We start from the raw sequence: 1,153,433 nt of genomic DNA, 5'->3' as shown, positions 1-1,153,433 counted from the left end.
TGACATGCTGCTGTGGCTGAACTTGCATCAGTGGGTCAAAAATTTGTATTTGTGCAAATACAAGACCAAAACTGACTTGGAAATTATATTTTTCCTCATTCAGTATATGTGCATTGTGTTGTCACTATTTGAAGAGGCAACCAGAATAAGGAGCTGCAATGACGTGAGGATCAGTGACATGATACCTCTGAGGTTCCTTCTGGAGCAAATACTGCATGGTTTAATAGATGGAGCACAGTACAGCAGCAGGAAGACTAAGCGCTAACATTTGCGCAAAACGCATCTACCTTTTTGTCCCCTGCTCCATCTGTCAACCACTTGTCATATGAAGCTTCAATAAAATAATTTTTGGAAGTGCAGCTGTCTGGAATTATTTTCTTATGTTACACAGCAAGCAGGCTGGGCTAGCATCTGACTAGTGTGTGGGGATTAATCAGAGACTCATTCCCCTGGAGCGGCTTTTCTTGTTATAGCAGGAAGCCTTCCTGCTGTTTCAGTAGCTATCATATCCTGACTCTGGCCTTGTAAGGCAGCACTAGTCACCAAAGAAGCACAAGGAGGAGATTTGGGGTGTTAAAGTGAGGGGAGTACATGGGAAGACTTGGTGAGGTATATTTCACCCCTTCCAAACACCAGGAGTTGTATGTAGGTGAGGTGAGTAGACATGTGCAATTTGTTTTGTTCCAAATATTTTTTTTTTGAAATTCTGACAAATTAGTTAATTCAGAAACATCGAAATTAATGAAAACCTGTTTAATGAATTTTTGAATGAATTATTAATAATAAATTTGAAATTCGAAAATCCGAAAAACTCGAAAATGTGATATTTTGGATAATTCATAACTTCGGAAAAGTTTTTATTTGTTATGTTCACTAACAGCCAAATTTGAAAGGAAATTTCAGCATCTATAATTTAATAATAAGTTATTATTAAGGCCCATACACACGATCAGACTTTTTGACAACAAACATGCAAATTAGCTGTTTTAAGGCAACATCCGACCGTGTGTATGCTACATCGGACAAACTTTTTCGGTTTTCATCGGACTTTTGTTGGCTGTGCGAATGGACAAACTTTCCGGCAACAAAAGTCCGATGGAGCAAAGTCTGATCGGGTGTACAGAAAACCATAGGACTTTTGTACAAAGTACAAACACGCATGCTCAGAACCAATGCAAAATATCAGACAACAATACAGAAGTTGAGCAAAGGTGGCGGTAAAGAGCAGAAAAATCACGTGATTTGGTGAAAATTGGCTGAAAAAGTCCTGCAGTGTGTATGCAATACAAGTTCACGGCCGACGTTTTTGTACAAAAATCCACGGGAAAGTTTGTACAAAGTCCGATCATGTGTATGAGGCTTAAGTTAGTTATTATTTCGAATTTTCAGATTTTGTGCTTTAGAATTTTTGGATTTTATTTCTTATTTTTGGATTTTCGAATTTACGAAATTACAAATTATCGAATTTTTTAATTTATGAATTTACAAATTTACTATTTACGATCATAACAAATGAGCCAAAAAACAAACAAAAACGAATTAAACAAAAACAAACAAATTTTTGGGCAGTGCACATGTCTAGAGGGAAGATGATTAAGGGTACTGTTTCCCTAAGCAACACTCAGGTTTTTCTGCTGCAGGATCCCAGGATTCCAGGCATCAAGCAGAGGGACCACTACTGGTTGACCACTCTTTTGGAATCAAGTTATAAAGGGGAAAATGCTAGGGCACATCCTGCCACATCACAGAGGAAGCAAAAATCTTCCATCTGCAAGAGGTGGTGCTTAGAACGCTCTTAACAGTTTCCCATAGGTTTCAAGGTCCCCTTTCATGGCCAATGGGCCTTGAATACTCAAAGCTGACAGAGAAAGCATGTCTACCTAAGCAAGGCTTTAATGTCGTTCTTCATGAAGTATTAACCAGGTTTGGCTTCTGGCAGAATTCACAAAAAATGCAAAACCCATGATCAATGATTACAAGACAAGATGTAATTGTCAGGGGCAGATGTTGACACCCTGACAACAGATGAACCACTTGACAACAGGGTGTCAAGAGTATGCCGGTGACCTGAGTTTGCACGGCATTTAATTGAGCTATTAGGCAATTCTGTATCCCATACCAATATCCTTTCAAGATGAGCATTGAGCACAGCAGATAATTTTTTCTGTTTTGAATCTGCCTATCCATAGACACAGTTGACTGGCCTTTATAAAAATTAACCCTCTCCTGATCAGTGATGAGCATCAAACCCCTACAACAGTTTATACATATACAGTATCTCACAAAAGTGAGTGCACCCCTCACATTTTTGTAAATATTTTATTATATCTTTTCATGTGACAAAACTGAAGAAATTAAACTTTGCTACAATGTAAAGTAGTGCGTGTACAGCTTGTATAACAGTGTAAATTTCCTGTCCCCTCAAAATAACTCAACACACCATTAATGTCTAAACCGCTGGCAACAAAAAGTGAGTACACCCCTAAGTGAAAATGTCCAAATTGGGCCCAAAGTGTCAATATTTTGTGTGCCGCCATTATTTTCCAGCACTGCCTTAACCCTCTTGGGCATGGAGTTCACCGGAGCTTCACAGGTATCCACTCGAGTCCTCTTCCACCCCTCCATGACGACATCACGGAGCTGGTGGATGTTAGAGACCTTGCGCTCATCCACCTTCCATTTGAGGATGCCCCACAGATGCTAATAGGCTTTAGGTCTGGAGACATGCTTGGCCAGTCCATCACCTTTAACCTCAGCTTCTTTAGCAAGGCAATGGTCGTCTTGGAGGTGTGTTTGAGGTCATTATCATGTTGGAATACTGCCCTATGGCCCAGTCTCCGAAGGGCAGCTTCAGTATGTCACAGTACATGTTGGCATTCATGGCTCCCTCAATGAACTGTAGCTCCCCTGTGCCAACAGCACCAGACAATGACACTCCCACCACCATGCTTGACTGTAGGCAAGACACATTTGTCTTTGTACTCCTCACCTGGTTGCTGCCACACAAGCTTGACACCATGTGAACCAAATAAGTTTTTACCTTAGTCTCATCAGACCACAGAACATGGTTCTAGTAATCCATGTCCTTAGTCTGATTGTCTTCAGCAAACTGTTTGCCGGCTTTCTTGTGCATCATCTTTACAAGAGGCTTCCTTCTGGGATGACAGCCATGGAAACCAATTTGGAGCAGTGTGCAGCATATGGTCTGAGCACTGACAGGCTGACCTCCCACCCCTTTAATCTCTGCAGCAAATCTGGCAGCACTCATACGTCTATTTCCCAAAGACAGCATTTGGATATGACACTGAGCACGTGCACTCAACTTCTTTGGTCGGCCATGGTAAGGCCTGTTCTGAGTGGAACCTGTCCTGTTAAACCGCTGTATGGTCTTGGCCACCATGCTGCAGCTCAGTTTCAGGGGCTTGCCAATCTTCTTATAGCCTAGGCCATCTTTGTGTAGAGCAACAATTCTTTTTTTTCAGATCCTCAAAGAGTTCCTTGCCATGAGATGCCATGCTGAACTTTCAGTGACCAGTATGAGAGAGTGAGAGTGATAACAACAAATTTAACACACCTGCTCCCCATTCACACCTGAGATCTTGTAACACTAACGAGTCACATGACATCAGGGAGGGAAAAATGGATAATTAGATAATTATGGATAAAAATAAAATGGATAAAATAGATAATTGGACCCAATTTGGACATTTTCACTTAAGGGTGTACTCACTTTTGTTGCCAGCAGTTTAGACATAATGGCTGTATGTGGAGTTATTTTGAGGGGACAGCAAATTTACACTGTTATACAAGCTATACACTCGCTACTTTACATTGTAGCACAGTTTAATTTGTTCCATGTTGTCACATGAAAAGATATAATAATAGTAAAATATTTACAAAAATGTGAGGGGTGTACTCAGTTTTGTAAGATACTGTGTGTGTATGTATATATATATATTCACTATATTGCCAAAAGTATTGAAGTATTGCTACGCCTGCCTTTACACACATGAACTTTAATGGCATCCCATATGTAGTCCATAGGGTTCAATATTGAGTTGGTCCACCCTTTGCAGCTATAACAGCTTAAACTCTTCTGGGAAGGTTGTCCACAAGGTTTAGGAATGCATCTATGGAAATGTTTGGCCATTCTATCAGAAGCACATTTGTGAGGTCAGGCACAGATGTTGGACAAGAAGGCCTGGCTCGCAGTGTCCACTCTAATTAATTCCAAAGGTGTTCTGTCAGGTTGAGGTCAGGGCTCTGTACAGGGCAGTCATGTTCCTCCACCCCAAACTCACTCATCCATGTCTTTATGAACCCTGCTTTGTGTGTGTGTGTGTGTACTAAGGATGAGCCAAACACCCCCCGTTTTGGTTCGCACCAGAACCTGCGAACAGACCTAAACTTCGTGTTAACTTTGGAACCCTATTAAAGTCTATGGGACTCGAACATTCAAAATTAAAAGTGCTAATTTTAAAGGCTTATATGCATGATATTGTCATAAAAAGAGTTTGGGGACCCGGGTCCTGCCCCAGGTGACATGTATCAATGCAAAAAAAGTATTAAAAACTGCTGTTTTTTGGGAGCAGTGATTTTAATAATGCTTAAGGTGAAACAATAAAAGTGCAATATTCCTTGAAATTTCGTACCTGGGGGGTGTTTATAGTATGCCTGTAAAGGGGCGCATGTTTCCCGTGCTTAAAACTGTCCCTGCACAAAGTGTAATTTCTGCAGGAAAAAAAAGTCATTTAAAAGCACTCGCAGGTATAATGAATTGTCGGCTCCCCGTAATACAGATAACAGTCATTGTAAGTCATTGATAAAAAAGAAAAGCATGGGGTTCCCCCAAATTCAATTACCAGGCCCTTCAGGTCTGGTATGGATATTAAGGTGAACGCCCCATTAAAAAAAAAAAATGGCGTGGAATTTCCCCCAAAAATCCATACCAGACCCTTTATCTGAGTAAGCAGCCTGGCATGCTGCAGGAAAAGAGGGGGGGATGAGAGAGCGCCCCCCCCCTGAACCGTACAAGGCCACATGCCCTCAACATTGGGAGGATGCTTTGCATTTTGATGAGGACAAGGGCTCCATCCCCACAACCCTGGCTGGTGGTTGTGGGAGTCTGCGGGCGGGGGGCTTATCAGAATCTAGAAGCCCCCTTTAACAAGGGGACCCCCATATCCCGCCCCCCCTTTTTGAAATGGTAAGGGAGTATAAAAGTACCCCTACCATTTCACAAAGAAAGTGTAAAAAAAATAAAAAAAAACACACACACCGTTGGGAAAAGTCCTTTATTAAAAATAAAAAAAGATTCCAGCGGTGGTAATCCACTCTTGCTATCCAGTGATGGATGATCATCTCTCTGGGGTCCAGCAGTTGGTGATCTGATCCAGCGATGGGTGATCTCTCCCTCCAGCGCAGCACATCCATCCTGTCTCCACTGGAGACACTGCGGGAATCCCGGCAGCCTGACACTTCTTAGCTGAGGAGTGCAGGGCCGCCCGTCACCTGACCCCACCCTCTCTGACGCAAGGGTAAATCCGGGCTTCCCCAGTGACGTATGGGGGACCCCACCCCTCTGATGTAACACAGGTTTCCGACGCTTTTTTTTTAATCAATTACACTTTTTTTTTTTATCAATGACTTTCAATGACTGTTATCAGTCATTACGGGGAGCCGAGAATTCATTATAGCCGCGAGTGCTTTTAAATGACTTTTTTTCCTGCAGAAATTACACTTTGTGCAGGGACAGTTCTAAGCACGGGAAACATGCGCTCCTTTACAGGCATACTATAGACACCCCCCAGGTATGAGATTTAAAGGAATATTACATTTTTATTGTTTCACTTTAAGCATTATTAAAATCACTGCTCACAAAAAAAGCCTGTTTTTAAAACTCTTTTTGGCATTTTTTGCATTGATACATGTCTCCTGAGGCAGGACCCGGGTCCCCAAACACTTTTTATGACAACAGCTTGCATATAAGCCTTTAAAATTAGCACTTTAGATTTCTCACATAGACTTGTACAGGGAGTTCCGCGGCTTTTCGAATTTGCAGCGAACACCCCAAATTTTTCGCTGTACGGTGAACAGGCGAACAGGCAATGTTCGAGTCGAACATGAGTTTGGCTCGAACTCGAAGCTCATCCCTAGTGTGTACATATATATTATACCATACTGCGTTACCATATCTTACCACTGCTGTTGACCTGCCACCATTACCATCTCCTGCCACTGTTTCAGGTCTGTCACAATTACCATTTCCTGCACCCACTGCAGGCTTGTCATCATTACAACCTCTGCCAATGCTTCTAACCTACCATAATTTCCCATTTCCTGCCATTACCACAGGTTGGTCACCATTATAATCTCCTGCCACTATTCCTATCTAAACAGGTGAAAGGGAATGAAGCCTTAACTTATGCATGGCTCTAGCCCGAAAGATTAACATGGAGGGGTTCCAATTTGGATGGGCTAATTCGAAGTCCTAATAGCATACCAGATTAAGAAGGGTTGTGATAGCGAAGGTCATAAATAATAGAAGATAATCTGCAAAAGGTGTGCATTTGTGTTGCGTGTCTGCATTCTGTACTCCTTGTATATTGGGATTCTGTCAAATTGTGATTGCCCACATTTCGATTGAATATTCAGGGCACAGAGGGCAATCCTGTCTGGTATCTGTTTATATTTTTATAGAGTCAGATTTATAATCGTTAACATTTATGTTAGCAGTTTGATTTAGGAATAGAGTGCGTAATAGAAAAATTAAAGTAGAGACAAAATTCCAGTGAAGTAGTACCACAAAGAGATGAGGTCAAAACAGGGATTCAAAGGCTTTGTGTAAGTCTTGGGATAATAGCATACCCTGTCTGGAACACATTAATCCCAATTAGACTGTAGCCACAAGAGGATATTTAATACCCTTCTAATTTGGTTCCCGCTTGATGCTTTGTCACAAACCCTACTGTGTGGATACAGAATTCTAGAAAGTTATTAATTCTGTTAGCATAGATTTTTATTAGCAGTTTTAAGTCATTATTTATTAAGGAGATGGGCCTATAATTCCTCACATTGCTATGGTCCTTATCAGGTTTGAACAGCATGCATATCGTAGCTTTGTTAAATTCCATGATGAGTGGTGGACCTTATCGCAAGGCATTATCGAATTTTTGTAAATGTGGAATCAGTAGTGGAACTAATTAGTAAAGTATAGAAAAGGCATTTGGGCAAAGCGCTTTAGATGGCTGGGCCTGTTGGATGGCTTGCAAGATTTACTCTCCAGTGACTTTCTTTTCAAGGAGCTCTCGGTGGCAAACAGATAGGGAGGGTCACGGAAGACTGTCCATAAAAGGTTGCAAGTCTGCTTTTTTGGGTGGTGGTTTGGGGTGGTTAGTAATTGTGGAATTATTGTAACACCGTCTGAGGGTTTTGGGCAAAAGAACCAACTGACTTCCTCAGTTTTGGGATAACCATGTAGCGTGGGTGCGGGATGAGCTTCCTGGCTTATACTTTGACAGTCTGCCTCAGTGTAACATTTCTTTCATGACTAGAGAAGACTTCTCTGCCTACATGCTTTGGCAAGCATTGAGTTAACAGAGCTGTTTTTCAAGGTTCATCTCCAATTGACTTCAATTGGGTTCACATTACAGTTCATAATTTACAAATTTACGATGAGTTCACTGAACATTCCCAAAAATCAAACAGGCAGATTTTACTCATCACTATTGAAAACTGACCTATTTAGGTATCTTGGAACAGCTACAATCACTCATAAATTAAATACATTAATATATGTTTGACATTTTACTGCAACCTAAACGCAAATCATTTTTATTTTTGTACCTATCTGCTTCTGCATTCCATAAATAAAAATGACTTAAAGTATTACATTTGGCCCTTGTTGGTGAAACAGAAAAAATATATTTTTTTACTTTTTTTTCATAGATTTTTTGATAATATGTATGAAGTTCAGTATTCTGCTGGAAAGCATGGTAATAAAAATGTGTTCAGCAGCATAAGAATTTGCTCCTAGTTGGAACACACTTATTCTGAAAGAAAGCACTAGAGTGTTGAAACTCTATAATTATTTTAGAGAAAGGATATGAAATGCCTAATAAATTGAATCTGTGAAAGTGTTTTCAGATCTCAATAAACATTTGTTGATGACTGAAGCATATGACTGAGGCTAAATTCAGTTTTCATGTAACAGATCTACCAATTAGTTTTTAATTTTCTTGAGAAACCTTACCTTGATAAGAATCCCATGTTATAAATAATGCATGTGTGCACCCTTTCTATTGTACTAGCAAGTCTTTAAATGTTTCCATTAAAACCACCATTCACAGTGAATTCAAGTTGACATTTTACCTGTTACTAACACTCTTTTAGGGAAGCACATTTTTGATATGAAGTCACCCTTTTAATTTTTCAAATAAGTCACCTTTTTCATTAAAACAAAGAAATTATATTTTTGAGTTAAAAAAGGCTTGTATATTATACAACTATTGATTGTTCTAACACATACGGATCTCTTTGTTTAGCTATGCACAATATAGTTCTTTAGTATTATGAATGAGAAATCATTAAAAAAAAAAACTGACAGATTTTGTGAGTTTCCTGAACATGGCCTTGGATCAGATTTGGCTAGATACCTGGAAAGGGCTACTCAAACTCTGTAAGATACCAGCTAATACAACTAAATTTAACCACTCAAACCCCGGACCAATTTGCAGCCAAAGGACCAGGCCCCTTTTTGTGATTCAGCACTGCGTCGCTTTAACTGACAATTGCACATTCATGCAATTTGGCTCACAAACAAAATTGGCGTCCTTTTTTTCCCCACAAATAGAGCTTTCTTTTAATGGTATTTGATCACCTCTGCGGTTTTTATTTTTTGCGCTATAAACAAAAATAGAGCGACAATTTAAAAAAATGCAATATTTTTTACTTTTTGCTATAATAAATATCCCCAAAAAATATATTTAAAAATATATTTTTTTCCTAATTTTAGGCCAATATGTATTCTTCTACATATTTTTGGTAAAAAAATCGCAATTAGCCACTATTGTAAAGTTATAGCATTTACAAAATAGGGGATAGTTTATAGCATTTTTATTAATATTTTTTTTACTAGTAATGGCAGTGATCAGCAATTTTTATTGTGACTGCTACATTATGGCAGACACATCAGACATTTTTGACACATTTTTGGGACCATTGTCATTTATACAGCAATCAGCGCTATTTAAATGCACTGATTCCTGTGTAAATGACACTGGCAGTGAAGGAGTTAATCACTAGGGGGCGGGGAGGAGTTATGTGGGATGTCTGTGTGTTTTTTTTACTGTTAGGGCGTGGCTTGGCATGTGACATCACTGATCGTCTTTCCCTATAACAAGGAACAGATGATTGGTGACAGCCACACTAGGAAGCACGGGGAGAGGTTTGCTTACACAGACCTCTTCTCGTTCTTCAGCTCTGTGACCTGATCACGGGATACCAGCGGCGATCAGATCCCGCAGCCATGGTCACGGAGCACAGTGCATGACCCATGGCTGGGCACTTAAAGAGCAACATACCTGTACGCTGATGTGCCCAGCCGTGCCATTCTGCCGAAGTAAATGTGCAGGAGGCAGTCCTTAAGCAGTTAAATGCACCCATGCTTTACTTCATATGAAAACAAGGAATTTAATTGTGGATGCATAATGGTAGTTAACCAACCACAAAATCTTGCCTAAACCATTTATTAACCACTTCAATACCAGACACTTAGACACCTTACTGTTGAAGCCACTTTTCAGCTTTCAGCGCTGTCCCAATTTGAATGACAATTGCGCGGTCATACAACACTTTACCCAAACAATTTTTTTATCATTTCGTTCCTACAAATAGAGCTTTCTTTTGGTGGTATTTGATCACCTCTGTTTTTTATTTTTTGCACAACAAAATTTTGAAAAAAAACAAGTTTTTCTTTGTTTCTGTTAAACTTTTTTTTATAAATAAGTATGTTTTCTTCTTCAATGATGGCCGCTGATATGGCTGCACTGATGGGCACTGATAAGGTGGCACTGATGGGCAGCGATGAGGTGACACCAATGAGGTGGCACTGATGATGGTCACTGATAGGCATCACTGATAGGTGGCACTGATGGGCACTGATAGGTGGCACTGGTATGTGGCACTAATGGGCACTCATAGGTGGCACTGATGGGCACTCGTAGGTGGCACTATTGGGTGGCACTGATGTCACATGTTACATAATGGTGCCAGTTAGTGCCCATTTCTGGGCACTGATGATGATGATGATTGGCCAAAAAATGCACCTGATCTGCATGCTTGTGAGAGCCATGCTTTGGCCAAACATGGCTCAATGGGACTAAGTCCACATTATATAAAGTTGCTTACATAGTGGCCGCGTGTAGTGTTGATGGAGTGGACAGAGAAATAGCTTGAGGTAGATTATATTTAAGTCTAGTATATATAGTATTGTAGCAAAGTGTCATTTCTTCAGTGTTGTCACATGAAAAGATAATAACATATTTACAAAAATGTGAGGGGTGTGTTCACTTTTGTGAGAAAACTGTATATATATATATATATATATATACACATACACATATACTCTGCATTCAGTGGTGTATAGTTGCTAATACACTTCATGCAGTGTACACAGTACAGTGAAACCTTCGATTGCAAGCATAATTTGTTCCGGAAACATGCTTGTAATCCAAAGCACTTGTTTATCAAAGCAAATTTCCCCATAAGAAATAATGGAAGCTCAGATGATTCGTTCCACAACCATTTATTCATAGGTCTTTCAGTTTATAGTCCATATAAAAAGATTATAGCAATGTGATAGGTTGTGTAACCAGAAAATGTCCATCCACAAATGGCAACCTCCACAAGGGGATTAGAAGCAAAATCCAACAGGAGCTATGGAGTATAAAAGAGAAGAGAGGCACCTTTAAGAGTAACAATATGGTTACATTTAACCACTACAGCACCGGACCAATAAACACCTTAAGGACCAGAGGTCGTTTTCCAATTTCGCACTGCGCTGCTTTAACTGGTAATTGTGCGGTCATGCAATATTGCACCCAAACGAAATTTGCGTCCTTTTCTTCCCACAAATAGAGCTTTCTTTTGATGGTATTTGATTGCCTCTGCGATTTTTATTTTTTGTGATATAAATGGAAAAAGAGCGAAAATTTTGAAAAAAAAAGATATTTTCTTCTTTTTGTTATAAGAAAAATCGAATAAATTTTAGTCATACATTGAGGGCAAAATGTATTCAGCCACATGTCTTTAGTAAAAAAAATGTCAATAAGCGTATATTTTTTGGTTTGCGCAAAAGTTATAGCGTCTACAAACTAGAGTACATTTTCTGGAATTTACACAGCTTTTAATTTATGACTGCCTATCTCATTTCTTGAGGTGCTAAAATGGCAGGGCAGTACAAACCCCCCCCAAATGACCCCATTTTGGAAAGTAGACACCCCAAGGAAATTGCTGATGGGTATGTTGAGCCCATTGAATATTTATTTTTTTTGTCCTAAGGGATTGAATAATGACAAAAAAAAAAATATTTTACAAAAAAAGTTTTCACTAAAGGATATATTGCTCACACATTCCATGGTTATATGTGGAATTGCACCCCAAAATATATTCCGCTATTTCTCCCGAGTATGGGGATACCACATGTGTAGGACTTTTTGGGAGTCTAGTCATGCACGGCACCCCAAAAACCAATCACCACCTTCAGGATTTCTAAGGGTGCAAATTTTTGATTTCACTCCTCACTACCTATCACAGTTTCGAAGGCCATAAAATGCCAAAATAGCACAAAACCCCCCAAAATGACCCCATTTTGGAAAGTAGACACCCCAAGCTATTTACTGAGAGGCATGTTGAGTCCATGGAATATTTTATATTTTGTCACAAGTTGCGGGAATATTACAAACTTTTTTTTTTTTGCACAACGTTGTCACTAAATGATATATTGCTCACACATGCTATGGGCATAAGTCAAATTACACCCCAAAATAAATTCTGCTGCTTCTCCCGAGTACGAGGATACCACATGTGGGGGACTTTTTGGGAGCCTAGCCACGTACGGGACCCCGAAAACCAAGCACTGCCTTCCGGATTTAAATATAAAATGCTACCAAAAAAACTGTTAGCGATCGCAGGGATCAGGCCTGACTCTGCGATCGCTGCAGTTATGTGTTTAGTGTTTTGTAAGTGACAGTGATTGATCGATACTGCACTTGGGTGGGCTGGGCAGAGGGGCAAAACGCAGGTGCTAGCAGGTATCTGGGCTGATCCCGCTAACAATGCGTTTTTTTGGAACCCTAAACTGCTGGGGACGCTAGTATAGATCTGATCAGATCAGATATTGATCTGTTCAGATTCTATACCACTACAGGAGGTTTATGCTTTGCGTGTGGGTGTTAGCGGTACTGGCACTAACCTAGCGCTGCCTGGGGCGACGCAGACCCTGACCCTAAAACCTAATTGATATCACCCGCCGGGTGATCAGGGGGTTAAACCTTTATTGGGTAATAAATGGTGGGTGCCCCGATGCTATAAAAAGCAAACTAACCAGAGTCACCCGTAACACTTATACGGTGATCAGTGGTGAAAGGGTTAACTAGGGGTAATCAGGGGGTTCAAAATTTTATTAGGTAGTATATGGGGGTCCCTGGCGCTATATAAAAACCTGACGGGGAACCTAAATAACGAACTGGCTAACCAGCGTCACCAGTGACACTTATACTGTGATCGCTGGTGAAAGGGTTAACTAGGGGCAATCAGGGGGTAGTATATCGGGGTACCTAGCGCTATAAAAACCTGGCGGTGAACCTAAAAAAATAACTAGCTACCTAGCGACAGTAGCGACACTGATGCAGCGATCAGAAAAATGATTGCTTAGTGACACTGGCAAAAGGGGGTGAAAGGGTTAACTAGGGGCAATCAGGGGGTTAAAACCATTATTGGGTAGTATATCGGGGTACCTAGCGTTATAAAAACCTGGCGGTGAACCTAAAAAAATAACTAGCTACCTAGCGACAGTAGCGACACTGATGCAGCGATCAGAAAAATTATCGCTTAGTGACACTGGCAAAAGGGGGTGAAAGGGTTAACTCTAGGGGCAATCAGGGGGTTAAATCTTTATTGGGGGGTGATAGGGGGCTACCCTGGACCTAACACTAACTGCCCTGACAGTTTTAACTGTTACAACTGACACTGAATGCAGTGATCAGTAAAGAAATGATCAATGCAATCAGTGACACTGTGACTGGGGGGGGAGGGGGGGGGGGGATCGGAGGGCGACCGGGGGGGGATCGGGGGGGGTTGTGTACCTATGTGTACCTATGTGTCAGTGTAGTGTTTTGATGCACTTACTTTTAGTCTTCTCCTCGTAGTCCGGTCAAAAAGACCGCCCCGAGGAGAATGACATCACTTCCTCCTTCCTGTGTAAACAATACACAGTGGGAGGAAGCTTGTCATTGGCCAGGAGCGATCCAGAGGGGGTGGCCAGAAACCAACGGCCATCCCCTCATCACGGATCGCTCCTGGAGCGAACCAGACCGCTGTATCCAGCGGGAGGGGGTCCGATCGGAACCCCCACCCGCTGGAAGGCAGGCACGTACATCTATGTGCTTGTGCCTGCCTGTGCCATTGTGATGACGTACAATGGCAATACGGCGGTCCTTAAGTGGTTAATAAAGGTACAGCATTTAGCAACTCACATGGTTGATTATTAAAACTGGCACATCTAAGTATGCAGGCTTTTGGGGTAAAGCTGTCCATATAGACCATCCTCCGCACTGCCAGCTCTCACCGATGTAAGTCTGCAACCATGACTGGGAAGACTACCCTGCAGTAGAGCGATCTGAAAGAGAGGCTTGAAGAGCTTATGGAGTGCAGAGTGGTAGGTATGATGCCAACGGCGGTGTGAAGGATGATGAGTTGCTAAATGTTGTACCTTCATTAAATGTAACCATATTACCACACTAAGGGCCGGTTCACACAGCGGGCGATGCGAGGCGACACGACTCGCCTGGCCTCGCTCCCGCAAGTCGCCCCCGTTCTGTACAATGGAACCGTTCTGAGAGGAGTGACTCGAGTCGCTCCGACTCAGAAAAAAGGTTCCTGTACTACTTCTGGGCGACTTCGGGGGCGACTTGCATTGACTTCTATACAGAAGTCCTCTGCAAGTCGCCGCTGAGGTCACCGCAGGTCGCGGCGAGGCAAGTCGGAGACGCCTCGCCGCGCCTGCAGTGTGAACCGGCCCTTAGAGGTGCCTCTCTTCTCTTTTATATACAGTTGTGACTTGACGCTACTTGTATATCAAGACATCACTTGTATATCAAGTCAAAATGTATGAAAAAATTTAGCTTGTCTTGCAAAACATTCCAAGTTACTCTCAAATCAAAGTTTTACTGTATAAAATACAGGGTATACAGTTTCTAATACACTTCAGGTGGTATACACAGTATATAATACAGTGCAGCGATGTACACAGTATCTAATACAGTGTGTACAGTTTCTAATAGACAAACAAAATATTTGCGGGGAACACTAAAGATGGTGCAGCCATAAGACCATAAAACAGAACAAAATATTAAAGCGCACACTTGCAAAAAATTACATTTAATTCCTGCAAGGCTATTTAAAACACCTGACTATTTAAAAAAATTATTGGGAATTTGCTCACACCATATTGTTGTATGGTGCTTGTTGAGCCCATTTACTGCAGCTAAGAACCCCATCATTATAGGTCCTATGCTATCCATAGAATGGAAGATCCTGCTTCTCTCAACAATGGGAGAAATACACTCCTCTATATGGTAGAACTAAAGGACTCCTTCTATAACACAGGTGGACACTAATGAGATGCAATGATGAGGGAGTGGTTCAGAGAAGCAGGATCTTCCATTTTAGTCTATGGACACTAATAATGGGGTACTTTGTCACAGTAAGTGGGCTTAAGCACCATATACCAAATCCCCATATTTTTTTAAAATGTTCAGGTGTTTTAAATAGCCCCGCAGGAGTTAAATTTCATTTTTTGCATGTGTGTGCTGTAATATTTTTTACAGCTTCTATTACAAACACTTTTATTAAAAGATTAATAACATACAATCACTCATACAATCATTGTGTTGGACAATATCCAATATCTGGAAAGGTATATAGCGGTTCTAAATATAGTGTACTCTTACCGACAGGTAAATAGATAAATATTGTTAAGACTTCTCCTCTGATTGAATAATGTTCTTACATTGACACAATGTTAAATGTTTGTCTTCTACTGCTAATCCCTAAGTCATGAATAAGTTGTATTCCCATGTTTATTCCCATGTTTCCATTTATTATTATAGATATGCATAGTGTCATATATTGTATGGTGGATGCGTTCAGACAATTTGATAGATTCCATCCTAGCCAACACTTGTGGCCCAGTGAATGGCAACCAAGAGTGTGTGGATTCATTTTTCACAAGGTGCAGTAATATCCGGTATATGAGTGAAGCATAGGCACATTTACATACTCAAGGGATTAAACGACCTGCAATGGTGGAGGCTATTGAGGCTGCTATCTGCCAGATGGGTTTAAGGAGTTTAGAGCTCCAAAAGATGTGAGATAACAAGCCTAGTTTATTGCAGCCTCGGAAACAGAGAGGAGATACATTGGGGTAGAGTCAATTCTCTCTGGTGTCATGTATCACCTTGTGTGAAGTTTAATAGCAGTTTCATGGACTAAGTTTGACCTTGTGTGTTAAAGCATGTTAGCATGTCAGTCCAATCAGGCGGTTCAAAGCATTGGTTTGGTCTCATCTTCTATGGCAAACTCATTGAGTAGAATTGAGTAGGTATGCACAAGAATATGTGCATATGTGTTCATATTGAGTGCAGTGTGTACGAGATTCCAAGGTGACCTTACTATGGTAAAAATGCTTGATTTGTATGTACCTGTGTAATTCAGAGTGAGGGAAGTCATGATCTGCCTGTAGCTGAAGAAATGCTTTAAAGTGATGTCCTACTTTGAGGGATTGGAGCATGGTAACTCTGCCTGTGCACCACCTGAAAAACTGGACTCTTTCGTGAAATGCTAGAGGGAAATCATGATCTCCAATAAAGGAGTATAAGGGAGATAGAGGTGAAGCTAATTGGAATTTCTCACTGTATAATGACCACAGATGTAATGATTGATATACTATTGTATTTAGGAGGGTGAAATGTCTTGGTTTAATTGACTTGGATCATAATAATCCTGATAGGAGGAAAGGGTGGGTAGCTTGTGATTCAAAAGTAAGCCATGATATATTGGTAGAAGGGGTATGCCATTGAGCTGTTTGCCCAGGAAGGGGAGAAGCATGGAGGTGTCAGCACGTGGGTTAATTCGTCAGGCTTTTGCAGCCCTCAGAACCCCCCCCCCCCGTCTTCTTGAGGCCTATGCCTTCATGGCTGCCAACAAAATGCAGGAAATGGAGGTTGGCCCATGCCTCTTTTGTGAGGAAGTGATATATATGGCCCTAAATAAGGAGTTGAACTCACAAGCAAAACCCACCTGTGTGAGTTGGGCCATCCTCCTCCACCTCCTATCACAACTCCAACACCAGAGCCACAGCCTGGAAGCAAGCGTGGAAGCAAACGTTGAAGCAAGCGTGTAAGGAAGACAAGAGAGTGATAGCCTGGGTTCAGTCTGGTCTGGCAAAAGACGCAGGCTGATTTAAGCCCACAGCCTGGGGGCATATGTCATCTGCTGCTGTTCCTGATCTCTCGGAGTTCTGGACCAGATTGTGTTCCATATTAAATGGACTCCTCAGGCTCCCAATTTTGCCTGTAAAATAGTTGATGTGTGCCCTGGGGTACAAAGGCTTCGCAAATTTCACCAGTTTATCCAGCGTTGCCTTCATCTTTATTTTGTTATCACTCCTAATAAATGTCTATTTTTTGCCTAAAAACATTGGCTATGTGTTAAAATTAAAAAAGGACAGTTTGTTTGTGAGTAGGCAGGTACATTTCAAAAAGACAATGTAAAATTAACAAGGGACACCACCAACCAATCTCCTTGAGGTTAAAAAATATAAGATAATAATGGTGTTGTGGTAACTTGACGCATAAAAAAATATATATATATTATGGAGATCACTAGAAAAAAAAGGAGATTACTATAAACAAAAATTAAAAACATTATTCTGGAGATCTGACAAAATAAAAAAAAAGTTATTCATGAGATCACATGAAATAATAAAAAAATCAGTTTGTCAGAACTCTGTGTGAATATCAGCTGCAAATCAACTTCATTATTCTAGCATTATAAAGAAGAAGATAATGCGCTGTATTGAAAGATTTCAAAATTTGCAGCATGACAAATGTGCTATCTCCATTACGAATGCTAGTTTTACCAGACTAAGCGCTTCCGTCTCATACTTGATTCAGAGCATGCGTGGAATTTTGTGCATCGGAATTGTGTATACACGTTCAGAATTTCCAACAATGGATTTTGTTGTCGGAAAATTTGAGATCCTGCTCCCAAATTTTTGTTGTCAGAAATTCTGACAAAAAATGTCTGATGGAGCCTACACACGGTCGGAATTTCAGTCGACATGCTCCCATCGAACATTTTAGTCGGAAAATCCGATTGTGTGTACATGGCATAACTGTGAGGGGTCACAGTGATGTGGCACCATCAAAACCAAAAGCCCAATGTTTCTGCCCCTGTTTAACAGGGGCATGTAATTACAATTTTTGAAATAATATTTAACAGCAGGGACCGTTCCTGTGTCCAACAAGAGTAACTGTGAGAGGTTACAGTGTTCTGGCACCCCCAACACCTAAGGCCCAATATTTCTGCAGAGTATATAGTGCAGTCCGCATAGTGCATATATACTGCAGTTCAAAGTATATAGTGCATAGGAGCCTTGGGGGAACCCCACGCTATTTATTTTTTCAAATGTTGGTGCAGGTTTCCCCTTAATATCCATACCAGACCCGAAGGGCCTGGTAATGGACTGGGGAGGGAACACACGCCTTTTTTTCAAAAAATTTTTTGTATATTTCTAGGTTTCGGCAATACATTACAGCCGTGAGCAATTTTAAATGAGATTTTTTTCCTTTAGAAATGTCATTTTTCACGACACATTATGTTCCCAGTTGGGGTGTCGGGGGGGAGGGGTGACAATGCACTTTGCCCCTTATTTCTCTAAAGCACTTCCGACATTCAAATTTGCTTATCCTTTGATTCTGTCATCTGTAAACAAATGACTATGTACCTGTACTATATGCTGAAGCACGATGGATACTATTTTCCTCTGTTTTGTATTCTAGGATAAAATCCAATAAAACTTTGAAAAAAAGAAATGTAATTTTTCTGCCAGTCTGTTATGAACATGGGAAAGTTGTGCTACTTTAAGGCAGACTAATGGGTCCCCCAGGCACGATATTTAAAGGCATATTTTATTTTTATTGTTTCACTTTAAGCATTATTAAAATCACTGCTCCTGAAAAAATTGAATTTTTTTAACTTTTTTTTGCATTACTACATGTCCCCTGGGTCCCCATACACTTTTTATGGCAATATATTGCATATACGCCTTTAAATGAGCACTTATCATTACATAAGCAAGAGAACATTGAATGAACAAAGATTTTTGTTTAGAAAAAAAGATGCAAATAAAAATATTTAAAGCTGATATTTTAGATTTTTTTAAAGGAATTTTAAATATACCTTATTTATTGGCGTATAACATGCGCTGGCGTATAACACTCACCCCAAGTTTAGGAGGGAATTTTAAGGAAAACAACTTTTAGGAGGGAAGTTTAAGGAAAAAAAACTTACATTTAAATGACCATCAATGCAGCCTTATCAGTGTCCATCTGCAGCCTTGTCCATCATTTCACCCTTGTCAGTGTCATTTGCAGCCTTGTCATGCAGCCTTGTCCATCATATGCAGCCTTGTCCATCATTGCACCTTTGTCAGTGTCATATGCAGCTTTGTCATGCAGCCTTGTCCATTGTTGCACCCTTGTCAGTGTCATTTGCAACCTTGTCCATAATTTGCAGCCTTGTCAGTTTTTTTTTCAGCTTTGCCTTTTAAAAATGGCGCTGCCGAGACACAGAGCCAGATGTCCTGTGTATCTCGGCGGCACTCGGTAGATCTCTGCCTTTCTCGGCAGCTTTCGGCCACACTTGGCTGCCGAGAAGGGCTTAAGGCGGCCGAAAGCTGCCGAGAACGGCCGAAAACTGCCGAGAACGTCCGAAGGCGGCCAAAAGCCTCCGAGAAGGGCCAAGGGCAGCTGAAAGCCACCCAGAGGCTCACAACGGTGGGGGATCGGCGTATAACATGCACCCGCGATTTCCCTTGATTGTAATGGGAAACAAGTGCATGTTATACGCCGATAAATAAGGTTTTGCAATACATTTAGAAAATAATGAAGTACTGGATAGGGGATTTTAAAGGTACGTATCATTAAATATACACTGCAACATTTTGTTATAAAAATACGAAAAATCTTTTTATTTTTACAAAACACACAGATAAAAAAGGTGAATACAGATATATGTTCGGAGTCATAGGTATATACACAGACTCCCTATTAGCAACACCGTTAGTACTGTAATCACACACTTGAAATACTACGTCCAAAAGCTTCAACATGTTTCGCCGAAAGCAGCTTCATCAGGAAAAATGGTGCGAAGTTGTTCAAAAATAGATTTTTAAGAAAGATATTTATATATATTCAACCTTAGGTGTATAGAAGAAAGAAAAGAAATACAAATTAGTAAAAAAACATATAAACAAAGACAACACAAAATCAGTCAGAGATGGCAACATGGAACCCCATCGGCAAAATCCACAATGGATGTAATCCTAAGACTACCTGAACCCTGCACTGTCCCACCCTCAAAACCCCCTCACCCACCCCCCCACACAAAAAAAAAGTATAAATGGCATATTAGTCAAAAGAACCCAGATCGTGCAACACTCCATACCTCAACATGGGTCCAGGAGTGAGCACATACAAGGGATCAACCAATGATGTCATCCAACGAAAAGATTATGCACTCTGTGGTTAGTCGCAGCCATGTTGAGTCACCCGTAGGGAGGGATGACTTGATATCAAACTAATCACAACAGGTGTTAGTACTGGTACCTATAGTATAACAGAAATTGATTACAAAGGACTATAATTATTTATATCATTTAAAACCAAAAATAAATATATAAGGGAGAAGGGGTCCATGGACTAAATAGAAACAGACCCCAGACTCACTGCTCTCATAAGTTTCTGTTGAATATATCTAGTATCTCTATTGGGAGCTCAAGCACATGGAGATGAGGCACATAGCACAAAGTACATCTGAAGATTTAAAGAAAATAAGAAACATAAAAAGGGATATATATGGATATGCCTCCATTGTATAATTTGTGATTCTATCTAGAGCAGAGGGACTAAACCAAGGGGGCGTATCTCACCTCTTGATAATATGTAACGCCTTAACATGCACATCTGTAAACCCAATTTTTACGCGTTACCACATAAGAGAAGGGAAAATACCAAGCCGGTATGCATCCATAGTAGGATCAGTAAGGACCAAGGTATATTATCAATGGATGGTTTAGCTACAATGTAATAAAGACAAATGAAACAAGCACAAATATATATATATATATATATATATATATATATATATATATATATATATATATAATTAAGTTTCAATTATGGAATTAGATAAATCTTAATGTTATCTGTTTTAAGTAAAATGTCCAGACAAAGCTGGACAAGATGTCATTAATTCTAATCGTAAAAATTGGTTCCTTACCCTGTGCTGTCATCCATGTGTGGCATGAGCTCCACAAGCTGCACTCAAAAGCTGTGCAGCTTTTATATCCCTCCCCGCTGGCGCCATGCCGCCATTGGCGCCATGCGGACACTGTGAGGAGCGCGGACTAATGCCCGGAAACCGGAAGTATCAACTTCCGGTTCACGTAGCCACCGCAATAACATACTGTGCAGACAGCTAGATGCTGTGGTGTTAAAACAGCATGATGCAGTGACAGGCGATGCGGGGTGCCACGACCAGAGGGAGCCTCAAGGTGGGCACATGGCGGGAGAGACTCAGAACTATGAGTCAAACCCATCATGCACCCATACGGGGACCCCTATATGACCTAAAAACCACCACAGAATACATATACATATACATATTTTTTTTTTTATGGGGGTTTAGCCAGCCAAAGGAGTGTGAACAGTGTGGTGTCAAATTAATGATGTTTCTCCAAAGAACAATGCTTGTTCCCGTGGCCATCTCAGACATTGCAAATACATCTCTTGATTGCTGTGTACAAACATCTGAAGAATAACACTATACAATATTGATCAATAAATATTATACATAATTTTCTTCCTAGAAATAAATCCACATCCCCCTCTCTGCTCAAAAGACCCCCGGATAGTCCATATGACCCACCCATATCCCACCCGTGTACCATCATGTTGTTTATATGGGGCCTCAAGGAATGAGGGGAGAAAGTCGAAGTGAACACGACCAATGTATCCCATGGTAACACAGGATGCCCAAGGTAAAGGCACAGCAGGAGACACAGAAACCCAAACAACAAGGTACATGTGACTAATGCCACTTCACTGAGAGTGGTCCGCCCAAATTCATAGAAAAGGTTTATAACTTATCTCTTCATTAAGCCCTGGGTACCGGGTTGCTTCCAACAAATAAATCCATTGAGTTTCTAACTGTAAAAGCTTGGTATCGATACCCCCCGCCCCCCCCCCGTTCATGTTGAGGTATGTGTTCGAGACTAAAGAAACCAATAAACTCTAGGTTAAAGTTATGGTATAGCCCTACATGTCGGCTTATAGGTGTTTCCATCCTGCATTTGGAGATCAGAGATACATGATCTCTTATCCTGCAAAAAAATGAACGCTTGGTTTTGCCCACGTAGAATGCTCCACATGCACATTTCATTAAATATACGGAGACGATTGACTGGCAGTTTGTTCTGTGCTTTGGTGTCCAGATTTTCTGATTTGGAAGTAAGATATCTCTCCCTTCCATAATGTAGGGACAAAAATTGCACTTGCCACATGGGTAAGTGCCTGGTATCGTTCTTTTGGATACATCTAATTTCTTATGGTGACTGCTCACCAGTGTATCTCTAATCGATTGCGACTGTTTGAAAGTGATTTCTGGGTACGGTTTAATGAACTTTAGAATCCTTTCATCAGCTGTTAACAGGTGCCAACATTTATTGCATATTTTCCTCACTTTTGCGTGTTGTCAATTGTATTTTGTAATAATCCTTGTTGTCAATGATGAGTTGATCTGTCTAGGTTTGTATAACACCGTTGATCTGTCCTGGTTTTTCATGTGATTATATGCCTTTTTAAGACAGTTCCCACTGTAGCCCCTGATTAGTAAGCGGTCTCGCAGGGAGTTGGCCTCTTTTTGGAAATCAGCATACTCAGTACAATTCCGTTTCAATCTTAGAAACTGACTGTAGGAAATGCTATCAATCAACTTCTGTGGATGTGAACTGTTAGCATGTAATAAGCTGCTGCCTGTTGAGGGTTTTCTGTATAAGATGGAGCTTAATGTTCCCATTTTGTTGGCATAAATATCTATGTCCAAAAAAGTGATTCGTATCTGATTAAAGGTGTAAGTAAATTTTAAATTGTAATTATTTATTTGTAGGCTTTCCAAAAATAGCGTGAAATTCTCTTTTGATCCTGCTCAAATCATAAAGACATCATCTATGTGTCGATGCCATGATACAACTGGCTGATGTCTATTGATCTCGTTTCGCCCGAAAAGAGATCCCGGTCCGACCCCCCCAGGTACAGGTTTGCATATAAGGGCACACATTTTGCCCCCATTGCAACGCCCTGCACCTGGAGGCAGTGGGAACCCTTAAACATAAAGATGCTGTGTGCCAGTATGAATTCGAGAATTTCAGTGATAAAGTTATTGTATTTTCTTGAGTCCAATTCCTGTTCATTCAGAAAATCTTGTATAACGTCTACACCTTTGATGTGTGGTATAGAGTTATATAGAGCCTCTATGTCTATGGCTACCAACCAACAATTCTGTGGTAATGTCAAACCATCCAGTATTTTCAAAAGCTCAATTGTGTCCTTAACATAGGAAAATAATCATTTTACGTGTGGGTGAAGGTATTCATCTATCAATTGACTTGCTTTCTCTGTCAAGGAACCACATCCTGAGATGATTGGACATCCGGGGGATTTGACAGGCTTTTATGCACCTTCGGCAGTGCATAGAAAGTTGGAGTTTTGAAATCCGTGATGTCTAACTATTTAAATGTTTCCTGATTTATAATACCATGATTGTATGCTTTAGATATAATGATCTTATACAGTCGCATGTAGTAATTCACATGCGACTGTGGAACTGATCTGTACCAATTGGCATTACGTATGATGGTTAAACACATTTCTTCATACTGATCTACGTCCATTATGACCAGTTTGCAATACATTATTTACAGGATTTTTTTTTATGATATACACTTAGTGTAAAAAGTACTAACTGCTTTATATAATATCATTTTATTTGAATCTATGTGAACTTCTAGCTGATGACAACATGCTTTCTTTTCTATGGCACATAAACTTGGGAGTCTGTTAGCTTTCTAATGTAAACAAAATAGCAAGTACTTGTAAGTTGTTAGGCCCCATTCACACCGCCATGACTTCCACGTAACTTTGAAGCCAAAATACCAGCGCTACTTTCGGCGCCACCTGAATATGACTTCTTCAACAGAAGTCAATGCAAGTCGTGCCAAAGTTGGACCAAAAGTAGTGCAGGAACCTTTTTCTAAGTTGGAGCGACTTATTAGAAAGGTTCCATTGCACTGAATGGGGCGCAACTTGTCATGTGACATATGCTCTCAAAGTCATATGCTCTCAAAGTGCGTATGTCACACCAGTGTGATCCGGGCCTTAGAAATGAATTGAAACTGATCTGAACTGCCTTTAGTCTGACTTTGTGCCTCTCTTGAAATATTTGAGGCCCAATTACAGCATAGTACATGCAGCAGCAGAGGGCAATAAGGGCTTAATTTAAAGCTTTTTTACTGCTTGTTGAAAAAACGTAATGTGCCTAGTCTGGGCACAGATGCACTATAACTAAAGTATGTGTCCCTTTTATAAAGCTATCCTATAAGGTTACAGGTTTCAAAAGTGTCAAATGTAAAAAAATATATATATATATGTATATATATTTGCTGATTGTAGGCTAAAGATTGTGAACTTTAAGTGGAGAGTGAAAACCAGTATTGTTTTAACTGCTGGTGATTTCTGTGTTTGCATTTTTAGGTTCTTTTTGGGGTTTTTCCTTGCAGCTTTTTACCACCTTTTTCTGTCACTTTTTAAACAGCTTTTTTTTTATTTCCTTTATTCAGGCTACTAATTAAGGGGAGTGGTTAGGTGCTTGAAGTCCTATATAAATTTTTGTAGAACTCTTTTTTGAGCCTGTTCATCTTTGAGCTTGCCATCTTTAGCTTGCTGGAACTTAGACCAAGTGGAACTGGACTAAGTGGTGAGTTAAAAAACAGAGTTGAAAACAGGAGATTATAACAGGAGTCATCAAACCTGTAATTGACATCTGAAATTTCCTGTTAGTAACATTATTATTGTAACTGGGAAAATGGGATGGATACCGCTGCGACAGATGTGAGCAGGTTGCCCTTCTGGAAGCTCACATTAGAGATCTGGAGGAGCAAATTGCAACACTGGGTAGAGCTGACAACCTTGAAAGGTGTCCTCTGCTCGCTGAGCAGGTGGTAAGTGGGGTTAATGGAGAGTGTGGAGGGGTAATCCAGGATTATCAGGTAGGAAAATGGGTTAATACATTTAGAGGGAGCGGCAGGGGCTCACAGAAAAGGAAGGCCAGCCTTGGGTTTGAGCACCCAAACAGATGCGCCAAGTTGGGTGAAGATGTGGGGGTATCAAGCTCAGGAGTGGCAGCCCTAGATGTCACTGCTCCCCCTCCCCCTGGGAGAGCAGCCCATCTAGTAGGGGTGATGAGGGGAGTACAAGTAGGCCTAGACAGTTGGTGCTAATAGGGGATTCTATAATCAGAAGGACTGATAGAATAATTTGTCGCCATGATCGCCTCCCTGGTGCCAGGGTTCAGCATGTGGTGGACGGGGTTGATAAATTACTGGGAGGGGCTGGGCATGACCCAGCTGTTTTAGTCCATGTTGGAACCAATGATAGAATATACGGAAGGTGGAGGCTCCTTAAGAACCAATTTAAAGAACTAGGCTGCAAGTTGAAGGGAAGAACCCTCAATGTGATATTCTCTGACATACTGCCTGTGCCATGCGCAACACAGGAAAGTCAGGGGTGCTTAAAGAGTTGAATGCATTGCTAAATACCTGGTGTAAGGAGGAGGGATTTGAGTTTTTAGAGCACTGGACTGACTTTTCATTGGGGTGCAACCTATATGCTAAAAATTGTTTCAGCCTAAGTGGAAGGGGATCTACTGTCCTGGGGAAGAGGTTTATGGGAGGCCTGGAGGAGTATTTCAACTAGGATTGTGGGGGGAGGGTTAATTTGATTATAATGGGGCAGACATGTCAGAGAGGGGTCATCCCTTATTGGTGGGTGGAATAGGGAAAGATGGGGTGAGGGCTATGGCAGATGATATGAAGGTTCCTATGTTACAAACAACCATTGGAAATGGTACTATTTGTACTAAAATAACAAATATGCAACATATTTTTGCAAAATGTGACAAAGAAGTAAAGTGTTTGTTCACCAATGCAGAAGTCTGCCAAGCAAAATAGGTGACTTGGTGTATAAGAAGAACTATGCTCTAATTGGTATTGCTGAACCTTGGCTTTGCTTTGGTATTGCTGAACCATGGCTTCATTCTTTGAGCTATTAATATTTCTGGATATGCTCTCTTTCAGAAAGGGTAAAACGGAGGGTTAGTGGTGCCTGTCTCTATGTGAGAAGTGATCTCAAAGCGAGTGTGAAAGAGAACATAGTTGATGGAGAGTGTGATGAGTCTGGGTGGAATTATACATGGAAATTGGACACTCACACCATAAAAGTCCTTTAGAAAAGTTTTTTATTTGCAGGGGTAACATCCAATAAACACAGTCTTGTATGGGAACAGAAGGCAGGGGTGAAAGAACTCAGGCACCTTGAATTGCTAATATCAGAAAGTCTCTAATACCACCCAGAGAGTAGCCATTCGCAGCTGGGTGCTTCAAAGCTGAACAAATCTCTAGCCAGAGATTATGGCAGTAAGTACTTTGATCCAGAACTTGTGAAACCTTGGACCTTGCTTAACTTGTAACTGAAGTGGATAGGAACCTTTTTCCTCAGTACCTGGAACGTTCTCTGTCTCCTTGGTAGTACTGTAAAAATTTGAATTCGTCAGTGTCCTCCAAAACTCAGCAACCAGGCACTTCTCAGGATGCCAGCTTATCGGCACTTACAGGAGCTGCGGTGCCCCTCAAAGCCGAGAGCGCACCCGGACGCCTTGAATCCTCCCTCAGTTACTGCATCCTTGGACCAGCCAGTTCCGAGACTCGGGAACAGACGGATCCTCACCCCAGATCAGGCGGGTCTATTGGGGCTAACTAACTGAAGCATGTTGCGGAGCGACATACACTCCCAGGACCCCTCACGGGGCTACCCCGCTCCAGTATCAGGAACAGGCCGCAATGGCCTCACAAACTAACCTCAACACGTGACTTCAACATCTTTCCTTCCCCAGACTCCTCAGCGGGACTCGGCACACCCACTGATTGGTTCCGGGGAACGCCGATACCCAAAGTGTCCAACCAGGCCTGGTTCTGAGCATGTCATGTGCACTTAACTGTACACATGACCAGGCAGAACTCTAACACAGCCCAGCCAAACTGATGTCAAAGTTAACCTACACAATTAACCCTCAGATCCCCATTACTGTCCTAGGGCTGCAAGGGCTGGGACAGTGATAATAATGGAGGATTTTAACTACCCAGAAAATAACTGGCGTAATGGCAATGCTGGGACAGTTAAAGGGCAACAATATATAAACCTATTGCAAGACAATTTTATGGTCCAGTGTAATAAGATACCAACTAGGGATGAAGCTCTGCTGGACCTGGTAATCTCAAACCATGCAGAGCTTATTACCAATATAAAAGAACATCTGGGTAGTAGTGACCATAACATGATTTAATTTAACGTTAGCTGTAAGCAACAAATACATACAGGTAAGATAAAACACCTAACTTTAAAAGAGCAAATTTTCCAAGGATGAGGGCTGCTCTCAAGGATTTAGGCTGGGAAGGAATATTGGCATCAATAGACACAGAACAGAGATGGGAATTCTTCAAAAAGACTGTATGCAAACTCACTGAAAAGTATATTTCCATAGGCAATACGTTTAAAAGGCTAAAAATAAAACCTATGTGGTTCACGGCCAAAGTTAAAATGGCTATAAATAATAAAACAGAGCTTTTAAAAAATATAAAAATTATGAAACGCTATCATCATTTAAATGTTGCAAAAAATATAACAGAATATGTAAAAAGGAAATCAAGGATGCAAAAATTCTAAACGAACAACAGATTGCAAAAGATAGTAGGACAAACCCCCAAAAATTCTTCAAATATATTAATAGTAAAAAGGTCAGGTCTGAACATGTAGGCCCTTTACAAAATAATCTGTGTGGGTGACTGGGGACAAAGAGAAGGCAAATTGAATAAATATATTCTTCAGCTCTGTGTATACAAGGGAGTATGGGGGAGTTCATGTCCATAATGCGGGTGGTAGTGACAAAGCCCCAAATTATCCACAATGACTCAAAAGTGATATGGTCCAGAAATATTTAGACAGAATAAAAGTGGATAAAGCACCTGGATAAGCTGGCATCCACCCACAGATCCTAAAATAATTGAGCTCTGTCATTTCAAATATTTAGGGACTGATTAATGACTGGTAGGGTACCAGTGGATTGGCGAAGGGCCGATGTGGTTCCCATAACTTCTATAGTCGGGAAGATACTGGAGAGTTTAACCGGCCCCGACCGGCGCACTCCGATGTATGTCGGCAGAATGGCACGGGCAGGCATATTGGTATACAGGTACATCCAATCTTCAATGCCGCCCTGCCATCACGAGCGCACCGGCTGCAGCGCATTCGCGTGCCGGTCGGGACCCTGGTCCCGCGGACTCGATCGCCGTGGGCATACTCGCGATCGTCTCACGGGGCGGCTGAATGGAGGAAATGCCGTGTAAACAGCATTTCCCCATTCTGCCTAGCAACTAGTGATGCTGATCTCTGCTCCATGTGATTGGAGCAGAGATCAGTGTTCACTAAATGAAAGCCCAGCCTCCCCACAGTTAGTAACACACCCCTAGGAACACTTAACCCCTACACCCCTACACTGCCACCCACTGGTTAACCCCTTCACTGCCAGTGTCATTTATACAGGAATCACTGCATTTATATAGCAGTGATTACTGTATAAATGACAATGGTCCCATAAATGTGTCAAAAATGTCCGATGTGTCCGCCACAATGTCACAGTCACAATAAAAATCGCTGATCGCCGCCATTACTAGTAAAAAAAAATAATAAAAAATTATTAATAAAAATGCCATAAAACTATCCCTATTTTTTAAACACTATAACTTTTGCGCAAACCGATCAATAATCGCTTATTGCGATTTTTTTTACCAAAAATATGTAGAAGAATACGTATAAGCCTAAACTGAGGGAAAAAAATGTTTTTTTATATATATTTTTGGGGGATATTTATTATAACAAAAAGTAAAAAATAATGCGTTTTTTTCAAAATTGTCGCTCTATTTTTGTTTATAGCGCAAAAAATAAAAACCGCAGGGGTGATCAAATACCGCCAAAAGAAAGCTCTATTTATGGGGAAAAAAAGGACATCAATTTTGTTTGGGAGCCACGTCGCACGACCGCGCAATTGTCAGTTAAAGTGATGCAGTGCCGAATCGCAAAAAGTGGTCTGGTCTTTGACCAGCAAAATGGTCCGGTCTGTAAGTGGTTAATAAAAGAACACATAGACAAGTTCTTGCTGGAAAAAAATATTTTAAGCAACAGAAGGCATGAATTCATGAAATACTTTTTATGAGGAGGTAAGTAAAACCTTGGACAGAGGGGTGGCTGTGGATGTGGTATACTTGGATTTTGAAAAAGCGTTTGGCACAGTTCACCACACATGGCTCATGTGTAAGGTAAAATCTACAGGCTTGGAAAGATCAATTTGTAAATGGATAGAAAACTGGCTAAAAGACAGGATTCAGAGGTTGGTTATTAATGACTCTGAATGGTCTAAGGTTATCCGTGGTGTACACCAAGGTTCAGTGTTGGGACCCTTACTTTTTAATATCTTTATAAATTATATAGGGTCTGGGATTAAAAGTACCATTTCTGTTATTGTAGATGACACTAAGCTATGCAGTGGAATAACGTCCTTGCGGGATTTCTCCAATTTACAAGCCAACCTCAATGCACTGTCTAATTGGGCAACTAAGTGGCAAATGAGGTGTAATGTTGTGTAATGTTGATACATGTAAAGTTATGCACTTGGGGGCTAAGGGTATGCATGCATCATACATACTAGGGGGAGTACAATTGGGGTAATCAATGATGGAGAAGGATCTGGAAATTTTGGTAGATCATAAGCTAAATAATAGCATGCAATGCCAAGCTGCAGTTTCCAAAGCAAGCAAAGTCCTTTCTTGTATTAATAGAGGTATGGACTCCAGAGAGAGAGATATAAATTTGGCCCTGTTCAAATCATTAGTAAGACCTTATCTGAAATTTTTGGCACCTGTTCTCAAAAAGAATGTCTGGGAACTGGAGAAAGTGCAGAGAAAGGCAATCAAACTGATAAGAGGCATGGAGGAGCTCAGCTATGAGGAAACATTAGAGGAACTAAATGTATTCTCTCTTGGGAAGAGGAGAATAAGGGGGGAGGTGTATGATCAATATATACAATTACAAAAGTGGTCCATATAGTGAACTTGGTGTTGAGTTATTCACTTTAAGGTCATCACAGAGGACAAGGGGGCACTCTCTAGAGCAAAAAAGATTTAATCTGCAAATACGAAAGGTTCTTCATAGTAAGAGCTGTGAAAATGTGGAATAGAATCCCTCCAGAGGTGGTTCTGGCAAGCTCAGTAGATTGCTTTAAAAAAGGTCTGGATTCTTTCCTAAATGTACATAATATAACTGGGTACTATGTAAAGGTAAAGTTGATCCAGGGAAAAAAACGATTGCCTCTCGGGTGGTCAATAAAGAATTTTTGTCCCCTGCTGTAGCAAATTGGATCATGCTTAGCTGGGTTTTTTTGCCTTCCTCTGGATAAACTGTGGGTATAGGATTGTCCAGCAACATGATGCTGCCACCACCATGTTTCACAGTGGGGTATGGTGTGTTCAGCGTTATTATGGGCCTCTTGGCTGTTTCTCTGATTAATGCTCTCCTTGCCCGGCCTGTCAGTTTAGGTGGACAGCCGTGTCTTGGTAGGTTTGCAGCTCTGCCATACTCTTTCCATTTTCTGATGATGAATTGAACAGTGCTCCGTGAGAACTTCAAAGCTTGGGATATTTTTTTAATCTAACCCTGCTTTAAACTTCTCCACGACTTTATCCCTGACCTGTCTAGTGTGTTCCTTGGCCTTTCTGATGCTGTTTGTTCACTATGGTTCTCTAACAAACCTCTGAGGGCTTCACAGAACAGCTGTATTTATACTGAGATTAAATTACATGCAGGTAGACTCTATTTACTAATTAGGTAACTTCTGAAGGCAATTGGTTCTACTAGATTTTAGTTATGGGTATCAGAATAAAGGGGGCTGAATACAAATGCACGCCACACTTTTCACATATTTGTAAAAAAAAAAAAAATGAAAAACATTTATAATTTTCCTTCCACATCACAATTATGTGTCACTCTATGTTGGTCTATTACATAACAACCCAATAAAATACATACACATTTTTTGGTTGTAACGTGACAAAATGTGGGAAATTTTAAGGGGTATGAATACTTACCGGATTGGCCACTGCACGCCCTCATAACGACCTGAATTTGAGATATAACATCATGTTAGAGCCAGAGAATAATCATGATATATTTACTGGGAAATTGGATGTGATGTATGGTGTGATGCAGATGCAGGGAGAGGTCAGCCCTACTTCCTGTTTCTGGTTTGAGGGGTGGAGTGCAAGCGGAGCGGACATGTTGTCCACACTTGCGTTCTACCATAGGCTATGGACTGCTCATTATAATTTTGTGCGTTAAAGGGTTTAAAATAAGTTCTAAGTTCATGATGCACTCTAATACGCTAATGACTTTGTTTAATTGGTCATTCATGTATTATCACGTACCTTCTAGTAGCGAGCCCGGATTGCGGAGAGAGGCCTCCTTTACGACTCCCACTACCGGTTTCCTGGCAATGTAACAGGGAACACAGGAGTAAGGAGGGGTACAGGTGCCTGGCAGGATCAACAGATGGGTAGGATGGGTAGGCGAGGTTCAGTGGAGCAGGTAATCACAGTGAAGGGATCAGCAGGTAGTTTATAGCAGATACACAGTTCAAAGGAGCAGGTAACTTGGCAATAAGCAGTGCAGGAAAGCAGGCCACTTGTAGCAGGTGAACAGTATAATATACACAAGTGCTTGCAGCAGATAAACAGTCAATATAAGCAGGCACTAGGAGTAGTGATGGCCGAACGGTTCGCCCGGCGGTCGTTTCGCGGCGAATTTCCGACATTCGCGGTCCGCACGTTCGAACGCCTTTTTCCGTCGTTCGCCGCGGCGGACTTACGTGTTTAATGTATACAAGAACTTTAACCTTTGGTGACACGTTTATCATGTGATACAGGACAGCCAATTGAGACATGACAGCACATGGACACTTGTACATTCCCCCTAACCTATAAATACACCCGATCCGGTGGCCATTTTACATTCTTTCTTCTGTTAAGATAGGGACAGGTTCCTGTGTGGAGTAGGGAGAGATAAACCACTAGCTATTTGGTACACAAAAGTTCTTTTCAGGACTGGTATAGGTGTTAGGTGTTGATAGGTTTGCTGTGCTGCTGATTCTTGCAGCAGCCTGAGTGTCTTTTGTTAGTTTAGAGAAAGGGAAAGGACGGTGTATGCTACAGGGACAGCCAGATTAGTCTTTCATCATCATCATCATCATCATCATCATTAGCTGTTACTATCAAGGTCCACAAAAGAGCTGTTCCAGTAACCACTAATCGTTCTCTTTTTTTGCCAATTTGTATAGGGACAGGAAGGAAGCAGTGTTGTCAGGCAGTGAGGGTAATTTTAAAGACTTGCTGTTATTATTAGTTCCACAAAGGTTCTTTTCAGGACTGGTATCAGTGGTACAGTAATAGGCTTGTACATGTATAATATTCTTTCTTCCAAATATAGAAAGGATATTATACTTGACTGCTGCCCTTCTGCTGCAGTCTGCTAAACATTCACAACTCACTTGTTCCACAAAAGTTCTTATAAGGACTGGTAACTTGGTATAGGGTGCTACGGTACATAGGCTTGAGTGCGGTACAGTCTGCTGTTCTGTAAGGACCGCTATCGGTCCACAATAGATAGGGTTGACGTGCACCACTGCTGACCGCTGCCCTATACTGCAGCAGTCCTTCAGCGGTATAGGGACTGACGTACAGTCTGCTAATCACTAACACACAACCTGCTTGTTCCACAAAAGTTCTTATAAGGACTGGTAACTTGGTATAGGGTGCTACGGTACATAGGCTTGAGTGCGGTACAGTCTGCTGTTCTGTAAGGACCGCTATCGGTCCACAATAGATAGGGTTGACGTGCACCACTGCTGACCGCTGCCCTATACTGCAGCAGTCCTTCAGCGGTATAGGGACTGACGTACAGTCTGCTAAACACTAATACACAACCTGCTTGGTCCACAAAAGTTCTTATAAGGACTGGTAACTTGGTATAGGGTGCTACGGTACATAGGCTTGAGTGCGGTACAGTCTGCTGTTCTGTAAGGACCGCTATCGGTCCACAATAGATAGGGTTGACGTGCACCACTGCTGACCGCTGCCCTATACTGCAGCAGTCCTTCAGCGGTATAGGGACTGACGTACAGTCTGCTAAACACTAATACACAACCTGCTTGGTCCACAAAAGTTCTTATAAGGACTGGTAACTTGGTATAGGGTGCTACGGTACATAGGCTTGAGTGCGGTACAGTCTGCTGTTCTGTAAGGACCGCTATCGGTCCACAATAGATAGGGTTGACGTGCACCACTGCTGACCGCTCACCTATACTGCAGCAGTCCTTCAGCGGTATAGGGACTGACGTACAGTCTGCTAAACACTAATACACAACCTGCTTGGTCCACAAAAGTTCTTATAAGGACTGGTAACTTGGTATAGGGTGCTACGGTACATAGGCTTGAGTGCGGTACAGTCTGCTGTTCTGTAAGGACCGCTATCGGTCCACAATAGATAGGGTTGACGTGCACCACTGCTGACCGCTCACCTATACTGCAGCAGTCCTTCAGCGGTATAGGGACTGACGTACAGTCTGCTAATCACTAACACACAACCTGCTTGTTCCACAAAAGTTCTTATAAGGACTGGTAACTTGGTATAGGGTGCTACGGTACATAGGCTTGAGTGCGGTACAGTCTGCTGTTCTGTAAGGACCGCTATCGGTCCACAATAGATAGGGTTGACGTGCACCACTGCTGACCGCTGCCCTATACTGCAGCAGTCCTTCAGCGGTATAGGGACTGACGTACAGTCTGCTAAACACTAATACACAACCTGCTTGGTCCACAAAAGTTCTTATAAGGACTGGTAACTTGGTATAGGGTGCTACGGTACATAGGCTTGAGTGCGGTACAGTCTGCTGTTCTGTAAGGACCGCTATCGGTCCACAATAGATAGGGTTGACGTGCACCACTGCTGACCGCTGCCCTATACTGCAGCAGTCCTTCAGCGGTATAGGGACTGACGTACAGTCTGCTAATCACTAACACACAACCTGCTTGTTCCACAAAAGTTCTTATAAGGACTGGTAACTTGGTATAGGGTGCTACGGTACATAGGCTTGAGTGCGGTACAGTCTGCTGTTCTGTAAGGACCGCTATCGGTCCACAATAGATAGGGTTGACGTGCACCACTGCTGACCGCTCACCTATACTGCAGCAGTCCTTCAGCGGTATAGGGACTGACGTACAGTCTGCTAATCACTAACACACAACCTGCTTGTTCCACAAAAGTTCTTATAAGGACTGGTAACTTGGTATAGGGTGCTACGGTACATAGGCTTGAGTGCGGTACAGTCTGCTGTTCTGTAAGGACCGCTATCGGTCCACAATAGATAGGGTTGACGTGCACCACTGCTGACCGCTGCCCTATACTGCAGCAGTCCTTCAGCGGTATAGGGACTGACGTACAGTCTGCTAAACACTAATACACAACCTGCTTGGTCCACAAAAGTTCTTATAAGGACTGGTAACTTGGTATAGGGTGCTACGGTACATAGGCTTGAGTGCGGTACAGTCTGCTGTTCTGTAAGGACCGCTATCGGTCCACAATAGATAGGGTTGACGTGCACCACTGCTGACCGCTGCCCTATACTGCAGCAGTCCTTCAGCGGTATAGGGACTGACGTACAGTCTGCTAATCACTAACACACAACCTGCTTGTTCCACAAAAGTTCTTATAAGGACTGGTAACTTGGTATAGGGTGCTACGGTACATAGGCTTGAGTGCGGTACAGTCTGCTGTTCTGTAAGGACCGCTATCGGTCCACAATAGATAGGGTTGACGTGCACCACTGCTGACCGCTCACCTATACTGCAGCAGTCCTTCAGCGGTATAGGGACTGACGTACAGTCTGCTAATCACTAACACACAACCTGCTTGTTCCACAAAAGTTCTTATAAGGACTGGTAACTTGGTATAGGGTGCTACGGTACATAGGCTTGAGTGCGGTACAGTCTGCTGTTCTGTAAGGACCGCTATCGGTCCACAATAGATAGGGTTGACGTGCACCACTGCTGACCGCTGCCCTATACTGCAGCAGTCCTTCAGCGGTATAGGGACTGACGTACAGTCTGCTAAACACTAATACACAACCTGCTTGGTCCACAAAAGTTCTTATAAGGACTGGTAACTTGGTATAGGGTGCTACGGTACATAGGCTTGAGTGCGGTACAGTCTGCTGTTCTGTAAGGACCGCTATCGGTCCACAATAGATAGGGTTGACGTGCACCACTGCTGACCGCTGCCCTATACTGCAGCAGTCCTTCAGCGGTATAGGGACTGACGTACAGTCTGCTAATCACTAACACACAACCTGCTTGTTCCACAAAAGTTCTTATAAGGACTGGTAACTTGGTATAGGGTGCTACGGTACATAGGCTTGAGTGCGGTACAGTCTGCTGTTCTGTAAGGACCGCTATCGGTCCACAATAGATAGGGTTGACGTGCACCACTGCTGACCGCTCACCTATACTGCAGCAGTCCTTCAGCGGTATAGGGACTGACGTACAGTCTGCTAATCACTAACACACAACCTGCTTGTTCCACAAAAGTTCTTATAAGGACTGGTAACTTGGTATAGGGTGCTACGGTACATAGGCTTGAGTGCGGTACAGTCTGCTGTTCTGTAAGGACCGCTATCGGTCCACAATAGATAGGGTTGACGTGCACCACTGCTGACCGCTGCCCTATACTGCAGCAGTCCTTCAGCGGTATAGGGACTGACGTACAGTCTGCTAAACACTAATACACAACCTGCTTGGTCCACAAAAGTTCTTATAAGGACTGGTAACTTGGTATAGGGTGCTACGGTACATAGGCTTGAGTGCGGTACAGTCTGCTGTTCTGTAAGGACCGCTATCGGTCCACAATAGATAGGGTTGACGTGCACCACTGCTGACCGCTGCCCTATACTGCAGCAGTCCTTCAGCGGTATAGGGACTGACGTACAGTCTGCTAATCACTAACACACAACCTGCTTGTTCCACAAAAGTTCTTATAAGGACTGGTAACTTGGTATAGGGTGCTACGGTACATAGGCTTGAGTGCGGTACAGTCTGCTGTTCTGTAAGGACCGCTATCGGTCCACAATAGATAGGGTTGACGTGCACCACTGCTGACCGCTGCCCTATACTGCAGCAGTCCTTCAGCGGTATAGGGACTGACGTACAGTCTGCTAAACACTAATACACAACCTGCTTGGTCCACAAAAGTTCTTATAAGGACTGGTAACTTGGTATAGGGTGCTACGGTACATAGGCTTGAGTGCGGTACAGTCTGCTGTTCTGTAAGGACCGCTATCGGTCCACAATAGATAGGGTTGACGTGCACCACTGCTGACCGCTCACCTATACTGCAGCAGTCCTTCAGCGGTATAGGGACTGACGTACAGTCTGCTAATCACTAACACACAACCTGCTTGTTCCACAAAAGTTCTTATAAGGACTGGTAACTTGGTATAGGGTGCTACGGTACATAGGCTTGAGTGCGGTACAGTCTGCTGTTCTGTAAGGACCGCTATCGGTCCACAATAGATAGGGTTGACGTGCACCACTGCTGACCGCTCACCTATACTGCAGCAGTCCTTCAGCGGTATAGGGACTGACGTACAGTCTGCTAATCACTAACACACAACCTGCTTGTTCCACAAAAGTTCTTATAAGGACTGGTAACTTGGTATAGGGTGCTACGGTACATAGGCTTGAGTGCGGTACAGTCTGCTGTTCTGTAAGGACCGCTATCGGTCCACAATAGATAGGGTTGACGTGCACCACTGCTGACCGCTGCCCTATACTGCAGCAGTCCTTCAGCGGTATAGGGACTGACGTACAGTCTGCTAAACACTAATACACAACCTGCTTGGTCCACAAAAGTTCTTATAAGGACTGGTAACTTGGTATAGGGTGCTACGGTACATAGGCTTGAGTGCGGTACAGTCTGCTGTTCTGTAAGGACCGCTATCGGTCCACAATAGATAGGGTTGACGTGCACCACTGCTGACCGCTGCCCTATACTGCAGCAGTCCTTCAGCGGTATAGGGACTGACGTACAGTCTGCTAAACACTAATACACAACCTGCTTGGTCCACAAAAGTTCTTATAAGGACTGGTAACTTGGTATAGGGTGCTACGGTACATAGGCTTGAGTGCGGTACAGTCTGCTGTTCTGTAAGGACCGCTATAGGTCCACAATAGATAGGGTTGACGTGCACCACTGCTGACCGCTCACCTATACTGCAGCAGTCCTTCAGCGGTATAGGGACTAAGAGTTTTGTCACAGGGTCATTTAAAAAATGACATGCAGAGGAAGAGGCAGGCCCTTCCGCAGGGGTGGTAGGGGTAGGGCAGGAGCAACAGGCTTGAGCCAAAGTGGGAAGTTGCAGAAGGTGCGTTCAATTACTTTAAAGGATGCACCAGACTTGGTTGAGTGGCTCGCTCAGCCTTACTCTTCTGCACCCTCCTCATCCTCTCGATCTGCACCCTCTTCTTCACTCTCTGCTATGTGCACCCCCAAAGACACTACCACCAACAACACGACCACCACCACCACCACCACATACCTTCCGCTTGAGTCACTGGAATTATTTTCCGATCCATATCAAGAGGACATTTCTGATGCGCAGCCACTCTTGGTATTGGATCAGGAAGAGGAGGTAGCAACAAGCGCTACTCAGCAGTCTGACGCCAGTACCCAGATCAGCCCAAGGAGGAGGTTGGTCCCCGGTGTTGCTGCCTACTCCGAGATCTCTACTTATAGCGGTGGGGAAGGTGACGTTGATGATGACGTGTCTAGTGATGTCACGTGGGTGCCCACAAGAGAGGAAGAGGAGGGGAGTTCAGAGGGAGATATGGACCAGCAGATAGGGAGGAGAAGCAGCAATGACTTACATTGCACAGCAGGGACAAAGCAGACTGCAAATGTATCAGGAGCGAGTCATCGACCATGTACGGTCACATCTGGCGCTCCCAGGACACCGGCACATGGCTCCGCAGTGTGGGCTTTTTTTAACGTGTCCGCTGCTGACAATAGCGTTGCCATCTGCAATCTTTGCAGTCAACGCGTTAGTCGCGGTAAGCCCAATACTCACCTAGGGACGACCGCCTTAAGAAGGCACATGAGCAGCCATCACCGAGCCCAGTGGGAGCAACGGAACACACAAAGCCACACTGCAGGCTCTCACCGTCCAGCCTCGTCTTCTACTTCTCCTTCTCCTCTCTCCTCACAATTGTCCTCCACTCCACCTTCCATCACGCCAAGCTCACATTTTTCTGCAAAAAGGCAGGCTTCCGTGGGCCTAATGTTTGAGCGTAAAAAAATGATGATGCCGGATAACCCTCTTGCCCAACGGTTGGCGGCTGGCTTGTCAGAACTCATAGCCCGCCAACTACTGCCATATAAACTGGTGGACTCGGAGGCCTTTCGCAAATTTGTGGCCATTGGAACACCACAATGGAAGGTCCCAGGAAGGAAGTATTTCTCAGAGAAGGGCATCCCAGAGCTATATGGCCATGTTCAGCGGCAAGTGAATGTATCTCTGGCACACAGTGTCGGTGCCAAGATACATCTGACCACAGACACGTGGTCTAGCAAACACGGGCAGGGAAGGTATATCAGTTTTACTGCCCACTGGGTGAACCTTCTGACGGCCGTCAAGCATGTAACCCGTGGCACCCGTGTAGATTTGGTTTTACCGCCACGGATTGCATGCAGGCCTGACTCTTCTTCTCCTCCTCCTACTCCATCCTCCTCCCTCTCCTCCTCAGCTGCCTCCTCCTTTTCCGCTGCTAGCGTCTCTTCCACTGCACCGCCCAAGCTCCCCAGAACCTATTCCACATGCCAGGTGAGACGTTGCCATGCCGTGCTGCGTCTGTTGTGCCTGGAAGCAAAGAGCCACACTGGCCCGGCACTCCTTTCAGCTTTGCGTTCACAGGCAGATGAGTGGCTAACACCGCTCAATTTGACAGTTGGTAAAGTGGTGTGTGACAACGGTGCCAATCTGCTTAGCGCATTGAAACAGGGCAAAATCACGCACGTGCCGTGCATGGCACACGTCTTAAACTTGGTCGTGCAGCGATTCCTTGTCAAATACCCTGGGGTCCAGGACATCTTGCGGCAGGCAAGGAAAATCTCGGCCCATTTCAGAAGATCTTACACGGCCATGGCTCGCCTTGCTGACATTCAGCGGCGACACCATCTGCCGGTCAGACGTCTTATTTGCGATTGCCCGACGCGATGGAACTCAACCTTCTATATGCTTGATAGGCTGCTCCAGCAGAAACGTGCAGTTAACGTCTACCTGTATGAACTCTGCGAAAGAAACGGTTCTGGGGAGCTGGGTTTTTTTTCACCGCGCCAGTGGCTGCTCATGCGCGACACATGCAGACTTCTGCGGCCATTTGAGGAGATCACCAAACTGGTCAGTCGCAGCCATGGCGCCATCAGTGACATGGTACCTTATGCCTTCTTTCTGGAGCGTGCATTGCGTCGTGTCATTGATCAGGCTGTGGAGGAGCAGGAGCGGGAAGATGAGGAAGTCGCAATGCTGGATGAATTCCCAGGGGGGGCTACTCTATCTGAGACAAGTCAACAACAGGAGTCTGATGAGGAGTCAGAGGAGGATGGTGCCGGGGCGGATGAGCAGGAGCAAGAAGAGCATGCTTTAAACCTTTCTGGGATCCCTGTTGTGCGAGGATGGGGAGAGGAGAATGAAGAGGACGACATTATCCTGGATGATGAGCAGGAGCCAGGCCACCACACCGCTTCCACTTTAGTGCAAATGGGGGCCTTCATGCTCCAGTGTTTTAATAGGGACCCCCGTATAAAAAGCATGAGGGTCAAGGACCAGTACTGGGTGGCAACGTACTTAGACCCCCGGTACAAATACAAAATGGCGGAAATGTTACCGCCGTCGCAGAGGGCTGTCAGAATGCAGCACTTCCAGGCCTTGCTTCGAGAAATGCTGCATTCTGCTTTTGCGTGCGCTGGCAGAGGAGCAATTCCCACTCCCAGAGAAGGATTTGCGGGTACCAATCCAACAGCGCCTGCAAGAAGAGGCCGGTTTGAAGATGTGTTGGTGACTTCGGATATGAGGTCATTCTTTCAGCCGACCCATCGACAGGTGTCATCCGGATCCAGCATCAGGGAACGCCTAGACCGTCAGGTGTCCGACTACATTGGGTTAACGGCCGATGTGGACGCTCTGAGGAGTGATGAACCCCTAGACTACTGGGTGGGCAGGCTTGACCTCTGGCCAGAGCTTGCCCAATTTGCAATCGAACTGTTGGCTTGCCCCTCATCCAGTGTCCTGTCCGAAAGGACGTTCAGCGCAGCAGGGGGGATTGTGACCGATAAGCGTACTCGCCTAGCTCACCACAGTGTTAACTACCTCACATTTCTAAAAATGAATGAGGCATGGATCTCGGAGGAATTCAACACATGTGACCAGTAGACCATGTATATGTCTATAAACTATTTTTTTAATCAAGCACACAGACCTTCTTAATTCATTTGGCTCACTTCCTTGACCCAAAAAAGCACACCGTACTATATGCCCCTACCCTCCTCTTTGAAGAGGTTGAGCGGTGTCATATTTCTACTGGGGCTGCTTATGATATCCCTGTGCTGTGCTGACTTCCTCCTGGGGGTTCTTATTATGAAGGGATCACACTATCCCTGTGCTGTGCTGACTTCCTCCTGGGGGTTCTTATTATGAGGGGATCACACCATCCCTGTGCTGTGCTGACTTCCTCCTGGGGCTGCTTACGGTGCTGCTGTCAGTGCTGTATGTCACGGTGCTGCTGTCAGCGCTGTATGTCACGGTGCTGCTGTCAGCGCTGTATGTCACGGTGCTGCTGTCAGCGCTGTATGTCACGGTGCTGCTGTCAGCGCTGTATGTCACGGTGCTGCTGTCAGCGCTGTATGTCACGGTGCTGCTGTCAGCGCTGTATGTCACGGTGCTGCTGTCAGCGCTGTATGTCACGGTGCTGCTGTCAGCGCTGTATGTCACGGTGCTGCTGTCAGCGCTGTATGTCACGGTGCTGCTGTCAGCGCTGTATGTCACGGTGCTGCTGTCAGCGCTGTATGTCACGGTGCTGCTGTCAGCGCTGTATGTCACGGTGCTGCTGTCAGTGCTCTGTATTACGGTGCTGCTGTCAGATGCCTCTATCACGGTGCATGTGTCATTCCGGTATGTCACGCTGCTGGTGATCATCTCCTGCACCCTCTTCTTTGCCTACCCTGGTCCCTGACCTTCCCTCTCCTCCATTGCCTTCATTAGCTCCATAGTCCTGAATTGTTAGAACAATTTCCCAAATAAAATAAAAATGCTTGTAGTTATCGATCCCAAATTCACCTCATACATGTATTATGTCATTGTCCAGATGGTGGGACTACGTTTTACCCCCTAATAATTACCACGTGGCCGCAAATTCGACATGAAGGTTTGCAAAGTTCGCCTCCCATTGAAGTCAATGGGGCCCGCGGCGAACGGTCGGTTTCGCGAACGTTTGGGTCCGTTCGCATTTCGCGTTCGCGAAACGTCCCGTCGGAAGTTCGTCCATCACTAACTAGGAGCAGATGGACAGTGCAATACTAGCAGGTTACTTGTAGCAGATGACACAGTTCAGTATAAGCAGGTGACTTGCAGCAGATAGGTAGTTCAATATGAGCAGGCACTTATAGCAGATGAACAGTTCAATACTAACAGATCACTTGTAGCAGATGACACAGTTCAGTATAAGCAGGTGACTTGCAGCAGATAGGTAGTTCGATATGAGCAGGCACTTATAGCAGATGAACAGTTCAGTATAAGCAGGTTACCCTTTTAGCAGACGGATGGTCAGAGCAAGCCGGATCGGATACCAGACAGGAACGAAGTACAAGGGAACAGGCAGGAGAATAGTCACAACAAGCCGAGGTCGGGTGCAGGCGGATAGCAGATAGGTCACAGGCAGGCCGGGTCAAACAGGAACAAACAATACGGATCAGGTCTCACAGATATAACGCTGTAGAGCAGACAGCAAAGACTGTTGGCAAGAGGCTGGTTTAAATAGGCCGTTTGGCGCCAATACGGACGCACGCACGCGACCGCGCGCGTGCCCGCGCACGCGCACCTGTGTACGAACGTAAGGGCGTTCGTACGATCGTGCGTACCCGCAACGATCGTACATCAGAAGACCTGGAGGACAATCTCTTCGTGAGATTTTCATGACATGTATAATAGAGTCAGTATTGTTAGGAGGGTGCACTTCCGGGTCAGCCACGTGGGGTTGGAACCTCAGGTGCTTCAATTAACATTTTAATTGTTTAGTCTATATATAGCAGCAATATGAGGGGGTCAGGTTATGCCCCAGTAGAAGACTTTGCGGTCGAAATGCGTAGGGAAGGCATATTCTGCTCCCCATATTGTTTTTTCTCTTATTTGATATCACGTGATTTTTTATCTTGCATCCCCCTTTCGTGTTTTTTTTATGCTGGAATTACAATTTTTATAATAAACCTTCATTGGTTAATCTACACAATGTGGAGCGCCTCCATGTGCTTCTCTTTTTTATGTTCTGACCTTTACTGAATCATCATGGATTGGGCCTTGCAAGTTGGAGTCTCAAGCTGTTGATTCATCTGCCACTTGGAGCCACAAACCTCTGACGGGAGTGCTAAAGATTGGATCCATTTGGAGGGGGAGAAGAATCAGCTTGATGTCCAGTAGCCTCAGCTAGCACAGCCATCACAAGCTCGTATGACCCATTGCCATAGGGTAGATGTGTCCAACACATTTGGTAAGAGTACCCATCTTCTGTTCGATATGCTATAGCACTTTGATGCAAGATTTGCCTTAGTTTCGGATACCAGATGATCAGATCCCTTGGATTTGATTAGTTACCAGAGGACATTATATATATATATATATATATATATATATATATATATATATATATATATATATATATATATATATATATATAAAATTATTTTGGACTTTTTATCGCTGTTATATCTTTCCACGTTTTCTTTTTTACTTATTTATAGGTGTAGTTATACCTTAGCGCTGCACTTTATATTTATAGTATAGTGTAGTGGACAGTACAGTGGACAGTATAATGGACAGTATAGTGTAGTGGTCAGTGTAGTGTAGTGGTCAGTATAGTGTAGTGGATAGTATAGTGTAGTGGTCAGTGTACTGTAGTATACAGTATAGTGTAGTGGTCAGTGTAGTATAGTGGTCAGTGTAGTGTAGTGGACAGTATAGTGGTCAGTGTAGTTCTCAGTGTAGTGTACCGTATAGTATAGTGGTAGGATAGTGTAGTGGTCAGTATAGGAATCAGGTAGGTCAGTACTATTGTATTTGAAGGGACTTGGGGAGTGCTAAAAGTCCACAGGTTAGGGGGCGCAAATTAATTGCCTTGCCCCAGGTGCTGACAACCCACGTTACGCCACTGTGTTGAGCACAGGTAGTTTATTGATGCTTCCTGTCAGTGTGTAACTCTGAGGTGCAAGCAGACAGCTTACACAGACAGTCTGCAAGAGCCCTACATTGTACCTGCAATCTGACAAATGACACCATGAAACTACATAATCAATACGCAACTAGCTGTAAAAGTAGTAGAGTAGCTGTAAAAAACACAAGGTAAAGGTAGGAAGGTTTAAAATGCCTTTGCTGTTTCACAGTATCACACTCTAATGCTGCATACACACAATCAGAATTCTCGTCGGAAAAAGCTCTGATGGTTTTCTCGACGGAATTCTGACGGAATTTGGCTCAAGCTGCCTTGCCTACACACGGTCACACCAAATTCCGATCGTTTATAACGCGGTGACGTACAACACGTACAACGGGACTAGAAAAAGGAAGTTCAATAGCCAGTAGCCAATATCTTCTGTCTTGTAGTTGAATCTGAGCATGCGTGATTTTTGGCATGAGGGAATTGCATACACACAATCGGAATTTTCAATAGAAAGTTTTTCCGTCGGGAAAATTGAGAACATGCTATACATTTTTGGCTGGCGGAAATTCGGAGACCTAAATTTCCGATGGAGCATACACACAGTCGCATTTTCCAATGAAAAGCTCTCATCTGTCTTTTTCTTGCCGGAATTCCGATCGTGTGTACGCGGCATAAGTCCCAATGAGCTTCACCACCTAGTTAATCTCCAGTATTTCTGCTATGCTTATACCCCTGATAATTTGTGCTAACAGATAGAGTTGGGTGAACGGTTCGGGCCGAGCAAAAGTTTGGCCTGAACATTGCCTGTTCACCCACTTTGCGAACACCCGAATTTGCTGAGCACTCTGCGGGATTATCGGCCCACCAAGTGCTTCACAATGCACTGCAAGCTGCTAGGACCCTAATTGGATGAAGCCTTGGGGTCAGGTGCAAGGCTTTGCCAATTAGGGCACAGGCCACTGTAAGAGAACTGATTGGACAAAGTGATAATAACTTTGTCCAATCATGGCTCAGTGCTCATAGTCCCACCCCACACGACAAAAAGGTTCATTCCCACAGAAAGCTTTTTCAGTATGTTATTGGAGTGGAGACTAGTGATGGATAAACTTCTGAAGGGACGTTTCAGCCACAAAATACTTAATAGCTGTGCACACATAGTCCCACAACATGGACACTGACATACCAGAAGTATTAAGTGAATCTGGGATTGACAATGACAAGCATTCTTTTTTTATCTGTGAAATTTTGTCAATTCAGGAGCGCATGAAGGCCATGGAGGAGAGGCAAGGTCAGGCCAGGGTATGAAGGGGGTGCAGGAGATGATCAGTGCCAGTCAGGGCAACGCAGTCCTGTGCCAGTGTCCCAGTGTGCCAACCTGTGCTTGAGCCCCTGACCCCTCCCTCTGCCTGGCCCTTACCCCCACCTATGCAGGGCTCCACTGCGGTGGTCCGGAGGTGCCAGTCCAGTGCTGATCCTCAGCCATGGTGCTGGCACTGCCTGCTGAATGGCTTTTCCGCTGCTATCTCCCTCACTGTCTGACACCAGCACTGAGATAGAACACTGACACCAGCACTGCGATAGAGACTGAGAACTGACACCAGCACTGTGATAGAGAGCACTGACAACAGCACCGTGATAGAGAGCACTGACACCAAACCACCACCGAGATAGAGAGCACTGACACCACACCCGCACCGAGATAGAGAGCACTGACACCAGCACCGTGATAGAGAGCACTGACACCAGCACCGTGATAGAGAGCACTGACACCAGCACTGAGATAGAGAGCACTGACACCACACCAGCACGGAGATAGAGAGCACTGACACCAGCACCGTGATAGAGAGCACTGACACCAGCACCGTGATAGAGAGCACTGACACCAGCACCGTGATAGAGAGCACTGACACCAGCACCGAGATAGAGAGCACTGACACCAGCACCATGATAGAGAGCACTGACACCAGCACCTAGATAGATAGCACTGAGACCACACCAGCACTGTGATAGAGAGCACTGACACCAGCACTGTGATAGAGAGCACTGACACCACACCAGCACCAAGATAGAGAGCACTGACACCACACCAGCACCGAGATAGAGAGCACTGGCACCACACCAGCACCGAGATAGAGAGCACTGGCACCACACCAGCACCGAGATAGAGAGCACTGGCACCACACCAGCACCGAGATAGAGAGCACTGACACCACACCAGCACTGAGATAGAGAGCACTGACACCAGCACCGAGATAGAGAGCACTGCCACCACACCAGCACCGAGATAGAGAGCACTGATACCACACCAGCACCATGATAGAGAGCACTGACACCAGCACTGATACCAGCAACTCGCTGCTGGACCCAAAAATATAACACCGCTCAACCTCTTCAAACAGGAGGGTACGGGCATATAGTACGGTGTGCTTTTTTTGTACAAGTGAGCCAAAGGTAGAAAAAAGGTCAGTGTGCTAGATGATATAAATCGTTTATAGAGTTATGCATATACATGGTCTACTGGTCACATGTGTTGAATTCCTCCGAGATCCATGCCTCATTCATTTTTATAAATGTGAGGTAGTCAACACTGCCATGATCTAGGCGAGTACGCTTATTAATCACGATCCCCCCTGCTGCGCTAAACGTCCTTTCGGACAGGACACTGGACGAGGGGCAAGCCAACAGATCCATTGCAAATAGTGCACGCTCTGGCCAGAGGTCAAGCCTGTCCACCCAGTAGTCCAGGGGTTCATCACTTCTCAGAGCGTCCACATCGGCCGTTAACCCAATGTAGTCGGACACCTGTTGGTCTAGGCATTCCATGATGCTGGATCCGGATGACACCTGTCTATGGGTCGGTTGAAAGAATGATCTCATATCAGAAGTGACCAACACATCTTCAAACCACCCTCTTCTTGCAGGCCCTGTTGGATTGGTACCCTCAACTTTTCTCTGGGAGTGGGAATTCCTCTGCCAGTACACGCAAAAGCAGAATGCAGCATTTCTCTAAGCAAGGCCTGGAAGTGCTCCATTCTGACAGCCCTCTGTGATGGTGGTAACATTTCCGCCATTTTGTGTTTGTACCGGAGGTCTAAGTACGTTGCCACCCAGTACTGGTCCTTGACCTTTATGCTTTTTATATGGGGGTCCCTGTTAAAACACTGGCGCATGAAGGCCCCCATTTGCACTAAACTGGAAGCGGTGTGGTGGCCTGGCTCCTGCTCATTATCCAGGATAATGTCGTCCTCCTCGTTCTCCTCTCCCCATCCACGGACAACAACAGGGATCCCAGAAAGGTTTAAAGCATGCTCTTCTTGCTCCTCCTCATCGACCCGAAACCATCCTTCTCTGACTCCTCTTCAGACTCCTGTTGTTGACTTGTTTCACATAGATTTAAAGAAAAGGGGGAATTGAGAAAAGGGACTGGAGGGTAACCAACCCCCGGGACTTTTACAACGGCACCAAATATATTCAATCAATAGATAAAATCAATGAAATTTTTATTTTAGTGTACAAAAAGCATTTTTCGAACAATTACATCCATTTACATATAAAATAAAAGATGCGGGTATACAAAAGTTGGTATGTAAGCCTGCAAGGCTCCATAAGTTACCACATTTATATACGATTTAAACTGCATTGTTTATTTCCTACATGTTTCGCTCTTCAGAGCTTCCTCAGGACAATTGCAGAATACAGCAATCAGTAGAATACTGAAATTATACAAACAAATCATTTGTTTAGAAATACAAATACATGGATAGTTCTGTACACACACAACCCCTAGGGGTACAAGAGGTGTTTTGCCCATATAGGCTGACACATCTAATTGAATAAATCTGGTGGTAGGGTTCATTCATGTCCAACATATTGGTTGGAGAGGAATGAAGCCCCCACCCTTAGAGTATTGAAACACAGGGGCATAATTTGCATATCAATATTAAGTAACCTATTAGTTCTCCAAAAGGGAACAACCAGACCATTTGTATGGATGGTATCCCAAGATTGAATACATACGGTATGAAATATAATTCTCCCTTGTGGAGATTGCAGATAGGGTCACAATAAAAATAAATAAAGATAAAAATAAAATATGTGATAAAAACAAATAATACAATGAAAAAAGTGAAAAATAAGGATAAACAAAATATTACAATGAAAATAAAAAAGTAAGACAAACAAGAACAAAAGAAACATCTTACCCCATATATCTGGTAAGTTAATATAATTGTCTATCGTAGTTTTCAAATGTTATATGCATCTATTAGTGCTTAAGCGAAGACAAACTGTCTTTTTTATCATCAAGCAGGCGGATCGCGGCGAGAGCACCCTTAAGGATCCCCCAATTACTCCCCCCAGGGATCTGCAGAAGCACGAGAAAACTCCCAAAACTCCAACAATGTATGCCCTTCCAAAAGTGCATAAACATCCTTCGAAACCCCCGGGCCGCCCTATTGTGTCAGGACGAGGTTGTCTGACTGAGCATGCAAGTGCTCTAGTCGATGGTTTTTTACGTCCCTATGTAGAGGATTTGACATCATACCTACGAGATACCTCTGATTTGCTGCGGGCTCTGGATGGGATCTCACTATCGGAGGGGACCTGGTTAGTGACCTTGGATGTAGAAGCCCTGTACAATTCGATCCCCCATGATTTGGGGGTTCGGACGGTCGAAAGCTTCATAGTGGAGGATGGGCGCATCCCTCCCAACTACAGGAAATTCATTCTAGACCTTCTATACTTCATTCTCACCAATAACATCTTTATGTTCGGGCGCTCCCATTACCTCCAGGTGCAGGGGGTTGCTATGGGGACCAAGTGTGCCCCCTCGTATGCCAACCTGTACCTGGGGGGTTGGGAGCGCCATATCCAAGAGAATCTACAACGATTCTTTGACTTGATACCAATGTGGCGAAGATTTATTGATGACATTTTCTTTGTTTGGACGGGTGGTGAGGAAGATCTGGATACTTTTGTGGATTTGTTGGGAACAAATTCCTTTAATTTAAAATTTACCATGGAAAAGAGTCTTTCTAGGATAACTTCCCTTGATGTGCAAATTTTTACCGATCTGGGGGGGGGGGGGGGTTCAGTCCACTCTCCACCGAAAGGCAACTGTGGCAAATTCACTTTTACATGCATCGAGCTCACACCCGTCCCCTCTGATAGCGAGTATCCCATATGGACAATATCTCCGTCTGAGACGGAATTGCAGCAGTCATGAGGATTTTGTCTCAGAAGCTAGGGAACTAAGACTGCGCCTCCGTCAAAGAGGTTACAGCAACAAATGCCTCAAAAGGGCATATACACAAGCTAAGAAACAAAATAGAGCTTCTCTAATACATAGTCATAGACCATCAAAAACTATTGAAGGGGTTAGATTCATCACCACATTCAATGAACAACATTCGCAAATTAAGGGAATCCTTCAGAGATATTGGTATCTCTTGAAGGGGGATTCCCTCTTAGCAAAACATCTACCGGAATATCCGGGTATCACGTATAGGAAATCACAATCTTTGAAGGATTCTCTAGTACAAAGTCATTTTTCCCCTCCCATAAAGGTGGGTTTTAAACAAACAGGATGTACCCCGTGCCACAAATGTGGTTTTTGCAGATACCTACATGCGTCGAGATCCATACGTCTGCCTAATGGTCGTTTATTTAAACCCAAATTTGCTGTGACCTGTCAATCAGTGGGGGTGGTGTACATTATGGTCTGTCAGTGTAATGCTTTCTATGTGGGGAAGACAAAGCGTCCCTTCTTCCACCGCATCAGGGACCATGTGTCCCTGGTGCGGGGGAAGAAGATGGACACTCCAATCAGCCGACATTTTGGTTTGTATCATCAGTTCAACGATAGTCTCATGCACTTCTTCCCTTTGGAATATGTTCCTCCGGGAGATAGAGGGGGGGATTATAATCATACTCTCTTACAACGAGAGACTCGATGGATATTTAATTTGGAGGCTACCCGATCTCCGGGACTTAATGATGCAATTAGTTTCAAACCTTTTCTTTAACCACTTTCAGACCGGACCATTTTGCTGGTAAATGACCAGAGGTCTTTTTACACTTTGGCACTGCGCTGCTTTAACTGGTAATTGCGCGGTCATGCAATGTTGTACCCAAACAAAATTTGCGTCCTTTTCTTCCCACAAATAGAGCTTTCTTTTGATGGTATTTGATTGCCTCTGCGATTTTTATTTTTTGCGATATAAACGTAAAAAGACCGCAAATTTTGAAAAAAAATGATATTTTCTACTTTTTGTTATTAGAAAAATCCAATAAACTCAATTTTAGTCATACATTTAGGCCAAAATGTATTCAGCCACATGTCTTTGGTAAAAAAAAAGTCAATAATTGTATATTTATTGGTTTGCGCAAAAGTTGTCACATCTACAAACTAAGGTACGTTTTCTGGAATTTACGCAGCTTTTAGTTTACGACTGCCTATCTCATTTCTTGAGGTGCTAAAATGGCAGGGCAGTACAAAACCCCCCCAAATGACCCCATTTTGGAAAGTAGACCCCCTAAGGAAATTGATAAGAGGCATGTTGAGCCCATTGAATATTTTATTTTTTTGCCTCAAGCGATTGAATAATGACAAAAAAAAAATTTTTTTTTTTTTTTTACACAAAGTTGTCACTAAATGATATATTGCTCACACATGCTATGGGCGTATGTGAAATGACACCCCAAAATAAATTCTGCTGCTTCTCCTGAGTACGGGGATACCACATATGTGGGACTTTTTGGGAGCCTAGCCGCGTACGGGGCCCCGAAAACCAAGCACCGCCTTCAGGCTTTCTAAGGGCGTAAATTTTTGAGTTCACTTCTCACTACCTATTACAGTTTTGAAGGCCATAAAATGCCAAGATGGCACAAAACCCCCACAAATGACCCCATTTTAGAAAGTAGACACCCCAAGCTATTTGCTGAGAGGCATGTTGAGTTCATGGAATATTTTATATTTTGCCACAAGTTGCGGGAAAATTACAAACTTTTTTTTTTTTTTTTTTTTTTTCACAAAGTTGTCACTAAATGATATATTGCTCACACATGCCATGGGCATATGTGAAATGACACCCCAAAATAAATTCTGCTGCTTCTCCTGAGTACGGGGATACCACATATGTGGGACTTTTTGGGAGCCTAGCCGCGTACGGGGCCCCGAAAACCAAGCACCGCCTTCAGGCTTTCTAAGGGCGTAAATATTTGACTTCACTCCTCACTACCTATTACAGTTTTGAAGGCCATAAAATGCCAAGATGGCACAAAACCCCCACAAATGACCCCATTTTAGAAAGTAGACACCCCAAGCTATTTGCTGAGAGGCATGTTGAGTCCATGGAATATTTTATATTTTGCCACAAGTTGCGGGAAAATTACAAACTTTTTTTTTTTTTTTTTTTTTTTCACAAAGTTGTCACTAAATGATATATTGCTCACGCATGCCATGGGCATATGTGAAATGACACCCCAAAATAAATTCTGCTGCTTCTCCTGAGTACGGGGATACCACATATGTGGGACTTTTTGGGAGCCTAGCCGCGTACGGGGCCCCGAAAACCAAGCACCGCCTTCAGGCTTTCTAAGGGCGTTACAGTTTTGAAGGCCATAAAATGCCAAGATGGCACAAACCCCCCCCCAAATGACCCCATTTTGGAAAGTAGACACCCCTAAATTTAGGGGTACACTAGTGAGACTAGGTAATAAATGGCGGGTGCCCTGAAACTATAAAAAAATAACTAACCAACCAGCGTCACCTGTAACAGTTATATGGTGATCACTGGTGAAAGGGTTAACTAGGGGGCAATCAGGGGGCTTTATGCGGTAGTATATGGGGGTCCCTGGCGCTATAAAAAGCTGCGGCGAACCTAAATACCTACTTGCCTAACTAGCGTCACCTGTGACACTAATACAGCGATCAGAAAAACGATCGCTTATTAGGCTGGGTTCACACTGGAGCGATGCGGGAACGCCACGAATGCGCGGCGGGTTCCCGCATCGCATGCCTCCCGGCGGCAGTTCACACTGCCCTATGCGAACTGCTGGGAGTGTCAGTGAAATGTTACTGACACCCCCAGATCAGTTCGCATATCGCAGTGCGATCTGCAAACTCGGATCGCATGGTGTGAACACCCATGCGATCCGATTCTGCTGCGGGCCAAAAAAAGGGTCCCGTGCGAATTTGCGGCGGGTGCGGCGGGTGTGGCGGGTGCGGCGAATGGCTGAACTCGAATCGCACAGAGATCGGATGTGATTTGCACTGCAGTGCGAATCACATCCGTTCTCAAACCGCTGCAATCTGAACCCAGCCTTAGTGACACTGGCGACGGGGGGTGATCACGGGGTTAAACCTTTATTGGGGGGGTTAGGGGGGTACCTTAGAACTAAAGGGGGCTAACCCTAACTGCCCTAACAGTTATTAGTCACAAATGACACCCGCCGGGTGATCAGGGGGTTAAACCTTTATTAGGTAATAAATGGCGGGTGCCCTGAAACTATAAAAAAATAACTAACCAACCAGCGTCACCTGTAACAGTTATATGGTGATCACTGGTGAAAGGGTTAACTAGGGGGCAATCAGGGGGCTTTATGCGGTAGTATATGGGGGTCCCTGGCGCTATAAAAAGCTGCGGCGAACCTAAATACCTACCTGCCTAACTAGCGTCACCTGGGACACTAATACGGCGATCAGAAAAATGATCGCTTATTAGGCTGGGTTCACACTGGAGCGATGCGGAAACGCCGCGAATCCGCGGCGGGTTCCCGCATCGCATGCCTCCCGGCGGCAGTTCACACTGCCCTATGCGAACTGCTGGGAGTGTCAGTGAAATGTTACTGACACCCCCAGATCAGTTCGCATATCGCAGTGCGATCTGCAAACTCGGATCGCATGGTGTGAACACCCATGCGATCCGATTCTGCTGCGGGCCAAAAAAAGGGTCCCGTGCGAATTTGCGGCGGGTGCGGCGGGTGTGGCGGGTGCGGCGGGTGCGGCGAATGGCTGAACTCGAATCGCACAGAGATCGGATGTGATTTGCACTGCAGTGCGGTGCGAATCACATTCGTTCTCATAAACCGCTGCAATGTGAACCCAGCCTTAGTGACACTGGCGACGGGGGGTGATCACGGGGTTAAACCTTTATTGGGGGGGTTAGGGGGGTACATTAGAACTAAAGGGGGCTAACTCTAACTGCCCTAACAGTTATTACAGTCACAAATGACACCAATGCAAAAAAAAAAAAAAAAAAAAAAAAAATGACATTGGTGTCACTGTGACTGGGGGGCAGGGGTAATTGGGGGGGTGATCGGGGGGTAAAGGGGGGGTGTGAGTGTGCCTGGCATGTTCTACTGTGTGTGGGATGTGTTGGTGCAACTCACTGATCCGCTCTCCTCCGTGTCGGAACGAAAAATACCGACACGGAGGAGAGAATACATCACTTCCTCTCCTGTGTTTACATTACAGGAGAGGAAGTGATGTCACCGGGGATTTCTATTCGTCGGGAGCGATCGCGAGGGGGTGGCCATGAATGAATGGCCGTCCCCTCGTCCGGGATCGCTCCCGAACGAAAACCGACCGCCGCAGGCACCGGGCGGGGGCCCGATCGGGCCCCCGACCCGCGGGAGGCAAATCACGTACATGTACGTGCTTATGCCTGCCCGTGCCATTCTGCCGACGTACATCGGCGTTAGGCGGTCGGCAAGTGGTTAAATAAAAGAAGGAAGGGAGGATTGTTTTGTTAAAGGATTCTTCCTTTTTTTTTTTTTTTACTCCTTGGTATAGTGCAGCAATAAATGATTGTATTTTATCAAACAGGTAATATATTGTCGCGGATGTCTGATGGCTCGTGGACTGTGGTGAGAGCTCTATACCTGAAAGGGACCCTCCAAGTGCTCCCTGTCCTCCCTGGGTCTGTATGGGCACCCCGGGGCGGGTCTGACCTATAACCCTTTCCAACCAGTTAGGGGTTCGATAACCCGTTTCTAAATGTGAGGTCCCCTTTTTTGCCTGTCTGTTGCAAACAATTCTTTTTTCCATCTTTGAAATCAGGGATGCATGGTGATTGACATTTATGTCGGCCCATCTTCATCTCTGTTTATTTGCATTTTGATCTATCTGATAGTAAGATCAGGGCACATTGCCCTTAGCCATCATGGCTGCCTGTCTCTGACCGAATGTCAGGTTCCTATCAGAGTACAGGCATAGATGGATCATCACTGGCAAATCTCCTGACTTTGGCCAGAATCCAATATGGCCGATGCGCTATACAGACGTAATTCACGTCCTTTGCACATGCGCACTCGCCATCTAGACGTGCACGAAGGAGATCCTCCCAGTAGGTGTGCCCGCAGCCCGGCGGTGACGTCAGACGCCGCCGGGCTGGAAGCACGAGTTATAAACGCGGGTCCCGGTCAGTGTTATCGAAACAAGCGATGGAAGCTGACATGTGGAGCTGCTGCATGGATGAAAAAGCACTCAAATCTTTCTGATTACATCACACTACTATATTCAACAGGTAGGAATGGAATGGCTCTGATGGGACTAGACGGATGATCCTGAAGTCCAAGTCTAGTGTTACGCGTAGTAGTGTAGTATATTCTATACTCTTGAGATGTTTATACAACATTGATGGGGATATGGTCTTTTCTTTTTTTATTTCTTTCTTTTAGAGACCAGCACAGAGAGATCTCTTGTGTCTAGAATTTATACCTTGCTTAATCTCTATCTGACAACACATGGGGATCATGGGTACCGGGCATGCCTAACTGGTTCTAGTTCAGCCACTTTCTTGGTTCTACCAGGTATGTCTTACAGTGTTGATTGTGCCATTTTGACATTTTTTTGAAGTGGCCTACATATATTACATATATGTTTCTCGTGCTTCTGCAGATCCCTGGGGGGAGTAATTGGGGGATCCTTAAGGGTGCTCTCGCCGCGATCCGCCTGCTTGATGATAAAAAAGACAGTTTGTCCTCGCTTAAGCACTAATAGATGCATATAACATTTGAAAACTACGATAGACAATTATATTAACTTACCAGATATATGGGGTAAGATGTTTCTTTTGTTCTTGTTTGTCTTACTTTTTTATTTTCATTGTAATATTTTGTTTATCCTTATTTTTCACTTTTTTCATTGTATTATTTGTTTTTGTCACATATTTTATTTTTATCTTTATTTATTTTTATTTTGACCCTATCTGCAATCTCCACAAGGGAGAATTATATTTCATACCGTATGTATTCAATCTTGGGATACCATCCATACAAATGGTCTGGTTGTTCCCTTTTGGAGAACTAATAGGTTACTTAATATTGATATGCAAATTATGCCCCTGTGTTTCAATACTCTAAGGGTGGGGGCTTCATTCCTCTCCAACCAATATGTTGGACATGAATGAACCCTACCACCAGATTTATTCAATTAGATGTGTCAGCCTATATGGGCAAAACACCTATTGTACCCCTAGGGGTTGTGTGTGTACAGAACTATCCATGTATTTGTATTTCTAAACAAATGATTTGTTTGTATAATTTCAGTATTCTACTGATTGCTGTATTCTGCAATTGTCCTGAGGAAGCTCTGAAGAGCGAAACATGTAGGAAAGAAACAATTCAGTTTAAATCGTATATAAATGTGGTAACTTATGGAGCCTTGTAGGCTTACATACCAACTTTTGTATACCCGCATCTTTTATTTTATATATAAATGGATGTAATTGTTCGAAAAATGCTTTTTGTACACTAAAATAAAAATGTCATTGATTTTATCTATTGATTGAATATATTTGGTGCCGTTGTAAAAGTCCCGGGGGTTGGTTACCCTCCAGTCCCTTTTCTCAATTCCCCCTTTTCTTTAAATAATTCTTAACTGGGATGTGGCACTTTTTTATGATTTAGATGAATATGACCATTAGCCTTGTCCTATATATATCCTCTGTCCTTGTTTCAGATAGAGTAGCCCCCCTGGGAATTCATCCAGCATTGCGACTTCCTCATCTTCAAAATGCAAATAAGATGTCTGACCGGCAGATTGTGTCGCCGCTGAATGTCAGCAAGGAGACATGGCCGTGTAAGATCTTCTGAAATGGGCCGAGATTTTCCTTGCCTGCCGCAAGATGTCCTGGGCCCCAGGGTATTTGACAACGAATCACTGCATGATCAAGTTTAAGACGTGTGCTATACATGGCACGTGTGTAATTTTCTCTGTTTCAATGCGCTAAGCAGATTGGCACCGTTGTCACACACCACTTTACCAACTGTCAAATTGAGCGGTGTTAGTCACTGATCTGCTTGTGAACACAAACCTGAAAGGAGTGCAGGGCCAGTGTGGCTCTTGGCTTCCAGGCACAACAGATGCAGCACAGCATGGCAACATCTCACCTGGCATTTCGAATAGGTTCTGGGGATCTTGGGCGGCGCAGTAGAAGAGACGCTAGCAGCGGAAAGAGAGGAGTCTGCCGAGGAGGAGAGGGAGGATGGAGTAGGAGGAGGAAAAGAAGAGCCAGGCCTGCATGCAATCCATGGCGGTAAAACCAAATCTACACGGGTGCCAGGGGTTACATGCTTGACGGACGTCAGTAGGTTCACCCAGTGGGCAGTAAATGTTATATACCTTTCCTGCCCATGTTTGCTAGACCACGTGTCTGTGGTCAGATGTAACTTGACGCCGACACTGTGTGCCAGAGATACATTCACTTGCCGCTGAACATGGCCATATAGCTCTGGGATGCCCTTCTCTGAGAAATACTTCCTTCCTGGGACCTTCCATTGTGGTGTTCCAATGGCCACAAATTTTCGAAAGGCCTCCGAGTCCACCAGTTTATATGGCAGTAGTTGGCGAGCTATCAGTTCTGACAAGCCAGCGGTCAACCATTGGGCAAGAGGGTTATCCGACGTCATCATTTTTTTATGCTCGAACATTTGGCCCACGGAAGCCTGCCTTTTCCCAGAAAAACGTGAGGACGGCATGATGGAAGGTGGAGTGGAGGACAATTCTGAGGAGAAAGGAGAAGGAGAAGTAGAAGAGGCTGGACGGTGAGAGCCTGGAGAGTGGCTTTGTGTGTTCCGTTGCTCCCACTGGGCTCGGTGATGGCAGCTCATGTGCCTTTTTAAGGCGGTCATCCCTAGGTGAGTGTTGGGCTTACCGCAACTTATGCATTGACTGCAAAGGCTGCAGATGGCAACACTATTGTCAGCAGCGGACACGTTAAAAAAAGCCCACACTCCGGAGCCATGTGCCGGCATCCTGGGAGCGCCAGATGTAACCGTACATGGTTGATGCCTCGCTCCTGATACATTAGCAGTCTGGTTTGTCCCTCCTGTGCAATGTAAGTTTCGCCTGCTTCTCCTCCCTTTCTGCTGGTCCATATCTTCCTCTGAACTCCCCTCCTCTTCCTCTTTTGTGGGTACCCACGTGACATCACTAGACATGTCATCATCGTCACCTTCCCCACCCCTATAATTCGAGATCTTGAAGTAGGCAGCAACACTGGGGACCAACCTCCTTGGGATGATCTGGGTACTGTCGTCAGACTGCTGAGTGGCGGTTGTTACTACCTCCTCTTCCTGATACAATGCCAAGAATGGCTGTGCATCGGCAATGTCTTGTGATTGATCGGAAAATAATTCCTGTGACTCAAGCGGAGTGTATATGGTGGTGATGGTGTTGGCGGTAGTGTCTTTGTGGGTGCACACAGCAGAGAGTGAAGAGGGTGCAGATTGAGAGGATGAGGAGCGTGCAGAAGAGTAAGGCTGAGTGAGCCACTCAACCAAGTCTGGTGCATCCTTTGACGTAATTGAACGCACCTTCTGCAATTTGCCACTTTGGCTCAAGCCTGTTGCTCCTGCCCTACCCCTACCACCCCTGCGGAAGGGCCTGCCTCTTCCTCTGCCTGTCATTTTTTAAATGACCCTGTGACAAAAGTCTCTAGAGAAGTGCAGTATATGTGGAAGAAGGTATATAACACCGCGCTTCAATCTGTCGTTTTGGGGGGGGGGGGGGCACTGGTCTATGACACCAGTTATAATACTTTTTTCTAATTGCGTTTGTCACTCTTTGCAGTTGTAGTATCACTGCAGAACCGCTCAGCAGTCACAATGCTGCACAATACAAATGCACTATAATATGCTTTCTATATTAGAAAGTATATTATAAGTGTATTACACCCCTATATACTGCACACCAAATAGTACACCTATACCAGTCCTTAAAAGGACTTTTGTGAACCTATTACTTAGCGATTTGTGTCACTACAGTCTGTCTCTGCCCCACACAGCAACCTCTCCCTACACTGACAAAAGACAGCTGCAGAACCGCTCAGCAGTCACAATGCTGCACAATACAAATGCACTATAATATGCTTTCTATATTTGAAATTATACTTTAAGTGTTTTCTAATTGTGTTTGTCACTCTTTGTAGTATCGCTGCAGAACCACTTAGCAGTCACAATGCTGCACAGTGGAAATACACTATACTATGCTTTCTATATTTGAAAGTATTTTATACGTGTATTACGCCCCTATATACTGCACACCAAATAGTACACCTATACCAGTCCTTAAAGGACCTTTGTGGACCTAATAGTAGCTAGCTAGTAGCTAGTGAATTGCAGACTGTCCCTGCTCCAAACACCAAACTGTCCCTACTCTGAGAAACGACAGCTGCAGAATCGGTCAGCAGCATTGCAGTGCACTATAATATGCTTTCTATATTTGAAAGAAAGTATATTATAAGTGTATTACAACTCTATATACTGTACACCTATACCAGTCCTTAACCCTTTCCCGCCGAGCGTACGCACATCTGCGTACTCGGCTTCCGGGGGTTATACCGGGATGGTGCCCGCACCTGCAGGCATCATCCCGGTACCGATTTTTACAGCAGGCGATTGGCTATCCAGGCATAACAACCGATGCGGCTAAAAGCCGCTCGGCTGTTATGCCGGAGGAGCGGGAGGGGACGCCCCCCCCTCCCGCCGCCTCTCGCCGCTGTTACCGGTGCTCCCGCTCGATCGGGAGCACCGATTAAAGATCCGTCGGCTCTGGCTGCTGGGGAGGAACTGGAACGAAGCCGTAATCGGCTTCGTTCCAGTCTCCTCATCGTAAACACGGAAGCGACGTCATGACGTCACTTCCCGTTTACTCGGCTGCCAATGGCGCCGGTTTTAAAAAAATATCCGGTATTCAGAATCGCCGTTTTCGGCGATCTGAATACACTGAAGTGTAAAGGAGGGGTGGGGGGTCTTTTAGACCCCCGATCCCTCCATAAAGAGTACCTGTCACCACCTATTACTGTCACAAGGGATGTTTACATTCCTTGTGACAGCAATAAAAGTGATCAAATTTTTTTTTTTTTTTTTTAAACAATTTAGTCATTTAAAAATAAATAAAATAAATAAAAAAATAAAAAAAAAATTTTCAAAGCGCCCGCCGTCCCCGCGAGCTCGCGAAGCAAAGAAAACGCATGCGGAAGTCGCGCCCGCGTACGTAAACGGTGTTCAAGTCACACATGTGAGGTATCGCCGCGATCGTCAGAGCGAGAGCAATAATTCTAGCAGTAGACCTCCTCTGTAACGCTAACCTGGTAACCGTAAAAAATGTTTAAAGCGTCGCCTATTGAGATTTTTAGGTACCGTACTTTGTCGTCAATCTACAAGTGCGCGCAATTATAAAGTGTGACATGTTTGGTATCTATTTACTCGGCGTAACATTATCTTTCACATTTCGCAAAAAAATTGGGCTAATTTTACTGTTTTGTTTTTTTTTTATTCATGAAAGTGTCCCTTTTCCCAAAAAGTTGCGTTTAAAACACCACTGCGCAAATACCGTGTGACATAAAATATTGCAACAATCGCCGTTTTATTCTCTAGAGCCTCTGCTAAAAAAATATATATAATGTTTGGGGGTTCCAAGTAATTTTCTAGCAAAAAATATGGATTTTAACTTGTAAACACCAAATTCCAAAAATAGGCTTAGTCATGAAAGGGTTAAAAGGACTTTTGTGGATCTAATAGTAACAGACTGACTGTCCCTGCTCCACACAGCGTCCTTTCCCTACACTGACAAAAGACAGAATGTAAAATGGCCGCCAGATCAGGTCTATTTAAAAGGTAGGCACATTTCATGTGCTGAAATGTCTCAATTGGCTGTCTTGTACCCCATGATTGATGTGTCATGGGTCAAAGTTCTTCACAATATAAACGAATATGTCTGCCGTGAACAGCGTCAGAAGTCCGCCGGTTTGGCGAATCGCGAACGAGCAAAGTTCACCGCGAACCACAAGGCCATCTCTAGTGGAGACAGATAGAGCAGGGCTCAGTTTGCTACTAGCGAGTTAGTGTGTTCACTTATTGTGATTCTAAGTGTAGAGTGTTCGTGTAGTGTTAGTATAGTGTGTGAGTATAGTGTAGTGTGTTAGTATGTGTTAGTGTGAGTACACTGTGAGTGCAGTCCAGTGTGCAGTATGTTTAACACAGCATTACATAACATTTAGTCCCGCTGTATACCCTTTATTTTTTCTGGCTGCTGGGTGTTTATCTTTTGGGTTTTTGTTTTTTTGTCCCCTGCCTGCCCCCTTTTTTAAAATTGTCAGTCTTTTTTCTGAATGTGACACGGGTGCTTCCTCTTTTTTTTTTTTTTCTTTTCTTAAAGTTTTTACATTTCTGTCAGCACCAGTCCTCAATTTAACGTGCACCAAACACCACTTTTCCAATAAAGTGTATCCAATCACACATTTCCCAGTTTCTATTAAATTTGGTTAATATGCCCCCCCCCCCCATTATGTCTGGGAGGCCAACAAGGAGAGGCAGACGTTTCCATGCCACTATAAGGGGGCCATCAGCATCTATGTTCATAGGCAAAGGTTGTCAGGCAGGGCACATTTGTCTCTGTTTAGTGATGTCTGGGAGGCCAACAAGGAGAGGCAGACGTTTCCATGCCACTATAAGGGGGCCATCAGCATCTATGTTCATAGGCAAAGGTTGTCAGGCAGGGCACATTTGTCTCTGTTTAGTGATGTTGCCTATGATACCCAGCCACAGCATGCAGAGGAGCCGATAGACTGACTTACTAAATATCCCTCATCCTTCTCATCCTCTATGACCCAAACTCACACTAGTGCACAGTCCACCACAGCTGTCATAATGGCTTATTCTGCCACCATTGTCCATAGATACTTCTGCCATAGCCCCAGCATCATGCATGGAGGAGTCAGCTGAATTGTTTGAACACAGCATCAGCCATTTGCTTCTAGAGGATGCACAGACATTACTTGATACTAACATTGGTTCTGAAGTAGAGGAAAGGAGTAACATGAGCCTATAGAGAGGAGAGAACACAACAAATTGGCAGTCATGTTTCCCCAGCCGCAGCATATTGCCAAGTTGGCTCCTGTGATGATGAGGATAGAGGGGATGAATATGATGATGAGGAGGTCACTGACACAACTTGGGTGCCGGATAGAGAAGAGGAGGAAAGTGAGGGCGAGGCATAACCCCAACAAGGCAGGATATCCTCCAGAGGCAGCCATCATGGAAGAGTAGAGAGCAGCCAACCTATTCCATCACATTGTGAAGCTGTTATCTCCTGGCCCACTTCCCACAGCTCAGCTGTGTGGGCCTTTTTTTAACACATGTGCAGCCAATCACACTTTTGCAATTTGCAATCTCTCCCGCAAGCAGCTCAAGCATGTCAAAAACACCAGCCATTTGGGTACCACATGCTTGACAAGGCATTTAATCTCCCATGACTCAATCCATTGGCAAGAGCACCTAAAAGCCACACACAATTCTTCCCCACCTCACTCCTCACCTGACCTCTTCGCAGCCACCACTGACAGGGACGATGTGTATAGTTCAGGGCGTCACAGGTCTTTGCAATATTTCTGGCAGCAGCACACCAACAGCTGTAGACTATAGCAAGAAAATGTCTCTGCCCCAGCTGCTGCATTGAAAGAAAAATACACTCCCTGCCACACACATATCCTGCATCTAAATTACAGCTTGTCCAAATAAAGAAAGCTTGCAGGGAAAATCAATTTAACTGTCTTTTTTTTTCCTTTATAAAAGTCAGTTTTGCAGTAAGTTCTATAAATGGTACAGATGTGCCACTTTAACCACTTGCTTACTGGCACTTAAACCCCCCTCCTATCCAGACCAATTTTCAGCTTTCAGCGCTGATGCACATTGAATGACAATTGCGTGGTCATACAACACTGTACCCAAATTACATTTTTATATATTTTTTCCCCCAACTAGAGCTTTCTTTTGGTGGTATTTGATCACCTGTTCGATTTTAATTTTTTGTTAAAAAAAATGTAAAAATATTTTGTTATAAAATTTTTAAATGGGTAATTTTTGTCCGTCATTAATGTACGCTGATGAGGCGGCAGTGATGGGCACCGATAGGTGGCAGTGATGGGCACTGATGGGTGGCAGTGATGGGCACTGTTCGGATACACTGATAGGCAGCATTTCTATGTGATACTGATTGGCACCACTGGTGGGTAGGGATAAGCTTCGTGTTCGAGTCGAACGTATGTTCGACTCGAACATTGGCTGTTCGTCCGTTCGCCGAAATCCGAACATTTTGGTCCGTTCGCGTCAAATTCACGTGGCGCTCACGGCCCACAATGCACCGCGATGGCGCAGTGCATTGCTGGCTCATGATTGGCCAAGCATGCACTGTGACCCCGCATGCTTGGCCAATCGCAGCGCCAGCAGCGAGGAGAGCCATGATTGGCCACAGGCAGGATGCCTGTGGCCAATCATAGCTCAGGCTGTGTAGTGCACGCCCCACACTATATAAGGCCGCCATCGAGGCGCCCTCGTGTAGTGTGTTGGCGTCTGAAGCAGTGGGTGTTCTGTGTACCTTCAACACAGTACACACCGATCGTTTTCGGCCGATTTTCTATCTTGCTGTTTGTGTAGTGGTTATTGTCTGCGTGCCCTGACCGCAGTATACACCGCTATATTCACCACACCTATATAGCTAGTGATCTATCTTTTATAATAGAGCTTGCAGTCAGTAGTGTTAGGAGATAGTGCGTGCTGTCTGCGTGCTCTGTACCCAGTACATACCGCTATATCCACCTACATAGCTCTTCTCTATTTGAGCCCACTTGCCACCTGCAGGAGTTATTGGAAGTTGTGTGTGCCTCCAGCACAGCACAGTATACATCTGTATATACCCCTTTATCTCTGGTGTTCTCTGGTTATTGTCTGCGTGCCCTGACCGCAGTATACACCGCTATATCCACCTCACCTATATAGCTAGTAGTAGTGATCTATCTTTTATAATAGAGCTTGCAGTCAGTAGTGTTAGGAGATAGTGCGTGCTATCTGCGTGCTCTGTACCCAGTAGTGTTAGGAGATAGTGCGTGCTGTCTGCGTGCTCTGTACCCAGTACATACCGCTATATCCACCTACATAGCTCTTCTCTATTTGAGCCCACTTGCCATCTGCAGGAGTTATTGGAAGTTGTGTGTGCCTCCAGCACAGCACAGTATACATCTGTATATACCCCTTTATCTCTGGTGTTCTCTATTTATTGTCTGCGTGCCCTGACCGCAGTATACACCGCTATATTCACCTCACCTATATAGCTAGTAGTAGTGATCTATCTTTTATAATAGAGCTTGCAGTCAGTAGTGTTAGGAGATAGTGCGTGCTGTCTGCGTGCTCTGTACCCAGTACATACCGCTATATCCACCTACATAGCTGTTCTCTATTTGAGCCCACTTGCCATCTGCAGGAGTTATTGGAAGTTGTGTGTGCCTCCAGCACAGCACATTATACATCTGTATATACCCCTTTATCTCTGGTGTTCTATAATAAAGGCATCTGCAGGAGTTAGTGGGTGTTGTGTGCCTCCAGCACAATATACACTACCCAACTGCTGTTTTACCCAACTCCCTTCAGGCCATTACCATGTCTGGAAGGCCAGCAAGGAGAGGCAGACAGGCGCGAGCCGATAAAAGAGGGCAAGCAGGCTCTGTGTCTAGAGACAACAGTGCTGGTCGTGGACGCGGTGCATTGTCATCAGCACGTGGCCATGGGACATGCTTGTCCTTCTTTTCGGCAGCTGGACATGTTGAACCGCAACATGCCAACGACTTGGTAGAGTGGATGACCAAGCCCTCTTCATCCTCCTCATCCTCTCTCACCCAGTCTCAGGGTAGTAGCAAAGCAGCTGCCAACGCATCGTCTTCCCTCCTCTCAATGTCATCATCAGTGACTCCTTCCCTAGGCCCACCACGTCCTCCTGAGGAGTCTCCTGAACTCTTTGAGCACAGTGTTGGGTACATGCTCCAGGAGGATGCCCAGTGTTTTGTGGGCTCTGATGATGACACTCAGCTAGAGGAAGGCAGTAGCGTGAGCGCAGACAGAGGGGATGCTCAAGAAGGACAGCAATCTGGCAGTCATGTTCCACAAGCTGCAGCATACTGCCAGGTTTGCTACAGCGATGAAGAGGGAGGGGATGATGAGGGCACTGACTCCACGTGGGTGCCTGGAAGGAGGGAGGAGGAGGAGGAGGAGGCACATGTCCAACGAGGCAGGATGCCCTCCGGGGGCCAGCTTAGGGGCAGCACACCGACTGAATCACACCGCAGAGCTCCGCCTGTGCAGAGCGCTGCCTCTGCGCGTTATTCTAAAAGTTCTTTGGTGTGGGCCTTTTTTGAGACGAGTGCATCAGATCGCACCGCTGCTATTTGCAACATATGTCTCAAGCGTATCTCACGTGGCCAAAACATCAGCCGCTTGGGCACCACATGCTTGACCAGACATATGTTGACCTGCCATGCAGCTCGTTGGCAAGCGTACCTCAAAGACCCACACCAAAGAACAAAGCGGACCTCTCCTTGCTCCTCATCAGCTGGCATCTCCAACCCCACTAGACCTTCAGTCCTCTCTGAAACCTGCTCTGAGAGGAATGAAGGTGTAGAATTAGGTGTGTCACAGCCAAGTGCTTCCGGAAACTCTGCTAGCGGTACACCCACGTCCGATTATAGCAGGCAAATGTCCCTGCCCCAGCTGCTGGACCGGCGGAAGAAGTTCACTCCCAGCCATCCACATGCCCAGCGGTTGAATGCTAGCTTGGCTAAATTGCTAGCACTTCAACTGCTGCCTTTTCAGTTGGTAGACTCGGCCCCCTTCCGTGAGTTTGTACAATGTGCGGTTCCTCAGTGGCAGGTCCCCAAACGCCACTTTTTCTCACGGAAGGCGATTCCGGCTCTCTACTGGCATGTGGAAGGCAATGTCCTTGCCTCGCTGGACAGGGCGGTCAGCGGTAAGGTGCATATTACCGCTGACTCATGGTCCAGCAGGCATGGACAGGGACGTTACCTGTCTTTCACGGCCCATTGGGTCACTCTTCTGGCAGCTGGGAAGGATGCAGGACAAGGTGCAGTAGTGTTGGAGGTTGTTCCGCCACCACGCCTCCAAAATGCTACTATTGGTTGTGACACACCTCTCTCCTCCACCCCCTTCTCTTCTTCTTCCTCCATGGCCTCTTCCAGTGCTCTGTCCTCAGAACCAGCGGTGCTCCGTAGGCGTTCCAGGGGCTATGCAAGTACGCAGGCAAAACAATGCCATGCCGTGCTTTCGCTGGTTTGTTTGGGGGACAGGAGCCACACTGGGGCGGATGTTTTGTCAGCTCTGCAGGGGCAGGCCGAGAGGTGGTTGACGCCACGCCAGCTTAAGCCAGGAATGGTGGTTTGCGACAATGGCACCAACCTCCTCTCCGCCCTCCGACAGGGACAACTGACCCATGTGCCCTGTGTAGCTCACATCCTTAACCTGGTGGTGCAGCGGTTCTTGGGCAGGTACCCCGGCTTACAGGATGTCCTGAAGCAGGCCAGGAAAGTCTGTGTGCATTTCCGCCGATCATTTAATGCCTGTGCTCGGCTGGCTGAGCTCCAAAAGGAGTTGAACCTGCCCAAGAACCGCCTTATATGTGACATGCCCACCAGATGGAACTCAACATTGGCCATGCTGCAGCGGCTGCACACGCAGCAGAGGGCCATCAATGAGTACCTGTGCGACTACGGCACCAGGACAGGGTCAGGGGAGCTTGGTTTTTTCTCACCACGCCAGTGGGGCATGATCAGGGATGCATGCACTGTCCTGTCACCGTTTGAGGAGGCCACAAGGATGGTGAGCAGTGACAGTGCATGCATCAGTGACACTGTACCTCTTGTCCACCTCTTGGAGCATACGCTGCGTGGAATAATGGACAGGGCACTTGAGGCAGAACAGAGGCAGGAAGAGGAGGACTTCCTTGCCTCTCAAGGCCCCCTTTATCCAGACAGTGTTCCTGCTGTGCCACCCATCACACAGGAAGAGGATGAGGAGGAGGAGGATGATTGTGTCAGCATGGAGGTGGAGGCTGGCACTCAGCATCAGCAGCAGCAGCAGCAGTCCTGTAGGGATGATTTACAGTCCCAAGAAACACGTGGACTTGTACGTGGCTGGGAGGAGGTAGCTGCGGATCATGTTGTCCTTAGTGACCCAGAGGACTCCGGACCGAATGCCTCAGCTAACCTACGCTGCATGGCCTCCCTGATCCTGCAAAGCCTGCGGAAGGAACCTCGTATTCTTCGGATCAAGGAGAGGGACCATTACTGGCTGGCCACTCTCCTTGATCCACGGTACAAGGGTAAGGTTGCCGACCTTATCTTGCCATCGCAGAGGGAGCAGAGGATGAGACATCTCTGGGAGGCCTTGCAGAAAGGTCTGTGCAACGCGTTCCCAGAGACTGGGAGGTTACAAACTCCTGGTCCTGGACAACGTGTTGCTGAGGCATCGGTCAGAAGGAGCGGTGGAGAAGGTGGCCGTCTGACTGATGCTTTCAGACAATTTTTTAGTCCGCAGCCCCAAGGTATGATCGGTTCCAGCACCCATCGCCAGCGTCTGATTTACATGGTGCAGGAATACCTAGGGGCAAGGTCAGACTTGGACACCTTTCCCACCGAAAATCCTCTGGCTTACTGGGTCTTGAGGATGGATCACTGGCCAGAGCTTGCACAGTATGCAATTGAGCTACTGGCCTGTCCTGCATCCAGCGTTCTTTCGGAACGCACCTTCAGTGCTGCTGGTGGCTTTGTTACCGATCACAGGGTGCGCCTGTCCACCGAATCAGTTGATCGACTGACCTTCATCAAGATGAATCAGTCTTGGATCACCCACAGCTACCAAGCACCTGAAGCTGATGTAACCGAATAATTTTTTTTGAAATACCACATCCCTTCAAGACTGCCTATGCTGATGCTGAGTGACTGTCCTGTTATGTTGATTGTCTATCCTCTTCCTCCTCCGCTGATATGTTGGAAGAACATTTCTGGTTCTGGTTGATGCCATCAGCCCAATTTTTCTGCCCCTGTTTAACAGGGGCGTTTAATTACAATTTTTGATGCAATGCTTTGCAGCAGGGCTAATTCCTGCAATCAAACAAGAGTATATGGGAGAGGTTGCAGTGTGGTGGCACCAGCACCAGTGCCTAAGGCCCAATTTTTCTGCCCCTGTTTAACAGGGGCGTTTAAGTACAATTTTTGATGCAATGCTTAGCAGCAGGGCTAATTCCTGCAATAAAACTAGAGTATATGGCAGAGGTTGCAGTGTGGTGGCACCAGCACCAGTGCCTAAGGCCCAATTTTTCTGCCCCTGTTTAACAGGGGCGTTTAAGTAAAATTTTTGATGCAATGCTTTGCAGCAGGGCTAATTCCTGCAATAAAACTAGAGTATATGGCAGAGGTTGCAGTGTGGTGGCACCAGCACCAGTGCCTAAGGCCCAATTTTTCTGCCCCTGTTTAACAGGGGCGTTTAAGTACAATTTTTGATGCAATGCTTTGCAGCAGGGCTAATTCCTGCAATAAAACTAGAGTATATGGAAGAGGTTGCAGTGTGGTGGCACCAGCAGCAGTGCCTAAGGCCAAATTTTTCTGCCTCTGTTTAACAGGGACATGTAATTACAATTCTTGATATAATATTTCACAGGAGGGCCCCTTCCTGTGCCCACCCAGAGTAACGGTGAGGACTTATAGTGTTGTGGCACCAGCACCACAACCACCAAAGGTCAATTTTTCTACCACTGTTCAACAATGGCATGTAATTACAATTCTTGATATAATCGTTCACAGCAGGGCGCTCCAGCGCCCACCAAGAGTCACTTTGAGGGCTTACAATGTTGTGGCAAAACCAACACCTTGTTCCGCCATTTCTGCAGAGCATATAGGGCAGGCCCCTACTTTCAAACATCCAATTTACAAACATCTACTTGCAAACGGAAGGAGACAACAGCAAGTGAGATGAAAAAAGATGGACGACAAAACAAATTATACAGGGGTGATAACCCGTCCCTATGTTTTCCAAAAAGCTTTAAAATAGTTTTTTTGACTGGAGCTACACTTTAAAAATGTACCAGTTGAAAACTACAAACAGATTCAACTTAACACAACAAACCTACACAGTCCCTGTCTTGTTTGCACCGCCTGTATACTGCTGTTCTGAGTATATAGGGCCTGGGGGCCACACGCATTTCCTTTTTTTAATATGGGTACGGGGTTCCCCTTAATATGCGTACAAGACCCAAATAGGCTGGTAATGGGCAGGGAGGGCTACCCATGCCATTTTTCTCAATGATTTTCAACCATTTTGCAGGAACCAGATATAACATTAAAACCGCAAGCAGTTTTAAATGGTGTTATTTCCGTTTAATGTCATTTTGTGCAGGGACTGTTCTAAACACGGGAAACACGTGGCACTTCACAGGCATACTACAGACACCCTCCAGGCACCATATTTAAAGGAATATTTCACTTTTTTTCACTTTAATCGTCATTAAAATCAGTGCTCCCGCCAAAACGGCCATTTTTAAAAACATTTTAGGCATTGACCCATGTCCCCTGGGGCAGGAGCCAGGTCCCCAAACCCTTTTCAGGACAGTATCTTGCATATTAGCCGTTAAAATTAGCACTTTTCATTTCGAACGTTCGAGTCCCATAGACTTCAATGGGGTTCTAACGTTCGTTCGAATTTGGGGTCCGCTCGAAAGTTCTGGTGCGAACCGAACCGGGGGTGTTCGGCTCATCCCTACTGGTGGGCATTGATAGGTGGCACTTGTGGGCATTGATAGGTGGCAATTATGAGGTATAATTGCCACCTCTTACGTTTCAAGACAGATGTCCTTTTAAGGTGAGCTGGTAATTGTTTTTTTTCTCCTCATGCTGACAGCGGAGGAGAAAAAAAAAAGCCGATCACCGGCTCACCTTAAAGAGACATCGGTCCCAAAACAGAAGAGCCAATTATGCCTCATAATTGCCACCTATCAATGCCCACAAGTGCCACCTATCAATGCCCACCAGTGGTGTCAATCAGTACCACATAGAAGTGCTGCCTGTGGGCATTGATAGTTGGCAATTATGAGGCATAATTGCTTCTTCCGTTTCGGGACCGATGTCCCTTTAAGGTGAGCCGGTAATCAGTTTCTTTTTTTTTCTCCTCCGCTGTCAGCATGAGGAGAAAAAAAAATGATCACCGAGCTTTTGTTTTGGTCATGTGATTAGCTGTCATTGGCTGACAGCTGATCACATGGTAAGGTGCCAGGATTGGCTCAGATCGGTGATCACCCGAGTCTCAGTGGCTCGGTGATCACAGCGTACTCCCTGTCAGGGAGCGTGCACAGGGGAGGCCATCATATGACAGCCTCTCGGGAATTCCCATCTACTCTGTGGCCATCATTCGGCCATAGTGCGGATGTCAGGTGGTTAAAGACAGACTAATGGGACCCCCCCAGGCACTATATTTAAAGGCATTTTTTTCAATTTAATTGTTTTACTTTAAGCATCATTAAAATCACTGCTCCTTTAAAAACAATCTTTTTATAAAGTTTTTTGCATTGGCACATGTCCCTCGGGATAGTACTAGGGCCCCCATACCCTTTTTATGGCCAATAAGTTGTATATAAGCCTTCAAAATGGGGGCTTTTGATTTTTCAAGTTCGGGTCCCATAGAATTAATAGGATTCAAAGTTCAGGTCCGAACTTTTGCGATGTTCAAGAGTTCTGGTGCGAACCAGGGGGTGTTCAGCCCATGTCTATTCACTTATTGCACAATGTTGAGTTATGCTCTTCTTGATTACCATATGTTATGGTCTTTCTCGATTATTGGGAAACAACCTTTGCAGCTGTTTTACCTATGATTATGCAATCCTATGTATGTACTTTTTCATTTGCATTTTGGAGCTTACTTCACTGCTATACCTTGGCATGTTATTTGTCTTTTACTGTACCTGAGCTTGTCTGTGATTGTTTTAAACCTGAAGTGCCGGTTCACACTAGTGCGATGCCAGACATCGCATTTAATTCGCAGCACCACTGCTGTTCACATTACATGTGATGTTTGTGCGGTTCGATGTCAGCCATACAGATAGAATGGCTGATATCTCACCGCATTCGGTCCAAACACGCACAGGACTCTTTTTTCTGTTTGGACCAGAATTGGATTGCATCTGTGTTCACACATATGCGATCTGATTCATGTCCAAACTGTCAGTTCACAGTGGGATATGCAAGCTGAAATGGGTGTGTCATTAACATATAATGACACTCCCCAGCAGTTTGCATATGGCGGTGTGAACTGCCGTGTGTGTCGGGTGCGACAAGAAAACTAGAAGTTGATTTGCAGGGTTCTCGCATCACGCTAGTGTGAACCGGCACTAATAAACACATTTGATAAGGAAGAAAATGCCTTTAATGTGAAGTGTATTCAACAAATATGTGAGCAGTAATCTAAACCAAGCAAAGGTCCTAATCATTTCTTATGTTTTAAAAATAAGGATTCATATTGCTTTATCTCACTTGTAGAGATTTCCCTATATTTCCTGGTTACCATGCTAAAAAGATAAAAACAGGAGAAATTTCCAGTGGGGAGACCAATGCTGCATCCACACGATCGGAATTCTCGGCAGAAAAAGCCCTGATGGTTTTCCCAATGGAATTCCGCTCAAGCTGGCTTGCCTGCACACGGTCAAACCAAATTCAGATCGTTTATAACGTGGTGACGTACAACACGTACAATGGGACTAGAAAAAGGAAGTTCAATAGCCAGTAGCCAATAGCTTCAGTCTCGTAGTTGAACCTGAGCATGCATAATTTTTGGCGTGTCCGAATTGCATACACACGATCGGAATTTCCAATAGAAAGTTTTTCCGTCGGGAAAATTGAGAACATGCTATCAATTTTTGGCTGGTGGAAATTCAGACTGCTAAATTCCGATGGAGCCCACACACGGTCGCATTTTCCGATGAAAAACTCTCATCTTTTTCTGGCTGGAATTCCGATCGTGTGTATGCGTTAGACGTTAGACATTAGACTCCAATAGAGATTCTAAACCTGTTAAAAAGGGTTTTATGAAATGTGTAGTTAAAAATGTATGTATATATTTCCAAGAGCTGGTTAGTTATGGTTTAAAATGATCAAATGTGTGAAACCAAACATTATTTTAGTTATGATTTAGCTTTTTTTTCTTGTCATCTATCACTCAGAAATGCTCTTTAGGGTATATAGAAAACGATTTAAATAATTTACTTAGACAACAACTTGACAAATATGCAATTTTCTCCAGGTTATGAAATTGCTTCATGCCTCCTGAACATTAAGTCAATAAGAAGAAACAATATTTATTGAGTTGTTATTTAAAATTGATGGCACTGTATTGACATTTTAATAATTGCAATTCTTTTTTCTTTATAGATTTTTTTAGCTAAATTTAAAATGACTTGCACTTTTGAAGTGGTTGTAAAGGCTAAGGCCGCGTACACACGCGCGGACTGTTCGCCCAACTTTGTCCGTCAAACAGTTTCGGCAAACAGTCCGCTCAAAATTAGCATGGACGGACATGGCCACACACGACGAACGAACAGTTTGCTGAAACCGTGCGCGATGACGTGAACGGCACGTACGACGGGACGAAAAATACGACGTCCTATACACTGCATTATAACTTTCGGCGTGAAAATCCTTTCTGAGCATGCGCGCAACTTTGTTTGACGAACAAGCCTACACACAAGCGGACTGTTCGCTGAAACAGGGTTTCAGCGGACAGTTTTACGGAATTTCCGAAAAACCTTGTCCGTCAAACTGTCCGCTGAAACTGTCCGCTGAAAGCCCACACACGAGCGGACTGTCCGCCCAAACACTGTTCAGCGGACAAAGTTGGGCGAACAGTCCGCCCGTGTGTACGCGGCCTAAAGGTTTTTTTTTTTTAATACCTTTATGCATTCTTTGCATTAAGATAAAAATCTTTCATGTTTTGCTCCCCCTAAATACTTAACTGAGCCCGATCTTGATCCATCGCTGTGTCTGAGAGCAGCAGAGCTGCTGTCTCTCTCCACACTGGCTCAGAAACAGCAGCGGGAGCCATTGGCATCTGCTGCTGCAAATCACAGCCTTTGAGGAAATAGTGGGGGGAGGGGGGCAGAACCACACTGTCTGTGTCTATAGAAACAGACAGCGAGGCTTAGGAATGAGCCTGCAGGTGTGTCATAATAGGAAGCAGCTCCCTATAGTGTGTGGGGGACCCCAGAAGAGGAGGATCGGGATGCTCTGTGCAAAGCCATTGCACACAACGAGTATGTATAAACTTGTTTGTTAGTTTAAAAAAAATGCTTTTACAATCCTTTAGCCACTTCAAAACCAGAAACTTTCACCCCCTTCCTGCTCAGGCCAGTTTTCAGATTTCAGCGCTGTAAGGGGTGACTTTGAATGACAGCAACTTGTAACCCTGTACCCAAATTACATTTTTATCATTTGCTTGGATGGTATTTAATTACCACTGGATTTTTATATTTTTGGTATATAAATGAAAATATACCAACGCTTTTGAAAAAACATGTTTTTTTTAGTTTTTGTTATAACATTTTGCAAATGAGTAATATTTTCTCATGAATTTAGGCCAAAGTTTAAAGTGGTAGTGAAGTTGCACATGTAAAAAAAAAAAATGTAAAAAAAATCCACCTGCAAAGTAATATCATAATGTGCTAGTATGCATTGCCTGCTAGCACATTATGAAATACCTAAAGTCCTCCAGCGGTGCGCTGTCACCGCTGCCAGGGCTTCCATCTTCAGCCAGCCTTCCATCTGTGTACTCTGGCTGATTGACTGGCCGAGCAGCGATGACGTCACTCCCTCTCACGTGTAGGGGAGTGGCATTTTCCAGCACAGGGCTCTGAAGGAATGGCATTGGTATGGCATTCCTTCAGAGCGCATGCACTGGTGACCTCACCAGCAGATGTTCACTGGAATATCTTGAAAAACGGAGCACTTTTAAGAGATATTCTTTTTAACTACAGGTAAGCTTTATTATAAGCTTACCTGCAGGGAGTAATACCTTAATTAAAAGGCTTTACTACCACTTTAATCTGCTACATTTCTTTGGTAAAAGCAACCCAAATTGGTGTATTTTATTTAATCTGAAAGTTAAATAAGTTTGTAGTCTACAAACTACAGTACTTACTGTAAATTAGAAAATTGATAAATCCTAATGTAGTAACTTGCCTATCTCATTGCTTGAGACCCTAAAATGCCAAGGCAGTACAAATATCCCCCAAATTACCCATTTTTTGGAAAAAAGACTCCTCAAGGTTGTTAGTAAGAGGCATGGTGAACTTTTTAAAGTTGTCATTTTTTCCTACCGTTCTTCAGAAAAGAAATTTAATATTTTTTTTTTCACAAAATTGTCATTTTAATAAGTTATCTCTAACACACAACATCGGCATGCTTGCAATTACACTCCGCATTTTGCTACCCCTCCAGAATAAGGGGATACCACATGTGTGAGACTTTTTCACAGCCTAGATGCATAGAGGGGTCCAAAATTCAAGGAGCACCTTTGGGCTTTCAAGGAGCATAAAAATTACAAATAAATGATGGATCTAATTTCCTAAACACCAGGACAAGGGAAACACCCAAAAATTATCCCATTTTGGAAAGCAAACACCCAAGGTATTTTCTATGAGGGGAAATAAATTTTTTGCCACAAATTTTTAAAAATGTGGAAATTTTCGGATTTTTTTTTTCACAAAGTTGTCAATTTATAAGATATTTCCAACACACTGCATGGACATACTAAGAATTGCACCCCAAAAACATTCTGCTACTTCCCTTGAGTATGGTGATACCACATGTGTAAGACTTTTTCACAGCCTAACCACAGAGGGGCCAAAAATCCAAAAAGCACCTTTGGGCTTTCAAGAAGCATAAATTCACACATCTAATTTCATGAATACCAATCACTACCTATCACAATTTTTAAATGCCTTCTTGCTTGTGTAAAACTTGTATAGTGCATACAAAATCCTTGTAAATTTAATTCAAGTTCTTAAATAAAAACAAATTCTGACTTGGTAACTGGCAGTGTTTTTGTGCAACAAAATCACTGTTATCCCTTTCTCATGCTTTCTCAGAGGATGCTGGGACTGTGACATCATAATGGGCGGGGACATCATCCGGCGATGTCCCTATATAAGTCGCTGCACGCCGCATGCCTGTCATTGTGGCCAGAGACAGCGACGAGGCAACAGCTCAAGAAGAGAAGAAGAGAAGAACAGAAGAGAAGAACAGAGGAACAGAAGGCGACGACCAGGCCACCAAAGAGCTAGAAGAAGGCGCGGAGGCCCAGGAAGAAGAACCCAAGAGGGGGACAAGGCCCCCAAAGTCAGAAGAAGAGGGCATCGGCAAAGAAGAAAGCCGGGCTCCTCCGCTAGTAAAAGTGCTAGCAAAAGAGCAGAAGATAGCCCCGAATATGGAAGAAGACTCCCGGAGCTGTGCAATAAACTTGTTTAACCCTTGTGTGTTGTGTTTTTTTTTACATTTTTTTCACAGGTGAATGGGTAGGGGTACATTGCACCCCATACACATTCACATAGGGTGGGGGGCTGGGATCGGGTGGCCCCCTTATTAAAGGGGGCTCACGGATTCCGATAAGCACCCCGCCTGCAGACCCCGACAACCAATGGCCAGGGTTGCCGGGAAGAGGCCCTTGTCCTCATCAACATGGCGACAAGGTGCTTTGGGGTGGGGGGGCCGCACCATAGCTCGTTCGGACAGTCCGGTGGACAGTCTGGCGGATAGTCTGATATGTGTGTACGCGGCATTATACTATATTATATATGTAAACATTGATAAGAGCCAGAACAATCAATATGCCCAGCTTTACAATTGAAGTCAAAACAATGTGAAAAAATGTGGAAATGACTAGATAATTGAAAAACCTAGGGCACCCTGGCATATGGCAGCCCTATAAATCAGGGTTTCCAGAGTTCTTCCCCTTAAATCAGGGTCTTGAGAGTCCCCCCACTACATCAGGGTTCCCAGAGTCACAACCCCTTACATCAAGGTCCACAGAGTCACCCTCTTACATTAGGGCCTCTGAGTCCCCCATTGCATCAGAGTCCCTAGTGTTCACTCCTTATATCACCGCCTTACATTAGGGTCCCCAGTGTCCTCCCTTACATTAGAGTCTTCCCCTTTCATTAGGGTCCCCAAAGTTCCCTCCTTTTACATTAGGGTCCCCAGAGTCCCCCCCCTCCTTACATTAGGGTCCCAAGAGTCTCTCCTATGCATTAGAGTTCTGAAAGTCCTCCCCTCTTACATAAGGGTCCCCAGAGTCCCACCTCACATCAGGGTCCGAAGAGTCCCTCCTTACATAAAGGTCCACAGAGTCCCCTCTTACATCAGGTTTCACAGAGTCTCACCTTACATCAGTGTCCCAAGAGTTCCCCCTTAGATCAGTGTCCCTAGAGCTCCCTTCCTACATTAGTGTCCCCAGATGTTCCCCCTTAAATCAGGGTCCCAGCAGTTCCACCCCCTTACATTAGAGTCCCATGGATGCCCTTCCTTAATATCAGAGTCCCCAGAGCCCCCCACACTTACATCAGGGTCCCCAGAGCCCCCCCCCCTATATTTCAGGGTCCCTAGAGTTCCATCCCCCTTACAACAAGGTCCATTCCTTCTCAGTACAGCAGGCAGCTACAGGACAGGTGGAAGCTTGGAGGTGGGGCACTGGGACAGAGCATACCTGGAGAAGTCAATTTCATCCTCTTCCTACTCTGAATGCCAGGCCTGAGGATGGGGCAAGCATGTAATGGTTTGCTAGGATGTTGTGTCGTCCTTGCCACCAACCACCTGAGGTGGCAGAGGTGGGCAACAGTGATGGGTGGAACCTATGTTACAGAGTGGAAACACAGGATATTCCACCCACTTCACAGCCAGCCAGTATATTTTCATGGTTGGCAACCCTGGCTGTCAATTGCTAATACAGAAGCTGGGCTTCAAGTGACAGCAGATAGCCATGAGCTCAGGGCCAGTGTTGAAGGTAGATGAACTCTGTTCCATCACATTCCAGCTCAAAAAAAAGCACCACTGATGCTGGAGATAATCATTATGCTCTAGATCTGTGTTGTATTGTACAGTGTAGTTTAAGGGGGAAAAGGTGATTGGCCATATGTTTAAATGTGACTGAGGACATCTCAGGCCATCCAGTTTTGCTTACTAATAATCAAAATATATGGAGTGGCACTAAATCTATTTCTATGTGAAGCAAAATGTTATTGCTCATAAAAGGAAATAATTGTATCATGTACTCAATAACATAAATATATAAACAGGTGGTGAGTAACAATTAAAGTAACCACAATAAGTGATGTAGCCAGTGCAAAAATGTGAGTATCACAGTAATACAGTTCTTAGTGAAGTGCTGAAATATTGCTTTAAAATTCAGCTGTGATATAGCAATCATACAGCCCAGTGCTCTATCCAAGGAAAAAACAAACACACTCCACCACTAAGTGCAATGGGCGCTCACCTTAGATAAAAATATAACCAGCATTAACCACGGGGTCGATCATGCTCAATTGGCTCTCACATGGAATAATTATGATAATCCTCATGTTGTAGTAATTAGAGATGGATGAACTTCCGACGGGACGTTTCGCAAACGCGAACCGCGAACGCGGCCAAAAGTTTGCGAACCACAAGGTTCGCAGCGGGCCCCATTGACTTCAATGGCAGGTGAACCTTAAAAACCTATAGGTCATATTTTCAGCCACAAAATGCTTACTAGCTGTGCACACATAGTCCCACCACATGGCCACTGACATAACACATGTATGAAGTGAATCTGGGATCGACAACTACAAGCATTCTTTTTTTATCTGTGAAATTTTGACAATTCAGGACTCAGGAGCGCATGAAGGCAATGGAGGAGAGGAAAGGTCAGGGTAGGCTATGAAGAGGGTGCAGGAGATGATCACCAGCACCGTGATAGAGAACATTGACACTAGCACCGTGATAGAGAGTACTGACACCAGCACCGTGATAGAGAGCACTGACACAAGCACCGTGATAGAGAGCACTGACACCAGCACCGTGATAGTGCTCTATATCAAGGTTCTGGTGTCAGTGCTCTATATCACGTTACTGGTGTTAGTGCTCTATATCATGGTGCTGGTGTCAGTGCTCTATATCACGGTGCTGGTGTTAGTGCTCTATATCACGGTGCTGGTGTCAGTGCTCTCTAACACCAGCACCGTGATATAGAGCACTGACACCAGCACCATGATATAGAGCACTAACACCAGTAACGTGATATAGAGCACTGACACCAGAACCTTGATATAGAGCACTGACACCAGAACCATGATAGAGTGCACTGACACTGGCACCGTGATATAGAGCACTGACCCCAGCACCGTGATATAGAGTACTGACACCCGGTCCGTGATATAGAGCACTGACACCAGCACCAAGATATAGAGCACTGACACCAGCACCGTGATATAGAGCATTGACACCAGCACCGTGATATAGAGCACTGACACCAGCATCATGATATAGAGCACTGACATCAACACCGTGATATAGAGCACTGACATCAGCACCGTGATATAGAGCACAGACACCAGCACCGTGATATAGAGCACTGACACCAGCACCGAGATATAGAGCACTGACACCAGCACCGAGATATAGAGCACTGACACCAGCACCGTGATATAGAGCACTGACACCAGCACCGTAATATAGAGCACTGGCACCAGCACCGTGATATAGAGCACTGACACCAGCACCGTAATATAGAGCACTGACACCAGCACCGTGATATAGAGCACTGACACCAGCACCGTAATATAGAGCACTGGCACCAGCACCGTGATATAGAGCACTGACACCAGCACCGTAATATAGAGCACTGACACCAGCACCGAGATAGAGAGCACTGCCATTAGCACCGTGATATAGAGCACTGACACCAGCACCATGATAGAGAGCACTGAGACCACACCATCACCATGATAGAGAGCACTGACACCACACCAGCACCGAGATCGAGAGCACTGACACCACACCAGCACCGAGATAGAGAGAGAGCACTGACATCAGCACCATGATATAGAGTACTGACACCAGCACCGTGATAGAGTGCACTGACACCAGCACCATGATAGAGTACACTGACACCAGCACCGTGATATAGAGCACTGACATCATCACTGAGATATAGAGCACTGACATCATCACTGAAATATAGAGCACTGACATCATCACTGAGATATAGAGCACTGACACCAGCACCGTGATATAGAGCACTGACACCAGCACCGAGATAGAGAGCACTGACACCAGCGCCATGATATAGAGCACTGACACCAGCACCGAGATAGAAAGCACTGAGACCACACCAGCACCGAGATCGAGAGCACTGACACCACACCAGCACCGAGATAGAGAGAGAGCACTGACACCAGCCCCGACATAGAGAGCACTGACAGCAGCACTGATACCAGCAACTCGCTGTTGGACACCAAAAATATGACACCGCTCAACCTCTTCAAACAGGAGGGTACGGGCATATAGTAGGGTGTGCTTTTTTTGTACAAGGAAGTGAGCCAAATGTAGAAAAAATGTCAGTGTGCTCGATTAAATAAATTGTTTATAGAGATATACATGGTCTACTGGTCACATGTGTTGAATTCCTCCGAGATCCATGCCTCATTCATTTTTATAAATGTGAGGTAGTCAATACTGTCGTGAGCTAGGCGAAGGCACTTATCGAACACGATCCCCCCTGCTGCGCTGAACGTCCTTTCGGACAGGACACTGGACGAGGGGCAAGCCAACATTTCCATTGCAAATTGGGCAAGCTCTGGCCAGAGGTCAAGCCTGCTCACCCAGTAGTCCAGGGGTTCATCACTCCTCAGATCGTCCACATCGGGCGTTAACCCGATGTAGTCGAACACCTGTCAGTCTAGGCATTCCCTGATGCTGGATCCGGATGACACCTGTCGATGGGTCGGCTGAAAGAATGACCTCATATCAGAAGTCTCCAACACATCTTCAAACCGGCCTCTTCTTGCAGGCGCTGTTGGATTGGTACCCGCAACTCTTTCTCTGGGAGTGGGAATTCCTCCTCTGCCAGCACTTGCAAAAGCAGAATGCAGCATTCCTCGAAGCAAGGCCTGGAAGTGCTCCATTCTGACAGCCCTCTGTGAAGGTGGTAACATTTCCGCCATTTTGTGTTTGTACCGGGGGTCTAAGTACGTTGCCACCCAGTACTGGTCCGTGACCCTTATGCTTTTTATACGGGGGTCCCTGTTAAAACACTGGAGCATGAAGGGAAGGCCCTAATTTGCACTAAACTGGAAGCGGTGTGGTGGCCTAGCTCCTGCTCATCATCCAGGATTATGTCGTCCTCCTCGTTCTCCTCTCCCCATCCACGCACAACAACAGGGATCCCAGAAAGGTTTAAAGCATGCTCTTCTTGCCCCTCCTCATCTGCCCTGGCACCATCCTCCTCTGACTCCTCTTCCGACTCCTGTTGTTGACTTGTCTCAGATAGAGTAGCCCCCTCTGGGAATTCATCCAGCATTGTGACTTCCTCATCTTCCTGCTCCTGCTCCTCCATGGCTTGATCAATGACATAAAGCAATGCACGCTCCATAAAGAAGGCATAAGGTACCATGTCACTGATGGCACCATGGCAGCGACTGACCAGTTTGGTAATCTCATCAAATGGCCGCAGAAGTCTGCATGTGTCGCGAATGAGCAGCCACTGGCACGGTGAAAAAAAACCAAGCTCCCCATAACCTGTTCTGCTGCAGAGTTCATACAGGTAGATGTTAACTGCACGTTTCTGCTGGAGCAGCCTATCAAGCATATAGAAGGTTGATTTCCATTGCATCAGGCAATCACAAATAAGACATCTGACCGGCAGATTGTGTCGCCGCTGAATCTCAGCAGGGCGAGCCATTGCCGTGTAAGATCTTCTGAAATGGGCCGAGATTTTCCTTGCCTGCCGCAAGATGTCCTGGACCCCAGTGTATTTGACAACGAATCGCTGCACGACCAAGTTTAAGACATGTGCCATGCATGGCACGTGCGTAATTTTGCCCTGTTTCAATGCGCTAAGCAGATTGGCACCATTGTCACACACCACTTTACCAACTGTCAAATTGAGCGGTGTTAGCCACTGATCTGCCTGTGAATGCAAAGCTGAAAGGAGTGCAGGGCCAATGTGGCTCTTGGCTTCCAGGCACAACAGACGCAGCACAGCATGGCAACATCTCACCAAATGTCGAATAGGTTCTGGGGAGCTTGGGCGGCGCAGCGTAAGAGATGCTAGCAGCGGAAAAGAAGGAGTCTGCTGAGGAGGAGAGGGAGGATAGAGTAGGAGGAGGAGAAGAAGAGCCAGGCCTGCCTGCAATCCATGGTGGTAAAACCAAATCTACACGGGTGCCACGGGTTACATGCTTGACGGCCATCAGAAGGTTCACCCAGTGGGCAGTAAAAGTGATATTCCTTCCCTGCCCGTGTTTGCTAGACCATGTGTCTGTGGTCAGATGTATCTAGGCACTGACACTGTGTGCTAGAGATACATTCACTTGCCACTGAACATGGCCATATAGCTCTGGGATGCCCTTCTGTGAGAAATACTTTCTTCCTGGGACCTTCCATTGTGGTGTTCCAATGGCCACACATTTTCGAAAGGCCTCCGAGTCCACCAGTTTATATGGCAGTAGTTGGCGAGCTATCAGTTCTGACAAGCCAGCGGACAACCATTGGACAAGAGGGTTATCCGACGTCATCATTTGTTTAAGCTCGAACATTTGGCCCATGGAAGCCTGCCTTTTCCCAGAAAAACGTGAGGACGGCATGATGGAAGGTGGAGTGGAGGACAATTCTGAGGAGAGAGGAGAAGGAGAAGTAGAAGAGGCTGGATGGTGAGAGCCTGGAGAGTGGCTTTGTGTGTTCCGTTGCTCCCACTGGGCTCGGTGATGGCAGCTCATGTGCCTTTTTAAGGCGGTCGTCCCTAGGTGAGTGTTGGGCTTACCGCAACTTATGTGTTGACTGCAAAGGCTGCAGATGGCAACACTATTGTCAGCAGCGGACACGTTAAAAAAAGCCCACACTCCGGAGCCATGTGCCGGCATCCTGGGAGTGCCAGATGTAACCGTACATGGTTGATGCCTCGCTCCTGATACCTTAGCAGTCTGCTTTGTCCCTCCTGTACAATGTAAGTTCTTCCTGCTTCTGCTTTGTCCCTCCTGTACAATGTAAGTTCTTCCTGCTTCTGCTTTGTCCCTCGTGTACAATGTAAGTTCTTCCTGCTTCTCCTCCCTATCTGCTGGTCCATATCTCCCTCTGAACTCCCCTCCTCTTCCTCTCTTGTGGTCACCCACGTGACATCACTAGACATGTCATCATCGACGTCACCTTCCCCACCGCTATAATTAGAGATCTCAGAGTAGGCAGCAACAGCGGGGACCAACCTCCTCCTTGGGCTGAACTGGGTACTGTCGTCAGACTGCTGAGTGGCGGTTGTTGCTACCTCCTCTTCCTGATCCAATGCCAAGAGTGGCTGCATATCGGAAATGTCTTGATATGGATCGGAAAATAATTCCTGTGACTCAAGCGGAAGGTATATGGTGGTGGTGGTGTTGGAGGTAGTGTCTTTGGGGGTGCACACAGCAGAGAGTGAAGAAGAGGGTGCAGATCGAGAGGATGAGGAGGTTGCAGAAGAGTAAGGCTGAATGAACCACTCAACCAAGTCTGGTGCGTCCTTTGACGTAATTGCACGCACCTTCTGCAATTTGCCACTTTGGCTCAAGCCTCTTGCTCCTGCCCTACCCCTACCACCCCTGCTGAAGGGCCTGCCTCTTCCTCTGCCTGTAATTTTTTAAATGACCCTGTGACAAAAGTCTCTAGAGAAGTGCAGTATGTATGTGGAAGAAGGTATATAACACCTTGCTTCAATCTGTCGTTTTTGGGGGCCACTGGTCTATCACTCCAGTTATAATACTTTTTTTTTATTGCGTTTCTCACTCTTTGTAATATCGCTGCAGAACCACTCAGCAGTCACAATGCTTTTATTTTATACGTGTATTACACCTATATACTGCACACCAAATAGTACACCTATACCAGTCCTTAAAAGGACCTTTGTGGATCTAGTAGCTAGTGATTTTCAGACTGTCCCTCAGTCCCTACACTGATAAAAGACTGCTTCAGAATAGGGCAGCAGTCAGCAGCAGTGCATCACAACTCTATATATTGAACACCTATACCAGTCCTTACAAGGACCTTTGTGGACATAGAAGCTAGTGATTTGCAGATTGTACCTCAGTCCCTACACTGATAAAAGACTGCTGCAGAAACCAGCAGTTATCTGCAGCACAGACCTGCACCAGCACCCTATATATTGTACACCTATACCAGTCCTTAAAAAGACCTTTGTGGACCTAGTAGCTAGTGATTTGCAGACTGTCCCTTAGTTCCTACACTGATAAAAAACTGCTGCAGAAACTAGCAGTTATCTACAGCACAGCCCTGCACCAGCATCCTATATATTGTACACCTATACCAGTCCTTAAAAAGACCTTTTGTGGACCTAGTAGCTAGTGATTTGCAGACTGTCCCCCAGTCCCTACACTGATAAAAGACTGCTGCAGAATAGGGCAGCAGTCAGCAGCAGTGCACCACAACCCTATATATTGTACACCTATACCAGTCCTTACAAGGACCTTTGTGGACCTAGTAGCTAGTGATTTGCAGACTGTCCCTCAGTCCCTACACTGATAAAAGACTGCTGTAGAAACCAGCAGTAATCTGCAGCACAGTCCTGCACCAGCACCCTATATATTGTACACCTATACCAGTCCTTAAAAGGACCTTTGTGGACCTAATAGTAATAGCTAGCTAGTGATTAAACTGGCTGTCCCTGCTGCACACAGCGTCCTGTCCCTACACTAACAAAACACAGCTGCAATCACCAGCACAGCAGTGCACTGAACCCTATATACTGTACTACACCTATACCAGTCCTTAAAAAGACTTTTGCGGACCTAATAGCTAGTGATTTGTGTCACTACAGTCTCTCCCTGCTGCACACAGCGTCCTGTCCCTACACTGACAAAAGACAGGCTGCTGCAATCACCAGCACAGTAGTGCACTGAACCCTATATACTGTACTACACCTATACCAGTCCTTAAAAGGACTTTTGTGGACCTAATAGCTAGCAATTTGTGTCACTACAGTCTGTCCCTGCTCCACACAGCAACCTCTCCCTACACTCACATAAGACAGAATGTAAAATGGCCGCCAGATCAGGTCTATTTATAAGGTAGGGGGAATGTCCAATTGTCCATGTGCTGAAATGTCTCAATTGGCTGTCCTGTACCCCATGATGGATGTGTCATCATGGGTCAAAGTTCTTTCACAGTGTAAACACATATGTCCACCGGGCGAACAGCGGAAATAGTCCACCGATCGGGCGAATCGCAAACAAGCAAAATTCGCCTTCAACTTGAAGCAGTATGGGCCATGTTCAAATTTTACCTTTTGTTAGGATGCTCGCCACTTCCATTCGTCCTTCCCCCCACACACAGATCGGCTCATCAGGTGCTTGCCCAGACCGAAGGCTTCATCTGCAATAAAGACGAAGGGAAGTCCTTCCACATTGTCCGCATCAGGTGGCAATGCCAGGCCACCAGTCTGGAGACACTAGTAAAACTCCATCTAGGCAAAGACTCCTCCATCCTCCATCTAGCCATTCTTCCCCACGTCCACATAGAGGAACTCATAGTGTGCCGACACCACCACCATTAACACTACACTAGTCAACCCCTTATAGTTATAATAGTAATACCCCGAATGGGGTGGTGGCACAATGTGGATATGCGTCCCATCTATAGCCGCTACACAATTGGGAAAGTCCCAACAGTCAGAAAAATGGGATGCCACATGTTGCCATTCTTGTGGCATTGAAGGAAACTGTGGAGTCAAATAAGAAAAAAATATAAGTACTTCTGCACATAACATTGCAAGCAGATTACACAAAAGCATTCTTGCACATCAGTATAACATTTATTTGAAGGAGTATTTAAAGACAAAAATATAAGGCCCACTTATTCGATTCCTCACTCCCTCTGATGGCCCATTGATAAAATTGTATGGGGGGGTTTGAGGTGACTTTGGGAGCACAAAAAAAAAAAAAAAGCTTCAGGCACTCTGCCTGAATTTAAGGACACAGATTACATTTGGACACATTTTAGGGGGTGGGCGGGTTATAAATTACTTTACGGACACACATTACATTTGGACACATTTTAGGGGGCGGGGGGGTTATAAATTACTTTAAGGACACACATTACATTTGGACACATTTTAGAGGGTGTTTCGGGGAAAGCAGTACAATGGAGCTTACAATATACATTGTTAAAGGGACTAGGCTATATGTGTATATGGGCTCAGGATAGCATGCTGGGGAGGTTAGTGAAGGCAAATATGCATGTAGGCCAAAAAAGGAGGATTAAAAAAGCTTCCAGCATGCATGAGAATAAAGGAGACATTCACAGCATATTCCAATCATGGTAATCAGTGTTGGTCATCTTTCTTTAACCACCTTCAGACCGGACCATTTTGCTGGTAAATGACCAGAGGTCTTTTTACAATTTGGCACTGCGCTGCTTTAACTGGTAATTGCGCGGTCATGCAATGTTGTACCCAAACAAAATTTGCGTCCTTTTCTTCCCACAAATAGAGCTTTCTTTTGATGGTATTTGATTGCCTCTGCGATTTTTATTTTTTGCGATATAAACGTAAAAAGACCGCAAATTTTGAAAAAAAATGATATTTTCTACTTTTTGTTATTAGAAAAATCCAATAAACTCAATTTTAGTCATACATTTAGGCCAAAATGTATTCAGCCACATGTGTTTGGTAAAAAAAAAGTCAATAATTGTATATTTATTGGTTTGCGCAAAAGTTGTCACATCTACAAACTAAGGTACGTTTTCTGGAATTTACGCAGCTTTTAGTTTACGACTGCCTATCTCATTTCTTGAGGTGCTAAAATGGCAGGGCAGTACAAAACCCCCCAAATGACCCCATTTTGGAAAGTAGACACCCTAAGGAAATTGATAAGTGGCATGTTGAGCCCATTGAATATTTTATTTTTTTGCCTCAAGCGATTGAATAATGACAAAAAATATATATATATTTTTTTTTTACACAAAGTTGTCACTAAATGATATATTGCTCACACATGCTATGGGCATATGTGAAATGACACCCCAAAATAAATTCTGCTGCTTCTCCTGAGTACGGGGATACCACATATGTGGGACTTTTTGGGAGCCTAGCCGCGTACGGGGCCCCGAAAACCAAGCACCGCCTTCAGGCTTTCTAAGGGCGTAAATTTTTGATTTCACTTCTCACTACCTATTACAGTTTTGAAGGCCATAAAATGCCAAGATGGCACAAAACCCCCACAAATGACCCCATTTTAGAAAGTAGACACCCCAAGCTATTTGCTGAGAGGAATTTTGAGTCCATGGAATATTTTATATTTTGCCACAAGTTGCGGGAAAATTACAAACTTTAATTGTTTTTTATTTTTTTTTCACAAAGTTGTCACTAAATGATATATTGCTCACACATGCTATGGGCATATGTGAAATGGCACCCCAAAATAAATTCTGCTGCTTCTCCTGAGTACGGGGATACCACATATGTGGGACTTTTTGGGAGCCTAGCCGCGTACGGGGCCCCGAAAACCAAGCACCGCCTTCAGGCTTTCTAAGGGCGTTACAGTTTTGAAGGCCATAAAATGCCAAGATGGCACAAACCCCCCCCCCAAATGACCCCATTTTGGAAAGTAGACACCCCTAAATTTAGGGATACACTAGTGAGACTAGGTAATAAATGGCGGGTGCCCTGAAACTATAAAAAAAATAACTAACCAACCAGCGTCACCTGTAACAGTTATATGGTGATCACTGGTGAAAGGGTTAACTAGGGGGCAATGGGGGTCCCTGGCGCTATAAAAAGCTGCGATTCTGCTGCGGACCAAAAAAAGGGTCCCGTGCGAGTTTGCGGCGGGTGCGGCACGAATTCAGCCATACTATCTGTATGGCTGAACTCGAATCGCACAGAGATCGGATGTGATTTGCACTGCAGTGCGGTGCGAATCACATCCGTTCTCATAAACCGCTGCAATGTGAACCCAGCCTTAGTGACACTGGCGACGGGGGGTGATCACGGGGTTAAACCTTTATTGGGGGGGCTAGGGGGGTACCTTAGAACTAAAGGGGGCTAACCCTAACTGCCCTAACAGTTATTACAGTCACAAATGACACCCGCCGGGTGATCAGGGGGTTAAACCTTTATTAGGTAATAAATGGCGGGTGCCCTGAAACTATAAAAAAATAACTAACCAACCAGCGTCACCTGTAACAGTTATATGGTGATCACTGGTGAAAGGGTTAACTAGGGGGCAATCAGGGGGCTTTATGCGGTAGTATATGGGGGTCCCTGGCGCTATAAAAAGCTGCGGCGAACCTAAATACCTACCTGCCTAACTAGCGTCACCTGTGACACTAATACAGCGATCAGAAAAACTATCGCTTATTAGGCTGGGTTCACACTGGAGCGATGCGGGAACGCCATGAATCCGCGGCGGGTTCCCGCATCGCATGCCTCCCGGCGGCAGTTCACACTGCCCTATGCGAACTGCTGGGAGTGTCATTGAAATGTTAATGACACCCCCAGATCAGTTCGCATATCGCAGTGCGATCTGCAAACTCGGATCGCATGGTGTGAACACCCATGCGATCCGATTCTGCTGCGGGCCAAAAAAAGGGTCCCGTGCGAATTTGCGGCGGGTGCGACACGAATTCAGCCATACTATCTGTATGGCTGAACTCGAATCACACAGAGATAGGATGTGATTTGCACTGCAGTGCGGTGCGAATCACATTCGTTCTCATAAACCGCTGCAATGTGAACCCAGCCTTAGTGACACTGGCGACGGGGGGTGATCACGGGGTTAAACCTTTATTGGGGGGGTTAGGGGGGCACATTAGAACTAAAGGGGGCTAACCCTAACTGCCCTAACAGTTATTACAGTCACAAATGACACCAATGCAAAAAAAAAAAAAAGCAATTGGTGTCACTGTGACTGGGGGGGCAGGGGTAATTGGGGGGTGATCGGGGGGGTAAAGGGGGGGTGTGAGTGTGCCTGGCATGTTCTACTGTGTAGTGTAGTACTTGTGCAACTCACTGATGCTCTCTCCTCGGTGCCGGAACGAAAAATACCGACATGAAGGAGAGAATACATCACTTCCTCTCCTGTGTTTACATTACAGGAGAGGAAGTGATGTCACGGGACATTTTCATTCGTCGGGAGCGATCGCGAGGGGGTGGCCATGAATGAATGGCCGTCCCCTCGTCCGGGATCGCTCCCGAACGAATACCGACCGCCGCAGGCACCGGGCGGGGGCCCGATCGGGCCCCCGACCGGCGGGCAGGCAAGGACGTACATGTAAGCCCTTATGCCTGCCCGTGCCATTCTGTCAACGTACATCGTCGTGCGGCGGTCGGCAAGTGGTTAAAAAAGCAATTAGTTAAGTTACAAATTACTTCTCCCAAAAAGTAATTGCGTTAGTAACTCAGTTAGTACATTGGAAAAGTAATTAGTTACTCAGCAAAGTAACTGTGACTGTGTTTTTTTTTAATATTCTATAGACGGGACTAGCGAAGGAAGTGAATGTCGCCACCTCCATCAGCGAGATTGACACCTCGCGAGCCCCATCGCCTGGTATGAATTTAAAACAGAACTCCTACACCGAAAAAATGGCGTGGTGTCCCCCCAAAGTCCATAGCAGAACCTTATCCAAGCACGCAGTCCGGCCGGTCAGGAAAGGGGGTGGGGACAAGCGAGCGTCCCCCCTCCTGAACCGTACCAAGCCACGTGCCCTCAACATGGTGACAAAGTGCTTTGGCGTGGGAGGTCCCCATGTTGACAAAGGGCAAGGGCCTCTTTCCGACAACCCTGGCCATTAGTTGTCGGGGTCTGAGGGGGGCTTATCAGAATCAGGGAGCCCTCTTTAATAAGGGGGCCCCCAGATTCTGGCCCCCTACCCTATGTGAAAGAGTATGGGGTATGACCCATGCAGGCGTGGTGCTCAATCAAAAAACATTGCCGATCCAGGTTACACATTGATTACAAACTATAAATTTAAAGAAATATATACAAACATTGTTAACGAGAAATTAATCTCATAGATAATGGCCAAGGTATTTCTGTTCTTTTAACCATTAGTGTTTATTTTTTTAAGTATTGAAGTAATACCTACCATTGAAAAAGAAAAAATAATTAATTCACTTGTAAATAAATTAGCATTGTTCTGTATCATTCACTGTCATTATTAATGGGAAAAATTATAGAATAAAATGTATACTTTTTATTTTCAGTAACACTAATATACAGTATGTATTTTGTTTTATGCAATGACAAAGTTATTGCCAAATAAACAGGCCCATAGCAGAAATATAAAAATTGCTTTGGTCCATAGAAGGTATATAGGATGGAGAGGGAAAGTGGTTAAAATGAGCAATAAGAGGAGCAAAAAATATAAATACTGATTATCTGCACATGATTTACTTTAGGGACACTTCACTAAAAAGTTAAATAAAAGTTAGAATTTCCATAAAAATCACATTTTGTAACATAAAAACAGATGCCCATTAATAATTTCGTAAATCTGAGTAAAAAAAATATAAACTTAGAACACAGATTTACCATGCTTTTCAGGTACACTTCGGTCAGCACTCTTTTTATGTAGGGAAGGAAACTGCTTTGCATGTCCATTAAGCAAAGTAGTAAAACATAAAATGGATTTCTTCTACTTTAACTGTTACTGAACTTAGCTTATTGTCACTGAGAAAGAAAAGTTCTGTGCTAAATGCTGGTAAAAGGTTTAAAAGTACACTAAGGCCTTTAATTCAATCATGCAGAAAAAGCAAGGCCTATAAAAGCACAATGCCTGCAGCAGAAATGGAGGGGAGGTAGAGACTGCCATAAAAAAAGAACTGCTGCTTTAAAATGTTGACTTCCTCTTGGTTACAGCTATACTAAGCTTTACTTTTGCCTCTCAGAATTAGTAGAATTATACTATTTAACACATAGTGGCCTCCGGTCAAATAGTAGTGACTTCTCATAAAACGTAGCTCGGTGGTTTTAAACTGTTATTTACATATACTGTATATCTAACACTGCATATAATGGAAAGTTCAAAATGTTAAAAGCTTCCAACCTATAAGAAAGCATATACAATCTGAGTTTATACCTATAAACATATGAAACACACATTGATAAAAAAAAATAAACATCCCCTGCCAAATACCTTCTTTTATCAGAAATATTGAATGCTTTCAGAAATGTATTCAAAATGAAACATTAGATAACGTGCATTTGGCATAACAAATACAACTTTATTTGTATTAATTTATCCATCTCCTTCTGTCCCTTGGTACAGAGATAAAGCTGGCCATACATGGGTCATATTCTTTTGTTCAACCCACTGGCTGAACAAAAGAAAATTACTCGATTCCACCATCCACACACCTGATGTGGATAGGGGAATCCCTCCCACTGAGCATTTGTATTTTGACAGCAGGGAGATTCCCTTTTCACAAGGTTAGCCATAATGAAAATAAAGCACAAATCTTAGGTCATAGTCTATTTCAAATACAGAGAGAGATTGTAGAAATAGCACCCACGAAGATCCACATAAATTCCCAGGTCATTTCAGCATCAAAGCCGCTCCTTTCAGGCTTACAAATTACCAATAATGCTGCTCTTCTCCATTTCACCATTCATACAGGTACTCTCATGGAACAAAGGAGAGCTATATCATTGCGCAGTGATTAATGCTTGAACATACATTAAGAGAATGCAGACAGATCACTCACATTTAATGTGTTTAACCAGCGCTTATTGCACAAACAGTCAGACCCTTTTGGTGGATAGTTTCCTCACACCGCATCTACTGCACTCAAACATATACAATAGATGTCATCACTGGCTCCTCCCGATGCATTGTGTCACATGTCACATTACTTTTTCAAGGGTTTTAGTCATTTACTTTACACTGATACTATGGATATAACCCATAACATAGATGCACAAACCATCATAAATAAGTAACAGCACAAAAAGATATTTTTGTAATATATTAATCAGCAAAAAAAAAAAAAAGAACTGGGATGAAGTAAACACTGATTTGAAATGAATGCCCTGCGTTAAGACTGCATGCGTGCCAAAATAAAGAACATGCTCCAAATCTGTTGTGCAAAAAAAAAAACATATATGCAGGAATGCTGTCCCTCTGTGTGTCCAGCACCAGTCTCCAGTGGCGTAACTAGAACCTTCAGGGCCCCGATGCAAGAAACCATGAAGGGCCCCCCTGAACCCCAGCCAGGGCCCTTCCCTCCAAGTCTGGTGCTGGAACTCCAGGGCATGGTCACAGGTATGACCTTTCTGAGCTCTGTAGTTCCACCACTGGTATCAGTAGTTTTTATTTATTTATTTATTTATTTTTACATTTTTAGGTGCCCCATAGGGGGACTGTCCCTAGGCAGGATGGGGTCCCTGTCCCCAGAAGAGATGAGGTCCTTTTTTCCAGGGCAGATGAAGTTACTGCCCCACGTGAGAAGGGGTCCCTGGCTGGGGAGAACAGACATCGGACTGAGCGGCAATGCATGGAGCAGGAGAGGGGTACTCTGAGGAGCCGAGGACACAGGTCATGCGGGGAATGCACAACTAAAGAGCAGCCAGTGCGATATTCGAGCATGGAGCTCTGCTAGTCACCCTCCACCTCCAGCCACCCGTGTGCATGGTGCACTGGCCCTAGCTGCCTATGCTGCTGCAGGCAATATGTAGAGGGGGCTGCATGGGCCCCCTGCATCACAGGGCCCAGTTGCGGTTGCGACTGCTGCACTGCACCCCCTATAGTTATGCCCCTGCCAGTCTCAGCTGCCTCTTACCTCCATGGCCGACCCACACAATGATAAGATCAACCAAAGCTGTCCTAGACACCTAGATGTATATTGCTGCAGCAATCCCCCAATCCAGAACCAATTGCTACTTATGTTCCTGCAGCTGCAGATTACTGCCAGGTTGGCTCCAGCAACAAGGAGGGCAGGGATGATGATAAGGTCATGGACAGACCTGTATACCAGAGGTAGTAGAAGAGGGAAGTGAGAGAGAGGCACAACATCAAGGAAAGATGACAACCAGGGGCAACTATCAGGGGAGTGAAGAGAGAAGCTGCCTTATTCCACTGGATGGTATTGCTCCATATCTGCAGATCACTGGTAATATCAGATATGCTCCCCAAGGATCAGCTGAATTTATCATTTTTCCCACACATGTGCTGCAGACAGCACTGTCGTGATTTGCAGCCTCTTCCAGCAGTCTATCAAACATGGTAAATGTATTGGTCATTTGGGTACCACACGCATGAAGGGAAACATGAATGTTCACCACAAAGCTCTATGGGAGCAGCACATAAAATGTATTGGGCAGGGCCGGACTGGCCTACCGGGATACCGGGAGATTTCCCGGTAGGCCGCCTGCCCTGGGGCCGCTTTTAGTTGCGGCTGCATTAGTGCCGTCTTCTATGGATCACACAGCGCTGGCTGGCTCTGTGTTTCGGCGGCCGCTCTGCAACTCGGCCCCGCCCCCCAGACCAGCTCGTGTGATAGTGGAGAGAATCAACGCTCCGCCTATCACATGAGCCGGTCTGGGGGGGCGGGGCCGTGTTGCAGAGCGGCCGTCGAAACACAGAGCCAGCCAGCACTGTGATCAGGAGGGTGACATGCTGCCCATACAGACAGCCCTGTGTGCCTGGATAGGAGGATCAGCAGGGGGCTGCATATAGAGGAGATTAGCTTTCTAGGGAGAGGAGGAGAATCAAGCATTCAGTGGCTGCATGGAGGAATATAGAAAGCTTATTTCCTCTATATACAGCCCCCCTGCTGATCCTCCTATCCAACTTCTTTTACTGCTCCCCCCCAGTTCACCTTGTGCTCCCTGCCCCCCCCCCACAGTTCTCTCCACTCTTGTTCTTTCTGCCCCCCCAACCCCAGCCTGCTCTCCAGTTCTCCCCATCCTTCTCTAGCCACCATCCCAGTGCTATCCACTCCCCCCAGTGCTCTTCACCCCCCCAGTGCTCTCCCCTATGCTCTTCACCCCCCTCCCCAGTGCTCTGCTCCCCCCCAGTGCTCTCCCCCCATGCTCTCCACCCCCCAGTGCTCTTCCCCCCCAGTGCTCTTCACCCCTCCCCCCAGTGCTCTTCTCCCCCCTGTTCCCCCCATGCTCTCCACTCCCCCCAGTGCTCTCCCCCCTGTTCTCCCCCCCCCCCCAGTGCGCTCCACTCCCCCCAGTGCTCTCCCCCCCAGTGCGCTCCACTCCCCCCAGTGCTCTACCCTCTGCCCCCCCCTCAGTGCGCTCCACTCCCCCCAGTGCTCCCCTCCCCCCGCAGTGTGCTCCACTCCCCCAATGCTCTCCCCCCTGTTCCCCCCTCCAGTGCGCTCCCCTCCCCCCAGTGCTCTCCCCCCTGTTCTCCCCCCCAGTGCGCTCCATTCCCCCCTGTTCTCCCCCCCTCAGTGCGCTCCACTCCCTCCAGTGCTCCCCTCCCCCCACAGTGCGCTCCACTCCCCCCAGTGCTCTCCCCCCTGTTCTCCCCTTTGTTCCCCCCCCCTGTTCTCCCCCCCCATCAGTGCTCTCCACTCCCCCAGTGCTCTTCCCCCCCTGTTTTACCCCCAGTGCTCTCCACTCCCCCAGTGCTCTCCCCCCTGTTCTCCCCCCAGTGCACTCCACTCCCCCCAGTGCTCCCCCCTGTTCTTCCCCCTCCAGTGCTCTCCACTCCCCTCTGTTCTTCCCCCCTAGTGCTCCCCCCGTTCTTCCCCCCAGTGCTTTCCACTCCCCCCAGTCCCCTTTCCCCCCCTGTTCTTTCCCCCTCCAGTGCTCTTCACTCCCCCCAGTGCTCTCCCCCCCCTGTTCTACTCCCCCCAGTGCTCTCCGCCCTTGTTCTTCCCCCCTTGTTCCTTCCCCTTGTTCCCCCCCCCCCCAGTGCTCTCCCCCTGTTCTTTTCCCCAGAGTGCTCCCCCCCTGTTCTTTCTCACCTCCCCAGTGCTCTCCCCATCACTCTCCAGCCCGTACCCCAGTGCTCTCCAGCCCTCCATTCTCCCCACCCCTGTTCTTTCTGGCCCCCTGGTGCTCTCAAGCTCCACCCATCACTATCCAGCCCCCCGTGCTCTCTACCCCCCCTTGCTCTCCACTCCTGTTATTTTTGGCTCCCCCCAGCACTCTCCACTCCCCACTCCCCCCTGCATTTTGCCCCCACCCATGTGCTCTCCAACCCTGCCAATGCTCTCCACCTCCCATAATGCTCTCCAGTCCCCCGTGCTTTTCCCCCTGTTCTTTCTGGCCCCCACTGGTGCTCTTGAGCTCTCCCCCCTACTCTTTGTACCCCCCCAGTACTCTTCAGCCCCCATGCTCTCCATCCTTTTTTTTTCTGCCCCCCCAGTGTTCTTTGCCACTCCACACTCTTAGCCCCCTCAGTGCTCTCAGCCTACCATGCTCTCCACCACTGTTCTTTTTGCCCCCCCCCAGCACTCTCTGCTCCCCGCTCCTGTGATCTCCACTATCCCCTGCTCTTTGCCCCCACCCATGTATTCTCCAACCCCGCCAGTACTCTCTGCACCCCCTTCTCTCCAGCTCCCACCCAGTGCTCTCCACTTCCCCAGGACCAAAGGACAGGCTGACTGGGGCCGGAAAATGGGGACGGCTGAAGGTGCAGGTGGCCAGGGACCACTTCATCTCACAGCAAACAGATCCTCTGGAAGGAGCACCGTCCCCATCCAAAACGAGAACAGGCCCTGCCTGCTGCTGCTCGTCATGGATATCCTGCTGGCATGCAAGGTACTGTACCGAGCATCAACAACACATCTTCCCACAGACAGGGACTGCAGACTGGGACATGGGGCACAGGAAGGGCTGCATTCTTGGGAACAGTGGGGCTGCATTCATGGCACAGTAAAGCTGCATTTGATGGGCACAGTGAGACCGCAATGGTGGACACAGTGAGGCCTCAATGGTGGGCACAGTGAGGCCTCAATGGTGGGCACAGTGAGGCCGCATTCACGGGCAGAGTAAAGCTGCATTTGGTGGGCACCCACCCTCCTTACCTTAGTGTATTCTTTCTGGGGAAGGTGGTCCCCCATGTTCTGAGTTCCTGGGGTCCCCCTTGATGATTGTCCACTTACCACTTTTAACTGGAATTTGTATATATATATATATATATATATATATATATATATATATATATATATATATATATATATATCCCTATGTGATTTCATATCTATATATATTACGCTCTTCATCAAATGTGCTTTAAAATGTTTGGTTTTCCCTTTCATGAACAAAAAAATAATGACGTTATGCTGTTGGGCTGGTATAATAATGCTGTGGGGCTGGTATGAAATTTTTTTCCAGGGCTGGTTTTTATTCCCAGTCCGGCCCTGGTACTGGGCATTGGCATCCTTCTTCTCACTCCTACCTTTCCACCTCTACCCCCAATACAAAAGATTCCCCATCTGCAAGGAATAGGGATTGGAGGAGTGTAAGAGGATTACCTCATGGCCCTTGAGAGGGTCAGCATGTAACTGCACAGAGTAAGGGCAAATGTGGTCTGCAACTTTACTTTGAGTCTCCACACGCTAACCTGCTATCTCAAGTTGAATCACTTAGCAGGCAGGTGTCTCTTCCCCAATTGCTGGGACATAACACATGCCAGCTTGGCAAAATTGCTGATGTTTCAGCTGCTCCCATTTTATCTCATGGAGCTTGCCTTCTTTTGCAACTTTGCTGAGAGCTGGGAATGATGCAAGACAGGGCACAATGCTGTTGTGCAACTCCACTTCCTGAAAATTGAAAAACTTCCTGACAGATCAGTCATCTCCACCCCTCCTTCTTTCTTGTGGGTTTGACCTCCCACATCATGAAGACCTTGGAGAACATCAGTTTTACATCAGTTACAGGTCATGGTTAGTAAATATTTAGACAGTTTTCCTACCAGCTAAGAGTTGAGGACACTGTCATATTCATGCTAAATCGTATGTATGCACACCTTGATAAGCCAACGAGCACTGTAAGGGTCAAGTTTTTTAATTTCAATATTTTTTTTATTGGTTATGAAGATAAACGATTGACATGTAACATCATAATATAGCATTGATAGCGTAGGTTGTATGCCTGAAGCTTACATCAGACTACATTAATACAGCATTACAGATGAATAATACAGTTGGTTAACAGTTGGGTACTACTGTATTGTTTGAGAAATGTATAATTTTCTTGAGTTTAAGCTAAACTAAGCATAATGAAAGAGTATAACTTTGCTCTAAATAGTTTTAAAGAAAAGGTGTAAAATGGTGAACAAAGGTAAAATAATATAATTACACAGGTAGACTATTTCAGAATGTATCGATTTCGTTATCATTATCATCGTCATATTAGAAGTTGTTTAGGTCTTGTGAATAATATTCTTTACTTTTTTGCAACAAATAAAAAAGCCCCCCTCAAAAAAACAAAAAAAACAAAAAAACACTTCACAGTGATGGAGCACTGAACAGCACAATGAAAATTGGGAGGAGATACAATCCGCTCTCTGTAGCCCACTTCACTGCAATTCACTGTACCAGTAGCAATATACTGCATTGAATACAGCACTGTATAGTTCTGTAGATGGTACTCTAGCACTAAAAGCTATCTCTTCCTCACAAAGCTTTCAGCTGTCCCTCACTACTCCATTGCATACTAACAAAAATAAGTTTGGAGAGCTGACATTTACAGTGAGATGGTTGGCACATTTTCAAGGCCCCATTATTGTTCATACTTTTCTACCTGATCACATTTCACAGGTCAGGCAAAGCATTATGGGGTTTGCTTTTGGGCCAAAAGTACTCCTATGTATAAATTTAAAAGAGAGAACAATAGTCCTGGATGGCTTAACTCCAGTGTAAAAATGCATATAAAAGCAAAGGAGAAGGCCTTCATAAAATACAAGGTTGAGGGATCATCTTCAGCATTCAGACTTTATAGAGAATGCAACAAGAAATGTAAGCGTGAAATAAGGACGGCTAGTGTACACACGACCGGTTTTCCCATGGGAATAAACTCTGAAGGTTTTTCCGACGGAGTTCCGACGGAATTCCCCTGAAACTGTCCTGTGTACACATGATCACACCAAAGTCTGATCGTCAAAAATGCTGTGACGTACAGCACATACGACGGGACTAGAAAAAGGAAGTTCAAGACCCAGTGCGCCACCCTTTGGGCTCCTTCTGCTAATCTCGTGTTAGTAGAAGTTTGGTTAGAGACGATCCACGCTTTTCAGACTCCTGCTTTTTCAGATTGTTTTACTGCTGTTCAGTTTGTGCTTGTGGGTTTCTATCTGGTCTTAAGTGCGTGTAGCCAGTTCGTATCTGTTTTTCAGTGCGTTCTTGTCTGCTCGTTGCTGATTTTCAGCTCACTCTTCACAGGCCTTGCTGTTCTTCAGTGCGTTCTGTTAAGTCCATTCTGACCATCTGACCGTTTTGAAACCATGTTGCGGTTACGTACTCATCGTACAGTTCATGCTGTGTGGGAGCTTGGTGTTGGGGTTTATACTGTGACCCAAGCCCAGTCCATGAACAGGGTGAGGAGGAGTACATGGACCAAGAATTGGGTATTCCAACATGACCATTTCTTGCACATGACTTTGCTGCGTGAGATTCAGGAGAATAATCCTGATGATTTGAGGAACTTTCTCAGGATGACGGACCCTGTTTTTTCACAATCTGTTGGCTTTGCTCACCCCTTATATCAGCAGGCAGGATACCTGCATGAGGCAAGCCATCACTCCGGAACAAGCCATCACTCTCTACAGGCATCTCCCCTCTGGGGATCATTATTCCAGAGACCTGTTCTGCTATCATTTACCGTATATACTCGAGTATAGGCCGACCCGAGTATAAGCCGAGGCCCCCAATTTACCCCCAAAAAACTGGGAAACCTATTGACTCGTGTATAAGCCGAGGGTGAGATATGCCTGTCCATCCCTGTGTGTGTGTCCATCCATCCATCCATCCCTGTGTGTGTGTGTGTCCATCCATCCCTGTGTGTGTGTGTGTCCATCCATCCATCCATCCCTGTGTGTGTGTCCATCCATCCATCCATCCCTGTGTGTGTGTGTGTCCATCCATCCATCCATCCCTGTGTGTGTGTCCATCCATCCATCCATCCATCCCTGTGTGTGTATCCATCCATCCGTGTGTGTGTGTGTGTGTGTGTGTGTGTGTGTGTGTGTGTGTGTGGCCTTGTGTGTCCAGCCTACCTGTGTCCCCGAGCCTCCGTCCGGTCCCGAGCCTCCGTCCGGTCCCGTCCCGTCCCGAGCCGAGCCTCTGTCCGGTCCCGTCCCGTCCCGAGCCTCCGTCCGGTCCCGTCCCGTCCCGAGACTCCGTCCAGTCCCGTCCCGTCCCGAGCCGAGCCTCCGTCCGGTCCCGTCCCAGGATCACCGCTCTTCGTCGGCGCCCATTCCCCTGTTCAAATGCCGCGCCTCCCTGTCTGTGATAGGCGGAACACAATTTCCCAGCAGTCTGTGTTCCGCCTATCACGGACATCCTTTCATCCTCGTCCGTAGTACGAGGATGAGACGATGTCCGTGATAGGCGGAACACAGGCTGCTGGGAAATTCAGTGTTCCGCCTATCACAGGCGAAGGCGGAGCCGGAGGCGCGGCTTTTGAATTATAGAATGGCCGCTGTCTGTCTGCTCGACACGCTGATCGAGCAGGCAGACAGCGATGACTCGAGTATAAGCCGAGGGGGGCACTTTCAGCCTCAAAAAAGAGGCTGAAAATCTCGGCTTATACTCGAGTATATACGGTAGGTCCTACAGAAGGACTATAGTAGGGTAAGCTTTATCCTTTAACATCACATTATATGTATTTAATGTTTGCTAATGTATTGTATTTATTTCATCATTCCCTAATAACCATGATTGTAATATGCTGTGAATGTCCCCTTTATCCTCATGCATACTGTAAGCTTTTAATAATCCTTTTTTTGGCCTACATGCATATTTGCATTCACTAACCTTCCCAGCATGCTATCCTGGGCCCATATACACCTATAATCTAGTCCCTTAACAATGTATTTAGTCAGCTTCATTGTAGTGCTTTACCCTAAACACCCCCTAAAATGTGTACAAATGTTATGTGTGTCATTACATTCAGTGCTGGAGGCTTTTTTATTTTTGGCTCCCAAAATCACCTCAAACCCCCCCCCAAAAAAAATGTTTTTATCAATGGGCCATCAGAGGGAGTGAAGAATCTGATAAGTGGGCCTTATATTTTTGTCTTTAAATAATCCTTAAAATAAATGTTATACTGATGTTGTGCAAGAATGTTTTTGTGTAATCTGCTTGCAATGTTATGTGCAAAAGTACTTATATTTTTTTTTCTTGTTTGACTCCACAGTTTCATTCAACGCCACAGGAATGGCAACATGTGGCCTCCCATTTTGCCGACCGTTGGGACTTTCCCAACTGTGGAGGGGCTATAGATGGGAAGCATGTCCACTTCGTGCCAGCACTACATTCGGGGTATTACTGTTATAATATAATTATCTAAAGGTCTCTCTTTTTTCCTTACTGCTAGATTTCAGGACTTTGAATTTGAAGTTGTTATCTTTAAGTTTGAGAGAATGCTAAAAATTAAACAATATTTTCATACAATGCCTAAGATGGCTCCCACAAGACCAACGGTACCATTTAAGCTCAAAAGTAAATTTTTCCCTCCTGGACATTTCCATTCCATAGACAGCTTTGTGCAGACAATTAAACATGGTGTGCGCAATAACGCCTCCAACAAAACATATACCAACCTGAGTCCGGATGAGTTTGTCGCACTTAAGACACTTAAGAATGATAAAAGTATAATCATCAAACCCACCGACAAAGGCGGTGCTATAGTGGTTATGAACTATGCTGACTATAGTGAAGGCATGACTGCCCTGTTGTCAGACACAGACAGTTATGCTGTACTCCAACAGAACCCTGTACCTCGCATTAAGAATGCGCTACACTCCCTAATTAATGTTGGGAAATCAAATTGAACACATTAAAATTTAGACCCATAGTATCTGGTACTGGGTCGATCACTCAACCCCTGGCCCAATTTCTTGACTATCTCTTACAACCTCTGGTAAAAGAGTTACCAGCCTATATCAGGGATACACATTATTTTTTGGAGAAACTGAGGGCATTTACAGTTTTTGGGGAAGGATGGAAACTTGCAACAATGGATATAGGATCTCTATACACGTGCATACCCAATGATGCTGGATTGCAGGCCGTCAGACACTTTTTGACCAACATGGAATCACCCCCATTACCCAAAGAGTTCATTATTGAATGTCTTGACTTTGTACTTTCAAATAACTACTTTACATTTGAGGGCACTAAGTATGCACAGATTTGAGGTACAGCCTTGGGTAGCTCAGCGGCCCCATCCTTTGCCAATCTCTTTGTGGGTCTGCTAGAGGAACCCTACATCTACCCATCTGATGCCTTTACCAACCACATCTAATGTTGGTTTAGGTACATTGATGATATTTTTCTTATCTGGACCGACAAGGACTCTCGTTTTTTTTATTTCGTTGACTTTCTGAATAGCATCTTCACAAGGGTTGTGTTCACACCTGAAATTTCGCCATTCAACATTTCATTCTTGGATGCAATGATCACTATCTCCAATGGCTCTCTGACCACATTTCTGTTCACAAAATCCACTGACAGAAATACGCTTTTGCACTATCAGAGTGCATATCCCAAACATATTTTGAATAGTCTGCCAATATCATAATTTATAAGAGTGTCACGGATCTGTTCCAATGAAGATGACAAGACATGGCAGCTAAGCAAGATGTATGACAAATTTCTAGAAAGAGGGTATCCCACGAGGTCCTTGACCACGCACTAACCAAGATCGAGATTGCTCGCACCAAGCCCTCCAGGCCCCTCAATCGACCATTGTTCATTCACACATTTAATCGCGAAACTGACCATATTAAACAGACCATCACTAAAAAACTACACATTTTATGAGCTGACAGCGAACTGGCATATGAACTGAAAACGGTACCCCTTATCGCACATAGACGCAGCAAAACCCTTTGTGACTGCCTTGTACAGGCTGACCCCAGACACAAATATGCCAAAACCATACCAAAAATCTCCCAGAAGACCGGTTGCTACAAATGCCACAACTGCAATATTTACAATTCCCTCATGTGCGGTGAATACTTTACGCACATGCATAGGGGTAATCACTATTGCATTAAGGATTACTTGAACTGCAACACTGAGTATTGCATTTACATACTTAAATGACCGTGCGCACTTACTTATGTTGGAAAAACGACCAGTCCTTTTAAAAAGAGATTTCAAAAACACAGAAGCAACATCAGAGTCGCCCTGTCTAAGATGAAGGAGGGTAAGCTGGTTGACTACACTAAACCAGTCGCTGTGCATTTTCTCGAACTCAAACACCAAACGCATGAACTGAGAGGTATGTTCATAGAACATGTTCAACAGCCCATCAGAGGTGGTGACCGTGACCGCCAACTACTACAACGTGAAGCCTATTGGGCACGGTGCATCCTAGAGGACTGAACACCAACCTATTGTTCACATGTTTTTTGAATGAGAGATAACGGACCTGTGTTTTCTACTGGAATGATGATTGTACTTTTTCTCCCTTGACCATGGAGTTTTTTTGTTTTTCCTTTGTTTTTCCTTTTTCTTATCCATGACAATGTATCAATGATTGACCTATGGCATCCTTTTGGGGTGACTACATCACCCACACCTTTTGCCTCATACACACGATCAAAAATTTCTGGTGGAAAAGTCCGGCGGACTCAAGTCCGCTGGACAATCTGCCCGTGTGTAGTTCATTTCAAAAGTACGGCGGATAGTCTGGCGGACTTAGTACGCCGTATTAGTCCGCCGCAAAAGTACAGTGTGTGGGCAGGTAGCTCGTTCGGAAAGTCCGGCGGACAGTCTGGCGGAAAGTCCGCCAGAATAGATCCGCCGGATAGTCTGCTACGTGTGTACGCGGCATAATGTTACTATGATGACTATTGCAATCGATACTCTCCCTACAACTCGTGTACTTTCATTGTGATAGATTTAGAATTTTTACCTTTTTTGTATCTCAAGCCCTTCAGGTCCCCTGCATTGTTGTGCCCACCACCCTCCCCCCAAGTTTACTTTCTACCCCTCCCCCCTTCATCTTTGTTCCCCCTCTATCTCCTCTAGTTCTTTCCATTTCTTTATCTTTATTATTTTTATTATCTATATTTATCTTAATTTCTTTCTAATTTTATTCTCTACTTAATTTCATCTTTTATTTTATTTTGCTTATTTGTATTTGTTATTATTTATTTTTATTCATCTATACCTATACCTAATTTTGGTTTTCTTTTCTATATTTATTTTTATTTGTGTTTATATTTATTTTTATTTTTATTATTTTTCATTTGTATTTTATTTTTATGTTTATCTTTATCTTTATTATTATTTTATTTTTATTTATTGTTATGTTTATTTTTATTTTATTTTTCCATTTGTAATTTCATTTTTATTACTTTCATTTCCCTCTTTCTTTTTCTTTATATTTATTTTTATTTATTTTTTCTAGCTTCTTCTTGTCCCCCTTCTTTCTCTCCTCCCTTTTTCTCTTTTTCTTTTATATACCTCTCTTTCCTTTTTCTCTTCCTCTCTTTATTTTTCCTTTTCCATCCACTTTGTTTTCCTTCTAGGCTTTGATTCCCCGATGCCTTTCTGCCCCCTCTTTGCTTCCTTTTTCTTCCCAACTCCGTGCTCCACTGTTTATTCTTTTCCCCTATTTCTCACTCACTGTCACTGACTTTGTTTAAACACTCCTTTTCTCACACTCACGGCTGCTGGCTCTTTACACTCACATTCTCTCTGGCCCTCCTTCCCTTATTGGCCAACACCGGTGTAATGGGCGGGGTCCGCTGACGTCACTCACTTCCATGACATTGGCGGCCCAAGCACAACAGCCTGCATGGCTTCCCAGCCACCACCGACACATTGCGCATGTGCGATCGGCAGTGACTGCTGTATCCCCTGGCTTGGCAGAGCACTGCAGCGTCTTGGGCTGCCTAGTAATTGCTGCTGCACTGCGCAAGGGCGGTTATGTCTATGACCCGTGATCTGCCTCACAAACTCTTCTCCCGCTGATCAGTAGATCCTGATGTTACCCACAGCTGGTCTGCCCCTGCAGTAACACCATTTAAAGGTACTTCATGGCACTCAAAGTATATTATTACATTAACCCTTACTTTGGCATATACATTTTCTTGTGATTTGTGCTTATGTATCCTAAATATTTAACTGTTTTTGGCGGGATTTGTGACGTCATATCACTTGGGGGGTGGAAGGAGCTTGTTTTTTTTCTATTTTTTGCTCTTTTTTCTGATTGGTTGATGGCTTTTTAAATATTTTTCACTGTCACTTTACACACATCACATGCCTGACGAAGGGGCCCTGCGCGGCTCCGAAACATTGCACTATCCTTGTGTTGTGATCATGCAATAAATCACCCGTTATCATCATCCCGGATGCCTGGCATTGCCACCTGATGTGGATAACGTGGAAGGACTCCCCTTCGTCTTTATTGCAGATGAAGCCTTCAGTCTGGGCGAGCACCTGATGAGGCCATTCCCCCAAAGGGCCCTCACCCCGGAGAGGAGAGTTTTTAACTACCGACTGGCCAGAGCGAGAAGAGTTCTTGAGAATACCTTTAGGATAATGGCCAGCGGGTTCCGCCTGTTTCTGACAGCAATCCATATCATTCAATGCTGCTACATACTGCACAATTGTTTAAGAAAAAATCCCCAAATGATATAGCCTCAGTTGGGCCTGAGGCCAGACTTATTACAGATAATCCCCTTATGGGCCTGGATACTGGCTTGGCCCCCCAAAGCGCCCCTGAAGTTTGGGAGAAATATATAAATTATTTTATGGGTGGGGGGGGGGGCATTGCTATACCAGACAGATGTCTAAAAATGTTTTAAATAAAAAAATATTATCTGATAAAATCTTGAATTTTCTTTATTGCTTGTGTTTGTTTTTGGCTGTATCCTAGGTTCTCCTGGTGCACTTGTTGTGCCAAGTAGAGTTTCCTTTAGTAAATAAGGCCCATTGTCACTGTAAACACAAATTTCCTTAAAAAAACTGGTATTGAGCATTGAAAAAAGAAGCCACACATTGTTGATTAGCATATTTTTTACTGTGTGCACATTTAAACATGTGCGTTATAAAAAAATGTTTTATTTTTTTTTGGAATTTCTTTTTTTTTGTAAATAGGCATGTTTAATAAGATAACATACTTAAAACTCTGGAACTTACAAAGTTCAACGTAGAAAAACAAAAGGCAATATCAGACATCCAAAGTGTCTTGATATTGCATTCATCAGATGGGATGATGTCCCCCCTGTAAAAGCCAAATTTTGAAGATGCACACAAATTGGGGATTTCCCTCCTGATCCCATGCCTAATATCCCATCATGGGAGATCAATGGATGTGTTTTGAGGGGGAACCCCTTCCTCTCACCTACTTCATTCGGGAGGAAGGGGTTGCACCCACCAAATGCATACCGTATATACTCGAGTATAAGCCGAGATTTTCAGCCTCTTTTTTGAGGCTGAAAGTGCCCCCCTCAGCTTATACTCGAGTCATCGCCGTCTGCCTGCCCGATCAGCGTGTCGAGCAGACAGACGGCGGCCATTCTACTATTCAAAAGCCGCGCCTCCCTGTCTGTGATAGGCGGAACACTCAATTTCCCAGCAGTCAGTGGTCCGCCTATCACGGACATCCGCTCATCCTCATACTACGGACGAGGATGAGAGGATGTCCGTGATAGGCGGAACACAGACTGCTGGGAAATTGAGTGTTCCGCCTATCACAGACGGAGGCGCGGCTTTTGAACAGTGGAATGGCCGCCGAGGCGCCGACGCCGTCTGTCAGACGAGAAGAGCGGCGATCCTGGCATGGCAGAAGCACACAGGCTCGGGACGGAGGCGGGATGCAGGCTCGGGACACAGGTAGGCTGGACACACAAGGCTGCACACACAGAGATGGATGGACACACACAGGGATGGATGGACACACACACAGGGATGGATGGACACACACACAGGGATGGATGGACACACACACAGGGATGGACGGACACACAGGGATGGACGGACACACAGGGATGGACAGGTATGTCTCACCCTCGGCTTATACACGAGTCAATAAGTTTCCCAGTTTTTTGGGGGTAAATTGGGGGCCTCGGCTTATATTCGGGTCGGCCTATACTCGAGTATATACGGTACATTGAAATCCCCTGATGGTAGATAGCACATATTGACACACTGTCTGGAATTGTCAAAATTTGGCTTTTACTAATTCCTAAAAAAAATATGTTTTTAATAAGAAAACAACAATTGAGAAAATGGTTGTATTTTGAAGATCGTTTAAATTCTCCCCAACACTTCAATCATGTTCTTCATTTGTTGCTCCATAAAATTTAGCTTGTTTCTTATGATGTCGATTTCACGATTCCATATCATGATGTCCTTGATTAGTAGTTATAAAATGTTGAGCTTGCTGTTCCACAACCTGTATCTGCCCAAAACATTGTATTTAATGTGCGAACGATGTTTCCTACGACTGATCACTTTGCCCACTAACCTGAAACTTGCCATTTTAAAATAAATGTCCTACAGTAAAGAATCACATGGCACAGCATGCAAGTAATAGTAAAGAATCGTAACACACGACAACTACTTACTTTTTTTAAGCACGCTCTTGACCCTCCTATACTGATCCAGCTCCCTCAGTTTCAGGTCTGACCAGTGTTTCCTTATTTGCTCCTTTGTTCGTCGTACACCAAAATTGGTGTGCAGACTCTTCACAACTTTCGTCATTATTCTCACATTGGGGTTGGTGTATGGTCCATTATTGCCATCATAGTCATTCCTCTTCAAGATCTTCACCATCTCCACCATCTCAAGAAAGGACATATTTGTAGCCTTACATCATCTCCTCCGAGACCGGCGCGTTTCGACCTCCGGGCTTTTCTCCTCCTTGTTACTCCAATCACACACCTGCTGTGTCTCTGCCATGGCGCTCCTATTGCGTGCCGAAGAGAAGGGGCGGGGAATGCACTAGAAAGAACATCAGGGGCAGGCAACGCGGGCGATACATGCACAGTGTATATAAAAAGTAACACACGCACGTCAAAAGTACATTCGTTGTGCTGAGGAAGGAGGACGAACATTCTAACAAAGGTAAAATCTTAACTTTGGTACATCAGTGGTCTATACTGCTTCAAGATTGTGAGGCCTATATTGGGATAAGATTATGAGAGTTTAGGCTGACAGTGTTTTTGTCTTGTGTATTGTCTTTACAGAAAATATGAATCAACCACCCAGAATTTATGGCCAGTTTTATTGACAAGTACAGGGAGATGCAGAATTTGTGGCAGGTGAAACACAGTTTATATTATAATAAACAAGCTAGGAAGTCAACACTGGAGAAACTTCTGGAATTTGGGAAGACTCGGGTCCCAGATGCAACCATCCAATTCTTGGAAAAGAAATTTGGGATCTAGAGGAACATGTATAAGAAGGAGCATAATACGATCCAGAAATCACTCTGATCAGGAGCATCAGCAGATAATGTGTATATCCCCAGGCTGTGGTACTTCAACAAACTGCGGTTTTTGGGCGACCAGACTGAAGCCAGGGAATCATTTTTAAACCTTCCCTGCAGCCTTCCCTCCATCCTTCCCTCAACCCAAGCAGAGGCTGACGAGGAACAACCTGGGCCTTCCATCCTGGAAGAAGTTGATGCGCCCAGCTGGAGCCAGGTATATTATTTTTATACATATTTATTGTCCTGATATTAGTGATGTTAACTAGATATGATAATTTATTACAAATTAATAATTTTACCAAAAAAATTATGTATACATATCAATTGACAGTAGTGGCCAAAAATGTTTGTGACCAGCTTGAAAAATGCTGGGGTCAGAATGATAGTCTTTTCTATTTATTAACATTGAATTTGCAAGTCATGAGCTGAAAATTGTGTGTGATTGATGAAGCAAAAACTAAAATCATGATCCTTTTTAATACACAGGATGAGCTCAGCCAGGAGGAAGGTCTGGAAAGTGGCAGTCAGGAGGAGGCCGTGCCCAGTGTTAGCCAGGAGGAGGCCGGGCCTAGTATGAGCATCACCCAATCTCCGTTGCCTCCCCTCTGCCTTACCACCAAAAGGCCCAGGAAGGGAGCGATGACAGAGGAGGCAGCACTGGGCCTCATTAGGGAAGCAAGCAATGTCCTCAGGAGCCCCCCAATGCTGAAGAGGCCTATGGCTGCTATCTAGCCACCAGGTTGCTAGAAAAGGGAGAAGGGCTTCCTCTGCGATATAGAAGGGAAAGACGCCTAAAGATAAAAGAAGGTTGCTGCACACCCCGAGCAATATGCAAAAAGAGAAATGTCCCCCAAGGGGGTTTTCAAGGCAGAAAATGGATGGAAAAATGTTACATAGATTTAAAAATGTTAAAATTGTATTAATGACAATTGTCTCAGAAAGGGTAGACAATGACAAAACATGAACTGTGGTACAGGAGATGTAAAGACAGCACAAATGTGATTAAATATAATAATACACAACATTTAGGCATAAAAAGTGTTGGTGATATGCAAATCCTGACGTGTTTGGACCCTACGAGGTCTTCTTCAGAGGATTTATTATTTTTACACATATTGAAATTCATGCACATGAGCATAAAAATTCCTGATAATTTATATTCATATTTCATTTCATTTCTTTTTATAAACCCTACTTGATTAGCATATACTTTATATTAGTTTGCTCTCTATCAAATATGCAATCATTCATCGACTATACTTAAAGAAAAAATTGTTTGTTTCTGTGCTAAATATAATACACCCATAGCACTGTCCCTTGACATTTCATCCACAGGCACCGTCTCACCGCCTTCATGCCCCATTCTGGCTTTTGGGGATTTCCCCACTATTGTGACTTCTCGCAAGCCACGCTTTGGCGTTTGGGCTCGCTGTTGGGGGGGTGCCAGCTGATCGGGGGCTCCTGGTGGAATCAAGTGGAGTTTTTCTTTTAGAAGACTTCGGGGGAATAAATCCTCTGAAGAAGACCCCGTAGGGTCGAAATGTGTCGGGATTCGCATATCACCAATACTTTTTATGCCTAAATATTGTGTATTATTATATTTAATTGGATTTGTGCTGTCTTTACATCTCCTGTACCACAGCTTATGTTGTAATTGTCATTGTCTACCCTTTTTTTGACAATTGTCATTAATAAAATTTGAACCTTTTTAAATCTATGTAACATTTTTCCATCCATTTGCTCCCTTGAAATTCCCCTTGGGGGACATTTTCCTTTCTACGCTTCCTCTGTGAGGGAATTATTTTTGAAGCACTTCAAAAGGGGTTGAGGGGCCAGCTGACTAAGAACAGCCACATATATGAGCAAGCCCTTCCTCCTCCTCCTCCTCCTCCTTCTGCCACAAGTACACCACCAGAGGCACAGCCTCCAAGGAAGGCTGCAGGGAAGGGTGCAGGGAAGGCTGCAGGGAAGCGTGGAGGGAAGACTTGATGCGTGCCCTGGAGGCCAAAAGGCTTCACAAATTCCAAAAGTTTCTCCAGCGTTTCCTTCCTCTTTATTTTGTTACCCAGAATAAATTGATATTTTATTTTCAGAAAATACTTTCCTAAGTGTTTTTCTACAAAAAGGACAGTTTGTCTTTTTGAAATATACCTGCCTACTAGTGATGGCCGAACGGTTCGCCCGGCGGTCGTTTCGCGGCGAATTTCCGACTTTCGCCGTCCGCGGGTTCGAACGCCTTTTTCCGTCGTTCGCCCCGGCGGACTTACGTGTTTAATGTATACAAGAACTTTAACCTTTCGTGACACGTTTATCATGTGTTACAGGACAACCAATTGAGACATGACAGCTCATGGACACTTGGACATTCCCCCTAACCTATAAATACACCCGATCCGGTGGCCATTTTACATTCTTTCTTCTGTCACTGTAGGGAAAGGATCCTGTGTGGAGTAGGGACAGAGAAAACGCTAGCTATTTGGTACACAAAAGTTCTTTTCAGGACTGGTATAGGTGTTAGGTCAGCAGCCTGAGTTTCTTTTGTCAGTTTAGATAAAGGGACAGAGCGCTGTATGCTGCTATTTTAGGGACAGCTCAGCCAGATTAGTCTTTCTTCATCATCATCATCATCATCATCATTAGCTGTTACTATCAGGTCCACAAAAGAGCTGTTCCAGCTAATCGTTCCAGCCTACTCTTTTTTGCCAATTTGTATAGGGACAGGCAGGAAGCAGTGTGTCAGGCAGTGAGGATAATTTTAAAGACTTGCTGTTACTATTAGTTCCACAAAGGTTCTTTTCAGGACTGGTATCAGTGGTACGGTAATAGGCTTGTACACGTATAATATTCTTTCTTCCAAATATAGAAAGAATATTATACTTGACTGCTGCCCTTCTGCTGCAGTCTGCTAATCATTCACAACTCACTTGTTCCACAAAGCTCTTTATCAGGACTGGTAACTTGGTCTGTCTAGGGTGCTACGGTACATAGGCTTGGGTGCGGTACAGTCTGCTGTTCTGTAAGGACCGCTATCGGTCCACAATACATAGGGTTGCCGTGCACTACTGCTGACCGCTGCCCTATACTGCAGCAGTCCTTCATTGGTATAGGGACTGACGTACAGTCTGCTAATCACTAACACACAACCTGCTTGGTCCACAAAAGTTCTTATAAGGACTGGTAACTTGGTATAGGGTGCTACGGTACATAGGCCTGAGTGCGTTACAGTCTGCTGTTCTGTAAGGACCGCTATCGGTCCACAATACATAGGGTTGCCGTGCACTACTGCTGACCGCTGCCCTATACTGCAGCAGTCCTTCAGCGGTATAGGGACTGACGCACAGTCTGCTAAACACTAACACACAACCTGCTTGGTCCACAAAAGTTTTTATAAGGACTGGTAACTTGGTATAGGGTGCTACGGTACATAGGCCTGAGTGCAGTACAGTCTGCTGTTCTGTAAGGACCGCTATCGGTCCACAATACATAGGGTTGCCGTGCACTACTGCTGACCGCTGCCCTATACTGCAGCAGTCCTTCATTGGTATAGGGACTGACGTACAGTCTGCTAATCACTAACACACAACCTGCTTGGTCCACAAAAGTTCTTATAAGGACTGGTAACTTGGTATAGGGTGCTACGGTACATAGGCCTGAGTGCGTTACAGTCTGCTGTTCTGTAAGGACCGCTATCGGTCCACAATACATAGGGTTGCCGTGCACTACTGCTGACCGCTGCCCTATACTGCAGCAGTCCTTCATTGGTATAGGGACTGACGTACAGTCTGCTAATCACTAACACACAACCTGCTTGTTCCACAAAAGTTCTTATAAGGACTGGTAACTTGGTATAGGGTGCTACGGTACATAGGCCTGAGTGCGTTACAGTCTGCTGTTCTGTAAGGACCGCTATCGGTCCACAATACATAGGGTTGCCGTGCACTACTGCTGACCGCTGCCCTATACTGCAGCAGTCCTTCATTGGTATAGGGACTGACGTACAGTCTGCTAATCACTAACACACAACCTGCTTGGTCCACAAAAGTTCTTATAAGGACTGGTAACTTGGTATAGGGTGCTACGGTACATAGGCCTGAGTGCGTTACAGTCTGCTGTTCTGTAAGGACCGCTATCGGTCCACAATACATAGGGTTGCCGTGCACTACTGCTGACCGCTGCCCTATACTGCAGCAGTCCTTCAGCGGTATAGGGACTGACGCACAGTCTGCTAAACACTAACACACAACCTGCTTGGTCCACAAAAGTTTTTATAAGGACTGGTAACTTGGTATAGGGTGCTACGGTACATAGGCCTGAGTGCGTTACAGTCTGCTGTTCTGTAAGGACCGCTATCGGTCCACAATACATAGGGTTGCCGTGCACTACTGCTGACCGCTGCCCTATACTGCAGCAGTCCTTCAGCGGTATAGGGACTGACGCACAGTCTGCTAAACACTAACACACAACCTGCTTGGTCCACAAAAGTTTTTATAAGGACTGGTAACTTGGTATAGGGTGCTACGGTACATAGGCCTGAGTGCAGTACAGTCTGCTGTTCTGTAAGGACCGCTATCGGTCCACAATACATAGGGTTGCCGTGCACTACTGCTGACCGCTGCCCTATACTGCAGCAGTCCTTCATTGGTATAGGGACTGACGTACAGTCTGCTAATCACTAACACACAACCTGCTTGGTCCACAAAAGTTCTTATAAGGACTGGTAACTTGGTATAGGGTGCTACGGTACATAGGCCTGAGTGCGTTACAGTCTGCTGTTCTGTAAGGACCGCTATCGGTCCACAATACATAGGGTTGCCGTGCACTACTGCTGACCGCTGCCCTATACTGCAGCAGTCCTTCATTGGTATAGGGACTGACGTACAGTCTGCTAATCACTAACACACAACCTGCTTGTTCCACAAAAGTTCTTATAAGGACTGGTAACTTGGTATAGGGTGCTACGGTACATAGGCCTGAGTGCGTTACAGTCTGCTGTTCTGTAAGGACCGCTATCGGTCCACAATACATAGGGTTGCCGTGCACTACTGCTGACCGCTGCCCTATACTGCAGCAGTCCTTCATTGGTATAGGGACTGACGTACAGTCTGCTAATCACTAACACACAACCTGCTTGGTCCACAAAAGTTCTTATAAGGACTGGTAACTTGGTATAGGGTGCTACGGTACATAGGCCTGAGTGCGTTACAGTCTGCTGTTCTGTAAGGACCGCTATCGGTCCACAATACATAGGGTTGCCGTGCACTACTGCTGACCGCTGCCCTATACTGCAGCAGTCCTTCAGCGGTATAGGGACTGACGCACAGTCTGCTAAACACTAACACACAACCTGCTTGGTCCACAAAAGTTTTTATAAGGACTGGTAACTTGGTATAGGGTGCTACGGTACATAGGCCTGAGTGCGTTACAGTCTGCTGTTCTGTAAGGACCGCTATCAGTCCACAATACATAGGGTTGCCGTGCACTACTGCTGACCGCTGCCCTATACTGCAGCAGTCCTTCATTGGTATAGGGACTGACGTACAGTCTGCTAATCACTAACACACAACCTGCTTGGTCCACAAAAGTTCTTATAAGGACTGGTAACTTGGTATAGGGTGCTACGGTACATAGGCCTGAGTGCGTTACAGTCTGCTGTTCTGTAAGGACCGCTATCGGTCCACAATACATAGGGTTGCCGTGCACTACTGCTGACCGCTGCCCTATACTGCAGCAGTCCTTCAGCGGTATAGGGACTGACGCACAGTCTGCTAAACACTAACACACAACCTGCTTGGTCCACAAAAGTTTTTATAAGGACTGGTAACTTGGTATAGGGTGCTACGGTACATAGGCCTGAGTGCAGTACAGTCTGCTGTTCTGTAAGGACCGCTATCGGTCCACAATACATAGGGTTGCCGTGCACTACTGCTGACCGCTGCCCTATACTGCAGCAGTCCTTCATTGGTATAGGGACTGACGTACAGTCTGCTAATCACTAACACACAACCTGCTTGGTCCACAAAAGTTCTTATAAGGACTGGTAACTTGGTATAGGGTGCTACGGTACATAGGCCTGAGTGCGTTACAGTCTGCTGTTCTGTAAGGACCGCTATCGGTCCACAATACATAGGGTTGCCGTGCACTACTGCTGACCGCTGCCCTATACTGCAGCAGTCCTTCATTGGTATAGGGACTGACGTACAGTCTGCTAATCACTAACACACAACCTGCTTGTTCCACAAAAGTTCTTATAAGGACTGGTAACTTGGTATAGGGTGCTACGGTACATAGGCTTGAGTGCGGTACAGTCTGCTGTTCTGTAAGGACCGCTATCGGTCCACAATAGATAGGGTTGACGTGCACCACTGCTGACCGCTGCCCTATACTGCAGCAGTCCTTCAGCGGTATAGGGACTGACGTACAGTCTGCTAAACACTAATACACAACCTGCTTGGTCCACAAAAGTTCTTATAAGGACTGGTAACTTGGTATAGGGTGCTACGGTACATAGGCTTGAGTGCGGTACAGTCTGCTGTTCTGTAAGGACCGCTATCGGTCCACAATAGATAGGGTTGACGTGCACCACTGCTGACCGCTGCCCTATACTGCAGCAGTCCTTCAGCGGTATAGGGACTGACGCACAGTCTGCTAAACACTAACACACAACCTGCTTGGTCCACAAAAGTTTTTATAAGGACTGGTAACTTGGTATAGGGTGCTACGGTACATAGGCCTGAGTGCGTTACAGTCTGCTGTTCTGTAAGGACCGCTATCGGTCCACAATACATAGGGTTGCCGTGCACTACTGCTGACCGCTGCCCTATACTGCAGCAGTCCTTCATTGGTATAGGGACTGACGTACAGTCTGCTAATCACTAACACACAACCTGCTTGGTCCACAAAAGTTCTTATAAGGACTGGTAACTTGGTATAGGGTGCTACGGTACATAGGCCTGAGTGCGTTACAGTCTGCTGTTCTGTAAGGACCGCTATCGGTCCACAATACATAGGGTTGCCGTGCACTACTGCTGACCGCTGCCCTATACTGCAGCAGTCCTTCAGCGGTATAGGGACTGACGCACAGTCTGCTAAACACTAACACACAACCTGCTTGGTCCACAAAAGTTTTTATAAGGACTGGTAACTTGGTATAGGGTGCTACGGTACATAGGCCTGAGTGCAGTACAGTCTGCTGTTCTGTAAGGACCGCTATCGGTCCACAATACATAGGGTTGCCGTGCACTACTGCTGACCGCTGCCCTATACTGCAGCAGTCCTTCATTGGTATAGGGACTGACGTACAGTCTGCTAATCACTAACACACAACCTGCTTGTTCCACAAAAGTTCTTATAAGGACTGGTAACTTGGTATAGGGTGCTACGGTACATAGGCTTGAGTGCGGTACAGTCTGCTGTTCTGTAAGGACCGCTATCGGTCCACAATAGATAGGGTTGACGTGCACCACTGCTGACCGCTGCCCTATACTGCAGCAGTCCTTCAGCGGTATAGGGACTGACGTACAGTCTGCTAAACACTAATACACAACCTGCTTGGTCCACAAAAGTTCTTATAAGGACTGGTAACTTGGTATAGGGTGCTACGGTACATAGGCTTGAGTGCGGTACAGTCTGCTGTTCTGTAAGGACCGCTATCGGTCCACAATAGATAGGGTTGACGTGCACCACTGCTGACCGCTGCCCTATACTGCAGCAGTCCTTCAGCGGTATAGGGACTGACGTACAGTCTGCTAAACACTAATACACAACCTGCTTGGTCCACAAAAGTTCTTATAAGGACTGGTAACTTGGTATAGGGTGCTACGGTACATAGGCTTGAGTGCGGTACAGTCTGCTGTTCTGTAAGGACCGCTATCGGTCCACAATAGATAGGGTTGACGTGCACCACTGCTGACCGCTGCCCTATACTGCAGCAGTCCTTCAGCGGTATAGGGACTGACGTACAGTCTGCTAAACACTAATACACAACCTGCTTGGTCCACAAAAGTTCTTATAAGGACTGGTAACTTGGTATAGGGTGCTACGGTACATAGGCTTGAGTGCGGTACAGTCTGCTGTTCTGTAAGGACCGCTATCGGTCCACAATAGATAGGGTTGACGTGCACCACTGCTGACCGCTCACCTATACTGCAGCAGTCCTTCAGCGGTATAGGGACTGACGTACAGTCTGCTAATCACTAACACACAACCTGCTTGTTCCACAAAAGTTCTTATAAGGACTGGTAACTTGGTATAGGGTGCTACGGTACATAGGCTTGAGTGCGGTACAGTCTGCTGTTCTGTAAGGACCGCTATCGGTCCACAATAGATAGGGTTGACGTGCACCACTGCTGACCGCTGCCCTATACTGCAGCAGTCCTTCAGCGGTATAGGGACTGACGTACAGTCTGCTAAACACTAATACACAACCTGCTTGGTCCACAAAAGTTCTTATAAGGACTGGTAACTTGGTATAGGGTGCTACGGTACATAGGCTTGAGTGCGGTACAGTCTGCTGTTCTGTAAGGACCGCTATCGGTCCACAATAGATAGGGTTGACGTGCACCACTGCTGACCGCTGCCCTATACTGCAGCAGTCCTTCAGCGGTATAGGGACTGACGTACAGTCTGCTAAACACTAATACACAACCTGCTTGGTCCACAAAAGTTCTTATAAGGACTGGTAACTTGGTATAGGGTGCTACGGTACATAGGCTTGAGTGCGGTACAGTCTGCTGTTCTGTAAGGACCGCTATAGGTCCACAATAGATAGGGTTGACGTGCACCACTGCTGACCGCTCACCTATACTGCAGCAGTCCTTCAGCGGTATAGGGACTAAGAGTTTTGTCACAGGGTCATTTAAAAAATGACATGCAGAGGAAGAGGCAGGCCCTTCCGCAGGGGTGGTAGGGGTAGGGCAGGAGCAACAGGCTTGAGCCAAAGTGGGAAGTTGCAGAAGGTGCGTTCAATTACTTTAAAGGATGCACCAGACTTGGTTGAGTGGCTCGCTCAGCCTTACTCTTCTGCACCCTCCTCATCCTCTCGATCTGCACCCTCTTCTTCACTCTCTGCTATGTGCACCCCCAAAGACACTACCACCAACAACACGACCACCACCACCACCACCACATACCTTCCGCTTGAGTCACTGGAATTATTTTCCGATCCATATCAAGAGGACATTTCTGATGCGCAGCCACTCTTGGTATTGGATCAGGAAGAGGAGGTAGCAACAAGCGCTACTCAGCAGTCTGACGCCAGTACCCAGATCAGCCCAAGGAGGAGGTTGGTCCCCGGTGTTGCTGCCTACTCTACTTATAGCGGTGGGGAAGGTGACGTTGATGATGACGTGTCTAGTGATGTCACGTGGGTGCCCACAAGAGAGGAAGAGGAGGGGAGTTCAGAGGGAGATATGGACCAGCAGATAGGGAGGAGAAGCAGCAATGACTTACATTGCACAGCAGGGACAAAGCAGACTGCAAATGTATCAGGAGCGAGTCATCGACCATGTACGGTCACATCTGGCGCTCCCAGGACACCGGCACATGGCTCCGCAGTGTGGGCTTTTTTTAACGTGTCCGCTGCTGACAATAGCGTTGCCATCTGCAATCTTTGCAGTCAACGCGTTAGTCGCGGTAAGCCCAATACTCACCTAGGGACGACCGCCTTAAGAAGGCACATGAGCAGCCATCACCGAGCCCAGTGGGAGCAACGGAACACACAAAGCCACACTGCAGGCTCTCACCGTCCAGCCTCGTCTTCTACTTCTCCTTCTCCTCTCTCCTCACAATTGTCCTCCACTCCACCTTCCATCACGCCAAGCTCACATTTTTCTGCAAAAAGGCAGGCTTCCGTGGGCCTAATGTTTGAGCGTAAAAAAATGATGACGCCGGATAACCCTCTTGCCCAACGGTTGGCGGCTGGCTTGTCAGAACTCATAGCCCGCCAACTACTGCCATATAAACTGGTGGACTCGGAGGCCTTTCGCAAATTTGTGGCCATTGGAACACCACAATGGAAGGTCCCAGGAAGGAAGTATTTCTCAGAGAAGGGCATCCCAGAGCTATATGGCCATGTTCAGCGGCAAGTGAATGTATCTCTGGCACACAGTGTCGGTGCCAAGATACATCTGACCACAGACACGTGGTCTAGCAAACACGGGCAGGGAAGGTATATCAGTTTTACTGCCCACTGGGTGAACCTTCTGACGGCCGTCAAGCATGTAACCCGTGGCACCCGTGTAGATTTGGTTTTACCGCCACGGATTGCATGCAGGCCTGACTCTTCTTCTCCTCCTCCTACTCCATCCTCCTCCCTCTCCTCCTCAGCTGCCTCCTCCTTTTCCGCTGCTAGCGTCTCTTCCACTGCACCGCCCAAGCTCCCCAGAACCTATTCCACATGCCAGGTGAGACGTTGCCATGCCGTGCTGCGTCTGTTGTGCCTGGAAGCAAAGAGCCACACTGGCCCGGCACTCCTTTCAGCTTTGCGTTCACAGGCAGATGAGTGGCTAACACCGCTCAATTTGACAGTTGGTAAAGTGGTGTGTGACAACGGTGCCAATCTGCTTAGCGCATTGAAACAGGGCAAAATCACGCACGTGCCGTGCATGGCACACGTCTTAAACTTGGTCGTGCAGCGATTCCTTGTCAAATACCCTGGGGTCCAGGACATCTTGCGGCAGGCAAGGAAAATCTCGGCCCATTTCAGAAGATCTTACACGGCCATGGCTCGCCTTGCTGACATTCAGCGGCGACACCATCTGCCGGTCAGACGTCTTATTTGCGATTGCCCGACGCGATGGAACTCAACCTTCTATATGCTTGATAGGCTGCTCCAGCAGAAACGTGCAGTTAACGTCTACCTGTATGAACTCTGCGAAAGAAACGGTTCTGGGGAGCTGGGTTTTTTTTCACCGCGCCAGTGGCTGCTCATGCGCGACACATGCAGACTTCTGCGGCCATTTGAGGAGATCACCAAACTGGTCAGTCGCAGCCATGGCGCCATCAGTGACATGGTACCTTATGCCTTCTTTCTGGAGCGTGCATTGCGTCGTGTCATTGATCAGGCTGTGGAGGAGCAGGAGCGGGAAGATGAGGAAGTCGCAATGCTGGATGAATTCCCAGGGGGGGCTACTCTATCTGAGACAAGTCAACAACAGGAGTCTGATGAGGAGTCAGAGGAGGATGGTGCCGGGGCGGATGAGCAGGAGCAAGAAGAGCATGCTTTAAACCTTTCTGGGATCCCTGTTGTGCGAGGATGGGGAGAGGAGAATGAAGAGGACGACATTATCCTGGATGATGAGCAGGAGCCAGGCCACCACACCGCTTCCACTTTAGTGCAAATGGGGGCCTTCATGCTCCAGTGTTTTAATAGGGACCCCCGTATAAAAAGCATGAGGGTCAAGGACCAGTACTGGGTGGCAACGTACTTAGACCCCCGGTACAAACACAAAATGGCGGAAATGTTACCGCCGTCGCAGAGGGCTGTCAGAATGCAGCACTTCCAGGCCTTGCTTCGAGAAATGCTGCATTCTGCTTTTGCGTGCGCTGGCAGAGGAGCAATTCCCACTCCCAGAGAAGGATTTGCGGGTACCAATCCAACAGCGCCTGCAAGAAGAGGCCGGTTTGAAGATGTGTTGGTGACTTCGGATATGAGGTCATTCTTTCAGCCGACCCATCGACAGGTGTCATCCGGATCCAGCATCAGGGAACGCCTAGACCGTCAGGTGTCCGACTACATTGGGTTAACGGCCGATGTGGACGCTCTGAGGAGTGATGAACCCCTAGACTACTGGGTGGGCAGGCTTGACCTCTGGCCAGAGCTTGCCCAATTTGCAATCGAACTGTTGGCTTGCCCCTCATCCAGTGTCCTGTCCGAAAGGACGTTCAGCGCAGCAGGGGGGATTGTGACCGATAAGCGTACTCGCCTAGCTCACCACAGTGTTAACTACCTCACATTTCTAAAAATGAATGAGGCATGGATCTCGGAGGAATTCAACACATGTGATCAGTAGACCATGTATATGTCTATAAACAATTTTTGGAATCAAGCACACAGACCTTCTTAATTCATTTGGCTCACTTCCCTGACCCAAAAAAGCACACCGTACTATATGCCCCTACCCTCCTCTTTGAAGAGGTTGAGCGGTGTCATATTTCTACTGGGGCTGCTTATTATGAGGGGTTCCCACCATCCCTGTGCTGTGCTGACTTCCTCCTGGGTGTTCTTATTATGAGGGGCTCCCACCATCCCTGTGCTGTGCTGACTTCCTCCTGGGGGTTCTTATTATGAGGGGATCACACCATCCCTGTGCTGTGCTGACTTCCTCCTGGGGCTGCTTACGGTGCTGCTGTCAGCGCTGTATGTCACGGAGCTGCTGTCAGCGCTGTATGTCACGGAGCTGCTGTCAGCGCTGTATGTCACGGAGCTGCTGTCAGCGCTGTATGTCACGGAGCTGCTGTCAGCGCTGTATGTCACGGAGCTGCTGTCAGCGCTGTATGTCACGGAGCTGCTGTCAGCGCTGTATGTCACGGAGCTGCTGTCAGCGCTGTATGTCACGGAGCTGCTGTCAGCGCTGTATGTCACGGAGCTGCTGTCAGCGCTGTATGTCACGGAGCTGCTGTCAGCGCTGTATGTCACGGTGCTGCTGTCAGCGCTGTATGTCACGGAGCTGCTGTCAGCGCTGTATGTCACGGAGCTGCTGTCAGTGCTGTATGTCACGGAGCTGCTGTCAGCGCTGTATGTCACGGAGCTGCTGTCAGCGCTGTATGTCACGGAGCTGCTGTCAGCGCTGTATGTCACGGTGCTGCTGTCAGCGCTGTATGTCACGGAGCTGCTGTCAGCGCTGTATGTCACGGAGCTGCTGTCAGCGCTGTATGTCACGGAGCTGCTGTCAGCGCTGTATGTCACGGAGCTGCTGTCAGCGCTGTATGTCACGGAGCTGCTGTCAGCGCTGTATGTCACGGTGCTGATGTCAGTGCTCTGTATTACGGTGCTGCTGTCAGTGCTCTGTATCTCCTGCACCCTCTTGTTTGCCTACCCTGGTCCCTGACCTTCCCTCTCCTCCATTGCCTTCATTAGCTCCATAGTCCTGAATTGTCAGAACAATTTCCCAAATAAAAAAAAAATGCTTGTAGTTATCGATCCCAAATTCACCTCATACATGTATTATGCTATTGTCCAGGTGGTGGGACTACGTGCTACCCCCTAATAATTACCCCGTGGCCGCAAATTCGACCTAAAGGTTTGCGAAATTCGCCTCCCATTGAAGTCAATGGAGCCCGCGGCGAACGGTCGTTTTCGCGAACGTTTGTGTCCGTTCGCGTTTCGCGTTCGCGAAACGTCCCGTCGGAAGTTCGTCCATCACTACTGCCTACTCACAAACAATGTCTAATTATTAATAAGGGACAACTACCTCATTGAGGTTTATAAAAAATACTAGATAATAATGTTATTGTGGTAACTTGACACACCAAAAAAAAAATATGGAGATCACTAGAAAAAAAGTTTTAATTAATCTTAAAAAAATCTTGATGAACTAAAAAATAATAAAAGATGACTATAAAAAATAATTGTAAACATTATTATGGAGATCTGGCTTTTAAATAATACAATATTATTCATGAGATCAGGATAAATAAGGAAGAAAGACGTTTATGAGAACTCTGTGTGAATATGAGCAGCAAAACAACTTCATTCTTCTAGCATTATAAAGAAGAAAAGAATGTGCTGCATTAAAATCTCACAGAATTAGCAGCGTGAGGAATGGGCTAGCTCCAATACAAACGCTAGTTTTACCACACAAGTGCTTCCGTCTCGTACTTGCTTCAGAGCATGCGTTGGTTTTGGTCTGTCGGAACAGCATTCACTCGGGAACTTAACCGGGGGGCCCTGCACCCCTCTGACACTACAGGAAAGCCATAGGTATGTCCCCGTGTGTCAAAGGGGGTGGGGTCATTTTCTCAGTTATAAAAGAACTGTCACCTGAGAGGCCCATCATTACGGCGGGTGCCTCCCATGGAGGCAGATCGTAGGTGGCTTGCGGCTTTTTTTTCCTTTTTCGGTCCATCGGAGCGCAAGAAGAAGAAGAAGAAGATGACTCCATGAGACAGTTTTATTTTTTTAATAAAGGACTTGTCCCAGGGCATGTAGTGTCTTTTTTTTACCATTTTCACACATTTTTTGTGAAATGGTAGGGGTACATTTGTACCCCGTTACCATTTCACACAGGGGGGCCAGGATCTGAAGGTCCTCTTGTTAAAGGAGGCTTCCAGATTCCGATAAGCCTCTCCCACAGACCCCCACAACCACTGGCAAGGGATGTGGGGATGAGGCCCTTCTCCCCATCAACATGTGGCCAAGGTGCTTTGGAGGGCACTACCCCAAAGCACCCCCCCAATGTTGAGGGCGTGTGGCCTGGTACGGTTCAGGAGGGGGGCGGTATTTTTTTATATTTTGGTGCGGGGTTCCCCTTAAAATCCATACCAGACCTGAAGAGTCTAGTATGGATTTTGAGGGGGACCCCACGCCATTTTTTTTACATTTTAGCGTGGGGTTCCCCCTTAATATCCATACCAGACCTGAAGGGCCTGGTATGGGATATGGGGGGACCCCCACACCATTTTAAAAACAATTTTGGTTCAGGGTTCCTCTGTCGGGGAATTCCATGCTGTTTTTAACAGTTAACTTTTATGTGTATTGCCGGACCAAGTTTTAAATTACTTTTTTTCCTTTAGAAATGTAATTTTGCTTTCATACTGTTCTAAACACGGGAAACATGCACCACTTTACAGGCATACTATAGACCCCCCCAGATAGGAAATTTAAAGGCATATTACACTTTTATTGTTTCACTTTAAGCATTATTAAAATCACTGCTCCCGAAAAAACTACCATTTTTTTAAAACTTTTCTTTGCATTGATACATGTCCCCTGGGGCAGGACCCTGGTCCCCAAACACTTTTTAAGACAATACAATGCAGATAAGTCTTTAAAATAAGCACTTTTGATTTTTCATGTTCGTGTCCCATAGGCTTTAACTTTGTTTGCGTGTTCAAACAAATTTTTTGCCTGTTCGCATGTTCTGGTGCAAACTGAACTGGGGGGTGTTTAGCCCATCCCTAACAAGAACAATGAGGCTCCATTCATATCTCTGCATTTCCTTGCATTTCAGAAATGTGTTGCACCCAGCTCTGCACTAAAAAAAATTCCGAAGCTTAATTGGGGCGATTGTGTGTAGGGCAGCCCATTCAGGTGGGTGGGCTGCCCTATGTGTGATGAGTTAAAATGCTCCAAAACACTTCCCCACTTTGCTAAAAACAAAAAAACAAATGTACTTATATAAAGATGACCATACCCTATGCAATCTGATTGTGTATTTAGTGAGAAGTGTGATCACTGATTGATTGCATTTCATTTAAAAAATGCAGCTGGGAATGGAAGGGTGGATGCTGCAAGGTGTGTGCTAATGAGATCAGCTGGTCAACTCCTTCCTGTGTCATAACCTACAGTCTGTAAGGATAAGAAAGAAGCAACAGATACATGGATAGAGGACAGTAAGGTATGTGTCTATAGATTTTATGGAAAGCTTTGATATTTTTGCAATAAAAGTACATGAATGCTATATTGGTATGTAGGGGAGCTGGAATTTAGAAAAAAAAGGTGGACCCAAAAATGGAACGTCCGCTTTAAGTGCATGTGACTCCCTGACATTATTATTATTATATACGATTTATATAGTGCCAACAGTTTATGCAGCGATCTACAATGTATAGGGGGGGGGGGGGACAACACAATTACAGTACAGTTCAATACAAAAGGTGCAGGAGGGCCCTGCTCAGAGCTTACATTCTAAAGGGAGGGGGTGGTGGTACAAAATGTAATAGCTGCAGAGAATGATTTGATGGGGGTGGCTCAGGGACAGTTGTTAGGTGGGTGTGGGATAGGCTTCCCATTTGGCATGTCATTTTTTGGGGGGAGGAGTGGGTGCCTTGTTTTTGCAGGCACCCAGCTCCCACTTCTTCCTCTGGCTCTGCAGCGCTGGAAGGAGGATAACCTCTCCCCCCTCCCTCCCTGCAATCTTCTGGGACATGTCACAGGTCACAGAAGATTGCCTGGCCATTCACAGTGTGCAGCGTGGCTCACACATGCCCCTCTGTGGCTTCACAGCTGGGCGCCCACAATTAGAATGCTGACGCTGCAGAGAGGAGGGGGAGAGGAGTGAGGTTTCCTGCTCCTGCACTGCTGGACCATAGGAAAGGTGAGTGTCTGATTATTAGACATGTGCAGAGTAAAATATTTTGTTTCGGAATTTCGTTTTCGTCCGAAAACTTAATTTATTTAGTTACTCCCGAAATTTGTTTTTATTTATTTTGTTTTTCGTTCAAAAATTGCATTCGTCCGAAAATCCACATGAATTACGGTCGAATCTGTCTTTGAAGGCTTATGGTGTCTGTCGAATGTATAAAGAAGATTCGACGGAGCTAGTATATAGCAAACTTTAGATCCCCTGTTAAAGTCTATGGGACTCCAACATTCAAAATCTAAAGTGCTAATTTTAAAGACTAATTTGCAAGTTACTGTCCTAAAAAGTGTTTGGGGACCCGGGTCCTGCCCCAGGGAACATGTATCAATGCAAAAAAAAGTTTTAAAAACGACCGTTTTTTCAGGAGCAGTGATTTTAATAATGATTAAAGCGAAACAATAAAAGTGTAATATTCCTTTAAATTTCGTACGGGGGGGGGGGGTTGTCTATAGTATGCCTGTGAAGGGGCTCATGTTTCTGGTGCTTAAAACTGTCCCTGCACAAAGTGTCATTTATGCAGGAAAAAAAGTCCTTTAAAATCACTCGCAGCTATTATGAATTGTCGGCTCCCGTAATACAGAGAACACTCATTGATAAAAAAAAAAAAAAAAAAAAAAAAAAGCGTGGGGGTCCCCCAAATTCAATTACCAAGCCCTTCAGGTCTGGTATGGATATTAAGGGGAAGCCTGCCTCAAATTTAAGAAAAAATTTGACGTGGGGTTCCCCCTAAATATCCATAACCAGACCCTTCAGGTCTGGTATGGATATTAAGGGGAACCCCGCGTCAAATTAAAAAAAAAATTGACGTGGGGGTCCCCCAAAAAATCCATACCAGACCCTTTATCCGAGCACGCAACCTGGCAGGCCGCAGGAAAAGAGGGGGGGACAAGAGAGCGGCCCCCCCTCCCTCCTGAACCGTACCAGGCCACATGCCCTCAACATTGGGAGGATGCTTTGGGGGTCTGTGACCCCTCAAAGCACCTTGTCCCCATGTTGATGAGGACAAGGGCCTCATCCCCACAACCGTAGCCGGTGGTTGTGGAGGTCTGCGGACAGGGGGCTTATCAGAATCTGGAAGCCCCCTTTAACAAGGGGACCCCCAGATCCCGCCCCCCCGTTTGAAATGGTAAGGGGGTACAAAAATACCCCTACCATTTCACAAAGAAAGTGTAAAAAATAGTTAAATAAGACAAACACACTTTTGAAAAATATCTTTATTAAAAATAAAAAAAATAAAAAAAAAAGATTCCAGCGGTGGTAATTCACTCTTGCTATCCAGCGACGGACGGTCATCTCTCCAGCGATGTCTCATCTCATCCAGCGCAGCGAATCCATCCTTCGTCTGTCTCCGCAGAGGAGACACTGCAAGGATTCCGGTGGCCTGACGTTTCTTATATACGGAGGGCGGGGCCACCCGTCACCTGACCCCGCCCCCCTCTGACGCAAGGGGAAACCCGGGGTTCCCTGTGACGTATGGGTGACCCCGCCCCCCTCTGATGTAACGGAAACCTGCCTGTGTTACATCAGAGGTGTGCGGGGTCACCCATACGTCACAGGGAACCCCGGGTTTCCCCTTGCGTCAGAGGGGGCGGGGTCAGGTGACGGGTGGCCCCGCCCTCCGTATATATAAGAAACGTCAGGCCGCCGGAATCCTTGCAGTGTCTCCACAGCGGAGACAGAAGAAGGATGTATTCGCTGCGCTGGATGAGATGAGACATCGCTGGAGAGATGACCGTCCGTCGCTGGATAGCAAGAGTGGATTACCACCGCTGGAATCTTTTTTTTATTTTTAATAAAGATATTTTTCAAAAGTGTGTTTGTCTTATTTAACTATTTTTTACACTTTCTTTGTGAAATGGTAGGGGTACTTTTGTACCCCCTTACCATTTCAAACAGGGGGGGGGGGCGGGATCTGGGGGTCCCCTTGTTAAAGGGGGCTTCCAGATTCTGATAAGCCCCCCACCCGCAGACCTCCACAACCACCGGCCACGGTTGTGGGGATGAGGCCCTTGTCCTCATCAACATGGGGAGAAGGTGCTTTGAGGGGTCACAGACCCCCAAAGCATCCTCCCAATGTTGAGGGCATGTAGCCTGGTATGGTTCAGGAGGGAGGGTGGGCCGCTCTCTCGTCTCCCCCCTCTTTTCCTGCAGCCTGCCAGGTTGCGTGCTCGGATAAAGGGTCTGGTATGAATTTTTAGGGGGACCCCACGTCAATTTTTTTTTTAATTTGATGCGGGGTTCCCCTTAATATCCATACCAGACCTGAAGGGTCTGGTTATGGATATTTAGGGGGAACCCCACGTCAAATTTTTTCTTAAATTTGAGGCAGGGTTCCCCTTAATATCCATACCAGACCTGAAGGGCCTGTTAATTGAATTTGGGGGACCCCCACGCTTTTTTTTTTTTTATTTATTTATTTATCAATGACTTTCAATGAGTGTTCTCTGTATTACGGGAGCCGACAATTCATAATAGCTGCGAGTGATTTTAAAGGACTTTTTTTCCTGCATAAATGACACTTTGTGCAGGGACAGTTCTAAGCACCAGAAACATGCGCCCCTTCACAGGCATACTATAGACAACCCCCCCCCCTACGAAATTTAAAGGAATATTACACTTTTATTGTTTCACTTTAATCATTATTAAAATCACTGCTCCCGAAAAAACGTCAGTTTTTAAAACTTTTTTTTGCATTGATCCATGTCCCCTGGGGAAGGACTCGGGTCCCCAAACACTTTTTAGGACAGTAACTTGCAGAATCTTTTCTCTCTGTCAAATCTTTTTTCTCTGTCGAATATTTTCTCTATATAATCTTGGACTAATAGAAGTAAGGTTAGGCACATTCGACCACAGGTTCTATAGACAGATTGTTATTGTCAGAGTCATGTCGAATCTCCTATTCTATATCGAACTGTTGTAACAATGAAAACGAAAATAAAGCATTTATTTATGTCGGATCTTTCGTTTTTCGGATTTTGAGCTTTCGTTATCGTTTGTCAAAACAAAAGCGAAAATAGCTGAAATTCGGACGAAAATGCATTCGGACGAAAACGAATGCACATGTCTACTGATTATTAAAAGTCAGCAGCTACACTTCTTGTAATGGTTGGAACGCTGCTTTACGTTAATACTAAAACCAGTAGTAGATGAATGCACAGGAAATTATTTAATATGATAAATAGTGGATACATTTATATAGTTTTACAGATACAACTGGCCCTTTGAGGGCAACCATAATGCTTGAGTTTGCCGCTCCTGTCCTAAAGGTTTTAAAAGTTAAGGATCTGTTTATGTAAAATAATGCAATCTGCCAGTTTGAAAAACAATGGGCTCTCTTATTGGAGACATTTTATTATAATTGCACCTTTCGCTGTAAGCAATATTCCCATTTATAAACATCTTATATATAGTAATTACCTTAACATGTTAGCACTGCTGGATTAACTGATAATACCTCTACATTTGACAGTGTTATCATTCATTTTATAAATAATATTGAGAGACATGAAAATATTCAGAAAGTATGATGTATTCATTTCTAAATAAGGGCTGGTTTAAAAAATTGTTTCCATTTAACATAACTGCACAAATAAATTATTAGTAGTTGACAATCAAAATCAGTTTATGTAATTAAAAATAGTTACTAATATTAAAAAGGAATACATGTTAATATTTTTATACAGTATTATGTTTCCTGTGCTGTAATTATTGTGCATAATGATCCACCTTGGCCTTTATCACACTGAGAAGCAAGCATTCAGATTGAATGTGGATAGGTATAAGCCAAGCTCTTTAGTTAATGAGCGTTGTTTTAGCCGGTTGTGTCATGCTGTGTTTTCTGTCTGTTCACTCAGATGTGCTGTTGTTTCTGGTTATTTTCTCAGAAAGGAAAAAAAACATGAAGACAGACCTTCATGATGAGATGTACCCCATGCTGACTTTATCAACCAGAGGAATAAAGTCTTTCGCTCCAAGTGCAAATCATTACAAACTGTTATTTTTGCCTTTTGGATTTTCTTGAAGTGTTGTTGTCTATCTGAACTTAACCTTCCCTTATTTTAACTGTTTAATAGAAATTTGTGATACAAAAAAAACAGAGTTTTACTTTTTTCCTTATCCTCCAGATGATTATTTCTGCAGTAGGGTAGCCAACAGGCACTTAGAGTACATTCTCTAAGTCCCCTGCTCTTGGAGTTACAGTTACCAGTAAAAAAATATTCCATTGTGTCATGTATGTAACTAGCACAATGTGCACTTTAACATTTTTAGCTCATCTAACCAGCACAATAATGTATAAGACTCTATTTTTTTTAAATATGATTATATAATGTATTGTATACCAATGTATAAGTCTATGTTCCTACTCTATTTTTGGCTATCGGGGACAGACAGCTAAAATGTTTCACTTACCCATCCCTAATACATTTTTCTAAACATCAGTGTCCCAATTCTTGCGGCAAACACCTGTCATTAAAAAGGACACCTACTCTCCCCCAATACCTCCCCCCATGTTGACAAGAGTGCGGCAAAGTAGGTAACCTCTTACATACTCTGTGGATCTGCCCCAGCTTCACTAGCTTCTAATCCTAGGTATTCAACCTCCTCACCACTTGCACAGGTATAATACTTAAATCTCAGCCTGCCATTGCCCTGCTGAATATTGGAATAGATCAGTACCCAGATACCCACAGACCATTAGTAACTCATCCTAATTGCAGCCCATCTCACCATTCTTAGGAATTAGAAATCAAATCTGTCTTAGAAACTATCTGATGTTGTGAAAATGGTAAACTCCAAGTTGCCAAATGCCTACTAGCAATCACTAATCTTAACCTTAACACATTTTCCCATCTATGGAGCATATGGCCTAATAAATGATTCTCTTTGAGGTTATCAACCCCCAAGCTCAATAACTGTTGTACTTTTCTGGTTTTCTATGCTCTAAACATGTGATTTTGCCAAGTCTTACTTGCACTGTCTGTTGTTCCTACTCTGTAAATCAATACACTTTATTTGATGTGTGTTTTGTTTAACTTGATAAATCAATAAAAAATTATTGAAAGGAAAAGGGACAACTGCCACATCGATTGTGTCTCTGAAAGAATAATGGTGGATGGGGAAAAAAAGCACCTGGATTGTGAACTTGGTTACAAGTAATGTTTCTGCTTAATGATGGCCCAGCATACAGTAGGCAGTCACTGATTATTTTATTAATTGGAACCATGAGGCAGCTCTGATATGTTCACAAGGATGTGGTAGACAGTAATGAAAGATATGATAAATATGTAGTGAGAGGAATATAGGGTCTATAATGGCAGTAATAGGAGGCTTTCCCCCGGTTAAAGTTGATGAAAACTAATTGTAGAGCATAGGTTGATAATACTTTAGTTCAGCTTCCCTTTCAGAAGTCTGACAAATTTCCCACTTTTTATTATAGCAAAGTATGGCTGCCAAAGTGCTGGACCTGTGCCACATTATTTTCCTATTCCTGCTTTTTCTTCTCTTCACAAATTTAAAAATATTGAGGTTGACAACTCTACTGACACTTCTACTGTGCAGAGTAGGATATGAGTAGGATATGGGGAGAGTCTTTCTTCTATAATGACAGATATTTTGGCCCTTCTTTGTCGTCATGATTAGTTTAGAAGACAATTCTCCTTTCTTTTGTGAGTGGTTGAGCATGTTCAGGGTAGAATTCAATTAGGTATGAAGATTACTCATCAACTTGTGGAAAGGTAGACCATTCAGCATTGTGAAGCTCACAGTATGTAACTAGTGTAGTATGTTTTTACCGCTAAGCTTTTAACCAAACAGGTAACATACATAAAATGTATCATAATTTCAATCAGTAGTTTTGGTTTAATTAGTTTAACCACTTGCTTACTGTGCACTTTTACCCCTTTTCTGCCCAGGCCAATTTCAGCATTCAGCACTGCCATACTTTGAATGGCAATTGCACGGTCATGCAACACTGTACCCATATGAAATTATTTATAATTTTTTTTCACACAAATAGTTTTCTTTTTGTGGTATTTAATCAGCACTGGGTTTTTAATTGTTTTGCTAAACAAAAGAAAAAAAGACCAAAAATAAGGAAACAAAAAAGAAGTTCATAGTTTTTTTATAAAATTTTACAAACACATCGTTTTTTCTTCTTCATCAATGTGTGCTGATGAAGCTGCACTGATGGGCACTGATAGTCTGCACTGATGAGCCAGTGGTCTTTTTCTTTGTTTTTAAACACTATTAACAACATTGTCTTTATTGGTTTTTACTGTGGTGTAATGGATGTTGCTTTTTTGTGGAAATCTCATTAATAAATATTTTCTATTTTGTGACAATTACGCTACTGTGTGTTTCCCTTTGAAGTTACTCTCTTGGTATATCTTTTATGTCCAACTCCTCCCCTCCATTTCAGCACTGAGTGGCACTGATGGGGCTGCACTGAAGTGCACTGATGAGGCAACATTTATAGGCAGCACTGATAGGTGACAGTGAGGAGGAGGCACTGGTGGGCACTGATTGGCAGCATTTTGGTGGGCACTGGTGGGACTGCACTGATAATAAGGACACTGATAATCAGTGAAACAAGAAAAGGCACTTAAGGTGAATGATTCTCTGGTTAATCACCACACACACACTAGTCAGGTGCTAGCCCAGCTTGCATGTTGTGTAACAAAAGGAAATGATTCCGGATGGCTACACTTACAAAAATCCTTTTATTGAAGCTTCATATGACAAGTAGTTGACAGATGGATCAGGGAACAAAGATCATGCAAATGTTAGCGCTTAGTCATTACCTCGTCATGTTAATGATTAAGTGTTAACATTTGAGTAAAACACGTATATGTCTTTGTCCCCTACTCCATCTGTCAACTACTTGTCATATGAAGCTTCAATAAAAGGATTTTGGGAAGTGCAGCCATCCAGAATCATTTCCTTATGTTACACTGATAATCAGTGCCCTTATTAGTGTAGATGTCCCTTTAACACAAGCCGGTTATCAGCTCTTTTCTCCCTTCCTCACGCTGTTAGCACGATGAAAGGAAAACCGACTTGTGTTTACATCATGATCAGCTATCATTGGACACAGCTGATCACGTAGTAAAGGGCCGTTGTGATTGGGTCTTTTACCCCAATCTATGATTAGCTGAGTCCAGCTGAGGGCAGCGTGATCCTGGATGCCCATGGACATCCTCCCAACAAAGTAAGCCACACTGTAGCCATCTTTCCACTATAGCATAGGCAGAAAGGGGTTAATCAGTCTAATTCTAAATGTTTTCATACAAGATTCACAGGACTTTCACCCAGGATTCATACATTGTCCAATAGAATTAAATGAGAAAAAAGCAAGAATCTTCTTTGCCAACTCTGTAAAACTTGTGTAAAATAATATATAAATGTATAAATAAATGTTCAGTTTGCTTTTGCTGATCATGTTGCCTACTTAAACATAATGAGAGTTAAACCAGCAACTGATTTACTAGTGGAAATAAACAATAAGATATAATAAGAAAAAGAAGAATTATGCCGCTTACACACGATCAAACAATCCGGTGGAAAAGTCCGGCAAACTCAAGTCCGTCGGACAATCCGCCCATGTGTAGCCTCCGGCGGACTTATTTTACCCAAAAGTACGGCAGACTTAGAAAGTAGTTTTGCACTTCAATCTTACCGCCGGACTTGCATTTCAGCGGACAATCCGGCCGTGTGTGCGCCAGTCCGCCGTACTTTTGAAATGAATGGACTTTTCCCACCCGGAGAAAAGTCCGCTCATTTTGAGCGCGTCTCCAGGTAGGCAGGGCCAGCGAAGAAGGCGTCGCTGGCCCCGCCACCTGGTATGGACTTAAAGGGGAACCCCAACGCCAAAAAAAATGGGCGTGGGGGCCCCCCAGGTTCACATCAGACCCTTGTCCTAGCACGCTACCCGGTCGGCCATGAAAGGGGGGACGAGCGAGCGCCCCTCCCCCTCCTGAGCCATACCAGGCCGCGTGCCCTCAACATGGGGGGGTGCCTTGGGGAAGGGGGGGCGCGCTGCCCCCCCCCACCCCAAAGCACCTTGTCCCCATGTTGATGAGGATAAGGGCCTCTTCCCGACAACCCTGGCCGTTGGGGGGGTCCGCTTATCGGAATCCGGGAGCATCCTCTGGGACTGTGACATCATACTGGGTGGGGACATCACCCGCTGATGTCCCTATATAAGTCGCCACGCACCTTGTCCCTGTCATTGTGAGCAGAAAGAGCGACGAGGCAACATCTGAAGAGAAGAACAGAAGGCAGCGACAGAAGACCCGGCCACCGCCTGTAAAAGAGCTAGAAGAAGGTGCGGTGGCCCGGCAAGAAGAACTGAAGAGGGGGACAAGACCCCTGAAGTCAGAAGAAGAGGGCGGCGGCGGCGAAGAAGAAAGCCGGGCTCCTCCGCTAGCAAAAGAGCTAGCAGAAGATAGTGGAGGAGTCCGGCGAGAAGATCCCCGAAGATGGAAGACCCCCGGAGCTGTGCAATAAACTATTTTAACCCTTGTGTGTTCTGTTTTTTTTTTTTTTTACTTTTTTCCACAGGTGAATGGGTAGGGGTACATTGTACCCCATACTCATTCACATAGGGCGGGGGGCCGGTATCCATGGGCCCCCTTATTAAAGGGGGCTCCCGGATTCCGATAAGCCCCCGCCCGCAGACCCCGACAACCAATGGCCAGGGTTGTCGGGAAGAGGCCCTTGTCCTCATCAACATGGGGACATGCTGCCTCTGGGGGGGGTGGGATTTAATGCCGAGTGGCCATGTATATGCATCCAAAGGGAACAGATTTTCTGTGTTGAGAGCATAATAACTAAGATGTTACTGGAAGCTCTCAATGTATGCTTCTGAAACTGTGATGGCTGTAACAGCCAATCACAGCAGTTACACGGATCTGAAAATCCACCTTCGACTCCCAGCATTTAAAACACCTTAAAAGGCTGGAGAGCACCAGTGGCAAGGGGCTAAGGGGACAATTCACTAACATTTACCGCATGCGATAACACAGTTATGTGACTAATTTGCATAAATTATCACACGTGGTAAATAAAGTCCAATTCACAAAAAAATACAGATCATGCAGTATTTACCGCAAAATGAAAAATGTGGCAGTAAATATCATCAAAAAACTATGTGGTAAGCTCTTAAAGTGGAAGTAAACTCCCCTATCGTTTTCAGCCAAGGAAGCTGCCATCTTTGCCTCTGTTTAATCTTCAACTGCTATGGTGCTGCACATGTGATTCGTTATGACACCAGCCATTGGATGGTTTTATAGTTTGACTGAGAGCACAGCCAATGTGCAGTTAGCATTCCCGGCATGCCTTTTTTTTTTTTTTAACTGTTTAAATCCATGGGTTTACTTCCCCAAGGCACCCCCCCATGTTGACGGCACGCGGCCTGGTATGGCTCAGGAGGGGAGGGCCCTCGCTCGTCCCCCCCTTTCCTGGCCGACCGGGTAGCGTGCTCGGACAAGGGTCTGATGTGGACCTGGGGGGGACCCCCACGCCGATTTCTTCGGCGTTGGGGTTCCCCTTTAAGTCCATACCAGGTGGCGGGGCCAGAGATGCCTCCTTCACTGGCCCTGCCTACCTGGAGACGCGCTCAAAATGAGCGGACTTTCCTCCGCGTGTGTGGGCGAGTCCGTTCATTTCAAAAGTACGGCGGATAGTCTGGCGGACTTGGTACGCCGTATTAGTCCGCTGAAAAAGTGTCGTGTGTGGGCAAGTAGCTCGTTCTGAAAGTCCAGCGGACAGTCCGGTGGGAAGTCCGCAAGACTAAGTCCGCTGGATAGTCCGCTACGAGTGTACGTGGCATTAGTTGCTAACACAACCAAATGTACACACATTTGCAAACATTTATAAAAAATGTAATGTCCATAAAAATTCACAGTAGTCCCTGCACCATGTGAAACAAATCTAGGTTCTGATCGATAATCTTCCAATAGCGCAACACCATATACGACCACCACATTGAGAAGTGTACACTCACTGCTCACAAGTCAATAAAGGTCAACAAACGCTCTATGATATGCAATGTTATCATCTATATTGGTCAAACTACTCTTCAATAGATCTTCTAAAGTCCCTCACTTTGTTCCATCTTCACTCCAGGAACAACACGATATCAAAACCAAAGAAATATTATAGTGTAGTATTTTATTGTACCAGGTAAACAAGAGTTGTAAATGTGCCCAAATTCAGCACCAATGCAAACAGCCTTTGTGTACACTTACACCACTGTACCTCTGACACGGGATTGGCTTGTGTTCCAAACACCGAAAGCTGGGGCCAGATGTGTCGTCAGGGTGAACCTGGAAGTAACAGCACATGTGATGCCTCGACTTGTTTCACTGACTGTGTCTTCATGAAGCCATGGAGCTGCTATTTTGCTAAAACAATTTATGTATCCCGGAACTTCCTGATTGATTGATCATTTTTTAAAACATTTTTAATAAATCAGCCATGTACATTGGGTGATCTGGGAAAAATATCACCACCATTACAATACATGACCTATACCTTCCAAATATCCCCATAAAATATACATTAATCTTTTATCACATTAACTAAAAAATATTAAAAAGCGGGGTTACACATTCCCTGTTCTCTACTTGTTTGTCCACTATTGGAAGATTATCCATAAGAACATGAAAGATTTGTTCCACATGGTGTAGGGACTGCTGCACATGTTTATGGTCATTTAATTTGATAAAAATATTTGCAATTTTGTGTGTATTTTGGTTGTTAGAGCCTTATTCTTATTTTTCTTATTGACACTTATTGAAGGTGACACTTTTCCCTTTAAAGAGGGCAGTTTCACAGATTATATTTTTTTAAGGGTAGGCGCCTATAATTATATTATTTTAAAAAAACAAAAAATGTATCCCACAATGTGGCATTTTGCCCCACCCTAGGTTTATTAGGTATAAAGGGGGCTTCTAATGTCTTTGCAGAGCATGTGCCATATAGAGAATTATCATCATACTGCAATTATAGTGTCGAGGACAAGCTATAGTCCTATGAGGAATAAAGGATATAGAAAGAGGGGCTGATTAGCAAACGTTTGTACAACCCAGAGGCCCATGGTGTAGTGACTCCCTGCCTCCCCTGACCCCCATCCTAGGCTAAAGCTTTACTTCAGGTACTCTGCTCACCAGGTGAGTCGGGCTGGACAGTGCCTGCTGCACCAACTCCAAGTTCCAGAACTCTTTACTTACTTGCTGGGCACTTAAATCCCATTCTTGCCAAGGCCAATTTTCAGCTTTCAAGGCTGTCACTCTTTGTATGACAATTGCGCGGTCATACTACACTGTACCCATATGAAATTGTTTATCATTTTTTTTTTTTTTACACAAAGAGCTTTTGTGGTGGTATTTAATCACCACTGGGGTTTTTATTTTTCGCTAAACAAAAAAAGACCGAAAATTTGGGGGAAAAAAAACTGTTTTCATGGTTTGATATAAAATCTTGCAAACAGGTCATTGTTTTCCTTCATTGATGTGCACTGATGAGGCTCCACTGATGGATGGCACTGATGGGCAGCACTGATATGCACTATTATGTTGACACTGATGGGTGACACTGATGATGAGGCACTGGTGGGCACTGCTTAGCAATGCTGATAGGCACTGGTAAGTGGCACTGGTGGGCACTGGGACTGATGTACTGTTTACTCCAGACGTTAATCTGCTTTTTTTTTTCTTCTCAGAGTAAGGGGGAAAAATCTGATTACCGTCTGTTTACATCACGTGATCAACTGTTGGCTGAGAGAGAGAGAGAGAGAGAGAGAGAGAGAGAGAGAGAGAACAAGAGAGAAAGAACAAGAGAGAGAGAAACGAGAGAATACGAGAGAGATAGAATGAGAAAGAGAGAGAATGAGAGAGAGAGAACATAATTCTCTATGAGATGTTCCAGCTACTTAGCTACTCCCTCCAGCCACCTCCTCTGCTCAGGCTACCTCGTTCTCCCCTGCCTATCTCTACCTCGCTCTCTCTGTCCTCTCTCTCTGTCCTCCAGCACCAGATGTCATTCTCTGTCCATCTGTCTCTTCCTGAATCTCCTACTGACAGCCCTATAGATCCCTCTCACCTCAGAAGGCTCTCAGTTCTTCCATAGTCACTTTCAGCAGAACAGAAACTGAAGGAGGCTAAGCACTAGGAGGCGGAGCAGGTCTGGAAAAGGACTGTACAGCTCGTTCTCTCTGAATTCTGGGGCCTCTGCATATATGTCACTGGTTGCTAGACAGCAGACAGTCCTAACAAGTAATTTGACAGGGGGACCATGGGCAGCAGCGGCGGGAACCGGATCTCAGGATGGGACGTGGCTACTAGTATTCGTGTGAGTGATCGAGGATTCTGAGACTAGTCTGATGGGCTCAAGGAGCATTAAAGATGGCCTTGGGTGTGGCCTTTTTAGAGGTATCAGAGCAGCCCGGGGTCAATTACCCCCTGCCCCCCAGCCTAGTCTGCCCCTCTCTACTCCCAACTCAGCTGGACTGAAGCTGAAGCTGATCACTTTTTAGAATAGAGCTACTTGTTCAGTGCTTAGTGAATCGTTTTCTATAGCTCAATAAATCAACTCAATAGCCATAGTTTGCACTGGCACAAACCCAACATATACAACAAGGAATTAAAGAAACATGACAGTTGGTTGACATAATAGTTATATAAGACTAGCACAAGGGCAGCTTTGATGGATTTGTAGTGGGGTTCAAAAGCTAATATCTTAATCTTCACTTGTGGCAATATGTGTTGTGTGACTGCCTCCTTTCACTTCTGCATGTAAACAGATGTCGTTAGCTAGTCTGTCACTAGATGGCTCTGTCCCAGAATAGCGGTGGTAACAGAGAATAATGTAAGTAGAGACTAGGTCCCTCCCCAAAATCCATACCAGGCCCTTAGGTTCTGGTATAGATTTTAATGGGAAAATAAAAATTAACGTGGGGTCCACTCCAAAATCCATACCAGACCCTTATCGGAGCAAGCAGCCTGGCAGACCAGGAAAGTGTGACATTGTGAATGCCCCCTCCCTCCTTAACTATACCAGGCCGCTTGCCCTCACCATGGGGAGGGTGCTTTTGGGTTCTTTACAAAAAGTAAAAAAAAAAGTGATGTAAATCGGGTGACCCCACCCCTTCTGATGTACCCGATACCCATTCACATAAGGAGGGGATGGGATTTGAGGGCCTTGTTAAAGGGGCTTCCAGATTCTGATAACCACCCCCAGACTCCAACAACCACCGGCCAGGGTTGTCGGGAAGAGGCCTTTGTCCCCATCAACGTGGGGACAAGGTGCTTTGGGGTGCACCCCAAAGCACCCCCCCATGTTGAGGGCAAGCGGCCTGGTATGGATCGGGGAAGGGCGCTCGCTCGTTTCCAGGCTGCTTGCTCAGATAAGAGTCTGGTATGGACCCCATGCCAATTTTTTTTAAATGTTTTCCTTTATTTCATATTTCAAGTTTAAATAAAAAAAATTCCATTAGAAATTTCAATATTGCTGTGGCATGTTCTATACATTGTACGGATGCACGACTTTACAGGCAAACTAAGGGGACCCCCCAGACACGAAATTAAAAGGAATATTTCATTTTTATTGTTTCACTTTAAGCATCATTAAAATCACTGCTCCTTTAACCACTTGCTTACTGGGCACTTAAACCCCCCTCAGTCCCAGACCAATTTTCAGCTTTCAGCGCTGATGCACTTTGAGTGACAATTACGCGGTCATACAACACTGTACCCAAATGAAATTTTTATCATTTTTTTTCCCACAAATAGAGCTTTCTTTTGGTGGTATTTAGTTACAGCTCGGAGTTTTATTTTTTGCTAAACAAACAAAAAAAGATGCAAAAAAAAAAAAAATCATGTTTTAATAGTTTGTTATAAAATTTTGCAAACGGGTCATTTTTCTCCTTCATTGAAGTGCGCTGATTAGGCGGCACTGATAGGCTGCATTGGTGGGCACTGATGGGCTGCATTGGTGGGCACTGATGGGCTGCATTGGTGGGCACTGATAGGCTGCACTGGTGGGCACTGATAGGCATAGTTAAGGCGGCACTAATAGGCACAGATAAGGCGGCACCGATGGGCACAGATAAGGCGGCACTGATGGGCAAAGATGGGCACAGATAAGATGGCACGGATGGGTGGCACGGATAAGTGGCACGGATGGGTGGCACGGATGGGCACTGATAGGTACCACAGATAGATGGGACTGATGGGCACTGATAGGTGGCACTGATAGGTGGCTCTGATAGGTGGCACTGCTGGGCACTGATGGGCGGCACTGCTGGGCACTGATGGGCGGCACTGCTGGGCACTGATGGGCGGCACTGCTGGGCACTGATGGGCGGCACTGGGGTGCAGCACCTTTGAGGCAGATTTTGGGTGGCACTGTGGGTGGCACTGCTGGGTGGCACTGTGGGTGGCACTGTGGGCACTGCTGGGTGGCACTGTGGGCACTGCTGGGTGGCACTGTGGGCACTATGGGCACTGCTGGGTGGCACTGACAGGGGGGCACTTACTTTATTTCAGGATGGCACTGCGGGTGGCAGGTGGGCACTGGCAGGGGGCAGGTGTCCGTTTAAATTGCTGGCCGTGATCGGGACTGATGTCCCGAACACGGCCGCCGGCGATCGGCTTTTTTTTTTTCTCCTCGCGCTGTCAGCGCGAGGAGGAATACTAGCCGATTACCGGCTCCGTTTTATCACATGATCAGCTGTCATTGGCTGACAGCTGATCACGTGATAAGGGGTCGGGATCGACCCCTTACACGGATCGGTGATCAGGCGAGTCTCACGGACTCGCCGATCACAGAGCGCGCCGCGCGCGCCCCTCAGGGGGCGCGCAGGCCGCTCGTAACCGGGACCACGTCAATAGACGTAGTCCCGGAAATGTGGGTCCGCGCTGTTGCCGTCATTTTGCAATAGCGCGGATCCCAAGTGGTTAATCGCTTCCCATCCTCCCAGCACCATATGACGTCGTCTGATTTGAGTGGTGATATCTGAATGATGCCTGCAGTCACAGACATCATTCAGATCTTCTTTTACAGCCAGCGATTCCCTACACCATAAGAATAATCATAGCGGCTGTTCAGCCACTTGATCGTTCTTAGCCCTTGTACACATGGTCGGACATTCCGACGGAAAATGTCTGATCAGACCGTGTTGTCGGATAATCCGACCGTGTGTGGGCTCCATCGGACTTTTTCTGTCTGAATGTCCAACCAACAAAGTTTGAGAGCTGGATATAAAATTTTGGGACAACATGATCCGATCGAACTTTGTCCGATTGGAATTCTCTACAAACGATCGGACAAAGTGCCACACATGCTCAGATCAAATTACGAGACCAAAGCTATTGGCTACTAGCCTGAACGTAGTCCCGTCGTAACAAATGACCGTCATCACGTTCTGAACGATCGGATTTTCCGACAACTTTGTCTGACCGTGTGTATGCAACACCAGTTTCGGACAAAATTCGTCGGAAAAAATCTGACGGATTTTGATGTCGGAATGTCCAACCTTGTGTACAAGGGCTTACAGGTGGTGGGTAGGGACGTCCCCCCTCCCGCCAACCTTCGGTGCTTCTACCAACTCACCCGTGCAATCGGTGATCCAGAGAAGGAACCGACTGGCTTTGGATGCTGATCATAGACATTTCTAGCAGGTCAGATGGTCCCCTGAGTCTCTATGATCGTTTGGAGGCCAGGCGCGATGTTATGACGTCAAGCCTGGCCTCGACTAGGAAGCCAATATTTTTTTTTATTTTAAGCTTCCTAGCCTAGAGGTGAGGTCTGGGGACTTATTGACCCCAGATTGCACTGTAAAGAGGACCTGGCATGCACTATTCCTATTACAAGGGATGTTTACATTCCTTGTAATAGGAATAAAAGTGATCAAACAAATAAAGGTAAAAAGAAAGCATCACACTAGAAAAATAAAATGAACAATAAAAAAAAATTAAAAATGAAGTGCCCCTGTCCCTGTGTGCTCGTTCGGCCCATCCCTACATGGGATCCATCGACCCCACCTTTAGGCAGATGTAGTAAGATACTAGAGGCCCTGGACTGGGCTGGAGGACAGAGAGAGGTAGATCTGTATCCAGAAGAGCCAGCTTTAGACATCCTAACTCTTATACTAGAGTAGGCTTCAGCAAGTTGCAAAAGACCTTTTAAGCAAAGTCAAGTGTTCCCTGGATTGAGGCTATCCCCTGGAGGACCTGGTAGAGGTGTACCCAAGCTAGAGGTGACTGCAGTGACCCTGTCTCAGGAAATATACTTGTAAGGAGCAGTGAGCTAGATACAGGCTAAGATAAACCACTACCCTTTTAGTGAATACTAATGACCTCGGAAGGAGAGAGACTGAGTAAGGAAGATGGCTTACTAAAAATGTACTGTGTGCTGTTTTCACATGTGATTGCTGGGGTTCATCCACTATATGTGATTGACGAAATGCTTTCAAGTGACTCTGGATAGTATGTAGCAAGAACAAGCGGGGCAGGACTTGCTCTTGGCACCATTAGACCAGTCATTTGCAAGCCTCCCTTACATGAATAGCTGCACGTATAATTACACTAACATGATAATTAGCCTGTTCCCACTGGCTGTACACATACTGTATATGCTGCCTCTGTGAAAAAGTGTTTGCCCCCTTCCTCATTTCCTGTTCCTTTGCATGTTTATCACACTTAAGTGTTTCGGAACATCAAACCAATTTAAACAATAGTCAAGGACAACACAAGTAAACACAAAATGCAATTTGTAAATGAAGGTGTTTATTATTAAAGGTGAAAAAAAATCCAAACCATCATGGCCCTGTGTGAAAAAGTGATTGCCCCCTAAACCTAATAACTGGTTGGGCCACCCTTAGCAGCAACAACTGCAACCAAGCGTTTGCGATAACGTGCAATGAGGCTTTTACAGCGTCCTGGAGGAATTTTGGCCCACTCATCTTTGCAGAATTGTCCTAATTCAGTTACATTAGAGGGTTTTCGAGCATGAACGGCCTTTTTAAGGTCATACCACAACATCTCAATAGGATTCAGGTCAGGACTTTGGCTAGGCCACTCCAAAGTCTTCATTTTGTTTTTCTTCAGCCATTCGGTGGTAGACTTGCTGGTGTGTTTAGGATCATTGTCCTGCTGCAGAACCCAAGTTCGTTTCAGCTTGAGTACACGAACAGATGGTCGGACATTCTCCTTCAGGATCTCTTGGTAGACAGCAAAATTCATAGTTCCTTTTATCACGGCAAGTCTTCCAGGTCCTGAAGCAGCAAAACAGCCCCAGACCATCACACTACCACCACCATATTTTACTGTTGGTATAATGTTCTTTTTATGAAATGCAGTGTTCCTTCTACGCCAGATATACTTGGACACACACCTTCCAAAGAGTTCCACTTTTGTCTCATCAGTCCACAGAATGTTGTCCCAAAAGTCTTGGGGATCATCAAGATGTGTTGTGGAGAAATTGAGACGAGCTTTGATGTTCTTTTTGCTCAGCAGTGGTTTTCTCCTTGGAACTCTGCCATGCAGGCCATTTTTGCCCAGTCTTTTCCTGATGGTGGAGGCATGAACGCTGACCTTAACTGAGGCAAGTGAGGCCTGCAGTTCCTTGGACGTTGTTGTGGGGTCTTTTGTGACCTCTTGGATGAGTCATCGCTGCGCTCTTGGGGTAATTTTGGGCAGCCGGCCACTCCTGGGAAGGTTCACCACTGTTCCATGTCTTCGCCATTTGTGGATAATGGCTCTCACTGTGGTTCGCTGGATTCCCAAAGCTTTGGAAATGGCTTTATAACCTTTTCCAGACTGATAGATCTCAATTACTTTCTTTCTCAATTGTTCCTGAATTTCTTTGGGTCTCGGCATGATGTGTAGCTTTTAAGGATCTTCTGGTGGACCTTACTGTGTCAAGCAGCTCCTATTTAAGTGATGCCTTGATTGTGAACAGGTGTGGCAATAATCAGGCCTGGGTGTGGCTAGAGAAATTGAACTCAGGTGTGGACAACCACAGTTATAGTATGTTTTAACAAGGGGGGCAATCACTTTTTCACACAGGGCCATGATGGTTTGGATTTTTTTTTCACCTTTAATAATAAACACCTTCATTTACAAATTGCATTTTGTGTTTACTTGTGTTGTCCTTGACTGTTGTTTACATTGGTTTGATGTTCCGAAACACTTAAGTGTGACAAACATGCAAAGGAACAGGAAATGAGGAACAGGAAACACTTTTTCACACCACTGTATATGCATCCAAAGGGAACAGATTTTCTGTGTTGAGAGCATAATAACTAAGATGTTACTGGAAGCTCTCAATGTATGCTTCTGAAACTGTGATGGCTGTAACAGCCAATCACAGCAGTTACACGGATCTGAAAGTCCACCTTCGACTCCCAGCATTTAAAACACCTTAAAAGGCTGGAGAGCACCAGTGGCAAGGGGACATTTACCGCATGCGATAACACGGTTATGTGACTAATTTGCATAAATTATCACACGTGGTAAATAAAGTCCAATTCACAAAAAAATACAGATCATGCAGTATTTACCGCAAAATGAAAAATGTAGCAGTAAATATCATCAAAAAACTATGTGGTAAGCTCTTAAGTCCAATTCACAAACAGAACAGAGAGTAAAAAAACATGCAATATTTATCCCCTGGGTTTTGCTAGCGGTATCACATGTGATATTTGTCAGAAATAGCCTGGGGGTTTCTCCCAATAGCTGCTTGCTAAAGATCAGATGACTCATCGGCTGTCATCGGGAAATAAAAAAAACATGCCGGAGATTAAAAATTATGAAAAAAAAACAGTGTAGGCTCCATCCCCCAATGCATACCATGTCCTTCAGGTCTGGTATAGATTTTAAGGGGAACCCTATGCCAACATTTTAAAAATACAGGCGTGGGGCCCCCGCAAAATCTGTATCAGACCCTTTTCTGTATCAGACCCTTATCAGTGAGCGTGCCCCCCCCCCCTTCTAAACCATACCAGGCCATATGTCCTCAACATGTTGATGGGGACAAGGGCCTCTTACCCACAACCCTGGACTGTGGTTGTGGGGGTCTGTGGACAGGGGCTTATCGGAATCTGGAAGCCCCCTTTAACAAGGGGACACCCAGATCCCGCCCCCCATGTGAATGAGTATGGGGTACATAGTACCCCTACCCATTCATCAAAAAAAGTGTAAAAAAAAAAGACAGTACAAAAGGTTTTGACAATTTTGACAATAATGGCAACCATGGCAATACAGGAGGAAACACTGCCTCTCTTATGTCTATCCCCCCCTTTGGACCTGGGCCTGAGATTTACACTCTAAGTGACCGCCAGTGCAACAAGATGAGAGAAAAGTATTCCTAACAGCTTGGTCCCTTGTGCGGGACTCCTAATGGACAAATATTCCACTTCCTGACCTATTCCTTCCAGAAGAGAGCAATTGGTGGTTGTATGTATTGCTATGTTCATCAATGTTCCACACATATGTAGCGCGGCTCCTAAAGAGCACACTTTTTTTTTATTTATTTTTTATTTAAGGTTACACCTGAACTTCGGTTTGGTTTGGGTACAATTGTTCTAAATTTGGACCTCAGCATCAGTCTGACTGGACTATAGGATGTTCAGCCTGGCCACAGGGGGCACTGTCTCTTCTGGCAGGCATGGAACCACAGTCTGGTTGGGTGCTTTAAGGTTACCTTCTCTTTAAGCCCGCCCAGTGGGAGTGTCACTCTTGCTGTGCTTTCTGGGAGAGGGTACTTAAGATGCGGATGTCACGTGGTTTGAGGGTTCCAGTCCAGAAGTATGTTCTGACTCCATGGTCCTGGTCCTCCTGACCATCCCCCAGGAAGGCTATGGTATGGGGTGCGGATCCACCCGACTTATTGTCTCGGGGCTGGCTAGCCCGAGGCAAGGAAACTAAAGAAGGATTCTGAGGTGGTCCAGTGCCATCTCCGGTAGTTGGAGAGGCCCAGCAACTTCGTAGCTGTCCAGCGGAGGACTCTTCAGAAGAAGGCCATATACGGGTTGGCTTCTTAGCAAGAGCCTGGTGGGGCTGAAGTACCTAAGTAAATCCAGTCTTGCGGGTATCACCAAACTGGCTGAAAGATCCAGGTATCACACAAGTGCCCCACAAGTTTTAGTTCTACAACAACGTCTGTGGCAGAGACTTATTCCTATATGTTCTACTACAACGTCTATGCAGAGACTTGTTCCTGAGTTAAGCACCTTGTTGGCTGCTAGGCCTTGTGAGAGAGGGACTATCCAACTTGAGTGAACATCCAGTTGTGAATGGCTATTCTCTGGATTTAGTCAAAGTAAGCAAGTCCTTCATTGACTTTGACATTAAGAGTACCTGAACTTTCTTCCTAACCATCTGATCCTATTTTAAGAGACTGTTCGTTGACTACGTTTTTTGCAAATAAAAATCCCTTTATGCGGATCTTTCATCAGTCTCTAAAGTTACTGGGCCATCTACCACAGGAAACCCCTAGACATAAATCGAGGAGAAGAAGGTAAACCCAATTAAACCAGCAGCTCCTACGTGGGTTAGTGCTACACATATAATACAGAACTTGACTGTATTTGTCTTCCTGATGAAGCATCGAAGTTACAGCAAGCTATTCATCACCTAAGTTTGGCAGGGATGTTGAGTGAAATATTTGATGATGTGACAACTCGTGTACCTGTAATGGCGCTATGCACTAATTTTTGTCTTTTTAAATGTCCAAACAAAGGTTTTTTAACATATGTATAATAAAATATAGATTTTTATATATATATGTTTTTGTGGTACCTTTAAAGTCCTCCGTTCTTTAGTTGAGGTCTTTTTTGCATACATTTTTCCCAGGATGTGGTTCTAGACACTGTGTGTCTAATGTGTAGAAAGTCTACATTTGGGATTCCTTCCTCCCATTGCTAATGTTGCTCTAGAGCAGTGATGGCGAACCTTGGCACCCCAGATATTTTGGTACTACATTTCCTATGATGCTCATGCACTCTGCAGTGTAGTTGAGCATCATGGGAAATGTAGTTCCAAAACATCTGGGGTGCCAAGGTCTGCCATCTTTGCTCTAGAGGATTTAGAAGTATCTGTTTTAAAGGCATGCGGGGGACACAGCAAATATGTGGAAGCAAATTCTCCGGTCAAATTAGACATGAATTGAACTTTTTGGCCTAAAAGCAAAACTCTGTGTGAAAACACTGCACATTACCCTGAACACTCCATCCCCACCGTGAAAGATGGCGTTGGCAGCATCATGTTGTAGGGATGCTATTCTTCAGCAGGGACAGGGAAGCTGGTCAGAGTTGATGGGAAGATGGAGCCAAATACAGGGCAATCTTAGAAGGTAACCTGTTAGAGTCTGCAAAAGACTTGAGACTGGGACGGAGGTTCATCTTCCAGCAGGACAACGACCCTAAACATGCAGCCAGAACAACAATGGAATGGTTTAGATCAAAGCATATTCATGTGTAGGCACCTCCCGGTTTGGTTCGCAGCAGAACAGGTAAACAATATGTGTGAACACCATTAAAGTCTACGGGACACGAACGTGAAAAATCAAAAGTGCTCATTTTAAATGCTTATATGCAAGTTATTGCCATAAAAAGTGTATGGGGACCCAGGTATTGCCCCAGGGGACATGTATCAAGCAAAAACGTTTTTTTTAAGAGCAGCGATTTTAATTATGCTTAAAGTGAAACAATAAAAATGAAATATTTGTTTAAATATTGTGCATAGGGGTCCCCTTAGTCTGCCTGTAAAGTGATGCATCTTTCCCATGTGCATAACAGTCCCGCAGCAAAATTACATTTCTAAAGGAAAATTTTGAATTAAAAATTTCTTGCGGCTGCAATGTATTGCCGGTCCCCCCAGTCTAATACCAGGTCTGGTATGGCTATTAAGGGGAACCCCATGCCAATGTTTTTTTTTTAAATGGCGTGGGGGTTCCCCAGGCACTATATACTCTGAACTTCAGTATTTATAGAAAGACTTTTAAAAGACTTTACAGTCACTTTAAGGCAGGGGTGTCCAAACTTTTTTCAAAGAGGGCCAGATTTGATGAAGTGAACATGCGCAAGGGCCGACCATTTTGCCTGACATTCTTTGAACCATTAAAATTCGGTCTAAGTGTGTTCGTTCGAACACTAATACACTGCCCAACAAGAATTCTCTTGCCTTTGTGGCTGTGTGTGTTGAAGAGATGAGCTTGGGTGCGTTATTTGGATATATCATATTTATTGGTGAATAGCACGCACCTTCACTTTAAGAGGGAAGTTTCAGGAAAAAAACGTAAAATTTTAAATAAAAAACTGTGAAGCAAAATAAGGGTCAGTGCCCACCTGCGCGCCCACCATTGCTGGGAATGCAGCCCCCCACCATTGCCGGGAATGCAGCCCCCACCATTCCTAGGAATGCACCCACCATTGCCAGGATTTCACTCACCATTGCCAGGAATGCACCCACCATTAGCCAGGATTTCACTCACTATTAGCCAGGAATGCACCCACCATTGCCAGGAATGCAGCTACCATTGCCAGGATTTCAATCACTATTGCCAGGAATGTAGTCACCATTGCCAGAAATGCAGCCACCATTGCCAGGAAGGCAGCCACCATTAGCCAGAAATGCACCCACCATTAGCCAGGATTTCAGTCACTATTAGCCAGGAATGCAGCCACCATTAGCCAGGATTTCACTCACTATTAGCCAGGAATGCAGCCACCATTGCCAGGATTTCACCCACTATTAGCCAGGAATGCAGCCACCATTAGCCAGGATTTCACTCACTATTAGCCAGGAATGCAGTCATCATTGCCAGGATTTCACTCACTATTAGCCAGGAATGCAGCCACCATTAGCCAGAAATGTACTCACCATTGCCATCAGTGCAGCCTTGGAGGGGACATGGAGGGGGCCGAACAAGCGCCAAAGAACAGGAGAATCTCCTGTTTAGACAGCGGCCTCTTTAAGAGAAAGTCCCGCCTCCTTTGATGGACAGAACAGTCGTCCAATGGGTGAGACGGGACTTACTATTACAGAGGCTGCCGTGTAAACAGGAAATACTCCTGTGTGCATGGCGCTCGTACCTCCTCCCATCTCCGAGGCAGCCAGACTGAGACTATATATCTTTTGTGGCCCCAGCGCTGGGAGATCGTCTGGGGCCACAAAAGATATATATGTTTAGATAACCAGACGGGCCGTTCAAAACCGGACCGCGGGCCGCGATTTGGACATGCCTGCTTTAAGGTGTTACCAGTACATGTACCCCTATTGGCAGTGGGACCCTTGTCCTGGAAAAACTTATCCTAAACTGTTGTAGAACTTAAAATCTAGGAGATTTCCCTGCAGAGTTCCCCTTGCCACTATCCTATACCTGGAATATATAGTGGCAATAGAGATAACGCTTGTACTGTCCCAGACATAATGTGGTACACCTCCATCCCTGAGTCGCATGACCTCTGGTGCCGCCCTGGTGGTTGATATATATATATATATATAGATATATATATATATATATATATATATATAGATATATATATATATATATATATATATATGCCTGCAGAGGCATTTCCAGATTAAACCTACGACAGGCTTGTCCTATAATCGAGAGCAAGGCATACTGGCCAAAAATTCCAAGCTATTGGATAGTATTCTCTCCTGTGGAGACCAAGCCCCCTGAACTGTAGACATCCTTAAGTCAACTTAGAGAGACTGGCATCAGTGGTTATTATTTTCCAAATTCCTGAAAAGGAAGAATATCAAGCACCAATTTTTGCTCTACAACACCCTGAGAGACAAAGCCTTCTGGCAATGCAATACCTGGATCTTCAAGTTCCAGACAATCAATGTCTACCAAGACCTGGAGTAGGGCTGTATGTAGAGAACATGCTTTGACCTAAACACAGCTTCCTCCTGTAGAAATGTATCAAAAGAACCCCTGGAATTGACTGCTTCCTGAGCAAAGATTATTGAGGTGTCTTCAGCAAGCCGAGCACTGGGGCTAGACGCTTTGAGAACCCTCCGGAGCTGTGGCCAACCCAAAGGGAAGATTCACAAAAAAACTACTTTCCACTGCAATTTACAGAAATTTTTTATGAGCTTGGAAACAAACCTGCACATGAAGATGTGCATTTACAGATGATTTTGGACCCCAAAATCTACCTCTTGCAGAGAGGTCATCACATCATCAACAGTATAGCCTATCTATAACAGAAGGATGTTCAGCGGCTTGAGATCTTAAGATAAACCTAATGTCCCTATTTGACTTTGGAACTGCTACCATTTAATTGTCTCACAATAATGAGCCCAAAACTTTTGCTCCAAGAGCAATTGCAAGGCAAAAGACTGACGACTCTAACAGACCCAGACAGTCCTAAGAGGTGCATTTAACCCATCAGGTTTCTTCTGGCTAAAGATGGTACAAACCACCTCAGAAACTGCCCTAAGATTTTCTTGCCTGAGATACTCTCAAAACCCAGCAGCCTCAGATGCTTCCCTCACCCAGTATTCCCCAGCAGTCTCCTGTCTATAGACTATCCAGGCTTGATTCTGCATAGGCTTCGATCAACCAAGATCAGGCATGATCATGGTGATGTGGCTTCAGTCTGACAAAAAATGAATGTGACAGGAAACTCTGCATACCACACACCACAATGGCTCAGATGCACCTGACACCACTGTCCATAAGAAGATGTGGACACTGCCAGATCCCAGAACCTGAGAGCCGTGCCCCTGTTTCCCCCAACTACCTCTCTTTCCTGGAACCATTTAGCTGGTATAACAGGTAAATAATGCAGCAACTATATTATCCAACCTAATATACAGTCCTCCAAGGATGCAGGCCTAAAAACAAATGTTGGTTTACCTCTATGCAACCCCTTAGGTATGCAAGTATACAAGTATTCTTGGCATTCATGCATTTATGTAAGCAGAACAAGGTCAAAAAGTATACAAGCATGTACCCCCAAGCAAACAAGCACCCAGGCAAAAAAGCCCTTATACATGTAGTCCTATGCAAATAAGCACATATGTATGTAGTCCCAGGAAAACAAGTACATATGTATACAGCTTAATGTAAATAAACATATGTATGCATTACAAATGAAAACATGCCAACGTGTGATTAGGAAAAATATACCTATGGAAGCATGCGCTTATGGAAGCATGTGATTATGCAACTATGCATTTAGACAAAATATGAAAGAGTGCACTGTACACATGCATTCTTGCAACATGTGCCCATGGAAACAAACATTTTCGCAATAAGCAAGCATGCATTTATGAAACGTGTTTATGCAACCTTACGCAACACTTATCTATACAGACATGTATAAAAATGCATCTATGCAATCATGTATCTTTATGCAACCATGTAACTTTATGCCATCATGTAACCTTATGCGATCAAATATCTTTATGTAACCATGTATCCTTATGCAATCATATATAACCATGTATATTTAACCACTTCAATACCGGGCACTTAAACACCTTCCCGCCCAGACCAATTTTGAGCTTTCAGCGCTGTCGCACTTTGAATGAGCACTGATCTTGCCAGCTTGTCTCAAGGACTATATCCTGTTGCCAATCTCATCTGAACTGGTATTTGCTTAGAACTTTGGGTTTCATCTTCTCTTTCCCTTTCATTTTCCCCCCTCCCCCCCCCTTTTTTTATTTATTTATTTATTTTCCTTCATTTTTCCTTTTTCCCGAGTTTTGCTCCTTATCTGCCTATTCCCCTCTCTACTTCGCTCTTTGCTCTTTCCCCCACAGAAACTCTTTGGGCTTTATCAAGACTCACCTAGATATGATTTCTTTCTGCCCCCTCATTACACCAGTCACCTTTTAGGGCATTGCAAGTTAAACTGGGGATACTGTTACGATACCTATATTGAGGGGGCTGTGTGTGGGGTAGGGCTTCCTGTCGGCTATTTTATCCATATGCCGCTTCGGGCTCCTTAATTAGTAACTGGGCTAAGCCCCTCCCCTCCCCCCCTTGGGGTGAGGGTATTCCCAAAATAAGTCCATAGATCTCTGACCCAAGCACAGCTTCCTTGCGCCTCAGAGCAGGGACTTATAATGACTTGGTTCGTTTTACACAGGTATGGGGATAAATGCTCATAAAGGCTACGGCTTCATGTACTAAAGGGGTAAGGAGGGAAATAGTAATGTGTAATGCAGTGACTTGCGGGGAAACGTGTTCTTTTTTATATTTCTCTGTTTTATCTGTTTGAAGTTGTGTTCATTGTTTAAATATACATGTTTATCAGATGGGAGACAATAGTTTAAAAGTTTATTTTTTCTTACCCATCCCACAGGCTTCATCCACCCTGGGTTTTCAACGGGTTTTTTCTTACCATTTTTTTTTTGGGAGGCCAAGGCTGACTGTACAACTTCAATCCTCCACCACCAAGCCTTTTTCGGTCCAGGTCTCACTGACCTTTAACATCCATAGACGCTTGCTGAGCGTCTCCTAATCAAAAGATTATTACCCCCTCCCTCTAAGAGCCCCTGGGCCAACATCAGATGTCCACAAACGAGCTCGCGATACCTGGGCGGCAATTAACTTGTTGTTAACATCGCCTTGCCATGGTTATTATCTGAGTAGCTGACATTGGGTGAATCCCCGGGGTAGCCTAGGACCCCCTTGGGTATTTGCCTACTCGCATCATCGCCTGATCTTAAAGCTCTGCTGCCTCGACAGGACACTGAGCCCCCCTCTCGGTCTGTACCCAGCCCTTCTCCTCACACACAGCAGGCTCTGGTAGTCCCGACTGACCACATCCGGTTAATTCCCCTACGAGACGTAGGTTGCAGGTCAATCTCGTCAACCGATCCACACTTCACCCTCCCCTCAGGGATTTATAGCATCCCGATCTACATTTGACTAGACCAACAGTCCCTCCTTGTCCCTATACCCCTTCCCGTTACAGATAACAACTCCCCCTCCCCACCCCCCTCCCTGCCCCCACTCAGCGCTCCCCTCACGCCTTTTTGGTCTCTGGCTTCCCCCCCCCCCCCCACCACTTCTTTTTTTTCTCACTCCCTCACTGCCCAACTAACCAGGTGTCATGCCTCGTAACCAAGCTAATTCAAATTATCTCACACTCAAAGTCCTCTCCCTGAACGTAAGAGGTCTAAACATCCCAGAAAAGCTCTCCCGACTGCTATCTTACGCTAGACACTTCAAAGCTGATGTGCTCTTCCTCCAAGAGACCCATTTTCGTACTAATACCATGCCAAAATCTATCACCAAATCCAAAGGAGTTTCAATACTCCTCTCCAAAAACACGTCTATCCAAATTACAGATACCCTCCTAGATGAACAAGGGAGATATGTCTTCCTCAAGGGAACATTCCAAAACAGACCCATTACCCTGGCCAATATATACGGCCCCAATTCGTCCCAGGTCCCCTTCTTTCGAGCAGTAACTCAACAACTATCCTCCTTCCAGGAGGGAATATTGATACTAGGGGGAGACTTCAATCTACCCCTTGACCCTATACAAGATACCTCATCAGGCAAGTCACACCTTACCTACAGGGCAATAAGACAAATTAAGCAATGTCTCCAAGAGCTTTCCCTACATGAAACGTGGCGTATGTTGCACCCCAAGGACAAGGACTTCACCCACTACTCTATCCCCCACAACAAATATTCTCGTATTGACTATTTCTACTTAGCACAACAGGACTTATCAAATTTACTGACCGCTACCATAGAACCAATGTCCCTCTCCGACCATCACCCCATCTCCCTGACGCTCACTTTCCCTGAAACTACTGACCGAACTTATATCTGGAAAATGGACCCCACCATCCTGACGGACAAGACTATTGAAAGTGACTTAGGAAAATGTCTATCGGACTACTTTTTAGACAATGACTCCACAGAAACATCCCCCATGACTCAGTGGGAAGCACACAAATGTGTCATACGAGGCAAAATTATATCTATCTCAGCCGCGCTCAGGAAAGGCAGGAAAGCTAAACTGGCAGACTTGTTTGCCAGACTCAGGAAATTAGAAGCACTTCACAAACTCACACTAGCACAACAAACCCTTGCAGAACTGACTGAAACTCGAGTTCTAATTAACGAGACCCTAAATCTTAACCTAAAAAAGAATTACATCTTATCCCAAAGGCTCTTCTATGAGCACGGGAATAAAAGTGGTCGTCTTCTCGCACAAGCCCTCCGCAAGCAAAGAACCAACAACACGGTTCATCGCTTGCGCACTTCCACGGGCCATAATATTCTGACAAATAAGGACATCGCAAAAGAGTTTGAGAAGTATTACTCCTCACTATATGACCTTAATAGTTCTGCCCACACTAATTATGACCAGCTTACAAGAGACAACGACATCACCTCTTTCCTAACTCAGCTTGCCCCAGATAGGATCTCACCTGAAGTAGCAGAGAGCCTGGACTCCCCTATCTCCCCCTTAGAATGGAACCTAGCGCTTAAACACATGAAGCCCGGCAAAAGCCTGGGCCCTGACGGCTTGCCAGCAGTCTATTATAAAACGTTCTCCGACTCTTTACGCTCCCCCTTTCTGAAAGCTTTTAACTCTATTTCCTCCTCCTCTCCCATCTCACAGAGGATGCTCGAAGCCCATATCGTAGTCATACCCAAAGCAGATAAAGACCCATCCCAACCCAGCAACTACAGACCTATCACACTTCTTAATTCGGATATAAAACTCTTCTCTAAAATTATAGCTAACAGGTTACTCCCATTGCTCCCATCTCTCGTCTCTTTAGACCAGACGGGATTCATCCCTGGTCGCGAGACCAGAGACAACTCCATCAAGGCCATAAACCTTCACCATCTTATGTCTAAAACAAACCAAAAAGGATTTTTTCTGTCCCTGGATGCGGAAAAGGCGTTCGACAGAGTGTCCTGGAATTACATGAAAGCGGTACTTCAAGCAATTGGTATTGGCCCCTACTTGCTCACCCTCATCATGTCCTTATACGGTAACCCGACCACGAGGGTTAGGGTCAACCACACTCTGTCGGACGCCTTTCCCATCTGAAACGGAACGAGACAGGGATGCCCCTTATCACCCATTCTATTTGTATTGACGCTTGAGCCTTTCCTACGTAAATTAAGAACAAACCCAGACATTCGAGGCATCCACTCACCCCATAAAGAATACAAATACGCCGCATTTGCGGATGACATCCTATTATTCCTTTCCAATCCACTGACCACCTTACCAGTAGTGCTTGCAGAATTTAAACAATTTCAACACTTGTCGAACCTCAAAATAAATCTGTCAAAGTCTTTTGCCCTTAATATTTCTCTTCCTCAAGCAATAGTCGACCAATGCAAAATGACCTTCCCCTTTCAATGGAAAAGTGACTCCATCACATATCTGGGCATTCAAATTCCCTCTAAACTTTCAGACCTATATACTAAAAACTTTCTCCCCCTCCTGAACCAGTTGACTAAGGACCTCAAAAACTGGGACAAGTCCTTATTCTCATGGTTCGGTAGAGCCGCCATTTTGAAAATGAATGTTCTTCCAAGAATGCTTTATCTTCTCCAAACGATTCCCATCCAAATCCCTATTTCCTTTTTTAACAGCTACAGACGACTTTGCTCTAAATTTTTATGGAATAATCGCAAACACCGAATAAGCTATGACAAATTAACTCACCCGAAACATTTGGGTGGGATCGGATTACCAAATCTCCAGAAATATTATACCGCGGCAAATCTCACCAGAGTTGTAGACTGGAATGTACACGACACTCGCAAAGACTGGGTATCCCTAGAAGCCTCTTTCACCAACCTGTCTTTATCATCCTCCCCTTGGATCCCCCCCTGATTTATTCCGACAGATTTACGTCTCCACCCCTTAATAGGCCCTACTCTTCGATGCTTCTCCCACATCTGCAAATACACACAAATCTCATCCTCTCCAGGTCCCCTGACACCACTAAAGCTCAATCCCGACTTCCCCCCGAGTATGCAACCCGACTACCTTAAAGACTATTGGCCCTCAGACCACATTAGAGCTCACCAATTCTTTCCTCGAGGGAAATTACAAACTAGAGCCCAGATTGCGTCCCAGACAGAAAGACCCCCTATTCCCCCCTGGTCGTATATCATGCTGGCTTCATATCTACAAGTTCTAGATAAAAGATCCAGTTGCTCTCGACTCCTTTCCCCCTTTGAATCGCTTTGTAACAAAACATCCCCCCAATCGCACATCATTTCCTACACACACAATCTACTTTTTGGGGACCTCAAGGCAAACGACACGCCAGCCTGCAGGAAATGGGACAGAGACTTAACCACCCCACTCACGGAGGAACAGTGGGAGCAGATACATCTAAACATACATAAAGGGTCCACCAATGTGACTACTCAGGAAAACGGTTTTAAAATTCAAGCTAGATGGTACCACACCCCGGTAGTGTTACATAAGTTCAAGCCCTGCATCTCCGAGGCCTGTTGGAGATGCCATCAAGACAGGGGCACTCTACTTCATATATGGTGGTCTTGCCCATTGCTCCAGAGGTACTGGAAGGAGGTCCATCGCATTACAGAAAAAGTCACCTCATACACGAGTTTACTGCAGCTCAATTCCTCCTACATCATTCCACTCTCCCACATAATAACTACCACAAATCGCTTCTGATGCACATGATTAATGCGGCTAAGCAATGCATCCCCATTCATTGGCAATCCACCTGTATCCCCACCATAAAAGAATGATTCCTCAGACTACAGAAAGTTTCTGAAATGGAGAAACTCATACACACCTCTCGAGATACCCCAACGAAATACAGCGGGAAGTGGGCCTGCTGGATACATTATCAAACATCCCAGGAATATATAATACAGATGGCGACTAGTTCTTAGTAAAGAGTACAGATTATTTACCAACACATTTCTTCCCCTGACCCAACGGGGGGAAGCCAGAGACTCCTCCCCACCATCCCCCTATTGGACCATCCCCTTTTCAATCCCCTTCCCTGCTCCTGCCCCCCCCCCCCCCCGTTGCCTCTCACCATTATGGCCATCGTCTGTTGATCCCGTGTATACTACTGTTCGACTCCGTAATACCAATACATCATACGCCATATAATCATACGCCATATAATCAGGTTCAGCCTACCCTATTAGCTACATAAATGCCGGCAGGAATTCCATGCCCCCCACGCACCTAAGCTACACTCATTACTCACTTATCCCCCCTGCCCCCTTACACCCAGCAAGTATATGGGTCCAATTTCCCTACGACTCTCCGGTCTCAAAGAGAACGCAACCCGTTATCACCTCAATCGCTACTGATGTAGAGCTTAGACTTTATCGGTTGCTCCCTAGGGTTCGAGGTTGGCACTCACATACCTACCATACATATTCTAGAGTAGTGTATACCACTGGCGGTCTCCCGTATTCATCTATTGGGTACGGAAATTTGTTACATGTATTGGTCAACGGATGAATGTTTTTTCTTTTTTCTTTGTTTGGTTCCATGTATTATCCACAACCTAGAGTTGAAGTGTTAAATTTTTCTGTGGATGCTGAGTTGTAGGTTGTATAATATGAACTGATATGTGTACATGTCGCATGTCTACTGTAACTATGCCTTTTTTTTTCTTACCAATAAAATATCTGAAACAAAAAAAAAAAGAACATGTAAATATAACATTTATTGTATCAACTAGGATAAGATAAAAAGCTTGACCCAAACAAGTACCAAGCATGTACACACCATCATCGGTGTTTAAACCTGCTTACTTGCATGCCTCTGGGAAAGTCAAAGATGTTTCTCAATGCTGACAAGCCTCAATACTGGTATAAGGCAGCTGACTTAAGCCATGGGATCAGACATCGCCAGTGGAAGGGCTGATGTGAGGAGCCGTGCTCACTGTATTGAGATGACTCAAGGTGGAAGAGACTGGTGAGATGGGTACTTGGAGAGCAAGCTGGTTTCATGGTCCTGTCACTATGATAACATAACAGGACTTATGTTAAATTAAAAGCCATATTCCCGGAGTGTCAACCGGAGGGGTCAGGACTGACGTGGACACATCTCTGACACTTCCCTATGGAAACAATTTTAACTCTAATAGTTGCGGCTCAGTGCATAATTATTACTATACAACATATGAAATTAAACATTATCAATTGTATTTTAAAAAAGCAAACTGTTTTAAAATTAAAAGAATTAGTTGTAAATGGATACAAACAGAAATAAAAATTTAAAAAAATATAAAAATGATATTAAAAGCTAAAGTTATAATGGAGATTTTTTTATACACATACATACTTTTTTTTCTTTGTTTAAAGAAAAAACTTTTCCAGCAGAAAAAAAATCATGAGGTCATTGGATGTTAACCTTCTATATAAGTCCTGCTCAAACCAAGAAACGACAGCATAGGCATTTTGACGTAACATCAATAATCGTTATGAATGACACATTACAAGACTCTGTGTATGCTAATTACCATATAATTGCTAAAAATTATTATTGTGCAGAGATTGATTATATTAGGATATTAGTCTCTAGCTCCACATTTAACCCATTTGGGGACAAAGTATTTAAATAAAAAATTCAGAATGCCTCCTTTCTGCAAAGCAAGGCAAACTTCTCGTTGTCTGTTAACGTCTGCAATTTATTCAATCGCTATGACCTCACGGCACTTCATGTCCATGTTATAATATTGCAAAAGTGTCGCGGAACACTAGGCTAATCACATCCTCCTTTAAATAAAACCTCCTATGTTCACCAAAACATTTACGCAATGTGCATATGGTGTGGCCAACATATAGTAGGTTACATGGACACCGGAGTAACTATATCACAAGTGATAAATTGCCTGATTGTGAACATTTGGCCATGTTTTTAAGAGAAACTTGATTTACCAAGGGAGATAAACTGGCAGGTTAGACAACCTCTTATGACAATAAAATATCACAGTTCTGTGGTCAAAATAAGAGCGGATGTCTGTGTTGTGTACTTTTGGACAATATTTCAATTTACTGGGAGCGATGGTACTTAAGAGTTTTAGCTCTTCTAAATGTAACTCCCTGAGCACTGGACATTTTATCAGTTAATATTGGATCCACCTGTAAAATATTCCAGTGTTTGCAGATGGCCTATGTGATTTTTTTTATATTTACCATTACCTTTTTTAAAAAAAAAGAAAGATGAAGGAGAAGCATGATTCTGGATTGCTTCATTCAATAAAGGTTGAGAAAAACCCTTTTCCAAGAACTTAACCAGAATCCGACTTTGCTTTTCATTGCACTGCTTTTTTCAGCATAACCTCCGAAACTGACCTCCCCTCTTTTTACACCAAGAGGGATGATGATAACTTGACTAATGTAAATAAGAATTTCCACTGGTTGGTTTACAGTAGTTGGGGAAATGATATCACCTTTTTCATGTGATAGTTCAAGATCCAAGAAAATAAGTTAATCCAGATCTATGACATCGGTAAACTTCAATCCAAGGTTATTGCTATTACAATGGGACACAAAAGGGGGAAAATTCTTCAACTGTGCCATTCCAGATTATAAGGACATCATAAATATACCTACCATAGTACACAATGTGATTGTGGTTCCAAATAGAAAATTCCTCCCAGTATCCCATTGTGATGTTGGTATAACAAGGGGCAGTGCCTTGGAGCTGAAGAAAAAATTGATCTAAAAAGGTCAAGTAGTGTTGCAAGAAAAATTCGGTCCCTTCAATCAAAAAATGGGCCTGTAATGAATTGACTGTAAGGTCCTTGTTGTCAGAAACCATGAAATCAGACTGAGACAGAAGTACAGTTAAATCACACTAGTTTAATAATAAAAGTAAAAAGAACAAAATAGTCAAAACATAGCCAAAGTTCAGTAACTGGAATGGATAATCAGCCAAGCAGAAGTCAGGGATCAAAGTAGTGGAACAGCAAGCAGGATCTGGAGCCAGAAGAGATGTCAGCAACGCAAGTCTTTAAACAGGAATGCAGGAGATAGTTTCTTGTGATGTGACCAAGGCAAAGGCAGAGCTGCCCTGGACTGGACTGCTTAAGTAGGCAGGACTGATGAGCAGGTTCATCAACAGCTGGATAACTGTGGAGAGAGATGAGAGCTGGCAATTACCCGACAGCGGACACTTGTAAAGGAAGTATTGTAAGGCTCGGTTCACACAGGGGCGACACGACTTCCAGGACGACTTTGTGAGGCAACTTGGAGACGACTTGAACACGACTTAGACACGACCTGGGGCGACTTACAACACGACTTTGAAGTCGCCCCAGGCCAGGCGACTTTTGCCGTGGCCAATCAGAGAATGAGCTTTGAAGGAGGAACTCCACGCCAAATTTATGAAAAAAATTGGTGTGGGTTCGCCCTCCGAGAGCATACCAGGCCCTCAGGTCTGGTATGGATTCTAAGGGAAACCCCCTACGCCGAAAAAATGGCGTGGGGTCCACCCCAGATCAATACCAGACCCTTATCCGAGCACGCTAGGGGTGGAGATGAGCGAGCGCCCCCCTCCTGAGCCATACCAGGCCACGCGCCCTCAACATGGGGGGGTGCCTTGGGGAAGGGGGGGCACGCGGCCCCCCCACCCCAAAGCACCTTGTCCCCATGTTGATGAGGACAAGGGCCTCTTCCCGACAACCCTGGCCGTTGGTTGTCGGGGTCTGTGGGCGGGGGGGCTTATCGGAATCCGGGAACCCCCTTTAATAAGGGGGCCCCCGGATACCGGCCCCCCACCCTATGTGAATGAGTATGGGGTACAATGTACCCCTACCCATTCACCTGTGGAAAAAAGTAAAAATAAAACACAACACAGGGTTAAAAAATAGTTTATTGCACAGCTCCGGGGTCTTCCATCTTCGGGGGTCTTCTCGCCGGACTCCTCCGCTATCTTCTGCTCTTTTGCTAGCTCTTATGCTAGCGGAGGAGCCCGGCTTTCTTCTTCGCCACCGCCCTCTTCTTCCGACTTCGGGGGTCTTGTCCCCCTCTTCGGTTCTTCTTGCCGGGCCACCGCTTCTTCTTCCAGCTCTTTTACTAGCGGTGGCCCGGTCTTCTGTCGCCGCCGCTGCCGCCTTCCGTTCTTCTTCTTCTGGAGATGTTGACTCGACGCTCTCTCTGGCCGCAATGCCAGGGACGCAGTGCGTGGCGACTTATATAGGGACAAGGGGCGGGGTCACCGGTTGATGTCACATGGTGACCCCACCCCTTACGATGCCACAGTCCTGGAGGATGCTGGGACTGTGACATCGTAAGGGGGCGGGGTCACCATGTGACCAGGTACATTGTACCCCATACTCATTCACATAGGGTGGGGGGGCCGGTATACAGGGGCCCCCTTATTAAAGGGGGCTCCCGGATTCCGATAAGCCCCCCGCCCGCAGACCCCGACAACCAACGACCAGGGTTGTCGGGAAGAGGCCCTTGTCCTCATCAACATGGGGACAAGGTGCTTTGGGGTGGGGGCTCCCCCACCCCAAAGCACCTTGTCCCTGGTACGGCTCAGGAGGGGGGGGCGCTCGCTCGTCCCCACCCCTTTCCTGGCCGGCCGGGTAGCGTGCTCGGATAGGGGTCTGGTATGGATCTGGGGGGGACCCCACGCAGTTTTTTCAGCGTAGGGGGTTCCCCTTAGAATCCATACCAGACCTAAGGGCCTGGTATGCTCTCGGAGGGGGAACCCACGCCAAATTTTTTTCATAAATTTGGCGTGGAGTTCCCTCTTGAGAGCTGATAATTGTGTCAGAGTCGCCTCCGTATAGACGGAGATCCGACTTGGAGGCGACCTCTATTGAAATCAATGGGTACCAGTCGCCCTACAAGTCAGATTGAAGTAGTACAGGAACCTTTTCTGAAGTCGGAACGAGTTCAGTAGCGTTCATTAAGACGGCTCTCATTCACTTACATTGATTTTTAAATGTTGTCCGACCTGAGGCGACTAGGGGCGACCTGAAGTCGGATCTGAGTCGCCCCTGTGTGAACCGAGCCTTAGGCTCTTGTTTTCTTAACAGATCGGTATAAACTCTTGGTACAATGCTTGGGAGAATGTTTCAATGTATGGGCCTTTGGAGTTAGTTGGAAGAAAGGAGGATTTGGGTTTGAGACCAGTGTGTTTTATGTCTTGTCCACATGCCAATCTGTTGGTTGGGTGTTGGTATACCCTTCTTCCCATAATATGGAGGCTTGTCTCAGCCTCCTACGGTCTTGGTTCCATTGCAGCCGTGCACGGCTCCTTACATCAGCCTCTTCACTGAGCAAGTTTAACCACTTACAGACCAGAAGATTTGCCCCCTTAATGACCAGGCCATTTTTTAAGATAAGGCACTGCATAGTTGACAATTGCACAGTTGTGCAACGTTGTAGCCAAACAAAATTGACATCCTTTTTTCCTACAAATAGAGCTTTCTTTTGGTGGTATTTGATCACCTCTGCGTTTTTTTATTTTTTGCTCTATAAACAGAAAAATAGTGATAACTTTAAAAAAATATATATATTTTTTTACTCTTTGCTATAATAAATATCCCCAAAAATGTTAAATGTTAAAATTACTTCATTAGTTTAGGCCAATATGTATTCTTCTACATATTTTTGGTTAAAAAAAAAAAAAAAAAATTGCAATAAGTATATTGATTGGTTTGCACAAAAGTTATAGCGTCGTCAAACTATGGGAAAGATTTATGGCATTTTTTTCACTAGCAATGGAAGTGATCTGTGATTTTTAGCGGTACTGTGACATTGCAGCGGACAGATTGGACACTTTTGACACATTTTTGGGACCATTGACATTTATACAATGATCAGTGCTATAAAAATGCACTGATTACTGTGTAAATGTCACTGGCAGGGAAGGGGTTAACACTAGAGGGCGATCAAGGGGTTAAATGTGTTCCCTCGTGATTGTGTCTTTGTGGGGGGATGGGACTGACTGGGGGAGGAGACATCGCTGTTTGTAATTACTACAAACAGCAGATGTGTCTCTTCTCCCATGTCAGGACGATCATGGGTGGCTTTTAAGTTGGTATTTGATCAGGCTATACTGTACAATTGCATAGTTTTAAATTATTAATACATTATACACTGGTTCTAAGTGTTTTTAGGGATTGCTTTGCTATTCACCTTCATGTTACTTTCCCCCAGGAGTAATTTCCTAGCGGCTATGATCCAGGACTGACACTATTTTTGCTATCTTCCCATTGTTGCCCTCTCCAGCAGGCGCCTGATCATCTTTTGTAGATGGTGTGTACAGCTGACCATTAAGGTAAATATATGCGAAATACCATCTCCATGCTACAAATATACCCAACAGATTAAACCCAAAAACAAAATCAATTAATAAAATAAAAATATATAAGGCTAATCCCACTTGAAGACAGTACTTAATATACCAGTAAACAGTGTTACAAAATCAAACATAAAAAAACAATGAAACTTTTACTTCTTTCATTGTCCCAGTGAAAATAAACCACAAATGAAGCTTGAATGAAACCTCAAAATGTCAGCCCAGAGCTGAGCCAGTTCACGTGTGTGTCAGTAGAGTAGGTGGAGTATAAACATATATAACACCCACCTGTAGTAAGACCAAGAGCCGAGCGCTACTGAAAAGGGATATGCACTGTGGATTGCTGTTCTGATGGCAGAGTTTTTAACTAGTTTAATGTGAGTGTATTTTAAATAAAGGTATTTGACTATTTTTACAGTATTATGCTATGTGGCATTTTATTGTCTTTTGGCATCTGTGTACATAATCTTTCAGAGCCGTGGTGGTTGGTGTTTTCTTTTGGGGGCTGCGGCAACAAACATGCTCCCCGAGCGGCTTGCAGCACCACCCCTGCTGTTTGCTGGTCGGTCCGGCACTTACCACATTGAGGCAGGTAGCAGGTGGCGGGCAGCGGGTCCATGTCCATTACTCCCTCGGCGGCTTCCAAGGTGTGGCTCCGACACTCCTCCTAGGCATCCAATAGGACTGCCTGTCCTTTCAGCCAAATGGATGACGGGTCTCATAACCCGTTTCCTGATTGGCCGGGAGGAGGATCATTGTTAAAATAGCGAATATTGCTGTTGTAACACACCTGGGTGGGCTCCGAGCACATTTTCTGTACCCGAAGCCCACCCTATTTTGAAGTCTATTAGAGCCTCTGGCTCTAAAAGGTGCTTCAAAAAAACACCCACCCTGCATTGGAATTCATACATCCGGCATCCTGAAAGGGGCCGGACACATGGATGGGGGGAAGGATGGAGGGGACCGTGCCTGTGTGCCCTTAATGGAAGTGCTGCACCTGATCCAGAATGAATTCTGTGAAAGACAAAGAGGAGAGCCAAGGCTGGAGGATCTGGAGCAGACTTATGTGGTATATCAAGCTGTTTTTGTCCAAATTAAATTGCTGGGTGTGTGTGTGTCCAACTACAGGTGGTGGAGTTGGTGATTCACATTGAGCTGATAAAAGTATTCACAGAATGGTTTCATTTTTAAGTCTAAGCCCTTGTACACACGGTCGGAGATTCAGACGGAATCTTTCCTATCGGACCGTTTTGTCGGATATTCAGACTGTGTGTGGTCTGCATCAGACTGTTTCCGTCTGAATATCCGACAGACCAACTTTACCAACTTGCCGGTAAAATTTTCAGACAAAATGCTCCGATCGGACATACTCCGATCATGTGTAGCCTACTCCGACGGACAAAATGCCACGCATGCTCAGATCAAATTCCTAGACCAAAGCTATTGGCTACTAGCCTGAACGGCGTCCCGTCGCAACGAAATAATGTAATCACGTTATGTACAATCGGATTTTCCGACAACTTGGTCTTACCGTGTGTATGCAACACCACTTCCGGAATTAATCCGTCGGAATAACTCCGACGGATTTGGTTGTCGGAATCTCCGACCGTGTGTTAGAGAAGGACTGAGTGTGGAATTGAACACAGAAGACACTGTTTCATTTGCAGTTTATTTTCACTTTATGCTTGATTTTGTAAGACTGTTTCATGGTATATTAAGTGCTGTATTCAAGCAGGATTACCCTTGGTTTCATTGCATAGAAGTAGATAGCTGTAAGTGCCCATACTCGGGCCATGTCCATGCTTACTTGCATCAGTGTAACCATGTGTATGTGCATATGAAATATTGTCCAAATGCAGAAAACCTACAGAAGAAGTCAGAAGAATACATCATACGTGCATGTGCATCTTTACACTAATACAGAAAAGCATCAGAGTTTACCTGAGTATGACCCCATACAGCCATGTATTTCTATGGCTAGCTGTATGCGCCATCTGTGGCTCCTTGTACACAGCCTCAAAAAGTCTCTGTATATAGGGCCTTATGATGACAACAGTGTTCTATAAGTCCCCATACAAAGCATACCTATTCCTAGATGAGCTACCAGACAGCCAAAGTGCTTATTTGGGCTATCAGGCTAGTCCAGTTTGGTTGGATCAAAACAGACCTGCCATTATTCATTGTTCCCAGTGCTTCACAGATAACATTGAGAGCTTTTTTATGTTTATAGACAATTTTGCAAACAATATATGTGAAACAAAAATTAAAATTCTTAAGTGCATGTTTTTTGGTATTCATATATACCGGTAGTTGTTTTTATGTTATTCAATAGTGCTTATATAATGTATGCCGGAGAGGCAGCTATCACAAAACTAGACTGTCAATAGCAAAAGTAAATAGTATATGACAAGGAATTCAAAAGGTACTAAAAGCCATAGAGGGTTCAAAGAGAATGAACAGATAATAACTACTCTGAGTTGAAAGCTGGTTTATGACTATCATGACATTCAAAGAAAACCATTTTGTATGATTTCATTTTTTTTAACTTAACCTCTGATAAGGCTGCAAATGCTTGGTATGTTCATCTATCCAAGTCCTTACATCAAAAGAATTCTAAGTAGTTCCTATCTGCTTCTTCTAGGCTATTAGGTTCACCATCCTGAAAATACAACACATAAAGCATGGAGGAAGAATGGCATTCACACTGAAATACCACTTTTCAACAATCTTAATGCTAACTGAAATTGGATTCGTTTCTTATATCAGTTCCATTCTGCTTTACCCTTGTTTTATTAAGTGAATGTCATACTTCATCTTGAAAAAGTTGTAGCTGCTGGCAGGATTGAAATATTTTTGGCTTTGCACTATTACTCTTAGAAGATTGTCAGAATTGATTTTATTAATTTTAGATATGCATTTCGTCATAATATTATATAAATAATTTTAAGCAATCATATGTTTAACATCAAAAAGCAAAAATGTTTCATCCTAGTTTTTTTTAAATATATTTTATATTCTATGTAAACACATTGTTTTAGGTTTACAAGTCTAAAGCTAAATCTTTAAAGCCTAACTCTAGACAAAAGTTATTTCATTTTGGATATGGAGAGAAAGTAGTAGAAGTTCTTTCAGGTTTTTATTTATGCATGTGCCCTACTTGAAAGATTTCCCCTGATTTCTGTCAGTACAGGAAAAGGATGGCAAATTTGTCTAACAGGATATAAACACATCTTTAGTAAAGCGAAGAAGGGTTAGACCCATGGGTGTCCACATAACTTTTTTCGGGGCATCATTTTAGGGTCACCCATGCACCGCCCCTTTTCGACAATGTCATGATCACATTATCATGGTCAGAGACTGCAGATGTAGTACAGTCCGTAGGATAAGTAATGGATAATGGCCAACAGGCCCTCTTACCAGACCCTGCGAAACTACAGCAGTGATCCCTCCAGCTGGATGATCGCTCACTCTCTCATTCTTTGTCCTGTAGCGCTTTCTCCTTAAGCTTTTTTTCCAGGCTGTAGTCTCCCAATCTCTCTCTTGATCGAGCTGTAGCCTCTTCCCTGTGAAAAATGGGCCCGCCAATCTTTGGGACTACATGTCCCATGATGCTCTCCTCTCCTAGTCTCCTTTGATTGGCCCTCAGTTATGGAAAATAGGGAAGTATCGGAGCAGGCAGGAAGCTGTGCGGGGAACCTGGTGAGAGCCCTGACAGGAGAAAGGGGGGGGGCAGTGTGGGAAACATTTGATAGTCCACAGTTCGCCTTTCTCCTGTCACAGTGAAGCCTAGTTCTCTGCTGGACTGAGCAGGGAAAAGAGCCCAAAGTCACACTATACTGATGGGGGGGCTTGACAGCACTTTGATGGTGTTAGCCCACTGGCAGATGGCACCCGGGTGCAGGCTGCCTGCACCCCGATAGCAATGCAACTGTGCTGAATTTAAGATCTGATCCCTGATTCCAGGGGGGGCACTTAACCCCCTTTGCCCCTACCTGCGGACGCCCATGGTTAGACCCTCTCAAAATGTTTTAATGCCGTCTATGTCTCCCTGTCCAAGTGATGCCTGTATCCCATTTCTTATATGCAACTACAGAAATGGTAAGTAAGGAAATATTACCCCAATGGGATCACAAACAGAAATAAAGCCTAGGCAAAAAATTGCAACTCTTCCCCACACTACACAAAGCCAAAATAATTGCCTGATGATAAACAAGAGTCTAATAAAAATACATTTCTGAAAACAGCATGTGTTTATAAAGAAGACCTTCGTAAGTTTAACCACTTCAGCCCCGGAAAATTTTAGCCCCTTCCTGACCAGAGCACTTTTTGCGATTCGGCACTGCGTCTCTTTAACTGACAATTGCGCAGTTGTGCGACATAGCTCCCAAACAAAATTGACGTCCTTTTTTTCCCACAAATAGAGATTTATTTTGGTAGTATTTGATCACCCCTGCGGTTTTTACTTTTTGCGATATAAACAAAAAAAGAGCGACAATTTTGAAAAAAATAATAATTTTGCTATATAAATATCCCCCAAAAATATATAAAAAAAATGTTTTTCCTCAGTTTAGGCCAATACGTATTCTTCTACATATTTTTGGTAATAAAATCGCAATAAGCGATTATTGATTGGTTTGCGCAAAAGTTATAGAGTTTACAAAATACGGGATAGTTTTATGGCATTTTTATTAATAATTTTTTTTAAATGGCAGCGATCAGCGATTTTTATCGTGACTGCGACATTATGGCGGACACATCGGACATTTTTGACACATTTTTGGGACCATTGTCATTTATACAGCAATCAGTGCTATACAAATGCACTAATTCCTGTGTAAAAGACACTGACAGTGAAGGGATTATCCACTAGGTGGCAGTGTAGGGGTTAAGTGTGTCCTGGGGCGTGTTTATAACTGTGAGGGGCGTGGCTGTGTGTAACATGTCACTGATCTCTGCTCTGATCACAGGGAGCAGAGATCAGTGACACTGTCATTAGGCAGAATGGGGAGATGCTTGTTTACATTAGCATTTCCCCGTTCTTCCTCCCCTTGAGGTGATCACGGGTATCCCCGCAGCGATCGAGTCTGCGGGACCCGCGACCTGACTCATGGAGCTTTCCGTGGATGAGCCCGCTGGCCGTATCTTAAAGGGCAACATACAGGTACATGATTCTGCCTATACGAGCCCTTCTGCCGGCGTATATCGGTGTGAGGCGGTCGGCAAGCAGTTAAAAAGATAATGTGCACAGTTACTATGGCTGCACAAAGTATTTGAATAGCTTTGGTTACTAAGCAGAATCCTGTCAAAAAGCGTTTCCCTAATGTAAAACTATGCATTTTCAAATTACAATGTGACACATATATTTCAGAGGGTGAGGCTGTGATGGGAGTGCAGGCAGATGTGCCCAGTAGCTGCTCCTGCAATCCTGCTCATTTCATCCTGATTCACAATTTTAACTGCCATCCTTCTCAGTAAATCTGTCCTCTTTAACCACTTGCTTACTGGGCACTTAAACCCCCTTCCTGCCCAGACCAATTTTTAGCTTTCGGCAGACTCACATTTTGAATGACAATTGCGCGCTCATATAATGCTGTACCAAAATGAAATTTTTATCATTTTTTTCACACAAATAGAGCTTTCTTTTGATGTTATTTAATCATCACTGCTGGGTTTTTTATTTTTTGTTAAAATAAAAATATACTGAAAAATTTGAAAAAAAAAACCCAATAGTGGTATAGTTTGTTATAAATGTTGAAAACAGGTAATTTTTCTCCTTCATTGATGTGCGCTGATGAGGCTGCACTGATGGGTGCTGATGGGCACTGATAAGGTGGCACTGATGGGCACTGATAGGTGGCACTGATGGGCATTGATAGGTGGCAATGGTGGGCAAAGGTAGGTGGCACTGTGGAAACTGGTGGGTACTGAAAGATAGCACTGGCAGGTGGTACTGGTGGACACAGATGAGGCACCCATTGCTCTCTGTGCGAGGAACTAATGTCCCAAGGCGTCCCAAGCTCAACTTGTGCGCTTACTAATAGCCATAGCACAGCGGCAAGTCTGATACCTAGCCATCCTCAGGTTATAACCCTGATCAGGTTCATCGTCTTAGGCCCCCCAGCACTATCAACCTCATCCACGGACCATGTGCCACTTCAAATACTCAGCAAAAGTTCTCCACAGACTAAGGAATACTAATGCCGCGTACACACGAGCGGACTGTATGGCGTACTTAGTCCGTCGAAACACATTTCAGCGGACAATCCGCTCGTGTGTGGGCTTCAGCGGACTTTTTCAGCGTGCAGTCCGGCTTACTAAGAATTTCGGATTTTTCGAAATTCTGTCCGTCGTACTTTGGTTTCAGCGGACAATCCGCTCGTCAGTATGCTAGTTCGACGGACTAAGAATGGCGCATGCCCAGAAAGGATTTAGACGGCGGAAGGGTGCTTTGCTGTGTCTTGGACTTCCTATTTCTAGTCCCGTCGTACGTGCTGTACACGTCATCGCGCAAGCTTTCGATGGACTGTTTGTGCATCCGTGTGTGGTCAAGTCCATTCAGTCGAAAGTACGACGGACTGTCCGTCGGATTGTATGACGAACTAAGTACGCCATACAGTCCGCTCGTGTGTACGCGGCATAACACAACATTGCCATCTTCCATATAAAAAATCCTTCAAAAAGAACAACTACTAAACACCGGACAACAAGCAACCATCAAACACAGGAAGATATCTACTCAACCACAACAATTAGCATGCGCCTTGATTAACGGCAGGTCCGCAGTCAAACACAGACTGGAAGTACATGACTTCATCACCAAGAACAACTTAGATTGCCTCTTCATCACCGAAAGCTGGCTAACCCCTGACTGCAAAACCATCCTCACCCAATTGGTGCCGAAGAACTACAGGATCCTATCCGAACACCGGATAGGGAAAAAAGGAGGAGGCCTAGCAGTGATCTTTAAATCTCACCTGGTGCTCACCAAACCTTCTTCACAGAACCCAGTGCCTTTTATGGAGACCTTGACGCTACATCTTCAATCAACATCCCATGACACCACTCATATTCTACTATGCTACAGACCGCTGGGACCTAAGTCCAAACTTCTTTCACCCCTCACAGAGTTCATTGCAATACACACCCTAAAATTATAAAAATTCCTGGCACTTGGAGATTTTAACCTCTGGGCAAACAAGCCCCAAGATTCCATTGCGACCGTCTGCATCAATAAGCTGGAAGAACTGGGTTTCCAGCAACTGATAAAGACTCCCACATATGGGTCAGGACACACCCTGGACCTCATCAAAACATTGACATCAACATACTCGACAACATGACCTTGCCATGGATGGACCACCACGCCATCGAATTCAAAATCTCCTCCAACATCACCCACGAAAAACGGAAACCTGCAACAACGTATTGGACCAGATCGCAGAAAAAGCTGTACTCCGAATCCTTCAAAACCACTTTATCCAATAAGATAACTACAATGAACTTAAGCTACTCTGCGGAGCAAACACTCAACTCCCTGAACAAGGCATTACTACAATCGGCAGACTCAGTAGCCCCAAAACGGAGGACTCTCATCAGGAAAAAAAACTCGGGGTGGTTTAATGGCTCCCTCTCTCTACTAAAGCAAGAACGCAGAAGAGCTGAAAGAACTTGGAGAAGAAATCCCACCGAGGAAAACCACTCAAACTACAAAGGACTCATAAAGCAATCTTTAAAGCTAAAACGGATCATTTCTCATATACAATTTCAACGACCTTAAACCGCCCTTGGGAACTGTTTAAAATAGTCACTCAATCAATGAACCCGGTATGCCTAGAGCCCCCAGCAAACGAAACCCAGGATTACTGCAATCGATAAAGTCGAAACCATCAGGAAAACAATTTTTCAGAAGAGAACAGAAAACCTCAGCTATCAAAAACAAAAAAATGACGTCTACACCAACATCCCACAACCGCCAAAGTTTCTACTCAACCCAATTACAGCAGACACCTCTAAAATCATCATCAATAAACTTAGTGATAGTACATCACCAATTGACATCATCCCCACAAAACTACTGAAAGAATGTTCCGACATCGTGACTCGCGCTATAACGTACCTCATAAACCGATCATTCCAAGAAGGGATCATTCCTGGCACCTTCAAACAAGGCATCATCAAACCCCTGCTAAAGAAACCTAACCTCGACCCTCAGGACCCAAACAACCGTAGGCTAATTACAAGCCTTAACACCATTTCCAAGATCATGGAGAAAGCTGTAGTACAACAGTTACAACTCCACCTGGATACACACAAACTCCTGGACCCGCTGCAATCAGGCTTCCGTCCGGCCCATGAAACAGAAACAGCCCTCCTCAAGATATGGGACGACGCCCTCGATGCAGCGGATTACGGAGAGTCATGTCTCCTGATACTGTTAGACCTCAGCGCAGCATTTGATACAGTAGACCACACTACTCTACTCGTCCGCCTTGCAGAAGTAGCAGGAGTCACAGGCTCAGATCTCCAACGGTTCACGTCCTTCCTAGGAAATCAATCACAGACAGTGAAACTAGGAGAATTCTTCTCTGAACCCCGGGCAGTCGCTTGCGGAGTTCCTCAAGGATCACCCTTGTCACCAGTCCTCTTCAACATTTACATCCGTCCACTCTTCCAAATTGTCAGATGTTCAGACTTCTGCTTGCACTCGTACGCTGACGACACGCAACTTTATTTCCGTATCACTGGACAAAGATCACCACCAACAACTAGAAAATGCCTTAATCTAATAGAAGACTGGATGACCACCAACTCCCTCAAACTCAACGAATCAAAGACAGAGCTTCTTATCCTTCACCCAAACCATAATTCCTTAACCAAAACCTCCTGGACACCACCCGCCATCTTGGGGCAGACCATTTCCCCAAAGACAAAGGCCAAGAGTCTCGGGGTCATTTTGGACTCACAAATGTCAATGGATGCACAAATAGGAGCAGTAGTCAGTGGTTCTCACCATCTACTATGCCTGCTACGCAGACTCATCCCTTTTATCCCAAAGAATGACAAAGCAGTGGTAGTTGGAACAGTCATTAATTCATGACTGGACTATGCAAACTGGCTTTACATAGGATTACCACAATATCAACTTGCGCGATTACAACTTATCCAAAACACTGCGGCAAGGCTGATAACAGGAAAAAAAACCTGGGAATCAATCTCTCCTTCCCTGAGGAGCCTACATTGGCTAACCGTAAAGAACCGGATCACATTCAAGACCCTCTGCCTCACCCACAAATGCATGCATAGAGACGCTTCTCAATACCTAATTGAGAAAATAAATCATTACACACCAAGCCGCAGTCTTCGATCAGCTAACAAAAACCTCCTCCTCATGCCCAAATCCCAGTACAAATTGAAGGGGGATCAGAGATTCACTGTCCAAGGATCTCGGTTATGGAACACTCTACCAACCAACATCTGCCTGGAAGGAAACCACCTGGTCTTTAGGAAAAAACTCAAGACCTTCCTCTTCTAGATGTTGGACAACCAAGCTCTTCACAGCGCCTTGAGGCGATTCAATTCACCTTGTGCGCTATATAAATACATCATTTATTCAGAAGCCAGTAATAAACTTTTTATTGTCAGCGTGAGGGGGAAAAAAAATACAGATTACCACTGTTTACATGATGTAATCAGTTGTCATTGGCTGACAGATGATCCCATAGTAAGGGGCCGGGATCAGGCTTACAACCTATGGTGTTTGCAGAGATATCTTTAAAACAGCTTCCTAATCTCCAAAATCTGTCATGAGACTATATTGTTGAGAGGGTGCACAGAATTTCCACTGGCTCTAGGTACCCCTGGCACCAGTTCAGCTACTAAACTTTAGGGACAGAGATTTGATTGATGGCTGAAGCCCAGAAGCATGATCAGCTACTGTATGAGAATACTACTACTGTTCATTCCTGACTCTGGTGCTTCTCCAGCTCTCCTGTGCCATTGGGGGGACCCGGAGAAAGTATCCGCCACTACCAGATGACGAGTATAGAGATTTCTGGTGACCAGATGGTTATCTCTATGATTGCCGGAGGCCTGGGCACGACGTTATGAGGTCATGTCCAGGCGGCGGTTGTAAACGAAGCTACGATCGCGGCTGAAAAGCATTGGATAGTTAATTTTGTTTCTATTTTTTGTCTCATGCTTTCCAGCCTGGAGGAGAGACGTGGGGTCTTATAGACCCCATATCTCTCCATAAAGAGGACCTGTCAAGCACTATTCCTATTACAAGGGATGTTTACATTCCTTGTAATAGGAATAAAAGTGTTCAAATTTTATTTATTTTTTTAAGATAAAGTGTAAAAATAAAAAAAATAAAGTTAAATAAACAATAATAATTTTTTTTTAAGGGCGCCCATTCCTGAGGGGTTGGCCCACAGAAGCAAACGCACATGTAAGTCCCACCCTCATATGTAAAAGCAATTCAAACCGCACATGTGAGATATCGCCACATGTGTTAGAGCGAGAGCAACAATTCTATCACAGGACCTTCTCTGTAACTCTAAACTGGTAACTTATAAAAAAAATGAATGGAGATTAAAAAATAAAAAAATGAATGGAGATTTTTAAGTACCGAAGTTTGGCGCCATTCCATGAGTGTGCGCAATTTTAAAGCGTGACATGTTGGGTATCTATTTACTCGGTGTAACATCTTTCACATTATACAAAAAAAGGTTAACTCTACTGATGTTATTTTTTAATTCATAAAAAAAATGTATTTCCAAAAAAAACACGTTTGAAAAATAATTGCGCACATACCGTGCAACATAAAAAGTTATAATGACAGCCATTTTATTTCCTAGGGTGTCTGCTGAAAAAACACACACATATATATATATATATATATATATATATATATATATATATATATGTATATATAAAAAATATATATATATATATATATATATATATATATATATATATATATATATATATATTGTTTGGGGGTTCTGAGTAATTTTATAGCAAAAAAATGATGATTTTTACATGTAGCAGAGGAGTGCCAGAACAGGCCCCGGTATGGACCTAGAGGAAAGGATATTGTATTGACCCTTGAAATTTGTTGAATACTTTTTGATTGTCCCCCTGACTTTTATTGGAATAAAGTTGTATCAGAATCTCTTAGCAGTGGTGTGGCGCTTCAATTTCCATTTTTAATTCATTATAAAAAAAAGCAGGGATCCCGACAGTCATATTGACATTGGGACAGGGAAAATATGGGACTGCTGCTGATAAAGTGCATAGGGACAGATTAGTGTAGGCCTTGTAAGCACTGGTGTCCTAAAGTAGATGCAAACCTTTCATTAATGTCCTTTAGGGAGAAAAATGCTCTATAGCTTTAGAATTGGGGGGGGGGGGATTTTTACATCCTAAAAGAGAATTAAGGCCCAAGCATTTGAGTCACAACGAATGCATTTACTGTCGGCTGACACCACAGATTTGCTGCATGCTGTGGAAGGATCAAGACCATATCATATTGTCGGAATCCACTAACCTGCCTGATTGACAACTGGCTTTAGCTCTCAGCGTGAAGCCAGCTCAGAGTTTCAGTGAGCTGACCGAGTGACTAGCATGTGAGCAGGGGCTACCCTGCATGTGAGGGTACCTTTTGCATGGAGTGCGCTCATCAATGCATGGGACAAGGCAGATATTGGCAGTAATGTAAAAAAATCTAGCATTGGGGCAGAGATGAGCCTTCACTGTGTGCAGTAAAATAATAGTTTTTCTGTGAATTGTCTTATCCCATGTCACTATACACTGTATTATATGTATGTTACATTAGGAGGGACATGCTGAGCCTATGCCCATTCCACCAGTCCAGCGTACCTCTGATACCTCACTCCCACTAAAAGAACAGGGTCCTGTCGGGCACATAGCACAGACCTTAAACATGCATTTATTCATTCACTCCTTCCTTCCTGTAGTTCATGACTAGGCCTTAGATCTCTGTAACGCAGGTCAAATCCGGTTTCTATTGGAAACTGACCCAGAACATTGACCCCCTCACAACTGGAGGACCTGTCACCTTACCAGGTACCATGCCTTGTGCCTGGTTGCTTGATGTCTCCATTGAGAGCCGATCACACTCTGCTGTCATGCGAATTGGATGCAGGGAAACCCACATCGAATTTGCATAAGTGTGAACTCAGCCTTAATAAATTCAGACCAGGCTCAGAACGGTTGAAGTTACTTTACTGAACGAGTTGCAGCATAACAGGTCAATATGAACATTGTCCTTGTTCCTAAACTACAGTTTAAGGGGAAAACACTGCGCTACAATTTAGTATATATGGAAAAAGGCCTCAACAGCCAAAAACAGTAGCCAACACCAAAAAACAAACAAAGTTCAACAAACAAAATAATACAAATAGTGTAGCGCTTCACTAATGAATGTGGTCAGCATAAATTGTATGAATAAAGGCAAAAATAATATAAATATGAATGCCTAAAGAAAAGTCCAATATTGGCCGCACATTCCACTATGTAGCAGGCCCAAGGGTGGCCGAACCGTCACAGAGGGGGGAAATTGGACTGGGCGGATGTATTCATGCGAGTCTGCTTGACTGTAACATCAGAGAAGAATGGATAAAATACTTCTTACCGACTTAGTTGGACCCATACAGTCATATGACAGTTGAGTCTAGAAGGCTTTAGGTCACAGTTTGGGACCGAGGAGTACGAAGAGGGAGGTCTGTTGAGCTGATGGATGAGCTCAAAACGATTGTAGGCCCTGTGATGGATCCTTTCAAATGGAACGTCAAGGGTGTATGTAGTCAATCTCAGACGTAGCCCGTTGTACTGATGCTCCAATCTCGCCCAAATAGGGAGGGAGACGTTGTGGAGGTTCAAGCCAGAGAAACAGAAAAAAGGAAAAAAGAAAAAAGGCTCCACATGGTGCAGGTCAGACGGTATAAAAAAGGTTGATTTATTGAAGTAAAAAAATAATTAATGACTTAGTGATCACATAGACAGTCTAAAATAGAAATAAAAAGCAATGTAGGGTGCCAACAGCTCGCCCTTGGGCGAGCTGTTGGCACCCTACATTGCTTTTAATTTCTATTTTAGACTGTCTATGTGATCACTAAGTCATTAATTATTTTTTGACTTCAATAAATCAACCTTTTTTATACCGTCTGACCTGCACCATGTGGAGCCTTTTTTCTTTTTTCCTTTTTTCTGTTTCTCTGGCTTGAACCTCCACAACGTCTCCCTCCCTATTTGGGCGAGATTGGAGCATCAGTACAACGGGCTACGTCTGAGATTGACTACATACACCCTTGACGTTCCATTTGAAAGGATCCATCACAGGGCCTACAATCGTTTTGAGCTCATCCATCAGCTCAACAGACCTCCCTCTTCGTACTCCTCGGTCCCAAACTGTGACCTAAAGCCTTCTAGACTCAACTGTCATATGACTGTATGGGTCCAACTAAGTCGGTAAGAAGTATTTTATCCATTCTTCTCTGATGTTACAGTCAAGCAGACTCGCATGAATACATCCGCCCAGTCCAATTTCCCCCCTCTGTGACGGTTCGGCCACCCTTGGGCCTGCTACATAGTGGAATGTGCGGCCAATATTGGACTTTTCTTTAGGCATTCATATTTATATTATTTTTGCCTTTATTCATACAATTTATGCTGACCACATTCATTAGTGAAGCGCTACACTATTTGTATTATTTTGTTCCTAAACTAACTATAGTTGTGTGGCTGCTCAGGCACACCTCCATAACTTGGATGTCCAGGTGCTTTCAGAGGACTGCAAGGCGCAGCAGTCCCAATACCAAGAGCCGTGAGTGGGAACAGAACCGACCAAGGACTACACTTGGACCTCAGTTTTCCCCCTTTTTATAGCACACATTGGCTGGCTGGGATCAAAAGCCTGGGAACTGAACTTCACAGGCCTAACCCTTTCCCTGGCCTGTGCCAGCCGCTAACTCAATAAGATCAACAGATTTCAATCTGCCTATAAACGGTCATGTGAACATTCAGATCTTGTTCTTAGAGCTGGTAGAGAATAGCTGCAGCATTAAGGTACGTATGCATGTTTTTTGTCATTTTCATTTATAAAAAGGAGCATTGTAAATACCTATTTAAAGCCATCTTCAGGCCGGACATGTGAGGCCGCGTACACACGCGGGGACTGTTCGCCCAACTTTGTCCGTCAAACAGTTTCGGCAAACAGTCCGCTCAAAATTAGCATGGACGGACATGGCCACACACGACGGACGAACAGTTTGCTGAAACCGTGCGCGATGACGTGAACGGCACGTACGACGGGACGAAAAATACGACGTCCTATACACTGCATTATAACTTTCGGCGTGTAAATCCTTTCTGAGCATGCGCGGAACTTAGTTTGACGAACAAGCCTACACACGAGGGGACTGTTCGCTGAAACAAGGTTTCAGCGGACAGTTTTTCGGAATTTCCGAAAAACCTTGTTCAGCGGACTGTTCGCTGAAACTGTCCGCTGAAAGCCCACACACGAGCGGACTGTTTGCCGAAACACTGTTCAGCGGACAAAGTTGGGCGAACAGTCCCCGCGTGTGTACGCGGCCTGACTCACTGCCGTTTTACAGCTCCAAGACAGGGCTTCTGCAGGAGGCCACGTGATCTCTCTGACATCAGAGGGAGATCTCGGCCCCTCCCGCAGAAGTCATGTATCGGAGCTTTAAAGTGGCCACGTGACCGCCCTGAAGATAGCTCTAAATAGGTATTTACAATGCACATTTTTATAAATGACTTACAAAGTGTGGTATGCCAGACTCTAATAGAGGACCTGGCAGTGATTTATAAATTAGAGTTAAGAAAAACTTTAAAGAGGTTGTATAGGTTTGATTTTTTTTTTTCTTCAAATAACAAACATGTTATACTTACCTTCACTGTGCAGTTCGTTTTGCACAGAGTAGCCCCCCATCCTATTGTTCTGGGGTCCCACGACGGCTTTCTCAGCTCCTCCCTGTTAAAGCTTTTTCCCGTGGGGGTTAGCTTGCGGGCACGCTCCCGTGTCATACAGTTGCCGTCCATAGACGGCAACTGTATGACACAGTTCCGCCCCCTGGCATCTGCGTCATTGGATGTGAATGACAGCAGCTTGAGTCAATGGCTGCGCTGCTATCAATCTAGCCAATCAACGGCCATACTCAGTGGAGAAGAGGACGCCAGGGGATACTCACAACAGGTGAACGGGCTCAGGTAAGTAAAACGGGGGGCTGGGGGGCCCATGACAGCAAAGTGTTTTTTCATCTTAATGCATAGGATGCATTAAAGTGAAAAAACACAAAGCTTTACAAAGCCTTTAAGTGATTGTGTGTGTATTTGTATAGAGCATATTTTCTAATTGTTACTAGCTGCAATTGTTTTAAATGCCCCTTTCTGTGAAAACAGTGTAATATTCCTAGGAAATCTGCATCTGCACAGTGCTTATTATTTGCCTTGGGAAAGCATGTGAGGCCGCGTACACACGCGCGGACTGTTTGCCCAACCTTGTTCGTCAAACAGTTTCGGCAAACAGTCCGCTCAAAATTTGCATGAGCGGACTTGCCCACACACGAGCGGACTGTTTCAGCAAACTGTTTGCCAAACAGTTCGCTCAACTTTTGAAATGAACGGACTCGCCCACGTAAGGAGGAGGCAAATCCGCCCATTTCGAGCGCGTGTACAGGTAGGCGGGGCCCGCGAAGGAGACGTCGCGGGCTCCGCCGCCTGGAATGGGCTTAAAGGGGAACCCCAACGCCGAAAAAAATCGGCGTGGGGGTTCCCCCAAAGTCCACACCAGACCCTTGTCCGAGCACGCTACCCGGCCGGCCAGGAAAGGGGGGCGAGCGAGCGCGCCCCCCCTCCTGAGCCGTACCAGGCCGCGTGCCCTCAACATGGGGGGGTGCCTTGGGGAAGGGGGGGCTGCGCGGCCCCCCCACCCCAAAGCACCTTGTCCCCATGTTGATGAGGACAAGGGCCTCTTCCCGACAACCCTGGCCGTTGGTTGTCGGGGTCTGCGGGCGGGGGGCTTATCGGAATCCGGGAGCCCCCTTTAAGAAGGGGGCCCCCGGATACCGGCCCCCCACCCTATGTGAATGAGTATGGGGTACAATGTACCCCTACCCATTCACCTGTGAAATAAAGTACAAAAAAAAACACAACACAGGGAAAAAATATTTTATTGCACAGCTCCGGGGGTCTTCCGTCTTCGGGGGTCTTCTCGCCGGACTCCTCCGCTATCTGTGTGTAGCTCTTTTACTAGCGGAGGAGTCCGGCTTTCTTCCTCCCCGCCGCCGGCCTCTTCTCCCGACTTCGGGGGTCTTGTCCCCCTCTTCGGTTCTTCTGCCGGGCCACCGCGCCTTCTTGTAGCTCTTTTGCAGGCGGTGGCCCGGTCTTCTGTCGCCGCTGCCTTCCGTTCTTCTGTCGCCGCCTTCGGTTCTTCTGCCGGGCCACCGCGCCTTCTTGTAGCTCTTTTACAGGCGGTGGCCCGGTCTTCTGTCGCCGCTGTCGTCGCCGCCGCCGCCGCCTTCCGTTCTTGTTCTTCTTCTTGTTCTTCTTCTTCTTCTCCTGGAGATGTTGACTCGACAAGCTCTCCGGCCGGAATGCCAGGGACACGCTCCGCTGCCACTTATATAGTGACAATGGGGCGGTGTCACATGGTATATGTCACATGGGTTGGTCACATGGTGACCCCGCCCCCTTACGATGTCATAGTCCCCATGTGACATCAACCCATGTGACCAACCCATGTGACATATACCATGTGACACCGCCCCATTGTCACTATATAAGTGACCGCACAGCGCGGCTCTGGCATTCCGGCCGGAGAGCTCGTCGAGTCAACATCTCCAGGAGAAGAAGAAGAACAACAAGAAGAAGAACAAGAACGGAAGGCGGCGGCGACGACAGCGGCGACAGAAGACCGGGCCACCGCCTGTAAAAGAGCTACAAGAAGGCGCGGTGGCCCGGCAGAAGAACCGAAGGCGGCGACAGAAGAACGGAAGGCAGCGGCGACAGAAGACCGGGCCACCGCCTGCAAAAGAGCTACAAGAAGGCGCGGTGGCCCGGCAGAAGAACCGAAGAGGGGGACAAGACCCCCGAAGTCGGGAGAAGAGGCCGGCGGCGGGGAGGAAGAAAGCCGGACTCCTCCGCTAGTAAAAGAGCTACACACAGATAGCGGAGGAGTCCGGCGAGAAGACCCCCGAAGACGGAAGACCCCCGGAGCTGTGCAATAAAATATTTTTTCCCTGTGTTGTGTTTTTTTTTGTACTTTATTTCACAGGTGAATGGGTAGGGGTACATTGTACCCCATACTCATTCACATAGGGTGGGGGGCCGGTATCCGGGGGCCCCCTTCTTAAAGGGGGCTCCCGGATTCCGATAAGCCCCCCGCCCGCAGACCCCGACAACCAACGGCCAGGGTTGACGGGAAGAGGCCCTTGTCCTCATCAACATGGGGACAAGGTGCTTTGGGGTGGGGGGGCCGCGCGGCCCCCCCTTCCCCAAGGCACCCCCCCATGTTGAGGGCATGCGGCCTGGTACGGCTCAGGAGGGGGGGCGCGCTCGCTCGCCCCCCTTTCCTGGCCGGCCGGGTAGCGTGCTCGGACAAGGGTCTGGTGTGGACTTTGGGGGAACCCCCACGCCGATTTTTTTCGGCGTTGGGGTTCCCCTTTTAGCCCATTCCAGGCGGCGGAGCCCGCGACGTCTCCTTCGCGGGCCCCGCCTACCTGTACACGCGCTCGAAATGGGCGGACTTTCCGAGCGGGAACAGTCCGCTCATTTCGAAAGTACAGCGGACAGGCCCACACACGGGCGGACTGTTCGCTCAAACACAGTTTCAGCGGACAGTTTTTCGGAATTTCCGAAAGACTTTGTCCGTCCAACTGTCCGCTGAAACTGTCCGCTGAAAGCCCACACACGAGCGGACTGTCCGCCCAAACACTGTTCAGCGGACAAGGTTGGGCGAACAGTCCGCCCGTGTGTACGCGGCCTGACAAGATAACTTTCAGTCAGGTGATTGTGGGAGACAGGCTAAGTGTAGTTTCACCCTAGTTCACTTTCTTGGTTTAAAATCTTATCAGTTTATTTGTATTTTTAAAAGGACTTTCAGATTCCATCACTTCCTCAGCTTTTACCTCCTGTTAGGTCATCTCTCAGAAGCCTTCACTTCCTTGTTGCATCACAGAAGAGGGTGTTATAGGGTGCGTTCACCATTTTGGATCACACCATCCTCATTACAACACCACCTTCTATCCACTTCCTAGACAATCTGTACCATCTCCTCTAGATCTCCCGTCAGCTATGTAGTACCTGTCTGATTTGATACAAATTGAATGGATCTGTCATACTTTTGGTAAATCTGAAGCAGTGGCGGACTAAGTGGGGGGCGGGGGGAGGGCCGCCCCGGGTGCCACACATTGGGGGGGGGTGTCAGGCCAGCACCCTCCCCCTCCGCAACTGAAGAGGAGACAGCGCCGTGGGTTCGCAGCCCACACAGAGAGAGCCTGAGGCACTGGCAGTGGGCGGCATTGCAGGGGGGGGGGGGGGTGCGAGCAGCACCCGAGTGGAGTGACACCTGTCGGCTTAGTGATCTGGGACCCGGCGCAACAATCCCCTTCTCTCTGTGGTCAAGTCGTGCGTTCTGATCAGTCTCGGCAGCGGCTGTCACTCACAGTGAAGCCGCCTCCCCCTCCTCCTGCATGCACAGCACTGTGTAGACGTAAAGGAGGAGGGGAAGGTGGCTTCACTCTGCTCGGCTGTGAGTGACAGCCGCTGCTGAGACTGATCAGATCGGCACGACGTGAGTCACGCGACCACAGAGAGAAGGGGATTATTGCGCCGGGTCCCGGATCACTGAGCCGTCGGGTGTCACTCCACTCGGGTGCTGTTCGCACCTCCCCCCTGCAATGTCACTGCCTTGGGCTCTTCATGTGTGTTCAGGTACATTATGGGCCTGTGGGGGGGGCTGTATTGTTAGGGGGGTCTGAGCACTGTGGGGGGTCTGCACTGTGGGGGGGGGGGGGGGTCTGTACTGTAGGGGGGTCTGTGCACTGTGGGGGGGTCTGCACTGTGGGGGGGGGGGGGGTCTGCACTGTAGGGAGGGTCTGTGCACTGTGGGGGGGTTTGCACTGTAGGGGGGGTCCTGCACAGTAGGAGGGGTCCTGCACTGTAGGGGGGTCTGTACTATAGGGGGCCTGCACTATAGGGGGAGGGGTCTGTACAGTAGGGGAAGATTTGGCACTGTAGAGGGGTTCTTTACTGTAGGGGGGTCTGCACTATGGGGGGGGGGTCCTGCACTGTAGGGGGGGTCCTGCACTGTAGGAGGGGTCCTGCACTGTAGGAGGGGTCCTGCACTGTAGGGGGAGGTCTGCACTGTAGGAGGGGTCCTGCACTGTAGGGAGGTCTGCACTGTAGGGAGGTCTGCACTGTAGGGGGGGGGTCCTGCACTGTAGGGGGTCTGCACTATAGGGGAGGGGTCTGTACAGTAGGGGAAGATTTGGCACTGTAGGGGGTCTGCAGTGTAGGGGGGTATGCACTGTAGGGGGGAGGGGTCTGTACTGTAGGGGGGTCTGTACTGTAGGGGAGGATTCTGCACTGTAGAGGGGTCTGTACTGCAGGGGAGGGGCCTGCACTGTAAGAGGGTCTGTACTGTAGGGGAGTTCTTACTGTAGGGGAGGATTCTGTACTGTAGGGGGGAGAGGTCTGTACTGTAGGGAAGTCTGTACTGTAGGGGGGTCTGCGCTGTAGGGTGGAGGGGTCTGTACTGTAGGAGGGTTTGCACTGTAGGGGAGGATTCTGTACTGTAGGGGGGTTTGCACTGTAGGGGAGGATTCTGTACTGTAGGGGGGTCTGCGCTGTAGGAGGGTCTGCACTGTAGGTGAGGATTCTGTACTGTAGAAGGGTCTGCACTGTAGGGGAGGATTCTGTACTGTAGGGGGGTCTGTGCTGTAGGGGGGGGTCTGCGCTGTAGGGTGGAGGGGTCTTTACTGTAGGAGGGTCTGCACTGTAAGTGAGGATTCTGTACTGTAGGGGGGTCTGTACTGTAGGGGGTTCTACACTGTAGATGGGGGGCCTGTACAGTAGGGAGGTCTGCACTGTAGGGGGTCTGTGTAACAAGCTGTGAGGGGCTGTGTAATGTAAAGGGGTGCAGAGGTGCAGGGTGCTGTGTAATGTAAAGGGGTCCAGAGGTACAAGGGCTGTGTGATGTAAAGGGGTCCAGAGGTTCAGGGTGCTGTCTAATGTAAAGGGGTCCAGAGGTGCAGGGAGCTGTGTAATGTAAAGGGGTCCAAAGGTACAAGGGCTGTGTAATGTAAAGGAGTCAGGAGGTTCAGGGTACTGTGTTATGTAAAGGGGTCCAGAGGTACAAGGGCTGTGTAATGTAAAGGGATCCAGAGGTGCAGGATGCTGTGTAATGTAAAGAGGTCCTTCGGTGCAAGGTCATGTGTAATGTAAAGGGGTCCAGAGGTGCAGGGTGCTGTGTAATGTAAAGGGGTCCAGAGGTGCAGGGTGCTGTGTAATGTAAAGGGGTCCAGAGGTGCAGGGTGATGTGTAATGTAAAGGGGTCCAGAGGTGCAGGGTGATGTGTAATTTAAAGGGGTCCAGATGTGCAGTTGTGGAGAGGGGGGTACACAGTAGTGACAAAAAGATATTGAAGGATGGAGAGGTATGCAGGGGGCACAGTGGGGTGTTTTTACATTTTAAAGTGGGGGGTGCCAGATATAGGATCCGCCCCGGGTGCCAAATGCTCTAGGTACGCCCCTGATCTGAAGGAAATTGTACGATCAGATTGCATAGTGTATGACCATCTTTACATAAAAACATAGGAGATGGTGAATGAAGACAGTTTCAGGCCTCATTCCCATCTTCATGTAGCAAAAACCCACATTCCCATATGTGTTTGTTTTGGGTGTTTTGGAGAATTTTCACATTGGACAGCCCAGTTTTCGGTGGGTTTGTCACACTTAGGCAGCCTTTAAGATGTAATGACAACACAAGCACAATGCACATTTGCAGCATTTCTGAAATGCATGGCAAAGTGTACATTTTCTGAGTTGTTTGCGATGCGTTTGTAAACACAAAGATGTAAATGGAGCCTCATTGCACTTGTGTAAATGCATCATATTCACTTTCAGGCCCCATTCACATCTAGAGTAGTGGAAGTACATGTTCTTTGCCTTGTTTCTCCAGTGACACACATAGGGCAGCCTATTGACGTCAACAGGCTGAGCTACATGTGGCAAAGTAGCTCATGGGACATTTTGGCATGGTGCGAGTTGCAGGTTTTTTACTGCATTTGTCATCTATTTTTCATGTGGCAAAATGTGTGTTTGCTTCCGTGTCTGGTGTGTAAAAGTAATGACACTGAAAGCACAGATAGATAATTTTGGGTGTATAAATGTGGCCATACACTATACAATCTGATTGTACAATCTCCTTTAAATTAACCAAAACTATATAACAGGAGAAGACACCATCTAATTACTCTGTATCTAATCAGGCAGGCCCTTGCACTACATCAGGGGTGTCCCGCGGGCTGCCTGTGGCCCCAGGGAGTTTAGCATGCTGCCTGAACCTGTCTTAAGGGACCCTGTGGAAGCCAGGCAAATGCATGCATGGAGAAATGCCAGGGATGCTGTGAAATGTAAAGGTGTAAAGGTGTGCTAATATAGTGAGATGGTAAGCCCCTTCCTGTGTCTTACTGGTTTGTCTGTCTGTATACTAGGAGTCTCTACTTTCTAGGTAATATAGCAAGGGCTAAGGTAAGGCCTTTTTCTCCAAATCAATTAGGAATGAGCTCAGACGTGTTCGCATGGTTCACGTGCTGAGCCCACCAGGAAGTCGGCGCAGCGCTGCACTAATCACAGGCAGTGAGACATTCCCCCAATGTGCGGCTGGAGAGATCGGCAATGTCTCACTGCCTGTGATTAGCGCAGCGCTGTGCAGACTTCCTGGCGGGCTCAGCACGTGGACCATGCGAACACGCCTAAGCTTATCCCTACTAATGATCCGAAAATCATCAGATCGTTCGACTGACGAAATTTTACTTCCGAATTTTCGTATCGTGTGTACAGACCTTAAGACCGGGATGCCAGTAAAGTTCATGTGCATGTAAATGTAGCTTCTGCTGACATATATACAGGTGTGTGGGGGAGTGGGGCGCTGACCTATATACAGGTGTGAGGGGAGCTGACATGTATACAGGATTGCAGAGGGTACTGAGTGCATACAGGTGAGGTGACCAGTGTGCAGATTCAGTAGGATGACCCATGGGCAAGCCCTGGGGAGTGTTGGTGATCAGGCTCAACAAAAAAGGTGGTTCTGCTGCAAGCTCAGGATTGTTTAAGCAAAGTTAGCTGGTGCATCTTATCAAACTATCTCTGTGTACAGGCAAGGAAGTAATGTCACACGATTGGATTTTCCACAGACAAAACCTCTGACTTTTATCCAAAGGCGTGTGCCTGGATTTTGTCTTGCATACAAACGGTACACAATTGTCGGCCAACAAATATGAACGTAATGATGTACTACAAGCTAAAAAAAAAAGAGGAAGTTCAATTGTCAGATGCCACCCTTTGTGCTCCTTCTGCTAATTTTGAGTTAGTAGAAGTTTGGTGAGTGTTGATTTGTGCTTTTCATTTTGCACTTTTCAGTTTGTTTTTGAACGTTCATCAACCAGCCATGTTGCAGAATCAGAGCAGATAGCACATTATTTATTATTGGCCTTGGAGTTATTGCTTTGACCCAAGTCCAGTCCAGGAACAGGAGGAGGAGGATTTCTTGGACCAAAAATTGGCTTTAGTAATCGTGACCAATTATATTGTATGCCTTTGCTGCAGGAGCTCCAGGAGAATAATCCGGATGATTTTAGGATCTCCAGAAGACAGACCCCTGCTTTCACCAACTCTTGGCATTGTTGACCCCCTATATTAACCTCTTACCTACTGGGCACTTAAACCCCCTTCCTAACCAAACCAATTTTCAGTTTTTGGTGCTCTCACATTTTGAATGACAATTACTCAGTCATGCAACACTGTACCTATATGACATTTTTGTCCTTTTTTTCACACAAATAGAGCTTTCTTTTGCATTTAATCACCGCTGATTTTTAAAAATGTTTGCACTATAAAAGAAAAAAGGCAGAATATTCTGTAAAAAAATGAATTTTTCTTTGTTTCTGTTATAAAATTTTGGTGTATATTATTTGTTTTTTGTGAAAATTATAGCGTCCACAAGCTATGGTGCCAATCTCTGAAAATTGATCACACTTGATGTACTGACAGCCTATATCCTTTCTTGAGAGATTAACAAGCCAGGAAAGAACAAATACCCCAGAAAGGACCCCTTTTTGGAAAGTAGACATTCCAAGGTATTTAGTAAGAGGAATGGTGAGTTTTTTGAAGTTTTAATTTTTTGCCACAATTCTTTGTAAAATAAAGATTTTTTTCTTTAAAAAAAAAAATATATATATATTATATGAGCAGGTTATTTCTCACACACAGCATATGCATAGCACAAATTATAACCCAAAACACATTCTGCTACTCCTCCCGAGTACAGCAATACCACATGTGTGAGACTCTTACACAGCCTGGTCACATGCAGAGGCCCAACATGCAGGGAGCACAATCAGGCATTCTTGGAGGATAAATTATGCATATAATTTCCCCCAAAATTACCCCATTTTGAAAAGAAAACAATCCAATCCAATGTGAGTATGGCGATACCACATGTAGGCGACTTCTATACAGCATGACCACATACAGAGCCCCAACATGCAGGGAGCACCATCAGGTGTTCTAGGGACATAAATGTCAAATCTAATTTGACTACCTATTACAATTTGGTGAGGCACTGTAGTGGCATGGATGTGGCATGGATGAAAACTGATATGGCATGGATGGGGATGGCTGAGCAATGAGTATTCCTGAGTATGGGTGGGTATGCTGGGTATGGCTAGGCATGTATGGGCATGGCTGGGTACGGCTGAGTACAGCTGGGTACAGCTGGTTATGGATGGGTGCAGCTGAGTACAGCTGAGTATGGATGAGTACAGCTGGGTACGACTGGGTATGGCTGAGTATGACTGGGTACAGCTGGGTGTGGTTGGGATGGCTGAGCATGGATGGATGGAAGAGTATTACTAAGTATGGATGGATGGCTAAGCATGGATGGGTATTGCTGAGTATGGATGGATGGATGAGTATTGCTGAGTATGGATGGATGGATGAGTATTGCTGAGGATGGATGGATGGCTGAGCATGGATGGCTGAGTATTGATAAGGATGGATGGCTGAGTATTGGCGAGGATGGATTGCTGATCATGGATGAGGATAGATGGCTGATCATGGATGAGGATAGATGGCTGAGCGTGGATGAGGATGGATGGCTGAGTGTTGATGAGGATGGATGGCTGAGTATTGATGAGGATGGATGGCTGAGTATTGATGAGGATGGATGGCTGTGCATGGATGAGGATGGATGGCTGTGCATGGATGAGGATGGGTGGCTGAGTATTGATGAGGATGGGTGGCTGAGTATTGATGAGGATGTATGGCTGAGTATTGATGAGGCTGTATGGCTGAGTATTGATGAGGATGCATAGCTGAGCATAGATGGATGGGTGGCTGGAGTTATCACATATCAGCGCCGTGGGCACTATACACCCAGCCCACAGCGCTGCTGCATCTGATCTCTCCCCTCTCTGTACCGATCGGTACAGAGAGTAGAGAGGAACCGAACGTGACGCCAGTTTGTTTACAAGTGATCGCTCCGTCACAGTGGTCATGGATATTCCCAGGAGTGTGATTCTGGGAGGACGTCAATGTATGCCCTCCCAGAGTTATCAAGCCGCGCTATCATTGGGCAATAGCACGGTCGGCAAATGGTTAAGAAGCAGGACACATGCATGAGGGTTTTATTTTTTTGTTGAATATTAATGATTTGATTCGTTATATTTTCTATATTTTTGGATGCATAGAAAGCACTTTTTGGGTAAGTTATATTGGCATATAGCATGTCTAATTTTGTTTTGTTTTCTTTTTTTAATGCACAATAAAGAAAAAAATGTGGAGAATAATACTTGGCTATGTGTTTTACTTCAAATACAATGTAAAATTAACAAGGGACACCAACATAGTTGTATCTTTGATCTTAAAAACGACGGGATTATGGTGTTGTGGTAACTTGCCCAAATAAAAAAAAAAAAAAAAAAAAAAAGCATAATAATAATATTATTCTTGATATCACTAGAAAAAAAGAAGCCTTTGAAAATTTGTTTGCCATAACTCCATCGCTATCACCAGCAAAACAGCTTCATTATTATCCCATTAAAGAAGAAGAGAATGTGCAGTGCATTTTGAGATTTCATAATTTGCTGCGTCTCGAATGTTAATTCTCCATTACGAATGCTAGTTTACAAGACCGACTGCTTCCAGCTCGTCCTTGTGTCGAAAATGTGTCAGCTTGCCAGTAGACATGTGCAAAAGGAAAAAATTTGTTTCGTTTAGTTTTGTTTTAATTCGTTAATTCATTCATTTCGTTTAGTTATATTCGTTAACTTCCTTAAATTCGTTTTTGGATTTCGTTTAGTTTTCTACCGAATTCGAAAAATCAGCCACATTCGAAAATATTTCAACCAAATTCGAAATGATTTCAACATGATTCGAAATGATTTCAACCGCATTCGAAATGATTTCAACATGATTCAAAATTATTTCAACCGCATTCTAAAATATTTTGTGACCCGACTTTAGGGCCATGTATCTCGGGGTCACTTGGTGCTAGAAACTCCAAATTTGGATATGTTGTAGTTGTGTTTTCATACCAAATTTGGGGTTTCTAGCTATAAGTGACCCCGAAATATGTGGCCCCAAAATCGGGTCACAAAAGGTCATTCTCTGCTGCAGAAAAGTGCTTGACATTTTGTGACCCGAATTTGGGGCCAGGTATCTCGGGATCACTTGGTGCTAGAAACTCTAAATTTGGTATGCAAACACAATAGTACTAGCACTACAACATATCCACATTTGGAGTTTCTAGCACAAAGTAACCCCGAGATACATGGCCCTAAAGTCGGGTCACAAAATATTTTCGAATGTGGTTGAAATAATGTCGAATCATGTTGAAATCATTTTGAATGCGGTTGAAATCATTTCCGAATCATGTTGAAATCATTTAGTACTTCGGCTCAAATACAATACAACACCCTTCTAACTCAGTTCTCAGGAATGCACTTTGCCAGTAATCCATCCTTCAGCAAAAAATGAATTAGCTGATTGGACTTTAAGATTTACTTTGAGCTGACCTTTTGTTTCATTAGATCTTTAAAGAATTACCGAATCAGATCGAATTCATTCAAATTCATTTGTTATATTTCTTTCGTATTCGTTGTAATTCGTTATTTTTTTATTTGGACATTCGGATGCATCCGAATGTCCGAAAGATGCAAAATTCGGCCGAATTTCGATTCGTTACGAAACGAATTGCACAAGCCTACTTGCCAGCGCAGTGTTACAGTGTGTTTGGCCACGCTATTCCAACACTGAATTGAGATTTAGAGTTATACAGCACCTGTATACCTTTAATTTTGTGAGTATCCATTTGGCTATATGTTTTGTTTTATTCAATTAAGCTTCGGTAATGCATTAGACGTGCACGCCCTCTTGCGTGCTCTTTTACAGTTGTCTACTAGATTCCCCGAATCTGGAGATATCACATTTGTGATGTTGCAAATTATGAAATCTCTCAAAGCAGCGCATGCTCTTCTTCTTTATAATGCTATAATAATGAAGTTGCTTTGCTTCTGATGTTCACAGACAAACTTATTTTTTATTATCTCCAAAATAATATTTTTTTGTTGTTTTTTTTCTCGTGATCTATAGAATAATCTTTATTTTTATTTTTTTCTACTGATCTCCAGAATAATTAGTTTTTTCCTTTTGTGTGTCAAGTCATCACATCACTATTATTATCTTGTATTTTTTAACCTCGGAGATACAACTAAGTTAGTGTCCCTTGTTAATTTGCCATTGTATTTTTGAAATGTATCTGCCTACACACAAATAGAGATGGCCTTGCGGTTCGCCCGGCGGTCGGTTCACGGCGAACTTTGCTCGTTTGTGATTCGCCAAACCGGTGGACTTCTGGCGCTGTTCGCGGCGGACATATTTCTTTACATTGTGAAGAACTTTGACCTCATGGGGTACAGGACAGCCAATTGAGACATTTCAGCACATGGACATACCCCCTACCTTATAAATAGACCTGATTTGGCGGGGGCCATTTTACATTCTGTCTTTTGTCAGTGTAGGGAAAGGACGCTGTGTGGAGCAGGGACAGTCAGTGTAATCACTAGCTATTACTATTAGGTCCACAAAAGTCCTTTTAAGGGCTGGTGTAGGTGTACAGTATATAGGGTTGTAATACACGTATAATATACTTTCTTTCAAATATAGAAAGCATATTATAGTGCACTGCTGTACTGCTGAGTGCTGACCGATTCTGCAGCTGTCGTTTCTCAGTGTAGGGACAGTTTGGTGTTTGGAGCAGGGACAGTCTGCAATTCACTAGCTACTAGGTCCACAAAGGTCCTAGTAAGGACTGGTATAGGTGTACAGTATATAGGGTTGTAATACACGTATAATATACTTTCTTTCAAATATAGAAAGCATATTATAGTGCACTGCATGCAGTGCTGCTGACCAATTCTGCAGCTGTCGTTTCTCAGTGTATGGACAGTTTGGTGTTTGGAGCAGGGACAGTCTGCAATTCACTAGCTACTAGCTAGCTACTATTAGGTCCAGAAAGGTCCTTTTAAAGGACTGGTATAGGTGTACTATTTGGTGTGCAGTATATAGGGGTGTAATATACGTATAAAATACTTTCAAATATAGAAAGCACAGTATAGTGCATTTCCACTACGCAGCATTGTGACTGCTGAGCGGTTCTGCAGCAATACTACAAAGAGTGACAAACGCAATTAGAAAAAAGTATTGTAACTGGTGTGATAGACCAGTGGCCCCCCAAAACGACAGATTGAAGCGCGGTGTTATATACCTTCTTCCACATATACTGCACTTCTCTAGAGACTTTTGTCACAGGGTCATTTAAAAAATGACAGGCAGAAGAAGAGGCAGGCCCTTCTGCAGGGGTGGTAGGGGGAGGGTATGAGCAACAGGCTTGAGCCAAAGTGTCAAATTGCAGAAGGTGTGTTCGATTATGTCAAAGGACACACCAGACTTGGTTGAGTGGCTCACTCAGCTTTACTCATCTGCACCCTCCTCATCCTCTCGATCTGCACCCTCTTAACTCTCTGCTGTGTGCACCCTCAAAGACACTACCACCAACACCACCACCACCATATACCCTCCGCTTGAGTCACAGGAATTATTTTCCGATCCATCACAAGACATTGCCAATGCAAAGCCATTCTTGGCATTGGATCAGGAAGAGGAGGTAGCAACAACCGCCACTCAGCAGTCTGACGACAGTACCCAGATCAGCCCAAGGAGGTTGGTCCCCGGTGTTGCTGCCTACTCTGAGATCTCTAATTATAGCAGTGGGGAAGGTGACGTCGATGATGATGTGTCTAGTGATGTCACGTGGGTGCCCACAAGAGAGGAAGAGGAGGGGAGTTCAGAGGGAGATATGGACCAGCAGATAGGGAGAAGAAGCAGGTGGAACTTAAATTGCACAGGAGGGACAAACCAGACTGCTAATGTATCAGGAGTGAGGCATCAACCATGTACGGTCACATCTGGCGCTCCCAGGACGTCGGCACATGGCTCCGCAGTGTGGGCTTTTTTTAACGCGTCCGCTGCTGACAATAGAGTTGCCATCTGCAGCCTTTGCAATCAACGCATAAGTCGCGGTAATCCCAACACTCACCTAGGGATGACCACCCCGAAGAAGGCACATGAACTGCCATCACTGAGCCCAGTGGGAGCAACGGAACCCACAAAGCCACACTCCAGGCTCTCACCATCCAGCCTCTTCTACTTCTCCTTCTCCTCTCTCCTCAGAAATGTCCTCCACTCCACCTTCCATCATGCCGTCCTCAAGTTTTTCTGGAAAAAGGCAGGCTTCCATGGGCCAAATGTCTGAGCGTAAAAAAATGATGACGCCGGATAACCCTCTTGCCCAATGGCTGGCTTGTCAGAACTGATAGCCCGCCAACTACTGCCATATAAACTGGTGGACTCAGAGGCTTTTCAAAAATTTGTGGCCATTGGAACACCACAATGGAAGGTCCCAGGAAGGAAGTATTTCTCACAGAAGGGCACCCCAGAGCTATATGGCCATGTTCAGCGGCAAGTGAATGTATCTCTGGCACACAGTGTCAGACACGTGGTCTAGCAAACACGGGCAGGGAAGGTATATAACTTTTACTGCCCACTGGGTGAACCTTCTGACGGCCGTCAAGCATGTAACCTGTGGCACCCATGTAGATTTGGTTTTACCGCCACGGATTGCATGGCCTGGCTCTTCTTTTCTTCCTCCTACTCCATCCTCCTCCCTCTCCTCCTCGGCTGACTCCTCCTTTTCCGCTGCTAGCATCTCTTCCACTGCGCCACCCAAGATCGCCAGAACCTATTCGACATGCCAGGTGAGACGTTGCCATACTGTGCTGCGTCTGTTGTGCCTGGAAGCCAAGAGCCACACTGGCCCTACACTCCTTTCAGCTTTGCGTTCACAGGCAGATCAGTGACTCACTCTGACAGTTGGTAAAGTGGTGTGTGACAACGGTGCCAATCTGCTTAGCGCATTGAAACAGGGCAAAATTACACACGTGCCATGCATGGCACACGTCTTAAACTTGGTCGTGCAACGATTCGTTGTCAAATACCCTGGGGTCCAGGACATCTTGCGGCAGGCAAGGAAAATCTTGGCCCATTTCAGAAGATCTTACATGGCCATGGCTCGCCTTGCTGACATTCAGCGGCGACACAATCTGCCGGTCAGACATCTTATTTGCGATTGCCCGACGCGATGGAACTCATACTTCTATATGCTTGATAGGCTGCTCCAGCAGAAACGTGCAGTTAACGACTACCTGTATGTGGGGAGCTTGGTTTTTTCACCACGCCAGTGGCTGCTTATGTGTGATGCATGCAGACTTCTGTGGCCATTTGATGAGATCACCAAACTGGTCAGTCACAGCCATGGCGCCATCAGTGACATCGTACCTTATGCCTTCTTTATGGAGCGTGCATTGCGTCGTGTCATTGATCAAGCCGTGGAGGAGCAGGAGCAGAAATATGAGGAAGTCGCAATGCTGGATGAATTCCCAGGGGGGCTACTTTGAGACAAGTCAACAACAGGAGTCTAAAGAGGAGTCAGAGGAGGATGGTGCGGGGGCGGATGAGGAGGAGCAAGAAGAGCATGCTTTAAACCTTTCTGGGATCCCTGTTGTTGTCCGTGGATGGGGAGAGGAGAACGAGGAGGACGACATTATCCCGGATGATGAGCAGGAGCCAGGCCACCACACCGCTTCCCGTTTAGTGCAAATGGGGGCCTTCATGCTCCAGTGTTTTAACAGGAACCCCCGTATAAAAAGCATAAAGGTCAAGAACCAGTACTGGGTGGCAATGTACTTAGACCCCTGGTACAAACACAAAATGGTGGAAATGTTAGCACCATCACAGAGGGCTGTCAGAATTTAGCACTTACAGGCCTTGCTTCGCGAAATGCTGCATTCTGCTTTTGCGCTGGCAGAGGAGGAATTCCCACTCCGAGAGAAAGAGTTGAGGTACCAATCCAACAGCGCCTGCAAGAAGAGGGCGGTTTGAAGATGTGTTGGTCACTTCTGATATGAGATCATTCTTTCAGCCGACCTATCGACAGGTGTCATCCGGATCCAGCATCAGGGAACGCCTAGACCGACAGGTGTCAGACTACATTGGGTTAACGGCCGATGTGGACGCTCTCAGAAGTGATGAACCCCTGGACTACTGGGCGGGCAGGCTTGACCTCTGGCCAGAGCTTGCCCAATTTGCAATGGAACTGTTGGCTTGCCCCTCATCCAGTGTCCTCTCCGAAAGGACATTCAGCGCAGCAGGGGGGATCGTGACCGATAAGCGCCCTCGCCTAGCTCATGACAGTGTTGACTACCTCACATTTATAAAAATGAATGTGGCATGGATCTCGGAGGAATTCAAAACATGTGACCAGTAGACCATGTATATGCATAACTCTATAAACGATTTATATAATCTAGCACACTGACCTTTTTTCTACCTTTAGCTCACTTCCTTGTACAAAAAAAAATCACACCGTACTATATGCCCATTCCCTACTTGAGCGGTGTCATATTTTTGGGTCCCACAGTGAGTTGCTGGTATCAGTGCTGGTGTCAGTGCTCTCTATCTCAGTGCTGGTGTGGTGTCAGTGCTCTCTATCACAGTGCTGGTGTCAGTGCTCATTATCTCGGTGCTGGTGTCAGTGCTCTCTATCATGGTGCTGGTGTGGTCTCAGTGCTCTCTATCATGGTGCTGGTGTCAGTGCTCTATATCATGGTGCTGGTGTCAGTGCTCTCTACCTCGGTGCTGGTGTCAGTGTTCTCTACCTCGGTGCTGGTGTCAGTGCTCTCTACCTCAGTGCTGGTGTCAGTGCTCTCTATCATGGTGCTGGTGTCAGTGCTCTCTACCTCGGTGCTGGTGTCAGTGCTCTCTATCATGGTGCTGGTGTCAGTGCTCTCTATCATGGTGCTGGTGTCAGAGAGCACTGACACCAGCACCATGATAGAGAGCACTGACACCAGCACCATGATAGAGAGCACTATCATAGTGCTGGTGTCAGTGCTCTCTATCTCGGTGCTGGTGTCAATGCTGTCTATCACGGTGCTGGTGTCAATGCTCAGTCTCTATTGCGGTGCTGGTTTCAGACAGTGAGGGAGATAGCAGCGGAGAAGCCAATCAGCAGGCAGTGCCAACACCATAGCTGAGGATCAGCACTGGACTGGCACCTCCAGACCACCGCAGTGGAGCCCTGCATAGGTGGGGGTAAGGGCCGGGCAGAGGGAGGGGCACAAGCACAGGTTGACACACTGGGACACTGGCACAGGACTACGCTGCCCTGACTGTGGCACTGATCATCTCCTGCACCCCCTTCATATCCTGGCCTGACCTTGCCTCTCCTCCATGGCCTTCATGCACTCCTGAATTGTCAAAATTTCACAGATAAAAAAAGAATGCTTGTCGTTGTCGATCCCAGATTCACTTAATACTTTTGTTATGTCAGTGTCCATGTTGTGGGACTATGTGTGCACAGCTAGTAAGTATTTTGTGGCTGAAAATATGACCTGGAGGTTTTTAAGGTTCATCTGCCATTAAAGTCAATGGGGTCCGCCGCGAACCTTGCGGTTCGCAAACTTTTGGGCACATTCGCGGATCGCGTTCGCAAAACATCCCGTCGGAAGTTCGTCCATCACTACTCAAAAACAAACTGTCCTTTTTGAAGTAAAACACATAGCCAAGTATTTGTCAAAGCAAAAATTTATAATTTAATAGGGAGCACAAGGTCAGAAGAAAATAAAGAGGAAGGCAATGCTGGAGAAACAGTTGGAATTGATGAAGCTTTTGTACCCCAGGGCAGACATCATTTATTTGCCTGTCAAAATTGTTAACTTGAGGAGTCCATTTAATAGGGAGCACAATACGGTCCAGGACTCTGAGAGATTGGGAGCTGCAGCAGATGACATATATGTCCCGAGGCTGTGGTCTTCCAACAGCCTGCGTTTTTTGCCAGACCACCAAACCCAGGCCATTACTCTCAACACTTCCTTCCACACTTCCTTCCATGCTGCTGTGGTGGGTGGGGTGGCTATGGTGTTGGTGGAGGTGGTGGAGGAGCATGGTCCAACTCACAGAGGTGTATCTGAGGTGTGAGTTTGCCCCTCATCCCCTTGTTTAGGGCCTTCAGAATAAGCTCTTTTGCATATAGTGTGTTGGGCCTCCTCCATCTTTTCTAATTTGCTGCCAGTGATTCTGGCAGTGACGCATCCAAACACCTCGTGGACACCAGGAATCGTGGTAATTGCCGCAGTAGCCTGTTTTAGGAAAACAGTCGCGGGCTCCTCCTGGGATTCTGTCAGGCTGCTCCTGGCTGAGACTATCCCGTGTATGAAAATGGTGCATAGTTTTATGTGTTTGGTCATCAATCACACACAATTTTGAGCTCTTGACTGTTGCAAATTGAGTGTTAACGAATAGAAAAGACTATCATTCTGACTCCATCCTTTTTCATTCTTGTCCCAATAATTTTTGGCTACTACTATCTATTGATATGTAAATCACTTTGTTAAATCAGAGATTTGTGATCAATAACATATAATTAACATAATTTAATATTTTACAAGAAATATTTTCAACACTGCTATATCTGGGTCAAGCTGGGTTCCTCCACATCATCTTCCTGGGTGGAAGCCCAAGGTTGGACCTCAGGAGCCTCAGCTGATGTGGAAGGAAGTGTTGAGAGTAGGGATGAGTTGAACACCCCCCCCCCCCTTGGTTCGGTTCGCACCAGAACCTGCGACCGGTCCGAAAATTTGCACAAACTTTAGAACTCCATTAAAGTCTATGGGACTTGAACGTTCGAAATCAAAAGTTCTAATTTTAAAGGCTAATATGCAAGTTATTGTCCTAAAAGGGGTTTGGGGACCCGGCTCCTGCCCCAGGGGACATGTATCAATCCAAAAAAAAGTTTTAAAAACTAAAGTTTTTTCGGGAGCACTGATTTTAATGCTTAAAGTGAAAAAAAAAAATATTGTATATAGTATGCCTGTGAAGTGGCACGTGTTTCCCATGTTTAGAACAGTCCCTGCACAAAATTTAATTTCTAACGGAAAAAAAAGTCATTTAAAACTGCTTGCAGTTTTAACATAATGTCTGGTTCCTGCAATATGGATGAAAATCATTGAGAAAAATGGCATGGGTGGCCCCCCTGCCCATTACCAGCCCCTTTGGGTCCTGTGCTGATATTAAGGGGAACCCCTACCCAAATTTAAAAAAGAAAAGGCGTGGGGTCCCCAGGCACTATATACTCAGAACAGCAGTATACAGGCGAAACAAGACAGGGACTGTGTAGGTTTCTTGTTAAGTAGAATCTGTTTGTAATTTTGAACTGGTACATTTTTAAAGTGTAGCTCCAGTCAAAAAATATATTTGTATTGTTTTGTATTTTTGGAAAACATAGGGAAGGGTTATCACCCCTGCAACATTTTTTTCCGTCTGTGTAACTCTTCAGAAAATTTCACCTCACTTTCTGTCCCAATGACCAATGCTTTTTGAAAATTTTAGGTTTTTAGTAAAACAAGGATTGGGATAAAGAATCAGTGGAGAGGAGACACGTTTTTTCCCAAATCTACTCTTACAGGAGAGAATTTCCCTTCCTAGGGGTAAATTTCATCTCACTTCCTGTTGGATGTTTGAAAGTAGGGGTCTGCCCTATATGCTCTGCAGAAATTTGGGCCTAAGGTGTTGGCGTTGCCACAAGTTAACATTGTAAGCCCTCAAAGTGACTCTTGGTGGGCGCTGGAGCGCCCTGCTGTGAACTATTATATCAAGAATTGTAATTACATGCCATTGTTGAACAGTGGTAGAAAAATTGGGCCTTTGGTGGTGGTGCTGGTGTCACAACACTGTAAGTCCTCACAGTTACTCTCGGTGGGTGCTGAAACGCACCCTGCTGTGAAATATTATATCAAGAATTGTACTTACATGCACCTGTTAAACAGGAGCTGAAAAATTGGGCCTTAGGCACTGGTGCTACAAGGCTGCAACACCTCACAGAAACTCTAGTTGGAGAGCAGGAATGAGCCCTGCTGCAAAGTATTGCATCAAAAATTGTAATTACATGCCCCCTTTAAACAGGGGCTGAAAAATTGGGCCTTAGACACTGTTGCTGGCGCCACGACACTGCAACCTCTCACAGATACTCTGGTTGGAGCGCAGGAATGAGCCCTGCTGCAAAGTATTGCATCAAAAAATGTAATTACACGCCCCTGTTAAACAGGGGCTGAAAAATTGGGCCTTAGCCACTGGTGGCAGTGCCCAGAACCAAAAATGTTCTTCCAAGCTATCAGCAAGATCATTGAGGAGGAAGAGGATAGTCAGTCAGCATAACAGGATAGTCACTCAGCATCAGCGTAGGCAGTCTTGAAGGGATGTGACATTTAAAAAAAAAAATTCAGTTACATCAGCTTCAGGTGCTTGGGAGCTGGTGGTGATCCAAGACTGATTCATCTTTACGAAGGTCAGTCAATCAACCGAGTCGGTGGACAGGCGCACCCTGGGATCAGTTACAAAGCCTCCAGCAGCAATGAATGTGTGTTACGAAAGAACGCTGGCTGCAGAACAGGCTAGTAGCTCAATTGCATACTGGGCAAACTGTGGCCAGTGATCCATCCTCAAGACCCAGTAACCCAGAGGATTTTCGGTGGGAAAGGTGTCCAAAGTCTGATCTTGCCCCTAGGTATTCCTGCACTATGTAAATCAGACGCTGGCGATGGCCGATCATACTTTGGGGCTGCGGACTAAAAAATTGTCGGAACGCATCGGTCAGATGGCCACCTTCTCCATCGCTCCTTCTGTGACTGACCAAAGCCTCAGCAGCACGTTGTCCAGGACCAGGAATTTGTAACCTTCCAGTCTCTGGGAACGCATTGCACAGACCTTTCTGCAAGGCCTCCCGAAAATCTCTCATCCTCTGCTCCCTCTGCGACGGCAAGATAAGGTCCAAAACCTTACCCTTGTACCGTGGCTCAAGGAGAGTTGCCAGCCAATAATGATCCCTCTTGTCACGTACCTAGTAGGCGAGCCCGGAATGCAGGGAGCGGCCCCTCGTATCCCCTGGCTCAAGAACCCCTGGAGGTGGTAACAGGGATTTCGAAAGTTCAGAGGGCACAAGTGCCTGGCAGGTAGAGGCAGGTCCGGATAGTCAGCAGCACACAGACAGCAGGTAGATAAGGCTGATGCCAATCGGCTGGTGATGGCAGGCACAAGCGGATAGACTGGCAAGCAGACGATCGTCAGCGGAGACAGCAGGCACAGGAAATCCGAATGGATTGGCAGGAACAGCGGAGTCGGGTACAGGCCGGGTCGGCAGCAGGCGGTCAACACAGTACAAGGGGACGAGGCAGAGACGTGGTCAGACAGGCAGGTAGTCGAAGGCAGGCAGCAACGGATCGTGGTCAAGAACAAGCCGGGTCACAGGAATCTAGGCAACGGGTAACAGGTAACAGAATAGCAGAATCTCCGAACACGCTGTAGACTGGACAGCAAGAAGGGAATGGAGCAGAGACCTTAAGAAGCCTTTAGGGCGCCAAAACGGTCGCACGACGAGTCAGCGTGCCCCCGCGAGTGGCCGTGCGCCCGTTCGTGACCCCGCGCACATGTGTGCGCTCGTTCGTGCCGACGTGCACCCGAGTGCGTCCGTTCGCGCTAACGCGCGTCAAAGGGCAACGACGGGTTCTCGACAACAGGTTTCTGTGGGTAATTCTCCCGTGTGCGACCGGGACGCCAGGACGATCGTGACATTGCCCCCCTCCAAGGGGCAGCCTCCGGATGCCCAATTGAGCCATCTTACTCGGGTGGGAGTTCTTAAAGGCACGGATTAGTCTCTTTGCGTGAATGATGGATTCTGGCTCCCAGGAGTTCTCCTCAGGTCCGTACCCCATCCACTTGACTAAGAATTGAATCTGGTTCCGTCTCTTCCTGCAGTCCAGTATGGATTCAATCTCGAATTCAATTTCCCCATCGACCATCACGGGTTCTGGAGGACTGGTAATTCTGTCAGCGAAAGGATTCGGGACTGCAGGCTTGAGTAGTGACGCGTGGAAGACTGGATGGATCCGGAAGGATTCAGGAAGCTTGAGCTGAATGCCACATTATTCAATTTCCTCTTGATCGGGAAGGGACCCACAAATTTCGGGCCCAACTTCTTGGAGGGGCAAGACAGTTTAAGATTCAAGGTGGACAACCAGACCTGATCCCCAACCTTGAGATCCAGCTCCCCCCTTCTCTTTCTGTCGAACACTTCTTTGTTGTACTCCTGTGACTTGGTCAGTGTTTCTTGCAGAAGTTTGTTATTTACTTCAAAGAAGTTAAAGTTCTCCTGTACCGCTGGTACCGACCACTCGGGGAGATTGCCAGACAGGAATAGTGGGTGGAAGCCAAAGTTCGCAAAGAATGGGGATTGCTTGGTGGCAGAGTGGACTGTATTATTGTAGGCGAACTCAGCCAAAGGCAGAAGCGAGACCCAGTCATCTTGGGAAAAGGACGAGAAACAACGTAGGTACTGCTCCAGCGTCTAGTTTGTCCTCTCGGTCTGGCTGTTGGTCTGCGGGTGGTAGGCTGAGGACAGGCAAAGTTCGATTTTCAGAGCTCCGCAGAGCGCTCTCCAGAACCTTGAGGTGAACTGCACCCCCCTATCAGATGTGATGTTGGCGGGAATGCCATGGAGTCTCACAACCTCCTTAATGAAGGTGTTGGCTGTCTCTGTGGCTGAGGGGGTGCCCTTCATAGGCAGGAAGTAGGCCATCTTGGTGAGCCTATCGACTATGACGAAAATTGTTGAATAATTCTCCGAAGGGGGTAGCTCAACGATGAAATCCATGGAGATCATCTTCCATGGTCTATCAGGAACAGGCAGTGGCTTCAGTAGACCCCAGGCTCTTGACTTGCTGCCCTTACTCCTAATACAGGTGACACAAGCCTCCACGTATTTCTTGCAGTCGTCTTTCATTCGTGGCCACCAGAATGTACGTCGGAGTAACTCCAAAGTCTTGAATACCCCAAAATGGCCGGCCAATGGGTGGTCGTGACAGGAGGCCAGAACCAGAGTCCAAACTTCCTGGGGAACAAAAATTTTGTCCTCATGCCACAGAAGGTCATTACTGGAAGACAACGGGATACCGGATGGAGGTGTTGTGCCTATGGAAGCCTGCTTAACTTGAGACACTAAGTCCCCCTGGAGCAGAAGAAAGTTCCCCGTAGAGAGGATGGTATCCGAGGATGGCAGACTCTCCGGCTGACTGTACATGCGGGAGAGGGAGCGTCAGGCTTGGTATTCTTGGATCCGGGACGGTAGGTGATATGGAATGAAAACCTGGAGAAGAAGAGTGCCCACCTGGCCTGACGTGGTTTCAGTCTCTTCGCTGTCTTAAGGTACTCCAAGTTCTTATGGTCTGTATAAACCAGGATCGGGTGGGTGGCACCCTCCAGAAGATAGCGCCACTCCTCAAGTGCAGACTTTATTGCCAGTAACTCGCGATCACCGACGTCGTAGTTCTTCTCCGCCTCCGACAATTTGCGGGAGAAGAAAGCGACCGGGTGAAGTAAGGACTTGGGCCCCTGCCTCTGGGAAAGTATCGCCCCAACTGCTATTTCCGAAGCATCCACTTCGAGGATGTATGGTAGAGCGGGATCGGGATATTTTAAGATGGAGGCCGATACAAACAAATCCTTCAGGATCTTGAAGGCCTCTTGCACCTCAGGGGTCCATCGGAACTTCTGGCCCTGTTTGGTCAACCCGGTAATGGGAGAGATGATAGAAGAGAATCCTTTGATAAATTTTCGGTAAAAATTAGCGAACCCCACAAACCGCTGAACCCCCTTTTTATCGGAAGGGGCAGGCCAGTCCTGGATTGCAGAGATCTTCTGGGGATCCATCTCAACCCCTCTTACGGAAATGACCAGGCCGAGAAACTGGATGCTCTGCCGTTCGAAGACACATTTTTCGGGTTTCGCATACAAGCCGTGAAGACGGAGACGAGTCAGGACCTTCTTGACGTGTTCTCGGTGGTCGGCTAAAGTGGGGGAAAAAAACAGAATGTCATTGAGGTAAATAATTACAAATAGGTCAAGGTAATCTCTAAAAATGTCATTGACAAAGTGCTGAAATGTAGCTGGGGCATTACACAACCCGAACGGCATCACAAGATATTCGAAGTGCCCAAAGCGGGTACGGAAGGCAGTCTTCCACTCGTCACCCCTCCGGATACAGACAAGGTTGTAGGCACCCCGAAGATCCAGCTTGGAGAATATCTTAGCAGAACCTAGTCTCTGAAAAAGCTCGGGTACCAATGGCAGGGGGTAACGATTCTTAATGGTTATCTTGTTCAATGCCCGATAGTCCACGCATGGGCGTAGGGAATGGTCCTTCTTTTCCACAAAGAAAATCCCTGCGCCAGCCGGGGAGGTAGAAGGTCGGATGAATCCCTTCTCAAGGTTATCATCTAAGTAGGATCTCAGGGTACTCAGTTCAGACTCGGATAGAGGGAAGATTCTTCCGAAAGGGATCTCTGCCCCGGGAAGTAGTTCAATAGGGCAGTCATATGGCCTATGGGGTGGTAAGGTTTCGGCCCCCTTTTTACTGAAAACATCTAGGAAATCATGATAGTCCTTGGGTACAGCTTGCCGGGTTTCAGCGTCTGCTTCCAAACAGAGGAGGGCCGAAGAGTCCCTGTTAACAGCTGGGCAACAATGCTGGAGGCAATAGACCGAAGGGAACTCAATCATCCCAGTGGCCCAGTCGATGCGTGGGTTGTGTGCTCTCAACCAAGGCATGCCTAGAATGATGGGGAACAAAGGAGACTTCTAGACATAAAAATTCCTGGTGAGTCCCGGCAATGGTAGCAGATAAGGGGGTAGTCTCCTGAGTCACTGGTCCTGATTCCAGGGTAGACCCATCGGCCAGGAATACCGAAAGCCCCTTCGCTCTAGGTCTAAGGGGAATCTTGTTCTTCAGGGCGAAGAACGAGTCTACAAAGCCACTACACGCCCCGCAGTCAATAACTGCGTGGGTTGGGATAGTCCTTCCTGGAAGCTGCAAATGAACAGGAACAGCCAGGTGAGAGGTATTATCAGACAACACAGGTGAGGGAACAGGTGGGATGAAGAGGCACTTACGCATCTTAGCTGGGCAAGTGCGAACAAAGTGTCCTGGTTCTCCGCAATACAAACAGAGGTTACCGGCCCGGTGACGTTGACGTTCCTCTGGAGTCAGGGATGGACGGAGTAGCCCCAGCTGCATAAGTTCCGGAGGATCCGGTGTGACTGTGGCAGGAGCAGAAGGAGCTGGGTGAGCGGAGCTAGACACTCGTGGCAACATCCAGACGGGGCGAGTAGCTGCGGTGGAACGCTCTTGGCGGCGCTCTCTCAGACGTCTGTCAATTTGGACCGAAATGTCTATCAGAGCTTCCAAAGTCTCAGGAATGCCTCAACGTGCCAGTTCGTCCTTCAGAGGCTCAGACAGACCCATGCGGAATTGGTATCGCAGGGCTGCATTGTTCCAGTCCGTGTCAGCGCTCCAACGTCTGAATTCCGACACGTAATCTTCCACTGGCCTGCGACCTTGTTGCAGGGCGTGTAAGGCTGCCTCTGCGGTCGCAGCAAGTTGGGGGTCCTCGTAAAGTCTAGACATCGCCAGGAAGATGGTGTTTAGAGTGTCTAAAGACGGATCCTTTCGTTCCAGTAGACGGTGTGCCCAGGCCTGAGGTTCGTTCGTCAATAGGGAAATAACGAACCCCACTTTGGTCGCCTCAAGGGAGAAGGTCCTCGGTTGCAGGGCAAAGTAGAGCTCACAGGAATTGCGGAAGGCTCTGAACTTATTCCGGTCGCCCGCAAATCGTTCCGGAGTTGGGACCCTGGGTTCGGGTGGCATCATCACCACTGATAGTAGGGCATGGGCCCCTGGGGCAGCTGGCGAGGTAGCAGATAGCGCCTGGACTTGTTCTTCCACGCCACTGTGGGAAAAAAAATTACATACGTCAGTGCTACAGTTTGAATTTAAAACGTATTTGAACTGTGAAGTCATGGATTGTGGAAACTAACTAGTGTTGGGTGATTGTATATAGTGTATGCCACATTTACCACTGACTAATGCAGAGTGGCAATGCAAGGAGATCAGCTAAAAGTAGTTGGATCTGTATGTGCGTAATAATTAATCTAAATTAGTCGATTAATCAATTTAAAAAAAATTGATTAAACAAACACGAAAATTTTAACCAGTAACAGCCCTAATTTTTAACCACTTGACCTCCGGAAGGTTTCACCCCCTTCCTGGCCACAGTATTTTTTGCACTGTGCTATTTTAACTGGTAATTGCACAGTCATGCAATTCTGTATCGAAATTAAATTTATGTCCTTTTTTTTCCCACAAATATAGTTTTCTTTCGGTGGTACTTGATCACCACTGGGATTTTTATTTTTTGTGACATAAATAAAAAAAAATATAGAACATTTTGAAAAAAATATATATTTTCTACTTTTTGTTATAAAAAATATCCAATAAACTATTTTTTTTCATAAATTTAGGCCAAAATGCATTCAGCTATGTGTTTTGGTAAAAAAAATCCCAATAAGCGTATATTTATTGGTTTGCGAAAAGTTGTAGCATCTACAAACGATGGTATATATACTGGAATTTACACAGCTTTTACTTTGACTGCCTATCTCATTTCTTGCGGTGCTAACATGGCAGAACAGTTCAAAACTCCCCCATATGACCTCTTTTTGGAAAGTAGATTACCCAAGGTATTTGCTGAGAAGCATGTTGAGCCCATTGATAATTTCATTTTTTTGTTAAGTATCTGAAAAATGACAACAAAATTATGTTGTTTTTTTTAAACAAAGTTGTCACTTAAATGATATATTGCTCACTAGGGATGGCCGAACGGTTCGCCCGGCGGTCGTTTCGCAGCAAATTTCGGCTGTTCACGGTCCGCCCGATCGGATCGGATCCGTGTTTACTGTGTAAAAGAACTTTGACCTATGATGACACATTCATCATGGGGTACAGGACAGCCAATTGAGACATTACAGCACATGGACACTTGGACATTCCCCCTAACTTATAAATAGACCCGATCCGGCGGCCATTTTACATTCTTTCATATGTCACTATAGGGAGAGGTTGCTGTGTTGAGCAGGGAGAGACTGCAGTGACCCAAATCGCTAGCGATTAGGTCCACAAAAGTTCTTTTAAGGACTGGTATCATGGTATAGGTGTTAGGTGTAGTTCAGGATATAGGTTTGAGGCACTGCTGTGCTAGTGATTGTTGCAGCAGCCTGTCTTTTGTCATTGTAGAGAGAGGGACAGGACGCTGTGTGCAGCAGGGACAGTCAGTTTAATCATTAGCTGTTAATATTAGGTCCACAAAAGTCCTTTTCAGGACTGGTATGGTAAAGTAGTACAGGATATAGTTTTGAGTGCTATTCAAGTTATTGTTCCAGCATCCTGTGCTTTGTCAGTTTAAATAGGGACAGGCAGGAAGCTATGTGTGGCAGTGAGGGACAGTCAGTTTAATCAGTAGCTGTTACTATTAGGTCCACAAAGGTTCTTTTCAGGACTGGTATGGTAATAGGCTTGTACACGTATAATATTCTTTCTTCCAAATATAGAAAGAATATTATACTTGACTGCTGCCTTCTGCTGCAGTAGTCCTTTATAAGTATAGGGACTGAGGTACAGTCTGCTAATCATTCACCACCTACTAGTTCCACAAAGGTCCTTATAAGGACTGGTAAGGTATAGGGTACTACAGTACATAGGGTTGAGTGAGGTACAGTCTGCTATTCCCTAAGGACTGGTATAGGTCCACAATATATAGGGTTGAGGTGAACTACTGCTGACTGCTGCCCTATTCTGCAGCAGTCCTTTATCAGTATAGGGACTGAGAGTTTTGTCACAGGGTCATTTAAAAAAATGAGAGGCAGGCCCTTCCGCAGAGGTGGTAGGAGTAGGGCAGGAGCAACAGGCTTGAGCCAAAGTGGGAAGTTGCAGAAGGTGCGTTCAATTAAAGGACGCACCAGACTTGGTTGAGTGGCTCACTCAGCCTTACTCTTCTGCACCCTCCTCATCCTCTCGATCTGCACCCTTTTCTTCACTCTCTGCTATGTGCACCCCCAAAGACACTACCACCAACAACACCACCACCACCACATACCTTCCGCTTGAGTCACAGGAATTATTTTCCGATCCATATCAAGACATTTCTGATGCGCAGCCACTCCTGGCATTGGATCAGGAAGAGGAGGTAGCAACAACCGCCACTCAGCAGTCTGACGACAGTACCCAGATCAGCCCAAGGAGGAGGTTGGTCCCCGGTGTTGCTGCCTACTCCGAGATCTCTACTTATAGTGGTGGGGAAGGTGACGTCAATGATGACGTGTCTAGTGATGTCGTGTGGGTGCCCACAAGAGAGGAAGAGGAGGGGAGTTCAGAGGGAGATATGGACCAGCAGATAGGAAGGAGAAGCAGTAATAACTTATATTGCACAGGAGGGACAAAGCAGACTGTTAATGTATCAGGAGCGACAGGGCAAAATTACGCACGTGCCATGCATGGCACACGTCTTAAACTTGGTCGTGCAGCGATTCGTTGTCAAATTCCCTGGGGTTCAGGACATCTTGCGGCAGGCAAGGAAAATCTCGGTCCATTTCAGAAGATCTTACACGGCCATGGCTCGCCTTGCTGACATTCAGCGGTGACACAATCTGCAGGTCAGACGTCTTATTTGCGATTGCCTGACGCGATGGAACTCAACCTTCTATATGCTTGATAGGCTGCTCCAGCAGAAACGTGCAGTTAACGTCTACCTGTATGAACTCTGCGGCAGAACAGGTTCTGGGGAGCTGGTTTTTTTTTCACCGTGCCAGTGGCTGCTCATGCGCGATGCATGCAGACTTCTGAGGCCATTTGTGGAGATCAAACTGGTCAGTAGCAGCCATGACGCCATCAGTGACATGGTGCCTTATGCCTTCTTTATGGAGCGTGCATTGCGTCTTGTCATTGATCAAGCTGTGAAAGGAGCAGGAGCGGGAAGATGAGGAAGTCGCAATGCTGGATGAATTCCCAGGGGGGGCTACTCTATCTGAGACAAGTGAACAACAGGAGTCTGAAGAGGAGTCAGAGGAGAATGGTGCCGGGGCGGATGAGGAGGAGCAAGAAGAGCATGCTTTAAACCTTTCTGGGATCCCTGTTGTTGTGCGTGGATGGGGAGAGGAGAATGAAGAGGACTACATTATCCTGGATGATGAGCAGGAGCCAGGCCACCACACCGCTTCCAGTTTAGTGCAAATGGGGGCCTTCATGCTCCAGTCTTTTAATAGGGACCCCTGTATAAAAAGCATAAGGGTCAAGGACCAGTACTGGGTGGCAACATACTTAGACCCCCGGTACAAACACAAAATGGCGGAAATGTTACCTCCGTCACAGAGGGCTGTCAGAATGGAGCACTTCCAGGCCTTGCTTCGAGAAATGCTGCATTCTGCTTTTGCGTGCGCTGGCAGAGGAGCAATTCCCACTTCCAGAGAAGGAGTTGCGGGTACCAATCCAACAGCGCCTGCAAGAAGAGGCCAGTTTGAAGATGTGTTGGTGACTTTGGATATGAGGTCATTCTTTCAGCCGACCCATCGACAGGTGTCATCCGGATCCAGCATCAGGGAACGCCTAGACCGTCAGGTGTCCAACTACATCGGGTTAACGGCCGATGTGGACGCTCTGAGGAGTGATGAACCCCTGGACTACTGGGTGGGCAGGCTTGACCTCTGGCCAGAGCTTGCCCAATTTGCAATCAAACTGTTGGCTTCCCCCTCGTCCAGTGTCCTGTCCGAAAGGACGTTCAGCGCAGCAGGGGGATCGTGACTGATAAACGTACTCGCCTAGCTCACGACAGTGTTAACTACCTCACATTTATAAAAATTAATGAGGCATGGATCTCGGAGGAATTCAACACATGTGACCAGTAGACCATGTGTTAAGTATCAGATAAGACCAGAACTGTGTGGACTGCAACAGAGGAAACCCAAACGTGTATAAGTGAAATATGATTTATTAAAGAAAGTGAATAATATAAATACAACCACACAGTGAAATAAACCAACCAACAAAGACCCCCAAACAATAACAGACAGATATGTACAATAAATGGGAAATGCAAGGACCGTAAACGATAGGCAGGCCAGGGTCATACACAGGGAGATCAGCAGATAAACAAGGGCAGTCCAGAATCAGAGTCACAAGCCAGGCCAAGGTCATACATGGGAGATCAGCAAATGGGGTAAGGAACACAGGACAGGGAGAGGATGGACGGATCAGACTGCAGGACAGGGATAATGGTAACAGGTGGGACAGGGTAGGGACCAGGACAGGGAAACAGGATAAGAACCACAGGTCACAGGTTCAGGGCACAGGAATAGGTTCAGGATCGCAAGCAGCAGGTCAGGGCACAAGGAACAATACCAAGGCGAGGTGTGTGTGCACCTGCCGGGTATTTATAATGGCTGCTGTCAGTCATGTGATGCCTGACTCCAGAAGGCAATACCTGCTCCATACTGCCAGGATCCCTCCGCTGGTGGACACCAGTACTGCGGACCAAAGATTACATAATTCCAGCAGGAGACACCTGCTGGTGGATCGCAGTACTGCATGCCAAATGATTGATATTACCAGCGGAGGGAACCTTTCCTGACACCATGTATATGTCTATAAAAAAATTTTTAATTAAGCACACAGACCTTCTTTCTTTATTTGGCTCACTTCCTTGTCCAAAAAAAGCACACCGTACTATATGCCCGTACCCTCCTGTTTGAAGAGGTTGAGCGGTGTCATATTTCTACTGGGGCTGCTTATTATGAGGGGCTCCCACCATCTTTGTGCTGTGCTGACCTACTCCTGGGGCTGTACCTCTGCTGTGCATATTATGAGGGGCTCCCACCATCCCTGTGCTGTGCTGACTTCCTCCTGGGGCTGCTTATTATGAGTGGCTCCCACCATCCCTGTGCTATGCTGACATCCCCCTGGGGCTGCTTATTATGAGGGGCTCCCACCATCCCTGTGCTGTGCTGACTTCCTCCTGGGGCTGTACCTCTGCTGTGCATATTATGAGGGGCTCCCACCATCCCTGTGCTATGCTCATTATTAGGGGCTCCCACCATCCCTGTGCTATGCTCATTATGAGGGGCTCCCACTATCCCTGTGCTATGCTCATTATGAGGGGCTCCCACCATCCCTGTGCTATGCTGACTTCATCCTGGGGCTGCTTACGGTGCAGGTGTCAGTGCTGTACATCACGGTGCTGGTGTCAGATCACTCTATCATGGTGCAGGTGTCATTGCTGTATGTCACGCTGCTGATGTCAGTGCTCTCTATCACGTTGCTGGTGTCAGTGCTGTATATCACGGTGCTAGTGTCATTGCTTTATGTCACGCTGCTGATGTCAGTGCTCTCTATCACGGTACTGGTGTCAGTGCTCTCTATCACGGTGCTGGTGTCAGTACTGTATGTCACGCTACTGATGTCAGTGCTCTCTATCACGGTGCTGGTGTCAGATCACTCTATCACGGTGCAGGTGTCATTGCTGTATGTCACGCTGCTGATGTCAGTGCTGTATATCACGGTGCTGGTGTCAGTGCTGTATATCACGCTGCTCATGTCAGTGCTCTCTATCACGGTGCTGGTGTCAGATCACTCTATCATGGTGCAGGTGTCATTGCTGTATGTCACGCTGCTGATGTCAGTGCTCTCTATCACGGTGCTGGTGTCAGTGCTTTATGTCACGCTGCTGATGGCAGTGCTCTCTATCACGGTGCTGGTGTCAGTGCTGTATATCACGGTGCTGGTGTCAGTGCTTTATGTCACAGTGCTGGTGTCAGTGCTGTATATCATGGTGCTGGTGTCAGTGCTGTATATCACGGTGCTGGTGTCAGTGCTGTATATCACGGTGCTGGTGTCAGTGCTGTATATCACGGTGCTGGTGTCAGTGCTGTATATCACGCTGCTGATGTCAGTGCTCTCTATCACGGTGCTGGTGTCAGATCACTCTCTCACGGTGCAGGTGTCATTGCTGTATGTCACGCTGCTGGTGATCATCTCCTGCACCCTCTTCTTTGCCTACCCTGACCTTCCCTCTCCTCCATTGCCTTCATGCGCTCCACAGTCCTGAATTGTCACAATTTCATATATAAAAAAAGAATGCTTGTAGTTGTCGATCCCAGATTCACCTCATACATGTGTTATGTCATTGGCCATGGGGTGGGACTATGTTTGCACAGCTAATAATTATTTTGTGGCTGCAAATTTGACCTGTAGGTTTGCAAAGTTTGCTTACCATTGAAGTTAATGGGGCCCGCCACGAACGTTACGGTTCGCGAACTATTGGCCGCGTTCGCGGTCCGCGTTCGCGAAACGTCCCGTCGGAAGTTCGTCCATCACTAATAAAGGCAGAAAGTACCAGCCTCAGGGAAAACAAAAATGAAAACAATTTTAAGCCTGCCCATCCTTTTTTTTTTACTTGCAGAGAGTAGTCATTTGCACTGTCCTATAAATACTGGATCATTGTCTAATAGAGTCAAAAACTGTTGAAATGAGAGACTATAATCTAATATCTATGCAAAGGTAGAATGTCAGAAATTCACTGATGCTAGCGCACAACTGACAGCAGAATGTGCAGAAGGTGACAGTTTATTGCTATGGTTACAAATGGCACATTCATTTTATGGGTCCATGCATCTTGCTGCAAAGCCAATGATCAGCCATGAGCTACTAATAGACTGTCTTGCTCATGTTATATAATGGGTGCAGTGCATCCCATAAATAACAACATGTACAGACCTTTAATAATAAAAAGTGCGGATCTCTGTGTTCAGTAAATGGTAAAATTCAATTTCTTTGAAATCTTTGAGAGCTGAGTATTAGAAATACAAAGCTGCTTTAAGTGAACAATTGCTTTATAGACAAGGTATAGAGAAATCAAAGAGCTTGAACAGTCTGTAATCTAGCTGTAAAATCTGTCATTAGTTGAAGTCCACTATACGCCAAATAACAGAGTGTAGTTCCTGCTAAGATAATGGGTCTACTGTGCAAACATCCAAATGGTGCAAGCATTACATACTGTGCCATTTTATTGTATGCACAATTATCTTTTTCAGTAAAATGTCATGGCAGCAATGAATGCTTTCAATGCCTCGTCTTTTTTTATTTTTTTATTTCTTCCAGCTCTTTACTCATGTTATTTGCAGTAGCTTACTGACGTTCCTCAATTACCACCTCCATTACATATTATGCCACCTATATTTCTGTCATATGTTCTATTATAGAAATACTAAAATTCAATATAGCTTCAAATGATCTCAAAATATAAAGGGGTGCACAACTGAGCAGCTCAGATACAGATGATTTACAAATTGCACTACAATAACAATCCATTCCACATCACTTTAAAACATATTTTGTAAATATTAAATATTCCCTAAATTATCCATATATTTTGCAGGCTGTGTAATGTGGCAAAAACTTTCCTTCCTTGTGCCCCATCATTTTAATCACCGCTCAGCTCAGTAAAGGTGTTCTCATAATACCTAATATAATTTAGATTTCTGCTACACTGTATGCCAAATCTGTTGTGCGAGTTAAGTTAACACATCTTCAAAATGTTTTGTTGAGTTAACAATACATGTTGGTTTAGGAGCAGCGGCGGCCCGTCCAGAAAGGAAGTTGGTGCTGAAAGATTGGGGTGGTATGTGTGTGTGTGTGTATAATACATTGGGGGGGGGGGGTCAATCAGTATATATCATGCACGGGGACCAGTGTATATATAATATATGGGGAGTCAGTGTACATATATAAAATTCAGTGTATATAAAAGATATGGGGTAATGGATGGGGTTAGTGTATATATAATCTATGGGGGGTTAGTGTATATAATATATGGGGTTAGTGTAAATAATTTATGGAGGGTAGTGTTTATATAATACATGGGGGTTAGTGTATATATAATATATGGGGGATAGTGTGTATATAATATATGGGGGGTAGTGTGTATATAATAAATGGATGGGGGGTAGTGTATATAATATATGGGGGGTATTTCATATAATTTATGGGGGGTAGTGTATGCAGTGGCTGCATTTGATGACACAGTGGCTGCATTCGATGGGGCACAGTGGTTTCATTCAATGGGGCACAGTGGTTGCATTCAATGGGGCACAGTGGCTGAATTTTTTGGGCACAGTAGCTGCAATTGGTGTCACGGTGAGGCTACAATTGTTCTTTTTTTTTGCAGTATTTTTCTGAATTTTTCAGTTTGTTTGCACCGCCCAAAAAATTTTGAGCACCAGCTGCCACTGTATAGGAATGAATTTTCTATACGTGAAAGCAACTATTTAGGAACAAAAAATGCTGTTGTAATTAAAGTGGTTGTAAAGTCAGAAGGTTTTTTATCTTAAAGCCTTCTGTGTGCAGCAGCCCCCCCCCCCAATACTTCCCTGGGCCCCATCTCTGTCCAGCATCGTCCATGTTAGTCATCCAATCAGTAGAGAGGGGGGCCAAGGCTCCGTGTCTGAATGAACACAGAGAGCTGTTACTCGGCTTGGGTGCCCCCATAGCAAACTGCTTGCTTTGGGGGCACTCGACAGGAGGGAGGGGCCAGGAGCACAGAAGAGGGACCTGGGAAAAGGAGGATTCGGGCTGCTCTGTGCAAATCCACTGCACAGGGCAGGTAAGTGTAATATGTTTAATAAATGTTTTAGTATAATATGTTTGTTATTTTTATAAAGAAAAAGAACACTTTACAATCACTTCAAGTCAGAAAGTAGAATCATTTCATTTTAAACTTAGTTTAATGTAATCCTGCTGTAAGATATGACTTCTTCTGCTTGTCACATGATTCAGCAGTTTGCAGTTTTCCTATTCCTCTATGTAAAAAATAATAAGGACCTAAAATGGATGAGAATGAAACTTGCCAGTAAATTCAAAGCATTCAGTAACTGGTAGTCCCACATCACCAAATTATTAATAATATTGCAATTTTAAGAAGTGGCTATACCTGAAATATATAAACACTAGGTAGATTGCTTTTTTAAGTGTCATAGGATAAGCATTTTAAGTGGCTCTGTTATATAAGAAACACACTTTGCGCATGCTTCATACCCCTAAGGATTTCATTTTTAGTAAACCTGTTGGGTGAGGCTTGAAGCAATGACTATACTACACATGTGCACACATTGCTGAGGATTTTGGGATATGTGATTTTATATGCCATTTTCAAGCCATTCTTTTGTAAGTGTGTTTTTGACCAATTTTAAATAAATGTAGTAATCAGATTTACACTACGGGAGGTGTTATTTGCATTTCATTACAAGTATGATGCTGATATATGGCTGCCGAATAATGAGGGAGCAATTTGGAGGTGAGTGATTGTCCCATTTGCCACAGTGTGGAGGAACAATCTGCCTGATACAAATGCTGTATATGGTTTCTCATGTGGAGGTCATATATGCTCTGGTAAGGCTCAGAGTACTCTATCTCGGTGGAGTACACTTGGTGAGAGTGGATTCACTGAGTTATCTTTCCACATAGTCTATTAAGTTCACTTTTTAAAGGACTATTATTTCATGCGTGGTCTCCCATCACTTCTACTAAATGTATTAATCAGTTATACACTATGGCAAGGATATGCAATTAGCGGACCTCCAGCTGTTGCAGAACTACAAGTCCCATGAGGCGTAGCAAGACTCTGACAGCCACAATCATGACACCCAGAGGCAGAGGCATGATGGGACTTGTAGTTTTGAAACAGCTGGATTTCCACTAATTGCATATCCCTGCACTATGGAAAGCATTATTTGCATTTTATTCCATGTATGATAATGAACGTGGAGTGAGAGATCGGAAAAGACGAGTGATTACCTTATGTACCACAGTGCAGAGGAGCATCTTGCTTGAAGTAAAAGCTGTTTGTGATTTGTCATATGGAGCTGCTCCGGAAAGCCTCATAGAGTTTTGTGTTTGTGGAGAATACATGTTGAGAGTGGAATTATCAAGATGCCCTGCTTATACAGTTTTGAACTTACCCTTCAGAGGACTATTGTTGTGCAAGGGGCTCACTTTTTAGAAGACCTTTTGTGTTATTGAATACTGATCTTATATTTATAGTGGTGACTGAGCTGGCTCTTCAGAGTATTGTCTTCACCCTTCAGAGGGATACTAGTTATAAATCACAATTGAGTTCACTTTTCAGAGTGTCATTTCACTTTTCAGAGTTATTTTTTCTTTTTCATATTTACATTGCATATTGTATTTGTATTCACAATGGTCATTGAGCCAACTCTCTAGAGTGTTGGTTTACCCTTCTGGGGTATATGTAGGGTTGCCACCTCATCCCTTTAAACCTGAACACATATGAATCACACAGGTTCTGAGGCTAATTTATTGTAGATAAGGCATCAAGTGAGTTTAATTACCACCTTAATCAGCCACAGAACATGTGTAATTAATATGTGTTTGGTTTTAAAGGAATGAGGTGGCAACTCTAGGTACTGGCAAATCGAATCTGTTTTTAAGTCGAAACAGGTACGTTTTTTAAGTGTAGCTCCAGCCAAAAAACTATTTTTAAGCTTTTTGGATAACATAGGGAAGGGTTAACACCCCTGTAATGTTTATTTTTCTGTCTGTGCCCCTGTTCAGAAGATTTCGCCCCTCACTTTCTGTCCTTGTGACTATTGGATTTTGAACATTTTGGGTTGTTGTGGAAACAAGGATTGGTGATAAAGCATGAGTGGAGGTACACTTTTCCCATAATAACTCTTACAAGAGTGAATTTCCCTTCCTAGGGGTTCCTAGGGGTAGATTTCCTCTCACTTCCTGTTGTCTCCCTCCGTTTGTAAGTAGGAGTAGTTTGTAAGTGGGATGTTTGTAACTAGGGGACCACCTGTATATGAGTCATACTATTTACAGTTGTGCTCGCTCTTCAGAGTGTTATTTCACTTTTTTTTCCTCTCACTTTAATTTTTGTATTGAGCGCTGGACTTAATCAAATATCATAGGATAAGTGTACTTTTTAAATTATTCTTTGCTATACTGTTCCCCATTTACCAAAGTCTTATATTCACCTTTTTACACTCCAGTCAAATCCTTACTATACACTTTCCCTTTGCTGTAAAGTGTATAGGCCAGGCAGCATCTCCTACATATGCATGGATAGGCTGCCTATGAATGCATAATAGACATCTCTATTATGCATTTTCACCCATGCCAGAAGAAGACCCAACCCAGCCAAGAGGCTTTTACAGTGGCTGATGTGAGGCTCCTACTAGGCTGCACATCAGAGATCATGCCATGCTGGAGTGTGCTGTTGAGTATAAACATTGAGGGAGAAGGAGGCAGTTAATGGAAAACTGTACAAAAGTAGAAAAGTATAGTTATTCTTAAATTTCAAAATTTGACCCCACGTGTATTCAAGAAAAAATAAATAAACTCACTACAGTAAGTCTAATTAAAAAACAGGTGCAAAAAAAGGGTGTTTTGTAACAAATTCCAACTAGGTATTTCACTGTTTTTGCAGATCTTGAGAGCACTATGTAAACCCCCCTCCTGTCCAGACCAATTTTCATCTTTCATCGCTGTCGCATTTTGAATGACAATTGGCGGTCAAACTACACTGTACCCAAATAAAATTTTTACAACAAATAGAGCTTTCTTTTGGTGGTATTTGATCACTAGGGATGGCCGAACGGTTCGCCCGGTGGTCGTTTCGCTGCGAATTTCGGCTGTTCGCGGTCCGCCCGATCGGCGGACTATTGGCGCCGTTCGCCCGGCGGACTTCCGTGTTTACTGTGTAAAAGAACTTTGACCTATGATGACACATCCATCATGGGATACAGGACAGCCAATTGAGACATTACAGCACATGGACACTTGGACATTCCCCCTAACTTATAAATAGACCCGATCCAGCGGCCATTTTACATTCTTTCTTCTGTCACTATAGGGAGAGGTTGCTCTGTGGAGCAGGGAGAGATTGCAGTGACCCAAATCGCTAGCTATTTGGTACACAAAAGTTCTTTTCAGGACTGGTATAGGTGTTAGGTGTAGTTCAGGATATAGGTTTGAGGCAGTGCTGTGCTAGTGATTGTTGCAGCAGCCTGCGTGTCTTTTGTCAGTTTAGAGAAAGGGACAGGACGGTGTGTGCTGCAGGGACAGTCAGTTTAGTCATTAGCTGTTACTATCAGGTCCACAAAAGTGCTATTCCAGTTATTGTTCCAGTAGCCTCTGTTTTGTCAGTTTATATAGGGACAGGCAGGAAGCTGTGTGTGAGGCAGTGAGGGTCAGTTTAATCAGTAGCTGTTACTATATTAGGTCCACAAAGGTTCTTTTCAGGACTGGTATCAGTGGTATGGTAATAGGCTTGTACACGTAGAATATTCTTTCTTCCAAATATAGAAAGAATATTATACTTGACTGCTGCCCTTCTGCTGCAGTCTGCTAATCAGTCACACACAACCTACATGTTCCACAAAGGTCCTTATAAGGACTAGTAATAACCTGGTGTAGGGTGCTATAGTACATAGGGTTGAGTGAGGTACAGTCTGCTATTCTATAAGGACTGGTATAGGTCCACAATACATAGGGTTGAGGTGCACTACTGCTGACCGCTGCCCTATACTGCAGCAGTCCTTCATCGGTATAGGGACTGACTTACAGTCTGCTAATCAGTCACACACAACCTACTTGTTCCACAAAGGTCCTTATAAGGACTGGTAATAACCTGGTGTAGGGTGCTATAGTACATAGGGTTGAGTGAGGTACAGTCTGCTATTCTATAAGGACTGGTATAGGTCCACAATACATAGGGTTGAGGTGCACTACTGCTGACCGCTGCCCTATACTGCAGCAGTTCTTTATCGGTATAGGGACTGAGAGTTTTGCCACAGGGTCATTTAAAAAATGACAGGCAGAGGAAGAGGCAGGCCCTTCCGCAGGGGTGGTAGGGGTAGGGCAGGAACAACAGGCTTGAGCCAAAGTGGGAAGTTGCAGAAGGTGCATTCAATTACTTTAAAGGACACACCAGACTTGGTTGAGTGGCTCACTCAGCCTTACTCTTCTGTACCCTCCTCATCCTCTCGATCTGCACCCTCTTCTTCACTCTCTGCTATGTGCACCCCCAAAGACACTACCACCAACAACACCACCACCACCACCACATACCTTCCACTTGAGTCACAGGAATTATTTTCCGATCCATATCAAGACATTTCTGATGCGCGGCCACTCTTGGTATTGGATCAGGAAGAGGAGGTAGCAACAACCGCTACTCAGCAGTCTGACGACAGTACCCAGATCAGCCCAAGGAGGAGGTTAGTCCCCGGTGTTGCTGCCTACTCCGAGATCTCTACTTATAGCGGTGGGGAAGGTGACATCGTCATCATGATGACGTGTCTAGTGATGTCACGTGTGTGCCCACAAGAGAGGAAGAGGAGGGGAGTTCAGAGGGAGATATGGACCAGCAGATAGGGAGGAGAAGCAGGAATAACTTACATTGCACAGGAGGGACAAAGCAGACTGCAAATGTATCAGGAGCGAGTCATCGACCATGTGCGGTCACATCTGGCGCTCCCAGGACACCGGCACATGGCTCCGCAGTGTGGGCTTTTTTTAACGTGTCCGCTGCTGACAATAGCGTTGCCATCTGCAATCTTTGCAGTCAACGCATTCGTCGCGGTAAGCCCAACACTCACCTAGGGACGACCGCCTTAAGAAGGCACATGAGCAGCCATCACCGAGCCCAGTGGGAGCAACGGAACACACAAAGCCACACTCCAGGCTCTCACCGTCCAGCCTCGTCTTCTACTTCTCCTTCTCCTCTCTCCTCACAATTGTCCTCCACTCCACCTTCCATCACGCCAAGCTCACGTTTTTCTGCAAAAAGGCAGGCTTCCGTGGGCCTAATGTTCGAGCGTAAAAAAATGATGATGCCGGATAACCCTCTTGCCCAACGGTTGATGGCTGGCTTGTCAGAACTGATAGCCCGCCAACTACTGCCATATAAACTGGTGGACTCGGAGGCCTTTCGCAAATTTGTGGCCATTGGAACACCACAATGGAAGGTCCCAGGAAGGAAGTATTTCTCAGAGAAGGGCATCCCAGAGCTATATGGCCATGTTCAGCGGCAAGTGAATGTATCTCTGGCACACAGTGTCGGTGCCAAGATACATCTGACCACAGACACGTGGTCTAGCCAACACGGGAAGGGAAGGTATATCACTTTTACTGCCCACTGGGTGAACCTTCTGACGGCCGTCAAGCATGTAACCCGTGGCACCCGTGTAGATTTGGTTTTACCGCCACGGATTGCATGCAGGCCTGGCTCTTCTTCTCCTCCTCCTACTCCATCCTCCTCCCTCTCCTCCTCGGCTGACTCCTCCTTTTCCGCTGCTAGCGTCTCTTCTGCTGCGCCGCCCAAGCTCCCCAGAACCTATTCGATATGCCAGGTGAGACGTTGCCATGCCGTGCTGCGTCTGTTGTGCCTGGAAGCCAAGAGTCACACTGGCCTGGCACTCCTTTCAGCTTTGCGTTCACAGGCAGATCAGTGGCTAATACTGCTCTATTTGAAAGTTGGTAAAGTGGTGTGTGAAAACGGTGCCAATCTGCTTAGCGCATTGAAACAGGGCAAAATGACGCACGTGCCATGCATGGCACACGTCTTAAACTTGGTCGTGCAGCGATTCGTTGTCAAATACCCTGGGGTCCAGGACATCTTGCGGCAGGCAAGGAAAATCTCGGCCCATTTCAGAAGATCTTACACGGCCATGGCTCGCCTTGCTGACATTCAGCGGCGACACAATCTGCCGGTCAGACGTCTTATTTGCGATTGCCCGACGCGATGGAACTCAACCTTCTATATGCTTGATAGGCTGCTCCAGCAGAAATGTGCAGTTAACATCTACCTGTATGAACACTGCGGCAGAACAGGTTCTGGGGAGCTGGGTTTTTTTTCACCGCGCCAGTGGCTGCTCATGCGCGACGCATGCAGACTTCTGTGCCCATTTGAGGAGATCACCAAACTGGTCAGTCGCAGCCATGGCGCCATCAGTGACATGGTACCTTATGCCTTCTTTATGGAGCGTGCATTGCATCGTGCCATTGATCAAGCTGTGGAGGAGCAGGAGCAGGAAGTCGCAATGCTGGATGAATTTCCAGGGGGGGGCTACTCTATCTGAGACAAGTCAACAACAGAAGTGTGAAGAGGAGTCAGAGGAGGATGGTGCCGGAGCAGATGAGGAGGAGCAAGAAGAGCATGCTTTAAACCTTTCTGGGATCCCTGTTGTGTGTGGATGGGGAGAGGAGAATGAAGAGGACTACATTATCCTGGATGATAAGCAGGAGCCAGGCCACCACACCGCTTCCAGTTTAGTGCAAATGGGGGCCTTCATGCTCCAGTGTTTTAATAGGGACCCCGTATAAAAAGCATAAGGGTCAAGGACCAGTACTGGGTGGCAACGTACTTAGACCCCCGGTACAAACACAAAATGGCGGAAATGTTACCGCCGGCACAGAGGGCTGGCAGAATGGAGCACTTCCAGGCCTTGCTTCGAGAAATGCTGCATTCTGCCTTTGCGTGCGCTGGCAGAGGAGCAATTCCCACTTCCAGAGAAGGAGTTGCGGGTACCAATCCAACAGCGCCTGCAAGAAGAGGTCGGTTTGAAGATGTGTTGGTGACTTTGGATATGAGGTCATTCTTTCAGCCGACCCATCGACAGGTGTCATCCGGATCCAGCATCAGGGAACGCCTAGACCGTCAGGTGTCCGACTACATCGGGTTAACGCTGTGGACGCTCTGAGGAGTGATGAACCCCTGGACTACTGGGTGGGCAGGCTTGACCTCTGGCCAGAGCTTGCCCAATTTGCAATCGAACTGTTGGCTTGCCCCTCATCCAGTGTCCTGTCCTAAAGGACGTTCAGCGCAGCAGGGGGGATCGTGACCGATAAGAGTACTCGCCTAGCTCACGACAGTGTTAACTACCTCACATTTCTAAAAATGAATGAGGCATGGATCTCGGAGGAATTCAACACATGTGACCAGTAGACCATGTATATGTCTATAAACAATTTTTTTAATTGAGCACAGAGACCTTCTTTCTTCATTTGGCTCACTTCCTTGTCCAAAAAAAGCACATCGTACTATATGCCCGTACCCTCCTCTTTGAAGAGGTTGAGCGGTGTCATATTTCTACTGGGGCTGCTTATTATGAGGGGCTCCCACCATCTTTGTGCTGTGCTGACATCCTCCTGGGGCTGTACCTCTGCTGTGCATATTTTGAGGTGCTCCCACCATCCCTGTGCTATGCTCATTATGAGGGGCTCCCACCATCCCTGTGCTGTGCTGACTTCCTCCTGGGGCTGCTTATTATGAGGGGCTCCCACCATCCCTGTGCTATGCTGACATCCTCCTGGGGCTGCTTATTATGAGGGGCTCCCACCATCCCTGTGCTATGCTCATTATGAGGGGTTCCCACCATCCCTGTGCTATGCTGACTTCCTCCTGGGGCTGCTTACGGTGCAGGTGTCAGTGCTGTATATCACGGTGCTGATGTCAGTACTCTCTATCACGGTGCTGCTCTCAGTGCTGTATATCACGGTGCTGGTGTTAGTGCGTTATGTCACGCTGCTGATGTCAGTGCTCTCTATCACGGTGCTGTTGTCAGATGACTCTATCACGGTGCAGGTGTCATTGCTGTATGTCACGCTGCTGATGTCAGTGCTCTCTATCACGGTGCTGCTGTCAGTGCTGTATATCACGGTGCTGGTGTTAGTGCTTTATGCCACGCTGCTGATGTCAGTGCTCTCTATCGCGATGCTGTTGTCAGGTGACTCTATCATGGTGCAGGTGTCATTGCTGTATGTCACGCTGCTGATGTCAGTGCTCTCTATCACGGTGCTGCTGTCGGTGCTGTATATCACGGTGCTGGTGTTAGTGCTTTATGTCACGCTGCTGATGTCAGTGCTCTCTATCATGGTGCTGTTGTCAGATGACTCTATCACGGTGCAGGTGTCATTGCTGTATGTCACGCTGCTGATGTCAGTGCTCTCTATCACGGTGCTGGTGTCAGATCACTCTATTATGGTGCAGGTGTCATTGCTGTATGTCACGCTGCTGGTGATCATCTCCTGCACCCTCTTCTTTGCCTACCCTGACCTTCCCTCTCCTCCATTACCTTCATGCGCTCCACAGTCCTGAATTGTCACAACAATTTCATATATAAAAAAAGAATGCTTGCAGTTGTCGATCCCAGATTCACCTCATACATGTGTTATGTCATTGGCGGTGGTGGTGGGACTATGTTTGCACAGCTATTAATTATTTTGTGGCTGCAAATTTGACCTGTAGGTTTGCAAACTTCGCCTCCCATTGAAGTCAATGGGGCCCGCCGCGAACGTCCCGGTTCGCGAACTATCGGCCGCGTTCGCGGTCCGCTTTCGCGAAACGTCCCGTTGGAAGTTCGTCCATCACTATTGATCACCTCTGCGGTTTTTATTTTTTGTTAAAAAAATGTAAAAAGTCTGAATTTAAAAAAAATAAAATATTTTTTTATATATATTTTGTTATAACATTTTAAAACAGGTAATTTTTCTCCTTCGTTTATGTACGCTGATGAGGCAGCACTGATGGGCACCGACAGGTGGCAGTGATGGGCACTGATGGGTGGCAATAATGGGCACTGATCAGTTACACTGCTAGGTGGCACTGATTGGCACAACTGTTGGGCATTGATAGGTAGCACGTGTGGGCATTGATAAGTTGCACTCATGGGCATTGATAGATGGCACTGGCAGGTGGTAATTGTGTGCAAAGATGAGGCATAATTGCCTCTTCCTCCGATGTCCCTTGCAGCTGAGCCGAGTGATTGGCTTTTTTTTCTCCTCACGCTATCAGTTATGGGGTTATTTACGAAAGGCAAATCCACTTTGAACTACAAGTGCACTTGGAAGTGCAGTCGCTCTACATCTAAGGTTTTACTTCCATGTGCACTTGCAGTGCAAAGTGGATTTTCCTTGAGGAAATAACCCCCTTTGTATTGCTGAAAAAAATGTAAATAAGTCATGATTACTTGTAGATGTATGAACTGTCCCCATAAGCAAATCAGGTATTTTACAACAACACAAATAACATTAAATCACTTCCAAAACTATACGGTCTACCTGCTGGTACATAATGAGTTTATGTGAAAATCCTATTAACAGCAGGAGATAATATTATAATTATGAATATATTTCAGTTGGAGTTGTATTAGTGCGGGTTAGTGATATATCCTCTTATAAGACCTTGTTCTACAGGTGGGAATGGTTTAAGTTGCCATGGGGAATATTCTATTTATTAGTATTACTACTGTATGTCAGGGAAATAGGCGCAACCTCGCGAGGTACGTTCGTGTTAACGCGCGTCAGCGCACACGGAGGCGCAATGTGGTTCCTAGACGAACGCCCGACGTTGCGTCTGATCGAGTGCGAGTACGCGGTGTGATACGAACGCATAACATTACACGTCGTAGGCGTACGAACGCCATTGGCGCGCACACGACGTGACCTAGGCACCTTGCCTATTTAAACGTTCACCTGACAGTGCCGCATCGCTGGATTATCGTCAGCTTCTCCGGTGTACCTGTGTCCGTGATTCCTACTGTCTGATCTCCTGTGTACCGACCCGGCTTGTTTGACCTGCTTCTGTTGTTCTCCTGGCTCCTACCTCTGGCTTGTACCCGCCGTTCCTTGTCTGCTCCCTGCACCCAACCTCGGCTTGGCTTGGCTCCTGCTCTCCGGTCTTCAGCTCAGGACCCGTTGCTCCGACCTCAGGACTGATCTTCCGTGTTTGACCCTCGGCCTGGCCTTGACCCTGATATTGGACTTCTGTTATCCCTCTCCTAAACTTCCTTGCACAGTTTCCTCCGGAGACTTGTCTACTAAGCTCTTTCATCTGCTGCTGCTACCAGGCAACCTGTGCTACTGTGGGCACTGCATCCATGTGTCATCTTCAGGGTTGTGCTGCACTCGGCCGCAAGGGGAGCCCTCTCAGCATCTCGGCCTCCCCCTAGATTCTGACACTGTATGTGAGAAGGCTTTTCACAGACAGTTCGGTTCCTGATTTCATTTATCTAAACAATGAGACCCAAACCTCTTTGTTGTACAAAATATTCACTTCAAAGGATCCCTTATTTAGATATGCAATGAAGGTGAAACATGTCATACTTACCTCCACTGTGCAGCTCTTTTTGCACAGCGTGGCCCGAACATCCTCCTCTGGGGTCTCTCGGCGGCTCTCGCGGCTCCTCCCCACATCAGATAACCCCCTAGGAGAAGTGCTCTCCCGAGGGGGTTACCTTGCGGATGAGCTCCTGAGTCCAGTATTTGCGTCCACAGACACAGAATGGATGACTCTGCCCCGCCCCTGCATCATTGGATTTGATTGACAGCAGCGGGAGCCAATGACTGTGCTGCTATCAATCTATCTAATCAAGAGCCGGGACCCGTGGAGAGAGGGACAGCACATCCGTGCCGAGAAGATGAAGGGGCACAGATAATTAAAATGGGGGGGCTGGCAGGCATAGGATGCATTAAGGTAAAAAAACACGAGAGTTTACAACCCCTTTAATTTCTCTGAAAAAGTTCATAAACTTGCGAACTTAAAGGATAAGTTCACCTTTCTGTCAGAATCTCACTTTTCATGATAAATAAAAGTGTTTTGTAATATAATTTCAACCCAGCAATCCCAATGTTCTTATCTCTCACCTACCGTGTGTATACCAGTTTAGAAACTGAACATGCTTGCTGAACCTGAGCACTCGTCTGAATCTCTGTGCTATACACATCTCATTGAGGTTGGGTTCACACTGGTGCGAATCAGATGCGGATTTGGATGTAGACTATAGTAGAGAAGCTGCAGCAAAGCATGTAGTGCGTTCTGCCGCGATTTGCATTTTGCGTTTTTTAATCCCAATCTAAGTTGGCCAAAAAATAAAATAACAAATTCAACACACAAAAAGCATGACAAATGTGTTAAAAACGTGTGTGTAAAAATGCAAAATGCACTGCAAAAACGGACCAAAAGCAAACCCCCGGCCTTGAGCCTCGTACACACGGCATGATTTTTGGCAGGGGATTGTCTGTTGACAGACTGTTGTCCTAAAGTCTCACCGTTAGTACGCTCCTTTTGGCAATTGTTGTCCAACTTTCGGCCAACAAATATTGGATGACAGGCTAGTAAATTTTCGGCAGACAGCGGGTTGACGTCAGATTTTCATATGGTCAGTACACAAATCCGTCACACAAAAGTTGAAAGTACAAAAATGCGTGGAATAAATGCTCACCAAACACGAAATTAGCAGAAGGGACCCAAAGGGTGGCGCTCAAGAGCTGAAATTCATCGTAGTACGTCACTGCTTTTGTGTTTGTGGCACGACACGCCCTTTTGACAAAAATCTTGGTTGGCCAACAATTGTACTGTGTGTACGAGGCTTTACTTAAGTAAATTGCATAGCATTTACGCCTGGGACAACCTGTGAGCAGCTAGAGCTTTAATTGTAGTCTCGGACGCACAACACAGATTTCTACACCTGCATGCCTGGAATTAAAATACATGAGTTTCTTTGCCTGAACCAAAATGCCGTATTAAGCTGCCTGATCTTAGGTTCATCATACACATTACAATCTGATCATACAATCAACTTTCTATTTACCCAAAGTATGGAATATGAGGACCCACCTAATCCAACCACTCCATTTTTATCCAACCAGGCAGGACCTTGCAATACATATTTGTTGGTAGATCTAAATTAATGTACCATATGTGTAAAAAAAAACTCTGTGTTTAGTGTAAATCAATAAAAATTATGATGATGATAATAACTTGGAGAAAGCAGGAAAACGATATTGCATCCAAATACCCAAACACTATAAAAAATTAAATGTTGAATAGGTGTAGTGAATAAATAATGAAAACCAAATTTAGAAATATAATACAAAGTGCAAAAGTGATGCAATTACAAAAGTGAAAACAATAAAGTAATATGTGCAATAAACGGATTAGAAAGTCCACATGTGCCATAAATAAGCAAGAGTTTATCTGGACAAAATGGGCTGATGCTGATCTCCTGCTGCCTCTTTGCCACCACTTTATTGCACCGCCACTACACAGGCCACTTACCAGAAGGTGTGGCCACACAATATTGGCCCAAAAAGATTTGTTATAATCCTCTGGCAAAGCTAGGTTCACATATATGCAAACTGGATGTGTTTTTACCCACATCCAATTCGCATAACATGTGAATGTGACGGACTCTCAATGGAGCCAATTTACACATGTCCAGGGCAGCTGTGGTGTGGTTTTCAAAAGAGTCCTGTGCATTTTTGTTTCCAGTTTTTGTTCGAATTCAGGGAAAAAATTGGCCCTGAATCGCACCTGAACAGGTTAACAGAAACGCACCGGACTGCAACTTGCAGCTGGACATGAGTGAACCGGCCACCATCCCACTCAGCCTGCTTCCAGATCACGCTATAGATAATTTACCACCGAATTCGGAGCCTCTCACTGCCTGGGGATGCCACACAGTAGCCGCAATCACATTATATACATACAAAAGTAAAAACGTTTAAGCAATCTGCCAAAAGTCAACTTTTTCTCCTGCTGTAGGCTCTGCCATAGCAGATGAGAGAAATATGATTGTGACTACTGTGTGGCATCCGCAGGTGGTGAGAGATTTGGAATTTGGAGATGAATTATCTATGATGTGATCTGTTACCAACTGGATCAGTCTGAGTGGGGTGGTGTTATCAGATGATTAGAACATACGTGTTTGGGCCAATATTGCATGGCTGCACCTTCTGGTAAGTGACCCGTGTGTGATTGCGGATGTGGTGGAGGTGCACCAAAGTGGTGGTAAAGAGGCAGCAGGAGATCAGCATTGGTCCATTTTGTCCAGATTAACTTTTGCAGACAGCTTATTTATTGTGCATGTCACTTTTTTGGGTTGGACATTGAAGTAGTATCTAATAGGCTGCATGTGATCTGCTTTCGTATATAATATAGATGAACTTGATCATGAGTTTATTGCACGTATCATTTTATTTGTGTACATTTTTTATGCCACTTTTGTAATTGCATCACTTTTGTACTCTCTGTATCATATTTGTGAATTTGGTTTTCATAATTTCTTCACAAAGTGGGTTAGCACATCTATCCAACATTATAATTAATGTAATTACATTGCTAATTAATGTACATTGTGGTGAGCTTTTAGTCAGTATGAGACGTTAGAGGGGTCATGTTTTTTCTCATAAGAAATGCTTTTCTGGCATTCTTGTCAGTTGCTCTAAGAACACAAATGTATTGGTAGGACCAGTTTATGATTCTCACTGACACAGTCTGCTTAGCTGCAGATAGTATGCTTTGTAAACTGCTTTGTAAACTCTCCTCTTTCTCCTGCTGAAATGCATAGCCTGTAACCCCATTCTTCAATACAAGGAGAAGGAAATCTGAAGAAATACAGCAGGAAGGGGAGGAGCTTGCTGTATTAGCTGTGTGTGATTGGGGAGAGCAGCCCACTCACAATGTAGAAGCTGACAGCTGGGCGGGTCTAGGAAAGCACTTGTGGGCTGATACTGGGGAGGAGAGTGGGAGGAATCTTCTGATCTAGTGGGAGGTTTCTCCTGGGGTCATGGGGGTGTGTTCAATGATGTACTTCCTTATTCCAGGGCTGTCCTAAAGTATGCTCGGGACGGATTACAAGAAGATAAGAAGTGATTTCTGTTCAAGCGACTGCTGGCTGAAGTAAGGCCTGGTTCTGGGGAGAAGGAAAGAGTTATCTATGCTCCATAAGAGCTACATTACAACTTAGCCTTTAAGTATCCCTCCCAAAAATAGTTTGTGCTAAGGATTCACACTAAAGGGGAGCTGACTAATGCAAAGTACAGGGATTGAGGATTAAAAGAGAAGTCCAGCCTGAGATTTGTAGGCTGGGCTTCTTCTAAGGCAGGGGTCTAAAGTCCGGTCTCCACTGACATCACTGCCATCTGTCGAGGCAGTGCGTCATCCCGACTTCCCAAGTCTGGATCCGCCAGCTTCCTTGATTGATGACAGTCTCAGCATCTCAGCGAGCCGCTGAGACAGCCTATCCCCGTCCCCAATGAGTGTGGAGAAGCAGACCAGGAGCGTCAGCATTACTCTGCTCGGGGAGGAGTGAGAACGGAGCCATCGGCAGTGTTCGGTGGCTCGGTTCTCAGTGCAGGGACACCAGGGGACAGCTGCAGCATCGGTCTGTAACTCCATCAACTAAGGTAAGTATGATTAGAAAAAAAAAAAAACATACTCCTCTTTTAACCAATTTTAATAAGAATGAGTAAGATTTGAATATAAGGAATAGAGATGAGGGGAGAAGTCTTTGAAACACCATTTAACAGAATGGGGCCCTTACTAGTAGTTCCATGGTAATGCACTTATATCTAAATGTTTGTCTTATGTCTTTTCTTTCTCATTGTAAGTATTTAATAATATGTTAGAGCTTTATTAATAAGGTTTCTTTTATGTAACTAGATAGATTGTTTTTTGTTCGACCTTCATACTATTTACCAATACATTTCTGTTGTTGTGTTGAAGCTTTTACTTCTGGGTAAGAACTCTCATTTACCAAATCATATCAGGAAAATATGAAATCTCATGATATATAGATTTGGTCAATACTGCTTTAGTTACTTTAACTTGTTTCTGCTTTTATTGATGGATAACATTGTACAATACTACAGTATACTGCTTAAATAAATTAACCACTTGCCGCCCGCCATATAGCAAAATGACAGTGGCAAAGTGGTTTTAATATCCTGACCAGATGCCATATGACGTGATCAGGATATTAAGCCGCTGCACGCCCCCGGGGTGATCGTTGTTGCGGGGTGTCAGTCTGACACCCTGCAATTATGATCTCGGTAAAGAGTCTCCGACGGAGACTCTTTACCACGTGATCAGCCGTGTCCAATCACGGTTGATCACAGTGTAAATAAGAAGAGCCGTTGATCGGCGTTTCCTCACTCACGTCTGTCAGACGCGAGTAGAGGGGGGGCCGATCGGCTGCTCCTCTGACAGGGGGGGTCTGTTCTGATCGATTATCAGCGTAGCCCCCCCAAGGATGCCCCCACTGGACCACCAGGAATGCCACCAGACCACCGGGGATGCCCAGCACCAGGTATGCCACCCTAGACCACCAGGGATGCCAGTCAGTGCCCACGATGGATGCCAATCAGTGCCCACGATGGATGCCAATCAGTGCTCACAATGGGCATCACTGATTGGCATGCATTATTGTTTGGCACTGATTGGCATCCATCAGTACAATATAATACAATACAATGCCACCTATCAGTGCCCATCCGTGCCATCTATCAGTGCCCATCCATGCCGCCTATCAGTGCCCATCTGTGCCGCCTATCCATGCCGCTTATCCATGCCAATCCATGCCAGCTATCAGTGCCCATCTGTGCCGCCTATCCATGCCGCCTATCCATGCCAATCCATGCCAGCTATCAGTGCCAATTTGTGCCACTTATCAGTGCTCATCCATGTCGCCCATCAGTGCCACCTATCAGTGCCAGATATCAGTGCCAGATATCAGTGCCCATCAATACCACCTCATCAGTGCCACTTCATTGGTGCCACCTCATCAGTGCCACTTCATTGGTGCCACCTCATCGGTGCCCATCAGTGCCGCCTTATCAGTGCCTGTCAGTGCGGCCCCATCAGTAAAGGAGAAAACTTACTTATTTACAAAGTTTTGAAACTGAAACAAAAAAAAAATTTTGTTCTTTTTTTATTTGTTTAGCAAAAAATAAAAACCGTAGAGGTGATCAATTACCACCAAAAGGAAGCTCTATTTGTGGGGAAAAAATTATAAAAATATCATTTGGGTACAGTGTACCATGACCGTGCAATTGTCATTCAAAGTGCGACAGCAATGAAAGCTGAAAATTGGTCTGGGCAGGAAGGTGTTTAAGTGCCTAGTATTGAAATGGTTAATAAATAGGTAATACAAAAACCCATAGCTGGAAAATTATATAATTTTTTTAATTAGGTTGAACAATAAAAGATAACATTTCAGCAGTTCCTCTAGATAAAATAATTAGTTTTAATTTATTTTATTAACTTGTCCACATGGGAGGATTAGGCAGCTGATTTTTAAGACAGACACTATTCAAGCACTATTAGTCCTCAATCTAATAATAAAACATAACATTTTATTTGGAACATTTATATTCATTAACCTCTGCTGGTATAATTAGCAAATTCAATGTTATGTGTGTATATACACATATACACAGAGAAAGAGAAGACCCATCATAGTGATCTCTGTTTTATATTTTCAGTTATTTAAATACAAGATTAGTAACATAGTAATATACAAGGAGGCAAATACACAATACAACATTTATGAGATATATATTTATTTATTGTAGGTAAGCACGCACAGAAACTAGTAGCAGTCTGCCCCATTGATGTTGGCTTAGTAAACTGCAGTATTTGTCCATACAAGTGTAAATGTAACATCATTAATGCTGGGAAAAGAGTTCAATAGTTTGTGGGTTGAATCGTAGGTTATATTCAATGCAAGGGCCATGTAACCTGGGGCATGTTGCTGAGGGCCTGCAGCTAAGTGGAAAAGGGGAAAAACACTGCACTCGTGCTAAAGAATATATTATGTGAACAGATCATAAAAAAAAATTGTGAAGGAATGAAATGGATATTTGAGGAGAAAAAAAATGTATGTGTATAAGGGAGAAAGTGTGAGAAATTTTTAGTGCAAAGTGTCAGACTGCATGATTGGATTAGGTCTAATTTGCCTTTTTAGGGGGACTTCCACTTTTTTTTATGCAGATGCAACTTCAAATTGGTAACAGACCCAAGGGGTTTGGTATGGATCTCTTGGGGAACCTCATGCCTTGTTGTGCAGGATGGAGCAGGGTCGGGTCCCAAAAAGAAGGGTCATAAGCCCCACAAGAGATTATAAAAATCCATATATCTAACCCAAAGTTGAAGTAAATGCAGAGGGTGGGAGCCCCCCTGAGGACTCAGACTCAGTCCAAAGGAGTGCTTGAAAATCACAAGGGGTGATAGTCTGCTCTATATAGACCTGCTGTTTAGTCAGGCTGCTGTAGAACCATTTGACCATTCTGGTCAATACTGCAGTGGCATGGTACAGAGAAGGGTCTGGGACTCCAGCACTACCCTTGAATTTTAGAAGAGATAGAATGATTCTCAGAAGCCATGGCCTCTGATGACCCCAAATAAAGTTAGAGAAAGCCATTTGTAAAGATTTAAAAAATCAGTTTAATATCCATTTTTTTTTATATTTAGTCTTCCAAACCAGAAGTAAAGATTATGGTCATATGACCTAAGATCAATGAATGTCCACGTAAGAGAGGATTGAGATTCAAGACATATAGTTGGGATACGTCAGTGGGGATATAAATCCCCATGTATTTGATAGCTGAAGTACAAAATTTTAAAAGGAAATTATCTTGAAGATTTTCAACTTGAGATGAGGATAAGGAAACTTTAGGGTTTGATTTGGTGGGATTAAACATAAAGTTAATGTCCAGTAAAAGCCAAAACAATAAGACCGGGTTCACACCTATGCAAATTAGATTTGGGTTTCCCCAGGAGAATGTGACTGGCTCCTTATGGAGATGGTTCACATATCTCTGTTGCAACTGCGGAGCCCACTGCACAAAAATGCTGTGCGGCAGAATTCAGGCATAGAATCGGCCCTGATTCCTCCCTGAAACGTGGAACAAGGTCACACAGTGCTCCCGTAGTGGGTTATAGTGTGAATCCGGCCTAAAACTCCTGCAGCATGGATGGCATTGAAATATGGGTATTAGTAACATAAAGCAAAAAATTGAGTATCTTCTTCAATTGAATTAAAAACTGTCAATAAGAATGGAGCAAGATGTTCCATATATATGTTTTTAAAAAGGGTAAGCCCACTTGGGCTCAGGCTTTTACCAGGGGAAATGGACAATTAAGGAAATCCCTCATTGTTTCTCAATTCCAGTCCTCAAGGTGCACCAACAGGTCATGTTTTTAGGATTTGCCTCAGATGAAATGGCTTTGGTAATTACTAAGGCAGTGAAACCAGATACCATATACTCAATATAATTGCAAAGATTTCAGGCATAGGTAATGGAATCAAAACTCAGCAGATGTAGAGGGTAAGTTATCCACTTGCTGCCAAATCAACGTACATGTACATTATTTGACTTCAAGTGGTTATACCGGGAGGATGCTTATAGCTACAGACATCATCCCAGTATTGTTTTTTTAAGGAGGTGACCAGCTTTTATGTAAAAGCCATCCAAGTGGCTCCTTCTACCACAGCTCCAGCCATATCATTAAATATTATCTCTTATCAAACATGATACAAATCCTGATCCCACGCTGCAAAGTCTAATTTAGCTGCAAGCTCTAGTAACCCTAAAACAGCAGCAATATAACAGTAAACTTGAACTCTGATCTGGACAGCCCACTTCAAGTAAAATTCTAATTTCTTTCAAATTTTTACCATCTAACTTACTTAACTAATTATAAACTGGTCTGCTGATGTATTACTGATACTTGTCAGTTGGGGGATAAAAACCTTTTATGCATCATTAGCTTCAATTGGGTTTTTCACAGACTTGGGATAAATATATCATCACAAAACACCTCAGACTGGCACTTTTGTTAACCACTCAGCTGTACATCGCTGTGAAGAACCGTCTGGAGGGGCTAGGTTGTCGTCTTCTTTACCCACTCTCTGATTGAATAACCTTCCAGAAATATGCTCAGGCCATCTGAAGTTCTAGGAGGTGAATCAGAATCCATACCTTCAGAACCCTCTGCACCCCCCCCCCCCCCCCCCCATCGGTGACTGTACAATTCAGCCTTTAATAGTAGAGCCCCTGTGCCTTTTCTCAGTTTTCATTCACCTCCCACAAAATCATCTGACATGGTGTCAGCACAGGTGCAGGGGAACAGTTCAGGCACATTAGACAGCAGAAAGCTGTTTGCAATTCTAGCCACTTTACCAAAAAAACAACATCTGTATGTTTGGGGTTGACCTTTAGGAGGGAATTGGAAAATATCTGTGTAGATCTTAACCATACCAGATCCAGAATTGATCGGCTGGAACAAGCTAATTCCAGTATGACACATCATATAGATGCAATTGCAAAGGCTCAGTCCTTGTTGCAGCAGAGTTTTATTATTAACCGGTTGGTACTGGATGATTTAGAAAACAGCAACCGGTGGAATAATGTAAAAATAAGGGGCATTTCAGAGTCGGTCTCAACCAGCGATTTGAAAGTGAAAGTGACTGCTATAATCAACATCTATCTGGGGAAACCTGTAACTATGGATTTAGAACTAGATAAGATCCAAAAAAACACTGATCCCCCATTAACAAGCCTACTAAAACAAGTGATGTTCTCTGTCAAACTTAATTTTACAAAGAAAAGGAGCTTCTTATGGGACATACCTGGGAGAGGGGTACCATGGAAATCAAAGGATTGAAGATTACCATCCTACCAGCTCTTTCTCAGAGAACATTATTTATGTGAAACTGTATTAAACCCTGCCTAGAGTTAATCAAAGCAAAGGGGAGTACAATAAATGGGGCCTCCATTTCATTTGTTAATAAGAGTTCATATCTCAACTTTTCACTTGCACTGTCCCTTGCAGTTACCTTCTGTATTCCAGCTACTAATGGTTTAACCTATTTCCCTACCAGACTGGCTGCAGATGAATGTGCCAGATTTTCTACAGCAGAGGGACCAGAATCACTCTAGACCATGTGTTGCACATTAGAAGTAGTCAATCCTGCTCCCTAGGATCAACATGAAGTGGTGGTAAGCATATATGCACAATAAATGCCAAAGCTAAAGCAATTTTTTGTCCCTGATGTTCCCCTATGATTTCTGAAGGGGCTCCTTGTATCTACCTAGGAAAATAGGGGTGAGTGGTAAGTATGAATAAGAGAAGGAAAATGTATCCTCACTATCAGAAATAGTTTGTATATGTGTTTAAGGGTAACCACCAGAAGAAGGGATTTTTTTTTCTTTTACCAAAAGCAATCTTGGTGTTTTTTTTAAGGAGTGGATGTCCAAGACAGAGGGGCTAATTTATTCTTTTTGAGACAGCATGTATTAAAAAATGTAGGTTGTTTGCATGCTGCTATGATCCCAGGAAAAATTATATGTGTATATTAACTCATACTCCACTATAATGGATCGCTCACATCTCAACACACAACACACTCTCATAGATTGTGTATAAAAATATATATATAAATCAAATGGTGTCGCACTCCTATATATTTGTATACAAAATCATTCCTTTAAGTGGCCTAAATGGTTCTATCCTTGAAACATAATATCATACATAAAATGTGAAAATCAAACATCCAAGACATAAATCATACAAACGTGAAAAAATTTGAAAAACCCCAAAATTTGTCCTTTATGTGAATCATGAAAAACAAATACAGTGAAGCCCTCACTATTCCCAAAGTTAATATAATGGGTTATTTTAAGGATGGCAAGGGCCTACAATATTTTCAATTATAACAGATGATCATTTTTCAGTTACTCTGATCTAAGTATATTACCTAAACTGTATAACTTCAGACCCAGGTACATGTTGTACATTCATGCTTGTGCCAGAAATGTTCCTATGCAATCACGGATGTGCAGAATTCAACCTGTGTAAGCAGCGTACTACAATTCACAAGACAATTTACTTACACACACTTGCAATAAGTAATATTGAGTACTCCATATTCATTTGTCAGCAATATCATGATGATAAACACGTTGAGTATTATTAAAATTTATTAAGCACTACACATAGTTGAACTTATTTATAATTTACAATGGATTTAACTCATGTTTTTTTTACTTAATAGTTAACTATAATGAACACATTTTTTTACAGCTTGTATTATTCAATGTATACAGTACGCACAGCAGTCTTTAAGAACCAAGGAACACATTTTTTTGCTTTTTTAATATTATAGATCACTTTTAAAATGGGCATTTTACATGAAATAAGTATGGACAAATTGGAATGTATTTTTTTTGAAGGTCCATTCTAATTTCTTCACAAACATAAGAAGCTGCACACATTTTCATTTTACAACCCCAGCTCCATTGCAACAGTTTGAACTTTCAATTAATTGGAGTAAAGATTTTCTTTTTTTACAAAATGATCACAAGGATACCTCCTGACGACTTTGGCCATTGAGAAGTGTAGTACTAGTTACTGTATTCTTAACATTGCTCTTTATAGAGGTCATGCGAACAGCAGATGAATTGAGTAGATAACTAGTTGATCTCTCATGACGTCTCTTTCTCCGACAACAAAGTTGACTGTTGAAATGTCTCCTAAAGCTTTCACTCAGCAGATAGAGTGCAAAAGGGTTGACACAAGAATTCGAAAAACTCAAGACACGTGCTACCAATGTAATAATCATATGTCCCAAAGACGGATCAATTTCATTATAGTTGAAGGAACGGTACATATATAACACATGGTTTGGGAACCAGCAGAGAGCAAAGCAGCCAACAAATACAAGGACAATTTTTGCAAGACGCTTTCTTGTTTCCATCTGTAAACAAAAAAAGGAGTTCAACAAAGTTAGTTTATTCAACAATTTATTTTTCAGCAATACATGATTATGCTATTATGCCAATTAATTTAGTGAATGTTTTCCAATACCACATAACACTGGCTAAAAAAACTTTTGTATAACCATGGGCAAGATTACATAATTGGATTATTATAATATAGAGAAGGGTAAAATGATGTTGAAAAAATTTATTTATGTTCAATAAAAAATGTATACTCTACTTTCATGTGTTTAACCACTTTAATACTGGGCACTTTTACCCCCTTCATGCCCAGGCCACTTTTCAGCTTTCAGTGCTGTTGCACTTTGAATTACAACTTCGCATGCAACACTGTACCCAAATGAAATTTTTATAATTTTTTTGGTGGTATTTAATCACCTCTGGGTTTTTTATTTTTTGCTACAAAAAAAATGAAAATTTTGAAGAAAAAAAATTTCCTGTCAGAAAATGTTGTAAATAAGTAATTTTTCTCCTTCACTGATGTGCGCTGATGAGGCTGAACTGATGGGCACTGATAAGGTGGCACTGAAGGTCACTGATGAGGTGGCCCTGATGAGGAGGCAGTAATATGCAGCACTGATGGGCACTGATAGGAGGCACTTATGAGCAATGATAGGAACTACTTATGATCAGGCACCAATGGGCACTGAAAGGCAGCAATGAATGGCATTTTTGGTGGGCACTGATTGGCACTTCTGATGGGCACGAAGTTGGATCACTAATGATTAGCATCACCAGTGGGCACTGACTGGCATTAATGCAGGGCACTGTTGGGGCTGCACAGATAATCAGGGCACTGATGATCAGTGTCCTGATTATCTGTACAGGTCTCCCCTGTGAAGAGATGCTGCCGATTGGCTCTCCTCTCCTCACACTCTGTCAGTGGGTAAAGAGCCATGTCATTCACTCTTTACTGAGATGGGGTTGCGCCATGTCCCAGGGACACAGCGCGCCCATGATTGCCACACAGCAGAGACGAGGGAGGTGAAAATTTAAAATTTTGTTTATTGGGTTGTTAACCACCGCAGCCCCGGAAGGATCTACCCCCTTAATGACCAGGCCATTTTTTTTGCAATACGGCACTGCGTCGCTTTAACTGACAATTGTGAGGTCGTGCGACATTGTACCCAAACAAAATTGATGTTCTTTTTTTCTCACAATTAGAGCTTTCATTTGGTGGTATTTGATCATCTCTGTGGTTTTTATTTTTTCACTATAAACAAAATAAGACTTAAACTTATAAAAAAATTTAAAATGTTTTTTTTCCTATAAAACATATCCAAAAAAAACAAAAACAAATTTCTTCATCAGTTTAGGCCAATATGTATTCTTCTATATATTTTTGGTAAAACAAAAATCGCAATACGTTTATATTGATTGGTTTTGTGCAAAAGTTATAGCATCTACAAAATAGGGGATATATTTATGCCATTTTTATTATTTATATATTTATACTAGTAATGGTGGTGATCAGCAATTTTTAGCGGGACTGCGACACAGGGCAATAGAGGGCAAAGAGGCCACCAGTCATACAAAGCAGAAACCACAGGAAATCAGTGATTTAAAAAATGCATCTTTATTTTCTCTTATATTAAAAGCTGAGGGAAAAAGGTAGTGATGCCCCAGCAAGAATAGGGGAAAAAGTTTCTGCCCGGAGTTCATCTTTTGAATAATTATTTTATATGATTTACAAAAATCAACTTTTATAAATTTACTTTGAGTTTTTTTTTTAAAGTATATTTAGCGGTAGAGGATTGTACTGTGATAGTCATTGATTAATGAAGAAAGTTTGACTAACCTAAGTTAATAAAGATTCAAGCTTTCAGTACCTCCCTCCTCTCTTCCCTATACTATATGTATATATATATATATATATATATATATATATATATATATATATATATATACACACACACACACACACAGTATCTCACCAGAGTGAGTACACCCCTCACATTTTTGTAAATAATTTATTATATCTTTTCATGGGACAACACTAAAGAAATTACATTTTGCTACAATGTAAATTAGTGAGTGTACAGCTTGTATAACAGTGTACATTTGCTGCCCCCTCAGAATAACTCAGCACACAACCATTAATGTCTAAACCATTGGCAACAAAAGTGAGTTAGTGTTACAAGGTCTCAGGTGTGAATGGGGAGCAGATGTGTTAAATTTGGTGTTATCGCGCTCACTCTCTCATACTGGACACTGGAAGTTACACATGGCACCACGTGGGAAAGAACTCTCTGAGGATCGGAAAAAAAATAATTGTTGCTCTACATAAAGAAGGCCTAGGCTATAAAAAGATTGCCAAGACTCTGAAACTGAGCTGCAGCATGGTGGCCAAGACCATGCAGCGTTTTAACAGGACAGGTTCCACTCAGAACAGGAGGATGCCCAAGAAGACCAAAAAAGAGTGCACATGCTCATCATCATATCCAGACGTTGTCTTTGGAAAATAGATGAAAATAAATAGGAGTGTTACCAGCATTGTTGAAGATCATACACCGCACACTGCATCAAATTGGTCTGTATGGCTGCTGTCCCAGAAGAAAGTACTTTTAAAGATGATGCACAAGAAAGCCCCCAGTTTGCCGAAAACAAGCAGACGAAGGACATGGATTACTGAAACCATGTCCTGTGATCTGATGAGACCAAGATAAACTTATTTGGTTCAGACTGTGTGAAGTGTGTGGCAGCCCCCAGATGAGGAGCACAAAGTCAAGTGTGTCTTACCTACAGTCAAGCATGGTGGAGGGAGTTTCATGGTTTGGGGCTGCATGAGTGCTGCCAGACCGGTACTGGGGTGCTACAATTCATTAAGGGAACCATGAATGCCAACATGTACTGTGACATACTGAAGGAGAGCATGATCCCCTCCCTTTGGAGACTGGGCGGCGGGGCAGTATTCCAACATGATACAACCTCAAACACACCTCCAAGATGACCACTGACTTGCTAAAGAAGCTGAGGGCAAAGGTGAAGGACTAGCCAAGCATGTCTTCAGACCTAAACCCTATTGAGCATCTGTGGGGCATCCTCAAACAGAAGGTGGAGGAGCGCAAGGTTTCTAACATCCACCAGCTCCGTGATGTCGTCATGGAGGAGTGAAAGAGGACTCCAGTGTTAACCTGTGAAGCTCTGGTGAACTCCATGCCCAATAGGATTGAGGCAGTGCTGGAAAATAATGGTGGCAACACAAAATATTGACACTTTGGGCCCAATTTGAACATTTTCACTCGGGTATACTCACTTTTGTTGGCAGTGGTTTAGACATTAATATCTGTGTGTTGAGTTGTTTTGAGGGGACAGCAAATGTACACTGTTATACAAGCTGTACACTCACTGCTTTACATTGTAGCAAAGTGTCATTTCTTCAGTGATGTCACATGAAAAGATATAATAAAACATTTACAAAAATGTGAGGAGTTTACTGACTTTTGTGAGATACTGATATATATATTTATTATGTATATATAATGGCATCCCAGTCTTAGTCGTCAGGGTTCAATGCTGGGCTATAACAGCTTCAAGGTTTAGGAGTGTGTCTATAGGAATGTTTGACCATTCTTCCAGAAGTGCATTTGTGAGGTCAGGTACTGATGTAGATGAGAAAGCCTGGCTCTCTGCTCTAACTTATCCCAATGTGTTCTATGGGGTTGAGGTCAGGACTCTGTGCAGACCAGTCAAGTTCCTCCACCCCAAACTCGCTCATCCATGTCTATGCACCTTGTTTGTGCACTGGTGCGCAAGTCATGTTAGAACAGGAAAGGGCCATCCCCAAACCGTTCCCATAAAGTTGGGAGTATGAAATTGTCCAAAAGATCTAGGTAATGTTGACGTCTTAAGAGTTCCCTTCACTGGAACAAAGGGGCCAAGTCCAACCCCTGAAAATCAACCCCACACCACAATCCCCCCTCCATCAAATGATTTGGATCAGTGCACAAATCAAGGTTCAAAAAGAAATGGATGAGTGAGTTTGGGGTGGAGGAACTTGACTAGCCTGACCTCAATTTGATAGAACACCTTTGGGATGAATTCGAGTGGAGACTGTGAGCCAGGCCTTCTCGTCCAACACCAGTGCCTGACCTCACAAATGTGCTTCTGGAAAAATGGTCAAACATTCCCATAGACACACTCCTAAACCTTGTGGACAGCCTTCCCAGAAGAGCTGTTATAGCTGCAAAGGGTGGGCCAACTCAATATTGAACCCTATGGACCAAGAATGGGATGCCATTAAAGTTCATGTGTGTGTAAAGGCAGGGATCCCAATTCTTTTGGCAATATAGTGTATATACACTTACCCACCACTTTATTAGGTAGACCTGTTAATTTGCTTGGTAACACAAATTGCTAATAAGCCAATCACATGGGAGCAATTCAATGCATTTAGGCATCTAGTGAAGATGACTTGCTGAAGTTCCCCATCAGAATGGGGTAGATATACAGATATAGATAGATGGATAGAGATATAGAGAGATAGAGATAAAGAAAAGATATATATATATATATATATATATATATATATATATATATATATATATATATATATATTATGTATGTATATACACAGTAATCAAAAACCATATTAAATGCATGCAGAACTACAATAAAAAAAATAATAAATGGACAGTTATTTTGCAGACAAAAAGTATATTTATTATTTTTTCAGGTAGGAACCGGCAAAGCATTGCATCAATGGTTACAGCATCACGGATACAATGTCAGATTCCTGCAGACAATTTCCATAGCTTTCTGGCTGTACCTCTGCATGCTCTGTCAGTTTAAAAGTTGCGAGGCTTGTGAATGAACTATGAGCACACTCATCAGCACCCTTGCACTTCATTGTGACCCACAAGCCATCTGCTGTAGACTTGTAGTTCTCTCATTTATGGATTTCTTTGAATGAATAATGTGGCTGTGTGGGCAAAGCACATTTAAATGTGACAGCCGGTACAGGAAGACACCCGGTGTCATGGGGTGAGGTTGGGATTTGCATTTTACATTGTTTTTAAACTTTTCAAAATATGGTATTTCCACCTTCTAAAAACTGCAACTCTGGGACACATTTATTGAAGCACCTCTAAGACCCCTTTCACATGGGGCAAACTTTGTTCTAAACAGCAGGTGGTCCACTCACAGATGCCCTGCTGATCAGAGCAGAGTGGGCAGATGACAGATCCGTGTCCGTTTAGTTTATGCAAAACAGACACAGACAGTCATAAAAAAAGTCCTTTCTGCTCTATGAGTGGCCGGGTGTAAATGGACTCCGCTGTCTGTTTACACCAGACTGCCTCCTATCAGATCTGCCTACAAGGAGGAGAACTGATCCCTTTATGGTTCTTTTTCAGACTGCATTGAATGGGAGGTAGGTGGGTATAAATGGACATAAGTCTGTTTACACCTGCCAGTCTTTGTGGATGAATGGACTTTCTAAATCAAGCCTGCATGAAAAATTGACAGGTGGACCTGTCCAGAACGGTCATGTGAAAGGAGCCCTACAGCCCAACTTTGGACAAATGAAAAAATCCCTTTAAATGATGCTGGACCTGCATTGCAAGGGTTAATTGCTTGTTTATGTCTAGGGGCACAATAAAATCAGACATATTTACCTGATTCTCAGCGCCTTCCTGCAGCCAGAGTGGTCCCTGAAGCGATGTAGGGTCCTTACATCATCAAGATCAGAGAATGTGAGGATGCCAAGGGACATTCCACTACTAGACTGTGTGGGAGCACCCCCAGCTGGGGGAATGGAGGATCATGTAAGTAAAACAGTTTTTTCCTCTCCACTGGACAAAATTAGCTATTAACTCGGTGTGGGCAAAACTCCACTGTAAGGGATAATTTTTTATCTGCCCAGAGTTGAGCTTTAAAGAGGAAGTAAACCCTTATGGGTTTACTTCCTCTTTGATTCCCTGCAAAGGTAAAACATAATGGACTACTATGCATCTCATAGTAGCCCATTATGTGTCACTTACCTGACACAGGAGCCAGCGAAGTCACCGCTGTCCCCTGTAGTCCGGAGCATCCATCTTCTCGGTGGGTCTCGCTGCTCCGGCGCTGTCATTCGACAGAGCCACGATGACGTCACTCCCGCGCAGGTGCACGGGAGCCGCCATTGGTGGCATATCGCCGTTAACTGCGGCACGCTCAGTGCGCCTGCGCACCGCTGTCTACGGCGCATGCGCCATAGACAGCGGTGCCTGTCTTTCGGGCAAATATCTCCTAAACCGTGTAGGTTTAGGAGATATTACTTGGACCTACAGGTAAGCCTTAATCTAGGCTTACCTGTAGGTCAAAATGGTTTGTAAGGGTTTACAACCACTTTAAATGCTGCTAGAGCATGCATCCGAGTCAGCTGAAGAGAAGAATCTCCTCCCTCAATACGACTTTGGCCTAACAAAAGATCTGACTCATCCACGCATGAAACAGTCCGATGTGCGCAATAAGACCTGGTTCTATTGGCTTCAGTTCCCTTTTTTCGAGTGATGGTAAGTGCCTACTATCTGGTCAGACATAAAGCAGCTACCTCGTGTTTATATATTTTTTCAACTGAGATCTTTCATTTCCTAATATCATATATCTAACACCATATCCGTTTCTACCTCTATTATTAGCAATATTGCTTTCTATCCCTCAATGGTTTTCTCCCCTTCCTTCTACCCAAACAAGCATCTATAAACCACCCCTCTTAACACCACCCTACCTGACTACACCGACCCATGACTTTCTTGTCCCTTCCCCTTACCTTCATCTCTTTTTATACAGTAGATTAAAAAAGAGACATACTGTACAGTCGGTGAGAAAATCAGTTCCTAACACCTTGGGTGACTCATAATGCACATTCTCATATACAGAGTTGCCTTTTCTCAAATGATCTTTACAATAATAACCAGCATAGCCCCTTTTTCTTTTCACTTGAAACATTTAACATTGGATTTCCACGTAATGTATTCAGTTGCACAATTCTATATCTTGCTAATGACTATATGTTTACTGAAGAATAAAGAATGTAAAAAAAAACATCCATTTCTGAAAGCTAGTGTAAGTGATAGCAAGCTAATACAAAAATATGGATTAAAAGACAGTTGTAACAAAAAAAATGTACTACATGCCTTATGATTACCATCTAATAGAGCATTACTAATTGACACTTATGGAATATATTTTATTGACATTCATGAAAGAGCACAAAGAGACATATTAACAAGCCACCATTTTATAATGAGGTCATTAACATTGTCCTAAATATGAGAATACCATTATGGCAAGTACATACTCAAAAGAAAAAAGTATAATTAACTTTAATGCTTTATTGATTGGTGCAATAGGTGTAAAATCTTTTAAAACAAGTTAGTGCTTTTTGATGTGGTAAAAGTACTTTTTACTACAAAGTACACATTGGGGGTTATTTACTAAAGGAAAATCCACTTTGCACTGCAAGTGCACTTGGAAGTAAAGTTGCTGTAGATCCGAGGGGGACATGCGAGGAAAATAAAAAACAGCATTTTAGCTTGCACATGATTGGATAATAAAACCAGCAGAGCTTCCCCTCATTTCAGATCTACCCCTTAGATTTAGAGTGACTGCACCTCCAAGTGCACTTGCAGTGCAAAGTGGATTTGCCTTTTGTAAATAATCCCCATTGTCTTGAAATATTTAATAACACATACACTATGTTAATCATCATCATGATCTTTGCCATTTGCCTACAGAAAGCACACTTTTTAACTTGTCTGATATTTGATACTGATGTAGAACTGCATGAATCATCTCTCCGATTAGACACATTTTCCCATCACTTCCTATCACCAGAACAAAGATTAGGTTCTCTTGCAGATTACATTGTTGCTTTAGCCCCCTCACATCCAGGTTTACACTAAATGCGGGTTTGAAATTGTGCGAGTTCAGCTGAACTTGCATGATATCAAACCGGCAATGCAGTCTGACTTCAGAGGCGATTTGACAGACATCCGTGAGGATTCATGCACAGAGATTAAACCAATCCTCCTACAAGTTGTACCTGTTTATCTGCATTCTTCTCTTCTCTACAGCCATTCAAACTCCAGAATTAAAAAAGCTTGCCTGAGCTGTCAGAAAACAAGGGGCAAAGAGCTGAAATGACACACTGCAGAGGTCATTGAGGAGAGCTCTGAGAGCACTCCTGCTGTGTCTTTCATACAGCACACGGGAACAGAGCTGATGCTGTCAATCACAAGCTGTGTACCAAAGCTCCCTCCCTTGTCACCCTTTTTTTTCTCTTGGTGTCTGGAAAACCTGTCAGAAGTGATTCATGCTGATAGCACAGAAAGAGAGTCAAAGCATTGCGCTGTCAAACTATCAAGTAGCAGCTCACACAACAAATAGATAATTTTTGTTCAAAATAGGTAATTACATAAAGTGTAGTGCTAGAACTATCAATTTAGTGACCTAAACTGAATTAGTGTCAAAAGAGCAAATAAATAAATAAATAAATAAAAAATGAGTATGGTGAATATTCTATAATATCAAACGTATATTATACACAATTCATAATGATGTAGCTCCTGTAGTGAAACACTAAACCCACATATTGACATTAAGCTAAAACATAAGATAAATGGAAAGAATAAAAAATGTGCAGAAAGTCCCAAGTGATAAACCAAATGTTGAGAGTTGCTGAAAGATGAATAGACCACCAGATCCGAGGATGCAACGCCAGACAGAGGCTATTCAGACGAAACGCGTCGGAAGGACTCCATTGCCGCCACTTTTTTTCAAAGCTCTTGAAATTTGTTTTAAAATGTAAGTGTGATACTATTTTTTTAATAAATAATACTGGTTATATGGAATTACGCTATATGATTCTATCTCTTTATTCTACTTTCCCACGATTGGAATCTGACATTATTTACTGAAGAGGGACCTTTCAGAAATTTGGGGACGCAACGTCAGATGCTAGAGTTGTCTACCAATATTATACAGCGTGTATGACTTACAGAACGTATGTTCTTGGGGGTCCGAATTATTTAGTAAGCCTACATTTGCATGGGTGGTGGTGTCGTCACGTTGGTTGCTCTACATTGCATCCTCGGATCTGGTGGTCTAACAATATGGCAGAGGAGGCATTCTCTTTTTACATTTTTGTGTTGCATTTCCCTCCAAATCCATACCAGACCTGCTATGGATTTGTCACATAGGTGTGTACATAGGGTACAATAACAAAAAGTCACTAACATAAGAGTGTTTTCCTAGTGCTCTGCTTTAGCTGTATTCTTTTACTGTCTTTACCTCATTTAATGTCCATAAACCCCAGATTTAGGCAGTAAATTTATATTGCAATTAATTATCCTTCAGTCTTATGGTAAAGCTTGAGATTTCTTTTATTTTCACAGCTTTTAGACATTATCTCGCCTGCACTTCACAAACTATTTGCATAAACACTTTCCAGCTATTTCGATTTTTTCCAGTATAATCCTAATCTTGAACAGCATTCTATGTTTTTAATAATTATCCCACACCATGACAGTTAAGTGATTGAACTGCCTTTAGAGGAGCAAAACAAAACAGTACTGAACAAATGGATAATGAATAGGGTTTACAAATGAAATTTTCAGTTGATTGCTCTAAAAGAATACATTCAAAGGTTATTACTTTCTATTGTATTGCGTAGTTTGCTGTTAAGCAGTCATGACATTCCATTATTTGAACATTCAAGTAACAGTCATATAACCTTGATCAATGACATGGGTGGCAAAATGGTGTTATGATATCATTGTCATCATATATGTAATGTCTATATACAGATGCACCCATATACTCTAGGTTTCATTATAAACATACTACATGATAGACAATATGGTTTAAAATTTGCAGGCACTTGCTGTATTATTTTGGAGCACAAGACACATAGGAGTTGATTTTCTAAAGGCAAATAGTCTGTTTATTTTGCAAGGATATTTTCAATTTTCAGGGGAATTTTCACTTAGCTTGGTGAATGCAGGGGAAAAATTTCCCTCTGCAAGGAGTAGCCAACAACATGCAAGGAAAATAAAAAACAATGTGTTTTTCTGCATGTGACTGGATGACAGAAGTCGGCAGATCATCACCTTCTCAGGTTGCTATTGAATATCAAATTAAAAATATGTCTGTGTTTCTGGTCTCATGCATGGAATATTGTTCAGAAGCTGACAGAACCACTGTGGGAGAGAACACATTGACCTTCCTACTACACATGAGTTAAAAATGCGCTGCACCACATCTTTCATTTGTTTTCTTATTGTTTCCAGCAATATTGTGCTAGCTGCTGTTTTATTTGCTTTAGTTTTTTTTGCTTTTAGCAAAACAGATTTCTTCTTCTACTTCACATGAGTACATGGTCCTGAAGCAGATATAAGAAATATTTAACTATTCTTCTTCATAAAGTCTTTTTTTTTCTCTAAAAATAACAAACATGTTATACTTACCTGCTCTGTGTTGTGGTTTTGCACAGGGCAACCCAGATCCTTCTCCTCTCGGGTCCCTCTCCGGCTCTCCTAGCCCCCCCCCCCCCTCTTGTTTAGTGCCCTCACAGCAAGAAGCTCTGCTATGGGGGCATCTGAGCCGAGTCACAGCTCCTTGTGTCCATTCAGACATGGAGCTCCTGTTCAGCCCTGCCCCTTTTCTCTCCTCATTGGCTAACTGACTTTGATTAACAGCAGTGGGAGCTAATGACGCTGCTGCTGTGTTTCAGATAATCAGGAGGTGAGTCCCAGATGGCCGGGGCACTTGTAGACATCACTGGAGAGAGATGGGGCTCAGGTACATATTTGGGGGGTGCTGGGGCAGCTGCTGCACACAGAAGGTTTTTTTATCTTAATGTATAGAGTGCATTAAGATAAAAAAAAAATCTGACTTTACAACCACTTTAATGTCACTTGAGGGTTATACATACCTATCCTCTGTTGCTCTAAAATAAGTGAACTCTATACCAGTGGTCCCCAACCTTTTCGGCACCGGGGACCGGCTGCGTGGAAGAAAATTGTGCCAAACCCCGGCGAGGGACTGGGGGTGATGTACGCACACACGGGGGGGGGGGGGGTAAGCAAATTTTGACGGCAATTTATCAGGCAATAGCTGGTGTTCGGCTGTTGGTACTTCAGTCATCGTGGCACCATGGTTGGTATGGTGTCAGAACGATTGAAGCGCATTATTTTTTATATTACATTGTAATATAAATGAAATAGTTCAACTCACCATAATGCAGAATTAGTGGGAGCCCTGAGTGTGTCACTTTCCAAGTCGCCTGCCACCAGATAAGAAATGCCACTTGTCACGCTGCCTGCCACCAGTTGAGGAATGCCACTTGCCACGCTGCCTGCCACCAGTTGAGGAATGCCATTTGCCACATCACCTGCCTGTGCGACCAGATGAGGAATGTGCCACTTGCCACGTCACTTGCCTGTGCCATCAGATGAGGAAAGCCACTTGCCACGCTTGCCTGCCACCAGATGAGGAATGCCACTTGCCACGCTGCCTGCCACCAGTTGAGGAATGCCACTTGCCACATCATCTGCCTGTCACCAGTTGAGGAATGCTACTTGCCACATCACCCGCCAGTGCCACCAGATGAGGATTGTCACTGCATTGGTGACACTGGTTCAGTGGTCTTTCTTAAATGAGGGCAGGAGAGCAGAGATGCGGGGCGGGCAGTGAGAGATGATGTCATCTCTCTGCTCCCTGCCGCACCTCCGACATTCTGTATGCTGTGAGGGCGGAATAGCGGCAATGCTAGGCGGGCAGGAAGAGATGTCATCTCTCTGCTTCCCGCCGCACCGCCGACATTCCGCACGTTGTGAGGGCGGAAGAGCAGGGATGCTAGGCGGGCGGAGAGAGATGTCATCTCTGCTCGCCAGCCCGCTTCTCTTATTCGCCTGCCCGCTTTCCTCTCTATCCACCGGTGTCTTACAGTGTGCCGCGGCCCGGCTGCAAAGACGCTACGGCCCATTAGTGGGCCGCGGACCGGGGGTTGATGACCCCCGCTCTATACCATGGAGATCTCACATCTGCAAAATATCACAAGGAGATAAAATGTAGACACTTGTTTCTATTGGGTGGAATGCAAATGTTCCCAGGAATATAAAGGTTACATGATGGGAAACAAACAATTGCCAAAGCTTGGAAATCCCTGTCCTTAACCACTTAAGGACTGCCTCTTGTACATATATACGTCGTTATTTTGAAGAGGGATATCTCGGTAACGGCAGCAGCTGCTGCCACAGCCGAGATGTCCCTCTTTACATGAGGCGGTACTGTGTACGATAACGGCGGTTTTGCTGCAAGATCACCGTTATCAGCGGCGGTAGAGGTGCCACCCCCCCTCCCGCTGCTCTCCCGAGCCCTCCGGAGCCGTCAATAGCGGCGGAGGCGATCAGGTCCTTTCCTCGGTTGAGTATGGAGACGAGTGAGGCTAAGATGGCCCCAACTCGTCTCTATACCATAGAAGTGCAGAAGCAACGTCAACACGTCACTTCTGCCCATACCTCTTAAAGGTATATATTTTTTCAATGTATTTTTTTCAAATGACATTTTTTTTTTTTATTGCATTTAAGTCCAAATATGAGATCTGAGGACTTTTTGACCCCAGATCTCATATTTAAGAGGACCTGTCATGCTTTTTTCTATTACAAGGGATGTTTATATTCCTTGTAATAGGAATAAAAGTGATACATTTTTTTTTTAAGTGTAAAAATAAATAAAATCAAGTAAAATAAATAAGAAGAAAAAGTTTTAAAACATCCCGTCCCGACGACCTTGCGCACAGAAGCGAACGCATACGTGAGTAGCGCCCGCATATGAAAACAGCGGTCAAACCACACATGTGAGATATCACCGCGATCGGTAGAGCAAGAGCAATAATTCTAGCCCTAGACCTTTTAGAATTTTTTAAATGTTGCTTATGGAGATTTTTGAGGGTAAAAGTTTGACGCCATTCCACGAGTGGGCGCAATTTTGAAGCATGACATGTAAACGGCAAATCTGAAAAAGAGGCTCGGTCCTTAAGTGGTCCTTAAATGGTTAATAACTGCTGAAACTAAACAAAGACTAAATCAAGCAATGATCCATGCCAAAACAGAAGTTATAACTCAAGATAAAATATCCAACTTTGAAAATATATGGAATCCTTGAGTGACTCACTTTTTGCCTTCCAATTTTGCTTCCCTACTAAGACCTTGGTAATCTTGCTTCATACTTCCATTCTCTGCATTCATGGTATGTGTTTATTACCATGTGCTACCCCGGGAACCCAGACTACCTCTCTTTTATTATTCCCTATCTATTTTTTCTCCTACCTAAGACTATTTTTTCTTTTCTCTTCTTTTCCCCCCTATTCTCTCTCTCCTCTTCTAATTTACTCTTTACATAGGCGATGGGGGGGAGGGTCCAGAGATAGAGATAGTCAGTGTGGAGCATATTCCAGAGGGTAATATTAGGGGCATTAGTGGTAGGGTAACCACAGCACATAAACCCAAGGTAAATATAGTAGCAAGTCCTAGTTGTAATCTTGGAACACCAAAGAGGATAGTATGTGACCTGTCAAAATATATTAATGCATTAAAATGTTTGTTCACCAATGCCAGAAGTCTGCCAAGCAAAATAGGCGAGTTGGAAGCTCTGGTGCATCAGGAAAGCTATGATGTAATCAGTATTGCTGAAACTTGGCTTCATTCCTCACATGACTGGGCTATTAATATTCCTGGCTATGCACTCTTTCGGAAAGACAGAGTAAAAAGGAAAGGTGGATGGGTCTGTCTGTATGTGAGAAGTGATCTCAAAGCGAGTGAGAAAGAGGACCTGGTGGATGGAGAGTGTGATGAGTCTGAAGCATTATGGGTGGAACTGCATACAGATGTGCGCAGTTCAAAGTTAATCATTGGAGTTTGTTATAGACCACCCAGTGTTAATGAGGAGGTGAAGACTAATAATGGGGGATTTTAACTACCCAGAAATTGACTGGGGTAATGGCACTGCTGGGACAGTTAAAGGGCAAAAATGTATAAACCTATTACAGGACAATTCTATGGTCCAGTTTATTGAGGCCCCAACTAGAAATGATGCTCTGTTGGACCTGGTAATCTCAAACCATGCAGAACGTATTACTAATGTTCAGATAAAGGAACATCTGGGTAGCAGTGACCATAACATGATTTCATTTGAGGTTAGCTGTAAGCAAAAATCACATACAGGAAAGATAAAAACACTTAATTTCAAGAGAGCTAATTTTCCAAGGATGAGGGCTGCTCTCGAGGACCTAGACTGGGAGAGAATATTGGCATCAATTGGCACAGAACAGAAATGGGAATTCTTCAAAAAGACTGTTTGTGATCTCACTGCAAAGTATATTCCCATGGGCAATAAGTTTAAAAGGCTAAAAATAAAACTGATGTGGCTCACGGCCAAAGTTAAAAAAGCTATAAACTATAAAAAAAAGAGCTTTTAAAAAATATAAAAATGAAGGAACGCTGTTGTCATTTAAATGTTACAAATAATATAACAGAATATGTAAAAAAGGAAATCAAGGATGCAAACATTCAAAATGAAAGACAGATTGCAAAAGATAGTAGGACAAACCTCAAAAAATTCTTCATATATATTAATAGTAAAAAGGTCAAGTCTGAGCATGTAGGCTCTTTACAAAATAATCTGGAGTGGGTGACTGGGGACAAAGAGAAGGTTAACGTATTAAATATTTTCTTCAGCTCTGTGTATACAAAGGAGCATGGGGGATCTCATGTCCATAATGGGGGTGGTAGTGACCCAGCCCCAAATCCACAATGGCTCAAAAGTGATATGGTCCAGAAATATTTGGACAGAATAAAGGTGGATAAAGCACCTGGACCTGATGGCATCCACCCACGGATCCTAAAAGAATTGAGCTCTGTAATTTCAAAGCCATTGTATCTAATTTTTAGGGACACATTAATGACAGGAATAGTACCACTGGATTGGCGCAGGGCCAATGTGGTGCCTTTTTTTAAAAAGGGAACAAAGTCTTTAACATCTAACTATAGACCCGTTAGTTTAACTTCTATAGTTGGGAAGATACTGGAGGGATTAATAAAATACCACATAGACGAGTTCTTGCAGGAAAAAAATATTTTAAGCAACAGACAGCATGGATTCATGAAAGTCAGAAGTTGGCAGACAAACCTGATTTCTTTTTATGAGGTGGTAAGTAAAACCTTGGACAGAGGGGTGGCGGTGGACGTGGTATACTTGGATTTTGCAAAAGCGTTCGATACAGTTCCACACACGTGTAAGGTAAAGTCTACAGGTTTGGAAATATTAGTTTGTAAATGGACAGAAAACTGGCTAAAAGACAGAATTCAGAGAGTAGTGGTTAATGATTCTTACTCTGAATGGTCTAAGGTTATCAGTGGTGTACCCCAAGGTTCAGTGCTGGGACCCTTACTTTTTAATATCTTTATAAATGATATTGGGTCTGGGATCAAAAGTAACATTTCCGTCTTTGCAGATGACACCAAGCCATGCAGTGGAATAACGTCCTTATGCCGCATACACACGTATCAGACTATCCAGCGGACTTAGTCTGGCGGACAAACCACCGGACTGTCCACTGGACCTTCCGAACGAGCTACCTGCCCACACATGACAATTTTCCGCCGGACTATCTGCCGTATCGCCGGACTATCCACCGTACTTTTGAAATGAACGGACTTACCCACACACACAGAGGAAAGTCCGTTCATTTTGAGCGTGGCTCCAGGTAGCCGGGACCAGCGTCGTTGGCCCCGTCACCTGGTATGGACTTAAAGGGGAATCCCTACGCCAAAAAAACAGCATGGGGGTTCCCCCCAGGTCCATATCAGACCCTTATCCGAGCACGCTATCCGGCCTGCCAGGAAAGGGGGTGGGGACGAGCAAGTGCCCCCCCTCCTGAGCCATACCAGGCCACGTGCCCTCCACATTGGGGGGGTGCCTTGAAAAGCACCTTGCCCCCATGTTGATGAGGACAAGGGCCTCTTCCCGACAACCCTGGCCATTGGTTGTCAGGGTCTGCGGGCGGGGGGCTTATCAGAATCCGTGAGCCCCTTTAATAAGGGGGCCCCCAGATCCCGGCCCCCCACCATATGTGAATGAGTATGGGGTACAATGTACCCCTACCCATTCACCTGTGAAAAAAATGTAAAAAAACACAACACACAAGGGTTAAATTAGTTTATTGCACAGCCCCGGGGGTCTTCTTGCCGGACTCCTCCGCTATCTTCTGCTCTTTTACTAGCTGTTTTACTAGCGGAGGAGCCCAGCTTTCTAATTCGCCGCCGCCCTCTTCTTCCGACTTCGGGGGTCTTGTCCCCTCTTCGGTTCTTCTTGCCGAGCCACCGCACCTTCTTCTAGCTCTTTTACAAGCGGTGGCCCGGTTTTCTGTCGCCGCTGTCTTCTGGCCTTCTGTTCTTCTCTTCTCTTCTTCTCTTCTTGAGCTGTTGCCTTGTCGCTGTCTCTGGTCACAATGACAGGGACACGGCGTACGGCGACTTATATAGGGACATCGCCTGATGATGTCCCCACCCATTATGATGTCACAGTCCCAGAGGATGCTGGGATTGTATTTTTTGTGGTTGAACTGGATGGACTTGTGTCTTTTTTCAACCCGACTAACTATGTAACATAGTTCTGGTAGCAGAATTTTTATTTCCTTGGTTATCATGTGGGCGGCACAGTGGTGTAGTGGGTAGCACTTTCGCCTAGCAGTAAGAAGGGTCGCTGGTTCGAATCCCAACCAGGACACTACCTGCCTGGAGTTTGCATGTTCTCCCTGTGCCTGTGTGGGTTTCCTCCGGGTACTCCAGCCTCCTCCCACACTCTAAAGACATGGTGGTAGGTTAATTGGATCCTGTCTAAATTGTCCCTAGTATGTATTAATGTGAGTTAGGGACCTTAGATTGTAAGCTATATAATAATAATATCATTATACTGACACATGGTTCCAATATGTAGTATAAGACTTTAGATGCTATTTGAGGTCATCTTATATTAACCAGGTCTAGTTTGGTTTCATCCTTTCTTATACAACGTATGTCATCTTTTGAGTAGTTAGATCTAGGCTAAAATACTGTTGTTTTAGTTAAACTATCTTTAGTTTATGCTGGATCTACAACTCAACATTATTACCATATAAGTGTTCTTTTCTTTTGCTGCCACTATATGTACTTACGTATGCTAATTGTTAAAATGCAATAAACAAATTTGACAAAGAAAGAAAGGTTACATGATGGGAGATTAAGCTTTGCTCCCAAGCAATGTCCTATTTCTGTAATGAATATGAGAAAATTGGATTGAGGGCTCTCACCCTGGAAATACTCTGGAAACAGATACTGGATAGCATATACGTGCCTCATTAGTTCAAACTTTATTTTATTTCTAAATGTTAAAATTCAAAACTAAAGGCATTTCCCCTTCATGTACTGTTGTATATCCAAATCAAGAATGGCGCTGTCCCCACCTATACAGTTCCACTAGGGTGCATCTAATAATAAAAGTATTGAATCCACTCCGGGCGTTGCTGCTCTTTCTGAAATCCACTAGGTGGCAGATAAATCTATAAAGTACAAAGCAAGAGAGAGCTCACACAGCCCCAGTGCATTAACGTTTATTAAATCTAATAAATAAATAAAAAGCCAAGTATCACACTCACAAGTTGCCGATATTGTTATGACATTGAAATCAAGAGCCTCCACGGATGCCTCATCTCCCGATTTCCTGCTAACTATAATGGCTTGCAGCAGGGATAACCAGGCATTCAGTTCGCCTGCTTGTTATGGATACACTATCCCTCTCTCCGTGTGTCACACGCACGGACCAGCCGGCTGTGAATGACATCACTCGCGGCCAGGGGGAGGATCTCTCGCCGTGCGTGCTGACTCCTAGGCTGTGTATCGGACTGTTTCCATGACTACATGTTTCGGAGGCTTGGCCTCCTTCTTCAGGTGACGCCCTGATGTCTGTTTGTGATTTAAATATGCAAGTGCCCTCCCAACCCTCCTCGCTAGCGCCAATTACAGGGAGCTTCTAATCGGGGGGAGGGAACATGCCCAGAAGCACATCTATCAAACAGAAAGGACAATATGGAAACAACAAACACATATTTGCAAATGGTCTAAGATATACTTTGCAATAATGATTATTAATTGAAAATAAGACTTTGCATTTATATATATATATATATATATATATGTATATGTATATATATGTATATGCCATACTAAAGTAATAAAAATAAAAATAAAAATAAAATAAAATAAAATAAAAAAGCACATTACAGGACATCCCCAAAAATAAACATACATATATATGATGATGGTAATACGAAAACTAGCAGATATATGACAAATATAATTACAATATAAAGGGTACATTTTCTGTATATCATATACCCTTTTTAATATACTTTTTTTTTAAACGGTCAATTACTAAAGATTGATATAAAAAAATAATTAAAAGAAATATAGTAAAAAATTCATTATAGAGGTCAATGTAAAATTAATTTCTAAAAATATTAATTATTCATATGAAGAGAAAAAAAATAAAAGATTTTAACTAATTATATATGCATGCTTACATACACATTATCCATACAGAGCAGGAAATCAGGAGATGAGGCAGCCATGGAGGCTCTTGATTTCAATGTCATAACAATATCGGCAACTTGTGAGTGCGATACTTGGCTTTTTATTAATTTATTAGATTTAATAAACGTTAATGCACTAGGGCTGGTGTGCGCTCTCTCTTGCTTTTCACCTTCATGTACTGCCCAGTTGTACCCTGTATTTATGTCTATCAGTTATTTGTCCATCCCACTTCTGCAGTCCAAACTTCCATAGTCCAAATTCTAATTAGGTGATATTTAATCAGCCAAAATACAGGACATTTTCACCCCCGTCCTACCCAGGCAAATTTACAGCTTTCAGCACTGTCATGTTTTAATTGATTTAATTTAATTCATGCAACACTGTACCCAAATTCATTTTTTATCTCTTTTTTTTTTTTGACACAGATAGAACTTTCTTTTGGTGGTATTTAACCACTTCAGCCCAGAAGAATTTACCCCCTTCCTGACCAGAGCACCTTTTGCGATACGGCACTGTATCAATTTAATTAGAAGTTGCGCAGTCATGCGATGTTGCACACAAACAAAATGTATGTCCTTTTTCTCCCACAAAAGCGACAATTAAAAAAAAAAAAGCATTTTTTTTTGTTTTTGCTATAATAAATATCCCCCAAAAATATATATATATAAAAAAAAAATCCTTTCCCAGTTTGGGCCGATACATATCCTTCTACATATTTTTAGTAAAAAATAAAAATCGCAATAAGCGTATATTGATTGGTTTGTGCAAAAATCATTGCAGCGGACTCTTTGGACATTTTTCTGGAACTAGTGACATTTATACAGCGATCAGTGCTATTAAGATGCACTGATTACTGTGCAAATGACACTGGCAGGCAAGGGATTAAACACTAAGGGGTAAGCAAGGGATTACGTGTGCCCCAGGGAGTGATTTAAACTGTAGGGGGATGGGCTCACTACAACATGATAGAGATCATTGCTCCTGATGACAGGGAGCAGTAGATCCCTGTCATGTTGCTAGGCAGAACTGAGAAATTCCTTGCTTACATCTCCCTGTTCTGCAGCTCCATGTCACAATCGTTGGCCCCCGGTGGACATTGAGTCCGTCCATCAGAGTACATGTCTTAAAGGGGATGTACAGGTGCGCCCATTTGTGCAGCCGTGCCCTTGTGCCAACGTACATCGTCATGCGCTGGTTGGCAAGCAGTTAATTACCACTGTTTTTAGGGTTTTTTTGCTAAGTAAATGAAAAAAATACATTTTTCTTTGTTTCTGTTATCCAATTTTGCAAATAAATAATCTCTCTTAATAAGTTTAGGCCAAAATATATTCTGCTACATTTCTTTGGTAAAAAAAACTCAAAACAGTGTATATTGTTTAGTCTGTAGGAAACTATGTATAGATATTTGAACATCGATCAGTCCTGATGTACTGATGGCCTTACTGACGGCCTTTCTCATTTCTTGAAGCCCTAAAATGCCATGACAGTACAAATAACCCCCCCCCCCATGACCCCTTTTTTGGAAAGTAGACAATCCAAGGTATTTAGTAAGAGACATGGCAAGCTTTTTGAAGTTTTCAAATTTTTTTCACAATTGTTTTGTGCGTACTGTCACCAGTGCAGTACAGTATCATCATTTAACTGGTATGATGGTGATTTAGGACACTGACTGGTGACAGTGTGTACATTTTTTTAACTTTTTTTTTAATTACAATTTTTTTTTTGCATACTGTTACCAGTGCAATACAGTGTTACCATATCTTACCAATGAGGTTTTTTTTTTTGATTGTTGAAAACAGTTATAATAACTATTATAAGCAGTCCATTTTTATGCATGTCATTCATTTATCCAGTGTGTACTATTGAGAAGCTTTGATTGGCCACAGCTATCACATGGTACAGATGCACTGTGATTGCCCCTGTCTGTACCATGTATGTGATCACTGTGATCAACCACAGAAATCAACACAATAGTACACAATAAATGGCTATGAATGGAAACTATTCTTTGTTTACAACTCTCATGTGATCTATTGTGATTGGTCACAGTGATTGCATAGTACCAGCAGCAGCCTTCAGGATAGAGGAAGACTCTACTAACAGAAGGGATGTCCCTTGTACTGACTTTTCTGTTTTTGTCTGCACTTTGCTTTAAAAAAATGTGGTATGTCCCCTTAGCTCCAAGCAAAATATATATAGTTGCAAAAGTGTGAGATGCCATAATGTTGTGTTGACACTTGCCTGTATGCAGTTTAGCACTAGATGGGCATTTTAGGAGTGAGTAAACACATGGCATCTCCTATTAAAGAAACAACACAGTGCTCATGGGTAGTGACTTTATTCCAGAGGGTAGTGTGTGTGTGTATATATATATATAAAAAAAATGTAACCACAAAGCTTCCTCTAACCAGATTAAAGTGGTTGTAAACCTAGTTAGACCACTTTTACCTACAGGTAAGCCTATAATAAAACTTACACAGTTTAGGAGATATTCACTGTATATACTTGCGCTGACATCATTGGGGCATGCGCACTGAAGAAATGGCCTGCTCGTGCGCATGCGCCAGAGTGATGTCGTTGCGGCTCCAGCCAATCACAGCACTGAAGCAGGCGAACCCGGAAATATCTCCAGGAGACATGTCACGGCGATAGTCTCCCTATCACATGGGCTTCAAATGGAGACTACAAGTGGTTGTTCAAGTGCGCATTGCACAGGCATGGTCCACTGCTGCTGCTGTTGGACCATGTTACTCCACCCTGAGAAATGCCAAGCAGCCTTGAATGCATATAATGTAGGAAGTAGGTAGCTGCAAAAAATAAAATAAAAAATAAAATATGGAAGTTGTTTATACTACACAGTAGTGCATTGAATTCAATGTACGAATAGCTACTACAGGCATACCCCACTTTTAAGTAAACAATGGGGTTTATTTACTAAAGATGGAAAGTGCAAAACCAGGCTCACTTCTGCATAGAAACCAATAAGCTTCCAACCCCAGCTTGTTCAATTAAGCTTTGGTAATAAAACCTGGAAGCTAATTGGCTTCTGTGCAGAAGTGAGCCGGATTTTGCACTTTACAACTTTAGTAAATAAACCCCATTGTGTACTTACAAGTGAGGTATGCCTGTATAATGATTCTCTATTTAGTAATTCATACTGAAGTTATGGTATACAGATAAGAAAAGAATATCACTTTATTCTATTTTAGGTAATTTTAAAGAAAAAGAACAAGTGAGGAAAAACAAATAAGAATATAATAGTGAATGGTTGACATTGAAATACATAAATTCTATTAAGCAAATATTTTAACTTTTGTTGAGCAATTTGCTCAGAATGTTCTCTTTTAATATAATATAATGGCCCCATAACATTTAAAACACAAAATTAAGATAGGGTTGAGTAACAAATACAGCATTTCTTTCTGTATGTTCAACAAGATATAATACGTGTGCTAATTTTCATGCAGATAGTTATATAGTTAGTAAGGTTGAATAAAGACACCAGTCCATCCAGTTCAACCTGAGTGAGGTGTCTAGAACTCTCCCTATCCCTGTATATTGCACAGCACACACTCACATCAGTTCCTTACCCTCAAGGAGCCCACAATCCAAGGTCCTCATTCATATACTAGGGCCAATTTTGGACAGAAGCCAATTAACCTACCTGCATGTCTTTGGAGTGCAGGAGGAAACCGGAGATCCAGAGGAAACCCACACAGGCACAGAGAGAACATGCAAACTCCAGGCAGGTAGTGTTGTGGTTGAGATTTGAATCAGTGACCCTTTTTACTGCTAGGTGAGAGTGCTAACCACTACACCACTGTGCCGCCCAATATGTAAGATGTGTAAGTGTACACCAAAGTAGAATGGAATAATGAAAATAATGGCATTTTACATTCTCTAAAATATTTGTCATCTATTATAAGCACAATAAGATGTTTAGTAACAGCAGTTGTGTCCACTAATTCTAAGTATGAAAATAGAAGCATCTACAGTGTTTAAAACGGGCCTATTATACAAAAATAAGGTAATAGCCAAAAGAATATCCATTCATAGGTTCAGTTGCATGTGCTGTAGAAAAGAGGCCAAAAATAATTTTCATATAATACAACTAGCGGGAAAGAGGGCTAATATTAGCCAGTTAAGCATTCCCAGCTGAGTACACACCCACATACGTAGCTGCTGGGACCTTCTGTTGATTTGGCAGCAGATGTCACAAATTGTCCAGGCAGGTTACTATATTTACTTATTTCAGCAACAACAGTTGTTTTTGCTAGGTGCCTGTTAAACTGTTAAAAAAAAACGGTACATTTTAGTTAGATTACAGCTATTTTGCTTAGACAGGATCTGCCCTATAGCTTATCTCCTGGCACATATTAACTACATTCCCACCCTACCTCCCACCCCTCTAATCTTGCACTTTTTTCTTACCTTTTTATGCAAGATATACTTACCTGAACCAATCAAGGGGGTGGTGGGGAGTCTAAGCCAGCACTGCAGATGTGCTATGCTGATCAATTACTGATAGTCTTCTTGCACCAGTGTGACTGCTGCAAACTACTTTTCTGCATTCTGAGAGGACCCCTCCACTGAACATCCAAATATTAAGTGTCTATGCCATGCAGGCAGTGACATGGACATCTGAAGAAGGGCCCCACTGCCTGGAGCATCACATGACCATAGCTTTAAGTGAGTATAAAGGGCATTTTAATTTATTAAATTTTTTTTGGGAGTGCAAGTGATCAGAGGGGAGTAGAGGTGGCACACAGGAGAAACAAGAGATCAGGTTCAAAAGTCATTTTTTAGACTACTATCCAAAAGAGTTGGAGCTTTGCCCAGTCAGAAGTGCCCAGCATAAGAAAAGCTTAGCATTCAGGCAAATCAGAAGACACTGAAAATTGTTGCAGGTATCTATTTCTGGATGTCTTCATCTCATACCTGTCAGCATCTTTCAGCATTTTTAAAGTGAGAGAGTCACTTTATCAAACCAGAATGTATAAAAAAATGTAGTGTATTTTTTAAAATAAAAGCCCTCTCTATTTAACCCCTGACCCCCTTTAACCCCTGACCAACCTCTTGCTTCTCTTATTGGCCCTGACTTCCTTCTTCATTTCCCTGACCACCTTAGTTAGTTTTTGTTATTGAAGTGTAAAAACAAAATTACAAAATTTAACTTTTCACTTTGTATCGGACACATAATTTTGACAAACAGTATGAGGTTATTATAAATAGTTATTATACTAGTTTTATAAATTATTTACGCAACATTCCAGCAACAGCCAGGATTCACACACTTTTCCAATATAATCTAATTGTAAAATACATGAAAGTTGTATAAATATTGTATGAAAATATTTATGAATAGACCCCTATAAATTATTGAAAAATTAATAGGACAGCTGTCTAAAAAGGAACATGGTTTTGGAGCTCAGTTGGTTAATATTGGCTGATTTGATGCACAGCTGCTGTATTGGAAGCAAAAAATGATGGTGGTACCATGTTACATATCTCTATTATATAAAAAAAAGTACTCACCTGCCTCTTAGAATGCTCACTGTATTCCCCAGGAATGTTGTGAGCACTCTTAATTAAAGTCCTTGCAATGTGATAGTAGTAAATACTGATAATAGTAAGTGGAACAAGATAGTAAACCAAAAAAATTAGCACTGCATGGATCTTAGGATGCATCTCATCATTTTGTGGGTATGGGATACAAGCTGTGAAGCTGACATTGTCTGACCCATTGATGTGTGCCACTTCAGAAAACACAGCTTCAGGGACTGCCAAAAGCATTGAAATAATCCAGATGGCTGCAGCTTTTAAACATGTCCACAGAACAGCACTCGATGTTTGGATATCCATTGGATTTACAATAGCCTTGTATCTGCAGAAAAATAAAAAATAAACATATATTATACCAGGTATTAGAATGATCAGAGTCATCTACATAGGCAGGTGTCTATTTTTAATAACTGAAAGTGCTGAACTGATTCAACAGGCAGTAAGCATGGCTATAATTTCAGACAAAATGGTATTTAATGGATACTCTGAAACTACTGATTGAATTGAGTGGATTTGTTACCAGAAAGAAATATGGGGGGTTATTCACTAATTGCAAATCCACTTTGCACTACAAGTGCACTTAGAAGTGCAGTCGCTGTAAATTTGATGGGTAGATCTGAAATGAGGGGAAGCTCTGCATATTTTATCATCCAATCATGTGCAAGCTAAAATGCTGTTTTTTATTTTCCTTGCACGTCCCCCTCAGATTTACAGTGACTGCACTTCCAAGTGCACTTGCAGTGCATTTGTAGTGCAAAGTGGATTTGCCTTTCGTAAATAACCCCCATGATGTATGTTTAGTCATTACTACAGAAAACTACTCTTTTATTAACATGATTTAAAAATAACAATTATTTATCCAACTGAAACAGGTATTGAAATTTTATTTTATTTTGATTTCTAAAATGAAAGCTGAACTACAGGAATTCAGCCACTTTGTAAAAGGGGAAGGTACACTATGAGTTAAGTCCGAGGAGCTGCCCGACATCTTCTGGGCTTATCCCTATTATTTACATTTGACAGGATTATTGCTCTGCCAGAGAGACAGAGAAACAGAAAATCTCAGAGAAACTATGGCCACCCCTCCTCTCTGCGGTCCATTCACAGAAGCCTTTGTATTTTGTGAATGTGATCCCCTGTTCAAGATGCAGAGCTCAGAAAGATCTTCGTCGCTCTTCCAGAACTATAGCGATAGCTATAAAGCCAATGGTAGAGAAAAGACTGCGCTACACCAAAAAATATATACTAAAGAAGCTGCTAACACTCAAACAAAGTCAATAATGAAAAGCGAACCAAACAATGTAGCCCTAATGTGAACGAAAAAAAGATACAATCATACATCTATCAAAGTGTAATATAAATATATAATGTGAACATAACAACGAAAACCAATGTGCGAATGCATGTAATGCATACAACCCTACACGCTAATAGTCCATAGAGTCTTGAAAATGAAGAGAAATCTTCTTATCCAAGTGACACCAAGCAATAAGAACAGAGCAACACAACTTGTCTGTAGACACTCTCAGCAGTGCTTTAAAAGATAAATGAGAAAAGACTCTTACCGACTGTGATGGACATACATGTCATATGACAGTGACTCAGAATGGCTCGTAATCCAATGGGGGCTGAGGTTGGTGTTGTACCCAGGAGGAAGTCGGTTCAATCTGGTGGGGGATCCCCAAACCTAGATTCCAAGGCTCCATGGACCGTTCACGCAAAGGGTAGCTATAATTCCAAAGTAGTTCCTCATGAACCCCAAAAAAGCATGCAGACAGCAAAAACCGGAAAAAGAAGGAGGGCTGCAAATAGTGCAGGTCAAACCAGGAGAATTATTAAAATAATGTCATTAAAGACAAATGGCAGAATAAAAGTGATCACAAAAGAGAATATAAAAGCAATGTGGGGTGCAGTAAATGCTATGTTGACACATTTCGACACTAAAAGGTCTTCAACTGGGGCAAATTTCTGACCCCCACATTGCTACCGAATAGATACATTTCCCATAAAATAATCCCGCCCCCAAGGGTGGGGCTAACACACGAAAAAAAACATTACAGATTGCACACATTTATAAATATATGAATCAAAGAGTTAAACGTGTCTTAATATTAGAAAAAAATAATTGAATTATAATAAACTCAAATGCTTGTATTAGATTAAAAAAGTTATTTCTATCCAATTTAAAATGGAGATCGAGCGTCCTGGAGTGCGCCCCAAGCCTCATTTCAAACTGTATCATGTGATGCAGCTCGACCTATAAAAGAAGGTTAAGGTGGTAGTAATGGATGCGCATAGAGATGTCCTAATTAGCCCAATAACAGGTGGAGACAATGTGTGTACCTATACGAAAAACATGCCCCATTCTTTTGGAAAGTATGTCGGTGTCATCACTCACCACACAGACACACAACCACACTCTTGCGACATGCGTCCAAGCATGGTGATCACGTGGTGCCCGAACATGCTGTCACATGTTCATGGTCACATGATGTTCCTCCTCTAGGGATATGATGTTCGATCACATGACATGGCTCCCCAAAAGACATATGACAACCATAATGTACGTGGTTACATTGGCCCCATAAACAAAGTCATGTGATGGGAGGTCACATGACAGTCTCCGTTTTCATCCTACAAACCTAAAGAGGGCCCTAATTGCGGATAGGCATAGTCACAGCATCATCATAAAAAATGCACTACATAAGAAATCTGGAATACCATTAATTATGGGTAGAACTAATGCTATATTAAATTGATATTTAATTAATACATAGCCCCCATGAAGGCCCCAACTGCTGTCCGAACATCTCCAAAGAGGCAGCGGGCACCAGGAGAGGTCGATCATGCGACCTCAAAGAAGGAAAGCGTAATAAAAATATATATATATATATATTTTTCTCTTTCCTTCTCCTTTCCCTTTCCTTACCCCTTTTTTCCCCCTTTTCCCTTAAATAAATGTATGGATATGGGTGGATAGAAACCCAACCCAAAAACAAATAAATGCAGAATGGAACAGAATGAAAAATTGTCAACACTAAGCCCAGTTGAGAAAACAATGTATATCCCAGTCCACATTCATGCCATAGAGCGAGTAGCACCTGAGCTCATATATCCAGAAAGTCTCAAGTCGTGACACGCCCCGAAGGCATGAATCACCCCTCCAATGTGGAACAAATCAATCTACAATCTGGAACTGGGCCCTACCAGTGGGGTCTTCCCTGTGATGTTCCAGATAACGAGACGAGACAAGTGTGTTTGGGACATCTTTTTTCATTTTTGGCAAGTGTTTATTAACCCTAATGGAAAAATTCCTAATGGTGCGGCCCACATATTGTTTCTTACATGGGCACATGATGAGGTACACTATGAAACTAGTTGTACATGTAACAAAAAGTTTCATAGAATAAATACGCAGGGTAACTGTAGAAAAAAAAGTATCAATTTTACATCTTCCCAGGGCATTATGCAGACAGATATTGCATTTTCTACAGGGGAAAAATCCATTGCATTCAGGAAAAAACAAAGTCTTTTTGGGGACATCTATATAGTGTTGGGGGCAATGTCTCCCTGTATGGAACGTGCTCCTCTAAAAATAATTCCTGCATTTTCCGGAAGAGAAGCTCCCAAGATTTTTTAACTACGGAGAACCTTCCAGTGCTTGTTAAAGATCTTTTTAATCTCTTTGTGCTGGGTCGAGGAAGAAGTAAAGAAGAACCACTTAAATGTATCATTCTTAATAGTTTTCGGTTTGGTTTCTAAAAGAGTGGCACGTTCTACTATAGAGATGGCACCAATATCCGCATCTAAATCCGAGGGCTTATAGCCCTTATCTATAAATCTCTGTTGAAGAATGTGAGATTGGGAAAGGAAATCACCATCTCTCGTACAATTTCATCTAAGGCCGCGTACACACGAGAGGATTGTCCATCCAACTTAGTCCGCTGAAACGTGTTTCAGCGGACAATCCGCTCGTGTGTGGGTTTCAGCTGACTTTTTCAGCGGACAGTCTGGCGGACTAAGTCTTTCGGAATTTCTGTAATTTTGTCCGTCCAAACTTGGTTTCAGCGGACAGTCCGCTCGTGTGTAGGCAAGTTGGACGGACTAAGTATGGCGCATGCTCAGAAAGGATTTACACGCCGAAGGTTGCATTGCAGTGTATTGGACGTCGTATTTCTAGTCCCGTCGTACGTGCTGTACACGTCATCGCGCAAGCTTTCAGCGGACTGTCTGTTCATTGTGTGTGGTCAAGTCCGTTCATTCAAAACTTGAACGGACTGTCTGTCGGATTGTCTGACGAACTTAGTTGGGCAGACAATCCGCCCGCGTGTACGCGGCTTAAGACGAAGAAATTGCCCTCAAGGAACAGACCAGAGCCACTGCTGATAGTGGCAGCTATCTGTCGGAATAAAGCCATTCCTATCTGTTGGCTTAACAAATGGTTTTAAGCTCCAGACAGTCATTAGTTGCTGTGATTTCTAAAACTAATAAATGAATAGTTGTGGTACTGATCTCAAAGTTCAAAATGATACCTCTGTCATTTCTATTGAGAGCGACCATAAACTCGTCGAGAGAGGCACTATCTCCCCTCCATAGGAGGAGGATGTCGTCTATGTACCTGGCCCACAGCACCAATTATGGCCTGTTTAGGGCATAGACGACATCCTCCTCCTAGTGGGCCATGAATAGGTTGGCCAAACCGGGGGCATATTTAGTCCCCATAGCTACACCCTTGAGTTGTGAAAAAAAGGTGCCCTGGAACCAAAAGTAATTGTGTTCAGTAGCAAATTTTAGCAGTTTCATGATGTAATTCCTGTGTATGAAAGAAAGGGTAGAGTTTTTAGTCAAATAGAATTCCCCTGCTGAAAGGCTCAAATCATGTGATATGGACGTGTATAGGGCAGGCACATCAGCAGTTACCAGAATAAGATCCTTATGATATTGGACCCCTTCTAGTAATCTGATTGATCCCATCCTACTTAAAAGACACTGGAGACACAATTTCACCAAAGGGTGAAGATAGTGATCTATATACTTCCCAATCCTGGATGTGATGGAATCTATCCGGCTCACAATCGGGCGGCCAGGAGGGTTAGCAGGGTCCTTATGGATTTTCGGGAATTGATATATAATGGGGATCCGTGGGGCCAGTGAAATCAAATTATTAAGGGTAACACCCTCATCTACAATCTCAATTAAAGTGTTCTTATACTTGGAAGTGGGATCTCCTGGTAATGGGCTATAAGTGGTATGGTCCTATAATAATCTATTCAATTCTCCAATATACATATCTTTACCCAGTATAACTATCCCACCCCCCCTCTCAGCGGGGCTGAGATTTTAAAACCCTTCTGAATAGACGGGTCCTGATGGATTCTTTTGATTGGCAACTTATCAAAATCGTCTAACACTAAATTGCAAAGAACGTTAATGGAGGGAGCTGTATTGCCGGGTGGCTTAAAAAGGGTTAAAAAGAGAGGGGTTGGATAATCCAGAGTGTATATTGTTACTTGAATTAACCACATTGGAATTATTGGAAGGTGAAGTTAAAAAATGTCTTTGGATATTTAGCTTCCGAATATATATTTTTTAAGCCAACAGACAGGAATGGCTTTATTCCGACAGACAGCTGCCACTATCAGCAGTGGCTCCGGTCTGTTACTCGAGGACAATTTCTTAGTCTTAGACGAGAGATGGTAATTTCCTTTCCCAATCTCACATCCTTTGACAGAGATTTATAGATAAGGGCTATAAGCTAAGATTTAGATGCGGATATTGGTTCCGTCTCTATGGTAGAACACGCCATTCTTTTAGAAACCAAACTGAAAACTCTTAAGAATGATAAATTTAAGTGGTTCTTCTTTACTTCTTTCCACCAAGCACAAAGAGATTAAAAAGATCTTTAATGCAGCGTACACACGATTGGACTATCCGGGGGACTTAGTGACCGTGTGTGGGCTCCAGTGGACTTTTTCTTCCCAAAAGTCCGGCGGACTTAGAAAGAAGACTTGACTCAAAATTGTCCGCCAGACTCAGCTTTCCGGTGGACAATCTACTCGTCTGTGTGCTAGTCCGCTGGACTTTTCAAAATAAACGGACTTGCCCACACACGGAGTAAAGTCCGTTCATTTTGAACGTGACTTGGGGTGCGACGGGACTAGAGAAGGAAGTCAATGTCACCGCCTCCATGGGTGAGATTGACACCTTGCTAGCCCCGTCGCCTGGTATGGATTTAAAGGGCAACCCCTACGTCGAAAAAACATCATGGGGTCCCCCAAGGTCCATACCAGACCCTTATCCGAGCATGCAACCTGGCCGGTCAGGAAAGGGGATGGGGACGGGCGAGCGCTCCCCCTCCTGAACCATACCAGGCCACGTGCCCTCAACATGGGAGGGTGCTTTGGGGAAGGGGGGCCCTGCACCACCTCCACCCCAAATCACCTTGTCCCCATGTTGATGAGGACAAGGGCCTCTTCCCAACAACCCTGGCCATTGGTTGTTGGGGTCTGCGGGCAGCTGGCTTATTGAAATCCGGGAGCCCCCTTTAATAAGGGGGTCCCCAGATTCCGGCACCCAGATGAGAATGACGGGCTCCTCCACTAGCAAAAGAGCGGCAAAAGAGCAGAAGATAGCAGAGGAGCCCGGTGAGAAGACCCCCAAAACCGGAAGAAGACCCCCGGAGCTGACTAATAAACTACTTTAAAAATCTGTGTTGTGTGTTTTTTATTAACACTTTTTCCCCATTGTACCCCCATACTCATTCACATAGGTTGGGGGGGCTGGAATCTGGGGCCCCCTTATTAAAGGGGGCTCCCGGATTCCGATGGAGGTGGCAACACTGACTTCCTTCGCTAGTCCCGTCGTACCTCAAGTAACATTCAAAATGAACAGACTTTACTCCATGTGTGGGCAAGTCCGTTGATCTGGAAAGTCCGGAAGACCTCCGCCAAAAGTCCGGTGGTTTGTCCAGAAAAGTGAGTTTGTGTGTGGGCATGTGTGGCAGGTCCGCTCGTTGGGAAAAAGTCCAGATAGTCTGATTGTGTGTACGCGGCATAACAAGCACTGGAAGGTTCTTCATAGTGATAAAATCTTGGGAGCTTCTCTTCCGGAAAATGCAGGAATTATTTTTAGGGGAGCACATTCCATACAGGAAGACATTGCCCCCAACACTATAGATGTCTCCAAAAAGACTTTGTTTTCCCCTGAATGCAAGGGATTTTTCCCCTGTAGAAAATGCAATGACTGTCTGCATAATGCCTTTGGAAGACGTAAAATTGGTACTTTTTGTTCTACAGTTACCCTGCGTATTTATTCCATGAAACATTTCATTACATGTACAACTAGTTTCATAGTGTACCTCATCACGTGCCCATGTAAGAAACAATACGTGGGCCGTACCATTAGGAATTTTTCTATTAGGGTTAATGAACACTTGGCAAAAATGAAAAAAGATGTCCCAAACACACCGTTTCTCATCATTATCTGGAACATCACGGGAAAGACCCCACTGGTACCCAGTTCCAGATTATAGATTGATTTGTTCCACATTGGAAGGGTGATTCATGTCTTTGGGGTGTGTCGTGACTTGAGACTTTCTGGATATATGAGCTCAGGTGCTACTTGCCCCATGGCATGAATGTGGGCTGGGATATAAATTGTTTTATCAACCGGGCTTAGTGTTGACAATTTTTCATTCCGTCCCATTCTGCATTTATTTGTTTTTGGGTTGGGTTTCTATCCACCCATATCCATACATTTATTTAAGGGAAAAAGGAGAAAAAAGGGGGAAGGAAAAGGGAAAGGAAAGTGAAAGGAGAAGGAAAGAGGAAAGAAAGGAAAAAGAAAAAGAAGATATAAAAAAAAAATTTCTTTATAGATTAAGCTTTCTTTCTTTGAGGTTGCATGATCGACCTCTCCTGGTGCCCGGTGCCTCTTTGGAGACTTTTGGACAGCAGTTGGGGCCTTCATGGGGACTATGTATTAATTAAATATCAATTTAATGTAGCATTAGATCTACCCATAATTAATGGTATTCCAGATTTCGTATGCAGTGCATTTTTTATGATGATGCTGTGACTATGCCTATCCTCAATTAGGGCTCTCTTTAGGTTCGTAGGATGAAAGCGGAGACTGTCATGTGACCTCCCGTCACCTGACTTTGTTTACGAGGCCAATGTAACCATGTACATTATGGTTGTCATATGACTGTGGGGGGGCCACGTCATGTGATCGAACGCCATATCCCTAGAGGAGGAACATCATGTGACCATGAACATGTGACAGCATGTTCGGGCACCATGTGATCACCATGCTTGGAGGTACTTCGCAAGAGAGGGATTGTGCGCCTGTGTGGCAAGTGATGACGCTGACATGCAGTCCAATGGATCCTTACTGGGAATAGGTGGGGCACGTTTTTCGTATAGGTACACACATTGTCTCCACCTGTTATTGGGCTAATTAGGACATCTCTATGCGCACCCATTACTACCACATTAACCTTCTTTTATAGGTCGAGCTGCGTCACATGATACAGATTGAAATGAGGCTTGGAGCGCACTCCAGGATGCTTGATCTCCATTTTAAATTGTATAGAAATAACTTTTTTAATCTAATACAAGCAATTGATTTTATTATAATTCAATAATTTTTTGCTAATATTAAGACACATTTAACTCCTTTGATACATATATTTAAAAATGTGTGCAATCTGTAATGGGTTTTCTTTGCGTGTTAGCCCCACCCCTGGGGGTGGGATTATTTTATGGGAAATGTATTCATTCGGTAGCAATGTGGGGGGGTCAGAAATTTGCCCCAGTTGAAGACCTTTTAGTGCCGAAACGCGTCGGGATAGCATTTACTGCTCTCCACATTGCTTTTATGTTCTTTTTGTGATCTCTTTTATTCTGCCATTTGTCTTTTATGACATTATTTTAATAAACCTCCTGGTTTGACCTGCACTATTTGCAGCCCTCCTTTTTCCGGTTTTTGCTGTCCGCTTTTTTGGGGTTCATGAGCAACTACTTTGAAGTTATATCTACCTTTTGCGAGAACGGTTTGTGGAGCCTTGGAATGTAGAGTCGTGGATCCCACACCAGATTGAACCAACTTCCTCCTGGGTACAGCACTAACTTCAACCCCTATTGGATTACGAGCCATTCTGACTCACTGTCGTATGACATGTGTGTCCATCACAGTCGGTAAGAGTGTTTACTCATTTATCTTTTGAAGCACTGCTGAGAGTGACTACAGAAAAGATGTTTTGCTCTGTTCTTATTGCTTGGTGTCACTTGGATAAGAAGATTTCTCTTAATTTTTGCTACTCTATGGACTATTAGCGTGTAGTGCTGTATGCATTACATGCGTTTGCACATTGGTTTTCGTTGTTGTTTTCAAATTATTTGTTTATATTACACTTTGATAGATGTATGATTGTATCTTTTTTGGTACATATTAGCGCTACACTGGTTCACTTTTTGGTACTATAAAGCTGTCAAATATAAATAATAGAGCTAAGCCCAGGATGTGTCAGGCACCTCACTGAACTTAATTCATAGTGTGCCTTAGTTTCCAACAAAGGAGCTGCTCATTCTAAGATTAGGCACAGATATCCAGATTATTTTTGTATTTATTTCAATTATTATAAATAACATAACATTTACTTGAAGTAGGAAAACACTATACATTAAGTTTATCACTTGTATATTAAAATACATTCATAAAATCAAACCCAGATAAGAACCAAACTGGTATCCTAGCAAGGCATTAATGCTGCATTCCATTATGATCCCAGTTTTTTTTGTTTAATGCTGATTAAAAAAACTGATTACAAACTATGCTATGTAGCAGGCTACATTATCCTGCTGCCAGAGACCACTGCCATCAGGAATATCATTTCAGTGAAGGGGTATACTTGGTCACTAGCAAAGTTTAGGTAGGTGGTACCTGTCAAGTAACATCCACATGAATAGCAGGACCCAATGTTTCACAGCAGAACATTGCCTAAAGCATCACACTTCCTCCGCTGGCTTACCTTCTTCTCATACTGCAACATGGTGCCATCTCTTCCACAGGTAAGTAACACACACACACACACCTAGCCACCCACATTATGTAATATAAAACATGATTCATCAGACCAGGCAAACTTCTTCTATTCCTCTGTGGTCCAATTATGTTGCTTACATGCCCATGGACACCCTGAAAACACAAGGCCAAGTCGACCTGTCATTGTGGTTCCAGCAGAATAAAGTGAAGGTTCTGGAGTGGCCATCTCAGTCTCCTGACCTCAATATCATTGAGCCACTTTGGGGAGATCTCAAATGTGCAGTTCATGCAAGACGGCCCAAGAATTTACAGGAACTGGAGGCTTTTTTTCAAGAGGAAGGGGCAGCTTTACCATCTGAGAAGATAAAGATCCTCATCCACACATACCACAAAAGACTTCAAGCTGTCATTGATGTTAAAGGGGACAATACACGGTATTAAGAACTGGGGTATGTAAACTTTTGATCAGGGTCATTTGGGTAGTTTCAGTTGCCAATATGATTTAAAAAGAGTAAACACAGTTGATCGATAATAAATGGCTTCAGCCAAACACTAACCATGAGTCCATGAGTGACAGTAATTAGTTAACTATAATCTTATCAATGTGTGTTAATGTTTTGAAAGCTTATTGTCTAAAAATATTTTGTTGTGCAAATATGTAAAGTGAAAGCATTATGTTTTTTTAACTGCTCCACTCCAAGCTCTGTATATAATTCTCAAGTCCTTCACCAGGTACAAGCCCTAAGAGCTTTTCCCACTCAGCATGAATAACAAGCCAGAAAACAAAGCCACACAAGGTTTATTCAATGTAATAGGCTTTCAACAAAGTCGGCACCCTTAGCTATGCCCCTTGGATGCATTTCACCATGATTATGCTTATTTGTAGCGTTTGTGATGTTTTTAAGTGGTCCACTTTGTTTTGTTTTAGTGTTCTATTGGGAATTTCTCTTCACCTAATGTCCCAGCTACGTAGCAAGATTAATGAGAAAATCTTCTAAAAGTGAAGAGAAATCCTTTTTTATAGTTGTCACTGGAAAACATTCCATAGGAAGATTTCCTCTTACTTTCTGTTCTTGTGGCAACTTTAGGCCCTGTTCACTCGGAATCATAAGTTGTGTGGGCCTTTTTTTACCAACACCAGTCCCATAGATGTCTATTGGAACACATGGCTGCATTGACTCTATGGGGTAGATTTACTGAAGGTAAATAGACTGTGCACTTTTCAAAGTGCAGTTGTACTCTGCAAGTGCAGTTGCTCCAGGGTTTAACAAATGAGGTAAATCTCTACTTTGCAATGAGTACCCAATCACATGCAAGTAAAACAAAGAATTTTTGCTTGTACATAATTGAATGATGGAAGTCAGTAGACCTTCTGCTCATTTACTAAGCTCTGGAGCAACTGCTCTTGGAGAGTGCAACTGCACATTGAAAAGTGCACAGTCTATTTGCCTTTAGTAAATCAACACCTATGTGTCCCAATGTGACATCTGAACGGGTACATGTGCACATGCATTTGCCCAAACTCACCCTGGGTGCATTCCGAAAAATGCACCATCGCCCACATGACTGTCACATGTATTCAAGCAGCCACATGTTCCAATACACATCTATGCGACTGTTGGCACAGGAATGATCCAACCCCATGTCGGTAACACACATCCGTGCAAGGGACATGCAACGAATCACCCCATATAAATGGGGCCTTATAAATCTAGATTTTCCTCATCTCCTGCTCCGATGAAAATGATCACCAGGACAAAAAAATGTTGTTACTCTATCCAGTGAGAACACAGATATCAGTAAAAACTTGACAGTGGGTATAACTTTCTCAATCTTTCCTAAACTAAAGAAATGTCACTTTGCATACACTTTATGCTTATAAGTATTACAATGAGTGTTTTGGATTTTGTGTTCTATAACAAATGTATATACAAAAGCTTTATTTTACAAATACATATTTTATGCATGACAGATGATTACCAGAGCAATATAAGATATCAAAAGAACACAATAGTAGTCATATCATTTCAGAAACTATACATACAAAGCTTAATCTCCTTTAAAAATGTTAAGGTAAACAACAATAATAACTGAAAACGTGAGCTCACTTATTTGTAGAGTTATCTCTCTTTGAGTAAATATCCATTTAACATCTCTGTTGCAATAAATTGGCTTGACAAAACATTATTATTCCTGCTAAACCTCAAATGTGTCTACTGCATGTCTTACTATATCTTGCAGCATTAAAATTTATAGACAAGAATAAATTCAATAGATTTATGCCATTTTAATTTGAAAGGCTTGTGGCAGCTGTTAACAGCTCTTTTAGATTACCTCTCAGGAATAGTGTATTAAAGAGGATAGTTATGCTATTATAAATAATAGAATTCTCTGTGTGCTATGACAATACTAAAGAGCACAGACTGCCAGCGCACAGGAGACTACAAATACAATGTTTCTTTAATCAATATCTGATGTGAAAAATATGCATACACAATAAACAGACTTTAAAGCTGGACAGGCATATAACAGGAATATAAGACACAAATCAATGCAGCTCTGTATTGATTAATATATCATCAACATTTTTTTTTTTTTAATGCATGCAGTGCAAGTATCTGCATTTGAAGCTAATTTGCTGTGTTGAAGTGCAGGAAGCATGCAGGAGTCACAGAAAGATAATTGTATCCGTTTTATGCTTCTCCTTCACTCTCCAACACAGGCTAGGGGAGGGACAAGGCCTAGCTGTAATGAAATGCTATTAAACCCAAAAGTAATCACTTATTATATTGCAGGTTACCAATTCTTAGATGTGATGGATGCTTTAGTTTTCTTTTCTTTTTTTTTACTTTCTTTTCATCTAGTGATCCAACCAGATCAATCTCTCTATCAGCGGATAGTAAATCCCCACAGCAGCAGCTCACCATTCCCATCGATATTGCAGCTCACCATACGGTCACATAAAGCAATTAGTCCACTCTCTGCTCTGCACCCAAGTGATTTTGGCTGTCAGTACATCTGGACTCAGCACTCCGGATCCTGCTCAGGCCGTTGGTATGCAGCAGTGGTGGTGCACACTGGATAGCAGTGTGCACTCTCCATGCTCCCTCATGGCAAGAGGAAGCTGTATCCTTTACAGCCTGAGAAAATTCAGCACCCCCCCAGTAGTCTCTCACAGGGAAATGCAATTGAAAAGCTCTTGATTACAATAGAGTCCCTCTCCTCTGGACTACAGTTCCCACAGTGCAGTGCTGCCTGACTCGATCTATTGAATTATGTCTGCTTAGCAGATCTCTCCTTTTGCTCCTATAGCTGTTAAACAGCTCAGCACCAGAGAGCAGCTGAAGCCAGTGTTTCTCCAACTCTCCATTCTTAGTCAAGCACCTAGCTACACAGAGAAGTTACAACTCCAAAATAAAGGCATCAAAAAGTTGACAATTTTCTTTTTTCCAGGTCTTCCTGTTCCTTCCTTATCATTTTCCCTATCCTCTCTATCCACTGTGGCAGATATGTTAGTCAGTTTTTAGTGGCAAAATATTTGATACCACAAATATCTTGCCATTCTGACAGTAGCTGCACTATCTGCTTTAATGTTCACACACAAAAGGAAATCTACCTATTTTTTTTAACCAGCAGATTCTAAGACAACCTGTCCACTAATTAACTTTCCGTATTTAACCACCTCCCACTAGCACTATAGCCAAAAGACAACTGCACTGTGGACTCATATTGTCAGGAGGGCATCCATAGATGTCCTCATGAGAACACGCTTCCTGTGTGCCCACTCGGGCATGTATCAGTAAGAATCTGTAATTGCTGTGTCCCTTGGACACAGCCAATCACAGATAGCGATAAATGGCCAGACACAGCAGCCTTTTAACACTTGATCACTGTATCCAATGACAAGCAATCTCAAATGTAAACAAATTAGTTCATCAGAGTTTAACAGCTCTCCTTCCCTCACACAGAGACCCAGTGTGAGAGAAGGAGAGAGATCTGTGCCAACAGTGAGTTTACTCTGCTATTCTTTAGTGCTTTACTGTGCCCATCAGTGTCAATAGCCATCAGTACTTCTTCATGCATGCTGCCTAATCAGTGCATTAATAGTGCTGCTAATGAGTGCCCATCAGTGCCACTTATCAATGCTGCCTCATCAGTGGAATCCCATGAGCGCCCATCAGTGCATCTGATCAGTGCTGCTTATCAGTGCCCATCAATGCCACTTATCAGTGTTGCCTCTTCATTGGAACCTCATCAGCACCCATTAGTGCCGCCTCATCAGTGGACATCAGTGTAGCTGATCAGCCCCAACAGTGCAGTGCATTAGTGCACTTCAGTGCAGCCTCATCAGTTCATATTAGTGCACATCAGTGTGGCCTCATCAGAACCCATCAGTGCAGCTTCATCAGTTCATATTAGTGCCCATTAGTGCAGTTTCATCAGTTCATATCAGTGCCCATCAGTGCAGCCTCATCAGTCCACATCAGTGCGGCCTTGTCATGGGCGCACTGCACATAACTCTACAACTGGTCACAGGCGCACGGGTTCATCGAGATGTGTTCCAGTTCACAGGCATCCAGTGGTGAATAGACGCACATGCACAGTAACTTGACTTTGGTGCCCAATGACCTTTAAAAGGGGCCTCTTCAGAAAGCACCCTTGCTGACTGATCTCCAGCTCATCCTGTAACTTGATACTGAACCCACATCTGCTCCAGTGTTTACCCGACTCTCCTGACCTTGCTGCTATCTCCAATCCTAACCCCTTGGCTTGCCTTTGACCTGCTCTGTGTACCTGCTTGTCTGATCATCTGTTGCCGAACCTACCTGGACTTGACCATTCTTTACCTGCCGCTCCTGTCTGATTGATCCACTGTTATGACCCGACTTGACTGACCCTGCTTCTGCTTTCTGCCCTGCGCTTGTGTGCATTTGCCTACAGTCCTGCATCCATGCACACCTGCCTGCTGCCGCACCTGCCTACAGTCCTGCATCTGTGCGCATTGCCTTGCTGCTCCGAGCCTGTTCCTGTCGATACCAAGTGGACATCATCTTCAGCCAAATGAACTCTGCAGGCTCTCATACCCCACTGTGCTCCGTGGGTCAATGTCCCCACTCCAGTGTTCCCAGAACCAGAGCCGTACAAGAGGTGTCCCTCGGTGCGTCAGGCTCACCTCCAAGGCTCAGGCCTCATCGGCACCCATCTGTGCAAACTCATCAGCACCCATCAGCGCAAGCTTATTAGTGCCCATCAGCACTCATCAACAGCACCCATCAGTGCATCTTCATCAATGCACATCAGTGCAGCCACATTATCACCAGTGTCACCACAGCCCACAGTCACCACTGTGTCTAAAAAATTATTTACAAGTGAGGAGGCATACCAAATCCTAATTATGGCTGACGAGAGTAGTAATTATGGTATGTATATGCTATGTGTTGGAAATATCTTATAAAAGGACAACTTTGTGTAAAAATATGAATAAATAATATGTTTTAATTTTTTTTCCACATTTTTCGAAAACTTGTGGAAAAGAATGACATGTTCAAAAGACTCATTATGCCTCATAGAATACATTTTGGGGTGTTTTGTCCTGGTGCTTCAGGGCCTTTAAAAGTGTGGTCAAGAAATTAGATGTGTAATTTATATCCCTAGAAAACTTGCCGGTGCTTCTTGCATGTTAGGTCTCTCTATGTAGCGATGCTGTGGAAACACATGTGGTATCACCATATTTAGGAGGAGTAGCAGAATGTATTTTGGGGTGTAATTTTTTATATGTACAGTAAATGATATGTGCTGGAAATATAACTTTGTGTAAAAAAAATATTTTGGGATGTTTGCTTCTCAGAATTGGGCCATTTTGTGGGTAGTTCCCTAGTCCTGGTGCTTCAGGCCCTTCAAAAGTGTAATAGGTAGCCAAGAAATTATACATGTAATTTATGTCCCTAGAGCAGCTCACTGTGCTTTGTGCATGTTGGGCCTATCTATGTATCTAGGTTGTGAAAAAGTCTCACAAAATGTAATATTGCCATACTCAAGAGGAGTAGCAGAATGTGGTTTTGGGTGTAGTTGCAAGCATGCATATGCCGTATGAGAGAAATAACCTGTTAATATGACAATTTTGTGAAAACAACATTCTTCATTTTCCAAAGAATTGGGGGGAAAAATTACAAGTTCAAAAACTCACCATGCCTCTTACTAAATACCTTGGAATGTCCACTTTCCAAAAAGGGATCATTTGGGGGTTGTACTCTCCTGGCTTGCTAGTGTCTCAAGAAATGAGAGAGATAAGCCTTGCACCAGTTTTGGTATAAGTCTTGACATGTGTATCAGATTCAGGTAGTTCTTACTACTGCCACATTTAGAACCCGTCACTAAGGCTGCAAGAGATTCTAACAGAATGTTTGTAAATTTTTCAGATAAGCAATCTGGCAGTAACTAAGGCCAGCTTAAAGTTGCCATATGGGAGGGTGTTGTGTGTTCATTAATTTATTAATATACTTGAATGTTACTTATGATTAACTTGTTGCTAGGATGAAAGCCTTCTGCATCCTAGCAAGTGGCTGGGGAAGAAGAGCAGTAGTGCATTGAGAAAGGAGTTTTCAGTATAGACACTCTGAAGTCAGTGCAGGCATCGGCAGATTTATCTACCTGACACCATAATTTTTGGTGCTAAACGCTGACGAAATTACAAAGGGTGTCTAAATTATGCTCTGCTATAACGGTGATGTTCAGATGCCACTAGAGCATGCTCATTTCAATAGGACGTTCATATAAAGAGTCTTAGGGATGTGTACAGTGCAGGAAAATAATATATTATTTAGAAAATATAAAATAATATGATTCTGTTTGTACTTGCAGTTTGTTACCAAACTAAGCAAACATTTATATGTTGCAACTTACCAACTGTTAGATGTGGTGGCCGCATTCATTAAATTTTTCAAAAGAACATGCTCTCTTGCAGGTGTAGCAGTTACAGGGTAGAAACAAAGCATTTAACACTAAACTCAATCTACTCAATCCACCTGATGTTGTGGCCGTGTCCCAAACTTTCACATACTGGCAAGAAATAATGGATATGATAAACATTATATACAATATTCAAATTCCCTCTGTGCCGCTCAGCTGTGATTAGGGGAACTAAGTTTGTTGGCATTAAACAACTCTTAAATGTTGGCTATTCATCGTCTCCTGTTTTTGCCAAGAAAGTTGAAGGCTAGAAAGTGCCTCTCACCTGCCCCTCCAAAAGTGGATGATTGGATTAAAGAGGATGCTGTCTCTCTCTTTGGGGAAAAACTGATTTATCAGAAAAGAGAATGCCCTAATAAATTTAAAAAAATATGGCTTACATGGTTGAAAGCTCCCCAAGCGACCCTACTGGAAGGCACCAGAGGTAGGTATTATGGTAATATAAACTAGAGAGAGTAAAAAATTGCGCTAATGTGAATAAGTAACAGAAATTCCTTTAAGTCTCAACTCTTCTGCAAGATATATACAGTAACGAATATATTTAAAATAGACTCACACAATCCTAGTAATTTGTGAAAATTTTATATAATAAAGACAGTCCACATGTGTAGAAGTAAATTCATAATTGATTGAATATCAATGGCATCTACCACCATAACTGGAATAAATCTTCCTGTGATATAACCACCACCATGTGCCAAATGCTTGCTTTCCAGCTGCCGTTGACCCCGTATTATAGGAGGTCAAACACGCTTTGGCTTAATACCCAGCCTGGGCCTTTGCAAACCTAATGGTCCTCTTGGGTGCCTACATTGATCCCCCCAGTAGTGGTGTCAATAAGCATTCAAAAACAAAAAGAGTTCCACACAGTGTAAAACCGTAATGTACTTTATTAAAAGCTACTATAGATCACGCTTACATCAAGTAAAATCAAAAAACGCCTTTGAAATAGAAATCCCAGCCGGCACTCATACAGTACCCATTCTTTCAGGTTTCCACAATCATGGTGATGTCAACACATTGTCTACCCTGTGCGTTTCGTCATAAATTGACGTCTTATTTTATGGGATTTTCATCTGGATTTTATGGTAATATATTTATATATATCTACTTAATATGTTATTTTTGAATGAGGAATATTTATGTCTAAACTTATATATAAGGCTCATTCTGCTGTACAGGAGTATAACTCCCAGAGTAGGTTTGGATTGGTGTTTTTTCTCCTTTTTTTTTGAATACTTAAAATTGCAGCCGTTTTTGGGTTGTCGGATATCTTTGAAATTTGTAATTGTATCCTTTTTTTGTTGTTGTTGCTGTTGTTTGGGATGTGCCTTAGAAATCTTTGTTCACGGAAAAATAGTTTTTCAATAAAAATGATAAATAAAAACCCAATCCATCACAAATCGCTCTTCAGAGGGATAAAGTTAGTTTAAACTAGCACTCAGAGCCACACAGGATCCCTTTGTTAAATTCACCCCACAGAGCCCCCACCTGCACAGTTCCTCTTCCCTTTTATACCATAGCCAATCAGTCAGACACCACCTATAGAGAAACATGTTCCATTCATGTGACACCACAGATGCAGAACAATTTTTCCTTTCAAAGACACCACTGACTTTGGGCATTTTTCTTTCCAGTGACACCGCAGATGCAGCACCATTTTCTTTAGAATGACACCACTGACTGGGACATTTATCCTTTTAGTGACAATCCCAATTCAGGGACATTTTTCTTCCCAGTGACCCAACGGCCTAGGGCCATCTTTTCTTTTTAGTGACACCACTGATGCAGGAGCCTTCCTTCCTTTCAGTGGCATCACCAATATGAGCATTTTTTCCTCACACTGATACTGGGACAATTCTCTCTACATCACTATTAGCCCCATATTTTACCGCAGGATATAAGATAAACTGCTATCAAACTCATATGTTAAACATGTTTTGGTGCAGTGTGCTGCATTCATCACTTTTAACCCAACGCTTGCTCCTCCTGAGATGGACTTGCGTCCTTGTAGTAAAACACCTGCCTGTACTAATTTTCCTTCAGCTTAGTGAATGCAGTTTTTTTAAATTACCGTGTAATTTGGTTTTCTTTAAAAGTAAATTTGTATCACATTCACTAAGATAATGCACAATTAGCTGATGAAATTTCCCATGAAAAGTCAACAGCCTATTTGCCATTAGTAAACCAACATCTTTGTCTTAAGTACAATTTAGCCATTTCTCCCTGAATAAAAACCATCCTGCTGCTGGCTAATTGTACATTGATGATCATCTGTGATCTTTTAATTCTTCATGAGAGTTTGACAGAAATTGGCTAGCAGCAGGATAGCTTTGCATCAGTGAAAACAAGGACAGCTTCACTAAACTACTGGACCACTGGTCAAAGTGGGCGTATTACCACTTGATGAAAAAGCATGTCACTGCCAAAAACCACCTGAAAAAGCAGAATACGTTTGCAAGAGGACACAGTGGTGGAACCGATGTTCTGGGGGTACAATGGTGGGATACATGTGCAGGGGATAAAATGGTGGAACAGGTGTGTAGGGTGGGTTACATTAGTGGAAAATATGTGCAGGGGAATACCATAGTGGAACATGTATGCAGGTGGGTAAAGTGATTGTAGAGATGTGCCTGGGAGTACAGTGGTGAAAGATGTATGCAGGGGGTATAGTAATGGAACAGCTGTTCAGAGGGTTACTATGGTGGAATATGTGTACAGTGGTGGAACATATGTGCAGGGGGGTTACAGTAATGAAACAAGTGTGTGGGGGGCAAAGTGACAAAATATGAGTGTGGGTGGGTTACGGTGGTGAAACAAATGTTCAGGGTGGTACAGTTGTGAATTATGTGTGCAGGGGTGGAACGTGTGTGCAAGGATACAATGATCGGATAGATATGCATAAAGGGTACAGTGGTGGAATATGTGTACGGTGGGGTGCAGTAATGGAACATGTGCGCAGGGAGGTACAATGGAATAACATGTTTTCTGGCAATGTAGTGGTAGCGAAACATGTGTGCAGGGGGTTCAGTGGTAGTGGAAAAGGTGTGGTACTGTTGTGGTGGAACAGGTGTGTGGGGGGGTAGAATGGTGTTAGTGGTTAGTGGAGTGTATAATGGTGAAATGAGGTATGTAGGGGTGCAGTGGTGGAACACATTTGAAGGGGCTGCAATAAGTGGTACAGTTGTTTTGAGAGTGCAGTGGTGAAAGAGTGGAGAGGGGAACTCAGCGTTAAGCAGTGGTGGACAGGGGTGCAGAGACAATGGGAGGAATTATCTGGTTGCATAGGCAACACCCTGCTCTAGGCTATCTAATACAAAGCCTGATCCATGGCCCACCCATATCTGATATTATTTAACACTATTTTGAACCTTTACAAATATACGGTAGGTATTGCCTACCTTCTTTGGTTTCCCCTGGATCTCCTTTTTTATGAGACCCAAGGGTTACTTCTGCGTTTCCTTCTTTGGGACTCTTTGGTTAGTGGAAGAAGAATGGGCTGACTACACTTTCAGCTTTCCTAGACAATGCAACATTCATTACATTTGCCCGCCACTAAACCCATAAGGATATTCATCAATGGGAAATGCTGTGTTACATTCAAATTCAACACTTTTTTGCACCTCACTATGCCTTTTCCCCTTGCTCTAAGCCCACTTTTTATGCATGGATGTGTCATGATAGGGTTAAACAATTCATTTCTGGTCTCTATAGATTGCTGACATATAACCCCTCATTGTGTAATCTACCACACATGCTGAAGTAGAAATGTGATTGTGAAAGGCAATTCTCTACATCCTAGAGAGGATTCTATAGTGGGATACTATACTTTGTAATCTCCGTAAAAGTACTAGGTCACTGTCTGTTAGGGAGACTGCCCTCATGATTTTTACTAGGTGGTAATATACCCTGAATAAGCTTCAATATTTACAGAGGTTTCAGATGCATGTTTTCATTGTTGTGCTTCTGCTGGCTCCTTCATATATTTTGGAGCTGTGAAAGATTGAGACCCATAGGGCAAAATATATCAGAACTCTCCTCTAAACTAGTGGGACAATCCATTATGCTAACTATGCCTGCTTTTAGTATATTTGTAATTTTACACCAATCACAGATGTTCCAGCATTTAGAATAACAATTCAAACCATATGTGTGGCTACTCATTGGGCTATAGCTCTGAATTAGAGCTCTCCCTAGATTTTCTTTTCTCAAATTAATGATAGGATAGATGCTATAATGCCGATGGAGAGGATTTTTTTATACCCTTTTAGATACTATGCCCCATTTTTCAGATAAATGGGACATATGGTCTTCAAATTAGAGTGATGCTTTTTTTTTCCGTTTTTCTTGTTTTGCTTTACATGTACATTTTCGATTCCTAATGTTGGTATCACCACAGGGTAAATATGCATGAGGTTCATATCATATAATGTCTAGTCTGATTGGATTACCTTTTTGTATGGCATATGCAGTTTTTCTAAGCCTGTACAGAGTGATATGTTCTTGATGATACATCTTTGGTACAGCCTATTGTATGTGTCTACACTGTGGGGTTGATTTACTAAAACTGGGCAGTACAAAATATGGTGCAGCTCTACATAGAAACCAGTCAGCTTAATTGAACAAGCTGAAGTTCTAAGCTGATTTTGTCAGGGCTGGACTCGACCCTTCTGTCTCAGAGTAGGCCACTCATTTGTTGGTTAATTGCCAGCTATAATCTTTCCACAGTGACTCACCTGGTGATGATATCCTGCTCATCAGTCCTGCTGGTTACTTAACCACCTCCGTACCGCCGCACACAGATATATGTCCTCTCTTTGAAGAGGAATATCATTGTTATGGCAGCAGCTAGCTGCCATAACCCGGTATCCACTTCTTCAATGGGCAGTCTGGTTTCCGATAATAGTGGTCTCTGTGGCGGATTCGCCGCAAAATCACTTTTATCGGCGGCGTGAGAGGGCCCCCCCGCCGCTCTCCAGTGCCCTTCGCCGCTTACTGGAGCCGTCGGTAGCGGCGGAGGGGATCGGATCCTTCTCCTTTCTGGGTATGGAGACGAGTGAGGGGAAGATGGCCCCCACCCGTCTCCATACCATTTAATGCGGAAGCGATGTCAAAATTACACTTCCATATATAGCTCTTAAAAGGCCATTTTTTTTTTTTTAAATGACAATTTTTTTTATTTTTATTGCATTTTTGTGTATATATGAGATTTGAGGTCTTTTTTATTTAAGAGGTCCTGTCATGCTTTTTTTCTATTACAGGGGATGTTTACATTCCTTGTAATAGGAATAAAAGTGTCACAATTTTTTTTTTTAAAGAACAGTGTAAAAGTAAAAAATAAAAAGGTAAAATAAATAAGACATTTTTTTTTTTAAACATGCCCTGTCCAGCTGAGCTTGCTCACAGAAGCGAATGCATATGTGAGTAGCGCTCGCATATGAAAATGGTGTTCAAACGACACATGTGAGGTATCGCCGCGATCAGTAGAGCGAGAGCAATAATTCTAGCCCTCTAGAACTCCTCTGTAACTCAAAACATGAAACCTGTAGATTTTTTTAAACATAGCCTAAGGAGATTTTTAAGGGTAAAAATTTGTCGCCATTCCACGAGCGGGCACAATTTTGAAGCGTGACATGTTGGGTTTCAATTTACTCAGTGTAACATTCTTTCACAATATGAAAAAAATTGGGCTAACTTTACTGTTATCTTATTTTTTAATTTAAAGAAAGTGTATTTTTCCCAAAAAAGGTGCGCTTGTAAGACCGCTGTGCAAATACGGTGTGACAGAAAGTATTGCAACGACAGCCAATTTATTCTCTAGGGTATTAGAAAAAATTTATAATGTTTGGGGGTTCTAAGTAATTTTCTAGCAAAAAAAATGTTTTTAACTTGTAAACAACAAATCTCAGAAAGAGGCTTGGTCCTTAAGAGGTTAAGCTGTTCAGTCCAGATCCTCTCTGCCTTCGCCTTGGTCAACATATCAAGAGACTTTCTCCTGTGTTCCTGTTAAGACTTGCTTGGCTGACGCCCCTTCTGGTTCCTGATCCTGTTTGCTGTTCCACAATGCTGATTCTCCTGTTTCCTTATTCCCTGGCCTGTTCTGAAGTACTCTGATCCCTGGCTTCCTGATGTCCTGGCTTGTTTGACTATCCATTCCGGTTACCGAACTCTGGCTATGTTTTGACTACTTTTGCTCCATTTACCTTTTACCATTATTATTACTAAACAGTGTGATTTTTACTGCACTCCTGTCTCATTCTGATTCATGGTTCCTGACAGTAGGCGAAGGCCATGAATTCAGAATATGCAGTTAATCCACTTGTTGGTAACATTTTTAACAGATTGGATGAGCATGATTACCGCATGGATCAGTTTACCATAGCGTTACAGATGCTCCTGAGTTGCATGGCTCACCTGGAATCTCCAACTGTGGCTGCTCCAGTACAACCTGTGTTGCAGGCCATCCCTGCTGCTGCTCCAGTCTCCGAGAAGGCACCTGCCTCAAGTTTTATGTCATTAAGGAGTCTGGTTCCACTCCACTTCCCCAGTGATTTGGGGGTGATTCAGTTCAATGCACAGGATTTTTCAACCAGGTTGAGATATACTTTGAGATGCCACCCCAGGCGTTTCCCACGGACAGAAGGAAAGTAGGTTTCATCATATCTTTGCTTTCTGAGAGAGCCTTGGCCTGGGCAAACAATCTGGGGGTCCCCTTGTTAAAGGGGGCTTCCAGATTCTGATAAGCCCCCTGCCTGCAGACCCCCACAACCATCGGCCAAGGTTGTGGGGATGAGGCCCTTGTCCTCATCAAAATGGGGACAAGGTGCTTTGAGGGGTCACAGACCCCCAAAGCATCCTCCCATTGTTGAGGGCATGTGGCCTGGTACAGTTCAGGAGGAGAAGGGCGCTCTCTCATCCCCCCCTCTTTTCCTGTGGCCTGCCCGGTTGCGTGCTCGGATAAAGGGTCTGGTATGGATTTTTAGGGGGAACGCCATGCCATTTTTTTAAAAAATGTTCCCCTTAATATCCATACCAGACCTGAAGGGCCTGCTAATTGAATTTGGGGGAACCCCACACTTTTTTTTTGTAATAATGACTTTCAATGACTGTTCTCTGTATTACGGGGAGACCACAATTCATTATAGCCGCGAGTAATTTTAAATGACTTTTTTTCCGCAGAAATGACACTTTGTGCAGGGACAGTTCTAAGCACGGGAAACATGCAACCCTTCATAGGCATACTATAGACACCCCCCAGGTACAAAATTTAAAGGAATATTACACTTTTATTGTTTCACTTTAAGCATTATTAAAATCACTGCTCCCAAAAAAACACCTGTTTTTAAAACTTTTTTTGCATTGATACATGTCCCCTGGGGCAGGACCCAGGTCCCCAAACACTTTTTAGGACAATAACTTGCATATTAGCCTTAAAAATTAGCACTTTCGATTTTGAACGTTCGAGTCCCATAGACTTTAATAGGGTTCTAAAGTTCACACGAAGTTTAGGTCTGTTCGCAGGTTCTGGTGCGATCCAAAAATGGGGGTTCTCGGCTCATCCTTATTGTCCATGGCCGTAGGGGCTCTTTACCATGAGATAATTCAATTCTAAATCATTTCCGCATCTAAGTTTCTGGTTGTTACTGGTTATCCTTGGTTACAGTGGCACAATACCTCTTTTGATTGGCTTTGTGCTGAGGTTCTTTCCTGGTCACCACAATGCAGCAAGACGTGTTTTCAGAATATGACTAAGGTCCTGTGCACCTCTTCCCTCTCCTCCCTGCTGGAGGAGTACCGCGATTTTAGCAATGTCTTTGACAAAGGTCAAGCAGATAATTTGCCTCCACACTGGTCATATGATTGCACAATTGACCTTCAACCTGGTGCCATATTCCCTCATGGCTGGGTTTACCCTTTGTTAGTCTGAGGACAAGGCCATGGAGGAGTATGCTGCAGACGCACTTTCTCAAGGATTCATCCACAAATCCTCATCTCCTGCTGGTGCTCATTTCTTCTTTGTGAAGAAGAAGAGTTTTGAAATGAGGCCTTGTTTTGATTATAGGGGTCTCAAACATTTCATGATTAAGAATACTTATCCAATTCCGTTGATTACAGTTATTTGATCGCCTCAAGGATTTTCACAAAGCTTGATTTGAGAGGGGCATACAATCTCGTGAGGATCAAGGAGGGCAATGAATGAAAAACTGCATTTAATACCAGAATAGGCCATTATGAGTACCTCATAATGCCATTTGGCCTTTGCAACGCTCCGGAAGTTTTCCAGGAATTTATCAACGATAAATTGATCTCCTCCGAGACTTGTTGCAGCTATGTGTGGTAGTTTATCTCAACAATATCCTCATATTTTCCAAGTCCTTAGAGAGCCACCACACAGATGTCTGTCGTGCGCTTCAGAGACCGAGAGAAAACAATCTGTATTGTAAATTGGAGAAGTGCGAGTTCCATCGTGAGCAGGTTAAATTCCTGGATTATGTCATTTCCATTGCTGGTTTTTCGAGAAACTTTCTGCAGTCCTACAGTGGCCCAGACCCATGTGTTTACGCCCTCTGCAACCTTTTCATGGCTTTGCCAATTATTTTCGGAAGTTTATTCAGAACTTCTTATCTCTGGTCAAGCCCCTGACTGATATGACCAGAAAGGACGGTAACCCACAGAGTTGGTCTCCGGAATCCATTAAGGCCTTTGAAAGTCTCAAGGCTGCCTTTGTTTCGGCTCCTGTGTTGGCACATCCTGTTCCTATGTTACCCTTTATCCATAAGGTTGATGCTTCTGAGTCTGAAGTTGGCGCCCTTCTGAGACTGAAGTTGGCGCTACTTTTCCAAGAAATTGTCTCCTGCGCAATGCAATTACGAGATTGGGGACAGAGAGTTGTTTGTTGTGATCATTTTAGCCCTTAACGAATGGAGGCATCTCCTCAAAGGTACCACTGTGCCGGTTCTCATTCTGACTGACCATAAGAATTTCACATTCTTGTCAGAGGCTAAACGCCTCTTTCCCAGAAGGGGGCGATTGGCTCTTTTCTTGTCAAGTTTCAATTACATAGTCTCATTCTTACCTGGTACCAAGAATGTAAGGGCTAATTCTTCGTCGCAACAGTTTTCCTCCACTTCCAAGATGGAATCAGTTTCTGTTCCTGTGATTCCTCCTGATCGTATTCTGGGTACAGTTCGCACCAGTCCCACTTCTCCTTTGGGTGACAAAATTCTTGCTCCTTCTGGCTGTACTCCAGACTTACCATTTCCCCAAGGCTGATTACCACCCAGGGAAGAATCAACTCATTTGGGCCATTTCCCAACAAGTCTCATGGCCCAGTCTACATGCCGATGTAGTTGCCTTCATAGCTGCCTGTTCCGTGTGTACTCAGACACCACAACACCTACCAGTGGGTTTCCTATAGCCCATACCGAATGGAGAAAGGCCCGTCTATGGATTTTATTGTGGAGTTACCCAACTCTCAGGGCAACACAATTATCCTTATGGTGGTTGACTGGTTCAATGTCTCATTGTATTCCACTTAAGAAGTTGCCCACATCTAAGGAACTGGCTTCCATTTTTGATTAGGAGATCTTTCTCTTACGTGGGCTACCCAAGGTGATCGTCTCGGACAGGGGTAGTCAGTTTGTGTCCTGGTTCTGGTGAGTCTTTTGTGCACAGTTGGGAATTCAGCTTTCTTTCTCCTCTGCGTATCACCCACAGTCTAATGGGGCCGCAAAATTAGCCAACCAGTCCTTGGTGCAGTTTCTATGTTGCTATATCTCTGACCATCATAACAACTGGTCAGACCTCTTACCCTGGGTGGAATTTTCTCACAATAGTGTCATGAATTCTGCTTCCTTATTTTCCCTGTTTATGGTGAACTATGGTTTCCAACCATCCCTGTTGCCTGACTCATTTGTTCCTCAGAGCATTCCTACATCAGAGGAGCACCTCTGTGGTCTTTGTTCCACTTGGGTATAAGTCTAGGAGTCCTTGCGATATGCCAATGATAACTACAGACTCCATGCTGACCGCAGATGCCTGCCTCTGCCTTCCCACCAGCTTGGGGACAGGGTCCGACTGTCATCTCGCAACCTCCGACTCCGTGTTCCCGCACAAAAGGCACCTCGATTTATTGGGCCTTTCCGTATTCTCTGCAGGAATAACCCAGTAGCTTACACTTTAGACCTCAAATGTATTTCATATCTCCTTATTAAAACCTTTGGTCTGCAACCGCTTCACCACCTCAGTGCCACGTTCTCACACAGTACAGGTTGAGAACCATAAGGAGTATGAAGTACAGTCCATTGCTGACTCCCATAGGAACATTCTTGGGTCTCATCCTCGGACATACATACCCCTGTCCTCCGCCATGCTTTCCATAGATGTTTTCCCCTCAAACCTAGTGGTTCTCTGGAGGTGGAAGGATCATTGAGAAGGGGGTACCATCAGGGCTGGGATCAGCCCTTCCTTCTTAGAGTAGGCCGTTCAGCTGTTGGTTATTTGCCAGCTATAATCTTTCCACAGTGACTCACCTGGTGGTGATATCCTGCTCACCAGTCCTGCTGGTTACTTAAGCTGTTCAGTCCAGATCCTCTCTGACTTTGCCTTGGTCAACATATCAAGAGACTCTCTCCTGTGTTCCTGTTAAGACTTGCTTGGGTGATGTCCCTTCTGGTTCCTGATCCTGCTTGCTGTTCCACTATGCTGATTCTCTGGTTTCCTGATTCCCTGGCCTGTTTTGAAGTATGCTGATCTCTGGCTCTCTGACGTCCTGGCTTGTCTGACTATCCGTTCTGGTTACCAAACTACTGGCTATGTTTTGACTATGTTTGCTCTGTTTACCTTTTTACCTTTTTTACCATTATTATTAATAAATAGTATGATTTTTACTGCGCTTCCTTCTCAGTCTGATTCACGGTTTCTGACAGATTGGCTATCTTGCACAGCTGCCCCAGAAAACCTTGTTTGGGTCTGATCACACTAGGATTGATCTGAAGTCTCAAGGTGCAGGAATTGGGGCTGAGCTGAGATCTGAAGGTGCTTAAAGAGAGCAGACCTGAGGTGTGAGGATGCAGGAATTGGGGATGATCTGAAGTGTGAAGATGCAGAAATTGGGGCTGATATGGGGTGTGAAGATGCAGGAAATGAGGCTGATCTGGGTTGTGAAGGTGCAGTTATTGGGTCTGATCTGAGGTGTGAATGTGCAGGAATTGGGCTGATCTACAGTGTGCAGGAGCAGGATTTGAGGCTGATCTGAGGTCTCAATGTGTAGGAATTAGGGCTGATCCGAGGTCTTAAGTTGCAGGATTTGAGACTGATCTGAGGTTTAAAGGTGCAGTAATTAGGGCTGATCTGAAATGTAAAAGTGGGGTCAGTGTAAATAAATATGTTTTGTGTTTTAGTCAGCTAATTTAACCACTTCAGCCCCGGACCAATTGTTAGCCTAAGGACCAGAGGTCTTTTTACAATTTCGCACTGCACTGCTTTAACTGGTAATTGCGCGGTCATGCAATGTTGTACCCAAACAAAATTTGCATCCTTTTCTTCCCACAAATAGAGCGTTCTTTTGATGGTATTTGATTGCCTCTGTGATATTTATTTTTTACGCTATAAAAGGAAAAAACTGAAATTAAAAAAAGATATTTTCTACTTTTTGTTATAAGAAAAATCGAATGAACTAAATTTTAGTCCTACATTTAGGCCAAAATGTATTCAGCCACATGTCTTTAGTAAAAAAAATGTCAATAAGCGTATATTTATTGGTTTGCGCAAAAGTTATAGCGTCTACAAACTAGAGTAAATTTTCTGGAATTTACACAGCTTTTAATTTATGACTGCCTATCTCCTTTCTTGAGGTCCTAAAATGGCAGGGCAGTACAAACCCCCCCCCCCAATGACCCCATTTTAGAAAGTAGACACCCCAAGGAAATTGCTGAGGGGCATGTTGAGCCCATTGTAGACATGTCACTGGAGAAGTGATCGAGGGGGTGTACATCTCACCTAGGTTGCTACACAGTGTGAGATGGTAAATCCAGGATGGATCAGTTTCTCAGCAGCGATATGCTGCTGAGTTGTTATTTAATTTTGCCGGGCCTGGGTTTATATGGAATGGCAGGTAGGTTTGGTAGAGGGACCTGTCATTCCACATTCCCCGATCCAGTTCTGGGTTTGGGATCAGGTGAGCTTTGATCCTAATTAGCCTGGGAAGCTAAAGGCACTGCAGGGTCTGCAGGTGGTTGCTCTCAGCCAGGGAATGAACAATCTGTGTGTTGAAGGAAGCTGCAAGCACAGCCACTGCTGGAGCTAAAACTCACCCTGCGATATCCAGGCGAAAGACGCTGTGTTTGTAAGTGTCAGATAGGTGAGCAGAACCTGTTAGTAAGCGCCCAGCCGGGCTAGGACTTTTATTTTTGTTGTACTTAGAAAGCACGGTGTTGCTGTATATTTTGTTTGCTGGACTGTTTGTACCACGAATAAACGCCAAGATCCCTTACAATTGGTGGAGAATGCGGGCAACACGGTTGCTAGGGGCAACGGTGTGGACAGACTTGGCTACAGCTGCTGATGTCCTGGGTGAAAGCTGCAACTACACTCCAAGAACAGTCCAGCAACATGGAGGAGATGCTGAAGCAGTTTATGCAAGTGAGTTTGCAACAACAGCAGGCGCAGACAGAGGCCAATAGACGACATGAACAGTCCATGGCGGCACAACAGCAGATGCATAAGGAAGAGTTGCAAGCTTTGCGCCAAAGCCAACAACAACTTATCGAGCACCTGATAGTAAATCGTGAGGCGCCTGTGGTTACTAATCCACCCATAGTGATGGGAGCCGCTCCAGAGATTTTTTTTGGGAGAAGGACTGTGCAGAAAGCGCTGCAAAAGATGACTGCTGAGGACGATGTTGAGGCCTTTCTAACAGTATTTGAGCGCGTGGCTGAGCGAGAGAAGTTACCAGCCGCTGAGTGGGCAGAAGTAATTGCGCCCTATTTAACAGGTGAACCCCAAAAGGCCTACTATGACCTCAGTGAGCAAGAGGTTAAGGACTATACTCGGCTAAAAGAGGAGATACTTGCCCGACTAGGAGTTACTACTGCAGTCCGTGCCCGGAGGGTACGCAACTGGAGCTACAGTCTGGACAAATCAGCGAGGTCCCAGATGTATGACCTAATCCATTTGGCAAGAAAGTGGTTGGAGCCAGACACTTCTACTCCTGCACAAATCCTAGAGAAGGTCGTGATGGATCGCTACCTCCGAGCGCTTCCTACTGACCTGCAACGCTGGGTGGGACAAGGTGATCCTAAGAATGCAAACGAACTTGTCAACCTTGTGGAAAGGTTCCAGGCGACTGAGGACTACCTCCGTGATGTTCCTGCAGCATCTTCACCTCCCCGGAGCGCCAGATCTGTGCCGTCAGCTGGTAAGAGACTTCCATCTATTGGGGGAGTGTGGAGGGGTGCTGATGGGGGGAAAAGGGCTCAAGTGGTGTCTCAGGGACAAAAGACTGGTGATGGTCCCGGGTGGCTAAGGGGCTCTGAAAAGGACTCCTTGCCAAAGAGACCAGGCCCTATCCAGTGTTGGAGATGCCATGAGGCGGGACACGTGTCGGCCCATTGCCCTCTTACCTCTGAACCCATGGAATGTGACGCTAGCCGGCGTCAGTCGCTATTTGCGGAACCATCTTGTGCTGCAGTTCCTGGACTAGAGACTGAACCGCAAATCTGCAACATCACAATCAATGACTTTCCTGTTAAAGCGTTAATGGACTCAGGAAGCCTTGTAACCTTGGTGCATGCTAGCCTGGTGACTGGGGACTTAGAGTCTAAAAAGCATATGAGCGTTGTGTGTATACATGGTGATACAAAAGTGTACCCTATAGTGCTGGCTAAAGTCGGGACTGAACAAGGCACAGTACAATATGAAGTGGGTGTGGTTAAAAACCTCATGCATAATGTAATATTGGGGCGCGATTTTCCTTTATTCTGGGCTCTCTGGGAAAAAAGAAAAATCCCCAAAAGGAGTGAGGATACCTCTAAGGTGGTTGCCTTGTCCACTGTGAATGATAAAAGTGTACAGGATGAAAATGATTGTTTTCCTTTGCAGGTCCTGGCTGGGGAGGAGGAGGCTCCTCCCACTGAGCAAAATATAGTAGACTTAGAGGTGTCTAGCGATAATTTTGGGGCTGCACAATTACAGGACCCCACTCTCAAAAATGCGAGAGAGCAGGTTGCTGTTATGAACGGGGTACCTCAGGAACCAGATGCTGAAAAAAGATTTCCACATTTTTCGGTGACTAATGATCTTTTCTATAGAGTTAATAAGGTTAAAGATGAGATTGTGGAACAGCTTCTGGTACCTAAGCCGTACCGGCGTCAGGTGCTTGACATGGCACATAACCATGTTCTTGGGGGACACTTGGGGACTGACAAAACGCGAGAGAGGGTTCTCCAGAGGTTTTTTTGGCCGGCCATATATGATGACATTAAAAAATACTGCGAGTCGTGCCCCACATGTCAGGTTAGTGCCCCAGTGTCACATTTTCGCAGTCCTTTGGTTTCGCTCCCTATTATAGAGGTGCCTTTTGAGCGTATTGCCATGGATTTAGTGGGTCCCATTGTAAAGTCAGCTAGAGGACACCAGTATATTTTGGTAGTCCTGGATTATGCGACCCGCTATCCTGAGGCTGTACCCTTAAGAAACACTGCATCTAAAACAATTGCACGTGAGTTGTTTTATATGTTCTCTAGGACTGGGATCCCCAAAGAAATCCTAACTGACCAAGGTACGCCATTTATGTCGAAAGTAATGAAGGAATTATGCAGACTATTTAAAATCTCACACATCCGTACCTCTGTGTACCACCCCCAGACAGACGGATTGGTGGAGAGATTTAATAAAACTTTGAAACATATGTTGAAGAAAGTGGTGGCAAAAGATGGTCGTGACTGGGATCATTTATTACCCTACCTCATGTTTGCTATTAGGGAGGTGCCCCAAGCGTCCACAGGGTTCTCACCATTCGAGTTGGTCTATGGTCATCACCCTAGGGGTCTACTAGACATTGCAAAAGAGACATGGGAGAATGAGTCCACCCCATACAAGAGTGTTATTGAGCATGTAGCACAAATGCAGGACCGTATAGCCACTGTAATGCCCCTGGTAAGGGAACACCTCCAGAGGGCTCAAGAGGCCCAAAGTAGAATTTACAACCGGTCCGCAAGAATCAGGACATTCAACCCAGGCGATAGGGTCCTTATACTAGTCCCCACTGTTGAGAGTAAATTCTTGGCGAAGTGGCAAGGTCCCTATGAAATTGTTGAAAAGGTCAGTGAGGTGAACTACAAGGTGCACCAACCAGGTAGAAGGAAGCCTTTCCAAGTTTATCACATAAACTTGATCAAGCCCTGGAAAGACAGGGAATCCTTGGTGGCGACAAATACTGTTAATAATTTGTCACCACCAATCCCTCCAGTCAAGGTAGGTGATACTCTATCAGTGTCACAGAAACAGGAGGCTCAGGAATTTTTACAGAAAAACAAAAACAAGTTCTCTGACCTCCCAGGGCGTACACACCTCATCCATCATCACATTGAAACTGAGCCTAGAAGCAGAGTAAACCTTAAGCCCTATAGGATACCCGAGGCACGTAGGGAAGCCGTATCTGCCGAGGTAAAACGTATGCTTGCTCTGGGGGTAATTGAGGTGTCACAGAGTGAATGGTCCAGCCCAATTGTGCTAATCCCAAAGCCCAATGGAACTTGGAGGTTCTGTAACGATTTCAGAAAGTTGAATGAGATCTCCAAGTTCGATGCGTATCCTATGCCCAGGGTAGATGAGTTGATTGAGAAGTTGGGTAACGCCAGGTACATAACCACCCTCGATCTCACAAAGGGCTACTGGCAGATTCCACTTTCTGGTGAGGCTAAAGAGAAAACTGCATTCTCCACCCCTGATGGGCTATTCCAGTATGTAGTGATGCCATTCGGGTTACATGGAGCGCCTGCAACTTTCCAGAGGTTGATGGACTTGATTCTGCGACCACATCGTGATTACTCAGCTGCCTACCTCGATGATGTGGTCATTTTTAGCCCTGATTGGGAAAGTCACCTCTGTAAGGTACAGGCCGTGTTGGATGCCATAAGTGATGCGGGGTTGACCATAAATGCCGAGAAGTGTGCTCTAGCCCTAGAAGAGGCCAAATATCTAGGCTACATTATTGGGAGAGGGTTGATTAAGCCACAGCTAAATAAAATTGAGGCAATACAGAATTGGCCTAGACCCCTGACAAGGAAACAGGTTAGAGCTTTCCTGGGTATTACGGGGTATTACCGTAGATTTGTGCCGAACTTTGCCTCAGTTGCTGCTCCACTAACTGACTTGACAAAGGGCGGAAAGACAGCAATGGTCACGTGGACCCCAGAGGCCGAGAAGGCTTTCCAAAGCCTTAAGTCTGCCTTGTGCCAACCACCTGTCTTAGTTACCCCCGATTTCAGGCGAGAATTTCTGGTCCAGACAGATGCCTCTAACACAGGCTTAGGTGCAGTACTCTCACAAGTAGTGAATGGTGAGGAGCATCCAGTGACGTACTTGAGTAGAAAACTAACCCCGGCCGAGAAAAATTATGCCATTGTGGAGCGAGAATGTTTGGCAGTAAAGTGGGCCCTAGAATCGTTAAAGTATTACTTGCTAGGCAGGAAATTCAAGTTGGTGACAGACCATGCCCCCCTAACATGGATGAAGTTAAACAAGGAGAGAAATGCAAGAGTGACTAGATGGTTTCTCTCCCTACAAAACTTTAATTTCACTGTGGAACACAGGCCAGGGAAATTACAGGCAAATGCTGACGCATTGTCAAGGGTAAGTTGTCTGTGGGGACAAAAGGCTCAGCCCTCCGGTCTGAAAAAGAGGGGGGGGATATGTAGACATGTCACTGGAGAAGTGATCGAGGGGGTGTACATCTCACCTAGGTTGCTACACAGTGTGAGATGGTAAATCCAGGATGGATCAGTTTCTCAGCAGCGATATGCTGCTGAGTTGTTATTTAATTTTGCCGGGCCTGGGTTTATATGGAATGGCAGGTAGGTTTGGTAGAGGGACCTGTCATTCCACATTCCCCGATCCAGTTCTGGGTTTGGGATCAGGTGAGCTTTGATCCTAATTAGCCTGGGAAGCTAAAGGCACTGCAGGGTCTGCAGGTGGTTGCTCTCAGCCAGGGAATGAACAATCTGTGTGTTGAAGGAAGCTGCAAGCACAGCCACTGCTGGAGCTAAAACTCACCCTGCGATATCCAGGCGAAAGACGCTGTGTTTGTAAGTGTCAGATAGGTGAGCAGAACCTGTTAGTAAGCGCCCAGCCGGGCTAGGACTTTTATTTTTGTTGTACTTAGAAAGCACGGTGTTGCTGTATATTTTGTTTGCTGGACTGTTTGTACCACGAATAAACGCCAAGATCTGCTTTATAAATTCCAAGTCTGCTGTGAACTGTGTCCAAACACACCCTACCCCGGGAAGATCCCTTACACCATTGAATATTTTTTTTTGTCCCAAGTAATTGAATAATGACACAAAAAAAAAAAAGTTCACAAAAAGTTGTCACTAAATGATATATTGCTCACACATGCCATAGTTATATGTGGAATTGCACCCCAAAATATATTCTGCTGCTTCTCTTGAGTACGGGGATACCACATATGTGGGACTTTTTGGGAGTCTAGCCACGTACGGCACCCCAAAAACCAATCACTGCCTTCAGGATTCGCTGCCTTCGCTTAGTGACACTGGCAAAAGGGGGTGAAAGGGTTAACTAGGGGCAATCAGGGGGTTAAAACCATTATTGGGTAGTATATGTTGGTACCTAGCACTATAAAAACCTAGCGGTGAACCTAAAAAAATAACTAGCTACCTACCGGCACCAGTGACACTAATGCAGCGATCAGAAAAACGATCGCTTAGTGACACTGGCAAAAGGGGGTGAAAGGGTTAACTCTAGGGGCAATCAGGGGGTTAAACCTTTATTGGGGGGGTAGGGGGCTACCCTGGACCTAACACAACTGACACTAAATGCAGTGATCAGTAAATAATCGGGGGGGGGGATTTGTGTGCCTATGTGTACCTACATGTCAGTGTAGTGTTGGTGCACTTACTATTGTGTTCTCCTCGCAGTTCGGTCAAAAAGATCGCCCCAAGGAGAATGACATCACTTCCTCACTGCCTGTGTTTACACTACACAGGCGGGGGAAGCTTCTCATTCGCCAGGAGCGATCGAGAGAGGATGGCCAGAAACCAATGGCCATCCCCTCATCCCGGATCGCTCCTGAAGCGAAACGGACCGCCGCAGCAGCCGATCGGACCCCCCACCCGCTGGAAGGCAAGCACGTACATGTGCTTGTGCCTGTCTGTGCCATTCTGCGTACATTGCCATGCGGCGGTCCTTAAGTGGTTAATATCAAATGAGCTTAACTTGCCCTTATCAGTGCAACTATGAATGCAAAAAAATAAAAATAAACTGGAGAGTACAAAATCTGGTGCAGCTGGGCATTGTAGCCAATCAGCTTTTAACCTCAGCTTGTTCAATTAAGCTTTGACAATATAACCTGGAAGCTGATTGGTGACTATTCAGAGCTGCACCAGATTTTGCACGCTCCATATTTAGTAAATCAGCCCCTATATGTCTATCGTGCTCTATTGTTCGCTGGCACACCAGTTATATAGTGCTTGTAAAAATGGCTATTGACATAGAAAAATTTGTTGATCCCTGGTCAAACCTTTTCCCACTCTATCCAAAACTAAAAAGAAAAAGAAAAAAAAAAGAAAATTTCCTGGAGATATGCTTTAGGTTTTCTTCTTCTAGTTACAAAACAGTCTACAGCATATCTTTGTTTAATCATTTTGAATCTACACTGAAAATACAAGTATAGTGGTAAGTTAGATGCAAAGCTAATAATGCTCCACAAAATTATTAGTATGCAACCTTTACAGGAGCCCAATCTTCCAACATAGTAACACCTCTATGCATTTTTTTATATTAATATACAAAAGTTTTGAAAAAAGTAATGCTTTGGGTAAGACACTCATCGATCTGAGCCCTATGATAATGTGCAAACAATTTGAACAAAACATGTTTAAAAAATATACTTATTTTGTTTCAGCCTGACTTCTCACTTATACCTATAGAATTGCTCTTTAAATGTGTTTTAAATATTTTTTAGAAAGACACACATTTTTAATATTGTTATAAAACACCCATCAATAACAATTTTTTTAAATAGATTATTTTATTAAGATAGTTTGCAAAACAATTACAAATAATTGAATAAACTATAATAAAAAATGACTTAAGCTAAACATGGTGAGATCTGACCATCTTAGTAGTTTCTAGAGTATGTAGTGGAATATATATTATACTATTATTTCTTATGTATAATGTATATTATATTATCTCAGTGTACTGAAAGAAAGACATGGCTCATAATGCAGAAATATTATACATGGTATTGTATTAGATGCCTAAGGGAAAACCGAACATTCCATTATTATATTGTTAGGTTTTCCCTTAGGTATCTAATACAATACCAACAACCTAACATTCCATTATTATATTAATCGTCACCTTCTCTTTCTCCATTGTTGTTTTTTTTCAGACATGGCAACCATAATTTGTGAAAATTCTCTAGACAGTATCTACTCATGTATCTCAGTTGAAAAATGTCTATTCCCTCAGGGAGGCTGATGCATGCTTCCACTTTTGTATGATGTACTTTTTAGCATAAAAGCCCATCAGCTGGAGTTCCAGTGACTCCTGATGTGACTTTGAATGGCTTGCCAGAACTCCTAGAAGCATCATTTGACCTCATGGGTGTGGGGATGATGCAACAGCTTTTCTTATCAACAGACATTTACAGTAGTCCCAAAATGTCAATATTTCAGGGCAGGACTAAAACATATTTAAAAAAAAAGCATCATTTAATTTCATAGAAGATAGTATGTAGCTTGCAAATGCTGACTTCCTTTTGGATGCTTGGATTTGTCTAGATTTAAAGCCAAGTTCCAGCCTGTACAAAAATTTTTTAAAGTCGGCAGCTACAAATACTGTAGCTGCTAACTTTTAATATAAGGACGCTTACCTGCCTAGGGTTCCTGCAATGTCAGCACCCCAAGCCGATTCGGCCATCGACCACGGGTGCAGGTGCCGGCATTGTAACTAAGGGAAACCGCTAGTGAAGCCTTCAGGCTTCACTGCCAGTTTTCTACTGTGCATGTGTGAGTAGCGCTGCGCTTGCTGAGTGGTCCCATCGTCTTCTGGGACACACACACACAGGTCCCAGAAAGCAGCTGGGGGAAGGAGGAGGGCCCAAAGCAATTAGGGAAATTACGTATCTTGACGCGGCGGGGTACATTGGAAGTGAAGAATAACAATGGAAAAGAAGGTAAAACAAACATAGAAAAAAAAAGTTAACCAATAAGTTTTTTTAAATGTATGGATTAACTAGATGGCGTAAAGTCTTATATGCGGGTAGAACTCTGCTTTAATATTTCTGGAGTGCTGTAAAACAAGCATGCAGAAAATTAAACATGGAGAAAAGATAGAAACCCTTAAGTCATTACTCATTCTAGGGCACAAGGCAAGTAGCAGTTTCAGAAAGAGATCAGCAAAAGTAGTTCATATATATATTCCCCCATTTACAAGTTTCTTTTATAAGCAAATTTAATACTTAAAGTGGTTGTAAACCCTTATGAACCACTTTGACCTACAGGTAAGCTTAGATTAAGGCTTTGTAAATACAATACTGTTCTGCCCCCAACCAGTGGGGGAGCAAATAATATAAATGTTGTTCCCTGCCACACCCTTGAGTGGGCAGACCACAACTTAGTGTACAAAAAATATATGAATCAGGTGATCACATCTGAATAAACACCCCGTGAACTAAGAGTCTCTAAAAACGCACAGATTGATGAACAATAAATAAATGAAATGAAAAAAAGTCCAGCTGTAATGGATTAAATACAAATGGGATCCTCCATAAACGAAAAGTGTTCAATTCCACCACCAAATATCTGAAGTTACTTCTTACCAGAACTTCATGACCCCCCGCTACAGAGGATCACAGTGGGCATACAAGTATACGGTTGTCCCCCACTTCAAAGGAATCCTTCCTGTTCGCCTTACACCACCCTTTCCATGTACGAATCGCTGGATGCGTTTTTCATGGGATACTTCTCACATATTTGGAAGGTTATTCCAAGAGCTGTGACTAATTTGATAGGGAGGTCTGGTATTTCACATGGCATAAATAAGGGCTCGAGGATATAGCGTCCAAATGCTAGTGATATCACGCCAGTAGCAGCTGGACGAATGACTAGCAATTCCACCCAGACATTGACAAATGCAGGTAAGGGACCAAAAGCCTCCAGTATATATATGTAATCACCACCAGATGTTTTTTATGTATGTTCCAAGTTCAGCATAACTAAGAGCACTTAAACTGGAGAGTGCAACATCTGAAACAACTCTGCATAGACAGCAATCAGCTTCCAGGTTTTTTTTTTTTTTTGTCAAAACCCAATTGAACAAGTTGAAAATAGAAGTTGATTGAATCAACTTCTATTTTCAACTTGTTCAATTGGGCTTTGACAACAGTTTAAGTACTCTTAGTTATGTTGAACTTGGAACATACATAAAAAAATCTGGTGGTGATTACATATATATACTGGAGGCTTTTGGTCCCTTACCTGCATTTGTCAATGTCTGGGTGGAATTGCTAGTCATTCGCCCAGCTGCTACTGGCGTGATATCACTAGCATTTGGACGCTATATCCTCGAGCCCTTCTTTATGCTATTGGACACAGCTGATCACATGGTTAAAGAGCTGCGGATGTGGCTCTTTACAGAGATTGGGGTCATGCCGTGTCCTGGCAACACGGCGTGGCCACGATCACCGCTCTACATGCCCCCACAAGAGTGGCCATTCTGGGACGCCATCATATGATGGCATCCCAGAACAAGAGCCGCACCGCCCCGTCGACATTTGGGCGGGCGGCAACTGGTTAAACAATATAGGCATAAGAGATAGAAAAAAAAAAAGAAGCTGCACCATTGTATGTAGTGTGAAATCCCTGAGGGCTTTCACACTATAGCGGTGCGCTGGCAGGACGTCAGGGAAAAGTCCTAGCAGCAGCTTCTTTGGAGCGGTGAAGGAGCGGTGTGTTTACCGCGCCTCCACCGCTGCTCCCCATTGAAATCAGTGGGGCAGCGCTGTAATGCCGCCGGCAAAACGCCGCTATTGCTGCGTATTGTCGGCGGTTTTAACCCTTTCTCGCCCGCTAGCGGGGGTAAAAGCGCCCCGCTAGCAGACAAAATGTGCCGCAAATCTGCAGCAAATCCGGCAGTAAAACGCCGCTAAAAATAGCGGCGTTTTACCGCCCACGCTATGGGCGGTGTGGTGTCAAAGGGATGTAAAAAATACAATCTGTAAGGCCTAAAGTGATAGGCATGTATTTTATATAAAAAAAAGTCTTTAGCTTGCATAGATTTATTTTGCATTCATTTATCATTGTTTCATTGTAAGGTCCTCCCTACAAAGCTAAAGCAAACGTTTTAAGCGATAGCAATGCAACTTGAGAGCTACTTAAAAAAAAAAAAAGTCCTAGACCTAAACACCACCTTATCCCAATGCAAAAATAAAACAAATGGGTTCCATATAAGACAATGCTGCCAGGACAGACACTTGCCTTGCAGAAGTGATGGCTACAAGAAATCCCACTTTGTAGTTGAAAGTAGGGATAGGAATGTCTCTAATGTTACAAATTGCAGTTTTTGAAGCACAGACAGAACAGGATTAGAGCTTTTTGTTCAAGGAGTGAGAGGCCAACAGTCTCTGTAAAGGGCATCAACATGAACTGTGATAATGCTGAAAACCAAATACTGATTCAAACCCACCTATTTTACAAACCATCAACAGTATTTGTTAATGCTATTTATTTTGAACAATAGTTTAACATTAGCTTTAATAAATACCATTAAACATTTTTAATATTAAACATCTTTTTGGCTATTGTATCACTGGAAGGCTACCCCTGCCCTAGTAAAATACACATGCCCAGCAGCAACATAAAGCTGTAAATAAAATGCTTACTATCAAGGTATCAGCTCTGGACCACTGACTGGAAGTGACCTAACAAACACCTAAGGTACTAGCCTGTCCTACTGCACATGTCATGTCAGAGTGGGCCTCCACAGCAGGGGATTTTGTGACCGAGAAGCTGCATTGTAATAACCTAGGGCAGTGATGGCGAACCTTGGCACCCCAGATGTTTTGGAACTACATTTCCCATGATGCTCCACTACACTGCAGAGTGCATAAGTATCATGGGAAATGTAGTTCCAAAACATCTGGGGTGCCAAGGTTCGCCATCACTGACCTAGGGTCACGGTGAACAGTTATGGGTGCACAATGTTTTATCAATGACATTTATCAATTAACATTTATTAATTACTGGCTGTCACACATATTTTGTGGCTCTGTCCAGTTATAGTGAGATACTGGCAACAGGTGACGGAGATATTGTCTGCGGTCTTATCAATTCCTGTTCCATGTACCCCACTGGTGTGTCTGCTGGGGGTCCTCGATGAGGAGCAATGGCTAAGACATATTTGGACCATGCTACTGGAGATATTAATTATGGCCCATAAAGCTGTAGCACTTAAGTGGATCCAGCCCACACCTTCATCCATACATACATGGCTTTGGTTAGTGATTTAGGATTTACCCTATGAAAAATACATACTTGAACACAGGGGTTGCCCAACTAAGTATAATAAAGTGTTCTTCTGCCCTTACTGTAGCCAACACGTAATTATGTCACTAAAATATTTGTGAAATAGCTATTGTACTTTAGTGTTTCTATGGTGTTTTCTATAACATGTGTATCGGGATCGATATGCTTAGAAATGCAGTGTACTTGTAAAGACATTGCATTTTTTACATTGTAAGATGTACTGCACTGTTTTGTTCACTCATGTTGAGTGTATTTGATAACTGTCATTGTCATGTACCTCTTTCAATAAAAAGAGTTAAAAAAAAAAAAGAGAAACGTTTAAAATGAAAAAGGAGCTGTGTCTGGACAGCAAGTAGAATATTTTACCTGACACAATTTTTTTTCCCCACAACCTCTGTGGTCATAGATCTTTTTCTTATAAGGGAGCATTTTATTATTCTTTGCTTTGCATTGTTGTAAGGTCTACACCTTAGCTATCAGTTTCTTGGCAATAAACTATACCTCTTGCAAACAAAGAAAAAAAGATACAAAGATAAATGTTTAATTCTAAGGACTTAAACCTCCCTTTACACTTTGTACCTATAGGTAAGTCTATAATAAGGTGCTTAGTTTAGGAGATGTTTACAGTATACTGCGCCGATGATGGCATTGGCGCATGTGATCTGAAGAAATGGCCACCCGAGCCATTTCTTCAGTAGCGAGTGCCATGACCCGTGGCTCCTGCAGGAAGAGCGGCGGAGATGGATGCAGCCAGCAGCAGGGACGGAGTGGGCTTCACATAATGTGCTAGCCCCCCAAGGACGGCAGACGGGGGCCCACCTCTGCCCACCACGGCAGTATTTCCCTTACATTTTTTCACCAGGTGACTAGGTAGGGTTACATTGTACCCCATAATCATTGACATAGGGTGGGGGGACGGTATCTGGGGGCTCCCGGATTCCGATAAGCCCCACGCCCACAGACCCGACAACCAACGGCCAGGGTTGCACCAGGGATAGGGTTATTTTTCTCGGAGTGAGCGCTCTCATCAAAGGCAGCAGAAAACTTGGCATCAGGAAAGATAGTTTTGAGCCATGTTTCCAAAAAATCCCCTGGATTCTGGCTCTCAGCTTTTTCAGGGAGCCCCACTATCCTGAGGTTGTTGGGTCTAAGGTCGATTTTCGAGATCATCAGCTTTTTGGGATCAGAAAGAGATTTGCTTCTCAGCGGCTATCACCCAACCAGGGAGAAATTATCTTCCAAGAGGAAATTCTCCTCTCTGTTTCTGCCACTCTTTCCCTAACATGCTTTAGTCATGTCTCATGAGGCCTATGTCCACTTTGATCTCCTCCATCTTGCCTGTCAGAGAGGTGCTAATGGAGGTTATCGCCTCAAGAAGTTGGCCGTGTACTTGCTCCAGAGTCAGGTTACCCCGGCTGCCGATGTGTCAACTTTTGGGGTAGCTCCAGTAGCCGCCGCCACGCTGCTCCGTGTGTGAGGAGCCGCTGGAGGAGCCGCTGATGCAATCTTGTCTCTCCATGCAGGCAAATTCTTTAAGATGATCTGCTGGTGTAAAGGGGGTAGCCTTGCTCATAATAAAAGCCTGCAGTCCTTGTATAATGTCTGGGCACGGTTGTGGGGAAGGGGCCCTTGTCCTCATCAACATGGGGACAAGGTGCTTTGGGGTGGGGGGCCGCAGGCCCCCCCTTACCCAAATCACCCCTCCATGTTGAGGGCACGCAGCCTGGTATGGCTCAGGAGGGGGGAGCACTCACTTGTCCCCACCCCCTTTCCTGACTGGCCTGGCTGCGTGCTCGGATAAGGGTCTGATATGGGCTTTGGGGGGGACCCCCACGCTGTTTTTTCGGCGTAGGGCTACCCCTTTAGGTCCATAGCAGGTGACGGGGCTAGCGAGGTGTCAATCTCGCCCATGGAGACGGCGACATTGACCTCCTTCACTAGTCCCGTCTACCTGGAGCCACGTTCAAAATGATTGGACTTTCCTCCATGAGTGGGCAAGTCCATTTGTTTCAAAAGTCCGGCGGACTAGCACACAGACGCCCAGATTGTCCGTTGGACTCGTAGTCCGGCAGACAATTTTTGAGTCAAAACTTCTAAGTCCGCTGGACTTTTGAGAAAAAAAAGTCCACCGGAGCCCACACACGGGCAGATTGATGGTGTGTATGCGGCATTAGCTGAAGGCTATGAAGTTGCTCTTTTAAATCTGAAAACAATTTGAGTTGCCAACCAATTAAGATCTGAACTAAATAAATAAAACTATGTCTACACCAGAGCTCAGAATGTGGGGCCATACAAAACTCAGGCAAAGATCAAGTCTGAAAAAACGGGGCATGACTATTAATTCCTGGAATACCTAGTTTGGACATTAGCTATGCCCCATAGCTTGAGGCATCTGGTCAACATTAGGCTGGAAGACTGTAGGCCAGTTTAAGCATTAAACTTAATATGAATAGCAAGAGGATAGGGGAGATGTAGTACTATCAGGAGCCATAAGGTGTATAAACCAGGAAGTTTCAGCAGCGCACCTGTGGAAAATATGTGAAGTCTGACAGTGCCAGGCCTTCCAAATCTTTGGGATGTTTCAGAGTGCCCCAGTTCAGTTTGTGCCTGCTGGAACCCCAGATAAATGGTTTATGTTGGAATATAGCATTTTAAAATATTTTGGGCTGTTCTCAGAAAAGCCAAGAAAGGCAAATCTTTCAATGAGGACACTAGTTCTCGTGACATAGCGGTCCCAAAGGGATTCCCCTAACTTGCAGAGATTTCCCTCTCAACTCCTGTTTTGGCCATGGGACAGGAAGTGAATGGAAATCTCCCCAATTGGACACAAATGGCAAAATAAAAAAACTGACAGGGGTTAATAATCCTCCCTTACAATATCCAAGATGAAAAAAAAGTTTGCCTATAGTTCTACTTTAAACATTTAAATGGATATAAATCTGAAGTTTCCAAAAACTTTTTTGGTGGGGGGTGGGGGTTCAAAGGATGCTGTGAGGTACTGGGAAAATAAATGCAGCTCTTGAACAGACTGTCAGCGATAACTGCTTGATGCCATCTAATTATTAAAAAGCAAAAAACAGAACTTAAATTATAAACATTACAGTGTGAAATTTCAGAGACAACAAGTCAGGGCTGGGCTCTGAGCTGGCCGCTCAGCTGTTGACTAATTGCCGGATCCTATCTCTCCACAGTTACTCACTTGTTGCTGATATCCTGCTCATCAGACCTGCCTACTTAAGCCGTGCAGCCCAGAGGATCTCTGCCTTCACCTTGGTCAACATCAGAGAGACTATCCCCTGTGTTCCTGTTAAAGACTTGCTTGGCTGGCATCCCTTCGGGCTCCAGATCCTGCTTGCAGTTCCACTACACTATTTCCTGACTTTCTGGCTTGGTTGACTATCCGTTCCCGTTACTGAACTTTGGCTATGTTTTGACTACGTTTGTTTTATTTACTTTTATTATTAAACAAGTGTGATTTAACTGTACTTCTGTCTCGGTCTGATTTCATGGTTTCTGACACAACAGCCAGAAACATTGTACAGATTCACTACTAAGTATAAACAAATAAAATGCACCAAATAAATAAGAATGTGCCAAAACCCATTTATTACACTCTCTCTTAAGCCACGGTCACTTAAAGCAAAAAATACTATTGCAAGAAAACCCCAAAAAAATTTGTGACTGTACTATACATTTAAACTCTAGAAGTAGAGCTAAAGAACTAAAAAAATATACCACAATCTCATGTGTAATTAACAATGTATGCAAACAGTTTAATAAATAATATATATCATGTATAAATATACGTAATAAAATCAAAAGTCATCAAAAATAAAATATAAACATAAAAAATGTGTCTTGTACAAAAATAAATCAAACACTATTGTCAGGAAAGGTATGGCCGTGCAGCAGGAATCGCACAGCAGACGCGCACACAACACGTGCGCCTGTTACCAACGCTGGCGCCAAAGGAGCTATGTAAAGGGAGTGCACCAAAGACACGTTGCTATTTGGTCTGCAGCTTCTGTGTGTCCTGAAACCCGTTATCTGTGCTGACCTCTGATCTTTGACCCAGCTTGCTCTTACTAACCCTGTCTGCTTGATCACCTGACTCCGCTTGTTTTTGGAACTTCTCTTCTGCCTGCTGCTCTGCCTGATTCCACAGAACGTTACCAACCTGGCCTGCCTGACTCCGCATACACTGCTCCAGCCTGCTGCAGTTCTGCTCTGCGAATTGGACCAGTTCCTGTTTCCTCTGCGATCCAGTCTACCACAGTCCTGGTCTACCCTGCCCTACCAGTCTGCCTGCTGCATCTCCAGCCACAAGCGTCCAGCCTTACCGATACTGGACTGATCCTAGGCACTCCTGCATCACCGTGCTTCTGTGGCTGCCGTCTCAACCTCAGGGGCCCACAAGCTGGTGCGGCAAGAGAGGCTCTCCTCTAGACATCAGGCTCACAATCCAGGTACGTGACAACTATATTACATCAAATTATAGTGTCCTCAAAAATGCAGTTTGGTATTTATTAAATACGTGTAGCAGGATACATTTTGGCATACATTTATGAAGAACTTTAATTTTATTGGATATGTTTTATAATAAAAAGTAGAAAATATATATTTTTAATTTCTGTCTTTTTCATTTATATAATATAATAAAACCTATAAAAAAAAGAAAAAGAAAAAAACAGTGGTGATCACCAAAATAAAGATCTATTTGCGTGGGGAAAAAAATATGTATAAATTGAATTATGCATACAGTTTTGTATGACCGCACAATTGCCAGTTAAAGTAGTACAGTGCTGAATAGCAAAATCTTTCGGAGGTCAAGTGGTTAATCCAAGTCATTAAAATAAAATGCATGTACATGAGTGTGTGTCTGCTTTAGGATAACGTGCTTCCTGATGACGTCCTAGAAGTAACAAAATGCATAGGGCCAGGGACTTCCAGTTAAATCATCATTTGCACTGTTTGGAATGCATGCCAGCTCCGTGGATGGTCTGAAGCAGCAGAGGTTCCGTAAAAGTATAGGTAGAGTACTCCAGGTTACGGGGGCACCAGAAAATTGTAAGCACAGTACTTTTATCTGTTTTTAAGCGGCATTTAACTAATATATTACACAATGATGGCAGTTTTGGTTCCCTCTTTCTTATAACAATCTAGGCATGTAGTGTATAGGCTTCTGAACAACCTAAAGCTGGTTATTGGCAAATCCTAGGTGGTCAATACGTTCTGCTGAGTGTACATCCAGGTAGGAGCACTGGGGTGTTGGAACAAAGATAAAGGGAGATATATACGTGGAGTCTGTCTCTTTTTTTCATATAGCACAGTCACATTGGCTTTGAAGATCTGCTGCAGTTCACTTAATGTACTTTTTTTAATGGACTTATGTACTTTATAAGAACTTTGTACTTTTAATTTTCGGCACTTTATGTTGATTGGAACTGGGCACTTTTGTTTGAGGTTGATTCTATGTATGGTATTTGATACACATTGGATACCCAACAAATAACATACATAAGTGGTAATAATTAATTTTTTTCTTTTTTTGGCATATCTTATTCCAGTACAAGTATTTTTTAAACAGGGTGAGCGCAGCTTTTTTTATTAATACCAGTGTTCATGTGGTACATGCCATATTATTAGCAGCAGCTACCCAATTTAGTACTATCCTTTGTGCAGGGAACACAATTTGTTTCATATATTTTTATTTATTACACTGTTTGATTCATTTTTCTTCACTACTTAGTGTGTCACTACTTTTACAAGGCTGAAGTTTCTGGAGGAGGAACAAGGCAGGCTTGCATTAAAGAAAAACAGTGCATTATTTTATTAACAAAAATCTAGAAATATTGCACAGACTCAATGCATATTTTATAAGCCGATCCCATAAGCCGCAGGAGCAAGCAGTCTTCAATAAATAACTTTTAATTAAATGAAAAAAGACATAAATATTATTTAGTTCATGCCCAATTTCACGAGGCAGGTTCATCATCAAGAAATCAAATGTAGCCAAAACAGTGTACTGGCCCCATAAACAGTCTTTAACACTTTAACTAGGCCACACATTAAACCAAAAATCTACATTATAATGTAAAGTGAATGCAACAGGTACAGGTTGATCATAAAATAAAAATATCCCTACTTTGCTGACCACCCTCCCACTTGGGTGCCGCTCCTTCCCCCAAGGACTCTGCTGCTCTCATCCTCATGGCAGAGTGGAGAGCGGGAGGCAGCATAGCTCAGGGCAGAGGGTGGGAACTGGCCAAGTTAACTTTTTTAAGTTAACCGGCAGGTGATTGGTTGCTTGAACACAGGGTGGGGGGGGGGGGGGTAATATGGTGGGGCCAGTCATGTAGTTCCAAATCTCTGCTTCTGCCCTGGGTACAGGCTCCTGCAACTCCCTCTGACACCCTGTGTGCCTCAAGATGCTTCTCTGGGAATATTTCCCAGTAACATTTCTCCAGAGAACAACATAGAGCCAGCAATATTATCACAGTGCTGCTCTTCCTCTTCTAATACCTACCTCACTACCAGCAAGCCAAGCTCTTCCTACTGTCTTCTCTTTAACTTCCGCTGAATCCTGCTGCCCGGGGATGTCCAAGGGCAGGCTGTCAGCAGCACAAAAATGGTCAGAGGACACTGCATTGGGGGAAATAGGGGGGGAAAGGACACTGCTATGGAAGGCAGAGGATACTGCTAATAGGGGGGAGGGGGGAGAGGACACTGTTATTGGGGGTAGGCTAAGTTTATATTTTTGCAGTGACATTTGTTTTATGATATTTTTCCTATCCAATAAATCACCTTACACCTACAATCATACATATCCTGGCCCTCCCCATAATAGGGGTTTTCCCAGGGAACTTATCGGCCCCAAATTAGGAACAGAAATGAATGAGGCACCCAAGGGGGGAGGTGGGCCAGGAAAAAGAAAGAGACCATAAATGCAAGTGGAATTTTTAATCTTAGCCAGGCGAGTTTTTCAGATTCTGAATTACGTATTTTAGACAAGGGGCTCAAATTTGTTCCACCAAAAAAGTTGAACAAATTTGAAACCTTTATAGATGTTCACAAATACATCCGTAGATTAAATGTACAGTGGGATTTTATTGCTAATCTTTTAAGACTAAGAACTATTACTGCGGGAGATGATAGAGGCATTCATTCTGGCCTATCTAACCCCTGCCTTTTCAATCCCTCAAATCTTCTTTTTAGGACTTGGTCCTAAAAGACTTGGAAACGTTACCTAAAAAGCGAGTATACGATCATGCTGACATTAGAATTGGTCTTAAGTCCTTATGTGAGCAAAAAGACCTAATTATCAACCCTGCGGATAAAGGGGGTGGTTTAGTCGTCTTAGATAAAAACGACTACCACACTGAGATGTGTTGGATTTTTGATGATATAAATACCTACATACCAGTACCCAATGATCCTACCTGGGATTTTAAGAATTCCTTGGTGTAATTGGTTAATAAAGAATTTCAACAGTGAATTTTAGATAAAAAGGAGAGGGATTATTTGATACCCTTGACCCCTCGCATACCCATATTGACTTTCACCTACAACCACTGGTACAATCGATCCCTTCCTATTTGATTGATACAGGTGATACTATATGCCTGTTAGAGGATATTAATTACCAGTATGATTATTTGTTGATCATGGCGGACGTCACAACACTCTATACCTGCATACTGCACAGATTGGGCTTGGAGGAAGTCAAACATTTTTTGTCCTGTAGCAATCAGGTTCCTGTTGTTCAGCAACATTATATTATGGAGTTACTCCATTTTGCTTCACAATGCAACTATTTCTGGTATCACAACCAGTTCTTTTTACAGAGAAAAGGTGTTGCGATGTGGGCCAAGTTTGCGCCGAGCCTCGCAAAACTCTTTATGGCCCTGTGGGAGGAGCATGTCTTCTATGCCTTACAGCAACCTGAACTGGCCTTATGGGCCAGATACATAGACGATATCCTCCTGCTATGGAAAGGTGACGAGGAATCCCTGCATGATTTCATGGCTATTCTTAATGGTAATGAGATGGGCATTGTGCTGATTTGGAGATTTCTGTTGCAGATCAACTGGTTACTAAAACGTTCTTTAAGCCGACTGATACATTCTGGTCAACAGCTGTCATTATAGTCCTAGGTTAAAATCTCTACCACGTAGTCAACTACTACGTATTAAGCCGCGTACACACGGGCGGACTGTCTGGCCTACTTAGTCCGCCGAAACACATTTCAGCGGACAGTCCGCTCGTGTGTGGGCTTCAGCGGACTTTTTCAGCGTGCAGTCTGGCGGACTAAGTATTTCGGAATGTTGGAAATACTGTCCGCTGGACTCGCATTTCGGCGGACAATCCGCCCGTGTGTGTGCCAGTCCGCCGTACTTTTGAAATGAGCGGACTTTTCCCGCCCGGAGAAAAGTCCGCTCATTTCGAGCGGGTATCCAGGTAGGCGGGGCCCGCGACGGAGACGCCGCTGGCCCCGCCGCCTGGTATGGACTTAAAGGGGAACCCCAACGCCGAAAAAAATCGGCGTGGGGGCCCCCCCAAGTCCACAACAGACCCTTGTCCGAGCACGCTACCCGGCCGGCCAGGAAAGGGGGGCGAGCGAGCGCCCCCCCTCCTGAGCCGTACCAGGCCGCGTGCCCTCAACATGGGGGGGTGCCTTGCCCAAAGCACCTTGCCCCCATGTTGATGAGGACAAGGGCCTCTTCCCGACAACCCTGGCCGTTGGTTGTCGGGGTCTGCGGGCGGGGGGCTTATCGGAATCCGGGAGCCCCCTTTAATAAGGTAGCCCCCGGATACCGGCCCCCCACCCTATGTGAATGAGTATGGGGTACAATGTACCCCTACCCATTCACCTGTGAAAAAAAGTACAAAAAAAAACACAACACAGGGTTAAAATATTTTATTGCACAGCTCCGGGGGTCTTCCGTCTTCGGGGGTCTTCTCGCCGTACTCCTCCGTTATCTTCTTGTAGCTCTTTTGCTAGCGGAGGAGTCCGGCTTTCTTCCTCGCCGCCGGCCTCTTCTCCCGACTTTGGGGTTCTTGTCCCCCTCTTCGGTTCTTCTGCCGGGCCACCGCGCCTTCTTATAGCTCTTTTACAGGCGGTGGCCTGGTCTTCTGTCGCCGCCATCGCCGTCGCCGCCGCCTTCCGTTCTTCTTCTTCTTCTTCTCCTCCAGGAGATGTTGCCTCAACGCTCTCTCCGGCCGGAATGCCAGGGACGCGCTCCGCTGCCACTTATATAGGGACAATGGGGCGGTGTCACATGGCTTTATGTCACATGGGTTGGTCACATGGGTTGATGTCACATGGGGACTATGACATCGTAAGGGGGTGGGGTCACCATGGTATGAAACAGCAGGTTTATGCCCCTGTTGAAGTACTCCTTGCACGAAACATGTTGGGTACATAGCCTGCTTGACTTTACATACCGCGCTTTTTATTGTTTTTTGTGATCATGCCATGTACACATCCGATGTGATGTCTGTACATTTATCTATTTTTATCCTGGATTTATCTGCACGTTTTGAAGACAAAAAATACCATCCTGCTGGAATCCTTATTATGAATGCTCAACACTGACCCCCCTGGATGTAGATGTTGGTATACATCATCCTTTCTACAGGAGTCTGACTTGGAGGATTATTGCATGCTTGATTGACCCACCGCCGCTGGTGTGTGTGTCCACACTTTGGGGTAAGAGTACCCATTCCCCTTCCCTGGTGTGTGAAAATCACTCCTTATACTACAGTTTGGCTATTTTCTTCATAAGAATAACAACATCTCAATAATATCTCTATGAGACAGAATATTTTATATTGGATGTCTTTATGAACTTATGAGTGTTCGCTATAGGAATATTGCTATGTTGATCAGCCTTGGTCATATAACATTTCATGTGCAAATTAACATATGAACTTTATGTGTTTTTCTGTTCAGGATGTTGTGCTGTACCCACATGAGTTCACCTATTGTTCCTATCTATGCACCTCTGCACTTTTTTTGAATGTGTATTCATATAATCATTCACTATTTCTCTTTCTGAATATATACCCCAGAGTGATCTCTGGGGTTGTTATATTCTCCTAGTTCTGCATTTTTTAATTTTTACTGCTATAGAAGGCAGAGGATACTGCTATGGGGGGAGGGGGGGCACTGCTATTGGGGGTAGGCTAAGTTTATATTTTTGCAGTGACATTTGTTTTATTCTATTTCTATTATATTATATCTATTTATTCTATTACTATTTAGTAGGCCCTGCTAGTTAATTTATTTTAAAAAAAGGGTGCCAAACTCCAGAGATACTTGATCTTTGTCATATTGTTCAGGTAGATCTCCATAGTTTTCCTTACTATTTAGTAGGCCCTGCTAGTTAATTTATTTAAAAAAAAGGGTGCCAAACTCCAGAGATACTTGATTTTTGTCATATTGTTCAGGTAGATCTCCACCTCGCAAAGATTGTCTTCCCCTGGGGAGTATAGTATACTGATTTTACTGCACCCCAAAATATTGTAATGTAATATATTGTAATATTCTTTAATCAAGAAATCAACATAAGACTGCACTTATTTAGCTAAAACATATTTAATGAATACATGCACAATATATCATTGATCAGACCACTATTTCAAAAGCCATTTCTAAATCACAAAATCAACATATTCGTGTAATTATTTAACTGAAAAAGCTATATTTTAAGCAATAAATAAACCAACACGATATTGTAGTGACTCCATGTTCATTATTTATTCACTTTTATTAGGCTGTATTTTGAACAGGAGAGATAAAGGCAGCTTGTAATAAAGAAAAAATAACATTAGAAAAGTATTGTACTAACTTCATGCACAGATTTAACATCATCTCTACTAGGCCATGCTTTCTTATAATCAAGAAATCAAAATCACTGTGTATTATTTCACAGAAACAATCCAGAACTTCATGCAGATGCAGATGCAAATGCAAACTTGATGTAAGTGGCTGTTGTAGGTCACAATTTTAAAGACACAGACCAGGTTTTGTACTATACATGCTACAGCCATGGTCCAAACTGGACACTCAATAGTCAATGGGAACCACATATGAAGAATATTTCACATGGTTTGGACACATTTGCAGATGCAAATGCCAGCTTTGACCCTATTAGGAGCAAGTTCAAGAAAAAATATACCTCCCTCAAAAAATAAAACCTAAATAATAAACACAAACAATAAAACAATACAACCACAGGCCCCTAAAATACTAAACCTCAGGCCTATTCTGGGGGATTAACTTTAAACAAATGAAAATGTGGAAAAAAACAATCAAAAATAAATTGCAGATGCTCACACAAAGCCCTAGAAAGAACCATGAAGTCTACATGCTATGAACACAGGGTACACAGTATATAGGCCACCATGCTGAAATTCACTGTAATGTGGTGCTATATACACTGAGTATAGCAGTTTTCAGCAGAACTGTATAAAATAGCAGCAACTTTTTTTCCCTATAAAGACTGTGTAACCTCTCCCTTTCTGCTCCAAGTGTACAACACACACTGACTGACTGTGCATATGACTGACTATAAGCATACGCTTTTTAAGCAGAAATACAGTTTAGCAGTAGTGTGTCAGCAACTTTTTTTCCCTGTAAAGACCTTCTAAGCCACCTGACCACAGTTCAAATGACAGGAGGTGCATCGTTGGTAATTGGCTGCTATGGACTGGAAGGGCCACATTAATTCAATGTTTTCTCAAATCACAAAGGATTTGGGTTTGGGTTGAACTCATGATCAACCTGAAACCAAAGCTCATACCTAGATGGATATGGGTATCAGAACTTGAACAAAAATCCCAAATGCACCAAGCAGGTTTAAATAGCTTCCTTGGGCATAACCTTGGAGGAAGTGTCCAGCACCCCTTCTTGCGAAGAGGAACCAGTGGGAGGGGGGGGGTGCAGGAAAGTAAGCACATGGATTGGAAAATACCAATTACTTGTTTCTGGATGTCTTCCACCTGTACATATAATAAACACACAGTAAGAACACTGTCGATCTGACTATTACAGCATTATATCACTGGTATTTTTTCATGATGCCACAGAGGAAAGATGGTGGTTTGAGAACAAATAGAACGATGGATAGAAGTGTCCTATTCTGTGTGACTGGCTTCTATCTGTGGAAGAATGATAAATGTATTATCCACCCAAGTATTAAGACATGGTAGTCCTACTATAGCAAACCATTATCAGCTAAGTCAACAGGAAAATAAATGAATGAGACTGGTGGGAGAATCATAAAAATTCACAAAGTCGTAAAAGTAAACTACTAAAAAATTGAATATTTCACAAGCAATTTTTTCCAGTTGATCCTAAACTTGACCTCACCTGGTAGCTGTAATGTTAAACACAGCTTGAAGGTGCAATCACTAAAACAACTACAGGTTTACAGCAATAGAAAGATTTTGCTTTAGATAGCTTTCGTATATTGACATAAATTGGATATGATAGTTGGCCTTTTGCATCAGCCTAAAGGTCTGCATTCTGTTTAACTCATCTAACTTCTTTTTCATGTTGTCTTTAAAATTATTTGAATGACTTATACTTTTTTGCATGCATAGAAGGTCAGTATTTAAGAAAATAAGTTATAGCTTCTAGAGACAAGTTTGCATTGTACATCAGTTTTGTAGGAATAAAAGTTACTAATGACTGCCAGGAATGGATGGAGCAACAAAGGAAATGGTGCGTAAAATAATGAGTGGGTAAAGAAAGAGAGATGGATGGAGATATGTTTGAATGGGTGTACTGTATGTTGGATGGATGAATATTGTTGTGGAGACAAAAATGTGTATAAAGGTAGAAAAGGAAAATATACCTGTGGGTGAATTGGGTAGCATAATATTTACCTGGATTGTCTCACCAATATGTCCATCATCCATGACATTATATTCTGTTGTCTTTCAGTGGGTTATGTCCATTGTTAATTTCTACAATATGAGAAAAAGAGCCTGTTGAGCTAAGAAGCTTACAATAATGCAAAGGTATGGGTGGAAAGAAACACTTACCCACTATATTTGATTCATGGTGTTTGCTTCAATTATTTCTGAAAATCTTCTTCCGCCTGTTCAAGGGTAATCTACCACCCATGTCTTTCTGGTGGCAATGCTCAGCTGCCATTTTCACCTTGATACTTCTTCTGTGTAATTTCAGCTGCTGCACCTCTTGCAGTCTTATCCCTCCCTCGCCCTACCTTTGTTGGAACCCCCCTCCTGGGCTTCTGCCAACTGTACCTTCAGTGCTCTGCCCACCTTCAACACCCCTTGTCCTCTGTCCCCATTTAATTACATAAATCTGCCCTTTGTTCACCATTCACAGGCATATTTCCTGGCCTCTCCCGAGCCCCCCCCCCCCCCCCCCCCCCCGTGCACTTAGGCAATCCTGCTGTTACTTTCACAACAAAAATAAATAAATCATCAAATCATTTCCTGAAAATATCACTTGCTGCCTCTCCCACAATGTTCCCCGCCTCAACGCCACCACTACTATCAAAATCCAAAAGGATACAATCACCTGTGTGTGCTTATCCTCCTTGCAAGACTCCTCTGTGTAGAAAGTTTTAAATTGTCATTGTACCGTAGCAATTTAACAATTGATGCAGAATATCAAGTGCCATATTATTTATTGCTTTTGGTAGAAATATAATCATGTTATAATTTAACTTTAGTGAATAGCCACAGACTAAACACTTTAAATAAAATTGACATGTTTGCCCTTAACTCCCCTTCCACCCTCCAATACCATAAATGTATAATGCACTAGTAATAATAAAACCATAATGAAACAGAAATATGGACACAGCATTAGAAAGTTACGAAATAAATTTTTGCCATCAAAAGCCAAGATTTCATTTAACATGCACAGGCTTTGTGCCAAAAACTGGAAAAAAATTAAACATAAGGATTCATGTACTTCATGTCCATATGCTACCAATATTTATGCTTATATACCAGTTCCTATGGAAACATAGTGCACTTGATACTCACCTTTCATGCAATTACATTTGTAATGCAGAAAACAATTATATGAACCATAAACAATGTGCAATAGGTGAGGAAATGTACAACATTACATACACTGATAAACCTACCTTCTTAAAGTTAGCCTATATTTCTTATAAATAAGACCAGCCATATGCAAATTCACTGCTTTTGAATTTGCTAAAAGAAAACAATAGTTTTTAACAGACCTTAGATGGCAACCAAGTTTCATATTAAAGCATATGCCAGTTTTTTAATTTCATGGTTTATAGTTTGTCGGCCATTGAGAAAATATGAAGTCAAAAATAAATAGATCCAATGTATTGCATTTCAAATGATTTGACAATATGAGGCGTTTTCTTTAATGAATTGAGGCCAAAGAATAAGCCCTTGTACACACGGTCGGACATTCCGAAAACAAAATCCGTCGGATTTTGTCCAACAGATTTTGTCCGAAACTGGTGTTGCATACACATGGTCGGACAAAGTTGTCAGAATATCCAATCGTTCGTAACGTGAGGACATTATTTCGTTACGACGGGACTACGTTCAGGCTAGTAGCCAATAGCTTTGGTCTCGTGATTTAATCTGAGCATGCGAGGCACTTTGTCCTATCGTTTGTAGAGAATTCCGATTGGACAAAGTCCGATCAGATCATGTTGTTATAAAATGTTATAGCCCAGCTCTAAAACTTTGTCGGTCAGATATTCCGATGGAAACAGTCCGATGGAGCCCGCACACGGTCAGATTATCTGACAGCACGGTCCGATCGGACATTTTCCGTCGGAATGTCCGACCGTGTGTACAAGGGCTTAGAGTCCAAAATGTCATGCCTCTTATAACAACTCCTGAAACAGAAGATCTATTAACTCTCTAGACTAGAACCAATAGTTAATGTCCCTTAGACTCTTCCACTAGTGTTTTCCCCTTATTTGTGTGCCAACAAATAAAAGGTATAAATGTTCCAAAGGCTGCTTTGGTTCTAATTCAGATATTAAAGGAAAATTGCAGAAATGGGCACTGTATATTTTGAGTTATTAGTTCATAACACTGATGATAAGCATTCTGCAGGTGCTGTTTTGTCTAAACCCACATTTCTTGACACAAGCATGACAGCATACACGAATGTATAGGCTCCACCCCTCGCCCAATCAGGACTGGTTATACTATATATAAATGAGTCGCCTCCTCCCAGGCAGCATTCTCTTTTTGTTCCCCAATAGGGATGGGCCGGACCCCCCTCCAATTCGGTTCGCAGCAAAACATGCGAACAGGCATAAAATTTGTTCGAACACGCAAACACCGTTAAAGTTTATGGAACACGAACATGAGCAATCAAAAGTGATAATTTTAAGGGTTAATATGCAAGTTATTGTCATAAAAGTGTTTGGGGACCTGGGTCCTGCCCCAGGGGACATGTATCAATGCAAAAAAAAAAGTTTTAAAAACAGCCGTTTTTTCGGGAGCATTGATTTTAAAGTGTTTGTAAACCCTTACAAACCACTTTGGCCTACAGGTAAGCCTAGATTAAGGCTTACCTGTAGGTCCAAGAAATATCTCCTAAACCTATACGGTTTAGGAGATATTTGCCCGAAGACAGGCACCGCTGTCTACGGCGCATGCACTGTAGATAGCGTCACGCAGGCGCACTGAGTGCGGCATCGTCAACGATGAAGTTGCCGCGTGTGTCGGCTCCTGTGCGCATGCGCGGGAGTGACGTCATCGCGGCTTCGCCGAATGACAGCGGCGGAGCTGCGAGACCCCACCGAGAAGATGGATGCGCCGGACTACAGGGGACAGCGGTGACATCGCTGGCTCCTGTGTTAGGTAAGTGACACATAATGGACTACTATGTGATGCATAGTAGCCCATTATGCTTTACCTTTGCAGGGAATGAAAGAGGAAGTAAACGCATCAGGGTTTACTTCCTCTTTAATAATGCTTAAAGTGAAACAATAAAACTGAAATACAGTGGGGACAGAAAGTATTCAGACCCTCTTAAGTTTTTTACTCTTTGTTATATTGCAGCCATTTGCTAAAATCATTTTTTTATGTGCACCCCATATTGACAGAAAAACACAGAATTGTTGACATTTTTGCAGATTTATTAAAAAATAAAACTGAAATATCACATTGTCCTAAGTATTCAGACCCTTTGCTGTGACACTCATATTTAACTCAGGTGCTGTCCATTTCTTCTGATCATCCTTGAGTTGGTTCTACAACTTCATTTGAGTCCAGCTGTGTTTGATTATACTGATTGGACTTGATTAGGAAAGCCACACACCTGTCTATATAAGACCTTACGGATCACAGTGCATGTCAGAGCAAATGAGAATCATGAGGTCAAAGCAACTGCCTGAAGAGCTCAGAGACAGAATTGTGGCAGGGCACAGATCTGGCCAAGGTTACAAAAACATTTCTGCTGCACTTAAGGTTCCTAAGAGCACAGTGGCCTCCATAATCCTTGAATGAAAGATGTTTGGGACGGCCAGAACCCTTCCTAGAGCTGGCCATCCGGCCAAACTGAGCTATCGGGGGAGAAGAGCCTTGGTGAGAGAGGTAAAGATGAACCCAAAGATCACTGTGGCTGAGCTCCAGAGATGCAGTCGGGAGATGGGAGAAAGTTGTAGAAAGTCAACCATCACTGCAGCCATCCACCAGTTGGGGCTTTATGGCAGAGTGGCCCAAAGGAAGCCTCTTCTCAGTGCAAAACACATGAAAGCCCGCATAGAGTTTACTAAAAAAAAACACCTGAAGGACTCCAAGATGGCGAGAAATAATATTCTCTGGTCTGATGAGACCATGATAGAACTGTTTGGCCTCAATTCTAGGCGTTATGTGTGGAGAAAACCAGACACTGCTCATCATCTGTCCAATACACTCCCAATAGTGAAGCATGGTGGTGGCAGCATCATGCTGTGGGGGTGTTTTTCAGCTGCAGGGACAGCATGACTGGTTGCAATCGAGGGAAAGATCTATGTGGCCAAGTACAGGGATATCCTGGATGAAAACCTTCTCCAGAGTGCTCAGGGCCTCAGACTGGGCCGAAGGTTTACCTTCCAACAAGACAATGACCCTAAGCACACAGCTAAAATAACAAAGGAGTGGCTTCACAACAACTTCATGACTGTTCTTGAATGACCCAGCCAGAGCCCTGACTTACACCCAATTGAGCATCTCTGGAGAGACCTAAAAATGGCTGTCCACCAATGTTTACCATCCAACCTGACTGAACTGGAGTGGATCCGCAAGGAGGAATGGCAGAGGATCCCAAAATCCAGATGTGAAAAACTTGTTTCATCTTTCCCAAAAAGACTCATGGCTGCATTAGATCAAAAGGGTGCTTCTATTAAATACTGAGCAAAGGGTCTGAATACTTAGGACCATGTGATATTTCAGTTTTTCTTTTTTTTTTTAATCTGCAAAAATGTCAACAATTTTGTGTTTTTCTGTCATGGGGTGCTGTGTGTACATTAAAGAGGAAAAAAATTAACTTAAATAATTTTAGCAAATGGCTGCAATATAACAAAGAGTGAAAAATTTTAAGGGGGTCTGAATACTTCCCATCCCCACTGTATTCCTTTAAATTTTATACCTGGGGGGTGTCTATAGTATGCCTGTAATGTGGCACATTTTTCCCGTGTTTAGAACAGTCCCTGCACAAAATGACATTTCTAAAGGATTTCAAACGGGGGGCAGGGATCTGGGGGTCCCCTTGTTAAAGGGGGCTATCAGATTCTGATAAGGTCCCCGCACACAGACCCCCACAACCACTTTTTTTTATTTTTTTATTCTGGTTTGGGGTTTCCCTTAATATTCATACCAGACCCAAGTGGCCTGGTAATGGACTGGGGGATCCCATGCCATTTTTTTCAATGACTTTTATCTGTATTGCCGAGACCCGACAATTCACTATAGCCGCTATTTCTTTTAAATAACTTTTTTTCCTTTAGAAATGTCATTTTGTGCAGGGACTGTTCTAAACATGTGAAAATGTGCCACTTTACAGGCATACTATAGATACTCCCCAGGTATGAAATTTAAAGGAATAGTTCATGTCTATTGTTTTACTTTAAGCATTATTAAAATCACTATGCCTGAAAAAATGTCCATTTAAAAAACAAAAAAAACATTAATTGATACATGTCCCCGGGGGCAGGACCCAGGTCCCCAAACACTTTTTATGACAATAACTTGCATATAAGCCTTTTAAAGTAACACTTTTGATTATTCATGTTAATGTCCCATTCACTTTAATGGTTTTCCGGCGGCTTTCGAATTTGCCCCGAAGACCGCATATTGTTCAGTGTTCGCTAGAACACCCGAACCACCAAAATTCCGCATGAACTTATGTTCGGCCCAAACCGTTCGCCCATCCCTATTCCTCAAATGCTCAACTGGCTATAGCTATAAATCAAAGAAAATGTTTATTTTTTGCCCTCACCTTGCCGGATTCATCTGGCCAGCTTTACAGGTACAGCCTCTTTCCTGTGATGAAGCCCCTCTGTTTGGTTGTAAAACTTCCATAAGAGGGAGACCCACCCCAGGTCCAGATACTGAGGGGCTGGGATACTTGTCTCTGGATGCAGGAAAAACCTTTCTATCTTGTGGTTGGGTTGGGACTGTTCCAGTCTCTCCTCCCTGGTGAGTTGTGGCCCCACACACACTTTTTTGTTAGTCTGGCTTTAGGTATGTTGGTTTCCCTTGCAAAGATGCTGGAATATTTTGTCAGGGCTGCCCCCTTCCAAGATGGCTCATTGTCCGCTTCCTGTGGCTGGACTGCGCTTTCAGTCGGCAGGGAGCAGCAAGATGATGTTGGGGTAACTGCTGGCCTGCTGTAGTAGCAGCCGGGAGTCCCAAGCAGATGCCTGGGAATGGATTGGTGGCCACCTGTTCAGTAATGCAGCCTCTCCCACCCCCCTCGAGTCATTCCGGGAGGGGTGCTGCACAGAGCAGGTAAGCTTTCCATGGGCTGTCATGGTATATCTGAATCATGCTGTTAATATACAAGCTGCCAATGTAGGTTAAACTGCTGTGTATAGTTCTGTCTATTTCATTTGCTGCACGGGTTTTGTTTGTCTGTCTGTAGGACTACTTATGCATGAACTAATATACAGGTGTTTGCTGCAAAGTCTTTCCTATTAACTCAGCAATGCCTGGCTTTACACATTTGGGATCACTGTGTCAATGCTCTAATGCTTGGATTTGCTGTTTTTAACCTTTACAGGGCAGTCCCCTAGGGTAGATGATCCTGCCAGGTATATTAACCCTTCATTGCACTGCTTATGACAGAGTGATGTTTTGGGAGGAGCGGCGTGCTGATGTCACCGCGATCTATGCTGAACCCGGAAGCAATGGGCAGCGTTACATGAAGCCGGCCGGCAGACCTTTTTATTGGAAGCAAGTTTTTTTTATATTTTATGTAAGTGCAACTCTTTATTTTATTAAAATATCTTGACAATATCACACTATGGCGATTCCTCTTGTTTATGCATGTGCTTGGCAATGAGTGGTGTGGCCGTAGGAATATACCAGCTACTGGAGCAGAGTGCTTAAAGGGATACATCCTCCATGCAGTTCATGTCCAGAAGGAGTGATTTAACAGTGGCGATATTAGATCTCTGAGATGGGATCAGTGTAGCTGGTAAGCGTCAGTATTGTTGGTGGTGGAAAGCCCTTTCCTGCAACTTTGGTGACAATCATTTCATTGGTGTGGTGTGACAAATCATGGTGGAGATGACAAGCAGAAATGTTGTCTAGTGGGAAATGGACTAATATCTTGAACATTTTGCATATTTATTATTTTTTGTCATTTTTCTGAATTTTTGTATTTATTTATTTATTTATTATTTTCATATGTTTTGCACGATCAATTTATTTATATTTATAACACATTGGATTGAATCACTATAGCGCAGCTTTTTTGGAAAAATAAGAGTGATGCTTTGGTCTTTGGCCAGCCAAATCCTCCGGGGCTGAAGCGGTTACATTTCAACCAACCTTTCCAAGTGCTAACAAATCTTGTTTCAGAATCATTTTGCAAATGTATTACTTCTTCCATAAGCCAATCCTGTATCCTCGTTCTTTGTTTGACTTCCATTGTTTCGGGATTAATGCCTTTGCTGCATTCAACAAGAATGGAGTGATTGATCTTCTCTCTTCCATGAGACACCCATTGCATGAAACAAGCATTGCCACAGGTCTAGCCAATTTCATTCCCACTGATCTTCTTAATTAGATCAAGTATTTCCACCCAGTATGACTGAATCAGGTGGCACTATTACCATATATGAGCATGGGTTCCAACCTCCCCACATTCCCTCCAACATAGAGGGGATATATGGAGGTTAATTTTATGTAATGGGACACAGTACCATCTAGTTAGTAATTTGTAATTTATATTCTGTCTATTTTCGGTTTTCTTGATCTTCAAGCCTGTATTGAATATTCCTCATTTCCTGCCAATCCAGCTCAGCCCTCTCCTGCAAATCCGTAATTTTTTTTTTATGTTCATCTAAATGAACTTCGGATTCTTCTACCCTTTGTAGTACATTATGTATGTCCATTCTAGCAGCATTGAGTTCTCCTTTAACCACTTGCCTACCAGGCACTAACACCCCCTTTCCTGCCCAAGCCATTTTTCAGCTTTCAGTGCTGTCGCACTTTTAATGACAATTGCACAGTTATGCTCAAGTACCCAAACTATTTTTTTTATCATTTTCGTCACACAAATAGAGCTTTCTTTTGGTTGTTATTTGAACACTGCTGGGCTTTTTATTTTTTACAAAAAAAGACCAACATTTTTTTTTTTCTGTCAGTAATTTTTCACCTTCACTGATGTGTGCTGATGAGGAAGCACCAATGGTCACTGATAGGCTGAACTGGTGGGCATTGATGAGGTGGCACTTATGGGCACTGATGAGGAGGCACTTATGGGCACTGATGAGGTGGCACTGATCAGGAGGCACTAATTTGCAACACTTATGGGCACTGATGAGCACTGATAGGCGGCACTGATGGGCACTGTTTAGGTGACACTGATGGGAACTAATAGGTGGCACTAGTGGGTACTGATAGGCGGCACTGGTGGGCACAGATAGGTGGTACATATGGACACAGATGGGCATTGATGGGTGATACTGATGGGCATTGATGAATAGCAGTGATGGGCACTGATAGGCAGCACTGATTGCCAGCACTGACTAGCATGGTTAATGGACACTGGTGGCACTTATGGGCAGTGATGGGCACTGATTGCTGCCACTGGTGAGCACTGTATGCTGGCATTGGTGGGCACTGCATGGTGACACTATATTTCTTTATTGTAATCAGGGCACTGATGATCAGTGCCCTGATTACATTCCTACATGTCCCCCTGTGAGGAGATGCCACTGATCGGCTCTCCTCTCCTCACACTGTCAGTGTGAGGCGAGCAGAGCCGATTACCGGCACTTCCTAGTTTATCCATTCACAGCCGATCACATGGTTAAAGAGCCGTGGACACGGCCCTTTACACAAATCGTGGTGTCGCGCTGTGTGCTAGCAACACGGCACAGGCCGAGATCGCCACACTGCGTGCCCCTGCGGGTGTGCGAGTGCTGCCGTTCTGGGATGCCAACATATGATGGGTGGGCAGCAAGCAGTTAATCATTGCTATCATATCTTGCTTTGTAGAAAGTGCTTGTAGGCTATCCATTTCTTTTTTAAATGTTATGACAATAATATACAAATGTAATTAAAACAATGCTGTTTCTGAAAAAACTAGCTACCATGTAAAAGAATAGTAATGGAAAGAACTGCTGCATACACCGAATGTGGATCAAACCGCATCCTCTATAAATGTTATTAGATAAAGAGGGTGGTGTTGCACTGTTCTAAAGAATAAAAATAAATATATAAAATAGGATAAAATGTAAAATATGGGAGGTACATTGCTGTAATTCTCGTGAGGAACCAATAGTTGCAAATGCAATAGATATAAAGAGGCACAGAATAAAGAAAGATATAAATTCAGGTATACTGCGATCCTATACACAAAACAAACCTCAGGGGGGGCGGAGCCGGCCGGCGGAGTGGATGGCTGTGTAAGCGAATAGCTCCCGCCGTGTCTACCTTCCGGAGAGCAGCCTAGCGACGTGGGGCACCGACTTCTCACACAAATTGCCTACGGAGGTACCGCTGATCGTTCCGAACATGCCGCGGAAAAGAAAAGACCGGAGGGAACCCGGCAAACTAACTAATTTCTTCGCCCGAGCAGGCCGCGCCGTCAGCCAAGATGGCGCCGGCCATAGTTCCAGCACGGCACGTCCGTCCTCCCCGCAGGCCAGAGGGGGACGGAGAGGAGATGGCTCACCAGAGACAGAGCGGAATCAGCGTTCCCCGGACTCCAGAGCCTCCTCTGCTTCCAATAGCCCGGCTAAAGCCAGGCAGAAACTGACAGAGGTATCTCCAGCAGGCTCAGACTCTGAAGGTAAAGATGCAGCACTTGATGATACCTTAGAGTTTAAAGACGCCATTGCGGCCTTCCCCACTACTAATGCCCCAGTTATGGACTCCACTATGAAGGAGATGTTGTTAACCCTGAGAGGCGCAATACACACGGACATGTTACAATTGGTCCAACAGTGTAAATCAGATGTTAAAAAGGTCAGCAGCAGAGTATCACATATTGAGAATAAGATGGGCGAATTCACTGATACTTTTAATGCAATGGTGGACGCACATAATGACCGTGACAATGATATTCAATGGCTGAAGTCAAAGGTCGCGGACCTCGAGGACCGCTCCAGAAGGAATAATGTAAAGATAAGGGGGATCCCCGAAACAGTTAAGCCGCAGGAGCTGGTATCCTTCTTATGCAAAGTGATGAAAGATGCACTGCCAGAGTTAACCGAAGAAGAGCTGATAATAGACAGGATCCATAGGCTACCGAAACCCCGCCACATTCCTGAACAACTCCCAAGAGATACTATAGCCTGTATCCATTATTTCCATGTTAAAGAAAAATTTATGGCAGCGACCAGAAATGCAACTCAAATGCCCGACACCATGCAAGGACTTTCTTTTTTTGCAGATCTTTCAGCTCATACAATGCAGCGCAGACACAATTTGGTGACGATCACTAAACCTTTAAGGAATCACAAAATTCCATACCGTTGGAGATACCCAGCGAAATTGGTGGTGATGAGAGGAGACCGTGACTACACGATCACAAATCTGGAAGAAGGCATTCAGTTGTTAGAAAAGTGGAACATCGTTCCTCGTCAGAACGAAACTCAACAAGAGGTAATGGACGGTAAGCGTACCCCTGATCGCCACACCTGAACTTGCTTCAAGTTGGTGCCCATAATTTTGTCTGATTTTCCTGCTCCAGAGGGCTGTACCGGCGTTATGGTCAAGTTCATCGTTTCCCCGAGAAAAGCAGGAGTATACCTGTTCAGATTTCGTTAGAAATCGCATCTTTTTATTCTGAGTGCTAAGGCACATTTGTGTGTTTAATCTGTTCTTCAGTTTTTCTTTTGTTTCGCATCTTTTACTTTTTCAGACATTTCTGGATCGTGCTTTTATGGTCTACTAAGACATTTCTGACGGACTACTCATAAGACAAAATTTTAATATTACCGTGAGTAGGTACATTGTACCCCTGGGTTTGCCACTCCTCCTAGTAGGGTGATAAGACTCATTGTTGTTACTACTAGTATTGTTCTTTTTCGCTTCATCTAAGGTATTACTGGTTTCACGATAATCCTAATATTTCCTTCCTGAGTGTCAAGAGACCCTCTTTCTTGCTTGCTTTGCTGCCCTGTGTAAGAAAATGGCGTTTAAAATCACGTCCCTGAATGTTAATGGATTAAATATCCCCTTTAAACGGCATATGCTGTGGAAAGAAGTTAGGATTCAAAAGTGTGATATATTATGTCTTCAAGAGACTCATTTTAAAGAAAAAGGGCATCCTCTCCTGTCTCACAGTCAATTTCCCAATTGTTATCTAGCCTGTGCAAAATCGAAATCAAAAGGAGTAGCTATTTTAATCAAACAGTCAGTAGAATTTAAATATAAAGCTCATTACAGTGATGAAGAGGGCAGGTATATTATTTTGTTGTGTGAGATAGGGGGAGTCGCCTATACTATTGTCAATGCATATGCACCTAACTGCCATCAGATAGCTTTTTTGCACAAATTGTGGAAAAAAGTGAAACTACATTTGTATGGTCATCTGATACTCTGTGGGGATCTGAACGTCGTTGCCGACCCCCAGATGGATGTGTCTAGATCTGGGGGCGGAGGGGCGGTTAGATCTTCCTTAAACGACTTTATGTGTAAAAATGACCTGTTTGATGTCTGGAGATGTCAGCACTCTAATGAAAGAGATTTTTCCTTTTATTCGAAAGTTCATTTGTCATACTCTAGAATAGACACTTTTTTAGTGGACAAGTTCCTATTGCAAAAAATATCATGTTCAGACATAGGTCAAATCTCCTGGTCCGATCATGCGCCGGTATCTGTGACGGTGGGCACTCAACAATTTACCACTAGAGCAAACAGATGGCGTAATGACACCCTGCTGTTTGCAGATCCGGCGCTTGCATCGGACTTGGAAAACTCCATCAAGGAGTTTTTTCACTTTAACGATAAACCTGATGTGAATCCATTCACCCTATGGTTATCTCACAAGGCATTTATGAGGGGAATCTTGCTGAAACATAGTGCAGACCTGCGGAGGAAAAGGAGGCATAGTCTGGAAGAATTACTGAACGAAATTAATCGTTTAGACTCTTTAAACAAGCTGTCACCTTCTGCGGACACCAGCTCCAAGCTCTATAAGGCGAGAGAGGAGCTCAGAAACTTACTAATTTCCCAACATACCAGAAATTTACACAAACTTAAAGCAAATTTTTACATGCACGGTAACAAAGCAGGCAAACTATTAGCTAACCAACTGAAGGATAAAATTATCAGACAAAAAATTCCATTTGTAACCCATCACAAGACCAAGATTAAATACATTAACCCTAAAGACATAGCTGACACTTTTAAAGATTATTACGAGGCCTTATATAACATTGGAAAAGACCCTAGTGTTGTTCAACCGTCTCTGACCTCAATTAATTCCTTCTTGACGGATATCGTACTCCCGGTGGTTCAGCCTGAGGATTTGGACATACTAAATTCCCCATTTACTGAGCTTGAGATTAAAGACGCTATAGCTAGACTTCCCAATGGCAAATCGCCAGGACCAGACGGATATTCCCCCGAATATTACAAACAATTCAAAGATACATTGGTCCCATACCTTCAGAGGGTCTTCCAGGACGCTGCCTCCTTAGCCTCCTTTCCTGAAGAAATGTTGCAAGCCACAATTATTACTCTACCAAAACCAGGAAAGGAACCAAACTGTGCCCAAAATTTTAGACCCATATCACTATTAAATACGGATGTTAAGCTATATGCAAAACTTATCGCAAATAGAATGGCAAAGGTTCTCCCTCATCTTATCAAACAGGATCAGGTGGGATTTATAGAAGGCAGACAGTCCACAGATGCTACGAGACGTATTCTTAATATTATACACAGTGCAAACGTTTCCAGTCAACCCTCTGTTCTCCTGTCATTAGACGCCGAAAAGGCATTTGACAGGATTCACTGGGGTTATATGTCAAATGTGCTCGATAAATTTGGTGTTAAGGGGCAAATCAAATCTGCCATCACTGCACTATACTCGAATCCGTCAGCCATGGTATACACAGAGGGTGTTTTTTCAGAATCATTTCCATTAACTAACGGCACGCGCCAAGGTTGCCCCTTGTCGCCTTTAATTTTTGTGCTCATGATGGAACCGTTAGCGGAAGCAATTAGACAACATCCACAAATTAGCGGTATATCTATAGGAAGGGAAGAACATACTATCACATTATTTGCGGACGATATTATACTCTCATTATCCAATCCTATTCAGTCACTCACATATATCCAAGACATGCTTTCTCAATTTCATGCGATTTCCTACTACAAAGTAAACGAATCTAAATCCAATATTTTGGGTTTGGCTTTGCCCCCGGAGATGGAACTCGCATTGAAAAATTCTCTACCATTTACGTGGGTGGAGAACTCCTTTCCTTACTTGGGCATTTCCATTACAAAACATATTTCCCAACTTTACCTTGCCAATTTTGAACCCTTAATTGCAGAATTCACGCAAGAAATGGAGAAATTAAAACGTTTCTACCTATCTTGGTCAGGAAGATTAGCGACATATAAGATGATTTTACTTCCTAAATTATTATATTATTTTAGAACACTTCCTATCCAAGTGCCAGCCTCATTTTATTCTAAAATGCAAACTGCTTTGTCTCACTTCCTGTGGGACGGTAAAAAGGCTAGATGTCATCGTAATTTACTTACAAAACATAGGGAAGCAGGAGGTATGGGAGTCCCATTATTAAAGGACTACCATGCGGCGGCTATCCTTTCGCAAGCCGCGGCATGGTATGACTCTTCTGACCCAATGCATTGGTGCAGAGCTGAACAAACTTATGTACAGAAGGGGACAATACATAATCTCATGGGGTCCACAACAATATCACACTTACCTAACTGTGTTAGTCACCCCTTGATTCAGGCTACTCATAACGCATGGGTCTACTTCTTGAAAGTTAAAAATCCCTACGTCAAACATGTTCCACCACAGATCCACATCAGCTCTTTGCTTTTAAGTATGACAGACTTGAACCTCCACAATTGGGAAAAGGCAGGGATTCTCTTTGTAGCAGATCTTTATGATAAGCAGACACTAAAATCTTTTACTCACCTACAAGCTGAATATTTTTTGCCGCCCGCACAGTTTTTGACATTCGCTAGAATCTCACATACTCTGAGAACGTCTTCTTCTGCTGTAACTAATATTCCTTGGGAAATACACAAACTTTGGGCAGCTGGTCCCCTTAGGAAAAAAGGCATCTCCTGCTTTTACACCCTGCTCAATAGTAAAAAATATTTAGAAATACCTAGACAGTTTCAACAATGGGAGTCAGACCTGAAAACCAACATCTCGCGAGAACAATGGCTTCAAGCCATAAGATACAACAATAAACTTACGAAGTGCGCAAACTATAAAGAAACAACACAAAAACTAATGCTTAGGTGGTACAAAACTCCTTATATAATTGCAAAATTCGACAAAAAACAGAATAATCTTTGTTGGAGAGGATGTGGTTTAGTAGGTAACCTGGAGCATATGGTTTGGTCTTGTTTATCTTTAAGAAGTTTCTGGGCGGTAATATCAAACCTGATAGCTGGTGTAACAGGTATACTAAACAAACTGACCGCCGCACAAGCCCTTTTAAGTGTTGGTCTCGACATTTATCCAGGAAGCTGCCGATTTATAGTCATGCATATATTATGTGCTGCACGGTTGGTTATTGCCCGTCATTGGAAATCAACATCCCCCCCCATGATCAGAGAGGTTTTACAATTGGTCACAGACTCATGTGCATATGAAAAAACAATGGCATGGAAGGAGGGCAATCACAGGAGGGCCCTTGACCAGTGGTCCCTTTGGGATAAATATGGTAAAACTGCCTAAGTTTAATGTATAAGTCGTGTTCAGGCCTTATTCTGCAAAATGAGTGTTTTCATTTATTTCAGATTTCCGTTTCTGAAAATGTATGTTTATTGAAAATAATAGAGCTCTTAGCTATGCTAATGTTTATGTTGATTTATGATTGACGTAATGAATCCTATGTGATTTTCTGTTTCTTTGTGGAACATACGTGTGGATTCAGCAGTAGTTGTATGATTCCATTGTTTGAGTTATATATACGTGTGAGGCGACCGAAATGTCTATTTTCCTTTATATTTTATTTTGCTATTCAACTACTATTTTTGTACCTATTCTTAAAAATTTCAATAAAAATATTTTAAAAACAAAACAAACCTCAGTATTTTTCACCTTACTATTAAAGTGCTACGTGACATCAAAAGAAACAATGTATCATATTGTGCAAACAGTGCAAATTGCAAAATAGCATCTGTGCAAATATTGCTAATGTAAACAATAAAAAGTCCGTGCAAACATCCATAATAAAGTGCAAAGTGAATAGTGTAAAAAAAAATTAAATGCAATAGTATATAAAATATACTCAGGAGGTGTATAAATTGATATCATGCAAAGGGCACAGATTTCAACGTTATAAGTGAACCTAACCTGTGCAAATTAGCATAAACAGCGGTATAGCAGCAGATAAATAAATAGGTACCTTACAAATGAATTAGAGCCAAAATTATTGTAAATAAAATAAAATAAGTGATAATATATTTGTCAAAAAGAATATTCTTTCTATATGTAGATCAGCATATAAATATATTAGTGTTCAATTCATGCATATAGTGCAAAATATAAGTGCTTTGCTGTGCAAAAAAAAAAAAATGTGCATGGTAATTAGGATATGTGAATATATACACAGTATGTTTTTGGGTGCCTAAATAAAATGGTAGCAATCTATGTAAACAAGTTTGACTAAGATATTTTTAATAATTATATATAAAACTAGCTTGACATTCAGGCCCATTGGAATCATAGATCCCAATTCATGTATCCAAATGTTTAGTTTTGTGAAACCTACTGCTTTTTATTACTTTCTCGCCAGTGATCTTCGATTTTATCGAGGGAGCATTGTCATGGTTATGCAGTAATCTTCCTCTGTTTGCTTACCTCTCCTCATGTGTTCAGACTAAGAGGCCAGCCACTTCCACCTGGTGGTTTTTATAACCTCTCCGCTAAGCATGGCTCCACCCCAGGCCCTATCAGGGAACCCTCTAACCTGTGCACTGCAAGCCAGCGGTACTGATCAACCATTGTGTATCCATTGTGTGTTTGGCTTCCTGTTTTCTGCTTGCCATGTGCTCTGCATTTGTCTCTGTTACCGACCTTGGCATGTTCTCAACGATTCCTGTCTGCTTGTGACCTTGACCTTTTGGCATGTCCCCAACCATCCCTGTCTGCCTGTGACCCTGAACCTTTGGTGTGTACTCTGTTGTTCCTGTCTGCTAGTTGCCCTGACCTCTGCCTTATCCCCTTACTATCCTTGTCATCCCAGCCTGCTTCTTCCTTCTCCTGTAGTCTACTGTGAGCGTGAGCTGTGAGACCCTAGAGGCCGCGACCTGGAGCCAGACTGCCGTGAAGTTCATCCTCACCACTGGAGGCTCTGGCGAACACCTGCTGGCTCTTAGACTCCACTCCCTGGGGAATCTATGCTCCAGCTCCCATTGGGATCTGTGTTTGTGATCCTGTAGACCTGTGACCTGAATTTCCCTGGGTACAATCCGCAGCAGTCAGTCCTAAGGTCCACTACCTAGCGGTGCACTTCCGACTCCTACGGAGTGCATCTGTCACCTGGTCTCAGGTGACCTGACAAGCATACTTTTAATTGTGTAGGGTTCCTTCCATTCTATTTTATAAAGTGCTCTGAAAGGCTATTTAATTTTTTTTTAGGATATTTGAAACCGTTTTTAATATTGTTCAAATGTTCTATCAATCGGACTCTCAATACCCTGGTAGTTCTTCCCATGTACTGTAACCCACACATACACTCCAACAAATCAGTGACATGGGTGCTATAGCGCGTAATGAACTTTTTAACTTTGAATCCTTCTCCTGTTTTGATTGTAAATGTGTGTTTTTTCTTTAGCGATGGCACGCTTTGCATGTCATATATTTACCAAAGCTAATTTAGTCCAAAAAAGTGATAATTTTTTTTTTAGGGGAGTCAAGAAAACTTTTTACCAATCTATTTTTGAGAATGGGAGGATGTTTATATGTGAACTGTGGGTTTTTGGGGAGAATTTTTTCTAATATGGGGTCTCGGCGTAGTATAGGCCAATGTTTTTTAAAAGCTCTTTCCATCATTTTGTACTATTTACTGTATTCAGTATTGAAGGTTATGCTGTAACCTTTTTTCTGATTTTTTTGATTTGGTATTCATAGACTTAACTTCTTGTTTGCTTTTAATGAGCTTATGTTCTTTGTATCCTTTTTCTTTAAACCTATCTATGTTGACATTGGTTTGTAACTCAGAATCTGCCTTAAGGTAACAGTATTTTAATCCTTATAAGTTGGCTTTTTGCCATGGCTTCCAACCATCTAGGGTGGTGTCCACTGCTTATTGGGATGTATCCATTCTGATCAGTTTTTTAAAATATGTTTTCGTGCACAGATGTGCATGAACTTGGCTGTATATTTCCAAGTCTAAATAATGCACTTTGTCCTTGTTGTACTCTGCTGAAATGGATGTTGTATTTGTTTACATTTATTTCCCTTAAAAATGATTTTTAGTTCTGTTTTTGCCTATTATAGATGTTCACAGCTTCCCATTTACTAACAAAAATGTTAGCAACTGTGGGGATATATTTTGCTCCCATTGCTATACCTCTTTTTTTGTACGTAAAACTGTTTATCCTGACAAAAATAATTTCCTCCCTTAGCTAATTCTTCTACAGCACTAAGTGCACCCTTTTGTTTGATGTTGGCAGATAAAAAGTTCAGTTTAATGCTGGCCTGTATGCAATTTTCATTGATTATTGTGTTTTTTATTTTATTTATAAAGTCTCCACTGTATTTAGTATATGATGTATAATGTTGTCCAACAGAAAAGGCATAGAAAAACTGGAAAAAAACAAAAACATAATTATCAGGCTGGCGGACTACAATAAGCAGCTAGGCCAATATCGGACAAAGATACATATGAAAAATTAAAGGGAAACCCTATAAAAAATAAAATCGAAACTTACAAGATTAATAAAAGGAACAACAAAAAAAGTATACTAAACAAAAAAGAGGCCCGTTAATTAATTCAAGATGTCCCAAAAACACTTATAGTATATCAAGTTCCAAAAATCCACAAAAGTGAAACACAACCACCAGGGTGTCCCATCATTACAGAATGAATTCACTTTTTTTCTAGGAATGGAGAATATTTATATCATTTTCCCCATGTCCCAAAAACACTTATAGTATATCAAGTTCCAAAAATACACAAAAGTGAAACACAACCACCAGAGCGTCCCATCATTAGCAGAATTAATTCACTTTCTTCTAGGATTAGAGAATATCTAGATAATTTTCTCCAGCTGATTGCACAAAGTTATTCACCATATACTTTGCCGGCCATGCTCATCCAGTCAGCCGCTGTGCAATGGACATGTGTGCATGCCTCCAGCGGTGCTCACACACCCTCTGGTGTCTCTCCTGGGCAAAGCCGTAAATATACAGGATTCTGCCCAGGAAAGCCATTCTGCTGCAGTATATCTGCGTGAGCCGTTTGTGAACCGGTTAATTACATTTGTATTTTTTTCTGTATCTTATTTTTATAACATTTTAATATTATTTTTTTCCTTTCACTTTTGGGCTCCATTTTGCGTGGCAGGTCATGGCCCATTGATTTTGATGGCACCCATTCCCATCTGTGCAACTTTGGAAATCAGTGATTTTGGAGAGGTGCCTGTGCTACTTTGATGCAACTTTTGATGTGACTTTGATAGAGATTGTAAAGTTGGATTGGGGCTGCACTCAGGGTCACGTCAGGGTTGCACTTCAGGGCCGCACTCTAAGTCGTGCAGCTTTGGAGTTACACTAGTGGAGAATTCGCTTTTATGGTTTTTTTTTATATTTGAAAGTTGTATGTTATTCTTATATTGCTATATATATATTTATTTATTTATTTTTTTGTCATATTTTTATAGTTTTTTTTTTTAAACAACAAAATATGTTCTGGTGCAAATTATAGAGACCAAACCGCAGAGGAATAGTGTCCCACAATCCATATATTAATGGCCACCATTTAGATAAGTGGAAGTTCATAATGGGTGTAGTAGGAGGGCCAGAGGGAGCATTGGGAGGGGTTATTGATATATAAGTCACCAGCCATCAGGAAGATTCCATCCTCTCATGACACTCCCGGGGTGGAGTGAAATGCATTAGGTACGGAGAATTCTGGTGACATAATTTCTTGGATTTTGGAACAAAAACTGTGGATTGCATGGTGTTTTATATGCTTGTCATGAAAGCCCAACATGTGAGTGGATATTATTTTATAATAAAACCTTTTTAAACGATATCACGTCATGTATGCTCTATCTATTATCCTTTGAGTATAACGATTGGGGATGCAGAAGAGAATAAAGACAAATTTATTAAAGATATATTTCACTAGTACAGGCGATCTTTACATGGATAGCTGGTGAGTGAGGGCACAGGAGAAAGGGGAACAAAGCACTTTCATCACCTTTGCCATATATTTCTGCATGGATTGCACTTTTACAGAACTTTTTCTGCATGGGTGGCACTTTAAAGGAATCATTACGATATTGAAGAATCACAGCACTATATAAACTTTTATTGTTATGCTTTGTCATTTGTTATAGAAGACATTGTTGATTATATGGTAGATATTGTAGACTATTTTTCATGATTCTATATATTTCACTGTGCACAGACAGCGAAGGAACTTCCCATACTAATATCGTAATATAACTGGTTTGGTGGTGATCAGGGACACTGACAGCGGCCGTTTACAGCGCGATCGGCGTGACCAATGTGAGATGATCTCATATGTAAACATATGAGATCATCTCTCAGCGCCGCTCTCCCTCCTCACACAGACAGCGTGTGAGAGGGGAGAGATGAACGGCTGCAGCGGCCGTAAGTGGGAAAAAAAAAAAGTGCCATCCGCCCCAGTGCCATGCTCCCCCAGTGCTACCGGCCCCCAGTGCCACCTGTTAGTGCTATCTGTCCCCAGTGCCACCTGTTAGTGCTATCTGTCCCCAGTGCCACCTGTTGTCAGTGCCATTTGTCCCCAATGCCATCTGTCATCAGTGCCACGTATAAGTGCCATCTGTCATCAGTGCCACATAGTGCCACCTGTCATCAGTGCCACATATTAGTGCCATCTGTCATCAGTGCCACGTATCAGTGCCATTTGTCATCAGTGCCACCTGTCAGTGTCACGTGCCACCTGTTGTCAGTGTCACGTGTCATCAATGCCACTTATCAGTGCCATCTGTCATCAGTGTCATGCGTCATCGGTGCCACGTATTAGTGCCATCTGCCATCGGTGCCACGTATTAGTGCCACGGCCCCTTTAACTCCAGTGTGAAAGCCGGAGGGCTTTCACACTGGAGCGATGCGTTGGCAGGACGGTGAAAAAAGTCCTGCCAGCCGCATCTTTGCAGCGGTGAAGGAGCGGTGTATTCACCGCTCCTAAACCGCTCCTACCCATTGAAATCAATGGGACACCGCGGCAATACCGCCGGCAAAGCGCCGCTGCAGCGGCGCTTTGCGGGCGGGTTTAACCCCTTTTCGGCCGCTAGCGGGGGTTAAAACCACCCCGCTAGCGCCCGCACACCGCCGCTAAAACGACGGTAAAGAGCCGCTAAAAATAGCGGCGCTTTACCACCGACGCTGCTCCCGCCCCAGTGTGAAAGCAGCCTTATTGAGCTCATTATCTATATCAAGCTGGTATATTTTTACTTTTTTATGTATTGTTGTATAACAGTAATATTAGTAGACCTTGAAAATCTGCAGTTTTTAAAACCTTGGAATCATCTCCAGGATCCAGTGATTCATGATATTGAATTTTCATAGATGTTAGTAACAGGACAGCTAAAGTTATAAAATTAAACATTTAAACAAATAAAACATTTCTGTATTTCCTATTAGATAAGTAGAATGATTACAGAGAAATATTGGCTGCTGTAGTGTTTTACTCATAACTGGCAGAGAAGAACAAAGGAGATCATTTTATGTCATCATCTTCCAGCTTTGTACAGCCTAGTTAGCTAATTACACCATCTGGTGCCTTTTAGGAATGTTTGCTTGCATTTATTTCCTTCTTCTGTTCGAATACAGAGATCACCTGTGCCAAGAGGACTGATGCTAGATATAAGCTTACAGAAGATGCTCATACTCCCACAAGAAACTCAAAATCAAGGTTTAGCAATAAATTAATGTATTTAGGCGTTGTAACAATACTTTGCCTCATACTTGGCCAATCAACTGCACATTTTAATCAAGTGATAAATTAGGAGCATATAACAAATTTATAAGTTAAATATTATATAATGAAAAAGCTCAAAAAAATCATACAGTCAAAATATTGTAAAATAGGTTGTGTTCATTGTTACAGGTAATTTTCTGTAAGCTAACCATTAGGCAAAAGTTGGACCTAATACTGATGTTCACATATTTTATCATATATTACAGGAGTCAGGCACCTAATGCCTTTTCTAGTGTCATGCGACAAACAAAAAACTACTATAAGGGCCAGCTCACACCACATGCAGTCCAGTGTGTTTTTTATCTGCATCAAAAAGGGATGCAAAGCAGGGTATATGGTTTTCACTTGCATAGTTCACACCAGTGCGTGCAGTTCCAGTATGTTCCAGTTTCAGAAAAAAATGTAGAATAGGCTGCATTTTACCTGCACTGGACTGTACTGGAATGCTGTAAAATGCATCAATAATGCACTGCAACACACTTATCATTATTTAAGGTTAAGAAAAAAAGAGGGGGGAAAAAAGCACTGGACTGCATCAAAAATACGCATGCAGAAAAGCACCTGGAATGCATCTGGACTGCATTTCTATGGCGTGAACTGGCCCTAAAAAGAAGTTCAGGAACAGCCCACTTCTTATATTGGAACTGACAACTCATCTTTTGGAATGTTGTCCTCCCAACCCAAATAATTACACTAAAACTAGCGTGACCTATAAAAGGGTTACAAAACAGAAGTCACAGATGGGGAAAATGTGTTGATAACAGAAAAAATATATATACAAAACATATGGTAATAACTATTTTTTTTTTAAATCCACTCCACCAATTTTTAAATGGCAATGGTGTCACCAAGAAACACCAATTGACATCCTGCCCACTCATACCATAGTTTCTTAGTCACATTGGGGGTTTGGGAGTATTTGTATTTAAGCTAAACGTATGGAGGCTCTGTGCCCCCCTTTTTTCATATGTTAGATGATATTTTTTTAAACAAATAATGCAATCAATGCACTCGCTTGACTGATAAGATTATAGTTTCTAATTTTGGGAGTGTATCTAGTGTTTCTTTTTTTACTGCCCAGACTGGCTCCTGTCTATGCCCTCCTGAGCCACTTTTTCCCCAGCTGATGAACGAGTGGTTTTGCACACCTTCAATCACATCAAGACTGGTGTCTTTGCATGGGACGGTGGATTTGGAGGGAGGGTAAGTGTTTCCTTGGGGCTCTGGGTGTGGAGGTTCATGCCAATATGCTTTGTGAATAATGTATGCAATAAGTGTATTCTATGATGGTTGCATTGACTGTAATTAATTTTGTGTTTTTGTTGTCACTAGCTTGTATATCCCCCGAAGAAGCTATTGCGAAACATGTCGGGATAATCAAGTACAAGCATTTAAAAAAAATCTCTTTGCTATGTGGACCAGTTATTGTTTTGTCATTTTTCTATATGTAGATATCCACTTAACACGTGTCATGTGTTTATTTTACTATGAGAGAATAAAACAATTGTTTTTATATATTATTTTTCTTTTTGTTATATTTAGCACCGCAAAAATCCCCTTCTCTCTTGGTTTTTCCATTTATTAAAATATTCTAATTGGGATTAGATGCTTTTGCCTTTGGGTGCTGATGGAAGCTAGAATCAAATTTCACATTGAGGGTTATTTACGAAAGGCAAATCTACTTTGCACTTTAAGTGCATTTGGAAGTGCAGTCTCTGTAAATCTAAGGGTAAGATCTGAAATGTGGGGAAGCTCTGCTGATTTTACCATCCAATGATGTGCAAGCTAAAATGCTGTTTTTTTTTTTCCTTGCATATCCCCCTCGGATCTACAGTGACCGCACTTTCAAGTGCACTTGTAGTGCAAAGTGGATATGCCTTTTCGTAAATAACCCCCATTGTGTCTAAACCAATGTTTCTAAACTCCAGTCCTCAAGTACCCCCAACAGGTCATATTTTCATGATATGCATCAGTTGAAATGGCTGTGGTAATTACTAAGGCAGTGAAACTGGTCAAATTACCTGTGCAAAATAATGGAAAGCCTAAAAACATGACCTGGCAAATGGAAAGTCATGCTAATTAAAAGTGACACAACTATTAATCTAAAAAAAACAAACACATTATATTTCATTAGAGATATAATAAAAAGTGACTCATAAAGCAATGTCTCTGAAAAGTGAATAAAGTAAATCGTGAAACAATGTCTCTGAGAAGTGGTAAGTAGATCAGGTTCTATGGTGATAAAGGTCTGCAAAGAGGTGAAGAATTTTCAGATTTTCCACCGCCACCAAAGGAAAATGATGAATCCCTCCATGAGGCAAACATCAGAAGAAATAAAAACTCTTACCATAACGAATGGCGCTCCTATCGTAGCGAGGTCACACACGCCAGCAGATATAGCCCTCTGCAGGGTCTGGATGGATCCCGGTTACAAGGTGTGTAGACAAGCCCTCCTCACTCTGTGGTCACTTCCTGTCCACCTTCCTCCAAAGTTCAATCTTTCCAATCTGCAGCTGAAGTAATTTTCTATAAATGGAATGCAATATGGCTACCTTGAGTTGTTCTGTACACAGAATGTGTACTGACCACTTCCCAGAAACATAATTTCCTGCTTGTGTGATTGGCTCACCAATTTTCCCGGATGTCTGCCTGTTTTGGTCTGAAGAAAATTCTGTTTAATGTACTGTGCACGCTGATTGTGAATGGGAACGTGTGGTTCATTATAATAACCTGATTTTTATTATATATCTAATGAATTGTAATGTGTTTGGTTTTTTAGATTTATAGTTGGGTCACTTTTAATTAACGTGACTTTTTCCATTTACCAGTTCATTACATGATTATATTGCATGTTTGTGTCGCTGCTTTTTTTCTTTCACAGATTCGTTTTTTTTATTTAAATATTCATATTAATATCATTAGCACTGTATACACATTTTGAATACGTAAAAACATGACCTGTTGGGGGTACATGAGGACTGGAGTTGGGAAACATTGGTCTAAACACCCCTCTTAGATCCTAAGTCCCACTTACTCAACCCAGTAAAATTATCCATGAAAACTGAGAATAAGGCCATTGAATTATTGTTGGTCTAAGGGTAACTATATCAGTGTAGTAACGTAACTGGTGATATTTAGACCCATGGTATTTCCTCTATATAAAGCCGCAATATCAATGGGGTTATTAATACTCTTAGAGCAACACCTTCCCTGTGTACCTGTGGCCATTGTGGGAAGTTCCATCCTTAGGCTGCTGTAATTCCATGTAAGGGTAAAGTCTACTATTAGATGCTCACAACTCATGCAGTAAGAAAGCCTGAGTGAAAGCAGCAACAACCAGCATAGATAGAGCAAGACAAGCTTTGGAAAGCCGCTGATTAGGGACATCAAAGCACGCCTTCAGATTGAAAGTATCCAGCCACCACCGATTTTCAGGCAGCTGTAACAAACAAAGCTGAGTAATAATAGAAGGATGGAAATACAATCATCAAAGCCTGAGCATACTGGCCGTGCTGTCCAAAATTAAGCCTTATCATCAGCTGTGGAGTCACGAATTTTCCATTCCCCTCAGGTTGCTTTCCACTAACTGGTGGATTGGTAAGCCTTTCCCAGTACAGGTGGTGCATGGGGGCTTGGAGATAGGGCACAGGTCAAGTGGAGCGGGAACTGAATATTTGTGATGTCAATATGTTTTGGCCGATCCCAATGTATGCTTCATCAGGACTGGAGGGAAACCAAGCCTTATGGACTTTTAAATCATAACAGCCATTCCTTAAAGTGGATGTAATTTATTTATTTATTGATTTTTTGATGTCATAATGTAGAGTATATGATTTCCTATCATTTGAGCCCAGTCTTGCCACAAAGAGTTAATCCAGCTCTGAGCAATCCTCTTCTGCTGCTCTGCAAGGATTGGCTGTTCCACACCTCAGCATGCTTTGGCATGCTGAAGTCACGTGGGGACTTTTCTGGTTTTGACTGGATGTTAGTGATCATAGCAGAAGTTCAGTGTAAGAAATACACAGGAGAAAATGCATGTTGATAAGGGGAGTGTAGAGGTGGGAGGGGAGTCTACTGACATCACGATTCCACCCACTGAGCCCTGGAATACAGACCCACCCACAAAATCTGCAGTTTTTTGGGTCTCATAGCAGACAGAGGGGAGACATTTGACACATGAGTATACATGCAGAAGGCATGTATATCCTTCTAGATAACCAAAATTGCAGTAGTTTAGAAAGGATGAGATAATTTACATCCACTTTAATTAAAGCAGGGCACCCTCACCCAAAATTGTGTCTTTACTGGGAAACAGTTCCTTGTAAGGTAGACTTATGACCTGGATATTCAAAATACAAAAAGTAATACAAAATATAGTAATTTACCTGATTTAGTCATGCCTAAACTATATACTTCACATTTTTTCTTTCTGTAGGGCGACAGGATCAAAATTGCACCACCTGATGGTAAATTGAACACGTGTTGGATTTACTAAAGACAAATAGATTGTTTACTTTTGCAAGTGTAGTTACACTTATTTACCCCAGAGCTTAGTAAATGTGGCAAAACTTTGCTCATTTCCATTATCCAATCATATGCAAGCAAAAATGCTGTTTTTAAATTTTCCTTGCACCTGAAAGGGTATTCTTTTCACATGAAGCTTTACTACATTTACATTTACTAAGGAAAATGAGTGCCACTGCACATGCAAAGTACGCAATCTATTTAGAAAATCAACCCCATGGATTCCTTCAATTTTCAAGCCACTTAACTGTCCATCATGCAATTTAAAAAACATTGGACTAGTGGGTTGTCCTTTATACATTTTTTGAATGCAAAGATGTGCTCCTACTCTAACAGATAGATGATGTTTTGCCCACACAGATTTTGGACAGGGACATTTAAGCATATACATTATCCTACTGGTGGCACAGGTAACGAATGAATTAATCCAGAATATGTTGGCCCCATCTGCACTAGAGAATTTCTTAGTTCTATGTGTGAATGGGCAAATTTTACACTGTTCCCATGAGTACACCCCTTTAACCCTAGGGATATTATTTGACACTTCCCCATGGGTACATCCCTTTAACCCTAGGGATATTTCCTAGCCATGTCCTTGTAGATTCAATTAACTCAGAATGAACCAAATGATGCCAATGATTCCTGATTCATCTCACCACTATGAAGGGTTGTGAACCAACAACTTCAGCAAGTCTTGAACATGTTGCATATTGCCAGTGTTTCACCATTATCTGTTTCAGTTCTTGGCACTGTGCACCTAATTGGGGAATTATGTTCCAGTCCCATCCTTGTTTCATTTCCACCTCTTTTAGTTTTAATAAATTATGCATAGTGGCTTTGGCTTAGTTTTTCTTAAAGTGTCAATAAACCCAGACTGTGAAAAAACATTTACTACAAGCTATATGCAGGGCCGTTTTTAAGGCAGGGCAAAGGGGCTGCTGCCCTGGGCCCTGTCATTGTTGTGGGGCCCATAGCAGCTGCATCATACTTGCCAGCTATCCTGGTTTAAATTTCCTCATCCCTTGAGGTTTTAGTCCTGTGTTGTGTCCCAATTTCTCAGTGTGAAGTGCTGCTATTAATGCTGCCCAGCTCTACCCTATTGTTGTATAAAGATGACTCACCTGCAGACCCCGTGTTTACATGTAAATTACCGGCATTCATATGTAAATAGGGGCGGCCGGTGGCATTGATACGTATATCATACCCCCCTGTGGTCATATCCACATTAATCTCTAGCAACCAATCAACAAGCAGAAACCATGTGCTGTAACCTCTAGCAACCAGTTAGTGAGCGGTAATGATACACTGTAACCTCTGGCAAACAATCGCAATAGCTGCCTGATCTGATTCAGTAAACTGATTGTGAGTCTAGCTGCTATTTATTGTATGTCTCAGAGCAGGCGGAGAGCAAAACTGTATGGGAGGGGGCAAGAAAAGTTTTTCCCAGGGTCCAATCAATATTAAAGACGGTCCTGGCTATATGACAGAGTATTCATACTCACAAAGCCACTAAAGTATTTATTTAGTGTAGAGTGAAATATACCTGCCTCATCCTGCCTCTCAGCTGTCCCTCTCACCTTCTTTGTGCCCCTGCCGTAGCCTGAGATTGTGTTGACCAGTTGGTGTCTATGCTGAGCATGCTCTATTTCAGTTTGCTTCCAAGCCCTTCATATGTTCTTTTTTCTTATCTGTGCAGCCCAAATTACTATAGAGTCACACATGTGGGCTTATACATGGTGGTAAATGACACCCCCATGTCCTCCTATTGCTAAACACTATGGATATAGTATACTTATTGATTACGGTCACTAAGAAACTCACAAAAAGGCTTTATTCTGATACAAAACAGTATTAAATATATCTAATGTAATTGCTAATACTGGTAAATTAAAAAAAAGAGGATTGGATGCAGATGCCAGCTCAACAAACTTAAAGATAGTGCCAATCATATCTGACTCCGCCTACACCACATTAATGCAAAAAATTACACATTTGATGTTCAACAAAGATATATTGGGAGTTCTACAACAGTTATTTGGACAATACCAGATCAGCAATGCTAAGAGCACCAACATCCCATGGTATTGAAAAAAAATGTGTTTTCTTTTTCAAAATTGTTGCTCTTTGTTTATAGCACAGAAAATAAAAACCGCTGAAGGTGATCAAAAAACACCAGAAGAAAGGATGTCAATTTTGTTTGGATTCAGTGTTGCACACTTGCACAATTGTCAGTTAAAGCAATGCAGTCCTGTATCGCAAACAATGGCCTGGTCATTAAGGGGGGAAATCCTTCCCATCCTTAAGTGGTTAATGCAACTATGTGAGTAATCTCTCACCCTTAATCTTTAAAATCTCTGTTCCTCGCTACAGCAGCCAAACATTATCATTGTTTCATAGCCATAGGACCACGTGGCTGTGGTACATCCAGTTGGAATGTTCCTCCCAGAGACCCAAATGCAAACATCAATATGCATCAATATGCTGTTGTCCATGGTAATCCTAGTACTTTTGATTTACTTAAAGTTTGGAATTGGAAAAAAAATTCTCAAGTGCAAAACCTAGCAATTCCAACACAAAATGGTTAAGGATTCCAAATTCCAAGTAATATTTCTTCAGGAAAGAGGAGACAGCCAGAAGTCCCCATTCATGTTGGAATTAAGTGTTGCAGTTTTGGATAGCACATCAGGAGCGACCTAGGCAAAAGATGCTAGCTTATGGACCAATACTTTAAGGTGAGGGTATATAAATCTCTGCACCTGCTCAAGAGGTTCATTAACCACAGACACTATGAATCTGCCAGGTGGATTTTGCTTGTTTTAAATCTTTTATAGATATTATGGCTTCTAGGAAGGCCTGGCCCATCCCTATCCCTGATGAAAGCACAATGGCTCAGGATGCTTGTGACTGTGCTTGAGGAAGCCCACCTGCCCGGTGGAGTTGAGTCCTGAACCGTTACACTTTTCATGGCCACCCAACTTAGAGAAGTCTTAAAAGTATTTTGTTCCTCAGCACTAGGGATGAGCTCGGTGTTCGACTCGAATGCATGTTCGACTCGAACATCGGCCGTTCATCTGTTCGGCAAATTCAGAACTTTTTGGACCATTCACACCAAATTCGTGTGGCACGAATGGCCCACAATGCACTATGCCATCGGAGTGACTGGCCAAGCATGCACTGTGACCCCGCATGCTTGGCCAATCACAGCGCCAGCAGCAAGGAGAGCCATAATTGGCCATAGGCAGGATGCCTGTGGCCAATTATAGTTCAGGGGGTTTAGTACACTCCCCACACTATATAAGGCCACCAGCGCGGCAGCCTTGTGTAGTGTGTTCCGGCGTGCAGGGAAAGAGCAAGATAGGCAGGGACAGTGTTCTTTTCTCAGGCATCTGCAGGAGTTAAAGTTGGTGTTGTGTGCCTCCAGCACAGTATACACCTATATCTACCCTTTTTTGCTGGTGTTCTCTAATACAGGCATCTGCAGGAGTTAGTGGGTGTTGTGTACCTCCAGCACAGTATACACCTGTATCTATCCTTTTATGCTGGTGTTCTCTAATACAGGCATCTGCAGGAGTTAGTGGGTGTTGTGTGCCTCCAGCACAGCACAGTATACACCTGTATCTACCCTTTATTGCTGGTGTTCTCTAATACAGGCATCTGCAGGAGTTAAAGTGGGTGTTGTGTGCCTCCAGCATAGTATACACCAGAAGATACCCCTTATTGCTGGTGTTGTCTGTTGCATATCTTGCATATTAGCCTTTATAATTAGCCCTTTTGATTTCGAACTTTCGAATCCCATAGACTTTAATAGGGTTCTAAAGTTTGTACGAATTTTTGGTCCGTTCGAAGGTTCTGTTGCGTACTTAACCGGGGGGTGTTCGGCTCATCCCTACTCAGCACTAGGGATGAGCCAAACATTCACCCCCCCCCCCCCCCCCCGTTTGGTTCGCAGCAGAATATGTGAACATGCAAAAAATGTGTTTGAACACGTGAACACCGTTAAAGTCTATGGGACACAAATGTGAAAAATCAAAAGTTAATCAAGTTATTGGCATAAAAATTGTTTTGGGAACCCGGGCCTTGCCCCAGGGGACACGTATCAATGCAAAGATTTTTTTCAAAAACTAATGTTTTTTTGGGAGCAGGGATTTTGATAATGCTTAAAGTGAAACAATAAAAATGAAATATTCTTTTAAATATTGTGCCTGGGGGGAGTCCTTAGTATGTCCGTAAAGTAGCGCATCTTTTCCATGTTTATAACAGTGCCACAGCAAAATTACATTTCTAAATGAAAAAATGTAATATAAAACTGCTCGCAGCTGTAATGTATTGTCAGATCCCGGCAATATAGATAAAAATACCAAAAAATACCAAATAAATGGAGTGCATGTAATCCCCGAAATCCATACCATGTCCTTCAGGTCTGGTATGGAAATTAAGGGGAACCCTGTACCCAAATTTTGTTTTTAAATGGTATGGAGGTCCCCCAGGCCCCCAGGCACTATATACTCTGAACAACAGTATGTATACTATACGGCCTGCCTATATATTCTGCAGAAAATTGGGCCTTAGGTGTTGGTGGTATCAGAACACTGTAAGCCCTCACAGTTACTCTTGTTGGGCACAGGAACAGGCCCTGCTGTGAAATATTATAATAATCGTATTTACATGCCTCTGTTAAACAGGGGCAGAAAAATTGGGCCTTGGGCGGTGGTGGTGATACAACACTGTAACCCCTCACAGATACTCTTGTTGGGTGCAGGAATGGGCCCCGCTGTGAAATATTATATCAAAAATTGTAATTACATGCCCCTGTTTAACAGGGGCAGAAAAATTGGGCCTTAGGCACTGGTGCTGGTGCCACAACACCTGGCCATGGGGCATGCTTGCCCTTTTTTTTGGCAGCTGGCCATGTTGAGCCGCAACATGCCGAAGACTTTGTAGAGTGGATGACCAAGCCATCCTCATCCTCCTCACCCTCGCTCAGGGTACTTTGTCTGGCAAAGCAGCTGCCAACACAGCCTCTTCCCTCGGCTCAATGGGGGCAGTCACTCCTTCCCTTGCCCCACCGTGTCCTCCTGAGGAGTCCCCCGAACTGTTTGGCCACAGTGTTGGGTACATGCTCCAGGAGGATGCCCAGCATTTGGAAGGCTCTGATGATGATACCCAGATAGAGGAAGGCAGTAATGTGAGCCCAGAGAGAGGGGGTGACCAAGAAGGACAGCAATCTAGCAGTCATGTTCCCCCAGCTGCAGCATACTGTCAGGTTTTCTCCAGTGATGAGGAGGGAGGGGATGATGAGGTCACTGACTCCATGTGAATGCCTGATAGGAATGAGGAGGAGGAGGAAGCACATCTCCAATGAGGCAGAATGTCCTCCAGGGGCAAGCTTAATGGCAGCACACCGACTGCATCACACCGCAGAGCTCCGCATGTGTAGGGCGCTGCTGTCTCTGCGCATTATTCCAAAAGTTCTTTGGTGTGGCCCTTTTTTGAGATGAGTGCATTAGATTGCACCTCTGCTATTTGCAACTTAAGTCTCAAGCGTATCTCGCCTGGCCAAAACATCAGCCGCTTGGGTACCACATGCTTGAACAGACATATGTCGACCTGCCCTGCAGTTCATTGGCAAGCGTACCTAAAAGACCCACACCAAAGAACAAAGCGGACCTCTCCTTGCTCCTCCTCAGCTGGGATCTCCAACCCCAATATATCTTCAGTCCTTTCTGAAAAATGCACTGAGAGGAATGAAGGTGTAGAATTAGGTGTGTTACAGCCAAGTACTTGCGGGCAATCTGCTATAGGTACACTGACGTCAGATTGTACCAGGCAAATTTCCCTACCCCAGCTGCTGCACTGCCGAAAGAAGTTCACTCCCAGCCATCCACATGCCCAGCAGTTGAATGCTAGCTTGCTAGCACTTCAACTGCTGCCTTTTCAGTTGGTAGACTCTGTCCCCTTTAGTGAGTTTGTGGAATGTGCGGTTCCTCAGTGGCAGGTTCCCAAACACCACTTTTTCTCATGGAAGCCAATTCCGGCTCTCTACCAGCATGTGGAGGGAAATGTCTTGGCCTCGCTGGACAGTGCGGTCAGTGGTAAGGTGTATATCACTGCTGACTGATAGTCCAGAAGGCATGGACAGGGACGTTACCTATCTTTCACGGTGCATTGGGTGACTCTGCTGGCAGCTGGGAAGGATGCAGGACAAGGTGCAGTAGTGTTGGAGGTTATTCCGCCACTACTTCTCCAAAATGCTACTACTGTTGATTCTGACACACCTTTCTCCTCCACCCCGTTCTCTTCTTCTTCTTCCTCCATGGCCTCTTCCTGTGCTTTGTCCTCGGAACCAGCGTTGCTCCATAGGTTTTCAAGGGGCTACGCAAGTACGCAGGCAAATAGATGCCATGTGGTGCTTGCGCTGGTGTGCTTGCTTGAGGGACAGGAGCCACACTGGGGCAGAGATTCTGTCAGCTCTGCAGGGACAGGCTGAGAGGTGGTTGACACCATGCCAGCTTAAGCCAGGAATGGTGGTTTGCAACAATGGCACCAACCTCCTCTCTGCCTTCCAACAGGGACAACTGACCCATGTGCCCTGTTTGGCTCAAGTCCTTAACTTGGTGGTGCAGCGGTTCTTGGGCAGGTACCCGGGCTTAAACGATGACCTGAGGCAGGCCAGGAAAGTCTGATTGCATTTCCGCCGGTCATATAATGCCAGTGCTCAGCTGGCTGACCTCCAAAAGGAATTTAACCTGCCCAAGAATCTGACATGCCTACCAGGTGGAACTCAATGTTGGCCATGCTGCATATGCTGCACACACAGCAGAAGGCCATCAATGAGTACCTGTGCGACTATGGCACCAGGACAGGGTCAGCGGAGCTTGGTTTTTTCCCCACGCCAGTGGGCCATGATCAGGGATGGATGCACTGTCCTGTCACCATTTGAGGAGGCCACGAGGATGGTGAGCAGTGACAGTGCATGCGTCAGTGGCACTTTCACTCTTGTCCACCTGTTGGAGCATATGCTGCATGGAATAATGGACAGGGCACTTGAGGCAGGAGGAGGACTTCCTTACCTCTCATGGCCCCCTTTATCCAGACAGTGTTCCTGCTGGCCTGCTGATCACACAAGAAGAGGAGGAGGAAGATTGTGTCAACATGAAGGGGGAGCCTAACACTCAGCATCAGCAGCAATCTTAAAGGGATAATTTACAGTCCCAAGAAACCCATGGACTTGTACGTGGCTGGGAGGAGGTGGCTGCGGATCATGTCATCCTTAGTGACCCAGAGGACTCCGGACCGAATGCCTCAGCTAACCTACTCTGCATGGCCTCCCTGATCCTGCAAAGCCTGCGGAAGGATCCTCATATTCGTCGGATCAAGGAGAGGGATCATTACTGGCTGGCAACCCTCCTTGATCCACGTTACAAGGGTACGGTTGAAGACCTTATCTTGCAATTGCAGAGGGAGCAGAGGATGAAACATCTTCGGGAGGCCTTGCAGAAAGGTCTGTGCAATGCGTTCCCCAGACTGGGAGGTTAAAAATTCCTGGTCCTGGACAACGTGTTGCTGAGGCTTCGGTCAGTCACAGAAGGAGCGGTGGAAAGGTGACCGTCTGACTGATGTGTTCAGACAATTTTTTAGTCAGCAGCCCCAAGGTATGATCGGTTCCAGCAACCATCGCCAGCGTCTGATTTACATGGTGCAGGAATACCTAAGGGCAAGATCAGACTTGGACACCTTTCCCATCGAAAATCCTCTGGGTTACTGGGTCTTGAGGATGGATCACTGGCCAGAGCTTGCACAGTATGCAATTGAGCTACTGGCCTGTCCTGCATCCTCCTGCTGGAGGCTTTGTAACCGATCACAGGGTGTGCCTGTCCACCGACTCGGTTGATCGATTGACCTTCATAAAAATGAATCAGTCTTGGATCACCACCAGCTACCAAGCACCTGATGCTGATGTAACCGAATACATTTTTTTTTTTTATTGTCAGATCCCTTCAAGACTGCCTATGTTGATGCTGAGTGACTATCCTGTTATGCTGAGTGACTATCCCCTTCCTCCTCAATGATCATGCTGATAGCTTGTAAGAACATTTTTGGTTCTGGGCACCGCCACCAGTGGCTAAGGCCCAATTTTTCAGCCCCTGTTTAACAGGGGCATGTAATTACAATTTTTGATGCAATATTTTGCAGCAGGGCTCATTCCTGCGCTCCAACTAGAGGATCTATGAGGGGTGTCCAGAGTTGTGGCACCAACACCAGTGCCTAAGGCCCAATATTTCAGCCCCTGTATAACAGCGGTGTGTAATTACAATTTGTGATGCAATATTTTGCAGCAGGGCTCATTCCTGCGCTCCAACTAGAGGATCTATGAGGGGTGTCCAGAGTTGTGGCACCAACACCAGTGCCTAAGGCCCAATTTTTCAGCCCCTGTTTAACAGGGGCATGTAATTACAATTTTTGATGCAATATTTTGCAGCAGGGCTCATTCCTGCGCTCCAACTAGAGGATCTATGAGGGGTGTCCAGAGTTGTGGCACCAACACCAGTGCCTAAGGCCCAATTTTTCAGCCCCTGTATAACAGGGGTGTGTAATTACAATTTGTGATACAATACTTTGCAGTAGGGCTCATTCCTGCGCTCCAACTAGAGTATTTGTGAGGGGTCGCAGTGTTGTGGCACCAGTGACTAAGGCCCAATTTTTCTGCCCCTGTTCAACAGGGACATGTAATTACAATTCTTGATCTAATATTTCACAGCAGGGCCCATTCCTGCGCCCACCAAGAGTAACTGTGAGGGCTTACAGTGTTGTGGCAACACCACCACCAAAAGCCCAATTTTTTAGCCCCTGTTCAACAGGTGCGTGTAATTACAATTCTTGATATAATATTTCACAGCAGGGCCCGTTCCAGCACCCACCAAGAGTAACTGTGAGGACTTACAGTGTTGTGGCACCACCACAACCACCACCAAAGGCCCAATTTTTCTACCACTGTTCAACAATGGCATATAATTACCATTATTGATATAATAGTTCACAGCAAGGCGTTCCAGCGCCCACCAAGAGTAACTGTGAGGGCTTACAGTGTTATTTCAACACCAACACCTTAGGCCCAAATTGATGCAGGGCATATAGGGCAGGCCCTTACTTTCAAACATCCAACTTACAAACAACTCCTTCTTGCAAACAGAAGGAGACAACAGGAAGTGAGATGAAATCTACCCCTAGGAAGGTAAATTCTCTCCTGTAAGAGTTGATAAGGGGAAAAACGTGTCTCCTCTCCATTGATGCTTTATCACCAATCATTGTTTCACTAAAAAACACAAATTTAAAAAAAACATTTGTCATTGGGACAGAAAGTGAGGTGAAATCTTCTGAAGAGGTGCACAGACAGCAAAACAAATGTTACAGGGGTGATAACCCTTCCCTATGTTTTCCAAAAAGCTTAAAAATAGATTTTCCTGACAGACTCCATGGCAGCCTACAATCCCCAGCCCCAGTCTGTGGAGGTGAGTGTCTGACAAATGTTTTATATACATACATATATATATATATATATATATATATATATATATATATATATATATATATATATATATATATATATTTTTTTTTTTTTTTTTATATATTTTATTAATATCTTAGTTATAAAAAAATAGAAAAAGGAAATGTTCTTTTTTACTGTTTTTCTTGGGTATATATATATATTTGTATATAATTGTATATACAATTTGTATTGTATTGCATTTTTTTTGTAAGATTGCTTCCAGTATGGCTTAGGTCCTCACTTTCTTTTACAGACTTCCTATATTGTGATGCTATTCGTCCAGAAATTATGGAAAAATCGCTGCCTTTAAGTGGCCAGCCCTCACACACTAGGTATGTGCTGGTGAGGGAAGGGGTTGAGGTACAACCGCATTTGTTTGCGTTCTTGATGCCATGTTCCCCCCCTCTCTATTTTTCTTCTCTAGACCTTTCAGATTGGATCCGCAGGATAGAGACCTTGCCAGGCCACAATATCACTCATCATCTAGATCCAGATGAGACTCTCTGTATGGATCTCACCACCAGAGAAGATGCTCCCATTCCTCCTCCAGACACCGATCCCACCGCCATGATAGCTGCTCTGACCGCTGGGGATGTGGGACTCGAGTCCCGGAGGGCAAGTCCTTGTGTGATGGATGTTATGCCCGAGCGGTCAGGGAAAAGGAAACGCCAGCGTATGGAATCCCTGGTAAAATGTGTGGTGCAGAATTCACTGAAGGATATGGATACATCAGGCATGCTGAGCCAATTCACTACCTTGTCTAGCCCTCAGGCTGATGCGGCCTGTGATGATCCAGTGATGATGGTACTTCCCAGCCCTACGTGGCTTCTAATGAATCCTCCAATGATGAATTCTTAGGCGAAGAGGATATCGGAGGCTTTGACTTCGCTATGGTCTCGCCACAAATCAAAGCAATTAAGGAGGCCCTTAAGTGGAAGACTCATCCAACCCCCCCCAGCTAAATAGAAAAAATTCTTCAAGCAGCTGGGAAAAGAATTCATCCTCTAGATGTTGGTGAAACTTTAAAGGAATATCTTCAAATTACTTCTTCCTTCAGATGTTCTGAACATCTCTTTATACTGCACTCAGGCTGCAACAAGGGGACGGCACACTAAACCAGGGCAATGGCAGCTTCTTGGGCGGTGGCCCGACATGTGGCTCCTGACACCATTTGCAAGGCAGCCTCTTTGGCCTCTATTAATACGTTCATGTCTCATTATTGCAATGAGCCTGCTTCACTATCTTCTGGTCAAATTAAAATATTTTTTGTTCAAGCATACCCACCCGTGTGGTCGGCTAGTTATTTCCCACACGTAGGCTGCCATGGAGTCTGTCAGGAAAAAGGAAAATTTATTATCAAATACTTACCCTAATTTTCCTTTTCTGATGGACTCCATGGCAGATGGAGTTCCCACCCATGAGTCATAAGAGTAGGCTAGTTACAGAACACAGTATGGAATGGTGAGTGTTCATTTATGGGAATGGGGTCCTATAGCATTGGAGAGGAGGCGGGGCTAACCCACACGTAGGCTGCCATGGAGTCCATTAGGAAAGGAAAATTACGGTAAGTATTTGATAATAAAAAAAAAAATTCTTTTGGCTGGAGCTACAGTTTAAAAATGTACCAGTTCAAAATTACAAACAGATTCTACTTAACAACAAACCTGCTGTTCAGAGTATATAGGGCCTGGGGGCCCCACACCTTTCCTTTTTTTAATTTGGGTGCAGGGTTTCCCTTAATATCCATACAACACCCAAAGGGCCTGGTAATGGACTTGGGGGGGGGGGGGGGGTACCCATGCCGTTTGTCTCACTGATTTTCATCCATATTGTCGGGACAATTACATTAAAGCTGCAAGCAGTTTTAAATTACTTTTATTCCTTTAAAAATGTAATTTTGTGCAGGGACTGTTCTAAGCATGGGAAACATGCTCCACTTTACAGGCATACTATAGACACCCCCCAGGTACGATATTTAAGCATCATTAAAATCACTGCTCCCGAAAAAACTGATGTTTTTAAAACTTTTTTTTGCATTGATACATGTCCCCTGGGGCAGGACCCGGGTCCCCAAACCCTTTTTAGGACAATAACTTGCATGTTAGCCTTTAAAATTAGCACTTTTGATTTCGAACGTTCGAGTCCCATAGACTTTAACGGGGTTCTAAAGTTTGCGTGAACTTTCCGTCCGTTCGCAGGTTCTGGTGCGAATCGAACCAGGGGGTGTTCGGCTCATCCCTAGCACTGACCGCCATCCGCGCCAGCAAACCCAGCTCTGGTCCACCCTCCCGGATGTTGTATCCTTCCAGGACACTCCTACCCAGCAGTGAGCAGCCACAAATGTGTTTGGTTCCATCAGGAGAGAGCGGCTCTGATCCTTCCATGGATTGCAGCATCTTCCTACCTCCTGTCAGCATGCCAGCTGGTCTGGTGTCTCTGACACGTGAAGCACGGAGTCCGGCTCTCTAGCATGTTAAGCTGTCCTCTACACGCTGGTGAGCAGGTCTCCCATTCGGCTGAAGCGCAGCAGGGACATTGAGGCCTCCCTTGCTGCAAGGGTTTTCCCCCACACTTGGATGCCATCAGCCCCCTGTTGCTATGAGGACCTCCACTGACACCCTAAGCCATTAACATTCCCTTTCATCTCTCTCTCCACCTCTTCTTGCATTGACAATAGCATGTGTTCATATGTGTAGTATTGAATAAACTATTCATGTTTATGTTCCACTGTCTGTTGTGAGACTGCCTTTTCTGTTAGCCCATTGAGCACTGGATCATTTTGTTGTACATTGTTTTATCCATATCCTCCAGCTATGGCTGTGGTATAGCTGCACTGGGTCCAGAACCCACATTATTTACTCTGATCCCTTCTTATCCACAGATGGCCACGTTTTATCATTGGTGACATTTTCTATCACTGATGCATGCATTGTCGCTGCTCACCATCCTTGTGGCCTCCTCAAATGGTGACAGGACAGCGTATGCATCCTTGATCAGTAGCCACTGGCATGGCAAAAAGAAGCCAAGCTCCCCTGACCCTGTCCTGGTGCCATACTCGCATAGGTACTCATTGAGGACCCGCTACTGTGTGTGCAGCCACTGCATCACTGCCAACGTTGAGTTCCACCTGGTGGGCATGTCACAAATGAGGCGGTTGGTGGGCAGGTTGCATTCCCTTTGAATGTCAGCCAGCAGCAGCAGCACTGGCATTGTATGACAGGCAGAAATGAGCACAGACTTTTCCGGCCTGCCTCAGGAGATACTGTAAGCCTGGGTACCTTCTCAAGAACTGTTGTACCACCAAATGCAGGATGTGTTCCAAACATTGAACATGGGTCAAGTGTCCCTGCCAGAGGTCGGAGAAAACGTTGGTGACATTGTCGCATACAACCATTCCTGGCTGAAGCTGGCGTGGCGTCAACCACCTCTGAGCCTCCTCTGCAGAGCTGACAATCTCTGCCCCAGTATGGCTCCTGTACTCTAGGGAGACCAACTCAAGCACTGCATGGCATCTTTTAGCCTGACTGCTTGCGTAGCCCCTTGAATGTTTATGGAGCACCGCTGGTCCAGAGGACAAATCTGCAGAAGAGGCCATAGAGGAAGAAGAAGAGGAGGTGGAAGAGAGAGTTGTTGCAAAATCACCACTAGCATTTTGGACATGTAGTGGCGGATCAAGCACCAACAACACTGAACCCTGTTCTGCATCCTTCCCAGCTGACATCAGAGTTACCCAGTGCGCCGCAAAGTTAAGGTAATGTCTCTGCCCATGCCTGCTGAGAAATAAGTCAACGATAATATGAACCTTACTGCTGACTACCCTGTCCAACAAGGCCAAAACATTGCCTTCCACATGCCAGTAGAGAGCTGGATGGGTCTTCTGTGAAAATAAATGGCATTTTGGAACCTGCCACTGAGGTACAGCACATTCCACTAATTCATGAAAGGTGGCAGAGTCTACCAGCTGAAAAGGCAGCAGTTGCAGTGCTAGCAATTTGGCCAAGCTAGCATTTAGATGCTGAGCATGTGGATGGCTGGGACTGAATTTCTTTTTACGGTTCAGCAACTGGGGTAGGGAAATTTGCCTGCTAAAATCAATTGGTGGTGTACTGCTAGAACATTGGATGCAAGTACTTGAGACACCTATTGGTACACCTTCATTCCTCTCAGTGCAGGTTTTTGAAAGGACTGGAGGTATAGTATGGTTGGAGTTCCCAGATGTGGAGCAAGGAGAAGTCTGCCTTTTTCTTTGATGTGGGCCTTTCAAGTGCTGTTGCCAAAGGACTGCATGGCAGGTCGTCTTATGTCTGGTCAAGCATGTGGTGCCCAATCAGCTGCTGCTCTGACATAGGTTGCAAACAGAAATGGTGCGATCTTCTGCACACGTCACATCACATGTCGAAAAAGACACACACTAAGGAACTTTTAAAAGTCAGTGGGCAGTCAGCAGCGGCCTGCATCTGCGGAGCTCTGTAGTGTGATGCATTAGGGTGGCTGCCCTAGAGGATATCCTGCCTCAGAGTTGTGCCTCCTCCTCCTTCTCCTCCTCTCTTCTCTCAGACACCCAAGTACAGTCAGTGTCCTCCTAATCCCCTCCCTCCTCGTCACTGGAGCAAACTTGGCAGTATGCTGAAGCTGGGGGAACATGACTGCCAGTTTCCTGTCCTTCTTGGATACCCCCTCTCTCTAGACTCATGTTACTCCCTTCCTCAACCTGGGAACCAACATTGGAGTCTTCAGATTGCTGCGCATCTTCCAGCAGCATGTACCCGACACTGTGGTCAAATAATTCTGGGGACTCCTCTGTGCATGATGATGGGGCTACAAAAGGAGTGACTGTAGACAAGGAGCCGGTAGAATAGGCTGCTTTGGAAGCTGCGTCGGAAGGCAAACTACTTTGAGTCTGAGTGACAGGGAATGAGGAGGATGAGGATGGCTTTGTTATCCACTCCAGGTTTCTAGCCTGTCTGATTTCTAATTAGTCATATGACACCGATTTGGACATTTTCACTTAGGGGTGTACTCACTTTTGTTGGCAGCGGTTTAGACATTAATGACTGTGTGTTGATTTATTTTGAAGGGGCAGCAAATTTACACTGTTATATAGGCTGTACACTCACTGCTTTACATTGTAGCAAAGTTTAATTTCTTCAGTGTTGTCACATGAAAAGATATAATAAAATATTTACAAAAATGTGAGGGGTGTACTCACTTTTGTGAGATACGGTATATATACACTAGACTGTGTGTGTGTGTGTGTGTGTATATATATATATATATATAATCATATACACTGCCACTAACGGAATAACCTGCCTGCTTAAGCCCCCTTCCTGCCCAGACCAATTTTCAGCTGCACTATCACTCTCTGAATGACAATTGCGGGAGGTGGCACTGAAGGGCACTGCTAGGTGACACTAATAGGCAGCACTGATCTGTGGCACTGATTAGGAGACACTGATGGACATTTATTGGCAGCACTGGTGGGCATTTATGGGTGGAACTATGGGCACTGGTGGGTACTAATAGGTGGCACTGGTAGGTGGCACAGTGGGCACTGGCAGCTGACACTGGTGGGCACAGAAAATGCAGCCGCGGCTTTCTGTGTGAGGGACCAATGTGATCGGCTTTTTTTTCCCCTCACACGTGAGGAAAAAAGTACAGATTATGGAGCTTCTGTTTACATCACGTGATCAGCCGTCATTGGCTGACAGCTGATCACGTGGTATCCCTTACTCGGATCTTTGATCAGCCAAGTCTCATAGACTCGGTGATCACAGAGCGCGCTGCGCAAGACCCCCCAGGGTCATGCAGACAGTGCTTGCTAGGGAGGACGTCCATGGATGCCCTCCCAGCAATTAAGGCCCGCACTGTATCCTTCTTTCGGCTATAGCACGGGTGACAACTAGTTAATTTAAATCAAGCTATCTCTCTGTCCACGTCAACAACACACGGATGCCGTGTATGCAGCTTTATATAGTGTGGGGTGTGGATTAGTCCCCCTGAGCCATGATATGTAACTATGTAACTATGTAGTACATTATGGGGTGTTCCGCGGCACTCAAATTTTCCATGAATGCCCCAAAATGTTCGCTCTTTGGCGAACGGCAATCACCCGCTGCTCGAATCGAACTTATGTTCGACCTGGACATCGAGCTCAACCCTACTCGACACACACACACTTTCCATCACAGCTCCACTGCACACTGCTCCTGGAACCCCCTGTTCACATGCTTTACACCTGTACCCATCCCTGCTTTACTGCCTACTACTGTCTACTACTGTCATCCCCCAGTCCGCACTCTCTCCTTGCTTCAATATACACATCCACCCTCCCCTAGCCCCAATTCCTGAGCACACTTCTGCTAGCTTTCTGCACTCTTTTCTTTTCTGTAGAATCACCTTTCCCTAGCTCTCGACTTTCTCAAGGACATCCTTATTACTTCTGTTTGAGAAGAACAGCCTAATGAAATCTAGTGTCAGAGAATTTCAGGACCTGACAGCAAACCTAAAGCTAATCTAATGACCCTTTTATGCTAGCACTGCAGCAGTGGATGTTCACCCCTTCATCCCCAAAGCTAAGCTCTCTCCACTTAGCAGCTGCCATAACCTTATCACAAAGGAAAGAGCTGTATTTTTTTGTATATCCTTTATTTAATAGAAAGAATGTAATATTTTACATTCGCACATACAGGTAATATCAACATTCACAGTAACAGAAAACAAAGAGCATATCCAATAAAAGAACATTAACCGCTTCAGCCCCAGAAGATTTCCCCCCTTCCTGACCAGAGCACTTTTTGCGATTCGGCACTGAGTCATTTTAACTGACAATTGCGCGTTAGTGCTATCTTGCACCCAAACAAAATTCAAGTCCTTTTGTTCACACAAATAGAGCTTTCTTTCTGTGGTATTTTATCACTTCTGCAGTTTTTATTTTTTACGCTATAAACAAAAAAAGAGTGACAATTTTGAAAAAAAAACACATTCTTTTTTAAATTGTTCTATAATAAATATCAACCAAAAATATATAAAAAATATTTTTTTTCCTCAGTTTAGGCCGATATGTATTCTTCTACACATGCAATAAGCGTATATTGATTGGTTTGCACAAAAATTATAGCGTCCACAAAATAGGGGATAGTTTTATGGTATTTTTATTTTTTATTTTTTTATTAGTAATGGCGGCAATATGCGATTTTTATCAGGACTGCGACATTATGGCGGACACATCGGACAATTTTGACACTATTTTGCAAACATTGTCATTTATACATCGATCAGTGCTATAAAAATTTACTGATCACTGTGTAAATGACACTGGCAGTAATGGGGTTAACCACTAGGGGGAGATGAAGGGGTTAAGTGTGTCCTAGGGAGTGATTCTAACTGTGGGGAATGGGCTTCAAGTCACATGACACCGATCACTGTCCCGATGACAGGGAGCAGTGATCTCTGTCATGACACAAGCCAGAACGGGGAAATGCCTTGTTTACATAGGCATTTCCCCATTCTGAGGCTCCATGACACGATCGCTGAGAGACTGGCAGACATCGAGTCCACTGTTCCCATGGGGACGGACACGCTGTACACGGCGGGCGTTTGCGTGCTCTTAAAGGGGACGTACAAGTATGTCCACTTGCCCACCACTGCCATTGTGCCGGCGTATAGCGGCGTGCAGCGGACGTCAAATGGTTAAATTGATACTAAAGTCTCGTTTTTTGTTGAAAATAACAAACATGCTATAATTACATGCTCTATGAAGTAGTTTTGAAGTAGAAGAACCGAAGAGGGGGACAAGACCCCCGAAGTCGGAAGAAGACCCCGGACGGCGACAAAGAAGAAAGCCGGGCTCCTCCGCTAGTAAAAGATCTAGCAGAAGATAGCGGAGGAGTCCAATGGGAAAACCCCCCCAAGATGGAAGAAGACCCCCAGAGCTGTGCAATAAATTATTTTAAAACCTTGTGTTGTGTTTTATTTACATTTTGTCAGGTCACCTAGAGGCGAGGTGACAGGTGCACACCGTAGGATCAGGAGTGCACCGCAAGGTTGTGGACCCTACGGCTGACTGCTGCAGACGGGGGACAGATCCCACTGGGGTTAGAGCATAAGATTCCCTGGGGCGCGGAGTCTAAGAGCCAGCAGGTGTTCACCAGCTCCTCTGGTGGTGAGGATGGACTTGGCTGCAACTGGCTCCAGGTCGCAAACCCCCAGGGTCCCCCAGCTCACACCCACAGTAGGCAACAGGATGATAGGAATGGTGAGGGACAAAGCCAAGGTCGGGGCCACAAGCAGACAAGAATAGTCGGGGACACGCCAAAAGGTCAGGATCACAGGCAAACAGGGATAGTCAAAACACGCAAAGTCGGTAACGGAAAACAGTAGCAGAGCACATGGCAGGAAACAGGAAGCTAACACACAAAGGAATACACAATGGTTGATCAGCCCTGATGGCCTGCAGTGCACAGGTTAATATAGGGCTCCCTGATAGGGCCTGGGGTGGAGCCATGCTTAGAGGAGAGGTTATAAAAACCACCAGGTGGAAGTGGCTGGCATCTTAGGCTGAAGACATGAGGGGAGGTAAGAAAACACAGGAAGATCACTGCATAACTATGACAGTACCCTCCCTCTTACGAGGCCTCCCCCTCCCCCGCTTGGGTCCAGGCTTACAGGGAAACTCCAGATGGAACCTCCTTAACAGACAGGGAGCAAAGACCTCAGATGCAGTGATCCAAGACCTCTCCTCAGGACCCAACCCTTTCCAAAGTATGAGGTATTGAAGAATGCCTTTACGGAGGCGGGAATCCAAAACTTGACTAACCTCATATTTTAGATTATCCTCAGATACCAAAACAGAGGTAGGGAGAGGATGAGAGGACTTGAGGACAAAAGGCTTTTTAGGAATGGGTATGGGCATGAGAAGATCAGGAGTCTGAGCAAGAACCCCCACACCCTTAAAGATGAGCTGGGCACCCATAACAGGACCACCAGACTGGGCAGAGGTCAGTGGATCCCTGAGGTCATGTTGGTTAGAAAATGACATGTCACAAGAGTCAAGCTGGGTAGCTGCAACACAAACAGAATGCAGAGAACCCTGAGAAAAAGACTGAAAACCCCTCCTGGACGAATGAGGTATTCTATCCAAAGGATGGATTGAGCCTCTTAAACGGGTTTGAACGGACATAGTAGCAGCAGGGTGAGGCCAGGTCACCGAAGGTGCTAAACAAGAAGCAGGAAGCTCATTGGGCATGGGCTGGACTGGCATAACTGGTGCAGGGGTCGACTGAATAGTATTGTCAGGTGTAGCGACCATCTCAATCGCATCACAGGGCATAGCAACTGTGGAACTTGCAGACAAGTTAGTCTGGCTGTGCGTCCAAGGGAAATTAGGGACAGGCAAAGGTAAATGGTTATGCGAACTGGAGTGAATGATCGACTCAGGTTCATAGGTGGACCCCTCATCCAGAGTACCACATGACCTAGAGAGTGCATCAGTCCAACTATTGCAGGATGCATCCCAGAGATCGCTATATACAGCGGGAAGAGCAGAATATACTGGGATGGTGGTAACAGGAAATTTCTCTTTGGGGTACCCTTGAGTAGGCAGGAAGAGGAACAGGAGGAACCCCAAGCCAGGACCTGACTGGCAGACCAGTCAACGTGTGGAGAATGGAGTCGTAAGCAAGGAAGACCTAATATGATAGGAGATGAAGCCTTAGGTAAGACAAGGAAGGATATCCACTCCTGGTGGAGTGTCCCTACTGACATCTTAACAGGAAGAGTCTGGAAGCGGATAGGGCCCCCTGGGAGAACAGTGCCATCAATCGCTAAGACCACCAACGGCGTTGTAAGGGGCAAAAGGGTAAGTCTCATGGAGGATGCAGTTTCCCAATCCATGAAATTGACAGCGGCTCCGGAATCTAGATGTGCTGAGACCGAACGAGAGGAAGCACCGACATGAAGCAACACGGAAAGGAGAAGACGAGAAGGTGAAGGTGATATTTCAGGGTCTAATACTCCACCTTCCAGATGTATTAGCCCTGAGCGTTTTTCCGGACGAAGAGAACAAGTATCACGGAAATGACCTTTGGCCCCACAATAGAGGCATAGGCCCAGAGTTCTGCGCCTAGCACGTTCTTCGGGAGATAACTTTGTCCGGCCCAACTGCATAGGTTCCTCAACAGGCAGGGGGTGCTCCTCGGATTGAAGAGAAGGGACTGGGGGCTCAGGCTGCCTAAAGAACGGGGAGTGCTGGCGTCTTTTTTCCAGGGCCCTCTCCTGAAAGTGAATATCGATCTGGTTATACAAGGTGATGACACTGTCCAGATCAGCAGGAAGGGATCTTCCTGCGAATTCATCCTTCACTCTATCAGAGAGGCCATGTAAAAAGGTTGCAACTAGGGCCTCATTATTCCAGCTCAATTCAGCTGTGAGAATACGGAACTGAAGAGCATACTGTCCCACAGACGCAGACTCTTGACGGAGACGTAAAAGAGCGCTAGCCGCTGAGGAGACACGACCCGGTTCCTCGAAGATATTCCGAAAAAGTTTCAAGAAATCAGACAGGCTAGAAACCACTGGATCATTAAGTTCCCACAGAGGGGCGGCCCAGGCTAACGCCTCGCTGGATAGGAGGGATATGATATATGCGACTTTTGCCCGATCGGACAGGAAGTTTTGGGGCAGAAGTTCAAAATGAATAGTGCACTAGCTAAGGAACCCCCTGCAAGCCTTGGAGTCCCCAGAGAAACGGACCGGAGCTGGTAGTTGTAATGAATGTGTGGCTGCGACTGATGCGATAGGTGCAGCGGCAGATAGCGGCTGAGGTTGTTGAACCGGGGGTCCTAATGAGGCCTGAACCTGTTCAACACGAGATGCCAAATCCTGAAGGAATCGCATCACCTGGGTCTGATGCGATTCTTGGGTCTCAAGTCGCCGAACTAATCTCTGCAATGGATCATCTGCAGGAAGCGGCACGTCAGCCGGGTCCATGGCTGATCAAACTGTCAGGTCACCTAGAGGTGAGGTGACAGGTGCACACCGTAGGATCAGGAGTGCACCGCAAGGTTGTGGACCCTACGGCTGACTGCTGCAGATGGGGGACAGATCCCACTGGGGTTAGAGCATAAGATTCCCTAGGGTGCGGAGTCTAAGAGCCAGCAGGTGTTCACCAGCGCCTCTGGTGGTGAGGATGAGGAGGTATCTGGTGGTAGGATCAGGAGTGCACCGCAAGGTTGTGGACCCTACGGCTGACTGCTGCAGATGGGGGACAGATCCCACTGGGGTTAGAGCATAAGATTCCCTAGGGTGCGGAGTCTAAGAGCCAGCAGGTGTTCACCAGCGCCTCTGGTGGTGAGGATGGACTTGGCTGCAACTGGCTCCAGGTCGCGACCCCCAGGGTCCCCCAGCTCACACCCACAGTAGGCAACAGGAGGATAGGGATGGTGAGGGACAAAGCCAAGGTCTGGGCCACAAGCAGACAAGAATAGTCGGGGACACGCCAAAAGGTCAGGATCACAGGCAAACAGGGATAGTCAAAACACGCAAAGTCGGTAACGGAAAACAGTAGCAGAGCACATGGCAGGAAACAGGAAGCGAACACACAAAGGAATACACAATGGTTGATCAGCCCTGATGGCCTGCAGTGCACAGGTTAATATAGGGCTCCCTGATAGGGCCTGGGGTGAAGCCATGCTTAGAGGAGAGGTTATAAAAACCACCAGATGGAAGTGGCTGGCCTCTTAGGCTGAAGACATGAGGGAAGGTAAGCAAACACAGGAAGATCACTGCATAACCATGACACATTTTTTTACCAGGTGAATGGGTAGGGGTACATTGTACCCCATACTCATTCACATAGGGTGGTGGGCCAGTATCTGGGGGCCCCCTTATTAAAGGGGGCTCCTGGATTCCGATAAGCCCCCCCACCCGCATACCCCAACAACCAATGGCCAGGGTTGTCGGGAAGAGGCCCTTGTCCGCATCAACATGGGGACAAGGTACTTTGGGGTGGGGGGGCCGCATGTTGAGGGCACGTGGCCTGGTCTAGCTCAGGAGGGGGGTGCTTGCTCGTCCCCACCCCCTTTCCTGACCGGCCGGGCTGCATGCTAGGATAAGGGTCTGATATGGACTTTGGGGGGGACCCCCACGCTGTTTTTTCGGCGAAGGGGTTCCTCTTTCAGTCCATATCACGTGACGGGGTCAGTGACGTGTCAATCTCGCCCATGGAGGCGGCGACATTGACCTCCTTCACTAGTCCCGTCTACCTGGAGCCACGTTCAAAATGAACTGACTTTTCTCCGTGTGCGGGAAAGTCCGTTCATTTCAAAAGTCCTGCAGACAATTTTTGAGTCAAAACTTCTTTGTAAGTCTTTGGGAAAAAAAGTCCGCCAGAGCCCACACACGGGCGGATAGTCCGCCGGATAGTCTGATCGTGTGTATGCGGCATTAGTAAGAAAGAAGCAGAATATCTCATATCGGAATCCACCAAGAACCCAGTAATATATTTCATGCCAAAAATCCACAAAAGGATAGACAAACCACCTGGCAGACCAATTATAAGCGGTATCAATTCAATCTTCTCACACCTAGGAGAATACCTGGGCTAATATCTAAATCCGCTGGTCAAACAAGTAAAATGCTATCTACAACTTATAGTAGACCTTCAAAATATCACTGTATAGTGCAGAAGGATGGACTAAAAGGAGTAGAGAGGGCACTACACAAAAACAGCAGATTAAAACAGGAACAGACAGTATTCATTCTGGAAGGTCTCCAACTACCCATGGAGAGCAATTACTTCTGGTACAAGAACTATTATGTTCAAACCAAAGGGATAGCCATGGGAACCCGCTATGCCCCTAGTGTTGCTAACCTCTTCATGAATATGTGGAAGGAGGAACATGTTTACGAGAAGAGGATACCCCAAATCAAATTGTACCATTGATATATAGACGACCTGAATATCCAATGGGAAGGAACGACTGAGTCCTTTGAAAAGTTCCTTGGAGAATTACGGTAAATAAAAACAAATATGAAATTGACTTCACTGGGAAGTGGAACTACCAGCAGATTGACTATCTGGATTTGTAGATCTTTAAGAATAGGGAAGGCTTACATACCAAAACATTCTTCAAAACAACAGATCGTAATGGTTCTATACCAACCTCCAGCTGTCATCACCCCAAGTGGAAAGGTAATATTCCTAAAGGCCAATTATTAAGATTGCGTAAAATGAGGGAAGGTAAGCAAACACAGGAAGATCACTGCATAACCATGACACATTTTTTTACCAGGTGAATGGGTAGGGGTACATTGTACCCCATACTCATTCACATAGGGTGGTGGGCCAGTATCTGGGGGCCCCCTTATTAAAGGGGGCTCCTGGATTCCGATAAGCCCCCCCACCCGCAGACCCCAACAACCAATGGCCAGGGTTGTCGGGAAGAGGCCCTTGTCCGCATCAACATGGGGACAAGGTACTTTGGGGTGGGGGGGCCGCATGTTGAGGGCACGTGGCCTGGTCTAGCTCAGGAGGGGGGTGCTTGCTCGTCCCCACCCCCTTTCCTGACCGGCCGGGCTGCATGCTAGGATAAGGGTCTGATATGGACTTTGGGGGGGACCCCCACGCCGTTTTTTCGGCGAAGGGGTTCCTCTTTCAGTCCATATCACGTGACGGGGTCAGTGACGTGTCAATCTCGCCCATGGAGGCGGCGACATTGACCTCCTTCACTAGTCCCGTCTACCTGGAGCCACGTTCAAAATGAACTGACTTTTCTCCGTGTGCGGGAAAGTCCGTTCATTTCAAAAGTCCTGCAGACAATTTTTGAGTCAAAACTTCTTTGTAAGTCTTTGGGAAAAAAAGTCCGCCAGAGCCCACACACGGGCGGATAGTCCGCCGGATAGTCTGATCGTGTGTATGCGGCATTAGTAAGAAAGAAGCAGAATATCTCATATCGGAATCCACCAAGAACCCAGTAATATATTTCATGCCAAAAATCCACAAAAGGATAGACAAACCACCTGGCAGACCAATTATAAGCGGTATCAATTCAATCTTCTCACACCTAGGAGAATACCTGGGCTAATATCTAAATCCGCTGGTCAAACAAGTAAAATGCTATCTACAACTTATAGTAGACCTTCAAAATATCACTGTATAGTGCAGAAGGATGGACTAAAAGGAGTAGAGAGGGCACTACACAAAAACAGCAGATTAAAACAGGAACAGACAGTATTCATTCTGGAAGGTCTCCAACTACCCATGGAGAGCAATTACTTCTGGTACAAGAACTATTATGTTCAAACCAAAGGGATAGCCATGGGAACCCGCTATGCCCCTAGTGTTGCTAACCTCTTCATGAATATGTGGAAGGAGGAACATGTTTACGAGAAGAGGATACCCCAAATCAAATTGTACCATTGATATATAGACGACCTGAATATCCAATGGGAAGGAACGACTGAGTCCTTTGAAAAGTTCCTTGGAGAATTAAATAAAAACAAATATGAAATTGACTTCACTGGGAAGTGGAACTACCAGCAGATTGACTATCTGGATTTGTAGATCTTTAAGAATAGGGAAGGCTTACATACCAAAACATTCTTCAAAACAACAGATCGTAATGGTTCTATACCAACCTCCAGCTGTCATCACCCCAAGTGGAAAGGTAATATTCCTAAAGGCCAATTATTAAGATTGCGTAAAAACTGTCACACATTGGAAGATTTTTGAGCATAGGCTGATATCCTGATCAATAGATTTCAAGAACAAGGGTACCAACATAAAAATCTGGTGAAGTTGCAGACGGAAATAGTGAAAATGGACAGGAATGTGTTATTTACCAAAAAAGCGAAGAAAAAGGAGAACCAAATGGATATGGCTTTTATCACTGGATATAACACACAATACCAGGCCTTCGAACACATCATGAAAAAATATTGGCCCATTTTGAAGGAAGACCGAGTACTATCCAAAATCCTACCAATGAAACCAAAATTAGTGCATAGAAGAGCTCCTACACTCTGAAACCATCTAGTCCATAATGTGACTGACTCCCCAAAACCACGTATGATATTCTCACAAATGAAGGGCTTCTATAAATGCCAAAGGTGTCTGCCATGCAGAGTGAGCAAAAAGCAACCACAAAAAAGAGAAACATTCAAGTCCAGGGTGGACCACAAAGAGTACCAAATAAAATAATTAATCACATGCATCAGCACCCATGTCACTTACATAATCGAATGTCCTTACCATCTCCAGTATGTGGGTAGAACCACACAACTCCTGTTTGTGAGAATTAGGGAGCACATTAATAATATAAGAAAAGGATTCCCCAAACACAATCTTCAACTTTGTTGAAATCTGATATTTTATGGAATAGATTACATCAAGGATCGGAAGGATTGGAGAGGGGGCAATAAGAAAATCTTAATCTCACAAAACGAGACAAAGTGGAATACAGTTTGGGGTCCCTGGCACCTGGGGGCCTCAACTTGGATATAGATCTAAATTGCTATCCAATCCTTAATCGTCCCTATCTTATTATGGTACCCTAATATCAGGTAGACCTAGTGTGCACCATAGGTGTGGGAATACTTTAGACCTACCACCCTAAGAGTAGAAAATCCTTTGGAATAAGTATGTACGGAACATGGAGGAAGATACATGTACATATTACAAATACTTCACCTGAGCAGGGATGGTACCCAAGAGTATAAGATCCTATGGAACATGATGCATGATCCATGGAGGAAGTCATGTATACACAGAATACAAAATCTCACCAGAGCAGGGATGGTACTTAATACCACATCAGCTGGCAACCAAGCTGGACATTTATGGCTCCCACAATTTGGCCCTTGATCCCGGAATACCTCTGGGAACCACCCTCCTAACCACAGGAGTTTGTTTGTCCTAGTAGGTATTAGGGTAATGGGGCTGTGGACGAGCATTGGTGAAGGTTGGTAGTCACCAAAACAAATAGGGAGTGTAGTAATTTATAAATACTACACCCAGTAATGAATTACCAGTTGTGCCTGGGGGACGCCAGGCTTAGTCAGACGTATGAATCACTAGTTGTGCCTGGGGTACACCAGGCTTATTTAGACGTTTCTAATACAGATTTATTATCCACATAAAGCCTCCCTTTCCCTAGGTAGAATCTAGGTTTACTAGGTAATATTTGTATTGCAAACGGCAAGTCTAGCTGTTATCTGGTAACCCCTGAGCAACTCCCTAGTAATTCTGATCTGACCACTGGGGTGGATGAGAACAGGGGAACGGAGTTATGCAAAGGGCAGTGTTGATGGCATGTAAAGGGGAAACATACACAACACTGATATTGCTGAGAAGATGCAGTTAAGTTTTGGATAGTGAATAACAATTTATGTTTTTTAAAGAAATCGGGGCTGAAATAGCCTATATACTCTATATGAAATGTATATCTGTTTATTTGCTAACACCAGGTGTGTAATGGGTGAGAAGTGATGCAGGATATTATCTAGCAACTGACCCCCAAGGGAAATAATTTAGGAATTTAACATAACCCGAGTGTTTAAACATTGCAACTAGATTGGATAACAATGCTCGTTTTAAACATTAATGCAATGGGATTAGTGTTATCTACTGCCCATTTGCAATTAGCATAAACAAAGCCTGCATGGCCACTCTCCATAAATGATGTGAGGTGTACCAAGATGGCACCGCATTAGATGACGTCCCATGACAAAACGCGTAAGCTGGGTCTACGCACGCACGTAATTTCCGGTTAAGTGAGGTTCCGGTCGGTGGAACACATGCTCACCTAGAGCGCTCATATTTTAAAAGCGGATCCGGGCTGGTGTTTACCACCCTTTTATTTAGATAATACTTATTTTTAAGAATTTGTTTTTTTAATAAAATTATTATCCTGAATTACACTATTGGAGCCCATCTTTTTTCTATACAAGGACACATTTTCGGGTTCATAGAAAAGAAAATCATTACCATCTTACCCAGGGATAACACGATATCAAAGAGTGTCCCAAGAGGGCCTGGAGGCTCTGGCTTTCCTAGGACGTGTTACAGGAGGGAACAATCGGTCCAGCAACCACTGCACACTCACCACATGCGATTTTCTCCTGCAGGGTTGCCAGGATCTGGAGTAGGGATCCAAAAGGTGAGCACAACAGTCACTTTATCACTTTGGCATAAGGATTGGAATCAAGCTCACTGATTTTTATATTGGACTGCCTATTTAGATATATTTTCTATTTTTATTTTTATTATTTTTTGGTTTCTGCAGAGTGCTAGGTGAAGCACTCAAGACACTATCACTTTGAGTGTAATCATAAACCTTTGTATGAGGTGGACTCTATTTGACCACTCAGAGTGTGGTCACAAACTCGTATATGAAGTGTTTTTTCATCTGATCACACTAATAACTAATAGAGGATATTTTAGGAATACAATTGTTTACAATAGATGTTAGTAAATTAATGATAGTGCACGTAGTGTGAAATTGTTAATGCACAAGGCCCTGGCACTAAGGATACAACAAGTTTCATTAATCACCATAGGTGGAGCTTGTGAGCACATAATAAAAATTGATACCCCCCTCTAAGGTGACTTTGTTGTTTAATGTTTGGAGTGAAAGCCTGTGGAAAGTTTGGGGCTGTAGGCAGGGTAAGGGGATGGGCTGTGTGAGCTTTTGTTTTAGATCAGAGTTTTTTGTTGTTTTTCATGTAGTTTTTACTGCAAGTTTCTATGCACCTTATTCTAATGCTGCCATTTGCATTGCTCTATATGTCTGTGTTTACCATTGCTGCCCCCTGATGGGGGGGGGGGGGGGAGCTCTTTGCCAATTAGCCACACTAACTTGTTCTCTCCAGTAATTAAATATCATATATTAACAATTATGCAAAATCTTAGTCTTCTATTCTAATCAATTCCAAGATTAAGTGGGCTGTAGTACTTAATTATATACAGAAACGCAAACCCCATATCATATTTCTGCAGGAATCACGCTTGGTCTGATCTAAAACCTTGGCCCTCCACAGGACATTTGTGGGTCATGGATCATGCAATCCATTCCACTAGACATGTGCATTTTGTTTCGTTCCAAATTGAAATTCGGATGAATTTTTCATTATTTGGAAATTCGTATGCATCCGAATTACAAAAGTAACAAATTTAAATTAATCAGAAAAAGCAAACAAATTCTAAAACAAATTTCAATCAGAATGAAATCAAATTTGAATAGAAAAGATTAGAATAGAAAAGAAAATAATAGAAAAGAATAAACTAGAAAAACATATATTGTATTTTATTCTATTCTGTTCTATTGTTTTTCTATGCTATTCTTTTAAATTATTTTCTATTCTATTCTAATTCTTTTCTATTGGAATTCAATTTCATTCTATACGAAATTCAAATTTCGCAAAATGGTTATATTTTTTCAAATGCGGACAAATTCTTTTGAATGCGGGCACATTTTTTAATATTTGAATAAGAAACCAAACAAATCCCGAAAACGAATGTAACAAATTTAACTAAACTAATTTAGTTAAATAACAAAATCGAAACAAAAAAAACCTAAACTCATTTTTTCATCCTGCACATGTCTACATTCTACGTATTCTAAATATACCAGGGGCATATCCGTCCCAGTGGCTAAATCATTATTATGTACCCCTAAAACTATTAAAAGATCCTTTCGGTAGGTTTGTAGTACAGGTGCTTACTATTAATAATTTGCACTGTACGTTTGTATATATACCACTCCCGTTTACTGTGGCGATGTGGGAAACATTAATGGCAGAGGTGCTCCGAAAAGGGCCTCTTATTTTAGCAGGGGATCTGAATACTGTGTTGTCACCTGACATTGACCGGTAAGAAGCTACTACTAGAGACAGCTCCCCACTAGAGGCCTGTGTGAAACCATATAATTTAGAAGAAGCATGGAGATGAAAAAACCCAGATCTTAAAGCATATTCATGTTATTCTTCCACGTTTAATACCCTGTGACATGTGTTTTGTGTCTAAGGAAATGTTGCAGAGGGTTGCTGATATCCAATACCTTCTGAGGGCTATCTCAGACCACTCCCCTTTGCTACTTACTATAGAAATGGAACAGTTGAAAGGGTATGTTCTGTGGCCGTTGAGCACCTTGTGGCTGAAGGAGGAGTGTTTTGAGAGGTCCACGGCAAACTTTTATTGGAAAACAGAGGAGAGGTCCCATTAGTGGTTACTTGGGATGCATTGGAGGCCACACTTAGAGGTTCTATCTCAGGGGTTATTAAACAATTACGATTAATTATGATCAGACAGGGAGTGGAAGGTCCGTGACTTAGAACAAGCTGCCACAGAAGCTGAAGTGGATTATATTAAAAACGCTACTTTCCTGCTACCCATAGATCATGGACGGATGGTGTCCGCCAATTAGATTTGGTGCCAATTAGATTTGGTGCCAGTGGAAAAGACCCAGAAAAAGTTACTGTACCAGACGCAACGTATTTTTGAATTTGGAGATAAGAACAGAAAACTATTGGCCTGTCTTGCCCATTCTCAGCAGACTCCAGCATTTACCCCTCATATTTATGATGCGCGAAATAGGCTTTGCGCCTCACAAGATGAAATTGCCAATGCCTTTGTAGACTTTTATTCTGACCTATATTCCTCCAGGGTGGATTACAGAGAGGAGGAAGTTTGGGACTATTTAGCCCCGATCCCTCTCCTCGAACGGTCAGGGGAGGTGGCTGTGGAATTGGAGCGCCCACTCACGGCAGACTAAATCAGGTCCGCTGTCTGTTCCCTTTATCCAAATAAAACTCATGGTTTGGATGAATATCCGGCTGAGTGGTACAGCACCTACAATGAGAGCCTGGCACCTAAATTACTGGAGGTATATAGGGATATATTTGATAGAGGTAAACTTCCTGAGTCACTGAGGGAGGCACTCATTGTGTTGATTCCTAAGCCGCACAAGGACCATGACTTTTGTGGATTGTATAGACCCATATCTCTAATTAATGTAGATGCAAAAGTACTAACTAAATTACTAGCCATATGACTACATAAAGGGATTGCTTCTATTACTCATCCTGATCAGACCGGCTTTATACCTATGAGGTTGATGGCCATAAACCTATGTCGCCTCATCCTCCAATCTGCAGGCCCTAACCCGGACACTCGGGTAGTGGTGTCACTGGAAACCCATATTTCCCCAGATTACTGTATCTGTTTTGGCATACCCCGATTTATATCCATAAGAAATTATTCACAGAAATTAATACATTATTATCCTCCTTTCTTTGGGGCTCTTAACCATCTAGGATATCCTTAGACACACTATTTCTACCAGTACGAACTGGGGGACTGGTGTTGCCTAATCTGCAGTGTTACTACCTGGCAGCCCAGTTGACACATATCCATTGGTGGTTCTTTCCAAAAATGAACATTGCCTCAGTGGCCACCCAGATAGCCCAAATCCACTCATAAGAAACACTTATTAATGTCTTATATAGGAATGGTCCATACCCTGAACAGGGACAGGAATTAATAAACTTTCCTACAGAATATTTCACATGTAATGATGGAGTGGGGGGCACCAGCCTAACTGCCTCTCCAAATGCTCCTTTATAGCAAAACTCTCAGCTCAGTGAAATATACAAGATCCCAAATGGGGCATGTTTGGCACAATATGGTGTCAAATATGCCCATCAGCTGTTTCAGGACAGGACCCTTAGATCATTTTAAAGATTTTGTAAATATTTTTATATCTGTTCTTGTGACAACACTTCACACTACAATGTAAAATGTGAACAGCTTGTATAACAGTGTATATTTGCTGTCCCTTCAAAATAACTCAACACACAGCCATTAATGTCTAAACCGCTGGCAACAAAAATGAGTACACCCCTAAGTGTCCAAATTGGGCCCAAAGTGTCAATATTTTGTGTGGCCACCATTATTTTCCAGCGCTGCCTTAACCCTCTTGGCATGGAGTTCACCAGAGCTTCACAAGTTGCCACTGGAGTCCTCTTCCACTGCTCCACAATGACATCACGGAGCTGGTGGATGTTAGAGACCTTGTGTTCCTCCACCTTTCCAGGGCCATCTTTAATATTGATTGGACACTGGGCAAAACTTTTCTTGGGGCCCCCCATGCAACCCCACCTGATCTGAGACATACAATAAAGAGCAGCTAGACGCAAAATCAGTTTACTGAATCAGATCAGGCAGCTATTGCGATTGGTTGCCAGAGGTTACAGTGTATCATTACCGCTCACTGACTGGTTGCTAGAGGTTATAGCACACATTACGGCTCACTACTTACTAGAGGCTACAGCACATGATTTCTGCTTGTTGATTGGTTGCTAGAGATTACTGTGGATATGACCTCAGGGGGGCATGATATACATATCAATGCCGCCGGCCACCGATATTTACATGCCAGCAATTTACATGTAAACACAGGGTCTGCAGGTGAGTCATCTGTACACAACAATATGGCAGAGCTGGGCAGCATTAGTAGCAGCACTTCACACAGATATTGGGACACAGCACAGGATTAAAACCTCAAGGGACGAGGGAATTTAAACCAGGATAGTTGGCAAGTATGAGGCAGCTTCTTTTGGCCGCACAACAATGATAGGGCCCAGGGCAGCTGTCCCTTTTTTCCCCTGCCTTAAAAACAGCCCTGCACCTTTCATTTGAGGATACCTCACAGATGCTCAATAGGGTTTAGATCTGGAGACATGCTTGGCCAGACCTTCACCTTTACCCTCAGCTTCTTTAAAAAGGAAGTGGTCATCTTGAAAGTGTGTTTGGGTCGTTATATTGGAATACTGCCCTGCGGCCAAGTCTCTGAAGGGAGGGGATCATGATCTGCTTCAGTATGTACCGTACATGTTGGCATTTATGGTTCCCTCAATGAACTGTAGCTCCCCAGTGCTAAATTTACACTGTTATACAAGCGTACAACTCACTATTTTACATTGTAGCAAAGTGTAATATCTTCAGTGTCATGAAAAGATATAATAAAATATTTACAAAAATATGAAGGATGTACTTACTTTTGTGATATATATATATATATATATATATATATATATATATATATATATATATATAAAGATGAATACATATCACTTCAGATACAAGTATACAAGTCCACATCCCATCTATGATTAAGGCCAAGAGGGATGCGTGTCTGTAATCTGAAAATCCAGTAGATCTCACGCTCTAATAATCTATGGTATCTATCCCCACCACGTGTTGCCAGCAACACTCTCTCAACACCATTAAAGCTGAAAGAACTCATCATGCACATCCCTACAGTGTTTTGATATGGTGGATATGTTTTTAGCATTTTCATTTATACTATCACAGTAATGTTCTGCTATGCGAGGGAACGAAGTGGATGAATCGTACAACCAACGTACTGCAAACTACTGCAAACTGCATTGGATTAGGTAAACAATATGATCTGTAACACAATTGATATATTCTTATATTTTGAACTTTTCCTTAGTGTTGGCAGAAACAAAACTCTTGGACACAGTGTGTGTGTGGCAATATCTACAAGTCTTGAGTCCACATTTATAAGAACCCGGATAGAATAAACAAGTTTTTTTTCTTCTTTTTATTATCAAGAGACATAAGACTTGGAGATAAAACAGACCTTTTAAGGCATAAAGTGTTTTGTGAAGTTGCAATGCGGACAAGATTGAACTTTAATGGTATCGTCCCTAGCTTCACAAGTTGGGATAAAGCCAACCTGATCTAAATGTATTAGGTCTGGTAGGTGCTGCTGAATCCCGGTTGCTAGAATTTTAGTGAACAATTTGAGGTCCACGTTCAGAAGTGATATTGGATTATAGCTACTACAAAGAGAAGAGTCTTTGCCTTCTTTGAGTATGATGAAAATATAGGCCTTAAGGGCTTCCAAGGGAATTCACGATAAGTCACTTAGGGAATTGAACGCTTTTTCTAAATGTGGGGCTAAGGGTGGAAAGAACCTTTTGTAATATTGCAGCGTAAAGCCGTCTGGGTCAGGGATTTACCTTTTTTGATGAATTTATAGCTGTCAAGATTTCAACTGTAGTAAAACATGTTTAGAGGGAGATTGAGTATAGGAGGATTAAGGTAGGAGGAGGACAAATAAGCCTCGTTTTGAGATTGTAATAGGGGTGTATCGGATGTACAAGCACCAAAATGTGAACTCCCAATATTCTCAGGGCAGCTGCCCAGGGCCCTGTTATTGCTGGGGGGCCCAAGGCAAGCTGCCACTTAAGCCCTGCTCTTCCCGCAGTTTTCCTGGAGTAGCGCGTGCAGCCGATTTCATCCCCCCTGTGCGCTCTGCCAAGTTCTGGCCATATTTATTATACATACAGGAGAGTGGGACAGCTGCGGACTTCATGTGTTTGAGCCCACTCTTCCCGCTTCTCTCACTGTCCCGAGCTGCGGACCAGGGTCAATGACAGAGCAGCGCTCTGTGTTCCTCCCGCCTCCACCCCCGCCTGGCAGACCTGTGTAGCACACAGCCGATGGAAGTTTTCTAGCTGTGTGCTGGGTCTGATAAGCGGACTCCGAAGACTGTGTTGCACCACCGAGTGATCAGGTAAGTGCAAGTGCAGATTGCAGTGAATTGCTGGTACAGGGGTGGACATGGGGGAGGGGGGTGCAGAAGTGAGAGATGGACATGGGGGAATACAAAGGTGGAGGAGGTACAGAGGTGGACATGGGGGGCTACAGAGGTGGACATGGGGCGGCACAGAGGTGGACATTGGGGGGTACAGAGGTGGACATTGGGGGGTACAGAGGTGGACATGGGGCGGTACAGAGGTGGACATGGGGCGGTACAGAGGTGGACATGGGGTGGTACAGAGGTGGACATGGGGCGGTACAGAGATGGAGGAGGTACAGAGGTGGACATGGGGGGTACAGAGATGGAGGAGGTACAGAGGTGGACATGGGGGGGTACAGAGGTGGACATGGGGCGGTACAGAGATGGAGGAGGTACAGAGGTGGACATGGGGGGTACAGAGATGGAGGTGGTACAGAGATGGACAATGGGGGGTACAGAGATGGAGGAGGTACAGAGGGGGACATGGGGGTACAGAGGTGGACATGGGGGGTTACAGAGGTGGAGGAGATACAGAGGTGGACATGGGGGGTACAGAGGTGGACATGGGGGGCTATAGAGCTGGACATGTGGGGTACAGAGATGGACATGGGGGTACAGAGGTGGAGGGGGTTACATAGATGAACCGAGAGGTGGACGGGGGTACAAAGGTTGACATGGGGATGTACAGAGGGGGACGGGGGTACAGAGGTGGATGGAAGGATAAAGAGATGAATGTGGAGGGGGGGGGGGGATACAGAGGTAGATGGGGGATATAGAGGTGATCTGTAGATGGAGGGATGCAGAGGTGAACATGGATGGGGGTAATACAGAGGTGGATGGGGAAAACAAAGGTGGACATGGGGGGTACAGAGGTGGACGGAAAGATATAGAGATGAACATGGATGGGGGTACAGAGGTGGAGGGGTGGTACAAAGGTGGACGGAAAGATATAGAGGTGGATAGAGGGGTACAGAGGGGAGCTGTGGATGGGGAGGGGGGGCAGAGATAGAAAGAGAATAGAGAAGTGAGCTGTGGATGGGGAGGGGCAGAGGTAGACAGGGAATACAGAGGTGAGCTGTGGATGAGGGAGCAGAGGTAAGCAAATTGATGCGCAGAGGTGACCAATAGATGGTTACTTTGGGGGAGGGGGGAGGATATGCAAGTACTGCCCCTTGTGCTGATTTTTTTCTGTGCCCTGTATGATATAAACACCTCACAGTACACCCCCCCAATCCATGTGTGTCATCCTGGACTCCTATCACCCCCTTCCCCCCATCGTTTTGAACTCCCCCATCTCTTCCCTCCTCCAATCATCCTGTACTCCCCTATCCCCCATCACCTTGGACTCCACTATCTCTCCCCCCCCCCCCCACACTCATCATCCTGGACTTCTCTATCTATTCCCCCATCATTCTTATTATTATTATTCGGGATTTATATAACGCCAACAGTTTGTGCAGTGCTTTACAACATGAGGGCAGACAGTACAGTTACAATACAATGCAATACATACGTTTACGTGTGTTTTGTTTTTTCGAATGTTAGGGTGGAGAGACAATGTGCATGGGGGGGGCCAAGAATTTTTTTTGCCCAGAGCCCAATCAATAGTAAAGACGGCCCTGAATATTCTGTGTGTGAATGGAGCCTGAAATTGGTATGTTTACATAAGAACAATGATAGTTGAGTGTTTCCATCCACTCCCTCCCATGTACTCCCATGTGCCATGTGTAAAAATTGCCATACAGTATGCAATCTGATCGTAGAACCTCTGTACAATTTCCTTTAGATTTACCAAAACCATGAAAATAGGAGGACTCACCTGAACAGTTAATTTAATTTGTGTCAAATCAGGCAGGCCCTTGTGCTGCATAGCAGATGGTAGGTCTAAAGAAGGCTGTATAATCAGATTGCACAGTGTATGGCCACCTTAAGTAGGAAAGTGAGTGAGGGAGGAATGTCCAAAGAGTTAAGCATGCCCTATCCTATGATGCAGCAAGGCAGTGCCTGGTGGGATATAATGGCCACATGCTACAGGAAGTGTTGGGCTCAGAATGCATTTTTTTACATTTTAAGGAGGTGCAGATTCAAAGCTGCTATGGACTGGTTAAGAAGCATATATGCACAATGGAATGGCTTGGACAGAAAATAAGTTAGAAAAGGCATCTATTTAAAACAGCAATTCTGCCTGAAAAGGTGAACTTAGCTTAGCGGGGATGAGCAGTTTTTCAGGCACAGATACCAAATCCAGTGAGGTAGTGACAAACAGTGCTGTGTTTATTTGTGTTATATACAAGTCTATATACAGGTGCTGTACAGTGTTCCTGAAAAACAAAATAGTAACAAAAATAGAAAAACAAAAACCTAGCCGTGTCTCGGCTCTAACTACACAATATACATAGGTCCTAACTACCAGTCTGAGCAAACCTAACGCTTTTCAGTTTTCCACATAAACTGCTTTACAGCTTTTCACCAATCTTTTGCTCTCACAGACCAGCGTTGTCTGTGTTTCTCAGGCAGAGAGAAAAGGCCGCCTGTTCAGGTGAGCTTAAATTAGCCTGGGAAAGAGGACCAAGACTCGAACTGGACCATAGATCAGAGATCCCTGAAGTATATGAGAGGAGCCTGGGAGATGTATAAACCCTGAACAGCACTTTTCCCAGCTCTCTCTGGGACGCTCTGCTACAAAGGGTTTTGAGTGAACCCTTAAAAAGTAACACCACACTGCCGTGTCTGTAATGTATGCTAATAATTAGTACAAAATATACATGCTTCGACCTCTGCACACAGCCCATCGGTCTCTCCAGTGCGCTCATCTGGAGATGGTGAGTATACTTTGCAGCTCACCAAGGCTGACCTAGATGATAGCCTAGATGCCATGTACAACAAGATTGCAGAGAAATTCTAGACTGAACTCCACTCAAATCCACTAACACTCTGCAGAAAGAGCTTGCAGTTTTGGGAGGCAGAACTGATCTTTTAAGCCCCATACACACTATCAGAATTTCTGCAGTTTTTTTTCCTTCAGATTTACCAAAACAATATAGTGCAAGGGCCTGCCTGATTGCATACAAATTGAAACTCCTAAGGTTTGACCTCATATTGTATGGTTTTGGTAAATCTGAAGGAAAAACTCAACAGAAAAACTGATAGTGTGTATGGGGCTTTAGAGACAAAGCACGATGAGCTGCAACTTGTATACACTGACCTCCACAGAGATCATGAATCCCTCACTGAATCTGTCTCTCAGCTCCAGGCCCACTTGGAGGACATGGACAACAGAAATAGACGGAACAATTTGAGGATTAGAGGGGTCCCTGAGGTGGTCATTGATTTAACCCCAGCCATTCACAAGTTGTTCCAGTCCCTGCTATCTGCTTCTCCAGTGGCTACTTTCGCATGCAACAGGATTCATAGAGGTCTTCGTCCCAAACCACCTGAAGACATGCCAAATCTTATTTTATGCCTTAAGAATTACCTAGTGAAGGAGGAGATCCTTAGGGCCTCCCGCAATACCCCCAACATTTTGCTGGACGGTACCAGGATTCAAATTTTCCCTGACATATCCCCGGCCACTATGGATAAACGCTGCAAATTAAAGGAGATCACAATAGCACTCAAAGAGGCTATAATCTGTTATAGATGGGGATTACCTTTTAAATTCCAAGTCCCACATAAAGGAACTACTTATACGGTGGTCACCATTCAAGAAGGGAAGGAGCTCCTGGTCAAGCTGGGTCTATTGGCCAAAGAAGATCTTCCTAGGATGCCACCTCCCCCTGCCCCTCAGCCATCTGGGTAACCCCTTCCCTGCAGAGGGACCGCAGAAGACATGGGCAAGATCTTAGGGGCCACATTAAATGATCTATCACTGCTTTCCACTCAGTTCGGATCCTACACCCTTTTGTTTTTTCAGGACTGACAGTAAGGATTACCACTAATACATATGGGGGTTGACACTGACAGGCTCCCTTCATTATCTGAGCCCCCCATGCAGATTGTTTACTCCTAGCTGCACCATCTTTCAACCTGACTGCTCCCCGCTGTGCAGGAGCACAGTAGCACCAGTTTGGTTGTCCTCACTCTTGTTGAAGCCCACAGGAAAAAGTAAGGATGGTGGACGACACTTTTACTCTCTTTTCCAGAGCATAACTTTTGGGTTATTTTTTTTGTGTCCCAACAGGTTGTCAAGAGTGTTGGACACTATTGTCCTTTTGTTCGGGAAGTTTTACGCCTGAAAGTTTAATACATTATCCTTCTGTTGGGAAGGTCTATACCCTCCCAACCCCATTGGTTTATATCTGTTTCATTATGTTTTTTAATCCAGTCTTTCTTGGTTACGGGACTCTTTTTTCTGATTACATTAAATATGCAGAATTGGGTATTATCGACTTTATGGCTCATACTATATATTGCTCTAATTTGGTTAATACAAACCCACATAACGATCACGATGCCCTCACCCCATCTGGGTGGAGGGTACCGGGAGCCAGCTCCTCAGGACCCTCCCCCAATCATCTATGCCTATTTGGCCACGCTCATTTTAAATGTGTATTAGAATAATTTCCCACAAAATCAGGGGCTTTAACTCCCCCCAAAAAATAAAAAAGGCCTTTAAAACTTACGCCTACAGGCCTGACATCATACTCTTACAGGGGACCCATATCTCTGAAGCCAATTACCCCACATACATTGACAGATCATACAGTCTAGGTCACTATACTACGTTTGGGTCCAGGTCCCGAGGAGTGGCGATATTTGCTAAAAATAACATATTGTTTGATGTGGAGAACATTTACAAGGATCCAGCTAGTAGGTTTATCATCCTTCAAGGCTCTTTGTAAGGGAAGAAGGTTGCAATAGAAGTAGGGCTCTTGGTGCCACCAACGCCTTCTCCAAAACCCTGAAAAAGCTGTTGCACTTACACAATTTGGTAGACACCTGGAGGGTGCATAATGTGGGTGCCCGCGAGTATACATTTTATTCCATTCCCCATGACAGCTATTCCAAATTGGACTGTTTTGTACCCCTATACTCCTCGTAAACTCTACAACTGCAGTTATGCACTCCTGCCCTTGGTCTGACCACAAGGTGGTCTCCCTGGACATCTCCCACATAGGCCTTAAGCCATCCATTGCAGGTTGGAGGCTAAATGAGTCCCTCCTCACAGACCCAATTCTGGTATCCCAAATTTCAATACACATGGAAGAATATTTTGCCACCAACAATACAAATCCATCTCCCCCACAGTCTTAAGGGCTGCCCATAAAGTAGTAATTAGAGGACACCTCATACAAATAGCTGCAAAAAGGAAAAAGCAGAAATTGACAGACATTACCAGACTCACTGCAGAACTCGATAGGTTATACCACCTACACACCCAGAATCATGCCCCTGACCTACTACAGCAAATACTAACAGACTGGAACTTGCTAAAATCCTTTCCGAACAGACAGAAAAAGCTCTGAGATGGTCAAGAGCCAAGTTACTGTTACACAGTAGTTCGTTCTCGGCCATGTTTGCTAAAAAGCTCAACCAATCCATCCAACCCGATCCCCCCACCTACAAACTAAAATCCCAACAGTAACTTAGACTCTCACCCATCAGAGGTTCTGCAGATTTTCTAAATTTTACACAGAACTACTTTCCCCTCCATCCTCACCCCCTGACCCCGCCCTCAAAGCTAGATTACTTACCCCTCCCTGCCTTAACACAAGAACACCTCCAGTAGCTGGATGCCCCTTGCTCTGACTCCAAACTAATTAATGTCATTAAATCTTTAAAACACTCCAAAACACCTGACCCAGATGGATACTCAGCCACATATTATAAGAAATTCCCAAGGTAATTTAATCTAAAATCTCTCTTTAACCACATTTTTAATAGCAACGTTTTCCCAGATGACATGCTTCTGACGAACATGTCTCTGATCCCAAAACCCAACAAGGACCACTCCCTAACCCAAAACTATAAGCCAATCTCAGTCATCAACACCGATCCGATCTGAAGATCTTTGGCCGCATTTTAGCAGGCAGAATCTCGAATATCATTACCTCCTTAATCTCCCCGGACCAAACAGGATTTATCCCGACCAGACAAATCACAGACAACATCAGACTTGCTTCTAACATTATACAAGATGCTGATTTACATTCACACTGGGTGCTACTCCTGAGCCTTGACATCCACAAGGCTTTCGATAGCGTATTATGCCCATACCTCAAACTAACCCTTGAGAGATTTGGCTTTTTGGGGGCCTTTGTCCATGGATTTACTATCACCCGCGCATACGGATTAGACTTCCGGACTGCAATTCCGAATACTTGACAATAGGCAGAGGAACAAGACAAGGGTGCCCCTTGTCGCCACTTTTATTTTCCCTTGCCATCGAGCCCCTGGCCCGCTCTATCAGCCTAGACCCCAATATCAAGGGATATACGAAGGGAAACAATGTCCTAATGTTCCTGACTGACCTAATAGTTTCAATGCCCAACCTCATCTCCACTCTACGCACTTTCCAAGATATTTAGGGACTTGGGGTTAATCACATCACATTCTTAGGCAGAATTCAGGCAGTGAAAATGTCTATTCTCCCTAAACTATTTATTTTTTTAGAGCCCATCCCAATTATGTATCACGCCAGACGATCGACCTAATTCAACTAGATGTAAACAACTTTGGCAGAATAAAAAACCCCGCCTGTGCAGGAAAATGGTATATAGACCAAGAACTATCGGCGGGCTGGGATTACCGAACCTCTGGCTATACTCCCTTTCTGCCAGCAGCGATCTTTTCTCTCTATGTTGAATCTTTTCTCTCTATATAGAATAATCCTGGACTAATAGAGTTAAGGTTAGGCACATTCGACCAGAGGTTCGATAGGCACAGATTGTTATTGTCAGTGTCATGTCGAATCTCCTATCTATATCAAACTGTTGTCACAACAAAAACAAAAATAAAGTATTTGTTTATGTCGGATCTTTCATTTTTTGGATTCTGCACTTTCGTTATTGTTTGTTAAAACGATAAAGAAGATACCTAAAATCCGGATGAAAATGCATCCAGACGAAAACTAATGCACATGTCTAATATCTACTGCATATTCTGGTGGCTATATACTTTCTATTTATACCATATGGTTCCTAGAATACTGTTGTTTCTTAATGCTGGTTTTAGTTGTATATGGTTGGTTTTGGCTGTGGCCAGAGGACTATAACATTCATAACACCTCCCCAATTGGATAGAGCGATGGTTGCAGGTGCTGTGAAATTTAGTAAGTAGCATGCTCTTGGTGCATTTTTTAATTATTTATACATTTTTGGTTAGATTATGATTATTTTATGTTATTTACATATAGGATTTGATGTTATGTTCTTCATATTAAGGGTTTAATCTGCCACACCATTAAACCATGCAAGTGTTATGCCTACACCACACATCCTACATCTTTAAACTACACTTTTTAAGCGATTTAACACATCAAGTATAAGATGTTGCTCATATCAAAAAGGTGTATTTGGTATGATGTATTATTGCACTTTTTCTTTTGAATATTCCAATATTCCTTTGCTGTCAAGATAAGGAGGCCCTGAGGAAGCTATATAAGTGATATGGTTTCATGAATAATTGAATTTGGTCACCAGAACATGGGCTTTGAAGGTCCGACATACCGTAAGCTCCTTTAGAGCTCCGTGCCACATGTGCAGGAGTGACATAATCGCAGCCCCAGCCACTCATATAGCCAGAGCCCACAAACCGGGAAGGAAGACCAGGGGAAGATGGAAGCCCTGTCAATGGTGAGAGCACACCGTTGGAGGGCTTCTTTCTAAGGTAACTATTTCATAATGTGCTAGTATGTGATGCATACTAGCACATTATGCTAATACTGTACCTTGCAGAAGATTTTTTTATCTTTTATTCAATGCTGTTGTTTACTACCACTTTAAAGGGCATGCTTACCTTTACACACATTTCTCAAAAAGGTTCTCATGCACCACAGTGTTCCCAATTAAATAAAATGTGGTGCTCTTTTCCCCAAAGATATGCCCACCTCTTCATTTGCTGATACCATTGTCCTCCCCAAACCACAAATGAGCAGTCCCTGCTTCACTCTACAATTTTCATATAAATGGATAAGGTCCATTTGAATTTTTTCAGCCTACAAAGTCATATCATAAAAAGCATAAGAACATGACAATGAATCATTATTGGAGTCATAAGATCCAGACAGCAAATAACATGTAATTATTTTTAAGGAAAAAGTAAGAAACCTAACAAAGAGATAACTAGTTGTTGAAACATCTCAACGGAAGAAAGGACCCCGTATAGGGTCCTAGATCCATCAATAATGTATTCAAAGATTAACTCACATAGAAAAAAATTGCTGAAGAGGCTCCCCCTAGCGCAATGTATTTAGGCACATAGCAGTGTCATATAATGAGGAGAGATCAGGGGGAAGTGGTGCTATGGGAAAACAAACCAAAAGAGGAGTGATCCACAGAGCCCATATTTTGCTAAAAGATTCCAAAGAATCCCGAGTTACCGATGCAAGGTGTTCCATCATTCTTACAACTGCGATGGTGAAAAGGAGTTGGGATTGGGAATGAATCTCAGGAGATCTCCAGCACATTAAGTGTTGTTGGGGGAATCCTTCACACAGAGCTATTGTGTTCACCAAGCAGGGGGCATGGGGAGCCACTCGTGCCTGGAGAACACACAGTGATTATCCACTTGCCATCGGCATGCCATCATAGGACGTTCTCGGCTTTGTGGTTTGTGGTGGTATATCTGAATGATGTCTACAGGCATCAGTCAGATATCGGCATTTTCAGCCCTACACCATGATGATCATAGTGGCTGTTCTGCTGATTGATCATTATTATGGGTGGCGGGAGGGGACTTCTACCCTCCCGCCACCCTCCGATGCTTCTACCGACTCACCGATGCGATCGGCGAGTTGGAGAATGGATCCACCGGCCCCGGATGTTGAGCATAGAGATTTCCAGCAGACCAGATGGTTGCAGCAGTCTCTATGATTGTTGAAGGCCAGAAGCAATGTTATGACTTCATGCCCGGCCTCTGTTTTAAAAATAAACGGTGCCGCCTTGGCTGGGAAGCTGTGATGATTTTTTTTTTTTTTTTTAATTTTAGGCTTCCCAGCCTAGAGGTGAGATGTGGGGTCTTCTTGACCCTATATCTCACTGTAAAGAGGTCCTGTAATGTCATATTCCTATTACAAGAGATGTTTACATTCCTTGTGATGGGAATAAAAGTGATAAAAAAGTTAATTTTTAAAAAAAAGTGTCAAAATAAAAAAATTTACGTAAAAAAAAATAAAAAAAATTATTGTTCATTTTAACCGCTTAATGACTGCCTTGTGCCAATGTACATCGGCAGAATGGCATGGCTGGGCACAAGCATGTACAGGTACGTTACCCTTTAAGTCCCCAGCCATGGGTCGTGAGCGTGCCGCCAGTGGCATACTCGCGACCCGGTCCTGAGCTCCGTGACCGTGGCCACGGGAACCGCGGACCCGATCGCCGCCGGTATCCCATGATTGGGTCACAGAACTGAAGAACGAGAAGAGGTAAGTGTATACAAACCTCCCCTCATGCTTCCTACTGAGGTTGTCATTGATCGTCTTTTCCCTGTTATAGGGAAAGACGATCAGTGATGTCAAACGCCAAGCCACGCCCCCTACAGTTAAAAAAAAACACACACACACACACACACACACACACACACACACACTTAACCCTCTACACTGCCCCCTAGTGGTTAACCCATTCACTGCCAGTGAAATTTTTACAGTAATCAGTGCATTTTTAATTGCACTGATTGCTGTATTAATGCCAATGGTCCCAAAAATGTGTCAAAATTGTCTGACGTGTCCGCCATAATGTTGCAATCAAAATAAAAATTGCTGATTGCCGCCATTACAAGTAAAAAAAAAAATATTAATAAAAATCCCCTATTTTGTAGACGCTATAACTTTTGCGCAAACCACTCAATAAACGCTTATTGCAATTTTCTTAACCAAAAATATGTAGAAGAATACATATTGGCCTAAACTGAGGAAAAAATTTATTTTTTATATATTTTTGGGGGATATTTATTACAGTAAAATGTAAAAAATAATGCTTTTTTTTCAAAATTGTCACTCTTTTTTTGTTTATAGCGCAAAAAGTTAAAACTGCAGGGGTGATCAAATACCACCAAAAGAAAGCTCTGTTTTTGGGAAAAAAGGACATCAATTTTGTTTTGCAGCCACGTTGCAGGACCGCGCAATTGTCAGTTAAAGCGACGCAGTGCCAAATCGCAAAAAGGGGCTTGGTCCTTTAGCTGGAAAATGGTCCGGGGCTTAAGTGGTCAAAGTGCCCTTGTCCCCGTTTGCTCGCACATACGAAGCAAACGCATACATAAGTCCTGCCCACATATGAAAACGGTGTTCAAACCACACATGTGAGGTGTCACCGTGAACACTAGAGCGAGAGAAATAATTCTAGCCCTAGACCTCCTCTGTAACTCAAAACATGTAACCAGTAAAAAATTTTAAAGCAGCGCCCATGGGGATTTCGAAGTACCGAAGTTTGGCGCCATTCCATGAGCATGTGCAATTTTGAAGCGTGACATGTTAGGTATCTATTTACTCAGCGTAACTTTATCTTTCACATTATGCAAAAAATCGGGCTAAACATTAAAGTATGAAATGTGTTTGAAAGGATTGTAGGACATCGGTCATAAGCAAGCAAGGTAGAGCTAGAGTATATTTCTCGTTACAAGTTTTCCAAATCCAGATAGTGAAAATCATCAATCAATCAAGGGCATGTAATAAGTGGTGTGCTGATTTTTGAATGGCATCTGAAGGAAACCAGCTCAGTTAGTAGGGATACAGCTGTCCTAATTATAATTCTGACCAGTGATTGCTAGTGGACAATGATAGTATTTGGCCTAGATGAGTCATATAGTATAATTTAATTAAATCTGGTGCCCCTAAACCACCTTTGGAGAGAAAGGAATTGAGCTGGATATTTTATGGGGTTTAAATGAAGTTAAGAACAGAATTTTTTAATGTGCATAGCTGGGTCCTTAGAACATTATTTCTACCCAGGTAGGAGATCTAATCAATAGCCCCTTGTTTTATTAATTTATGGATTTTTTGGATTAGGAGAGGGTAGTTAGCTTCATCAGTTGAGAAAAGATTGATAAAGTCTTTACAATATGTAACTTAGTAAAGTTTTGAATCTGTATTTAGTGTGAAATTGGTCTATAGCTTGATGGTAAGGTAGGGTCTTTACTTTGATTATGAATCAATGAAATATGTGCACCATGTGTTTCATGTTGAGGGTTATTACCATCAGTTAAATAGTTTGCATACATACCTAAATAAATAAAGACTATATATTTAAATTCCCTATGAAAATAAATCAGGTACTTGTCCTTACCCGTTGCCATCTCAGATAAAGTTTGCAAGGGTTCCGTTTCAGCAATATCTTATTCCCACATATGGTGGTAAGATCCTGTGAGTTTTACGTACGTTTGCTTTACAAAAGATAATGCTGAATTTTATCCATGCAAGATGGTTTATTATAATTTTTCTTGACATTATATAATATAAAAAAATCCTTAAAAACATTTTCACTGCCCTTAGAACAGGGGTAGTTGGGTAGGCAACCTTTGAGAAGTAGAGATCTACCTGACAAAAATGAAAGAGATCAAAGTTCACTGGGTTGTGGTGCCTTTTTATTTATTACAGAAATCAACTATCAATAAAAAGTAAGGATGGCATGAAGAAAACCAGTGTTAATTTCGTCGACTAAAATGATGAAAACATTTTAGTCGACTAAATGAATACTATTTTAGTCGACCAAAATACGACTAAAACTAAAACAAATTGAGATGAAAAAATACGACTAAAATGGCATTTTAATCAAAAGAATAAAATGGGCCTAAAACTAAAATGCCATTTTAGTAAAAAGACTAAGACTAAATTGTAATTTGACTTCAGAATTAACACTGGTCTGTAGTGCATGTTCATATCTCAATGCCATAAATAATAACATATTCGATTTTTCACTCCAGCAGTATATAATGAGTTTGGATATTGTAGAGAAATGTTAACTAATGCATTACAATTTAATTACACCTATTGCATTTTAGGCAACTAAAATGTACTGAAGATTTTAGTCGACTAAAATGTACTGAAGATTTTAGTCGACTAAAATGTACTGGGGATTTAGTCAACTAAATACAACTAAAACTAAAACAATTGCAGAAGACTAAAATTGGACTAAAACTAATGCCATTTTATTTCTAAGACTTAAGCCCCATACACACTTTTTCTGCTGACTTTTTCCTTGAGATTTACCAAAACCATGTAGTACAAGGGCCTGCCTGATTGCATACAAATTGAAATTCCTAAGGTTTGACCTCATATTATATGGTTTTGGTAAATCTGAAGGAAAAACTCAGCAGAAAAACTGATAGTATGTATGGGGCTTAAGACTAAAACACTGAATGAATCGATTTCATTCGGTAAAAATGGTTGCTTATTACAGTGAAATTCACTGGTATAAGTAATCATAATGTGGAAAAAAAATCCTGATCACAGTGTGTTAAAAAAAAATCATTTAAAAAGTAATAAAAAATAAAAATAAATTATGCTATACTGCATTGGTGACAGTATGTAAAAAATATGTGAATTTTTTTTATTTCTTCATATTCCAAAAATTGTGACGAAAAAATTACAACGTCAAAAAACTCGTCTTGCCTCTTACTAAATACATTTGACTGTTTACTTTAAAAAAAGGGGTCATTTTGGGGTATTTGTACTGTCCTGGTGTTTTCGGGCCTCAAGAAATGAGAAAGGCCATCGGTACATCAGGATAGATCAATTTTCCGATATACTGTATGTGCCATAGTTTGTAGACTCTATATCTTTCCTACAGACTAAATAATATACACTGATTTGGCTTATTTTCACCAAATAAATGTAGCAGAACACAGTTTGGCCTAAATTTATGAAGACAGATGATTTATTAGCAAAATTAAGAGAAACAAAGAAAAACATTATTTTTTTTTTCATTGTCAATCTTTTTTTTTGTTAATTTAGCAAATAAACCCAGTGGTGATTAAATACCACCCAAAGCAAGCTCTATTTGTGTGAAAGAATATACAAATTTTAGATGGGTTCAGTGTTGCATGGCGGCACAATTGTCATTCAAAGTGCGACAGCGCTGAAAGCTGAAAATTGGCCTGGGCAGGAAGGGGGTAAAAGTGCTGTGTATTTAAGTGATTAAAATATAGCTTTAGTGACAAACTCAGCATTCACTTTTATTCACAATATTTTAATAATTGGTCACCCCCACAAACATGATGCAGAAGTATGTAGATAAATATAGAGAGGTCAGTAGTATGTAAGGCAGTGTACAGAGGTCAGGAGGATGTAGGGCAGTGTACAGAGGTCATTAGTATGTAGGTCAAGGTACAGAGGTCAGGAGGATGTAGGGCAGTGTACAGAGGTCACTAGTAGGTAGAACAGTGTACAGAGGTCAATAGGATATAGGGCAGTGTACAGGGGTCAGTAGTAGATAGGGCAGAGTACAAGATTCATCAGTTTGTAGGGCAGTGCACAGAGGTCATTAGTTTATTGGGAAGACTACAGGAGGCAGATTTTAGGGGTTTATACAGGGGTTCATCGGGGCAGAAGACAGAAGTCTGCAGGACAGAGGACACGGTTAGCAGGGCAGAGGACAGGGTCAGTAGGGTAGAGTACAGAAGTCAGAAGGGTAGAGAATAGGGGTCATTGTTCAGTTATATTGCAAAATAAATGTTGATATCTGGCAGGTTCACATCTGCATTGTAGGCAGCACCCTTATATACAGTAACACTACCAATCCAGCACTGAGTTCCTGTCATTGCAGCCTGCTGACTCCTGGCACTGCCCCCTGCTGCCTGTTCATCCATATCCAGCCTTTATTAGCTCTATTGCAAGATAATTCCCACCAGGCTCTCTTGTGGCTGCTTTAATACAGACACAGCTCATAGTTTTGCAGTGCTGTCTGGGCAGGGACTCCTGTGGTTCACTAACTGGTGCGTCTCTCTTATTTCCACAAAGCCCCGACCCTTACTTAGTATGTTTCTCGTCTCGGCTTTACATATTACAGATTGCTGCTCTGATCTGACAGATAGCAGGCTCAGACAGAAGCTGGCACTATATTGGGATCATAATCGTCAGGTAGATCACGATCAACAAGTTGCCAATCCTTGCCTTTAAAGTCTATATCAATGAACCCCTATGATTTTTAATCTTGGCTATAAATAAAGCTGTTTGCTTTTGTTTCATTGTGCATGCTAACAATCTGCCCCATTTATTTGCCCATTCATGATAATTTCTAGAAATTTAAGACAACACGTATTTAGTTTTCTGCAGCAAAACAGATTTAGGGTGGTCTTTTTTCAAGATAGATTAACGTTTGAAAGTGATACATCTGCAATGATATTTTATGTAATTTCTCTAACTGCGGGATTTCTGATATTTTGCAAAAGCACATTAGATTGCATCCACATATGGTATATTTGTTATTAGTGAATTCAGCACAGTATGATCTTTATTCTTAGTTGGAATGTTAGAGAATATATATATATTTTTAAACATTAAACTATTATATGATGTACAAAATTGACTGTACACTTTTTTAATTACATAGGTCCAGTTCATTTAGAAATTTTTAGAGGTCTCCTGTGATTTTCCATGTAATGTGGGATTTATTGATTGTGCAATCTGAGGCATAGAACGCCAGGCAGCAGCAGGTAGTAAAAAAAAAAAGAAAAAAAAAAAAGATTAATTTCCTTCACCAGTTGGATGTGGGATAATACCAACAGTCATTCAAAAAAAGTTACGTTTTGAATTGTTTTGATCAATTTTTATCAACACAAACAGGGCATGCTATTGAGATGGTCTTGTGCCAAGATCAGTGGAAAACATATCTAAATTATTGCAATTACCACCTTATTTTATATACTCAGGTTCCAAGTTACATTATAGTACTGATTTTGATTCATTTGAATCTGTTTTCAGTTTTCTGCTTTGTTTAATCTCATCACTTTCTCGTGCTTTCAACTTGGCAATTGAACCCATTAAATATAAAAAGGTTATGCACTGACTTAATAATGCACATTATTTATTTAGTTTCACATCTATTTATTTTACATAAGAAGAGCATGTTCAAACAGATTATAGTGGATTATACATAGTTATTATTTTGTAACTTTTTAAGTTATAAGATTGGAGTAACAGGAAATGTACCTCAGAAAATGACCATTTAAAAAAAAATTAAGAACACATACAGTAACATGAATCATAATGAAAGATATATAACTGTAAGCAGTGCATAAATTCCAAAGAACAATGAAGTGTTTTAGTTCCTATATAAAAAGTTAGTAAAGTCTTGTGAAGACCAATACTGTAAACCTTCAAATTCACATTGTTTCATACATGCATATGCTTCCAAATATATTTAGTCGTTTTTGTAAGAAATCTTCATGAAACAACTTTAAAAAAAAGGAGCAGATACTTCCTGATAGCATTGTAGCAAGGGGATTGATGTAAAAGTCCACTGTGGAAAAAAAAAAATACTGTAACACAGCGCTGTCCAAAAAATAATAAACTATATTCTCAAACAATAAACAAATAAAGTGATAATAAATAACAGCGCTTCCTATACAATCAAATAATATATTAACATCCAGTATTTTCAGTGAAAAGACCCCTTTTCCTTAAAGTGCTAAAAATACAGTGCTCACTTCATATAGTCCTTCCATGCAATGATCATCCGTGCACACTCCGTGACCCCCTCGTGTGCCCAAACTCACCAGAGAAATATGATGCTCAACAATCAACTTAGGAGTCGATCACACTTATTTAGATGTCATCCCTCTTGGGATCTTCATAAGCCTGACTGACAGTGTATGTTGATAGCATATTTCAGTAGGGAGAAAAAGGGGATGGAGAAAACAGGCATAGAGTAGCATTTTATTTCAAATTGTACATTTAAAAGTATTGAAGTAAAAGTAAATTGTGGGCACTATGTACCTTCTAAAAGCTATTGGGATATGATTTCCCTTTGTATATGAAAAACTAATAATTACTATTTATAGTGCAATCTTTTGTATACCACAAATTGTGCTCATGACTTTATAATGTCCATAAATCATATGACACCATGTAAAAGTCCACTTGTTTGCTCAGTGATATATATCCTTATAGATCATATAACATATGCAAATCCACTATAGTGCTCAGTGATTTAATCCGATTGTGTTTTGATCATGCATAAAAAGTGCTTTGTGCAGTAAAACTTCATGATCCTCACTACCACTGCACACACTGACACTCACCAGACTCAAAGACCCAATGTTTTGGAAGTCGAGTCTCCAGATGTTAAAAAAATACATAACCCCTTATGTCACATCCAGTGACTCAGCTTCTGTTGGTTAGAATGCATGCTGATACCCCATGCAGGAGAAGGTGACCAGTGGCCATAACGAACACTGTTAAGATTGCTGGGTGCCAGCTCAGGCACTGGGTCATGTGAGTTTATTCCTATCTTTGCCATTTTTAAGAATTGTATTATTAAAACTGGTTTACGCTATGGAGAGTGTTTGATTTCTTTTATGGAGTACTTTACAGGAATCGAGGAGAGTGGGAGAGGATAGGGGATTTGACAGCACAGCTGACGGGGAGGATATCTGGGTGCAAGCTGACCCACAAAACATTGGGTCTTTGAGTCTGGTCAGTGTCCAGTATGTGCAGTGGTGTAGAGGATCAAGAAGATTTACAGCACAAAGCAATTTTTAGTTATGATCAGAGCACAATCAGATCTATAAGGATATAAATCACTGAGCAAACAAGTGGACTTTTACATGGTGTTATGATATATAGACACTATGAATTCATGAACACAATTTGTGGTGTTATACAAAATATTGCACTATAAATAGTAATTATTAATTTTTCATATACAAAGGGATATCATATCTCTATCATTATTAGAGGGTACCTAGCGCCCACAATTTATTTTTACTTTAATTCAGGTTGCGTTTCGCATTCCTAGAGGTGGTTAGCAGCAGGGATATTCCCAATAAAATGTAATCTGAGGTACAGTAAAATACATACTTCACATATATTTAAAATTATTGCATTCACATATGTCGTCCTTGAATATCTCATATAGACCCGGAAGTGGTACAGTAGCATGTGGTCTATGGGCTGGAAATTATGTCACAGGAAGTCAGAAGCTAAAACCTTGCCCAACACATTTCGCCAATCCTATTGGGTGTCTTCAGGAACAGCCTGTTCCTGGAGAAGCCCAATAGGATTGGCAAAACAGCTTGTTCCTGAAGAAGCCTAATAGGAATAGCGAAACACGTTGGATGGGGTTTCCAGTTGCAAATTTCAGTGATGTCATTTCCAGCCCATGGAGCACACGCTAAGCAAGTGCAGGCAGGGTTTATAGGACATGTGAGTGCAATACTTTTAAATGCACAATTTTAAATAAAATATTACACTGTACCAGTTTTCTCTTCCCCATTTTTCCTCATATTGAAATATGCTGTCAATGTATACTGCCCATCAGATACGAATGTAAGGGGCTTAATATTGGGGATCAAGGACCATAGGAGTGAGCAAGTTGGCTTCACTTTAGAGACTTTACTTTATATTTGGTGTACAGTTAGCATTATACCCTTAGGGTTCCTCTTTAAAGATTATTTTCAGCTGCGTTCGCATGAGAAAAATGAGATAACATTATTCCTAGTTGCATAGCCAGCTGTGACCTTGAGTGTCTACTAAAACATGGAAATGTATTGTTTACAAGTGAGCTATTCCTATATCTAAGCTGTACTAAAGCCATTGTTAGTGTCTCAATAGAGGGGAGATCTTTCTCGCAACGATTCTGTGTGTGTGTGTTTTTCTCCCTGTTTTCAGTATAGGTTAAAATATATATTTTTACAGTAAAAATATATATTTTTACAGTATGTACAGACCACTTCTAACTTTAACAGGGGTGCATGAAGATCCCGGGAGGGGTAGCATCCAAATATGCCTGGTTGACTCCTAAGCTTATAGCTGAGGGTCATATTTGTTTGGTGAGTGCGAGCATGGATGTCATGAAGGAGCATTGCATGGAAAAAAAATTTGTACGGAGCACTTTATTTTAAGGAATTTAAGGAACAAAATGGATATTAAAATACAATTTGACTGTATAGAAAGTGCTGTTATTTATTATCACTTTGTTTATTATTTGAGTCAATTTATTTATTATATGGGCAGTGCTGAGATTTTTATTGTGTATTTATTTATTTGTGTGAGCTTCACGCCACTTATGAGCAGCAGCTACCACTAATTATTGGATTTTAGTTAATACACATAGTGCGGGTAAATTTGGATTTATTAAAAGTGCACTGTGGTTTGGCCAAATGGAAAATAAGTGCTTAATAACTTTAACATGGAGTGTATCTATACCCTTAGCATTTTTGATTTTGATAGATTTTTGGGGAGAGGTTAGAATGTGTCAGGTTTTACTTTTACATTAGAAAAAATCTGCAACAGTGAAACCGACAACAATAAAAAGATGACGCTCTGTCCAACACAATGGAAACATGTAATCTGATTAATTTTGCCTGAGGTATTCGAATTCTGTTTTCTAACTCTATTCAGTTGCATTATTATAGTATTTTGGATTCTCGATTTAAGAGGAGTTATTTGGCTAAGTTGTCAATCAACCATATTTTGCTACTTTTGCTCTAGTTCATGGTACTATGTATTATGGTTATGTGGATAACTTTTAGTTGTATCTGAATGTACAAACATGGATCACATTGTGTTTCTTGCTCCTATTGTATTATCTTTTGCCTCAATAAACTCTTTAATGAAAAAAAAAAAAAAATGACAGAGGTTTTGGGTTCCCCTATATAACTTTTAAAAATGTACTCCTGTTTGTGTTGCTGTTAGAGAGCTGTACCCTCATGTGTCTTGGGGACAACCTTTTTACCAGACAGGAGGTGATGGAATTTCCCCAATGAAGACTAGTAAACTAGTAAACTTTACTAATAGTAAAATTAGAATTAAAAAAGCAGAATTAGAATTAAAATAAAAGCAGTAACACTGAAAAAGTTTGCTGTGTAGGTAAGCTTTAAATGTTTAAATACCATTTCTATAAATTTAAAGTAAGACTGTGGTTAAAACATAAAAACAAATATGTTTTACAGGCTTCTGATACATTCGCCCCCTCCTGTGGTTTTGTGCAAGCAGTGTGTAGTGGGTGGGCCTGCTCGGTCCCTCCCATAGATCATAGGGTATGTACATCACAGTGATGAGTTTTTGTGCCTGGAGTTAAGCTTTACTAAAGACTTGACTTTAGCTTTAAACAAATTTCAGCAAGCAACTTGTATAGCCAAAGCTTGAAAAAAATTAGCTGAAGCCTCATAGAAGCTTGTTTAAACCTACAACCAGCAACCTACACCACGTTATTCAACACTCCAAAGCCTAGTACACGGCACCAGTTTTTTTTTGTTGAACTCGGTGGTTGACCAAAAAAAAAAAAAAAAAAAAACAGACTGACAGCTCCAATCAAAGTGGCTGTACTAAGATATCCCCTGCCGCTCTATTTTGTTCTGACAGGTTGAGTGTCCCCCCTCCATTGGCTGAGAGCACTGATCTAGAGTCAGTCGGCTGCTGGTTTTCCAGAATGCTTGTCAGGCAGAAGCCGGCTGTACACTGCCATACACACAGGCCAAATGTTGGACAGTTTTTATTGAACTGGCCGATGTCACCCAACATTCAACGCGTGTATACTAGCCTTAAGAGTGGAGCAAGGAGCTTTCTTGAAGGGCTTCAAGAAAGCTGTTAAAAGCTTATTGGGATGGGAGGAAAGTTGATAAAAAGGAAGGTTCACTGAAAGGTGCCCTGTGACCCTGGACTCAAGGTGGACATTACCATCCATAGGCCAGGAATAAGGAAACCGTGGCACTACATGATTACTGGGCTGTCAGAGCCATTTCCCCATTAACAGCCAGTGGCACAGAGATCCAGACTTTGTGCCTGTAGCAGCTTATCATCAATCCATCCAGCTGCACCCTTTTAGGACTGTGCCTTTACTACAGGCTTTATACTCTCATGTGTGGTTGTTATGCTTTTGTGAGTATTCATTTTTAAATTTTCATTGTAATTAAACCTTCTTTGAACTTACTATACCAAGGTGGTCACGCTGGCCCCCTTCATTCCCCCTCTTTGTTTTACAGATGGAGTCTCATCTCTGTTTTGACAGCAACATCCCTAGGTCATCAGTTCCTTTTGTCTAGCTGTAAGAGCTACTTGCTCATAAAGCCATTGGGGAATAATATTTTTTTTATTTCTAGGTTTGTTAAAAGTTTGTTGAAGGCTTTATAAATACTTGCCAAACATGATGCTCTTTAGACCAGAATTTGGTTAAAACAACTTCAGTCAAAATTAACAAGATAAAAATGAAGAGCCCATTGGAGAAAAAAAAAGATGAAGAATGCAATATTTAACTTCAATCCAGAGATTTACTCTGCAGTACTTTTAGTCTGCCACTAGATGTTTGATAGCTAGCACCATTCATCTAATTTCTCTATTGCATTTGGTTGTGTTGGACTGGCGCCAGCCTGTTCCTAGACAGTATAGCGAGAAGTAGCACAGTTATTGCACTCTGCTTTATCTTCCAATCAGTAGGCTTCTTGTCAGCACATCAGGGGCATTTCTAGGTGTACAAAAGATCTGGAGCTAAAGCCCATAGCAGCAAAGTAAAGAAAGTCATATGCTTGGGCGGGCATACACATGTATATAATATACATGTGTGTGTATATAATATTACATATCTGAGTGCAGATCTCATGGTTTGTTATTATTGATACATATTTAAAAAAATAATTAAACAATTTTTACACAATATATCTGACTTCAGATTTTTAAAAGAGGAGATGGTTAGAGGCTGTGGACATGGTGCAGGAGAACATGTCAGAGGCTGCGGACATGGTGCAGGAGGACATGTCAGAGGCTGGGCACATGATGCAGGAGGAGATAGTCAGAGGCTGTGGACATGGTGCAGGGGGAGATGTCAGAGGCTGCGGACATGATGCAGGAGGACATGTCAGAGGCTGTGGACATGGTGCAAGAGGACATGTCAGAGGCTGCGGACATGGTGCAGGAGGACATGTCAGAGGCTGCGGACATGGTGCAGGAGGAGATGGTCAGAGGTTGCAGACATGGTGCAAGAGGAGATGGTCAGAGGCTGTGGACATGGTGCAGGGGGAGATGGTCAAAGGCTGTGGACATGGTGCAGGGGGAGATGGTCAGAGACTGTAGACATGAGGCAGGAGGAGATTGTCAGAGGCTGTGAACATGGTGCAGGGAGAGATGGTCAGAGGCTGCAGACATGGTGCAGGGGGAGATGGTGCAGGAGAGAAATAGCAGGAGATAGCCAGAGGCTGCAGAGGGGTCTTGCCCGGGCCGCTATGAGAGGCTTGCACTACTGCTGAGACCTCACAGAGGTGACACTGCTGCTTTACATTAAAAATAGTGCCACCCGGCGTCATTATGTTACTGCACATGTGCCCATCTGCTCTAAAAGGGGCGAGTGCGTATGGCCTTGCGCAGTTGACATGTTAGCCCGGGCTCGCAGCTATATCTTTTACAGGTGCCACTGCACTCAAAGCGTCTCCAGGGCAGGCAGCCTTGCCGGCCTACTGGGAAATTTCCCAGTATCCCGGTTGGCCAGTCTGGCTCTGAGCAGATGGCTGCACCCAGTAAGAGACTCCGGGCTATAGCCCCAGAAGCCACCCCCTAGCGACACCACTGCAGCATATAAACTAACTGGCTCCTTTTACTGCATCTTCCAATACAAGGAGAGCGAGAAGCCAATCCCAGGTCATACTGCGTGAATGAAAAAAAAATTGATGATGTATTAATGATGACTATGGAGCTGCATTTACTTGTGTCTTTTAAATCTGTCTAGAATTCAGTTTTATGTATGCTTACTAAAGTATGTGATTAGTACCTAATATGTCAGTTAACAAATTAAAATAGGCAGATCATTTGCATAACAGCGATATTTAGGTTTATTGGTTGTTTAAAAAAAAAAAAGAAGGGAAACAAAATATACAATTGAATAAGTACCACACAGGGCAGACAAAAGGCAGATTGTTGTCATGAATATGTATCATATAGAGTGGTTTACAAGCAGTAAAAAGTGTAGACATCCAACAAATTAATTATATTTTTTCTTTATTCAATCCACTTTTTCCTGTGTATCAGTTTTTTTAATGTCTCCTCCATAAAATTACATTATGGTTATGTGATTTCTTATAAATAGTACAAAAAAAAATTGCAGGCAAAACTCAATGTTTTCATATTCTACTAACTGCCATAAGGCAATTACAGTAGAAATGATAATGAGTATCAAGTTCTGTCATTCAGAATCATTTAACAGCCAAATTAGAACATGTAAATTCACAACAAAAATAAAAACCATTAAAGTCTTTATTAAAATAGGAAAGAGTTTATTATCTACATATGTTCATTCCATTGCAAATTGGCAGTTTTTCAAAATCATAATTTTGCTTCTGACAGATCTGTTTAAATCACTGACGGAGAGCATCTTGATGTTCTATTTTTTAATCCCCAGGGCTGACTTCATTTAGAATACTGGTTAAGAAATTATTCATTGGTACTTGTGTGCAAGTACCAAGTGCTCAGTAAATCATCATATTAGTCTGTAAACTTATGACCACAACCTAATTCAAAGTAGCAATATAAAAGTATTTTATTATTAATGTATCTGCATAGGCATGTGGAGTAACATGCCATGCCTGATATCAGTTGTAAAGTTCAAAAGAAAATAAACTTGCAGCAGGTAATGTCAGCACTGACATGGAGGCATCATGTGGTGCCTGTAAATAAGTTTTAGTCTTCAAACTAGTTGCCCTCTATAAATTAATTCCTGTTTCCCTGTACATGCTAGGAAAAGGTTGCAAATGGGGCCTTTGATCTTAATACAAGTTGAAATTAAGCCCTGCCACTGCCTGGGCTTAGCTCCACCCGGGACATTTAACAGTCAAATTTCAGAGACTCTACTACTCACTGAAGTTCTGCCATTTGACATGTGAAAGATAGAGGGAAGGTCATAATAATGACTTGCACAGAAGTCAAAGTCTTTTGCACAGCCTTGACCTGAGATTGAAGGAGCTGAATAGGGATCAATTTTAATAATAAACATACAGTATTTACTTGCAGGTCTTCTTTAGCACCACTGTTACCTTAGAAAACATTTAAGCCAGGGCACACTCACTTAAAGGAAACATGCCATGGGAGAAATGGGAGAAATACCTTGCTATAATACTTTTAGTTACTAAAAATTCTATAAAATATATTTGCTACACATAATTTATAATGTATCTAATTTAATGGGCCATGTAACTCCCTATAGTGTTGATTGCCATTTTACAAAATGTATTAACATTTTATAGACAATTTAAAATTTTTACAATTTAAAAGCAATATTATGAAACTTGTTACTTGAACAATTTTGAGTTCATATTTTATAGTGTAAGTGAAAGAAATAGGGCTGACAATTTTAACTATTGTTTCTTTAAAGTCCTAAAAGCTACGTGCTGAAACACCATTGGATGTATTTATAATATCTTATAACTTGTAATAAGAGTTTCAAGCAATAAACTAGGGTTATACAGTAAAAGGGAGCGTCTGAAAATACAATATTCTACATAAGACTGTAATTGCCTGCCTCTTTCATGCTCTTGAAGAGCAACCTTTGCATTTGCTTCTGAGACTGCTTAATTTTCTCTCTAGATAGTCATATGCTCTTATAGAACAAAAGCAGACCCAAAGAATATTGCAAGGTTCTACTTACAGACAATCTTAAGCCGCGTACACACGGGGCGGACTGTCTGGCCAACTTAGTCCGTCAGACAATCCGCCGGACAGTCCGTCATACTTTCGAATGAACGGACTTGACCACACACACCACTTTTTGAGCGGACTAATACGGCGTACTAAGTCCGCCATACTATCCGCCCTACTTTTGAAATGAACGGACTCGCCCACACACGCGGAGGAAAGTCCGCTCATTTCGAGCGCGTCTCCAGGTAGGCGGGGCCCGCGAGGGAGACATCGCTGGCCCCGCCGCCTGGTATGGACTTAAAGGGGAACCCCAACGCCGAAAAAAATCGGCGTGGGGGTCCCCCCCAAGTCCACAACAGACCCTTGTCCGAGCACGCTACCCGGCCGGCCAGGAAAGGGGGGCGAGCGAGCGCCCCCCACCTGAGCCGTACCAGGCCGCGTGCCCTCAACATGGGGGGGTGCCTTGGGGAAGGGGGGGCCGCGCGGCCCCCCCACCCCAAAGCACCTTGTCCCCATGTTGATGAGGACAAGGGCCTCTTCCCGACAACCCTGGCCGTTGGTTGTCGGGGTCTGCGGGCGGGGGGCTTATCGGAATCCGGGAGCCCCCTTTAATAAGGGGGCCCCTGGATACCGGCCCCCCACCCTATGTGAATGAGTATGGGGTACAATGTACCCCTACCCATTCACCTGTAAAATAAAAGTACCAAAAAAAACACAACACACGAGATAAAATACTTTATTGCACAGCTCCGAGGGTCTTCCGTCTTCGGGGGTCTTCTCGCCAGACTCCTCCGCTATCTTCTTGTAGCTCTTTTGCTAGCGGAGAAGTCCGGCTTTCTTCCTCGCCGCCGGCCTCTTCTCCCGACTTCGGGGGTCTTGTCCCCCTCTTCGGTTCTTCTGCCAGGCCACCGCGCCTTCTTATAGCTCTTTTACAGGCGGTGGCCCGGTCTTCTGTCGCCGCCGTCGCCGCCGCCGCCTTCCATTCTTCTTCTTCTTCTTCTTCAGGAGATGTTGCCTCGACGATCTCTCCGGCCGGAATGCCAGGGACGCACTGCGCGGCCACTTATATAGGGACAATGGGGCGGTGTCACGTGGCTTTATGTCACATGGGTTGGTGTCACATGGTGACCCCGCCCCCTTACGATGTCATAGTCCCCATGTGACATCAACCCATGTGACCAACCCATGTGACATAAAGCCATGTGACACCGCCCCTTGTCCCTGGCATTCCGGCAGGAGAGATCGTCGAGGCAACATCTCCTGGAGGAGAAGAAGAAGAAGAAGAAGAAGAACGGAAGGCGGCGGCGACGGCGGCGGCGACAGAAGACCGGGCCACCGCCTGTAAAAGAGCTATAAGAAGGCGCGGTGGCCCGGCAGAAGAACCGAAGAGGGGGACAAGACCCCCGAAGTCGGGAGAAGAGGCCGGCGGCGAGGAAGAAAGCTGGACTCCTCCGCTAGCAAAAGAGCTACAAGAAGATAGCGGAGGAGTCCGGCGAGAAGACCCCCGAAGACGGAAGACCCCCGGAGCTGTGCAATAAAGTATTTTATCTCGCGTGTTGTGTTTTTTTTGGTACTTTTATTTTACAGGTGAATGGGTAGGGGTACATCGTACCCCATACTCATTCACATAGGGTGGGGGGCTGGTATCCGGGGGCCCCCTTATTAAAGGGGGCTCCCGGATTCCGATAAGCCCCCCGCCCGCAGACCCCGACAACCAACGGCCAGGGTTGTCGGGAAGAGGCCCTTGTCCTCATCAACATGGGGACAAGGTGCTTTGGGGTGGGGGGGCCGCGCGGCCCCCCCTTCCCCAAAGCACCCCCCCATGTTGAGGGCACGCAGCCTGGTACGGCTCAGGAGGGGGGGCGCTCGCTCGCCCCCCTTTCCTGGCCGGCCGGGTAGCGTGCTCGGACAAGGGTCTGTTGTGGACTTGGGGGGGACCCCCACGCCGATTTTTTTCGGCGTTGGGGTTCCCCTTTAAGTCCATACCAGGCGGCGGGGCCAGCGACGTCTCCTTCGCGGGCCCGCCTACCTGGATACCCGCTCGAAATGAGCGGACTTTTCTCCAGGCGGGAAAAGTCCGCTCATTTCAAAAGTACGGCGGACTGGCACACACACAGGCGGATTGTCCGCCGAAATGCGAGTCCGACGGACAGTATTACGGAAATTCCGAAATACTTAGTCCGCCAGACTGCACGCTGAAAAAGTCCGCTGAAGCCCACACACGAGCGGACTGTCCGCTGAAATGTGTTTCGGCGGACTAAGTAGGCCAGACAGTCCGCCCGTGTGTACGCGGCTTTACCTAGATAGTTTTGTTACGCTTTAACATACATTTTAAAAAGTAAGCCTTTTGCTTAAAGCAAATCTATCACTAGTAATAAGCAGGAAAAAAAACAGTAATTATAGCATAATAGCAGTCTCCAGGAGGCTCCTGCACTTACTTTTTTTTTCCTATTTATAGCTCTGGTGGCTGGTGCTAAACTTTTTAGTGGAGCAACAAACAAACTCCCCCAAGTCCACGGCTTCCTCAGCTTCTCCTCCCAGCTAACCAAGTCTTTTTTAGATTCACCTCCTGTCCTGATTGGCCAGGAGGAGAAGTCGGAAACTGATAGTAAATATTGATGCACTAGTATCATAAGTGGGAGCACTGAGCCCTGAGCACAACCTTTTTCAGGCCAATTAGAGCCTCAGGCTCTAATCATGTGCTTGGAAAAAAAAGACAGACCTCATAGAAAGCCATTAGTCCGGCCCCCGCATGCAAACTAGAGGGGCGGTGCCCCTGTGCCCCTTACTGACTGGCTGCCACTGGATATATCATATAAATGTCTGATTTCGAGAGTATTTACAGCTGCGGTGCACAAACCCAATATAACCCAGTAGAAAAAGTAGCCCTCAAAAAAAGTCAATGAGCTTGCCTCATGCTCGTCACCTACAGTGCCTTGAAAAAGTATTCATACCCCTTGAAATTTTCCACATTATGTCATACAACCAAAAACGAAAATATATTTTATCTGGATTTTATGTGAGACCAACATAACTGTGAAGTGAAAGGAAAATGATAAATGTTTTTTAAAAATGTTTACAAAAAAATATGTGAAACGTGTAGCATGCATTTGTGTTCAGTCCCCCTGAGTTAAGAGTTTGTAGAACCACTTTTCGCTGCAATAACAGCTGCAAGTCTTTTTGGGGATGTCTCTACCAGGTTTGCACATATAGAGAACGACATTTTTGCCTATTCTTCTTTGCAAAATAGCTCAAGCTATGTCAGATTGGATGAAGAGCCTGTGGGAACAGCAATTTTCAAATCTTGCCACAAATTCTCAATTGGACTTAGGTCTGAGCTTAGACTGGGCCATTCTAACTCAAGAATATGCTTTGATCTAAACACTTTCATTGTTTAGGGTCATTGTCCTGCTGGAAGGTGAACATCCGCCTCAGTCTCAAGTCTTTTGCAGACTCTAATGCTGCGTACACACGATCGGACTTACTGGCGGACTTGGTCCGCCGGACAATTCGATCATGTGTGGGCTCCAGCGGACTTTTTCTTCCCCAAAGTCTTCCGGACTTAGATTTAAAACATGTTTTAAATCTTTCCACTGAAAGTCCGCCGGACCCAGTTCCTGTCGGGAAGTCCGCTCGTCTGTTTTCTGGTCCAACGGACCAACTACGACGCAACGGCAACTACAGCACCTGCCCGCGAGAAAGTTTCCTTGCTGGTTCTCGGCTACAGGGTACTGTACACCAGGCCCTTAGGTCTGGTATGGATCTTAAGTGTAACCCCCTACCCCCCCTCCTGAACCATACCAGGCCGCATGCCTTCAACATGGGGGGTGGGTGCTTTGGGGAAGGGGGGTGCCCTGTGGCTCCCCAATCCAAAGTACCTTGTCCCCATGTTGATGAGGACAAGGGTCTCTTCCCGACAACCCTGGCCATTGGTTATTGGGGTCTGCGGGCGGGGGGCTTATCAAGATCTGGGAGCCCCTTTAATAAGGGGGCCCCCAGATCCCGGCCCCCCACCGTATGTGAATGAGTATGGGTTACATCGTACCCCTACCCATTCACCTTTGAAGGAAGAAGAAGGAAGAAGAAGATGAAGAAGACGGTGACGGCGATGATGAAGGAGAAAGCCGGGCTCCTCCACTAGAAAAAGAGTGGCAAAAGAGCAGAAGATAGTGGAGGAGCCCAGCGAGAAGAACCAGAAAGTGTGGAGAAGTTGGAAGAAGACCCCCAGAGCTGTCTAATAAACTACTTTAAAAACCTGTGTAGTGTGCTTTTTTATTGCCACTTTTCCCCCCAGGTGAATGGGTAGGGATACGATGTACCCCATACTCATTCACATAGGGTGGGTGGCCGGGATCTGGGGTACCCTTATTAAAGGAGGCTTCCGGATCCCGATAAGCCGCCCGCCCGCAGACCCTGACAACCAACGGCCGGGGTTGTTGGGAAGAGGCCCTTGTCATCAACATGGGGACAAGGTGCTTTAGGGTGCCCCCCTTCCCCAAAGCACCCAGCCCCCCATGTTGAGGGCATGTGGCTTGGTATGGTCCAGGAGGGGGTTGCTCGCTCGTCCCAACCCCCTTTCCTGATCGGCCGGGCTGCCTGCTCAGATAAGGGTCTGGCATGAATTTTGGGGGGACCCCATGCCGTGTTTTTGGCGTGGGGGTTACCCTTAAGATCCATACCAGCAACGGGGCTTGAAAGGTGTCAATCTCACCGATGAAAGTGATGAATGACTTCCTTCTCTAGTCCCATCGTACTTGGAGTCACGTTCAAAATGAACGGACTTAAATCCTTGTGTGGGCAAGTTCATTTTGAAAGTCCGTCGAACCTCCGCCAAAAGTCCGCCGGAAAGTCCGATTGTGTGTGCGTGCAAGTCCGCTCATTCAGGCGGACCTCCGCTGCAAAGTCCGGCGGATTGTTCGCCGGACCAAGTCTGTCGGAGAGTCTGAACGTGTGTATGTGGCATAACAGGTTTTCTTCTAATATTGCCCTGTATTTAGCGCCATCCATCCTCCCATCAACTCTGACCAGCTTCCCTGTCCCTGCTGAAGAAAAGCATACCTACAAAATGATTCTGCCACCATGTTTCACCATGGGAATGGTGTGTTCAGGGTTATGTGCAGTGTTAGTTTTCCGCCACACATAGCTTTTTGCTTTTAGGCCAAAAAGTTACATTTTGGTCTTAACTGACCAGAGCAACTAATTCCATGTTTGCTGTGTCCCTTACTTCTCACAAACTGCAAATGGGACTTCTTATGGCTTTCTTTCAACACTGGCTTTCTTCTTAACACTCTTCTATAAAGGCCAGATTTGTGAAGTGCATGACTAATAGTTGTCCCGTGGACAGATTCTCCCACCTGAGCTGTGGATGTCTGTAGCTCCTCTAGAGTTACCATGGGCCTCTTGGCTGCTTCTCTGATTAATGCTATTCTTGTCTGGCCTGTAGAGATGAGCCGAACACCCCCCAGTTTCGTGCGCAACAGAAGATGCAAACAGGCTAGAAGTTTGAGCAAACATTCGAACCCTAGTAAAGTCTTTGGAACACGAAGATGAAAAATCAAATGTGCTAATTTTAAAGGCTTATATGCAAGTTGTTGCCATAAAAAAGTATAAAGGGGGCCAGGTACTGCCCCAGGAGACATGTATTAATGCAAAAAAAGTTTTTAAAATGACCATTTTTTCAGGAACAGTGATTTTAATAATTCTTAAAGTGAAACAATAAATATGAAATATTCCTTTAAATATCATGCCTAGGGGGTCCCCTTAGTCTGCCTGTAAAGTGGCACATCTGTGCAAATTGTAGAACACTGCCGCAGCAAAATGACATTTATAAAAGGAAAAAATGTAAATTACCTGCCTCGCCACTGTAATGTATTTCCGGCTGCCGGCAATATAGATTAAAAATCAAGGAAAAAAATCAGTGTGGATTCCCCCCCCCCCCCCCCTCAGTCCATACCAGGCCGAATTTTTATTTAAAAATTGGTGTGGGTTCCCTCCCAAAATCCATACCAGACCCTTATCTGAGCATGCAGCCTGGAGGACAGGATAGGGGGGGCGAGCGACCCTGAACTATACCCGGCCGCATACCCTCAACATAGGGATTGTGCTTTGGGGTCCCCCAAAGCACATCGTCCCCATGTTGATGGGGACAAGGACCTCTTCCCTACAACCCTGGCCATTGGTTGCCGGGGTATGTGGGTGGGGGGCTTATCAGAATATGAAGCCCCTCTTTAACAAGCGGGCACCCCCAGATCCCTGCCCGCCCCCTATGTGAAAGTGTATTGGTATATTGTAGCCCTATCCATTCACCAAAAAAGTGTCAAAAGGTAAAAACCACAATAGACAGTTTTTAACAATTCCCTTTTTAAAAAATAAAAATAAAACGTGTCCCGCGATGTCCATCCATCTTTAATCACGCGACCTTATGGACCAGAAAAATTTAATTGGTCATGCTATATTTGAGTTAGGGGTATCAGAGTAAAGGGGGCTGAATACAAATGCATGCCACACTTTTCACATATGTATTTGTAAACAATTTTGAAAAACATTTATCATTTTCCTTCCACTTCACAATTATGTGTCACTTTATGTTGGTCTATCACAAATTCTAATAAAATACATTTACGTTTTTGGTTGTAACATGACAAAATGTGGAAAATTTCAAGGGGTATGAATACGTTTTGGAGGCACTGTACATAGAAAAGCGAGAAAATGCTTGTTGGTGATACTGACTATGTAATAGTTACCTGAATCGTTTTCATTTTCAAAGTGTCATCCTCATCTTCTTTTTTCTTCTGTAGTATGTTACCGTAAGTAACAAATAATTGTATTGCTTTCTGCAATCTTGGTGCTTTGAGATATCAGCGAAATGACTCAGCATGGGATGCTATTGCAGACTCCAGATATTTTTGCTGCTAATAAAATATGTATTTACTGTTAGCAAGGATTAGGTTATTCAGATGGTTAAGAGTTAAGGGGGTCAATTAAATTCATATTGAAAGAAATGGGTAGGATGCTACTGCTATAAACAATTAAAATTATGCCACAATTTTTCTAATGAACAATTAATGATGCAGCTGCTATTCTATTAATGCAAACACCAAAAAGAATTAATAAAAAGTGAACAGCGCTACTACCTCCTATTTAAAGCTTAATTTACCTATAGTACAAAACAATTTTTGTAAATGTGCATAATATAACAAATAATAAAGGGTATATACTGGACATCAAACACAATATCATATGTGTGTCACCTTTACTAGGGAAACGCAAAATATTTCAACTGTGATATTAATAAAAAAACTATAAATGCAATAACAATAAAATAAAAGAGGTTCAATTATCATCCATATGCATAAAGTGTTCCATGAAGAGTAAAGTCTTGTGCAAAATAAAGGAAAACAAGTTCTCAAAAATTAATTCTAGCTCTTTCTGATTTTGTTGATATATAAGAGGAAGTGCGGAGCCCCCAAAACACAAAATAAAATATTTTAAATGACTATACAAGCTGGTGTGATGCTCCCTTCCATTCAAGTCAAGGACTGCAAACCACCCATCAAATTTTAACACATCTACATAAGGTTCAGCATCTTACATCACATCACAATGCTCCTAAATCATAATTGCTGATATGGAATAAATATATCGATCAGTAGTTCTGACGTCACTCTGACTTCAGATCATTAAGAGTTAAAGCTTCAGTCTAGGGGTAAAATATTGGGGGTGATTAAGCTTAAAGGTGATAGCAAGTGATGGAGATAAGAGTTTAGACTAATAGAGTAATAGACTAAAGTGCAGAGGGGGGTTTTAAAAAAATAGCTGTGCAAATTTCTTAGCATTCATGAAAGCATAATTACTCGCTTCAATACTGGGCATTTTTACTCCCTTCCAGCCCAGGCCAGGCCAATTTTCAGCAGTCAAACTTTGAATGACAATTGCGCAGTCATGCAACGCTGTCCAAAAATTCAATTTTTTATTTTTTTCACACAGAGCTTTCTTTTGGTGGTATTTAATAACTGTTGAGTTTTTTGCTAAAAAAAAAAAAAAAAAAAGACAGAGAATTAGAAAAGTTTTTCTTTGTCTGTCAGAAAATGTTGTAAATAAGTCATTTTTCTCCTTCACTTATGTGTGTTGATGAGGTGGCACTTATGGGCACTGATGAGATGGCACTGAAGGGCACTAATGAGGTGGCACTGATGAGGAGGCACTAATATGCCTCACTGCTGGGCACTGATAGGCGGCACCTATGGGCAATGAAAGGCAGCACTGATTGGAAGGCAATACTGGGCACTGAAAGGCAGTACTGACTGGAATCACTGATGGGCATAGATTGGCATCCTTGATGGGCACCGATTGGCATCACTGATGGGCACTGTTGGGGCAGCACTGATAATCAGGACACTGATCGGCTCTCCTCTCCTCACACTCTCACTCTCCTCACACTGTGAGGCAAGAAGAGCTGATTACAGGCACTTCCATGTTTACATGATTGGACACAGCTGATCCCATGGGTAGTCCACGTCATTGGCTCTTTACTGAGGTGGGCAGGAGGTGGTTAATAATTCCCATAATTTTTGTAATATGTATGTAATAGTTTCCTTGTTGCATTTTGCTTGGCAACTGTAACAACCCCCATTTTTTGATTCTAAGAAAAAATAGCTTAAGAACATTTGACCATGAGAGTTAAAAGGGTACGAACATTCGACCAGCAAAGGGAGAAGGCAACTTCTGCAAACAGGACAGAGCAAAAATACACATGGATCGCTTAGCCAAAAGGTAGCATACTGGCATAAAGCATAAAGAAAAACAGAACCCCTACTTACATATATCAATAGGAACTATCATTGTTGATCCATCAGATACAGAAATTATTCTTACAGTATACAATAGCGCAGAGAAACCCTTTAGGATTAAACAAAATGTTCCCAGCAAGCTCAGACTAACACAATATATCAGAGGTATGCATATATACCCCTGAGCAGAGTCCATATAAATCAAGTAGGGTGTGTTTTATTTTAGGGTGAATTTTTTTTTTGTGAATGAGTAGGTGTCAGTATCCGAGGGCCCCCTTATTTTTAAAGGGGGCTTCCAGATTCCAATAGGCCCTCTGCCTGCAGATCCCCTCAACCCCCTGTCCAGGGTTGTGAGTTAGATACATGGGGGCAGGATGCTTTGCCAGAGGGTGGAGGGCATGTGGTCTTGTATCCTGGTATGGTTCAGGGAGAGTGCAGGCTTACCCTTTCCTTTTCCTGGCCACCCAGGATACATGAGCAGTTCAGGGTCTGGTTTGAATTTTGGTGGGACTTCACACTTGTTTTTAAATTTTGCACGATCCTTGCTATTCTTTTTCACCTGTCAGTTGGGAATCCCCAGCTGAAAGTACAAGATTCTTCATCCGATGATAATGAAGGGAATTTGTACTTTGAAAGGGAATTTTCTTTTAGTGTAGTGAATGTGGGTAAACATTGTTTACCCTACAGCAAGCCAAGGACTTAAAAAATATGTTTCAGTGTGGGGATGGTGCACATTAAACAGCTGAGTTTAAAGTATCTAAAAGAAGAAAGGATCTAACATGTATGTAATGGATCTATACTTATGTATTAAGACAAGCAATAATCTTATCACACATCCACAATATATGCCATATCTTATTTCATGTACATGTGTATTGCAGGACAGTCATTATAATTGGAATTCATTCTTTAATAGTGTATATCCCTTTATAACATTGTCTAGTTATATGTTGAATATCTGCAACATTTACATGTAGCAACAGATAATGGACAGGTCCATGTTACTAATACCGATTAGATATATATTGCATATTCTAATTTCTGGACATTTCTTTCACCAAGAACTGAAGTAGTAGTAGTAATTGTAGAATTGTAATGTTTTTATAGAATATTTTTTTTAGATTGATTCTCTCTCTTTAGAACAATATAAGAGGGAGAATATTATAACACTAGTATATTCAACAATACTTTTGTACACAGCATGAATCTGCTAATTTCCTGCAGGTTGTTGGCGTTTACCTTTTTTTCATTTGCTATATTAATTTCCTTCTTCCCCTCAATGTTTATTTGACTCTTGTTTTGTTAAGCTGATACCTATCTCAACAAATAAAGTGTGTTGCAGGATCGACTAGATGTGTTTGATTATCTTGTATTACAATAAATATCTCCTACGTCATTGGTTTGGCACTCTGTCTCAGTATCTTGCTAGCATCTTGGGTGGGAGCTATCTAATTCATGAATTAATTCTTCCATTGTTATAGCCAGGAAAATAAAAGCCTAGATTTTTTCAAAGGTATAAGCAGTTTACCTTAAAATTTATATAACCCCTATCAATTAACTTCTTTTCTTGCTTTTGGTCTGTAAGGGTATTTTTATATCTGTTTTTTTTTTTTAAATACAAAAAAATTACAGTTGATAATGTCAGAAATTTGGAGTCCTATGTTTTATACACACTTTCACTTCCCATGTTATCTCAAGAAGAGTAAAGGCTGGTACACATGGTCCGAATATATGGCAATATTGGCTGGTTCAACAGAAACCGGCCGATCATTCGGCCAGTGTGTACAGCAGCCTGTCAGGCTTTTTTTTAACTGGCATGCTGGAAAACCAGCAGCCCACCAGCATCTGATCAGAGCTCGCAATCAATGACTGCAAGCTCTGACCAATGTGTTCTGGCAAGGGGGCAGCCCTACAAACAGAACACAATAGTTGAGTGGAGAGATCACTGTACTAACCACATAGCTAGTATAGCGAGATTCTGGCAAGCTCCTTAATAAATAGTTGATACCAGCTTAGGCAATGACTACCATCATTTTATCAATTTATAATAAAGTGTACCGACTACAATAATTTTAACAAATTATGATAAAGTGTAATTGATGTTAATATAACTGTTTCACATTCTGCCTTGCTGACAAAAACACATCCTTAAAAGTCCTACATGAACAAATGGGAGGCTCTGCCCCCTAGATGTTCCTTTTTCTTTGTTTTTGCTCCTTGTTTTATGTATGTTTTTTTGTTCAGCCCGCTGGGTTGAATGGAAAAAATAAAAACTACCTGTGTGTACTTGGCTTAATTTGCTTCCTAGATTTTATCTTGGGACTACATAATGATTTGTGTCTATGCTGAAGACTATAAATAATGGGCAGGACTCACATCATTCAGTCTACATACATTTCTGACAGATGTACATTTTTTTTTGCCATACCTGCAGGGGCTTTAACTGCCAACCACTGCACATATACGTCCATGACAAGATGAAGTTGTGTGCTGAAAGTGCTTCCAGTAAACTTACTGAGAAGTCGCCAATAGCGCTTTATTCAAATCTTCTGATCAGGAGTCAGGGGGAACACGCTCACAAACATGTGACTGCTGTAAGCCCTTGTACACACGGTCGGAGACTCCGACGGAATGTTTCCTATCGGACCGTTTTGACGGATATTCCGACTGTGTGTGGTCTGCATCGGACTGTTTCCGTCGGAATATCCGACAGACCAAGTTTTCCAACTTGCCGGTAAAATTTTCAGACAAAATGCTCCTATCGGACATACTCCGATCATGTGTAGCCTACTCCGACGGACAAAGTGCCACGCATGCTCATATCAAATTCCTAGACCAAAGCTATTGACTACTAGCCTGAACGTAGTCCCGTCGTAACGAAATAACTTCATCACGTTATGTACAATCGGATTTTCCCACAACTTAGTCCGACTGTGTGTATGCAACATCACTTCCGGAATTAATCCGTCGGAATTACTCCGACGGATTTGGTTGTCGGAATCTCCGACCGTGCGTACAAGGGCTAAGAGTCAATCACAGCAGTCACATGATACAGAAGCCGTGCAACCTCCTAAGCATTAAACCCTATCTAAATGTCTGCTGGGAGGCGGGGTTAAAAAACATAGGGAAATGTGCATGTATTGCAGAGATGCACTGAACATGTTTTTTTGCCCTGAAATACACTTTAAATTAGAGTGTATGGTATTTTTCACTTACTCCAAAAAACCTTTTCTTTTGATTCAACATTCAAACTGAAAGTATGCTTGTTAGCCACTTAGCGACCACCCACTATAGATATACTGTGGCAGGGTGGCCACTCTGCACCAGATCATGTTCCTGGTACATGATCTGACATTTCCGAGTCTAGGGCACGTGTGCGTGCCACTGGCGACCCGCTCCCACTGTGATTGGACACATCACACCTGCCGGGACCGGCCAAAGATTCAGGAGAAAGGCAGAATGGCGATCTGCCTATGTAAACAAGGCAGATCACCAGTCAGAGAGGGGAATGTGCTGATCCTGTCTCATGGATCTTTACATTTCCCCAGGTCTAAGCACCGCCCCCTTACAGTTAGTGACCACTCCCAGGGAACAAAATTTAACTATTTAATTGCCCCTGATGCTAACCCCTTCCCTGCTAGTGTCATTAGTACAATGACATTGCATATTTTTTAGCACTGATCACTGTATTAGTGTCACTGGTCCCCAAAAAGTGTCCAAAGTGTCAGTAAGGTGTACGATTTGTCTGCCACAATATAGCACTCCCCAGGGCTGGCCCAAGAAATTGTGCTGCCTGGGTCCAAGAATGAAACACTGCACCCCCCCCCCCAAAGAAAAAATTGCGCCCATTCAGCAAAGAAACATTTCTACGAAGCAAAGAGACATCTCCAAATAGTAAACAGACACACCCATATATTCAGCAAGAGACATCACCATATATTCAAATATATGTTTCCAGAAATTCAGCAAAGAGACATGCTCCCTCCAGCAAAGAGACATGCCCCCTCCTGCAAAGAGACATGCTCCCTCCTGCAAAGAGACATGCCCCCTCCTGCAAAGAGACATGCCCCCTCCTGCAAAGAGACATGCCCCCTCCTGCAAAGAGACATGCCCCCTCCTGCAAAGAGACATGCCCCCTCCTGCAAAGAGACATGACCAATCCAGCAAAGAGACATGACCAATCCAGCAAAGAGACATGACCAATCCAGCAAAGAGACATGCCTCCTCCAGCAAAGAGGCATGACCAATCCAGCAAAGAGGCATGCCAAATCCAGCAAAGAGGCATGCCAAATCCAGCAAAGAAGCATGCCCCCTCCAGGAAAGAGACATGCCCAAAAACATGAGCTCAGCTCACAAGTCTATGAATTGTGCAGCACCATGAAAGCTCCCCCATTCCTCCTCACCGCCACCGTCCAACTACACTCCAATCCAGGCTCATTGATGCAACATGCGGTGACAGCAGCGCTGCAGTGGAGGCGGATGCTCCTGCTAATGAAGACTGTGCTGTTCTGGGACAAGGAGAGCTGTTCCACCCCCACCACCTCTCCACTCCCCAGCACCACCCCACCCCACACTGATCCACAGCAGTACAACTTGTACTGCTGCGGGGCAAGCCGGAGCTGGGGAGCAGAGTGTGATGCAAGGATGACACTGCACACTCGAGAGAGGGAGCCTCAGGTTTTCGGGCAGTGCACCCCTGTTGCTGCCCCTCCTAAAAGTGCTACCTGGGTCCCATGGACCCACAGGGATACATGGTAGGGCCAGCCTGGCAGTCCCACTAAAAGTCGCTGATCACCGCCACAAATAAAAAATAAATATTATATAACGTAGTTTAAAAAAGAAGAAAGCTGGGTAAGGGGGTACCACATCCAATGTAGACTGCTAGAAAATAGTTTTTGGACATTTGAATGGACTTTACCGGCACCAGAAAGGAACACTATATAATTATATAAAAAAATATTTATTTAATGTTAAAAAATGGATAAAAGTGTAAATCAAAAAAAAAACAAGAGAAATTAGAGCTCTCATTTATATAACCACAGATATAAAAATATAGATTTCCTATTACTGCCAAGTCAAACAAGATCAACGTTTCGCTGTCGCTTCTTCAGGCCTAATTTGTCAGAAAATTTTACCGGCAAGTTGGAAAACTTGGTCCGTCGGATATTCCGACGGAAACAGTCCGATGCAGACCACACACAGTCGGAATATCCGACAAAACGGTCCTTTCTGACTGCAAGCAAAGGGATTCTGCATGGGAAAGCTAGGATTTTTATAACAGCTTACCTGTAAAATCCTTTTCTTGGAGTAGATCACGGAACACAGTGCCATAGTTATATATATATGGGTATATAGGCCACCTTTAAGTGATGAACACTGGCATGCACTAAGACAGGATGTTCACTCCCTATATAACCCCTCCTATTACCGGAGTACCTCAGTTTTGTATACTGAGGTGCTCCAGTGAGGTAGCCATAATACTCACATAGTTATTATGGCTCTGTTTCTAATGAGGTACGATAAAGAAAACAGTATCAAAAGAATGACATATGCAGACAAGTTACATATGATAATATAAACTCCATAGATAGTGTGGGGACAAAGTACATGGGGTACCACTCAAATAGTAAATAGAGCCCTCTCCTATGGGGCATGCCATGTGATACCCAGGCGCAATCAGATCAGCGTGACATTCCTCAGATCAAGGCGATCAGAAGATACATCTGAAATGGTACTCACAGGACCAGCAGATTCACTACACCAGGGTAACCATTCCTTTTCAACAGTATCTAGGGATTCCCTCCTATTGATTCCTACCCTGTAACCTAGATAGAGTATATAATATATACAGACGACAAATAGGTATTCGCTATAGAATGTGATATATTATGACAATAAAGATACAAAATTAATAGATAAAAATAGTTCTAATATCTATATCAACTGGTTCAGGATGAGGGACAGTAATAGAGTGGACTGTGTAAATGCTTCCAGGTGATCAGCAGAGGAGCAACTAGAACCTACATAGACCAGAGAGTGTGGCAATTACCATTAATATTCAGCTTATAACAGATCAAACCAAAAGCAAACCATATTGCAATAGGATTTACCAGTAAACTGGCATAAAATAATCTCCAATGATCTGCATAAGCAAGTACTAGATCAAGTCCGTGCTAGTGATGATTGCAAGTATAGATCTGAGGAGCAAAATAACATAGATCACTCCCCAGCCTAGTTGATCATTCTGATGTCCTAAATGAAATGGACAGAGAGAGTGTCGGTATGTAGAATAACCAGTTCCTGAATGTTCCCCACGCATGCACGATCCAAAGCTCAATAATCACAGATTACCAAAAGTGTGCTCATGTGCACTGGCCTCTAGAGGAGCTATTTTCATCATTACGCGCGCATGCACGTTCGAAAGCTCAATGATCACAGATTATCAGAAATGCACTTATGCGTAATGGCCTCTAATAGACACTTAGAAAAAATGCACCACCCGAGATTAACCACTGCAGTGGGCCGTCATTACTGAACTAAACCACAATAGCAAGAATAGGCAATACAGAGACAGTCTGCTATATAAAATATAATAAATAAATGTAGTAGGGATAAATAAAAAAAAATTAAAAATGAATAAGAAAAAATTTAAAAGACAAAATGAGGGGATACCCCTGACACCTACCACCACAACACCCCCACCTTGGTACTACAGAGGCTAAAAAACCAAACTGTAGTCAGATGTTATCCATGCCAGGGGTCCTCAAGAGCAAAATACAAAAATAGATGAATAGACTCGAAATGGAGCCATGATTAGAAATTCACCAAGGTCAACCTATGGCCAAAAGGACCATTGATTCTAATTGTGATAATGTAAGAATTGCTGCACCGGTTATCCTACCTTCCCATGTTTAATAACATACACCAATTTAATAATAATAGATCAATTCTCAGTAATATATTACATAATCAAACTTCATGATATGATCATTAATCTATTCAGAGCTATACAGCCAGATGGGGAGGGACAAAACCATCATTCTGTTAGAATAATTTTGACAAATTCCGACCTTAGGGTCTCATTGAGGCCAGGAGGAGAGGTGGCATTAGGACTAAAGATCCATCTAGCTTCCCACTGTAGAAGCTTTTTATCAATGTTTCCTCCTCTCGGAGCTTCAACGATCCTTTCTAACACTGTAAATTGTATCATTGAGGTGTCATGCTTGTGCTGGAGGGTGACACGTCTCCCAATAGGGGTAAAGAGTAGATTTTTTCTGATGTAATATATATGATCATAAATCCTTCTCCTAAAGTTTCTAAACGTTTTCCTTTCATAGAATACTCCACATTTACATAGGGTTATATAGATGACACATTTCGATTGGCAGTTCACAAAATGTTCAATTCTGTGTACCCTGCCATTGGGTAATATGAAAGAACCTCCCTCCAGAATCCAGTCACATTATTTACAGCTTCTACATCTAAACATGCCCTTTAGATCTTCACTGGGTCCCATAACTTCTTGGAAATGGCTATGGACCAGACGATCTTTTAGCAACATGTATTTTTTGTACGTGACTTGGGGATATTCTTTCATGTATTTTTTCAAGATTAGATCCCCAGTAAGGAGAAGCCAATGTTTCTCTAAGGTTTTTTTTTACCATATCATGGTTGTTGGAGTAGGTAGTAATGATCCTGACTGTATTTTCCTGTTTCTTTGTTTTTGTATCAAACAATAGTTCTTGTCTATTTTTTAAACACACTTTATTGTAGGCTTTTTTTTTAGGGTAGTCTTAGTATAACTCCTCTGCAAAGGCCTAATTCTCAATAATTTTGATTCCTTTAAAGCCGCGTACACACGGGTGGACTGTCTGTCCAACTTAGTCCGCTGAAACACATTTCAGCGGACAGTCCGCTCGTGTGTGGGCTTCAGCGGACTTTTTCAGCGTGTAGTCTGGCGGACTAAGTATTTCGGAATTTCCGTAATATTGTCCGTCCAACTTTGATTTCAGCGGACAGTCCGCTCGTGAGTAGGCTAGTTGGACGGACTAAGTATGGCGCATGCTCAGAAAGGATTTACACGGCGAAAGGTTGCATTGCTGTGTATTGGACGTCCTATTTCTAGTCATGTCGTACGTGCTGTACACGTCATCGCGCAAGCTTTCGACGGACTGTCTGTTCATCGTGTGTGGTCAAGTCCGTTCATTCGAAAGTAGGACGGACTGTCCGTCGGATTGTCTGACGGACTTAGTTGGCCAGACAGTCCGCCCGTGTGTACGCGGCTTCAGAAATCATGTTCGCTAGAACAATTACGTCTGATATGTAGATATTGTGAATATACTATAGTTTGTAGAAACTGTAACTTTTGCACAAACCAATCAATATACACGTATTGGGATTTTTTTTACCAAAAATAGGTAGAATACAAATTGAAGAAATTTGATTTTTTTTAAAATTTTATTGGGATTGTTTTATAGAAGAAAGTAAAAAATATATATTTTTTTAGGGCTGTGGAAATTAAAGATTAATTCCTCAATTAATCAATTTTTTTGATCAATCTAAATTCTTTTTCTCGGTACTCATCTCTCCACCGGCCTCCGGGTCTTCAGAGAGTTCCGTCGGAGAGCTAGTGACGTCATGGACATCGACGTCACTGGACTTCTCCCCCTTCCTCAAGTGCCTCCGTCTGCTAACGAAGGGAAGGGGGGGAGGAGTCCGATGACTTTGAAGTTCTGATTGAACGTAACGCGTACGAGGGAAGAGCTACGTGTGACGTCAACCGCTGCTGCCCTACGGAACTAACACAATTGTCGTTGTTTTTATCAACTTTATGTGAGTAGTTTGTGTTTGAAAACAAAAATTAAATCTTATACTTAGGCTGTGAGCACTTAGATCTTTTCTTTCTACCCATGACCTGGCGTCCTTGCTGAGATCTAAGGAGAAATGAGAGAAGTTTATGGTCCATGTTAACCCTTTGGATACCCGCTTGCATGACCACCTGTTTGCACAGGGGTCCATGCCATAAGGTGAGAGTGATTAGTTAGACCGGAGGTGCAGGGTTTGTTACCCTACTGTGGAAAAAAATTTACTTACGTCAGTGCTACAGTTTGAATTTAAAAACGTATGTGTGTGAACTGTGAAGTTAAGTCATGGATTGTGGAAACTAACTAATGTCGGGTGATTGTATATAGTGTATACCACATTTACCACTGACTAATACAGAGTTGCAATGCAAGGAGATCAGCTAAAAGTAGTTGGATCTGTATGTACATTATAATTAGTTGAAATTAGTCGATTAATCGATTAAAAAAAAATCAATTAATCGAACACAAAAATTTTAATCAGTAACAGCCCTAATTTTTTTCAAAATTGTTGGGGGTTTTTTTTTGCTATAGCGCACAAAATAAAAACCACGGAGGTGATCAAATACCACCAAAAGAAAGCTCTATGTGTGGGAAAAAAAGGACATACATTTTATTTGGGTACAGTGTGGCACGCCCGCACAATTGTCAGTTAAAATAACGCAGTGCCGTATCGCAAAAAATGGCCTGGTCATGAAGGGGGGTAAACCTCCCAGAGCTGAGGAGGTTAAAGATTTGCAAGCAATTTTTTGTATCTTACATTATTTGAATAAGCTGTTCAGTCCATTTTAAATAAGTATAATAAATTCGCTTCTCACTGAAATCAAAATCGCTCAATCAGCTACCCCCTAAACTAGTGCGGATGTGCAAGCCAAACCACCATAGTTTTTGAAGGATTAAATATGCTTAGATAATAGATGGTAGTAGTTCCTGTAGTCACATTAAACCAAACATGTTCTACATATCTTTTTGAAGACATTTCACAGCTTATCAAAGCTACTTTTCCAGTTGTTCATAAGCAGCTTATATCAGCTGTGAACATTTTTCAACATTACAGAACAAATCCAGCTTAAGTCGGCTATATATGGATCTAAACTTCAAGTTCAGCAAGGACCAGCCAAATTTCAATCCATGTATGGGCAGGCTGGTGCAGATGCCTGTACAACTATATATAGAAGATATAAGAAGAAACTCAATGAAAATAATTAAAGTGGTAGTAAAAGGTTTTTTGTAATGTATGCTTACAGGTAAGCTTAGAAGAAGGATTACCTGTAGGTATAGTAAATATCTCCTAAAACATGCATGGTTTAGGAGATATTTACTTTAGCAGTGCCGTAGCTGTCAACGACGCATGCGCATTGTGCTCTTAATGAATGGTGCGTCGTCATCACGACGCGGCCAATCAAATCATATCTCTACACGAACCCAGAAGGAAGATTAGGTGTCAGCAGTGACTGCACACGGTTGGAGGGCTTCTTTTTCAGGTACGTTTTTCATAATATGCTAGTATGCGATGCATACTAACACAATATGACATTTATTTAAACTTTAATTGTCCCTCTTAGAATAGAATGTTAAAATGAATGCTGGTCGTTCAGCAGGGGCAGTTTTTTTGCATCAGAGCATCGTTTTGTGGTGGGCACTGGGAAAACCAAGTGTTTACTGCCTTCTTTTAGAGGTAACATGGCTTTTATGTTATATACCCAGTATGAATAAAATATGTAAATATAAATAAAATGGTAAACCTATTGCATAAGTTACACCAAGCTAATACAATACTTGTGCAATTAAAGCGAGTTGCCAAAGGTAACAACTTACAATACACTATACACTTTAGTTTTATTTGCATGAGATAAATATTCATTCAAAAAGAAAAAAATATTAAATTTGTCAGGCTTTTTGATAGTTATCTGACAAAAAAGAGAGAAAAAAACATTTGTCTGTAGTATTCAATAAAGCCAGTGGCTTCAAGATATTCTGCAGGCTCAGGTTATTTACTAATTCGGAGCAAGATTTCAGAGACATTTAGCCTTATTGATGCTAAGGCTTATCGGATTAAATTACATTACCACGGTTGCAGGCGAGTGTCTATGTTTAGTGAATGACAAACGGCATTCCAGGCACAGAAAGTGGTTTGTGACAAATGTATTGTGAAGGCCACCTCTGACTGCCAGAGCATAACAAATAAAAGAAATTAGAACTGCATACACAATTGTACAAAGAAAGCAAACAACAATTTATTTATTTTATAGCTTTCAATTTATGTTGAAAAATGTGTTATTGCTTGAAAGCCCTAGCTAAATGAACACATCTCTTCGTGAGATATGTAAGACAATATTTCTCTAAAAAAACACACTGACATATGCTATATCTAAATGCTGACCTCCATGGATAAATTGTAAATCGGTAAATGCAATTATATAGCTCAAAAAAAAAAACATTATTTGTATTTTAGACTAAACTTGTGTATTTTTCTTTGTGCTGGCATCAGCCTCTTGTACTTACAGCAGACTGGAAGAGGGAGGGTCAGTGGTTTTGTTTTGAATTTAAATATTCTCACAAAGAAACATGATGACAGGAGGAGTGAGCAGAGCGATGACTCATCCATCTGATGCTGCTCTTTCATTGTCCAGTCATAAGCTGGAGCGGGGAACTGACTTAACTGAATAATTCCGATCACCAACTTGGCCCTGCTATCTGACATCCCTATCTTAACCTCAGGACTCCATAAAGAGAAATACAGTACATATGGTTTAGCAGGTAAAACAGCTACCCTATAGGTATAATAATTGTGTATTTAGCTGCTTGACTGTATTTTGGATTAAAAAGGTACAGTCAAAGAGGAAGTTACAATCCAACATTCCCTACTCGGGTGCATTTATCAGGCAGTGTAAGTTACTGGTCTAGACAAGAGGCAAGGTTCAATATGAGCAAGGCTGTCGTGATATTAGCATAGGGTACACATTAACTACATACTTTAATTCTAAGCTAAAAGAAATGTAGTGCTGTACTTTATAAGTATAATATACAAAATTATCAGTTAATCAAAATTGGTGAAAATCTGCACTTAGAGTAAAAAATAAAAATCTGTTATGCACCGTGTTCTGACACAAAAAACACTCAACAAATGATAAGGATCCTCATCATTGGTCAAAAATGAAGACAGAGCAATCTATCTCTCCATTCACCTGCTAACAGATTAAGCAGTAGGTATACTCATCCCTTCCCTCTCATGGTGACCTTATGTGTGTGCCCCTGATGACGTCAGATGTGACAAAACGTATAGGGTATGTATGTGCAGCCACTGGGTGACCTCTCTTTCATACTCACTCAGTCTCTATGGAATTTGTTTTCTGTATTCTTCAAAAAACCTAGTGGATCCCGCTGCTTTCTCTCTCCACATTCTGTTCATGTCCCCAATTCAGCTAAGGATTTTGCAGCTGTGGTGTCAACTCTGCACATGCTCAGTTTTCAGTGATTTTCTATGCTGAGCATTTCGTCCGTATGATGTCTGAGCAGCCCTCTCTTCTCTTTTATATTTGGCCAGGCTCTGCTCTGGAATGATTGCTGAGCTGCCATTGTTTGTTTGCTGAAGCTTTTTGTTCATGAATCTTAAAGTGACCCTCCTGCATACCTGGGATATCAGATTATCTCTGTAAGATGAGCGTGTTGACCACTCTTATATCACATGATATCTGGTAAGCAGTGCATGAGAGTGAAGGATGTCACCTAGCTTTCCTAAGGATTCTTTTTTTCCATCACGGTTGTAGGATTATTGCAATTAGAACTTTCGGCTTTTTCTTTTAGATATTTTAGAAGTCATGTTTTTTGACTATGTACACATGATTTTCACTTTAAGAAACTATTGATGTTTACTCATTTATATATGTAGTTTGGTATTTAAGCACTGCACTATTGGTTTTCTTATAAATTATCAGTTGACAAACTGTTGCTGATTTAGCTACATTTAATCTCCTAATACAAGAGGAAGTGTCAAACAAACCCACAAGGAAAAGAAGATACATGAGTAACTGGCATATTCGTTATAATAGTATCTCATTAGGACTTTTAATTTGCATACATTTCTGTTTGTTATCATAACCATTCTCTCATGTAGCACACCAGCTCTGTTCACTGACAATACTACCTCTTCTAAAGCCTTGTACACATGATCGAATTTTCGTCCGGGAATTGTGTGATGACAGACTGCCTAAAATACGACTGTTAGTATGCTCCATCAGACAATTGTTCAACTTTCTGCCAACAAATGTTGGATGGCAGGGTAGTACATTTTCGGCAGACAATGGTCTGTTGTCAGATTTGTCTTGTGCGCTCACAAGTCCATCACACAAAAGTCCAAAGTACAAACACGCATGCTCGAAAGCAAGGATATGCCGAAAGCAGTCGGTCTTGTACACTAGCATTCGAAATGGAGAATTAACATTTGTGATGTGGCAAATTATGAAATCTCAAAATGCAGCACACATTCTCTTCTTCTTTAATGGGATAATAATGATAAGATAATGAGGGGGTGGATGTGGGGCCACAAAATCACACAGGTGTGCGTTTTCTTTAATTTGGCCTCTCGCCCCCTTGTTGAGGAGCTGTAGGATTAGTTCCTCACACCTGCTCCTTTGCTCACCATCCATTTGCCTTAATTTATTGGCAGTCACCACGGCAAATCCCTCAGCCTAATCTGGGTCTGTCCTAATAGCAGTAGTGTCCTGGCTGAGGAAGACAGCTGTGGCCTTGTCCAGATTCCAGATCTCTGTGAATCCATCACCTTGTTAAGCTCCCTGTTAAAAGTGCTCCTCAGGTTTCATATTTTGGTCTTGACATAGTTGATGTCTGCCCTGGGGTACACTGGCTTCACTAACTCAAGCAGTTTCTTCAATGCTGCCTTCCTCAAGATTTTATTTGAGTAGTCTTAACTCTTGACCTTCCAGAGACAGGGCAGCTCCTGGTACAAGTCAATGAACTGGGGCAAAAAATCAGGCGCAGTAAATTTATCCATCATGATAAATGATATGATGCCTACAAGACAAAACATAATGTCTGGCTTAACTCATAAGCTGCTGCCAATCTAGGCCAAATATCTATGCAGTATAGGGCTCTAACCACCTGTGCCCAAATTTCAAATTGTCCCTTTATTTTCTGGCTCCTTTTGCGTGTTGATGATGGTGATCATTCGTCCTCGTCCACTCCAAGATCTTTCCTACAGCACTTCCGTCGGCCTTGTGTTATGGATTTATATATACTGCGCATGCGTGAAACTCCGCTCTCAGTGCGTCTTGATGCTGGGGCGTGACCATCTCTCTTCTGCATGTGACACACACGGCGGAACATTCGGGAGGGACAACCTGGCGGAATCCAGGCAGCCCCGGGGTGGTGTAGCTCATAGGACGCACAAAGCAACCCCCACAAGCAAGGATGAGATGGTGGAGATGGTGCGCATCCTTGAGTAGCACGACTATGACTGCAAGCTGCACAATTAGGCCTAACAGCAGAAAAGAACAGCTTTTCGGAGAAGGTCATTGCCTTTTTGCAGGGCGATTTTTCGGTGCAACGAACAAAGGACCAAATCAGAAAATGATGGTATGATCTCAAACACTTTGGAGCAAGACCAGACGGAGTCCACACATAAGATCATCAAAAAAAGGTAAGCAATATTTGTGTCAAACCAAATATGGATATGTGTATATTAGCTGGCTGTATATGTGCTTTCTCCAAATAGCTTGAGAGAATTATATATAATATATATATAATGTTTTCTATAATCTGTGTCTGAATTGTTATTTTAAAGATTAAGTAAAATAGAAAGCAGATATGAACATTCTTATTTGGTTCTGTTTTTGGACATTTTTTTTTTGGACATCATTTTTTTCAAAAAAATTTTGGCTCCAGCCAAGTCATCAGAAAGGAAGAAGGGAGGCTACCCTCACTCGGGCCCCAACAGGGGAGGCAACAAGGCCATCTTCACACAAAAAATGTGACAACTTCAAACACACTCATTTAGCCACAGACAGGGGTAATTCTAGATGGGCCAAAGGCCATGGGCTTTAGGACAGAACTTAAGAACACTTTCTGGTTGCTACCTGGCTCATCAGTGCCCATTAAGGCAGCCTTGTCAGTGTAGACATGGCTAAATGAGAGGCCCACAGAGTGCAAGGTTGGTTAACTAATATAGCAAAATGGATGCTAGAAACAGATGGAACTGGGGTGGCTCAATGAATGGTGTATTGTTTCTTTTTAGAGGAAAGTGAGTGTGGTCAGCTCAATCAGGATGTTGGTTTGGAGGCATGGGATCTGACTCCTGGACCTAGCACAGACCTGTCCATTGTGGATGTCAAATCCCCCGACGCAAGTCACACTGAGGGCCAAAGCGACCCCGCAGAGAAAGTCTTCGGGAGCCTCTTGTTTGCGCAAGTAAGTATTAGTGGAATCTGGCTTCAAATGTGTCTACATGTCGAGTGTTTAGCAGAACAAAACACCCACTCTACACATTAGCAAAGTATGTAGTTCCTTAACATTAGCATGGAGAAGGAAGAGGTGGAAGGAGCTGTCATTTTTGCTAGGTACCCGAGTTATGGAGACCCAGGCACCAGGGCCAAGATTACTGAGTAGTTGCAGTGAGTAAATTCCTAGTAGTTGAGGTGTCTGAAGGGCAAGCAGGTTGCAAGCAACAAAGACTGGGTAGGTAAGTATTTCCTGCATTTGAATAGTAACTTGACCATGGCAAGAAAAGAGAGGGTGAGGTTATTGGGACTTTATAAGAGGTAACGAATGGGTAAATTCATCTGCCTCCATCCCTGTTATATGCAAAGAATTTGCAACAATGGCAAAAAGAATGTTGGGACTTTATATGAAGCACAGCTAAGAACATAAAAATTAAAATCACGTGATCATAATTTTTATGTTCTTAGCTGTGCTTCATATAAAGTCCCAACATTCTTTTTGCCATTGTTGAAAGTAACTTGACCATAACTCAATATGTAGGGCCTCAGCCACTTGACCATCATTCCCTTAATCCTTTTTTGTCTTCTTACTAGGTCATGATCTTCCAAGATGCACAATTGGCCGAATGAATGCAGATATGTGGCATTGTCTGAAGGATCTGGAGCAAATAAAGGAGGCTGCCACTGCTTTACAGAAAAGAGATTTTGTAGACATGCTTGCAAAATTTCCTCTTGCCTGTTCGGAAGTTTCTTGTTCCACTTGTTGGCTCCTGTTTGCACTTTTAATATTTACCATGTTTTTCGGACTTTTAAATGAGAACGTTTAGTATCCGAACTCAGTGTTTCTCCACTTCTCTAGTTGCACCACCAGGTCTTTTTTTGTCTGTATTCTCCTCAGTCTAAAAATGACTGTGTGAATTTCTAACATTGAAAATTACAACTTCTCCTGTGCCAAATTCAAAACATATAAAAAATATGACCTGGGTTTGCATCTTGAGAAGGAGAGTTGGAAAACACTGCCCTAAGTAATGTGAATTGTAATCTGTGTTTTGAAGAATAGCAAAGCCAAAACTTTAAGATGCACACAAATTGCGCCTTAACATTCTTATTTCCCTCATGATTCCATGCCTAAAATGTTTGTATTTCCATACATATAGTTTTGACAAAAGTCACAAAACACACAGTGTGCCAACATGTGTTATCTACTATCACTGGGTATCAATGGACACATTTTGGGGGTGCAACCCCTTCGTCACAACTATAACTGTAGGAAGGAACCCCTTTCTCATAACACGTCCATTGATACCCCCTGATGGGAGCTAGCACATGTTGACACACTGTGTGTTTTGTGGGTTTAGTAAAAAAATTGATTGTAACTACATACATTTGTGGCATGGGATCATAAGGGTAATTTAATTGTTATGCCTCTACATGTTCGTGCCTTCAAATTTTGTCTTTTAAAGGGGTGAGATCACCCTATATGGGGGAGGCAACACCCACACAGTCTTGGGATACTAATATCTCATATGGCCTTCACTTTGCCAAAATCTAACTTTGTACGTTCCTGTGTATCTAATGCCTTTTTAGCCACAAAAAAGGGAACTAATGCAAACCATACACCAAGATGTTGGTTTGTTTCAAAACCTTAAAACGCACATATGAATGTGCTTGGAGTAAAAAAAATTCACGAAACAATGTAACTTATTATTTCAAAACTCAATACCAGTGTATTTGTTAAGTTGTAGTTACAGTGACCATGTGCTCTAAAATGTGGCCAACTACTGCAATTTTTACTCCTCCCAAAAATTATAAGAGTTGAAAAGTCATAATGTTTTTGAACTTCATGCATTAGATCAATTAAAAACAAAAATATTGTGCATGTGTGTAGCAGACCCACAGCACACCATAATAGTTAGCTGAAGAGGATATTGTCACGTCATGTAGCAAATAAGGTACATTTGCACTACTGGAGCAAGTGGCCAAAATAAAGCTAATTTGTGAACATATTAGACAGATAAGAAACACAAACAACAGTTCAAATGAAATCTGCGTTTATGATCTCAAAATTATATTAGGCATAATCAGCTGCAATTTGCTGTCAATCCACTGCTCCTCTACCCACAAAATAATCAAGGTATTTCTGCTGTACATCTCTGGCTATTTGTGAGGGCAATCCATCACAGGCATTTTCAAGAGCTGTCAGAACACCCACAGACGGCCGAAATGCAGCCTCTTCACCTGGGCTTGCCACTGCAGGGTCCACGTCACTTGGCAGTGAGGTAAGATAGCTAGTCGCATTCCTCCTTAAGAAATTATATAAAATACAACAGCACAGGACCACATGGTTGATCTTGTAGAGTGCCAGGTTAATTGGAATCAAAAACAGACTAAAATGTCTCGATAGGATGCCAAAGGTGTTTTTGACCACTCTTCTGGCACAAGAAGCGAGCCTGTAATTGAAGATTCTCTGTTCTGGGTTCCTCATAGGAAACGGCTTTGTCAGATGTTCCCCCAGAGCAAAGGCCTCTTCTGCAACAAAAACATTATCAAGGCCCTCTACATTCTCCTGAGCAGGTGACAAGTTTAAGGTGCCATTCTGGAGCTGCTTGTAGAAGTCTGTGTGCATAATTACTCCTCCATTAGAGTTGTGGCCCTTCTTCCTAACATCCAGATACAAAAACTCATAGTTGGCAGACACTACAGCTAGCATGACTATGCTGAAAAAGCCCTTATAATTAAAATAATATGAGCCAGAGTTGGGTGGTGGGACAATCCAGACATGCTTGCCATTAATAGCACCAGCACAGTTGGGAAAATCCCACTGATTGTGGAACTGGGCTGCAACATTCTGCCATTGCTGTGGGTAGGAAGAAAACTGTGGATTAAAAAAATTATAATTCTGCACATAACGCTGCAAGCATATTTGACACAAACATGCTTAGCCAACATAAGGAGAAAACTTAAATGAATAAAGACAAAAGGGTAAGGTCAACTTTTTTGATTCATATCCCCCTCTGGTGACCCATTAGCAAAAATGTAGGGTGGGGGGTGGGTAGATGTTTGGGACAGGTAACCCTCTCCACTTCCATGAGAGCTGTTTGCACAAATAATTAGTGATACTTTAGGCAGCCTCTCCTTACTTACAATATTGGCAGCCCAGTGGACAGGTAAGAAGTGTCATGATTTAAAAATATGGATCCACATTGTCCAAATTGCAGTACATTTCGTCATTCTGAAAATACCTATCAATATAATAGGAGACAAAAACTGTCTACATTATAATTTGTGGGTATCAGGCAGGCCATTGCACTACATGGTTGAGTGAATTTAGAAAAGAGAAATGTAAACACCAAAGGGGGGATAGTGTGTATGGGTTTGGCAACGTCAGCACATAGGGTATTTGTATCTGTTGACTTTGCCTTTTGGGGGGGTTCAAATGAATTTGTGCCCCAAAAAATGGTCTCTTGCACTCTGCCTGAATTTGAAGACAACAATAATATTTTTACACATTTTAGGGGTTGTTTAGGGTAAGCCCCAAGATTTAGCTGACAAAAAACACTGTGAAGTTACTAGGCTAGGTGTATATGTGCCCAGGATAGTTAAGGAAAATATGCATGTAGGCCAACAAAAGAGCAGGGAAAGCTTACAGCACGCACAAGGACAAAGAGGACATTTACAGCATATTACTATCGATGATAATTAGTGATGGACAAATTTCCGACGGGACGTTTCGCGAACGCGGCCGATAGTTCGCGAACCGGAACATTCGCGGGGGGCCCCATTGACTTCAATTGGAGGCGAACTTTGCAAACCTACAGGTCAAATTTGCAGCCACAAAATAATTACTAGCTGTGCAAACATAGTCCCACCACATGGCCAATGACATAACACATGTATGAGGTGAATCTGGGATCAACAACTACAAGCATTCTTTTTTTATATGTGAAATTGTGACAATTCAGGACTGTGGAGTGCATGAGGGCAATGGAGGAGAGGGAAGGTCAGGGTAGGCAAAGAAGAGGGTGCAGGAGATGATCACCAGCAGCATGACATACAGCACTGACACCTGCACCGTGATAGAGAGCACTGACATCAGCAGCGTGACATACATCAATGACACCTGCACCGTGATAGAGAGCACTGACATCAGCAGCGTGACATAAAGCACTGACACCAGCACCGTGATATACAGCACTGACACCAGCACCGTGATAGAGAGCACTGACATCAGCAGCGTGACATACAGCAATGACACCTGCACCGTGATAGAGTGATCTGACACCAGCACCGTGATAGAGAGCACTGACATCAGCAGCGTGACATAAAGCACTGACACCAGCACCCTGATATACAGCACTGACACCAACACCGTGATAGAGAGCACTGACATCAGCAGCGTGACATAAAGCACTCACACCAGCACCGTGATATACAGCACTGACACCAGCACCGTGATATACAGCACTGACACCAGCACCGTGATATACAGCACTGACACCTGCACCGTAAGCAGCCCCAGGAGGAAGTCAGCATAGCACAGGGATGGTGGGAGCCCCTCATAATGAGCATAGCACAGGGATGGTGGGAGCCCCTCATAATATGCACAGCAGAGGTACAGCCCCAGGAGGAAGTCAGCACAGGGATGGTGAGAGCCCCTCATAATAAGCAGCCCCAGGAGGATGTCAGCATAGCACAGGGATGGTGGGAGCCCCTCATAATAAGCAGCCACAGGAGGAAGTCAGCACAGCACAGGGATGGTGGGAGCCCCTCATAATGAGCATAGCACAGGGATGGTGGGAGCCCCTCATAATATGCACAGCAGAGGTACAGCCCCAGGAGGAAGTCAGCACAGCACAGGGATGGTGGGAGCCCCTCATAATAAGCAGCCCCAGGAGGAAGTCAGCACAGCACAGGGATGGTGGGAGCCCCTCATAATAAGCAGCCCCAGTAGAAATATGACACCGCTCAACCTCTTCAAACAGGAGGGTACGGGCGTATATTACGGTGTGCTTTTTTGGACAAGGAAGTGAGCCAAATGAAGAAAGAAGGTCTGTGTGCTCGATTAAAAAAAACGTTTATAGACATATACATGGTCTACTGGTCACATGTGTTGAATTCCTCCGAGATCCATGCCTCATTCATTTTTAGAAATGTGAGGTAGTTAACACTGTCGTGAGTTAGGCGAGTACGCTTATCGGTCACGATCCCCCTGCTGCGCTGAACGTCCTTTTGGACAGGACACTGGACGAGGGGCAAGCCAACAGTTCGATTGCAAATTGGGCAAGCTCTGGCCAGAGGTCAAGCCTGCCCACCCAGTAGTCCAGGGGTCATCACTCCTCAGAGCGTCCACATCGGCCGTTAACCCGATGTAGTCGGACACCTGACGGTCTAGGCGTTCCCTGATGCTGGATCCGGATGACACCTGTCGATGGGTCGGCTGAAAGAAGGACCTCATATCCGAAGTCACCAACACATCTTCAAACCGGCCTCTTCTTGCAGGCGCTGTTGGATTGGTACCCGCAACTCCTTCTCTGGGATTGGGAATTGCTCCTCTGCCAGCGCACACAAAAGCAGAATGCAGCATTTCTCAAAGCAAGGCCTGGAAGTGCTCCATTCTGACAGCCCTCTGTGACAGCAGTAACATTTCCGCCATTTTGTGTTTGTACCGGGGGTCTAAGTACGTTGCCACCCAGTACTGGTCCTTGACCCTTATGCTTTTTATACGGGGGTCCCTATTAAAACACTGGAGCATGAAGGCCCCCATTTGCACTAAACTGGAAGCGGTGTGGTGGCCTGGCTCCTGCTTATCATCCAGTATAATGTCTTCCTCTTCATTCTCCTCTCCCCATCCATGCACAACAACAGGGATCCCAGAAAGGTTTAAAGCATGCTCTTCTTGCTCCTCCTCATCCGCCCCAGCACCATCCTCCTCTGACTCCTCTTCAGACTCCTGTTGTTCACTTGTCTCAGATAGAGTAGCCCCCCCTGGGAATTCATCCAGCATTGCGACTTCCTCATCTTCCCGCTCCTGCTCCTCCATAGCTTGATCAATGACACGACGCAATGCACGCTCCATAAAGAAGGCATAAGGTACCATGTCACTGATGGTGCCATGGCTGTGACTGACCAGTTTGGTGATCTCCTCAAATAGCCGCAGAAGTCTGCATGTGTCGCGCATGAGCAGCCACTGGCGCAGTGAAAAAAAAAACAGCTCCCCAGAACCTGTTCTGCCACAGAGTTCATACAGGTAGACGTTAACTGCACGTTTCTGCTGGAGCAGCCTATCAAGCATATAGAAGGTTGAGTTCCATTGCGTCGGGCAATCGCAAATAAGACGTCTGACCGGCAGATTGCGTCGCCGCTGAATGTCAGCAAGGCGAGCCATGGCCGTGTAAGATCTTCTGAAATGGGCCGAGATTTTCCTTGCCTGCCGCAAGATGTCCTGGACCCCAGGGTATTTGACAACGAATCGCTGCACGACCAAGTTTAAGACGTGTGCCATGCATGGCACATGCGTAATTTTGCCCTGTTTCAATGTGCTAAGCAGATTGGCACCGTTGTCACACACCACTTTACCAACTGTCAAATTGAGCGGTGTTAGCCACTGATCTGCCTGTGAACGCAAAGCTTAAAGGAGTGCCAGGCCAGTGTGGCTCTTGGCTTCTAGGCACAACAGACGCAGCACGGCATGGCAGCGTCTCACCTGGCATATCGAATAGGTTCTGGGGAGCTTGGGCGGCGCAGCGGAAGAGACGCTAGCAGCGGAAAAGGAGGAGACAGCTAAGGAGGAGAGGGAGGAGGATGGAGTAGGAGGAGAAGAAGAGCCAGGCCTGCATGCAATCCGTGGCGGTAAAACCAAATCTACACGGGTGCCATGGGTTACATGCTTGACGGCCATCAGAAGGTTCACCCAGTGAGCAGTAAAAGTGATATACCTTCCCTGCCCGTGTTTGCTAGACCACGTGTCTGTGGTCAGATGTATCTTGGCACTGACACTGTGTGCCAGAGATACATTCACTTGCCGCTGAACATGGCCATATAGCTCTGGGATGCCCTTCTCTGAGAAATACTTCCTTCCTGGGACCTTCCATTGTGGTGTTCCAATGGCCACAAATTTTCGAAAGGCCTCCAATTCCACCAGTTTATATGGCAGTAGTTTGCGGGCTATCAGTTCTGACAAGCCAGCCAGCAACCGTTGGGCAAGAGGGTTATCCGGCGTCATCATTTTTTTACGCTCGAACATTAGGCCAACGGAAGCCTGCCTTTTTGCAGAAAAACGTGAGCTTGGCATGATGGAAGGTGGAGTGTAGGAAAATTGTGAGGAGAGAGGAGAAGGAGAAGTAGAAGACGAGGCTGGTGAGAGCCTGGAGTGTGGCTTTGTGTGTTCCGTTGCTCCCACTGGGTTTGGTGATGGCTGCTCATGTGCCTTCTTAAGGTGGTCGTCCCTAGGTGAATGTTGGGCTTACCGCAACTAATGCGTTGACTGCAAAGATTGCAGATGGCAACACTTTTGTCAGCAGCAGACACGTTAAAAAAAGCCCACACTGCGGAGCCATGTGCTGGCGTCCTGGGAGCGCCAGATGTGACCGTACATGGTGGATGACTCGTTCCTGATACATTAGCAGTCTGCTTTGTCCCTCCTGTGCAATGTAAGTTATTCCTGCTTCTCCTCCCTATCTGCTGGTCCATATCTCCCTCTGAACTCCCCTCCTCTTCTTCTCTTGTGGGCACCCACGTGACATCACTAGACACGTCATCATCGACGTCACTTTCCCCACTGCTATAAGTAGAGATCTTGGAGTAGGCAGCAACACCGGGGACCAACCTCCTCCTTGGGCTGATCTGGGTACTGTCGTCAGACTGCTGAGTGGCGGTTGTTGCTACTTCCTCTTCCTGATCCAATGCCAAGAGTGGCTGCGCATCAGAAATGTCTTGATATGGATCGGAAAATAATTCCTGTGACTCAAGCGGAAGGTATGTGGTGGTGGTGGTGGTGGTGTTGTTAGTGGTAGTGTCTTTGGGGGTGCACATAGCAGAGAGTGAAGAAGAGGGTGCAGATCGAGAGGATGAGGAGGGTGCAGAAGAGTAAAGCTGAGTGAGCCACTCAACCAAGTCTGGTGCGTCCTTTAAAGTAATTGAACGCACCTTCTGCAACTTCCCACTTTGGCTCAAGCCTGTTGCTCCTGCGCTACCCCTACCACCCCTGCGGAAGGGCCTGCCTCTTCCTCTGCCTGTCATTTTTTAAATGACCCTGTGACAAAACTCTCAGTCCCTATACTGATAAAGGACTGCTGCAGAATAGGGCAGCAGTCAGCAGTAGTGCACCTCAACCCTATATATTGTGGACCTATACCAGTCTTAAGGAATAGCGGACTGTACCTCACTCAGCCCTATGTACTGTAGTACCCTATACCTTACCAGTCCTTATAAGGACCTTTGTGGAACTAGTAGGTTGTGAATGATTAGCAGACTGTACCTCAGTCCCTATAATGATAAAGGACTACTGCAGCAGAAGGGCAGCAGTCAAGTATAATATTCTTTCTATATTTGGAAGAAAGAATATTATACGTGTACAAGCCTATTACCATACCAGTCCTGAAAAGAACCTTTGTGGACCTAATAGTAACAGCTACTAATTAAACTGACTGTCCCTCACTGCCACACACAGCTTCCTGCCTGTCCCTATTTAAACTGACAAAACACAGGCTGCTGGAACAATAACTTGAATAGCACTCAAAACTATATCCTGTACTACTTTACCATACCAGTCCTGAAAAGGACTTTTGTGGACCTAATAGTAACAGCTAATGATTAAACTGACTGTCCCTGCTGCACACAGCATCCTGTCCCTCTCTCTATACTGACAAAAGACAGGCTGCTGCAACAATCACTAGCACAGCAGTGCCTCAAACCTATCCTGAACTACACCTAACACCTATACCATACCAGTCCTGAAAAGAAATTTTGTGGACCTAATAGCTAGCGATTTGGGTCACTGCAGTCTCTCCCTGCTCCACACAGCAACCTCTCCCTATAGTGACATACGAACGAATGTAAAATGGCCACCGGATCGGGTCTATTTATAAGTTAGGGGGAATGTCCAAGTGTCCATGTGCTGTAATGTCTCAATTGGCTGTCCTGTACCCCATGATGGATGTGTCATCATAGGTCAAAGTTCTTTTATACAGTAAACACGGAAGTCCACCAGGCGAACGGCGGCAATAGTCCGCCGACCGCTAACAGCCGAAATTCGCCGCGAAACGACCGCCGGGCGAACCGTTCGGCCATCCCTAATGATAATTATGGAATCAACAAATTAATACATATAATGTGATCTTCAAGGTAAATTTTTACCCGAATATAGACTTTATGCAGTGCTTGAATAATGTCTGAGCAGGTCTCTGGAATAATGAGCATTGGGGGAGATCCCAGTGGTAAACTTGAGGTCCTGGAGACTTCTCCCCATCGCCAAGTAATGCAAGGTGGCTATGAGCCTTTGCTCTGGAGTGATGGCAAGCCTCATGCATATGTACTGCTTTTTAATATAGGGGGGTCACCAATGCCAAGAGTTTGTCATCTAGAGATAATTCCTAAAATCATCCGGATTATTCTCCTGAAGCTCCCGCAGCAAGAGCATATAACATTAAGCCATGATTAAGCAATCAATTTTTCATCCAGGAACTCCTCCTCCTCCTGTTCCTGTACTGGACTTGGGTCAAAGCAATAACTCCAAGGCCAATAATAGCATGTTCTCTCCTCCAATTCCGCAACATGGCCGGTTGACGAACGGCCGGTCAGAAACGAACTGAAAAGCGCAAATCAACACTCACCAAACTTTTACTAACACAAAATTATAAGAAGGAGCCCAAAGGGTGGCGCATGACAATTGAACTTTGTTGGCCAACAATCCGATCGAGTGTATGAGGCTTTAGGCTGGGTTCAAACCTATGCGAATTGGATGCGGCTTTCTCTGCATCTGTCAGGGTTTCCCCCGCACGAAACGGGCAGATGCACAGGTGCGCGTACGCGACCGCGACGTTCGCGTGCGCGCGCGTGCACGTTAGCGCGGTTTGGCGCCAGTGGGCCTATTTAAAGAAGGCTGCTGCATCTATTCGGTGCTGTTTGTCTGCAGCTCTGTACCCGAACTACCTGCTATCTGCCTGCTGTTGTGATATCTGACCCGGCTACTGTCTGACCTCGCTGACCTCTCCTGCTCTGACCCCGGCCTGCCTGACCTTGCTTTGGACTGTACCTTTGTTGCCAAACCTCTGCCTGCCTGCACTTCTCTTCTGCCTGCTGTACTTACCTGCCTGCTTATCCGTTGTGACCCGGCCCGCCTGACTATTCTTCTGCTGTTCAAGTGTGCTGCACCCAGTCCTTGCTGCCACTGTCTTGCCTGCTGATCGCTGCCTGCCTGTCTACCAACTCCTCCGCAGTTCCAGCATCCAGAAGAACCAGCTGCTGCTTCCGGTCAGACACTCCTACCCCGCTGCGCTCACGGGGCCACTGTCTCCATTCCAGTGGTCCCTGAACCAGAGCTGTAAGAGAAGTCTTCTTCCATCAAGTCGGGCTCATCACCAGGTACCTAACAGTACAAACAGCCATGACTGAGCCTGCGGGAGAAGCTTCTGCCATGAAGGAGATCTGCACCCACTTAGCGGCCCTTACACAGGCTGTGAAGTCGCTCCAAGAGGGATATACCAGACTGGAAGAGCAAGTTCAACACCTTTCCGGTACCAGTCCTTCCACCTCTGCATCACCTCCTCTTCATACTCAGCCTGCTACCCAGCCTGCAGTGGTGATGCTCCCTCCTGAACCGAGAGTACCTGTTCCGGAAAGGTTCTCAGGAGACCGATCCAAGTTCCGGGCTTTTTGTAATGCCTGTCAGCTATACTTCGCCCTACAACCCAGGACTTTTTCACTTGAAGCTACCAAGGTGGGGTTTGTGATATCGCTACTACAGGGCGAACCCCAGACGTGGGCCCACCGTCTCCTGGAGGGTGACAGTGCTATTACCCATTCCCTTTCTTCATTCCTTGAGGCTATGGCACAGCTTTATGAAGATCCTCAGCGAACTGCCACAGCCGAATCTGCTCTGTCTGCGCTCCAGCAGGGCCGCCGTGCGGCCGAGGACTATGTTACTGACTTTCGGCGCTGGAGCGCAGACACCCAATGGAATGACTCTGCTCTAAAACATCAGTTCCGCATGGGCCTCTCTGAGGGACTGAAAGATGAACTGGCCCGTATCGGCATCCCGGACTCTTTGGAGGAGTTGATCACCTTGGCCATACAAATTGACCGTCGACTTCGGGAACGGCGGGCCGAGCGCTCAACTCAGTCTCAGCGCTCGAATTGGATGACTGCAAGGGTTCCTATTCCCGCCTTCTGTCCTCAGCCTGCTCTGCAAAGGGACCCTGCCAGTCCTGCTCCTGACACTCCTGAGCCAATGCAGCTGGGATTGATGCGTCCCACCTTGTCTCCAGAGGAACGTGCCCGTCGTCGCCAGCTGAATTTGTGCCTTTACTGTGGGGGGTCCGGACATTATGTTAACAACTGCCCTGTTAAGACACGTAAGTGCCTTTTCTCTGTGTCTCCTGTTCCTGTTTCCCTGCCAGCCAGCACAACCCACCTTGCTCTCCCTCTCTCATTGCAGTTCCAGGGAAGGGCGGTCTCCACCAGCGCCATCATTGATTCTGGGGCTTGCAGTTATTTTGTTGATGCCACCTTTGCCAGTTTGCAAGCCCTGCCCCTTCAGAAGAAAACCCATGGACTGTCTGTGTTCTTGGCTGATGGGTCCCGCATCAAATCGGGGCAAGTAACCCAAGAGACGCTACCCTTGATGGCTTGTACCCCTTTCCAGCACAAAGAGCTCCTCACCCTTGATGTGATTTCTTCCCCTCTATTTCCTGTGATCCTGGGCATCCCCTGGCTTCAGGCCCATAATCCCTGCATCAACTGGGCTACAGGGGAGATCAAGTTCCAGTCCAGCTACTGCCAAGAGCACTGTCTTTGTGTGAATTCTGTTGTGCCCTCTACCCTTCTTTGCCTTGATTCTGATCAGGACTTATGCCAGCTGGTGCCTGAACCATACCATGAATTTTTAGATGTTTTCAGCAAGCGAGGAGCAGACACACTTCCACCTCACCGCCCCTATGACTGCCCTATTGAACTTCTTCCAGGAGCTGAGATTCCGTTTGGGCGTATCTTCCCCCTGTCTGAAAAGGAGCAGGAGGCCTTAAAGGTTTATATTACAGAAAACTTGGAGAAGGGGTTCATTCGTCATTCCACCTCCCCAGCAGGCGCTGGAATATTTTTTGTGACCAAGAAAGACCAGTCGCTCCGGCCCTGCGTGGACTATCGTGAGCTTAATAAGATCACGGTCAAGAACCGTTACCCTCTTCCTCTGATGCCGGAGCTCTTTCAGAAACTGAGATCAGCCACGATTTTCTCCAAGTTGGACTTAAGGGGGGCTTACAACCTGGTTCGCATTCGGGCTGGGGACGAGTGGAAGACAGCATTCAGGACCCGTTTCGGGCATTACGAATACCTGGTCATGCCCTTTGGCCTTTGTAATGCTCCTGCCACCTTCCAGCATCTTATTAATGATGTGTTCAAGGACTTCCTGGACATTTTTGTGATCGTCTACTTGGACGACATTTTGATTTTTTCGGGGTCTCTCGAACAGCATCGGGGTCACGTGGGCAGGGTGCTACTCCGGCTCCGTCAGCATGGACTGTATGCTAAGGCTGAGAAGTGTAGCTTTGAGCAACGGAACATCCAATTCCTCGGGCTTGAGATCTCCCCGGCTGGCATCAAGATGGATCCTCAGAAGGTTTCCGCTGTTCTGGACTGGCCTGCACCTACGGATAAAAAGGGGGTACAACGTTTTGTGGGCTTTGCAAATTTTTACAGAAAATTTATTAAGGGATTTTACGCCATAATTGCCCCCATTACCCAGTTGACAAAACAGTGTGTACGCTTCCACTGGGGGTCGGAAGCCCAGGAGGCCTTTGAGAGACTCAAAAGACTGTTCACCTCTGCCCCCATCCTCAGCCACCCAGATCCTTCCCTACCATATATTCTTGAAGTGGACGCTTCCGAAGTAGCTGTGGGGGAAGTTGTGTCCCAGAGGCAAGGCGGCAACGATTTGATGCACCCCGTAGGGTTCTTCTCCCGAAAGCTTTCCCCTGCCGAGAAGAATTATGATGTCGGTGACCGTGAATTACTCGCAATCAAATCTGCCTTGGAGGAATGGTGGTACTTGTTGGAAGGTGCAGTTCATCCAGTGCTGATCTACACCGACCACAAGAACCTCGAATACCTGAGGACTGCCAAGCGTCTGAAGCCCCGACAGGCCCGTTGGGCCCTGTTTTTCTCACGTTTCTGTTTCCACATTACTTACCGTCCCGGATCTAAAAATGTGAAACCAGACGCGCTCTCGCGTATGTACGATTGCCCCAAAGACCTTGCTGCTCCGGACACCATACTACCTGCGAGTACCTTTCTACTTGTGCAACCAGACTTGTTGGCGCAGATCAGGGAGGCATCCACTAATTCACCTGCACCACCAGAGGTCACACTGATTTCCAGAGGGGGTCTTCTATGGAAGGAGAGCCAAGTTTTTGTGCCTGAAAGCATCCGGATTAAAGTTCTAGCCCTCCTCCATGATCACCCGTTAGCAGGACACTTTGGGCCTCGTAAGACCTTGGAATTGGTACAGCGTACCTTCTGGTGGCCCGGTTTGAAGGATTTCTGTAAGAAGTATGTCGACTCCTGTCCTGTGTGCATCCGGAGCAAGGCAACAAGGAATCGGGCCTGGGGACTTCTGAAGCCTCTTCCTGCACCCGATCGGCCTTGGAGGATGATCACGATGGACTTTATTGTCGAGCTTCCCTGCTCTGAAGGTTGCACGGCCATTTTTGTGGTTGTAGATAGACTGACTAAGATGGCCCATTTCCTGCCCTTGAAAGGGACTCCATCTGCTCCAGAGACGGCCCGTGTCTTCATTAAGGAGATAGTCAGACTGCATGGAGTACCTGCTAACATCGTGTCTGACAGGGGTGTCCAATTCACCTCCCGGTTCTGGAGGGCCCTGTGTGAGTGTTTGAAGATCGAGCTGGCTCTGTCATCTGCCTACCACCCCCAGACCAATGGACAGACTGAGCGTACCAACCAAACTCTGGAGCAGTACATTCGATGTTTCACGTCCTTTGTCCAGGATGATTGGGTATCTCTGCTGCCCCTTGCGGAGTTTGCCTACAACAACGCTAGTCACTCAGCCACAGGGCAGTCCCCGTTTTTTGCTAATTACGGGTTTCACTTAACCTTTCTGCCTGACTTTCTTCCAGAGTCACCAGTTCCAGCGGTTCAGGACACAGTGACCTTCCTCAGTCATAACAATCGGGTGTTACAAGAGGCGGTATCCAAAGCTCAAGCTGACAGCAAGAAGGCCTTTGATCGTAAGAGAAGAGGGGAATTGAACCTGCAGGTCGGAGATCAGGTATGGCTTTCCACGAACAATCTTAAATTAGCCTGTCCTTCTAAGAAACTTGCGCCCAAATTTTTGGGACCCTTTCCTGTTAAGAGAAGGATTAATGAGGTGTCGTATGAGTTGGTCTTGCCTGATTCAATGAAAATCCACCCGGTCTTTCATGTGTCCTTGCTGAAGCCCTCGGTGCCCGATCCCTTCCCGGGTAGAAGTTCCAGACCACCTCAACCCATTTTTATCGATGGTAGCGAAGAGTATGAGGTAGAGGCTATCTTCGATTGTAGAAGGAGACGAGGTCAGAGTCAGTTTTTGGTTAAGTGGAAGGGGTACGGTCCAGAAAGTAATTCGTGGGAACCCGATGGTAATTTGCATGCCAACAGACTGGCCTTTTTCTCTGCTCATCCGGAAAAGAGGCACCTTGTGGGCACCCGGAGGTTGCCCCTTGTGGGGGGGCAATGTCAGGGTTTCCCCCGCACGAAACGGGCAGATGCACAGGTGCGCGTACGCGATCGCGACGTTCGCGATGTGCTCGTACGCGACCGTGACGCTCGCGATGTGCGCGTACGCGACCGTGACGCTCGCGATGTGCGCGTACGCGACCGCGACGTTCGCGTGCACGCGCGTGCGCGTTAGCGCGGTTTGGCGCCAGTGGGCCTATTTAAAGAAGGCTGCTGCATCTATTCGGTGCTGTTTGTCTGCAGCTCTGTACCCGAACTACCTGCTATCTGCCTGCTGTTGTGATATCTGACCCGGCTACTGTCTGACCTCGCTGACCTCTCCTGCTCTGACCCCGGCCTGCCTGACCTTGCTTTGGACTGTACTTTTGTTGCCAAACCTCTGCCTGCCTGCACTTCTCTTCTGCCTGCTGTACTTACCTGCCTGCTTATCCGTTGTGACCCGGCCCGCCTGACTATTCTTCTGCTGTTCAAGTGTGCTGCACCCAGTCCTTGCTGCCACTGTCTTGCCTGCTGATCGCTGCCTGCCTGTCTACCAACTCCTCCGCAGTTCCAGCATCCAGAAGAACCAGCTGCTGCTTCCGGTCAGACACTCCTACCCCGCTGCGCTCACGGGGCCACTGTCTCCATTCCAGTGGTCCCTGAACCAGAGCTGTAAGAGAAGTCTTCTTCCATCAAGTCAGGCTCATCACCAGGTACCTAACAGCATCCAATTCGCAAAGCAGGAGATTGTGACCGGCTTTCTATCACATATCTCTGTTGCAGCTGAAGAGTGGCTTGTGCGTCTTTGGCTCGGTTTCAGGGCTGAATCCAGGCGAAAATTCTGCCCCGCTTTATTGATTTGTTTCATTTACTTGCTGGATAGCTCAACTGTTAAACCATAGTAATTTAGAAAACAGGTTAAGGCCCCTTTCACACTACCGTGACTTCAAAGTCGCACGATTTTGCTGCGATTTAGCAGTCACGATTTTGACGTGATTTTTGCCACAATTTCAGGGAATGCCTGTGTAACTCTCATCAAAGTTGGACCAAAGTAGTGCAGGGACTACTTTGAAGCAGACATGTGCATTCGTTTTCTTCCGAATTAATTTTTGCTCGACTTTCAGGTATTTTCATTTTTAAAACAATAAACGATAACGAAAGTGCAGAATCTGAAAAAATGAAAGATCCGACATAAACAAGTGCTTTATTATCAATTTCGTTGTGACAATAGTTCGATATAGATTCTACATGACGCTGACATTAACAATCTGTGTCTACCAAACCTGTGGTTGAATGTGCCTAACCTTAACTCTATTAGTCCAGGATCGTTCTACATAGAGAGAAAAGATTTGACAGAGAGAAAAAAGATTGCTGCTGGAATTGGGTGGGGGAAGTAAAATAAAAATAATGATGATGATGGTGAATGTTATTGGCTGATTGTAACCAAAGAGGAGGAGCAGTAAAATAGCTAGAACTAAGTACACACGTACAGCCAACTTACTTTCACTTGCGATTGCTAGCAGAGAAAGACACACACACTGAATCATTTCAGAAGACAGTCAATCTTAGCTGGTCCATTTGTCAGAGAACCTAAATTATTTAGCAATTAAGCATAAGCATAGCAGCAGAACAATAGTAAAGCAAGCTACAGTTCAACTTAACTTTTTCATAATAATCTGCTGCTATTGTGTTAGTGTCATGAACTTGATAGTATTACTAGTGTTGCTAGTGTTGTGATAGCCTCAGAGGCTGCACGTGTTGTGCGGGGGGAGGATTTATTAGTATAGATTCTATATTATAGATTGAAATTCTATATAGATTCTATATACCCTATCTTGTTACCTGTCTGATCAGTGATCACTCTCACCAGTCCATTTTCTGTTTGAACTATATACATTCAACATGAACGACAAAGATTCGACAAAGCAGCGAAAAACATACAAACGTTGAATCTTTGGCTTATGGTGTCTGTTGAAAGTTCTAAGAAGATATGACGGAGCAGCTAAACTATACAGAGTCATACAGTTTAGCTGCTCCGTCGAATCTTCTTTGAACATTCGACAGACTCCAAGCCTAAAATGACAGATTCAACCTTAATTAATTTGGATTTTCAGACTAATGCAATTTTTAACGAAAAACAAAATAAATAAAAATGAATTTCGGGAGTAACTAAATAAATGTATTTTTTGGACGAAAACTACATTTCGAAACAAAAAATTTCCGTGTGCACATGTCTACTTTGAAGTCGGACTAATTTGAAGGGTTGCCATTGTAAATCATGGGGAGCAATTTGTCATGCGACTTTACAGTCCCAAATCGTAGGACAAGTCATACAAGTGTGAAAGGGGCCTTAATCCCTCAGGTGGTTGTTCTCTTTGCAAGCCACTTTCCTTCAAACTGCAACCATAAGAAATTAGCTTAAAAACCTGATCTGTATAGGTATTTTCTTACAATTTAATAAAATATTTTATAAAGGAAATAGATTACCTGAGGATCAAACTTGAAGCCTCTGAATAATAAAACTAAGCTTTAGAGAGTTTAGAAAGTTAATAGCTAAATGTTAATAGTCGGTATAAAATCCCTGTCAGCTATCACATCTAACATTCATGTGAACAAAGCAATCAATCCACTCCACCACACCTGGCAAAATCACAATGTGAGAACAGCTAAATATGTTTTCATTGCTGTCTTTTTGTTTTTACAGCTCCTAAGTAATTACAATTCAGTTCTGTGAATTGGCTATGCAGATATCCAATTCTGACAGTCACTATTCTGCTTGTGTCAATACCGTGTACTATTGTTTCCATCAATAAAACGTGCTTTATGAATGGATGATGGGTGTTTGAATTAAAGGTTCACCTCCTCCATTAGACCCCTTTCACACTGAGGCAATTTTCAGGCATTTTAGTGATAGAAATAGTGCCTGAAAAACGCCTCCCATTCATTTCAGTGCGACTTTTCACATCGGAGTGGTGCACTTGCGGGATGCTATTAAAAGCAAGCAGCATCTTTGGGGCGGTTTGGGAGCGCTGTATACACTGCTCCCAAAATGCCCTGCCCATTTAAATTAATGACCAGTGCTTCCAAAGCACCTGGAAAGTACTTTGAAAGCACAGCAACATGGGCGCTTTTAACCCCTTTGGGCACTAGTGGGGGTTAAAAGTGCCCCGCTAACTGCCAAAACGCACAGCTTAAATGGAGGAAAAGCGCAGCTAAAGTGAGCGGCACTTTACCGCTAACGTACGGCAGCCCCAGTGTAAAAGGGCTCTTATAGATGGAAGTTACAGTACAGCTAGGGTTGCCACCTCATCCCTTTAAACCTGAACACCTATAAATTACACAGGTTCTGAGGCTAATGTAATGCAGTTAAGGCATCAAGTGAGTTTAGATACCACCTCAATTAGCCCCAGAACCTGTGTATGAATATGTGTTCGGGTTTAAAGGGATGAGGTGGCAACCCCAAGTACAGCTCCTATGAAGGAGGTGGAAAGGGCAGGCATTCTCTGCAGACAAATGTCTGAGACTGATCCTGTGCTCATATTAACCCCCACAACACTGAAAGATCATGACTGCTAGGTTAAAAGAGGGGAGTCTTCAGATTTCAACTAAGAGAGCACTAGGGACACTTCACATTGCATGAAAGTACCATCCCTTGCATTGTTTTGCGCTTTATTTAAATAAAGGTATACCCTAAGACGATTTAAGACAATGTTTCTAGGGGAGAATAATATGATGACTGGTGGATCACTCTGATTTGAACAGTTCCATTTCCGACAATATGGTGTGACTTGTCACACGATTTGGACCTGTCAAATCACATGAAAAGTCACACCAGTGTGACTGGGGGGTAAGGCCTGATTCACACCTATTGTATGCAGGTTGCAGTTTGCATATTGCAGGTGCATTTTGTTTTTTTCAATACCTGCTTTTGATCCATAGAAGTATATGGAACCAAAAACCAGAAAAAAGTCCCTGGCCCTTTCCATAAAATGCGTAAATGTGAACTACATCCATAAGAAGCCATGTTAAATGGACTGTAGTGTGTTTCTGCAAAACTAAAAACACACAAAAAATGCATACGTGTGAATCAGGCCTTAGCCGGGGTTCACACTGACAGTGGGAGTGAAATTGTGTGCGTTCATCACAAATCGCATGCCAAATCACTCCAATGTGAACCAGGGCTAAAGGCCTGTTTCAAACAGGCTTCAGCACAGCAAGATTTGAGGCCTCATTTACAGTCTGATCTGTTCAGATCGTGCTTAAGCCCTGGTTCACACCAGTCCGGCTTTGAAGTTGTGTTGATTCAGTGCGATTTCAAAGCAGCAGATCAGTGAGATTTGTAGCTTGCAACTTCCTTTCGACATCTAAGTTCGTTCCAATAAAATCGTAAAAAGTAGTGCAGGAACCTTTTTCAAAGTCGCTGCAACCTGAGTCGCGACCATTTGAACAGTTCCATTGCCAGCAATGGAGTGTGATTTGGAACAGTCAATTTGCATGACAATTCACACTGGTGCAAATATGGGCTTAGACAGCAATAAACAGGAGGCGATTTATTGTCTCTTCAATGCTTTTTTTTTTAACCCACTAATTACCAGGCAACCACATGCGTTGTGCATGGTTGTGAGGTGGTATAAGTAGGGTTCCATTCATTTGAATTACAGGGGGTATAATTCCTGCCATGACCACAAATCAAAGCATTGCAGCCAAGGCAGGTGTACACCCCCAGCTGCTGCCTCATGGTAAACAGGGAGCAGCTGAGGGGAGGGAAAAAAATGCAGCTCAACCACAGGGTTTTACCAACCACAAGTGTAAACTTTTTGCAGCGCTTTCAGCAAGCTTTGTTGAAACTTTAAAAATATACCATTTAGCTCCAGTTTGTAAAATGTTAAAAGTAGATACTAATTGGAGTGCTGACTGCCATGTTAAATGAGTTGCTAGCGGCCTTCAAGCACTACTTGAAGCTTGCTTAAAGCCTGCTAGCAGCTTGTTTAAATTGGTAATCAACATTCCCATTAGGAATTGAACATAACATTTTCAAACAGGGGCTGAAGGGCGCTTTGAAGGCTTCAAACTTTGAAAAATCTTGCTGTAAATTGAATTACTACTTGCTTTTTACACTGCTCCTAGACAAGCCAAAGCTCATATGAATGAAACAGGTCCAAGAAGGTTCAAATAGCCTTTTAACTATTCTTAGAACACTGTGATTTGGGGAAAAAAACTTTTATTTAAACTAGTATTTTCTAGCTTGCAGCTAATTAAGTCTTATAAAAACGGTCAAGGTTCTTTGACTTAATCCACTAAAACTATTTATTTTAGCAGTTTAGCTTTCCCCAAAAATCTGATACATAGTACTACATCTTTTACAAAAGGCTTTATTAACTTTCAGCAAAAATACAAAGATACATTGTGCATCACAAATAGAGCATGGAAATTTACAGATGGTACATAGAAGAAAACAGGGCAAAACATGGTCGGAACAGGTTCTGTATACATCATGCAAACAATAAAGCCAGTTTCACACTGCAGCGTCTGGCCATTAGGGATACACACTTTTCTAATGCTAGTGGGGTGCTTTTAACCCCCACTAATAGCCAAAGAAGGGGTTAAAAGCGCCCGTATTCCGGTGCTTCAGGCGTGTTTTTGAGGCACTTTGGAAGCGCTACTCATTCATTTCAATGGGCAGGTATTTTTGGGAGCACTGTATACAGCAATCCCAAACAGCCCCCAAGATGCTGCTTGCAGTACTTTTCCCTAACGTCCCACAAGCGCACCGCCCCAATGTGAAAAGTCCCACTGAAATCAATGGGAGGCGGTTTTCAGGCGTTAGAAGCCATTTCTAGCGCTAAAATGCCTCAGTGTTAAAGTAGCCTAAAACACGTGAAATATAAACAGCGAAATCCCGCCATCAAGGGGGGTTCCCAAAATTCAAAACACTGGTCCATTGCCCCATGTCAAGACAAAGAAGATGGTTGGTGGGTGGGCAGCTGACGAGTAACCAGTATGTTACTATAAACCAATAAATTTTCTTAACTATTTAGAACCAAATAATCATAGGCTATGGTGTGGGAATCACAACTGATAAATCAATGGGAGAGCTGTGTGTCAATCTCACACAGAGTCCACTAAGCCCTAAAACATACATTTTATTCATACACAGCTAAAATGACATATGCTGTCAGAAATGTAAAAATCACGAACCAAGGAGGTGGCTGCAGGGGATAAAAAATCTGGTAAGAGTATTCAAATTAGGTTTTCTATACAGAGAAGCATCCCCCTAACTTATGTCCAAAAACAGGTCTTACTAATGAGTGCCTCCCACACCAGACTATTTTTCAATTTTACCCTGCATCCTCTGTTAAAATAAAATACATCAAATAGTAAGCACCACAAAACTCATCACGTTTCACCCATAAAAAAAAGCTTCAGCGGGAGTGAAAAAAATGTGTAATTTTAAATAAAATATGCTCAAACACAAACAACGTGCAATGAGGGCGGCCACCATCTATAACTCTATTTATATATTTGAGTCACCACTAGGGGGCAAACAGGAATCCAGTTCAGACAGGAGCTCCATCATACTAAAGGCCCATACACACGATCAGACTTTTTAACAACAAACATGCAAATTAGCTGTTTTGGAGCAACATCCGACCGTGTGTACGCTCCATCGGACAAACTTTTTTGGTTTTCTTCTGACTTTTGTTGGCTGTGCGAATGGACAAACTTTCTGGCAACAAAAGTCCGATGGAGCAAAGTCTGATCGTGTGTACAGAAAACCATAGGACTTTTGTACAAAGTACAAACAGGCATGCTCAGAACCAATGCAAAAGATCAGACAACAATACAGAAGTTGACCAAAGGTGGCGATAAAGAGCAGAAAAACCACGTGATTTGGTGAAAGTTGGCTGAAAAAGTCCTGCTGTGTGTATGCAATACAAGTTCAGGGCCGACGCCCTTTGTACAAAAATCCAAGGGAAAGTTTGTACAAAGTCCTATCATGTGTATGAGGTTTAAGAGAGCTCCCCATGTGGTCAATTGGAAAACTACTATCAATTGTACCATACATGTTTAGATTCATACCACTAATTTTCTCTGAACGTAATTACCAGCTTATATTATTTTCACGTATATAACTTATTAAGTTTATTAAGGAATCACCAAAACAGATGCACACAGAGAGAAACATCAGACTTCAGCAAGCATAATCAGTTTATTCATGTACTGTATAAATGGCAGGAATGTGAAACCTTCATTAAGGCCTGAAGGGGCCCTAAATCCCAATCTAAAAATCCATCTAGCTTCAGTTCTCATCCAAATCGCCCTTTTTCTGTTCCAAAATTTTAAACCATTGGGTTTACCCCTATGTTTATCCCAGAAATGCCTCGCTACTGGTCTATCCTTCCTCAAGAGTATATAAATTACATGTTCTAGGGCATGTCACCTTAGCTGTCAGATTTCCCCCCCCCCCAACATAAAGTAGTGGGAAAGGAAAACTGGTGACATATACAGCTGATAAAATAAGTATTGAACAGCTCACCATTTTTCTAGGTAAACATACTTCTAAGATGCTATTGACATGAAATTTTCACCACATGTCAGTAACAACCCATGCAATCCATACATACAAAGAAACCAAAACAAATAAGTTCAGAAATTAAGTTATGGGTAATAAAATGGAATGACACAGGGAAAAAGTATTGACTTCACGAAAAAAGGGAGGTGCAAAAAGGCATGGAAACCCAAGACACCAGCTAAAATCTATCAGTAATTAGGAAGAAATCCTGTCCCTTGTCAGTGCTTAATATCATCTGGTTCAGTCTCAACTGATGGCCTATAAAAAGGTATCTCATTATAAAGGTGTCACATAAGAAATATCTTATGATGGGTAAAAGCAAAGAGTGCGTGCAAGACCTTTGCAACCTTATTGTTGCAAAACATACTGATGGCATTGGTTACAGAAGGATTTCTAAACTTCTTAATGTTCCTTATGAGCACAACGTAATTGCTCATCGCAGGGAGCTGTTTTGAATGAAAGCAGGATGTTTTTTAAAAAGTTTGTGGCTAGGAGTTACCCCAAACAAGATCATTTTAGACCATTTTGTAAAGTAAGAGACACACCATGTACCATTGTACTACTAATGAATAAAAAGACAAAAGACGATAATAATGTGGTGCGACTGATAGGCACCTACTCTCGACAATCGGACAAAATGTACTGTATAATATGTAACAGAAAGATTGTCCAGTTCTCCTGGATGATAAAGATCTGAGAGACTGTTTATCACCTACTCCATCTGTCACCTATTGGTGAGCAAAGAGTTTAGGAGATATACTGGTGCATAGTAATTTTGAACAGGATAGGGGGGGCAAGCAATTCTCAACATGGCTGCCAGTGCCACAAAAAACAAATGCCTTCTTTCATTGCAGCCATTGTAAATCGTGTTCTTTTGTTCCCACAGTGAAGGTATTCACAAACCAAAAAACTGTAGAAGAATACAGATAAAATCCTTTTTCAACCATAGTTCCAGTTGGCTTAGATTTGTCGCCAGTTGCCCTTGACCACTAATTTATTTTAGGAAAACAATCAGACAACTAAGGTGACGTGCCCTAGAAAATATAAATGATATACTCTTGAGGAAGGATAGACCAGTAGCGAGGCATTTCTGGGATAAACGTTGGGATAAACCCAATGGTCTAAAATTTTGGGTTGTACAGCACATTAAATTGGGACAGAGAAAAGGCGATTTGAATAGAATGCTGCTAAAAGCTAAAGATATATGGATTTTTAGATCGGGATCTAGTGCCCCTTCAAGCCTTAAAGCGGAGGTCCACCCTAAAGTGGACCTTCCGCTCATCGGAACCCTCCCCCCCTCCGGTGCCACAATCGGCACCTTTCAGGGGGGAGGGGGGTGCAGTTACCTGGATAATCCAGGTAACTGCACCCACTTCCGGGACAGCTCTCTGCGGAAAGGGGCGTAACTTACGCCCCTTTCCGCAAGTGCCCGCCCCTTCCCGCAAGTGCCCCGCTGCCTGCTGGGAAACACACAGCTCCCAGAGGCAGCGGGGAGCGTCCTTATTGCGCAGCACAATTCGCGCATGCGCAGTAGGGAACCGGGAAATGAAGCCGAAAGGCTCCATTTCCTGATTCCCATACCCAAGATGGCGGCGGCAGAACCCGACAGACGACCTAGCGATCGGCTTCGGGTGCCGACATCGCGGGCGCGCTGGGCGGGTAAGTGTCACTATTTTAAAAGTCAGCAGCTGCAGTATTTGTAGCTGCTGGCTTTTAAAAAAAAAAAAAAACGCGGAGTCCCGGTGGACTCCCGCTTTAATGAAGGTTTCACATTCCTGACATTTATACATGAATAAACTCATTATGCTTGCTGCAGTCTGATGTTTCTCTGTGTGCATCTGTTTTGGTGATTCCCTAATAAATAAAGTTTTGCACTTGAACTGGTTAAAAGTTTGTAATAACGCACAAAGAAGATTGGCAAAATGAATCTAAACATGTATGGTGCAATTGATACAATCGATAGTAGTTCATCAATTTACCTTAGGGGGAGCTCTTTTAGTATGATGGAGCGCTTGTCTGAACTGGATTCCTGTTTGCCTCCTAGTGGTGACTAAAATATTGAAAAAAGCGTTATAGATGGTGGCTACCTTCATTGCACATGTTTTATTTCAAATGGCACTTTTTTCACTCCTGGCAAAGCCCGTTTTATGGGTGAAACATATGGGATTGGGGTGCCCACATTTTGATGTGCTTTATATTATCAAGGAAATGCAGGGTAAAACTGAAAATTAATCTGCCGTGGGAGGCACTCATGACCTGTTTTTGGACATAAGTTAGGGGAGGCTTCTCTTCACGGAAAACCTAATTTTAATACGCCTACCAGATTTTGTATCCCCTGCATCCACTTCCGGGTTCATTCTTTTCAAATTTGTGCCAACATATGTTATTTTAGCTGTGTATGAATAAAAGTTATGTATAAGGACTTGGTAAGCTCTGTGCATATAGAGATTAATAAACAGCTCTCACATTTATCAGAGTAACCAGTATATACAGTAGGCAATCAAAAAGAAAAGAGAATGCAAAAGGAGGAAAAAAGGAGAAGATAAAGCAAAAGAAAAATGAAGTGGAGAAATCCCAGGGGCCAGGAACGCAGGAACCTGAGATCTATTAATAGCAAGTGATCAAAATGCAATGGATGAGAGTGCTGTATCCAAGGTTGCCATACACGGAGGAATTTATTGTGGATGTCGGTCAACATGGCTGTCAGTTTTTCATTAATCATGATGTCATTCATGCAGGGCCGTCTTTAGCGCAGGGCAAATGGGGCACTTGCCCTGGGCCCAATCTTTATAGGGGGCCCGCACCACACTTGAATTTGGACCCAGATGATGGCTTTGTAGAGTACATAGACGACACGGGAGGCTGTATTCCCGTTCTAGCCAGCAGAGAAGGGGAGGGGCCGGGAGCTCCACTGACGTGCTGACCCTGCCCCAGTTAGAGCAGTGATTGGAGTGGATGCGTCAGTGAAGCTCCCGGCTCCGCTCCTCTATACTGGCTGGGGAATACAGAGGTCCCCGGGCAGGGCCAGGAGCTCCACTGACACGTCCACTCCAATCACTGCTCTAAATACAGCCACTCTTTTCCAAACATACAGGCTATATGGGGCAGGGTCAGAGCATCAGTGGAGCTCCCGGCCTGGCCCCCTCTCTGCTGGCTAGCGCGCAAATACAGCCTCTGTCCTCTGTGGACTCTACAAAACTGTCACTGGGTAATACCGTGCAGTATGTCCGCAGCCTGGTAATCCCATGCAGTATGTCCGCGGTCTTTGGTAATCTCATGCAGTATGTCCGTGGTCTCTGGTAATCTCGTGCAGTATGTCCGTGGTCTCTAGTAATCTCATGCAGTATGTCCGCAGCCTGGTAATCTCGTGCAGTATATCCACAGTCTGGTAGTCTCGTGCAGTATGTCCGCAGTCTCTGGTAATCTCCTGCAGTATGTCCGCAGTCTCTGGTAATCTCCTGCAGTATGTCTACACTCTTTGACCCTCTCCTGTAGTATGTGTATTAATGTGCCGCTTTACTTGTTCAATTATTTGGGATTGCTCCACTGCTCAGTGAGTGGTAATATTGTGCATTAACCTATAGCAACCAATCAGTGAGCGCTAATAATGTGCAGTAACCTCTAGCAACCAAACGACAAGCAGATATTATGTGTTGTAACCTCTAGCAACTGGCCAGTGAGCGGTAAGGATAAACTGTAACCTCTGGCACAGCAATCGCTGAGTGATCTGCTGACTTTGAGTCTATCTGCTATTTTTTTGTATGTCTCAGAATGAAAGGGGGGGGGGGGGGTCCAAGAAAATGTTTGCCCAGGGCCCTGCATTCATGCAGTGCTTTACTCCTTCAAAACTAAGGATGGGAGAGCTTCACGCTCTGGCGATAGTGGGCTTGGTCACTGTAAAGAGGTCATTAGTGAGTTGTCATTCAGCACGAAAGGTAGTGTCTATGGGTTTGAAGAAGATAGCTTAATTGGGGGGTTTTCTTGAGCTTGAATGTAATATCTATGAAGGAAGCCATAAACTCAAATCCATAATCTGATCACCCTTGTGAAAAACCACCAATATGCACGATTGTTGGAAATGTTACGGAGGTGCAGCAAGATTTTGTCAGTGATTGGATATGGTACCGAATGGAGAGCTCAGCATAACCCAATAGAATGGTGGGGAATGACTGAGTTGTGTTATTGATCTTGATGGGAAAATCATAAAAGGATTCATAGGGGGAGATATATATTATACACAGGGGAGAGCAAATATTATGAATTCCGTTTTGGAAAAATCGAGTTTAAGTAGTGTGACATCCAGACTGATATGTCAGTTAGTGACATAGTGATGCACAAGGAAAGTGAATGGGTGAGGAGTAAAAAGATAAAAGACTTTATTCCCAGCATTACCAGACTGCATCTATTCACTGCTATTCATGCCTGACAAATGAGCATTTATGTTTTGATTTTTATATGAGTAGGTGTGACTTTTGGCACCTTGTTTTTATTGAGATACTAGCTGTCATTTATCTGAAGCTGATGAAGCAGATTTGCAGAGAGGAGCTGACAGCCAGGGAATTGCAGTCTGTCTGTGAGAGAGGCCAAATGCTTGATTGCCTTGCATGAGAAAGTTGGGCAGAGTCGGTGACTATGTCCATTCAATGGTGCGCTGCACTGGGTGTGTTCAAGTGTGTTCAAGAGCACATTACTTTTGGATTAGATCTGCACAGGTCTTCTAAGGAGATTGTTGACTTTGTTTTGATTTAACATAGATATACTCTTGTGGATATATTTGTGAAATTGGGTGATATGATATGATAATAATACATTTTTGCAATGTTATAATATTGCTTTGCTTCAATATAGAATCAGTAGCACCCTATTCTGATTAGTTCTAATATACCTAGGAAAAAAAATATGTTTTTATTTATGGTAGTTTTGAATGCAACACCTGACTTTTCACATGACTGTGACAGGCCTGAATGACCAATGGGATCAGCAGGCAGCCAACAACACATCTAAAAGCTATAGAAAATTGTATTCTTTAAAAATAAAGCTTAAGCCATTAACTTTATACAAACTGGCAATTGGCACAACAGTTTGATAGTATATTGGCATGGTTATTTTGTTACAGCACTAATACACCACATTTTTTAAAAATTTACATTCCCCAAACCCCCTCTTCCATCCTAGTATCCTCAGTTTTTCTCTTATATATTCGAAATATAGACTTTAGGTCTATCGTAGGCTTGGGTGAAATTGGGTAGGTTCGGAGCAGAATGCGAGCACTTGGATAGGAAGCAAATTGAAAGAGTTCTGTAGTGTGGGCATTTTTTATAAAAGTATCACCTACAAACAGCCAATTTGTTACCACAGGCATAAGAAAACACAAAAATAGCTGGGTGGGAGCAGCACCTCAATGAGAAAAGTCAGTAGAAAAAGCAAGGTCTTTGAACACCAAAAGGCAAAAGACCTAAGTGTGCCCCCACCCCTCTTGAGCTGTGAATGAGTTCAGCAGCATAGGTTCTGGGTTTGCCTTTTTGGACCCCTCCCTGCCAATTTATGACCTGTTCTACACCTGAGAAAAGGGTACTCTGATGCAATTTGTTGGACAGAAAGCAGTGCGGTCTTAATGAGTGGGCTCATCTGGGCACTGTCCAGACGCCCCAGCTGCATGGGGGGGGGGCTGCACTTCCCCTCTCCCCTTGCAGCTTAGTTTGTAACATGTACTGCTTTGTCAAGTCGATCGGGTCAGCAGGAGCATCAGCGTTGCGGGAAGGCTGCCTGTAACACTCCCCTCTCATTTAATCAAGTTAGGCTGTTCCTTGGAGAGCTTCAATGTCTCCCGAGGCAGATGGAGTTCGTGGGTGCCTCCTCCACTCCTCCAAAAGACTCATTCACTCAAGCTGAGGAAACCACAGCAGCGGGGAGTCTTTGCATCAAGTAATGCGGTAAGTGATTGAGAACATGTCAATGCATACTGCACTAACCTTCCAATATTTCACCCTATACTACCACTATACCTCCCTATACTACCCAGACCTACCATTATTCCTCCCTATACTACCCAGACCAACCACTATACCTCCCTACTACCCAGACCTACCACTATACCTCCCTATACTATCCAGACCTACCACTATACATCCCTACACTTCCCAGACCAACCAATATACCTCCCTACTACCCAGACTTACCACGATACTTTCCAGACCTACCACTATGCCTTCCTATACTACCCAGACCTACCACTATACGTCCCTACAACACTGTAAAGCCTCACAGATACTCTTGTTGAGCACAGGAACGGGCCCTGCTGTGAAATATTAGGTCAACATTTTTAATTATGCGCCCCTGTTAAACAGGGGCAGAAAAATTGGGCCTTAGACAGTGGTGGTGTTGTCCTGAACCAAAAATATTCTTAGAAGCTATCAACATGAAGATTGAGGCGAAATAGGATAGTCACTCAGCATATGCAGTCTTCATCAGCATCAGGCGCTTGGTAGCTGGTGATCCAAGACTGATCCATTTTTTATGAATGTGAGCCGATCAACAGAGTCTGTATCAGGCACACTCTGTGATCGGTTACAAAGCCTCCAGCAGCACTGAATGTGCGTTCAGAAAGAGCGCTGAATGCAGGACAGGCCAGTAACTAATTTGCATATTAAACAAGCTCTGGCCAGTGGTCCATCCTCAAGACCCAGTAACCCAGTGGATGTACTGTTGGAAAGGTCTCCAAGTCTAATCTTGCCCCTAGATATTCCTGCACCATGTAATTCAGATGCCGGCGATGGTTGCTGGAACCGATCAGACCTTGGCGCTGAGGACTAAAGAATAGTCTGAAGGCATCGGTCAGCCAGCTACCTTCCACTGCTCTTTCTGTGACTTTAACGAAGACTCAGCAAAACATTGTCCAGCACCAGGAAGTTGTAACCTCCCAGGCTCTGGAAATGCATTGCACAAACCTTTCTGCAAGGGCTCCCTGAAGATGTTTCATCCTCTGCTCCCTCTGTGAAGGCTGGATAAGTTCTGCAACCTTACCCTTGTAATGTGGATCAAGAAGGGTCGCCAGCCAGTAATGATCCCTCTCCTTGATACCAAGAATTCTAGGGTCCTTTCGCAGGATTTGCAGGATCGGGGAGGCCATGCAGCGTAGGTTTGCAGAGGCATTTGATCCTGAGTCCTCTGGGCCACTAAGGATCACATGATCCTCAACCACCTCCTCCCAGGCACGTACAACTTTATGGGTTTCTGGGGAATGAAAACGATCCCATGAGGACTGCTGCTGATGCTGAGTGCTTTCCTCCTCCTCCTGTTCTTCTTCCTGTGTGATCGGTGTGTGCGCAGGAATACTATCTCGATAAAGGGCGCCTTGAGAGGTAAGGAAGTCCTGCTCTTCCTCCCGTTGTTCTGCCTCAAGTGCCCTGTCCATTATTCTACAAAGCGTGTGCTCCAACAAAAAGACAAGAGGGACAGTATCACTGATGCATGCACTGTCACTGCTCACCATCCTCGTGGCCTCCTCAAATAGTGACAGGACAGTGCATGCATCCTTGATCAGTAGCCACTGGCGTGGCAAAAAATCCAACCTCCCCTGACCCTGCCCTGGTACCATATTCACACAGGCACTCATGAATGGCCCTCTGCTGCTTGTGCAGCCACTGCAGCATTGCCGATGTTGAGTTCCACCTGGTGGGCATGTCGCAAATGAGGCAGTTCTTGGGTAGGTTGCATTCCCTTTGAAGGTCAGCCAGCCGAGTACTGCCATTATATGACTGGCGGAAATGACCACAGACTTTCCTGGCCTACCTCAGGAGATCCTGTAAGCCCGGGTACCTGCTCAAGAACCGCTGCACCACCAAATTCAGGACATGAGCCAAACAGGGAACATGGGTCAAGTGTCCCTGTCGGAGGGCAGAGAGGAGGTTTGTGCCATTGACACATACAACCATTGCTGGTCGACGCTGGTGGGGCGTCAACCTCTGAGCCTGCCCCTGCAGAGCTGACAGAATCTCTGCCCCAGTGTGGCTCCTATCCCCTAAGCAGACCAACTCAAACACTGCATGTCATCTTTTTGCCTGAGTGTTTGCGTAGCCCCTTGATTGCCTACAGAGCACTGCTGGTTCAGAGGACAAATCTGCAGAGGAAGCAGCCATAGAGAAAGAAGAAGAAGAGGAGGGGGTGGAGGAGAGAGCTGTGGCAGAATCACCACTAGCGTTTTGGAGGCGTGGTGGCGGAACAAGCTCCAACAATACTAAACCCTGTCCTGCATCCTTCCTAGCTGCCAGCAGAGTTACCCAGTGCGCCGTGAAAGAAAGGTAATGTCCCTGTCCATGCCTGCTGGACCATGAGTCAGCGGTAATATGCACCTTACTGCTGACCGCCCTTTCTGAGGCCAAGACATTGCCTTCCACATGCTGGTAGAGAGCCGGAATGGCCTTCAATGAAAAGAAATGACGTTTGGGGACCTGCCACTAAGGTACCACACATTCCACAAATTCACAAAAGGGGGCAGAGTCTACCAACTGAAAAGGCAGCAGTTGGAGTGCTAGCAATTTGGCCATGCTAGCATTCAGACACTGACCATGTGAATAGCTGGGACCGAATTTCTTTTGACGGTTTAGCAACTGGGGTAGGGAAATTTGCCTGCTAAAATTGGATGTTGGTGTACCACTAGCAGATTGGCCGCAAGTACTTGGGACACCTATTTCTATACCTTCATTCCTCTCAGTGCAGGTTTCTGAGAGGACTGGAGGTATAGTGGGCTTGGAGATGCCAGCTGATGAGGAGCAAGGAGAGGTCCGCCTTTTTCTTTGATGTGGGTCTTTTAAGTGCTGTGGCCAACGGGCCAGGTCCCTATTAACCAGACCTACTACTATATCTCCCTATACTATCCAGACCTACTACTATATCTCCCTATACTATCCAGACCTACCACTATACCTCCCTATACTACCCAGACCTACCACTATACCTCCCTATACTAACCAGACCTACCACTATACTAACCAGACCTACCACTATACCTCCCTATACTATCAAGACCTACCACTATACCTACCTATACTACCCAAACCTACCTCTATACCCCCCTGTACTACCCGTATCTACCATTACACCGCCCAATACTATCCATCCCTACCACTATACCTCCCTATACTACCCACGCCTATTTATCTACTGCCCTACTCTATCCAAACCGACCTCTATACTGCCCTATACTATTCACATCTACCTCTGTACTGTCCTATACTACCGTGTTTCCCCGAAAGTAAGACAGTGTCTTACTTTCTTTTTATCCCCAAAAGCCCCACTATGTCTTACTTTCGGGGTATGTCTTATATTGGAAAAAAATTGTCGAATTTTTTGTTTTAACCATAAAATTAATATTTATTAACAACCTGAACAGTATTGTATTCACCACAAAACAGTTTTATAAAAGGAAGTGCCAAGAATGTCTTGTTACAACATTGCATAACATGTAAAACAATGAAAAATGGTAAGAACGAACAGTGGAATACTGGAAGATAAAACAGATTTATGTGTGATACAGTACCACCTGCTGTATTTAATCCAGTGTGACACCTGCTGATACCCACTGGGTTACATACAGCAGATGATACCCCAGTATGCCAGTGTGTATGTTTTACTGATGTATGATTAATACTGTGTGCATTACCGTATTTTAAGCAGGAGGCGGCAGTGACAAGTGCAGGGGACGGCGCGGTGACGTATGGAGAGGGGGACGGCTCAGGCGTGGGTAGGAGGCGGCGCTCATTAAGATCAGAGGGAAATGGCAGACGCGGCGACGTATGGAGAGGGGGACGGTGCGGACGTGGGCAGGAGGCGGCGCGCAGCTAGATGAGAGGGAGGCGGCAATACCCCCGTGTTTCCCCGAAAGTAAGACATATGTCTTACTTTCGGGGTATGGCTTATATTAGCCGACCCCTCTGAAACTCCCGATACGTCTTACAATCGGGGGTGTCTTACTATCGGGGAAACAGGGTATCCAAACCTTCCACTATACTGCCCTATACTATCCAAAATTACCACTGTATTGCCCTATACTGTCTAAACCTACCACTGTACTGCCCTATACTATCCAAATCTACCACTGTACTGCCCTATACTATCCAAACCTACCTCTGTACTGCCCTATACTATCCAAACCTACCTCTGTACTGCCCTAAACTATCCAAACCTGGCACTATACCTTCCTATACTACCCTAACCTGCCACTATACTGCCCTATACTACCCTAGCTTGCCACTATACCACCATATACTACCCAAACCTGACACTATACATTACTACACCCCGTACTGTACCCCCCTACTGTGTACAGTCATACATAAACACAGGCTGCTAAATGGCTGGGAGAGGCATTTATGACAGGGAAATGTGTACAGGGAGGGGGGTAGCTTCAAAAAGGAGTGGGGGCAGTGTGTACAGGGAAGTAGAGTCAGTGTATACAGGGGTCAGTGTATATGGGGGGCAGTGTGTAGAGATAATTCTATGGTTTTCTGTGTTTGTTGTTTCAAATCAGACGTAAAAGCCACGCCCAAAATGTAGCATTATTTAGCCACACCCACTGCTTGCCACTCCATGCAAAGTGCACCACAGGTCACCTTCTCCCTAGTAGGGGCCCTAGTGCATTACTTTGTCCAGGGGCTCATTATGTTATTAAGATGGCCCTGACAGAAATCCATTCCTGCCATCCACCAGCTGGACCATGCTAACAGTCTTTAAGACCACAGACAAGAGGTGCAGCAAGTGTGTGCAGCAATGGTATATTATCTTCATGGCACTCTAGGAAAATAGGGTGGTGCCTGGGAAGGATGCAAGACAAGTGAAAGTCCTTTTATAGGTAATAAATAATAAAACTGCATTATTTCACAGAGACAAAAAACTGAAATATTGGACAGTTTCAACGCGCGCTATGCAAGCAGCTTTTAGTAGACCACAACTTTAAGGGATAAACATCAGGCAGGTTTCAATCAATAAATCAAAATTAGAATGTATTATTTCAATAAAAAAAGACCTCATAATGTGAGTTGCTTTAGTAGGCTTCAGTTTCACAGGGAACAAACAGGCAGGTTTAAAATCAATAAATCAAAAATTAGACAGTTTTTATTTAAATGTAAAAAGGGAAAAATATTCTACTGACTCCATATATCAGTATTTAGAAACTTTTATTGGGCACATTCAAATATTACCCACACCAGCTGACATAAATTCTTTTTATTATAGTGCATTCATTTCTCTGGAAAGGCACCCAACATGCAGTATTCCAGTAAGTACTTGCACAGTAAATGCATTGCCTTTACTCTATTGGACCCCATTTTGAACCTATACCAGTCATCTGAAAATCAAGAAATCCTCTCTACAGTGTAACTATTTGGCAGATAAAATGCCTTAAATACATTCTGTAACCCGATGCTGGCTCTTCTTGACCCCTTCAAGCTGCTTGAGCATAACCTCTGCCTCATGCAAAGTACATATGTAGTACTCCAACAGCCATTGTAAAATCAAGTAATTAACATTGAAGTGTCATTTCTTCCCTGAAAAATCCCCATAAACCAGTCCAGCTTATTAGCTCTAGGTGTCTATTTGTACAGAACAGACAACTGAGATTTAAAAAAACAAAAATCAACAATTTAAATACATTGCCAGAACCTGGTGGCTTACACTCTTGAATCCTGAGAGTGCTTAGCTCTGGTACCAATTGACTGGCATAAAGCAAACATGGTCTCAATATTCAAAAAAAGTTGGAGTATATGTCAGGATATTACAAGCCAGTTAGCCTAACATCATACAATAGTATGTAAAATATTTGAGGAACTTATGATCACCGTTGTATTCTCCCTTCTGTGTGCTTTGATCACCACTGTTCTCACCCGGCCTCTCCTGGCAGAGAAAGTGGGTTTTGGAGTTAATCATACTGCAGGCACATAGCAAAAAGGATCAAATCTCTTCATGATAGTGAGTGGGGCAGACGTTTATGGACCCCATTTTTCAGAATGAACACAGGAGTACACAGTTATCAGCAAAGAGGTACTCACCAAGGCCAAGATGCAGAGAGCGGTTGCTGTTGCGCACACTACCCCTGGAGGTGATACAGGGAGTGGGTTGCACCAATAGGCACAGATGGAACGGACCAGAAGGTAATTAGCAAGAAAGTCTGTAAAACAGGTAAGAAAAGTGCAGGAACAGGCTGAGGGTCAAACACAAGTAATCAGTCCAGGAGCCAGCAGGGCTGAGTGCAGAGGATAATCCAGAGGCAGGCCGAGGGTCAAACACAGGTAACAGTCCAGGAGGCAGCAAGACTAAGTGCAGAAGACAGAGGATAATCCAAAGGCAGGCTGAGGGTCAAACACAGGTATCAGTCTGCGAGTCAGCAAGGTTAAGTGCAGCAGACAGAGGTTAATCCAGAGGCAGGCCGAGGGTCAAACACAGGTATCAGTCTGGGAGCCAGCAAGGCTAAGAGCAGGAAGTCCGTTAATCAAGCCAGGGGTCAGGTCAGGAGAGAATCAGTGTAGTCTTCAGGCAATCCGGGTCACATACAGGAAGTGGTAAATAGGAACAGGAAGCAGAGGAACACAGGTGAGCTGAGACAAACCAGCAACTTGTCTGTCTGCTAAAGCTCCTTTTATAGGCTGGTCAGGGAATTCACGTTATGCGTGTGCTTGTGCGTACTCGCGCGCGCCACTCAGTAGGGCCGCAAATGTGTGTGTGCCGGAGTGCCGATCCATGGCGAATTTGTGTGTGTCTTTGCACAGGGAGATGGTGAGCTTGATCCAAATTACTTCCCTGATAACAGTGCTGAACACTTCAGTGTTCATTCATAACTGAAGATATAGTAAACATGAATTGCATGATTACTATCCATTCCGTTTGTTCATAAACATGGAATAGCTCAGTACTGAACATGAAAGTAAGTGCCAGGCTACAAAAAAAAAAGGGGGTTGAGGACCCTTTGCCTTCATTCTCTTCTCAAAACTGAAACACCAGGGACAGGAGACAGGCATGGGAGTGGAGGTGCTTCACAGAGCTCCCAGGCATCATCCTGAACTTATCCTTTTCTGCGTCTTTTGGTCCAGACACTTGTGGATAACAATCTTGAGCATGGCGCACTTGCTTTTGTAATGCTGTGTACACATGACCAGACTTTTCGACCGACTAGGTCCAACGGTCTTCCTGACGGACTTTCGGCGGAGGTCTGATGGACTTTCCGAACAAGCTGACTTGCGTACACACGAACAGACTTTCTGGCAGAGTAGGTTTGACGGACTTCCGGACGGACTTTCAAAATGAACGGAACTTGCCCGTCTGTTCATTTTGAACATGACTTCAGGTATGACGGGACTAGAAAGGGAAGTCAATATCACAGCTTTCATCGGTGAGATTGACACCTTGAGAGCCCCGTCGCCTGGTATGGATTTTAAGGAGAAACCACCCTTCCCCAAAGCACCCACCCCCCATATGAAGGGCATGCAGCCTGGTACGCTTCAGGATGGATGGCACTTGCTCGTTCCCATCCCCTTTCCTGACCGGCTAGGCTGCGTGCTCAGATAAGGGTCTGGTATGGACCTTGGGGGGACCCCCACGCCATTTTTTCGGCATAGGGGGTTCCCCTTAAAATCCATACCGGACCTAAGGGCCTGGTGTAGCGTACCCTGTAGCCGAGAACCAGCGCAATATGATTGTGCTGGAAACATTCTTGCGGGCAGGTGATGTAGCTGCCTTTGCAACGTATTTGGTCCATCGGACCAGCATACAGACGAACGGGCTGCCTGATAGGAACTTGGTTTGGTGGACCAAGATTTAAAACATGTTCTATTTCTAGATCTGTCTGACTTTTGGGAAGAAAAAGTCAGCAGAAGCCCACACACGATCGAATTGTTTGACGGATTCTGGTCCGCCGGACCAAGTCTGCCGGAAAGTCTGATCATGTGTACACGGCATAAGAATTTTTCAATGCTATGATCTGCAAAGGATGAAAGCATCTGGTGGTCACAGCAGACAGGCAAAATAGCAGAGCTTCATCGTATTTGAAGCCTTGAGAGACTAGGCAGGTAAAAATGGCTAAGAAAGTGGTAACTCATCTTGAGAAGTTAAAGTGGAAGTAAACTCCCCTATCGTTTTCAGCCAAGGAAGCTACCATCTTTGCCTCTGTTTAATCCTCAACTGCTATGGTGCTGCACATGAGATTCATTATGACACCAGCCATTGGATGGTTTGATTGTTTGGCTGAGAGCACAGCCAATGTGCAGTTAGCATTCCCGGCATGCCTTTTTTTTTTTTAACTGTTTAAATCGATGAGTTTACTTCCATTTTAACACATATGCCATCTAGGGAGTCATCCCCCTTGGCTATTCCATCAGCCCCTGGAGATGCCAGCAACAGTGAACCTGTGGGAATAGACAACCTGGAGGAGATTGAACAGCTACAGTGAGTACATTTCCTCCAAAACCTTAGCAACAGCATCCTGTGCAAACCCTGTAGATTATTTGTGTTTTTTCCTGACTTCTTTTTTTTGTGAACATGCAGAAGAGATGATCAAAGACTGCAGATCGTAAGAAACACTTGCAATGTCTCAGGCTGCAATATGCAATGCTAAATCTGGCCAAACTGAGAGTTACTGCCCAGCAAATGACCCATTTCTTTGAGATGACTGTATGTCCAAAACAGAATGACCAGCACCTGCGGCACAACAGGGAACGATGACCAGGGACGGACTGACAACTCATGGGGCCCCCGGGGCAATAGGAGATTATGGGCCCCCCAGGCAATCAGAGATTATGAGGCCACACAGTATACAATCACACAGTATACACATACATGTACACACAGTATACACAGACATGTTTCTATTGGCTGAGAAGGTACTGGAGAGGTGGGGCAGCTATAATCTTGGGATTTTTAGGCCAAAAGGATGTCAGTAAGGGACATTTCAGAAACAGATGTAAAAAGAAAACACAGATTTTGACATACTGTCCCTGATTTTACTGAGGCTGGCAACCCTGATGGGGCCCCCTAATGGCCCGGGGCCCTTGGGCAGTTTCTCTTTTGTACTGAGTATTGCTTTACACCCCTCCTGGGATTCCCAGGGGTCAGGGGTAGTACCCAATGATTCTTCCTTTGATAATGAGGACACTTCTGTTTCATTTGGATCATCTGGGAAAAGGAGGGTGAGTGTATAGTGCCACAGGACTTTAAATATTACTCCTTAAGACACTCAGTTTGATAAGGAAGGTAGATGTAGTTTTATCCTCTTTCAGTTGTTCTTTTAAACATGTATGTTGGCTGTTGTTTATATTCCTTCTTTCGTTATGGTTCTCTGTATTCTGTTGACATAAAATACCTGCCGGGGTAGCCCAATATGCTCCTTTAGGTAATAGGCAACTTAAATACATATATAGACTTTATTCTTGGTTCCTATTATTATACTTTCTATTTTTTTATATAGACATACAGCTACTTCTCTGAGTAAATTTATTCACTATGTTCATTGGTTTTACCTGCGAAGGAATCTTCATTCTTTGTAAGGGCAAGTATCTTATTACTTTAGGATGCACAGTACTCTTACAAGAATTGACATTCCCCTGCAAAATCCCTTCATGTTTCCACGTTACCCGGGTTCATTAGAAAAGTACATAATTAGAAACCTGTGCCAAAATACCTCTAATAGATCACTAATTTATTTAAAAAAGCAGGTTCTTTTAAAGTTTAATATAGTTATAAATTGGGGTGCTTGCCATTGTTGTATAGCTTGCTTGCTGGATTTGACATGGGGACACTGGACGCCTTCAGCTGCCATTGCATCTTTAAGAAGAAATGGGCTCCCTCCATGCATATCTGCCCTTAATTTATCCACTGCTGTATATGCTTCCACATTGAAACTCTCAAATTTAAGAGCTAGACTGGGTACACACTGGAAGTTTTATCATTCAACCCAGTGGCTGAATGGAAAAAAAATGAAAGATCACCATACTAACACAAGAGATGTTAGTGCAGTGATTTCCTACGCACAGATCAGTGCCCGCATCCATTGAATGCCAGTGCTAATCGGATGATAGTCGGATGCTGGTTTTCCAGCATGCCTGTTAGACAGAAGCCAGTCGTAAGGCCATCTTGGGTAGAATAAACAGCTGTACACACAAGCCGAAAGCTGGTTGGTTTCTTGCTGAACCAACTGTTTTCAGAGATTTTCCAACACAGCTTTAGGACTGCACTTTAGAGGGGGACCTTGGTAAGGCAGTGTGGCATCCACATTACTAAAACCTCTGTGTTTAACATAAATTGTTAGTCAATTTGTTTTTGTGTTTTTGCTTCTGTTTTTTTTTGCAGGCTAGCTGCTTCACACAGGGGCAACATGACTTTCAACACGACTTTTGGAGGCAACTTGGACATGACCTGAACACGACTTAAAGTCGTGTTGTAAGTCGCCCCAGGCCAGCCGACTTTTGCCGCGGCCAATCAGAAAATGAGCTCTCAAGGGAGAACTCCATGCCAAATTTATGAAAAAAAAATTGGCGTGGGTTCCCCCTCCGAGAGCATACCAGGCCCTTAGGTCTGGTATGGATTTTAAGGGGAACCCCCTACGATGAAAAAACGGCGTGGGGGTCCCCCCAGATCCATACCAGACCCTTATCCGAGCACTCTACCCGGCCGGCCAGGAAAGGGGGTGGGGACGAGCGAGCGCCCCCCCCCTCCTGAGCTGTACCAGGCTGCGCACCCTCAACATGGGGGGTGCCTTGGGGAAGGGGGGGTGCGTGGCCCCCCCACCCCAAAGCACCGTGTCCCCATGTTGATGAGGACCAGGGCCTCTTCCCGACAACCCTGTGTTGTGTTTTTTTTGTACTTTTTTTTCACAGGTGAATGGGTAGGGGTACATTGTACCCCATACTCATTCACATAGGGTGGGGGGCCGCTATCCGGGGGCCCCCTTATTAAAGGGGGCTCCCGGATTCCAATAAGCCCCCCGCCCGCAGACCCCAACAACCAACGGCCAGGGTTGTCGGGAAGAGGCCCTTGTCCTCATCACCATGGGGACAAGGTGCTTTGGGGTGGGGGGGCCCATGGCCCCCCCTTCCCCAAGGCACCCCCCATGTTGAGGGCACGCGGCCTGGTACGGCTCAGGAGGGGGGGCCACTCGCTCGTCCCCACCCCCTTTCCTGGCCGGCCAGGTAGCGTGCTCGGATAAGGGTCTGGTATGGATCTGGGGGGGACCCCCACGCCGTTTTTTTGTCGTAGGGGGTTCCCCTTAAAATCCATACCAGACCTAAGGGCCTGGTATGCCCTCGGAGGGGGAACCCACGCCAGATTTTTTTTCATACATTTGCCGTGGAGTTCCCTCTTGAGAGCTGATAATTCTGTCAGAGTCGCCTCCGTATAGACGAAGATCCGACTTGGAGGCGACCTCCATTGAAATTAATGGGTACAGGTTGCCTATAAGTCGGATTGAAGTAGTACAGGAACCTTTTCTGAAGTCGGAGCGACTTCAGTAGTGTGCATTAAGACGGCTCTCATTCACTTACATTGATTTTTAAATGTTGTCCGACCTGAGGTGACTAGGGGCGACCTGAAGTCGGATCTGAGTTGCCCCTGTGTGACCGGACCCTGAGGGTGCTGGAAAAGCTTTTGTTTGTAAAGTTTAATATATACAAATAAAACCCAAAAGTGGGCTAAAGTAATGTTTCCCAGTCCACAGGTTCACATAAAATAAAAAAAATTATAAACTATGTGTAGTTGAAAACACAGTTTTGTACAAGCCCCCCCCCCCCACCCCCCGATTATTTAAAGTGATACTAAAGTCTTTTTTTTGTTAAAAATAACAAGCATGTTATACGTACCTGCTCTGTGCAGTGCTTTTGCACAGAGCAGCCCAGATCCTCCTTTTCTCAGGTCTCTCTTTGGTGCTTCTGGCCCCTCCCTCCTGTTGAGTGCCCCCACAGCAAGCAGCATGCTATGGGGGCAACAGAGCTGAGCCACAACTCCCTGTGTCCATTCAGACCGGCCTCACTCCCTCTTCCTCCTCATTGACTCACTGACTTTGATTGACAGCAGTGGTGGACAATGGCACTTCGCTGCTTTTCCAACCAATGAGGAGAGAGAGTTCCGGACAGCCGAGTCTTTGTGCAACATCGCTGGTTCGAGATGGGGCTCAGGTAAGTTTTAGGGGACTGAGGGGGATGCTGCACACAGAAGGCCTTTTTACAGTATCTTAATGCATTGCATAGAATGCATTTAGATAAAAAAAAACCTTCTGGCTTTACAACCACTTTAAGAAATACATATATTATTGAACTGAAGCAAGAAAAAGAATTTCCCTTAATCCCTTCAAAAGAGTTTCCCCACCACCCATCACACTATCTTTGCTCTTGTGAATAGAACATTAACCATTTTTAAGTAAAAACTATTAGGACACATTTTTGTGATGCAAAGATACAGTATGATTTCCCATATCTGTTTGATATTGTTTCAATCTTGAAAAAACCCACAGGTTTAAAGTAATGAAATATGCTTGGAAGAATCAAATGTTTCTCAAACAGCTTTCAATTTTAAAGATCGCATATCAAGTGAATGAATTGTTTTATATTCAATAAATTGAAAACCACAATCCCTATGGGATGTCTAAGCCAGACACATAAAGATGAATCCTAAAAGCTACTCAAAGTTAAGTACAAACTCCATTTGTGAATAACTTTGAATTACAGGACTGACTTCTTAAAAGTAGACAGCGTTAGCAAGTTATGCACTATTTTCATCACATATTCAAGCACCAAAATGTCTATTCCTCCTTGAAATATAGTGGATAAAGGCACACAAATCATTTTGACAAGCCACCCCTTACCCCGTGTATGCAGAGCCAACGGGTTTTAGTATGCATTTTAAACATATATTCCTTCCTCATTTTCCTTCTTGTCTTGCAAATAACAGGGTAATGTATAAACAAAAACAATTCCCTTGAGGGCCATTATAATACAAATAAGAGAACATATGAATTGCATCAAAGCTGTCTCCCACTGCACATCATCAGAGACAATAGAGTTGCGTCGCTATATATTTAAAATAAGCAGGTCCTAAACATAAATACTACCCACCTTAATTACTATAAATGTGTTTATGTCTTACCTTTATGCAGCACTGACATCAAACACACCACTTTATAGAACATATTTTAAGCTGAACTCCAAACAAATACATTGATGAAATACATACAGTGGTGTGAAAAAGTGTTTGCCCCCTTCCTCATTTCCTGTTCCTTTGCATGTTTGTCACACTTAAGTGTTTCGGAACATCAAACCAATTTAAACAATAGTCAAGGACAACACAAGTAAACACAAAATGCAATTTGTAAATGAAGGTGTTTATTATTAAAGGTGAAAAAAAATCCAAACCATCATGGCCCTGTGTGAAAAAGTGATTGCCCCCCTTGTTAAAACATACTATAACTGTGGTTGTCCACACCTGAGTTCAATTTCTCTAGCCACACCCAGGCCTGATTATTGCCACACCTGTTCGCAATCAAGGCATCACTTAAATAGGAGCTGCTTGACACAGTAAGGTCCACCAGAAGATCCTTAAAAGCTACACATCATGCCGTGACCCAAAGAAATTCAGGAACAATTGAGAAAGAAAGTAATTGAGATCTATCAGTCTGGAAAGGGTTATAAAGCCATTTCCAAAGCTTTGGGAATCCAGCGAACCACAGTGAGAGCCATTATCCACAAATGGCGAAGACATGGAACAGTGGTGAACCTTCCCAGGAGTGGCCGGCCGCCCAAAATTACCCCAAGAGCGCAGCGACGACTCATCCAAGAGGTCACAAAAGACCCCACAACAACGTCCAAGGAACTGCAGGCCTCACTTGCCTCAGTTAAGGTCAGCGTTCATGCCTCCACCATCAGGAAAAGACTGGGCAAAAATGGCCTGCATGGCAGAGTTCCAAGGAGAAAACCACTGCTGAGCAAAAAGAACATCAAAGCTCGTCTCAATTTCTCCACAACACATCTTGATGATCCCCAAGACTTTTGGGACAACATTCTGTGGACCGATGAGACAAAAGTGGAACTCTTTGGAAGGTGTGTGTCCAAGTATATCTGGCGTAGAAGCAACACTGCATTTCATAAAAAGAACATTATACCAACAGTAAAATATGGTGGTGGTAGTGTGATGGTCTGGGGCTGTTTTGCTGCTTCAGGACCTGGAAGACTTGCCGTGATAAAAGGAACTATGAATTCTGCTGTCTACCAAGAGATCCTGAAGGAGAATGTCTGACCATCTGTTCGTGTACTCAAGCTGAAACGAACTTGGGTTCTGCAGCAGGACAATGATCCTAAACACATCAGCAAATCCACCACCGAATGGCTGAAGAAAAACAAAATGAAGACTTTGGAGTGGCCTAGCCAAAGTCCTGACCTGAATCCTATTGAGATGTTGTGGTATGACCTTAAAAAGGCCGTTCATGCTCGAAAACCCTCTAATGTAACTGAATTAGGACAATTCTGCAAAGATGAGTGGGCCAAAATTCCTCCAGGATGCTGTAAAAGGCTCATTGCACGTTATCGCAAACGCTTGGTTGCAGTTGTTGCTGCTAAGGGTGGCCCAACCAGTTATTAGGTTTAGGGGGCAATCACTTTTTCACACAGGGCCATGATGGTTTGGATTTTTTTTCACCTTTAATAATAAACACCTTCATTTACAAATTGCATTTTGTGTTTACTTGTGTTGTCCTTGACTATTGTTTAAATTGGTTTGATGTTCCGAAACACTTAAGTGTGACAAACATGCAAAGGAACAGGAAATGAGGAAGGGGGCAAACACTTTTTCACACCACTGTATATGTGAGCTGTTTACTCACCAATAGATCCGTGACAGTTAAAGAGGAGTTTCCATAAAAATAAATAAAATAAAAGTCAGCAGCTACAAATACTGCAGCTGCTGTCTTTTAATAATCAGACACTTACCTGTTCCAGGGTCCAGCGTTGCGGGAGAAATGAAGCCCCGCTTGTCCGCCCCTCTTCTTGGCGGCACCAGCATTGTAACTGTGGGCACCCGGCTGTGGCTTCGCAGCCGGGCCCCCACTGCGCATGTGCGCTGTGATTGGCAACGCAGTCATCTGGGGCCTGTCACGTGTCCCAGATGACTGACAGGAGGGAGGGGGCAGAGCTGAGCCCTTCTTGCGCTGAGGAGAAGTGATGTCACCAGCCCAGGCACTGAAGGAGGCAGACTACAAGGGACCCCCTACCCTGTTTCCCCTAAAATAAGACCTAGCGTGATTGTCGACGATGGCTGCAATATAAGCCCTACCCCCCAAATAAGCCCTAGTTAAAGTCCTTCTATGTCTTATTCTCAGGGTAGGGCTTATTTTCGGGGAAAGAGGGTGGGGCTTATTTGGGGGGGCTTATATTGCAGCCATCACCGACACTCATGCTAGGTCTTATTTTAGGGGAAACAGGGTAGCAACAGGCATTTAGAGGTCAGTTAAAAAAAATCCAAATTAATTTTTTTTTTCATGAATTTTAATGACTTTTCTTTTGGTGTGCAACCCCACTTTAACTACTTCCTGACCGGCGCGCACGGCGATGTACGTCAGCGGAATGGCACAGGCAGGCAAATGGGCGTACTTGTACGTCCCTTTAAATTTGCCGCCCTGCCATCGCGAGTGTGCCGCCAGGACCCCCGTGAGCCCGGTCGCGGGTCCCGCAGACTCGATCGCTGCGGGCATACCCGCGATCGTCTCACGGGGCGGCTGAACTAGGAGATGCCGTTGTAAACAGCATCTCCCAGTTCTGCCTAGTAACAAGTGACGCTGATCTCTGCTCCATGTGATTGGAGCAGGGATCAGTGTTCACTAAAAGAAAGCCCAGCCCCCAACAGTTAGTAACACGCCCCTAGGAACACTTAACCCCTACACTGCTACCCACTGGTTAACCCCTTCACTGCCAGTGTCATTTACACAGGAATCACTGCATTTGTATAGCAGTGATTGCTGTATAAATGACAATGGTCCCAAAAACGTGTCAAAAATGTCTGATGTGTCCGCCATAATGTCGCAGTCACAATAAAAATCGCTGATCGCCACCATTACTAGTAAAAAAAAAAAATTTATAAAAATGCCATAAAACTATCCCCTATTTTGTAAACGCTATAACTTCTGCACAAACCAATCAATAATCGCTTATTGCAATTTTTTTTTACCAAAAATATGTAGAAGAATACGTATCAGCCGAAAATGAGGGAAAAAAATGTTTTTTTTTTTATATATTTTTGGGGGATATTTATTATAACAAAAAGTAAAAAATAATGCGTTTTTTTTTTAAATTGTCGCTCTATTTTTGTTTATAGCGCAAAAAATAAAAACCGCAGGGGTGATCAAATACCACCAAAAGAAAACTCTATTTGTGGGAAAAAAAGGACATCAATTTTATTTGGGAGCCACGTCGCACGACTGCGCAATTGTCAGTTAAAGCGATGCAGTGCCGAATCGCCAAAAAGTGGTCTGGTCTTAAGCCAGCAAAATGGTCCGGGGCTGAAGTGGTTAAGTAACATTTACAAGTTCCCCTTACCTAAAAGATTTCAGTTTGTTGTTCAACTGAGTTGTAAAGTTTATAGGTCACATTAAAAGTGGAAAAAGTTCTAAATGATTTATCTTTGTCTCATTTTTTTACATTACAGAAACCTGACATTTTAACAGTGGCGTGTGGACTTGTTATATCCACTGTATAACAGCTTTAGCTCTTCTGGGAAGGCTGTCCATAAGGTTTAGGAGTGTTTCTAAGGGAATGTTTGACCAATGTTCCAGAAGCACATTTGTGAGGTCAGGCACTGATGTTGGATGAGAAGTCTTGGCTCGCAGTCTCCGGACTAATTCACCCCAAAGGTGTTCTGTTGGGTCAAACATGTGCTCAGCATCATATCCAGAGGTTGTCTTTGGGAAATAGTTGTATGAATGCTACCAGCCTGTCAGTGCTCAGACCATATGCTGTACACTGCATAAAATTGGTCTGCATGGCTGTCATCCCAGGAGGTAGCCTCTTCTAAAGATGATGAACAAATAAGCCTGCAAACAATTTTCTGAAGCCAAGCAGACTAAGGACATGGATTACTGGTATTCCAACATGATAACGACCCCAAACACACCTTCAAGACGACCACTGCCTTACAAAAGAATCTGAGGGTAAAGGCGATGGACTGGCCAAGCATGTCTCCAGACCTAAACCCTATTGAGCATCTGTTGGGCATCCTCAAATGGAAGGTGAAGGAGCACAGGGTCTCTAACATCCTCCAGCTCTGTGATATCATCATGGAGGAGTGGAAGAGGACTCCAGTGGCAACCTGTGAAGCTCTGGTGAACTCCATGCCCAAGAGGGTTAAGGCAGTGCTGGAAAATAATGGTGGTCACACAAAATATTGAGACTTTGGGTCCAAGTTTGAAATTTTCATTTAGGGGTGTATTCCCTTTTGTTGCCAGTGGTTTAGATATTAAAGGCTGTGTGAGTTATTTTGAGGGGACAGCAAATTTACAGTTTTTGTCTTGTACCTGGTGGTTGAGCCCAGTGTGCAGTGAGCGGCTTCTTGTATTCCTCTGGCTCAGGAACCCCTGATAGAGCAGACAGGGGCTCGGGAGTGCAAAGGGGCACAAGTGCCTGACAGGTAAGCTGATGCAGGGGCTGATCCGGATCTCCGATGTTTAGTGAAGAGACCAGTAGAAGACCAGGCAAGAAGCGGGAACAGACTGGAAGCTGGAGACAACACACAGCAGGGAGGTGTTCTGTAGTTCAGGAAGAACCAACTGGTAGCTGAAGACCGTAGACAGCAGGGCGGTGTACTGCAGCTCAGGTGGATCAAACTGGTAGCCAAGATCAGCAAACAGCAGGGAGGTGTTCTGTAGTTCAGGACACAAGCAGGTGCAGGCAGGCCGGGTCATACACAGGCGGGCAGATAAGGTACAGGAGCAGTAGCCAAAGCTGCATTGTGGAGCAAGCCAGGTCAGTATCAGGTGGGTAGCAGAGGGGCAAAGGGAGAGGCAGAAGAGACATCAGGACAATCCGGGGATCAGAGACTGGCAGCAAGCAGGAATGGTTAAGACCAAGCCGGGTAACAGGAATCAGGTAAGTAATATAACAAGCAGCAAGTGTCTCAGGAAACGCTGTAGACCGAACAGCAAGTCAGCAAAGTGACAGTCTCCTTTAAATAGTGCTTCTTGGCGCCAAATGCTGTCACAAGGTGCACGTGCGTCATCATTTGCGCTAATGCGCATGCGTGTGCACCAGATGGGTCTTTTAATGGGAGCCCTGTGTACAGGTATTATTCTGCCATTCTGATTGCTGGAATGTCTTTCCTGACATTACCTCCCTCCAAAGGCCCAATTGAGCCATCTTACTAGGGTGAGACTTTTTAACCACTTCAGCCTCGGACCAATAAATACCTTAAGGACCAGAGGTCTTTTTGCAATTTCGCACTGCGCTGCTTTAACTGGTAATTGCGCGGTCATGCAATATTGCACCCAAACGAAATTTGCGTCCTTTTCTTCCCACAAATAGAGCTTTCTTTTGATGGTATTTGATTGCCTCTGCGATTTTTTTTTTTTGCAATATAAATGGAAAAAGAGCGAAAATTTTGAAAAAAAAAGATATTTTCTTCTTTTTGTTAGAAGAAAAATCGAATAAACTAAATTTTAGTCATACATTGAGGGCAAAATTTATTCAGCCACATGTCTTTAGTAAAAAAAATGTCAATAAGCGAATATTTTTTGGTTTGCGCAAAAGTTATAGCGTCTACAAACTAGAGTACATTTTCTGGAATTTACACAGCTTTTAATTTATGACTGCCGATCTCATTTCTTGAGGTGCTAAAATGGCAGGGCAGTACAAATCCCCCCCAAATGACCCCATTTTGGAAAGTAGACACCCCAAGGAAATTGCTGATGGGTATGTTGAGCCCATTGAATATTTATTTTTTTTGTCCTAAGGGATTGAATAATGACAAAAAAAAAAAATTTTTTTACAAAAAGTTGTCACTAAATGATATATTGCTCACACATGCCATGGTTATATGTGGAATTGCACACCAAAATACATTCTGCTGCTTCTCCCGAGTACGGGGATACCACATGTGTGGGACTTTTTGGGAGTCTAGTCACGCACGGCACCCCGAAAACCAATCACCACCTTCAGGATTTCTAAGGGTGCAAATTTTTGATTTAACTCCTCACTACCTATCACAGTTTCGAAGGCCATAAAATGCCAAAATAGCACAAAACCCCCCCAAATGACCCCATTTTGGAAAGTAGACACCCCAAGCTATTTACTGAGAGGCATGTTGAGTCCATGGAATATTTTATATTTTGCCAAAAGTTGCGGGAATATTACAAACTTTTTTTTTTTTGCACAAAGTTGTCACTAAATGATATATTGCTCACACATGCTAAGGGCAGAAGTCAAATTACACCCCAAAATAAATTCTGCTGCTTCTCCCGAGTACGGGGATACCACATGTGGGGGACTTTTTGGGAGCCTAGCCACGTACGGGACCCCGAAAACCAAGCACTGCCTTCCGGATTTGAATATAAAATGCTATAAAAAACAAACTAACCAGAGTCACCCGTAACACTTATACGGTGATCAGTGGTGAAAGGGTTAACTAGGGGCAATCAGGTGGTTCAAATTTTTATTAGGTAGTATATGGGGGTCCCTGGCGCTATATAAAAACCTGACGGGGAACCTAAATAACTAACTGGCTAACCAGCGTCACCAGTGACACTTATACTGTGATCGCTGGTGAAAGGGGGTGAAAGGGTTAACTAGCAGCAATCAGGGGGTTAAAACCATTATTGGGTAGTATATCGGGGTACCTAGCGCTATAAAAACCTGGCGGTGAACCTAAAAAAATAACTAGCTACCTAGCGACACTAGCGACACTGATGCAGCGTTCAGAAAAATTATCGCTTAGTGACACTGGCAAAAGGAGGTGAAAGGGTTAACTAGCGGAAATCAGGGGGTTAAAACCATTATTGGGTAGTATATCGGGGTACCTAGCGCTATAAAAACCTGGCGGTGAACCTAAAAAAATAACTAGCTACCTAGCGACTGTAGCGACACTAATGCAGCGATCAGAAAAACGATCGCTTAGTGACACTGGCAAAAGGGGGTGAAAGGGTTAACTAGCGGCAATCAGGGGGTTAAAAACATTATTGGGTAGTATATCGGGGTACCTAGCGATATAAAAACCTGGCGGTGAACCTAAAAAAATAACTAGCTACCTAGCGACACATGCAGCGATCAGAAAAATGATCGCTTAGTGACACTGGCAAAAGGGGGTGAAAGGGTTAACTAGCGGCAATCAGGGGGTTAAAAACATTATTGGGTAGTATATCGGGGTACCTAGCGCTATAAAAACCTGGCGGTGAACCTAAAAAAATAACTAGCTACCTAGCGACTGTAGCGACACTAATGCAGCGATCAGAAAAACGATCGCTTAGTGACACTGGCAAAAGGGGGTGAAAGGGTTAACTAGCGGCAATCAGGGGGTTAAAAACATTATTGGGTAGTATATCGGGGTACCTAGCGATATAAAAACCTGGCGGTGAACCTAAAAAAATAACTAGCTACCTAGCGACACTAGCGACACATGCAGCGATCAGAAAAATGATCGCTTAGTGACACTGGCAAAAGGGGGTGAAAGGGTTAACTCTAGGGGCAATCAGGGGGTTAAATCTTTATTGGGGGGTGATAGGGGGCTACCCTGGACCTAACACTAACTGTCCTGACAGTTTTTACTGTCACAACTGACACTGAATGCATTGATCAGTAAAGAAATGATCAATGCAATCAGTGACACTGTGACTGGGGGGGAGGGGGGGCGGGGGGGGATCGGGGGGCGATCGGGGGGGGATCGGGGGGGGTTTGTGTGCCTGTGTGTACCTACATGTCAGTGTAGTGTTGGTGCACACTTACTTTTACTGTTCTCCTCGTAGTCCGGTCAAAAAGACCGCCCCGAGGAGAATGACATCACTTCCTCCTTCCTGTGTAAACAATACACAGGGGAGGAAGCTTCTCATTGGCCAGGAGCGATCCAGAGGGGGTGGCCGAAAACCAACGGCCATCCCCTCATCACGGAGCGCTCCTGGACCGAATCGGACCGCCGTAACCAGCGGGAGGGGGTCCGATCGGACCCCCCACCCGCTGGAAGGCAATCACGTAGATGTACGTGATTATGCCTGCCTGTGCCATTGTGCTGACGTACAATGGCAATACGGCGGTCCTCAAGTGGTTAAAGGCCAGGATCAGTCTTTTTGCATTGATGTTGGACTCTGGCTCCCAGGAGTTCTCCTGAAGACCATACCCTTTCCATTTCACCAGGTACTGGATTTGGTTACATCTCCTCCTGCAATCCAGGAAGGATTCCACTTCGAATTCAACCTCCCCATTGATGAGTACTGGCTCAGGAGGACCGGTGTTTCGGTTGGAGAAGGGATCTGGAACTGTAGGTTTGAGTAAGGGTCCGTTCACACAGGGGCAACACGACTTTCAACACGACTTTTGGAGGCAACTTGGACGCAACTTGGACACGACCTGAACACGACTTACAACACGACTTTAAGTCGCCCCAGGCCAGGCGACTTTTTCCGCGGCCAATCAGAGAATGAGCTCTCAAGAGGGAACTCCACGCCAAATTATGAAAAAAATTTGGCATGGGTTCCCCCTCCGAGAGCATACCAGGCCCTTAGGTCTGGTATGGATTCCAAGGGGAACTCCCTACGCCGAAAAAACGGCGTGGGGGTCCCCCCCCAGATTCATACCAGACCCTTATCCGAGCACGCTACCCGGCCGGCCAGGAAAGGGGGTGGGGACGAGCGTGCGCCCCCCCTCCTGAGCCGTACCAGGCCGCGTGCCCTCAACATGGGGGGGTGCCTTGGGGAAGGGGGGGCCGCGTGGCCCCCCCACCCCAAAGCACCTTGTCCCCATGTTGATGAGGACAAGGGCCTCTTCCCGACAACCCTGGCCGTTGGTTGTCGGGGTCTGCGGGCGGGGGGCTTATCGGAATCCGGGAGCCCCCTTTAATAAGGGGGCCCCCGGATACCGGCCCCCCACCCTATGTAAATGAGTATGGGGTACAATGTACCCCTACCCATTCACCTGTAAAATAAAAGTACCAAAAAAAACACAACACAGGGTTAAAATATTTTATTGCACAGCTCCGGGGGTCTTCCGTCTTCGGGGGTCTTCTCGCCGGACTCCTCCGCTATCTTCTTGTAGCTCTTTTGCTAGCGGAGGAGTCCGGCTTTCTTCCTCGCAGCCGGCCTCTTCTCCCGACTTCGGGGGTCTTGTCCCCCTCTTCGGTTCTTCTGCCGGGCCACCGCGCCTTCTTATAGCTCTTTTACAGGCGGTGGCCCGGTCTTCTGTCGCCGCCGTCACCGCCGCCTTCCGTTCTTCTTCTTCTTCTTCTTCTTCTCCAGGAGATGTTGCCTCGACGCTCTCTCCGGCTGGAATGCCAGGGACGCGCTCCGCTGCCACTTATATAGGGACAATGGGGCGGTGTCACATGGCTTTATGTCCCATGGGTTGGTCACATGGGTTGATGTCACATGGGGACGATGACATCGTAAAGGGGCGGGGTCATCATGTGACACCAACCCATGTGACATAAAGCCATGTGACACCGCCCCATTGTCCCTATATAAGTGGCAGCGGAGCGCGTCCCTGGCATTCCGGCCGGAGAGAGTGTCGAGGCAACATCTCCTGGAGAAGAAGAAGAAGAAGAAGAACGGCGACGGCGGCGACAGAAGACCGGGCCACCGCCTGTAAAAGAGCTATAAGAAGGCGCGGTGGCCCGGCAGAAGAACCGAAGAGGGGGACAAGACCCCCGAAGTCGGGAGAAGAGGCCGGCGGCGAGGAAGAAAGCCGGACTCCTCCGCTAGCAAAAGAGCTACAAGAAGATAGCGGAGGAGTCCGGCGAGAAGACCCCCGAAGACGGAAGACCCCCGGAGCTGTGCAATAAAATATTTTAACCCTGTGTTGTGTTTTTTTTGGTACTTTTATTTTACAGGTGAATGGGTAGGGGTACATTGTACCCCCATACTCATTCACATAGGGTGGGGGGCCGGTATCCGGGGGCCCCCTTATTAAAGGGGGCTCCCGGATTCCGATAAGCCCCCCGCCCGCAGACCCCGACAACCAACGGCCAGGGTTGTCGGGAAGAGGCCCTTGTCCTCATCAACATGGGGACAAGGTGCTTTGGGGTGGGGGGGCCGCGCGGCCCCCCCTTCCCCAAGGCACCCCCCCATGTTGAAGGCACGCGGCCTGGTACAGCTCAGGAGGGGGGGCGCACGCTCGTCCCCACCCCCTTTCCTGGCCGGCCGGGTAGTGTGCTCGGATAAGGGTCTGGTATGAATCTGGGGGGGACCCCCACGCCGTTTTTTTCGGCATAGGGAGTTCCCCTTGGAATTCATACCAGACCTAAGGGCCTGGTATGCTCTCGGAGGGGGAACCCACGCCAATTTTTTTTCATAAATTTGGCGTGGAGTGCCCTCTTGAGAGCTGATAATTCTGTCAGAGTCACCTCCGTATAAACGGAGATCCGACTTGGAGGTGACCTCCATTGAAATCAATGGGTACCGGTCGCCTACAAGTCGGATTCAAGTAGTACAGGAACCTTTTCTGAAGTCGGAGCGACTTCAGTAGTGTGCATTAAGACGGCTCTCATTCACTTACATTGCTTTTTAAATGTTGTCCGACCTGAGGCGACTAGGGGCGAACTGAAGTCGGATCGGAGTTGCCCCTGTGTGAACGGACCCTAAGGCTACATAGAAAACTGGGTGAATCTGGAATGATTCCGGTAGTTTTAATTCATAGGCCACATTATTGATTTTTCTTTTTCCTGGGAAGGGACCCACAAATTTAGGGCCCAGTTTTTTAGATGGACATGCCAGTTTCAGATTCAGGGTGGACAACCAAACTTGACCTCCGGGTTCTAAATTAAGCTCCTCCCTTCTTCTTTTGTCAAACACCTCCTTATTATATTCCTGGGTCCTTGTCATTATTTCCTGAAGTGGTTTATTGTTAGTGTTGAAGAAATTCAGAGTCTCTTGGGTGGCTGGTACTGAGCATACCGGGATGTTATTGGACAGAAACATGGGATGAAAATTCGCAAAAAAATGGAGATTGCTTCGTGGCAGAGTGAACAGAGTTGTCATATGCAAATTCAGCAAGGGGTAAGAGGGGTGCCCAATCATCCTGGGATAATGAGGAGAAACAACACAAGTATTGCTCCAGCATTTGATTTGTTCTTTCAGTCTGGCCATTAGTCTGAGGATGATAGGGAGAGGAGAAGGAAAGGTCGATTTTCAGGGATCCACATAGTGCCTTCCGGAACTTAGAAGTGAACTGTACCCCTCGGTCCGCAATAATATTTGCAGGGATACCATGGAGCCTCACAATCTCTTTGATGAAGATCTTTGCAGTTTCGGCAGCAGAGGCAGTACCCCTCATTAGCAGGAAGTTTTGGAAAGTCTATTGATTACCACAAATATAGTAGTGTGGTTTTCTGAAGGTGGCAACTCAACAATAAAATCCATGAAGAACATTCTCCATGGTCTCTCTGGGACAGGTAGTGGCTTCAACAGACCCCCATGCCTTAGGCCGCGTACACACGGGCGGACTGTTCGCCCAACTTAGTCCGCTGAACAGTGTTTCAGCGGACAGTCCGCTCGTGTGTGGGCTTCAGCGGACAGTCTGACGAACAAAGTCTTACGGAATTTCCGTAAGACAGTCCGTTCAAACTTGGTTTTGTCCGTCCAAACTTGGTTTCAGCGGACAGTCCGCTCGTGTGTAGGCAAGTTGGACGGACTAAGTATCGCGCATGCTCAGAAAGGGTTTACACGGCCGAAGGTTGCATTGCAGTGTATAGGACGTCGTTTTTCTAGTCCCTTCGTACGTGCTGTACACGTCATCACGCACGTTTTCAGTGGACTGTTTGTTCATCGTGTGTGGTCAAGTCCGTTCATGCTAATTTTGAACGGACTGTTTGTCGGATTGTTTGACGAACTTAGTTGGGCGAACAGTCCGCCCGTGTGTACGCGGCCTTAGACTTGCTGCCCTTGTTCTGGATACAGATGGTACAAGATTCCACGTAATTCCGGAAGTCCTTCAATAAAACTAATAACTGTGGCCACCAAAACATGTGCTGGAGAAGCTCAGAAGTCTTGTGTACCCCAAAGTGACCGGCCCACTCATGGTTATGGCAGGACCTAAGAACAGCAACCCGTTACTTCTTGAGGTACGAAAATTTTGTCTCTGTACCACAATAAATCATCTCTTGTCTGTAGAGTTACATCAGGCAGGGAGGGGACCCCTATGGAAGCTTGTTTGATCTGGGATAGAAAATCCCCTTAGAGCAAGAGAATGTTTCCTGTGGATACTTCCTGAAGACGGCCCGTTTGATTGGCTGAAACACACGTAGAGGTTGGTCTGCAGCATCATCGAAAATCAACCAGTATACCGTGGCATCGGCATACCACTGCAATTGGGCCGATCTCCTAGGAACACCAGATGCCAGGTTTACATGCACCCTTACATGATTCCATTAGAATATACATTTATATATATTTAAAACACCAAAAAAGGAAAAAGAAGGGGGGGGGATCCTTTGGTAAGGAAAAGACCCCTGGAGGTGTTTGGAGTGGAGATAAGCAGCTGCAGGAGACGCGCAGGTCCAGCTGGAAACAGTGGAATTATATGCCCATTACCCCTGCGGGGATGCTAGGATCCGGTGAGTAGGGACCCTTGAGGGGGAGCACTGAAGTCACTGGAAATTTCTCCCAAGCACTAAAGTCACCTTCGTCTATGATCTCTGGATTTTGTTGGACTTTTTCTGCACACTAACCTGATTTAAGAATATATGGACAGTTTATTTATTTAAGTACACAGGTTATATATAGTCACTAATTTGTTGTTTATGACATTAAGGAGGCACAGACACTACATTTTTTAATTTTTAGTATTTATCTTTATTATATTTATTTTTATTATCATTATATTTATTTGCTTGGATATTTTCAAATGTATACGGTTTAGGGGTGGATGCACAGTATATGCATGTGTTAGGTGGAGCACAGTTGACATAGGGATGTGATTCAACTATGTGGTCACTTAGGAGTAGTGATGGACGAACTTCCGACGGGACGTTTCGCGAACGCGAAACGCGAACGGACACAAACGTTCGCGAAAACGACCGTTCGCCGCGGGCTCCATTGACTTCAATGGGAGGCGAATTTCGCAAACCTTTAGGTCGAATTTGCGGCCACGGGGTAATTATTAGGGGGTAGCACGTAGTCCCACCACCTGGACAATAGCATAATACATGTATGAGGTGAATTTGGGATCGATAACTACAAGCATTTTTTTTTTATTTGGGAAATTGTTCTGACAATTCAGGACTATGGAGCTAATGAAGGCAATGGAGGAGAGGGAAGGTCAGGGACCAGGGTAGGCAAACAAGAGGGTGCAGGAGATACAGAGCACTGACAGCAGCACCGTAATACAGAGCACTGACATCAGCACCGTGACATACAGCGCTGACAGCAGCTCCGTGACATACAGCGCTGACAGCAGCTCCGTGACATACAGCGCTGACAGCAGCTCCGTGACATACAGCGCTGACAGCAGCTCCGTGACATACAGCGCTGACAGCAGCTCCGTGACATACAGCGCTGACAGCAGCACCGTGACATACAGCGCTGACAGCAGCTCCGTGACATACAGCGCTGACAGCAGCTCCGTGACATACAGCGCTGACAGCAGCTCCGTGACATACAGCACTGACAGCAGCTCCGTGACATACAGCGCTGACAGCAGCTCCGTGACATACAGCGCTGACAGCAGCACCGTGACATACAGCGCTGACAGCAGCTCCGTGACATACAGCGCTGACAGCAGCTCCGTGACATACAGCGCTGACAGCAGCTCCGTGACATACAGCGCTGACAGCAGCTCCGTGACATACAGCGCTGACAGCAGCTCCGTGACATACAGCGCTGACAGCAGCTCCGTGACATACAGCGCTGACAGCAGCTCCGTGACATACAGCGCTGACAGCAGCTCCGTGACATACAGCGCTGACAGCAGCTCCGTGACATACAGCGCTGACAGCAGCTCCGTGACATACAGCGCTGACAGCAGCACCGTAAGCAGCCCCAGGAGGAAGTCAGCACAGCACAGGGATGGTGTGATCCCCTCATAATAAGAACCCCCAGGAGGAAGTCAGCACAGCACAGGGATGGTGGGAGCCCCTCATAATAAGAACACCCAGGAGGAAGTCAGCACAGCACAGGGATGGTGGGAACCCCTCATAATAAGCAGCCCCAGTAGAAATATGACACCGCTCAACCTCTTCAAAGAGGAGGGTAGGGGCATATAGTACGGTGTGCTTTTTTGGGTCAGGGAAGTGAGCCAAATGAATTAAGAAGGTCTGTGTGCTTGATTCCAAAAATTGTTTATAGACATATACATGGTCTACTGATCACATGTGTTGAATTCCTCCGAGATCCATGCCTCATTCATTTTTAGAAATGTGAGGTAGTTAACACTGTGGTGAGCTAGGCGAGTACGCTTATCGGTCACAATCCCCCCTGCTGCGCTGAACGTCCTTTCGGACAGGACACTGGATGAGGGGCAAGCCAACAGTTCGATTGCAAATTGGGCAAGCTCTGGCCAGAGGTCAAGCCTGCCCACCCAGTAGTCTAGGGGTTCATCACTCCTCAGAGCGTCCACATCGGCCGTTAACCCAATGTAGTCGGACACCTGACGGTCTAGGCGTTCCCTGATGCTGGATCCGGATGACACCTGTCGATGGGTCGGCTGAAAGAATGACCTCATATCCGAAGTCACCAACACATCTTCAAACCGGCCTCTTCTTGCAGGCGCTGTTGGATTGGTACCCGCAAATCCTTCTCTGGGAGTGGGAATTGCTCCTCTGCCAGCGCACGCAAAAGCAGAATGCAGCATTTCTCGAAGCAAGGCCTGGAAGTGCTGCATTCTGACAGCCCTCTGCGACGGCGGTAACATTTCCGCCATTTTGTGTTTGTACCGGGGGTCTAAGTACGTTGCCACCCAGTACTGGTCCTTGACCCTCATGCTTTTTATACGGGGGTCCCTATTAAAACACTGGAGCATGAAGGCCCCCATTTGCACTAAAGTGGAAGCGGTGTGGTGGCCTGGCTCCTGCTCATCATCCAGGATAATGTCGTCCTCTTCATTCTCCTCTCCCCATCCTCGCACAACAGGGATCCCAGAAAGGTTTAAAGCATGCTCTTCTTGCTCCTGCTCATCCGCCCCGGCACCATCCTCCTCTGACTCCTCATCAGACTCCTGTTGTTGACTTGTCTCAGATAGAGTAGCCCCCCCTGGGAATTCATCCAGCATTGCGACTTCCTCATCTTCCCGCTCCTGCTCCTCCACAGCCTGATCAATGACACGACGCAATGCACGCTCCAGAAAGAAGGCATAAGGTACCATGTCACTGATGGCGCCATGGCTGCGACTGACCAGTTTGGTGATCTCCTCAAATGGCCGCAGAAGTCTGCATGTGTCGCGCATGAGCAGCCACTGGCGCGGTGAAAAAAAACCCAGCTCCCCAGAACCGTTTCTTTCGCAGAGTTCATACAGGTAGACGTTAACTGCACGTTTCTGCTGGAGCAGCCTATCAAGCATATAGAAGGTTGAGTTCCATCGCGTCGGGCAATCGCAAATAAGACGTCTGACCGGCAGATGGTGTCGCCGCTGAATGTCAGCAAGGCGAGCCATGGCCGTGTAAGATCTTCTGAAATGGGCCGAGATTTTCCTTGCCTGCCGCAAGATGTCCTGGACCCCAGGGTATTTGACAAGGAATCGCTGCACGACCAAGTTTAAGACGTGTGCCATGCACGGCACGTGCGTGATTTTGCCCTGTTTCAATGCGCTAAGCAGATTGGCACCGTTGTCACACACCACTTTACCAACTGTCAAATTGAGCGGTGTTAGCCACTCATCTGCCTGTGAACGCAAAGCTGAAAGGAGTGCCGGGCCAGTGTGGCTCTTTGCTTCCAGGCACAACAGACGCAGCACGGCATGGCAACGTCTCACCTGGCATGTGGAATAGGTTCTGGGGAGCTTGGGCGGTGCAGTGGAAGAGACGCTAGCAGCGGAAAAGGAGGAGGCAGCTGAGGAGGAGAGGGAGGAGGATGGAGTAGGAGGAGGAGAAGAAGAGTCAGGCCTGCATGCAATCCGTGGCGGTAAAACCAAATCTACACGGGTGCCACGGGTTACATGCTTGACGGCCGTCAGAAGGTTCACCCAGTGGGCAGTAAAACTGATATACCTTCCCTGCCCGTGTTTGCTAGACCACGTGTCTGTGGTCAGATGTATCTTGGCACCGACACTGTGTGCCAGAGATACATTCACTTGCCGCTGAACATGGCCATATAGCTCTGGGATGCCCTTCTCTGAGAAATACTTCCTTCCTGGGACCTTCCATTGTGGTGTTCCAATGGCCACAAATTTGCGAAAGGCCTCCGAGTCCACCAGTTTATATGGCAGTAGTTGGCGGGCTATGAGTTCTGACAAGCCAGCCGCCAACCGTTGGGCAAGAGGGTTATCCGGCGTCATCATTTTTTTACGCTCAAACATTAGGCCCACGGAAGCCTGCCTTTTTGCAGAAAAATGTGAGCTTGGCGTGATGGAAGGTGGAGTGGAGGACAATTGTGAGGAGAGAGGAGAAGGAGAAGTAGAAGACGAGGCTGGACGGTGAGAGCCTGCAGTGTGGCTTTGTGTGTTCCGTTGCTCCCACTGGGCTCGGTGATGGCTGCTCATGTGCCTTCTTAAGGCGGTCGTCCCTAGGTGAGTATTGGGCTTACCGCGACTAACGCGTTGACTGCAAAGATTGCAGATGGCAACGCTATTGTCAGCAGCGGACACGTTAAAAAAAGCCCACACTGCGGAGCCATGTGCCGGTGTCCTGGGAGCGCCAGATGTGACCGTACATGGTCGATGACTCGCTCCTGATACATTTGCAGTCTGCTTTGTCCCTGCTGTGCAATGTAAGTCATTGCTGCTTCTCCTCCCTATCTGCTGGTCCATATCTCCCTCTGAACTCCCCTCCTCTTCCTCTCTTGTGGGCACCCACGTGACATCACTAGACACGTCATCATCAACGTCACCTTCCCCACCGCTATAAGTAGAGTAGGCAGCAACACCGGGGACCAACCTCCTCCTTGGGCTGATCTGGGTACTGGCGTCAGACTGCTGAGTAGCGCTTGTTGCTACCTCCTCTTCCTGATCCAATACCAAGAGTGGCTGCGCATCAGAAATGTCCTCTTGATATGGATCGGAAAATAATTCCAGTGACTCAAGCGGAAGGTATGTGGTGGTGGTGGTGGTGGTCGTGTTGTTGGTGGTAGTGTCTTTGGGGGTGCACATAGCAGAGAGTGAAGAAGAGGGTGCAGATCGAGAGGATGAGGAGGGTGCAGAAGAGTAAGGCTGAGCGAGCCACTCAACCAAGTCTGGTGCATCCTTTAAAGTAATTGAACGCACCTTCTGCAACTTCCCACTTTGGCTCAAGCCTGTTGCTCCTGCCCTACCCCTACCACCCCTGCGGAAGGGCCTGCCTCTTCCTCTGCATGTCATTTTTTAAATGACCCTGTGACAAAACTCTTAGTCCCTATACCGCTGAAGGACTGCTGCAGTATAGGTGAGCGGTCAGCAGTGGTGCACGTCAACCCTATCTATTGTGGACCTATAGCGGTCCTTACAGAACAGCAGACTGTACCGCACTCAAGCCTATGTACCGTAGCACCCTATACCAAGTTACCAGTCCTTATAAGAACTTTTGTGGACCAAGCAGGTTGTGTATTAGTGTTTAGCAGACTGTACGTCAGTCCCTATACCGCTGAAGGACTGCTGCAGTATAGGGCAGCGGTCAGCAGTGGTGCACGTCAACCCTATCTATTGTGGACCGATAGCGGTCCTTACAGAACAGCAGACTGTACCGCACTCAAGCCTATGTACCGTAGCACCCTATACCAAGTTACCAGTCCTTATAAGAACTTTTGTGGACCAAGCAGGTTGTGTATTAGTGTTTAGCAGACTGTACGTCAGTCCCTATACCGCTGAAGGACTGCTGCAGTATAGGGCAGCGGTCAGCAGTGGTGCACGTCAACCCTATCTATTGTGGACCGATAGCGGTCCTTACAGAACAGCAGACTGTACCGCACTCAAGCCTATGTACCGTAGCACCCTATACCAAGTTACCAGTCCTTATAAGAACTTTTGTGGACCAAGCAGGTTGTGTATTAGTGTTTAGCAGACTGTACGTCAGTCCCTATACCGCTGAAGGACTGCTGCAGTATAGGGCAGCGGTCAGCAGTAGTGCACGGCAACCCTATGTATTGTGGACCGATAGCGGTCCTTACAGAACAGCAGACTGTAACGCACTCAGGCCTATGTACCGTAGCACCCTATACCAAGTTACCAGTCCTTATAAGAACTTTTGTGGACCAAGCAGGTTGTGTGTTAGTGATTAGCAGACTGTACGTCAGTCCCTATACCAATGAAGGACTGCTGCAGTATAGGGCAGCGGTCAGCAGTAGTGCACGGCAACCCTATGTATTGTGGACCGATAGCGGTCCTTACAGAACAGCAGACTGTAACGCACTCAGGCCTATGTACCGTAGCACCCTATACCAAGTTACCAGTCCTTATAAGAACTTTTGTGGACCAAGCAGGTTGTGTGTTAGTGATTAGCAGACTGTACGTCAGTCCCTATACCAATGAAGGACTGCTGCAGTATAGGGCAGCGGTCAGCAGTAGTGCACGGCAACCCTATGTATTGTGGACCGATAGCGGTCCTTACAGAACAGCAGACTGTAACGCACTCAGGCCTATGTACCGTAGCACCCTATACCAAGTTACCAGTCCTTATAAGAACTTTTGTGGACCAAGCAGGTTGTGTGTTAGTGATTAGCAGACTGTACGTCAGTCCCTATACCGCTGAAGGACTGCTGCAGTATAGGTGAGCGGTCAGCAGTGGTGCACGTCAACCCTATCTATTGTGGACCGATAGCGGTCCTTACAGAACAGCAGACTGTACCGCACTCAAGCCTATGTACCGTAGCACCCTATACCAAGTTACCAGTCCTTATAAGAACTTTTGTGGACCAAGCAGGTTGTGTATTAGTGTTTAGCAGACTGTACGTCAGTCCCTATACCGCTGAAGGACTGCTGCAGTATAGGGCAGCGGTCAGCAGTAGTGCACGGCAACCCTATGTATTGTGGACCGATAGCGGTCCTTACAGAACAGCAGACTGTAACGCACTCAGGCCTATGTACCGTAGCACCCTATACCAAGTTACCAGTCCTTATAAGAACTTTTGTGGACCAAGCAGGTTGTGTGTTAGTGATTAGCAGACTGTACGTCAGTCCCTATACCAATGAAGGACTGCTGCAGTATAGGGCAGCGGTCAGCAGTAGTGCACGGCAACCCTATGTATTGTGGACCGATAGCGGTCCTTACAGAACAGCAGACTGTACTGCACTCAGGCCTATGTACCGTAGCACCCTATACCAAGTTACCAGTCCTTATAAAAACTTTTGTGGACCAAGCAGGTTGTGTGTTAGTGTTTAGCAGACTGTGCGTCAGTCCCTATACCGCTGAAGGACTGCTGCAGTATAGGGCAGCGGTCAGCAGTAGTGCACGGCAACCCTATGTATTGTGGACCGATAGCGGTCCTTACAGAACAGCAGACTGTAACGCACTCAGGCCTATGTACCGTAGCACCCTATACCAAGTTACCAGTCCTTATAAGAACTTTTGTGGACCAAGCAGGTTGTGTGTTAGTGATTAGCAGACTGTACGTCAGTCCCTATACCAATGAAGGACTGCTGCAGTATAGGGCAGCGGTCAGCAGTAGTGCACGGCAACCCTATGTATTGTGGACCGATAGCGGTCCTTACAGAACAGCAGACTGTAACGCACTCAGGCCTATGTACCGTAGCACCCTATACCAAGTTACCAGTCCTTATAAGAACTTTTGTGGACCAAGCAGGTTGTGTGTTAGTGATTAGCAGACTGTACGTCAGTCCCTATACCAATGAAGGACTGCTGCAGTATAGGGCAGCGGTCAGCAGTAGTGCACGGCAACCCTATGTATTGTGGACCGATAGCGGTCCTTACAGAACAGCAGACTGTACTGCACTCAGGCCTATGTACCGTAGCACCCTATACCAAGTTACCAGTCCTTATAAGAACTTTTGTGGACCAAGCAGGTTGTGTATTAGTGTTTAGCAGACTGTGCGTCAGTCCCTATACCGCTGAAGGACTGCTGCAGTATAGGGCAGCGGTCAGCAGTAGTGCACGGCAACCCTATGTATTGTGGACCGATAGCGGTCCTTACAGAACAGCAGACTGTACCGCACCCAAGCCTATGTACCGTAGCACCCTAGACAGACCAAGTTACCAGTCCTGATAAAGAGCTTTGTGGAACAAGTGAGTTGTGAATGATTAGCAGACTGCAGCAGAAGGGCAGCAGTCAAGTATAATATTCTTTCTATATTTGGAAGAAAGAATATTATACGTGTACAAGCCTATTACCGTACCACTGATACCAGTCCTGAAAAGAACCTTTGTGGAACTAATAGTAACAGCAAGTCTTTAAAATTATCCTCACTGCCTGACACACTGCTTCCTGCCTGTCCCTATACAAATTGGCAAAAAAGAGTAGGCTGGAACGATTAGCTGGAACAGCTCTTTTGTGGACCTGATAGTAACAGCTAATGATGATGATGATGATGATGATGAAGAAAGACTAATCTGGCTGAGCTGTCCCTAAAATAGCAGCATACAGCGCTCTGTCCCTTTATCTAAACTGACAAAAGAAACTCAGGCTGCTGACCTAACACCTATACCAGTCCTGAAAAGAACTTTTGTGTACCAAATAGCTAGCGTTTTCTCTGTCCCTACTCCACACAGGATCCTTTCCCTACAGTGACAGAAGAAAGAATGTAAAATGGCCACCGGATCGGGTGTATTTATAGGTTAGGGGGAATGTCCAAGTGTCCATGAGCTGTCATGTCTCAATTGGTTGTCCTGTAACACATGATAAACGTGTCACGAAAGGTTAAAGTTCTTGTATACATTAAACACGTAAGTCCGCCGGGGCGAACGACGGAAAAAGGCGTTCGAACCCGCGGACGGCGAAAGTCGGAAATTCGCCGCGAAACGACCGCCGGGCGAACCGTTCGGCCATCACTACTTAGGAGTTTCTTTGCCTATATATTCCGTTGCTCAATTTTTATTTTTATTTTTATCTTTACTTATTTTACTTCACTTTGTGCATCTTCTTAAATATATATATTCTCTTTTTTGTAACGCACCTATATTTTTTGCTAACAATTACATATATGCACAGGGTGAGCATAATCTATATGTGACATAGTTTCTATATGCAAGGTGCACAAATTAAGTATACTAGTATATTGTTTGGCACATAGTTAGCATATATATATATACATTGAGAGGGCAGACTGAAGAACGCCCCCTTGGGATTGGGGATCCCTTGTAAACTACTTTTCGCCCCCTCCTCCTTACCTCTCCTCCGCTATACCCCTCTCTCCCCCCTCCCTTTCTCTTCCTTTTGGCTAAGAGTATCTATAGGGAGGCTGTTTTGGGAAAGGTCTTTTAGGGACATTTACATTTATATGTACTTTTTTAGGTAGAGCCATTGACCCCACTTTGTTATATAATATCCTATGCCTATAGTCCCCTAGAGGACTGTTAGTTTGAGGGGAGGCAGCAACCGCTATAGGTACCCTTAGCACGGCTTTGCGCAGTATATAAGATTTTTTTCCTGAGGATAGGATGGTGTCTGGAGGTGAGGGGATTTCGGATTCGATTAACATCCAGGAGAGAGCATTGGGCTTAGTATTTTTTCGACCCGGGCCTGTAGGTGATGTGGAACGAGAATCGGGGTAAATAAAAGTGCCCATCTGGCCTGACGTGGTCTCAACCTCTTGGCCGCTTTCAAGTACTTGAGGTTCTTGTGGTCTGTATAGACAAGAATCGGATGTGTTTCTCCTTCCAGAAGGTATTGCCACTCTTCAAGTGCGGCCTTGATTGCTAATAGCCCTCGGTCACCTACATCATAATTCTGCTCGGCTTCAATCGTTTACAGGAAAAGAATGCGAAAGAGCCTTGGGTCCCTGTCTCTGGGAGAGTCCTGCCCTGTCTGCTATCTCTGAAGCATCCACCTCCAAGATGTATGGTAGTGCTGGGTCAGGATGTTTCAGAACCGATGCAGAGGTAAACAGATCTTTCAAGGTTACAAAGGCCGCCTGAGCTTCGGAAGACCAGTGGAATCGGGTGCCTTGCTTAGTCAATCTCGTGATGGGGGAAATGATGGTGAAAAATCCTCTTATAAACTTCCAGTAAAAATTTACGAAGCCCACAAAGCATTGGATTCCTTTTTTGTCAGTAGGGGCTGGCCAGTCCAGAATGGCAGAGACCTTCTGAGGGTCCATTTTGATACCCTTCACTTAAATGATCAGTCCCGGGAACTGAATGCTCTGTTCAAACACACACTTCTCAGGTTTTGCATACAGGCCGTGACATCGAAGTCGTGTTAAAACATTCTTGACATATTCACGGTGTTCCACCAAGGAGGTATTAGGTGGCATGCTGCTGGTGGCAAGTGGCACACTGTATCTGGTCGCAAGTGGCACACTGTATCTGGCATGCTGCTTGTGGCAAGTGGCACACTGTATCTGGTGGCACTTCCCCTCATTTTTAACTTTTTTCTCCAGCAGTGGCTGTTATAACTGCAACCAAAGTGTTTAGAATTGTGTCATCAGCATGTGGTAGTGCTTGGTCCCTTGTGCTTTTAGGTGGGTTCACACTGATTTGCTATGTTTTGGCCCATTGCTGATGTATTCACAGTTTTCCTGTGTTTTACCCACAGTCCTATAGATTTATATTAGGTTGTTTGTTTTTTCTGCATTTTCTGAAAGCGCACCAATATTCCTGCATGCTGCCTCTTTGCGCTCTGTCAGAAAATGCAGCAAAAACCTGCAACCTGATATAAATCAATAGGACTGCAGCTAAAACTGCAGATACATAAGCAGTGCGACTGACTGCAGCACACCAGTGTGAGCCCAAAGGCTTGCACACACAACCCCCCTGTAGAACTTGGTCTGATCAATACTCCTGGCATGCATACACACAGCCATACCATCCCAGCTCAGGAGGGGTGGGGGCTCCAGGGATTTGATTGACTATACAGGCCCGGTCTCTTCTATCCGTCCTGGAGGGCGTGACAGGCTGCTGGTGGTAAGTGGCACACTGTATCTGGTGGCAGGCTGCTGGTGGCAAGTGGCACACTGTGTCTGCTGGCACACTGTAACTGGTAGCATGCTGCTGATGGCAAGTGGCACACTGATTCTGGTGACATGCTGCTGGTGGCAAGTGGCACACTGTATCTGGTGACAGGCTGCTTGTGGCAAGTGGCACACTGTATCCGGTAGCATGCTGCTTGTGTCAAGTGGTACATTGTATCTGGTATGCTGCTTGTGGCAAGTGGCACACTGTATCTGGTGGCAGACTGCTGTTGGCAAGTGGCACACCATATCTGGTGGCAAGTGGCACACTGTATCTGGTGGCATACCATTTCTGGTGGCATGCTGCTGGGGGCAAGTGGCACACTGTATCTGGTGGCAGGCTGCTGGTGGCAAGTGGCACACTGTATCTGGTGGCAGGCTGCTGGTGGCAAGTGGCACACTGTATCTGATGGCATGCTGCTGGGGGCAAGTGGCACACTGTATATGGTGGCAGGCTGCTGGTGGCAAGTGGCACACTGTATCTGGTGGAAGGCTGCTGGTGGCAAGTGGCACACTGTATCTTGTGGCAGGCTGCTGGTGGCAAGTGGCACACTGTATTTGGTGGCAAGTGGCACACTGTATCTGGTGGAATGCTGCTGGTGGCAAGTGGCACACTGTATGTGGTGGCAAGTGGCACACTGTATCTGGCATGCTGCCTGTGGCAAGTGGCACACTGTATCTGGTGGCAGGCTGCTATTGGCAAGTGGCACACTGTATCTGGTGGCAGGCTGCTGGTGGCAAGTGGCACACTGTATCTGGTGGCAAGTGACACACCGTATCTGGTGGCAGGCTGCTGGTGGAAAGTGGCACACTGTATCTCGTGGCAAGTGACACACTCTATCTGGCATGCTGTTTGTGTCAAGTGGCATACTGTATCTGGTGGCAAGTGGCACACTGTATCTGGCATGCTGCTGTTGGCAAGTGGCACACCATATCTTGTGGCAGAATGCTGGTGGAAAATGGCACACTGTATTTGGTGGCAAGTGGCACGCTGTATCTGGTGGCAGGCTGCTGGTGGCTAGGGATGAGCTTGGTGTTCGAGACGAAGGCACGATTGACTCGAACACCGGCTGTTCGCCCGTTCGGCTAATTACGAATGTTATGGGCCAATCACACCATGTTCGTGTGACGCTCATGGCCCACAATGCACTGCGCCATCTCTTGGCCAATCACAGCGCCGGCAGGGAGAAGAGCCATAATTGGCCTTGTGTAGTGTGTTGCGGCGTTCAGGGAGAGAGCAGGATAGGCAGGGACAGTGTGTTCTTTTCTTGTGAACCTTGCGCTGTTAAAGTGGGTGTTGTGTGCCTCCAGCAAAGTTTACACCTGAAGCTACCCTTTATTGCTGGTGTTCTGTAATACAGGCATCTGCAGCAGTTAAATTGGGTGTTGTGTGCCTCCAGCACAGTATACACCTGAAGATACCCATTATTGCTGGTGTTCTGTAATACAGGCATCTGCACCTTTTACAGTGGGTGTTGTGTGCCTCCTGCACAGTATACACTTGAAGCTACACCTTATTGCTGGTGTTGTTCTGTTTCTGTAACAAAGGCAGACAGCTGCAGTAATTACAGTCGGTGCACTGTGTCATCTGCTCAGTGTGCACCTAAAGCTACCCAATTGCTGGTTTTCCTATCTCCCTGCAGGCCATTAGTATGTCTGGAAGGACAACAAGGAGAGGCAGACAGTCACGAGCCAATAAAAGAGGGTAAGCAGGCTCTGTGTCTAGAGACAACAGTGCCAGTCATGGGCGCGGTGCATCGTCATCAGCACGTGGCCATGGCACACGCTTATCCTTATTTTCTGCAGCTGGACGTGTTGAACCGCATCATGCCGAAGACTTGGTAGAGTGGATAACCAAGCCCTCCTCACCCTCCTATTCCTCTCTCACCCAGGCTCAGGGTACTAGCAAAGCAGCTGCCAACGCGTCCTCTTCCCTCGTCTCAATGTCATCAGTCACTCCTTCCCTAGACTCTCGCCAAGTATTGGCGGGCACTCTGCTAGCAGTACACCCACGTCCGATTGTACCAGGCAAATTTCCCTGCCCCAGCTGCTGGACCATTAAAAGAAGTTCACTCCCAGTCATCCACATGCCCAGCGGTGGAATGCTAGCTTGGATAAAATGCTAGCACTTCAGCTGCTGCCTTTTCAGTTGGTAGACTCGGCCCCCTTCCGCGAGTTTGTGCAATGTGTGGTTCCTCAGTGGCAGGCCCCCAAACGCCACCTTTTCTCACGAATGGCGATTCCAGCTCGCTACCGGCATGTGGAAGGCAATGTTCATGCCTCGCTGGACAGGGTGGTCAGCAGTAAGGTGCATATTATCGCTGACTCATGATCCAGCAGGCATGGACAGGGACATTACCTATCTTTCACAGCCCATTGGGTCACTCTTCTGGCAGCTGGGAAGGATGCAGGACAAGGTGCAGTAGTGTTGGAGGTTGTTCCGCCACCACGCCTCCAAAATGCTACTACTGGTTGTGATACACCTCTCTCCTCCACCCCTCCTCTTCTTCTTCCTCCATGGCCTCTTCCAGTGCTTTATTCTCGGAACCAGCTGTGCTCCGTTGGCGTTCAAGGGGCTGCGCAAGTACGCAGGCACAAATATGCCATGCCGTGCTTGCGCTGGTTTGTTTGGGGGACAGGAGCCACACTGGGGCAGATATTTTGACAGCTCTGCAGGGGCAGGCCGAAAGGTGGTTGACGCCACGCCAGCTTAAGCCAGGAATAGTGGTTTGCTACAATGGCACCAACCTCCTCTCCGCCCTCTGACAGGGACAACTGACCCATGTGCCCTGTGTGGCTCACGTCCTTAACCTGGTGGTGCAGCGGTTCTTGGGCAGGTACCCAGGCTTACAGCATGTCCTGAAGCAGGCCAGGAAAGTATGTGTGCATTTCCACTGATCATTTAATGCCAGTGCTTGGTTGGCTGAGCTTCAAAAGGAGTTGAACCTGCCCAAGAACCGCCTTATATGTGACATGCCCACCAGGTGGAACTCAACTTTGGCCATGCTGCAGTGGCTGCACAAGCAGCAGAGGGCCATCAATGAGTACCTGTGCGTCTACGGCACCGGAACAGGGCCAGGGGAGCTAGGTTTTCTCACCACCGCAGTGGGGCATGATCAGGGATGCATGCACTTTCCTGTCACAATTTGAGGAGTCCACGAGGATGGTGAGCATTGACAGTGCATTCATCAGTGACACTGTACCTCTTGTCCACCTGTTGGAGCATACGCTGCATGGAATAATGGACAGAGCACTTGAGGCAGAACAGAGGCAGGAAGAGGAGGACTTCCTTGCCTCTCAAGGCCCCCTTTATCCAGACAGTGTTCCTGCTGTCCCATCCATCACACAGGAAGAGGACGTGGAGGAGGCTTGTGTCAGCATGGAGGTGGAGCCTGGCACTCAGCATCAGCAGCAGCAGTCTTTTAGGGATGATTTACAATCCCAAAAAACACGTGGACTTGTACGTGGCTGGGAGGAAGTGGCTGTGAATTATGTTGTCCTTGGTGACCCAGAGGACTCCGGACTAAATGCCTCTGCTAACCTATGCTGTATGGCCTCCCTGATCCTGCAAAGCCTGCGGAAGGATCCTCATATTCTTCGGATCAAGGAGATGGATCATTACTGGCCGGCCACTCTCCTTGATCCACGTTACAAGGGTAAGGTTGCATACCTTATCTTGCTATCGCAGAGGATGAGACATCTCCGGGAGGCCTTGCAGAAAGGTCTGTGCAATGCATTCCCAGAGACTGGGAGGTTAACTTGTTGCTGAGGCTTTGGTCAGTCACAGAAGGAGCAGTGGAGAAGGTGGGCGTCTGACCGATGCGTTCAGACAATTTTTTAGTCCGCAGCCCCAAGGTATGATCAGTTCCAGCAACCATTGCCAGCGTCTGATTTACATGGTGCAGGAATACCTAAGGGCAAGGTCAAACTTGGACACCTTTCCCACCGAAAATCCTCTGGCTTACTGGGTCTTGAGGATGGATCACTGACCAGAGCTTGCACAGTATGCAATTGAGCTACTGGCCTGTCCTGCATCCAGCGTTCTTTCGGAACACACCTTCAGTTCTGCTGTAGGCTTTGTAACCGATCACAGGGTGCACTTGTCCACTGACTCGGTTGATCAACTGACCTTCATAAAGATGAATCCGTCTTGGATCACCACCAGCTACCAAGCACCTGAAGCTGATGTAACCGAATAATTTTTTTTGAAATGCCACATCCCTTCAAGACTGCCTATGCTGAGGCTGAGTCACTGTCCTGTTATGTTGACTGACTATCCTCTTCCTCTTCAATGATCCTGCTGATATCTTGGAAGAACATTTTTAGTTCTGGGTGATGCCACCAGTGGCTAAGGCCCAATTTTTCAGCCCCTGTTTAACAGGGGCATGTAATTAAATTGTTTGATGCAATGCTTTACAGCAGGGATCATCCCTGTACTCCAACTAGAGTAACTGAGAGAGGTTGCAGTGTCGTGGCACCACCACCAGTGGCACTAGCCCACTTTTTCAGCCCCTGTTTAACAAGGGCATTTAATTACAATTTTTAATGCAATGCTTTGCAGCAGGGCTCATTCCTGCACTCCAACTAGAGTATCTGGGATGGGTTGCAGTGTCATGGCACCAGCACCAGTGCCTAAGGCCCAATTTATCAGCCCCTTGTTTAATAGGGGCATGTCATTTCAATTTTTGATGCAATGCTTTGCAGCAGGGATCATTCCTGCACTCCAACTAGAGTATCTTGGAGAGGTTGCAGTGTCGTGGCACCAGCACCAGTGCCTAAAGCACAATTTTTCAGCCCCTATTTAACAGGGGCATGTAATTACAATTCTTGATATAATATTTCACAGCAGGGCCCGTTCCTGCGTCCACCGAGAGTAATTGTGAGGACTTACAGTGTTGTGGCAACATCTTAGGCCCACATTTCTGCAGAGCATATAGGGCAAACATCCAACTTACAAACATCTCCTACTTCCAAACAGAAGGAGACAACAGGAAGGGAGATGAAAAAACAGGGGTGATAACCCTTCCCTATGTTTTCCAAAAAGCTAAAAAATAGATTTTTTGACTGGAGCTACACTTTAAAAATGCACCAGTTCAAAATTGCAAACAGATTCCACTTCACACAACAAACCTACACAGTCCCTGTCTTGTTTGCACCGCCTGTATACTGCTCTTCTGAGTATATAGGTCCTGGTTGCCACATGCCTTTACTTTTTTTCATTTGGGTACGGGGTTCCCTTTAATATCCGTACAAGACCCAAAGGGGCTGGTAATGGGCAGGGGGGGCTACCCATGTCATTTTTTTTCTCAACGATTTTCATCCTTATTACCGGAACCAGATATTACATTAAAACCGCAAGCAGTTTTAAATGACTTTTTTTCCGTTAACCACTTGCCTACTGGGCACTTAAACCCGCTCCTGCCCAGACCAATTTTCAGCTTTCGGTGCTCTCACACTTTGAATGACAATTACTCAGTCATGTAACACTGTAGGCAAATACATTTTTTGTCCTTTTTTTCATACAAATAAAGCTTTCTTTTGGTGGTATTTGATCACCTCTGAGTTTTTTATTTTTTGCGCTATAAATGAAAAAATACCTAAAATTTTGAAAAAAAAAAACGCATTTTCTTTGTTTCTGTGATAAAATTTTGCAAATTATTAAATTTTTTTCATGAATTTTGGCCACAATTTATACTGCTACATATCTTTGGTAAAAAATAACCCAAATTAGTGGATATTATTTTGTCTTTGTGAAAGTTATAGAGTCTAAAAGTTGTGGTGCAAATAATAAAAAATTGATCACACCTGATGTACTGACGGTCTATCTCATTTCTTGCAACCTGAACAAGCCAAGAAGGTACAAATGGCCGCTGGGATTGGCCATTTAGCACGATCTGTGATTGGCTGTGTCCGAGGGAACTGGCCAACGCAGAACTTCCCCGATGCGCACCTGCAGCGGAGCGTAGAGGGGAAGTAAACAGGAGGATGTCCAAGAACACCCTCCCAGCAGTTAGTGTCCGCGCTGTAGCCATCTTTTGGCTATAGCGCGAGTGCGAAGTGGTAAATGTCATTTTGTGCAGGGACTGTTCTAAACACGGGAAACACGTGCCACTTCACAGGCATACTATAGACACCCCCCAGGCACGATATTTAAAGGAATATTTCACTTTTTTTTCACTTTAATCGCCATTAAAATCAGTGCTCCCAAAAAACAGCTGTTTTTTTAAATTTTTTGGCATTGATCCATGTCCCCTGGGGCAGGAGCCGGGTCCCCAAACCCTTTTTAGGACAATAACTTGCATATTAGCCATTAAAATGTGCATTTTTTATTTTGAGCGTCGAGTCCCATAGACTTCAATGGGGTTCTAAAGTTCATACGAATTTTCAGTCTGTTTGAAAGTTCTGGTGCGAACCGAACCGTGGGGTGTTCGGCTCATCCCTACTGGTGGCAAGTGGCACACTGTATCTGGTGGAAGGCTGCTGGTGGCAAGTGGCACACTGTATCTGGTGGCATGCTGCTGGTGGCAAGTGGTACACTGTATCTGGTGGCAGGCTGCGGGTGGCAAGTGACACGCTGCATCTGGTGGCAGGCTGCGGGTGGCAAGTGACACGCTGCATCTGGTGTCAAGTGACAAGCTCAGGTTCCCACTGATTCTGCATCATGGTTAGTTGAACTATTTCACTATATATTACAATGTAGTAATAGAAATAATGGAGTTTGATCATCCTGACGCCATATCAAGCATAGAGTCAGGATGATTTTAAATGCTAACACCAACCATTTGCCCAAAAAATCACCCCCAACACCTATTTCCCCATCAACCCGAAACTACATCCCCCTCTCTTCTTTTTTTGGGAAGGGGGGGATGTCCCTGAATGGCAGTTTGGAAATATGGTTGCCCTATGTTGCTGCTGTTGAGAGACCACATAGCAGGTGGTATTGGGGGTGTTGCTGCTGCTCAAAAGCTGCACGGCTAATATTACTGGTGAGGGTATATTTAATTTCTTTTAGAAAAACATTTTTTTGCATTTTCATTTTGTTTCTGTAAAAAGTCCCACCAAAATCCTCAGCACCAGGCCCATGATGCTCTTAATCTGGCCCTGTGCAGCAGAGGTTCCTGATGAGGAGGCTGCAGAGGCAGACAGAACCTGAACACATTCCTCTAGCCCGTTGTAACCCACTTGCAGCTCTTTTACAGCCTGGGTAAGACCAGCAAGATGACGGCAAAGTTTGTCCATAGGAGAAGCTCCCTGCGTGGGCACAGTCATGGCTGTTTGGTACTGTCACGTACCTGGTGGTTGAGCCCAGTGTGCAGGAAGTGGCTTCTCGTATTCCTCTGGCTCAAGAATAGGGATGAGCCGAACACCCCCCGGTTCGGTTCGCACCAGAACTTTCGAACGGACCCCAAATTCGTACGAACTTTAGAACCCCATTGAAGTCTATGGGAATCGAACGTTCGAAATTAAAAGTGGTAATTTTAACGGCTAATATGCAAGATGTTGTCCTAAAAAGGGTTTGGGGACCTGGCTCCTGCCCCAGGGGACATGGGTCAATGCCTAAAATGTTTTTAAAAATGGCCGTTTTGGCGGGAGCACTGATTTTAATGACGATTAAAGTGAAAAAAAAAAGTGAAATATTCCTTTAAATATCGTGCCTGGGGGGTATCTGTAGTATGCCTGTGAAGTGCCACGTGTTTCCCGTGTTTAGTACAGTCCCTGCACAAAATGACATTTAACGGAAATAACGTCATTTAAAACTGTTTGCGGTTTTAATGTTATATCTGGTTCCTGCAATATGGTTGAAAATCATTGAGAAAAATGGCATGGGTAGCCCTCCCTGCCCATTACCAGCCCCTTTGGGTCTTGTACGCATATTAAGGGGAACCCAGTACCCATATTAAAAAAAGGAAATGCGTGTGGCCCCCAGGCCCTATATACTCAGAACAGCAGTGAAAACAAGACAGGGACTGTGTAGGTTTGTTGTGTTAAGTTGAATCTGTTTGTAATTTTCAACTGGTACATTTTTAAAGTGTAGCTCCAGTCAAAAAAACTATTTTTAAGCTTTTTTGGAAAACATAGGGAAGGGTTATCACCCCTGTATAATTTGTTTTGTCGTCCATCTTTTTTCATCTCACTTGCTGTTGTCTCCTTCCGTTTGCAAGTAGGAGATGTTTGTAAGTTGGATGTTTGAAAGTAGGGGCCTGCCCTATATGCTCTGCAGAAATGGCAGAACAAGGTGGGCCCTAGGCCCAAATTGGGCCTTAGGCACTGGTGCCACGACACTGCAACCTCTCCCATATACTCTAGTTTTATTGCAGGAATTAGCCCTGCTGCAAAGCATTGCATCAAAAATTGTAATTAGGGTATTCATCGACAGACACAGCATCTGGGCAGCGCTTCTTTACATTTACAGTCATGGCTGATAGTGACATTAAAATCAAAGAGCTGGAAAAGCGTGCTTCTGGCCAGGCATTTGAGCTTATCCTGAGCCCTCCATCTACGGATGCTGCTCCAGACCTTGCAATCTCCTCTCCAAAGAAAAAGGAATGCTCACTGGAAGAAATTCAAAAGAAGCTGGAAGCGGCAGAGGAGAGGCGTAGGTTACATGAAGCTGAAATCTTGAAGCAACTTCCCGAGAAGAGAGAACATGAGAAAGAGAAGTTCTGCAGAAAGCTAAAGAAGAGAATGATAATTTCAGCAAAATGGCAGAAGAGAAATTAACTACAAAAATGGAGACTAACAAGGAAAAAAGGGAGGCCCAGATAGCTGCAAAACTGGAACGATTGCGAGAGCTGGAGAAGAAAGGCGAAGAAATCAGGAAGGGAAAAGAAGGCAAAGAAAAGAACTGAACCTTTGTCTGAATACAGCTCCAGGATTGCTGAGTTAATCCCATCAGTGTTCTCACCTGTATATGTTTAGCAACTGTTATGTAGACAGGCATTCTGCACTGTTTGCTTTGGTAATGTGGACTTGTAGCCTTTCACTTATCCTGTTTTCATACCGTACTGATTACTGTTGTATTGGAGAGTTTGTGTGGGGGTTTTCTAGTCATGTTATACCAGTGTTCAGACTGTTGCATACTGCACTTAAAATATGAATGGTACTCTGTATCTTTCTTGCAATAGTTTTGTCCTAATAAAACAGTTAATCGTAAAAAAAAAAAAAAAAAAAAAGGAATTAGCCCTGCTGCAAAGCATTGCATCAAAAATTGTAATTAAACGCCCCTGTTAAACAGGGGCAGAAAAATTGGGCCTTAGGCACTGGTGCTGGTGCCACGACACTGCAACCTCTCCCATATACTCTAGTTTTATTGCAGGAATTAGCCCTGCTGCAAAGCATTGCATCAAAAACTGTAATTAAACGCCCCTGTTAAACAGGGGCAGAAAAATTGGGCTGATGGCATCACCCAGAACCAGAAATGTTCTTCCAACATATCAACGGAGGAGGAAGAGGATAGACAATCAACATAACAGGAGAGTCACTCAGCATCAGCATAGGCAGTCTTGAAGGGATGTGATATTTCAAAAAAAATTATTCGGTTACATCAACTGATTCGGTGGACAGGCGCACCCTGTGATCGGTAACAAAGCCACCAGCAGCACTGAAGGTGCGTTCCGAAAGAACGCTGGATGCAGGACAGGCCAGTAGCTCAATTGCATACTGTGCAAGCTCTGGCCAGTGATCCATCCTCAAGACCCAGTAAGCCAGAGGATTTTCGGTGGGAAAGGTGTCCAAGTCTGACCTTGCCCCTAGGTATTCCTGCACCATGTAAATCAGACGCTGGCGATGGTTGCTGGAACCGATCATACCTTGGGGCTGCGGACTAAAAAATTGTCTGAAAGCATCAGTCAGATGGCCACCTTCTCCACCGCTCCTTCTGACCGATGCCTCAGCAACACGTTGTTCAGGACCAGGAGTTTGTAACCTCCCAGTCTCTGGGAACGCGTTGCACAGACCTTTTTGCAAGGCCTCCCGGAGATGTCTCATCCTCTGCTCCCTCTGCGATGGCAAGATAAGGTCGGCAACCTTACCCTTGTACCGTGGATCAAGGAGAGTGGCCAGCCAGTAATGGTCCCTCTCCTTGATCTGAAGAATATGAGGATCCTTCCGCAGGCTTTGCAGGATCAGGGAGGCCATGGAGCCTAGGTTAGCAGAGGCATTCGGTCCGGAGTCCTCTGAGTCACTAAGGACAACATGATCCGCAGCTACCTCCTCCCAGCCACGTACAAGTCCACGGGTTTCTTGGGACTGTAAATCATCCCTACAAGACTGCTGTTGCTGCTGATGCTGAGTGCCAGCCTCCACCTCCATGCTGACACAATCATCCTCCTCCTCCTCTTCCTCCTCCTCATCCTCTTCCTGTGTGATGGGTGGCACAGCAGGAACACTGTCTGGATAAAGGGGGCCTTGAGAGGCAAGGAAGTCCTCCTCTTCCTGCCTCTGTTCTGCCTCAAGTGCCCTGTCCATTATTCCACGCAGCGTATGCTCCAAGAGGTGGACAAGAGGTACAGTGTCACTGATGCATGCACTGTCACTGCTCACCATCCTTGTGGCCTCCTCAAACGGTGACAGGACAGTGCATGCATCCCTGATCATGCCCCACTGGCGTGCTGAGAAAAAACCAAGCTCCCCTGACCCTGTCCTGGTGCCGTAGACGCACAGGTACTCATTGATGGCCCTCTGCTGCGTGTGCAGCCACTGCAGCATGGCCAATGTTGAGTTCCACCTGGTGGGCATATCACATATAAGGCGGTTCTTGGGCAGGTTCAACTCCTTTTGGAGCTCAGCCAGCCGAGCACAGGCATTAAATGATCGGCGGAAATGCACACAGACTTTCCTGGCCTGCTTCAGGACATCCTGTAAGCCCGGGTACCTGCCCAAGAACCGCTGCACCACCAGGTTAAGGACGTGAGCTACACAGGGCACATGGGTCAGTTGTCCCTGTCGGAGGGCGGAGAGGAGGTTGGTGCCATTGTCGCAAACCACCATTCCTGGCTTAAGCTGGCGTGGCGTCAACCTCCTCTCGGCCTGCCCCTGCAGAGCTGACAAAACATCCGCCCCAGTGTGGCTCCTGTCCCCCAAACAAACCAGTGCAAGCACTCCATGGCATCGTTTTGCCTGCGTACTTGCGTAGCCCCTGGAACGCCTACGGAGCACTGCTGGTTCTGAGGACAGAGCACTGGAAGAGGCCATGGAGGAAGAAGAAGAGCAGGGGGTGGAGGAGAGAGGTGTGTCACAACCAATAGTAGCATTTTGGAGGCGTGGTGGCGGAACAACCTCCAACACTACTGCACCTTGTCCTGCATCCTTCCCAGCTGCCAGAAGAGTGACCCAATGGGCCGTGAAACACAGGTAACGTCCCTGTCCATGCCTGCTGGACCATGAGTCAGCGGTAATATCTACCTTACCGCTGACCGCCCTGTCCAGCGAGGCAAGGACATTGCCTTCCACATGCCGGTAGAGAGCCGGAATCGCCTTCCGTGAGAAAAAGTGGCGTTTGGGGACCTGCCACTGAGGAACCGCACATTGTACAAACTCACGGAAGGGGGCAGAGTCTACCAACTGAAAAGGCAGCAGTTGAAGTGCTAGCAATTTAGCCAAGCTAGCATTCAACTGCTGGGCATGTGGATGGCTGGGAGTGAACTCCTTTCGCCAGTCCAGCAGCTGGGGCAGGGACATTTGCCTGCTATAATCGGACGTGGGTGTACTGCTAGCAGAGTGCCCGGAAGCACTTGGCTGTGACACACCTAATTCTACACCTTCATTCCTCTCAGAGCAGGTTTCAGAGAGGACTGAAGGTCTAGTGGGGTTGGAGATGCCAGCTGATGAGGAGCAAGGAGAGGTCCGCTTTGTTCTTTGGTGTGGGTCTTTGAGGTACGCTTGCCAACGAGCTGCATGGCAGGTCAACATATGTCTGGTCAAGCATGTGGTGCCCAAGCGGCTCATGTTTTGGCCACGCGAGATACGCTTGAGACATATGTTGCAAATAGCAGTGGTGCGATCTGATGCACTCGTCTCAAAAAAGGCCCACACCAAAGAACTTTTAGAATAACGTACAGAGGCAGCACCCTGCACAGGCGGAGCTCTGCGGTGTGATTCAGTCGGTGTGCTGCCCCTAAGCTGGCCCCCGGAGGGCATCCTGCCTCGTTGGACATGTGCCTCCTCCTCCTCCTACCAGGCACCCACGTGGAGTCAGTGCCCTCATCATCCCCCCCTCTTCATCGCTGGAGCAAACCTGGCAGTATGCTGCAGCTTGTGGAACATGACTGCCAGATTGCTGTCCTTCTTGAGCATCCCCTCTCTCTGCGCTCACGCTACTGCCTTCCTCTAGCTGAGTATCATCATCAGAGCCTACAAAACACTGGGCATCCTCCTGGAGCATGTACCCAACACTGTGCTCAAAGAGTTCAGGGGACTCCTCAGGAGGACGTGGTGGGTCTAGGGAAGGAGTCACTGATGATGACATTGAGAGGAGGGAATACGATGCGTTGGCAGCTGCTTTGCCAGTACCCTGAGCCTGGGTGAGAGAGGATGAGGAGGATGAAGAGGGCTTGGTCATCCACTCTACCAAGTCGTTGGCATGTTGCGGCTCAACAAGTCCAGCTGCCGAAAAGAAGGACAAGCGTGTCCCATGGCCACGTGCTGATGATGACAATGCACCGTGTCCACGACCAGCACTGTTGTCTCTAGACACAGAGCCTGCTTGCCCTCTTTTATCAGCTCGTGCCTGTCTGCCTCTCCTTGCTGTCCTTCCAGACATGGTAATGGCCTGAAGGGAGTTTGGTAAAACAGCAATTGGGTAGTGTATATTGTGCTGGAGGCACACAACACCCACTAACTCCTGCAGATGCCTTTATTATAGAACACCAGCAATAAAGGGTAGATAAAGGGGTATACTGTACTGGAGGCACACAACACCCACTAAGCCCTGCAGATGGCTCTATTAGAGAACAACAATAAAGGGTAGATACAGGTGTATATTGTGCTGGAGGCACACAACACCCACTAACTCCTGCAGATGCCTTTATTATAGAACACCAGCAATAAAGGGTAAATACAGATGTATACGGTGCTGTGCTGGAGGCACACACAACTTCCATTAACTCCTGCAGATGGCAGATGGCTCAAATAGAGAAGAGCTATGTAGGTGGATATAGCGGTGTGTACTGGATACAGAACACGCAGACAGCACGCACAAGCTCCTAACACTGACTGCAAGCTCTATTATAAAAGATAGATATATCGCTAGCTATATAGGTGAGGTGAATATAGCGGTGTATACTGCAGTCAGGGCACGCAGACAACAACCACTACAGAAGAGCAAGATCAAAAAATCGGCCGATAACGATCGGTGTATACTGTGTTGAAGGTACACAGAACACCCACTAACTGCTTCAGACGCCAACACACTACACAAGGCCGCCGCTCTGGCGGCCTTATATAGTGTGGGGCATGTACTACACAGCCTGAGCTATGATTGGCCACAGGCATCCTGCCTGTGGCCAATCATGGCTCTCCTCGCTGCCGGCGCTGTGATTGGCCAAGCATGCAGGGTCACAGTGCATGCTTGACCAATCATGAGCCAGCAATGCACTGCGCCATCGCAGTGCATTGTGGGCCGTGAGCGCCACACGAATTTGGCGCGAACGGCCCATAACGTTCGGAATTCACCGAACGGGCGAACAGCCGATGTTCGAGTCGAGCGTATGTTCGACTTGAACACGAAGCTCATCCCTACTCAAGAACCCCTGATAGAGCAGACAGGGGCTCGGGAGTGCAAAGGGGCACAAGTGCCTGACAGGTAAACTGATGCAGGGGCTGATCCGGACCTCTGATGTGTAGTGAAGCGACCAGTAGCTGACCAGGCAGGAAGCAAGAACAGACTGGAAGCTGCAGACAACACACAGCAGAAAGGTCTTCTGTAGTTCAGGAAGAACCAACTGGTAGCTGAAGACCGTAGACAGCAGGGAGGTATACTGCAGCTCAGAAGGATCAGACTGATAGCCAAGATCAGCAAACAGCAAGGAGGTGTTCTGTAGTTCAGGACACAAGCAGGTGCAGGCAGGACGGGTCATACACAGGTGGGCAGATAAGGTACAGGAGCAGTAGCCAAAGAGGAGTTATGGAGCAAGCCGGGTGGGTATCAGGTGGGCAGCAGAGGGAACAAGGGAGAGGCAGAAGAGACGTCAGGACAAGCCGGGATCGGAGACTGGAAGCAAGCAGGAATGGTGAAGAACAAGCCAGGTAACGGGAATCAGGTAAGTAATATAACAAGCAGCAAGGGTCTCAGGAAATTCTGTAGACCGAACAGCAAGGCAGCAAGTGACAGTCTCCTTTAAATAGTGCTTCTTGGTGCCAAGTGCTGTCACAAGGTGCGCGCCCATGCTCGTGCACGCGCCGTCATTCGCGCTAACGCATATGCACGTGCACTGGATGGGTATTTTAATGGGAACCCTGCGCAAAAGTATTATTCTCTAATTCTGATTTCTGGAACGTCTTTCTTGACAGTTTTACAAGCTGTACACTCACTACTTTACATTTTAGCAAAGTGTTATTTCTTCAGTGTTGTCACATGAAAAGGTATAATAAAATATTTACAAAAATGTGAGGGGTGTACTCATTTTTGTGAGATACTATATATAGTGACAGGTTGGGGATTTTGTAGCTCATTGGTAGTGCCAAACCGTGAGTTTACACCACAGCAGAAGTACACTTTAGCGCTTTTTCTGCCCACTTTTTTTAAAAGTAACACAAAAGTTCACATCGATTTTTTCCCATGCAGGAGGTTCTCACCATTAATACGATAAGGAAAAACAACATTCAGCCTCAAGGCTCTCCTGCAGCTTTACTTTACTGCTCAATTTAGTAGTTTTGGTCTTCCTGACCATCAAACACATCCAGTGGTTGTGCGCATACATTGTATCTCAGCTCTGTGTGTTTTCTACAACGTCCCAGCTGCTCAGTCTATGCCAGACTGTCTCATTCTCAGACTCGTGCCTCAATCTGTCCAGTCCCGGACAATATGGTACAACATGCAATTCTCACAGCTGCCTTGCAATTATCGACCCCCTTGGGAGGGTAGGAGGGTGGGGGGTGGACCGGACACAGCCAGTCACAGATCGCTGTAAATGGCCAATCACAGCGGCCGTTTACAGCGGGATCGGCGTGCCCAACGAGAGATGATCTCATATGTAAACATATGAGATCATCTCTCATCGCCGCTCTTTCTCCTCACACAGACAGCGTGTGAGGAGGGAGAGATGAACCGCTGTGAGTTCTCACAGCGGTTAGTGTAAAAAATAAATAAATAAATAAAGCAAAATAAAGTGCCCACTGCCACCTGTCCCCACTGCCCCCACTGCCACCTGTCAGTGCCATCTGCCCCCACTGCCACCTGTCATCAGTGCCACCTGTCCCCTGTGCCATCTGTCATCAGTGCCATCTGTCATCAGTACCACATGTCATCAGTGCCACATAGTGCCATCTGTCATCAGTGCCATATCAGCGTCACGTGTCATCAGTGCCACATATTAGTGCCATCTGTCATCAGTGCCACATATCAGTGCCATCTGCCATCAGTGCCACCTGTCAGTGGCACGTGCCATCTGCTATCAGTGTCACGTGTCATCAATGCCAGGTATCAGTGCCATCTGTCATCAGTGTCACGTGTCATCAATGCCATGTATTAGTGCTATCTGTCATCAGTGCCACATATTAGTGCCACGTGTCATCAGTACCACGTGTCAGTGTCACGTATAAGTTCCATCTGTCATCAGTGCCACATATTAGTGCAATCTGGCGTGTCACGTGTCATCAGTGCCACGTATTTGTGGCATCTGTCATCAGTGCCATGTATCAGTGTCACGTATCAGTGCCATCTGTTATCAGTGCCGCGTCGGTGTCACGTGTCATTGTCCTGGTGCTCCAGGGCTTTCAAAAGTGTAATAGGTAGTCAACAAGTTAGATGTGTAATTTATGCTCATAGAACACGTGACGGTGCTCCCTGCATGTTGGGCCTCTCTATGTGGTCAGGCTGTGGAAAAGTCCCACACATGTGGTATCGTAATACTCAGGAGGAGTAGCAGGATTTATTTTGGGGCATTATTTGTGGTATACACATGCCACGTAAGAGAAATAACCTATTACAATGACAATTTTATGGAAAAAATTTAAATAAAATAAAAAATCTTCATTTTGCAAAGAATTGTGGGAAAAAATGACAACATCAAAAAGCTCACCATGCCTCTTACTAAATACCTTGGAATGTCTATTTTCAAAAAAGGGGTCATTTGGGGGGTATTTTTACTTTTCTGGCTTGTTCGGGTCACAAGAAATGAGATAGACCACCAGTACATCAGATGTGATCAATTTTGTGCGATTCGCACCACAGCTTGTGGACTCTCTATCTTTCACAAAGACCAAATAATATATCCACTAATTTGGGTTATTTTTACCAAAGATATGTAGCAGTATAAATTGTGGCCAAGATTTATGAAGAAAAATTAATAATTTGAACATTTTTAGCACAGAAACAAAGAAAAATGCGTTTTTTTTTCAAAATTTTCGGTCTTTTTTCATTTATAGCGCAAAAAAATAAAAAACCCCAGAGGTGATCAAATACCACCAAAAGAAAGCTCTATTTGTGGGAAAAAAAGGACAAAATTTTCATTTGGTTACAGGGTTGCATGACTGAGTAATTGTCATTCAAAGTGTGAGAGCACCGAAAGCTGAAAATTGGTCTGGGCAGGAGGGGTGTTTAAGTGCCCAGTAGGCAAGTGGTTAAGTGAATATTCACTGTTTTGAGTGAAAATTAACTCAGCCTCATTTTTACAGCAGGCTGTCTGTTATTGTGGTTCAAAGTGAATCGGTTAAAATGAATGGCTGTTTAAACTTCTGCTAAAGCTACGTTCTCTCTAGTGTTTATTTATATAGATTACATGTGTCTTTGCATCTCCCTACAAAATTAAAATACAAATTGTGCGTGATACCTGCCCTTGTCTCTAGATAAAACTTTTATTTATAAAAGATGCCATTAATATTTAAGTCAAAGGTTCTTTATATTTCTCTAAAATGTAACTGGCATAACAATCAATCATGTGATAACGTGTTACCAAAGAATGTAAATATATTGAACTATTTTTAATAGAAATGGACGGAAAATCAATATTAATCTAATGCACATATTTAGCTGAACAGTGAGCTAAGTTAATCTCCAGCAGCTTCCCTAATACTGTTGTTATCAATAAGGCAACATCTGTCAGATAGAGTCAGTGTGAATATAGCTTTTATTAACTTCAATTAATAACAAAAAAAAGTCTACAAACATTTTTCTACAGTGCCATAAAGAAGCCACCCCTAAAGTTGGAGGAATATTTGCCACTTTGTATGTTATCTGTTTTATGTTTTCACTGCTGCTTGGAATATTTATTAATATTTAGTATATAGAAAAAGATCTATTATATTTTAAAATATATTTAAATTTAGAGTTTAGGATTATATGTGAAATTAGCTAAATTGATATGTTTAACCACTTGCCTACAGGACACTTATACCCCCTTCCTGCCCAGACCATTTTTCACCTTTCAGTGCCGTCGCATTTTGAATGCCAATTTCACGGTCATGCTACACTGTACCCAAATTACATTTTTTTTGTATTTTTTTTCACACAAGTAGTGCTTTCTTTTGGTGGTATTTAATCACTGTTTTTTTTTAGGAAAAAGTAAAAAAAACTAAGTGGGAAAAAAGGTTTTTTCTGTCAGTAAATTTTTTAATTAAGTAATTTTTCTTCTTCACTGATGTGCACTGATGAGGTGGCACTGATGGGCACTGATATGCTTAACTGGTGGGCATTGATGAGGTACCACTTATTGGCACTGATGGGCCCTGTTAGGTGGCACTAATTGGTGTCACTGATTGGCACTGATATGCAGCCCCGGGGGGCACTGATAGGTGGCACGGATAGGCGGTACTGATGGGTATTGATGGGTAGCACTGACGGGCATTGATGGGCAGCACTGAAAGGCGAGACTGATAGCCAGCACTGACTGGCATCACTAATGGGCACTGATTAATGGCACTTGTGGGCAGTGGTGGGCACTGATTGCTGGCACTGGTGGGCACTCATTTCTAGCACTGATTTGTGGCACTGGTGGCACTATTGTAGTCAGAGCACTGATCATCAATGCCCTGATTACATGTGTAGATGTCTCCTGTGAGGAGATGCTGCTGATCAGCTCTGCTCACACTCTGTCAGTGTCAGAGGCAAGGAGTGATGATTACTGGCATCTCTGTGTTTACATGTGACCAGCTATGATTGGACACAGCTGATCACATGGTTGAAAAGCCGCGGACGTGGCTCTTTACAGAGATCAGGGTTGTGGCATGTCCTAGCAACATTGTGCGGCCGCTGCACAGCACGCCCCCGCAGGCACGCAAGAGCAGCCGTTCTGGGACACTGTCATATGATGGCATCCACGAACAAGAGCCGCACCGCCCCACCTTCATTTCACAGTGGGGCCTACAGCAACTAGTTAAAGGAGTAAACCTGAAACTTGTTTGGCTGTATTTCTCCTGTGAATCACAGAAGTGCAGTCCATTCTGCACTCCTGTGACCCGATTTCAGCAGACAGCGGACTGAAGCCCACTGTCCACTGATGTCACAAAGCTGGTCCAGGCTTGGGAAAGATAACGACCATTTGGTCGAGATCCACCCAGATGCCTGGACCAGCAACTGGCTCAGCCTCCCTAGAGCCGGTGGGGGAAAGCTGCTGGATCAGACTAATGATGCATCCACCTAGGCATAATAGTACAGGGCTACTTTCACTCTGCTGTGCTGCGGTTTACCCACACCACAGGTGCAGTGCAGTTTTCCTGCAGCTTTCCTACAGGTTTGCTATGCTTAACCATATACTTCTATTATATCTAGCGGGTTTGGTGTACTTTCTGAATGCAGGAGTTTTTGTGTACTTTCAGAAAGTGTGGAATATAATAGAAGTCTATGGCAAAGTGCAGCTAATCCAGGAAAGCTGCAGGTGCACTGTGCTGCACACATGGTGCAGGTATACGGCAGCACATCAGTGTGAAAGCAGCCTTATAGGGGGATCAGTAAGGGTTTGTTTACATTTGCAGTTTGGAGGGTGGTAAAACCCCATAGTTAGGAGGTGTTTTTATCACCCCTACTCCAACTGCACCCCCTTAAGCTGCAGTGGCCAGGTCGCAGCTGCAGCAGGAGTTATATGCTATGTCATGGTTGGCTTATGTAGCACCTGCCAAGCATGAGCCATTCAAGTAAATTAGAGCACTCTGCAAAAGACCGGCAACCGTGTGCAATACAGCAAACAAGGGGTTAAAGCAGGCAGTATTGTGTTGCTTTCTCACCACTAGCTTTTACCCCTTGGACCCTGCAGAAGCATGCAGTTGAAGGGCACTTGGAGATTGACCCCATTTACTTGAATGGGTTATGATTGGCAGGCGGTAGCACCCACCAAAAACAACAGGCTCCTTAATTCCTGCTGTGGCATGTGTACAACTTTGGCTGCTGGCTCAGCAGCTAAAGGGAGTTGGGATTCGGGATGGTGAAACCATGACTCAACAACAGGGATTTACCACCCCCCCCCAAACTTTATTTGTGAACAAGCCCTAAGGATTCCTAAGGATGAATGCAACTAAGGGCTCATTCACAAATGCAAAAGGCAGCTGGAACAACCCCCTACCCCCCCCCCTCCCCCCACTGCAAGCAAAAGCCCACTGGTAACAGGCACTATGCTCTTCTACACCAGTTATGCACTCAAAAAAGAAAGCAGCAGTAGAAAGTAGTCACTGTTGCTCTATGGTCCTTTGACATTTTATTTCAATAATCCGATCTTAAAAGAAAATCTACAATTGTCTGGCACTGTTAATCGTAAATTAGTTTTCTATGACGGCAAGAAAACTTAGAACATATGATTTAAGTTTCTTGGCAAAACACACAACAGTGAAAAATAATATTTAGCTAACTGATAACAGATGACAGGTTACAGAAAACAGAGATTTCAGGCAGTGTCCATTCTTCAGCAGAGGCCAAACCTGCAAAGTTTAGAAGGTCATGATGGTATTTTTCCCATCATAAAGCCCCTGGCAAAGCAGAGTGTGGACAGGTTAAATGCTATAAAAACTGATGTCTTAACAGCTTCCTCTCACATTTACAAATTTATAAGTCAGTCTGAAAGCTTAACATTTCACTGAGCTGACTAGTCAGAGCATTTTGTTGTTCTGTAGTAAGCAAGTCTGTTGCTCTATGAATTCTATTTCTGGATTTAGTACAATCTAAGATAATACAATTTGGTCAATATGGTTTGGTGCATAGAAAGATGTTCCTCCATCCCTTATACTACAAAATGCACACAAAAAAATGCCTATGGGATTTTGTCAAGGCATGCCAAAACAACAAAAATATTTATAGCAACAGAATTATTCTATTTGATATCCACCAAATGTAAAAACAATCCTCATTGTGCATACAAACATATAAAATAAGCATAGCAATCAGTTTACTTCTGTCAAACAATTAGCAAAAAATATGTAAATTACATTTAACAAAGGTGATATTCCAAAGAATGTATGACACTAATGAATGGCTGGGTTGTATTATGAATCTCAGTGCATTTTGTGAATATTAATTGACTTCATTAGGAGCAGATGTATCTTACAAGGTGTTAACCAAATTTGAAAATAAAAGGAAAGAATAAAACCAGAAGACTTCATGCATGGCAACCATCAACTGACATCTGTCCCGGGAGCTGTGGGAAGGCCGAAGGCCAAACAGTTTAATGAAAAAGAGAACTAAGGCCGCGTACACACGGGCGGACTGTTCGCCCAACTTTGTCCGCTGAACAGTGTTTGGGCGGACAGTCCGCTCGTGTGTGGGCTTTCAGCGGACAGTTTCAGCGGACAGTTTGACGGACAAAGTCTTTCGGAAATTCCGAAAAACTGTCCGCTGAAACTTTGTTTGAGCGAACAGTCCGCCCGTGTGTAGGCTACTTTCGAAATGAGCAAACTGTTCCCGCTCGGAGGGAAGTCTGCTCATTTCGAGCGCGTGTGCAGGTAGGCGGGGCCCGCGACGGAGACGTCGCGGGCTCCGCCGCCTGGAATGGACTTAAAGGGGAACCCCAACGCCGAAAAAAATCGGCGTGGGGGTCCCCCCAAAGTCCACAACAGACCCTTGTCCGAGCACGCTACCCGGCCGGCCAGGAAAGGGGGCGAGCGAGCGCGCCCCCCCTCCTGAGCCGTACCAGGCCGCGTGCCCTCAACATGGGGGGTGCCTTGGGGAAGGGGGGGCCGCGCGGCCCCCCCACCCCAAAGCACCTTGTCCCCATGTTGATGAGGACAAGGGCCTCTTCCCGACAACCCTGGCCGTTGGTTGTCGGGGTCTGCGGGCGGGGGGCTTATCGGAATCCGGGAGCCCCCTTTAAGAAGGGGGCCCCCGGATACCGGCCCCCCACCCTATGTGAATGAGTATGGGGTACAATGTACCCCTACCCATTCACCTGTAAAATAAAAGTACCCAAAAAAAAAACACAACACAGGGAAAAAATATTTTATTGCACAGCTCCGGGGGTCTTCCGTCTTCGGGGGTCTTCTCGCCGGACTCCTCCGCTATCTTCTTGTAGCTCTTTTACTAGCGGAGGAGTCCGGCTTTCTTCCTCCCCGCCGCCGGCCTCTTCTCCCGACTTCGGGGGTCTTGTCCCCCTCTTCGGTTCTTCTGCCGGGCCACCGCGCCTTCTTGTAGCTCTTTTACAGGCGGTGGCCCGGTCTTCTGTCGCCGCCGCCTTCCGTTCTTCTGCCGGGCCACCGCGCCTTCTTATAGCTCTTTTGCAGGCGGTGGCCCGGTCTTCTGTCGCCGCTGTCGCCGTCGCCGCCTTCCGTTCTTCTTCTTCTTCTTGTTCTTCTTCTTCTCCAGGAGATGTTGACACGACGCTCTCTCCGGCCGGAATGCCAGAGCCGCCCTGCGCTGCCACTTATATAGTGACAATGGGGCGGTGTCACATGGTATATGTCACATGGGTTGGTCACATGGGTTGATGTCACATGGGGACTATGACATCGTAAGGGGGCGGGGTCACCATGTGACATCAACCCATGTGACCAACCCATGTGACATATACCATGTGACACCGCCCCATTGTCACTATATAAGTGGCAGCGCAGGGCGGCTCTGGCATTCCGGCCGGAGAGAGCGTCGTGTCAACATCTCCTGGAGAAGAAGAAGAACAAGAAGAAGAAGAACGGAAGGCGGCGACGGCGACAGCGGCGACAGAAGACCGGGCCACCGCCTGTAAAAGAGCTACAAGAAGGCGCGGTGGCCCGGCAGAAGAACCGAAGAGGGGGACAAGACCCCCGAAGTCGGGAGAAGAGGCCGGCGGCGGGGAGGAAGAAAGCCAGACTCCTCCGCTAGTAAAAGAGCTACAAGAAGATAGCGGAGGAGTCCGGCGAGAAGACCCCCGAAGACGGAAGACCCCCGGAGCTGTGCAATAAAATATTTTTTCTCTGTGTTGTGTTTTTTTTTTGGGTACTTTTATTTTACAGGTGAATGGGTAGGGGTACATTGTACCCCATACTCATTCACATAGGGTGGGGGGCCGGTATCCGGGGGCCCCCTTCTTAAAGGGGGCTCCCGGATTCCGATAAGCCCCCCGCCCGCAGACCCCGACAACCAACGGCCAGGGTTGTCGGGAAGAGGCCCTTGTCCTCATCAACATGGGGACAAGGTGCTTTGGGGTGGGGGGGGCCGCGCGGCCCCCCCTTCCCCAAGGCACCCCCCATGTTGAGGGCACGCGGCCTGGTACGGCTCAGGAGGGGGGGCGCGCTCGCTCGCCCCCCTTTCCTGGCCGGCCGGGTAGCGTGCTCGGACAAGGGTCTGTTGTGGACTTTGGGGGGACCCCCACGCCGATCTTTTTCGGCGTTGGGGTTCCCCTTTAAGTCCATTCCAGGCGGCGGAGCCCGCCTACCTGCACACGCGCTCGAAATGGGCGGACTAGCCTCCGCCTTACGTGGGCGAGTCCGTTCATTTCAAAAGTTGAGCGAACTGTTTGGCAAACAGTTCACTGAAACAGTCCGCTCGTGTGTGGGCAAGTCCGCTCATGCAAATTTTGAGCGGACTGTTTGCCGAAACTGTTTGACGAACAAGGTTGGGCGAACAGTCCGCGCGTGTGTACGCGGCCTAACACATAGCACTGGTTCTCTATGATGTCAATACACAAAATCAGGGGCCAATATATGTCCAAACTGTTGCTGTTTGCCTAGCAAAGAATGAAATCACCCGTCCCTGCGCAGTAGAGTAATGCCGTGTACACACGACCAGTTTTTCCGTCAGAATAAACTCTGACGGTTTTTCCGACGGAGTTCCACTTAAATGGACTTGCCTACACACGATTACACCAAAGTCTGTTAGTTTAGAACGCAATGACGTACGACGACACTAGAAAAAGGAAGTTCAATAGCCAGTAGCCAATAGCTGCCCTTGCGTAGTTTTTGGTCCGTCAGAATAGCATAAAGACAAACGGTTTTCCCGATAGGAGTTGAGTGCGCTGGAAAGATTTAAAAGATGTTCTATTTCTAGGTCCATCAGAATTTTTGAAAAAATAGTCCGATGAAGCCCACACATGATTGGAATATCCGATGAAATGGTTCCACCTGACTTTTTCTGCCGGTCGTGTGTACACAGCATTTCACTATGGTAGCATTGTACTGCTCTGTCTATTGATCTTCTCTGGTGACAGTATGTAAAAATATATATATGAATTTAAGAATGTGTAGTCCATAAATCTTTTAAATTGCTCTTTTACATATAAATCCAAGTGCAGGTATACACATCTAATTGTCTTGGTAAAAAACTGTTTCAAATGTACCACGTTCTTTGTCAATTTAACTTATTATTTTTTTATAAAACAGGGACATAGGCCCTGAATTCCAAACCTGCACTGCACATTATTTTACACACCTCAAAGTATGCATGCAGATTTGTCCAGTCTGTAAAGAATAAGGAAATCCAAATAGCACAAAATGCTCCTAAATTGCTTCTCCATAAATTGGACATACACATTCAGCAGAAAAAAAAGTAATACAAAGAGCTGAAAATTAAGACAGAAAATTGTGGTGTTGTCTGCCCAGACAGTATTTCAGGTGTCTGTGAATCACAAGACTGGCTAAACAGAATTACCAATTCTGTAGCAGGAAAAACACAAATGAGTTATTAAAATGTGAATTCAGTAGTTTGCTTGGAGCTCTGCTTTAACTAAACAATTTGCACCATAGGGAATAAGAAAACTCTAGCTTTGTTTAGAATTATATAGCATATAGTAGTAGAAAGTTACTAATTATTATTCCAGACTCCAATCCTCTTACATTGTGGAAATATTATTTTCTTTCTGTTGTTTTTTTTTGGACTGCTCAAACATATAAGGGAATAGTCAAAATAGATGCAGTTTAACTGAACTGTGCCCAAATTCTATTATCCACTCTCTTCACTCCCCCACTGGTTTGCACTCGCACTGGCCTATACTATAAGCAAGTGTTCCCTGGCACACTTACGTCATCATCTCTGACCCAGACCACAAGGATCCCTGCTTCTGTTCACAAGAATACCCCTCAAAAACATAAATGAGTACATTTTAGGATTTTTTCATTCCAAATAGCGTAATAGGTCAAGGTCTATTTTTTGGGGGGGTTTTTTTGGGGGGGGGGGGGGGGGGTTGCACAAATTTTGTCCAATTGTAGCTTTAGGTTTTAAATCTCAAGCAGTCAGGGTGTACAAAAAGTGAACTTTACAAAAGCCTTGCTTTTTTGTCTTTAATAGAGCTCCAGGAAAGGTCCACTGCTCTCTGTATCAGAAAAGCATTCTAGTTCCAGTGATCCAACATACCCCCCGAACAGTCGCAACTACTGCTCTCCAATCAGAAAATAGATTGAGTGTTGCTGACTTGAGTGCAGAGGTAAAATGCTGCTCTTACACAATATGCAGCAATCCCTGTCTTCACCATGTTGCCAAGAATGGGGAGTTTCGGGTTGTGCTGAAGTAAAGATATAAAAAGGGGTAAAGATGACCATAGATGAATCAAAATCCGGTCAGTCCTGCAGAGACTAGCTGAATTTCAATCCATCTATGGCTGTTCCCCGTCGACTTCTGACAAATTTTCATTTGATCAGAGCCTGCAGCCAATCAGCTGAAGCCACTGTTCAGTGTATTCTAACAGCTGCTATCTGAATACAATTGCAAGGCAGGGAGGATTCCTCCATTTACATTGCTTGGGTAGATAGGGCAATCCGTTTGTTTATTTATTTATTTTATCAGTTTGCAGGCTAATCAAAAAAAGACCCAACTATGCGCAACATTAGACTTTTAAAAAGTTTACTTTTATACATCCTGTATGTAAACCTGAATTTTGTGATACAATAACCCTGTCAGATACCAAAACCATATTTTTAACCCCTTTGCAGATTTGAGGTCAGGGAAGCAATATAGCCTTGTCTAGGATATGTACCAGCCTGAGACTGCAAAAGTAACAGCACATTAATGAGTTTATCCCTTAATTACCTCCTCTTCTAAATTATGCCTATGCAAAGCAACAGGGCTCAGAGTGCTGTGTCTCCCCCTCCCAGTTTTAGTGGTGCTTACAGGGGATTACAGGAAGCTGATATTAAAGATTATCTCTGGGCAAAAATAAATTTCAACATTGAAATGAAGATATTTTAGTCATTTATACAGTGTCCACTGATCCAAGATTATGTACAACATTAGAAAATAGGGATGAGATTTGGATTTGGGTCGAGCATGGGTTTGCAGCTTGTGGACCTACCAGAATAATGCTCAATTTCACCACCATAGCAACCAAATAGGAATAATGCACTCCCTGGCCTTTGAACATTGATCAGATGGCTTTAAAGGGAAAATAAGTGGGAATTTGGGTAAGCCAGTCCCTTTACTATATAGAGTAGGTTGGGTTCCAAGTGGCCATATTGACAATGTGCTTAGCAGGGATAGGGAAAACCTAGGGAGTGTTGGTGATAAAGTGCATATGGACAGATTAGTGTAGAGCTTGTAAGCACTGGTCTCTTAAATTCAATGTAAATCCCTACTGAATGTTTTAAGGTAGCAACATGCTGTGCATCCTGGGGATTTGAAAGTGGGGAAATGGGGAATTTTACATCTTAATGTAATTAATGTAATGTTCTTTCTGCAGCTTCTTGACAGCTTCATCGTGTTCACTACAGTCATTGCAGGCTGCATGGGTTCTTTGCTGGGCGTATTTACTGTTTTTGCAATTGATTTTACTACGCTGTATGTGCCTGTCATGTACTGCAGTCATAGTAGGCTGCATGTGTTTATCCTTTTCAGGGGAAATATTTCCTAATCTATGCTGGCTGCAGTAGATCTTTTGCACATCTTTCTTTTGTTGCCAGTCCTCCTCGGTTTGGTACTTGTAAGATCCATCTTGCCTACCACAGCTGTATGCTGTGGTAATGTCGCATTAAGGGGTTCATAGATGAGGATGAGAGCTGGAAAAGGAGATGCTTGGGGGTCACAAGTGAACAACAAAAAGCTTCCAGGTCTACCCACAGAGTCGATTCCTTGGTGGCAAACGGGGAGATTCAAGGATTTCACTTTAAAAAAAAAAAATATAATAATAATAATCAGCAGATCACAGATGCAATGCACAGCTCCTGCAGACTTTCAGGATGGCTGTCTACTCCTACCTCATATGGGCAGGCAGTTTCCCAAGAGCAGAAAGATAAATGGACTGCCTCAACACTCACCAGCACCCTTGCAGCTCATTGAAAACTACAACCTATAATGGCTAATGGTACTTGTTGGCATTCATTCTCAGGAAACTGAGGAATTGAGGGGATGCGTGATATAATCCCTCTTGTGTACTTCCTTGAGCCCACACTGCATGGTCTAATACATTGAAAAAATTCACTGAAATTCCACCCATATATATTACACACTTTCTGGCCTGGGTGATTTCACATTAACCTATACCCATGCACCCACCATCAAAGTATTTTTTCATTTACAAATTTTTTTTTTTTTTTACCAGGGCTCAACATGTAAAATGATAACATAATTCCATAACTATTTGAGAATTCATAAGTAAGATTAAAATAAATGGAGAAAACATGCTCATATCCATAAGTCCCTTAAGAAAATCTGGAAGCAGCAATATATTCCTGAGTTAGTATAGAAGCCATGTGACATTTCTGTAGTTGAGGGACTCTTATTTCCATTTGCAGCACCTATAGAGTTTTTAGGATGAGAAGTATTATATGAACTCTTGACCAGGGCCGGATTTCTCAATAGGCACTAAAGGCATGTGCCATAAGGTGCCCTTCCCAGCGGGGGGGGGGGGGGTATCTTTCAGGTGGTGACTGCAAGCTGTGAGGGCTCTGTCAGTGTGGAGGGGAGCACTGCCAGTAGTCAAGTTTTCTGAATGTACCAGCCACCTCAGGATGTCACTCTCTGCAGGACACAGGGCCTATCATCAGCGTTGCTGATTGCGGTGGTGTTTGAGGACTGGGTAGATCTGAGGGCTTATAGAGATCGGATGGGAAATGGGTGTCTGGGATTACAAGGAGTTAAGTTTTGCTCTCAATCAAATATGGACTCCTGGCAGCTGCTTGTTTGTTCAGCCGACTTGTCGCTACTGATTTCTCTTCCTGCTCGGGGCACAGCGAGGTTATGAGGAGTGTTCATAGGGGACCTTGTCCCTACGGGCTGCCCCTCTCACCCAGATTATTATTGAATGCAATCCTGCTTCCCTGGCGGAGCCCCTGTGATTGTAAAACAGTAATTGGTGGCTTTTATTGCAGCCTTTTAAAATGGTCTTGATGTGACCTTCTTTATATTAGTTCTCATTAACCCTAATCCAACCCACCTCCCTTCCTTAGTTAGCTTTACAAAGAGAAACAATCAGCCTGTGCGATGTTCAAGGGATGATCCCAGGGATCTGGATATGGGTGAGGAAAGGAAATACGTTCAGGTAAGTTATGACTATGGAAGCAATAGGCAAGATGGGCCAGTTCATAAAAGCAATAAAGCAAACGCGGGCTGCAAAATTACAGCTTTAATGCTCAACTAGAGGGTTCCTACTAAGCATGACTGTCAAGGAAGACAGGTCCATAGACTTGCATATTGACATGCACTCGCACATTGGCGTACGCACATGCGCACTTGCGCATCAATGCACGCACCCGCTAATAATGCTTTCACCAGGCAGGCTATTTAAACAGGGCTTCTGGATGGATTCATTGCTGTTTGGTTTGCAGCATCTGTGTGTGTTCCTGACTTTTTGATCCGGCTTACCTCTACTTGTGCTTATCTGCTACATACCCTGACCCTGGCTTGTCCTTGGATTCCGCTTTTGCCTCCTGATTCTGCCTGATTGATTCCCTGTTGCTGACTTGGCTTGTGACCCAACTATCCTGCTGTTTACCGTCTATGTGTGATCTGCCCAACTGTTACTAACCTGGCCTGTCTGACCCTGCATCCGCTTATCCAGCCTACCACCATCTCCAGTCCAGCAAGTCCTCATCTTGTTCCTGCTTCCAGCTGTCCACTTCAGCCTGCCAGGCTCCATGCCAGCTCTTCTACCACCAGCCTGCTTGCTGCCTCATCCATCTGCTTATGGTTGTCCTGCAGACTACTGGACTGATTACAGGCACTCATACACCACCGTGCTCCTGTGACTACTGTCTCACTATCAGTGGTTCCCAAGCCAGAGCTATATGAGAGGCCTTCCTCTATGCGTCAGGCTCCCCTACCAGGTACGTTACAGTGACATCTCCTCCATTAATCCCTTCCTGGGACATGTAGCCTGCACCTGCACTCTTCTATGTTTTTTCTATATATGTACTGTATCTGCATGGTCACATTGATCTGGTGGATAGGAGCATGGTTTAGCTTGAGTTCACACTTTTGATCGCTCACCTACAGACTACATATAGCCTGCTACAGATCACATTGGAGCTGAATTACTAAAGGTAAAGCAATGATTATTTTGCAAAGTGAGTTATCGGTTACAGTTTAGTAAATGAAGAGAGGGGAAACTTTCTTCAGAAAAAATGATCAGCCATGGGCTGGGTAAATAAAGAGATTTTTACTCACAAATGATTAGACATATAAAGTCACCGGATTTAAGTACAGGAAAATCTTTCAATCTCTACACCTCCCTCTATTGGAGTGATAGATTGACTGAACTCCAAGTGGGAAATTGGTTAATTTAAAAAATGATATTGGTTGTGCGTGTTTCACTTTACAGCACAGTTCTCAGTGACCCCCTTACATCAGGTTCCACAGAAGTCCCTCTTGCACTGTAAGATGGAACCCTGCAGATTCTGAAAACTCTGAGAACTCTGATAAGAGAAATTCTGGGGACCCTTGGGTAAGGAGGGCTCTGGTGACCAGCGACCCCTTTACATCAGAGTTCCACTTTACATCATAATCCACAGTGTTTCCCTTTACACCACAGTCCACAGTGTTCACCTTTACATCAAAGTCTGCAGCATTCCCCCTTGCACATTTGTGTAAAAATATCTTATCAAGGAAAAAAAAAAGTTGATCTTACAGTCTTTTTTTATGGGGGGGGGGGGGGGTGCTTTAGAATTATCTGTCACTTGGGTACTGAAATGTAAATCCGACCCTGCTCTTAACATTTCTTCAGAGTGCAATACAGTATCACAGATGAACAACTACAAAACGACAAAGCAATTTAAACTCACAACTACAGCCAACAAACCATAACTGCAGAAGTGTACGGTTTTTTTCAAATATTCCATTAATAGAAGAAACATAAAATTCTCTCTACTGAAAGCATGGAAAAGAAATCTATCAATCTAGGATATGATTTGTATTATGTATTTTCCATCAGTGTACTGTATCTAGTACTCATTGAAATATGAGAACGCTATGAACAAAGTCATTCCTATCAACCATCCTGGTTCCCTTCAGAAATGTGCCTAAGAAAGGGTGTAATTAAAAATACAGAGTAAAAAAGTTGGTATTGGGGCAACACGATTTAAATTCTCCATCTCTACTGTAACCAATTTCCCAGTTCTCATAGGATAAGATCATTCCTGTCTGGAAAAAATATTCTTATTCATGCAGGACTACCAGAGTTCAAGAGATGTAAGCAGACAAGCAATTTTTCATTTCTTTTATGAGAGAAAATATGTATTAGCAGAAGCACTATACCATCAATATACATAGATAGAAGTCTGTCAGCATTTAGAATGAATGATTCAAGCAAGGAATAGGTGGCCAAAATGGTCTCCAAACCTAAAAGTTTGCTAAAACATCTGTTTTTCAGTGGTTATGGTATGCAGTTTTGTCTCTGTAATGTATCTCATTATTTGCTGCCTATGGTTTTAAAGTATTATCTAATATGGTGCTGCAACTAGAACGAGATGGCCATTAGATAATGCAAACTTTAGTAGTTTTAAATGTTGGTACGCTGTTTTTACTGGTGCATGCCGAAGTGGAAGGGCTAAAACATGCAGTGAGGGAACAGATCTTGAGAGAGAAAGTATAAGTAGGGTACGTATTTTAAAAAAAATACATGTTTAGCATTTTCTGTGCCCAGGTAGTCAGCACAATATATTCTGTGTGTCCAAATATGGAAACAGGAAATTTAAGGTAGGAGTTTAAAAAGTTACATGATGGATGGTAACCAGCAAAATCCAATGCATGTGGTCAAGACCGTGTTTTGCTCCTTTTGTATAATTTACTGGGGCAGTAAAAAAGTCAACTCCTCCGTATAGATCTAAGCTTCAACTCCTCCTTATAGATCTAGCTTCTCCTCCATATCAGTGCTGGGCAGCAACACAGCCAAAGTTAACTGCCGTGGCCCCCTGTATGAAGCAGATGAGTACTACTTCTGACACAAGGTTCAGTTGTGTGAGTTTGCAGATCCAGTAGTAGTAGGACATTGTGTCAAAAGAGAAATAAATAGACGAATTTTCCTGTTCACAAACAAAATTCGCAGAAGGTCTGGATTGTTCTTCAGTTGTGATGATCGAACAGGCCTGGGTTCTTTTTGAAATCTCCTTCACATATCTTGATCAAAATTAAGCTAACCCCAATGAAATCCATGGGGTTGAATTCTCTTATTCAATTTTGTCCATTTGTAGGGCTAATGAGCAAAGCTTATTAAACCAGGCACTGCTATAGGTAACATGAACCAATGTCAAAAAGAAAAAGTAGAGTGGAGAGAAGGTCCTTTACACAAACAAGATCATCAGCCAAAAGCTTAGGTTTCAAAGAGAAGTGCAGAAATACAGAGAAATAAAAAAAATCCCAATCACTTACAGTATCTCACAAAAGTGAGTACACCCCTCACCCCTTACTTTGCTACTATGTAAAGTAGTGAGTGTACAGCTTGTATAACAGTGTAAATTAGCTTTCTCCTCAAAACAACTCAACGCACAGCCATTAATGTCTAAACAGCTGACAACAAAAGTGAGTACACCCCTAAGAGAAAATGTCCAAACTGGGCCCAAAGTGTCAATATTTTGTGTGGCCACCATTATTTTCCAGCACTGCCTTAATCCTCTTGGGCATGGAGTTCACCAGAGATTCACAGGTTGCCACTTGAGTCCTATTCCACTCATCCATGATGACATCAAGGAGCTGGTGGATGTTAGGGACCTTGCACTCCTTCGCCTTCCATTTGAGGATGCCCCACAGATGCTCAATAGGGTTTAGGTCTGGAATCATGCTTGGCCAGTCCCTCACCTTTACCCTCAGCTTCTTTAGCAAGGCAGTGGTCGTCCTGAAGATGTGTTTGGGGTCATTATCATGTTGGAATACTGCCCTGCATCCCAGTCTCTGAAAGGAGGGAATCATGCTCTGCTTCAGTATGTCACAGTAGATGTTGGCATTCATGGTTCCCTCAACACCCGGCAGCATTCATGCAGCCCCATACCATGACACTCCCACCACCATGCTTGACTGTAGACACCTGGTTACTGCCACACAGACTTGACACCATCTCAACCAAATAAGTTTATCTTGGTCTCATCAGACCACAGGGCATGGTTCCAGTAATCCATGTCCTTAGTCTGCTTGTCTTCAGCAAACTGTTTGCAGGGTTTCTTGTGCAGCATCTTTAGAAGCACTGACAGGCTAACCTTTGCAGCAATGCTAACAGCACTCATATGTCTATTTCCCAAAGGTAACCTCTGGATACGATGCTGAGCATGTGGACTCAACTTCTTTGGTCGACCATGGCCAGGTCTTTTCTGAGTGGAACCTGTCCTGTTAAACCGCTGTATGGTCTTGGTCACCGTGCTGCAGCTCAGTTTCAGGGTCTTGGCAATCTTCTTATAGCCTAGGATATCTTTATGTAGAGCAACAATTATTTTATCAGATCCTCAGAGAGTTCTTTGCCATGAGGTGCCATGTTGAACTTCCAGTGACCAGTATGAGACAGTGAGAACGATAACACCAAATTTAACACTGTGCCCCATTCACACGAGAGACCTTGTAACACTAACGAGTCACATAACACCAGGGAGGGAAATTTGGCTAATTGAGCCTTATATGAGCATTTTCACTTAGGGGTGTACTCACTTTTGTTGCCAGTCGTTTAGACATTAATGGCTGTGTATTTGAGGGGACAGCAAATGTACACTGTTATACAAGCTGTACACTCACTACTTTACATTGTAGCAAAGTGTAATTTCTTCAGTGTTGTCACATGAAAAGATATAATGAAATATTTACAAAAATGTGAGAGGGGTACTCACTTTTGTGAGATACTGTAGATGGCTGCAGCACCAACCCCAGTTGCAGCTGTCCTCCTGCCAGCTCTACCCTATGATCGCTGATCACTCAGTTCTCTACCCTCTCCTCTGAGAAAAGAGTGGTGACCGTCAGTCACCGACTCTCTGCTATGCCCCTCCAATGCTCACTGGAGCGCTGGGCTGTGGAGGGGTGGGAGGGGCTGGCTCAGGCTCTCAGTGTCTCTATGCAAAAATTAGTATAAACAAAACAAATATTTCTGCTCTACCTGTAACACTTTTAAACTTAATAGCAAATATTTTCTGGTAATTTTGCATAATTGCAGACAATGCAAAACTCACTACTGAATGTGGTGCTCGTTTACTGTATGTATTCTCAACAATTGTTAAAAAAGTCTTACAGTGCACACTATAAAACCAATATTTTTACAAGAATTATACACAATATACATTATTCCAATGGTGGGATTGTGGACAGCCTGAGTGCGCTCAAAGCAAGTAGATACAAACACTCTGGTTGAAGAGGCACTAGTGCTTCTTTACTTGAAGCATCAAAAACAGGTTAATTGGTTGACGTTGCAAAAGACAAGCAGTGCCTTGTCGAAACGTTTACCACAAAACCTGTTTATTTTGCTTAAATGCAAGGCCAGCCAGTACCTCTACCACCTGCAACAGTTTTAAATCTGCTTGGAACAAATGTCTGGAAATGCAGAGACATACTGTACATACTGTAACACCAATAAATTAATACATTTTGTGCGCAAAACAACTGTTGTGACATCTCACAAATAAAACAACCTGGTCACTGTGATACTTTTATTTGCACGTATTGCAAGTATTGTATGTATTCCAACTGTGAATCATTTCTTAAGAAGGCTTTAAAAAACCTCTGCTGAGATATATATATATATATATATATATATATATATATATATATATATATATATAGGCTGTTATTGCTAATTAACTCCTGAAAATGCTGGTTTGCTGTCTGTTAATCAATTTTAGCCTTAATAAAATCTTGACATTTTCCAACACTGTTTTTCTGTTTTCAGGGAAATCAAATTTTCCTTTTTTAAAAATACTTAACAATGATGTTATATACTGTATACTGTTCTTACTATGTCCACCCGGCCCAGAAATCTAAAATTAAACTTTAATGCATAAATTATTAAAAACGACTAAAACCAGGAACTCATGCCGGCCTCCACATATTTTTTTTTGCCCCGCTTACCTGATGGTGGTATCTGGACATTTCAGATACTCACCCATACAATGGATCACCTCATGTCAAACCCTATCTCTGTCCCGCACTGCCATGTTTTCTCTGATGTCATCGAGAAGCCCTCCGACTATTCTGGGTTCAGCGGGTGGGCCTCTCAATGATGCATCTAAAGCCTGCCCCCCCCCCCTCCTGTTCTTGAATAAAAGGCTATGCTTCCTGGGATATGTTACATACATATTCCGGAAGGCACAGGAGGCCTAAGGCGAGTGACGTGCATGGGGAGGCGGTGGCGGACTTTACATAAAAATTAGGCTTTCCTTCCCAAAATAATATCATGTACAACATAAAATTGCATGTCTCAGCATGTCTTGTATTAACTTGTGATTTCATCTGGCAAACCTAGTGTGATTTTGGTGTTACAATAACGAGATTGTGTGTGTACTGATGGCCCTCTTAAATATGGAAAGACTTGCGTAACAATGAAGAAATATAACTAGTCAAGTTATGGAGAGGGGAGCCGAAAGCCAAAAATATCTGTATAAAATTCAGAACAAATGTCTGTACAAATATAAGGCTATATCTATGCTTTAGGTCAACAGTTATGGGTGCTTACTTATTCAATATACTGCATTATAAGAGAATTGGTGATGTATGTGATAACATTTTAAAGCTCAGTTTAAGGGCTATTCTGTATACAGTATAATTATTGTCCAAAAATAAGGCTACAAAAAAAAAAACAGAATAATAATTTACAATCCACTAAAACAAGTACAATACAAATAATATAAAATAATAATAAATGTTTAACATATGCCTAAGGATTTTCAATTGTATCTAAAAGTTTTACTTTAATTTTACACTGTTCAAGGACAGAGAAAGTATTTTCACTTTCTGCTTCTTCTGTGGCATGTTATTGCAATAACTGTTTCATCTACAATACACTGGATGAAATTCAAATATTATTATGCTAATTTCTGCATATTTTCTCACATGAATTTACAAAATGAATTAGCAGGCAAGACTCTTAAAGTGCTTTAGGAAAAGGCATTGCAGTTCATTTGTCAAGTGACTGTATTTCTAATTCCCGAATGTGAAAATATTAAAAAAAAAAAAAAAATTACATTATTTTGAAAGTTAATACTTTGCCCACCTCTAAATTAATTTTATAGCACTTACAGTATGTGTACATCTCTAATGCAAACAGAAAGAAAGAGTCAATATTATCTGCAAAGCAATACCAACTTTGGGGCACAGACTATAATTTGATGACGCAACTTTGAATGCTGTTACAATAATATATCAGGTTAAAAATACTAAAACTTTCATTTCTGGCACTGTGTACTGTTGATGTAGAAAAATATGTAATAATTGCAAGATTTACTGCTCTAAAATAAAATTAAAATAAACTAGCAAATATGTAACCCTTCATAAACGGGTTAGTTTAGCTGCCAAAGAGAGGTGGGAGGTTTGGCTGGAACTTGCACTTTGCACAGAAAAGGTTAAACTAGAAAGTGTTAGAATCCCCTTGTATGTTAGCTGGAAGTTATATGTGAAATAAGCTATTACATTATATTGATATTAAATTAATACTCTCCATATTGTGCAACATTTTACAATGATGAAGGCACCATTTTATTAATTTCAGCTGACCTTAAATTGAGGCAGGCGAAAACAGCAATGTATGCTTATCTGTTATAGATTAGCTATTTACTAAATGTGTGAAATCTTTCCCTGGAGACAAAATCAAATATAGTAGAGACATAATCAAAATCCAAATAGTATTCAAACCGCTTTTTTGCCTAACACATTGAGTGCAATAGAATAAACATTTCCCAGTAAACTATTTGTTAAAACTCTTAGCCTAGCACTTGCAATTTATAATGTTTAATGGCTCTTGTTCTCTCAGTGCTGCTTCCCTGAACTTCTGGTCCCCACAGGAAAGAGTTAACAGTGGACAGTGCAGTCTCCAGTAAATCTGCTAGTTTAAAAAAGGAGGGGGAAGGAAGCAAGAGGAGCAAGAGAGTGCCATGTCATACTAGGCTATAGGACTATGTTGTTTCTACTGATGCACACAATGTAGGGAGAAAACTCTAGTCCCTGCATGCAAGGGTGGCTCCATAGGATGTTGCAAGAGAAAGGATCCTCCCTGAAATAGGAAACCTGGGGCAGCAGTCCTTGCACCAGCTTAAACTGAAACATAGTCAAGGTTTAGGCTGGGCTTACACCTATGCGAATTGGATGCGGGTTTCCTTGCATTCAATTCGCATAGCAGGAGAATATGACCGGCTATCTATGGAGCCAATTCACATGTCTCCGGGATGGCTGTGTGTCTTTGCCTCTGTAGCAGATGACATTTTGGACAAAGTGTCATACAGGTGTAAATTTAGTTTTTGCCTCAGAACAGTAGGGGTTCTGAGGGTTAATTATGTAGGTTAACTTTGACATCGGTTTGGCTGGGCTATGTTAGAAGTTCTGCTTGGTCATGTGTGTTGCACATGACAAGCCAGAACCAAGCCTGGTTGGACGCTTTAGGTATCAGCCTTCTCGGAACCAATCAGCGTGTGTGTAGGGCCTTGCTGAGGAGTCTGGGAAGGGGTACATAAGATGTCACGTGTTAGGGAGAGGAGTTTGTGAGGCCCGTGTGGTCTGTTCTTGTTCCAGGACCGGGTAGGCCCGCGAGGGGTCCCGGTCACGGGGTGTCTGACTTCCCGCAGCATGCTTCTGCTGGTTACCCCCAATAGAGTGTCTGGTCTGGGGTAGGGATCCATCTGTTCCCGAGTCTCGGAACCGGCTGGTCCGAGGCACAGTAACTGAGGGAGGATTCAAGGTGTCTGGGTGTGCTCTCGGCTTGGAGAGTCACCACAGCTCGTGGAAGTGACCGGGGAGGACTCTTCAGAGGAGGGCCGACAAGTGGCATCCTGAGAAGTGCCTGGTTACTGAGTTGGGAAGGACATTGACAAATCCACACTTTTTCCAGTACTATTAAGGAGACAGAGAACGTTCCAGGTACTGAGGAAAAAGGTTCCTGTTCACTCTTAGTTACAACTTGTACACGCTCATAGGATTGTTTCAAGTTTTGAATCAACGTGCTGATTGCTACGATCTCTGGCTAGAGATCTGTTCAGCCTTGAAGTGCCCAGCTGCGAGTGACTGCTCTCTGGGTGGAATTAAAGACTTTATGTCTGCAGTTCAAGGTGCCTGAGTTCTTCACCCGTGCCATCTCCTTTATGAGACTGTGTTATTGGATTTTATCACTGCAAAATAAAACCTTCCAAAAGGACTTTATTGGTGTCAGCGTCCAGGTTGTTGGGTATCAACCCTGGGAACCCCTAGACGTGGAAGAATAAGCCAAGCGGAGGTACCCAACCGGTAAGCCCATTAAGTCAAGGCCGCCCTACAAAGGGTTATGGCCAATACATTTCAGGGTCGAATTCAGGCAAAGATTCTGCCCTGATCCCTGAAATGGAGAACAGGAACGGACATCGTTGTTATGTGATCCATGGCCCGGTTTATGTGTGAACCGAGCCTTAAGATAAAGATAAAGATATCAGTAAGTGATTAAAACAGTGTGACATTTTTTAATCAACAGACAGATCAGGAATGGGGGTTCAAGACACTGATGGTTTATGTTCCAGTGAGTCCACTGGGAGTCTTGAGCTTAGGTGGCTAAACCTCCCTAAAGTCGAACTAAACTGATCCTGAATTACCTCTCCCCGCCCCTTTTCTACACTGCTATTTTTACAAAATCTCTTGCAAGCAGTTGGGAGCTGGAAGAGACCATTGGCGCATCTGCGCACATGCAGTGGATTTCAGCACATGAGCGCAAATGCAGGCCATCTTTGGGTGGATGGGCAGTATAGCTCCCAAAGGAATTTTTTGCACATGCACGATAGTTCACCACACTTGCGCTGCAAAGTCAATATTAGAATACATTTTGGAAGCATTTGTGTAAGTGGACGATGGAGGGATGATGTGAGAAATTGTTATGTGAATTTAGTTCCAATTTAAAGATGACCACCACTAGGGATGAAAATTTGAGAATTTGTATATTTGTATTATATTTTAACAAAAATTATGTAATTTTTAATATTTTGGCTACATGCATTGTAGCAGATAGGAAATGTAAAATGTAGGTTGTTTTGGAGGGGATTTAAAGATGCACGGGCTTTAAATGGCTCTTGTGTGTTGTGGCAGCTGCTATGCTAACTATTTTGCACTTATGTTTGTACAGGCAGCAAAAAAATTTAATTTAAAAATAAATAAATAAAGCGACAGTACAAAAATAAAAATAATAAAATACATTTTTTTCAAGCAAATTTGTCTAAGCATCTCAAAGGAGTTTTATGGCCATAGCATACGCTTTAATTTTATAATATCAGCATTGTAAAAACAATACAAACAATAGCGTACATTAAAAATCTCCTTTCATGGTGTAAGTGCTGCCTGTTTGCTGGTCATCTCTTTAACCACTTTCAGAAAAGACCATTTTGCTGGCTTAAGACCAGACCACTTTTTGCGATTGGGCACTGCGTCGCTTTAACTGACAAATGCGCGGTCGCGCAACGTATCTCCCAAACAAAATTGACGCCTTTTTTCCCTAAAAATAGAGCTTTCTTTTGGTGGTATTTGATCACCCCTTCTGTTTTTATTTTTTGCGCTATAAACAAAAAATCGTCAATTTTGAAAAAAACACATTATTTTTTACTTTTTGCTATAATAAATATCCCCCAAAAATATATATAAAGTTTATCAGTTTAGGCCGATATGTATTCTTCTGCATATTTTTGGTAAAATAAATCGCAATAAGCGATTATTGATTGGTTTGCGCAAAATTTATAGCGTTTACAAAATAGGGGATAGTTTTATGGCATTTTTATTAATATTTTTTTTTTTTTTTAGTAATGGCGGCGATCAGTAATTTTTATTGTGACTGTGACATTATGGCGGACTCATCAGACATTTTTAACACATTTTTGGGACCATTGTCATTTATACAGCAATCGGTGCTATACAAATGCACTGATTCCTGTGTAAATGACACTGGCAGTGAAGGGGTTAACCAGGGGGTGGCAGGATAGGGTTAAGTGTGTCCTATGGGCGTGTTACTAACTGTGGGGGCAGGGTTGTGTGTTAGTGAACATTGATCTCTGCTCCAATCACAGGGAGCAGAGATCAGTGTGACTTGTTGCTAGGCAGAACGGGGAGATGCTGTTTACTTCCGCATCTCCCCGTTCAGCCTCCCTGTGAGACAATCGCGGGTATCCCCGCGGCAATCGAGTCCACGGGACCCGCGACCGGACTCACGGGGGTCCCAACCGGCATGCGTGTGTGCCGGCAGTGGCGTGCATGCGATGCCAGGGCAGCAATTTTAAATGGACGTACCTGTACGCCAATTTGCCTGCCCGTGCCATTCTGCTGACGTACATCATCATGCGCTGATCGGGATGTGGTTAAACAACTTCCTGGATTCCCTGCATGATTTGCAGCTTCTCCTCTGATGTTTATTTTCAATTTCTAAGACTACATGTCCCTTGGTACCTCGCTGTTTTTTTTTTTGTTATTATACAGGATTTATATTGCACCAACAGTTTGCACAGGGCTTTGAAATGTAAAGGGAGACAATAAAGTAACAACACAATTCAATACAAGAAGGTTAGGAGTGCCCTGCCCCATGACAACTTACAATATAATAGGGTGGGGCAAATGGAATAAAATGTAATAATTGTGAGGGATGAGCTGATCGGAGAAATAAAAGATTCAGTTAGCTGAAGGCAGGATAGGCTTCTCTGAAGATATGAGTTTTCAAGGATTGCCTAACATTTGACAGAATAGGGGAAAGCTGGACAGATAAGGGTAGAGAGTTTCAGAAGGCTGGGAGAGGCTTTGGAGAAGTCCTGGAGATGGGCATAAGAGAAGGAGACAAGAAAGATAAAGAGCAGGAGGTCTTGGGAGGAGTGGAGAGGACAGTTTGGGTGATATATTGAGACAAGATTGGTGATGTCGTTTGGGGCAAAGTTGTACATAGATTTGTATTTTGTTAGTAATTTGAATCTTATGCATTGGGGAATTAAAAGCCGATGGATGGATTGGCAGAGAGGGGCGGATGACACTTAGCACTTGGTAAGGTGGATGAGTCTGGCAGCGGCATTCATGATAGTCTGAAGGGAGGATAGCCTGCGTAGAGGTAGGCCTATGAGAGGAAGAGGGCATTACAATAGTCAAGGTGAGAGATAACAAAGGAATGAATGAGTTGCTTAGTGGTTTCACTGATTAAAAAGGGGAGTATTTTGCAGATGTTATGGAGGTGAAGTCTACCAGATAGTAATTGGATTTGGTGCTGCAAGGACAGGTTCAACTTCAGGATTACACCTAGCATCCTGACATGAGGGGAGGGACTGATAGTTGTACTATTAAAGGGGTTGTAAAGCTTCATTTTTTTATTTTCTAAATAGGTGCTTTTAAGCTAGTGCATTGTTGGTTCACTTCAATTTCCCTTCTAAATGTTTTTTTTTCTTTGTCTGAATTTCTCACTTCCTGGTTCTCCTTAGTAAACTTCACACCATCATCCGAGCGGTGTTTAGTCAGCCTAGAACAGCTTACTGAACAGCTTACCGAGGAGGAACAGGAAGTGAGAAATTAAGACAAAGAAAACAAAGAAAAAAAACATTTAGAAGGGAAATCGAAGGAAAAGGTAAGTGAACCAACAATGCATTAGCTTAAAGGAACCTATTTAGAAAATAAAAAACGAACCTTTACAACCCCTTTAATCCTGAGGATAAGTCATGGGAGGGGGCACAGGCTGGGGGAAATACTATAACTCCAGTTTTAGAAATATTGAGTTTGAGGAAGTGGTGTGACATCCATACTGATGTGTCAGTTAATAAGTTAGTAATGCAAGAGGAGACTGAAGGGGTGAGGTGGGGAGTAAAGAGAGGGATTTGGGTTTTTTCGGCATAGAGATGGTATTGGAAGCTGTGGGAGTTTATCCAGTGACCAAAAGAGCAGATGGAGATGGAGCAGAGAAGGGGTCTGAGGACAGAACCTTGGGGACCCCTAGGGAGACAGAGTTGTAGGCAACACTGAAGAAAAACTGTGAATGGTAGGAGAAGAACCATAAAAGAGCGGAATCTTGGAGTCCAAGGAAGTAGAGTTTTTGAGAAGTGGGTAGTCAACAATATCAAAGGCTGCAAAAAGGTATAGTAGTAAGAATATGGAGTAGTGGCCATTGGCTTTCTTTATCAGTTAGTAAATCATTAATGAGTTTTAGTAATGCAGTTTCTGTGGACTGTTGCAAACGAAAGCCAGGCTGTAAGGGATCAAGAAGGTTGTTGTTAATGAGGTGGGTGCTCAAACAGTTGTAGACTAGGAGTTCCAGAAGTTTAGGGGTAAATGGGAGCAAGGAGATGGGTCTTAAGTTGTTTAGGCTGGTAGGATCCAGTAAGGGCTTTTTAATCACTTCAAGACCACTTGTTGTTTACAAGTTAAAATCAGTATTTATTGCTGAAAATTACTTAGAACTCTCAAACATTATATATATTTATTAGCAGAGACTCTGGATAATAAAATGGTGGTCCTAGCAATATTTTATGTCACATTGTATTTGTACAAGGCATTTAAAAAAAAATATATACTTCACCGAAAAAAAAAAAAAAAACTAAACAGTAAAGTTAGCCCAATTTTTTTGTATACCGTATATACTCGAGTATAAGCCGAGATTTTCAGCCCCTTTTTTAGGGCTGAAAGTGCCCCCCTCGGCTTATACTCGAGTCACCGCCGTCTGTCTACACGATCAGCGTGTCGTGCAGACAGACGGCGGCCATTCCATTATTCAAAAGCCGCGCCTCCCTGTCTGTGATAGGCGGAACACTCAATTTCCCAGCAGTCAGTGGTCTGCCTATCACGGACATCCGCTCATCCTCATACTACGGACGAGGATGAGAGGATGTCCGTGATAGGCGGAACACTGACTGCTGGGAAATTGAGTGTTCCGCCTATCACAGACGGAGGCGCGGCTTTTGAACAGTGGAATTGCTGCCGTCTGTCACAGACGAGAAGAGGTGCGGCGATCCTGGCATGTTTTTACATGCAGATCACTGCAGAAGGACAAAGGCACAGGACAAAGGCACAGGACAAAGGCACAGGTATGGACGGACACACAGGGATGGACGGACACACACACAGGGATGGACGGACACACACACAGGGATGGATGGACGGACACACAGGGATGGACGGACACACAGGGATGGACGGACACACAGGGATGGATGGACACACAGGGATGGACAGGCATGTCTCACCCTCGGCTTATACACGAGTCAATAAGTTTTCCCATTTTTTTTGTGGTAAATTAGGGGCCTCGGCTTATATTCGGATCGACCTATACTCGAGTATATACGGTATTGTGAAAAATAGGATTTTTATATACAGCTTACCTGTAAAATCCTTTTCTTGAGAGTACATCACGGGACACATGAGCTCATTACATAGTGGGTTATATAGTCACCTCTGGTGATTGGACACTGGTTGACCCCAATTAAGGAGAATTGCTCCCCTATATAACCCCTCCCATATGGGAGGCACCTCAGTTTTGTAGCAAAGCAATAGGAAACCACGTAAAACCCAAGAGGAGCGGGAGCCCTGTGTCCCGTGATGTACTCTCAAGAAAAGGATTTTACAGGTAAGCTGTATATAAAAATCCTATTTTCTTGATCATACATCACGGGACACAGGAGCTCATTACATAGTGGGATGTCCCAAAGCAATGCTCAGATTGAGGGGAGGGAGACACAGATCATAATTATAGACCGCCATGGGTCGGAGGACCTAAACTGCAGCCTGCAGTATACTGCGCCCAAAGGCGATATCCTCTTGCCCTCTGACATCCACCTGATAGAATCTGGTGAATGTGTGGACTGATGGCCAAGTTGCAGCCTTACAGATCTGAGCCAGGGAGGCCTGGTGATGCACTGCCCAAGAAGCACTTGCAGCCCTAGTAGAGTGCGCTTTCTCTTGAAAAGGAGGGATTTTCCATCTAACACTATAGGCCTGAGAAATAATCTGTCTGATCCACCTTGAGAGAGTGGATTTTGATGCCGCCTGTCCCTTCCTAGGGCCTTCCGGCAAAATAAATAAGCAATCAGTTTTCCTTATCTGAGCCGTTACTTGAAGATAGATACTGATTGCCCTAACCACATTCAAAGTGTGCAAGGATTCTTCTTCTGCGAACTGTAGGTCTGGAAAAAAGGATGGTAGGATTACATCTTGGTTCAAATGGAATCCTGAAACCACCTTAGGTAGAAAGGACCTGTTGGGGCGCATGACCACCCGGTTCTTATGAACAATTAGATACGGCTCTTTGCTGGAGAGAGCTGCTAGTTCTAACACTCTTCTAGCCGTGGAAATGGCTACCAAGAAAACCAATTTTTTGGTCGAAAGAACTAATGAAGCCAGATGCAAAGGTTCAAAAGGTTGCCCCTGCAAAACAAAGAGAACCAAATTTAGATCCCATGGGCATACCGGAGGTTTGACTGGCGGCCTTATCCGCATAGCCCCCTGGATGAAAGCCCGCACCAGGGAATGCGATGCAAGTGGCTTCTGGAAAAATACTGACAAGGCCGAAATCTGCACCTTGATAGTGCTTACGGCCAAATTCATTTCTAGGCCTGACTAGAGAAAGGCCAAGATCCTACTAATGACATACTTTCTAGGATGCCATCCCCTGAGTTCACACCAGGAAACATATGCCCTCCAGATTTTGTAGTAAATAAGCCTGGAGGCCAGCTTTCCGGCATTAACCAGAGTAGAAAGCACTGGCCCCGAAAGCCCACGATCTCTCAGAATGTGGGTCTCAGCAACCAAACCGTCAAATTCAGACTGTGCAAAGCAGGATGGTAGACTGGACCCTGTGAGAGCAGATCTGGCCGGAAAGGGAGGATCCATGGCCTGCCTACGGCCAACTTCATGATCTCTGCGTACCATGGTCGCCTGGGCCAAGATGGGGCTACTAAAAGGACCGACTTTGTTTCCCTCTCGACTCTTCCCAGGAACCGCGACAGAAGCGGGCACGGGGGGAAAGCATAAATCAGATTGTACTGATCCCAGGGAACTGTCAGAGCATCTGACCCCTGAGCAAGTGTATCTCTTGTTCTTGACATGAATTTGTCCAGTTTTCTGTTGAACCTGGACGCAAACAGATCTTACATCTGGAGTACCCCACCTGTGACATATGTCTAAAAACACGTCGGGGTGCAGAGCCCATTCTCGTGGGCACAACTGCTGGCGGCTCAGAAAATCCGCCTGCCAATTTTCCACTCCTGGAATGAAGACTGCAAAAAGGCATGGAACCTGCTTTTCTGCCCAGACAAGTATGCAATTCACCTCTTTTTGCGCTACCAGACTCCTGGTATTGCCCTGGTAATTGATATAGGCCACTGCTGTGGCATTGTCGGACTGAACCCGAACAGGGAGACCCCGTAGTCTGGAAGACCACCTTATGAGAGCCATATAAACTGCCCGGATCTCCAAGACATTTATGGGCAATAGCCTCTCGATCGCAGACCATTTCCCCTGCGAGCATGTCTCCTCTAACACTGCTTCCCAGCCTGTCAGGCTGGCATCTGTCGTAATAATAACCTTCCATGGAAGAGGAAGAAAAGTTTTGCCTTTCAGCAAATTCTTGGTTTGTAACCACCAGACGAGACTCCTGCGTGTCCCTGGGGATAGACGCATAGGAAGATCCAAGGATTGGGGCTTCCTGTTCCAGGCCACAAGGATGCATCCTTGCAGAGGCCTTGAGTGGAACTGGGCAAATGGAACGGCCTCGAAGGAGGCGACCATTTTCCCTAACAGTCTCATGCATAACCGAATGGGGGAAGATCTCCTGCCCAGAATTAGGCGCACCAGATCCCCGATGGACAAGGCTTTTGGCCTTGGAAGAAACACCTTGCCCTGAGTGGTGTCGATAAAGATACCCAGGTATTCCAACCTGGTAGCAGGCTGTAGGGATGACTTTTCTAGGTTTATAATCCAACCTAGGCGTTTCAGGTGTTCTCGAAACACTGTGGTTCAGGAACGTTACTGTTTTCTCCATGAGAAGCAAGTCATCTAGATAAGCCTTGACGGCTATACCCTGAGCTCTTAGGTTTGCCAAGAGAGGGTCCAGAATCTTTGTGAAGACTCGAGGGGCCGTAGCAAGCCCGAACAGCAAGGCCACAAATTGAAAATGGCGCCGCTCTACCACAAACCTTAGATACCTTTGGTGTGCGGGAAAAATTGGCACATGGAGATATGCATCCTTGATGTTCTCAGATTCCTCCGGCTGCTCAAGATCCCTGTCCCAAGACAGGGATCTCTCCTCATTTGTCAGAAGAATCATCTGAGAGAGGAATCTCAGCAGAGGGAGGGGATCTACCCCTTTTCCTGCTATCTTTCAGGGAAGCAGATATAAAATTCATGATTCCCCTTTCAAAACCCTCCAATGTAGCCCTAAGGGAGTCCTCAGTGACGTATACTGGGGCTGGGACATTAGGAGAGGCTGTGCCATAAACTGTCACCCTTGCAGGGAGGAGACCACAGTGCGAATTGACTGCATTCGGAAGGACCGGATGCGTAAAAACCGGTTCAGATCCTTCAGATCCAGGATAGGTCTGACACTTCCATTTGGCTTCGGAACGGTGAAGAGATTTGAGTAAAATCCTGAACCCTGTTCTTTTGGGTCCACTTCTACTATCACCCCTTGGGATAGTAAGTGATCCAAGGCCAGAAATAGCGGTTTTTGCTTTACTGGATCCCTGGGGATCCTTGACCTTAGAAAGCGAGAAGGTGGAATCTCCTGAAACTCTAGCTTATAGCCCAGAGACACCGAAGAGATCACCCACCTGTCCCGGATCTCTTCCCGCCAGGCTTCCGCAAACTGTCGAAGCCTTTCCGCCACTCGGCCGAGCGGGGGCACCCCTTCACAAGGAAGCTTTCAGGCTCTACTTGGCAGGCTCCCGCCCCCAAGTCTTTTTCTGCCCTTGGGCCCGGCCCTGAGCCTTTCCTGTAGAGGAGGGTTGAGAAGGCCGTCGCCACTGCTTAGAGCTTGATGCTCCGGGGGAGAGAGAACATCTAAATGACGGACGTTTGCTCTTTTTGACTGGAAGGAGAGTAGATTTTTTGGACGAATTTGTCTAATTCTTCTCCAAACAGACGTTTCCCTTTAAACGGGAACCCAATCAAATGCTTCTTGCACGATAGCTCAGCTGCCCAATTCTTTAGCCATAGGGCCCTTCGCATGTGTACCAACAGGAGAGATAAACAAGATGCTTGTTGGACAGAATCCAAAATTGCATCAATCATGAAACACAGAATTTAAGGTATTTCTGCATAATTATCCACTTCCTCACTGGGAAGAAGGCCAAGCATCAGCTTGACCTGTTCCTTGAGGAACTGACACAAGCCCACGGCTGCGACTGTAGGTTGCACTACAGCGCCAGTCATGGAAAAGGAGGCTTTTAATAATGTTTCCAACCTCTTATCAGTTGGATCATTAAACACCTGCGCAATATCCAACGGACAAGTCAGGTTTTTATTCACACAAGAAACAGCCGCATCGACAGATGGGACCCCCCATTTCTTGGTGAAACTTTCCTACAGAGGATAATGCATAGAAAACCTTTTAGGAAGAGTATACAGTTTATCGGGATGTCCCCAATCCTCATACATCAATTTATCCATTAAGGGATGAATTGGGAAGGAAAAAGCAGTCTGTGGGATCTTCCTGACAGACTGGCGAGGACGTAGCGACTTCAGCAGCAGGCATTCTGAATGTGGTACGCACCAATTCAGTATATTACCGCACCTGTTTTCTGAGCGCCGGGGAGGAGGGGACTCTCTCCTCTTCCTCTGATTCCTCCGAGTGCTCAAGATCCCTGTCCCAAGATAGGGATCTCTCCTCATTGTCAGAAGAATCATCTGAGAGAGGAATCTCAGCAGAGGGAGGGGATTGACCCCTTTTCCTGCTATCTTTCAGGTAAGCAGAAATAAAATTCATGATTTTCCCTTCAAAACCCTCCAATGTAGTCCTAAGGGAGTCCTCAGTGACGTATACCAGGGCTGAAGCATTAGGAGAGGCTGCAAAACCTGACAGGGGCACTGACTCGTTCTGTGAGGCTGGCTCCAGTCTTGCAGGGGGGGGGTGGTAACTTACAGGCATTCTTAGAACCCTGGACCTAGGCAGTGATTTACCAGTGCCCTTGTTACCTCCCCCTGAGACCCTCTTATGAGGAGACATAGTCCTAAGCTACAAAGCAGAGGTACTAGTACAAAGTGCAATCACTGTTGTGCTAAAAGTCTCACAATAACATATATATGCTTAATACTGCACAACCTGATGCTGAGTAGGTGTCTAAGGTTTGCCTGGATCCTATCCCCCGGGATGCTTACTGCCCACAGCTCCTGTGTCTCTCACTTTCAGCCCCCTGATGCTCTGGGCTTTTAAAACTGACGCCTGGCGCCTGCGCAGTACAGCGCCGTGCACACCAACGTGCGCGGCTCACAACCACACTCCCCCCTCCTCCATTAGCCCGGGAGCGCGCGCGGTGCACATGCACGAGGACCGATGGAATCCAGGGGGGGAAAAGGAGTCTAATTAGAGCTGCGTGGGACCCCCAGACTACGAGGGACCCCTGTATTACCTTGTTGTGGCAGGGACTGCAGTGGAGACGTGAGACCTCTGGAGAACCAGGTTTCACTGAGCATGTGTACTGAAAGGCATGTAAGTATGCATCAGGTTGCTCTTACTCCCTCTAGTGGTGGAAACCAGGTAAGACATACAACTACTCAAATGAAGAAATCCATCATATATAATTATATATAGGATTAACTTCCCTTACCTGTCCTCGCCGCAGGAATTGCTGAAACAGACAAATTCCAGCCTTCACCCATCACGGCGGGCAGAAGAGTTGTGCCAACCTTCAGGTTTATCTGGGGCTCTTTCTCAGAAGAGCCTCCTACCTGGACCATGTAAAAGACTCTGCCAGAAACTTTTGTGCGCTCTGTGTAAACAGTACACCAAGTCTGGTTTTCCCAGAGCCCAGTCTTCCAATAGGAGAGGACTTACAGACCAAACCTCGTTTCTTCGGCTGATGAGGCCCGGGTACCATACCATCTTGGGAGTTAAATATCGGCCCGAGATATGGATCCGGTTTGTTGTAGCCCTTAGGCCCCCGCAGGGACCTGCACAGAGCTTTCTTCATAGCACATGTTTTGCGTGACCAACCACCATAGACACTGGCGAAAAAACTGAGGTACCTCCCATATGGGAGGGGTTATATAGGGGAGGAATTCTCCTTAATTGGGGTCAGCCAGTGTCCAATCACCAGAGGTGACTATATAACCCACTATGTAATGAGCTCCTGTGTCCCGTGATGTATGATCAAGAAAATGATGTTACCCTGAGTAAATAGATGATACCTAACATGTTATGCTTTAAAATTGCATGCATTACTCATGAAATGGCATCAAACTATGGTACTAAAAAATCTCCATAGGCAACGTTTTAAATATTTTTAACGGTTGCCTGTTTAGACTTACAGAGAAGGTCTTTTGCTAGAATTATTGCTCTCGCTCTAACGATTATGGCAATACCTTAGATGTGTGATTTGAACACTGTTTACATTTACGGGCGTGACATATGTATGGGTTTTCTTTGGCGTGCGAGCACGTGGGGATGGGCGCTTTTTCTTTTTTTTTTTTTTATAATTATTGTTTTACTTTACGTTGTAGCAAAGTGTCATTTCTTCAGTGTTTTCACATGAAAAGATATAATAACATATTTACAAAAATGTGAAGGGTGTGCTCACTTTGTGAGATACTGTATATATGAAGTTTATTGATGAACACTGTTACATTTAAAAAACACTCAAAGAAAAATGAATAAATAAACCTTCCACCATTGTAAAATAAAGACAACATTGTCTATGGATTAAAAAACGTCAAAACACCACTCAGACAGCATACACATACATGCTAAGACCAGATAATTGAATGATTGAATAATGAAACAGTCCAGTGTGAAATGAATAGAAATCACATCCAAACTGTGATGATGGTGGCATCACAGAGAACAGGGGGGAGAGAAATGAATGTTTTCTGGTGGCTAATGAAAGAGGTGTATCCAGATGTAGCAATCTGATCTAATCACCTCACAAGCAAAATAACACCCCTTGTATGTGTAGCACTGACCCCCCCCCAAAGGAGCTGCTGATAATTGATTGGGCCTGTACCCTGCTTTCTTACCCTCAAATAAATTAGCTCAACCCGCTTGACACAGCTGTGTAACAGTGTTGGTGTGAAGCTTAACCACAAGGAACAATCCCACAATAACAATGTGCATATAGTGTACCTTGACCATTACCTGGGTGTCTGTTGTTCCACCTGTTAGGAGAATGAACAAGCCTCACAACAATTATAATTGACCAGAATGTAATTTTACTGAACTGGTTTAAAATAATGTTTACAATAAACTGTATCAACATCCAAACTTAATTTGATAATGCAATCAGTATTTCACAAAGTATTAACACTTAAAGGTTTCTTGAATGACCCCTGAAAGTGCGTCTCCAAGTGGGACTAGTGTCCAGAGTGACAATGCCTTGACTCTAGGCACCTTCCCACTTCCAGTACAGCTGTACTAAGCACACTAACACAAGGTTATCAAACACTGCACAGTACACTTACTCAAGGGCTCCCCCTGAGGTATGATGCAGTCTGTTGCTACTGGAACTGAAACACAAAGCCACCAAATGAGAAGTGTACCGTATTTTTCGGACTATAAGGCGCACCGGATTATAAGGCGCACTAGCAACGACCGGCTGATAAAATGGATATTTCCATATATAAGGCACACGGTCGATTTTGTGAGAAAATTTAGGCTTTTACATGCGCCTTATAGTCCGACGGTTTACGTCAAGAGACCGGGTGGCTTTTTCCACGAATCTCCATCCCTATTGATCTGTGACTCCATGCGCGCCCATCTGACAGATACTGTTAAAGCCCAAGTGAAGAAAACTAATTCGGTGCTTGCCATCATTCCGGGTGCATTAACCAAAGAACTCCAGCGATGTCAACAGGTCATATATAAGGCGCACTGGATTATAAGGCGCACGGTCGATTTTGTGAGAAAATTTAGGCTTTTACGTGCGCCTTATAGTCCGAAAAATACGGTAGTCTCTGTTCTTCTTCTTTCTTCTGCTAGCTATTATACTGCAATGTTTGTAATCCAAGGGTTTAACAAGTACTGAAGTGGTATAAAGTGGAGAGTGGTAACAATTCCTGCTCTGCAACACACTTGTAAATGTCTCCGGTATACATATCCCTTAACCGTCAGTCACCTATCAATGAAGTACAGGCATTTAGGCCTGATTGAACTCCGTCTATATGAATGAATGAATGAGACCTCTCTGTGCGGAATTGCAGGTCTCAGCAACTCTGTAGGATGAGTCCAAGTGTGTTAAATAAATTCTGGGCGTCAGCCCTCTCACCACACCAGGTCTGGAAAGCTGGGAACCTCCACGCCGCTCTGCTCCACAAGATGAACGGGACCCTCGCTTGGCTCCATAAGAGATTGTGGACCCTCAGACCCAATCACACAGCTTCTCCAGCACACTGTAGTAAGGCACAGTCCATGGTTGCTGTTTCGCTTCACACAATGCAGGCCACGCTCTCTGGAACACTCCCTCACATATTCCTGTAGGCAGGCCACGTGTCCAGAAGAGAGCGAAGATGGCTGCAATGAGCCTTTTATTACCTATCCAGCATGCAGTTCAGCCACTCAGTGTTCATGGGTCAGTGAATGGGCATTGTGGGTAGGTGAGTCCTTTCACAAAGTAAGCAATTAAGCCACTTCCTGCTTAGCTGTTATGTGAAAGTTAAACAAGTCTTTTCCATTGCATACCAGTAGAGGGAGCCAAATACCAATCTACTAGCATTGTCTATTATTTAGCACTACATGGCAAAAATTTCAGCACTACATATGTCAAACAAAAAGTAGGTTCAGCCGATATACGGCAATCAAAGCATGTGAAAGCATGGAGCCAGTGGCTACCACAGGTGTATGACAAAAGCTTAATCTCCCATAATTTGCACAGAGGCTAATGAAAAAAGGCAAATGAGATGCAAAAACAGACATGCATATTTACGTATTCCTTGTGGGAGAAAAGAATGTCTCCAAACATTTGTGGTAACTTGCAAGCTGGTCCTAGCTTTTCGGGTGATACGCCTTGTAAACAGGAGATAAGCAAACGCCTTGCTATGATGTGTGGCTTCTGTGCTGAATGTGCAACTTGACCCTGGAGCAGAGGTTAGGCAATTCAGTGATGAAGGAATCTCCTTTCCAGACTGTGCTGATGGTTGCGTGCCTTAATCATAGCAAAACCTCATGCCAAACCCAGGGGCAGCAGATGATGGTGAAGCTGCAGAGATGTGATGTCTCACTCATCAACTTCATGCACTAGACCACTGAACCATCCAAGCAACAGTGGAGGCAGGCCGAAGCGTGTAGTGGTGTCAGGCGTGTGAAGACAAGACATCTACATGTTTCGCTAGGGATCGCGCTAGTATGATCCCAGGCTGAGTGAGCTTTACTTTGTCAGACAGATTTTACTTAAGTAATTTTTTGAACTTCTTTTTTTCCCTTAACCACTTTCAGACCGGACCATTTTGCTGGTAAATGACCAGAGGTCTTTTTACACTTTGGCACTGCGCTGCTTTAACTTGTAATTGCGCGGTCATGCAATGTTGTACCCAAACAAAATTTGCGTCCTTTTCTTCCCACAAATAGAGCTTTCTTTTGATGGTATTTGATTGCCTCTGCGATTTTTATTTTTTGCGATATAAACGTAAAAAGACCGCAAATTTTGAAAAAAAATGATATTTTCTACTTTTTGTTATTAGAAAAATCCAATAAACTCAATTTTAGTCATACATTTAGGCCAAAATGTATTCAGCCACATGTCTTTGGTAAAAAAAAAGTCAATAATTGTATATTTATTGGTTTGCGCAAAAGTTGTCACATCTACAAACTAAGGTACGTTTTCTGGAATTTACGCAGCTTTTAGTTTACGACTGCCTATCTCATTTCTTGAGGTGCTAAAATGGCAGGGCAGTACAAAACCCCCCCAAATGACCCCATTTTGGAAAGTAGACCCCCTAAGGAAATTGATAAGAGGCATGTTGAGCCCATTGAATATTTTATTTTTTTGCCTCAAGCGATTGAATAATGACAAAAAAAAAATATTTTTTTTTTTTTTACACAAAGTTGTCACTAAATGATATATTGCTCACACATGCTATGGGCATATGTGAAATGACACCCCAAAATAAATTCTGCTGCTTCTCCTGAGTACGGGGATACCACATATGTGGGACTTTTTGGGAGCCTAGCCGCGTACGGGGCCCCGAAAACCAAGCACCGCCTTCAGGCTTTCTAAGGGCGTTACAGTTTTGAAGGCCATAAAATGCCAAGATGGCACAAACCCCCCCCAAATGACCCCATTTTGGAAAGTAGACACCCCTAAATCTAGGGGTACACTAGTGAGACTAGGTAATAAATGGCGGGTGCCCTGAAACTATAAAAAAATAACTAACCAACCAGCGTCACCTGTAACAGTTATATGGTGATCACTGGTGAAAGGGTTAACTAGGGGGCAATCAGGGGGCTTTATGCGGTAGTATATGGGGGTCCCTGGCGCTATAAAAAGCTGCGGCGAACCTAAATACCTACCTGCCTAACTAGCGTCACCTGTGACACTAATACAGCGATCAGAAAAACGATCGCTTATTAGGCTGGGTTCACACTGGAGCGATGCGGGAACGCCACGAATGCGCGGCGGGTTCCCGCATCGCATGCCTCCCGGCGGCAGTTCACACTGCCCTATGCGAACTGCTGGGAGTGTCAGTGAAATGTTAATGACACCCCCAGATCAGTTCGCATATCGCAGTGCGATCTGCAAACTTGGATCGCATGGTGTGAACACCCATGCGATCCGATTCTGCTGCGGACCAAAAAAAGGGTCCCGTGCGAGTTTGCGGCGGGTGCGGCGGGTGCGACACGAATTCAGCCATACTATCTGTATAGCTGAACTCGAATCGCACAGAGATCGGATGTGATTTGCACTGCAGTGCGGTGCGAATCACATCCGTTCTCATAAACCGCTGCAATGTGAACCCAGCCTTAGTGACACTGGCGACGGGGGGTGATCACGGGGTTAAACCTTTATTGGGGGGGTTAGGGGGGTACCTTAGAACTAAAGGGGGCTAACCCTAACTGCCCTAACAGTTATTAGTCACAAATGACACCCGCCGGGTGATCAGGGGGTTAAACCTTTATTAGGTAATAAATGGCGGGTGCCCTGAAACTATAAAAAAATAACTAACCAACCAGCGTCACCTGTAACAGTTATATGGTGATCACTGGTGAAAGGGTTAACTAGGGGGCAATCAGGGGGCTTTATGCGGTAGTATATGGGGGTCCCTGGCGCTATAAAAAGCTGCGGCGAACCTAAATACCTACCTGCCTAACTAGCGTCACCTGTGACACTAATACGGCGATCAGAAAAATGATCGCTTATTAGGCTGGGTTCACACTGGAGCGATGCGGAAACGCCGCGAATCCGCGGCGGGTTCCCGCATCGCATGCCTCCCGGCGGCAGTTCACACTGCCCTATGCGGACTGCTGGGAGTGTCAGTGAAATGTTACTGACACCCCCAGATCAGTTTGCATATCGCAGTGCGATCTGCAAACTCGGATCGCATGGTGTGAACACCCATGCGATCCGATTCTGCTGCGGGCCAAAAAAAGGGTCCCGTGCGAATTTGCGGCGGGTGCGGCGGGTGTGGCGGGTGTGGCGGGTGCGGTGAATGGCTGAACTCGAATCGCACAGAGATCGGATGTGATTTGCACTGCAGTGCGGTGCGAATCACATTCGTTCTCATAAACCGCTGCAATGTGAACCCAGCCTTAGTGACACTGGCGACGGGGGGTGATCACGGGGTTAAACCTTTATTGGGGGGGTTAGGGGGGTACATTAGAACTAAAGGGGGCTAACCCTAACTGCCCTAACAGTTATTACAGTCACAAATGACACCAATGCAAAAAATAAAAAATAAATGACATTGGTGTCACTGTGACTGGGGGGCAGGGGTAATTGGGGGGGTGATCGGGGGGGTGTGAGTGTGCCTGGCATGTTCTACTGTGTGTGTAGAGTGTTGGTGCAACTCACCGATCCGCTCTCCTCCGTGTCGGAACGAAAAATACCGACACGGAGGAGAGAATACATCACTTCCTCTCCTGTGTTTACATTACAGGAGAGGAAGTGATGTCACGGGGGATTCCTATTCGTCGGGAGCGATCGCGAGGGGGTGGCCATGAATGAATGGCCGCCCCCTCGTCCCGGATCGCTCCCGGACGAAAACCGACCGCCGCAGGCACCGGGCGGGGGCCCGATCGGGCCCCCGACCCGCGGGAGGCAAGGGACGTACATGTACGCCAATATGCCTGCCCGTGCCATGCTGTCGACGTACATCATCGTGCGGCGGTCGGCAACTGGTTAATAAATGAAATAATAATTAAAAAACTGCATCTTGGATTTATTCAGGTTATCTTTGTGTAATAGTAAAATTTGTTTGATGATCGGAATCATTTAAGCGTCAGAAATATGCAAAACAATTAAAAATCAGGAAGGGGGCAAATACTTTTTCTTATTGCATATTTAATCCATCAATACAAGTCTACTTCCTTCATGGCAAAAAAACATATCATGAAGAAAACAAAAAGTTATAGAGAAGTCAATAAATGAATAGAAAAATTAGAAGGATAAGTTGATTAGTCCAAAAACACCTGAAGATGTATCTCCTTGTTGAACCCTTTTAGGTATCAATGAGTTTAATCTATATATCCAGAATTTTTTTTTAAGAAGCACTTTATCAAAGTCACCTCTTCTGGGGCACTGATCTTAATTGCATAAATCCACCTAACTAATAACCCATTGGGTTTTGGATGATGTAGAAGAAAATGTTATGCCAAAGGGCTTTTGGGTTCTTTGTGTTTTATGTCACCCAAATGTTCTCCTATTCTAATATACATCTTTTGGCATGGACATTGCAGAAAGTAGATTACCTTTGTGGTTGCACAGTTAATAATACTATTAATTTTAAATGTATTCACATTGTCTGGCCCTGTGTGTTCCACAAATCTACAAATCTGGCAATGTCCACATTGGAACATGCCCTTAGCTCTTGAAAAGAAAGACAGCCAAGAGTCCCCTGGACATATTCCAATTAAGTAAGGATAACAGATAAGTTAGGGGCCCTATGGGTCACATATGTGGATAATCATCAACTATATTCGATAGTGTGGGGCAAACAAACAAAAGGGACCAATGTTTGTCCCAAATTTCTCTAACTTTAGGCCACTGATTGCCATACTGAGTTATGAACCTCACTGGTTCCCTTTTCTGATGTCTAGATGGTATAGAAATTCTTTCCTGTAACAAAGATGTCCTGACATGTTTCAATGCTTTAAATTTGGTCTTTTTTAGAACTTTATGGCAGTAGCCTCTTTCTCTAAAATGGGCATATAGGTCTCGTGCATCTTTCTGAAAATCACAGTTACTGGTACAATTCCTTCTAACACAGAGGAATTGATCAACCAGGATGCCATGCACCAAAGGTCTAGGATGGAAACTGTCTGCGCGAAGAAGTGTATTTCCTACCATCAGTTTCTTATAAATGGATGTTGTTAATTGACTGTCTTTTTTTAGTGATTTTTAGATCTAGAAAAGCAATTCATCTTAAATACAAATTATAGGAAAGTTTGATGTTCAACTGATCATCATTTAATTCATCAATGAAGTCATGTATATTTGAAATAGTTAATAAACAAGTGATCTTGCGCAGTAACAAATTATTACAAACAATAATGTAATATACAGTAAATGTGCAAAAATGGTGTATTAAATCAAGTCCCAAAAACATCTAATCCATATGGTTTTTCATGCTAGGGATGTCACTAATATATATTATTTTCGTGCCTAGTCACTGTTTTAAGGTGAGAGTTCTGTGAGCACATAACAGGTGTGTGAAGGCACAAAAAGAATATTATATCACATTATTGTTTGTGATAATTTATTACTGCGCAAGATCACTTGTTGATTATTTTGTTATCTGTGTATTGTGAACACAAATATACACAGTATCAGTTCACTTGGTAGCGAGCAGGACCTTCACCCTCAAATTTGAAATAGGTCCAGAGGACCAATACATCCTCAATATAACATAGCCACTTATTGAACGATTCCAGTTCATAGACAAAAACCTCCTCCCAAAAACCCAGGTGCAGGCATGCATAGGAAGGTGTCCATGATTAGATATTTGTACCAGATATTTCTTGGTAATAAGTTTCACTGAACTGGAAGAAGTTATTGTGTAGGGCAAAATCTAGGAAATCTAGAATAAACTCATTTTGATGAGCCATTTCAAGCTATAATGTTTCCAAAAAGAAGTCACAGCTTTTTTCCCCAAAAATGGGGAATTGAAGTATAAAGGCTCTAAACATCAATGCCCACCATTAACCAACTTTTCTCCAATTCAGTGTCATGGATTTTGCCCAGGACATCTTTTGTGTCTCTAACAGAGGAACTGAGAGTAGGTAATATGTTTTTTTTAAAAGCTCATCTATATATTGACCTGTTCTTTCCAAGGTTCTTTCCAAGGTTCCATTTATGGCAGGCACAATAGGTCTTCCCAGCAGATCAGAGAGATTTTTTGTGGAGTTTCGGGATGATAAAAAGAACTGGAATATTATATTCTTCAACTTTTAGAAAATGTAGTTCCTTTTTACTAAGTAGTCCTCCTTCACAGGCCAGGGTCAATTTTATAGTTGAATTTTTTTTTTACTAGAGTTTGAAAGGGGAAATTAGAAAGTTTTTTGTAAACCTCAAAGTTATTTAGTTGCCTCTTTATTTCTTTAACATAATTTTCTTCCTTTATAAGGACTACATTGCCCCCCTTATCACTCTTTTTGATTATTATATCCTTAGCATTTTTAAACTCCTGCAAAGCTTGTCTTTTTATTCTTTGTAAATTTAGTCTCTTAAGGTCTCCACTAACTAAATCAAAGAACTGGCCCACCTGTTTAGTCTTTGAAAACTGATTTTTTTTTTTCGATCTAAATAGGAAATATATTTGTCTAAGGATTATCACATTGTCTTCTATTGGATAATCAAGATCAAAAAATCCCTCATCCAATATCATTCAGTGCTTTTTGTTCTTCTTCTGATGGGGACTCACTAGTTGCTATATTTTTTGATCATATATATAAAGCAAAGGACCTCTTACCGGAGGGTATCCAAATTGACGTGAAAGACCTCCAGGTAGTTTATTTTCCGTGTTCCGCAATTGGGCCCGGGTCCCTATTTAACCTGGCGCAACGGGCAATTTTTTGCCGCTCAAGTTTTGACAATGTTTGTAAGACTATTTGCATACATAGACTCCTCCCCCTTGTGTTCAATGACCCTTTTCTTTTTTTTCTTCAGCTGATTAGGAACTAGAATATTGGTTCCGATGTTATGGCATTTTTTCCTGTTCTGTTTCATGTTATATCTTGTTTGTTATTCTCTTTTGTAGTTGACAACTCCATTGCTGCCAGTAAGGCAGTTGCCTGCGCAATTTAAAGTCTTGTCGTGCACCAGTTGGGTTTTATTGCATGTTATTTAGGTCCTTGCTTCCAGTATCATAACCGAATGTTGCCTATACATAGGTCGTCCCCTATACAAATCAGTCGAACTTAACCATGTTGCAATTTACCTCGCTCTTGCATTAGGCCACTTCCGTTGCTGGGCGACAACTTTGGGACCCAGGTACTCAGTACATCTTAGGTACTACCACCCCCCACTGGATGGCTCCCCTCCATGCTTTACCTAACACATTATTATCAGCGTGTGGGCATCCTGGAAGAGGCACAAACCCTCTAGCGCCCAGCTTAACCTATAATGGGCTACCCCTCCCCTCCCCCCCCTTTTTTGCTCCTTATGACGATGATCCCTCCCTAACTTCTCTCTATAGGGGTCAAGGGAAGATAGAAGATAAAGCTGTTTGTAGCTCCTTTCCCCCCTACCTTGGCTCTCTATTTGTGATAGATGCCAACCCGCCATCCATATGTCACTTAAGGCCTCATCAGGACCCAGAGCTCGTTTCCTCTCGCACTACTCCGCCCGCCACCCCCACACAACGGACGCTGGTAGTCCCTGTTGACCACACCGAAATTTAGTCTTCTTGAGAAGGTTGACGAGCTCAACCTACTCTTCGGCTTGACCCCTGCTCCCCTATTCCCCATTCCGTAAAGACCCATCTACCCAGACCACCACCCCTCGTTCCCTCAATCCCCCCCTTATTTATTTATTTTTATTTATTTATTTTTGTCTGTCCCACCTCCTCGGCCCTCCCCTTAACTGACAATGCCTTCCCCCACTCCTCGCCTGAAGTATGATAGCCTGAAAGTAGTATCTCTGAATGTAAAAGGGCTTAATGCCCCGGAGAAACGCACTCAAGTACTTTCTCTCATGCGAACATTGCAGGCAGACATTGTCTTCCTGCAAGAGACTAATTTCTGTTCTAAATCAATCCCGAAACTATATAGCCCTAGATTCCCTTTCTGCTACCATGCCACTTCCCCCATCTCAAAATGCAAAGGTGTATCCATTCTTCTTGCGAAGAACTCCAATATTCAAATAACAGATACACTTGCAGACGATCAGGGTAGGTTCCTTTTCATCAAGGGAACGTTTAGAAATAGGAAAATTACACTGGCCAACATATACAGTGGTGTGAAAAAGTGTTTGCCCCCTTCCTCATTTCCTGTTCCTTTGCATGTTTGTCACACTTAAGTGTTTCGGAACATCAAACCAATTTAAACAATAGTCAAGGACAACACAAGTAAACACAAAATGCAATTTGTAAATGAAGGTGTTTATTATTAAAGGTGAAAAAAAATCCAAACCATCATGGCCCTGTGTGAAAAAGTGATTGCCCCCTAAACCTAATAACTGGTTGGGCCACCCTCAGCAGCAACAACTGCAACCAAGCGTTTGCGATAACGTGCAATGAGGCTTTTACAGCGTCCTGGAGGAATTTTGGCCCACTCATCTTTGCAGAATTGTCCTAATTCAGTTACATTAGAGGGTTTTCGAGCATGAACGGCCTTTTTAAGGTCATACCACAACATTTCAATAGGATTCAGGTCAGGACATTGGCTAGGCCACTCCAAAGTCTTCATTTTGTTTTTCTTCAGCCATTCGGTGGTGGACTTGCTGGTGTGTTTAGGATCATTGTCCTGCTGCAGAACCCAAGTTCGTTTCAGCTTGAGTACACGAACAGATGGTCGGACATTCTCCTTCAGGATCTCTTGGTAGACAGCAGAATTCATAGTTCCTTTTATCACGGCAAGTCTTCCAGGTCCTGAAGCAGCAAAACAGCCCCAGACCATCACACTACCACCACCATATTTTACGGTTGGTATAATGTTCTTTTTATGAAATGCAGTGTTCCTTCTACGCCAGATATACTTGGACACACACCTTCCAAAGAGTTCCACTTTTGTCTCATCGGTCCACAGAATGTTGTCCCAAAAGTCTTGGGGATCATCAAGATGTGTTGTGGAGAAATTGAGACGAGCTTTGATGTTCTTTTTTCTCAGCAGTGGTTTTCTCCTTGGAACTCTCTGCCATGCAGGCCATTTTTGCCCAGTCTTTTCCTGATGGTGGAGGCATGAACGCTGACCTTAACTGAGGCAAGTGAGGCCTGCAGTTCCTTGGACGTTGTTGTGGGGTCTTTTGTGGCCTCTTGGATGAGTCGTCGCTGCGCTCTTGGGGTAATTTTGGGCGGCCGGCCACTCCTGGGAAGGTTCACCACTGTTCCATGTCTTCGCCATTTGTGAATAATGGCTCTCACTGTGGTTCGCTGGATTCCCAAAGCTTTGGAAATGGCTTTATAACCCTTTCCAGACTGATAGATCTCAATTACTTTCTTTCTCAATTGTTCCTGAATTTCTTTGGGTCTCGGCATGATGTGTAGCTTTTAAGGATCTTCTGGTGGACCTTACTGTGTCAAGCAGCTCCTATTTAAGTGATGCCTTGATTGTGAACAGGTGTGGCAATAATCAGGCCTGGGTGTGGCTAGAGAAATTGAACTCAGGTGTGGACAACCACAGTTATAGTATGTTTTAACAGGGGGGGCAATCACTTTTTCACACAGGGCCATGATGGTTTGGATTTTTTTTCACCTTTAATAATAAACACCTTCATTTACAAATTGCATTTTGTGTTTATTTGTGTTGTCCTTGACTATTGTTTAAATTGGTTTGATTTTCCGAAACACTTAAGTGTGACAAACATGCAAAGGAACAGGAAATGAGGAAGGGGGCAAACACTTTTTCACACCACTGTATAGTCCCAATACCGTAACAGGTGCCTTTCTTCCGTGAAACAATAAATAGATTGTCTGAATTCCAAACAGGTCTTCTGGTCCTAGGCGGGGACTTTAATGTTCCGCTTGATCCTCTCATTGATACGTCCTCCGGCACCTCCAGCATCCCCTTCAGAGCCATTAAGCAAATTAAGAAAAGCTTACAGGAGGCTCTCCTTCATGACACTTGGCGCATACTCTTCCCCAAGGAAAAGGACTTTACATTTTTCTCTATCCCCCATAATAGATATTCGCGCTTAGACTACATCATGGTCTCCCAACAGGGTCTCCAACATCTAACGAGAGCAACCATAGAACCCATGACAATCTCGGACCACCATCCTGTCACAGCAACTCTCTCCTTCCCTGAAAAGCTGTCTCGACCCAATATATGGAGGTTGGATGCGAGCATTCTGACGGATAAGATCAGGGAGATGGAAATTCGAGACTGCTTAAGACATTTCTTTCATGAGAACGATACACCCGACGCATCATTCCAATTGCAATGGGAAACCCACAAATGTGTAGTGATGGGGAAAATGATTGCTATTGCTGCCGCGATGCGAAAAGAGAAGCAAGCTAAAATGACAGCCTTACTGGCTAAACTTAGAAAATTAGAGACACAACACAAACGCTCCCTTGCTCTAGAAACCCAAGCTGAACTGACAGAAACCCGCACTTCCATCCAGGAAGAACTAAATCGCCATGCCAAAAGAAAATACATCTTAACCCAGAAGCTCTTTTACGAATCGGGCAATAAAACTGGTCATTTACTAGCGCAAGCGCTGCGGGTGCAAAGAGCCAAACACACCGTTCATCAAATCAAATCACCGACGGGCACCGTACATGAATCAAATCCTGCGATAGCGCGGGAATTTGAAAAATACTACGCGTCCCTTTATAATTTGAACGGTCATTCCTCACATTCCCAAGACCCGCATTTGAGGCAACAGAACTTTAAAAAATATCTTGAAAACATACCAATAGGGAAAATTTCTAAAGAGGCATCAGAGGCACTAGAAGCCCCGATCTCCCCCACAGAATGGGTAAAGGCAGTGAAGCAAATGAAGCCGGGTAAAAGCCCTGGGCCTGATGGCCTGACGGCAGCGTATTACAAAATCTTTATGGAAACCCTCCAAACCCCCTTCATGAAGGCATTTAATACTCCCCTCCAATCTAGATCCATCTCAAAGGGGCTCCTTGAAGCACATATTGCGGTCATACCTAAACCGGACAAGGATACCACTAATGTGAGCAGTTATAGACCCATATCCCTCTTAAACGTGGACATTAAGATTTTTTCCAAAATACTAGCCAATAGGCTTCTTCCACTTCTTCCCTCTCTAATTTCCACTGACCAAGTAGGTTTTGTCCCTGGTCGTGAAGCAAGGGACAACACAATTAAGGCCATTAATCTCCATCATTTAATTACTCGATCAGGGCAGAAGGCCATGTTCTTATCTCTGGATGCGGAGAAGGCGTTTGACAGAGTGGCATGGGACTACATGGATGCAGTGCTACAAAACGTGGGCTTAGGCCCCCATATGCTCAACCTGATCATGTCTCTGTACTCAGTCCCAACGGCTAGGGTTAGGGTTAATGATACTCTGTCAGACGCCTTCCCCATCCAGAATGGCACGAGACAGGGCGGCCCTCTCTCCCCAATTTTATACATTTTGACTTTAGAACCCCTTTTGCAAAAAATTAGGCACAATCCGGATATCAAAGGGATACAAACCCCATTTAGAGAATTTAAACACGCCGCCTTTGCAGATGATATCCTACTTTTCCTCTCTGATCCTTTAACCTCCCTACCAGTAGTCCTTAAAGAATTTGATGACTTTCGATCATTAGCTAATCTTAAAATCAACTACACCAAGTCCTATGCTTTGAACATATCTCTACCTAAGACGACGAAAGACCAATGCGCACTCAACTTCCCTTTTCATTGGAAGAGTGATTGCATCCCTTACTTGGGAATTAATCTCCCATCGGACCTGTCGGAACTATATACTAAAAATCACTTACCCTTGCTGTGTAAATTAACTAATGATATTGTCAAATGGAATAAATCCACGTTCTCTTGGTTCGGTAGAGCTGACATCTTAAAGATGAATGTGCTACCCAGACTGCTGTATGTGCTTCAGGCAATCCCTATACAAATGCCTAGCTCTTTTTTTAAGTCCTACAGGAACATATGCACCAAATTCTTATGGGAGGGGAAAACTTCCAGAATTAGCTTCAGACATCTCACCCATCCAAAACACTTAGGGGGGATCGGCCTCCCCGATGTTTACAATTACTATAGGGCGATCCATTTAGCCAGAATAGTAGACTGGAACCTTCACGGTCAATATAAGGACTGGATCCCATTGGAAGCTTCCTTTACCGGTCTCTCTCTAGCTACTATTCCATGGCTGGAGCAGACCCACATCCCTCCAGAACTATACCAGCATCCCCTGATAGGTCCTACTTTAGCGTGCTTCAAGCAAACTTGCTCCCAAACAAAGTTCTCATCGGTACCAGGCCCCCTCACGCCACTTAAATTGAACCCCAACTTTCCCCCGGGGATGTCTTCCCAATTCCTTGCGGGTAGATGGTCGAAAAATCTCGTTCAGGCTTTTCACTTCTTCGACTCGGGTAAAATGCGCGCACATTGCGGCTCAAATGGACACTACGCCCATATCTCCCTGGTCTTATCTGTTAATCGCACATTTCCTGAAATCGATAGACAAAAACTCGGCTTGTTCTAGGCCACTTACCACATTTGAAAAATTATGCACTCAGAATGCCCCACAGCGGCATCTTATTGCCATCACGCATAACCTCCTTTTCGAGGGTATACGTCCCAGTTCGGGCAAGGCCTGCCGGAAATGGGAAGAGGATCTTTCGATGACTGTGACAGACGATCAGTGGGAAAACATATTTCGGAATATCCACTCGGGTTCACTTAATGTGAACACACAAGAAAACGGGTTTAAGATCCAGGTTAGATGGTATCGCACGCCCGCTCTCCTTAAAATTTTTTACCCATCCGCCACTAATATTTGCTGGAGATGCCGGAATGACATTGGAACATTTATGCATATTTGGTGGACATGTCCATTGATACAAACCTTCTGGGAGGAAATTTGTCAAATAACTTCCCAGGTGACATCTTATCAGATAGACGCGATCCCGGCCCAATGTCTACTCCATTTGTCACCTCTACCACACGGCACATATCACAAATCGCTGGCAATGTTTATGCTTAATGCAGCGAAACAATGCATTCCCATCCTCTGGGGTTCCCCAAGGGTCCCCACACTGAAAGAATGGTTCCAGAGGATCAACAAAATGGCCAACATGGAAGAACTGATTCACATTTCCAGAGATACTACTCCAAAATTCAACATCATTTGGTCTTGCTGGAAACATTTTACTTCCACCCCAAAATACTCTGGAGTTGTGGCACCAACAGGAATTTAAGTAGGTTTCTCCTCTCGACATATCCCATGAACATGTCAAAACAGCCTCTGAGATGGGGGAGGTGGCAAAATTGAGTCAGCAGAGAGCGGATTTCTTCCGCCTGCCATAAGGGATTAATGCTTCTCCCCTATCTCTGCTCCCACTTGTGTATTCCCCTCCCCCCCCCTTTTTTTTTTATATATTGTTTGCCCCCCCTCTTTGAGGATACCTTTACCTCTGTTCCCTGGTTCACCCCCCCCCCCTCCCCACACCCCACCCTTGCCTAGTTATTCATGAGAAGTTGAAGACGTATATTACGACGTGTAGAATACGGGAACCAGGTGCAACGCTGTACTAATTACGACTGTAGACTCTCACTGAGATAGGTTACCGGGAGTAGTATTGGAAGTGTATACTATACCCTGCTATCCTTAATTATTCCTTAAGTGTCCTCATAATCCTAGGCCCTTTTGGAAGTCGCCTAGGGAAGGTATTTCGAGAGCATAGATAGTTTAGATTCACCCTTAGTTGAGCACCAATCACGATTCAGCTATAACACCCCTCCAGGGTATCTGTGGTTCAAATCTATCACCTTCATGGTGCTTGTAAGTGTTCACGTATTATCTCTGATAAATGTTTGTGACATTAGCTGTTTTTTCAACCAATGGATACGGGTTTCCGTAAGATATGATGGAATGTCTTTTACTTTCCTATATATTTGTATTATTTCCCTTGTTTTTCCCAATAAAATGTTTTCCAAAAAAAAAAAAAAAAAGCAAAGGAGTACCTTACTTAGAAAAGCATTAGCATATTTAAACATCCTAAATTCCTCCATATCATTGTGGGGGGGGGGGGGGGATAACCCTTTACTTAGTATCTGCAAATGTCTCTCTTGTAAGGGGAAGTCAGAGCGTTTACTTACTTTAGTATCTAAGCAAAGAGATGGAGAATTAGCATTTAAGTTCTCCGTCTCTCCTTGTCATGTTTTTGTGATCTAGACCTTCTCTTTCTCCTTCTTTTTCTACTTCTCTCTATTTTCTCTTGTTTGTTTTCAGAATCCCTACTTCCCCTTGGTTTTTTACTGGGGAAAGAGAACTGTCCCCTCTTTGATCTAAAAAAAGAGACTGATCGCATAGATCCTTCATTGCCTGTTTCACTAGTGGCCATGTCTGTTTCAGATTGTGAGGTACGAAATCTTCTACATCTCGATTTGTTTCTGCCTCTTTGAGAAGATCACACATATCACCCCTCTCCCTGGAAGGTCCCTCTTAAACTTTGCCTGTTTGGTGTTCTTTAAATTTCTTTGTACCCTTTCTACTTCTTTTTCAACCATATAATTTTGCCTAGTGAATTCCTCCTCTTCTTTGAAGGGGTCTAAATTGGATCCACTCAAATCTAAGGTCTAACAGGTGTGCTGTCTCCTCTTATCCAATTAATTTCATTAGATCTATTCCATGGGATATACACAATTCCTTACACTTTGGAATAACTCTATCATTAAGTAGATGTTCAGCAAGAATTACTCTGTCTCTTAGACCTCTTGGGATGAATTTTTTGTGCAATATAAGTTTTTAGAAAGAAGACATCCCATTTAGATGTTTTATCAAATATTTTTTTATGAATTTTAAAACGTCTTTTAATTCCCTCTTCTTTCATTTCAGAACCTGTTGGATCACCCCTTAGGGCTGCATTGATTTCCAGGTCAACTTCCTCACCCAAAACATATGCCATATTGCACAAGTTAAGGACAGAGTATAAAAAAGAAAAATAATATATACTAAATGAAAATTAAATAAATTGTAGATACAATCCACACTACCAGTCACCTGCAAAATAGCTTCATACAGTCCACATTTAAAAAAAGATTTGAATAAAAATGGTGTAAGGAAAAGGTCCAAATTACCTACCAATCTAGTTCCCAAGAAATGGTCACCTGTACCCTGAGAATTGAAGCATATAATAGGTGGATTGAGATAATAGAGGGTCAAAATGATTAGTCTAAAGACCATTCATAGCATATCCACTAACTAAAAATTATAAGTGGGGCTCTGTGGCAAAAAAGGACAATAGAAAAATGCAAAAATCGCATCAAGGAGAGGATGGGATTCAAAGTGCCACTTAAATGAGCCGCAGGGGTCTAGCAATGAAGGAGTACATTGTTATAAATTAAAAAATATATATACAGTGCCTTGCAAAAGTGTTCACTACCCTTGGCATTTTTTGTGTTTTGTTGCCTCACAACCTGGAATTAACATGGATTGTTTGAGGATTTGCATAATTTAATTTACAGAACATGCCCACAACTTTGAAGATTTTTTTATTATTATTTTTATTGTGAAGCAAACAACAAATAGGACAAAATAACAGAAAAAATCAATGTTCATAACTATTCACCTCCCTAAAGTCAATACTTTGTAGAGCCACCTTTTGCAGCTATCACAGCTCCAAGTCGCTTTGGATAAGTCTCTATTGGCTTGCCACATCTTACCAATGGGATTTTTGCGCATTGCTCCTTGTAAAACTGCTCCAGCTCCTTCAAGTTGGATGGTTTGCACTTGTGAACAGCAATCTTTAAGTCTGACCACAGATCTTCTATTGGATTGAGGTCTGGGCTTTGACTAGGCCATTCCAACACATTTACATGTTTCTCCTTAAGCCACTCAAGTGCTGCTTTAGCAGTGTGTTTGGTGTCATTGTCCTGCTGGAAGGTGTACCTCCATCCTAGCCTCAAATCACACACAGAGTGGTACAGGTTTTGCTCAAGAATTTCCCTTTGTTTAGCAACATCCATCTTTCCCTCAACTCTGACCAGTTTCCCAGTTCAGGCTGCTGAAAAACATCCCCACAGCATGATGCTACTATTACGTTTCATAGGGATGATGTTGGGTGATATTATGTGTTGGGTTTGCACCAGACATAGCGTTTTCTTTGATGGCCAAAAATTTTAATTTTAGTCTCATCAGACCTTCCTCCATACTTTTTGGGAGTCTCCCACATGCCTTTTCCCAAACTCAAAATGTGCCATTTTGTTTTTCGCTGAAAGTAATGGCTTTCTTCTGGCCACTCTGCCATAAAGCCCAACTCTATGGAGTGTTTGCTTATTACGGCTCAACATTGTCCCTTACTTGTTTGGAGAGTTCCTTGGTTTTCATGGCAGTGTTTGGTTACTGGTGCCTCTTGCTTAGGTGTTGCAGCCTCTGGGGCCTTTCAAAAAGGTGGGTATATGTAATGACAGATAATGTGACACTTAGATTGCACACAGCTGGACATCATTTCACTATTTAATTTACTACTTAATTATATGTGTCTTCTGAAGGTAATTGGTTGACCAGAGCTTTTTATGGACTTCATAACAAAGGGGCTGAATAAACACTCACATGCCAATTCATTTTTTATTTCTGAAAAATAGTTTTATGTATATATTAATTTTACTTCACCAACTTAGACTATTGTGTTCTGACCCATCACATATAATTCAGACTAAAAAACATTGAACTAAAAGCTGTAATGTAAAAAAATATGTAAAAACCAGGGGGGGGGGGGGGGGTGAATACTTTTGCAAGGCACTGTATGAAGTTTATTGATGAACAACGTTACATTTCAAAAAAACGCTCAAAGAAAAATAAATAAATAAACCTTCATGAGTCCAGTGGACGAGTGGTAAGCTGAGCTTGTGAGAAAAGTTTGGCAACCTCTTATATCGTAACAAGGTCAAAAGAGGAACATATTGATTGTGGTTTTGTACAAGTGCGGCAGTTATATGTACAATGGAGATGTCACCATGAATTGCATCAATCCCAAGCAAATACAAGAATAAAATGTTACACAACTATGACAGTGCATTACAACAGTAATTACCTTGAATGTAGTAATTACCTTGAATGTAGTAATTACCTTGAATGTTAAATGCACTTGTACATGTAAAGCCAAATCCCATCTATGATTCAGGCCTTTTTTTGTTAAAGCAAGCATCAGATCTCAGATCCGCTCCCCTTTATGGCAGAAACACCCTTTCAATACTATGAAAATAAAAAAGCAGGTATATCTCCCACATATACAGTATATTATGAAAATTCAAGAGGAGGAAGGAAAAACAGAGGACAGACTCCTCATAGTGTAAAACCGTATAGGTAGTTTTATTAAAAGCCTCAATGGGCTGCAGCATAAAACAGTTAAAAACATTCTATGACCCTCCAAATGTGAACAACTGAAAACACGATGGGGGTTGTGGAAGCCATGTAACCTACACCAGTCAGCATGCGTTCCACAAAGACATGACTTGCACTATGAAGAGCCCGTCCTATGTTTTTCCTTCCTTTATCACTGGTGACATCCCGTCTTGAAGTTACGCTCTACCTGGAGGAGGGGGCCACTGGAGGATTTGCCTAAAAGACCCGAGGAGGTCAGGGAGACCTTTATAATCCCTCTTATCATAAGACAGGGGAATCTACAACATCGACTTCAACAGAGGGCGTGGCCACACGACGCCAGCGACCAGTTTATATTACCCAGACTCCGCCCGTGCCAGCTGATCGCACAATGTCCAGCCCACATGGCGCTGCACATCGCCATGGTAACCGGACGCCATCAGCCTTATCCACGGTTAAGGGGAGACATGTACAAGTAAACACACTCGATTGCCCACCAGGTAGCCTAATATTAGCCACACCGGCACAGCGATCGTTGCACAAGGAACACCACATTAAAACAGGAAAATATAGTATAAATTTAAAAACAGAATTAAAAAATAAATAATACAAAAGAACATGGCTAAAGTGAGACAATATATCAACACATAATTAATGTGTATATAGAACACACTGAGAACAGCGAATTGGACCTAATATATATGTAGGGTGTATATACTCCCCCTCACATATGCAATACTTATTCAGACAAAGTATATAGATGTTTTTTATATATATACAAATATGCATTATTAAGAAACGTCATATAAAACTGCATCCCATGCAGCACTGATATTGACACCAATAAAAAGAGGTAAGATAAAGACATTATATATAAAAAAAAAGAAAAAAATTGGGGTACCCTTTTATTCCTAGATATGTTTTGGGACACTCTCAAATTTTCATTTTTTTTTTTTTTTTGAGAAAGTGTCAGGCTATGCGGCACTGAAAATATTATAAAACCAAATCTGTTTGGAAGACAAATGGTGCTTATAAAATAATAAAGTGTCAAAATTAGGTGATGCATATTATAGCAAACTTAAAGTAATTATAGTCATAGACTACAGAGAAGAAGTAGTAGGCGTCTATGTGTATAAGACCATATTAGATAGATGTTAGTGTAAGTATATACTAAACGATGCAGGAATGTTGTGCTGCTCTAAACCCAGCACCTCTATCATGTATACCATGCAGTACGTTGTACAATCATTAAACCATTGCCAATATATCATATCACAGCATCAAACTGCAGATTGCATAAAATTTTATAAACAGGTCCAGCATGCTGGAAAATTAGTAATCACTGATGAAGCAATTTATATCTAAGTCCACATTTAACCCTTTTGGTGCCCTTTTGGACTTTCTTTTTAGTGTTTAAGATATAACTATTTATGAAAATATCTTGGACTCTATATAGAGCGCTGTTTTAATACTGATATTCTCAGACCCATATTGATGATTTTCGGTATTACTGGTTTATATAATTACTATACTTTTTAAACGGCTGCTACCGTATTGATCTGTCTGGTAGGTCATAAAGACCTGACAGATTTTATTATTATTTTCTTGGTTCTATCGTTATCATATATGCAGGTATATATATATATATATATATATATATATATATATATATATTTTTTTTTTTTTTTTTATACAGAATTTTTAGATCTGTGGTATAGTCCTCATTTGGCACTGAGTGGTGTATTATAGGCCGTTTTTTGAAATATACCTTGTGTTTAGATTTACTTACGTATAGTGGTTTCTCGGCAGCCATGGACGCACTACATTTTTTTTAAAATAGAACCATAGATATTAACAGCATATTTGCAATTAGTGAACACACTTCCACCCAGGCTAACTATAATGGGGCAATGATGGCTCTAGGGAATGCCTTAGAGAAACAAGTCAGAACATGGTGGGACATCTGCACTTTGGAACAGTACATGAAAGAAAATATTATTGTTAGAAGTTTAAGGTGGGAGGTAGTTCCTCAAGATGGTCTAGATGACCCTGACTCTATGAAAGAGTGGTTAGAATTGTTTAAAGGGGTGGGATTTAAATTACAGGATTTGGTTTTAAAAAGGAAACAGAAGAGGATGGCTAAATTAGAGGCAAGAATTAATTAAAACTACAACTAGACCCTATTAAAGATTCACAACAATTGATTGACTTTAATATACGCATTAAAAAAACTGGAGAAAGTAGATAAGAATACACAGAGAAAGAAAACAAAAAAATTTCACAGGGACCTGGGGGATTTTCAAACAAACTCTATATATGTATGGCAACAGACGAGTGGACGTCTATTAGAGGAGAATAAAGAAACAATCAGACAGGAGGAGGATCCACGCATGGAACCACAATATGTGGATAGCAATAATCACACCACTAGAACTCGCCTGGCAAATGGTGGCCCTCTGTACCAACCGGTGCATCAATCTAAGCCTGTTAGGAATGCGTCTAATAGTATGAGAGGACATAATGCGAGAGGAAAACCCCCGAATCTCCAAAGACATCCAACACAAAGTAACCATTACCAGGTTCCTGTGTATAACAGATTTAATCCACTACAATATGAGAGAGTATCAACAATCACCACGTCCTTTTTTAGGGAGAGGACGGAGTTGGCAGAATCGAGGACGAGGTCGAGGGTACCCCAGGAGGGGGAGACCACCGATGCAGACCCATCCACTGCAAGAACCCCATTGGAGGGAACAGATGCAATGGGAAAGGAATCAAATGCAGTCTCCAGATCACAGGAGAAACGAACGAGAGGCTGCAGAGCAGGACGAAGGGTCCAGAAAAAGAAGGAGCGAGAAGGACTAGGGGGGATTTTTAATCTAGCAGGAGCCTCCCTGACACAAAAAGAAACTAAAATATTAAATTTGGGATTAAAGTGTGGCCTGAAGAGACTGATAAACAAGTTTAATGTATTCATAGATGTACATAAATACATGAGGAAAATGAATATGAAGAAGTATTTTTTGAATAAAAATTCCCAACCAGTTACCACGATTTCATCAGTACAGACTGATAGTGGATTACGGAACAAGTGACTTTTTAACCCCGCTAATAGTGCCAATCAACAAGTAGATGTTTTTAAGAATCTGGTTTTGCGTGATCTAGAAACTTTAAATCCTAAGAAAAATGTCAATCCACGATACATCCATGAAGGCATTAAGAGTTTAGAAAAAAGAAAGGATCTGATTATAAGACCCGCTGATAAAGGGGGAGGGGTTGTCATACTTACAAAAGAATTTTACCACAACCAACTAACAGAAATGCTGATGGAAGAGGATACTTATAAAAAACTTGAAAAGGACCCCACTAAACAATATGAGAATGAGCTGAAGTCGTTAGTGAATTTCAGCGTCTCAACTGGGGTCCTAACTAACAGAGAGATGAAGTATCTAACCCTAGCAGTAGCAGGATTCCCACTATCTACACCTTGCCGAAAATCCATAAGGATATACAATGCCCACATGGGAGACCAATTGTGAATGGAATAGGTTCCATTACATCAAGAATGGGCCAGTATTTGGATTTATTTTTGCAGAAAAGTGTAGTACAGACAAAAGCATATCTTCAGGATACTAAGAATCTTCTACAACTATTGGAAGAAGTTGACTTATCGGGTAAAGATGAGGTATATCTAGTCACAGCTGATGTTGCGTCTTTATATACCATCATTCAACATGATGATGCTATTCTGGCTCTTAATTGGGCACTTAGCCAGAGAGATGACTTGATGCATAATCAAAAAGTCTTTTTAAGAAACGCCCTTGACTTTTGCTTAAATCATAATTATTTCTGGTATGGTGGAAAATTTTACTCCCAAAAACGCGGCGTAGCAATGGGCGCCAAGTTCGCACCAAGTATAGCAAATCTTTTTATGGGAGAATGGGAGGACAAGAAGATTTTTTCTGTTAAGAGACAACAACTATTATTATACAGACGGTATATAGATGACCTGATTTTTATATGGTCAGGATCAAGGTCATCCCTTATGGACTTTCTTACTGAATTGAATAACAACACTAGCCATATCAAATTGACGAGTGAAATAAGTATGGAAAACATCAACTTTCTGGATGTCAATATCTATAGACATGGTGAAAGACTGGGCACTAAGGCTTATTTTAAGCCTACAGATTCAAATAGTTATCTACCCATACAGAGTGGTCACCACCCTGTATGGTTAAAGAACATCCCTAAAGGGCAAGTGACCAGAATTAAAAGGAATTGTTCTAACGATAATGACTTCTACTCCCAGGCGAAGATCATAAAGGAAAAATTTCTGGAAAAAGGCTACTGTGATAAACAATTAGAAAGTGTTATAGAAGGAATAGTATCTGTATCAAGAGATGATTTTTTGAATGATAATACTGCCAATCAGACTTCCAATAGCCATGAATGGAACTTTATATCGGGATTCCATGCACAATACAGGGAAGTGGAGGACATTTTTTCAACACATTGGCATATCCTCTTGATGGACAAAACACTTCAATCAGTATTACCTGCAAAACCAGGTTTTATATATAGAAGAGCTCCCAATTATGCTGATAAAATAGTCAAAAAAGTGTTGGATCCTCCTACCCATCCTCCCACTTTTTGGGAGAAAGATGGGTTTTTTGCTTGCAGAAGATGCATGGCATGCAAAGAAGTGAATACACCAATGAGAGCCATGGATAGATTTTTGGCAACTGCGAATAATAAGGAATTTACAATTAAAGGATTCATTACTTGTAATACTTCGTATGTAGTGTACGCTATGCAATGCCCATGTGGGTTGATATATATAGGCCGGGCCAAAAGGCTTTTAAGGATTAGAATAGCAGAACATATTGCAAATATTAAATTAGGCTTTAAGGATCATAATGTATCCCTACATTTTAAGATTTATCACAATCAGGACCCATCCGGGCTGAAGTTTTGGGGCATAGATCACATGAAACCCCCCTGGAGAGGGTCTAATTTAGTACGGGAATTATCTTAACGCGAAACGAGTGGATATATTTAGTAGACACTTTGGCACCAAAAGGGTTAAACGTGGACTTGGATATAAATTGCTTCATCAGACCTGTTTATAAAATTGTATGCATTCTGCAGTTTGATGCTGTGATATGATATATTGGCAATGGTTTAATGATTGTACAATGTACTGCATGGTATACATGATAGAGGTGCTGGGTTTAGAGCAGCACAAAATTCCTGCGTCGTTTAGTATATACTTACACTAACATCTATCTAATATGGTCTTATACACATAGACGCCTACTACTTCTTCTCTGTAGTCTATGACTATAATTACTTTAAGTCTGCTATAATATGCATCACCTAATTTTGACACTTATTATTTTATAAGCACCATTTGTCTTCCAAACAGATTTGGTTTTATAATATTTTCAGTGCCGCATAGCCTGACACTTTCCCAAAAAAAAAAATGAAAATTTGAGAGAGGGGCCCAAAACATATCTAGGAATAAAAGGGTACCTCATTTTTTTTTCTTTTTTTTATATATAATGTCTTTATCTTACCTCTTTTTATTGGTTTCAATATCAGTGCTGCATGGGATGCAGTTTTATATGGTGTTTCTTAATAATGCATATTTGTATATATATAAAAAACATCTATATACTTTGTCTGAATAAGTATAGCATATGTGAGGGGGAGTATATACACCCTACATATATATTAGGTCCAATTCGCTGTTCTCAGTGTGTTCTATATACACATTAATTATGTGTTGATATATTGTCTCACTTTAGCCATGTTCTTTTGTATTATTTATTTTTTAATTCTGTTTTTAAATTTATACTATATTTTCCTGTTTTAATGTGGTGTTCCTTGTGCAACGATCGCTGTGCCGGTGTGGCTAATATTAGGCTACCTGGTCGGCAATCGAGTGTGTTTACTTGTACATGTCTCCCCTTAAACGTGGATAAGGCTGATGGCATCCGGTTACCATGGCGATGTGCAGCACCATGTGGGCTGGACATTGTGCGATCAGCTGGCACGGGCGGAGTCTGGGTAATATAAACTGGGTGCTGGCGTCGTGTGGCCATGCCCTCTGTTGAAGTCGGAAGTGACGAAATGCGTCAGGGCGTGGCCTACATGACGCTCCCGGAAGTGATGTGTGCGCTCCACCACTAACCAAAGACAAGGAAGTCACCCACAGTGTACACAACGGAACATAGGTGGACGGCTCTGGTGTCTGGAAACCCGGTGAAACACACTTATTTTGAATGCTGGTTATTTATATTAACAATGTATGCAGATATTTAAATGGGTTACTTTATTAGCTTGTGCAATCTCTTTTTTTGAATTAAACGGTATTATGCTATGTGCACACTCTGCTTTGTTTTATGATAAATTTGGAGCATTGCTGAAAGCGGGACCCCTGAGTGATGACGTATGAATTTTGGTATACCTAAAGAGTGGCTACTCCTTAAGGCTGTTTTTATCAACATTGTCTGGTGAGTTTAACCCCCTATGGGGCATGCGGTGAAGTCCTCCCATTGTTTGGTGGAAGCGATGTCAACAGCACTTAGATATAACCACCGTGAACACCTCGCAACATTGATTAAATCACTACAATCACCCTGTCTGCACATTAAGGACTTTCTTTTTAGTGTTTAAGATATAACTATTTATGAAAATATCTTGGACTCTATATAGAGCGCTGTTTTAATACTGATATTCTCAGACCCATATTGATGATTTTCGGTATTACTGGTTTATATATGTATTGACATATATATTATAAAAATGTCTGGAAACATTAAAAACAGACAATAGAACTCTCCAGTTCTAGCTCTTACAGGGTGAATAGGGCAGCCTACATACTGGTACACTATTAGACACTATCAACCTATCATATACACAAAATGGTATGTATTACAATCATTATACTGCCTTATGAGTAAAAGATCCTGCTAGATGTCATTGATCTCTTCATAAAGCCCCCAATAGAGGCATGTTTTTCTGTAACAACAGACCTTTTTCATAGAATTTCACGTTGATATACATTCCTATTTTGAGTTGCTGCAAGCACTAACAGGGCATGAGTTTGATATTTTTATAATGCTGCAAGCTCAGACAGTGAAGTTTCTGTTATTTTTTTTCAATTTCCAGAAGAATAAACATTGGAAATTTATACTATTTTGCTGTTACAAAAAGTACAGTTTAAGCTCTTTTGCTGTAAATAAAAACAGTGAAAGTTATTCTGCTTTTATTTGTATAGCCAGTGCAAGTTTCTGATATTTTGCTATTGTTACAATTACAAACAGTGCAAGTTCTTGCTGTTTTATAATTGCTGCAAGTAAAACAGTGCACGTTTTTGCTATTGCTGTAAGTACTACCAGTGCAAGGTTCTGCTATATTGTTATTGTTGTAAGCACAGACATGCAAGTTTCTGCAATTGCTGTCATTTTAAACAGTGCAGGATTCTGCTATTTGTCATTGTCACAAGTATAAAAAAAATATCTTTTTGATTGCTGCAACTACAAACAATGCAGGATTCTGCTATTTGTCATTGTCACGAGTATAAAAAATTTTCTTTTTGATTGCTGCAATTACAAATTACAAACAGTGCAGGATTCTGCTGTTTTGCTATTACTGCAAAGGGATTGTTCTGATTGTTCTATATAAGTTGATTTCTGTTTGGTGGTTTCTTGTCCATATAGATTATACTTTTAAATGATATAACAAAATATTATAATCTTTAAATTATATAAGATAATTCAACATAGAACACATTATGAGCCAGCCAAATCCCATTGATGCCCGGAATATGGGTGTAAGTGTTATTATGGATTCCTCAAACCACTCTGTCCTTAGATGCTGCCGTTGCCATTTTCGGTATGGGAATCAGGAAATAAAGCCTTGCGGCTTCACTTCCTGGTTCCCTACTGCGCAAGCTCGAGTTGCGCAGCGCAATGAGAATGGTCCGCGCTGTCTCTGGGACCCATGTGTGTCCCAGAAGACAGTGCGGCGGGACAGGAAGAGGCATAGACTCCCGTGGGAGTCTATGCCCAGAAGTGGGTGCAAATACCTGTCTTAGACAGGTATCTGCACCCCCCCTCCCCCCTGAAAGGTGCCAAATGTGACACCAGTTAAATTTTTGTGTGAACCTCCGCTTTAAATAAATAAATATCTAATCAAAAATTTGACCTAAGGCTTTGTATATAAGAAAATCCCCTATACAGTCTGCTATTCAGAATTAGTGGAATAAAATACTAAGTAAATGTACTTTTACAATTGATTTCTCTGATTGTTACAACTGAAGAAAAAAAATTTGAAAACTTGCAAAAACAACTGCTACAGAGATATAATTGAAGAAGTATAAACACTTAATAGCATCATAGACTTGCACACAAGGTGTGCCAAGTGTGCCTGTGCCAGTGCACATCCTAATTACCCCATGCAGAGCCAATTACCCCTGTCCCACCAGCCCCTTTCTTTTTCTAAATTAACACAGTGAGTGATTGATACCGATCATTCACTGTGTCTATTCATAAATGAAGATATTAAACTGTGTTTACTACCTGGAAAGTTGGGGAGCCTCTATGGGAGCCAATTTATCTCCATCTCTCACTAACATACTGTAAATATGGGTTGGTTTGTGCTCCACCAATCCACTAAGGTACTAACCTTTTTTGTGATCATATGGCATAGCACAACCTTTATATAGATGATCTGCTGTTAGTCTGGAGTGGTACATCAGAACAAATAGAGGCCTTTGTCATGTTTCTACATAACATTCATTTTAATTTACAGTTTATAAAAAATACCAAATTGGATGTTATACATTTTTAAGTAATTACTCTATGAAAGCACCTTGAGACACATAAGGTGAAGACTTCCACTTTTAGAGAGGAATGATGTGGACATTTTTGAAAAAGCAGAAGTCTTGACAGATGGGTAAGGGCCAGATGTTACCCAGATTGGCCAATTGGCATAGCCAGATCACTGTTATTGCAATGTAGATGAGAAGATTTGTTGCCTGGTTCATCCAAGGTCCATAGCCAGCAGAGAACATTTATGTGAAACATTTTGAGATGCTTCATGGATTTGTAAATGACAGACAACGGCCCACTCTTGCACCGATTATAAATGGAATTTGGCTTTACATGTATATTTGGATTTAACATACTACTTTACTATGTTGTAACAACTATTTTGTAGTATACTGTTGGTTATAGATGGGCCATTATTGCGCTGACATGTTTTATTTTACTGTTTTATGTTAATGTGGTGACTAAGCCTCTGTACAGCTGAGATGTGTCAACCAGGTTTATAGTTTTTGTACTGTGGGTTCATGAATATATAACAAAGTTTTTGTTTTTCTCTTTTGGACTACAATGGTGAGTGCTGGCATTTGGAGACATAAAGATGAAAATATGATTTTTTTCTTATTTTTTTCGCAGATGCGACAGCTATTTAGCTGTATTTTATAGGGTTCTATATTGAATAGAGTGTTGTAATACAAAGCATGTACTCATTAAATGACAAGAATACTGTCTGCTAAACTGATCAAAGGATTTAAGTTTGTTCTTTCACAAGAATACAATAATTATATGTATGTATGTGTTTCCCTGTCACAGCACATTAAAAAAACTGGATTGGTAGGATTTGAATATATTATTTTAATACAATGGGCAATGGGATTAAATTGTTTATTACAACTGGCATAGGCAGACATACAAAGGGTCAGAATAATATATCAAACTTCTCTTTATTTTGTGATATTGGTGAATTCAGCTCAGTGGTAGAATCATTTGTAGTGAGCCCATGCTAGCTCAAACTGTGGTTTTAGGATTTGTCAGCCCATTTTTATTACACAAACGCAAAAGAAAAACTTGCAAACAATTTCCGAAGCAGGGAATTTTCACCAGCAAAAATATAACTAAAATACTAAGCCACCAGACTCATTCTTCAGCAGTACCGCTGCTCTTGTCGCTGGTCTCTCAGGCCATCTTACCCACCTTTCCTGACTCTCTGGGCTTTCCTGGCTCACTCATGCTGTAGTTACAGCAACCTGCTTTAAAGCCCATTCCTGGCCTCTGGATATGGGATTTCCTGACACCTCCTAAGTCTCTTACTCCCCTGAGACTTAATGATTACCTCAGTCCCCTGGACTTGCCTAGCAGTCTGGTCTCAGTCTCCCAGACTATCTCTCAGTCTCCCACACTCACTTAGCCACCTCAACTCTCTCAGTCCTAGGGACATAGAATCTATCCTTCAGCATGCAGTGCTGTCTCTTGAATAGAGCAACTCTGTCTCCTACCAGGAACACACACCTGTCTCCAAATGGGAGCTCTGAACAATGTTCAAGCCTAGCATTATAATGGTTGTGCACACCTGTAAATTCAGCTTGCTTGTCTTCTTGACCTTGACGCTGGGTTGGAGATTGTTTCCCTCCTAAAACACTTTGAAATTTCCAAGTTCTGGAACCCAATCCAGGAGTACCCAAACCCAGAGAAAGAGAAAAAACAGGCTTGTCTGTTCATAACCGATACTCCAGACTCCCACATTTTCACAGTGGCAGGGCCTCAATGCTGTCACAATATCCATATAGCATATCTTATACATCATTTAGAAAAAATGACAAATCATTCAAAAACTGTACTCTAACCAAAAAGGGGGAGCTTCCGGATAATAAAAAATGGAGCGGGGTGTAAAATCGGCTACAAACCAAACATTTTTCCCAATTTCTACATTTATAGAATGAAAATGTTTATTATGCGAAAAAAATCTCCTTTAGGATCCTGTATGCCTCACCCATTTAGGTCATAAACACACTTTTACAAACTATCCAGAATAAACCTTATAGGGGAAAAAGTTTTTTTCCAAGTTTTTATCCAAGTTTTTTTTTGTCAGCATAACCCTAAACCAATTCATGCGTCCTGCCAACCACTAGATTATCACTGGAACCTGACTCAGCCACATGCTCTGCACTACAGCTAGAGATAACAACAGAAACTGTTGAGATTATTTACTAAAGGAGCTGAGATTTTTTACTCAAAAAATTATATTACTTAAATTATCCATACCATGTGAAAAACATCTGAATATTCAGGATGTACAGGAATCTAGTTTTCACGTGGCTGTATAAAGCCACTTTCACACTGAAATAGCACTTGCGAAGCGCCTGTAAAGCGCCTCTCCTGTCACACTAGTGTGAAAGCCCGAGTGCTTTTACACTGGAGGGAAAAAAGTCCTGCAAGCAGCATCTTTGGGGTGCTAAGGGAGCAGTGAATACACCAGTCCGAAAACGCCCCTGCCATTGAAATCAATGGCCACCGCTGCCGAAGTGCCTGCAAAGGGCTTCAGCAGCAGCTCTTTGCGAGTGTTTTTAAAGCACCCCTCTAGCAGCCGAAAAGTGCCCCTAAAATGATGGTAAAGTGCCACTAAAACTAGCGGCGCTTTATAGATAACGCGGCCATGGCTTCAGTGTGAAAGTGGCCTAACTAAAGTAAAAATTCACACAATTTTTTCCAGTGAATATTTTCATCACTCCTTTCAAACTCCCCATCTCCTTACCCCACCCCCCCCCCCGCCCTTATGGTTTGCACCCTCAATTTGTCACATGAGTTGTTACTACCATCACTGCTGCCTCCAACCCAGACATTTTTATTGTGGGTCAAAATTATTTAATGCATGCAGGATAAGACCGCAGATCTTGATTGCAACTGGGGTTATGAAAATGTATTATTGTGGTTCAGGAGGCGGAGTCTAGCTCAATGGACATGTTCTACTAGAGCTCTGCTCTGTGAAGGAGAACCGCTAAACAAAGACAGCCCGTCGATTTATTTCTTACAGAAAATCTGTCTGAACATTCCTGTGAGGTGAGAGAATCATTTGGACTAAAAATGGTATTGGGGGAGCCTGGAATAAGTTTAAAAAAAGTGAAAATGGCGCCAGTCTCCTCAGCTACAGGCACAATCACCTCAGCACACAGGATAAAAACACAGCGGTCTCAGCAAGTCTCCTCAGAAGAATCTGACACTGAATTATTTCTGTCACAGAAATCTTCACATGAATTAACTGCATCCCAAAGCCTTATGAAACAATTTGAGAAGATGCTGAACAAAGCATTAAAGCTTACCTCAGAACAAATAACCAGTAATCTGACTAAATAAATCAGAGAATTGGGAGATCGCACAGCTGCGCTGGAAATTAAAGTTGAAGAAATAGAAAACTCAACACTTGAATACTTGAATGAAATAGATGTTCTTAAAGAAGAAAACATTACACTACAAAATAAACTGGAAGATTATGAGAACCGTGCAAGAAGGTCCAATTTGCGATTCAGAGGCATATCTGAGTCGATCACTGACTTATCTGCCACAATAACAGCATTATGCCAAGAATTGCAACCAGGAATACCAATTTGAGAGGCTGGAAATAGACAAGGGGCATAGAGCTCTCATGCCTAAAAAAGCAGATGGACCCCCACGTGACATCATAGCAAAGTTCCATTTTTATCGCACAAAGGAACAACTCTTAATTGCAGCCAGAGAGAAAGACAACCTAACCTTCCAGGGTCACAATTTTCAGATTTTCGCTGATCTCTCTTAAGTAACCATTTCTAAAAGACATGCCATGAAACCACATTAGATGGAATTACAACATCATAACATCACATACCTATGGGGTTTTCCATTCTCGATACGCTTCAGCTACAAAGGTACACATCTGTAGATCACTGAACAAACTTCAGCAAGCCTTACTTGACATTAAATTGATCGATGGAACATCTGCAGCTACAACTTCACGTAGAAGAACAGCATCTACCTCTTCCCAACCTAACTAATCCCATGCAACCGGCAAAAATGGGGTTCATCACACACATAAAAGGGGTCTCTATGTCCCCCCCCCCCCCACAGGGCTAAGAAGATCCAATGGACGGACAGGCTATTCTTTAAGAAATACAGTTATAAGCTAATATGGGGGATATGTTCCCAGAGGAACAATAACATACTGAACTCATTAACTATGCTTATTTGACACAAAATTGCAGCCTGCACCTGTATCCTATGAATAGAATACATTATGGGTCAGGGGAAATCCCCTACTAAGTTTACACCTGAATATGCTGAGCACAATCATATGGGAACATCATTTTCATCAGCTAGCTCCAATATATCAAAGTTTCTTTTTCTCTTTACCAAAACAGAATGGTCAAAAGAGCTCTCCTTATTTACTACTGGCCCCCTGGAGTTGCATAATATTATCATTAAACAAATAAGGAGACTCATTCATGACTGAAAATATATAATTTATTTCTAGGGTTGATGTATTTATATAGGCTTTAGAAACAAAGTTTTAGAGAAGTCTAAGTTCTTGATAAAAGACATATCCTATTTACCTTTTTTAGATTAGATAGACTACTCTTTCAAGTATTGCAGGAATTTAATAATCTTAATTATTATTTTTATTTTTTTTCCTTGGAAAACCTATTATAGAAAATAGATCATACTTTTATTAAGCCATAAGGGCTATAAACATGCATCCTAGCGATGCAAAAAGTTTTTTTTATTTTTTTTTTTATTTTATATTTTTTGTTTCTTGTTTAACAAAGCGGTTCCCCTATTCACGGAAATTCCGTGTGCCTCAACTAGTCTTCCTTGTCAGGTCACCTTGAGGCGAGGTGACAGATGCACACCGTAGGGATCAGGAGTGCACCGCAATGTTGTGGACCCTACGGCTGACTGCTGCAGACAGGGGACAGATCCCACTGGGGTTAGAGCGTAAGATTCCCTGGGGCGCGGAGTCTAAGAGCCAGCAGGTGTTCACCAGCGCCTCTAGTGGTGAGGATGGACTTGGCTGCAACTGGCTCCAGGTCGTGACCCCCAGGGTCCCCCAGCTCACACCCACAGTAGGCAACAGGAGGATAGGGATAGTGAGGGACAAAGTCAAGGCCGGGGCCACAAGCAGACAAGAATAGTCAGGGACACGCCAAAACGACAGGATCACAGGCAAACAGGGATAGTCAAGGACACGCCAAAGTCGGTAACGGAACAACAGAAGAGCACATGGCAGGTAACAGGAAGCTAACACACAAAGGTTGATCAGCAGCGTTGGCCTGCAGCGCACAGGTTAATATAGAGCTCCCTGATGGGAGCTAGGGTGGAGCCATGCCGGAGGATGGATTACAAAAGCAGACAGGTGAGGGTCGGCTGGTCTCTAGATGAACACATGGGAACAGGTAAGCAGACAAACTATTGCATAACCATGACATTCCTTGGATCCCTTCCCTTAATATGGGGGGATTCGACGAGGGCCTCTTGTCCCCTGTTGGGCGGTTTTACCCTTCACCACAGGTACATTTTGAATATCTTCATATTATATTATTAAGCTTAGGTAATGTAAACGTATCTGTCTTTTTCTTCTTTCCTAATCTAGATAACAATGGACTTTTCTTTCTTTTTTCCCTTTTCAAGTCCATATGGGTTGAGTTGAGAAATCGTCAGGTCGGAACAACGGGTGAGTGCTGCCTATTGACTCGGCTACCATGGCCCCCTTAAACATTTTATCCCTGAACGTACAGGGACTCAATGTACCACAGAAAGGCACTAAAGCATTTAGGTCATTCCAAGCAAAAAATGCACACATTGTGTGCCTGCAAGAGACTCATTTTACAGTAAAATCAACGCCTCCATTTTTTGTTCATCCTATCCACAAATATTCACTGCCTCGGCCAATACCAAACAACGTGGAACTCTTGTGGCTTTCCACCGGTCCACTCCATTCACAATTCATTCGGAAATTAAGGATCCAGAAGGAAGATATCTAATCCTTATGGGACATATTTTGGACACAGAAGTAACTGTGGTTTCTTATTATGCACCTAATAAACAGCCAATTCCATTCTTAACACATCTATTACAAGTAGTTAATGCACATAGACTGGGAACAATCATTATATGTGGCGATTGCAACTAGGTTCTCCTACCATTTCTGGACAAAACACCATATACTCCACCCCGTAACCACTCAAAAATATCTCTCTCTCAAATCTTTTCCAAATACAATTTAATTGATTCATGGAGAGAGAATAATCCAACAAAAAGAAATTACACCTACTTTTCACACCCTCACCAAACATTCATTCGTATTGACCACATTTTCCTGACCACAGGAATGATACCTGAGATTCTCTCATCAAATATAATCCCCATCCCATGGTCTGACCATAATGCAGTCCTAACAACTATTGCATCAACCATACCTAAAGCACAAGATAAAACATGGTATTTACCAGAGATATTACTTAAAAACCCTTTATCCACTTCAGGACCGCCGTATTGCCAATGTACGTCAGCACAATGGCACAGGCAGGCAGAATCACGTACATCTACGTGATTGCCTTCCAGCGGGTGGGGGGTCCCATCGGACCCCCTCCCGCTGGTTACGGCGGTCCGATTCGGTCCAGCAGCGATCCGTGATGAGGGGATGGCCGTTCGTTTTCGGCCACCCCCTCTGGATCGCTCCTGGCCAATGAGAAGCTTCCTCCCCTGTGTATTGTTTACACAGGAAGGAGGAAGTGATGTCATTCTCCTCGGGGCGGTCTTTTTGACCGGACTACGAGGAGAAGAGTAAAAGTAAGTGTGCACGAACACTACACTGACATGTAGGTACACACAGGCACACAAACCCCCCCCGATCCCCCCCCCGATCGCCCCCCGATCCCCCCCCCGCCCCCCTCCCCCCCCAGTCACAGTGTCACTGATTGCATTGATCATTTCTTTACTGATCAATGCATTCAGTGTCAGTTGTGACAGTAAAAACTGTCAGGACAGTTAGTGTTAGGTCCAGAGTAGCCCCCTATCACCCCCCAATAAAGATTTAACCCCCTGATTGCCCCTAGAGTTAACCCTTTCACCCCCTTTTGCCAGTGTCACTAAGCGATCATTTTTCTGATCGCTGCATGTGTCGCTAGTGTCGCTAGGTAGCTAGTTATTTTTTTAGGTTCACCGCCAGGTTTTTATATCGCTAGGTACCCCGATATACTACCCAATAATGTTTTTAACCCCCTGATTGCCGCTAGTTAACCCTTTCACCCCCTTTTGCCAGTGTCACTAAGCGATCGTTTTTCTGATCGCTGCATTAGTGTCGCTACAGTCGCTAGGTAGCTAGTTATTTTTTTAGGTTCACCGCCAGGTTTTTATAGCGCTAGGTACCCCGATATACTACCCAATAATGTTTTTAACCCCCTGATTGCCGCTAGTTAACCCTTTCACCCCCTTTTGCCAGTGTCACTAAGCGATAATTTTTCTGATCGCTGCATGTGTCGCTAGGTAGCTAGTTATTTTTTTAGGTTCACCGCCAGGTTTTTATATCGCTAGGTACCCCGATATACTACCCAATAATGTTTTTAACCCCCTGATTGCCGCTAGTTAACCCTTTCACCCCCTTTTGCCAGTGTCACTAAGCGATCGTTTTTCTGATCGCTGCATTAGTGTCGCTACAGTCGCTAGGTAGCTAGTTATTTTTTTAGGTTCACCGCCAGGTTTTTATAGCGCTAGGTACCCCGATATACTACCCAATAATGGTTTTAACCCCCTGATTTCCGCTAGTTAACCCTTTCACCCCCTTTTGCCAGTGTCACTAAGCGATAATTTTTCTGAACGCTGCATCAGTGTCGCTAGTGTCGCTAGGTAGCTAGTTAACTAGGCTCCCAAAAAGTCCCCCACATGTGGTATCCCCGTACTCGGGAGAAGCAGCAGAATTTATTTTGGGGTGTAATTTGACTTCTGCCCATAGCATGTGTGAGCAATATATCATTTAGTGACAACTTTGTGCAAAAAAAAAAAAGTTTGTAATATTCCCGCAACTTTTGGCAAAATATAAAATATTCCATGGACTCAACATGCCTCTCAGTAAATAGCTTGGGGTGTCTACTTTCCAAAATGGGGTCATTTGGGGGGGTTTTGTGCTATTTTGGCATTTTATGGCCTTCGAAACTGTGATAGGTAGTGAGGAGTTAAATCAAAAATTTGCACCCTTAGAAATCCTGAAGGTGGTGATTGGTTTTCGGGGTGCCGTGCGCGACTAGACTCCCAAAAAGTCCCACACATGTGGTATCCCCGTACTCGGGAGAAGCAGCAGAATGTATTTTGGGGTGTCATTTCACATATAACCATGGCATGTGTGAGCAATATATCATTTAGTGACAACTTTTTGTAAAAAAAATTTTATTTTATTTTTTTTGTCATTATTCAATCCCTTAGGACAAAAAAAATAAATATTCAATGGGCTCAACATACCCATCAGCAATTTCCTTGGGGTGTCTACTTTCCAAAATGGGGTCATTTGGGGGGGATTTGTACTGCCCTGCCATTTTAGCACCTCAAGAAATGAGATCGGCAGTCATAAATTAAAAGCTGTGTAAATTCCAGAAAATGTACTCTAGTTTGTAGACGCTATAACTTTTGCGCAAACCAAAAAATATATGCTTATTGACATTTTTTTTACTAAAGACATGTGGCTGAATAAATTTTGCCCTCAATGTATGACTAAAATTTAGTTTATTCGATTTTTCTTATAACAAAAAGAAGAAAATATCTTTTTTTTTCAAAATTTTCGCTCTTTTTTCATTTATATCGCAAAAAAAAAAATCGCAGAGGCAATCAAATACCATCAAAAGAAAGCTCTATTTGTGGGAAGAAAAGGACGCAAATTTCGTTTGGGTGCAATATTGCATGACCGCGCAATTACCAGTTAAAGCAGCGCAGTGCGAAATTGCAAAAAGACCTCTGGTCCTTAAGGTGTTTATTGGTCCGGAACTGAAGTGGTTATACTGTCACAAAATTGAACATGCTCTGAAAGAATATTTAACATTCAACAAAAGCCCAAAAATTTCCCCAATAACATTGTGGGAAGCACATAAACTGGTCTTGAGGGAAACACTTCAGCAGCAGTATGGAATACTCAATAGAGAAGGCATAAATCTTGCACGTAAATTAGAAACACAATTTAACTCCTTTTTCTTAGCTTTGCAAAGCAATCCTAATCCAACTACTAAAAATAATTTAGAGAAGGCACCCCTGGAATATGATCTTTTTCTTACAGAATCATCTGATAAATTACTACGTCGTTCCAGACATGCTTTCTTCATGAAATCTAACAAACCAGGCACATATCTGGTGAGGGCACGGAGATCAACAAATAACTCATTTAAACCACTTAGATTTAAACTATCTAAAAACATATATACAAGTAACCCCTTAAAATCGTTCACAAATTTAGTTCTCACTTAAATGCACTATACACGGAATCAAATACATTCAATTCAAACAAAGCAGATTCCTTCTTCTCACAAATTAACCTACCTGAACTAACTGTTTCACAAAAAACACAACTTGAGATACCTATCATGGCAGAGGAAGTAGTATAGGTCATCAAAGAGTTGAAAATGAATAAAAGACCAGGACCAGATGGTTATTCTGCATTATACTACCGCACCTTTTCAGACTCTATTTCCCTTATAATATTATATACAGAGGCATTCAATGATTTACTTGAAAAAAAATAATTTAGACATGAATCATGGCGATCATATGTATGATTCCCAAACCCCATTCCGATGATACTTCTTGTGCTAACTAACGACCGATATCAATGCTAAATCTTGATATCAAAATTCTTGCAAAGATCTTAGCATCCCTTCTAAGTAGATTCATTGGCACACTTATAAATCGTGATCAAGTTGGCTTTATGCCAACACGACAAGCAGGCGATAATGTACGCCGAGCAGTTCTTTTAGCACAAATTGACAAACACGACGCATTCCCTCCTGCTTTCTCTCACTTGATATTCAAAAGGCTTTTGATTCTATATCCTGGTTCTACCTGCATTACACATTACAGAAGTGGGGTTTTGGCCCAAATTTTACTAACTGGATCAGGGCACTATATAATAAACCTAAAGCATATGTTAACCACTTACAGACCAGACCATTTTGCTGGTCAAAGACCAGACCCCTTTTTGCGATTCGGCACTGCGTCGATTTAACTGACAATTGCGCGGGCATGCGACATGGCTCCCAAAAAAAATTGACGTCCTTTTTTTTCCCACAAATAGAGCTTTCTTTTGGTGGTATTTGATCACCTCTGCGGTTTTTATTTTTTGCGCTATAAACAAAAATAGAGCAACAATTTTGAAAAAAACACATTATTTTTTACATTTTGTTATAATAAATATCCCCAAAAAATATATAAAAAAACATTTTTTTTAGGCCGATACGTATTCTTCTACATATTTTTGGTAAAAAAATCGCAATAAGCGATTATTGATTGGTTTACGCAAAAGTTATAGCGTTTACAAAATTGGGATAGTTTTATGGCATTTTTATTAATAATTTTTTATTATTTATTTTTTTACTAGTAATGGCGGTGATCAGCGATTTTTATTGTGACTGCGACATTGTGGCGGACACATCGGACATTTTTGACACATTTTTGGGACCATTGTCATTTCTACAGTAATCACTGCTATATAAATGCAGTGATTCCTGTGTAAATGACACTGGCAGTGAAGGGGTTAACCAGTGGGTGGCAGTGTAGGGGTTAAGTGTTCCTAGGGGTGTGTTGCTAACTGTGGGGGGGTTGGGCTTTCATTTAGTGAACACTGATCTCTGCTCCAATCACATGGAGCAGAGATCAGCGTCACTAGTTGCTAGGCAGAATGGAGAAATGCTGTTTACACGGCATTTCCTCCATTCAGCCGTCCCGTGAGGCGATTGAGGGTATGCCCGTGGCGATCGAGTCCACGGGACCCCCGACTGGACTCACGGGGTCCCGGCCAGCACGAGAGCGCGCCGCCGGCGGCGCACTCACGATGGCAGGGCGGCATTGAAGATTGGACGTACCTGTACACCAATATGCCTGCCCGTGCCATTCTGCCAAAGTACATCGGTGTGCGCTGGTCGGGAACCGGTTAAATATGCAGGTTATAAATCTGATACCTTTAATATTGAAAGGGGCACTAGGCAGGGGTGTCCGCTTTCACCCCTGTTATTTGCACTTCTTATAGAACCACTTGCCCAATGGATCAGATCAGATCCCACCATAACGGGTATTGAAGTAGGGGGATTTCAACACAAAATTTGGCTATTCGTGGATGATATTTCTTTCATCGCCACAAGTATCAGGCCCTAACCTAATGTCAATACTTTATGACTTTGCTACCTTCTCTGGCCTTTTCATTAATCCCAAGAAATGTGTAGCACTAAATGTATCTCTTTCAAATTTAGAATTAAGTTCAATTAAGGTAGATCTCCCCTTTACCTGGGCAGATAAATCAATTCCATATCTAGGAATACACCTCGCTGCATCACTCTTTGATCTTTTTTCAGCTAATTACCCTCCAATGTTAAAAAATATAACAAATATGTTGAAATCTTGGAACCACCTTCCTTTATCATGGTTCGGAAGAATCAACACAATAAAAATGACAGTCTTACCCAAATTATTGTACCCTTTCAGAGTCTTACCAATTCCAATTCCTGCCTATTACCTGAGAGTTATACAGAAAAAGGCAAATGCATTTATATGGGGTTCTTCTAGACCACATACACAGCAACACACACTTTACATCCCTAAATTAAATGGAGGTCTAGAGTGTCCTAATTTCGCATCTTATTATAGAGCAGCACATATAGCATCATTAACTAAATATATTGCACTACAAGAATACCCTCTATGGGTATCGATCAATGGTAAACCTGATTTGGCTCTCACTGAGAGATCGTAGAGGGTTGCATAATCCAATTACAAAACACTTTGTTTCCCTATGGGACAAAATTCAGTTGTAATCATTACATAATCCTCTACTATCTTTTTACAAAAACCCTGCATTTTACACAGCATGGGTATCTCCTAGATCTTTCAGAGCATGAGCTATAAGTGATATGCTGCAGATGCACAAATTTGTGAATTCCTCATCCTTTATCCCTTTCCCAACCCTGATAATTATGGAATACCGCAATCAGAACTATTTGGGTACCTACAGATAAAAAATTTCTTTATGCCTCTTTTTTTCTTTTTCAAATGTTTTTATTGAGATTTTTAGCAGAGTTAGTTACAACAAGGGTTACAAAAAAAAATAATATATAGTAACAAAAGTAACATAACACAGTATAATGTAGTGACAGGGTTTTCTCAGCACAATATAGCATAGTAACAAATAGTCCACAATAAAGAATAAAGTAGTATTCCCAAGTATCTAATATTCATAGTCATAAAGTGACTCGAACAAGAGTAAGTCTCTTAGAACTTGTATAATAAAGTCTGTAATATAATTATTGTAAGATTTATAAATAGCGATATGGATAACGGCCACTTCTGGACCCCAAGACACCCCTCACAGGGATCTATCTGTGTCCTGGAGTACCTAGGCCAACATACTAAAGGAAATTCAAACACAGTAGTTATCTTTTATGAAGGAAACTAAAGATCTATTCTTACTCCGCAGCTCAATTCAGATAAACAGACATGTGATATATTTGTCACTTTGCTATGAAATTATTTTTAAAGCCATCCAAAAAATATTAAAACGCACAGGAGTTCTTTCTTCTATATGATTAAAGAATCAGCATTATCTAAATTGTGGAAGTATAATTTTTGTACCATGTACTCCAAGGTTCCCATAGTTGTTGTTCCTTAATATATAGGGATTTGTCATTAGGAAATAACAATTCGTAGGAGTGGTGGAGCTGGGTTAATTCTATAACTTCTGTCATAGTAGGAAGAGAGTCAGTTTTCTAGTTATGGATAGTCTCGCAGCTAAAATTATATGTGTTACTACTTTACGATATTGTTTGGGAATCGTATGTAAATTCATATTCAGAATGGCTAGTTCTGGTGAAAGTTGAAGGACAATACCTGTTACGGAAGTGAGTAAATGGGAGATTGTCTGCCAGTAGTTATGTAAGCTTGGGCAGTCCCACATAATATGAAATAGGGTCCCCAATTGGGTACAATTTCTCCAGCAATTAGGTGACGAGTTCCCCTTGAATTTTGCTAGGATATGTGGAGTCAGGTATTGTCTTTGAACAATTTTTTGTGCCAATTCCCATAGTGTAACACATGCAGTGGCCCTATATATGCTTCGTAGGGAAGCCATCCATTGTTTAATTGAAAAGTCTTGCCCCAAATCTTGTTCCCATTTAAGGAAGGAAGGTAGTTTGCTGGGTATGTTTTTTTCCCCTAGAATTGGGTATATTGTAGCTACTCCTTTCTGTAAGGTGGCATGGTTATTGAGGAAAGACCATATTTTAACCGGGATTGAAGCTCTGAGTTGTGGATTGTGTAGCAGACACTTTTCTATTTGAATATATGTAGATCGCTCAGATTTCGTAAGCTGTAATTCATTACTTAACTGGGAAAAAGACTACTTTCAAGTCTTGTATTGCGTTTTGTAATTCAGTTATGCTAATTGGGTCATTTAGTTGTTTTGCGTCAGAGGGAGGTAATGAAGGGATTTCGCTATTTAAAAGGAACTGTTGTATCATCTCCTCTCGTGTGTGTGGCATGTGGGCAGGTCTGTGCTGTGGGGGAATCCTGTACAGTTTAGAATAGGATTCTTGAAAAAGGTCAGCTATTTTTTCAGGCATATGTTCCAGGAAGCCCTTGTCGTTTCGTATCGCATGTATATGGTTAGACATCTTTGCATCCCTTAGGACTCTAGCGAGTTGTTTTCCGCTCTTATCGCTGTGTTCATAAAATATGCTTTTACGGAAAAAAAGAGCTTTCTGAGTTTGAATTTGTAGCAATTGTAGTAAGGAATGCCTGCAGAAGGCAAGCTCTTCCGCTGCTGAAGCCGTAAGGGATTGCTTATGCTGTGCCTCTAGTTTTGAGATTTTATTGGCTAGTTCCGTTATGGCAGCTATTCGCTCCTTTTTCCTTTTGGCTCCCCATTTAATAAATTCTCCCCTAATTACGCTTTTATGAGCTTCCCAGTTAGTAAGTGGGTTGGTGTCGGAATCAGCGTTGTTAAGAAAATATGTGTTAATGGATTCGTGAATATCATCACAGATGATCTGGTCGGTCAGTAGAGCGGCATTCAGTTTCCAGTTGTAGAATTTCTGTTTGTGCGGAGTTAGTTTAAGAGTGACAGCAGTGGGGGCATGGTCCGAAATAGTAATAATACCAATGTTCGCCCTTTCAAAGTTAATGAGATCCCTCTGGGAGACGAAAATTAGATCAATTCTGGAATATTTTTTGTGTGCTGCTGAGTAGAAAGTATAGTCTTTCCCTGTTGGATGTACGGATCTCCATGAGTCCACCAGGGAAATAGAGCTCAATAGAGCCTTAATTCTTTTTAGAATTTTGTAGGCAATGTGAGTGTGTCCTGTGGAAGAGTCCTGAAGTGGGGATAAAGGTATATTGAAGTCCCCTCCTAGAATAGTGCAACCCTCCGCGAACCACTTCAATTCATTTATAATTACATTGCAAAAGGTAATATGAGCCTTATTCGGAAAATATACATTCGCTAATGTAATTGGGGAGCCTTCCCAAGTGCCTTTCAGGAAGATATAGCGTCCCTCTGGGTCAATTAGTTGGTTGGTCAGATCAAATGGTGCGTGTTTGTGTAGGAGGATGGAAACACCTTTTGTCTTAGCTTGTGGGTTCGTTGCATGAAAAGCCTTGGTATAGAGATTGTCAGTGAGTTTGGGGATATTTTGACCCTTGAAGTGTGTTTCTTATAGAAATACTATGGACGGGTTTGTTTTCTTGATTTCTTTTAAAAATTTGGTTCTCTTCTTGGGAATATTTAGCCCGTTAATGTTGTGTGAGATTAGGGTTGGGGACTTGCCTAAAAAAGAGTAGGCCATAATAGAGGGGGGAGAAAAGGAAAAAAAAAAAGGGGGGGGGGGGTTAAGGGAGTAGGTTAGGTTAGAGGTGGTGTGGGGTGTAGGTTAAAGGGATGGTAAAGACCAAATGAGGGTTGTAGTGAAGTGGATTGAGAGTGTCTCTCTGGAGTCGAGATGCTGATCCACGTCAACAACTGACGTGATGTCAGTGGAAGGTGTGGCCTGCCAAACACCTGGGTCGACTCTTGGGGGTGAGTGGGAGGTGGGCCGGTGGACGGAAAGGTGAAGTTTCACTAACGAAACTACCGGGATATGGAGTGGATGACTCACGGGGACTCGGGAAGTGATTGTATTAAAAGAAATTGCTAAATCTCTTGGGCCTTCTTTTGGAGACCAGCGCAGTATTTGCCAAGGGATTACATATGTTCGCTGTGTGGATGGAATAGAGTTAACATAACAAGTTTCATAGGTAAAAACAGGTAAAATGCAAGATTGCAAAGCTTCTGTAATTAAAGCAACGAGACCAGAAGGTCGCTTGTTGTGTACTACTTTTAGATTGTGCATTTTGTCTGTATCTATTGCGCAGGTAATAGCTGCTGTATCGCCTGTCGCTACATTATATGTTAAAGATCATCCAAAGGCTTGGTGGCAATATGCTGAGCCATTGGATGAATGAGAACATTAAAACTTAAAAGGAAGGTCATATATAAGCAGGGAAGCAGGTCCTAGATACAATTTTAAGAGTAACATAACCTGTAAGTAAACAAAATACATTTGGCAATGTAGCCGTCAGAGTAATAACGAAACAATGGTGTGTGAACTGGATTCATGGAAAGTGTGTGGTACACTTTGTACGGTCGGTGTTGACCTCTGAAGGCGTGAAGTTTCATGAGATCTGCCCATTTGAAGTATTAAACATGCTCTTCGTTGTCTCGAAAGACAATGCTTAAGTGGCAGAACGTATCTTACCCTCGAGTAATGAGGACGGTTTTACGAACGTTCAATATAGTTCCGACCGGTTGAACCAGGGCCGTGTAAAGACAACTGAGATCCAGGCGGATTGTTGGGAACTGTCGATCGTATCAAGTCACCCAGCCTGTCTTTAAGTAAAATTGCGTACCTTGCAGAGCGATGTTCGTCCACTTGTGATGAGAGAGGACGGTTGTCATGGGTATAGGCCCAGGGGTCTGTCAACTTTTAACATCAGGTGAAGTCCTGCGCAACGTAGATCTATTACTCTTCGGACGCGAAGAAACTGTTCCCTGAAAACATAGGGATTAGAAAAAATATAAAAAGAAAAAAGAGAAAGAAAAAAAATAAAGACGAATACAACCAAAGGTTCAGGAGTGAACAGTGAACTTGTTAGTCAAGATAGGAAAAGTGAAGCCTGACTTTTCACAGCGAGTGTCATTCCTTAGGGAACATCCGCGGGCCTGTTCATTACAGTCTGGGATTGCTGGCGTACGGAGGATTGTGGTTGTTTCTGTTCACATTACCTCTGTTTCTCCCAAGATGGTAAGGGGATTTCGCAGGTGAAGGGCCTGTTGTAGATGGCAAGTTGTTGACTGAGGGAGGTAGCCTATATTCAGCATACCAATCAGGGAGGTCAACAGGCGCAATCTGTATGTGTTCACAAAAAGCGAGCAGATCTTCAGGGACTCTGAGCATGTGTTGTTTGCCATTGTATGTAGCCTGCAGTGCAAATGTAAACTTCCACCTATACGAGATCCCTTTCTCCTTAAGTACTTCCAGTAACGGTCTCAGAGCTCTTCTATTCCGCAGAGTTATAGGGGAGAGATCCTGGAATAGTTGCACAATGACGCCATTGAACGTTATTTGATCGTTTGTTCTGGCCTTTAATAGTATTTCCTCCTTCAAAGGGAAATTAGGTAGGCAGCATATGATGTCCCTTGGCGGATTGTTATCAGGTGCTTTGGGTCTCAGAGCTCTCTGCACTCTGTCGAACTCTATCGGGGAGTCATCAGGCCTTTCTATGAGTCTGTTGAAGATGGCGGATAAAGCTGGTTTAATTTGTTCTGGGGCGACGGATTCAGGAATTCCCCTCACTCTGATATTATGTCTCCTTCCTCTGTTATCGAGGTCTTCGATCTGCCTATTCATTTCAACCATCTGTTGGGAGTGAGTTGTTGTAATGTCATCCAGTCTCACTAAAGCTCTGTCTCTCCTCTTGCCTGCCCTGTCATTGACCGCCATTTGTTCAGATAGCCTGAGTAGTTCAGACTTGATGTCTGTGATAGCTGCTGAAAAGGAATTTTTAATATCAGCAGCTATTTCTGTCATGGTTGCGTAAGTTAAAGGGGGGTCACAGGTGTCAATACCTCTGGAGGAGTCCTCCGAAGCTGGTATGGATAGTTCATCGTCCTCCCTGTCCTCTCTGTCTTCTCTCCCCGCAGATCTGTGAGCCGGCGCCATCTTGGGACTGCAGCTCCCGTCGTTATACCGGTATTTACTGAGGTTTGCCGGCGATTGTTTGCTTTTCGGTGTGCCCGATGAGCGTAGGGGCCGAATGTGTGCCCCTTTTTTCATATGGTTTGGCATAATCGCCCTTTATAGTGGTCCGTTTTCGATCCGAATCCCCTGTGTCCTCGGAGCTCCTCTACTCAGCGTCCATCCACGTTGCTCGCCAAGCCACGCCCCCCAGGATTTAAAGTAGTATTTAGGGATACATATTGGAAGGGACCTGAGTTGATATAATCATTTTGGTAAGGTCATCATTTTGAAAGCTGCCAGGCGACCAGCCCATGTAAATTCGAATTTACTAAGTGTTTTCAGATCTGTTTCAAAATGTTTCTTAAATGGTAAAAAGTTTGTTTTAAATAACTGTTTTGTTTTGTTAGTGAGAGTGATTCCTAAGTAAGAAATCCCCTCGTCTTTCCAGTGGTAGGGGTATTTATTAGACAATAACTGCCCGGTTGTGTTATCTAATCCTAGGTCTAAAATATGGGACTTGGTTTCATTGATTTTATAATATGATGCTGCTCCATCTTTATGCCTCTTTTAACCACAGATAGTTCACTAATTTAACTAACTTTGAAAAATAATGTAAAAACTACCCTCATGCTAGGGGCAAAATCTCGACCTTATATGTTCAATTGTTAGCTAAACCTGAAACGGTAAAGCCAGCTTATGTCCAGAAATGGGAGGTGGACTTAGAACAAACACTGGAAACCACAGAATGGAATCAAGTCTGGTTAACAACCAAAACAGCCTCTCCCAATATATTAGTGTTAGAGGTGAATTATAAAATACTAATAAGATGGTACCTTGTACCGGCTAGAATAGCGAAATATATGCATAACTACTCATCAGATTGTTACCGTGTATGCGATGAGTTAGGAACACATTTCCACATTTGGTGGTCATGTCCCAAAGCTCAAATTTAATGGAATGAGATCTTTACTATAGCATCTAAATTGTTAGGACTATCCATTACCCCAGATCCCTCCATGGCACTCATCAATCAAAAGCCAGACTTTCTAACAGACACCCAATTTAAATTAATTGCTTATTTATTCACTGCAGCAAAACAAACACTTGCAAGAGCCTGTAAATCCCCTTCATTGATTGTGGATGAGGTAGTGAATAGGATGAACAACACTATGACGCAAGCCAAAATGTCAGCTCTTGAAGCTGACACGCTTATCAAATTTGAAAAAGTATGGCATCCATGGATAAAAAATTATTTCCCATCAAATTTTAACAAAGAAGTTCTATTACCATGGTAGCTGACCAAGTGGGTAAGTGATCACAGTATATGGATTCTGAGTGATATGGCGGCCCTCGACTCGACCCTGCGGACCTCTCTTCTTCCCTTCCTAGTTTCTTCTCTTCCTATCTTTCCTTTCTTCTCTATCTATTCCTATTATGATTTTGAAGCTCTTTCCTCTAATAAACCATATCATTAATATGCGTTATTGTTATAATAGTGTCAGGGCTGGCTTAGCCCTTCCTCCTCTGGGCTGGCTGCTCAGCTGTCGGCTAATTGCCAGCTCTCTTCTCTTTCCACAGTTACCAGCTGTTCCTGATGATGCTCATCTGACCTGCTTATTTAAAGCCTTCCTTTTTTCCTCACTTTTTCATTTGCCTTCGTGTTGGTCACATCACAGGGAACCATCTCCTGCTGTTTGTTTCAAGACTGGCTTGCTGACATCTCACCTGGCTTCTTATCCTGCTTGCAGTTGCTCTCCTTGTATCCCTGACTTCCGGCCTGGCTGATTACCCGATCTGGTTAATGAACTTTGGACTGGCTGACTACCCGATCTGGCTACAGGACTCTGGCTATGCTTGACTACACTTTTTTCTATTTACCTTTTTTATTTTTATTAATAAACAAGTGTAATTTGATTGTACTTCTGTCTCAGTCTGTTTCATGGTTTCTGACAAGTAGTAATTATAGTTGAATGTATCATTTACATTGTATTTGAATATATAACTCTGGGCTTCATTACTTCAGTTGTATATTATGTACTTAACCTATTGTCAAATACTCTATTGTATGTTCAATAAAATCTTTTTGACAAGGAAAATGTATTATTGTGCATATTAATGTGTATTGCATGAAGGCTGCCTCGTGTACAAAAATGCATCAAAGTGAACGAAGGACAATAAAGCATGGCAAAATGCATTTTCTCTGTTTATGGTAACACGCGCATTACAACACAACAACAGAGTACACCCAGTCTAGGAAAACAACAACAAAAATGATTCAAAACCTCATTATCCCTCAATTTGGCTTGCTAATGCTGCATTATACTTTGCCAGATAAAAAATGAATAAGATAGATCTGTAACGGTTACATCTTAATGTGCTATGGCCGTATCTACCATATGTTAAAATATAGACAAATGGTTACACTGAAGTAGAATGCCGGGCTGTTTTTTAAAATGGAACAAAATAAATTTTTATATAGTGGGGAAATGTTCCTGTTTCAGGCTTTTATTTTATTGCATGTACATACTGTCAACTGCCTCCCCTGCCATTCCTTTATGCTGACACCCATCTGGACTTCTAATGCCGCGTACACACGTAGCAGGCTATCCGGCGGACTTAGTCTGGCGGACGTCCCGCCGGACTTTCCGAACGGGCTACTTGCCCACACACGGCACTAATACGGCGTACTAAGTCCGCCGGACTATCCGCCGTACTTTTGAAATGAACGGACTCGCCCACACACGCGGAGGAAAGTCCGCTCATTTTGAGCGCGTCTCCAGGTAGCCGGGGCCAGTGAAGGAGGCGTCGCTGGCCCCGCCACCTGGTATGGACTTAAAGGGGAATCCCTACGCTGAAAAATCGGCGTGGGGTCCCCCCCAGGTCCACATCAGACCCTTATCCGAGCACGCTACCCGGCCGGCTAGGAAAGGGGGTGGGGACGAGCGTGCCCTCAACATGGGGGGTGCCTTGGGGAAGGGGGGGCAGCACGGCCCCACCCCAAAGCACCTTGTCCCCATGTTGATGAGGACAAGGGCCTCTTCCCGACAACCCTGACCGTTGGTTTTAATAAGGGGGCCCCCAGATACCGGCCCCCCACCCTATGTGAATGAGTATGGGGTACAATGTACCCCTACCCATTCACCTGTGAAAAAAAGTAAAAAAAAACATAACACCCAAGGGTTAAAATAGTTTATTGCACAGCTCCGGTGGTCTTCCTTCTTCGGGGGTCTTCTAGCCGGACTCCTCCGCTATCTTCTGCTAGCTCTTTTGCTAGCGGAGGAGCCCGGCTTTCTTCTTCGGTTCTTCTTGCCGGGCCACCGCGCCTTCTTCTAGCGCTTTTACAGGCGGTGTCCAACGGCCAGGGTTGTTGGGAAGAGGCCTTTGTCCTCATCAACATGGGGACAAGGTGCTTTGGGGTGGGGGGCCGTGTGGCCCCCCTTTCCCAAGGCACCCCCCATGTTGAGGGCACGCGGCCTGGTACGGCTCAGGAGGGGGGGGCGCTTGCTCGTCCCCACCCCCTTTCCTGGCTGGCCGGGTAGCGTGCTCGGATAAGGGTCTGATGTGGACCTAGGGGGGACCTCCACGCCGATTTTTTTGGCGTAGGGATTCCCCTTTAAGTCCATACCAGGTGGCGGGACCAGCAACGCCTCCTTCGATGGCCCCGGCTACCTTGAGACGCTCTCAAAATGAGCAGACTTTTCTCCGGGTGGGAAAAGTCCGTTCATTTCAAAAGTACGGCGGACTGGCACACACACGGCCAGATTGTCCGCCGAAATGCGAGCCCGGCGGTAAGATTGGAGTGCAAAACTACTTTCTAAGTCCGCCGTACTTTTTGGTAAAATAAGTCCACCGGAGGCTACACACGGGCGGATTGTCCAGCGGACTTGAGTTTGCCGGACTTTTCCACCGGATTGTTTGATCGTGTGTACGCGGCATAAGTCTAAATTTACACAGGCTATGCAAGTCTGCCCCCCCCCCAGCACTCAGATTTGTTGATAAGTCATATAGGCAGCAAGGAGGCAGTTGAGTACAGCATGTTCTCTCTTACCCAGAAGCATGAAATATTTCTTAGGTGAGTTGACAGCAGATCAGAATGGCATAAGAGTGTGGAAAAGGTAAGTACTGGCTTTGCATGCACCATACAGTAAATTGAGCTTTGCCAGTATGGTCTACGCACAGGTTTACTTTAAGCACAACTAGTTTCTACTCTTTTTTTCCCCATGTAATCTCTTTATGTAATTTTGTATGCATGCATATATATTTCATTAAATGTTTAGTTTATTTATATCAGCTGGATGTGTAAAGAGAAACAGCAGTAAAAAACTGAAGCAGTGAAAAGCAGATGGCATTAATCCCATGCCATCTATATTTAAGTGGGTTCAGTGAACTGTTACTGTGTGCTTTCATTACAAATCTGCACATTTGCGCTCAAACTATTATTTTACCATCTTTTATATGCTGTATTCATTTGACCTCTTGTTCCCAGCACCAGATCATCATTTTATAGCTTTTAAAATAGTCATCTATGTCATGTAATACAGCTAGACCATTAAAAAAAAAATATGTTCATTCTTAATTTCTGTTCTAGAATTGGCTCCTGCCAGGCTGTCTGGCTGCAGAGTGGTAATACAGGCACTGTTAAAGAGGAGGGATTAAGGAAAACATGTTCAGCCCACTCAGCAGCACCAACTATATGATCTGCAAAAAGCCTGTTGCTGCGGCTGAGAGATGGAGTGTGCTGTTGGCTAAACTGTTATTCACAAGGGCTTTTCTGCTGTGGCTACAGACATTCCCCTGCTGCCATGCATCTGCTGTTAATAAGGGAAATTGATAGTGATAAAAAAGAACAAAAGCAAAGAAATCTAAAAACGATGTTATTGGGTTGGCTACAGATCAGCTTTAAATTCTTGTCACTGTCATCTAGCAAACTTAGTCGCTAGGGCTTCTTTGTTCAGAAATTTGGTCTAAAAATGGTATAACTTTCATATGTCAATACTATTTTCAACAAATAATTACAATGGACATTTTTGCAATGAGTATTTCTTAACCACTTCAGCCCCGGACCAATTTTCAGCCTAAGGACCAGAGGTCTTTTAACAATTTCGCACTGCACTGCTTTAACTGGTAATTGCGCAGTCATGCAATGTTGTACCCAAACGAAATTTGCGTCCTTTTCTTCCCACAAATAGAGCTTTCTTTTGATGGTATTTGATTGCCTCTGTGATTTTTATTTTTTGCGATATAAATGGAAAAAGACCAAAAATTTTGAGAAAAAATGATATTTTCTACTTTTTGTTATAAGAAAAATCGAATAAACTCAATTTTAGTCATACATTTAGGGAAAAATTTATTCAGCCACATGTCTTTAGTAAAAAAAATGTCAATAAGCGGATATTTATTGGTTTGCGCAAAAGTTATAACGTCTACAAACTAGAGTACATTTTCTGGAATTTACATAGCTTTTAATTTATGACTGCCTATCTCATTTCTTGAGGTGCTAAAATGGCAGGGCAGTACAAACCCCCCCAAATGACCCAATTTTGGAAAGTAGACACCCCAAGGAAATTGCTGAGGGGCATGTTGAGCCCATTGAATATTTTTTTTTTTGTCCCAAGTGATTGAATAATGACACAAAAAAAAAAGTTTTTACAAAAAGTTGTCACTAAATGATATGTTGCTCACACATGCCATAGTTATATGTGGAATTGCACCCCAAACTATATTCTGCTGCTTCTCCTGAGTACGGGGATACTACATATGTGGGACTTTTTGGGAGTCTAGCCGCGTACGGCACCCCAAAATCCAATCACTGCCTTCAGGATTTTTAAGGGTGCAAATTTTTGATTTCACTCCTCACTACCTATCACAGTTTCGAAGGCCATAAAATGCCAAAATAGCACAAACCCCCCCCCCCCCAAATGACCCCATTTTGGAAAGTAGACACCCCAAGCTCATGTTGAGTCCATGAAATATTTTATATTTTGCCACAAGTTGCAGGAATATTACATTTCTTTTTTTTTTTTGTCACTAAATTATATATTGCTCACATATGCTATGGGCATAAGTCAAATTACACCCCAAAATAAATTCTGCTGCTTTTCCCGAGTACAGGGATACCACATGTGGGGGACTTTTTGGGAGCCTAGCCACGTACGGGACCCCGAAAACCAAGCAGTGCCTTCCAGATTTAAATATAAAATGCTACCAAAAAAAACTGTTAGCGATCGCAGGGATCAGGTGCTAGCAGGTATCTGGGCTGATACTGCTAACAATGCATTTTTTTGGAACCCTAAACTGCTGGGGACGCTAGTATAGATCTGATCAGATCAGATATTGATCTGTTCAGATTCTATACCACTACGGGAGGTTTATGCTTTGCACGTGGGTGTTAGCGGTACTGGCACTAACCTAGCGCTGCCTGGGGCGACGCAGACCCTGACCCTAAAACCTAATTGATATCACCCGCCGGGTGATCAGGGGGTTAAACCTTTATTTATTGGGTCCCTTTGGACCCAATTGGTCAGCAAACGGCCCTGGGAACCCCCCAAATGCCAATAGTGGATAAGTTGAAATATCTGGGAGTAACCTTGTCAAGGGATCCTAAGCAATATATAAGTCATAACTTAGTCCCATTACTGGCTAAGTTTAAACAAAAAATTGCTATATGGAAACGATTGCCTCTCTCGGTCGCTGGCAGATGCAATCTGATAAAAATAATATGGATGCCCCAACTTTTATACATATTACACAATGCCCCAATATGGATTAACAAAAGTTGGTTTGATAAAATCGAGATGCTGTTTAGGGAGCTAATATGGAGGGGAGGACAGGCTAGATTGAGATTGCGGATGCTTCAGCTACCGGGAGAGGAAGGAGGATTCGCGGTCCCTTATCCGGAGTGCTATTTTTGGGCGTCCCAATTACAACAGCTAGGGGGGATCGATGAGAAGAACGGAGGAACCCCAAATGGGAGATTAGTATTAACAGGCTCCCCACATAATACCTTGATCGAGACCCTGGAAGCGGACTCATTCCAGTGTAGATGCCCTACAGTAAAAATGATGTTAAAGCTATGGGGTACAGTTAAAAAAAAAATGGGATATAGTGAAATAACAAAGTATACGCCTCTATGGAACAACAAGAAGCTACAGGAAATATGGCGGGTTGGAAAAATTGCAGATTGGGAAAAATGTGGCATTGTAAGGCTAAGCCATCTATATGGCGGCAGGGGTATTAAATCTTTCGACCAGCTGCAAAGAGAATTTAAGATATCACAAAATTCATTCTATGCCTATATACAAGTGAGGCATGCTTTAAGGACCCAGTTTGGAAACCTGTTATTAACATGGGAGGAAATGCCCTTGCTATACCCAGTAGCACAAGCAGGACCCACTAAAGGATTAATATCTAAATTCTATGCCCAGCTGGGTGAACAGATTAATAGTGAGAGGAAAGGGAGGGTTGAGAAAGGGAAATGGGAGCAGGACCTAGGTAATATAACACGAGTACAGTGGAAAAATATCCTAGCGGCATGCCCAAAGGTCTCGGTCTCTCCTCCTCAGAGGATTTCCCATTTAATGGTAATTAATAGAGCATACTATACTCCCCAGAAATTATTTAAATTTGGTAAGAGAACAGATGACTTTTGCCCCAGGTGTGGGGGGTCAGGGAATTTAATGCACATGCTTTGGAAATGTCCCAAATTATTTAGATACTGGGAAGGAGTGGTAAAGATAATAAGTAGGGTTTTTGGGACGGTAATAGAGTTAAATCCCATAGTGTGCATTTTAGGCTACAGAGAGGAGGAAGTAGAAAGGAAGGGAATAACAACGGCAATCCTAAGATGTTTATTTCAAGCTAGAAGGATGATAGCTAGGAGATGGCAATCAAAGCTACCCCCTACAGTAGAGGATTGGACAAGAGCGGTAAATGACTATCTATGTAAGGAAAGGGCAGTATATGCAAAACGAAATAACCTAAAGGAGTTTAATAGGAACTGGCGAGAGTGGATAGAAGTGATGCATACCCCAGTTTAAACCATGATAGGAAAGGGAAGAGGGGAGGGGGAGGGGGGATGGGTAATGGGAAGGAGTAGGGTAGGGTACATTAAAGGTTCGGGAATCATTATAACACATTTATGCTATACTGTAGGATAAAAGCACCAATATATATATAAGAGGGGAGGGGAGGGAGGGCGGGGTTGATAGAAAGGATGGGAGGGAGGGGTGGGGTTATAACAATAGGAAAAACGTAGGAATTGCAAAAATAGTGATGGTAGGAGAAGGGGGGATATGGTACTGTTTAGATAATGTGCTTTTGGTTTTTTTTGCTAATTATATGTGATGTATGGATGTATCTTCATGTCCCCCTTCCCTTCCTAGAACTCTAAAACTCAGATCTCGGAAGGGAAGAAAGAGGTATTTGAACCCTGGTAATGTTATTTTAAAATGTGGTCTGTATAAATGTGAAAATTTAATAAAGATTAATAATTAAAAAAAAAAAAACCTTTATTGGGTAATAAATGGTGGGTGCCCTGATGCTATAAAAAGCAAACTAACCAGAGTCACCCGTAACACTTATACGGTGATCAGTGGTGAAAGGGTTAACCAGGGGCAATCAGGGGGTTGAAATTTTTATTAGGTAGTATATGGGGGTCCCTGGCGCTATATAAAAACCTGACGGGGAACCTAAATAACTAACTGGCTAACCAGCGTCACCAGTGACACTTATACTGTGATCGCTGGTGAAAGGGTTAACTGGGGGCAATCAGGGGGTTAAAACCATTATTGGGTAATATATGGGGGTACCTAGCGGTGAACCTAAAAAAATAAATAGCTACCTAGCAACACTAGTGACACTAATGCAGCGATCAGAAAAATGATCGCTTAATGACACTGGCAAAAGGGGGTGAAAGGGTTAACTAGGGGCAATCAGGGGGTTAAAACCATTATTGGGTAGTATATCGGGGTATCTAGCGCTATAAAAACCTGGCGGTGAATCTAAAAAATAACTAGCTACCTAGCGGCATCAGTGACACTAATGCAGCGATCAGAAAAACGATCGCTTAGTGACACTGGCAAAAGGGGGTTAAAGGGTTAACTAGGGGCAATCAGGGGGTTAAAAACATTATTGGGTAGTATATCGGGGTACCTAGCGATATAAAAACCTGGCGGTGAACCTAAAAAAATAACTAGCTACCTAGCGACCCTAGCGACACTAATGCAGCGATCAGAAAAACGATCGCTTAGTGACACTGGCAAAAGGGGGTGAAAGGGTTAACTCTAGGGGCAATCAGGGGGTTAAACCTTTATTGGGGGGTGGTAGGGGGCTACCCTAGACCTAACACTAACTGCCCTGACACTTTTTACTGTCACAATTGACACTGAATGCAGTGATCAGTAAATAAATGATCACTGCAATCAGTGAGACTGGGAGGGGGAGAGGGGCGATCGGGGGGTGATCGGGGGGGGGGGGGGTTGTGTGCCTATGTGTGCCTACATGTTAGTGTAGTGTTTGGTGCACTTACTTTCAGTGTTCTCCTCGTAGTCCGGTCAAAAAGACCGCCCCGAGGAGAATGACATCACTTCCTCCCTGCCTGTGTTTACTATACACAGCGGGAGGAAGCTTCTCATTCGCCAGGAGTGATCGAGAAGGGGTGGCCAGAAACCAACGGCCATCCCCTCATCCCGGATCGCTCCTGAAGCGAAACAGACCGCCGCATCAAGCGGGAGGGGGTCCGATCAGACCCCCCACCCCCTGGAAGGCAAGCACGTACATGTACGTGCTTGTGCCTGTACATGCCATTCTGATGACGTACATTGGCATGCGGTGGTCCTTAAGTGGTTAAAAACAGATCTATTTGAAAATGCATTTCATTGAGATACTATATTTATGAAGTGTGTTAAATGTTATATATTTTTAAAAAGATGGCATCAATTTCAATAAAAGAAAAGATATTCTTAAGCCGCGTACACACGGGCGGACTGTCTGGCCAACTTAGTCCGTCAGACAATCCGACAGACAGTCCGTCATACTTTCGAATGAACGGACTTGACCACACACACCACTTTTTGAGCGGACTAATACGGCGTACTAAGTCCGCCATACTATCCCATCCGCCGTACTTTTGAAATGAACGGACTCGCCCACACACGCGGAGGAAACTTTTCTCCGGGCAGGAAAAGTCCGCTCATTTCAAAAGTACGGCGGACTGGCATACACACGGGAGGATTGTCCGCCGAAATGCGAGTACGACGGACAGTATTTCGAACATTCCGAAATACTTAGTCCGCTGTACTGCACGCTGAAAAAGTCCGCTGAAGCCCACACACGAGGGGACTGTCCGCTGAAATGTGTTTCAGCGGACTAAGTAGGCCATACAGTCCGCCCGTGTGTACGCGGCATTAGATTTGCATATACATGTAAAAATTATCCACTTAATTCATTAGATTAATTTAGGTAGGCTTGTGATCCAGGCACTCATGTGCATTCAGCTCACTGACCTAACTTTTTTCTGGTGTAGATACTGTATGTTTTGGTACAGGTCGAAGGGCAGGCAACATGAAAAGTAAGGAGGGAAATGATATCATGGGAAGGATAGGCAGAAGAAAAAATGTGTTGTAGAATCCTATGCCGATAGGCTACCCATTCTTCCCCAATCATTTTTAGTTGGACTGATAATGCGCCAATTTTTGGGACCTGCCATACATCACAACAGCAGGTACACAGCCTCCATTATTTTAAACCCAAAGGTCCAGAGCCAGTGCCATTTATTTTATACAGAGGTCCATTCCTATCCTCTATGTGCATGTGGTATATTATGAGGTAGCAGGAGGCACAGGTGGAATACAAGGATGAGGGGTGTTGGGGTGCTGGCAAATGAGGGGTGTTGGGGTGCTGGCAATTAGGAGAAGGAATGTCGGGGTTCTAGCAGTGAAGAGAATAACATTTTCTGGGGAAACCTCAATGAGGGTGTTTTCCCTCTCCTTGATACAAGGGGAAACTTCTGGGAATCTACTGCCACCATCCAAGAGTGGGCACATCATACCCTTATCTGAGTGCACAGAAAATTATTTGCTGCATTTCCTGATTATGTCTGCATCCACTGTACTCTAGACATAACTTTAGGGAGAAAACTTAATGGCATATGCTGTCCCTATGGAAAAAAAGTAAACAATGGGTTCCTTGCAGGGAAGGCAACCAACTCAGACACTGTCCACAGAAACAGTACAGCGCAAATAAATAATAAAATATTAATACAAAAAGTCCATAAAATGAAAAATAGATGAATAATAGATGCAGTAATCAAGAAGAATCCGCTTGTGCAGTGTGTCTTCAATCAGTATAACAAGTGACGATGTGATCCCTTCACCATTGAACAAGTTGGACTCTCACCTCGAATAATGGACCCCTGATATATCAGACAGGTCAAAAACACATGTTCCCATCAAGGGTATATCATAAGATTTCAGCAGACCAAACGGGAGTACTCCAAGCAAAGATCCTCCTCCGTGTCATCAGGTCAATATGATTTCATGTATAAATATAAAGAACAAGCAAATCTAGTGCTCTCCGTTGATATAAATTTATTTTAAAAGCAAATAAAGAGAAGTTACACTCACATTTGTAAGCACTGATCTCCAGTGCCGAGTGCTAAGCAGAGAAAACGAATACCATGCGTGGATCAGTGTGTTAGCCTGCGGATGACGTCACGGCGCGGGTCACGTGGTCCGTACGCGTTGCGTCCCAAAAAGTAGGCGGGACTTCATCAGAGGTGACGGCGTGACGTCGAACGGCCGCTTTTAAGCCAATACACTGATATTAAGCCAATGAGAAGCAGAGTTATGCGCAAGATAAGTACCAGGGGAAACACGCATCAAACGTGACCCGGAACACAAATCTGCGCACAATAACAATATAAGAGAGAGAGGAAAGATATTTAAAACCAATATAGGTAAAAACAAAAACAAAAACGAAACAAGAGGTAAGCGCAAATATAGCCTACTGAATGGCAATAAGCACCACACCTCTAGTAATCCCAAAAAAAACTATATAAAGAACCTAAAAAAAAAAAAAAAAAATTATTGCCAAAAAGAGCAATGCAATATTATAGCACTGAGATGGGGCCACATATGTGTGTCTCTCCTAATCAGTGCAACACTACTGGCAATAAAACACATAAAATATAAAACCACATAGCCGCTGATATCATCAACAAGCTACACTGATCCGCGCATGGACTAATGAAAAATATAAATATAAATAAAAAATGAAAAAATAATAATAATCATAAACAAATATAAAACAATATAGAAATATATATATATACAAAATGTATATAAAGATAAGTGATACTAATCAAAAATACTTAACTAGCAATACAAATAAAATAAAAAAATAAAAAAAAGAAGAAGAATTATTATCTGTCCGAAATGAAGCAATTTAAATCAAAATCCACGTTCAAGCCACTCGGGGCGAGAACCCTTGTTTCATGGATCCAATAAGACTCACGTTTACTTAGTTGGCGTATGAAATTACCTCCACGCCAATGTTTCGTTACCTTCTCAATCCCCCAAAAACTCAAACTCTTAGGATTCTGAGAATGTACCGATTTGAAATGGCGAGACACATTATGAGTCTTGAGACCCTTCTTAATATTATTCACATGTTCGCCTAACCTCACATGTAGGGGTCTGGACGTTGTACCGATATATTGGAGGCCACATCCACATTGTAACATGTATACCACCCCTGCAGTAGAACAGGTGATAAGTTTGTCAATCTTATATTCCCTGTTATTACTAGTAGCAATAAAAGATTTTCTCCTTTTTAAATTACATCTGGAGTGCCGTACACCTACCGCATGCATAAAAGCCAGATAAAAAAAGAGAAGAGTCTACTTTCAGTATGCACAGGAGGATCGATAACACTAGGTATTATCTGGTCACGTAATGAGGGAGCCTTCTTATATATGAAGGAGGGCCGTGCAGGTAAAAGAGGTCCCAACACACGATCCTGTTTCAATATGAACCAGTTTTTGGCAACCACTTTTTCAAATTTCTTGTGCTGAACATTATAATCCAAAACCATTCTGAAGTTGACCCCTTCTATTTTTGATTCCTTTACTTTATCTCCAACTAAGAGAGATCTATCCAACTGTTGGACTAAAGCCACTTCACGATCAAGGGCAGATCTATCATATCCTTTTTCCTGAAATTTAGAGGATAAGGTTTGGGCCTGAAGCATAAAATCGTCCACACGAGAACAATTCCGCCTCAGTCTTACATACTGTCCTCTGGGGATATTGCATAACCAAGACTTATGGTGGCAACTCCCCAGAGGAATGTACGAATTCCGATCAGTTGGCTTGAAATGATTTTTTAATACTAGCCCATCATTCGCTTTGATGATCTCAAGGTCCAAGAACACCATCCGCTCTTGGCTGATGTTCCAGGATAACTGGATGTTTTTATCATTAGCGTTCATAGTGCAAATAAATTTATCCAAACCAACCCGATCACCATCCCATATAAAGATCAGGTCATCAATGAATCTTTTGTAGCAAATTAGTTCCTTGGGGCGGTTCCGAAAAACAACATCCTCCTCCCAGTGGGCCATGAATAAATTGGCCACACTGGGAGCAAACTTAGCCCCCATGGCAACCCCCCTTACTTGTAAATAAAACTGGTGGTTGAACCAAAAATAATTCCTAGACAAACAGAAATCTAAACATTTGAGAATAAACTTTTTATGGCACTCAGACAAATCGGAAAAAGTGGACATAGCCCACTGAACTGAAACCCGCGCATCATTGTGCCCTATAATAGTGTACAGGGATCCAACGTCAGCGGTTACAAGAAAGCAAGAGGCCGAACTCTCTAATGATTCAAGGATTTGAATAATGTGTTTAGTGTCTTTAAGGAATGCCTTAGTTTTCAACACCAGGGGTTGTAAGAAAGTATCAATGTACTGACCCACTCTCGAGGAGATGGAGTCAATACCGTTGACAATAGGCCTGCCGGGGGGATTAACACAATCCTTATGTATTTTTGGCAGGTTATATATAATGGGTGTTCTACAGAATAATGGATCAAGATATAATCCCTCTGTCAGGAATCCGCCCGTTCTGCACGATCGGGTTCCCGTTCGCGCACGCGCGTTCGTGCCGCGGGTCGTCGTGGGCACGCGCGTCTCCAAGCACGAGCGGGTGCACGTCGTTCGGATGTGCGCGCGGCATACGCACGCACGAGTGCGCGTTAGCGCTATTGGCGCCAGTGGCCCTTTTTAAAGGAGCAGCTGCAGTCGTTCTGTGCTGTTCGTCTGCAGCTTGTGCCTGAAGAAACCTGTTGATCCGTCTGCTACCTACCTGATACCTGACCTGGCTCCGTCTGACTCTGCTGACCTCTCCTACTCTGACCCCGGCTTGTTTGACCTCTCTTGGACTGTCTACCTGTTGCTGAACCTCTGCTTGCACCTGACACCTCTGCCAGTTCCTGTTGCTCCTGCATCTGTACCTTGCATCCTGAAGAGCCCGCCATCCCGTCTGCAGTCTTCTCCTAGCTGCATTCCCGCCGCTGCAAGTTCCTGCTCCAGAGGATCCTCTCCTATCCAGTACCTGCTGCTGCACCCAGCTGGACTCTCCTACCCCGCTGTGCTCTGGTCTCCCTGTTCCCATTCCAGTGAGACCAGAACCAGAGCCGTAAGAGCGGTCCCCTTCCACTAAGTCAGACTCACCACCTGAAGACCATAACAGTACGAACAGCCAAAAATGTCTGAGTCTGCGGAAGGGGCCTCCGCCATGAAGGAGATCTGCTCGCACCTTGCGGCCCTGACTCAAGCAGTGAAGTCCCTTCAGGATGGTTACTCCAGGCTGGAGGAACGTGTGCAACTTCTATCTACCTCCGGTCCTCCTACCACCGCTCCTCAGCCTCCTCCTGTTCAGCCTGCCATTCAACCAGCCGTGATGACGCTTCCACCTGAACCTAGGGTTCCCATTCCTGAGAGGTTTTCCGGGGACCGCTCCAAGTTCCGGGCCTTCCGTAACGCCTGCCAACTATACTTTGCTCTACAGCCTAGGACTTTTTCTCTGGAGACTACTAAAGTGGGATTCGTTATCTCTCTTCTGCAAGGAGAGCCCCAGTCCTGGGCCCATCACCTCCTGGAAAATGACAGTCCTCTCACCCAGACCCTTGCTACCTTTCTTGAGGGAATGGCCCAGCTCTACGAGGATCCCCAGCGGTCCGCTACCGCAGAATCTGCACTAACTGCGCTCCAGCAGGGCCGGAGGTCGGCAGAAGACTATGTATCAGACTTTAGACGCTGGAGTGCAGATACCCAGTGGAACGAGTCGGCCCTGAGACATCAATTCCGCTTGGGCCTGTCCGAGGGCCTTAAGGATGAGTTGGCCCGTGTTGGAACCCCGGATTCCTTGGAGGAGTTGATCACTTCGGCCATTCGGATTGATAGGAGGCTCCGTGAGCGTAGGGCGGAACGCTCCACCCAATCCCAAAGACCAGCTTGGATGTCCGCCAGGACCCCTTCTTCAGCACCCTTCTTCATACCATCCTCTCAAGGGAGACCTGCTAGTGCCGCCCAAGCATCTGAAGAACCCATGCAGCTCGGGTTACTCCGGCCTACCCTGTCACCTGAAGAGCGAGCCCGCCGACGGCAGATGAACTTGTGCCTATACTGCGGCGGTCCCGGACATTACGTGATCAACTGCCCTGTTAAGACACGTAAGTGCCTTTCTTCTGTATCTCACAATCCTGTAACTCTGCCTTCCAACTCGTTCCATGTCGCTCTTCTGCTCTCATTCCAGCTGCAGGGAAGAGTGAGTCACGTCAGCGCTATCCTTGACTCAGGGGCCTGCGGCTGCTTCATCGATGCTGCCTTCACCAACCTGCACTCCATCCCTCTTCGGAAGAAACCCCATGAACTCTCCATCTTCCTGGCTGATGGCTCGCAAATTAAGTCTGGCCGAGTTACCCAGGAGACTCTTCCGCTACCCACTACCACTTCCTGCCAACATAAACTGCTAACCTTGGACGTTATTTCATCACCACTTTTTCCTGTGATCTTGGGTATTCCATGGCTTCAGGCACATAATCCCTCCATCGACTGGTCTTCTGGGGAAGTGAGTTTCCTCTCCTCTTACTGCCAGGATCACTGTTTGCCCGGAGCTCCGGTACAGCCCAGAACGCTCCTCTGCCTGGATCCAGATCAGGACTTGTGTCAGTTAGTTCCAGAATCCTACCAAGAGTTTCTGGACATTTTCAGTAAACGGGGGGCTGATTCTCTCCCCCCACATCGCCCCTACGATTGTCCCATCGAGCTCCTTCCTGGGGCAGAGATCCCATTCGGGCGTGTCTTCCCCTTGTCCGAGAAGGAGCAGGAGGCCCTAAAGGTCTACATCACCGAGAACCTCAAGAAGGTGTTCATCCGCCATTCCACATCTCCTGCCGGTGCCGGAATATTCTTTGTTACAAAGAAGGATCAGACCCTTCGGCCCTGTGTGGACTACCGGGAGTTAAATCGGATCACGATTAAGAACCGTTATCCCTTACCACTGATTCCGGAGCTTTTTCAAAAATTAAGGTCAGCTTCTATTTTTACTAAGTTGGACTTGAGGGGAGCTTACAATCTGGTCAGAATACGAGCAGGCGACGAGTGGAAAACTGCGTTTCGGACTCGTTTTGGGCATTACGAGTACTTAGTAATGCCCTTCGGACTTTGCAATGCCCCGGCCACTTTCCAGCACCTGATTAATGATGTTTTCCGAGATTTCCTGGACATCTTCGTCATTGTTTACCTGGACGATATTCTAATCTTTTCCGGGTCCCTAGAACAGCATCGTGGGCATGTCAGCAGAGTGCTGCTCCGGCTCCGGCAACACGGACTTTACGCTAAGGCCGAGAAATGTAAGTTTGAGCAGCAGAGTATCCAATTTCTCGGCCTAGAAATCTCTCCAGCAGGCATCCAGATGGACCCACAAAAGGTTTCTGCTGTTCTCGAATGGCCAGCTCCCACTGATAAAAAGGGAATCCAGCGCTTTGTGGGTTTCGCAAATTTTTATAAGAGATTCATAAAGGGGTTCTCGGCCATCATCGCTCCCATTACTCAGCTCACCAAACAAAATATACGCTCTCATTGGGGGCCCGAAGCGCAGGCCGCCTTCCAGAGACTCAAGAATCTGTTCACCTCTGCTCCCGTTCTCAGGCACCCGGATCCATCAAGACCCTTTATCCTGGAGGTGGATGCTTCTGAGGTAGCAGTAGGGGCGGTGGTTTCCCAACGTCAAGGTAAAGATGACCTGATGCACCCTGTGGGGTTCTTTTCTCGCAAGCTTTCTCCGGCAGAGAGAAATTATGATGTGGGGGATCGAGAGCTACTCGCCATCAAGTCTGCGTTGGAGGAGTGGAGATACCTACTGGAAGGGGCGGTACACCCCGTACTTATCTACACAGACCATAAGAACCTTGAATACCTCCGTACCGCCAAACGTCTGAAACCTCGACAGGCCCGTTGGGCCCTCTTCTTCTCCCGGTTCAGCTTTCATATTACCTACCGCCCCGGGTCAAGGAACATAAAGCCAGATGCGCTTTCCCGCATGTTCGATAGCGCCAAGGACATCACACCCCCTGATACCATCCTCCCTGCCAACACCTTTTTGCTTGTCCAGCCGGACCTCCTGTCCCTGTTAAAGAGAGCTTCCCTCGTGTCCTCCAGTCCTTCAGGAGTTACGCTTATTTCCAGAGAAGGTCTGCTTTGGAAGGACAACCTAATCTTTGTCCCGGAAGACGTCCGGATGAAGGTCTTGGGCCTCCTCCACGATCACCCTCTCGCCGGGCACTTCGGTGTCCGCAAGACTCTGGAGCTGGTACAGCGCTCCTTCTGGTGGCCAGGCATGAGGGAGTACTGCAAGAAATATGTGAATTCCTGCCCTGTGTGTAGCCGGAATAAGGTCCCCAAAAACCGGGCCTGGGGTCTGCTTAAACCACTTCCCGTGCCCGACCGCCCCTGGCGGATGATTACGATGGACTTCATTGTGGAACTTCCCCCTTCAGAGAACTGTACAGCCATCTTTGTGATCTGTGACCGTTTGTCCAAAATGGCCCATTTCCTACCCTTGAAGGGAACACCCACTGCATCGGAGACGGCTCATATCTTCATCAAGGAGATAGTCAGGCTTCACGGGGTACCTTCCAATATTGTTTCTGATAGAGGGGTGCAATTCACCTCTCGTTTCTGGAGAGCCTTATGTGAAGCCCTGAAAATAGAATTGGCCTTGTCCTCTGCCTACCATCCGCAGACCAACGGACAAACAGAACGCACCAATCAAACCCTCGAACAATACATTAGGTGCTTTTCATCCTTTGTCCAGGACGATTGGGTTTCCCTCTTACCTTTGGCGGAGTTCGCCTATAACAATGCCAGCCACGCTACCACCGGCCAATCCCCGTTTTTTGCTAATTTTGGTTTTAACCTGTCCTTTCTTCCTGATATTCTTTCAGAATCCCACGTTCCAGCGGTACAGGACACCGTATCTTTCCTACAGCGGAACAACCAGATCCTCCAAGAAACCATAACCAAGGCTCAGGCGGATAGCAAGAGAAACTTCGATCGGGGAAGAAGGGGAGAGCTGATTCTTCAAGTCGGGGACCAGGTATGGCTTTCCACTTCTAATTTAAAATTAGCCTGCCCTTCTAAAAAATTGGCACCCAAATTTCTGGGTCCATTTCCAGTTAAAAGGAGGATCAATGAAGTATCCTATGAACTGTCTTTGCCTGTTTCCATGAAAATTCACCCGGTCTTCCATGTAGCTCTGCTTAAGCCTGCTGTACCTGATCCTTTTCCTGGTAGAGGAACAGGTCCTCCTGATCCTGTGTTGATCGACGGCAATGAGGAATATGAAGTGGAGGCCATTCTGGATTTTAGAAGACGTCATGGACAAGGTCAGTTTTTAATTAAATGGAAGGGTTATGGTCCAGAGAATAACTCCTGGGAACCTGCTGCCAACTTACATGCAGATAGACTAATTCAGGCCTTTTTTACTGCACACCCTGAGAAGAGAGCCGTTAGGGGCACCCGGAGGTTGCCCCTTGTGGGGGGGCAATGTCAGGAATCCGCCCGTTCTGCACGATCGGGTTCCCGTTCGCGCACACGCGTTCGTGCCGCGGGTCGTCGTGGGCACGCGCGTCTCCAAGCACGAGCGGGTGCACGTCGTTCGGATGTGCGCGCGGCATACGCACGCACGAGTGCGCGTTAGCGCTATTGGCGCCAGTGGCCCTTTTTAAAGGAGCAGCTGCAGTCGTTCTGTGCTGTTCGTCTGCAGCTTGTGCCTGAAGAAACCTGTTGATCCGTCTGCTACCTACCTGATACCTGACCTGGCTCCGTCTGACTCTGCTGACCTCTCCTACTCTGACCCCGGCTTGTTTGACCTCTCTTGGACTGTCTACCTGTTGCCGAACCTCTGCTTGCACCTGACACCTCTGCCAGTTCCTGTTGCTCCTGCATCTGTACCTTGCATCCTGAAGAGCCCGCCATCCCGTCTGCAGTCTTCTCCTAGCTGCATTCCCGCCGCTGCAAGTTCCTGCTCCAGAGGATCCTCTCCTATCCAGTACCTGCTGCTGCACCCGGCTGGACTCTCCTACCCCACTGTGCTCTGGTCTCCCTGTTACCATTCCAGTGAGACCAGAACCAGAGCCGTAAGAGCGGTCCCCTTCCACTAAGTCAGACTCACCACCTGAAGACCATAACACCCTCCTTTTTATTAAGAATGTTCTTATTTTTCCCTTCTTCTATTAGCCAATGTAATTCATCCTTGTACTGCAACATAGGGTCTTTATTCAAAATTTGGTATGTGTCAGTATCACTGACAAGTCTATTCATTTCGGACATATAATTAATTTTATTTAAAATAACCAACCCCCCCCCCCCTTTATCAGCGGGGCGTATGATAATGTCATCCCTGCTCCTAAGGGATTCCACTCCCAATTTGATATACTGGGGGTCCTTCACTTTACGTACTTTAAGAGTGTCTAGATCATTTATTACAACATTTTTGAAAACCTCCAGAAACTTGTCAGTGTTTAAAGGGTTAAACGTAGATTTGTTACGGAGATTGGAATGTTGATTTTCAAATGTTTTCACTTGTTTAACCGGGTTGGATAAAAAATATTTCTTCATATTCAAATTCCTAATAAACTCCTAATGAATATTAACATAGGTATGAAATTTACTTAAATTCCTAACCGGAGCAAATTTTAAACCCCTATCCAAAACTTTTAATTCATTATCACTTAATGGGCATCCACTTAAATTATAGATACCTGCTCCTACTGGGGTTTTTGTTTTTTGAACTCTCCTACCCCCTCTCCTTCCTCTCTCTCTTTTCTTTTTCGAACCTGATTGCCCGACCGAGGGGTTCCATAGGGTTGCTGTCTCCACCACTCCTGATGGATTGGTGGTGGTACAAATGGTGGGTTGATGGGTTGGTGGACAGGTGGTTGCACATAGGGGCCCCTCCCTGGTCCACTCTGTGCGCCCGAAAAATCCCCTCCCTCACCAGCTCCTCCATATTGTAATGGCGCAAATCTATTGGACACAGGTAAGGAATACCTAGGTTGACCACCATAGGGAACCCTCTGATGGGGACCATAATCATACTGGTATCCACCCTGTCTGCTTGGGGAATGGTAGCCATAATAGTACTGGGATTCATTAACAGGGACTTCCCTAGAATCCAAATTCCTATCATGATTACCATTACCTCTACCTCTTTTTCTCCCATAATTATTACGGGGTCCCTTACTATGTGTGCCACCCCTAGGGACACCACTCCTATTGTTAATTGGCCCAGATACAAGATACTCTGAGGTAGGGGTGCCTTGGGACCCAAGAGGGGGTACGGGGGCTGTAACATCAACCTCAATAGGGACATTATGAGAGATATCTCCCTCAGTTTGGTTCATTTTCTGCCATTTAAAAACATTCCCCCCATTGAAATCATCAGAATCTCTCATGAATTTTTTCTTTTTCTTATTTTGGACCTCAAGGTCCCACTTTGCAACCTTATCCTTTAATTCGACAGAGAGTCTAATAAAATCAGGAGTGTCTTTAAATGATTCAATGGAATTCCTAATGTCATTAATCTGAGTTTCCAGAATGGTCATTTTCCTTTGCTTTCGTTTCAACAAGAATTCCATCAATTCCAAACCCTTATCCAAGAAAAAACCTTCCCATTCCAACATGGAGTCTCTATCAAGGAGTCCATCGTTAGGGGGAACATCCCATCTTAAACAACGTGGTATTAATCTGGCTGAAATATATTGCTGAAAAGAAACAATATCCCACCAAGCTTTAACCTTTTTCTCAAAAACATGACCAAGTTTTCTAAAGGCCAAAACTACATCTGGGGTTTGTTCAGAAAAAGGGGTACGTGAAAAAATATCACTCAATTTAACCTCCCTTTTTTCCAAATATTGGAATACATCCATGTTAGCTGCTGAAATTGTAGTAAATTGGTGCAAAAATACAAAATAAAAAATCAACCAGCGCTAAACACAATAAAATAAGTGAAAAAGTGAAAAAATGCAGCTAGAATACTATAGGTCAAAATACCAAATCCCACATTACAAAGTAAAAAAGTAACAGTACAGCGCAAATAAATAATAAAATATTAATACAAAAAGTCCATAAAATAAAAAATAGATGAATAATAGATGCAGTAATCAAGAAGAATCCGCTTGTGCAGTGTGTCTTCAATCAGTATAACAAGTGACGATGTGATCCCTTCACCATTGAACAAGTTGGACTCTCACCTCAAATAATGGACCCCTGATATATCAGACAGGTCAAAAACACATGTTCCCATCAAGGGTATATCATAAGATTTCAGCAGACCAAACGGGAGTACTCCAAGCAAAGATCCTCCTCCGTGTCATCAGGTCAATATGATTTCATGTATAAATATAAAGAACAAGCAAATCTAGTGCTCTCCGTTGATATAAATTTATTTTAAAAGCAAATAAAGAGAAGTTACACTCACATTTGTAAGCACTGATCTCCAGTGCCGAGTGCTAAGCAGAGAAAACGAATACCATGCGTGGATCAGTGTGTTAGCCTGCGGATGACGTCACGGCGCAGGTCACGTGGTCCGTACGCTTTGCGTCCCAAAAAGTAGGCGGGACTTCATCAGCGGTGACGGCGTGACGTCGAACGGCCGCTTTTAAGCCAATACACTGATATTAAGCCAATGAGAAGCAGAGTTATGCGCAAGATAAGTACCAGGGGAAACACGCATCAAACGTGACCCCGGAACACAAATCTGCGCACAATAACAATATAAGAGAGAGAGGAAAGATATTTAAAACCAATATAGGTAAAAACAAAAACAAAAACGAAACAAGAGGTAAGCGCAAATATAGCCTACTGAATGGCAATAAGCACCACACCTCTAGTAATCCCTAAAAAAAACTATATAGAGAACCTAAAAAAAAATACATAAGGATTGTGTTAATCCCCCCGGCAGGCCTATTGTCAACGGTATTGACTCCATCTCCTCGAGAGTGGGTCAGTACATTGATACTTTCTTACAACCCCTGGTGTTGAAAACTAAGGCATTCCTTAAAGACACTAAACACATTATTCAAATCCTTGAATCATTAGAGAGTTCGGCCTCTTGCTTTCTTGTAACCGCTGACGTTGGATCCCTGTACACTATTATAGGGCACAATGATGCGCGGGTTTCAGTTCAGTGGGCTATGTCCACTTTTTCCAATTTGTCTGAGTGCCATAAAAAGTTTATTCTCAAATGTTTAGATTTCTGTTTGTCTAGGAATTATTTTTGGTTCAACCACCAGTTTTATTTACAAGTAAGGGGGGTTGCCATGGGGGCTAGGTTTGCTCCCAGTGTGGCCAATTTATTCATGGCCCACTGGGAGGAGGATGTTGTTTTTCGGAACCGCCCCAAGGAACTAATTTGCTACAAAAGATTCATTGATGACCTGATCTTTATATGGGATGGTGATCGGGTTGGTTTGGATAAATTTATTTGCACTATGAACGCTAATGATAAAAACATCCAGTTATCCTGGAACATCAGCCAAGAGCGGATGGTGTTCTTGGACCTTGAGATCATCAAAGCGAATGATGGGCTAGTATTAAAAAATCATTTCAAGCCAACTGATCGGAATTCGTACATTCCTCTGGGGAGTTGCTACCATAAGTCTTGGTTATGCAATATCCCCAGAGGACAGTATGTAAGACTGAGGCGTAATTGTTCTTGTGTGGACGATTTTATGCTTCAGGCCCAAACCTTATCCTCTAAATTTCAGGAAAAAGGATATGATAGATCTGCCCTTGATCGTGAAGTGGCTTTAGTCCAACAGTTGGATAGATCTCTCTTAGTTGGAGATAAAGTAAAGGAATCAAAAATAGAAGGGGTCAACTTCAGAATGGTTTTGGATTATAATGTTCAGCACAAGAAATTTGAAAAAGTGGTTGCCAAAAACTGGTTCATATTGAAACAGGATCGTGTGTTGGGACCTCTTTTACCTGCACGGCCCTCCTTCATATATAAGAAGGCTCCCTCATTACGTGACCAGATAGCACCTAGTGTTATCGATCCTCCTGTGCATACTGAAAGTAGACTCTTCTCTTTTTTATCTGGCTTTTATGCATGCGGTAGGTGTACGGCATGCAGACACTCCAGATGTAATTTAAAAAGGAGAAAATCTTTTATTGCTACTAGTAATAACAGGGAATATAAGATTGACAAACTTATCACCTGTTCTACTGCAGGGGTGGTATACATGTTACAATGTGGATGTGGCCTCCAATATATCGGTAGAACGTCCAGACCCCTACATGTGAGGTTAGGCGAACATGTGAATATTATTAAGAAGGGTCTCAAGACTCATAATGTGTCTCGCCATTTCAAATCGGTACATTCTCAGAATCCTAAGAGTTTGAGTTTTTGGGGGATTGAGAAGGTAACGAAACATTGGCGTGGAGGTAATTTCATACGCCAACTAAGTAAACGTGAGTCTTATTGGATCCATGAAACAAGGGTTCTCGCCCCGAGTGGCTTGAACGTGGATTTTGATTTAAATTGCTTCATTTCGGACAGATAATAATTCTTCTTCTTTTTTTAATTTTTTAATTTTATTTGTATTGCTAGTTAAGTATTTTTGATTAGTATCTCTTATCTTTATATACATTTTGTATATATATATTTCTATATTGTTTTATATTTGTTTATGATTATTATTATTTTTTCATTTTTTATTTATATTTTTTTTATTTATATTTTTCATTAGTCCATGCGCGGATCAGTGTAGCTTGTTGATGATATCAGCGGCTATGTGGTTTTATATTTTATGTGTTTTATTGCCAGTAGTGTTGCGCTGATTAGGAGAGACACACATATGTGGCCCCATCTCAGTGCTATAATATTGCATTGCTCTTTTTGGCAATAATTTTTTTTTTTTTTTTTTTTTTTTAGGTTCTTTATATAGTTTTTTTTAGGGATTACTAGAGGTGTGGTGCTTATTGCCATTCAGTAGGCTATATTTGCGCTTACCTCTTGTTTCGTTTTTGTTTTTGTTTTTACCTATATTGGTTTTAAATATCTTTCCTCTCTCTCTTATATTGTTATTGTGCGCAGATTTGTGTTCCGGGGTCACGTTTGATGCGTGTTTCCCCTGGTACTTATCTTGCGCATAACTCTGCTTCTCATTGGCTTAATATCAGTGTATTGGCTTAAAAGCGGCCGTTCACGCCGTCACCGCTGATGAAGTCCCGCCTACTTTTTGGGACGCAAAGCGTACGGACCACGTGACCCGCGCCGTGACGTCATCCGCAGGCTAACACACTGATCCACGCATGGTATTCGTTTTCTCTGCTTAGCACTCGGCACTGGAGATCAGTGCTTACAAATGTGAGTGTAACTTCTCTTTATTTGCTTTTAAAATAAATTTATATCAACGGAGAGCACTAGATTTGCTTGTTCTTTATATTTATACATGAAATCATATTGACCTGATGACACGGAGGAGGATCTTTGCTTGGAGTACTCCCGTTTGGTCTGCTGAAATCTTATGATATACCCTTGATGGGTACATGTGTTTTTGACCTGTCTGATATATCAGGGGTCCATTATTTGAGGTGAGAGTCCAACTTGTTCAATGGTGAAGGGATCACATCGTCACTTGTTATACTGATTGAAGACACACTGCACAAGCGGATTCTTCTTGATTACTGCATCTATTATTCATCTATTTTTCATTTTATGGACTTTTTGTATTAATATTTTATTATTTATTTGCGCTGTACTGTTACTTTTTTACTTTGTAATGTGGGATTTGGTATTTTGACCTATAGTATTCTAGCTGCATTTTTTCACTTTTTCACTTATTTTATTGTGTTTAGCGCTGGTTGATTTTTTATTTTGTACTGTCCACAGAAAGGCTGCAGGACGTATCTGCACATTGTTCTCTGATGTAAAACATCTTTTTGATTTGGCCTCCAACTACATCCCTTGGCTCTTATGACAATGTAAATGGAGGGTACTGATAGCATAAGGTAATTCAGAAGTTGGACACTAATATATCAAAGGAGATGGAAGTCTTACTCAAGGGACCCAATGAAACAGAACAGGAAATAATAAAAGCTTTAGCAGACCACAATGTAAAAGGAAAAGATCAGGCAAGTTTTATCATGAAATAAAAATTACAATGTATTAATTCAGAGACAATAATCAGAAATATTGTACAGCCATGATGAACACTGAAAGCAGCTTTAGCAGACCACAATTTAACAGGGAAAGATAAGGCAGATGTTATCATTAAAAATTAAAATTTAGAGTCTATTATTTTAGACACAATACCTGGGAATATCACTCAGACTTGATGCACATGCACGCCACTTTATTATGCCACAATTTAAGATGGAGAGAACAGGTAGGTTTTATCAGTTAGAGGGTAGCATTTCAGAGGCAACAGACAGAAATATTGTACAGACTTAATGCAAGCTATGTAAGCAGTTTTACTAGTCCGCAATTTAAGAGGGAGATGAGGCAGACTTTATTCTGAAATAAAAACCATAGTGTATTATTTTATAGATAATAGGTACAGATATTCAGGTTGAACTGGATGGACTGGTGTCTTTATTCAAACTTACTAACTATGTAACTATATTGTACAGACTCAATGTGCACTATGTAAGTAGCTTTAGTAGGTCTTAGTTTAAAAGAAAGAGACCAGGCAGGCTTTATCATGAGATAAAAATAGAGTGTGATATTTCTGCAGCCATAGAGAGAAATAGTGTACAGACATGATGCACACTACCTAAACATTTTTTCTAGGCTGTATTTAACAGGGAGACACCAGGCAATTTTTATTTTGAAATGGAAAAAAAAGAGTGTATTATTGTAACAGAAATATTGTACAGACTTGATGCACACTATGTCAACAATTTTACTAAGCTGTATTTTTAATTCTCTTTATTACATTTTTCAATATACTGTACATATACATTCAGCCTCTATCCTTATTGAGCTCACGCAGGATCCTCTGTGAAACTTTAATCTATCTATATTTACATTCATCTCATTCTTCCCAATAAATAAAAAAACACCTTATCCATGATGTAGTTTTATATCCCTCCACTCACTTTTTTAAAATCACATTGATATTAATATTTTACTCTCTAGAATCCCATACGACCTGACTGATACATTTTTTAACTATTTTCTTTGCTAAAATTTTTATTTTTAATCCATATTTTGTTCTGTGGCAGTTGTGGGTTCGCTATCCGACTAGCCCAAACTTTCTCATATTTTTTTGGGCTTCTTCTGTTACAATCAGTGTCTTTATACAAAGGTAGATTATCATTTACTAAATATTTCCAAAAAGCTAATGAGGGAAGAACTGTTTTTTCCAGCTCATTACAATTGCCTTTCTCACATAGAGTAGTAAACATATTTGTGTTCACTTTGCCTCGGTAGAAATATTAATTCCCACCAATCCTAAAAGGCAAATCTTTGCATCCTGTTCTAGAGTGACTAATGCAACTGTACCAACTACGTCTGCAACCTCTGCCCAAAACTCCATGATAGCCGTGCAAGACCAAAACCCGTGGAAGAAATTTCCTGAAGTTGCCCGCATCTCCAGCAGTTCTGGGAGTTCGATGGACTTATTTTGTATAATCGATATGGTGTGTAATATGCTCTATGTGTTTATGTGTTATCTTAAATTGTATAAGTCTGTCTCACAGAGAGACCAATATCTGAAAGGGTAATCCCCATATATCTTCCCACTTCTCTTCCTCTAGTTCCGGAATATCTCTCGCACAATGTGATTGAAGCTGCAATTTAAGAGGGAGAGAGCAGGCTGGTTTTATCATGAACTGAATATTACAGTGTATTTTTTCAGAGATATCAGCCACAAATATTGTAGTTATATCAGCCACAAATATTGTATGTGCATAGTTTTAAAGCCTCATACACATGTAAGTTTTTAGAGTGGCATTTTTGAGCTTTTTTAGCAGCTTAAAAATGCTACTTCATGTTATTTAATGGCCTCATACACACCATGGCATTTTTAAGCTGTAACAGGCATTGGTGACTTTAAGCTCCAAAAAAAACAAGACCAGCGGGTTCTGTGGCTCCAACGCTAGAGCGGTTTTGATGCCGCCGAAAAAAAGCTCAAAAACTTGCATTAACGATGTACCGGCGTTTTTGATCGTCAATGTTTTTAAGCTGTAAAAATGTGTATTATGTGATTGGTTACTGTATGTAAGGAAAAACAGGAAATTCCTGTCAGTAATTACCCAAAAGTCCTTTACCTACCCTGGGGGATTGTGGGAAAGAGAAAGAGGAGGAACAAGACATGGCCACTCTGTGTCACAGCCAGCTCTAATTTTAGCTGTGGAGGCCAATCCTGAGCTTTGGGATCTAGTGCACCCACAGCATGGGGATCACATATTAAAAAATAAAGTGTGGCTGGAGATCAGCTCGTCGCTCACCTCGGGATGGGAACCTATGTCACATGGTGAACAAAAAGAAAGACCAAAACAGTAAGTTTAAAAGTAAGTCTATGTTCATGGAATGCATGATCTGTTTGTTCTGTAATGTAAATGTAGAATGCATAACCCTTATTAACCTCTTCCTCTCCACTGTTCTCTTCTTGTCCACTATTCTTAGGCAAAGTCCTTCAGCGGCGGTGGAAATCCTTCTGCGATTGTGTGAGGAGAGACCCCACGGAAGAGGAAAAGTCAGCCCGGTCCAGAGTGCCAGTGCACAAAAAGAAGCTGCACGTTTATCATCAGAACCTGGCCTTCGTAAGGCAACCGATGATTAATAGCACCGGAGAGTCTGTTATTTATTGTCTTCTTTTTACATCATATAATTCCCCCTGTGCATTTCTTTGCAGGTGATATGAATTTACTATGTATAAGGTCAACTATTTAAATTCTATTCATTGTAGGATGATATCCAATATTGCCAAAAGAAGAGAGGAGGCAGGGGAAGAGCCGGCGGTGGACAGACCCACCACAAGTGCCACAGAAAGCTCAGCCCACACATCTCCCCGTGAGAGCAGTGTTGGAAGCCACGCCAAGGAGAGAACACATGAGGTAACTGTCCATCCATTATGTCTGCCTGTCTGTCTCAATGTCTGTCTGTCTATCCATGTTTTTTCTTTTGCAGGAATCCAGTGTACGGCAACAACACGGAAAGGTGCATGGTCGTGGAGGTATCCTGGGCCCTGGGCTTGGGCGTAACCAGCAGCAGAGGGTGGACGAGTTAATTTCAGAGACCGAGGACAGGGTGCTTGCAGTGCTGCAGGAAGTGCAGCAGGAGAGGCGCAGCTTTGATGCTTTCCTTGACCCAAGTAACAAGCACTCCTGCTTCTGCCGCCACATGTACAACATTCTGGAGGACATGCGGGGAGACCTGGAGATTCAGTGTATGGATCAATTGAACACCATCTGTTTGCATACAGACAGGCAAAATATAGTGGGGTGCCACCTCCACCTTCAATTGATCTATACACTGTTTCTCAGGATCTCCTAATGGCCCCTGGGCCCTCAGCAGTGCAAGCACCCCCCTCTCTGTATCAGCCCCCTCCTCTCTGCCAGCCACCACCCACCATACCCCCATACTCCTATAAAGAATGTGCACAATCATCTGCCCATTCTTATATGCATGGGCACCAGCCCCATTCCTTCCCCTGTCCTCAATCCCCACATCCCCAAGGTGACCAGGCATCCCAGCACACATATCAACAGTTGTGCTTTTATATACTATAAATAATTTTTTTTATAGGATGCACAAAAGCACTTGTTTGCATTCTGCCTGAGACAAACGTATGCTAAGCTCAAATAGGGCTAGCATGCGTTTGCCTCACGCAGAATGAAAGGACCACTTTTCACTCTGGGACAAACGAATGCTAAGTCCGAATAGGGATAGCATGTGTTTGCTTCATGCTATATGGAATTAACTCCTTTGCATTCTGCCTGAGACAAACGCATGTTAAGCCCAAATAGGGCTAGCATGTGTTTGCCTCACACAGAATGAAAAGACCACTTTTCACTCTGTTTGGGACAAACGCATGTTAAGCCCAAATAGGGCTAGCATGCGTTTGCCTCACGCAGAATGGACAGGACACATGAAACAAAAGAAGGAACAAAACAAGAAACATGGACACAAAAAGAAGTAACATGAATAGGATGTATTTTATTAAACAAAACAAAAAACAAGACCAAAATCCAAGCTGATTTAGTCAATATCAACATATGTGTTCACCCGTTCACAGAACAGCGAACATTATGGGGCGTTCACGTTAAATTCAAGTGCGTGATCGCTGTGCATTGTTGTATGATAATTGGCGAAAGCATGCACCTGGTCTGCATACTTTGGCCAATCACAGCGCCCTCTGCTAAGAGAGCCATAATTGGCAAAAAGGCAGGGTGCCTTTGGGCAATCATGGCTCAGGGGCCTAAATCCATGCCCTACACTATATATACAGTCTGCATCCAGTGTAGCCTATATCTACAGTGCATTTTATGGTGTACTGTTTCTAGTAAACTTCAGGCAGTAAGTACACCCCTCAAACCTTTGTAAATATTTTATTATATCTTTTAAAGTGACAACAGAGAAGAAATTACACTTTGTTACAATGTAAAGTAGTGAGTGTACAGCTTGTACAACAGTGTCAATTTGCTGTCCCCTCAAAATAACTCAACACACAGCCATTAATGTCTAAACCACTGGCAACAAGAATGAGTACATCCTTAAGTGAAAATGTCCAAATTGAGCCCAAAACAAAATGCTACAAAACAAAATATACATCATGTGCGCTCACAGGCCACTAAAAGAGGCCATGCAGCCTCTGTGTCTACAGTCAACAGTGCTGGTCATGGACATGGTGCATCCTCTTCAGGTAGCCGTGGGGCACAATTGTCCTTTTTTTCTGCTGCTGGCCGTGTTATTGAGCTAGAACATGCAGAAGAGCTGGTGGAGTGGATAACAAAGCCGTCCTCATCCTCTGTCACCCAGGCTCAGAGTAGTTTAGCTTCCAACACAGCTGCCAAAGCGGCCTATTACACCTGCTCCTTGTCCACAGTCACTCCTTCCATAGCCCCACCATTATGCACGGAGGAGTCACCAGAATTATTTGACCACAGTGTTGGGTACATGCTGTTGGAGAATGTGCAGCAATTTGAAGGCTCTGTGTTGGTTCCCATGTTGAGGAAGGGAGTAACATGAGCCTAGAGAGAGGGGGTATCCAAGAAGGACAAGAAACTGCCAGTCATGTTCCCCCAGCTGCAGCATACTGCCAAGTTTGCTCCGGTGATGAGGACAAAGGGGCTGATGAGGTCACTGACTGCACTTGGGTGCCTGAGAAAAGAGAGGAGGAGGCACAACTCAAATGAGGCGGCTTAAGGTCAGCCACCCTATTGCATCATACTGCAGAGCTCAGCAGGTGCAGGGCGCTGCTGACTCCCCGCTGACTTTTAAAAGTTCCTTGGTGTGGGCCTTTTTTGACACGTGTGCAGCAGATCAAGCATGACCAGAACAGCAGCCGCTTGGACACCACATGTTTGACCAGACATATGATGACCTGCCATCCATTCCATTGGCAACAGCACTTAAAAGACCCACATCAAAGAAAAAAGCAGATTTATCCTTGCTCCTAATCTGGGCTCCCCAACCATACTCCAGTCCTCTCATAAACCTGCACTGAGAGTAATGAAGGTATAGCAATAGGTGACTTAAGTACTTGCAGCCAATCTGCTAGAAGTACACCATCATCTGATTTTAACAGGCGAATTTCCCTACCCCAGTTGCTGAACCGTAAAAAGAAATTCTGTCCCAGCCATCCACATGCTCTAAATGCTAGCTTGGCCAAATTGCTAGCACTGCAACTGCTGCATTTTCAGCTGCTAGATTCTGCCCCCTTTCATGAATTTGTTTTTTTTCACGGAAGGCCATTCCGGCTCTCTACCAGCATGTGGAAGGCAATGTTTTGGCCTCGTTGGACAGGGTGGTTAGCAGTAAGGTGCATATTACTGCTGACTCATGGTCCAGCAGGCATGGGCAGGAAGGTTACCTTTCCTTCATGGCACACTGGCTGCTGGCAGCTGGGAAGGATGCAGGACAGGGTTCAGTGTTGTTGGAGCTTCTTCCACCACCATGACTCAAAAATTCTAGTTGTGATTCTGCCACAGCTCTCTCCTCCACTCCCTTCTCCTCTACTTAGGCTATGGCCCCTTCTACAGATTTTTCCTCTGAACCAGGGGTGCTCCATAAGTGTCCAAGGGGCTACGGAAGCAGTCAGGTAAAAAGATGCCATGCGGTGCTTGAGTTGGTCTGCTTAGGGGACAGGAGCCACACTGGAGCAAAGATTCTGTCAGCTCTACAGGGGCGAGCTCAGAGGTGGTTGGCATCATGGCAGCGTCAGCCAGGAATGGTTGTATGTGACAATGGCACAAACCTTCTTTCCACCCTCTGACAGGGACACTTGACCCATGTTCCATGTTTGGCACACGTGTTGAATTTGGTGGTGCTGTGGTTCTTGAGCAGGTACCCAGGCTTACAGGATCTCCTGAGGCAGGCCAGAAAAGTCTGTGGTCATTTCTGCTAGTCATACAATGCCAGTACTCATATGGCTGACAATCAAAGGGAATGTAACCTGCCCACCAACTGGCTCATTTGTGACATGCTCACCAGGTGGAACTCAATGTTGTTAATGCTGCAGCAGCTGTACACAAAGCAGAGGGCCATCAATGAGTACCTGTGTGAGTATGGCACCAGGGCAGGGTCAGGGGAGCTTGGCTTCTTTTCGCCATGCCAGTGGCTACTGGTCAAGGATGCATGCACTGTCCACTATCTGAGGAGGCTACAAGGATGGTGATCAGTGACAATGCATGCATCAATGACCCTGTCCCTCTAGTCTTCCTGTTTGAGAACACGCTTAGTGGAATAATGGACAGGGCACTTGAGGCAGAAGAGTGGGAGGAAGATGAGGACTTCCTTACCTCTCAAGGCCCCTTTTTATCCAGATAGCATTCCTGCGGGCCCGCCAAACACACAGGAAGAAGAAGAGAAGGAGGAGGATTGTGTCAGCAAAGGATCGTTTTCAGTCCTCAGAAACCCAAGGAGTCTTAAGTGGCTGGGAGGAGGTTGTTATGGATCCTGTGATCTTTAGTGACCCAGAAGACTCAGAATCCAATGCCTCTGCAAACTTACGCTGCATGTCCTCCTTGCTTCTACAAAGCATGCAAAACACCCCTAGGATTCGTGGTATCAAGGAGAGGGATCATTACTGGCTGGCAACTCTTCTTGATCCATGTTACAAGGGTAAGGTTGCAGAACAAATTTTTCCTTTGCAGAGGGAGCAAAGGATGAAACATCTTCAGGAGGTCTTGAAGAAAGGTTTGTGCAATGCATTTCCAGACACTGGGAGGTTACAATTTCCTGGTGCTGGACAAAGTCATTCAGTCAGGGCAAGAGCGGTGGAGAAGGTGGCCCTCTGACTGATGCCTTTAAACAATTTTTCAGTCCACAGCGCCAAGGTCTGAGTTCAAGCAACCATCACCAGCATCTGCATTACATGGTGCAGTAATATCTAGGTGCAAGAGCAGACTTGGAGACCTTTCCAACAGAGCATCCACTGGGTTACTGGGTCTTAAGGATGGACCACTGGCCAGAACTTGCTCAATATGCATTTGAGCTACTCTCCTGTCCTGCATCCAGCGTTCTTTCTGAACGCACATTCAGTGCTGCTGGAGGGTTTGTAATGGATCATGCACCTGTCCACAGACTCTGATGATAGGCTCACATTCATAAAATTGAATCAGTCTTGGATCAGCAGCTATCAAGCACTTGATGCTGAAGTAACTGTTTGAATTTTCGATGGACGTGGGATCCCTTGAAGACTGCTTATACTGACTAACCTATTCCTCCTCAATATTGATAATGCTAGCTTCCAACAATATTTTTGGTTTAGGGCACCACCATCCACGGTCCAATTTTTCTGACCGTTTAACAGGGCCATGTAATTACAATTTTTGATATAATATTTCAATGTAGGGCCCGTTACTGCACCCAACAAGACTATCTGTGAGGGGTTACAGTGTTGTGGCGCCACCACCACCCAAGGCCCAATTTTTCTGCCCATGTTTGACAGGGACATGTAATTAAAATTTTTGATATAATATTTCACAGCAGGGCCAGTTCCTGCGCCCATCAAGAGTATCTGTGAGGGGTTACAATGTTGTGGCACCACCACCACCCAAGGCCCAATTTTTCTGCCCCTGTTTAACAGGGGCATGTAATTATAATTTCTTTATCATACATCATAGGACCCAGAGCCTTAAGTAATTACTTAATGGGTTATAGGCTACCTTCAGGTGTTGACACTGGTAAACTCAATCAAGGAAGTTTACTCCCTATATAACCCCTCCCCCTTCCAGGAGCACATCAGTTTTTTTCACCAGTGTCTAAAGGTGTTGGTTGAGAGTGAAGATGAGTTCTGAGTAGCTCCAGGAGGGGTCCATGCTGGATTTAAATAGCCTTCATAGACCAGATCCATCCAAAGAGCCATTGAGGCCTAAAAGGATGGTACCTGGGGCTTTGTATCCGAAGCATGAGGTTTTGCTTGTAACACCTCTCTTTGTAGGGCTGGACCCCAGGAACCCAGGGCTTAGGTTTTGCTAAATTACCTAAACTTCCTGATGGGGTTCTTTACAGGTCCAGGGCAGTTGGCATTTTGGGAACCCAGTCCCTGAAGGTTTGTTATGCAGCCCGCCGTGATGAGTGAAGGTTGGATTGTTTGTTAATTCAGCAAATCCTGTGGCGAGGATAAGGTAAGGGAAGAAACTTAGTTATTAAAAATATCCGTATTTCTTCCATTAGGGAAAAAAATGTGCCATGCCTTAAATCTCCACTAGAGGGAGTCTATGCACATACCTTACTCTGTTGCCTTCACTGTAAGCTCCGTCTGTGTGTGATTGCAGCAGCGTGCAGAGGGAGACTCTGCAAGGTAAGAGAAAGATGCAAAAGTGTTTTCTTCTCCCTGATGGGACCAGAGGGTTAGGGGGACAGCAGCGCTGTACCCCCTTACATTAACCCCCCAGCCATGGAGGGGTGCGGAGGCCCCGCTAATACCGCTTATTGTTTTAACTGTGGCTGATTTTACTGTTGTTTGAGCCTGCTGCTGGATGGGTCCCTGCTCCCCTCCCACCTCCCCCCTCGTGTTGGGTCAGTGGAAGAAACATTGTAATGTAGTGCATGGGAACATTTTAAAGTAAAAAGGGGCAGATTTTTTTCTTGGAGGGATGGGGCCTAAGCGCGATGCTGTGAACGTCCACGAGGACACACAGCTGTGACATTCTCTCCTGGGCTGACGAGGAGGAAACAAGCAGCCTGCAAAAGATTCCTGATACAGGAACATCACCTTTTTTTCCAGCACTAGGCTGAATTTTATAATGGCTTTAAATGTCATGACTATTTTCAGCGATTAAGTGCAATTTGTATAGTGCCTCTGTTTTTGTACTTAGGACTATGCCACCAAAAAAGACACCACATAAAGGTTTCACCCCCAGGCACTAGGATCCCAAGTCGCATTTCCATTCTGTCATCCTCGCCTGAATTACCAGTTATGGCAAGGGTGAGTCATTTGGAACAAATTGATGGTGCAACTGCTGCTCACATCTCAGCCCCTGTATACATGACTGAAGATGTCCTTTCCTCCTCCCTGCAGGGTCTGTAAGAAAGATTAGCAGCTTTAATCATATCTTCCATTCAAATGGATAGGAAGCGTGCTAGATCCTTGAGGCATTACCCTCAGTAGATCAGGAGGAAAAACAAACCGATGATGATTCCTCTGCGTAGATGAGCCTGCATCAGCCTCTCAAATCTGAGAAATTGCTTATACAATCTCTTTCGGAGATGGAAAATTACAATTCTCTATCCCATGGAGAAAAAATTCTCCAAAAGTTGGAAAATACCAGCATTTGACGCTGCGGTTTCCAATGTGAATAAAGGCCTAACTTGTCCAGTAGACAATGCACAGATGCTTAAAGGATCCAACAGATAAGGAGTTGGATTCCCTGTTAAGATCTACTTTTTTCCAGGGCAGGTGCCATTACTCAGTCTGCAGTTGCTGCAATAAGCGTCAGTCAATCCCTAAAGGACCAATTTAAACAGGCTCTTATGCCGTGTACACATGACCGGACTTTCCGGCAGACTAGGTCCGACGGAATCAGTCCGTTGGATAATCCGATTGTGTGTGGGCTAATCCAATCATTTTTCCATAAAAAAAAAATTAGATGGACCTAGAAATAGAACATGTTTAAAATCTGTCCGACGGACTCAATTCCTTTCGGGAAAACCGTTCGTCTACATGCTGGTCCAATGGACCAAATATGACACAAGGGAAGCTATTGGCTACTGGCTATTGAACTTCCATTTTTAGTCTTACGTCATCATGTTCAAAATGAACGGACTTAGTCCGTTCATGTGTGGCCAAGTCCGTTCGTTCGGAAAGTCCGTCGGAACTCCGCCGAAAGTGCGTCGGACCTATTCTGCCAGAAAGTCCAGTTGTGTGTACGCGGCATTAGAGAACTTCCTGCACAATAAGCTCGGGATTTGGCTGAACTACCAAAAGCATTATGCTTTGCCATAGATGCTATTAAAGATTCTTTTCACCAGTTGTCCTGCCTTACGCTTATGCTTGTGCATATACATAGAATCCCGTGGTTAAAAAAAACACAGGATTCAGCTTAAGCACCATGTAAAGATCTCCTGGGCTCCCTTTTCAAGGGGAGCGACTATTTGGAGAAAACTTGGACAAATATATCTAAACAATTTTTAGTGGGGAAAGAAGTACTCTTTTGTCTGTCTAAAGAAAGTATAAACACCCTTCCCTTATGCCAGGGGCTTCCGACTCTAGGCAGGGGTGACGGCCTCCTCCGTCACACTCTAGAGGAAAATCTCAGAGTCAGACCCAGGCTCAAAAGAAGTCCTGGGGTCAGAAACCTGCAAAGCAGAATCCTAAAGCCTCATCATGAAAAGGCAACCCCCCTCACCAAGGTGGGGGAAGATGTCTGCAGTTTTCAGAAGTCTGAAAAGCAAGAAATTCAGGACAGATGGGTCATCTCCACGGTAACGCTGGGGTACAAGCTGGAATTTCAGGACTTTCCACCATCTCGCTTCCTGAGGTCAAGCGTTCCCAAAGATCCAGAGAAAAAACAATCTCTGTTTCAAGCACTAGACCGATTAATATCTCAAGGGGTGATCATACAGACCCCCACAAAGGAGCAAGGCCTGGGTTTTTTATTCAAATCTTTTCATGATACCAAAACCAAATGGAGACGTCAGACCCATTCTAGATCTAAGAAATCGAAATCAGTTCCTGAAGTTGCACTCCTTTCACATGGAGACGATCAGGTCAGTGGTTTATATCCTTCTAGGAGGAGAACTTCTGGCTTCAATCGACATCAGAGATGAATATCTGCATGTCCCTATATTTCCCACTCATCAAAAGTGTTTGGGGTTTGAGTTAGAACAGCAGCTTTTTCAATGTGTAGCCCTGCCCTTTGGGCTAGCCACAGCACCGCGGCTGTTCACCAAAGTGCTGGTCTCACCTCTAGACAGGTTAAGGGTACAGGCCATAACAGTCATAGTGTACCTAGACGATCTATTGCTAATAGATCAGTCGGTGGCTCGTTTGGAGCAAATCGTACGCACTACAACTATCTGAAAAGTTGGGTTGGATTCTCAACCTAGGGAAATCTTCCTTAAATACCGCTAAAAAAGCTGGAGTCATAGACACAGCCCAGGAAAGGGCGTTCTTGCCTCAGGCAAAAATCAACTCCATAAGAGAGTTGGTACGGATGGTCAGGTCAAATATCGATCCCTCCATTCACCTTTGCATGAGGTTGCTAGGAACTATGGTGGCTTCATTCTAAGCAGTTCCCTATGCCCAGGTTCTTTTAAGACTGTTGCAAAACAGTATCCTGTCTGCTCGGAGCAAAACAATTCAAGCTTTAGACTTGACAAAGCAGGTGTCCCCAAGAGTGTCCCAAAGCCTCCCTTGATGGTTACTAACCCAGAATCTGCTGAAAGGAAAATCCTTCAGACCAGTCATCTGGAAAGTGGTAACGACGAATGCCAGCCTTTCAGGATGGGGAGCAGTACTAGAAAAGAGAACTGTCCAGAGACAGTGGTCAAGAACTGAAAATAACCTTGTCCATCAATATCCTAGATATTCAGGCAGTACGTCTGGCTCTAAAGACCTGGACTTTCAGGTTACGGTATTGTCCTGTCAGGATTCAATCCAACAATGCAACAACTGTGGCATATATCAATCACCAAGGGGGCACCAAAAATCTCTCAGCTGCGAGAGAGGTGAACCATATTCTTACGTGGGCAAAAAGGAATGTTTCGTGCCTATCGGCAGTCTTCATTCCAGGAGTAGAGAATTGGCAGGCAAACTACTTGAATCGCCAGCAGTTATTCCCAGCGGAATGGTCTCTTCCCCCCCCCAACATATTTTGGGCTGTTTGCCAAGGATGGGGCACTCTGGACTTAGATCTTCTAGAATCCAGGTTCAACATGAAGTTAGTCAACTTTGTGGCCAGAACAAGGGATCCATTCACATGCAGAACAGATGTGTTGGTGACCCCATGGGATCAGTACTCACTGATCTGTGCATTCTCCCCTATTCAGTTGCTGCATAGACTTCTTTGCAGGATCAAGCTGGAAAGAAAGCTGGTAATTCTGGTGGCACCAGCATGACCCAGAAGGTCATGGTATGCAGAAATGGTAAAGATGGCAGTAGAGGGCCCATGGTCTCTCCCACCATAACCAGTTCTGCTCTCACAAGGACCAATATTCCGTCCTTCCTTATGGTCTCTACGTTTAATGGCTTGGCTCTATATATTATAGAGTCTGGAGGCCTTATGTTTCCTGGTATGAATCCAAGGGTTGCCACCCTCAGACATATGTCATAGGCAGGAATTCTTGCCTTTCTACAAATAGGGGTAGAAATGAAATTGGCCTTGAGTACTATTAAGGGCCAAGTCTCAGCTTTATCAATCTTATTTCAAAAGACCACTTGCTACTCATTCTGTAGCCAGGGTTTTATACAGGGGGTTATGTGGCTTATTCAGCCCGTCAAACCTCCCTTGAGCCCTCGATACTTGAACTTAGTTTTGTCTGTGTTAGAATAAACAGCCATTTGAACCAATACAACATATTCCCCTAGTTGGTATTTTTGGTTGCTATATCCTCTGCAAGAAGGGTTTTGGAATTTGCTGCTTTCTTGTAAAGAGCCATATTTGATTTGTCATGTGGACAGAGTGGTGTTATGCCCTCGTCCAGACTTTATCAAAAGTGGTTTCAGATTTTACCTGAACCAAAATATTGTCCTGCCATCGTTTTTTTCCAAAACCATATTCCAGGGAAGAAGAGTCACTGCATTGTCTTAATGTAGCATGAGCAGTGAAAATAGGATTTTTATATACAGCTTACCTGTAAAATCCTTTTCTTGAGAGTACATCATGGGACACAGGAGCTCATTACATAGTGGGTTATATAGGTCACCTCTGGTGATTGGACACTGGTTAACCCCAATTAAGGAGAATTCCTTCCCTATATAACCCCTCCCATATGGGAGGCACCTCAGTTTTGTAGCAAAGCAATAGGAAACCATGTAAAACCCAAGAGGGGCGGGAGCCCTGTGTCCCGTGATGTACTCTCAAGAAAAGAATTTTACAGGTAAGCTGTATATAAAAATCCTATTTTCTTGATCATACATCATGGGACACAGGAGCTCATTACATAGTGGGATGTCCCAAAGCAATGCTCAGATTGAGGGGACGGAGACACAGATCATAATTATAGACCGCCATGGGCCGAAGGACCTAAACTGCAGCCTGCAGTACACTGCGCCCAAAGGCGACATCCTCTTGCCCTCTGACATACACCTGATAGAATCTGGTGAATGTGTGGACTAATGACCAAGTTGAAGCCTTGCAGATCTGAGCCAGGGAGGCCTGGTGATGCACTGCCCAAGAAGCACTTACGGCCCTAGTAGAGTGCGTTTTTACTTGAAAAGGAGGGATTTTCCCTCTGACACTATAGGCCTGAGAAATAATCTGTCTGATCCACCCTGAGAGAGTGGATTTTGATGCCGTCTGGCCCTTCCTAGGGCCTTCCGGCAAAATAAATAAGCAATCAGTTTTCCTTATCTGAGCCGTTGCTTGAAGATAGATACTGATTGCCCTAACCACATCCAAAGTGTGCAAGGATTCTTCTTCTGCGGACTGTGGGTCCGGAAAAAAGGATGGTAGGATTACATCTTGATTCAAATGGAATCCCGAAACCACCTTAGGTAGAAAGGACCATTTGGGGCGCATGACCACCCGGTCATTATGAACAATTAGATACGGCTCTTTGCTGGAGAGAGCTGCTAGTTCTGACACTCTTCTAGTCGTGGAAATGGCTACCAAGAAAACCAATTTTTTGGTCAAAAGAACTAATGAAGCCAGATGCAAAGGTTCAAAAGGTTGCCCCTGCAAAGCCGAGAGAACCAAATTTAGATCCCATGGGTAGGGATGAGCCGAACGCCCCCCCCCCCCCCCCCCCCCGGTTCGGTGTGCACCAGAACTTTCGAACGGAACCCCATTGAAGTCTATGAGACTCGAACGTTTGAAATTAAAAGTGCTAATTTTAACGGCTAATATGCAAGATACTGTCCTAAAAAGGGTTTGGGGACCTGGCTCCTGCCCCAGGGGACATGGGTCAATGCAAAAAAAACTTTTAAAAACGGCCGTTTTGGCGGGAGCACTGATTTTAATGACGATTAAAGTGAAAAAAAAGTGAAATATTCCTTTACATATGGTGCCTGGGGGTGTCTGTAGTATGCCTGTGAAGTGCCATGTGTTTCCCGTGTTTAGAACAGTCCCTGCACAAAATGACAATTAACGGAAATAACGTAATTTAAAACTGCTTGCGGTTTTAATGTTATATCTGGTTCCTGCAATATGGTTGAAAATCATTGAGAAAAATGGCATGGGTAGCCCTCCCTGCCCATTACCAACCCCTTTGGGTCTTGTACGCATATTAAGGGGAACCTGTACCCATATTACAAAAAGGAAATGCGTGTGGCCCCCAGGCCCTATATACTCAGAACAGCAGTATACAGGCGGTGCAAACAAGACAGGGACTGTGTAGGTTTGTTGTGTTAAGTTGAATCTGTTTGTAATTTTCAACTGGTACATTTTTAAAGTGTAGCTCCAGGGTTTTTTTAAGCTTTTTGGAAAACATAGGGAAGGGTTATCACCCCTGTATAATTTGTTTTGCCGTCAGTCGTTTTCAGAGCACGCAGACAGCACGCACAATCTCCTACCGCTGACTGCAAGCTCTATTTAAAACGAGCAAGATAGTTAGCTATATAGGGGGATATAGCGGTGTATATTGCGTTCAGAGCACACAGACAGCACACACAATCTTCTAACACTGACTGAAAGCTCCATTTAAAATGCGCAAGATATTTAGCTATATAGGTGGATATAGTGGTGTATACTGCGTTCAGAGCACGCAGACAGCATGCACAATCTCCTAACACTGACTGAAAGCTCTATTTAAAACGAGCAAGATATTTAGCTATACAGGTGCATATAGCGGTGTATACTGCGTTCAGAGCCCGCAGACAGCATGCACAATCTCCTAACACTGACTGAAAGCTCTATTTAAAACGAGCAAGATATTTAGCCATATAGGTGGATATAGCGTTGTATACTGCGTTCAGAGCACGCAGACAGCACGCACAATCTCCTAACACTGACTGAAAGCTCTATTTAAAATGAGCAAGATATTTAGCTATATAGGTGGATATAGCGGTGTATACTGCGTTCAGAGCACGCAGACAGCACGCACAATCTCCTAACACTGACTGAAAGCTCTATTTAAAACGAGCAAGATATTTAGCTATATAGGTGGATATAGCGGTGTATACTGCGTTCAGAGCACGCAGACAGCACGCACAATCTCCTAACACTGACTGCAAGCTCTATTATAAAAGATAGATATATCACTAGATATATAGGTGAATATAGCGGTGTATACTGCGTCAGGGCATGCAGACGTCACCCACTACAGAAGAGCAAGAACGAAAAATCGGCCGATAACGATCGGTGTATACTGTGTTGAAGGTACACAGAACACCCACTAACTGCTACAGATGCCAACACACTACACAAGGCCGTCTGAGCTATGATTGGCCACAGGCATCCTGCCTGTGGCCAATTATGGCTCTCCTCGCTGCCGGCACTGTGATTGGCCAAGCATGCGAGGTCACAGTGCATGCTTGGCCAATCATGAGCCAGCGATGCACTGCGCCAACGCAGTGCATTGTGGGCCGTGAGCGCCACACGAATTTGGTGCGAACGGCCCATAACGTTTGGAATTCTTATCCCGCTCATCCCTACCCATGGGCATACCGGAGGTTTGACTGGCGGCCTTATCCGCATAGCCCCCTGGATGAAAGCCTGCACCAGGGAATGCGTTGCAAGTGGCTTCTGAAAAAATACTGACAAGGCCGAAATCTGCACCTTGATAGTGCTTTCGGCCAAATTAATTTCTAGGCCTGACTGGAGAAAGGCCAAGATCCTGCTAATGACATACTTTCTAGGATGCCATCCCCTGAGTTCACACCAGGAAACATATGCCCTCCAGATTTTGTAGTAAATAAGCCTGGAGGCCGGCTTTCTCTCAGAATGTGGGTCTCAGCAGCCAAACCGTCAAATTCAGACTGTGTAAAGCAGGATGGTAGATTGGACCCTGTGAGAGCAGATCTGGCCCGGAGAGGGAGGATCCCTGGCCTGCCTATGGCCAACTTCATGATCTATGCGTACCACGGTCGCCTGGGCCAAGCCAGGGCTACCAAAAGGACCAACTTAGTTTCCCTCTTGACTCTTCCCAGGAACCGCGACAGAAGCGGGCACGGGGGGAAAGCATAAATCAGATTGTACTGATCCCAGGGAACTGTCAGAGCATCTGACCCCTGAGCAAGTGTATCTCTTGTTCTTAACACGAATTTGTCCAGTTTTCTGTTGAACCTGGACGCAAACAGATCTTACATCTGGAGTACCCCACCTGCGACATATGTCCAAAAAAACATCGGGGTGCAAAGCCCATTCTCCTGGGCACAACTGCTGGCAGCTCAGAAAATCCGCCTGCCAATTTTCCACTCCTAGAATGAAGACTGCAGAAAGGCATGTAGTCTGGACTTTGTAGTCTGGAAGACCACCTTATGAGAGCCATATAAACTGCCTGGATCTCCAAGACATTTATGGCACTAGCCTCTCGATCGCAGACCATTTCCCCTGCGAGCATGTCTCCTCTAACACTGCTCCCCAGCCTATCAGGCTGGCATCTGTCATAATAATCTTCCATGGAAGAGGAAGAAAGGTTTTGCCTTTCAGCAAATTCTCGGTTTGTAACCACCAGACGAGACTCCTGCGTGTTCCTGGGGATAGACGCATAGGAAGATCCAAGGATTGGGGCTTCCTGTTCCAGGCGGCAAGGATGCATCCTTGCAGAGGCCTTGAGTTGAACTGGGCAAATGGAACGGCCTCGAAGGAGGCGACCATTTTCCCTAACAGTCTCATGCATAAACGAATGGGGGAAGATCTCCTGCCCAGAATTAGGCGCACCAGATCCCCGATGGCCAAGGCTTTTGGCCTTGGAAGAAACACCTTGCCCTGAGCGGTGTCGATAAACATACCCAGGTATTCCAACCTGGTAGCAGGCTGTAGGGATGACTTTTCTAGGTTTATAATCCAACCTAGACGTTCCAGGTGTTCTAGTGTTCTGGAAACACTGTGGTTCAGGAACGCTACTGTTTTCTCCGTGAGAAGCAAGTCGTCTAGATAAGCCATGACGGCTATACCCTGAGCTCTTAGGTTTGCCAAGAGAGGGTCCAGAATCTTTGTGAAGACTCGAGGGGCCATAGCGAGCCCGAACGGCAAGGCCACAAACTGAAAATGGCGCCGCTCTACCGCGAACCTTAGATACCTTTGGTGTGCGGGAAAAAATTGGCACATGGAGATATGCATCCTTGATGACTATTGATGCCATAAACTCTCCCCCTTGCAGGGAGGAGACCACAGTGCGAATTGACTGCATTCGGAAGGACCGGATGTGTAAAAACCGGTTCAGATCCTTCAGATCCAGGATAGGTCTGACACTTCCATTTGGCTTCGGAACGGTGAAAAGATTCGACTAAAATCCTGAACCCTGTTCTTTTGGGTACACTTCTACTATCACCCCTTGGGATAGTAAGTGATCCAAGGCCAGAAATAGCGGTTTTTGCTTTACTGGATCCCTGGGGGTCCTTGACCTTAGAAAGCGAGAAGGTGGAATCTCCTGAAACTCTAGCTTGTAGCCCAGAGACACCGAAGAGATCACCCACTTGTCCCGGATCTCTTCCCGCCAGGCTTCCGCAAACTGCCAAAGCCTTGCCCCCACTCGGCCGAGCGGGGGCGGCACTTCACAAGGAAGTATTTCGGGCTCTGCTTGGCAGGCTTCCGCCCCCAAGTCTTTTTCTGCCCTTGGGCCCGGCCCTGAGCCTTTCCTGTAGAGGAGGGTTGAGAAGGCCGTCGCCACTGTTTAGAGCTTGATGCTCCGGGAGAGAGAGAACGCCTAAATGACGGACGTTTGCTCTTTTTGACTGGAAGGAGAGTAGATTTACCCCCTGAAATTTTTTGGACGAATTTGTCTAATTCTTCTCCAAACAGACGTTCCCCTTTAAACGGGAACCCAATCAAATGCTTCTTGCACGATAGCTCAGCTGCCCAATTTTTTAGCCATAGAACCCTTCGCATGTGTACCAACAGGAGAGATAAACGAGATGCTTGTTGGACAGAATCCAAAATCGCATCAATCATGAAACACAGAATTTGAGGTATTTCTGCATAATTCTCCACTTTCTCACTGGGAAGGAGGCCAAGCATCCGCTTAACCTGTTCCTTGAGGAACTGACACAACCCCACGGCTGCGACTGTAGGTTGCACTACAGCGCCAGTCCTGGAAAAGGAGGCTTTTAATAATGTTTCCAACCTCTTATCAGTTGGATCATTAAACACCTAAGCATTTATCCAACGGACAGGTCAGGTTTTTATTCACACAAGAAACAGCCGCATCGACAGATGGGACCCCCCATTTCTTGGTGAAACTTTCCTCCAGAGGATAAAGCATAGAAAACCTTTTAGGAGGAGTAAATAGTTTATCGGGATGTCCCCAATCCTCATACATCAATTTATCCATTAGGGGATGAATTGGAAAGGAAAAAAGCAGTCTGTGGGATTTTCCTGACTCCTAGGGAGGAAACAGAGGACGTAGCGACTTCAGCAGCAGGCATTCTGAATGTGGTACGCACCAATTCAGTATAATACTGCACCCGCTTTCTGAGCGCCTGGGAGGAGGGGACTCTCTCCTCTTCCTCTGATTCCTCCGACTGCTCAAGATCCCTGTCCCAAGATAGGGATCTCTCCTCATTGTCAGAAGAATCATCTGAGAGAGGAATCTCAGCAGAGGGAGGGGATCTACCCCTTTTCCTGCTATCTTTCAGGGAAGCAGAGATAAAATCCATGATTCTCCCTTCAAAACCCTCCAATGTAGCCCTAAGGGAGTCCTCAGTGACATATACTGGGGCTGGGACATTAGGAGAGGCTGCAAAACCTGACAGGGGCACTGACTCGTCCTGTGAGGCTGGCTCCAGTCTTGCAGGGGGGGATGGTAACTTACAGGCATTTTTAGAACCCCTGGACCTAGGCGGTGATTTACCAGTGCCTTTGTTACCTCCCCCTGGAACCCTCTTACGAGGAGACATAGTCCTCAGCTACAAAGCAGAGGTACTAGTACAAAGTGCAATCACTGTTGTGCTAAAAGTCTCACAATAACATATATATGCTTAATACTGCACAACCTGATGCTGAGTAGGTGTCTAAGGTTTGCCTGGATCCAATCCCCTGGGAAGCTTACTGCCCACAGCTCCTGTGTCTCTCACTTACAGCCCCTGACGCTCTGGGCTTTTAAAACTGCCGCTTGACGCCTGCGCAGTACAGCACCATGCACACCAACGTGCACGGCTCACAACCACACCCCCCTCCTCCATTAGCCCGGGAGCGCACGCGGCGCGCGTGCATGAGGACCGCCAGAATCCAGGGGGGGAAAAGGAGTCTCATCAGAGCTGCATGGGACCCCCCGAGGGACCCCTGTATTACCTTGTTGTGGCAGGGACTGCAGTGGAGACGTGAGACCTCCGGAGAACCAGGCTTCACTGAGCGTGTGTACTGAAAGGCATGTAAGTATGTATCAGGCTGCTCTTACTCCCTCTAGTGGTGGAAACCAGGTAAGACATACAACTACTCAAAATGAAGAAATCCATCATATAATTATATTTATAGGATTAACTTCCCTTACCTGTCCTCGCCGCAGGAATTGCTGAAACAGACCAATTCCAGCCTTCACCCATCACGGTGAGCAGTGTTAGCCAACCTTCAGGTTTATCTGGGGCTCTTTCTCAGAAGAGCCTCCTACCTGGACCTTGTAAAAGACTCTGCCAGAAACTTTCGTGCGCTCTGTGTAAACAGTACACCAAGTCTGGTTTTCCCAGAGCCCAGTCTTCCAAAAGGAGAGGACTTACAGGCCAAACCTCGTTTCTTCGGCTGACGAGGCCCAGGTACCATACCATCTTGGGAGTCAAATATCGGCCCGAGATATGGATCCAGCTTGTTGTAGCCCTTAGGCCCCCGCAGGGACCTGCACAGAGCTTTCTTCATAGCACATGTTTTACGTGACCAACCACCATAGACACTGGCGAAAAACGGAGGTGCCTCCCATATGGGAGGGGTTATATAGGGGAGGAATTCTCCTTAATTGGGGTTAACCAGTGTCCAAGCACCAGAGGTGACCTATATAACCCACTATGTAATGAGCTCCTGTGTCCCGTGATGTATGATCAAGAAAATCTATTTTTAGACAACTGCTATGATTCTTGAGACTGATGTCTTATTTATTCTGCCAGAGGGTCCTAAGAAAGGGCAGGCAGTGTCAGAATCCACTGTCGCTAATGGATTCGACAAGTGATAATTCAAGCTTATGATTTAAGGGGTAAGATTCCTCTGTTTCAAGTTAACGCGCACTCTACCAGGTCAGTTAGTGCTTCTTGGGCAGTGCGTCACCAGGCCTACATGGCTCAGATCTGTAAGGCTGCAACTTGGTTTTCAGTGCATACATTCACAAGGTTTTATCAGGTGTATGTAAGGGGGTATGAGGATATCGCCTTCGGGAGCAGTGTAATAAAGGCAGCAGTATAAATCCTCAAGTCTGTGGGTACCTTGCAGGTTGTTTCTCCCTCCCCTCAAGTAGCATTGCTATGGGACGTCCCATCAAGTAATTACTTAAGGCTCTGTGTCCCATGATTTATGATAAAAAAAAGGATATTTATTACAGCTTACCTGTAAAATCTTTTTCTTGTAGTAATCATAGGACCTCTTTTGGGATTAAGTATATTGCTTTGCTACAAAAACTGATGTGCTCCTGGAAGGAGGAGGGGTTATATAGGGAGTAAACTTCCTTGATTGAGTTTACCAGTGTCAACACCTGAAGGTAGCCTATAACCCATTAAGTAGTTACTTAAGGCTCTGTGTCCCATGATGTACTCCAAGAAAAGGAATTTACAGGTAAGCTGTAATAGAAATCATATTTTTTTATATAATATTTCAACACAGGGCCCATTCCTGCGCCTAAGAAGAGTATATGTGAAGTGTTACAGTGTTGTGGCACCACCACCACCCAAGGCCCAATTTTTCTGCCCCTGTTCAACAGGGACATGTAATACAATTCTTAATATAGTATTTCACAGTAGAGCCCATTCCTGCACTCACCAAGAGTAGCTGTGAGGGCTTACAGTGTTTTGGTTCCATCAACACCTAAGGCCCAATTTTCTGCAGCATACATAGGGAAGGCTGTATAGTATATATACCGCTGTTCAGAGTATATAGTGCCTGGGGGACCCCCACACCATTTAAAAAAAAAAGTGAGTGTGGGGTTCCCCTTAATATCCATATTAGGCCCAAAGGGCCTGGTAATGGACTGGGGGGGACCCATGTCGCTTTTTTCAATGATTTTCATCTATATTGCTGGGACCCAACAATACATTACAGCCACGAGTAGTTTTAAATTAAATTTTTTTCTTTAGAAATGTCATTTTTCTGTGGTATTGTTCTAAACATGGGAGAAATGCGCTACTTTACAAGCATACTAAGGACCCCCCCCCCCCCCCCCAAGAACGATATTTAAGGGAATATTTCATTTTTATTGTTTCACTTTAAGCATTATTAAAATCACTGCTCCCGAAAAACAGACTTTAATGATGTTCACGTGTTGGAACAATTGTTTTGCCTGTTGGCATGTTCTGCTGCAAACCAAACCAGGGGTGTTTGGCTCATCCCTAATGATCATCTTGCCATGAAGGTTTGCCAAATTGGTTGCAGATTGTCATGACCCGTGCCGTTGACCACAAGTCCATAAATTGAACATGATGTGTTGGGTTGCTGGGCTCTGGTTCCACATTGCTCCTCTCACTGTGCCTCAGAAAATTGGGAAGGAAGCAGCATGCCAGGACCACCTTGATTGCATTCTACGTGTCCAGTTGCATGGAGGACAGCAAAACCCTCAAGACACCAAATGTGCAACCAACAGTGCAGGGTAGAGACCTGCTGGCTGGTATGTTGAGGCGTCCGTCATGCAGACGTCTGAATGCAGACTCTCTAAATAGGCGGGCATCGCCTTAGCTGACATAAGTTCCCACATCCACGGCAAGGAATTTTAGATAGGCATCAGTCAATGCCAGGAGGACCATGGAAAAATCTGTTTTGTGATTAAAAAAAAATTATCCGAAGTGGGGAGGCTTCTTCACTGTGTTTCCCATCCAGGCCACCTATGCAATTAGTGTTTTTTCCCCAGAATCCATCCACAACAGATTCCCAGATTTCTTTAATGGGCTCCGGCATGACTGACTTGTGTAGCTCCTCCCAAATTGCCACACATGTTGACCTTGTTACTGCAGAGACCGTTGCAACACCAAAGAGGAAATGATGGTGAAGGGACACAAAACTTTGTCCTGTGGCAAGGAACCTAACATAAAAATTATAAAATATTTAAATAAAAACAGCGAATAAAAATTCCTACCCCCTAAGCCTAACACTATCCACTAACCCCTATTCACTAAACCCTACCACTATTCTCTAAACCCTACCCCTAATCCTAAACCCTAACCCCAGACCCAAACACCTATTCCCTAAACCCTACCCCTAACCCCTACCCACTATTCCATAAACACTACCCTTAACCCCAAACCCTTCCTCCTAACCTCTAAACCCTGCCCCTATTCCGTAAAAAACCTATACCCTAACCCCTACCCCCAAACCCTAACCCAGTGTTTCTCAACCAGGGTTCCACAGAACCCTAAACAAAAGAGACTCTAAGCCAAAATGCAGAGTAGCGTGGGAAGCGGCTGTAATAAGACCTCTCTCATAACCCGATCCTTCCCGCCGGCCCCTCCTTTCCTCCCATCCACCCCAGGTGATGTCACATACAGGCACCTGGGGTGGATGGGAGGAAAGGAGGGGCCGGCAGGAAGGATTTCATTATGAGAGGTCTTATTACAGCTGCTTCCCGCACTACTCTGCAATGAAAACTGCTGCTGTTGCCGCCCATGTCCTGTACTCTGCTGCCCCGTGCCCTTTACCCTGCTTCCACCCATGCCCTGTACCCTGCTGCCACCCGTGCCCTGTACCCTCATGTTTCCTGTGCCCTGTTGCATACCATGTCATGTACCCTGCTGTATGCCAGTGCCCTGCTGTGTGCCCATGCCATGTACCATATACCCTGCTATGTATCCATACCCTCATGTTTCCTGTGCCCTGCTCTATACTGTGTCATGTACTCTGCTGAATGCCAGTGCCCTGCTGTGTGCCCGTGTCCTGTACCCTGCTGTGTGCCCATGTTCTGTATCCTGCTGTATACCCATGCCCTGTACCCTGCTGTATACTGTGTCCTGCACCCTGCTGTATGCCAGTGCCCTGCTGTGTGCCCGTGTCCTGTACCCTGCTGTGTGGCTTGTGCCCTACACCGCCATATCCCATGGTGTGTGCCTGTGCACTGTACCATATTGTGTGCCCTGTACCATGTTGTATAGCCTGCTGTGTGTCCTATACCATATTGCGTGCCCTGTACCCTGCTATGTGCCCTGTACCATGTTGTATACCCTGCTGTGTGCCTTGTACCATATTGTGTGTCATTTACCCTGTGTCAGGGCTGGCTTAGCCCTTCCTTCTCTGGGCTGGCCGCTCAGCTGTCGGCTAATTGCCAGCTCTCTTCTCTCTCCACAGTTACGAGCTGTTCCTGATGATGCTCGTCTGACCTGCCTAGTTAAAGCCTTCCAGCTCACTTCACCTCTGCCTTTGTCACATCACTAGAAACCATCTCCTGCGGTTTGTTTAAAGACTGGCTTGCTGACATCCCTTCTGGCTCCTTATCCTAGAGGGGCGCGATCTGACAGTAGGCGAAGGCCATGAATTCAGAAGATACAGTCAATCCACTTGTTGGTAATATTTTTTCCAGATTGGATGAGCAAGATCACCGCATGGATCAGTTTGCCATGACGTTACAAACGCTCCTGAATCACAACCCCCACGGTGGCTGCTCCGGTACAACCTGAGTCGCAGGCCATCCCTGCTGCTGCGCCAGTCTCTGTGCAGGCACCCGCCTTGAGTATTACCTCTATAAGATGTATGTCTGGTTCTGCTCTGCTTTCCCAACGATTTGGGGGTGATCCAGTTCAATACAGAGGGTTTCTTAATCAGGTTAAGATATATTTCGAGATGCTGCTCCAGGCGTTTCCCACGGACAGAAGCAAAGTAGGTTTCGTGATATCTTTGCTTTCTGAGAGAGCCTTGGCCTGGGCTAACCCTCTATGAGAGACGCAAAAACCTGTTGTCTTGAGTTACCCTTAGTTTGTGGCCTCCTTTAAAAGGGTATTTGACGTTCCCGCACGCTCTGCTTCTGCTGCCAAGTGCCTTATGTCCATCAAACAGAGTACTAGAACTGTTGCCAACTACGCCATTGAATTCCGTACTCTGGCAGCAAAAGTTGCTTGGAACAATGAGGCCTTCGTGGCTGCTTTTTCTCATGGTCTCTCGGATTCCATCAAGGATGAGATAGCAGCCCGAGATATACCCACTGAGCTGGAGAGCTTGATCTCGTTTGCCATCCTCATTGACTCCAGACTGAGAGAAAGACCTTCTCTTAAGGAGCGCTTGCAGAAGCCTCCTGTAGGTTTGCCTCCGAGCTTTGTAGTCCCACCCATGCCTCCCTCACCTCCCTCACCTCCCATGCCTCCTGGTACTGACTTGGTCAGTGAAGATGAACCCATGCACCTGAGCTTCACACGTCTCTGTGGATGAGAGAGCCTTTAGGAGGAGGGAGAGATTGTGCCTTTATTGTGGCCAGGCAGGTCACTTTTTGAAGTCTTGTCTTACCCGTCCAGGGAACGCCCGAACCTTGAGGTCCTGTCATGGACAAACCTTAGGTGGCATTGTTTCATCCCCAGTTATCCAGAAGGATAAGCCCCTGGTTTTGGTCACCCTTTCTTGCCCGAGTCGTCCATCGAGATACAGGCTCTAATCGACTCTGGGGCTGCATGCTTGTTCAATGATGCTGCATTTGTTTCGCAGCACTCGATTCCGCTGCAGCTGTGTGACACTCCACTTGCCATTGTGGCTCTTGAAGGGAGACCTTTACAGCCTGCCCATGTGACTCATGAGACAGTTTCATTGTTCATGGGCGTAAGGGCTCTTCCCCATGAGATAATCCAATTCCAAGTCATCATTTCCTCACCCAGGTTTCCGCTGGTTATTGGTTATCCTTGGTTACAGAGGCACAACCCCTCTTCTGATTGTCTCCGTGCTGAGGTTCTCTCCTGGTCACCACAATGCAGTGAGACATGCTTCCTGAAGGTATATCAGGTCCTGTGCACCTCTTCACTCCCCTCCCTGCCGGAGGACTACCGTGATGTCTTTGATAAAGGTCAAGCTGGTAGTTTGCCTCCACACCGGTCTTGTGATTGCGCAATTGACCTTCAACCTGGTGCTTTACCCTCTTGTGGCCGGGTTTACCCTTTGTCCGTCTTTGAGGATAAGGCCATGGAGGAATATGTTGCTGACGCACTTTCTCAAGGTTTCATCCGCAAATCCTCGTCTCCTGCTGGTGCTGGTTTCTTCTTTGTGAAAAATAAGAGCGTTGAACTGAGACCTTGTATAGATTATAGGGGTCTCAATCGTGTCACGATTAATAATGCCTACCCAATTCCATGGATTACAGAGTTATTTGACCGCCTCAAGGGAGCAACAGTTTTCACGAAGCTTGACTTGAGAGGGGCATACAATCTCGTGAGCATTAAGGAGGACGACGAGTGGAAAACTGCATTTAATACCAGAACAGGCCAATATGAATACCTGGTAATGCCTTTTGGCCTTTGTAACGTCCCGGCAGTTTTCCAGGAATTTATTAATAATGTCCTTCGAGATTTGTTGCAATTGTGTGTAGTGGTTTATCTCGATGATATCCTTATATTTTCCAAGTCCCTGGAGAGCCACCACACAGATGTCTGTCGTGTGCTTCAGAAACTAAGAGAGAACAATCTCTATTGGAAACTGGAGAAGTGCGAGTTCTATTGTGAACAGGTTACATTCCTGGGCTATGTCATTTCCACTGCTGGTTTTTCGATGGACCCAGAGAAACTTTTGACAGTCCTACAGTGGCCTTGACCCATGGGTTTATGTCCTCTGTAGCATTTCCTGCGCTTTGCCAACTACTATCGGAAGTTTATTCGTAACTTCTCGTCTCTGGTCAAGCCCCTGACTGATATGACCAGAAAGGACGGTAACCCACAGAGTTGGTCTCCGGAGTCCATTAAGGCCTTTGAGACTCTCAAGGCTGCCTTTGTTTCTGCTCCTGTGTTGGCACATCCTGATCCTACGTTGCCTTTTATCCTAGAAGTTGATGCTTCTGAGACTGGAGTTGGCGCCCTTCTGTCTCAACGTCCTAACTCTGAGAGCGCTATGCATCCGTGTGGCTACTTTTCCAAGAAAATGTCACATTATGAGATTGGTTACAGAGAGCTGTTGGTGATCATTTTAGCCCTGAAAGAATGGAGACATCTCCTTGAAGGTACCACTGTGCCTGTTCTTATTCTTACTGACCATAAGAATCTTACATTCTTGTCTGAGGCTAAGCGACTCTCTCCCAGATGGGCTCTTTTCTTGTCGAGCTTTAATTACATTGTCTCATTCTTACCTGTTACTTAGAATGTAAGGGCTGATGCCCTGTCACGACAATTTTCCTCTACTTCCAAGTTGGAGTCGGTTCCGGTTCCTATGATTCCTCCTGATCGTATCTTGGCTACGGTTTGCACCAGTCTCACTTCTCCTTTGGGTGACAAAATTCTTGCTGCTCAGGTCCATGCTCCTCCTGATAAACCTTGTGACTGCTGCTTTGTCCCAGAGAGTCTCCGTACTGCTGTTCTCCAGACTTACCATTCTCCCAAGGCAGCTGGCCATCCTGGGAAGAATCAACTCATTTGGGCCATTTCCCAACAATTCTGGTGGCCTAGTCTACGGGATGTTACTGCCTTTGTAGCTGCCTGTCCCGTGTGTGCTCAGAGTAAGACTCCACAACACCTTCCAGTGGGCCTTCTACAACCCATACCCAATGGAGAGAGGCCCTGGACTTACCTGTCTATGGTTTTTATTGTGGAGCTGCCCAACTCCCAAGGCAACATTGTTATCCTTATGGTGGTTGACCAGTTCTCAAAGATGTGTCATTGTATTTCACTTAAGAAGTTGCCCACCTCTAAGGAACTGGCTTCCATTTTTGCTCGGCAGATTTTTCGCTTACATGGGCTACCCAAGGTGATTGTCTCGGATGGGGCAGTCAGTTTGTCTCACCGTTCTGTTGAGCCTTTTGTGCACAATTGGGAATCCAGCTTGCCTATTACCTTGGGCAGAGTTTGCTCACAACAGTGCCTTGAATTCTGCCTCTCGATTGTCTCCATTTATGGAAAATTTTGGTTTCCAACCTTCCATGTTGCCTGACTCATTTGTTCCACAGAGTATTCCTGCATTAGAGGAGCATCTCCGTGGTCTCCGTTCCACTTGGATACAAGTCCAGGAGGTTTTGCGTTATGCTAATGATAGGTACAGACTCCATGCTGACCGCAGACGCCTGCCTGCGCCTTCCTACCAGGTTGGGGACAGGGTCTGACTGTCATCTCGCAACCTCCGGCTTCGTGTTCCCTCACTGAAGTTTGCACCTCGGTTTATTGGGCCTTTCTGTATCCTTCACAGGATTAACCCAGGGGCTTACGCATTGGACCTTCCTCCTAGTATGCGCATCTCAAATGTGTTTCATGTCTCCTTATTGAAACTGTTGGTCTGTAACCGATTTACCACCTCGGTGCCACATCCTCACCCTATTCAGGTTGAGAACAATGAGGAGTATGAGGTACAATCCATTGTTGACTCCCGTAGGTTCCGTGGGCACATACAGTACCTGGTGCATTGGAAGGGGTACGGCCCGGAGGAACGCTCCTGGGTTTCATCCTCTGATGTACATGCCCCTGTCCCCCTCCGAGAATTCCATAGACGGTTTCCCCTCAAGCCCGGTGGCCCTCCGAGGGAGAGGGGTCATTGAGGAGGGGGTACTGTCAGGGCTGGCTCAGCCCTTCCTTCTCTGGGCTGGCCGCTCAGCTAATTGCCAGCTCTCTTCTCTCTCCACAGTTACCAGCTGTTCCTGATGATGCTCGTCTGACCTGCCTACTTAAAGCCTTTCAGCTCACTTCACCTCTGCATTCACCTTGGTCACATCACTAGAAACCATCTCCTGCTGTTTGTTTAAAGACTGGCTTGCAGACATCCCTTCTGGCTCCTTATCCTGCTTGCTGTTGCTCTACTTGGATCCCTGACTTCTGGCCTAGCTGACTACCCGATCTGGTTACTGGACTCTGGCTATGCTTGACTATGCTTTTCCTATTTACCTTTTTATTTTTATTAATAAACAAGTGTGATTTAATTGTACTTCTGTCTCAGTCTGATTCATGGTTTCTGACACCCTGCTATGTGCCCTGTACCATGTTGTATACCCTGTGTGCCCTGTACCATATTGTGTGCCCTGTACCCTATGCGCCCTGCTCTGCCTTGTACCATGTTGTGTACTCTGTGTGCCCTGTACCATGCTATGTGCCCTATACCCTGCTGTGTGCCCTGTACCATATTGTGTGCCCTGATGTGCCTTGTACCATGTTGTGTACCATGTACTCTGCTGTGTGCCCTGCACCACCTTGTATCATGTTGTGGGTCCTGTACCCTGCTGTGCCTTGTACCGTATTTTTGGCCCTGTTGTGTACTAATGCTGCGCACCCTGTTTCATGTTATGTGACCTGTATAATATTGGGTGCCCTGTACCTTGTTGTGTGTGTACCCTGCACATTGTTTTGTGCCCTGTACCCTGCAATGTGCCCCCCTGTGCCCTGTACCATGCTGTGTGCCCCATGCCCTGCTGTGTGCCTTGTGATATGCCCTGCTGTGTACTCCATGTTCTGCTGTTTACCCCATGGTGTGTGCCATGCCCTGAGCCCCATGTTGTGCCCCATGTTCTGCTGTCTGCCCTATGCCCTGCTGAATGCCCTGTGTTCTGTCTGCCCTATGATGTGCCCAATGTTCTGCTCTGTCCCCACGTAATTTGCCCTTGTGGTGCCCCATAATGTGCCCTGCTGTCCCCCCTGTATTGTGTCCTGACCTCCGGCCCTCTGTACACTGCTTATCTCAAGTTAAACTCAGACTTGAGCATTTGTGCAGAAGAAAAAGAGCACAAGTCTCACATAAAATAGGTAAGTTCTAATATTTCTATTATTTAATGCTATTTCTTAAAATAATTATCATATCACAGCTCACTAATCACAGCAATGTTCCATGAGCTGTAGACCTGAATGCTATTTTAGGGGTACCCCGAGATCTCAAACCTTTTGCCAGGGGTTCCTCAATGGTAAAAAGGTTTAGAAACACTGCCCTAGCCCTAACCCATGTGTGTGGTTATTTATAACATTTCACTTACCTCAGTTTCACTAGCAGCCATTCCTCCAGTGACACAGAGCGCTACATAAGTGTTTATCCTAGTCAATCTTGGCCAGAGTCTCTCCAAGAGCTCATCGAAGAGCGACACAGACATCCAGATAAAGTTGTAAAATTTTTCCAGATGTATGCTCAGTTCTGTATACATCTCACTGAAGTACCCAACTGACAGCCGCTGGGATACCAGTGGATGGGTCCAGAAGCGACATCGCCTGCTGCTTTTCTCCTCTTCCAACTGTCTCCTTCTATGAATTCTCCACAAGATAATAAGCAGGATTGCTTCATCAATCTTCTGCACAACAGGATCCATAATGAAAAAAGCAGAAGAAAACGCAAAATCGCAAAAACTCCAGCAAACTTGCACTGACTATCTCTCTCCTCTCTCTCTCGCCAACCAAAATGACACGTCACATGATAGTTAACTTTTTTATTTATTTTCCTTGGCATTGTGGGTAATTTGGGAGTGGTAAATAGCAGAGGGATGTCTTTTTAAAAAAAAACATGCCTTAGCGCTAATGTTAAAAACCGCCGCTAAATGCGCATCGACGCCAATGCAAAACACTGATAAAATTACGTTTTTAACACCGCTTTTTTACTGGCATCGGTACTAGCTTTACAGTTCGTTTTATTTAAATGTCCATGTGTATGAGGCCTAATAGTTCTTTTTCAATTTAGGAAGGAGAGACCAGGCAGGTTTATCATGAAATAAAAATTAGCATTTATTATTACAACAACAGACAGATATATTGTACATTCTTAATGCACTATATGCAAGCAATTTTGCTAGGTAGAGTGTATTATTTAGGGGACAATAGCTGAAAGTATTTAATGCATTCCCCAACAAGCAGGGAAGTGAAGAAAGTCCTAGCCTGGGGTGCCTCAAGACTGAAAATACTTTTCAAGGGTGCCTAGACTGGAAAAGGGTTGAGAAACACTGGATTAAGTAATGTCCTTTTTGTCAATTGTTTTCCTATTTTTGACTAAATTTAGGCTTTAAGCCTATAACATGTCACAAAACTGTTAAAGTATAGTTAAAGCAAAAGCTTTTTTTTGGTTTGCATTGAGCATGGAATGGTTAAAACCCCTATCAGGACTTTTTGTGTAAATCTTTGTCCCACTGATGTTCCTTCACTCTGGTGCAGCCCCACCTGGAGTATGCTGTCCAGTTCTGGGAAGCAGTCCTCAGGAAGGATGTACTGGAAATGGAGTGAGGTGAGCACAAAGAAGGGCAACTAAGCTAATAAAGGGTCTGGAGGATATTAGTTATGAGGAAAGGTTGCGAGCACTGAACGTATTCTCTCTGGAGAAGAGACGCTTGAGGGGGGATATGATTTAATTTTATAAATACCATACTGGTGACCCCACAATAGGGATACAACTTTTTTGTGGGAGGGAGTTTAACAAGACATGTGGCCACTCATTAAAAATTGGAAGAAAAGAGGTTTAACGTTAAACTACATAGAGGGTTCTTTACTGTAAGAGCGGCCAAGATATGGAATTCCCTTCCACAGGCGGTGATCTCAGCGGGGAGCATCGATAGTTTCAAAAAACTATTAGATAAGCACCTGTATGACCGCAACATACTGAGATATACAATGTAATACTGACATATAATCACACACATAGGTTGGACTTGATGGACTTGTGTCTTTTTTCAACCTCACCTACTATGTAACCATGCAACTTTCTGCCCCCCAACTCGTCAGGAAGTGAGAGGAAATCTGCTCTTAATAAGTTGCTATTGAAAGAATAGTCCCCATTATAAGGTTTTCCTTGTATTTCTGTTTCAGTTACAACTTTTTTTCTGGATTTCCCTCCCTGTCAGTGCTAGTGACAATGGTTACCAAGCCATATAGTGAGGATATATTTCTCTGAAAGGGATAGCAAAAAAAAAGCTGACAAGATTAATAAACCTACCAAAAAAGCATTAGCATTAGATAAAGTTTTAATTCACATCAAAATTACTTCAATGTATACAGTCTAATAATTCAAAATATGTGGATTCAGGAAGACCTGAATGTTCTATTTTTGTTGTTCAACATTTCTCAAAGCCCTTGTACACACAGTCGGAGAATCTGTCGGAATGAGTCTTAACGGACCGTGTCGTCAGATAATCCGACTGTGTGTGGTATGCATCGGACTGATTCCGTCCGAATCTCCGTCCGACCCAATTTTCCAACATGTTGGAAATATTTCCCGACCAACTGGGCCGGACGGACCTAATCCGATCATGTGTAGAGCATTTTCATCGGACCAAGTGCCACGCATGCTCAGATCAAATTCCTACATCAAAGCTATTGGCTACTAGCCTGAATGTAGTCCCATTGTAACGAAATTACGTCATCACGTTCTGAAAGATCGGATTTTTCGCCAACTTGGCCCGACCGTGTGTATGCAACAGTTTCGGACACAATCCGTCGGACTAAATCCGACGGGCAAAATCCGACGGATTTGGTTGGCAAAATCTCCGACCGTATGTACGTGGGCTAAGGGTTCTTTTTACAAACATTTTTACACAGGATTCGCACAACTTTCACCTAAAATTCAAAAAAAAATATTTTTTATTTTTTCACTTGATCTGACTGTTGGATTATTTTAATACATTTTCCATGCGTTTTGCTCTGGGATTCATATCTATTTCAACTTCTTTATTGAGTTTTACCCATTTTACAATTAGAGGCAAAGAACATGGCAAACAGGTTACAGTTTAAAGGGACAATGAACTCCAACCTGTATGATGTTCATTAAATAATATAGAGCTATGGGGGAAATCCCTATCCCAGAATGGCCCAATAATCGCAATGAAGTAAAGAAAAGGGGGCAACATAAAGAACGAAGAAAAGAAAGTTAAAGAATATGTGCAGAGGGAGGGAAAGGAGAGGGATATACCTATTAAGAGGATAGAAGGAACTGAATAAGAGAGAAGGGGGGGGGATGCTGGGAAGAAGAAAGGAGGAGGGAGTGGAATCCAGGTGGCAGCCCCCAGGAGGTCCATAAGAAATCTGACCAGTTATGGTAGGGTCATTGTTGTCTGAGTTAGGCCCCTTTCACACTGGGGCGGTGCGGGCGTCAGTGGTAAAGCGCCGCTATTTTTAGCGGAGCTGTACTGTAGTTTTAGCGGCAGTCTGCGGGCGCTAGCAGGATGGTCCTAACGCTGCAGCGGCACTTTGGAGGCGGTATAGCCGCGGTGTCCCATTGATTTCAATGGGTAGGAGCGGTTTAGGAGCGGTGAATACACCGCTCCTTCACCGCTCCAAAGATGCGGCTAGCAGGACTTTTTTCACCGTCCTGCTAGCACACTGCTCCAGTGTGAAAGCCATCCGGCTTTCACACTGGAGTGAAAGGGGCCAGTTTTTTCAGGTGCTACACAGGTGCTATTTTTAGCGCTGTAACGCCTGAAAACTGTCCCAGTGTGAAAGGGGCCTCACTCATTAACTAAAATAATTATTACTGCAAAAAACAGTGAAAAGGGTTAGGAAATTTTGATTTCATCTCTTTATAAATATGGCCCTAATTTAGTGAGCATGAGTCACTACTGTATTACTAAACATTTCTTTTGAACTTTGTAACTTCATTTATAAGTAGGGCTTAATATAGTACCAATTAGGAAGAGATGAAATGTTGCATATTATATATGACTAAAGAGCCTGTAAATCCAAAAAACACATCTTTGTCATTGATTCTAAAATGAATTGCTCTTGCTGTGAGCTAAACTAAAGGCTGTTCACTTTGCAGGGGAAGATGCACTATGCAAGAGAATTTCCCCAGAGCTTAAGCACAAGCACAAATGTTGTTGTTTTTTCCCTTGAAAGTGATTGGGTATTCTTTGCAAATTGAAATTTAGACATTAGCTGTGCAATCTGTTCCCAAGACAGGTCTGATAGTGTAAACAAGCAACTAATCAGCAGATCGCACAGCTAAAATCTGCACCATCCAGTGGTAATCATAGAGGAGCATACAAGTCTAAATTATGTTTTTTTTCATACTAAGCTCAGACTTAGAGATTTATCACATGCTTAAACTAATCTCAGCCCCATTACTGGATAGTGAGATGTTGAGGTAAATGGGCTATATTAAGTAATCAAAAGACAAAAGACGGGTATTCAACCTTAGTGATATGATTGCCAGTTATTGTAAGGGTATTATTTAATGCTCATATACAATAAGTAGTTTTAATGGGTTTACATACAGTACAATTTATGTTATACACAGCTTTCAAAACTTTATGTCTTTGTTAAAGTTTCTCCAACTCAAGAGTTTCATCCCCCTGGGGTAGTTAACAATTGCTAAATCAAAATGATTCCATCCCGTAAATTTTATTCCTGTCGGTTAAACATTACAGCTTGTTCAATTGCCAAACATCCCAAACTTAAGTCTGCTTGTAACAAGCATAGCTGGAGGGAAGCAACAGTGCATTTTATCTGCTATGCCTCAAAGGTCCCATCAAATGTTGTTCAGGGTCTATACAAAGGGTACTTCGGAATGGCAGAAAAAGTGCTATATCTGCCTGTCATGAATGTGTAAACATACACTATTGTACTATGCTGAAATGTGGCAGCAGAACAGATATGTTGGAGAACAAAGGGGCATTAAAAATAAAACTGAATCCAGAGCAAAGAAAACACAGAATATTACAGGAAATGCCCACATAATTAGGTAGACAGGAAAACCTCAGCTAAGTAGGAGACATGCATTATATTAATGTAACTGAGTGCATTTCATGAATCAGGCAGAAGGACTTGCTTGAGAGAGCACAGCTTGTATTAAATCCTGCAATTTGCTAGCTCGTCTGTGCAATGCCTATGGCTTTTGATAAACAAAAGTTCATCACAGTGAATAATTCTAAGAACAGTTTTACATCTACTAGGCTTTCTTAGCCTATCTAGAAAATAAGCTGCTTATTTTTGCAGCTATTAGGTGGTTAGTGCTTCACTGTGGTAACCGGCATCATTAACAGCTATTTTTAAAGCGTTTTGCTATATTTGAGCATTACTGAGCATATGCTATTATTCACTTCTAGTTAGAAAATCACTTGTTTTTTTGTTTTTATGTAAGGGTCTGAAACCTCCACTACGATGCAGTGCTGTCAGCTATGTCCTTGTGCATGATTTCCCTAATTCTCATTGTAAAATTTTCTTTTTATCTGGGTAATGAGATCATAGTTTCATCCATTGTGAGGAAAAATCTTTGTTAAAAATACATTTAAAAAAATATATAACATTGAGAAACTAGAAAAGTCTAGTTAGTTGATGGTCTTTTAAAAACTTGTTCTGACTTTATACATTAAAAGGTTTGCAACTATGATTTGCTCTTATAAAAGTTCATACATAAAGTACCAGGCCTAATAATAAAAGTTCAGAAAGTCTACTGAGTTATGAAGACCTGAAAATGAATGTAAAATTGACTATGCAAATACTCTTACTATGGCTTAAACTATGGCAAAGCTTTTTTTGTCAGTGGATGGAAACAAGTAACATGTTTGTAAAACTACATTTACTTAGCAGATTTACTTAAACTCTGGTTAGCTTTGATCATAGATTTCAGATAATTTATTAAACATTAAAGCCAAAGACATCAAAGAAGCATGTGAGGGATTGATGTCATCTCAGCCCAGCCAATCAAAGCGGCCAAAGATTGGAATCTGGAAGAGGAGCCTTGATTGGGTGTCTTCTTTTAAATATTAAAAAGTACAGATTAAAAAAAATATATATATATATATATATATATATATATATATATATATATATATATATTTTTTTTTTTTTTTTTTTTTTTTCTGTACTTTTTAATATTTAAAAGAAGACACCCAATCAAGTGACTAAGCCTAGACTGAGAAGATGTCATAATTTTCTCTCAGTAATCAGACTGTAACATTGAAAATTTGGGAAAAGCCACTAGGCTGATTAACATCAATGTGCAAACACAGTCAAATGCCCCATACACACAATCAGATTTTCTGCTGATTTTTTTCCTTCGGGGTTTACCAAAACCATGTAGTGCAAGGGCCTCTCTGATTGCATACAAATTGAAACTCCTAAGGTTTGACCTCATATTATATGGTTTTGGTAAATCTGAAGGAAAAACTCAGCAGAAAAACAAAACTGATTGCGCATATGGGGCTAAACAGTGATGCCGCGTGCACACGATCGGAATTCTCGTCGGAAAAAGCTCTGATGGTTTTCCCGATGGAATTCCGATTGAATTCAGCTCAAGCTGTCTTGCCTACACGCGGTCACATCAAATTACGATCATTTATAACGCGGTGACGTACAACACGCACGACGTGACTAGAAAAAGGAAGTTCAATAGCCAGTAGCCAATAGCTTTTGTCTTGTAGTTGAATCTGAGCATGCGTGATTTTTGGCGTGTCGGAATTGCATACACACGATCGGAATTACCGATAGAAAGTTTTTTCGTCGGGAAAATTGAGAACATGCTATCAATTTTTGGCTGACGGAAATTCGGACAGCTAAATTCCGATGGAGCATACACACGGTCGCATTTTCAGATGAAAAGCTCTCATCGGTCTTTTTCTGGCCAGAATTCAGATCATGTGTACGCGACATTAGCGTCGCAGTCCGGGAAGCAATTGTCAAACTTGAAAGATACCTGAACAAAGATGGCTATTTAATTCTGGAGAAAAGGGAAGATTCAGGCATTGTCAGGAAGAGTCATGTGGTCTCTTTGAGAAGGATTAATACCTGCAGGTGTTACACTTACACAACATCTGTTTTACATGCACTAAACAAAAATGTATCTGATACTAGGTCCACCTAAAGTGGTTTTAAGGCCTTAGATATGGGTATGAGACATCTGCTGTGTGCTGGGGATGGGGGGGGGGGGGGGGGAGCATGGCTTAATCTATTAGAAGTGAGTCGTGCAGCTGGCAGAGAAAAGAAAGATCAGAGAGGAACTAGACTCGGTGCTTTGGATTTAGTATAGTACACATTATAGTTTGGTGTGCTTTGCTCCTTTTTTATGTCTGAGGTTTGCAACCACTTTAAAAATATTTATATACTCTACGCCTTGATAAGTACAACTTCAGGCACACATGAAAAAATTAACAAATATAAGGAGCTGCGCTAAAAAAAAAAATTAGATAAATTGTGAATAATTGTGATAAAAAAAAAATATATTGCACTTCTCATTCCGACTAGATCAGTATCAAAAGATATATATTTTTTAATCACAATTATTCACAATTATATACAATTTTTTTAGCGCAGCTCCTTATATTTGTTAATTGTGTGTGGTCATGCTGCTCACTGGATGGGTTTAGGTAATAGCACAGTTAGTTCTTTTTACTACACGTGAAAAAAAGGACTAAAACAGATACTACACTTTTTCAGCATGTATTTTTTTTGTCACACGTGTTAACGCTGAAGTATAGTATAAGGTTTAAAGTGATTGTAAAGCTTCAAATATTTTTTTTGAAAAATAACACACGTCATACTTACCTCCACTGTGCAGTTCGTTTTCACAAAGAGTGGCCCCAAACACCAACCTCTGGGGTCCCTCGGCGGCTCTTGTGGCTCCTCCCAGGGCCACTGTTAGACATCATGGGGCCCCATACAGCCTACCTGATGGGGCCCCCTTGACCCCGCCACACAACCCACCCTGGCTCCGCCCACAACCCCACCCCTCGTTCCGCCCCTGCCTCCGCGCTGTCGGGGGGGGGTGTCTGGAGGCAGGAGCTGGAACATGTAACATTTACAGCGCCCCACCATTCATAACAGCCTCTAAATGGGAGAGATGTCAGTGTTTTGACATCTGTGCCCTTTCAGTTTGTGTCTTCATACACCACCGACTTGTGTCCATTTACATCAGGCTACCTCTGATATGTCACATTTAGGTCTGGAAAAATAGAAAAGGATATTCTTTTCCAATTTTTTTTTTTTTTCCTACCTGAATGGGCACGGAGGAAGGTGGATCTAAATGCACACAAGTCAGTTCATACCTGTAAACCTACATGGAGCTTTCAATCAGGTCTGCATGAAAAAGGACCTAATTGCAAAGCTTGGGTGAAAGGTTATCAAAGGGGTGTGGTTTGGGGGTCGTAAAAATGCAGCTTGGCTGTGTGTTTTTACTGTCCCTTCCCCCATCACATGTGCAAAAGTAGCATCTCACTATGTGCTCATGATGTATGGCTCTATCAGTGCAACATGACTGACTTTGTTATGGCTGTGCTGAGTTATAGTCTGTAACACACAGTACAGCCATATATCAGGAAAGTCAGCACCACACAGTCATGTTACACTGACAGAGCCATACAGCACCTGCTGTGCCCTGATCATCATAATGATAATAACCATGAGCACACAGAGTCTGGGGACTGCACATTCTACAATAGTGTGACCTGTCAGTGTATGTGTATGTGCAGGGGACTGCTTGCCTGTGCACCACTGCCGTTGTCTAGATTACTCCTGCTGCTCTGTCTGTCTCAGCCACCTCAGTGATAAGCCCCTCAGGCTGCAGCACTTAATGAATGAAGGGAGCCGTATAACAGTAATATCCATCCACCGGGGAGGCATACAGTGAGCAGGGAGAACTTTAGTTTGTGCAGGTATACTGAGAACAGCATGCAATTGTATCCCTGCATCCGAAAATGGAAAAAAAAGTCCCTCTTCTGCTTTCACCTCCTGGACCCCTCTGGTAACCTGATGGGGCCCAGGAAATGAATATATATTCCTTATATACCTCAGTAATCAAGTGGGTGCGGGTTAATATAGTTATTTAGCTTTTTTTTTTTTTTTTTTTTAGCTAGAAGTTAAAAGCTGCTCGGGCCCCCCCCTGTTGGCCAGGCCCGGTACAACAGGGCTGGTTGTACTGCAATATCAGTGGCCCTGGCTCCTCCCCACATCAGATAACCCCCTAGGAGAATCCCTATCCCAGGGGTTATCTTGTGGGTAGCTGCTCTTTGCCATGCTTCAAGTTCTGGTCTGCGGGATGAGCTGGAACTACCTGATCTGCCTTTGTATTACTCAACCCTCCCAAACAGTGGTTGGGATTATGCTAATGTTGGGCACAGTAATGGGTGGAGTTCACCTAGTCCACCTAGGGGAAGCATGGCTGATTCAGCACTGGCGTACTTTACAAGCTTTATAAAAATAATGACTGCTAGTGCTGAATTAGCAATAGCAATGACTCATTTGTAAACCAGAATTTGTTTCATACATCAGAATCGCTAAGCCACATATGCCAAAAATCATCTCCCACAATCATGACCTGCAGCAGCATCCAAGTCTTTGTGCCAGAGTGCTCAGAGAAGATGATGTAAAATGTACAAAAAGCATTGGAACATATATGAAACGCTCCATAAAGACATTCCCATATGAAAATAAAGCCTTACCTTTCTTGATATTATTATTATTATGCAAGGTAGCTGTGTGTGCAGGATAGGTACTGATTGTTTTTTAATACAGCCTTTGCAGGTAACAACCAACAAGTAGAATAAAATAGGAAGCACCCACAAATGATGCAGACAGAATTAGCATGCCAACCAAGCTCATTCTGCAGGAAATGACTGACAGCATTGAGACCCAGCAGCTTTATGGGGCAGGCCAAGGGAGCAACTCCTAGACTCACTTAGTGACTCACAATGAGTCACTAAAGAAAGAAGTGGATGAGGTGCCAAAGAGACAGCTTGTATTATTATATGTGTATAGCGCCGACTCCTGAAGAGCGCTATATGTTTTTGAAATGTAATGTTACCCTTAAACCGCAGTTTGGTTTGGGTTTGATTACTCTAAATTTTGACCTCAGCATCAGTCTGATTGGATTGAAGGGTTAGCGGAGAGGCCAAGCAACTGTGAATTTATCCAGGGGAGGACTCTTTGGGAGAAGGCCATGCAAGGGTTGGCTTCTCAACAAGAGCCAGGACAAGCTGAAGGACCCAAGTGAATCCAATCTCGTGCGGTATCGCCGGACCAGCTGCAAGATACTGGTACCACACGAGTGTTCTATAAGTTTTCAAGTTTCCTTTACATGTTCTATAACAAAGTCTGTGGCAGAGACCTATTCCTAACTCAAGCCCCTTGTTGGCTGCTAGGCCTGGTGAGAGAAGGACTATCTAATTAGGGTGAGGATCCAGCTGCAAATGGCTATTCTCTGGATTTATCCAAAGTAAGAGAGTTATTTTTCATTCTGACTTTGATACTAAGTATACCTGGACTTTTCACCTAAACCCTCTGATCCTATACTGAGAGACTGTTTGTTTAACTACTTTATTGCAAATAAAAATCCCTTCAAGTGGATCTGTCGTCAGTCTCTGCAGTTTTTGGGCCATCTACCTCGGGAAGCCCCTAGACGCATACGAGGTGAAGAAGGTAATGGTAAGCCCAATAAAATCAGCCGCTCCTTCGGGGGTCAGTGCTACATGTGTTTTTTTTTTAAAAGACAGCAAAGAGGCTATTCAGACTACTATCTTTGTGCATGTCAGATGCAGTGCTAACTCTTGCAGAAAAAAAAGGTAAGGTAGGATTTCAGGTTTAAGTTATATATTGTTAATAAAAGTTTGATTCGCTGTTGAATGTAGCTACATTTTAAATTTTACCTTTATGCCACTAACTCAAGTTCTTCACGCATAAATTATATTGCAGGATTAAGAAAATTTGAATAAATGAGAGTACTCTTGAGTCATGTTGGAGTACTTCACTATAGAAAATTTGTGTTAAGTAAAGATAGGTTGAGTGAAGGGTCTAAAGGTCTAAAGGAATCAGAAGAACCGGCTATTCAAAACATTAGGGAATAGCAAGCATAGGTAGAGAGAATTTGTATAACTTTGCATATCTTTGCATCTTATTATATGTTGCAGTTTAAACATTAGTTGCTTACAGTTAGAGTTCAGAGAGTCTTATATACTTTACAGACAATGACTTTGAAAAAAAAGACTGTATTCTCATTCCCTTCACAAAAATTACTAAATTTTCCAGAGTACGTTGTTAAAACAATTCAAAAATATCATAAACACTCCAAATAGTACCCAAAATGCCTGCATTCATTCACAAATTCAAAATGCAGTAAATGTGTTATTTTAGGGATTTTTTCAGCCTTCCCTTCATAATAATGACCCTTCAAAGTCAACATTAAATTACAGATTGATCTGATGATCAAGACCATGTCTGTCAGCATATGCAGTCATGATAACACATCTTTTACTGACTTTATTTGAGCCAAGAGTCTCCATATCACATCATTCAAATTTAACCATGAGTATACATGGGCAGTCTGATAAAGCCTCTTTTGCAGAATGTCCAGATTTAGCAGCTCAATCAATGGATACTGGACATTTTAACAAAAAAGCCCCAGTCTGTTAGAATTTACAATATTTCATTTACTTTCATCATCCTTAAAACCTTTTCTCCCCAGGGATGCATCTTAAGCCTATTACTATACACAATACTGAACTGTGATTGCTCAGCTAATCATATTGTGAAGTTTGATATATGATATATATATATATATATATATATATATATAATATGACAATAATGGGACTCATCAGTACAGACAGGAAGTCTAGAATCTGACTATCCATAGGGTTATTGACAGCAATTTGCCATCATCAGCAATATTTATAACAGCAAGTGTAGAAAGATGGCCCTATATTTTATGAGGGATTCTTTTTATCCTGTGTATGGATTTTTTGTCCCTTCTTCCCTTCAGGTTACATAGAATCAAGGCTAGATCCACCAGGCTGAGGTACAGCTCTCTCCCTGATGATGTGAGATTGCCAAATTATGCATCACCCTGACTTATTAAAATTATTATTATTGTTCATTTCCTGGACATTGCCACAATTTGAGATTAATAACGCTACGCTTTCTAATTTATAATATTGCAATTTTTCGATGTATTATCTTATTTTAAGGTGTTGTTGTTGTTCACATTAAAACAAACAAATCAGTGTTAATGTAATATTATTGTTTATCTTCACACCATTACCTTTATAATTATGTATACATATTTATTTTTAATTGATTTTTCTTGATGTTAATATTGTTCAATAGGACCTGAGTACCTTATGTATTGTTGTATGCTTAGTACACATTGCTAAGTAACTGAGCTTTTTTTCAAACACTAAGTACTTAAATTACATTTCCTGTGTACGGTTTAATAAGAATTAGCAATAAATCACTGATACAAAACATTGTAGGCAATTGTAAGCAGAGAATCCTCACTAGAAACAGAACACAGGAAGGTCTTCTGAGCAATCAATCTAATTAAATACCAACATTTTATGAAATTACATTATATTATATTGATTTTTTTTCTAAAGAATAATTCCATGAAATTTAAGCACACTTGTGTATCTCTTATATTTTTCCAAAATACTCAATAAAGATCATTTACAACTTGTTTAAGATCATCACTTAAAATGTGGTAATCAGAAAAAAAATCAATAAGGATTATTGAATGAAAAGCAAAATTGCTGTGGAACATTTATGGAAGGTGAGTATAGTGTCAGTTAATTGTCATGTGTCATGTACTAAAATACAAAAATAGCCAACTACTTGTTTTTGTGAGCAGGGTGATCTGAGTAGGAAAGCAATGCATCTTCACTATATGTCCATTTTAATATAAAAATGAGAAAATTACATGTAATGTCAGTTACAGACAACAAATGAAGTGACAAAGTGTTTGTAAGAAGCTCAGAATAGTTTAGGCAAGATTTGCAATGCCCCTTAGCTCTTTAAGATTGTATGACTTTAGACATCAACTTATTATTTTATAGAATATTTCTAGGGTACTACCGGTGGTAAGGAACTCTGGAGATCAGTAAGAGCCTAAGGTTTATCGTGCTATATAATGGTATTTTTGTAAGACATCAAATAAAGCTGAAGAAATGTAAAAGTAAAATTCTAGAAAGCAAAGTATTTGTAAAAAAATATGAAAATATTACAAATGATTCATTGTTTTGTCAAATGTCAATGCAATACACACGAACAGTATTGTCCTTTAGAGATATTTGGAAATACAAATCAAATTCAATTGCAAACTGTAAAAATGTTTTTAGAAATATAATCATCTGCAGCGCCACACATACATGTATATACATAATACATACATACACACATATATATATATATATATATATATATATATATATATATGTTTGCATACCCTGGCAGAAATTATGAAATTTTGGCATTAATATTGAAAATATGACTGATCATGCCAAAAAACTGTCTTTTATTTAAGGGTAGCAATCGTATAAAGCCATTTATCATCTCATAGTTTTTTGGATCCTTTTTAAATCATAATGACAACAGAAATCACCCAAATAGCCCTGATAATTTAGCCACAAATTATCCACAAATGGCTACAATTTCTGCCAGGGTATGCAAACTTTTGAGCACAACTGTATATAAGCAGGAAAATAATATGAATAAATATTAATAAAGTGCATTATATCCACAGTATATAGTGTATATTGAACCCACCTGTAAACTGATTATATTAAAGTTCCTTAGTGTTCATAAGTGCACAGAGAGTCCTGTATATTCCACACAAATGTCAAAGTGTTATATTCCTCAACCAAAACGCCAGGCTGCTGCACTTTTCTTCACTTAGCTTTCATAATATTGAACTCCTCGTCCAACAAACATTAAGTAAGGGATGACTGAGGTTTGGCAACAGCCAGCACTGGGTCTACTTGTGACTGTTACTAGCCAGGGGCAACAACAGAAGTGTCCTCCTCACCCTCCCAATCCTCATCTTGTCTATACAACCGTAATCCCTCTAGTGATACAAAAATATCTGGGGTGTCTGACGCTTGATAGTAAAGCAAGCCAGAGTAAGATTCCAAAGACCGTTCCTAAGCAAGGATGCATTTAGTTTTATGTCTATCAGCTCCTCTAACATAATCCTCCCCTCCCCCCCCCCCCCACTATCCCAGCTGGCTTACTGACCTCTAGTGCTAGTAGGTCTCTTTGCAGGCCTCTACCACGGTGACAAGAATCCTGTGAAACTAAACTTGCCAGTAATGAATGATGGCTGGGTGCTTTTGGTGGCAGCAGCTGGGGTTGACTATGTGGTGGACATGCACGCACCAGCAAATAGTAAGCTCAAACAACAAGTGCCTCACAACCAAAATGCCTAAGTAGCAAAAACCTAGAAAACTAACTATATGCAATATGTACAAATATGTACAATATGGGAAGCAAGGGTAACAGGGGTAATGCAGAAAAAGGGGAATCAGAACTGGGTAAAGGAACAAGGTAAGCAGCAGTAAGAGAACAGGATGCAAAGATAGCTCAAAAGCAGAATGGATCTGGCTGCAAGCAAGGCAATTAAAAAACACTGACGTGAATTGCAATAGCAGAGGTGGGAATTAAATACCCCCCAGCAGCTGAGGTCAGGTGGAACTGATTGCAGGAACTTGATGGCTGCTGGGAGACACCCGTTGGCAGTCACTGGAACTACAGCTTTCAGCTCAGAGAACAATAGTGCCACCAGCAGGTGGATCAGACCCTGATGCTAGGATAAATCTGTACCTATACTATAATTTTTATCTTTGGCTGTTTACAACTCAGCAGAAATCATTTTAACCGCTTGCCGACTGCTTCACGCTGATATACATCGTCAGAAAAGCTTGTACAGGCAAACTAACGTACCTGTACGTGGCCCTTTAAGAGGCGGCCAGCGCACACACGCCGCCACTGGTGTGCGCACCTGCTGCAGGCTCCCCGAGTCGGGTTGCGGGTCCCGTGGACTCAATCGCCGCAGGGATACCCGCGATCGCCTCACGGAGAGGAAGAATGGGGGATGCTAATGTAAACAAGCATCTCCCCGTTCTGTCTAGTGACAGTATCACTTATCTCTGCTCTCTGTGATCAGGAGCAGAGATCAGTGACGTGTCACACGTAGCCATGCCCCCACAGTTAGAAACACTCCCCAGGGCACACTTAACCCACATACTGCCCTCTAGTGGTTAACCCCTTCACTGCCAGTGTCATTTACACAGAAATCAGTGCATTTGTATAGCACTGATTGCTGTATAAATGACAATGGTCCCAAAAAGTGTCAAAAATGTCCAATGTGTCCACCATAATGCCGCAGTCATGATAAAAATCGCTGATCGCCGCCATTACTAGTAAAATAAATGACTAAAATGAATAAAAATGCCATAAAACTATCCATTATTTTATAAATGCTATAACTTTTGCGCAATCCAATCAATAAATGCAAAAATATGTAGAAGAATACATACAATTTTTTTTTTATATTTTTGGGGGATATTTATTATAGCAAAATGTAAAAAATAATGTGTTTTTTTCAAAATTGTTGCTCTTTTTTTATTTATAGCGCAAAAAATAAAAAACTGCAGGGTGATCAAATACTGCCAAAAGAAAGCTCTATTTGTGGGGAAAAAAGGACATCAATTTTGTTTGGGAGCCATGTCGCACGACCGCGCAATTGTCAGTTAAAGCAACGCAGTGCCGAATCCCAAAAAGTGCTCAGGAAGGGGGTAAATTCTTCTGGGGCTAAAGTGGTTAAAGAGTCAGTCCTGATCAATACAAAGTGGCTATATAAGCTTACTGTCTCTTACATAGTTGATCTGGTTGAAAAAAAAAAAGACACTAATCTATCTAGTTAAAACAATATAAAAAGAAAAAAAAACACACACATAAATAAAAAACTTCTATATACACCATTCTATACTCACAGTTGATCCTGAGGAAGGCAAAAAATAATGAATCATAATCCAATTTTCTCCAGTGATCCCCCAGGAAGCAACTGGATATTCCCTGGATCAATTACCCATGGTGTTATTACCTATAAATATTAGTATCCAACAATATTTTCTGCATTTAGGAAATAATCCATGCCTTTTTAAAAACAATCTACTGAGCTTGCTAGAACTAGTCCTTGAGGAAGAAGGTTAAATATCTTTTTCTCCAGACAAAGAGTACCCCCCTGTCCTTTGTGATGAGCCCAAAGTGAATAATATTACACCAAGTTTACTATATTGACCACCTACTGTATATATTTATACTTATGCTTCTAAAGAGAGAATAAATTCAGCTTAGCTAATCTTTAACCACTTAAGCCCCGGACCATTTTGCAGCCAAAGGACCAAGCCCCTTTTTGCGATTCGGCACTGCGTTGCTTTAACGGACAATTGCGCGGTCGTGCGACATGGCTCCCAAACAAAATTGGAGTCCTTTTTTTCCCACAATTAGAGCTTTCTTTTGGTAGTATTTGATCACCTCTGCAATTTTTTTTTTTTGCGCTATAAACAAAAATAGAGCGACAATTTTTAACAAAATGCTATATTTTTTACTTTTGCTGTAATAAATATCCCCAAAAAATATATAAAAAAAAATTTTTTCCTCAGTTTAGGCCGATACATATTCATCTACATATTTTTGCAATTTTCGCAATTAGCAATTATTGATTGGTTTGTGCAAAAGTTATAGCGTTTACAAAATAGGGGATAGTTTTATAGCATTTTTACTAGTAATGGAGGCTATCAGCGATTTTTATTGTGACTGCGACATTATGGCGGACACATCGGACATTTTTGACACATTTTTGAGGCCATTGTCATTTATACAGCAATCGGTGCTATGGTAGTGACGGAGTTAACCACTAGGGGGCAGTGTAGGTGTTATGTATGACGTTATGTGTTTTTTTTATTGTAGGGGGCGTGGCCTGGCATGTGATGTGACTGATCGTCTTTCCCTATAAAAGGGAACAGACGATCGGTGACAGACACAATAGGAAGCACGAGGAGAGGTTTGTTTACACAGCCCTCTCCTCATTCTTCAGCTCTGTGACCCGATCGCGGGACACCAGCAGCGATCAGGTCCGCTGGTCCTGCGGCCACGGTCATGGAGCTCAGGACCGGGGTCAGAAGCGCGCCGCCGGTGGCACGCTGCTGACCCACGGCTGGTACAGGTATGTGCTTGTTCCCAGCCGTGCCATTCTGCCGACGTATATGTGCAGGAGGCAGTCCTTAAGCGGTTAAACATAGCTGAGCTCCTCCATGCCTCTCATCAGTTTGGTTTCACTGCTCTGCACGGTCTCTGGTTCCTCAATATCCTTTTTGAGAACTGGTGCCCAAAACTGAACAGAATATTCTATATGAGGCCTTACTAATGATTTGCACAGGGGCAAATTATATCTCTCTCTCTCTTGTCTATGACTCTTTTAATACAAGAAATTATTTTGCATGCTTTAAAAACTGCAGCTTGGCATTGCATGCTATTATAATTTATAAAGTCTAATATCTGCCAGAACACCCAGATCCTTCTCTACCATTGATTTTGCCAGTTGTACTACTCTCTAGCAAGTATGATGCATGCATGTTTTTAGCCTTTTGTTTTTTTGTTTTGTTTTTTGTTTTTAGTTTTTGTCTTCTCTTTATTTTTAGTCACCAATTGTAAATTATTTTGTAATGAGCCTACATGCAAACCAAACCTTTTTACTGTTAATATATTTTAAGAATTTTTGGGGATTTGTCCTACTCTCTTTTGCAAGCTGACGTTGGTTTGAATTTTTGCCACCTTGATTTCCTTTTTACATAACATTGTGCTTAGAGTTGGGCCAAACACTCCCCGGTTCAGTTTATGCCAGAACTCTCGAACATCGCAAAAGTTTGGACCCAAAACCCAAACCATATTAAAGTCTTTGGGAACCAAACTTGAAAAAATCAAAAGTGCCCATTTTGAAGGCTTATATGCAAGTGATTGGCAATAAAAAAAAAAAAAAAAAAATTAAGATTGTTTTTAACCACTTCAATACAGGGCATTTATACCCCCTTCCTGCCCAGATCAATATTCAGCTTTCAGCGCTCTCACACTTTGAATGACAATTACTCAGTCATGCAACACTGTACCCTAATAAAATTGTTTTTTTCACACAAATAGAGCTTTTGGAGGTATTTATTCAGCACTAGGTTTTTTTATTTTTTGCAATAGGAGTAAAAAAAGAGTGAAAATGTTGGAGAAAAAACACATTTTCTTAGTTTCTATTATACATTTTTGCAAATAAGTAATTTTTGTTTATACATTTGGTCAACAGTTTATACTGCTACATATCTTAGGTAAAAATAACCCAAATAAGTGTATATTATTTGGCCTGTGTGAACATTATAGAGTCTACAAGCTATGGTGCAAATCATGAAAAATTTATCACATCTGATGTGGTCTCTCTAATTTCTTGAGGACAGTGCAAATACCCCCAAATCACCCCTTTGGTAAAGTAGACAGTCCAAGAATTTTAGTAAGAGGCATGGCAAGTTTTTTGAAGTTGTAATTCACAATTCTTGGGGGGAAAAAAATTATATATATATATATATATATATATATATATATATATATATATATATATATATATATATATATATATATATATATATATATAAAACATTTTTTAAACAAAATTGTCATAATAACAAGTTATTTCTCACACACAGCATAATCATACTTTCAATTACACCCCAAAATACATTCTTCTACTCCTCCTGAGTATGGCGATACCACAGTGTGAGACTCTTTCAACAGCCTGGCCACATAGAGAGGCCCAACATGCAGGGTGCACCATCAGGTGTTCTAGGAACATAAATTACACATCTAATTTCATTCCTTGCTATCACACTTTTGAAGGTCCTGGAGCACTAGGACAATGAAATTAACAACAAAATTACCCCATTTTGGAAAGCAAGCACCCCAACGTATATTCTATCAGGCATAATAGGGGTTATTTACAAAAGGCAAATCCACTTTGCACCACTAGTGCAAACTACAAGTGGAAAATGCATTTGAAATTGCACTGAAAGTGCACTTGGAAGTAGAGTCGCTGTAAAACTGAGGGGTAGATCTGAAATGAGGGGAAGCTTGCAAGCTAAAATGCTGTTATTTATTTTCCTTGCATTTCCCCCTCAGATCTACAATGACTGCACTTTCAAGTGCACTTTCAGTGCAATTTCCAAGTGCACTTCGCACTTGTAATTTGCACTTGTAGTGCAAAGTGGATTTGCCTTTTGTAAATAACCCCCAATGAGTCTTTTGAACATGTCATTTCTTCCACAAGTTTTTGGAAAATGTGAAAAGAAAATTAAAACTTAAAATCATAACACATAGTATGAAAATACCAAAAATTACACCTAAAAAATACATCCTGCTACTTGTCTCGAGTATGACGATACCACATGTGTGAGACTTTTACACAGCCTGGCAACATACAAAGGCCCAACATGCAGGGAGCACCGTTAAGGCGTTCTAGGAGCATAAATTACACATCTAATTTCCTGATGACCTATCACACCTTTTAAGGCCCTGGAGCACCAGGAAAATGGAATTACCTACAAAATGACCCCATTTTGGAAAGCAAACACCCCAACTTTTATTCTTTGAGGCATAATGAGTGTTTTGAACATGTAATTTCAAAAAAATGAAATGGAAAATGAAAACTTATTTTTTTTTACATGGGCTGCAGATAGGTACTTAGGTACTCTTATGGTCTGTAGCTAGGTACTTGGGTACTCTGGACTGGAGATAGGTACTCAGGTACTTTGAGGAGCTTCAGATAGGTACTTGGGTACTCTGTGCTGGAGACAGGTACTTGGGTACTTTGATGGGCTGGCGACAGGTACTCAAATACTATGATGAGCTGGTGACAGGTACTTGGATAGTTTGATGGGCTGGTGACAGGTACTTGGATAGTTTGATGGGCTGGTGACAGGTACTTGAGTACACCAATGGGCTGGTGACAGGTACTGTGATCGGCTGACAACAGGTACTCTGATACTGGTGACTTGTACTCTGGGACTGGTGACAGGTACTCAGATGGGCTGGTGACAGGTACTCAGATGGGCTGGTGACAGGTAAACAAGCACATCACTGTACATTTTCTTCCAGGTCTCCTCCTCGCACACTGAGGAAAACCCGGAAACAGCACTACAGCTGTTTGGTGACATTTGCGAACAACTGTGATTGGATACAGCTGGTCACATGGTAAAGAACAATTTTTATTGTCTACCCTCATCAGGGAATGGGCTGTGTCCCGAAGGACATGCCTTATGCCCAATTGCCACGCTGTGTGCCCCCAGTGCGAGCAGGAGCGGTGAAAACGGACGGATGTCATATAACCTCCACCCGGAGGGAGGACAGGTTCTTCCCGGCGTCATATCACTGTGGCCCACTATGGAAGTGGCTAAAGGAGAAGTGATTTTAATGATGCTTAAAATGAAACAATAAAAATAAAAAATTCCTTTAAATATAGTGGCTTGGGGGCACCCGTAGTCTGCCTGTAAAGTGACGCATCTGTATAGAACCTCTAGCAGCAAAACTGACATTCACTATATTACCCGCACATGAACTTCCAAAGTCCATAGGGTTCAATATTGAGCTGGCTCACGCTTGCAGCTATAACAGCTTCAACTCTTCTGGGAAGGCTGTCTACAAGCGCATTTGTGAGGTTAGGCACTGTTGTGCATGAAAAAGCCTGGCTCGCAGTCTCCGCTTTAATTCACCCCAAAGTTGTTCTGTCAGGTTGAGGTCAGGACTCTATGCAGGCCAGTCAAGTTCCTCCACCCCATCCATGTCTTTATGGACCAGTGACATCAAGAAGATTAATCTTAATATAAACTCAGGTATATCAAGGACACTTTTCCCAAATTATCAAGTAAGTAATTAGATGCCTTTTAAAATAAGAAGACATAATAATAGCGTAGCATTATTCTTTAAAAATTACCTTTTATTCCTGATAAAATTGCCCCTTCCAGACAAGACATTTAGGTCTATTGTCATCATTTTTTCCATCATGTACAGTATACTGTATTATTTTACTGTCCATTAGTTTCCTATAAAAACTGATTGGTTTTGTATTACTCTCTCCGCAAGAGAGAACTGAAAACTCTACATTTTAACTTTCATCTTCATTATGATATATGAAAACTGGAATAGTAACTGTCTTTCTTGAAAAATACTGTAGTAGCAGAAATGTTTAGTGTTTTTTATATTGTGTGCTTTCCAATGGAATCCCCTGGTAATCGGGCTTTGGTATAATCATCAAGAACAGAATAATAATATCCACATACTCCATTTAGCTATTAGAAATGTTTGAGCTGAGCTGTGCCATTTTTTTACCTACATTCAGTACACCCATTTCTCAAAGAGAGGAATTAATAATTTGCTGGACTATCAGAAAATCTGATCTGATACAAATACATGGAGCTCTCCCTGGTTTAGACATTATTAGAATTTTGATCATGAAAGTGTGTTGGAGTAAAGAAAATAGATATTTATCAATGTTATGCATACAAATGTAAAACTGGAAGTCAGCTCAGCACATAAATTGCCTACCTAGCTATCTAAAATGTATTTTAGTTATAGCACCTAAGGGTATAAGCTTACTCATATGAATACTTACTCATATGAATATTGCTGTGGGTTTATCTGTCAAATGTAATTTTGAGACACCCTGACATTAATAATGTCTTTCTGATCTGCACATCTCAGCAATTATTGGTAGACCATAATAGTCCTTCTAATTGATTTAAACATACTTAAAACTACTTTTAAAATTCATTAACATGTTAAAGCATATTTAAGATTCCATTGATTTGATTTGTGTACATCATTGCTGAGGAAGTCTACTTTGCACACACAAGAATACAATAAACTGCAATCTACTAAAATTTACAGTTCACCTCCATGAAATTTTGGTCATTTATCTGTATTTTCTCTTAGCTCTTGTACACACGGTCGGAGATTCCGACAACCAAATCCGTCGGATTCTGTCCGTCGGATTTTGTCCAACGGATCTTGTCAGAAACTGTTGCATACACACGGTCGGACGAAGTTGTTGGAAAATCAGATCGTTCAGAACGTGATGACGTTATTTCGTTACAACAGGACTATGTTCAGGCTAGTGGCCCATAGCTTTGATGTAGGAATTTGATCTGAGCATGCATGGCACTTTGTCCGATCGGAATTCTCTACACATGATCGGAGTATGTCTGATCGGAGCATTTTGTCGGAAAATATTTCCGGCAAGTTGGAAAATTTGGTCCGACGGATATTCCGACGGAAACAGTCCGATGCAGACCACACACAGTCGGAATATCCGACAAAACGCTCCGATCGGACACATTCTGTCGGAATCTCCAATCATGTGTACAAGGGCTTAAAGAGGTTGTGAAGGCAGAAGTTTTTTTATCTTAATGCATTGCATTAAGATAAAAAGCCTTCTGTGTTTAGCAGTCCCCCTCAGCCGCCCTAATACTTACCTGAGGTCCCTCTCTGTCCAGCGGTGTCTGCAAGTGTCTCAGCCATCCAAGATTTTCCCTCCTGATTGGCTGAGACACAGCAGAGGCACCATTGGCTCCCGCTGCTGTCATTCAAAGTCAACCAACCAATCAGGGGAGAGAGAGGGCAGGGCCAGGTCAGGGCTCCGTGTCTGAATGGACACAGGGAGCTGTGACTCGGCACAGGTGCCACCATAGCAAGCTTCTATCTGTGGAGGCACTCAAAGGGAGGGAGGGGCCAGGATCACAGAAGAGGGACCCTAGAAGAGGAAGATCCGGGCTGCTCTGTGCAAATCCACTGCACAAAGCAGGTAAGTATAATGTTTGTTATTGGGAAAAAAACAATACTTTACAATCACTTTAAGGTAAAACATGGAAAAATGTATTAAAGTGATTGTAAAGTCTCATTAAAAAAAAAATAACATATATGTCATACTTACCTCCTCTGTGTAGTGGTTTTGCACAGGGTAACCCAGATCCTCCTCTTCTCAGGTCCCTCTTTGCTGCTCCTGGCCCCTCCCTTCTATTGAGTGCCCCCTCAGTCAGCAGCTTTTTATCGAACACTGGAGTCGAGTCACAGCTCTGAGTGTCCATGGAGCCCCATCCCGGCCCCACCCCCTCTTCCCCCTAATTGGCTGACTAACTTTGATTGACAGCCGTGGGAGCCAATGGCGCCACTTCTGTGTCTCGGACAATCAGGAGGAGTGTCTCGGATGGCTTAGACATACGTGGACATCGCTGGAGATGGGGCTCAGGTAAGTATTAGGGGTGCTGGGATAGCTGCTACACACACAAAAGTTTTTTTTTATCTTAATGCATAAAATGCATTGAGATAAAAAACCTTCTGTCTTTACAACTCCTTTAACATTAGCTAATAAAGTCCACTGAAGCACTGAAACATTAGGTGTAGAGATCTTGCCAGATGTAATAAGCTGCTACATGTTCCAACCCAATAGTATCTACCCAGAACCGAAATATTAGTTTTGAGTGAACTGTCACTTTAAGTAAACAGAAAGGAAAACTAAAAATGAGGGCATACATAAAATGCATACAACTACTTTATGGTGTCACTTATAGATGCAATATTTAGAAAAAGGTCTGTAACACTAGACTCGCATTGAACCTTTCATTCAGAGAGCTTTGTTTGGTCTGTTGGCCCTGTATGTTGGTCAGACATTAGGATAGCTGGCAAAAGCATACAGTAAAAGCATGCCAAAAAATAATGTACTATTTACTGTTTTTGAACTATAACGTTTTTGTAGTTTTAAAGTTTACTTAAATACAAAATTTAAAATGCATGTCACAAAGAAAATTTTTGAGTAGTGAGAATTTGAATCAGAGTTAAAGTATTTTTAAACCCTCAGCATTTTTTTTAGCTTAACACATTGAATACATTACAAAACAATTGTTACCATTCCTACCCCAGGGCTTGCAGTTTACAACCTTTAATGCTGCTGGCTCTTGTGCTCCTATGCTCTAATTTCAATTCCCATAGCAGGGAAGACTTGAATTGGCACTAAACTTTGGTTAAAAGATATATATTCTCTTTGTATGGTATATGTATTTATAACTCAAAAAGCACATTCTATAAACCTAGTTCACCAAGAATACAGAGAAAAAATAAAGCACAATCGGAACCAATTAAATAAACAATTCCTCCAAAGCTGCTACTATAACAAATAAAGATACTACACACATATGTCTGAACTTCCTAAAAGCAAATACAAACATTAGCAGCACTAACTGGTCAACATTCAGATCAACATATATAAAAGTCTTTCTTTGACACCTCGTGAATATAAAAGCTGTGAGCCTGTTCCCAATCTGGGTTGAATGGCAAGAGATTGTTGAAATAATGACAGTTCCGGTCACCACACCTTGTGACAGACCCCCCCAATAGGTAACGACTCACCAGATCATAGCAAAAGCTGAGCCTTATACGATAATATCTCTTTGCCTTGCAGTTTGTTGAATGTCAAACTCTTCATCAATATCAACTCGCCATTATGAAAAAGACACTCACATAGCATGATATTCTACGAGCGCAATTCTCCCCACCCTTTTGTTTAAATGAACCAGGCAGTTCCTGAGCTGAGGGGCACAATAACATCTGTACAGATCAATCACGTGTTCACGCCCTAATGCATTTCGTAGGAGACTTCATCAGAGGGCATAGCCACACTACTCCACTGCTCATTCATATAGGCCAGCGTACACCAAGAATCTTAACCCTGTGTGTGCTTAATTATACATGCCTTAAGTGAGCTGCTGAGAGCTAGAGACGGCCGCTCTGCCCCCTCCACAGCTCAGCGCTCCAGTGAGCGAGGAGGGAGCAGAACACAGAACTGTGACTGACAGTCTACAGCTCTCTGCTCACTGAGCTGTGAAAACCAAGTGATCGGCGGTGTTTGATCGCTCGGTTATCAGTGTTAGAGGTACCCGGAGACAAATGCAGCTTCGGCCCCATGCTGCATCCACCTAGGTAAGTATGAATAGGAAAAACATAAAAATTCCTTTACTCTTAAGAATCATTCATGCTATCATATCATGCTCTAAACATTATTTACATGTGCAATTCCTATCACGACCAGTGAACTAGACGGTCGCTGCTGTCTATGACCTATAGTGAATTTGATTTTGTGCCTACTTTTTCGCGAGCGCTATTGTGAATTCAATTTTTGCGTAAATGTACCCGGTTTTAGCTGTTTGTGACTATGCATTCGCCCCATAGGCGCTATAGTAACTAAACCCCTATTTCTCTAAGCCTCCTTTAAATATCCAAATTCCTTTTTTATGCTGCTGTAGTCTGACTTCTTATTAAAGGGTGGTTATGTTCATTTTCTATGGTCCTACTGTATGTAGAAACGAAGTAGTGCTTACATACTATCCCGCCACTGGCTATTGTGGCTATTGTTAGATAAAACACTTTTTATTACAAGCTAAAACCTACCTTATCTTTCTTTACTTGCTGCCTAATTTGTATTACAAGATAAAAACCTGCCTTATCTTTCTTTATTTGCTGCCTACTCAGACGTTTGTGTACTGTCCTGACACTGGGCCAATTTCTACTATACACTTACCTCAAGTCTATATTTTTTATATTTTGGCAATACCTGCAGATTCTGGAAATGTGGGGTTGTAGATTGGAAATGTCTTTAGGCACTCAGTGTGCTACTGCAAAAAACAAAGCCCATAAACTATATTATTAAGCTAATTTGCCAATAACTAATTTGTACAAAGTTGGGGGTTTTAGCTTTCCTATAGCTATTCCTATTTGATTAAACAAAAATCAGGTGTCCCTGTTAAATTTACCTAAAAAATATGTTTTTCACATTGAGACGAATAAGATTAGAGTGCTGCTATAGCCAAGTGAAATGTAAAACTTAAAAAAAACGTAACCACAGATTTAAGATATGTGATGGCAGAAGATGTTGTCACAGAAGCGGTCCATAAAAACTATACTGTTCTATAACACCACATACAGCTTGAAGGCATTTCCCAAGCATGTAATGTAAAGTATTTTTTTTTTAATTAACCGATTCAGCCCCGGAAGATTTTACCCCCTTCTTGACCAGTACACTTTTTTGTGATTTGGCACTGTGTCGCTTTAACTGACAATTGCGCGGTCGTGCGACGTGGCCCCAAACAAAATTGACGTCCCTTTTTTTCCCACAAATAGAGCTTTCTTTTCGTGGTATTTGATCAACTCCGCATTTTTTATTCTTTAGTCTATAAACAAAAAAAGAGTGACAATTAAAAAAAAAAAAACACATTATTTTTTACATTTTGTTATAATAAATATTCCCTAAAAATATGTAAGCAAACATTTTTTCCTCAGTTTAGGTCGATACGTATTCTTCTACTTATTTTTGATAAAAAAAAAAAAAAAAAAACACAATAAGCAATTATTGATTGGTTTGTGCAAAAGTTATAGCTTTTACAAAATAGGGGATAGTTTTATGGCATTTTTATTATTTAATTTTTTTTTTACTAGTAATGGTAGCGATCTGTGATTTTTATCATGACTGCGACATTATGGTGGACACATCGGACATTCTTGACACATTTTTTGGGACCATTGTCATTTATACAGCAATCAGTGCCATACAAATGCACTGATCCTGTGTAAATGACACTGGCAGTGAAGGGGTTAGCCACTAGGGGGCAGGGTAAGGGTTAAGTGTGTCCTGGGGCATTTTTCTAACTGTGGGGGGGCGTGGATACATGTGACATGTCACTGATCTCTGCTCCCAATCACAGGTAGCAGAGATCAGTGACACTGTCACTAGGCAGAATGGGGAGATGCTTGTTTACATTAGCATCTCCCCGTTCTTCCTCCCCATGAGACGCTCGCGGATATCCCCACGGCGATTGAGACCTGACTCACAGAGGTCCACAGCAGCAAATTTGAAGGGACGTACATCGTTGTGCGCCAGTCGAGAACCAGTTAAAAGGACCCTTGCCTGAATGTCTGGTATTTAAACATTTGTTTTTGCTTTGCAAATGCACCCTATGCAGTGTCCCAGTCCCAGTCCCCATATCCATTTTTGAAAATAGCTAGCCAATTAGCACTGAAAATGGCTGAGATTCAAGATCCTCTAGCCAATCTAGCCAATCCCCCCCCATACTTCACTGGGGTTTGCAGCCAAGGTGTGGTTTTTGTGGTTTTGTGGATTCAAACAAACCTCTTGTGAATCGACCGTGGCAAATTGGCTCATTTCTGCTAATGACTTCTGCATCACTACTCTATCCTGTAATAGGTGGAGGTAAGAGAAGGAACCAACTGACGAAAGTAGACTCTGGACTGACGCACTCTTCAGAAAAACCGCCTTTCTTTATTAAAAAATCACATCAAAACCCAGCAAACACAGCAGACAAAAAAAAGAGGAAGAACCAGTGAGCACTTTATGGGAATCGTTGCTTGCCTTACTAAAAGAAAAACTTACTAAAATCCTTTTTCTGGGTCAACGTACTTCTGTGACTATTCTGGTTTTAACCAAGGGTTGATTATAATGTGAGACAGAGGCACTGATTGGCTGTACATCTAAACCCAGTAACAAAAATATCATATATTGCAGTTTATCAGCTCTTAGATGTGTGGGAACCACTACTGTACTTAATCTTTTCATTTTTACCTGTGAACCAGTATATAAAATACTTCCTGTTTTATGGTGAAAACACTTATGCCGTTTACACATGAGCGAAATGTCTGACAGAAAAAGACGGGAGCTTTTCATCGTATATTCCATTGTGTGAATGCCCCAACTGACTTTTTAAGTCGAAAATTCTGATGGACCTAGAAATAGATACATGTTCTAAATATTTCCGATGGAGCCAGTTCCTATCGGGAAAACCGCTCGTCTATATGCTGTTCTGATGGACCAAAAACTACGCATGCTCTGAAGCAAGTACGAAACAGAAGCTATTGGCTACTGGCTATTGAACTTCCTTTTTCTAGTCCCATCATACGTGCTGTACGTCACTGCGTTCTTGACGATCGGACATCGGAACTCCGTCAGAAAAACCTTCAGAGTTTATTCCACCGGGAAAACTGGTCGTGTGTACAGGGCATTAGGCTGGGTTCACACTACTGCGAATTGGATGCGGATTTTCCCACATACAATTCGCATGACAGGAGACCGTGACTGGCTCTCTATGGAGCCAGTTAACATATCTCCATTGTGGCCGCGGACTGGCTTGCACAGGAGTTATTTGCATCTTTGGCTCCATTTCAGGGCTGAATTAAGGCAAAAATGTGGCCCTGTAGTGGAACTACATAGACTCTCCTTCAAGGGCATCCCAAACCCAGAGGCACCCACAGCCTCCGCACAGCGAGTTCAATGACAGTTCATCCAAGACTGGTTTCTGGATTTTCAGCAGCGCTGCTGCATTTCATATTACCTGCCCCCACAGGCACAAAATCACGGGCCGCTATTTGTAACACTAATGCCGTGTACACACTACCGGAGTTTTCGATGGAACGAATCCACCAGACAATTCGATCGTGTGTGGGCTTCATCAGACCTTTGCTGTCTATAAATCAGATGGACTTTAGATTTAAAACATGTTTCAAATCTATCCGACGGACTCGAGTCCGGTCGAAAAATCCATTTGTCTGTATTCTAGTCCGACGGACGAAAACTGACGCTAGGACAGCTATTGGCTACTGGCTATGAACTTCCTTATTCTAGTCTGGTCGTACGTCATGTTTCAATCCGTCGGACTTTGGTGTGCTTGTGTGTCCATTCGTTCGAAAAGTCAGTCGGAACTCTACGAAAAGTCAGTCGGGAAGACTGTCGGACCTAGTCTGCTGGAAATTCCGGTCATGTGTACGTGGCATTAGGCCTCGTTTACATTGTCGGTAAGGGTGCGGTAAAAACAGGCGGTTGAGCTGCAGATCTAAAACACAACATGAAGACAGAGGAGGAGGATGAACACATGCTATTGACGCCATACTCTGCTTCACATGCACAGCATATTTTACTCAAGTTATTGAGGTTGACAGGTGGCACTGCATGGCAAATGCATTCAGTCAAACGGACCATGCCACAACTGTGAGCCAAATGCTTGGCTTATGTTTGAGGTGCAGTACAAGAAAAGTTTCCTGTCATCAAAAAAATAAATAAAGTATAAACGCCTGGAAGCTGCTGCTCTACCACCAAAAGCAATCCACCAAAGTGGATTCAATGCATACATTTTGGTATCCCCTGCATGTATTAGGTGATGTATAGCTTACCTTCGGTTTACACCACTGCACTATGCACATGTTAGGTAATCAGGCATAGACTGTTTTTTCATAGCACAATCCATACTGTTTAAAAGTGTTTGTCATTTTTTTTTTTTAAATAACAAACATGTCATACCTACCTGCTCTGTGCAGTGGTTTTGCATAGAGCATCCCTGATCCTCCTCTTCCCAGGCCCCCCATTGGCACTCTGGGCCCCTCCCCTTACCAAGTGTCCCCATAGCAAGCCGCTTTCTATGGGGCACATGTGCGTGCTCACTCCAAAGCCAGCTCTCTGATTCATAAGACCCCTTTCACACCACATAATGGGGTCTTCATGCATAGAATGCATGAGGGTAAAAAAAACTTTAGCCTTTAGTTGCTATGTGAAAATCCCTACTATCAAAATCATCTTTTTCTGATCAGACTGCAATGAACCAGTGAAATCTGATTAATATCGCTTGGGGACAATTGTCAATTGCACAACACTTTGATGTTCTATCCTCCATATGACAAGTGATATTAATTGAATGAAATCATTGGCCAGCTGTTTTAATCCACAGAGAAAATACCTATGTGAGGATGAACTACTGGGTTTCATTGCCGGTGATTGGAAGGTAGCTGGCATGGCTTTGTGTATAATTGTGCAGAGGACTGCAAAGTCATTTTGAAATCATAGCTAATATATTTGTGTGTGGTACTTTGGTTATTCTTGTTTTTGTATAGATAATGGCATTTGCATTTATGATCTATGGGTAATAACGTGTGCTATATCTGTAAATACCGTCGATATAAACTTCAGGCTAAAAATAGTTTGGTAAGTATAACATATGGCAAATCTATTCATCTTCAAATTGGACAGACATTTAATCCTTCATTAGTGTGCAATGTGAAGTCATTCTGCTGTCAGTATGATCTGAGCTAGCAAGATGACTGCTTCTGAACATTTGCTATGTAGTTTGAACAGAATTCAGACAGAAAATGTTTCAGAACTTTAAACTGAATCACAGAAAAACAGCTAAGTACACAGACGAAACACATATATGAGAGCTGTTTTACCTGTAAAAAGTATCTGTGTTTCAATCCATCCATTTATGATTATTATTATTATTATCCCCATGCTGTAACTGGACAGTGAAAAGAGAAGTAGCACACTGATAAGCTAAACTCTCGGTCACTCTGCTTTCTCCTCCTATCAGCATTCTTCTAGCGCTGTGACACATCTGACTGGCCCCATTGTGGTATTTTTTCCCTCACCCTGGTGTAGAGGGACTGCATAAGGCTGATACTAAGGGAAATGCATACATCCACACTGCTTTCATTGGAAAATACAAAATTGCCCCTTCTCTGTCCAACAACGTCCACGATTCCCTCGGCAGTCTGGGACTCTCCTCCTGATTGGCTGGGGCACAGCTGCATTGCTATTGGTCAATTAACCAATGAGGGGGGAGAGGGGGTGAGGCAAAAACAGAAGCTGCATGTCTGAATGGACACACAGGACTGCATCTCGGCTCGGGTGCCCCCATAGAAAGCTGCTGGTCTATGGGGGCACTCATCGGGAGAGTCCTTGCGGTCACTCAATTATATGTGTTTTAATGTGTTTGTATACAATGGTTTTAACTTTATCTTATTAAAAACGTTACAATTTTTACCTAATATACACGTGTGCCTATAAAGTCCATGTTGCTACTCTAATTCTTTCTAGTTCCAAAAATATGTTCTCTCTGTGCTTGACTAATGTCATGTACACACGACGGGACTTTCCAGCAGACTGGGTCCGGCGGAATCAGTCCATCGGACAATCCGATCGTGTGGGCGCTAATCTGATCCTTTTTCATTTTAAAAATCCAATGGACCTAGAAATAGAACATGTTTCAAATCTGTCCGACAGACTCAATTCCTATCGGGAAAACCATTTGTCTGTATGCTGGTCCGACGGACCAAAAATTACGCAAAGGAAGCTATTGGGTACTGCCTATTGAACTTCCTTTTTTAGTCCTGTCTGATATTATCACGTTCAAAATGAACGGACTTTCGAACGGACTTAGTCCATTCTTGTGTGGCCAAGTCCCTTCGTTTGGAAGTCCATCGGAACTCTGCTGAAAAGTCAGTCGGGAAGACCGTCGGACCTAGTCTGCTTGAAAGTCCGGTCGTGTGTATGCGCCATAAGTTTCTTTCCACACTCCAAAGACATGCTGGTAGGTTGAACATGCTCTTGTGAAAATTAGCCCTAGTAAGTATATGTATACATTTGAAATAGTGACCTTCGATTGTAAGCTCATTGAAGGCAGGTACTGAGGTGAATGTAGAGAAAAAACAACATACAGTACATACATACCTATCATATGCCTGTCACCCTGGATGTCTGTGAGTGCATTTGTACTGTAATTTTATGTTGCTGTGAATAAACTGTTCTACACTATCGGTGGCTTGGTGCTTCTCTTTCCCTCCTACTAAGGTGAGTGTACAATTTGTAAATCATTGCGTAAATTGTTGGCACTATTGAAATACATGTAATAGATAAAACTTCAAACCTCCGATGAATGATCCTAGTAGACATCTACACACTGGTAAATTGTCTAAATCTAGGTCTGTCTAAAGAACTTGATTCAAAGTGTTGGTAGTAAACTTTGGAAGTACATGAAATGTACTCCATAGTCAAGGCCAAGGAAGCAGCTGGAAGCTAATAGATATGAAGTTATAATGTCCAGTATCCCCTCTCCTCTGTGCAACCACATACTACAAGCTACAAGGAGATGTAACTCCACACCTTACAGCTGCAGACTAGTCACAACTGCTGGTAATCTCTATGAATTAAAAAAAATATGTTATAGACATGTGCATGAAAATCTGGAGTAGATATTGAGAAACACTTAGTCAGGGCCATATTTACATCTCAGGAGCCTATAGGAAAATAATTCTGAAGCACCCCCCACAGAATTGGTGCCAGTTTATGCAATATTAATCCCGCAGATTGGTGTCAGTTTCTGAAATAATAACCCCTAGCATTGGTGCAGATTTACACAAAAAAGAACCCTATCGTGCCGCACAAAGGGGTTAATTAACAAGAATGCCACATGAAGGGGTTAATAAACACTGCCTCTGTTCACTACTTTAGCAATGGCCAGTGACAGTGTTAAGTAACTCCATTCATGCTGCATTTGTTTCCACTGACAGTGTTTAATAACCCCTTTCATTACTGACTAGCAGCAATGTCAAATAACCCCTCACTTCTCAAGGGGTTTAACATTTCTCTGTGCAAAGCTAAATGTATCTAGCTGCATGCTCTCCTTTGCCCGCTGCTTTCAAGTCTATCTGCTCCTACTTTTTGCTCTGTGACTCCTGTGTGGTGCCGCTCTCTTCCTGCCCTGGAAATGACAACAGGAGAGAGGAGGAGGCTGCCTCCACTTGTTGGGCGGATACAACGATGTAGTACCGGGGGTTCTTTTAGTGCCGAATGTGGGATCACTGAGAGCACCCCAGCCTCAAGTGCTGTGCTACTAAAAATTGGCCTGATGTATTGGGCACTCCCTCTCCCCTCACATAGATGGGCGTTGGGCGGCAGGAAGGACACCTGCAGGCACATACCTACATTGTAAATTAGGAAACCCAGCCCTGTGCCTAGTACAAAGGTACAGAGGTCTTTTTGAAATGTTTTTTGTTAAGCGCATCAATTGCAGCCCCCACATTTTGCAGGAAAGGCACCCCTCTTCTTCACAGCTAATGTGCAAAAGATCAATAAAAAGGGAAACATACCATTATGTTCTCTAGTATGCACTGCATATTAACACATCATGAAAGACTTACATTAAAACAAAGCCCTCCAGTTGCACGCTTTTGCCGCTCATAAGGCTTCCATGTCCACCTGGTCTTTCTTCAGCGTTTGCAGGCTCCGGGCATTGGAATAACCAAGCCCCAATGATGGCTGGTGATGCCATTGGCTGCAGAAATAGTGAATATCTCCTCAACAGTGCAGGTTTAGGAGATATTCCTTGTACCTATAGGTAGGCTTTATTTGTTATAGGTTACCTGTAGGTCTAAACCATGTTCGTGCTTGCAAGAATTGAGCACTGCCAAATGCAAATGTGCATGCACGAAAGCATGTGCACACATGAGCATCTGTGACAGATTTTGGCACCAAACCAAACATTTAAACTCAGCTAGTTCTCAGGATCAGTGCTGCTGTCTTTCAGCCTTCCCTGCTTCCTGTGTTCCTGTTATCCTGTATCCTACTTCCAGTTGCTGACCCGGCTTGTCTGACCACTCACTGAACTGTCTGCACTGACCCCTGCTTGCCCTTGACCTCTGCTTCCGTCTGCTCCATTTGCTTCTATTGCACAGATTGACTCCTGAACTGGCTTGTACCCAGACCAGGCTATTGCTTGCTCCTCTGTACCTGATCTGCTCTGCCAGTATATGACACGACTTGTCTACCTCTGCTTCCCGACACATCCTGCTGCTCTACATTCTGCTACCAGTGCATGCCTCACTTGCCCATTGCTGCCAGTATCAGCCTGATCTGCTTCACTGAATGCTCTAATACCAGATACTTGATAACCGCTTTAACCTCCCTGGTGGTATTCCTGAGTGCGGCTTGGGGTAAATTTTCAGTACCAAAAGTGGTAACCCCGAGCCACACTCTGGATTTCATCGCAGGATCCAGGCAAAGTTACTTAACTTGTACCCAGGATCCTGGGATGTCTCCCCGCTGTGTGTGCAAGCTGCATACTCTGCTCGATCTATCACAGTGCCCGGCTCTGTTCCCTGCAAATGTCACAACGCACGGGACGGTGCCCCACATCAAATTCAAAAAGTGAAAAACACATAATATATACAGTACACTAAATATAAAGAGAGAACGCTCCTATGGCCACATCTGTTTCGAAAATTGATAAGAAGGGGAAAAGGGCAGAAACTGCCCCAAGGTCGGACTTTAAAGGCACTTTGGATGAGAGTTGAAGTATAAAAATATATTTTATGTGTAATAATTCATGAGGCAATAGAACAAAAAAAAAAAAAGAAAAGAGTTAAAAATACATATCATATAATGGACGAGAGTACATGGCGCAACAAATGAAAATCTGCACCACACGAACAACAGTGAGCCCCTGTGTGTCAACGCGTTTTGCTGTTTTGCTTCTTCAGGACACATTCAGGGGTTGTTGGAAAAAGTAGGTCTCGCTATCTAAAATAAAACACATGAATAAGACTTCATGTAATAATCACATATACAGTATAAAAAAAGCATATAAAACATGAAACGTCAACAAGTCTGGCTAACATGCATAGCATAAGTATAGCTACCTTGTCAACAGAGGACACGGAGAAGTCCGCTAAGTATCAAGCAACCCCATATATAGTGTTCAAATGCATGTGACCAGGGGTAAGCTGGAATGATTTGTATAATAGTACATATTACCATCATGTATTTGATCTAGTGGTATTTTAAATGAAAGTGTAAACCACGTGAATATATTTACTAGCCAAAAGCATCACTCCAAGTATGCATTAGTACTATAGTATTCCTGCAGAGTAAGTAAGGCAAAGATAAAACAAAAAGGAGAGAGGAGGGGGTGGCATGGACACAAACCCTAGCAGGCTATCATTCAACCATAATCCTAATGGTGTTCATATAATATATATATATATATCTAATGGTGTTAATATAATATATATAGATATATATATATCTATATATATAGATATATCTATATCTATCTATATATATATATATATATATATATATATATATATATATATATATATAGATATATATATTTGTTGGCTCAGCAGAACCACATTTTCATAAACAATGAACAACCTGACCTGCAATTGGTAGGTATTTACGGAGGATGACTAACTCTTTAAAGCCATCTGAATAGAGAATGAAGAAATAGGAAAAGAAAAAAAAGAGGAAAAGAATAACAGCAGACTGTTAGTATAAAAGGCTACATCTAAAAGACTCTAGCAGTGTCTATGTCTATATAGCTGCCAAAGCTTACCATAGCTGAAGTTATGTCCAGTATTCCCCCCTCACATATAGAGCACATCCACCAAACTGACAGTATCACACAAGGAGCTATTTATAGCCCCTCGTGTGAATTGTGGCTATAAGCAGAACCCTCTGCATGAGGCTTGAGTTATAAGCCGCATAGCTGGTGCCGCCGAATGATGTCACATGTTCGTAAGGCGGCCATCACGTCCCCCCGCCTAACGTCAGTGGGATCTGTGCTGCCAGTGTGAATGGCATAGCTGTGATGAGAGAAGGGGGGAGGAGGAAAGATCCACCATCCTGCATCACCCTATCAGTACACAGCTATATAAGAAGGGGCTGAGGGAGCAGCGGACGAAAAACAGCCCACAGACCAGAGTACAACCTAATCACAGACAACTATTAAAACAAAAGATAGATAGAACATAAATATGGAATTGAAAAAAATAAAAATAAAAAATGTATATAAATATAAAATAATAAAATAAAAAGCAACAATATAGATAAATAAAATGAAATAAATAATAATAATAAAAAATAAATAATAATAAAATAAAATTTTAAAAATAGATAAATAAAATAAAATGCAAAAATTGAAAAAAAAAAATTTAGCAACAAAAAAGGAAGGAAAAGATCAGAGGCTAGCGATTTATACGTTGAACAATATACTGAACAAGATATTGTGGAAGGTTTGAATCCCAAGGACCTGAGAGTTTAAATATTTCCCAACATATGCGCACTTGATCTCAAGAACCGTTGGGAGTTAAACCTCCAAGAATGTTCCAAAAAAATTATGGAGTTACTAATTGAATATTACATGAAAGAACTATAACTGGTCGATTGTGAAATCAAATGATTGTATGACGATAACACCCTGATACTCAATAATCGTGAATTTGGAGTCTTTGATGCACGTCTCAAAGAACACATTCAGAAATGTACCAAGGATCTCCTCCTTAAAAAAAACAGGAGAAGCTATCCAGAGACAAACTGTCCTATGCGGGCAAATATGCTTATATCTGGCACCAAATAAATGGCCCACAAGGGGGGCGGAGACAAGCTGGCTCACTTAAGAATGTATCATATAAAACCAAAGAGTAAATGACTCAGACTCTTCTAGATCCAATTTTTTTACAGAACTTCCCAGCCTCGGATCGAGGTCGCAATAGAACATGCACTTCTAGGAAAAGACATCACACTGGTGGTGGGCACCAAACTGGCATGGATAAAAATCGGTTAGTAGATGATTCCAATATACCAATGGTAAGTAAATCTTCCGAACATCCACCTACCCCTCCAAATAATGAGTTTCTATGTTTTTGGGCACTAAGGCACTGGGTGACTCTGAATATGTCTACATTTGTCATGGTCGCAAACACAAATATGGAATCGGACACTCGGTCACAAATTATTAGTTGTGCACAAATTATGGCCCAGTCACATAAAAAAAATTGCAATAAGCGATTATTGATTGGTTTGCGCAAAAGTTATAGCGTTTACAAAATAGGGGATAGTTTTATGGCATTTTTATTAATATTTTTTTTTACTAGTAATGGCGGCGATCAGCGATTTTTATTGTGACTGACATTATGGCGGACACATCGGACATTTTTGGGACCATTGTCATTTATACAGCAATCACTGCTATATAAATGCAGTGATTCCTGTGTAAATTACACTGGCAGTGAAGGGGTTAATCAGTGGGTGGCAGTGTAGGGGTTAAGTGTTCCTAGGGGTGTGTTACTAACTGTTGGGGGCTGGGCTTTCATTTAGTGAACACTGATCTCTGCTCCAATCCCATGGAGCAGAGATCAGCGTCACTAGTTGCTAGGCAGAATGGGGAAATGCTGTTTACAATGGCATTTTCTCGTTTAGCCGCCTCGTGAGACGATCGCAGGTATGCCCGCGGAGATCGAGTCCGCGGGACCTGAGACCAGACTCATGGGGGTACCGACCAGCACGCAAGAGCACCAGGGGCGGCATTAAAGATTGGATGTACCTGTACCTGTACACCAATATGCCTGCCCGTGCCATTCTGCCGACATACATTGGCGTGCGCTGGTCGGGAACCGGTTAATTATCGGCTTATTACTTTGTGATATATTTTACTTTTCTCCTCTTCACTACTGTCACACTTCTCTGCATTGTGTGCCATATTTTTTCGCCCTATATGTAGATGATGTTGTCTTGTTTCTTTCTCATCCTACTACATCCTTACCTAATTTGTTCATAGTTTTGTACTTGGAGCTTACAATATACTTCTCTAAATCAATCCCCCTTCTCAGTGTGAATCTCTCCACTGCTAATTTAATTTCACTTGGCCCACTAAATCTATCATACTTAGACATTTCCCTAACACTTACTATATCTACATTATTTCAACTAAATTAGCCCTGTTTCCTAACCAAATATGCTAATGCTGTGGTACACCTTTAAAGTATATTTTTTAAGTAAAGTGGTTGCAATAAAATTTAATGAACTAAAAGTTTCTACTCTTCGGCACTTCCCATCTTGGTTCCACAATCCTTTTTAGATAAGATTCAATCTGATTTTAATAAGTTCATCTGGTCAAATAAGAGAGCTAGATTTCCTAACCAAACAATATGCAGCTCGTGCACTGCATGTGGACTAGCTCTCCATACCTCTGGTTTTAGTACTTGGCTTCTATGTTCTCTCAAATAGCACAATAGAATACCTCCTACTCCAAAGTGTTGTGGATCAAATTTGAAGCTTCTTATATTAGACCTTGCGATATACCTGTCCTACTTTGGTCCAAATCCATTTCATACAGTGATCTCACTCCACTTATTGCACTAGTAGCCTGATCTTTCAAACTGTGGTCCTTACATTAACATAAATATCAGCTGATCTCAGACTTGCCTATGGGGCTTTATTTCTAGGAGATCTTTCTTTTGCAGTAGCATCTCCCTTTTCTCAATTTTATTGGTGGAAATCCAACTCACTTATTAGTTACCCTCTCAGCTATCTAAGAGGAATCCAACTTTATTCCTTTTACTAATTTTTGACAACTAAGAAATCCAACCAATAATATAAAAACACACATATAGAAAACCTCCATATACACCACCCTACTGTATATCCACAGTGAATTCAGAGGAAGGCAAAAAACTTCAATAAAGCATGGTCCAATTTGCTCCAATGGGGAAAAAGTTCCTTCCTGATCCCCCATAAGGCAATTGGGTATTCCCTGGATCAACTACCCCAGGCGATATTACCTCTAAAAAATAGTATCCGGTAAATGTTTGCATTTAGGAATGTATCTAGCTCTTGTTTAAAACAATCTACTAAGCTGGCCAGAATTAGTTCTTGAGGGAGTCTATTCCACATTTTCACAGCTTTTACTGTAATGAATATTTTCAATTTCTGAAGGTTACATTTCTTTTGTTCCAGATGTTAAACAGTGCTCCCTGTCTTGTAATGACCTAAAATTGAATAACTTTACACAAAGTTCACTATATGGACCACTTATGTATTTGTACATGTTGATCATATCCCCCATAATCACCTCTTCTCAAGAGAGAATAAATTTGGTTCAGCTAATCTTTCCTCATAGCTGAGCTTCTCCATGCCTCTTATCAGTATGGTTGCCCTTCTCTGCATTTTCTCCAGTTGTCTGATATCCTTTTTGTAAACTGGTGCCCAAAATTGAACTGCATATTTCAAACAGGGATTTCTGCAGGGGAAAAATTATGTCTTCCTCTCTGGAGTCTACACCTCTTTTATTACAAAGAGCAAAAAAGTCCTGGATGGCCGCACACCGATACAACACCTTCATTATGTAAATATAAAATCCAAATCAGTCAGTCCATATGCTGCAGATGTTTAGAGGCAATGGCTAACACGTTTCACACCTTACTTGCCATCCGACAATCCGCTCCGTTTGGGCCAACAATGTGGAATTTTACAATTTCCAGATACCAGCGATCTGATGTTGAAACAAACCTTCTGGAGGCTAGAGAGCTTGATGGCAAAAGAGATCAGATCATTTTGGGATGTGAATACCATAACAGAATACCTTACATTTGAACAAATACCAGGTGGACTCAGGATTAAAAAACTTCCCATTTTCGACCTTTTTGACAATGATCTCAAATTAGAATGGACAAACACCCTTTCCACTTGCTCCTTCAAACTTATGCAAATCATTGTTAAATCAAAAAAGAAGGAACTTGATCATGTACAGGTTGAAATGCCCATTATCCAGAAAGAGTAAATCACACAACAAAATCTTGCTGGCTTCATTGAACTTGATGGCCAACTGAACAAGAGACTAGATGAATTGGAAAAAGGTGTAATTTCAACCAAAAAAGAGAAACTAATCAGGGGTCGCATTGATTACGAAACCAACAACGTATATACATGGAAAAAGCCTACGTTTCATCCTGGACGCCAATGCAAAGTATCCACTAAGAAGCATGTCAGACCCGAGAGAGAGAGACAGCCAATGACACTTTAGCAGTAACAGCTTTGGACTCATCTCCTGAATCAGGTCAGCCGACTTAGGCTGCTCGCAGAGTAATTACACAGGATTTAAACCAGAGAGCCAATGGCACCAACAAAAGGAAAAACAAGGAGGGGAGGAAAGAGGCATAAGGGAAACAAACAAGGGCCGTTACCAGCTACGGGGTCGGAATCTACCTTAGATCTCAATGTCATAAAATTATCGGTCACGGAGGAATCTCTTCTATTGAGAGGTCTGAACTTTTGCCCCACTAACCACTTTGATTTGTTTGGGACTATTCTGGATGTCAATAAATTTGCACATGCATTAACTTTGAGGAAACATTTTGTTGAACCCGAGAATGAAGACGTTATGTCACCTGCGGTACAGTCATTGGTGGGTGAGTCTACTCCCTCTCCCCAGCTCTTTTCTGAGGTATGTGTATTATCAGATCTCACTGATCTTGCCCTTAAATCATGTACTAACCCCATTGAACCCTATTTATGTCACCCTGTGGTTTCATTAAAACTTAGATCAGATTTTTATGCTGTGGGATCTAGGGGTAAGGACATGGATTTTTTCCAAGAGCTAGTGGAGAGGGACCTGACTCACCTAGCATGAAGTAGGTTTAGAAACAATGTGTTGAATAATCTTACAGTAGATGAAAAAGTATCATTCAATAACATTTTTGCCACTGTCCTTTCTGAGGCAGTTACACATGGATCTCTTGTGAACATAGTTTTTTGCATCATTGTATAATATATATATATATATATATATATATATATATATATATATATATATATATATATATATATATACACTGTATGTATATTAAAAATATACTCTTTGTGCTTATATGTTAATTCTCCTATCTTCTGATCTTTTATAGTCACTAAAACACCATAATGTACCTTTCAGTAAACAAGAAAAATGTTGGAAAAGGCCTGGGAGACATTTAATGAAATATTTGCAACAAGACGAGTTTAAATGAATGGCTCGGATCAATATTTCAGCATTCTAAGCAGTTTTATTCACTGCTGTCAGTTATGACTTTTCTGTAAACATATATACTCACATCTTTGCAAATAAATGCATAAGCACACACAGGAAAAATAGTTACATATTCAAGGGTAAATGAAAAGCTACTAGAAATGCAATTTATTATTTCTATTTATTCAGGGGTACTAAATAAAAATGAAATGCTTGACTTTTTTATGCAGTACTTACAATATCTTCTGAAAAATGGGTCACATTCAATTATAAATCCATATACTGTATAACAGGTAGAAAAAATATATTTCCCAGTAGTTAAAAGAAGGGAAAAAACATTGGGTTAAACACATCAAGCTAAGTCTTCTGATGCAGAATTTTGAATGAGGTGTAAAAAAAAGCAGAACATTTAATTAAGTACTTTACATATCCAGTAAATACACTGTCTCTTCACTATGCCTCATTGATGTATTCAGTTTGCAAATGATAGACAGTCACTCAAATGGAACAAAATTTCATCAAGAGCAACCTTACATTCTTATTTTGGACATGCTAGTTAGTTTAATTAACATTGAAAGCATTACAGTGTTTTATGATACCGTATATACTCGAGTATAAGCCGAGATTTTCAGCCTCTTTTTTGAGGCTGAAAGTGCCCCCCTCGGCTTATACTCGAGTCATCGCTGTCTGCCCGCTCGATCAGCGTGTCGAGCAGACAGACAGCGGCCATTCTATTCAAAAGCCGCGCCTCCGGCTCCGCCTTCGCCTGTGATAGGCGGAACACTGAATTTCCCAGCAGCCTGTGTTCCGCCTATCACGGACATCGTATCATCCTCGTACTACGGACGAGGATGATACGACGTCTGTGATAGGCGGAACACAGGCTGCTGGGAAATTCAGTGTTCCGCCTATCACAGGCGAAGGCGGCGGCGCAGCTTTTGAACTTTACAATGGCCGCCGACGAAGAGGGCACAGGACGGCACGGCACGGGACGGGACGGGACGGGGGCAAGGCAAGGCACGACACGGGACGGATGCAAGGAGGCAAGGCACGGCACGGGACGGAGGCAAGGAGGCAAGGCACGGGACGGAGGCTCGGGACAAAGGTAGGCTGGACACACACACACACACACACACACACACACACACACACACACACACACACACACGGATGGAGACACACACAGGGATGGATGGATGGATGGATGGAGACACACACACACACAGGGATGGATGGATGGATGGATGGAGACACACACACACAGGGATGGATGGATGGATGGATGGAGACACACACACACAGGGATGGATGGATGGATGGATGGACACACACACACACAGGGATGGATCGACGGACACACAGGGATGGACGGACACACACACAGGGATGGACAGGCATGTCTCACCCTCGGCTTATACACGAGTCAATAAGTTTGCCAGTTTTTTTGGGGGTAAATTGGGGGCCTCGGCTTATATTCGGGTCGGCCTATACTCGAGTATATACGGTATTCTGTTTTTATATGTGTCGCTAGGCAAATGGAAGTTAAAATATGTTTAATTCTTACAATTGTAGAGTTTTTTTTTTTTCCTGAATGATCAAGGTAATTAGCTGACATTTGCAATTTGTGACTAACACAGTCCTAAATTTAATCACATAGCACAAAGAGCTAAAAAGTTCACAGGATCAGATTTGATATCATTTAACAGGTAAGTTTAATTAGTCTAAAGAAAACTATGAGTGATTATTCTTTAACATTTGCCAAATATCATGCATATCACATTTTCCAAAAGCAGGCAACATATAAAAACATATTTCCCTTTAATTTACATGCCCTGCTACACTTTTGCAAATGTTTATTGTAAAAAGAAAAGAAAAAAGAAAACTTAAAATAAAAATCATTTTAAGCACATTCAAATCCAAAAAAAGTGCATCCTACTATATGTAAAAGAAAAAACGTTTATGTTTATGCGTTGTAGATGTACGCATTTCCATACTTTATTTTTTTACTTTCATTTACGAGTTTTATATTTATAAGGGAACTGAAAAGGCAGCTATGAAAATGTACATGGCATATCATCAGGGATTATTGATGAATGAGAACTGAACACTTTTGGGTTTAACCATAAAAGAAGGAATTCTGTGAATCGAGTTTACCAAACTCGTATGCTCAACCATGCTTTAACAATCCTTATGTTATCAAAAGGACAGGGTGGCCCACAAATGACCAGGATTTAGTTAAATGAATGGACAGATAATGCAATTTAAACTTTAGTCGGCCACAAACTGCTAAGGCTTATAAGGGTGCCAAGGGCATCAGAGGAACATAAGACACTACAGTGAGCAGTTTTTTACTGCCTTGTTCTGAGTGAAGTAGAGATTTCTCCAATAAAAAAAGTTTGACTTTAACTTACAAATTACATTTTAGAATTTCTGTGATTGTGATTAATAGTCATATTCACACATACAATCTTCTAGCCGTGGACACCATTTAAATGTACAAAAAAATAATTTAAGTTTACAGTGTGTGATAAGCTGTAGTAAGAGTTACTGGACCAATGTGCCCTAAAATGTTCTGTTTCACCTTAACAAATAAACCAATGACAGTTAAGGGGCTAAATAATCCTGTATCTCCTCAGCAGTGTTGTTTAGGTAAAGTCTAAGCCCTTGTACACGCGGTCGGAGATTCCGACGGAATGTGTCCTATCGGACCGTTTTGTCCTATATTCCGACTGTGTGTGGTCTCCATCGAACTGTTTCCGTCTGAATATCCGACGGACCAACTTTTCCAACAAAATGCTCCTATCGGACATACTCCGATCATGTTTAGCCTACTCCGACGGACAAAGTGCCATGCATGCTCAGATCAAATTCCTAGAGCAAAACTATTGGCTACTAGCCTGAACGTAGTCCCGTCGTAACGAAATAACGTCATCACGTTATGTACAATCGGATTTTCCGACAACTTTGTCCGACTGTGTGTATGCAACATCACTTCCGGACCTCTTCCGGAATTAATCCTTCAGAATTACTCTGACAGATTTCGTTGTCGGAATCTCCGACCGTGTGTACAAGGGCTAAAGATGGCTATACATAGCCATATCAAGCTACCAATTACTTATTTTTTGGATGCAAGTGCCCTAATCTGCAAAATCCAGTTTGAACAAATTGGACAATTTTGTGCATTTGAAGATGGTAAACTCATATAGTGGGAAACACTAGATTTAGTTATACAATAATTTGCTCATATATAGCTCTTATGCAACCAAAAAAATCATGTCAACCATAAAATATTAGGCAAGCCCAGACATGGAAGGTCTAAAGCAACCTTTAATGCCTGATAATCACAGTAAGGTCTGGTGAGCAACAGTTCTGCTTTTCCTTGCTCTAGTTTTCATTAACCATCTCTACAGTGTTTTATTTTATCAGTTTGTGCCTAAACTGCAAATATTCATCAATCATGTGTAATTGCAAACATTAGGCATAAGAAAAAAGGCAATACAGCTGGGACTGTGGAGTAAAGCTAGAGGAGATTGCATGTCAAATGCATTTAAGAGATAATACTTTGATCAATCAGGAGCATTTTAGAAGCCTTTTCTACTGTCAGTATTTTAAGGTCAGATGTGAAACCAATCTAATATTAACTGGAATGTCCACTTAACATTGTATTCCAACAAACAAGAAGACCATAATTAAATCATGTTTTTCTAGTGTGACCAGAATTTGTTTTAAGAAAAAAAGCAGCTTTACTCTAAACCCAGGTTCAAACTGACAGTGGGAATGAAAACATGTGAGTTAAACTGAACTCGCATGATTTCATTCCCGCCTGTCAGTTCCGACTTTGTGGATGATTTCAGAGACATCTCTGCGGATTGCTGTACATATATCAATGGAAATCGTACCCCAAAATTGCCAAAAGTAGTACAGAAATTACTTTTGGGAACTGGTGAGGCGCCACAAATGTGGACTCGCACTGATTTGGACTGTGCCATTGCTGGCAATTGCCGCCAATTTGGCATGTCAGATCGCATCAATGTGAACCAGGGCTAAATTATATTGTATCATTTATCCAGTTTAAATTTATATGAAAATTATATTTCTGGTACAAAGCATAGAAAAGTTAATTGCAAATGAAAAAGAGCATTTTTTGGTGCTTATTTTTACTTGACACAAAAGCATAACAAGCAAAACAAATGGAAAATATTTTTTAAATATTAAAAGGTACAATACTAATAGTATGGTTTTAATGGTTCAGGGATAATAAAGGGTTATTAAGGGATTAAACATGAATACGATTCAAAACTTTTTTTGTATGAAACGTTTATTTAATTTCTTTCATTTACAGATAAATGGTCACACATGAATCTAAGGTCTACTACACGAAATAGTAACAACAATTTAACAATATATTGTTACACTGTAATGCCCAAAGACACTTGCAGACCTTACTGCAATGCTATATTGTACTGTACTTTACACAGGAACAGCTGCATTTTAAAAGTCGCTACTGCATTGTAAAATAAAGCAATTCTTGGCTCTCATTTGACAGATGGCAATTGCTGTTAAATTAATAAATAAAGAAGGGAGGACGGGCATCTGTAAGGGAGGGAAGCTAAAAACAGGAGAGGAGATACACCTTAGAAACTTTGCTGATTGGTCACATGGACGGTGCTGACCATTCAGAATCGATCTAGTCAGTTCTGGAAGCACCAAGGGAGAAAACGGCAGGGATTTCAAACCCCAGATCTCTGGACCAGCTGTGGGAGTCCTGACAGCTCAAGATTGCAAAGGGGTAAGTACAACAGGGAGGTTGTTAGTTCACCCCTTTATATTTTTTCTATAAAGTTGAACTAACCCTTTAAAGATCTTTTAGCCTTCAGATAAAGTCCAGCAGAGGTCAAACAAAAAAAGTGACCAATAGCGATGTCCCTCAAACTTTGGAAATTCGCTGTTATGATGAACAAGACTCAAGAAGAAAGAAACATGATACATCTGTAAGCATTATCCTCTCAGAATGAGAGAAAAGAAAAGAGGATAATTCCCACTTTTACTAGAGTCTAGCAAATAGTTATAAGGATTTATTGATGCAAAGGACTAGTTTTATGCATTGCCCAATTTCCAGGTTCTTCAGTTTGGAAAAGGAAAAAGAAAATCAAAAAGTACTGAGGGACACATGAGAACAGGAACTAATGGAAAAGCAATACGCCTGCAATACAACTTCTACTGAAAAAGATAATGGGAAAGGATCTACTTTATTGCTGCGTACACAGGATTGGAAATTCGGCTAGGGAAAACAGCAGGGATTTCAAATCCCGGATCTCTGGACCAGCTGCGGGAGTTCTGACAGCTCAGGATCACCAGGGGTAAGTACAACGGGGAGGGTGCAAGTTCACCCCTTTATATTTTTTTTTGTAAAGTTGAACTAACCCTTTAAAGATCTTGTAGCCTTCAGATAAAGTCCAGCAGAGGTCAAACAAACAAAAGTGACCAATAGAGATGTCCCTCAAACTTTGGAAATTCACTGTTATGATGAACAAGACTCGAGAAGGGAACATGATACATCTGTACGCAGTATCCTTTCAGAATGAGAGAAAATAAAAAAGGATAATTCCCACATTTACTAGAGTTTAGCAAATAGTTATAAGGACTTATTGGTTCAAAGGACTAGTTTTATGCATTTGCAAATTTCCAGGTTCTTCAGTTTGAAAAAGGAAGAAGAAAATCAAAAAGTACTGAGGGACACATGAGAACGGGAACTAATGGAAAAGCAATACACCTGCAATCCAACTCCTACTGAAAGAGATAATGGGAAAGGATCTACTTTAATGCCGCGTACACAGGATCGGAAATTCGGCCAGCAAAAGACCGATGAGAGCTTTTCATCAGAAAATTTGACCGTGTGTATGCTTCATTGGAATTTTGCTGGCCAAATTTCTGCCAGCAAAAGTTTGAGAGCATGTTCTCAAATTTTCTGATGGAAAAAGTTTTGATCGGAAATTCCAATCGTCTGTAGGAATTCTGATGCGCAAAATTCCTACGAATGTTCGGAAACAATTCAACTCATGCTCGGAAGCATTGAACTTAATTTTCTCGGCTCGTTGTAGTGTTGTATGTCACTGCGTTCTTGATGGTCGAAAGATCAGCAAACTTTTGTGTGACCGTGTGTATGCAAGCCAAGTTTGAGTGGAATTCCGTCGGAAAAACCATCATAGCTTTTTCCGACGAAAATTCCGATCATGTGTATGTGGCATAAGAGTGCAGATATGTTCCTTGGCTTAGCAGGTACTTTTTATGCTAAGGGTTGAGCAGATGATAGAGCACTTTTAGCCTTGAGATCTGAAACCTGAGTGTGACTTCAATGTCTATGAGGTGCTCCTACAGTAGTAAAAGACAATCAGGGTTCCTCCACCCTATCCCAAGATCTCCTGCATTAAGGCAGGCACACATCCAGAAGTACAATAAGCATCAGGGATAACAATGCCAAGGGCAGAGCCAAAGAGATTTTTACCCTTAGATGGTGAGCAAGTCAGCCGTTCCCTTAGCATGATTTCATCCAGGCCCAGAGCCAAGCATCCGAAAAAACATCATGCCCGTGCAAGACACAAGCTCAGATGATTGTAGCAGACCATTGCAACTGTATCACAGTGCTTCAGTAAAAAGCTTTAGAAAACAAGGATATATCTATAATTTTATTAAAGTGATGCACATTGATATGCATTCACAAATCTAAGTCATTGGCAATAAGGGAACAATATTTAACTATACAATGGCACACTGTTTCATTAGTTAATCTAGTAAAATTATAGATATGATTATAAGCAAAAATTAAATAAATTAAACCATAATATTAACTATCATTTTTGATTCATAAAAATTGGTAATAATCCACATTGTAAAGTGCTATGTGCAATACTCAAAAGTGCTTATGCGTGCAATTGATTCCGAAATTCATATAGTTAAATTGTGCTCCAACAAAAACAATTATTTGAACATTTGTTCCAGAGTCCAAATAAAAAATGCTCCAACAGTTCATATAATCTAGTAGCATAGAGTTGACATGTGGTTCCAAATTTCCCATATGTGAGAAAGTGGTAAAAAAGTGTGCTTGTGCAAAATATATGTGCGTCACCACCATGCTACAACACCAAAAGAATTGTCAGCTTACCAGACAAATTGATCCCACACACGAGATCAAATACTCAACAGGGCCACATCTAAGGGTTGGTTATCAGCTGGCCTCAAAAGGTTAGGATGGATCCTAGCTCATGTCACTCACTTTACCATAGCGGTGTTATTATCACTCATAACAACTCCTGCAGCACCATAAGTTCACAGCTGCGGGGGTATTCGGGGGGGGCAGAGGACTGCAAAATATCAACCAAACACAGAGGCCACCAGCACACCAGACACTTTTCATTCATGGAAAGTCCCTGATGCCATTTAAAAAAATATATATATTTTTTTTCTAAATTTCAGTTGTATGGGATTTATACATACCCCTTTGAGTAGCATTCTAAATTTGGATCTTGGGCTTACACTAGTTTCCAGAGTATCCTTATCAAAATTGCTTACATGGAACATTGATAGGCGATGGCCTTATTTTTCTTGTTATTGACAGCAAAGCTGATACTTTATAAATGTTGTTAGTATAAAAAGGGAGAAGTTCCTATGCATGTGACAAACCTCTTACAGAGAAGATGGTCATGCAGCAGGCATTTTGCAAACACAAATCTGACCATATGTTATTATTTTAAAGCTGAACCCAAGGCACAAATACTTTGAAAAAATCCACTTTGTGTGCATCATATGCCTTTGCAAACCCAGAAATTTCCTTGGAAAAGTAGCATTTTCCTCATACTAACATGTGTTATTTCTGTGCATTGTTCCCCATAAATAACCACTGACCTTGGCATAAATAAGCACTAAGCCAGCTGGGCAAAGAAAGATGCTGTATGTACCTAGAAACCTGGAGTAATAAAGTTTAATCATGCTATGACAAATAGTTTTATATCTCTGAAGAAAAGGAATGGGACAGAAATTCAAGGGATTTTTAGGTGGATATATCTCTCAAAACAAATGTCAACGCAAACATATTTTGCTAAAATGTATTTTATTAATAAACATTTGGTCACTCAGTCAAGAGTGGCTCATATTTAAAAAAAGGGAAATAACAATGGCCTTACAAATGTTAAAAAATCAATATGCAGAAGCTGTAAACCACATCTGAATGCAATCCCTAAGAACTGATCCATAGTATCATAATATGGTATATGTGACCCAGGAGTTTACAATAATACCTATATCACCTGAGACTCAAATTGTACATATATCAAGCAAGGGTATCTGTTGGTCTGACGAACACAGAATAGGCTGAGGAGGTGTTAAATATCTCAGGAGAGGTGTACTTTATAAAGAAAGGTAAAGGAACAGAGGGTGAAGCACATATATGGTATACAGATGAAATGTGGCGTGCAATAGTTGCTCAGGATACCAGAAGAAGTTTATCACAATGTTATTAATAGTCAGATTAAAAATTATATTGCTTATGCTTAATAAGTAAATTTACAGAGTGAGCTCAGTGGAGAACGACATGGCGCCCATGAGAGACTTAACATATAATAACCACCTGCTGTCACAACACACTTCTCGTTTAGAGGATCTAGAGAATAGAATGTGAAGAAATAATGTGAGAGCCATAGGCCTCCTTGAAAGAGTGGAAGGGAAAACCCTGTAGACTTCATTGAACAATGGCTGATCAATGCATTTGGCAGAGAGGTGTTCACTCCCATGTTTACAGTGGAACAGGCGCACAGAGTTCCAGCTAGGCCTCCTCCACCAGGAGCTCCCCCATGATCCTTCCTATTTAAACTCCTTAATTACAAGGACAGAGATGCATTTCTGTACAACGCCAGAATAAAACCAGCAGCACTGAAAATGGATAATTGTAAAATTTTCCTTCTCCCGGATTTTTCAGCAGACCTGCAAAAACAAAGAGCTAAGTTTAATGATGTTAAACGCCATCTCAGAGATCTTGATCTGAAATATGCTTTGCTATACTTGGCCCGACTGAGAGTTGAGATGCGGGGCTCAGTGCAATTCTTTGACTTCCCGTCAACAGCAGCACAATGGCTGTACCGAGAAGAACAGACAATTTGAGAAGTACGCAACAGGCGCCCTGCACCATCATGACTCATAAAATTCTAAAAGCTGAGCACAGAAATCACGTTCCCTATCCTCCCCACTGACGGATTGCCAAGGCGGAGGTAGCTGTTTGATCTCTCTAAACTGTTTTTTTCTGTTACAACCATGGGTAATGTTCTCGCTGTTGAGAAGTTGTAAGACACTAATGTGAGCTTCCACTGTTGCCCCCCGGATGGTCTGGTACAGATCCCCAGTCCTATTCTGGCAAGCATGTAAGGCCAAGCCAATTCCACCAGGTTTTTGTAGTTTTTTTCTTTAGATTTTTTCACCATGGTTTCTCCATTACCAGCTTCACTATTTGTGGTTCCTGTTTTCTATGACATTATCGCACCTACAATCCTGCCATCCAACCTCTTACTAAATCAGGCTGCTGTAAAAAAAAATTCCGGCTGGACACAGACTTTATGGTATAGATGTCACAGGATATTGTCATATGATCATGCAACCCACTCAGGATATGTAACCATTCGTACTGTTATGTTGATTCACGCTAACTAGAATAGTGTCCTGGAATATCTGGGGTTTGAATAATCCAGTCAAGCGAATGGGCGTGCTCAGCGCGATCAAGCGTTTGAATGCTGACGTGATATGTCTGCAGGAGACCCATCTCCCCTCAAAGTCTACACCGTTACTTACACAAAGACAGTTTTGTCACCAATATCACTCTACATATTCAGTGTGTTCGAGGGGAGTGAGCATTCTGATTAAAAGAGGTACACAGTTTTCCCTTATGGAAGCTAAGATTGACCCAGATGGTCGTTATGTATTCCTGTTATGTTCTTTATATGGAACAAAATAAGTAAATTTACCAGAAATATTATGTCCAGGTATGTGGATACATGGGAATCATGTAAGCTGCAACAAAAAATCCACTCAGGGCACTTGCAAGGAGGAGGATGGAACGAAACTTGCCAGTATGTACGTTCCAACATCCTCCTTGCAAGTGTCCTAGGTGTATTTTTTGTTGGGGCTTACATGATTCCTACATATCCACGTACCTGAACATAATATTTCTGGTAAATTTACTTATTATTGTTTATTTAAGGTACTTATATAGCGCCATCAATTTACATAGTGCTTTACATATACATTGTACATTCACCTCAGTCCCTACCCTCAAGGAGCTTACAATCTAAGGTCCCTAACTCACATTCATATACTGGGGCCAATTTAGACAGAAGCCAATTAACCTACCAGCATGTCTTTGGAGTGTGGGAGGAAATCAGAGTTCCCAGAGGAAAGCCACACAGGTACAGGGAGAACATGCGAACTCCAGGCAGGTAGTGTCATGGTTGAGATTCGAACCAGCGACCCTTTTTACAGTTACCCACTACACTACTGTGCCGCCCAACTTATTAATGAATATAATTTTGTTCTGACTATTAGTACTATTGTGATTAACTTCTGGTGTTCTGTGCAGTGGCAGCCCGTCTATTGATGGAACAGGGGGGCCGCCTCCCCAATCCATGCGCCTTGGCCCTAATCTACATGCAGGGTGCTGGATGCATGGATTCCAATGGTTTTTTAGAAGCACATGATTAGAGCTGGAGGCTTCAAAAAGGGTGGGCTCTGGGAAGCACTGCACCCCAAGCTCACCCAGTTGTGTGACATTAGCGAATTAATTTCCCATGTAGACGCTATAACTTTTGCGCAAACCAAACAATATACGCTTATTGCCTTATTTTCTACCAAAAATATGTAGAAGAATACATATTGGCCAAAACTTATGAATACATTTTTTTTTGATTTTTTTTGCATATGTATTATAGTAGAAAGTAAAAATATATATATATATTTTTTCAAAATTGTCAGTTTTTTTGTTTAACCATTTAACAACCGGCCCATAGCCGAAAAACGGCTACAGGGCGGTTGTTTAACTCTGAGAGGGCATTTATTAATGGCCTCCCAGAATTCCGCTCTCGCACACCCCCTGGGGCGCGCACTTGAGAGCATCCGTGACCGCCGGGTCCTCACGGATCACGGTAAATGGCCACTCATTGCGGCCATTTACCACGTGATCGCTCCATCAAATGACGGAGCGATCACTTGTAAACAAACCGGCGTCATGTTATGACGCCGGTTACTCCCTCACCTCTCTGTACCGATCGGTACAGCGGAGGGGGAAGAGATCGGTGTCAGCAGCGCTGTGGGCTGCATCTGCAGTGCCCACATCGCTGCTCACCGAAATTTAACCCCTCAATTCCCTGCCAATACTCTGCAATACCCTGCCAATACTCTGCAATACCCAATACCCTGCCAATACTCTGCAATACCCAATACCCTGCCAATACTCTGCAATACCAGCCAATACTCTGTAATGCCAGCCAATACTCTGCAATACCCTGCCAATACTCTGCAATACCCTGCCATACCCTGCCAATACTCTGCAATACCCAATACCCTGCCAATACTCTGCAATACTCTGCCATACCCTGCCAATACTCTGCAACACCCAATACCCTGCCAATACTCTGCCATACCCTGCAATACCCAATACCCTGCCAATACTCTGCAATATCCTGTCATTTTTTTTATTTCAGGCTTCCCAGCCTAGAGGTGAGATGTGGAGTCTTATTGACCCCACATCTCACTGTAAAGAGGACCTGTCATGCCATATTCCTATTACAAGGGATGTTTACATTCCTTGTAATAGGAATAAAAGTGATCAAAAAATGTATTTTTGGGTGAAAAAATGTCAAACTAAAATAAATAAAGTAAAATGAACAATAAAAAAGAGAAAAAATTTAAAGCGCCCCTGTCCCCATGTGCTCACATGCAGAAGCGAACGCATATGTAAGTCCCGCTCACATATGAAAACGGTGTTCAAACCACACATGTGAAGTATCGCTGCGAACGTTAGAGCGAGAGCAATAATTTTGGCCCTAGACCTCCTCTGTAACTTAAAACATGTAACCAGTAAAAAAATTGAAAGCGTCGCCTATGGGGATTTTTAAGTAGCAACGTTTGGCGCCATTCCACAAGCGTGTGCAATTTTGAAGGGTGACATGTTAGGTATCTATTTACTCAGCGTAACTTCATCTTTCACATTATGCAAAAACATTGGGCTAACTTTTTTTTTTTTTTAAGCACAAAACAGTTTTTTTCCAAAAAAAACAGTTCGAAAAATTGCTGCGCAAATACCGTGCGGGATAAAAAGTTGCAACAACCACCATTGTATTCTCTAGGGTCTTTGCTAAAAAAACATATATAATGTTTTTGGGTTCTATGTAATTTTCTAGCAAATAAATGATGATTTTTACATGTAGGAGAGAAATGTCAGAATTGGCCTGGGTGCTCCAGAACGCCTGATGGTGCTCCCTGCATGTTGGGCCTCTGTATGTGCCCACGCTGTGTAAAAGTCTCACATATGTGGTATCGCCATACTCGGGAGTAATAGCAGAATGTGTTTTGGGGTGTAATTTGTGGTATGCATATGCTGTGTGTGAGAAATAACCTGATAATATGACAATTTTGTGGGGGAAAAAAAGGAAAAAAAATCTTGATTTTGCAAAGAATTGTAGGAAAAAATTACAACTTAAAAAACTCATCATGCCTCTTACTAAATACCTTGGAATGTCTTCTTTCCAAAAAAGGGTAATTTGGGGGGTATTTGTACTTTTCTGGCATGTTAGGGTCTCAAGAAATGAGATAGGGCGTCAGTCCTTCGGGTGTGATCAATTTTCAGATATTGGCACCATAGCTTGTGGACTCTATAACTTTCACAAAGACCTATGTAGTAGTATAAATTTTGGCCAAAATTTATGAAGAAAAATTACTAATCTGCTAAATTTTATAACAGAAACGAAGAAAAATTCATTTTTTTACAGAATTTTCAGTCTTTTTTCTTTTATAGCACAAAAAATAAAAAACCCAGCGGTGATTAAATACCTCCAAATGAAAGCTCCATTTGTGTGAAAAAAAGGACAAAAATTTTAAATGGGTACAGTGTTGCATGACTGAGTAATTGTCATTCTAAATGTGAGAGCACCGAAAGCTGAAATTTGGTCTGGTTATTAAGGGTGTTTAAGTGCCCAGTGGTCAAGTGGTTAAAATAAAACACTGCAGAGGTGATTAACCACTTGCTTACTGGGCACTTAAACCCCCCTCCTGCCCAGACCAATTTTCAGCTTTCAGCACTGATGCACTTTGAATGACAATTGCGCGGCCATACAATACTGTACTCAAATGAAATTTTTTAAAAATTTTTTCCACAAATAGAGCTTTCTTTTGGTGGTATTTAATTACAGCTGGGAGTTTTATTTTTTGCTAAACAAACAAAAAAAGATGCAAAATAAAAAAAATTAAAAAATCATGTTTAATAGTTTGTTATAAAATTTTGCAAACAGGTAATTTTTCTCCTTCATTGAAATGCGCTGATGAGGCGGCGCTGGTGGGCACTGATAGGCGGTGCTGGTGGGCACTGATAGGCACAGTTAAGGCGGCACTAATAGGCACAGATAAGGTGGCACCGATAGGCACAAATAAGGCAGTACTGGTGGGCACAGATGAGGCGGCACTGATGGGCAAAGATGGGCAAAAATGGGCACAGATAAGATGGCACTGATGAGTGGCACGAATGGGTGGCACGGATGGGCACTGATAGGTACCACTGATAGATGGGACTGATGGGCACTGATAGGTGGCACTGATAGGTGGCACTGATAGGCACTGGTACATGACACTGATGGGCACAGATATGTGGCACTGAGGTGCAGCACTGTGTGTGTGAGGCAGATTGTGGGCACTGATGGGTGGTACTGTGGGCACTGATGGGTGGCACTATGGGCACTGATGGGTGTCACTTTTTGGCATATTTTTGGTGGCACTGGCAAGGGGCAGGTGGGCACTGATGAGCTGTCCCCAGCTCACCGTAGACTCTCAGACTCGCCTGATCACAGAGCGGGCCGGCCACTCGTGCAGGGGACGACGTCAACAGACGTCGTCCTGGCAAAGCAGGTCCGCGCTGTAGCCGCCATTCGGCTATAGCGCGGATCTCAAGAAGTTAAATACCACCAAAAGAAAGTTCTATTTGTGGAAAAAAGGACATCAATTTTGTTTGGGTACTGTGTCGCACGATCACGTCACGTATTTGCAAAAAATGGCCTGGTCATTAAGGGGTGGGTAAATCCTTCCAGGGCTGAAGTGGTTAAATATAGTGGCGGGGGGGGGGGGTCCCCTTAGTCTGCATGCAAAGTGGCGCATCTGTAGAATATATATAACACGCTGCAGCAAAAATGGCATTTCCAAAGAAAATAAAACGAGTCAAATCCCATTTAAAATGGCGTGGGATTACCCCCTCCCAGTACATTATATATATATATATATATATATATATATATATATATATATATATATATATATATATATATATATATATATATATATATATACACATATATACATATACACACACACATATACACACACACACACACACACACACATACAAAAGTGAGTACACCACTCAATATCCACACAATATCGTCTCAAACAACCTCATACTCATCAAGACCCTTGCAACCATGCAATACCGTCTCAGTAACCTGACTGAGACCCTTGCGACCACGCAATATCGTCTCAGCAAACCAGACTGAGACCCTTGCAACCAAGCAATGCGGTCTTCAAAACAAACCTCATACTCACCCAGACCCTCGCAACCACGCAATATCATCTCAGCAAACCAGACTGAGACCCTTGCAACCAAGCAATGCGGTCTTCAAAACAAACCTCATACTCACCCAGACCCTCGCAACCACGCAATATCATCTCAGCAAACCAGACTGAGACCCTTGCGACCGCATAATATCATCTCAGCAAACCAGACTGAGACCCTTGCAACCATGCAACGTCGTCTCAAAAACAAACCTTCATACTCATCGAGACCCCTGCAACTACGCAATACGGTATCATACGGTATCATCCCAGAAACTTGACACTCACACCCTTTCAACCATGCAATATCGTCTCCAGTAGTATGGAACACTTTTATAAATAAGAAGGTCAGTATGGTGACCTGAATTTATGGGAGAAGACCCGAGGGTATTTAAACAGCCCACTCCCCCATGCTCTTTCTGTTCCAGTGCATGATACCCTATTGCCCTTTCCTTTTTTAGGGCACTTCTCAGCACATCTTTCTTCATAAACTACCCATTACTTACCTTGGGTATGCCCCCTTTTCTTGGCATACTGACCAGACCACCAAGGCACACTTCAGGTCTATTTATGTTGTAAGTCTTGTCGCGTGTTTATGTGATCCACATGTCTCTCCTTCATAGGGCCACAACCATAAATATAGACATATACTGTACATACAGTGCCTTGCAAAAGTGTTCACCCCCTTGGCATTTTTCGTGTTTTTCTGACTCACAATCTGGAATTAACATGGATTGTTTGAGGATTTGAATCATTTAATTTACAGAACATGTCCATAACTTTGAAGATTTTTTTTTTTTTTATTGTGAAGCAAACAAAAAATAGGACAAAATAACAGAAAAAGTCAATGTGCATAATTATTCACCCCCTAAAGTCAATACTTTGTAGAGCCACCTTTGTGGCTATCACAGCTCCACGTCGCTTTGGATAAGTCTCTATGAGCTTGCACATCTCACCACTGGGATTTTTGACCATTCCTCCTTGCAAAACTGCTCCAGCTCCTTCAAGTTGGATGGTTTGTGCTTGCTAACAGCAATCTTTAAGTCTGACCACAGATTTTCTATTGGTATGAGGTCTGGGCTTTGACTAGGCCATTCCAAAACATTTACATGTTTCCCCTTAAACCATTCAAGTGTTGCTTTAGTAGTGTGTTTGTGGTCATTGTCCTGACATTCCCTAAAACCAATTTTACTAAAATTCATATAGTTAAAGTTGTCAAATCACTGCATTTTGCATTAATGTTAAAAGAGATAATTAAGTTAAAAGCAAAATTCCAGCTGAAACCTAGCCTTAATAAATGCCCCTCCTAACACCTATGCTGACTTGCCTGTGTAAAGAAGATGTATATACTTACCTATTTTCAGACTGCTCCAGTCTGGTCACATGATCTGGCTCCCATGTGTCAGCCAGCAAAAATACAGAAGAGAGGAGGGAGTGCTCAACAACATATGGGCCATAGAATCCTATGGTTAATGTCACTGCTCCAGGGATTACCAGCCAGTGTCGAGAGCACTCTCCTCCTCTGCAGACACCACTGACTGACAGGGGATCACGTGATTGAAAATAGGTAAGTGTATGCATCTTATTTAGATTGGTGGTCAATAAAGTTGTTAGGAGGAGGGATGAGGCATTTTTAAGGCTAGTCAATGTAGGTGTTTGGAGGGGTGGGAGTATTTTTAAGGCTAGTTTGGTTAAAGCTGGAACTCTAGTTTAAGTTAGGTCTGCAAATCGTGAATATCAATTGAAGAACAACACTTTTTGCCCCAAAGTAAAAGCATCTTTTGAAGAGATCTGTACAGGCAAATGGGGGAGGGGGTGTATTAGTCTTGTTTCTGTCCTCTTCCTGTTATTGCTAGGTTGGTAGGTCCATTACAATGCAATGTCATGGCTCAAAATTTCAAGTACTGAGCTACTAGCCAGGCCTTAAGAGTTACTCGTCACTAGTTGCCCCACCCAACCCCTACTCTGCCCTGCCCCTAATCCCACCCCTCGTAAATTATCATATTTTTTCCTTATTTTATGTAGCACAGTCAGATCAATGAAATAGGATTACTGATTGCTGGCATTTGTTTTGTTTTTTTTATTCAGTGTAATAATTACAAATTATACTGAGGGCAGGGTGGACAGGGTAGCCATCAGAACCCCCCCCCCCCCCCCCCGGGGCCTAAATGCCAATATTCTTCAGGGCCAACACACTGGTCATCCCACCAAATCTACCCACTGGCCATCGCAAAGTCCTGCAGGCAGCCCCCCCCCTCACATCTCTACACACTCAGTCCCCTCTGACACACACAACACACACACATAACACACCCACATAATAACCCACACAACACACACACACAACTCTGCCCCCCTGTACACAATCAGCACCTCCCTTCATTTATACACACGTGAGCAAAATCACAGAAAGCAGCAGCTGTCGACTCTTCTGTTGTGAACTAATACATAGAGAAAGACAGGGCAGCCACGCTATTGGGAGGATGAGGCGAATAGACAGGAAGTGCCCGCCACCATCTTTCTTCCTGGCAGTTGTGCTCCACTTGCCCTCAGTTTATTTCCATGCGCCAAAGGTGAGCAGGTGAGTGGCAATTTTGAGGGCTGCGCAATGTCCTTAGCTGGTGTGTGGATGATAATACTGCTACAAAGTTTAAAGTAGAACTACAGGCAAAACTTCTTTCCATTGCGGAGATTTCCCTTCACTTTCTTTCCTGGCATGCTTTGCAGTTTCCTCCTCATTCCTTTAGTTCACTTTCAATTTGATTCCTGTACTGACTCTGCCTCCTGAAGGAGTAGGCTAGAAATAGTTGAAAAACAATGTGGAAATATTTTGATCATAGATGTACTTCAGGAGGATTTTTTTCATGAGGTAAGCGATGGAGTCAGGGTATGTGTCATCCAGTGACAGACTGGGTATCATCATAATCAAGGAAAAGAACTGAATATTATAACAGTAGCACAGAAAATATATGTTCCCTTTCAATAATATGCTTTAAATTGTCTTTCTTGCCTTGGGGCTGCCAAAGTTTGTTGAAATTCTAAAGTTTTATCATATTATATCCCACTGGCTTCTTTTTCTACAAGAAACAGAAGTGCAAGCTGGCTAATAAAGACAATCAAACAACAGGATTTTCATTGTTGAATGTATCTTATTATAATAAAACCTTCTCACAACATTGCAATATCTGATTTTAAACTTGCTAAAGCCAGTATCCAACATGCATAAGAAAATAGATTTCATTGTGATACACGTTTATTTGGCCAGGAGTGCAGATAATGCTGTCACAAACCGAAAAAAAACAACCTCTTGAATTGAGAGAATGATAGCTGGAGATAGCTGGAGATTATGCCTGATATACTTTGGCACTTTTGATCCAGGTCAACATTTCACAAAATATTCTGATTATCCTATAGAACATCTCTCTTTTAAGTTCAGTTCAAAGGAAGCATCCTAACAATGCCCACTATAGTTTTTAACTTGTACAAGGCAATAGGGTACACCAAATACAGCAATGCTTGCACAAATTTTGTTTGCACAACATTAAAATAAACATATTACTTCAGACCCCTAACCCAACAGAACACTTTGGATTTTTCTGAAACCAACAGAAAATTAGTTTGCAGTCTAATGCAGAATGCTGTGTTTGGCATCATGACACATAATACAATTTAACTTGCAGTTACCAGTTTACTGGTTGCCATCAGTGTAAAAACTACCATCTGAAATATCACAAGTTTAGTTTATTGAAAAGCTCAACATATCCTGTTTAGCAGGGGTCCTTCAGGCTTTTGCACCTCTCTACCAGTCAACAATGGTCCTAATGGTCAACAAAGGGATTGAACTTAAATTCTTGAAGACCTTGACTTCCTTTGAAGCGCTCATCTGAACGTATATCTTCTCTTTCTATCAGTGAAATATAATACAGAAAGAGAACTATCCTCATTTGCACAAACCTGCCTTGCAGGAGAGCTGTTGAGACACTCTTTGTCGCAAATCTATGCCTTGTTATTCTCTACGGGAGCTCCACAGGACCTCTCTTTCCTACAACAGAAGGATAGGATTTTACCTTTTGCTCATAAGACTTCTTTGGCAAGTAGTACACTATATTACCATAAGTATTGGGGTGCCTGCCTTTAAACACACATCACACACATGAACTTTAATGGCAATCCAGTCTTAACCTGTGGGTTTCAATATTGAGTTGGCCCACCCGCTGTAGCTATAACAGCTTAAATTCCTCTGGGAAGGCTGTCCACAAGGTTTAGGGGTGTATTTATGGAAATGTTTGCCCATTCTTCCAATAGCGCATTTGTGAGGTCAGGCACTGATATTGGATGAGAAGGCCTGGCTCACAGTCTCCACTCTAATTGCACTTGTCCAAATCATTTGGTGGAGGGGGGATTATGGTGTGGGGTTTTTTTTTCAGGGGTTGGACTTGGCCCCTTAATTCCAATGAAGGGAATTCTTAAGGCGTCAGCATACCAAGACATTTTGGACAACTGCATGCTCCCAACTTTGTGGGAACAGTTTGGGGAAGGCTCCTTCCTGTTCTAACATGACTGCACACCAGTGCACAAAGCAAGGTCCATAAAGACATGGATGAGCAAGTTTGTGAGGATGTGTTGTAAATGGAGAGGGTTCAGGAAAAGTCAAGAAAGCTAATAAGGGGACTAGAGGATCTCAGTTACGGAGGAACGACTACAAACTTTAAACTCGTTCTCCCTGGAAAAGAGACCCTCGAGAGGAGATATGATAGCGATATACAAACATCCTAATGGTGATTCTATCATAGGGAATAAACTAGACACAGTGAAATTTAATAAAATAAAGGAGACGCAGTTTAACCTTAAACTCTGTAGGGGGAGTTTCACTGTCAGAGCGGTAAGGATGTGGAGCTCCCTTCCTCCATCGGTGGTGTCAGCGGGAAGTGTAGATAGTTTAAAAAAACTCTTATGCCCTGTACACATGGTTGCACTTTCAGACAGAAAAGGTCTGATCGGATTATGTTGTCGGAAAATCCGATCATGTGTTGGCTCTATCGGACTTTTTCCATTGGAAATCCCGACGGAAAAAGTTTGAGAGCTAAATCTAAAATTTTCCGACAACAAAATCTGATCAGACTTTTTGCGATCGTTTGTAGAGAATTCCGACAGACAAAGTGCCACGCATGCTCAGATTAAATTACGAGACCAAAGCTATTGGCTACTAGCCTCTACATAGTCCCGTCGTACGCAACGAACATCACCTCGTTCCAAATGATTGGATTTTCCGACAACTTTGTCCAACCATGTGTATGCAACACAAGTTTCGGACAAAATCCGTCGGAAAAAATCAGACGGATTTTGTGGTCGGAATGTTCGGCCATGTTTACAGGGTATCTTAGCGAACACAGTATACAGGGATATGGGAAATTGGTTTTGACGTGAATACACACACCCACACAGTTTGAACTGGATTGATTTATGTCTTTATTCAAACTTACCTTAAAAATCCGTAAATTTGGAATTGCTCGTTTTGTGCATTGTCTGGTTAACACGATATGTGTTCTATATGTCTGACATACATTGGCTCAACTATAGGATTCTGGTTGTAATGCTTTGTTGTAACTCTTTTCTCTCTGTCTAATACTGTGTTAGAACAGTTGGAACCGAATTGTCCATTCTTTGTAGGGGACTGCAATGCCGATTCTTATGAATAAATAATTAATAATAAAAAAAAAATCTGCTGGCTGCTATGCCTACTTTAACTCAAATAAAATATGTAAAACATAACTGAATATATCCAAACTAATTGTTGTGTCTTTCCACTGTGCTAACGGCAGAATTACATTATACAGTATTTATCATTATTAAGCTGGCTGTGACAACTGTACAGTATCCAAAATTTTAACAGTTTCCAGTTATTCCCCTCTTTAACCATTTCAATACATGGCACTTAAACACCTTCCTGCCCAGACCAGTTTTCATCTTTCAGTGCTCTCACACTTTGAATGACAGTTACTCTGTCATGCTACACTGTATCCAAACTAATTTTTTTGCATTTTTTTCTCATGATTAGAGCTTTCTTTTGGTGTTATTTAATCACCGATAGGTTTTGTATAACCGAAAAAAGAGCGAAAATTTTGAAAAAACAAACAAACACTTTTTTTTGTTTCCGTTGTAAAATTTTGCAAATAAGTAATTTTTCTTCATAAATTTGGGCCAAAATTTATACTGCTACAGTACATATCTTTGGTAAAAAATAACCCAAATTAGTGGATATTATTTAGTCTGTGTGAAAGATATAGAGTCTACAAGTTAGGGTTTAAATCACAGAAAATTGATCACATCTGATGTATTGAAGGCCTATCTCATTTCCTAAGACACTAATAATCAAGGAAAGTACAAATACAAATACCCCCCAAATTACCCCTTTTTGAAAAGTAGACAGTCCAAGGTATTTAGTAAGAGGCATGGTAAGTGTTTTGAAGTTGTAATTTTTTCCCACAATTCTTGGGAAAAATAAGACTTTTTTTTTTTTTTATACAAACTTATCGTATTGGCAGGTTGTTTCTTGAACACAGCATATCTATACTTGCAACTACACCCAAAAATACATTCTGCTACTTCTCCTGAGTATGGTGATACCACATGTGTGAGACTTTTACACAGCCTGGCCACATACAGAGGCCCCACATCCAAGTAGCACCTCCAGGCATTCTAGGAGCAAAATGACACATATAATTTCATGATGACCTATATCACTTTTGAAGGCCCTGGAGCACCAGGACAATGGAAACCCCCACAAAATGACCCCATTTTAGAAATCAAACACCACGCCAAAACATTGGTCCAGGTAGCAGGCAGAGATGTCCAGGCAGAAATAATGTCCATAGTCAGAGGCAGCAGGCTGAGATATGGTCAACACAGCCAAAGTATTGGTCCAGGCAGCAGAAAGAAACACAGTCCATAAAGTCCTGGGTCATTACATGCAGCGATATGGTCAGCACAGCCAAAGTATTGGTCCAGGCAGCAGGAAGGACCATCAAGCTTAGGGCCAAGGGGACAGGGGTAGAGGCTTCTCCCACCCAAATCTCTTTGAAACCTCCGGACTACCAGACCCTGTTCTGGGAACACAGAAAACCAAAAACAGGTTTCTCTACTCAGAACGCTATTCTGAAGTCCCTCACATATATGAGACCCCTGTGTACTGAAGTAGAAGGGCAAAAGATCAGTTCAAGTGCCAGGAAAAACATGGTCAATTTAACAGGCTGAGGTCAGTGCACGTGGAAGTCAGAAAAGTTTTTTTTTAAACGGCAGGCAAAGGCATCATCACTAAACAGGCTGAGGTTGGTGCACGTGGAAGTCAGAAAGGTGGTTAAAATGGCAGGCAAAGGTATTGTTGGTAAACAGGCTGAGGTCGGTGCACGTGGAAGTCACAAACGTGGTTAAAACGACAGGCAAAGACATGGTCGGTAAACAGGCCAGGGTCAGTTAACATGGAAGATAGAAACATGGTGGCAGGCAAATTATCCACACAGATAATTTAAATGGGGAAATGGCAGTCTGTTACTAGTAAAGGGAACTAATATCTGATGGATGTGTGATAATTTTTGAAGCAATCACCGATACACATTTACCAACAAGGGCCTGGCCCAGGAAGCAATCGCTCTGATAGTGTGAGTCAACTTCATGAGCAACATTTTCCCTATAACATTCCCCCACAGAATCTGGAAGAAGACACTAAAAGAGATGTTGTGTATTCGCAAGTGGAGGAGCTCGAAAAGATACTGTGCTATTATTGTCCCCAATATCCCTCCCAACCTGGAGGGATATTGGGGACAATAATAACACAGTATCTTTTCTAGCTCCTCCACTTGCGAATACACAACATCTCTTTTAGTGTCTTCTTCCAGATTCTGTGGGGGAATGTTATAGGGAAAATGTTGCTCATGAAGTTGACTCACACTATCAGAGAGATTGCTTCTTGGGCCAGGCCCTTGTATGTAAATAAGGGCAGTGACAATGTTTTCAATATATTTGAGGTAGGGTTGGTTTTTGAAAGCAGACAAATGAATTGAACATGGCAATATGAAACAGATGAAATGCAACTTTCTTATACCAATAATGGGACTTGCGGGTTGACAAATATGGTTGTAGCATCTGATCATTTAAATCCACCCCCTCATATACAGATTGTAGTCTTGGACACATTCAGGCTTTACTACAGGGCCATGTTTTCTCTGAACCTCCACCAAGGTGTCATTGTGGATGGTAGTCATCATGTGAACATCCTTCTTGTCCCACCACTTCATTGCCAACACCTCCTCATTCCTCATGAATGTGGCTTCCCCCTTTTGTAGCCATTTTGATAGTAAACTCTGTGGGAAGCCCTTCCTATTTTTTTGGAAGGTACTGCAAGCCAGGGTTTTTTCATGATATAGGTGACAGAAAAGGGGCATATCTTCATATAAGTGGTAACCTTTTTTGAACAGGGGGTATTCAAGGTCCCACACAATTTTACCACTGGTTCCTATATATGTGGGGCACTCACGGGGATGGAGCTGGGATTCTTTGCCCTCATCAATACAAAATATGTACATGCATCCAGTGGCTCGATCACACAATTTATTCAATTTCAACCTGTACCTGGCTCTCTTACTTGGGATATACTGCTTGAACTGCAGCCGGCCAGTAAAGTGGATAAGGGATTCATCTACAAAAATATTTTGGTCAGGGATAAACAATTCAGAAAATCATTTGGTAAAAGAATTTATTAGGGGGCGAAGCTTATATAATTTGTCGTGGTTCGGATGATCTTGGGGAGGGCACTGTGAATTGACATTGAAATGTGGGAAATGCATAATTATATTGTATCGTGTCCTGGACATGACAGCAGAATATATGGGCATGTGGTGGATGGGGTGGGTTGACCAGTAGGCATGCAGTTAATTTTTCTTTTTAAGCCCCATATTAAAAGCAAGGCCCAAAAACAATTTGAATTTGTCTAGTGTGAGACATCGCCGATTAAAAACATATGGGCGTAGGACGAATTGGGGTTGGTAGAAATAAATTTCTCTGCATAGAGATTTGTTTGGTCCACCATATACTGTAACAAATCTTCTGGGAAAAACACATATAAATAGTCCAATTCTGAAAATTTTTTAATGCTGGGTTGCACATTTGGCTATGCAGTGAAAGGGGGGATTCTAGCAGATCCTGAGTTGGCAAGCAAACATATGGGCTATGACAGATGGAATGTGACAGATTGGCTGTCAGATCCAGATGGTACCGATAGCGGTACTGATGGCAGTACTGATGGCGGCCTTTCTGGCAGACGGGCTGTGACATATGGGCTGTCAGATGCAGATGGTACCGATGGTGGTACTGATGGTGGTACTGATGGTGGTACTGATAGCGGTACCGTTAGTGGTACTGATGGCTGCCTGTGTGACAGATGGGCTATGACAGATGGGCTGTGACAGATGTGCTGTCCGATCCAGATGGTACAGATGGAGGTACTTATGGCAGTACTGATGGCTGTTTACCCTGATCGGGATGGAGCTATGTCCAAGGGACACGCACCAACTCTGATCGGCGCAGTGCGTGCCCCCGGTGGCGTGCATTAGGCGTGAACACGATTTATTTTGACATGTGACTGGCTGTTATTGGACACAGCCGATCACATTAACCTGATCGGGGATGCGCTGTGCCGAGGGACAAGTGTCATCCCAGATCGCTGTGGTGCGCACTCCCAGGGGTCATATGACGTCCGGTCAGGATATTCAAACCACTTTGCCGCAGTCATTTTGTAATAGGGAGGGCGGCAAATGGTTAATAAAGATTACATTGTGGACTCTTCTTAGAGAGGAATTTCACCTTACCAAGCTAAATGGTATTTCTAGTCCCTGGAAATTGTTCCTGTTTGTGAATACAAAAAAATATACTTACTAGTCCAACACTGCCCTCCTTCCCACCCAAAGTTCTTCATCAATGCTCATCTTGGACAGATATCCTGCAAAGACATGCTGCAGGTCTTTGAAAAGTTTATGGGACCTAGCAAAGACCCTTGGCATGTCTACACATACAGGAAATCCTATGAAACCACTGTCCAAGTGCATACATGCTGCACATCTCTGTCAACTCCCACAGACTGAAATAAACTTGCTGTTTTCTGTGCCTGCACAGGGGTTTCATGGGTTTTTACACATGCAAGGACATGCCATGTGTGGGGTAGCTGCACATGCGTGATATATGTGTGAATATTATGCTGGGAGGGGGTTGAAGACAGAGGAGATTAAGTCATGTTCACAATTTAAAACTAGGTTTGTGAAAAACTTCCAGCTGCAGACAATAGACAAACTGATTGTTCAGTGGCAAAAGGCATTTGTAAATTGTCAGAATATTATTCCAAATTCATGTAAACACACAGATCCATGTCCTGTCAGGGGAGAGGATATAGGAACTCCTCCTCCAGTCAGTCCCATCCCCCCACAGTTAGATCACTCCCTAGGTAACACATTTAACCCCTTGTTCGCCCCCTGGTGTTAACCCCTTCCCTGCCAGTGACATTTATACAGTAATCAGTGCATATTTATAGCACTGACCGCTGTATAAATGTCAATAGTCCCAAAATAGTGTCAAAAGTGTCCGATCTGTCCACCACAATAAAAATCACAGATCGCCACCATTACTAGTAAAAAAAATAATAATAATAATAGAAATGGCATAAAATCAATAATCTATTTTGTAGGAGCTATAACTTTTGCGCAAACCAATAAATATATGTTTATTGCAATATTTTTTATTAAAAATATGTAGAAGAATACATATCGGCCTAAACTGAGGAAAACATTTGTTGTTTTTTTTTTGTTTTTTTATTGGGATATTTATTATAGCAAAAAGTAAAAAATAGTGTTTTTTTTTTTGTTTATAGCGCAAAAATTAAAAAAAACGCAGAAGTGATCAAATACCACAAAAGAAAGCTGTATTTGTGGGGGAAAAAATTTAAAAAAATGTAATTTCAGTACAGTGTTGCATGACTGCGCAATTGTCATTCAAAATGTTACAGTGCTGAAAGTTGAAAATTGGCCTGGGCAGGAAGGGGGTGAAAATGCCCGATATTGAAGTGGCTAAGTTGGTAATATGTGTTATTTTAGTAGACTTTTGGTTATATAACATGATCAGCACATTGCAAAACAAGAATAGAGTGCTACATGTGGGCTTGTCAATCAAAGTCCATATATGACTCTGAGTTAGTACCTCCTTTTATATTGTATAATGCATGCTATACAAGGTTCTGAGTTTTGTGAGGTTCACATGTAACATATAAAGCTAGACTTCTTGACTTGATATTCAGGGACACACACATAGGGGAAGGCTGACCCGACATATACACACACGTCTATTAATATACCCTTTGACTCTCTCAGAGTAACCTTATACTATGTCACTTCCCCCAGCCGTCTTGGAACACTCCGACTGCAGGAGAAGCACATAATAAGATACACAGCAATGAAGTACACATGCTTCCATAAGCTTGTCACAGCTTTATAACAACTTATTTTTGTTTCATATATTTTTACCTACACTGAACTGTTATATTTTTTACATTGTATTTATGATGTCAACTGTGTGACAAAAAGGTCACACTTTGTTTTTAACTCAGTCTGACTATCAATGCTTTTGAACTATTGAACGAAAAGCCTAAAAGGCACTATAGATATTATATGTGTCTGTGTTTTTTTACATTTTGGCGAAGCCAGCCCTAGTGGTCATTTTTTCCCCCCAATCCTTGACAAAGGGGGGACACAAACTCAATTTCGTGATTGATCAAGTTTCTGGAAAAAACTATCAAAGAACCTAGAAAGAGGTGTTTATGTTGCGTCAGACATGAACAAGGGTTCCAGTGACAAAGCCAGATGAACATCTGATTACGAGTAAAAAGTATGAAATGTATTGATGAATTAGCTAAAGAAAGCAAGCTAGAGTTTAAAGATGTGTCTTTTTATCCATATGATAGTCACTTATGGGCATATATGTACAATGAATGTTTACAGGCCAATACACAGAGTGACAAATCCAGGTTTACTGTGCTCAAATTATGGAAAAAGAAAAATATGTTAAAGTTAGTAAGAATATTTAATAAGATGATTATTAATATACCTGCCACAAATGTGTGTACACTAAATCAGACAGAGACTGACAATGTAAAAAAGGGAGGACAGACCATATTGGACACCATAAAAAATGGGGAAGGGCATCTGGTTACAAAGGATGGGGAGATGGTGAAGGTATTGAATTTATTCTTCTACTCAGTCTTCACGAGGGAATCGGGGGGCTTCAGTAGCCACAAATGCAGTGTTAATCCTCATGACACATCACAGGAAGCACCTCCATGGTTAACAGAGGACAAAATTAAAATTAGACTTGGGAAACTTAACATTAATAAATCACCGGGACCAGAGGGCTTGCACTGAGGGTATTTAGGGAACTCAGTCAAGTAATTGCCAGACCATTCTAATTTTTACCAACAGTCTACTGACTGGAATGGTACCAGCTGATTGGAGAAAAGCCAATGTAGCACCAATGTTTAACCACTTGGGTACCGCGCTATTGCCGAATGACGGCATTAGCGCGGACCTAGATTTCCGGGACTACGTCTATTGACGTCGTCCCGGTTACGAGCGGCCTGCGCGCCCCCTGAGGGGCGCGCGCGGCGCGCTCTGTGATCGGCGAGTCTATGAGACTCGCCTGATCACCGATCCGTGCAAGGGGTCGATCCCGACCCCTTATCACGTGATCAGCTGTCAGCCAATGACAGCTGATCATGTGATAGAACGGAGCCGGTAATCGGCTATTATTCCTCCTCGCGCTGACAGCGCGAGGAGAAAAAAAAAAAGCCGATCACCGGCGGCCGTGATCGGGACATCAGTCCCGATCACGGCCAGCAATGCAAGGGACCACATGCCACCTGCCAGTGCCCACCTGCCTCCCGCAGTGCCATCCTGAAGTATAAATAAAGTAAAAGTAAGTGCCCCCCGTCTGTGCCCATAGTGCCCACAGTGCCACCCACAGTGCCACCCACAGTGCCACCCCACAGTGCACCCCACAGTGCCACCCAATCTGCCTCAAAGGTGCTGCACCCCAGTGCCGCCCATCAGTGCCCAGCAGTGCCGCCCATCAGTGCCCAGCAGTGCCGCCCATCAGTGCCCAGCAGTGCCACCTATCAGAGCCACCTATCAGTGCCACCTATCAGTGCCCATCAGTCCCATCTATCTGTGGTACCTATCAGTGCCCATCCGTGCCACCCATCCGTGCCACTTATCCGTGCCACCCATCCGTGCCATCTTATCTGTGCCCATCTTTGCCCATCAGTGCCGCCTTATCTGTGCCCATCGGTGCCGCCTTATCTGTGCCTATTAGTGCCGCCTTAACTATGCCTATCAGTGCCCACCAGTGCAGCCTATCAGTGCCCACCAATGCAGCCTATCAGTGCCCACCAATGCAGCCCATCAGTGCCCACCAATGCAGCCTATCAGTGCCGCCTTATCAGCGCACTTCAATGAAGGAGAAAAATGACCCGTTTGCAAAATTTTATAACAAACTATTAAAACATGATTTTTTTTTTTTTTTTTTTTTTGCATCTTTTTTTGTTTGTTTAGCAAAAAATAAAACTCCGAGCTGTAACTAAATACCACCAAAAGAAAGCTCTATTTGTGGGAAAAAAATGATAAAAATTTCATTTGGGTACAGTGTTGTATGCCCGCACAATTGTCATTCAAAGTGCATCAGCGCTGAAAGCTGAAAATTGGTCTGGGACTGAGGGGGGTTTAAGTGCCCAGTAAGCAAGTGGTTAAAAAGGGCCCATAATACATCCCTGGGAATTACAGACCAGTTAGCCTTACATCAATAATATGTAAACTCTTTGAGGGGATGATAAGGGACTATATACAAGATTTTAGTAATGAGAACGGTATAATTAGCAGTAATCAGCATGGATTCATGAAGATTCGTTCTTGTCAAACCAATCTATTAACCTTCTATGAGGAGATGAGTTTCCATCTAGATAAAGGAAGGCCCATAGATGTGGTATATCTGGATTTTGCAAAAGCATTTGACACAGTTCCCCATAAACGTTTACTGTAAAAAATAAGGTCCGTTGGCATGGACCATAGGGTGAGTACATGGATTGAAAACTGGCTACAGTGGCGAATTCAGAGGGTGGTAATAAATGAGGAGTATTTGGAATGGTCAGGGGTGGGTAGTGGGGTCCCCCAGGGTTCTGTGCTGGGACAAATCCTGTTTAATTTGTTCATAAACGACCTGGAGGATTGGGTAAACAGTTTAATCTCTGTATTTGCGGATAATGCTAAGCTAAGCAGGGCAATAACTTCTCTGCAGGATGTGAAAACCTTGCAAAAAGATCTGAACAAATTAATGGGTGGGAAACTGCATGGCAAATGAGGTTCAATGTAGAAAAATTTAAAATAATACATTTGGGTGGTAAAAATATGATTGCAATCTATATACTGGGGGGAGAGCCACTGGGGGAATCTAGGATGGAAAAAGGACCTGCCGGTCCTAGTAGATGATAGGCTCAGCAGTGGCATGCAATGCTAAGCTGCTGATAACAAAGCAAACAGAATATTGGCATGCATTAAAAAGGGGATTCATTCCAGAGATAAAACGATAATTCTCCTCCTCTACAAGACTCTGGTCCGGCCGCACCTAGAGTATGCTGCCCAGTTCTGGGCACCAGTCCTCAGGAAAGATGTAGTTACAATGAAGCGAGTACAAAAAAGGGCAACAAAGCTAATAAAGGGTCTGGAGGATATTAGTTATGAGGAAAGGTTGCGAGAACTGAACTTATTCTCTCTGGAGAAGAGATGCTTGAGAAGGGATATGATTTCAATATACAAATACCATACTGGTGACCCCACAATAGGGCTAAAAAAAATTCGCAGAAGGGAGTTTAACAAGACTCGTGGCCACTCATTAAAATTAGAAGAAAAGAGTCCTAACTACATAGAGGGTTCTTTACTGTTATGCCCCATACACACGGTTGGATTTTTCGATGGAAAATGTGTGATCGGATCATGTTGTTGGAAAACCCGACCGTGTGTGGACTCCATTGGACTTTTTCAGTCGGATTTTCCGACTCACAAAGTTTGAGAACAGAATCTTAAATTTTCTGACAACAAAATCCGATTGCATAAATTCTGATCGTGTGTAGAAAATTCCGACGGACAAAGTGCCACGCATGCTCAGAATAAACTAAGAGACGAAAGCTATTGTCTACTGGCCCGTTTACAGTCCCGACGTACATGTTTGACGTCACCTCGTTCCGACAATTTTGTGCGACCGTGTGTATGCAGCACAAGTTTCGGCCAAAATCAGTCGGAAAAAAAAAAAATCGGACGGATTTTGTGGTTGGAATGTCCGACCGTGTGTATGGGGCATAAGAGTGGCAAGGATGTGGAATTCCCTTCCACAGGTGGTGGTCTCAGCAGGGAGCATTGATAGTTTCAAGAAACGATTAGATAAGCACCTGAACGACCGCAACAAACAGGGATACACAATGTAATACTGACATAAAATCACACACATAGGTTGGACTTAATGGACTTGTGTCTTTATTCAACCTCACCTACTATGTAACTATGTACAGAACACAGGAATACATGAAAATGTACCCCAAGATTCTCTTAGTTGTCCAAACTGTTAGGCCGCGTACACACGCGGGGACTGTTCGCCCAACTTTGTCCGCTGAACAGTGTTTCGGCAAACAGTCCGCTCGTGTGTGGGCTTTCAGCGGACAGTTTCAGCGAACAGTCCGCTGAACAAGGTTTTTCGGAATTTCCGAAAAACTGTCCGCTGAAACCTTGTTTCAGCGAACAGTTCCCTCGTGTGTAGGCTTGTTCGACAAACTAAGTTCCGCGCATGCTCAGAAAGGCTTTACACGCCGAAAGTTATAATGCAGTGTATAGGACGTCGTATTTTTCGTCCCGTCGTACGTGCCGTTCACGTCATCGCGCACGGTTTCAGCAAACTGTTCGTACGTCGTGTGTGGCCATGTCCGTCCATGCTAATTTTGAGCGGACTGTTTGCCGAAACTGTTTGACGGACAAAGTTGGGCGAACAGTCCCCGCGTGTGTACGCGGCCTTAGAATTACATCTTGAAGAACCATTAGAATCTAAAAAAAATATTTTATTACATTTACAAAATTACAGTAGAACCCAAGTCTAAGCCACAACTTTCTTTTATTCCAGAAAGTTCAGAAATGGAGACTGTTCATTCTACTGATGAAATGAAACATAAAAATCTATTATGTAGTACTTCAAAACTAAAATTGCAAATACATGACCAACTTATGAAAATTTTAAAAGACTTTCCTATTTATGATTTTGAGGAAAATGTATTTTATAATTGGGATTTATTTGAAATGTTTGTGGATCATTTTAATCCGTCAAATGATCAACGCAATTACATATTTCAGCTGGGGGTTCCTGTTAATTTTTCTAAACAAATGAAGTCACATGTTATTAATGAAGAAGGTCAGGAAAGATATAGTGATGTCACAGACAGACTGCGACAATTATTGCTATGTATGACTGGTGAGAAAATACTGTCCATAGAAATGTTAGACTATTACAGACTACTGCAGAAGAAGACCCTTTTGAGTTTAAAATGTAATTCTGCAAAGCATATGAAATGATATTTGGAGTAGACAATGATGGTGACCCAGGTTTGAAAATGGCTTTCATGAAAAAATAACTTGACCCAACTTCATTAGCCATAGCACAGGAATGACAACATTTAAATGATATAGTAAGCTTCACGGATAAAATTAAGAGTCAACTGAAGCAATGCAATCTCACACACGATATAGCTTTGATTCAATGTGACAAAAATAGTCAGGCTACAGACATGTCAGAAACTACAGGTCTCAGCAAGAATGACGACGACAGGTGCAGGAAAGTGAGACAAGGAGAATCACGTGTTTTTACTGTCATAGATCTGGCCATATAAGAAAACATTGCTGTAAATTAACCGCTTGCCGACCACCTCAAACCAATATACGTCGGCAAAAGGGCTCATACAGGCAAACTAACGTACCTTTACGTGGCCCTTTAAAAGGCAGCAAGCTCTGTGAGTCGGGTCGAGGGTCCCACAGACTCGATCGCCGTGGGGATTCCTGTGATCACCTCATGGTGAGGAAGAACGGGGAGATGCTAATGTAAACAAGCATCTCCCCGTTCTGCCTAGTGACAGTGTCACTGATCTCTGCTCCCTGTGATTGGGAGCAGAGATCAATGACATGTCACATGTAGCCATGCCCCCCCCCACAGTTAGAAACACTCCCCAGGGCACACTTAACTCCTACACTGTCCCCTAGAGGTTAACCCTTTCACTGCCATTGTCATTTACACAGGAATCAGTGAATTTGTATAGCACTGATTGCTGTATAAATGACAATGGTCCCAAAAATGTGTCAAAAATGTCCGATGTATCTGCTATAATGTCGCAGCCATGATAAAAATCAATGATTGCAGCCACTACTAGTAAAAAAAAAAAAAGAATAAAATGAATAAAAAGGCCATAAAACAATCCCCTATTTTGTAAACACTATAACTTTTGCTATAACTTTTGCGCAAACCAATCAATAAATGCTTATTGCGATTTTTTTTTTACAAAAAATATGTAGAAGAATATGTATTGGCCTAAACTGAGGAAAAAAATGTATTTTTATATATTTTTGAGGGATATTTATTATAGCAAAATGTAAAAAATAAAAACCGCCAAGGTGATCAAATACCACCAAAAGAAAGCTCTATTTGTGGGAAAAATAGGACATCAATTTTGTTTGGGAGCCACGTTGCACGCAATTGACAGTTAATCGACGCAGTGCCGAATCGCAAAAAGTGCTCTGGTCAGGAAGGGGGTAAATTCTTCCGGGGCTGAAGTGGTTAAACAGAGACTCACAATTAAAAGCTAAATATATGGGGAATGAAAAAACATATTTTGTACAACCTGCTTTATTATGTCAAGATGAAAGTTTGACTGAATTGCCTTATGCCACCGAAGTCAAACAGATCAGTAATTTGACTGTTGACAGCAGTTCAGACAACATGGCAAAAGCAGCTGTCATTGGCAGAGATGGTTTATTGCCATTGTCAAAAATAGGATCACATTGAGATGCAATCCCTCTATCATTACAATATGTTGCTCCAATTATATTGGATGAGAGTGGTAGACCATATATACAAGGTTTGCTGAATGGTAAAAATAATAATTTTCTCACTGACAGTGGATCTGAGATTAGCCTAACCAGAGAAAACATACCTGTGAAACCGAATTCTTCTATGTGTAATATAGTGGGTTTTATTGATACAAGTAATTCCACTGCTAGACAAGTGTCATATTGTAACATTTGAAGTACTTGGACTAGTAAAAACGAATATTGACATTTGGTTTTGTCATTGTGCAGAGAAAATACTTGGCATTGATGTAATCAATAAACAAAAGTGGGTGATTGATGTGACTAATTGTATTTGGAAAGATTCATCTAGGCCCAAATCAGAACGAATTGATTCCTCTGTATACAGTTCAATTACCAATATGTCTACAGAGCAAAAATGGCCTGATACTGATGGTAATTGTGATTTAAAGGAAGTGGTACAATGTTTTCCAAGTTTGTGGTCAAAGTTCAAAAAAGACATTAGAACTTTGAAAAATACCAAACTGAATATTGAGGGAAACGCTCCAGAGCCCCCAATCAGTATGAGTTACCACTAGAATGAATTGGTCCACTTTCTGCCATTATTCAATAGTTTGGACAACTTGGAATTGTAAAGAAAGCACAATCAGTGATAAATGACTGCATTTGGCCTATCAAAAAAATGCATAATTCATATTCTTTATCAATTGACTTAAGGACATTGAATACACATATCACAAATAACCCAATTCTTCCTGACAAATCTAACATAAAGTTAAATTTTAATGCTAAGGACAAAGCATTCTCTGTAAAAGAAATATCTAATAGTAATTTTTGCATCCCTTTAGCTAAAAATTGTGGATACAAACTTGTGTTGAGTTGTCAATAAAAGTCTATATATGACTCTGAGTTAGTACCTCCTCTTGTATGGCATAATGCCATACAATGTTCTGAGTTGTGTGAGGCTATGATGTTCACATTTAACATATAAAGCTAGACTTCGATATTCAGGGACACACACAGGGGAAGGCTGTCCAGTCTTCAGACATATACACACATGTGTATTCATAAACCCTTTGACAAGTGCTAGACAGGTGATTCTATCTCAGAGTAACGTTATACTTTGTCACTTCCACCAGTCGTCTTGCAAGACTCAGATTGCATTAAGGAGAAGCGCATGGAAAGATACACAGCCATGAATCACACATGCTTCCTATTTTTGTTTCATATATTTTTACCTACACTGAACTGTTATACTTTTTCCATTGTATTTATGATTCCAACTGTGTGACAATAAACTCACACTTTGTTTTTAAGTCAGTCTGACTATCAATGCTATTGAATGAAATGCCTAAAATACACTGCAGATATTATATGTGTCTGCTATATTTTACATACATGTCCATAACCTTGTTTAAGTAACAATAAGGCAACGTGCAATCAACTGCTCACAAGGTGGACTACCAGACTTTACTTCAGATCCCTCTTGGCATAGTCAGATTTGGGGTTTCGTCAGAATAAATATTTAAGCTCCACCATGAGGAGACAGAAGTTCCATGGTATGCCAATGTGATGGAAAAGTCTTAGGCCGCGTACACACGGGCGGATTGTCTGCCCAACTTAGTCCGCTGAACCGTGTTTCAGCAGACAATCCGCTCGTGTGTGGGCTTCAGTGGACTTTTTCAGCGGACAGTCTGACGGACTAAGTCTTTCGGAATTTCCGTAATTTTGTCCGTCCAAACTTGGTTTCAGCAGACAGTCCGCTCGTGTGTAGGCAAGTTGGACGGACTAAGTATGGCGCATGCTCAGAGAGGATTTACACGCCGAAGGTTGCATTGCAGTGTATTGGACGTCGAATTTCTAGTCCCGTCGTACGTGCCGTACACGTCATCGCGCAAGCTTTCGGCGGACTGTCTGCTCATTGTGTGTGGTCAAGTCCGTTCATTCAAAAGTTGAACGGACTGTCTGTCGGATTGTCTGACGAACTTAGTTGGGCAGACAATCCGCCCGTGTGTACGCGGCCTTAGCCTGGAACTTACTGAATACCTTAATGTAATACATAGTATGAGCAAGCCAAGTAATAATGAGATGTCAGTCAGGCACAAAATACAAATGATGAGTTTAAGGAGGCTCCATATTACAATGACTCTGAACATACAGTCAACAACAATGATATGTAATTGAAGACACAATAGGTATACAAGATAGAAGATTGACTTCAGAAACACAAAGAATGATATTGATTTTTTTTCCTCAGTCTTTGATTTTCATTGAAGAAAGGTCATATAGTTGAATAGATGAATAGTTGTAGAGAACAGAAGTCTCTATTGTAGTAGCAAAGGTAGCTGTATGTAGATTGCCATGATCTGATCAAAGAATCTGTTAGCACTGGAATCAAGAACATCTGCCACCATTAACTTACTGAATTGAGCAGCAGTGAGATCAAGCATCCAATTCCACTATACTCAGAAAATGCTAACAGCTCTATAATTAATCTGTTGTAAGTACTGGGCTTGAGAAAGGCTGCCATCATGAATGCCCTGGGAAGAAGTTAGACTGCAACAAAGGCAATAAAAGAGCACATTAAACTATTAGATTGGTTAATGTAGCATTAAACCCTCAATGCATAACTATCCTTTCCCTTTTAGCTCAATGTCACTTGTTGTAATTATGTAGCACCCTTCTAGCATAGGATGCTAGAAAATGTTAATGTTTGGCTCCTTTTGTAGTCCAGCGACCAATGATTGTTTGTTCTGATCTGTTCAAAGTTCTTAAAGCAATAAATATCAGACATCCCCTAGGCCAGGGGTAGGGAACCTCAGCTCTCCAGCTGTTTTAAAACTACAAATCCCATCATGCCTCTGCCTTTAGGAGTCATGCCTGTGACTGTTAGGGTCTTGCAATGTCTCATGGGATTTGTAGTTTCAAAACAGCTGGAGAGCTGAGGTTCCCTACCCCTGCCCTAGGCTGAGTTATTGGATCGAATGTGCATGGGCTGAGTCTTGTGAGAATGGGCAGCCTCTGTATTGTTTAGGAAGATCCAGCTATTACCTGCGGCCCCTACAGGGGTAGCGTTACAACTATAAAGTTAATTTCCTGCTTTTGGCTCTGAACACTTACACTAGATCCTTCAAAAATGTTTTTGTTGTGAGCATCTTTGCATTCCTTCCCTGTACATCTAGTCAAGGAGTGCCTGCACTGTGCATGGTTAGTCATGGGGTAGAATGCACAGCGCTAGTTGGGGGAACTTAGAACAGGGTCACTGTCAAAGTGCTGGTAGGAAGAGCAAGGGAGTGCAAGGGGTGGCCTAGAATAAAAGGACTGTGTGCTGCCTTTGTGCGTTTTTAGATAAAGGTATAGTCCTGGAAATGGACACACCAGGGTAGCTCCAGAATACCCTGCACAGGAGTGGAGCCACCCTATAGGCAGAAATGGATATCCGGAATGTAAACAGTTTTTTTTCAAGCCAGAGCCAAAAAGGGGACAGCAAACAAAAAGCATGAATCTGAGGTATGCTTCCACATTTATATTTACTGCTGAAGGTTTAATAGCACTTTAACTCTTCAGCGTTTATAAGACACAGAAATATGAATTCTTTGTAGATTGGCTCTTCTTCCACACAAAGTCAGCAGTCTTTTAGGATTAGAGTCAGGTGTATGAGTAACTAATTATATCAAGCAAGTGCTAATGATCATCAATTTCATATGTAGGTTGAACCAAAGTCATTAACTGTAACAGAAACAGCTGTGTATGAGGCTTAAAACTGGGTAAGCAGTCAAACTCTGTTACTAAAGTGAGGTTGTGGAAGACAGTTTCATGTCATACATCATGGAAAAACCGAGCACAGCAACAAGACACAACTGCATCAGCAAGGTCTCTCTCAAGCAAAGATCAAAACCTGCATGGCCCATCCTCTCAGCAAGGAAGATGATGTGTGAATGCCAAGGGGTTTTCTAAGCCCCAGAGCCGTGAGGCAGCTACTGTCTAAGCTAACCTTACAGATATTTCTGTAACGGTGAACTTACACTTTAATTCAGCAGATGAAAAACACATTATGTTTACTTCCCTTCAATACTGGAAGATGTCCAGCAGTACCACCAGCACAGAACTTGCCGAAACCAGTTGGACCCAGGTACCCCCATCTACTGTCTGGAGAAATATGGCCAGAAGAGGTCTTTATGCAAGAACTGCGGCAAAAAAGCCATGTCTCTGAAGTGGAACAAGGCTAAGAGATTCAACTATGCATGAAAACATAGGAACTGGGCTGTATGAAGAAGGCAGCAGGTGCTCTGGACTGATGAGTCAAACTTGAAATATTTGGCTGTAGCAAGAGGCAGTTTGTTCACTGAAGTGCTGAAAACAGTACAATAATGAGTGTCTGCAGGCAACAGTGAAGCATGGTGGAGTTTTTTTGCAAGTTTGGGGCTGTATTTCTGCAAATAGTTGGAGATTGGTCAGGATAACAGTGTCCTCAATGCAGAGAAATACAGGCAGAAACGTATTCATCATGCCATATCATCCTGGAGGCCTGTGATTAGCCCCAAACATTCTGCAGCAGTACAATGGCTCCAAACATACAGGTAATGTTATCTTTAGCATAAAGAAGAATGAGGAGTCCTGGAATGGTTTGGCCTCCACGGAGCCCTGATCTCAAGATCACTGAGTCTGTCTAGGATTACATGAAGAGACAGAAGGATTTGAGGCAGCTTACATCCACAGAAGATCTGTGATTAGTTCTTCAAGATCTTTAGAACAGCCTACTTACTGAGTTCCTTTAAAAACTGTGTGCAAGTGTACCTATAAGAATTAATGCTGTTTTGAAGGCAAAGGATGGTCACACCAAATATTTATTTAATTTCTCTTCTGTTAATTTACATTCCAATTTAATTGATAAAAATAAACTAGCAACCCCTCGATTTCTGAAAGTATTCTTAATTTACGGCATTTTTTCACACCTGCCTAAAGCTTTTGCACAGTAATATACATACCATATATTGTCTGTCTAAAATGGCCCAAAGAACTTCCAAGTACTATTTTTTTCAAAGTATAATCAATCAAATCTGCAGAAGAAATAGATAGGGCAAGAAAAGAACCCAATGATAGATGGCGGTAATTTGATAAAACGTACTCGTTCTATAGCAGGTTGTGATTAATATACCATTTAATCTCACACAATATAAACAAACGTCAAAGAACCAATTTTGTTGATGAATCAGCCATAGCACAACACATACAGTAAATGTAAGTATTAGATACTGGTGATAGAAGAATGCTTTGATGAATTAATGGACAAGGTAGGGGGAATCATCTCTTAGACTCAAAAACTATTTAAAAGTGCTTCAGGGAATTACAGAAATTGCTCAAGTTAGCTGACATAAGAAGGGTGAAATGTATTAGCAGCTTCATGCAGTATCTTTTTTTGTCTGCCTTATTGTCTTTATAAGAGATTAGATGTTTTTCTGTGTCATTTACTATGTTTTGTATTCTAATCTAGAGAAAGAGCTGCAACTTTCAGGACGTAATGCTTCTAGCCCTGTTCTGACATTAAACTGTGTAGATATTTCAAGCAAATTATGTGAAAATAAATGTCGTCATCATTTTTATTTCATTTATGTAATACAAGGATGAATGATATTTCAAATTAATCTTGTAGTAAGAGAATTATGGAAGGCATTATCGCCTCTGAAAATGTAAACTGGTTGTCTCTGGCTTTAAAACTTTCTAGTATCAGTTACGGTTTTAGAAACAACTGCACTCTGTTCTTTGAGGGCCGTAGATATTTTTTTCTTGAGGAGGAGGTTCAGCCCTGGGAGCCTAGGTAGCGTACATCCCTGCAAATTGTGGGTGTGGAAAAATTGCAGTTCATTAGAATTGCTGCCTAACACCAACTAGTATTAAAAGTGTCTCCCCCTTCTGCTCCCTATACTTTCTCACCTATGTAAAAAATGTGTATGCTTACCTATTTGCAGCCTGCTACAGTCTGGTCATGTGGTCCAGCTTCCCTGTGTCAGTCAGCAGCTGTTGCAGGGGAAAGGAGGAAGCACCAACAATGCCGGGGAAAGAGGAGGGAGTAGGAGAGAGCCTGGGCGGTGATGTTATGGGAAGCCCGGAAGTAGGAACAGGATACCTGTGACACCGGAGCGGGGGAGGAGTACAACGAGCGGAAGTTCCACCTTTGGGTGGAACTCCGCTTTAATGAAATGTCACTTTTTGACATTTCAATAAGGTTTGTTTAAAAAAAAGGAAACAATGCAATGTGTTGGGATTGGCACATGGACACTGCTTTCATCCTACCACGCACAAGTAGCTATGTTCTAGCAAAGCCACTGGTGTGAATAGGCCCTAAAGAGAAGGGGTTTTCCCAAGGCTCAACAGTGGGGCCAGTTTTAGGTAAACAGTGAAGGGCAGGGGCCTCCTCAGGCTCCGCTATAGGGCCACTGACCTGTGCTATTTAGAATCTGTGAGAGAGATGCCAACAGCTTGCAGGAGATCACAGATGGGCACTGTGAGTTAGACTGGTGCACAAAACTAGCTAAAAGGATGGATTACAATCTAGTTTTTTGGTGCCCAAAGACTAACATACACACTATTACATTTTCTGCAGATTTTTGTCTTCAGATTTACCAAAACCATATAATATGAGGTCCGACCTTAAGAGTTTCAATTTGTATGCAATCAGACAGGCCCTTGCACTACATGGTTTAGGTAAATCTGAAGACAAAAATCTGCAGAAAATATAATCGTGTGTGTAGTAATATGGCTGAACCAGAGTGACTCCATCTTTGTAAGTTCATATGGGATTGTGCTTAGATTCTGTATCTGCAGACTGTAGCAGTTTTTCTGTAAACATGCACATAAGGAAATATAGCTTGCATAGGCAGTCTCGTTCTGTGCTGTCTAAATAAAGAGATTGTGTCACAATATGTCTGGGCCACATATCCCATGACTGTGATTCAGAAGCAGATGACATGAGTAATGCTATGTAATGATATGTAATGATATGTAATGATGGTGTGTAATGTACACCTCTGTATTAACCACACCCATGTTCTATGCAATGATTGGCTGATAAGGGTGCATATAAAATGCAGTCCCTCCCACAATATATTAGACAACTCCTGACATTTGGTCTCGACTCATCTCTTATTATCTTTGTCAGGATGTTTGTCTCCTAATGCTGCAGCATTAGTATAAAGGGTTTTGTGAGTATTGTAAATGCGTTAGTTACACCTAGCTGGTCTTTGTCAGGTATATAGAAATACCATTTTAATCACAACAGTGTGTATGGGTCTTAAGGTAGCCTCTGGAAATTAGCTGCAAGATTGGATCACAGCAGAGAAACAATAATTGTTACTTCTGGCTGCAGAAGCTAGTTCTTGTGTAGAAAGAATATCAGTACGGCACAAGGATGACATCAGAGGGGAGCCACGCAGAGTGGATGTCTGTCAGTGGAGAAAGCAGCAAGAGAACAGCCTTGCCTAAGCTTACCTGCTGACCCAATAGGACCCAGGGCCAGGAGGCAAAACTCCTTCTACCCACCTATCAGCAGTCCTGCTAGTGGGTGGAGTCAAAGTCTGCTGCCTATGTACCTAATCAAAGTTCTCCTCTCTCCTTTCCTTGTTTTTCCTTTCCTATCATCAGCAGACACAGACTACCATGTTTAAAAAGATGTGAGGATCTTGTGAGCTACCTATTAAAAATACAATTATAAAGACAGCTGCTGGCACTAATCACGTCCCATATAGTCGTGTGATAGCATAAAAAATAAAGAATGTTTTGCTGCGCTATCTACCCAATATTCTATTCAACATATATAACATAAAATTCCTTATCAAACATATAATTATGAGTCCATTGATGGAAGTGATCAAAAAACCATGTTGCAGTGTCCACACTCTGGTGCCCCCCCCCCCCCCCCCCCACCCTTAGGTAATAGTCACTCACCTCTGAGGGTGTAACCTCACATTTAAGTTTGGTCAAATCACGCATGTGAATCACCTCTGGATTCTAAGTTAGCTGTGGGACCCAGAACTGCCCAATAATGCTGTCTCCTCATATATAAACAGTAGAAAAAAAACTCCATAGTGTGATATGGTGTGAGACAGACCAGCTGCCTCCTGCACCATCCTGTCACCTGGTCACTGGAAGTTCAAAATGGCACCTCATGAACTCTCTGAGGATCTGAAAAAAATAATTGTTGCTCTACATAAAGATGGCTAGGCTATAAAGAAGATTGCTAAGACCCTGAAACTGAGCTGCACCACTCTGAACAGGCCTTGCCATGGTCAACCAAAGAAGTTGAGTGCACATGCTCAGCATCATGTGCAGAGATTGTCTTTGGGAAATAGACATATTATTGCTGCAGAGGTTGAAGGGGTGGGGGTTCAACCTCTCAGTGATCAGACCATACACCGTACACTGCATCAAATTGGTCTGCATGGCTGTCATCCCAGAAGGAAGCCTCTTCTAAAGATGATGCACAAGAATGCCTGCAAACAGTTTACGGAAGACAAGCAGACTAAGGAAAAGGATTACTGGAACCATGTCCTGTGGTCTGCTGAGACCAAGATAAACTTGCTGCCAGCACTGGAGAGCTACAGTTCACTGAGGAAACCATGAATGCCAATATGTACTGTGACATACTGAAGCAGAGCATGATCCTCTCCTTCCGGAGACTGGGCCACAGGCCAGTATTTCAACATGATAACGACCCCAAACATACCTCTAATGCAGGCCATACACAATGCGAATTTCGAATGACCCATCGAGCGATAAACGAAAGTGGCACTCACAACAACATGCGAATGTGCCATCAATTAAGTACGAAAATCGTACGTTAAAACACTATGTTTTCTTGACAATAGAGGAAGTGATGTAATATTTAGTAACCTTTTAACCACACCCCCTACTGTACAAAATCGGGTCACGCCGAGTACGAAACGAGAGGTCGTTTCGCGCATTGCACATTCATACGTTCTGAGAAAATGCCATTCAAGAGGTACAATAGAAAGCAGAAAATGGCAGCCATGGTAATTGCAATAATAGCCTTGGAGGAAGAGAAGAAAAAAAGAAGAAACAGAAGGAAGAGCAGAGTGTGGACAAAAAACTGGCTCCTGCAGCGTGAGAAATTCTCACATGTAAATCTATTGACAAACCTGAGGGAAAATAATCCTGAGGATTATCGAAATTTTTTACGGATGACACAGGAGTCATTTGAGATGCTGTTATCGCATGTGCGGCCACATATCACCAAACAAGACTCCTGTATGAGAAATGCTGTCAGCGCAGAGGAGAGGCTCATGGCAACCCTCCGTTTCTTGGCTACAGGCAGGTCTTTTGAGGACATGAAGTTTACAACTGGAATTTCTGCCCAATCATTAGGTCGAATTATACCGGAGACGTGTGAGCCCATAATAAAAGTGCTCCAACCACAGTATTTAAAGGTAAGAAAACATGGTGAACTGTCAGAGTTCTATTACATGACTACAAATGAAACAAAGTTGAAATATGTAAAATCAACAATGTGTCTAAAATGGCCAAAAATGCAATTTCTTCCAAGAAAATACATAACAAGAAGTACACCATTTCCAAAAAGAGACGTTATGAAACAGAATCTATTTTTTATTTAACAATAGTATTATGTAACAATAACCATTTTAATTCCAACAAGAACAGTAAAGAAAATATATTTTTATATTCACAAATTCGTATAATGTGGATCACGAAACCAAGGACCTTGATGGTGTTCCTGGTTCATTGGCCAGCTCGTGGTTCCTTGTTGTTGGGACATCTGCCAGTTTGGGACAGATGGTACAGGTTGGTGTGATGTACAACCCTGATACCCTATAACATCAGTGTTTGGTGTAAGATGTCCCTTAAGTCCAATGGCAATCATTTTATGCAGCAGAGGTTCAAACAAGTCACGCTGTTGCATAGTCATCCTGCGTAGCTTGTGTGCAACAAGATAACCCGCAGCATCACACTCATCATCCTTTTGTTCCATAATGGATGATGCATTCTTTAATAAAGTGGAAGTGTCATAATCTGCAGTCTTCCTTTTTTTTCCCCTCTGAGCACTCAGACCCGATGGCCCTGTCTGCTCTGGTACTGGGCTTGGAGTATCCTATAGAAAATAATGTAAAAGTAATTAATAAATCAATTACCATGAATGCTAAATATTCCTATGTCTTTTTTGCCAACAGTTTCCCACAAATTCCCAGGAATGGAAAGACCTTGCTAAAGAATTCCAGGATATGTGGAATTTCCCGAATTGTGGTGGTGCAATAGATGGGAAACATGTAAGGATCATCCCACCAGCCAATTCAGGATCCTACTATTACAACTACAAAGGGTTCTTTAGCATAATATTAATGGCGATCGTCAATGCAAAATATGAATTCATATACCTGGACATAGGGAAAAATGGTAGAAACTCAGATGGAGGAGTAATACAGCGGAGTGCATTCCTAAACAGACTAAAAGGAGGCGTTTTGCATCTTCCATCTTCAAGTGAAACTGTGGAAGGACTAAATTTCGTCTTTATTGGGGATGACGCATTTGCTTTGCATGAACATCTTTTGAAACTGTATCCCTTACGTAATTTAACAGCTCAACAGAAGATATTCAATTATCGTCTGTCTAGGGCAAGACGGGTGGTTGAAAATGCGTTCGGCATTATGGCCAGCAGATTCAGAATCTTCCACACTGCTATGAATGTAGCAGTGGAAAAAGTGGACATCATTGTGGAGTGCTGCCGTATGCTACACAATTTTTTATGATGCACAACAGTGTCATACATGCCAACATCTGCAGTTGATATGGAAGACATTACCAGTGGGACAATTGTACCAGGTGACTGGCAAAACGACAGTACTGGTTTGCAAAATTTAGCTCCTGCAAGGCCTAGCTTACCAACTGCCAGTGCACGTCAGAATCGACAAAATTATACTGATTATTTTGTAGGCAGGGGGGCAGTTGCATGGCAGGATTGTATCTAGCTTTATATAATATGGATTGGGGATAGTGGAAGAAGTTTTGGTTAGACTTTCATATGATACAACATATATTTACCTGTGTCTGTGTTTGGGATATATCCTCCGTTTCAGATAATGCATCTGAGTCTGATGGGCCACTTGCTTCCAGAGTACAATGGGACTCTCTGGGATCATCTGTATCGGCTAGGAACATGAGGTCTTTGAAGTACCACAAACGTGGCACATATACGTCCTCAGCTCCTGCACCAGATTTTTTGGAGGCTTGTATCTTTTTATACTCCTTCTTAAGCACGGTGCGCAAGTTCGCAATTTTGTTCTTTACATAGTCTTCTGTGGGTTGAATACAAACTGCTTTGCATAACTCTTTGAGTTCTTTTATAGCTTCATTACGCTTATAGCGATTGGAATAATCTCTGGATCTCACATCCCATAAGCAGGATAATTCTCTGTATTTGTCAATAAATTGGGGTAGGAAATCGGGAGATGTGAATGTAAAAGCCATTGTCCTTTAAATTAAAAAAAAACATGAATTAAATATATATATATATATCTATATTACATGTTTAAAGTTTTATAATACATGTCTAGAATTGGACAAATGGCCATTTAGAACATCCAGGCCTAACATGATAGCTCCAATAATTAAAGTGTAGCAATAATACAATAATACAAAAATTGTAGTGTAGCAATAATACAATACAATACAATAACATAATCAAAGGTATTTACATCAATCACACACACATCCACGGGCACATTAAATAATCAAAGTATAGTCCCCAGATCAAACTTACCTCAGGTATCTCCGTTTGTATTATCGTCTATCAAACGAATATTACTCGAATATTCTTTCATACGTGACGTCACGAAACCGCGGACGTTCGTATTATAACATGCGATGTATCATGTACAAGCCACACCTCTTCTTAAATACAGTGCACAGTTGCAGACATTATGGCAGAGCACATGGCAGATTCTCCAGATGCAGGGCCCCAGATAGTGCAAAGAGAGGAGATTGTGGAGGGGAGTCGGCCAGTAAGTGCAGTCACCAGAAGAAGAAGGACGAAAGCCAGCAACATGACTTTCGAGGAGATGGTGGACATGGTGAATATTCTGCAGAAGGATTATGATTGTCGTGAGCATGTATACAGCAACATGAACATACGCAAAGATGCAATATTAGAGAAGGTGCAACATGTTTTACGCAAACGCCATGGCAGTGAACGCACAAAAGACCAGTTAAGAAAGCGATGGTCTGACCTGAAATTAAGAGAAGAAAGTCAGCTTAGAAAGATCAACAAAATAATCGACAAAAGTAAGTACTTTATTTTTGGTGTGCATTTATTTATTATGTTCTTGTATGCTTATTACATATTTTCTGAGTGTTATGTTCTGTATATGCAATCTTTATGTGCGCGTCTGCTTTCACTCATTTTGCTTGGGAATTGCAGTAGGTTGCTTGACTTTATGTTTGAAAATGTAACAATGTTATTGCAATGCTTGACTTGCACCTAAAAGTATATATTTTGCATTTAATAGGAAGCCGAAAAAAGAAACATGGAGAGGTGGAAATAGCACATGAGGATGTGGAGCAGACAAGTGCACAGACTGACATGGCAACAGACACAACTGTAATCGTACTGACGCCTGTTTAAGATGAGAGCAGCCATGTGTCCACTTCAGGTAAAATATATTTTTTTTGTTTAAATGAGCTGTATTTTTGAAAGTTATTTTCAAAATTTATATTTAAGTTGTTTTTTTTTTTTATAGCTGTTCGATCATCTACTTCAAGCAGCTCAACTTTTGACAGTAGTACATCAGCGAACCGAGTTATTGCAGATTTAAAGTCATTACATGCTGACATTGAGAATATTCGCACTACCCTGAATTCTTTTCCACGCAGAATTTCAGAGATCCTTGAGCAATTATCTACATTTTGAATGGGTTTAGACGTTTAGCTTGTTTTTCATGCATACCCTGGTTCTTTTTTCCACATGCAACTTTTGTTTTATATACCTATAGGGGATTATTTACTAAAGGAAAATCTACTTTGCACAAGTGCGCTAGGAAGTGCAGTTGCTGTAGATCTGAGGGGGACATGCAAGGACAATAAAAAAACAGCATTTTACCTTGCATATGATTGGTTGTTAAAATCAGCAGAGCTTCCCCTCATTTCATATCTAGAACAACTAACTGCACTTCCAAGTGCACTTTCAGTGCACTTGTGCAAAGTGGATTTGCCTATCATAAATAACGCCTATAGTGTTCTTGTCCATGTGTACAGTCTAGCACTCAGCTAGCTCTACTGATTGTACAAATGGACACTTCTCTGGAACGGGTTTGAAGACCTATTGTTTTCTTGTCCATCTGTACCGTAGTCTAGTGCAAACCAGACATTTTAGGCCCTTGTCCAACTGCACTTCTAATTTAACACCTGCAATCATGTTGCCCATGTGTACAGTATAGCAAATGGACACTTCTCTGGAACAGATTTAAAAACAACCTTGGTCAATGGATCCTTATGGTACACATGTAAACATTCCAACATTGCACAGCAGTTGTAGGCAATGTTTTGGCTATATTTACACTTTAGCACATGGGTGTTCACCTTTTGGCCCTCCAGCTGTTGCAGAACTATAAGTCCCATAAGGCATTGCAAGCTACTGACAGTTACACACAGAACTTCCAAAGGCAGAGGCATGATGGGACTTGTAGTTTTGCAGCAGCTGGAGGGCCACAGGGTGAACACCCATGGTTTAGCACAATGAATACATATTGTGTATATGGACAGTGTTTGCTGGTTGTTGTTTGTGTACAGAGTGCTCGTATCTTTATTATAATAATGTCTTTACAAGAATGCGATTGGACAGCTGCTATGTTTTGGTCCACCTGTACAGTTTTGTATATTGTATACCTATTGTACATATGGACACTTTAGATGCTTGCAGCTGTAGTTGTCCACCAGCACATTGCATCCCTACTGTGATAATGTTCACTTTTTCATAATTGCACTACTACTGTACAAATTACATAGTGATTTTGTAGAAAGAGTTTATATTTTTGTATTTGGAAGTTTATATTTTCAAGAAAATACTTATACATGTTCATACATACGGGTACACGCATGAAACCATTCCTGTTTTGGGTTTGGCACAATAAATCTGTGCTTGTTTGAATTTGGTGTGGAGTGTCTTTATTTGAATCATTATGTGCATGATGTCACCTCTATTCCCCACACTTGATGTTATACATGATTTCAAATGTCTTTGGAGATTATTCCACTTTGCTCGCAGACATGTCAGCACCTCCTGGATGAAGCAATTTATTTATAGCATATATGGTGTATAGCAAATGCAATAGGTCATTATTGCCTGCTTTCCTTATATTTTTTTTCCTTTCATGTCAAAGAATAAGGACCATTATGCATGCACAGGCAGTTATGTTTATTTCACTTTTCTTGCAGACTTTTTGGCACCTCATCAGACTTTGCTGTGGCCTATTTTTTTTCCTGTATTTTACGATCATTTATAGTTGCGTTCGACCATTCGTTCGTTGTTTTCTATATGTTTTCCTTCCAGTTCGAACTTTCCAGAGTTCAGTTCAGTTCAGTTTCTTATGTCAAATCGTCCAACTCTGCCATTAACGATACGAATTTTGGACGATTTTTGTAAAAAAAAACAACATGTTGGATTTGTCAATTTGCCCTGTCGTACGAAAATCGCATGTCGCGCATACCACACTAACGATACGAAAATCGGGCGATTTTACTTTCGCTTTGGATTTTCGTTCAAAATTTGCATCGTGTATGGCCGGCATAAGATGACCATTGCATTGCTAAAGAAGCTGAGGGTAAAGGTGATGAACTGGCCAAGCATGTCTCCAGACCTAAACCCTATTGAGCATTTGCGGGGCATCCTCAAATGGAAGGTGGAGATCTCTAACATCCACCAGCTCCGTGATGTCATCATAGAGGAGAGGAGGAGGACTCCAGTGGCAAATTGTGAAGCTCTGGTGAACGCCATGCCCAAGAGGGTTAAGGCAGTGTTGGAAAATAATGGTGACAACAGAAAATATTGACACTTTGGGCCCAATTTGGACATTCTCACTTAGGGGTGTATGGCTGTGTATATATTAGACTGACTGTATATATATATCTCAGATACACTGCCACTAACTGAATAACCTGCCTGCTTAATCTAACGTGAGAAAAATGTGAGGAGTGTACTCACTTTCATGAGCTACTGTATATATATATATATATATATATATATATATATATATATATATATATATATATATATATATATATATATATATATATATATATATATACTCTGCATTCACTGTAACCTATATCTGCAGTGCATTTGGTGGTGCACTATTTCTAATACATTTCAGGCGGTGTATTAATATATATATATATACTGTACAGTCTAGTATATATTTTATATATATATACACTCTGCATTCAGTGTAGCCTATATAGAGAGTAAGCAGCCTCTGTGTTTACAGTCAACAGTGGTGGTCGCGGACATGGTGCATCCTCTGCAGGTGGCCATGGGGCACGCTTGTCCTTTTTTCTGCTGCCGGCCATGTTATTGAGCCACAACATGCAGAAGAGTTGGTGGAGTGGATAACAAAGCCGTCCTCATCTTCCCCATCCTCTGTCACCCAGGCTCAGAGTAGTTTGCCTTCCAACACAGCGCCAAAGTGGCCTATTCCACTGGCTCCTTGTCCATAGTCACTCCTTTTGTAACCCTATCATCGTGCACGGAGGAGTCACGAGAATTATTAGACTACAGTGTAGGTTATATGCTGCAGGAGGATGCGCAGTGATTTGAAGGCTCCGATGTTGGTTCATAGGTTGAGGAAGGGAGAAACGTGAGCCTAGAGAGAGGGGGTGCCACAGAAGGATCAGAAACTGGCAGTCATGTTCCCCCAGCTGCGGCATACTGCCAATTTTCTCCAGTGATGAGGAGGGAGGGGATGATGAGGTCAATGACTATACTTGGGTGCCTGAGAGAAGAGAGGAGGAAAGTGAGGAGGAGGAGGAGGAGGAGGAGGAGGCAGCACAACTCCAACGAGGCAGGATGTCCTCTAGGGGCAGCTTAAGGGCAGCCACCCTATTGCATCACACCGCAGCGCTGTGCAGGTGCAGGGTGCTGCTGACTCCTCGCTGACTTTTAGAAGTTCCTTTGTGTGGGCCTTTTTTGACGTATGCAGCAGATTGCACCGTTGCTGTTTGCATGTCTGAAGCGGATCAGGCATGGCCAGAACAACAGCCGCTTGGGCACCACATGCTTGACCAGACATGTGACAAACTGCCCTACAGTCCATTGGCAGCAGCACGTGAAAGACCCACATCATATAAAAAGGTGGACTTTTCCATGCCTCCCCTCTGGGATCTCCATCCTACTATACCTCCAGTCCTCTCAAAAACCTGCACTGAGAGGAATGAAGGTATAGCAATAGGTGTTTCAAATACTTGCAGCCAATCTGCTAGCAGTACACCACCAATTGATTTTAGCAGGGGCATGTAATTACTATTTTTTTAAATAATAGTTAAGCAGGGCCCATTCCTGCCCCCCAACAAGAGTAACTGTGAGGGGTTACAGTGTTCTGCTACCACCAACACCTAAGGCCCAGTTTTTTTGCAGAGTATATAGGGCAGGCCGTATAATATATATACTGCTGTTCAGAGTATACAGGGCTTGGGGGATCCCCACACCATTTTTTTTAATTGGTGCAGGGTTCCCCTTAATATCCATACCAGACCTGAAGGGCCTGTACAGGCCCAGGAATAGCTCTGTACAGAGCTTCCTGTTCATTGACAAACTGAAGCATAGTAAACACTGTTTACTATGCTTCAGTTATAAATGGACACAGGCGCAATTAGTACTGATCACTGACTCGGTTCATTTAGAAAAAGTAAAGGACTGGTAAAATACATCTTTGCCAGCCCCTTTTTTGATATCCATCCTGACATATTCCATGCAGCAGTCAGCGCAGAGGGGAGGGTAGAGGCTGGCAGCACTCCGGGGGGAACCAGAGGCGCACACAGGGGCCTGGGGGCAGCAGAAGACAAGTAACCTGGATAAGAGGGGAGATGGGGGTGGCATATAGAGGAACCGATCACCTCCATTTTGCTCCTGCAGCTGCTAAATACTTGCAAAAGGGAGAGGAGGAGAAGAAGGCTTTCAGTGGCTGCAGGAGGAAAATGGAGGACATTGGTTCTTCTATATGCAGCCCCTCCTATCCAGATGTACAGGGGAGCTGTATTGGCCCCACAGAGCATGTGGCTGGGTCGCAATTGCGTCCCCTATAGTTACGCCCCTGTTCAATCCCATGCTTTATCCTCCTATCAACTAACTATCTGAGTACTGTGTCATGTAGTAAAGCCTGATTTGTTGCCACTGTTGCCCCTTCATTTTCTAGCATGAATTATATTGTGCAGGAACTACAATAGGCCAATGTAAAGACTGACTGAGATACTTTTTAAAATATTTTAAGGATATTTTTAATACGGATATTACTTGGTAAATGGAGGTCAGTTTTGTTTTAAATTTAAATTTAATTTAAAAAAAAAAACTACATCTACATTGAATAAAAAGAAAAATGAGACTTAAGACCGGATGTTCTATTTAAAATTTGCTGATCTGAAGTCCTACTTCCTTTTTTTATTTATTTTTTTCATTTCGAGCCAGTTGAGCACAGTATTGCTCCTGCACAAGTCTGCTAGATAGACAATCAATGGGCAGCCCATAGAAATCTACCAGCTAATAAGCCTTTACAGTACACTAGCATTGGTGCAATACTGCACTCAGCTGGCCCAGAGGAAAAGGATAAAAAGAGCAGCTGCTGAAAAGAAACCTCTAATCTCAGGTCTGCTTTTTTATTAACCATGGATATTGGGGAAGAGGACCTTTGCTATCAATTAGGTTTCAATTTCAGTTCTACTCATGTATGCACAATACACATTTACTAAACAGTAAATAAACATTGTTTATCAAATATGAAAAAAATATCTAGAATTTATTCAAATTATGCCATACAACTATTTAGCAAGGATTATTTCAAGCAAATCACTTTCAAATCTGTTAATAAATAAGTCTGGTACACTGTTCAGGAACACAGAGAATATTTGGGATGGCACCGCAATATTTTATATAAAATATTTTATTATATAAAAGGTATAGCATTTCAGGTTTTCAGTGATTTAGCATGTATTTTTAAGGTCATATTTTTTTTTCAGAAACTAATAATGCCCAAGATCTCACAGTACACAAGGAGACATCGGGTGTGAATAGAGCAAAGGATCATAGAGTAGCTCATAACTACAGAACCACATCATGCAATCATAAATCTTTAGGACACCAAATACAGTAACTACCTTTGTTCTATGAAGAGCTTCCCTAATTTTGCCAACTGTAGGTAGCTAGGGGAAGAGGTGGCTGGGGGAATTTGTTCCCCCAGCCAATAATAAAAAGATATGTTGGGCTGCTTGCTCTAAGTATAGATACTTTCCCATTCTGACATTAAGGAGAGGAGGACACACAGTCAGTAACAGCTGCTGGTCATTACACTGCTGTTCTAATAAACCATTTATTATAGGAACACCCACCTTTTAGTAAGCCAAACAATCACTGGTCAATGTATGTTTTTTTTTAGCACCAGGGATTCTGTACTTTCCATAAGAGGACCACTTGGTTGTGTTCACCCCCCAGGCCAAAGGTTCCCAGTCCTTCCCCCGAATGTACTGCCTTACTATCAGAACAGTAAGCGTGACAGAGTAAATTTTTTGAGAGTGATGGTCAAACAATGGCAGAAATATAGCGTAGGAGCCATCATTGTTTGGGATTTGAGTTGGGTGATGTTAGATGTGACAAAGTTAGTGAATGTTGCTGCTAAATCATAGTTGTTTGAGTTTACTAAGAAGTTTGCTTGAAATCTTTGCAATTTTGTAAAAATTCAAAAACAAAAAAATCACAAGTACATAAGTATTAACAGCCTTTGCCATAACACTCAAAATTGAGCTCAGGTGCATCCCATTTTCACTAATCATCCTTGATATGTTTCTACAACTTGATTGGAGTCCACCTGTGATAAATTTAGTTGATTGGACACAATTTGGAAATCCACACACCTGTCTATATAAGGTCCCACAGTTAACAGTGCATGTCAGCACACAAACCAGGCCATGAAGTTCAAGGGATTGTCTGTACACCTCAGAGACAGGATTGTATAGGGGCACAGATCTGGGGAAGGGTACAGAGAAATGTCTGCAGCATTGAAGTTTGGAACCACCAGGACTCTTCCTAGAGTCGGCCATTCGGCCAAACTCAGCCATAAGGAAGGGGGGGGGGGGCCTTAGTCAGGGAGGTGACCAAGAACCCAATGGTCAGAGCTCCAATGTTTCTCTGTGAAGAGAGAAGAACCTTCCAGAAGAACAACAATCTCTGCAGCACTCCACCAATCAGACCTGTATGATAGAGTGGCCAGACGGAAGCCAGTCCTCAGTAAAAGGCACATGACAGCGCACCCAAAGGACTCTCAGAATATGAGAAACACAATTCTCTGGTCTGATGAAACAAAGATTGAACTCTTTGTCCTGAATATCAAGCATCATGTCTGGAGGAAACTAGGCACTGCTCATCACCTGGCCAATACCATCCCTAAAGTAAAACATGGAGGTGACAGCATCAAGCTTTGGGGATGTTTTTCAGCAGCAGGAACTGGGAGACAAGTAAGGATTGAGGGGAAAGATGAATGCAGCAATTCACAGAGATATCCTTGATGAAAACCTGCTCCAGAGTGCTCTGGACCTCAGATAGGGGCAAAGGTTCCTCTTCCAACAGGAAAACGACCCTAAGCACACAGGCAAGATAACAAAGGAATGGCTAAGTGACAACTCTATGAATGTCCTTGAGTGGTCCAGACTTGAACCCAATTGAACATCTCTGGAGAGATCTGTGCACCAATGCTCCCCATCCAACCTGATGGAGCTTGAGAGGTCCTACAAAGAAGAATGGGAGAAACTGCCTAAAAATAGGTGTGCCAAGCTTGTAGCATCATACTCAAAAAGACTTGAAGATGTAATTTGCCAAAGGTGCTTCAACAAGTTATTGAGCAAAGGGTGTGAATACTTAAGTATTATATGATTTTTAATATGATTTTTGTTTTTTATTTTTAATAAATTTGTGAAGACTTCATACTTCTTTCACATTGTCATTATGGGGTATTGTTTGTAGAATTTTGAGGAAAATAATGAATTTAATCCATTTTGGAATAAGGCTGTAACATAACAAAATGTGGAAAAAGTGAAGAGCTGTGAATACTTTCCAGATGCACTGTATGTGGTTTTATGGGACAGTACGATTCTCACAGACATTCAATAATATGTCAAAGCAGAATACACAAAACACTTCAAATCCACTAACCCACATTCTTCAAATACCTTCCTATACCCGTGTCCATCATTATTCTCATAATATTCAAAATATAGACTTCAGGTATGTTGTTTAGTAAAAACTGACTAGAGTCGGGCCAGTTCACAAGCATTTGAATAGGCAACAAATAGATACAAGAGGAAACCTCTGGGGGATCTACTGCTACCACCCCATAGTAAACCCAAAATGATCCACTCTGTGAGGATGTTGTGCAACACTGAAGGTATAGATACAATCAGTAAAGTAGTGTGCATCAAAGTATTACATAATTACCCTCCCTCTTTCGATATTCCATATCCATATTTCCATATCTGCCCTTAAATTTACGAAATCCCCATATTTTTTTTCAAATGTAAAACTGACAAAAAGGCCTACAGCATGGAGGTTTTACATTATTTTATTTGTATTGGGTTTTTTTTTGGTTTTTTTTAACTGTGCATATATCAATATATTTATTTAAAAAAATGTATGTTCTTTTTTTTTTTTTTTTTTACTTAGAAGGCCATGCCTGCTTTGGTGAAACAAATATGGGTGGGGAAGAAATGCAAACTAGGTACAAGTCTCACTCAAGGAACACAATGTAAGAGAACTGGAAATAATGAGAGTTCTAAAGCAGATAATGAATACATTTGTCTTATTGGGGCTGACAAATAAAACTAAGTACCCAGTGTTGAATTAAAAAAAGAATAGTGCACAGTGAATCAATAAAAACCTAAATGCGGATGATTTAATGACAACCAGACAAAAAGACATTTACAGGACTAAAAGATCATCTAAGGAGGAAACTGTTATGCCCCGTACACACGAGCGGACTTTTCGACATCCAAACTCCGACGGACTGAGTCCGGCGGACTATCCGATCGTGTGTGGGCTGCAACGGACTTTAGCGAAGCTAAAGTCTGACGGACTTTAGAAATGAAGCATGCTTTAAATTTTCCCGACGGAACTCCGCCGGACCCGGTCCCCTTTGAAAAATCCGCTCGTGTGTGTGCTACTCCGACGGACTAAAACCGACGCTAGGGCAGCTATTGGCTACTGTCTATGAACTTCCTACGTCGAATCCAGTCGTACGTCATCACGTTCGACTCCGTCGGAGTTTGGTGTGATGGTGTGTGGTCAAGTCCGTTCGGTCGAAAAGTCCGCCAGAACTCCGTCGGAACTCCAGCGGAACTCCGGCGGAACTCCTTTGGAGGTCTGTCAGACTTAATTCCTCTCGTGTGTACGGGGCATTAAAATGCAACAATTTGGTAGAATGAGCTGACTACAATGTCATTCTCCATAGTTCACTGCAGCAAAAACTCTCACACGTGACTGGCAGAGGTGATGGCATTGGCTTCAAGGGATACCACCTTGTAGATCAGAGTAGAGAAAGAAATGTCTTTACTGAGTTACAGTGGAACTAAATTCTCTCAGTCATTATGATCTACAGTATTTTTAAGCATTATTGCTGCTATCCTTAGTAAAAAAAGATAGGAAGGTATTTTGTATTTACTTGTTTTACATTGTTCAGTTGCGTCTTGTGTAACTTCACCTTACAGATTTTTCTATAAAAGTGAACTTACCCTTCAAGATAGCAACAGCTAGAAATGCTAGGGGCTGGGTCGCCATGGGAAGCAAGATGGCGGCGGCCAGCAGGGTCGTCCAGGTGGTTAAGCCGCATGTTCCAGCAATACGATTCCCAGACAGGAAGAGTAGTCCAAAACCTAATGTGCAAGAAGCTTTGAAGTCTTTGATTTATCCGTTCACTACTCCAGTCACAGCTCAACAAGCTACGAGTGAAAATCCTCCAGGAATTTCTAATCCTGCACATGTCCGCCGAGTAGTGACCTCCCCAGACACTAATGACTTATTGAAATCACTTCCTCAGAAGTACAGGAGAAAACCTGTGTCCAATGAAGAAATGGAGTATATACAACGTGGGGGTCCAGAATGAAAACCAAGAAGTGCTCTTCTACCGCTGCAACAATACGATTGTTACCAAGTGTTCCTCAAACTGTAAAACTTCTACATAATTGTAAACTAGAAGTTTAATAAAGAAAAACAAATCACCAAAAAAAAAAAAAAAAAAAAATGCTAGAGGCTGTTTCTCAAAGTGATTTCTCAACAAAATAATACATGGAGACATAACTGGAATGGATATTAACCCTTTCACTGTCAGGTCCGTATGTTGTACGGACCTGACAGCAGAGGGAGTCGCACACAATCCGGTAGCTGCAGACTCAGAAAGCAACGTATATTATGTTACTTCTGGGTCAGCCTCACAGTGTCCCCGGCTAGCATAGCCTGGAAGGGAGACCCAGCATGTCTCATTAAAGAGAACCCGTCACCTAAAAATCATCACATAGGGGGCTTTTCACCCCTATGTAATGAAAATAAAATAGCAAAAAAAATAAACTTACACCCACATAAAATCCCCCCAAAACAATTTGACGCCCCCATCCCACATATATAGGCACATACGAATGTAAACGTACATGTTGGGGTGCCTACATGCGAAAACATTGATTGCGATGCCCATTACATATCATCACACGCCAGTGGGAGAGCAATAAATCTAAAGCCGCGTACACACGGGCGGACTGTATGGCCTACTTAGTCTGTCATACAATCCGACGGACAGTCCGTCATACTTTCGAATGAACGGACTTGACCACACACACCACTTTTTGAGCGGACTAATACGGCGTACTAAGTCCGCCATACTATCCGCCCTACTTTTGAAATGAACAGACTCGCCCACACACGCGGAGGAAAGTCCGCTCATTTCGAGCGCGTCTCCAGGTAGGCGGGGCCCGCGAAGGAGACGTCGCTGGCCCCGCCGCCTGGTATGGACTTAAAGGGGAACCCCAAAAAAAAAATCGGCGTGGGGGTCCCCCCCAAGTCCACAACAGACCCTTGTCCGAGCACGCTACCCGGCCGGCCAGGAAAGGGGGGCGAGCGAGCGCCCCCCCCCTCCTGAGCCGTACCAGGCCGCGTTCCCTCAACATGGGGGGGTGCCTTGGGGAAGGGGGGGCCGCGCGGCCCCCCCACCCCAAAGCACCTTGTCCCCATGTTGATGAGGACAAGGGCCTCTTCCCGACAACCCTGGCCGTTGGTTGTCGGGGTCTGCGGGCGGGGGGCTTATCGGAATCCGGGAGCCCCCTTTAATAAGGGGGCCCCCGGATACCGGCCCCCCCACCCTATGTGAATGAGTATGGGGTACAATGTACCCCTACCCATTCACCTGTAAAATAAAAGTACAAAAAAAAAACACAACACACGAGATAAAATACTTTATTGCACAGCTCCGGGGGTCTTCCGTCTTCGGGGGTCTTCTCGCCGGACTCCTCCGCTATCTTCTTGTAGCTTTTTTGCTAACGGAGGAGTCCGGCTTTCTTCCTCACTGCCGGCCTCTTCTCCCGACTTCGGGGGTCTTGTCCCCCTCTTCGGTTCTTCTGCCGGGCCACCGCGCCTTCTTATAGCTCTTTTACAGGCGGTGGCCCGGTCTTCTGTCGCCGCCGCCGCCGCCTTCCGTTCTTCTTCTTCTTCTTCTCCAGGAGATGTTGCCTCGACGATCTCTCCGGCCGGAATGCCAGGGACGCACTGCGCGGCCACTTATATAGGGACAAGGGGCGGTGTCACATGGCTTTATGTCACATGGGTTGGTCACATGGGTTGATGTCACATGGGGACTATGACATCGTAAGGGGGCGGGGTCACCATGTGACACCAACCCATGTGACATAAAGCCATGTGACACCGCCCCTTGTCCCTATATAAGTGGCCGCGCAGTGCGTCCCTGGCATTCCGGCCGGAGAGATCGTCGAGGCAACATCTCCTGGAGAAGAAGAAGAAGAAGAAGAAGAAGAACAGAAGGCGGCGGCGACAGAAGACCGGGCCACCGCCTGTAAAAGAGCTATAAGAAGGCGCGGTGGCCCGGCAGAAGAATCGAAGAGGGGGACAAGACCCCCGAAGTCGGCAGAAGAGGCCGGCGGTGAGGAAGAAAGCCGGACTCCTCCACTAGCAAAAGACCTACAAGAAGATAGCGGAGGAGTCTGGCGAGAAGACCCCCGAAGACGGAAGACCCCCGGAGCTTTGCAATAAAGTATTTTATCTCGTGTGTTGTGTTTTTTTTTGTACTTTTATTTTACAGGTGAATGGGTAGGGGTACATTGTACCTCATACTCATTCACATAGGGTGGGGGGCCGGTATCCGGGGGCCCCCTTATTAAAGGGGGCTCCCGGATTCCGATAAGCCCCCCGCCCGCAGACCCCGACAACCAACGGCCAGGGTTGTCGGGAAGAGGCCCTTGTCCTCATCAACATGGGGACAAGGTGCTTTGGGGTGGGGGGGGCGCACGGCCCCCCCTTCCCCAAGGCACCCCCCCATGTTGAGGGCACGCGGCCTGGTATGGCTCAGGAGGGGTAGCGTGCTCGGACAAGGGTCTGTTGTGGACTTGGGGGGGACCCCCACGCCGATTTTTTTCGGCGTTGGGGTTCCCCTTTAAGTCCATACCAGGCGGCGGGGCCAGCGACGTCTCCTTCGCGGGCCCGCCTACCTGGATACCCGCTTGAAATGAGCGGACTTTTCTCCGGGCGGGAAAAGTCTGCTCATTTCAAAAGTACGGCGGACTGGCATACACATGGGCGGATTGTCCGCCGAAATGCGAGTACGACGGACAGTATTTCGAAAAATCCGAAATACTTAGTACGCCGGACTGCACGCTGAAAAAGTCCGCTGAAGCCCACACACGAGCGGACTGTCCGCTGAAATGTGTTTCGGCGGACTAAGTAGGCCATACAGTCCGCCCGTGTGTATGCGGCATAACACAAGACCTCTTCCGTAACATTAAACTGATGACCCATAGGGGTCTTTTGAAGGATCGCCTATGGAAAATATAGGGGACTGAAGTTTGTTGCTATTTCATAGGCGCACACAAATTTAAGGTTTCACATGTTGGGTGTCTATTTACTAAGTGCAACCTCGTCTTTTACATTTTACCAAAATCTTTTATTGCCATTGCCCCAAAATTCACTTTAGTGTGAATTAGTGTGTTTTTTTACTGAGATTTTATGTTGCCTAGACCTTTGTGGTAATATCATGTGACATGAAAAATTGGAACTACTACTATTTTATTCTCTAGGCCAGGGGTCAGCAACCTTTTTCCACTTAAGGGCTGGATTCAATGTATGTGAATGCATGGAGGGCCGCATTCACCTGCTAATAAATTAAGATAATAAAAATCCTAACATAGTAATAACAACAGTACAAGTTTACCTCACTTTAAGGTGCCTCACTAATACAATGCCAGTTCATCCTGAGGAAATATGTGGATGGTGATTTATATATTACTGCCCCCTCCCCCATCCTGGCACCAGCCCTGCCAGCCATGTCTGGAGATGGGGTTCCTCTCCCTAGGGAAAATGGGGTTCCTGCCCTTAGGGGAGATGGGGCCCCATCCCCAGGGGTGATGAGGTCCCTGTCCCAAAGCAAGAAGGGGTCCCTGTCCCCAGCGGAGATAGGGTTCCTGTCCCCAGATGAGAAGGGGTTCCTGTCTCAAGGGGAGAAGGTCCCTGTCCCCAAGCAAGAAGAGGTTCCTATCCCCAAGCAAGAAGAGGTTCCTGTTCCCAGGGGAGATGGGGTTCCTGTCCCAAGGTGAGAAGGGGTCCCTGTCCCCAGGTGAGAAGGGGTCCCTGTCCCCAGGTGAGAAGGGGTCCCTGCCCCCTGGCGAGAAGGGGTCCCTGCACCACACCCACTGTCCTCTGTCCCCTGCACCCCCCCCCCCCCCACAGTAGTGTCCTCTGTCCCCTGCACCCCATCCCACAAACACACACTGTGTAAGCAGAACTTTCCTATCTTAAACAGGTGTACAGCAAGCAGAGCAGAGCAGAGATCAGCATCAAAAGGTTGGATGGGGGTGGGAACTGCTGAAGTTAACTTTTCACATTAACAGGCTGGTGATTAGTTGCTAGGATTGCCCAGCAACCAATCACCTGCTGCTTACTGGAAAAGTTAACTCCAGCAGTTCCCGCTCCCATCCAGCTGCAGTGAAAATGTCCAGGGGCCGGGTGTCCATGAATTAATCATGGGCACTGATTATGAAAATAGTTGTCAACTATTTTCATAATCGATTAATCGCCAAGCCAATTAGTTGGCCTGCATGCAGAATGCATTATTTGTTTACATTTTAGGAAATACATTGCAGCACACGTACAGCTCAGTACACCATCCATACATGTGAGTAAGTGCGTGAGAACTTATGAATGTGTGAGGAGCAATGCCTCATGGGATATTTAGTCCTGGGCACGAAGTGAGTGGTTCTAAAAGCAGTTTATTTTTATTTTATTTTTTACCTTGCAATAGGGGGCATTCTATACTATAATTTTCAGCTTGCTATTGGGCCACTCTGAAGGTAGGAGGGGGACCCCAGAAAAGGAGAATCAGGGCTGCTCTGTGCAAACCATTACACAGAGCAGGTAAGTATATCGCATTTGTTGTTTTAAAAAAAAAAAAATCACTTTAAAGATTCTGTGCAGGGAAGATCAGCGTCTGAACCCAGCGAAGGTGAAGGATGATAGACTGGATGTAATAGAAGGCATTACAAATTACATTTAAAGTAAACTTTTACCAGTATTGTGCATTATATTTAAAATGATCACATCCATGAAAAGAAGAAAAAAAAGTTTCAGCTTTTAGTACTGCTTAATAATAAAATATTTATATCTCCCTTCCACCCTTCATGTCTGACCCCTTGTTAAAATGCCAGTATATCCTACTTCTGAGTGTATTTATTATATATATCCGATATAAATAATATATATTATTACTTTCACTGTACCCCTTATAGTAGCGATTATCTGATCTTTTTGTGCTATAAAGGGCTCATTTTAGTTTTTTAACCCCCTTATTAAGTGATACAAAAAAAGCATGCTGCTGCTACTAAATGTCTTAGGCCTGGTTCACACCTATGTGTTTTTTTGTGCTATTTGCAAAAACGCACTACAGTTCATTTAACATGGTTTCCTATGGGATACAATTCTATATTATCCGATTAATTGAAATATGAAAATAACCATTGTTAGTTGTAGCTATATATATATATATATATACACACATACACACACACAAAATGCTATGGCTTTGCATCAGGAACAAAGATATTGTACTCCAACCAAATGGATCTACTGATCTAAAGAGGATTGATATGGATGCCAAAGCCATAGGTTTTCTATCTAGCTTACATAGTTGTGGTGATTGCATGGAGGCCAAGCAGGTCAAAGCTCCTGAATATTTTCTAACTGCCAAAGCAGAAAAGACTCTCTCCGACTTGGAGATAGCGAGTTTTAAGAGAATGAACCAGCTGACTTTGCTTAAACAATCTAAAGTTTGTGGCAGAATCCTCTTTTTTTGTTGTGCAAAAAAGAAAGAAAAAAATATTTTACCTTTTTATGCAGCTCTTGTATAAGGCTAGGTTCACACCTCTGCATGCGACTGTGGGATTAACTCTGCTCTTAGGAATGCCATTCTGAATGCCCCCCACGTATATCTGCACACAGCTTGATTGCAGGTACAGGAACCACAGGGAAATCGCATGGTCTTTTTGAGTTTCTGCGGAAACGCAGTGAATGGGCTGATGTACCCGTGCAAATGCGGCCCGCACAAAACACGGAAGTGTTAACATAGGCTTAAGGTATAATGTGTTTAGGCAGCTAATAAATAACTTACTTTTTGTGGATAGTTTATAAATAGTTAAATAATTTACATCCTGATTAACACTGAGTGAATGTGCTTGGGTTCAAATGTAAGCATGTATGGCGAACAGGTTCAAAAGTCCCTAGTTTGCAAACCTTAATGTGAACCCTAATAAAGTCAATTGGAGGTAAATTTTGAAAATCAATGCTGTCAACTTTCAAGTTGGGTAAATAGTTGGGTATTGCTCTAGGTGACATGTCCAATGCAAAAAAATAACGTTTAGCAGAGAGCAGATTAGTTAATAATGCTTACAGAATACTGAAACATTAAAAAACAAATGTTTCAATGCCTGGCAAGTATACACAGGCAAAAGTGCCATTTTGGGGGAAAAAAAATCCCCTGCTGGCTTAGTGGTGGTAATAATTTTGTGACTAAATATATGACTTCCTGCAACAACTTCAGAGGGGTAGGTGCACAGGCTATTTGCAAACCCTGTCTCACCAAGAACTCAAACCTCATCCCTAATCTGTTCTGTCAGGTAAAATAATATATTCAGTAAGATCTATTAGTAATGATAGAAATGAGACAGCAGTGTAAACATTTTCCAGCAGTAAGACCGTTTTAATCATGGATAATAGGCCTAATTGGTGAATGACTAACTTTATCTTTGTAAGATTCTCAACACTCTGCATGGAAGTCTACAGGCTTCCTTGGCTTTAGCTCTCCCCCTGCTGGCCAGAGACGGAAGGTGCAGCATAACATCAATATCTCAGTAGAGGGAGAGAAAAATATAGGGTAATGTCTCCATCTCCATATTGCTGTAGCCCAGCACCTGCCTACCCAATTTTTTTAAACTCAAAGATGTATAGAGTATACAAATTGGTCGGTAAGTAAAGACTATTTTACTATCAGTATACCATGGGTTTCTTTACCAATGGTATCCCCATGAACAGATTACCAAAATATATAGTATGGTATTATCATCCAATTTCTTTAGTGGTTACAAGAAAGTATTTTTTCCCCTATGAGGCAAAACGCCACTCAGTTTTGCAATAAGTATTGGGGGAAACCTGACCGTGTTTGTAAGAGGATGAACACAATGCCTTTATCTAGGACTATTTTTGTAAACACTTATCTGTCAAGGACAGCATTTAACCACCTTGAACCCCACTATCTGTTAAACAAAGACTGAACATGAATGAGGTAAGCAACTTTGCATTTAGGTTACAATCTTTGGTCCAGTGCTAGCAGTCTATCTTTTCTCTGCTTCTCGATGTGGTTTCTCACCTCCATCCTGTGGTTGTTTAATAAACTGTAAATTGTAATTTTTGAGAAGCTGCAATAAACAGCAGTGGGGCATCACCGCAATACTTGGAGAAAAGATTACAGGGAATGCTTTTGAAGTTTTACAGCTGCATCCAGTGTGAGGAAACTCATGATCCACATTGAAGGATCAAAGATTATTCCTCAGGAACAACTTGTACTACGATCTCTCTGCAGAATCAGCAGATAGTGGGAATTATCTGGCTACTAGGCAGCAGACAGTGCAAATCGCTTTATCCCTGGCTTTTGAGGGCTACACTGTAGCTCAGGCTGCTGTTGATTCTGCAGCTGGCAGTGGGGATCGCCGCATTGTTGGCTCTGAATCTGACACTGTAGATCAGTCTGAGCCCAGACTCAGCTTTTCAGAGCTTCAGTTGCTGCCTCTATGTATGGTGCTGCTCCCTTCATTGGCCGCTGCTCCTGCCTGATTTTGCTCCCCCGCCACTTCCACCCCAAGCTAACCTGGTCACTTCACACCCTCTACCCCATCTTAGCTGACATCACTCCACAGCCCTTTCCTGTCTTAACCCCCTACAACCACTACCACCACCCAGGTGATCTTGTGTGTCTTGGACATACCATATCATTAGATTGAGGTGGTGATGTCTTTATGACGAAATGCATAGGGCAGGCACACAGTTCACGTTTGATGTAATTTCTGCAGAGTGGAATGCACGTTGTCTCCAAGGAAGTGCAGAGCAGAGGTGAAAACAGATTTCACAGACTATAAGGCTGGCCGATCATTCCCAGTACACTGCAATTTACCATGTGAGTGGAATTTGGCTTTTTAAAGCTTTTTTAATAAATGGTATCACACTTTGTCCTTTCTGCAATGTTGTTTTTTTCCCCATGAACCGGACCTAAAGAGAGGGACTTCATACCTTTGGGTGGACTAATATACATACACAAGCCTTGTTGACCTGCCTCGGCATAGGCTCAGGGGGTCCTCACCCACGGGTGAGTGTCCACCCTGGTGGGAGCACACACTTTTGATTTGCAGTGGCAATTGCACAAGCATGGAACACTTTCTATTTGGATAATTTTGATGAACTTTTACTCACCACTTTCACTGGCAACATACTTGCTTTTGAATCTATGGATTGAATCCATTTTCCACTTTCTTTATACTTATAAGTATTGGTTTGTATTGTATGAACCGAGGGATATGTTGATGTAAGGATAATTTATTAAATAGCACATTAGCACTTCACTTAGATTTTTGTTATAACACACTGTGTATATTGGTGAGGAAGCGCAGCAAACAGAAGAGTTTAGCACATGGGTAGAATTTACCATTGGGCTGCAGCATCCTAGTATTTGGCATTTGCTAACCCACATTTATATTTACCGTACATTTTTTTTTTATGTTATATACTTTGCATGACTGATATTTATAATATATCAAAGTCTTATCATGGCTAATCACCGGCTTTTCACCATTTATTAAACACCTTAAACACCTTAAACATCTTTTGTAAGTTCAGAGATATAAACCTGAGCAATTCATCCTTTTGTACAGGGGCATTAGGAATTTGTCTTCACAATCTAAACTGTTTAGTTAAAACTCCCATATTTATTGTATATCTCTACTACTCACTACTGGTGGCCATACACACTTTAATAAATTATGGATTTCCCTCCCAGTTAATCTCTTCTGATAGTAATAATTGATTTAAAGTCGACAAACAGTTCAGTCATTAAAGCTTATTTTTGTTATTTATCAGTTGCATTTCAGTTTCCACCATGTAATTTCAACATCTAAACTATCCAAATACTAATTCAAGAATAAAGTATCTCGGTACTGCAGACTGATCTAAAACGATTGATAACATTCCTCTCTGGTCAATCAACTCAGTTTGATTGAATCCAATCACAAATGAGTAGATTAATCGGAAGGAAAGTTATGGCTATCCAATTGTTTGTGGTTTGAATTGTTTAATCAAATCAAATCGATCAGCTAGAAAGATTAAAGTGTATTTGGCCATCATAAGTTTATTTTGGCCAAAGAATCCATACTTTTATTAATATTATTGCATTAAATTCTTTGATTTTTCTCCATGGTCCATTCTGAAAAGTAATTGTGGAAGCATGGGGGGTTATTTACTAAAAGAAAATCCACTTTGCACTGCAAGGGCACGTGGAAGTAAAGTCCCTGTAGATCTGAGGGGAACATGCAAGGAAAATAAAAAACAACATTTTAGCTTGCATATAATTGGATGATAAAATCAGCAGAGCTTCCACTCATTTCAAATCTAGCCCTTAGATTTTACAGCGACTGTACTTCCAAGTGCACTTGAGGTGCAAAGTGAATTTGCCTTTCGTAAATAACCCCCATGGAGCCATATAAAAAGTATGCAAGGTTGTTGATTTTTTTTTTTTTTTTATACTTACCTCTTATATTAAGAATTTTGTCTAAGCACCAAAAATTAACTGTGCATGCTGCAAAAGTAGAATTGCATTAAATGGTGTAGCGTTTAACTTGCATTTATACATGCATATGTTTTCATTAAACCCTAAAACTGCATACTTGGCATAATAAAGAACCATGATAATGTGGAAAGTGTATAAACACAGTGACCCACCAGATTTCAGATTACTGCAATCAATAAAAGATGTCATTTAACTCCTATCAGGTAAGCTTATTTTTCTTTCCATATTAAATAAGTCAGTATACTGTAGGGAGCATGACACCAACATTATTTTTTTTTTTTTTTTTTTTACATTTTAATGAACATTTCTGAGATTATAGTTGAAAAAGCCACACAAATGTTTTTATGAATGGCAAGGCTAGTATGGGAAATGCAGGGGTCTGTGGATCAGTCTATGATGCCTGTACTATACTTAACTACTTCAGTTATTGCCACTGTCTTGCAAAGAGTGCCTGCTTTGCAGCATAGTGAACGTGGGGGACCACTTGCTTGGCACGGGCACCATTCACACAACACCTTGCATTTTTCTCAATGAATGCATAGTTTTCTTTAATTGGATGAGGTGGAGATTGTGATGTCATCATCCCGCCTTTCCATCTTGTCCAATCAGGCATTCAGTGAGAAAAAGGCAAGCCGTTCTGTGAATGGTGCCCGTACCAAGAAAGAAACCCCCTATGCAGCAGGACAGCTGATCTGCACAGCACCCAGAAGACAGTGGTGATCACAGTAGTAACAGTGAATGCTACAGTGATTCTACAATTCCACAGCAGTCCCACAGATATTACATATGCTTAATTATATTGATCCAAGCTGGACTAATGTATCCATGCAACAACAAAAATAAAAAATCTATACCTGGAATTCAGCTTTAAGTAATTCACAACATATACAAAGTTTTATAAATCGGATGTACCACAAAATAAAGAGAACACATTAACAAAGCTAAGGAAGAAATAACAATTGTTTTTAGAGAATGCACCTTGGTGCTGACCAAAGGTTTAGCAGAATGGGGAGAATTTACTAAAACTGGTGCCCAGTGAATCTAGTGCAGCTGTGTATAATAACCAATCAGCTTCTAGGGTTTATTGCCAAGGCTTAAAATGGTAGAGAACCGCAGGTGGTTAAAAAAAAAAATCCCTCAAGGCAATGTCATAATGTGCTAGTATGCATGGCATACTAGCACATTATGATAGACTCACCTTAGAATGAAGCCCTCTAGTGCCGAGAAGTCACCGCTGAGAAGGCTGACATCTTCCCCCGGTCTTCCTTACGAGTTCGCGACCTCCAGCTACATGCGTGGCTGGGGGCGCAATGATGTCACTCCTGAGCCGCCGTTTATGACACTGGCTCTGAAAGTCCAGCACTGTAAGCTGGACCTTCAGAGTGCATGCGCAGGTGATGCCATCGGCTCCATGCACTCTGAATATCTCCTAAGCAAGTTTAGGAGATATTCACAGTACCTACAGGTAAGCTGTATTATAGGCTTACCTGTAGATACAAGTGGTGTAACAGAGTTTACTACCATTTTAACTGAACAAGCTGAAATTAGAAGCCGATTGGTTACTAGGCACAGCTGTACCAGATTTTGTGCGCACCAGTTTTAGTAAATTTTCCACATTGTTTCTTTTCCTATCCTGTACTATGTACAGATTCTAAAACTACAATATACAATAAATGAAGGGGCAATGTATTGAATGTTGCACTGTGCTAAATAACAGTGTTCCAATGTATACCAATGAACAAATGAATTACTAATAATTTATTATTTGTTCATTGGTACACACTAGAACACTGTTATTTAGCACAGTGCTGCATCCAATACATTGCCCTTTCAACTAAGTTGTGTGGGGGAACACACACCGATGCTAGCAGCAGCAGCACTAATATTTTATTTATTTTATTTAGTACTGGATCACAGATATTCACTTTACACCATTGGGCACTTATTTCACAGCTAGCGCAGGAGTAACACTCTTATTACTGAATATACATTAAATATCTGTGCATCTTTTACTTGTAATCCATATCAAGAGTGTGGACTAAGGCTCCATTCACATATGCTTTTTCTTCATTTCTGCAGTGCTTTTTGCTGTGTTTTTTTTACCACGATTTACACTTTTTATGCTTTTTTTTTTTTGGGGGGGGGGGGGGTTTCTTGTTGCGCAGATATAAAAACGCAAAACGCTGCAAAATTCAAGTAAAAACACATTACAATGGATAAGCTGCAGAAAAGCATGTAGTCTATTGAACCAGAAAAAGCACAGTTTCGTGTTTAAAAAAAATGTCCCTTAAGCCGCGTACACACGGGCGGACTGTATGGCCTACTTAGTCCGTCGAAACACATTTCAGCGGACAGTCCGCTCGTGTGTGGGCTTCAGCTGACTTTTTCAGCGTGCAGTCTGGCGTACTAAGTATTTCGGATTTTTCGAAATTCTGTCCGTCATACTTTGGTTTCAGCAGACAATCCGCTCGTCAGTAGGCTAGTTCGATGGACTAAGAATGGCGCGTGCTCAGAAAGGATTTACACGGCGAAAGGTTGCATTGCTGTGTATTGGACTTCCTATTTCTAGTCCCGTCTTACGTACTGTACACGTCATCGCGCAAGCTTTCGACGGACTGTTTGTGCATCCGTGTGTGGTCAAGTCCGTTCATTCGAAAGTAGGACGGACTGTCCATCGGATTGTATGACGGACTAAGTAGGCCATACAGTCCGCCCGTGTGTACGCGGCCTCACCATTTCCAAAAATGCAGAGGCACAAAAATGCATTGATGTGAACATGCTCCATAGGAACCCATGTTAGAAATATATATATATATATATATATATATATATATATATATATATATATATATATATATATATATATTCCTGCGTTTCTGCAAAAAGCATGAAAAAAAAAAACACATTGGTGTGAATGGAGCCTAATGGCCCGTACACACAATCCGAATATCGTACGACAGATCGTGTGACTTTTTTTGCTTAATAGTCGCAAGTAGAAATTGAATAGGTTACTAAAGTCATGAAAATTTTCGTACAACAGAAAAAAAAAAATCAGAAGTGATGTCATGGGGGTTATTTACGAAAGGCAAATTCATTTTGCACTACAAGTGCAAAGTACACTTGAAATTGCACTGAAAGTGCACTTGGAAATGCAGTTGCTGTAGATCCGAGGGGGACATGCAACGAAAATAAAAAACAGCATTTTAGCTTGCACATGACTGGATGATAAAATCAGCAGTTTCCCCTAATTTCAGATCTACCCCTCAGATTTACAGCGACTGCACTTCCAAGTGCACTTAAAGTGCAATTTCAAGTGCACTTTGCACTTGTAGTTTGTAATTGTAGTGCAAAGTGGATTTGCTTTTCGTAAATAACCCCCCATGTGTTGTAATGCATTCAAATTGTATTTTGGGACGACAACTGTATTGACCAAATGAAAATAATACAAGGAAAATGTTTGGGCTTGTCCGATCTAATACAGGCTTACCCCACTTTTAAGGCTGGATTCACACCTGTGTATTTTTAGTGCTTTTTGCATTTTGCAGATGTGCACTACAGTCCATTTAAAATGGTTTCCTATGGAACACATTCTGTAGTACAAATCTGCAAAATGCAAAAAGCGCAAAAAATGCATAGGTGTGAATCTGGCCTTAAGTACACAATGGGGTTTATTTACTAAAGCTGGAAAGTGCAAAATCAGGCTCACTTTTGCATAGAAACCAATGAGCTTCTAACCCCAGCTTGTTCAATTAAGCTTTGGTAATAAAACCTGGAAGCTCATTGATTTCTATGCAGAAGTGAGCCTGATTTGCACTTTCCAGCTTTAGTAAATAAACCCCATTGTGTGCTTAAAAGTGGGGTATGTCTGTAATATCAGATGAATTGTCGTGATTGGCTCTTGAAAGCTCTGTACTAACGATCGGATTATCGTACGATCGAAAGAGGTATTTTTCGTCCGATTTTTGGATTGTGTGCACGGCCTTAAGAGGGAATTGCAAAAGAATAATAGGCTACAAGTATCCAGAACAGTGATATTCATTTGCAATAAAATCATTGGATGAACCCAGCTTATCTCTACATAATCCTACTAAACCAACACACAGTAGAAAATGACTATAGAGTGCACTAGACGTTTATTAACGCCCTAGGAGTGTAATCCACTGCTGTTTGGAAAGGCACTTACCTGTCAGCACTGAGAGCAGTGAGTGTGAAGACAGATACTCCGACAGAAGTCAGCTGGATGGAAGGGATGAGCTTGCAGCACACTTCCCCGAGCATCCACTCCTCGAAAAAGAATCGGAAGGCATCCACGGGTACACAAGTCACCAGCAGCAACAGGTCCCCTGCGGCCAGGCTGGAGATGAATATATTGGGCACACTTCTCATCGCACTGTTGGTAATGAAGATCTTGACAAGGGTGATGTTGCCCAAAAGTCCCACCATAATGATGATTAAATACACAGATGGGATGACACAACGGATGATGAAGAATGCCATCTCCCTACCCTGGGGAGCAGAGTTTTCTGGCAGGACCTGACTCCCATTACCCTGGATGAGGGTGATGTTCCAGGTCTGCCCGGTGATCATCTTCAACAGATGGCAAAAAGCCAAGCAGGGTGCCCAACCAGGAGCAAGTTTTTTCTAAAGTTTCAGCAGCTTAGGAAAAATCGATAAAAGCCAGTGTCCATAGATCATCGCCCAGTTCTGGAGCTTCAGCAGCTACAAATGACCAGCTTATGTGGCTAGCAGATTGTACAGGAGCCAGAGAAGTTTTGTGGATGGGAAACACCAGGCTGCAGTCAGAGATGTTTGGCTGCTGTGTGCTGCACACTGCAATGCTCCTATTATACTCTACAGCCTGATGGTCCTGGGAAGGGGAGGGACTGGATCCATCCAAAGCTCAGATCCTACACTGAGGTGTGTGCTTGGACTTCTTCTTCTGTCATCAGCCTCTTCATATTATTCATTGGGGACCAAATGCCTGCAAGTATCAGTCTAGACTTAAATGGAATCAGTGCAGCGCAGCAATAGCCGGGGGTGAAGGAGCTGTTCACCCAGCAGTGCTGAAACCGACTTCCAATGGCCACTGATAGAGAGTGCACTTCATCCAACTGCTATACACATAGACAGAAATGTCACATATTATATGTGACATATATTTCCTGAAGCTTGTTGGCTGATTAAAGTTTTACACGTGAAGACACACGTGTGTGGCTTTACCTTTGGATTATGCCGTGCTATTGTACAATTTAATGTCTTGAAGCACTTGAAGCTATAAGCACTGTGCAAAAAGACATGACAACCTACCTAGAGCCACCCTTTTTATTCCTACTAATTAATAAAAGGTGAGATCTGATTGACTGTTCCAGGCTACTACTGTCTATTATACGCTTTTTTAAAGTAATATGTGTTGCTGGAGAGTTGATTTATTTTCTAATGCATGTTACTAGAACAAATGTATTGTCAGTCTTGTGACCTGTTAGAGACATAAGGGGTAATTTACTAAAGGAAAAGCCACTTTGCACTGTGAGTGACTTGAAAGTGCATTGGAAGTGCAGCTGCTATAGATCTGAGGGGGACATGCAAGGAAAATAAAAAACAACATTTTAGCTTGCATATAATTGGATGATAAAATCAGCAGAGCTTCCCCTCATTTCAGATCTACCCCTTAGATTTAGAGCGACTGTACTTCCAAGTGCACTTGCGGTGCACAGTGGATTTGTCTTTCGTAATTAACTCCCATAGGGGGGTTATTTACGAAAGGAAAATCCACTGGGCACTACAATTGCACTGCAAGGTGCAGTCACTGTAGATCTGAGGGGGGCACGCAAAGAAAATAAAAAAACAGAATTTTTACTCATACATGATTGGGTGTTATAAATCAGCAGAGCTTCCCCTCAATTCAGATCTTCCCCTCAGATCTACAGTGACTGTACTTCCAAGTGCACTTGCAGTGCAATTGTAGTGTACAGTGGCTTTGGCTTTAGTGAATCAACCCCACAGTGTATGTCTAATAATAGTCCAATGTCCTTTTTTATTCAGACTTAATACCAGGCACTTTCGCCCCTTCCTGCCCGGACCAATTTTCAGCTTTCAGCGCTGTCGCATTTTGAATGACAATTGCGCGGTCATGCTACACTGTACCCAAACAAATTTTTTAGCATTTTGTTCCCACAAATAGAGCTTTCTTTTGGTGTCATTTGATCACTGCTACGGTTTTTATTTTCTGCGCAAAAAATAAAAAAATACTGATAATTTAGAAAAAAAAATGTTACTTTGTTTCTGTTATAAAATTTTGTAAATAAGTAAGTTTTCTCCCTCACTGATGAGGCTGCACTGACGGGCACTGATAAGGCAGCACTGATGAGGTGGCACTGATGAGCACTTATGGGTGGCACTGATAGGCTGCACTGATGGGTACTTATGGGTGGCACTGATAGGTGGCATAGATGGGCACTGATCGGTTGGCACTGATGAGCATCACTGATGAGATATCTGGCAGGCATTTGTAGTTGGCACTGAGTGGCACCATTTCTGGACACTGGCTGGCATCTTTTAGGGCACTGTGTGGCATCCCTGGTGGCCATGGGGGGTATACCTGGTCATCCATGTGTGCTGATCATACCTGGTGGTCCAATGTGGGCATCCACACGTGGGACTGCGCTGATAAACAATCAGCGCAGACCCCCCTAGCAGGAGAGCTGCCAAATAGCTCTCCTCTACTCATGTCTGTCAGACGCAAGTGAGGAAAATCCGATAAATTGGGCTTCCTGTTTACACTGTGATCAGCTGTGATTGGACATGGCTGATCACGTGGTAAAGAGCCTCCGTCAGAGGCTCTTTGCAGAGATCGGTGAAGCAGTGTGTCAGACTGAAACACTGCACCACCGATCGCCACGCTGCATGCCGGCAGTTATCCTAAAGGACGTCAAGATAACTGAACCACCGCCCGGCCATCATTTTGCTATAGGCAGGGTGGGAAGGGGTTAATAAAAGGTGAGGTCTGATTGACTGCTCCAGGCTACTTTGGTCTATAATATGCCTTTTTCTGTAATAGGTATTTCTGGAGAGATGATTTATTTTCTAGTGAATTTTACTGGAACAAATGTATTGTCAGTCTTGTGTACTGTTAGAGACGTAGGGATTGATTTAGTAAATTCACCGTGCACTACAAGTGGAGGTGCAGGTGGAGGTGCAGTCGCTGCAGATCTGAGGGGAACATGTAAGGAAAATAAAAAACAACATTTTTGCTTCTACATTATTGGATGATAGAAAACAGCAGAGCTTCCCCTTATTTCAGATTTTTTTTTTTCCTCAGATCTAGAGCAACTGCACTTCCAAGTGCACTTGCAATGCACTTGTAGTGCACAGTATATTTGCCATTAGTAAATCAACCTCATTTGGGTTATTTACTAAAGGCAAATCCACTTTGCACTGCAAGTACACTTGGAAGTGCAGTCGCTGCAGATCCGAGGGGGACATGCAAGGAAAATAAAAAACTGAATTTTTGCTTGTACAAGATTGGATGATAAAATCAGCAGAGCGTCCCCTCATTTCAGATCTTCCCCTCAGATTTACAGCAAGTGCACTTCCAAATGCACTTGCAGTGCACTTGTAGTACAGAGTGGATTTGTCTTTAGTAAATTAACCCCATAGTGTATGTCCAATAATAGTCCAATGTGTAAGTCAGTGAACCAATGGACCTGAATAAAGCTATAAGCACTGTGCGGAAAGACATGACAGCCTACCTAAAGCCACCCTTTTTATTCCTACTAATTAAATAAAATGTGATATCCGATTGGCTGTTTCAGGAAACTACTGTACTATAATACGCTTTTTTCTGTAATATGTGTTGCTAGAGAGTTGATTTATTTTCTAATGCATGTTACTAGAACAAATGTATTGTCAGTCTTGTGTGCTGTTAGAGACGGGGGATTTATTTACTAAAGGCAAATACACTTTGCACTACAAGTGCACTTGGAAGCTCATGGCAAGTGCACTTGGACGTGCAGTCACTGTAGATCTGAATGGAGGCTCTAAAATTAGAGGAAGCTCTGCTGATTTCTATCATCCAATCACATGCAAGCAAAAATGCATTTTTTTCCCTTGAATGAGCCCCTCAGGTCTACAGTGACTGCATTTCCAAGTGCACTTGTAGTGCAAAGTGATTTGCCTTTAATAAATAAACCCAATAGTGCATTTCCACTTATAGTCCAATGTGTAAGTCAATGCACCAATGGACCCAAATACAGCTATAAACACTACCCATAGGGGTAGATTTACTAAAACATGTGCCCTCCGAATCTAGTTTAGCTGTGCATAGTAGCCAAACAGTTTCTAACTTTAGCTTGTTCAATTAAGCTTTGGCAATAAAACCTGGAATATGATTGATTTCTTTGCAGAGTTGTCCCAGTTTTAGTAAATTACCCCTCTATGTATCTAACAGTACACAAGACTGGCAATACATTTGTTCCTGTAACATACATTAGAAAATAAGTCAACTCTCCAGCAACACCTATTACACAAAAAAAGCATATTATAGACCATAGTAGCCTGGAGCAGTCAATCAGATCTCAACTTTTATTAATTAGTAGGAATAAAAAGGGAGCTCTAGCTAGGCAGTCATGTCTTTCCGCACAGTGTTCATAGATATATTCGAGTCCATTGGTTCATTGACTTACACATTGGACTAATATTAGATATACAGTATGTCTCTAACAATACACAAGACTGACCCTAGGTTCACATCTATGCTGCTGTGTTTGTGCGTTTTTTCAAGCACGTTTTCTCTTAAAACACACTGCTGTAAACACACTCTATATAGCTGGTTGCTAAGGAGGGGGTCAGGAAGCCGGCCGCCACATCCTTAACAACTGATGAGTTATCAGCTGACAGAGGGGTTACCCGCTGGCAGCTGAATGTAAAAAAATATTGTGGAAAAAAAAGCATGGGGTCCCCCCCAGGCCCATACCAGAACACCTTACCACCATGATGATGGGGACAAGGGCCTCTTCCCAACAACCACCGGCAAGGGTTGTCTACGGGCAGAGGTCTTATCAGAATCTGGAAGCCCCCTTTAACAAGGAGCACCCAGATCCCCCCCCCCCCCCATGTGAATAGGTATCGAGTACATCGTACCCCTACCCATTCACCCCAAAAAGCAGTGAAATGTAAAGAACAAGAGCTGGTTTTTGACAAGTCCTTTATTTAACCTCCCTGACGGTTTTCCCAAGTGTGGCTCAGGGTGGATTTTCAGTACCAAAAGCGCTAACCTCAAACCACACTCGGGATCGTATCACAGGATCCAGGTACAGCTAACTTACCTTGTCCCCAGGATCCTGCGATGTCCTCCCGCTGTGTCCGTGAGCTGCATCTAGCTTGATTCATCACAGAGCCAGGGTTCCATTCCCTGTGAATGTTGCGACGCACGGGGACAGAGAACGGCGCCAAATTCAAAAAGTGAAACACACACTATACATACAGTAATGTAATCTGTAAGATTACAATGTACTGTATCAAATAATTAAACATCCTCTTTGTCCCTAGTGCTTTATCCAGTGCCATACATGCAGTGTTATATTATATATACTGTTCTTTCTGCCTGGAAACTTGAGAGATTGTCCATAGCAACCAAAACTGTCCCTTTACATCAAAAGCCATTTTAGACCAGCTAGAAAACAGCGATAATAAATTGGAATCACTTGCAGAATTGAGCGATAGCGATTTGTGAGGAGATCCGTCATCAAACACAGAGTAATGACAGCAACAATTCTGCAACTGAGCAAATTTCAGTGTTTTTGATTTGATTACATTATTGAATCATTTTTATTATTATTATTTGTTATAATTATTTATAGTTATTTATTATATTATAATTTACGATGTTTCAAACTTTATCATACCCGGAATGTCTATTAGCCTCTTGTTTGGACAGATTTAAGTGTGTTATTCCTAAGAATTACAGGCCTAAAATATAAAATGACTACTTTCCATGCAAATGAATTGTACTGCTTTGAGCATCAGAAATCTGAAATAATCATACCACCAGGGAGGTTAAAAAATTGGCTCCAGGCCATCTTTTCCCAGTGCTGTCTTTTTTCTCAACACCGGTTACCTTAAAAAAAAAAAAAAAAAAAGCCGCTCTTCTTCTGTGGCTGTCTTCCTCTGTTGTTGTCACCCGCTGTGTGGCATCTCTTATATAGCCACGAAGCGTGACCATCCAATGACGTCACCCAGAGAGCCCGCCCCTTGTGATGTCACAAGGGACGGGCTCGCTGGGTGAAGTCATTGGATGGGCACACCCCATGGCTATATAAGAGATGCCACACAGCGAGCGACAACAACAGAGGAAGACAGCCACAGAAGAAGAGCGGCTTTTTTTTTTTTGCGGGTTTTCTCCCGGCGGCACCAGGAGAAGACAGGAGCCAGATAAGACGGCTTGGGGAGAAGATTTTTTGATAATGGACTTGTCAAAAATCGCCAAATTTTTACATTTTACTGCTTTTTGGGGTGAATGGGTACAATGTACAAAATACCAATTCACATAGGGGGGTGGGCAGGATCTTGGGGCCCCAGATTTTGATACACCCCCCCGCCCGCAGATTCCGACAACCACCAGCCAGGGTTGTTGGGAAGAGGCCCTTGTCCCTGTCAAAATGGGGGCAAGGTGCTTTGGCACCCATCTCACCCATGTTGAGGGCATGTGGCCTGGTATGGTTCAAAGGGGTAGGGGGTGCGCTCTGGTCCTCTCCCTTTCCTGGCCTCCCAGGCGACATGCTCGGATAAGAGTCTGGTATAGATTTTTGGGGGCCCCATGCCATTTTTTTTTAAATGTTGGCGTGGGGGGGGGGGGGGGGGGGGAGTCCTCTCCAAATCCATACTAGACCCAACGGCCTGGTATGGACCCAATTATAATCACTGGGTGGAAAGATAGGACTGCCTACCTAGAGCCACCTTTTTATTTCTACTAATAAGTAAAATGTGAGATCTGATTGACTGCTCCAGGTTACTACTGTCTATAATACGCTTTTTTCTCTAATAGGCATGGGCGTCCGCAGAAGTTTTTCGGGGGGGGCATCATTTTAGGGTCACTCATGCACTGAACCTTTTGGACAATGTCATTAACACATTATCATGGTCAGAGTCTGCAGACGTAGTACAGTCCCTAGGATAAGTAGTGGATAATGGCCAACTGGTCCTCTTACCAGTCTCAGCGAAACTACAGCAGTGATCCCTCCGGCTGGATGATCGATCACTCTTGGTTACCCGGGGGCGACTCTGGTCAGTAGTTTAGTATGTTTGTACCCTGGTAGTAGCTTAGCCTTTCTCTCTCTGGTGGTGCTGGGCAGCGTGTCTCCCTCTCTGGTGGCGCTGGGCAGTGCGGCTCTCTCTCTGGCTTCCGCCCAGCACATTCCTCATTCTTTGTCCTGTAGCACTCTCTCCCTCAGCTTTTTTCCAGGCTGCAGTCTCTCAATCTCTCTCTCTCGATAGAGCTGTAGCCTCCTCCCTGTAGAAAATGGGGCTGTCAATCTTTGGGACTACATGTCCCATGATGCTCTCCTCTCCTAGTCTCCTTTGATTGGCCCTCAGTTATGGCCAGTAGGGAAGGAGCGGGCAGGAAGCTGGGCGGGGAACCTGGTGAGAGCCGCTGTCTCTTCTGCCTGACAGGAGAAAGGAGGGGCGAGCGGGGGAAACTTCTGACAGCCCGCAGCTCGCCTTTCTCCTGTCACAACGCCGCCGGGTTCTCTGCTGTACTGAGCAGGGAAAAGAGCCCCAAATCACACTACACTAATGGAGGGCTTGACAGCACCTTGATGGTGCCACTCCACTGGCGGGTGGCACCCGGGTGAGGGCTGCCCGCACCCCGAAAGCGACTAAACTTTGCTGAATTTAAGATCCAATCCCTGATTCCAGGGGGGGGCACTTGACCCCCCTTGCCCCTACCTGCGGACACCCATGCTAATAGGTGTTGCTGGAGAGTTGACTTATTTTCTAATGCATGTTACTGGAACAAATGTATTGTCAGTCTGGTGTACCACTTGCCGACTGTCCTATAGCAGTTTTACTGCTACAGGGCGGCCATTGTGTGCAGGATCACGTTTATATAGGTGATCTTGCACTTTCGGGTAGGGGGCCTGAATGCACACCACCAGCGGCTCACTCGCACTGAGGGAGCCGATCGCCAGATAACGCAGACTCAATGTCTGCCAGGACACCCGCTAATCATTCTGCAGGGAGGCAGAATGGCAGGCTGCCTATGTAAACAAGGCGTCTTGCCTGCTGTGACAGGAGGGAAGGTATGGATCCTGTGCTTCTGCAAAGCAGGGACATGGATCCATGTCTTTTCCTAGTAAAAGCACATCCCACACTATAATGAAACACAGGCTAGGCACACAGTTAACCCTTTGATCACCCTTGATGTTAACCCCTTCTCAGCCAGTATCATTGGTACAGTGACACTGATCACTGTATTAGTGTCACTGGTTCCCAAAACAGCGTCAAAAGTGTCAGTGTCCGATTTGTCCACCGCAATATTGTAGTTCCGTATATCCCATAGTTTGTAGACACTATAACTGAAGAGTTGACTTATTTTCTAATGGATGTTACTGGAAAAAATGTATTGACAGTCCAAATGTATTGACAGCCTTGTGTGCTGTTATAGACATATTGTATGTCCAATAATAGTCCAATGTGTAAGTCAATGAACCAATGGACCTGAATACAACTATAAGCACTGTGCGGAAAGACATGACAGCCTACCTAGAGCCACCCTTTTTATTCATACTACTTAATAAAAGGTGATTGACTGCTCCAGGCTACTACGGTCTATAATATGCTTTTTCTGTAATAGGTGATGCTGGAGAGTTTACTTATTTTTTAATGCATGTTACTGGAACAAATGTATTGTCAGTTTTGTGCACTGTTAGAAACATATTATTGTATACAGTGCTGTGTTTTGGTTTTGTGCTGCCCTAGGCAAGACTAGAATCGGGTGCCCCACCTCCCATCTAAATTTGTCCCGTTTTTGTCTCACAGTGACCCTGAGACATGATTCCTCCAAGTGCCACATATGTGGTCAATGGAGCAGAGGATGGGGTCAGCAGGGCAGAGGATGAGGCGGCACTGGTGGGCACTGAAGAGAAGGTGCTGGTGAAGCTGTATTGATCTTGGGCACTGATAGACTGCACTGTTGGGGCTGCACTGATAATAAAGACACTAATGATCAGTGCCCTGATTATCAGTGTAGATGTCACCTTTTACACTGGCTGGTTACCGCCTCTCTCCTTGGAATGCCAATAACTGGCAAGTGTATTTACATTGTGATCAACTGTGACTGGACACAGATAATCAAATGGTAAAGAGCCTATGTGATTGTCTCTTTACTCTGATCTGCAATCAGCTTTATTCGAAGGACACAGCAATCACAGATCACGGGGGGTGTGTGTCACAGTGAGCGTGATTCTGAGAAGGTGTCAATGGACACCCTGCCAAAATTGGATGACCGTACTGTAGCCATCATTCAACTACAGCATGGTCACCTGGGGGTGGCGCCACGCCCCCCTCCCCCCCTGTAAATTGCCGCCCAAGGCAATTGCCTTGTATGCCTTGCAGCAGATACACCCCTAATGTAGTGTGCACACGAGCGGAATTTCCGTCTAAAAAGTCCAACGGGAGCTTTTCATTGTATATTCCGATCATGTGTATGGCCCATCTGACTTTGCACTTCGAAAATTCTGACGGACCTAGAAAGAGAACCAATTCCTATGGTGAAAACCGCTCGTCTGTATGCCAAAAACGACGCAAGCTCTGAAGCAAGTACAAGACAGAAGCTATTGGCTACTGGCTATTGAACTTCCTTTTTCTAGTCCCGTAGTAGGTGCTGTACGTCACCGCATTCTTGATGGTGAGACTTTGGTGTGACTGTGTGTATGCAAAACAGCTTGAGCGGAATTCCATCGAAGAAACCTATTCCAATGGAAAAACCTCTTGTGTGTGCACGGCATAAGTGTATGTCCAATAATAGTCCAATGTGTAAGTCAATGAGCCAATGATCCTGAATACAGCTATAAACACTGTGCGGAAAGACTTGACAGCCTACCTAGAGCCACCCTTTTTAATCATACTACTTAATAAAAGGTGAGATATGATTGACTGCTCCAGGCTACTACGTTCTATAATATGCTTTTTCTGTAATAGGTGTTGCTGGAGAGTTTACTTTTTTTTTAATGCATGTTACTGGAACAAATGTATTGTCAGTCCTGTGTACTGCTAGAGAGTAGAGACTAATGTCCAATAATAGTCCAATGTGTAAGTCAATGAACCAGTGGACCCAAATTCAGCTATAAGCACTGTGCGGAAAGACATGACTGCCTATCTAGTGCCCCCCTTTTTATTCCTACTTGTTAATAAAAGGTGAGAACGGAAAGACTGCTCCAGGCTACGGCTGTCTATAATATGCATTTTTTCTATAATAGGTGTAGCTGGAGAGTTGTCCTATTTTCAAATGCATTTTTACTGGAACAAATATATTGACAGTCTTATGTACACTTGTAGACAGAAGTCCAATAATAGTTCAATAAATTCACTGCTTGTGGGTTTTGCTTATGTTAAATGGCTCACGATGGAGTACATTATCCTGGAATGAATCACTTTCTGTGCTGTTGCAAACCCTGCATTATAAGCAATGGGAAGCTTGAAGAAAAAGTTTTTGTTATGCAATAGTGTTAAGCCTACATAGCTTAACTCCTCAACACCAAGAAAAGTGGGCTTTAACTCCCAACTGCTGCACACTGATTGAGCTGTTACTGAAAGCTTTTTATTACGGCTCTGATTGGTTTTGATTGGAAGTCAGCAGGATGGGCTCCCAATCAAGTAACTGCTGTGGCAGCCAATGACAGTGGTCACGTCTAAAGAATTGGAGGATCAACCCCCAGCAAAAAGAGGGGTCTTCTATCGAAATAAATGGACTATCTCTGTACCAATTAACAACACATTTAAAGTATAAAATTACAAATGTTTATTAAATACACAATTAAAAAGAAAAGCTTTTTCAAAATCATATACATAGATGGATGATAATATCACATCAATCACTTAGTGACTGGCTTATATATACAATATACAGCGGTCACCAATAGTGCGGCCCCCTTAAAGTGGTAAACCACACGGAGGTGTCCAAATGCTCATCTACATTTGCGGATAGATCCGCTTCTTCGGGGAGGAAAAGGCAAAACAATGTCACTGTAGACCCTTTTCCCTAAGAGGTGAGTGCAGGGGCACAGCTGAATCTCCCCCATGGTGGACAAAAACAGGGTTCACATGACAGATGCCACTCCGCCTTTCAGGCATTTAAACCCATGTTTCCCTTCCCACCGTCTTCCTATCAGAAGCCATGATCAAAAGCAGCTCAAAAGCCACCTTTCCTGGGCACCCCATACCGTATATGTGTTATGCAGTCGCAAAGAGATGAAAGAGTATGTTACCCTAGGGTTGCCACCTTATCCCTTTAAAACCAGACACATTAATTATGCAGGTTCTGTTGCTGACTAAGGTGGTAATTAAACTCACTTGGTGCCTTATCTGCATTAAATTAGCCTCAGAACCTGTGTAATTCATATGTGTTAGGGTTTAAAGGGATGAGGGGGCAACCCTATGTTACCCCAGAATTTTGCATTCTTTGTATGTGTTTGTTGTACCATGCACTTGTGCTAAAAAATGTCCTGTTCTCTTTGAACTGCTTGCTTTGTGTGAAATACTTGGTGATCCTACCAGTCCCCCTGCTTTCCTGTTTTAAACTGACCACACTAGCCATGCGAGCACATCCTTCCCAATGTGGTCAGTTTTCTGGAAGCACAGCCTGCCCATCCTCCTGTGATCAGACTTGCACTGGCATGCCCCTTTGCACAGCCATACACTGGGAAGATCAGTGTCCTGCTGTTTCTCCACCCCCACCTCTCTAAACCCATTATGCAGCTGAGAACAGAGATTATGTGTTTTTTTGTTTTGTTTTTTTATAAAAGGTTACTTAGCATTTATATATAAATATACACTAAAATGTTTTGCCCTTTATTTCTATTTTAACCACTTGAAGACCAGACAAAGCAGTGTACCTGTACGTTGCTGTCTGCTTCCGAGTTTAGGGCACGCACTTGTGCTCCCCCCTGGCAACCACTGTGATTATATACAGCAGGAGCCTGTCAGCAAATTGAATGGGACTTGCTGAAGTTGATAATCAGAGGCAACAAAGGGAACAATCTCTCTGTTTTTCATGATGAGAACCGAAAAGATCTAGTAGTAAAAACAGCACGCATTACACATAGTTAGGCACACATTTAACCCCTTGATTGTCCTAGATGGTATATGTATATAGTATTATCGTATATAGTATTAATTATAGAATTAATGTCACTGGTGATGTCAGTGGCAGTCAGTTACCTTCAGCATTACCTGCCTTACTATCGCAGTCCCATTATAAGTCACTGATCTCAATTAGTTGTATTAAATAATAAAAATTCCAGTATATATACCATCATTTATAGGTGCTGTAACTTTCATGCAAACCAATCAAAATACACTTTTTTTATGGCCAAAATGTATGAATTTTAATTGGATATGCTAAATAGCAAAAAGTAAAAAATATGTCTTTTTTTGTTTATATCACAAAAAAACAAAAAGCCTAGTGCTGATCAAATACCACAAAAAAGCTCTATTCATGTGAAAAAATAAATGATATAAATTTCATTTGGGTACAGCGTTGCTTGACCGTGCAATTACCAGTTAAAGTAGCGAAGTGCTGAATGGCAAGAAAATGGCCTGGTCATGAAGGGGGTAAACTCTTCCTGAGTTCAAGTGGTTAAATTGAATGCGTGTTTTACAAGGTAAGGGTCCACATGTGAGCTTGACTAGGAGTCTATTGTTGGCCATACACGCTTTAATAAATGATTGATCACTTTTCCAACAAACCTCACCCGAATCAAATAATTGATCTATAGTCAACATTGTATTTGATCGATATGACACACATGGGGAAGTGGATTTTGATAGATAGTTGAAAATGAAATTGTAAGTTACCAATCGCATATTTGTTTTAAACCACACAATCTGCATCTCAGTGTTGCCAATAATACAACAGGATCAACATTTTTCCACCCTAGCTAATTAACTAGCTTGATTGAGGACAGTCTAAATGGACTGGAAGGGCAGGTACACCTATTTTATTGTTTGCATATTTGGTTGTTTCTATTGAATCCCAGTTTGATAGGATGATAAAATCAAAGCATTTATGACCACAATAAAGCTGGCTATACACGATACAATTTTCTTTAGATTTACCAAAATCATATAATATGAGATCCAGTGGTGGATGGTGCTCAATAATTTTGGGGGAGTGGCAAACCAACCCCCCCGCAGGAGTCAGACTGGTAGCCAGCGATCCCCCCCCACGAGAGACAGATGGGAAGGCGGCGATCCAACACCCCCCTTCCCCCATACGGGAGATGGACAGGAAGGCGGCAATCACCATGGCCAATCGGGTCTGGGAAACCCGCTTCCTGGTTGGCCGGGAAGAGAATCAGGAAGACAATATCGAATATTAATTTGCTACTGTCACACAACTGGGTGGTCTCTGAGCAGTGCTCTGTTTCTCAAGCTCACCTTTTTTGAAGCCATTAGAGCCTCAGGCTCTAATCATGTGCTTCAAAAGAAAGAAAAAAAAATTGGAATTAATGCATCTGGCACCCTGCATGTAGATTAGGGGCCGGAGGGGGCAGCGTCCCTTCACCCCATGTGGACACACTGCCACAGATGAGGTTAAACCTAAACACTTTCTGTTTGTATGCAACCAGGCAGGCCCTTGCACTACATAGTTGAAGGTAAATCTAAAGGAAACTGAACAACAAAAATTGTATAATGTATATTCAGCATAATGCTGCGCGCACGACCGAAAAGGTCCTACAGAATCATTACGTCAGATATTTACGATCGTGTGTGGACTTCATCTGACTTTTTTCTTCCAAAATTCAGATAGACCTCGAAATAGATCATGTTTCAAATCTGTAAGATGGAATCAATTTCTATTGGGAAAACCGTTCGTCTGTATGCTGGTTCGACCAAATACGATGCAAGGGCAGCTACTGGCTATTGAACTTCCTTTTCTAGTCCTGTCGTACGTCATCATGTTCAAAACGAACAGACTTTAGTCCGTTCGCGTGTGGGCAAGTCTGTTCATTCAGAAGTCCGTCGAAAGCCCATCGGGAAGACCGTCGGACCTTTTCTGCCAGAAAGTCCGGTCGTGTGTATGCGGCATAAGAAGCACATGCCAAATAACAGCCCAATGAATTCCCTGTTTGTGTATTTTCCTTACATTAACCAGGAATAAATGTTTTCTGTGCTGTTGAAAACCCTGAAATATAAAGCAATGAAAAGCTTAAAGAAAAAGTTTGCTATAGCCCAGTGCTCTGATAATAGACAGCCTTTAGCCTACAAAGCTTAATAAACATGAGCTCCACCGTCTGTCTAAGTCTCCATATGACGAGGTGGGAGCATTTGCTGAAGGATTTTAATATACATCAGCATGATAACTGGTCTTTGGGTCTTTCCAAACAGCGCTGAAATGCAACTCTCCCCAACAGACAGAAAGTCCTTTATATGAATAAGCAATGCATGAATGTAAATGAGGCAGTACAGAAAATCTACACATAATACAGCGCCATGAATAGCATAGATAGATACTTAGCTAATGTGCACATAAGATTTCACAGTCACGATTAAAGGTACAGGTAAAGCGATAATCACAAATGCACAGGCATGTTCCCAGGCCTGCCGTACCAAGGCTTTTTTTTTATATATATACAAACTTAATCTTATCACAGCATCAGATGCCTCCTCTTCTAAGCCTCTACTTTATTAAATATGCTTGCTACATTATTATTACAAATGCACCTACATCTCATCAGAGATGATAGAATCATTAAAATGTTAGCTGCAAATTATTTAGCATGACCTATATTTCCAGCAATAAGTCAGGTAAAATAATAAAGACAATGACATTACACCTAATCGGAGTGACTTGAGTTTGCAATTAAATTTCCTTTGGAGCCTGGGTTGTGTTGTGTGCGTTGGGGACTTTTTATCTGCAGTGAGCAGATGTCTGAAGCTAACACGAGCAGAGAAAAACAGACAGGCTGTTATCACTGGCTTGGCCTGACATCCGCTAAACATTTCTCTACTGCACCCCTACTGCAAGAGAAATAAAAATTGTCCCGCACTAGATTCCTATTAAGCCATATGTCTCAGCACAGCTAACATACTAAGCTGTCACCAGAGGCTTATTTACTAAGCTTAATAGCAATACACACTAACCCATGGTAACCAATCCCAAACCCTGTGCCATTTAAATTGTACTATTGTTTTAGGCTGGATTCACATCTATGCAGTTTTAGTACTTTTTGCATTTTGCAGATTTGCACTAGAGTCCATTTAACATTGTTTCCTATGGAACACGACCTGTAGTGCAAATCTGCAAAATGTAAAAATCTGAAAAAATGCATAGGTGTGAATCCAGCCTTAAACTACTGTCTGCAATTTCTGTACTCCTTTAAGCCTAGGTTCACAATGAATGCAGGTTTGAAATCAGATGAACTCACATTCAAAACCGGCATTTAAATCCAACTTCAGGGGCCATTTGAGAGACATCTGTGCGGGTCCATGCACAGATATCTTTTGAAATCACTCCCGAAATCGCCAAAAGTAGTACAAAAACGTATTTTGGGAATCGGTGTGGTGCTGCACAGTCGGCATCGCACCAATTCGGACGGCACCATTGCCAGCAATAGAGTCTGATTTGGTATGCGATTTGACATGTCAAATCGCCCCGGTGTGAACGACTGACATATAACAAGAGGCAGAGGCGGCTCTAGGTTTTGTGAGGCCTTAGGCAAAACCTAGACATGAGGCCCCACTGATGCCCTAGAACTGCGCAGCAGGCCTTCACAGATTGAGATCCTCATGCGGTGGATGGGAAAAGTGACGTGCGTGGACGCAACATCACTCCTCATTGGCCAGGCAGAACATCAGGTGTCTTAGGTTACGTGAGAAGTGAGTGTAACAGGGCTCTTAACGTTGCCTGCACACAGCGGCATTAAGATGTCCTGTCACCTCTAAAATAAAGTGCTGCAGATCAGATGTTTGGCACGTTTAAGTGAAACAGTACTCTTAACGCTGCCTGAGCACTGTCAATGAAAACTAGGGTAATGTGTGTCACACTACCCCTGAAAGAGCCGCCTGGTAATTTTGAGTTCCCTGTTCTGCGCCTCAACTCCAAGAACACCCTCAGCCCCTCTGACACACCTGGTTGATTGAGTCAGTACAGACACACATAACGTATAGTGCGTTTCACCTTACTGTAGGATATAGGAAAATTACACACATGCTTAGTGGTAGACACTATTTGTCTAGAATTAGAAACTTGCATAAATGACAAAAAGTGCAGTTCACAAAGCAGAGTAGAACTGCCCTCAGGTAATAAAGGTAAACAAATATATCTATAAAAGCAGCTCTATTTCAATAGCAAAAAAAGCAATACGAGACTAGGTAAATCAATATTTAGCAACACAACTGTAATCTAAACGTCTCTAAAGGAATAGCGGTTTCCTAGTGGTTTTCGAGTGCACGCAAAAAAATTAGAGAAGGTGGGGTCCCCCTTTAAATGGCAACAACTGTTATCCCCGGTCCAAGAAGTGATGTCATACAGGGGAGGGCTGGTAGCCTGTCCAGTCAAGTGGCCCATTGAACCACCGAATCAGCTCATCCATGCCCATTAATGCAGATTTACCGGTGTCCATAAATGCAGCCACATCAGTGCCCATCAATGCAGCCTCACCAATGTCCCTAAATGCAGGCTCACCAGAGTTGTAGTTTCCTCTGCCCTGTTCGGGAACTTGAGCGTGTACTAACTTTCTACATGAGGAAAAATAAAAAGGCAGCGGCTTCTGGCTGTTTTCAACATAGGTTAGAGTGGCCTAGGTGGCAATTGCACTCTGAATTTGCATCGCATTTGGACCAAAGTCATGCAGGACCCTTTTTTGGTCTGCACCAGAATCGAATCACATAGGTGTTCACACCCATACGATGCAATCCATGTCTGAATTGACAGTTTGCACAGCAATATGTGAACCGATCTAGGGGTGTCATTAAAGAGGAGTTCCCCTTAAAAAAAAAATTTAAGTCAGCAGCTACAAATACTGCAGCTGCTGACGTTTAATAAATCGGACACTTACCTGTCCCAGGGTCCAGCGATGTGGGGGAATGAAGCCCCGCTCATTCCCCCCTCTGCTCGGTGGCGCCAGCATTCTAACTGTGAGCACCCGGCTGTGGCTTCACAGCCAGGCACCCACAGCGCATGCGCAAGAGGCGCCACGCGCCGTGATTGGCCACACAGTCATCTGGGACCTGTCACGTGTCCCAGATGACTGACAGGAGTGAGGGGACAGAGCTGAGCCCTTCCTGCGATGAGGGGAAGTGATGTCACCAGCCCAGGCACTGAAGGAGGCAGACTACAAGGGACCCCCTAGCAACAGACATTTAGAGGTGAGTTAAAAAAATCAATTTTTTTTTTTTTTTTTAGGAATTTTCATGATTTTTTTTTTTTCTGTGCAACACCACTTTAACTTTGTATTGACACTTTCAGTGGTTCACATAAGGCAGTGTGAACCACTTGCGAGTTAAGTGCGATGTGGGAACCCGGAGTGGATTTGCGGGGTTCTCGCATCGCACCAGTGTGAACCGAGCCTTAGTGTTGGTTCACACTGCAGTGATGTGGGAACCCTGCAAATCCACTGTGGGTTCCCTCATCGCATTGCCCTATGCAAATTGCTGGGAGTGTCAATACAAAATTAATGACACCCCCCAAATCAGTTTGCATAATCGCAGTGTAAACTACAAATTCGGACAGGAATCAGATCACATGGATGTGAATACCCATGCTTCAGATCAGAAAAGAGGTCCTGTGCGAGTTTGGTCCGAATGCCATATGAATTCAGCCAAACAATCTGTATGGCTGAAATCACATGCACAGAGATCGCATGTGATTTGCACTGCAGTGTGGTACAAATCACATCCGATGTTGTACATCGCTGCAGTGTGAACCAGCACTAAGTTCTAAATCTTCCTCTCTAATCCCTGGTGTATGTTGAAACTGTGAATAGGACGTGTGGGCAGTATCAGGGCCAAAGAATAACAGGGTGGGCAGTTCCTATAGATGGCAGTAGATAATGGCCGACCGGCCCTCTTACCAGACCCGGGGATGCAGCAACAATGGTTCCTCTGATCAGGAGTTATCTCATTCTGGGTTGCCTGCGGCGACTCCGCTGGGTAGTGTCCTGATCTGTATTCTGGAAATAACCTCATGCCTTTCTTCAGAAGGGATGGTGCTAGGCTGTGTGGATTTCTCTCTGGTGGTGCAGTGCAGTGGGATTCTCTTTCTGATGGAGTCCTGGGTGCACTTCCCCAAAATTCTCCCGGGCTTCTGCTTTTCTCTCTCTCCTCTTCAGCTGGGCATGCTAGGGGGCTGCAGTTTCTTCCCTTAGTGTTGCAATGTCCAGCCCTCGGGACTACATTTCCCACAATCCTCCTCTCAGCCTAATTTTAGTGTTGTTTCTCCCTGTCCAATAAGGAGGGGGAAGAAACACTAGTACAGTGGTGGTGAGGAGGAGGAGGAGGGAGGGGGGAGAGCCCGCAGCAGCTTCTCTCTCTCTGCACACAGACACAACCACTCCGATCTTCTGCTCAACACTGACAGGAGGAAGGAGGGGAATGGGCAGGAAGCAGAGAGAGAGAAAGAGAGAGCCCTCCATTCTTTTAGCGGCAGCTCGAGCAGGAGGTGAAGGAGATCTCCTCGGACCGCTCCTGTCATTTGCCGGCAGGGAGAGCAAGCGGGATGGGGATCCACAGCACCCGCTTACACATATCAGGCAAATTCGGCGATTGCGAGGCCCCTGCGATCGCGAGGCCTAAGGCGATCGCCTAATTGGAGAGCCGTCTCTGACAAGCGGAATACAGAAACTGCTGTTTGCTGACATCCTTATAAGAATACTATTTTCCTGGTTGTCTCTGGCTTTGCTACTTTCCGAGTCAATGGCCTAAAACAAGCATGAAGACTAGGAAGTCAGAGTGAAATCAGAACTGCATACTTGTTCCAGGTGAAGTATTGAAGACCATCAGCAAGACAGCTAGGTAATTAGTATTTTCATAAGCCTAGGTTCACACTAGTCATGTGTTTTATTTTTCTACATGTCTGATGCATTTTCATGCTTTTCTTTTAATTATAATTAGCATGATGTGACTGGTTGTTAAGCACAAAACCTAGTCAAAAAAATCCAGGGTTTTCATGCACTCCAATTGAAGTCTATGAGGCCAATAATGCACTATGCTGCACCAAACAAAGCACCTGTGCCTTTTCAAAAAATACACTGCACAATATCACATTGATGTGAACTGGCACCATAGAGAATAATGTGATTTCCAGAGTCATGCATTGCAGTGCAACAGTAGACACAGGAGGGATCGCAGTAGTGTGAATGGAGTCTAAACCCTCGTTCACATGACTGCGGCTTTGAAATCATGTAACGTCATCTGAAATCGCCTGAGTTCAAAGCTGCATGTCAGTGTGAATTCGGGGGCAACTTGGAAGGCATCTGGGTGGCTTCATGCACAGATGTCTATTCAAGTCACACACAAAATTGCCAAAAGTAGTAGAGGAACTACTTTTGTAAATCGGTGCGGCACCACAAAGTTGGTGTTACACCGATTTGAACAGTGCTATTGCCGGGAATTAGACTGCAACTTGTCAAGCGATTTGGCCTGTCAAATCGCATTACAAGTCACTCCAATGTGAACGGGGGCTGAGAGTCACCTTACACTTTAGGCTTCATGTACACAGGACATTTAAAAGCCTTTTCTGAACGCTGCAACTTGACAGCTAGTAACAGATGGTTAAAAACAACGGTTTTGCGTTCACGTTTAGAAGTCTTTTTTTTTTTTTTAAACTTGTTTAATTGAAAGCGGAAGAGCCATACAGGTTGTGTACAATGAAAAACATAAGAACACATCTCAGCAATCCAGTATTATACAACAAATTATGGGGTTACCAGTATTATAAAGAGAAAACTGAAACATGCCTCTTAGTCACCAAAATCCATTTGTCACATTATTCAAGAACAGTAAACAAACCAGAGTAAACAAACCACTGACGGTTACCTAAAAAATGTACATTTCATAAAAAGTCTCTTAGGCATTGTCACCGTTACAAATACTCCATCATTACAGATGGAGGCTAGATATTAAGCTTAGCAAAGAGTCACTTGTGTCTTGTGAGTCTAGCCATGGGCCCCAAATTTTGGTGAATTTGGTGAATTTCGCAAGGAGGCCCTTAGCCACAGAAGTTAATTTGTACAATGGAAGATGTTGGTTTATAACTTGTTTCCCCAGACCAATATGTAGGGGTTCAGCCCAAGTCCAATAAAATACTACCTGTTTCCCGGCATAATAAAGTAATAACTATTTAGTCTGAGTAGGAAGCTCAATGTCCCGAAACACCCCCAGGAGACACCACTTGGGGCTGCAGAAGTTGGGGAGCTCAAAGGTATCTGCAATAAATGCGGTGACTGCTAACAAAAATGGTTTGATCCTATTATAGAACCATACCATATGGATAAAGTCTCCCTGCTCCATCTTGCTTTTGTGACAAATGGGAGATAGCCAACTATGCATCAGAAAGAGTCTTTTTGGGATATAGTACGTTCAGGAGAAATATCGTAGTTGTATTAATTTATCTTAGAAGCCTTTGTTACAGATATTTTCTCTCTATCTCATCTTTTTTTTTTTCCACATTGTAAATGTTCAGAAATGTTTTCCCTTTCAAAACGCTTTTAAACTAAAAACGCCTATAAACTCGGGTTACCGCGTTTAGACGCATTTACACACCGTTACAAGCATTTGGCATTTTGAATGCCAGTAAACTACCTTCCTAAACGACATTTATCTGCTTTCAAAAAAATGCTTCTAACCGACTATAACTGACTGAGTGTACTTGTACACATAAGATAACATTGTGGAGAGTTCAGGGGCTGCTAAAAAAAAAAATTGACTATATGCTCCAAAATGTCCGTTTTGCAGCTGCAGTGTACCTGAGGCCTTACAATATGACCATACAATCTTTGTACAATTAACTTTAGATTAACCAAAATAATATAATATGAGGACCACCCTAATTAATCCAATCACTTTGTATCTAATCAGGAAGTTAACTGCATTACATAGTTGTTTTTTTAAATCTAGGAGGACTGTGTACAATCAGATTGTAATGTATGTGTTGAGCCTAAACAGCCCATAGACTACTGTTTTTTTGGGGGGTTTTGGTTCAGTCAACCAGTGGGTTGAATGAAAAAACTAACCTGATTCCCCCATTCACACATTTGAGGTGAATGGGAGGATCCTCTCTGCTATGCCATTGTATTCTGATAGCGGGAGATGTTGCCATCATCAGAATACACAGATCAGCGCTGCAGGCTATAGCTATAGCTGCACGAGAGGAAATTTTCCAGCAGGGCCATTGTACAGAAGTCAATCAGTCGATCAATTTCTGTACAATCAAAGTGCTTATATACAGATCGATATCCGTCCTGTCCCAGTTGAACTGGCTGAATTTCGATCCATGTATGGGCAGCTTTAGAAATCAGTAAAGCTGCCCAGAGATCGATCAAAAATTGCCCGCTTCAACAGAGATCAGACAAAATTCGGTCCATGTATGGGCACTGTGATGGTACATAAATTTTTGTACAAATGATCAGCTTTAGTTTATACATGCAATTGTCACTGCAGCACCGCTGAATAGAAATCTGCAGTGCAACGCAGCATCAGTGTACTTGCGTTACCCGCGGTTGCAGGGCAGTTGCAACATTTGCCTGAATGGGTTGTTTTCAGCGGCAATACTTCCCGATGAACAAAACGGTTGGGATTATTTTTATTGCAGGCACAAAGCATAGCATTGTGGCACAATTATGACTTCCACAGGGAAAAATCGCATCCCACCACTATAATATTTCTAATAACATTTTTTCTATTTTATAGCTCAATACCTCGGCCTAATTTTTCCATCCATTTACGAGACAGCTTAATCACATTTTTACTAAACTGAAAGCTCCAAAGACCTGGAAACAAGACACAAAGATGTAATTTAAAGATTTTCGGTTAAACTAGATATCCCAACAGGCATCTTAAGAACAAAGGTAAATTTGAATTCTTTCATATTGAATGTGCCTTAAGAAAAGGCTGGCAACTTTGATTTAATGAATCGGCATAGGAATTAATTTGCGGTGGTTCCGTATGAAGGTAGCTGCCCGATGTGACAATGCTAACTGATCAAAGAAAATGTCGTTGGACTTTCATTGTATTAAGCGAAACAGCGCCACCTAAGCGTCACAGGCAGCATTATTCTGCAAGCACTGAGCTATTTCTGTTTTCTAGTGACGGATTGAGGTTATTATAAAACATCAAACCCGTTGTTCAGCAGTACAATATTTCAAAATTTGCTTTATTTTATACAGAACTAATAGATTTAACTAATATACATGGCTCTTAAATCACATCATCATCCTTTATAATGACATTCTGTAAGCACTCTAATGCAGTATATTGTGTCTTAGTTGGTTAATATGTAAAAGAAGAAGGTGCTTGAGAATAGGTGGCAGTGGAAAAAGCTCTCCATGTTTAAATATAGCTTGGCTGAGCTATTAACACAGAGTCAAAGATTCCTTGACAAACAATCGAAGAAGCTGATTTCTGCTTGTTACAGGGAACAAGAAAGTATATCTTTAGCACCAATATTCGGTAAAAATCAGACTTTTAGACACTGACAGTTGGACTCTGAAAGCATCATTTTGATTGAAGACTATGTTGTAACACATATATTTCTTAGCTGACGTTTTAGGAATGATGACCCCCTATTATCCTCCACTTCCCTCTACTTCCCATTTACCCCCCACCCCGATCTATATCATTATGCTGTATAAACATTTTTTCTTACATGTGTAGGTATGCAATATTTCGATTTCTTTCTAATTCAGATCTTTTTTATTTCATCCATATTGATGCTATTTTTATGTTATAGCTTTTTTGTTTCTCTTTCCTTCTTTTTCTTTTCTTTGTACTCGTTTTATTAGAGTGAATACATATTAGCATTTTGATGATACTTTGGATATAACATGTAGGATGGAAGAGTAGGGTTTGTTTGATATGTGATAAGATGAGGCATTGAGATCTTGGGGAATATAGAATTCAGCTTTACTTGTGTAGCGGCCATAACCCTTTGTAGGGCGGCCTTGACTTATTGGGCTTACCGGTTACCTCCGCTTGGCTTGTTCTTCCACGTCTAGGGGTTCCCAAGGTTGATACCCAACAACTTGGATGCTGCCACCAATAAAATCCTTTTGAAAAGTTTTATTTTGCAGGGGTAACATCCAACAACACAGTCTCATATGGTAACAGAGGGCAAGGGTTAAGAACTCAGGCACCTTAAACTGCAGACATAACAAAGTCTCTAATACCACCCAGAGAGTAGCCACTCGCAGTTGGGCACTTCAAAGCTGAACAGATCTCTAGCTAGGGATCATGGCAATCAGCATGTTGATTCGGAACTTGTAAGATCTCTGAACATGGACAAGTAACTGAAAGTGAACAGGAACCTTTTTCCTCAGTACCTGGAACGTTCTCTGTCTCCTTGATAGTATTGGAAAAAGCGTGGATTCGTCAATGTCCCTCCCAACTCAGTAACCAGGCACTTCTCAGGATGCCACTTGTTGGCCCTCCTCCGAAGAGTCCTCCCCCGGTCACTTTCATGAGATGTGGTGCCCCTCCAAGCCGAGAGAAGGTTTAGCAGTTTTAGCAGTTACTGCAGCTCGGACCAGCCGGTTCCGAAACTCGGGAACAGATGGATCCCTACCCCAGACCATGCGGGTCTATTGGGGGTAACCGACAGAAGCATGTCGAACACCTCGTGCCCGGGACCCCTAGCGGGGCTACCCCGGTCCTTGAAACAAGAACAGACCACATGGGCCTTACAAAATCCTACTGAACCCGTGACCTCAACATCTTAAGTACCCTTTCCCAGACTCCTCAGCGGGGCCCGGCACACCCACTGATTGGTTCAGAGAAAGCCGATACCCAAAACGTCCAACCAGGCCTGGTTCTGGCTTGTCATGTGCACCTTACTGTACACATGATCAAGCAGAACTCTAACACAGCCCAGCCAAACTGATGTCAAAGTTAACCTACATAATTAACCCTCAGAACCCCTACTGTTCTGAGGCAAAAACTACATTTACACATGAATGACATTTTGTCCAAAATGTCATCCGCTACACTTGCATAGGAGAACAACATATAAGTGAGAACAGCATTACAGGAGAGAGCAAAAAAAGGAAAAAACAACTTATTTCCATCCTGTGCAGAATATACAAGCATTTATAAACACACAGATGCTAGTGTATTACTACAGAGTAAATCTGCCTTGATGATTCGGGGTGTAGTTGCCATCACCCCTTAAGTTGTCAAATTGTAAACCCCTTGTGGTAGGATATTAGAGGCAACCATACAACTGCTAATATATTTTAAATACATTGTACATTATGGAATGTAAATATTTATTATGTTGGAACAAGTTGTTACATAGAGATAGGCCTTGCTCACACAAGGCATACAATACCATACCCCCACACGTGTTCCATGCATCCCTGGGCAGGCAGTTGCATCAATGTCTATTGGGACCCAGCATGCAATGCTGTACATTATAAACGTTACTTTATACACGATCCCTGAGAACCCTTCTCTTTAGAGAAGCCTTTTCTGCCCCACCTAACAGCTCTCCATCAGCTCAACTCCCACAGCTATTACCTTTTGTATCACTTGACCCTTCCTCTTAGATTGTAAGCTTTAATGAGCAGGGCCCACTGATTGCTCCTGTTTTAAATTGTACTGTAACTGTACTGTCTGTCCTCATGTTTTAAAACACTGCGCAAACTGTTGCAACTATATGAATTCTGTATAATAATAAAAACATAATATACTGTACATGTCATATGTTACATACTCCCGGACACTGTATTCTATAAACTAAGTTGTACATTGCATACTTCTAAACACTTAATTCTATATGTTTTGTTCTAAGTTAAATTTACCTGACCTTGCAATCTATATATGCTGTACGTTACACTCAGCTGACCCCTGCACCCTATACACTATGCTGCATGTTACATACCCATGTGATCACTAAACTACATATGGTGTACTAAATGTTACATACCCTTCACCACTGCAGTCTATGTACTGTGTTTTATGTTAAATTCCCCTAGTCACTGCACTCTATAGGCTGTTCTGTAAATTACATACATCTGGCCAAAGCACTCTATGATGTATTTTCTACAGCACATACTTCTGAACTCTGCAATTTAAGTGGTGTGTTGTATGTTACATACTCCAGACCACTATATTCTGTGCTGTGCATTGCAAACTCCTGACTACGGCAATCTATACACTACTGTCTCAGGATGCAGTGGATCCTGTGCATCACTGAAGAGTTACAGCCGACTGAACAGGCAGAAACAAATTCAGTACAAAAATCATGAGGCAGGATGGTAATAATGTAGGCTGGAGGTTATAACAGGCAGTAGGCAAAAGCAGTAACTGACTATACTGTGGTCCCAGTCTTAGGGCAAGTGCACACCGGAATGTGTGCATTCCCGTGCAGTCGGCTTCTGGCAGTCTATTAATTTAAAAGTGTTGTAAAATGCCCTGGAACATGGAAAAAGTACTGGCAACACTACATTTTTCACATGACACTACACAAAACTGCATGGTACTGCCGTACTATGCAGTTTGGTGGCCGTAAATGCGCTGCATTTGCTAGATGCATTTGGGATTCTATATAATAATTAATTGGCACCTATGAGCACCTCCCAAGGCCAGCGTGTTCACATGTGGTGCAGGAAACGCACAGGGAATGCACCTTTTCTGCACCACAATTTTATTGTGTTTTTCCCTTAATAGAAATGAATGGAAAATGACTGTGCTACCATATAAGAATGATAGTTGTTGACACTACAATGTGACAAAATTGTGTAGAGGATGAAAGTAAACAAATTGCAGCGCTAAATAACATGAATATATGAAACCAGAAGTGTTTAAATGTGTAATGACACCAACACAATATAAACATATATGTGACTAATGTTAATTGTGCTGCCCCAATGGAGCATGGAATTGTTTTCCTAACCATTCTCTATGGACGTTTATATTTAGTTCACGTGCTGCCATCTAGTGACCTTTTGTGGTAATGCACTTGTTTCTTATGTTCTTTTTTCCTTATGTTATGACACACTTCTTTTGTATGTAATGCTTCACCCTTCTTCCTGTGATTGTGCTGTGTCATGGATGCAGCTACAAGCCACATGTAGCAGGGCACATGTATTCTGCATTGTAAGCTACGGACAATATCATCTTTTGACCGCATGAATACTACAAACCTGATGTTCAGAATAAAAGCACTTTTGTGGATGGAATTGGTATTTGGTGAGTTCAAACTACCTGATGAGGATTGTCCTCAGTGATTATATCTTATAGAGGACAACAATCGGAGTAAAGCACATGGTCGCGCGAGTTTACTGCACCTCATGTGAATGTTAAAAACTGTTTCTCTACATTGAACTGTGTTATCTCATCTGTCTAGCTGCTGTTCGTCTTCTTAAATAGGTAGTACCATTTCTTGGAAAAAATTGAAAAATGTCTAGACAAGACTCTGAACACCCTTTTGTGGCTGAACCAATGCAGATTCATCATGCCTCTGAACCTGCAGATGTACAGCGAACAGATTCTGCAGATAATGCCCAACAGAGTGTAAGACCCAAAGTACAATAAAACCTACACAAAAAATTAAGAGAAACCTATGAAGCCACTTGAGATGAGTTCTCCAGCAATCTGTCAGACTTATGGGACAAAACTTCACACTGCATGTCCGTTTTGTCACACTTTAATGATCAACCAGCTGAACTAAGAGACCCTATAGACCGCTTATCTGCCGCATACGAACGCTACCAGTGGCTGTTTGCAAAATACACAGCTTTCTTAAGGGACTTTAATATAGAGGACTCTTCAGCAGAACTGACCAGGGCTGATGCACTAAACCAACAAAGGGCTCTCTTAGTGCAAAATGCTTAGTGTAAGGCAGAACTCCACATTGCTCAACTGCAGGAGACCAGATCTCACAGATCCACATCAACTCTGCAACACTGCATGTTCTTCTTCTAGATCCTCTCGCTCCAGAAGTTCAACATTAAGTGACACGCTAATAGAGGAACATGCAAGTCTGGAAGCCAATAAAGTGCGACGCTCCTTTACCAGAAAGGAAGTAGAAATAGAGGCAAAGATGAAAGATCAACAAGCAGAATCAGATTCCCAATTAAAGATTCTGCAAATGGAAAAAGAAGAAGCAGCTGCCCTAGCAAGGCTGAGAGTTCTCGAACAAACGATGGGAGAAAGTGCTAACTCAGACTGGTCTAAGCTTCCTGGACACTGCTCATGGTGTCAATCCAGTGGAGTCTAAACTGCCATACGGCCTGCAAGAGAAATGGGCACAACAGGGCTGAAGGTACAACAGAGATTATAGCGTATCTTTTCCTCCATTCACATATTTTTGCAGGTTCATCACTGATCAAGCCTGGACAAGAAACGATCCCAGCTTCAGCTTCAGTGAACCCAACTTGCCTGCTTCATCATCATCATCATCATGGTAGGATAACATAGCAGCTAAACGTAGAGACTTTAATAGAGCAATATCTGTTAAAAAGACAGACATCTCACCAACCATATCCTCTCCCCCTCACCAGAACGATTCGGGTGACAGAGATAAAGACCTTAATCGTCAGTGCTCTATTCACAAGAAGCCTCACCCCCTAAAGAAATGGGCTTAGAGCGAAGACATTACAAGCGCGCTGGGAGATTCTTCAGAAACTTGGAATATGCTACAGGTGCTGTGCTTATTATGGACATTTTGCTAAAGACTTTAAAGATGTCATCAAGGGAACAGAATGCAGTAGCGACAGACATGTTACAGCTATGCATCTGGGTCCACCCTCAGACAATTCACAGCAGCCTCCTACCTCTAGTCCTGTCTCAAGTCATGGCGGGGGGAGCAACAAGGTCATGCTCCACCCACTGCTAACATTTCTTCTTCATGCACAGAAGTCTGTGGAGAAGGCTTAGGCCGCGTACACACGCGCGGACTGTTCGCCCAACTTTGTCCGTCCAACAGTTTCAGCAAACAGTCCGCTCAAAATTAGCATGGACGGACATGCCCACACACGACGAACGAACAGTTTGCTGAAACCGTGCGCGATGACGTGAACAGCACGTACGACGGGACGAAAAATATGACGTCCTATACACTGCATTATAGCTTTCGGCGTGAAAATCCTTTCTGAGCATGCGCGCAACTTTGTTTGACGAACAAGCCTACACACGAGCGGGCTGTTCGCTGAAACAAGGTTTCAGCGGACAGTTTTTCGGAATTTCCGAAAAACCTTGTCCGTCCAACTGTCCGCTGAAACTGTCCGCTGAAAGCCCACACACGAGCGGACTGTCCGCCCAAACACTGTTCAGCGGACAAAGTTGGGCGAACAGTCCGCCCGTGTGTACGCGGCCTTAGATCACAAATGCTGTGCTAAGATATGCCTAGTCAAGATATACCCAAAGGGTCAACCCAAGGAAGCTATTAGGATGTATGCCATAATAGATGAACAAAGCAACGGATCCCTGGTTAAGCCTAAATTCTTTGAGATCTTTGATATAGAGGGAGAGATATCACCATATCCTCACTCTCAGAACCTGTTCTGGACGTGAAGAGACCGTCGGTAGAAGGGCCGATGGGTTCATGGTCTCTCATATCAATAAGAGAGAGGGCATATCCCTACCAACATTAGTCAAGTGTGACTAGATACCAGACGAAAAGGGAAGAAATGCCTACTCCAGAGGCTGCATATCACAATCCTCACTTGAGGCCCCTTGTTAATGAAATTCCTGCAATGGACATGAATGCTGAAATCTTGATCTTGCTAGGAAGAGACATTCTCAGAGTACACAAAGTATACAAGCAGTGCAATGGACCTCATGATGTCCCTTACACTCAAAAACTCGATCTAGGCTGGGTAATCGTGGGTGACGTATGCTTGGATAGAATGTGTACGTCATCAGAGATCCACTCCTTCAAAACGTACATGTTAGGAAACAGACGTGCTTTGCACTTCAAACAGTGCCCTCACAATTATGAAGTAAAAGAGAAGCCTCTTGACATCATCCAAGTACCTGATGTCACTCCTAACCTTTGTGATGACAACCTAGGTACCACAGTGTTTTGTACTACAAGTGATGACGAAAAAAATAGCCATGTCAGTTAAAGACAGAGCGTTCATCAAAATAATGGACAAATAATTCTTCAAGAATGATTCTAACAGCTGGGTTGCACCATTACCTCTCCGTGCTGCAAGAGTTAAACTCCCAAACAATCGTGAACGGGCTCTATCCAGATTCAACTCACTTCAGCGAACGCTAAAGAACAGGCCTGAAATGAAGGACCAGTTCATCACTTTTATGAAAAGGACCTTTGACAATGATCACGCCGAACCAGCCTCACCACTTCAAAGACACGATGAGTGCTGGTACCTGCCTTTTTTTGGAGTGTATCATCCACCTAAGCCAAAGCAAATCAGGGTAGTATTTGACTCCAGTGCCAAGCATCAAGGTGTATCCCTGAACGATGTTCTTCTCACTGGTCCGAACCTAACAACCAACCTTGTAGGTGTACTTATTAGGTTTAGAAGAGAGCCAGTTGCCATAACTGCTAACATTGAACAAATGTTTCATTGCTTCACTGTGCCTGAAGACCATAGGAACGTCTTAAAGTTTCTGTGACACCGCGACAACAACATGGACAATGAGATGATTGAATACCGCATGAAGGTACATGTTTTCGGAAATAGTCCCTCACCCACTGTTGCAACATACGGTTTACGAAGGACCGCCCTTGATGGGGAAACGAGTATGGCATGGATGCTAGACACTTCATTGAGAGAGACTTCTATGTGGACGATGGACTTAAATCTTTACCTACAGAAGAAGAAGCCACAAACCTGCTCCAAAGGACACAAGGTATGCTTTCTGAGGCTAACCTCAGACTACACAAGATTGCTTCAAATAGTGTTGCTGTTATGAAAGCCTTTCAACCTGGCGATCATGCCACAGGGTTTAAAGACTTGAATCTGGGAATGGACATACTACCTGTACAGAGAAATCTGGGCCTATGGTGGGACTTATTAAAAGACACCTTCGGTTTTCAAGTCAGCTCTGCAGACAAGCCATTTACAAAACGTGGTGTTCTGTCAGTGGTGAACAGCCTATACGATCCATTGGGATTTGTAGCTCCCATCACCATACAAGGTAAATCCTTACTTAGACAGTTCTCAGATACTATTAAAGATTAGGATGCTCCACCACCAATAGACCAGCTTTCAAAGTGGGAGTCCTGGAAACAATCTCTACATGCCTTAGACGGAATCCATATCATATACCATGCTGCTACACTTCTACAACCAGACTAAACATTTCTATGTCTATAAAGGAAGAAAAAAAGTGCAGCGCTTATACTATAAATGATAATAAATATTAAAGTGACTGCTCAAATTAAAGTGCAGATATGCAAAAAAAAATATCAATCAAATGCATAAAATACAATAACGAATATATACACCGCAAAATCTGTGAGAATATGCTGTGAAAAAAAGTAGATGAAAAAAAGAAACATAAGTAAAGTTCATCTGTAGATAAAGTGTCCATATATGTGAAAAAAATTGAACAAAAATGTGTGTGTGTAAAAAATATATGATGTGACTTGATAGTTTAACTCATTCAATTTGACTATGTAGAACCCGTCACCTCTAATCACCATTTATAAGATGGAGGCTTACCAAATCCCCAGTGACCCCCTTAGCAGAGGTCAAACAACGCGAATCGGATCACAGATCCCACTAAAGATGTCCAAGTGCCTGAGATTATCCCGATCTCACCGGTGTCTCCTACTCCTTGGACTTGGATGGTCACTTACAGCAGATTTCCAAAGCGTATCACCTAAAAAAAAAAAAAATGCTACGAATCGTGTGATACAATTTCAACAGAGGATTTATTGAAGCTTAATGCTCAAGCAGTTAAAGACTCCACCGAGTCACAGACAAAAATCATGTTTAAAAACAGCAGACTGCTAGCAGAGGTACCCCGATGACGTCAGACCTTTGATGAAACGATCATCGGGTAGCCAAGCCCACACTTCATGTGCATATGCGATCGCATTTTAAACTCTTATCGAGGAGTTTTTTTCTCTGCTAGCAGTCTGCTGTTTTTAAACATGTTTACCTGTTTTTCATCTGTGACTCGTTGGAGTCTTTTTTAACTGCTTGAGCATTAAGCTTCAATAAATCCTCTGTTGAAATTGTACCCCCAGGGACCCCAACTATTCTTACCTCAGCTACCCTTCTTACCCAGAAGCTTGGGTTTGTTCCTGTTCCACCTGGAAACTTTAAAGCAAGGAAATCTGTGCTATGACCAGTGGAAACGAGAACAACACCTCGCCAACTGCTTCTGGAATCGGAAGATGGAGTATCTTTCTGCTCTGCAAGGACGCAGGAAATGGCAACGTCTGAACCCTAACATACAAGTTGGAGATCTTGTTCTCTTTAAGGATCAGCAAGCTGAACTAATTGAATGGCCCATTGGACTTATGGTAAAGAGTGTTCTTAGTGATGACGGTAAGGTACTGTGACATGGGGGATTGTTCAGCTCAGTGGTAGATGCGTTTTCATGTAGTGAGTCCACATCAGACAGGCATTTATAGTTAAGGGCCTGATAGCCCACATTTATTAAATGATAAAAACGAAACAAAAGTCCACTCAGGAATCCCACGCAGGGGTTTAAACGTCACTCAGACACAACTGAAAATACAAGCCCACCTGGCTACTCTTCAACAGCACTGCTGCTACAGGTACTGGTCCCTCAAACCACCAGCCCTTCCAGCAATCACACAACCATAAAGTTCTGCTCTACCGAGCCTTACTGTGCCCATAGACTGCCCAGTCCTTGGTCTTGTAGTAAGCGTCCTTACAAATCCTTTATATCCAACATCAGGGATGAGCAGCCATGCTCCTAGATGTCTCCTCACATGGAGACACACACTCTCTCTCTCCCTGAGAGCTAGGACCAGCTGCATTAATCAGACCTGAAAAGAAAACCTTAAACTGCGGTCCACGGACTTGGAAGTCTGTCCCACCCGGATCTCTATCAGACTCCCAATAAAACCAGCCCCAGCATGGACTTCACCAATAGAGGGTAAAGAACTATCCTTCTTTACCCTGAAGTCTTTGCTGGAATTATCTTAGATTGCAAATCTAAGAATATGTGGAGGACAGGAGCGGACTGACAACTCATGGGGCCCCTGGGCAATAGGAGATTATGGGGCCCCAGGGCAAAAAGAGGTTATGGGGCCACACAGTAGACACAAACACACACACACACAGTATACAATAAAAAAGTATACACAGACATGTTTCTATTGGCTGAGAAGGTACTGGAGAGGTGGGGCAGCTATAATCTTAGGATTTTTAGACCAAAAGGATGTCGGTAAGGCACATTTCAGAGACAGATGTAAAAAAAAACACACATTTTTACATACTGTCCCTGGTTTTACTGAGGCTTGCAACCCTGATGGGGCCCCCTAGTGGCATGGGGCACTCGGACAGTGCCCGAATGGCCCAATGGTCAGTCCGCCTCTGGTGGAGGAACATATATCCCTATCAATCACCTTTCCTGTAAATTTTAACCTGTTTTACAGGCACCCACTACAGTACGTAAAGTGAAGGTGATGGTTTCAAGACAAGGGACTGTAAAGAATTTAATCAGACCTATCACGGAACTTATTCTGCTCTTGCCCTTTTGGAGAATGAACTTGTTTGCCTACACTGCTAGATCCTACCTGTGACTTCAAGAAGAAAGTGTGTTTAGTTGACATAACTTGAAGCCTTAAATTAAGAGTTATTGTTATTGCATTAAATGCATGTTCTTTTTATGTCTTTCAGGTCTTTAAGACATCTAGTAAATTACACTGTTTGTTATTTGCATTTGCATAATTACCGTTCTGATGTATATAGTGACATTTACCATGCCAGACAGGGAGTGTGCAGCCCGAACGGGGCATAGAATTTATATAGACTGTTTTCCTAACCATTTTCTATGGACGTTTATATTTAGTTCACATGCTGCCATCTAGTGACCTTTTGTGGTAATGCACTTGTTTCTTATGTTCTTTTTTCTTTATGTTATGACACACTTCCTTTGTATGTAATGCTCCACCCTTCTTCCTGTGATTGTACTTCCTGTGTCATAGATGCAGCTACAAACCACATGTAGCAGGGCACATCTATTCTACATTGTAAGCTACAGACAATATCATCTTTTCCTCACATAAATTTGGATCCTGTCATCTGATGTTCAGAATAAAAGCACTTCTGTGGATGGAATCGGTGAGTTCAAACTATCTGATGAGGATTGTCCTCAGTTATTATATCTTATACAGGCCAGTCATAGAGGTCTCACAAGGGATAGTCGCCTCACAACCATCGGAGTCAGAATATTAATTAAATAGATTTGTATCAATATTAAAGTGCATAAGTGCTAATAAAAACATATCATGTGAAAAATCAATTGCTGATGGCCACAATGGATTGATTCATGAGGAAAAACTGAACAAATCTGGAAATAGAAGTGTGGGAAAATGTCTATTCAATGGAGACAGTGATGGATAATCATCTGTTACAGGATCAGCGGTGATTGTGTGTCCACCACCAATGGGAGAGGGTAGGTACTCTTACCAGAGACTGTGGACTCACATACCAGCGGCAGTGAGTCGAACAAGCGTGAGGATAGAGGCAGGAACTCTGACAGACCGTAACTGTAAATCCAGGTACAATGTGCTAACATCTCATCCAACAGATGATCATGAATTAGGTCATAAAAGAAAAGAAGGGCCTCCCCATAGTATAGAGCAAAAATGGATGGGTTTATTTAAAAACATAAGTACTAACATCAAGGCTGATGTGTACAGATAAATCAATGTGATCACAAAGAATTCCAAAAAAGTGCAATGTATGGATCTGGCTCACTGTAAACCTTAATGTAGAACACAACCAAGGGAGCCAGGTGGGCAGCTGACCAAGCTTCGGGGCTGAGCATTTACCAGCATGTAATTGTTACAACAACATGTATTTATAACCATTCTTGAAGTTTCTGAGGAAGTGGTTCTTCACCACAATAATACACATGAAGCTATCCTGTGGATGTCCTCAATACCTCATTGTAGTATTATTTGGGTATGGACTCCCCAAGACCTTGTTAGTTTATTTCTTTCACTTTTCTTTTTTATAATGCCAACACTTGTTGCCTTTGTGTTAGTATAATAGGTTTGTAGTTTAAGGATGTTCCCAGTTAGGTTGTGTTTATAATTATTTGCAATTAATGCACCTTGTTGATTAGGATGTTCATAGCTGTGCTTGATATATTGTATAGGTAATTAGTGCACACTTTATCAGTATGTGTTTGTTTATCCTTGTGAATAACATTGGTACTTTATATAAATTTGTTTTAAATCTTAGAACACATGGAACAAATGTTGGATGTGCATGCTGGAAAACCAATGGCTGAGAGCGCTAACCGGAGGTGTTCTGTAGGGGGACCGCCCCTCTGTCAGAACACAATAGCTCAGTGGGGAAGATCACCGTACTAACATTGGATTTTTATTACAGCGTCTCCAACTGGGGCTGTCAATATTTTTTCGTTCAACCCGCTGGGTTTAATTTTTTTTTTTTTCACTAGCCAGCAATTGCAACCACTAGTCAATTGAAATGTCATTTGACTCTTTTTTTTCTTTAGAAATATATTTTTTTTCTGCAGCAAGTTCTAGTCATGCTACAGATGCACCACTTTACAGGCAGACTAAGGGGACCCCCAAGGCACTATATTTAAAGGAATTTTTCATTTTTATTGTTGCACTTTAAGCATTATTAAAATTATTGCTCCTAAAAAAGAGATCAGTTTAAAAAACAAAGTTTGCATTGATACATGTCCTCCAAGGCAGTACCCAGACCCCCATACCCTTTTATGGCCAATTACTTGCATATAAGCTTTAAAATTTTTTGATTGTTCCTGTTCAGCTCCAATAGACTTCAATGGGTTTGTCGTTTCGGGTTAAAACTTCTTCCCTGTTCAGGAGTTCTGCTACAAACCAAACAGGGGGGGGGGGGGGGTGTTCAGCCCATCGCTAATGGCAATATATAATCAGTCACAAATGCAGCACTTTTACAAATGTGTTGGGGTTAAGTCCAACAAGCTGTATTCCACCGTTGTACATATCTCTCTTATTTGAGACTTATATTTTTACTGAACACCTGGAGTACAACTATCACTATACATTTGTCCCTCCAGTGCTAGACTTTAGAGTTTCTGAACATGCAGCTACAGAGTCGATTGCAGCCACCATGAGCCCATTCACAAAATGCAAAGTATTCTGTGAATAGACAGTGCAGCTGCTGTGTAGGAGAGCACATCTCCCCTGTCAAAGAACCAAGCACATTTTAAAAGGCAGTACTCCTGGTGCTCAGAGAAAATGTAAATATTATAAGCCTGCATATTTTTGAATATGCTGTAATTACAGGGTTTTTGCTATAAAAGTATGATAGAGAACCACATAAAAGTATCTTCTAGGAAACAATATCATAAGCGATAGCTAGTATGGATTCACGAAGGACAGACAAAGTAACAAAAACTTAGTCGTAGGGATGGAAGTAGATATAGTATACATGAAATATGCCAAAGTGTTTGTATTCACATTTTATGTTGTTACTGAAGAGAGAGCATGGGTTGCTCTGAAACCATTGAGTTCTTTTTTTTACAGTTGGAGCCTTTTATCTACACCTCTCTTGTTGAAATTGCCTTTCTGCTTCTTTCCATCCTACAGGCAATGTTAAAAAGTGCTTTTACCGTGATGAATTTCATACACAGCTACTTGCTAAAGTGAGCCTTTGATTTTTTTGTGCATGCTCTTTTGTATCCAAACAGTTACATTTGGGTACTGTGCAATTATGAAACAGCAAAATCTATAGAAAATCTCTAAAAATTAGAGATTTATAGACACAGATTCTCCAGCTGCTTAATAGTATTTACAAGCTAAACTTTCCCTAGTTATACATATCTGTTTACCTGGCTACACCTAAGGGTGAGCACCATCTATTTTGGCTGTTGGGAATTTACTTTCCTGTGTCTCCTAAAGGTACCCCTCTTCTTTTTCTTGTATTACAGTGTTACCAAATGTTTGGCACAGTTTACCACAGCTAATGTGTAAGTTAGAGTCTATAGGCTTAGAAAAATCTGTCTATAAATTAATAGAAAACTATCTTAACCTCCCTGGTGTTATGATTATGTCAGATTTTTGCGTCTCAAAGCAGTACATTGTTTTGCATGGGAACTTGGCGTTTTAAATTGTAGGCCTGTAATTCTTAGTACTAAATCACTTAAATCTGACTAAACAAGAGTCTAGTAGACTTTCCGGGTATGATAAAGTTTGAAACATGAAATCATAAATTATAATAAATAACAATAATATAATAATACTAAAATGTTTTCAATAATGTAATCAATTCAAAAACACTGAAATTTGCTCAGTTGCAGAATTGTCACTGTCATTACTTTCAGTGTTTGATGACGAATTTCCCCACTAATCACTATCGCTCAATTCTGCAAGTGATTCTAATTTACTATTTTCTAGCTGGTCTAAAACCACTTTTGATGTAAAGGGATGATTTTTGGTTGCCATGGACATTTTGGTTGCAGTACATTGTTTTGCATGGGAACTTGGCGTTTTAAATTGTAGGCCTGTAATTCTTAGTACTAAATCACTTAAATCTGACTAAACAAGAGTCTAGTAGACTTTCCGGGTATGATAAAGTTTGAAACATGAAATCATAAATTATAATAAATAACAATAATATAATAATAATAAAATGTTTTCAATAATGTAATCAATTCAAAAACACTGAAATTTGCTCAGTTGCAGAATTGTCACTGTCATTACTTTCAGTGTTTGATGACGAATTTCCCCACTAATCACTATCGCTCAATTCTGCAAGTGATTCTAATTTACTATTTTCTAGCTGGTCTAAAACCACTTTTGATGTAAAGGGATGATTTTTGGTTGCCATGGACATTCTCAAGTTTCCAGGCAGAAAGAACAGTATATATAATATAAAACTACATGCAGGGCACTGGACAAAGCACTAGGGACAAAAGGAAGGTGAAATAATTTGATACAGTAATGTAATCTGTAAGATTACAGTGTACTGTATGTGTTTTGTTTTTTTGCACTTTTTGAGTTTGACATCGGGCTCTGTCTCTGTGCGTCACAGCTCTTGCAGGGAACGGAGCCCAGCACACAGTACGTCGAGTGGAGTACACAGCAAGATCCAGGGGACACTTACCTTACCTGGGGTAACTTTCCCAGGATACTGCAATGCAATCCCGAGGACTCTGAGATTAGGGATGATCACAGGTATCGTTCGTGGAGCCACTGCAACTTGTAGTTCTCCGGGGTGGTTGTCCCTGGAGCGGAGCTCTAAGCCTGCATGTCTGTTCAGTCCCAAATTAAATATTTATCATTTTTTCTACACAAATAGAGCTTTCTTTTGGTGGTATTTGACCATAATTAAACCAGCGGATAAGGGTGGAAACCTTGTGGTAATGGATCGTATTAATTATGAACACGTGTGGACCTTTTGAGATTTATTCTCACAAGAAATGTTTTCCTGTTTGGCCTCTCCCACTACCTCTAGGTACAGGGGGTTGTGATGGGGCACACGTTGTGCCCCATCGTATGCCAACCTGTACCTGGGGGGTTGGCAGAGGAACCTCTTTGCAAGGAAAGATATCAGCAAATATCTAGAACATATACCGTATTTATCGGCGTATAACACGCACCGTTTTCCCCTTAAAATCAGGGGAAAATTGTGGGTGCTTGTTATACGCCGATCCCTTGCTGATTGTGAGTGGAGGAGTCTATAAGTCTTTCACTCATCCTGCTGGTCGCCCCATTATCTCCGGATGTGGGTGTTTATCTGAAAACGTGAGTACTTTGATTGACACATATCTGAATCCTCATGTGAGATCCTTATTCTCTTATGTACAAGATACTATTGACCTTATCAAAATCTTTGAGGGCATTTCTATTCCTGAACATGCTTGGCTTGTCTCTATTGACATTGAGAGCCTTTACAACGCAATCCCACATGAGTTGGGAGTACGTGTTGTGGCAGACCATCTGCGTGAATGGGGCCAGACCGCTTACAAATACAATGAGTTTATATTGGACCTTTTGAGATTTATTCTCACAAGAAATGTTTTCCTGTTTGGCCTCTCCCACTACCTCCAGGTGCAGGGGGTTGTGATGGGGGACATGTTGTGCCCCATCATATGCCAATTTGTACCTGGGGGGGGGAGGTGGAAGAGGAACCTCTTTGCAAGGGAAGATATCAGCAAATATCTAGAACATATACCATATTTATCGGCGTATAACACACACTTTTTTCCCTTTAAAATCAGGGGAAAATTGTGGGTGCGTGTTATACGCCGATCCCCCGCTCAGCTAGGCTTGGCTCCTCTCAGCTTCGCTCACAGTCACGCTCAGTCCTGCCCTATGATGGACATAACACAGGGACTGGGCGTGACTGTGAGCGGAGCCGAGAGGAGCCAAGTACACCCGGCTATGTGTATATCGGCAGCGCTCGCCCCCGCCCACAGTCACACCCAGTCCCGCCATTGGACCTGTGTTATGACCATCATAGGGCAGGACTGGGCGAGACTGCGAGAGGAGCCAACAGAAGCCGAGATACACCGGATCGGCTCTGTGTATCTTGGCAGTGCCACTACACATCGCAGAGGCTTGAATCCTACTCGTTTTGCACAAACCGAGTCAGGATTTTTTTTTTAATTGCTTGTATTGCGAAACGCTCGTTAACCACGTTACTCGCAATCCGAGGTTCCACTGTACCTCATATGCAAAACAACACAGACAAGTAAGACAGATCGTAAATAAGTATTGGCCACTGTTATTGGCTGACCTAATAATAAGCAAATATGTGTAGAAGCAACCACAAATCACCTACAGATGAGCTAAATTTCTAAAGGAGCTTTTGGTCCAAAGTCATTATAGAATTTCTGTACCATCCACCTTGAACTTTTTCTCATTTTCATGTAGAAAATGTGACCATTGTCAATTTATGTTAAACAGTAATGAGGTAGTATTGCCCAATGGTCAATTTCATAGAATTAAACATAGAGTAACCTGTGAAACACCTGGAATTTTGTATCTGATGAAATCCACCTGTAATGGTTTCTATGTTGGGAAAACTAACTTTTTTAAAGAGAATTAAGGATCATGTGTCTCTTATTAAAAAAACATAAAATGGGAACCCCAATAAGCTGTTATGTTGGTTTATTTCATGGCTTCAGTTTGCATACTATAAAATGTATGGCATTGGAGCATATTCACACTGATGTTAGAGGAGGATATAACGATCAAAAACGTTTACATTTGGAATCCCGTTTGGATTCATTCTTTAACTAGATGCTGACCGCCGACCGTCAAATGACGGCCAGGTGGCACACCTATTGTGGCGGGAGGCCGTCATATGACGGCCTCCAATTTAAACAGGGAATGCACGCGATCGTGCGCGCGCATCCCTGTTTCTTCGGTGGCGGCGTGTCACAGAGACACCGATCGCCACCGAACGGGGTGAACAGCCATTGGTTATGGCTGTTTACCACGTGATCGGCCGTGATGAAGTCACGGCCGATCACACATGGTCACACCCCGGCTGTGCGTGCACGTCGGTGGCGGCGTGTTCCCCGGGAACACTGCTCGTCACCAACGCTGGTAAACAGCCATTGGCCGGCTGTTTACCCACGTGATCGGCTGTGATCCTTTCACAGCCGATCACTAAAATGTAAACAAACCGCGGTAACGTGATGTTACCGGGTTGTTCTCCTCCTCACACACCGATCGTGTGTGAGGAGGAGATTGTGGTAACATCTCGTTACCGCCTAGTGTACACCGATCACACTGATTGCCCCCCCCCAATAAAGAGGACCTGTCACCACCCCTCATAGTACCTGTCAATCACAGTCCATCAGAGTACCTGTCACAGTCCATCAGAGTATTTGAGTACCTGTCCCAGCCCATCAGAGTACCCGAGTACCTGTCCCAGCCCATCAGAGTACCCGAGTACCTGTCACAGCACATCAGAGTACCCGAGTACCTGTCACAGCACATCAGAGTACCCGAGTACCTATCACGGCCCATCAGAGTACCCGAGTACCTGTCACGGTCCATCAGAGTACCTGTCACAGTCCATCGGGGTACCCGAGTACCTGTCACAGCACATCAGAGTACCCGAGTACCTGTCACGGTCCATCAGAGTACCCGAGTACCTGTCACAGTCCATCAGAGTACCCGAGTACCTGTCACAGTCCATCATGGTACCCGAGTACCTGTCACAGTCCATCAGGGTACCCGAGTACCTGTCACAGTCCATCAGAGTACCCGAGTACCTGCCACAGTCCATCATGGTACCCAAGTATCTGTCACGGTTCAACAGTGTACCCGAGTACCTGTCACAGCCCATCATAGTACCCGAGTACCTGTCACAGCCCATCATAGTACCCGAGTACCTGTCACAGCCCATCAAAGTACCCGAGTACCTGTCACAGCCCATCAGAGTACCCGAGTAGCTGTCACAGCCCATCAGAGTACCCGAGTACCTGTCACAGCCCATCAGAGTACCCGAGTACCTGTCACAGTACATCTGAGTACCCGAGTACCTGTCACAGTTCATCTGAGTACCTGTCACAGTTCATCTGAGTACCCGAGTACCTGTCACAGTTCATCTGAGTACCCGAGTACCTGTCACAGTTCATCTGAGTACCTGTCACAGTTCATCTCAGTACCCAAGTACCTGTCACAGTCCATATGAGTACCTGTCACTGCCCTTCAGAGTACCCAAATACCAGTCACCAAGCCAACAGAGTACCTGTCACCAGGCCATCAGAGTACCCGAGTACCTGTCACCAGGCCATCAGAGTACCCGAGTACCTGTCACCAGTCCATCAGAGTACCCGAGTACCTGTCACCAGGCCATCAGAGTACCCGAGTACCTGTCACCAGGCCATCAGAGTAACAGAGTACCTGTCACCAGGCCATCAGAGTACCAGAGTACCTATCTCCAGCCCATCAGAGTACCCGAGTACCTATTTGCAGCCCATGTCTCATAGAATATACGTTGGGATGTGTGCTTTCCAAAATGGGGTCATTTTGTGGGTAATTTCACTGTCCTGGTGGTCCAGGACCTTCAAAAGTGTGATGGGTAGGAATGAAATGAGATGTGTCATTTATGCTCCTAGAACGCCTGAACGTACTACTTCAATGTTCGGCCTCTCTATGTGGCCAGGCTGTGTAAAAGTCCTACACATGTGGTATCGCCATACTCGGGAGGAGTAGCAGAATGTGTTGTGAGTTGTAATTTTTGCTATATACATGCTATGTGTTAGAAATATCTCATAAATTGACAATTTTGTGTAAAAAAAAATGCGTTTTAATTTTTTTCCACATATTCCAAAAACTTCTGGAAAAAAATGAACCATTCAAAAGACTCATTATGCCTCACAGATTATACGTTGGGGTGTTTGCTTTCCAAAATGGGGTCATTTTATGGGAAATTCCATTGTCATGGTACTCCAGGGCCTTCAAAAGTGTAATAGGTGGTTGAGAAATGAGATGCGTAATTTTTGCTCGTAGAACGTCTGAAGGTACTACATCAATGTTGGTGCTCTGTATGTGGCCAGGCTGTGTAAAAGTCTCACACATGTGGTATTTCCGTACTCGGGAAGAGTAGCAGAATGTATTTTGGGGTGTAATTTGTTGTATGCATATGTTGTGTGTGAGAAATAACCTGATAATATGACAATTTTGTAAAAAAATAATAATAATTAAAAAAAATCTTCATTTTGCAAAGAATTGTGGGAAAAAATGACAACTTAAAAAAACTCATCATGGTACTTACTTAATACCTTGGAATGTCTACTTTATAAAAAGGGGTCATTTGGGGGGTATTTGTACTTTCCTGACTTGTTAGTGTCTCAAGAAATGAGATACACCTGATGTACTGAAGGCCTCATCAGATGTGATCAATTTTCAGCGATTGGCACCATAGTTTGTATACTCTATAACTTTCACAAAGCCCAAATAATATATACTAATGTGGGTTATTTTTACCAAAGATATGTAGCAGTATAAATTTTGGCCAAAATGTATGAAGAAAAATTACTAATTAGCAAAAATGTATGACAAAAACAAAGAAAAAGGCATTTTTTTCACAAAATTTACATTTTATTTTATTTATAGCACAAATAAACTCACTAGTGATTAAATACCACTAAAAGAAATCTCTATTTGTGTGGAAAAAAGGACGCAAGTTTCATATGGGTACAGTGTTGCATGACTGAGTAATTGTCATTCAAACTGTGAGAGCGCTGAAAGCTGAAAATTGGTCTGGTCAGGAAGGGGGTGTAACTGCACTGTATTGAGGTGGTTAAAAGCTACAGGTATTCCTGGATTAAAAATGAAATGTTGAGTTATAAACCCTTTCTATAGGAACTATTGCTGTTTGAAGGACCTCATCTCTCTTCTACACTAAAACTCTTTAAAATCTTTTCTTTCCTTTTTATCTTCCCCCAACCCTTCTCCCCACTCCCTTCCCCCCTTTTCACTTCCACCCCCCCCCCCCCCCTCGCCTATCCCCTCCTTTCTCTTTTTTCTTTTTCTGTCTTGCTTTTCTCCCTTGTTGACCCTATAGTTTTTGGTCATTGTGTATTCCATCTAGGGTTTTACCACCCCCCCTCTTTTTAATCTCCCCCGGATTTTGGCCACGAAATGTGATTGGTAATGTGCTTACAATATTAAAATGTTCTATTAGTATACTTTTTTGACAATTATGTTGTTGCTATATAGCGAAAATAATGTAGTTATATGATTTTTTAATTTCATTTCCTTTTCCCCCTTTTTTGTAATATTACTTGTATATCTATGAGAAAGTCTGCCTGCTGCTTGGGTTGCCTTTGAGAACCTGGGGTTTTCTGGACAGCGCTCGGTTCACCGTGCTGTCTGTATGCCTCTCGTTGTCCTCCTCCTCTCTCATGAGCTGGACGTTGGAACCCAGCGGAGATGGGTAGAGCGGCAGCATGTTCTTTTCGTCCGCATCCAGCCTGGCTGGCCAGATGGGGGGTATTTAAATGGGTTGTAAACCCTTGTGCTTTTTCACCTTAATGCATCCTATGCATTAAGGTGAGAAAACACCTGGCATTGACCGGCCCTCCAGCCCTGGAACTTCATGTGGCGGGGACGCGCTTTTCCTTTGTCTGGGGTTCTCGGCTCTTGATTGGATAGATTGGATAGATTGAGAGCAGCTCAACCCTTGGCTCCCACTTCTGTCAATCAAGTCTAATGACGCGGGCACCAGGGGCGGGGCAAAGTCACATATTCAGTGGCTATGGACACCGAATGATGGACTCAGGAGCGTGCCCACAAGGTAGCCTCCCCGGGAGTGAGCTTCACCTAGAGGGTTATCTGATGTCGGGAGCCGCCGAGGGACCCCAGAAGACAGTGTTCAGGGCTACTCTGTGCAAAACGAGCTGCGCAGTGGAGGTAAGTATGACAAGTTTTTTTATTTTCATTATTATTTTTTTTTTAAATAAACAAAGCTTTACAATCACTTTAAGGTTGCTTGTTCTAGCCATTACATGTTGCAAGAACCACAGGGACATATATGCTACTGCAGGACGCCAGGTACTTGTTTATACAAACTTTTCTTTGTATATTGCACATCTAATGAAATGCTCTGATGCCGGTTTGAAGCACCAAATTTAGTTCTTTTTGTTAGCGATTCCACTTTTCTATTATCTGCATTTGAAGCCTTTTTTGTTTCTTCTTGGCTTTGGAAGCTTTAGATACCAGTATTCTGCTGTGCAGAGAGTCTGTGTCCCTAGGTATTGAGTTCATTGCAAAACTTTTCTTCTGTAAGTTGACTTTTTTTTTTCTAGTACCCTTTATGTTATTGTAGCTGACCCTTGAATGCTCCCTATGGTCACCTATAGCTCTTGGTCTCCTTGACGCTGGCAGACATCTTGACCCATATAGTTGCTTGATCACAGTATACAATATTTCAAGAGCCCTGGGTGAGTAAGAATGTCCTTGAATTGAATGTGCACATGTATGTAAATATCTATATGTATTGAAAAAACTATTTCCAAAAGGAGTAAATAAACAAGTGTATGTATATTATATATTTTTATATCCTGATTTTTGATGTGATTATTATATGTATATTCTCTTTTAATAGAAGGCTTGTACCTCAAATGGACAGCATCCCCTGAAGAAGCCCGGAAAATAGGCAAAATATGTTGGGAATTGCATTCAAAAGTACTGTATGCATAAAACTGTGTCTAACGTACTTGCCATAATTGTTTTTTGACAATTTTTTATTCTGCCTTTAAATAAAACTTTTTACATTACCTCTTGAGATCACTGTACCTCATTTTGCACTTTAAAAATTCCATAAAATTCCCCTATACTTATTCAATTAAGGGATGTGGTGCTAATAAATAGTGGTTTGCCCATGGTTATTAAATCCATTTCCGACCATCCACCTTGTTACCGGAGACTACAGTGAGTAAGCTGGAGCCAGTACCGGGGAGGGTGAAGAAGGGGGGAAGCTTCAGCAGGCGCCAAGCCTGGGACCCAGCAGGACAGCAGGGGTGAGGCTTAAAGAGCATCAAGTATCAAGCCAGGGACCCAGCAGAATAGCGGGGGTGACGCATGAGAAATACAGTGTGCTAGCTGTGGAAGAGCTCAGGAGATTCAGTGGTGATTGGATCTGAAGGTCTAGTGAGAGACTGGGAGCTCAGTGAGTAAAAGACTACAGTGAGAGACTGTCGTGTAAGAGAAGAACTATTCTGTGTTGCCAATAGTACAACTACCGTTAGTGACTGTTACAAGATTTGTTGCCATAGGAGACAGCTGTCCTACCTATACAGAAGTGGTATCTGACTGGAGGCCTTCCCCTGTATAGCTGTCTACCTATAGAAGTCTCAGAGTCTGACAATTATCATTGCATCTACTTAAGGGTGTCCTGGCTCTAACCCTCTCTCCCACAGTTCTGTTAAGAGACAATAAATCTCTTTTGCATTCAAAATGTGTCTGGCACCCATCACTCCATCTTGTATCACACCCACCATGCCTTATAACCCAGTCTACAAAGAAGCATGTCAGCTATCCCAATGTGGGTTAAAGGCATTGATCCTGCACCAGTCGCCAATAGCAGCCGGCTACAGCTACTTCGGGACTTCGTCTGCCTCTTTGGGAAGGTGGCAAGTAGGGAAATAACATCTTTGATTCATATAGTTGTGTTATTGTACATTCCAACAATGTGGTAAAGAACCAACTTGTCTCAATGCTCATGGAAGAGTGTCAGCCTAGTCTTTTGACACTTTACGCCAGCACTGGAGGGGTTAAAACTGGCTCCATTAAGGTTTTGGCGATCCGTGCAGAGGGAAGGGTGGGCGCTGAAGTTTCCAAAGAGTGTGTGGACAAATCCTCTGGTGGGGAGGAGCTACTGCTCTGCAGAGGAGGATAATGAAGTGCTGCCATGTGTGCCTGGTTGTTGGGTGGAGAAGATGGCGCAGTGTGGAAGTAGGATGTTGGATTGAAAGGTGTATGCTCCGGGTGCTGGCCCTGGTCTGAGCGGGTCTAAATGCATCCTGACTGACACCGGAGTGCGGTATACAACTAAGGGTAGTCTTGCCCTGTATATGGCTGGAGGCTATAAAGCCTTGGGACTGATTTTCGGGAATTGTTCTAGCTTACCCATGCACCTGCAGCTTTGGATCGTCTGTGGATGCTGCAAGGAACCCCTGCTTGAGGTAGTCTCACCAGCCCGACCTACAAGCAGATCCAGACAAGAATGTTTTTTTTTCCGGCTGGGAACAGCATTGGGAGTCCCCCTGCTATCACTCGACTTGTGTGAGAAGATGCTCCTCTCCTATCTGTGGCTGCTCCAGGACCCAATGATCAAGTTATCCCTCGAGGCTGCAGAGGGGCCCACTTGCGTTCCTTGATGGTGGAACCACCGGGAAAAAAGACGCCGGAGTCGGGTAGGCCTGAAATGGGTGAAAGTGGTGTGCCAGTGCGGGCTGTAGTACCTGTGGCCAGTGGGGGAGATAGGGTTGTTACACCAGTTGCTGCTGGCTCCAAGTGCAATCTACTTCTGGCCGAAGAGTGCTCCACTATCTCTGATTCAGATATCCCATCCGATCGAATCTATGAACTGTTTTCAGACAATTTGTCATGGACTAGAAAGTGCAGCAATTATGTGACCTGGAGGAGAATGAAATTCCTTCTGGGCCAGCTGCAAATGTTAACACTGAACTGTCTGCCAGCAAAGCTCAAACTGTGTGTATCGCTAATAGACATGTGCGATTAGTTTCGTACGAATCAAAAATTCGTAGGAATTTCCGAAAAATTGTACATTCGTACGAATCCGAAATACGAATTTTTATGCATACGAATTCTGTTTACTCATTTAAGAATTTCGGATGCAAATTCATAACGAAAATTTGTAATTGTTATGAAAAGTTAATGAACCTAAAAGTTAAAACCCCAGGAAGTCAGCACAGCACAGTTATGGTGGGAACCCCTCATAATGATAAATTCATCATAACGAAAATTCGTAATTGTTACGAAAAGTTAACAAACCTAAATGTTAAAACCACAGGGAGTCAGCACAGGGATGGTGGGAACTCCTCATAATAGTCACAGCGGGTGTACACTCAGACCCGGGAACTCAGCATAGGGATGGTGGAAACCCCTCATAATGGACACACAGCAGGTGTACAGACCTGGGAACTCAGCACAGGGATGGTGGGAACCCTATGGGAATTTCTATGCTTACAAATTTTACACAAAATACAAAATTTCGTTGACGAATTTTGGATCCAAATTCCGTTACAACAGAAACGTCACTGGTGTTTTGTTCACCAATCAGAGGAAGTCAGCACAGCACAGGGATGGTGGCAGACCCTCATAATGATAAATTCATCATAACGAACTTTCGTTATTTTACGAAAAGTTTACGAAGCTAACGAAAATTCAGACTTCGTACGATTCCGAATTGAATTTTGGACACAAATTATGAAATACAAATTTATTTTTGTACAAAACGAAGCAGAACGAAACAAAACAAATTTATTGAGGACGCACATGTCTAATCGCTAAATCCTTTGAGGAGGATCGCTGGGCAAGATGGGTCCCTAAAGTTGTGCCAACCAAACCAACCCATGTGACTAAGTTTGGTTGCAAACTTAATGTCATTGCTGGATATCCAGTCCAATGCGCACAGGATGCACACGTCTTAACTGGGTATGGAGACCCTAAAACACTGCTCAGGCTGTCTAAGTCAGAGCGCATAGTCATTAAGAAAGTGGTTGAGGAGTATGGCTACTTTTATCCCTATATACTGGCTCAGCTGGAGGGGAAGATTCAGGAAAATAGAACACAGTGGGTGGATGAGGCCGTGAGGAGCTTTCTCAAAATTCCTCTACACTTGGAGTTCAACAAGTTGTCACCCAGAATGGCTGAAAGATAAACTTTGGTCCTATAAACCTGGGACTATGGTCATCAAATCAATCTCGATTGTTGCTGTCCTCCACATGCCTAATAAGAAAGGCATTTGGTATCATATTCAGGAGTGCCCACTTGAATCATACTGGCTAGTGATCTGGAATCGCCAGTGTGTCTCCCTCTGAAAAGTAACCTGCTGATATGATGTTCAGCGGGTTTGTTTTTTCAACAAATGAGGAAACCCCTTCTCAGTCCCTGGCTGTTGTATGGACAGATAGAGATTCCAAATGCAAGGGGATCTATGGATGGACTCCGCTTTCAGGAAGTACGGTCTCTTGCACCATGGCACCGCCTGTCGCTGTTTGACTGCAGCCATGTATTCTGTCCCCGGAGTTGTCACTATAGGAAGAAGAAAAACTGATGGGAAATGTTGTTCCACCCTGAGTGAAGGATTGATGGACTCTGGGGATCCAAAGACACTGGGGTGTTTAGTTAGTTAGGTAGAATAAGCAGTGGCAAAGACGGCAAGTTCTCACCTTAAAATTTGAATAACGGACTGAAAAGTACTCAAGGACTGTTCTGAATATGCTGGCCACCAGGTGCCGTGAGAGTGCCAGCCTGAATAAGCCATTATTTACATTATGCAAATATTGATAAGAATTGCAAAGTAAGTTTCTTTAGGTTTGCTATGGAAAAGGGGTGTCACCCTCGAAAGGGGGTGGGGCCCAGCTTCATCTGTACTCATGTTTAAATATGTCATGGGGTGTATTTACACTACTTTGCTGCTCTCGGCTCAGGGTAATTAAAGTGGATGTAAACCCGAAAAAAATAAAAATAAATATGTCATAATGTAGAGTATAAGATTTCCTATCATTTGAGCCCAGTCTTGTCACAAAGCGTTAATCCAGCTCTGAGCAATATTCTTTTATTGTTCAGTGAGATAAATCTTGACAAACAGTCAAATCCTCCCCCTTGCTGCGAGTGACAGGTGATTTACATATCTCATGCACTAGCCTAAGAGGCGTGCATTATTTTTTAAATTCCCTCCCACTCTTTGCTTCTTCTTCTCTGCCAGGATTGGATGTTCCACACCTCAGCATAATTGGGCATGCTGAAGTCATGTGGTTACTTTCCTGTCTTTTCACTGGATGTTAGAGATCATATCAGAAGAGATCATATGAGAAGTTCAGTGTAAGAAATACACAGGAAAATATGCATATTGACAAGGGGAGTGTAGAGGTGGGTGGGGAGTCTACTGACATCACGATTCCACCTACTGAGCTTCAGACAACAGACCTACCCACAGAATCTGCAGTTTTTTCGGGTCTCTTAACAGACAGAGGGGAGACATTTGACAAGTAAAGATACATGCAGGAGGCATGTATATCCTTATAGATAACCCCAATGGCAGTAGTTTAGAAAGGATGACATTGGGTTTACATCCACTTTAATGTTCACTCAACACTCACTTATGCATATATTGCACTATGTTATTGTAGGGATAGGATGACAGGAAAAGGGAGAGGGCAGTTTCTTGCCCCCCCCCCTTTTCCTCATGGGAGAGCGGCTGGATCAGCTGTTTCAAGTTCGCCTGAAGAGCCTGTGGCTCGCGGGGAAACAGCTGTTTGTCACGTGTACTGAGGAGGGGTACAGGTGACCCCTCTTCAGGCACATGAAAAAGCCTGGGTAGAACTAGTTTAAACCAGTCTTTCTGGGCTGTTTTAGGGCTATTTAAGGAGGGTTCCGTTTAGGGGGCTCATTCGCCTCAGAAGAGGAGCTGTGGTGTTCTCTCCCCTCCCTCCCAGAATAAGAAAAAAAAGTGTTTGTTTTATATTTACCGTATTTATCGGCATATAACACGCACTTTTTTCCCCTTAAAATCAGGGGAAAATCGTGGGTACGTGTTATACGCCGATCCTCCGCGATTTCTGTGCGATTTTTTTGGGCTCTGGGCGGGTTTCAGCCGCCTCCGCCCCCTCTCGCGACTTTCGGCTGCCTTCGGCCCTTCTCGGCGGCTTTTGCCCGCCTTCTGCCTTTCCTCTGCCGCCTTCGGCCCTTCTCAGCGGCCGAAAACCACCGAGAAGGGCCGAGAGCTGCCGAAAGCCACCCAGTACGGCTGAAGGCGGCCAAGAACTACCGGGCGCCGCCGAGATACAAAGGACATCTCAGCGGCACCATTTTTAAAAATAAAAGCTGACAACAATGCACAAGGCTGCAATGATAGACAGGCTGCATGACGGACAGGCTGCATGACAAAGCTGCAATGACGGACAGGCTGCATGACAAGGCTGCAAATGACACTGACAAGGCTTCAGATGGACACTGATAAGGCTGCATTGATGGGCATTTAAATGTACGTTTTTTTTCCTTAAATTTCCCTCCTAAAAGTTTTTTTCCTTAAAATTCCTTCTTAAACTTGGGGTGCGTGTTATACGCCGATAAATACGATATATATATTTTATGGTTATGTTAATGTATTTTGTTTGTCGCGGTTGTTGTTATGTGGTAAGTCACCTTTGTTAAAAAAAAAAAAAAAGAGAGAAAAGAATTGAGTGTTTATTTAATAAAGATTAAAAAAACAAAAAAAAACAAAGGACAAAGGGAGACAAGTTATAGTTTACATTTATAAGTGAATGTTCATGTGTTGGGAATTTTGTTGTTGCTGCCTGAGCCGTGGCGGCTGGGCTAGCCTTAAGTTTATTGGATGTGTATTTGATACGTTTTTATGTACAATTTTGAAACCAGTAATAAACAACCACGGCTTTTATTATCCAAATACTTGTCTTTTAGTCTTATTTCATTCCATTGCACAACATTTCAGCCTGCTGTCCCATGTATTTCTATGTGTGTATACTCATGTTTATGTCATGTGGTATGCCACATGTTCTATTGTTGTTTCCTTTCCTATTTTTTCCTTACCCATCCCACTTTTTGCCAAGACGTTCACTCTCAGATTTGAGAGTTCAAATTATTTCTTGCAAACTGTGAGTCGTAGTTTCCTAGGCAAGGAGAGGATGTTGCACCCTGGTGTTTAGGCAGGGTTGCTAATAAATTTAGTTTGTCAGATATTAATCATCCTGGCTGATTGTTAGAAGATTCACTGATTCCTCTCTAACTCTGGATTGCTGTACCTTTTCTCTTCTGTCACTAGGTGGCATTAGATTTACAGGGGTGTCTCAGCCTATTGGCAGGGGTTTTCTTTGGTCCCTTGGCCTGCTGGGGGAGCCTATTTATTTGGGTGGAGTCAGGTGATCCAGGTTCTGTGCCACCTGGATGGCTGTCTGGGTGGACTCGTGTTATGTCGCCCCGGGCTGCTAGGCCGGAAGCCTGAAGCCTATCCTGGGGATACTTGGCTGCTAGGCTGCCTGAGGCCTATCCAGGAGCAAGAGAAGCAGCGTAGAATTGGAGTCCAACTGAGTTGTTAAGGTTAAGGTTCAGCCAGACGTGGAACCAGTCGCCACTAAGACACCATCCACCTTGTTACCGGAGACTACAGTGAGTAAGCTGAAGCCAGTACCAGAGCAGTCTTCTCACTAGCCAGGGACGGTGAAGAAGGGGGAAAGCTTCAAGGGAGGGACACAGCAGGGGTGACACTTGAAGAGCATCGAGTACCAAGCCAGCGACCAAGCAGGGATAGGGAGGGGGGAGATGCTTGAGAAGTATACAGCGTGCTAGCTGTAGAAGAGCTCAGGAGATTCAGTGGCGATTGGATCTGAAGGTCTAGTGAGAGACTGGGAGCTCAGTGAGTAAAAGTCTACAGTGAGAGACTGTCGTGTAAGAGAAACTTACTATTCTATGTTGTCAATAGGTAAGTACAAATACCATTAGTGACTGTTACAAGATTTGTTGCCATAGGAGACAGCGGTCCCACCTATACAGAAGTTGTATCCGGCTGGAGGCCATCCCCTGCATAGCTGTATAAAAGTGTCTAGCCCATCACTCCATCTTGCATCACACCCACCATGCCTTGTACCAACTCTACAAAGATGGATGTCAGCTATCCCTGCGTCTGGAGGTCACCATTAGGCCTTTGGAGGTTTGGGGCCTTGCTACATAAAGGTACAACTTTTCTGAAGTTTTGGATAGAGTGTAGAGGGATTAGAACATCGATTAGGTTCCTATAGCTGTCTGTGTCCCCATTAGGGAGATTCACCCCTTCTATTTGTTCTGCTTACCATTATCATTGAAAGTGAAAATAAAAGAAAATCCCAAATTTTGGTTTGTACTCAGAAAAGTAATAGGGGAAGTCTTCCCTCTATTACTCTTGTGGACACTGGTTCGGGTGACCTGGGGGTCCCCAAGGAATTTGCTTAATTTGCAGGGATTTCCTCCCACTTCCCATTTGGCTATAGAAGCGAAGGGAAATCTCCGCAATGGGACACAGATGGCGGAAAAAAACCTCACAGGGGTTATAACCCTCCCTTGCTCTATTCAAAATGAAAAAAAAAGTTGCCTTTAGTTCTACTATAAATAAATAAAAAATTGCAGAACCTATTATGTTGGCAATGCTCCTAAGCCCTATTCTCCATCACAAACTGTTGGCAGCAGGGGCATGAAAAGGACCTGGACAACTAAAATCTGTCTAGAAAACTGGGTGATGAAACGGAACCATGACTAGTTTGCAGGAGGTCACCTAAGCCTACAGTAACTCTTAGGAGGTTTTCCAAAGACTTTCTAGGCTGCAACACCTTAAAAATAGCTGTAATATGTAAAATTTGGGTTTTGGGTTTAATACTGCTTTAACTTAATCCAATCATTGAAAGTGAAAGTACAGAAAAATTAAAAATTTGGGGTTCACATCAATACCTTAATGGATAAATAAATAAATAAATTGGCAGGGGTTATCACCCTCCCTAATGCTCGATTTTACATCTATGCATGTTGCTTTTGAGCGTTTTTGCAGTGCTTTTTGCGGTGCTTGTCGTGTTTTTTGACACGCGATTTTGCCGCGTTTTGCGTTTATTTTTATTTTTTTTACACTGTGGTTGCTTAGCAACCAGATATATACAGTGGAAAAAAAATTAGAAAAAAAAAACGCAAAATGCAAATCGCAGCAAAAATGCAGTAAAAAAGTGGTACTTACGGCGTTTTTGATGCAGGTCCATTGACTTCTATTACATGCAAAAGCTGCATTTTGCATGAAAAAAAGTCCCTGACCCTTTCCAAAAACGCAGAGGCACAAAAATGCATTGATGTGAACATGTTCCATAGGAACCCATGTTAAAGAATTTTCCTGCATTTTTGCAAAATGCAGAATGCATCCAAAAACGCGTTAGTGTGAATCAAGCCTTACGCTATCCAAAATGAAAAATAAAAATGTTGCCTTTAGTTATACTTTAAATCTATCTTTCCCATCTTAATTTGTACCGAAAATGTCAGATAGGTTAAAATAGCCTAATCAAATTGTTTAAATACATTTTTCCCACAAACCTCTGTAACCCAACCATCCTCCTGGACCCAGGAAGTGGATGGCATTTTGGGATGCGATTTAAAGTGGGTGTATAAGCTGAACTTTTTTTTACCTTAATACAATGCATGTCAGCTCCCCACACACTCAGCCCTCGCCAAATATTTGAGCCCGATATTGATCCAGCGTTGCACTCTCTCGCCTTACTCACTGGACTCAATGAGAGCAGCGGGAGCCAATTGCTGCTATCAATGAAATTCAGTGACAAGGGAGAGGGGAGCGAAGGGCAGGGCCGAGCCACACTGTGCCCATAGACATAGACAGCACAGATCGGGATCGGGATAGAGAGGAGAAAGCCTCAGCAGGAGCGCTGGTGGGGGACCCCAGAAGAGGAGGATTAGGGCTGCTCTGTGCAAACCCTTGCACAGAGCAAGTAAGTATGAAATGTTTGGTATTTAAAAACTTAATTTTTACGAGCACTTTAAAATGCTCAACTAGAACCCAGGAAAGAAAGACTCAGTTTGATCATTTCTACTTTGGATCTGCTTTATGACCAGATTTGTTAGAATAAACAATAAACTCTCCTCCAAAGCCCCTTTCACACAGGCTTTCCGATCAGGTCCACCTGTCAGTTTTTCAGGCGGACCTGATTGGACACTCCATTCATTCCTAGAGCAGTGGATGTCAGCGGTGACATGTCCACTGACACCCACTGCTATCCGATCCGATCCTGTCTGTGAAATCCAGACAGATGGTGACCCTATTTTCCATCCATCTGGCGGATGGGATTGGATTGGCTGAAAATGGAAAGGCGGTCCATTTTCATCCAATCTCCCCATAGAGGAAAGCAGGGCTCTGACAGATCCATCTCAGCACAGTGAGCGGATCTGTCATTTGCCTGCTTAGAAGGGATCAGCGGAGCAATCCCCCACTGAGCTAGCAGAGTCTGCCACTACAGTCTTGCCTGAATCTTTCACCTGGATATTGGTGTAAAAACTCTGCTCCGTGTTTCCGTGTCCGCTGATGAAGTCCCGCCCATAGGGACGTAATGTACGGACGGAGATCACGTGACGTCACCCCCGGTCATTGTTCATTTTAACAATCGTATGAAGCTTCGTTATTGTAAGTGTGTTTTTTATGTATATTCATCATTTAAACGTTTTTCTATGGAGAGCACTATGGCCTGTCTTTCTATCCACATGGTCTGAGGAAATGTGAATACTGCTATATACCGATCCAGTGTGGGTATTCCACGAATGTGTCAGTTCATTTGACTCTGAATGGGAGAAAGCTGTGTTTTCGTTTGTGAACCGGTCGGATATTGTCTGAGAGGAGTATAGCGATTGGATGAGTTGATAAGCATTCGTTGATATTTAAGTGCATACGACCATCTGTAATTTAAAGGGTCCATACGATGAGGGGAGCAGCCAATTTTACCATTGGTGGTGGTCCCCCCCCCTTGGCACTAAGTCACTTTATGCATGAACTGACTGTATACCACTGAAGATTCCTCACGTGGACTTTTTGACTCAAAAGCTATCTTTGGACTTTTAATTAATTTTAATATGTTAGTAATCATTTTATTTTAGTTAGAGCGCTGTACCATCTGTTTGATATATTGTAAAAACTGTGCTGCCTTGTTTCTTTGCTAAAATACACTGATCAGGCATAACATTACGATCACTGACAGGTGAAGTTTATAACAATGATTATGTCGTTAACCTGGCATCTGTAACTATATTAATATTATGATATTAGCCAGCAAGTAAATATGTTGTCAATGAAGTTGATGTGCTGAAAGCAAAAAAAAATGAGCATCACAGTGTAGCGCTATCCCCAGAGGAGCCGATTGATATGATAGACAACTCTTGATATATTATTTGAAGGCTGCACACACCTGTGTAGCTTAAGTATTAGTATTCTACCACACTGTATTAGCATACAGCAAAATAGGCCACAGGCTGCTTGATGGTTAATTAACCACTTGCCGACCGCCTCACGCCGATGTACGTCGGCAGAATGGCACGGGCAGGCATAAGCACGTACATGTACGTGCTTTGCCTCCCGCGGGTCGGGGGCCCGATCGGGCCCCCGCCCGGTGCCTGCGGCGGTCGGTTTTCGTTCGGGAGCGATCCCGGACGAGGGGACGGCCATTCATTCATGGCCACCCCCTCGCGATCGCTCCCGACGAATGGAAATCCCCGGTGACATCACTTCCTCTCCTGTAATGTAAACACAGGAGAGGAAGTGATGTATTCTCTCCTCCGTGTCGGTATTTTTCGTTCCGACACGGAGGAGAGCGGATCAGTGAGTTGCACCAACACATCCCACACACAGTAGAACATGCCAGGCACACTCACACCCCCCCTTTACCCCCCGATCACCCCCCCAATTACCCCTGCCCCCCAGTCACAGTGACACCAATGTCATTTTTTTTTTTTTTTTTTTTTTTTTTGCATTGGTGTCATTTGTGACTGTAATAACTGTTAGGGCAGTTAGGGTTAGCCCCCTTTAGTTCTAATGTACCCCCCTAACCCCCCCAATAAAGGTTTAACCCCGTGATCACCCCCCGTCGCCAGTGTCACTAAGGCTGGGTTCACATTGCAGCGGTTTATGAGAACGAATGTGATTCGCACCGCACTGCAGTGCAAATCACATCCGATCTCTGTGCGATTCGAGTTCAGCCATTCGCCGCACCCGCCGCACCCGCCACACCCGCCGCACCCGCCGCAAATTCGCACGGGACCCTTTTTTTGGCCCGCAGCAGAATCGGATCGCATGGGTGTTCACACCATGCGATCCGAGTTTGCAGATCGCACTGCGATATGCGAACTGATCTGGGGGTGTCAGTAACATTTCACTGACACTCCCAGCAGTTCGCATAGGGCAGTGTGAACTGCCGCCGGGAGGCATGCGATGCGGGAACCCGCCGCGGATTCGCGGCGTTTCCGCATCGCTCCAGTGTGAACCCAGCCTAATAAGCGATCATTTTTCTGATCGCCGTATTAGTGTCACAGGTGACGCTAGTTAGGCAGGTAGGTATTTAGGTTCGCCGCAGCTTTTTATAGCGCTAGGGACCCCCATATACTACCGCATAAAGCCCCCTGATTGCCCCCTAGTTAACCCTTTCACCAGTGATCACCATATAACTGTTACAGGTGACGCTGGTTGGTTAGTTATTTTTTTATAGTTTCAGGGCACCCGCCATTTATTACCTAATAAAGGTTTAACCCCCTGATCACCCGGCAGGTGTCATTTGTGACTAATAACTGTTAGGGCAGTTAGGGTTAGCCCCCTTTAGTTCTAAGGTACCCCCCTAACCCCCCCAATAAAGGTTTAACCCCGTGATCACCCCCCGTCGCCAGTGTCACTAAGGCTGGGTTCACATTGCAGCGGTTTATGAGAACGGATGTGATTCGCACCGCACTGCAGTGCAAATCACATCCGATCTCTGTGCGATTCGAGTTCAGCTATACAGATAGTATGGCTGAATTCGTGTCGCACCCGCCGCACCCGCCGCAAACTCGCACGGGACCCTTTTTTTGGTCCGCAGCAGAATCGGATCGCATGGGTGTTCACACCATGCGATCCAAGTTTGCAGATCGCACTGCGATATGCGAACTGATCTGGGGGTGTCATTAACATTTCACTGACACTCCCAGCAGTTCGCATAGGGCAGTGTGAACTGCCGCCGGGAGGCATGCGATGCGGGAACCCGCCGCGCATTCGTGGCGTTCCCGCATCGCTCCAGTGTGAACCCAGCCTAATAAGCGATCGTTTTTCTGATCGCTGTATTAGTGTCACAGGTGACGCTAGTTAGGCAGGTAGGTATTTAGGTTCGCCGCAGCTTTTTATAGCGCCAGGGACCCCCATATACTACCGCATAAAGCCCCCTGATTGCCCCCTAGTTAACCCTTTCACCAGTGATCACCATATAACTGTTACAGGTGACGCTGGTTGGTTAGTTATTTTTTTATAGTTTCAGGGCACCCGCCATTTATTACCTAGTCTCACTAGTGTACCCCTAAATTTAGGGGTGTCTACTTTCTAAAATGGGGTCATTTGGGGGGGGGGGGTTTGTGCCATCTTGGCATTTTATGGCCTTCAAAACTGTAACGCCCTTAGAAAGCCTGAAGGCGGTGCTTGGTTTTTGGGGCCCCGTACGCGGCTAGGCTCCCAAAAAGTCCCACATATGTGGTATCCCCGTACTCAGGAGAAGCAGCAGAATTTATTTTGGGGTGTCATTTCACATATGCCCATGGCATGCGTGAGCAATATATCATTTAGTGACAACTTTGTGAAAAAAAAAAAAAGTTTGTAATTTTCCCGCAACTTGTGGCAAAATATAAAATATTCCATGGACTCAACATGCCTCTCAGCAAATAGCTTGGGGTGTCTACTTTCTAAAATGGGGTCATTTGTGGGGGTTTTGTGCCATCTTGGCATTTTATGGCCTTCAAAACTGTAATAGGTAGTGAGAAGTGAACTCAAAAAATTACGCCCTTAGAAAGCCTGAAGGCGGTGCTTGGTTTTCGGGGCCCCGTACGCGGCTAGGCTCCCAAAAAGTCCCACATATGTGGTATCCCCGTACTCAGGAGAAGCAGCAGAATTTATTTTGGGGTGTCATTTCACATATGCCCATGGCATGCATGAGCAATATATCATTTAGTGACAACTTTGTGAAAAAAAAAAAAAAAAAGTTTGTAATTTTCCCGCAACTTGTGGCAAAATATAAAATATTCCATGGACTCAACATGCCTCTCAGCAAATAGCTTGGGGTGTCTACTTTCTAAAATGGGGTCATTTGTGGGGGTTTTGTGCCATCTTGGCATTTTATGGCCTTCAAAACTGTAATAGGTAGTGAGGCGTGAAATCAAAAATTTACGCCCTTAGAAAGCCTGAAGGCGGTGCTTGGTTTTCGGGGCCCTGTACGCGGCTAGGCTCCCAAAAAGTCCCACATATGTGGTATCCCCGTACTCAGGAGAAGCAGCAGAATTTATTTTGGGGTGTCATTTCACATACGCCCATAGCATGTGTGAGCAATATATCATTTAGTGACAACTTTGTGAAAAAAAAAAAAAAAAAAAAAAGTTTGTAATTTTCCCGCAACTTGTGGCAAAATATAAAATATTCCATGGACTCAACATGCCTCTCAGCAAATAGCTTGGGGTGTCTACTTTCTAAAATGGGGTCATTTGTGGGGGTTTTGTGCCATCTTGGCATTTTATGGCCTTCAAAACTGTAATAGGTAGTGAGGCGTGAAATCAAAAATTTACGCCCTTAGAAAGCCTGAAGGCGGTGCTTGGTTTTCGGGGCCCTGTACGCGGCTAGGCTCCCAAAAAGTCCCACATATGTGGTATCCCCGTACTCAGGAGAAGCAGCAGAATTTATTTTGGGGTGTCATTTCACATACGCCCATAGCATGTGTGAGCAATATATCATTTAGTGACAACTTTGTGTAAAAAAAAAAAAAAAATTTTTTTTTTGTCATTATTCAATCGCTTGAGGCAAAAAAATAAAATATTCAATGGGCTCAACATGCCTCTTATCAATTTCCTTAGGGGGTCTACTTTCCAAAATGGGGTCATTTGGGGGGGTTTTGTACTGCCCTGTCATTTTAGCACCTCAAGAAATGAGATAGACAGTCGTAAACTAAAAGCTGCGTAAATTCCAGAAAACGTACCTTAGTTTGTAGATGTGACAACTTTTGCGCAAACCAATAAATATACAATTATTGACTTTTTTTTTACCAAAGACATGTGGCTGAATACATTTTGGCCTAAATGTATGACTAAAATTGAGTTTATTGGATTTTTCTAATAACAAAAAGTAGAAAATATCATTTTTTTTCAAAATTTGCGGTCTTTTTACGTTTATATCGCAAAAAATAAAAATCGCAGAGGCAATCAAATACCATCAAAAGAAAGCTCTATTTGTGGGAAGAAAAGGACGCAAATTTTGTTTGGGTACAACATTGCATGACCGCGCAATTACCAGTTAAAGCAGCGCAGTGCCAAAGTGTAAAAAGACCTCTGGTCATTTACCAGCAAAATGGTCCGGTCTGAAAGTGGTTAAGATGGTATTATTGCAGGGCAGGCAAAATGCAAAGCACAGAACAATAAACAAGTTAATGAATACATTTGAATATGTTGGATTAACTGGTGAAAATATTAGCCTCAACTATGGCAATTGGTTTAAAGCGGACCTTCAGACATTTTTTCAACTTTCCATCTATTAAAGAGGAAGTAAACCCTACCAAACAAATCGTAATTTTCAACTATTTGTATTAGAATGAACATCAGCATTCATAACATCTATCTTTTGTCCGAAAACGAGCGTTATAAATACCTTTTTTTTAGTTTGAAAAAGCGGTGTCTTCCGGGTATCCGAGTAGCCATTGCTACTCCTGATTTTCCTCTCCTTTTGTGAACGTCATTTCCGCCCTTAGTTAGACTCCCTCACTAAATCTCGCGCATGCGCCGTAGTGTCATTACCAAGCCTCGATCTCAATTGCAGTTACTAAGGCAACGAAGCTCTCTCGCTCTGCTCTGCTCTGCTCTCATTCATTCCCCTGCGTGACGTCTTGTTCTGTCACAAGGGGGAGTATCAGGAAGAGCAGGCAGAGATGTATGTCGCGAGACTTCTCCTCCATGCCGCTCTGAGGAGAATGTTATGTAAAAAAACATTGGAACACAGGAAATTGGAATACATGCCGCCTCGAAAATAAATACTGCGCAAGCGCGCATGACGTCATTGACAGCAAAACGGCGATCTACACAAAAACTATGCAAGTGAGTGCACTTTCTCAGGCAGCGATCAGCTGCCTGAGAAAAATATTAACTAACAAGCTGAAGATGTTTAAGAGGGTTTACAACCACTTTAAGTCTTCTGTCCTTGTACTTTGGATAGTAATTTATTTTTTTCTGCTAGTAAATACCTTATAGAGCCCACTTCCTCTTTCTTTTCTGGTAAAAAGCCTAGGCTTAGGACATCATGCACAGCTCTCTCTCTCTCGTGAGAGCTTGCCAGGAAGGGAGGGGGATGAGTCATAAGAGGGCAAATGAGAGCTGCAGTGCTGGAGGTGTGCCTCTGTGTGTCTATGTAAATCCAGGAAGTGAACAGGCAGCAGCTTCAGCTGCCCACAGAATGGCTGCAGTCAGACTTAGTGGAGGGAGATTTAAGCAGCATATTTGGCAAGTACATAATCACAGTATATATAAAATAATATGCAAAGTGGTTGGAGGGAAGCTTCAGAATGGCAAATATCTTTTTTATTACAAATTATGTGAGCAGACTGCAATTCCTCCTTAAAATTGCAATAAGGCTAAGATACAATACAGTATAGAACAGTACAGAAACAGTGGCCTCTTTCAGCAGGATAATGTGCCCTGCCACACTGCAAAAATGGTTCAAGAATGGTCTATGGAACACAACAAGTTTGAGGTGCCGTCTTACCCCCCAAATTCTCCAGATTTTAGTCCATGCAGCAACTGTAGGATGTGCTGGAAAAAAAGTGGAATCCATAGAGGCCATACCTTGCACTTCACGGGTTTTAAAGGATCTGATACTTAGAGCTTGGTGTCAGATACTTTAGCATACCTTTAGAGGTCTAGTGGTGTCCATGCTGCAATGGGTCAAGGCTGTTTGGGTGACAAAAGGGGCTGTAGGAAACATCAGTAGGAATGTCTCTACAGCTACACCTGAAGGTTTGGACATTTACTCTAGAGTTCCAGTTTTACAAGTATTTCTGTTAGATTTTCTGTCTTGCATTTAAATAAAGGTTTTTTTGGAATCTATTGTGTCGACTGTCCTCTTTATCCTCCAGATTTGTTTCCACTCCGTTTACTCAGTGGTCTTTAACCTCCATGAGGTGTGTGTGCTGGTCTAAAAAAGCTGGAAAAAAGAAAAACCATTTTCACATTCTGGAATGGAATATTGCCTTGAAAAATACATTTTCACATTCTGGAATGGAATATTCTCCCTGGACAGGTGGAGGACAGTGTCTTGATCTCTGTACTTGAGGAGCTTCACTATAAACATGTCAGGTGGTGTACCTGGAGGTGGTTGCCTGGCCACTATGTGATGGGTGCATTTGTTTACAAATGTGGCCGAGAAAGTGGCTCTGCCATAGGTTGTGATCAACAGATTTTCTAGAAAGGAAGCCAGACAGAGCTCTCTATGCCATCTGGGAGGCCAATGATTCTGAAGCTGCTGCCGCGTAGTCTGTTCTCCAAGTCGTCTTGTTTCTGTGTAAGTGTCAGAAACCATGAACCAGACCGAGACAGTAGTACAATTAAATCACACTTCTTTATTAATAAAAAAATAAAAAGGTAAATAGAGTAAGCGTAGTCAAAGCATAGCCAGAGTCCAGTAACCGGATCGAGTAGTCAGCAAGTCCAGAGTTCAATAAACAGATCGGGTAATCAGCCAGGCCAGAAGTCAGGGATCCAAGTGGAGTAACAGCAAGCAGGATAAGGAGCCAGAAGGGATGTCAGCAAGCCAGTCTTTAAACAGAATCGCAGGAGATGGTTTCTTGTGATGTGACCAAGGCGAAGGCAGAGATGAAGTGAGCTGGACAGCTTTAAGTAGGCAGGTCAGATGAGCAGGATCAGGAACAGCTGGGAAACTGTGGAGATGAGAGCTGGAAATTAGCCAACAGCTGAGCAGCCAGTCCAGAGAAGGAAGCTAAGCCAGCCCTGACAGTACCCCCTCCTCAATGACCCCACTCCCTTCGGAGGACCACTGGGCTTGAGGGGAAAACGTTTATGGAAATCGTGGAGGAGGACAGGGGCATGCATGTCCGAGGATGAAACCCAGGAGCTTTTCTCTGGGCCATACCCATTCCAATGCACCAGGTACTGTATGCACCCACGGAACCTACAGGAGTCAAAAATGGATTGTACCTCATACTCCTCTTAGTTCTCAACCTGTATAGGGTGAGGACGTGGCACAGAGGTGGTAAATCGGTTACAGACCAATGGTTTCAATAAGGAGACATGAAACACATTTGAGATGCGCATAGTAGTAGGAAGGTCCAACGTGTAAGCCACTGGGTTAATCCTGCGAAGGATACGGAAAGGCCCAATAAACCAAGGTGCAAACATCATTGAGGGAACACGAAGTCAGAGGTTGCGAGATGACAGCCAGACCCTGTCCCCAACCTGGTAGGAAGGCACAGGCAGGAGTCTGCGGTCAGCATGGAGTCTGTACCTATCATTAGCATGACGTAAAGCCTCCTGAACTTGTACCCAATTGGAACGAAGACCACGGAGAACACAGGAATACTCTGCGGAACAAATGAGTCAGGCAACATGGTAGGTTGGAAACCATAATTCGCCATAAATGGAGACAATCGTGAGGCAGAATTCAAGGCACTGTTGTGAGCAAACTCTGCCCATGGTCATAGATCTGACCAGTTGTTATGGTGGTCAGAAATATAGCAACGTAGGAATTGCTCCAAGGACTGATTGGCTTGCTCTGCGGCCCCATTACACTGCGGGTGATGCGCAGAAGAGAAAGCAAGCTGAATTCCCAACTGTGCACAAAAGGCTCGCCAGAACCGGAAGACAAACTGACTGCCCCTGTCTGAGACAATCCCCTTGGGTAGCCCATGTAAGCGAAAGATCTCCCGAGCAAAAATGGAAGCCAATTCCTTAGAAGTAGGCAAATTCTTAAGTGGAATAAAATGACACATCTTAGAGAACCGGTCAACCACCATAAGGATAACAGTATTGCCTTGGGAGTTTTGGAAACTCCACAATGAAATCCATTGACAGGTGGGTCCAGGACCTCTCTCCACTGGGTATGGGTTGTAGGAGGCCCACTGGAAGGTGTCGTGGAGTCTTACTCTGAGCACACAAGGAACAGGCAGCAACAAAGGCAGTTACATCAGCCCGTAGACTAGGCCACCAGAATTGTTGGGAAATGAGCCAAATGAGTTGATTTTTCCCAGGATGGCCAGCTGCCTTGGAAGAATGGTAAGTCTGGAGTACGGCAGTACGGAGACTCTCTGGGACAAAGCAGCGGTCACAAGGTTTCTCAGGAGGAGCATGCAAGAATTTTTGCAAAGAGTTTCTTGCAAAGAGTTTCTCAGGACCTGAGCAGCAAGAATTTTGTCACCCAAAAGAGAAGTAAGACTGGTGCGAACCGTAGCCAAGATACGATCAGGAGGAATCACAGGAACCAGAACCAACTCCGACTTGGAAGTGGAGGAAAATTGTGACAAGGCATCATCCTTTACATTCTTAGTACTGGGTAAGAATGAGACAATGGTAATTAAAACTCGACAAGAAAAGAGCCCATGGCGCCCTTCTGGGAGAGAGGCACTTAGCCTCAGACAAGAATGTGAGATTCTTATGGTCAGTAAGAATGAGAACAGGCACAGTGGTACCTTCAAGGAGATGTCTCCATTCTTTCAGGGCTAAAATGATCGCTAACAGCTCTGTGTCACCAATCTCGTAATTGCACTCAGCAGGTGACAATTTCTTGGAAAAGTAGCCGCATGGATGCATAGCGCTCTCAGAGTTAGGACGTTGAGACAGAAGGGTGCCAACTCCAGTCTCAGAAGCATCAACTTCTAGGATAAAAGGCAACGTCGGGTCAGGATGTGCCAACACAGGAGCAGAAACAAAGGCAGCCTTCAGAGTCTCAAAGGCCTTAATGGACTCGGGAGACTAACTCTGTGGGTTAACGTCTTTTCTGGTCATATCAGTAAGGGGCTTGACCAGAGATGAGAAGTTGCGAATAAACTTACAATAGTAGTTGGCAAAGCCCAGTAAACTCTGCAGAGGACGTAAACTTAAGGGTCGAGGCCACTGTAGGACTGCTGAAAGTTTCTCTGGGTCCATCGAAAAACCAGCAGTGGAAATGACATATCCCAGGAATATAACCTGTTCACGATGGAACTCGCATTTCTCCAGTTTACAATAGAGATTGTTCTCTCTTCGTTTCCAAAGCACAATCATAAGACCGGTGTGGAGGCAAACTACCGGATTGACCTTTGTCAAAGACATCACTAAAAACGCGGTACTCCTCCAGCAGGGAGGAGAGTGAAGAGGTGCACAGGACCTTGGATACCTTCAGGAAGCATGTCTCACTGCATTGTGATGACCAGGAGAGAACCTCAGCACCAAGGATAACCAATAACCAGTGGAAACCTGGGTCAGGAAATAACTTGGAATTGGATTATCCCATGGTGAAGAGCCCCTATGGCCATGGACAACGGAACCGTCTAATGAGTCACATGGGCAGGTTGTAAAGGTCTCCCGTCAAGAGCCTCAATGGCAAGAGTAGTGTTAACCACTTGCCGCCCGCCCTATTACAAAAAGACGGTGGCAAAGTGGTTTGATAATCCTGACCGGACGTCATATGACGTCCTCAGGATTATGAGCCGCTGCGCGCCCCCGGGGGCGCGCATCGCGGCGATCGTTGTTGCGGGGTGTCAGTCTGACACCCGGCAACTACAATTTCGGTAAGGAGTCTCCGACGGAGACTCTACCACGTGATCAGCCGTATCCAATCACGGCTGATCACAGTGTAAATGGGAAGAGCCGGTGATCAGCTTTTCCTCACTCGCGTCTGTCAGACGCGAGTAGAGGAGAGCCGATCGGCTGCTCCTCTGACAGGGGGGGTCTGTGCTGATCGATTATCAGCACAGCCCCCCGGAGGATGCCCACACTGGACCACCAGGGACGCCACCAGACCACCAGGGAAAAGGTAATGCTCCCTAGACCACCAGGGATGCCAATGGTCAGCACAATGGATGCCAATCAGTGCCCATAATGGATGCCAATCAGTGCCCACAATGGGCATCACTGATTGGCATGCATTATTGTTTGGCACTGATTGGCATCCATTAGTACAGTATAAAACCAATGCCGCCTGAGTGCCCACCTGTACCGCCTATGAGTGCCCACCTGTTATGAGTGCCCACCTGTGCCACCTATGAGTGCCCACCTGTGCCGCCTATCAGTGCCCACCTGTGCCACCTATCAGTGCCCACCCATGCCCATCTGTGCCGCCTATCCATGCCCATCTGTGCCGCCCATCCATGTGAATCCGTGCCAGCTATCAGTGCCAATTTGTGCCACCTATCAGTGTCCATCCATGTCGCCCATCCGTGTCGCCCATCCGTGCCGCCCATCCGTGCCGCCTATCAGTGTCCATCAATGCCATCTCATCAGTGCCACTTCATTGGTGCCCATCAGTGCCGCCTTATCAGTGCCCATCAGTGTAGCCCCATCAGTGCCCATCAGTGAAGGAGAAAACGTACTTAATTACAAAGTTTTGAAACTGAAACAAAAAAAAACATTTTTTTTTTCGAAATTTTCGGTATTTTTTTATTTGTAGCGCAAAAAATTAAAACCGTAAAGGTGATCAAATACCACCAAAAGAAAGCTCTATTTGTGGGAAAAAAATTATAAAAATTTCATTTGGGTACAGTGTAGCATGACCGCGCAATTGTCATCAGCGCTGAAAGCTCAAAATTAGTCTGGGCAGGAAGGTGTTTAAGTGCCCGGTATTGAAGTGGTTAAGCAGCTGCAGCGGAATCGAGTGCTGCGATACAAAGGCAGCATCAATGAACAGGCCTGCAGCCCCGGAGTGGATTAGAGCCTGTATCTCGATGTACAACTCAGCCGAAGAAAGGGTGACTGAAACCAGGGGCTTATCCTTCTGGATAGGGATGAGCTTGGTGTTCGAGTCGAACGTATGTTCGACTTGAACATTGGCTGTTCGCACGTTCGGCGAATACCAAACGTTATGGGCCGTTTGCACCAAATTCGTGTGGCGCTCACGGCCCACAATGCACTGCGCCATCGCAGTGCATTGCTGGCTCATGATTGGCCAAGCATGCACTGTGACCCCGCATGCTTGCCCAATCACAGTGCCGGCAGCGAGGAGAGCCATGATTGGCCACAGGCAGGATGCCTGTGGCCAATCATAGCTCAGGCTGTGTAGTACACGCCCCACACTATATAAAGCCGCCAGCGCGGCAGCCTTGTGTAGTGTGTTGGCGTCTGCAGGAGTTAGTGGGTGTTCTCGTGTACCTTAAACGCTGTTTACAACATCCGTTATCCACCGATTTAGGGTTCTTGCTCTTCTGTAATTGAGCTTTCAGCCATCTGCAGGAGTTTGTGGGTGTTGTCTGTGTGCCCTGAGTGCAGTATACACCATTATCCACCTATATAGCTATATTGCTCTTCTGTAATTGAGCTTTCAGCCAGCTGCAGGAGTTTGTGGGTGTTGTCTGTGTGCCCTGAGCGCAGTATACACCATTATCCACCTATATAGCTATATTGCTCTTCTGTAATTGAGCTTTCAGCCAGCTGCAGGAGTTTGTGGGTATTGTCTGTGTGCCCTGAGTGCAGTATACACCATTATCCACATGCATAGCTATATTGCTCTTCTGTAATTGAGCTTTCAGCCAGCTGCAGGAGTTTGTGGGTGTTGTCTGTGTGCCCTGAGCGCAGTATACACCATTATCCACCTATATAGCTATATTGCCTTTCTGTAACTGAGCTATCAGCCATCTGCAGGAGTTTCTGGGTGTTGTCTGTGTGCCCTGAGCGCAGTATACACCTGTATCTACCTATTTTGCTCTTCTCTAATGGATCCATCTGCCAACTGCAGGAGTTAGTTGGTGTTGTGTGCCTCCAGCACAGGACAGTATACACCGTTATCTACACTTTAATTGCTGTTGTTCTATAATAAAGGCATCTGCAGGAGAGAGTGGGTGTTGTGTGCCTCCAGCAAAATATACACTACCCAATTGCTGGTTTTCCCATCTCCCTTCAGGCCATTACCATGTCTGGAAGGCCAACAAGGAGAGACAGACAGGCATTAGCTGATAAAAGAGGGCAAGCAGGCTCTGTGTCTAGAGACAACAGTGCTGGTCGTGGACGCGGTGCATCGTCATCAACACATGGCCATGGGATACACTTGTCCTTATTTTCGGCAGCTGGACGTGTTGAGCCGCATCATGCCAAAGACTTGGTAGAGTGGATGACCAAGCCTTCTTCATCCTCCTCATCCTCTCTCACCCAGGCTCAGGGTATTAGCCAACACATCCACTTCCCTCGTCTCAAAGTAATCATCAGTGACTCCTTCCCTAGATCCACCACGTCCTCCTGAGGAGTCCCCTGAACTCTTTGAGTACAGTGTTGGGTACATGCTCCAGGAGGATACCAAGTGTTTTGTAGGCTCTGATGATGATACTCAGCTAGAGGAAGGCCAGCTTAGGGGCAGCACCCCGACTGAATCACACCGCAGAGCTTCGCCTGTGCAGGGCGCTGCCTCTGCGCATTATTCTAAAAGTTCTTTGGTGTGGGCCTTTTTTGAGACAAGTGCATCAGATTGCACCGCTGCTATTTGCAACATATGTCTCAAGCGTATCTCACGTGGCCAAAACATCAGTCGCTTGGGCACCACATGCTTGACCAGACATACGTTGACCTGCCATGCAGCTTATTGGCAAGCGTACCTCAAAGATCCACACCAAAGAACAAAGCGGACCTCTCCTTGCTCCTCATCAGCTGGGATCTCCAACCCCACTAGACCTTCAGTCCTCTCTGAAACCTGCTCTGAGAGGAATGAAGGTGTAGAATTAGGTGTGTCACAGCCAAGTGCTTCCTGGCACTCTGCTAGCAGTACACCTACATCCAATTATAGTAGGCAAATTTCCCTGCCCCAGCTGCTGGACCATCGAAAGAAGTTCACTCCCAGTCATCCACATGCCCAGCGATTGAATGCTAGCTTGGCTAAATTGCTAGCACTTCAACTGCTGCCTTTTCAGTTGGTAGACTCGGCCCCCTTCCGTGAGTTTGTGCAATGTGCAGTTCCTCAGTGGCAGGTCCCCAAACGCCACTTTTTCTCACGGAAGGCGATTCTGGCTCTCTACCGGCATGTGGAAGGCAATGTCCTTGCCTCGCTAGACAGGGCGGTCAGCAGTAAGGTGCATATTATCGCTGACTCATGGTCCAGCAGGCATGGACAGGGACGTTACCTGTCTTTCACGGCCCATTGGGTCACTCTTCTGGCAGCTGGGAATGATGCAGGACAAGGTGCAGTAGTGTTGGAGGTTGTTCTGCCACCACGCCTCCAAAATGCTACTACTGGTTGTGACACACCTCTCTCCTCCACCCCCTCCTCTTCTTCTTCCTCCATGGCCTCTTCCAGTGCTCTGTCCTCGGAACCAGTGGTTCTCCGTAGTCGTTCAAGGGGCTACGCAAGTACGCAGGCAAAAAGATGCCATGCCGTGCTTGCACTGGTTTGTTCGGGGGACAGGAGCCACACTGGGGCAGATATTTTGTCAGCTCTGCAGGGGCAGGCCGAGAGGTGGTTGACACCATGCCAGCTTAAGCCAGGATTGGTGATTTGCGACAATGGCACCAACCTCCATGTGCCCTGTCTGGCTCACATCCTTAACCTGGTGGTGCAGCGGTTCTTGGGCAGGTACCCGGGCTTACAGGATGCCTGTGCTCGGCTGGCTGAACTCCAAAAGGAGTTGAACCTGCCCAAGAACCGCCTTATATGTGACATGCCCACCAGGTGGAACTCAATGTTGGCCATGCTGCAGCGGCTGCACATACAGCAGAGGGCCATCAATGAGTACCTGTGCGACTACAGCACCAGGACTGGGTCAGGGGAGCTCGGTTTTTTCTCACCAAGCCAGTGGGACATGATCAGGGATCCATGCACTGTCCTGTCACCGTTTGAGGAGGCCGCAAGGATGGTGAGCAGTGACAGTGCATGCATCAGTGACACTGTACCTCTTGTCCACCTCTTGGAGCATACGCTGCATGGAATAATGGACAGGACACTTGAGGCAGAACAGAGGCAGGAAGAGGAGGAATTACTTGCCTCTCAAGGTCCCTTTTATCCAGACAGTGTTCCTGCTGTCCCACCATCACACAGGAAGAGGACGAGGAGGAGGAGGATGAGGATGATTGTGTCAGCATGGAGGTGGAGGCTGGCACTCAGCATCAGCAGCAGTCTTGTAGGGATGATTTACAGTCCCAAGAAACCTGTGGCTGGGAGGAGGTAGCTGCAGATCATGTTGTCCTTAGTGACCCAGAGGACTGACCGAATGCCTCGGCTAACCTACTGTTAGGTACCTGGTGATAAGCCCGACTTGATGGAAGAAGACTTCTCTTACAGTTCTGGTTCAGGGACCACTGGAATGGAGACAGTGGCCCCGTGAGCACAGCGGGGTAGAAGTGTCTGACTGGAAGCAGCGGCTGGTTACTTCTGGATGCTGGAATTGCAGAGAACATGGTAGGCAGGCAGCGATCAGCAGGCAAGGCAGCGGCAGCAAGGACCGGGTGCAGCACACTTGAACAGCAGAAGAATAGTCAGGCGGGCCGGATCACAACGGATAAGCAGACAGGTAAGTACAGCAGGCAGAAGAGAAGTGCAGGCAGGCAGAGGTTCGGCAACAGAGGTACAGTCCAAAGCAAGGTCAAGCAGGCCGGGATCAGAGCAGGAGAGGTCAGCAAGGTCAGACGGAAGCCGGGTCAGATATCACAACAGCAGGCAGATAGCAGGTAGTTCGGGTACAGAGCTGCAGACAAACAGCACCAAGTAGTTGCAGCAGCCTCCTTTAAATAGGGCCAAACCCTGACACCTATGCTGCATGGCCTCCCTGATCCTGCAAAGCCTGCAGAAGGATCCTCGTATTCTTCGGATCAAGGAGAGGGACCATTACTGGCTGGCCACTCTCCTTGATCCACGGTACAAGGGTAAGTTTGCCGACCTTATCTTGCCGTTGCAGAGGGAGCAGAGGATGAGACATCTCCGGGGGGCCTTGCAGAAAGGTCTATGCAATGCGTTCCCAGAGACTGGGAGGTTATAAACTCCTGGTCCTGGACAACATGTTGCTGAGGCATCGGTCAGAAGGAGCGGTGGAGAAGGTGGCCGTCTGACCGATGCGTTCAGACAATTTTTTAGTCCGAAGCCCCAGGGTATGATCGGTTCCAGCAACCATCGCTAGCGTCTGATTTACATGGTGCAGGAATACCTAGGGGCAAGGTCAGACTTGGACACTTTTCCCACGAAAATCCTCTGGCTTACTGGGTCTTGAGGATGGATCACTGGACAGAGCTTGCACAGTATGCAACTGAGCTACTGGCCTGTCCTGCATCCAGCGTTCTTTCGGAACGCACCTTCAGTGCTGCTGGTGGCTTTGCTACCGATCACAGGGTGCGACTCGGTTGATCAACTGACCTTCATAAAGATGAATCCGTCTTGGATCACCCACAGCTACCAAGCACCTGAAGCTGATGTAACCGAATAATTTTTTTTGAAATATCACATCCCTTCAAGACTGCCTATGCTGATGCAGAGTGACTGTCCTGTTATGTTGACTGTCTATCCTCGTCCTTCTCTGCTGATATCTTGGAAGAACATTTTTGGTTCTGGGTGATGCCACCAGCCCAATTTTTCAGCCCCTTTTTAACAGGGGCGTTTAATTACAATTTTTGATGCAATGCTTTGCAGCAGGGCTCATTCTTGCACTACAACTAGAGTATATGGGAGAGGTTGCAGTGTCGTGGCACCAGCACCAGTGCCTAAGGCCCAATTTTTCAGCCCCTGTTTAACATGGGCATGTAATTACAATTCTTGATATAATATTTCACAGCGGGGCCCATTCCTGTGCCCACCCAGAGTAACTGTGAGGACTTATAGTGTTGGGGCACCAGCACCACAACCACCAAAGGCCCAATTTTTCTACCACTGTTCAACAATGGCATGTAATTACAATTCTTGATATAATCATTCACAGCAGGGCGCTCCAGCGCCCACCAAGAGGACTTTGAGGGCTTACAATGTTGTGGTAACACCAACACCTTGTTCCGCCATTTCTGCAGAGCATATAGGGAAGGCCCCTACTTTCAAACAACCAACTTACAAACGTCTCCTACTTGCAAACGGAAGGAGACAACAGGAAGTGAGATGAAAAAAGACAGACGGCAAAACAAATTATACAGGGGTGATAACCCTTCCCTATGTTTTCCAAAAAGCTTAAAAATTGATTTTTTGACTGGAGCTACACTTTAAAAATGTACCAGTTCAAAATTACAAACAGATTCAACTTAACACAACAAACCTACACAGTCCCTGTCTTGTTTGCACCGCCTGTATACTGCTGTTCTGAGTATATAGGGCCTGGGGGCACCACGTCTTTCCTTTTTTTAATATGGATACGGGGTTCCCCTTAATATCCGTACAAGACCCAAAGGGGCTGGTAATGGGCAGGGGGGGCTACCCATGCCATTTTTCTCAATGATTTTCATCCATATTGCGGGAACCAGATATTACATTTAAACCGCAAGCAGTTTTAAATGACTTTTTTTCCGTTGGATGTCATTTTGTGCAGGGACTGTTCTAAACACGGGAAACACGTGGCACTTTACAGGCATACTATAGACACACCCCAGGCACGATATTTAAAGGAATATTTCACTTTTTTTTTTCATTAAAATTAGTGCTCCCGAAAAAACTTCAGTTTTTAAAAACATTTTAGGCATTGACCCATGTCCCCTGGGGCAGGAGCCAGGTCCCCAAACCCTTTTTAGGACAACATCTTGCATTTTAGCCATTAAAATTAGCACTTTTTATTTGGAACGTTCGAGTCCCATAGACTTCAATGGGGTTCTAAAGTTTGCACGAATTTGCGGTCCGTTCGAAAGTTCTGGTGCGAACCGAACCAGGGGGTGTTCGGCTCATCCCTACTTCTGGATAACTGGGGACGAAATAACGCCACCTAAGGTCTGTCCATGACAGGGCCTCAAGGTTCGGGCGTTCCCTGGACAGGTAGGACAAGACTTCAAAAAGTGACCTGACTGGCCACAATAAAGGCACAATCTCTCCCTCCTCCTAAAGGCTCTCTCATCCGCAGAGAGACGCGTGAAGCCCAAGTGCATGGGTTCATATTCACTGACCGACTCGGTACCAGGAGTAGGGATGAGCCGAACACCCCCCGGTTCGGTTCGCACCAGAACTTTCGAACGGACCCCAAATTCGAACAAACTTTAGAACCCCATTGAAGTCTATGGGACTCGAACGTTCAAAATAAAAAGTGCTAATTTTAACGGCTAATATGCAAGATACTGTTCTAAAAAGGGTTTGGGGACCTGGCTCCTGCCCCAGGGGACATGGGTCAATGCCTAAAATGTTTTTAAAAATGGCCGTTTTGGCGGGAGCACTGATTTTAATGACGATTAAAGTGAAAAAAAAAGTGAAATATTCCTTTAACCACTTGGGATCCGCGCTATTGCAAAATGACGGCAACAGCGCGGACCCACATTTCCGGGACTACGTCTATTGACGTCGTCCCGGATACGAGCGGCCTGCGCGCCCCCTGAGGGGCGCGCGCGGCGCGCTCTGTGATCGGCGAGTCCGTGAGACTCGCCTGATCACCGATCCGTGTAAGGGGTCGATCCCGACCCCTTATCACGTGATCAGCTGTCAGCCAATGACAGCTGATCATGTGATAAAACGGAGCCGGTAATCGGCTAGTATTCCTCCTCGCGCTGACAGCGCGAGGAGAAAAAAAAAAGCCGATCGCCGCGGCCGTGTTCGGGACATCAGTCCCGATCACGGCCAGCAGTTCAAGCGGACACCTGCCCCCTGCCAGTGCCCACCTGCCACCCGCAGTGCCATCCTGAAATAAAGTAAGTGCCCCCCTGTCAGTGCCACCCAGCAGTGCCCATAGTGCCCACAGTGCCACCCAGCAGTGCCCACAGTGCCACCCAGCAGTGCCCACAGTGCCACCCACAGTGCCACCCAGCAGTGCCACCCACAGTGCCACCCAAAATCTGCCTCAAAGGTGCTGCACCCCAGTGCCGCCCATCAGTGCCCAGCAGTGCCGCCCATCAGTGCCCAGCAGTGCCGCCCATCAGTGCCCAGCAGTGCCACCTATCAGAGCCACCTATCAGTGCCCATCAGTCCCATCTATCTGTGGTACCTATCAGTGCCCATCCGTGCCACCCATCCGTGCCACTTATCCGTGCCACCCATCCGTGCCATCTTATCTGTGCCCATCTTTGCCCATCAGTGCCGCCTTATCTGTGCCCATCGGTGCCGCCTTATCTGTGCCTATTAGTGCCGCCTTAACTATGCCTATCAGTGCCCACCAGTGCAGCCTATCAGTGCCCACCAATGCAGCCCATCAGTGCCCACCAATGCAGCCCATCAGTGCCCACCAATGCAGCCTATCAGTGCCGCCTAATCAGCGCACTTCAATGAAGGAGAAAAATGACCCGTTTGCAAAATTTTATAACAAACTATTAAAACATGATTTTTTTTTTTTTTTGCATCTTTTTTTGTTTGTTTAGCAAAAAATAAAACTCCGAGCTGTAACTAAATACCACCAAAAGAAAGCTCTATTTGTGGGAAAAAAAATGATAAAAATTTCATTTGGGTACAGTGTTGTATGACCGCGTAATTGTCACTCAAAGTGCATCAGCGCTGAAAGCTGAAAATTGGTCTGGGACTGAGGGGGGTTTAAGTGCCCAGTAAGCAAGTGGTTAAATATGGTGCCTGGGGGGTGTCTGTAGTATGCCTGTGAAGTGCCACGTGTTTCCCGTGTTTAGAACAGTCCCTGCACAAAATGACATTAAACAGAAATAACACCGCTTGCGGTTTTAATGTTATATCTGGTTCCTGCAATATGGTTGAAAATCATTGAGAAAAATGGCATGGGTAGCCCTCCCTGCCCATTACCAGCCCCTTTAGGTCTTGTACGCATATTAAGGGAAACCCCGTACCCATATTAAAAAAAGGAAATGCGTGTGGCCCCCAGGCCCTATATACTCAGAACAGCAGTATACAGGCGGTGCAAACAAGACAGGGACTGTGTAGGTTTGTTGTGTTAAGTTGAATCTGTTTGTAATTTTCAACTGGTACATTTTTAAAGTGTAGCTCCAGTCAAAAAAACTATTTTTAAGCTTTTTGGAAAACATAGGGAAGGGTTATCACCCCTGTATAATTTGTTTTGTCGTCCATCTTTTTTCATCTCACTTGCTGTTGTCTCCTTCCGTTTGGCGGAACAAGGTGTTGGTTTTGCCACAACATTGTAAGCCCTCAAAGTGACTCTTGGTGGGCGCTGGAGCGCCCAGCTGTGAACGATTATATCAAGAATTGTAATTACATGCCATTGTTGAACAGTGGTAGAAAAATTGACCTTTGGTGGTTGTGGTGCTGGTGCCACAACACTATAAGTCCTCACCGTTACTCTGGGTGGGCACAGGAAGAGGCCCTCCTGTGAAATATTATATCAAGAATTGTAATTACATGTCCCTGTTAAACAGGGGCAGAAAAATTTGGCCTTAGGCACTGCTGCTGGTGCCACCACACTGCAACCTCTCCCATATACTCTAGTTCTATTGCAGGAATTAGCCCTGCTAAAAAGCATTGCATCAAAAATTGTACTTAAACGCCCCTGTTAAACAGGGGCAGAAAAATTGGGCCTTAGGCACTGGTGCTGGTGCCACCACACTGCAACCTCTGCCATATACTCTAGTTTTATTGGAGGAATTAGCCCTGCTGCAAAGCATTGCATCAAAAATTGTAATTAAACGCCCCTGTTAAACAGGGGCAGAAAAATTGGGCCTTAGGCACTGGTGCTGGTGCCACCACACTGCAACCTCTGCCATATACTCTAGTTTTATTGCAGGAATTAGCCCTGCTGCAAAGCATTGCATCAAAAATTGTAATTAAACGCCCCTGTTAAACAGGGGCAGAAAAATTGGGCCTTAGGCACTGGTGCTGGTGCCACCACACTGCAACCTCTCCCATATACTCTTGTTTGATTGCAGGAATTAGCCCTGCTGCAAAGCATTGCATCAAAAATTGTACTTAAATGCCCCTGTTAAACAGGGGCAGAAAAATTGGGCTGATGGCATCAACCAGAACCAGAAATGTTCTTGAAGGGATGTGATATTTAAAAAAAAATTATTCTGTTACATCAGCTTCAGGTGCTTAGTAGCTGTGGGTGATCCAAGACTGATTCATCTTGATGAAGGTCAGTCGATCAACTGATTCGGTGGACAGGCACACCCTGTGATCGGTAACAAAGCCACCAGCAGCACTGAAGGTGCGTTCCGAAAGAACGCTGGATGCAGGACAGGCCAGTAGCTCAATTGCATACTGTGCAAGCTCTGGCCAGTGATCCATCCTCAAGACCCAGTAAGCCAGAGGATTTTCGGTGGGAAAGGTGTCCAAGTCTGACCTTGCCCCTAGGTATTCCTGCACCATGTAAATCAGACGCTGGCGATGGGTGCTGGAACCGATCATACCTTGGGGTTTCGGACTAAAAAATTGTCTGAAAGCATCAGTCAGACGGCCACCTTCTCCACCGCTCCTTCTGACCGATGCCTCAGCAACACGTTGTCCAGGACCAGGAGTTTGTAACCTCCCAGTCTCTGGGAACGCGTTGCACAGACCTTTCTGCAAGGCCTCCCGGAGATGTCTCATCCTCTGCTCCCTCTGCGATGGCAAGATAAGGTCGGCAACCTTACCCTTGTACCGTGGATCAAGGAGAGTGGCCAGCCAGTAATGGTCCCTCTCCTTGATCCGAAGAATACGAGGATCCTTCCGCAGGCTTTGCAGGATCAGGGAGGCCATGCAGCGTAGGTTAGCTGAGGCATTCGGTCCGGAGTCCTCTGGGTCACTAAGGACAACATGATCCGCAGCTACCTCCTCCCAGCCACGTAGAAGTCCACGTGTTTCTTGGGACTGTAAATCATCCCTACAAGACTGCTGCTGCTGCTGCTGAGTGCCAGCCTCCACCTCCATGCTGACACAATCATCCTCCTCCTCCTCCTCATCCTGTGTGATGGGTGGCACAGCAGGAACACTGTCTGGATAAAGGGGGCCTTGAGAGGCAAGGAAGTCCTCCTCTTCCTGCCTCTGTTCTGCCTCAAGTGCCCTGTCCATTATTCCACGCAGCGTATGCTCCAAGAGGTGGACAAGAGGTACAGTGTCACTGATGCATGCACTGTCACTGCTCACCATCCTTGTGGCCTCCTCAAACGGTGACAGGACAGTGCATGCATCCCTGATCATGCCCCACTGGCGTGGTGAGAAAAAACCAAGCTCCCCTGACCCTGTCCTGGTGCCGTAGTCGCACAGGTACTCATTGATGGCCCTCTGCTGCGTGTGCAGCCGCTGCAGCATGGCCAATGTTGAGTTCCATCTGGTGGGCATGTCACATATAAGGCGGTTCTTGGGCAGGTTCAACTCCTTTTGGAGCTCAGCCATCCGAGCACAGGCATTAAATGATCGGCGGAAATGCACACAGACTTTCCTGGACTGCTTCAGGACATCCTGTAAGCCGGAGTACCTGCCCAAGAACCGCTGCACCACCAGGTTAAGGACGTGAGCTACACAGGGCACATGGGTCAGTTGTCCCTGTCGGAGGGCGGAGAGGAGGTTGGTGCCATTGTCGCAAACCACCATTCCTAGCTTAAGCTGGCGTGGCGTCAACCACCTCTCGGCCTTCCCCTGCAGATCTGGCAAAACATCCGCCCCAGTGTGGCTCCTGTCCCCCAAACAAACCAGCGCAAGCACGGCATGGCATCGTTTTGCCTGCGTACTTGCGTAGCCCCTGGAACGCCTACGGAGCACCGCTGGTTCTGAGGACAGAGCACTGGAAGAGGCCATGGAGGAAGAAGAAGAGGAGGGGGTGGAGGAGAGAGGTGTGTCACAACCAATAGTAGCATTTTGGAGGCGTGGTGGCGGAACAACCTCCAACACTACTGCACCTTGTCCTGCATCCTTCTCAGCTGCCAGAAGAGTGACCCAATGGGCCGTGAAAGACAGGTAACATCCCTGTCCATGCCTGCTGGACCATGAGTCAGCGGTAATATGCACCTTACCGCTGACTGCCCTGTCCAGCGAGGCAAGGACATTGCCTTCCACATGTCGGTAGAGAGCCGGAATCGCCTTCCGTGAGAAAAAGTGGCGTTTGGGGACCTGCCACTAAGGAACCACACATTGTACAAACTCACGGAAGGGGGCCGAGTCTACCAACTGAAAAGGCAGCAGTTGAAGTGCTAGCAATTTAGCCAAGCTAGCATTCAACCGCTGGGCATGTGGATGGCTGGGAGTGAACTTCTTTCGCCGGTCCAGCAGCTGGGGCAGGGACATTTGCCTGCTATAATCGGGCGTGGGTGTACTGCTAGCAGAGTGCCCGGAAGCACTTGGCTGTGACACACCTAATTCTACACCTTCATTCCTCTCAGAGCAGGTTTCAGAGAGGACTGAAGGTCTAGTGGGGTTGGAGATCCCAGCTGATGAGGAGCAAGGAGAGGTCCGCTTTGTTCTTTGGTGTGGATTTTTGAGGCACCCTTGCCAACGAGCTGCATGGCAGGTCAACATATGTGTGGTCAAGCATGTGGTGCCCAAGCGGCTGATGTTTTGGCCACGCGAGATACGCTTGAGACATATGTTGCAAATAGCAGTGGTGCGATCTGATGCACTCGTCTCAAAAAAGGCCCACACCAAAGAACTTTTAGAATAACGCGCAGAGGCAACGCCCTGCACAGGCGGAGCTCTACGGTGTGATTCAGTCGGTGTGCTGCCCCTAAGCTGGCCCCCGGAGGGCATCCTGCCTCATTGGACATGTGCCTCCTCCTCCTCCTACCAGGCACCCACGTGGAGTCAGTGCCCTCATCATCCCCTCCCTCTTCATCGCTGGAGCAAACCTGGCAGTATGCTGCAGCTTGTGGAACATGACTGCCAGATTGCTGTCCTTCTTGAGCATCCCCTCTCTCTGCATTCACGCTACTGCCTTCCTCTAGCTGAGTATCATCATCAGAGACTACAAAACACTGGGCATCCTCCTGGAGCATGTGCTCAAAGAGTTCAGGAGACTCCTCAGGAGGACGTGGTGGGTTTAGGGAAGGAGTCACCGATGATGACATTGAGAGGAGGGAAGACGATGCGTTGGCAGCTGCTTTGCTAGTACCCTGAGACTGGGTGAGAGAGGATGAGGAGGATGAAGAGGGCTTGGTCATCCACGCTACCAAGTCGTTGGCATGTTGCGGCTCAACATGTCCAGCTGCCGAAAAGAAGGACAAGCGTGTCCCATGGCCACGTGCTGATGATGACGATGCACCGCGTCCACGACCAGCACTGTTGTCTCTAGACACAGAGCCTGCTTGCCCTCTTTTATCGGCTCGCGCCTGTCTGCCTCTCCTTGCTGGCCTTCCAGACATGGTAATGGCCTGAAGGGAGTTGGGAAAAACAGCAATTGGGTAGTGTATATTGTGCTGGAGGCACACACAACTTCCACTAACTCCTGCAGATGGCTCAAATAGAGAAGAGCTATGTAGGTGGATATAGCGGTGTATACTGGGTTCAGAGCACGCAGACAGCACGCACAAGCTCCTACCGCTGACTGCAAGCTCTATTTAAAACGAGCAAGATAGTTTGCTATATAGGTGGATATAGAGGTGTATAATGGGTTCAGAGCACGCAGACAGCACGCACAAGCTCCTACAGCTGACTGCAAGCTATATTTAAAACGAGCAAGATAGTTCGCTATATAGGTGGATATAGCGGTGTATACTGGGTTCAGAGCACGCAGACAGCACGCACAAGCACTCTCCTAGCTCCCCCATGGGACAATCTCCCCAAGCAGAAACCTGACCTGGTTCCAGACCATTAGATATTTCCATATCAGTCCCGCCGGCATTCTCCTGACAAGATGGAGTACCGGAAGTCCCAGGTGTCACTGACCGAAGGGGCCTCCCGCGGTCAACCTCCACTTCCGCGATCTTCACTCCCGGCCTCGAACCATCCCCGCCAGGAACAGATCCGCCTACCGGAAGTGTGTCACCCGCTCTCATTGCACTCCTATTGGCTCACCGCCCAACAGTACCACCCTCCCTCCCGCGGGAAGACGGCGTTCTATTGTCGGGGGGCACCATTACCAAGTCACCCGGAGCTTTGCTGCTAGCCTTCACTGCACCACCAACCACAGTGCCGGCCAAGCTGTCTTTGCTCTTCTCACTCCCTCCACACGTTTTAACCCCCTTACCCTTACTCTGGGTCCAGCTTGCAGCAGCGGCAGCTGACAACTCAGCTGACAGCGTGCCTTGCTTGCAATCACCGGCCGGGATCATTGGGGACTGTTTTGGTAAGTCCGGTTTTTCTTTATCTTCTACCAGTCTTGCTAGCTGTACCACAGGAATCTTCTCACATTTTTCCTTAAAGTCTTTCTTCTCCTTGCTATCCTTCTGATATTGTCTCCCTCCTGCATCACCGGGACCCAAACCGCCACCTAGGGGCCACAGCCACACACACAGGCTGGCTCCCCTTAGGCTTACCTGGCCCCTCCGCAGTACCATCGGGAACAGCATTCTTTGCCTTGGGGTTTCTTCTCCCATCACCGCTCTCCTCCACACTCCCATTTACAGGGGATGTCTCTTTCCTGGCCGGGGTTGCAGCTACAGCTGTAGCCTCCACCAATATTGGGGTTACCAGCCTCTTTTCCTCCACTTCTGCTTCTCCATGGGTGTCCTCCATAGAGGGACCCTCCATCTCTCCTTCTGGCGCTGTAGTTGGGGTTAAACGCTGCTTGCGGCGTCTTACTGCTCGAGAGCCCTCATCGCACGCCACTTTCATAACTTTTTCTATACTCAACAGAAAGTCCTTTTCGCTTGAGGCACTTTCAATTAGATTTGATAAAAGCTCACCAAGCATATTACACTGCTTTTTCAGCCCATCTATGGCAGGTTTAAATTCTGATCTCTTCCTGATACCTGATCTGTCACGTCTATTCCTCAGCTCGGCCAAAACTTTCATTTTTTCGCAGTAACAGCGAGAAGCCTTTACTATTAAGCTCTTGGCTTTCCTTTTCCTCTCCGCAGATTTCTCCATGTCTTCACCTGGCTGTCTCAGAGACCAGTCAACCAAGTCAAGCTGGTTTTCTAAGTACAGCCTCTCCTCCTTAACGAACTCCTGAAGTTTTAGGGCACCACGCCTTTCCTCAGGCTGAGAAACAGGCACCTGGCCTGGGCTGACTGAAGCCATCAGCTCCCTCTCCTCCTCCACCACTCTGGAAGCTCTCACAGGTCAGAGCACGCAGACAGCACGCACAAGCTCCTACCGCTGACTGCAAGCTCTATTTAAAACGAGCAAGATTGTTTGCTAAATAGGTGGAAATTTTTATTAAAATAAAACTGCTACTGATTTACATAATCAAGAACTTAAGAAAGACTCATACTTGAGCAAAAAGAACAAAAGAACAACTTGTACAAATGTTTTTAGACAGACAGAATCTATTCAAACTGCCCATATCGCCCATATCGGACGACCCCTAGCCCCATGATCATCTGGACAAAAAAAAAAAAAAAAAGCCTATCCAAACAATTTACAATCATTATTCTAACTATGTACATTTATATTACATACCCCCTATAGGCAGGAACGTAACAAAACTGACGGTGCATACCATGTTTTTAAAATTAAGTTGCCCAAAAGCTAAAAAAAAGGGGGGTGAAAGGACAGACAGACCTCCACCTAAGGAAAAGAAGGGGGAGATCATCAAGGTGGCTGGAAAGAGAACCCTCTCCACAACCTAGCACACCTTTCCCTACCCATTCTTTCCCCCTCAAGAAACCTCACCTTACCCAATTCCCGAACGATATCACCCGCCACCTCATGCATGGGCAGGAACTTGCCCCTAGTGGACACTAAACACCGAGCGTGCCAAGTGTAGTAGAGGCATATGACACTAATTAAAAACAGTGATGATAACACAAAACCCCTCCGGGCTCTGAAGTCACTGTACACCCTCTCAGGATAGGCAAGGGCCCGGAGACGGGGATAGCCAATGGCATCTCCAACCTCCCCCAGAACCCCCAAGTTGAAGGGGCACTCGACCAAAAAGTGGTCCATGGTCTCTAGCACCCCACCACACTCAGGGCGAGGACAGCCTCTGTCCTCTGGGCTCTGGTACTTCAAGTTCGATCTCACATAGAGTCGTCCGTGGAACGCCCTCCATGCGAGATCCCAGAACTTGGCAGGAATTCTCTTGGAATTCAGGAGGGCTAGTCCCTCCCTGAGAACCCTGTCTGGACAGTCCCTTAAGGCCAGTGGTCTCAAAACGTCCGAGCCATGACCCTCTGGTACAGCTCACGCCGGCCCAGGGAGCCTACCTCTAAGGCCGTTATCCTCCACCGCCTTAGTACCTTCAGGGCGGTTGGGACATAGGCGGGGAGGTACCCGTGGGACCTCCGAAGGTCACCCGGGCGACCGCCCCCTCCCACCTGCTCAGGAACACCAGGAACCAATTCTTGCATGAACTTTCCCACAGAGAGGGTTCGTCCACAAAAATGGATTGCAGATTGAACTTCAGGAACACCACAGTAAAGAAAACCGTGGGGTTGATCATGTCCAAACCGCCCTCCCCTCTCCGTCGATACGTGACCTCCCTTTTTATCAGGTTCAGTCTGTTTCCCCACAGAAGCAGAAAAAACAGCCCGCAGACCCGCGCATAGAGTGATTCTGGCAACAGACATGCATAGCTGACATAGAGGAACTCGGGAAGCAAGTAGGTTTTAACCAGGCTCACCCTTTCCCTCAACGACAGCTTCCAGCCTTTCCAGGTGTTAACTTTCTGGGTGGCACTTACCAGCCTGCGCTCCCAATTTAGCTTGGGATAGTCACCCTGGCCGAAATAAATGCCTAAGATCTTGACTTCTGGTCGGGGCGGGGGAAAAACGTCCGGGAGGGCGAACTGCTCACCCTCCCTTCCCAACCAGAGAGCTTCACTCTTGTCCCAGTTGACCAACGAACCAGACGCCTCAGAGTAGCCTCCAATCTGTTTCCACAAACTGGGCCTCCTCTCGGCTAGCCACTACCACCGAGACGTCGTCCGCGTAGGCCACCACCTTCACCGCCTTATCCGGGCCACTGCCGGGCTCCGTCAGGACCCCCCTCAACTGCCCACAGTCTAGCCTTCTTACGAAGGGGTCGACTGCGAAGACATAGAGCAGGGGACTCAGCGGGCAGCCCTGCCTAACACCAGAGTCCACCGGAAAGGTAGGACCCACCCAACCATTAACCAGAGGGAAGCTCTCGGCCCCTCTGTACAAAGTCCTGAGCCAATCAATAAATTGATCAGGCAGGCCGTATCTACCCAGGAGAAGCCAGAGGTACTCGTGGTCTACCTGATCAAAAGCTTTCGTCTGATCTAACGCCAGCAGATACCGCCCGTCACCCGTTGCCCTGCACCTCTCCACAGCCTCCCGGACGTTAAGGACTGCATTAAAGGTGCTACGGCCGGGAACTGTGCAGTGCTGGGAGGCAGACAGTAGCTCGCCTGCAACAGCAGACATACGCGTAAACAAAATCTTTGCCAGAATCTTTCTATCCGTGGAGAGGAGGGCGATAGGGCACCAATTCTATACCACGGACGGATCCCTCCCCTTGGACAGAAGGATCAAAGCCGACCTTCTCATCGAGGGAGGGAGCAGGCCAGACGCCAAACACTCACTGAACACCTCCCTCAGACGAGGAGCCAAAAGGCTCTTAAAGGCTTTATAAAATTCTGCCGTGAACCCATCAGGCCCCAGCGACTTTTTTAGAGACAACGAGTCAATAGCCTGCTCAATTTCGGCCACTGAGATCTCTTCCACCAAGGAGTCCGGGGGGGTCAGACCTCACTTCAAGCGGAGTCCCGTCAAGAAATTCCTTGGCTCTCCTCAGATCCAATGGCTTCTTCCTAAGGATGTCTGAAAAATGGGCTTTGATGATCCCTAGGATGCCCGGCTTGGACCTTACCAGGGAACCCGAGGGATCTCTCAGTCCATGTATGACCTTCCCACTCACCGCGTCTCCACAGCTTTTGTAGGGATCCGGGTTGGTGAGCTTCAGATCCGAGATCTGGTCCTGAGGGCCACCATCAGAAACCAAGCGATCTAGCTGCCTGCGTAACTTCTGGTAGGCCTGATACCGGGATGCTGCCCGACGGCCCGAGACTTCCCGGAAGAAGCCTTCCGGCCTCTTCTTCACCACTTCCCACCATTCCTGGCGGGAGCAGCCGCTCTCAAGGAGCGAGGCTTGTTCTAAAAAGAAGTCCTCATAGGCCGATCTGATTTCAGGGTCCTCAAGTAGCAACCCGTTTAGTCGCCACAGACCCCTTCCTTTCTGAGGGGTGTCCGCCACATTCAGAGTGACCGACACCATACGGTGATCAGAGAACTCAACCACATGCAGCGCAGGAGCTGCAAAGGACGAATCCTCCTTCAAAAAAAAACTATCTAACCTACTCCTACAACTACCTCTGGAATATGTGAAACCAGTGAGGTTGGGGAAGTGGCGAACGTGCACATCCACCAACCCAGCTTCTATTCAAAAAGATACTATCATATCCCAGAGGGCCTGAGGTGCCTGCCCGGTCCTTTGACCTGGTGACCATGTTAAAGTCACCACCAAAGACCACCTGCTGGGATGTAAACAGGTATGGTTTCAGCAGCGTGAGAAGGTCCTTCCTCCCCCTCTGGGACTGAGGTCCATAAAAATTAATGAGGCAGAGGGATTCCCCTCTCACGACTGCGTCCACAATCAAACACCTACCGATTTCTAATTCAATCACTCGTCGACAAGCCACCGAACCAGTCTTAAAAAGGACCGCAACACCACTGCAGGGCTCAGCCGCAAGAGACCAGAGGGAGGGCCCATGTCTGCACTCCCTCTTTGCTAGGCGCATCTCTGCCACAGATGCCAGCCAGGTCTCTTGCAAAAACAAAATGTCGGCTTCAACTCGGCCGAGAAAATCAAAGGCTGAAAATCTAGCCGCCGCAGAATGCACACTTGCGACATTAATGGTTGCAAGGCGTATTGGAGCGGGTACCGCCATCCTTAGTGATTGAAGTTTACGTTCCTCTCTATATTACATTTCTAAAAGAATCAATCCTCCTCGGAGTCCGAGGAGGAAAGGATCCCGAATCTGTTCCATAGGGCCAGTGAGGAGCCCCCCCCTGCCCCTGAACTAGTACTGGGCTGGGGGTCCTCACCACCCTCCTTCCCCGAACTCTTCCTCTTTTTTTTTTTTTTTTTCTCCCATCCCACTTTGGGAGGTTCCCTCCCACTCTCTTCGTCGGACCTCCCACTGGAGATCTCCTTAAGTCTCTTATTAACCCCCTTACCCGCCCCTGAGATGTCCATCGGGGCCACCTCCCCTGCACCAGCTTGTCGACCACTCACGACCACCGAAGAGGCCTGGAGGGGGCATTAGTATAGCCGCCTGATCCAGGGGTGGGTGCAGCTTACCCGCAGATTTAATTACTGAAGGGAGGGGGGGGAAGGGGGCAAAGGAGAAGAAGGGGAAACTGGGAGGGGGAGACCAGGGGGGGAGAGGGGAAGGGGGGGCGGGGGACAGGGAGGAGGACAGGGGGGAAATAGGGGGAGGGGGAGGGTGATTTTTGGACGAGGGCTTTTTTGCCTTGGCCGGCTTCCCAGGTGGTTTTGTTGCCGTTGCCCCATCTGACATAGGGTCAGACGGGGCCGGAGAACTCGCCGGCTCCCTCACTATGCCAGTTCCTGCCCTTGATCCGCGCCTGGGGGGTCTGACCCTTTGAGGGAGGGGGAACCCTCCCTCTGTGACCCTGAGGGGTTGGGACCCCCTCACCCTCCGGGCCTGGGGCACCCCCCTCAGCCTGGCACCCCCTGAACGCCTTGGGGCACCGACCCTCAGGTGAATGGCTGAAGCCATTGCACCTCACACAGCGGGGCATTGTGCAGTCCGGGCTGAGGTGCGTGGGACTGCCGCATTTGAAACAGCGACGGGGCTGTCCAGGGTAGAAGACCAGGATCCGGTCTCTACCTATAAAGGCGCTGCCAGGTACATGCGCCACGGTATTATTGTGGCGCTTGAGCCGGATCCTGACCAACCACGCACCTGTCCAGACCCCGCACTCATCCAAACTTTTCCTCAGCCCTGTCTGGAGCTGCCCGTACCGCGCCAGCCAGGTCGCGATGTCCTCAGGTGGGAGGGACTCATTCCTGACCAGTACAGTCACATTCTTTACCTCCTCCTGCCTCGAAAGAGGTATCACCCGGAAACTTTTCCATGGATCTGACTTCCTGACGAGCTCGTACAGTGTCAGGAAAAGCTCCATGGAGACCAAGGAGACGAAACTTACATCAAACTCCTTCGAGTTTGTGGGATGTATGACTGCAAATAAGTCCGAAACTTTAAAGCGCAGCCCCAGCAGATAGTCGATGACCTGACCCCTGCCAGGACATGCAGACGTCCCTTCCCACCTGAGTTGCACCACATTCCGTCTGCGCCTCTCAGGGCCCCCCGTAGCCCTCGTCCAGGCCTGCGCACCCTGGGGCTGATCCCCAGGGGGGGCCCGGAAATTCTGGGCGCCAAACTGGCCGTAAGGGAACCCAGGGGGACAGAGGAACCTGCCACCTGTGCAAACGAGCGTCCAGCCTTCAGGGCACCTAAGAGGTTTGCCTCCTCCTGTGTGCCCAAGATGGAAACTGGGCCTGTGGGGGAAGGGCCAGACCCCTGACGGACCGGACTCCCTGGCTCAGTACCTCTACCCACCGCATCCCCACCAACCGGCCTCTTACTCCTTACCGCGGGGGAAGGAGTAGTATCCCCTACAGCTACATGATCCTGGGGGGGAGTCACCTCCATTTCCTCAGGACCCCGCTCCTGTGACCCCTCCAAGCCCCGTATAAACTCCAGGGCCGAGCATTCGTTCCTCAATTCCCCCATCCGGGATTCACTCCAGTATAGCTGTCCCGCTGGAAGAGATCCCCTGGAGGACGCCAGAGCTGTTACCTCCAGGGAGGCCTCCGACACCACCGCCTCCCCTCCCCCAACGAGTGACACCAAAGGCCCCTCCAGCTGAACCCCAGGTGTCCCCACTTCCGTTTTGGGCTCTCCCGGGACTTCCGGGGTCACCGCTGACGTCACTTCCGGTTCCCGGAAGTCGATGAGGTCACCCAGGTCACTTCCGGTCGCGTCTCCCGGTACCGGAAGTGACGTACCCGCTCCCATCCCACCACTCCTCCCAGTGTCAGCAGAGGACGTTTGTCCGTACTGTCTATCCAAGACTGCACCTGTGTCCGTTCCCATCAGCACCTCCCCCTCTCTCCATGCGGCCGCGGCGGGGGCCGCCATTATGGCCGGTTTTCCCTGCACCGCTATGGGCCTGGCGGGAGCCATCGAGGTCACTGGGGGGGCCCCGGAGGGGGGTCGGGCTGCACTGTCCGCCGGGGACCTCTGACCATTGGCCTTCACTGTCCCCTCCGACCGTTCTCTGGTGAGGACCACCATCAATTTCCTGCTCCGCTGACTGCGACTTGCATCTCCACCGGAGCCTTCACGTGCTTCATCGGGTACCCTACCCGGATCCTCCTGGACTGCGGCCATAGGCATGGCAGGTGTTAACACAGGGATCCTCGTACCCTCCGCACTGACGGCTCCGGGGGGCATACTCTCCTGACAGACCATGGATTGGTCGTCTCCAGAAGTCGCTACTTCCACTGGGGTCTGTTGCACCGTTGCATCAGGTGATGGCTTCAGGGGGGACTTCAGGGGGGTATTTCCTCGTCTCACCGCCTGGGTTCCTTCTTGGCTGGCTCTTAGAAGTTCCCTCTTCACCTCCGCCAAAAAACGTCTCTCACCCTTCCCACGCTCGCCGAGACCGCCCAGCAGCTGCCAGAGGTCCCTGCATTCTCGCTTTAGGCCATCTATGGTCTCTCTATATTCGCCACGTTTGCTGCTGGCTGAGCGGTCCCTGCGATTTCGTAGGTCGGCCAGTCGCTCTGAGCGTTGCACATAGGCGACCGCGGCCTTCTGTATTAGGGCTTTTACCCTCTCTCTCCTTTTCTGGAGCTTGCTTGGGCCCTCTCCCGGTTGGGCCCAGGTCCAGTCCATCAACTCAGACTGCGTGACCAGGAATAACTTCTCCTCCCTGGAGAGGTCTCTCACCCCGGGGGGGGTTGTCTGAGACCCAGGCCGGGAAAGGGGCCCCGAGCCTGGGCTGGCCGACGCCATGAGGCTGGATGTCCAAAACAGCCGTGGTTCTCCACAGAGCTCCTCCACACACGTCTGCTCTCCTGGAAAGCCTCTCCTGGTGTGTACTGCGTTCAGGGCACGCACAAGCTCCTACCGCTGACTGCAAGCTCTATTTAAAACGAGCAAGATAGTTTGCTATATAGGTGGATATAGCAGTGTATACTGGGTTCAGAGCACGCAGACAGCACGCACAAGCTCCTACCGATGACTGCAAGCTCTATTTAAAACGAGCAAGATAGTTTGCTATATAGGTGGATATAGCGGTGTATACTGGGTTCAGAGCACGCAGACAGCACACACAAGCTCCTACCGCTGACTGCAAGCTCTATTTAAAACGAGCAAGATAGTTTGCTATATAGGTGGATATAGCGGTGTATACTGGGTTCAAAGCACGCAGACAGCACACACAAGCTCCTACCGCTGACTGCAAGCTCTATTTAAAATGAGCAAGATAGTTTGCTATATAGGTGGATATAGCAGTGTATACTGGGTTCAGAGTACGCAGACAGCACGCACAAGCTCCTAACACTGACTGCAAGCTCTATTATAAAAGATAGATATATCGCTAGCTATATAGGTGAATATAGCGGTGTATAGTGCTGTCAGGGCACGCAGACAACAACCACTACAGAAGAGCAAGAACGAAAAATCGGCCGATAACAATCGGTGTATACTGTGTTGAAGGTACACAGAACACCCACTAACTGCTTCAGACGCCAACACACTACACAAGGCCGCCGCGCTGGTGGCCTTATATAGTGTGGGGCGTGTACTACACAGCCTGAGCTATGATTGGCACAGGCATCCTGCCTATAGCCAATCATGGCTCTCCTCGCTGCCGCTACATATGTTCGATTCGAACACGAAGCTCATCCCTAGACATGAGGCATTTGGCAGCAGAAGCAGAGCATGCGGGAACGTCAAATACCCTTTTAAAGGAGGCCACAAAGTTAGGCTAACTCAAGACAACAGGTTTTTGCATCTCCCATAGAGGGTTTGCCCAGGCCAAGGCTCTCTCAGAAAGCAAAGATATCACGAAACCTACTTTTGCTTCTGTCCGTGGGAAACATCCGGGGCAACATTTTAAAGTAAATCTCAACCTGGTTGAGAAACCCTCTGCATTGAACTGGATTGCCCTCAAATCGCTGGGGAGGCGGAACGGAACCAGACATACCTCTTATAGAGGTAACACTCGAGGCGGGTGCCCACACAGAGATTGGTGCAGCAGCAGGGGCGGCCTGCAACTCGGGTTGTACCGGAGCAGCCACAGTGGTGGATTCCAGGTGAGCCGTGCGACTCAATAGCATTTGTAATGCTATGGCAAACTGATCCATGCGGTAGTCTTGGTCATCCAATCTGGGAAAAATATTACCGACAAGTGGATTGACTGTATCTCCTAAATTCATGGCCTTCGCCTACTGTCAGAAACAATGAACCAGACCGAGACAGAAGTACAATTAAATCACACTTGTTTATTAATAAAAAAATAAAAAGGTAAATAGAGTAAGCATAGTCAAAGCATAGCCAGAGTCTAGTAACCGGATCGAGTAGTCAGCCAGTCCAGAGTTCAATAACCAGATCCGGTAATCAGCCAGGCCAGAAGTCAGAGATCCAAGTGGAGCAACAGCAAGCAGGATAAGGAGCCAGAAGGGATGTCAGCAAGGCAGTCTTTAAACAGAACTGCAGGAGATGGTTTCTTGTGATGTGACCAAGGCAAAGGCAGAGATGAAGTGAGCTGGACAGCTTTAAGTAGGCAGGTCAGACGAGCAGGATCAGGAACAGTTGGGTAACTGTGGAGAGAGATGAGAGCTGGCAATCAGCCGGCAGCTGAGCAGCCAGCCCAGAGAAGGAAGGGATAAGCCAGCCCTGACAGTAAGCTGGTGTAGTTGCTGTTGCATGTGATCAGTGGAGTCCTGTAGCGGGGTTGAATGTCCTCCATCCAACCTAGCCAGGTTCCCAACTTGGTTATTCTGTCCCACAATTTGTTGATTTTTTTTTTCAGATCAGTAAACTGTCAACCTTCACCTCATTTATCTTTGAAGTTGGCTTAGCCTGGCATGGGGAGAGGGCATCTAGCCTGCTGTGTTGCAGCCAGTTACTCTGACTCGGGGGAAGACGTTTCTGCCATCTTCTCCCTGCAACTCTCTCTTCTGCCGTCGAAACCTGTCAAATTCGTTGCTAGTATCTGGAACCTTCTGAGGGGAGAGACATAGTGGGCTAGGCAAGTAGACCCCCAGGTGGTAACAGAATAGTCTAGTAGAGCTGGTTTACTGAAGAAAAAAGGATGGTTCACGAGTTTCATGAGTGCTTCCACAAGCATCTTACTCCATGCTGCTCCAGACTACGCCCATCACCTTTTATCAAAAGATTGGTTATTATATTGTTTGTGTGCACTAAAACGAATTTAAGTGTTTTTTTCCTGAAAATCTGCATTTGATAAATGGGTGCACAAATAGCATGCAACATAAAAATATGCAACAACCATTTTTTTCTCTAGGGCCTCTGCTTTCAGAAAATACTAAATTTGTGGGTGTTTTACGTAATTTTCTAGCAAAAAAATCTAATTTTAACATACAAGAAAAAAAGTTCAAAATTGTCCCAGATGGCAAATGGTTAAAGAGGAAGTAAACCCTGATGGGTTTACTTCCTCTTTCATTCCCTGCAAAGGTAAAGCATAATGGACTACTATGCATCGCATAGTAGTCCATTATGTGTCACTTACCTGACACAGGAGCCAGCAAAGTCACTGCCGTCCCCTGTAGTCCGGCGCATCCATCTTCTCGGTGGGTCTCCGTGGGTCTCGCTGCTCTGCTGCTGTCATTCGGCAAAGCCGCGATGACGTCGCTCCCACGCATGCGCACGGGAGCCGCCACTCGCGGCATATCGCCGTTGACCGCGACACTCCGCAGACAGTGGTGCCTGTCTTTCGGCAAATATCTCCTAAACCGTGTAGGTTTAGGAGATATTTCTTGGACCTACAGGTAAGCCTTAATCTAGGCTTACCTGTAGGTCAAAGTTGGTTGTAAGGGTTTACAACCACTTTAAAGATTCTGTAAACACAATCTGGTTGGCAAACCGTATTCCCTGTACTTACAGAAGTGCTTTCTACAATTATTTCAGCCTCCTAAGCAGTAACAGTGCTGCAGTTCTGACTGGACATGAACCAGTCTGGGAGTGTTGGGTGCTAGGATTCCCAAGCTGTCAGCAATGCTTCCCCATCCAGCCCCTGCATGATCAAAGTGTTTCTGTAGCAAGTACAACAATCTCCTGAGATCGGCATTGAAACCAGCTGCCCAATAAATAAGGACAGCTAGTTTATCATGCAGTGATTTTCAGTTAATCCTTGGAACAAGACCTGGGGCGACTTACAACACCACTTTAAGTCGCCCCAGGCCAGGCGACTTTTGCCGTGGCCAATCAGATAATGAGCTCTGAAGGGGGAACTCCCCGCCAAATAAAAAAAAAATGGCATGGGTTTCCCCTCTGAGAGCATACCAGGCACTTAGGTCTGGTATGGATTCTAAGGGGAACCCACCCCAAAACACCTTGTCCCCATGTTGATGAGGACAAGGGCCTCTTCCCGACAACCCTGGCCGTTGGTTGTCGGGGTCTGCGGGCGGGGGGCTTATCGGAATCTGGGAGCCCCCTTTAATAAGGGGGCCCCCCGGATACCGCCCCCCCACCCTATGTGAATGAGTATGGGGTACAATGTACCCCTACCCATTCACCTGTAAAAAAAAACACAACACGCAAGGGTTAAAATAGTTTATTGCACAGCTCCGGGGGTCTTCTGTCCGTCTTCGGGGGTCTTCTCGCCGGACTCCTCCGCTATGTTCTGCTAGCGGAGGAGCCCGGCTTTCTTCTTCGCCGCCGCCCTTTTCTTCCGACTTCGGGGGTCTTGTCCCCCTATTCGGAGGTCTTGTGCCCCTATTCGGTTCTTCTTGCCGGGCCACCGCGCCTTCTTCTAGCTCTTTTACAGGCGGTGGCCCGGTCTTCTGTTCTTCTCTTCAGATGTTGCCACGTCGCTGCCTCCGGTCACAATGACAGGGACGCAGCGACTTATATAGGGACATCACTGGATGATGTCCCCTGCCCATTATGATGTCACAGTCCCAGCATCCTCTGGGACTGTGACATCATAATGGGTGGGGACATCCTCCGGGATGTCCCTATATAAGTCGCTGCACGCCACATCCCTGTCATTATGACCGGAGGCAGCGACGTGGCAACATCTGAAGAGAAGAACAGAAGACGGCGACAGAAGACCGGGCCACCGCCTGTAAAAGAGCTAGAAGACGCGGTGGCCCGGCAAGAAGAACCGAAGAGGGGGACAAGACCCCCGAAGAGGGGGACAAGATCCCCGAAGTCAGAAGAAGAGGACGGCAGCGAAGAAGAAAGCCGGGCTCCTCCGCTAGTAAAAGAGCTAGCAGAAGATAGCGGAGGAGTCCGGCGAGAAGACCGTCGAAGACGGAAGACCCCCGGAGCTATGCAATAAACTAGTTTAACCCTTGTGTGTTGTGTTTTTTTTTGTACATTTTTTTTCACAGGTGAATGGGTAGGGGTACATTGTACCCCATACTCATTCACATGTTGGGGGGGCGGGATCTGGGGGCCCCCTTATTAAAGGGGGCTTCCAGATTCCTATAAGCCCCCCGCCCGCAGACCCCGACAACCAACGGCCAGGGTTGTCGGGAAGAGGCCCTTGTCCTCATCAACATGGGGACAAGGTGCTTTGGGGTGGGGGAGCCGCAAGGCCCCCCTTCCCCAAGGCACACCCCCATGTTGAGGGCACGCGGCCTGGTACGGCTCAGGAGGGCGCTTGCTCGTCCCCACCCCCTTTCCTGGCCGGCCGGGTAGCGTGCTCGGATAAGGGTCTGGTATGTACCTGGGGGGGAAACCAACGCCGTTTTTTTCGGTTATGGCTCTCATTCACTTACATTGATTTTTACATGTTGTCTGACCTGAAGTCAGACCTGAGTCGCCCCTGTGTTAACCGGCTCTTAATATATATTGCCGCTTACCAATCATTACATGTGGTGGTTGCATTTGTTTCCCTCCCCCCCCCCCCCCCTGTTTTCACCTGGCGATCTGGCCAGTAACACACCTCTGTATCAGGGTGCCTCCACTCTGGATGAATCAGAAACAGAGAGACCTTTAGATTCCCCCCCCCATGTCAGTATTTTATTGGACCACATTTTGCTTTAATTACAGTCTTTAGTCTGTGGAGATATGTCTCTACTAACGTTGCACATCTAGACGTTGCAATATTTGCCCACTCTTCTTTGCAGAACTGCTCAAGTTCCGTTAAAATTTGATGGTGACCATTTGTGGACTGCAGTCTTCAAGTCATTCCACAGATTTTCAATGGGGTTTAAGTCTGGGCTCTGACTAGGCCATGCAAGGACATTCACCTTTTTCTCCTTGAACTGCTCGTCTGTCATCGTCGGACTGGAAGGTAAACCTTCTTCCATTGACAACTTTCTAGCAGAGGGCAGCAGATTTTCCTGAAGAATTTGATGGTATTTTTCTCCATCCATTTTTCCTTCTAATCTGACAAGCACCTCAGTCCCTGCTGCAGAGAAACACCCCCATAACAGGATATTACCCCCTCCATGCTTTACTGTAGAAATGTTTTTTTTTGGATAATGATCTATATTTGATTTCCGCCAGATATATCATTTGGTATTGAGGCCAAATAATTCAATTTTAGTCTCATCTGACCATAACATGTTTTCCATAGGGCCTCAGAATCTTCAAGGTGCGTTGTGGCCTTTCTTGAGTGGCTTTTGTTGCAACCCCTCACACAAGCCATGTTTTTGGAGAATATGTGATATTGTCACATGCATGACCACTCTTTGTCGTAAATTCCTGCAACTGCTTCAGAGTTGCTATAGGCCTCTTGGTAGCCTCTTTGACTAGTTTCCACCTGGCTCTTTCATCCAGTTTGGTGCAAGGCCCTTATCCAGGAAGGATCTGTGTTGTACCAAATGCCTTCCACTTCTTAAAGTGTAAGTAAACCCCCCTATTGTTTTCAGCCAATGAAGCTGCCATTTTTGCCTCTGTTTAACCACTTAAGGAACAAGCCTCTTTTTGACACTTGTTGTTTACAAGTTAAAATCACTTTATTTTGCTAGAAAATTACTTAAAACCCCCAAACATTATATATATTTTTTCAGACACCCACCCTGGAGAATAAAATGACGGTTGTTGCGATACTTTATGTCACACCATATTTGCGCAGCAGTCTTACAAGCACAATTTTTTGGGAAAAAATACACTTTTTGACTTAAAAAAATAAGTAAAGTTAAAAAAAAACAGTAAAGTTTGCCCAATTTTTTTTTATCGTGAAAGATATTATGCCGAGTAAATTGATACCCAACATGTCATGCTTCAAAAACGCAGCCGCTCATGGAATGGAGACAAACTTTGACCCTTAAAACTTTTTAAATTTCTACCGGTTACATGTTTAGAGTTACAGAGGAGGTCTAGTGCTAGAATTATTGCTCTCGCTCTAACAATAGTGGCAACATCTCACATGTGTAGTTTGAACACGGACCTACGTATGCATTTGATTCTGCGCGTAAGCTCGGCGGGACGGGACGCTTTAAATTTTATTTACTTTTTATTTTTACACTGTCCTTTTAAAAAAATGTAAACATCCCTTGTAACAGAAAAAAAGCATGACAGGACCTCTTAAATGTGAGACCTGGGGTCAAAAAGACCTCAGATCTAACATTCACACAAAAATGCAATAAAAAATAAATAAAAGTAATTTTTTTGCAAAAATAATAAAAATTTCCCCTTTAAGACCATTGGGCGTAAGTGACATTTGACATCGCTTCCACCATTCAATGTTATGGAGCCGAGTGGGGGCCATCTTTCCCTTACTCGTCTCCATACCTATCAGGGGGAAGGATGCGATCGTCTCCGCCACTACCGACGGCTCTGGTAAGCGGCGGAAATGACTGGAATGCGGCAGAGGGGCCCTCGCCTGCCCCCGATAAAAGTGATCTTGCAGCAAATCCGCTGCAGAGACCACTTTTATCTGAAAGAGCGCCACTCACCATTGTTGAATATACCGGGGTTATGGCAACTATCTGCTGCCATAACAACGGTATTTAGTGTCAAAGTACTGATGTACAATGACGGCGATTTGCGCTAAATGGTTAATCTACAACTGCCATGATACTGCACATGTGATCAGTTATGACACCAGCCATTGGATGGTTTGACAGTTTGAGAGCACAACCAATGGAAGTGTTACATTTCCCATGCGTGCCGGTAATGGATGGGTTTACTTCTGCTTTAATGATAGACTTCACTGTGCTTCCAAGCATTGATGAAGCCTTTGACTTTTTTTTTTTGTATCCATCTCCAGACTTGTGCCTGTCCACAACTTTTGACAGTGCCCTGCCACACATAGTTGATTATTTGCTTCAGTACACTATCAGGGACTGAATTGCTCCAGGAAAGCTCTTTTCGTGCTGATCACAGTTGAAAGTCAAATGGCTTTGTGTGCCATTTAGAAGATGATTAGCTACACCCGATTGAGTTATACACGTCATTTTTTTTTGGGGGGGGGGGGTCCTTTTTCCAACTCAATGATTTTGTTTTCTATTTTTTTTTTTCTGATATGTTTGTGTGTATCTTTCATGTGGACGTTATAAGTTGCACTGAGTAAATACAGCTGGATAAAACAAGAATTGTGTCTGTCTTCATTTCAGGCTGCAAAGAATCATGTGATTATTTTAAAGGAGGGGGTTATTTTCTATACCCACTGTAGATGTTGGATGTACTAGCAGGTTTAAATATACTAATAAATTGAAGCCAAACTCCAGCTCACACTTTATTCTCAGTTTCAGCAAACAATATTTTTTCCTTTTGGGATAAAGGTTTTACATAAATTAAACTAATCATTGTAAGCGGAGAATGGTTTGTTTCAGCCCCTTAACTGCTATATCTGCAGGGCAGCTTGTTCAGTTGAAAAACAACAGACCTACTGGCTGGATCACCAGGTGAAAATAGAAGAAAGCCAAAAAAAAATTAGTGCCTATGGAACCATTCAAATCAGTTCAACTCCGACTTGAAAAGGTTCCTTCCCTATTTTTGATTTCATGTGCGACTTGCAAAGACATCTGTAGATGAAGTCGCACAGATGTCGGCAACCCACACATGAAATCACACTGACCAGCTCCTCTAGAATTGTGCTAAAGTAGCACAATTTCAATTCCACGTTCAATTCTCGTTCGAGCGACTTGTCATGCGATTTGACAGGGCAAATCGCATGACAAGATGCATCATAATGCCAGCAATTGCACCGTTAAAATCCATGCGATGCCAACTTTGCCTCACCGCATTCATTTGAAAAAGTTCCTGCACTACTTTTGGCTATTTCAGGTGTGACTTGCATAAACATTTGTGCATGAAGCCCCACCGACGTCTTCCAAGTCGCATTGACATGCGAATTTGAAATGGTTGTGATTTCAAAGCTGCCATAAGAATGAGGGCTTAGTAATAACAGGAGGTGATACTGCTTTAATAATTGAAAGACAGAAGCTGACTGGTTGCCATGCACAGCTGTTCCATATTCAGTCTGCTCCTATCTCAGTATTATCCCCTCAATAGGGGAACTTTTTTAAAACTGGAGCACACCGAATTTAGAGCAGCTGTACATGGTAACCAATAAGACTCCATTCACACCATAGTGGTCCATTTCGCGGAATTCCCACGATTCTGCCCCGAATTTGGAAACACCGCAAATCATGGGACGCCCCTGTAATCCCCGTTAATTTAAATGGCACGAAATCCCGGCATGATTTTGCTGCAAATGTTATCGGGCGAAGAACTTCTTTTGGGCATCCCGCGATTCTGTTCGGGCAATTTGGAGGCATTCAAAGTAACAGTGATTACAAGTGCGTCCCGTGATTTGCGGTATTTCCCAATTGGCATGGCAGAATTGTGGCGCTTTTGCCCACAAAACGGAACACCATAGTGTGAATAGAGCCAGAGGGAGTTATTTACGAAAGGCAAATCCACTTTGCACTACAAGTGCACTTGAAATTGCACTTGGAAGTGCAGTCGCTGTAGATCTGAGGGGGACATGCAAGGAAAATTAAAAACAGCATTTTAGCATGCACATGATTGGATGATAAAATCAGCAGAGCTTCCCCTCATTTAAGATCTACCCCTGAGATTTACAGCGACTGCACTTCCAAGTGCACTTTCAGTGCAAATTAAAGCGCACCTTGCACTTGTAGTGCAAAGTGGACTTGCCTTTCGCAAATACACCCCCCCCCCCCCCCCAGTCTTTATCTTCAGCTTGTTTATTTAGGGCTCATTTAAACTTGAAGGTCAGTAAAAATTTGTAAATAAGGTGAAAAAAAAAAAAAGTTTCACTGTCCCCCCCCAAACTGAAAAGGCAGCTGGACGGAGGTATAAACATGTTGTAATGCTTTGATTCATGGTGGTGGAAAATATCATCCCCCATGGCATTCATGTGACCCATGCCACAAGCTTAAAGCGGTAGTAAAGCCGCTGTTTTTTTTTCTTTCATACCTGCAAGGGAAAAGGCATAATGAGCTATTATGCACCGCATACTAGCTCATTATGAAATACTTACCTTATAACGAGGCCCCGACATCTCGCCCGATGCACGCCGAGGGAGCTGAGATGTTCCCTTGGCGTGTCTTCCGGGTATGGGTGGCCGGAGCCGTGATATTGTCACTCCCGCGCATTCGCACGGGAGATTTCTTCCCAGCAGGGTCAGGTGTCTGCCGGACTTTCAGCCGAGAATCCCCTGTGCGCATGTGCCGCTGCAGTCAGATTTTTTTTACCTACAGGTAAGCCTTATTATAAGCTTTCCTGTAGGTAAAAGGTGTAAAAAGGAATATCCAACTGCTTTAAGCAGCATATCACCTGCAATGCCTTTTAGAGGAGCAGCAAACTCTGCCACTTGCATACCTCCCAACTTTTGAACTTGAGAATGGGGGACATTTCTGCAAGATAGCGAAGGCAGGAAGGATGGCTTACTACAGGGTATGGAAGGCAGGAAGGACGTCTCACTACAGGGCCTGGAAGCCAGGATCACTACAGGGCATCAAAGGCAGGAAAGATGGATCACTACAGGGCATGGAAGGCAGGAAGGATGGATCACTACAGGGCATGGAAGGCAGAAAGGATGGATCACTACAGGGCATGGAAGGCAGAAAGGATGGATCACTACAGGGCATGGAAGGCAGAAAGGATGGATCACTACAGGGCATGGAAGGCAGAAAGGATGGATCACTACAGGGCATGGAAGGCAGAAAGGATGGATCACTACAGGGCATGGAAGGCAGAAAGGATGGATCACTACAGGGCATGGAAGGCAGAAAGGATGGATCACTACAGGGCATGGAAGGCAGGAAAGGTGGATCACTACAGGGCATGGAAGGATGGACGACTACAGGGCATGGAAGGCAGGATCACTACAGGAACAAATGGCCCCTGCCCCCACCTATAACTGGCCTTCAAAGCAAGGAACAGGAGCACATCGGACTCCCAATACATCACACAATGGCAGCAAAGGTGCCCAGTGTGTCCCTGGACCAGGATCACTACAGAGCATGGAAGGGAGGAAGGATGGATCACCTGCCCACGCAACTCCTTCACAGCACAGCATTGGCTGCATGCCGGAGGTTGAGGGTGGGCACAGGGGACACGGGGAGAACTGGCCTTCCTCCTAACTTCTTGTACCTGATGGATCCAGAGCTGGCTGGGTGGCTGTATACTGAACCACCCCTAGGTGCAGCGCAGAGTAGAGCACACTGGACAAAAAGATTAATGGAGTCTAAACCGAAACCCCGCTGTGGGACTCAGCCCGGATTCACAGGACACCAAGATCAACTTTATATTCCGGGATGGTCCAGGCAAATCCGGGAAGGTAAGCCACTAGTGTAAACCTAGGCAAGCGCAACTAACCCCTTGTATCATGTACAACCAAGGACTCTGATCTCCAGTCCCCGTGGTGCTAGTGATCAGCATTGACCCCTCATTTAAAGCGGTAGTAAACCCGCAATGTTTTTTTTTTTTTTTTTAAACCTGCAAAGCAAAAGGCATAATGAGCTAGTATGCACCGCATACTAGCTCATTATGAAATACTTACCTTAGAACGAGGCCCCGACATCTGGCCCGATCCACGCCGAGGGAGCCGACATGCTCCCTTGGCGTCTCTTCCGGGTATCGCGGCTCCGGCGCTGTGAGTGGCCGGAGCCGCGATATCGTCACTCCCGCGCATGCGCGCGGGAGATTTCAGTCCGGCCGCACGAGCGCTGCCGGATTTTCACGGAGAGAACCCCCTTGTGCGCATGCGCCGCTGCAGTCAGCGGCGCATACCGAGGGGAATATCTCCTAAACCGTACAGGTTTAGGAGATATTTTTTTTACCTACAGGTAAGCCTTATTATAGGCTTTCCTGTAGGTAAAAGTTAAAAAAATGACCATACTACCACTTTAACAAATTGACAGTTCAGTTGAGAGCACAAGCAACTGAGACATTTATCATTCATAGCCACCTTAAATGCAACTATCTAGCTTAAAAAAAATTAAAGCTAGAAGCGGATTGGTTGCCTTCCTATGCTGCTCCAGATTGTGGATGCATGCGTTTATTCATGTGGGATATGACAGGGCCTTCCAAGCTCCGCAATGTAATAACAGCAGGCCGGTGTTGTAAAATTTCATGCGACCCGTGATTTTCGCTCACCCCGTCACTTCCGGTGAGGCTACGTCATTCGCACAGCTGACGGCGGGCCTTTACTGCGCATGTGTCAATCCCCTGCCCTTAACAGCGCATGCGCTGTAGATTTATTCTCACGGTGGAGAAAAATTATAGCCTCGAGTGGGCGGAGACTTGCGGGTGGGCGGGCGGAGCTGAACAGATGCTCAGGACGTCAGCAGCAGCCCCGCCCACCCTAATAACATGCCTCTGAATATTAAGTGGTGGTGAAAAATCATACTCAAGTGGGCGGAGATTTTCTCCAGGCGGAGGCTTCAGGAAAATGTCTCCGGAATCAGGGACAGGTGTGAATAGAGACGAGTCCTGGAAGATGCTGATAAAAGGGACATTGGTGGAATGGAAGGGGTTTGGAGAGGAGGTGGGCAGAGGAGCTGTTTTGGTCTAAAGCAGCAAAAGAATCACAACTCCCAGCAGGTGAGGGGGGGCTGAGTTCTGGAGCTTGTGGGCTTTGCTGGGACTTTGTAGTTCAGTTCTAGGTGGAGGAAGGATACACAGAGCATGCTGGGATATGTAGTGCTCCGGTGTGGGGGAGGGGACATGCTGGGATATGTAGTGCTCCGGTGTGGGGGGACGGGACATGCTGCGATATGTAGTGCTCTGGTGTGGGGGAGGGGGACATGCTGGGATATGTAGTGCTCTGGTGTGGGGGAGGGGACATGCTGGGATATGTAGTGCTCCGGTGTGGGGGAGGGGACATGCTGGGATATGTAGTGCTCCGGTGTGGGGGGACGGGACATGCTGCGATATGTAGTGCTCTGGTGTGGGGGAGGGGACATGCTGGGATATGTAGTGCTCTGGTGTGGGGGAGGGGACATGCTGGGATAGGTAGTGCTCTGGTGTGTGTGTGTGTGTGTGTGTGTGTGTGTGTGTGTGTGTGTGTGTGTGTGTGGGGGGGGGGGGGACATGCTGGGATATGTAGTACTCCTCCAGTGTGGGGGATAATGTATAGATTGATGTCGGTGTCCCCGTCTCATCTCCTTCCTGTCTCCTCTCTCAGGCACCATGCTGTACGAAATCTCCAGGATCATCCAGGGCGGCGCTGCCGTCTGCCGCCACGCCTCCACCGCCGCCGCCGCCAGGGTAGAGCATGAACACCTATTCCCTGTGAGTACTGATTGGTTGGGGGAGGGGTTAACCGCCTGGAGTGTCCCCAGTGGGGGAGGGGCATGCCACCTAATGTGCGCGCTCTGCTGCCGGACGGAGCCCCATAGACACTATGCCTCTCTGGATATAAATTTGGATACATTTGTAGCCATTCGGATGTATCTGAATCTCGGAGATGAAATGGTAACACATTTTTGTTGAAATTTAATTTACGTTCATCGTTTTCTCACCCATTCCAAATTATTTATGTACGACTTGGATTCGGATCGTTTGGGGGGAGGGGGAGAAACAAAAAGGTCAACCGATTCGAATCCTGTGTCAAGAAATAGCTGGTTGCTAAAGGGGGGGGGTGGCCGCCGCCGCCTCCTTAACAACCAATGAGTCATCAGCTGTCAGCGGGCTTCCCTACTGGCTGAAATGTAAAACACCCCACCCCCTTTGTGACATCAACAGCCCAGCGTTACCTGGTTGGTGATGTCACAGGGGCGGGGCCACCCCTTAGCCATGTAAGAACCGTCGGACATTCAACAGCGTGGAGCGTTCGAAAGGGGTTTTTATTTATTTTTAAATTTTTTGGGGTGGAAAGGGTAGGGGTACTACGTACCTCATACTCATTCACATAGTTGGAGGTAGTGTGGGATCTGGGGGGGACTCCTTTGTTTTTTTGCCAATACCCCCCCCCCCCCCCCTTTCCTTGCCTGCCCCCCGGTCTGCATCGGATAAGGGCCTGGGGGGGACTTTTTATTTACTATTTTTGATCTATGTACACCATACTCATTCACATAGGTGGGTAGGGCGGGATCTGGGGTCCCCCCCCCACAACCACCAGCCAGGGTTGTTGGAAAGAGGCCCTTGTCCCCATCAGCATGGTGCTTAGGGCAGGGCCCTGGTATGGTGACCTGGTATGGTTTGGGGTGGGGGGGCACTTGCTCATACACCCCCCCTTCCCCCTTTCCTGGGTTGCATGCTTGGATAAAGGTCCGGACCCCTATGCTTTTTTTTTTTTTTTTTTTTTTATTCCTCTTCCCCATCGGGGGGGGGGGGGGGGGGCTGGTGCCCATGCAGGGTTGGTTGTTGGGGGGGGGGGTTTGTTTTTTTTTCCAGGATTTTCTATTGCCAGCACTCATTTGTTTTTACGTTTCAGCTGTCAGTGGGGAATCCCGCTGACAGCCAACGAGTCGTCGGTTGCTAAGGACGTGGCGGACGGCGCCCCCAGCCCGATCCTTAGCAACCAGCTATTTCTTCACACAGAATTTGAATCATTGATCGTGTGGTGTTTGTGTTTTGTTTTGGGTTTTGTTTTGTATTGTTTTTTGTTTTTTTTATTTTTTGTTTTTTACGAGTTCAAATTGTTTTTCAAAAAATTGTGGAATCCGTCAGAAAATGAATAAACAAAATTAAAATTTTTAACTAAAATTCTGAAACCAAAATTTGGTAACGTAAGAAATTTGAATGTTCTGCACACACCTCTAGTGCCGCTCACACCCTGACCGCGGGACGGTGATCGCTGTCAGTGGGAGGTGATCCCAAACATCTGCTTCCTATAGGCTGAATATCCACCAAAGACTCCACCCAGAATGTCTTCTTTTTAACCCTCCCAATCATAGAAAAGCCAAAGCGAAGGGCACAGGTCTGACATCTGTTTATTTATTTATTTTTAAATCTGCAGGCCGCCCTCCAACCGCGGGACTACGCCGTGCCCAACCCCACCTGGAACCCCGAAACCAAGAGGCTGTACGAGGAGCTGAGCCGAGACCCGAGCTGGAGGAGACTTCCCTCCTACGAGGAGTTCGCTGGCAGCAGATCGAGTACAAGAATAAGAATAGTGTTTGGCTGTGGTGGGGGATGACATTAGAGTGTAAGCTCCTCTGGTGACCTCTGACCTCCTCCTGTACAGGTATGAGCCTGGAGGCCGACGGGGAAACTCGTTTCTTCACCAGGAACCTGGATCAGGAAGGAATCGGCTTCGAGTATTGTATGTTCTATAACGAGGCGGAGAAGAGGACAGTCTGCATATTCCAGCCCGGGCCCTATCTGGGGGGCCTCGCAGGGTGAGCGTTATTTTCTTTTTTTTTTTTTTCTTTTTTTTTTTCTTCGCAGAGCCTACCCTAACCAGAATCCTTTGGTTCCTCGGGCTCTCCTTGTTCTCCTTCCACCTCTCGCGTCCCCTCTTGCCTTCTTCTAGGTACACACACGGGGGCTGCATCGCCACCATCGTAGACTCCACCGTGGGGGCGGGAATTGTAAACGGCATCGGACCGGCTATGACCGCCAACCTGAACCTCGACTATCGGAGGTAAGCGCCCAGGGGGGAGAAGAGGACCTACCTGACACTACATGGTTGTCAGGAGATTGTACAATCGATGGCCGGCGGTGATGATGTGGTAGTGACAGGGGAAGAATAATATTGGGGAGACTCTCGCGGGGGGGGGGGGGGGTAGGAGTTGTTGATGTTCTGAAGCTGTGATAGCAGAGAGGTGTAATGAGGTTCTCTTTGTGTCTGTAGTCCGATTCCTCTGGGATCCACAGTCCTCATAGACAGCCGAGTGGAGAAGGTCGACGGTCAGAAAGTCTACACCAGATGCCAGGTCCGCAGTCATGACAGCGCTGTGCTTCACAGCGAGGCCACCGGTGAGGACTACTGCTGGGAAATCTTCATTCTGTAACTCCATTCCTTCCTCTCTTGTCTCTCCTGTCACTCATCTGTGGTTTCTGATCTGTCGCTCCTGTCATTGCTCTTCTGTCCCTCCTCCTCTGCCATTCCTGTTTCTTGTCTGCTGTTCCTGACTCTGCTCCTTTGTTGCTCCTCTGCCGGTGCTGGCGTTGCTCCGCTGCCATTCCTGTTTCTTGTCTGCTGTTCCTGTTGCTGCCCCTCTGCCATTCCTGACATTGCTCCTCTGTCCCTTCTTGTTGCTGCTCCTCTCTCCTTCTTGTCTGCCGTTCCTCTGTTGCTGCTCCTCCTCTGTCTCTCCTGTCATTGCTCCCGACGTTGCTCCTCTGCTGTTCCTCTTCATTGTCTGCTGTTCCTGACGTTGCTTCTCTGCCGTTTCTGTTATTGCTCCTCTCTTCCTCTGTCATTCCTGGTGTTGCTCCTCTGTTGTTGCTCCTCTGTCCCTGCTGTTGCTGCTCCTCTCTCCCTCCTTCTCTGCCGTTCCTAGCATTGCTCCTCTGCCATTCCTCTTGTTTCTTGTCTGTTGTTCCTGTCGCTGCTCGTCTGCCGTTCCGGTCGTTGCCAATCCTGTCATTGCTCCTCTGCCATTCCTTTTTGTTTGTTTCTTGTCTGCTGGTCCTGACACTGCTCCTTTGTTGCTCCTCTGCTGTTCCTGTTGCTGCTCCTCTGCCATTCCTGACATTGCTCCTCTGTCCCTCCTTGTTGCTGCTCCTCTCCTTCTTCTCTGCCGTTCCTCTGTTGCTGCTCCGCCTCTGTCTCTCCTGTCATTGCTCCCGACGTTGCTCCTCTGCTGTTCCTCTTCATTGTCTGCTGTTCCTGACGTTGCTTCTCTGCCGTTTCTGTCATTGCTCCTCTCTCTCCCTCCTCTGCCATTCCTGGTGCTGCTCCTCTCTCCCTCTTTCCCGTTCCTGGCTTTGCTCCTCTGCCATTCCTCTTGTTTCTTGTCTGCTGTTCCTGTCGCTGCTCCTCTGCCGTTCCTGTTGCTGCTCCTCTTTCCTTCTCTGCCATTCCTAGCGTTGCTCCTCTGCCACTCCTGTTTGTCTGCTGTTCCTGTCACTGCTCCTCTCTCCCTCCTCTGCCATCCCTGTTGTCTGCTGATCCTGTTGCTGCTCCTCTCTCCCTCCTTCTCTGCCATTCCGGTTTCTTGTCTGCTGTTTCTGTTGCTGCTCCTCTCTCATTCCTCCTCCTCCTCCCTCCTCTGCCTTTTCTGTTGCTCTTGTTGTTGTTCTGACAATTTACACTTTTTTTTTTCTCTCCTCCAGCTTTGTACGTTATGTTGAAGTCAGGAGAATCTGAAGCCCGACTATAATTTGCACATCTCAGACCTCAGGAAATGTTACAGATTCTGTTGGTTGGCAGCTGCACTTTGTACTGTAATGTATCCTGTCTGTCACTAGAGGGCAGCAGATCCCGTACCATAGAAACCCTCCTGGGAGAACTTTTTTATAATGTACTCACCGCTCTCTTGGATTGATCTTTTGTAGCGGTCCCTTTTTTCTAGGTGCAATGACCTCAAACCCGCCCCCACCATGTACCCGTTTTTGTACAGCCCTGTTCTTTGACTCCTCCCAACCAAATGTAATTAATAATCGTTCATAATTATTGTATGTGACGTTTATTTAAACTGAATAAATACAGAAAATATTTTCACAGCATTTCAAGTGTTGCAAATACCTTCATTGTATCTTCTTCATCCTGGGGACCGTTCCTCCTCTCGCTTCATCCTCGGGACCGTTCCTCCTCTCGCTTCATCCTGGGGACCGTTCCTCCTCTCCTCATCCTGGGGAACATAACTCCTTTTGCCTCTTCGAGGGAACCATTCATCCTCTCTCCTCATGCTGGGAACCATTCCTCCTCTCTTCTCACCCTGAGGACCATTCCTACTCCTCATGCTGGGGACCATTCCTCCTCTCCTCTTCTCACCCTGAAGACCATTCCTACTCCTCATCCTGGACACCATTCCTCATCTCTCCTCATCCTGGACACCATTCCTCATCTCTCCTCATCCTGGAGACAATTCCTCCTCTCTCCTCATCCTGGAGACAATTCCTCCTCTCTCCTCATCCTGGAGACAATTCCTCCTCTCTCCTCATCCTGGAGACAATTCCTCCTCTCTCCTCATCCTGGAGACAATTCCTCCTCTCTCCTCATCCTGGAGACAATTCCTCCTCTCTCCTCATCCTGGAGACAATTCCTCCTCTCTCCTCATCCTGGAGACAATTCCTCCTCTCTCCTCATCCTGGAGACAATTCCTCCTCTCTCCTCATCCTGGAGACAATTCCTCCTCTCTCCTCATCCTGGAGACAATTCCTCCTCTCTCCTCATCCTGGAGACAATTCCTCCTCTCTCCTCATCCTGGAGACAATTCCTCCTCTCTCCTCATCCTGGAGACAATTCCTCCTCTCTCCTCATCCTGGAGACAATTCCTCCTCTCTCCTCATCCTGGAGACAATTCCTCCTCTCTCCTCATCCTGGAGACAATTCCTCCTCTCTCCTCATCCTGGAGACAAGGATCCTGGATGAGGAGAGAGGAGGAATTGCCCCCAGGATGAGGAGAGAGGAGGAATGGCCCCCAGGATGAGGAGAGAGGAGGAATGGCCCCCAGGATGAGGAGAGAGGAGGAAGGGTCCCCCAGGATGAGGAGACACAAGAAAGGGTCTCCAGGATGAGGAGAGAGGAGGAATGATCTCCAGGATGAGGAGAGAGGAGGAATGATCTCCAGGATGAATAGAGACAAGAAAGGGTCTCCAGGATGAGGAGGGAGAGGAGGGATGGTCCCCAGGATTAAGAGAGGTATCTCCCCAGCTGGACACAGACACCAGTTCAACCTAACAATGGTTATCCCCATCTTGTCCATGCCATGTACAATCACCCCCCATCCTCTCCATGCCATGTACAATCACCCCCCATCCTCTCCATGCCATGCGCCATCATCCCCCATCCTCTCCATGCCATGTGCCATCTGTTATCCCCCATCCTCTTCATGCCATGTGTCATCATCCCCCATCCTCTCCATGCCATGTGTCATCACCCCCCATCCTTTTCTTTGTTCTTCTCCTGTTAGACACATCCTGAGCCCGGAAGTCCCATCTTCTCCCCCATACCTGAAACTAGACAAGAGAAGTTGGCATTGTCCTCCACCTGAGGCTGGGGACCCCTGAGTTGGTGGACACTTTGGGGGGGGGGGCAGCCTTGTATATGGGGATTCCACCATTCTATGGATCGGGGGCCCCTGTATATTGTTCTCTGCAGCCTTGTCAGCCGGTCCCAGCCACATTGCTACCCATTAATAGACGCTCACAGACCAGCACCTGGTAGAGACGTGGCAGGAGGGACTCCTAAGGGTGAGTGATGGCATGTAAACCTGCAAGACCTAGTGAACCCCTAGAAGAGTGAGTGTGGCTCCACCCACCATATTCTGGGGTCACCGATGAGTCCGGACTCCATATTCTGGGGTGTGGGGTCACCAGTGAGATCAGCCTCCATATTCCAGGATCACCAGTAAGCCCGGCCTCCATATTCTGGAATGTGGGGTCACCAGTGAGATCAGCCTGCATATTTTGGGGTCACTGAGTCCGGACTCCATATTCTGCACTGTGGGGTCACCGCTGGAGCCAGCCTCCATATTCTGGGGTGTGGGGTCACTGGCCTCCATATTCTGGGGTGTGGGGTCACCGGTGGAGCCGGCCCCCATATTCTGCACTATGGGGTCACCGGTGTAGCCGGCCTCCATATTCTGGGGTGTGGGGTCACTGGCCTCCATATTCTGGTGTGTGGGGTCACCGGTGTAGCCGGCCTCCATATTCTGGGGTGTGGGGTCACTGGCCTCCATATTCTGGTGTGTGGGGTCACCGGTGTAGCCGGCCTCCATATTCTGGGGTGTGGGGTCACCGGCCTCCATATTCTGCACTGTGGGGTCACCGGCCCCCATATTCTGCACTATGGGGTCACCGCTGGAGCCGGCCTCCATATTCTGGGGTGTGGGGTCACCGGCCCCCATATTCTGCACTGTGGGGTCACCGCTGGAGCCGGCCTCCATATTCTGGGGTGTGGGGTCACTGGCCTCCATATTCTGGTGTGTGGGGTCACCGGTGTAGCCGGCCTCCATATTCTGGGGTGTGGGGTCACTGGCCTCCATATTCTGGTGTGTGGGGTCACCGGTGTACCCGGCCTCCATATTCTGGGGTGTGGGGTCACTGGCCTCCATATTCTGGTGTGTGGGGTCACCGGTGTAGCCGGCCTCCATATTCTGGGGTGTGGGGTCACTGGCCTCCATATTCTGGGGTGTGGGGTCACCGGTGGAGCTGGCCTCCATATTCTGGGGTGTGGGGTCACTGGCCTCCATATTCTGGAATGTGGGGTCACCAGTGAGATCAGCCTGCATATTTTGGGGTCACTGATGAGTCCGGACTCCATATTCTGCACTGTGGGGTCACCGCTGGAGCCAGCCTCCATATTCTGGGGTGTGGGGTCACTGGCCTCCATATTCTGGGGTGTGGGGTCACCGGTGGAGCCGGCCCCCATATTCTGCACTATGGGGTCACCGGTGTAGCCGGCCTCCATATTCTGGGGTGTGGGGTCACTGGCCTCCATATTCTGGTGTGTGGGGTCACCGGTGTAGCCGGCCTCCATATTCTGGGGTGTGGGGTCACTGGCCTCCATATTCTGGTGTGTGGGGTCACCGGTGTAGCCGGCCTCCATATTCTGGGGTGTGGGGTCACCGGCCTCCATATTCTGCACTGTGGGGTCACCGGCCCCCATATTCTGCACTATGGGGTCACCGCTGGAGCCGGCCTCCATATTCTGGGGTGTGGGGTCACCGGCCCCCATATTCTGCACTGTGGGGTCACCGCTGGAGCCGGCCTCCATATTCTGGGGTGTGGGGTCACTGGCCTCCATATTCTGGTGTGTGGGGTCACCGGTGTAGCCGGCCTCCATATTCTGGGGTGTGGGGTCACTGGCCTCCATATTCTGGTGTGTGGGGTCACCGGTGTAGCCGGCCTCCATATTCTGGGGTGTGGGGTCACTGGCCTCCATATTCTGGTGTGTGGGGTCACCGGTGTAGCCGGCCTCCATATTCTGGGGTGTGGGGTCACTGGCCTCCATATTCTGGGGTGTGGGGTCACCGGTGGAGCTGGCCTCCATATTCTGGGGTGTGGGGTCACTGGCCTCCATATTCTGGGGTGTGGGGTCACCGGCCTCCATATTCTGCACTGTGGGGTCACCGGCCCCCATATTGTGCACTGTGGGGTCACCGCTGGAGCCGGCCTCCATATTCTGGGGTATGGGGTCACTGGCCTCCATATTCTGGGGTGTGGGGTCACCGGCCTCCATATTCTGGGGTGTGGGGTCACCGGCCTCCATATTCTGCACTGTGGGGTCACCGGCCCCCATATTGTGCACTGTGGGGTCACCGCTGGAGCCGGCCTCCATATTCTGGGGTATGGGGTCACTGGCCTCCATATTCTGGGGTGTGGGGTCACCGGCCTCCATATTCTGGGGTGTGGGGTCACCGGCCTCCATATTCTGGGGTGTGGGGTCACCGGCCTCCATATTCTGCACTGTGGGGTCACATATTATAAGATCAAAAACAGGCAGTGGTAAAAAAAAAAAAAAAAAATCTTATAGTAAGTGCATATAGTGGCTCTCCTACTATGTATATTCATTGTGGCCAAAATTGGTGTGTTTCTTGCGTAGGACCGCTGAGCCTTGTTGTTCACAGCTTGAAGCCATGATTTTTCTTCACCAGTGAAGAAAATCTTGGGGTGGGCGGGGACGTTCTCACCATCTGTTCAGCTCCGCCCGCCCACCCGCAAGTCTCCGCCCACTCGAGGCTATAATTTTTCTCCACCGTGAGCATAAATCTACAGCGCATGCGCTGTTAAGGGCAGGGGATTGACACATGCGCAGTAAAGGCCCGCCGTCAGCTGTGCGAATGACGTAGCCTCACCGGAAGTGACGGGGTGAGCGAAAATCACGGGTCGCATGAAATTTTACAACACCGGCCCACCGCTAGAGGGCGTGGCCATGTCACCACTATTTTGAACATGCACAGTACGCCTCGCACTGCAGCAAGTCACGTCTCACTCGCGGCCTTTAACAAGACACCGCACCCGCAGACAGAAGACGCCAACTATGTCACTATCAGCCGTCTTCTGACAGCCGGAGAAGACATGAACATACGCTGCGGCCTTCCCAGCTCCAGCCGCCAACCAAAACTCCTCAGCCATCCCCACCAAGCGCGCCCGTCAGAGACAGTCACGTGCACCAATGCCCTCGCTGGGCGTGGCCGAAAATGCGTCGTGTGCGACCGAACTGGGCGTGGCCATCCGCCTCTCACACGGCCCTGAGCATGTGCGTGGCCCCGCCCCCTCCTCCAGCGGGCCCCCGGATGACGTCTCCTGGCTGGGGGTGTTGGGATTCCTGGGCAAGCTGCTGGGCGCAGTCGCCGCGCTGAAAGCAGCAGAGTACCTGCTCCGTGCGCTGTGTGCAGTCATGGCCTGGAAGTCAGGAGGAGCCAGCCATTCCGAGCTGGTCGGCAACCTGCGCAGTGAGTGTGACAGGAGCAGTGACATCATTGGACATAGGCTGTGTTCCATCCATAGGCGCAGTGACAGCACGGTGCTACGCGTGTACATGTGTGTTAGCCGCATGCTGGAGCGTGCATTCATTTCTATGGAATTCTAGTGCACACAATGATTCCTTATGGGGGATGTGGATTAACTTTCCGGCACCGTGCTGTTCTAGGTGGGCAGGTTACCATACAGCAGGTTGGCCTTTCATTCTGTGCTCTGCGTGAGACATGACAGGTCACTGATCGCAGGATGTTTACTATGGCTTTTACATTTTAATCGTTGTGTAGTATTCCATTTATGACAAGTGTACTTTTTTTCATTGGGTGTAGGAAAACATTGATCTGAGAAAATCTTTGTATGATATGTATGTGGCCCATCCCCTGTAACATGTAGGTAACCTCCACGCTCCCGATGTTGTGTATTAGGAATGAGTTTGGGCATCCTCCCAATTCCCCGCTATCTACGCGTCAAACTTGTGCTCTTTTTATTAGTCCAATCAGCTGCAGGCTGTGTCAGTTACTGGTTTATAGTCCCCCATATGGGATTCCTTAATGCATTCTATGTATATATTCTAGATGCAGAAAAGACCACCCCCCCCCCCTCCTATTTACGTGAGGCCCATCTCAATCCAGCGATGTGCATGAGAGCAGCGGCTCTTCCAGGTTTCTCTCTGGTTGGCTCACACAACTGTGAGAGCTATGGGCTCCTGCTGCTGTCATTTACAGCCAATGGGGAGAAGGGAGGGTGGAGCCAAGCCATGCTCTGTGTGTGAATTGACAATGACCAGTCACACGAGCGAGCCTGCTCAAGTGCCCAAATAGCAAGCGGCTTGCTATTGGGGACACTTAGCAGGGGGGGAGGAAGCGCCAAGACTGCCCAAAAAAAAAAAATCAAGGCTGCTCTGTGAAAAACCATTGCACAGAGCAGGTAATTATAACACGTGGAGCTGCACGATTCTGGGGAAAAATGAGAATCGCGATTCTTTCTCTAAAATGGTAATTTAACAAAGAAAAATCAGCTTTAGACGGCGCATGCGCAATCAACACGCCACTCATTCCCGATGCTCGGGGCTGGTTATTCATTTAATACAGCAAGGGGCAGATGCTTTTCTCAGAGGGGCGGATGTATGGTTATACATTGAACACAACACGATGCTGGTTATTATAATGGGTGGATGCCTTTCTCGAAGGGGCCGATGTATTACAGAGAAATGTATTTGAGAAAAGCATCCGCCCATTATAACAACCAGCCCCCAGCAGCATGTTGATTGTGTTCAATGTATCCGCCCCTCTGAGAAAAGCATCTACCCCTTGCTGTATTAAATTAATAACCAGCCCTGAGCATCGGGAGCGACCTGCGTGTTGCCTGCGCAGTCTAGGCCGGGCACCATGCTCTCTGCTGATTGACATCAGTTCTGGTTGCTGACATCCGTTCCGATATCGGCGCCATTTGCGTTCCACGTTGGTTCCGACAGCTTCTCCTCCAGTCCAGGCTACGTTCAAAAAAATCATGGTAATTCGGGCTGGTGTTCTTGGGGGATATATATCACGATTCTATATACGATTAATCATGCAGCTCTAATAACATGTTTAAAAAAAAAGTGCAGCCTTAACACCCCTTTCACACCAGGGCGTTTTGCAGGCGCTATAGCGTTAGAAATAGCGCCTGCAATCCGCCCTAAAGAAGCTGCACACTACAACGGGCTTTCACACTACAACGGTGCACTGGCAGGACGTCAGAAAAAAGTCCTGCCAGCAGCTTCTTTGGAGCGGTGAAGGAGCCATGAGTTTACCGCTCCTCCACCACTGCTCCCCATTGAAATCAATGGTGCAGCGCTGTAATGCTGCCGGCAAAACGCCGCTATTGCCGCTATTTCTAGCTAAAAAGATCAATGATGTCAGTGGGAACTTATCTGAGGGGCAGAAATTGCCCAAGGCTGAAGGAAGCTGACACTGCACAGTGCTAATTGCAGGCAGCGAGACATTTTCCGGTCTGTGACTGAAATGTCTCGCTGCCTGTGATTAACACTGTGCAGTGTTGGCTTCCTGGCGGGTTCGGGCATGTGGGATTTCAAACACGCCCGAGCGTGTCTACTAACTGACACCACAAAGCTTCTAATCCACTCCCTGGCAATCTCTCGTTTTAACTACTGCAACTCTCTCCTCATGGGCTTGCCATCAAATAGGTTATCCCCACTTCATTTCGTCATGAATGATGCTGCCAGACTCAGCGTCTGCTACCCCTCTCTGCCAATCTCTCCACTGGCTTTCACTCACCCATCAAATTAAATTCAAGATACTAAAGCCCCATACACACAATCAGTTTTTCCTTCAGAATTACCAAAATCATAAAATGAGGTCAAACCTTAGGAGTTTCAAATTGTATGCAATCAGGCAGGCCCTTGCACTACATGGTTTTGGTAAACCTGAAGGAAAAACTGATAGTGTGTATGTGGCTTTACATTAGTTTGCATATTCATCTATGACTCTGTCCCCAGCTACATCACTAACCTAGTCTCAAAGTATCAACCAAATCGTTCTCTTCGTTCCTCCCAAGATCTCCTGCTCCCTTGACACCTCATCCCACGCTCCTCTCCTGTGCCCCTGGAACTCTCTAACCCGATCTGTCCGACTATCTCTTACTTTGCCCACTTCCAGATGTTTCCTAAGGCTCCATGCACACTGGAGCTCACAAACTGCCGTTTTTTGGAGTTTGGGCGTTTTTTTTTTAAAAGCCAATAAACTCCTGTGTTATCCTGTGTGTCCATGCACACATGGACATTTATGGGCTGTATTCTGAACGCCATAAAATTGCATTCAAGAGCAGTACTGGAAATGCTACACACCGGTAAAAGGTGTTAAACGAGGGTTAACGCTGTAAAAAGAGCGTTAAGCCTCGTTCGGCGTTTGTCAGCCTCTATTCAAAATCAATGGTCCCCTATTGGAGCCCATTGATTTGAATAGAAGTCACACCAGAAGTCGGGTCATCATGATCCAACTTGCGGTGTGTTTTGTGTGCTGAGGATGAAGGGGAGCCCCTGCCAAAATGAAGAAAAAATTGGTGTGGGGTTCCCATCTGACGATACCAGACCCTTCGGTCTGATATGGATTTTAAGGGGAGTCCCCTTCGCTGGGAAAAACAGCATGGGTCCCCCCAAAATCCATACCAGACCCTTAAGCGAGCACGCAGCCTGGTCGGTCAGGAAAGGGAGTGGGAACGAGCAAACGCCCCCCAAACCGTACCAGGCTGCATGCCCTCAACATGGGGGTAGGTGATTCTGGGGGGGGGGGGCGCTGCGCCCCCCACCCCAAAACACTTTGTCACCATGTTGATGAGGTCAAGGGCCTGTTCCCGACAACTCCTGGCCATTGGTTGTCGGTGTCTGCGGGCGGGGGCTTATCTGAATGTGGGAGCCCCCTTTAATAAGGGGGCCACCAGATCTCGGCCCCCCCATCCTATGTGAATGAGTATGGCGTACATCGTACCCCTACCCATTCACCTGGAAGGTGTCAAAAATAAAACACTACACAGATTTTTAAAGTAATTTATTAGGCAGCTCCGGGGGTCTCTTCCGACTTCTCTGCTCGTTCTTCGGTTCTTCTCCCGCTGTCTTCTGCTCTTTTGCTAGCGGTGGCCCTGTCTTCTCTGTCTTCTTCCCTCTGCTCTTCCAATGTTGACATGACAATCTCTCCCGCTGTAATGCCAGGTGCGCGTGCGCAACGAATTATATTGGCACTGGGCGTGGTCACCGGGTGATGTCATTGGAAGAAGGCGACACAGAAGACCGGGTCACCGCTAGCAAAAGAGCAGAAGATATTGTAGGAGCCCAGCAGAAGACAGCCAGAGAAGAACCGAAGAGAGACCCCCCGGAGCTGCCTAATAAATTACTTGTAAAAACCTGTGTAGGTTTTTTTTTTTTTTTTTTTTTTCGTAGGTGAATGGGTAGAGGTACGATGTACCCTATACATATTCACATAGGATGGGGGGGCAGGATTTGAGGGCCCCCTTATTAGTCTGTAGATCAAAGATTACCTGTAGATCAAAGTGGTTTGTAAGGGTTTACAACCACTTTAACATGGTTTGCTGTGGAACACGTTCTGTAGTGCAAAATACAAAAAGCACTAAAAATGCATAGGTGTGAATCCAGCCCAAGTGGACTTTAGCATGATAAATGCCCCCCAACAGGTTTTTACCTGTTGCTTCTGCCAGTAGATTTTCCACTTTATCCTTTGGTTTTCCACTTCATGTATTAGGGCGATAATGTTGTTCATTCTGAAATAAAATCCGTGCAGTTTTATCACACTGTAGACAGTGTTGTCTAAAATGGCCATGCAGTTTTAGATGGAATTTAAAGCAGATCTGCAGGCAAATGGCTAAATACAAAAATACAATGCATAAGAGGTAGATTTTCTACCTGCTTAGATTTACACAGCTCTGCCCCACAGCACAGCCTGTCCAGCTGTCTAGTATGACTTGACCTTTCTCTGCTTCAGTTTCACTTTTACATTGGCATCCTTCCCAATCACACACCTTGGTTTGGCAGTGAAAAAAGAAATGGCACACTGATATATATCTTTGCCCCTTTGTTCTCTTCTCCTATCAACATGTTTATTGCTCTGCACAGGAGCGTAGCTACAGGGTTTGCAAGGGTCACACTTGCGACCTGGTCCCATGCTCCAGGGGTCCCTTGAGCCCCCCCCTGTACAGCTGAATAGGAGGGGCCCCATCAGTGCGGCATCTCCGTGACCATCAGTGCAGCGTCATCAGTCATCCGTGCCCAGTAATGCACCAGAGAGAAATCGTGAGGATCTGGAGGCCAGGTGACAGAGCTGGATCTCCCACTTGGGGGGGGGGCTTGTATATGAATAGATGCACTGTCAAACAGTCCCACCTCCTGGAATCTAGTAGACCGCATACTGGGGCTTTGACATCGGCCAGTTATTCATATACAAGCCGCATCTCAGCGGGAGATTCCTGCTCTGTGTCATCTGGATGCATGATTCTTCTGACAGTCTCCTGGCTGATCGCTTCTGCCAGAAACTGCAGGTTTTTTTTTTTTTTACAGAACATCAGAGCGCCCTGGGGGGCAGGGAACCCCTCTCTGAGCTGCTCTGATGGCCGTACCGATTCTGCCAAAACCGATCAGCCAGGAAACTGTCAGCTTGGTTTGCCCCTGCGCCTCACTTGCCCTCTGCTAAATTGCAGGCGAGTGGAATTTTTGAGGACTGAGCTATACAATAGACGCGTTTATTACTCTGCAGCTCACCTCTCTCGCTCGATGTGCTGCTTTTTTCCTTCTCTGGCTCTAAGCTCTAATGTAAGCTATACACTAGACGTTGAGAAGCCAATATATCAAATTCAAGAACAATGCCTACATTTAAAACAGTTTTAATGTAAGTAATTATAGCTGCCTTCATTTGTGCCTTTCGTATCTGCTTGGAGTTCAGTAGGCAACAAAATAAAGCCCTGCTCCAGCTAAGCCTTTTTAGACACTTACAGTAGCAAGTATACGATAATAGCACGCAAGGAAAAGATTATTAAAAAAAAAATTGACCATTGTAAGAACCCCTGTAAGTATAAGGCCCCTTTCACATTGGGATGGTGGGGGCGTCGGCGGTAAAGCGCTTTGCGGCTGATAGCAGGGCCCTTTTACCCCCCCGCTAGCGGCCGTGAAAGGGTTAAAAGCGCTGCTGCAGCAGCAGCATTATGCAGACGGTATAGCCGCGCTGCCTGATTGATTTCATTGGGCAAGAGCGGTTTTGCAGCAGTGTATACACCGCTCCTTCACAGCTCCAAAGATGCTGCTAGCAGGACTTTTTTAGTGTCCAGCCAGTGCACCGCTCCAGTGTGAAAGCCCTTGCGTGTCCTTTAACCCGGAAAAGGCTAAATTATGTTCATGTATGTGAATCACCCTGGCTGTGCCAACCACTCACAGTAAATGTATTGTGGGCAGGAACTGGTTAAAATCTTAAAGCGGAGGGCCGGTTATAAAAAAAAAAAAAAAAAAAAAAAAGTCAGCAGCTGCAAACACTGCAGCTGCTGACTTAATAAACACACTCACCTGTCCAGGGCGCCCGCGATGTCGGCCGCCCGAGGCCGACCCGTCCCTCGGCTCTCGGGTCCCGGCGCCGCCATCCCTTGTAAGGGAAACAGGCAGCGGAGCCTTATGGCTTCACTGCCCGTTTCCTACTGCGCATGCGCGAGTCCCGCAGCTACTGCGCATGCGCGAGTCCCGCAGTGCTTTCTGAATGGGACGCGCTGTGTTCTGGAACACACAGTTCCCAGAACACAGCGCGACTCATTACCCAGAAGACGCCGCGACGAAGAGAGAAGACAGAAGATCTCCGCGGAGGAGGAAGAGGAAGATTAGGATAAAGTGCCTAGCAACAGGCATTTCTGGTAAGTAAAAAAAAAAAAAAAATTTTTTCATTTTTTTTTTTTTTAGATTTTTTGTAATTTTTAACATTTTTTTGTTTTTCAGGATGGCCCTCCCCTTTAAATAAACCAAGGCTCCCTCACAACTTACTACTTGCACATATTTTAGTGAACTGAACCCACAATAATAGGGGGAGTCACAAAAGGTAGAGAAAACAACCTTTACAAGAGAATGGCAATGCAAAACACAACCACAAAAATCAGCCATCCACACAACAGGGCATAGTAACCTAAAATCAAGAGGGGCTAAGGTCTTGCATTTCCGGTCATCTATCCCAAATCCTGTGGAACTTAGGGCACCCCCTTGTGTCCCAGGTAAGCTTTCAAAGACCCTGGCCTGATGCATAAGAGTGCATCAATTGGAAACAGTGGGGCTTTTTGAGGTCTTCCTTTAGAATTGATATCAATATTTCCAAACATAAACAGCATCATTCACCTGGTGATCTGTCTGCACCCCAGGCAGACAAAGCATGGGATTGTAAATGTTCAAAATGTCAATAGAGAATAGTAGAGAGAAAATCTGTCACCTTTTAACCAGAAGGGCCTGAGTTTAAAATCGTTCCAGGCCATGTGCATATAATCACCCTCTTTCTGATGGCACTTAAAGCAAAGACTGCTCAGACTATTCTACAAAGATGTACCCATGCTATATATTTGGGTGCCATGTAGTAGGTATGGCTGTATTAACCTGTCCCTAGACCAGATCATCAGAGGCAAAAATCCTCAGTCTTTTGCCATTCTTCATCTCATAGAATAGAAAAGCATAGATAGAAGACGGATCTTGTTTCTAAGGTTGTATTAAAATGCACTACATTTCTAGTGCCTTATTGATTTATCCCAGCATGTCAGTTAAGCGTGCCATACACTGGTGTGTGTGTGTGTGTGTGTGTGTGTGTGTGTGTTTTTTTTTTTTTTTTTTTTTTTTATTTTTTTTATTTTTTTGAAAGACCGATTCCTCCATCCACACAAATGAGTTTATTGCCTGTGTCTGCTGATCGATTAAATATTTTTTAGCAAGTAAGAAATTAAGTCCAGGCTTATTTTGCAGAGAGGTCCCAAGGAGGGAAACCATTTTGATTGGTGAAAGAGTAACCAAGGGAAATATCCTATTTGTGTATCCCATGTACCGCCATGCTATCAGAGCACCTCTTTCCCTTCTGTAGGCAATGTATTTTGTAAGAAGAAAAAAATAAATAAATAAATCAACCTCCGCATATGGACATGTTGGCATTCTTGCATTCCAATGCAACATTTTTGGAACACTGATAGTCCACCTCTTTTCACAATGTTTGTGTTTATAATAATTTTTTTTTTACAAAACTTATACTTTTACATTAAACGAAAAATGGCATATTAAGGTTTTTATCCAATTAATCAAAACAATAATCGGTCAAAATATAGAACTCTCCTCATAAGATAAAAGCCCTTATGCTCTGTTTACACCTGTGCAGATGCGACAGAGTACGTTTGTTTTTGTACATTTCCGCATGTTGCGTTTAGGGCAGCCCATTCTTGTGCATTGTGGGAAAGTGCACAATTTTGTACTTCTTTCCCCAGCACACAAATGTGAACCTAGCCTTATGCTATCCATTAAAGCGTAGATTTTTGTTTGACAATTTCTGTTTCAGCAATCTTCAATCTGTCATCCCATGTTGCTTTTTATTTTTTTATTTTATTTTATTTTTTTTTCAAACATACAAATTTCGTACAGTCTATGTGGTTTTCATTCAGAAATGACATTCATTCTAAGTTCAAATGTTAAAAGCAAGTGAGATTTTCCAACATCATTTGTCCAGGCATCGAATGTACATAATTTACGTAGGAATATTGGTTCAAAAATGTATAAGTGTATGACCAGCATTCGACTTGTGCTGCATCTTACCATGGCATGGTTTGTGTATTTTCTTCTTGCTTTTGGGTAGAATTGGTTACAGGTGTAGTTGTAGATCTATAAGGCATGTCATGTCGTAGGCAGTCAAGTACAATTACTTCTACAATCGTATTAATTTGTGCATAGGGCCTTCATTAATGTTGATATACATCACTGCTAGCCTTTTGCTGTAGGTTTTATGCTTCTGGTTGCTTGGGAGCAGAAAGGAAAAGCTATTTTATTGGTATCTTGGACCTGGGTCAATGTAAAAATGTCTTGGCGAATCTGTTAGTGGTATTATTATTATTATTTTTTTTTTTTATTTGATTAGACTTTTTATAAATGGTGACAATATTGATAGGACCTGGAAATGTGCAGCATGCTGTGGATTAGGACTTGTCTAGGCTGTATGAGGATTGCCTCCTGCTAACATTAGAGCAGAACTACATATTTCCGTTAACTTTAATTGGCTTGTTTTAACTGAGCTGGCTCGAGTAAACGATTTACTTCATTAACAAATACAGTGGCTGTGAGCATTGTGCAAGTTGTATAGTGTGTAGCCTTAGCTACTTATAGTTTTTAGAGATGTGTGCCAGCAGCAAGACGGGAACTTCCTATCCCGCTCCCAGAATAAAATGGAGTTGGATTGAGTGCTGCTCAGCCATTCACAGGGAGCTTTTGTATTCTTTGAATTATTACAAAGTTTCCTCTGGCTGAAGCAGAGAGGCAGATGGATGACATCATAACCTCCACCTCAGGAAATCGGAGGAAGCTTTGTATTCATTCAAAGAATATAAATGGCTAAGCAGCATTTTGTGCCCATAAGAAAATCAAGTCAGACTGAATGAGCAGTTCCTGTCCCGATGCCAGAACACAGCACTGTAAGACCCATTTCACACTAAGCTGCCCCAGGTGTCAGCGGTAAAGTGGCACTATTTTTAGTGCCGTTTTAGTGTCGCTATTCACCGCTAGCGGGGCGAAAAGTGATTGAATCCACCCGCAAAACACCGCTGGAGTGGTGTTTTGCTGGCGGTATCACGGCGCTGCCCCATTGATTTCAATGGGGAGCAGTGGTGGAGGAGCGGTGAGTTCACCGCTCCAAAGAAGCTGCTGACAGGACTTTTTCTGACGCCCTTCCAGCGCACCACTCTAGTGTGAAAGCCCTCTGGCTTTCACACTGGCGTGCATGGAGCAGCTGATTTAGGGTGTTTTGCAGGCGCTATTTTTAATGCTATAGCACCTGCAAAATGCTCTAGTGTGAAAGGGGTCTAAACCTAGGTATTTGCAGCACTACAAGTGCTTGAATTTCAGCACCTTTGCTACCCTATTTAAACTCAGTTTAAGGTGTGAGCAAAGAACTTGTCTGCATTGTCCTATAACAATCCATCCCGAAAAAAAAGTTTAAAATGGGTTTCTTTGGATTACATAGTTCTTGAGACACATTGCTATGAAGTCCTCCATTCTCTTTAGCAAATATATCATGACTTGACAAAAAGTTGAGGTCCCATACACATCTGCAGCTTAGGATGCAATGTATGCCAAAGACACACGGGATCAATAAACAGGCATTTTAGCAGCATCATTTTAAGGTTTGAGCAAAGAATACTTTCAGATCCTCTGCAATACCCTATTACAGCCCACACTGAAAAAAAAAACATTTAACATTTAAATGTGGTTGCTTTGAAATAATTATTGAAACACACGTTTACTGTTAGAAAATGTAGGAATAAAGATGTAATATATAAATATTTCAGATCAATAAAAATAGTTTACTAGCTAACTTACAACATGTACAGTACTTCTTTCTAAAGTATGGGCGCTATCCAATATTGTAAGCCTTAGTACAATGGGCTCCTTCTGATTCATGGATATGATTCTACAAGTGAGCAAACAATGTATGCAAGGTGTATCCAATCCTCCCTCTTTTGTTTATTTATTTTTTTCTTTGTTTTTATTGGGGAGGTTGCCTTCACTTCCTGTCCTAGGTAAAGTGTTCACATGTAACAATAAATAATCCCAAAATGGTCACATGCAGCAATGTGGTTAAAAGTTAGGACGCGTATCAGCAGACACACTTTTTTTTTTTTTTTTTTTTGTACTGAGGTATATTGCCACAGGCTGTTTTAGTTTGCCCATTCAAAATGATTGGACTGTAGCATCTCATTGTTTGAGAAAGTGTGTCGTGCTGCATATTTTTAAAGTGAATTTTCAGTAATGAAATGTCGCATTATACAACAATAATATACTAATATTATTAAAAAGATGTTGTTTGTAGCGTTAAGCAGTTTTTGTACTTGAGTTATTTGCCTAAGCTAAAGAGGAGCTATTAGAGATATTTGCTGCAGGCAAGAGAAGACATTTTCTCAATCTCCTTTTATCCGGTAAACCTTGTAACATCTTACAAGATCGGAGCTGATCTATGTTAGACATGTATACATGCAGATAGGAATAGACACCAGATTTATATTGATTGCATTATCTGTGTCAGCATCTTGGACTACTAAAAATGTGCTGATCTTGTATGTTTAAACAAAGATGGTGCTGGCCACCTGGGGATGAGGGAATGTTAAGCCATAGTCTAAAGGAGTACTGTAATAACTTCCATAGGTAATCAATACCTGCAGGTGTTTTTATTACACATTACTTGGCATGCACACACTAAATATGAACCAAAAAAACCCTGCTAAGAACACTTTAGGCCTCCTTTCACACGAACGATCAGTTTAGGTCCGCCTGTCAGTTTCTTTAGGCGGACCTGAACGGACGCTCTATAGACCTCTACGGAGCGTCGGATGTCAGCAGTGACACATCCGCTGACATCTGACCCACTACGATCCGAAAAAGTGTGACGGAGGAAAAAACCTACTTTTCCACCCATCATCGGATCGGGTGACGACGGACTCTGCAGTCTGTCCTCATCCAATCGCCCATAGGGGAGAGTGGTGCTCTGACAGGTCCGTCCCTGCACACTGTCATCTTCCTGCTCAGTGGGGATCGATGTAGCAGGCTCCGTGCACAGACACAGCCCTTAAAGTGGTTGTAATGCCAGAAGTATTTTTTTTTATCTTAATGCATTCTATGCATTAAGATAATAAAAAAGTGTGCGGCTCCCCCTTAGTCCCCCTAACACCTGAGCCTCCCCTCAATCCTACAATGTTGCACAAGAGATTTTGCTGTCCGGGACTTTCCCTCCTCATTGGCTGAGACAGCAGCGAAGTGCCATTTCTCCCATGACTGTCAAAGTCAGTGAGCCAATAAGGAGAGAGAGAGGGGTGGGGCCAGGCCGTGGCTCTGTCTGAATAGACACAGGAAGCTTTGGCTCGGGTACCCCCATAGCAAGCTGCTTGCTGTGGGGCCATTCAACAGGAGGGAGGGGCCTGGGGCACTGAAAAGGGACCCCAGGAGAGGAAGATCTGTGCAAATCGATTTCACAGAGCAGGTAAGTAAACCACAAGACTTTATTGCTTTAAGGACCTTTTAACACAATCGGACCGATCGCATCCACCTGTTTGTTTTTCAGATGGACCTGATTGGGCCACCTATTGCCCTCTGACACTTGCCTGGCATCCGATCTGACAAAATCTGCTGAAAACAGATGTATGGTGATCTGATTGGATGGAAACGGACATGCAATCCGTTATCTTTTGACAGCCCCATAAAGGAGAGCAGGCTCTGTTCTTGTCTGCTCTGCATAGTGGAGCTGATAGGACCTGCCCATCCGCCTGCTCAGCAGGGATAAGCGGAGAGATACCCTGCTGAGAAGGCGCATTCTGATTAAGCCTTATGCTTATCGTAATAAATATTTTGTTTTTCTTCCTGTTCTAAAGCATGTATACTGTACTGTTGCCTGCATAAGAAGTGCATAGGGTAGAATTCATAGCTCCTGCTCCCCCAATAACGAGCAATTATCAGAGCATGGTAAGAACATAGGACTAGTGCAGCTGCATAATCTCTTGACGGACATATAAATAAACCTACTTGGATTTTCTACCAATCAAATATTTATGTCTGAACACATACATTTGTACGGAAGCTTCTGATCATAGTTTTCTTCAATTTCTGACATTGCTGGATAACATGGTTGAGAAGTTGCTTACTGTGCAGATTCCCAGCTGCGTTTCAAAACATCACTTTCAGTAGTTGACTAACCCGGACTTATGAAAGCTTGTGTTATTCCAGTTGCCCACACATGAATGTCAAAACACAGAAGTCCTGTTATTGGAGCACCTCAAATATAAAAGTATGTGTAGCAAGCAGTTCAAGTTTTATAATCCGTGGTTTATACATTATTCCTATCATTGGTTAGTGAAAAGTCATCACTTCTGATTTTATGCATTTAAATATTTTCAAGTGAAGGCACCCAGACTGAGCATGCATCTTCACTTTATCCGTCTTTCCATGAAAAGTTTGTGGACTGTAAGGATTTATCATTTTGAAGTGAGAGGTTTGTGTCTTCCCTATTTGTGAGCTGCACATACATACTATGTGTATATGCCGTATAGCCATGTTGTGACTTCTCAGAAGGTATGATTTTTGTAGCTTGCTTTCATTTCTCCATGTATTTGGTAGATTTCACACTGCTCCTAGATTTGCAGTCAAAGCTTGGCTTCCTACGCCAGGCCAGTAGGAGAGAGCAGTAGACTAGTAGTAGTAGAGCGCAGTAGTGTAGTGCCTCACGCATGCGCATTTGGGTCCCGTCCTGAATCCGTAATGCTACACTGCCAGCTTCCCTTACCCGCGATGGCAGCAGCAGCACCCTGCAGCTGATGGAACCATCGCTGGACTCCAGGACAGGTTAGTGTCCTATTATTAAAAGTCAACAGCTCCACTTTAACCATTTCAGCCCTGGAAGGGTTTACCTCCTTCCTGACCAGAGCACTTTTTGCGATTTGGCACTGCGCTGCTTTAACTGACAATTGCGCGGTCGTGCGACATTGTACCCAAACAAAATTAGCTTTCTTTTCGTGGTATTTCATTACCTCTGCAGTTATTTTTTTGCGCTACAAACCAAAAAACGTCAATTAAAAAAAGAAAAACTTTTTTTGCTATAGTATCCCCCAAAAATATGTGAAAACTATTTTTTTCCTCAGTTTAGGCCAATATGTATTCATATTTTTGGTAAAAAAAAACACAAGCGTATATTGATTGGTTTGCACAAAAGAACCTATGTCCTGTCCTGTACTCGAAGAAATTGATTCCCACTGGTGAGTTTAAAATCCTATTTTTCTTTGCTTTTTACCTGCAGTTTTTATAATTTGGCGACAAGGTCTCTTTAAAGACTGAGCATTCTGTGCATACTATAAAACTACACAGGGGACTTGTCCTTGTAGCTCAAACTCCCACATGGATGAACATTAACTATTCAGTGTGTCTGGCCTATCTGATTCCCTTTGCGATACTGGCTGTCTTTAGGCATGTTGATGTAATCCTTTGCTGTCTGTGTGAGATTTTCTCTTCCATTCCTTGAACAATACAATGGAGATCTTCAGTCTGACCATTGGGTTACAGCTTCGTTGTCAGGAGTAAGGACCTAAACTCCATGCTGTGAATATTGGTTTCCTGACATATTTTTATATTTTTTCCTGGGAATTTTTGATTATTTTTTTTCTTCAAGGCCTTCAAATAACAGTTGACCTTGGTGACAGGCTATGTAATCTAGGTTCTAGTAGTCCCCGCAGTTCAGCCAACCAGCACATGCAGATTTTGCTACATGCAGTCTTAAAGTGGAACTTCAGTCGTGTTTTTATTTTTTATTTTTTCCATCTATAACATTTTCTGCCCTTGTTTTAACTGTGGGTTTTTTTTTTCTGCCAGTAAATACCTTTTAAAGAGCCCACTTCCTGTTTCTTGTCTGGTAAAAAGCCTAGGCTTATGACCTCATGCACAGCTCTCTCACTCTGGTGAGAGTTTACCAGGAAGGGAGGGGGGATAAGTCATAAGAGGGCCAATGAGAGCTGCAGGTGTGCCTCTGTGTGTAAATCCAGAAAGTGGACAGTTAAAAGGATTGCAGCCAGACTCAGTGGAGATTTCTGCAGCATATTTGCCAAGTACAGGATCACAGTATATATAAAATAATATGCAAAGTGGTTGGAGGGAAGCTTCAAAATGGCAAATATGTGTTTTATTACAAATTATGTGAGTAGACTGCAGTTCCTCTTTAAATGCATGGGCTCTATTGTTGTGGCAGCCTGTGAGTTATCTCAGAGGAGGTGCATATGACTGACTGAACTGATTGCCCTGTCAGTATCTTCCCCGGCAGACATTGCCCACATTCTAGTGGGAAGCATCCTGTAAAGGGGAAGGGTACTTTTTTTCATGATGTATGGTAAGTATTGAACACCCTCCTTTCCCCCTGTTCTGGCTGGCCCAGCGTGGTCTGTGGGGTACCCCTTGATCCCCTTTGCCCCCGTGCTATGTGTTCAGGTTGTGCTTGGTGTGGTAGAATTATTACTTGTGGGGTTTGTCTTGCCCTAGGCAGCCTGCGGGTTCTCAACCATTACTACCCATATACTTTCACATGGGTAAATAGTTGTTAAGATTGAATAAAGACATTGGTTCATCCAGTTCAACCTGTGTATTTGTCACAACCACTTTCCATATCCTTGTATATTGCATTCATTTTTTTTTGTTTTGTTTTTCTACACTCCCTGCTAACACCGCCAACTGTGGAAGGACGTTCCACATCCTGACTGCATTAACAATAAAGAACCCCTTATGCAGCTTGAGCCTCCTCTCCTTTCATGTCTTCTCCTGCCTTGCATGAGTTTCTTCTCTGCCTTTTGCAGCCTGGCATGGGTAAACGCTATATAAGTTGGAGTCACTTCCGGCACCCTTACGTTGCTGCTGCTGAGCCTTGATGGGCTGTTTTTCTAGCTTCCCAGGTGCTTTAGCATTTAATAGTTCATGGATTCTCAGTTCCAGGAGTGCCAGGTACACCAATGTCTCACTTCTCACGGGTCACAGTTGTTCCTAATTGTGACTGAAGATCCCGGTATCACAGGTGTACTAATATCAAGACTCCTGGAGTCCCTTGGGCTGTGCAAAAAATTCAGTGCTTATTCTGGATTTTTGTTTTAGGCTGGGTTCACACTGCTGCGGCTACGAGAACCGGATGTGATTCGTAGCCGCATATGTGATATGTGATTCGTAGCTGCACTGCAGTGCAAATCACATCCGATCTCTGTGCGATGCGAGTTCAGCCATACAGATAGTATGGCTGAATTCGCATCGCACCCGCCCTAAACTTGCACAGGACCCTTTTTTTGGTCCGCAGCAGAATCGGATCGCATTGGGTGTTCACACCATGCGATCCGATTCCTGTCCGAGTTTGCAGATCGCACTGCGATATGCGAACTGATCTGGGGTTGTCATTAACGTTTCACTGACACTCCCAGCAGTTTGCATAGGGCAGTTTGAACTGCCGCCGGGAGGCATGCGATGCGGGAACCCGCCGCGGATTTGCGGCGTTCCCGCATCGCTGCAATGTGAACCCAGCCTTAAGGAATGGGGTGTTGGATGCCGTTCTGCTAGGTGAGCAATCGGTAATGAAAAAATCATACAAAACCAGTTAAAGAATAATCAAGAAAAATATTTGTGCACAGGACCTCACAATATTCTAATACTGAGTGAAATATTAAAGCAATTAAGCAATCCGTGAATTAATGTGACAGTTTGTATAATCCACGTGAACGTAGTGTTTCGGGGGTAAAGTGAAACCAGTGATGGGGATATTGTTTCTGTGAGTGAAACAGATCACATGATTCCTCGGGGGGGAGGGTAGTAATTGTGACTTCATATATTATTGTGCCACCCTTGTGCTATGTGCACTTTGGCATCTCGCCTCTGGGTAGGTGTTGCTAATATATATATGATTATCCTCAATGTGATGATGGTCGTCTCCTCCTCCTAGGGGGTTTTCTGTTGAGGTCTGGTGTGGTTCCTAAGACCCTAACCTAGAGCACCCTAGAGTCCATATACTTGTCACATTGCAAGTGATCTCAAAGGTACCTGCCTCCATTCTATCCTTGCCACATTCCCATTGTGGGATATCTATTTGGCCTCCTATTGTGGAAACAGCCAGCACAAGCTGTAAAACATTGTGCTGTGCGTGGTTCTGTCCTTTTGAGGGACATAGCTGAACTCTGTGCTTTCAGAAATCGACACTGGATCCAACGCATTTCTTGGTGTAGGAGTCTAGGAACCTCTCAACTCTGCAATCCTACTAAATTTTTTTTCACCACAGGGCAACTTGGTTCCTTCTCTAGATTAACCAACTCTCATCTCAGTCCAGGTTTTCTCTGACTTTGTGTCTCAGGAATCCCATTCTAGAGTTGGATAATTCTTCCTCCCAATCTCTTGAAGGTCTTACAGGCTGCAGAGGAATCCTAGACATCTTTTCAGTGCAGGAGTCTAGGTCGCTGGGGAACTTCTATTCCTAAATCCTCATTCTGGTGCTGCATGCTTCAGTGGTTTCCAGCAACGCAGGACCTCCTGGTTGAAGAGTCACTCCAGACTTTCCACTTTACGCCAACAGTAGCCTGTATAAGCCTTCAGGGAGAAGCCCAAAGTATGGCTGTGGCAAGCAAAGTAGGAAGGGATTCTGTCCTTGGCAGGACCTCACTGCAACCTGGTCTTCCATTTACACTCAAATAGTAGATTGTTGACAGGCAGACTCTCTACCGCCAGGGCCTCGATTTGGGGGTAACATGTCCTACACCTGGAGGTGTACAGCATCTTTATCACAAGTGTGAAACATTAAGCATTGACCTCCTGACTTCCAGGTTTCAAAATATCTGGACAGCTTTTGCGTGATGCTGTAGTTGCTCCATTGGATTGTTAGTCTGGCCTATAGACATGTGCAGAACGGAAACACTTTTTTTTTTTCAGATAGATTCGTTATGTTACTAATTAAATTTTTTTGATTTGTTTCAGAATTCATTTAGTTTTGTTAAATTTTGTTAATTTTCTAACAAATTCCAAATGATTCAACTTCAGATCGATTGAAAAATGAATGACTGATTAAAATTCTGTGTGAAGAATAGCTGGTTGTTACAGCGGTAGTTCCGCTGTGTTTTTTTTTTTTTTTTTTAAAAGCCAGCAGCTACAAATACTGCAGCTGCTGACTTTTAAAATAATGACACCAGCGCGCCCGCGATGTCGGCACCCGAAGCCGATCTCTCGATCGTCTCTTGGGTGCTGCCGCCGCCATCTTGGGTATGGGAATCAGGAAGTGGAGCCTTGCGGCTTCATTTCCCGGTTCCCTACGGCGCATGCGCCAGTCACGCTGCGCAATAAGGATGGTCCCCGCTGTCTCTGGGATCCGTGTGTTTCCCAGCAGACAGCGGGGGACCTGTGGAAAGGGGCGTAGATTCTGCAGATATCCATGTCGTAAGTGGGTGCAGATACCTGTACTGTACAGGTACCTGCACCCCTCTCCCCCCTGAAAGGTGCCAATTGTGGCGCCGGAGGGGGGGGAGGGTTCCAATGAGCGGAAGCTCCACTTTAGGGTGGAGCTCCGCTTTAAGAAACAGGCTGGGAAGCTGGCTGCCACGTCCTTAACAACTGATGACTCATCAGCTGTTAGCGGGCTTTCCAGCTGAGAGCTGAAATGTAAATAAGAGAATGGTGCAATAGAAAATTCTGGGGGGAAAAAAACATTCTGGGGGTCCCTCCCAATCCATTCCCAGAAGCAGCACCTGGCTTCCTGGCCCACTCCTTAACCAGCGATTCAAATCAGGCAATAATTTTTCCACCAATCCTAATTCGAATCGTTCCAAAAATGTGGAATTTGTTAGAAAACGATTAATGGAAATCTAATGAATTTCAACTAAATTCGTTACTATTTTTTTCGGCGATTCAGATACACCCGAATCTTTGAAAAACCCAAAATTCCGCCCAATTTTATATTCGGACCAAAACGAATTGCATGTCTACTAGCCTAGATCTTTCCTTCCTCTTCTACTCCACTAGATTTGTATGGAAGACATTCCAATGCTATGGTTTTTTTTTTTTTTTTTATTTTACATACAAACGGCAAAAACATACATCCCAGGCACATATTGGGATAAAAAACAAAACAAACAAAAAAAACTCTGGCCCCCATGCTACCCCCCTCCCCCATACTCCCATCTCATGCGTCCAAAAAAATCAGACCATTTTCTCCATATCCTTTTCAAATTTCTCTAGGCAGCATCTATGTAGAAAAGTATATTTTTTCCTTTTAAAGTTTCCCTTATACTTTCCATTCTGCTGCTGTAGGTAGAAATGGTGATGTCCACTTTTTGTGCTATAAGCTTACAAGCTTGAAATGGGCTCCTTGTTATTGATATTGTGTATTCACCCAGGATACCCAGAAGACAACTCAGTCCCCAAAACATTGTTAACCACTTGCTTACTGGGCACTTAAACACCCTTCCTGCCCAGACCAATTTTCAGTTTTTGGTGCTCACACTTTGAATGACAATTACTCAGTCATGCAACACTGTACCCAAATGAATTTTGTGTCCTTTTTTTCCCACAAATAGAGCTTTCTTTTGGTGGTATTTGATCACCTCTGGGGTTTTTTATTTTTTGCGCTATAAATGAAAATAGACCGAAAATTTTGAAAAAAAAAAACGAAAATTTCTTTGTTTCTGTGATAAAATTTAGCAAATTATAATTTTTTTTTCATAAATTTTGGCCACAATTTATACTGCTACATATCTTTGGTAAAAATAACCCAAATTGGTGGATATTATTTGGTCTTTGTGAAAGTTAGTCTACAAGCTGTGGTGCGAATCGCACAAAATTGATCACACCTGATGTATTGGTGGCCTATCTAATTTCATGCGACCCGAACAAGTCAGGAAAGTACAAATACCCCCCAAATTACCCCTTTTTTGAAAGTAGACATTCCAAGGCATTTACTAAGATGCATGGTGAGGTTTTTGATGTTGTCATCTTTTTCCCACAATTCTTTGCAAAATGAAGATTTTTTTTTTTTTTTATTTTTTTTTTTTTTTCTCACAAAATTTTCAATGTAATAGGTTATTTCTCTCACATGGCATGTGTATACCACAAATGACACCCCACAATACGTTCTGCCACTCCTTCTGAGTATTACAATACCAAATGTGTGAGACTTTTACACAGCCTGGCCACATCTGAGGGAGCTTGGATACTGCAATTGGTTGTAACACATCTCTGACCCATCCCTCTGGGAAAACTTAACCCATTTCTACCTGGCTTGGTTAACACAATTGTCCATAAACTTAATTTAAAACTAAAATGTTTTGACCTCACATGAGAAATAAATTAAAATTAGATTAATGTTATGTAAAAGAACAAGTTAAGTGAGAAAAACGTGTTTGTGTGTTTGTGTGTGTGTGTGTGTATGTGTGTGTGTATATGTATATATATATATATATATATATATATATATATATATATATATATATATATATTTGAAAAAAATGAGTTAAAGTGCTTGTAAACCCTTGTTTACAACTTTGTTACAGGTAAGCCTATATTAAGGCTTACCTGTAGCTAACAAGGATATCTCCTAAACCTGCATGGTTTAGGAGATAACCCTGTATTTGCATGTGCCGACGTCATGCGGCACATGCGTACTTAAGACAACCGAAGCAATGGAGCTTCGATCTGAGGTAAGTGATGCATAACTAGCTAATTATGCCTTTCTCTTGCAGGGTTTTTTGTTTTTTCCTGCGGGTTTACTTCCTCTTTAAACCATATGTTAAAAAAGGTTTGTACATGCTAGTTCTCACATCCCAAGAGGGGACACACAACATAATATCTTTTAAAAATTAAGAAAAATAAATAAAAACCAACAAACCAATGGACCATAATGGTCAACCCCTGTACATAATGCTAGAATTTTTGGATACCTATATTAAATGATTGATCTCTAGCTCTCAGTTTAATCCGTTGGGGGACAAAGCGTTTAATTTGAATATCCAGAAAGCCTCCTTCCTGCAAAGTGGGGCATATTTCTCATTATCTGTCAATGTTTTATCTGTAATATATTCAACTGCCATTATATCAAGACATTTAATATTCATGTTATGGCATGTTGAAAAGTGTCGGAACGCTATGCTTGTCACAGCCACCTTTTATGAATCTCCTATGTTCACCCACACACTTGCGTGCATATAGTACGACCGACCTATAGTAGATTATATGGACAGTAAAGTATGTATATTACCAGTTCAGATGAGCAAGTAATTTGTCTAATTATATAATCTTGACCCCTTTTGTCAGAAAAGCTTGATTTCCTGTGAGAGACCGCTTCTCTTACTACACTGGAATATCCCAGTTTTGTGATCAAAGTAAGAGTGGATAGCTGTAGTGTGTGTGTGTGTGTGTGTGTGTGTGTGTGTGTGTGTGTGTGTGTGTGCGCGCGCGCGCGCGTTTTTAAGGGATTTAAGCTTATTGGGAATAACCGTATTTTTGAGCGTTTTCGCTCTCCAAAAAGTGACTTGAGGAGGCCATGAGTTTAGGATCTAGTTGCAAAATCTTCCAGTGTTTACAAATGGCCTGGGTAATTTTATGTTTGTCGTTATAGCCTGTGACAAATCTAGTTGCATTTGTTTGTTCCATTTCTTGATCTCTGTTTGAACAGTGAGTAACGGCGCTTTAGGAACAAATGTACAGAACCTATTTTGTTCATAACCCAGGGACCGTCTATACAGCCAATAGTGTTTACTCGCAGTAGTTGATTGCAATGTGCTTGCCATTTCGTGCATCTAGTTTTTGCATCTGCCACAAACATCTCTACTTTACAAAGTGATATGAAAATCTCAGAACAAACGTTTTTCCAGTATGAAGGCGATGCACAAAGAAATCTTAGTTTTTAAAAATGTATTTTGTGTTTCAAAATGTATCTATAATTATCGGATTATCAATAATCTGAGTCATACTATTAACCACTTAAGACCCGGACCATTAGGCTGCTAAAGACCAGAGGACTTTTTACAATTTGGCACTGTGCTGCTTTAACTGGTAATTGCGCGGTCATGCAATGTTGTACCCAAATGAAATTTGCGTCCTTTTTTTCCCACAAATAGAGCTTTTCTTTTGATGGCATTTGATTGTCTCTGCGATTTTTTTTTTTTTTTTTTTCTAAATCCAATAAACTGTACTTTAGTCATACATTTAGGCTGAAATGTATTCAACCACATGTCTTTGGTAAAAGAAAATGTCAAGCGTATATTGGTTTGCGCAAAAGTTATTGCATTTACAAACTAGGGTACATTTTCTGGAATTTACACAGCTTTTAGTTTGACTGCCTATCTCATTTCTTGAGGTGCTAAAATGGCAGGGCAGTACAACCCCCCCCCCCCCCCCCCCCAAAAAAAAAAATTACGCAATTTTGGAAAGTAGACCCCACAAAGAAATTGCTGAGAGGCATGTTGAGCCCATTGAATATAAAAAAAAATTTGTCCCAAGTGATTGAATAATGACAAAAAAAAAATTGTCACTAAATTCTATATTGCTCCGACCTCATCCCACACAGAGCTGTCAACCGTGGCTTCACTGTGTAGGTGAATGAAGAGAACATATCCGAAAATGGAAGCCCCATAGTATGGGTGATGTCACTCCCCAATCATTTCACAGCCATTGACGGTTGTGTCCTCTGCAGAGCTTCCACCGCTCAAGATCGTGTCGGACCGGCTTAAAAAAAGGGTATGTATACGGATTTCTTCTTTACAGGGCTAGATAGGTTAGTGTTAGATCGTAGAATTCTATAGATGCAGGGATTTTAATTTTAGGGTGGACTCCTACTTTAAACTTTCATACTGCTCAGAGCATTCCGTAGCACGGCTTCTTATTTATGCAAATACAAACCAAGTTAAAAATGCTCTGTAGAGGCAAATTTATCAATAATTAACAATTTTTCTTCAATTCTTTTCAGAGAACGGGATCATCAAGTCAGACAAAGTATTTGAAGTAATGCTAGCAACTGACCGAAGACATTATGCAAAGTGCAATCCATATATGGATTCTCCACAGTCAATAGGTAATTGCCATTCTTTGCTAATACCAGATTCTAGTATACTTTTCTGTTTTGTTTAGTTTTGCTCTTCATACTTGTCTTTCCATATAAATACCTGATATATGGTCCATTAGTACGTTAACTCTGTGTTAATCTCGCCATTGACTTCAATGTAGATACTAAACTAATGTTAAAGACCAAGTGCAACTTGTTAAAGAGAATCGCACATTTGGAGGAAAGTGAAAAACAAAAAATATCTATCTATATCCTTGCATTACACCTCAGCTTTCACCTGTGACACCTAGACGAGGGGACATCTTGGGCCTGCTGATCAGATTCAGGGTAGGCTTTGGATCCAAAATCTTGCACAGTGCAGCTGTGTAAGAAAAGTATATTTTTCCCATGCTTTTATGCAGCATTGTTTTATGGGGATCCAAAGAATAATCAGATCTTGCATTCTGATGTATGGTACACTTTTTTTAAATCAATAACTTTTTTTCTGCGTCTCATAGCTGGTTGAATTGCAGGCTCCATAAAGTTATTTTTGTAAAATGCATGTTTTTATTTTTATTTTTTATTTTTTTTGTAATTGCATTTTGTGCTTTACATTAAGAGGATCTGCAAAAAGCACATGCCTCATCTTTCTGTAGCTAAATCCAGCTGATGAGGATTCATTAAACATATTGTGAACAGCCTTATAGGATGATGCATGCCCAAAGGAATTTTGATGTGCCTTGCTTTTTAAATAGTCACTACTAGATTGTTTGACTGTTTTGAGAGAAGTATGGGGGCTGCCATTGTAGGCCACCTTCTGAAAATGCCAGACGACCAACTTTGGTATGGCTTAGTCACAGCTCCAGAAAAAGCATGTGAGAACTACTTAGCACACGACAAAATTCCGACGTAAAAGGTCCGATCAGATTATATTGTTGGAAAATCCGACCGTGTGTGGGCTCTATCAGACTTTCTGTTGGACATTCCGACGGAAAAAATTTCAGACCAGGATATCAAATTTTCCGACAAAAAAATCCGATCTGACTTTTTCTGATCGTTTGTGGAGAATTCCAATCGGACAAAGTGCCACGCATGCTCAGATCAAATTACGAGACCAAAGCTATTGGCTAGTAGCCTCAACGTAGTCCCCTCGTCGCGAACAAACGTCATCAGGTTCCGAACGATCGGATTTTCCGACAACTTTGTCCGACCATGTGTATGCAACACAAATTTCGGACAAAATCCATGGGAAAAAAATCTGATGGATTTTGTGGTCGGAATGTCCGACTGTGTGTACAGGGGCTTACAGTATCGTTATACTTGGGGTCTTCCTAAAATAAAGTTCTTAAGATAAACTCCGCTTAATGTTTCTTGATCATGCCCCTTTAAGCAAACAGAGGGAGATTTGAATTGGCTAGTGTCTTGATAGCTCCTAAATGTAAAGAAAAGAAAAAGGTATACCATTATACTTGCATACTGCTTAATTTATTTGGATATGTTAAAATGTGTTTATCTCTTAATTTTGTCCAATCACGGCTGATTACGATGTAAACAGGAAGAGCCATTGATCGGCTTTTCCTCACCCGCGTCTGACAGATGCGAGTAGGGGAGAGACAATCGGCTGCTCTCCTGATGGGGTGGAGGGGGTCTGTTCTGAATGTTTATCAGCGCAGCTCCCCCACGGATGCCCCCCTAGGTCCACCAGGGATGGCCACCACACTGGACCACCAGGTATGCCACCCTAGACCACCAGGTAAATGCCAATCAGTGCCAGTGAAAAATGCCTGCCAGTGCCACCAGTGATGCCCAGCAGTGCCGTCTATCAGTGCCTCCCATAAGTATCCATCAGTGTCTCCTACGAGTGCACCCTATGAATGCCCATCGGTGCCGCCTTATCAATGCCCATCAGTGAAGGAGAAAACTTACTTATTTCCAAAATTGTAACAAAGAAAAAATTTCAGTCTATTTTTTTTATCCGTTTACCAAAAAATAAAAACCGCAGAGGTGATCAAATACCACCAAAAGAAAGCTCTATTTGTGTTAACAAAAATGTAAAAATATAGTTTGGGTACAGTGTAGCATGACCGAACAATTGTCATTTAAATAGTGACAGCACTGAAAGCTGAAAATTGGCCTGGGCAGAAAGGTGCCAAAGTGGCCGTTTATTGAAGTGGTTAAGCAGTTATCACAACAGTTTTTTTTCCTTTTTGGGATAAAGGTTTTACATAAAAGTCTTACCGTATATACTCGAGTATGAGCCGAGTTTTTTTTTTTTTTTTTTTTTTTAGGCGGAAAAGCCCCCCCTCGGCTTGTACTCGAGCGAGTCATACAGCAGCCGTTCCTTTGATTACTAAAACAGCGGGTGTCTCCCGCTGTGTTATGCAGTCTGGTCCTCGTCCGTGATAGAGGAACACTGATACAATGCTGGGAAACTATCAGTGTTCTGTCTATCACAGATGAGGAGGGGGCAGCGGATCTTTGTTACAATGGGCGGCTGCCGAACAGACTGCATAAGACAGCGGGAGACTGTTTTAGTAACCAAAGGTATGGCTGCAGATGGGCATTGTTTACCCAGTAGCTGCTGCATTTACCCACCCTAGGCTTAGAATTGGTGAGCTGTAATAAATTACACTTTTCCTTTTTAGGTTTAATACTGCTTTAAAAGCTAAGTTCACCTTTTAGCAAAAAAATTATAAATGCACAGATTTTGCAGGTAAAAAAAGTTTATAATGGTGGCGGTATGGAAGACCCAGAACAAATACTCGTAGACTTAAATCTATAGACAGACAGATATGAGCAAAGTATGGTATAAAGTATCTACGTAATATATGCCAGGACAATGGATTGTCCACTTTTACACAATTGAGAGAACAATTTGTAATGCCCAGGACGTGGCCTTTCCACTATGCTAAGCTGCTTAATGCAGTGGTGGCTCAGTTTGGGAATGGTGAGCTTCAAGTACAGAATACTGCCCTGGAGAAGGTTCTAATCGATCCGGATCCAACCAAATGAATCTCTAGAAATTATTGGGCAGTGGTCCTGAGAATCCGAGGTTGCTATCCAAGGCCAGGGCTCGATGGGTGGCTACTGTACCAGAGTTGTCTCAGGAATTATGGCAGGAAGCTCTGGATACTTACGTTGTATCTGTCATCTCTTCCACGGAAAATATGATTCAACTTTGATACCTTCACCAGATGTAATGCACGCCAACTAGATTATACTGGATGCATAAGAGAGACTCTGCATTGTGTCATAAATGTATGGTTGGTGAAAGGAACTTTTATCCATTTGGTATGAGAATGCCCTAGAATAAGACCATTATGGTCTCAAGTGATTTGAATTTATTTCTGATAATTTTTACCTACCTAATATATGTTCTCTCTTACGCTGCCTCCTGGAGGTCTTTGACCAGGAGGAAATTAATGTATACACTAAACTGTTCATTAGGATTTTAGCCAGAGAGTAGGAGTATGAGCACAATGCCCTGACAAATTAATATTGAAGTTAGAAGAATGTAGGGTATGTAAAGTTTTATCCCATTGCCCATGGTTTCTAAAATTAACATTGAAACCCCTGGAGGGGGTTCTGCCCCTAACGGAATAGGGAGGATCGGTTACCTCCTTCTAAAGAGAGGATTTTTTTTTGGGGGGGGGGGGCTGCCGTGTTGTTGAACTGATTGTTTGTTTGTTTTCTACTGGTAAAATATAAAGGAAAAAATAAACTATACCTAGTTACGGGGTAGGGTTGGAGGTTCAGGACATTGTGGTCATAGACTTCTGATGGTTACACTATTGTCTGGATCATTGTGGAATTCAATGTTGACTATACATGATGTAATACATTCCCAATGTCTTGTATGTTTAATTTTGGATATAATAAAATTTGAAAAATTGTATATTGCGAAGCTGGACACCCCAATGACCATCTGGGCCCAGACATGGAACAGGGAGATAAGGAAAATGCATGAAAGGATATTCAAATATCTGAAGAAATAACATGCTTACAGCTGAGCCAGGTATCGGGGGGGGGGGGGGGGGATAGAAAGCTGGAAAGGGGGTGGGGGGGTTAGAGAAGAGAGCGTAAGGGGCCAGACATCCCTTGGTAGGAGAAAAAGTAAAGCTGTAGAACAATAGATAGAGCTTCTCACCCAGGGAATCCAGACCAAGTCCAGGAGATCAGCCAGGCTGCAAGACCTGAAGATAAGCATCAGTGTATGCAAAATTCTGCCAAAGTCTCCATTTGTCACAAAAAATTTCCTCCCGGTTGTTCAAGATAGCTGTGAGATCCTCCATTTCCCTCAGTTAATTGACTTTGGAAAACCACAGGGACTTTGGCAGTGGGTTCTCAGATCCCCAACACAAGGGGATGCGTGCCTTAACCGCATTCAGTAGCTGAATTTTAAGAGAAGGCTTATATTTCTTAATAGGTCGTTTTGATAGATGTAACAAGCATGCTGCAGGATTCCCCTCCAAATCAACGTTCGTCAGGAGCTTGACAGTACAGATCACCTGCCAGAAAGGCCTGAGTTTGTGACAATCCCGGAAAATATGTAGCATTGTTCGTCAGCATTGCCACATCTCCAGCATGTACTAGGGGGACCTGAGGAAAAAAGCGGTGCAAAGTAGTGGGTACCCTGTACCAACGAGCCAAGATCTTGTAACAAGTCTTTTGGACTCTAGTGGTTATGGAAGATTTCTGTGCAAAATTAAGGATTTTCTCCTTCTGTGAGTCAGTGAATCTGGCATCGAGGGCTGATTCCCTCTTGGTGAGGTACATAGGGACATAACGTGTCTCTGGCCGAATCGGGGAGGAGTAAATCGTTGAAAGGCAATGGCAGATCTGTTCCCTCTTATGGCAAATGTGCTCCAGTTCTGTAAGCTGTCGAAGTATACCTGAAGAATGCGAACACCAGCAGAGAAAATTGTGTGACTGGAGATTGCACCAATAGTCTAGTGGAGGGTCAGTCGTGGCCTCTCCTTCCGAACAGAGCTAAATTGCCAGGACCTATAAAGTCATAAAAATGAAGGTGCCACTCGAAGCCAGACACTGGAAATTAGGGTTCTGGAGGCCTGGTTCAAATTTTGGATCACCTAGTATAGGCACCAGGAGAAAAGGTAATGGTGACACCAAAGAGTGTCAAAGCATCCCTAGCGACCAACAATGTGCTGCCGAGGGTGGGATGGTCACAGAGAGCCTTTGGTACCTTTTGGTAACCGAGAGGTTATCCATGACCAACTCTTTGCCGTGTCATTGGAGTCTTCTAGTTCCATGGCCACCCAATGTTTTGCCTCAGCATGACAGTGCAGAAAGGGGACTGTCCTCCCCAGGTGACACGAATAGCGGGGGTGTCATCCTAGTGTGCCCCAGTCCCCCCCTTCCTCCTCTCGTTGTCACACAAAACGATCATCTCTGTCACAGAGCTGAATTGTTTGGCACAGACTGTAACCATGTTCCACCACCTGTGATAGACTGCACACTGATCCAGTGACGGGAAATTAAATTAGTGTGATGTATATCATAGGAGGTGGGACTTTGTTACAGCGGCTGCCCGGCCCGGAAAATTCAAATCAATCTGCATGACAGAGCGGGAGTTTGCCGCTCTGTGTGATCCAGGTACTGGTGAGGCTGCATTAATCTCTTGCATAATGCCTGCAATCTGACCATCTCCCATATTATGTCTGCTAGGGGTGCGCCGAATGGAAATTTTGCTAATGCAATTGTAGTGTGTTCAAGTATCTAGATTGCAGACATGATACCAGAGATGGTCAGAGACTGCAGACTGCATTTTTCTTGAGCTTTTCTTGCACTAAAGGCTCCAATAGTGGCCAACAATTCATATTAATTTAAATTGATTATATTAAAAAGTTGAATATAATACAATTTTATATATAAAAATATAAATTATTTTTTTAAAAAACTGTCGTTTTCGGTGAATCCTGCATTTTCAGTTTCGGTACCAAAATTTCCATTTGGTGCACCTCTAATATAAATACTGTATCTGTATATCACCCAATTTACTATAATATAAAAAAAAAACTTCCAGAGTATGTAACCTCTGTACACCAATCAAACCTATATTATATAGTTTAATAATAGTTTAATAAATGCTCAATGTCCATCACACGCAGAATGTGCTTCTGTGTTTTGAAAGTCCCATATCTTTAAAGCGGGGTTCCACCCTAAAGTGGAACTTCCGCTGATCGGAACCCTCCCCCCCTCCGGTGTCACAATTGGCACCTTACAGGGGGGAGGGGGGTGGAGATACCTGTCAAAGACAGGTATTTACACCCACTTCCGGGCATAGACTCCCATGGGAGTCTGTCATTTCCTGTCCTGTCGCGCTGTCTGCTGGGACACACACGGGTCCCAGTGACAGCACGGAGAATTCCTATTGCTCTGCGCGACTCGCGCATGCGCAGTAGGGAACCGGGAAGTGAAGCAGATTCGCTTCACTTCCTGATTCCCTCACCTAGAATGGTGGCGGCAGCAGCCGAGAGCCGAGCAATCGATCGGCCTTGGCTGCCGGCATCGCTGGAACCCGGGACAGGTGAGTGTCCATTTATTAAAAGTCAGCAGCTGTAGTATTTATAGCTGCTGGCTTTTAATATTTTTTTTGTAGGTGGAATCCCTCTTTAAATCAATCCCAGTACATCCACTCAAGTCACCCCGTGCTCTCTAGACTCTCACCTTCCTGCATATAATATTTGCAGAACAGCACTCATCCATCTGCTTTAAGCTGTAATAGCTACTATAGACATCCTGTCCACTGGGAACCCCCCCAGCCATCACTTCAAAAAAATCTCAATCTCAGTGGTTCTGGTCCCAGTCCATTTAAGGTATTGGGTGCTCATGTAGATTTATGCATGTGGGAAAGCATGTCTGTTCCTTTCTCTCTGTATAGGGCAGCCATCGCCCCCAGCCGCCACAATGGAACAGGAGAGCCTGGGAAAGGGGGGGAGGGGTGGGCCTGGGATGATGCACCTCAGATCGTTACTGCCTGTAGGTGCAGGCATCATCCCAGTATAACCACTGAAACCCAAGGATGTACAAGTACGTGCCTTGAGTAGGAAGTGGTTAAACATTGTAAATTAAGATAAAACAAACTCTACCTACAGTTTATTAAAAGTCAGCAGCTGTAGTATTTATAGCTGCTGGCTTTTAATATTTTTTTTGTAGGTGGAATCCCTCTTTAAATCAATCCCAGTACATCCACTCAAGTCACCCCGTGCTCTCTAGACTCTCACCTTCCTGCATATAATATTTGCAGAACAGCACTCATCCATCTGCTTTAAGCTGTAATAGCTACTATAGACATCCTGTCCACTGGGAACCCCCCCAGCCATCACTTCAAAAAAATCTCAATCTCAGTGGTTCTGGTCCCAGTCCATTTAAGGTATTGGGTGCTCATGTAGATTTATGCATGTGGGAAAGCATGTCTGTTCCTTTCTCTCTGTATAGGGCAGCCATCGCCCCCAGCCGCCACAATGGAACAGGAGAGCCTGGGAAAGGGGGGGAGGGGTGGGCCTGGGATGATGCACCTCAGATCGTTACTGCCTGTAGGTGCAGGCATCATCCCAGTATAACCACTGAAACCCAAGGATGTACAAGTACGTGCCTTGAGTAGGAAGTGGTTAAACATTGTAAATTAAGATAAAACAAACTCTACCTACAGTTTACACTTTTACAGTTGTATGCTAACTTGCTACCATTACCGTAGAGGTGTAATTTGCTTTCAAAAACAGATCTGAAGGACCTCCACCCTCTCTGTGTCTATGGCACCCTTCATCTTCCTCAACTGTTCCAGGATATTTGCATTTTCTGAAAATCTTTTTGCGGCCTGTCTTGTCATTTTATTATGTTCAAGTTTCAGATGGTCAAATTTCTGTCTTAACAGAAAATGTGATCCAGGTCCTAGGTTTTTGCTAATTGTTTTGATTAACTTTGATTTCAACATTATATATACAGAAAAAAATCATCCTGGGACTTTATATGAAGTGAGCACAGTTGGCCATGGAGTAACAAAAGTAGATATAGTAAAATAATTTATTGAAAAATGAATGTACATACATGAATCCTAGAAGTATTAGCTCAGCCAATAAATTGTACATGGTTAAAATGGTACACATGTCATACAGTATAGTATATATGCATATACAGGCATCAAGGAAACCCGATGCGTTTTGAGAGACAATTGCTCGCTCTTTGGGGGTCGATGCGGATAGTATCTATCTAAAATAGACTAAGAAATGTTTCACAGTGGTGAATGTCTAAGGCAATGGGTAGAAGGGGCCGAAATGCAAAACGATCCCATACTTGCCAATGAACAAAGCCAAAGTACCCATAGCTGATTTCCGAAGGAGCGACAGCAGCAGAAATGCGGTGCAGGAGCTGAGGAGGAGAAGACCAACATAGACACCACCAGGGAACAGCTGGGCGGCAGACATGGCATGAATAAAAATGTATAGCCCTGGATGTCTCATATGCGAGTTGATGAATATCTGCTGAAACACAAATGTATATCTCCCTCCACGCCTGGGCTCAGAAGAAGTTTGAGTCCGGGTCACCTCCTGCCCGCAGACTGAGGGGTGCCCAAAGCCGTACGTTCGACCTCCTCCACCCAGCAATTTGGTAAGGGTGCACTCACCCTGGCAGCCCAGAGGATGTGTGTATCCTGATCTTAATATACAGTATATAGTAAGATCAACCAAATGCAAAACAAGTTTCCCTAGAAGTTGTCGCACAGAATAGAAACTGATGGAACTTTTAGGCTGTCATAGTCCTGCATTTGAGCATTGAAGCTTGGTACATAGGAACATGATTTTAGAGGTTTTGAATGAGGATCATTCGAGAATCAAGGAAAATATTTTTATCAGTTACTCTAAATCCTCATGATCTAAATGACATAATTAAGAGATTATTTATAAAGGAAACTAAATAAAGAGGATATAATGGTTGATGAAACAACATTGTTTTGGACAGATGTACCCATGGCTGAAGGCCGCTTGGCCCCCGGAAGACGACACGTCATTGGTTAAACTTGCTAAACAGTCGAATGCAATTTACACACACACTTTTGGATCCGTGATGGACAACATGGCTACTACTTTTTTTTTTATTTTTTTAAAGGATATTCAAAAATGGATTTCGGAGGTAAAACCTCCAACAGCTCTCTGGATGTTCCTCTCCCATAGCCTTGTCAAGGTCGGCCGCCTCAGGGTCGCAGGAGACAGTGAGGGAACGAGTGGCATGGTTGGCTTAGTAGCTACAGACAGCTCAGACTTGGAGCTGGAAGAAGAGGTTGAAGAAAAAAGACCCCCAAGTACAAATTGTCCCTAGAAGATATAGAGGACTTACTGGGGGCTATATATGAGACTTTGGAAATAGAGGAAGAAAAAGAACTTCCATCAAAACATGACCTGATGTACCAAGGTCTAAGCAAGAAAAAGTCCAAAGTATTCCCGGTCCACCAGGTGATGTTGGACATCGTGAGGAATGAGTGGACAGACCCAAAAAAGAAACCCTTCTTTGCAGCTATTCATAAGAAGCGGTTGCCTTTCAGTGACGATCCACAGAAGGTGTGGAATAAGAATGCAAAATTGGATGCGCCACTATCAAGTCTCCAAAAAGTCCTTGTTGGTCTTTGAAGACATGGGGCATCACAAAGATTTGTATGGACAAGAGGGGCGACATTATCCTGAAAAAAGCTTGGGAAGCGCGTGATGCCAGCCGGAAGCCTGCGTTCACCACCACTTGCGTGGGAACAAACCTGGAGTTTTGGCTCTCCCAACTTCAAGACCATATAAAAAATGGTACGCCTAGGGAAGAAATTCTGAAGACTCTACGGGTTCTCTCCAAGGCGGTTGCTTACATAGGTGATGCGTCCGCAGAGTCCGTCAAACTGACAGCAAGATCAGGAGGTCTAGCCATGGCAGCTAGACGGGCTATTTGGATGAAGACCTGTTCAGGGGACCCTACACATATATGAGGCTATGTGACTTCCCATTTTCCAGAGACTGTTTATTTGGAAAACAGGCTTAAATGAAGCCCTAGAAAAAGTTTTTTTTGTGGGCTAACAGAACGTCCGCAAGAAGAAAAGAGATTAGCCCAAAAAGGATTGGATGTGTCAGAAGAGGAAGCTGAATTCCTCTTTTTGGCTCATCTAACTAAACCTGAAAACAACAACGCCAGTAGGGGGGAAGGCTAGCTACTTTTCTATCTCAATGGCAGAAGATGACAGCCAACCAATTTATTCTCAATCATCGCAAAGGGGTTACTCCCTGGAATTATTCATCTTTCAGAGAGCTTTCTATTAACAAAACTTCCTAGGGATCCTGAAAAAGCCAAGGGCTCCCCCCATTGTTGCTGGGAGAGATGGTAAACCAGTAGGTCCTTACTCCAGTCCCAGAGGAAAAAAAACCAAAAGGGTTTTTACTCACGTTTTTGTGATCAAAAAAATCTTCCAGGAAGTCTTGATTGATTCATTAAATCTAAAAACTCTAAACCAAGCGATACAATACAAAAAAAAATCTGCATGGAATCCATATTCTGTCAAGAATATTGTTCAACTAGGAACTTTTCATGGGGACCACGGATCTCGGGGATGCCCATCTCCATGTTCCCAAGCGAGAGGCATCCCAGAGATACCAGAGGTTGGTGGTGGAGATAGAGGTAAAGGAGTATAATATCCAAAGCAGGGCTCCTCCTTTTGGTCTATCCTCGTCACTGAGGATATTTCAAAGTCCTAGCAGAAGCAGTTGACTGTAGTACCTTTTTTAAAGCGGGGTTCCACACTAAAGTGGAACTTCCGCTCATCGGCACCCTCCCCCCTCCAGTGTCACAGTTGTCACCTTTCAGGGGGGAGGGGGGGTCAGATACCTGTCTAAGACAGGTATTTGCACCCACCTCCGGGCATAGACTCCCACGGGAGTCTGCCTCTTCCTGTCCCTGCGCGCTGTCTGCTGGGACACGCACGGGTCCCAGAGACAGCGCGGACCATTCCTATTGCGCTGCGCGACTCGCGCATGCGCAGTAGAGTACCGGGAAGTGAAGCCGCAACGCTTCACTTCCTGAATCCCTCACCTAGAATGGCAGCGGCAGCAACCGAGAGCCGAAAGATCGATATAATTTTTTTTTTTTTTTTTTTTTTTTTTTACAGTGAAATCCCTCTTTAACTAGAAGACCTACTATTTGTAGCACCATCAGAAATACAGCTGGTAAAAGACCTGGCAGAAGCTCAACTATGGCTGAAGTAATTTTGTATGGCTTTTAAACATTGAAAAATCCAAACTGTGTCCTACTCAGAACATTCAGTTTCCGGGATATCTGCTCAGCTCCATAGAGCAGAAAACGTCCCTATGGGAGGAGAAAATTCAAGGCCTCGCCAAGAGAGCAAGTTCTGTACAGAACATCCTCCTGATATCTATCAGGAAGCTGTTGGTTCTGGGTCTGATGACCTCAACGATACTGGCAGTACAACGGGTTAGTATCAACTAAGGCCCCTAAAGAAAACGGCAAGAGGGGATGCAGTTGGGGAGCCCATTTAGCAGGTCAACCTTCTCAGTGGAAGTGGTCCCTGGAAGAAGCCTTGGTGTCTTTCGATTTGGAGGGAGCTTATGGCAATAGGCAGAGCCATAGAACACTTCCAAATCCAGTTAAGAAATTCTCACACCCCGATCCTGTCGGACAACGCCAGGGCAGTAGCTTATGTGAACAAAAAGGCATGAGGAGCCCCTCAAGCCACATCTCTAACCAGATCTTTTGACGGACAGAAGGGAATCTTCTGTCGCTGGGAGCGGTCCACCTAAAGGGGGGAAAACAATCAAGTGGCGGACTTCCTCAGCCACCAAGAGATCTCCCAAGTGGAATGGAAGTTACACCCAGAGCTGGTAGGGGAAATTACAGCCTGCTGGGGAATACCAAATCTAGATCTATTTGCTTTCCAGAAAAACACAGAGGGGAAGCGTTTCTACTCGCTAAACCTGCAAGACCGGCCTCTGAGGATAGATGTGCTTTAAAACCTTGTGGGATTTCAAGATGTGCTACGCTTTCAGTATATCTGATTCCTTGAATAATGGAAACATTCCTACAGGAACAGACGAAGTTGATACTGATAGCACCATATTGGCCCAAGAGAGCCTGGTTCTCTCAACTCCTCAGTCTCTCAGCAGAAGAGCCTTGGCTACTTCCTCGCAGGGACCACTTGATGTGCCAGGGACCCTTAACAGGCCTAAAACAAGAAGTTTCAAATGGGCGGCCTGGTTACTGAGGAAGACATCTTGAGATTTGAAAAGGACTCCCAGATAAAGTGGTGGCGATGCTTCGGAGCTCTAGGAAGAGATGAACACCAGGTCCATCTACAGAAAGACCTGGAGAAAATTTAACAGATGGTGTGCTGAAAATAACAGACAAAAGATGAATACACTGACCTATTCTTGAGTTCCTACAGCAGGGTGCTGATGAAGCTCTATCACTCATTACGCTGAAGGTCCAGTTTGCAGCGCTGCCGATGCATCTAGAACGGACACTACAAGAAGACCCGTTGGTCTCTCCCTTTTGCCGAGCGCTGGCTAAGTACAGACCACCCAAGACACAAAAATGGCCCACATGGGATCTGTTGGTCATACTGAGGGGTATCATCAAAAGCCCCTTTTGAGCCTCTACAAGAAACATCTTTACGCCTGACACTCAAAACTGTGTTCCTTGTAGCAATCACTACAGCACGTAGTATAGGGGAACGCCAGGCTCTGTCAGAGAACCTTTTATCAAGATTCACCATGACAGAATTGTCCTTCAAACAGATCTGGAATCTACACCGAAAGTAGCATCATCTTTTCTTAAATCCCAGGATATAATGCTACCTTCATTTTGTAGTTCACCAGCTAATACCAGAGTAAACATTAAGCCTTCTAGATGTTATCTTCAGTTCCTTGAAGTCACCAATTATTTTTCAGAGAATCAGACGCTCTGTTCATCATGTACGCTGGAAAACGAAAAGGTAAACGATCATCCAAGAAAATGCTAGCCAGATGGATCAAGTTGGCTATACTGGAATGCAACAGAGTTATGCAAGTAATACCGGCAAAAGATCTAAGGGCTCATTCAACAAGGGATTCAGTGGCCTCGTGGGCGGAGAAGGCAGGAGCTACCCTGGAGCAAATTTGCAGGGCAGCAACTTGGTCTAGATTCTTTACCTTTTTGTCCAACATTTATAGACTGGATCTGATATTATTCAGCCAGGACCAGGCTTTTGGTAGGAAAGTCCTCCAAACTGTTGTCCCACCCTAGTCTGGTGAGTACTTGGTTATCCTCTCAAAGGCTGACCTGGAAAATGACTGGGGGGGAAAAGAATAGTTGGTTCTTACCGGTAACTCTGTTTCCATTAGCCTCCCAGGGCAACACGATCGCACCCTAATGTTTAACCTAATGGGGTTGTGTTGTGTCTTTGAGATTCCTGCCTTTGGTTCTCTTTGATGACTGACCAGGGACCGCCTTTTAAAGAAATTATTAGTAATGTGTTTCCTGTATGTGTGAGGAGGATCTCCATCTCTTAAGGGCTGCCCTGGAAGACTACTGGAAACAGAGTTACTGGTAAGAAATAACTCTGCTTTCCTGCACATTGTTGAGTTTTTATATTTGATTGCATATCTGCAGTCCTGTGAATTTCTCCAATTCCATTATTTTTCATTTCAAGTTCTCATTTTCTTCTGATTTGTTTTTATTGCTTGATCACTAGCTCTGATCAGTGTATGTTTGTAAATATTTTATGAGCTCTAAAAATGAATGGTAATGATTAATGTTGTGGAAACAAATGCTGACAGGTGTAGGACACGCGCACACACTCCTTGCTTCCAAATGAATTTCCTGTAGCAACTGAATTTTTATTTTTTTCCAGAGACCATAGTGTTCTATTGGATCCCAGAACAGATGACAAAGTTGAACAGAGTATTTGTAAAATTAATACAATGATCAGTTCACTTGGTATAGGTAGGAGGTAGAGCTGCACGATTAATCGTAAAGAATAGACATTGGGATTCTACCCTCCTCCTGATCTTAAAAAAAAAAAAAAAAAAGCATTTTCTCGATTCAGTGCCGAGAGTTCTCTGCTCAAGCTGACAGCTGTAAAAAAAAAAAAAAAAAACAGCCAGCCAGCCAAGTTTCTGACAACATGGCTTGGGTGGAGATAAAGGGAAACATTATAACATATAGGTCTTGGATCAAATGGATGAACTTTATTCTGTAAATGAGGTCAGGTTAACCACTTAAAGACTAAACATTTTTCTGACACCTGAGCATGCTTTAAAGTAACAGGCTAAATTTGAGAATAAGTCTTAAGTTAATGATTCAAACAGCCCAGATACACCTAAAAAAGAATTTAAAGGCGTGTTTATTGTGTATCTAATCTCCATTAGATTGTTACGTTGTATTTACCATTTTCCTATAATGAATGTCAGTGATTTGTTCAAAATATGGGGTATGCGTTAATGCATGACATCTTTTGAAAATACTTAATTTGAATTGGCCTACATAGCAAATTGTGGAGGATATTATTGTGCATTCAAAGTATAGCACACATTCTTTTTTTTTTTTTTTTAAGGTTCTGAAGTACAACAAAATAGTATATGTAGAAAGGAAATTGCAGTAACTCTAGCTAAAATAGACAACCTAGTGTCTATTAAAATAGCCATCTTATCTACACCAGCATCCTGTAATAAATTGTATAAGGAGGTAGAAGTACACTTGGACTTTAAGAGTGATTAAATTGAAAAATCTGTGTGTGTGTGTGTATATATAATCTCACTTTTATTTGTTAAAATAAAAAGAATATTCTTTTATTTTAAAACATATAAATGACACACATGGTTTTTACATTTTCCTGTTTTCTTAATTGTAATACTTATATTGTAGGCATGCTACAGGAGATGGCCAGAGACTGCAGGCATGCTACAGGAGATCAAGGCAGCCTCACTGACCAGCAGCCTACCAGTGCCCTGTGTCATGTAGCGTGCCTGTGCCTCACCAGTGCATATAAACATACACATATAAAAACACACACACACACCACCTACATGTGGGCACACACACATAGAAACATACACACATACATATAAACATGCACACATAGAACACGCACACACAGAGGCATACAAACATTTATATAGACAGTCTTTTTTTAAATTGGCAGCTGCAGCTCCTGTACATTAATCTCCATGCTGGGTACTGCACTCTAGGGGGAGGCAGAGAGCACAGCACACACTGCTAGACGCCTCTCCTTTGCTTTCACAGTAAACAGCGTGCCCAGCTCCTGCACAGCCGATTTACACATGTGCAGCCACCGCTGTGGAGAGGGGGACTTTAGAGCGAGACCCCACAGGCTGACTGCAGCATGGGTGAGGAGGGAGGGGAGGAGGAGAGCTAAAGACAGAATGACATCCCCGTGATGGGCGGGGGCAGGCCCCGCCCCATATTCGGCACCAGTATCGGTGAAAATTCTCTTTCGGCTTTCTGCCGAAGGGGCCATTTTCGGCCAATGTGTTTCAGCGGCCGAAATTTCGGTGCATCCCTAGTTCTTCTTTGTCTTTTGGGTCATTTCAGATGGATGTGTTCACATTTTCACTGCACCCAATGGTTTCATGGCAGATAAGCGGTGATGTCTTTATGCCGTGGCACCATTATGATGATCCTCTGTCCCATGGAGGCACATGTCCTTCTTTTGTACGCATGACGTAATCACCCAATGTGCAGGGCATGCATAGCCTTTGATTTCTTCATCTGCACTATCCTGTGCCTCCTGGTCAATCCTCCTGCGCCCCCTCCCCCATAAGGCTAACACCCTTGACGGTTACCACCCTGAAGTGCTGCTATTTTATCTTTTGAAGCTGATTTGTAAGTGTGCCTTTTTATAAACTGCCACTAGGGCTGACAATCACCCCCTGGTGGATAAATATGCAGTTTTATTGTCATTACTTTAAAAATCTTATCCCGTTTTTCTCATTTATAGATACCCTGTCTTGTAGCATCTTCTCCTGATGAAGTGAATGACTATTCACAAAACAAATTGAGATTTGTAATGTTCTTCATTGGCATTCTGTGAAACCTTCTAAGCAATTGAAGGCAACAGATATGCAAAATGTAACTAAGGCGCTGTTGGGTAGATTGACAATAGGTAAAAACTGGCCTTCTCTATTTTTTGCGGATGCATCGATATATTGGCTGATGAAAATGATTGTGCGAAAATAGTGTTATCTGCGTTTTGTCGATAGGAAAAGAAAAAGGGCTGATAATCGCATGCTGCATCCCGTTGACCTCAATGAAAGATCACACCCGGTTGATCGTGCCTCATTGACTTCAATGCAAAAAAAGCCAAATATTCTATTTCTAAAAAAACAAAAAAAAATAACGTATTTAAAATTAAACTGTCCATTTTGGTTTTCGACCAAGTGCATCCTGAATTTTTAATTTTGGTGCACCACTACTATTTTTTTTAAATATATCTCCTACATTTGTTATGAGATACATGGATTAGACTTGACTAAAAATATGCTGATCAATATCTCTTATAAAAGATTTCAACTTATTATCTTTTCATGTTTGTTTTTTTCCTAATAGGTTATCAAGCAACAATTAGTGCGCCACACATGGTAAGTGTCATGCATTTATTATGCTTGTTTAAAATGTTTGTACTATTTTAATAGCTGCTATTTCAGTGGGTACGTACACTAAAAATGTGGTAGTTGTAAGTAGAGCATGATAGGCTGAGTCTGCTATTGGCGGCTTAAAGTGGTTGTAAAGGCAGAAGGTTTTTCTCTTGCGTTCCCCGACTGACACAGCTCCTTTCTTATACCATCGGGTTGTTATGCCACCTTCAGGAGAGGACTAGGCAGAACATGTTAATATAATAACATGAAGAACTTTCTAGTTCCGCCCAAGGGGCGGTCCCTTAGGTAACAACCCCCCAGCCTGCTACTGCAGCCTCAGTTTTTTTTCCTGCCTAGTGAAGGAGAAGGACCTAGGAACCATGCAGGCCCGTTGGTCTGTGGGTTTTTCTGCAGACATAAAATTTTTGCGTAAGATTAAAGAGTAAAAGATTTGTAAATATTTTATTATATCTTTTCATGTGACAACACTGAAGAAATTACACTTTGCCACAATATAAAGTGGTGAGTGTACAGTTTTTATCAGGCACCTTTCACAACGGGGTGTCGGCGGTAAAGTGCTGCTATTTTTAACCGTCATTCTTGTGGGGGTTTTTTTCTGCTAGTGGGGAGATTTTTAAACCCCGCTGGCAGCCGAATAAGGGTTAAAATGACCTGCAAAGTGCCGCTGCAGTGGCACTTTGCCAGCGGTTCAGCAGCCGTGCCCATTCGGTTCAATGGGCAGGAGCAGTGTATACACCGCTCCTTCACCAATCCAAAGATGCTGCTTGCAGGACTTTTAGCATCCTGCCAGCGCACCGTTCCAGTGTGAAAGGACAAGGTAAGTATTCCTGCGCCAACTCAAAGACAAAAAACGAACTGGCGTACTGTGGCACTCACTGAGGGAAATGTCTGAGCCCAAAAAATAGAAAAGATATGAAGATAGTGGTGCGCGCTGTACAGAAGGACTAGGATCAGATCACACTAGAAAGGATGAGGTAGCCAGTGGCAATAGTTCTACTTGTAGTAAAAAAAGGTATTGGGTAATAGAATTGCACAGGTGAGTATTTAAAATTACTAGAAAAAATGTAAAGACTGTATTGATTATCTGATGTGCAATAAAGTGCTTATTAAAATGAGATCCGCATAAAAAACATAGGTAAAAACACATAGTGTGTGCCAAAATACAATGCAGGTGTAGCAGCAAATATTAGTGGTGGTAAACCCACATGCTAGAACAAAATAAAGTGCTGAAGTCTCAACGTACAATCACAGATATACACAACTGAGTAAAATACATCAAAAACGTATATAGTTAAAAATGTCAATAAATATTCTCATTCATAAAAATATTCTAAGGTGCACGGTGTGGTGGTGCTTTGAATCCAAATAGTAAAGTGCTGGTGCTTATACACAAAATTCAATATAAAAGTGCTGCAGGTGGTGGATATCCTGTGCAGTCCTTTTGTGGTAATTATATGGGTGTCCCCTTACCTTACTGCTGTAAGGTAACAGCATAGACTTGTTGACCATCCCCTGTGGTCCTTGGTGACCATCCCCTTTAAGGATCCTACTGTGGCAGCCCAGGTCCTCGCTGGCGTTCCTATCCTGCCTATTCCCAGTGCGTGTACGTCCCCTTTAAGGGTAGTTTTTAGGGTGTCCAGGAGGGAGGGTTTCACCAGTCTCACAAGTATACCATATAGGGATTTAAAGAGAGGAGGTATGCCCCATAGTGTAGTATTTTAACAGCATTTATTGTATTAAAAATAAAGACAGGTACTCACACAAACAAAAGGAAAACGGAGCAATGTCCTCAGAGCAGCGAGCTTGATTATCGTCACTTCCGGTGGCAGATAGTCCCGACGCGTGTTCGTCACGAATCGCGTGACTTCACGTCCTTAGGATCCTTAAAGGGGATAGTCACCAAGGACCACAGGGGATGGTCAACAAGTCTATGCTGTTACCTTACAGCAGTAAGGTAAGGGGACACCCGTATAATTACCACGAAAGGACTGCACAGGATATCCACCACCTGCAGCACTTTTATATTGAATTTCGTGTATAACCACCTTTTACTTTTTGAATTCAAAGCACCACCACACCGTGCACCTCAGAATTTTTTTATGAATGGGAATATTTATGGACATTTTTAACTGTACGTTTTTGATGTTTGATGTATTTTACTCAGTTGTGTATATCTGTGATTACATAGTTACATAGGTTGAATAAAGACAACAGTCCATCTAGTTCAACCTGAGTGAGTGTTTACAATTGTCCTTATCCCTGTATAGTGCACACTCACATCAGTCCCTACCCCCAAGGAGCCCGTACGTTGTACATTGAGATGTCAGCACTTTATTTTGTTCTAGCACGTGGGTTTACCACCACTAATATTCGCTGCTACACCTGCGTTCTATTTTGGCACACACTACGTGTACAGAAACATATATTCTTTTTACCTATATTTTTTATGCTGACCTTGTTTTAATAAGCACTTTATTGCACATCAGATAATCAATACCATCTTTAATTTTTTTCCAGTAATCTTAAATACCCACCTGTGCAATTCTATTACCCAATACCTTTGTTTACTACCAGTGGAGCTATTGCCACTGGCTACCTCATCCTTTCTAGTGTGATCTGATCCTAGTCCTTCTGTACAGCGCGCACCACTATCTCCATACCTTTGCTCCAGTGTGAAAGCCCTCGGGCTTTCACACTGGAGAGACAGGAGAGGCTCTATGCAGGAGCTATTTTTAGTGCTGTAGCTCCTGTAAAGCGGGTCTAACAATATAAATTTGCTGTCCCCTCAAAATAACGCAACACACAGCCATTAATGTCCAAACTGCTGGCAACAAAAGTGAGTACACCCCTAAGTGAAAATTTCCAAATTGGGACCAAAGTGTGTTATATTTTGTGTGGCCACTATTATTTTCCAGCATTGCCTTAACCCTCTTGGACATGGCCTTTACCAGAGCTTCACAGGTTGCCACTGGAGTCCTCTTCCACTCCTCCATGACGACATCGTGGAGCTGGTGGATGTTAGAGACCTTGCACTCCTTCACTTTCTGTTTTGAGGATGCCCCACAGATGCTCAATAGGGTTTAAGTCTGGAGATATGCTTGGCCAGTCCATCACATTTACCCTCAGCTTCTTTAGCAAGACAGTGGTCGTCTTGGAGGTGTGTTTGGGGTCGTATCATTTGGGGGCAGTATCATGCTCGAATACTGCTCTGCGGCCCAGTCTATGAAGGGAGGAGGATCAGGTTCTGCTTCAGTATGTCACAGTACATGTTGGCTTTCATGTTCCCTCAATGAACTGTAGCTCCCCAGTGCTGGCAGCACTCATGCAGCCCCAAACCATGACACTCCCAAAACCATGCTTGAGCGTAGGCAAGACTCACTTGTCTTTGTATGCCTTACCTGGTTCCCGTCACACACGATTGACACCATTTGAACCAAATAAGTTCATCTTGGTCTCATCGGACCACAGGACATGGTTCCAGTAATCCATGTCCTTAGTTTGCTTGTCTTCAGCAAACTGTTTGCAGGCTTTCTTGTGCATCACCTTTTATAAGAGGCTTCTTTCTGGGACAACAGCCATGCAGACCAATTTGATGCAATGTGCGGCATATGGTCTGAACGGTGACAGGCTGACCCCCCACCCCTTCAACCTCTGCAGCAATGCTGGCAGCACTCATACATCTATTTCCCAAAGACAACATCTGGATATGATACTGAGCATGTGCACTCAACTTCTTTTGTTGACCATGGCGAGGCCTGTTCTGAGTGGAACCTGCCCTGTTAAACCGCTGTATGGTCTTGGCTACCTTGCTGCAGCTCTTTTTCAGGGTCTTGGCAATTTTCTTATAGCCTAGGCCGGTGATGGCGAACTTTGGCACCCCAGATGTTTTGGAACTACATTTCCCATGATAATCCATTACACTGCAGAGTGGATGAGCATCATGGGAAATGTAGTTTCAAAACATCAGGGGTGCCAATGTTCGCCATCACTGGCCTAGGCCATCTTTAAGTAAATCAACAATTTATTTTGTTTAATATCCTTTCTTTGCCATGAAGTGCCATGTTGAACTTCCAGTGACCAGTACAAGAGTGTAGGCTGCCTCAAATCCTTCTGTGTCTGCATAGAACATGGAAGCAAGGCTAAGCGACTCAGCTATGCAGAAAAACCTAGGAACTGGAGTGGAGAAAAATGGCAGTAGGTGCTCTGGACTGATGAGTCAAAATTTTAATGATTTGGCTGTAGCAGGAGAAAGTTTGTTTGCAAGTTTGGGGCTGCATTTCTGCAAATGGAGTTGGAGCTTTGGTCAGGATTAATGGTGTTCTCAATGCTGAGAAATACAGGCAGATCTTTATCCATCCTACCATACCATCAGGGATTGGCCCCAAAAGTATTCTGTAGAGGTCGACCAATATATCGGCCGGCCGATATATCGGCCGATATTTGCCGTTTTTTAATTAATCGGCATCGGCCGATTGTGTTGATAAAAAGCCGATTTAGAACTGCAGTGGGACTTTGAAATGACTTCTGTAATAGAAGTCAGTGTAAGTTGCCTGAGTCGTCATAGAAACGCCTTTCCTCCTCTCTGGGCAGGCTGCCAAGAAAACAACAGAAAGATACAATGTTTACACTTGAATGAATGAAGTCATCTCTGTGTGTAGAGTTCTCAGTTTAACCATTTAAAGACTAAATCTTTTCTGACACTTGTTGCTTACAAGTAAAAATCCTGTATTTTCTGCCAGAAAATGACTTAGACCCCCCAAAAATAATATATATTTTTTTAGCAGAGATCCTAGGGAATAAAATATCGGTTGTTGCAATATTTTTCACACGGCATTTGCACAGAGGTCTTTCAAATGCATTTTTTTGGGGAAAAAAAATACACTATTTAAAAAAATAAAAATAAAATAAAAACAGTAAAGTTAGCCCATTTTTTTTTTTTTTCGTCCAAAAGTTTTGACTACCTGTTTTTATTTAATATATAGGGTTTTTTTTTTTTTTTTTTTTTTTTTTTTTATCTAAATCATACATACAAGTAAACTGATTGGAGGTTTGTTTTGTTTAATAAATGTTTAAATGTAAGAAATTTTCTGTATCACTTATGAAGGCTGCTTTCACACTGGAGCGGGCAGGCGTTGATGGTAAAACGCAAGTTTTAGCGGCTCTTTACCATCATTTTAGCGGTGCTATTTGGCTGCTAGTGGGGCCCATCTAACCCAGCTAGCGGCCAAGGAAGAGGTTAAATGCGCCCATGAAGCACTGCTGCCAAATCGCATTGCATGCGCTTCGGCAGTGGTGCCCATTCATATCAATGGGCAGGAGTGGTGGAGGAGCGGTATACACCACTCCAAACGTGCTGCTTGCAGGACTTTTTTTTAAGATCCTGCCAGCGCATCGCCTCAGTGTGAAAGCACTCTGTCTTTCACACAGACTGCAGGGGAGCCATTTTGCAGGCACTTTACAGGCGCTATTTTTAGCCCAAAAGCGCCTGAAAAACGCCCCAGTGGGAAAGGTGTGTTGGATCAAGGGGGATTAAAAAAAATAATAATAAATAAAAAAGGAAAAAAATAAATAAAATAAAATCGGCCTAACATATCGGCCCAAAAAAATAGGCATTATATATCGGCTATCGGCCGCCATGATTTCTAAATATCGGCATCGGCCAGAGAAAAACCCATATCGGTCGACCTCTAGTATTCTGCAGCAGGCCAACAACCCCAAACATACAGCCAATGTCATTAAGAACTACCTTCAGTGTAAAGAACAAGGAGTACTGTAAGTGATGATTTGGCTCCCATGAGCCCTAATGTTAACATCAAGTCTTTTTGGGATTATATGAAAAGACCAAAGGATTTGAGGCAGCCTACATCTACAGAAGAACTGTGGTTAGTTCTCAAAGATGTTTGGAACAACTTACCTGCTGAGTTCCCTCAAACTGTGTGCAAGGGTACCCAGAGGAATTGATGCTGCTTGAAAGCAAACGGTGGTCACACCAAATATATATAATACACACACAACCTCCGTATGTGCCAGTTTATGAAAAAAATGTATGTTTGCCACACATGCATGGGCACAAGTTTATTTTTTGTGTGTGTGGATATAGATAGATAATGGCATGGCCACTGACAGGTAAAGTAAACAGAAAAACATTGATTATAATAGTGGGATTTATTATGCATGAAGTTACATGTCATCCCTGAAATTGATGTGTTGAAAGCAAAAAAAGTTATTTTGCTGCATTGATGTACTGTGGTTAGTGACAGACGTGACCAGGTAATTTATTGATATTTAAAAGTTGAAGGTTTTTTGCCATCCTGCATATACTATGCATAAAGGTAAAAAACCTGCTGTGGCAGTGCTGTCATTAATTGAATGAGACACTCATTAAAACGGTGGATAATGGTATACCAGAGTACAGGGCTCGACAAAACCCGGGCGCCAGGTCGCATTGGCGACTAGAAATAGCGACCTCGCTCCTGGGGCAGCACAGCTGGGGGTATCCTGTCTCTGTGGACCCCCCCAGCGTGATCGCCTCGGGCCGTTCCGCCGGCGGCCGAAAATTTAGGCCGCGGCTTTGAGGCCTTCTGCGGTCCTATGATTCCTTATGGAATCTGGCGCCCTCTTGTGGTCGCCGTTGGTATGACAAACCAGCAATGCTAATGAAGCTTCCTCTGAGTGTTTTATATTACCTGCCTCTTCTTCCCTTTATTTATTTAGAACCCCCTAAACCTTATATATATTTTTTATTCTAACACCCTAGAGAATAAAATGGTGGTTGTTGCAATACTGTCTGTCACACCATATTTGTGCAGCGGACTTACAAGCGCACTTTTGTTGGGAAAAATAATTTAGTTAATAAAAAAATAAGACAACAGTAAAGTTAGCCCAATTATTTTTTATATTGTGAAAGATAATGTTACGCCGAGTAAATTGATACCCAACATGTCACGCTTCAAAATTGCACCCGCTCATGGAATGGCGACAAACTTTTACCCTTTAAAATCTCCATAGGCGACGTTTAAAAAAATTCTACAGGTTGCACGTTTTGAGTTACAGAGGAGGTCTGGGGCTAGAATTATTGCTCTCGCTCTACCGATCACGGCGCTACCTCCTATGTGTGGTTCGAACACCGATTTTATATGCAGGCAGGACAGGGCGCGTTTAAAAATTATTATTTTTTCTTCTTATTTTAACTTTTTTTTTTTTTTTTTTTTCCCCACTGTTCTTTTAAAAAAAACGTTGTGTCACTTTTATTCTTATTACAAGGAATGTAAAAATCCCTTGTAATAGAAAAAGCATGACAGGTCCTCTTAAATATGAGATCTGGGGTCAGAGAGACCTCGGATCTCATATTTACACTAAAATGCAATTGAAAAAAAAATTGTCATTTGAAAAAAATAAATAAAATGTCCCTCTAAGAGCTATGGGCAATGACTTGGGGGGGGGGGGGGGGGGGGCGGCGACGGCGCTGCGCTGCTATCTTCCCCTCACTCGTCTCCATGTCAGGCCAGGGACAGGTCCGGATCGCCGTCACGGACCTGGCTCCTAACTTTTTAAGCTGGCTCCTAGATTCCAAGCAAATTTGTCAACCCCTGCCAGAGTAAGAGGGGGGGTGAAAATAATGCAAGAGGAAATGCCCTGATGATAGAGTATTCTTGCCTCCGAAAACGCATTGAATGTTTTTGCGATCAATTTAAGTGTAAAGATTTTTATTTTTTAGATTATGCATTGTTTTTCTTCAATGCATTTTTATATGAAATCTATTTACATCTCTTTCCATGTGTTGATTTTATGATAAAATGTTATTAGCATGAACACAAGTTTATTATGTTCCTGCTTGGTAGCATTTGTAGAATGTAAAATCTCCATTGAGGGGGGCAAGTTGCAAAGAACAGGATCACTAATAAGGTATTGCTCTCTTTTGTGAGATTTTGTAGTGCTTCATCCTGGAAGTGAGCAACATTGTACAAGAAGGTTAGTGGGACTGTTTCTGCCAATTTGCTGCTAGGGTTATAGGATCACTAATCTGACATGACCTATAATAGGATGATTGTCAAAGTGGATCAAGCTGCAGTTTTTGCGTCCGCTGCCTCTTTGACACTGACTAGGAGGCTACAAAATAAATTCCATTTGTGTACTTCAATTAAATCTTAAATGGGTTGTAAAGGCAGAAGGTCTATGATATGACATATTGGAGAAGTGGACATTTCTTTGATATATGCACATATATCCGTGTATGGACCTTTGTTACTTTCATTCATTTTTTAAAATATATTCCATTCCATTTTTTGAACCATATAATTTGAAACCCACCGTCCCTCCTCCCCTTCTTGCATTAACCACTTGACCACTGGGCACTTAAAGAGGAAGTAAACCCTGATGGGTTTACTTCCTCTTTTTTTCCCTGCAAAGGTAAAGCATAATGGACTACTATGCATCGCATAGTAGCTCATTATGTGTCACTTACCTGACACAGGAGCCAGCGAAGTCGCCGCTGTTACCTGTAGTCCGCCGCATCCATCTTGGTTGTGGCGTCTCTCGCAGCTCCGACGAATGACAGCGAAGAAGCCGCGATGACGTCACTCCCGCGCATGCGCACGGGAGTCGCGTCTCGGAGCTCCGACGCTGCCATTCGCCGGAGCCGCGATGACGTCACTCCCGCGCATGCGCACGGGAGTAGACAAATTTGGCAAATCCATTCTTGGACTTGCCGCATTTAGTGCGCCTGCGCGCCGCTGTCTACGGCGCATGCGCCGTAGACAGCGGTGCCCATTTTCGGGCAAATATCTCCTAAACCATATAGGTTTAGGAGATATTACTTGGACCTACAGGTAAGCCTTAATCTAGGCTTACCTGTAGGTCAAAGTTGTTTGGAAGGGTTTACTTCCATTTTAAACACCCTTAATAACCAGACCAATTTTCAGCTTTTGGTGCTCTCACATTTTGAATGACAATTACTCAGTCATGCAACACTGTACCCATATGATTTTTTTTTTCCTTTTTTTCACACAAATAGAGCTTTCCTTTGGTGGTATTTAACCACTTTCAGACCGGACCAATTTGCTGGTCAAAGACCAGACCACTTTTTGCGATTCGGCACTGCGTCGCTTTAACTGACAATTGCGCGGCCGGGTGACATGGCTCCCAAACAAAATTGACGTCCTTTTTTTCCCACAAATAGAGCTTTCTTTTGGTGGTATTTGATCACCCCTGCGGTTTTTATTTTTTGCGTTATAAACAAAAATAGAGTGACAATTTAAAAAAAAACGCATTATTTTTTACTTTTTGTTATAATAAATATCCCCCAAAAATATATAAAAAAACATTTTTTTTCCCTCAGTTTAGGCCGATACGTATTCTTCTACATATTTTTGGTTAAAAAAAATCGCAATAAGCGATTATTGATTGGTTTGCGCAAAAGTTATAGCGTTTACAAAATAGGGATAGTTTTAGAGCATTTTTATTAATTTTTTATTTATTTTTTACTAGTAATGGCGGCGATCAGCGATTTTTATTGTGACTGCGACATTGTGGGGGACCCATTGGACATTTTTGACACGTTTTTGGGACCATTGTCATTTATACAATAATCACTGCTATATAAATGCAGTGATTCCTGTGTAAATGACACTGGCAGTGAAGGGGTTAACCAGTGGGTGGCAGTGTAGAGGTTAAGTGTTCCTAGGGGTGTGTTACTAACTGTGGGGGGGTTGGGCTTTCATTTAGTGAACACTGATCTCTGCTCCAATCACATGGAGCGTCACTAGTTGCTAGGCAGAATGGAGAAATGTTGTTTTCCACGGCATTTCTTCATTCGGCCGCTCCGTGAGACGATCGCGGGGATGCCCGCGGCAATCGAGGCCGCGGGTCCCGCGACCGGACTCACGGAGGTCCCGACCAGCACGCGGGAGCGCGGCGCATTTAAAGGGATGCGCAGGGCGGCACATTTAAAGGGACGTACATGTACGCCCATTTGCCTGCCCGTGCCATTCTCTCGACGTACATCATTGCGCGCTGGTCGGCAAGTGGTTAATCACCGCTGGGTTTTTTTTTTGTGCTATAAAAGAAAAAAGACCGAAAATTGTGTAAAAGAAAAATTTATTTTTCTTCGTTTCTGTTATAAAATTTAGCAGATTAGTAATTTTTTCTTCATAAATTTTGGCCAAAATTTATACCACTACATATCTTTGGTAAAAATAAGTACAAATTGGTGGATATTATTTGGTCTTTGTGAAAGTTATAGCGTCCACAAGCTATGGTGCCAATATCTGAAAATTGATCACACCTGAAGTACTGACGGCCTATTCAATTCTTGAGACCCTAACATGCCAGAAACTTAGAAATACCCCCCAAATTACCCCTTTTTGGAAAGAAGACATTCCAAGGTATTTAGTTAGAGGCATGGTGAGTTTTTTGAAGTTGTCATTTTTTCCCACAATTCTTTGCAAAATCAAGATATTTTTTTTTCCCTTTTTTTTTTTTTTTTTTTTCCACAAAATTGTCATATTATCAGGTTATTTCTCATACACAGCATATGCATACCACAAATTACACCCCAAAACACATTCTGCTATTACTCCCGAGTATGGCAATACCACGTGTGAGACTTTTACACAGCACGGTCACATACAGAGGCCCAACATGCACGGAGCGCCATCAGGCGTTCTGGAGCACCCAGGCAAATTCTGACATTTCTCTCCTACATGTAAAAATCATAATTTATTTGCTAGAAAATTACATAGAACCCCAAAACATAATATATATATATTTTTTTATAGCAAAGACCCTAGAGAATACAATGGTGGTCGTTGCAAATTTTTATCTCGCATGGTATTTGCGCAGCAATTTTTTCGAACGCGTTTTTTTGGGGGAAAAAACAGTTTTGTGCTTAAAAAAAAAAAAAAAACAGTAAAGTTAGCCCAGTTTTTGCATAATGTGAAAGATGAAGTTATAGATAAATAGATACCTAACATGTCACTCTTCAAAATTGCACATGCCCGTGGAATGGCGCCAAACGTCGCTACTTAAAAATCCCCATAGGCGACGCTTAATTTTTTTTTACTGGTTACATGTTTTGAGTTACAGAGGAGGTCTAGGGCTAAAATTATTGCTCTCGCTCTAACGTTCACGGCGATACCTCACATGTGTGGTTTTCATATATGGGCAGGACTTACGTATGCATTCACTTCTGCATGCAAGTACATGGGGACAGGGGCGCTTTAATTTATTTATTTATTTTTTTATTGTTCATTTTACTTTATTTTAGTTTGACATTTTTTTCCCCAAAAATAATTTTTTTATCACTTTTATTCCTATTACAAGGAATGTAAACATCCCTTATAATAGGAATATAGGATGACAGGTCCTCTTTACAGTGAGACATGGGGTCAATAAGACCCTGCATCTCACCTCTAGGCTGGGAAGCCTGAAATAAAAATGTAAAAAAAAAAAAAAAAAGATTCTGGCTTTGATTGTATTGGCGAGTTGGTAGAAGCACCGGAGGGCGGGGCGTCTATGGCTGCGTATTGCCGGGTATCGGAGTATGGCTGAGTATGACAATTTATGGTGGGGTATTGCAGAGTATTGGCGGGGAATTGAGGGGTTAATTGTCGGTGAGCAGCGATGTGAGCACTGCAGATGCAGCCCACAGCGCTGCTGACACCGAACTCTTTCCCCTCCGCTGTACTGATCGGTACAGAGACGGGAGGTAGGAACATGACGCCGGTTTGTTTACAAGTGATCACTCCGTCATTTGACGGAGCGATCACGTGGTAAACGGCCGCGATGAGCGGCTGTTTACCGTGATCCGTGATGCGCCGGGTCCTGCGGACCCAGTGGTCACGGATGCTCTCGTGTGCGCGCCCCAGGGGGGCGGCGCGAGAGCAGAATTCTGGGAGGCCATTAATGGCCTCAGAGTTAAACAACCGCCCTGAAGCCGTTAATCGGCTCTGGGCCGGTTGTTAAGTGGTTAAGATTAAAAACCTGTGCAGCAGTTGTCCCAGCACCCCTAATACTTATGAGGTCCCCCTCTGTCCAGTGATGTCCACAAATGTCTCAGCTGCCTAAGACTCTCCTTCCTGAATGGCTGAGACAGCTTCGGCGCCATTTAGCTCCCCCTGCTGTCAATCAGTCAGCTAGCCAATCAGGGGAGAGAGGGGTGGGATGGGGACGGGTCAGGGCTCTGTGTCTGAATAGACACAGGGAGCTGTGACTCAGCTCAGGTGCCCCCATAGCAAGCTGCTTCCTGTGGGGGCACTAAACGGGAGGGTGGGGCCAGGAGAAGTGGCTAGGGACCCGAGAAGAGGAGGATCCGAGCTGACCTGTGCAAATCAGGTAAGAATGTTAGGTTTTATAGGAAAAAAAAGAACCGTTACAATCACACTTTAGATGCCCTTGTTTCCTTTGCCTTCCCTGAACTTAAGTACTCATGCACAGTCTGTTACTATAGATTTTCACCGAGAGCCTTCTGAGACAAATTCTTGAAAAATTGTACTATAAAACCCCATACACACTATCAGATTATCTGCTGACTTTTTCCTTCAGATTTACCAAAACAATATAATATGAGGACAAACCTTAGGAGTTTCAATGTGTATGCAATCAGGCAGGCCCTTCTACTACATGCTTTTGGTAAATCTGAAGGAAAAACTAAGCAGATAATCTGATAGTGTGTATGGGGCTTAAGGTGTCATGTACACGGGACTTTTTTACAACCTCTCCTGAACAATTTAACTTAACAGATAGTAACCCACGTTTAAAACTTCAGTTTTGATGCGTTTAGAAGCATTTGAAAAAATTTTTTATTTTTTTCAAAATGCCCAAAAATGAAAAACCTTTAGAAGTGTTTGCTGCTTGAAATGCCTCTAAACAAAGCTGCCTAGAAACTAACCTAAGCCTCATGTCCAAGCACTGTCCAAATCTTGCCGCCTCAACCTCTGGAACATCTCCAAAATAAGCCTCTTTCTTACCAATGACACAACAAAGCTCTTAATTCACTCCATGGTCATCTCTCGCCTCCATTACTGCAACTCACTCCTCATTGGCCTTCCTCTGCATACTCTATCCCTCTTTCACTCCATCATGAATGCTGCTGCCAGACTCTTCCACCTTACCAACCGCTCTGTCTCCTGCTACTCCTCTGTCAGTCCCTCCACTGGCTTCCGCTCACCCAACAAATGAAATTCAAAATACTAATTACCTACAAAGCAATCCACAACTCTGCCCCCAGCTACATCACTGACCTAGTCTCAAGATACCAACCTAATCGTTCTCTTTGTTCTTCTCAAGACCTCCTGCTCTCTAGCTCTCTCATCCCCTCCTCCCATGCTTGTCTCCAGGACTTTATTCAAAGCCTATCCAAGCCTATGGAACTCCAATCGATCTCCTACTCTATTAGCTTTTATACAATCCCTGAAAACCCTCCTCTTCAGAGAAGCCTATCCTACCCACACTTAATAACACTATTTTTATTTTGTCCATCTGCTCATCCTCCACAGCTAGTACCCTTTGTTCCACTTGACCCTCCCTTCTAGATTGTAAGCTCTAACGAGCAGGGCCCTCTGATCCCTCCTGTATTGAATTGTAATGTCTGCCCTAAGCTGATTACTTTTTGAATGTCTTTGAGTAAGGAAATTCTGCTTTGGGAGCCAAAATTCAAATAAAGAGAAATGCATTTAAAAATGCCAGTTTAGTATAAAACATAAACACCTAATCTATATTGACGGATGAATATGTTGTATGACATCTTTTCAGTTGACATTGTGTTTAATGGACTGTTTTTATGAAGAGAAATGTCACTGGTATAACTGTTGCTCAAACCTCTCTGCACGTCTGACATTGTCATTTTTTTCTTTATTGTAGCATGCATATGCATTAGAACTCCTCCACGACCAGTTACATGAAGGTGCCAAAGCTCTAGATGTAGGATCTGGAAGTGGAATTCTAACTGCCTGCTTTGCAAGAATGGTAATTTTTGTGATTTTGGCTGGCTGAGAATGGCTGATTACAAAGTGTTACATCGCACCACAGGTCGCACACTTCTGGCCACTTCTGTTTAACCACTTGCCCTCTGAAAGGTTGTACCCCCTTAATGACAAACATATTTTGTTATTCAGCACTGTACTACTTTAACTGACAATATCGCTGTCATGCAACACTGTACGCAAATTACATTTTATGTAATTTTTTTTCACGCAAATCGTTTTCTTTTGGTGGTAATCACCACTGTTCTTTTTTTTTTATTTTTTTTATTTTTTTTTATTTAAATAAAATAAAATAAATTCTATTCTGTTATAAAACATATCCAATAAGTAAAAACATTTATTCATATATTGGCTTATGGGAAAGATGTAGTGTCTACAAATGATGGTATTTGTACTGGAATTTAGGCAACTATAGATGCTGTATTATAATGGTGATGATCAGTGACTTGTATGTGTGACTGTAATAGGGTGGCGGGCAATCTGTCACAAACGGGCACTATCTCAGAGGGTCACTAACTGACACTAATGTCACTAGTGACACTAATACAGTGATCACTGATAATACACTGTACTAAAGGGGTTAGCTGTGTGCCTAACAATGTGTAATGTGTGCTGCTTTTACTTTGTGCGCACAGGTGTGTGTGTGATCTCATTCAAGTGCATATATTTATTCAAACAAACTTTTTGTCCAAAGCCTTTTTTTTTTTTCCATAGTGTAGTGTTTTTTTTTTTTTTTTTTTTTTTTTTTTGTTCCAGCTCACAGATGACAAACCCAGCAGAGTATATGCAAAATAATACAATAATCAGAAGGCTTCAGAGTCCCCATTTCCTCTGTCATATCCTAGCAAACACATGATGCTTTTTAGACACGCCACCTCTATATAAGTACCTAGGTAGCTTCCATGCATGCAATAATATATAATTCCTTCCATAATACTCTTTGCAGTTATATTACCTGTATCAAGGGGAAGATTTAGGTGACTAAAACTGAAGGGGATTGGCTGACCACATATTTCTGTGTTTACAAGTGACAGTGGGAAGCGGAGAGTGAGCACAGTAGGTGATGAAATTAGGTTGTCTGCGGAGGGAGAAGGCGGAGCCGAGCCGAGAGGTAATGCTGGCTTAGAGCTCCATTCTCAGCAGGACAACGGAGCCATATAACGGCGGAGGTAACTTGACCCTCCGCACATATATAATATCAAAGATAGATGGATATCCCTACCTTACATAGGTGACATTTGGGGGGGTCAGAGGAGACTCATGAGGCAGAAAATTAACAAGAAAGCGCCGCCTCATACATGCAGCAGTATGGCACTGAAACCCTCCCCCTCTGAGGGGAGACACAGTGAGGAGAACAAACAGACAGCCCCTTCTGCTGCTTTACATAAAGATGTTCTCTCATTAAAGGCACATAGTCTGTCTAACCAAATACCTGAGAAAAATGTCAGTTCTGGAGAATTTAGAACTTTCCACACAAAAAGACTTATCCCCTCCTGTAACGCTGAAACAAATAGAAAATCTGCTTCAAAAATCACTCAAATCCACTGCAGATACCATCACCACAAAACTTACTAAAGAAATGAGAGAGCTTGGTCAGTATACATCAGCACTGGAAATTAGAGCAGACGATCTGAAAAATTATACATCTAACATTGCCTCAGAAATTGATTTTCTTAAAGAGGAAAATGACATATTACAATCCAAATTGGAGGATTTAGAAAATCGTGCAAGACGCTCCAATAGCTCCAATATACGTATTGGAGGAATACCCGAATCTGTGACTGATTTAAACGGTGCTATTACTGCACTTTTTCAAGAATTACAACCAGCTATCCCACTAGAGCAGTGATGGCGAACCTTGGCACCCCAGATGTTTTGGAACTACATTTCCCATGATGCTCATGCACTCTGCAGTGTAGTGGAGCATCATGGGAAATGTAGTTCCAAAACATCTGGGGTGCCAAGGTTCGCCATCACTGCACTAGAGCGTCTTGAAATGGACCGGGTTCATAGAGCCCTAGCACCAAAGAAAACAGATGGTCCTCCCCGTGACATTATCGCAAAATTGAATTTCTACCGCACTAAGGAATTACTGCTTAATACAGCTAGAAATAAAGATCCCCTAATTTTCCAGGGTCATAAATATCAATTATTCACAGACCTCTCAAAAATTACAATCAACAAAAGAAGAACCCTGAAACCACTACTGCAAATATTACAGCGAAATGACATAATCTACCAATGGGGCTTTCCTTTCTCAGTGTGTTTTACTTTCCAAAGTCGCAAATATATGTGCCGAACAGCTAAGGACCTGCAAACTACTTTACAGAAACTAGGGATGATAAACACATCAAGAAATGCCGCGGACACTCGCCAAAAATCATCCTCATATGCTGATACTCCCTCCTCTGCTTCCAGAAGAGAAGAAGACTACAATCCACAGAAAAGAAGTCGCATACAATCTCCACCTCGGGATCCAGATCTGGCTGACACTATGGACTGATAAACACCTGTACTGAGGCTACTATCTTGCCTTTTCAACAGAATGGCTACTACCAAGTTTTTTTCTCTGACTTCCAATCAATATTTTTATCATAATCTTATTTAAGAAATGTTCCTAATAATTTAGGCACTTTATTATAACTTTTTTTTTTCTCTCTCTTCTCTACTTTGTCTCTGGGGTTGCCTTAATCTTACATTTTTATTTTTAGCTTGAAATATTTAATTATATGATTGTCTCTTGGTGTTCTGCAGGGAAGTTCCTTGCACCCTCTCTTGCTACCCTCAGCAGCTCGGTGTACACCGGGCAGTTGACAGTGGCTCATATACCCTTGGAGGGAGAGCTTTTCTCCTCCCAACGGACACATTAAGAACATAGATATGTTAAGATATATTTCAATATTGTATATTGTATTTTCTTTTTCCTTATCTCCTTTCCCCTCCCTCCCTCCACCCCTATACTCTGGAGACAAATAATTTCTTATGACACACGTTCTAACATGAACACCAACATATATTTACTTTTCCCAACTCCATGGCCCCATTAAATACTCAGGGACTAAACGTTCCACACAAACGCACTAAAGCCTTCCGCACATTTTCATCCAAAACGCATATAGTTTGCCTCCAAGAGACTCATTTTGCGTCACAATCCACTCCCAAATTTTTCAGTAAAGACTACCCCCAAGTATACACAGCTTCGGCCTCCTCTAAAAAACAAGGCGTGCTTATAGCTTTCCATCGCAATACACCATTTTCACTAATGAAGGAAATCAAGTATCCAGAAGGTTGTTACTTGATTCTTAAAGGACACCTACTTGATACTGCTATCACCATTACATCATACTACGCTCCTAACAAAAATCCTATTTCTTTTCTTTCTCATTTATTTCAAACTATAGAACACCACAAAATAGGTACTACAATTCTATGTGGAGATTCTAATCAGACCATATTTCCATTTTTGGATAAATCACCAATCCCACAGTCACATAGAGCAGACAAACAACTCTTATCAAAACTAATTACAAAACATAACCTAGTACAGTGCTCAACAAAACTCGGGCGCCAGGTCGCATTTGCGACTAGAATCGGCGACCTGGTGCCTGGGGCAGCATAGCTGGGGGTATCCTGTCTCCGTGGACCCCCCCCCCCCCCCCCCCGGCGGCCGGTAATTGAGCCCCCGGCTTTGAGGCCTTCTGTGATCCTATGGTTCCTTCTGGAATCTGGCGCCCTCTTGTGGTGGCCGTTGGAATTACAACCAACAATGCTAATGGAATTGCCTGCCCTGCCTGCCAGTCTTTCTCCTTCCCTTTACCCCTTTACTTAGAACCCCTAAACAAAATATATATAATATAAATATAAATATATAATCTTTTTTATTTTATTTATTCTAACACCCTAGAGAGTAAAATGGTGGTCGTTGCAATACTGTCTGTCACACCGTATTTGCACAGCGGACTTACAAGTGCACTTTTTTGGGGGAAAAATAATTTATTTAATAAAAAAATAAATAAGACAACAGTAAAGTTAGCCCAATTTTTTTTTTATATTGTGAAAGATAATGTTACGCCGAGTAAATCGATACCCAACATGTCACGCTTCAAAATTGTGCCCGCTCATGGAATGGCGACAAACTTTTACCCTTTAAAATCTCCATAGGCGACGTTTAAAAAATTCTACAGGTTGCACGTTTTGAGTTAGAGGAGGTCTGGGGCTAGAATTATTGCTCTTACTCTACCGATCGCAGCGATACCTCACGTGTGGTTTGAACACTGCTTTCATATATGCGTTCGCTTCTGCACGCAAGCTTGGCGAGACAGGGCGCATTTAAAAAAAAAAAAAAAATTTCTTATTTCAAGTTTTTATTTTTATTTTTTTCACTGTTCTTTTAAAAAAAAATGTGTGTCGCTTTTATTCCTATTACAAGGAATGTAAAAATCCCTTGTAATAGAAAAAAAGCATGACAGGTCCTCTTATATATGAGATCTGGGGTTAGAGAGACCTCACATCTCATATTTACACTAAAATGCAATTTAAAAAAAAATCGTCATTTGAAAAAAATAAAACAAAACAAATGTCCCTCTAAGAGCTATGGGCAATGACTTGGAGACAGGTGGGGGGCTGGGGGCTACCTTCCCCTCACTCATCTCCATGTCAGGCCAGGGACAGGTCCAGATTGCCGTCACGGACCTGGCTCCTAACATTTTTTAGCTGGCTCCTAGGTTCCAAGCCAATTTGTCAACCCCTGACCTAGTAGATACTTGGAGAGAATTGAATCCAACCAAGAGACAATACACACATTACTCGTTCCCTCATCGCTCATTCTCTAGGATAGACCATATATTTATGTCCATAGGGCTAATTCCAGAAATAATATCTACAAAAATTATTCCCACCCCATGGTCCGATCATAGTGCACTTGACATTACTGTTGCCTCTATAATAACATGAAAAAAAGATCCAACATGGATATTAAGAGATTTCCTACTCAAAATCCAGCTCATAAAAATATTGAAATTGCGCTCAAAGATTATATAAAATATAACTCCACACCTGACATCTCTCAGACTACATTATGGGAAGCACACAAACCTGTTCTCCGTGGCATATGTCTACAGCAAGCAAACATATTCAACAGAGCGGAAAATCCTTTGTCAGACTTTAGAAACAAATTTAAATAAATGTCACAGCATTCCAAAATAACCCTTCTTCTTTATCTAAAATAAATCTTGACAAAGCTAAATTGGAATTTGATCTATTCCTTACTGAAGCAGCGGATAAAACCATCAAGAGATCACAACACAATTTCTATATCAATGCGAATAAACCTCACACACTTAGCCAGGGCATTAAAATCCTGCCAGAACCCAATGAAACCGATACGTCTGAAAATCTCTAGGGGGGTATACACAAATAATCCTTTAAAAATATTACAAAAATTCAAAACACAATTAAAAAATGTATACTCTTCTAATATTGAGTTGGACCCTTCTAGAGCGAATGATTTTTTTTTTTCTCTCCATATATCTCTACCGACACTATCTAAAACACAAATGGAAATGATGGAGGAACCAGTGTCAATTATAGAGGTATCTGACGTTATCAAAAATCTGAAACTAAATAAAAGGCCAGGTCCCGATGGTTTTTCTGCGCTGTATTACAAAACGTTTGTAGACACCCTATCTCCAGTCTTGACAAACACTTTTAATTCCCTTTTTGGAAGGTCATTCTTTTAGAAGAGAAACCATAACTGCAATTATCTGTATGCTCCCTAAACCTCACACAGACGATTCAATATGGTCTAATTATCGTCCTATTTCGTTACTAAATTTGGACATAAAAATTTTAGCCAAAATTCTAGCTAACAGATTAAATACTATTATAGGCAATCTCATACATCGTGATCAAGTGGGCTTCATTCCATCACGTCAAGCAGGAGATAATATTAGACGTGCAACACTCCTGTCACATGCCGCTAAAAAAAGACGTATTCCCACTTGTTTTCTTTCTTTAGATATTATGAAAGCTTTTGACACCGTATCATGGTCATATATGAACTATACCCTTTCCAAATGGGGATTCGGCCCTAATTTTTTACGATGGATCTCTAATTTGTATCAAGATCCCAAAGCTTATATCAGATATGCAGGGTACAAATCGGATGAGTTTAATATACTGAGGGGGGACTCGTCAAGGATGTCCACTTTCACCATTATTATTTGCTTTACTCATTGAACCTTTAGCACAAAGAATTAGGATGGAACCCACTATAACAGTTATTGAAATGGGTGGCTTTCATCATAAGCTCTGTTTATTCGCAGACGATATTCTCCTTTTTCTATCTTCTCCACATGTTTCGGCCCCAAATCTTATGGTTGTACTACAAGAATTCTCACTTATTTCGGGCCTTAAGGTTAATATTCAAAAATCTTCAGCATTAAACATTTCACTTGTCGAGAGATAAACAATCTTTACAAAATTCACTACCCTTTAAGTGGGTAGATCATAGCCTCCCATATCTGGGTGTGCAGTTTACTCCTAACCCCTCCGATTTATTTGCAGCTAATTACCCAGCTCTATTAAAAAATATTACAAGGTCCTTATCTAATTGGTCATCAATGACGATATCATGGTTTGGGAAAATCAATATCATAAAAATGTCTGTTCTTCCGAAATTGTTATATTTATTCAGAACTCTCCCGATTCATATTCCTGCATATTTTCTTAGGCTGATTCAACAAAAAGTAACGAAATTTACTTGGGGGGGGGGGGGGGGGGGAATAAAACCCAGACTTCACAAAAAACACTTGTTCTCCCCAAAGCTTTGGGTGGTTTGGGATTTCCAGACTTTAACATATATTATAAGGCAGCTCAATTATCTCAATTAACAAAATATCACTCTTCTACAGAGATTCCTTTATGTGGGTCCTCATTGAAGCTGTAGACTGTGATCCTCTTCCTATAAATAATATATTATGGTTACAACCCGCGGATCGTAAGTCTATAAATAACCTCATTTCTAAGCACTCTCTATCTATATGGGATAGGTATAGAAATTCACATGGTCTGCAATCTTCACAAAATCCGCTATTATCTTTTCACAAGAATCCGACTTTTTACCCAGCCTGGAAATATCCCAAAACCTTTAAAGCTTGGTCTAAGGCTGGTATCACTTGTCTATATAATTTAACTTCAACTACATCAATAAAATCTTTTACAGATCTATGTGAATTATATAAGCTTCCACAATCAGAAATATTCAGATATCTCCAATTCAAAATTTTTTATACTCCTCTTCTCAATTTAAATGTAAACTTACATAATATTTCTCAATTTGAAAGATTTTGTCTCAAGGAACCACACGCTAAAGGTCGTATTACATCATTGTATACACAATTGATATCTAATTCTAATACTGTTATACCTAAATATGTGGCCAAGTGGGAAAAAGATTTGGATTGTACGATCGATTCTAGGTCTTGGTCCAACATATGGTCTTTTACAAAATCTTCCTCTATAAATATATTGGCGTCTGAATCATCATATAAAGTTCTCACACGCTGGTATTTGGTTCCTGCGAGAATCACCAAATTCTCAACAGACAACACTGGCCTCTGCTTTCGTGGCTGTCCAGAAAAAGGTACCTATATACATACCTTGTGGCATTGCTCAATTGTACAATCATTTTGGAAAAAGATCTTTCTGATAATTACAAAATTTTTTGATCGTCCAATTTTTCCAGACCCAATTATAGCTCTCCTTAATTTAAAACCAGCCTTTCTGAATCAGAAACAATTCAAATTAGTTCTTACACTCCTGATAGCCGCAAAGCAGACTATAGCCAATGCGTGGAAAACGGATGTGGTGAATATTGCAGAAACCAAACGTAGAATGAATCAATCTTTCATCCATGCTAAAATGGACGCTATAGATAAAAACCAGAGGACAAAGTTTGATGATATATGGAAACCCTGGATTAAATATTATACGTCAGATAATATTGACAACCGAGTTTTCTTGTTATGGTGATTAAGATTTTTTATAGAATTACAACATTAGCTGATACATAAAACCTCCGGAGAATTATTCCCTCCCATTCCCCTCCTATATACCTTTTATGTTCTTCCCTTACTATATAATACTTACTATAAACATATTTTAAAAGTTATGGTCAAAACTTTAAAATCATATATTTTCTTTTAGACATATTTATATTTTCTTGGGATTAAAATGTTTAAAACTCAGCTATAAGAATGTTTTCAAATTCTAAAATATATAAGGCCATTTATTGTCATTCCCACGAGAATATCTTGAAATTCTTCTTTGCTTTGTATCATCCGTACTTCAATGTCTATTTTTTATTTCTGGTATCACATAATTTGTCTTATATTCTGTACATGTAATTTATTTTAACATAAAATAAAAACTTTTGAACGAGAAATTAGGTTGTCTGCAAAACTGGGTGTGATGGACGCATAACAAGGCATAGTGGGCCAAATTTGGCCCACGGGCCTTGTTTGACACACGTGCCCTAGAGCAGTGGTCGTCAACCCTGTCCTCCAGGGCCCACTGACAGGCCAGGTTTGCAAGATAACTGAAATACATCCCAGGTGATATAATTTGCTGCTCAGTGCTTGCAGTATTCTAGTCTGCATCTCCCCAAGGTAATACTTAAAACCTGGCCTGTTAGTGGGCCTAAGGACAGGGTTGATGACCACTGCTCTACAACAAGTAATGACACAAATCTCAAGAATGGCTCTGATTCCCTTCCTGTGCACAGTATCCTATGGCTTAAAGAGATCTTTCACTCTGAGAAAAAATAAGTCTGCTACAAATCCTGTAGCTGCTAACTTTTAATAAGACACTTACCCATCCAGGGAAGCAGCGCCGTCCTCATCGAGGCTTGTTCATCACTAGCCTTTGGGTTCCTGGTGCCGGCATCATGACTGCTTTTTTTTTTTTTTTTTTTTTTCCCCTCATAATTATATTTTTATTTTATTAAGAGTTAATTTACTAGTCAAATTAGGGCAAAAACATGTGTCCATATATGACATTTACATAATTTTTAAAAATTCTATAATGCATCTCAAAATATACTGTTCAAAGAAAAATGAAAAAGGGAAAATGGCAGCACCCCCCCCCAACCCCAAATTAAGGAACCCAGCCCCCCCAGCTATTCAGGTGCTTGATATCTCCTGGTTCGGCAACCAATCCCTAATTCCGTAAGGAAGGTGTGGGTTGTATCTTATTAAACGTAACTATACACCGAGTGAGGCATTGGTGAATCTTCACTTAACCACTTAAGCCCCGGACCATTTTGCTGGTCAAAGACCAGAGCACTTTTTGAGATTCGGCCCTGCGTTGCTTTAACTGACAATTGCGCAGTCGTGCGACGTGGCTCCCAAACAAAATTGACGTCCTTTTACCCTCCCCCACACACACAAATCAAGCTTTCTTCTGGTGGTATTTGATCACCTCTGCGGTTTTTATTTTTTACGCTATAAGCAAAAATAGAGCGACAATTTTGAAAAAAACGCATTTTTTTTTTTTTTTACATTTTGCTATAACTATCCCCCCCAAAAAAAAAAAAAAAAAAAAATATATATATATATATATATATATATATATATATATATATATATATATATATATATATATATATATATATATATATATATATATATATATATATATATATATAGTGTATGTATGTATAAAAGTTTTTCCTCAGTTTAGGCCAATACGTGTTCTTCTACATATTTTTGGTGTAAAAAATGCAATAAGCGGTTGGTTTTTGCATTTATACAGCAATCAGTGCTATACAAATGCAGTGATTCCTGTGTAAATGACACTGGCAGTGAAGGGATTAACCACTAGGGGGCACTGTAGGGGTTAAGTATGTCCTGGGGAGTGATTCTAACTGGGGGGGGGGGGCATGGCTGTGTGTGACATGTCACTGATCTCTGCTCCCGATCGCAGGGAGCAGAGATCAGTGACACTGTCACTAGGCAGAACGGGGAGATGCTTGTTTACATTAGCTTCTTCCTCTCCGTGAGACGATCGCGGGTATCCCCGTGGACATCCAGTCCACGGTACCTGCGACCAGACTCGCGCCTCTTAAAGGGCAAAGTGCAGGTACGTTAGTTTGCCTTTACGAGCCCTCTTGCCAACATAAATTGGTGTGAGGCGGTCGGCAAGCGGTTAACTCACTAAAACTAAAAAATAAATAAAAATTAGATGCACTTAATAGTGTGACAAATGAAAATATAAATGTAAGAGGCTTCTAAGGGCCACGTTACCACCAAGTGTAAAAAAAGAGAACATTTTCTTTCCTTATTCTTTTTTTCCAGATGCACTTACGGTAATAGTGTGACAAGCGAAAATATGTATGTATGGGGCCTCTAAGGGCCACATCACCCCCAAGTGTCTACTTAAATTAACTAATACCCATCAAAAAAAAAAGGATTTATATATGAGGCCTCTAAAGGGCCACACTCCCACCAAGTGCTTGTGTCGATCATTCCTTGCCCACAACACAGAGTGGTAAAAGTTATTACATCACCTCTCTCTCCCACTCCCCATACCCAATTACACCAACTACATTGTCTCAAAAAAATAAAAAATAAATAAAGTCTTGGTTATCCCTACACTTACCCCAATCCACGTGTACCTTCTCTCTTTAGCACATCAAAGTATATACTACAACTTCTTCCCTATTTCAGACCCCTCTTCTAGCTGCCACTATAACTTTCTTTGGGGGGTAATAGCAGAGATGGTAATTTAACACATAATTACCCTATCTATGTGCACATTCATGCACCTGTCTGTACCTACATATCCACACACAAAAGGGAGGGGGGTATAAATATTCAAGGTCATTAACCTGTGTAACAAATTCACAGAGCATTTATGCAGAGAACATGGCAGCAATCAAATTTTAGAAAAAAAAAGACCTAAGGGTCGGGTGTGGATTTGGGGGGTCCCCATGCCAAAATAAACCACTTGCCACCAAATCAAGTGCCTGGTACGTTATTTGACTTCAAGCAGTTGTACCGGGTTGATGCCCATGCATTTTTTTTTAGCCTGTGAAATGGCCTATTTTGTTTGGTGGCCAAAATTGTTTAAAAATCCACACTTTTATGTGCTAAAAATATTTGCACACTTGCTTTTGTGTGGGGATAGCCATGGTAGTAGGTCTTCATGTTCTGACAATGTACTGTCCAAACTGATATGCCTTTACATTTCTACAACTCTTTAAAATTGTTCCGATTTTGCAAATGGAAAAATTTAACCAATGTAACTATTTAAATTCACAGCTAATTGTGCCCGAATGTTAAACAATTTAGAAATCTTTCAGTTGGAAGCATGAGGAGATACTGTATACAATGAAAATGTATCAGGAGAGCTTTGAAAAGCAGCCACATGGGACCAGCTGAGGTCTTTCAGTATGACAACTATAGGTTTCTATTTTGTGAGGTGAAATGCTTGGCAGTAGATGTTGGCTGCAGTCTTGCAGGGAAAGGATTACAGGAATGAAAGCAGACATCAGCTGACAGCAAGTCCTGATGTATCACGCTGTTCTCAGAAGTTGCTATTTATGTACAACTGTGTATGAAGCCACCGTGGTTTCAGTAGAGAAACTATTAGAACACAGTTTTGCTTTAGGTAGAAATAAAGCCATAACTTTTTTTTTTTTCTTCATTTTGGATATTTTTTTTTCTATTGGCATATTTATCCTATTTGGTTTGACTTTCTGTTCTGGTGAAAAAACTAAAATTGTGATTTTTGTTTCAGTTTCACCCTTGGTTTTAAATGCACACAGGCCAAGTTTTGCCATTAAAGATAAAACTTCTCCAGGACAAGCCACAAGTGTTAAGACACTCATACTGCCCCTTTTAATATTGCTTGCATCTCATTTATCACACCTTATTCCCCCATGCACATGTGAGCTATGTCGAAATCACTTGTGAACAGCGCTGATAAGCCTAAACGGCAGTGAGATAACAAACCTGAGGACTTTCAGCGATTGGAGTGGTGAGAGCCCAGCTGGGCAGCCCTTTTGCTTATCAATAACTCAGTATATTTGAATCCTGCTGTTTCCCTTTTACTGTCTGACTGACTTAAGCCGTGAATCTATTAAGTGCTCTGTCTGGTTTAACTTATGCTCATGGTATGAAATGTGTGTTTGAAAGAACTTTGACACTATAAAAAGCCATAATATGCAGCTGGATACATTCGTTGTGAGATGTGTGTCTGAAAGGAATTAAACACTGTGAAAAGCTGCTCCATACATTTGGATACATTCTTTATAAATGGAAACGCAACTGTTTCCAAATGGTCCAAAGACCCTGCATTTTTAATCTTCTAATGCTGCAGCATATTTTTATGGGTTGTTATATTTCGTGAGATATATAGTGTTAAATAGGATTTACTATATTCCCTTTTTGCATACACTAGTTATATTGTGTATGTGGCCCCTCCCCCCTATGTTTCACTAAAGCTAATTTTTTACTCTGTATAAAAAAAGCCGTGGTTGATTCTTCCCTTTTTTGCTTTCATGGGACTCCCTTGTCCCTAATTGTTCTATTACATAGTGCTTTTTGCTTATGCGGTAGGTATCCTGTCTTTTATTTGATGAATCGGTTGATACTCTATCAAGGTGAAGGTGGATTCTAGGACGATTTATTAATTTATTTTTATTGTCGTAATGACATGGTGCCTGGACTCATTTCTGTGACATCAGCAAAGTGCGGACTTCAGCCCCCTCTCTGCTGAAAACGGGTCATAGGAGTGAAAAACAAATTGCACTCCTGTGATCCATAAGAGAAGCCCAGCCAAATGAGCTCAGGCTGGACTTTTGCTTTAAGTTGAATACTCCTAACCCTTGACTTCAAGAAGAGTGAGCTCTAAGCCCTTGTACACACGGTCGGAGAATCTGTCGGAATGAGTCTTATCGGACCGTGTCGTCAGATAATCCGACTGTGTGTGGTATGCATCGGACTGATTCCGTCCGAATCTCCGTCCGACCCAATTTTCCAACATGTTGGAATTATTTCCCGACCAACTGGGCCGGACGGACCTAATCCGATCATGTGTAGAGCATTTTCATCGGACCAAGTGCCACGCATGCTCAGATCAAATTCCTACATCAAAGCTATTGGCTACTAGCCTGAATGTAGTCCCATCGTAACGAAATTACGTCATCACGTTCTGAATGATCGGATTTTTCGCCAACTTGGCCCGACCGTGTGTATGCAACAGTTTCGGACACAATCCGTCGGACTAAATCTGACGGGCAAAATCCGACGGATTTGGTTGGCAAAATCTCCGACCGTGTGTACGTGGGCTAAGACCAGACTGAATGTTAACCTGATAGACAAACTGATCTCTTAAGGAGACATCCATGGATGTAAAAGCCCTCTTAGCATAAAATGTAAATGGAGAGATGAAAAGAACCCTTAGCTGACAAACATTGAAGGGTGCTAACCCTAAATCTTTTTAAGCGGAGAGTGAGGTAAACAATGCTGTAAACTATCCAGCTATAGTTGGCAAGGTAAAAACACCCCCTTGCTGTTGGGGGATAAATATAATCTATCATTGTTCAGTTGCATTGTGGCTGTCAAATCATACCTTGTACCCCCACCCACATGTCATACCTTCCCAGATTGTAGCAGCACTTGAGGCATGCCAGATTTCTCAAAGTATTATTTGACCGCCCAGATTAGCCAGCTGATGAAATATCATTCCACTCTTGAAACCCACTTATGGGTGAACTTTAAGCCTGGGTTCGCACATATGCGATGTCTGACACGCACCGAAATTGCTGTGTAGATCACATGCGAGGTCAGTCATACAGTTGTATAGCTTGCATTGGATTCACACGAAAATGATGCAGGAACCCCCCCCCCCCCGCACTGGAATTTTATTGCATGCATGTAATCTAATTTGTGTCTGAATTCAGTTTGCACTGTGATCTGGGGACACCTGGAGTAGTTTGCAGGGGGTAGTGTGAACTGCCTACGAGTGAGATGCGATGCGGGAACAGTTACTGGAACTGCGCTGGTTCCTGCATCGCATATGTGTGAACCGGGGCTGAAATGATGGAACTTCCCTTAGAATAGAAAATGCTTTTGGCTTCTCCTAAAAGATAGACCTAGAATACACATCCCTATTTTAGCTCACTTGCCATAGAGTTGGGACTCCACTAAGAACTCTGGCTGTCTTAGGCCTCGTGCACATTGGATGTATCTACTCTGAAAAATGCAGCTATTCTGCAATTATCAGAGTTTGAGCCATAAGCTGTTGTGGGAGCATAATTTTGTTGAATGCATTTTTACAGTAGCATTTTTCCAGCATTTAACAGTTACAGCAAATGCTACTGTCTTTTTTTTTTTTTTTTTTTTTTTATGTTTTTTCGTCCAGTGTGCACAAGGCCTTATTCTCCCTTTTCCCTCCCTTTCCCTCCCTTTCACAGTCTTGCCTAAATGACACCTTGGGTAGTCCTCAATGTCCTTTTTAATCTCTGAATTGATATGAATAATAATCATTTATTTTATTCTGTTCTTCAGATAGCATTAATCCTTTCCAGTTTTTCCAAGACAAATTTGAGCTTCCTCATACAGCATTTTCAGTACCTTCAGATTAGTTTTTATTAAAAAACTGCTAACATACATTATTGCTGTGACACCTTCTTACAAGTTAAAATGTTGTGAAGGCCCACTAAGCCCTAGGTCCCATTTCCTTGTTTTACCTATCATTACTGACCCACATCAAATACCACCACCACAGACATATGTCCAGAAATCGGAAGCAGACCAGGGCACCCAATATGGTCACAAATATGGACAACCACCAAATTTTTTGCACAAAATGCCTTTGCATCAGAGACTACCTTCAAACTGCTCAAGGGCATCTTTTATAGATGCCCAGATTTTGGCACGTTTGAGCATATTTGGTAAAGGTACCCAGTGGCCCATTGTTTGTGGACTAAGGCAGTGGTCATCAACCCTGTTCTCAGGGCCCACTAACAGGCCAGGTTTGCTAGATTACTGAAATACATCACAGGTGATAACATTTGCTGCTCGGTGATTGCAGTATTCTAGTCTGCATCTCCCCACGGTAATACATAAAACCTGGCCTGTTAGTGGGCCCTGAGGACAGGTTTGATGACCACTGGACTAAGCTATATAGTCATTATCTTAGTCTGCCTGTTTAACCAAGACCAACTAGAAACACTACCCAACTAACTGATATTTCTTCACCTCGGTCTAAATTATTGGTATTTGTTTTTACAGCCACTAAACAGACTATTGCCAAGGTGTATGGATCTCTAGTCTTAAATTTTCATGAAATGAAGACAAGGGTTAAAAAAAACATAATTTTAGAAAAATTAAAGCTCAGTTATTAGGCTGAATGGCCAACTGGGCCCCTTGGATTAACCTCTGGAGCTTTCTTTCCTCCTTTTTTTTTTCTTTCCTTTTTTTTTTTTCTTTTTTTTTTTTTTCTTGTTGGTGTCTACATCCCACCGCAAGCCTGCATCAGGAAGGTATTGCAGTATATGGCTGAGCATGTAAGCAGCATAGAACAGACCCTTCCAGACCTCCTCCTTATCATCCCTTGGGGTTTTAACAGAGCAAAACGTAACCATGAACTGGCAAAATATAGACATGTGTTCCTCCAGGGATGAAAACACTTTGGACCATTGCTACACCAAAATAAAGATTGATTACTGCTCTGTTCCCTGTGCTGCTCAGGGACTCTTTGAACACTGCATAATTTTCCTCCAATCTATAGGCAAAATTTAAATATGCAAAGTTAAGACTGTAAAGAGGTGGACAAAGTTGGAGTTACAGGCCTACTTTGACTGCATTGACGGAAGTGTTTTTTGAGCCTGTGGCCAAAGATATGTATGAACTGTTAATGTGACTATGTATATCAGCTTTTGTGAGCGTGTGTGCACCCACTAAGTCTGTTCGGACATTCAACAATAAGTAGCCATTGTTTACAGCATAACTAAAATGACTTGGGCAGGTTAGGGAAGCTGCCTACAGAAGTGGGGACAAAATCCTGCACAACCAGACCAGAAACATGCTAAAAAGATGAGTACCAAAGACTGGCTACTCTGCAAACTCAAGAATGTTTTCTGCCAGTGACCCAGAGGTAGTATAGAGAAAGTTACAGAACCTTTAAAGCTACGATAAACCAGCCCCCACCCCCCCACACTGCAGAGACCCATTAACTGGCTAATGACTTGAATGTTCTTTATTCAAAGTTTAATTACGCCACATTACATCCCCCCACCAACTTGAGCTTAAACATCATGTCTCCAGAAGTGGAGGCAGAACGCTGCATATCCAGACCAGAAACATGCTGACAAGAGTTCGGAGTAGCAAAGAGAACCTACTCATGAACTGAAGACTTTTCTGCCAATGATCCAGAGTCAATATAGGGGGGGCTGAAGCCTATTGCAAGCCACAGACGCCCCCCCCCCCCCCCCCAGCAAACCATTCGCTGGCTAATGACCTGAATATGTTTTATTCCAGGTTTGATAATGCCAGCTTAAACATGTCTCCTATCATTCTCCTGGTATTTGCAGATATGCAGTCCTTCTACCTTATGGTGTCTACTGTACATGAGCGATTTTAGTTTCGGGCTTTTATTGAGAAATTAAGTGAAGGTAATTTTTATTGGTTCATGTGGTTGTTGTAAATCAATTGTACATTTTTGGTGCCCTTGTGTTGTAGCATTTAAGCCAAAGCTGAGGGAAAGCAGCATGCATCATACTAATCCGATGATACATAGCATATGAAAAACCCAAACAATTTATTAACTTTTAAAATGGATTAGCCATATAGTAATCAATGGAATGGGTATTAATGTAATAAAGAACAGTGTATAATAAATATTTGCAAACAATTAGAATGAATTAATGATATCGTTGATAGATCTTTTTTTATGGTCCATTTCATTTTGCCCAACATTGTTAAACTGCGATGCCATATTATGCATGCTTGAAGATATCTTTTAAATGAGATCTTGGTCTTATAAAAAAAAAATATTAAAGAATAATTTTTTCTTTTCGAGGTTGGACCCAAGGGACAAGTAGTGGGAATCGACCATATCAAGGAATTAGTAGATGATTCTGTAAATAATGTGAAAAAAGACGATCCAGCATTACTATCTTCAGGTCGTGTAAAATTATTAGGTAAGTGTGAAATTTTCTTTACATCTTTCCCTTCACTCCCTTTCTTTAGACACAACAGTAAGTGTGAGGAAATTACTGTAAAGTGAGAAGAATCTCTATGAAAAATATCCCTCTTTAAATTTGGTGACAACTCAAATATGAGGTTTCCATTCCAGTGAAAGCAGACTACAATATAAACCTGACTAGATTGCTAACCCTTTCCTATTACTATTAAAACATAAAGGAGATATTTACATGTACTGTAAGCTTACAAAAATAAGTCTGATGCTGGCTGACTCTTGGCCAGTCTTGTTCAAGTCTGCCATTTCTCCCACCACATCACTAGTATAGCGTATGCACTGGAGAACTTGAAATGTGCACCCACTGATATAACTTAAGTTTGAGGGCAGAAGGCAGAGGTTTTCTGTGGAGGTAACCAAACGGTAGATAATTATCCCTACCTTACATAGGTGACTTTCGGGGGGGTTAGAGGAGACTCATGAGGCAGAAAATTAACAAAGCGCCGCCTCACACATACAGCAGTATGGCACTGAAACCCTCCCCCTCTTGAGGGGAGACACAGTGAGGAGAACAAACAGACAGCCCCTTCTGCTGCTTTACATAAAGATGTTCTCTCATTAAAGGCACATAGTCTCTATAACCAAATACCTGAGAAAAATATGTCCGTTCTGGAGAATTTAGAACTTTCCACACAAAAAGACTTATCCCCTCCTGTAACGCTGAAACAAATAGAAAATCTGCTTCAAAAATCACTGAAATCCACTGCAGATACCATCACCACAAAACTTACTAAAGAAATTGGAGAACTTGGTCAGCGTACATCAGCACTGGAAATTAGAGCAGACGATCTGGAAAATTATACATCTAACATTGCCTCAGTAATAGATTTTCTTAAAGAGGAAAATTTACATATTACAATCCAAATTGGAGGATTTCGAAAATCGCGCAAGACGCTCCAATATACATATTAGAGGAATACCCAAATCTGGGACTGATTTAAACTGTGCTATTACTGCACTTTTTCAAGAATTACAACCAGCTATCCCACTAGAGTGTCTTGAAATGGACCGGGTTCATAGAGCCCTAGCACCAAAGAAAACAGATGGTCCTCCCCGTGACATTATCGCAAAATTGCATTTCTACCGCACTAAGGAACTACTGCTAAATACAGCTAGAAATAAAGATCCCCTAATTTTCCAGGGTCATAAATATCAATTATTCACAGACCTCTCACAAATTACAATCAACAAAAGAAGAACCCTGAAACCACTACTGCAAATATTACAGCGAAATGACATAATCTACCAATGGGGCTTTCCTTTCTCAGTGCGTTTTACTTTCCAAAGTCGCAAATATATGTGCCGAACAGCTAAGGACCTGCAAACTACTTTACAGAAACTAGGGATGATAAACACATCAAGAGATGCTGCGGACACTCGCCAAAAATCATCCTCGTATGCTGATAATCCCTCCTCTGCTTCCAGAAGAGAAGAAGACTACAATCCACAGAAAAGAAGTTGCATACAATCTCCACCTCCGGATCCAGATCTGGCTGACACTATGGACTGATAAACACCTGTACTGAGGCTACTATCTTGCCTTTTCAACAGAATGGCTACTGCCGAGTTTTTTTCTCTGACTTCCAATCAATATTTTTATCATAATCTTATTTAAGAAATATTCCTAATAATTTAGGCACTTTATTATAACTTTTTTTTTTCTCTCTTCTTTGTCTCTGAGGTTGCCTTAATCTTACATTTTTATTTTTAGCTTGAAAAATGAAATTCTATGATTGGCTCTTGGTGTTCTGCAGGGAAGTTCCTTGAACCCTCTCTTGCTACCCTCAGCAGCTCGGTGTACACCGGGCAGTTGACAGTGGCTCATGTACCCTTGGAGGGAGAGTTTTTCTCCCAACGGACACATTAAGAACATAGATATGTTAAGATATATTTCAATATTGTATTTTCTTTTTCAGTCCTTATCTCCTTTCCCCTCCCTCCCTCCACCCCTATACTCTGGAGACAAATAATTTCTTATGACACACGTTCTAACATAAACACCAACATATATTTACTTTTCCCAACTCCATGGCCCCATTAAACATCATATCATTAAATACTCAGGGACTAAACGTTCCACACAAACGCACTAAAGCCTACCGCACATTTTCATCCAAAACACATATAGTTTGCCTCCAAGAGACTAATTTTGCGTCACAATCCACTCCCAAATTTTTCAGTAAAGACTACCCCCCCCCAAGTATACACAGCTTCGGTCTTCTCTAAAAAATGAGGCGTGCTTATAGCTTTCCATCGCAATACACCATTTTCACTAATGAAGAAAATCAAGGATCCAGAAGGTCGTTACTTGATTCTTAAAGGACACCTACTTGATACCGCTATCACCATTACATCATACTACGCTCCTAACAAAAATCCTATTTCTTTTCTTTCTCATTTATTTCAAACTATAGAACACCACAAAATAGGTACTACAATTCTATGTGGAGATTCTAATCAGACCATATTTCAATTTTTGGATAAATCACCAATCCCACAGTCACATAGAGCAGACAAACAACTCTTATCAAAACTAATTACAAAACATAGTAGATACTTGGAGAGAATTGAATCCAACCAAGAGACAATACACACATTACTCGTTCCCTCATCGCTCATTCTCTAGGATAGACCATATATTTATGTCCATAGGGCTAATTCCAGAAAAAATATCTCCAAAAATGATTCCCATCCCATGGTCTGACCATAGTGCACTTTACATTACTGTTGCCTCTATAATTCCAAAAAAAAAAGATCCAACATGGATTATAAGAGATTTCCTACTCAAAAATCCAGCTCACAAAAATATTGAAATTGCACTCAGATTATATAAAATATAACTCTACACCTGACGTCTCTCCAACTACATTATGGGAAGCACACAAACCTGTTCTCCATGGCATATGTCTACAGCAAGCAAACATATTCAACAGAGAGCGGAAAATCCTTTGTCAGACTTTAGAAACAAATTTCAATAAATGTCACACAGCATTCCAAAATAACCCTTCTTCTTTATCTAAAATAAATCTTGACAAAGCTAAATTGGAATTTGATCTATTCCTTACTGAAGCAGCGGATAAAAACATCAAGAGATCACAACACAATTTCTATATCAATGCGAATAAATAATATGTGGCCAAGTGGGAAAAAGATTTGGATTGTATGATCGATTCTAGGTCTTGGTCCAACATATGGTCTTTCACAAAATCTTCCTCTATAAATATATTGGCGTCTGAATCATCATATAAAGTTCTCACACGCTGGTATTTGGTTCCTGCGAGAATCGCCAAATTCTCAAGACAACACTGGCCTCTGTTTTCGTTGCTGTCCAGAAAAAGGTACCTATATACATACCTGGTGGCATTGCTCAATTGTACAATCATTTTGGAAAAAGATCTTTCTGATAATTACAAAATGTTTTGATCGTCCAATTTTTCCAGACCCAATTATAGCTCTCCTTCATTTAAAACCAGCCTTTCTGAATCAGAAACAATTCAAATTAGTTCTTACACTCCTGATAGCCGCAAAGCAGACTATAGCCAATGCGTGGAAAACAGACGTGAATATTGCAGAAACCAAACGTAGAATGAATCAATCTTTCATCCATGCTAAAATGGACGCTATAGATAAAAACCAGATGACAAAGTTTGATATATCATACGGAAACCCTGGATTAAATATTATACGTCAGATAATATTGATAACCGAGTTTTATTGTTATGGTGATTAAGATTTTTTATAGAATTACAACATTAGCTGATATATAAAACCTCCTCCAGAGAATTATTCCCTCCCCTTCCCCTCCTATATACCTTCTTCCTTTACTATATAATACTTACTATAAACATACTTTAGAAGTTATGGTCAAAACTTTAAAATCATATATTTTCTTTTAGACATATTTATATTTTCTTGGGATTAAAATGTTTAAAACTCAGCTATGAGAATGTTTTCAAATTCTAAAATATATAAGGCCATTTATTGTCATTCCCACGAGAATATCTTGAAATTCTTCTTTGCTTTGTATCATCCGTACTTCAATATGTCTTTATTTCTGGTATCAAATAATTTGTCTTATATTCTGTACATGTAATTTTATTTTAACAAAAAATAAAAACTTTTGAACGAGAGATATAACTTAAGTTTTAACCTATTACTATACTAAAAGTTTTGTTGATCAATTAAACTCAACAAATGGGTGGGTTTTCAACTGTTTGAATATTCCTGAAATAAATATATTTAGTGTTTCTAAACGCAGTATCTGCATTAAGCATAAACAATGGGGGTTGTTTACGAAGGCAAATCCACTTTGCACTGCAAGTGCACTTGGAAGGAAAGTCGCTGTAGATCCAAGGTGGGGCATGCAAGGAAAATAAAAAAAGAGCATTTTAGCTTGCACATGGTTGGATGTTAAAATCAGCAGAGCTTCCACTCATTTCAGATCTACCCCTTAGATTTAGAGCGACTGCACTTCCAAGTGCATTTTCAGTGCAAAGTGGATTAGCCTTTCGTAAATAACCCCCACTGTGTTGCACTGTTGCAAATTCAATTAAAAATTAAGTGCATAAATGCAACAAATGATGATGTAAAATAATAATAAAAAACAAGAAAATACTTAGAAGTAATAAGTCCATTGTGAAGTATATCAGTATATCAATCCAGTGCTCCTGGCCACCACCTCTCCTATCAGCTAATCAGAACATTAGACCCCAAAACATAAGATGTCTAATATAAGCTTTATGCTGTCCATAGATGAATGGCTCACCGCTTGTACCACTCATGACAGTCCACACACACACCAGGAGCGACTCTATTACTTAGGCTGCCGATGGATGCATAACACTCTCCTGTGTGTTATGCAGAAATGCTCCACGGATGAATAGGCTCTTGAATTGCTCACTGGTGATATACAAATAACTCAGAATGATCTCTTATGCAGGAAGGAAGAGGGAGAATCTACATAGTGTAGCAGCTTTAAATTCAATTTATAGGTTTAAAATACTCAAAAACAAAGAATATAGTTACAGCATCAAATAAAAGGCACCGCCACCCATGAAAACCAGTGTAATGTGACGTGATACTCTGCCCTAATGCATTTTTTTACAAAGAACTCTTTCAGAGGAAAGCTGGTCTCTGACTTGACACGTACTTTAACGCAACTCAAAGATGCGGTTACCTTATTCTTCTTGTCCAAAATATTATCAAGTCTTGGCATTAGCCACTCTTTCAGAAACTGTTGGTCACGCATTTCCTTTGTCCAGGGGGTGGCTAACACAATATTTTTTATTTATTTTTTGTTTTGTTTAAATACTTAACGACATGGGGCATGTCATCAAATGTACTGAAAATCTGCAAGTATATTGCTAGCTTCAGATTTGACACCTGCCACCTGAAAGTTTTACAAGGGGAATGTTCAGGCCACTGCTGGCACCATCTTTGACTGTAAGGTATATCAAGCTGTTTTTGAGTTGGGAACCTAATTCCCTGTTTTAGGCCTGTTGCTGTGTTGCCCACCCCTCAGTTGTAAGGCTTGGTAACATCTCATCATCATGGCTTACAAGAGCCTGTGTCCTGGTCTGTATGATAAGAAATAAATTATCTTACTTGCACAGGAGACCACCCTCACCCCCATCCTGGCATTTTCCTCAGATCTTGCTAAAAAACTGAGGGGGAATATGGGGTGCACTAACAAATTTTGTTTGGCAATATTCAAACCATGGTTCAAACTGAAAGGAGCCTGTGACTTGTACTTGACTTCAAGAAAAGGATTTTAAAATCCCTTGCTTGGATTGCAGCTGACAGATTGTTAAAAAGGTACAAACCACCTCCCACCTGTGCTATAGCCGAATGACGAGTACAGTGATGGCTTAAATTGGCGGGAGGGTGTCAATAGGCGTTCTCTTGTGCATGCTTTGTCAGCACGTCCTGGGTGGTGATGGTGGTAAGGGCCCGATCCTGGCCCCTTACCATGTGATCAGCTGTCAACCAATGATGTTAGTAATAGTTTTTTTCCCTTCATGCTGACAGTGTGAGGGGGAAAAAGCCGATCACCGGCTGAGGACATCTGTCCTCACAGAGACGTCACTGCCTTGTCTGAGCCACCTTGCAGTACCCACCAGTGCCGCCTTATCAGCGCATGTCAATGAAGGAGCAAGATTACCAGTTTTCAAATTTTTTTTCTAGCAAAAAATAAAAACCCTAGCAGCGATTAAATACTACCAAAAGAAAGCTCTATTTGTGTGGGGGGAAAAAGTTTTGTTTGGGTACAGTGTTGCATGACTAATTGTCATTCACAGTGCGAGAGCACTGAAAGTCCTCTATTGAAGTAGTTAAGGGGAACCCTATGACAGAATTTAAGAAAAAGGCATGGTGTCCCCCACTAAATCCCATACCAGGCTTTTTGGGTCTGGTATGGATTTTAAGGGGAACTCCATGCCAAAATAAAAATATAATGGTGTGTGTGGTCCCCCCAAAAAACAAGACCCTTATCTGAGCATGAAGCCTAGCAGGCCAGGAAAATGAGGGCATGAGTGAGAGCGCCCCCCCCCCCCCCGTGATGTCAGAGGGGGTGGAGTCACCCGGTTACATCAGCGGGTGGCCATGCCCTTGTCTATATAAGAGCTGTGATGGCGAAAAGATCAGTCGCTGGGAGGCCTCCCATTGAGGGGACACTTTGCTAAAGGAATTGTCAAAAACTGTCTCTTGTGATTTTTACTTTTTGACACTTTTTTTTTTTATTTTTGTGACTGGGTAGGGGTACAATGTACCCGATATCCATTCACATGGGGGGGATGAGATCTGGGTCCAGATTCAGATAAGCCTGCAGACCCCTACAACCACTGGCCAGTGTTGTCAGGAAGAGGCTCTTGTCCTCGTCAACATGAGGACAAGGTGCTTTGGTGGGCACCCTCCCAATGTTGAGGACATGTGGCATGGTATGGGTGGGGGTTGTTTCACTTTAAGCATCATTAAAATCGCTGCTCCTGAAAAAAATGATTGTTTTGAAAACTTTTTTTTGACATTGATACATGTCCCCTAGGGCAGTACCTGGGTCCTCATGCACTTTTTATGGAAATAACTTGCATATAAGCCTTTAAAATTAGGACTTTCATGTTCGTGTCCTATAGACGTCAATAGGATTTGCATGTTCGCTAGAACTTTTTGCCTGTTTGAGGTGTTCTGGTGTGAACAGAACCAGGGGCGGTTTGGCCCATCCCTGATGACCACTAAACAGTCATTGAATAAACCATCTAAATTTTACTGTGGCAAGTGAAATGTTAATTGTAATAAAAGAAATATGTAGAACATGATTGTTGTGCAGCATTCGTAAGAGTACCAAAATTGGATGCCTAATTTTAAGAATGTCTGAACCCATGTACATATTAGAAATTTTTACACTAATACAGGGTTTTAAATGCATTGAATTGATCAAATTAAGTTATCTACTTTTAATGTACCAGTCTTTAAAACTGATTAAGGAAAATGACAATTCCCTTTTTTAAAGACCTTTTTTTTTGCCCCCCCCCTTATTGTTCACTAATTCCAGTATACATATAAAATGTGACCTTTTTTACTTTTTCTTTCTTTAATATATATATTTCAGTTGGTGATGGACGAATGGGCCATCCTGAAGACGCACCTTACGATGCTATTCACGTTGGGGCAGCAGCACCCGTTGTACCACAGGCTGTACGTATTATGCATTTATTGTTGCTAGTGTGCAATGAAAAATTATAAGATTGTAAAATTTATTTTATCTTTTCGTGTACAAAGTTATCAAGGAAATTTGCAAATATTGAATTGCATACAGAAGAAAATAACATAATGCACTTGACTCAGTCTTGGAGACGCATCAAACCACTTCTAGCTACACGTAAGGTGATGAATCCACTTGGTCAATCCATTTCAGCAGTAATATATTTACTGCATCAAGTTTCAACAACATAAAAGCATTTTCACTTTTTTCAAAAGTAGTTTCAGTAAAAGTTCAAGCTATGGCAAGTGAAATGACATATAAAGCAAGATTTGCCAGTATGCTTCATGTATTAGACTTGGGTATAAGAGGCGTGAGGAAGTTTGTTATAGCTGCTTTAGCAAGTGCTTTTTTTTTTTTTTTTCCGTGTGGTTTAACAGCTCAGAATCGCATATGTCATCCCCTATTACCAGCAATGGAACCCTTAAAATCATTGCGACTCAGAAAAAGGTTCCTGCGCTAGTTTTTTTTTTTGGTGAATTCATTGCGACTTGCATTGACTTCTGTCAAATGAAGTCGCAAACCGCAATGAAATTGGAGGTCCAAATCGCACCGATTTTGTGGCTTTGAAATTGCGCTGAAGTAGTGGAATTTCAAAGCTTCACCCGTGTGAACCAGGGCTTATGCTTTTTAAATGCTGAAATCCATAACTAATCCATAATAGCTGGATTATAACCTCACAAATGACTGAGTACAGCATGGAACAACTTTGTTTTTGCAGTATAATAAAAAATTGTGGAGATAGTTTTACTCTTGACTCATGGAATTCCTAGGTAGGCTGTTAATTTTGATTTTGTTTCAGAATATACCCTTGTTTATAATAAAGTTTTTATATGGGAAAAAACCTAAAGCATAGTTAAAAACATAAATAAAGCTTGGCTTCTCTGCTAAGCATGCCGGATGCAATTCTGCTATCCAATCAGAATTTTTCAGTTGTCTATAAAGGGACTTTACATTTTTAAATAGTATTTATGTTGGGTATAGCCCAGCATTTGACCCCTAGTAACAAAGTAAAATTGGAGACAAGAGGTTTTTCTTCCTGTCCTTTGTGGGACACAGGAAATGTTAAACCTTCAGTGCACACTGCTGTCTACAGGCGTTTTGGACTGTCAGCCCAGAGTTTAGCCTCTCCTACTGTCAAATCTCAGGCTTTTTTTCCTAGTTTTCTAGAAGTATAGACATCAGCTCTGCTTTTGTAAAGACCTATCTGTGAATTTTCTAGTATTTTTTTTTTTTTTTTTTTCTTAATCGATCAAAACTAATTTTTACAGTTACTATGTGTGGTTTCACCACTGACTTCCAGCTATCCATTTCAGTTGTCCTCAGTATGGATTTTAGCTTATACTGCATCAGAACTCCACTGGATTGGACATTGCAGATTGATCCAGGAAGTAACCCTATGGTACTCCAGACTAGTTCTGGTTAAGTTAGCTGTGGCATGCTTTCCAGGTCAAGAGATTCTGGCATTGCCTCTGTTTCACCTTGTTTTTGAAGACTCAACAAGCCATTCAGGCCAGACAGTGGGAGTGCCTTCACGTTGGTTACTGGGTGCCAAAATTTGTTTTCCTCCAGCTTTGCCATGGAAGGGACTAACACTATGGGACAGAGTGTTAATATTTCGCTGGGTGGAGTGTCGTATACACGCACGCACTTGTTTTTTCTAGCCATAAGCAAGCATTTCATTCTTGCAGATTGTCACTTGTAATATTGGTCTGTTCCTGCTGTTTGACTACAGTTATTTGGGTCGCCTTTGGCTACCCATCTCTCAAGTTACTAAACTTTCACCTGCTATCAGTTGTTCAGGTTTTGTGACTACACAAGGCTTTGCCTTTTATCCTGAATGGTTTGGTAATGTTTGCAGTGTGCCCCCTGGGAGCGGCACCATCTGTTGCTGGGAACTAGGCTGTCCTATGATTTTAGATTCTCTAGCCTCATTGGAATCCTATGGCTCCATGGGATAGACTAGGTTTTCACTATGGTCGTATAGGTTTCATCACCCAAACTACTGAGTAGGTTTCTGACTTTGAGCGCAGAGATCACAACCGTGCTACCACATACTCCCTAGCAAATTCTTTGGTTGATTTGCTTAATCGTTTCTGAGAAATGGCCACAGAGATTCTGAAGCGTTAATGTTTTTCACAAATTTGCCTTTTCCTGTGGAGTTGCAGTACATTGCTATTACTGCCAAGTTAAAGGAGACTTTACTGATGCAGTGTATGCCACTCTGAAGCTAGAGGATAAGGCTGTTTTTATTAGTGCTGTTTCTGGTCTTGGGTTGTATAAAGCCACACAGACCTTCTGTTTGTATTTCCTCTTTTCCAGTTGTTTCTAAGCAATTGTTGTCTCTGTACTTAGTGAGGATTTTCAAAAGTGGTCTATTCCTGTTGTGGGATAAGAAGGGAAGAAAACAAGGGACGCGCTCCCCTAGTGTAAAACCTCCTTTTATTTTGACACAATAAAAAATATATTAAGATGCATTCGCATGGTTCCAGTGGATTAACACACCTGCCAGTGTAAAAGCCAGAGTGATCCCATCCATCCACCAAGCTGAATGGCTGCTCCCCAATGAGCTTCTGCCTGCAGCCTGGGGATCTGAGCCAAGGGCTGCTGCAGGAGTCAGGACAGACACTCGGTCACTGAAGTCCATGGCGGTGCAGTGAGGAACCCAAGGTAGCTGTGTATGCCAAAACAATGTGCCAAGGAAGTCTGTGTACTCCAAATTGCTGTGGATACTGCAACTACTTTAAGGGTATAGATGTTCGGCTGAGAGACAAACTGATTGACAAGGTGGCTCAGATTAACTAGAGTCCTTGGAATCTATTGAGAGAGAGATCCCACCCATCTGTGTTTATTTTTGTGATCTTGGTACTGCTTTGCTACAAAGGGAAGGCGTGCTGGTGTTAGAAGGGGTTATAGTCTGGATTAGAAAAGCCTTTTCTTGAAGTCTGAGGTTGGGTCCCAACCCTCTGTGTTTATGATTATGTACTAGGTACTACTTTGTTATAAAACTGAGGAATGATGGCATTAGGAGGGATTATACCCAAGGCTGATGTACAGTTTGCTAGTAACCATTCCTCCTGTAGGTGGCAGTAGATTATATATAGATATATAGATATATATATATATATATATATAGATATATAGATATATAGGGATTTTGGACTACTGCCATATATATGTGTGTGTGTGTGTGTGTGTGTGTGTGTGTGTGTGTGTGTATATATATATATATATATATATATATATATATATATATATATATATAATTACCTCACCATTATAGAAATCGGGTTAGCTACTCACAAGTAGGGAATTTTCTTAAGTCGTTTATATTTGGTTATTGTCATGCATGCTCAAGTGTAAATGTACTAGAAAACCATTATTTAGCATTAGTATCCACAAGGACATTGCTTTATCATTCCTGAAAATTTCTGAGATAAAAGCCTGTCCCTCTAAATCTAGAATTCCCTGCATTCTCTATTGGCATCTTTCCAGTGTCTCTAAAACTGACCCTAACGTGCTCCAGTGATGTCTCACTACTGTCTGTAATTATTCAAGATCAAAATATGTAGTTTTGTTCAGTGCACTCCCCACTGAGAGGAACATGCTGCATTACAATATACTTAATAACACAGCATGCATTTAACACACATTTTCTAGTCCCCTCAATATAGAAGTGAGGTGTGCTTACCTATAGCAAAGTGGCTGAAGGGACTCAGAATGTTGAGCTTATGAAATAGTGTGTGTTGATCATCTTCTTTGTTTTTTGGGGGTTTTTTTTGTTTTTTTATTTCTGCTTTGGCTCACAGAAACATTGTTCACTCTGACTGTATAATACAGTGGTGCTTAAAATGCTATTTTGTTTGTTCCAGCTTATAGAGCAGCTTAAACCTGGAGGAAGGCTAATACTACCTGTTGGACCAGCTGGAGGAAACCAGATGTTGGAGCAGTATGATAAGTTGGAGGATGGAAGTGCCAAAATGAAACCTCTGATGGGGGTGATCTATGTGCCTTTAACAGACAAAGAAAAGCAATGGTCAAGGTGGAAGTGATTTTCTGTCCCACTCTTTCTTCTTCCAAACACATACAAGGTGAAAGGTCTGGATTTTAGCAGATAAATGGAATGACTGCATTTGCTGCTGTCACTGCTTTCTGCTACTTCCATACCATTAACACTAGCTTAACAAAGTAAACCCTGGCATGTTGTGATGGTGATTTCAGAAGTAATTTAAACCACGTTACTTCTGTGCATGACTTCTGGTATAGAAGTGTAAGCATGGAAAGATTCGGCTTGCCATTTCAAACCTTTTTGCATTTTTCATTCCTTTGCGTTGCTTTACTGTAATTACAGGGGATTTTAACTGCAAACCTAGGTTTTTCTATTTTACAAACTTTTGTATGCAGATTTTTTTTTTTTTTTTTTTTTTTTTTTTTTAAGGTTATTTGAAATATTTGTTTGCTGCCCAAGGAGGTCTGCTGTTAACCAACGTTGAAGGGTTTTTTGAGGTTCCCTTGGCCTAAAATAATAGAATACAATAACTCAATAATACAGTGTTTGTTTTGGTCTGTACCAAAACCTCATTCTATAACCGTGTTTTTTTAATATTGGGGTATACTAACTTCGGAAGTAAGCTTTAAGTTGCAAGGTAAATGACATTTCCTTGCAATTATTGTTACCGTATATACTCGAGTATAGGCCGACCCGAATATAAGCCGAGGTCCCCAATTTACCCCCAAAAAACTGGAAAAAATTATTGACTCGTGTATAAGCCGAGGGTGAGACATGCCTGTCCATCCCTGTGTGTCGTCCATCCCTGTGTGTGTCCATGCATCCGTGTGTGTGTGTGTCCATGCATCCGTGTGTGTGTGTGTGTGTGTGTCCATGCATCCGTGTGTGTGTGTGTGTGTCCATGCATCCGTGTGTGTGTGTGTCCATCCATCCCTGTGTGTGTGCATGCATCCGTGTGTGTGTGTGTGTGTGTGTGTGTGTGTCCATGCATCCGTGTGTGTCCATCCATCCCTGTGTGTGCATGCATCCGTGTGTGTGTGTGTGTGTGTGTGTGTCCGTGCAGCCTACCTGTGTCCAGCCTGCCTGTGTCCGTCCAGCCTGCGTCCCGTCCCGGCCTGCGTCCCGTCCCGGCCTGCGTCCCGTCCCGGCCTGCGTCCCGGCCCGGCCTGCGTCCCGGCCCGGCCTGCGTCCCGGCCCGTCCCGCAGCTCTTCGTCGGTGGCCATTCTAGGATTCAAAAGCCGCGCCTCCGTCGGTGATAGGCGGAACACTCAATTTCCCACTGACTGCTGGGAAATTGAGTGTTCCGCCTATCGGATGTCCGTGATAGGCGGAACACTCAATTTCCCAGCAGTCAGTGGTCCGCCTATCATGGACGTCCGCTCATCCTCATACTACGGACGAGGATGAGAGGACGTCCGTGATAGGCGGAACACAGACTGCTGGGAAATTCAGTGTTCCGCCTATCACAGGCGAAGGCGGAGACGGAGGCGCGGCCTTTGAATCCTAGAATGGCCGCTGTCTGTCTGCTCGACACGCTGATCGGGCAGACAGACAGCGATGACTCGAGTATAAGCCGAGGGGGGCACTTTCAGCCTCAAAAAAGAGGCTGAAAATCTCGGCTTATACTCAAGTATATACGGTACTGGTAAAAGAAGATTGACAAACATGCATTTTGAAAGTTCTGACTCGACTTACTACATGCTTGTTCTAGGTGTTACAGCAACCCAGAGACTGCCAGGCAGCTAGCATTATCATATAGAGGTCAGCAGCTCCTTTCTTACAGGGAGTCATAGATTTCTATCATAAATCTGTGAACCTTATCAGTTCTCACCCACTTTTTTTTATATGTACAGTTATCTTTGATTTCCTCTGCTATAGGTTCAGGCTCTTTAATTGTCCACCTAGAATTTGTTTTGTATTCCCACTATGTTCTTTATGAAAAAAAAAAATATTTTAAAATTTGATAATTAATTTAGGACTCAAAATGAAAATGGCAGGTGTATGTATCTGGGTATTCTTTAACGCTCCAAAAAAAGTAAAATGTAAATCTTTAATGATACAGACACCTTTTAACGTGAAATAAGGATGGAAATGCAAACACAACGGGCTTATTTTTTATTTTTTTTATTTTGTACATATTTTGGAAGAATGGAGCTGTAGGGGGTCAAAAATATTGGCATTGAGTGTTTCAAACAGAATGGCATTTACAGAGATTTTCTATAGCATTTATGTGTGACATTTCCATGAAATTTAACAGTATATAATACAGTTATGTTCCCGACTTACGAACATGTTTGGTTCCAGGAGCATATTTGTGAAAGTAAAGCTTATAATGCATTTCGCACGAATAATGCATGAAATGCAAAAAAAAAAATACTGTAAAGAAAACATTTTTAATCATACAGCACCTTGAAATGTACAGTACAACAGCTGACATGGAGTTAACAGAAGAAGAGTTACTGACTGGAGGAGGGTGGGTAGGAGTTTGCGCAGCGCTTTACAACATGAGGGCAGACAGTACACTTACAATACAAATCAATACAGGAGGGACTAGAGGGCCCTGCTCGTTGGAGCTTACAATCTAGAAGGGAGGGTCAAGTTGAAACAAAAAAAGGTAACAACTGTGGGGGATGAGCTGATGGAGAAAATGAAAATACAGTTGTTAGGTGTGGGTAGGATAGGCTTCTCTGAAGAGAAGGGTTTTCAGGGATCACCTAAAAGATAATAAAGTAGGAGATAGGCGGACAGATTGGGGTAGAGCATTCCATAGGATTGGAGAGGCTTTGGAAAGTACTGGAGGCGAGCATGGGAGGAGGTGATGAGGGAGCTAGAGAGCAGGAGATCTTGAGAGGAACGAAGAGCATGAGTGGGTTGGTATTTACAGACTAAGCTAGTGATGTAGCTGGGGGCAGAGTTGTGGATGGCTTTGTACGTAGTTGTTAGTATTTTGAATTTAATTCTTTGGCTGAGCGGAAGCCAGGGGAAGGATTGACAGAGATGAGCAGCAGAGACAGAGTGATTGGTAAAGTGGATGAGTCTGGCAGCAGCAGCATTCATAATGGATTGAAGAGGTGATAGACTATGTAGAGGTAAGCCAATGAAAAGGGAGTTGCAGTAGTCGAGGCGAGAGATGACCAGCAAGTGAATTAAGAGCTTTGTTGTGTCATTGGTTAGAAAGGGGCGTATTTTGGAGATGTTGCGGAGGTTGAGGCGGCAGGATTTGGACAGTGATTGGATGTGTTGCTTGAGAGGTCAGAGTCCAGGACTACACCTAGAACCTTGGCATGTGGGGATGGGCTTATGGTTGTGCCATCAATTTGAACAGTGAGATCAGGGGAAGGGGCATATGGGGGAGGAAAATTTACAAGTTCGGTTTTGGATAGATTGAGTTTGAGGAAGTGGTGTGACATCCAGACTGATATATCTGATAGTAAATTAGTGATACGTGAGGAGACAGAGGGAGTGAGCTGAGGGGTAGAGAAATGGATTTGGGTGTCGTCAGTGTAAAGGTGGTATTGGAAGCCATGGGAGGCTATCAGTTGACCCAGGGAGGATGTGTAGATTGAAAATGGGAGCGGTCCAAGAACAGAACCTTGGGGGACCCCAACAGAGAAAGGAAGAGGAGAGGAGGAAGTAGAGTTGTAAGAAACGGTAAAGGTGCGGTTGGATAAGTAGGAAGAGAACCAGCGAAGAGTACAGTCACGGAGACCAAAGATATGGAGTTTTTGGAGGGGGGGGGGGGGGTGGTCAACCGCGTCAAAGGCAGCAGAGATGGTGCAGCTGAATGATCGCCTTTAACAGGAGATGGAGGGCATGCTGCAATTTTACTTATACCTGATGATGTTGAAACCAAAGATCTTCAGAAAAGGGAGATGGCGCACAAGCTGCAGTTTTACTCACACCTGGTGTTGATTGCACAGGTTCTGGTTCTTTGCTTGATTCAATTTTATCTACCCTCTTGAAAAAAAACGATCCATATCTGGGTAGTAGCTCTTTTTTTCTCATCATAAATGACAGGGTAATACTGGATGGCATTCTGAACGGTTGCTGCAACCTTCATGTACCATTCTAGATTTTGGGTCTTGTGCCTCAAAAACTAACCGTGCCTCCTCAGACAATCCCCTTGCCATTTTCTGGTTTGTTAATCTCTGGTAATTCGGTTATTTCTTCCTCTTGGCTCTCCATCCTTTCGCTGGGCCTCCATTTCAATTAGGTCTTCATTAGTTAGCTCCTCCTGTTGCACACGATACTTCAGCTCCACCATCTCCTACCCACCCTCCTACAGTCAGTAACTCTTCTTCCCTTAACTCCATGTCAGCTGTTGGACTGTACATTTCAAGTTGCTGTACAATTAAAAATTAAGTTCCTTGAAGTTGTCCTCTTGAAGATCTAGCTCCCGCTTCTCACTGGGGGGTCATTAAGTTTGCTGAAGATCTTTTTGGACTCCTCACCCATATTCTCAAATCCAAGAACATCATAGCCAAACTGCAGACAAAGGTTATTCCAAACAAACAAATAGACCCTGCCCCCACCTATAACTGGCCTTAGCAGCAAGGAGTACATGGAACGGCAATGCATGCAAAACTAAACCAAAGAAAATTCCAGCTCAACTCACCAACCAGTCTGCTACCAACTGAATTATCCTGTCTAACAAAATGCATTAAAAACAGGGGTTTATAGCACACATTTGCAACTACATATGTAAGCGGCAGAGCCACTCCAAGGCACCTCAATATTTCTGTAGTCTTAACTCTTGTAAATTTACGAGAGCCTCCATATTATAGAAGCACCTGCATTCTAATGGCTAAATAGAGGACAGGTGAGCCTGGAGGTAGCCCACCCATCCTTAAAGGCACGGGGCACACTACACACCCAGCACAATGGAAGCAAAGATGTCCATTGTGTCGTCCTCACCAATATCGCATCAGTAACACACAAATGGCCCCTGCTCCCACCTTTGTCCTTCACAGCAAGGAGCACATGGAAGGGCAACATATGCAAAACAGGTTCTTCAAAACCCCATTCATAGTGAGACCCGTAACCTCACACCAAGCAAAGTCAATGTTTTATATGACCTTGTAGCTGTTATAGTCCTTCCAAAATTGTCACAAGGTTATTCTTGATTCATCAGTAGCCTTTCCTGCCTGAAAATGCATGATATAAATAATATTTCTTGACCGCTGCAATGACTTCCTGGTTCATAGATTAAGTGCGGTAGTATTAAGTGGCCGATGCATTACTTTGATGTTGGGATGAATGGGGGTATTCCAGAGTATTGTATAGTAAAAAAGAATGTTGAATGAACAATTTTCTCCAAGGAACTTTTCTCTATCTCTGGGATAAAGTGGTGGACAAACCAGTTCTGGAAAATGGCCTGCGTAACCCAAGCTTTGTAGTTGCTCTACCACACAACAGGTAGAGAGGTCATGGCTATGTGTTTAAGGGCTCTTGAGTTTTCTGAATGGTAAACTAAGAGGCTTCAGTTTCATATAGCTGGAAGCCTTGCCACCAAACAAATTTAAACAGAAAAACTCCCAGCTTAAATTACCTGCCAGCCTGTGACAAACCAAATTCCTGTGTAACAGTTTGTCACAGACTCTGCAGCTTATGCATGTATTTACAAATGTGTGAAAACTAAAGCCCTGTTTTTAACAAAGTACCTCAGTATTATCTGTAGTCCTAACTCTATACATCTTGAGAGCCTCCATAGTAGGAGCACATATATAATAATGGATAGATTGTATGCCTGGAGGGAGCCCACTCCTCCTTAAAGGCACAGGGGTGCACTTAACACCCAGCAAATAGCACAGTGGCAACGAAGTTGTCCAGTGTGCCCCCTTACCAAATAACCAACGGCACAAACAAACGGCAACTGCACCAACCTATAACTGGCCTGAACCAGAAGGAGCACATGGAAAGTCGAAGCATGTCAAACGGCAACAAAAAAAGTCCCAGCTCAACTTACCAGCCATCTTGCAACAAACTGAAACAGAGTTAGCCTGTCCTTTGCTGCTTTATAGCCTGGCATAATCTCTTCCTCCTTACTGATGTAACTTCAGTCTGGCATCCTGTTCCACTACAGCCCTATCTCTACATCAAAAACCTGCTCAGGTAAATAAGCACCTGCATCAATAATTCCTCCTCACTTATGTTGTGAGGTTTGGCTCTAGCCTTGCACTTTTGAAACCAGCCATGGCTGGCATTAAATGATGCACCCCTTGATTCTTTACTGCAAGTCTTCATATAGGCTTTTAGCTTTTTCTTGAATCCATATTAGGCTGTGCGGGACTTAAAGCTGATGTTGAGTCTGCATCCACACACTAAGAGGTTTCTCTATTTCCTCTATTACTATTTGCACTTTTTTTTTAATAATATATTCTCAACATCATTGGCACAGCAGACTTCAATTGTTCCATGATCTTGTTTAGAATTGTGCTGATGGTTGAACCATTCAGGTTATAAAAACGAGCACAGTCTACTATCTTTTCTCCTCGCTCCAATCTCTTAATTCTCTTCACTTTTGTTTCTATTGTTTTGGCTTGGCGCTTCTTAGAAGTCCCTGCTACATCACCACTGCTTTTACGCTTGCTTCCAGACATCCTGGGCTTGAAATCCACCCTATACTACTGTGCACTATAGTACTGAACTGTAACGTACACAGCAGCATGACCAGATTCGGCAGAGGGTGCACGTATGTGAGATTGTCCAGCAGACAAGTGAGCTACTTCCATGAGTGGACATGTGAATGAATGTTCGCATCTTTGAAAGTTTGCAACGTGAAGGCTTGTTCGTATCTTTGAAGGGTTAGAAGTAGGGGACTTACTGTACTAAAATTTTCCTTTTTAAGTTAAACTTTCTACAGCATATAGCAGCCCTTCTAATGTCTTATACACACCTATCCACCCTCTACGTTCCAGAGTCACAATATATAAATATTTGACTGTATGATACATCCCAGTGATAGAAATAAAGAAAACACATTTAAAATATTAATGCACCCATGCATTGCCCATAGACTATATCTAAAAACGCACCTTTTTAATTTTTTTAGAATGTGCTGGATTTAGAAATGGGTTGGTATAGGTGTTTATATGTCTTTTTTTCTATATCTTTACTCACAAACTAAAATGTGTGCACTGTCTTTAAAGTACGTATACATGCTGGTGTGTATTTATGATTGATGCAATTTTTTTTATGTTGCTTAGCATTTGCCTTATATAACTGAATTTTGAATGTTCTTTAACATGTAACCAATAATTTTCTATTTTCTTTGTCTGCAGGGATGAATTGTAATGGCTTCATCACTCCAATTCAAACATAGTATTATGGCGTGGTGCTCCTACTGCACTGTCAAAGGCTTTTTTTTTCTCCAGACTCCTCATTGGTGCAGCTTGTTTTGGATTTTGTTACCCTGTTAAAAATGGCATGGAGGTTTTTTTCCCTTTTTTTGGCTTTTAAGAAAAATATAAACTGTGCAAATTTAAGTTGAGATATTTAATTTCAGTTTTTTTTTTTCCCCCTCATTTTATGCATTAAAAATGCCAGAGTGTACGACCCAGTGCAAATGCACCACATTGTGAACTATTTAAAATTGCACATATAATGTTTAATATCTGAAAACATTAAAACGGCAACGTTCATCATCAATGTTAAATTAATTTGCAAATGTTCACAGAATGACATAGAGTACATGCACAATTTCACATTTCTGCTAAATGCTGCTAAACATTTAGAACAGAGCTTCCTTCTCAGAGCTTTTTTTTTAATTTTTTTTTGATGTGGTGTGCTAGAGTAGCATGTGGATGCAGTTAGCAGCTTCACTTAACTACCAAGATGTGTGTTTCTTGATACCCCACAGGTGTGTGAGCACCGTGGACTGATATCTTCAATTCAACAGCTGTAGACACCTTTAAACAATTCTGTTCAGTCGGAACACACAAATAGTTTTCATCATTTGCGGATAAAGAAATAATTGGAAGCCTATGTTACATCCAAGCTTTTTTCCTGGTGATGCATTTTATAGTTCACTGCTGTGTACAACACGTGCTGTGTAAGCCATGTTCTTGCAGTTGAACAGTTTATGCAGCTACGCTTTGCCAAATAAAGTACAAAACAATGGAATGCTCCTGAGGTAGTTCTTTTGTGTGGTGTCATGTGTTTTTACTCTGAATTGACATGAATGAAAAGATTTATAGGCTGAATGTGTAACAATGGATCTAAAGGATTTTGACTTTTTTGTCCTCCTGGGAACAGTGGCATGCAAGTTGCTAATTTTTACTTTTACTGTTTTGTAATCAGTTATGTCTTTAAACAGATGGCAAGAACACAAACGCTGCGTGACCCTGGCAAATGAAATAAATCAGCTGAGACATTTGTAAAACCTTTATGTGTGCTATTGTTTTGCTGCAAGAACATATATTTAGCCACACAGCATCAAAATGATAGCATTACAGATGTAATATTCCAGCACATTTCAAACTGTTAACCGACCTGTAGTTTATTTGGCAGTCACCAAACCAGGAAAGTCGCCACTGATGACCATTATATGCAGGTAGCAGATCTGTTTTGAAATAGAATGTGTTCCACAATTAGCCATACAGGGACATGAAATGCCCACATAATTGTTTATTTACACAGCTGCCTCAGACCTTGAGACCTTAGCTTGTTTCTCTTCAATAAATGATGTGTCTTTGTGAAGCTGATTTCTACATCATGTGAGTCCACCCCTGTGCTTAGTGGTTCTTCTAGTCCACTCTCTACACCATGGGTCTTCAAACTACGGCCCTCCAGTTGTTTAGGAACTACAATTCCCATCATTCCTAGCCATGTCTGTGAATGTCAAAGTTTTGCAATGCCTCGTGGGATGTGTAGTTTCGCAACAGCTGGAGGGCCGTAGTTTGAGGATCCCTGCTCTACACTGTAGTGATGTGGTGGTTCATGGGAGAAACCACAGAGCACAATGGAATAGACAGCAGATTTACACTTCCAGAAGTATTTGTTCTGGAAGACTCCTAAGCCGATGATTTCTGCAGCAGAGTTCAGTGGAATGGACAGCAGGAGAGAAAAATAGTCACCTTATTCTTCTGCAGGTACAGCTTTGTTCAGCGCGTTTGTGTAAGTGACAGAGTAATAAGTATGTGCTGGCAGATGAAGAGAAGTTTCACTGGGCTTTTGTAAATCCAAACCCAGTTCATATATTTCCATGTAGACCATGTTTGCGTATTTGGTAGAAAGCATTTATATCCATCCCAGAGTAGCCACTGTACACTATATATGAAACTGGCTTTGGTGCACTCAAGTGGTAAAGTTAGCATATGCAATCCAGATGTTTGAGGCACTCACAGGTCTTGTAACAGGGGAGGTGGTACAAATCACCAATGCTTATTGGATTAGCATTATGATGGCGTGCTGTGATATATACACTACTGTGCAAAAGTTTTAGGCAGGTGTGAAAAAATGCTGTAAATTGAGAATCCTTTTAGAAAAAGAAGTGTTGAGAGTTTATTTTTATCAATTAACAAGCTGGAAAGTAAATGAACAGAAGAGAAATCCAAATTAAATCAATATTTAGTGTGAACACCCTTTGCCTTCAAAACAGCATAATTTCTTCCAGGTACGCTGGCAAACAGGTTTTTTTTAAATTTTTTTAAGGAACTCTGCATGTAGAATGTTCCAAACATCTTGGCGAACTAACCACAGATCTTCTGTGGATGTAGGCTGCATCATATTCTTCTGTCTCTGTAATCCCAGACAGACTTGATAAGATAAAAGCTCTGTGGGGCCAAATCATGACTTCCAGGATGCCTTGTTCTTTACGCTTGTACCTCTTTCCAGCTCTTCAGTAAACAAATTGCTACAGCCAAATATTTCAAATTTTTAACTCATCAGTGCAGAGCACCTAAAGATAGCATGGCAGTGTAACCCTCTTTCTACCACTAGTATAGAGGAAATTAAAATAGATAAATAGTGCAACTGCTGCAAACACCGATAGGTGAATTCAAAACCAAAAATAATGTGATATGCTGTAAATGGTGCTGCATTGTTGAAAACTCGGTAATAAACTACAAAAAACTATGTGAAATCCAAGAAAACGTATAAAAACAAGCTGGAAAACAAACACTGGTATCAGAAAACATAACTTCTGAAATGCAACAGTGTATTATTCAAAATGAACACAAGATGGCAGTGAAGATCCAATGGCCACTGTATAAAACTTCTTAAAGTGCAATAGTGAAATGAAACGTCCAGTGCAAATACGCAAAGTATGATGAAGTGACTAAATCCACACAGTCTATGAAATCACAAAGTGCTTGACAGTTATGTAAAGTGCATTAAGAGCCCTTTCAAAATGATAGCGGCTGAATAAAGGGTTAAAAGCGCCGCTGCTGAGGTTTTTTTTTAGGAGCTTCGGCATTGCTGGCCATTGATTTCAATGGGCAGGGGCGCTTTAGTAGCAGTATATAAGGGGGTTCTCCTTGTTTAAATCCAGCAAATGGTAGTCGCACCAAATAGTGATTTGATTTAAATTTTTCTTCTGTTTGCCTACTTTGCATTTTGGAAATTAATAAAATAATATACAATTCAAATATATATTGTTGAAAGCACTTTTACTTTTACAGCATTTCTTCACACTTTTGCACAGCGATATTATATATATATATATATATTACAATAGGCTATTAACAATCCTTGTTGGGCACACATTTTTATTTTCTCAGGTGTTTCTGATTTAATTTTACATTGACAGTAATTTAATGGGAAAGACAGAAGGGACGTTGCTTCATATTGTATTACAGGTACATGCCATTAATGAGATAATCTGACTCCTCAGACGTTAATGGGCGAGCATTCTTCAGCTTGTGTTTTACCAGCCGGAGACGACAAATTACCATCAAGAGCAGTAATGATGTTATTGCCAAACCAAGGGCCAGTGGCAAGACTGCTCCTGAAAAACAGAAAAACAAACAATTTCAAACACTGGTTCTCCGAGCAATTAAACACATCACCCCGTTGTACTATATTTCATTCAAATTACAAATATCAGCCCAATATGGGTCCATTCACCCTCCTTATTACATAAAGACTATACTAAAATAAAAAAACTGTGCACAAATACAATATTGCTGGCAGATTATCTGGAAGTTGTAAAAATAAATACTACCATAAATGCAAAAAGAAATGTTATTCGAACATCATCTCTCTTCCTTGCAAAGGTGCTTGGCCAAAAAAAAAAAAAAAAATGCAAACAAAACATGAATTCTGAGTTTAAATTCACTTGGTTTACTGGCTACAGGTGATAGACTGTCCCCCCTACAAATGTACGCAGTGTTGATGCGTTTTAACAGGGCTACCAAATTGCACACAATTAACCTTTTAAATATACTTATTTTCAATTACTAAGCATCCCTTGGACCCTCCACACTCATTTTAAATGTCGTACCTTCATGTACAGTACAGAACATATACAAATGTTTTGTTTTTTTTCTGTCCTTCAATAAGTCCAGAATTCTGCAGAATTTTTCCAGCAGGAACTTCTCTTGTGGGTTCAGACTCTCCTGTGGGGAGGAGGTATGTGCTACTCCAAATTCAGACATTATCCTACCCACCCTGAAGGCATAAAATACTTATGATCTTATGAGCTGTGCAAATTGTGCTTCTATCTCACTTTCTTTGCTCTTCCTTTCTACCTCTCCGCATTAGGCTGCATGGGATGTCATTGCTGTGTACCATAGATTTTTGCTGGCTGATGTCACTTTTGGTCATTTCTATTTCAGAAATCTGCCAGCAGCCATGTTTGTGGGCAGGCATCCTCCTTGGGTGAAGACTGGAAATACATCACTAATTGGAAAGAGCATTTGGGTGTGCTAAATTTAAATGCACACTGCAATTATGGTAGTGGTGGCTCCCACCTCCAGTGTATATATACGATTAATAAAATTCCTGGTAGTTCATATAAAGTCCCATTTTGTTCCCTCTCTGATTCCAGTGTATATACGTCTAGTTCCTTTTCTCTGTTCCCTCCTCTGCTCACTTGGCTGAGAGTTAGCTAGGTTTTAGGATTGTCTACTTGTTTTTAGTGTGCTGCCTCTATGCATTATTTTTACCTTTTTGGATAAGTGCCTCTGTCTATTTATATCTTATGCCTTGCATCTGTTTTACAGTTACGTTAAACTTTGCTTTTATTCCTAGAGTTGCCTTTTTCATCATCTTTTTAGGTTTGTGGAAAATGTTTCTTACACGCCTTTGTGCTTATTACTTTAGCTATATTCAGTCTGCTTTTTGGCTTTTCTAATGCATTTACCATGAGTTTACTAATGCCCCAGCAGCAAGATTCTTCAAATATGTGTAAGGAAGGAAGTCAGTTTTTTGATCTCAAGAATGTACTACACATTTCCAAGTTTTTCAATTCTGTGAGGGAGAGAAGTTCCCAGAAGGAAGACAGGGGTCCTACCCTCAGAAGAGATTCACTGGCCTTTAGAACTTCAAGTTATTCATCATCCTCTACTGGTTGACACAATCACTACTCTCATTACAGCTCTCACTGCTGATCATCCAAGAGAAAATTAATGATGGGTATGGCTGACCACAAGGGAGGAGGCTAGCATGCTGTAAAGAGGCCACTGCCCCTAGTATTGAACAACCTCAGCCTATAAAAGATTACATTAAGGAAGCTGTTCTAAAACACTTGGCTCATAGTAAGCCTGCTACCCCAAGCCCTCCCTCTCATGTTATAGAAAATCAAAATTACTCCAAGGGTAACCCTGAACCAGAAAGGTTTGAAAGCTGCTAGGGACATGTTTTTGCATACTTGATAGGTCCAGCTTGGCGTATCTTATACCTGATGGGCCGCTTGGGAAATGATAAATCGATGTAGTCTAAGCTGCTACAGGGATAGTTGCAACGATGCCACAGCAGTGTCCTACAGGAACCAACAAGGCGAACCACCAGAAATCGAGCTGCCCTGAGAGAAACAAAAAAAAAAATCTCTCCTGGGCAGAAACCCACATTTTCTCTTGGCTTTCCACAGTCCTGGCATAGACAACTCGAAGGCCAACTTCCTAAGCTGCAAATGCATGGGTCTGGAGGAACTGCACCCAGAAATCATCCAGAATCTTGGTCCACAGTGGAGGACAACATACTGTATGTAGACACCCTGGCCTCCAGATTCAACAGCAAACTGAACAGATTTATGGCCAGGACCAGGGATCCTCTGGCCTTCCCAGTCGATACCCTAGTGATTCCTTGCACTCCACTCAGGCTGATCTATGCCATCCCTTTGATTTAAAGATTATCCTTCGGCTGCTAAGCAATATAGTGTTTTGGTTGGTCATCATCACACTGAATTGGCCTAGAAGGACATGATGATACACCAGACATACTCCGACTAGTGGAGGACAAGCTGTGGGTTCTTGCGTGCCCCCGCTATGGTGTGTGCAATAGATAATCAAAAATATTAAATTAATGAAATAATTGAACAATGGGCTGCTGCTCTAAGGTAAAAAAAAACAAAAACCTAATGGTGATACAAAATAATTATACTCAGCGCTGCTCCTAAGAATGCAAATAAATGAATATGTAAACAATAATATATTAAAGAGCTGTGCAAACACAAAGTGAAATCAAAATAAAGCCGTTAGGTCTTCCAAAGGAATATCTCGAATTGGCTTTCCTTTCCTCATGGCCATTTGGTCTGTTAGGAATGTTTATGAGCTATCAGCCCCTTTTTGTAAAGAGCCTTTTTTTGTATTGCATGAAGACAGGGTAGTCTTGAGACATAGACCCCACCTTTTCTACACAACCTCATTGAAGATATTCTCCTTTTGCTGTGGCTCTAGATATAGTTAGCATTTCAGGGGACATTTTTATATATTTTTTTAATTGTTTAACCACTTGCCGCCCGCCCTATAGGCAATTGACGGCTGCAAAGTAGTTTCATAATCCTGACCGGACGTCATATGACGTGATCAGGATTATGAGCCGCTGCGCGCCCCCGGGGGCGCGCATCGCGGCGATCATTGTTGCAGGGTGTCAGTCTGACACCCGGCAACTACGATCTCGGTAAAGAGTCTCCGACGGAGACTCTTTACCACGTGATCAGCCGTGTCCAATCACGGCTGATCACAGTGTAAATGGGAAGAGCCGGTGATCGGCTTTCCCTCACTCGTGTCTGTCAGACGCGAGTAGAGGAGAGCCGATCGGCTGCTCCTCTGACGGTGGGGGGATCTGTGCTGATCGATTATCAGCACAGCCCCCCCAAGGATGCCCACACTGGACCACCAGGGACGCCACCAGGGAAAAGGTAATCCTCCCTAGACCACCAGGGATGCCAGTCAGCACAATGGATGCCAATTAGTGCCCATAATGGATGCCAATCAGTGCCCACAATGGGCATCACTGATTGGCATCCATTACTATAGTATAACACCAATGCCGCCTATCAGTGCCCACCTGTGCCGCCTATCAGTGCCCACCCATGCCCATCTGTGCTGCCCATCCATGCCAATCCGTGCCAGCTATCAGTGCCAATTTGTGCCACCTATCAGTGTCCGTCCGTGTCGCCCATCCGTGTCGCCTATCAGTGCCACCTCATCAGTGCCACTTCATTGGTGCCCATCAGTGCCGCCTTATCAGTGCCCATCAGTGCAGCCCCATCAGTGCCCATCAGTGAAGGAGAAAATGTACTTATTTACAAAGTTTTGAAACTGAAACAAAAAAAACATTTTTTTTTAAAAAATTTTCGGTATTTTTTTATTTGTAGCGCAAAAAATAAAAACCGTAGAGGTGATCAAATACCACCAAAAGAAAGCTCTATTTGTGGGAAAAAAATTATAAAAATTTCATTTGGGTACAGTGTAGCATGACCGCGCAATTGTCATTCAAAGTGCGACAGCGCTGAAAGCTCAAAATTGGTCTGGGCAGGAAGGTGTTTAAGTGCCCTGTATTGAAGTGGTTAATAAAGAAATTGTCAATAAAAAAAAATGTATTGTCTTTACTCACTTTTTGCACTTTTTTGGTGAATGGGTAGAGGTACTATGTACACCATACTCATTCACATGGGGCGGCAGAGGAGGGTGTCTTCCAGATTCTGATAAGACCCCCACAATGAGGAAGAGGCCTTTGTCCCCATCAACCTAGGAACAAGGTGTTTGAGGGGGAGCAGAGCCCCCCTCCCCCCAAAGCACCTCTCTCATGTTGATGGCATGTGGCCTGGTATGGTTCAGGTGGGGTTATCGTTATCCCCCCCACCCCCTTTCCTGACCTGCTAGGCTGTCTTTACCCCTTTCAACATAAGAAGTGAGTGATGCCTGGTTTCATGCTGGAGCAGTCCATGGTGCATTGATGTTTTGGTGTTTTTGACCATCTATAATTTAGTGGCCCAGTTGTGAGGGTAAGAGGCTTGGCTCACTGGTGTTGGTGGAAGATTACTGTTCACCTTTTAATCTAGATCAATTAATCTATTGGGTGCCTCTTGGGATGGATGGATGTTTTCTTTGTTACTGAGGGAGGACATTTAAGCATTGCATTTCTCTGTTTCATACTTGTACATTCTTGACCACAATTTATACTAGCTGCTGTCCGCTTGTCATTTTTAACATGAGCGAGGTATTATCTATTTTTATATTGTATAGATGAGGCACAGAAGAGTACTGATGTGGCACAGCTGGACATGGATGAGCCAAAAGGGGCTGTGGGCACTTCACATAAAGCCATATCGCTGCAACCGTATTTCTGCTATGGCCCGGTCGACAAGTGATTAAATAACTAATAAAGTTATAAAATATGTTATACTTACCTGCTCTGTGTAATGGATTTGCACAGAGCAGCCCAGATCCTCCTCTTCTTGAGTCCTTCTTCACTGCTCCTGGCCCCTCCCTCCTGTCATGTGCTCATGCAGACACAACGCTGCTGTTCGGCCCCTCTCTCTCCTGATTGGCTAACTGACTTTGATAGTCCCCAAGGAATTCCCTTAATTGCAGGGATTTCCTCTCCATTCATGCAAGCTCCCCTACAATCAGAGAGAGCTAAAGCAATTTTGCAGAGTAATAGGGAAAAAGTGCAATATCTAGGATGTGTAAACCTGAGACCTAGTCAAACTAGCTTAAGCAGCTTTTGCTGCCACAGGTACATCTACTGAATACTGGCTTAAAGTGGTTGTATATCTATGCATTCAGTTAATGTGGTGTTTTTTTTTTTGTCATTGATTTAGAGAGAATTCTGAAAAAGTCCATTTTCATTTGAGAGTATTTTTTGTTATTCAGTTTGTAAATCCACTGTTTTTGTAGGCACCACAGGTCACCTAAATTTTGAAGCTCATGTAGATGGGTGTGTTCCTCCTGCATTTGAAATGCGTTTCAGGTGCAAGTCAGCAGATTCCCATTGACTTCAATGGAGTAGGGTAGATCAGAAGTCGTAAACCCCCGGGCCACAGCACCTCTGGTGCCTGCCCTGTGAGGGAGACTGTCACCAGTGCGACGGCCGAGCAGAGAGATTACCTCTCTCCATTACTCGTCCTTACAGGGCCGCAAAAGCTGCTCTACATAGGGGAGTGGCCAAGCAGAGAGAGAATGATGTCATCTCTCACCGCCCGCCCTCACTCTGGGACAGCACCGAAAACCCATGTGTGAGCGAGCTAGTTTATCCACGCTGAGGAAAGGCTGTCAGCACCTAAGTACTGTACTCTGCAATGCTGGGGGGAGCATGATATTACATCTAAATGAATATGTAACAAGCTGCTATTTTTTGGTGGCAGGATGCAGTAGTGACAAGCTGCATCTGGTGGCAGGCGACATGGCAAGTAAAAATCTGCATGTTGTGTCAGGTGACATGACAAGCTGCAGCTGGTGGCAGGTAACATGGCAAGTGACGAGCTAAAGGTGACGTGACAATCTGCATCTGGTGGCAGGTGACATGGCAAGTGATGAGCTGCATCTGGAGGAAGGCTCCCACTGATTCTGCATTATTGGGAGTTGAACTATTTCATTTTATATTACAATGTAATAATAGAAATAATGTGCTTCAATCATCCTGACACCATAACAACCATGGTGTTGTGATGATTAAAGCGCCAACACCAGCCATTTCCAGTGAAAACCCGCATCGCTGGGCCTTTGCATAATTTTCTTCCATGCAGCTGGTCCCCAGTGCCAAAAAGGTTGGGGACCGCTGGGGTAGTTGACCGTTCAGAGGCTGCATTTGAATGGTTTGGCATTGCATTGCATTTAATAAGATGCAGTACACCCTGTTGAAGTGCATTTGAATTGCAGGCAAAGAAAGTTAAAGCATTTGTTAACCCCCCCAAAACAAAGATCTTGGTCCCTTATGCCTGATCACACCTATGCATTTTTTAGTGCATTTTCAGCTTTGCAGAAACACTACAGTCCATTTAACATGTTTCCTATGGATGTAGATCACATCTGTGCATTTTATGGAAAGGGCCAGGTCTTTTTTTCTGGTTTTTGGTTCCATAGACATCAATGGTTTAAAGACGTGTATTGAAAAATGCACGTGCACAAGTGTGAATCAGGTTTTAAAGCAGATTAAACAGCACATTGCTTGTGCTGTTTAATCTGCCCCTCTCTAAACTGTAAAACAAAAAAACTGCCTGATCCTGCCACTTCCTGTGTAGCCCTCGCTGCGCTGAACATGAAAATCGGGGCTCCTGAGCCTTGACCATCAGTCAGCGTAGGTCCCTTGGTCATCCGCAGCCCTCAACTTTCTTCTATCCCCCTCAACCCCTCCTCCTTGCCTGTCAGCTCTGTGTTGTGATTCTCTGTTACCACCCGCCCCCCCATCCACGCCGCTATTACTACAAATAAAATTGTATATATGGTCACTGCCAGCCCCTCTATTATAGTTAGGCATAGCACACTGTATAAGTCTTTTATGAAAACGAGGCTTGTAAAAAAAAATTTGTGCGATTTTCAGGCCGGTCGTGTGACTTTCAGCCGGCTTCCATGGCTACTGTAGGAGGGGCTGAGCAGTCATGTGACCTTCCTGGCTGTCATCAGAGGGAGATCTCAACCCCTCCTGCAGAAGCCATGTAACGGAGCTGTACAGTGGATGGGAGTTATGTGACCAGTGCTAAATTGGTATTTACAAGCCTCATTTTTTATAAGACTTTTACAGTGTACTATGCCTGCCTATAATAGAGGGGCTGGCAGTGCTTTACATATTTGGGTTCACAAACAATAACCACAAACAATGCATCTTACCCAGACTTTTCCAGTCTATTGCAGCTGCATTTATGTGTGTTCCATCAAGGTAGCTCATTCATTTGAATGGGCTCCCAAAACCAAGCCACTATAGGACATGCATCATTTGTTTTGCCACAGCATACAAAAACGCATGGTAGTGTGTTACTGTACATTATGGTGTGCTTCTAAGCATGCGTATGATGCATTGTCCTGTGTTAGTGCAACACACCTTAATCGATAGATCTGAACGGAAGAACATTTTTACAAAAGGTGTGGTGTAAAACTCAATTTATTTCAAATATCTGGACTACCAAGTACACGTAAATACCTGTCTCAGGCACTGGGTGTCCGCTTCCCTGCGGCATGTCTTTTGAAACATAGAAACTTGATTCCTCTATATCCTTGTCAGTGTTTGGTAAAGCAGTGCCTGCAAAAAGGACTTATGTTTAGTATCTTAGGAAAAAAATTAAACCATATACTCATCATCGAAATTTGAGAGCTATACAAACAAACATAATAAACATCAAGTCACATTGGGTCTGACAATATCAGAGTTGTAAAGTCTTGTGGTTTTTCACCTTAATGCATCCTATTAAGGTGAAGGCGGAGGAGGAGCCAGGAGCACCGCCGGGGGACCCCAGAAAAAAAAGAGGATCGGGGCCGCTCTGTGCAAAACCCTTGCACAGAGGAGGTAAAATGTTAAAAAAAAAACTAGCCTTTACAATCACTTTAATCCTGGTACACAGGGGCCAAATATCAGCCGGTTCAACGGCAACTGGCCAACATTCGCCCTTTGTTTACAGCAGCCTTTCTGACAGAAGCCAGATGTTGTGGCAGGGGGGCAGAGAATGCATTGAGGTAAATAAATGTTTTGGCTTTATAACCACTTTAAAGTGGCTGTAAACCTCAGACATGAACTATGAACAAAGCTTATCCCTCTATAGCAGAGGTCTTAAACTGACGGCCCTCCGGCTATTGCAAAACTACAAGTCCCATGAGGCATTCCAAGGCTGACAGTTACTAGCATGACTTCCACAGGCAGATGCATGATGGGGGACTTGTAGTTTTGTAACAGCTGGAGGGCCGCCAGTTTGAGACCCCTGCTCTATAGTGTGTGCCCGTCTCAATCCAGAGCATAAGTGTCATTTCTGCCCACTGGTTCGTTCTTCTGCTATTCACAGTTACTTCTGACAAGTTTTCCTGACACCAAGAGAAAAATGGTGACTAGGGAGGGAGCTTCAGCTAATGGACAGCCTCAGCTCTGTTCCTGTGTGTTGTGTGAATAGGGTGTGTCCCTTTCTTCCAATCATCTCTCAGAGCTCTCCTCACTGATGTAACTTCAGCTCTTCACCCTCTGCTTTTTAGAGGTGAGAGATCCTGTGTAAATTCAACACTTTGAATCAATGTAGGGAAAAGATGGCAATAGATAAACAGGTAAAACTTATGTAGGTGGATTTGTTTAATCTATGTATATCACCTGAGGCCAGCCACTTCATTGGGTATATGGAGGGGTTTATAACCACTTGCCAACTGGCCACAGTACATATAATGCAGCAGGTCAGCTCTATTGCACTTATCTGTACATCATTTTATGCAATAACCAGCGGGGGGGTGGGCGCTGATTGGCCAAGGGGGAGAAAATCAGCGGGTCCAGTTGATGCGATGTCCACTGGCCACATGCGATCGCTCCACAGACTCTGCTGACGTAAACAAGGCAGATCGCCGGCCTGTCATGAACAGAGAGCTCTTGTGTTCTTGCTAAGCAGGAACACAGATCTCTTCGTACAGTGAGTCCATCCCCCACACAGTAAGAAAGCATCCCCTAGGGACACACTTAACCCTTTGATCGCCTCTGGTGTTAACCCCTTCCATGCCAGTGTCATTAGTACAGTATCACTGTATTAGTGTCACTGGTTCCCAAAAAAGTGTCCAATTTGTTTGCCACAATGTTGCAGCCCAGCTAAAAATCGCCGATCACCGCCATTGCTATTAAAAAAAAAAAAATGCCATAAAAATATCCCAGTTTGCAGACGCTATAACTTTTGCACAAACCAATCAATATAAGCTTATTTGGATTTTGTTTAACAAAAGTATGTAGCAGAATATATATTGGCCTAAATTGATGAAGAAATTTGTATTTTTACATTTTTGTTTATTGGGTATGTTTTATAGCAGAAAGTAAAAGATATAAATTAATTTTTTTCAAAATTTTCTTTTTTTTTTGTTTCTAGCAGGGGCAGCCCATCCATTATGGGCGCACGGGTGCCGCCTCTCCTTTCCATCACCGCCGAAACCCCCTAGTCATACATCCAGCCCCTTTCAGGACGCAGGGCGCATGAATTACAACAGCAGGGTTTTTTGTTTTGTTTTGCTTCTCGGGGGGGGGTGTAGTTGGTTGGTTGACCGTATGGTTATATCACCACCTTCAGGAGAGGACTAGGCAAAACATGTAAAAACATGGCAGTCCCACTGGTTATAACCCCTCACTCTGCTTTCTAGAGCTCAGTTTTTTTTCTGCCTAGTGTAGAAGGACCTGACTCTCTGAGAGGACCATTCCTGGGAATTTTTTATTTTTTCTGTAGTTTTGATCGTGTGATCTACAATCAACAGCCGGGCTGGGTAACAGGCTGGAAAATATAGATCCTTGTAGTCTCCCCAGTCTGGCCATTGAGCGTGAGCAGACCCTAGCTACGCGCTGGGTCGGCCACGACATGCCCCTTTCTGGTCCAGGGGCGACCGGTGAGCTATATGCTCCTGAGCACACCTATGACCAGGCTACTGTTGTCCGTGTGCCGTAGCTGACAACCACCCCGTACTGTTTGGGTGATGGGTCTGTGGTGGAATGACTCTCTCAGAAAGTAGTCTTTCTAGTGGCAATTACATCTGCCAGGAGAGTTTCTGAATTGGCAGCCTTGTCGTGCAAGTCTCCCTACCTGGTTCTCCACAAGGATAAGGCTGTGCTACGTCCGCATCCCTCTTTTCTTCCAAAGGTGGTTTCGACTTTTCATCTAAATAAGGACATCATTCTGCCATCCCTGTCCTAAGCCGACACATTTGAAAGAAGTTTCTTTACATTCCCTGGACATGGTCTGGGCTCTACCGATGTATCTGTCTGCTACAGCTCCTTTCCGGAGGTCAGACTCTGTATCAGTGGCTGGTCCGAAAAAAGGTCTGGCGGTATCGTCAACCACCATCTCTCAGTGGATCAGACAGATCGTGGTTCAGGCTGATGCCTTAAAGGGGCCGGTGCCCCCCTTTCCTGTCACGGCACATTCCACCAGGGCAATTGGAACCTCCTGGGCTTTCCGACATTAAGCGCTTGTCTCCCAGGTGTAAGGCGGCGACTTGGTTGTCCGTTCACACTTTCACTAAATTTTACAAAGTTGACGTAAGCACATCTTAGGATGCTTGCTTTGGCCGCAAGGTTTTGCTGTGTAAGGTTGAAATTCACACTTACATTTTTAAGTTACAAGATTGTGAACGCATCTTTGGATGCAGGTTTTGATGGCGGCCCTTTTAGGTGGCAACTCTGTTTGAGGTATTCCGCTTGTTGTGGGTGAAGCTATTTCTTGCTGTTTCTACCCCTCATTTTTTTTTTACACTGCTTGGGGACGTCCCTAAGGTCAAGATTTAAAGGAGCTTTGTCCGTCAATTAACGAAACAGAAAATAGGATTTTTGTACTCGCCATAAATTACTTTTCTCTGAAGTTCATTGAAGGACACAGCACCCACCCCTCCTATTTATTTTTGTACTGCTTTTTGACGAACTGAGCTGCAGGAAGCAGAGTGAAGGGTTATAGCAAGTGGGACCGCCCCCCTGGGCAGTGCTGTGCAGTTTTGCTGTTTTTACATGTTCTGCCTAGTCCTCTCCTGAAGGAGGCGATATAACCCTAAGGTCAAGATTTAAAGTAGCTGTGTCCATCAATGAACTTCAGTGAGAAGGATTTTTTACGGTGAGTACAAAAATCCTATTTTTGGCTATACATACACTGTACTGAAATATAAGCCAGCGCTGTGCAAGTCTGCAGCAGCTCTTCTCCCCTATGCCCACTCTCACAGGCTTGACTGAGGGCAGTGGGAAGCCATTGGCTGTCAGTCAAGAGCTGGGGGGCCAAGCTGGGCTGTGTGTCTGAATAGATGCAAACAGTCTAGCTCAGGATGGAACACGCACGAGTGCCCCCATGGGAAGCCGCTTCTTATGGGAGCACTTGGGGGGGAGGAGCCATGAGCACCAGCAGAGGAGAAGAGGAGGATTGGGACTGCTCTGTGCAAAACCATGGCACAGAGCAGGTAAGTATGACATACTATGACTTTAAGGCCATAAAGGAGCTTCAAAAGACACACATCAAAGTAAAAAATCTCCCTGCAAGTGGGCATATGAAAGGATCAAAAAAGGTGTAATTTTATTACTATTGGTATGTACTGCAGCCAGTGCAATGACGGGTAAATCGCCACACCCATCATCCTCAAGGTGATATCTGGCCATTTATGTCCAGCCTCAGAAATATAGCGAGTCTATTTTCAGTAAGGTCAGACCTGACCCAAAGCGTGAAGAAAGCAGGAAGCATACAAACACATTTTTCGTGGAAACAAGATTTTTAGAACTTTTACATTAATACGGTTATTTCCATCAAGCTGATCATGTTTACATATATACTGTATCTCTAAAAAATACAGCATATACAGGTGCGGGCATCATCCCGCTATAACCCCCGGAAGCCGAGTACGCACATCTGCGTATGCTGGTAGCAAGGGGTTAAACCCATAACCAAGAATTTAATATAATGCAGTTTATCAATCATTCACTATAGTGGCTGGATTAGGTTTCTTTTTTTTTTTTTTTTTGGCTTTTTTTTTTTTTTCTCCCATGGTGATCTGGCCAGTAGCAGACAACACTCTGGATGAAAGAGCACAAGGCAGATTTGGGTAACAGCATTCTGTCTGGGGGAGGGGAGTGTTAGAAGTATTAGCAGATTTAAATATAGTAAAAAATGTAAGTCTAACTCATATTTTATAACAGTTTTTTTTTTCCATTTTGGCGTAAACATTTTATATAAATAAACGCTGATCGTATTCAGCACACTTGTCAAAGGAGAATGGGCTGTCTCATCCCTGTAACTGCAACAGAGCATTACATATTGAAAATCAACAGACTAATGCCCTGTACACATGGTCCAAAAATTGAACGACAAATCGTCTGACTTTTTTTCACTTGCTAGTAGCAGGTAGAAATTGAATAGATACTAAAGTTATGAAAATTTTAATAGGACAGAATAAAAATTTGGAAGTGATGTAATGTGTTCTATTGTATTTGTATTGAATTTTTTGGATGGCAACTGTACCACTTTAAAACCAAGCCTATTTTTCAAACGTGTTATTTACAAGTTAAAAATATATATATTTTTTGCTTGAAAATTACTTGGAACCCCCAAACGTTATATTTTTTTTCTAACACCCTAAAGAATAAAATGGCAGTCTTTGCAATACTTTTTGTCACACTGTATTTGCACAGCAGTCTTACAAGTGCACTTTTTTTTGAAAAAATACACTTTTGAATTAAAAAAATAAGAAAACGGTAAAGTTAGCCTAATTTTTTTATATTGTGAAAGCTGTTACGCTGAGTAAATACCCAACATGTCAAGCTTCAAAATTGCGCCCGCTTGTGGAATGGGGACAAGCTTTTATCCCTAAAAAATCTCCATATGTGACATTTAGAAAATTCTACATGTTACATGTTTTGCGTCAGAGGAGATCTAGCGCTAAAATTGTTGCTCTCGCTCTAACGATCGCGGTGATACCTCACATGTGTGGTTTGAACACAGTTTTCATATGCAGGCGCTACTCACGTATGGGTTTGCTTTTGCACATGATTTCGGCAGGACGGGGCATTTATTTATTTATTTTTTACTGTTCTTTAAAAAAAAAAAAATTGTCACTTTTATTCCTACTACAAAGAATGTAAACATCCCTTGTAATCTTGTAATAGAAAAAAAAAAGCATGACGGACTTCTTAAATATGAGATCTGGGGTCAAAAAGACCTCAGATCTCATATTTACACTAAAATGCAATAAAACAAAATAAAAAAATGTCCCTTTTAAGAGCTATGGGCGTAAGTGATGTTTTAACATCCCATCTGCCCTGCAACTGTATGGAACTGAGCAGGGGCCATCTTCCCCTCACTCAGCTCCATGCCAAGCAGGGAAGCTGAGACCACTTTCATCTTGAAGCGGACTGCCTGCTGAAGACGTGGATAATGGGGTTATGGCATTCCACTTCAAAATGCTACTGTATGACAGCCGGCGGTCCATAAGTGGTTAAATTAAAATTTTACGGTTTGGGACCGTAGGAGAAAATTTTTCGCGCTTGTCCGATTGGATAATATCGGATGAACTGTTGTGATCGGCCTATCGAAAGCTGTGTACTATCAGATTATCCTACAATCACTTCGAAAGCTGTATTTTTCGTACAATTTTCATATAGTGTGTACGGGCCATTACTGGCTGGACCTTCAGATGAAAATAGAAGAAAGCCTGATACAGCCATCACAGCTAAGAAATATTGAGCTGCAATATACCAATTGGTTTAATACCACTTTAAAGATGGCATAAAGGTCTACCTGCAAAGAAAAATAGAAATATGTACCCCTCCTACTGCCTACGCTGCTGAACGTCACTCCTATTAAGTCTCTTCTAAAACTGACACTTGCAGGACTGTCAGTTTTCTGTTTTTCCCACAGCACTCAGTGCTTCCTCCCACTAACTCCTATATCACTACTGTCTCCTTTACCGATATTGAACTAAGTGGAATGAACGAATGAGTGCTGCATGGCACACCAAAGATCGACAGTCTTTGAAGAGATTGTTTCTGAGAAGACTTCGAGGGGCAATTTCTCTTTGCAGTGAGACCTTTTATTCCAGCTTTGATTTTAACAGATAAAGTTCTACTTTTGCTACGAAACAACTGTAGCACCCTGGAAAAGATGTTTAAAAACGCTTTACTTAAGTAGAGTAGGAGAAGGCTAGAACCCATGAGATTTAAATTTATGTCCATGTTGCAGGTTTTCCTGCACTTCCTGCCTAGGTAAACCATTGTCAGAAGAAAGTGATGGTAAAACTCTGTAATGTAGACCTAGTTAACAACAAAATTTGATGGGATTTTATTTGATGGATTTTATTTTGCCTAAACTTTGGTACCCTGGCGATGGGGAAAAAAAAAAGTGTGAAGAAGGCTTGGAACAGCTCATGATCCAAAGCACACAGTCATCTGTAAAACATGGTGGAGGCAGTGTGATGGCATGGGCATGCATGGCTTCCAGTGACACTTGGCTATTGGTGTTTATTGATGATGTGACAGAAACAGTCGGGTGAATTCTGCAGTGTTTAGAGATATAGTCAGCCCAGATTCAGCTAAATGCAGCAAAGTTGATTGGATGGCGCTTCACAGTACAGATGGACAATGATCCAAAACACAATGCAAAAGCAACGCAGGAGCTTTTGAAGGAAAAGTGAAATATTCTGCAGTGGCAGTCAATCTCCTGATCTCAATCCAATTGAGCATGCATTTTTACTTGCTGAAGGCTACATTAAAGACAGAAAGACCCACAAAGAACAACTGAAGACCGCTGCAGTTCGAGCCTGGCAAAGCATCAGAAAGAAGGAAACAGTCTTTGGTAATGTCTAGGGGTTCCAGACTTCAGGCAGTCATTGCCAGTAAAGGATTCTTAACAAAACATTAAGGCCTCATGCACACTGGAAGTTATAAAAACAGTAGTAGCTTTGCAGTGAGTTTTTATTTTTTTTTATTTTTTGCAATAGCGTTTTATTTTTTGATTTTTTGACTATGGGATCAAAAACATTAAATCCTAGTGAGCCACGTTTTTTCAGGGTTTTTTACGTTCAAGTTTTTTTTTTTTTACAGCTGAATAACTCTCTAAACCCACTAGGCATACCCCACTTTTAAGTACACAATGGGGTTTATTTACTAAAGCTGGAAAGTGCAAAATCAGGCTCATTTCTGCATAGAAACCAATGATCTTCCAGGTTTTATTACCAAAGCTTAATTGAACAAGCTGGGGTTAGAAACTGTTGGACACTTTTTTCAACTGCCCCTGAACTCATTCAATGTTACCCTATGTGTCCATGTACACAGTCTAGTTTTTTGCCATTTTTATGCAGTTGCGTTTAACCTCGTTTTTCCAGAAGCAAAAAAATGGGTTCAGACGCAAACGTGTCCACGTTTCAGATGCAAAACATGGCAAAGCGCGTTTTGCCGCATTTTTTTTTTTATAAGCGTTTTTAAAGGTGACCTTTTTTTTATGTATTAAAAATCTCAAAAATTATTGCAAATGTTGAAAAACCATAAAAAATTTTTTTAAACAATTGCAAGTGGACAATTCACAACTTGTGGTAAGTGACATGGCAGGTGGCAAATGACGTGGCAAGTGGACAATCCACAACTTGTGGCAGGTGAGGTAGCAAGTGACCTGGCAGGTGACGTGGCAAGTGGACAATCCACCACCTGTGGCAGGTGACGTGGCATGTGACGTGGCAAGCGGACAATCCACAACTTGTTAGCAAAAAAAAAGAGAGTGAAAAACTGCGCTAAGGTGAATAAACAATATGTAACAAAATAGTCCCAAAGAACTGAGTTCAGCTGCGGCTCAGCTGTATCACATAATTACAGAAATAGACAATTCAGAAAAATATTAAGCCGCGCTAAGTGCACTAAAACAAAATAGAGTGACAATGTAAATACAATACTGTTCTGCCCCCAACCAGTGGGGGAGCAAATAATATAAATGTTGTTTCCTGCCACACCCTTGAGTGGGCAGACCACAACTTAGTGTACAAAAAATATATGAATCAGGTGGTCACATCTGAAAAACACCCCGTGAACTAAGAGTCGCTAAAAACGCACAGATTGATGAACAAATAGATAAAGGAAATGAAAAAAAGTCCAGCTGTAATGGATTAAATACAAATGGGATCCTCCATAAACGAAAAGTGTTCAATCCACCACCAAATATCTGAAGTTACCTCTTACCAGAACTTCATGACCCCCCCGCTACAGAGGATCACAGTGAGTATACAAGTATACGGTTGTCCCCCACTTCAAAGGAATCCTCATTTTTCCAGAAGCAAACACGTCACCTCGTGTTCAGTGTCCAGGCAGGACGAGTTTGTCCGTGTGCGTCTGGCCGGCGCGACGGACTTAAGGATTTGAAACTTCAATTACATTGTAAGTGTTATTTTTATTCTTAAGTTTTTTTAATAAAGGGTTTTTACACTATTGGAGCCCTATTTTCTTTTCCATGGTGCACGTTTTGAGCCTTCCAAATATGTGAGAGGTAGGTATCCCATGAAAAACGCATCTAACTATTCGTACATGGAAAGGGTGGTGTAAGGCGAACAGGAAGGATTCCTTTGAAGTGGGGGACAACTGTATACTTGTATACTCACTGTGATCCTCTGTAGCGGGGGGTCATGAATTTCTGGTAAGAAGTAACTTCAGATATTTGGTGGCGGATTGAACACTTTTCGTTTATGGAGGATCCCATTTGTATTTAATCCATTACAGCTGGACTTTTTTTCATTTCATTTATTTATTTGTTCATCAATCTGTGCGTTTATAGAGACTCTTCACAGGGAGTTTTTCAGATGTGACCACCTGATTCATATATTTTTTGTACACTAAGTTGTGGTCTGCCCACTCATGGGTGTGGCAGGGAACAACATTTATATTATTTGCTCCCCCACTAGTTGGGGGCAGAACAGTATTGTATTTACATTGTCACTCTATTTTGTTTTAGTGCACTTAGCGCGGCTTAATATTTTTCTGAATCCACAACTTGTAGCAGGTGACATGGCAAGTGGACAATCCACAACTTGTGGCAGGTGACGTGGCAAGTGACCTGGCAGGTGATGTGGCAAGTGGACAATCCACAACTTGTGGCAGGTGACGTGGCAAGTGGACAATCCACGACTTGTGGCAAGTGGACAATCCACAACTTGTGGCAGGTGGACAATCCACAACTTGTGGCAGGTGGACAATCCACAACTTGTGGCAGGTGACAATCCACAATTTGTGGCAGGTGACGTGGCAAGTGATGTGGCAAGCGGACAATCCACAACTTGTGGCAGGTGACGTGGCAAGTGGACAATCCACAACTTGTGGCAGGTGCCGTGGCAAGTGATACACTAAATACAAGTACACTGCTGCTCTCACAGCTGCTGCTACTCACTCTAGTCTCACAAAATTGCTGAAATTGTTAATAATACTGTTTTTTGAGCTTGGGGAGGATCTATGATGTTAGCTTAACTAAATGCTTCTAGACGCAAACGCGGTAAAACGCTGCAAAATCGCGGTAAAAATCGCGTTTCTAAACACCTGTTTCAGCTTTTAAAAACCTGTGTCCAGCAGAGTTTGCATCTGCGTCTCGTGTGCATGAAGCTTTAAGCTGAAAGTCTGCACTTTAAATTCATTTGTATTGTTCGATTTTAATTTTATTCTGGTGGCATACAGAGGCAAAGGTATGATAATTGTGCCTGTGTCCAAATATATATGGACCTAACTGTATGTACATAGGCACACTCATGATGTTTATATTGTTCCAATATGAACTTCAAGCTAAAAAAAATTTGTTCTGACTGGAGTAAGGGAGGTAGACCTTCTGTTTTTGTTGCTGTCTGTGACCCTATTAAGGAGCTCTGCCTTCACTTCTTGTCCCTATGACACCAGGACAGGAGATAATGATAGATTGGAAGGAAAAAAACTGACTGAATTTCTAATCCTTACTTTGCTGAAAAGAGTGTTTTTGTTCATCTACCTTTCCCAATTTGCCAGGGTTATACAAAAATTGGAAGTGATAGGAAATCTGACTGAGGGAAATTAGAAGGAATCTTTCCAATAGAAAGAGAAGAACAAAAACCTGGCAAAGGGTCTAACCCTATCCCTCTATTTAAACTAAAAATGTTGTGGCTGGAGTTGAGTTTAAAGCCCTAATAAGAATAAAAAGTCACCTGGAACTGCTTTAAGATGTCCTTTAGGATCTGCTGTTGTAGGGCGTACCAAGGTTCCTGTATTAAAACATGAAACAAATATCATAGGATATATACAGTATGTTTAGTGTAATGTATATTACAGAGTTTGACCACTTTATGAAATTTGGGCATGCAGTGGGCAGATCTAGTGTGGCTAGGTGCTGATCTACAGTCTAAAGGTTTGTGAATCAGAAGTGATAATGCTGATGAGTTGAACTGCCCTGGATTCAGTTTGAGCAGGGCTCACCAAGCTTCGATGCTGAACCCAACCCCAATTGATATCAATGGGTGTCTGTTAAATCTGTTTAAAAATTATCGTTTTTATTTTCTGGGCTAATAGGCAAGGGGTATAAAAAAAAGTGGCATGGGGGTGGTAGGCACTGCCCTGGCACTGACATTTACAAAGCCGAAAAAGGATAAGTTGCTAGAAAATGACATCTCACTCCTGCCTTCTTTCTTTACAATAAAAAAAGGATGCACAGACCTCAAATGTCCCTCAAAATGCCAAACAGATCCCTAGGGGGTCTATTATGTACTTTTTTTCTTTGAACTAAAGAAGCCAGCAGTGAAGTTTCATTTGCTGGCAATTTTAACTGTATCGTTATTTTTTTTTTTTCTTTGTAACGGTCACTTTTGCTGTAGCACATCCTACAGCTTTGGTGAAATATTTGTTGTCTAATAGGCCTCATGCACGTGGACTTTTTTTTTTTTAGCTGATACGTTTTTACCTGTGCATGTGTGTACAGCATATTTACCCAACCTTGAGAATAGTGTAGGGAAATGCACTTTATGCACATGTGTGGGTAAACCCTGATGCAGAAACAGGATTTAACTTGAATAGGTGGCTGTATGGGGCAACTATGGCTCCCTGGGCGCTGGAAATGTGGCAGGGATTTTACACTGGAGGGGTTTTCAGCTGATAAACATCCATGTGCATGGGGCCATAGTTTGCAGCACCATATTCTGGCTGCCACCAACCTAAAATGTCATCATGCGTTGCTGAAAAAATGTATTCTAAAATGTATTTTAAAGGACAAATCCATACAACTGCTTTTGCTCAACCATTAGCTGGTTTAACAAACCAATTATGCATTTCATCAATCACCACTTTATTGATAGACTTTAATAACATAGCGCAAGAAGCAATTAAATACGATAACTAATGACAACTAGTCCTAATTAACTTTTATTATTTTGCCAAATTAGGCTGTTGAAAGCTTATTTCTGCAAGGCTTCAATGAGTTGAGCCGGTCATAGATGGTTCGAATCTTGGCCAGTTCAGCAGGGACCAGCCAAGATTTGAACCATGTATGGGCAGGCTGATTGTGTACCCAAGTTGATCGATCAACTTGGGTACAATCAGCCTGTCAGGTTTTTCATGCCATTACTGCCAACAGCCTATAACTGCTGGCAATAATCACTGTGGGTTCTCCTGGCCCAGGATGGCTCTACTTGCCCCCCCCCGGTGGGAGAACACAGTAGCTCCGCGGGAGGTATTCCCCTGTCTACACTGACTGATGGGTGAATCGAGCAAAAATCAAATAATGTATGGCTGGCTTTAGTGTACAACATTGTTCTAAAAAAGCCCTCCACGTTCAGTCAGCTAAACAAAGTGAACAAACCCTAGGATCACAACTATGCATTTTAGTACGTTTTGCAGAAATGCACTACAGTCCATTTAACATGGTTTCTTATGGTACAAGTTCACATTTATGCGTTTTTCGGCCGGTGCATTTTTAGTAAGGGTCGGGGACTTTTTCCCCGTAATTTGCGGGTAATAAATTTCAATGGAATTGCACCAGAAATGCAAGTGTTGTGTTTGTGGTGCGATTTTTAATGTGTTTTGCTGTTTCTGTTTATTTTTCCATTTAAAACACTGTATACAGCTGGTTGCTAAGGAGGGGGCTGAGAAGCCAGCCACCATGTCCTTAATAACCGATGAGTCGTCAGCTGGCTTCCCCGCTAAAAGCCGAATGTAAAAAAATAAAATAAAAATTGCCAGCAAAAAACGGCAGCAAAAAAAAAAAACGCCATTCCAACAAGTCTATCCCAGGCCCTTCGGGTCTAGTATGGATTTGGAGGGGGACCCTGCCCCACGCCAATTTTTTTTAAATCCCCCCCCCCCCAAACTCTATACATACAAAATCCGAGCCTGCCACTCGGTGGGTCAAGAAAGGGAGGGGACAAGCAAGCGCGGTTTTCAGGCACTGGAAATAGCCTCTGCTAAGAGCCTGAAAACCGCCTCTCATTCATTCCAGTGTGTCTTTTTACACTGGGGCAGTGCACTTGTGGGATGTTCCAAAAAGTCCTGCAAGAAGCATCTTTGGGGGGGGGGAGGGGGTTGGGAGCACTATATTTAGCGCTCCCAAAACACCCTGCCCATTGGAATTGCCGCTAACGGCCAGCACTTTCAGTGTGAAAGCAGTCTAAATACTAGTACTTTAAAGAGAGCATTAATGCAACTTCCACATACAGTTGCAAAAAAAAGTATGTGAACCTATTGGAATGATATGGATTTCTGCACAAATTGTTCATAAAATGTGATCTGATCTTCATTTTAGTCACAATAGACAGTCACAGTCTGCTTAAACTAATAACACACAAATAATTACATTTTACCATGTTTTTATTGAACACACCATGTAAACATTCACAGTTAAGGTGGAAAAAGTATGTGAACCCTTGGATTTAATAACTGGTTGAACCTCTTTTGACAGCAATAACTTCAACCAAATGTTTCCTGTAGTTGCAGATCAGGCGTAATTCTTGACCATTCCTCTTTACAGAACTGTTTCAGTTCAGCAATATTCTTGGGATGTCTGGTATGAATTGGGTTGAGGTCAGGACTCTGACTGGGCCACTCCAGAAGGCGTATTTTCTTCTGTTTAAGCCATTCTGTTGATTTACTTCTATGCTGTGGGTTGTTGTCCTGTTGCACCCATCTTTTGTTCAGCTTCAGCTGGTGGACAAATGGCCTTAAGTTATCCTGCAAAATGTCTTGATAAACTTGGGAATTAATTTTTACTTTGATGATAGCAATTTGTCCAGGCCCTGATGCAGAAAAGCAGCCCCAAACCATGATGCCCCCACCACCATACTTCACAGTTGGGATGAGGTTTTGATGTTGGTGTGCTGTGCCTCTTTTTCTCCACACATAATGTTGTGTGTTTCTTCCAAACAACTCAACTTTGGTTTCATCTGTCCACAAAATATTTTGCCAGTACTGCTGTGGAACGTCCAGGTGCTCTTGTGCAAACTGTAAACGTGCAGCAATGTTTTTTGTTTTGTTTTTTACAACAGTGGCTTCCTCTGTGGTATGCTCCCATGAAATCCATTCTTGTTTAGTGATTTACATATCGTAGATTCGCTAATAGGGATGTTGGCATATGCCATAGACTTTTGTAAGTCTTTAGCTGACACTCTACGATTCTTCTTCACTTCATTGAGCAGTCTGCACTGTGCTCTTGCAGTCAGCTTTACAGGACGCCCACTCCTAGGGAGAGTAGCAGCAGTGTTGAACTTTTTCCATTTATAGACAATTTGTCTTACTGTGGACTGATGGACAGCAAGGCTTTTGGAGATACTTTTATAACCCTTTACAGCTTTATGCAAGTCAACAATTCTTAATCGTAGGTCTTCTGAAAGCTCTTTTGTGCGAGGCAACATTCACATCAGGCAATGCTTCTTGTGAAAAGCAAACCCAGAACTGGTGTGTGTTTTTTATAGGGCAAGGAAGCTGTAACCAACACCTCCAATCTCATCTCATTGACTGGACTCCAGTTGGCTGACACCTCACTCCAATTAGCTCTTGGAGATCTCATTAGTCTAGGGGTTCACATACTTTTTCCACCTCCACTGTGGATGTTTACATGGTGTTTTCGATAAAAACATGGTAACATTTAATTCTTTGTGTGTTATTAGTTTAAGCAGACTGTGACTGTCTATTGTTGTGACTTAGATGAAGATCAGATCACATTTTATGAACAATTTGTACAGAAATCCATATCATTCCAAAAGGGTTCACATACTTTTTTTTTGCAACTGTATGTGCCATAGAGATGTATTAGTACAGTACTAGGTTTACGTGTGGCAGCGATTACATGGTACTGGGACCTTGCAGCTTACAGGTCCTTGGATGTGGTGGCTGTGTTATTCTTTTTTGAAGCTTGTTTCCCTTTATGTTGATACTAATCCTGCCAGTAATACACTTCCTATCCTAAAGTGACAAAACACATTCACTGTATTGCATCAATGGAGAAACAGTATTGTCACCACAGACATTTTTCTGTACTTGCAAAAAATGCATGTAACCTAAAAAAACAAAAACAAATGCAGCCACCACACCTAAGGCCTGGCAAGCTGCAATATGTTACATATATCTAAATATATCCAGGAACAAAATTGTATTTATTATATAAATATTATATATACATAAACATTATAGACAAGCCATTGAAAAAATATTCAGTTATATAAATCGCAAAGCAACGTGAAATAAGAATCGGATTGTATGGTGTAGGCTCTCCTTTAGGGGCATATTTATAAAGCAATACGTGTGCCATTTGAAAATATTCAAAACAGGTGAGTCTTCCTGGTGTGTGTTTTAAGTTACAGGGAATTAACTATCATTGAATGTTTGATGAATGTAACGTTTGCTGAATAATAAATAAGTAATAGATGCAGCTCAAAAAATTTGAAGTTCATCGAAAAGTTCATTTATTTCAGTAATTCAATTCAAAAGGTATCTCATATTATATGAAAATGTAGTGAAAACCCAGAATTCAGTATCTCAGAAAATTAGAATATTGTGAAAAAGTTAAATATTGTAGACTCATGGTGTCGCACTCTAATCGGTTTATTAACTCAAAACACCTGTAAAGGTCTCTTGAGCCTTTAAATGGTCTCCCAGTCTGGTTCAATAGGTTACACAATCATGGGGAAGACAGCTAACTTGACAGTTGTCCAGAAGACAGTCATTGACACCCTCGACAAGGGTAAGTCACAAAAGTTCATTGCTAAAGAAGCTGACTGTTTACAGAGTGTTGTATCCAAGCATATTAATGGAAAGTTGAGTGGAAGGAAAGGGTGTGGTAGAAAAGGGTGAACAAGCAACAGGGATAACTGCTGCCTTGAGAGAATTGTGAAGCAAAGGTCTTTCAAGAATTTGGGTGAGATTCACAAGGTCGTGGACTACGGCTATTATAAGTGCTTCAAGAGCCACCACACACAGAGGTAACCAGGACATAGGCTACAAACCTGTCACATTCCTTGTGTCAAGCCACTCCTGAACCAGCGACAACGGCAGAAGCATCTTACCTGGGCTAAGGAGAAAAAGGACTGGAATGTTGCTCAGTAGGGATGAGCCGAACACCCCCCGGTTCGGTTCGCACCAGAACTTTCGAACGGACCCCGCGTTCGAAACGAACGTTAGAACCCCATTGAAGTCTATGGGACTCGAACGTTCGAAATGGAAAGTGCTAATTTTAACGGCTAATATGCAAGATACTATCCTAAAAAGGGTTTGGGGACCCGACTCCTGCCTCAGGGGACATGGGTCAATGCAAAAAAAGGTTTTAAAAACGGCAGTTTTGGCGGGAGCACTGATTTTAATGACGATTAAAGTGAAAAAAAAAGTGAAATATTCCTTTAAATATGGTGCCTGGGGGGTGTCTGTAGTATGCCTGTGAAGTGCCACGTGTTTCCCATGTTTAGAACAGTCCCTGCACAAAATGACATTAAACGGAAATAACACCATTTAAAACTGCTTGCGGTTTTAATGTTATATCTGGTTCCTGCAATATGGTTGAAAATCATTCAGAAAAATGGCATGGGTAGCCCTCCCTGCCCATTACCAGCCTATTTGGGTCTTGTAAGCATATTAAGGGGAACCCCGTACCCATATTAAAAAAAGGAAATGCGTGTGGCCCCCCCAGGCCCTATATACTCAGAACAGCAGTATACAGGCGGTGCAAACAAGACAGGGACTGTGTAGGTTTGTTGTGTTAAACATAGGGAAGGGTTATCACCCCTGTATAATTTGTTTTGTCGTCCATCTTTTTTCATCTCACTTGCTGCTGTCTGATGTTTGTAAGTTGGATGTTAGTAAGTAGGGGCCTGCCCTATATGCTCTGCAGAAATGGCGGAACAAGGTGTTGGTTTTGCCACAACATTGTAAGCCCTCAAAGTGACTCTTGGTGGGCGCTGGAGCGCCCTGCTGTGAACAATTATATCAAGAATTGTAATTACATGCCATTGTTGAACAGTGGTAGAAAAATTGACCTTTGGTGGTTGTGGTGCTGGTGCCACAACACTATAAGTCCTCACCGTTACTCTCGGTGGGCACAGGAAGGGGCCCTCCTGTGAAATATTATATCAAGAATTGTAATTACATGTCCCTGTTAAACAGGGGCAGAAAAATTGGGCCTTAGGCACTGGTGCCATCACACTGCAACCTCTGCCATATACTCTAGTTTTATTGCAGGAATTAGCCCTGCTGAAAAGCATTGCATCAAAAATTGTACTTAAACGCCCCTGTTAAACAGGGGCAGAAAAATTGGGCCTTAGGCACTGGTGCTGGTGCCATCACACTGCAACCTCTGCCATATACTCTAGTTTTATTGCAGGAATTAGCCCTGCTGCAAAGCATTGCATCAAAAATTGTAATTAAACGCCCCTGTTAAACAGGGGCAGAAAAATTGGGCTGCTGGCATCACCCAGAACCAAAAATGTTCTTCCAACATATCAGCGGAGGAGGAAGAGGATAGACAATCAACATAACAGGACAGTCACTCAGCATCAGCATAGGCAGTCTTGAAGGGATGTGGTATTTCAAAAAAAAATATTCGGTTACATCAGCTTCAGGTGCTTGGTAGCTGTGGGTGATCCAAGACTGATTCATCTTGATGAAGGTCAGTCGATCAACTGATTCGGTGGACAGGCGCACCCTGTGATCGGTAACAAAGCCACCAGCAGCACTGAAGGTGCGTTCCGAAAGAACGCTGGATGCAGGACAGGCCAGTAGCTCAATTGCATACTGTGCAAGCTCTGGCCAGTGATCCATCCTCAAGACCCAGTAAGCCAGAGGATTTTCAGTGGGAAAGGTGTCCAAGTCTGACCTTGCCCCTAGGTATTCCTGCACCATGTAAATTAGACGCTGGCGATGGGTGCTGGAACCAATCATACCTTGGGGCTGCGGACTAAAAAATTGTCTGAAAGCATCAGTCAGACGGCCACCTTCTCCACCGCTCCTTCTGACTGATGCCTCAGCAACACGTTGTCCAGGACCAGGAGTTTGTGACCTCCCAGTCTCTGGGAACGCGTTGCACAGAGCTTTCTGCAAGGCCTCCCGGAGATGTCTCATCCTCTGCTCCCTCTGCGATGGCAAGATAAGGTCGGCAACCTTACCCTTGTACCGTGGATCAAGGAGAGTGGCCAGCTAGTAATGGTCCCTCTCCTTGATCCGAAGAATACGAGGATCCTTCCGCAGGCTTTGCAGGATCAGGGAGGCCATGCAGCGTAGGTTAGCTGAGGCATTCGGTCCGGAGTCCTCTGGGTCACTAAGGACAACATGATCCGCAGCTACCTCCTCCCAGCCACGTACAAGTCCACGTGTTTCTTGGGACTGTAAATCATCCCTATAAGACTGCTGCTGCTGATGCTGAGTGCCAGCCTCCACCTCCATGCTGACACAATCATCCTCCTCCTCCTCTTCCTCCTCCTCACCCTCTTCCTGTGTGATGGGTGGCACAGCAGGAACACTGTCTGGATAAAGGGGGCCTTGAGAGGCAAGGAAGTCCTCCTCTTCCTGCCTCTGTTCTGCCTCAAGTGCCCTGTCCATTATTCCACGCAGCGTATGCTCCAAGAGGTGGACAAGAGGTACAGTGTCACTGATGCATGCACTGTCACTGCTCACCATCCTTGTGGCCTCCTCAAACGGTGAAAGGACAGTGCATGCATCACTGATCATGCCCCACTGGCGTGGTGAGAAAAAACCAAGCTCCCCTGACCCTGTCCTGGTGCCGTAGTCGCACAGGTACTCATTGATGGCCCTCTGCTGCGTGTGCAGCCGCTGTAGCATGGCCAATGTTGAGCTCCATCTGGTGGGCATGTCACATATAAGGCGGTTCTTGGGCAGGTTCAACTCCTTTTGGAGCTCAGCCAGCCGAGCACAGGCATTAAATGATCGGCGGAAATGCACACAGACTTTCCTGGCCTGCTTCAGGACATCATGTAAGCCGGGGTACCTGCCCAAGAACCGCTGCACCACCAGGTTAAGGACGTGAGCTACACAGGGCACATGGGTCAGTTGTCCCTGTCGGAGGGCGGAGAGGAGGTTGGTGCCATTGTCGCAAACCACCATTCCTGGCTTAAGCTGGCGTGGCATCAACCACCTCTCGGCCTGCCCCTGCAGAGCTGACAAAACATCCGCCCCAGTGTGGCTCCTGTCCCCCAAACAAACCAGCGCAAGCACGGCATGGCATCGTTTTGCCTGCGTACTTGCGTAGCCCCTGGAACGCCTACGGAGCACCGCTGGTTCTGAGGACAGAGCACTGGAAGAGGCCATGGAGGAAGAAGAAGAGGAGGGGGTGGAGGAGAGAGGTGTGTCACAACCAATAGTAGCATTTTGGAGGCGTGGTGGCGGAACAACCTCCAACACTACTGCACCTTGTCCTGCATCCTTCCCAGCAGCCAGAAGAGTGACCCAATGGGCCGTGAAAGACAGGTAACGTCCCTGTCCATGCCTGCTGGACCATGAGTCAGCGGTAATATGCACCTTACCGCTGACCGCCCTGTCCAGCGAGGCAAGGACATTGCCTTCCACATGCCGGTAGAGAGCCGGAATCGCCTTCCGTGAGAAAAAGTGGCGTTTGGGGACCTGCCACTGAGGAACCGCACATTGTACAAACTCACGGAAGGGGGCCGAGTCTACCAACTGAAAAGGCAGCAGTTGAAGTGCTAGCAATTTAGCCAAGCTAGCATTTAACCGCTGGGCATGTGGATGGCTGGGAGTAAACTTCTTCCGCCGGTCCAGCAGCTGGGGCAGGGACATTTGCCTGCTATAATCGGATGTGGATGTACCACTAGCAGAGTTCCCGGAAGCACTTGGCTGTGACACACCTAATTCTACACCTTCATTCCTCTCAGAGCAGGTTTCAGAGAGGACTGAAGGTCTAGTGGGGTTGGAGATGCCAGCTGATGAGGAGCAAGGAGAGGTCCGCTTTGTTCTTTGGTGTGGGTCTTTGAGGTACGCTTGCCAACGAGCTGCATGGCAGGTCAACATATGTCTGGTCAAGCATGTGGTGCCCAAGCGGCTGATGTTTTGGCCACGTGAGATACGCTTGAGACATATGTTGCAAATAGCAGCGGTGCGATCTGATGCACTCGTCTCAAAAAAGGCCCACACCAAAGAACTTTTAGAATAACGCGCAGAGGAAGCGCTCTGCGCAGGCGGAGCTCTGCGGTGTGATTCAGTTGGTGTGCTGCCCCTAAGCTGACCCCCAGAGGGCATCCTGCCTCGTTGGACATGTGCCTGTGCCTCCTCCTCCTCCTCCTCCTCCCTCCTTCCAGGCACCCACGTGGAGTCAGTGCCCTCATCATCCCCTCCCTCTTCATCGCTGTAGCAAACCTGGCAGTATGCTGCAGCTTGTGGAACATGACTGCCAGATTGCTGTCCTTCTTGAGCATCCCCTCTCTCTGCGCTCACGCTACTGCCTTCCTCTAGCTGAGTGTCATCATCAGAGCCCACCAAACACTGGGCATCCTCCTGGAGCATGTACCCAACACTGTGCTCAAAGAGTTCAGGAGACTCCTCAGGAGGACGTGGTGGGTCTAGGGAAGGAGTCACTGATGACGACATTGAGAGGAGGGAAGACGATGTGTTGGCAGCTGCTTTGCTACTACCCTGAGACTGGGTGAGAGAGGATGAGGAGGATGAAGAGGGCTTGGTCATCCACTCTACCAAGTCGTTGGCATGTTACGGTTCAACATGTCCAGCTGCAGAAAAGAAGGACAAGCATGTCCCATGGCCACGTGCTGATGACAATGCACCGCGTCCACGACCAGCACTGTTGTCTCTAGACACTGAGCCTGCTTGCCCTCTTTTATCGGCTCGCGCCTGTCTGCCTCTCCTTGCTGGCCTTCCAGACATGGTAATGGTCTGAAGGGAGTTGGGTAAAACAGTAGTTGGGTAGTTTATATTGTGCTGGAGGCACACAACACCCACTAACTCCTGCAGATGCCTTTTTTATAGAACAGCAGAGATAAAGGGGTATATACAGATGTATACTGTGCTGTGCTGGAAGCACACACAACTTCCAATAACTCCTGCAGATGATAATTGGGCCCAAATAGAGAACAGCTATGTAGGTGGATTATAGCGGTATGTACTGGGTACAGAGCACGCAGACAGCACGCACTATCTCCTAACACTACTGACTGCAAGCTCTATTATTAAAGATTGATCACTAGCTATATAGGTGAGGTGAATATAGTGGTGTATACTGCGGTCAGGGCACGCAGACAATAACCAGAAAACAGCAGAGTTAAAGGGCTATATACAGATGTATACTGTGCTGTGCTGGAAGCACACACAACTTCCAATAACTCCTGCAGATGACAATTGGGCCCAAATAGAGAACAGCTATGTAGGTGGATTATAGCGGTATGTACTGGGTACAGAGCACGCAGACAGCGCACACTATCTCCTGACACTACTGACTGCAAGCGCTATTATTAAAGATGGACCACTAGCTATATAGGTGAGGTGAATATCACGGTGTATACTGCGGTCAGGGCACGCAGACAATAACCAGAAAACAGCAGAGTTAAAGGGGTATATACAGATGTATACTGTGCTGTGCTAGAAGCACACACAACTTCCAATAACTCCTGCAGATGGCAATTGGGCTCAAATAGAGAACAGCTATGTAGGTGGATATAGTGGTATGTACTGGGTACAGAGCACGCAGACAGCACGCACTATCTCCTAACACTACTGACTGCAAGCTCTATTATTAAAGCTAGATCACTAGCTATATAGGTGAGGTGAATATAGTGTTGTATACTGCGGTCAGGGCACAGACAGTAACCACTACACAAGAGCAAGATAGGAAATCAGCCAAAAACGATTGGTGTGTAAGTGTGTTGAAGGTACACAGAACACCCACTGCTTCAGATGCCAACACACTACACGAGGCCGCCTCAAAGGCGGCCTTATATAGTGTGGGGCGTGCACTACACAGCCTGAGCTATGATTGGCCACAGGCAGGACACCCGTGGCCAATCATGGCTCTCCTCGCTGCTGGCGCTGCGATTGGCCAAGCATGCGGGGCCACAGTGCATGCTTGGCCAATCATGAGCCAGCAATGCACTGCGCCATCGCAGTGCATTGTGGGCCACACGAATTTTGCCGCGAACGGCCCAAACGTTCGGAATTCGGCGAACGCCCGAACGACCAAAGTTCGAGTCGAACGTACGTTCGACTCGAACACGAAGCTCATCCCTATTGCTCAGTAGTTCAAAGTCCGCTTTTCCAATAAAAGTAAATTTTGCATTTCATTTGGAAATCAAGGTTCCAGAGTCTGGAGGAAGAGTGAAGAGGCACAGAATTCAAGTTGCATGAGGTCCAGTGAGAAGTTTCCACAGTCAGTGATGATTTGGGGAGCCATGTCATCTGCTGGTTTTGGTCCACTGTATTTTATCAAGTCCAAAGTCAGCAAAACCCTCTACCGGGAAATTCTAGAGCACTTCATGCTTCCCTTAGCTGACTAGCTTTATGGAGATGCATTTTCCAGCAAGACTTTGCACATGCCCAGACTGCCAAATGTACCAATAGCTGTTTTAATGATCATGATATCACTGTGCTTGATTGGCCAGCAAACGCGCCCTACCTAAACCCCATACAGAATCTGTGGTGTATTGTCAAAAAGAAGATGAGAGATAACAGACCCAACAATGCAGATGATCTGAAGGCCGATATCAAAGCAACCTGGGCTTCCATAACACCTCAGCAGTGCCACAGTCTGATCGCCTTCATGCCACGCCGCATTGATGCAGTAATTTATGCAAAAGGAGCCCAGACCAAGTATTGAGTGCATATTATACTGTATATGGACATATTTTTCAGTAAGCCATCATTTCTGTATTAAAACCCCTTTTTTTTTTTTTGGTCTTATGTAGGGATGAGCTTCGTGTTCGAGTCGAACATACGTTCGACTCGAACATCGGCTGTTCGCCCGTTCGGCGAAGTCCGAACGTTTTGGTCCGTTCGCGCCAAATTCGTGTGGCGCTCACGGCCCACAATGCACTGCGATGGCGCAGTGCATTGCTGGCTCATGATTGGCCAAGCATGCACTGTGACCCCGCATGCTTGGCCAATCGCAGCGCCAGCAGCAAGGAGAGCCATGATTGGCCACAGGCAGGATGCCTGTGGCCAATCATAGCTCAGGCTGTGTAGTGCACGCCCCACACTATATAAGGCCGCCAGCACGGCGGCCTTGTGTAGTGTGTTGGCGTCAGAAGCAGTGGGTGTTCTGTGTACCTTCAACACAGTACACACCGATCGTTTTCGGACGATTTTCGATCTTGCTGTTGTGTAGTGGTTGTTGTCTGCGTGCCCTGACCGCAGTATACACCGCTATATTCACCTCACCTATATAGCTAGTGATCTATCTTTTATAATAGAGCTTGCAGTCAGTAGTGTTAGGAGCTAGTGTGTGCTGTCTGCGTGCTCTGTACCCAGTACATACCGCTATATCCACCTACATAGCTCTTCTCTATTTGAGCCCACTTGCCATCTGCAGGAGTTATTGGAAGTTGTGTGTGCCTCCAGCACAGCACAGTATACATCTGTATATACCCCTTTATCTCTGGTGTTCTATAATAAAGGCATCTGCAGGAGTTAGTGCGTGTTCTGTGTACCTTCAACACAGTACACACCGATCGTTTTCGGACGATTATAGATCTTGCTGTTGTGTAGTGGTTGTTGTCTGCGTGCCCTGACCGCAGTATACACCGCTATATTCACCTCACCTATATAGCTAGTGATCTATCTTTTATAATAGAGCTTGCAGTCAGTAGTGTTAGGAGCTAGTGCGTGCTGTCTGCGTGCTCTGTACCCAGTACATACCGCTATATCCACCTACATAGCTCTTCTCTATTTGAGCCCAATTGTCATCTGCAGGAGTTATTGGAAGTTGTGTGTGCTTCCAGCACAGCACAGTATACATCTGTATATAGCCCTTTAACTCTGCTGTTTTCTGGTTATTGTCTGCCCAACTCCCTTCAGGCCATTACCATGTCTGGAAGGCCAGCAAGGAGAGGCAGACAGGCGCGAGCCGATAAAAGAGGGCAAGCAGGCTCTGTGTCTAGAGACAACAGTGCTGGTCGTGGACGCGGTGCATTGTCATCAGCACGTGGCCATGGGACACGCTTGTCCTTCTTTTCGGCAGCTGGACATGTTGAGCCGCAACATGCCAACGACTTGGTAGAGTGGATGACCAAGCCCTCTTCATCCTCCTCATCCTCTCTCACCCAGTCTCAGGGTACTTCCCTCCTCTCAATGTCATCATCAGTGACTCCTTCCCTAGACCCACCACGTCCTCCTGAGGAGTCTCCTGAACTCTTTGAGCACAGTGTTGGGTACATGCCCTAGGAGGATGCCCAGTGTTTTGTAGCCTCTGATGATGACACTCAGCTAGAGGAAGGCAGTAGCGTGAATGCAGAGAGAGGGGATGCTCAAGAAGGACAGCAATCTGGCAGTCATGTTCCACAAGCTGCAGCATACTGCCAGGTTTGCTACAGCGATGAAGAGGGAGGGGATGATGAGGGCACTGACTCCACGTGGGTGCCTGGTAGGAGAGAGGAGGAGGAGGAGGCACATGTCCAACGAGGCAGGATGCCCTCCGGGGGCCAGCTTAGGGGCAGCACACTGACTGAATCACACCGCAGAGCTCCGCCTGTGCAGGGCGCTGCCTCTGCACGTTATGCTAAAAGTTCTTTGGTGTGGGCCTTTTTTGAGACGAGTGCATCAGATTGCACCGCTGCTATTTGCAACATATGTCTCAAGCGTATCTCGCGTGGCCAAAACATCAGCCGCTTGGGCACCACATGCTTGACCAGACATATGTTGACCTGCCATGCAGCTCGTTGGCAAGCGTACCTCAAAGACCCACACCAAAGAACAAAGCGGCCCTCTCCTTGCTCCTCATCAGCTGGCATCTTCAACCCCACTAGACCTTCAGTCCTCTCTGAAACCTGCTCTGAGAGGAATGAAGGTGTAGAATTAGGTGTGTCACAGCCAAGTGCTTCCGGGCACTCTGCTAGCAGTACACCCACGTCCGATTATAGCAGGCAAATGTCCCTGCCCCAGCTGCTGGACCGGCGAAAGAAGTTCACTCCCAGCCATCCACATGCCCAGCGGTTGAATGCTAGCTTGGCTAAATTGCTAGCACTTCAACTGCTGCCTTTTCAGTTGGTAGACTCTGCCCCCTTCCGTGAGTTTGTACAATGTGCGTTCCTCAGTGGCAGGTCCCCAAACGCCACTTTTTCTCACGGAAGGCGATTCCGGCTCACTACCGGCATGTGGAAGGCAATGTCCTTGCCTCGCTGGACAGGGCGGTCAGCGGTAAGGTGCATATTACCGCTGACTCATGGTCCAGCAGGCATGGACAGGGACGTTACCTGTCTTTCACGGCCCATTGGGTCACTCTTCTGGCAGCTGGGAAGGATGCAGGACAAGGTGCAGTAGTGTTGGAGGTTGTTCCGCCACCACGCCTCCAAAATGCTACTATTGGTTGTGACACACCTCTCTCCTCCACCCCCTCCTCTTCTTCTTCCTCCATGGCCTCTTCCAGTGCTCTGTCCTCAGAACCAGCGGTGCTCCGTAGGCGTTCCAGGGGCTACGCAAGTACGCAGGCAAAACGATGCCATGCCGTGCTTGCGCTGGTTTGTTTGGGGGACAGGAGCCACACTGGGGCGGATGTTTTGTCAGCTCTGCAGGGGCAGGCCGAGAGGTGGTTGACGCCACGCCAGCTTAAGCCAGGAATGGTGGTTTGCGACAATGGCACCAACCTCCTCTCCGCCCTCCGACAGGGACAACTGACCCATGTGCCCTGTGTAGCTCACGTCCTTAACCTGGTGGTGCAGCGGTTCTTGGGCAGGTACCCCGGCTTACATGATGTCCTGAAGCAGGCCAGGAAAGTCTGTGTGCATTTCCGCCGATCATTTAATGCCTGTGCTCGGCTGGCTGAGCTCCAAAAGGAGTTGAACCTGCCCAAGAACCGCCTTATATGTGACATGCCCACCAGATGGAGCTCAACATTGGCCATGCTGCAGCGGCTGCACACGCAGCAGAGGGCCATCAATGAGTACCTGTGCGACTACGGCACCAGGACAGGGTCAGGGGAGCTTGGTTTTTTTCTCACCACGCCAGTGGGGCATGATCAGGGATGCATGCACTGTCCTTTCACCGTTTGAGGAGGCCACAAGGATGGTGAGCAGTGACAGTGCATGCATCAGTGACACTGTACCTCTTGTCCACCTCTTGGAGCATACGCTGCGTGGAATAATGGACAGGGCACTTGAGGCAGAACAGAGGCAGGAAGAGGAGGACTTCCTTGCCTCTCAAGGCCCCCTTTATCCAGACAGTGTTCCTGCTGTGCCACCCATCACACAGGAAGAGGGTGAGGAGGAGGAAGAGGAGGAGGAGGATGATTGTGTCAGCATGGAGGTGGAGGCTGGCACTCAGCATCAGCAGCAGCAGCAGCAGTCTTGTAGGGATGATTTACAGTCCCAAGAAACACATGGACTTGTACTTGGCTGGGAGGAGGTAGCTGCGGATCATGTTGTCCTTAGTGACCCAGAGGACTCCGGACTGAATGCCTCAGCTAACCTACGCTGCATGGCCTCCCTGATCCTGCAAAGCCTGCAGAAGGATCCTCGTATTCTTCGGATCAAGGAGAGGGACCATTACTGGCTGGCCACTCTCCTTGATCCACGGTACAAGGATAAGGTTGCCGACCTTATCTTGCCATCGCAGAGGGAGCAGAGGATGAGACATCTCCGGGAGGCCTTGCAGAAAGGTCTGTGCAACGCATTCCCAGAGACTGGGAGGTTACAAACTCCTGGTCCTGGACAACGTGTTGCTGAGGCATCGGTCAGAAGGAGCGGTGGAGAAGGTGGCCGTCTGACTGATGCTTTCAGACAATTTTTTAGTCCGCAGCCCCAAGGTATGATCGGTTCCAGCAACCATCGCCAGCGTCTGATTTACATGGTGCAGGAATACCTAGGGGCAAGGTCAGACTTGGACACCTTTCCCACCGAAAATCCTCTGGCTTACTGGGTCTTGAGGATGGATCACTGGCCAGAGCTTGCACAGTATGCAATTTAGCTACTGGCCTGTCCTGCATCCAGCGTTCTTTCGGAACGCACCTTCAGTGCTGCTGGTGGCTTTGTTACCGATCACAGAGTGCGGCTGTCTACCGAATCAGTTGATCGACTGACCTTCATCAAGATGAATCAGTCTTGGATCACCCACAGCTACCAAGCACCTGAAGCTGATGTAACCGAATAATTTTTTTTGAAATATCACATCCCTTCAAGACTGCCTATGCTGATGCTGAGTGACTGTCCTGTTATGTTGATTGTCTATCCTCTTCCTCCTCCGATGATATGTTGGAAGAACATTTCTGTTTCTGGGTGATGCCATCAGCCCAATTTTTCTGCCCCTGTTTAACAGGGGCGTTTAATTACAATTTTTGATGCAATGCTTTGCAGCAGGGCTAATTCCTGCAATAAAACTAGAGTATATGGGAGAGGTTGCAGTGTCGTGGCACCAGTGCCTAAGGCCCAATTTTTCTGCCCCTGTTTAACAGGGGCGTTTAATTACAATTTTTGATGCAATGCTTTGCAGCAGGGCTAATTCCTGCAATAAAACTAGAGTATATGGGAGAGGTTGCAGTGTCATGGCACCAGCACCAAAGGCCCAATTTTTCTGCCCCTCTATAACAGGGACATGTAATTACAATTCTTGATATAATTTTTCACAGGAGGGCCCGTTCCTGTGCCCACCCAGAGTAACTGTGAGGACTTATAGTGTTGTGGCACCAGCACCACAACCACCAAAGGTCAATTTTTCTACCACTGTTCAACAATGGCATGTAATTACAATTCTTGATATAATCGTCCACAGCAGAACGCTCCAGCGCCCAACAAGAGTCACTTTGAGGGCTTACAATGTTGTGGCAAAACCAACACCTTGTTCCGCCATTTCTGCAGAGCATATAGGGCAGGGCCCTACTTTCAAACATCCAACTTACAAACATCTCCTACTTGCAAACGGAAGGAGACAACAGCAAGTGAGATGAAAAAAGATGGACGACAAAACAAATTATACAGGGGTGATAACCCTTCCCTATGTTTTCCAAAAAGCTTAACATTTTTTTTTTTTGACTGGAGCTACACTTTAAAAATGTACCAGTTGAAAATTACAAACAGATTCAACTTAACACAACAAACCTACACAGTCCCTGTCTTGTTTGCACCGCCTGTATACTGCTGTTCTGAGTATATAGGGCCTGGGGGCCACACGTATTTCCTTTTTTTAATATGGGTACGGGGTTCTCCTTAATATGCGTACAAGACCCAAAGGGGCTGGTAATGGGCAGGGAGGGCTACCCATGCCATTTTTCTCAATGATTTTCAACCATATTGCAGGAACCAGATATAACATTAAAACCGCAAGCAGCTTTAAATGACGTTATTTCCGTTAAATGTCATTTTGTGCAGGGACTGTTCTAAACACGGGAAACACGTGACACTTCACAGGCATACTACAGACACCCCCCAGGCACCATATTTAAAGGAATATTTCACTTTTTTTTTTCACTTTAATCGTCATTAAAATCAGTGCTCCCGCCAAAACGGCCATTTTTAAAACTTTTTTTTGCATTGACCCATGTCCCCTGGGGCAGGAGCCAGGTCCCCAAACCCTTTTTAGGACAGTATCTTGCATAATAGCCGTTAAAATTAGAACCCCATTGAAGTCTATGGGACTCGAACGTTCGAAATTAAAAGTGCTAACGTTCGTACGAATTTGGGGTCCGTTCGAAAGTTCTGGTGCGAACCGAACCGGGGGGTGTTCGGCTCATCCCTAGTCTTATGTAATATTTTTCTGCGTTACTGAATTTTAGGTTATCACTAGCTGTAAGCCATAATCCTAAACATTTAAAGAAATGCTTAAAAATATATAACTCTGTGTAATGAATCTATATAATATGAGTTTCACTTTTTTAAATGAATTACTGAAATAAATAAACTTTTTGATGTTATTCTAATTTTTTGAGATGCACTTGTATATAAACTATGCATAACTCCACACTTAGTTTCTAGAAGTCATACATGTAGATCTATAATATATTCAAAATAATAGGCTGGATGCTGCAAGCATAGTATTCAGATACCAAATAGTGAATGAATATATTTAATAAATTCTGTCTATTGGGACGCAGGATCTGTATGATGTCGTTGCTTCCAATGTGACATTTGTGCGAGTGCACAACCTCAAACACACCCAGGGTGAGTTTGTGGACACGCACCTGAAAGGATGTCATACTGGAAGCAGCAGCTGTGTCCATGCAGCCACTGTTTCCCAACAGACATAAATGGGATTGTCTGCATGGGGATAAACAGAACACCTGTGCATCACTGTAACCCACAGCCCTGCACAGGACACAGATCAAATCACCTCATAAGTATGAGGCTTAGATTATATTGTACAGAGAGAGAACAATCAAGTTGTGTGTATGGTCAGCCAAATGCTGCATACACAAGATCGGACATTCCGAAAACAAAATCCTGGGATTCTTTTCCGACGGTTGTTGGCTCAAGCTTGTCCTGCATACACATTGTTTACACACGCTCGGAATTTCCAACAATGGATTTTGTGTTCAGAAAATTTGATATCCAGCTCTCAAATTTTTGTTGTCGGAAATTCCGACAAAAAATGTCCAATGCAGCCTACACACGGTTGGAATTTCCGACAACAAGCCCACATCGAACATTTGTTGTCGGAAAATCCGATCGTGTGTATGCAGCATTAGTGTGAGTGCAGTTTTAAGCAACCAAGAGATGTTACACCTACCTGTGTTGCGCATACTATTGTAAGGAGATTCCTGAGGAAGTGACAGATTCTTTTCCTTAGCCGTGGATACAGAAATCTTCCCAGAGAGTCTTGATTTCTCTAGTACTGGACTGTTTTCTGTTTCAGTCATTCTTCCAGTATCTGAATGGCTTTCTGTTTTTTCAGTGATATGAATCACTGTCTTTCGACCAGCGCTAACTAAGAAAGATATAAATCACATAATTTAGCTGAAGCATGTAGGGTATATTAGTATTAAAATCACAGATTACATTAAATACAATTATTTTATATAAACTTTAATGGCTCGTACATTTTTCATGTTGAAAAAATAACTTTGAGACCAATACAAGGACAGCGTAATAAAGCTTTGTAGAGATAAACCTATTCTGCATAACATAATGCCAATGGATATTACAGAGAAACAAAATTTAGGAAGACACCACTGAAAATATATATATATAATATATATATATAATATATATAATTTTTTTTTTCTCCAAGAAATATAACATTTTCTGCTTGTGGAAATAGCATGTGTGGGGAAAAAAACACATATACAGTAAAACCTTAGTTTGAGAGCGTTTTGCAAGACCAGCAACATTTTGTAAAGAATTTTGACTTGATATACATGCAATGTTTTGATAAAGGAGTAGTGTCATGTCACAGCTGAGTATAAAAAAGAAGAGGCGCCTCTAAGTGTAGCAATATGGTTACATTTAATGAAGGTACAACATTTGGTAACTCACATGGTTAATGAATAAAATGGGCACATCTAAGTAGGTAGGCATCTGGGGTAAAGCGGTCCACATAAACCATCCTCCTCATCGCCATCTACATCATCCCTTCCACGCTGCACGCCAAAAGTGGTTCAAACCAGGCTTTCAAATCACTCTACTGCAGGGTAGTCTTCTCGGTCACGATTTCAGACTGACAGCGGTGAGAGCCAGCAGTGTGGAGGATGGCCTATGTGGACAGCTTTACTCCTGCATACTTAGATGTGCCTCTTTTAATCATCAACCATGTGAGTTGCTAAATATTGTACCTTCACTTAATGTAACCATATTGCTACACTTAGCCTCTCTTCTCTTTTATACTCTGTAGCTCCTGATGGAATTTGCTTCTAATCCCCTTGTGGAGGTTTTCATTTACTATAATATTTTTATATGGACTATAAACTGAAGGACCTATGAGTAAATGGTTGGGGAATGAATCATTTGAGTTTCCATTATTTCTTATGGGATAATTTGCTTTGATATACAAGTGTTTTGGATTACAAGCATGTTTCTGGAATGAATTATGCTTGCAATCCAAGGTTTTACTGTACATATACCAAGTGAAGAGCATGTGGCTCAAAAGAGACAATTCAGCCTGCAAATCTGAATCTGGTTTGGGGCCATTCACAGATAGCACTTGATACAAATATAGGATCCCTTGGGATGCCCATATAACCAGATTTGGCAGTGAGTATAGTTCTGGCCAATGATGATTGTACCACAAAGCAGTGTGGGTGTTAAATGTAGAATTACCCAGCTTAGTGAGAGCCTAGCTCACACATTTTTGATCTTCGTTCTTATTTCACATTCTTATCCCCAATTGGAATGCCACCACAATACACGTCCTTTAAATCAACAACTGCAATCATTGCTGCAGGAAATAAAAACCAGCAACCAATGAATTGTAGTAATCAAATAAAAATAACAAGATGTATTTCTCTGTTTCCACTACAATCATCTATAAATCAATTAAACCAGTAACTTGTGTATTATTTATTAATGTGGTACAAAGATCATTGGTGTTTCCTGTTACAGCGTGATATCACTGGAGTGAGCTGATCCATGATGCCCCATGTTTATGAGTATTGACAGATGTTAATTGGTTGTTACAATTATTGCACTTTGCTCTTTGTGTGTAGTCTACAAGCATCTCTATATTCATGATTTTCCTCTTCCAGTTTACACTATTTTTGAACAGAATGGTCTCCTTTTCCCATAACTACATTGGGAATTTCTATGACTCACAGTTCTGGCAGAAAGCTTCATCAGAGCCATCCGGACATTGCACCACTCTGTCGCATGCTAAAGTAATATCTATACAACATCCATCATCACAGATAAACTGGTAGCGGCTGCAGGTTCCACTGCACGTTGTAGAAGCTGTGACACAAAAAAAAGGGAAAAGGAATCTGAATTACTAGCCTGCATTATTTATGAAGCAAAGGTTGTTTTGTTCAGCATACATAAAGTCACATATAAGGTCATTTCACCCAATAGTGGTAATTTAGTTTAACCTTCAGCCCCGGACCATTTTGCTCGTCAAAGACCAGACCACTTTTTGCGATTCGGCACTGCGCGGGTTTAACTGACAATTGCGCGGTCATGCGACGTGGCTCCCAAACAAAATTGGCGCCCTTTTTTTCCCACAAATAGAACTTTCTTTTGGTGGTGTTTGATCACCCCTGCGGTTTTTATTTTTTGCGCTATAAACAAAAATAGAGCGACAATTTTGAAAAAACGCATAATTTTTTACTTTTTGTTATAATAAATATCCCCCAAAAATATATATAAAAAAAAAATTTTTCCCTCAGTTTAGGCCGATACATTTTCTTCTACATATTTTTGGTAAAAAAAATCACAATAAGCAATTATTGATTGGTTTGCGCAAAAGTTATAGCGTTTACAAAATAGGGGATAGTTTTATGGCATTTTTATTAATATTTTATTTTTTTTACTAGTAATTGTGGCAATCAGCGATTTTTATTGTGACTGCAACATTATGACGGACACATCGGACATTTTTGACACATTTTTGGGACCATTGTCATTTATACAGAAATCACTGCTATATAAATGCAGTGATTCCTGTGTAAATGACACTGGCAGTGAAGGGGTTAAGTGTTCCTAGGGGCGTGTTACTAACTGTGGGGGGCTGGGCTTTCATTTAGTGAACACTGATCTCTGCTCCAATCACATGGAGCAGAGATCAGCGTCACTAGTTGTTAGGTAGAATGGGGAAATGCTGTTTACAATGGCATTTCTTCGTTCAGCCACCCCATGAGACGATCGCGGATATGTCCGCGGCGATCGAGTCCGCAGGACCCGTGACCGGACTCACGAGGGTCCTGACCGGCACGCGATGGCGCCACCGGCGGCGTCCTCAAGATGGCAGGCCGGCATTAAAGATTGGACGTACCTGTACGCCAATATGCCTGCCCGTGCCATTCTGCCGACGTACAGCTGTGTGCGCCGGTCGGGAACTGGCTAAGCAGAGCCAGTTATGCTAAAAAAAAAAAAATGGTAATAAGAAAGTGAGACTTGCATTTTAAGATGGAGGAGATTCCATAGTTGTTAAACAGAAGTATAAAGGACAAAGACATACATCCTGGTAATGCAATTCTCCATTATTGGCATCTGTAGGTACTGTACAGATTTTTGAAAAAAATTATATTTCTAAAAGTGATCTGCTCTTGGTTATAAACCCTTCCATATACCCGGTGAAGTGACTGGCCTCAGGGGGTACGCAGAGATGGAACAAATCCTCCTACATAAGTTGAACCTGTCTATCTGCAGTCTGAAAAAAAAAAAGGGAGGGGGGTGGGGAGCTGATGTCTGCAAAACTCAGTGAGGAGAGCTCTGAAAGCTGATTGGATGGAAGGGACACATCTCCTCCACACAGCACACAGGAACAGAGCTAAGGCTGTCAATCAGCTGCAGCTCCCTCTCCTGTCACCATTTTTCTCTTGGTGTCAGGAAAACCTGTCAGAAGTGACTAATTCTGATAGCAGAGAAAGGAAGCAGCAGACAGAAATTATACTAGATACGTGTTAAGTACACACTATAGAGGGATATGTTTTGTTCACATTAAAAGTCTGAGGTTTACAACCACTTTAGCAGTCGTATCTATGCTGAAACATGATAATAGGGTGAAATATGTTGTATATGCATACAATGTTTTTGGTTTGCGCTAAAGGGCAGGGATATAAAGACATGATAACACTGGTCTGCAAATTTTGGGAAATTATCGACCTCCGAGATAAAATGTGCTAATTCTTACATATTTTGATTAGATAAATTAGAAAACAGGTGGTAAAGGTGCTGGTTGGCTAAAGTTTTCAAGATATTTCACAATAAAGATTTATATACAGGCGAGTGTATTTGCCTACAAGGGAGGAAGGTGTCTGATGAGCACGATGCCATGTTACTTCAACAACGTATGGTATAACAATGAAAATGGTACCACATGGAAGTGTATACATTTATCTTCGCTTTAAAACTAAATATTATTACCTAACTGTAATTTTATTGCAAGGTACATTTGTCTTGGTCAGATCTACACATCATACAGTTACTTCTGGTGAAAGTGTCATTGCCTAACATTTTCCAAGGAACAGTTGCGTGATATTTTACCTCCGAAGCCAAGATGCCTCGAAACTGTGTAAACAACACATTTAACATCTGCTACATTTGTGCCGCAGTTACATTTGCATCTGAATTGTGCAGTATGATGGCAGTGGTAAAAAAAGGCATTGCACCTATATTTTAGATGCAATATAGGGGATCAGGACAAGAGTTGGGCCCCTTAGTATTGTTACATTACATGTGCAACTTCTCTGAATGAGTGGCAGACAACAAGAAAAAGTCCATGCCTTTTGCAGTCCAAATGGTGTGAAGGAAACCTACCAATCATAGTAGTGACTTCTATTTTTGCATGGTTCCAACAGTAAAAGGGATCTCAAGAAAGAAGAAGTGGACTGTGGAATATCCAAACATTCCATCCGCACTGCTTCCTTTACCCCATGGTGAGGACTTGCCAATTCCAGATCCGCCAGATTCCTACTCTCTAGATTCAGATGATAAAGACGATGAGCAGGATGCAGCTGATCTGGGGGCGTTGATGTCAGCGGACCCAAACATTAACTTTTGGTATTAATAAAAAGATACATTTACAGTATATTGATTGGTGTGGCACCATTCCAAGTGCTATATCACATTTTGCATAAAAGTTATGGAACATAATCGCACACCCCCCTCGTAATTTTGAATTATTTTGATGCCATTTTGACCTAAAGCTGTATCTTGGAAACTGGAGCCAATTAATACTCAGGATTTAATGTTCCGTTATTAGTGACCCAATTCTGGTCAAATTTAGCTACTTTCATGTCCAAGGCTTTCTCCTTGTAGACCAGTGTAATAAAATAAGACAGATGCAGATTCAGATTTACACTTGGAATGCTTTCTGTGAAAAAAAAGTCCTACTGAGAAAGAATAAAGAAAAAAATCAAAAGTCACTCTTTCTATAATGTCAGTGCTATTATTGACAAAGGGCAGGCACAGACAAACTATATTTCCTGACGCCAAAATAGCCGCATACTAGTGATAGGCTCCGCCTCTCTTCCACTCCCTCAGGACCAGTAAATAGCATAAATTAAAGGCCTAGTTAGGCCCCACCCCATTCTTTTTTCCCTCATACCTCCAATGCACCAGTGAAGAGTAAGTAGTACTATGTGCCCCCCTCTGCCTCTGTGCAGCATCGGGCTGGGTTGAGCCTCTCTCAGTTCAAAATCCCAGTGCCCGGGCCGCTAAATAGCCTGGGAACCCCTTCTGTGGGTCTTGATGGGGTCCTGCAGTGTTTCCTCTTTAGGAATGAAATCTGCCAGTAAGTAAGTGTCTGTGGGATGAGGCTTGGGGGGGCCCAGCTAGTTCATTAATTTCACTCCTTTGGTCCCGTATCTCACAGGGCTACCTATCCCTTTTTGTTTTTCTTTTCTGTCTGCCTATATGTTTCCCCTTTTTTACCTTGATCTTTTCCTTTTCCGTGCCTTCTTTGGCTCCATTTTTTTATTATGTTTGCCCTTTTCCTTGTTTTATCCTGTGTTGGACTGTTTTCTCTGTGCTGGAGGCGTTCTTGATGACCTCATCGGGCTGCGCCGGTCTGCACATGCACACTGGCTGGCGGGTGTACTGACCATCATTTTTCTTTTAGGAAAAGCTGCCCTCTTGTTAATGAGCGTCAGAGTCACAGGGTAGATCTACAGATCTCCAGGGATAATTAGGGGGGCTCAAACGGCTCTGGAGGTTTGGTCAGGAAGAGCCTCCTTTGCCTGGCTCTGGATCATTCTTCCCTCTGCTTCCTGGGACCGGCGAGCTTTCCTTAAATGCCCCCTGCTGTTTATTTCAGGTATGGCACAAAATGTGTGTGTGTGTGTGTGTGTGTGTGTGTGTGTGTGTGTGCAATCATTTATTTCCCTTAGACTTTTGTTTAAGAGAGAAAAAAAAGGAACACTTTTTTCATTTTTTTGTTACCAACGTATATTTTTCTCTTTCATTTCTAAACCTTTCGCTCTCTGATGTTATTTTCCTTTTCATCTATCCTTGTTTTTTTCAGCTGGCCATCCTATTTGTCCTCAAACTATGAGTCAGTCACCATTTATACAAAAGGCCTTCAAATTCAAAGGTGGGAAAAGTGCCTCCCTTTGCGGATTGCTTTGAATTTTTTCAGCCCCACATGCTCACGCTCTCTAAGTTCCATTACCAGAGGAGGCGGACGCTCTTTGGAGGAACAAAGCCCTAGATGCCGCTCCCATTCAAGGGGAAAGTTCCAAGGATGATGTTTTATCGCTTTTTCCTAGAGCAACGCTACCATCCCAGCAGAAGTCCTGCAGTGCCTGTGGCACAATACCTATGCCAAATAGGCTGGTGAGTAAAGACTGCCTGGAGGAGTTCAAAGTTGACAGGTGATACTCAAATATTGTTATTGAAGAGGGTGGCATGAGATTTTATGCTGTACTTATTTTAATTATCTCAACCAGGCAGACCCCTGCTAGTTGCCTGTCACTAATAGGTAGTCTGCCAACTCCTCTGTTCGGCTTCCACCAGAGAAAACAATGGCAGTCAAAGAAGGAATGCTAAAGACAGTAATCTCCATTTGTTTGACCATTTCTTAGTGTCTCAATCTTTGGAGCACAATATCGTCATACCAATAATCCCTTGGGCACTCTGACCTTGACAGTTTAAGCTTGGATTCTTAGCACAATAGAGGAAACAGAGTCTTACACAGTTATCAACTGTCACTCAGTATGAGTAGGAATATATGGTGGTGGCTGAAGAGGGAGAATCTGATGAAGTCGCTCCATTAAAACCATTAGACTAGGTCACAATTACTATTCATCTCGAGAAAGATAGCCTGGAAGACACATTGTGAGAAATTGATCTTCTATGAGCTAGTCCACAGGTTGGGCCAACCACAGACATACTACATTGCTTCTCACACCAATTACAAACTTAGGAGGATGTCTGAATCATTTCCGCACCCCAAGGCAGAGAGGACAAATGCCTTAATTTTCTCCATGGATGTGCAATCTAGCCTATATATTTTCCAACAACATTTCTCATAATGAGATTCCTCTAGAGGCCTTTTGAGAGTGAACATGGAAGTCATATTCATTCCTCCATTTGACAATGAGGGCCTTGAGTTTTCATGGCCATTCATCTCATGAGACAGAAGCCAATTCCCCTTTGCACATACGCAGGCCATGGCAGCAAACAGGACGACTGATAGGGGAAGCTTGAGAACCTAGCCTGCTCTAGGATGATCTCTACCTTGTGGAGTGTGTCAGAAGGCACTTTACTAACAACATCTATGCCAAAATCTGGAACAAGTTTGCATTATTTCCCAGCAGGGCAAGATATTGATACTACACCTTAGGCGACAGGTGTTCTGGACTTCTTGAAGACCAGATTAGACATGAGCTTTAGACCATATTCCTTGAGATTGCAACTGTTGACTAGGTTGGCAATAACCAGGTGCTGAAAATCCTTTAGTTTGCACAAATTTTGAAGACAGTCAGGAGTTTCCGACCACCACAAAAGAGGATCTTTCCCAATGGAATCTATCGGTGTTGCTGGATTTCATATCAGTTCAGCCATTTGCTCCAACAGAACAGTGTTCAGTTTGTGACATTACCTACTGGGCAGTATCTATCGCAAGATCTTCAAGCAGAAGGATGTCTGAGATTCAAGCGCGGAGAGCTTCATAAAAAGATATTGTTTTCTTTCCAGAAGGAGTAGACTTGTGTCCGGTAGATCATCTTGTATCAAGGTTAGCAACAGCAGTCCATCTGACAGTCATCTGGGCATTGCGGTAAGTATTTGATACAATTTTCCTTTCTAGAGATCCAAGGAGCTCTTCAGTTTTATACAGCAGAAAATGTTTTCTTAGACCTAAGTTTCTCTGTAACATTATAGATCAAAGGACAACTTTCTGCGCATAAAAAAGCAAGCCTAAATACATAATGAAAATACATTTATCAATAAAGCTGGCAAACATAGCTTGTAATATATTGTAGTTTACTAATCATTAGATGTGGTGGCTGCATTGGTTTAATTTTTTTGGCTTTTTTCACCTGGTGCTCTGGCCAGTAACGCATCTCCTGCATTACAGTGCCCCCACTCTGGATGGAGCACAGGGGCACCTTACGACAGCATAATTTTCAGTTAGGGGGAGGGGAATGTTAAATGTATTGTCAAATGTAGATACACCAACAAATTGAAGCCCAGCTCTAGCTAACACCTCAGTTATAGCAATAGTTTTGTCGCTTTTGAGATAAAGGTTTTACATAACTAAATAAAAGCTGATCATTGTAAGCACCCTGGTCAGTGGTAAATGGTTTGTCTCTAAGGTTGCCCTCCAACTGCTACATTTGCAGGACAGCGTGTTCTGTTGAAAAACAACATACTTACTGGCTGTATCACCAGATAAAAATAAAGGAGAGAAATCCTAAAAAATTAAATTAATGCAGCCATTACATCTAAAAATTGGTAAGCTGCAATATAAAAAATGTTTGCTTTTGTGTTTAACCACTTGACCACTGGGCACTTAAACACCCTTAATAACCAGACCAATTTTCAGCTTTCGGTGCGCTCACATTTTGAATGACAATTACTCAGTCATGCAACACTGGACCTATATGAAATTTTTGTCCTTTTCTTCACACAAATAGAGCTTTCTTTTGGTGGTATTTAATCACCGCTCAGTTTTTTATTTTTTGTGCTATAAAAGAAAAAATACAGAAAATTCTGTAAAAAAATTAATTTTTCTTTGTTTCTGTTTAGCAGATTAGTAATTTTTTCTTCATAAATTTTGGCCAAAATTTATACTACTACATATCTTTGGTAAAAAGAAGTACAAATTGGTGGATATTATTTGGTCTTTGTGAAAGTTATAGAGTCCACAAGCTATGGTGCCAATATCTGAAAATTGATCACACCTGAAGTACTGACAGCCTATTTCAATTCTTGAGACCCTAACATGCCAGAAAAGTACAAATACCCCCCAAATGACCCCTTTTTGGAAAGAAGACATTCCAAGGTATTTAGTAAGAGGCATGATGAGTTTTTTGAAGTTGTAATTTTTTCCCACAATTCTTTGAAAAATGAAGATTTTTTTTCATTTTTTTTTTTTCACAAAATTGTCATATTATCAGTTTATTTCTCACACACAGCATATGCATACCACAAATTACACCCCAAAACACATTCTGCTATTACTCCCGAGTACGGCGATACCACATGTGTGAGACTTTTACACAGTGTGGCCACATACAGAGGCCCAACATGCAGGGAGTGCCCAGGACAATTCTGACATTTCTCTCCTACATGTAAAAATCATCATTTATTTGCTAGAAAATTACATAAAATCCCAAAACATTATATATGTTTTTTTAGAAAACACCCTGGAGAATACAATGGTGGTCGTTGCAACTTTTTATCTCGCACGGTATTTGAGCAGCAATGCTTTGTTTTGGAAAAAAAACAGTTTTGTGCTTAAAAAAAAAAACACAGTAAAGTTAGCCCAATTTTTGCATAATGTGAAAGATGAAGTTAATAGATACCTAACATGTCACTCTTCAAAATTGCACACGCTCGTGGAATGGCTCCAAATGTCGCTACTTAAAAATGCCCATAGGCGACGCTTTACATTTTTTTTACTGGTTAGATGTTTTGAGTTACAGAGGAGGTCTAGGGCTAGAATTATTGCTCTCGCTCTAACGTTCACAGCGATACCTCACATCTGCGAGGGCCCTCGTAGTTCATTGATTCTTCCTACAATTCAGTAACTGCCTGCCTTTGTTGGAGGTACAGGCAGACAGCAGGGGTAGACTGACAACTCATGGGGCCCCCGGGCAATCTGAGATTATGGGGTCACACAATATACACACATACAGTATACAAAGACATGTTTCTATTGGCTGAGAAGGTACTGGAGAGGTGGGGCAGCTATAATCTTGGAATTTTTAGACCAAAAGGATGTCGGTAAGGGACATTTCAGAGACAGATGTAAAAAAAACACAGATTTTTACATACTGTCCCTGGTTTTACTGAGGCTGGCAACCCTGATGGGGCCCCCTAGTGGCTCAGGGCCCTCGGGCAGTGCCCAAGTGGCCCAATGGTCAGTCCACCCCTGGCAGACAGTGTACTGAGAGTCTGCAGGAGACTGGCATTGTACCCATAATGCTGATCACGGGTGCAATGCTTTACAGGTTCCAGTGTAAAAAAATAATAAATGCACATTTTTTTACCTGCAAAAAGATGTGCATTTATTATTTTTTCATAAAACGTGTTCTGTGGTTCCAGTTCCATGGCCAGCATGCTAATCCAGTGCCATCATTACTTCCTAAAACAATTGTACAGATGACATGTTCTGACTTCATTCTGACTTTCCTTATCTGTATGCTTGCTTTGGGTCAGTAACTAAGAACATATTGATGCCAGAAACAGCCAAGCAACTAGCATTCTTCAAATGTGGTCAGCAAAAGCAGTGTCCATATTTCTCCCAGCACAAGTAAATATTAATCAAAGAAATATGTTCTCTGAAGAGCTATCAAACACAGATCGCTCTTCAGAGAGCAAGGCAAGTGTAATCAAGGCTTAAAAAAAAATGAATTTTCACTTAGCTCAGTAAATGAAATAACGCTGTGCTGTTTCACCTCAAACCTGCAATGGTGTGCAAGTAAAATCATAATGCAAGTCCAATAGGTTTTTAGTACTCCTAAATTTATTTCTCCAGTGTTGATTTGTGAGCACTAGATGGCAGTGTCACCAAACTGAAAGAAACTTTTTTTTTTTTTTTTTTTTAACTTCACTAAGCTATAGACATTTGAACACATCCTGGTTTGTTCAAAGGAAACCCGTGCTGTAGGAAATATGTAGTATTTCATTACTAGATGTTTGATTTTCTTTGGCTGCAGTACTTTCTGAGTTGCTGGCACAAAATAAGTAAGCAGCTAGTGAAGTCAGAACTCCCGATATGTATATTTCTCCAGGCCAGTCACTCAAGAGATAGTGGAAAAATAGAAAAATATTGAAAATTGTACCACAGGAGTAATTACATGCTGGTATTCTCTAGTGCGAGATGAGGGTACCATCAAATACAGTGTTTATGTGATGACAGCGCTATCACCACTATACACTATTTTACTACTGTAACATTTCATATTATTACCTTTTTCCTCCTCTCATAACCTGGGTTTGATGGCTGAGTGTGCATTGTGGGATGAACGCTGAGATAGCTCTGAGAAAGATCCCTTGTGCCCTTGTGAGAGCATTCTCCATTCATATGCGCTTATGCTGGTTGTTGATAATACCGGCCATTATTTCTGGTGAGTTATTTAGCAGAATTCAGTGGTGAATTATGCACAGAAGGTAGAGCATGTCTTTGGGATGGGATCTTATTTCACCATAAGTTTGGAGGTTTGAAGATTTTTTATTGCACTGGACACTTTATGGTATTGAAGAAATATAGTGATTGTTTCGGGACCTTCCTAATATATTTATAACTTAAATAAGCATAGGATACTTGTTTCAGCACTTTATTTCTGCACTATTGGCACACAAACATTTTTTGTCTTTATGTTTACACACAAAGCATTTTTTGTCTTTATTAATGTTTACACTGTGAAAGTTTGGGGGATTTGTAGCTCAAAGGTAGCGCCGAATAGTGAGTTTACTCCACGCCTGGAGTACGTTTCAGGGGTTTTTCTGTCCACTTTTATTTAAAGCAAAGCAAAAAGTTAACACTTGAATAGGTTCACACGCAGGGGTTCTCACCATTAATGCAACAAAACAGAATTCAGCTCATTGCTCTTTTCTCATCTTCACTGCTTAGGCCTCCTGCCTTGGTCCTTCAGACCGTCAAACACACAGTCCCAGTGCTTGTGCACAAAATGCTGTACCTTTGTCAGCTTGACTGTTTCTCCTGCAGCTCCCAGCTGATGCATCTTCACAGGCTTGGGCCTTTGTCGGTCCTGACCTGGACAGTATGGTGCAATGTGTGCTGCACTGCTCCCTTCACACACTGACCCCATCGGGAGGGTGGGGCCACTAACCTGAAATTCTCTATTGTCGGGGCATCTTCTCTCTGAATTTTTTGTCTCAAAAGTGTGAGGAGATATATTTAACCATTTCTTGGCAAATAAAATATATATATATATATCCCCTGCAGTGGGACTATGCTGACACTGTAAGGGTTATTTGCTGCCTTATGTCTAAAGGAACAATAAAAACAGAATTTTTAAAACGGCTTACCTGTAAAATCCTTTTCTTTGGTGTACATCAGGGGACACAGAGCCATAGTAGTTACTATGTTATAGGGCCACTGATAGGTGATGGACACTGGCACGCCCTAAGGCAAGAAGTGTACTCCCTATATAACCCCTCCCACTACTGGGAGTCCTCAGTTTTGTAGCCAAGCAATACAAGTGTATACCAAGAAGGGAGGGACCTCTGTGCCCCCTGATGTACATAAAAGAAAAGGATTTTGCAGGTAAGCTGTTTTAAAATCATTTTCCTACATCAGGGGAAACAGAGCCATAGTAGTTACTATGTGGGATGTCCCATAGCAATGGCAACTGAAGGGAGGGAGACGCAACAAAAAACAGAAGGCCAGAGGACTCATACTGCAGCCTGCAGTATACTGTGCCCAAAGGCAATATCCTCATGACCTTTAATATTGATTTGAAAAAATCTGATAAACGTATGAACCGAAGACCAAGTCGCAGCCTTACAGATCTGAGCCATAAAGGCCTGATGATGTACCACCCAAGAGGCACTAATCGCCCAGAATGAGAGTGCTCTAACATAAAAAGGAAGGAAGAAATTTCTTCTTTAAGCTGAAGCTTGAACAGTTACTTGACGAATCCATTAGGAAAATAGTGGATTTTGACGCTGCCTGTCCACATCTTTGGACCTTCTGGCAGTACAAACAAACACATCTGTTTTGCGAACCTGAGCGGTCGCCTTAACATAGACTCTGATCGCTCTTACTACATCAAGGGAATTTAGTGCCTTCTTTTCCCTAGATTGAGGCTTTGGGAAAAGGAAGGAAGAATAATATCTTGACTTAAATGAAAAAAACCTGTTACCACTGTTGGTAGGAATTCAGGATGAGGACATAAAACCACCTCGTCCTTATGCATGATCAAATATGGCTCTTTACAAGACAGAGCCGCTAGTTCCGATATTCTTCTAGCAGAAGAAATGGCAACCAGAAAGATTATCTTTCTCGTCAAAAAGAACCAAGAGAATTTCTCGTAAAGGATCAAACGGCTGATTTAGCAAAGAATCCCAAGAATTTTAGAGGTGCCTTGATAGGGGGATTAATCCGTGTTACCCCCTGAATAAGCTATGCACCAAGAGTGGGAAGCAACAGGCCATTGTAAAAAATACTGACAAGGCCAGCTTCATTACAGATCCCATATGCAGGAAATCAGGGATCCTGCCTATGACATATTTCCTGGGGTGCCAACCCCTGGATCCACATCAAGAAACATATGCCTTCCAGACTCTATAGTAAAATGATTCTGGAAGTCGGCTTCCTGGCATTAATCAAAGTAGAACCTACTGAAGGAGATCACCCACAATCTTTTATATAGTGGGATTCAACAGTCAAACCTGTTAAATTCTTTGTCCGTAAGGTAGGATGAAATACTGGACCTTGTGCGAGAAGGTCTGGCTATAATGGCAGAGTCCGAAGGACTGCTACTGCCACCTTTATGATCTCAGTAAATCAAGATCTTCTGAGACCCACTGGGGCCACCAGAATCACCTCCTTCCATTCCTGCTTAATCCCGCGGAGAAGGCGCAGAGGTAGCAGAACTGGAGGAAATGCATAGATCAGTGAAAACTGATCCCATGGGAAGACTAATGTGTCTGTTCTGCCTGCTAGCGGATCCCTTGTTCCCGACACAAAGTTGTTGACTTTGTTTTTGAATCTGGATGTGAATAGGTCCATGTCAGGAATACCCCATTTCTGACATATCGCTAGGAAGGGTGAAGAGATCATTGTCCCAGAAATAATTGTTGGCGACTCAAGTAGCCCGCCTGCCAATTCCCTATTCCTGAAATGAAGTTGATAGGCAAGGTCCTCTAACCTGGACCATCTCCCCTTGACAGAATCTTCTTCCAGGGCTGCTCCCCAGCCTAGAAGGCTGCCATCTGTTGTTAACACCTTCCAGGATACCGGTAGAAAAGATTTTCCCTTTTGCTGGATAACAACCACCAATTTAGGCTCTGACTTACGTCGGGAGCCAAACGTATTGAAAACAAACAAGGCCTAAATCTTTTTATTTCAGACCGACAGGATGGTGCTTTGAAGCAGTTTTTGAGTAAATACTCAAAATTACCCCTAACAATCTCATGCCCAGCCGAATGGAAAGATTTTTCTTTGTTTTGATAAGTTGAATTAGTCCTACAATGAAACTTATGCTTGTCTGGGGTACCTGTATGGTATCTATAACTAGCCCCAAGTACTGTAATCTCCTTGATGGTTTTAAGTAGGATCTTCCTAGGCTGAGTATCCAACCCATAGATTCCAGGTAGTTTACAGCTGTGATCAGACTCTGGTTTAGACCCGAGACTGAATGATCTATTAAAAGTAGATCTTCTAAATAGGCTAGGACCGTTATGCCTTGAGCCCTTAATCTGATTAAAGGAGGTGCCAGAATCTTTCAGAACATCCGTGGTGCTGTGGCTAAACTGAATGGCAGGGCCACAACTGAAATTATGATTTTATATTTCAAAACGCAGAGATTTCTGGTGAGTGGGAAAATTTGGCACATGGAGATATGCATTTTTGATATCGATTAAAGCCAAAAAAAACTCCTTGCCGGATGGACACAACCGATCAGATTATGAAAGGATCAGATGTTAAATGGCGATTCGGATCTTCGAGATCTAGAATGGGTCTTACCTCTCCGTTTGGTTCTGGAACCGTAAAAGGTTTGAGCCAAACCCTGTGCCCTGTTCCACTAAGGGAACCTCTGATATCAGTGACTGGGATAATAGATGACCCAGAGGCCAGAAAGAGAGACTTCTTTTTCTCTGGATCCTTGGGAACATTTTCCCTTAGACCCCTTTCACACTGGGGCGTTTTTCAGGCGTTTTTCATGCGCTTTAGAGTTAAAAAAAGCGCCTGAAAGAAGCTGCAACTGCAATCCCAATGTAAAAGCCCGAGTGCTTTCACACCAAGATCCCTTTCACACTGGGGCGTTTTTCAGGTGCTTTAGCGTTAAAAAAAGCGCCTGAAAGAAGCTGCAACTGCAATCCCAATGTAAAAGCCCGAGTGCTTTCACACCAAGGTGCTGCGCTGGCAGAGCGTCAAAAAAAAGTCCTGCAAACAGCTTCTTTGCAGCGCTTTTGGAGCGGTGAATATAACGCTCTTAAAACGCCCCTTCCCATTGAAATCAATGGGAAGCGCTTGTAAAACGCCCGAAAAACGCCTGAAAAATGCTATTGGCAGCAGCATTTTGTGGGCGCTTTTAACCCTTTATTTGGCCACTAGCAGGGGTTAAAAGCGCCCAATTAACGCTCAAAAAACGCTGGTAAAGCGCTGCTAGTTTAAGCGGCGCTTTACGAGCGTTTTTCGGGCGTTTTTCGGGCGCTGACATTTCACATTGGGACTGCAGGTGAGGCTTCTTTCAAGCGCTTTACAGGCGCTTTTTTTAACGCTAAAGCGCTTGAAAAACGCCTGAAAAACGCCCCAGTGTGAAAGGGGTCTTAGAAAAAACGAGGAAACAGAAATTCTCGGAACTCTAGTCATAACCCAGAGAAAAAAGTGCATTGTTCCTGCCAGATCTTGAGAATTGCAGGACCTTTCCCCTCACCTGGACGAGCAGGGGTGCCCCTTCATGAGAAGGATTTAGCATTCCGCTTTGTGGGCTTTCTGCCCCAAGATCTCTTCTGGCCCTGGTGCTGCCCTTGGGGACTTTCCCTTGAACCTGACGGTTGAGGGCGTTGAGACTGCCTAGAGGCTGATGTCCCTGGCATAGGAGAGACAGCACAATTAAGGGAGAAATGCTTGAACCTCTTCTTTACTGGTAAAAAGAGAGCTTTTCCCATTAGAGGTCCATTGGATGTACTTATCCAGATTGTCTCTAAATAACCGTACACCATGAAGGGGAAAAACTGGCTTTTTACGCAATGCTTCGGCTGATCAATTTTTCAGCCACAGAACTCTGCGAGAATGCACTAGTCCAAGCATAAGCCATAAGGCTTAAAATGATAGTCTTCATAGCATCTACTGTGAGACAGATACACCAGCCCATTGCCGGGCCTGCTGATCAGGCAGAATTTCAGGTATCTCCACAAACTGTTCCTTAATGGACTGAGATACACCAATTGCAGCAAGAACTGGCTGCGCTACTGAACTTGCTAAAGACATATTGTTTTTATAAAGAAGTTCCAACTTTTTATCTGTTGGATCCTTTAACATCAGTGCATTATCCACCAGACATGTGAGATTCTTGCTCACTGAGGTGATTGCAGCATCAATTGCTGGAACCCCCCAATTTCTTCATAGAAATCCTCTTCCATAGGATAAAGTGTGGAGAATTTCTTGGGAGAATAATATAGTTTATCCGGATGTTCCCATTCAGAATACATAAGCTTTTTTAGCCAAGCATGAATAGGAAAAAACATCCCCAGATGGGGGAGGTTCTAATGAACCCAATTAGAGGTAGGTTCCTCAAGAGCCTGTGCTGCAGGCAGCAAAAAAAAGGTTGAGTAAGGGAGTACACAAGCAACCTGTCTTGTGATGCTACTACTTCCATATTAGGATCCTCAGAAGAGGATAAATAAGTATCTTCCAAATATTTGGGAAGATCTACCTGATCCCCAGCCTCCTGCACCTCAATAAGTGGGTTCTGAGGACTAGATGGGAATCTGCTATGTTTAGCCCCACTATGGAGAGACATCATAGCATTAATCTTCTTTCCAAATTACAAATGGTCGAAGAAAATAACCTTTTGTATGATATATACAAGGACTGAAATTTTTTTTATGCAACAACAGTTTCCCCTGACGGTTCAATCTGACTAGCCGCATCCCTCTCAGAGGAGGATGACATTCTTTTGGAAATGGATTCAGTTTATAGTGAAAACCACTGACCCCTTTAGAGAAGTTCCTGGTCCCAGTACCATTCATAGCCTGAAGCATAAAGCAGAGGCACTACCAGCAAAATAATGTACATTGCTAGGCTATAGTTTAGCGCCATTAGCTGCTATTAATCCTAGCCTGGTAAAGTATAATGTGTCAAAGGAAAAAAAAAAAGCCTGTGTCACTAACCTGAACAAGCCATCCTCCTGCTCTGTCCCTCCACAGCCAGCAGCAGCTTCACACACATAGCGCTAAAATCAACTTCCTGCATGTGTGGCCGGCACCTGATGCCGTTAGCCATGCCCGTGCAAATTACGCCCCCCTTTCCTTTCAAAGGAAAGTGCTTTCCTGTGCAAGCAGCGTCCTGTGGAACATGCAGGCATGGGGGGTAAATCCTCTGCTGAGCAGCTGCGGTCTGTCTCTTTTTTTTTTTTTTTGGAGAAAAAAGGAACTAGCTTGGCATCCTATCTCCCGAAGGGGAAAAAACTATTTTTGGGGGCACAGGAAGAGAAGCAGAACCCCCTCTTACTGGAGGATCTGTTGTGGCCGGAGGAGAGGAGAAAATGACAGGCTTCTGTGCTGTTTCCAGCGTCAGGTCGGTGAGTGCTCAATACAGCCCCCAGTGGTGACACATTGGCATGACAACATTATACATAGAAGGAGAAATTCCTGAGAAAATCTCCCTTACCTTTTCCTTGCAGCAAGGTTTATCAGAGATAAAAACCCAATCTTCACCCTTCACGGTGGGCTCCAAGACCTTTTAGGAAACCTTCAGGAACCGGGGAACCTCAGGTTACCCACAATCCTGGACCTACGACAGCACCCTGCCAGTAAAAACTTTATGGCCTTATTACCAAAAAGTACTGGATCCCAGGGCCCGGCTCTCTAAAGAGAAGTGTTCACAAGCAAAACCTTGTTTCTTCGGACACGAGACCCGGGTACTATTCATTTAGCCCATGAAAAGACATCAGAACGGATCCGGTCAGCATGGCTAGCCCCAGCAAGGATTGCTTCCAGTGGAGCTCAGCACAGCACATCTTTACTCATGACCAACACCTTAGACACTGGCGAAAAAAACGAAGTACTCCCAGTAGTGGGAGGGGTTATATAGGGAGTACACTTCTTGCCTTAGGGCGTGCCAGTGTCCATCACCTATCCGTGGCCCTATAACCCACATAGTAACTACTATGGCTCTGTGTCCCCTGATGTAAGAAAATAAAGGAGATATACTTACCCGATTTTCTTCTCCCCACAGTTTCTGCACCCCCTGTGCTCTAGTAGTCTATAGTTTTGACATCATCAAGACCAGGGTAAGATTCATAGCCCTACTCTGTACATGAGGACACTGGGGGCCAGTCCACTGCTGGATCACAGGGAAGAGCCACCTGCTGGGGGAGTGGAAGATCAGATAAGGAGAACTGTTTCTGCCCTTCCCTAGGTAAAACAAGTTATTAACCCTTGCAATGCGGGCTCAGCCCCACTGTAAAGGATATGTTTTTAATCTGTCCAGAATTAGGCTTTAATAAGCTTGTTCTTTTATTTTATATTCATCAGTTATTATTTTCAAATAGGACACGATCAAAGGTGAAACTTCAACACAATACATAACATAATACTGGGCTACTACAGATATCTGCCTTGTCACCGAAACACTTGGCTATTATGAATTACTGAACGTCATTGATCTTATAACAGATATATAATATAAACTCTTTGTAAAAGTACTGTATTGTAAGTAAAACAGATCATTTGTGACCTACCCGATACATGATGTTCAGCAGGGAGAACATTGACGGAAACATTGTCCGAGCTCTTCTGTCCAGACGTGTCGGTCACAGTCAACTGTAGAGTATAAACTCCTTCTTGCAGGTGGGAGAGTTTCAATGTCCCTGGTTGTGTGACCTGATAAATATAGCCATTAAAAACATTTAGATATACATAGTAGGGGAGGTCGGAAAAAGACACAAGTCCATCAAGTCCAACCTATGTGTGTGATTATATGTCCGTATTACCTTGTATATCCCTGTATGTTGTGGACGTTCAGGTGCTTGTCTAATAGTTTCTTGAAGCTATCGATGCCCCCCACTGAGACCACTGCCTGTGGAAGGGAATTCTACATCCTTGCTGCTCTTACAGTAAAGAACCCTTTACGTAGTTTAAGGTTAAACCTCTTTTCTTCTAATTTTAATGGGTGGCCACGTGTCTTGTTAAACTCCCTTATATGGAAAAGTTTTATACCTATTGTGGGGTCAGAAGTACGGTATTTGTAAATTTAAATCGTATCCCCTCTCAAGTGTCTCTTCTCCAGAGAGAATAAGTTCAGTGCTCGCAACCTTTCCTCATAACTATCCAGACCCTTTATTAGCTTTGTTGCCCTTCTTTGTACTCGCCCCATTTCCAGTACATCCTTCCAGGACTGGTGCTCAGAACTGGACAGCATACTCTAGGTGCGACCGGACCAGAGTCGTGTACAGTGAGATAATTATCATTTTTTTCCTGGAATTAATCCCCTTTTTAATGTTTGCTTTGTTAGCAGCAGCTTGGCATTGCATACCATTGCTGAGCCTATCATCTAGTAGGACCCCTAGGTCCTTTTCCATCCTGGATTCCCCCAGAGAGTCCCCCCAGTGTATATATTGCATTTGTATTTTTGCCACCCAAATGCATTATTTAAAATGTTTCCACATTGAACCTCATTTGCCATATAGTTGCCCACCCCATTAATTTGTTCAGATCTTTTTGCAAGGTTTCCACATCCTGCAGAGAAGTTATTGCCCTGCTTAGCTTATTATCGTCCACAAATACAGAGATTGAACTGTTTACTCCAGTGATGGCGAACCTTGGCACCCCAGATGTTTTGGAACTACATTTCCCATGATGCTCCTGCACTCTGCAGTGTAGGTGAGCATCATGGGAAATGTAGTTCCAAAACATCTGGGGTGCCAAGGTTCGCCATCACTGGTTTACTCCATCCTCCAGGTCATTTATGAGCAAATTAAACAGGATTGGTCCCAGCACAGAAGCCTGGGGGACCCCACTATCCACTCCTGACCATTCCGAGTACCCCCCATTTATCACCACCCTCTGAAAACTGGCTACAAGGGCGAGTTCAATCCATGTAATCACCCTATTGTCCATGCCAACGGACCTTATTTTGTACAGTAAAGGTTTATGGGGAACTGTGTCAAATGCTTTTACAAAATTCAGATACCCCACATCTACGGGCCTTCCTTTATCTAGATGGCAACTCACCTCCTCATAGAAGTTTAATAGATTGGTTTGACAAGAACGATTCTTCATGAATCCATGTTGATTACTGCTAACGATACCGTTCTCATTTCTAGAATCTTGTATATAGTCCCTTATCGTCCCCTCCAAGAGTTTACATATGTTCTAGGTATTGTTATAGCCCAACTCCAGTCAACTTTTGACTTTGACTTTGACTAAGAAAAAAAAAACTGCAAGACAAAGGCATGATGAGCTAGTATGCCTTAGATCAAAGCCCCTGCAACGGTCCTTGTACACCACTCTGACCGGCGACATAGTTCCCGGAGTTACCTCCTCTGCATTATGGTAAAAAAAAAACTTGCACTGTCTGTCCCCCACCCCTCCCCAAACACCTTTATCAATCCAGCGCTGTGCCAGGTTGCAAGTCTTCCCTCCCCTCTTCCTGGTCGAACACACTTTTCTGATAGCAGTAGGGGTCATTGGCTCATGCTGCTGTCAATCAAACCCAGTGAGCTGAGAGAAGGGCCCAGGAGTAAGCCCACATGTTTGCCACCATAGCAAGCAGCTTACTATGGGGGCAAATACAGAAGAGGAGGAGCCAAGATCACCGGTGGGGGACTCCAGATGATGATATTTGGGGCCAAGCTGTGCAATTTTACCACTGCTTTGCTCTGCATGAGCAAAACACAGGTTTGCCTTAAAGGGGTTGTAAAGACAATTTTTTTTTTTTAAATAACAAACATGTTATACTTACCTCCACTGTGCAGCTTGTTTTGCGCAGATTGGCCCCGAACCTGGTCTTCTGAGGTCCCTTGGTGGCTGTCTCAGCTCCTCCCTGCAAGAACTAACCACCTTCATGCGAGGTCTTTAGCATGGTGGTTAGTTGCAGGCACGCTTCCGTGATATGGCCAGTGGCTATAGCCGCTCACTGTATCATTCGGCCCCGCCCCCGGCGCACCACGTCATTGGATGTGATTGACAGCAGCGCAAGCCACTCTAGCCAATCAACGGCCAGGCTGAGTGGGGCGAAGGGGACATCAGGGGCAAGTACAGCAGGTGAACGTGCTTGGGTAAGTAAAACAGGGGGGCTTGGGGGGCCGGTATTGTCGCAAACCTTTACAACCCCTTTAAGTCTTTTCCAGAGATATTAATGGGAGCCTATGCTCACTAGCTACCTAAATTACCCACCCTGGGAGACATATGTAATGTATGTAACCATTTATAATGGTTAATTCTGAAAATTCTAATTGCCTTTCAGGCTGGGTTCACACTGCAGCAATGCAGGGAACGCCGCGAATCCGCGGCGGGTTCCCGCATTGCATGCCTCCCGGCGGAAGTTCACACTGCCCTATGCGAACTGCTGGGAGTGTCAGTGAAATGTTAATGACACCCCCAGATCAGTTCGCATATCGCAGTGCAATCTGCAAACTCGGACAGGAATCGGATCGCATGGTGTGAACACCCATGCAATCCGATTCTGCTGCGGACCAAAAAAAGGGTCCTGTGCGAGTTTGGGGCGGGTGCGATGCAAATTCAGCCATACTATCTGTATGGCTGAACTCGCATCGCACAGAGATCGGATGTGATTTGCACTGCAGTGCGGTGCGAATCACATCCGGTTCTCGTAGCCGCAGCAGTGTGAACCCAGCCTCATGCTGATTGATTGGCTTTAATAATTTCTGAGTAACTGACTAAAACAAATATGCAGATCAGGTGTTTTGACTTTACTGTGACCTCAATAGTTGCATATTTGTTCCAAGTCAGCAGCTCAGAAAGTACTGAAACCAAACAGATCCAGGCATCTAGAATTTCAGAAAGAGGCCAGCAATAGCAACCTACTCATATTTCTAATAACTACTACATGTTCAATTCATTACTACTCATAGTCTACCTACATATTTATCTAATGGCAGCTGTGTTCTTTAAACTTCCTACAGACATTTAGATGAAGCATAAAGCGTGATATATTCTGAAAATGTGTTATGTTGGTATAGACTTCATTATTGTTTTTCATTTGGGTGAATCATATAAGAAAAAGTCCTCTTAATGTTTGGATGGTGTCCATGGGTACAAAACAAGGAGCCATTGTTGCTATGCTTAGAGTGATTTTACTTGGAGACATTAAAGCTTTGGCTTTTCATGGATCAGTGACTCTAGTATGTGATCATCTGTTTCTCCCCTGTTAACTGGGGTAATTCAATACACGCTGACATGACTGGCTCACCAATTAGATATGTGTGTGAATTCTTCCCATTTGCAAAGCTTACATGGATCTTGATTCTATACTAATAAGGGCAGTGCTTTATTAGACTATAAAATAAAAAAGACAAACACCTCCAAAAATCAAACATTACAAAAAATATATATATATATTCCATGGTAGCAATAACTTTAGCATAATCAATGAAACATAGACATGTCTTTACATACAACTGAATGCCCTATTAGAGAATTAAAGTATAACTAAAGGCAAAACTTTTTTTTTAGTTTTGGATAGAGTGGAGAGGGATTAGAACCTCTGACACTTTTTATTGCTGCCTGTCTGCCAGAGATTCTCCCTCTATTTGTCATGTTTACCATTATCATTGAAAGTGAAAGTAAAATAAAATCCCACATTTTGGGTTGTCCACAGAAAAGTAAAAGAGAGGAAATCTTCCAATGGGGACACTAGTTCTGGTGATCTGGGGGTCCCCAAGGAATTCCCTAATTTGCAGGGATTTCCTCTCATTTCCTGTTTGGCTATGGGACAGGAAGCAAAGGGAAATCTCCTCATCGGGACACAGATTGTAAAAAAAAAAAAAATATGACAGGGGTTATAACCCTCACTTACTCTATCCAAAATGAAAGCAGGCCTGGCTCCGGGGGAATCTCTCTGGGATATGAGAATGTATGCATTCCTGCTTCGTGCAAGATTGCATTACAATGTATTGTGCACTGCGATGCCATTATTTCTTAATGTCATCTCAGTGCACCTAGCCATCATACTTGTGTTTTGGTACAGTAAGCTGCCCTATTGTAGATCAATTGTGCAAAAGCATACAGCAATACACATGCGATAATGCATCGCATGGATAGGAACCCATCCTTAGCCCACAGCAATGATTGCTTAAAGTGATACTAAAGGCTCGGTTTTTTTATTTATTTCTTTTTATTTTTTTTACATAACAAACATGTTATACATACCTGCTCTGTGCAATGGTTTTGAGGTCCCCACCAGCGCTACTGGTTTCTCCCCCCTGCCAAGTACCCCAATAGCAAGCAGCTTGCTATGGGAGGTACAGTGGTGTGAAAAAGTGTTTGCCCCCTTCCTCATTTCCTGTTCCTTTGCATGTTTGTCACACTTAAGTGTTTCGGAACATCAAACCAATTTAAACAATAGTCAAGGACAACACAAGTAAACACAAAATGCAATTTGTAAATTAAGGTGTTTATTATTAAAGGTGAAAAAAAATCCAAACCATCATGGCCCTGTGTGAAAAAGTGATTGCCCCCCTTGTTAAAACATACTATAACTGTGGTTGTCCACACCTGAGTTCAATTTCTCTAGCCACACCCAGGCCTGATTATTGCCACACCTGTTCACAATCAAGGCATCACTTAAATAGGAGCTGCTTGACACAGTAAGGTCCACCAGAAGATCCTTAAAAGCTACACATCATGCCGAGACCCAAAGAAATTCAGGAACAATTGAGAAAGAAAGTAATTGAGATCTATCAGTCTGGAAAGGGTTATAAAGCCATTTCCAAAGCTTTGGGAATCCAGCGAACCACAGTGAGAGCCATTATCCACAAATGGCGAAGACATGGAACAGTGGTGAACCTTCCCAGGAGTGGCCGGCCGCCCAAAATTACCCCAAGAGCGCAGCGACGACTCATCCAAGAGGTCACAAAAGACCCCACAACAACGTCCAAGGAACTGCAGGCCTCACTTGCCTCAGTTAAGGTCAGCGTTCATGCCTCCACCATCAGGAAAAGACTGGGCAAAAATGGCCTGCATGGCAGAGTTCCAAGGAGAAAACCACTGCTGAGCAAAAAGAACATCAAAGCTCGTCTCAATTTCTCCACAACACATCTTGATGATCCCCAAGACTTTTGGGACAACATTCTGTGGACCGATGAGACAAAAGTGGAACTCTTTGGAAGGTGTGTGTCCAAGTATATCTGGCGTAGAAGGAACACTGCATTTCATAAAAAGAACATTATACCAACAGTAAAATATGGTGGTGGTAGTGTGATGGTCTGGGGCTGTTTTGCTGCTTCAGGACCTGGAAGACTTGCCGTGATAAAAGGAACTATGAATTCTGCTGTCTACCAAGAGATCCTGAAGGAGAATGTCCGACCATCTGTTCGTGTACTCAAGCTGAAACGAACTTGGGTTCTGCAGCAGGACAATGATCCTAAAACACACCAGCAAGTCCACCACCGAATGGCTGAAGAAAAACAAAATGAAGACTTTGGAGTGGCCTAGCCAAAGTCCTGACCTGAATCCTATTGAGATGTTGTGGTATGACCTTAAAAAGGCCGTTCATGCTCGAAAACCCTCTAATGTAACTGAATTAGGACAATTCTGCAAAGATGAGTGGGCCAAAATTCCTCCAGGACGCTGTAAAAGCCTCATTGCACGTTATCGCAAACGCTTGGTTGCAGTTGTTGCTGCTAAGGGTGGCCCAACCAGTTATTAGGTTTAGGGGGCAATCACTTTTTCACACAGGGCCATGATGGTTTGGATTTTTTTTCACCTTTTAATAATAAACACCTTCATTTACAAATTGCATTTTGTGTTTACTTGTGTTGTCCTTGACTATTGTTTAAATTGGTTTGATGTTCCGAAACACTTAAGTGTGACAAACATGCAAAGGAACAGGAAATGAGGAAGGGGGCAAACACTTTTTCACACCACTGTACTTGTGCATTCCTGCTCCCTCCTTATGGGCTATGACTGACAGCAGTGGGAGCCAATGGCAAATTGGGCCAATGAGGAGACATAGAGCCAGGAGAGCAGCTGCTCCTGTGCACATCGCTGGATCGAAAGACTCAGGTAATTGTTAGGGGGGCTGCATACTGAAGGTTTTTACCTTCATGCATGAAGGTAAAAAACCTTCAGCATTTAGAATCACTTTAATAGATCCCTGGTTACCAGGGCTTTTTTTCAGCTGGAACTTGGTGGAACTCCATTCCACCACCTCCAGCTCAGGCCCTCTGCTCCCTGCACACCCCACTATCGCTCTGTGGCAGCCAAGCTGTCACTTGTAAACATGGAAGACAGACTTCTGTGTTTACAAGGACAGTTTGGCTCCCTCAGATCTGATCTCCTGAGTGGTTCCCACTGAGTGCAGGATGGGGAGAGGGGGGATGCAGGTGTCCGGGGTGTGTGCAGGGCATGGTTGAGTTCCTGCACCTATTATCTGAGAAAAAAAGCCCTGCTGGTTACTCTGGAGATAAAATGAAGCAGCAAACACTATTGGATGTGACCTGCATTTTCTGCACAAAAACAATGCAGATCACTGCTAGAGCACCTAGAAAACAATGCAGAATGTGATGTACGATGCAATATGACAAACATCCTGCATCTTTCTTTAGCACATTGGAAAGCCCTGCATGTTACTGCACCTCAGAAACACATTGCTCTGTGGAGACATGAATAATGTTTCATTAAGTGACACTTCAAATAAAAGTAAACGGTATAGTATGTCCCCTGCTAGACCACACACAAACACTAACCCGTATGGTAAAATGCTGCATTTTAGGGTAGATTTAGTCATGCGTCAAAGCTCCCTTGCCTCTGAAGCATGATCCATGTTCAGATCACGCTGCAGAGAGGCTATTGACAGGCAGTAAGAAAGCACTGTGATACCTTCTCACCGCCTGTTTTAACCCCATTCTTGCTGACAATTGCGCCACAACTGGGGTGTTTTATTTAAACTTTCCTGTGCAGTCTGCTGGCACTTACAATAGATTGTGGTCGAACGAGCTGGAAAATCTTTGTGCAGGGTGAGGCTGAGAATGCCATTGTTAAGTATCAGCGACAGCTCAGTGTGAGTGTGACCAGACATTTGTCACAAGTTAATGAAGGTAGCCGGGCCTGGTTCTGCGTCTGTCACACATGTGAACTGGGCACTGACTAGTTACCTCGTGGACACATCTCATTCACACTGTTTGTGGCACATGTGTTTATAGGACATTTCTAAAAGGCTTATACATTTATTAAATTATTTTAAATAGCATAATTCACACTGTGCATTTTCCTGCATTTAGGTGCATTCTAGTTACTTGTGTTTGGAGGGAACAGATATCAATGTGTCCAGGGGCAGATTCAATACTCTAAACACATGTAAACGCAGGTACATTTAAACACGGGAGGCAAGTTTGAATGCAGCCTTCAAGCGGTTCTAAAGCCTCAAAGTTTACCTTAATGCATTCACTGCATTAAGGTAAAAAACCTTCTTTATCCAGGATCCCCACCCCCCTTTTACTTACCCGAGCCCATTTCGATCCAGTACTGTGCATGAGAGCAGAAGCTTTCTACTTCCCCACAGGGCAGATTGATAGCACTGGAAGTCATTGGCTTCTGCCACTGTCAATTAAATACTATGACGAGGGAGCTGGGGTTTATCTATGGACACAGCAAGCGAAGCTCGAGAACAAGCCCACATGAGTATCCGCTCTAACAAGCGGCTTGCTGGGGAGATACTCGGAAGGCAGGATGAGCCAGGAGTGCTGGCAGGGGATCCCACAAGAGAAGGATCGGAGCTGATCTGTGCAAAACCATTACAAAGAGCAGGTAAAGAAATTCCCGGAGCAAGGGAAACCTAGTGCAGGGGCACATGACTGGGGGACACTGGGGATAGATGCACCAGGAAATGCCAGTGTTAGGTGGACACAGGGCAGTGCTAGCCAGCACGTCCTGTGTCTAGTAGTGGGGGCAGGGGCGGAATCAGCCATTCATGCACGTTCAGGAAAAGAGGTAACACAGAAGCAGTTGTTTTATATATATATATATATATATATGGTACAGGTTGGGACCTATCTCGGTATAGGTACCTTCCCTATCTAGAAATTTGGTCATCGAGCTGTATGGTGCAAGTAGGTGATAATCATTTGTTCCTGTGCTGGTGTGATCACAGCTAGGGGCCCGGATGCTGTGGTGGTGGTGGTCAGCTGATGAGATAGCATTACCTTCTTTCAGAAACCTCAGACGTAGCAGTCAGTTAACCACTTAAGCCCCAGACCAATTTGCAGCCAAAGGACCAGGCCCCTTTCTGCGATTCGGCACTGCGTCACTTTAACTGACAATTGCACGGCCGTGCGACGTGGCTCCCAAACAAAATTGGCGTCCTTTTTTCCCCACAAATAGAACTTTTTTTTGGTGGTATTTGATCACCTCTGCGGTTTTTATTTTTTGCACTATAAACAAAAATAGAGCGACAATTTTGAAAAAAAGGCAATATTTATGCTAAATAAATATCCCCAAAAAATATATAAAAAAACATTTTTTTTCCTCAGTTTAGGCCGATACGTATTCTTCTACATATTTTTGGTAAAAAAAAAAATCGCAATCAGTGATTATTGATTGGTTTGCGCAAAAGTTATAGCGTTTACAAAATAGGGGATAGTTTTATAGCATTTTTATTAATATTTTTTTTTTTACTAGTAATGGCGGCGATCAGCGATTTTTATTGTGACTGCAACATTATGGCGGACACATCGGACATTTTTGACACATTTTTGGAACCATTGTCATTTATACAGCAATCAGTGCTATTAAATGCACTGATTCCTGTGTAAATGACACTGGCCTTCTGCTCTTCTATCTCTGTTTTTATGCCAGAAAGGTGCTTCTGCTGATGTGGAAGCAGTCGTCTCCCCCCTACAATTTCCCAGTGGCACTCGATGGTGGACTCAGTGCTGCCACTTTATAAGCTTACGTATATGGGAAGGAAATGTCCCAAGAAGTTCGGCGGTATCTGGGATCCATGGTTGAGTGCACGCTCTCTTAATATTTAATATGTAACACCTTCCCTGTCCCTCATCTGTGCTGAACTAGAATTGAGGTTTGAACTCTGTAAATTATGTTTGTATTGAGAACTGTGCATAAGCTGTACTGACGCTTTGTTTTAACTAATAAAACTTTTCTGTTAAAAAAAAAAAATGACACTGGCAGTGAAGGAGTTAACCAATAGGGGACAGTGTAGGTGTTATGTATGACGTTATGTTTTTTTTATTGTAGGGGGGCGTGGCCTGGCATGTGACGTCACTGATCGTCCTTCCATATAAAAGGGAAGAGACGATCGGTGACAGCCACACAGGGAAGCATGGGGAGATTTTTGTTTAAACAGACCTCTCCTCGTTCTTCAGCTCTGTGACCTGATCGCGGGACACCAGCGGCGATCGGGTCCGCTGGTCCCGCGGCCACGGAGCACAGGACCGGGTCGGGAGCATGACACCGGCGGCGCGCTCCCGACCCACGGCTGGGTACTTAAAAAGCAACGTACAGGTACGTGCTTGTGCCCAGCCGTGCCATTCTGCCCACATACATCGGCGTGAGGCGGTCCTTAAGTGGTTAATTGGTTGGGTTATATATAATTATATATATATGTTATATATATTTATTTATATATGTATTAAAATAAAAAGGTTATTTTTATAAAGTTGTTATTTTTGGAATGAATAAAGGGGCCATTTGTTTGGCCATTTTATTCCAGAAGGTGTTATGTGTTTAATTCTAATAATTTAAAGAGGAAGTAAACCCTGATGGGTTTACTTCCTCTTTGATTCCCTGCAAAGGTAAAGCATAATGGGCTACTATGCATCACATAGTAGTCCATTATGTGTCACTTACCTGACACAGGAGCCAGCAAAGTCACCGCTGTCCCCTGTAGTTCTGAGCGTCCATCTTCTTGGTGGGTCTCTGTGGGTCTCGCTGCTCCGGCGCTGTGATTCGCTGGAGCAGCGATGACGTCACTCCCGCGCATGCGCACGGGAGCCGACACTCGCGGCATATCGCCGCGATCTGCGGCTTACCCAGTGCGCCTGCGTGCCGCTGTCTACGGCGCATGCGCCGTAGACAGCGGTGGCTGTCTTCAGGTAAATATCTCCTGAACCGTATAGGTTTAGGAGATATTTATTGGACCTACAGGTAAACCTTAATCTAGGCTTACCTGTAGGTCAAAGTGGTTTGTAAGGGTTTACAACCACTTTAAGTTCAATGGTAAAGGGGGGTTAAGGGTGTTTAGTAGATCATCTAGTAAATTAGCATTACACCAGTCAAGTATATTGTATATGTTATGTTTAATAAAAAAAAATGAAAGGTTTGAACAGTGGTGGCGCGTCCATAAAGAGCTCAGGAGCCCCCTCGTGGAGGACGCCACCGTGACCCATTGCGAGACCGGTAAGTCCTGACTCCTGGGCGATGCACACTGGTAGCATTTGATGGGGGCACAGTATCAGCAATTGATGGGCACACTGGCAGCAGTTGATGGGGCACAGTAGCGGCAATTGATGGGGCACAGTGGCAGCAATTGATGAGCACAGTAGCTGTGTTTGATGGCACAGTGGCGGCAATTTATGGGTACAGTGGCTGCACTTGATGGCACAGTGGCCGTGCTTGATGGGCACTGTGACTGCGCTTGATGTTTTGTTTTTTCCGTTTGTTTGCACCACCCCCAAAAATTTTGAGCACCAGCCGCCACTGGGTTTGAAACTACTTTAACATTGACAGTCAAGTTACTATGGCACATTTCTGCATATGTGTTTCTAATTGTGATTTAATTACTTCAGAATTAATTTCTTTTATAAGGCCTGGTCCACACATTTGTGTTTTTATGTGCTTTTTGAAATGCACAAAAACATCTGTCATAAAAGTACATTGAATCCAAAGTGCCCGATGACATCTGTGTGATGCTCAGAATCGGTAGAAATGGGGCATGTCCAATTTTCTGTATAATTTCATTTGCTGTGAAGCCCAACAGAATAATGAAAACATGTGTAAAATGCACTACAACACATGTTGAAAATGCACAAAAGTGACCACGGATAGATGTGAATCCAGCCTAATATTGCTATTATTTTATTAACCCCCTGTAGGTATACCCTCATATGTTCAGTCCTTCATAAAGAAATGTGTACATCATATTGATACTAGATAGACATTGCAGTGTGACAGCAGCATGCAGCACGGTCCATAAGCATAACTATGAAACCACACCATTTCCACCAAAGGCACAAAAACATTATAAGGCAGCTAATAACTGCTATACATTTTTAATTGTTTCACATTTCTGTGTCCTAAAAAAAAGAAAAATGTCAAATCATTCAAAGTACCTTCATGTCAACTAATGGGTCTCCTCGGAGTAGCGTCCATTCATAGCGAACTATGGCATGGTCATCGGTGCTTTCTCGTCCATCCAGTATGACCCAATCAACAGGCAGCTGGAGCATCACATCTTGTCCCGCATTGCTGATAGGTGGCTTGTCATTCTCTGTTATGAATGTAATTATATCAAGGTGGTATGGTTATTCTCTGTTATGAATGAGATAATTATATCAACATGGTATGGTTCAGGGTATTTTTGTTGAAAAATGACCAGTGGTCATGAAGCCGATTTTTGTTGAATCAAAGAGGAACTGAACTGAAGCTATGCTCAGAACAAGGCAGGCAGTGGGCAAAGGATTATTCTTTAGTATTATTATATGTGGACTCCCTGCAGCTGATCTTTTTCCCACCACTGATTCACCATGCATTGTTCTACACTGTGATAACCATCTTGGTAGAGGCAGGGCTTTGCTTCATCATGTCAGAGCTTCCATGAAAGGAAGGCACTAGGGACATCACCAAATCTCACAAAAAATTCTTGAGATTAGCAGTCACTTGCAGCAGTGCCTTAGATCTCACATTGCAGATATACAGAAGTGCCAAGGCATACTCGTATACCAGAAGGTGCACTGCTATTTTTCAGGAGGAATTCAGATTTGTTTTTTTTTTAGGGTAATACTAAGGCACAATTAACACTTTTAGATGTTCCCTATAACACAGCAATTCTTCACTTTTTAAGTTCAGTTCCATTTTAAAGGAAAAATGTGAAATAAAGTACAAAATAGTAACATTTCTAACCAAAATAGACCCCCCCCCCCCCCAACATAAAACATAAAAGAAAATTGTACTATCACGGAGAATTTTTTTTAAATGATGCTATGACATGTGAAAATAACTTTTTTGTAAGTGTCCAACTTGGCATATAACTGTATTTCCCAACCCCAATGCCTAACTACCCCTATTAGCAGCGGCATTGGGAAAAAGTCGCCATATTTGCAACTCTACTACTATGTACAGCAGAGCATACAGTAGTTGCTGTGGTCATGTGCAGAGGACAGTGGCTTTTCCCTATGGGCCCCAGCTCTCACTCCTGCAACACCACAAATAACATGGCCAGATAAAGGGGATACATGGGGCCATTGCAGTCTGCACCAATAAGCCATAACTTTATGATCACCCACCTAATAACGAGTAGGTCCCCTTTTTTCCAGCAAAATAGCTCTGACCCATCGAGGACACCACTAGACCTTTGAAGTTATGCTGTGGAGTTTGGCACCAAGCTGTCAGTTGCCAATCCTTAAAGTCTGTTAAGTTGCAAGGTCAGGCCTCCACTGATCGGATTTGTTTTTACAGTACATCCCACTGATGTTTAATTAGACTAAGATTTGGAGAATTTGGAGGCCAAGTCATCCCCTTGAACTTGTGTTCCTCAAACCACTCTTGAACCCTTTCTGCAGTGTGGCAGGGCAAATTATCCTGCTGACAGGGCCACTGCCATCAGGAAATATTGTTTCCATGAAGGGATGTACTTGGTCAGCAACAATATTTATGTAGGTGGTTTGTGACAAAGTAACATCCACATAAATGGCAGGACCCCAGGTTTCCCAACATAACCTTGCCCAAAGCATCACACTGCCTCCTCCGGCTTGTCTTATTCCCATACTGCATCCTGGTGCCATCTCTTTCCTAGGTAAGCAACACACCCAGCCATCCACATAATGTAAAAGAAAATATAATTCATCAGACTAGGCCACCTTCTTCCATTGTTCTGTAGTCCAGTTTTGATGCTCAATACCCTTTGTAAGTGCTTTAGGCTGTGGACACAGGTCAGCATGGGCACCCTGACCAGACTGCGGCTACGCAGCCCTATACACAAACTGCAATGTCCATTTTTTCTGCTTTCAACACATCAACTTCATGGACAACAACTTTACTTGCTGCCATATATCCCACTGACCTTCAGATGCCATTGTAACTAGATATTCAATGACATTCACTTAACATGTCAGTGGTCATAAAATGATGGCTGATCAATATACGTGAGCAGTTCTTTTTCTCAAATATAATTGTGCAGTGACTCTGCAAAATGCAGTGCTGATGAAGGGGAAAGTATATATGAACCTTAATACAGAAAGATGCTGAAGGGGTGCAGTCAATGAAGCCCAACACAAATATGCAGTAGTCTCCAGACACCTGCAGCTTTATCCTAATACATTTGGTCTTGTGTTGCTATTTTCCTTATCATTCCACAGATTCAATCTCCTTCGCTGGTTTAGTAATTAACACAATATCATTCATATAAGGCATTTAGGTGATCCTGACAACACAGCCTGTTGAGAAACTCAAAGGCAGGCGTTAAAAAGCAATGAAATCTGATGTTTTTGCTTGTATACAGTATGTATTTTTTTATTTGTTTAAACTCCCTTGTAATATATGGTCACCATTTGCCACTTACTGTTGCTCAGTAGTCTATATTCTAGTTTTAATAAGCGCAGAGCTTCAAAGATATCTTCTATCTGACTAAACATTAAACAGCTGTCCCTTGGCACTCTATTAAGCTAGCCGGAAGGAGTTTCATATCTCTGAGAAATTGTAAACTGACGTATGCCACTGTGACCTGTTTGGCCTCAATAAGCCTTGCTATAATAAATTAGAAAGCACCTTACTTAATCCATAGCGCTACTACCGTCCTTAGGCTCTGTCAGGATACGTGCCAATTTCTCAGTCTCTTGCCGTCTGTGTCCCCATAAGGGAGATTTCTGTTTAGGTGACACATGCCAAAACAGGATAAAAACAGAAATCTTCTCTGCAGAGACACAGACAGCATTTAACATGTTCCCCAAAAATATCCACATCGTGGACATATTTAAAGTTACTTTATTTTTTCCCCACTGCATCACAAAAATAAAGTTTTGCTGCAATTAGGCTTTTTATTTTTTGTGCATGTTACAATATCTGGTTCTGTATAAAAAAAAGTTAGATAATTCTGCATCTTATTATCAATTACCAGGATGGAAATTGAGGGCAAATCCAAAATATTGACATTTCACTGAAACTAGAATAAGGGGGAAATCTTCTGATGGGCACAGTTTTTCAGGAGATACAGGGAGGAAAATTATTATTTGATCCCCTGCAGATTTTTTACCCACTTTCAAAGAAATGAAGGGTTTATCATTTTTATCATAAGTGTATTTTAAATGATGGACACAAAAACACATAAAACAAATGCTATAAATTAAGTTGCAGTTTAGCTTTGGGGCTTTGGGGCTGTTTCTCTGCTAAAGGTACAGACCAACTTTGCCACATTGAGGGGCCGATTGGCGGGGCCATGTAATGTAAAATCTTGGATGAGAATCTTCTTCCCTCAGCCAGAACAATGAAGATGGGTCTTCCAGCATGACAATGACCCAAACCATACTGCCAAGGCATCAAAAGAGTGGCTTAAGAAAAAGCACATTAATTCCATGGACATTAATCCTATAGAAAATTTATGTAAGCAGCTGAAACTTTGAGTTGCTAAGCGACAGTCAAAAAACCTTAGAGAAGATCTGTAAAGAAGAGTGGACCAAAATCCCTCCTGAGATATGTGCAAACCTGGTAGCCAACTACAAGAAATGTCTTACCTCCGTGCTTCCCAACAAGGGTTTCTCCACCAAGTACTAAGTCATGTTTTCCTTGGGGATCAAATACTTATTTTACTCACTGAACTGCAACTCAATTTATAAAAATTTTATTTGTATAGGGAATTTTTTCTGGATTTTTAGTTGATATTCTGTCTCTATCATTTATAATACACCTATGATAAAAAATGATAGACCCCTCATTTCTTTGTAAGGGTCCTTTCACACGGGGCGGATCAGTTCTGATCCGCCCCGTGGATATCCGTTTGCTCAGCGGGGATCACTCCGTCGATCCCCGCTGAGCAGGGAAATGACAGGTCCGTCTCTGCACACTGCGCAGGGACAGACCTGTCATAGCGCCGCTCTCCCCTATGGGAGATCGGATGACGACGGACCGCAGTGCCCGTCATCACCCGATCCGATCCGCAGACGGATGGAAAAATAGCTTACACTTTTTTGGATCGGAGCGGGTTGGATGTCAGCGGACATGTCACCGCTGACATCCAACGCTCCATAGAGCTCTATGGAGCATCCGTTCAGGTCCGCCTGAAAAACTGACAGGCGGGCCTGAACGGAACGTCAGTGTGAAAGGGGCCTAAGTGGGCAAACTTACAAATCTGCCCGCGATTCAAAATGCCCAAGTGTGAATGCGGCCTCAGAGAATGCCTTGCGTTTTTTTCAATAAATACAAGGAGTTCATTGAATGAAGGTAGATCATGATATCATCCACCCCTTCTTTATAACTTGATAAAATCTTCTTAATGAGGGCACACACCTTATCAAAAAATGTCTTAATAATGCACTGTATATACATACCCACTCTAACCAAAACTACTGCTTATTAGGCCCCTTTCACATGGGGGCAAACTGTCAAGTGGATCCACCTGCTCAGTGGGGGATCAATGACCGCACAAGTGTCCTCATTGGAAGATCTTCCCTTTGTTTCCCTTTGTTTCTGTTCTGTTGATCACCCAAAATTTGTGATTTTCATTGCTGCTTCATTGCTGTCTACTGGGACGCGCGGCTGCAGAGACATAGCCGCTGTGTCCCAATATGACATGCCAGTGCGGGTCCCTGAACACAAACAGGGTGAGTTCAGAGTCTACACTCCCATGTCAAATTGGGAGACAGTGGCTGTGTCCATGCAGCTGCATGCCCCAATAGGCAATGAGACACATGGATGCATGCAACACCAGCAATGGCAATCTAAATTAATACAGACAAATCTTATATAAAACGCCTTAGCTGCTTTTTATTCCTAGTACAGAGACCAGAAAAAGACTGCAGAACTGCTTTGTGCTTTTTCAGTAAAATACTGTACGCATATTGAAAACATTTTGATGTTATGACTTGGTGTGTTTATTATACAGTGGTGTAATGTGAATGGGGTATGTTACCATCTGCTATGCCATCTGGGATTTCCAGCATATCCTGGCACTATTGATAATTAACTAAAAGCTAGGGAGATCTTCCTTTGCCTATGTTTCCTGATTGTTTCCATACGTCAAGTAAGTACTTTCACAGGAAATAATTTTCTAAAAAATACCTATTAAACTATATGGGGCATATTTATAGATCATTGAGTGTGATATTTGAGAAATATTCACTGCAGGTAAATCAACCAGTCTAATTTAAAACACAAGCACCATGTCACATTCACTGCTTTATAAATACACCAATATGTGTTCAAAGCAAGGGTGGTGTTCCAGGATTTACACCTCTGTATGCCAAGTTTACACAAGCATGACGTATTCATTGCGTACAGCCATTCATTAATATGGTTGTCTGCACACTACAGCAGTCTCCCTCAGTACGCTGAAATACGCCCACAAATTTTTGGCTGCATATACATGTTAAAATCAAAAATCAGCACAACAGCCATGTAAAGCCTCATACACAGGTTCGGGCTTTGTACAAACTTTCCTGTGGATTTTTGTACAAAGGGCGTCGCCCGTGAACTTGTATTGCATACACATGATCGGACTTTTTCAGACAACTTTCACCAAATCACGTGGTTTTTCTGCTCTTTACCGCCACCTTTGGTCAACTTCTGTATTGTTGTCTGATCTTTTTCATTGGTTCTGAGCATGCGTGTTTGTACTTTGTACAAAAGTCCTATGGTTTTCTGTACACACGATCAGACTTTGCTCCATCGGACTTTTGTTGCCGGAAAGTTTGTCCGTTCGCACAGCCAACAAAAGTCAGATGAAAACCAAAAAAGTTTGTCCGATGGAGCGTACACACGGTCGGATGTTGTCTTAAAACAGCTAATTTGCAGGTTTGTTGTCAAAAAGTCTGATCGTGTGTACGGGTCTTAACTAAGAGTATCAGAAAGAGAGGTCAGAATCTGTAACCAATAAAATTCCTAAGTACTGGTTTTCTTCATATAGCTATCAGAAATGAGGTTTATCTGACAAGCCAATATATGGCTACTGCCTTACTGCATATCATTTAAATGAACTAAGCCTTCACATAGTTATTGCTATTTTAATTTGATTTGATTAGAATAATTTGTTGAATCAAAATCAAACTGTATTAGGCTAACATAATGTGTCAAGGATGAAAATTGCCATGAGCTGAATTGTGCAGATAAACAAACCAAGGAAGGGCAATAGTTTTGGGGCAATTTACCCAATGACAGGTACAGTGGGGAAAATAATCATTTGATCTACTGCAGATTTTGTAAGTTTTCCTACTTACAAAGAAATGAAGGGTCTATAATTTTTATCATGTGTATTTTAACTTTCAATATTTTTTTTATTTTATTATTCAAGTAACAAGACAATGTCATAGAAGGTACATTCAATGAACAGTACGGCCTCATACACACGGACATTTTTTACAGCAGCCCTTTTGAGCTTTTTTTGCTGCTTAACCACTAGAGATCCGCGCTATAGCCGAATGACGGCTACAGCGTGGACCTGCTTTGCCGGGACGACATCTATTGACGTCGTCCTGTGCACGAGCGGCCTGTGCGCCCCCTGAGGGGAGCGCGCGGCGCGCTCTGTTATCAGCGAATCTATGAGACTCGCCTGATCACAGATCGGAGCAAGGGGTCAATCCCGATCCCTTACCACATGATCAGCTGTCAGCCAATGACAGCTGATCCTGTGATCACAGCAGAGCCGGTAATCGCCTATTTTTCCTCCTAGCGCTGACAGCACGAGGAGAAAAAAAAAGCCGATCACCGGCGGCCGTGAGAGGGACTTCAGTCCCGATAACGGCCAGCTCATCAGTGCCCACCTGCCCCCTGCCAGTGCCACCTAAATATGTAAAAAAGTGCCACCCATCAGTGCCCACAGTGCCACCCATCAGTGCCCATAGTACCACCCATCAGTGCCCACAGTGCCACCCATCAGTGCCCACAGTGCCACCTATCAGTGCCCACAATCTGCCTCAACAACAGTGCTGCACCTCAGTGCCACATATCCATGCCCATCAGTGTCATCTACCAGTGCCCATCAGTGACGCCCAGCAGTGCCACCTATCAGTGCCCATCAGTCCCATCTATCAGTGCCCATTAGTGCCACCCATCCGTGCCACCCATCAGTGCCATCTTATCTGTGCCCATCTTTGCCCAGCAGTGCCGCCTTATCTGTGCCCATCAGTACTGCCTTATCTGTGCCTATCGGTGCCACCTTATCTGTGCCTATTAGTGCCTCCTTAACTGTGCCTATCAGTGCCCACCAGTGCAGCATATCAGTGCCCACCAGTGCCGCCTCATCAGTGCATTTCAATGAAGGAGAAAAATGACCTGTTTGCAAAATGTTATAACAAACTATTAAACATGATTTTTTTATTTATTTTTTGTGTGTTTAGCAAAAAATAAAACTCCGAGCTGTAATTAAATACCACCAAAAGAAAGCTCTATTTGTGGGAAAAAAAATTATAAAAATTTAATTTGGGTACAGTGTTGTATGACCGCGCAATTGTCATTCAAAGTGCATCAGCGCTGAAAGCTGAAAATTGGTCTGGGCAGGAGGGGGGTTTAAGTGCCCAGTAAGCAAGTGGTTAAGAAGGTAACTCCATGTTATTCAATGGGCTCATATACACCATGGCGTTTTTGAGCTGTAACAGGCATGGCCGTTTAAAAAAAAAAAAGGGCCATCGCCTTCAGCTCCAGCGTTAGAGCAGTTTTAACGCTAACGCACAAAAACGCGCATTTAGAGCCGTAAAAATGTTTATAATGTGATGGGATTTTTTTTTTAAATGCTCCTTAGCGTTAACGCTTACAAACGCAGTTAAACGTGCATTGACGCCAGAGCAAAGCGCTAATAAAATTCGCATTTTTAACGCTGATTTTTTTCCAGACGTTGTAACTAGCTTAACAGGTGGTTTTTTATAACGTCCGTGTGTAAAAGGCCTAAAACGTATAAATGTGAGATTAAGCATAAGCATCCTTCCATCAGGACATGCAGAAATACAACACCTCAAAACATTAAACTGAGAAATATAGTATATTTGGTGGAAGTATTGGTGAGGTTGACAAGATGAACTAACATAGAAGGATAAAAGTCGTTAGTGGCCAGGTCATGAAATATGTTTCTTATTCTTTAGGGACTTTCTACGTACAATCCCAACGAGCCACTTAGACCTGTACTGCTGGAAATGGTTACAGTACAGGGAAAAGGTATTGCATAGGAACCAAAGGAGGGGGATAGGGAAAGGGGGGGGGTGTGAGAAGAGAAAAAAAAAAAGGGGGGGCGGTGCTTCCCTTGTGCCCTTTTCCGTGAATCTCAACAACATGGAATCCATATGTGTATTTTAAATGATAGAGACAGACTATCAACCAGAAATTCTGAAAAAACACACAATACCAATGTTATAAATTGAGTTGCAGTTCAGTGAGTAAAATATGTATTTGATCCCCAAGCAAAACATGACTTAGTAGTTGGTACTAACCTTTGATGGCAAGCACAAAGGTAAGATGTCTCTTGTAGTTGGTAACCAAGTTTGCACACATCCCAGGAGGGATTTGGTCCACTCTTCTTTACAGATCTTCTCTAAATCCTTAAAGGGATTGTAAAGGCAGAAGGTTTTTTTTTTATCTTTATGTATTCTATGCATTAGGATAAAAAGCCTTCTGTGTGCAGCAAACCCCCCTCAGCACTTACCTCTGACCAGCAATGTCCACGACTATCTCAGCCATCTGAGATCTTCCTTCCTGATTGGCTGAGACACAGCAGCGGCGCCACTAGCTCCCGGTGCTGTAAATCAAAGCCAGCTAGCCAATCAGGGGAGAGAGGGGGTGGGGCAGGGTCGGGTTGGGGGTCCGTGTCTGAATGGACACAGGGAGCTGTGACTCAGCTCCGGTGCCCCATAGCAAGCTGCTTGCTGTGGGGGCACTGAACAGGAGGAAGGGGTCAAGAGCACAGAAGAGGAACTTGAGAAGAGGAGGATCCAGGCTTCTCTGTGCAAATCCACTGAAACTGCAGGTAGGTATAACATGTTTGTTATTTTTATAGGGGAAAAAAGAGACTTTACAATCACTTTAATGTTTCTTGGCTGTCTCTTAGCAACTCGAAGTTTCAGCTCGCTTCATAAATACATTTTGTATAGGATTAAGGTCTGGAGACTGGCTAGGCCACTCCATGACCTTAATGTGCTTCTTCTTGAGCCACTCCTCTGTAGCCTTGGCAGTATGTTTTGGGTCTCTTCAATGTTCTGGGAGGGTTCTCATCCAAGATTTTACAATACATGGCCCTGTCCATTGGCTCCTCAATGTGGCAAAGTTGTCTTGTACCTTTAGCAGAGCAACAGCCTCAGCGCATAATGTTTCCAGCTCCGTGCTTTAGAGGTCGACCGATATATCGGCCGATATTTGCCGTTTTTTAATTAATCGGCATCGGCTGATTGAGCTGATAAAAAGGCTGATTTAGAACTACAGCGCGACTTGGAAATGACTTCTGTAATAGAAGTCAGTGTAAGTTGCCTGAGTCTTCATAGAAGCAACTTGTTTCCTCTCTGGGCAGTCTGCCAAGAAAAGAACAAAAAGATACAATGTTTACACTTGAATGAATGAACTCATCTCTGTATGTAGAGTTCTCGGTTTAACCATTTAAAGACTAAATCTTTTCTGACACTTGTTGCTTACAAGTAAAAATGCTGTATTTTCTGCCAGAAAATCACTTGGACCCCCCAAAAATTATATATATTTTTTTAGCAGAGACCCTAGGGAATAAAATAGCAGTTGTTGCAATATTTTATGTCACATGGCATTTGCGCAGAGGTCTTTCAAATGCAATTTTTTTGGGGAAAAAAAATACACTAAATGATAAAAAAAAAAAAAAAAAACTAAAACAGTAAAGTTAGCCCATTTTTTTTAGTCCAAAAGTTTTGACTACCTGTTTTTATTTTATAGGCTGCTTTCACACTGAAGCGGGCAGGCATTGATGGTGAAATGATGCTAGTTTTAGCAGCGCTTTACCATCATTTTAGCGGTGCTATTCGGCTGCTAGTGGGGCGCATATAACCCAGCTAGTGGCCGAACGAGAGGTTATATGCGCCCATGAAGCACCGCTGCCAAATCGCATTGCATGCGCTTCGGCAGTGGTGCCCATTAATATCAATGGGCAGGAATGGTGGAGGAGCGGTATACATCACTCCAAACGTGCTGCTTGCAGGACTTTTTTTTAACATCCTGCCAGCGCATCGCCTCAGTGTGAAAGCACTCTGTCTTTCACACAGACTGCAGGGGAGCCATTTTGCAGGCACTTTACAGGCGCTATTTTTAGCCCAAAAGCGCCTAAAAAAACGCCCCAGTGGGAAAGGTGCCTGTTAGATTTTATGTGATGAAGGGGGATGAAAAATAAATGAATAAAATAAAAAGAAATCGGCATCATATATCAGCCATCGGCTGCCATGATTTGTAAATATCGGCATCGGACAGAGAAAAACCCATATCGGTAGACCTCTACCGTGCTTGACTATAGGGATGGTGTTCTTAGGGTCATAATCATTTTTTTCTTCCTCCAACACGGCAAGTCACGTTAATGTCAAAGAGCTAAATTTTGGTCTCACCTTACCACAGCACATTCTCCCAATCCTTCTCTGAATCATTTAGATGTTCATTGTCAAACTTAAGACAGGCCTGTACATGTGCCTTCTTGAGGAGGGGAACCTTACGGGTGCTGCAGGATTTCAATCCATGGGCGGCATATTGTGTTGCCAATGGTTTGTTTGGTGACTGTGGTCCCAACTGCCTTCAGTTGGGACCACAGTGCCTCCTGTGCAGTTCTGGGCCGATCCCTCACTTTTATCAAGATCATCCTTACCCCATGAGGCGAGGTATTGCATGGAACTCTAGACTGAGGGCGACTAATGGTTATTTTGTATTTCTTCCATTTGCAAATAATCGCTCCAACAATTGTCTCCTTCTCACCAAGATTCTTGCAGATGGTCTTGTAGCCCATTCAAGCATTGTGCAGGTCTTGACAATCTTGTCCCTGACATCCTTTGACAGCTCTTTAATCTTGCCTATGATGGTAAGGTTTGAATGGAAGAAAAAGATTCTGTGGACAGGTGTAATTTATACACATAATAAGTTGTCGTTAGGAGCATCTTCTTAAATTGACGACTAATCTGTGTACCACATGAGCACATACTGTAGCCAGTCTGCGGGAGCCAGAATTATTGTTGGTTGGTAGAAGGTCAAATACTTATTTTACTCACTGAACTGCAACTCCATTTATAACATTTATATCATGTGTTTTTTCTGGATTTTTGGTTGATATTCTGTTTCTATCATGTAAAACACATACATTTCTTTGTAAGTGGGCAAACTAAAAAAATCTACAGGGGATCAAATAATTATTTTCTCCACTGTATATACTGATTCCCTACACTAATTATATTCTGAATTTCTGATAAGCTTTCTAAAGATTCTGAACATGTCTAATTAGTTATCTATTGATGTCTCACTGTAAAACAGTGAGACATCAATAGATTTTGCAATAAGTTAGTTTTGGGTCCCTAAATCCCTACTGCTGTACATTGAACAAGACAACCCAGGCTCCACCCAGTCAACATCCCTTGCACCTATGGTACATTAACAAGTGGAATACAGTTTGGATTTGAATGGCACATGTGAAAGCATTTTCCTTGCAACCTAATTCCAGTTTTCCAAGGTCTACTACAATTTTACTGTATTTTAGCACAACTACTTTTTTCAGTGGTGTGAACTGACACTATAGGAAACAAGGATTTCTGCCTTGTCTTGCATTGTGACTGTACTGGGTGAGGCTGCCCAGTGCAGTCTCAGCACACCTTGTATGATGATACCCACTGGTCAGCACAGCTGCGTGACCGTACTGACCAATGAGAAGCACTTCTTGATTCTGGGATATCTGAAAAGAAGCCTCAGATATGCTTTTCATTGGTCAGCATTGCTACATGGTTGTGCTGACTAGTGAGTACTTGAAATTGCAAGCATTATGATAGATACTCAATGTATTGCGCTGTATGGGCCAGTAGACCAGCAGCGTGGAGCATCACCAGGGCTATGTGCAGTAGGGTCTGGAGAGGTGGCCAGGATACTTGGAGTTAGTTCACCTATTACTTACCCTTGAAGCTAAAAAAAAAAAAAAACACTGAGGGATTTATACTGCATTAACCCCTTTCCACTGAAGGTTTGTACATATGCACCTCACTAATGTATGCCTTTTTCCATGGGCTCGCATGTTGTGTTTGTGCTGGGAGCATGCTGCACAGCACAGTGTTGTTATTGACAACCCCAAATCTCATCCTAATGGAGATGGAAGGGCTGACTGTAGATTACATGACTGCTGTGATAGCCTATGATTGGCTATCAGTGATCAGTAACTGTACAGCCCACTTCTATGCTCTTTATCCTCTTGAATGGAGAAAAAGTTATAAATAAGGGCATTTATCAAAACTGGAGCAACCAGAATCTGGAGAAGCTGTACATGGTGACCAAGTGGCTTCTATCTTCTGCTTGTTCAGTTAGGCTTTCAGAATAAAAGAAAGTAGGCAAATTGTTAACATGCACAACTGCTCCAGATTTTGGTTGCTCCAGTTTTTATAAACTCTCCCATTGTATCTCTTTTTCTTTTTAAGTTTAACCACTTAAAGACTAAACCTTTTTTTGACACTTGTTCCTTACAAAGTTAAAATTCTTATATTTTTGCTAGAAAACTACTTGGAACCCCCAAACATTTTGTATATACATACACACACATATATATATATAATTAGCAGAGATCATAGGGAATAATATGACGGTTGTTGCAATATTTTATGTCACATTGTATTTGCGCAGCGGTCTACCCTGGACATTAGGAGGAGAGGTGTATACCATGGACCTTACGAGGAGGTGTGTACCCCGGAAGTTACGAGGAGAGGTGTACATCCTGGAAGTTACGAGGAGAGGTGTACAGCCCGGGCGTTACGAGGAGAGGTGTACACCCTGGGCGTTACGAGGAGAGGTGTACACCCTGGGTGTTACGAGGAGAGGTGTACACCCCGGACGTTACGAGGAGAGGTGTACAGCCCGGGCGTTACGAGGAGAGGTGTACACCCCGGACGTTACGAGGAGAGGTGTACAGCCCGGGCGTTACGAGGAGAGGTGTACACCCCGGGCGTTACGAGGAGAGGTGTACACCCCGGGCGTTACGAGGAGAGGTGTACACCCCGGGCGTTACGAGGAGAGGTGTACACCCCGGGCGTTAGGAGGAGAGGTGTACACCCCGGGCGTTAGGAGGAGAGGTGTACACCCCGGGCGTTAGGAGGAGAGGTGTACACCCCGGGCGTTACGAGGAGAGGTGTACACCCCGGGCGTTACGAGGAGAGGTGTACACCCCGGGCGTTACGAGTAGAGGTGTACACCCCGGGCGTTACGAGTAGAGGTGTACACCCCGGGCGTTACGAGGAGAGGTGTACACCCCGGGCGTTACGAGGAGAGGTGTACACTCCGGGCGTTACGAGGAGAGGTGTACACCCCGGGCGTTACGAGGAGAGGTGTACACCCCGGGCGTTACGAGGAGAGGTGTACACCCCGGGCGTTACGAGGAGAGGTGTACACCCCGGGCGTTACGAGGAGAGGTGTACACCCCGGGCGTTACGAGGAGAGGTGTAAACCCCGGGCGTTACGAGGAGAGGTGTAAACCCCGGGCGTTACGAGGAGAGGTGTACACCCCCGGCGTTACGAGGAGAGGTGTACACCCCGGGCGTTACGAGGAGATGTGTAAACCCTGGGCGTTACGAGGAGAGGTATACACCCCGGGCGTTACGAGGAGAGGTGTACACCCCGGGCGTTACGAGGAGAGGTGTAAACCCCGGGCGTTACGAAGAGAGGTGTACACCCCCGGCGTTACGGGGAGAGGTGTACACCCGGGCGTTACAAGGAGATGTGTAAACCCCGGGCGTTACGAGGAGAGGTGTACACCCCGGGCGTTACAAGGAGATGTGTAAACCCCGGGCGTTACGAGGAGAGGTTATATAAGGAGAGGTAAGAGACATGTGGAGAGGTAAGAAACATGAGTGGTAAGAGACATGAGGACATGAGGAGAGGTGAGTGACATGAGGAGAGGTAAGAGACATGAAGAGAGGTAGGTGATATAAGGAGAGGTAAGTTACCCCGGGTATCAGAGGAGGCTCTGGGTGGAGTCCAGGTAGCATTCCTTGGGTTGAGGGTGAAGCTGCTGTAATCTCTATGAGGGGAGAACTGACAGACATTGCGCCCCCGGTGATTGCAGTTGAAGAGGAAGCAGCTGAGGCCCCGGGCTGAGCTCTCCACCACGGCCGCCGTACAGCTGCTCTCCGTACAGCACACCTCCAGGCATTGCCTCCAGCTGTACACCTCCCCGGGAGCCTTCAGGAAGGTGGCTCCGGCCTCCAGGGAGTCCTTGGTCCGGATTATATAGTCCTCCAGCTGATTAAAGTTACACAGATCCTCCCCTACATCCCCGGCCGGGCGGACCGCCACCTCTTGGAGCTGCTGCTGCATGTTGTTCTCCTCCTCCTGGTCCTCCGTGCCTCCTCCGGCCTCCTCACCACCCCGGCCATTACCGTGCCTGTGCCTGTCCTGTGCCCAGCCCCCCTCCTCCTCGTCGTCCTCCACCTGCTTGTGTCGCTGTTGTTGGAGCTGTTTGCGGAATTCTTCCAGCAGCTCTTCCACCCCGGAGATCTGCGATCGGAGATCAGTGAGCTGTGGGGCCGGGGATCCCGGGGAAACCCTCCTGCACCCACCCATCTCACAGCACAGGAGCAGGCACAAACAGGAGATCAGAGGCCTGACCCCCAGCACCGGGCTCTGGTACCCGGGGAAGGGGTACATCGTGCAGGTCTCAGGTGATTAGATCAGACGTGTGGGGATCATTGTGTCCTGGGAACAAAATGGTAGGGATCAGCCTGAGAGCAGAGCATGGCACTTGTCCTCTCACCCCGCCTCTCCTCAGTGTGGATCCTGTCTTCTCCCAGCAGAAGGATGGAGAGGAGGATCTGTCATACAAGGTGGAATCAGCACCCTGGACCAGTGACAGCTCCCACATCCCTCCCATCCCCCCTCCATACAATGACATCACACCCAGTCACTCATCTGTTGCCTGTAGACAAAGATTAAACTACAGCTGCCATCCTGGGTACAGACAGATGAGCAATGCTGATGACACTTGTATGTATGAGTAGGTACAACAGACACTACAACTTAGGAGGCAGCATCAGTCACTGACAGGTGAAATGTTCCAGAGGATAGTGTGCCTTCTACCACTTGACTTTCAGAAAATGTACCCCCCTTCATGACCAGGCCATTTTTTGAGATTCAGCACTGCGTCACTTTAACTGACAATTGCGCAGTCATGCGACACTGTACTCAAATAAAAACGTATATTCTTTTTTTCCCACAAATAGAGCTTTCTTTTGGTGGTATTTGATCACCTCTGCGTTTTCGATTTTTTTGCTCTATAAACAAAATTTGAAAAAAATGTTTTTGTTTTACTTTCTGCTATAAAATATGTGCACGGACAAAAAAATTGTTTTAGCTTCATTCTTTTTTTGCTTTTTTCGGAAATTCGAAAATTTGGATTTCTGTATTTTTGAATTTTCTAATTCCGAATTTCCCAGATTTTTCCAATTTCCAAATTTTCCAATTTCCGAATTTTCCCAATTTTCCAATTTCCGAAATTTCCAATTTCTGATTATTCGGAAATTCAGATTTTCCCAAATTTAAAATTTTCCGAAATTCGAAATTTCGGAATTAACAAATTTAATCCAATAAAAACATTGAAAAAAAATCTAATTTCTTAATCAATTTAGGCCAATGTATATTCTGCTAAAAAAAAAAAAACATTGCTTTTGAGTGCTTAGAGTCTTCTTTGTTTCAAAAACAGCGGAGTCTAATGGTCTAATTTGTAAACTATGCCTTTTTTACTACTTGACTGATGGAAAGGAAAAATAAATCAATTTAAAAAGCGTATATTGATTGGTTTGCGCAACATTTAAAGCGTCTACAAAATAGGGGATATTTTTACTAGTAATGGTGGCGATCAGCGACTTATAGTGGGACTGCGATATTGTGCCGAACATTCGGACACTATTTTGGAACCAGTGACAATATTAACCACTACAATACAGGGCACTTTCGCCCCCTTCCTTCCCAGACCAATTTTCAGCTTTCATCGCTCTCGCACTTTCAATGACAATTGCGCGGTCATGCTACACTGTACCCAAATGAAATTTTTATCATTTTGTTCGCACAAATAGAGCTTTATTTTGGTGGTATTTATTCACGACTTTGTTTTTTATTTTTTGCGATATAAGCGCAAAAAAGAGGAAATTTGGAAAAAAAAACAATATTTTCTTTTTTCTATTTTAAAAGAAATCCAATAAAATCGAATTTTGTCATAAATTTAAGCCAAAATGTATTCTGCTACGTTTTTGGTAAAAAAAATTCTGTTAAGTGTATAATAATTGGTTTGTGTGATCACGGACATATGTACGCAAATGATCATGTACAGATGTGTGCAGTAGACATGGGCGCCGTCAATAAATTCGTTTCGTTCTGTTCCATTTCGATTCGTAATAAAATTAATTCGTACTTCGTATTTCGTGTCCGAAATTCCGTTCTGTTTCGTACGAAATACGAATTGTCGTTAGGTTCGTTTATTATGGCTTGCAAAAGACTTCTGTAATAGAAGTCAATATAAGTTGGCTGAAGACATCAGTGAAGGACTTTCATCCTCTCTGGGCAGGCTGCCAAGAAAAGATCAAAGTGATACAATGTTTCTTCTTCAATGGGCTGAACTCTGTGTGTAGAAGTTCTCAGTTTAACCATTTAAAGACTAAATCTTTTCTGACACTTGTTGCATACAAGTAAAAATCCAGTATTTTCTGCTAGAAAATCACTCAGAAGCCCCAAAAATTATATATATATTTTTAGCAGAGACCCTAGAGAATAAAATAGCGGTTGTTGCAATATTTTATGTGACGCGGTATTTGTATTTGTATTTGTCATTGCTGTATGTCACGCTGCTAATGTCAGTGCTCTCTAGAGGTCGACCGAAAAAAGGGATAACTTGCGTTTGAAAGACCTCTGCGCAAATACCGCGTCACATAAAATATTGCAACAACCGCTATTTTATTCCCTAAGGTCTCTGCTAAAAAAATATATATAATTTTTGGGGCTTCTGCGTGATTTTCTAGCAGAAAATACTGGATTTTTACTTGTAAGCAACAAGTGTTAGAAAACATTTAGTCTTTAAATGGTTAAACTGAGAACTTCTACACATGGAGTTCAGCCCATTGAAGAAGAAACATTGTATCACTTTGATCTTTTCTTGGCAGCCTGCCCAGAGAGGAGGAAAGTCCTTCACTGATGTCTTCAGGCAACTTACATTGACTTCTATTACAGAAGTCTTTTGCAAGTCATAATAAGCATAATGACTGAGTCGTTGTCCGAAATCCGGAATTCATAAACAAAAGTTCGTATTCCGTACAGAATTCCGACGCACGGCAATTCGCATTTCGGATCCTCTCGAACGTACGAATTTTGGGAAATGATGTGTGTTTACACTAGACTGGTGATCAGTTAGTAAAAAGCTGTAAAAACAGCTCATACTCACTGATCACCAGCCGGCTGCAGCGATCTGCTCTCCTCTCCTCAGCGATGACTTCTGTGTGAGGAGAGGAGGAGCCGATTGCCTAGCAACCGGCTGTTTGTTTACATCACATGACGGCTGTGATTGGACACGGCCGTCATGTGATCAGGAGGGCCAATCACAGAGCCCTCCTGCCGATCCGAGATGACACGATCCGATCCGGGTGACACGAGCGCATCGGGCACGCGCGCACGCGATCCCCCTCCTTCTGAAGGACGTTCCTGAACATCCTATCAGAAGTAGACGGCTCCCACCCGGCCGTATATGTACATTGGCCGGGTGGGAAGTGGTTAATACAGTGATCAGTGCTATAAAAAATATGCACTTTCACTATACTAATGACACTGGCTGGGAAAGGGTTGCCATGGGGGGGGGGGGGATCAAAGGGTTAACTGTGTGCCTGACCAGTGTTTTGCTAAACTGTGGAAAGGTGCTTTTACTAGGGGAAGACATGGATCCATGCCTTCCCTCCTGTCAGAACGGCAATCTGCCTTGTTTACATAGGCAGATTGCAGTTCTGTCTCTGTGGCTGATGATCGGCGGGTGACGACAGACTTTTGAGTCCTCGGTACCCGCTGATCAGCTCCTGCTGTGGGTAATTACAGCGGGAGTGAGCCGCTGGCACCGTTTGCTCCCCCTACCTGCTATAGGCTTTCACCATTCCCCCCCCCCCTCCTTTCTAACATATTAACATATTATTTAACCTGGTTGTACCTGACAGCTTATCTTTTACATGTATATTACTGTGGCTGCAACCCCCACTTTTTCAACTCAGCAACCTAGTCCAGCCTGTGCAAGCTACTTACTTTTGCAGACCTTCAAGAAAAATATAATATTCCCAAAGCTATGTTCTATTTTTATTTATAGGTTAAACATTTCTTCCAATCACTAGCTCCATTCCTTTCTCTAGACCAGTGAGGGCGAATCTTGGCACCCCAGATGTTTTGGAACTACATTTTCTATGATGCTCATGCACTCTGTAATGTAGTTGAGCATCATGAGAAATGTAGTTCCAAAACATCTGGAGTGCCAAGGTTCACCATCACTGCTCTAGACAGACCCGCCACTTTTGAGTATATATGTGCTCAAGGGCAGTAACAATTGCATTTATTTTCCTCCATATACAAAATTCTCCATGAGGTGACCTCTCTTACAGAAGAAACACACCTCCTATATGCGAAAATGGGCACATATTCTTCAGAGACATATCCCACTATATCTCTTGGGCAAGATCTGGACAGCTGCCTTTAAATCATCCAGATGTGTGGTGTAGAGAGAGACTACTTTGAAAATACTAATGTTCTGGTACAAAAGCCCAGATATGCTATATCGCAAAGACTCCTCACTAGGCCTTCCCTTCTCCGGTGCTACCAAATCAACAAAACGTTTCATTTCCTATATACTACTTGCTGCTCAGAGAATAATCCGCCTCCACTGGAAATCCACTGTTCCACCCTCTAAAGCTCAACTTTTACATATTTTGACTGACATTCAGAGAATAGAATTCCTTACAGCCACTGCAACTGACACACTTCCACAATTTAACCACTTCAGCTCCGGACCAATAAACACCTTAAGGACCAGAGGTCTTTTTGCAATTTCGCACTGCGCTGCTTTAACTGGTAATTGCGCGGTCATGCAATATTGCACCCAAACGAAATTTGCGTCCTTTTCTTCCCACAAATAGAGCTTTCTTTTGATGGTATTTGATTGCCTCTGCGATTTTTTTTTTTTGCGATATAAATGGAAAAAGAGCGAAAATTTTGAAAAAAAAAGATATTTTCTTCTTTTTGTTATAAGAAAAATCGAATAAACTAAATTTTAGTCATACATTGAGGGCAAAATTTATTCAGCCACATGTCTTTAGTAAAAAAAATGTCAATAAGCGTATATTTTTTGGTTTGTGCAAAAGTTATAGCGTCTACAAACTAGAGTACATTTTCTGGAATTTACACAGCTTTTAATTTATGACTGCCGATCTCATTTCTTGAGGTGCTAAAATGGCAGGGCAGTACAAATCCCCCCCAAATGACCCCATTTTGGAAAGTAGACACCCCAAGGAAATTGCTGATGGGTATGTTGAGCCCATTGAATATTTATTTTTTTTGTCCTAAGGGATTGAATAATGACAAAAAAAAAAAAAAAATTTTACAAAAAGTTGTCACTAAATGATATATTGCTCACACGTGCCATGGTTATATGAGGAATTGCACCCCAAAATATATTCCGCTACTTCTCCCGAGTATGGGGATACCACATGTGTGGGACTTTTTGGGAGTCTAGTCGCGCACGGCACCCCGAAAACCAATCACCACCTTCAGGATTTCTAAGGGTGCAAATTTTTGATTTAACTCCTCACTACCTATCACAGTTTCGAAGGCCATAAAATGCCAAAATAGCACAAAACCCCCCAAAATGACCCCATTTTGGAAAGTAGACACCCCAAGCTATTTACTGAGAGGCATGTTGAGTCCATGGAATATTTTATATTTTGCCACAAGTTGCGGGAATATTACAAACTTTTTTTTTTTGCACCAAGTTGTCACTAAATGATATATTGCTCACACATGCTATGGGCATATGTGAAATTACACCCCAAAATACATTCTGCTGCTTCTCCTGAGTACGGGGATACCACATGTGTGGGACTTTTTGGGAGTCTAGTCGCGCACGGCACCCCGAAAACCAATCACCACCTTCAGGATTTCTAAGGGTGCAAATTTTTGATTTAACTCCTCACTACCTATCACAGTTTCGAAGGCCATAAAATGCCAAAATAGCACAAAACCCCCCCAAATGACCCCATTTTGGAAAGTAGACACCCCAAGCTATTTACAGAGAGGCATGTTGAGTCCATGGAATATTTTATATTTTGCCAAAAGTTGCGGGAATATTACAAACTTTTTTTTTTTTGCACAAAGTTGTCACTAAATGATATATTGCTCACACATGCTATGGGCAGAAGTCAAATTACACCCCAAAATAAATTCTGCTGCTTCTCCCGAGTACGGGGATACCACATGTGGGGGACTTTTTGGGAGCCTAGCCACGTACGGGACCCCGAAAACCAAGCACTGCTTTCCGGATTTGAATATAAAATGCTACCAAAAAACCTGTTAGCGATGGCAGGGATCAGGCCTGACTCTGCGATCGCTGCAGTTATGTGTTTAGTGTTTTGTAAGTGACAGTGATCGATCGATACTGCACTTGGGTGGGCTGGGCAGAGGGGCAAAACGCAGGTGCTAGCAGGTATTTGGGCTGATCCCGCTAACAATGCGTTTTTTTGGAACCCTAAACTGCTGGGGACGCTAGTATAGATCTGATCAGATCAGATATTGATCTGTTCAGATTCTATACCACTACGGGAGGTGTATGCTTTGCGTGTGGGTGTTAGCGGTACTGGCACTAACCTAGCGCTGCCTGGGGCGACGCAGACCCTGACCCTAAAACCTAATTGATATCACCCGCCGGGTGATCAGGGGGTTAAACCTTTATTGGGTAATAAATGGTGGGTGCCCTGATGCTATAAAAAACAAACTAACCAGAGTCACCCATAACACTTATACGGTGATCAGTGGTGAAAGGGTTAACTAGGGGCAATCAGGGGGTTCAAATTTTTATTAGGTAGTATATGGGGGTCCCTGGCGCTATATATAAAAACCTGACGGGGAACCTAAATAACTAACTGGCTAACCAGCGTCACCAGTGACACTTATACTGTGATCGCTGGTGAAAGGGTTAACTAGCAGCAATCAGGGGGTTAAAACCATTATTGGGTAGTATATCGGGGTACCTAGCGCTATAAAAACCTGGCGGTGAACCTAAAAAAATAACTAGCTACCTAGCGACACTAGCGACACTGATGCAGCGTTCAGAAAAATTATCGCTTAGTGACACTGGCAAAAGGGGGTGAAGGGGTTAACTAGCGGAAATCAGGGGGTTAAAACCATTATTGGGTAGTATATCGGGGTACCTAGCGCTATAAAAACCTGGCGGTGAACCTAAAAGAATAACTAGCTACCTAGCGACTGTAGCGACACTAATGCAGCGATCAGAAAAACGATCGCTTAGTGACACTGGCAAAAGGGGGTGAAAGGGTTAACTAGCGGCAATCAGGGGGTTAAAACCATTATTGGGTAGTATATCGGGGTACCTAGCGATATAAAAACCTGGCGGTGAACCTAAAAAAATAACTAGCTACCTAGCGACACATGCAGCGATCAGAAAAATGATCGCTTAGTGACACTGGCAAAAGGGGGTGAAAGGGTTAACTCTAGGGGCAATCAGGGGGTTAAATCTTTATTGGGGGGTGATAGGGGGCTACCCTGGACCTAACACTAACTGTCCTGACAGTTTTTACTGTCACAACTGACACTGAATGCATTGATCAGTAAAGAAATGATCAATGCAATCAGTGACACTGTGACTGGGGGGGGAGGGGGTGCGGGGGGCGATCGGGGGGGGGTTTGTGTGCCTGTGTGTACCTACATGTCAGTGTAGTGTTGGTGCACACTTACTATTAGTCTTCTCCTCGTAGTCCGGTCAAAAAGACCGCCCCGAGGAGAATGACATCACTTCCTCCTTCCTGTGTAAACAATACACAGTGGGAGGAAGCTTCTCATTGGCCAGGAGCGATCCAGAGGGGGTGGCCGAAAACCAACGGCCATCCCCTCATCACGGAGCGCTCCTGGAGCGAACCGGACCGCCGTAACCAGCGGGAGGGGGTCCGATCGGACCCCCCACCCGCTGGAAGGCAATCACGTAGATCTACGCGATTGTGCCTGCCTGTGCCATTGTGTTGACGTACATTGGCAATACGGCGGTCCTGAAGTGGTTAATAAATGTTGGGATCATTCTGTTTATGGTGACTTGACTCTCCCTATCTCTCAAATTCCTAATCAACCTGCCCCCCTTGTTGATGATTCCTTTACAAGCACCATCCCAAACACCCCCCCCCCCCCTTCCCTCCCTCCCTCGGTGTGAGTAATCCAATATTCCCCAATGTCTTCCTTTATGTCTTAGGTTGGGTTGATTATATTCCTTACCATTGCCATTTGTTACGCGTCTCGGTTCATATCCGTTACATGCAAAGTCCTTCTCAGGCCCTTGGTTGTATTTGTATACTGCTTTGTAGATATATCCCTGATGTATGTTATGTTGTTTCCTTCTGCCTGTTTGTAACTTGATAAACATTTAATAAAAAAACAATTACAAAAAAAAAAAGAAGAAACTGCTATACGGCGGTTGGCAAGTGGTTAAAGTGCAGTGGGAGTCAGTCCAAAATACTGACTCATACTGAGATCTTTGGCAACAAGGAAGCAGACTATCTGTAGAATCCAAAGGTGGGAAGATGGATACATTCAGATTAGAAAAATATTTCTACAATGAAAGAAAAGGGAAAAGAGATAATTACAGTATGTCACAAAAGTGAGTACACCCCTCACATTTTTGTAAATATTTTATTATATCTTTTCATGTGACAACACTGAAGAAATGACACTTTGCTACAATGTAAAGTAGTGAGTGTACAGCTTGTATAACAGTGTAAATTTGCTGTCCCCTCAAAATAACTCAACACACAGCCATTAATGTCTAAACCACTGGCAACAAAAGTGAGTACACCCCTAAGTAAAAATGCCCAATTGGTCCCAAAGTGACAATATTTTGTGCGGCCACCATTATTTTCCAGCACTGCCTTAACCCTCTTGGGCATGGAGTTCACCAGACTTCACAGGTTGCCACTGGAGTCCTCTTACACTCATCCATGAAAACATCACGGAACTGGTGGATGTTAGAGACCTTGTGCTCCTCCACCTTCCGTTTGAGGATGCCCCACAGATGTGCAATAGAGTTTAGGTCTGGAGACATGCTTGGCCATTCCATCATCTTTACCCTCAGCTTCTTTAGCAAGGCAGTGGTCATCTTGGAGGTGTGTTTGGGGTTGTTATGTTGGAATACTGTCCTGCAGCCCAGTCTCCAAAGGAAGGGGATCATGCTCTGCTTCAGTATTCAGTATGTCACAGTACATCTTGGCATTCATGGTTCCCTCAATGAACTGTAGCTCCCCAGTTCCGGCAGCACTCATGCAGCCCCAGACCATGACACTCCCACCACCATGCTTGACTGTAAGCAATACACATTTGTCTTTGTACTCCTCACCTGGTTGCCATCACACATGCTTGACACCATCTGAGCTAAATATGTTTATCTTGGTCTCACCAGACCACAGTACATGGTTCCAGTAATCCATGTCCTTAGTCTGCTTGTCTTCAGCAAACTGTTTGTGGGCTTTCTTGTGAATCATCTTTAGAAGAGGCTTCCTTCTGGGACGACAGCCATGCAGACCAATTTCATGCAGTGTGCGTCGTATGGTTTGAGCACTGACAGGCTGACCCCCTAACCCTTCAACCTCTGCAGCAATGCTGGCAGCACTCATACGTCTATTTTCCAAAGACAACCTCTGGATATGATGCTGAGCACGTGCACTCAACTTCTTTGGCCAACCAGGGTGAGGCCTGTTCTGAATGGAACCTGTACTGTTAAACCACTGTATGGTCTTGGCCACCGTGCTGCAGCTCAGTTTCAGGGTCTTGGCAATCTTCTTAGAGCCTAGGCCACCTTTATGTAGAGCAACAATTCTTTTTTTCAGATCCTCAGAGAGTTCTTTACCATGAGGTGCCATGTTAAACTTCCAGTGACCAGTATGAGAGAGCGATAACACCAAATTTAACACATCTGCTCCCCATTCACACCTGAGACCTTGTAACACTAACGAGTCACATGACACCGGGGAGTGGAAAATGGATAATTGGGCCCAATTTGAACATTTTCACTTAGGAGTGTACTCACTTTAGCTGCCAGCAGTTTGGACATTAATGGCTGCATGTTGCGTTATTTTGAGGGGAGAGAACATTTACACTGTTATACAAGCTGTACCCTCACTACTCTACATTGTAGCAAAGTGTCATTTCTTCAGTGTTGTCACATGAAAAGATATAAAATATTTGCAAAAATGTGAGGGGTGTACTCACTTTTGTGATATGCTGTACCACTAGCAAATGAACTTGAGATCTTACGGATCAAGAACCATTTTTATTATATAGTACAAAAATCTATTTTCTGCAACTGCAGATGGGAGGTGTAGCACTACCCCTAAAGGAGCCGCTGAAATTTTTTAGGATTTCTTTGTGCACCTGATGATGATACACCTTACTCCTCCAGCACTTACCAACACACTTAGCCCCTGTACACACGGTCGGAGATTTCCACAACCAAATCCGTCGGATTTTGCCCGTTGGATTTTGTCTGTCGGATCTTGTCCGAAACTGTTGCATACACACGGTCGGACAAAGTTGGCGAAAAATCCGATCTTTCAGAATGTGATGACGTAATTTTGTTACAATGGGACTACATTCAGGCTAGTAGCCAATAGCTTTGATGTAGGAATTTGATCTGAGCATGCGTGGCACTTGGTCCGATCAAAATTCTCTACACATGATCGGAGTATGTCCGATCGGCCTAGTTGGTCGGGAAATATTTCCAACATGTTGGAAAATTGGGTCCGACGGAATCAGTCCGATGCATACCACACACAGTCGGATTATCCGACGACACGGTCCGATAGGACACATTCTGACGGATTCTCCGACCGTGTGTAAAAGGGCTTAGAGGTATTTCGAAGAATTTGTTAGGCCAAGCATAACATAAAAAAAGAGAGGATTAGCAAGTGTACGTGTACAATTAATAAGACAATAACATTACTCTGATATGGTTAAATACCTGCAGTATTCTGAGTAACAGTAATTAACCGAATTGTACTGCATTTACTTAGCAACAGTATATAAAGACAGTCCTAACTTACCATAACAGTCCCTATTTTGTCATACTGACCAGTGAATGATGAAAAAAAGAAATAAAAAAAAAAAGAAAAACGTTGGCAGGCAAAATTGGGGCCTTTGAAGCAAGCACAATAGCTCCCATCAGACAACAGATTAACGTGCAATGTTAATTTCTTACCAGATCCTAGGCACCCTCTTTTGGGTCTCTGAACATGTGCTCTCAATCAGTACAAGGCTATAAACAGAAAATAGGATTTATTTCAACAGATTACCTGTAAAATATTTTTCAAGGAGTTCATCACGGGACACAGAGCCATAGTAGATACTATGTGGGTTATAGGCCACCTTTAGGTGATGGACACTGGCACACCCTAAGTCCACTCCCTATATAACCCCTCCCACTACTGGGAGTGCCTCAGTTTTTGTTTTGCTTTGCCAAGTTGCGGCATTGCGGATTTGAGCCACAGAGGCTTGTTGATGCATTGCCCACAAAGCACTAACAGCCCTAGTGGAGTGTGCTTTGATTTGAGCGGGTGGAATCTTCCTCTTCAAACCATAAGCTTGAAAAATACTTGCCAAATCCATTTAGAAATAGTAGATTTCGATGCTGCCTGTCCTCTTTTAGGACTTTCAGGCAACACAAACAAAACATCCGTTTTACGAATCTGAGCAGTTGCCTTCAAGTAGACTTTGACTGCTCTTGCCACATCCAGATAATGTAGTAATTTCTCTTCTGTAGAACAGGGTTCTGGAAAAAAAATTAAGGCAGAATTATAATCCTGGTTTAAATGAAAACCTGACACTACCTATGGGGGGGGAGAGCACAATGGGGGACACTAGGTTGGGAGAACACACACAGGGGGCACTGGAGGGAGAACGCATACACACAGGGGGACACTGGAGGGAGAACACACACAGGGGGACACTGGAGAGAGAAGGCACACACAGGGGGACACTGGAGGGAGAACACACACAGGGGGACACTGGAGGGAGAACGCACACACAGGGGGACACTGGAGGGAGAACGCACACACAGGGGGACACTGGAGGGAGAACGCACACAGAGGGGGACACTGGAGAGAGAACGCACACACATGGGGGGACACTGGAGAGAGAACGCACACACATGGGGGGACACTGGAGGGAGAACACACACACAGGGGGACACCCATCTACTGTCCTAGGAAGTCTGGAGGAAACCAGTGAGACCCAGGTACACCCATCTACTGTAGTCACCCGATGCCGATAATGATACTTCTAAACACACACACACAGGGGGACACTGGAGGGAGAACACACACACAGAGGGGCACTGGAGGGAGAACGCACACACACAGGGGGACACTGTGGGGTGGGGGGACCAGGGAAGTATCATGGGCCTTCCTGTGGTCATGTTGGGGCCTGGGACCCATACATCTGTAGTCCCCCCCCCATGATGTTTTGGCCCCATACATCTGTACTCCCCCCGATCACTTGTGGCTGCCCTGGTGTCTCAGCTTCACTCACCGAGTCACCCGATGCTGATAATAATACTTCTAACGGCGCACTGCTCCCCGTCGGCCACTACACTCATCTCATCCATCACAAGTGATGTCACGACGTGTACAGTACAAGCACCTGGGAAGGACGGGAGGGAAGGAGGGGCCGGCGGGGAGCAGCGTGCCGTTAGCAGTATTATAATCGGCATGTAATACAGCCGCTTCAAGTAGCCTCTCATGTGGTCGAGTCCGGGCCCCTAATGGCCTCAGGCTGCGCCTGAGTGCCCGACTGGTCAGTCCGCCCCTGAATACCAGACCTTGCGAGAAAAGGTCTGCATGTGGTGGTAGGGTCCATGGTTTCCCTACCGCCATTCTTATGATCTCTGCATACCAGGATCTTCTGGGCCACAAGAATCACCAACGTCCCTTCCTGCTTGACCCTGCGAAGAAATCGTGGAAGCAGCAGAATAGGAGGGAATGCATAAATCAGTTAGAACTGATTCCACGGGAACACCAAGGCATCTGTTCCACAGGCTAGTGGATCCCTTGTTCTTGACACAAAGTTGTCTTATCTTTTTGTGGAACCTGGACACAAACAGATCTACGCCCGGGATCCCCCCATTCTCCCGGGAACAACTGCTGGTGACTCATGTAGTCTGCTTGCCAATTTTCTATTCCTAGAATGAAGACAGCCGATGGGCAGAAAATAATGTACCTTGCCTAAGTTAAGAAACGATTCCCCTCTATCTGGGCTGCACAACTTCTCGTGCCCCCTTGGTGATTGATATAGGCCACTGCTGTGGCATTGTCGGATTGGATCCTGACAGGACAATTCCATAACCTGAACATCCAGGCCCTCAAGCCCAAGCGTGCTGCCCGAATCTCTAGAATGTTGATGGGCGAGGTCATTTCTGATCTGGACCATTTCCTATGGACAGTCGCCTCTCCCAGGACTGCTCCCCAACCTGAAAGGCTGGCATCTGTTGTTACCACCTTCCAGGTAACTGGTACAAAGGATTTTCTGTAGATTCTTGGTTTTTAACCAAAGGCTCTGGTGTACCCTGGGAGGCAGACGCATTGGGAAATGTAGCGCTAGAACCTTGTTGTTCCAAGCTGATAGGATACGGTTTTGCAGCAGCCTCAAATGAAACTGAGCATAAGGAACGGCCTCAAAAGAAGCCACCATCTTTCCTAACAACCTCATGCAAAATCGAATGGAAGGCTTCTTCTTTGCCTTGACCACCTGAATCAGTTCCCTTATGGCACTAATCTTTGCCTGGGGCAAGAATACCATTTTCTGGGCTGTATCTATAATCAGATCCAAGTATTTTAATCTCCTTGATGGTTTTAAGGAGGATTTCTCTAGGTTGAGAATCCAACCTAGGTATTCCAGGTAGTTGACTGTGGTGATCATACTTTGGTCTAAGCAGGGCTACCGACTGGTCTATCAAGAGTAGATCGTCTAGGTATGCTATAATCGTTATACCTTGGGCCCTTAATATGGCTAGAGCAGGGGCCAGGACCTTTGTAAACATTCAAGATGCAGTAGCTAGACCGAAAGACAGAGCTCAAACTGAAAATTACGATTTTCTACCTCGAATCGTAGATATTTCTGATGAGCGGGGAAAATCTACACATGGACACTGATGCCAGAAGTTCTGCCAGAAGTTCTCCTCCATGTAGGATGGAAACTACAGATTGACATGCAGAAAGAGCGGATATTCAGGAAGTGGTTTAGATCTCTGAGATCCAGAATGGGTCTGACATCTCCATTTGGTTTTGGCACCTTGAAAAGATTTGAATAAAACCCCAATCCCTGCTCTTGCATGGGGACCACCGAGATCAGAGACCACCGAGATCAGAGACCAGCCAGTTGTGGGCATGGGATAACAGCGCCGCCACAAAATAGGAGTGGAGGTCAGCGCAAGCCAGGCCTCCCTCTCCCCAAGGTCTCTGTAGCACCATCAGCCGAAATCTCTGCTGACCGGTTCCCCAGAGGAAATATAATAAAATGGTGTTTATCAGGTGAAATACTTTTTTGGGGATCCAGACAGGGGTGTGTCGGAGGGCATAGAGAAAGGCAGGCAGGAGCTTCTTCTTGAATAAATTGATCCTGCCGATTAGAGAGAGGGGGAGATTTTCCCAAGCCTTTAATCTTGTCCTCGTCAATTGTATCAGTGGCTCCAAGTTAAGGGTATAATAGTCAGAGGTAGATGTGGAGATGTGAATGCCTAGATATTTAATTCTGTCTGTCCATAATAAGGGGAGGTTGGGATCTGCTATGTCCTTTGCGGCTTTATCAATTGGTAAAATTTGGGATTTATCCCAGTTTACCTTGAGACCTATGCAACTACTGAAATTTGAAAGAATGGTCAGCGTCTCTCAGAGGGATTGAGCAGGGTCATTCAAGAAAAGAATGAGATCATCTGCGTATAAAGCAACTTTCTCATGTATGGATCCCACCTGTATGCCCCTAACCCCATCCGCCTGTCTAAGGGCCGACGCAAGTGGTTCCATCACCAGGGAAAACAGCCGGCGACAGTGAACAAACCTGCCTCATACCTCTTCCAAACGAAAAGGGTGCTGAAAAAACACCATTGAGTTTTATCTGCGCTGTCGGGTCCTTATACAAAAGAGCAATTCACCTACGGAATTCTGCTCTAAAACCCATAACCTCTAGAACCCGAAGACATAAAGGACCATGCCACCGAATCAAACGCCTTTTCAATGTCTTGCGTAACCATTACCCTCGTAAATTTATATCTGTTGATTTCCCTGGCATGAAACCTGTCTGGTCTATATTGATCAGGGATGGCAGAATCGCCTGCAGCCTGGTCGCTAATATTTTTGTAGGTCATAGTTTAGCAAGGAGATCGGCCTATAGGAAGTACAGAGGGATTTGTCTTTGCCAGGCTTAGGGATGAGGACTATGTGTGCCTGGTACATAGAGGGGGGCAAGGACATCGGTTTTTTACTTTTAGAGAAGACCTTCAGCAGTTTTGGTGCAATTAATGAGGCATACATTCTGTACCACTCACAAGGTAGGTCATCTGATCTCGATGTTTTGCCACTGGGGAATGAACAAATTGCCGCCTCTATCTCCTCGTGGTAAAATCTGTCAAAAATTTTTAGATCCTCCTGGGAAAGAGTAAGTAGGTGTAGGGAATATAAAAACTCCCTACGCCGGTCCTCAGGCCAGCCAGGGACTGCTCCGTATAATTTTTCATAGAAGGATCTGAATTCATCCAAAATTAGCTCAGAAGTAGAGATCACCTGACCATCTGAATCACAGATTTCTGACACCACTGTCTGTGATTCAGAGTCCGCAACTAAATTCGCTAGGAGTTTGCCATTTTTGTCTCCGGACTCAAAGATCCTCCCGGCCAGAGAGTTCAAATCCAGATGTGTGGCCGCGGCAAGATGTAGAGACAATGCTTTTCTTGCCTCAGCTAGCTGACTGAAGTGATCCAGAGTCGGGGAGCCAGAAAAAGCCTCTGCCGCCCTGGCCTCTCCCTCCTCAAGTGCCTGAACCTGACAGGACATCTCAGAACGAACCGCTTTGATAGCTGAAATGTATTCTCCCCTGGTGTTGGCCTTAAATGCGTACCAGACTACCTGTGCTGAGGTTGAGTCCTCATTGATCTCCCAGTAGTGTTGTAGTTTAGGAGAAACTTCCTCCCCCACCCTTGAGTCCTGCAACCATTTAGGTGCCAAACGCCAGCAGTTGACTCCTGGCGTCAGACAACCCCAAGGTGACCTCTAGGGGCACATGATCAGAGAGGCCCGCAGGTAAGTACAAGACCCCTCTCACCGCCGCCAGGGCACATCTGTTACCAATAATCAGGTCGATCCTGGAGCCTGACCTATGAGTGGTGGAGTGAAAGGAGTAGGCCCTAGTGGTTTGGTGCTTCCATCGCCAGATCTCAGTGTAGTTAAGTGTTTGTGCACATTGAAGTAGGTCTGGTGAAAACACCCTATTCAGATTGGATGTGTCCAGGGACGGATCCAAAATGGAATTAAAGTCTCCAGCTATATATAGTCTGGAGAATTGTAATGTAGCTAAATGCTCATACAACTTATAGAGAACCCGTTGGTTGAAGGGAGGAGGAATATATACATTTACTAAAGCATAGACCACTGCTCTGATCTCCATCAAGAGGATTATGAATCGGCCCTCCTGCTCAGTTTGTAGATGTAGGATCTTATAAGGAAGGGATTTGCTCAATAGGATGGCCACTCCCCTGGCATAAATGGAGTATGTCGCATGAAATGATTGCCGTACCCAGGGTCAACGTAGCACCAGGATTTTATTCCCCAGGAGATGGGTCTCCTGCAGAAACAAGATATGGGGTCTGTGACTGTTTAGGTATTTAAACATTAATGCCCTTTTTACCTTGTCATTAAGACCCCGTACATTCCATGTTATCAATTTTAACTCCATGAAGGCAATAACAATTTATGAGACAGCATAATGATACCTACATGTGAGGGATCGACCCCCTTGGGGCCGAGGGAGAATGCAAGGAGGAAAACAAGTTTTACACTGGGCCTTGTGAGCATTGACAGAACACACGACACAAGTATCAGTCAGTGGATATAGAGCGTACAAAAAAAAAAAAAGAAAAAAAAACCTGTAACCTGTAAACTCCCTACTGACCACGAAGTACCCCTAACAGAGAAAAAAAAAATTAACCAGAACTATGGTCAGTTTGATACCCAAAACCTGAACTCAAAACTCTTAGAACTTCAGACTTCTGTGAAAAGTTCCAAAGTGTGGCAATTCAGTGCCGCTGATGCCTCTTCACTTGGTGTAAAGAGAAACTGTGTGGGGGTTAGAAACTTCAGTGAGTTGTGTCCAACGAGGTAGCTCCGGGGTAGAAGGATGTAGAAGAAATGCATGTTCAGTCCTGAACTAGGGTCCCCAGTGAGCAATGACTCTACCAAGAGAAAAACTGCAGTCGGGTGTATATTAAAAATACCAGGTCCCGGGGTGAGATTGATCTCTCACCCAAAAATAATTGGGCAAGTCCTGCGTTGGGGGCTCAGGAGTCAACTAGCAACAACTTTAGGTGGTAAGACCAAAGGGGCTATACAACAGACTGATGACTGGACAAACGACCCCTCCGGACCCGGATCCGAAAGGGAGATAGAATCTTTATGAAAACTGTCAGGGAACAACCTGTAGTGAAAGATAGCATTTGGTGCTCACCTCAGGCCGTCTAGCCAGTCATCCACATCTGCCGGAGAGTCGAAGAACCTGACCGAGCCGTTATGAGGGACCCGGAGATGGCTGGGATACAACATGCTGTATTTAATGTTCTTTTCGCGTAGGCGCTTACGCACGTCATTGAAGGACTTCCTCTTGCGCTGCAGGTCGGCTGAGAAATCCGGAAACAATAGGACTGATGAGTTGCTGTACAGGAGCGAAGGATGTTTGCGAGCTGCAGAAAGGATCCTGCACAGTCCCTGAAGTTAAGAAAGCGAACCAAAAAAGGTCGGGATTCGCACCAGGAATAATGCGTCCCATGGGTACACGGTGGGCACGCTCAACAACATAGGTCGGGGAGATATCCATGAGGCCCAGCAATTTTTTGAAGAATTCTTCTGCAAACTCTGCCGGTCAGTCACCCTCCTCCCCCTCCGGGAGACCCAGGACTCGAACATTGTTGCATCTCACCCTGTTTTCTGCGTCATCGGCTTTAGTGACAAGCGATTGTACTGTGCGTTGCAAGTTCGCTATGGTATTGGAGTGGCTAGCTGTTAAATCTTCAGTGGCAGAAATTCTGGTTTCTGATTCAGTCAGCCTACCCCTGATCTTATCCAGGTCATTTCTAATGAGATTACATTCTTCAGCCAGGTGGTCTATTCTCACCATCATAGAGGTTTTGCTTTGTTCAGTGGCAGCCAGGATCACTGCAGTGCTGTCCTGGGATAGTGGGGCAGAGAGAGCCGCACTCAGGGAAGCTTCAGTCTCCATGGCTAATTCGGCCAGCAGGACTTGCAGCCTCCCTATGAGAGAAGGGTCAGGTTGTGTAGCTGGTGCAGGGGCCGGGTGGCCTGGTGCGGATGAGTTTTTTGGGCCGGTGCTTAGGGCCTATGAATCTGGGGGCCAGGGGCTGATAGCATGGAGCAGAGGTATAGTCAGCAACAGGATAGGGGGCCCCCCACAGCCGCAGTCAGTCACTGATATGTTCACCACAGGAGTACTCACCAGGGCAGCGATGCAGCACTGGCCTCAGGATCCCGGTATCGACAGAGCACAGTTCTCAGGCCCAGAGCAGTGGTCAGGAGGGTACTAGAGGTAGGCCACAGGTGTCCAGTCCTGGAAGATCACAGCCCAGCGAGGTGGGCATTAGTCGTCAGCAGTCCCCCGTTAATCTAGCAGATGGTGACAAGCTAGTGAGAAGGGTCAACCAAGGGCACTAGGCAGGAGAGGCAGGGATGAAAGCAGGGGGGTGATAGGGATGCTGGGCTCCAGGTCTCCTCAGTCAGCCTCCAGGTCCGGAACAGCTCCCTCCCTCCAGCCGGCTGTGATGCAGGAAGATGGTGGCGGCTGCACTCGGAGGATCAGTGGTTCCCTGGGAGATCACAGGCCCGATCCTTGCAATATATGCATGGGGAGCAGCAGATGGTGTAGGAGAAACCTATAAGCAGGTATCTAGGTTTTTTTTTTTTTTTTTGTTTTAGGCACGGATGGCTAAGGATTGTTTTCAGGATGCCCGGAGCTCCTCTCCTACACGTCTGCCGCCACTCACATCCAGACACTGAGAAGGAGCTTGTTTAAAGGAAACGTTTACTCCTCTTCCTAACTGGCAAGAGTACCAGAAATTCTTTGGATTTATCCAAATCATCCCCAAACAGCCGTTCATCAGAAAAAAGGAAAACTAGCCAGGATCACTTTGCATGGTGCCCCAGCTGGCCAATTTTGCAACCATAAGATTCTACGCATATGCACCAGGCCAAGTGTAAGGTGCAAGGCCTGAAGAACAGAATCTCTCATGGCGTCTATTGCAAAACATAACGCCGCTGGTAGTTCAGCTAAATCCCGGGCCTGCTGATCAGGAATAACCTTGAGCACCTGTTTAAACTGGTCTCTCAAAGATTGACATACACCAATTGCTGCCAGCGCAGGCTGAGTCACTGAACCTGCCAGAGAAAAACTGTTTTTTTTAATAGGAATTCCAACTTTTTATCCGTTGGACCCCTATGCATTTGAGCATTGTCTACCGGACAAGTCAAACTTTTATTGAGAGAGGATATAGCAGCATCAATTGCTTGCATCTCCCACTTTTTAGTGAATTTTTCCTCCATAGGATAAAGTGTTGAAAACTTTTTAGGAGGGAAAAAAAAATGCTTATCTGTGTGATCCCACTCAGAATACATAAGCTTTTCCAGCAATGAATGGACAGGAAAGGCATGCACAGCTTGAGGAGGCTTTAGCAAACCTAAACAAGAAGTGGGCTTATCAGCAGACTCAGTTAGGGGTAGCAAAAATGTGGAACGGACCATCTCAGTAAGAGATTGCACCAACAATCAGATTGTGAAGCTGATCCTTCCGCATTTAACCCCTCAGAAGAGGAGTCATCAGCCTCTTCATGGTCCCCTGAGGGAAATTCATCTTCCCCCGCCCTGAGATCCTCAGCTTGAGGGTCCTGGGTAATAGAAGGAGACCTGTCGTGTTTTGTCCCAAACTGGGACGCAAATAAAGCTGCTAACCTATCTTCCAAACCTATCATGGCTGCGGGAAAAAAACTCTTTAGGAATAGAGACAGGGGCTGCAGTGTTGGAAACAGTTGCAACATTTGACAGCTCACTCTGACCAGCCACCTCAGATCTCTCTGGAGAGGATGCCATTGTAGAGATGAGTTTAGGCTTTTTAGAGCTTGAATGAGTCCCACTTGAGCCCTTTTTTGGGGTGTTTCTACCTCCCCTTCTGACCATAGTCCAATGCACAAATGCAGAGGTACTACCAGAAGAAATTACACCCACTGCTTGAGCAAATAGTCCAGCAACTGCCACTGCTATTAGTGCTCAGCCTGGTGCTTTAGTAAATGTGCCAAGGGAATGCCTGTGCCACCACTTACATGCCCCCTTTTTGCTTGTGTGACAGTTGCAGACAGCAAAACAGAGCTTTTTAAAAAATACTCCCGCACTGGACGTTGCGGCATGCCAATGCTGCACTAAGCCTTGCCCCCTCTGTATTCCCACTGCACCCCCATCGCCTCTTTTGTTAAAAAGAACATTTCCCGAGCGAGCGCAGGCCTCCGATCTGATGGGATCGGCGTGTGTGGGGAGGGCGGGGCGCCGGGGAAGCTGTGACAAACAGCTGTGCAGGCGGTGGAAAATGGGAGTGGCATCCGCCGATCGTTTCTGGCTTCCCCCTCTATTCAGAGAGAGGGGGAGAGCTTCTGTCCGGGTGGGGGGGGGGGGGGGGGGGTGTTTTAGGAAAAAAATCCCCCAAATCTTACCAGAGGTCTGGGACTGCTCGCCGGAGGGAAGTCTGCAGCTTCTACTGATTTCAGAGCGATCTGAGGAAAGCATGAACGGTATGTGCTTTATACACCTCCCACTGGTGACTTTTAGGCATGACATTTACTTTTTAAAAAGAGACAATAAGAGAATTTAAAATTCCTTAAGGCCAATACAGATGATCAGACTTTTTGACAACATGCATGAAAATTAGCTGTTTTAAGGCAACATCCGACCATGTGTACGCTCCATCAGACAAACTTTTTTGGTTCTCATCTGACTTTTATTGGCTGTGCGAACAGACAAACTTTCCGGAAACAAAAGTCTGATGGAGCAAAGTCCAATTGTGTGTACAGAAAACCTGAGGACTTTTGTACAAAAGTACAAACACGTATGCTCAGAACCAATGCAAAAGTTCAAACAATACATAAGTTGACCAAAGGTGGTGGTAAAGAGCAGAAAAACCACGTAATTTGTTGAAAGTTGGCTGAAAAAGTCCTGCTGTGTGTATGCAATACAAGTTCATGGCCGATGCCCTTTGTACAAAAGTTCAGGGGAAAGTTTGTACAAAGTCCGATCGTGTGTATGAGGCTTTAGAGATCTCCATTTACCTTTCCCGCCACAGGGATTCTGTGGTAAGACCAACAGACCCAATCCCCTTTTTTTTCAGGGGATCCACACTTCTGGACCCATAAAGTAACCTGCCAGGAAAATTTTATGGCTGAAAAAAAACTAAAAGCACTGGATCCCAGGGTCCAGCTCCCTACATGCTAAACCTCGTTTCTTCCTCCACGAGGCCCGGGTACCATTCAATTCCTTGAGGACTGTAGATGCAGTGGTTGGCAAAGGAAACAATGCAGCAGATGAAAGACACACCATGCTTACTTCTCTAAACATCAGATGTCCATCAGTGCCATCAGCACAGAACTGGTGGAAATCAGTGGTACCCAGGTACACTGATCTACTGACGGCGAGGTCTGGCCAAAAGTGGTCTTCTTGGAAGAATCATCCAAAAAAGCTATACCTCCCACATGGAAAGCTAACCAAACAAGCTACGCATGAAAATGTGATAATAGTTGGCTGTAGCAGGAGGAAATTTGTTAGCCAAAGGGCTGGAGAGCAACATAATAATGAGTGTCTGCAGGCAATCGTGAAGCATGGTGGAGGTTCCTTGCAAGTTTGAGGCTGTATTTCTATAGAGTCGGAGATGGTGGATCAATGGTTTACCCAGTTCTGAGAAACACAAGCAGATACTTATCCATCATGCCATACCATCAGGGAGGCGTCTGCTTGGCCCCACATTTATTCTGCAGCAGGACAATGCCCCAAACATACAACGTCATTAAGAAGTACTCACAAAACCTTGTAACTACTTATTGTACTGCTCAATGTGGTCTGCTGGTAATGAATCCAGGGTCTCAAAACAGTGTTAGTGTGCAGGCTGTCTTGTACTTAATCCAGAAAGCTATGAAGCATGAAGAGATGAGAGATACCACTAGCTCAACAAGTGGAGAGAAATGTGAATGGCCCCAGCCTGGAACTCCTTGAGGCACGTCCCTCTGATGCATTTCACTCTGCCCACTCTTTGTCCTTACTGCGTCAGAATGCAGAGGATGCTGTACCTAACCATAATGCTCAATTATAAATTGTTTGAGGAAAAACTGCCATATACGTTTCTTAAATGGGTCTCCGATTAAGTAGAAAGTATCCTAATCTTTATGCCATCAGTGAAGATGAACCAATAGAAAAAAGTAGGGGAAAAAAAAAAAAAATTATGAATACCGTCATTGCCAAAAATATTGCGCACAGTAGACACAGGCACGTTAGGATCTCTGGAGATGGAACTGTAACCTTGAGATTGTCCATGCTTTTCCACAATTTTTGTTCTCAAATCCTCAGACAATTCCTTTCTGTTCTTTTCTCTTCTCTATGCTCCCTGTGGCACACAGACACAAAGACTTTTGCATAGAACATGTCAGATTTGGCTTTTTGCTTCTCCACTTTTTTGTGTCATATAATACAAACAAAAGAATTGAATAAAAATAAAACTTGAGAATGCCTAAATATTTGTAATTGCAACAATTTTCTGGGCAAAGTGGTACATTATCTGACAAAAATGCAAGGGTGCCAATATTTCTGGCCACGACTGTATAAGTCTATATATCTCTATCGTGCCACATACTCCATTGTGACTGGTTACTATAGATTTTTAAGCTGACCACAGACAGATTGAAGTTCAGCATGGGCCAGCTGAATTTCGATCCGTGTGTGGCTGGCCCGTTCGACAGAAGTCAAGCACTAGATCAACTTCTGTCAAACAGACAAGCTGGAAAACTTTTGTCATTAGGCAGCTGCAGCCACTCAGTGTATTCTGATAGTGGAGAGTCCCGCTGTCAGAATAACTTAGGGAAAATTTACTAAAACTTGAGCGCACAGTAGAGGGGCTTCTCCGTCAACTTGTGTGGATGGAGAAGCCCGTGTTTGTTTTTTTATCCCCCCCATTTAGCCTGCTGGCTGAATGAAATAGAAAAACAAATCTATGGCTAGCTTCACACTGAAGAACTTTAATAAAAAAAAAAAAAAAAAAAAAAAAAAAAAAAAATAGGCCAGTAGGTCTTGTAATTAGACACTTTCCTAAGATTAAACAAAGCTACAATTGAAAATGAGATGTGAACTGTATATTAAAACATAAAACATAAAATAGTTCTTGCTTTGATTAGGCAACAAAAGTTTTTATTTTTAACTTTGGCATACAAGTGAAATCCTTATAAGCGTTTAGCAAGTTCAGTTGGTTTTCACATTTCAATAGTTCACATTGCGGTGCATACATTTTTATTTTAAAACCAATTTTACTTGATCACAAAAATGTATCTTGCATTTTATGTTAACTGCAGCATGTCGTGTAAGCGCATCAAGAAAAAAAAAAAAAAAAAAAAAGGAAAAAAATAAAAAGCCCTTGGCCGTTCTATATTGTGTTGCAACATGCACTTTGTCTTACACATGCCAGTATATTATTATGGTGATCATTTTCTTTCCCCAATGCCTCCTTATTTCAAAATAATCACGCAACAATGCAATAAAAGGTCATCAGGTTTCAGTCACGTACACCTACAGAAAAAATGCTACATCTAAAACCATCAAATATTTTTTTTGACAGAAGTGGACCAGCATGTTAGTGATTTAAAATTTCCAAAGGATGTGTTTTGTAGGTGAAAAAAACTACAACTAGCTGTATATAATGCTTCAATAACTGTGGTTTCTAACCCCCAAAATCAGTGGAACATACAATAGTACAATTATATAACCTCTGATGGTAATCACTACTCAGAAGTCAGCTTCCAGTTTTCTACATGCTCAATGATATGAAAGTTGATGACCCTTCTTTCCTTCTGTCATCATTTTAACTTGATTACACCCCCCCCCCCCCTTTCTTTATGGTGAAGTTAACTCTTATATCCCAAAAGCAAAACCAAGAGGTAGGAGCACTTGGAACCATAAAGTTTAGATTATATAGTAGTCTTCCCTTGCTGCAACTTCAGTTGTAGAATCTCCCAACCATGACTACTAGATGCTTCCAACTTACTAGCTTTTTTTATGCCACAATACAATTGCTTAATGCTCCCAGTTATAAGGCTATAAGATGGTGCCAACATTTACAATCACCTAAATACATGTTTTTACGTGACCCACTTGTATATTTCTAAATCTCCTTTGGCTTGTAATGATTAAGCACCATTGGTTACTATAGATTTTTAAGCTGACCATAGGCACCATTTTCTACATATATAGGAAAAAAAAAAAAAAAAAAAAAAAAATCTATTGAAACTAAAAATTAGATTTTTCACTTATTTGCTAAAGTTCCTTTCAGGTCAATAATGATAAAATGCACCACTGAACTTCTGAAATCCCCAAAGATTGCTTTCTCTACTTTAGTAATGTGGTCGCATCTTATCCTTCACTTTAGCAGAATTCAATTTTGTGCCCGAGACACAAGGTCCTTCAGCCATTGACCTGTAATGGAATGTGTTTTTATGCAATACAGAATTAGTAGATAATAGAACAATAATCAGTAATTATCGTTGTTTGTTCTAACTTCTTAAAATTCTGAAATTAGATTTGTAGTTGCACTTTGCTAATGAGCAATGACTGCATAAAACTATTAAGGGTACATGTAGATCGCTACCCAGTCCTTGCTCCCCTATATTGCTTAGGTGGAACAAACATCAGTGTAAGAACACATCCTATTCAGAAAACAGAGGCAACAGCCCAATGTAGGCAGGGCTCAAGTGACATCTTAAATAGCAATCTGCAAATGCCTTAAAATATGCCATTTTATCTTCTCTTTTTTTTTACATCATTTTAATATTCATTAAAAAATCATGTTCAAATTGAGCCTCTGCTGTCCCCATGAGGCAAAGTAACAGTTTTTTTTTTCTTGTACGCCTTTTATTTGCTCCCGAGTCACCACAAGCAAGAAAAAGAAGCCCTGTGTAAGCTTCACACCATTCAAGTTAGAGCTTACTTGGAGCGTGAGAGTCACATGCTTCTCCATACTTGGAAGTACCAGGTATTTGCTTTAAGTGCCTAGATGGCATGGCAGTGGCGCAAACTAGTGAGCACGTGCTGCCAGATAGAGCAGCATTAAAGCAGACCTCTACCCTAAAGTGGAAGTTCTGCTCATCGGAACCCACCCCCTTCCAGTGCCACAATTGGCACCTTTCGGGGGGGGGGGGGGGGGGTGTGCAGATCGCTATATATAATCCAGGTATCTGCACCCACTTCCGGGAATAGCTAGCCGTAGATGCCCCGCCCCGTTGTGTAGTGGGAAACGCAGTTTCCAGGACACAACGGGAACCAGTGAAGATGTGCAGTCCGACTCGCGCATGCGCAGTAGGGAGCCGGGCAGTGAAGCCGCAACGTTTCACTTCCCGACTCCCTGACAGAGGATGGCGGTGGGGGCAGCCAAGAGATGAGCGATTGCTCGTCATCTGCTGCCGACATCGCTGGACCCTGGAACAGGCAAGTGTCCATTTATTAAAAGTCAGCAGCTGCAGTATTTGTAGCTGCTGACTTAATATTTTTTTTGGCACACCTCTTTAAATATAGCTTTACTCTAAGTTTGAGTGAATATTACAATAAAAGTGTCTCACCACAAACTATAGCTGTGCCAAATACTTAATCTCACTTCAAGGCAGATTTGTGATAAAAAGTTTAACAGATTATGGTTTAAACCTAGGACATAACTTTTCTCTTTATGTGCCGCCCAAGTGGAAAATATGTTATAAAATGGAAGACCACTTAAAAATGGTGTAGTAGTAGTTGTAGAAAGTAAAAAATACTTGATGACACTCAGGTCAGAGAAACACATATGGGATTCCAGTAAACCGTTACCCTACCTACATTTTTCACAGTGAATAGAAAGGTTAACTAGGACAGGTCTTTTGAAAACATGACTATTCCAACTTTACGGCAAACAAAAGCAAAGACATGTACAAAAAGAAAAAAATAAATATGTTTCCAACAATAATTTATTTTGTTCCTGTTAAAATATGAAAAGATATATCAGTGTATCAAACATGCTAACTGAAGAAAGTTTAATAGTGGCACTTTATAGGCTCAAAAGCTCGAAAAGATGAAGACGACTGTGTTACCACTTATGTAGTGCAGAAGATTTGAGGTAATTTACAAAGAAAAAGTATTAAACTCGAGGTGCTGAAAGGCGTGTACAAAAGAATGTTAAGGTAAAATAGTAGAACAGAAAGTCACTGAGCAGCAAAGAAAAAAAAACAAACAAAAAAAGAAAAAAACTATATTGCAAGTCCAAAGGCACTGACTATACAGTACATAGTCTTGTTCTCCCATCTTACAGTGCAGCTTCCTGAAGAGAGAAGACAGGAAAAATATGAAGTTACAGGAGTAGTTCATACTTAGTATACTTAGTACATACTATATTACAACAAAGCAATGTCCACAGAGATGCGGATACAAAAAAAGAAAAGAAAAAAAGAAATCAGCGTTTTAAATATAGCCCTCAAATCCATAAGTAAAAATATTCTGGGAGATACTGAAGGAACCTCCAGAATACTAGAATATTTCCGCTGTTTAAATGTAGAATCACTGAAGCATAATTAAAGAGAATGTCTGTACCAGCATTCCAAGGCATCACTGAAAATGTAATGAAAAAAAAAAAAAATGACTGTTTATTACAAACGTCTCAAATATAAAAAAAATGCTGTAAAACGTTAACTAGTACACATTTGTTGTAGTGCAAACTTTCAGACCATTCCAGATGATAGGATTTGGGGAGCCACATCCCATTTAATTCACCAAAGCCCAGTTATTTTTACTCAATTTGTCGTTATAATATTAATTCTCTCACTCTGAAAAAGGAGAAAATGGATTTGAGAAATGAATTTGCGTGAATTAGACTGCCATCATCCTAAATCACATTATAGAAAATATGCAACAATTGCATTTGGGAGATGCCCCTTTGGACTTTTTATATAGCAGAATAAGGAGTATATATAAATCAGATAGTTAAAGCGGAGGTCCACCCTAAAGTGGACCTTCCGCTCATTGGATTCCTCCCCCCCTCCGGCGCCACAATTGGCACCTTTCAGGGGGGAGGGGGGTGCAGGTACCTGTACAGTACAGGTATCTGCACCCACTTCCGGGATGGCTCTCTGCGGAAAGGGGCGTAGATTACGCCCCTTTCCGAAAGTCCCCCACTGCCTGCTGGGAAACACAAAGATCCCAGAGGCAGCGGGTCCATCCTTATTGCGACTCGCGCATGCGCAGTAGGGAACCGGGAAATGAAGCCGAAGGGCTCCACTTCCTGATTCCCATACCCAAGATGGCGGCGGCAGCACCCGGGAGACGATCGAGAGATCGGCTTCGGGTGACGACATCGCGGGCGCGCTGGGCGGGTAAGAGTCACTATTTTAAAAGTCAGCAGCTGCAGTATTTGTAGCTGCTGGCTTTAAAAAAAAAAAAAAAAAAACGCGGACTCCCTCTTTAATTAAAAGGCATATTTACTGCCAACTTTATTAATATACACAATAAAAATGTAAACTGTGCATATAGCATACAAATATCCAACAATCATAAATTGCAATAATACATCAATGAGTAGACATATAAAGTATCAAATATTAACCCAAGCTTGCAATTCCAAAGTGCCATCCACAAAAGTAAGATCAGCAGATTGGATTTTCAACCATAAACCCAACAGGTTTCAGAAATTATTGCATTGAGGTGCATTTTCCTTCTTCAGGGTTGGTTTATTATAAAGAAAGGTTGGGGTATTGTTTTCTTATACAGACTCATTGGAAACGGTAGAATCAATAATACAGATGACACAGTACATGCTAGTCACACGACTCCTCATAACCATGCACTAAAGGTGGTACCACATGGATCCCCAGCTCAGGTGCCAAATTGCATCTTTAAAATTCACAGAGATATGGACGTCGGGACATCAGCCGACAAACTGACGCCAATTATCCAATTTATATATACTCCTTATTCTGCCATATAAAGAGTTCAAAGGGGCATCTCCCAAATGCAATTGTTGCATATTTTCTATAAATTCTCTCACTCGCTCTTTAATGAAGTGGGTATTTACCCGATACAAGCCTTATTTTGGGTTAAAAATATTTTTATTCAAAGTTTTAAGGATTTGAAAACAAACAGTGAGAAAAAACATGTCATGGGTGACCAACCACCCCAAGCAGATAAATGCAACACCTATGAAAAAAAACAGACGTAACAACATGTAATGAGTAGAATAGGTTGCCAACTTCACCATGTATATGACTAAAATACTTACTTTAAACACAAAGCATTAGTTTACCAACACATCAAATGGCAACTTAAATCTGCATTCACACTGTCAAATAGTAGATGCCAGGGATGGCCACTGGCAAGAATCAGTAGATTATACAAGATTTATATAGCGCCAACAGTTTGCATAGCGCTTTACAACAACAGAGTACAGTTACAATACAGGTTCTTGGTTGCAGTTGTAAACACAGCATGTACACATTGGGGTTTACTAAAGCTGGATAGAGCAAAAATAAAACTCACTTATGCATAGAAACCAATCGGCTTCTAACCTCAGCTTGTTCAATTAAGCTTTGGCAATAAAACCTGAAAGCTGATTGGTTTCTATGCAAGAGTGAGCCTGATTTTGCACTCTCCGGCTTTAGTAAATAAACGTGTGTGTGTGTGTGTGTGTGTGTGTGTGTGTGTGTGTGTGTGTGTGTGTGTGTGTGTGTGTGTGTGTGTGTGTGTGTGTGTGTGTGTGTGTGTGTGTGCGCGCAGCTTTCACACTTCTACTCTGCACAAATAAATGGGCAGAACTGCTGCCGTTACCATGTAACCACTCATCCGAGGTTACGCTGTGTTTTTATGCATTGCGCCACAAACAATTCTGCATATACGTATTTTTCTTTAATGCACAGAAGCACTAGTGTGGTGTGAACAAGTCACATAAACAGCAATTGTTTTTAGAGTGTCCTTGCATTGATCTGCATTCATTATTGAATCCTCAACATTTGGTGTAAAAACACTCAACAAAAAAATAAATCCTTACCATCTGTGGAGTTGTCCCAGAAACAAGAGCTTGCTGTGTGAAGTCCTGCACCATTCTTCTGCATGATTACACAGGTAACTGTCAAATAAATGTATTCAGTGGATCAATTGTTTACATTGAAGCAGCAATTGTGGAAAAGGACACAACATAATGTTTCATTATATTTACAAGAGCTAATCACAATTTTTAATTGTCAGAAAGTAAATACTGAGGCCTGCAGTTCTTCCTGTAAAACACAGTAAATTATGCTCATGAAATTAGCTTGAGAATTTATTTCCACAGGACACCACCACATAGACTGACTATTTAAGTATTATCTGAACGTGTGTGATCAAAATATTAAACCTGGATAAAATTCAAACAGAGCTATGCAAAAACATTGATTAAGCAAGGGATTTAGGGATTGGAATAAATAAATTAGGATGACAGTTTGCCAATAATCTGTGTATATATACATACATCACACATATATATGCACACCGAATATATTGCGAATATAAAATTTAAATAAGCATTTTGCTAAGGGAGCTGCCCTTGTGTGTCTATTCCCACACGGCTCAGCCCAGACCCCACTCTCTCATTGACTCACTGGCTGTGATTGACAGCTGCAGGAGCCAGTGTCTCCTGCTGCCATGCAAGCCAGTGAGGAAAGAGACCCCGGAAAGCCGCTGCCCTCATGCACATCACTCAGGTAGATATAAGGGGCTCAGGTAGCTATAAGGGGGGGGGGGGGAATAACACCCAGAGGGTCTTTTACCTTAATACACAGAATGCATTAAAACATTTGTTACCCCAACACTTCATATTCCTGATATGTGCCTACTGTACCATGTACTTGGAGGAGATAATGGCAATACAAGAATATAGATATGAGACTAGAGAATTAAAGATGATATCACCATATCATCTTTACTCCTCTAGTCTCATATCTATATTTCTTCTTGTATTGCCATTATCTCTTTTTTTCTCTGATCATCTGCAACAATGATGTTTGGTATTTTCTGTAAACATCATGACTGTTAATCCATCCATCCACTAGGTGGCTCCCCACCTCATCTCCACCTGCCCTTGTCCCCACATGGACACCCGGCGGGTAAGCTCCACCAGTGTGGGCTGACTAATTGATGATGGAATGCATCCGTCTCTGCGCCAGCCCCCTTACTGGGAGGAGCGATTCTCTATTCCCCTTGTTGTCCTCAGTGTCACGAGTTAGGAACCCTTTCCCGGTGATGCAGGGATGCGTGACATCATCACGCCCTAGTGGGCGTGGCCACACCACGCACCACCACGTCAAGAAAACGCACTGGATCTTGCAGTCAGCTGTGGTATTACAGCTGATCAAGCGAGACGTCACAGGTGCAATTCTGATTGGCCCACACTGGACACAGCCAGGTACGTTAGTACTGATGCCCAGATGGCTTTGTTAGTTCACCAGCTGTTAATCCAGTGTTAGCATCATTTGCGGCCTCAGCTCCAAGGTAATCTTTTTTGTTTTTCAAATGGGTGAAGCATGGATCAGCTATCCACTGTACCATTTGCTGTGGTTTATATTACTAACATACACACACACCTTTGCCTAGAGAGGGACTCATTCTCCCTCTTACTATTGCCTCCACATGCTTCTGCTGCTGTGGCATCTACCAGGCGCCTTTTGTGAACACGTTCTGACAGTTAGGCTATGGACACATGCTCCAATCATCTGCCCTGTGTGCATGTCTGGACCTATGCAGCCAGCGTGTACTACTTCTTTGTATTGTCTTTTATGTTGGCTAACCTGCAGTGAATTTATTATACGCAAGTACCTTTGGCTCCGTTTTTGTATTACTCATAGAAACTTGCTGACAATATCTAAATATTACACCTGAGGAAGGAAAATGTATACCAATGCAAAATTAATTTCCAAAATATGTCGGGTATATATCTAAAAGTTGAGCTTGCTGACCTTCATTCAGTTTGGCCGGTGCTTTTTTGACCACGAGTTTGGGTTGCTATACAAAATTGTTCATCATTTATGTTGATTCATTGATGTGCTGTCATAAGACATTTTAAATTCATCGTGTTTATATGTAATATATATTTTCGACTATTTTGTGACCAAATTAAGTTGGCACTTTTGTGCCTTTTTATTCATTTCTTTTCGATCCTTTCTACTTTATTTCTGCCATACAAAGTCCAAGGGGGGTCCCCTAATGCACTTTGGTGAAGGTTTTCTACATGTTATAAATGCAATAACCTATAGGCTCCACCATGTAAATGCAACAGTAAGAGAAGTTGTACTTAAAAAAAAAAAAAAAAAAAAAAAAAAAATACACAGGTAAAAAACGCACATACCGATGTACTTGAACGGTTTGCCAAGTTTTGTCAGTTGGCTCAGTGTTTGCTCCACAACATTGGTCGTCCACTGGTTGACTTTGTTGTGCTGATAAGCATTACCACCAATAGCACTTTCTATCGACTGAAAAAAAACACACATAAACATAAAAGCAAAGTCACACAAAAAAAAAAGCTTTAAAAAACAAAAACACATTTATAATGGAATTATACATCTAATACGCTTAACTTTTACAATAAGGAATTGTAAAAAACACACAACACACACACACCAACCTTTAAATCAATAAAATACATACATTGTACAGCCATTTACCTTTCCAAAGAGACATACTTTTTTTTCACTAATCATACCTCTTTGATGATGTTGCTTACTTCATCTACAACAAATGATGACTGAAAAGAGAGAAAAAAAAAATATATATGAATATAACATTTGATAAAAATATAGACCGACGATATAAAGCACTTATGAGGGCTGTTATCAAACTGGGGGAACAAAAGCAGTTATTGCCCACAAAAATTAAGCATAAATATAATTACACATTATAGCTTGGTCCCCATTTTATAAACAGACCCCCTTGATGTCCACTTTCTTCCATGACCATTAATTTATGAAATTTTAAGTCACGCTAAAAGCTTCTGCGATAGGGATCTACAACATACCAAAAAGTCTACCTCAGGGGTCAGCAAACTTTTTCCACTTAAGGTCAGATTCAATACATGGAGGGCCGCATTCATCTGCTAATAAATGAAGATAACATTACACAGCCCCACCACCTCTGGCCCATTTACATTACACAGCCCAAACACGGCCTCAGTGTTGGTGGTCAGTAGGAGGCCCTGCCACCCCCCTTCCCCAAGCCGTGTAAGCACAGAGGGATGGGGCACTTTAAAGAAGACAAAAAAAAAAATCTTATTTCTGATCACTTTTATTGCTGTCAGAACTGAAGGAATGTGACAATAGGCAGCGACAGGTACTCTTTATGGAGGGATCTGGGGTCAATAAGACCCCAAATCCCTTCTTTGCACTTAAAAGCATTCAAAAACACTAAGTTAGGCCGTTTCGAATACTGTATTTTTTTTTAACTAAGACCCCATTCACACCTGAGCGTTTTGTAGCTTGACACCTGAAGCTACAAAACGCTGGGAGGGGAAAAAATACATTATTCTCAATGGAGATGGTTCACATCTCCACTCCAAGTCGCCTGAAGCCCTACGACTGAAGCTCAAACAAGTTCCAGACCCTTTTTGTCGCGAATCGGGCTGATTTGGGCGTTTGTCTTCTTTTAACATTGGTGACCTTTTGCCCTGCACAAATTTGCGGCAAAAAAACGCCGCAAATCGCATGAAAACACTACGCTCAGGTGTGAACGCAGCCTTAGTGCCTTTAAGTCTTCTGTAAACCAGAAGTAATGTCATGACATCGCTTCCGGGTTACTAGATCTGATCAAAGCCAATTCCTGCTTTGTTTGGATCTCCAGCCAGCCGGCGGTGTTGCGGGCTGGTCTCTCAGGCCTCCCGTGGGGAGAGACCGGGCAAGCCCTCCCACTGCTTATGATAACAGTCAAGTGGCTGCTTAGCCACATCGGTTGTTATCCAAAGAACAACCACCAGCTCCAAAAAAAATAAAAGGCATCGTGGTACAGGTTGGCGTGAAGGGGTTAAAATGTCCACAGGCTGGGTACATGTGAATTCATCACATGCACTGACATTTAGCGTCTGTCAGTTTTTCAGACATTCATCTCTATGGAGCGACAGATGGCAGTGGAGACATGTCCGCTGACATCCACCGATATCCGATCAGATAAATCCAGATGGATGGAGGCCCTAGTTTTCATCCGTCTGGAGCAAGGGGGTCTCAACTTTTCAAAGGGCCAGTTTACAGTCCTTTAGACCCTAGGGGGCCGGATTCTGGCCAGTGGGGGTAGAAAATGCCCTGGGTCAAGCACCAGTGGAACAAACACGGCCTCAGTGTTGGTGGTCAGTAGGAGGGGGAGTAATGCCCCATCATTGGTATTAGTGGAAGAAATAGTGCCCCATTGTTGTCGTCAGTGGGAGGAATAGTGCCTCATTGCATTGGGAGCAATAGTGCCCCAAGGGCCGGATGAAGGCTAGCAAAGGGCCGCAGTTTGAAGACCCCTGGTCTGGAGGATCGGATGGGATCAGATGAAAACAGACAGGGGTTCTGTTTTCAACAGATCTCCCCATAGAGGAGAGCGGGGCTCTGACAGGTCCATCTCAGAACAGTGAGTGGAGATGTACCCGTCATCCACCTGCTCAGTGGGGGATCAGCTAAGCAATCACTAAGCAAAGTGGAGTCTGTCGGACAGACCGCTCTCGTGAAAGAGCCCCAAGACCCCTTTCACACCGAGCCACCCCGGGCGTCAGCGGTAAAGCGGTGCTACTTTTAGCGGCGGTATTCGGCTGCTAGCGGGGCGGATTTGATCCCCCGCTAGTGACCAAAAATAGGTTACATCCGCCCGCAAAACGCTGGAGAGCTGCCCCATTGATTTCTATGGGGATCAGCGGTGAGTTCACCGCTCCAAAGAAGCTGCTGGCAGTACTTTTCCTGACGTCCTGCCAGCACACCGCTGGTGTGAAAGCCCTCGGGCTTTCACACTGGAGTGCATGGAGCAGCTGTTTTGGGACGATTTGCAGGCGCTATTTTTAACGCTGTAGCCCCTGCAAAATGCTCCAGTGTGAAAGGGGTCTAAGACTTAGACCCCCTTCCCACTGAGGGCGTTTTGCAGGCGCTAGAGCGTTAAAAGTAGCACCTGCAATCCGCCCTCAAACAGCTGCACCATTGTGTCCAGTGAGAAAGCCTGAGGGCTTTCACACCGGAGCGGTGCTCTGGCAGGACGTCAGGGAAAGTCCCGCCAGCAGCTTCTTTGGAGCAGTGAAGAAGCGGCGTGTTTACGCCTCCACCACTGCTCCCCATTGAAATCAATGGGGCAGCGTGGCTATACCGCCGGCAAAAAGCCGCTATTACAGCACATTGCGAGCGGTTTTAACCCTCTCTTGGCCGCTAGCTTAAAGGGGTTGTAAAGGTAAATGTTTTTTCACCTTAATGCATTCTATGCATTAAGGTGAAAAAACTTCTCACACTGCCTGCGCCCCGAGCCCCCCCTTTTTACTTACCTCACCCCTCGGAAATCCTACGCTCGCCCCCGTCGTCCTTCACCACTCACCTGGCCGCTGATTGGCTGGAGTGGATGGAGTGCATGGATGGAAAGCAGCCATTGGCTCGCGCTGCTGTCAATCACATCCACTGACGCGGAGCGCTGGGGGGTGGGGCCGTGTGATACAGCGAGCGGCTATAGCCGCCGGCTGTATCACGGGAGCGCGTCCACAGATGCTTCTCCCCATGCGAGGGAGCTTGCAGGAACATGAGAAGTACCTGCGGGAGGAAGCCGAGACAGCCGCCGAGGGACCCCAGAAGAGCAGGTTTGGGGCCACTCTGTGCAAAACGAGCTGCACAGTGGAGGTAAGTATAACATGTTTGTTTTTTTTTGTTTTTTTTTAAATGTAACTTTACAATCACTTTAAAAGTGCCGGCTAGTGGCCGAAATGCGCCACAAAATCCGACTGTAAAATGCAGCCAAAAACAGCATTGCCGGTAAAACGCCGCTATGGGCGGCTCAGTGTGAAAGGGTCCTTACTAATACAGTCTGAAGATTTCTCTGGATCCTGCATGCAAGATACTTCACAGTGTAGGCGCTACTTAAGAGACAGACAGATACAAAGGACTAGAATATATGCCATTTTTTCATCTCTGTAAACACCAATGCCATAATCCTTTGCACTGGCTGCAAAGAATGGCTGGACATAAAATTGCCGTCAGCAGATCAGAAGGCCTTGCAATTGGTCGTCAGGTTAACATATACTTAGAAAATATTTGTAGCCACGTCCCAACCAACATTACACTGGTAGCGGTGATAATTTTGCAAAATACATGACGGGAAACAATGTAAAGCAATTTAGTCTGGTTAAAAAAATAAAAATAATTTGTATCAACTTCCCTAAATTGTCCAATTACTATTTCAGAATAAAACCGGCCACTTGTACATATCACGCCGGCTAAATAAGAAATTTGAACAAAACCGGTCAACCTAACAGTGTGTACAGGTTATACTAAAGGTAATATACTGTAGTTAATAAATATAAACATAGTCCATATCAAACAATGCACAATATCCTGAATGTTAGGTTACTTTGCTTTTGCTCACAAGTTAGTACAACAGTCTATGCCACCTACATTTTTTCAGTTTGATCTGATATAAATCAGGCAACTACATTAGCTCCATAGTAACAAACAAACAATGGAAACTGTTGTATGTGTATCCAAGACATTAGTTCATCAAGATTAATGGCACTAATTGTTTTGTTCCACATATAATTAACAAAGTGAATTGTTTTTATGGTTTGATATTTAAAATCTGTAGATTTAAAATTTTTCCTGCAGGCAAATTTTCATTTTCAAAAACTAAACAGCTGTAGTACCAAATCTCTTATAAAAGAGCTCCATGCAGTGCTTTACAAATAACATTTACCGCCACATACAGTCTGTACTTTGGAGGAACATACACAGTAACTTGAAAATAATTAAGGTATGCAAGCCCTCATAAGCAGGACCCTCGGATACATCTCGTATTAAAATGTGTTTTACCTGTATTGTCTCCCCTATTTTGTAAAGCAGCAGTACCCAACCTACGACACCAGGGACCGGCCTCAAGGAAGACAACCCTTCCAAGATCGGCAGTGGGGTGTTTTGCACCTCCCACTCACATATTTAATTTTTTCATTTGTATCTGTTTGGTTTACCACATGGGCTTAAGTTATTATTATGAGAAAAAGATTATTATAAAATTATATTTTTATAATTCTTTATTTGTATCTGTATTGTTTGATCGCATGAGCTCCGATTAAGGTTATTAACAATATTGAATTAAAACGGTTCTGCACAGACTTTTTGTAGTTGATCTCACTGCCTTCCAAATCTACCAAAGAGTGCTAAATGGACTTTTTTTTTTTTTTTTTTTTTTTAATTCGTACCTTTCAATCATTGGCCCGGGCTATGCACACATTCCTCTGTCTCTGCGGCTGTGGGCGGTGATTTTGCGGGTATCCGCATCATTTCCTGCAATTGCCACACTGTCTCCTGGGATCATTCATTCCAGGAGTCAGTGCGGACAGCCGATGCGAAATCTTGCGTTATGGCAACATAGATGTTTACGCCGCTCAGGGCTGTTGCCAGTGAGCATGTGCGGGAACCAGCAAGGCATGCTGGTAGTTCAATCGAAATGGAATAAGGAAGTGATTACTTGTGGGCTTCAAATGACCACAAGCAAAATGAAAACTCGGTTGCAAGCTTTTTAAAAGTGACGATTTTAACTAAAAATAGGATACCGGGATGGACCTGGATACCGGAAAGAAATCGAAAAAGTGAGTTTAACATTAGAGTGGTAATAACTAACATGTAAAAAATAAAAAAAAAACGCGTGTGCAGAACCGCTTTGAGCTTGTATAATCAGCCAGATACAGATTAAATTTAAAAAAAAAAAAAAAAAAAAAATTTCCCCAATAGTATTTTTTTTTTTTTTAAATAATACCTTTTTCCCCATAATAGATGGAGCTCATGCAGTCAGCCAGACACAAATAAGGATTCCAAAATATATACACATTGGGTGCGTGACATGACCACAGAGAGTAAAGATAGCAGGCGTCAACTGGTGGTTGAAAGGTGGCAGTGGAGGATTTACTGGCTCATCTTGGCATCGTGACCCCTGCCAGACCACCAGGCACTAGATTCCCACAAGAATCCAGATCCCTCGCACCTGTAGCCCACAGCAGGCACACTGCTGACCCAACAAGTGGCGGAGCCCAGGCGGCAACGCTACTAACTGCCAATACAGATCATGCCTCACTTGCTCACCCACCAACCACACCCTGCTGCGCGGCTCAGCCCCCAACAGGCCATGGACTGGAATTTCTGTAAAGCACTACGAAAACAGTTGGGGCAATTTGAAAGTAACAACAACAACAACAACAGGACCTCAACTTTGTTTTCCTTACCCTAGTTACTGAAAGTTAAAATATATGTTTGGGTAAAACTAGAACAGAATATGTGGCTTAGATATGTAATCAGGCTTCACTAAACGGGAGTCTATTTTTTATAGAAGAGAGTTCCAGTGTTTGTGAGGACTGAAAACTTTACTACCCAAAACTAAAGCCTGTTTCAGTAACAGAAATTGTTACTGAGAGTGAGAACAAAAGGAATGCATTGTTTCCCAGTTTAGTCTAGACCAGGGATTGGCAACCCCTGGCATGCTTGCACAAGTCTGCTGCCTCTTCTGCACTGAGGACACTTCCTCCAAATGACACCACTAGCACCAGGCACCCAAGGCAGGTGCTCATGGTCCCGAGGCAGCGATTCCCTGCCTATCACTTTTTTCAAACTACCAGCTGTGGGCATTCTGCCAAACTCTGATGGACCCGTTTGTAGCTGAACAGTTCACCCAGCTCCCCCACACACCAGGAACACATGCAGTTGCATGAAGATCCTCCATAAATAAGCTGATCTTAGGGATGGAGAGGTGTGCAGACAGGAAGTGGTGGGACATATGTGAAGGGGGTACAGTGGTGGATCGTGTGCATAGAGGTACAGTGGTGGAACATGTGTGTAGGTGGAGGAGTTGTGCAGGGGGCAGTACAGTGTTGGAACATACATATATGTGCCAGGGGTTCAGTTGGTGTACAGTGGCTGAACATGTGTTCAGGGGGAACACCCTAGTGAAAGAGATATGTGGGAGAACAGTGGTGGAACAGCTGGGCAGAGCATGGTACAGTGACGGAATAGGTGTGTGCGTTTGTGGAGTTACAATGGTGGAACTGATGTACACAGGGTACAGTGGTGGACAAAATGTCCGGGTGGTGTGGTGATGTCAGCATAGGTGCAAGGGCAGTGTGGTGGTAGAATAGCTAGGGAGGCAGTATGTGGTAGGTGGCACGCGGGGTGCAATGGTAGTGGGCAGAGCAGTGGTTGAAAAAATGTCGGTAATGAAGTAGGACAGAAGTGCGGGCAGTTAAACCGTTTGCATGCCAAAAAAAAAAAAAAAAAAAAAACACACCTGTAAGGCAAAAGGCATAATGAGCTAGTATGCACTGCATACTAGTTAATTATGAAAATACTTACCCAAGAACGAAGCTCCCACAGGGCTGCCCGGTCACTGCTGAGGGAGCGGACACGTTCTCTCTGCGTGTCTTCCGGGTTCGCTGCCCCAGCACTGTGAGTGACCAGAGCCGCAATGCCGTCACTCCCACTCATGTGCATGGGAGCCCTCCATTTCAGCAAGTTATGGCACGGTATGCTGGATCTTCACTGCACATGTACCGCTGAGGTCAGTGGCTGCAGATGTTCATTTTACCTACAGGTAAGCCTTATTATAGGTCTACCCGTAGGCACAAATGACCAAGCAGACAATACAGCCGCTTTAAATGGTGGTGGAACAGCTGCATGTTTTTGTGTGAACCAATTAAAATAATAATTAAAAGCTGAAAAGCCATTCCTTCACATACATACATACATACATACATACACACATACACACATACACACATATACACACACAGGTCTTTGCCATGTTTCTAGTTGCTAATCTGTGGAAAGAGCTGGAACTACCTCCTCTGACTTTACCTTGCTCTAACCCTTTAAAACAATGGGCAGGATTTTTAGAATTCTAACACAGTGGTGGGAGGGTTTGTAGTAGAGGTCGACCGATATATCGGCCGATATTTGCCGTTTTTTAAATAATCGTCATCGGCCGATTTGAGCTGATAAAAAGCCGATTTAGAACTACAGCGGGACTTTTCTATTACAGAAGTCATTTCAGTCAGTGTAAGTTGCCTGAGTCGTCATAGAAACCCTTTCCTCCTCTCTGGGCAGACTGCCAAGAAAAGAACAGAAAGATACAATGTTTACACTTCTGAATGAATGAAGTCATCTCTGTGTGTAAAGTTCTCAGTTTAACCATTTAAAGACTAAATCTTTTCTGACACTTGTTGCTTACAAGTAAAAATCCTGTATTTTCTGCCAGAAAATCACTTAGACCCCCCAAAAATTATATCACACGGCATTTGCACAGAGGTCTTTCAAATGCATTTTTTTTAGGAAAAAAATACACTATTTAAAAAATAAAATAAAAACAGTAAAGTTAGCCCATTTTTTTTTCGTACAAAAGTTTTGACTACCTGTTTTTTATTTAAAATAAAAAAAAAAAATAAAAAAATAAAAACCTATATATTATCTAAATCATACATACAAGTAAACTGATTGGAGGTTTGTTTTGTTTAATAAATGTTTAAATGTAAGAAATTTTCTGTATCACGTATGAAGGCTGCTTTCACAGTGGAGCGGGCAGGCGTTGATGGTAAAACGCAAGTTTTAGCGGCTCTTTACCATCATTTTAGCGGTGCTATTTGGCTGCTAGTGGGGCACATATAACCCAGCTAGCGGCCAAGGAAGAGGTTAAATGCGCCCATGAAGCACTGCTGCCAAATCGCATTGCATGCGCTTCAGCAGTGGTGCCCATTCATATCAATGGGCAGGAGTGGTGGAGGCACTCCAAACGTGCTGCTTGCAGGACTTTTTTTTTTTTTAAGATCCTGCCAGCGCATCGCCTCAGTGTGAAAGCACTCTGTCTTTCACACAGACTGCAGGGGAGCCATTTTACAGGCGCTATTTTTAGCCCAAAAGCGCCTGAAAAACGCCCCAGTGGGAAAGGCGTGTTAGATCAAGGGGGATTAAAAAATAAAATAAGGAAAAAAATAAATAAATAAAATAAAATCGGCCTAACATATCGGCCCAAAAAAAAAATCGGCATCATACATCGGCTATCGGCCGCCATGATTTCTAAATATCGGCATGGGCATCGGCCAGAGAAAAACCCATATCGGTCGACCTCTAGTTTGTAGGTGTAACATGCCACACTGTATGGAAAAGGGAACAACCGGCTTCTAGCAATGTACACAAACAGCTACCCTAATGTAATTAGCACTGCTAGGAGAGGAATGGCTTAATTTCCACGTGGGCACACTTCTTTATGGAGCTTTATAGTTGTAGCCGATTATTGGCCAACATACTGTATATGGATTAAACTATCCTGCTCTAGAAAACAAATATTTATTTACAACTGAGCCATTTGCTATGGCTAATTGAGACTTTTACATAGCTTCAGTGTTCAATATGTAAAAGAATGTGGACTATTGCAATAAAGTCTGCCAGTGCTGAATTGGCCACTTCAATACCTGATAGCGAATTTACCCCTTCCTGACCAGGCCAATTATCAGCACTGTCACACTTTGAATGACAATTGCCAGTCATGCAACACTGTACTCATATGAAATTATCAGTTATTTGAGTCAGAGCTTTCTTTTGGCTGCATTTAACCACCATTTTGTTTGTTTGTTTTTGCTAAACAAATGAAAAAACAGAAAATTCTGAAAAATATGTTTTAGTTTCCCTTATAAAATTTAACAAATAAGTAATTTTTGTAAGTATTTTTTCTTCTTCACTGATGAGGCGGGCACTGCTGAAGTGGCACCGATAAGCTTCACTGCTGAGGTGGAACTGATAAGCTTCACTGATTATCAGGGCATCGGATAGTCACTGTAAACAATGTACTCACTGCACCCTGTCAGACTTGCCAGTTATCGGCTCTCCTTTACTCACACAGACCTCATGTGAGAAAAGGAGAGCCAATAACAGGCAAGTCAGTTTACATGTGACCAGATATGATTGGACACAGCTGATTACACGGTAAAGGGCTGCTGTGCTTGGCCCTTTACGGTGATCAGTTGTGTCCAAAGGACACAGCAGCCACAGCCGCCACAGAGTGCGTGTCCTATGCACACCCCAGGAGGCACGCATGTGGGAAGACGTCCCCGTTTTTTAAATTAATTAATTTAGGACATGATCAAAATTGCAAAACCAAAACTGCACACAGGGGACGTATATAGAGTGGACCCTATGCCAGGGGTTGACAAATTTGCTTGGAATCTAGGAGCCAGCTTAAAAAGTTAGGAGCCAGGTCCGTGACGGCGATCCGGACCTGTCCCTGGCCTGACATGGAGACGAGTGAGGGGAAGATAGCAGCGCCGTCGCCGCCCCCCCCCCCCCCCCCCAAGTCATTGCCCATAGCTCTTAGAGGGACATTTTATTTATTTTTTTCAAATGACAATTTTTTTTTCAATTGCATTTTAGTGTAAATATGAGATCCGAGGTCTCTCTGACCCCAGATCTCATATTTAAGAGGACCTGTCATGCTTTTTCTATTACAAGGGATTTTTACATTCCTTGTAATAAGAATAAAAGTGACACAACATTTTTTTTAAAAGAACAGTGGAAAAAAAAAAAAAAAAGTTAAAATAAGCAGAAATTTTTTTTTTTAAACGCGCCCTGTCCTGCCCGCATATAAAATCGGTGTTCGAACCACACATAGGAGGTAGCGCCGTGATCGGTAGAGCGAGAGCAATAATTCTAGCCCCAGACCTCCTCTGTAACTCAAAACATGCAACCTGTAGAATATTTTTTAAACGTCGCCTATGGAGATTTTAAAGGATAAAAGTTTGTCGCCATTCCATGAGCGGGTGCAATTTTGAAGCGTGACATGTTGGGTATCAATTTACTCGGCGTAACATTATCTTTCACAATATAAAAAATAATTGGGCTAACTTTACTGTTGTCTTATTTTTTTATTAACTAAATTATTTTTCCCAACAAAAGTGCGCTTGTAAGTCCGCTGCACAAATACGGTGTGACAGACAGTATTGCAACAACCACCATTTTATTCTCTAGGGTGTTAGAATAAAAAATATATAAAATGTTTAGGGGGTTCTAAATAAAGGGAAGAGGCAGGTAATATAAAACAGGCAGAGGAAACTTCATTAGCATTGCTGGTTTGTCATACCAACAGCGACCACAAGAGGGCGCCAGATTCCATAAGGAATCATAGGACCGCAGAAGGCCTCAAAGCCGCGGCCTAAATTTTCGGCCGCCGGCGGAACGGCCCGATGCGATCACGCTGGGGGGGGTCCACAGAGACAGGATACCCCCAGCTGTGCTGCCCCAGGCGCGAGGTCGCTATTTCTAGTCGCCAATGCGACCGGGCGCCCGGGTTTTGTCGAGCCCTGCCCTATGCATTTAAGGACAAATACCCGAGACGCAAAAAAAAAAGAAAGAAAAAAAATTAAATAAAAAAAAGGTATTTATACCATTTGTTCTGGATACAGGGAATAATTAAAACCTCTGCCATTGATTGTTTGGCATCTCCTAATGGGAAATTTCTCCATACTAACTGACCCATAGACAACAGGAAGTGAAAGAAAATCCTCTCTCAAGGTTCATTCACACCACAGTGTGCATTATTGTGCGTATAAAGCACGTGTATTGGTGAGTGCTGTAACGAGCGCAACCTTCTTAAAAAGCATTGCATTATTATTTTTCAACTTGTCTTGTTATATATCCTGAAGTTGGGCTTGAAAGCAAAAAGAAATATCCAGACTGAGTAGACAGGCTCTAAATTGGTGGCATCTCTTCTGCAATAAAATAAACCTACCTGCCTGCTCACAATCTTTTGCGGTATGTACACTGGGCTGTGCACTTATGTGCCAAGATGACTGAATGCCTATGCATGTGCAATAGCGAGGTCATTCAGTGCCAGCCATTGAAGATGACAGCAGCCCAACACCCAAAGAGGTCGTGTAGAAGATGCCATGGCTGGAGAGGGAAATTCAAACCATTAAATAGGGAAGGCAAGTATGCATCAGGACTTTAGTTCCACTTTAACTTTTATAAAACACTTGATATTTTTCTTTTTTTGTCGTAAAAATGTTTGTTAGGTTAATTTTATTATAGAGAACACTTCAGTTAACACATACTAGAGGTCGACCGATATTTGGCATCGGCCGATTATTATCCAAATTAGGCCGATATTGAACACTAGCCGTACCTCTGCCAACGTGGGGTTCCTCCTCCCTTCTCCACACTCTGTTGGCAGAGCAGCAACGCAGTGTGTGAAACTGTATGCAGAGAGAGAAGAGCGGTCAAAATTGAGGTTTGATGTCGGGGGTGCTATCCAACGCCAGCCAATGGGATGGGATCTGGGCGGGCCACTACATGTATGTGGCCCCACCCCTTAAACAGCCCAATCATTGGCTGGATCCTGCCCACCTCCGACATCACACTGAATTTGTCAGCTCCTCTCTCTCTCTCCATACAGTTTCACACACACCGCTGCGCTGCAGAGAGCATTCAGTTTCACACAGTTGCACTTTCGTCTGTGAAACCTGCCATTGCCACCTACCAATGCCAACCAGTGCCATCTGCCAAAGAAAAAAAAAATGGCCTAAAATATCGTCCATCTCGATTTCTAAACATCGGCATCGGCCAGAGAAAAACCCATACCGGTCGACCTCTAGTACACTGACATCTGTCATCTTCGTAGATGAACACCGATCAATTTTTCCTTCATCAGGAGGTAGAGTAAAAATGCGATGTCCATTTCCGACTCACACCAGGTGCATTGAACTGTGTTGATCCAAGTTAGGTAAGAGGCTTTTAAACCACTTGACTTTGAGGTTTTAACCCCCTTTATGACCAGACCAATTAACTTGAAATTGCACGGTCATGCAATTCTGTAACCAAATGAAATTTATATCATTTTTTTCACCACTGGGGTTTTTATTTTTTGCTAAACACCCAAAAGAAGAAAAAATAAAAATATGTTTTATAGTGTGTTATAAAATTTTGCAAACAGGTAATTTTTCTCCTTCATTGATATGGGCTGATGAGGCGGAACTGATAGGCTGCACTCGTGGGCACAGATAAGGCAGCACTGATTGGTGACATTGATAGGTGACACTGTTGAGCACTGGTAGGTGGCAGATGAGCCGGCAGCTGCTCTCCTTGATTCGGACCGATGTCCCTCTGACATCATGAGGAGGAAAAGATAGCCAATTACCAGCTGTTTACATCACATGATCATTGGCTGACACCTGATCACGTGTTAAGGGGTCAGGATCGACCCCTTACGCCAATCGGTGATCAGCTGCAGGGGGCCCTCCTGGCAAAGTAGGTCCGCGCCATCATTCGGCTATCGCGTGGATCTGAAGGAGTTAAAACAAATTCAATAAAATCTGATTTCCTCATAAATATAGGCCAAAACTTATTCTTTTACATGTCATAGGTAAAAAAAAAAAAAAAAAAAAAGAAAAAAAATCCAATAAGTGTGTATTACTCGGCTTGTGTAAAAGTTATAAACTATGCTTTATTACAGGCTTACCTGTAGTGAAAAGTGGTCTGTGAGTGTTTACAGCCACCTTAAAATACATTTTTTTTTTTAATTCTGTGTTTAGCCCCCCCATCCAACCACCCAAAAAGGAGAGTGGGCTGTGTCTGCTCTGCATAAGCGGACAGATTACCCCCCTGAGCAGACGGACGCAAACAGAGATTGCCACACGTGTAAGCCTCATACACACGATCGGACTTTATACAAAATTTCCAGTGGATTTCTGCACAAAGGGCATTGCCTGTGAACTTGTTATGCCGCGTACACACGATCAAACAAATGGGTAGAAAAGTCCGGCAAACTCAAGTCCGCCGGACAATCCCCACCGTGTGTAGCCTCCGGCGGACTTTTTCGACCCGAAAGTACGGCGGACTTAGAAAGTAGTTTTGCACTCCAATCTTCCCGCCGGAGTTGCATTTCGGCGGACAATCCGGCCGTTGGTATGACAGTCCGCCGTACTTTTGAAATGAACAGACTTTTCCCGCCTGGAGAAAAGGCCGCTCATTTTGAGCACGTCTCCAGGTAGGCGGGGCCCGCGAAGGATGCGTCGCTAGCCCCGCCACCTGGTATGGACTTAAAGGGGAACCCCAACAAAAATCGGCGTGGGGGTCCCCCCCCCAGGTCCACATCAGACCCTTGTCCGAGCACGCTACCCGGCCGGCCAGGAAAGGCGGGGACAAGCGAGCGCGCTCCCCCCCCCCAGGCCACGTGCCCTCAACATGGGGGGTGCCTTGAGGAAGGGGGGGCGCGCGGCCCCCCCACCCCAAAGCACCTTGTTCCCATGTTGATAAGGACAAGGGCCTCTTCCCGACAACCCTGGCCGTTGGTTTTCAGGGTCTGCGGGCGGGGGGCTTATCGGAATCCGGGAGCCCCCTTCAATAAGGGGGCCCCCGGATCCCGGCCCCCCACCCTATGTAAATGAGTATGGGGTACAATGTACCCCTACCCATTCACCTGTAAAATAAAGTACAAAAAAAAAAAAAACAGCACACAAGGGTTAAAATAGTTTATTGCACAGCTCCGGGGGTCTTCTCGCCGGACTCCTCCGCTATTTTCTTCTAGCTCTTTCACTAGCGGAGGAGTCCGGCTTTCTTTCTCACCGCTGCCCTCTTCTTCTGACTTCGGGGGTCTTGTCCCCCTCTTCGGTTCTTCTGCCGGGCCACTGTGCCGCCTTCTAGCTCTTTTACAGGTGGTGACCCGGTCTTCTGTCGCCGCCTTCTGTTCTTCTCCAGATGTTGCCTCGTCGCGTCCTCCGCTCACAATGGCTCAGACTCGACGCGTGGCGATGCCATTGTGAGTGGAGGACACGACGAGGCAACATCTGGAGAAGAGAAGAAGGCGACGACAGAAGACCGGGCTACCGCCTGTAAAAGAGCTAGAAGAAGGTGCGGTGGCCCGGCAGAAGAACCGAATAGGGGGACAAGACCCCCGAAGTTGGAAGAAGAGGGCGACGGCGAGGAAGAAAGCCGGGCTCCTCCGCTAGTAAAAGAGCTAGAAGAAGATAGCGGAGGAGTCCGGCGAGAAGACCCCCAAAGACGGAAGACCCCCGGAGCTGTGCAATAAACTATTTTAACCCTTGTGTGCTGTGTTTTTTTGTACCCCATACTCATTCATATAGGGTGGGGGGCCAGGATCCGGGGGCCCCCTTATTAAAGGGGGCTCCCGGATTCTGATAAGCCCCCCGTCCGCAGACCCCGACAACCAACGGGCAGGGTTGTCGGGAAGAGGCCCTTGTCCTCATCAACATGGGGACAAGGTGCTTTGGGGTGGGGGGGGGGGGTCTCGCTTGTCCCCCCCTTTCCTGGCCGGCCGGGTAGCGTGCTCGGACAAGGGTCTGATGTGGACCTGGAGGGGACGCCCACGCCGTTTTTTTTCGGCGTTGGGGTTCCCCTTTAAGTCCATACCAGGTGGCGGGCCAGCGACATCTCCTTCGCGGGCCCCGCCTACCTGGAGACGTGCTCAAAATGAGCGGACTTTCCTCCGCGTGTGTGGGCGAGTCAGTTTTCAAAAGTACGGCGGATAGTACGCCGTATTAGTTCGCTGAAAAAGTGCCGTGTGTGGCAAGTAGCCCGTTCGGAAAGTCCGGCGGATAGTCGGCTACGTGTGTACGCGGCATTAGGCATACACACGATCAGACTTTTTCAGCCAACTTTCACCAAATCACGTGTTTTTTTCTGCTCTTTATCGCCACCTTTGGTCAACTTCTGTCTGATCTTTTGCATTGGTTCTGAGCATGGCTGTTTGTAAAGTCCGATGTTTTCCTGTACACACGATCGGACTTTGCTCCACTGGACTTATGTTGTCGAAAAGGTTGTCTGTTCGCACAGCCAACATTTGACCGATGAAAACCAAAAAAGTTTGTCCGATGGAGCGTACACACGGTCGGATGTTGCCTTAAAACAGCTAATTTGTATGTTTGTTTTCAAAAACTCAGATTGTGTGTACGGGCCTTAAGATTGGCCCAGTACAGGGACATCTTCCTGGTGGGCTTGTATCCAAACATGTCTGAGCTCATCCCTAATGCTTGTTTACTGCAGATCTATACTCCACCCTAAACCCATTCATGTCCCCACCGCTATTCATGCAACACCTGCACAGTGGTTCCAATTCCTGAAACCTGCAGCACAGCCATGTGTAGGCAATATGAATGATTTTGTTTAAATAAAGTACAGCGCTAGAACGATACAGTGCAATTCTTATGAATAGCACAATGCACATGATGTGTAAAAACAACCACCTTTATAATAAAATACAATCATGTGCAATCATTTACATATCAACAGTGTAAACATATCTAAATGTTAAAATCTTTAACAAATCTGCAGCGTTCGCATTGCGCAAACAGAAAAAAAAAAAAGTTCATATGCAGCCGAGTTTCATCAAAAAAAGTTCCATGAAGGAAAGGTGCATTGCAAATGATGATCAAACACTTGACAGCATGATACCTGTCACTACAAACAAAATAAAGGCTTACCGGAAAGCCAGTGAGAGATTCTTCCATCCAAACAGTTCAGCGTAGATGGAGGAATCTGTTGCACTTTTTCCATCTGACCATAGAAAATCTGCAGATAATCTTTAGGTGTATGGTCAGTCTAAAGCCTCATACACACGATCGGACTTTGTACAAACTTTCCTGTGGATTTTTGTACAAAGGGCATCGGCCGTGAACTTGTATTGCATAAACACAGCAGGACTTTTTCAGCCAACTTTCCCCAAATCACGTGGTTTTTCTGCTCTTTACCGCCACCTTTGGTCAACTTCTGTATTGTCTGATCTTTTGCATTGGTTCTGAGCATGCGTGTTTGTACTTTGTACAAAAGTCCTATGGTTTTCTGTACACAGGATCAGACTTTGCTCCATCGGACTTTTGTTGCCGGAAAGTTTGTCCGTTCACATAGCCAACAAAAGTCCGATGAAAACCGAAAAAGTTTGTCCGATGGAGCGTACACACGGTCGGATGTTGCCTTAAAACAGCTAATTTGCATGTTTGTTGTCAAAAAGTCTGATCGTGTGTACGGGCCTTAAGGATGAGCTCAGGTGTGTTTGCAACTCCACATGCCCGCTTCCGCCAGCAAGCTGACACTCTGCAGCGCTAATCACAGGCAGCAAGACATTTTCTGATCCGCGGCTGCACATATCAAGAAATTTCTCACTACCTGTGATTAAAACTGGAGTGTCAGCTTCCTAGTGGGTACGTGGAGCTCCGGACACGCCTGAGCTCATCCTTAGTGATATGTACGATAGCGCCTGAGAGCCCAGTTTCTACGGACTGAAAAACCACCCAACAATGTAATGTAAACACAGCTAAGCCGTGCTGCTGTCCATTGGCATAGGATTGAATGCTGGAATAGTGAAAACAAATGAGGATGACAGCGGTCAGGAGCTGAAATAAGGAATGGTGATTAGTGGCTACAATAAACCACAATTTCTCTTCAATAAGCTTGCTGGCAATCGTTTCAAAGAAGTATTAGAAGCGTTACATAGTTCATAAACATAAGGTTACAACGTTACCGCACTGGCTGTAGGGCTGGCTTGGTCATTGATAGATCCCCGTCACCAGGCTGTGGAAATCCAAGGGAAGGCACCAACTATCACAAAATGGAGCAGGCAAACCGTGTGATCTATGTAGGGCCCACCACGTCATACACACACACAAACACACACACAAACACACACACAAACACACACACAAACACACACACAAACACGTCATCCACACACGCCAGCGGGTCCAGCATGGAACACAGGGCTGTTGATGGTTGGCGGCTTCCTTTGGATTTCCCCAGTCTGGTTACAAGGATCTATTGGTGCGGTAACCTTGCAACCTTTTAATTTATGAACTATGTAACGCTTTTAATACTTTTTTGAAAAAATTGCCAGCAAGCTTATTAAAGAGAAATTGTGGCTAAGCCCCCTTTCACTCTGAGGTAGTTTTCAGGCATTTTAGCATTAGAAATAGCACCTGAAACCTGCCTCCCATGCTGCACGAATGTGAACGCCTGAGTGCTTTCATACTGGGGCGGACATTAGAAAAAGTCCTGCAAGTAGCATCTTGGGGGCGCTGTATACACCGCTCCCAAAATGCCCTGCCCATTGAAATGAATGGACAGCGATTTCAAATTGCCTCAGAAGCACCGCAACATGGGCGTTTTTAACCCCTTCTTCCAGCGCTAGTGGGGGTTAAAAACGGAAAGCGCCGCTAAAACTGGCAGCGCTTTAACGTGAACACAGCGGTAGCCCCAGCGTGAAAGAAGCCTTATCATAGACACTATTCCTCATTGCAGCTCCTGAGTGCTGGCAGCCTCATAGGTTTTCAGGTAATGTGTATGGCAGCTGCTAAAAGTTCCATGTGTGCGCTCCTCCCGGAGGAGAGCTCTGCCTTTGTTGCAGCATTCAGCCCCACATCACACACACACACACACACACACACACACACACACACACACACACACACACACACACACACACACACACACACACTTGTGCAGCGCTGTATCCTGCGGCAATGTGACCTGCCACATGTACAATGATGAGACAATAGCTGAGGAAGGGACTGTCAGCTCTGCTGTCAGGGGGGGTCACAAATACAGGCCTGGGGTATACACATGGACGAGAAGTTACACCTAATGTCTTCTATCCCTCCCCCACACAACACACGACCTTCCCTGAGACCCCCTCACCTCTTCCGCCGTCTGAAAGTCGTCCATCTTTCCTACAGCGACCGCTCACCGACCACCCTGCGCGCGCACAGACACCGGCACCTCGAGAACACTGGCAGCCCCGCCTACCGCCGGTTGCCACAGACGCGCAGGGAGCCACGCCCAAAAGCACCCCTCGCGCGTCACGTGACCTCATCTCCTCCGATGCAGAGCTGTCCTGTGAGGAGGGATTTGGGGGGTGTTCAGTTGTGTGCAGTGTGTTGTCATTACGTTGTGTTACTATGAGCTCTCCCAGGATGCTGTGCGTCTTGTTCTTTCCACCCGCAGTGTGTGGCCTGCCACGCCCACCGTGCTCCTGCTAGATCAGCAGTGTCCTGAACTGACAAAGTAGCTGTTCTTATAACAGCGTCCTGTTTACAAAGACATGGGCTCACGTTTATGGCGTTGTATTCTCTGCTTCTATTTACTAGGACTTAAGCCCCATACACACTATCAGATTGTCTGCTGATTTTTCCATCAGATTTACCAAAACCGTATAATATGAGGTCAAACTTTAGGGGTTTCAATGTGTATGCAATCAGGCAGGCCCTTGTACTACATGGTTTTGGTAAACCTGAAGGAAAAAATCAGCAGACAATCTGATAGTGTGTATGGGGCTTTAAGCCCCATACACGCTATTCGATTTTCTGCAGATGTTTGTCTTCAGATTTACCAAAACAGTTTAATATGAGGTGACATCGTAAGAGCTTCAATTTATAGGCAATCAGGCAGGCACTTGTACTAAATCTGAAGACAAAAATCTGCAGTAAATCTTATAGTGTGTATGGGGTCTAAGGTATGATAAACCATGACGGGAATTGAATGAAGCATTTGTTCCTCTATTCTGACAGTATGACCATTTTAACCACTTTCAGACCGAACCATTTTGCTGGCCAAAGACCAGACCACTTTTTGTGATTCGGCACTGCGTCAATTTAACTGACAATTGCGCGGTTGTGCGACGTGGCTCCCAAACAAAATTGATGTCCTTTTTTTCCCACAAATAGAGCTTTCTTTTGGTGGTATTTGATCACCCCTGCGGTTTTTATTTTTTGCACTATAAACAAAAATAGAGCGACAATTTTGAAAAAAACGCATTATATTTTACTTTTTGTTATAATAAATATCCCCCAAAAATATATAAAAAAACATTTTTTTCCCTCAGTTTAGGCCGATACGTATTTTTCTACATATTTTTGGTAAAAAAAATCACAATAAGCGATTATTGATTGGTTTGAGCAAAAGTTATAGCGTTTACAAAATAGGGGATAGTTTTATGGCATTTTTATTAATAATTTTTTTTTTTACTAGTAATGGCGGCAATCAGCAATTTTTATTGTGACTTTGACATTATGGCAGACACATCGGACATTTTTGACACATTTTTGGGACCATTGGCATTTATACAGCAATCACTGCTATACAAATGCAGTGATTCCTGTGTAAATGACACTGGCAGTGAAGGGGTTAACCAGTGGGTGGCAATGTAAGGGTTAAGTGTTCCTAGGGGCATGTTACTAACTGTTGGGGGCTGGGCTTTCTTTTAGTGAACACTGATCTCTGCTCCAATCACATGAAGCAGAGATCAGTGTCACTTGTTGCTAGGCAGAACTGGGAGATGCTGTTTACAATGGCATCTCCTAGTTTAGCCATCCCGTGAGATGATCGCGGGTATGCCTGCGGCGATCGAGTCATGGGGGTCCCGACCACTCGCGATGGCAGGGCGGCAAATTTAAAGGGACGTACAGGTACGCCCATTTGCCTGCCCGTGCCATTCTGCTGACGTACATCGGCGTGCGCCGGTCGGGAAGTGGTTTAAGGGCCTGCATCAGACTCAAAAAGCCCTGCTGCCAGTTTTGGTCGCTTTACCAACACGTGCATCAGTTGTTAAAGTGAAGTGCCACCTTTATTTTTATTTTATTTTAAAAAGACACTTGAACTCTGAATGAATGTCACGGCTGAGCAGGTGGAGCCCCGCACCTACCGTGTTCTTTTTAAATTGTGACAGCAGAGCCCTTACCCGCTGTCACAGCAGGAGGTCAAGGGAGTGTCAGCAGGTGCTCTTTTGGTAACATGTTAAGTGGGGGTACACGCAATGCGAAAACCACAAGAAAAATTCATGATTGTTCCATTTTCGTAATAGTGTGTACACAACTTTCGACATCAGATTCAGACTTTCAAAATTAAAATGTCCGAAGGGGCAACCTCCAAAAATGTTCGTGTACGTGAACAGAACTAATGATTTTCGTTCAATGTGTACTGTTTTCGCACGTTTGCCACCTCATCCCTTTAAAACCGAACACATTAATTACACGGGTCCTGTGGCTGATTAAGGTGGTAATTAAACTCACTTGTTGCCTTATCTGCATTAAATTAGCCTCATAACCTGTGTAATTCATATGTCTCTGGGTTTACAGGGATGAGGTGGCAACCCTGTTTCGTATGGGACAAATCAGATATGAAAGACTGTGCATGATCAGAAACAATAAACAAAATAAAAAAAGCCTTTGTTGTTTGAAAATTTTCGTACAATTAGTACCATCCTTGATTTTCGACCTGTTGTAAAACATCAAGGAAAACTGGACAATTGTCGGATTTTCCAAAGCCTCCTACACACGGTACAATTGTTGACCAACCGAGCATCTGATTTTTGTCAAAAGGGGCGTGTGCCAGGATCTTGTCTTGCATACTAACATTACACAATTGTTGTGCCACAAACAAAAAAGTTCAGCTGTTGAATGCCACCCTTTGGGCCCCTTCTGCTAATTTCGTGTTTGGTGAGAATTGATTCCGAGCATTCGTTTGTAATTTCGACTTTTGTGTGACAGATTTGTGTACTGACCATACGAAAATCAGACGTCAAGCCGTTGCCCGCCAAAAATTTACTAGCCTGTCATCCAACATTTGTTGGGTGAAAATTGGAACAAAATTGTCAAAAGGAGCGTACTAACAGTTAGATTTTAGGACAACAGTCTGTCAACAGACAATCCCCTGCCAACAATCGAACCGTGTGTACGAGGCTTTATAGTGTGTACTGGGCCTTATACCCAAATTATGGGTGTAACATGTTACTAGAGGTGCCCCATACACACTATTAGATTTTCTGCAGATTTTTGTCTTCAGATTTACCAAAACCATGTAGTGCAACTGCCTGCTTGATTGCAATACAAATTGAAATTCTTAAGGTTTGACCTCATATTATATGGTTTTGGTAAATCTGAAGACAAAGATCTGCAGAAAATCGAATAGTTTGTATGGGGTCTTAGCGGTTAAAAAAATCATTGGCCATTGCACTGTTTGTATGACAGCTGCAGTGACGGGAAGGGTGATCAGATGCAGGGAGTGTATGAGATTGTGATGACATGACCTGTCAGTCATGTGATTGACCTCTTCAAACATGGAGTTCTCTCTGCAGCATTAAATGCATAGTATATCTTTTAAAAAATAATAGTAATAGCACTCTTATTGAAAACAAAAAACAATTTGTTCATCTTTTGCAATTTTAGAGGGGCGGTAAACAACACCGCAGCAACAGAATCAGTAGTGTTACATGACCTTAATTGTATATGAGGATTTGAGATTAGTTTGTGCTTTGCTTTTATTTCTCTTTACAAGTCAATGTAAATGTATGGTAAAAGCATCTCACTGCCCCACCTCGTCCAATTTGCATTTTTTGAGATGATGTAAAGCGGGTTATTTACGAAAGGCAAATCCACTTTGCACTGCAAGTGCACTTGGAAGTGCAGTCGCCCTCAATCTAATGCCGTGTACTGTACACACTACCAGACTTTCCGGCAGAAAAGGTCAGACGGATTTATGCCGTTGGATATTACGATCGTGTGTGGGCTTCATCAGACTTCTTTTTTGTAAAAATTCAGACGGACCTAGAAATAGAACATGTTTCAAATCTGTCCGACTGAATCAAATTCTATCGGGAAAACCGTTCGTCTTTATGCTGGTCCGATGGACCAAATACAACGTAAGGGCAGCTATTGGCTACTGGCTATTGAACTTCCTTTTCTAGTCCAGTCGTACGTCATCATGTTCAAATCGAACGGACTTTGGTCTGTTCGTGTGTCCGTCGGAACTCCGTCAGGAAGACCGTCGGACCTTTTCTGCCGGAAAGTCAGCATAAGGGGTCCCTTGTTCTGAAATGAGTGGAAGCTCTGCAGATTTTATCATCCAATCGTGTGAAAGCTAAAATGCTGTTTTTTATCTTCCTTGCATGTCCCCCTCGGATCTACAGCGACTTTACTTCCAAGTGCACTTGCAGTGCAAAGTGGATTTTCCTTTAGTAAATAACACCCAACGTGTTCTTTGAATGGCACCTGTGTCAAGCGGGTGACTTCCTGTATTCACTAAGCAGCAGGGCAGTCACTTGGCACAGGACCCAGAAGACAGCTGCAATCACTGTATAAGTGCCCCACACTGTAACCCCCTGCTCATCTGCCTCACCACTGTAACCCCCTGCTCATCTACCCCACCACTGTATCCCCCTGCTCATCTACCACACCACTGTAACCCCCTGCTCATCTGCCTCACCACTGTAACCCCCTGCTCATCTGCCCCACCACTGTATCCCCCTGCTCATCTACCCCACCACTGTAACCCCTCGCTCATCTGCCCCACACTGTAACCCCCTGCTCATCTGCCTCACCACTGTAACCCCCTGCTCATCTGCCCCACACTGTAACCCCCTGCTCATCTACCCCACCACTGTAACCCCCTGCTCATCTGCCCCACACTGTAACCCCCTGCTCATCTACCCCACCACTGTAACCCCCTGCTCATCTGCCCCACACTATAACCCTCTGCTCATTTGCCTCACCACTGTAACCCCCTGCTAATCTAGCCCACTACTGTAACCCACTGCCCATCTGCCCCACCACTGTACCACCCTGCTCATCTGCCCCACCAATGTACCCCTTTTTCTCATCTGCCTCACCAATACTTTCTCATCTGCCCCACCAATGTACCCCTTTTTCTCATCTGCCTCACCAATACTTTCTCATCTGCCCCACCAATGTACCCACATTCTCATCTGCCCCACCACTGTAACCACCTGCTCATCTGTACAACCCTGCTCTTCTGTCCCACCACTGTACCCCCCTGCTCATCTGTCCCACCACTGTACCACCCTGCTCTTCTGACCCACCACTGTACCCCATGCTCCTTTGTCCCACCACTGTACCACCCTGCTCTTCTGTCCCACCACTATAATCTCCTGCTCATCTGCCCCACCAATGTTCCCCCTTTCTCATCTGCCCTACCTCTGTACCTCCCAGCACATCTGCTCCACCGCCATAGCTGCATGCTCTTCTGTCTCACCACTGAACCATCTTCTCATTTGTCGTAACAATGAACTTATCTGCTCATCTGTCCCACCACTGTAACCCCCTTTCTCATCTGCCCCACCACTGTAACCCCCTGCTCATGTGTTCCACCAATGTACCTCCTTTCTCCTCTGTACCCCCCTGCCCCACCACTGTAACCCCCTGCTCATCTGTCCCACCAGTGTACCTCTTTTCTCCACTGCCCCAACACTGAACCCCCACAGCTCATCTTTCCCACCATTGTAACCCCTTCTCATCTGGCCCAACACTGAACCCCCCCCCCCCTGCTCATTTGTCCCAACACTGAACCCCCTTCTCTTCTCTTCCACCACTGTACCTCCCTGCACATCTGCCCCACCGTAGTACCTGCTCATCTGTCCAACCTCTGAACCCCTCCTGCTCATTTTGCCCACCGCTGTACCCTTTTCTCATCAACGATATGCTTGAAATGCAGAGTGGTCAAAGGAATCAGAGATGAGACACATCTACCTGTCCTGGCACACTCATCCTGCTGATCCACCTCTCGCATTCGGCCCACGTGCTTGTATGTGATGTAAGAAATGTCACATACAACATCTGGAATGAATGCACAATGATGAGCTCAGGTCAGGGGCATTTTCTGAAAGCAGTGGGCATGTGTGCAGGATCATAAGCTGAGCCCCTGTAAGCTGAGAAAAAGTGCTCTCGCTCTGTGCCACAGGAAAAGTTGGGTGAGATTTTCATTGCTCTGAATACTGGATGTGGCTTAAAGGGACACAGAGTGCAGGGATTCAGTAATAATTTCAACAAAGTTCCCAGAAGCTCAACAGTAATTCCACAAACTGTCACCTGATTGTGGTTTTCTCAATCACAGTGAAATCTCTTCTTTCTGGGATTGGTAGTGGCAACCAAGTGAGTAATCTTCCTCCAGATGGTGGGCGGGGCTAGCAGGACTGTGATTGGCTTTAGCAATGGCCAATGACAGTCCTCCTCCTGGAAACAGTGCCCCCCCTCAGTTCAGGTGTGGGGAACTCTGAAATTGGAATGCATTAGTGTCTCACTGACACTTCCCTGCGCTGCTCTGCTGATGGGGAGAGACTCAAGTGCCAGCAAAAGAGGCTTGGCGTGTCGGGGGGTTACCTACCCCTGCCCTAATGGGTTAGTTCACCGTTACAGACTTTTGCCAAAAATATCCCCAAGCATTAGCCTCAATATATTACTATTCGGTATTTTGTTGTTTAAAATACACATGGGGACAACCCAAAATTTTGGATTTTATTTTATTTTCATTTTCAAGGATATGGTAAACAGGACAAGCAGACGACTAGAGAGGGTGAATCTCCCTAACAAGGGACACAGTCAGAAATACAAACTAACACGTTTTCCATCTTCACTTCATCCAAGACTAAAAAATAGAAATGTTGCCTTTAATTGTACATTAAAGACAATGTCATACTTATTGGCACTAAAATAAACAATGTAATACATTGCCTAAATTATAGTAATGTTGTTTCATTACAAATCCATGGCTGGTAGAAACAGAAGACATTAGTGTTTGCTGTGTCAAAGCACAGATGGCTTGTTTGAGTGTCTCCCTGGGAACCTCCTTCTCCATAGTAAGCACAACAAACTCACCCATTCACCTCTTTTCTATTGGAATGACATCCATTTAATCCAGTGAAAGTGTTTTTGTTCCAGAGGTCCTGTAAGGGATAATACATTACCTTGCACATAGGGTCTAATCAATAGTACAGCCAACTCTTTGATTCAGGTAATACTTTTGCGCTTTAAAATGAATTCCAAATATTAGTGTGTTTGGGAAAAGAAAGTAACAGGTTTTGGGAAGTAATTTAGTTATTTTAAAACCACAAGAGATTGTTGAGATAACTGTTTTTCAATCGAACGTTCCATGTACAGTGCCTTGAAAAAGTATTCATACCCCTTGAAATTCTCCACATTTTGTCATGTTACAGCCCATAATATCAATGTATTTTATTGGGATTTTATTTGATAGACCAACACAAAGTGGCACATAATTGTGAAGTGGAAGGAAAATGATAAATGGTTTTCCAAATTTTTTACAAATAAATATCTGAAAAGAATGACGTGCATTTGTATTCTCTGACACCTTTACTCTGATACCCCTTACTAAAACCTAACTAGTGGAACCAATTGCCTTCAGAAGTCACCTAATTAGTAAATAGAGTCTACATGTGCGAAGAGCGGGGAGGCGGAGCAGGAGGCAGTGTGGAGAGCGAGGAGTATTGTGAGTACCTACTGAGGCCGGCCTGTACACCGGGGGGTAGTGTGAGTGAGGTAGGCAGATCTGTTTGCCACCCCCCCAAATATTGAGCACCAGCCGCCATTGCAATCCATCATCCAAAAATGGAAAGAGTATGGCACAACTGCAAACCTGAACCTGTATATAGATGCGCTACCAAAAAGATACAATATATAAACTCGCAAGATACAAAGTTTCAAATGTGAACAAAGATCTGCACCTGAGTTAATCTAACACTGTGAGGTGAAGGAAATTAATTAATTAAATGTCCAATAGAAGAATAAAAAAGAAGACAAAAAAGAGTCCATACAATAAAATTAATATTCAATCAATTAATATTCCGGGAACACAGGGTGGGTTCTTGCTGTAAGAAGGATTTTGGGCAGTTCTGTCCAAGGACTTAATTCAATTAAATTTATTGTATGTTTTGTCTACTTTTGTATTCTTCTATTGGACATTTAATTAATTAATTTCCTTCACCTCACGGTGTTAGATTAACTCAGGTGCCGAGCTTTGTTCACATTTGAAACTATGTATCTTGTGAGTTTATATATTGTAGCTTTCTGGTAGCGCATCTATTTTCATTTACACACATATTTATAGGTGAATGTTCCAGTTGTTTTTTAGATCGCAGCACCATTCACACATAGCATTCACTATTTCATTATATATATATATATATATATATATATATATATATATATATATATATATATTCACTATTTCACACAGTTTTTTATATCTTTTTCCTTATTAATATTGGTTGGGGGGGATTGTTCACGTTACACACACAACTGCAAACCTACCAAGGCATGGCTGTCCACCTAAACGGATAGGCCAGGCAAGGAGAGCATTAATCAGAGAAGCAGCCAAGAGGCCCAGTGGTTGCTCAGGTGGAAGAATATGTCCACAGGGCAATTATTAGTCGTGCACTCCACAAATCTGGATGTTATGGAAGAGTGACAAGAAGAAAGCTATTGTTGAAAGGAAATCATAAGAAGTTCTGTTTTCAGTTTATGAGAAGCCATGTGGGGGACACAGTGTCAGGGCTGGCTTAGCCCTTCCTTCTCTGGGCTGGCTGCTCAGCTGTCGGCTAATTGCCAGCTCTCATCTCTCTCCACAGTTACCAGCTGTTCCTTATCCAGCTCGTCTGACCTGCCTACTTAAAGCTGTCCAACTCACTTCACCTCTGCCTTTGCCTTGGTCACAACACAAGAAACCATCTCCTGCGGTTCTGTTTAAAGACTGCCTTGCTGACATCCCTTCTGGCTCCTTATCCTGCTTGCAGTTGCTCTACTTGGATCCCTGACTTCTGGCCTGGCTGATTACTCGATCTGGTTATTGAACTCTGGCCTGGCTGACTACTAGATCCGGTTACTGGACTCTGGCTATGCTTTGACTACGCTTTTTCTATTTACCTTTTTATTTTTATTTAATAAACAAGTGTGATTTAATTGTACTTCTGTCTCGGTCTGATTCATGGTTTCTGACATACAGCAAACATGTCTAAGAAAATGCTCTGGTCAGATGAGACCAAAATGTTACTTTTTGGCCTAAAAGCAAAATGCTTTGTGTGGCAGAAAAATATACACTGCAGATCACCCTGAACACACCATCCCCACCGCAAAACATGGTGGTGGCAGCATCATGTTGTGGGGATGCTTTCCTTCAGCAGGGATAGGGAAGCTGGTCAGAGGTGATGGGAAGATGGATGGAGCCAAATACAGGGCAATCTTAGAAGAAAACCTGATAGAGTCTGCAAAAGATTAAACTGGGACAGAGTTTCACCTTCCAGCAGTACAATGACTCAAAACATACAGCCAGAGCTACAATGGAATGGTTTAGATCAAAGCATATTTATGTGTTAGAATAGCCCAATCAAAGTCCAGACCTAAATTCAATTGAGAATCTGTGGCAAGACTTGAACATTGCTGTTCACAGATGCTTTCCATCCAATCTGACAGAGCCTTTTGCAAGGTAGAACGGGCAAAAATGTCACTCTCTAGATGTGCAAAGCTGGTAGAGATATACCCAAAAAGACTGTCACTTGCAGCTGTAATTGCAGAAAAAGGTGGTTCTACAAAGTATTGACTCAGGTGGGCTGAATGCAAATTCATGTCATACTTTTCACATATTTATTTGTATAAAATGTGGAAAACCATTTTCCTTCCACTTCAAAATGATGTGCCACTTTGTGTTGGTCTATCACATAAAATCCCAGTAAAATACATTTAAGTTTTTGGTTGTACCATGACAAAATATGGAAAATGTCAAGGGGTATGAATACTTTTTCAAGGCACTGTAAACATGCCCAGGTTTCTATGAGATAAGCAAACTCACAAAGGGGGATTATATTTGTGTCTGGATGGGGCTGAATTCTGTACCGAATGGTACTGGTGTTTAGGGCCATGCCAGATTGGGGACAAGGTTTCGGAATACATATCTTCTGTACCACTCAGTAGCGTTCAGCTATGTCCAGCCACAGACTTCTATAGACTTTGAAAGGCTTCCTGCAGCGCCAGGGCTAGATGCTGCACCTATCCCTTGCAGGCAAACAAAAGCACTGGAAGGGATGCACTGCAACCCGGGGTCAAGTCCTGGGGAAAAAAGTGTGGGAACTCCCACCCAAGATCCACTCCCCCACCAAAAACAATAAAAAATGATACGCTCATATGCACGAACGATTCAAACGTGGTATTTTTCATCCAATTTTCATATTGTGTGTATGAAGCTTAACTGTTAGTACATAAAAAAAAACAATCCTCAATAAACATAAATAATTCTCTGAATAATCAGCATTCATTCAATGCTTTCATGCAAATGTGAACATCATGTTCTGATCTTTATAAGTTAATGCTATTTTGTATATAGAGTGTTTATGTGGTGAGTTTACACTTTTCATTGAACAGAGTTTGGATAACACAGGGTTAAACTGAAAGGTCATAATTTAACTGAACATTATCTGGACAGAATGCTTGGGGAGATAGTGATGTGTTCCTGCTTAGGAGATGTATGTTAGCTTGGGAGAGCTGCAAACTCTGCAGGGCTCCAACACACACTTCTGTGCTGGGGGAGAGGCCTCGTAGGGAGGATGATGGCCACTATAAATGGTCCTTCCTAACACGGTTCTCTACACAGCACAAACAAATTAAGAATATTTTTGAAAGACATTGGAGCATCCTAAGGAACGATAAAGTCCTTGGACCTCTTATACCCAAGGTGGTCTACCGGGGTTTACCTGCATTGAAAAGTAAGATTGCCCCCTCTATCATCAACCCCCCTGTAAAACCCATGTTCTTTCACAATTGGACAGGTTACTATCCATGCAAAAGGTGTACGGTTTGTCATCATAATAGCAGTGGACGCGGCAGCACTAAGGAATTTAAATCTACCGTAACGGGCCGCACTTATAAGATCAAACAGTTCTGCACCTGTGCCACAATAAACGTAGTGTATCTACTGACTTGTCCTTGTGGCAAACAGTATGTAGGTAGAACTATAAGATCATTCACCACTCGTGTGTCTGAACACATTAACTTAATAAAACTTGGGAGCCTGAAACATACTGTTCCGCGTCACTATCGACAACACCATGCTCGAAATCCTATGGGAACTCAGTATCTGGTCATAGACAGATATATTGCACCATGGAGGGGCGGAGCTAACACCAGGGGTGTTTCAAGACTTGAAACATTCTGGATCTATGAGCTACAGACTTATCATCCTTTTGGAGTGAACGTGGAGCTAGACATAAATGCATTTATTAATCAAGCATAAGGACAAAATAACAACTTTTTAATTTTTTTTATAATATCTTTTTAGTTATTCATTGGCCCTCCCCTGATTGATCTACATTTGCATTAAAATCGATTGTTATTCAGTCGAACTATTTAATTTGTAGTGATTGCATGATGTACTCACTACAAATGGTAATTGGTGGGAATACTATTTGATTGGTGGCCAATTGTTTTAATTTGTTTTAGTAGCGTGGTTTTTTGGAGAAATTAATGACCCCTATTGAGGTGGAGTAAATGTTTTATCTCCCCTTTTCTCCTCCTTTTTTTTATTTTTAATTTTTTTCCCCTTATGGTGAATATGTTCATGTGAATATCTGTATATATATATATATATATACTTTGTATATCTACTAAATATGTGTAAAGTTTATATTGATGCCCCCCTTAAGACCATGACTCCGGCAGACGCTGTATGTGATATGTATGGCATCGCCCTGTTGCTATGGAATTGCTTGACGCCCCCTATGGGGAGGTTATGTGGGGCGGGTTCATATACACACAAGCGGTCAGTATGCGGCTAGATAATGATTGTTGCAGCCAGTCTGTGGGTTGGGCCTCGTTCTGAGAGCGAGGCTTGGTCCTGGGAAGTGTTTGCTGGCTAAACGTTCTGAGAGCAGGGCTTGGTTTTCAGAATGAGGCTTGAATATGCTGCATGCTGTTGTTTGGATGGCCAGGCCTCGTGATCAGAACGAGGCTTGGTTACGACACAGGATGGATGCTAATATGAGGCCTGGCCTCATAATCAGAGCGAGGCTTGGTTTTCAGAACGAGGCTTGAATACGCTGCATACTGTTGTTTGGATGGCCAGGCCTCGTGATCAGAATGAGGCTTGGTTACGACACAGAATGGATGCTGATATGAGGCCTGGCCTCATAATCAGAGCGAGGCTTGACTATGCTGCATGCTGCTGTTTGGATGGCCAGGCCTCGTGATCAGAACGAGGCTTGGTTATGACACAGGACGGATGCTAATTTATGCCCAAGATGTGGAAAATCTTTCATATCCAAATATTCACAGTCTCGCTTATATTTTGGATATTTGGCGGGCATCTCTGATGGGGATGATACTATATGTAAGGATAATAAATATACATGGAGGAGTTTTTAATATATACACTTCCGGAACATGTGACCGGAAGTGCCAAGTGCTTCCGGGGTCATTGGTTATTTTGGGGTCATTTTGTATTTATAAGCGATGCTGTTTGGGGGGGTCCACACCCCAGAGGACGGCTGTTTAGTTGAAACGCGTCGGGTGGACCCCCTTACAGACATCGCTACTTTCTGACTATGTTATTACGATTGAACCAAATGTGAGTGTAATTTTATTATTATTTTTTAATAAATTGGATGTTAAAACGGTATCACGCTATGCTAGTTTTCTACTTCCATGGTCTTTGATACCTGAGCCCCCTATTTTCGTGGGATGAGCACTATAGGAGGATCGCTACGGATGATTTCATGACCTGAAGACTTGTGGGAGATTACATACTAGATGTATGATTATCTGGTTTGCTAACCTACAGGCCCATATGACTCGAGAGGCGTAAGCCTTCCTCTGAGTCCACGTCATTTGGTAAGCCTCCTCTCCCCTTCTTTATCACGGTGGTGGTGGTATTATTCTACACATCAGAAGTTGAATTTCACCTTTTTTCACGTCACCTCAAGTTTGGAATTGTGATTGATATTACAAATTTCAAGGACTGTTAGACGTTCACTTGATGGACTATATATGTTAAATTAATTTTATTTACCTTAATCTTTTGTGTGCATGAGGTTCATGCACTCTTCCACCTGGGAGTAAGATCTCTTAATATACAACGGAATTTACACATAATTTCTTTTTTTTGAAGTGTATGTAATTTTCTTTGCTTGAATTAGTGCCTTACTGGTTCATGTGGTTTGTTGCCACCTAAGCGCCACACTTTTTTGTTTTAACTCCAACACACACTTGCTGCTATTCCAACCCTTCACATATTTCCACATAAACTTCCCTCCTGGCATTAAACTTTGCCAGGTATTGTGCTCAGCTTACCACCCCAAACTGATGTTCCTCCTTCAGCTCACATCTCTTCCTGCATGTCCTGTGAGCAGAATAGCTGATCTACCCGTCAGCTAGACCTGGTCTACCCCTCAGCTAGCTGTGATTGACAGGTAGATCGAAGCAGAAGCTGTCATGGGGCCCCCTACTGGCAATGCCTGAATAGTCAGGTGTGTGCCACCTACTATTGCGAGCTGTGTCGGTGGCTGCTGGTGTAGCACATGCCACACAGCTCGCATACTTCAAAGTCTTGCAGGACACGGTTGCTAGTGGGAACTGAGTTCCTGTTGTGGAAAAAATACAGGAAATCCCTTCTCATGCGTTCCCGCAGGACTTGAGCCCTGACTACAACTAAATGCCCCAGTGTGCCAGGGGCCTAAAGTGTATATAAACCCTAGCAATGCTTTTTTCCTGTTTGGTTCTTTTGAGTCAAATGAATATACATCAAATGATTTATTTTACCTGCTTGATATTGCAAAAAATACCAGTTAATCTTGCCAGAAACCTTGTCAGCTGAAAGCTTCTTGTTCTCTGCCTGAGATGGATTGCTGAGTTGCATTGTTCTTAGCTATTTTTGAGGACTACAGAACCTTGCCCCTCTGTTACAGTAAAGACCAGAGGGAGAGGTTTCACTTCCTGCCTTGTTTCTGTTGTCCAGATCCAAAAGAGTGAGTGAGCAGTGCCACCTTAGAGCAAGAAGTGTGCTACTGCCAGAATCACTGGGTGAAAATAAAGGGAGATTCAGATGGGACAGCAAGCAGCAGTATACATCCATTAAATAATAAAGAAATAAACACAGCACCTCAACTGGATAAAAATTTGGCTACAGCCATTTTATTATTGGCTTAATAAATAAATATAAATTCTTTAACCACTTAAGGACCGGAAGGATTTGCCCCCTTAAGGACATTTTTTGTGATACGGCACTGCGCCGCTTTAACTGACAATTGCAAAGCCGTGCGATGCTGTGCCCAAATAAAATGCATCTCCTTTTCCCACAAATAGAGGTTTCTTTTGTGCGTTTTTTATTGTTTGCGCTATAAACAAAAAAGAGCGTAAATAATAAAAAAAAAAAAAATGATATTTGTAACTTTTTGCTATAATACATATCCAAAAATGGTAAAAAAATAATTTTTTTCATCAGTTTAGATCAATATGTATTCTTCTACATATTTTTGGTTAAAAAAAATCACAATAAGTGTATATTGATTGGTTTGCGCAAAAGTTGTAGCGTCTACAAAATAGGGGATATATTTCTGGCATTTTTATTATTCATTTTTATTCTACAAGTAATGGCGGTGATTAGCGATTTTTACTGGGATTGTGACATTGAGGCAGACAGATCAGACACTTTTGACATTGACCATTGTCATTTATACCATTCACATTTATACAGCGATCAGAGCTAAAAATAGCCACTGACTACTGTATAAATGTCACTGGCAGGGAAGGGTTTAACACTAGGGAGTGATCAAGGGGTTAAGTGTGTTCCCTGGGAGGTATTTCTAACTGTATGGGGATGGGCTGCCTGGGAGTAGAGAGAGACAGCTCTCACTACTGTAGGAACAGCAGATCACTCTCTACTCCCCTGACAGAACGGAGATCTGTTTGTTTACGTTGATCCCTGTTTTGTCTCTCTGTGGAGTGATCTCGGGTGGCCGGTGGACATCACAGTCGCTGGTCATTCGCATTGGCTCCGGCGTCGCTCCACGGGCGCAAGCGCCTCCTATTCTATTTAAAGCGGCCGACGTACAATTCACACAGAGGAACCAACCTGTCACAGTACAACTGTGGCAGCTGGTCCTTAATACCCAAGAATAATTTAAACACACCACCAGCTTAACCACTATGACTCAAGCCAGGATATTTAAAAAGGGAATACATCTACAAACTTCAAAACAATTCATGTAAATAAACATCAACATTTCAGACATTATAACGCTATTCTTATAAAAAACTGTACCCCTTCATTTAATCAATAGGGAGGGAGGGAACACCACAGACTATGCTCAATGAGGCGACTGGTCACACAGAGCTCAGAACCCCCTTTTTATGTGCCATTCCTCTCACTCCTGCAGATTTGCCCAGAAACAAGAGGTCAGGCAACCTATGGGAGCTCTTCCCACATTTTTCCCTAGAGGGGAAGCCAAGAAACCTCCGCTGCCGCACTCCCATGAGGGAAGGGGGTCTAGAAACTATTTCCTCCCTTTTCACTTTATGGGACAGCAGGCAGCAGTATACATATATTAAATAATAAAGAAATAAACACAACACCTCAACTGGATAAAAATTTGGCCATGGCCAATTTATTATAGGCTTAATAAATAATAAAAAAAAATCTTTAATAAAAAACTCAAGAATAATTTAAACACACCACCAGCTCAGCCACTATGACTCAAGCCAGGATATTTAAAAAGGGAATACATCCAAATAACAGGTGGCAAAGACACCTGTCACCCGTACCCCTGAACCCGCAGTCAATTCAATGCAGGTATAAAAAACGTATTGAAAATGTCTAAACCAATATCAGATGAGTGCATCCCTTCGCTCCTATAGAGCCCCGGCATACCACCTTCCAGCTCCGTGTGCCTGTATAAGGCCTCATGCACACGAGACGCAGTTAAACGCGCGTTCAGATGCAGTTGGACAGTTTTTTCAACTGCACCTGAACTCATTCAATGTTATCCTATGTGTCCATGCACACAGTCTCGTTTTTTTCCGTTTATATGCAGTTGCGTTTAATCTCGTTTTTCCAGAAGCAAAAAAATGCGTTCAGAAACAAAAATTTCTGCGTTTCAGACGCAAAACGCGGCTAAACGCGGCTAAACGCGGCACCCGCGTTTAGCCGCGTTTGCGTTTATATGCGTTTTTAAAGGTGACCTTTTTTTTTACATTAAAAATCTCAAAAATGATTGCAAATGATGAAAAACCATTAGAAAAATATTTTAAACAAATTGCAAGTGGACAATCCACAACTTGTGGCAAGTGACGTGGCAAGTGGACAATCCACAACTTGTGGCAAGTGACATGGCAGGCGGCAAGTGATGTGGCAAGTGGACAATCCACAACTTGTGGCAAGTGACGTGGCAGGTGAAGTGGCAAGTGACGTGGAAAGTGGACAATCCACAACTTGTAGCAGGTGACGTGGCAAGTGACCTGGCAGGTGACGCGGCAAGTGACTTGGCAGGTGACGTGGCAAGTGGAAAATCAACAACTTGTGGCAGGTGACTGGCATGTGACGTGGCAAGTGGACAATCCATAACTTGTGGCAGGTGACGTGGCAAGTGACGTGGCAAGTGGACAATCCACTTGTGGCAGGGGACGTGGCAAGTGACGTGGCAAGTGGACAATCCACTTGTGGCAGGTGATGTGGCAAGTGACGTGGCGAGTGGACAATCCACAACTTGTGGCAGGTGATGTGGCAAGTGATGTGGCAAGTGGACAATCCACTTGTGGCAGGTGACGTGGCAGGGGACGTGGCAAGGGACGTGGCAAGTGGACAATCCACAACTTGTGGCAGGTGATGTGGCTGGTGACGTGGCAAGTGGACAATCCACATCTTGTGGCAGGTGACGTGGCAGGTGACGTGGAAAGTGGTGTGGCAAGTGGACAATCCACAACTTGTGGCAGGTGATGTGGCTGGTGACGTGGTAAGTGGACAATCCACAACTTGTGGCAGATGGCATGGCAGGTGACGTGGAAAGTGGACAATCCACATCTTGTGGCAAGTGACGTGGCAGGTGATGTGGCAAGTGACGTGGCAAGTGGACAATCCACAACTTGTGGCAGGTGACGTGGCAGGTGATGTGGCAAGTGATGTGACAAGTGGACAATCCACATCTTGTGGCAAGTGACGTGGCAGCTGACGTGGCAAGTGACGTGGCAGGTGACGTGGCAAGTGACATGGCAAGTGGACAATCCACATCTCGTGGCAAGTGACGTGGCAGGTGATGTGGCAAGTGACGTGGCAAGTGGACAATCCACAACTTGTGGCAGGTGACGTGGCAGGTGATGTGGCAAATGACGTGGCAGCTGACGTGGCAAGTGACGTGGCAAGTGGACAATCCAAAACTTGTGGCAGGTGACGTGGCAAGTGACGTGGCAGGTGACGTGGCAAGTGATGTGGCAAGTGGACAATCCACAGCTTGTGGCAGGTGACGTGGCAAGTGACATGGCAGGTGATGTGGCAAGTGACGCAGCAAGTAGACAATCCACAACTTGTGGCAGGTGATGTGGCAAGTGACGTGGCAGGTGATGTGGCAAGTCACGTGGCAAGTGGACAATCCACAACTTGTGGCAGATGATGTGGCTGGTGACGTGGCAAGTGGACAATCCACAGCTTGTGGCAGGTGGCATGGCAGATGACGTGGAAAGTGGACAATCCACATCACGTTGCAAGTGACGTGGCAGGTGATGTGGCAAGTGACGTGGCAAGTGGACAATCCACAATTTGTGGCAGGTGACGTGGCAGGTGATGTGGCAAGTGGACAATCCCCAACTTGTGGCAAGTGACGTGGCAAGTGGACAATCCACAACTTGTGGCAGGTGCCGTGCCAAGTGACACGGCAAATGCAAGTGTACAACTGCTCTCTATGCTGCTGCTGCTCACTCTGATCAAAATAGCAGAAATAGTTAAAAAAAATGCTTTGAGAGCTTGGGGAGGGTCTACATGATGTTATCTTTATAAACGCGTTTAAACGCAAACGCGTCTAAACGCGTCTAAACGCGTCTAAACGCGGCATGCAAACGCGCGTTTCTAAACGCGCATTTCAGCTTTTTTTTAACAGAGGTTTCATCTGCGTCTCGTGTGCATGAGGCCTAAGACTCTTGCAAAAGAACCTAAAAATGTTTGTTTAACTCTGTTTAACCTCTTTCTAACCTTCTCCACTGGACACAGAGAAAATTAATTTAACCATTTCAAATGAGGGATGATCTCTGAAAGGGGCGGATAAGTGAAACCCAGTCAAATCATCCCTAAATGTAAAGATTAAATCCAGGGACCTAACCTTACCCATCGTTGACCCCTCAATGCAAAATCAGTACCTCTGGCACAGGCCATTTCTGGTATAATCTACCTAGTTCTAGAAAGAATGCAGACCATACCATTCTGCAATTCCCATGCCACAGTACCTTAAAATCATTACGGTCTAACCCCAAATTTTCAGAGTATACTCTTTGAGCTGCTCTTTGGTTGGCCCAATGGACGAACGTGTGGCCGAAGATCCAAATGACTTTCTGGGTACCTAAAACAATTTAAATACAGGAGTTATCTGATTTCTATCTACCAATCTTGTTAATCATCCCTGCAATAAAACCTAACCTGGAAGCTTCCCTTGCTGCTCCTATTCTAAAAGAGTGTGAAGTAAGATGTAAATGCTCTAAACCTAATTACTTCTGCCACATCTTGAAAACGCTGATGAACTGATATTTGCTTAGCAGGGTGCCATCCATATGAACAAATAAATTACATTTAACCCTAGGACTCAATCCAATATCCAATATATGTTCTCAACAAAACTACTGGGCATGTGTATTCAAGATGAGCCAAGTTCCCTTTCCTAACTGGTCAGTTTTAGACCGCCTAATAAAAATGATTACCTTTTTGTCACTTACCAAAGGCATCTGAAGCCCAACAAGCTTCTGTTTATTGAGTGGAACTAACCCTGAGACTCTAATGCCGCGCACAGACGATCAGAATTTACGACAAGCAACCCGTGGATTTATTTCTGACGGATGTTGGCTGAAACTTGTATTGCATACACACGGTCACACAAATGTCAGAAATTCCAAACGTCAAGAACGCGGTGACGTACAAAACATACGACGAGCCGAAAAATGAAGTTCAATATCCAGTGCAGCTCTTCTGCTTGATTCCAAGCGTGCATGGAATTTGTTGCATTGGAATTGTCTACACACGCTCGAAATTTACGACAACAGATTTTGTTGTCGGAAAATTTGAGATCCAGCTCTCAAATATCTGTTGTCGGAAATTTCCGACTGGAAATGTGCGATGGAGCTCATATGGAACATTTGCTGTCAGAAATTCCGATCATGTGTACGCGGCATAGGGGTCACAAAGAAAGCTACAGAAAAGACTTCCTGGCATCCTGAACCTTATTCACCTTCCTATAAAATTTCAAAGCTTGCTTTACTGTAAAAAAAAATCAAAACACGAAGGTAGATTCTTCAACTTAAGTAAAAACTAGATACCTGGAATTTTGTTTACATACGACCATAAATAACCTTTGTTGAATACAGAGTCTAGGAATAAAATAATTAATCCTTCAGAGACAAAATCAGTTGAAACTCCATATGCCTTCAAAAATGAAACCCAAAACCATCAGGTTGACTGATATCCTGCCATGGTAGAGGGAGCAATAGAATTCTGTACATTAGCCATAACCTGGTTCAAATGATTCTCCATAAGTGGTTCGGGCAAGCTAATCGCACTGGATCTGAGTTTGGTAGCAAGATGGCAAAACGTTCCATCTGAAACCGAGATAATGCATCCGCCAAGTCATTTGTTTTGCCAGGTATATACTTGGCCTTGATCAAAATATTTAGGCTTAAGCATTTAAATACGAAATACCTCAGCAAAAGAATGACTGGGGAAGACTTTGAGGTTAAGCAGTTTATAGCAAAAACTACACCCTTATTATCCGTACTAAATAGAATTTGCTTGTCCCTAAAATTGTCACCCCAAATATCGATGGCAACAAGTATAGAGAACAACTCCAGGAGCACACTGTTCTTTAAGTAACCCTTACACCGCCAGGCCTGGTCCCAACGCTCCACACACCAACGTGTTGTTCTGCATATAGAGGCAAAGCCCCATGAACCGGCAGCATCAGGAAAAAGGCAAAAATCCCTATTTGAAATGAAATCCTGCTGCCAAACTGCTTTACCATTAAAATATTCAAGGAATTGCAACCATACCATTAAATACTCATATCATGCGACATTCGCACCTGTTCTGACGGAGACTTAAAGTGGTGTTGCCACCAAAAAATAAAAAAGTGATTAAAAATCTTAAAATAAAAAAAAAAAATAATTGGAAATTTTTTTTTTTACTCACCTCTAAATACCTGTTGCTAGGGGGTTCCTCGTAGTCTGCCTTCTTCCTTGCCCGGGCTGGTGACGTCACTTCTCCTTGCGCCGCACAGTCATCTGGGACCTGTCACGTGTTCCAGATGACCGTGCGACGTATCACGGCGCCCTGTGCCCCTCGCGCAAGCGCAGTGGGTGCCCGGCTGTGAAGCCACAGCCAGGTGCCCACAGTACGAATGACGGCTCCGCGAGCGGAGCGGGGAACGAGGGCGGGCTTCGTTCCCCTGCATCGCTGGGCCCTGGAACAGGTAAGTGTCCAAATATTAAAAGTCAGCAGCTGCAGTATTTGTAGCTGCTGACTTTTAATTTTTTTTTTTTTTTTTTTAGGGGCACCCCACTTTAAGTCCTGAAATGGCCAGGTGAAGCCTACAGGAATTTTTTTTCCCAAAAGGCATTATCCTTGTTGCAAATGCTACAAGCCCTAGCAGCGACTGTACTTCCTTTGTGTGACTTTTTTCTTTCTAATCAAAATAAGGGAACCTTTAATCTTCCAATTTTTTTCCTCCGGTTTACTGTGTTGATCATAGTTCCCAGTAATTCCACGCAGACAGATGGAAAAAATGTCTTCTCCTGCACCAAGGGTGCCCCAAAAAACTCACAAGCTGAGAAAAATGATTGCAATAGAGTTAAACATATCAGAGAATTAACTGAGCCTAGGAATAAAAAATTGTCTAAATAATGAATAAGAACATTATAACCAGAAACCCATGAAACCACTTACTCTAAAAAAGAAGAAAAAAACAAGATAAAGAACAGCTCGTAGACAGGCATCTATCAAAATATAACACACTGCTAAAGTTTGGGTTAGTGGTTAATAACCTGAATGCAGATTTTTCTGCTTTTGCTAATAGGGCACCTGAACCCATTTTTTTTTTTAAATAACTAGTGCATCCTCAAAGGAAGCATATGAAACTGAAGAGACACTCTCCTGGATCTGGATCTGGTCATTCAGGGAACAATCCACTGGGAAGGACCAATGGTGAAACTATCACAAGGGGGGGAGAGCCTAAAATCCTTAAACAGAGGGGACAGAAAAGGGTCTGCAACTCTACCCATCTGAATCTCCTTAAAAATTTTCTTTTCCACAATATGTTCTAACCCCATAGTGGATTTGAGATTCTTATAAATTTGACAACCCTTACCCTCAAATTTTGGTAACAAAAAAACCTGAAGAGAAAACATTAAACAGGAGAAGGGCTGTTGTTCTGTCTGAGTACTCCTGGAGCCAGGGGAGCATTGCATGAAGCTTCACCGGGGACTCCGCCTTTGGGAAAAAACTCCCTACTTAAATGATGGTTTGTAGGTAATTTCTTAAAGCATTTACACTGGCTGTCATTAAAGTTAAAACACACCCCTTTTCTATAATCTGATGTGTGTGTTGATTGACTTGAGGGTGCAGCTTGCTTGGCATATTGTGGCCTCTGGGGAAGAAAAAGATTGAGCCAGAGACCAACATCTTTTTCTCCCCAATGCAAGGAAGGATGAACCGCCAGTTTTTGATGAAATGATTTGTTGTACGCTACCCAAGCTGAGCCCCCAAAGTTCTTGTATGCCTCTAACACTATGGGGGTTATTTACGGAAGGCAAATCCACTTTGCACTGAAAGTGCACTTGGAAGTGCAGTCACTAGGGATGGCCGAACGGTTCGCCCGGCGGTCGTTTCGCTGCGAATTTCGGCTGTTCGTCGTCCGCCCGATCGGCGGACTATTGCTGCCATTCTCCCGGTGGACTTCCGTGTTTACTGTGTAAAAGAACTTTGACCTATGATGACACATCCATCATGGGGTACAGGACAGCCAATTGAGACATTACAGCACATGAACACTTGGACATTCCCCCTAACTTATAAATAGACCCGATCCGGCGGCCATTTTACATTCTTTCTTCTGTCACTATAGGGAGAGGTTGCTGTGTGGAGCAGGGAGAGATTGCAGTGACCCAAATCGCTAGCTATTTGGTCCACAAAAGTTCTTTTCAGGACTGGTATAGGTGTTAGGTGTAGTTCAGGATATAGGTTTGAGGCACTGCTGTGCTACTGATTGTTGCAGCAGCCTGTCTCTTGTCAGTGTAGAGAGAGGGACAGTACGCTGTGTGCTGCAGGGACAGTCAGTTTAATCATTAGCTGTTACTATTAGCTCCACAAAAGTGCTATTCAAGTTATTGTTCCAGCAGCCTCTGTTTTGTCAGATTATTATAAAATACTATTTAAGGCAGGAAGCTGTGTGTGAGGCAGTGAGGGACAGTCAGTTTAATCAGTAGCTGTTACTATTAGGTCCACAAAGGTTCTTTTCAGGACTGGTATGGTAATAGGCTTGTACACGTATAATATTCTTTCTTCCAAATATAGAAAGAATATTATACTTGACTGCTGCCCTTCTGCTGCAGTCTGCTAATCATTCACAACCTACTTGTTCCACAAAGGTCCTTATAAGGACTGGTAAGGTCTAGAGTGCTACAGTACATAGGGTTGGGTGAGGTACAGTCTGCTATTCCTTAAGGACTGGTATAGGTCCACAATACATAGGGTTGAGGTGCACTACTGCTGACTGCTGCCCTATACTGCAGCAGTCCTTCATCAGTATAGGGACTGACGTACAGTCTGCTAATCATTCACAACCTACTTGTTCCACAAAGGTCCTTATAAGGACTGGTAAGGTCTAGGGTGCTACAGTACATAGGGTTGAGTGAGGTACAGTCTGCTATTCCTTAAGGACTGGTATAGGTCCACAATACATAGGGTTGAGGTGCACTACTGCTGACTGCTGCCCTATACTGCAGCAGTCCTTCATCAGTATAGGGACTGACATACAGTCTGCTAATCATACACAACCTACTTGTTCCACAAAGGTCCTTATAAGGACTGGTAAGGTCTAGGGTGCTACAGTACATAGGGTTGAGTGAAGTACAGTCTGCTATTCCTTAAGGACTGGTATAGGTCCACAATACATAGGGTTGAGGTGCACTACTGCTGACTGCTGCCCTATACTGCAGCAGTCCTTCATCAGTATAGGGACTGACATACAGTCTGCTAATCATTCACAACCTACTTGTTCCACAAAGGTCCTTATAAGGACTGGTAAGGTCTAGGGTGCTACAGTACATAGGGTTGAGTGAGGTACAGTCTGCTATTCCTTAAGGACTGGTATAGGTCCACAATACATAGGGTTGAGGTGCACTACTGCTGCCCTATACTGCAGCAGTCCTTCATCAGTATAGGGACTGACGCACAGTCTGCTAATCATTCACAACCTACTTGTTCCACAAAGGTCCTTATAAGGACTGGTAAGGTCTAGGGTGCTACAGTACATAGGGTTGAGTGAAGTACAGTCTGCTATTCCTTAAGGACTGGTATAGGTCCACAATACATAGGGTTGAGGTGCACTACTGCTGACTGCTGCCCTATACTGCAGCAGTAGTCCTTTATCAGTATAGGGACTGAGAGTTTTGTCACAGGGTCATTTAAAAAATGACAGGCAGGGGAAGAGGCAGGCCCTTCCACAGGGGTGGTAGGGGTAGGGCAGGAGCAACAGGCTTGAGCCAAAGTGGGAAGTTGCAGAAGGTGCGTTCAATTCATTTAAAGGACGCACCAGACTTGGTTGAGTGGCTCACTCAGCCTTACTCTTCTGCACCCTCCTCATCCTCTCGATCTGCACCCTCTTCTTCACTCTCTGCTATGTGCACCCCCAAAGACACTACCACCAACAACACCACCACCACCATATACCTTCCGCTTGAGTCACAGGAATTATTTTCCGATCCATATCAAGACATTTCTGATGCGCAGCCACTCTTGGTATTGGATCAGGAAGAGGAGGTAGCAACAACCGCCACTCAGCAGTCTGACGACAGTACCCAGATCAGCCCAAGGAGGAGGTTGGTCCCCGGTGTTGCTGCCTACTCCGAGATCTCTACTTATAGCGGTGGGGAAGGTGACGTTGATGATGACGTGTCTAGGGATGTCACGTGCGTGCCCACAAGAGAGGAAGAGGAGGGGAGTTCAGAGGGAGATATGGACCAGCAGATAGGGAGGAGAAGCAGGAATAACTTACATTGCACAGGAGGGACAAAGCAGACTGCAAATGTATCAGGAGCGAGTCATCGACCATGTACGGTCACATCTGGCGCTCCCAGTACACTGGCACATGGCTCCGCAGTGTGGGCTTTTTTTAACGTGTCCGCTGCTGACAATAGCGTTGCCATCTGCAATCTTTGCAGTCAACGCATTAGTCGCGGTAAGCCCAAAACTCACCTAGGGACGACCGCCTTAAGAAGGCACATGAGCAGCCATCACCGAGCCCAGTGGGAGCAACGGAACACACAAAGCCACACTCCAGGCTCTCACCGTCCAGTCTCGTCTTCTACTTCTCCTTCTCCTCTCTCCTCACAATTGTCCTCCACTCCACCTTCCATCACGCCAAGCTCACGTTTTTCTGCAAAAAGGCAGGCTTCCGTGGGCCTAATGTTCGAGCGTAAAAAAATGATGACGCCGGATAACCCTCTTGCCCAACGGTTGACGGCTGGCTTGTCAGAACTGATAGCCCGCCAACTACTGCCATATAAACTGGTGGACTCGGAGGCCTTTCTAAAATTTGTGGCCATTGAAACACCACAATGGAAGGTCCCAGGAAGGAAGTATTTCTCACAGAAGGGCATCCCAGAGCTATATGGCCATTTTCAGCGGCAAGTGAATGTATCTCTGGCACACAGTGTCGGTGCCAAGATACATCTGACCACAGACACGTGGTCTAGCAAACACGGGCAGGGAAGGTATATCACTTTTACTGCCCACTGGGTGAATCTTCTGACGGCCGTCAAGCATGTAACCCGTGGCACCCGTGTAGATTTGGTTTTACCGCCACGGATTGCATGCAGGCCTGGCTCTTCTTCTCCTCCTCCTCCTCCTACTCCATCCTCCTCCCTCTCCTCCTCGACTGACTCCTCCTTTTCCGCTGCTAGCGTCTCTTCCGTTGCACCGCCCAAGCTCCCCAGAACCTATTCGACATGCCAGGTGAGGCATTGCCATGCCATGCTGCGTCTGTTGTGCCTGGAAGCCAAGAGCCACACTGGCCCGGCACTCCTTTCAGCTTTGCGTTCACAGGCAGATCAGTGGCTAACACCGCTCAATTTAACAGTTGGTAAAGTGGTGTGTGACAACGGTGCCAATCTGCTTAGCACATTGAAACAGGGCAAAATCACGCACATGCCATGCATGGCACACGTCTTAAACTTGGTCGTGCAGCGATTCGTTGTCAAATACCCTGGGGTCCAGGACATCTTGCGGCAGGCAAGGAAAATCTCGGCCCATTTCAGAAGATCTTACACGGCCATGGCTCACCTTGCTGACATTCAGCGGCGTCACAATCTGCCGGTCAGACGTCTTATTTGCGATTGCCCGACGCGATGGAACTCAACCTTCTATATGCTTGATAGGCTGCTCCAGCAGAAACGTGCAGTTAACGTCTACCTGTATGAACTCTGCGGCAGAACAGGTTCTGGGGAGCTGGTTTTTTTTTCATTGCGCCAGTGGCTGCTCATGCGCGACGCATGCAGACTTCTGCGGCCAATTGAGGAGATCACCAAACTGGTCAGTCGCAGCCATGGCGTCATCAGTGACATGGTACCTTATGCCTTCTTTATGGAGCGTGCATGCGTCGTGTCATTGATAAAGCTGTGGAGGAGCAGGAGCGGGAAGATGAGGAAGTCGCAATGCTGGATGAATTCCCAAGGGGGGCTACTCTATCTGAGACAAGTGAACAACAGGAGTCTGAAGAGGAGTCAGAGGAGGATGGTGCCGGGGCGGATGAGGAGGAGCAAGAAGAGCATGCTTTAAACCTTTCTGGGATCCCTGTTGTTGTGCGTGGATGGGGAGAGGAGAATGAAGAGGACGACATTATCCTGGATGATGAGCAGGAGCCAGGCCACCACACCGCTTCCAGTTTAGTGCAAATGGGGGCCTTCATGCTCCAGTGTTTTAATAGGGACCCCCGTATAAAAAGCATAAGGGTCCACGACCAGTACTGGGTGGCAACGTACTTAGACCCCCGGTACAAACACAAAATGGCGGAAATGTTACCGCCGTCACAGAGGGCTGTCAGAATGGAGCACTTCCAGGCCTTGCTTTAAGAAATGCTGCATTCTGCTTTTGCGTGCGCTGGCAGAGGAGCAATTCCCACTCCCAGAGAAGGAGTTGCAGGTACCAATCCAACAGCGCCTGCAAGAAGAGGCCGGTTTGAAGATGTGTTGGTGATTTCGGATATGAGGTCATTCTTTCAGCCGACCCATCGACAGGTGTCATCCGGATCCAGCATCAGGGAACGCCTAGACCGTCAGGTGTCCGACTACATTGGGTTAACGGCCAATGTGGACACTCTGAGGAGTGATGAACCCCTGGACTACTGGGTGGACAGGCTTGACCTCTGGCCAGAGCTTGCCCAATTTGCAATCGAACTGTTGGCTTGCCCCTCATCCAGTGTCCTGTCCAAAAGGACGTTCAGCGCAGCAGGGGGGATTGTGACCGATAAGCGTACTCGCCTAGCTCACGACAGTGTTAACTACCTCACATTTCTAAAAATGAATAAGGCATGGATCTCGTGGAATTCAACACATGTGACCAGTAGACCATGTATATGTCTATAAACAATTTTTTTAATCGCACACACAGACCTTCTTTCTTCATTTGGCTCACTTCCTTGTCCAAAAAAAGCACACCGTACTATATGCCCGTACCCGCCTGTTTGAAGAGGTTGAGCGGTGTCATATTTCTACTGGGGCTGCTTATTATGAGGGGCTCCCACCATCCCTGTGCTGTGCTGACTTCCTCCTGGGGCTGTACCTCTGCTGTGCATATTATGAGGGGCTCCCACCATCCCTGTGCTATGCTGACATCCTCCTGGGGCTGCTTATTATGAGGGGCTCCCACCATCCCTGTGCTATGCTGACATCCTCCTGGGGCTGCTTATTATGAGGGGCTCCCACCATCCCTGTGCTGTGCTGACTTCCTCCTAGGGCTGTACCTCTGCTGTGCATATTATGAGGGGCTCCCACCATCCCTGTGCTATGCTCATTATGAGGGGCTCCCACCATCCCTGTGCTATGCTGACTTCCTCCTGGGGCTGCTTATTATGAGGGGCTCCCACCATCCCTGTGCTGTGCTGACTTCCTCCTGGGGCTGTACCTCTGCTGTGCATATTATGAGGGGCTCCCACCATCCCTGTGCTATGCTCATTATGAGGGGCTTCCACCATCCCTGTGCTATGCTCATTATAAGGGGCTTCCACCATCCCTGTGCTATGCTGACTTCCTCCTGGGGCTGTACCTCTGCTCTGCATTTTATGAGGGGCTCCCACCATCCCTGTGCTATCCTCATTATGAGGGGCTCCCACCATCCCTGTGCTATGCTGACTTTCTCCTGTGGCTGCTTACGGTGCAGGTGTCAGTGCTGTATATCACGGTGCTGGTGTCAGTGCTGTATATCACAGTGCTGGTGTGAGTGCTTTATGTCACGCTGCTGATGTCAGTGCTCTCTATCACAGTGCTGCTGTCAGTGCTGTATATCACGGTGCTGGTGTTAGTGCTTTATGTCACGCTGCTGATGTCAGTGCTCTCTATCACGGTGCTGGTGTCAGATGACTCTATCACGGTGCAGGTGTCATTGCTGTATGTCACGCTGCTGATGTCAGTACTCTCTATCACGGTGCTGCTGTCAGTGCTGTATATCACGGTGCTGGTATTAGTGCTTTATGTCACACTGCTGATGTCAGTGCTCTCTATCACGGTGCTGTTGTCAGATCACTCTATCACGGTGCAGGTGTCATTGCTGTATGTCACGCTGCTGATGTAAGTGCTCTCTATCATGGTGCTGGTGTCAGATGACTCTATCACGGTGCAGGTGTCATTGCTGTATGTCACGCTGCTGATGTCAGTGCTCTCTATCATGGTGCTGGTGTCAGATGACTCTATCACGGTGCAGGTGTCATTGCTGTATGTCACGCTGCTGGTGATCATCTCCTGCACCCTCTTCTTTGCCTACCCTGACCTTCCCTCTGCTCCATTGCCTTCATGCTCTCCACAGTCCTGAATTGTCACAACAATTTCCCATATAAAAAAAGAATGCTTGTAGTTGTCGATCCCAGATTCACCTCATACATGTGTTATGTCATTGGCCATGTGGTGGGACTATGTTTGCACAGCTATTAATTATTTTGTGGCTGCAAATTTGACCTGTAGGTTTGCAAAGTTCGCCTCCCATTGAAGTCAATGGGGCCCGCCGCAAAAGTTACGGTTCGCGAACTATCGGCCGCGTTCGCAAAACGTCCCGTCGGAAGTTCGTCCATCACTAGCAGTCACCCTAAATCTAAGGGGTAGATCTATAATGAGTGCAAGCTCTACTGATATTATCATCCAATCGTGTGCAAGATAAAATGCTGTTTTTTTTATTTTCCTTGCATGTCCCCCTCGGGTCTACAGCGACTTTACTGCCAAGTGCACTTGCAGTGCAAAATGGATTTTCCTTTAGTAAACAACTCCCAATCTCTATGTGTCGAAAAATACTTTTTCTGGATTTTTTTTCACACAACACTGGAAAATACACAAAAGGCTTGTAGTCAGGGGCGTAACTATAGGGGGTGCAGCAGTCGTGACCGCAACCGGGCCCTGTGATGCAGGGGGCCCATGCAACCCCCTCTACATATGGCTGGCAGCAGCATAGGCAGCTAGGGGTACCAGTGCACCATGCACACGGGTGGCTGGAGGTGGAGAGTGACTAGCAGAGCTCCATGCTTGACTATCGCACTGGCTGCTCTTTAGTTGTGCATTCCTCGCATGACCTGTGTCCTCAGCCGGCTCCTCAGAGTACCCTCTCCTGCTCCATGCATTGCCGCTCAGTCTGATGTCTCTGTTCTCCCCAGCCAGAGTTGAGAGCTGCCCTGGAGAAAAGGACCTCATCTCTTCTGGGGACGGGGACTCCATCCTGCCTAGGGACAGTCCCCCAATGGGGCACCTAAAAAAAAATAATAAAAAAAAAATACTGATGCCAGTGGTGGAACTACAGGGCTCACAAAGGTCATACCTGTGACCACGCCCTGGAGTTCCACCGCCGGACTCGGAGGGAAGGGCCCTGGCTGGGGTTCAGGGGGGCCCTTCATGGTTTCTTGCATTGGGGCCCTGAAGGTTCTAGTTACGCCACTGCTTGTAGTCAATTTATGCAAGACTTGGTCACAGGCTTTTTCCTGTCCCCCTCTGACCTTTCATCCTTACCCACCAGACTTAAATCGAATTCTTTGGCTGGTGGAAGTAAAGACAACAAATCTAAAAACTCCCCTTGCCAAATTTTCTCTTTGATGTTAGCAGAAAGATGGAAACTTAGAGGAGACAATGTACAAGGCAAAGACTAAGGCATGTTTTTGAAATATTTTGACTTTTATTTCTGTTTACCTTTGCTCCTGCTGAAGATTGTTCCATACCAGTAGTGGAATCCTGACAATTAGCATTTGCACCACTAGATGGCACCCACACTGAAACCACAGCATCCTCAGTAGAAGGATTACAGATTACAATAGCAGAAACACTTGCATTACTCAAAACAGGCATAGAAACATCAGCTGTAGGGGATAAAACATGTATCTAAACCATCCCTAGATGAATTTAATTCCCTGGCAGTTCTGAATAAAACAGAAGAAAATAATTCTACTGAATGAGCAGGGAACTCACCAGCACCAGGTATGGATGGAGGAGGTCCTGCACACCACTGGGATAGGTCTGCTTTTCAGCTGCTGTCCTTGTCCTCCGGGGTCTTGCCTCACCAGTGCTCTGACATGTTGCTTGATGACCTCTTCAGGCGCCCCCTGTTGCCTGGGCAATGCCACTCGCAGCTGCACCCCGCTCTGCTGCCAGTCCCCCCTTTTCCCTTCATTCTGATTGGTCAGCACAGTCATGTGCTAGCGCTTCTTCTCTGTGGGTGCCATTAATCCTAATGACACCCACACTGGAAATCACAGTAGCCGCTTCCCACACTGGGACCCTCCAGAGTCACTGATAAGGCAGTACAACTGGTCCTGCTGTACTGGGCCCATGCCCCATCAGCTAAACAGGGGGATCCAGGGCAGCTTTAATGCTCAGCCCTGTTGCCTGGGCGATGCCACTTGCAGCTGGACCCATGTTCTTGCTGTCGCATCCCCCACTCTGCTGCCAGTCATGTTGCGCTTGAGCTGAGGGAAAACCCCATCACTTCTGGCAGAGACAGTGCGGAGCGGTGATGGGGCATACCACTTGTTCTTGCAGCGCCGCCTCCTGGCTGGAAACGAACTGACATGCTGCTCCATGCCCTGAACTGGATCCTCTTCTGGGGCAGAACCTCCTCGTCCTTTGGAAGCTGCATGGAGCTCCAGGCTTCACCCTCTTCAGTGGGCGATGTCTCTCTGGTGGCGGCGGTGGCTGCAGCGGGGATAGAGGAGGCAGAGGTGCTGGCCAGCCTTGTAGATGAATCTTGACACACAGCCCACGTTAAGTCAAAGCATCTGCAGAGCCAATCTTGACCCGATTCTTCTCTGGCTCTCTCGATCAGACGCCTCAGGAGGGACATCTTCAGCCCCAGTAAGCGATGTTTGTCCGGTGGAGATAAATCCATTAACACCACAGACTATGCTCACTGAGGTGACTGGTCACACAGAGCTCTGAACCCCCTTTTTATATTTCATTCCTCTCACTCCTGCAGATTTGCCCAGAGAAAAGTGGCCAGGCGACCTGTGGGTGCTTTTCATGCATTTTTCCCTAGAGAGGAAGCCTAGAAACCTACATTGCCACAGTGTCATGAGGCAAGGGGGGTTTAGAAACTATTTTCCCCCTTTTCCCTTCATTCTGATTGGTCAGCACAGTCATGTGCTAGTGCTTCTTCTCCAGTGTAAGATATGTATATTGCACATGTTTGAGATTTTCTGTCCAAACAATTCTTACAGATTCCAACATAAAGTGAACCCCTTGGGTTTTCCATGCAGGGCAAAACAACAGGTTCACTAAGCTGATCTCCAGCTCTTACCCCTGGTTCACACTGGTTCGGGTGGTTCCCACTATGGGTTCGCACCCGTGACCGCAGCCACAACCTCCAGCACAGAAAATGCTGGGGATACCATAATCCTATTGGCACCCACACTGGAAATTACAGCAGCCGCTTCCCACACTGAGAACTGCCAGGGTCACTGATAAGGCAATGCATCTGGTCCTGCTGTACTGGGCCCAGGCCCCATCAGCTAAACAGGGGGGCCCAGGGCAGCTTTAATGTTCATTTCTACTTAAATGAATAAATGGATTTTACTAGACCACACTCCCGGCTCCTACTTCACTTGCTTACTAGAGCTTAAATTATATTTCCCTTTACCCCATCAGGTCAGAGGGGCCCAGGAGGTGATTACAGAAGAGGAACTTTTTTCAATTTGGGGCATAGGCAGACAATCACTGCCACTGGTTCCACTGCACCCTGTGGGGGTGGGGAGGGTTAGGGGACCCGTCAGGAAGGTTGTATGGGGCCCCATGATTTCTAGGAACCGCACTGCACTTAAACTTCCAGTTGGGGATAAAACACAGGTGCAGTCAGTATAAAAGTACATTTAATACATGAATGGATATAGGTACTCACAAGAGTAAAGCAGTAAAAGGCATTGGGCACAAATTGCCGGGTGTCCGTGGAGAGAGTATGTCCGGGAGGCTTCTCGCTGGTGGCTCAGAGCGGGCCGTGCCGGTGGTTGCTGACACTTCCTTGATCTGGAATGCACAGGGAGCCAGGGGATGACATTATTTCCGGGATATGGTGAACCAATATCTCACGCGTTTGTAGAGCACACGCTTCTTCTTCAGGCCTAACTGGGGCTATGTTGGATGTGGGCTTATAAACACTTTTGTTGCTGCTGCTGGGTCTTAAAGTCCTGTGGCTTTTGGGCATATATTCCTGGCTATAGCGGTGCATATGATGATACAAAACTGCCTCACTGATTGAGCATTAATATGGATAAACTCAATAAAGGCATTATAAAAAAATACACACATTTATAAAAACATTACAGATGCTTGTAAAACATGAGATTGACCGTAGAGCGTATGAGTTGAATAGGAAAATGTGTATATGAGTATATGGTGAAAGTGGTGATGGGGGGATCACTAGCTGCTGGTAAAATTAATTGAGGTAAGGGGATCATGAGCTAATGAGGAAAATAATAAAAGTGTAATACATAAATAATGAAAAGGGGGGGGGGGGGGAGAAACTAGAAAAAAAATGAAAAAATTATGTAAAAATTTATGAAAAAAATAATTTTTGTTGAAAAATTCTATATAGAATGGAAAGTGAAAAATTAAAAAAAATTGCCCAATTTCAGTCATTGATAATGATCTTAAAATATTTGGCAGAATGTTAGCTGCCAGACTAGCTCCAGTTATTTCCGCATTAATAAATCCAGACCAAACAGGATTCATCCCAAACAGACAAATAACGGTTAACATAAGACTGAATACAAACATCATTCAAGACTCTAACCAACACTCTAAATCTACACTCCTACTCAGTCTTGATATCCACAAAGCCTTCGACAGCGTCAGCTGATCTTACTTAGACATATTACTCCCTAGATACGGCATAAACAGAGAATTCTTACATGGTTTCAAAGCCCTCTACCATAACCCACAAACACGCATCAAACACTCCGGCAACAATTCTGACTTTTTCCCTCTGAGCAAGGGCACCAGGCAAGGATGCCCACTTTCCCCACTCCTTTTTGCCCTGGCAATAGAGCCCCTTGCCTGTGCGATTAGAAACAACACAGATATAAAAGGATATACTAAGGGTCCAAGGAATTCAAACTAAGCCTCTATGCCGATGACGTCCTTCTCTTTCTAACAGATCCCCTCATCTCCTTACCGAATCTGACCAAAACACTGGACATTTTTCACGACCTGACTGGCTTAAGTGTAAACTTGTTTAAATGCTCAGCCCTACCCATTAATATCTCACCAGCCTTAATAACAACACTCAAAGACAAATTCCCATTAAATCGGTGCACGGATTCATTTAGATACCTAGTAATCCTTACTACACCGTCTTACAAAACACTCTTTTGCGCAAATTACCGCATTTATCGGCGTATAACACACACTTTTTCCCCCTTAAAATCGTGGGAAAGTCATGGGTGCGTGTTATACGCTGATCCCCAATGTCTGTGAGTCTAAAATACCGAGCGCCGCAGAAAAAATACAGAGCGCCGCAGAAAAATACAGAGTACCGCCGAACAAGACAGAGCTGATTGCTCGGCTCCGCTCGTAGTCTCGCCTCCCTGCTGTTTCTGGAGCGAGCGCTGCCGAAAAAGACCGAGCCAACTGTACTGTGTACTCGGCTCGGCTCGGCTTGCAGTCCCGCCCAGACTGCGAGCGGAGCCCAGCCGAATACACAGTACAGACTGCTCGGTCTTTTTCGGCAGCGCTCGCTAGAGAAACAGCAGGGAGGCGGGACTACGAGCGGAGCCGAGCAATCGGCTCTGTCTTTTTCGGCGGCACTCTGTCTTTTTCGGCGGCGCTCGCTCGGTCTGTCTCGGCGGCGGGAAATTTAAACATGGGCAAGGCTGCAAACGGCACTGGGCAAGTTGCAAATGACACTGCAAAGCTGCAAACAGCGCTGGGCAAGCTGCAAATGACACTGATCATTCTGCAATGATGGACAAGGCTGCAGATGCACACTGATAAGGCTGCATTGACGGGCATTTAAATGTACGTTTTTTTTTCCTTAAACTTCCCTCCTAAAACTTTTTTCCTTAAAATGCCCTCCTAATTTTGGGGTGCGTGTTATACGCCGGTGCGTGTTATACCCCGATATATACGGTACCCACCAATATTTAATAACATCAAAAATATAATGAAAATATGGTCATGATACCAAATATTCTCGGGAAGAATAGTGGCAACGAAAATGGTTATACTATCCAAACTTTTATTCTTTTTCAGAGCCCTTCCCCTTACATTGCCCAAAAACACGTTAGATTCTCTCCAAAGAGAAATCAACAAATTAATTTGGCAAAACAAAAAAACAAGGTTTAGTTACTCCTTAATGTTTAGGCTCCAACTAAAAGGAGGTCTAAATATTCCAATATCCCAATATATATTATCTGTCAGCCAGATTCACCCAACTAGCACAATAGTATGCCCCAGCCTCCCAAATCCCCTGGCTCCTGTTCGAAGAACAATCAGTCCTCTCGTAGCACCTACAAGGACTACTCTGGTCCAAGTCTATTTTACCACATAAATAAAACTGTTAAAGGGGAAGTAAACCCTGATGGGTTTACTTCCTCTTTGTCTCCCTGCAAAGGTAAAGCATAATGGGCTACTATGCATCACATAGTAGCCCATTATGTGTCACTTACCTCAGACAGGAGCCAGCGATGTCACCGCTGTCCCCTGTAGCCTGAAGCATCCATCTTCTTACAGGTATCACTGCTCTGGACACTCACAGTGCCAGAGCAGCGATGACGTCACCCCAACGCATGCACACGGGAGCCGCCAGCAGCGGCATGCTCAGTGCGCCTGTGCGCCGCTAGCGGTGCCTGTCTTTTTGCAAATATCTCCTAAACCGTGTAGGTTTAGGAGATATTTCATGGACCTACATGTGAACCTTAATCTAGGCTTACCTGTAGGTCAAAGTGGTCTGTAAGGGTTTACAACCACTTTAAATATAATTGTAACACATACCCTACAACTGTGGAACAGACAAAATACCAAATTTAACACGTCCTCCGACATCCCTCCCCTAGCATCCTTTCTAGGAGACCCTCACTTCACTTACTTAGATAATAACCAAAACTCATTAACAATATGGAAACGACATAATCTAACAAATTTAAAAGCACTTACCCATAACAGTGCATTTTACTCTTTCACTGAACTACAAACAAAATATGACCTTGTACCTACAGAACATGACAATCTTGTCATATGATATGTATTTACTCAGTTATAATGTATTATCTAAATGAACTTGTACATCTTGTACATCTTTTACCACTGCCAAAATCTTGTACTATGACCTTACCCATAATAAAAACTATTTGCAAACAAAAATAAATAAAATAAATACATGTCAACAATAATAATAATAATAATAATAGTAAAAATAGAAATAAAATAAAAAACTTCCAGTGCAGGCTGTAATTTCAGAATTAGAACAGGGACACTTGTCCTGCTTTTTCAGGAGGCAAGGCAGCCTATTAAAATTATTAGGCTGCCGTGCCCACGCAAAACATGGCTCACAGAGTTTGGACCAAGCTGGTCCAAACAAACTATTTACTTCACTAAGAGGTGCAGCGATTTTCATCACTATATAATCTGTATCACATAAATATATATTTAGGTGCTGTCACCACAGAGTGGCATTGTGGACAGTACAATTAATGGTACACCATGCCACATCCTAATTGGTTATGCAGAAATAAAGAGTAGAAAAGATGGACTTTGCAGGCATATTTTTCATTTCATTTCATGAAAAATATGCATCCAAAGTCAATTTTTTCTACTCTTTATCTAGCCTCAGCTACATACAATATACAGCACTGTGTTCCAGCAGTGGGACAAAACCTCCTATTCCACTCCCAGAAGAAAATTGAGTCGAGCTAAGTAGCACTTAGCCTTCCACAGGGAGCTTTGTATTCTATAAATTAATGCAAAGCTTCCCCTGATTGGCAGAGTCAGAGATTTTGACATCATCAGCCCACATCTCCACTTCAGCAAATAAATAGTTGGTCCAAACCAACAATCTAAACTTCACTATATGCTAGAGATCAGCTTTTGGTCCTCCTCTCCCCAACCCCCCCCCCCCCCCCCCCCGTGCCCCCTCCTTGCATTAGCTTTCAAATTCACCTGACCAATGGGCCGAGCCCAGTCCAGCCCATCCTAGACCGAGCCAAGCTCAGCCGATTACTAATCAACTGGGTCCAGTGAAGCAGGTCCGGCTTTTATGCAGCCCAGGTAGTTCTGCCTTGGCTGCACCTGTAACAGTCACTCATCAAATGCCAACTATGCCCACCCTTTCTAGCTCTTTGCTCCATGCATAGAAACCATGCCAAAAATTAAAATGTTTGTAGGAGGCAGACCTTTCATTCATCCACCCCTCGTCCAGTCAGAGAATATTTTTCATTGTGGGATTTGATAGTAGGGCATCTATAAATAGAGCACAGGGGCAGAAAGGGGCAAGTGCTGTGCATAATGAGCACTTGATTAGTGCCTTATACAGCTGTAGCCCGCTCACTGAAAAATGGCCTGATAATGAAAGGTAACTCAAATGGTTACACCTGCATGTAAGTTGCAAGTAAGTAACCCAAGTGGTTACACATGCCACTGATAACTTAATTGGTTATACTTGCATATGCATGTGAAGTGGCACACCTGTACAATGTACTCCAGGAAAAATAAAACTATTACCTCTAAATGACAGACAAGTGGAACAGTCAGTAGAAAGACCCTACTAGATGTAGAATGCATATAGGGAGGAGCAGTATGCAGGAGCAACAAGGACTTTTGACTGAGTGGAAGCAAAGCTTGCAGTGGCCAGTATTACTGTTATCCATGAAAGAGTCCGGACAGGCAGCAATCAGTAGCATATCCATTATCCATGCAAGGTCAGGGTTGGAGCCAATCTTGAGAGTATCCAATGTTAAAGCGAGGGTCAATTGGAACAGTCAGTAGAAAGCCCCTAAGTACAGAGGCATTCAAAGGAAAGGCATTTGGTACAGGAGCCAGGAAGTTAATGGAAAGTTACAGGCTTGTGAACAATGCCCTTGGTCAAAGAGAACAGGGTAGACAAGGCAGATATGAGTCAAACTGCTACCTATGCACAAAGATGCAACTCAAAGAAAATGCCTCCACTGGTCATTCAAAGGTGGGGAAAGCAGAGCCTGTTGCCTGACAATGGCAACCAACACTTAAGTTGGAGAAGAGATAGCGATGGCTGAAAGGAGAATGGAGTGTGTATCATACTCCTAATAATAAAAAGATGAACATAATCCAGCACTCAAATGACAATTAGAATTATTTAAAATTCACAAATTTCAGCTGATGTTTCAGGGCCACACACAGTCCCTTCTGCAAGGCACCACAGTGACAGTGAATGTACAAAGTAAAGAAACATAAAGAATACCCTAAAATTAAAATTACCTATAGAAACCCCCTTTGATGTCAGAGTGAGGTCAGAATCTCACCAAAAACATTAACTGCAAATCACAACTCAAACATGTAATTACAACCTTAATATACTTATGCCCTGTACACACGGTCGGACTTTCTGATGGAAAATGTGCGATCGGATCATGTTGTTCGTTAAATCCGATCGTGTGTGGGCTCTATCAGACTTTTTCTGGTGGAATTTCCGACACAAAGTTTGAGAGTTGGATCTAAAATTTTCCGACAACAAAATCCGATCATTTAAACTCCGATAGTGTGTAGACAATTCTGACGGACAAAGTGCCATGCATTCTCAGAGTAAATTACGAGACAAAAGCCATTGGCTACTGGCCCTTTTATAGTCCCGTTGTACGTCACCTTGTTCTGAACGATCGGATTTTCTGACAACTTTGTGCGACCGTGTGTATGCAAGGCAAGTTTTGGCCAAAATCCAGCGAAAAAAAACTAACGGATTTTGTCATCGGAAAGTCCGACTGTGTTTACAGAGCATTAATAAAGAACTGTTACCCCTATGGTTGCAGTATCTAGAGTCATGTGTAGAATGCCTGGCATACCAATATCCTTGTCTACAGTTCAGCAATGGTAGTAGCACTGATGTTGCCTGGCAATCAGACTTAGTGAAAGATAGCCCAATCTCAACCCATATCCAAGGAATACAGTGCTCATTGAGGAACATCAGGATCCAGAATAGCGTTTGCGCTATGGTGCATAGGTGCATATGCAGTAAGATCCTAGCAGATGTGGACATACAAGGTACATGAAAGTTTGGCAAATGAAGGGCAAGACAATATTGCACAGCTCTGAAAAGAGAAAGCACACATCTAAGAAAGATGGGCAAGAGAGAACAGATGTGCATGAAAATATAGGATAAACCCATGGTGATTCAATATAGATAATAGCCCAATGTAGGGTTCAATCCAAATTTTGCATGTTTGATTGTCACAGACCAGCTAAACTATTTTGCTGGCCCGCTAGCACCAAACATCTGCAGCAGAAATGTATTAATTACTACCTCCCTTGTCAACCATACCTCTTTACCTTGTCTTTGCCTTGTTGCGGCTGGGTTCTTCCCGGCTGCATCTTTGTCACTGCACCTGCACAAGATTTTTGGGTCTGCATGTTTTCAGGGATTTGGTCCAGTGATGTCACATGCCAGGCTGGGATTATTTAGGTCGGGGTTTGCCTGCCAGTACTGTGGTACACTAGTTTTGTATTAGTACACCCACCGCCCAACGATTTGTACCCGCCACACTCCAGTCACTAATGCTCGGTTCATTTTCATGCGATCCATTTTTATGCGATCTTATGTCCGGTTCAGGTAAGAATTCAAGTGAAATTTTACACTTGAATCACACCTGAACCAGTGAAAAATGCTGCACTCGACTCCTTTTAAAAATTGACTACAATCCACAGCCGGACATGTGTGAACCTGCAGTGCCTTGCAAAGGTATTCACCCTAAAGCAGAAATATGTCACAGCAACAAATACCATAACATTTAGCAGCTCTAAAATAATCCAAACGTTTTAGCATTTTTTAAAAGTTCACAAAAATAGTTAACCTCCCTGGCGGTATGATTATTTCAGATTTTAGGTGCTGAAAGTGGTACCATTATTTTGCATGGAAATTTGGTGTTTTATATTGTAGGCCTGTAATTCTTAGAAATAACTCACTTAAATCCGTCCAAACAAGAGTCTAGTAGACATCCTGGGTATCATAAAGTTTGAAATACGAAATCATAAATTATAATATAATATATATAAGTAAATAACTATAAATAATTATAACAAATAATAATATAATAATAAAAATTATTCAATAATGTAATCAAATCAAAAATACTGAAATTTGCTCAGTTGCAGAATTGTCGCTGTCATTACTTTAGTGTTTGATGATGAATTTCCCCAACGAATCCCTATCGCTCAATTCTGCAAGTGATCCTAATTTATTATCGCTGTTTTCTAGCTGGCCTAAAAGCATTTTTGACATAAACGGCCATTTTTTTGGTTGCTATGGACAATCTCCAGTTTCCTAGCATAAAGAATAGTATTTATAATATAAAACTGCATGCAGGACACTGGACAAACCACTAGGGACAAAGGGGATGTGTAATTATTTGATACGGTACTGTAGTCTGTAAGATTACAGTATACTGTATCTATACTGTGTTTTTTACTTTTTGAATTTGGCGCCAAACTCCATTCCTGTGTGTCGCAACACTCGCAGGGAATGGAGCCCGGCACTGTGACAGATCGTGCGAGACACGGCGGCTTGCAGATCACAGTGGGGAGACATCGCAGGATCCAGGGGACAAGGTAAGTAACCTCTACATCAGGGGTGTCCAAACTTTTTTCAAAGTGGGCCGGATTTGATGAAGTGAACATGCCTGAGGGCCGACCATTTTGCCTGACATTCTTTGAACCATTGAAAATTCGGTCTAAGTGTGTCCATCCGAGCTCTAATACACGGCCCAACAAGAATTCTCTTGCCTTTGTCGCACTCGTTCCCAACACACAGACGAATGCTCTGCACTTTAGGGGGCACCGTTAATTCTTAATGGTACCCCACACATTGGAAAATGTAGGGTGCTTTTGGTGCAGTGCAATAAAAAAAAAAAAAAAAAAAAAAAAAAGCTCAGGAACTTCTTTCCCTGCATTTTTGTGAGTAGGGAAGTCCATTGAAATTAATGGGCTGCCCTACACACAGTACGCAGCCACACAGATGTTGCATTTACGGGCTTAAAACAGGTGGTGAGGAGGCAACATAATGCCTCTTTACCGCCATTCAAATGCCTCTGTAAAGAGATCTGTGCATGGATTGCTTTTCAGAGGAGCAGGAGTCCTGGCTAATATCACACACAAGCCCTACAAAAGCAGTTTTGATGGTATAAGAATGGGGGGAGGGGGGTCCGGATTAAAAGTAACATACACACAGACACAAGCACACAAATGCAGGCACACATACAGACAAATGCACGCCGCACACACATACAGACACATGCATACACATACATACAGACATATATGCACACACATACAGACATACATACAGACACATGTGCACACACACACACATACATACACATGTGCACACACACACACATACATACATACACATGTGCACACACACACACATACGCACATACACACACACATACACATGTGCACATACACACGTGCACATACACACACATACAGACACATGTGCACACACACACATACAGACACATGTGCACGCACACACATACAGACACATGTGCACACACACATACATGCATACAGACACATACAGAAATACATACAGACACACATGCACACACATACAGACATACAGACACATGTGCACACACACGTACATACAGACATATATACAGACACACACATACACACACACACACACACACACACAGACATACATACATACAGACATAAATGCACACACATACAGACACATGTGCACACACACATACAGACAGACACATGTGCACACACACACACATACAGACACGTACACACACACACACATACAGACACATGTGCACACATACAGACACATGTGCACACATACAGACACATGTGCACACACATACAGACACATGTGCACACACACACACATACAGACACATGTGCACACACACACACATACAGACACATGTGCACACATACAGACACATGTGCACACACATACAGACACATGTGCACGCACACACACATACATACATACATACATACACATGTGCACACACACACACATACATACACATGTGCACACACACATACATACATACATACACATGTGCACACACACACACATACATACATACACATACGCACATACACACACACATACACATGTGCACATACACATGTGCACATACACACACATACAGACACATGTGCACACACACACACACATACAGACACGTGCACGCACACACATACAGACACATGTGCACGCACACACATACAGACACATGTGCACACACACACATACAGACACATGTGCACACACACACACACACATACAGACACATGTGCACACACACACACATACAGACACATGTGCACACACACACACACATACAGACATGTGCACACACACATACTGACACATGTGCACATACACACACACACACATACAGACATACATGCACACAAATACAGACACATGCATACACATACATACATACATACATACACACACACACACACACACACACACACACACACACACACACATGAATAAAGGCCTTTTTAACACTAATCTAGCTTGTAGTACAGTACCTTTGCAGCTTCCTCATTCAGCCGGGTACTGCACTGTAGGGGGAAGCAGAGAGCACAGCACAATCCTCTGCACTTTACTTTCACTTTTGAAGCTCACGGAGCTTCTCACAGTGCCGGGGATTGGCTGATCTGACAGCCCTGATCCCGCAGCACAATAAATTGAGAAAGACCAGGCGGGCCGTTCAAAACCGGACCGCGCCCGCAATTGGCCCGCGGGCCGGACTTTGGACATGTCTGCTCTACATGGATCCTGCAATGCAATCCCGAGTCTGGCTCAGGGTTACCTCTTTTGGTCCTGAAATCTCACCCCGAGCCAGACTTGGGAATACCGCCAGGGAGGCTAAATAAGTACGAAGTCCACTTTATATATAAAATGAGGCAGATGTAAATGTAGGATTGTCCATCACAGAAAAAAAACATTGCAGATAATAATTCAAAACAATCGCCTCCTCCACACTGTACGTGTCACAATCCCCCTGGGATATACACTTACCAGATAATACTGGGTTATACGCCTATCTGTCGATGGATGATGTCTGCTCACTGCATACACTCTGTCAGAAGATACTGGGTTATACACTTGACTTGCAATGGGTGTTGTCAGCTCTCTGCATGTAATCCATCTAGATGTTTGCTTGTCACAAGCAGAGAACAAAGATACACATAGCGTAATCCAGTACTAAAAGATATTTATTATAGGTTTCCTTACAATTGCACACTTACAACGTAATTCAAAATAAAAGAGCATGTAACAACAATGTATCATAAGTCGATATCTCCTGACTACCTCTCACCGCTACTGTGGTGTTCCTGGGTAAGGCAAGCAGGAAAGCCAATGATGTAGGTTGCTGCGTGGTCAGGCCCCGATTAGTTTTGTGATTGCTTCGTCAGAGGGCATCCTCTACGCTTTTGAATTATTATCTGCAATGTTTTTCCCATGATGGACAATCCTACATTTACATCTGCCTCATTTTATATATAAAGTGGACTTCATACTTATTTAACTATTTTAGTGAACTTTAAAAAAATCCTAAACCGGATTATTTTAGCGCTGCTAATGTTATGGTATTTGTTTCCTGTGACATATTTCTTCTTTAGTGTTTTATTATCATAGCAGCTGCTTTTGATATTTTAAAGTAACAACTTTCCATGAGCGCTGAGGGAGAGATACCAACTGAGTGTTAAATTATTTCAAATTTTTCTGCCAAGTATTCACCCCCTTGGCATTTTACCTATTTTGTTCTGTTCTTTATTACAGCCTTTAGTTCAATGTTTTTTAAAAATCTGAATTATGATGTGATGGATAAGAACACAATAGTCTAGGTTGGTGAAGTAAAATTAGGAAAATATATACATAAAACTATTTTTCAGAAATAAAAAAATGATAATTGGCATGTGCGTATGTATTCACCCCTTTGTTATGAAGCATATAAAAAGCGCCAGTGCAACCAATTACCTTCAGAAGTCACATAATTAGTGAAATGATGTCCACCTGTGTGAAATCTAAGGCCGCGTACACACGGGCGGACTGTTCGCCCAACTTTGTCCGCTGAACAGTGTTTCAGCGGACAGTCCGCTCGTGTGTGGGCTTCAGCGGACAGTTTCAGCGGACTGTTTGACGAACAAAGTCTTACGGAATTTCCGTAAAACTGTTCGCTGAAACTTGGTTTCAGCGGACAGTCCGCCCGTGTGTGGGCCAGTCCGCTGTACTTTCGAAATGAGCGGACTGTTCCCGCCCGGAGAAAAGTCTGCTCATTTCGAGCGCGTCTCCAGGTAGGCGGGGCCCGCGAAGGAGACGTCGCGGGCTCCGCCGCCTGGTATGGACTTAAAGGGGAACTCCAACGCCGAAAAAAATCGGCGTGGGGGTCCCCCCAAAGTCCACAACAAACCCTTGTCCGAGCACGCTACCCGGCCGGCCAGGAAAGGGGGGTGAGCGAGCGCGCCCCCCCTCCTGAGCCGTACCAGGCCGCGTGCCCTCAACATGGGGGGGTGCCTTGGGGAAGGGGGGGCCGCGCGGCCCCCCCACCCCAAAGCACCTTGTCCCCATGTTGATGAGGACAAGGGCCTCTTCCCGACAACCCTGGCCGTTGGTTGTCGGGGTCTGCGGGCGGGGGGCTTATCGGAATCCGGGAGCCCCCTTTAATAAGGGGCCCCCGGATACCGGCCCCCCACCCTATGTGAATGAGTATGGGGTACAATGTACCCCTACCCATTCACCTGTAAAATAAAAGTACCCAAAAAAAAACACAACACACGAGATAAAATATTTTATTGCACAGCTCCGGGGGTCTTCCGTCTTCTCGCCGGACTCCTCCACTATCTTCTTGTAGCTCTTTTGCTAGCGGAGGAGTCCGGCTTTCTTCCTCCCCACCGCCGGCCTCTTCTCCCGACTTCGGGGGTCTTGTCCCCCTCTTCGGTTCTTCTGCCGGGCCACCGCTCCTTCTTATAGCTCTTTTGCAGGTGGTGGCCCGGTCTTCTGTCGCCGCTGTCGCCGTCGCCTTCCGTTCTTCTTCTTCTTCTTCTTCTTCTCCAGGAGATGTTGACACGTCGCTCTCTCCGGCCGGAATGCCAGAGCCGCGCTGCGTGGCCACTTATATAGTGACAATGGGGCGGTGTCACATGGTATATGTCACATGGGTTGGTCACATGGGTTGATGTCACATGGGGACTATGACATCGTAAGGGGGCGGGGTCACCATGTGACCAACCCATGTGACATATACCATGTGACACCGCCCCATTGTCACTATATAAGTGGCCGCGCAGCGCGGCTCTGGCATTCCGGCCGGAGAGAGCGACGTGTCAACATCTCCTGGAGAAGAAGAAGAAGAAGAAGAAGAACGCCTACCTTGACACGCGCTCGAAATGAGCAGACTGTCCTCCTCGTGTGTGGGCGAGTCCGTTCATTTCAAAAGTTGCGCGGACTTAGTACGACGAACTTAGTTCGCTCAAAAAGTGCCGTGTGTGGGCAAGTTCGTTCATTCAAAAGTTTGAGCGGACTGTTTGACGAACTTAGTTTCGGCAGACAGTCCGCCCGTGTGTACGCGGCCTCAGTGTCACATGATCTGTCATTACATATACACACCTTTTTGAAAGGCCCCAGAGGCTGCAACACCTAAGCAAGAGGCACCACTAACCAAACACTGCCATGAGACCAAGGAACTCTCCAAACAAGTAAGGGACAATGTTATATATTAGGTTTTGAAAAGTTATCAAATCATTGATGATGCCTAGGAGCACCATCAAATCTATCATAACCAAATGGAAAGAACATGGCAAGAGATGGCCGCACACCAAAACTCACAGACCGGGCAAGGAGGGCATTAATCAGAGAGGCAGCACAGAGACCTAAGGTAACCCTGGAGGAGTTTCAGATGTCACAGCAGAGACTGGGGTATCTGTACATAGGATGACAATAAGCCGTACGCTCCATAGAGTTGGGCTTTATGGCAGACTGGCCAGAAGAAGGCAATTACTTTTAGCAAAAAACAAAATGGCACGTTTTGAGTTTGCGAAGAGGCATCTGGGAGACTCCCAAAATGTATGGAGGAAGGTGGTCTGGTCTGATGAGACTAAAACAGAACTTTTTGGCCATCAAAGAAAATGCTATGTCTGGCGCACTCCCAACACATCACATCACCCAAAGAACACCATCCCCACAAGGAAACATGGTGGTGGCAGCATCATGCTGTGGGGATATTTATCAGAAGTCAGGACTGGGAAACTGGTCAGAGTTGAGGGAAAAATGGATGGTGCTAAATACAAGAATATTCTTGAGCAAAACCTGTACCACTCTGTATGTGATTTGAGGCTAGGATGGAGGTTTACCTTCCAGCAGGACAATGTTCCCAAACACACTGCTAAAGCAACACTTGAGTAGTTTAAGGTGAAACATATAAATGTGTTGGAATGGCCTAGTCAAAGCCCAGACCACAATCCAATAGAAAATCTGTGGTCAGACTTAAAGATTGCTGTTCACAAGCACAAACCATCCAACTTGAAGGAGCTGGAGCAGTTTTGCAAGGAAAATGGGCAAAAACCCCAGTGGTAAGATGTGGCAAGCTCATAGAGACTTATCCAAAGCGACTAGGAGCTGTGATAGCCACAAAAGGTGGTTCTACAAAGTATTGACTATAGGGGAGTGAATAGTTATGCACATTGATTTTTCTGTTATTTTGTCCTATTTGTTGTTTGCTTCACAATAAAAAAATAAATAATTCAAAGTTGTGGGCATGTTCTGTAAATTAAATGATGCAAATCCTCAAACAATCCATGATATTTCCAGGTTGTGAGGCAACAAAACCTGAAAAATGCCAAGGGGGGGGGGGAATACTTTTGCAAGGCACTGTAACCTGAATTACAATTTGTCTGCTCTGTGTTAATGTAGACTAGGGATGAGCCGAACACCCCCCAGTTCGGTTCGCACCAGAACTTTCGAACGGACCGCAAATTCGTACGAACTTTAGAACAGCATTGAAGTCTATGGGACTCGAACGTTCAAAATAAAAAGTGCTAATTTTAATGGCTAATATGCAAGATACTGTCCTAAAAAGGATTTGGGGACCTGTCTCCTGCCCCAGGGGACATGGGCCAATGCCTAAATGTTTTTAAAAATGGCAGTTTTGGCGGGAGTTCTGATTTTAATGACGATTAAAGTGAAAAAAAAAGTGAAATATACCTTTAAATATCGTGCCTGGGGGGTGTCTATAGTATGTCTGTGAAGTGGCACGTGTTTCCCGTGTTTAGAACAGTCCCTGCACAAAATGACATTTAACTGATAAAAAGTCATTTCAAACTGCTTGCGTTTTTAATGTAATATCTGGTTCCGGCAATATGGATGAAAATCATTGAGAAAAATGGCATAGGTAGCCCCCCCTGCCCATTACCAGCCCCTTTGGGTCTTGTACGGATATTAAGGGGAACCCCGTACCCATATTAAAAAAAGGAAAGATGTGGGGCACCCAGGCCCTATATACTCAGAACTGCAGTATACAGGCGGTTCAAACAAGACAGGGACTGTGTAGATTTGTTGTGTTAAGTAGAATCTGTTTGTAATTTTGAACTGGTACATTTTTAAAGTGTAGCTCCAGTCAAAAAATCTACTTTTAAGCTTTTTGGAAAACATAGGTAAGGGTTATCACCCCTGTATAATTTGTTTTGCCGTCCGTTTTTTTTCATCTCACTTGCTGTTGTCTCCTTCCGTTTGCAAGTAGGAGATGTTTGTAAGTTGGATGTTTGAAAGTAGGGGCCTGCCCTATATGCTCTGCAGAAATGGCGGAACAAGGTGTTGGTGTTGCCACAACATTGTAAGCCCTCAAAGTGACTCTTGGTGGGCGCTGGAGCGCCCTGCTGTGAATGATTATATCAAGAATTGTAATTACATGCCATTGTTGAACACTGGTAGAAAAATTTACCTTTGGTGGTTGTGGTGCTGGTGCCACAACACTATAAGTCCTCGCAGTTACTCTGGGTGGGCACAGGAAAGGGCCCTCCTGTGAAATATTATATCAAGAATTGTAATTACATGCCCCTGTTAAACAGGGGCTGAAAAATTGGGCTGCTGGCACTGGTGCTGGTGCCACAACACTGCAACCTCTCCCATATACTTTAGTTGTGGTGCAGGAATGAGCCCTGCTGCAAAGCATTGCATCAAAATTGTAATTAAACGCCCCTGTTAAACAGGGGCTGAAAAATTGGGCTGCTGGCACTGGTGCTGGTGCCACGACACTGCAACCTCTCCCATATACTCTAGTTGTGGTGCAGGAATGAGCCCTGGTACAAAGCATTGCATCAAAAATTGTAATTAAACGCCCCTGTTAAACAGGGGCTGAAAAAATGGGCCTTATGCACTGGTGCCATGACACTGCAACCTCTCCCATATACTCTAGTTGTGGTGCAAGAATGAGCCCTGCTGCAAAGCATTGCATCAAAAATTGTAATTAAACGCCCCTGTTAAACAGGAACTGAAAAATTGGGCCTTAGGCACTGGTGCTGGTGCCACGACACTGCAACCTCTCCCATATACTCTAGTTGTGCTGCAGGAATGAGCCCTGCTACAAAGCATTGCATCAAAAATTGTAATTAAACACCCCTGTTAAACAGGGGCTGAAAAATTGGGCTGGTGGCATCACCCAGAACCAAAAATGTTCTTCCAACATATCAGCAGAGGAGGAAGAGGATAGACAATCAACATAACAGGATAGTCACTCTGCATCAGCATAGGCAGTCTTGAAGGGATGTGAGATTTCAAAAAAAATTATTCGGTTACATCAGCTTCAGGTGCTTGGTAGCTGTGGGTGATCCAAGACTGATTCATCTTTATGAAGGTCAGTCGATCAACTGAGTCAGTGGACAGGCGCACCCTGTGATCGGTAACAAAGCCACCAGCAGCACTGAAGGTGCGTTCCGAAAGAACGCTGGATGCAGGAAAGGCCAGTAGCTCAATTTCATACTGTGCAAGCTCTGGCCACTGATCCATCCTCAAGACCCAGTAAGCCAGAGGATTTTCGGTGGGAAAGGTGTCCAAGTCTGACCTTGCCCCTAGGTATTCCTGCACCATGTAAATCAGACGCTGGCGATGGTTGCTGGAACCGATCATACCTTGGGTTTGCGGACTAAAAAATTGTCTGAACGCATCGGTCAGACGGCCACCTTCACCGCTCCTTCTGACCGATGCCTCAGCAACACGTTGTCCAGGACCAGGAGTTTGTAACCTCCCAGTCTCTGGGAACGCGTTGCACAGACCTTTCTGCAAGGCCTCCCGGAGATGTCTCATCCTCTGCTCCCTCTGCGACGGCAAGATAAGGTCGGCAACCTTACGCTTGTACCGTGGATCAAGGAGAGTGGCCAGCCAGTAATGGTCCCTCTCCTTGATCCGAAGAACACGAGGATCCTTCCGCAGGCTTTGCAGGATCAGGGAGGTCATGCAGCGTAGGTTAGCTGAGGCATTCAGTCTGGAGTCCTCTGGGTCACTAAGGACAACATGATCCGCAGCTACCTCCTCCCAGCCACGTACAAGTCCACGGGTTTCTGGTATACCTGCGAACATTGTTTCCGATCGTGGGGTGCAATTTACATCAAAATTTTGGAGAGCTTTGTGTAAGTCCCTGAAAATTGACCTTTCGTTCTCTTCTGCCTACCATCCCCAGACCAATGACCAGACTGAGCGAACAAACCAGACCCTTGAACAATATTTGCGTTGTTATTCTTCTTTTTCGCAAGACGATTGGGTATCCCTTTTACCACTTGCCGAGTTTGCCTACAATAACTCTGTTCATTCTGCAACTAATCAGTCTCCTTTCTTCGCGAACTATGGTTTTCACCCTCAGTTCTTATCAGCCAACGTCCCAGAATGTACGGTTCCAGCGGCTCAAGAAACTTTGAACTTTTTCTGCACCAATAACAAGTTGCTTCAAGAGACGATGGCAAGGACCCAAGAACGCAACAAGGCGGTTTTTGACAAAAAGAGGAGAGGGGAGCTCGATCTAAAACCCGGAGATTTAGTTTGGCTGTCTGCTCTGAATTTGAAATTAACATGTCCATCTAGAAAACTGGGCCCAAGATTTGTAGGTCCCTTCCCAATCACCAGGAAAATTAATAATGTGGCTTATGAACTAAAATTACCGGAATCGCTGCGTATTCACCCAGTGTTTCATGTGTCCCTTTTAAAACCTTCAATCCAGGATCCCTTCACTGATCGGAACGTGGGTCCTTCTGAACCTGTGCTTATTAATGGTGAGGAGGAATTTGAAGTAGAAGCGATTTTAGATTGCAGAAAGAGACGTAACCAGGTCCAATATCTAGTGAAGTGGAAGGGGTATGGTCCAGAAGAAAACTCCTGGGAACCAGAGACTGGTATCCACGCCAAGAGGTTGGTTCTGGCATTTAAAAGATCTCACCCAGGTAAGATGTCCCAGTTGGGCATCCGGAGGCTGCCCATTGGAGGGGGGCAATGTCAGGAAGATCCGTCTCACAGGCGTCCGAGCGGCGTAAGTCGCAGGAGATCTTTTGCGCAGTTTCAAGAGCATTACTGGGATCAGCGGTGCGCGCGCGTGGGAGCGCGTACGCGGGTGCGCGCGCGGCCGTTTGACGCAATTGGCGCCAATAGCGCTATTTAAACTGGATCCATGCTTCACTGCCTTGCTGCCTGATCAACAGCGTTCCCGTGCTTCCTGGTAACCTGTATCTGAACCTGAACCTGCATCCGTATCCTGATCCGTATTGAACCCGGCCTGTTCCCGACTCTGCTGTTTGCTGCCTACCCCCCGACTTTGGCTTGTACCCGACTACTCTTCTGGATTCCGTTTCTGTACCTGATCTGCCCGCCTGTGCCTGACCTGGACTGTAACACCATCCGTCAACTGTAAGTTGCTTGTTCAACGCTGTTGTACTACAGGACACCTCCCAGTCTTCCACCATACCCGGCTGTTACTCCCTCTGCGCTTGTTGCCTTCTACCTCTTGCTGCAGACTACTGGACTCTTACCACTTCCTGCCTGTAGCCAATCATGGCTCTCCTCGCTGCCGGCGCTGTGATTTGCCAAGCATGCGGGGTCACAGTGCATGCTTGGCCAATCATGAGCCAGCAATGCACTGCGATGGCGCAGTGCATTGTGGGCCGTGAGCGCCACATGAATTTGGCGCGAACGGCCCATAATGTTTGGTATTCACCGAACGGGCGAAAAAGCCGATGTTCGAGTTGAATGTATGTTCGACTCGAACGCGAAGCTCATCCCTAATGTAGACACAGTGTCTGGGATCCTGGGTGACGCTGTTTACCATATTTGAACATAATTTATAGAGTGATTTGCTCTGGCTTATTGAACAACTCCGCATGTGTATGTTTGCTTTACCTTTTCTTATTGATTTAGAGTCCCTAAAACTGGTGTGTACTGTTTTCAGGGGCCTAGGTTGCAAAAAGGTAGAACTTTATTAGTCCAAAATACTGAATGAAGGCATAATATCACTATATACAGTATCGTGACAAAACTGAAGAAATGAAACTTTGCTAAAGTGAGTAGTGAATGTACAGCTTGTATAACAATGTACATTTGCTGTCCCCTCAAAATAACTCAACACACAGCCATTAATGTCTAAACCACTGGCAACAAAAGTGAGTACACCCCTAAGAGAAAATGTCCAAATTGGGCCCATAGTTTAAAAATTTTGTGTGGCCACTATTATTTTCCAGCACTGCCTTGACCCTCACCAGAGCTTCACAGGTTACCACTGGAGTCCTCTTATGCCCCGTACACACGAGAGGGATTAATGCCCCGTACACACGAGAGGACTTATGTCCGACAGACTTCCAAAGGAGTTCCGCCGGAGTTCCGACGGAGTTCTGACAGACTTTTCGGCCGAACGGACTTGGCCACACACGATCACACTAAACTCCGACGGATTCGAACGTGATGACGTACGACCCGACTCGAATAAGGAAGTTCATAGCCAGTAGCCAATAGCTGCCCTAGCGTCGGTTTTAGTCCGTCGGAGTAGCATACACACGAGCGGATTTTTCGAAGGGGACCGGGTCCGGCGGAGTTCCGTCGGGAAAATTTGAAGCATGCTTCATTTCTAAAGTCCGTCAGACTTTAGCGAAGCTAAAGTCCGTTGCAGCCCACACACGATCGGATAGTCTGACGGACTCAGTCCGTCGGAGTTTGGATGTCGAAAAGTCCGCTCGTGTGTACGGGGCATAAGTCTGACAGACCTCCAAAGGAGTTCCGCCGGAGTTCCGACGGAGTTCTGGCGGACTTTTCGACCGAACGGACTTGACCACACACCATCACACCAAACTCCGACGGAGTCGAACGTGATGACGTACGACTGGATTCGACGTAGGAAGTTCATAGACAGTAGCCAATAGCTGCCCTAGCGTCGGTTTTAGTCCGTCGGAGTAGCACACACACGAGCGAATTATTCGAAGGGGACCGGGTCCGGCGGAGTTCCGTCGGGAAAATTTGAAGCATGCTTCATTTCTAAAGTCCGTCAGACTTTAGCGAAGCTAAAGTCCGTTGCAGCCCACACACGATCGGATAGTCTGACGGACTCAGTCCGTCGGAGTTTGGATGTCGAAAAGTCCGCTCGTGTGTACGGGGCATTAGACCTTGTACACACGGTCGGAGAATCTGTCAGAATGAGTCTTATCAGACCGTGTCGTCAGATAATCTGACTGTGTGTGGTATGCATCGGACTGATTCCGTCCGAATCTCCGTCCGACCCAATTTTCCAACATGTTGGAAATATTTCCCGATCAACTGGGCCGGACGGACCTAATCCGATCATGTGTAGAGCATTTTGATCAGACCAAGTGCCACGCATGCTCAGATCAAATTCCTACATCAAAGCTATTGGCTACTAGCCTGAATGTAGTCCCATCGTAACGAAATTACGTCATCACGTTCTGAAAGATCGGATTTTTCGCCAACTTGGCCCGACCGTGTGTATGCAATAGTTTCGGACACAATCCGTCAGACTAAATCCGACGGGCAAAATCCGACGGATTTGGTTGGCAAAATCTCCGACCGTGTGTACGTGGGCTTCCACTCCTCCATGATGATATCACGGAGCTGGTGGATGTTAGAGACCTTGCGCTCCTCCACCTTCCGTTTGAGGATGCCCCACAGATGCTCAATAGGATTTAGGTCTGGAGACATGCTTGGCGCGTCCTTCACCTTTACCCTTAGTGTCTTTGCAAGGCATTGCTTGTCTAGGAGGTGTGGGGTCGCCATCATGTTGGAATACTGCCCTGCGGCCCAGTATGCAAAGGGATGGGATCATGCTCTGCTTCAGTATGCCACAGTACATGTGACATACTGAAGTACATGGGAACATGTGACATGGTTCCCTCAATGAACTGTAGCTCCCCAGTGCTGGCAGCACTCATGCAGCTCCAGACCATGACACTCCCGCCACCATGCTTGACTGTAGGCAAGACACACTTGTCTTTGTACTCCTCACCTGGTTGCTGCCACACACGCTTGACACCATCTGAACCAAATACGTTTATCTTGGTCCCATCAAACCACAGGACATGGTTCCAGTAATCCATGTCCTTAGTCTGCTTGTCTTTAGCAAACTGTTTGTGGGCTTTCTAGCGCATCATCTTTAGAAGAGGCTTCCTTCTGGGATGACAGCCATGCAGATCAATTTGATGCAGTGTGCGGCATATGGTCTGAGAACAGATAGGCTGACCCCACACCCCTTCAACCTCTGCAGCATACATCTATTTCCCAAAGACAACCTCTGGATATGACACTGAGCACATGCACTCAACTTCTTTGGTCGACCATGGCGAGGCCTATTCTCAGTGAAACCTGTCCTGTTAAACTGCTGTATGGTCTTGGTAACCGTGCTGCAGCTCAGTTTCAGGGTCTTGGCAATCTTTTTATAGCCTAGGCCATCTTTATGTAGAGCAAAAATTATTTTTTTCAGATCCTCAGAGAGTTCTTTGCATTGAAAGTGCCAGTATGAGAGAGTGAGAGCAATAACACCAATTTTTACACACCTGCTCCCCATGCACACCTGAGACTTTGTAACACTAATGAGTCACATGACATCAGGAAGGCAAAATGGCTAATTAGGCCCAATTTGGACATTTTCACTTATGGGTGTACTCACTTTTGTTGCCAGCGGTTTAGACATTAATGACTGTGTGTTGAGTTGGTTTGAGGGGACAAAAAAATTTACACTGTTATACAAGCTGTACACTCACTACTTTACACGGTAGCAAAGTGTCATTTCTTCAGTGTTGTCACATGAAAATATATAATGAAATATTTATGAAAATGTGTGGGGTGTACTCACTTTTGTGAGATACTGTATGTATATCTGTAAGATGTGCTGTTTCTGACTATAAATGTGTCCCTAAGCTTAGATTCACACTGATTGTGGGAATGAAATAGTGGAGCTCAGCTGAACTCGCACAATTTCATTCCCACATGTCAGTCCCGACTTCGGGGCGATTTCAGAGACATTAATGCGGGTTTCTGAACAGATGTTAATGGAAATCAAACCCCCTGAAATCACCAAAAGTAATATAGAAACTACTTTTGGGAATCGGTGCAGTGCCACTAATGCGGCGTCTCACCAATTAACATATTTTATACATGAACCTGAACGATCACACATATTAATTCACTGTCATGTATCGGGTGTAGTACCACTGTGCCTGATCTATTGCCGTCCTGATCTGCAGGGCGTCTTTAATTTTGATTGGGCCCTGGGCAAACATTTTCTTGCCCCCCCCCCCCCCCCCCCCCTCCAGTCTGAGACATACAAAAAAATAGCAGATAGACTCAAAATCAGTTTACTGCAGCAGATCACACAGCGATTTCAGTTATTTGACAGAGGTTACAGCCTATACTTACCGCTCACTGGCTGGTTGCTAGAAGTTTAACATAATTTCAGCTTGCCGATTGGTTGATAGAGGTTACTACACATTATTAGCCCTCACTGATTGGTTTCTAAAGGTTAATGCACATCATTACCACTCACTGAGCAGTGGAGCAATCCCAAATAATTGAGCAAGTAAAGCGGCACATTAATACACATACTACAGGAGAGGGTCAGAGAGTGCAGACATACTGCAGGAGATTACCAGAGACTGCAAACATACTGCAGGAGATTACCAGACTGCGAACAAACTGCACAAGATTACCAGACTGTGGACATACTGCATGAGATTACCAGACTGCAGACATACTGCACGAGATTACCAGAGATTGCGGACATACTGCACGATATTGCCAGACTGCGGACATACTGCACGAGATTGCCCTACTGCGGATATACTGCACGAGATTACCAGGCTGCGGTCATACTGCACGAGATTACCAGAGACTGCGGTCATACTGCACGAGATTACCAGAGACTCTGGACATACTGCATGAGATTACCAGACTGCGGACATACTACATGAGATTACCAGAGACTGGGGCTCAAGAGGTGAAGTCTAGCTCAATGGACATGTCCCACTAGTGCTCTGCTCTGTGAAGAAGGAGAACTGCTAAACAAAGACAGCCCGCTGAATTATTTTTTTACAGAAACTCTGTCTCAACATTCCTGTGAGGTGAGAGAATCATTTGGACTAAAAATGGTATTGGGGGGAGCCCGGAATAAGTTTAAAAATACCCCCAGAGGAGGCGCTCAGGCAAAGACTGCAGTGAAAATGGCGCCAGTCTCCTCAGCTACAGGCACAATCACCTCAGCACACAGGATAAAAACACAGCGGTCTCAGCAAGTCTCCTCAGAAGAATCTGACACTGAATTATTTCTGTCACAGAAATCTTCACATGAATTAACTGCATCCCAAAGCCTTATGAAACAATTTGAGAAGATGCTGAACAAAGCATTAAAGATTACCTCAGAACAAATAACCAGTAATCTGACTAAAGAAATCAGAGAATTGGGAAATTGCACAGCTGGAAATGAAAGTTGAAGAAATAGAAAACTCAACACTTGAATACTTGAATAAAATAGATCTTTTTAAGCGCTTCCCGCCCGCCCTATAGCCGAAAGACGGCTATAGAGTATGCGCTTTCGTCCGGGAGGCCGTCCCTGGACGTCCTCGTGTTTACTTCCGCAATGCACGCTGTTGCGGGCGCGCATCGGGGAAGTTTTGTGTTTGCCGTGTCCCCCGGAGACAGGCAAACACAGATCGCTGTAAACGGCCAATCACAGCGGCCATTTACAGCGTGATCGGCATGTCCAATGTGAGATGATCTCATATGTAAACATAGGTAGTCAACAAGTTAGATGTGTAATTTATGCTCCTAGAACACGTGATGGCGCTCCCTGCATGTTGGGCCTCTCTATGTGGCCAGGCTGTGAAAAAGTCCCACACATGTGGTATTGTAATACTCAGGAGGAGTAGCAGAATTTTTTTGGGGGTGTCATTTGTGGTATACACATGCCACGTGAGAGAAATAACCTATTACAATGACAATTTTGTGGAAAAAAAATAAAAAAATAAAAAATCTTAATTTTGCAAAGAATTGTGGTAAAAAAATGACAACATCAAAAAGCTCACCATGCCTCTTACTAAATTCCTTGGAATGTCTACTTTCCAAAAAGGGTTCATTTGGGGGCTATTTGTACTTTCCTGACTTGTTCGGGTCACAAGAAGTGAGATAGGCCACCAGTACATCAGATGTGATCAATTTTGTATGATTCACACCACAGCTTGTAGAATCTCTAACTTTCACAAAGACCAAATAATATCCACTAGTTTGGGTTATTTTTACCAAAGATATGTAGCAGTATAAATTGTGGCCAAAATGTATGAAGAAAAATTACTAATTTGCATAATTTTGTCACAGAAACAAAGAAATATGCATTTTTTTTCAAAATTTTCGATCTTTTTTCATTTATAGCGCAAAAAATAAAAACCCCAGAGGTGATCAAATACCACCAAAAGAAATCTCTATTTGTGGGAAAAAAATGACAAAAAATTCATTTGGGTACAGTGTTGCATGACTGAGTAATTGTCATTCAAAGTGTGAGAGCACCGAAAGCTGAAAATTGGTCTGGGCAGGAAGGGTGTTTAAGTGCCCAGTAAGCAAGTGGTTAAAGAAGAAAACATTACACTACAAAATAAACTGGAAGATTATGAGAACTGTGCAAAAAGGTCCAATTTGCGATTCAGAGGCATACCTGAATCGATCACTGACTTATCTGGCACAATAACAGCATTATGCCAAGAATTGCAACCAGGAATACAGATTGAAAGGCTGGAAATGGACACGGTGCACAGAGCTCTCATGCCTAAAAAAGCAGATGGACCCCTACGTGACATCATAGCAAAGTTCCATTTTTATCGCACAAAGGAAGAACTCTTAATTGCAGCCAGAGAGAAAGACAACCTAAACTTCTAGGGTCACAATTTTCAGATTTAAAAGGGGTCGCTATGTTTCCCCCCCAGAGGGCCAAGAAGATCCAATGGCCTGACAGGCTATTCTTTAAGAAATACAGTTATAAGCTAATATGGGAGATATGTTCCCAGAGGAACAATAACATACTGAACTCATTAACTATGCTAATTTTACCCCAAATTGCAGCCTGCACCTGTATCCCCTGAATAGAATACATTATGGGTCAGGGGAAATCCCCTACTAAGGTTAAACCTGAATATGCTGAGCACAATCATATGGGAACATCATTTTCATCAGCTATCTCCAATATATGAAACAAAGTTTCTTTTTCTCTTTACCTAAATAGAATGGTTAAAGCGGTTCTTCACCCTAAAGGGGAAGTTCCGCTAATCTTATCCCTCCCCCCCTCCGGTGCCACAATCGGCACCTTTCAGGGGGGAGGGGGGTGCAGTTACCTGGATAATCCAGGTAACTGCACCCACTTCCGGCCAGACCGCCGCAGACCCCCGTAGACGCTCCGCCCCCCGTTGTGTTCTGGGAAACACACAGTTCCCAGAGACACAGCGGGGGACCATAAGAGACGCGCAGCGCGACTTGCGCATGCGCAGTAGGGAACCGGGCAGTGAAGCCGTCATGCTTCACTTCCCGATTCCCTGACAGAGGATGGCGGCGGTGGCAGCAGCGAGACGAGCGATCGCTCGTCATCTGCCGCCGACATCGCTGGAACCTGGGACAGGTAAGTGTGATTTTATTAAAAGTCAGCAGCTGCAATATTAGTAGCTGCTGGCTTTTAATATTTTTTTTTTTTAGGTGCAGCTCCTCTTTAAAAGAGCTCTCCTTATTTACTACTTGCCACCTAGAGTTGCATAATATTATCATTAAACAAATAAGGAGCCTCATTCATGACTGAAAATATATACCGTATTTATCGGCGTATAACACGCGCCGGCGTATAACACGCACCCCAAGTTTAGGAGGGAATTTTAAGGAAAAAAACTTTTAGGAGGGAAGTTTAACCACTTTCAGACCGGACCATTTTGCTGGTAAATGACCAGAGGTCTTTTTACAATTTGGCACTGCGCTGCTTTAACTGGTAATTGCGCGGTCATGCAATGTTGTACCCAAACAAAATTTGCGTCCTTCTCTTCCCACAAATAGAGCTTTCTTTTGATGGTATTTGATTGCCTCTGCGATTTTTATTTTTTGCGATATAAACGTAAAAAGACCGCAAATTTTGAAAAAAAATGATATTTTCTACTTTTTGTTATTAGAAAAATCCAATAAACTCAATTTTAGTCATACATTTAGGCCAAAATGTATTCAGCCACATGTCTTTGGTAAAAAAAAAGTCAATAATTGTATATTTATTGGTTTGTGCAAAAGTTGTCACATCTACAAACGAAGGTACGTTTTCTGGAATTTACGCAGCTTTTAGTTTACGACTGCCTATCTCATTTCTTGAGGTGCTAAAATGGCAGGGCAGTACAAAACCCCCCCAAATGACCCCATTTTGGAAAGTAGACACCCTAAGGAAATTGATAAGTGGCATGTTGAGCCCATTGAATATTTTATTTTTTTGCCTCAAGCGATTGAATAATGACAAAAAATATATATTTTTTTTTTTTACACAAAGTTGTCACTAAATGATATATTGCTCACACATGCTATGGGCATATGTGAAATGACACCCCAAAATAAATTCTGCTGCTTCTCCTGAGTACGGGGATACCACATATGTGGGACTTTTTGGGAGCCTAGCCGCGTACGGGGCCCCGAAAACCAAGCACCGCCTTCAGGCTTTCTAAGGGCGTAAATTTTTGATTTCACTTCTCACTACCTATTACAGTTTTGAAGGCCATAAAATGCCAAGATGGCACAAAACCCCCACAAATGACCCCATTTTAGAAAGTAGACACCCCAAGCTATTTGCTGAGAGGCATTTTGAGTCCATGGAATATTTTATATTTTGCCACAAGTTGCGGGAAAATTACAAACTTTAATTTTTTTTTATTTTTTTTTCACAAAGTTGTCACTAAATGATATATTGCTCACACATGCTATGGGCATATGTGAAATGACACCCCAAAATAAATTCTGCTGCTTCTCCTGAGTACGGGGATACCACATATGTGGGACTTTTTGGGAGCCTAGCCGCGTACGGGGCCCCGAAAACCAAGCACTGCCTTCAGGATTTCTAAGGGCGTTACAGTTTTGAAGGCCATAAAATGCCAAGATGGCACAAACCCCCCCCAAATGACCCCATTTTGGAAAGTAGACACCCCTAAATTTAGGGGTACACTAGTGAGACTAGGTAATAAATGGCGGGTGCCCTGAAACTATAAATAAAATAACTAACCAACCAGCGTCACCTGTAACAGTTATATGGTGATCACTGGTGAAAAGGTGCGAGTTTGCGGCGGGTGCGGCGGGTGCGACACGAATTCAGCCATACTATCTGTATGGCTGAACTCGAATCGCACAGAGATCGGATGTGATTTGCACTGCAGTGCGGTGCGAATCACATCCGTTCTCATAAACCGCTGCAATGTGAACCCAGCCTTAGTGACACTGGCGACGGGGGTGATCACGGGGTTAAACCTTTATTGGGGGGGTTAGGGGGGTACCTTAGAACTAAAGGGGGCTAACCCTAACTGCCCTAACAGTTATTACAGTCACAAATGACACCCGCCGGGTGATCAGGGGGTTAAACCTTTATTAGGTAATAAATGGCGGGTGCCCTGAAACTATAAAAAAATAACTAACCAACCAGCGTCACCTGTAACAGTTATATGGTGATCACTGGTGAAAGGGTTAACTAGGGGGAAATCAGGGGGCTTTATGCGGTAGTATATGGGGGTCCCTGGCGCTATAAAAAGCTGCGGCGAACCTAAATACCTACCTGCCTAACTAGCGTCACCTGTGACACTAATACAGCGATCAGAAAAATGATCGCTTATTAGGCTGGGTTCACACTGGAGCGATGCGGGAACGCCACGAATCCGCGGCGGGTTCCCGCATCGCATGCCTCCCGGCGGCAGTTCACACTGCCCTATGCGAACTGCTGGGAGTGTCAGTGAAATGTTAATGACACCCCCAGATCAGTTCGCATATCGCAGTGCGATCTGCAAACTCGGATCGCATGGTGTGAACACCCATGCGATCCGATTCTGCTGCGGGCCAAAAAAAGGGTCCCGTGCGAATTTGCGGCGGGTGCGGCGGGTGCGGCGGGTGCGACACGAATTCAGCCATACTATCTGTATGGCTGAACTCGAATCGCACAGAGATCGGATGTGATCTGCACTGCAGTGAGGTGCGAATCACATTCGTTCTCATAAACCGCTGCAATGTGAACCCAGCCTTAGTGACACTGGCGACGGGGGGTGATCACGGGGTTAAACCTTTATTGGGGGGGTTAGGGGGGCACATTAGAACTAAAGGGGGCTAACCCTAACTGCCCTAACAGTTATTACAGTCACAAATGACACCAATGCAAAAAAAAATAAAAAAATAAAAAAAACTCACGATGCTCTCTCCTCGGTGCCGGAACGAAAAATACCGACACGGAGGAGAGAATACATCACTTCCTCTCCTGTGTTTACATTACAGGAGAGGAAGTGATGTCACCGGACATTTTCATTCGTCGGGAGCGATCGCGAGGGGGTGGCCATGAATGAATGGCCGTCCCCTCGTCCGGGATCGCTCCCGAACGAATACCGACCGCCGCAGGCACCGGGCCGGGGCCCGATCGGGCCCCCGACCCGCGGGCAGGCAAGGACGTACATGTAAGCCCTTATGCCTGCCCGTGCCATTCTGTCGACGTACATCATCGTGCGGCGGTCGGCAAGTGGTTAAGGGAAAAAAAAAACTTACATTTATATGCCCATCAGTGTCATCTGCAGCCTTGTCCACCATTGCAGCCTTGTCCACCATTGCAGTCTTATGCAGCCTTGTCCACCATTGCAGCCTTGTCCACCATTGCAGCCTTATGCAGCCTTGTCCACCATTGCAGCCTTATGCAGCCTTGTCCACCAGTGCAGTCTTGTCCCCCATTGCAGCCTTATGCAGTCTTGTCCCCCATTGCAGTCTTGTCCCCCATTGCAGCCGTGTCTATTTTATTTTTTAAATATGCCGCCGCCGAGATACAGAGCCGGATGTGTATCTCGGCGGCGTGCGGTAGTTCTCGACCTCCGTCCGCCTTCGGCTCTTCTCGGAAGCTATCGGCCGCCTTCGGCCGTTCTCTGGAGCTTTCGGCCTCCTTCGGCCGTTCTCGGAAGCTTTCGGCCTCCTTCGGCCGTTGTCAGAAGCTTTCGGCCGCCGAGAAGAGCCGAAGGCGGCCGAAAGCTTCAGAGAACGGCCAAAGGCAGCCGAAAGTCGCCTTGAAGAGCCGAAGGCGGCTGAAAGCCGCCCAGAGGCTCAGAATGTCGGGGGATCGGCGTATAACACGCACCCATGATTTTCCCCTGCTTTTAAGGGGAAAAAAGTGCGTGTTATACGCCGATAAATACGGTAATTTATTTCTAGGGTTGATGTATTTATATAGGCTTTAGAAACAAAGTTTTAGAGAAGTCTAAGTTCTTGATAAAAGACATATCCCATTTACCTTTTTTAGATTAGATAGACTACTCTTTCAAGTATTAAAGGGAATTTAATCATCTTAATTTTTTTTTTTTTTTTTTTCTTGGAAAACCTATTATAGAAAATAGATAATATTTTCATTAAGCCATAAGGGCTATAAACATGCATCCTAGCGATGCAAAAAAAGTTTTATTTTTTGTTTTTTTTATTTATTTTTTTTGTTTCTTGTTTAACAAAGCGGTTCTTCTATTCGCGGAAGTTCTGTGTGCCTCACCTAGTCTTCCTCGGATCCCCTCCCTTAATATGGGGGGACTCGACGAGGGCCTCTTGTCCCTTGTTGGGGGGTTTTACCCTTCACCACAGGTACATTTTGAATACCTTCATATTATATTATTAAGTTTAGGTAATGTAAATTTATCTGTCTTTTTCTTCTTTCCTAAACTAGATAACACTGCACTTTTCTTTCTTTTTTCCCTTTTCAAGTCCATATGGGTTGAGTCGAGAAATCGTCAGGTCGCAACAACGGATGAGTGCTGCCTACTGACTCAGCTACCATGGCCCCTTAAACATTTTATCCCTGAACGTACAGGGACTCAATGTACCACAGAAACACACTAAAGCGTTTAGGTCATTCCAAGCAAAAAATGCACACATTGTGTGCCTGCAAGAGACTCATTTTACAGTAAAATCAACGCCTCCATTTTTTGTTCATCCTATCCACAAATATTCACTGCCTCGGCCAATACCAAACAACGTGGAACTCTTGTGGCTTTCCACCGGTCTACTCCATTCACAATCTTATTATCTTATTATTCTTATTATGCAACTAACAAACAGCTAATTCCATTCTTAACACATCTATTACAAGTAGTTCATGCACATAGACTGGGAACAATCATTGTATGTGGAGATTCCAACCAGGTTCTCCTACCATTTCTGGACAAAACACCATATACTCCACCCCGTAACCACTCTCAAATATCTCTCTCTCAACTCCTTTCCAAACACAATTTAATTGATTCATGGAGACAGAATAATCCAACAAAAATAAATTACACCTACTTTTCACACCCTCACCAAACATTCAGTCGTATTGACCACATTTTCCTGACCACAGGAATGATACCTGAGATTCTCTCATCAAATATAATCCCCATCCCATGGTCTGACCATAATGCAGTCCTATCAACCATACCTAAAGCACAAGATAAAACATGGTATTTACCAGAGATATTATTTAAAAACCCTTTATATTGTCACAAAATTGAACATGCTCTGAAAGAATATTTAACATTCAACAAAACCCCAGAAATTTCCCCAATAACATTGTGGGAAGCACATAAACCGGTATTGAGGGGAACACTTCAGCAGCAGTATGGAATACTCAATAGAGAAGACAGAAATCTTGCACGTAAATTAGAAACACAATTTAACTCCTTTTTCTTAGCTTTGCAAAGCAATCCTAATCCAACTACTAAAAATAATTAAGTGAAGGCACGCCTGGAATATGATCTTTTTCTTACAGAATCACCTGATAAATTACTGCATCGTTCCAAACATGCTTTCTTCATGAAATCTAACAAACCAGGCACATATCTGGCGAGGGCACTCCGATCAACATATAACTCATTTAAACCAATTAGATTAAAACTATCTAAAAACATATATACAAGCAGCCCCCTTAAAATCGTTCACAAATTTTGTTCTCACTTAAATACACTATACACAAAATCAAATACATTCAATTCCAACGAAGCAGATTCCTTCTTCTCACAAATTAAAGCGGGAGTCCGCCGGGACTCCGCGTTTTTTTTTTTTTTTTAAAAGCCAGCAGCTACAAATACTGCAGCTGCTGACTTTTAAAATAGTGACACTTACCTGTCCAGAGCGCCCGCGATGTCGGCACCCGAAGCCGATCTCTAGATCGTCTCTCGGGTGCTGCCGCCGCCATCTTGGGTATGGGAATCAAGAAATGGAGCCTTTCGGCTTCATTTCCCGGTTCCCTACTGCGCATGCGCGAGTCGCGCTGCGCAATAAGGATGGTCCCCGCTGCCTCTGGGATCTGTGTGTTTCCCAGCAGGCAGCGGGGCACTTGCGGAAAGGGGCGGGCACTTGCGGAAAGGGGCGTAATCTACGCCCCTTTCCGCAGAGAGCTATCCCGGAAGTGGGTGCAGATACCTGTACTGTACAGGTATCTACACCCCCCCTCCCCCCTGAAAGGTGCCAATTGTGGCGCTGGAGGGGGGGAGGGTTCCGATGAGCGGAAGGTCCACTTTAGGGTGGACCTCCGCTTTAACCTACCTGAACTAACTGTTTCACAAAAAACACAACTTGAGATATCTATCACGGCAGAGGAACTAGAAAAGGTCATCAAAGAGTTAAAAATTAATAAAACCAGGACCAGATGGTTATTCTGCATTATACTACCACACCTTTTCAGACTCTATTTCCCCTATATTGGCAGGGGCATTTTATGATTTACTCGAAAATAAATCATTTAGACAAGAATCCTTATTGGTGATCATATGTATGATTCCCAAACCCCATTCCGATGATCCTTCTTGTACTAACTACCGACCTATATCAATGCTAAATCTTGATATCAAAATTCTTGCAAAGATCTTAGCATCCCGTCTAAGTAGATTCATTGGCACACTTATAAATCGTGATCAAGTTGGCTTTATGCCAACACGACAAGCAGGCGATAATGTACGCCGAGCAGTTCTTTTAGCACAAAATGCCAAAACATGTCGCATTCCCTCCTGCTTTCTCTCACTTGATATTCAAAAGGCTTTTGATTCTATATCCTGGTCCTACCTGCATTACACATTACAGAAGTGGGGTTTTGGTCCAAATATTACTAACTGGATCAGGGCACTATATAATAAACCTAAAGCATATGTTAAATATGCAGGTTATAAATATGATACCTTTAATATTGAAAGGGGCACTAGGCAGGGGTGTCCGCTTTCACCCCTGTTATTTGCACTTCTTATAAAACCACTAGCCCAATGGATCAGATCAGATCCCACCATAACGGTTATTGAAGTAGGGGGATTTCAACACAAAATTTGTCTATTCGCAGATGATATCCTCCTATTTCTTTCATCGCCACAAGTATCAGGCCCTAACCTAATGCCAATACTTAATGACTTTGCTACCTTCTCTGGCCTTTTCATTAATCCCAAGAAATGTGTAGCACTAAATGTATCTCTTTCAAATTTAGAATTAAGTTCAGCTAAGGTAGGTCTCCCCTTTACCTGGGCAGATAAATCAATTCCATATCTAGGAATACACCTCACTGCATCACCCTTGGATCTTTTTTCAGCTAATTACCCTCCAATGTTAAAAAATATAACAAATATGTTGAAATCTTGGAACCACCTTCCTTTATCATGGTTCGGAAGAATCAACACAATAAAAATGGCAGTCTTACCCAAATTATTTTACCTTTTCAGAGTCTTACCAATTCCAATTCCTGTCTATTACCTGAGAATTATACAGTAAAAGGTAAATGCATTTATATGGGGTTCTTCTAGACCATGTACACAGCAACGCACACTTTACCTCCCTAAATTAAATGGAGGTCTAGGTTGTCCTAATTTCACATCTTATTATAGAGCAGCACATATAGCATCATTAACTAAATATCATGCACTACAAGAATCCCCTCTATGGGTATCGATCGAAGCTTCTGAATGTGATCCCTTGTCAATGACAAACCTGATTTGGCTCTCACCGAGAGTTCGTAGAGGGTTGAGTAATCCAATTACAAAACATTTTGTTTCCCTATGGGACAGATACAAATCCATAAAAAAGTTGCAATCATTACATAATCCTCTACTATCTTTTTACAAAACCCTGCATTTTACCCAGTATGGGTATCTCCTAGATCTTTCAGAGCATGGGCTAGAAGTGATATGCTGTAGATGCACAAATTAGTGAATTCCTCGTCCTTTATCGCTTTCCCAACCCTCTGTGATAATTATGGAATACCGCAAACAGAACTATTTAGGTACCTCCAGATCAAAAATTTCTTTATGCATCTTTTAACCACAGACAGTTCACTAACTAATTTAACTATTTTAAAAATGACCCTCATGCTAGGGGCATAATCTCGACCTTATATGTTCAATTGTTAGCTAAACCTGAAACAGTAAAACCAGCTTATGTCCAGAAATGGGAGGTGGACTTATGCCACGTACACACGTATCAGACTTTCCGGCGGACTTAGTCTGGCGGACAAACCGCCAGACTGTCCGCCGGACTTTCCGAACGAGCTACCTGCCCACACATGGCACTTTTGCGGCGGACTATCCGCCGTACTTTTGAAATGAACGGACTCGCCCACACACACGGAGGAAAGTCTGCTCGTTTTGAGCGCGGCTCCAGGTAGCTGGGACCAGTGAAGGAGGCGTCGCTGGCCCCGTCACCTGGCATGGACTTAAAGGGGAATCCCTACGCTGAAAAAACAGTGTGGGGGCCCCCTCAGGTCCATATCAGACCCTTATCCGAGCACGCTACTCGGCCAGCCAGGAAAGGGGGTAGGGACGAGCGAGCGCCCCCCCTCCTGAGCCGTACCAGGCTGCGTGCCCTCAACATGGGGGGTGGGTGCTTTGGGGAAGGGGGGCACCCTGTGGCCCCCCACCTCAAAGCACCTCGTCCCCATGTTGATGAGGACAAGGGCCTCTTCCCGACAACCCTGGCTGTTGGTTGTCGGGGTCTGCGGGCGGGAGGCTTATCGGAATCCGTGAGCCCCCTTTAATAAGGGGGCCCCTGGATCCCGGCCCCCCACCCTATGTGAATGAGTATGGGGTACAATGTACCCCTACCCATTCACCTGTGAAAAAAATGTAAAAAAAACACAACACACAAGGGTTAAAATAGTTTATTGCACAGTTCCGGTGGTCTTCCTCCGTCTTTGGGGGTCTTCTCGCCAGACTCCTCTGTAATCTTCTGCTCTAGTGGAGGAGCCCGGATTTCTTCTTCGCCGCCGCCCTCTTCTTCCTATTTCGGGGGTCTTGTCCCCCTCTTCGGGGGTCTTGTCCCCCTCTTCAGTTCTTCTTGCCGGGCCACCGCGCCTTCTTCTAGCTCTTTTACAAGCGGTGGCCCGGTCTTCTGTCGCCGCTGTCTTCTGTTTTTCTCTTCTCTTCTTCTCTTCTTGAGCTGTTGCCTCGTCGCTGTCTCTAGTCACAATGACAGGCACGCGGCCTGCGGCGACTTCTATAGGGACATTGCTGGATGATGTCCCTGCCCATTATGATGTCACAGTCCCAGAGGCATCCCCCATGTTGAGGGCACATGGGCTAGTACGGCTCAGGAGGGGGGCGCTCATCCCCACCCCCTTTCCTGGCTGGCCAGGTAGCGTGCTCGGATAAGGGTCTGATATGGACCTGGGGGGAGACCCCCACGCCGTTTTTTCAGCGTAGCAATTCCCCTTTAAGTCCATACCAGGTGACGGGGCCAGCGACGCCTCCTTCGCTGGTCCCGGCTACCTGGAGCCGCGCTCAAAATGAGCAGACTTTTCTCCGGGCGGGAAAAGTCCGTTCATTTCAAAAGTATGGCGGACTAGCACACACACGGCCGTATTGTCCGCTGGACTAGCACACACACGGCCGTATTGTCCACCGAAATGCGAGTCCTGGGTAAAAAATGTCTGCCGCAGCCCACACACGGGCGGATTGTCCGGTGGACTTTTTCACCGGATTGTTTGATTGTGTGTATGCGGCTTTAGAACAAACACTGGAAACCACAGAATGGAATCAAGTCTGGTTAACAACCAAAACAGCCTCTCCCAATATATTAGCGGTAGAGGCGAATTATAAAGTACTAATAAGATGGTACCTTGTACCGGCTAGAATAGCGAAATATGTGCATAACTACTCATCAGATTGTTACCGTTAGGAACACATTTCCACATTTGGTGGTCATGTCCCAAAGCTCAAATTTATTGGAATGAGATCTTTACTATAGCATCTAAAATGTTAGGAATATCCATTACCCCAGATCCCTCAATGGCACTCATCAATCGAGAAGCCAGACTTTCTAACACACACCCAGTTTAAATTAATTGTTAAAGCGGGAGTCCGCCGGGAGTTCCGATGTTTTTTTTTTTTTTTAAAGCCAGCCGCTACAAATACTGCAGCTGCTGACTTTTAAAATAATGACACTTACCCACCCAGCGCGCCCGCGATGTTGGCACCCGAAGCCGATCTCTCGATCATCTCTCGGGTGCTGCCGCCGCCATCTTGGGTATGGGAATCAGGAAGTGGAGCCTTTCGGCTTAACTTCCCAGTTCCCTACTGCGCATGCGCGAGTCGCGCTGCGCAATAAGGATGGTCCCCGCTGTCTCTGGGATCCGTGTGTTTCCCAGCAAGCAGCGGGGGACGTTCGGAAAGGGGGGTAGATTCTGCGGAAAGGGGCGTACCTTCTGCAGAATCTACGCCGGAAGTGGGTGCAGATACCTGTACTGTACAGGTACCTGCACCCCCCTCCCCCCTGAAAGGTGCCAATTGTGGTGCCGGAGGGGGGGAGGGTTCCAATGAGCGGAAGGTCCACTTTAGGGTGGACCTCCGCTTTCATTTATTCACCGCAGCAAAACAAACACTTGCAAGAGCCTGGAAATCCCCTTCATTGATTGTGGATGAGGTAGTGAATAGGATGAACAACACTATGACGCAAGCCAAAATGGCAGCTTTTGAAGCTGACACGCTTATCCAATTTGAAAAAGTATGGCATCTGTGGATAAAAAATTATTTACCATCAAATTTAAAAAAATAAGTTCTATTACCATGGTAGCTGACCCGATGGGTTAGTGATTTCAGTATATGGATTCTGAGTGATATGCGGGCCCTCGACTTGACCCTGCAGACCTCTCTTCTTCCCTTCCTAGTTTCTTCTCTTCCTATCTTTCCTTTCTTCTCTATCTATGATATATTATGATTTTGAAGCTCTTTCCTACTTAAGAAGCTAATTCCTCATAAAAACATACCATTAATATGCGTTATTGTTATAGTAGTAATTATAGTTGAATATATCATTTACATTGTATTGAATGTATAACTCTGAGCTTCATTACTTCTGTTGTATATTATGCACTTAACCTATTGTCAAATACTCTATTGTATGTTCAATAAAATCTTTTTGACAAGGAGATTACCAGAGACTGCGGACATACTGCATGAGATTACCAGAGACTGCGGACATACTGCAAGAGATTAACCATGAATTGGGGCCCTGATGACAGCTTTGCAGAGTGCACAGAGGACACAGGAGGCTGTATTTGCATGCTAGCCAGCAGAGGGAGCAGGGCCGGGAGCTCCACTGACGCTCTGACCCTGCCCCATGTAGCCTGTATGCTCGGAACAGAGCGGCTGTATTGAGAGCCAGTGATCGGAGTGGGCGCTTCAGTGGAGCTCCCAGCCCCGACCCCGGACTTCTGTGTTCCCCAGCCAGTATAGAGGGGGTGGGGCTGGGAGCTCCACTGTTGCACCCACTCTGATCACTGCTCTAACTACAGCCGCTCTGTTCCGGGCATACAGGCTACATGGGGCGGGTCAGAGCGTCAGTGGAGCTCCCGGTCCTGCCCCCTCCCTGCTGGCTAGCGTGCAAATACAGCCTCCTGTGTCCTCTGTGCACTCTGCAAAGCTGTCATCGGGGCCCCAATTCAAGGGTAATCTCTTGCAGTATGTCCGCAGTCTCTGGTAATCTCATGCAGTATGTCCGCAGTCTCTGGTAATCTCATGCAGTATGTTCGCAGTCTGGTAATCTCATGAAGTATGTCCACAGTCTCTGGTAATCTCATGCAGTATGACCGCAGTCCAGTGGCGGCTGGTGCTCCATTTTTTTGGGGTTGCGCAAAGAATGCCCGAACCAGCCCGACCCCCCCCCCCCCCCCGCGCTGGTCATTCACCCGCAATAGGGCCTACAGATAGTTGGATAAATAGACAGAGAAATTAGATAAATGGACACATGGATAGATAGACACTGGGTGGGGGGATGGAAGGATGGATGGATAGATACTGTGTGGGAGGGAGGGATGGATGGATAGACACAGGGTGGGAGGGATGGATGGATAGATAAATAGATACTGGAGGGAGGGATGGATGGATAGATACTGGGTGGGAGGGAATGGATGGATGGATGGATACTGAGCGGGATGGATGGATGGACACTGAGTGAGTGGGATGGATGGATGGATAGTGAGTGGGATGGATGGATGACAGTGAGTGAGTGGGATGGATGGATGGATGGATGGACAGCGAGTGAGTGGGATGGATGGATGGACAGTGAGTAAATGGGATGGATGGACAGTGAGTGAGTGGGATGGATGGACAGTGAGTGAGTGGGATGGATGGATGGACAGTGAGTGAGTGGGATGGATGGATGGACAGTGAGTGAGTGGGATGGATGGATGGATAGATGGACAGTGAGTGAGTGAGTGGGATGGATGGATGGACAGTGAGTGAGTGGGATGGATGGATGGATGGATGGACAGTGAGTGAGTGGGATGGATGGACAGTGAGTGAGTGGGATGGATGGATGGACAGTGAGTGAGTGGGATGGAAGGATGGATGGATGGATCGACAGTGAGTGAGTGGGATGGATGGATGGACACACACAGATCAGAGATGAGGACTTACATGTCTGTTAATGAGGCTCTGTCCTGAGCAGGAATCCATGGCTAGTGATAGGCAGCTGTGACTCCTCCTCTGCCCCATACGCTGGCTGTGGTCTTATCTCGGTGTGTAGTCAGTCACACACGGCTGGTCTCCTTATATCTACAGGATGGGCTGTGTGTTTAACAAGAGCCTCCACTGACACTGCCAAACCGAGACACAGCAACACCAGTGGAGATAATAGAAGCATTGACGATCAGCACTTGTTAAACACACAGCCCGTGTGAAACCTCCCCATCCATCCATCCTGTAGAAATAAGGAGACCAGCCTTGTGTTGATCATCAATGATTCTATTATCTCCACTGGCTGTGTCTCGGTTTGGCAGTGTCAGTGGAATTATTCTGCATTGCCCCCCTCCTGTGGATTTCCAACTAGATGCTTGTTGTTTAAGTCTCTAACAGCGCAAGTGAAGGAGTCCGCTCCTCTGCTCGGGTGCACTGGTGCCCCCTCTCTGCTGGCTATATCGGGAATACAGCCTCCCGTGTCCTCTGTGCACTCTGCAAAGCCGTCATCGGAGCCCCAATTCACGGGTAGCACGAGCCCCCCTACAAAGACTGGGCCCAGGGCAGGTGCCCGGTTTGCCCTGCGCTAAAGAGTGCCCCGTTTGACCTGCACTAAAAACGGCCCTGCTGATCTGCCTAAGTTTTCACCTGAATCCTCAGCACACAAGCTCTACTTCGGACACTACCTATCACAGGTACCTTACATTACAAACGGACCACAATGGCAGTGGACCCTGCTGAGATTGTTAAGGCGATTTCAGGTCAGGGACAATTGATTGGAGCTCATGAACAGCATCTTTCTTCCCTGGACGTCAAGTTAGATGAATTGTGTACTATGCTTAAATCTTGCTTGCCTGGTCCTTCTGCAACGGTCCAGGCTCCTGCTCCAATCCAACCCACCTCTTCTGTACCACCCAAGCTTCCCCTGCCTGAAAAATTTGGTGGAGATACTGAGGACTGCAGAGGCTTTTTAAATTCTGATGGAAAAAGTCTGATAGTCTTAGAGCACAACAATATAATCCGATTGGACCTTTTCCGTTGGAATTTCCGACCGTGTGTACAGGACATAAGTCTGGTAGAATACATCCAGTAGCATTTTTTTCTAGAAAGTTTTCTCCAGTGGAGATGAATTATGACATTGGGAATCGAGAACTACTGGCCATCAAATTGGCATTGTCTGAATGGCAACATCTTCTGGAAGGTGGTCCCAAGCCTTTTTCTATCCTCACTGACCATAAAAACCTGCTGTATATTCAAGACATTTGAACTCACGTCAGGCTTTTAATTTTGTTCTTTCTTATGTGCTCTTTCCAGACAGTTTGCTACCTCTGAAGAAAATCAACCTACCGAGCAGTATATAATCCCACCTCACAAAATTGTCACACGGATCTCTACGGCACTTTCCCAACAGTTACAAAAAACCCAGAATCATGTTCCTCAAGGCTTGAAGATACCACCAGGTCACCTGTTCATAGCCCCTAGCCTCAGAAAACCTGTACTCCTCTGGGCTCATGATGGTGTGTTATCGGGTCATCCTGGTGTTACCATCACTATCAAGAGCTTGCAGCGTCATGTCTGGCGGCCCCATATGAAAAGGGATGTTACTGACTATGTGGCCGCCTGTCCAACTTGTGCTCCTAATAAAGTACCTTGCACTTTGCCTACTGGACTATTACAACCACTCCTGGCACCTCACCAGTTGACTATGGACTTCATTACAGACTTCCCCAAGTCCGAGGGCATGACTGCTATATGGGTCATAGTGGATCGCTTTTCCAAAATGTCTCATTTTGTGCCGCTCCCGAGATTACCTACAGCAGAAGCACTGTCTACCCTCTTCCTTTCCCACATTGTGAGATATCATGGCATACCTACCAATGTCATCTCAGACCACAGATCCCAGTTTGTTTCCCGATTCTGGAGAGTATTCTGCAAGAAATTGAGAGTAACACTCTCACTCTCTACCTCACATCACCCTCAAACAGATGGTCAAACCGAACGCATGAACCAGACCCTAGAAACCTATCTTCGACATTATGTCAATGCCTTACACTCCAACTGATCTGAGTATTTGAGTTCGCCATTAATTCCTGTTGGCACAGTGCTCTTCATACCACACCATTCTACGCAGCCCTAGGCTATTACCCTCAGACTTTTCCTCTACTTCAGCCTTCTTCTGGTGTACCAGCAGCAGATCTGCGGGTGAAAAATATTCTGCTACATTGGAAAAATATTTGCTTATTACTACGGAAGTCAGTAGGCAAGTATGCGCTTTTCTCCAACAAAGACACCATATACCTCCATATGTGGTGGGCAACAGAGTTTGGCTATAAACCAAATACGTGAGATTGAAACAAGCTTCTACCATATTCATCGGTCCTTACAGAATTATTGCTCGAGTTGGGCCATTCTATCGGTTGAAATTGCCCTCCTTTCTCTGGATTCACCCCGTATTTCATGTTTCCCTCCTCAAAAAAGGCAATTTTCAATCTCTACTCCAGAACGCAACAGCTAACTCCACCTGTTATTGTTGATGGACAAAATGATTTGAAGTTTCTAAGATTCTTGAAATCAGGGTCGTGGTCTACGGTATCTAGTTCATTGGAAGGGATATCCCATCACAGACCGTTCCTGGGACCCAGCCAAAGATTTGCATGCTCCTGCTCTTATTCGAGACTTCCATGCCTCCTTTCCCACTAAACCCTTCTAGGCCCCCGGAGGGGTCCACTGGGGAGGGGACCCTCTCATGTACCTGGGCATATTTGAACGGGGATGTTCCTGGTCCCACGGCTGCAGTCTTGCTTGTTGTGCCACAGAGGAGCTCTGGCGTTATAGCTATGTTCTCTTAGTTTGATGCATTACCTTGGACTCACTAGCCCCACCTGCTGCCAGCTGTGGACAATCTACAATCAAAGCAGCCCATAAATAGCAGCACTTCCTATCTCTCAGTGCCCGTTTGTTTGGACTAGTTTCCTGGGTGTTTTGACTGCTTTTTGACCCTGAATACCGTGTTTGAACTTCTGCCTGAATTTCTGACTACTCTCTAGGCTGCTGATTTTGTACTTCACCGCCAGCTCGTGTAAGACCTTTGCTTGCCTGACCAATCTCTGGATTTCGATTGTGTACCACTTTGCCTGATCTGTTGCCATCCTGATCTGCCTGACTAAATTTTCGCCTGAATCCTCAGCAAATAAGCTTCACTTCGGACACTACCTTTCACAGGTACCTTACATTCACATTAAGATATTTTACACAATATTTATCTAATTTATCTTTTGTAACAGTTGTCATGTTTGTTTTGGTGACACATTTATAGTCCGAAACAGTGCATCTTATAGATATTCATACATACCATTTTCTCACTATTCAATTAATTTTTTGATTGCAGCAGTTTCTAAACTCATAATTTGAAGCTAAGCACAACCTTTTTAGTATTTTTTTTCTTCCAATATCAGTATATAAGCAGTGTAAATTTACCAGTTTTCAAACACAGTTGGGAATGAAGATCTGATTTTCAATCTTGTGATTAAGTAACACAAGATAACAGATGTTTGTTACATTTCTAAGCATCCATGTGCTACTAATACAACATAGATTACAAGCTAAGCCCGGAAACCCACTTGATAGGAAAGTTACTGTACCGTACACTGAGCATTATGTGGTAAAACTTTCTAAAATCGCATAAATACATATGAAAAAACAATAAAATATAGTGTCTTTTGCATTCAGCATCCTGTAACTTTTTTGAGGAAGGAAGACTGATTACCATCAACAAGACATGGTGATGCATTTATAAGACAGCAAGTATAAGATAGGCTATAATGCATACTTGTCAGATGTCAAATGTGCTATTTTGCTATTTTGTATGTTTTTATCTAAATGACAACATGATTATGCTGTTGTTTTTATAATTTACTTCACCCACTACTGATAATTCTTTTTGACATGGTAATTGGCAGTTAAATCAAATGTGCATTTCTGTTATCTGTCAAAAATGCCAATCGTGAGCTAACTCTATCAGGTTTAATGCAAGTTGGTTTTTGGGCTGGCTTCCCATCTGTGCAATGCACAATAGGTAAGGCACAGAACTGTCTGCACCGCTTTACAGTATCAATTATTTGTAATGACAGCCCAGTACATAACAGTAGGTTTCAGTGCATCTGTACTGAAGAGCACTGCTATCTGTTGAGGTGAGCTTAATTATAAAAGGTGCAAGTCCAGATTTTCTTCTTTTATCATGTGTTGGCAGTCAAACTTTGTAAGGAGCATGTGGGAACATACCGTAAAAGAATGATATAGTGTGAAGGAGCCTTTGAAGTAAACCTACTGTGACAAACATATAGGGGCTGCTGTTGCTGACCTCCTTCTAAAAATATCACTTTCTAGGCTGTGATAATGATTCAACAGCTTTAGTACTTTTGTTGTATATTTTTTTAGGCTCTTTAAGCTGTTTTCTCCTGGATGAGGGATATTGACTTGGTATTAACAGCCTACCATGGGCAAAGGGCCCCAAATAGAACTATACTCCTATTTCCCTTTTATGTGGGGATGCATGGGGGGGGGGGGACCCAACCTGGCCTAAGCACTAAAATTTGATAGTCCTCTGCTCTTCGGGCCTTAACTGACCCTGCTTTGACCCTTGGGCACAAGTTTATTTGCCAGGAGATGGTGCCATATAGGGGTTGGGAGAAAGAAGAGTCCACATCAGAAATGTCTTTGAACTGATTAATGGATTAATAAAAGCAGAGACATTTAGATCCATTCCTTGAAGGTAGCAGCTTAAAGTGCTTGTAAACCTTGTATGAACAAATCATATCCCTCTATAGAGTGAGTCCCGCAGCTAACATCCACAAGGGGGAGGTAGGTGCAGGGACGGCATGACATGTGCTGGACTGCACAGTCGCCGTCTTAAGGGGTGTGTATGGCCGCTTTAAGGGTTAGAGGTGGGCGGAGCCAGGGGCGGAGCCACGGCGTCCATTACGTGCTAGCAGGGACCATGCTAGCATTTGGAGAGCGGAGGAGGAAGCAATCCCCACCCACCCTCCCTGGTTTGGTACGGGGCTTCGGCCTCGGGTGATAGTGTGTTTCATTGGGCGGTTCTGGGGGCTTTAGATGAGGAAGTGAGGTACAGGTAAAAGGCCTGTTGTACCCATCCATGGAATGGGGGTGGTTATGTACTTCCAGGTTACGAGGGTTTAACCTGGAAGGGTTTAAAACGAGTAGGTCACTGCTACAGTTGTTTATAGCCTCCGAGACAGGGGTTGCCGTCTGGAGGTCAAGAGGTTACAGTTGAAGTTGTTGGCAGTGACCATTTTATGTTGTGATGCTACGTACCCATGACCCCTTGGAAAGGCTGGGAAAGTTTTTACCGTATTTAAATGTTGGTATTTATTAAATATTATATTTTGGTTAATAAAAAGTTTAGGCCTGATGGCAATTTACTCCAAAATCTGTCCAGTCGTTTGTTAAGAGGGACAAGGTTTGGGAGGAGGCGGGTAAGCCGGGTTATGAAGGTTCCAGGTATGTAAAACATAACACTGGGTTGAGTCCTACAGATGTCATGTGTACTTGTCGCAATTAAAAGCACTTCTGTCTGCTGCTTCATTCCACTGCTATTTGCATGAATCACTTCTGACAAGTTTTTCTAACACCAAGAGAAAAAAACAGGGACAGGGGAGGAACCTCCAGCTAATTGACAACCTCAGCTCTGTTCCTGTGTGCTGTGTGAAGCGAGTGTGTCCCTTCCCTCCTTTCAGCTCACAGAGCTCTCCTCACTGAGCTCTGTAGCGTGTAACTTCAGCTCTCTGTCCTCCTTTTTTTCCGACAGCTCAGACAAGCTCACAGTATAATTTCAGAAAAATAAACAGGTACAACTTATGTAGGGGGATTTGTTTAATCTCTGTGTATCACCTGAGGATAGTCCCTTCACTGGGTATATGTAAGGGTTTATAACGACTTTGCTTTATGCAGTCCAGCATAGTTCAGAGAGATGTGGCTTGAGTTGAGAAACGTCACAGAAGATGTGCCTCAGAGTCTGGCGTCCTAAACATGGGGGTGTGAATAGTTCCAGAAAATGCATAAAGTCCTTCTAGAGCTACAGGCTTCCCCCCTAAGGGGAAGCTAAATGCATAAGGCCCAACCTCTTACATGTTCATCTGGTCCAGTTCATCCACAGAGAAAACCAGTAATCACACTCCTAATGGCAACTAACTCGGGAAGCTCACTGCCCACGTGATATATACTTACCTAGGGTGCCCTTCTCCTAACAGGGACAGGGTTAGCACTTCATCTTAAAAACTCCTGATACCCCTGACCCCCCCCCCCAAATAAAAGTATGTCTGTGGGGATATCTAGCGGCCAAAAAGGGAATAGCAACAGGCCGTCTATGATCCATACCCTACCCTTTTTTACGTTATTGACTTGTGATAAGTATGCAAATCAAGGGTTATGACTCCACTCTAACTATCTAACATGAATACTTGTTCCAGGTGAGTGACCCAGAAAGTATTGAAACCATAAATAGTGATATTAAACCATGTTGCCTTCCAACATATATTCCACTTTGTGCCTGAAGGGCACACATCACCCTTCTTCAGAAACAGCTCCTATGGAACAGTCCATAACTGTCTTAACATTGTGGTGCTTCTCAACATGTGCCGCTTTGGCCCTGAGTGACACATCACCACCATTCCTCAGCGCTGGCTTCCATGGGACCATTCCGTATCTTCTCCTTTCCAGCATCTTCACAATGGGGTGCAATACAGACAAGGGGTGTCCATTCACTCACCATCCACCATCACACACTCAGAGCCACATATAAAATAGCTTTCATATACAGAACCTCAAGGGGGGCCTTACTCAACCATATTACGAACCTAATAGCACACCAATCAACTCATTGCCATAATATATACATATATATGGTTCCCCTTTTTCTAACAGAGTATGATTTTGATTTTTTCCAACCTCTCAGGTGAGACATCAACTAGGCATATCTCCCCCATGTCCAGTTCTGGTGTCCCGCATGTCCAGTAGGGATGAGCTTGGTGTTCGAGTCGAACATCGGCTGTTCGCAAGTTCGGCGAATACTGAACATTATGGGCCATTCGCACCAAATTCGTTTGGCTCTCATGGCCCACAATGCACTGCGTCATCGCAGTGCATTGCTGGCTCATGATTGGCCAAGCATGCACTGTGGCCCCGCAGGATGCAGGATGCCTGTGACCAATTATAGCTCAGGGGGTTTATTACGCGCTCCACCCTATATAAGGCCGCCAGCACGGCGGCCTTGTGTAGTGTTTTCCGGCGTGCAGGGAAAGAGCTAGATAGGCAGGGACAGTGTGTTCTTTTCTCAGGCATCTGCAAGAGTTAAAGTGGGTGTTGTGTGCCTCCAGCACAGTATACACCTGTATATACCCTTTATTGCTGGTGTTCTCTAATACAGCCATCTGCAGGAGTTAGTGGATGTTGTGTGCCTCCAGCACAGTATACACATGTATCTACCCTTTATTGCTGGTGTTCTGTAATACAGGCATCTGCAGGAGTTAGTGGGTGTTGCGTGCCTCCAGCACAGTATACACCTGTATCTACCCTTTATTGCTG

General features: G+C 43.9%; 7 protein-coding genes and 1 pseudogene across 11 annotated transcripts; 5 read left to right on the top strand and 3 right to left on the bottom strand.

The window, feature by feature from the left end:
* Positions 1-228,036: 228,036 nt before the first annotated feature.
* Positions 228,037-741,095, bottom strand: NMBR (neuromedin B receptor). The gene is made up of 3 exons (XM_077486740.1): positions 740,117-741,095; positions 254,945-255,293; positions 228,037-230,776 (listed from the first exon to the last, which is right to left on the bottom strand). The coding sequence occupies exons 1-3, from the start codon at positions 740,518-740,520 to the stop codon at positions 230,378-230,380; spliced, it is 1,152 nt and encodes a 383-aa protein (XP_077342866.1). The 5' UTR covers positions 740,521-741,095; the 3' UTR covers positions 228,037-230,377.
* LOC143987748 (stathmin-1-A pseudogene) lies at positions 488,794-489,591 on the top strand (annotated as a pseudogene).
* Positions 716,017-716,717, top strand: LOC143989950 (uncharacterized). Its single transcript, XM_077490208.1, has 2 exons — positions 716,017-716,377; positions 716,602-716,717. The coding sequence occupies exons 1-2, from the start codon at positions 716,017-716,019 to the stop codon at positions 716,715-716,717; spliced, it is 477 nt and encodes a 158-aa protein (XP_077346334.1).
* Positions 726,107-726,566, top strand: LOC143990118 (alpha-ketoglutarate dehydrogenase component 4-like). Its single transcript, XM_077490289.1, has one exon. It carries the CDS (start codon positions 726,115-726,117, stop codon positions 726,439-726,441), a length of 327 nt encoding a protein of 108 aa, XP_077346415.1. The 5' UTR covers positions 726,107-726,114; the 3' UTR covers positions 726,442-726,566.
* Positions 741,096-839,115: 98,020 nt separating the features above from the next.
* LOC143987747 (acyl-coenzyme A thioesterase THEM4-like) lies at positions 839,116-844,516 on the top strand. Its single transcript, XM_077486739.1, has 7 exons — positions 839,116-839,354; positions 840,068-840,174; positions 841,844-841,982; positions 842,072-842,225; positions 842,360-842,470; positions 842,681-842,805; positions 844,108-844,516. Exons 1-7 carry the CDS (start codon positions 839,333-839,335, stop codon positions 844,152-844,154), a joined length of 705 nt encoding a protein of 234 aa, XP_077342865.1. The 5' UTR covers positions 839,116-839,332; the 3' UTR covers positions 844,155-844,516.
* Positions 844,517-848,951: 4,435 nt separating this feature from the next.
* On the top strand, positions 848,952-939,492 carry PCMT1 (protein-L-isoaspartate (D-aspartate) O-methyltransferase). 4 transcript variants are annotated; one of them, XM_077486737.1, is made up of 8 exons: positions 848,952-849,395; positions 871,635-871,739; positions 888,315-888,346; positions 902,222-902,326; positions 919,429-919,549; positions 927,212-927,297; positions 931,234-931,459; positions 938,652-939,492. In XM_077486737.1, the coding sequence occupies exons 1-7, from the start codon at positions 849,116-849,118 to the stop codon at positions 931,411-931,413; spliced, it is 909 nt and encodes a 302-aa protein (XP_077342863.1). In that variant the 5' UTR covers positions 848,952-849,115; the 3' UTR covers positions 931,414-931,459; positions 938,652-939,492. The 4 variants fall into 4 exon arrangements, with proteins under 4 accessions (XP_077342863.1, XP_077342861.1, XP_077342862.1 ...); XM_077486735.1 differs by having other exon boundaries at positions 848,954-849,395; positions 931,234-931,403; XM_077486736.1 differs by having other exon boundaries at positions 848,957-849,395; positions 931,234-931,452.
* LRP11 (LDL receptor related protein 11) lies at positions 938,786-1,025,827 on the bottom strand. 2 transcript variants are annotated; one of them, XM_077486733.1, is made up of 8 exons: positions 1,024,919-1,025,826; positions 1,010,714-1,010,871; positions 998,927-999,068; positions 981,762-981,896; positions 979,744-979,941; positions 960,585-960,641; positions 949,894-949,992; positions 938,786-942,316 (listed from the first exon to the last, which is right to left on the bottom strand). In XM_077486733.1, exons 1-8 carry the CDS (start codon positions 1,025,616-1,025,618, stop codon positions 942,162-942,164), a joined length of 1,644 nt encoding a protein of 547 aa, XP_077342859.1. In that variant the 5' UTR covers positions 1,025,619-1,025,826; the 3' UTR covers positions 938,786-942,161. The 2 variants fall into 2 exon arrangements, with proteins under 2 accessions (XP_077342859.1, XP_077342860.1); XM_077486734.1 differs by lacking the exon at positions 960,585-960,641 and having other exon boundaries at positions 1,024,919-1,025,827.
* A 25,904-nt stretch (positions 1,025,828-1,051,731) lies between these two features.
* Positions 1,051,732-1,075,826, bottom strand: DYNLT1 (dynein light chain Tctex-type 1). The gene is made up of 5 exons (XM_077486732.1): positions 1,075,672-1,075,826; positions 1,057,500-1,057,541; positions 1,057,146-1,057,269; positions 1,054,815-1,054,892; positions 1,051,732-1,052,099 (listed from the first exon to the last, which is right to left on the bottom strand). The coding sequence occupies exons 1-5, from the start codon at positions 1,075,696-1,075,698 to the stop codon at positions 1,052,029-1,052,031; spliced, it is 342 nt and encodes a 113-aa protein (XP_077342858.1). The 5' UTR covers positions 1,075,699-1,075,826; the 3' UTR covers positions 1,051,732-1,052,028.
* Positions 1,075,827-1,153,433: the final 77,607 nt, after the last annotated feature.

Source organism: Lithobates pipiens, unplaced genomic scaffold (genome assembly GCF_037356315.1).
Source record: "Lithobates pipiens isolate NorthernLeopardFrog02 unplaced genomic scaffold, aLitPip1_a1.2 Scaffold_18, whole genome shotgun sequence".
Classification (NCBI taxonomy): Eukaryota; Metazoa; Chordata; class Amphibia; order Anura; family Ranidae; genus Lithobates; species Lithobates pipiens.
The sequence above is the reverse complement of the archived record's forward strand: the minus strand, read 5'-3'. Positions and strand labels throughout refer to the sequence as shown.

What these genes read in the sequence shown, in the direction of transcription:
- LOC143989950 (XM_077490208.1), top strand. Translation starts at nt 716,017, where the DNA reads ATGGCAGAGCACATGGCAGATTCTCCAGATGCAGGGCCCCAGATAGTG. An exon ending in CAACAAAATAATCGACAAAA is followed by an intron (nt 716,378 to 716,601) that starts GTAAGTACTTTA and finishes TGCATTTAATAG; the next exon opens with GAAGCCGAAAAAAGAAACAT.
- LOC143990118 (XM_077490289.1), top strand. Translation starts at nt 726,115, where the DNA reads ATGGGAAGCAAGATGGCGGCGGCCAGCAGGGTCGTCCAGGTGGTTAAG.
- NMBR (XM_077486740.1), bottom strand. Translation starts at nt 740,520, where the DNA reads ATGATCACCGGGCAGACCTGGAACATCACCCTCATCCAGGGTAATGGG. An exon ending in ACTGCTCTCAGTGCTGACAG is followed by an intron (nt 255,294 to 740,116) that starts GTAAGTGCCTTT and finishes ATTTTTCTGCAG; the next exon opens with ATACAAGGCTATTGTAAATC. An exon ending in GTGAGCATTCTAAGAGGCAG is followed by an intron (nt 230,777 to 254,944) that starts GTGAGTACTTTT and finishes TTTTGTTTACAG; the next exon opens with ATGGAAACAAGAAAGCGTCT.
- LOC143987747 (XM_077486739.1), top strand. Translation starts at nt 839,333, where the DNA reads ATGTCTCCGGAATCAGGGACAG. An exon ending in AGCATGAACACCTATTCCCT is followed by an intron (nt 840,175 to 841,843) that starts GTGAGTACTGAT and finishes TTAAATCTGCAG; the next exon opens with GCCGCCCTCCAACCGCGGGA. An exon ending in TATCTGGGGGGCCTCGCAGG is followed by an intron (nt 842,226 to 842,359) that starts GTGAGCGTTATT and finishes GCCTTCTTCTAG; the next exon opens with GTACACACACGGGGGCTGCA.
- PCMT1 (XM_077486735.1), top strand. Translation starts at nt 849,116, where the DNA reads ATGCCCTCGCTGGGCGTGGCCGAAAATGCGTCGTGTGCGACCGAACTG. An exon ending in CAATTAGTGCGCCACACATG is followed by an intron (nt 888,347 to 902,221) that starts GTAAGTGTCATG and finishes TCTTTATTGTAG; the next exon opens with CATGCATATGCATTAGAACT. An exon ending in AGGTCGTGTAAAATTATTAG is followed by an intron (nt 919,550 to 927,211) that starts GTAAGTGTGAAA and finishes TATATATTTCAG; the next exon opens with TTGGTGATGGACGAATGGGC.
- LRP11 (XM_077486733.1), bottom strand. Translation starts at nt 1,025,618, where the DNA reads ATGTACCCCTTCCCCGGGTACCAGAGCCCGGTGCTGGGGGTCAGGCCT. An exon ending in TGCTGAACATCATGTATCGG is followed by an intron (nt 981,897 to 998,926) that starts GTAGGTCACAAA and finishes TTTGTGTCACAG; the next exon opens with CTTCTACAACGTGCAGTGGA. An exon ending in TGAAGCTTTCTGCCAGAACT is followed by an intron (nt 979,942 to 981,761) that starts GTGAGTCATAGA and finishes TATCTTTCTTAG; the next exon opens with TTAGCGCTGGTCGAAAGACA.
- DYNLT1 (XM_077486732.1), bottom strand. Translation starts at nt 1,075,698, where the DNA reads ATGGACGACTTTCAGACGGCGGAAGAG. An exon ending in ACTTTCAGACGGCGGAAGAG is followed by an intron (nt 1,057,542 to 1,075,671) that starts GTGAGGGGGTCT and finishes CTCTCTTTTCAG; the next exon opens with TCATCATTTGTTGTAGATGA. An exon ending in CAAACCGTTCAAGTACATCG is followed by an intron (nt 1,054,893 to 1,057,145) that starts GTATGTGCGTTT and finishes TTTATTTGACAG; the next exon opens with TTACCTGTGTAATCATGCAG.